The 1,153,433-nt window shown below is 37.8% G+C and overlaps 1 protein-coding gene and 4 pseudogenes across 1 annotated transcript; 1 reads left to right on the top strand and 4 right to left on the bottom strand.

Annotated features, from left to right (window-relative positions):
- Nucleotides 1-190,559: 190,559 nt before the first annotated feature.
- On the bottom strand, nt 190,560-191,650 carry LOC118550879 (cyclin-H pseudogene; annotated as a pseudogene).
- A 42,550-nt stretch (nt 191,651-234,200) lies between these two features.
- LOC118550878 (large ribosomal subunit protein uL4 pseudogene) lies at nt 234,201-236,025 on the bottom strand (annotated as a pseudogene).
- A 9-nt stretch (nt 236,026-236,034) lies between these two features.
- Nucleotides 236,035-236,328, top strand: LOC118550881 (small ubiquitin-related modifier 2 pseudogene; annotated as a pseudogene).
- A 67,879-nt stretch (nt 236,329-304,207) lies between these two features.
- On the bottom strand, nt 304,208-872,526 carry THSD7B (thrombospondin type 1 domain containing 7B). Its single transcript, XM_078070024.1, has 27 exons — nt 871,529-872,526; nt 826,104-826,349; nt 814,339-814,508; nt 759,379-759,534; nt 749,922-750,119; nt 678,617-678,808; nt 676,657-676,891; nt 669,093-669,208; nt 639,137-639,266; nt 635,825-635,928; nt 535,298-535,492; nt 529,130-529,393; nt 486,694-486,872; nt 419,363-419,368; nt 402,856-402,989; nt 394,171-394,321; nt 346,146-346,287; nt 343,856-343,971; nt 341,593-341,710; nt 326,998-327,143; nt 321,565-321,724; nt 320,341-320,514; nt 320,145-320,240; nt 317,458-317,540; nt 315,137-315,329; nt 312,036-312,123; nt 304,208-305,358 (listed from the first exon to the last, which is right to left on the bottom strand). Exons 1-27 carry the CDS (start codon nt 872,524-872,526, stop codon nt 305,277-305,279), a joined length of 4,872 nt encoding a protein of 1,623 aa, XP_077926150.1. The 3' UTR covers nt 304,208-305,276.
- Nucleotides 572,248-572,330, bottom strand: LOC118530027 (U4 spliceosomal RNA; annotated as a pseudogene).
- Nucleotides 872,527-1,153,433: the final 280,907 nt, after the last annotated feature.

Genomic DNA, 1,153,433 nt, shown 5'->3' with positions numbered 1-1,153,433 from the left:
TTTATTTGAGAGAGAGAGAGTGTGTGAGTGCACCCATGGGGGCAGGATGGGGAAAGGCAGAGGGATAGGGAGAATCTCAAGCAGACTCCCGGCTGAGCACAAAGCCCCATGCCAGCCTAAGTCCCAGGACTGGAGATCATGACCTGAACCAAAACCAAGAGTCAGCCGCTCAACAGACTGAGCCACTCAGGCACCCCCATTTAGTATTACATTTTAAGTTGTCTTTAACTTTTAGATGCAAATGTCTGAAATCTATACTTTGCTGTTGGTGATTATGGGTTAGGAATGTCTTCAAACTAACCAAGGCAATGAATTTTATTACCCATAGGAGTGGAAGGGGTGATTTAGCAAGGTTTGCAACTGATACGTATCAATGTTGCTTTAAAAATTGAGGAGATTCCCATCACATACTAAAAACAATTTGCATTTCCAGAAATTCTCTTGTGTTATATCTATATATATTGATCAGTAATGTATATCATCTTTCAGCCCATACTTCCATATCATTTCCTGGGATGCTGGGTCTGCAAATCTGCAAGTTGCTTTTTCTAAGGCAGCACACATTTCCCCAGAGCATCATGGGAAGGTCTCTTAGATCAAAGATACATCCCTAACCTGAAATGCAGTCATTAGCATTGGGTTAGTACATTCTCAAGCCCCATGAGTTTGATGTTTTCAGGTAACTTTTGAAAATGCAAAAGTCCATCAAAAAGAATAGTAGTTACCTTTTGGGTCACTGAAGCTTTATTATTAGGAGCTGTGTCAGTTTTCTTCAGTAACGGTGGGTACTTTGTCATAAAGGCAGAGTAGGAGTCCTAAGTAGATAGGAAAAGAAAAACAGATGTAAAAAAGAGAGAGAGATGGCATCAGAGCTTATTGATCATGTAATTGCGACTTCTTTTGATCCTAGAACTATTGAGGGATGACTCAGTTTCCCTTTTTTGTGCAGTTCTTTGATCCACTTGTGGTCTGACCTCTGGGAGCTGACTGTAGGAAAAGGAACATTGAGAAATAGGCAGAGGGGCGCCTGGGTGGCTCAGACGTTAAGCGCCTGCCTTCAGCTCAGGTCATGGTCCCAGGGTCCTGGGATCGAGCCCCGCATCGGGCTCCCTGCTCAGCGGGAAGCCTGCTCCTCCCTCTCCCATTCCCCCTGCTTGTGTTCCTGCTCTTCCTGTCTCTCTCTCTGTCAAATAAATAAAATCTTAAAAAAAAAAAAAAAAATAGGCAGACAACTCATTGTTAAGAATCTTTAATTAGGAAATCCAAAACAGTGTTTTTCAGTCTTAGCTACTCATTGGAATCACCTGGGAAATTTAAGAACTACCGATACATGGGTCCCACGCCCAGAGATTTAAAAATAAATTCCCCCAGATAATTCGAACATCCTTGACAAGGTGGAGAGTCATTGGTCCAAAGAGCTAACCAAATAAAGATTTACCATGTGCTCAAAGGACTTATGATTTAGGAAGGCCTAGCACAAAGAAAAAAATAGGAAGTTCAGTGCTCTCTTTGTCAATCAGCATCCAATTCCAAGTCCATGCTTGTTCTTAACTTCCAGCTCCTGTCTTGGCCGGAAGCAACTGGTGCCTTCTGCTGCTGCAGGGAGCTATCGGTTAAAGGACTGTTGCACTGGACATCTAAAAACTATGGTGGTTCTAGAAAATGTGAGATATCAGAAAGCCCCATGTTTAGTGAAGATGTGCAAATAGAAACCAGTTTTGCTAGAGAACTCTGAGTGACTCCAGATTCCCTAGAAATCGTGCCGCTTTGCAGCGCTGGCTGGCTTTCTGTGAAGACATCAGCTCTGAAATATGAATAAAGGACAGAAAGTTAAAGAAGATTTTTCTCAGGACCTGTGTGTAACCGTGCAGAAGACAACCAGGACAGTCAGAGAGGTATGTGGAATCACACAGCCAGGATGAGACAAGGTAAGAAAACAAACATGAGATAAACAGGTATGTTCTATTTCTTTTTGAAGACTCAGCTCCCTCTACGGGCCTAAAATTCCTACTTCATCCTTTGTATCTTTTTCCTATTTTCTGCTTAGAATTGCTGGGTTCCCTTAATTTTAATTACAGCTTGAAAGGAAAGGAACAGAGGCAAACTAAAAGGCAGTTAATATTGAGACGCTAGTCTGGGGCAGTTTGCCTGCTAAATGGTTGTCAGATTTGAGTTTGACAAATCTCAGAAACACCTGGAGGACCTGATGAAACAGGCTTCTGGGCCCCACTCCCACAGTTCCTGATTCAGCAGGTCTGAACTGCGGCTCGAGAATGTATATTTCTATGAAATTCCCAGGTGATGCTCCTAGTGCTATCTGGAGACCACACTATAAGAAATACTGTTTCTAGGGATGAAAAAAAATGGCTTATCAGCAATCTGTCCTTGATTCAAGATTCATAAAGAGATGTATTAGGGGTGTATTTTGTCACATGTTTGATGAAATAAGAATACTGGCAAGTCACGTATTTTTAAAGTAAAATATAGTGCAAACACTCCAGAAGTTCTGAGACGATAGCTAATGAAACAGCAGTGAGGCAGAAGAGGTCAGAGATGACAAAGAAAATACAAGACCACAGCCTACAGAGGTGAGGGTGGCTGGCGGAGCTGACTTTATTAGGAAGCACACACGGGTGAGGAAAGAAATCCCCTGAATATTTGGGCCTAAAAGGCAAAGTTCAGGGTCTTAAATGCTAGAAAGTGGAGGGCCATGGTGCTTATGCTAATTAAGCACTGAAAACTCACATTTCTCCTAGGACTGAGGATTAGTGCATGAGCTCTGGAAAGTATCCCCCCTTGTTTACTGGTCATGAACAATTTCAATTAGGTTCAGAAAGGGTCCCTTTTGTCGGGGGCGGGGAGGGGAGGAGGGGAGGAGGGGGAGGGTGTCATTCCCAGTCCCTAGTGGTTAATCAGCTTCAGCTGGTTAGGACCCAGTGTAATGAAACACATTTAATTTTGCCATCTCTTAAGCAAGTGCTGTTGCAAGTGAAAATTTTTCTTTTTTTATAGAAAATAATCCTTAGAGAGGGCATCCAGAGTCAGGTCTCAAAAGCAATACTGGACAGGGTTGACAAAGGGTTGAGGAGGGTCCTTAGGCCAGGGGTATTTGCGACATAAATAATATCCTGAAGTTGGAGATAGCAAGACCTTGGACCACGGTTGGGCAGATTGGCTTGGCTTCAGTGAATGGACCATATGGGTCTAAAAGAAGAAATAAAGACATTTATGCATCTGTGCAGCATTTAAAAGGTGTGACTGTGAGATAGCAAATATAATCCCCCCAAATGACAGCTGTATCCCTAGTGAGTGCTGACATTTAATGTAGTTACCCAGAAACAGTAAATATTTAGAATTATGTTCAAACAAATTCGAGACCTCTAAGAAACTGTTACATATGTATGTGGGAGTTTACACACAGTATTATTCAGGGAGATTGCCCATCTATATTCTATATAACTACATATATTCTTTCCAACTTTATTCTATATGACTACTCAGCTTTTACTCTGTATGATTTTGGCTATTTTCAGATTGCGCTTCTAGTTTCAAAAACTCATTGAAGAGATTCAAAGAATCTTTGACACTAAGGAAAATTCTGAGAAAAGCGCAACACACCTAGTAACAGCAATGGCAATGTCATGGAATGCTTTAGAGAGGTAGCGCTTATTTGAGTATATAAGTTCTGGTGTGTTTAATAATTAAAATGTCTTAATAAAGTAATTCTGAGCCTCTGCATTTACACCATTGTAAAATGTTTATAGGTGTTTAGGTGTGAGAAGAAATTCTAGTCAAAGCCTACCTGGGTACCCAGTATGGATGCACTGTGTAATCAAGGTCAGCATAATTTCACACAGGCTGTTCTGCTGGGTTAGCCAATATGCCTGAAGTCAATTTACCATAGAGATTTTCTAATTTAGCAGAATTAATTTTTAGACCAATTAAATGCTTAAGATACCAAATACTTTCAACTGAAAAGACAAAGAGAATGGGGCACCTGGGTGGCTCAGTCAGTTAAGCATTAACTCATGATTTGGGCTCAGGTCATGATCTCAGGGTCATGGGATGGAGTCCTGCTTTGGGCTCTGCGCTCAGTGGGGAGTCTGCTTGAGGATTCTCTTGCCCCCTCTCCCTCTGCCCCTTCCCCATTCACGCTCCCTCTCTCTCTCTCAAATGAATAAATAAATATTTTTTTAAAAAAGAAAAGTCAAAGAGAAAATCTATTTCTACAAATAAGAAAAATGAAAGGCAAAGTAACCACTTTTTTCTTCTGGTCCTCATGAAGCTAGACTTTTTTTTTTTTTTTTAATTTATTTGACATAGAGAGAGGGAACACAAGCAGGGGGAGTAGGAGAGGGAGAAGCAGGCTTCCAGCTGAGCAGGGAGCCCGATGAGGGGCTCCATCCCAGGACGCTGGGATCATGACCTGAGCTGAAGACAGATGCTTAACCATCTGAGCCACCCAGGCGCCCCTGAAGCTAGACTTTTGTGATGGATTCTAGACTCAAAGTGGTCTCCATGCCCTGATGCTTCAGGTGGCCGTGAGGATACCATGAACAATGATGCATGAAAGGTGCTGCACATGAATGAGTAGTCCAGGTTCCATTTCCCTTCCTCTGTATTCCCAAAGCCTCCAGAGGAAGGGCAGATGGGAATGGTAAGAATTTCTAAGCAACTGAATGGAACAGGATGCTGTTAGAGGTAGTTTTGTGGGCCTGAGAAGAATAAAGGAGAAGGGGAAGAATTTGCAATGATTGCCAGAGGAAAATAGAGAAAGGAAGCTATAGAGCAATCCTGGTTAAGAAGGTCCCACCCATCCCTATTTTTAACATGAAGTCTCCTTAAGAGTCTACATATGTATGTGTGTATGTATAAATGTATTAATTATTTTAGTGTACATTTAAAATGATAAAAAATTTCGAGTTGGCTAGTAAATATTAAAAGATGGAGGTCCACTTTTACTTTCTTCTAGATGTACATCCAGTGGTATCAGTACTCTTTATTAAATAATCCATCATTTTCTCATGCAACTGAATTGTCTGTGGCTTCTCATACATATTAGATGCCATTTCTGAATTCTCTATTCTGATCTATTTGTCCTGTTTTATATAATGATGAGTTAATTAGTCATAATATTTTCTAAAAACTGGTAAATCATTATAGTCTTTTTCTCGGCTGTTCTTTGGTAATGGTAATCATCTTTAATACAAACTTTAAAGTCAGTTTTTCCAATTAAAAAGAGTTGTTGAGTTGCTGATTGAAATTCCCTTAAATTTACATATTAATTCAAGAGAATGAACAATGCCATGAAATTAAGCTTTCTCACCAAAGGTTGTGGTTCCTTTCAGATTTTGTTTTATACCTTTTAATACAATTTTATAATTTTCTTCATATATACTAGTGACTCTTGAACTCAATACTGCCATTGGAATTACTTAAAAGCTTTAAAAGATGCTGATGCTTGGGCTTCACATCTAGAAATTCTGATTTGTTTTGTCTGAGGACATCAGGATATTTTAAAGTTCCTCAGGATAATTTTAATGTAAATCCAAGGTTGAAAACCATAAATATAGATCCCGTGTCATTCATGTTAAATTTATTTAGTATTTTATAGTTTTCTTGGAGCCTTTTCCAATAATATATCTTTATTCACCTTTGGAATCTCTTCTATTGGGTTTGGTCCATCCAAGTTTCCTGCTACTTAATTTGGCAATGAGTACATTGTTAGCAATTCATTCATTTATTCTAGGTTTTCAAATATATTTCTATAGAGTTCCATATTCTCTTTCCATTATTGTTTTTTGGTGTTGCACTTGACTCTCGTTATGTACATTTTAGGTTTTCTTCTTTTTCTCTGGCAATTTTATTTTACCGGGTGTGTATTATGACTGTTCTGGCTGGCCTTCCTCTCTCTTCCTGCTGGCCCTACTTTTCTTTGACATTTCACTGAGACCCATTTCTGATTATTGGAAAAATGCAGATGACACAAAAAAGGGACTTTGTTCCTGTAGGCTTGCTCTGTCAGGCCCCTATCAATGCACCTGGAGGAAGCCTCTTTGTACTCCAAATATTCTATTTACTGTAAATGCACAAAATCCACCACTTACCTATTTGTCTTCTTCACTTTTGGGGGATCAGGAAATCCAGCACCTTGTAGGACCCATGTTGCCATTTTCCAGATATGTATTTAGATCTTTGAAAACCAGGCTCTTCCCTAGATAGGTTACTTTTCCATCAGTGCTTATCCCTAGGCTCTGACACTGTTCTCTTGTCCTTTGATCCCTTGCCTACCCATGAGGGAGAAATCCCCACATTGGTGGTCTTTGTTGAAGCCTGAACAGAGGCTCAGTTGAGCCTGATCCTCTCCTACTGGAGTGAAGAGAAAGCTAGTTATATTTGATGCCACATCTCTGCAAAAGTAGGGTAAGAGATCACTTAGATCATACTCCAAGCATTTCACTGAGTCTTTCAATCTTTCAACTTGTCTATCTTTGGTAAACATTCAACTTCATCTTCCCTTGTACTATCCTGTCCAAACTCATATTGTGAAGATATTATTCCCCAATTTATAGTTATCTCTGGTTGGCTTCTCACACTTATTTCGCGAGTGTTGTGTAAGGAGAGGAAGGTAAAAAATTCAGGCATGCAAAAAAGTACATATTAGGAAAAATAGCACTTAATAGGCATGGAATGGATACATCTAAAATCTTTTGTATATTAACCATAAGTGCACTGCATAAAATTTTATTCTTTAACAAGTTCCTTTCAGAGGTGATGACAAACCAATGCCCCATGTCAGAAAGAGTGTTTTAAAGTAGTTCTAAATCGGGGCACCTGGGTGGCTCAGTCAGTTAAGCGTCTGCCTTCAGCTCAGGTCATGATCCCAGGGTCCTGGGATCGAGCCCCGCATCAGGCTCCCTGCTCAGTGGGAAGCCTGCTTCACCCTCTCCCACTCCCCCTGCTTGTATCCCCTCTCTCACTGTCTCTTTCGCTGTCAAATAAATAAATAAAATCTTAAAAAAAAAAAAAAAGTAGTTCTAAATATCAAAGGGACATCATTAAGTTAACTAGGGAGCCTCATATAAATATCCATTGTATTGCATTGAACTTATTTTGGTAGGGTATGATCTATAGTAGATGGTGAAACAGTCAGATGTAAATTATATTTTCTGTGGTTGAATGAATTTCTGATCTGGTATTGGATTTCTTGATGGAACTTCAACATCCCAGGTCAGCTACCAACAAAAACCAAGATAAAAAATGGAGGCAGAGGGTGGAAGCATATTACTACTTTTCTTCTCCTAATATTTCTGCTTTAGCTTATAGACAAGTAAATTTTTGCTTCTCTTCTAGTCCAGGGAGTATAAAGAGAATTATTCTAGTCTCATTTTATCCCTACACTGAATATTCAACTATTTTTTGAGGCTTGTGTTTGCATGCCTGAAAAACATTGGATCACATTATCAGTGGAAAAGGTAACTATCCCCTCCCCCCTTAAGGAAGAAAATAGGCTTCTCCCAGGTTTTTAAGTCTGTTTCCTTTCCCTATACTCTGTCAGAACAGACATGCACTTACACTCCTGACCCCAAACTGCAAGCTATTGTGAGGGAAACTCCAACATTCTGCAACTTTTCTGCTTGAGTTTTGATGATAAGTCGTATCAGCTCTGCCTCCCGTGATCACCTGTCTTCATCCTTACATCCCATTTTGACCTCAGATTCCAGAAGTGTTTTAATTAAGTCGTAACAGAGAATTCCTATAGGAATTTTTAGACTCTGTCAATGCATTTAATACTCCAAATCATCATGTGGGGACTCAGCTTTTTTCCTACATGTTGGAATGTAATGAAAGGATAGGTAACGCACTGCCATGCCTGCTCTCAACAATTTGTAGAATTATCTCCATTGTTAGGCTGGCAGATAACTAACTTTTTAAAAAAAAACATTTTCCCAATAAAATTGACATTGATTATTGCCTTTACATATAGATAAGATTAGACTTCATGCGCTAACCTCAGTGCTAACTACACATTTTGCTCAATTTCTAATATTTTACAGTTTCTCTGTGATGTCATCTATAAAAGATTTGAATTTTTTAAAGACTGAACTGTTTTGGATTTCAAATCAAAACTAGTTTGTGAAATGATTAAAAGCAAATTGATTTCATGAAAGCTTCTAACATGATTAAATTAAACATGCATTGCTATTAGTAATGGAATCTTCTGCTAGATCTGAGAGATATAAAGTCACATAACCCAGATCTACAGTTTAATGAGGATTTTGGCATGTATAGTTGTCTAAATCAGTTTGAACTGCTAGAACAAGATACCATAGACTGGGTGGCTGAAGAAATGGAAATTTACTTCTCACAATTCTGGAGGCTGGCAAGTCCAAGATCAGAATGCCAGCAGATTCAGTGTTGGGTGAGAGCCCACTTATTGGTTCGTTGATGGCCGATCTTCTCATATCCTCATAGGGTGGAGAGAGAGATCATCTCTTTTGTGAGTCTTCTTATAAGAGCACTAATCCCATTCATGAGGGCTCCACCATCATGACCTAATCACTTCCCAGAGGCCTCACCTCCTAATATCATCACACTGGGGATGAGGCTCAATATATGAATTTTAGAGGAGACACAAACATTCAGTTCACAGAATCAGTGAGCGCTATTTATGCTCCAGCAGACATCCTGAATCCCTTTGGCTCTTTCTGTAAACCCTTTGCCCACTGCCTTTGTGCTGCTTCTAAAGGCCTGGACCTAAGACTCTTGGAGCGCCTGGGTAGCTCAGTCGGTTAAGCGTCTGCCTTTGGCTCAGGTCATGATCCCGGGGTCCTGGGATCAAGCCCCACATCGGGCTCCCTGCCCTGCGGGGGAGTCTGCTTCTCCCTCTCCCTCTGCTGGCAGCTGCCCCTGCTTGTGTGTGCCTTCTCTCTCTCTGTCAAATAAATAAATAAAATCTTTTTAAAAAAATTTAAAAATTAAAAAAAATAAAGGCCTGCACCTAAAACTCTTTTTGGAAACCTCTGCAGCAGGGGTTGCTAGGGAAGTTAGGACCCTTCCAACAGCAATTCGTGAATGACCACATTCAGGTTTAAGAGTCTGGCAAGTCCATCCCCTTAGCCTCCCGTTGGACGAGCCTAAAGCTGGACTTTTTCGAAACCACAACCTTACTTGTCTCCCTACCTCTCTTACTTCTTCCCCATTTATCTCTGACCTCACTTTCTTAATAAATTACTTCCAGCGAAATCCTCATCCCAAGGTGTTCTTGAGGAGAACCAGCCCTAAGACAACTTACAAAGAAAGAGCTTTACAGTCAAATAAGAGGATAACTTTTGTAACCAGGATATGAGCAGAGCCCTTCGTAGTACAGACTGTGAAGCACAGATTTCATCTTCAACCAACCAGAGCCCAATAATCTTTAGGGGTCCCTCAGGAGTCCGTGGGGAAGGTAGGAGGGGGAAATGACAGGCATGGGGCTGAGCACATAAATCCGTGCGAGCAAATTTATGACAGTGATCCCATTTCTACTCACAGGTCACTGAGGTCCAAGGAAATGAGGGCTGCACATTGAGTAGGTAACAAGAGACCAGCCCAATAGGTGAAGGAAGTTGGCAGCCTGTTTTATATCTAAATTTGGAATGCAACCCCAGAAATCTGTTAGATATGTAAATTTGGAATGCAATACCAGAAAATATCTCCTTTACAGGTTTTCCACAGAACCTGAAAAATAATTATGGGCATTTGTTGAATTTAAGGTACAGTTTTGTCTGGGAGAACTGAGGTAATATAGCATGGATAGATAGATCGATAGATTGATAGATAGATTGATCAATTGATCTGGAGAGGCCCAGAGATGACCAAAGACTTCTGGAACCTGGGAAAAATTAATTAAAATGTGACAACTGATTACTGGGAAGGAAAGAAATGGAGAAAAATTTGTTTTTAATTTGCTGTAATTTTCCTTATTTTCCACAATAACGTGTATTAATTCTGTTGTCAGAAAAGGTAAATTAAATTTTGATTACTTCATAACTTTATGCTTATAAGAAATTTAAAAATAAAATTAAACTTTATTAGGGAATTGTTGGTAATTATGAACATTCATACAAGGGAACAGTGTATAATCATTAAAAACATTATAAAATATTTTGAAGGACAGTGAAAAATATAATGGAGTAATATTAAATAACAAAGACAGGATTTAAAATTTTATATACTATACGATACCTTTATGTTAAAATGTGTAGACTATATACTAAAAGGAACACTATATTATGGATTTATTTTCACTAGATAATGAGGTTATGGATTTTTTTTATTATTTACAATTTACAAATATTCTATACTGAATTTTTAGGATCAGACAAAAGTAAACTTAGGAAATTTAGCTGTGTGTACTTAGATACTCAGAGATCTGAAATGGTAACATCTGAGGCAGTACTTCTTAACAGGCCTAGGAATAATTAGTTCTAGCTGAAACATTTGAACTAATTTATGCTTTTAAATAGCTCACATTTTTCTCTGCTACACTTCTCCCATTTTTCTCTAAGCATCTATCTTCCTTTGAATGCCTGCCGCTTCTTTGTCTGGGGAGAGCTTAAATATATTTCCGGCACTTTCCTTCACATTCACATGAAAAATACACATCTGCTTGTGTGTGTGTGTGTGCGTGTGTGTGTGTGTGTGTGTTTTCTTTTTTCTCATATCTCCCTGAGAGTGTGCTAGCATTTTTCTGATGATTTATGGAAAAGTAAATATAGTTTCCCAGTGCTTTTCACCCCATGTAAATTTCTAATGATCCCCAATGTGAGGGTGTGTATGACAATGATGCCTTGGTAAAAAGCCAGCTACTCTTTTCATTTGAGCAATAGTTTGTTATTATTCAACTCACTAAGTGAGCTTGTTTGTTTCAACAGCTGTTGACTTTGTCTCCCTCTCAATGGATAAAAAGAAAAAGAAAAAAAAAAAAAGGAAAAGCTTCCCTCCATATTCCTTGCCTGGCTACCCTTCAGCAGGGCTCTTTACTAGGTGGTAGATTTCTTATCCTTGATTAGAATCAGGGACCTTCGGAGCTAGAAAGAATCTAATAGATTATAATTGTCAAGCATCCTCTCCGTGAAGTAGTTTTACATTGCATACATTATGGTAAGTGTCATTAACCACTCTTTGTCAGATAAGAAAATTGAGGCTCAAATCCATTATGTAGCTTGCCCGTGGTCACAAACCTTGTGGAGAATTTGAATTACCACCTTCTTCCTCTCGCAGATGGAACTGTAAGGTCTAATAAACTTATTTGTCTTAGGGTCTAATGAGGGGTATAAGCCATAAAATAAATCTCTTGTTAGGCTTCTGTGCATTTGTACCCTCAGTTATAATCTGCAAGCAAGGATGCTTTTGCCCTCCAGCAAGAAGAGGTGGGCCCTTCTGCAGCCCAGAGGATTCAAGGGTTCAAGTCTCTGTGGCTCAAGGTCCTGGGGTTCAAGTCTCTCAAGCGTATCTATTCTCATGTTTTGATGCCAAGTCTTCAAGTCCCTGTCCTTTCTTATAAGACCCTGAATATTGCCTGGGAGACTTGCTGAAATTGCAAGCTGGCTTTTCTTTACGTCTTTGACTATTACAGTGGGTCCTGAGCCTGATCTTCAGCATGGTCCATCTCTGGTTGTAGGAGGTCTGTTTAAAATATGTGAAGGGTGTTTTCTGACTTTCTACCATGCCTGAAATTGACCAGCTTGAGCCTGGCATCTTCACTTCCACAGGCTTTGTAAGGACCTTTTACTTGTATCTCTCAAAGCCAAGGTCAATTGCACAATCTAGTATACCCCCTTCTGCCAGTATCTCATCTGTATTCATTTCTTAGGACTGCCATTATAAAGCACCACAAACTGGATGCCTTAGAATACCAGAAATTTATTGTCTCACAGTCTGGAGGCTAAAAGTCCAAAATCAAATGGTCAATAGGGCTGTTTCTGCAGGCTATGAGAGAGAATCTGTTCCATGTTTCTCTTGGAGCTTCTGATAGCTTCAGTTCTTCCTTGACTTGTAAACAGCGTTCTTGCTGTGCCTTCACATCATCTTTCCTCTGGATGTGTCTGTCTCTAGGTCTAAATTTCCCCTTTTTATGAGGACACCAGTTATATTGGATTAGGGCCTGCCCTAATGACATCATCATAGCTTGATCTTCATAAAGATTCTATTTCCAAATAAGGTCACAGTCACCAGTACTGGGGTCAGGACTTCAACATCAATTTGGGGGTCACGATTCAACCTGTAACATCATTCTAATTCATCAAAGAGGAAAGTTGAGCACTCCCAGTCATGTCAGGGGCTCTCAAGCCTCCACATATTACCTGTATAGGATCCTTAGTGCTATTTGGCTGGCGATCCAACTCTAGCTCACCATCCACAGAGTCTGGCTTCAAAAACCACCACTGCACTCTTGGTACCAAATATCTTATGTAAACTTTCTAGAAGCAGACCCTGAGTTTCATGAGTAAGGGGCTCATTAAGGGTCAGGAGAAGCATGTGAAAGAGAAGGGAATGCAGAAGAGAGATAGGCATAACTTTAGACAACTTCTCAGCATTTGCCTGATCTCTTGGGAAGCTCTAAGCCATAAATTATGTCAGAATTCACCCCACTTTGGAGCAAGGGGGCCAGGCTTTCAGACTCTTGAAATAGTCAGTCATTGGTTCTAAGCTGCTCTGGACAGACCTAAGCTACTGAGTCCTGTCTGACTGTCTGTGTGGGGTTGAGCTGATTCACGGCCAGCCCTCTGGAGAAGGCCACAGGCACAAGACATTTGGAACAAAGCACAGAAACTAAAGGATGTGTGCATGCAGCTGGTAAAGTGGATTGGAGGGGCTGGGGGAGAGCACGGATGCGGGGCGTTCCACCATGGAACACAACTCTTCCCTCTTGCGTATGAAACTTCCTGGGGCTTCAACACCTGAATGTTTCAGATAAAACAGGGTTACTTTGGAACCCTGGGGGTTCCAGGAGGATCAGGAATACCTCATGATGGAACTCAGCACGTCCTGGGAGGAGCGCCTTATGGTGTGTGAGGGAGGTGCTTGGCGGAGGTCATTCTCAGATCAAGGGCAACAATGGCAGCTCAGCTGTGGGTTGGGAACTGGAAAGAACCAGCCTTCCCGAGTTAGCACAACAGAGTAGCAACAGTGGGTCCTGCCTGAGACCCTACTTGTGAGACGTGCCCCCCCCCCCCAAACTTCCAAAGACAATGCAAGAGAAGCTGAGGTGGCGATGCACCCAGGGCTTCCCTGTAACGGGTCCGTTGGTACAGCCAGGGGAATTCACGCTTACTGTTTTAACATCTCACACATTTTAATGCTGGACAGGTATGGCCATGCTTTGTCAAGGACAAAATTTAATATTTTTCCCCCACAATGGTACAGAAAATTCACGCGGTTCATTATAAAGATTTAGTGGAGGGAAGGTAATTTGAAGAAATAGAGTAAGTTGAAAGTAATAATGAAAAGAAATCAGAATTGGGCAGAAAGAAGTAGGAATTGACTTGAAGGCAGGTAGATTACAAACCAGGGATTTATGTGGAAAAACATTACACAAACTCTTTCTTTGAAGTGGTGAGTGTGCAGGACGGGCAAAAACAACTGTTTGAATGCTCTATGCTAAAGATTTAGGTATTCTCTTGAGAGGGAGGTCTGGGGAATGTAGATTAAATATATTTGAGGAAACCGAGGTTCTGAGGGGTTAAATGATTTTTCTCAAAATTACACAGCTGAGGACTTTGCAGCTTAAAACAAGGAAAAAAACACTAAAAGAATTATAACTGAGAAATAGGTCTTTTTGCTAACAGAATATTCTCTGGCAAATCCTAGACTTGGGTTTATATAAGCATAGCCCCAAACTGTGCTCAACATCTACCTCACGCCTACTTTCCCATTCTTACCAGTAGACCCCCTAAATTACCTTAATATAAGATATCTCTGATATAGCTAGCCAACATCAGCACTTATTAAGTTGCTTAGGCAAACTCGCATCTGGGCAAATGTCTCTCCCATACTTGACCCTTTAGTGGCCGTGTACTTGGAGCTCTTTTTGCAGCACTGCGGTCCCTTGGATCATGTTAGGAGAGCCGCGACCCCTGAAGTGAAGCTTTCTCGGAGAGGCATTCAGGTGTGGGGCAGCAAGCATCTGCTCGCGTTCAGGATTGCTCCAAGCCGCTTACATAATAAAGCTTGTAACTTCTTTTTGGACACGTGGTTTAACATCCCGAGTTAAGTCTAATGCGTTTTAAGTGTAATGCTGAAACCACAGAAAGCAGAGCAAGTTAGGCCAGGATGTGCTTCACCTTTCCAAGTCCCTTTAAAACGTGCCGCTTTTGAGTTTTTGTCTCACCGGGTGCGGGCGCCCTCTGGTGGCCGAAGATCCCACAGGTTCAAGTAGCAGCTGGATCGCAATGAAGGTCGCGGGCCAGATAGTGCTCCAGGCTCTGCGGAAACTGCTCATCAGCCCAACCAAAGTCCTAATGCTTTCCCTATCTCTTCACACTCCCACTGCCACAGCAGCTAGCCTTACATTTCAAAGTAAGCAAGATTGTGCTTTTTATACAATTATTTCTATTCTGAGGATAGATTTCATTCTATTTTGACAAAGCCCTATTGGAAAAAGACTTAGGAATGTTTGCTTTGGAATGTTTCCTGTCATACATATGACTTCCAAAGTTCACTTTTGCCTTCCTGAGACCATGGCCCTCACTTCATGACAAGGAGGACTGGAAGCTCATATTCTGTGAGAATCAAGCTTATTTTACCTTTTAGTGTGAGCTCTTCGTTCTCAGATTGGATCCCTGTGTTTTGAAGGATCAGCATTGATCAAATCATACCCACTTCTGCAAGTTTTACTTGTTGTTTCTAAACAAGAGAGGTTATTTTTTTAAAGATTTTATTTATTTATTTATTTGAGAGAGAGAGACAGAAATAGCAAGAGAGAGCACGAGTGGGGAGGAGAGGGAGAAGCAGGCTCCCTGCTGAGCAAGGAGCCCCATTCGAGACTTGATCCCAGGACCCTGAGATCATGACCGAGGCGGAAGGCAGCAGCTTAACTGACTGAGCCACCCAGGTGCTCCGAGAGGTTATTTTATAACTCGTTTAAGTTCATATTTCAAATATTGGAATATAGAGAAGATTAAACCACCACAATCCCACCACCCACCAGCACTATTATAATTTTAAAATATTTCATTTTCTTCCTCTTCTATGCAAATTTACACTATATATATGTAAATGTAAAAATGTTTTAGCCTCATTTTTTTCATGTCTCTTAAAAGTTATGATTATATTAAATCATAATATATATCATGTTATATATTGTTTTATTATTCATAGCTTTTTTGGTAATGTTGGTAATGTTGATCAATTATGACCTTGAGTGAATTATATTCGGAGAATATGCTAGAGCTATTCAAAGCTTAATAATAAAAGTTCTGGACTAAAGTGCATCAGGGGTGAGCCTACATTCAAAATATGGGAAACATCCAAAATATGTATGTATATATATATATATATATATTATTCTACCTTTCTCCTGGAAGCAATGAGGTTATTAAAATGTAACTTGTATTCCTAAGTTTGCCGTAATTTGTGTGTCCCTTTCACCAAGGATAAACTATAATGAGAAGAAGAGAATTCTATAAGATCGGAGGCTGAGTTGGTTTGCAGAGAATATTCTTACAGACTAGCACCAACTCTGCCTCTTATTGTCCCTAATGAGTTATCCAAGAATGTAGAGTTTGTGCTGCCTCTAGTTATTCAGGTCATTCTCCTGCTAAGACATGTTTGCCCAATAAACTTTATATACACAGACCCCCTGGAGAATATCTACCTGTCTTTAGTCACATTTCATTATGGTTTTGCTTTCAGTTAGCCAATCATATTTATAATTCTTACTATGGGTATTAAGGTATATTTTGGCCGACAAGGTGGCCCCCAACAGTTTGGGAACCACAGGACATTCATAGTCTCTGAAATTGCTCCATGGCCTGCAGGTAATATCTTCCCCAGGGTGGGCTGGTCTCACGGAAGCCCCTCAGAGAACAAGGCAGGATGTTTTGTATCTCTTCTCTCCTTAAATCGGAGAAGGTGAAGTTATACACCCATCCTCCCAGGAGAGCACCTAAGTGTTAGGGAATGCTGAGTTCGACCACAAAGAAAGAGAGATCTTGAATGAAATGGGCTGGGACTTCCAATCAGAAGCTGAAATTCTAGGCATTTCCCCATTACCTGACACTTTTACTGCCCACAGATATGGGGAGCATGGACTTGAGAATTGGGAAGCATGGGGAGCCCCTGCTCAGACTTCCTGCTTCCAGAGAAGGGGCTGCCTGCCATTTTCCCCCAGCCCTGCCCTCTGGCCCTCTCCAGGAGGTAAAATCTTGAACTCACCTCTACTGGGGAAGGGCAGAAGTGAGGAAAACCTGGGGAGATGATGGTGACCTATTGCTTCTCATATTCCATCCTAATTTACATTAGCACTCGGCTTCACATCACTGTCTTTAGATAGATAATTTTTAAGTAGAAAAGAAAAACTCCCCCTCTTTTCAGTTTTGTGCCTGAAGTTACTATAGACAATTTGGTTGTTATTTGTTGATCACATTAGGATTCTTTTAAAATATATTCACCTGTTGTCATGTATCTGGCAGGCATACACTAATGTATTTTGTTGTAAAATATACTTATAGGTATTTAATGCCAGACATAATGATCGCATTTCCTTTCCACTTCAGTCCACAGCATGGGACCTCTTCTGAAAGTGCATTTACAAAAGTAATTATGTCCAGTATGGCCCAAAGCTTTAACTTCCTTTCTTCTCATTCCTGGAAATTATTATATTTTTTCCTCCCTCCAGAATTTTATAAGTACTGTGGGGGGCAAAGGAAAACTAAATAATGCTACATTTGCCAAGTGCAAATATTTCAAAACTTTGCAGGTAAAGTTGCCACAAAAACATTCTTTTTTTTCAAAATGGTTCTTACCATTGCTTTAATGAAAGAATTAGCTTAAGACTTGCTGTCTGATATGAAATTATGCTCTTCTCACAACACCTTTCTCTCTGTGATTAAAATTTATAATCTTTGTGTCCTCATTTAGCTTTATTACCTACTGTCTATAAGATATATTTAAGCTGATGTGAATTTTCTTTCCCTACCTCATTTCCCTCTTAAGATCCTTAAACTGTTTTCATTTACTGAAACAAGCTTAAAAGTCTAACACACGAAGGGAAATTAAGGAACTGTAACAGAGTCATCATCGGATTGCAACCAAACATTCATTTACTGAGTGCTTCCTAAGTACTAAGCATTGTGCTAAGTGCTTTACATCCATTCCTTCATTTCTCATAACACTCTCTGAGCTAGGAATGATGAGATGCTCATTTTGCTGGAGGGGAAACCGACCTGGCCGAGGTTGTACACTTTCCTAACTTCACTGGCCTGGATATAGTGACCTATTAGAATGCAGTTCTGTCTGATTTCACGTCCTGAGAGCTTAATCGTTAGGCGCTACTGTCTCATGGGTTCCGTGGCAAAGAGAAAGACGACCCACTTGGACTCAGCCACGCCTTCTCCTTGGTACCGAATGACTGCCTGGACTCCTGTTTGTCTTCCAGATAAATCTTCATGTATCCTGAGCCACTCTCAATACTGAGTGACTGAATACTGAGAACTCTCCAAGTCTACCTTCTCTCTAGATTATTTTATCCAATGTCATAGCTTTAAATATTACCCCGGTGCTCATTATTTCCAAATTAACACCTCCAGCTGTGACTGATCCTAAAACTTCAGACTCACATCTCTCACTGCTGAACTAGCCCCTCCGCCGGGATGTCTGACAGACATCTGGAATTTATGTCCAAACAGAAGACTTGATTGCTCCCTGTCCCAAATCGGACGCTTCCCTTCACTTCCAATCTTAATAGAAATATCATCTCTGATCACCCAGTTGCTCAGTCTCCAAATTCAGGAAGCAGCCTGGATTCCCTATTTCTCACACACCCCACATCCAGTCCTTAGGCCAAGCCTGTCAGCTTCACCCTCACAATCTGTCCTAAAGCCAGTTTGTGTCTCTTCCGTAGCTACCACGCCACACTCCGCATCCATGATCTCTCTCCTAAAGCACCTCAAGACCTTCCCGCTGGTCTCCCTACTTCCATTATTGTTTCTTTACCACCCCAATTCCAGCCTGTTTTCCAAACAGGAGCCACACAGAGCTTTTCACAAACATTTATCAATTACATCATTTTCTGCTTGAGTTTTTGCAATGGCTTTTCCTCATATGCAGAACAAATCCAGGGTCGTCACTCCTGTCTACTAGTTCTGGGGACATCGGGTCCTGCTTGTCTTTCGGATTCACCCCCTACCACTTTTCCTTCACTCACTTGATCACTTTTGCGCTAGTTTTCTTGCTATTTATTGATCTCTCCTAGCTCTTGCTGTCTTAGGGCCTCCAGTTGGCTCTTCCCTCTTCCCCCAGATGCCGGAGTGGGTGTCTTGCCATTTCTTCCCTTTCTGAGCCATCTCTCTAACTCAGATACTCCCTGCCACACATTCGCTGTGTCCCTCTGTCCTCAGCAGGCCTTATTCCCTCCTAGCCCCAACACAACCTAACTCCATACCATAGGTTGCCTTCTGAACCTGGTTACTCTCTATTTTCCTCACTGAAATGGAAACTCTATTCTATTCCACTGGGGTTGAGATTTTGCCTGTTTGCTCACCCTCGTATCCCAAATGTTTTAAAGTGTGCTTGGCACCCAGTACATTTTCAAAATAAATATTAAATAAAAAACTGCTTATATTTATTTTTCTAAAATAAGTTTTTATAGATACTGTCTGTATTGTGAGATTATGATGAGCACAATAGGTTTTTCTCTAAGATTTTCAGAATTTCTTAGAAATACAGAGTACGCCTTCTATTAGAAAGTAATAGAGATGTATGATAAGAGAGCATGGAACGCTGGAGCTGACCATGGCCTTATTTATTTATTTTTTTAATAAACAACAGACATTTACTCCTCACAGTTCTGGAGGCTGCAAGTCTGAGATGTGAATACCTGCATGGATGGGTGAGGGCTCTCTCCTGAGTTGCAGACTTCTTGCCGTGTCCTCCTCCCACGGTGAAATGGACAAGTGAGCTCTCTGGAGTCTCCTCTCTCTCTCTCTCTCTCTCTCTCTCTGTTTTTCTTTTTCTTTCTTTCTTTCTTTTTTAATTGAAGTGTAGTTGACACACAGTGATACATTGTTTTCAGGTGTACAACATAGTGATTCAATAACTCTCTACCTTATGTTGTGCTGATCACAAGTGTAGCTCCCAGCTGTCACCATACAGCATTATTACAGTACCATTGACTATATTATTTATGTTGTACCCTTCATCCCAGTGACTTACTGATTCCATAACTGGATGCCTGTACCTCTCACTCCCCTATTTTCCCCATCCTTATCCCTCCATGCCCTCTGGCAGCCATCAGTTTATTCTCTGTATTTATGGGTCTGTTTTTGCTTTTGTTTGCTTGTCTTTTTGTTATTTAGATTTCACATATAAGTGAAATCAGATGGTATTTGTCTTTCCCTGTCTCACTTATTTCACTTAGCATCATACCCTATACATGTCATGAATGGCAAGATCTCATTCTATTTTTATGGCTAAGTAATTTTCTATTGTATACATATACCATATCTTCTTTATCCATTCATCTATCAGTGGATACTTAGGTTGCTTCCATATCTTGGATATTGTAAATAATGCTGCAATAAACATAGGGGTGCATGTCTCTTTTAGAATTAGTGTTTTTGTTTTCTTTGGATAAATACCCAATAGTGGAATTACAGGAGCATATAGTATTTCTATTTTAAAATTTTTGAAGAAACTCCATACTGTTTTCCACAGAGGTTGCACCAATTTGCATTCCCACCAACAGTGCATGAGGGTTCCCTTTTTCTCCACTTTCATACCAACAGTTATTATTTCATGTCTTTGAGATATCTGCCATTCTGACAGGTGTGAGGTGAAATATCTCATTGTAGTTTTGATTTGCATTTCCCTGATGATGAGTGATGTTGAGCATCTTTTCATGTGTCTGTTGGCCATCTGTATGTCTTCTTTGGAAAAATGTCTATTCAAGTCCTCTTTCCATTTTTAATTGATTATTTATGGGTTTTTTTTTTGTTTTGGTGTTGAAGTGAATGAGTTCTTTATATATTTTGGATATTAACCCCTTATCAGATAACATAGTTTGCAAATATCTTCTCTCATTCACTAGATTTCTCTCCTGTTTTGTTGATGGTTTCCTTCCCTGTGCAAAACCTTTTTATTTTTTAGTGCCAATAGTTTGTTTTTGCTTTTTTTCCCCTTGCCTGAGGAAACATATTTAGAAAAATGTTGCTAAGGTTGATGTCAAAGAGATTACTACCTATGTTTTTTTTAAGAAGTTTTAGGATTTCAAGTCACATTTAGTTAGATCTTTAATCCATTTTGAGTTTCTTCTTGTGTATGGTATAAGAAAGTGGTCCAGTTTCATTCTTTCTCATATGGATGTCCAGTTTTCCCAGCACCATTTATTGAACAGTTTATCTTTTTCCCATTTTATGTTTTTGCCTCTTTTGTTGTAGATTAATTGACCATATAAGTGTGGGCTTATTTCTGGGCTCTCTATTCTGTTCTCTTGATTTATGTGTCTGTTTTCATGCCAGTACCATACTGTTTTGATTACTACAGCTTTGTAGTGTATCTTGAAGGCTGTAATTGTGACGCCTCCAGCTTTGTTCTTCTTTTTCAAGATTGCTTTGGCTCTTTGGGGTCTTTTGTGGTTCCATACAAATTTTAGGATTATTTGTTTTAGTTTTGTGAAAAATACTACTGGAATTTTGATAGGGATTGCATTAAACCCAGATTGCTCTGGGCAGTATGGACATTTTAACAATATTACTTCTTTCAATCCATGAGCATGGGATATCTTTCTATTTGTGTTATTTTCAATTTCTTCTATCAACATTTTATAGTTCTCAGAGTATAGGTCTTTCACTTCCTTAGTTACATATATTCCTTGGTATTTTATTCTTTTTGGTGCACTTATATATGGAATTGTTTTCTTAATTGCTCTTTCTGCTACTTCATTATTAATGTTTAGAAATGTAACAGATTTCTGTATATTAATTTTGTATCCTGCAACTTTACAGAATTCATTTATTACTTCTAATAGTGTTTTGGTTGATGTTATTTGTCATTTCTTCCTTACCAATTTGGATGCCTTTTAAAACTGACCTTTAATCTTTGACACTTTAATTATTATGTGGCATGATGTGGACCTCCTTGGGTTCATCTTGTTTAGAACTTTCTGTGATTCCTGAATCTGGATGACTGTTTCCTTTCCCAGGTTAAGGAGGCTTTCAGCTATTATTTTACTTGATGGTGTCCAAAAGATCTCTCTCTCTCTCTTTTTTTTTTAAGATTTTATTTTCTCTCTCTCTTTTTTTAAGATTTTATTTTTAAGTAATCTGTATACCCAACATGGGGCTCGAGCTCACAACCCCAGATCAAGAGTTGCATGCTCTACTGACTGAGCCAGCACTCCTGTCCAAGAGATCTCTTAACCTATCATTTTTTAAAATTATTTTTCCTTTTTCCTGTTCAGCTTGAATGCATTTCATTACCCTGTCTTCCAGATCACTGATCTGTTCTTTTGCGTCCTGAAATCTATTGTTAATTGCCTCTAGTGTATTTTTCATTTGAATTATTGTATCTTCAACTCTGGTTATTTTTTATATTTTCTCTCTTTTTGAAGTTCTTGCTAAGTTCCTCCATGCTTCTCTCCGGTCCAGCAAGCATTTTAATGACCATTACTTTGAACTGTTTATCAGGTAGATTGGTTATCTCCATTTAATTTAATTTTTTTTTCTGAGGTTTTGTCCAGATCTCCAGTATGTTTGGAGCATATTCCTCTGTCTCTTCATTTTGTACAACTGTTTATTTCTATAAATTAGACAGAACAGGGGTGCTTGGGTGGCATAATCGGTTATGCGACCAACTCTTGGTTCCTGCTTGGGTAATGATCTCGGGGTCATGGGATGGAGACCCACATCAGACTCCGTGCTCAGCAGAGTCTGCTTGGGATTCTCTCCCTCTCCCTCCCCTCGGCTCCTCCCCCTGCTTGTGCACTCGCACTCTCTCTCAAATAAAATCTTTAAAAAATATATAAATAAATAAATTAGGCAGAACAGGTACTTCTCCTAAACTGAAGAAATGGTCTTGTGTTGGGTGTCCCCTGTGTTGACTGTGTCTGCCTGGTGATTTTGGCTGGTTTATTGGAACTGTGGCTGGCACGGGCTGGTGGTCCTGGGGCACTGTGTGCTGGGGTTACCCTGGTGGGATGGCTAGAGCTGAAGTGAGCACTGGCCGGTGTAGTCTGAGCTCTCTGCATGGAGGGTGCCCTGGGAAGACAGCTGAAGCTAAAGTAAGTACAAGCTGGGAGTCCGAGGGAGCTCCACATGGAAGGCACCCTGACAAGACAGCTGAAACTGAAGTAGGTGCAGGTTGTGGTGTCCTGGGATGCTCAGTGCAGGCAACCTGGCAGGGTGGTTGGAATTGAAGCCGGCATGGCTTGGGCGGGGGGATGGGGGGTCCTGGGACACTCCCCTAGGGGCACCCTGTGGGTTACTTGGAGCCAGAGCTGCATTCAGGCTGGGACGTCCTGGGGTGCTTCACACAGGAGGTGCCCCATCAGGAGCCAGAGCCAAGGTGGGCATGTGCCAGGGGGTCCCAGGCACTCCACACAGGGGCCACCCTGGTAGGGCAGCTGGAGCCAAAGTGGTGTGGGCTTGAAATGTTGCAGTGCTTTTCACCTGTGTCACCTTGGTGAGCTGGCTGGAACTGTAGGAAGCTCTGATCAGTGTGTCCCAGTGTGTGCCACCAAGCTTGGTGGGACAGCTTGGGCTGGTGTGAGCCAGGGACTCGGGGCTCACTGAGGGGATAAGCTGGCTAGGGCACCCAGACCCTACTCCTGTCGGCACTATGAAGGTGTAGGGGGAATATCACTATGGCATTTGGCAGCCCCCTCTGGCCTGGAGAGAGTTCTAGTAGCTCCCCCACATTTGGCAGGGTTCTAGGGCTAGTTCCTTTATATTCTAGTTGCTCTTTTAAACCATGGCTTTTTTTTTCCCATGCCCCAAGGCAGATGAATCTGCTCTGAGTCCCTCAGTACTATCCCTCCCAACTGCAGTTCTCAGCATTAGGAATGGGAGTTTCTTCTGCCTTTCTTGCCTTTCTTCATGTGGCTTCTCTATCTTTTGTTATGCAGAAGCTGTTCAGTCAGCCCTCAATTCTTCTTCAAGATGAATTGCTCTATAAATAGGTATAGACTTAGTGCATCTGTGGAGGAGGTGAGTTCAGGATCTTCCTATGTTGCCATCTTGACCTGGAAGCTCTTAGTCTTCATTTTGAATAACAGTGAAATGGTTCTGTAATGGAGACTTCTCTACCCTTTGTTAAGTTCTACTGATTACATTTCCTATATTTTTCTCTCATATCCCTTATATCTTATTTCATAAAATAAATTTCTTTTACAGTTTAGTTGTTTGTTGAGGCTTATTTATACCTCAAGGCTTATTTATACCTCATAAGTACTCAGAGTTGTAATATTTTCTTCCTTCTCTTCAAATATATAGCTAATTATATGCAATTTTCCTGTGAGATTTGTGATATTATTACAATTTTGTTATTGAATGAGCTGGACTTGATGGGGTAAAGTAAAAAGTAGTACTTATTTTATTCACTAACTTTCAAATTTGTTTTATCTTTTTTCCACACCTGTATGTTAAAGAGATTCCAGAATTTTTCTGGTCTTCTTAAGACATCAAATGTCTCATTTTCATTAATTAAAAGTCTTATCTAAAGCTATTTAAATATTTACTTGAAAATACCAAGGTTCTAAAATAACCAAAATATTTTTGAAGTACAAAATTTGAGGATTTGCATTATCAATATCAAACTTTACCATAAAGCTAAAATAAGTCAGACAATATGGCATTAGACAAGGATGGACATATAAAACAATGAAACAGAATAGTCCGGAAACAGACCTGATTTTTGACAAAGGTGCTACTACGACTCAATGTGGTAGAATGATCTTTTCAATAAAAGGTGCTGGATCAATTCAATATCTACAAGGGGGAAATTTATTTGGATGCCTCTTCATATACTACACAAAGATTAATTTGCTCTGGATCTAACACCTCAGTGAGAAATATAAAATAATATAGCCTCTGGAAGAAAATATAGATTAGTTTTGTGACCTTGGGATAGACAAAGACTTTCTAACCAGTACACAAAATGACTAATCATAATTGTTAAAAAAGAATTCTCTAAAATTAAGAATTTCTGTTCATCAAAAGACCACTAAGAGAATGAAAAGCCAACCCATACACTGGGGAAAATATTATGATTTTATATCTATATATCCGACTAAGGATTTATATCCTCAGTATATAAAGAACTATAAATAAATACAAAAGACAAACGGCAATAAAAATGGTCAAAATGGCCAAAGGATTAGCAGAGACTATACACAAGTGCGTGCAGACACACATTTACAAAGCAATGATCATTATGCATAAAAAAGTGTTCAACATCATCACTTATTGGGGAAATGCAATATGTTCCCACTACAAAATAGCTCAAATTTAAAAGACTATCAAATATAAAAATTTTAAAGTGAAGAAGTAGAGCAACTGGAATTCTCCAAGTCTGCTAATTTCAGTGTAAATTTTCACATCACTTAGGGAAATTATTTGACAGCATCTGCTAATGTTAAATGTGGTCTTCCATGACTCAGCAGCTCTCCTGGGCAGGCAGCTGAGAGAAACATTTGTACAAACATGTTCATAGCAGTTTTATTCATTACAACAATAAAGAAGTACCACTGATACATACAACATCCTGGATGACACTCACAGACATATTATCTAGGGAAAGAAGGCTGGATACAAAAGATTGGATACTCTGATTCCATTTGTGTAAAGTCAAGAGGAGTTAGCCATCTAAAAGTGAAAGAGATCAGTTTAATGGCTATTTACTCAGCATATCAGAGTGGTGGTTATGCACATGTAGAGATATATAAAAGTCATCTAGCTGTACACTTAGCATTGTTCACTTCATGTGAATAATTTCTTCACAGGAAGAAGAAAAGCCAGTCTGGACTAACTGGACATACTCCCTGTTTCACCTGGGGCTCGACTATGGAGGGATGGAGGTGGCTCTTACCCTTTCCTTGTCTCTGTGTTTTCCCCTCCCACCCACTCACTAGTAGCACTCTGAGTCAGGCACTGGAGAGAAGGAGGATTTGCAGAGAAGGCCAAGTCTCTCTGGCCTGGCACTTGTGTGACAGGTGTCCAGATTCTGCCCCTTTAATCTCTGGGATAGGTAGAGGATGAAAAAAAACCAGTTTCCTCTCTCCGCCTAAATTCAGAGGATAGGGCCCTGCCCTTAAACTGGCAAAAGACAGATTAACTGGAGAAAAGGAAACCGTTTTTTCACACAGCACCAATACACCCAGGAGAAACTCAGTGATAAGTAAACCAAGGGATGGTTAGAATTTGGGGTTTATATACTTAACTTAGTAGATGATGGGAAAACAAATATGATAGTGTTTGTCTATACAGGTAGGTCTAAGTGGTCTTTCCATTTCCTCAGGGCCATAAAACTCCTCTGGAGAAGGGATTTGAAGTAGGTTTGATCCATGTACTCCCCCTCTAGAGGTAGATATGGCCTGAAGAGGAATTTATGGTGGCCTTATTTCCCAGAAATTGCTGCTTTTAGTCAGGTAATGGATTTTTCAAAGAAACCTTTTATTATTATTTTTTTTGCATCTGTTGAATCTTAAATGTCTTCAGGTTAAAATAATCATTATTCCAAAATGGCATATTTTAGGGAGGCATAGTCTGATCCCCTTCAGGTGTTACTGCCTGTTCTTTGCCGGTATCCTAATCACGCAGGCAGCCACCACTGCACCGGTCGCTTGCAGGAGCAGTGCGCCCCCTGGTGGACGGCCAGAGTCACTTCACGCCATCAGGTCCCTCCTTTGGCGCTGGGGTCTTTTCAGATGACTGAGTTCTGCTCTCTCTCACAATCTCTTTTCCCACCCGAAAATCCCACTCCCTTTGTCTTTCTAAACTCTAGAATTGGAGACTGCTCCTATTATGTTGTTCTGTCTTTGCTCTGCAAGCCAAACCACTTCAGCCAGCTTCTCACAGAGATGGTTTGTTGGCAAGAATCGCTGGAGTCGCTATCCCATCAGACTCCAGGTGTCTTGTCAAGCTTTTCAAGCTGGTCTTTGAGTGCTGCTTTCACTTGTTTTGAGGTGGTGGGGGGTAGGGTTCGGGGAAAGGGGAGGAACACACTTTTCTAACAATTCTCTTCAAGGAAAACCTCGCCAATCTCCTCTCCCCAATCTCTGGCCGCCTCTTTACAAATAATCTTATTTGGAGGTGCGTAATGGGCTACTGATTGCAGAGCCAGCTTGGGGACCACCTATCAGGACAACCTGTTATTTAGATTTTCCTGTTCACCTGTCACCCATTGTCCTTCCTATTGAACCTCAGGAAAGTATGAGACCGTTAGAAAAAAATGCACTTAATATCATGTTTTAAATATATGTCTTAATTTACTTATTTGTAAGCATAACTACTTCCCTCCCCCACATTATCTATGCATTGGGAACAGAGATTGGAATGTATTTCTTTGCATCCGAAGTACCTAGCTCAAGTCTGTTGTGCCTGATACCCAACCAAGTTTGCTGGGAAAAAATGGGTGAGAGTTATATTTGTTGAGGAACAAATAGATTTATTGTAATTTTAACATTTACAAGCCTCATAGATTTATTATAATTTAAACATTAAATGTGGATCACATACTGGTTTTTCAAGATTGTACTCAGAAGATACATGTTAATTTTCCTCCCATTTCATTGACCAAGGCAAATCACAAGGTGAAGACAGATGGCAAGGAAATGGAGAAGTCTCATCATCTCCTAGAAAAGGGCAATGAATATTTGTGAACAGTACTTCAAGCTACCTTACAGTTGTATTTCACAAATCAGAAGTAACCACTATTCATACTTATTCTATTTGCCACCAGTGCTTTTTCTTCTGTTTGTAAAATGATGATTGTATACAATATTTGTGAATTGCCATATTCCAGTCACTGTTCTAAACACTTAAATATATAAATTAATTGAAACTCACAATAAGCCTATGAAGTTAGTGCTAATATCATCAGCATTTTAAAATGAGGAAATAGAAGTTCAGAGCAGTTAGTTAACTTGTCCAAAATCACACAGCTAGAGGCAGAGGGATTCAAGCTCAGCAAGTCTGGTTGCAGAGACTAAAACCTTAGTCATATCTATTTGTCTATCCATCCATCTGAAACATACTCTATAATTACTATACATAATTCTATATAGTATATATCTGAATGAACATATAGATATGACTACATGTGATGTATTCCCTTTTTAATTTAAAATACTATAAAAGGTTGCAAAACCTTTTTTAGATTTTATCTGGACCCCGCTTTGTCTGTCTGAGTATTATGAACTTGGTTCATGTACTTCTAATATTATTCTGCACCTTTTCATAGTAAAAGTATCCATTAAAAATGTAATATTGTTTTGTGATTTATATTTTAAATGACAATATAAATGACAAATGACATACATAAATAACAATATTTTTGTTACTTGCCTCTTTTTATTAGTATTTTGTATATGTATATAAATATAAATTATAAATATAAATATAAATGATAAATATATATACATATATATATGTATTTTGGTGGGCAGCAAAGCAAGGTTTATTGAGCGATAACGGTACAAAGCTCCCAAGGAGGGAGGGGACCCCAGAAGGTTACCACTGGAGTTTCTAAGTCTAGGGGTTTTTATGGGCTTGTTAGCAGGCTGCTTTAATCTGATTAACCCTCCCTGTGCCTGTCTTCCAATCACGTTATAGTCCCCTATCTATCACATGGGAAAGGATGGAGGCTCCTTCCAGGGTGGTATAAAATCCTTTAAGGGTGATTTCGTCTTATGGCGGGGGGGCCCCTTGTCCCTGCCTGCCGGCCTTCCAGCTATCCTTCGTCATTCCCCCTCTCTGAAGAGTTAACCCTAACTGCTGTTAGGGAAGAAAGAGGACAACTGATTGTAACTACTTCCTGCTGGTCAGGGGCATTGGATGGAGCGGCAGTCAGGGTTCCTCTCGCTCTGATCTATCAAGGGGTCCCCTGTAGAGGTCTGGTTTGACCTCCATGAGAGACTCCATCTGAATCACCATTTGGAGTTTGATGACCTTTATTCTGGAAGATATAAATCAGGTTACAGTATTAGGAGGCAAGGCCCAAAGCACAATGCAGACCAAGTATAACCAGGGGTCCAGCAAAGAGATAGAAGATGTTTTAGTGAACTCCCCACATACTGTGAGGAGAGGACTGGTGAAAGGAATGCAATAAGGATTATGATTTTGATGGGATATAGGGAAAGTAACATTTAAGAAGACTTATCTGTGTCTTGTTGCTTCAAGACTAGTTTGAGGTCCTCCCTGGGTTCACAGAGGGATTTTGGTTTCTTGTTTTTAGGCACCATTGGGGACAAGGGTTTGACTCTCAATGGTGGATCCAGGCACTTTGACTGCTGTTGGAGTGGCTAAAATCACTGTATGCGGGCCTTCCCAGACCAGCTCTACAGGCAGTTAGTTCCCCCGGGTGAAATGGGACAGGCTGTTTATTCTGGGGCTAGGAGTTGGGAAGCTCCTTACAAGAGGAATGAAATGATTTATCAAATCAAATTCTTCCTTGTCTATCAGCAGGTCATTTACAAAGAGTCTCCCATATAAGATCTCGAAGGGGCTCAACGCCTTTTTCTTGGGGGTGTTCCTAATTTGGAGTAAGGCAATAGGGAGTAGGGACACCCAATTTTGACTTGCTTCTTGGGCTACTTCACTTTTCCAAAGATTGAAGTCTTCAGACACAGTGTAAGTGATAGTGCCCAAAACCTTGGATACTCTGTTATCACTCTGAAGGGACTGGGAAAGTCCAAACTGAGGGATTTATTAGTGTCTTTATCACTTTTGAGGTTTTTTTTGGTTCTATAGGGGAAGGCCTCAACCCTGTGCATGAATGTATCTCCCCAAACCAGGAGAGACCTGTACCATGCATTTTAGGCATGTGTGAAGTCTTCTCCAGGCTAACTTTCTACTCACTGTATGCCTCTGGGTTTTTGCGGATGGGAGAACGGGTTATTCTTCTGGCAAACGTCACACGTTCTTCCTGTCCCAGAGTTAGTTTCATAGCTTAAGGGAGTCAAGAGGGCGGCCAGTGCCCTAAGACATGCTGGCCAGCCACAGCCACTGGATCCAGCTCTTTGCTTAAATATCCCACCAGCTGTTGAGCTGCTCCCCAGGCCTGGATTAGCAGACCCAAGGACATTCCCTTTCTTTCTGTCACATACAAGTTGTTAGCCCTCATGGTAGGAAGACTTTAAGCTGAGGCTCTGAGCAAGGCCCTCTTGAGATTTTTAAAAGCTTTTTCTGAGTCTGGATCCCATATTAATAGATGGGTACCGGCCGTCTGGGTGTCCTTGATCAAACGATAGAGGGCGCATGCTATTTCTCCATATCCTGGTATCCACGAGCGACAGTGTCCTGTTATGCCCAAAAAACCTTTCCAACAAAAGAAAGTTGTGGGATCCGTAAGGTGTATGGGAACGGGCACTGCTATAAAGGCCAACCCATTCCAGCCTGAGTTGTTCAGACCTGGGGATTAATATCAGCCTCTATCAAGGGGAGGCAATTGCTAGTCTGCCCAGGGGCTATCAGTACGAGAGTAAGTATTTCTGCCTAAGAGAGGTATGGGGCTCTCAGGCATTACGAAAGAGTGAGAGAAGATTAGATCTCCCCAAGTACATCCCAGAAGGTGAGCAAAAATTTGGCCATGGGTCACCCAGGGGCGCCCTTAATGACAGCACTACGGCGGGACGGCTGGGCCAGGGCGGAGAGTAGGACAGAAAGGGTGGCTCCAGCATCAGGAAGGAAATTGACTGGTTTTCCTTCTATTTCCAAAATCAGCTGAGGCTCCGGGTTCCCTATGGTGAACTGTTTTGGAGAAGCCACCACGTAGAACCCCAGCCCCCATCAGTCCCGATCAGGGCACTGGCCACCTGAGCCCTTGCAGATTGAGGTCCCCAAGGGCATTCAGATTTCCAGTGACCCCCTCCACAAGTGGGACAAGGGTTACAGGGCCTTGGTTTTTGCCACTGGAAGCATTCTCACTTCCGGTGTCCTGGGTGGCCAGAGAGATGGCATTTGGTGCCAGAGCCTCGGAAGGCTGAGCTGGCAACGGCGTGCAAGGCCATAACCAAAGCCTCAGCCTTCCTCTTTAGCTTCTAGTCCTCACTCTCTTCTTGGTCCCAATTGTAAAAGACCCGCTGGCAGCTCATAAGAGCTCTTCTAGGGTCCCCTCCGGGCCAACAGTCAACTTTTGCAATTTTTTCCAAGTATCTGGGGCAGATTGGGTCTTTAAGAATGATCTCAGCCTCAGGAGAACAGAGGGAGATAGCTGTGTATATAATGAGAGCCTCTCTCAATCTAAGAAAACTGTTGGGTTTTCTTCCTGAGTTTGGGTTGACAGTTAATTTACCAACAGACCTAGATATCCTTTGATGATATCCTAGATATTAACATGAGAGTTAATATCTCTACCTAAGGGAGGTATGGGTTCTCAGGCATTAAGCCTATTTGGAAAAGACCTACATGTAACCCCATTTATCATCCAAGCAAAACTTTCTTAACAATTACCCATGAAAACTTTGAGATAGACAAGATTAACTGCCATTTTAATGCAAGCTTATTTGACCTTCAGCAAACCTAGACAAAATCATTCCTGGCTCTAAACCTCGTCAGCTCTGACAGACGAACAGACACCATGTTTTTTCCACCAAAGTGGAAATATGCGGTCCATGTCAGGCCAGAGGAGACAGGGAATTTCCCCCAAACAAAGGGGAAGTTCCGGCAGATGCTTGGGAATATCCCTAAAAGTCTCCGTCCCTAGGTAGACCAACCACAGTTGGTTCCAATTATAGCCATAAACCCTTTAAATGAATGAGGGAGAAGCCCTCATACTGCTCATTCTCTCTATGATGAAGGCTTAGAAGTGATGGCAATACCAATTTCCAAGGGGATTGTTAGGGTCCCAATTGGGGTCTTGAGAGTATCCCAGTTGGGGTCTTGAGGAGGTACAGCCTGGGCTCCAGTTAGAAATTGAAGCCACCCATGGGCTCATCTGTCCCTTGATCCCCGTATCTTTTAGCAGTGGCCAGAATCCCATGTTTTACTGCTTCAGAGAGGGTTTGATTTAACAAGAGCATTACATCCAAGTTTGGAAAACTTTGAGGCCCCCTTCATCTCAGGTCTTATAGCAGCACCTCCCCTCGGTCCCCCTTCCAGCACTACCTGTTCTTGCAGAGGGTAAAGCCCTCAAGCACAGGTAGAGGTTCCAGGATAGGGCAGGACAGGTATGGGGACCTGATCTTACCCTAGGAAGGATGGAACCAGGGGTGGAGATTCCCCTGCAGACTCCACTTGCCTATCAACTTTCAACGTGGATGTGGTGTTCCTTTGCTGTCTCCTGCACTGCGGGGGCGGGGGGGGGGCAGGAGGGAAGAGAGCAGTCAGGAGACTGGGATCAATCCTACATTGCTGAGATCAGAACAAAAGAAAATGAGTCACCTTTTCCCAGCTGAAACCAGGAAGGCAAAGTCCATCAGGTGGCCATGTCTCATCCTTCAACTTGTATTGTGGCCATGACCCAGAACAAAAGAAAATGAGTTGCCTTAGTTCAGTTAAAACCAGGAAGGCATCAGAGTAAATGATATTGAGTGATTTATAGGTCTGATACTCTTCCTATAGCCTATAATGCCAGGAAGGGACTCTAAAGGAGTAAGGGTCTTGGTCAGGGAATTACCTATCTACAAGAAGAGAGGAAAAGGAGTCTTCCACCTCAGTTCCTCCTCATCTTTTCCTGATGTGTGGCCCTAGCTACTCATGCAACTGACAGCCAGAGCCCCTGTCTTCTCTTTGAGGTGCTGGGAGTAGTCGCAGCAGGTAGCCGGCCCTACCTCTGGAGAGCGACCCTGGTTTCCCCCACCCTTAAGACTCCCTTAGAAGTCAATGGATATACTAGACTTTTTTAAGTAGAGTTGTTCTGTCTGGCATAGCCACCTAATCATCTTTTAGTAGAATTGTTCTGTCTGGTGTAGCCACACGGAGGGACAAGATGGGGCACCCAGGGTGAGGAAATCCACCCCTCCCTGGGATGTCCCTTAGATCTTAGTTCTTTTGCCCTGCTTGGCCATTCCTTCACATAGGTGGTGTAGCCAGTTCAAGTGTCCTAGTAATGCCCAGGATAGGAGGAGTCAGAAACAGGAGACTGTTCCTCGCAGTAACAGGGAACTGTGAGTGAGATCCCATGAAGGCCACCTGAACCACTTGCAAGAGAATGTCTGGGGGACTGTCCAGGGCTTTCTCACTCATTCTCCTACAGGAAGAATCGGCTGAGAAGAGTAGTGGAGGGGTTTCTCTCTGGATGCCCGGATAGGCAAGTAAGGAACCAGGTCCCTCCAAGAGCCTTTGGGTGCCCCAAGGGTAGCCTTGGTCAGGCCCTTCAATTGCTGCTCAGTTTTCCCTAGGTCCCTCACATCCGGTGATCTGGCCCAAAAGGAGTTTTGAGTCCTTACCAAGCCGACATTCCCAACTTCTGCTGGGGGATCAGTCAGAAAGGAGCCCAGGGAGCCTGTCACATGAGACTTGAGAATGAGAGCTGTACTAATTGCTCTTACATGGCTGATGTGCACCCATTGTTTCAACAAACAAAATGGGGAGAGAGAGAGAGAGAGAGAGACTTGCTGCCCACTACTCACAGTTAGTTGTCCTTAACAATGGTGGAGATCCAGGACGGGCGCCCATAAATGTTACAGGATTTTATTTCTCTGTTGGTGCCCATGGTTCTTGGTCACACCACTGTGAAGAATGAAGTAGACCAGACAGAATGGTAGGCAGCTAAGCAGGGTTTGTTGAGTGATGGCAGTGATAGTACAAAGCTCCTGAGGAGGGGGGAGACCTGAGAGCGTTGTCACCCTTAACACTATATTTTTAAACTATATCCTTGTTGACACGTACAGACCTAGTTCATTCCTTTTAAGTTCAGTTGACTCATTATTTTCTAGTCACACTTCATTGTTATCAGGTTGTATACTTGTTTTCTCAAGGGTCAGGTGTGTTTTGTCTTGTTTTGCTTCGAGTTTTGTTTTTTTTCTCTAAAAAAATTAGTGAGTTTCAACAAATAGAAAAATGAATTCTGTGGCTTCCTTCAGTTTTGTCAATGATGGGGTCAGGAGGAGAAAGAATCATGTCAGTTTACAAAGTCCGCTGTGTTGTTATTCACTCTAACCCTGAGAAAAAAGATCAAAAGCTCCACATATAACCACAAGTCCAGCAATTTGGAAGAAACGTCCTATTGTGATGTCCAAGTATGTCCCACACATAACATCACAACAGCTAACACCTGTGTATTCATAGGTCAACAGATTTATCTTCTGGATAATCTGTCTGATACAAATGCCTGCTACTGTATAGGCAAAAATTTCTAGGGTTGTTGAGAAGTACAAAGCTTTTTTCCAACAAAAGTTTAAGCTTAAAATAGTTATTGATCCTTGATACAAAATATTCCTGTTAGAAAATATATGATCAAATGAAATTTCAAAGGCACAGGCAAAAATATGACCGTATAAGTCATATAATAAAGTTGGGCAGACTATAAATATTTTAAAGCATATAAAGTATATATATATTTTAAAGTATATGTAAAAGTATATCTTTTATTTATTTATTTTTTTTAAAGTATGTCTTTTAAAATCAAAGATAATTTTTTTTCTTCTTTGGACTAAAAACATTTGGTTGCTTGGAACATGTTTGTATTAGATACCTTTACCTTTCCTATTTTATGACCTGATTTTAATTTTCTTAAGTTTGGCACACACATTGAACGACGTATTTTACAGTGAAATCAAAACCTGACAGATTTATTTTCCAGTTTCCAACGGTGTTGAGAGAAGACTGTCTATGATTGGATAGGTGTATAGAATGATGTGATGCACTCGTAGAGGTAGAGAAGTCATTATTAATTTTTTCCCAATATTTATTAATGGAACAATCAGCTTAACACAAACTTACACATTCTTTGGAAATACTGATTTTTTCAGCTTACACTGTTGGTGAAAGGACTTTTCTTGATAAGAAGAGAAGGTGTGCTATGGACTCTGAAAAACAATCTGAGGGTTCTAGAGGGGAGAAGGGTAGGGGAGATGGGTTAGCCTGGTGATGGATATTAAAGAGGGCACGTTCTGCATGGAGCACTGGGTGTTATACGCACACAATGAATCATGGAACACTGCATCAAAAACTAATGATGTAACGTATGGTGATTAACATAACATAATAAAAAAAAAGAAGAAGAAGAAAAGGTGTGGAAGGAAATGTCACTTGCAGTCATTTCCACCTCCTCAAGACACTTTTATATGTGAACAAAGAAGGAAGTTCAGGGATTGTATATACACACAGCCTGATTGGAGGTACTTCTTTTGTAAATGATCATAAACTTATCTTTCAAGTGGTTAACTGAGAAAAGCATTTTAGTTATGAACAAGTTTTTAGCAAGTTATAAACATCAAATCTAAGACCTCATCAAAGATATTACTCTTTCTTCTTGTAATTTCTTTTCTCAGAGAAATAAGAGCAGGTGTATGAAAGCCTCTTTTTTCCCCGCAATATGCATAATATTCACTGGATTGGATTATACATTCTTCATTATTTTAAGAAAATATTCTGTTTATTAAAAGGTTTATTTTTATTTTATTTATTTATTATTAAAAATATTTATTTTATTTTATTTTATTTCATATAGAATGGATTTAAATTTAATCACCTCACTTTTGTTTGGCCTCAATCCATACAGTCATTTTTTTTTATTTGAAATACTGATAAGATGAAAAATATGATGACATAATATTGAATTATACTTACATTTCTAGACTTGATCCTATTTTATATTCCTTTTGGCATCATACTCGATTTAATTTGTTATGTACAATTTTTGTGTTTTATTTTTAATACAAAATAGTGTTTTATTTTTAATTCTGTTTTATTAATCTGAGCTTACCAAGAAGAATTTTTAAGGTACGCCTGGGTGGCTCAGTTGTTAATGGTCTGCCTTCGGCTCAGGTCATGATCCCCGTGTCCTGGGATCGAGCCCCGCATCAGGCTCCCTGCTCCACGGGAAGCCTGCTTCTCCCTCTCCCACTCCTCCTTCTCTCGCTTTGTCTCTCTCTGTCAAATAAATAAATAAAATCTTTTTTTAAAAACAAAAAGAAGAATTTTTAAGCTTTAAAATTTTTTTTTTTTTTATATAGCTTGGAAGAGTTCCAATAGCCGAAGATTTGTCCTTTAATGTTTAAATCCCTTATTGGTAAGGCATTCTGAGTCTTATGTATCTCAGGGAAAAAGTTTTAAGTTTTTGTTTAAATAATAGAGACATTTAAAGTTATAAACTATGATTCTCAGTTTAGTTTGGTTATTCACAAGTTTTAACAAGAATAATTTTGTTACCATTTTCATGTTTATGGTTATGACACAGTTTCTATCAGATTATTCTTGGTCTTCTATTCAAACACTTGAGTCTCAGAAAAAAAGAGAATGAAAACATTTAGATTATAGTGTAATGATGCCAGATAAGATGTCCATTTCTGTGTGTGTGTGATTAGTAAAGCCCAAGACTTGGTTGGAGGAAGCATTGTGACATCATAGTAAAGTTGTCCTATCCATGTTGATCGTCACAAACCAAATTAGCTGGAATACTGCTTTTCTTCTATAAGACCAACTACATATACACACCCCCATACACACACACAGTCCTGCATCCCACTATGAGGGCAAGCTGGGAGTGAGTATGTTTTCTGACATTCTGTGTACAGCACTGGAATGCTATTCTCAGAAGAACTAGAGAGATGAATGCTTGCTGATCATCTACTGCCTTTGCCCAGCACCCAACTTCTGAACTTGGAGGCATGAGGTTCTGCTGGTTATCTGTTGGACTTTGACCTTACCCATGATGTCTTGACTGTTGCTCAGCCCTCCCTCATTCTGGTCTCACCTGTACTATATCTTTCAAAGATTCTACAAAATTTCTGGTATGTGGCTGGCACTTGTCCTCTATTTCCAATGTGGTATAAATATTTCCCTATGGATGGAAGGAATTGGAAAGGTGGTAGGGAAAGTAGTCAAATGAGCAAGGCCAGTTTCCCCTGTTATACCGAAATATGTCATTTAGTTAATTCAGGCTGTTTAATTAACCATATTAACCTTTTAGTAAATTGCTATGTAATAGTTAAAGGTGTATTGGGTTGAGACTAAAGACAAATAGACCTGTTAAAAACCTACTACATGAACTTACCCCAGCCACTTAATTGATCACAGCTTCAGGTTTGTTACCTGAAATATGAGATAAAAAGGGTTTTGATCTCTAAAGTTCCTCTCACCTATCTTACTTAATGACTGTGGGTTTTTTTTTTTAATGACTGTAGTTTTTAATACTGCATTTAACTGAAGCATTTCATGAGGACTACATTTCATTGCAGTATGACTATTATGAGTTAACCCTGACATGTATGTAAAAGTCTAATCCTAAATAAGAATGAGTGTCATTCCCTCTGAATTTTGAGCAGACTGCAGTCATACCAAACAACCTCTGTGCACCCACTTTATGGATCTATCACGTGGTAATTATTCACTTATGTTACTTGACACTGTAGATATTTTAAGGGCCATTTCTCCTGGCGGTTCTTGATGAAAAATGCTATGCTCCATTACTTAGCATTTAGAACTAATGACTGCTTCTCTCAGCTTGTTGTCAGCCAGCTCCCTCTTTTATCTCCAGAACACTTATGATGGCAAAGGGCATCTTTTGAAAGATTTTAAAGTCAAGAGAAGTCATGTTCATGAAGTCCCCAGTCCCTGTCAATTCCTCAACAAAATATTTAGTCATGTGACAGCATGCCCATCCGGAAGCTCCAATTCACTAAATAACAAACAAGACTACTGCTTATAAAAAAGAGGTAGTACTTACGCTTTCCTAACAATCTAGTTTATTTCTTTGCTTCATGCCATAAGTCATGCAAAATTGTCAGATGTAGAAAATGCTCTTGGGATTGGTATATACAATGACAAAATCAATTATACTAACTAAACTGACCAGCTAATTTTTCAAATATCTTAATTATCTAATATCCAAAGAGGTTTTTTTTTTTTTTTCTAATTGTGGTTTGAAATACATTGACTCTTGGAAAGGATCATAGATGTTATCTTGTACCCCATCCCAACCAGCTCAGTGAGTCCTTCTAATATAGCCAAGGCAGGTGGCCATCAGCCTTTGTTAAGCATGTCTCATTGTAAAGAAATCTCCATTACCAATATAGATATTTCTCTTTTTGAACATGTTTTTAAAAAGTTAAGTTTACTAATTTCCTCTTGGTTCTACCAACTGGTCTCATTTTTCACTTACACCCTCACCCCCAATCTTATCCTCCACCTCTATATCTACATTGAGAAAGGAAAGTTTTTCCTCTTTCACTCACAGGTGTAGTCATCTGACAAGTCAATTATTGGATATATAATGTGTGTATATATTTATTAACTACTATATGTTAGGCATCATACCAGATACTAGAGTAAAATAGTGATTATGGTAAAAATTGTAGCAGCCCTCGGAGAATTTACTGGCTAGGAGTAACGTGGACTAAAATGAACTGTTCATTTCAATATATGGTCAGTGTTTCCGATCTTTGAATACAAGTTTTGGGAAGTACCTTTGCATAGAATAACCTTATATGCATTCAATCCTCCCACCCCACAAATAAATAGTTTTGATGATATATTACATTTTTACAGTACTTAAAATATAATATTGCATTGTATCTGTGTAGCACTTAAAGGAACAATAATGACAAACCCTGTTCATCATAATTGAGAGTGACACTTCAATAGTACTTTAATTTGTATTTTTACCTTGGTTCATTTTTAAGGAAAAGAAACTGATTCATCCACTCAAAGTCATAGAATTGGTGAGTGGAAGACCTAGAACCAATACTCAGTTCTCTAACTCAGGCCTCTGCTGAATATTAGCCATTGGGAAAGAATCTTCGCATTTGCATGAGGAAGAGGTACCCTCTGCTTTTGAATCAATCTTATCAAGTGATACTAAGGAGCACAAATGGCAAGCAGCTCCAACAGCAGAACAGACATGTAGAAAGGACTTCTTGTATATGCATATTTAAAATAGGAATCTTTATAACAAAAATGATTTTAATTGATGCTCAAATAATAGTGATATGGTTATTAGAAACATGCATCACAATTTTAGAGGCGAATAATTTGATATATGTTTAAAGAAACAATGACATTTCATTAGATAGCTCCGGAAATAAATATTGAGGATATATACATTTACTATTCTAGTAGACTTCAGACTTCACCCAGTCAGATAAGCCTACTGCAAGTAAATTGCTTAAAGGTAGCTATTAAGTAAGTACCAAAAAACATCACAGAACATTTGGACTTCATAACTCTCAGAAAGTATCTTGACTCATTTTGAGTGAGTGGTATCTGGTATGTATAGATTGTCCTGAAATGTTAATCAATGACAGAAGAGGCAGGGGTTAAGTCACTTAGTCCTAGGTTATTCTTCTGTATAGAACTCTTTCATTCAATTTTTCTGTTAAAGATTTATTTATTTATTTGAGAGAGAGAGACAGAGAAAGAGAGAGAGGAGGGACAGAGGGAGAGAATCTCCAAGCAGACTCCCTGCTGAGCATGGAGCCAGTCCTTGCGGGGATGGATCCCAGGACCCTGAGATCATGACCTGAGCCAAAACCAAGAGTCCAACACTCACCCGATTGAGCCACCCAGGCAGTCTGAATTTTTGCTGTTAATGAACACATGTGACCAAGAAAATTTTTAAAAAACACAGCTATATAGCTATATAGACTTTTCTCCTACCATGGAAACTTGCTTAGAACCTCAGAAATAAAGGCATTTAAGTTTCTCTGTCTTAGAAAGCCTGAAAAATAACAGAGAGAATTTAGATTTAATTGAGAAATCTTAATCGTCACCATTTCTAGTTAACTTCAATTTCACACAATTTGTAAAACACGCATACTCTCTCCCTCTCTCTCTCTCTCTCTCTCACACACACACACACTTTAAATGACTTTCTAATTCCAAAAGTGAGAAAGAAAGTCCAGAACTCCCTTAATATTTTCACGGATGCATCGATTTTTTAAAGTTTCTGTTTGCAAGTACATTTCAATTTAGAAGTGACTGTAAAATAGTCAAAAAAAAACAAGTACACTATTTACCCTCAAAGCCTTATTTCAAATATGTTCCACAATAGATAATAGTATGACACTCAAGGCAAGCCAATTTTAGAAAACTTAAGAGAAGCAATATCACTTGTTGGATAAAACAAATAATTGGAAGTTATAGAAAACAATAGATACATAATTCATTCACTTTATATAATTCAACAAAGAATATTTTAAATCCAATTCTGTCCTCGTAAGTCAAGCAAATGCATTTGATTCCCTTTACTCACCGTTTACATAATTCTGACTCTAAAACTGAGGGTAGGAGGAAGATGGAGACAGGTAAGGTTGGAGAAGGGAGTTTTTCTGAACTTGAATAAATAAATATGTAATAAGGTATGTAGTAACGTGTGGTATAATTTTCTCACTTCATACAGTGTATAGACATGTTATACTCCCTTGCATATTGTAAATGTTTTTTTCCCATTCCCCAACCCTGCTCCCTTTTGGAAATCACCAGTTTGTTCTTTGTTTTTATGAGTATATTTCTGTTTTTAGTTTGTTTGTTCATTTATTTTATTTTTTTAAATTCCACATAAAATTAAATCATCTGGTATTTGTCTTTCTCTGTCTGACTTATTGCACTTAGAATAATACCCACTAGGTGCATTGATGATGTTACAAATGGCAAGATCTCATTCCTTTTTATGGCTCAATAATATTACATTGTGTATATATACATATATATGTATAAAATTTAATTTAATATATATACACATACCACTTCTTTTTTTAAGTTTTTAATTTTAATTCCAGTTATAGTTAACACACAGCATTATATTAGTTTCAGGTGTATAATATGGTGATTCAACAATTCTATACATTACTCAGGGCACATGATGATAAGTGTGCTCTTTAATCCCCATCACCTATTTCACCCATCCCCCCACTCACCTCCACTCTTGTAACCATCAGTGTGTTCTGTATACTGAAGAATCTGTTTCTTGGTTTGTCTCTCTCTCTTCTTTCCTTTGCTTGTTTTGTTTCTTAACTTCCAATTAGGAGAGAAATCATATGGTATTTGTTTTTCTCTGAGTTATTTCGCTTAGCATTATACCCTCTAAATCCATCCATGTTGTTGCAAATGGCAAAATCACATTCTTTTTTATGGCTGAATAATAGTCCAGTGTGTGTGTGTGTGTGTGTGTGTGTGTGTGTGTGTGTGTATCACATCTTCTTATCCATTCATCTACCAATGGACATTTGGGCTATTTCCATAATTTGTCTATTGTAAATAATGTTGAAATAAACATAGGGGTGCACATATCCCTCTGAATTGACGTTTTTCTATTTTTGGGGTACATACCCAATAGTGCAATTACTAGATCCTGAGGTAGTTCTATTTTTAACTTTTTAAGGAGCCTCCATACTCTTTTCCACAGTAGCTGCACCAGTTTGCATTCCCACCAACAGTACATGGGGTTCCTTTTTCTCCACTTCCTCACCAATACTTGTTGCTTCTTGTGTTTTGATTTTAGCAATTTCTGACAGGTCGGAGGTGATATCTCATTGTAGTTTTGATTTGCATTTCCCTGATGATGAGTGATGTTGGGCATCTTTTCAGGTGTCTGTTGGCCATCTGTATGTCTTCTTTGGAGAATGTCTGTTCATGTCTTCTACCCATTTTTTTAACTGGATTATTTGGTTTTTGGATGTTGAGTTGTATAAGTTTTTTATATATTTTAGATACTAATCCTTTACTGGATATGTCACTTGGAAATATCTTCTCCCATTCTGTAGGCTCCCTTTTGGTTTTGTTAATTGTTTCATTCACTGTGCAGAAGCTTTTTATTTTGATATAGTGCCAATAGTTTCTTTTTGCTTTTATTTTCCTCGCCTCAGGAGACATATCTTGAAAAATGTTGCTATGGCCAATGTCACAGAAATTACTGCCTGTGTTCTTTTCTAGGATTTTTGTGGTTTCAGGTCTGACATTTAGGTTCTTAATCCATTTTGAATTTATTTTTATGCATGATGTAAGAATGTGATGCAGTTTCATTCTTTTGCATGTTGCTGTCCAGTTTTGTTTCCAACACCATTTGTTGAAGAGACTGTCTTTTTTCTATTGGATATTCTTTCCTGCTTTGTTGAATATTCATTGACCATACAATTGTGGCTTCATTTCTGGGCTTTCTATTCTGTTTCTTTGCTCTATGTGTCTATTTTTGTGCCAGTACCATACCATTTTGATTACCACAGCTTTGTAATATAACTTGAAGCCTAGAATTGTGATACCTTCAGTTTTGTTTTTCTTTTTTAGGATTGCTTTGGCTATTTGGGGTCTTTTGCAGTTCCATACACATTTTAGGATTGTTTGTTCTAGTTCTGTGAGAAATGCTGGTGGTATTTTGATAGGGATTGCACTAAATCTGAAGATGGTTTTGGGTAGTATAGACATTTTAACAATATTTGTTTTTCCAATCCATGAGCATGAAATGTCTTTCCATTTTATTGTGTCATCTTTAGTTTCTTTCATTAATGTTTTATAGTTTTCAGAGTACAGGTCTTTCACCTCTTTGGTTAACTTTATTCCTAGGTATTTATTATTTTTGGTGCAATAGTAAATGGGATTGTTTTCTTAATCTCTCTTTCTGCTACTTCATTATTAGTATATAGAAATGTAATAGATTTCTGTACATTGATTTATATCCTGCAAACTTACTGAATTCATTTATCAGTTCTAGTAGTTTTTTGGTGGAGTCTTTAGGGATTTCTATATATAGTATCATGTCATCTGCAAAGAGTGAAAGTATTACTTCTTCCTTGCCAATTTGGATGTCTTTTATTTCTTTTTGTTGTCTGATTGCTGTAGCAATGTTGAATAAAAGTTTTGAGAATGGGCATCCTTTACTTGTTCTTGACCTTAGGGAAAAGCTCTCACTTTTTCCCCATTGAGTATGATGTTTGCTGTGGCTTTTTCATATACAGCTTTTATTATGTTGAGATATGTTTCCTCTAAACCCACTTTGTTGAAAGTTTTTATCGTGAATGGATATTGCACTTTGTCAAATGCTTTTTCTGCATCTATTGAAATTATCATATGGTTTTTATCCTTTCTCTTATTGATGTGATGCCTCATGATGATTGATTTGTGAATATTAAATCCTACTTGCATCCTGGGAATAAATCCCACTTGATCATGGTGAATGATTTTTTTAATGTTTTGTTGGATTCAGTTTGCTAGTATTTTGTTTTATTAGGGTAATGCTAGCCTCATAGAATGAACTTGGAATTTTTCCTTCCTCTTCTTTTTTTTTTTGAATAGTTTGAGTAGAATAGGTATTAACTCTTCTTTAAACATTTGAATTCGTATTTGAATTCATCTACGAAGCTGTCTGGTCCTGGACTTTTGTTTGTTGGGAATTTTTTGATTACCACTTCTTCTTTACTCATTTATCAATTGATGGACACTCGGGTTACTTCCATATCTTGACTATTGTAAATAATGTCACAATGAACATAGAAGTACATATATTTTTTTCAAATTTGTGTTTTTGTTTTCTTTGGGTAAGTACCCAGTAGTGGAACTACTGGATTGTATGGTATTTCTATTTTTAATTTTTTCAAAAACCTCCGCACTTTTTTCCACAGTGGTTGTACCAATTTACATGCCCACCAACAGTGCACGAAGATTTCCTCTTCTCCACATCCTTGCCAAGACATTGCTTGTCTTTTTGAAACTATCATTCTGACTGGTATGGGGTGGTATCTCATTGTGGTTTTGACTTGCACTTCCCTGATGATTAGTGATGTTGAATACCTTTTCATGTTTCTGTTAGATATCTGTATATCTTCATTGAAAAAATAATGTCTATTCAGGTTCTCTGCCTATTTTTAATTGGATTATTTGGTTTTATTTGGTGTTGGGTTATATGAGTTCTTTATATATTTTGCATATTAACTGCTTATCAGATACACCATTTACAAATATCTTCTTTCATTCACTAAGTTATTGTCTTGTTTTGTTCATGGTTACCTTCACTGTGCCAAAGCATTTTATTTTGGTTTAGTTCTAATAGTTTATTTTTGCCTTTGTTTGCCTTGCCTGAAGAGCCATATCCTTAAAAATGTTGCTAAGGCCAATGTCTAAGAGATTACTGCCTGTGTTTTCTTTTAGGAGTTCTTTGGTTTCAGGTCTCACACGTAAGTCTTTAATCCATTTTCGTGTGTGTGTGTGTGTGTGTGTGTGTGTGTGTGTGTTATAAGAAAGTGGTCCAGTTTCATTCTTTTGCTTGTAGATGTCCTATTTTCCCAGCACCATTTATTGAAGAGATATCTTTTCCCCATTGTATATTCTTTGTAGTACATTAATTGGCCATTAAGTGTGGGTTTATTTCTGGGATCTCTATCCTGTTTTGTTGATCTATTTTTCTATTTTTGTGTCAGACCATGATGTTTTTTTCTTTTACTTTTTCAAATTTTTATTTAAATCCTAGTTAGTTAACATATAGTGTAATATTGGTTTCTGGAGTAGAATCACTTACATATAACACCCATTGCTCAACACAAGTGCCTTCCTTAATACCCATCATCCATGTAGCCCATCCCCTGCCCTGTTTTGATTACTATAGCTTTGTAGTATATCTTAAAATCTGGGATTGTGATACCTCCATCTTTGTTCTTCTTTCTCAAAATTGTTTTGGCTCTTTGGGGCCTTTGTGGTTCCATAGAAATTTTGAAATTATTTTCTATGAAAAATACTTTTGGTCTTTTGATAGAGATTGAATTGAATCTATATAGATTGCTTTGGGTATTACAGACAATTTAACAATATTACTTCTTCCAGTCCATGAGCATGATACATCTTTCCATTTGTTTTTGTCATCTTCAATTTCTTCCATCAATTTCTTATAGTTTTCATAGTATGGGTCTTTTATCTCCTTGGTTAAATTTATTCCTAGGTATTTTATTCTTTTTGATGCAATTTTAAATTGGATTGTTTTCTTAGTTTCTCTTTCTGCTAGTTTTTTACTAGTGCATAGAAATGCAACAGATTTTTGTATATTAATTTTGTATTTTGCTGCTTTACTGAATTCATTTATTATTTCTAATACTTCTTTGGTGGAGTTTTTAGGGTTTTCTATATATAGTATCATGTCATCAGCAAATACTTACCAATTTGGATGCCTTTTATTTCTTTCTTGTCTCATTGCTACAGCTGGGAATTCCAGTAACATGTTGCATAAAAATAGTGAGTGTAGACATCTTTGTTTTGTTCCTGATTTTAGAGCAGGAGATTTCAGCTTTTTACCATTGAGTATTATGTTATCTATGGGTTTTTCAATATGACCTTTATTATGTTTAGGTATGTTCCCTCTAAACCCACTTTATTGAGAGTTTTTATCATGATTGGATGTGGAATATTTTTAAATGCTTTTTTGCCTCTATTGAGATGATCATATAGTTTTTGTTCTTCATTTTGTCGGGGTGATGTATCACATGGATTGATTTGTGTATATCGAACCATACTTGCATCCCTGGAATAAACCCCACTTGATTTGGGTGAATGATTCTTTTAATGTATTTTTGAATACTGTTTGCTAATATTCTGTTGAGGATTTTTCCATCTATGTTCATCAGAGATACTGGCCCGTAGTTTTATTTTTCTGTAGTGTCTTTGTCTGGTATTGGTATCAGGATATACTGGCCTTGTAAAATGAATTTGGAAGCATTCCTTCGTCTTCTATTTTTGGAATAGTTTGAGAAGAATAGGGAATAACTCCTTATATGTTTGGTAAAATTCACCTGTGAACCCATTTGTTCCTGGACTTTTGTTTGTTGAGAGCTTTTAAATTGCCAATTCAATTTCGTCACTAGTAATCGGTCTGTTTAGATTTTTTTTAACTTTTTTCTGATTCAGTGTTGGAAATTATGTTTCTAGGAATTTATCTATTTTTTTGTTAGTTGTCCAATTTGTTGGCATATAGTTTTGTATGGTAGACTCTTATAATCCTTTATATTTCTGTTGTGCCCATTGCTACCTCTTCTTTTTCATTTCTAATTTTATTTATTTGGGTCCTCTTTTTTTTTCTTGATGAGTCTGGCTAAAGGTTTTCAATTTTGTTTATCTTTAAAAAAAAAGAGCTCTTGATTATATTGATCTTTTCTACTTTTTTTATTTATTAGCTTCTATTTCTTTTATTTCTGCTTTGATCTTTATTACTTCCTTCCCTCTCTTAACTTTTTCCTTTTTTTCTATTTTTTTCTAGTTCCTTTAGGTGTAAGGTTAGATTGTTTATTTGAAATTTTATTTGTTTCGGGAGGTAGGTCTATATCACTATAAACTTTTCTCCTGGAACTGCTTTTTTTGTGTCTCAAAGATATTAGAATATTGTGTTTTCATTTTCATTTGTCTCCATGAATATTTTTATTTCTTCTTTTTTTAAAAAAAATATTTATTTGAGAGAGAGACAAAGAGCATGAGCACATGTGGAGGGGAAGGACAGAGGGAGAGGGAGAAGCAGGCTCCCTGCTCAGTGGCAGGGAGCCCCATTTGGGGCTCGATCCCAGGGTCTTGGGATCATGACGCTTTACCGACTGAGCCACCCAGGCGCCCTTTATTTTCTCTTTTATTTCTTTGTTGATCCACTACGTTTAGTGGCATGTTGTTTAGCCTCCATATGTTTGTGGGTTTTTTCTTGTGATTGATTTCTAGTTTCGTATCATTTTGGTCAGAAAGATGCTTGACATGATTCCAATCTTCTTAAATTTATTGAGTTTGTATTTTGGCCTAACACATGATCTATCCTAGAGAATGTTCCATGTATATTTGAAAAGAATGTATATTCTGGTGCTTTGGGGTGGAATGTTCTGCCTATATCTGTTAAGTCTATCTGCTCCAATGTGTTGTTTAAGACCACTGTTTCCTTATTGATTTTCTGTCTGGCTGATCTACCCATTGATATAGGTGGAGTATAAAAGTTCCCTACTATTACTGTATTACTGTCAAGTTCTTCTGTTATGTCTGTTAATATTTGCTTTATGTATTTAGGTACTCCTATGTTGGGTGTATAGATATTTACAATTGCCATCCAGTTGTTGGGTTGATATCTTTATCATTATGCAATATTTTCTTTGTCTCTTGTCTTTGTTTTAAAGTCTGTTTTGTTTGCTATAAGTGTTGCTACCCCAGCCTTCTTTTTGTTTCCATTTGCATAGAATATCTTTTTCTATCCCTTCTCTGTCAGTCTGTATGTGTCTTTTGGTCTGAAGTGAGTCTCTTGTAGGCAGCATATACATTCTTTTTTTTTTTTTTAACCCATTCAGTCACTGTATGTGTTTTGATTGCAACATTTAGACCATTTACATTTAAAGTGATTATTGGTAGTTGTGCACTTTTTTTCATTTTTTTCATTGTTTTCTCATTGTTCTTAAAGAAGTTCTTCTCTTTCCATTATTCTTTGGCTCTCTGCCCTTGTGATTGATGTCTGTCTTTAGTGTTATGCTTGGATTTCTTTCTCCTTATTTTTTGTGTATCTAGGATAGATTTTTGGTTTGTGGTTACTACAGGTCTTATATATAACATCCTCAGTATATAGCAACCTATATTAATGTGATAGTTGCTTAAATGCCTTTTTAATTTTACCAAAAGAATAATCTTTTTCTTCTCAATAAGTGCCAGCAAATACTCCATATGTGGTTATACTTTTTTTCTGGAGCACTACCTACTAAATAACTTTGCACAATTGAATGATGATTGACACATCTGTAGACAGCAAAACATCAAGATCCATATAGAAATGGCTTTCTTAATCCATCATGACATATTTATTTGATGTCACTGAACATTAGTCAAGATCATATTTAAAACCTAGAGCCCTGTGTGGCTGATCACATATTTCTATTGTCAAGTTTCTTCTGGTTCTTAATATCAGAATATAATTATATGTTTTCCGAGTTTGTACTTAACTTCTTTCTTCCTTTGTGATGTTGAAGTTGTCTCTGAAATGAGGGTATTATCTAATTAAAGAATATTTTTAAATTAAAAGGGTAATGAAAGTGACATGTTTATCATTTGTGAGGTACCATGAGTTCAAGAACCATGGAAAACATGTCAGTCTTAGGGCCAGAAATACCTTTTTTTTAACATGATGGTAGGCATGAGAGCATAACACTGAAGATGCATGGGCTTAGTGTTTCTGTCTGTAAAAGTTAGATAAGCTTTTAGTCACAAGTAAATGAAAACTTGAATTATAGGAGTCCTAATGAATATGGGTGTATTTTTCTCAAAGAATAAAAAAAGAGTCTGAGTAAAGCAGCTTCTGCTACTGGTTTAACAGCTTGATAACAGTGATGTTGTCTCAGATTCCTTGGTCTTTCTTCATCCTTGACACCCTGTGGTCCAGAATATCTACCTAAGTCCAGGTATCTTATCTGTATTCAAAGACAAAACAAATAGGAAGGAGACTGAGCCATAGAGTATAGTATTTCAAGAAATCAAAAGTATTTCCATCTAAACTGCCAGTGTCATGCAGCTATTCTGCCTCCAAGGAATCATGTCAAAAGGAGCATTTAGATTTTCCAGCCTCTAAATGTAGAAGTGAGCAAAAAGGGATGGGGTTTGAGTAAGCACTGGGTTAAAAACTCACAGTGCCTGCTGTAACTATTGATTTTCAAACGTTTTTGATCAAAAAGCTACACAGAAGCTACTTGCTAAAAGACTCTACTATATATATAGACTGTCAATTCAGAGAAGTAATGCTTGAATTAACAATACTGAACAGGAGAATAAATTAATTGGTTATACTTCTAACATGTACTGTCTGAATTTATGTCATGTAGATACTTCATTATATGTATTAATATCTAATATTATTTTAAGTTATATACATGTATATTTAATTTTTCCCCTTCAGGTCTTTAATCAAATGTCATCTTCTCAGTGAGTGGCCTTCTTCTATGGCCTTCTGTCTAAAAGTATAATACCCTTCTATCAAAAAATATAATCATTTCTCTCTATTGCTTTAATTTTTTTTCCATAGCACTTATCACTATGTTTTTTATATATATTTACCCTATTTAGGTCTCCCACAATAGAAAATAAGTTTGATAAAGGCAGACCTTCTGTCTATCTTGCTCCATGTCTGTCTCCTATACTCCTGGTACAGTACCTGTTGCATGGTAAGTACTCATAAATGCATGCTATAGAAACCAGTAAATGAATGTCACCACTGAGTTCAGAGAACTTCCTCATTAACTTGATTTATGTAAGCAAGGACTTTGATTCTACTTAGATTATTGAAGAGTAAATGGAGTTATTTGTTTATTGTCATTTTAGCATAACAATGAGCAGACTAAACTCATTTCATATCTCCTTGTATATGAGACACTATTGATTGACCATCTTGAAGGCAGGTAGATTTGCTTTTCCTATTGAGGGTACTGAAAGTTTCTGCTGGACTCTTCATAGTTACAAAATGACAACTTCTTTTCTGCTCAGTGACGCTAGCCAATCTGGACAGGGAAAAAGATAATTTGAACAAAGCTATATAGACCAATATGCTGAGAAAGATGAACAATGCACAACTCATCAGAAATGTGGGATATAGTATAGAGAAAAATCTAAAATTCTCCTTCATGATTTAGCTTCATTTTAAAGCAGTTCATCCTAGTATATAACAGTAGATTTAATGTGCATGCATTTAACTTTTCAAAGCCCTTGCAAACTGTTATCTCATCTTATTTTTGTAACTTGTATAACTAAGTTCTTACAGGTTTTCTTCTGTCATACCACTAACTCCAGACCTGACTCCCATAAAGTTTCTAATGCATTGAAGATATGGATTATGTCTTCATTTATGTGCCCTTTAGTTAAAATATATTTTTAACTTCTTTATTTAAATTCAATTTAGTTAACATACACTTATGTACCTGGCAGACTGCCACCAACATCCTCTTAATTTGGGTTGGAGGAATGTATTATTAGTTACCAGGGTAGAATTTAGTGATGCATCAATTGCATATAACACCCAGTGTTCATTACATCAAGTGCCCTCCTTAATGCCCATCACCCAATTACCCCTTCCCCCCACCCACCTCCCCTCCAGCAACCCTCAGTTTGTTTCCTAGAGTTCAATGTCTCTTATGGTTTGCCTTCCTCCCTGTTTTCACTTTATTTTATCTTTCCTTCACTTTCCCTATGTTCATCTGTTTTATTTCCTAAATTCCACATATGAGTGAAATCATACAGTATTTGTCTTTTTCTGACTGACTTATTTTGCTTGACATAATACCCTCTAGTTCCATCCACATAATTGCAAATGGCAAGATTTCATTCTTTTTGATGGCTGAGTAATATTAGTTTTATGTAATATATATTATATATAATTTTTATAATTACATGTAGTTTATATTAAATGTGTATATAAATATACATATATAACACAAATATATATACATATATACACATATACACAAATATATATATATATATATATATATATATACATTTATAAACTATTTCAGTGGTAATTGTTAATTTATTGCTTCTTGGACTAGGGATTGGTAAATCAGTTCTTTCTGTATAGTTCCAGAGACAAAAAGAAACCTACTTTTTTATTTCATTCTGTTATGTTCAAATTTGACATTGACAACCAAACAAATCTATTCAACTAAAAATTATTGATACAAAGATTATGAAAGCTATGACTTATTCTAGTTTGTCAATCACAAGATCTAACTGAAAATCTAAAAGGTCTTAGCATAATATTAGATAATTGGAATTTTTTTTGATATTACATATTTTACATGACTTCAAGAAATATATAGTTACTGACCACTTATAACTTGACCAATGGACTACCCCCTAAAAGTCAGAGGCCTATCTACCAATACAGAAATTTATGCTTATTGTATAGAAATGCTTCCATTTTTTGGGGTTGATATTGCTTCATAGTGCTAAAATGCAACTCATTCTGCTAATATACCTAGTGTTAACTCTTTTGCCTGGTGGATTTTACAAAAATCATGACTTAAATTATTGCCACAAAGAAAGAAATGCAAGTACTTTATTTTTTTTTTTTAAATTCTAATTTGAGTATAGTTGACACACAACATTGAATTAGGTCAGGCATACAACATTCAATTCAACTTCTCTATTTGTTATGCTGTGCTCACTATAAGTGTAGCTACCATCTGTCACCATATAACACGATTGCAACATTATTGACTGTGTTCCCTATACTATGCCTTTTATTCCTGTGATTTATTCCTTCCATAACTAGAAGCCTGTATCTCTCACTCCCCTTCACCCACTTTGCCCATTTCCCCATCTCTTCCCCTCTGGCAACCATCAGTTTGTTCACTATGTTTGTAAGTCTGATTCTGCTTTTTGTTTGTGTGTTTATTCATTTTTTTAAAAAAAATTCCACATATGAGTGAAATTATGTGGAATGCTAAGTGAAATAAGTCAGATTGAGAAAAAATGCAAGTACTTTAACATACATTCCTCCAACCCAAATTTTATCATTTAAATTCCATGAAGCATTTTCAACAGCCTACCAGTCATCTTAAAACTAACTGCTTATTGCTGTTGGCTTTTTGGGAAGAAATCCAGTGGGGCATTGCTGAATTTTTTTCTGAGGCATGTCATTGAAAAGACTTTGAAGATATGTCCAAACAAGATACTACAAGGGCAACTCTTCCTTGTTTTCAAAATTTATTTCAGTGAGCACAGACTTCTCCCTGGGTCAGATGACTGACTAGAGTTCTTTTCCACTCTGGCTTATGTACCTGGCAGACTGCCACCAACATCCTCTTAAACACATATTGGAAAGTTCTAAAAGAAATGGTCCTGTCTTTGAGTCCTAGTTTTCAGGTTGGTAACTAGATGCTTGACTCCACAAGCTTTCACCAACATGGTCTGCTCATTCCTGCTGTACAAAGGGTGTTGAATTCTCTCACTGAAGACATTAGACCTAGCTGTATGGTGACATACAGCAATGAATGATGCTAAAGAAATTGTAACTTTTCATTGTGAGTCCTGTGTGTTCTGTTTAGTATATTAAGGGATCCTAATACAGAGTATTGGGTGGTCAGAACAACCAGTGTCCAAGCTGACATAAATTGCCAGATATTTCACAGCTTCGTACTTGTAGTTGACCTATTTTCAAAGTTGTTTTACTCAGGACTACTGTAAATGACATACAAAGAGAAAGAAATGTCTTTATAGTGAAGTTCTAGTTCAGCCAGTTAGACTAATCCCAGCCCCAAAGACAAGAGATCCCTTTGGAGACAGGTCACCTAAGAAGAAGTAGGAAACAACCCAAGGGGAGAAGCTCAACCTGGGTGATAAACCCTTCCAGTAGATGTGACACAGGGCTACACATCCACATGCATATCATGGCATATAAGAAAATGTATGCTTCTGAAAAAAAAAGAAAATGTGTGCTTCTGTAATGCATGGATTTGCATAAATCTATTAGTAAAAGAAATAGAAATATCAAAACATAAAAACTTAATTAATTATGTATATTTGGAATATATAGACATATGCACCAGATCTTACCATTGAATAACTATACAGAAAGATACAAAGAACTTCTTATAATTTGCATATCAACTTTACTTTCGGGAAACAACTCATTTACTCTGAGCTATATACAATAAAACCTAGATGTCAAAGAGGGTAAAGACCAGAGCTAATACTTCCATAGTTACGTAAAATCTCTAAGTCACAAGTCTTTAGCCTATTTGCTCTGATCATTGTCTTACTAGAGATGGACTGACCTTTAATATCATGGTTTCAATTTCACTAGAGTTCTTATAAATATTATACGTAATTTGTTAAACATGTTTATTTTCATGTAAATATTTAGCAGTCTATGTACAGTATATTCAATATTTTGTATAATGTACTTACCAAAAATTTATCTCATTACCTGTATAAAAGGCTAAGTTATAGAACATTTCCCATTTTTCCCACCTCCCACTTCCCACCTCTGACAGCCACAAATTTGTTCTCTGTATCTGTGAGTTCAGTTTTTTTTTAATATCTTATAAGTTTTAATAATGATTTTGATAGAAAAAATTGACTCTCCATCCCCAGGTTCTTGAATTTTCTATTTAACATCTGTCTCATTAGTAACAGCTGTTATCACATAGTGATGTCCTATTGACTCTGGCAGACCTTTCATACTTTTCTTGCTCTTAGGTGGCCACAAATGTGTAGACTGACAACTGATAATGGACAGAGTAAGATGGAGTAAGAATTGTTAAGAGTTATTTAAAATGGAGCTGGGAGGACATTGAGGAAATGAGGCTTATACATGTCTCCTATTTCAAATTCTCAGAATTGTTGTTGAACACAGCTAAAAGCCAAGGCCTCTGCTGCTGCATGTTAAAAAGCTCTAACCTCCTTTGTCTCTTGAGCGTGTTTTCAATTTTGGTCAACTTTGTGTCTCCTGGATTGCAATCCTTCAGATCCCAAGTAAATGCACATATTTTTATTTTGCAGCACTCAGTTTTATCTTTCATTGATCAACACAACCTCACTGAATAAATATTTGAAGAATGATTTTTTTTAATAAAACTAAAGAGGATGTATTATCTAGATACAGGTTCCCCAAACATTAATTTAGTATTTTGCTTCAACATGACTCGCTTTGCCACTGACTGAGCAACTGTTCTCATACATCCAAATTTCTCTAACCACAAAATATAGACACCAAAAAGTAATTGTTGAGACCCCTGAATGGAAAATCCTGTGGAGGGACTAGAATACACACTTATCATATATATATATATATATATATATATATATATATTCAGATGAGTCCAATTTGAGAGTTAACTGCAATGTCACAAAAGCAGTTTTTTCCTAATGGATAATGTTCATGAAACATTACTTTTCTCACATCCTGTAGCCAAGTCATTGGATATAATCACGATACTGTTCCTGCAAAGAAGTGAGATTGGTATTTTAGCCCTTCTTATTTTCTTCCCTGGAAGGAACTGTAAAAGAATGGGTATATAACAATTTACTTTCTGTTGTTTGGGATATTAAGAAGTATCAGTTGGTACCCTTTTCATATATAGTTATGTGTATATACTGACATTAAAAAATTAATTCACCAAAGGAAGATTTTTTTTTTTTTAAAGATTTTATTTACTTATTTGAGAGAGAGAATGAGATAGAGAGAGAGAGCATGAGAAGGGGGAGGGTCAGAGGGAGAAGCTGAGCAGGGAGTCCGATGCGGGACTTGATCCCGGGACTCCAGGATCATGACCTGAGCCGAAGGCAGTGGCTTAACCAACTGAGCCACCCAGGCGCCCCAAGGGAAGATTTTTAAGAAAAAAAATCAACAAGTCATATGTTACTACTTAGTGCAGATTTGCAAGAGACATGGAAAATTTGGAAAACTTGGCTTAAAGACATTGAAGCCATAGTTTCTTAGACCCATATCCTTCACATGAGAAGAAAAAAGGTTATAATAGATATCAGGTCTCATTCGAGTTTGTTCTGAGGGTACTAAAAACAATGCTGAAATTGGCAGATCTTGATTCATTTGTATGCTACCATTGAAGATATTGTTGAGAAAAAAATGAAAGCAGAAAATAAACATATCGTTATGAGAGCACACTTAGAATCTTTGATTAGCTTTGTAAAAACTTCCTTTCATTGATTACAACTATGGTAACTTGAACTTTGAAAAATTACTCGATTCTGAAAGAGAGATTTATCTTCTGAGACAATGTTGGTTAATGTTATTGTGAAAAACAACCAATCAGCTTCATGTAGACAACACTTGAAGACAACAGTTGTGTTAGCAATTGTCAACCATTAAGGCTTAAAATATTCTGCTTGAAATATTGAAGTAACAGTATGTAAGAGACAGTTATTCTCAGGATCTACGCAAAGCTAATATAATTAAAAATAAATACCTCACCAAAGTTAATCTGGGCATGGTTTCAAAGAATGAGTCATGTGCAATTAGTAAATAAACAAGAGGACTAGATATTATTTAGGCAAAAATACAAACTTCAATTCAGATAGTAGTTAGTAAAGTGCCTTTAAAAATAAATGTACAAAACAAGTAAATATGTTTATTTTCAAAATACAGAAAAAATTCAAGTTACTTAGTTCCACGACACGAAAAGAACTATTATTTATTATTTGGTGTAGATCCTTTTCAGGCATTTTTTTCTATGGAGGGAAAAGAGGTAAAAACTGGCAAGTGAGAAGCTTGCAGGTGTAGGATTTGAGAGAACGAGAGGAGAGAAAACTAGTTGTAATGTTGTAAATGATGAATTTGATAACTCTTGATTTTATAAATGTTTTAATTAACCTGACTCAAAGATATATATTTTTTAATGCAACTCCATTCAGAATTTGAACCTCATGAAACCTCTGGATTTATTTGGGTTATGGTAATGTTTTAATCAATTTTATTTTCTAACAATGGTTTTGAAAGTATTTGTGTCAATAATTAGATTTCCATAATGTCCAATAGATGAATTTTTTAAATGTGACATATTTTATTAACTAAGCCCATTTACAAAAAAAATTATATATGTGGCTTTCTTCTTTACTCTATCATATAAAGTACTACAACTAGTAATAGGTAAATATCAATACATACTTCTTTTAGAATTAGTGTCTAATAGAGGAAAAATATGGGTTAAGGATAGTAGACTAATACTACCCATCCATCACTTCTCTCTCCTAAGCACCCATTAAAAGGATTATAGATAAATGGTTAAAAGAATAAGTCCTAACAGTGAGAGTAAAAGAAAGAGAATCATTGGTGAACATATAGTTTCAATAAATTCTGGGATATGGATAGCATAGCAATGGCTAATAAAAAAAGAGAACAAGTAGGAGCCAAGAATAAGATGTAGTGGAGGAAGAAGCAAATCTGATGTCAGAGATACTTGGTTTGCTGTTAGCATATTAGAGATCCATGAGAAAGGGAGGGCAAAGCAGGAAATTAGTTAAAAGTATCCATGGTGTAAACATCCCAGTTTTTTCTCCATATCCCCCTCCCATACATTTATAATGTAGAGACTACTCCCGAGTAAAATCTGCAGGGCTTTTTCCTGAAAAAATAAAATTAACTATTTGGGAATTATGGTAATTAGGACTGGTTTTGGCACTCTCCTCTTTCTGGTATGTGCATGACACACAGGTTGGTCAGATTCCCATCCTCCTATCTTAAAGGGAAGGCTGCATTTTATACATGTAAAGCCTTTCTGGTCTTTCTGTGGTACATGAGAGAAACTGAAAGTCACAGACACAAAAGAAGAGGAAAGCACTGCAACTTCCTGGGGAAATCAACCCCAAAACAAGGATTACTCTCTATATACACTTGACTAAATCTTGAAAAAATAAGATAAGACACACTTTTAAGTTCAAAATGCATTACTAACATCCCCTCTCCATCTCTTTCATAAGTGTAGACAGTCAATAAAACAAAAAATCAATCCCTGACTCATAGTGTTTGACAATTTCTGTGATATATATGCTCCTGCTATTGAAGATTTTAAACTATCACTGTGATATTTTTTAACACAAAGTTGGGAAATACATCATTAGATAGTATTCAAAATACAGAAATAATACATGTAAATAACCTCAATGGCATCAATAATGGTAAAATGTACTAAAATACTTCAGTGATGAGTTTTTAAGATATTTCACTTAAGTTTATCTAATTTAATGTTTAATAATGATCATGTTTAACAACCAGCTCACAGAAGTTTGAATAATTTAACAATTGGATTTATGAACAATTACAAACCAGCTCCCACACGTCACTGTACCTTAAAAACTTTACCCCTGCTGGTAACTCTTCCAGGATTGTTTTTTCCCCAGCACTTTCAATATATTGTTCAACTTCCATTTCTTAATAAGATCTACTCTGATTACTGTAATATTTAATAGTGCAATCTGACAACCCCCTTGAATACTCTGTTCTACTTACTCTACTCCACTTATTCTCTCTATGTAATTTCTCACCTCGAATATATTATTTATTTATTGGTTTTATTTATACCCCATCTAAAGTTGAAGCTCAATGGGGGCAGGAATCTTTGTTCATTTTTTTCAGTATTTTAGCCAATAATCTTAAACAGAGATTCCACTTAGAGTTTCAACTTATGTTACTTCTTCAGTGAATGCTTAAAAATCCCAAACACTCCTACAGGCCACTTAAATCATACTTCCTGTCGGTCCTTGAGTCTGCTTGTCAATGTGCCTTGTCTGTTCTGTCAAAACAAATGGTTGAAAAGGTTTAAAACTCAATCAAATTATTTTTATGAACTTATATTGAGAATAAAATGTAGAGTATTCGACTACATTGAACTGAATCTTCCTGGGGAGATTGTATGTCAAACAGCCCTGGTCACGTCAACACAATCTGTGCTTTCATAGATTGCAGTTAAAATGAATACAATCATAATGTGTAATTGTAATCAGATTTATCATCCAAACACAAGACAATTGATAATTCTTATATGTACAGAATTATCCTTTTTTTTAAGATTTATCTATTTGAGAGAGAGAGACAGAGATAGCAAGAGAGAGCATGAATGGAGAGGAGAGGGAGAAGCAGACTCCCACCAAGCAGGGAGCCCACAGGAAATGATCCCAGAACCCTGAGATTATGACCCGAGCCAAAGGCAGACATTTAACCACTGAGCCACCCAGCTGTCCCCAAAATTATTCTTATCAAAGTTCCTAATTGCTTGACTAGATGTGGTCAGAGCCAACGAATGTGCATTCATAACTCAACCAGGTTGGTTCTGTATTAAAATTTGGAGCTAATATATTCTTTGCAAAAACATTATAGTGTGGGTTGTGGGGGTGTGTGAATCCTATCACCTATTCATTAGGAATGGTTTTTTAATCCATAAATGTTAATCATTACCCATTTACCATAGAGTTTAATGAGCTTTTGTTAGGAAGAATCACTTAATTGGTTTAAAAACAACTTTAAATATCTTTAGGGGACTGAAAGTCAACATGGTCAGATAATTAAGCTTACCATTTACTTGAGCAGTATACACTATACATTGATAATTTGTTTATTTTAATTGAGAAGTTTATTTTTTCTTTTAAAAATGTACAATTCAATAATTTTTAGTGTATTCACAAGATTGTACAACTAACATCACTATGGAATTCCAGACTATTTTCATTAACACCAAAACAAACCCTGTACCCAATAGTAGCCACTCCTTATTCCTCCCCTCTTCTAGTCCCTGGCAAGCACTAATGTACTTCCTGTCACTATTGATTGGCCTATTTCGGACATGTCATGTGAATTGAATCATACAATATATGGCATTTTCTGTCTGGCTTGTTTTTTTTTTTTTTTTTTTAAAGATTTTATTTAGGGCTTGTTTAATTTAGCAGAATGTCTTCAAGGTTCATCCGCATTGCAGCATGTATCGTTACTTCATTTCCCTCCTACCCCCCTTTTAGAAAGCTTTATAGAGATACAGTTTACATACCAGACATTCACAAATTTAAAGTGTAAAAGTCAATGGCTCTTAGAATATATACACAGTTGAATATCATCACCAAAATCAATTTTAGAACATTTCCAATGTTCCAAAAAGAAGCTCTACTCCCCTTAACCATAACTCCACAATCTCCCAGTCACCCCCAACCAGTCCTAAACAACTACTAATATAATTTTTGTCTCTATAGATTTGCTTATTCTGGACTTTTCAGAAAAAGGGGTCATATAATATGTGGTCCTTTGTTACTAGCTTTTATTTAACATAATGTTTTCAAGGTTCATCTATTTTATAGTAGCTTTCAATGATTCATTCCTTTTTATTGCCAAATAATATTTCATTGCCTAGATACACTGTATTCTGTTAATTATTTTATCAGTTGACGGACATTAGTTGTTTCCACTTTTTGGCTGTTATGAATAATGCTGCTGTGAACATTTATGTACAAGTAAGTTTGTATGTAAACATGTATTCATTACCCTTGGGTATATATTTAGTAATGGAGATGCTGGGTGGTATAGCGACTCTATGTTTAACCATTTAATGAACTGACAAAACTTTCCCAAGTGTCTGTACCATGAGCAATGAATAAATGTCCCAAAGTTTCCACATACTTTTCAACACTTGTTATTGTATGTCTTTTTGGTTTTAGTTAACTTAGTGGGTATGAATTGGTATCTCATTGTAGTTTTAATTTACATATCTATAATAATGAGTTACATATTTTTATATGATTATGGTCATTCATATATCTTATTTGATGAAATATCTATCTAAATCCTTTAGTCTTTTAAAAATTGGGTTATATATCGCTTTATTGTTAAGTTATAGGTGTTCTTTATGTATTCTGATGCAAGACTTACCAGATATATGATTTTAAAATATGTTGTTTCATTGGTGGGTTGTCTTTTCACTTTCTTGATAGTGTCCTTTTTTTTTTAAGATTTTTTTTATTTATTTGTCAGAGAGAGAGGTGGGGGGAGCACAAGCAGGGGGAGTGGAAGGCAGAGGGAGAAGCAGACTCCCCACTGAGCAAGGAGCCTGATGTGGGGCTCGATCCAAGGATGCTGGGATCATGACCTGAGCCAAAGGCAGATCCTTAACCAACTGAGCCACCCAGGTGTCCCCTGATAATGTCCTTTGAAGCACAAAAGTCTCTTCTTAGAGGAAAATGTTTCAGCTGTTCACAATTGAGTTTGTTAGCTGTGGCTTTGTCCTATATGGCCTTTATTAGGTTGAGGTATGTCCCTTCTGAACCCAATTTGTTCAGTGTTTATCAAGAGTGGATGTTATTTTGTTGAATGCCTTTCTGCACCTATTGAGATGATCATATTGTTTTTTCCTTCATTTTGTTAATATGGTATATTACATTGATTAATTTGCAGATGTTGAACCATCCTTGCATTCCTGAAATAAATCTCACTTGTTGATGGTAAATGATCCTTTTATTGTATTGTTGGATTTGGTTTGCTAATATTTTGTTGAGGATTTTTGTGCCTATGTTTATTGGATATTGGTCCATAATTTTCTTTCTTGTAGTGTCTGGTTTGGATATCAGGGTAATGCTGTCCTCATAGAATAAATTTGGAAGCGTTCCTCCTCTTCTATTTTTTGGAATAGTTTGAGAATAATAAGTATTAAATCTTTTTTGAATGTTTGATAGTGTCCACCTGCAAAGCCATCTGGTCCTGGGCTTCCGTTGGGTGTTTTTTGATTGTGATTCAATTCATTACTTGTAATCGGTCTGTTCAGATTCTCCATTTCTTCATGATTCAGTGTTGGAAGATTGTGTTGTTGGTTATGAATTCCCCCCTTTCCATTTCTTCTTTTATTTTTTTTTCTTCTCTCTTTTTTTCTTAATGAGTCTGGACAAAGGTTTATTGATTTTATTTATCTTTTCAAAGAACTAGCTGTTGGTTTCATTGATCTAATTGTTTTTGTTTTGTCTCTATTTCATTTATTTCTACACTGATCTTTATTATTTCCTTCCTTCTATTAACTTTGGGCTTGATTGCTCTACTTTTTCTAGCTCCTTTAGGTGTCAGTTTAGATTGTTTGAGATTTTTCTTGTTTCTTGAGATAGGTCTGAATTGCTATAAACTTCCCTTTTAAAACTGCTTTTGCTGTGTCCCAAAGATTTTGAACCACGGTGTTTCCATTTTCATTTGTCTCCAGGTATTTTTTATTTCCTCTTTGATTTCTTTGTTGACTCGTTGGTTGTTTAGTAGCTAATTGTTTAGGCTCTATGTGTTTGTGTTTTTTCCAGGTTATTTTCTTGTGATTGATCTCTAGTTTCATACTGTTGTGGTTGGAAAAGATGCTTGATACGATTTCAATTTTCTTAAATTTATTAAGATTTGTTTTGTGGCCTAACATGTGATGTACCCTGAAGAATGTTCCATGTGCCCCTGAAAAGAATGTGTATTTTACTGTTTTGGGATAGAATGCTCTGTAAATATCTGTTAATTTCATCTGGTATAATGTGTCATTTAAGGCTGATGCTTCCTTATTGATTTTTGGTCTGAATGATCTATCCACTGATGTAAAGGAGATGTTAAAGTCCCCTAGTATTACTGTGTTACTGTCAATTTTCTTTTTATATCTGTTAATATTTGCTTTATATATTTAGGTGATCCTTTGCTGGGTGAATAGATATCACAATTGTTATATCCTCTTATTGAATTGATCTCTTTATCATTATGTAATGCTTTTCTTTGTCTCTTGTTACAACCTTTGTTTTAAAGTCTACCATGTCTGATATGAGTATTGATACTCCAGTTTTTTGGGGTTTCCATTTGCATGGAATATAATTGTTCATCACTTCACTTTCATTCTGTATGTGTCTTCACATCTGAAGTGAGTCTCTTGTAGGCAGTATATAGATGGGTCTTCTCTTTTTATCCATTTAGCCACTGTATGTGTTTTGATTAGAGTATTCAGTCCATTCACATTTAAAATAATTATTGGTAGATATATGGTTATTAGCATTTTGTTTATAGTTTTTGGCTGTTTTTGTAGTTCTTTTCTGTTCCTTTCTTTTTCTCTTTTTCTTTTTCTTTGTGGTTTGATGACTTTCTTTAATGGTAGCTTGTTATTCTTTCTCATTATCTTTTGTATATTTACCATAGGTTTTTGCTTTGTGGTTACAATAAGGCTTACATATGACAACTTATAACAGTCTATTTTAAGTTGGTAAGAACTTAAATTTTTTACCCCATTCTAAAGTTCAACATTTTTACTCTTTCCTCCCCAACTTTGTGTTTTCGATGTCATATGTCACGTTTGATATATTTTAATCATGTGTATCCTTTAACTAATTCTTGTAATCATATTTTTACTACTTTTGTCTTTTAACTTCCATATTGGCTTTATAAGTGATTAACTTACTATCTTTACTATATGTTTACCTTTCCAATAATATTCTTTTCTTTGTATTCTTGTTACTAATTAGTGCCCTTTTTCTTCTCAGTTTAGAGAAGTCCCTTTAACATTTCTCGTAATGCTGGTTTAGTAGTGATGAATTCCTTTAGCTTTTGCTTGTGTGGAAAACTCTTTGTCTTTCCTTTAGTCTGAATGATAAGTTTGTCAGGTAAAGTATTCTTGGTTGAAAGTTTGTTTTTCTTTCAGCAGTTTAAATATATCATGCCACTACTTTCTGGCTTGCAAAGTTTCTGCTGAAAAATCTGCTAGTAGTCTTATGGGGTTCCCTTGTACATGACAAGCTGTTTTTCTCTTGCTCCTTTAAAATTTTCTCCTTGTCTTTAACTTTTGATATTTTACTTATAATATGTCTTGATGTGGGTCTCTTTGAGTTCATCTTATTTGGAACTCTGGACACTTCCTGGATCTGAACATGTTTCCTTCTCCAGGTTAGGGAAGTTTATAGCCATTATTTCTTCAAATAATATTTCTGCCCCTTCCTCTCTCTTTTCCTTCTGGAGCTTTATAATGTGAACGTTAAACCATTTGATGCTGTCCCTTAAGCTATCTTCACTTTTTTCATTTTTTTTTTTCCTGCTCTGGTGTGTTTCACTGATTTGTCTTTGAGTTGACTGATTCTTTCTTCTGCTTTCTCTAGTCTGCTATTGAACCTCTCTAGTGTATTTCTTAGTTCTTTTATGTATTCTTCAGCTATGTGACTTCTATTTGGTACTTTCTTATATTTTCCAACTTTTTGTTGACGTTCTCACTGAGGTCATCCATTTTTCTCTCCAATTTGGTAAGCATCTTTATGACCATTACTGTGAACTCTTTATCAGGTAAATTACTTATCTCCATTTCATTAAAGTTCTTTTGGGGTTTTGTTTGTTTGTTTGTTTTTGGTTTTGTTTCTGGAGTTTTATCCTGTCCTTTGGTTTGGAACATATTTCTCTGTTTTTTTTTTGTTTGTTTTTTGGGTTTTTTTCCTGACTCTATGTTGGTATCTATACAGTAGATGAAACAACCACCTCTCCTGGTCTTGAAGGAGTAGCCTCATGTAGGAGATGAACTTGTTGTTTAACCCTTCTCAGTTCTTTGTTGTCTGTCAAACCTTTGTGCTTTTCCAAGCAGCCTATTACATTTCCAGTAGCTCCCAGTATTTGAGGATGTGCCAAGTTCTGTCAGTGTCTTAAAGGAGAAGATCTCAGAACCTAAATTCAGGTTGGCTGGAAACCAGACCCTCAGGTAGCAGCTTTTAAAAGTATGCAGATATATACGGTCCTGTGGAACCAAAAGCATAACCTGTACTGGCCACCAGAGCCAGGATATCTGGAGATATTCCCCTGGGAAGCAGTCACAAAAGTCAGGGCTATAGAGAAGTATAGAAGTTCTTTTCTTGGAGATACCAGTGATCTGGAGTAAAGAAGAGGGAGAGCACCAGCATGCTACCCACAGCCTATGTTCCTTGATAGCAGTCAGTAGACCCCTAAATGCTTGACAAGCTTGAAGCCTACTCCTTAGACTGAAGCTCTAGGATAAGCACAGAGTCCTCCTTCACAGAAAGAATTGGGAGGGGGTGCCTCAGTCTGCTCTCTGTGCAGTACCCTGGGGTGATAGCCTGCCAAGAACCATCTCTCCAATTTCTACAGTGCTGTGGGACCCAGGGATGTAAGCCCCTTTGCTACAGGTGATAAAGGGCCATCCTCTGGGTGGCAACTGCAAAAATTAGGATACCAGATGTGTGAAAAGCTCCCTTCTAGAAAACGCTGGTGCTCTACAGCAAGGCACAGTGTGAGCAAGAAAATAGCACTTACCCTTTGAGGTCTCTGTAAAGGATTACAGTCACCCCCAGGTAAGTTTTTAATTAGAAGCCTGCCCCTCAAGCCACAGCTATGAGGATTATCTAATAGGTCTCCTTCACAGAAAGACTTCCTGGGTCTGTTGCCTCTTGGTGTGCCCTGGGGTTGGTAGCTGTTTAAGAACTCTTTCTCCATTGGTTAGAGTTCTGTAGGACCCACAAGCAAAAGCCCCACTGGCCACCAGAGGCAGATTTGGAAGTGTTCCCAGAGAGCAATCATAAAAATCAGGATTGCCAGACAGGGCTATGAGCTCCTATCTGGATGACACTAGTTTTTCCTGCCCATGGGACCAGGAACATAAGCTACCCTGGCCTCCAGAGCCAGGCAATCAAGAGGTGCCGTCTAGGCAGCAGCTACCAAAAGCAGGGCACCAGACATGTAAAAACTTCCTTCTGGGAGATACTGGTGCGCTAGAGCAGAGCAAAGGGAGAGCTGCACACGCCAGTCTCTGTCCCAGAGTATGTTCCAGCAGTCTCCTAGATGTGTGCGTTAAATATACACTTACCCCTCAGGGAAACACTTTAATATAAGCAGGGGAGCTTCCTTCACTTCAAGTCTGAGCATGATCAGCTGCCCCTGAGGTGGGTCTGGGCACTTGAGCACTTTAAGAGCCATTTCTCAGATCATGAGTCTTGTGGGTCTAGGGACATGAGCCCCATATGTTTTCAAAATTAGATTTTTTGGGGGGTTGCACTCATCTCTCAGGTGCATGTCTTAAAAGTTGGGGTGCCTGATGTGGGGTTCAAATGCTTTACTCTTCAGGGAGCAGATCCAGGTTTTAAGTTCCCCCCAAGTTGTGGGTCCCTGCCCCTGGGATGGGGTTTATGGCAAGAATGTGTCCTAGCCTCTCCTACCCACCTCAGCGTTGTTTTCTACTCATTTTCTTAATGTGTAGTCATCACTCGGCCAGTATTTACCTTTTCTTAAAGAAGAAATTATTCCATATGTAGTTGTAGACTCATTGTGTCCATGGGAGGAGATGAGTTCAGGATCTTCCTATATCATCATATTGAACTGGAACCCCTAAAAAGTTTTTTTGTTAATTGAAGTATAGTTGACACACAATGTTACATTGATTTCAGGTGTAGGACATAGTGATTCCACAAGTCTATTCATTACCCTAAAAGGTTTTAATTTTGATGAATACATTTTATCCATTCTTTTATTACTTCTGCTTTTTGGTGTCATATCTGAGAAACCATTGCCTAATCCAAGGTCACGAAGATTTATACGTATGTTTTCCTCTAAGAGTTTAAGCTTTTACATTCAAGTCTGAATGATTCTGAGGTCATTTGTGTATAAGGTTTGAAATATACATATATATGTGTGTGTGTATGTGTGTGTATGTATAGATAGATAGATAGATATATGGATATACATATACCCCAATGACTTTATTTTACTCCTCTATTATTTTTCCCTCCTCCTTCTATTTTTTAAATTTACATGTTTGCTTTATGTCTAAGAACATTACATTTCCAATGTATTCTTCCATGATTACCCACCTTTGAGTCTTAGATCTAAAATTAAATATTCAGTTCTTTCCACCAATGACTTTGCCAGTTTCCTCAATCATCTCTTAGAGGGAAACTGTTATTTACTAGTAACTTCTGCAAAAATAATGCCTGAAAAAATATTCATAGAGGGGCGCCTGGGTGGCTCAGTTGGTTAAGCGACTGCCTTCGGCTCAGGTCATGATCCTGGAGTCCCGGGATCGAGTCCCGCATCAGGCTCACTGCTCGGCAGGGAGTCTGCTTCTCCCTCTGATCCTCCTCCCTCTCATGCTCTCTGTCTCTCATTCTCTCTCTCTCTCAAATAAATAAATAAAATCTTAAAAAAAAAAAAATCATTAAAAAAAAATATTCATAGATTCCTAAGGGTTTATAACTGTTCTTTTTATTCTCATAGCCTGATATTGTAAGGAAAACCGAATTGAATATAAAATAATTAGATAATTTTTATTGAGTTTCTTGAAAATATTTCCCTTTTGTATTGCTTTCCATATTTTTTGGGAGTCTAATTTCAACCTAATTTTCTTTCATTTGTAAGTGATTTGATTTTTTTGCCTGAAGTTCCGAGGAGTATTTATTCATTTTAAAGTCCAATAATTGAATTAAGAAACATCTAGGAGTTAAAAATTCAGGGTTTTTAAGGAAACTTTTCTTGAATTACAGTTTTAAATATTGGTTCAGTTTCTATTTTTTCTTTTTCATAGATTCCAATTTTATATATATGTTAAACCTGCTTTGCCTCTCTATCACTTTCACTGGAATTTTCAAATTTTTTATGTATTTTGAGTTGGTTTTTTTTTTTTGGTCTTTTTATTTCCATTATTTATACTCCTATTGAATTTTCAGTTGTACCTATTTTCCCTTGAGCATCTTGTAACTTTTCCTTTTCTTCTGGGATGAGCTTGTTCGTTTATCTATATGTCTATTTTTGGAGTCAGCCCTTATTTCACATATCTGCTGGCTCTGAGTTTTCAAGTTTATGATTTACAGCACTTATACTTCTTCTTTTCATTGTTCAAAATAGTCATACTTCAGGGCCCTCTCTTGAGCTGCTTCTTACCTTCCTTTCATCATTTAATCAAAAGACACTCCTCTGGATTGTCTCCTCTGGTCCCTCATATATTCTAATCCTTTTTTCTTTTCTTTTCACTCTGGTAGTCAGTGCTCTGATATGCCAGATTTCAGATCTATTCATCATGTTTATCCACTCACTGGGTTTCTTTTCTTATGAGGGTCAACCATAATTGGTGTCATTTATGTTCTCCTATGAGAATCCCATGCATTTCCTGTCTTCTGTGCTATCCACACCTGACTTGCCACAAATGCAAGGACTCCATATCCAACTCTAATGGTCTGGCTTATTTATTGACCCACTAGGATATAACTGGAAGTTCTGGTATTTTCTGACTTTTACCTCTCCCTGAGTGTGCAGTCTGGGATATTTTATTTTCATAGTTAGTCTGTATGAGATTTTTAATGATATGTGTAAAATTGAAATTAGGGGGCCATCATCTTTTCAAAATCCTTCTTCATGAGGAGTTTCTAAATTAATATATTTATTTTGGTTCTTTTATGATAATTATAGTAAATTCTGAATTGGTGATTAAATTAATGAGTTAATAGAATAGTAATAATAGTAATAAGAAGAAAATATATAGAGCTTATTTTTTAATTTTCCACAGTTGTTTAAGAATTTTTTTTAATTGTTAAATAGATATTTAACAAGGCTCAAACTTGTTATTATGACTTGATAAAACTTCACATAGAGTCGGTAGAATTGTTGATATGCTCTTTGATCTAATTTCATGTAGTCCATTAGGTTGTGTTAACTAGCACATTGCAGCTTGTCAGAGTAAATAAAAAGAGAAGGAAAAATAAGCCATGCTAGTCCAGGGGAAATGTTCACTTTATAATAATTTTTTTGATAATCAAGTTGTCATTTCATTTCCAGTGTTCAACCTACTTGGTTGAATAATTTATCATGTTTTTGACCCTTCTCAGTCTATCCCTCAATACCATTTTATAAGATGTTCACATCTAGAAATATTGGCTAATGCATCTTTAGTTATTACTCCAAGGTTATCATGGTATTTAGATGGTCAAGATTTAATTCAATGTACTGCCCTTTCAACAAAAATTAAATATCCCAGATTTAACAAATATTAGTAAAGAGTGAGTGTCATCAATGAAAACATCTTGTCATTTTCTTTGGAGGTTGGTACTTTTAACAAAAGTGATCAGCTCATTTCCCTTTGTCATTACCTGTGCGTGTGCTACTAATTTTAAATGTTTGGTCTGAAAGAAGATAGTAACCTGAAACTTTGAGGCATATAATACAAATGAAAGGCAAAGATATTTAAAATCTACATTCAGATTTGCTCTAAAATCTATGCAACGTATTATATGTCAGCCATATCTCAGTTCAGTGAGGCATAATTAGTTTGCATCTACTGACATGGTTTGGATATAAAGATAATTATATTTGGATTCTCTTTCAAAAGCTAAGAAGAATTGAAGGAATCCAGTAAGAATATCTTCACTTATTACTGTTAATATTTAAAGGTAAAAATAATTTGGATATACAAAAAATTACAAGGAGAAAATATGCTCAACTGAAATCTGTTTCTGAGAAAACTAATGACGATTGACCAAGGTGGTATTTTCTTTATCCCTGGTTAGGGATGACATGATTAGAAAAGTTGTTTTTCTAACTCTGAGCTTCCTCTCTCTTTTTCCTATTTAATTCAATGGTTTTAACCAGATGACTGCATTATCATCACCTGTGAAGATTTTTAAAAATATATATGGAAAGTTGTAAGAACCTTTTGGAGAGCAATCTGTCACTATCAAAATATACATTATGCATGTCTGGAGCCCAGCATTTCTATTTCTACAAATGTGTGTGATAGGTATATGTGTAGGTGTATACTTGCAGGTTTGTAGAAAAATATTTAGAAACTAAAAAATAAATATCAATAAGAGATTGGTTAAATGCATAATGGTATAAATAGATAGAGAAATACTATGCAGCTTTTAGAAATGATGAGAAGACCAACAAAAATATGTTTTCAATTTATGTGATAAAACAAGTTGCAAATCAATATATATGGGTATAATGCCATTTATGTAAATATATATGTGTGTGTTAATATATTCATATCATATATGCATATATATAGACACACATGTAAATATAATAAAAATATACAGTATACACACAAAACAGCAGAATGGGAAGATGAATTCAGGAGACTTATTTTATATCTTGTGTGTAAATGCATTTTTTAAAATTGAAGAACATATATTTCTTCTCTAATATTGGTAGTAATATTTAATACAAGTACTTGAGTTCAACACCCAGAGATTCTATTCTGGCTCAAAAACTTAAGGTATGGCTCAAACACTTTTACAATTCTAGAATCTCCACAGCTAGGTTTTTATGCACACCACCCTGATTTTCCTGATTTTCCTATTTTTTGATAGGAACCACTCCAGCACTGCGAAGCCAAATGTTGATCAAAAACAGACATAATATGCACATATGAAGCTCAGAGTCTAGGGGAATATATTATCCAGTTTATGCTGCAGTAACAAATCAACCCCGAAATACTCAGGATTTACCATAACAAGGAATTATAACGATCAGTAGGACAGCTCTGGGACCCAGGTTGAAGGAGCAACAACTCTCTGGGGTCTACTCTTCTCATGACGGATGCCAGAAGTATAAGTTAAAACAGGCAGAAATAGGCAAGAGCATTTGAAGCATCTGCTCTTTTTCACCCAGAATAAAAACCAAAGTTTTTGCTTTGGCTAACAAGACTACATGATTTGTTCATCAGATGCATTATTATCTAGCTCCCCCTTCCTCCCTCTGTGGTAGTTAGTCTGGTCTTTGGCTATTCTTTAGACACCGCAGATGTGCTCATATTGTTGCACATCTGAAGCTGCTGTTTCTTCTACTTGAGGCAATTACTCATTATTTGCAAAGGAAATTCAAGTTGAGGGAAGAATTTTTGAATCTCTGTAATTCAATATTAATTTTTACCTGTTTATTTAAAGTCATAGAGAATGATTTGGGGCTTTACAATAGAAAGGCTGGGTTTTGGATTAATCAATAGAATGAATTCTTTTCAAAATTTCATTTACTCAAATCCAAAAGAAATTACATTCACATAGTATGTTCCTGACTGGTATTTAGGATTCCTGAAGAGTGGCTCTTGGCTTTATTGTACAGGCATTATTTCAATTTCAAATCTAGTAATGTCTTGCTACCCAAAAAAAAAAAAAACAACAAAACCTTGCAAAGTGTAACTATGGCTTACATATTATCTTCCTTATCACAGGGAATAATGGGACAGCTGAAAATTGTTTCAGCCTCATGACAAAGATGGGAGAATCTCTTTATGGTTTCTAATTATACTCTCTGGAACAGACATGTGAATTCTCCCTGAAATACTCTAGTTTTTGCAGAGCCTTTCCTTGAATCTTATAAATACATTTCCAGGATGGTTGAAGAGTTAAGTGCACCTCGTTTTGCATTTTGTTTCCTGTGATATTTACATGACAATGGTGAAGTAAGACACAACCAGAATAACAGTGATGTCCCAAATACCAGTTCATTTTAAAAGCACAAGTACCTTATAATTAAAGGAGGTAGGAGCCTTGGTTGTCAATCATCCCCCCTCAACCCGTGTTCATCCCGGTCCTGTATCACTTGCCCTTTGGATACGGTCAAAAGAGAGCATTGGCCAAAGGTCAGAGGGCAGGAGGAGAAAACATTCTGTAATCCTCAGGTTGCCTCTTGCAGTTGGGCAGTGGCCGTGTGTCTCCATCTGCAGCAGGTCCTGTTGGGTGGCCCCTCTTTTCCAGCTGCAGCCCTTATAGGTTCTGGCTACTGCTTCCCCCTTCCCTTCAGGCCCTGAGGGGGTAATGGCTTTATACTCTTGTACTCCTTTGCTTCATTCACCTTTTCTTGTTGGTTCCCTTAACTCAGCCTCCAGCTTTCCACGTAGTCTCTTCATTAAACTCTTTCAGTAGTGATCCTGCTCACTGTGCCATTTGTTTCCTGTCCAGGACCATGACTCATATAGTCATCTGTCATGCTCTGTGTCCTACAAAGGTTTTCAAATAAAAGTGGCAAGGATGAGAATAAGTTAGACTTTTCCAACTGGCAAGTCTACTTCAAATCATAAAAACAGGATTCAACTGGGGCACCTGGGTGGCTCAGTAGGTTAAGTGTCTGACTCTTGATTCGGCTCAGGTCATGATCACAGGGGCGTGAGATCAAGCCCCACACTGGCCTCAGCAAAGGGTGTGGAGTCTGCTTAATATTCTCTCTCTCCCTCTCCCCCTTCCCGCTCACATGCGCTCTCTCTTTCTTTCTCTAAAAAAAAAAAAAAGTTTAAAAAATGGGATTCAACTAATCTATTCTCTTTCTAGTAGACTCACCCCGAGTGTTCCTCTGACAACTGGGCTGACCTTAGTCTTGCTAATCCTTTTCCTCAGTCTAGTTCTCCCACCCTTCGACTCTCTATACCTCTTGGAACCTGATGTCCACTGAGGGAAAACATGTGGCTTACCTGCTCGCTTGGATATTTTTAGCATGTTGGGATAATCTATTTACTTTTTTAAAAAATCCTTTTCTCAGGCAAAGGATTTTTCCTATGGTTATTTAAAAACATTAGTCTTCCTTTTTAATGACATAGGTAATTCATGAATATATTATTATTTCATAATAATATGAAAATATTATTTCAAATAATATGAAGCATACAGAGTAGAATGTGAAAAGCCCTCTTTGTTACCTCCCAGTCTTCAGTCCCCAGAAATAACTGCTCTTTGAGAATCAGCTAAGCCTCCTTTCAGTCTTGGTCTAATTTTTGTTTTTAACATCAATAGAATCATATTGTATGTATAATTATGTGTCATGTATGTTATATATATCTTATATTTGTATGTTACATAAAGACATGTCTCTATATGTATATTGCTCTATGTCATATACATATTATCATATAAAAGGAATATCTCTATCTCAATTCATCTGTTTGTCTAGTCTAACTATAGATGCCTTGAGTCACTTTCCAAGTTTGTACATATTATCATTTGTAAGTGCTACACAATATTTCACAGAATTAATTTATTTTCTCATGGTTGCAAACAATGCAGTAATAAACAACTTTCTCATATATGTTTAATTGTACTCTTACTTTGGGATAGATCTCTGAAAATAGATGGCTGAATCAAAAAATATGTTCTTTAAAATTTTTGATAGATACTATCAAATTGCCATACCCAGTAGTAGTCACTCCCCATTCCCCCTCGGCCCTAGACAACCACTAATCTCCTTTCTGTCTTTGTATATTTGCTTATTCTGGACATTTCATATGAATGGAATCACACACTTATTATCAACATCATAATGTTTTCAAGGTTCATCCTGTTTTAGCATGTGTTAGTACTGCATCACTTTTTATTGCCAAATAATATTCCATTGTATGAATATACCACACATTTATTTATTCATCAGTTGTTGGAAACTTGTGTAGTTTCTACCTTTTGACTATTATAAATACCACTATGACCATCATGTGTGAGTTTTTGAGTAGACATATGATTACACTTTTCTTGGGTATATAGGAGTAGACTTGCTGGGTCATATGGTAACTATAATGTTTAACATTTTGAGAAACTTTGCCACAAATATTCAACAATAAATTTGGTTCTAATTGTGTTAGTAACATTTGCTATAGCATCACTGAGTCTATTAGGTAGGTAAAGTTTTATAAAGATCATCAATATTTTATCTGTAAAATTAATCAAGAGATTATAGTTGTGTTGAAAATGTAGATTTGCTATTCCAAAAATATTCATAGAAGCCATAAAGAAAAAACTGGAAAAAATGTAGTCTTTGTTTTGAACCAATTTAGATGATGGTACAGGTTGAATGATTATTAGAAATGTTTAGAATTTGAATTCCAAAGATTTCTAGATCTTAGAAATCGTCATTTATTTTATACTTGAGGAAATAAAATTATTATTGTCCAAATATGATAAACTTGGGAATAAAATTTGGGTTTCAGTTATGGAAATCTCATTTTCTATTGTGAGGACCATATGATTTTTTGTTGTGTATTTGTTTTTACTTGTTTGGGGATTGTCTGCTCAAAATTAATATCCACTTTCTTATGGAAAAGAGATGGTTTGGGGGTACACAAAGATTTTCCAATAAAACCTGGCCTGTTTGGTGTCAGATAAAATAGTATGTACACATGATGGGCAATCTTTTGATGATGATAAAATGTACATAATGATCTTTGATTTTTATGTGGAAATTTTAGTTTATATTTATCTAAAAAGAGTCTCTTCAATATAATAGAGTTTCTGTATGCTAATCACTATGATAAATGGTGATTTTAAATCTTTATTTTTTAATAAGTTATGCCACAGATATTTTGTGTTTATGTTTGAGGTAGAAGCCATATATTGAGTGGTGATTGACTTGTTTAAAGTCAGGTGGTAAGCAGCGGTAATTTGAATCCCCGTCTCCAAATTCCATACCTAGATTTTTATATCACTGCTACAAAAACTTGAAGATAGAGAGGGAATTCACTTCCTAGATTAATTGCCCAAAACAAGTGACTGTCAGTAAACTGTGAGTGCTTCATGAGAATATTATTTAAACCTTATTGTACCTCTACAGATTGGCTAGGAAGAACTGTGGTTCTTCATCCTGTCAGATGTGGTGCTTCTAAAAGAGCCCTGCTAGGATCATAGAATACATTCTAGGGCTTCTCAAGGGGTTGGTAGGACTGAATTCCCTGTAATGGCAGCCTTATTTGAAGGGTTGTGAACACTCTTAGATATGTAATTTGGGATAAAGAAAAATGCTTTAAGTCAAAACTATGTCCTCTGTTGGGTCACAGTTATAGTTGTTCAATAATATTTTCTAAAATGGTTCTGACAATTAATATTGTAATTTTCATATCAAAAGTCCCCAGGCCACCAGCATTCATCCAGATATTTTTATTTTCTTTTTTTAAATTTTAATTCCAGTATAATTAACACAGAGTGCTAGTTTCAGGTGTGCAAGACAGTGATTCAACAATTTGAAATATTTTTCTTTTTAATAAACACTATCAACAGAAGACATTAGAAGTGATGACTTGTAAGGTCTATAATGTAGGTTTTAGAAATTCAATATCTTCTGGGCTCTCTGAGGATAGTAAAAGTGTTAATTTTTTTAAATTTTTATTTTGTGTCCTATTCTTTGAAATAACTACTTTCTCTAGTCATCTGTCTGCCCTTTCATCCTTCCTTCATTTTTTGTTTACTTTTGCTTTTGTATCATATTGTCAACTTTTCTTGCATAACTATAGATTCCTGGTTTTCTGTTCATATTTAAGTACAAGGCAGTTGAAGAGTTGATGGGGGTTTTGGTTTACATGAATGGGGATTGTTAATTGGCAGGAATACCTAAGGGAGAAGTAGATAAACTATTTCATTGGTAGGGGAAATTTTAAATGATTGAAGCTGGATTTATTTGAGATAGAGCACCAATGCCCACAGTCATTGAGCTACTTTACCAAATGGTATGTTTAGTTATTACTGTGTATTCTTATCTTAGAAAGAAGGGAAAATAAGCTCTATGGTCAAGCCACTATCTAGCAACACCTTATTTAACACCTATTTACATTATTTTGGGAACTGCTGGGTTCAAAGGATGCAACCATAAAACTTGAACTTTTTTTTTTTTTTTTTTTTTTTTAAAGATTTTATTTATTTATTTGGGAGAGAGAGAATGAGAGAGAGCACACGAGAGGGGGGAGGGTCAGAGGGAGAAGCAGACTCCCCGCCGAGCAGGGAGCCCGATGCGGGACTCGATCCAGGGACTCCAGGATCATGACCTGAGCTGAAGGCAGTCGCTTAACCAACTGAGCCACCCAGGCGCCCCATAAAACTTGAACTTTGCTCCAAAATGAACCTATACTGTTTTATTGTTGTTAAAGCAAAACTTATTTAATTACTGGGAACCAGCATGCTCTCTCATTTTTACTATTTCTATTAGTGGTCCTACTGCTCTCCTTGTATCCCATAGTCAAACACTTGAAGTTGTCCTGACATCTTCATCTCTCTTCTGGAACTCAGTTTAGTAATTTATCTTATATCTGTTCCTCATTTCCATTTCCCCTGGAACCAACCTTTGCTTTGATTCTTTTAATAAATAAATATTTGTCAAGAATGAGTCCACACTTGAGGAAGATAGTGTGTATCATCGAGAGCCAGGTAGAACCAAGTTTAAATCCTGTCTGTGTCACTTATTATCTGCGTGAAATAAGGTACTTATCCTTTCTAAACTGCTATCCTCTTCTATAAAGTTGAGATAACCATAATTCCTACCATATAGGGTTTCTTGGGAGGTTAAATAATGTAAAGCACTTCAACCAGTGCCTGACACACGGTAAGTACTAAAAATGTTATGTATGGCTATTTTTTTATTTTACATGTCAATTTTTAAATATTACCTTTAATACAGCATTCTTAATACATAAAATAAGAGCTATAGTTATTTCTTTCAAATATTTCTCTTTTGTATGGCAAATCACTTCTAAATTCTCAATGACAAATCAATGGCTTCCAGCATTTTTAACCACTTACAATCCACATCCCACTTACAACCTAAAAATCACAGATTTCTATAGTGCCTTGTTGCATGTCAGTCTCATACTCAGAAATCTTGATTTTTCTTCCAGTTCCCTGGATAATAAAACCAAGATGTCTTAGTTGATACTGAAGATGCTTTCCTATCTGGTCTCTACCTACTTTTTATTCTCCATTGATGCCCTGTTATTTCTGCATATGAATGAACTGTTCATTCCAGCAAAATTTATCTGCTTATTGTCTGTAAGTATACTACTATATATTCCTGTCCTTGTCCTTTTTTCTGATGAAATGGTCTAAATTATTCCTTGAATTCTCAATTCCAGTTTCAATTCCTACCTGAAGTCTGAAATTCTATGGTTTTTAGTTTCTGCATCATTTTTTTCCCACATTTATAGCATGCCCATGCAGTACTCTTATTAATCTTTTATACAAATATGACAAATCTCTAAACTTAAAGTCAGGTACCAGGTGTAGTCCAACATTATCAATAAGTAGAGGGTAAATAAGGAGAGGCTAACGATTTGTGATAAGATGTTTAAAAAGTACACCCTAGTGATGCAGCCAATCCAACTGACAAAATCTAGAATGAAGAATAACCCACAATGCAGAAACAGTGTTATGAATACAGATATTCATGATGAGTGTGTTTATAATTGCAAAAATTTCAAAATAACCTTAATGTCTAACTATAATGAGTTCCTTAAGAAATCGTAGTTCATTCATTTTGGTGAATAAATATATATTGTTAAAAATTAGATTGTAATCTGTCTGAAAAACAGAGAGAAATGCCTCTCCTCATATTCCTCACCATTTATAAAACACTTACTCCATATCAGAGTTAAGAGGTTACACACATCCATTATATTTTTCTCTCTGTATCACCTGGTGAGGTTGGTATTCCTACTGTTTTGCTATTACTATTTACAACACTGTAGCCTCTACATTTGCAAACACTCTGAGAAAACTTGCTGACAATGTAGATAATAATCACAGGGCCAGTCTACCAAGTAAAATACAGAAAAGTAGATCTTTTTCCCTTTTGATCTTTTTTGAGGGGACTTGTCTTCATAGGTTTGGGCTGTTATAGTCACAGATAGGAGTAAGGTTGAGTTCCTATGTTATTACCAAGATAGGTGACCTGGTGTCATTATCTTGTTATGGGTTCTAGCTTTCCCTAAGGGTAGTCACCTATTAGCAGAACAAGTGATGTTTGTAATGTTTAAAAACTAATACAGCATGGGCGCCTGGGTGGCTCAGTTGGTTAAGCGACTGCCTTCGGCTCAGGTCATGATCCTGGAGTCCCGGGATTGAGTCCCGCATCGGGCTCCCTGCTCGGCAGGGAGTCTGCTTCTCCCTCTGACCCTCCCGACCCTCCCCCCTCTCATGTGCTCTCTCTCTCAGTCTCTCTCTCTCTCTCAAATAAATAAATAAAATCTTTAAAAAAAAAAAAAAACTAATACAGCATGGACACTGGCCAATCAGAATAGTGCCACAGCCGTTAAGAATGGATACCTGTGTAAGTAAGTAATGGGGCCATACCTGTGCAGTGGGTGAATACCCACCCTGGCGACTGGGAACTAGAAAGTTACTTGGGCTATCCTGTGTCCTTTAAGTCACACTTCACCAGTAAGCCCAGAACTATCAGACTCCTAGGAATCAACTTGTGTTTCCACGGATGGCTGAGCAAAGTGTTAATGAGACACTCCTTTAATACATTGAAAGCAGTTTCCTCATAAAATCCCAGTAACCAAGGTAAGTAGGGTTTCCAACAAATTATACTGGGAAATCTGTACAGAGTTCTTAATGAAGTGGCAAAGATAATTACAGACCTCTAATTAACTACTTAATTGCTATGAATTAGTAAATCTCCCAGCTTGGATGGCTTTTACTCAGTTTTGTGGTTGAAAAAATACATTCTCTTCAACTTTCTTCTTGTTCTTTCAGTGTAATTAACCATTTCCTTGTACCACTGACCTTTTCTAAGAGACATTTAATTACTGCTAATCCTTAGCTCTTGTTTTTAATCATCCAAAAAAAAATTAATGGCTTTAGCAGTAGTAAGCACCTTAGCTTAGAACCGGGTCTATGTAAATTATAGAACACTGAGTCATAGGGCCTTGAAATTAATGTAGCCTCTTTCTTAAATAAATGAGAAACCGTTCCAAACATCTTTTACCAGAAGAAGGAAAGCACTAGCTAATATTTTATGATACATTCTGGTCCTTGTTATGTGTTATGCATTTCTCCTCATCATCACCTTCTCATTATAAAAGAGAGAAGTGCATCATACTGGGACAATTGAGTTTCACATTTAATCCAGGACAACAAGTGTGAAAACATTAAGAATCTACTTCAAAACAATCTTTTTTACTTACTAGACTCATTCACAGAAGCTTGACACAAAGAGTCATTGATCCCTTTCTGTTGATTATAGGAATTAAAAAAAAATGACAGAATAGAAATGAAATTTTCATCCAACTTGTTGATAGAGGAAACTAAGAAATTTTCTCATAACTAATATATGACATATAATATGAGTTATCACACAGTTGTCTTCCTTAATCTTATGGGTGAAATAAAATATTCCACTGATTCCCACTTCCTCCCACTGGTTACTTTTAACAATTATTGCACCCACTTGCCCATCTCCTCTTTTATTATTATTTTTTTAAATTTAATTTTATTATGTTATGTTAGTCACCATAAAATACATCATTAGTTTTTGATGTAGTGATCCACGATTAATTGTTTTCATATAACACCCAGTGCTCCATGCAGTACGTGCCCTCCTTAATATCCATCACCAGGCTAACTCATCCCCCCAGCCCCCTCCCCTCTAAAACCCTCAGTTTGTTTCTCAGAGTCCATAGTCTCTCATGGTTCATCTCTCCCTCTGATTCCCCCCCCCTTCATTTTTCCCTTCCTTCTCCTAATGTCCTCCATGCTATTCCTTATATTCCACAAATAAGTGAAACCATATGATAATTGACTTTCTCTGCTTGACTTATTTCACTTAGCATAATCTCCTCCAGTCCCATCCATGTTGATGGAAAAGTTGGGTGTTCATCCTTTCTGATGGCTGAGTAATATTCCATTGTATATATGGACCACATCTTCTTTATCCATTCATCTGTTGAAGGCTATCTCGGCTCTTTCCACAGTTTGGCTATTGCGGACATTGCTGCTATGAACATTAGGGTGCATATGGCCCTTCTTTTCACTACATCTGTGTCTTTGGGGTAAATACCCAGGAGTGCAATTGCTGGGTCATAGGGTAGCTCTATTTTTAAATTTTTGAGGAACCTCCACACTGTTTTCCAAAGTGGCTGTACCAACTTGCATTCCCACCAACAGTGTAAGAGGGTTCCCCTTTCTCCACAACCTCTCCAACATTTGTTGTTTCTTTCCCTGTCCATTTTTGCCGTTCTAACTGGTGTAAGGTGGTATCTCAGTGTGGTTTTGATTTGGATTTCCCTGATGGCTAATGATGATGAACATTTTTTCATGTGTCTATTAGCCATTTGTATGTCTTCTTCAGAGAAGTGTCTGTTCATGTCTTCTGCCCATTTTTTTTACTTCATTATTTGGTTTTCGGGTGTTGAGTTTGAGAAGTTCTTTATAGATCATGGATACAAACCCTTTATCTGTAGTGTCATTTGCAAATATCTTCTCCCATTCTGTGGGTTGTCTCTTTGTTTTGTTGACTGTTCCCTTTGCTGTGCAGAAGCTTTTTATCTTGATGAACTCCCAAAAGTTCATTTTTGCTTTTGTTTCACTAGCCTTTGGAGATGTATCTTGAAAGAAATTGCTGTGGCTGATGTCGAAGAGGTTACTGCCTATGTTCTCCTCTAGGATTTTGATGGATTCCTGTCTCACATTGAGGTCTTTCATCCATTTTGAGTTTATCTTTGTGTAGGGTGTTAGAGAATGGTCGAGTTTCATTCTTCTGCATGTGGCTGTCCAATTTTCCCAGCACCATTCATTGAAGAGACTGTCTTTTTTCCATTGCATATTTTTTCCTGCTTTGTCGAAGATTATTTGACCATAGAGTTCAGGGTCCATATCTGGGTTCTCTCTTCTGTTCCATTGGTCTATATGTCTGTTTTTGTGCCAGTACCATGATGTCTTGGTGATCATTGCTTTGTAATATAGCTTGAAATCTGGCAATGCGATGCCCCTAGCTTTGTTTTTCTTTTTCAACATTTCCTTGGTGATTCAGGATCTTTTCTGATTCTGTACAAATTTTAGGATTGTTTGTTCCAGCACTTTGAAAAATGTCATTGGAATTTTGGTCGGAATGGCACTGAAGGTATAGATTGCTCTAGGTAGCATAGACATTTTAACAATGTTTATTCTTCCAGTCCATGAGCATGGAATGTTTTTCCATCATTTTGTGTCTTCTTCAATTTCTTTCATGAGTGTTCTGTAGTTCCTAGAGTATAGATCCTTTACCTCTTTGGATAGGTTTATTCCGAGGTATCTTACAGTTTTTGGTGCTATTATAAATGGAATCATTTCTCTAATTTCTTTTTCTATAGTTGCATTGTTAGTGTATAGGAAAGCAACTGATTTCTGTGCATTGATTTTGTATCCTGCCACATTACTGAATTGCTGGATGAGTTCTAGTAATTTGGGGGTGGAGTCTTTTGGGTTTTCCACATAAAGTATCATGTCGTCTGTGAAAAGAGAGAGTTTGACTTCTTCTTTGCCAATTTGAATACCTTTTATTTCTTTTTGTTGTCTGATTGCTGTTGCTAGGACTTCTAGTACTATGTTGAACAATAGTGGCGAGAGTGGGCATCCTTGACGTGTTCCTGATCTTAAGGGAAAGGCTCTCAGCTTTTCCCCATTGAGGATGATATTCGCTGTGGGTTTTTCATAGATAGATTTTATGAACTTGAGGAATGTTTCCTCTATCCCTATACTCTGAAGAGTTTTAATCAAGAACGATGCTGTATTTTGTCAAATGCTTTTTCTGCATCAATTGTGAGGACCATATGGTTCTTCTCTCTCCTCTTATTAATATATTTTATCACATTGATTGATTTGCAAATGTTGAACCACCCTTGCAACCCAGGAATAAATCCCACTTGGCCAAGAAAAAGGTGGATGATCCTTTTAATGTATTGTTGGATCCTATTAGCTAGGATTTTGTTGAGGATTTTGGAATGCATATTCATCAGGGATATTGGTCTGAAATTCTCCTTTTTGATGGGGTCTTTGCCTGGTTTGGGGATTAAGGTAATGCTGGCCTCATAGAATGAGTCTGGAAGCTTTCCTTCTGTATCTATTTTTTGAAACAGCTTCAGGAGAATATGTATTATTTCTTCTTTGAATGTTTGGTAGAATTCCCCAGGGAATCCATCAGGTCCTGGACTCTTGTTTTTTGGGAGGTTTTTGATCACTGCTTCAATCTCGTTACTGGTTATTGGCCTATTCAGGTTGTCGATTTCTTCCTGTTTCAGTCTTGGCAGCTTATAGGTTTCCAGGAAGGCATCCATTTCATCCAGGTTACTCAGCTTATTGGCATATAGTTGTTGATAATAATTTCTAATAGTTGTTTCTATCTCCTTGGTGTTAGTCATGATCTCTCCCCTTTCATTCATAATTTTATGAATTTGGGTCCTTTCTCTTTTCTTTTGGATAAGTCTGTCCAGTGGTTTATCGATCTTATTAATTCTTTCAAAGAACCAACTTCTAGTTTTGTTGATCTGATCTACTGTGTTTCTGGTTTCTAATTCATTGATCTCTGCTCTAATCTTAATTATTTCTCTTCTAATGCATGGCTTAAGCATCATTTGTTGCTTTTTCTCTAGTTCTTTAAGGTATAGAGTTAGCTGGTGAATTCGGGATTTTTCTATTTTTTTGAGTGAGGCTTAGATGGCTATGTATTTCCCCCTTAGAACCCCCTTTGCAGTATCCCATAGGTTTTGGACCAATGTGTTTTCGTTCTCATTGGTTTCCATGAATTGTTTAAGTTCTTCTTTGATTTCCTGGTTGACCCAAACATTCTTGAGCAGAGTGGTCTTTTGCTTCCAAGTTTTTGAATTTCTTCCAAATTTTTTCTTGTGATTGAGTTCCAGTTTTAGAGCATTGTGGTCTGAGAATATGCAGGGAATAATCTCAGTCTTTTGATATCGGTTGAGACCTGATTTGTGACCCAGTATGTGGTCTATTCTGGAGAAAGTTCCATGTGCACTCAAGAAGAATGAGTATTCTGTTGTTTTGGGGTGGAATGTTCTGTATCTATGAGGTCCATCTGGTCCAATGTATCATTCAAAGCTCTTGTTTCTTTGTTGATTTTCTGCTTAGATGATCTGTCCATTGCTGAGAGTGGAGTATTGAGGTCTCCTACAATTAATGTATTATTATCAATATGACTCTTTATTTTGGTTAACAGTTGGCTTATGTAGATGGCTGCTCCCATGTTGGGGGCGTAGATATTTACAATTGTTAGATCTTCTTGTTGGATAGACCCTTTAAGAATGATATAGTGTCCTTCTGTGTCTCTAACTACACTCTTTAGTTTAAACTCTAATTTGTCTGATATAAGAATTGCTACCCCAGCTTTCTTTTGAGGTCCACTGGCATGGAAGATGGATCTCCATCCCTTCACTTTCAGTCTGGATGTATATTTAGGTTCAAAATGAGTCTCTTGTAGACAACATATGGATGGGTCCTGTCTTTTTATCCAATCTGCTACCCTGTGCCATTTTATGGGAGCATTTAGGCCGTTCACGTTGAGAGTGAATATTGAAAGATATGAATTAATTGTCATCATGTTGCCTGTGAAGACCTTGTTTTTTTTTTTAAAGTTTTGTTTTTTTTATTTTTTTGGTTATGTTAATCACCATACATTAAATCATTCATTTTAGATGTAGTGTTCCATGATTCATTGTTTGTGCATAACACCCAGTGCTCCATACAGAACGTGCCCTCTTTAATACCCATCACCAGGCTAACCCATCCTCCCACCACCCTCCCCTCTAGAACCTTCAGTTTGTTTTTCAGAGTCCATCGTCTCTCAAGGTTCGTCTCCCCCTCCGATTCCCCCTCCCTTCATTCTCCCCCTCCTGCTATCTTCTTTTTTTTTTCTTAGCATATATTGCATTATTTCTATATCACTCTTGAGGTCTTTCTCCTTTTATAGAGCCCTCCCTTAATATTTCTTGCAGGGCCGGCTTAGTGGTCACATGTTCTTTCAGTTTCTGCCGGTCGTGGAAGCTCTGCATCTCTCCATCCATTCTAAATGACAGATAAAGTATTCTTGCCGGATAAAGTATTCTTGGCTGCATGTTCTTCTCGTTTAGTACCCTGAATATGTCTTGCCAGGCCTTTCTGGCTTGCCAGGTCATTGGATAGATCTGATGTTATTCTTATGTTTCTCGCTCTGTACGTAAGGAAGCTCTTCGCCTAACTGCCCCTAAGATGGTTTCCTTGGTTCTAAGACTTGCGGATTTTAGTATTACATGCTGAGGTGTTGACCTGTTTTCCTTGATCTCGGGAGGGCTCCCTCTGCTTCTAAGACATGAATGTTTGTTTCATTCCCCAAATTAGAAAAGTTCTCAGCTACGATTTGCTCAAATACATCTTCTAGTCCTCTCTCTCTCTCTCTCCACCACCCCCCCCCCCGCAGGGATTCCAATAATTCTGACATTGGAATGTTTTATGATGTCACTTATTTCTCTGATTTTATTTTCATGGATTCTGAGTTGTTTTTCCCTGGCCTCCTCTTTTCCCTTTTTGTCTGTTATTTGGTCTTCTAGATCACTAATTCATTCTTCTGCCTCACTTACCCTAGCTGTTAGATTATCTAGATTAGATTGGATCTCATTGGTAGCATTTTTAAGTTCTGCCAATTCAGCTTTCACTTCTGCCCTTAGAGACTCTATGTTGCCATTAATTGATTTCTCCATTCTAGCTATTGTCTTCACAATTGCTAGCCTGAATTCCATCTCCGACATCTTGGTTATATCTGAATCCATTTGTAAATCTGTGGCCTAAATCATGGTCTCTGAGTCTTTCCTATTTAGGGGGTTCCTTCTCCTAGTCATTCTGTTGAGGGGTGGTTGAGGGAATGTATAGACTCCAAATTACTGACCACAACCCAATCAAGATGCACCTGTTTTCTAGGGACCTTAGGGTTGCTGGCCTCTTGTTCTCCCAGCCTGTCTTCTGGGGGAGGGGCCTGCTGCACTATTACTCAGGCAACCCTGTTTGGGCAGAGTTGCCCTGCCCCCCTGTGGCGGGAGATGGGCTCAGTGGGAACCGGCTTTGGGGGGCTTTTGTTCTCTGGTGGCTTTCCCTGGCGGCTTTCCGCATCTCTTCTGCGAGTCAGAGCAGAAGAGACCGTTTCCAACCCTCTGCCTCAGAGCAGAGAGATCGCAGTCTGTTCTTCAGTGAGCTCTCCAGGCCACACTATCTCCATTTCTGTCCAAGGGTGCTGCTATAAACTGCAGCATCCTGGGTCGTGCGCCCCTTAGCAGTGTTCCCAGTCCTGCCTCCAGGTCGGGGTACATATCTGCCCTTTGTGCTTCTAAAACCGCCAGCCGCCCCCAGTTCGCACATGCAGCCCCGCCGCTCCGCGTTTCCGTCCGGGGGGCTGCCCTAAAGTCTTTTCCCTGCCACTACCAGTCTGCGAGTCTGTGCCCGGTCCCCAGTGTGTGAGGCTATCGCTCACCGGTGGTGTAGGATCCCCATGGCCAGGCACCCTCTCCCTGCCATTTATCCTCCGATATCTGCCCGCGGAATCATGGCTCCCCCCCGCTTTGTACCCCAAAACCAACCGCCTGAGATATTCTATTTGTAGAGATCCAGATCCATCTTCTTACATCTCAGGCTGATTTTGTGGGTGTTCAGAGTGGTCTGGTAGGTATTCAGCTCAATTCCAGGGACCAGTTTAAATAGGGTCCCCTACTTCTCTGCCATCTTTCCCCCCCTCCCTCTTTTATTACTTTATTTATTAAACCTGTTATCATCTGGATGCTCTCATCCAGAACAAAGGGAAAATGATAGTTCCTGACACATTTTGAGTGCTCTTGATAAAAATCCATCCCATTAACAGTCCAAATGAGACCCTTCTCAGAATCATTTCCTACAACTTAGCAGGGAGGGTATAAGGCGATATAAGGTGGAGAGAGGACAAAGATAAATTGTGTCTGAGGAGAGTGCTCAGCTGAATAAAAATTAGAATAATCAAATATGTTTAGGATTTACTTTTTTTATTTTCTTGTTTATATATATTTGACTGCTGTGTTCCTATGTAACTTAGGGAAAACCAGAGGGGTTAGAGAGGCAAGAGCAATGTCAACACTCATTTTTACTCTCTGTGGGAACTTGGGAAAGTCATTTGAGTTCTTTAGGTCTCAGATTCATCAAGGATTAATTCCACCCAACTTACAGTGTGGTTAATAAATAATGCATATGCATTTCTTAGTAGAGTGCTTGCCATTTATTAGGTACTAAATAAATATTAGCAGCCAGTCCCACCTAAGTTTAATTGAACTAGCTTCTTTTCTCTAAAAGTTAAACTCTATGTAACTTCAGTTTTCAAAATTTCCCAGTGAGGCAGAGAGGAACAAAGTATGATGGATTCTGGGGTGAATCTGTTCCAGCATGCCTCTGGCAGGGCTCACTAACTCCCAGCTCTGCTGGGATGTGGCATTAGCTACCACCAACTGGACTGAGCTGACAGTCTTGTCACACTGAATTAATGTGCTTGCCTTGGCATTTGCGTGGAGCTGAGGGTCAAAGACTTCTCAAATACAGAGCTCCATGACTGTCTCTGAGGGAGGTACTTACATGCACAACAGCACCACAGAATATTCTTTCCAAGGTACACTCTGCCATAGCCTCATTACCCAAGCTGTGACCGCCTCCCCACCAAGTCAGTCTCAACCTCAGCTGTGTCAGGATGGAGGTTGGGTTTGCCATGCTGCCTTTAATGTCCTCATGCTGAAGTCCCTGGGATATAATGAACATTAAGCTTGTGCAAACCTGAGGTGCAATATGGTTGCAGGTTCTAGGTTTTCTAGTCACAGTGTAGCCCTCCAGCTCCTGAGGTTTACAGAGATGCCTCAGGAGGAGAGCTGTAAACACATCCAAAATGCTGTGACCTTCTCAATGCGGCCTCCTAAGTGAGAGGGTTGGCAAACCCAGGAAGGACCAGTCATGGCCAAATCTTTCCCATTTGTTCCAAGAATGTCTAATAGGCCTGGAGGGAATTGTTCTGTTTTCTAATCCAGTTGGGGGAATCAGAGAATCAAAAAGATCATAGGGGTAAAAGTCAAACTTAGAGTTTTGGCATCCTTTCTATATTTTTAATGTGCAAATAGCATTTTACTCCATAGTTCCTATATTCAAGGAATTCATGCATGATAGTCAAAGAGTTATGTAAAATCCAAAAATAAAGTAGTAAAAATGTATTAGATACTACAAATTCAAAAATATTTACAGTAGTTGCAGAAATTGCTTTCTCTAATGAACATGTTCCTAAGTAAATTTATTATTAAAACAAGATTATAGGAGACATAGATTTAGCCCATCTAAAAGCATGACTTTTTTTTTAACATCTCTTAAGTACATTGTGTAGGCATGTCTTATAACCAAGGAACTTTTTCATTCATTATTTCAGAACTTCCACTTAAAAATAAATTTTAGTATCATAAGAAGGTTTTAAAAACGTTTTCTTTTCATTGCCCCAAATATACTTCTTATTAGGGTAGAAACAGATTTTAGTATAACTTGATGGCATATGTGTGGGTATGGTAGCAACACACACACACACACACACACACACACACACGACACTGCTGCCCTTAGCTTCAGGACACAAGGCAAAATGACCATCTTTCAGGGCATGTTGGGGGCTCAGTCAGTTAAGCATCTGACTCTTGGTTTCAGCTCAGGTCATGATCTCAGGGTCGTGAGATCAAGCCCCGCATCAGGCTGCATGCTCTGCATGGAGTCTGCTTGGGTTTCTCTCTCCCTTTCCCTCTGCTCCTCCTCCTACTTGTGCATGTGCGCTCTCTCTCTCTCAAATTAATAAATAAATCTTTTTTTGAAAAAAGAATGACCATCTTTCTGTGTATACTCATACAATATATAAACAGTCACTGGACTATTGACATTGGTATATATGTTCTAGACAACAAAGGATAGGAAAGAACGAAGGAAATATTGTCTTCCTCTTCTATGTTCTCTTCAGATGCTCCCCACCTAAAATTGTCTGACTGGGCGAAGTCAAGCCCTCTACATAAGGTACAACAGAAGCCTTCATTTACCTGCTTTAGAAGAGCCTCACAAGACAGCTAGGCTTGGTCTCTAATTCTACTGTACTGGACGTCGTTAACTGGGTGAAGATAAGCATTGCCCTTTCCCTGTTCCCCAAGCATCCAATGCAGTGCTTAGTTAGGTGGTTAATTTATCTCCCTTTGAAGATGGAATGGAAAATCCTCATTTTCAGAAATTGTTCCTTCAGACAATCTGAGATGCTCATATATGCCACCTGCTCTGCTAAGTGCTCTTTGGAGACTTATTTAAGCCTTACAATAATACTATGAGGCAGATATTATGCCCATTTTCGGGATGAAGAAACTGAGCATAGAAATGCTAAGTAACATACACAAGTTTTCACGTCAGGAGAAGAATCTGGGATTTAAACTTAAGTCTATATGAATCTATGCTCTTATCTACTATTAAATGTGGCTGGCCAAAAGTGCAGGTAGAATTTCAGGGTAGATGTGTCCTCATGCATGCTTACGAGGCTCCTTGCAGTTTGTGAAGGTGGGGAGAGGGTGGGAGGGGAAAGGAGGCAAAATGCCTTCCCCATTCCCAAAGATGTCCATACCTTAATTCCTGGAACCTGAGACTATATTACATTAAGGTAGCAGATATAATTGAGGTTGTTAATCATTTGCTCTTAAAACAGGGATATTGGTTATTACCCTGGATTATTGTGGTAGGTCCAGTGGTATCACAGGGTCCTGCAGAGCAAAAAAAGGAAACAAAGGACAGAGATCAGAGAGAGGGCATTGTGAGTAGGCTTGGGGCCAATGCTGCTGACTTTAAGGCAGTCTCTAGAAGCTGGAATAGGCTTATAGTCGCCTGGAGCTTCCAGAAGGAATGCAGACTTGCTGACACCTTGATTTTAGCCCATGAGACCCATTTAAGATTTCTGACCTCCAGAACTGTGAGATAATAAATTTATGTTTTTTTAAGCCACTAATTTGTGGTAATTTGTTACAGCAGGATTAAGAGACTAATAATAAGTGTTTATTTATTTATTTATTTGAGAGAGAGACCAGGAAGGGGCAGAAGGAGAGGGAGAGAGAGAATCTTAAGCAGGCTCCAAGTCCAGCGTGGAGCCCAACATGGGGCTCGATCTCACAACCCTGAGATCATGACCTGAGCCAAAATCAAGAGTCAGAGACTTAACCAACTGAGCCATCCAGGCACCCCCTAATAAGTGTTTTAGATACCTTAGAATATATATTTAATAATGGGGTGATTAAAGCCACACCTTCTTTTTTCACATTTTTTTAAGATTTTTTTTTTTATTATTATTCATTTGAGAGAGAGAGAGAGCACAAGCAGGGGGAGAGGCAGAGGGAGAGGGAGAAGCAGACTCCCCGCTGAGCTGGGAGCCCAACATGGGGCTAGATCCCAGGACCTGGAGATCATGACCTGAGCTGAAGGCAGATGCTCAACCATCTGAGCCACCCAGGGGCCCCTCTTTTTTCACATTTATACAGAGGCGTTCATCATTGTGTTACCTACGGGGTGGTCTTACTCCAACAACCAACTCCCTGGGCACCACCAGTACTGTAGTCCACTCCGCCGTGGGCTCAGTATAGAAGCTATTTGTGGTGGAAAGAAATTGTGTTTTTAGGTATGAAAAATGATTAAAGATAAATTGATTAGTCATTTCTGCCTGAACTCCTCCCTAAAATTTTAGACAAATTAGTCAATGCCAAAGGGTCACAATTTCATTAGGGGGGAGGTTGGAGAGCACATGTTTTTGCTCGGGATTTTAACTATTGCACATTTGCAGTCATGTTCCAAGTGTGGAAGTTGGGCCTAATTCTTTCACTTCCCTATTACACAACATATAAATATATGTGAGGCAGGTGTACAGAAGGAGTGTACGTGTATATATGGAGGCGGGGGCAGGAATTTGATGTTGATTTTGATAGGGTCTCAATTTAAAAAGCAGAATGTATTTTTTTATTTTTTTATTTCAATTTTTTAAATTCTAGTTAACATATATGGTAAAATTGGTTTCAGGTGTAGAATTTAGTGATTCATCACTTACATATACCATCCAATGCTCATCCCAACAAGTGCCCTCCTTAATAGCTTTTCTAAAAAGCAAAATTTAAATACAAACGAATTACCAGTACCAAAAAATTAAGATTCCAGAAATGGTGTCTTCTGCCATTAATTATATCTCCACTAGATGGCAGTATGGTGTAAGCAAAAAGAATGCTTTCCTTAGCCTTGGGCTTTTCCAGCTGCTAGTAAAGGATGCTTTATTGCTCTTTCAGAAGAGGAAAGTCGGCCAGATTAACAATCACTTTAGAAGGGTAGGGCTGATCTAGACTGATCCTAGGGCAGTGAAGTCCTAGAAAGAGCTTGGATTCTGTGGCTCTCAGCGCCTTTGATTCCTAGCTATGGGATCCTGGCAGGTTACTTAATGTCTCAGGGCCTCAGTTTTCACATTTGTGTAATGGGTGTGAATATTACTGTCTTCCTTAGAGGGCTGTTATGAAGATAAAATGAAGTAATGTAGTTAAAGATCTTAGGACATAATAGGCAGTCGGTTACTAACAGTCCTTTCTCTCCCCTGCCTAAGGGGAAAAATAAATGCACAGAATGTAAGTGGTGGACCCTAACATCATATAATCTCCAGTTATAGCTGTGATGAAATGAAGAGTCTTGAAAAGTGAGGGGAGATGATTTATTCTTTACTGTGCTTCAGTCTGACTAAGACTTTCCTAAAAGCAGTGCCATGACCTTCTCTTCGTGCTCTCAAATGTGGTTGCTGTCTGTCCCATCTCTCTGTCAAAATTGAAGTTCATCTCCTGTGAGGAGGCTTGTCAACTTTCCCTGAGGTCTGCAGCGCTGGGCTAACATCCCCGGCCTCCTGTGTCTGTGGCAGGTTGGCCTTCAGTCTGTGGGCGCACAAGAATGCTGCCCAAACAGTGTACTGAGTGGAATGGTGATTCCCAAAAGACAAGTCTCCCAGAACCTGTGACTGTCACCTAGTTTAGAGACAGGGTCTTTGCAGATGTAATTAAGCTAGGGATGGATCATCCTGGACTATCCAGGTGGACCCTAAATCCAATGATAAGTGTCCTTAAAAAGGCCAAGAGAGGGCGCCTGGGTGGCTCAGTCGTTAGGCGTCTGCCTTCGGCTCAGGTCATGATCCCAGGGTCCTGGGATCGAGCCCCGCATCGGGCTCCCTGCTCTGCAGGAAGCCTGCTTCTCCCTCTCCCACTCCCCCTGCTTGTGTTCTTGCTCTCGCTATGTCTCTCTCTGTCAAAAAAATAAATAAAATCTTTAAAAAAAAAAAAAAGGCCAAGAGAGGCTGAGGCAGAGAAGAGAAGGCCCTGGGAGATGCGGGCAGATGGGAGAGAGGCAGCGCCACAGAAGGGGAGGAACCCCTGCAGCCACCAGGGGCTGGAAGGGGCAGAAAATGGTCCTCCCCTAGAGTCCTCAGGGAGCATGGCTCTGCTGACACTTTGATTTCAGACCCCAGGTGTCCACGCTGTGGAAAAATAAATTTCTGTTGTTGTAAGCCGCCAAGTTTGTGGTTATTTGTTACAGCAACCCTAGGAAACTAATACAGATTTATATCAAGAAAATCCCTGTCCCCAGATATATTTTTGCTGTTGCTAGAAATTCCCTCATTAGGAAATTTATTTCTTTGGTTTAAATTGCAGCCTCTTTTAAAATAAAACACATAAGCTCCCTTAGGAAAGGTAACATATTTTGGAGAATGCATTTTTCACATTATGTACTCTGTGAATGGATGGCTTGGACCTGCAGAAAAGCACTGGGTACTTGGAAGGGAGTGATTCTGAAAAGGTGAAGGGCATTGGCTCTGAAAGACCAGCTTGACTTGCAAAGCAACTTGTCTGGCATTTGACCCAGTGATTCATTATGTCAATGGTTCTCAATGAGAGAAGCCAAGATTTGGAAAAATCTCAAGCAATATTGCCATCTAAGAAGATCCCTCTCCGGACTAATTTCAGTATGCCCCTTGCCATAAGATAAGGCTCCTTGAGGCCAATGGAACATGGCCTTAGAACTAGCACCTTCCCCTCCCAGACCATGATGCAGGTACCCCAGAATCCCCGAATTCCTTGCCCAAATGGCCCCCAAACCATTTTCATGGTTCACACAGCTTGCGTCTCTAAGTCTACCCTCCCTAGGATGGATCACACCACCAGCATGCACACTCCTAGGCCCAGGGTGGGGAATATGAGGAGACTTTTCAGTACACAGTTGAACTAGAAGTGGAGAGAAGAGGTTTACTGGAGCCCAGGACCTGTCTCTTCTGAAACTTGGTAATTCTAAACTCAAACATGGCTTTCTTGGTCTTTATAAAGGTATATTTGTCAAGCATTGAACATATTTTATTAACAGTTTGTTAACTTGGTCTATAAATGTGGGCCTGCATTCATACCTCTCGCAAAAGCTAAAGGTGGTCCTCGCTCTGAGATATGCAATTCTTTAAAAACACTCTGGGAAGGTGGTGTAGTGAGCCAACAGCAGTCCATAAAAGGCAGGAAGTAAAAACAGAATCACAGTGCTGGAAGTGCCATGAGGAAAAAAAAAAAAAACAAAAAACCACAACTTGGAAAGGAACTGGTAGTAAAATCTAAAAATCACACCAAGCGTGCAAATGACTCCATGGTAAAAAGCAGATACAGGCTCCATCATCTTTCAGTTATGTGATTTTTTTAAAAAAGACACTTAACGTCTTTGAACTGCTGTTTCTTCAAATGTAAAATTGGGGTGATTAAACCTATGCCAAAGAGTTACTATGAGAACTCAGGAGTAAATTAAAGTCCCTGCTTTAAGTGAGAGCACATACTGCGTGCCCGATAAATTGTAACTCTCCTTGTTATTACTGTGGGCAAGTCCTCTCGTGGTATCAGTGGGGCTTGGTAGGAAGAGGCTCACACGGGCTACAGCACTGCAGTGGGCACTTCGCCCTGAGCATCAGTGGTCTCAAGAAATGAGACAAGCCCCGCTTTCCAAACTTGATTTTTGCTTGGCCATTCACCTATATATGGTGAAAATAAGCAGCCTCAGATAACATTGTTAATCTGGTCTGCTCATGTGAAGCCCCAGAGTCAAAAATGTGAATCTTGGGCGCCTGGGTGGCTCAGTCATTAAGCGTCTGCCTTCGGTTCAGATCATGATCCCGGGGTCCTGGGATCGAGCCCCGCATCGGGCTCCCTGCTCCGCGGGAAGCCTGCTTCTCCCTCTCCCACTCCCCCTGCTTGTGTTCCTTCTCTCACTGTGTCTGTCTCTGTCAAATAAATAAATAAAAATTTTTTAAAAAAATGTGACTCTTAAATGTGATTTTTAGTTTGGGTTAGCTCAGACCAGATAGCTCTCTGACATGATACAGAGAGCTGTTATTAATTTTTAATAATTGGGTACTTGATGAGAAAATAGATGGGCTGCTTTGAAATGAAAACTATATGTAGTATATTGAAAAGTAATTTGAGAATAATTGCATGTATTAAAGTAAAAGTTATAAATGGCTCACTCTTAAATTTCATTCTGTCTCTGCTACCATCTGGTGAATCCTAGGTCAGCTGGGACAGTTTGGGAATGGCTTTTGTTTTGGTTTAGCTCTGAGTTTCTTACTTCTTTCTGCCGCAGAATTTGTTAATTTCCTTTGTGGGCTACATCCCTCTGGGTCTTTCTCTAGGGCTGGGATGATTGCTTCTTTGTATCACAATCTCTGTTGTAATTGCAGAGATTTTTTTTTTTTTTCCTTCTATAACTACAACCACTAAAAGATTTTAAGTAACAAAGTCTTTACCAGGTGTTTCCAAGAAGGGCTCTTCCTCCCCATGGTCTGCAAAAAGCCAGCCTGCTAGCTGTGGGTTATATGATGGCCAGGAATGAATGACGACTCTGCTTTCTTGGATCAGTATCCTTGGACTGTCTTGACCTCATGTATTTATCCTGTGTTCTGCCCAGTTGACTCCATGTTGTTCATAAAGCTATGGCAGTGGGTAGGCTTTTTTTTTTTTTAAGATTTTATTTATTTGAGAGAAAAAGAACACATGCGAGGACACAAAAGAGAGACAGAGACAGAGAGGGAGAAGCAGAGTCCCCACTAAGCAGGGAGCCCAACTCGGGACTCAGTCCCAGAATCCTGAGATCATAACCTGAGTCAAAGGCAGATGCCTAATGGACTGAGCCACCCAGATGCCCCAAGTCTTTTAAATGAACATTTGTTTCTTTCTTTTTTTTTTTTTTAAGATTTTATTTATTTGACAGAGAGGCACAGCGAGAGAGGGAACACAAGCAGGGGGAGCGGGAGAGGGAAAGCAGGCTTCCCGCGGAGCAGGGAGCCCGATGTGGGGCTTGATCCCAGGACCCTGGGATCATGACCTGAGCCAAAGGCAGACACTTAATGACTGAGCCACCCAGGCGCCCACATTTATTTCTTTTGATATGCCAAGAGGAACATTCCAATTAGACCATAGCTTAATATTGATTCTCTATTAAGCAGGCATGTGAATACCCTTTTATTTCCTGTGTAACAGCATTAAACATCCTCCCTCAAAATTTTATGATTTTCACTGTTTTGTACCTAGTGGTCATTTAGCTGCTAAAGCACCCAGGACACTGCAGGTGAGAAAAAGGGAAGAGGATGGCCAGTGTTCTATTATGACAGAAGAACGCTATAGCTTAGTGGTGACCGACAATTTCAATTCTAATTTTTAGGCAACATGCAGTACGATCTTCCTTGGGAGTCTATCAATCACTTGAATAAAAATACTGACGAATGTAGAAAGCTGAAAGCTAATACACAAAAAATTCAGAATCAGGAGACAAAAAGATCTTTATAGTAGAATGATGAGTGGAAACCAACAATGTCAAATGCAGGATAGATCAATGTAAATTCCTCTACTGAAGTTGGAAAACCTGTCATTTCAGGTGCAGGTGGGGAGATATCTCTTAACGGCTGGGCATTTACCAGGGGCTCAGTCTTCACATCAGCATTAGAAGCCGGTGTGGCCTTCAAAGCACTTCACACTCCGGCCTTTACCTTCTGTCCAGCCTCATATCTAATGACATTTTCTACCAACCCACTGTCTTCACGCAGGTAACGGGGAGGTAGATTGTAGCTCCATGTAAGGAAGAATTTTTTAACAGAGCTGCCCAAAAATAGAATGAACTTTCTCCAGAAGCAGCCAGTCCCCCAGCAATAACAGGGGTTCCAGCTGAGGCTTAATAACCATGTGCAAGGTAATTGGAAAGAGGACTGAAACAGTGTAACTAAGGAAATAGACTCTGGAATAAAAAAAGTTCAAAGACTTTAAATAGATGTATTATTTGGGGGCAGAGTGGTGGTTTCTGGGGCTTGTCTGCCTGGTGTTCAAGCCCATTCTGCCACTTACTAGCTATCTGACCTTGGCATGTCATTAAAGCTCTTCCGGCCTCAATGAGCTCATCTGTAAAATGTGAACTGTAGTGCTTTCTTCACAAAGTACTATTCTCAGCATCGTCTGAGGATGGAGCAAGTTAACACACCTAACACTCTTAGAACACTGTCTGGCATATAATAAGCATTTGATAAATGTTAATAATAATTATCTAACGACTTAAACCTAAGTTTTCTCCTTATTAAAAGATAGATTTTCTTTGAAAAAGAACTGAAGTATGATTGGTATAATGCTTAACATACTAAACTATGGTTATTGGCTTAATGAAATATTTTGCAATATGTAATATCTAACATTTCTTATAACCCTGAGATTTGTGATGAAATGACTCACCGATGCCCAGATGCCAGAGGAATTTTTCCAGCATATTCCGTGGAGGCAGATACCTATAACTTGTATACAGAAACAAAACAATCCATCATACCATCAACTTAATATATTAATGATGGGGTGGGGGGGGATAAGGGTAAGGGAGAAAAAAAGGAAGAAAATGAAAATTTGAATTCTCACTCCCAAATTATCTTTCCCAATAGTCCATGAAACAACCTACAGACAACTAGGTACCAAAAGAGGGATTAAAAAAAAAAAAAAAAAAAAGACTGCACAGAATAATCATTCTGATGTGCAATATGTTTGTTATTCCTCATTATCATATTATTCTTACTGGGTTTGAAAAATATGCATTTTTCAGGTTGAAGGATGGAAATTGATTTCAAAATCCCTACATAATTTTTCAACTGTATTCTAAAAGCTAAGAGATTCCTTCTCGGTCTAATCACCCACACACAGCTGTCAGGATCCTGACACATGTCAATTGCGCTTCTCTGTGAGTAATATTTTTAGGATATATTTTTTGACATTGTGGATTTAAAGAAAGTTCTAATACACATCTTTTAACTTCTGTCTTCTATTCTGGTATTAGCATAGCAGGACAGAGACACCTATGCTCACGGTTTCCAGCTCTTGTGAATGGGAATTGAGCTGTCCCTCCAACTGGTTTTATTTTGGTTTTCTAATTGGACGTTCCATGTATACTTCTGTGTAGTAAGTACAAGCGGATGTGCACACACAGGTTTGCATCAAAGGGAGCATAGGATTTCATGCCAGGTTTCTAGATTAATATACTCTGGTTGGGGTGGAAGAAGGAGGACAAAGTAAGAAGTGTGACTATAAGATAGTTACATAACAGCACAGGCAGTTGGCTGTTTACAAGGTCGATACTATCAGTACTTTGGGGTTTGGAGATATCTCTGGACAGATGTGGGGAGCAGATATCCTTTTTTTTAAAGATTTATTTTTGAGAGAGAGAGAGTGAGAGAGTGGGGCGGAGGCAGGGGCGAGGGAGAGAAAGAGAGAGTCTCAAGGAGACTCTTTGCTGAGCATGGAGCCCGACATGGAGCTCAGTCTCATCACCCTGAGATCATGACCTGAGCAGAAATCAAGAGTTGGTGGCTTAACCAACTGAGCCGCCCAGGTGCCCTGGGAACAGCTATTCTTAAGAGGTGCTGCTATGGGGCAAGAGCAAACACTCTCTGACCACGGGCGGGATCACCTCACAGAACCTCTGTTTTGTCATGTACGGGATGACCATACCCATTGATGCTTGCCTCTGGGTGGTCATAAGAACTAAAGACAAGGTATGAACAATGCCTGGCATATGAAAATAGCCAATAACTATGACCTTGTTATCTTTATCCTTGACCTGAATTGGCTGAGGTTCAGAAGGATAAGTAGAATTCAGAGACCCATACAAAGATTTGAGGGGAAGCAAGAGGAGTAGAAGGCCTATGCTGACAGTGGGGGAAGGAGGGGTTGGGAAAATGTGGAAAAAATATGAGAAGCCCAGAAGAAAGGGCACTGAGTCTCAAACGAATTGCATTTTTTTAAATATAATATAAGCAGGAGTAGATCCATTTTTTTTTTAGCTTGAAGCTTATATGATTGGGTACCCTCATAAGAATTTTTAAACAAAATGAGGTACCAAGTGAATGGTGATTTCAAATGAGGATATAACTTAACAACATGTTATAAATTTTTAAAGGCTGACAGAGTCCAAAAACACCACAAAATTTAGGAAAAGAGCATAATTATGATTGTGAACCAAAAAGGTTACATGCCGCTAAATTGGGTTGAAATATATTCTCAACTAAAATTCCTGTTATAAAATCCGGTGTATTCCTTCTGCTCCATCACCTCCTGACAAAGAGGGGTTTATCAGCAAGCAGAGAGACATGGTGGTTTATTTGGGTGAAAATATCTTACTTTTGCTATTTTTACAACAGCACATGATCACATGAACATGATACTGGATCTCCTGACAGTGAGTAGCCCTCAACATTAAGCCTCATTAAATTTGTGGCAAATCACTTCTGCATAAGGACAACAGGAAGACTGTAGGAGTGAGTCATCAGAATTTATTGCTTTAGGAAGATAAATCTAGTGTGGTCATAGCTAGAAAAGCAAGTGAATATGGAGAGAGCAACATTTAGAATTCAAAAAAGTGAGAGACATCAGAGAATCAACACTTATTAGATGACTGACAAGATAATGGACAATGACAGAGAGGAGGGGCCCAAAGTGGCAAGGATGTTGAGCTCATGTGACTGAGGGAATTTACACTAGAGACTTTGACAAGTCTCTAGTGCTGCTGTCTGTCTGGAAGTCTGTCCACTTCACGCTGGCCATGGGCTTCAGGAAGCCAGCACATCCAGTGGCTGGGGAGGAAGGAAAATGCCCCCTTTCCAGTCTGAGCAACCATATCAAACACAGAAATAGAATGAATAGTTATTTCAGTACTTATGATGGTTAGAAATCAGAAAGAGATTGAGGTTCTCCTATGGCAAAACTATCATGAGAGTCTAATGATACCCAACTTAACCTAGATCCAGTTTTCAGGAGACCCCAAAGAAAAACATACTCACAGCAAGTAGAAAGGAAATTATTCTTGTTTACTGTGGGGCCCCTCAGCAAGTCCTTGGAAGGGAACTGTAGTAATCTGGGATCCACAGTGTGCAGAATGCCTTTTGCAGAAGGTTAGAAAACTTCTCCTGAAATCTCATCCAGAATCCCAAGCCCAACCATGATAAGGGCATGGAAGCAGATAGACAGCAAGTGAGAGGTGGTTTGCCCAAAGCGCCTCTGCTGAGCTGGTCCGTACAGGAGTCTGGGCAATGGCCCCACGTGACTTCCCGGTGAGATGAAGAGCAAGCATCCAAATTAAGAGTGGGTAGCTGGCCAAACACAGGTAAAATGAGTACTCCAGCCATGGAAAGGGGAAGCAAGAAGGGGACCGCATACCTAGTCTGTCTTCAGTAAGCAACTGGACTCAATCTACCATCCTCTTTAACACGGACTAACCTAGAGAATGATTCCAACTACTTGGCAGCAAATTTACTTTCTCCTCACATCAGGCAAGCATTATTTTACTTCACAGATGAGCTGATAAGCTCCAAATTCAACCACTTTATCCAAGAGTATACAGGCAGCATCAAGCTAGTATTAACGATAGGTAACATAGTAGTTTAACTTGTTCCACTATGTTAGCTCACTTAATCATCACCACAACCCTGTAAAGTAGTGCTGTTATTACTAGCCCCATTTCACAGGTGAGACAACTGAGGTATAGTGAAGTCAGGTAGCTTGTCTGAGGTCACACAGCTTATAAGAGGCCAGGGTCTGAATGAGGGCAGTTAGATTCTGGAATGTGATATTCACATGTTCTGCCTCTCCAAGATTTCAAAGTGTGCCTGCTGATTTCACAGACATCGTTTTCACCACTCCACCACTCTGACCTACGTTCAAGGCCAGATGCCCTCACAGACAGAGAGCATAAGTCTGTCCCAAGTGCCAATAAGGAGAAGTAGGAAGAGGAAGGAGCAATTTCCCGGGAAGGTACCTTTTTTGGAAATACAAAATGGAGATTTGGAAGTGTCCCTGAAGAAAAGGAGCCCTTAGGGATTTATTTGTCCTAGAAATGTAGATTTGAGAGTTAGCAGCAGGAGGGAATAGTCAGAGTTATGAAGTAGGATCTGCTCCTATATAATTATGTAATTAAGATAATGATACGTTAGTCATTTACTACTTTATAATTTTCAAAACACTTTTACATATATTATTACATCTAATCACCTGTAATATTTTAAAATCTCAGTGATACTAAATCTGCTGCATAATACAAAAAAAAGTTTGAATGTATTTCCATTCCAGAGATAAAAGAACAAGATGACACAGGAAGGCAAGGAAATGTTGAACTCATGCGGTGTGCCAAGAAATACGCATGACGTTTATGTCATTATTTTACTCAATCCAACAACAAATATATGAGAGCAAAATCACACCCTTACTTTACAGGTAAGGAAACAAGGGCTCAGAGAGTTGATGTAACTTGCCCAAGGTCACACAACTAGTGGGTGTTCAGGCCAGGTTCTCCTAGGTCTAACTACAGAGGAGGTCATTCACTGATGCAACAAGACAGCATGCTTCCATTGCAGTCTTTTGGAGGGTGCTAGTCCCTTCTGTGTCATCCAGCACATGACACTGCCCAAATATCTATTTCTAGTTTTGGTGCTTCATGGTATTCATTTTTTAAGTTCTGTCTGGTCTAGATACATACCACTTGCACATTCATACAAAATGAGTAGACTGAAGATCTGGAAGTCTGTGTCAGCACATCCCCCATCACCACGGGACCCACTCGTGCCTTAAGCTCAGTTCATCTGGTTGTGATTACCTTCCACGTGAACAACCTTTGCTCTAGAATCAAGCTTCATCCCCATCAGTGTTGCTATTTCTCATTTACTAAGACTTGCTGAATTAACAGATTTTATCTGCCTCCTCCATCTCCCCTGTACTTTTTTTTTAAGTTTTTTTTTAAGATTTTATTTATTTATTTGACAGAGAGGGACACAAGCAGGGGGAGTGGGAGAGGGAGAAGCAGGCTTCCCACTGAGCAGAGAACCCGATGCAGGGCTCAAACCCAGGACCCTGGGATCATGACCTGAGCCGAAGGCAGACGCTTAACGACTGAGCCACCCAAATGCCCCAATCCCCTGTATTCTTTAATATTGTCTCCCAGGACTTCTGTTGACCTTTAGAACTCATCAATTTCAACCCCGACACCTGCTGTGTCTCCTCTAAACTCAGTCCCCAGCTGACTGAGCCTGATTGTGGACCACTTTTGCTAAGAGATTTAAGGGTCAGAAAGGCCATTTAAACAAGCATGACATCATATTAGATACAGACCAAAAAACCCATCATGCCAAATTGAATGAATATGGTTGTTGTTCCAAAGTTTGCTGCATGTTAGAATCACCTGGGGGAGCTTTGCAAAATTCTGTTGCCCATCCCATCCTGGTTCAATCAGAATGTCTGGGAGTGGGAAGTAATCGGCCAGTTTTCAAAGATCCCCAGGTGATTTCAATGTGCAATGAAGTTTGGAATCAGCTGACACAGAGAGAGTGGCTATCAGTTCTTCAACTTCTATTTCAAGGACCAGGGTCTCTCCACACTCACCAGCCCTGCCCCCCGGCCCCAGGGAGGGCAGTGACCCCAGCCCCCCCTTCTGGTCCACCTTCCTTCCCTTGGTACATGTTCCCCATCATTGGAAATTGTGCTGAGCCCTTCTTCAAGAAAATGGCAAAGGCTGAAGGAGGTAGGATATTAAGGAGCAGGCAGGTGGGGAGACTGTGGAGGCTACACATTCAGCAAAATAGAGGATGAGGGATGTAAGCCTTTGGGGGCTGCAAGATGATAGGAGCAGTTATTGAAATCCTGGTCAGTCTCTCTCTAGGGCCAGAGTCCTTTCAATCCTTTCAGGGTAATTTCACTCCCACGTTTGCTCCTCCTAATGGGCTAAGGTAGAATTCTTCCCAGAAAAAAAGGCTGAGTTTTCAACTAAAGCTTACAAACAAGGCCCCTTCTCAAAGGAATTAATGAATAGGGGTGATTAAAGGTGTAGAGAGGGTATTCTTGTGGAAACTGTCAAAGATGAACTGTCTCTGTGGAGACTGTGAAAGCCGGACACTAGCTAAAAGGGTAAGGACAGATTCTAATCAGTAATATCCTATTGCAATAGGGAAAAGAGTCCAATGTGAACTGAACTCACCTTTGATTTGTGCAGAGGTGAGTGGGTATTTTAAAGGGAGGGTGAGGGAGTAGGGAGGGGGCAAGCTGGGGTTCAGTAGAATCAGGGAGTGAAAAATAACAAAAAGCAGGAAGGGGTTAGCCCATGTGAACCTCATCTGGGTTTGCTAACTTGTACTTATTTAAAATTAGGCTCTGGGGGCACCTGGGTGGCTCAGTTGGTTAGGCAGCCGACTCGATGTCAACTCAGGTCATGATCTCATGGGTCCTGAGATCACCCTGACACAGGAGTCGCTTGAGATTCTCTCTCTCCCTCTGCCCCTTCCCCCACTCATGTTCTGAATGAATGAATGAATGAATGAATTCTTTTAAAAAAATTTAGGCTCCCACCCTCTCACTGAGACTGAGAAAGACGGTCCCTGTCTTCAGGCATTGGCTGGAAGAAAGAGTAAATTCTTTTACCGGCCGTGAGTTTTCTCAGACAGGAACTTTAAGAGAACCTGTGGATATCATAGGGATGCATTTTAAGCTGTTGGAAACTATGTTGGTGTTTTTTTCAAGTCTTTATAGTGTTTTGTACAAGACAGAGGCCTGGTGGAGAAGAGGACTCAGAGGAACGTGGCTAGAGTTTGGTCAAGTGGAGAGTCGTTGTCGAGGCAGAGGGTTGATGAGCGTCATTTACGATCTTTCTCTCCCTTACGTCGGCAGGTGCCTTTCTGCCATCCTGCAGGATTCAAGTTCGGCAGCTACGTGGCGTGTGCCGGGTGGTGCAGGGCAAAGCAGGCAGCACAAGCCTGACTCACAACGAAAGACGTCCTGGTACTTGATATCAGGACCTCCTCTGGTTTAGCACTGACTCGGACGCCTTGTTCTTCTCCCATCGTCTCTCTTCTCCTGTGTATCAAACCTGTGGTTCCACTTGGCCTCTCTACTGCTTTGGGGAGAATATGCCAGAAGGAAAATGTCCGCTAGTTAAAGAACCTCCCCAGAAGTGGTCGTCCTGGCCTTCAAGGCCTCAGCCCACTTACCAAGCTCCAGCAGCCCTCGGGGGTGGGAAGCTACGGTGTTCCCATGGCAACACGGCTACGCTGGCCCTCTCTGGACTCCAATTCCACAGAAGTTTCTTGGGTTTTGTTTCTTGGTTTTATTTTTTTTAGGATTCTGCAGAAGCAGAAGAACCCCGAGCCAGGTTATGCCACAAACCACTGCTTTATCGTAAGATGGGCAATACTATCATTTAGCCATTTCTTAGTAGGCTACAGCCTGGTCAGTGGAGGGCCCACTCTCCAGAAACTGTGGCAGGGTGCTGGAGGGTGTCTGTGCTTGCACTGGACTCACTCAGCTCTGCTTCTTACTAGCCGAGTGACACTGGGCATTGCTTCCCTGCGTCAGCTTCCAATCTGTACAGTGGGATCAACTTGTGATGGTTATCTGATTAGTATGTATAGAGTACTTAAAACAGTTCCTGACGTATAAAAGCACTTGCCATTATTATCCCAAAGTTTTCTATAACCTTCCACTTGTCTTTCCCTTTGGCAGCAGTTTATACTGTGGATTACAGTTTTTTCTTGAAATGTCTTATTTTCTGTGACTCAGACCCACTTCTGTCTTCTGATTTCTGCCTTTATCCTTGTTCTTATCTCTTCCAATTTTCCACTCACCAGCCAAAATAAGCTATTCCAACATTTTGTCTATGGCCCTCCTTCTCTTGATGTCTCTATGTTCCCTTTAAACACATTCAATTTTTTCCTGTAGCTCCTTCTCTCATGACAAGCTGGGTGATTCAAAGCCTCTGCCTTGCCCTTCAGTGGGGCTTGAAGCCTCACTTTTTGGTTGGACTTGTATGTTAATTCAGTGGTTGATCAGCTTTGGCATCAGAAAGACTTTGGGCGTTGCTGGAATGAATGGTATAATTAGCAAATTACTGAATTTCTCCAAGAACTTTTCTCCCAATAAAATACGGGTAATAACAAGTTTCTAGTTCATAGAATAATTGTAGGCATTAAATGGATATTTCATATCAAATGCTTGGCAGGGTGCCTGGGGCAGAGCATGTGTTCTAGCTATTGTATTCAACTTCTCAAATCCAGTGTGTCTAAAATCCAGATTACTGTCCACGTCCTGCAAAAACCAGCTCATCTTCTAAATTTCTTATTACTGGTAATGGTATTATCATGTTCTTAGTCACCTGTTTTCATGAGTTGAGTCATCCTTGACTCTTCCCTCATTCATTCCACGCCTGATGGGTCAGCAAGCTCTGTTGACTTTTGTTCGGGATCTTGCTAATATCTATTTTTCCTTGCCTCCCCCCTCCCCATCTGTAGTCACTGCTCTATATCTTGTTTGGTCTGATACAGTATTCTGCTAAATAATCTCTTTGATTTTAGAGCCTCATTACCTTTATTGGGAACATCAATTGCTACTGGCAAAATCAGGGTCACAGAAAATGTTAGAGGCCTGAACAGGATGGATGTGTGTGTGTGTTTGTGTGCTTGTGTGTGTGTGTGTATGTGTTTAAAATTTTAACATTGAATGTTCTCAGTCTTTGCAGTGTATCACAAGCCCTACCATTTACTTTGCTTTTTATTCTGTTTGGTGCCTCAAGAGTTTTGGATTTGTAACATCTATTAACCCTGTTAATGTAAGTCCTTTGATGTTCACTTTGATTGTTCAAAAGTGACCCTGGCAGTTAGCTGGGACTTGGAACATCTATCAAGACTCAATTTCCCAAGTGGTCTCCTCCTCCCACAGAGGACACCACAACAACCCATGGGTTCCAAGGTCTCCAACCTCTTACAACCTGCCTTCCCCAGACACTACCTATAAATAGTTTGCACCTGCAATTCAGACTCCATGTAACAAAGTAAACTGTGCATTCACCCATTATGATCATTAATTTTATGTGTCAACTAGACTAGGCCAAGAGATGCTTATTTCTGGGTGTGTCTGTGTGGGTGTTTGTGGATGAGGTTAGCATTTGAATCTGTGGGCTCAAATCTCATAAAGTAGATTGCCCTCCCCAATGGTCATGGGCATCACCCATTTTGCCGAGGGCCTGAATTAGCAAAAAGGCAGAGAAGTAAGGAATCCATCCTTTTTGCTTCCTGCTTGTCTGCTCAAACCAGGGTCTTCTCCTGCCCTTGCACTTGTATTTACATCTCCAGCTCCTCTGGTTCTCACTACTGGCTTCCCAGGTCTCTAACAGACAGCAGATCATGAGACTTCTCAGCCTTCACAATCACATGAGTCAATTCCTCATTATATAGATATTCCCGGAGAACCCTGACTAATACATCCACGGGTGGGTTAATTTCCCAGACTTATCCCATAACGACGGAAAGTGAACTCTCAACTGCTGCTTGGATGCTTGTCAAGTTCAGCACCACCTTGAACCCAACACACTTTTCTGTGGGATGAAAGGAGAATCAGGGCTCTCATGACCACTTTTTTCTTCCTTCGGCTTCCCTAATAAAGCCCGTTTTTAATGCATACCATGGGAAGTTGGAACTTTGTCCTAAACCCTAGAGTACTACTGGTGGGAACCCAGAAGTGATCTACCTTGCCAAAACAACCTGCTAGCCTGTCAGGTAAAGCTTTTGACCAACTTGTCTCTCTAGTTTCTTCTTCCACTAGTCCTTTCAGTTAATCTCTTATGTCCACTAAGATACTTGGCCTTTTAAGTCACTACCTTGTGGTTCACTATCTCTGTGCTCAGTAAGCCCTTACCCACTCCTCTCTCTTCCTGGGGGAATCCTGCCCACCTTCCACCATCGGTTTTAAGGCCATCTAGAAAAGCTTCCCTTCAAGACCAATTCAGTTAAGGTCTCTTCCCTAGATGTTCTTTTTCAAACCATCCTTATGGCACCTAACACACAGTGCCTTGGGCTGTGAACATTTGGATACACTTTTTTTTTTTTTTTGATCCCTTTCTCCTTGAGAAATAAGACTGCTGTTACTCATCATTGTATGTCCTATGGTCAGCACATACTGCTCTGCTTGAAGTCTTCCATAAATGTGTAGTGAAATAGGACTTCTGTGTCATAGCATATGTGAAGAAAATGCGGTCCATTGAAATGTCAGGGGCTCTCGAAACTAACACAAAGGTTTTCTTGGATTTTAAAGACAGTACAAGTCAATGATTTACTGAATACAAACTACAAATGCAGCCTTTCTCTGCCATTCTGACTCATTGGAGATTATCCTCCTGGATTGACTATCTGGCAAGTATTCTGAAATGAGTTTTTTTGTTGTTATGATTATTATTTTTCTAAGATACACACAATGAATAGCCCCGATATTTTTATTTAATTGTGTTTGGCCCTTCAATTACTCTTAAATTAAGCAGTTTGTTTAGGCAGTGGGACCTCATTTCCTAGCCAGCCTGCTTATCAACAAAGCAGCTGTTTTCTGTATGTGGGCCACCACACCTATTTTACTGTTTTACCCTTTTATAATTAAAATATATTTCAAATATGAGTGAATACTTGAAAAGAAGTCTGCATGAAAAATGTCTCTCATCTTATGTAAAATAGGGCTGTATCAACAGGGTGTAAAATATCTGGATTTAATGTCAAAACAATCTCAGTATTTGACGTAAGCCATACATCTGCCAAGTATTTGCCTTTTTCTCCGACAAGATGTTTGGTATCCTTTAGAATAAATTTTTAGATTTATGATATTTGGACTGATTTATTCTGGCCTAAAATAGGGATAAATGGAAAGCAAAGCTGTCTATATCCATATTCTGACTAACAGCTCATTTTTTTGACCATTGGACATAAAGTGACTAAAAATTCTACCTCCATTCAAGAGTAAGAGGGACTGGCTTTACCTTCTGTATGCACTGGATGTTTATATACCCCCCGCCCCCCTCCCCCCCGCCAAAGTCCTATGGCCCCACCCCTTAATATGATGCTAGTAGGAGGTAGGACCTTCGGGAGGCCATTAGGTTCAGATGAGGTTGTGAGATTTAGAGCCTCCGTGATGGGATTAGTGTACTTATAAGAAAAGGAAGAATGCCCAGCACTGTCTGTCCACCATGTGAGGACATAGCAAGAAGGCAGCAGCCATCTACAAGCCAGCAAGAATATCCTCATCAAGAACCTAATCCACTAGCACCTTGATCTTGAACTTCCCATCCAGAACTGTGAGAAATAATTATCATTTGTTTAAGCCACCCACTCTATGGTATTATTTTTATGGCAGCCTGAGTTGATTAAGATACCTTCCTGTCTTTTTTTTTTTTTTTTTTACATTATGGCATATTTTTAAGGTATTTTTTTTTTAATTTTTATTTATTTATTTATTTTTTAAATTTTATTATGTTATGTTAGTCACCATACAATACATCATTAGTTTTTGATGTGGTGATCCACGATCCATTGTTTCCGTATAACACCCAGTGCTCCATGCACTACGTACCCTCCTTAATACCCATCACCAGGCTAACCCATCCGCCCTCCCCCCTCCCCTCTAAAACCCTGTTTGTTCCTCAGAGTCCATAGTCTCTCATGGTTCATCTCTCCCTCCAATCCCCGCCCCCCATTTTTCCCTTCCTTCTCCTAGTGTCCTCCATGCTATTCCTTATGTTCCACCAATAAGTGAAACCATATGATAATTGACTTTCTCTGCTTGACTTATTTCACTTAGCATAATCTCCTCCAGTCCCATCCATGTTGATGGAAAAGTTGGGTGTTCATCCTTTCTGATGGCTGAGTAATATTCCATTGTATATGTGGACCACATCTTCTTTATCCATTCATCTGTTGAAGGGCATCTCGGCTCTTTCCACAGTTTGGCTATTGCGGACATTGCTGCTATGAACATTAGGGTGCATATGGCCCTTCTTTTCACTACATCTGTGTCTTTGGGGTAAATACCCAGGAGTGCAATTGCTGGGTCATAGGGTAGCTCTATTTTTAAATTTTTGAGGAACCTCCACACTGTTTTCCAAAGTGGCTGTACCAACTTGCATTCCTACCAACAGTGTAAGAGGGTTCCCCTTTCTCCGCAACCTCTCCAACATTTGTTGTTTCTTTCCCTGTCCATTTTTGCCATTCTAACTGGTGTAAGGTGGTATCTCAATGTGGTTTTGATTTGGATTTCCCTGATGGCTAATGATGATGAACATTTTTTCATGTGTCTGTTAGCCATTTGTATGTCTTCTTCAGAGAAGTGTCTTTTCATATCTTCTGCCCACTTTTTGACTTGATTATTTGTTTTTCGGGTGTTGAGTTTGAGAAGTTATTTATAGATCTTGGATACCAGCCGTTTATCTGTAGTGTCATTTGCAAATATCTTCTCCCATTCTGTGGGTTGCCTCTTTGTTTTGTTGACTGTTTCCTTTGCTGTGCAGAAGCTTTTTATCTTGATGAACTCCCAAAAGTTCATTTTTGCTTTTGTTTCACTAGCCTTTGGAGATGTATCTTGAAAGAAGTTGCTGTGGGCGATGTCAAAGAGGTTACTGCCTATGTTCTCCTTAGGATTTTGATGGATTCCTGTCTCACATTGAGGTCTTTCATCCACTTTGAGTTTATCTTTGTGAATGGTGTTAGAGAATGGTCGAGTTTCATTCTTCTGCATGTGGCTGTCCAATTTTCGCAGCACCATTCATTGAAGAGACTGTCTTTTTTCCATTGCATGTTTTTTCCTGCTTTGTCAAAGATTATTTGACCATAGAGTTGAGGGTCCATATCTGGATTCTCTCTTCTGTTCCATTGGTCTGTATATCTGTTTTTGTGCCAGTACCATGATGTCTTGGTGATCACAGCTTTGTAATATAGCTTGAAATCGGGCAACGTGATGCCCCCAGCTTTGTTTTTCTTTTTCAACATTTCCTTGGCGATTCGGGGTCTTTTCTGATTCCATACAAATTTTAGGACTGTTTGTTCCAGCACTTTGAAAAATGTCATTGGAATTTTGATTGGAATGGCAATGAAGGTATAGATTGCTCTGGGTAGCATAGACATTTTAACAATGTTTATTCTTCTGATCCATGAGCATGGAATATTTTTCCATCTTTTTCTGTCTTCTTCAATTTCTTTCATGAGTGTTTTGTAGTTCCTAGAGTATAGATCCTTTACCTCTTTGGTTAGGTTTATTCCGAGGTATCTTATGGTTTTTGGTGCTATTGTAAATGGAATCGTTTCTCTAATTTCTCTTTCTACAGTTGCATTGTTAGTGTATAAGAAAGCAACTGATTTCTGTGCATTGATTTTGTATCCTGCCACATTACTGAATTGCTGGATGAGTTCTAGTAATTTGGGGGTGGAGTCTTTTGGGTTTTCCACATAAAGTATCATGTTGTCTGCAAAAAGAGAGAGTTTGACTTCTTCTTTCCCAATTTGAATACGTTTATTTCTTTTTGTTGTCTGATTGCTGTTGCTAGGACTTCTAGTACTATGTTGAACAATAGTGGCGAGAGTGGGCATCCTTGACGTGTTCCTGATCTTAAGGGAAAGGCTCTCAGCTTTTCCCCATTGAGGATGATATTCGCTGTGGGTTTTTCATAGATAGATTTTATGAACTTGAGGAATGTTCCCTCTATCCCTATACTCTGAAGAGTTTTAATCAGGAAAGGATGTTGTATTTTGTCAAATGCTTTTTCTGCATCAATTGAGAGGACCATATCATTCTTCTCCCTCCTCTTATTAATGTATTCTATCACATTGATTGATTTGCGAATGTTGAACCACCCTTGCATCCCGGGGATAAATCCCACTTGGTCGTGGTGGATGATCCTTTTAATGTATTGTTGGATCCTATTAGCTAGGATTTTGTTGAGAATTTTGGAATCCATATTCATCAGGGATATCGGTCTGAAATCCTCCTTTTTGATGGGGTCTTTGCCTGGTTTGGGGATTAAGGTAATGCTGGCCTCATAGAATGAGTCTGGAAGCTTTCCTTCTGTTTCTATTTTTTGAAACAGCTTCAGTAGAATAGGTATTATTTCTTCTTTGAATGTTTGGTAGAATTCCCCAGGGAATCCATCAGGCCCTAGACTCTTGTTTTTTGGGAGGTTTTTGATCACTGCTTCTATCTCGTTACTGGTTATTGGCCTATTCAGGTTGTCGATTTCTTCCTGTTTCAGTCTTGGTAGCTTATAGGTTTCCAGGAAGGCCTCCATTTCATCCAGATTGCTCAGTTTATTGGCATATAGTTGTTGATAATAATATCTATAATTGTTTCTATTTCCTTGGTGTTAGTTGTGATCTCTCCCCTTTCATTCATAATTAATTTGGGTCCTTTCTCTTTTCTTTTGGATAAGTCTGTCCAGTGGTTTATCGATCTTATTAATTCTTTCAAAGTACCAACTTCTAGTTTCGTTGATCTGATCTACTGTGTTTCTGGTTTCTAATTCATTGATTTCTGCTCTAATTTTAATTATTTCTCTTCTAATGCATGGCTTAAGCATCGTTTGTTGCTTTTTCTCTAGTTCTTTAAGGTGTAGAGTTAGTTTGTGAATTCGGGATTTTTCTATTTTTTTGAGTGAGGCTTGGATGTCTATGTATTTCCCCCTTAGGATGGCCTTTGCAGTATCCCATAGGTTTTGGACCGATGTGTTTTCCTTCTCATTGATTTCCATGAATTGTTTAAGTTCTTCTTTGATATCCTGGTTGACCCAAACATTCTTGAGCAGAGTAGTCTTTAGCTTCCAAGTGTTTGAATTTCTTCCAAATTTTTTCTTGTGATTGAGTTCCAGTTTTAGAGCATTGTGGTCTGAGAATATGCAGGGAATAATCTCATTCTTTTGGTATCGGTTGAGACCTGATTTGTGACCCAGTAAGTGGTCTATTCTGGAGAAAGTTCCATGTGCACTCAAGAAGAATGAGTATTCTGTTGTTTTAGGGTGGAATGTTCTATAAATATCTATGAGGTCCATCTGATCCAATGTATCATTCAAAGCTCTTGTTTCCTTGTTGATTTTCTGCTTAGATGATCTGTCCATTGCTGAGAGTGGAGTATTGAGGTCTCCTACAATTAACATATTGTTATCAATATGATTCTTTATTTGGGTTAACAGTTGGCTTATGTAGATGGCTGCTCCCGTGTTGGGGGCGTAGATATTTACAATTGTTAGATCTTCTTGTTGGATAGACCCTTTAAGAATGATATAGTGTCCTTCTGTGTCTCTAATTACAGACTTTAGTTTAAACTCTAATTTGTCTGATATAAGAATTGCTACCCCAGCTTTCTTTGGAGGTCCACTGGCATGGAAGATGGATCTCCATCCCTTCACTTTCAGTCTGGATGTATCTTTAGGTTCAAAATGAGGCTCTGGTAGGCAGCATATGAACGGGTCCTGTCTTTTTATCCAATCTGCAACCCTGTGCTGTTTTATGGGAGCATTTAGGCCATTCACGTTGAGAGTGATTATTGAAAGATATGAGTTAATTGTCATCATGTTGCCTGTGAAGATGTTGTTTTTATAGATTGTCCCTGTAAATTTCTGTTGTAGATCACTCTTGGGGTGTTTCTCCTTTTATAGAACCCCCCCTTAATATTTCTTGCAGGGCCGGCTTAGTGGGCACATATTCTTTCAGTTTCTGCAGGTCTTGGAAGCTCTGCATCTCTCCATCCATTCTAAATGACAGCCTTGCCAGATAAAGTATTCTTGGCTGCATGTTCTTCTCATTTAGTACCCTGAATATGTCTTGCCAGGCTTTTCTGGCTTGCCAGGTCTCTGTGGATAGGTCTGACGTTATTCTGATGTTCCTCCCTCTGTACGTAAGGAATCTCTTCCCCCTAACTGCCCTTAAGATGGTTTCCTTGGGGGCGCCTGGGTGGCTCAGTTGGTTAAGTGACTGCCTTCGGCTCAGGTCATGATCCTGGAGTCCCGGGATCGAGTCCCGCATCGGGCTCCCTGCTCAGCAGGGAGTCTGCTTCTCCCTCTGACCCTCCCCCCTCTCATGTGCTCTCTCTCTCAAATAAATAAATAAAATCTTAAAAAAAAAAAAAAAAAGATGGTTTCCTTGGTTCTAAGATTTGCAAGTTTTACTATTACATGCCGGGGTGTTGGCCTGTTTTCCTTGATCTTGGGAGGGGTCCTCTCTGCCTCTAGGACGCGAATGTTTGTTTCATTCCCCAGATTAGTGAAGTTCTCAGCTACAATTTGCTCAAATACATCTTCTAGTCCTCTCTCTCTCTCCACTCCCTCCGGGATTCCAATTATTCTGACATTGGAACGCTTCATGGTGTCACTTATTTCTCTGATTCTATTTTCATGGATTCTGAGTTGTTTTTTGCTGGCCTCCTCTTTTCCCTTTTTATATTATATTGTCTTCCAGGTCGCTTATTCGTTCTTCTGCCTCAGTTACCCTAGCTGTTAGATTATCTAGATTGGATTGGATCTCATTGATAGCATTTTTAAGTTCTGCCAATTCACCTTTCATTTCTGCCCTTAGAGACTCTGTTGCCATTAATTGATTTCTCCATTCTAGCCATTTTCTTCACAATTGCTAGCCTGAATTCCATCTCTGACATCTTGGTTATATCCCATCCATTTGTAAATCTGCAGCATAAGTCATAGTCTCTGAGTCTTTTCTATTTTGGGGGTTCCTCCTCCTAGCCATTCTGTTGATGGATGTTTGAGGGAATGTATAGAGTCCAAATTATTGACCAGAACCCAAGCAAGGTGCACCTGTTTTTTTAGGACATCAGGGTTGCTGGCCTCTTGTTTTCCCAGCCTGTCTTCTGAGGGAGGGGCCTGCTGTGCTGTTACTCAGGCAACCCTGTTTGGGCGGAGTTGCCCTGCCTCCCTGTGGCGGGGGATGGGCTCAGCGGGAATCAGTTTTGGGGGCTTTTGTTCTCTGGTGGCTTTCCGTGGCAGCTTTCTGCATCTCTTCCATAAGTCAGAGCAGAAGAGACTATTTCCAACCCTCTGCCTCAGAGCAGAGAGATCGCAGTCTGTTCTTTAGTGAGCTCTCCAGGCCACACCGTCTCCATTTCTGTCTGTGCTGCTATAAACTGCAGCGGCCTGGGTTGTGCGCCGCTCCGCAGTGCCCCCAGTCCTGCCTCCAGGTCAGGGCACGTCTCTGCCCTTTGTGCTTCTAAAACCGCCAGCCGCTCCCAGTTCGCCCATGCGACCCCGCCGCTCCGGGCCCGGGGGGCTGCCCTAAAGTCCTTTCCCTGCCACTACCGGTCTGCAAGCCTATGCCCCGTCCCCAGCGCCGGAGGCTGTCGCTCACCGGTGGTGTAGTATCCCCATGGACAGGCTCCCTCCCGCTGCTGTTTATCCTCTGATATCTGCCTGCGGAATCAGGGCTCCCCGTTTCGTACCTCAAAACCAACTGCCTGTGATATTCTGTTTGTAGAGATCCAGATCTTCTTACATCTCAGGCTGGTTTCATGGGTGCTCAGAGTGGTCTGGTAGATATCCAGCTCAATTCCTGGGACCAGTTGAAATAGGGTCCCCTACTCCTCCGCCATCTTTCCCCCCTCCCGATACCTTCCTTTCTTAACCAATTAAAAAATAAGACAAAACACACAAAGCAAGTTTTCAGATTGAACAACAGAATGTGCATAACAATGATCCTTGAGAGAAGGTACAAACATGATGAACTCTTATGAACGTTCCAGCCTACTGACTAAAGAAAATTTTCAGCCCACGATGTAAGGGAAGGAACCATAAATGGAGTCTGATAGTCTTTCTGTGTTGAGGAAAACACATTTGGATTTCAGAGAGACCAAAGAAGCTAAAATCTGTGGGGCAGAATACCAGAGGCAAGATAGCTTCATAAAGAGTTCAAAGATCTTCAGAGATTTTTCCTTGGGCCTTTACCTGAGTATTGATCAGTGCACATTAACAAACAATGAATACCTAACCAAGAACCATCAAAAAGAAATAGGAAGAATAATATTTGGAGTTCACACAGGGTCAGGAGCTGTTCCACCTGCCAAAACGGAAATATCTCCTAATTTATGTGCATCAAGTGGAGTCTTCAAAAGGGTATTACCTTAGATGTAGGATAAATTAGGCCCCAAATAAAGGCTGTTCTATCCCCAATCAGTGGATTTTAAAAGTAAGCCTCAAAAGGATAAAACAAGTGGTTTAACTGCATCCCAGAACAAAGCTCCAAAATATTTAAGGATATACCCCCCCACACACACACACACACAGCATCCACCAACATAAAATTCACAACGTCTGGCATACACTGATAATGTCACATATACCTAATTCATTGGGGAAGGAAAAAACATACTGTTTCTTGACTGAATGAAGAGAATGACTTATAAGCTGTCATTTTCTAACCTTTTATTTGGTGGGGAGGATACAGTGAGAGAAGACTAAACTAGGTTTATCCCCCTCTACTGTCTATGTCTTATAGTCTGTGGGCTCCAATGCACAGCATCTATTGTTTTAGCCTTGATTTGACATTGAAGAACACTAATATTTACTTCTTTGTCACTATCTCTGAATACTTAATGGAGAGGAAAAATATATATCACTGGTTGGATTTCAATTAAAGGTAGGAAAACATTTGCCCCTCCATTTATGCCACCAATAAAATGTGTTTAAAAAATTTCCTATAAATAGGATTTTTCTGAATTTGTAAATAGCAAATAAATAAGATCTATCTCTTATATTCAATAAAATACAACAACTCACCATGTTACAGCATTGAGTCTAAACCATTGAAAGTCATTTAGCATGCTGTGAAGGAACTAGCAAATGATTTGGAGCCAGACACATCCAGAGTTCGTTCTACTATTTATTAGTCCTATGACTTGGGCAATTTATTTAAACTCCCTGAGTTCCAATATATACCTTTATAAAATGGAAATAGTGACACCTCAGAGGGTTATTGTACAGATTAAATGAGGTCATGAAAATAAAGAATTGCTCTCACTCAGCTCTTGGCACTCAGTAGGTGATCAACAAATGTTATTCCTCTTTTCTTCCTATATCATTCTTGCGTTAATATCTTAGTATAACTTAAAACTGTAATACAGTAATGAGCAGATTCATAGCTTTACTCAATATCTGGAAAAATAAATTTGGTTGCTTCCTGATCAAGATGACAGACTGAGACACATGCATGCCAAAATATCATTAAAATTAAAGTACAAAAGTACAAAATGGAATAACTCCTTAATAGAATGGGAAGAACGCCTCAACAAATCAGACAGTTGGGGAAAGTGAATGGGACTACATTGACAAATAAGCCAGAATACAAGAAAAAGCCCAAAGAAGGCAACTTTAGGAATATGAACTGTGTTTCCTGGTAGAGCCTTGGCTCTACTTCAGGCTAAGAATAATCAGGCAGGGAAAGCAGGAAGAGAAGAGTGGTAGGGTAATAATCTGAATAATTTATTTTGAAACTGTCTATTAAAAAGGTAAGTCAATTGACTTCTTTCAACTCAAATACACCTACATTCACCAAGAATCAGAAAGCAGTGCACTTTGCCTCCCTAGCTAAACGTGGAAATGATTTTCCAAAAATTTTGAACAATCTATCCATATAAGATTAGGTTTCCTGACACAGGTATGTGTGCCTAAGAATAAAGCACTCCTCTTCCAGTAGAGGGAAAGGGCAATTTGCCTACCTAACCCCCACCTGTGCACCCTAAAAGGACACCTGAAAGCAGCTTGCCCTGCTCAGATGCCCAGAACTTGTAGACTTGTGGTCAGCCCTTCGATTCAAGGAGGTTTTTTTGTTTGTATGTTTTTGGTTTGGTAGTCAGATTGTCAGAAGAAGCTTAGCTCAACTACCCAATCATCTATAGTCATCCACTTCATTGATTACTTCTAAGTATGATAGAAAGTCAAAGACAACTAGACATTTCAGTAAAAGAAATGGCCTGATATAGGACTACCAAAATGAATATACAGAATGATTGAACCAGAGGAAAAGTTGAAGTAACTTTTTTTTTAATTCCAATTTTTATTTTAAAGGAAATTGAGAAGACAGTTAGCATCATTATAAGAGAACCACTAGGGAAAAAAGAGCATTGAGAGAACACGAAAGTACCTGAACTAAAAAGAACTGACAAAAAGGTGAGGAATGAAGAAATCACACAGAATCTATAGCCAGTAGGCTCTTACCTTATGATTTGGAGAATTTATTTATACAACAACTTATTTAATTTCCAGTTAAGTTGAGAGTTAAAACTATGGGAGGAAAAATAAAGATATGAAGTTAGAAGATCTGTATTTAATAAGAATCCTGTACTATGATTTAAAAGCTGGACGATTTCAGCACAGACTGAAAAGTTAATTAAGGAGGAAGAAGGACAATTAATTAAGGTGTAAATTACTTAATGAAGAGAGAAGAAAATTTAATGGAACTAGAGAAAAATAGAAGAGTTTAATTGAAGTATGAATGAGACAGAGTTGAAATCTAGACACATGCTTATGAAATTTCACACCACCAAAGACAGAAGATCCTAAATGTTCCTGAGAGAATGAGATAAAACATCTCAATAGTAAATAAACTACAATTAAATTGGTATCAAAGCTTTTATCAAAAGCACTAGATGCTAGACTAGTAATTAAAAATTATGGAGAAATAAAATCCCAACCACACACATTAAGCCTGCATCAGTCAGAGTGGGCTATGTAATGCTGAAGTAACAAATGACTCCACATGCTTCATTTGCATGATCTGGGCCTCTTTCTGGTTATAACTGTTCCAGGGACAGGGGAAAAGAGTGTATCCAGAAGAATGACTGAAAGAAGATAGTGGCCTTATTCATCAAATATTATGACTTAAAAACTGGAAGATTTCAGTTACATAATAAAGAAATCATGGTTTCTTCTGCTCAAGAGAATAGAGATATGAGTAGAAGCTATCAGATAACAAAAAGCTGCACAAGAAGGTCATGCTTGAAGTATAAAGCAAAGCAAAATGGGGCATGCTTTGAACAACTAATGAAAATTTTAAAAGATAATTATTTTGACTGATGCAGGGCATATTCTCTTTTCATCAGCATATTCTATATGATATCAAATTTTATTTCTTTCTGGGGGTTCAAGTGTACTACTTGGTTCTAAAAAGAGTAGCATTTGGATATGAAAATATTGATACTACTTGTTGGCATTCAGATTTTAGAATCTCAAACTACTGAGATATCTAAATTAATTATGGTTTTATACTATAAAGTAAATTTCATAAGTTGATAAGTTTCCTAAATTGATAAATCAGGCAATGGACTCATATCTATATTATTAAAATACTGTTGACCAACAGAAATCTAAAAACATGAATAGTTAAAAGTGATTACCTGTGAAATAATTGGAACTGGCAATGGCATAATAATATTTTTCATTGCATTTAATACCATTATGTGCACACATTATGTTTATAATAAAAATTTGACCAAATTAGAGCAATTATGACCAAATTTAGACAACTTTAAAATAGAAAGTGCCAATAAGCCATCATAATATTTACTTGGCAAAGTTATTTGAAGAATAAATAAGATAAATTCAGAAATGATTAGCACTAGGAGATTCACCTCCACAGAATTCTGTTGTCTATAGTTTATTCATAATTTATTAATGTCTCATTCTACATAGAGCCCAGTTTTATTCCTTTACTACAATAAGATTTATCTCCTCCCAGGCCCTAGAAGAAACCATACTCCTTTTGACTACCATGTCTTTGTTCTATTTTTAATTTTTTTTAATTTTTAAAAAAATATTCACTTATTTATTTGAGGGAGAGAGCGAGAGCGAGAGAGAGCACAAGCAGGGGGTGAGGGGTAGAGAGAGAAGCAGACTCCCCGCAGAGCAGGGAGCCTGATGTGGGACTCAATCCCAGGACTATGGGATCATGACTTGAGCCAAAGGCAGATGCTTCACCAACTGAGCCACCCAGGCGCCCATTGTTCTATTATTTAAAACAATTAACAAGTTGATGTCCCACATAACTAGAATGTTCTTATCAAATATTCCTTTTCATCTAACCTTCTGATAATTTTTGGAGAACCCATTATGTGCCAGGCATCATTCTGGGGGTTAGTGATGGTGCCCATTCCTATAGCTATGTTGCCTTCAAGGAGCCTACAGACCATCAGGAAGAGGGCAATTTCAGGACATTGTGGTATCTTCTAGGACCAAGGTAAGTGAAAATATTTTCATAACACAAAAAAGAAGAGCTCCTTAATTCAGCCACGTGAGGTCGGAGAGATGTCCCAGAGTAAGTGATGTTTGGGTTGTTCTTGAATGGCTCAAAATTGGTCATCAAAATAGGGTGTAGAATTGGATATAGCTTTCTAGGCAGAGGGAGTAGCAAGCACAAGTCATGGAGGCATCAGACCAGATGAGGTTTGGGGTAACATTAAATGGTCTCTGAGCCTGGTCTAGAAATTTCATGTGAAAGAATGGATGAGGATTAAGCCAGAGGTGGAAATAGCTCAATCGTGGCAGGTTTATTTTGGAATATTATTCTGGAGCTGCTGCTTCTTGAAATAGTAACTGGATCATACAGATCAGAGTAATCACTCCCTCCTCAAACCTTTCTATGCCACATTTTCACAGTCTTTATCAGTTTGCCTTCCACTCATCAAATATGTCATATGTTTCACTTCTCCTTAGCAAGAGTCTACATTTCAGGAGGCAGAGACTGATTCATTTGTATCTGCAATAAATGTTGATATTGTTCTTGGCATACAGTGGTATTAAATATATAATCATTGCATTAAAATGTTTAGGGGCATATTTATTAAATACAATGTGATAGATGTGTGATAATCTACTTCTTAGGATATCAACTAAATGGATAAACATAGTGTCATTGTAGATATATTTATTTCTTTCACATGAATTTTTATACATCTGATTTTAGAGTACTTCTCTTTTGGTGGGTTGCTGAAATTGAATGAGAAATACAGGTGAAATCCTACACTACTTTCTCAATTTAGTTTTACATTCAAGACTTTCCCTAAATTTAAAATGGATATGATTTCATCAGCATATGCTTACATATTCAAGAATAACATCACCGTAAGACGAGTGTTAAAAATAGCTTTTTGTTCTCTTGTCAGTCCAAACTGCCAAAGTATTGTGGCATTTTGAGCAAAGTCTAGATCCTCATTTTCAAATGAGAGCTTGATTTGTCTTCTAAATTCTGGGCTATGTATCAGCCAGACACCTCATTAAAGCCTAGGTTTATTAAAATAGAGGAAGCAGCAACTCCTAGCATTGCTTTTATATATATATTATATATTATGATATAATATATATATAATATATATTATATATATTATATATTATATTTTATTATATTATATTTTTATATTATGATGGCTTATTGGCACTTTCTATAACAAGCCCAACAAATAGAACTTGAATGGCTGTAGAGTAAGGGAATAACTAATTAGTGAGATGCATTATAATGAAATAAAAGGAGTTAGAAACTACAACCCAAGTAATATAAGGCCAGAATATTTTATATAAGGTCACAAGGGAACGCTAGGAAAATATCATATTAGTCCCAAATAATGTAAAGCATTCAGTTCCTCATGGCTGAGCATATAACAAATGATTTTATCACTTTTACTTTTGATTTAATTATTTGTTAATGTTATAGTAAATGAAATTCTGGCTTACTTATTATGCAAAATAGTCTTCCTCTATGTCCCCATCCCACTATCCAGACCATGTGTCTGGACATAAGTGCTCAATAAACATTGGTTGGATAGAATTGGACTTCTAGATCCATCATCATTTCCTGAAACAAAAGACAGAAGAACCAAGTCAGAATAAATCCTTTCATATGTTTGTTTTGTTTTGTTTTTTTACTTTAGCTCCCTGCTGTCAACCTTACCCTTTTCAGGGCTGTTTTGCAGCCACATCTGTTACCTTGTCCAAGTGACACATCATGTTCCTGTCGTTTCCTAAGTTAAATTACAGTATGCCTCTGACTATCCCCACTACAAAACTTTTCCTTTTCAATATTCTCTGAAGGAATCACCTAACTAGTTATTTATTGTAGTTATAAATTTGTGGTCACCACCTTCACCAGACTGTCACTTCTACTGTGTTTCTCTATTCTACTCTGTCCCACTTTCTTTAATCCTGGTGTGCTGATGCCTTGTCAGAACTCACATTCTTTTGATTATCTTCTTTCTTTTTAGTACCTTTAACTTCTCCGTCCCTGCCAGCTTCACATGCTAGATTTTCATTATGCTCCACGCTTCCCTGTTTAAGACAAATAAACACACTCACCCTATTTTCACTGCTAGCTGCTACACACTGTGCTCCCCTTCATAACCAACTCTTCTTGAGTTTTATACACTGTCTTCAGTTATTTAACCTTTGCTTATGCTTCAACCCATGGCAAACTAGCTCACCATGCCCTGTGCAGAGACTGCTTTGCAGTATCACCAGTAACTTCCTTGTCATGTGATTTCATCAGACTCTGCAGTTCTCTCTAGCTTTAACCCTTGTCAAGGGCATCTTACTCCTTGACACTGCTCCTTGACACTGCAGGAAAGAGTTAACAAAGCAGGTCTGACTGCTTATCCTTCGGTCTCCTTAACAGGTTGGCCCAGTGATAAATCACTAAATTCTATACCTGAAACTAATATTGCCCTAGCTGGAATTTGAATAAAAACGTGGAAAAACAAACAAAACAAGGTTGGCCCTGAAGAGGCAGGCATCTGGGCACTTGGATTTCAGGAGGGTTTCTCCCATTCCCAGAACTGGCAAGAGTGGCTCTCAATACCTAAACTGCTTGCGCGAACAGTGGGGTTTATTCTGAACACCTGCTTTCCTTCAGCAAGTCTGGAATTTTGATGTGTGTCAGGCAGAGTGTGCCTATGTGACTAGCCTCCCAGGAAAACTCTGGCCAATGAGCCTAATGAGCTTCCCTGGCAATGTTTTACTTACGTTGTTAGAACTTGATTTCAGGGGTATTAAGTATGTCCTGTGTGAGTTCCCCCCAGGAAAGGACACTTAGAAGCTTTGGCCTGCTTTCCTCTGAACTTTGCTCATGTGCCTTTTCCCTTTGCTGACTTAACTTTGTACCCTTTCACTGCATTAAATCATTCAGGAGTGCAATTATCTGCTGTGAGACCTCCTAGAGAATTTTTGAACCTGGCGGTAGTCTTAGGGACTCCAATGCAGACACCCATTCCTTTAAAAAAAAAAAAAAACTCTCTGAAACTCAGGCAACACACTTCCCTGGTTTTCTACCTTTGTGTATCTTTCTTATTTTTTTAGATTCCTTTTATTCTCCCCATCTATTTTATGTTAACATACAGTGGGCTTTTTCTCTTGGTGATATTTCAGGCATTATAGCATTATCAGTAACAGTTTTCATGCTAATAATTCCCAAATTTGTATCTTCTCTCCAAGTCTCCCTTCTTAGTTTCAGATTCTTGTATCTAATTGTCAATATGCCCACTTTAGTGGCTCACAGATTTCTCAAATCTAATAGTTCTAGCACCATACTCTTGCTTCTTTCCTTCAAATCTTTCCTCCCCAAGATTTCTTACCTCTGTAGTGGCACCACAACCAAACCATCCACTAACTCTAATGTTCCTACCGCTGGACATGTCTTGAGTTCATCTACTTTTCTCTAACATACTAGCATTATTTGCTGTAATGCACAATCTTGATCCTAGCATACTTTGTGTCTTTCCGTTTCTGTTCTTGATCTATAATCTTGTTGTGGACTGAACTGTGTCCCCTCATATCCATATGTTGAAGTCCTAACCACTGATGTTAACTGTATTTGGGGATGGGGCAATTAAGGAGGTTAATTAAGGTTAAATGAGGTCATAAGGGTAGAGCCCTCATCCGATAAGACTAGTGTCCTTACAAGAGATACCAAAAGAGATACCAAATCTCAATCTCTGCATTTGCACAGAGAGAAGGTAGCCATGTGCAAGTCAGGAAGAAAACCCTGACCAGAACCCAACCCCGCTGACACCTTGATCTTGGACTTCCAGCCTCTAGAACTGTCAGAAAGTAGATGTGTGTTATTTAAGCCACCAGATTATATGGTATCTTGTTATGGCAACCCAAGCTGATATTAGAAATCTATTCTCCATACAGCAATTAGAATAAAATTTAAAAACCTAAAGCATAGGGCACCTGAGTGCCTCAGTCATGGCTCGGGTCATGATCCCGGGGTCCTGGGATCGAGTCCCTCACCAGGCTCCCTGCTCTGTGGGGAACCGCTTCTCCCTCTGCCTCTCTCTATCTCTCTCTCTCTCACTCTCTCTCTCTGACTCTCATGAACAAATAAATCTTAAAAAAAACCTAAAGCATAAAGATAATATAGTATGTCATTTTACCTTCTGTTTCTTTTTGCTATTCAAATGAAATACAAACTCATTATTGTTGCCTACCAAGCCATGTACGGTAAATCTTCAACTTCACCTTGAATCACTCTGCCCTTTCTTTTATATTACAGTGACAGTGGCTCTTTTTCATCTCCTCAGATGTCTCAAGATATGTTTATCCTCTGACCTTTACTTACACTGCTCCTTTGCCTAGAATCTTCATCCCATTCTTTACATGGCTGTCTTCTTAACCTTCCATTATCAGCATAAATTACACTTCCTCAGAGATATCTCTCTTATCTAGTGGGTTAACTCCTATTATCCTCTATCACTGTAAAGGGGTTATTTTCCTCGATGTAGTAATAATAAGCTGTATCATATATTTGTTTATTGTCCATTCCTCCCTCTTCTGTATAAGTTTCACAAAGACAGGAACTATGTCTTTTCTTTAATACAATGCTAATTCCTGCTACAATGCCTGCCACATAATAGACAATAAGTATTTGTTAAATAAACAGGTAGATATATGTATGGATGGAAGGGTGGATGGTTGGATAACTGAAAGAATCTTCCTTATTTATTTATTTAATTTTTTTTTTTTTTGCATTTGTGCTTCATTCTTTTTTTTTTTATTATGTTATGTTAGTCACCATATAATACAGCACTAGTTTTTGATGTAGTGTTCCATGATTCATTGTTTGCGTATAACACCCAGTGCTCCATGCAGAACATGCCCTCCTTAATACCCATCACTGGGCTAACCCATCCCCCCACCCCCTCCCCTCTAGAACCCTCAGTTTGTTTCTCAGAGTCCATAGTCTCTCATGGTTCATCTCCCTCTCCAATTTCCCCCCCTTCATTCTTTATTTAAATTTAAATTCCTTAAAATAATTTATAAGATTTTCTGTGATCTTCACTCCTGATGATTAGTTAATGGGAAGTTGATCAAGAAAAAAAAAAAAAACCTTGGTGTTGGAATTTGACTCTCCTAATTTAGAGAACACTGATCTGATCCTAGAGATGTTAACTGATCCAATGTTTTTTGGGTAACTACTTATACTAGCTACTATGTTATCTCTAGCTCAGTCTGTCCCTAGTCTCCCCTCACCCCACCACTGTGTACAAACTATAATGAGCACATTGTACTTCCACCAAGGGTCATTGTTCCCTTTCTCTTGCCTTATGCTTTACACACACTGTTCTTGCTGCCAAAAAGACTCTCTATAGCCACTTCCATTTGGATAATCCCATTCGTCACTATGGTCTTGGCTTAAACACCAATTTTGAAAGGAAGGACTTCTATGCCTCTCAATCAGGCCCTCCAGCGGCAACTTCCCCTAGGTCCCCAAATTTTTCACACCACTCTCTCCTCACAATATCATTATTACTTCTCTTGACTCTTCTTTCCCATTAGACTAACAGCTCTATGACATTGGGGACTATGACACACTTGTACACCATTGTATCTCTAGAAACAGAGTTGCTAGCAACAAACACCTATAGGATTAGATTGATATTATGTAAATTAGCAAGGTCAGATTCCAACTCCAGGGCTTTCTGGCTCAACCATCTACCAACTGGTGATTGTTAGTATGAAGATCCTATTTACCAAATTAACTTCAGAACTAAAGGTTTTTAAATTGTGCCTTTAAAAAATGTGTCACAATGTTTTGACAGGAACAGTCTTCATAGCAAGGTACTTGACTTTCTAATCTTCATGCAGTTCCTCCTTTAGTCAATGGTTCTACTTCAGAAGAAATAATTATCCAGACCCAAGAATTTTTATGAATGTTTAAATGAGTAAAAAATAGAATAATTCCTATTTTGCTGAGTGTCTTTAATTTCTTGGCTCCTTAAAGAGGACTTAATTAAGCCCCGTGCTTTCCTGAAAAAGCGGGCTTCTATATGCTCTGGATTTCTCCAAATGATTGCAGTATTAAATAAGACTAGTTGTTACCCCTGTCATAGGACTAGCATTATGCTAGTAAACCAAGGTTGCACTGAGGCTGGCTGATGGAAAACAAGAGTATACACTCAAGAGGCAGAGAGACCTTAGTTACTGGGTAGTTGTGGACTAGGACAACCTGCAAGACATTCATTGATTTACTGGGTGCCTTGTGTAAACTGACCAAGTTGTGTACATTAGACTGTTTATTGACCTGAATTATATTCTTGAGTCTGATGATGACACATATTTCTCATGCTTTATTCCAGCTTTCCTTTCCTCTACCCTTTTTATGTCCACCTGTCCTGTGTGCTTTTCAGGGTCCCTTCTTGGACATAGAACCTTGAGTACACTCTAGCAACTCTGCCTTCTTTATCTCCTAAAGTCATGCTTCTAATTCCTTTTTTTGAGCCTCATAATCTAATGTGGGATTGAGTCATTTTTATATTGTGACTGGAAGATGATTTATCAGTTCACCTTATTTATCCTTGTAATTGGTTAAATGTTGCAAGGGAGAATAACATAACTCAAAGCAGCTGAAACAAACTAACAAACGGGGAGCATTTATTGGATCAGAAAGCTAGAAAGGATACCTGGATTTGAGGAAGAGCTATACAAACCAATATGTTATCTCATGGACTTAACATCAGGATTCAAATCCCATTTCTGTTTGTTTTTTTTTTTTAATCCTTGTCTTAATAATATATTTCCTCTAAATTTATAGAAAACACTTTCCAACAGTTCCAGATTCACACCACCAGTTTATTAACCCCAATGGAAAAATGGCTTCATTCTCTCAGTATCTGCATATTAAAAAAATCAAGAGCTAAATGTCAGCAAACAACAAAAAGTAATGTCTACCTCTTGGACTAGTCACTGGTTCAATAAGAAGGGATATAGCAATTGGCCATACTTGGGGCATGTGCCCATTCCTATATTCTGAAGAAAGTAGATTAAGAAAGGATGGTGGCCTGGAGGGAGTGGGGAAGACCAACACTGGTTATCAGCCGATATGCTGTAAGAATACTGAGATAACAAAGAGTTCATGTGCTGACTTACCCCAAACCTAGCTGAATGGTTCACCCTCCCTTTTTCCCAGTGCTCTCTTTTTCCTTCATACCCACAGGACTAATTATATCAACTATAATGACATAACTAGCCAAACTATTTGAAAACTTCTAGAATGCTATACATAATTAGGGTGTTGCCCTCTTCCAAGTTTTGTTTGTTGACGTTTAGCTTTTTTTAAATTGAAATATAGGTGACACAAAATGTTACATTAATTTCAGGTGTACAAATAGTGATTCAACAACTCTATATGTTATGCTATGCTCACCACAAGTGTAGCTACCATCCGTCATTGTACAATGCTATTACTATATCATTAATTATATTCCTTATGCTGTACTTTTCATCCACATAACTTATTCACTCCATAACTGGAAGCCTGTGCCTCCCAGTCCCCTTAACCCATTTTTGTCCTGCCCTACCCCCTTCCTTCTGGCAACCACCACTTTGTTCTCTGTATTTACAGGTCTGTTTCTTTTTTCTTTTTTCTTTGTTTGTTTTGTTTTTTAGATTCCACATATAAGTAAAGTTATATGGTACTTATCTTTGTCCGACTTATTTCACTTAGCATAATACCCTCTAGGTCATTCATGTTCTCACAAATGGAAGATCTCATTCTTTTTAATGAAGGCATAATATTTCATTATATGTATATATATACTCTACCTTCTTTATCCATCATCTATCCACAGACACTTAGGTTGCTTCCATGTCTTGGCTACTGTAAATAATGTTGTAATAAACATAGGGGGGTATATATCCTTTTGAATTTGCCTTCTTGTTTTCTCTGGGTAAATATCCAGTAGTGGAATTCCTGGATTATATGGTATTTCTATTTTTAATTTTTGAAGAACCTCCATACTGTTTTCTACAGTGGCTGTACTGGCTTACATTCCCACCAACTGTGCATGAGTGTTCCTTTTGCTCCACATCTTTGTAAAGACTTGTTATCTCTTGTCTTTTTATACTACCCATTCTGATAGGTGTAAGGTAATATTTCTTTGTGGTTTAAATATCCTTTTCCCTGATGATTAGTGATGTTGAGCATCTTTTCATATGTCTGTGGGTCATCTGCATGTCTTCTTTGGAAAAAATGTCTATTTAGGTTCTCTGCCCATTTTTAATCAGAGTATTTGTCGTTTTGGTGTTGAGTTGTATAAATTTATGATATATTTTGGATATTAATCCTTTATCAGATATATCTTTGCAAATATATTCTCCCATTCAATAGGTTGCAGTTTTCAGTAGGTTGATGGTTTCCCTCATTGCGCAAAAGCTGTTTATTTTAGTGTTGTCCCAGTAGTTACTTCTGCTTTTGTTTCCCATGCCTAAGGAAACATATCCATAAAAAGGTTATTAAGACCAATATCTAAGAGATTACTGCCTATGTTTTCTTTCAGAGGTTTTATGGTTTCAGGTTCACATTTAGGTCTTCAATTCATTTTGAGTTTATTTGTGCGTATGCCATGAGAAATTGGTCCAGTTTCATTCTTTTGAATGCGGATGTCTAGTTTTCCCAGCACCATTTATTAAAGAGACTGTCTTTTCCCCATTGTACATTCTTGGCTCCTCTGTCATAGATTAATTTACTATAAAGAGTGGGTTTATCTCTGAAGTCTCTATTCTGTTCCATTGATCTATGTGTCTATTTTTGTGCCAATACCATACTGTTTTGATTACTAGAACTTTGTGGTATATCTTGAAATCTGGTATCGTGCTACCTCCAGCTTTGATTTTCTTTCTCAAAATTGCTTTGGCTGTTTGGCATTTTTTGAAATTCCATGCAAATTTTGGTATTATGGGTTCTAGTTCTGTGAAAAATACTATTGGTATTTTGGTAGAGATTATATTGAATCTGTAGATTGTTTTGGGTGGTATGGGCATTTTAACTATATTAACTCTTCAAATCCATGAGCATGTCTATTTCCACTTATTTGTGTCATCTTCAATTTTTCTATCAGTGTTTTTTTAGTTTTCAGAGTCTTTCACCCTCTTGATTAAGTTTATTCCTAGGTATTTTATTCTTTTTGGTGCAGTTGGAATTGCTGTCTTAATTTCTCTTTCTACTTCATTATGGGTGTATAGAAACACAACAGATTTCTGTATATTAATTTTGTATCCTGCAGCATTACTGAACTCATTGATTACTTCTAATAGTTTTTGGTGATGTCTTCAGGGTTTTCTCTATCCAGTATTATGTAATGTGCAGATAGTGACAGTTTTACTTCTTCCTTAACGAATTTTGATGCCTTTTATTTCTTTTTCTTGTCTGATTGCTGTGGCTAGAACTTCCAGTACTATATTGAATAAAAGTGGTGAAAGTGGACATCCTTATTTCCTGACCTTAAAGGAAAAACTTTTAGCTTTTCACCATTGAGTATGATGTTATCTGTGGGTTTTTCATATATGGTCTTCATTACATTGAAGTATATTCCCTCTAAAGCTAGTTTGTTGAGAGTTTTTATCATGAACAGATGTTGAATTTTGTCAAATGCTTTTTCTGCATCTATTGAGATGATAATATGATTATTCCTTATTTTGTTGATGTGGAGTATCATGTTGATTACACTGTGGATATTAAACCATACTTGCATCTCTGGAATAAATCCTACTTGATTGTGGTAAATAATCATTTTCATGCATTGTTGAATGTGGTTTGCTAATATTTTGTTGAGGATTTTTAGTATACGTTCATTAGGCATATTGGCCTGTATTTTTATTTTTCTCTCTTCCTTCCTTCTTTCTTTCCTTCCTTCCTTCCTCCCTTCCTTCCTTCTTTCCTTCCTTCCTCCCTTCCTTCCTTCTTTCCTTCCTTCCTCCCTTCCTTCCTTCCTTCCTTCCTCCCTTCCTTCCTTTGTTTATTTGTTGTATCTTTGGTTTTAGTATCAGTGTATGCTGGACTCATAGAATGTATTGGAAAGCTTTCCTTCCTCTTCTATTTTCTGAAATAGTTTGAGGAGAATAGGTATTAACTGTTCTTTAAATGTTTGGTAAAATTCACCTGTGAATCCATCTAGTCCTGGACTTTCATTTTTTGTTATTAGTTCAATTTTGTTTCTAGTAATTGGTCTATTCAGGTTTTTTTTATTTCTTCCTGATTCACTTTTGGAAGATTGCATATTTTTAGCAATTTCTTTCTTTCTCCTAGGTTGTCCAGCTGGTTGGCATATAATTTTTCATAGTATTCTCTTATAGCCTTTGTATATGTTTTGTGTCAATAGTTACTTCTCAACTTTCATTTTTTATTTTATTTATTTGGGTCCTTTTTTTTTCTTGATGAGTTTGGCTAAAGTTTTATCAATTTTGTTTATCTCTTCAAAAAACCAACTCTTGGTTTCATTGATTTTTTTTCTATAGTTTTTCTAGTCTCTATATTATTTATTTCTGCTGTGGTCTTTATCATTTCCTTCATTCTACTCACCTTGGGCATTGTTTGCTCTTCTTTTTCTAGTTCCTTTTCGTTTATGGCTAGATTGTTTATTTCAATTTTTTTTTTTTTTTTTTTTTTTTTTTGTGGTAGGCTTATATTGCTGTATATGTCCCTCTTAAAATTGCTTTCACTGTGTCCCAAAGATTTTGGATCTTTGTATTTGCATTTTCGTTTTCCTGCATGTGTTTTTTTTATTTCTTCTTTGACTCCATTGTTCACTCATTGGTTGTTTAGTATCATCTTGTTTAGCTTCCACATGTTTGTGTTTTTTCCAGTTTTTTTTTTTTTTCCTTGTGACTGATTCCTAGTTTCATACCATTCTGGTAGAAAAACTGCATAGTATGACTTTAATCTTTTAAAAAAAAACTATTGAGGCTATGAAATGTAGGGTGGCAAAGAACTCTAGTGTTTCATAAAGATAAATTTTTTGGGCTTCCAGTATTTCCAAGACCAGGATTGTGGTAGGTTATTATGGAAAACTAGAGAAATGTCTCAGAATTTTTCAGGAGTCACACATTAGCAGATGTATTGTCTTCTCTCTGCACCTAGGAATTCATTTCTACAAGGATGAAACTGATACTCTTTGGCCACCAGACAAAAGAGCAACCCTACGGGGTGAAATTTTGCCCAAGACATTTTAGAAGCTGCCTTTCTTTCAAACATTAATCCATGACCTAATGAGTTAAGATTAAGGGAAAATGTTTGCTATTATTCAACACACAGGCCCCAATATTTACGCAACTTCTTTCTCACAAAAGTAGCTGAGCTTATGGCAGGAACATGAGGGTTTATTGTCCAGGGAACATCATTTTCTTAATTTAGAAATCCAGTCCTAATTTACAAAGGGAATAGGCCCAAGAATTTATACGTGCAAATCACTCATTCATTCACTCATTTAATATCACTTAAACATACCAGATACTGTTACGCTCCAGGAATTGAAAGGTTAGTAAGCAAATATCCCTAGATCAGGAGGGGCTTACAATCAATTGGAACAGACGTATTTGTAAATTTTCATTATAATTTAATACAAGTGCTGTAAGGGATGTATGAATAAAATGTTGTCAAAATACAGAAGGAATGAATTAAAGTTCCTGGTGATATCTACAGTAACTAGAATATTCTAGTTATCTGTCTCCTGGAAGATTGCAGTAAGAGGAAGTGAAGGGCTATTTAGAACTATTGACTCAAAGTAAATCTTGAAATAAAGGAAGTAAGATTTTCTGTAATTTAGATGAGTCCAACAATGATATATCATGATATATGTAAATTGATAAACCTTTAAAAAGCAAAGGAAACTCTTTTCAAAATTACCTATGGGCACCAAGCATGTCTTGGTGTCTTCCTGTAGATTTAGACTTGGAGACAAGAATTTGAAAGCCATTTATTTGGGAAATTACTCCAGGAAGCTGCAGTGGGAGAGTGAGGAACTAAGAGAAGGACAGGAGGGAAACCAATAGTAGATACACATCAAGCCAGTTACCACTGTGGTCAGCTGGAGCTCAATCCTGCTGAGAAACTGAAAATCAATCTAGAACATACCTCAGAGTTATCTCCCAAGGAGACAGAAACTGGGATGTTTATTCTTCAGCTTCCAACTTGCATTGTCCGGCCCCACTCCTAGAGAAATAAATTACTACACACTTCTGGCCTTTCTTTCGAGCCAAGAGAAAGCCCTTATAGAGACAGTCCCAAGTGCTTGCACTGGTACAATTTAGGCATGGACTTGAATGTGACGCCAACGTTTTATAGGTGGAAGCAATAGCATCTGCTATAATATGTTAACTAAGACTGTCCCAGGGAAGCTGGGACATATGATCTCCCTGCTAATGGCCCCATATATTAGGAATACATATTTGTCCATCTCTCCTTGGGTTGAATATGAATCTGAAGAATTCAAAACAATTAAATTTTAGGGAGGCAAAAAAAAACCTTCCATTATTAGATTTCTACTAAGATCCTCTCCTAATATCTTGCTCAAACAATTCCACAACTATATAAAAGCTCATTGGATTGCTATGTACCCTCATTCAATTACATTTTCTCCATCTGCACTTGCTTGTGAAAACTCCCTAATTACCAAGCACACATTTAATTAAGCACCTTTTTAGTCACTTAGCATGAAGTTGTGAAAGTTGTAAGACTGAGAATCAGTCATATGAGACAAATAGCAATAAGCGTAATAGACCCACGTGTTCAAAATCTGTGGAATAAAATAAATATCTAGAGCATTAAATATTCCGAGGAGCAACTTCCACTTTAATGTTTTGCAAAATGGCTTTTGATTCATCATTAATACTCTCAGTAATTAATGAACACCAGATGGAATGTGCAATAGACAGGGCCACATCTATCAGGAGGCGTTTTATCAGAGTTAAATGAGGCAATGAGCTTGGAAAGTTTCACCTCCCTTAGTCTTGGTTCAAAGAAGACCCTTAGATCCATTTTTACATACTTTGGAGGAAACCTGGATGCATGAGTTGACCTCTCTGATACCCAAATGTGAAATATAGCACTCTTCTCCCATCCATCTATAGGCATACCTCAGAGATATTGCAGATTGTTTCCAGGCCACTGCAATAAAGTGAATATTGCAACACAGTGAGTCAAATGATTTTTTTTAGTTCTGCAGTGCATATAAAAGTTACGTTTTTGCTATACTGTAGTCTATGAAGTGTACAATTAGCATTATCTCTAAAAAAATAATGTACATGCCTTAATTAAAAATACTTTATTGCTATAAAATGCTAATCATCATCTGAGCTTTTAGCAAGTTGCAATCTTTTTGTTGGTGGAGGATCTTGTCTCAATGTTGATGGCTGCTGGCAGATCAGGATGGTGGATGCTGAAGGTTGGAGTGGCTATGGCAATTTCTTAAAATAAGACAAAATGAATTTTGCCACAACAATTGACTCCTCCTTTCACAAGTGACTTTTATGTAGCATGCAATGCTGTTTGATAGCATTTTATCCACAGTAGAACTCTTCCTATTTCCTCCACTGAAGTCTTGAACCCCTCAAAGTCATCTATGAGGGTTGGAGTCAACTTCTTCCAAACTTCTATTCATGTTGATATTTTGACCACTTCCCATGAACCAGGAGTGTTTTTTATGTATCTAGATTGGAGAATCATTTCCAGGAGTTTTTCAATTGACTTTGCTCAGATCCATCAGAACAATCACTATCTATGGTAGTATAACCTTATGAAGTGTATTTCTTAAATAATAAGACTTGAAAGTCAAAATGACTCCTTGATCCTTGGGCTGCAGAATGGATGTTGTGTAAGCAGTCATGAAAACAACATTAATCACGTTATTCATCTCCATCTGATCTCTTAGGGGAAAACGTGCATTGTCAATGAGCAGTCATATTTTGAAGGAATCTTTTTTTCTGAGCAGTAGGGCTTTAGTGGGCTTAAAATATTCAGTAAACCATATTGTGAACAGTTGTGCTGTCATCCAGGCTTTGTTCTCACATTTTCAGAACACAGACAGGATAGATTTAGCATAAGTCTTAAAGATCCTAGGATTTTCAGAATGGTAAGTGAGCATTAGCTTCAACTTCAAGTCACCAACTGCATTAGGCCCTAACAAGAGTCAGCCTGTCCTCCGAAGCTTTGAAGCCAGGCATTGACTTCTCCTCTTCAGCTATGAAAGTCCTAAATAGCATTTTTCCAATATAAGGCTATTTCATCTACATTGAAAAATTGTAGCCACCTTCATTAGTTACCTTAGGTAGATTTTCTGGATAAGTTGCTGCAGCTTCTACATCAGTACTTGCTACTTCACCTTGCACTTCTATGTTATGGAGATAGCTCCTTTCCTAGAACCTCACAAACAAACCTATGCCAGCTTCAAACTCTTATTCAGTTTCCTCACCTCTCTCAGCTTCAAAGAATTGAAGAGAGCTAGGGGCTTGCCCTGGATTAGGCTTTGGTTAAGGAAACGTTGTGTCTGGTTTGATCTTCTATCCAGACCACTAAAACTTTTTCCATATCATTCATGTGCTTCACTAGAGTAGCCCCTTTATTTTTTTTTTTAAAGATTTATTTATTTATTTGAGAGAGAGAGAGAAACAGCACACACGAGTAAGACGAGGGGCAGAGGGAGAGAGACTCTCAAGCAGACTCCCCACTGAGCATGGAGTCTGACACACAGCTTATCTCATGACCCCAAGATCATGACCTGAGCCAAACTCAAGAGTTAAAGGCTTAACCAGCTGAGCCACCTAGGTACCCCTGCACCTTTAATTTCTTTCAAGAAGTTTTCCTTTACATTCACAACTTGGCTAACTATTTGGCGAAAGGGGCCTAGCTTTTGGCCTATTTCAACCAAGAGGGAAAGAAGCAGGGGAATGGCTGATCAGTGGAGCAGTCAGAACACACACATTTGTTGATCAAGTTCATCCTCTTATATGGATACAGTTTATGGTGCCCCCAAATAATTACAATAGTAATGTCAAAGATCACTGATCACAGATCACCATAACAAATATGGTAACAATGAAAAAGTTTGAAATATATTGAGAATTACCAAAATGTGACACAGACACATGAAATGAGCAAATGCTGTTAAAAAAAATAGCACCAATAGACTTGCTCAAAGCAAGTCTTCAATTTGTTAAAAAAAAAAAAAAACACAATATCTATAAAACACAATAATGAGATGCATAATAAAATGTGGTATGCCTGTATTTCTAATACAAAATTCTACAATCTGACCCAAATGTCTTCAAGCAAGCTTCTTTCTTCCTTGTTAAGTAGAAAGAACAATTTTGAGAATCTAAAAAATGGGAGGAAAGAGGAAGAAAGTAATCCCTATCGTTCCACATGACAAAATCATGGAAATAAATGAGTCCACAGTTACTCCATGGGTCCTTGCTTGGGAGGCAAGGTATATATTCACAGCTGAAGCATATCATCAGTAATTAGTACTTCCAAACAGTAATAGAAAGAGAAATTCTAAGGTTCTCTAAGGTTCTGAAGGACAGGGAACCCAGAGCAGGGCCCAGGGAATTTCAACATGCAGAGAAATGATTAAAGATGAGGTATTGTGGGATAGGTAGTAGGTCAGAAGGCAATGAGTATGTTCTGCAATACAAAAATGGAAAGATTATTCTTTAGACCTTTCTATAACTTTCCTTGTATCTGAAACTCTAGGAAGTCTCAAAGGGAATGGAATCAACTCGTTCATTCCAGCAATGAAAATTTAATTGGTAGAATAGTTTCTGTGGAAAGGACTCGATCAGAGATGAAGCACAGGAGGATGGGCTGTAATACAGGAAAGCTCTCCGAAGAAGTAAATAACACACAAATGTATATGGATCACTGATTTTACTCTAAGTCTTAAGTTTGATTTTTAGCCAAACTGATCAGAAAATTGGAAATCCAGCTTAGGCAAGTTAGAAATCAACAAATTTCTGCCATTTGAAACTAATATATTGAGGCATTTCCTTACTTTACCTTTACCATGCTCACTCTCAAATCTGGGCTTCTGATCATGTAGCCACCACTAATTGACTTACTATTAACCATTTCTTTGCCTTCCATCCATCTACGTGATGAATCCACCTACTTTAAAGGCCCAACCCAAATCTAACCTCTCTAGAAAGTCTTACTCCCTTGAAACCACCCTCTTCTGAGATATTTTGACATTATGATCTGCTCCATCCAATTCCTGACTAGAATACGGTCTGTTCCATTAATGCTTACTATTATTTTACATGCACAGCCTTATAGCTCCAATTAAATGATAGGTTCCTCCAGTCATGACAGTGACTTCTACCTCTGTGTACCCATAGCACTGATCATAGAGTAACATGGATTCATGGACTTGTTTGAATTGAAACAGAGATTTAATTTAAAATCCCAGATTTAAGGATGAGGCAATGGAAACTCAGAAAAGGAAAATAACTTTTCTAATGACTTTTAAAGAGTTAGCTACAGTGTCAAAACTGGCATATAAAATTTCTGACCCAAATCTAATGCTTTTCTATTATACTAGCTAGCTTCCAAAATCTGATATGTAATGGGACAAATTTGTTTTGAAATCCTGGAAATTCTTACAGGCATTTTCCAAAACACAAGGATCAGAATCTACCACTTTTGGCAGAAGGAAGGGAGGCTTTTTAAAAATTGGCAAACTGAAGAGTTTCCCTCAAAAGAATGTTTAGCCTGTTTGGTTGAAGCAGGGACTTTGGGTTTTTCTCACCACTGTCCTTGCTCCTTGATTCTATCTAAGAATCAGCAAGAAGGAGGGTTAATATCATTTAAAGTAAATCACACTACCTGACTATGAGACCATCTTTCTGTCCTCTCTGGTAGTTAGGAAGTCTATAAATTTGGTGCCAGTGCCAAGTGGAAAAGGTCTAACTACAACTTGAGACTTCATCAAAAACCTGCCTGTCCCTTCCAGCTATAGATCACTCAGCATTTTTTGAGCAGCATATGAACTTTCTTCCAAAGAAAAAGTAACAAACACATAGTAAGTGAAGAAGGGGAAAGGGCAGATAAAAGGCACAAAGTGATAGGAAACCACAGAAGAGTCTCTTTTGCAAGGCTTATACTATCTGACCCCCACCTGACCCCCAAACCTCACCCACAGGTAAGTGTGTGAGAGCTGCCAGTCTGCAGACACAGGTGTGAGCCGCTGAAAATATACACCTGGATTTCTTTTATTTTTTTAAGTTTTTATTTAAATTCCAGTTAGTTAACATACAATGTAGTATTAGTTTCACGTGTACAATTTAGTGACCCCACCCCCAACCTTTCCATACAACACCCAGCTCATCACAAGTGCCCTCCTCAACCCCCATCACCTATTTCACCATCTCACCACCCACCGCCCTCTGGTAACCATCAATGTGTTCTCTGTGATTATGAGAATCCCTGGATTTCTTAAAATGTGACAGCAAAGATTAGACAGAATGAGTCTTGTAGGGACAGTGCACACTGACCGTAGGTACAGAAGCAACAATGGGGACTTAGTGAGTGCTCTGTGAAATTAGCAATCACAATACATTTTCCTTGAATCCTGAACAAATAGCAAAGCCTTAATCTTAGGGGAAAAGATTGGCCAACTAATAAGTCCAAGGCTTGGAAACTTGAAGTGCTTCTACTAAACTTCTTGATTTTTAAATCTGTCTTAAACTCATATTATTTTCTCTTAGGAAGTTACCAGAGCTGACTTACGCTTTCATGCTTCTTGCTGTTTTTGAAAGTGTTCACAAAGTTGGATTTCTGAAATGTGCTGACTTTTAAAAATTAATTCACATTTAGGAGATAAAACACTAGGTATCTTTCATGTTTTGAATAGCTCAGAAAAAAAAAAAAATTGAGACTTTACTTGACAACTAAAGGGAGTTAGAAAAACAATTATGCTTATGCTTCTTTGGAAACCACTCCTTCAACATATCCATGATTTTCTTCCTGTTGTGCTGAACCAAAGTGATTCCTGGAACCAAAGATAATAAAGGCATGTCCTACTTGGTGCTGATTAATTATAAAACAAGTTGCTACTGAAATATATTTATAAGTGTGTTTGTGTGTGGTGCATGTAAATTCTAACCTTGGCTTGAAAAACAATTCACTACAAGTTAAAGCGGATTTGCATTCCAAGCTTTGAATGCTACTATACATGTATAGTTAATGTGACATAGTGTTGCAATTCAGAGCCAGGACTAAGATGGAGTGAGTGAGTGGGTGTTTCTCCCTGGAAACAAAATTTAGGGGACCTTCACTCTCAGGACTGACGTGGCACTTGCATGGCGCTCTGAGTCAGTGCCTTCTTAAATTTGCACCCTGGGAGCTTCATGGCCTCACTTTGGTTCCAACCCTAGTTGCAAATTGTGCCCTACACTCTTCACCAATCGATGATCTGCCATACTATTTTCACCTGAGTATTGTAGTGTTGTCCACCCTGATACAGCCTCTCACCAGCTCTTTCTGTTCTAGTACATAGGTTAGACCTAAAAGTGTCTGATTAAATGTAAGGGATAGCAACAGATCAAAGACACAAAAGAGGGTATCACCTTAGAAGCTAAAATGCCAACTACATAGTGACTGAAAGAACTGGAAGAAACTGTGGTGAAATACCATGTTCTGACTTCAGGGGATTCAAAGTCAACAGGAGAAAAAATGCCAGTTTATGGATCTGTCAACCATCTCCTCAGAGACTAAGCTGTAAAAACTCAACATAGCTGTGATTCAGCTATTTCTAGAGCTCATCATTTTGTGAGCTTCTACCTCATTCTAGATAGGTTGCCAGGTACACATCACATATTATCTTCAATTCTCACAGCAACCTGTTTTACAGATGAAGTGACAGTATCAGTGATTATGGTGATTGCTTGCACCCATGAAGCTAGCAATTGTCAGAACCTGGACTTTAATCCATGTTCATCTAGATCCAAAGCCTTCAGCATAGATCCTTGCTTACATCACAAGACTGTAAGGTGTAAAAACGAAGTAATTACTGTAATTAAGGAAGCCAGGATGATGTTATAATCCATCAGAATATACTGTGATTAGCCTTATGACTTGGGCAATACTTAAACATCTCACCCTGAAACCAGATTACTAGACTATATTCTCAGTGGGTTTCCCAGTAAAAACGCTGCACTATACTACTCTACACACACCCTTTAACACAGATTGAAACAGAAACACGTTCTTCTCATATCAATATGCAGAATTAAAGATCAGCCAGTTTCCCCAGTGCTTGCTAGGCTCACATAAGCTGGCAAATAATTTTCTTTAAACTTTTAGGAAAGGCAAATATCTCAGTTCAAGTAGTGATTACAGCAATGTTGCATGGATTCAAGAAGATTAAAGTGCCTCATATTTTATTATTATAATCTTTACTTATCAATAAGAGGTTTTTCATTTGCATTTGCTTCTCTTGGATTTGGAGAGGAGCTGCTATATCTTGTGTTTACAGAAAGTTAAAAACAGTGCTCTTTTATAAAGAAAACAAACCTGAATTCATAGTTATTAAGTTTTTTTTTTTTCTAAGTTGTTTCTTTTTGGGTTGGGGGATAACTTTGAATGAATCCATCCATCCTCACGCATATATCACTGTGTTAAGACAGGGAATGTGTATGTGTGCGGTGCTTTTGGGATTTGTGTGTATGTGGGAGAGTGGGACAGATATTTGCTAAACTTCTTAAATGTGTCAGACTCTCTGTTTAGCTCTTTCCATAGTTTTTCATTTCAAACTCACAAAATTTGATGATGCTCTATATTTTTCAGAACACTTCTGGTTACAGTTGGTAGAAATCCAAGTCAAAATGGCTTAAGTCAAAAAGTGGTTTATGAAACAGGCACATATAGTCACAAATGCAGGGGTGGGCTGACTGCAGGTTCAGACAAGATCATTAGGACACAGTATTCCTCTCCAGTTCTGAGGTCTACAGTGTCATCCTGGCTCAGTTCTCCAGTAGGCTCTCAAATCATGTTAGCAAACCAGCTGTCAGCAGCTCCAGGCTTATATCTGCATCTCATCAGCCCCGAGAGAAAATAAAATTTTTCTTTCAGTTGTTTCATTGAGTCCCAGAATTGAGTCCAACTGGACCCTGTATATCACATGCCCAGCTCTGAGCAAGAAACAGTAACAAGGAGAATTTGGTGCCTGAATGGCCAAACCTGCATTCTTTTTTTTTAATTATTATTATGTTCAGTTAGCCACTGTATAGTACATCATTAGTTTTTGATGTAGTGTTTAATGATTCATTAGTTACATATAATATCCTGTGCTCATCACAGCACGTGCCCTCCTTAATACCCATCACCTTGTCACCCCCTGCATTCAATTGTCTGTTTAGTACTGAAGCGATAGTAACTCTACCTGAAACACGTGGATTTAAATTGGGAGGCGGGGTGATTCCTCAGAAGAACATCAGGAATTATCAGAGAATAGGGGAATGGAATAAGCTTAGAGTTGCTGGATAAAATATAAATAATCACTTGAATTTGTATTTCAGACAAATAATGAATAATTTTTTATTATAAGTATGTCCCAAATATTGCATAACTTTTAATAAGTTCCAGCAATATTTGGGACATACTCGCGCTAAGATGTGATCATTTGAAATTCAAAGTTAAATGGCTGTTCTTTATTTTTATTTGCTAAATCTGGTAACCCTAAATAAGCAGAAACAGCAAAGGCCCCCTACAGATGTCCTGTTATTTACATTCTTTACATGAGAACTTTATAGCCCAGAGAATTTTTCATAAGAAGCTCCAAATCATACACCTATTACATATCTTGACAGGATATAAACCCATGGCTATCTGATTATAAAGCCCCCATTATTCTACTCCTATCCTTCCCTACCCCACACCCCTTAAAGAGTCCCATGTGCTCACTGGACCTAAGGAACTAATCCTGGCTTTCAACTTGGTGGTGCTGAGCTGGGATCAACACTAACTTCAGCAGGATCAGCAAACATTTGCAGCTTCATGTTATTCTAAAAATTTAAGTTAGCCAATATTCTTTAAAGGGCACCTTTTCGGGATGCCCGGGTTGCTCAGTCAGTAAGCATCCGATTCTTGCTTTTGACTCAGGTCAGGATCTCAGGGTTGTGGGATCAGGCCTGTGTCAGGCTCCGTGCTAGGCGTGGAGCCTGCTTGGGATTCTCTCTCTCCCTCTCCTCCTGCCCTTTCCCTCCTCTCTCTCTCTCTCTCTCTCAAAGGAAGAAAGAGAGAAAAAGAGAGAAAGAAAGAAAGAGAGAAAGAGAAAGAGAGAAAGAGAGAGAGAGAGAAAAGAAAGAAGATGCACCTTTTCTCACCAGGTTCCTTCTCGATTACCTGGCACAATGGGAGTATTCCAAGGCAGAAGGAGAGACTATCTGGGAAAGGACACAGGGCAATTTACACAGAAAGTGACCTCCATCACACATAACTTACCAATAAAACATTAAAGGAGCTTCGTAGTGCCCAGAGCCAGAAGTTTCAGGGTGACAGAAAACACTGACTACTTGGGCTCTGTGGAAGAACAGGAGGAAGTTAAAAACCTAACAGGAAGAATTTAAAGAGAACAAAAATCTTGTTTCATTGGCCTTAAGTCCATAAAGTGAAGACCAATTCTAGACTTAATTTTATCGCACCAGTGTTACCTGTTCGGTCATTTCAGAAAAAAAATAATGCAAGGGTCCCATTTCATCTTCTGCTACAGTATATCAATGTTTTTAATCATCTTATAATGGTATATTAAGGTTACATAAGCCTTCTAATTATGAACCTTCTCACTGTGCTTACAAACTTCCCTCTGAAGACAAAGTACAAAGAATTGAGAATGTAGATAAGGATGGAGCCAAGAGAATACCTGCTTAAACTGATTTATCAGCTCAGTAGGATGGATTAACCCCTATTATTTATGGACACTTGGTCTAGATGAAACCAAAACAAGTGGTCAAGTCAGATAAAATAGTAAGACACAGTAATAAAATCAGTAACTGGATTCAGTTAATGGGTCATTTTATTCAGTCCATTCATGTTTCTACAATGATCCAGCACCAGCACGTTGACATAAGAATCATAACCAGGACAACAGCAACACTTAACACTTCCACTGATTTAGGTTCCGTGCTAAATTCTTGTACCGGTTTATTTAAAATTTGCAACAATTACATGAGGTAGGTTTTATTTCCACATTTTACATATTAGGAGACTGTAGTTCCAAGATTTGTAGTGGAATTTGCTCAGTGACAGACATGGGGTTTTAGCACCAATCTGTTCAGTTATAAAGATCCATTCCATTAACCACTGCACCATACTGACTCTTTAGGCTGCAAAATGGGTATAAAAGCAAGGTCAAAAAATCTTTAAAAACTTTTGAAAGCATATTCAGTTGCACATCAGCTACTCATCAAAGTAATTTAAGTAGATGACCTCTAAGACTCCTTTCAGGAAAACAACCTGGGGCCTAACCCTCTCAGGGAATCTCACGATGATGGAATGCAGAGCTCTTACCTGCACTCCGATGCCTAGGGCTTCTGTCTCAGGGCCTGACCAAGGACGTCCTTCCTGGGCTGGCACCTGAAGGTCCCAGCAGAAGTTCCCCACCTGGAATGGGCACTGCAGCTCTCCTGTGGAGAGTCTTGTGTGACTCCTTGCAGCTAACACCCCAAATATAATGAGGTGAGATGCCTTCAAACACCACATCCTGGTTTGTGGACATTCAGCCTTCCTGCTCCTCTCTCAAGTAACCCTTTTTATTTCCAGTCCATAATGATCCAGCAACAGTCAATTTAAAAAAAAAAAACAAAACAAAACTATTTTTCAGGATACAATTAAGGAACTATCTGGACATATATTTTGGAGGTAAAACCTATATATATGGGTTGTTATTAATTTTTCTTGATGTCCCACAATTCCCAACCTGACCTCCCAAACCTCCCCTTCTTCTCAATAAATACCACCACTTACTCAGCTGTTTCAGCTGATGGATTGGCCAGGTAACCAATTATCTATAGCTGTGGGGTCACAGGTGGTAGGATTGAAGTGAAAAGAAATGAACCATAGCCACCTGGCTGAGGGCTCATGCCCTGTTTAATTCTGTGACTAGTTTTGTGCATGGTGCTACCATCAGATTAGCTGTGAGCATCTTAACAAGGACAATAAGGAGCCATCCTCTTAACCCAGAGGAATGAGTGTAATATTTGGAATCCCCAGTCCCAAGTAATGAGTACAGAACATTATATAAGGAGAAATACACTTTTCCATACCTCATATCATATTTTCTTATGTTGCTGCCATTTTATTGTAAATACAAAACCATCCTTGGCCACAGGATGGAGGAGAGCACCTGTACTGGGAATTAAATCCAAGGACCTCTGTTAGAGTATTGGCTGCCATTTTAAAGACAGGATTTGGGGGAAGGGGGAAAGCCATTTAATTCCCTTAAGACTGCTTACTAAATTACAGATGCTCTCTAGAACTTTGTCCTGATTGTGATGCTTTTATGATTCTATACAATCTAGTAAAAGATGAATCTCTTTACCTAGAAGGATCTGAGCACTAGCCTTCGTTCCGGCTGCAACTGTTACAGAATGCCACGGTCCCATCTGCTGAGACCCTCTTCCTGGTTTGCAGAAGGCAGTCTTCTCCCTATGACCTCACAGAGATAGGGGGGTCTAGTGTCTCTTCTGTTTATAAAGGCATAATTCCCATCATGAGGGCCCCACTCTCAAGACCTAATATAATCCTAATCACCTCCCAAAGTCCTCATTTACAAATACCTTCACGTTGGTATTAGGGCTTCAATGTGGGAATTTGGAGGGGCACACAAACATTCAGTCCATAACAGTATTTCCTGTCCAAACATCACTGTTATTACACTCATTTAAAGTATTTAAGGATCTGCTAATGTTTCTGTGCCAAAAAGAATTTCAGACAGGGAACTTTCCTGGGTAATTCTTCCCCCACCCCCACCCCCCGGGTAATTCTTAAGCAGATAGTGCTTATTGAGCACTTACGATAGTCTAAAAAGTGTGCTAATACATATTCTATTCTCTAAAACAACTCTTCAAGTAAGCATTATTCCTTCCTTCTTTGCAAGTGAGAAAAACTGAAGCTCAGTGAAAAACTAGTTGGTAGAGGCAGCAGGATTTAATTCCAAAGAACCAGATCCTGCTTCTCTTTATAGGGATGAATGGAAAACTAGCATTCTTTCTGAATTGCTTGCTGCTGAGTGGAGTAAACTGGACAGAGAACACAAGGAATGAAGGAATACTATGGCATTCCCCTGCCCAGGGAAATAGAACCGTCCTTAAGGGATTGATTGCTCTGTAGCTAGACCTGAGATCAAATTCTGTTGGTCTTTTCAGCTTTGTGACCTCAGGTATTAACATGTGTTTCTGATATTTTGATATCTAGGGGCCCTGGAAAGACTGCCTCTCCCAGGTTGAGCCAATTCCTAGAGTTAGTAAAGGACTCAGCTGGCAAGGCTCCTTTTATCTGCAAAGCAGCCAACCTGGAGTCTGTATTCCCAACAGCCTCCTTTATGGGGCTCTTTTGCTCCAGACCACTATTCCCCCAGGCCTAATCGCCGAAGGCCAGGTACCGGACAACTAGGGGAAGCCCATCCACCTTAGAGCCAATGGAAACTGTTCCAACTAGCCAATCCTAAACCTGCTTACCTTACCTATTCCCGCCCACAGAAAACACAATAAAGGATCTTGCCCCCGTTTACCTCCCACTCTCTCTGCCTCCTAGTCAATCCTGGCGCGTCCCTGTGCGCTGTCCTTGGCCTGCCGCCTCCTTCTCTTGGGAACTGTGAGTAACAAACTGTCTTTTCAATTACGGTTGTCTTCTGAATCGTTGGCTCCCCCAGACCCGAATCATAGTAAAATCCACGTTATGAAACCCTTCGGGAAGTTCATTTAACTCTCCAGTCTCAATTTATTGTCTATAAAGTGGTTAACCGCAAGTTTCTGTATGAGAATGTGCATGAAAGGCTCAACGCAGGGCCAAGCCTGTGGTATGAATTCAACAGCTAGTAGTACTGTTGATGTTATCCTTGCTCAGATTATTATGGTTACACAGTTGGAAAGCACAGACCAAATCTGGTTCGTCTTTGTATGTCGACTGGCGGGCAGAGAATAGGCACTAAAAATGTTTGTTGAATTTTAAGTAAGTTCAAGCTTTTTTCTTCTCAGAGGCCCATTTGACTGACATTAAAGACCTAATTGGGCCAACCTGCCTTTCTGATCAGAGTGCTATCAATTATCAGTACCTTTGCAAAATGACTGAGTAAAACCACTAGTTCTCCAGTGCGTGTACGTTTTAACCTGTTTATATTCTGGGTAAGTACCTCAATCTATCAACCACACAGAAAAAATAAAATGACAGGAAAATTCTTTCATGTGCACTTTTCTCCATCTTGCTCTCTACACTATTAAGAGTTTGGAGTTTGGGATCTATCTTTTGAGGAAAATAAAACCTTACACATTCTTTTTAAAATGAGATAAATAATACATGTTCTCACCTCACAACATGGTGTCTGCCGGGTACGAATGATTGCCACATTATGTGGAAACAGTGTGCATCCTTTTTAAACAGGGCTCTTCTAGAATTGTTCGATCTGACTTTCTTATTCTAATTGTGAATTCCAGAGGCATAGCCTAGCTCAAAGGCCTGGTGAGTGAAGTGGAGCCACTCTCAGGAAGGCTTTGGACTCCAATGACAATTAGCGAGGAATGAGAGGATCTGAACTTCTGTCCCATATGCGCAGGCTCTGATCTGCCTCAGATGTGGATTTCTTTGCCTGGGATGGGGAAATGTTACCCGGGGCGCCAAACAGAAAACATTGGTATTAAGAGCAGATCCTGTCGTGTCTGCAGAATAATTTCTTGGAACCTAAAATTCTGGAATAACTTCAAAATGTGTGGTACCTATGGGAGAACAGGATGTAAAGAGAATAAATGGGGTGCTGTAGAAAACTGCTAAACACCATTACTGCCGATTCTCGGACTGAGAAAGTGATTACAAGGTAATGGCCACAAAACTGCCCCAGGATCTTCTCTGCTCCTTACTCTTGCGTCTCTCCAGGTACCATCTCTGTGGGCTGATGCAGTGTGGTTTAGGGAAAGACCTCCCTTCTCCTCTTCCAGGTCATGGAGTCTCCCTTTTTTTCTTGGTGGTTTGTCTTTCATCTGTGTTGCAAAACTTACCCCTTATTTCACCTGTAAACTGGGGCAATAGCAGAATTTGAACCAATATCAGTAACACATACCTTCTTGATAACGTAACGATTTGTTCCTGATATTTTAAACACATGGATGTTACATGGCTAAAATTGCTTCTGTTTTTCTGATCTGGCTATTAGGATTGGCCTGAAAAAATAAAGATAATATTTCATCACTTACTGTGTCCCTACTGTATGCTGGGCATTGTGCTAAGTTTATTGCACACATTGTCTCTTATCCTTACAAAAATTCTCCAGGTTGGACATCCTCACTTTATAAAGGAGGAAATGAAGACCCAGGGAGGTTAAATTGGGCAGCAAAAGTCTCCCAGATAGAAGTAGGAGCTTAGGAAACTTAAAGCCCATATAGTCTACTACTACTCATCTTGTGTTTCAAATTACTGTCATTTTTCAGTGAATTCCCAGAGGTTTAAAAAAAACATTTGGTTATTGAACATAGAAATTCACATTATTTCTGTCCTTGAATGTATTAAGGATATAGATATTAAGAATCTAGGAAACAAGGGTAGATTTTCTGGTTGATTCTGATTTGTCTAATTCCATAGCATTTCTGAGGAAAGTTGATCTTTTAGGACTTGTCCAGCCTCCAAACTGAATATGTAACTCTATGCTTTTTCCTTCCCCGTGGAAACATTTTTATTCAACTATAAAGAGTCCCAGGCACGCACCAGGCCCCATCCTGATGTCACAGTCCTCAAAGCTGAGCTGGGATGGCAGATGTTACATGATTTTGTGAAGGCCTGGGATTAGGTGGGCCTTTTGATGAGGCATTTAATTTGGAGTTTAGCACTCTTTCATGCAGTAAGCACTGCTGGGCTATTGATAATGCCTGGGACCTAGGCCTTTAATCACTGGATGTTTGTTCTGCCTTGCTAAGGTGATTTCTTCAGCTTAGCATATAAAACAATGAGAATTATCAAACAGAAAGCTGCTTGAATGTCAGCAAACAAGCACTGGGATATAAACTATGTCTAAAGTTTATTAAAAGTCACCCACAAAACCTCAACCTGGGAATAAACAGTGAAATGGCGGGGAGATCCAAGAGCCACCCCCTATCACCCACTCCCTAGAACCCAGGGAATCACAGGGCAGCCAGCCTCCTCGTATGCTCCTTTTATCAGCACCCCATAGGAACAAATGGGACATTGTGGATCTACTTTTTCCCCCTCCCTCTTTTCTCCTAGGTTTTCATTTCTCAAGTGTTTGACTTAAGGCAGAGAGTGATGGAGGGACGGGTTAACCTGGTGATGGGTATTAAAGAGGGCACATATTGAATGGAGCACTGGGTGTTATACACAAGCAATGAATCATGGAACACTACAGCAAAAACTAATGATGTAATGTATGGTGATTAACATAATATTTAAAAAACAAAACAACACAAAAAAGGCAGAGTTATTTTTGCATGTTTTTCTTTTTTTTTTTCCCACCTGCCTTATCACAAAATGTTAATGCTAAGAAATTTGAAATCTCTCAGAACTAATGCTTGTCTATAGCCTTAACTTTTTAGTGGTGACAACAGGATCTGCCATGCTGACCTTACAGACTTAACGTGAGGATTTTACTTGTTCAGGACTCTGCTCCCATTGTCCCCTAAATACTTTGGTTGTTATTGGGAAATATTTTTTTTAAAGGCAGATTGGTATGGGAAAGAAAAAATGTAAGTATAGCAGACTGAAGATCAGGAGGGGCAGTTCTTGCAATGCAGCTTTGTTGGGGTAGAATAAGAGGAAGCAAAAGACCCCGCGCCTACATCTCGTTGGGTAGGCGTGGTCAACACACTGGGTCAAAGGGTTTTCTTAGCCCTTTTAGGCTCTGACAAAATGTGGTCAGGAGTAGAGATGACGCTGAGAAATCTAGAGGAAAATGAGTAAGTGTGAGGAATATCTCTCAGCTCACACCTAGATCTCATCTGTCCCAGGTGGAGTTGGTTACATAGTTACTCAAATACTTTTATTCTTTTTTAATTTAAAAACACACTGGAAAAATAAAAAATAGGATAATTCATATTTCCTAGTCCAAACTAACCACTGTTACATCTTGGCATATTTGCTTTGAGCCAGTTGTTTCCCTCTTTAAAGGAAACCTTTATTAATTGTTTTTATAAAAGGAAAAAAGGCTCCTATAGAATTTAAACAATGAAATCAGAAAAGACATGAGGAAATGTTCCACATGTCATCAGGAAAATGCAAATTAAAATGAGATTCCACTATATATCTACTAAGTGACCAAAATCTGGAACACTGACACCACCAAATGCTGGTGAGGATGTGGAGCAGCAGGGACTCTTCATTCATTGCTGGTAGGAATGCAAAATTTTGATACAGCCAGTTTGGAAGACAGTTTGGCAGTTTCTTAGAAAAGTAAACATGCTCTTAGAAAAGTATAAAGCAATCATACTCTTTGGTATTTGTCCAAAGGAACTGAAAACTCATGTCTGCACAAAAGCCTGTACATGGATTTTTCATAAATTATGCATAATTGCCAAAACTTGGAAGCAACCGAGATGTCCTTTGGTAGGCAAATGGATAAATGGTACATTCAGACAGTAGGATGTTATTCAATACTTTTTATCATTTTTATAATTTGTTTTTAAAAGTGATGTATCAATCTATGAAAAAAAAATGAAGGAAGCTTACATGCATATTAAGTGAAATAAGCCAATCTGAAAAAGCTACATATTGTACGATTCCAACTCTATGAAATTTGGGAAAAGGCATAATACAGAGAGTAAAGTGATCAGTGGTTGCCAGAATTTGAGGGAAGGGAGGAGTGAATAGGGGGAGCACAGGATTTTTAGAGCAGTGAAGCTGTTCTATAGGATACTATAATGGTGGATACATGTCATTGTATATGTCAAAACTCATCAAGTATACAATTCCATAAACTCTAAACTATGGGCTTCAGGTGATAGTGATGACAGTGATGGGTCAATGAAGATTCACTGATCATAGCAAATGTACCACTCCGGTGTGGGATGGCGATAGTGGGGAAGGGTGTGTGTTTGTATGTGGAAGGGAGGGACGGGTATAGGAGAACTCTCTTGCCACTTAATTACCATTCAATTTTGCAATGAATCTAGAAATGCTCTAAACTTAAACACACAAAGGTGAAGTGTTTTTTTAAAAGATGTAACTCTCACTATACATACATTATTGAACTAGTTGGGTATTTTCTAGACATCCAGATAAATGACTTATAAAAAGATGAAGATGACATGAGTAAAATGGATTTATAAAGTACATTCTATTTTAATACAAGATGTTGACTATTCTGGGTCTTTTGCCTCTCCACATAAACTTTAGAATCCATTTATAGGTAGCCATAAAATAACTTGCTGTTATTTGATTGAAATTGCATTGAATCTATAGATCAAATATGGGAAGAACTGCCTTCTTATCAATATTGAGTCTTCCTATCTATGAACCTGGAATAGCTATTTAGTTCTTCTATGCATTAGAGTTTTGTAGTTTTCCTACTATAGATGTTGTACATATTTTGTTAAATTTGTACCTAAGTATTTCATTTTGTGGGGTGCTAATGTAAATGGTTTTTTTAAATTTCAAATTCTAGTTGTTCATTGTTGGTATTCAGGAAAGCAACTGACTTTTATGCATTAACTTTGTATCCAATATCTTTGGTATAATTGCTTATTAGTTCCATTGGTCAATTATTTCAGACTTCCAGCCTAAATGATCATGACATTCATAAATACAGTTTTAGTACTTCCTAATCTGTACATCTCTTATTTCCCTTTCTTTTCTTACTGCATTGGCTATGACTTCCAGTATGATGTTGGAAAGGAGTGGTGAGAGGAGACATCCTTTTCTTGTTCCTGATCTTAGGTGGGGAAACACTTAGTTTCTCACTACTAACCTATAGGTTTTTTGAATATGTTCTTTATCAAATTGAGGAAATTCCCATCTATTTCAAGTTTGCTGAAAGTTTTTATCATGAATGAGTGTTGAATTTTGTCAAATGCTTTTTCTGCATCTATAGATAAGATCCAGAGATGTTGTTATTGACTTCCATATATTGTATGTTTTGGAATTGATATTTTCACAGTTAATTTGTCTCTGACTGATTTAATTCCCCCAGACACACACACCAGAGAAGATTGACTTTTAATCCTATCATGTGGCTAGACTAGGGCGAATAACTCAATCCAATCAGGAATTGGGCTAATTTGAAGTCGGTTTTGTATCTGTGAAAGCTCGCGGTTTCCAATTTACATTTATTTCTAGTATGTGATTTTGCTAGAGCCTCCTGGTGTGTGGTCCTTTTGAGTTGATTGTAAATGGAAATCTGGAATACTTAACAGGGCTCTTTCTCCCTGATGATTATGCACTCTAATTTTTATTGTTCATTCATATGAAATAGCCCAAATCCCTGTTCAGATTCTCGGTTCTTCTACTTTCTGCTTAGATTCTCCAACTCTGTGCTGCAACTTTGAATTCACAAAGTCTAAAATGGGAAAGTAGCACAAATACAGGCGTCAATGCTGAGATTCCCTTCACTTCATGGTTTTGACCCTGAACTCACTTTTTCCTTTATTTCCAGTGGATTTAAATAGAATATTTACTTAATAATGTGTATGTTTTTCTTATTACTAAAGGAGAGTTGGTGTGGGTTGTTTGTCCACCAATGCCAGTAGGATGTTTTTTTGTCATTTTTGTTCCTGAAAGATATTTCACCAGAGTAAAATGTTTTTGACTCTTTTTTTTTTTTCTCAGAACTTTGAAGTCACTGCCATTGTTTCTGACATTTAACAATGCTGGGAGAAATCTCCATCTCCTTTTGGCAATAATTTGAATCTTCTGCCTGGATATCTTTAAAGAATGTTTATCTCTAACATTTTACAGATTAACTAGGATATATCTTTGTTAAAAAGCTTTTAGGATAAAGTTTCCTTAAACATGAAATGTTCTTTAGAAAGGCAAATTATTTTGTTCTGTATATAGAAGTAGAAATTTTCCTGTATTATATTTTGAATGTCTTTCCTATTTGTAGTGTTCTCTACCAATTAACATTATAGTGCGTGGTTGTCTGTAGATTACCATTAACTTGCTTGTACTGTCTTTGTGTCTGTCTGTATTTACTGTGTTTATATCATGTTTTTAATCTGCCAATAATTTGAATGCTAGCAATGTTTGTTGTTATTTTCTGTTCCTAATTCAACTCATAATGTTTTTGGCTTTGTAGGCAAGTTCATAGTTTTTGTGTATCACTTTACTGTTTTAATGTTTTTAAGTTCTTGTTGCACTAACATTTCATAGTATGAAACAATTGAGAAACTGTCTAATCCTTTTAATTATATTTTTATATATTTTTATCTATCATTGGCTGGTTTTCTGCTTTTTATATGAACAATGCATGTTAACATAATGCTAGTTGCAATAACAGAAAAAATCTATAATGGTTCAAATGCAATAGAAATTTATCTCTTGTATGAATGCTCCTGAGCGTGGAAAGCTCTCTGCCAAGATTTTTTTTAATAGAAGTATAATTGACATCCAATATTAGTTTCAGATAAACAACATAGTAATTGATATTTATCAACATCACCATACAAGGTTTTCACAATATTATTGACTATATTCTCTATATACATTATATCCCATGTCCTATTTATTTTATAACTGGATGATTGTATCTCTCATTCCCCTTTACCTATTTGTCCCTCCTCTCATTCTCCTCTCTGGCAACCATCAGTTTGTTCTATCAATGAGTTTGTTTCTGTTTTGGCTTGTTTTTTAGATTCAACATATAAGTGAAATCCTACAGTTTTTGTCTTTTTGTCTGACTTATTTCACTTAGCATAACACCTTCTAGGTTGATCCATGTTGTTGCAAATGGCAAGATTTCATCTTTTGTTATGGCTAATACTCGTGTGTGTGTGTGTGTGTGTGTGTGGTGTCTTTATCTGTTCTTTATCTGTTCATCTATGGATGAACATGTAGGTTGCTTCCATATCTTGGTTATTGTAAATAATGCTGCAGTAAGCAGTGTGTCTTTTTTAATTAGTGCTTTCATTTTCTTTCAGATAAATACCCAGATGTGGAATTGCTGAATCATATGGTAGTTATAGTTATTTTTAATTCTTTGAGGACCTTTCATACTGTTTTCCACAGTGGTTGCACCAATTTACATTCCCACCAAAAATGCGCAAGTGTTCCCTTTTCTACACATCCTTGCCAACATTTATTTCATGTCTTTGTGATAATAGCCTTTGTGGCAGGTGTGAGGTGATATCTCATTGTGGTTTTGATTTGCATTTCCCTGATGAGTGATGTTGAGTATGTTTATATACCTGTTGCCTACCTGTATGTCTTCTTTGGGAAAATGTCTATTTGGGTCCTCTGCTCATTTTTAATTTTTTTTAATATTGAGTTGCATGAGTTCTTTATATATTTTGGATGTTAATCCCTTATTAAACATGATTTGCAAAAATATTCTCCCATTCAATAGGCTGCCTTTTCATTTTGTTGACGGTTTCCTTTACTGTGAAAAAGCTTTTTAGTTTGGTATAGGCCTATTTGTTTTTGCTTCGGTTATCCTTGCCTGAAAAGACCGTTCAAATAAATATTGCTGAGACCAGTGTCCCAAGAGCTTGCTGCTTATGTTTTCTTCTAGGAATTTTATGGTTTCAGGTATTACATTTAAGTCTTAAATCAATTTTGAGTTTTTTGGTTTATGGTGGAGGAAAGTCCTACACTTTTACTCTTTTGCATGTAGTTTTCCCAGCACAATTTATTGAAGACATGGTCTTTTTTTCCATTTATATTGTTGCCTCACTTATCATAGGTTAATTGACCATATAAGTGTCGATTTATTTCTGGGCTCTCTATTCTGTTCCATTAATTTACATGTCTGTTTTGTGCCAGCACCATCCTGTTTTGATTACTGCCATTTTATAGCATAGTCTAAAATTCAGGAGTGTGATACACTTGGTTTGTTCTTCATTCTCAAGATTGTTTTGGCTATTCTGTGGCTTTTGTAGTTCCATACAAACTTTTTAGTATTTTTTTGTTCTGGTTTTGTGAAAAATGTCTTTGGCACTTTGATAGGAATTGCATTAAATCTGCTTTGGGTAGTATGGACATCTTAACAAAAGTTCAATAGCGGGTGTTATACACAAACAATGAATCATGGAACACTACATCAAAAACTAATCATGTAATGTATGGTGATTAACATAACATAATAAAAAAAAGAAAAAAAATTTCAGTCCAGGAATACAGAATATCTTTCTATTGTTTGTCATTGTCAATTTCTTTCATCAATGTACAGTTTTCAGAGTACCTGTCTTTCACCTCCTTGGCTAAATTTATTCTTAGTATTTTTTTTGTTAAAATTATAAATGAGAATTGTTAATTTCTCTGATAGTTTATTAGAGTATAGAAACACAAGATATTTTTTCTATAAAAGTTATATTCCACAATTTTACTGAATTTCTTCTAAGGGATGTGAGTGTGTGTGTGCGCGCGCGCGCATGCGTGCACTCTCTTTAGGATTTTCTATATAGGTATCATGTCATCTGCAAATAATGAGTTTTACTATTTTCTTTCCTATTGAATGACTTAAATCTTTTTCTTCCCTAAAGGCTGTGGCTAGTACCTCCAATACTAGTACCTCCAATACATTGAATAAAAATGATATTGGCAATCCCTGCCTTATTCCTGATCTTAGAGGAAGAGCTTTCTGTTTCTCACTGTCAAATATGTTAGCTCTGAGTTTGTCATATTTCATTATGTTGAGATATGTTCCCTCTATACCAACTTTGTTGCTACCTTTTTTAAAGTTTTTAAACTCCAGTTAACATACACTGTAGTATTAGTTTCAGCTGTAGAATTCAGTGATTCATAACTTACATAATACACCCAGTGTTATCACAGCAAGTGTCCTCCCTAATCCTCATCCCCAATTTAACCCATCCTTCCCCAACCCCCCACCCACCTCCCCTCCAGTAACCCTCAATTTCTTCTCTATAGTTAAGAGTCTATCTTATGGTTTGCCTCTTTTGCCCCCACCCCCTGTTCATCTGATTTGTTTCTTAAATTCCACATATGAATAAAATCATATGGTATTTGTCTTTCTCTGCCTGATTTATTTTGCTTAGCATAATACTCTCTAGCTCTATCCATGTCAATGAAAATGGCAAGATTTCATTCTTTCTGATGGCTGAGTAATATTCCATTATATATACATACTGTATCTTTTTTTTTTTTAAAGATTTTATTTATTTATTTGACAGAGACACCGCGAGAGAGGGAACGCAAGCAGGGGGAGTGGGAGAGGGAGAAGCAGGCTTACCCGCTGAGCAGGGAGCCCGATGTGGGGCTCGATCCCAGGACCCTAGGATCATGACCTGAGCCGAAGGCAGACGCTTAACGACTGAGCCACCCAGGCGCCCCCATACTGTATCTTTATCCATTCATCAGTTAATGAACATTTGGGCTCTTTCCATAATTAGACTGTTGTTGATAATGCTGCTGTAAACATGTGCTCCTTTGAGTCAGTATTTTTGTATCCTTTGGATAAATACCTAGTAGTGCAATTTCTGAATCCTAGGGTAGTTCTATTTTTAACTTTTTGAGGAACCTCCAAACTGTTTTCCAGAGTGGTTGTACCAGTTTTCATTCCCACCGATAGTGTAAGAGGGTTCCCCTTTCTCCGCATCCTTGCCAACATCTGTTGTTTCCTGTATTGTTAATTTTAGCCATTCTGACAGGTGCGAGGTGATAGCTCATTGTAGTTTTGATTTCATTTCCATGATGAGTGATGTTAAGCATCTTTTCATGTGTCTGTTGGCCATCCATGTGTCTTCTTTGGAAAAATGTCTATTCATGTCTTCTGCCCATTTGTTAATTGGATTATTCATTTTTTTTGAGTGTTGAGTTTGTAAGTCCTTTATATATTTTGGATACTAAGGCTTTATCAGATTGTCATTTGCAAATATCTTCTCCCATTTTGAAGGTTGCCTTTTAGTTTTGATTGTTTCCTTTGCTGTGTAGAAGCTTTTTACCTTGAAGTCCCAATATTTTGTTTGCTTTTGTTGCCCTTGCCTCAGATGTATCTAGTAAGAACTTGCTTACAGTTGATGTCAAAGAGGTTACTGCCTGTGTTCTCTCTAGGATTTTGATGTTTCCCATCTCACATAGGTCTTTCATCCATTTTGAATTTATTTTTGTGTATGGTGTAAAAAAGTGGTCCAGTTTCATTCCTTTGCATGTTGCTGTCCAGTTTTACCAACACTGTTTGTTCAAGAGACTGTCTTTTTTCCACTGGATATTCTTTCCTGCTTTGTTGAAGATTAGTTGACCATATAGTTGTGGGTTCATTTCTGGGTTTTCTATTCTGTTCCATTGATCTATGTGTCTGTTTTTGTGCCAGTACCATACTGTCTTGATCACTACAGCTTTGTAATATAATATGAAGTCCAGCATGGTTATGCCTCCAGCTTTGCTTTTCTTTTTTCAAAATTGCTTTGGCTATTCAGGGTCTTTTGTGGTTTTATAAAAATTTTAGGATTGTTTGCTACTTTTTATTATAAATAAATGCTGAATTTTGGCAAGTGGTTTTTCTGTACTACTTAAATGATCACATATTTTTATCCTGTTTTATTTTGTGGTATATCCTGTTGACTTTTGAATGTTAAGCCACTCTTGCTTCCTTGGTGTATAATCCTTTTAATGCATTGAATTCTGTTTGCTAATATTTTGTTGAATATTTTTACATCTGCATTGATCAGGAATATTGGCCTGTAATTCTCTTTTCTTTAGTGTCTTTGTCTGGTTTGGTATCAGGCTAATGCTGTCCTCATAAAATAACTTGGAAACATTTTATCCTCTTCAAGGATGGAATAATTGAAGAAGAATAGGTATTAACTTTTTTTTTTTTTTTTTTAAGATTTATTTGTCAGAGAGAGAGACAGAGAGCTCAAGCAGGGGGAACGGCAGGTGGAGGGAGAAGCAGAGTCCCTGCTGAGTAGGGACCCCGATACGGAACTCGATTCCCAGGACCCTGGGATCATGACCTGAGCCAAAGGCAGACGTTTAACCAACTGAGCCACCTAGGCTCCCCAATATTAACTCTTCTTTAAAATTCACCTATAAAGCATCCTAGACTTTTGTTTGGGAGTTGATTATTGAGTCAGTATCATTATCAGTAATTCATCTTCAAATTTTCTTGTCATTATGCAGTCTTGGCAGATTGTAGGTTTCTAGAAACGTATCCATTTCTTCTATATTGTCCAATTTGTAGGTGTGTAATTGTTTATAGCAGATACTTAAGATGTTTTGTATTTCTGTGTTATTCACCACAACTTCTCTTGCAGTTCTGATTTTATTTGAGCCCTCGTTTTTCTTACTGTGTCTGGCTAAAGGTTTCTCAATCTTTTTTCAAAGAACTAGCCATAGTTTCATGGATCATTTCTTTTTTTTTTTTTATTTTATTTATTAGTCTCTTATTTATTTCTGCTCCGATTTTTATTTCCTTCTAATTTGGGGCTTTGTTTTACTTTTCTAGTTCTTTTAAGCATAAAATTAGATGGTTTGAGATTTTGTTGTTGTTTTCTTGATGTAAGCCTCTATCACTATGAACTTGTGCTTTTCTACATCTCAAAGATTTTTGGAATGTCCTATTTCCATTTAATTTGTCTCAAGCTATTTGATTTCCTCTTTAATTTTTTGTTGAACCATTGGTTGTGCAGATTTCTGCTTGCCTATTGTTGCAGAGCAATGGCTGTGGGACTATTGTGTGTGGGTTTTCCCCCTATATCAGCTGGCTGGGGCTCCAGCAGTATTTGGGGCTCTCCCCTTGGCCTGACTGGTTGGGGTGCCCCACCTATCCACTGTGGCTATGGTAGTGGATGGGGCTGTACCCAGGCCTGGCTGGCTAAAAGCGGTGTTTGCTGCTCCCGCTGTGGTAGTGGGTGGGGCCTTCTCTCCCAGCCAAGTTTGCCGAGGTGCCTCAGTAGCTGCCTTAGCTGTGGGGGTTGGCAAGATTCTCAGCAGGGCATGCCCACAAACATTAGCAGGTTAGAGCATTCAATGATGGCACCCACTGGGGTCAGCAATTCCAAAATAGAATGCAATTGCAAAAATGATGCTCAAATGGTCTCCTTTCCTAGAGGGTATCTCAGCAGTTTTCTGCCTCTGACAGATGTCTCAAGACTGGTAAGTCTCTATCACCTATGTTCTAGGCACTTTGGCAACTGGTGTTTTATCACTGGGTCCTGGGGCAAATGAGACTGGGTGTGAGAACTTTAATATTGGGCTATCCTTTCCCTATACCTCTATGTATCTTCTGGACATAATCTCTATTAGTTTTCAAAGTCTGGCTTTGGGGCTTTGTCTCTCCTGTGTAGGATCTAAGGGTTGTAGTACCTGATGTGGAGCTCCAACCCACTGCTCCTCAGGGAAAAGGTTTGTGGTTTTTTTCTTTTTTTAATATAGTTGACACACAATGTTACATTAGTTTTGGGTGTACAACTTAGTGATTTGACAAGTTCATACACTATGCTATGTTCATCACAAGTGTAGCAACCATCTTTCTTGTTACATTACTATTACAATATTATTGACTGAATTCCTTAGGCTGTGCCTTTTATTCTGTGACTTATTCATTCCATAACTGGAAGCCTGGATCTCCTCCTTCCCTTCAACCATTTTTCCCAACCCTCTCTCCTCTGGCAACTATCATTTCTCTCTATCGGTTAGATTCTGCTTTTTGTTTATTCATTTGCTTTTGTTGTTGTTTTGTAGATTCCACTTATAAGTAGAATCCTATGGTATGTCTTTCCCAGCCTGACTTACTTCACTTAGCATAATAACCTTCTGGGTCCATCCATATTGTCTCAAATGGCATGATCCTGTCATTTTTATGGCTGCATAATATTTCATTGTGTATATATACCACATTTTCCTTATACATTTATCTATTGATAGACACTTAGGGTACTTCCATATCTTGGATATTGTAAATAATGCTTCCATAAACATAAGGGTGCACATATCCTTTTTGAATCAGTGTTTTCATTTTCTTTGTGTAGATACCCAATAGTGAAGTTTTTGTATCATATGGTATTTCTATTTTCCATACTGTTTTTCATAGTGGCTGTACCAATTTACATTCTTACCAACAGTACACAAAAGTTCCTTTTTCTTCACATCCTCACCAACACTAGCTATTTCTTGTCAATTTTAGTCATTCTATTTGGTGTAGGTGATAGTGCATTGTGATTTTGATTTGCATTTCTTGGATGATTAGTGATGTTGGGCATCTTTTCATGTCTGTTGGCCACCTGTAGGTCTTTTTTGGCAAAATGTCTGTTCAGGTCCTCTGTTTTTTAATGAGTTGGTTTGTTTTGTTTTGGAGGTTGAATTGTATGAGTTGGGATATTAATCCCTTATCAGATATATCGTTTGCAAATGTCTTTTTCCACTCAATAAATTGTCCTTTTGTTTGGTTGATGGTTTCTTTCACTGTACAGAAGCTTTTTACTCTGATCTAGTTTCAGTGGTTTATTTTGGCTTTTGTTTCCCAGGCTTTAGGAGACCTATGTAGAAAAATATTGCTACAGCTGATGTTAGAGAAATTACTGTCTATGTTCTCTTCTAGGATTTCTAGGATTTTATGGTTTCAGGTCTCACATTGAGGTCTTCAATTCATTTTTATTTTATTTTTATGTATGGTGTTAGAAAGTGGTCCAGTTTTATTCTTTTGCATGTAGATGTCCATTTTTCCCAACACCAATTATTGAAGAGATTGTCTTTTGTATATTCTTACCTCCTTTGTCATAGAGTAATTGACTATATAATGATGAGTTTAACTCTGGGGTGTCTATTCTGTTACATTGATTTCTGTGTCTATTTTTGTGTGCCAGTACTGTACTATTTTGATTACTATGGCTTTGTAGTATATCTTGGAATCTGATATTATAATAACTCCAGCTTTGTTTTTTTTTTTTCTCAAGATTGCTTTGGCTATTTGGGGGTCTTCTGTGATTCCATAAAAATTTTAGTATTCTTTTGTAAAAAATACTGTTGGTATTTTGATAGGGATTGCATTAAATATGTAGGTTTGCTTTGGGTACTATGGGCATTTTAACAATATTATTCTAGTCTTTGAGCATCTTTCCATTTGAGTCATCTTCAACTTCTTTCATCAGTGTTGTATAATTTTCAGAGTACAAGTCTTTCACCTCTTTAATTTTACTCCTAGGTATTTTATTTTTTGTCAATTGTAAATGGTTTTTAAAATTTCTTCTATTTCATCTCTAGTATATAGAAACACTACCTATTACTATGTATTAATCTTGTATCCTGCAACTTCATTGAATTTGTTTATTCTAGTAGTTTTCTAGTGGAGTCTTGAGAAGTTTCTATGTATAGTATTATGTCATCTACAAATAATTACTATTTAATTTCTTTACCAATATGGATGCCTCATTTGTTTTTCTTGTCCTATTGCTGTGGCTAGGTCTTCCAGTGCTCTGTTGAACAAAAGTGGCAAGAGTAGACCTCCCCATCTTGTTCCTGACTTTAGAAGGAAAGCTCTCAGATTGTTACCATTGAGTAAGATGTTAGCTGTGGGTTTTTTATAAATGGCCTTTAATGTGTTGAGGTATGTTTCCCCCTAACTCTACTTTGTTGAGAGTTTTTATCTTGAATAGATGTTTCATCTTGTCAAATGCTTTTTCTGTATCTATTGAGATGATCATGATTTTTATTCTTTCTTTTGTTGATGTGATCTATGACATTGATTTGAATATTAAACTCATCCTTACATCTTGGAATAAATCCCACCTGATTGTGGTGAGATGATCTTAAATGTATTGTTATGTGTGGTTAGCTAGTATTTTGTTGAGGATTTTTGCATCTTCATCAGGGATATTGGCCTACAGTTTTCTTTTTGTGGTGCTTTTGGTTTTGGTATCAGGGTAATGCTGGCCTTGTCAAATGTATTGGGAAGTTTTCCTTCCTCTTCTAGTTTTTGGAATAGTTTGAGGAGAATAGGTATTATCTCTTTAAATATCTGGTAGAATTCACCTATGAATCCATGTGGTCCTGGACTATTATTTTTTGATGCTTTTTCTCTATTACTGTTTCAATTTTGTTACTTGTAATTGGTCTGTTCAGATTTTTCTATTCTTAGTTGACTTTTGTAGGATTGTATGTTTTTAGGAATTTGTCCATTTCTTCTAGGTTGTCCAGTTTGTTGGCATATAATTTTTTATAGTATTCTCTCATAATCCTTTGTATTTCTGTGGTGTCAGTTGTTACTTCTTCTCATTTCTGATTTGATTTACTTGGGTCCTTTCTTGATGAGTCTAGCTAAGAGATGGTCAATTTTATTTTTCTTTTCAAAGAACCAGCTCTTGATTTCATTGATTTCCACCCCCCTTAAGTGTTTTGTTTTTTTTTCCCCCTGCTCTGGCCTTCTATTTCTTTTTGTCTACTCACCTTAGACTTTGTTCTTTTTCTAGTTCCTTTTTAGGTATAAGGTTTATTTCAGCTTTTTCTTGTTTCTTGAGGTAGGTCTGTATTACTATATATTTCCCTCTTAGAAGTGTGTTTGCTGTGTCCCAAAGTTTTTTGATGGACCTTTGTGTTTTTATTTTCATGTGTCTCCATGTATTTTATTTCTTCTTTGATTGCTTGGCTGACCCATGGAGTGTTTAGTGTCATGTTGTTAAATCTCCATATATTTGTGTTTTCTTTCTAGTTTATTTTTCTTGTACTTATTTCTAGTTTCATACCATGTGATAAAGATGCATGGTATGATTTCAGTCTTAAATTTATTGAGACCTGTTTTATGACCTAATATGTGACTTCTTCTGGAAAATGTTCCATATGTACTTGAAAAGAATGTGTGTTTTATATTTTGGATAGAACATTCTATGTATATCTGTTATGTCGATGGTTCAACATGTCCTTCAAAGATACTGTTTCCTTACTGATTTTTTCTTTCTGAGTGATCTTTTTATTGATATAAGTAGGGTGTTAATTTCTCCTACTATTATTGTATTACTATCAATTACTCCCTTTATGTCTGTTAATACTTGATTTATGTATTTAGGTGCTCCAGTGTTGGGTGTGTAGATATTTACAGTTGTTACATTCTCCTGTTGGATTTTATATATATATATATATATATATAAAATGCCCTTCTTTGTCTTTTTACAGTTTTTGTTTTAAAGTCTATTTTATCTGCTATAAATATTGCTATTCTGCCTTTTTTTCCACTTTGATTTGCATAGTGAATATTTTTCCACCCTTTCATTTTCAGTCTATGTGTCTTTAGGTCTGAGGTGAGTCTCTTATAGGCGGCATATAGATGGGACTTGTTTTTTGTTGTGGTAGTTGTTTTTATCCATTCTGCCACCCTATGTCTTTTGATTGGAGCATTTAGACCAGCCCTCCTCTTTTTATTTCCAAGAACCCAGGTTCGTTCTTGTTGCTCCACCATTTTTAATACATAACTTTGAACTCAACATATTTGTAGGAAGATGACAAAGGCAAAGAACCATATTGTATCTCATGTGGAATTTTTTGATGGGCCAGTTCTTTCTTCCTTTATCTTCTTCCCTCCCTTCCCTTCCTTTTTTCCTATTTTCATGCATCCTTTTTATCCCCCTTAGGTTGGCCTAGTTGCCAAGATTGCTTTATTTTCTATTTTGCTCTTTTTTTTTTTTTCTTTGAAGCCTCTATCTACATATGCTATTTACTCTGATATATTGTGGTTAACTTTTAGACTTTCTCCAGAAGTCTTTTTTCTTTTTTTCACCATGAGCTATAGTGAGAGCAGAATACTTTGTATTATTTCCATTTTTGTACAGCCTGAGGAAATGGCAAAGAAATGGATAAAACTCAGCTGAGGTGATGTGTATTCCAGTTGGAATAGCTCAAATTGGTTTCCCCTCCTGAGACATTTGTAATGGGAATCAGGAAGTAATAACATTTATTCTTCCTAGCTCTGGCTATGGTAAGTTGGTTACAACATTCCAATGGGAACAGACCAGAGAGATTGGTTTTCCAAGATTCATTGCACTTAATCAAGTTGTGTGAGGGTGGGAGACATTACTCCCTTGGCAACCCACCTTCAACTCTAGATCATATTTTGTCTTCATTATATAGCCCTCAAGCCCTTCTGTCTTTCCAAGATCAGTTCCCCACTTTATTTTTTTTTTCAATTTCCTATCATAGGGGCTGTCAGTATTTCCAGTATTTTACCATCCAGAATTTCCAAAGTGTTCTCAAGCATTAAAGTTTTTCAGTTCCTCTAGAACCACAGAAGCTGGGGTAAACATCCATTGTCATATGTCACATGAAGCAAAATAGGTCAGTGATGTTCCTAGACTATAAATAGGGCACCAATAATAGGTTCCTGGTAGATAAAAAAGCCACCTTACTTTAAGAATGGATGTCCCTCCTACTTCCCTAATACAGGAAAAGTGATTCCTAAATCACATGCCTTCTAGTTGGGATTTTTAATTACCTTGTTTGTGCAAAGCCACACAGAACACTATTACTTCTCTAATCAAAGATTACCTTAGACAAATTAGATTGAGCCCCATGTTAAATGAGTATTTCTATCTTAAAAGTCTCCCTTTAGCAAGATGAATAATATGTAAGGATAAGATATTTATAGGCAAATTAGAGTTATTAATGAAAAATGGAAACAGCTTTAATATTCCCAAATAATTATGTGGACAGTGGTAGTTCTCAATCATGGGAAATCATGAAACTTAAAAAAATATTTAAATATTTGTAAATGACAGTAAAAACTGATAAAATGTTGTAACTAAGCTGTCAGCTCTACAAGGTCAAATACAATGTCTATGCTGTTCACCATTTTATCCCCATGCCTTATAGCATCTGACAGTATAAGGGGACTAAAACAGCAAATAAAATGAAGAATGAATCTGACTACTTTCCTGCAAGAAGGGGGAGGCGGGTGATAGATGCTATAGTGTAATCAATTCTAAGATGCCACAAATAGACTCACATCTAAAGGATAAACACACCTGATACTACAGATTTTTTTTTTTCTCCCAATGGAACTTGAAGTTTTTGAGTCTTCTAAGGAATTCCGGCCATTTAAAAATCTCAAATCTACATCACATTGAAATCTTACCAAGTTCTAAGCAGCCACATTTTTCTTACCTCCTAATTAATATGAAATTTTGACAAGTATTTCACACATTCAAGATTTTGTGCTCTATTTTTCAGATCCTTTAATCATCTCACCATGTCAACATGTCAGTGCAGAACCAGGAAGCGATACCATAGTCAATAAGGGGTGGAACAGCCCAGTGCTTCCTCCTTTCAAGCCTGGAGTAACAGACAAGATACAAAATAAAACTTAGCCACAAAGCCAGGGTATCTTTTTCAAAGACCAACTGAAATTTAATGAAAGGGGAAAGTTTTAATTAAGCTGAAGAATCAGAAAACAAAGTTTGAGACCTTTTACTTTTTAGAGGAGTCAGGAAATAGAAATTGAAATCAAAGAATATTTAGGGTTTTATAATACATGGTCGTATCCTTAAAGTACCTACTCTGCAGAGATTCATGTAAGATTGCAAAGAGGGAGAACAATATGACACTTCTCATTTTTCAGCACTTCAAAGTTTATTCATCTGATCCTCGGTTTTGTGAACTATTCGACTTACTCTCAATGAGGTAATAATTCCTAAGAGATTGTCCATTCATTTATTCACTCATTCAACAAACTAGTGTGGAGTCACTTTGCTAGGCACAGGATAAAATATAGAACCTGACCATGTTGTGAACAGGCAGACAAATGAACAAATAATAAATAACAATAAAATTCTGGCTATCAGGAAAAAAATTCATAGTTCAATCCCAACCTCATTCTCTATGGTAAAATAAATCATACCAAAAATATTCATGAGGCATTGCTTGAAATACATACAAAAAGGTTCAACTTAAATGTTTTGAATGATGGGAGCAGATAAAAAATGAGTAGAAAACATGCTATTTCACATAAAGATGTCAAATTTTTTCACCTTTTCCAGTGGTAGGCCAGTGGAGGGGAGAGTAAAGAGTATGAACTCTGGGACTTGTGTTTGTATCCCAGCCCTGCTTCTTTCCAACTGTGCAAACTTGCCAAATTATTTAACTCCAGATACTTAATTTCATTGTCCTGATATGTGAATAGTAATAGCACTTTTCTTGTGTGTTTTGGGTGGATTACATCAAGTTAAGATATAAAGGACTTAGAATGTCACCTGGCTCATAAAAATGTGGTTTATAAGTGAAAGCTATTATTTAAGCTATGTCATTTCATAAATGAAATGGCAAACACAACACAATCTGAGCATAATATAAAAACTATATTTTCACATATATATGTACATGCACATATAAAACTATTTTGGAAGCCTATATATTCAACTATTAATAATAGTTAACCTTTGAGTGAAGACTAGAGGTCTGGGGTAATTTTTTTTTTTTAAATGAGGGATTTTCCAGTTGTCAAAGCATCATGTATTGAAAAGACTGTTATTTCCCCCATTCTATTAAATGATTTTGGCATGTATGTGAAAATCAATTGACCACATACACATGGGTTTGTGGACTCTCAATTCTATTCCTTTGATCTATAGATACTTCTGCCAGTACTACCCTGTCTTGATTACTCTAGCTTTGCAGTAAGTTTTGAAATTAGGAAGAGTGAGTCTTCCTACTTTTTTTTTTTCTTTTTTAAGATTGTTTTGGCTACTCTGGATCCTTCAGAATTCCATGTGAATATTAAAAGCAGCTTGACAATTCAAGAAATCAACTAGGAGTCTGATAGAGATTGCCTTGAATCTCTAAATCGATTTGAGGAATATTCCCATCTTAATATATTGTATTCTAATCCATGAACATTGTTTCCTTTTATTCAGATCTTTGATTTTTATCGAATATTTTGTAATATTCAGCATATATAGTGCACTTTTCTTAAATTTATACCTAAGTATTCTTTGTGATAATGTAAATGGAATTTTATTTTGGATTGTTCATTGCAAGTATATAGAAATGCAATTGATTTTTTTTTTTATATATTCTTGTGTCCTATAATCTTGTGGAACTTATTTGTTAGCTCTAACAGTTTTTAAGTGAATTCCTTAAGCTCATCTGTATACATGATTATGACCCCTGCAAATAGATACAGTTTTACTTCTTCCTTTCCAATCTGGATGCCATTTATTTCTTAATTGCCCTGGTTAGAACCTCCATTGCAATGTTTAATAGAAGTGGTAAGAGTGAACATTTTGTAGTTCTTGATCTTAGGGGAAAGAAGCTAATCTTTAACCATTCAGAATAATGTTAGCTATACACTTTTCAGAGATGCAGCTGATCAGATTAAGTTCACTTACATCTCTACTTTTCTGTGTGTTTTTATCATGAAAGGAGGTTAGACTTTGTCAGGTTCTTATGTATTGCGATTGTCATGTAGTTTATGCTTTATTGATAATGGTGTATAACATTATTTTTCAGATGTTAAATCAACTTTGCATTCCTGGGACAAATACCACTTAATCATGTTATATAATTCTTTATATGTTGCAATTTAGTTTGTTAATGTTTTGTTGAGGATTTTGGTGTCCATATAAATGAGAAATTGGTTTGTAATATTCTGGTGATATTTTTATCTGTTAGCAAGGTAATACTGGCCACATAGAGTTGGAGAGAGTTTTCTTTTCTTTGGTAGACCTTGTGGCAAAAATGGTTTTTTTGTTTGTTTGTTTGTTTTTTTTGGGGGGGGGGTTGTAAGGCTGGAAAAATTCAGCCATGAAGCCATCTGCTCCTGGGCTTTTCTTTGTTGGCAGTTTTTTTAGTCCTAATTAAATCTGTTTGCTTACTATAGATTTACTTAGGTTATTTCTTTTCTTGCATTAGTTTTAAGAGTGACTTTTTAGGAGATGTGTCCATTTCATTTCAGTTATTTAATATATTAGCATGCAATACTTCAGTATTCCTTTATAATCATTTGTGTTAAATCAGTCCTAATGTTCCCTTTCATTTCTAATTCTAGTAATTGGAGTCACTTTTTTTTCTTGGTCAATCCAGATAGAGGTTTGTGAATTTTGCTGATTTTCAAAGAAAACTGCTATTTGTTTCATCAATTTTCTATATTTTGCTATTTTCTACTTCACTAATATCTGTTCTAATCTTATTTTCTGCTGTTTGGTTTAGGTTGATTTCTCTTCTTGTCAGTTGCTAAAATTGGGAGGATTAAGTTTTTAACATTATTTAAAGATGAGTTCCCTCTAAGGACTGCTTTAGCTTTGTCCTGTAAGGTTGATATGTCTTGTCTTCATTATTGTCAAAGTAGTTTTCCAACATCTTTGTATTCATATGACCCACTGGTTATTTAGGAGTGTGTTTTAAATTTCCACATATTTTTGATTTCCCCAAATTGCTTTTGTTGTTTCTAAACTTGTTATGCACACTTTACCACAAAAAAAGCCAAAGGAAAAGAAAAATACTATGTTAACTGTAAGAAGACAATAGCAATCAAATAGTAACATGATAGACTTAAACCCAATCATAGCAATAATTGCATTAAATAGAAATGGGCAAAACACTTTAAAAGACAGAGATCATCACACTGTATAAAAAAAGCAAGATATGACTCCTATCTATAAAGGAGGCAGATAAATATAAAGACACTCTAATATTAGGTTACTTTAAATATATTTTTTATCCTTTATTTTTAATGTTTTTATATTATACAAATATCAAATGAGACAGTATGACTGTATTAATATCAAACTAGAGTTGAAGACAAGGAATAAATCATAGAAAAAGAGAAGGCCTTGTCATAATTACAAAAAGGAAAGAAAACCTGTCTAAAACATACATGTACTTAGTAAGGTAATTTGAAAATATATCAAGCAAAAAAAAATAAGAGGGACTAAAAGGAAAATAGGCCATTCCATAAGCCTTTTTGGATATTTTTTATAATTGATTTTTTTTGAAAGCCAATAAATGATTAAGTACACAGAAAATATGAGTAATATTTGGGTTGTTCTAAGGTTAGGTTTCCTGAGAAACACTCAGAAACTGATATTTGCACACAGAAATTTAATGAAGAATACTTTTGTAAACAACTTTAAAGTTCAAAAAAGAAGCAAAATTGAACAGAACTGAATTGCTACAGAATAAAATTAAAGAAATTAAGTGTGGTCTTGGTATAAGGATAAACATTAGAGTCCAAAAATGACCAATATATATACAGTCAATAGATGACAAGATGCCAAGATAATAAGGAAAGGACTCTTTACAACAAATGTGATTTGACAAACTGATAATTCATGCAGGGAAAAAAAAGAACACATATAAAAATAAAATAAATACATATGACATATGTTCATATGACAAAGGACTTTTGTCCAGCATATATAAACAACTAATATGAATCAATTAAAGTTGATCCATTTTAAAGTGAGAAGTCTAGAACACTTTGCAAAATAAGATACAAGAATAGCTAATAAGCATATGATAGGATTTTCAACCTCATTAGTCATCAAGAAAATGCGCACTGAAATCCTGACACACCATTTTGCACACACTATAAAGGGTAAAATTAGATTTACAATGTCAAACATTGAAGAGGGTATGAAGCAACTGGATCTCTCAAACACTGACTTGAGTGTAACATTGTCCCATTACTTGGGAAAACAGTTTAGTAATTTCTAAAATACCAACATAAAGACCCATAGATTTCACTCCTGTTTACCAAAAAGAAATGAAAATGTCCACAAAAAATTGTAAAAGAATGTTTATTTCAGCCATATTCGTTATAGCCTCAAACTGGAAAATATTCAGCTATACGTCAACTGGTAAATGGAAAAAAACCTTTTGGGAAAATTTACACAATCGTTCTCAGCAATAATAACAAGGAATGAATCACTGATACATTCAACAATACAGATGGATTTCAAAGAAATGATATTGAACAAAAGCCAAGCACAAAAGAATATATACTGTAGAATTTTTTTGAGTGAGGGAGATCGAGAGAGAGCAGCAGACTGAGCAGAGAGCCCTACAGGGGCTTCATCCCAGGACGCTGAGATCATGATCTGAGCTGAAGGCAGACACTTACCCAACTGAACCACCCAGGCACCCCTACTGTACAAATTCTAAAATGAAGGTATAGGAAAGACAAAAGTAAGCTATGGTGATAGGGTAACAAATCCTACCAGTGGCTGTTTCTGTGTCAAGAGTGGGGAGTAACAGAGGAGGTCATGGTTTGGAAAAAGCAGAAGGGAACTTTCTGGGGTAATGGAAATATTCTATATCTTGATTGCAGTGGTAGTTACATTGGTAGATTAATTTCTTCAAACTTATTGAAATATACACTTAAAATCTGTGTATTTTATTATTTATAAATGAGGTGTAAAGTACCTCATTTTAAGCCAAAATTTAATACATTTCCCCTTGAAAAACAAAACTACTTAAAAGTGAACCTCATAAATCAGAAATTAAAACTAAGACACCAGTGATTGAAGAAGTCATGGTTTAAAAAGCATTGAATCTATTTAAATGTAGGATTAAATGATTGTAGAAATTATGATATAGAATATAAATTTTAAAAATTTGATCATGAAATATTAACATACATGATGGGGTCAGGAGTAGGGAGAGGAATCTTAGGCACATTAATTTCATCAGCTTGTATCATGTAAATTGTTCTAATTATAAACTTTTACTCCAGATTTCAACTGCATGCTTGTACATGTAAAGCCTCTTTTGGTCAAAATTTTTGATGTAACGTCTATACGTATATAAAAGCACTGTAAATGTGTAAGGGGGTGAGAGGGTCCAAGGATACATTTACATTGAAATATCATGTTTAATCATGTATTAGGCTCAACCATTAAAGGTGTGCCTTAGAGTTGATAAAGATCTTTCATGGACACAAAAACTGAAGATTTAAATAGTAAAACTGGGGGAAAAAAAAGTCCCCAGAAAGCAGAGATACTAACAGGAAGGTTACAAAGAATACCATATATTTGAGGTAAGCCTGAGACTGGGAAAACTAAAGCATTTTTGCCAAACTCAACAACATGAGTGTATATGAATATTCTAAAAGGTTTGCTATCAACAGTATGATTTAATTCCAAACTACCAATCTTTGTATGCTTCTGTTAAAGTACATCTTCCCTCTAAGAAGACTCTAATGGGCCCATCTTGGATCAGGATCTAAAGTGGATTCATTTTCTATGGCCAAGAAGGGGGAGGGTAATGTTAAATGGACCTGAGCAGGTGGCACCCACTCCAGTGTAATTCCCATAGCAGAGAAAATAGTTGTGAGCTGGGAAGACACACCAAAATGTGCCTGCTGCATCAGATGTTTAGTTTTCTTTTATTCTTAATATTTTATTCCCTATTTACATTTGTTGTTTCTTTTGTTGAAATTATGTTCTTCCATGTATCTCGGAGAAAGTCTGCCTGGATTTATCTAGTTTCTTGCAAGTTCTTTTGCTCCAGTTCTAATAGTGGTAACATTTCTTTTTTAAGCATCTATTAGAAGAATCCTCTAGATCAATTAAACAAAAAAACTAAAGATGAAGTTCACATAGTCTATTAGTCTTTCATCATTAAACTAATAAACAGTTCTAGGCTTATCTTGAGCAAACCCAGTTCAGCCCCCAAATAATTATTAAATAGGCCATGTGAAATTAAACTTTTTAAAAGTTAAATTGTAAGGCAATTGATTAATTTTTATCACAGTCACCTGGGTTTTTCTAAAGAAATTCCTCAGCTTAATTATTTACCATATGCTTTCAACAAATTTATAGCATTAAACTAATGGTCAACAACTTTAAAGATACACAGATTAGGAGTAAAAGTGGTCTTTAAAATTCATTGATTTCTCATTAATATTTCATTGTACATATTTCTGGCTTCATGAGGAAATTTGATTTGATAATCTATGTAGTTTTCTCATGCTATTATGTATGATAATGGTGTAGTGGAAGAATCAGGTTTTAGGACTTAGACAAACTGAATTCAAATCTTAGTTCTGTTCTTTTAGCAGGTATATAATTGTCTTCAATTTCCTTAACCACTTTGAATCTCATTTGAGTCCTATAATAGAAACAAGAGGCATAACGATTTGTAACTATAAAATGTATTGATAATGAAAACATTAAGTCAAAACCTCACACATGGTGATTGCTTCATAAAGGGTTACACTTCTTATAAGTTTTTCCTATAACATATAAAAGGATGAAGAAAGAAATGCTAACACATGGCTGAACATAATGGATATTGAATGAATCATTGCTTAAGAAGGGAGAAAAGGAATGAGAATAGAGAGAATTTTATGACTCCTAGTAGCAGATACCAACAAAGGCATGGAATAGACCATCTTAAGAGTAAATGAAAAAGCAGGAAAGCTAATAGCTTTCTATTTCCACAAGTTGTAATCTTTGTACAGAATTTGTGGTGCTTTAGAATTAAAGTGCTCTTTGTTAATTTTATCTTTCTGTGGTCGTAACCTTTTCCATTGCCCCTATGTCAGACATCTCAGACTAAATTCTGCCTCAGTACCAACCCCCTAAATCTCAGTGACTTCAGAAATTTGGTAAGTTGAGCCAAAACCTATCTGTCACAGATTAAGCAACTCATTGTCTTCATTCTGAAACACAGGATGAAGGAACAATTCCTATTCGGGACATTTTCAATGTTAAGGCAGAGGAAAAAGAGAACAATTTAAGAAGGACATGACATTATATGTCCAGTATACCTTAAACAAGAACTCCCTCAAATGTCTGGCTGATGTATCAAGATATATAAAGGCTGGAGTATTGGCCTTCATTATGCTATGAAAATATTATCTTTAGCTGACATGAATTGTTACACTACCAAAAGTTATGGATAACTATTGAAACCTAATTCTAAAGAGAATTTCTCAAGTCTAAAGTATGAATTAGGAAAAAAATTGACTTTAGAAGGAAAGAGAAAATTAGCCTTGTCAGCTTAGTAAGATAACCATAGACATCTGCTGGATAGAAAATTAAGCAAACAATTTAGTCACCTTGTGAGAACTATTGTTCTGATTGGGCATGTGTTAAACTGAAACATTTCCAGAACCGGCTATTAATTTCCTTTTGGCCATCCAATTATACTTGGAAGTCATTCTTTTATGGCATTATTTGAATGGCTATGAAACTATTTCACAGTAATTTCTTGAAACATGTGACCAATCCCTCTGTCCATATATATTAAACATCCCCATGTGCTGGTTGTTGTGATATGCATAGGAAATAATATTCAGCAGCTTCTAATATTAAGGTTATTAATTGTACCAGAAACAATATTAGCTGCTTATGTATAATGTTACACATTATCAAGAATGCTGAAGGCTTGGAGATTTTACTCTTCTTGCACACTAACAGGTTAGCCTGCCATAGTTCCATTGGTGCAGGTAGACTACATGAGAACTCTGGTTCAGAAAATGACTTTATCACTCATATTGGTAGCTAGAGTAGTTGCCTTTATGTTTGCACTGTGTTTCCAAGTCCCAATTTCTACATGGCTATGTGCAGAGAAACAGCACTTGCCCCTGCTATGGGTTGTGTTAGAGGAGAAGAACTTTGTGATTAGGTTCCTAATATTTCAAAATATGCCTGTCCTTTGATCCAGAGGGAAATGTTATATTTGAGAATAAGCATGTTTGCTCTTAGCTTTGGGTGGAAACCCTGTCTCTGTTTTCCAAGTCTGTTCTCCATATCAACATCCTTACAAAGATAGCTCAGAATAGAGAGTAGTAACTGCCTTCTTTATGAGACCTGCCAAAACATGAAAGAGCCGGAGACTCCTCTTCCAACAATATCTGCCCCTCATTTATAGTCTCAGCTAATGAATTTCTTCAGGTGTACACCATTCTGTTGCCCACCCTTATTAATCTGAACAATATAGGCTGGAACCAAGTTCATGAATTTGTTTCATATATTAAAGACTGCCATCAACAGGACTCAGAGTAGCAGGAAGAGGCCAATCTGCAGTAACAATCATTCCCCCAGCTGGACTTAGCTAGCCGAATAAGTTCTATAAACTACCAGGGTCTACCATAGAATCCCAGGTAGTTTTCTTCTTAAATTTCTGAATTAATCTTTTTGGTCTAAAAACTTTAATCCAGGTACAATAAAGTGTAACCTTGATCACACAGACTTAATCTTAACCCACAAGGGGGAATGTTTAGTGCAATTTGGTCATGTATCAAAATCTGGCCATTGAGTTATTGGTTATCTGAATGCATCCCAGAGCTAAGATAATATTAGTGATCATGTCAGCTAAGTTAGGGATAAATTTTTTTCCTCTTTTTTTTTAATTTAAATTCAATTAGCCAACATATAGTACATTATTAGTTTCAGAGGTAGAATTTAGTGATTCATCAGTTGCATATAACACCCAGTGCTCTTCACATCACATGCCCTCCTTAATGCCCATCACACAATTACCCCATCCCCTTACCCACCTCCCCTCTGGAAACCCTCAGTTTGTTTCCTATAAAGAGTCTCTCATGGTTTTGCTCTCCGACTTCCCATTCCGTTTTCCTCCCTTCCCCTATGATCCTCTGCACTGTTCATTATATTCCACTTATGAGTGAAACCATATGATAATTGTCTTTCTCTGACTTATTTCACTCAGCATAATACCCTTCAGTTCCATCCATGTCGATGTAAATGGTAAGTACTCATCCTTTCAGATGGTTGAGTAATATTCCATTATGTGTGTGTGTGTATATAATGGAATATTACTTAACCATCAAAAAGGATGAATACTTACCGTGTGTGTATGTATATGTATATATATATGTGTGTATATATTTTCTTATACATGTGTATAAGATATATATATCTTATATATGTGTGTATGCATCTTCTTTATCCATTCATCTGTCGATGGACATCTCAGCTCTTTTCCACAGTTTGGCTATTTTGGACATTGCTGCTATGAACTTTGGGGTGCATGTGGCCCTTCGGGTCATTACATTTGTATCTTTGGGGTAAATACCCAGTAGTACAATTGCTGAGTCATAGGGTAAGCTCTATTTTTAACTTCTTGAGGAACTTCCCTACTGTTTTCCAGAGTGACTGTACCAGCTGCCCTTCCCACCCACAGTGTAAGAGGATTCCCCTTTCACCACATCCTCGCCAACATTTCCTGACTTGCTAATTTTAGCCATTTTGACTGGTGTGAGGTCATATCTCATTGTGGTTTTAATTTGTATTTCCCTGATGCTGAGTGATGTGGAGCATTTTTTTCATGTGTCTGTTGGCCATTTATATGTCTTCTATGGAGAAATGTCTGTCCATGTCTTCTGCCCATTTTTTGATTATTTGTTTTTTGGGTGTTGAGTTTGATAAGTTCTTTATAGACCTTGGATACCAGCCCTTTATTTGATATGACATTCGCAAATATCTTCTCCTATTCTGTAGGTTGCCTCTTAGTTTTGTTGATTGTTTCCTTTGCTGTGCAGAAGTCTTTTATCTTGATGAAGTCCCAATAGTTCATGTTTGCTTCTGTTTCTCTTGAATTTGGAGACATGTTTAGCAAGATTTTGCCGCCGCTGAGGTCGAAGAGGTTGCTGCCTGTGTTCTCCTCTAGGATTTTGAAGGATTCCTGTCTCACATTTAGGTCTTTCATCATTTTGAGTCTATTTTTGTTATGGTATAAGGAAAAATGATCCAGTTTCATTCTTCTACACGTGGCTGTCCATTTTCCCCAGTCACATTTGTTGAAGAGATTTTTGTCTTTCCATTGGATATTCTTTCCTGCTTTGTTGGAGATCAGTTGACCATACAGTTGAGGGTCCATTTCTGTGCTCTCTATTCTGTTCCATTGATCTATGTGTCTGTTTCTGTGCCATTTCCGTACTGTCTTGATGATTATAACTTTGTAATAGAGGTTGAAGTCCCACTTTGGTGTTCTTTTTCAATATTCCTCTGGCTATTCGGGGTCTTTTCTGGTTCCATACAAATTTTAGGATTATTTGTTCCAGTTCTGTGAAAAATGTCAATGGTATTTTGATAGGGATTGCATTGAATGTGTAGATTGCTCTGGGTAGCATTGACATTTTAACAATGTTTATTCTTCCAATCCTTGAGCATGGGATGTTTTTCCATTTCTTTGTGTCTTCCTGAATTTCTTTCATAAGTGTTCTGTAGTTTTTAGAGTACAGTTCCTTTACCTCTTTGGTAAAGTTTATTCCTAGGTATCTTATGGTTTGGGGTGCAATTGTGAATGGGATCAACTCTTTAATTTCTCCTTTTCCGGTCTCATTGTTAGTGTATAGAAATGCAACTGATTTCTGTGCATTTTTTTGTATCCTGCCATGTTACTGAATTGCTGTATGAGTTCTAGCAATTTTGGGGTGGAGTTTTTGGGTTTTCCACATAAAGTATGTCATCTGTGAAGAGTGAGAGTTTGACTTCTTCTTTGCCAATTTGAATACCTTTTATTTTTGTTGTCTGATTGCTGAGGTTAGGACTTCCAGTACTGTGTTGAACAACAGTGGTGAGAATGGGGCATCCCTGCCATGTTCCTGACCTTAGGGGTAAAGCTCTGTTTTTCCGCATTGAGAATGATAGTCACTGTGGGCTTTTCATAGATGGCTTTTATGACAATGAGGTATGTTCCTTCTGTCCCTACACTGTGAAGAGTTTTAAACAGGAAAGGATGCTGTATTTTGTCAAATGTTTCTTCTGTATCAATTGAGAGGATCAGATGGTTCTTGTCCTTTCTTTTATTAATATGATGTATCACGTTGATTTGTAGGTGTTGAACCACACTTGCAACCCAGGAATAAATCCCACTTGGTGGTGGGGAATAATCCTTTTAATGTACTGTTGGATCCTATTGGCTAGTATCTTGGTGAGAATTTTAGCATCCATATTCATCAGGGACCCTGGTCTGTAATTCTTTCTGGTGGGGTTTTTGGTTTTAGGATCAAGGTAATGCTGGACTCCTAGAATGAGTTTGGAGGTTTTCCTTCCCTTCTTATTTTTTGAAACAGCCTCAGAAGAATAGGTATAAATTCTTTAAATATTTGGTAGAACTCCCCTGGGAAGCCATCTGGCCCTAGACTCTTGTTTTTTGGGGAGATTTGTCATTACTGCTTCAATTTCCTTGCTGGTTATGGGTCTCTTCAGGTTTTCTATTTCTTTCAATTTTGGTAGTTGATAAGTTTCCAGGAATGCATCCATTTCTTCCAGATTGCCTAATTTGTTGACATATAGGTGCTCATAATTCGTTCTTAAAATTGTTTGTATTTCCTTGGTGTTGGTTGTGATCTCTCCTCTTTCATTCATGATTTTATTTATTTGGGTCCTTTCTCTTTTCCTTTGGATAAGTCTGGCTAGGGGTTTATTGATCTTATTCTTTCAAAGAACCAGCTCCTAGTTTCGTTGATCTGTTCTACTCTTCTTTTGGTTTCTATTTCATTGATTTCTACTCTAAACTTTATTATTTCTCTTCTCCGGCTTGGTTTAGGCTTTATTTTATGTTCTTTTTCCAGCTCCTTTAGGTGCAAGGTTAGCTTGTATATTTGAGACTTTTCTAATTTTTTTGAGGAAGTCTTGTATTGCTATGTAATTCCCTCTTAGGACCACCTTTACTGTATCCCAAAGGTTTTGGACAATTGTGTTTTCATTTTCACTCATTTCCATGATTATTTATACTCTTAATTTCCTTGTTGACCCATTCATTCTTTAGTAGGATGCTCTTTAACCTCCAAGTATTTGAGTTCTTTCCAAATTTTGAGTTTCAAAGCATTGTGGTCTGAAAATACGCAGGCAATAATCTCAAATGTTTTGATATTGGTTGAGACCTGATTTGTGACCCAGTATGTGATCTATTCTGGAAATGTTCCATGTGCACTTGAGATGAATGTGTATTCTGTTGCTTTATGATGGAATGTTCTGTATATATCTGTGAAGTCCATCTGGTCCAGTGTGTCATTCAAAGTCCTTGTTTCTTTGTTGATCTGCTGCTTAGATGATCTGTCCACTGCTGTGGGTAGGGTGTTGAAGTCCCCTGCTATTATTGTATTATCAGTGTGTTTCTTTAATTTTGTTATTAATTGGTTTATGTAATTGGCTGCTCGCAAGTTAGGAGCATAAGTATTAATAATTGATAGATCTTCTTGTTGGATAGACCCTTTAAGTATATTATAGTGTCCCTCTACATCCCTTACTACAGTCTTTGGTTTAGTACCTTGAATATATCATGCCAGCCCTTTCTGGCCTGCCAGGTCTGTGTGGATAAGTCTGCTGCCAGTCTAATGTTTCTACCCTTGTACAATAAAGACCTCTTGTCTCTTTCAAGATTTTTTTTGTATCTCTGAGATTTGCAAGCTTCACTATTACATGTCAGGGTATTGTTCTATTTTTATTGATTTTTGAGGGGGGTTCTCTGTTCCTCCTGGACTTGGATGCCTATTTCCTTCCCCAGATTAGGGAAGTTCTTAGCTACGATTTGCTCAAATATACCTTCTGTTTCTCTTCTTCCTCTGGAACCCCAATAATTCTAATATTGTTTCACTTTATGGTATCGCTGATTTCTCAAAGCCTCCCCTCATGATCCATTAGCTGTTTCTTTTTTCCTCAGCTTCCTTTCCATCATTTTGTCGTCTATGTCACTGACTCTTCTGCCTCATTTACCCTAGCCATTAGAGCATCCATTTTAGACTGCATCTCAGTTTAAGCATTTTTAATTTTGGCTTGATCAGATTTTAGTTCTTTTATTTCTACACTAATGGATTCTCTAGTGTCTTTTATGCTTTTTTCAAGCCCAGCTAGTGTCTTTATAATCATTTTTTCTGAGTTCTAACACCAACACTTAAATCCATATCAATTAAATCTGTGACAGAGTATTACCTCTTTCTTTCTTTTGCTATGAATTTCTCCTTCTAGTCATTTTGTCCAGAGAAGAATAGATGAATGAGAGAACAAAATTAAAAATATCAACCATGACTCCAGTGAAATACACACTAGACAAATCTGTAGAGATCCAAAACCAAAAAAGGATAAAAGAATATAATCTCACAGGTGGACAAAACAGTGTGATACACTTGGTCCTGGGTGTATTTTGGTCTGTTTGTTAGAAGACACTAAATCCCAAAATTGTAAAGAATGCAAAACTAGAATACAGTAAAAGGAAGCAAAAAATGAAGAATATTCTATAAAATGTAAAGGTAAAAATGAAAATTAAAAACTCAAAAACAAAGAGTTGATAAAATAAGAAACTAGTTGAAAAGGGAAAAAAAAATTTCAATTGAAAGACTAAAGACTCATGAGAAAAAAGCCCTTGAATTTGATATACTATTTTCCCATAGCACAAGAGTTTTTCAGGTCTGTGTGATCCATAAACTTGGTATTAGCCTGATATTCCTATTGGTCTTCTGGTGGGGAAGGGCTTGTTGCACTGATTCTCAGGTATCATTGCCTGGGCCAAGTAGCACTGGCCCTTGCCAGGGGACTAGACTCAGTGTAAGCTGTTTCTGGTTGATCTATTTGGCTTTTGTTCCTTGAAGGCTTCTTGTGCTATTTGCAAAAAGTGGTTACTTTTCTATTTGTAGAATTGTAGCAATTCTTTTCTTGGATCTTAGGTTCAATTCACAGGTGTTTTGAATGATTTGATAGCTATCTAGGTGAATTCAAGGGACCAGATGAAACTAGGGCCCCCTACTCTTCTGCCATCTTCCCAGAAATAAGGGATAAATTTCATGCCACCTTTTCAAATTAGATAACTCCCATTGTAGGAATAATTGCCCATAAGATATGCATAAATAATGAGACCTTTATCTTTTTAAGAATCTCCTCTGAGTAACGGTGACCAAATTTTGGAGAGGTTTCCACAGTGGTATGAGGGCTACGTGACCTACTGGGAGTAGTCTCTTAAATACTTGAATGTTTTCTAAGGTCAAGTCACCAAGTTTTCAGGAAGAAGTCAAATTAATGCCTGGCTTACACATAAGCAAATGTGCATGGTACCCTTAGAATAAAGTGTTGTTTGTAATTGTTGGTGCCTCCAAAGTAGCCCCTGCATTGGTCAGGGCTACAGGTTGACTGGATTTCTAACTGGTCTCCTATCTGACTGGTAGATTTTAGGGACCCCAGTTAATTTAGTCAAGTCCTTATTTTAGAGGAATTCCTAGAGGGAAGTCAGTCCAACCTGTCCTGTTTGTCTATGCTACAAGTTGGGTGGAATTAGTCTCCCTCATGGGAATGAGCAAGGGCTATAACAATGGGGGTGGGGAAAACATCCAGATGTGTTGGCAGATATTTTGCATGGAAGGTATAGGAGCTGCTTTTTTCCAATAGGTTTCTCAGTAAGGTTATGGGAGATGATGATCAAATCATGGTCACAGATTCCTGATGAGGGTTGATAAATCAAGTAGCCATTTAAATTTAAAGCTCTTATAACATTTTTGGAATGCAAAATCAGGGAACATTCCTTTGTGAAATAGGTTCCAGGGGGCGATTCTGAGAAACAAAGATTATTAATGTACCTCCCTTCTGGTGTCTGAGGTGTTCCTCCCCTTGATGCCAGCATGTTATTTTTCTACCACCACACAATCAATACGCCCCACTTGTATGCCCCATCAGTAACGTCACCTTTTTTTATAATCATGCCTTCTCACACCTAGCCTTCTCATTTAGAAAGGTTACATAGGAAAGAAAAAAAAAAGTGTATTTCTAAAACTTATAGAAACCTATTTCTTCCCATTTGTCCTGGGTGGGCCACTGCAGAGGGACTCAGTGTACAATAGAGTCAACCAGGAAATTATTATCCTATGATCTAGGACTATGTCAGTCCAACAAGAGAACGTAGGTGGCTGAACCAGAATTAAACTCATTTCCTTTATGCCCCCCTTTTAGCTGGGCTGCCATCCAAATAGTGTACCAGCCCAGTTGGCCTGGGTTTTCTATTAGGGGAAAGTGAAAAGCTTTGTGCCCAGGAATTGGAAGAATTCTGAATTTTCAAAATAGGTCTATATAACCTTCTACCCTTTGATCTTAATCATTACCCAAGAAGTAGCCACAAGGAGATGATCTCTTTTTGGGGGCAATTGCATTCGGTGACCAAACTGTCTTACTAGGATGTGTGGATCAGGAGAAAGTGAGAAAAGGTAGTGTCAATTGTTTGTCATTTCTTGAGGAGGCTGTTGCAATGTACAGTATCAGATATACGTGGGTGAAACGAAATACAGAAACTCCATCCAATACCTCAATAAGCAACTCATTAAGTGCTTTTTATCATGAGAACCAGCTATCATAATGCAAATGGTTTGGAAGGCCAAACACATGAGAAGGATTGTTTTTCAGGATCATAATTGTGGCCAAATATAGCTGAGCATACAGAAACATCATACAAGAAAAAGTGTAGAGTGATAAAAACCATTATTGCCTTCATAATGAGTCCGTTTTGCTCTAGTCAACTTACAGGTGTGGGTAAGAGCCCTGCACTGTCCAATATGGTCTCCCACACCACAAGATAAATGGATGAACTTTTGGCATGGGTCATGAATCTAGCAAGGGGTAGAAACCTCTGTATCAGAAATAGTCCTTTATATTGTTCCAACCTTTGATGGTAAATGTATTGCCCTATTTGGTAATGAATCCAGACAGCAATGGTGGCAATCTGAATAGTGCAAACTCAAGCAATCTAGCTCATCAGAGAATGGACCCTAACCATGGCCATCTGCATGAGTCAAAGATGGTTCCATTATTAGCCTTGATTTGTTTCACTCTTTGTGGCTTCAGAGAGGGATTACTTTAAACTGCTGGTCTGCAGTGTAAAAGGTGGTAGACTAAGCAGATAGGCCATTGTCAAAACCCAAAAGCCAGTAGAAAATAGAAGGTTCACTAGGGGAAGTATTATGCACTGGCCAGAATTATCACATCCAGTTTGGTTCTTCAGAGCTGGTGCTTATATGGAATAACGGCAGCAGCCCAGTGGGTACCACTGGGTTTCAGCTTAGGCGTCCCATCAGTGTAGTGAGAGTACAACTGAGCTAGCAGCTTTGTTTTAGATAGTGGAGAAGATAAAGAGTTCCCCCAAAGTAATAGTTGTCAGGTTTAATGCAAAGCCAAGATGATGCCCCAGGTCAGGCTGGCTGTGTTCTTATGTACACTACTTTCATTTGACAAGTTAGGCTTCATAGGTCTTTCATGCCTTGTTAGCCACTGAGTCTAAATTGACCCATTCCAAAATAGGAATATCAGGCTGGAGAGTCCTTAAAGCCTCCACAGTTTCCATGTTCAGTAACAAGAACCCAATAGCAAGCTGATAGTTTCTATAGCAGTGTATCTGGTAGCCATATCAAGAAGGCAGCAAGTCCAAAATCCAAAGGGGTGCCTTCAAATGGAGGCTGCCTCTCTTTGCAAGGGGATACAACCAACAAAATCATTTGTCATAGATTTGTAGCTTAAAGGGTCGTTAGAGAAATCCAAGCAAGATACAATGAATTCAGTGAAGGCACAACATAGCCAATCTGCTCAAATCCAGGGATTAAAAATAAAGTCTTTAAAGCAATAAGAGAAAAAAGATGCATTATGTAAGGGGTAATAACAGTAAGAATAATGGTCCTCTTGTCAGAAATAATAAAGGTCAGAAGGAAATGGAATGACATCTTTAAATTGCTATCATTCAAAGAAGAAACTATCTTTCAAAGCAGAGGGCAAAATAAAAACATTTTTAGATGAAGCAAAGAGTAGAGAATTCATCTCAAGCACCTTGAATTTCAAGAAATGTTAGGAAAAAAATCACGCTGAAGGAAAATGATACCAGACAACTTGAATCTCTAGAAACAAAGGTCACTGGAAATGGTAAACAGAATATTGTAATTCTATTCTCAATTTTTTATGACCTATTAAAAGCAAAGTTTTAATGATCTATGATATGTATATAATGCATATAGATTATAAATGCCTGACAAAAGCACAAAAGGCAGGGTGTTAAATGAAAATATTCTACTTTTACAGAGTTCCTATATTTTACACAAAATAATATTCTAAGATTATGATAATGATTCCTATTGTAATCTTTAGAGCAACCACTAAAGGAAATAATGCAGGAAAATACAACAAAAAACCCAAATGAGGAATTAAAATAGAACATTAAAAATAAACTTGTTTAGGGGCGCCTGGGTGGCTCAGTCGTTAAGCGCCTGCCTTTGCCTCAGGACATGATCCCAGGGTCCTGGGATCGAGCCCCGCATCAGGCTCCCTGCTCTGCGGGAAGCCTGCTTCTCCCTCTCCCACTCGCCCTGCTTGTGTTCCCTCTCTCGCTGTGTCTCTGTCAAATAAATAAAATCTTTAAAAAATAAATAAATAAATAAAAATAAATAAATAAAATAAACTTGTTTAACCCAAAAGTAGAAAGGAAACATTAACAACAAAGTAGGTGTGTCAAATAGAAAACAAATATCAAATGGCAGATTTGTTAATACTAATATAAAAGTAGACTATAGGCTTGAATTAAAAGGCAGAAATGATCAGAGTAGATAAAAACCAAGACTATTTATAGATAGTCTATAATCTATATAGATAGCAAATATTTATAGATAAAAAATATGGAGACTGAGCGAGTCAGACTAAAGTTTGTTACTGTTATCACAAGAATGCAGTCCTAAATCCTGAAGAGAGAGAAGTGAAATCTGAAAGGCGTTTAAAAAGAAAAAACTGGGATGGTGACAAATTGGATATAAAATGGGGAAAAAGGGTGAAAAATAACTTTGAACTTATTACAAAAGCATTTTGAAACTAACATTTTATTGAGCAACCCTTTTTTTGTGAATTCAATGATTTTTAGTGGTTGCCATAAAGGAAGCAAATATACTGTCGTGTATCCGATTTCCCACCCCTCCCTCCTTTGTCCTCAATTAGTGACAAATGGGTTCCAGAATGAGAAAGAGCCACCATCCAGAGCTTGAACTATGGGAAATGGCAGAACCCAAATAATTCATGAGAGAAATTGAGTTGCCCCCAATTTTGTTCAGGAAGTTTGTTCTCTATTCCTCAGCTAAATTTCCCCTTCTGATGGTATCAAAATGCTCAACTGTCATTTTCTCTTTCCTAATCTTACTAATTCTTACATGTGATCCTATATGTAATGGAAAAGTTTATCTTGCTGAGGAAGTAAAACTCCAGATACATAACTTAGTTATAATACAAAGAATTCACAATGTGTTTGCCATCACCACTCAGTATGTAGAGATGTGCACAATACCATGTTGTGAGAATCCAGAGTAAATTCCACACACAAGTCACATTCAACCTCAGTATCTCTAACTTACAAATAAATGATACCTACAATTAAATCTGCTTTGGTTTTTCCATGAAATGAAAATGTTAATCTTAAAATCACTGTAGGAATCTCGCTGGAGCACTAGATTGATTCGAGAGCACATTGTGCTCCTTTTTTTTTTTTTTTTTTTTTTTTTTGGCCAAATCTCATGGGGATGTTTTGCTGAGCAGATTTTCCTTTAATGTCAAAGGTGTCCCTATGTTTAGATTAGCTTTATAAGCTCCTATCAGAACAAGAAATAGCCTCATGGGGATAATATCCCTGTAAAGGAGACATTAATAATCCAAATAAATCCCAACCGTCCTGAGGAGATAAGATACGAAGAAATGAGTAGAAGGCTAAATGTAGATTGAAAAAGAGATGTCAAGTACACAAAAGGCTATTTTAGGAAGGAAACCACCTACTATTCTCCATTTGAATACACCATTTTAGACATTGATGTAGTGATTTACTAAAGCAAACACTGCAAGGTTGATAAGAGTTACTGTGTTTCCTAAAAGCACATATCTTCCATCTCAGAACATACATTGCATTATAAAGTCAGTTGAGCAAGCATCATGTAAAGTAATTCTTCAGTTTTCTTCCCTTCCCAATCCTGCTGAGATGTCCTCAGCTAAAGCAAAGGGATTTCACATTTAGTGGTAAATATAAAATATTTTGTGAAATAAATTTATTTCTAGAGTTAAAGTACAGTCTTGGATAAAATCTATATTTTTGATATATTTACTGATTTGTTTCTTGGGCTATATTCTTCATTTGGGTAGCATGTACAAGGACAGAATTCATCCCCATTAGGACTGTATCCTATACACATAGCTACTTACCTGGTTAGTCCACTCAGGGTTCCAGAATCTTGAGTCTAATTTTATAAGGTGGTCATAACAAAAAACAGAAGCTTCTTTAATTGGGAAATACTGTCTCTCTTTTGTCCTCTCCTATAAGAACTATATAAATTTCATCTACATACATATAATGAACTGTAAAGTAATTCAGTGGCTCTTGGTCTATTTGCAGCTCTAATTACCATGGAGCTGATGATAATCTCTAAGCATGTGGTAAGGGACTAGTTCTGCTCTTCTGAGTTCTTTTTTCACTATGCTCTGATGTCTGTTTCTTTCTTTGGGTCCTAATGACTCATTTCTCCTTTTGCTCATAGGACAGCCATTGGCAATTGATTTCTATAGAAGCTGTATTTTAGTCCCACAGGTTCTGTGCATTGCTAGCTTCCTAGTTTTCATATTATCAAAAATAGATGTGGGCTCTTGCAAGACTCTACTCTTTACCTCAGGGAGAGTGGCTGTGCTCTGTGTCACCCGTGTTCTCTGAGATCAGTATTATCTTGGGTGCTATTGAGATGCAAGGGCATTTAAAACCTCTTCAGTGGAAAAAGTCATTTTCTGCCCAGAGACTTTATAGAAGTTGTGCTGCAATCTAGTGTAAGCCAATGTAGGGTTATTCACAATTATGAGGTTCTTTCTTGGTTGATAACAGGAAGTCTCCAGTAGCTTAGAGGTGGCTGGGAGCTGTAGTCTTACTACCACAGGTAGCAGGTTACAGTGGAAAAATTCTGCCATACGGGATCAAGATTTATTAACAAGCATGAACAAAACTCATGGAATGTGTTCAGTAATACTGATGCAGTCCCAGGTCTCTGACCATTTCATTGTTCCAACATAACCATGCATAATTATTAGGATGGATGTGACATAATTTTAGAGCAGCACTGGCTTAATGTGTTGGTTGGGACAGATGTCAAAATTCTTAGGTGGTTGTGATGGTTAATTTTATGTATTAACTTGACTGGGCTTTGGGGTGCCCAGATACTTGTTCCTACATTATCCTGAGTGTTTCTGTGAGGGTGTTTTTGGATGAGTTTAACATTTTTTTTTTTTTTAAAGATTTTATTTATTTATTTGACCGCGCAAGTAGGCAGCGCAGCAGGCAGAGGGAGAGGGAGAAGCAGGCTCTCTGCTGAGCAGGGAGCCGGATGTGAAGCTCGATCCCAGGACCCCAGGATCATGACCTGAGCTGAAGGCAGCTGCTTAACTGAGACAGCCAGGCACCGTGAGTTTAACATTTAAATGGATAGACTAAAGCAGATTGCTCTTCCTAATGTGGGTGGGCCTCATGCCATCAGTTGAAGGTCTGAATAAAGCAAACAGGCTGACCTGTCTCCAGATAATAGGGAATTCCTTCTGCCTGTCTCTGCCTGTCTCTGAGGAGAGACACTGGTTTTATCTTGACTTCAGACTCAAACTGAAACATCAGCTCTTCCTGGGTTTTGGGCCAGGCAGCCTTCAGACTAGAACTTCTCATTGGCTCTCCTGAATCTCCAGCTGTCTGCTACAGATTTTGGATCTTGTCAGCCTCTGTAATTGCTTTAGCCAATTCTTCATAATTGTATATTTAATATCCTATTGGTTCTATTTCTCTGGAGAATGCTAATACAGTGGTAAAATATAAATTTAATTTCAGAATCCTAAATCTAAGATTATATCCTGTAGGACTGAGCCAATTGGGTGTGCTGATTCTTATTCTCTGTTCTTACAAAGGTGTTGGAGTAAAACATGTCACCATGAACAATAACTCCACACCCATCTTAAATGCCACTTAGTTCGCTCATGAAAACACATTTTATCATCCAATAGGTTAGCTTTTAAGGGCCCTGATGTTGACTGGGGATAAAAACACAAAGCTTCTTGACTAGAAACTCAGATGGTTACAGGCTGGTATAGTCCAGTCAAGGAATTTGAAATGTTCACCCGGTGCTCCTAAGTTATAGATTAAAAACAACACACACATATTGTCTGTGCTGAGGTATTTTAAAATCAAGTACGGATAATATAACATAACCAGCTCCTCACCACTAGTACATGGGCAGCAAAACCCTTCCTATATAACCCACTAACTTCCTTTCAGGGGCAGTAACTTGAGGCCCTCCTTTCTCATTATTCCATGTCCCATATTATGAGACTATCCAAGAACTATCACATTTCATATTTTGTATAAGACCAAATATTCAGATCACACTATCAACACTTTTAAAAGCATTTATAGACAGGTGTCTTAATGTGACACAATCTTACAGACATGTATTCACATCTCAGCTCACAAGCTTTTCTGAAGATAAACAGTTTCGTTGCTCAAGTATAATGTATCTGGCAAAATCTCATGGAAGCAAATTTCATGGTTTCTGGGTTCCTTTGAATATATGAATTTACAGACACAAAACTGACATTCACTCCATATTATTCTAGCCTCAGTTGGTTAGCTCCTTCTTTAAAATGATTCCAATTCCTTTTTTTATTTATTTTTTTTAGAGAGCATGTGAGGGGTTGCCATCTGAAATAGAAGCATCAGGCATCTGGTCCCCAAGTTTAGTCAACTAATGTGCAAAATAGTTTTCATAATTCCTTAAACAGGCAAATTAGCTAGAAGAGGCCAAGCAGTTATTTGAGTGAGTTCCTGTTATCTGATTAAATTTAGCAGCCTGTTTAATTTGCTATTTCCAGGTTATTTTAAATGGGTTCCTTTCTAGTAGGTCAGAATTTACTAATAATCTCTATGGCCTAGTTGGATAGACTGCTCTAACATTTTCTACATTTGATGACCCAAAATGTAGGAGAAGAAACAGAGATGTTATGATTAATTTCACTCTTGCATCCTCCTCTTCCTCTCCAGAAGGATTTTGGAAGCCCCTGCCAAATCCAGAGAGGCCACTGCAGGCTATGAAGGCCAGATAGTTTTGTTTTAGCAAGTTTAATATTACTTCGTAAGCCTGGATACCTGGAGGGTAAAGGAGAGTACAGGGCTGCAGGGTCACGGCCTTCAGGGTCTGGGTCAGAAAAAGCACACTGAATCAAAATTTCTAGGTAAGGAGAGAACATAGTTAAAGCCTCTGTGGTAGCAGGGAAGAAGTTAGAGGCAGAAGACAAAGAGCACAATGGTACATAGGGAAACTTGGCATCACCCCATCACCCAAAAAAGTAGGGCTGAACTGGTTGGTAGAGATTAGAGCGCCTGCATGGGCAGAAGGAGCTGATGAAGTGCCTGTTTAATAATCGGGCCAGTAGCTGCCTGTGCATTGCGATAAGGAAATGCAAATGCCATGAGGTTAAAGGGGGAAAGTAATGCTGAGCCTTCAACTGACAAATTCTAATTGTCCTGTAGGACTGGCAAAGGATCAGCCTCCTAAGGAATACCCTTAAAAAAAAACAAGTGGAAACCTCAGGGCTTTCAGGCTGCTTTGAAATCTATGTACTCTTTCAGTGTGTCTTGTTTAAAGGATCACTCAGCCCGGCAGTGTTTGCTGGTGTTAAAATGACTGAGGGGGAGATGCTGAACAAATGGGCATGTAACAGGCTGAATTTCAAGGTTCAATTTGGGAAGCCATATTTAAGGCTGGTTTGTTTCTTTCTTAAAGCAGTATTCGTAAATGTTCAGACGTGTGCTCTGGAATCATGTAGATTCACATTCTAGCTCCACTACCCACTGTGTGACCTTAACAATTTCTCTGCCTTGGTTTACTTAACCCATAAAATGAGGAAACCAATGTTGAGAGGATAAAAGGGATGAAGAGTATGGAAGGCTTGGACCAATGCCTGGAGCCAACTGATTGATAACAGATTTTCGTTGGGATTTCTCATGACTCCCACATGCTACCCAGGCTGAAAGAAAAGCCTTTAGAATTCTATGTTTTCTCTTGACAATGAGAATGAGCACGATCGGATGGCCCCTTTCTGTGTGCCTTTTTAGGTGGGGGATTTGGGTGGAGATAATAGGAAGTTGCAATGAGACCTCCTGGGAATGGTGACACCCACAGAAGTCTACTTAGAAGAGAGTGACAGGCTCCAGCACAGATGGGATTAAGAGTTTACTGCTGTTTTGTCCTCTTTTCATATTTGACTGAGGCAAAAAAGCCTCCTGATGTCCACTGTTGGCATTTTCATCACACTGCCAGTTCCAGATGTCACAACGGAATAACTTGGAGGTGTTAAGCTATTTCCAGAAATCTGATGGAAAATGGTTTTCGAATGAAAGAGGCCAAACACCTTACACAGCTAAACTATTACACGTATTGTGAAGGGTCAAAATCTTTTGCTAAGTTAATGAAGTAATAGTCTTCCACCTACAGCTTACATCACCTTTTCAGTTCAATTTACTTTCTTGTCCACTTTCTCTTCAGAATGCAAGGCTGTTGGAGCCAAACTTCATTTCTTTCTGTTGAGGCACCTATTCTATATTCATTTAGTTACTGTGTGGCATTTTTATGTTCTGAAAACCACAGTTGCTGTCATGAAATGACCCTAAGGTAATAAACCATGAATTATCTTTAAAACCTGGTAAAGGATTTTGAAGCTATAAACAAGTAAAATAATTTGCAATCACTGTTATCAGATTTACCTAAAGAGACGATTTTGTGGCAAGATCGATTTATGACACAAATCATTGTAAAGATGGTGAATGGAGGGGCGCCTGGGTGGCTCAATCGTTAAGCGTCTGCCTTCGGCTCAGGTCATGATCCCAGGGTCCTGGGATCGAGTCCCACATCGGGCTCCCTGCTCAGCGGGAAGCCTGCTTCTCCCTCTCCCACTCCCCCTGCTTGTGTTCCTGTTCTCGCTGTCTCTCTCTGTCAAATAAATAAATAAAATCTTTAAAAAAAAAAAAAAAAAAGATGGTGAATGGATATTCCAATTTTTATGTACTTTGCTTTCAAATTGGGCGAGAACTGGAGGTAGAAATTGTGGGGGAAAGCTCCAAAATCAAGTTCATTAAAGAATTAGAGAAATAATTTTAAAGTGAGCAAGCACCTTTAAAACTAACATCATGTTCAGTATAAGAAATGGGGAAGTTGCTTTAAATCTGCTATGGAATAAAATTTTTTAAGTGCGTGTAGTACATGCATTCACACTGACATTTTATACCAACAAGTCCTATGTTATGTTCTGAAAATCACTGGGATCAAGAAGTACCAAGAGAACTTTATTTTTCTTTTTTGCAGTGATGTGTTACCATTTTGTAATAAAGCTCTCTCTAAAGAACACCAACCAGTATATATAATGTGTATATATACATGTATATATGTTAATACATGAATTATGGGTGTGTGTGTATAGCCAGTCCACTGACAGTATTAGTCATTATATGTGCCTGCTAAAATGACTTTTTAATATTTCCCATAGTTTCAGTAGCTTAAACATTTGGAATGGTGGGAGAAAGAATAAAATAACTGATTTTTCAGAATTGCAATATATATTTAAAAATGCATAAAAAGGGGGGAAAAAAGGACAAAATAGAGGTAAAGACAAGCTAAGAGATAAAAGCAAAGGAGAAGAGTAGTGTTAAGAAGGAAAGTAATGGGGTATTGAAGAAAAAGAATCAGAAATTAGGGAAAGGAACTAAAAAAGAATTTGGAGACAGTCTCTCAATTATCTATGAGTGAGAGGCTCAGAAGTAGTTCCTTGAGGGAAGACCTCTTTGTTAAAGGAGAGGTGAAAGAGGCGAGAGTGCTACAAGCTTCTCTTAGGATTGAAGACCTCATGGGAAGATGAAATCTTGCCAATCAACTAAAAGTACAGAAAAGCAGACTTGAAAATAGTCCTTAAAAATGATCATTTCTTATACTCCACCTCCTAAAATACACATAATTTGCTTCCTTTTTATTTATTTTTCCTGTAGCCTTTTAACTGTTGGAGATTGAATTTGCCCACGGTGTCCTATAACTTACACTGGGGATTTGTAGTCCACTCACCCAGTAAGTCTGAAGGCAGGTATTTGCGGGCATTGCACCCACTGCTAGAAGGTATCCGAGTCCAGGTTTCTGTGACTTTTCTTGGCTTTTCATTAATGGTCTTAAGCTGGCTGCTCCAGCATCAGCTCTCGTACTCTCACCAGGCAGAAGGAAAGGAGATGGTAAAGGGTAAAACAGCAAGAATGTGCTGACTCTACTCACTTTAAAGGAGATTTTCAGGAAGATCTGTCAGCTACTTGTACTTACATTTACTTGGCCAAACTTGCATTACTTGGCCTTTGCTGTTTGAGAGAAGGGCAAGGTAATGCAGGTTTGTAAAAATTAGCCCTTTGGTTGCTGCCCACACAATTGGGATGTCAGTAACAAAAGGGAGAAGACCTCTCCTTTTGAATTAAGTAAATTAAATTTACTGAAACTAAAATAATATGACTGGCTTTACCATTTTAAAGTATTACATTTTTAGTGAATACCTATGTCTTATAAAAAAAATCATCCTAAAGCATAACTCAATGTTTGATAATGACTACATTTTCTTTTCTTATAATATATTCCCAATAATCACTGGGAAAAAATTGAAAACCTAAATACAAATGAAGGGGTGCCTGGGTGGCTCAGACAGTTAAGCATCTGCCTTTGGCTCAGGTTGTGATCTCAGGGTCCTGGGATTGAGCCCCTCATCAGGCTCCCTGCTCAGCGGGGAGTCTGCTTCTCCCTCTCCTACTGTCCCTCTCCCCTGCTCGTGTGCTCTCTCTCTCTCAAATATAGTCTTTAAAAAGAAATAAAAATAAATGCAAATAAACTACTTACATGAATAAAATCAACATGAATAAAAAAAGATGAAAATACTTCTTGCATCAGTGGTATCGATGTCCACAGTCTCTGGAAGCACTAGGAATTTTCAGCAAAACTCCTTATTAAAAATAATAGTAATGTTTGGCAGCTTATAAAGAGATATTATGACTAGTAGTTGGAATAGTTTGCATGAAAGAGAAAGTCTGAAATAATGAGATTAAAAACACATAAGAAGTAGGTAGGTCAGTCTAACTAGATGGTTTATTGAATTACTCAGCCACCTAACTTCTAGGTTTCGGCTCAAGTATCTTCATTCACTACAGGGCTCCTATCTGCAAGGTTGCTTTCTTGACAAAGATGAATTCTAGGGTTCAAGCCATCTTATGTTCAGTAAAGATCATAAGAAAAGTGGAAAGAAGGACAGCCTGGGGAGCTGAGTCAGCAGCCGCCGCCCCCCCCCCCCCATCTGCAACGTTGCAGGAATCTCCGTCCCACGTTCCTGCATATGTCTTATGGCAGGGACATAGTCACATGCCCGTACCTTGTTGAAAGCTGGAAAAGGAAGGGGAAAATTGATTACATTGTCACTCTAAATAAAAATTTAGAGTTTGGTTTTTATGGAAGAAATGGAAAATGGGTGGCAATTAGTGGCATCTGCCAGAGCAAGTTAAACTTCTACTTGCAGCAATTTGCACAGCTCTTGACCCACAATAACTAGAGCAGTGGCCACCCAGCCAAATTTATGATTAGAAAGAGCAGCTTCACCATATGATCCAGCAATTGCACTACTGGGTATTTACCCCAAAGATACAAAAGTAGGGACCCGAAAGGGTACGTGCACCCCGATGTTTATAGCAGCAATGTCCACAATAGCCAAACTGTGGAAAGAGCCAAGATGTCCATCAACAGATGAATGGATAAAGAAGAGGTGGTATATATATACAATGGAATATTATGCAGCCATCAAAAGGAATGAGATCTTGCCATTTGCAACGACGTGGATGGAACTGGAGGGTATTATGCTGAGCGAAATAAGTCAAACAGAAAGACATGTATCATATGACCTCACTGATATGAGGAATTCTTAATCTCAGGAAACAAACTGAGGGTTGCTGGAGTGAGGGGTGGGGTGGGAGGGATGGGGTGACTGGGTGATGGACACTGGGGAGGGTATGTGCTCTGGTAAGCGCTGTGAATTGTGCAAGACTTGAATCTCAGATCTGTACCTCTGAAACAAATAATGCAATATATGTTAAGAAAGAAAAGAAGAAGAATGTAGCAGGAGGGGAAGAAGGAAGGGGGGGAAATCGGAGGGGGAGAAGAACCATGAGAGACGATGGACTCTGAAAAACAAACTGAGGGTTCTAGAGGGGAGGGGGGTGGGAGGATGGGTTAGCCTGGTGATGGGTATTGAGGAGGGCACGTTCTGCATGGAGCACTGGGTGTTATGCACAAACAATGAATCATGGAACACTATATCTAAAACTAATGATGTAATGTATGGGGATTAACATAACAATAAAAAATTTTAAAAAATTAAAAAATAAAAAAATTCTAAAAAAAAAAAAGAGCAGCTTCACGGCATAAGTAACACAGGAACAACAAAGAAAAAGGTTTGGGTTGCATACTGTAGCACATGTACCTTTGCAGCTCTGCCCTTGTCTTCTCCTGTTCAGACGAGGTATAGCATTGGGTAATCTCTCCTGCAAATCCCACATACTCAACGTTGGAAGATTGGCTGAATAATAAAGATGTCCGGGAAGGTGTGTACAGGGAAAGAGATGATCCCTTTGCACATAATGTGGGAAATGTCCTTGTATGCCACATCAGACCACTTGGTCTTCCTTCATGGGTTTTCTCCCTTTGGGATCCATAACTCCACCCTCTTTTCCAACCCTTGCTTCTTCAGAAGCTCCTCCTGCCTTCTGTTTGGGCCAAATTCTTATTCAAATTCTCAGAACTTTCATATCTTATCCATGTCAACAGCAACAACAAACCCAGAATTCCACCCCCCCCCGCCCACCATATGAAGACCATGCAGTGTCTCTTAATTAATATCACATATTGAATAATTATTAAATTTTTATTATTAGATATAGCAGGGTTCTGAATTCTTAGCAAAGTACAAATGTATATAAATTGGTATCTTGTGGCTCTAGGACTTTGAGCCCCAGTGTAATGTAGAATGTAAATTCCATGAGGACTAAGGCTCTTCTACTTGGCTACCAGTGAGAGCTATGAGCATCAGTGAGGAAAATCATGGGCAAGTGTTGACTTCATTTCTCATGGGACCCAACATACCTTCTCTGTAGCTACGTGTTCTCTCTTTGGTGGCTGCTTTCAACAAATGTTGTTCCAGAGTCTTTTCTGCTTATATCTTTCCAGCTCCTTCTGTAATGAACATTAGAAAAATAAATTTGATTTTTTTCTTTCAATAGTACCAGAAAGTGTGTGCTCCCCATAGGGCTAATAGAAATAGCTACCATTGGGGCACCCAGGTGGCTCAGTGGGTTAAGCACCTGACTCTTGATTTCAGCTCAGGTCATGATTTCAGGGTTGTGAGATTGAGCCCTACACAGGGCTCTGCACTCAGTGGGAACTCTGCTTGAGATTCTTTCCCTCTGCTCACACTCACTTGTGTGTATGCACTCTCTCAAATCTTAAAAAAAAAAAAAAAAAAAAAAAAAAAAAAAAAAAGAAAAGAAATAGCTACCACTTATTATACTTTGTGTGCCAAGCATAGTGATAGGTGCCTTATAGGTATTATTTCATCCTTTATATGAGGCTTTAAGCTAGTTATCTTTTAATTTAATTTTTAAAATTTAAGTATAGTTGACATACAATATTATATTGGTTTCAGATGTACAACATAGTGATTTGACATATATATTACAAAATGATCAACATGAAAAGTTAGTCACCATCTGTCACTATACATGGTTATTCAATATTATAGACATTTTCTATGTTGTACTCTATATCCCTGTGACTTATTTTATCTGGAAGTTTGTACCTCTCAATCTCATTCACCTATTTAACCCATCTCCCCCACTTCCTCCCCTCCAGCAAACAGTATTTATGAGTCTGTTTCAGTTTTGTTTTATTGGTTTATTTGGATTTTTAAATTCCACATGTAAATGAAATCATATATAGTATTTGTCTTTCTCTGACTTATTTAACCTAACATAATACCCTCTAGGTCCATCCATGTTATAGCAAATAAGATTTTATTCTCTTTTATATCTGAGTAATACTCCATTGTATATCCCTATGTATGTATATACCATATCTTCTTTATCCATTCATCTCCCAGTGGACACTTAAGTTGTTTCCATATCTTGGCTATTGTAAATAATGCTACAATAAATGTCTTTTTGAATTAGTGTTTACATTTTCTTCAGGTAAATACCCAGAAGTGGAATTTCTGGATTTTGGTATTTCTGTATTTAATTTTTTTTAAAGATTTTATTTATTTGAGAGAGAAGGAGAACACAGAGTGAGAGGGAGAAGCAGACTCCCCGCTTGAGCAGAAAATCCAATGTGGAACTCAGTCCTAGGACTCTGGGATCATGATCTGAGCCGAAGATAAGCACTTAACCAACTAAGCCACCCAGGTGCCCTCTATATTTAATTTTTTGAGGAACCTCCATAATGTTTCCCACAGTGGCTACACCAATTCGCAGTCCACTAACAGTGTATGAGGGTTAGCTTTTCTCCACATCCTTGCTGACATTTGTTATTTCTTGTCTCTTTGAGGCTAGCCATTCTGACAGGTATGAGGTGATATCTCATTGTGGTTTTGATTTGCATTTCCCCAATGACAAGTGATGTTGAACATCTTTTTTATGTCTGTGACCACCTATATGTTTTCTTTGGGGGAAAAAAAAGGTTATTTAGGTCCTGTGCCAATTTTTTAATGGGATATTTTTTTAGTGTGTAGTTGTAGAAGTTCCTTGTATATTTTTGTTATTAACTCCTTATCAGATATCTCATTTGCAAATATATTCTCCCGTTCAGAGGGTTCCTTTATTTGATATATTAATGGTTTCCTTTGCTGCGCAAAAGTTTAGTTTGATGTAGTCCCTATTTTTTGTTTTTGATGTTGTTGTCCTTCCCTGAGTAGACAGATCCAAAAAATATTGCTAAAACCAATGACAAAGAGCTTATTTTTTTTTTGCTATTAATATGCAACATTTATTGAACACTTAGTACATGCTAGCACTATTCCCATTAATTCTAGGAAAAGTAGGCATTATTTTCCCCATTTGCACCTTGGGAAATTGGCACAGAGAGCTTTATAACTTGACCAGAGTCATAGAAGTGAAATAGACAGCCAGGATCATATCCAAGTATTTTAGTACCATAGTCTGCAGTTAAATTTTAAATCAACTCACTTCAATTTGAATTAAAATTCTTGAACATATTTAATTTGAAAAGTTCTTAGTAACTCTAACATCTATTTATATGGATTCACCTGAGTAATGTGTTAGTTTTGAAACTGAATATACAATTTGTTACTATCTACTGACCTATAACAACTTAATCTTTTTATCTAGACCAATATTCAAGACTATGTATTTATTTGATTTCTTCTTTAGAACTTATTTGGTAATGTTTTCAGGTAACTAATTGAAGACAACAAATACTGATTATGATTACCCTGGGTAACTGGCTTTCAGTTTCAGTTAAAGCACTTGACAGTTGAAGTGCATTTTGTAGTTCAGTAGTTACATACAAGAAAGCTAAGTATATCACGGTGACATTTGAGAAGGCATTTATAAAGGTTTCTAGAGGGCAAAAAAACATTCTCTAGCATGTTTAAAGCTGATTGCTCGGTTTTATTTTTTATGACCTTTCTTTGTGCTTTTTTCCCCCTAAAAAATAGGTTTGCTTCTTTTATTTTGTTTAAAACAATATAGGCATATAAATTATAGCTTTGACTACTGTAGAAAGACTGATTTGATATTAGTCATGATGGGGCAAGACGATTTAAACCAGGTGCTATTCTGGCTCCTTTCAGAGGTTTTATTTCACATAAAGCTATCCTGAAAGGAAAAAAATAAATAACAAATAGAAAAGTGTAATATATTTGATGCTTTCACATTATTTCATTTTTCAATAAAGTTAAATGCCAGATATGCTTCATCCTTCTGTTGATTGGTTAGCATTGGAAAGTCAATTTCAAATGGTTAGAGAGAATCTACCAGGTCATCATCAGTCCATTCTTCCTCTTCATGCTTGGGTTTCTTTGAGACCTAATCATCATCTTCATAGCCTCTCCTCTTCTTCTTAATTACGTTAGGGGCAAGCTTAGCAGAGTGACATCTCTCCAGCTTCTGTTTCAGAACAGCAACTTCTTCAGATCTGGGTAGCTCATATTTTTTACCAAGTTTCTCATACTTTTCATTATATCTAGTAACTGTGACAAGCAAGTTCTGTTCTCTTTCAGCATCAGACTTTCTGACAAATAACTTTCCATAGTAATTCCTGCTCTAGATGTACTAGATAAAATGGCAGTCAGGACAATCTGGGAAGGTGTGTATAAAAGGTAAGCATCCCTCAATGCAATTCTATTAAGAAAGTCATCAGCTGTTTTCCTCAACATCTCTGGATTCTCCATCATGGGATAGTGAGTCTTTAAATCAATGAGAAAGCCCTCAAACCGTCTATAAGCATTGTGGACAATAAGGTGGAAATTAAGTTGCTGTATAAGAAGTAGTTCATATGCCAAAATCTGTTCAAGTGCCTCTTCTTGCCCAAGAGGACTCTCCCGCAGATTTCCAATAAACTGTGGACTAGATACATTGAATTCATCTACTTTGCAGGCCAAAATTCGCAAGTTAGCATTATTATCCGGGGGTGATAGTCCATTACTGAATCATGAAGATAAAAACGCTTGAAATACATACAAGCTGTACCCACAACAGACCTTGGCATTGCTGGCTTAAACAGAGAACAGAATTCTAATAATCTCTTCTCATAGTATTTGCAAAGCATCATTTCTTCATGAGGCTCAAGGAAGACTGGATCATTTGGAAGAAACTTCCCATTGGCCAGCACTTTGCATTTGAATTTGCAGTTGGTGTTGGCCCACAGTCGTGCCAGCTGCCCCTCACTGGCGGAAGTCCAGTGCTGCTTCTGGCCACTGTGTCGGTACATCGCAAAATCCCAAAGCAGGCCCAGGAGTCTGGACCAAAAGACCCCAAACACCACAACCCCGTGGGGATAATAAGCACCTAAGGCATCATCGCAAGCCTGTGGAAACCAAGGGCGTCAGTTCAGTCCAGGCAGGCATGTTTATGTTAAGATCATAGAGCTTACTTTTTTTTTTTTAAGATTTTATTTGATTGAAAGAGAGAGTGCGAGCTCTAGATGGGGGAGGGTCCGAGGGAGAAGCAGACTCCCCACTGAGCAGGGAGCCCCACGCCAGACTCCATTCCAGGATTCCAGGTTCATGACCTGAGCTGAAGGCAGACACTTAGGAGCCCCCCAGGTGCCCCTTACAAAGAGTTTATTGATGCACCTTCTGGGTGTTTTATGTGTTTGGATCTCAGATTTAGGTCTTTAATCCATCTTAAATTTATTTTGTATATGGAGTACAAAAGTAGTCTAGTTTCATTCATTTGTATGTAGCTGTCCAGTTTTGCCAACACCATTTAACAAAGAGACTGTCCTTTCCCCCTTTGTATATTCTTGCCTCTATTGCCATATGTTAATTAGCCATATGCGTTTATTTCTAGGCTCTCTATTCTGTTCCATTGATCTCTGTGTTTTTGTAACCATACTCTTTTGATTCCTATAGATTTATAATATAGTTTGAAATCTGGATTGTGATAACTCCAACTTTGTTCTTAGGATTGCTTTCATGATTTAGGGCCATTTGTGGTTCCATACAAATTTTAGGGTTCTTGTTCTAGTTCTGTGAAAAATGCCATTGGTATCTGATGGGAATTGCTCGAATCTGTAGATTGTCTTGGGTAATATAGACAATTTAATAATATTCTTCCAATCCATGAACATGATATATCTTTCTGTTTGTGTCATCTTCATCAATGTTTTGTATTTTTTTCATCATTTTTGAAATATATTTGTGTTTCTTTCATCAGTGTCTTACACAACCATATTCTTATATTCAGAGCACCAGTCTTTCACCTTGTTGGCTAAATTTATCCTAGGTATTTTATTCTTCTTGATGCAATCATACTGTTTTCTAAATTTCTACTTTTCGTAGTTCATTAGTAGTGAATAGAAATGCAACAAATTTCTGTATATTCTGTATTCTGCAACTTTACTGAGTTTATTAGTACAAAGAGTTTTTTGGTGGTCTTTTGGGTTTTCTGTGTGTAGTATCCTGTCATCTGCAAATAGTGATGGTTTTGATTCTTCCTTTCCAATTTTGATGCCTTTTATTTCATTTTCTTGTCTGATTGCTATAGCCAGGACTTCCAGTACTATGTTCCATAAAAGTGGCAAGAGTGGGAATTCTTGTCTTGTCCCGGATCTCAGAAAAAAAGCTTTCAGCTTTCCACCATTTTTTATGTTAGCAGTGTGTTCGTTAAATATGGCTTATGTTATGTTGAGGTATGTTCCTTTTATAGGAGGATGTTGAATATTGTCAAATAATTTTCTGCACCTATTGAGATGATCTTATGATTTTTGTCTTACATTAATGTGGTTTATCACATTGATTGATTTGGAGATAATGAACCATCTTGTATCCCTGTACTAAATCCCACTTGAGTGTGGTGTATTTCCTTTTAATGTATTGTTGAATTTTGTTTGCTAATATTTTATTGAATATTCTTGAATTTATGTTTATCAAGGATACTGGCCTATAATTTTAATTTTTTATTTTTTATTTTTTTGGAGTGTCCTTGTCTGATTTACTCAGGTTAATGCTGGCCTGGTAGAATAAATTTGGAAGCATCCCTTCCTCTTCAATTTTTTGGAATAGTTTGAGAAGGATATGTATTACCTCTTCTTTAAATGTTTAGTAAATTCACCTGTGAAGCCATCTGCTCCTGTACTTTTATTTCCTGAGACTTTTTGATTACTAAAAATAAAGTTAAATCAGTAATCAATCTGTTCAGACTTTCTAGTTTTTCCTGATTCAGAAAAATTACATATTTCTAGGAATTTATCCATTTCTTCTGGGTTTCCCAATTGGTTCACATGTAATTGTTTATAAAAGTTTCATAATCTTTTGTATTTTTGTGGTGTCAGTTGTAACTTCTATTCCATTTTTCATTTTATTTATTTGAATTCTCTTTTACGTGATGAGTCCGGCTAAAGTTTTATCAATTTTGTTTATATTTTCAAAGAACCAGCTCTTAGTTTCATTGATCTTTTCTATTCTTTTCTCTTGTCTCTATTTTCACTCTAATCTTTATTCTTTCCTTCCTTCTGCTAACTTTGGGCTTTTTTTGTTCTCCTTTTACTAGTTCCTTTAGGTGTAAAGTTAGGTTTTTTGTTTTGTTTTTGAGATTTTTCTTATTTGTTGAGGGAGCCCTGTATTGATATCAACTTCCCTCTTAGCACTGGTTTTCCTTAGTCTCCTAGATTTGGCGATGTTGTTTTTTCATTTTCATTTGTTTCCAGGTATTTTTTTTATTTCTTTGATTTCTTTGTTGGCCCTTTGGTTGTTAAGTAGCATGTTGTTAAGCCTCTATGTGGTTTTTTTTTTTCCATTTTTTTTCTTGTAATTGATTTCTAGTTTAATACCATTAAGGTTGGAAAAGATGCTTGATATGATTTAAATCTTAAATTTATTGAGATTTGTTGTGGCCTAACTTGTGATCTATCCTGGAGAATATTCCACATGTACTTGAAAATAATATGTATTCTGTTTTTGGTTGGAAATTTCTGTATATATCTGTTAAGTATATCTGGTCTAATGTGTTATTCAAAGCCAATGTTTCCTTTCCAAAGCCAATTTTCTGTCTGGATTATCTATCCATTGATCTAAGTGGTGGTATTAAAGTCCCCTACTATTACTATATTACTGTCATTTTATCCCTTTACATCTGTTAATGCTTGCTTCATATATTTGGGTGCTTTCGTATTGGGTATATAGATATTTATAACTGTCATATCCTCTTGTTGGATTGATCTCTTTATCATTATGTAATACTCTTTGTCTCTTGTTAGTCTTTGATTTTAAGTTTATTTTGTCTGATATAACTATTGTTAACCTAGCTTTCTTGTTTCCATTTGCATAGAATTAACTTTTCTATCCTTTCAGTTTCAGTCTATATGTGTCCTTAAGTATGAAATGAGTCTCTTATAGATGGTCTTTTTTATCCATTCAGTCATACTATATCCTGGAGCATTTATTCCATTTACATTTAAAGTAATTATTGATGGGTATTTACTTATTGCCATTTGTTAATGGTTCCTGCTTATTTTTGTAATTGTTCTCAGCTCTTTTCGTCTATTTCTCTCCTGCCATGTGATTTGATGATTTTCTTTAGTGTTATGTTTGGATTCCTTTCATGTTATTTTTTTGTGTATCTGTTATAGAGTTTTGGTTTGTGATTACCATGAGGTTTATATATAACATCCAGCGTATGAAGCAGTCTATTTTAAGTTGATGGTCACTTACGTTTGAACAAATTCTTAAAGCCTTACATTTTCGCTGCCCCCTCCTTTTATGTATTTGATGTCCTATTTTACATCTTTCTGTATATCCCTTAACTAAATACTACAGGTACAGTTGATTTTACTACTTTTGTCTTTTAGCCTTCATAGTAGTTTTGTAAATAGTTAATCCACTACCTTTACTATGTGTTTGCTTTTATACATAATTTTTTTTCTTTCATAATTTTCTTATTTATAGTTATGGTCTTTTCTTTTCCACTTAAGTCCCTTTGACATTTCTTAAATCTGGCTTAGTGATGAACTCCTTTAACTTTTGTCTGGGAAACTCTTTCAAATCTGAATGATAATTTTACTGGGTAGAATATTCTTGGTTGTTGGCTTTTTTCTTTTCAGCCCTTTGAATATATAATGTCCCTGCAAAGTTTCTGCTAAAAAATCAGCTCATAGCCTTATGAGGTTTCTCTTGTATGTAACTATTGCCTTTTCTCTTGCTGCTTTCAAAATTCCTTATCTTTTCCTTTTGCCATTTTAATTATTACTGTATATTGGTGTGGCCTTCCTTGGGTTTATCTTATTTGGGGCTTTTTGTGCATCCTGGAACTGGATGTCTGTTTTCTTCCCAAGGTTAGGGACATTTTTAGATATTATTTCTTCAAATATGTTTTCTTCCCCTTTCTCTCTCTCTTTTCTCTTTCTGAGACCCCTATAATGTGAATTTTAGTATGCTTGATGTTGTCCTTTATCTTAATTTTTAAAAGAAAATATATTTTTGCTCTCTGGTTGGATGATTTCCACTACCTTGTCTTCCAGATTGTTCCATTCTTGTGCAACCTCTAATCTGTTGATTTTCTCTACTGTCTTTTTCCCTTCGGTTGTATTCTTCATCTATGATTGGTTCTTTTTTTTATTATTTCCATCTCTTTGTTGAAGCTCTCTGTTTATTCTTCTCTCAAGGTCAGGGATTACCTTTATTACCATTACTTTGAACTCTTTATCAGGTAGGTGGTTTATCTCCATTTCCTTTAGTCTTTTTTCTGAGTTTTTTTTCTGAGTCTTTCATTTGGACCTTATCTTCTGTGTCATTATTTTGTTATTTTGCCTGGTTCGCTGTGTTTGTTTCTATGTAGTAGGTAGTATCAGCTATGTCTCCTGGTCTTAAAGTAATTGCCTTATAGAAAGCATCCTGTAGGGCCTAAAAATGCAATCGTGGTCACCAGAATCAGGTGCTCTAGGAGTGTCTCATATTTGGTGTTGTATATTTTCTCTTATTGTGGGTAGGTTGCTGCAGATGCACTGGCTGGTGGGGCTGACCCCCTGCCCAGCTGGTTTTGATCCCCAGCTGTGACTCCTATAGACTCACTGCTGGATGGGGCTGTTCACCCCCTACCCGTTCCTGCATGACTGGCTGAGTGTCTCAGCTGCAGTTGCTGTAGATGCACTGCTAGGCAGGGCTGCCACCCCTCTCCAGAGGTCAGCCTCTTTGGAGGGGCACCAGTCTCAGCTGATATCACCTGCTGGGTGTGGTGGGGTGGGAACCACTTGGGGGGTGCCAGTAATGCCTAGTTTGCCTACTGTGTGGCAGGGTGCTGGCTACTTTGTAGGGCACCTGCCAAGACAGGTGGATTGGGTGGGGGTGGGTCTGCTGAGGAATATTGGGTTGAGTGAGCATTGCTAGCAAAGCAATGGAAAATATCAGAACTGGTGCCACCAGTGTCATGCCAGCTTGGCAGAAGGTGGGCAAGAAAAATGGCACTCACTAGTGCTTCTGTTCCCAGAGAAATTTCCCACAAATCCCTGCCCCTCTTGTATACACCCTAAAATTAGTCAATCTTTTTCACATATGGCTCAGGTGCTTTTCAAACTGCTACTTCTGTGCTAGTTATTGGAGCAAGTGAAATTGCATGTGGGTCCTTTAAGAGCAGTCTGTTTCCTATAGCCCTCTGGCTCTCCCAAGATTAAACCCCACAGAGATTCAAAACTCTTGCCATTAAGCCCACTGATTGTCAAAGCTAGATGTTATGGGGGCTCATCTTCCCTAGTGTGGGGCTTGAACCCCTTGCTCCTTGGTGAGGACCTCTGTACCTCTGATGTTTCATTATTTACATAGAGTTCTTTCTCTACTTGTGACAATTTTATCATAGTTTTGATAGTTAAAACATTTCCTATCCAGTAATCCCTATCTTCCCTCTAGGAGCTTAAGAGTAAGGTACTTGCCTCTGTTCTCCCCCTGGGACCTCTATACCTTATTTAAGATAATTAACAAGTCTGTGATTTATAGATGAAGAAGAAATGTAGACCTTAAGTAACGTCCCCAAGGTTATGTAACTAGTAGCAGGACAGGAATTTAAACTGAACTATCAACCGTAAATTTCATTCTCCTAATTATTATTAGATTCAGTCCTTTAGAGTCTTAGTATTAGAGGAGTCCCTCCCATAAACAAAGAATAAAACCTTGAAAGGGCCAAAGCTCAAATGACCATATTACTCATTAAAAAGAGTGTGCTGGTATGTGCTCTCTTGCTCTCTCTCTCTCACTGTCAAATAAATAAATAAAATCTTTAAAAAATAAACATGTGCTGGTAAATGTTTAATGACTGGCTATCCAAAATCCAATCATTTTTAGCATTTGCTGATTTCCGTGATATAAATACTCCCGCCATGGCTGATTTCAAGCAATCAATCTGACTGTACTGAAAGGAGTTGAGAAAAGACAAGCAGAAAAGTCTGTCATCATCCGTGTGAGCCAGCACATCAGTGACTCCATGAAAATTAAAAACAATATCTATGCTTTGCTTTAACAATTAGATCCTTAATCTGTGAACTAAAGGTATATGTGGTGTGGAAAAGAGAATTTTCAGCAAGGTCAATCAAAATTGAATCCTGGCCATACTACTAAATAGCTAATAGCTAATATACATGTGTATATATCTACACACATAGCACACACGTTTTCTTTATTCATCCATCGGCAGGAATTTAGGTTGTAGCCAACCTAAATCTTAGATTTTTTTAAGTAATGCTGCAGTGAACATGGGGATACTGATACCTTTTTGAGTTAGTGTTTATTTCCTTCCAACAAATACCTAGCAGTGGAATTACTAGATCATATGGTAATTCTATTTTTAATTTTTTGAGGAGCCTCCATACTGTTTTCCATAGTGACTTAACCAATTTACATTCCTACCAAAAGCATAAAAAGGTTGCCCTTTTTTCACATCCTGTCCAATACTTGTTATTTGCCTTTTTTGATAATAGCCATTCTAACAAGTATGAGGTAATATCTCATTGTGGTTTTGATTTGCAGTTCCCTGATTAGTGATGATGGGCACTTTTTCATATACCTATTGGCCATCTGCGTATCGTTTTCAGAGAAATATTCAGATCCCCTGCTCATATTTTAATTGAATTGGTTTTTATTTGTTTTTTTGTGTTTATTTTTTGCTCTTGAGTTGTATGAGCTTTTTAATACATTTTGGGTATTAACCCCAATCAGATTTATGATTTGCAAATGTGTTCTCCCATTTGTTAGGTTGCCTTTTCATTTTGATGGTTTCCCTTGCTGTGCAGAAGCTTTTTAGTTTAATGTAGTCCCACTTGTTCATTTTTGCTTTTGTTGCCTTTGCTTTTGGTGTCAAATCCAAAAAACTATCACCAGGACCAACATCAAGGAGCTTATGGCCTCTGGTTGTTTTGTTGTTTTTTTTTTCCCTAGGGGTTTGATGGTTTCAGAGCTTACATTCAAGTCTTTAATCCATTTTGAATTGATGTTTGTGTATTGTGTAAGATAGTGGTTTCATGCTGATTTTTTAAATATCTTCCTTTAAAAGACTGTAAAACCAGTGCGGGATTAGGCCAGGTCTGCCAGATCTGCTAAGAATTTTCAGCTTCTAAATTAGTGAATGAGGAGGGCTTGGGTAGCAAAAACGTAGAGAGAGGAGCCTGAATAAGAAGACATAAAGACAGGAATAATGAAGAGAGGGGCATTTGGGGCATTCTTCAGTCTGCTTCTGCTGAAGAGAAGCACTCTTGCAGTAGACAAGATTGGATCAGTTATCATTGGGAGAAATTGAGCATGGTCTAGAATTCCAAGAAATATGATTTTTCCTTTGTAGAAAATGAAGAATTTTTATTGAAGAAAGTGATATAATTTGGTAGTTGTAGATGAATTTGAGAATGGGAAAGCAGTACATGTATTTTGTTTTGTTTTTAAGAGCCTCATCCTTGGGGTGCTTGCGTGGTACAGTCAGTTAAGCTTTTGACTCTTGGTTTCAGCTCAGGTCGTGATCTCAGAGTCCTGGAATCAAGCCCTGTGTTGGGCTCCTCACTCCGTGCAGAGTCTGCTTAACACTCCCTCTCTTTCCCTCTGCCCCTCCCCCCCGCACACACACACTCTCTCTCTCTCTCTCTCTCAAATAAATCTTAAAAAAAAAAAAAAAAATCCTCATCTTTGGTGCCAGGCTGCCTGGGTTTGCATCTGGCTCACCACTTTATAATGCTGTTACCGTGAAAAAGACATTTTATCTTTCTGGGTCTCATGATAATACGATTATTGTGAAGATTAAATGAATTACTGATTATGAAGTATTTAGGTAGTGCCTAGCACATAGGAAGCATTCAAAACAATGTTAATTGTTATTATCAGTATTCAGATAAAGGAAATGAGCAGCAGAAACATTTGTTAAGAAGTCACTAGAAAATGCAGGTACAAATTGTTAAATGAAAGAATCAAAGGTATTTGATGGCTTTAAAAAGAAAGTGTAAAAGTAAAGACTGAGGTCTTTTCTTTTTTAACTTGATTAATAAGAAAAATGTCCCACCTTGAAAAAATAAGGAATTCTAAATGAAGAATCTTGTGATGGGGGAAGATGAGTTCAACTTCACATGTGAGTAGAATTTGAGATAAAATATAAAAATCTGTTAGATAATAGGACAAGAAGTAGATTGCAATTGAAATACGACACACTTACTGACCAGTGAATGATGTGCAGCATTTTATGTTCAGTGCTTTTGAAAAAAACAGATATGCAAATCAAAATCTGTCTTTAATCAAACAATACACAGTTTATTTAACACAGAAAATTAGACAAGGAAAATTAAACAAGGATGACCGTTCCACAAGGTAAGCACTAAAGAAATGGTGGCAACAGTGCTCTGGGTGTTCACAGAAGAGAAGGATAATGTTGGAGATGGAGGAGCATTGGAAACTTTGAAAAAGGTTACCTACAGGATGTGCGGTGATGTAGTACAGAGTTGGAGGGGAGAAAGTAAGCTTGAGAAAACACATACTGTGGAATGTATAGGGCACATTGGGGATCCAGGCTCAAGTTAGTTTGGCTGAAATGTGGAGTTTCTTTGGGTGTACACTTTGTTAATGCAGGAAAAATGGTTAGGAACATATTATAGAAGGTCTTGATGTCAGGATGATGACTTTGTTTTAATGCATTAGGTGAAGAGTTGGCACTGAGCATTTTGGCAGTGCAGTGATACAAGGAATCTCTGCTTTTGAAAGAATGCCATTTTCAAATAGGACTGACTAGATGGGGAAGGCAGATAATTACATGAGATACAATCTGCATGATTTAGCACAGACTATGTGAAGGTGGTGAGCTTGAAGGAGATGAGATGTGCATTTAAAGAAAGCAGCACAGTTGGGCAAAGCAGCTGGTGCCCAGGAAAACATCTGCAACTCAGAAAAGAGACTGAGCTTTAAATTGCAAATTTAATAATCACCTAGAAATCATTATTGAAACCATAGGTGAATGGGATTGTTATAGGAGCAAATTCAGAAGAAAAAGGGATTCAGTGTTAGAGCCTTGGGTGATGCATAGACAGAAAGAATGGGAGGGAGAAGAAAACTTAGTGAAAAGGACAGAAAAAAAGTGTTCAATGTAAAGGAGGAGCCAAGATAGATCACTGTCATGGATAACAAAGACACAAGAGTGCCAGGCAGCGGAGAGCCAAAATCATAATTGGGGATGAGTTCCTGGGCTGCCTCCAGTTTTTTCCTTCAAAGAACAGAGTGTCTCCTGGGAAACAGCACTGAGCTCCATCCAACAAGGGGGAAGGCCCTACACTGGGGGACAGAATAGGAACAACCAGAAAGAAATCAGAAGTCCAAAATATTCCCAATTACAACTAAAAATTCAATTGGATTCTTGGAAATTCATCTACATGACATATACCTATATAAATTATTTGGATTTTAAAAGTTGTTTACTTTTAATGGAAATGCCAGGTTCTATGTAGACATACCTTGATAATGTAACTCCATTACACTAAGGAACCATTCTGTAGTTCCAGATTTATCAACCTTGGCACTAATGACATTTTGGGCTGGATCTTTTGTTGTTTAGGACTGTTCTGTGATTACAGGACGTTCAGTAGTATCCCTAGCTTCTGCCCACTAGATGCCAGTAGCATCCCTCAGCAGTTGTGACAACCCAAAATTTCTTCAGTTACCAAATGTCCTTTGAAGGGCAAAACTGCCTCCTTCCCTCCTGCATTGGAAACCACTGCTATAGTTTAATAGTAGCCAGAGTAGGTTTTTTTTTTTTTTCCTTATTTTCCTTCCACAAGGGGAAAGAAAGCATACCTAGGCAACGAAGTTCTTGGAGAATAAAATCATAGTTACAAGATTTGTGACATAAAGATGTCATATACAGAAACATAAACATATACATAAACATATACATATATTGGCAGAAAGAAAAAGTTATGGTTCTAAGTATCTAACGAGTGGAAGAGGCTGAAGTTATAAAACCACAAAATAAATTAACCATTATATCTAAACAGATATGCCAGAGGGTACTATTTCCATTTAGTGGCAAATACAATTAAGCAGACATTCAGTTTGAAGCAAATAAAATCCTCCATATATCTGGTGGCATCTTTACCCTGATATAAATTGCAGTGAGAAGCAATTTGTATAAATCACTATTATTCCACAGAGAGATATATAGACCAAGCAAATCTAATGTGACAGATGTTATAAATGTCGTCATTATGGTTTTTCATTTCAATTCAAACAGTTCATAGACTTCCTCCACTGATTGTATTAAATAGGGGATTGGATCTTCTCTCGTCAAAGAAGACAACAGCCTTGTCACATAGTAAATTAGTTCACTCAGGTTGAGCCATTTACCTTCCTGCGGATAAAATGGGCTCCATCATACAGTATTCAAAACAAATAACTTGGATCAAAATAGTCTGAGAATCTATCTGAAATCACAGATCAAGACAAAACAAAGAAAAAGATCTAGTCCGTATGTAAGTAATTTTAGATAAGTCTATGCAAAATAATGATTTTATATTTTTTCATATCAATAAATTTCAAAATGTACAATACAAGGCCATATCAGTGGTTTATAAAGGTCTCAATTCCCATATGCAGACACTGTAAGAGCGGACTTGTGGCAGAAGTTGGTAATTTCTTTTCATTCCCTCAAATGCAGGGGATGATGTAGAGCAGCATTTATCTGTCTGCATATGTAGGTCTGTAAAGCTATTTCATGAGAAATATTATTTCCCCCTAAGATCTTTCTTAAAACAATAATATACTGCTATCTATTGGGGTGACTTGACTATGTAATTTTAGCCCCGAAATGCAGACTTTATTTTAAGATCCTTCTCAGAATAATAAGTTTGATACTTAAAATATTTATTTACATATTTCTGTATATAACATTTATGAATGTGATTTATTATATATGTAAAATCAAAATATAGCAACATTAAGGATTACTCTTTTGAATGAGCAGCTACCTATGAAACCAGCATATCCTAGGGTTTGTTAGATGTTAAGGGCTGAGTTGTGTCCCCCTAACAATTCATATATTGAAGCCCTTACCCCCACTGTGACTGTATTTGGAGATAGGGCCTATAAGAAGGTAATTAAGGTTAAATGAGGTCTTAAGATTGAGGGCCTAATCCAATGTGACTGTTGTCTTTAGAAGAGCGAGAGACACTAGGGAGGCACATGCTCAGAGAAGAGGCCATCTGAAAGCCAAGGAGAGAGGCCTCAGGAGAAACCTAATCTGCTGAACCCTTAATCTTGGACTCAGCCTCTAGAACTGTGAGAAAATAAATTTCTGTTGCTTAAGGCACTCAGTTTGTGATTGTCATATTCTGTTATGGCAGCCCTAGCAGATGAACACACCAGAGACGGTAATGTTGGCCTAAATGTCCCAAAACTTCTATGCTCACTGCTACCACCTCTTAGATGTATAAGAACATAAAGAATTTGAAAGATTCTGCCTCTGCAAATATCCCCCAAATGCCTTATGAATTCATATGCTTCTATGCAAAATGAGAATTGAGTAAAATTCTGTCCTTTCTCAGTGGAATAGTAAGGAATGTAGCCTTGTCAAGACAGGACTCTAAACCACTGGTTTTAAGGTTAGTTGTCCAAGAAAGTTCTGGCTACTGTCATCTCAGTACCCTACAATGATGGTAGTTGAAAATCTGACACAGCTGCTACTGTCTTAAAGGACTAGCTTGGAAAATGCATTGCATCATATTCTAGATGTCACAACTAGATGCCACATGTGTGGCCATTGTTGAATACAGATCTAAAAGCAAGGGCAAAACACCTAGCCACATGGAGCTTATAATCTAATGAGAGAAGTAGCATTCGGTAAATTATCTTGTGTTTAAATAAGAGCATTTTCATATAACTGGAGTATCTAATGTAATCTTGGAGGCTGAAAAGGTTTCTCTGAAGAAAGCTGCGGCCAGAGTAATGACTAAGTCAACCACTTGGATAGTTAACCAATGAATCACATCAGTGAAGACATAAGGAAGCACAGAGCCGGGGGAACCCAGGCAATAGAATGTCTATATGTTAGACCGCATTACATATGCACAAAGGGGCTGGACAGGCAGTGGGAGAAAAGGCTGGTGAGAATACATGCTAGAGTAGGACAGGAGCGGAGCCCATGCAACGTGATCCTTGCAAACCACTTTTTGCATCTGGCAAAAACATAAAATCTACTTTGTGATGCTTCCAGGTGATTAATTCTGCTATGCCAAATAATTTTGAAACAAATTACCTTGAAGTGATAATTTAATGTGTACATTGTCAATAATTGAGTGGTCAAATGAGATTAATTCAATTGAGTATGTGAGAGTATTTCTTTGGAGCAGTTGCAGAAATTGCCTGTGTTTGAGCTGTTGCTTGAAATGTATGCTGGTGGATATTTGGAACGGAGCTAGAGAGTATGTTCAAAATATGCAAAACTCTTTGACTCCTGATAATTGTCTTCACTTGCCCACAAGGGAATGGGTTGTTTCCTAGTTGGTTATAGCCTCAGATGTCAGCTGCCTGAAGAATTACAGCTTCTGAGACTAATTCTTTGCCAAACTAGAGTTGCCCAGAGTTTGGGAGTTGAGACTTCTAAGACCAGAACACCACCCACTTGCCATATGCTGTGCTCCCAGCAGAAAGGCAAAAGCATGTGATTCTCTCTGCTGTTTTAAACACCCTACTTAGTCTTAGATATAAGAACTGTATCGTCAATGGTATGTCAACAAAACTAGTAAGTATATCCTCAGTACATGGTATTACTAAAGATTCCTGCTTACTTCTGAAATAATTTCCAAGTCAGAGTAGCTTCTGAAAGTCTTAAGCAGCCAGTGCCTCAGCCCCAGTCGATTATAACTCAGCCTGATAATTTCAGCAAATGAGTCTTAAATGCAAATGACTCAACAATGCTTTTAGCCTATAATTTATTTCCAAGACACTTATTATTGTCTACCCTAGAGCTGTTGAAATTGTTAAAGCTAGAAAAATAGTGATGCCTTTAAAAATGAAAACTAAGTCATTAGGGATGGTCCTCAAAATACCCCCCAGGTAATCATGGGCTTCATAAAGCAAAGATAATTGGTGAAATAAGACTTTAAGTCTTTACCATTGTTGAGCTACTTGGTAGTCTCCTCAGTAAAGATTAAAACATAGGTAAAAATTACTGGTTGGCCCAAATCTTATTCTCACACATTTCCCATTCAACCCTGCACTAACAACCAAAAAAACAAACAAACAATAAATTTCTCCCAGGCTACATCCATAGCAAAACCTTCAGTAACTTATATACAGTCAATGCTCAGTAATAAGACATGTGTTATGGGCTGCCGGGCTATGATGCATAAGAGAACTAATTTCCCTCCAAGGGCAATACCATTTAATGGAAGAGAAAGATATCTTTGTGAACATAATACCAACTATGAACTTACAGGTGCTAAAAGTGAAGGATAAGAAGTGCCATTAGACCAAGGTTTGGTGCCAGTTGATCATGAAATAAGAAAAATAAAAATAAAAAGATTTTTCATAAAGTTAAATATATTTAGTTGAAAGAACTCAACTTAAGGGTGCCTGGGTGGCTCAGTCAAGCCTCTGATTCTTAATTTTTATCTCAGGTTATAATCTTAGGGTCATGAGATCCAGCCCTGCTCTAGGCTCATGCACTGGTTGTGGAGCTTTCTTGTTTCTCTCTCTTACTCTCCCTCTGCCCTTCCCCTTCCCTACATGTGCATGCATGCATGCACACCCTCTCTCTCAAAAACCAAACAAAAAAAACTCAATTTTAAGATAAAGGTCCTTCCTGATTTTTTTTTTTTTAGGAGGTGAACATAATTATTTTATTCAAAGATGGTGTTATAGATGGTAAGATGAAAAATCCAGTGATGTACTCAGAATCTCTTTACTGGACAAGTTCTTCTAAATGAAACAACGAGGAATAATTCAGTACCTGTGTTTAAGTATGTCTTCATAAAGGAGGTGGTTTTGAGATAGGTCTGCCTTGAATGGACTACTCAACATTTTGATTTTGTTCTCTGCTACCCACAATTAATAATTAAAATATTATTGATAGGAAAGTAGGTATTAAACAGACCACCCTAGTCAGATTAACATTTAACTAGTACTGGATTATTCCCTACAATCAAGGGATTTAATTCCTACATATTGTGAAGTCTCTTTTGTTGAAAGAAATAGAAATCAAGGAAAAATGTAAACACTGAATATGAGAACCCATGAGTGTCCACTAAAACTCAAAGGCAGAAAACAACTAGAGCTGGATTTCAACCAAAAAAAAAAAGAAAGAAAGCTCAAAGGTACCGTCACATCACAACTCCCAATTTCACTTGTTCCAGTTTAAGTCCTCAATAGAGACTAACTTTCTCCATGTTAATTCCATATTCCTAGGAGATATCTGCTTGACTCAGCATGAAACAGGAGATTCCTTCCCATCAAATTAATTCTACCTGAGGTGAAGAAGGGGCAATGTGTAAAATAATAGTCATATGTCAGGTACTATTTTAAAAGCAGTACTTGCATTACTATTGTATTATTTCATAGTATTATTATTGAATTAGTATTATATTTATTATTTAATCCACCAGCAATTCAAGGAGGAAGCATTATAACTATTGTCCTCAATTTGAATATGAGAAAACTAAGGTCCAATAAGGTTAAGATCCTTGCTTAAGGTTGTACAACACTTAAGTGGAAGAACTTTTATCTAAACTCATGTAACTTGACTATGGAACCCAAACTTATGTCACATGACTTCTGAGCTCTCATATCTGTGAATCAGAGAACAATTCCCTCAAAAAGGGGGATCATTGTGAGCTGGAGAGACTATAAAATAAAAGCTATTCTAACCACTGAAAGATTCAGTCATAGAAATGGTGAAAGAACTTTAGTTTTTCAAGACCACTACAAATGAAAATTGAGTTTTTAGAATGTGCAACTAGAATATGAATTCGATACAGCATATTATTAAACTTACTCTTATGTTGATGAAGTTATGCAAATATGTTCTACTTGACAGAAAAAACAATTAGTATCAAAATAGGAATAAGATAATTGTCATGCTGAATTCTTTCTCCTTGAAACTGCAATACTCTAACAAAATTAGAATAACAATTTACAGAGATTTTAGTATCTGCATTTTAATAAATACTGCTGTTTTGAACATAGGAATATATCTTGGCCATAGACTTTCATATACCAGTTATAAACATCAAGTTACTTTAAATACCAAAAGACAATTAGTGCAGACTATCATTGTGATAAAAGACAACACCCAAGATGAACTAGGGAAATACAAAAGTATTTTAAAAATATAAATTGGTATAAATAGATACTGGTAAACTCTCCTGATCTAAGAAAATAAGCTGACAAAGTTGAATTTGCTATAAAGAAACTGTGATGTCCCTCAGTGTTTTAAATATCCAAGGAAAAGTAATAAACTAAAAGTTGGAAGGAGTCAAATTTCCTTTATATGAAACTAAAAGCAGGTTAAAAAGTAGATTGAATATATATAAAATCATATCAAACAGCATTTTTTATTGTAAAATAATACATTTCCATTGAAATTAGTAGATACATGTTTCAATTATAAAAATTAAACTATTTTCATCATGAAAATAATCTTTTGATATATACATTAAGACTTGAGTAAACTTGAATAAAAAGCACACTTATTTTTAGTCAATCTAAAGTGAACACAGGTTTTCAACCCTGTTGGGGTTGGAAATAGGAGAAAAATAGCTCAAGAGGTAGGTTCCCCTTTTTCACTGTTGCAGGTCTAGAGATCTTGGCCTGGTGATTCTAAGGGAACCTCCAGTTAGATGTGTCCCCAACTCTGCTCATCCTCTTGTTCCTCAAACCAGATCCACACGTCTTCTCAGTTCATCTCCTTTTTGTTTCCATAGCCACCTTCCTTTTGCCTCTATTACCCTGCCCCCCTGTTCCATGCTACTAAAATACAAATCTGAATTGTGTTCTGCTTAAGCACATGAAATAGATCTCCATGCCTTTGGGTAATGTCCACACTGCTTATTAGGCCTTGGATAACTCTCTACAGTCCAGCTCTTCTCTCCCTCTCAAGAAGTCCGTTCCCTAGTTCCACTTATACCTATGCTTCTATCCTATGGTCTAATGATAGTTTCCAAATACATCAGGTATCTTATACCTCCATGATATTCTACCTCTGTTTCCTCTGCCCAGAATGCCATTCCCCAGTCTGTCTCAAAACTTATCTCCAAATCCTTTTCACAGACATCACCTAGTCACTCTAGGCAAGTTTAGCATTATATTTTGAACATGCTTTTATAATATTACCTAAACTTTTACTGTATCATAGCATTTATGAGTCTTCCTTCCCCATAATAGATTATAAATTCCTTGAGGGCAACATTCCTATCCCAACACCTAATGAACAACATTGCTAAGTAGATGTGGTTACATTACTACTATCCTACCAATTGTGACTGCACAAAGTCCTAGATAAACTAGAAAAGATAGAGACCCTTCAGATTGTAATGACAAATTGTAATTTTGTTATCCTCTTAAAGTCAAGACTCTATCATACAAATAAATGGAACTCTCATGGTCCTCTCAAAGGTGTATATTTTGTCATAGTTTATATCATGAATACTTGCCTCCTCCATTTTTATAATTTGTTTTATAGATTTTGGCCTTTTCCATATGTTAACAATCTCATTATTTTGAATAATGGCAATGCCTTTAGAATAATACTGAATTATAGCAATAATACTGGGTACCCTTGCCATATTCCTGACAGGTCTCCATTAGCAATGATAACTCATGCAGATGACTTACAGTAGGCTAAGGAACTTTTCAGTTAGTATTAGTTTGCTAGCAGTTATTAATCATTAATAGGTATTGAATTTAATCAGATATTTTTCATGTATTTGAGATAATTGTTTTAATTTTTAAATGTAGCAAACTACATCTATAAATTTGCTTTTGAATGTTAAGCATCATTACATTCTTGAGAAAACCTGGTATGGTCATGATACAGTTTTTAAAACAAATGTTCGGTTTGGATACTAATATTTTTTTAAAGATATTTGCATCAATGGGCAGAGTTAGCTGTAATTTTCCATTTTACTTATTTTTGTTTTTTTATTCTTCTAAGTCTTCATCTTCTACTTATCTTTACACATCTGTTTATTCAGTATAACAAAAGTGAATCTGTTAAGGTTGTTATTTTTTTAAATTTAAATTTGTCTAATCCCCTTGTTCTCATCTTTCCACGCATGTCAGTCCTCACCTCCTACCCACGAATGTAGGCATTATTCAGATTTCTCCAGATCTCACAATAACATATAAAATTTATGAACATAAAATATATATATATGTATTCAAACAGAAGTTTTGGGTGATTTTCTAATGAAAATTGAATATTCTACATCATTTTCCTACTTTTTAGCACCTCACTTTATTCACTTGATAGTTCATAGAAATATTTCCAAGTCAAATAGTAACTCTAATTCTTTCTAATGGCTGTATCATATTCCATGATGTGCAAATACCATTATTTGACAGTCTTCATTACCAGGAATTTGCCTCTTTTTTTCTTTTTCTATGAAAAATGTTGTCATTAACACCATTGTATTTATGTGGTTATACATTGATGCTTTAATTTCTATTATGGTTTCCTAAGAAATACATTTTTGGAAACTTGTAAATGTATATTTGATTCTTTTTCAGTAAATGTTTAATAATATATCATGCATACCAAGTAATGCACAAACTATAAATGTACATCACCTAATTTAACATATACAGGATTAGCAGTCCTCCATTATTGAACTTCACATAAAATCATACAGTATACATTCCATTGTGTATGACTTCTTTTGCTTAATATGTGTGTGAAATTAATTCTTGTTTCACATAAAAATATTTGCATCATTCTCATTGTATGGCACTCCATTGTATTAACTGACTACACTTTATCCAATCTTCCATTGAACATTTGGGTTGTTTCTAGTTTAGGGTTATAAGTAATGCAGTTATGTACACTGTTCTGTAGAAGAATGGTACACATAGGCCCATTTATACAAAGAAATGTAATCAATGGGTCATTGGATGTGCTTTTATTCCACTTTAGTGAAAACTGCTGCAAAGTTTAAGGTTACAGTACCAATTTACACTCCCTATGGTAGTATACAAAGGTTTCCATTATGCCACACTCTCACTGACTCTTGGTATTATCTTATTTTAAATTTATTTTTATTTTAGCCATTTTGCAAATGTGTAGCGATAGCTCATTGTGGTTTCAGCTTCAGTGTGTTGAGGACTAATGAAATTTAGCACTTTTTCACTTATTGGCCATTTGGATATTGTTTTATAAATTGGTCAGGTCTTTGATTTATTTTCCTATTCTGTTGTCTTCCTTTTATTGGTTCATGATAGTTCATATATTCTGGATTCATATATCTTCTTGTTTTACCTTTTCACTTTTTATAATGGTATCTTTTGATGAATAGATACTTTAAATTTTCATGTAGTTTGTCTATCAATCTTTTATTTCATGGTTCATGTTTTTTTATATCCAGCATAAGAAATCTTTACCAACTCAAAGCTTATTAAGATAGTCTAACATATTTGCTTCCGGAAGTTTTATTGCTTTATCTATGACCTTTAGATTTATAGTCCTTCTAGAACTGATTTTTGCATATGGTGTGAGGTACGTGTCAAGATTAAATATTTTTCTATACGGGTATCCAGTAGACTCAGCATCAATTACTGAAAAGACAATTCTTTCCATGCTATATTACAGAGTCATCTTTGATATAAATCAAAGATGTGTAGAGTCTTTTTTTAGATTATCTATTTTATTCATTTGATTTATTAGTCTGTATCAACACCACATGGCCTTAGTTAATGTTGCTTTATAATAAGTTTTGATATTTGGTAGTAACATTCCTCTAATTGTGTTCTTCTTTTACAGATTTGTCTATTCTTGGCCCATTGCATTCTCATATATATTTAAGAACCAACTTATGAATTTACACATATATTTTGGGATTTTCTTTAATTTACAGATAAATTTGGACATAACTGGCCTTTTTGCAGTTCTTAATACTGCGATTCATAAAGTTACATTTACTTGGGCAGGTCACCTTTAAATTCTCTCAAAAATGTCTTGTAATTTTTCTTTCTTACACAACTTTTAGTTTTACTCTTTGATTTTTTTTTTTTTAAGATTTTTTTTTATTTATTTGACAGAGACTTAGTGAGAGAGGGAACACAAGCAGGGGAAGTGGGAGAGGGAGAAGCAGGCTTCCCGCAGAGTGGGGAGCCTGATGCAGGGCTCGATCCCAGGACCCTGGGATCATGACCTGAGCTGAAGGCAGACGCTAAATGACTGAGCCACCCAGTCGCCTCTGATATTTGGTTCTTGATGCTAATGTAAATAGTATAATTTCAAGACATGAGTTTGTAATTGTATGTCATTGCATAGAAATATATATTTATATAAGGGACCTTGTACCTAGAGACCTTGTTAAATTCATTTTTAAATTCTATTTGTAATATATTGATTTTTATGTATACATAATTATGTGAGATGTGAATTATGACCATTCTGTTATCTTTTCCTAAACCCTATGCTTTGTTCTTCTTGCCATATTGTAGTAGAGAGGAATTTTCATAATGTACAGTGTTGGGTAGAAGTAGTAATAATGGACATCTTTATCTTGTTTTTTTATTTCACAAGGAAAATTCAAAAGTTCACTATTAAATAGAATGTTATATATATTTATATATATTTGTACATATATAATATATATTTATATATAATGTTATACGTATATATAAATTTTTGTTTGTTTCAAGTTTTTATTTAAATTCTAGTTAGTTAACATATAGGGTAAATATTGGTTTCAGGAGTAGAATTTAGTGATTCATCACTTACATATAACACCCAGTGCTTTTCACAAGTTGGAGCTTACATACACAGTGAAGTGCACAAATATTAAGTATTCAACCTAACTAATGTTTACATGTGTGTATACTTTTGAAGCCACCACTGAATCAACCATCACGAATCCTGGTACATTGCAGGTATCTCAGGATGCTGAGATGTGGCCTCCTCCCATTTCTACCAATATGTCTTGCTTGGTGACTGAACCAAATTGGTGTTAAATGGGTAAGGGAGTTCACTGGTGAAATTTAAAAATTATTTTCTGGAGCACAGAATATGAGAAATGTGAAGTTTACATTAGCAGGACAAAGGTTAGATTCAGCCTTTTTTTCCTCCTCAGAATTCACTTTTCCCTTCTGTTAAAAACATCTGGCTCCATGCAAAATCTCAACAGCTACCTTATCATCCTGAGATGATATCAATTCAATGAAACCTAAAACATTGCTCTTTGCTCTTCATATGTGACAGCAGGACATACATACATAAAATATGTATGTTAGAGTTCTGATCTCAATCAAAATAGAGTCACAGAAGAATTGAGCACACTAATATTAAGAAAAAACATAAAACTTTAAAAATTATTTACCTTTTAAAGTCATGAAAGAACTACCGGCACAAAGTCTAAATAAAATAATTTTTGAAAGATGATGGCCCTTCAGAGATGAGAAAGACAGCAACACTCTTTATTTCTTTTCTTTTTTCTAAATTTTATTTATTTGAGAGAGAGAGAGAGAGTGAGAGGGAGAAGCGGACTCCCTACTGAGCCCAGAGCCCAACATGGGGCTCTATCCCAGGTCCCTGAGATCATGACCTGAGCTGAAGTCAGACGCTTAACTGAACTGAGCCACCCAGGTGCCCCAACACACTTTATTTCTTCATGCAGTTGTTGAGTCTACAGAAAAAAGAAAATGGGTGCGTAAGACAGACCAATATAGGCAGAGGAACGTTAAGGAGAAATCAGCTGAGATTTTTCCCACTGCAATTTGGCTGACATGGCTGCTAACCAGTTCTCCACATAAGACATCTAGGTAACTGAGCAGTGGTCCTAGAAAATTGGAGGCTGTTTGGAAAATGAAGAGAAATTGTTTAATTTCTCTTTGATTAAATTTCAAAGCCCTGCCAGAGGGCAGGACCTATCTCACTGTGAAAAACTAGAATACAAGTCACGTAACCTACTGATTAAATTGAAGATAAAAGTAACTAACTGCATTACAAAGGAGCAAGGCAAGTCCTTTCTGAAAGAATTTATTATCCACTTGAGTCTCTATTGCTCTTTTATACCTAAAGTACAGGACACACAAAAATAATTTAGAGGGATGCCTGGGTGGCTCAGTCGGTTAAGTGCCTGCCTTCACCTCAGGTCATGATCCCAGGGTCTTGGGATGGAGTCCCACATTGGGCTCCCCGCTCAGTGGGAAGTCTACTTCTCCCTCTCCCTCTGCTGCTCCCCCTGCTTGTGCATCCTCACTCTCTTTCTCTCTCTGACAGATAAATAATTAAAAAAAAAAAAAAATAGAAGACTTGCAAAGTGGCAGATCAATGTGACCACAATGAAAAGTAAAAGAGTCCCAAGAAGCAGAACCATAGATGACACAAATGCAGGAATTAATAGAGTAAAAAATAAGAATTATAAATAAGTAATTTAGAGGAAAATGTGAATGAAATGGTATAAAGCTGAAGAGTTTAAGCAGAAAAAAAAAACAATTTTAGAGCTAAAAATTATATTTGAGATGAATTCATTTGATTGGCTTAAAAGTAGATTGGATATAGAAGAAAAACAATTATTAATTTCAAAGGTCATTTGAAATTAAACAAAAGCACAGAGAAAAAGAAATATAAATTTAAAAATTGGGAATTAGAGCCTTTTAAGAGACTGTCGATGTTTCCATATATGCATAGTAATAAATAATTAGAAAATAAAATTGAAAAATATAATTTACAGTAGCAGCCAAAAAAACATAAAATACTTAATTTTAACCACATGTAGGAACTATACATTGAAAATTGGTGCAAGAAATTAAAAGCATAAATAAAAGTAGATATTATTGTCATAAATTGAAAGTCTGAATATTAAGATGTCATTTCTCCTGAAATTGATCTATAGAATCACATTTAATCCTTTCCAAATTCTAGTAAGTTTTTATTTTAGAGCTTAAAGTTGAAGGGCACCTAGGTGGCTCATTTGGTTAAGCATCTGCCTTCAGCTCGGTCATGATCCCAGGCTTCTGGGATCAAGTCCCACATCGGGTACCCTGCTTGGCAGGGAGTCTGCTTCTCTCTTTCCCTCTGCCTCTCCACCCTGTTTGTGTGCTCGAGTGCTCGCTTGCTTGCACGCTCTCTCTCTCTCAAATCTTTAAAAAGAAAAAAAACTTGATTGCTTATAAAAGAATTACAAACCTTATAATAGATACATAACTACATATTAATATATTTTAATAATCCTGTATGTTACATATTCTATAATTAGAATTAGAATTCTAAAACTTACATTACATACATAATTATAAGTATATATTTTATATACAAATTGGAAGAAGAGCCAAGGTAGTCTGGAAAAAGAGCAGGCTGATGTACCATATTTCAACATTTAGAATAAAACTACATTAATTGAGCCAATGAAATATTAGCATACAAATGAGCAAATAGAGTAGTGGAACAACAACAAAAAGTCTAGAAATAAACCCCTATATATAATCACTTGATTTTGATGGAGGCATCAATGCAGTTCAGTAACGGGAGGTTTATTCAATTAAAAAAAATTTATTAGGGTTCCCCAGAGAAACAGAACCAATTGAATATATACAGATATTGGTGTAGATAAAGGAAATTTATTATAGGAATTATCTCATGGAGTTATGGTTCTAAGTTTCACAATATGCTTCCTCTGAAAGTTGGAGTACCAGGAAAGCCAGTGACATAATATAGTCTAAGGGTAGGTGTTTGTGTAAGTCCCAAAGTCTAAAGGCCCAAGAACCAGGAGCTCCACAGGTTAGAGGGCAGGAAAAGATGGATGTCTCAGCTCAAGATAAGAGAAAGAATTAACTCTTCCTTCACTTTTTTGTTCTATTCAGACCTTCAATATATTGGATGATGCCCACCCACATTGGTGAGGGTGGATGTCTTTTTTTTTTCTTTTTTTAGGGGAGGGGGAATGGTGGGGTGGGGGGAGAAAATTTTAAGTAGGCTCCACACCCATCACGGGCCTAATGTGGGGCCCCATCTCACAACACTGAAATCATGACCCAAGCTGCAATCAAGAGTCTGATGCTTAACCAACTGAGCCACCAAGGAGCTCCATGGGTGGATATCTTTAGCATTTTGATTCAGTAGACTGAATAATCTTTTATAAATACATCCTCACAGGTACACTCAGAAATAATGTTTTACCAGCTAGCTGGGCTTCCCCTTACCCAGTCAGGTTGACACATAAAATTAATCATCACAACAAATATTGCTGGAGAAATTAGATATCCAAATGGAAAAAAAAAATGTTTATAAAATTAGTTACCATTGACCCCCCACACCTTACCCCTTGTACCAAAATTAATACTAAGTGGATCATAAGCCTAAATGTCAAAGATAATATTTTAAGCTTCTAAAAGGAAACACGGATAAATATGGCATAGGCAAATATTTCTTAATTAGAACAAAAAAGGTGCTAAGGATAAAAACAATTTGACTTAAAATTAAAATCTCCTACACACCAAAAGATAAAGTTAAGGAAGTAAAAAGATAAATCACAGACTTGGAAAATATATTTACAAAATCTGTATCTGACAAAGGATTTATATCCAGAACATATTAAAGTCTACAAATCATTAAAGTGCTTTTTTTCCCCAAAAATAACCAAATTATTTGGGCAAACACTTCAAAAATGAGATATCCATATGGTCAATAAGCATATGAAAAGGTTCTCAATGCCATGACTATAATACAAATACCTTCACAATGAGACTTTAAAATTAATAACAACACCATACATGCAAACCAGCTAATGTTAAACTCCAAGGATTTGTAAGGATGTAGAGTAACTAGAACTCTTGTATCGAGAGTCTAATGTTGTAAAAACCACTTTGGAAAACTGTCTGCTAGTCTCTAATACCAAGTTTTGATGATATGAACCAGCAACTCTCTATGTCGATGCACATCTTTCACAAGAATCTTCATTAAAATTTAACTTACAGAAGTTTATAACTAGAAAGAACCTGAATTTTAAGCAGTAATATATTGGGTCAATAAATTGAGGGCTCTAAGACCTCCAAACATACTAATCCCCAGCTGCTATGAACAGGAATAAAAAATGTGTTAGGTGATTTGGTGAAATCTAAGAGTAATTAATCCTGTCCTGCAATGGACTGAACATTTATCTGCCCAAAATTCGTATGTTGAAACCTAATCCCCAAGGCAATGGTATTTGGAGATGGGGCCTTTGGGAGAGGTTAGGTCATGAGGGTAGAGCTCTCATAAATAGCATTAATGCCCCTATAAAAGAGGCCCTAGAGATCTCTCCCATCCATTCCTCTCATGTTGAGATCAAAGTGAAAATCTAGCTATCTAGGGGATGAAAGGTACAGCATAGGGAATATAGTCAATGGTATTATAATAGTGTTGTATGGTGATAGATGGGAGCTACACTTGGGGTGAGCAGAGAGTTGCATAGAGTTGTTGAATCACTGTTATACTCCTGAAACTAACGTAACATTGTCAGCTGTACTCAAAAAAAAAAAAAAGGGCAAGCTTACCAAGGAAGTGGGCTCTTACCAGACACAGAATTTGCTAGTGCCTTTATCTTGGACTTCCCAGAACTGTAAGTTCATACAGTTCCCAGAATTGTAAGAAATACCTGTTGTTTATAAGCCATGCAGTATATGTTATTGTGTTACAGTAGCCCAAACAGACTAAGACATACCCCAACACTTTATTTTACAACCCATTCATGGGGGAGACGATCGCTGGTGGACAATTTAAACGGGCTCCTTTTGACCTTGAAGAAATCTCCCAAATGTTGTCATCCATTAGTAATTCCACCTTCAACTGAGTCAGCTTCTTATGGGATATAGGATCATGTGGTGAGACTTCTGAATCTAATGAGCCTATTGTGACATTTCATGTGTGTGAAATGAGTTCTCTAGTCCCAGGTGATAATGTGTGGAATACCTTACAAATGCTAATAATTCTGTAAGTCCATTAGTAGAGGTACTGGAAAAGGTAATTGATAGTAAATCCTACCCCAGAGTATATCTCTATCTTTGTGTGATCAAATCCTTTTTCCCCTCTATAAACAATCAGCCTGGAGTCCAGGCCATCTGGGTGGATCAGTCGGTTAAGCCTTTGGCTCAGGTCATGATCCCAGGGTCATGAGCTTCTCCTTCTCCACCCCACTTCTCTCTCTTGCTATCTCTGTCCCTATCTGTCTCTCTCAAATACATAAATAAGAATAAAATCTTTAAAAATATATAAACAATCAGCCATCTGGTGGCTAGCTGGTTTCTTTGAAACTGGTGACATTTTGGTCTCAATATTGGTCTCTGTTATTAGCAGGTTTTGCACTCAACAATAATGATACGGAGCTAAGCTTTTGCAAGAGAAAGTACTGGCTGTTGAGCTATGCATAGTCTCCAGCCCTGTTATCAGGGCCTCATTATATATGAGCTCATGGAGCAAACACCAGAGTGCCTGGGGAAAGAGAGGCTGACATCAGAGAATGGACCTTATGCATTAATTATTAGGAGTGTCTACTGTTGCAGATATTCTTGATAGGCATTTATGTAGAATATGAATATCTTTATATTCTGGGCCAAGATATTCATCAACTTACTTCACTCAGACCCTGTTGTCACCAGTTTTCCAATTTTAAGTCCCTGATTTACCAGCAGCCAGCATATAGTATCACCTATGAATTAGTGTCAGTCTTTACCACGGGTCATCTCTATCTTATGTAAGTGAACAACGAGCTTACTGGGAAGATACCCATCACCACTGTCTTTCTCTTTTCTCCATTTCCACCTAGTGAGAGAACGCTGCATTGATTTATTCATAATCCAGATCTTTCCTTTTTTTCCTTTTCATTAACTCATTTCACAGCACTTTCTATGGTGCCGTAACCAGGATGAAGAAGTGACAGTGAAGCAGCAGGGGTAGACACTGAAATCTCAACCACTTTGTGCATTTTAACCCATACATTCTGGATCTGCTAGTGCTGGATTGCATGCTATTTCCACTTTATAATACAATCACTGCTGAAAATGTTCCAGTCCTATGATTTGGTAAATTATATAACACCAAGTATATAACAAGTACATAGCAAGCGATTTAGATTGCGTAAATACTTAGTGCCCCGCAGTCATGTGTTCAGTTTCTCCTAGTGCCCAGTAGCAAACCAGGGGCTGCTTTTCAAATGGAGTATAGTTGTTAGTTGAAGAGTGCAAAGAGGACACAACTGAACTCCAGAGTTCTCAGGGTCTGCACTGCGGTTTTTCTATGGGGGCTTGCTAGATGTTTCATTAAGCATCTCTCTAGCACAGTTATTTCCAAAACAGTATGTCTATAGGTCACAAGTCCCAATGACAGTGCAGCTTGCCTGTACTGCAGGGCCCCACCCAAATCAGGAGTCTTCCATTTAACCCAGTAAACACCTTGAAACAGTGTGCCTTAATAAATGATAGCCCCAAATCCAGAGTATCACCCCAATTGGATCTCTTTTTTCATTGATGAGCAGGTCAAAGTATAGCAGTTTCTTTTTTACTTTATAGGAGATAGCCCAACATGCTACAGATCAGTGGGTCCAGAAATTTCAACATGGCTGGCCTCGGAGTGTTCATAGGTATTGCCTACTCTCTGGCACACACGTATTACTTCGTACTCTTTAAGTGCAATGAAGGAAGGTTATCAGTATAATGAACTAGCTTAATGTTTTGTGGGCTACCAGGAAAATCAAGCTCTCTTTGGAATATATAATGGATTGAGAACAGAAGGGTTAATATGGTCCAGTGACAAGATCATAATAGTATACCATTGCCAATATGTGAAGATAAACAGTTTCTAACTAACTTTGCTCATACCAATAAGGGAAAAACTTGCCAAGTTAATATCTGTGTACTGTGTGCCAAGGACTGTGTTGTTTTGCTCCAGAAAAAAAAACCACATCCAGAAAGACAGCTGTAATTAATACCACTACCTAATTAAGTTTGTGCTGATGTATACTAGAAGACCTCTGGCTTTTGTACCATTCAAATAAGATAAAAGGGAATAAAGGTCTCTCATTCCATGTATCAGAAGATATCTTGAGAACCACTAAGTTAGAAAAACACCCAATTGTTTACCTGAACCATAGAACAAGGGATATTATGGTAGATAGGGTTCTCAAAGTATCCCCAGACTAGAAGCATCACTATCACTTACAAACTTAGATGTGCAGACTAGTGGGCTCCATCAGAGACCTAGAGGCAGTGACTTTGGTGGTGGCAGGGGGTGCCCTGCCATCTGTATTAGCTAATCTTCCAGGTGTATGGTAAGGTTTGAAAACCACTGTTCTCTTTTCTTATTAAACTAAGTCTTAATTCTTGACAGGGTAAATCCAACACAGGATGTGTACGGGCCTTCCCTGGACATGACATAATGGATTGGGGTCAGAAGTTTATCTATCACCTGACCTTCATGATGCCCCTCTTTGATTTGTGAAACGTAGTCATGTTTTCAGTACCTAGGGATTTGCATCAGTGAATAGCTAGTACCTAATTATGTCCCAAAGTCCAGAATTATGTAAGTGTGTTTCCACTTCTATAGTGCAAAAAGATGATGTAAAATGGCCACAGGTATCTCTGGGGAGGACTTGAGCTATGATTTCTAGTATATTGTGCTAGTTACATTATAGATCTCCTTTCCTATCAAGGGGCTCTAGGTCCCTAAATTAGCCTGTGTATTGTGTACGAGATCACAGTTCTCTAATATAGTTAACCAGATCTGTGCCAGGATCTAGAATTTGTCTTTCTATGTATGTAAAGCAGTGCCATAAAATCCTTCCAATCTATTTCTAGGGACCCTGTGGTCAATTAACAATCACCACAGATCCTTATGGATTAAAATATTCTGATTACCACTCTGTCCCTGTGAATTTTTGTGAAAATTGTTCCCAATTTCCATTGCTGATTTTTAAGTGCAGCAGCCTGAGCTTTCCTGTGTAGAATCTTATCATTCTCTTTAAAAGCAGGGAACCTAATTCCGTTGCAGTATTATTCACCATTATCTCTGGGCTACGGAAGTCAGCCACCACAGAACTTATTATGGAAACTAGAGCTCTCTCTTCAATGCATTTTTAAAAATTTTCTTTCAGTTTTATTGAGACATAATTGACATACAGAACTATATAAGTTTAAAGCATACAGCATAATGACTTACATATATTGCAAAATGGTTACCACAGTAGGTTAATATCCAGCACCTCATATAGGTATGTTTTAAAAAGAAATTTTTTCCTTTTTCTATTGCTATTTGTCTAACTTCTCATTTTGTTCATGTGTTGTTTTCCTAATTCTGTTTAGTTGTCTGTGTGTGTTCTTAAAGTTCACTAAACTTTTTTAAGAGAATTATTCTGAATTCTCCATCTGACAGTTCATAGATCACCATTTCTTTAGGGTCAGTGATCGGAGCTTTATTAGTTTCCTTTGGCATCATATTTACCTCCTTTCGAATGATCCTTGATTCCTTATATTGGTATCTGTGCATTTGAGTAAGCAGTATCCTGTTCCAAGTGTTGGTTACTATAAGCCCCTCTCCCCTTCTCCATCAGAATTCAATTCCTAGTAGTCAAGGCCTGCAGATTCCTCCATGATCTCCATGAGGAGAGACCAGAGTGGGACTCCCAACAAGCAACCCACAATGGTGGGGGAGCTAGATGTCCACCCTGGGCTCCTTTTTACCACTGGAGGAACTGTAGGCTCAGGGGAGCCCTCTTCATTTGGTGAGAGGTGATGTGGTTAGTGTGTAGCCTCTCCACTTAACCTTGTAATGCATTCTTTCTCTGTCTCCATGGTACGGGAAGGGAAGGTTGCTTCAGCCTCACCCCTGTGCTTCCAGGATTTTCATAGGGCATCCATAAATAGTTCTTGTGAGGGGGAGTGAAGTAAGGAATGACCTATGTTACCATTTCGGTGAAATTACTTTCCCAGTTTACCAGTGCATTTCTTAACGCCCTGGTAAAGGCAGTATGCTCTGAGACTTTCATAAAAGCAAAGTTAATGAGTGACTGAGCAGGTTCAAAGAAGTTCCATTCAAACTCTTCATCTCCTTGAGCTTTTGTCCTCTTCTTCTGGAGCACGTTTAATCTACCATTGACTCCAGGCTTAAATTAGCCAACCTAGATGTCTATTAATAGGATTCCTTAGATGTTCAATGTAACACATTAAACCATAAATTCTAGGTGACTGTATCCATGGTAATAAACTTGGGTTAATTAAGTCTCCTACTTTCCACTTTGGGTCAAACTATCACTAGAATCTACTCACATGAATGTTCCTGAGATTCCTACCTAAACAAATTTGGTGAATATTTTCATTTTTTTCACCAGTCTGTACTTCACACTGGTATCTAATTCTCTTATGAGTGTATAGGAAATAAGTAGTGATGGTAATGGATCCTGAGGTGAGTTGACATCTTCTGTGATAGAACTTTCAGAAGTTTTTAATGCATGGAGAAAATTCCCTTAAGGGGGAGTGGAGCTGCCTTTACTGGCAAAGGAATTCCAAGGTAATTTAAAGTTCCCAGGATTATTTGTCTATTCAAACGCCCTGTCTCATATCTAAGAATCACATTTCTTTCCAATCAATGGCCCTATTTAGTGTACTAAATAACACTCCCATTTATTTAAATTTACTCTTTTGCCTCTAACTAAATAATTATCCTACAGAAAGGTCTTACACATCCTTTGTTTACCCTGTCTTCCAGATCCCTGATCCATTCTTCAGCCTTCTCTTAGCTGCTATTTATTTTCTGTAGTGTATTTTTTTTATTTCAGTTATTGAATTCCTCATCTCTGGTGTTTGTATTTTCTCTTTGTTGAAAGTATTACTGAGATCCTCCACTCTTCAGTAAGTATGATCATTACTTTGAATTATTTATTAGGAATATTGCTTATCCCCATTTATTTGCTGTAATTTTGTCCTGTTCTTTCACTTGGCACATATTCCTCTATTTCCTCAATTTCTCTAGCCTCTGTGTTGTTTCTATGTATTAGGAAATGCAGCTATATAATAGCTGGAGTGCAATAGCTTCAGTTCACCAGAGCCAGGTGCTTCAGGGGTGTCTCCTATGTGGGTTGCATATGCTTTTCTGTTAAGGTTGAGCTGCATTTGCCTTCAGTCCAGTCAGTTGTGATTGCACACTTTGCCTGTTGTGGGCAAACTAGGTAAGGTTTTTGCCCCTGTGCTGTTATAGGGCCAGTCTAGGGACAGGACAGGCTTAGAGTTAGGTAGTGTCAGCAGTGAGACCAGATGCCTGCTCTCAGCCCATCTGCCAGGGCTGCAGTAGCACCAACCAGCAGGGCCTTCTCCCTGTGTTGTCCCTTGAGAGGCTTTCATTGGTGGCTGGAGCTTTCAGTCAGAAAATATGCCTGCTTCCAGTCCAGGACTGATTGGCAGGGGACTCTGCACTGCTAGCTATAAAGTTCAACTGCTGGGACTGCAGGTGCACTGGTGTGTGTGGTTATTTTCCCCTCTCCCCAAGGCAGAACACACTTTGGAGTGGTGCCAGTCTCTCCTGGGGTTGCTTGCAAGATGTGTTGGGCAGGAGCCACTTTGGAGTGAGGTTTGTCAAGGGGACACGTTGGATGGGACAGATCCTCAGGGGTGGGGCAACAGTGCCAAGAAGATAGGTGGAGAGTGTTTGCACTAGTTCCCTCAAGTGTTCTCCTATCTGGGATATAGGCGGTGGGGCAGAGAAGTGGTGCCCACTAGCATTTCTGTTCTTAGAGAAGTCTCCTAATAATCCCTGCCTCTCCAGAGCATGTTTTGAAATTAGTAAATCAATCTGCTTCAACCCTGGGCACTTTTCAAACAGCTGCTTTGATGCTATATCTCAGCTGGGTTATTTATTACCCTGTCTCTCTAAGGATGGGAATTTGGTTTCTTATTTTCTTCAGGCTCTCCCGGAGCTAAGCCTGCTGAGTTTATAAGTACCAGCAGTTAGGCCCCGCTGATTGTAAAAACTTCTGAAGTTAAGACCCGCTGGTTTTCAAAGCCAAATGATATGGGCACTGTCCTCTCAGTGCAGGTCCCCCGTGCCTGCAGTACCTGGTATGGGGTCTAATCCTCTCACTTCTCATGCTTGTGGTGCCCCTGCTATTTGTGGGTAGTCTCCTTGGGGGTCTGATTTCCAACCATGTCTGTGGCACTCCTACTGTTTTTGATGTGGCCTCCTCTTTATTTATTTTTTTTTTTTTTAAAGATTTTATTTATTTATTCATGAGAGACAGAGAGAGAGAGAGGCAGAGGGAGAAGCAGGCTCCCAAGGAGCAGGAAGCCCGATGCGGGACTCGATCCCATGACCCTGAGATCATGACCTGAGCCGAAGGCAGACGCTTAACCATCTGAGCCACCCAGGCGCCCTGGCCTCCTCTTTAGAATTAACTGTGGAAAGTCTGTTCTGCCAGTCTTCGGGTCCTTTTCAAGTTACTTGCACTGATGTGGCTGTTACCTCAGTGTGTCCATGGGACAAGGTGATTTCAGGATCCTCCCATTTTACCATCTTCCCAGAACTCCCCATGACTTACTTATTTTATACTGGAGGTTGGTACTTTTTGAACCCCTTCACCCATGTTCCTACCACCCAACCCTTGCTTCTGGCAACTACCAATCTTTTCTCTATATTTGTGAGGTTTTTCAAATTAATATTTTACATGTAACTGAGATACAAGGTATTTTTCTTTCTCTGTCTGACTTATTTCACTTAGCATAATGTCCTTTAGGCCCATCCATGTTGCTGCAAATGGCAAGATTCCATTATTTTTATGGCTGAATAACACTCCATTGTATACATATACCACATTTCCTTTATCCATTTATCTATTCATTGGCACTTAGGTGATTTCCATACCTGCTTAGTGTAAATAATGCTACAGTAAACATCTTTTTTTTTTCTTGTTGTGTCTACCTAAGGTTTATCAATTTTATCTTTCCAATGACCAGCTCTTAATTTTATTGGTATTTTCTACTATATTTTATTTTATTTTTGCTCTGTCTTTATTATTTTCTCTTTTCTACTACTTTTGGCTTTGTTTGTTCTTCCTTTTCTACTTCTGCAAGGTATAAAGTTAGGCTGTTTAACGTATTTCTTGTTTCTCCAGGTAGGCATATATCACCATGAACTTCCCTCTTAAAACTGCTTTTGCTGCATCCCAAGAGTTGTGCTATGTTGTTTTCCATTATCATTTGTCTCAAGATATTTTTTTATATCTCTTTTGATGTCTTCTTTGACCCATTAGTTGTTCAGCAGCATGTTGTTTAAGCTCCACATACTTAGGAGTTTTACAGTTTTCTTCTTGTAATCTGATGTCTACTTTCATATCATTATGGTTGGAAAAAATGCTTGATAGGATTTCCGTTTTCTTAAGTTTATCAAGACTTGTTTTGTGACCTAAAATATGATCTATCCTGGAGAAGGTTTCATGTGCAATTGAGAAGAATGTGTATTTTGTTACTTGTGAATGGAATGATCTACATATGTTCAGTTCAGATTTGTTATTTAAGGCCAATGTTTTCTTATTGATTTTCTGTCTGGATGATTTATTTATTGATATAAGTGGAGTATTAAAATCAACTAATATAGCATTGCTACTCTCTTTATATCTATTGATACTTACTTTATATATTTTGGTGCTACTAACATTATATTCCTGTTGGATAGCCCCTTTGTTATTATGAAATGACATTCTTTGTCTCTGATTAGTCTGTTCAAAATTTATTTTGGGGGCGCCTGGGTGGCTCAGTCGTTAAGCGTCTGCCTTCGGCTCAGGTCATGATCCTAGGGTCCTGGGACTGAGCCCCGCATCGGGCTCCCTGCTCTGCAGGAAGCCTGCTTCTCCCTCTCCCGCTCCCCCTGCTTGTGTTTCCTCTCTCGCTGTGTCTCTCTCTGTCAAATAAATAAAATCTTTAAAAAAATAAATAAAATTTATTTTGTCTGTGATCATTGCAGATACACCAGCCGTTTGTTTCCATTTACATGGAATATATGGTTCTCATCCCTTTACTTAGTTTATGTGTCCTTATATCTGAAGTGTGTCTCTTATAAGCACTATATAATTAGTCCTGTTTTTCTATCCATTCAGCCACTCTTTACCTTTTAAATTAGAGAATTTAATTCATTGAAATTTAATTATTGATAAGTATGTACTTACTGCCATTTTGTTTATTGTTTTCTTGCTGATTTGTAGTTCCTCTTTTTTCCCTTCTTTTGTCTCTTCCTTTGTGGTTTGATGACTTTCTTTAATGGTGTACTTAGAGATCTTTCTCTTTCTCTTTTACATATTGGTTTTTGCTTTGGGTTTTGAGTAGATAACTATATAAGTTTGAACATATTCTAAAGCTATATGTTTACTCTTCTCTACATTTTATGTTTTTGAGGTCACATTTTATATCTTTTTTATATTGTGCATCCCTCATATTATTACTGTAAAGTTATTTTTACTTCTGTCTTTTAACTCCTTCTTACCAGCTTTTTAAATGATTAATACTCTACTTTTACTATATATTTACTTTTACCAGGTGAGATTATACATTCATATGTTTTCCTGTTACTCATTAGCACACGTTCTTTTCAACTTAAGTTGCTTTAAAATTCCTTGTAAGGCCAGCTCAGTGTTGATGAACGCCTTCAGTTTTCACTTACCTGTAAAGTTCTTTATATCTCCTTGAATTATGAATGATAATATTGCTGTATGATGTATTCTTAGTTAGAATTTTTTTCTTTGAGCACTTTGAGTATATCTTGCTACTCTCTTCTGGTCTGCAAAATTTCTGCTGGAAAAATCTCCTAATGATATTTATGGAGCTTCCCTTGGATGTAATGAGCTGTTTTTCTATTGCCTCCTCCCCCCTTTTTTTTTTTTAAGATTCTCTTCTCTTAATCTTTTGATGTTTTAATTATAATGTGTCTTAGAATGGGTGTCTTTGGGTATCTCTTACTTGAAACCCCCTGGGATTTCTGGATCTAGATATTGGTGTTCTTCTCCAGGTTAGTGAAGTTTTCAGCCTTTATTTCTTCAAAAAAATTTTTGCCCTTTCTCTGTGTCTCTTCTTCTCAGTCGCTTATAATGTGAGTGCTAGCCCAATTGATGTCTTAGTCCTTTAAGCTGTCATTACCTTTTTTTTTTTTTTCCTGCTCTAATTGGGAGACTTCCACTGCCTTGTATTTGAGTTCACTAACACTTCTTCTGGTCTGCTGTCAGACCACTTTATTATATTTATCAGTTCCATTATTTTATTAACTCTGTAACTTCTATTTGGTACTCTATATGATTTTATTATGTCTCTTTGTTGAAGTTCTCATTGTGCTTATCTATTTTTCTTCCAAGCTCAGTGAGCATCTTTTAACCATGACTTTGAACTCTATATCAGGTAAGTTATTATTTTTATTTCATTAAAGTTTTTTTTTCCTGAGGTTTTATATTGTTTTTTCATTTGGAACATATTCTTTTTCTTCATTTTGCTTGACTCTGTGGTTTCTGTGCATTAAATGAAACAGGCAATTTTTCCAGTCTTGAAGAAGTGGTCTTGTGTCAAAAATAAAACTTGTTTTTTTAACCTTGCCCTAGTTCTTGGTTGTCATTAAAACCATTGTGTTTGTCCAAGTGGCCTGTTTATTTTTGTTTCTTCCAATAAATTATCATACAGTATTATACTAGTTTCAGTTGTAAAATGTGATTCAGATATTTTATGCATTACTCATTGCTCATCACAATAAACCTACTCTTAATCCCCTTCACCTATTTCACCCATCCTCCAACTGACCACACCTCTGATAACAACCAGTTGTCTATATTTATGAGTCTGTCTCTTTCTTTCTTCATTTTGTTTCTTAAATTCCACATATGAGTGAAATCATATGCTATTTGTCTTTTTCTGACTTACTTCACTTAGCATTATACCTTCTCGATCCATCCATGTTGTTGCAAACAGCAAGATGTCATTCTTTTTTATGGCTGAGTTATAAATCATTGTATATATATATACCCCATCTTCTTATCCATTCATCTATCCATGGACACTTGGGTTGCTTCCATAATTTGGCTATTGTAAATAATGCTGCTAGAAACATAGGGATGCATGTATCTTTTCAAATTAGTGTTTTTGTATTCTTTGGGTAAATAGTAGTGGAATTACTGGATCATATGATAATTTTATTTTTAGTTTTTGAGGAATATCCATACTGTTTTCCAGTGACTGCAACAGGTTGCATTCCCACCAACAGTGCATGAGGGTTCCTTTTTTTTCTGCATTCCTGCCAACGATTGTTATTTTCTTGTGTTTTTAATTTTAACCATTCTGACAGGTGTGAGTTGATATCTCCTTGTGGTTTTGATTTGAATTTCCCTGATGATGAGTGATATTGAGCATCTTTTCATGTTTCTGTTGACCATCTGTATGTTTGTTCATGTTCTCTGCTGATTTTTTAATTGGATTATTTGGGGGGGTGTTGGTGCTTGGTTGTATAAGTTCTTTATATATTTTCCATACTAACTCCTTATCAGATACATTATTTGCAAATATTTTCTCCCATTCAGTAGGTTATCTTTTTGTTTTGTTGACTGTTTCCTTTGCTGTACAGAAGCTTTCATTTTGATGTAGTCCCAATAGTTTAATTTTGCTTTTTTCCCCTTGATTAGTAGACCTATCTAGAAAAATATTGTTTTGGCCAATGTCAGAGGAATTACTGTCTATGCTTTCTTCTAGGATTTTTTATGGTTTGATGTCTCACATTTAGGTCCATATTCCCTTTTGAGTATTTTTAGGTATAGCATGAGAAAGTGGTCTAGTTTCATTATTTTGCATGTGGCTGTCCAGTTTTCCTAGCACCATTTGTTGAAGAGACTGTCTTTCCCAATGGATATTCTTTACTCTTTTGTCAAAGATTAATTGACCATATAATTGTGAGTTTACTTCTGAGTTTTCTATTCTGTTCCACTGATCTGTGTGTTTATTTTTGTGATAGTACCATACTATCTTAACTACTACAGCTTTGTAGTACAGCTTTGAAAACTGGGATTGTGATCCCTCCAGTTTTGGCCTTCTTTTTCAAGATTGCTTCTTTTTCAAGATTTCAAGATTGCTATTCAGGATCTTTTTTGATTCCATAAAAACTTAAGGGTTATTTATTCTAGTTTTATAAACATTGTTGTTGGTATTTTGATAGGGATTGCATTAAATTTGTGAATTGCTTTTGGTAGCATAAACGTTTTAACAGTATTTATTCTCCCAATTCATGGACATGGAATATCTTTCCATTTGTTTGTGTTATCTTCAGTTTCTTTCATCAGTATTTTATAGTTTTCAGAGTATATGTCTTTCACCTCCTTGGTTAAGTTTATTTCTACATATTTTATTCTTTTTGGTACAATTATAAATGGAATTGTTTTCTTAATTTCTCTTTCTGCTACTTCATTATTAGTGTATAGAAATGCAAAAAAATTTTGTCTATTGATTTTGTATCCTATGACCTTCCTGAATTTATCAGTTTTAGAAGATTTTTGGTTAATTTTTAGAGGTTTCTATATATAGTATCATGTCATCTGCAAATACTGAAGGTTTTACTTCCAACTAATTTGGGTCCCTTTTACTTCTTCTTGTGTGATTGCTGTGGCTAGGACTTCCAGTACTATGTTGAATAAAAGTGGTGAGAGTGGACTTCTTTGTGTTATTCCTGATCTTAGGGGAAAAACCTCTCAGTTTTTCACCATTGAGTATGATGTTACTTGAGGGTTTTTCATATATGGTCTTTAAAATGTTAAGGTATGATCCCTCTGAACCTACTTTGTTGAGAGTTTTTATCATGAATGGGTGTTGTACTTGGTCACATGCTCTTTCTGCATCTATTTAAATGATCATATGGTTTTATCCTTTCTCATTGATGAGATGTATTATTCTTATTGATTTGCAAATGTTGAACCACACTTGCATCCTAGGAATAAATTCCATTTGATCATGGTGAATGATTTTTTAAATATATTGTTGGATTCAGTTTGCTAATATTTTGTTGAGGATTTTTGCATCTGTGTTCATCAGAGATATTGGCCTATTCTCTTTTATTGTAGTGTTTTTATCTGGTTTTGGTATCAGGGTATTACTGGTCTCACAGAATGAATTTGAAAGCTTTCATTCCCTTTTAATTTTTGATAATTTGATAATGATAGGTATTCACTCTTCTTTAAATGTTTGGTAGAACTTACCTGTGAAGTTGTCTGGTCCTGAACTTTTCATTGTTGGGAGTTTCTTGATTACTGATTCAACTTCATTGCTGATAGTTGGTCTGTTCAAATTTTCTATTTCTTCCTGTTTCTGTTTTGGGAGGTTACATGTTTCTTCTAGGTGTTATTTCTTGTTTTTCGTTTCTGATACTGAGTTCTTTCTTTTCTTTCTTTCATGTTGGACTAATTTTCTTGATCTTTTCTATGAACCAATGGTTTCATTGATATGTTTTATTAGTTTTGTTTTCTTTCTATTTCATTTGTTCCTTCTCTAATCTTTATTATTTCTTTCCTTCTACTGGTTTGACATTTTGTTTGTTCTTCCTTTTCTAGCTCCTTCAGATGTAAGGTTAGGTTGTTCATTTGAGATTTTTCTTCTTGAAGTAGGCCTATTTTGCTATAAATCTCCCTCTTAGAACCACCTTTTCTGCATTCCAAAGATTTTGGACCATTGTATTTTCATTTGTCTCTATGTATTTTTTTTTAATTTCCTCTTTGATTTCTTGGTTGCCTTATTCACTGGTTAGTAGCATGGTATTTAACTTCCATGTATTTTGGGGGTTTGTTTTGTTTTGTTTAAAGATTTTGTTTATTTATTTGACAGAGAGACACAGTGAGAAAGGGAACACAAGCAAGGGCAGAGGGAGAGGGAGAAGCAGGCTTCCCATCAAGCAGGGAGCCCGATGTAGGGCTCGATCCCAGGACCCTGGGATCATGACCTGAGCCGAAGGCAGATGCTTAATGACTGAACTACCCAGGCACCCCTCCATGTATTTGTGTTTTTTCCAGATTTTTTCTTGTGGTTTATTTCTAGTTTCATAGCATTGTGGTCAAAAAAGTTGCATTGTATGACTTTGAACTTTTTGAATTTGTTGAGGCTTGTTTTGTGGGTTAATATGTGATCTATTCTGGCAAATATTCCATGTGTCCTTGAAAAGAATGTATTCTGCTGTTTCAGGATGGAATATTCTGAATATATTTGTTAGATCTATCTGGTAAAATATGGTATTCAAAGCTACTGTCTCCTTTTTTGATTTTCTGTTTGGTATATCTATTCATTGATGTAAGTGGGGTGTTAAAGTTCCCTATTTATCACTATTAATTACTTCCTTTATGTTTGTTAATAGCTGCTTTATGTATTTGGGTGCTCCCATATTGGGTGGATAAATTTTTACAATTGCTATTATCTTTACATTGGAATGTTTCCTTTATGATTATATAGTTTCCTTCTTTGTCTCTTGATACAGTCTTTGTTTCAAAGTCTGTTTTGCCCTATACAAGTATTGCTACCCTGGCTTCCTTTTCACTCCCATAGGCATGATAAATGCTTTATCATCCCTTCACTTTCAATCTTCATGTGTCTTTAGGTTTGAAATAAATCTTTTGTAGGCAGCATATAGATGGGTCTTGCTTTTTTTTTTTTTTAATTTATCCCCTCCTCCTATGTCTTTTGATTGGAGTATTTAGTTCATTTACATTCAAATTAGTGATAGGAATGTACTTACTGCCATTTTGTTACTTGTTTTATGGTTGTTGTTGTAGTTCTTTCCTATTTCTTGCTCCCTCCTCTCATGGTTTGCTGGCTTTCATTAGTGACATACTTGGATTTCTTTCTGTATATTTTTTGCATATCTATGACCAGTTTTTAATTTGTGGTTGCCGTTAGGTTTATATATAACATCTTATGCATATAGCAGTCTATATCAAGTTGATGGTCATTTAAGTTTGGACCCATTCTAAAAGCACTGAATTTTTATTTCTCTCCCTCATCCCACATTTTAAGTATATTTAGTCATACTTTGTATCTTCTATTTTGTGAATCCCTTTACTGATTTTTTTAGATATACTTAATTTTACTCCTTTTATGCTTCCTGTTTTTCTTAGTCCTGCTTATGATCTTTCACTTATACTCAAAGAATCCCTTTGACGTATTTTATAAGGCTATTTTAGTGATGAAGAATTCCTTCAACATTTTTTTCTTTTTTTTTTAAAGATTTTTTATTTATTTGACAGAGAGAGACACAGCGAGAGAGGGAACAGAAGCAGGGGAAGTGGGAGAGGGAGAAGCAGGCTTCCAGCTGAGCAGGGAGCCCGATGCGGGGCTCGATCCCAGGACCCTGGGATCATGACCTGAGCTGAAGGCATGCACTTAACGACTGAGCCACCCAGGCGCCCCCAACTTTTATATTTCTATGAAACTCTTTATCTCTCCTTCTAGTCTGGGTGATAATCTTGTTGAATAGAGTATTCTTGCCTTCAGGTTTTTCCCTTTCAGCACTTTGAATATATCCTGTCACTCTCTTCTGGCCTGCAAAGTTTCTGCTGAAAAAATCCACCGATAGTTTTATAGGGTTTCCCTTGTATGTAACTGTTTTCTCTTGCTGCTTTACAAATTCTCTTTATCACTAATATTTGCCATTTCAATTACTTTGTGTCTTAGAGGGGATATGGATATCTGTTTCTTCCTCAGATTCAGGACGTTTTCACCTATTTATTTCTTCCTCCTTTTCTCTTGTGGGATCCCTATAATGTGAATATTATTACTGAGTTTCCTTAAGTGTATTCTCATTTTTTAAATTTTTTTCTCTCCCATTCTGCTTGATTGCTTTTATTTACTCTTCTTCAGGTTGCTGATCTGTTTTTCTGTTTTCTCTAGTCTCCTTTTTATTCCATTTACAATTTTTCTATTAAAGATTTTATTTATTCATTTTAGAGAGAGAGTGCAAGCAGGGAGAGGCAGAAGGAGAAAAAGGACAAAGCAGATTCTGCACTGAGCTCAGAGCCTGACTCACAGCTCAGTCTCACAACTGCGAGATCACCGCCTGAGCCAAAACCAAGAATGGGATGCTTAATCGAATGAGCCACCCAGGTGCCCCTACAGTATTTTTAATTTCAGTTACTGAGTTCTTTATCATTAGTTCTTTTTTTTTTGTTTTGGGTTTTTGGTTTTTTTTGTTTTGGTTTGGTTTTTTTTTTGCATTTTCTCTCTTTTTTTAGGGTTACTTGGGTCCTCCACTCTTTTCTCCAGTTGAGTATCTTTTTGAACATTACTTTAAATTTTTTTCTCAGGCATATTATCACTGTTTTGTTTATCTCTCTTGCTGTGATTTTATCCTGTTCTTTCATTTGGGACACATTCCTCTGTCTTGTTTTGTCAGGGGAGGATCTCAGCACCTAGATTCAGGCTGATGTAAGCCAGACCTGAAGTAGCAGGTTATAAAGTATGAAAATATATATAATCCTTTGGGTTTGCAAGCATAAGCCCCACTGGCCACCAGAGCCAAGTGTCCTGGAGTTGTCCCTGGTGAATCAGTTATGAAAATTGGGGCTTGAAGGAATTGCTCCTCAGGCTAAACCTCCTGAGTAAGAAAACTAGCGTATTTTACAAAAAGATTACATGGGTGTTTCATCCTGCTGTCTGTGCAGTGCCTTGATAATGGCATGTCAAGAACTATCTCTCCAATTACTTAGTCTCTAGGACCCAGGAATGCAATTCCCCTTGGCTTCTAAAGCCAGACAATCATTGGGTATCCCCTGAGCTGCAGCTACAAAAACCAGAGCACTAGACATAAAAACCAGGGTTCCTCTGGGAGATAGTGGCACTATGGAGCATGGCAGAGGGAGAGTGCTCAGATGGCAACTGCTGGTGGGAGCAAGGCAGTGAGGAAGCATAAAGATGGCCCTCTGGGGTAAGGGTTAAGGGGAAAGCCTAGGGTTGGGGGGAAAAAAAGATGGTGTGCATAGATGGTGCCCACCAGCCTTCATCTCTGGAGATTTTCCCTGAACACCCGTAGATGCTCATTTAGATGCATGCCCATCAGGTGATGCTTAATGATTAGCAAATGAGCTGCTTTCACGAAGTGTGGGCATGATCAACTGCTTCTGAACTGGGCTCTGGGGTGAGAGACCCCAAGTGTGGGTGTCCTTTAACAGCCATTTCTCAGATCACTATGCCCTTCTGGGCATCATTGAAGTAAGCCCTATTTGTTTACAAAGCTAGATGCTTTGGGAGCTCTCTTAAAAATTGGGATGCCTGATGTGTAGGGTTCAGATACTTCACTCCATGGGAGAAGTTCTGGGTTTTTAATTCCCTCCTGTACTATAAGTGGGGGTTGGGGCACCTGGGTGGCTCAGTTGGTTAAGCTTCTGACTCTTGATTTTGGCTCAGGTCATGATCTCAGGGTCACAAGATTGAGCGCTGCATCAGGCTCTGCACTCAACATGGAGTCTGCTTAAGATTCTCTCCTTTTCCCTCAGCCTCCCCCCCCCCCCCTCTCTCTCTCTCTCAAAACAACAACAAAAAAGTAGGTGGGGTTTATGACGGGATTGTGTCACAGCTTCTTTGATGTGGTTTTTTTTTTCCTAGTATGCTCAATGTGTAATTGTTAGCTAGTTTTTAGGTTTGTTTGTTTGTTTTTTTCCAGAGGAAATTATTCCACATGTAGCCATAGATTCAATGTGTCAGTGGAGGAGGAGGTGAATTCAGGATCTTCCTATGTTGCGATCTTGAACTGGCAACATCAGTGTTTTGCTTTCCTATCTGATTAACTTACTAAATTCTCTTACTAGTTGTAATCATTTATAGATTTTTTTTTTAAAGATTTTTTATTTATTTATTTGACAGAGAGAGAGACAGAGAGAGAACACAAGCAGGGGGAATGGGGTAGGGAGAAGCACGCTCCCCACAGAGCAGGGAGTCTGATGTGGGGCTCGATCCCAGGACCCTGGGATCATGACCTGAGCCAAAGGCGGATGCCTAACGACTGAGCCAGCCAGGTGCCCCTATAGATTTTCTTTTTCATATCCATCAAGACAAATTTCTGTCTATAAATTTTTCTGATTTCATAATCTATAATTTTTTCTCCCATTTTTGTTTTTCACTACCTCTTTAATCAGGTCTTTATTCAAAATAAGCTGCCCAAAATTATTTGACCTTTATGGAATAAATTAAGTTTTTGCAGCATGCTTTTTTTCTGTGGTGGGTCTTTTCTGCTGGCATCTTTTCAGCGGCTGGGTTCTTGGCAGCTGCAACCTTTTTCCCCACCAAAGAATTGTGCTTCTTAACACCAATAGCCTTCTTCCCTTTTTTCCCCTACTACTGGTTACTTGGCTAGAACCCCCTTCTCATCTGAATTGGCTTCTAGTGCTACTGCAGCTTTATCCACCTGGAGCTTGTGATTCTTGGCCTGGTGAAGAATGTTGTTCTAGTTTATGGTCTTTGAATATGAGTTTAGCTTCAACATCATTCTCAGGTTTTTCAGTAGATTCTTCTTTAGGACTCTATGATGAAACTTTTTGTGTTGTTCTAAGAGGATCTTCAGATCTCTGTGATTTTTGAGATTCTGTTAAGGTTTGTATTGAAAATTGTGTGCATGGAAGATTGTATTTACTCTTGAGGGTAAGTCATCTATCTTAGAGAAAGCACTTTTATTCCAAATGTAGAAAACATTCCATGTGCCCACCAGGAGCAAGTTTCAAAATGTTGAGTTTGTTTACATGAAGCAGAGTAATTCCCAAGATGTTTCTGAAGACCTTGACAACTCTTGTCCTTTTTATTGATGATTCAGAGCCCCCCTGCTCTGTGTACAATGACCACTTCTCATTTTGCTTTTGCAGCTTTCGTTTGCTGAGAGGCATGGGACTTGATGATCTCATTCTACGCCCTAAGTTTCTTAAGAAGCAAAGTAGACTCCATAGTCATCTCTTAGCTTTCAACTTCATTTTCAACCACCAAAGGAAGTTCAGGAACTTCCTCAATATCATGACCTTTAGATATGACCAGCACAGGTAAGGCTAAAGCAGCCAGAGCAGAGCAGAAGACATAATACATCTGTGTTATGTTCATTCTGTGTTTTGCCAGTGGTGTGAGGTTATGGCTGGTGCAAACAAAGGGTTTCACAACACTTATCTCCAAAAGCACCCTGGGCAGAACTGTGAGACACACCATCTTGAATTCTGGGAATTTAAGCCACACTCTCTTCATACCCCAACACCCAGCCCTGGTTTGATGGCCTGCTAATTGGCAGCACAGTGCTGTCTTTGTTGCACAAGTTGAACAAAGTTCACAATATCTGGTTAAATGGAAGCCTTGAAAACAGCAGGCAGTTACATTTTTGCCAGATAACTCCCCTTTCTGGAGTAAACTGATATCAATGGTTGCTACACCATAGTGGGGAAAAGGGGGAAGACTACACTCCTCTCAACCCAATAATTCCCACAGGAAAAGCTGCCCCCCCATCTTAATGGGCTAGATAGAACTTTCTTTTTTTAAGATTTTATTTAGTTATTTGAGAGAGAGCGAGCACGTGTGTAGCAGAGAGAGAGGGAGAAGCAGGCTCCCTGTTGAGCAGAGAGCCTGACATGGGGCTCTATCCCAGGACCTTAGGATCATGACCTGAGCCAAAGGCAGACACTTAACCAACTGAGCCATCCAGGCGCCCCTGGCTAGAACTTCTTAAATATGTGTTAAAAACAAGTAATATCAGGATTCCTCATTTTATTTTTTATTTAAATTTAGCATTTTAGTATTTCATTATTGTATATGAAGAATACTGTAAGTTTTTATAAAAACATTTTATCAGGTATCTAATTTATCTATTGCTTCATAACAAGTTACTTTAAAAATTAGTTTCTCAATACTAGTGCCACCACCTTCTTCTGCCACTCCTGGTGCTGCTTGTGTGCTCCTTCGGTGCAGAGCTGGTACCTCTTTATGAAGCAGCAGTTGAGGACACTCTAGCACTTGCCATGGCCTATGAAAAGGCAAAGAAGGAGTCCAGACTGAGAATAGTGATCATAATTAATTTGATGGGGCAGGATGGTTCTGTGGTACAGTTTAAGATTAAGAGGCATACACTACTTAGTAAACTAATGAAAGCCTATTATGAATGACATGGTTTGTCAATGAGGCTGATCAGATTCCGATTTGATGGGCAGCCAATCAATGAAAGAGACACACCTGCACAGTTGGAAATGGAGGATGGAGATACAATTGATGTGTTCCTACAGCAGACAGGAGGTGTCTACTAAAAAGGGAACCTGCTACTTTACTCCAGAACCCCTTCCTCCAGACCAAGAAAACATTCTCAATTAGAAAACCACAATTTGGTTCCACCACATTCTGACTTACTGCAGTGTAGTTTTCTCTCTTCTTTCATTTTCCCCTTCCCCATTTCTTTATTGTACAAAAAGTAACTGTGTATGTGCACAAGCATATATTGCATTCTTTTTTTTTTTTTTTTTTTTTTTTTTTTTTTAAAGATTTTTTTTTTATTTATTTATTTGAGACAGAGAGAATGAGAGAGAGAGAGCACATGAGAGGGGGGAGGGTCAGAGGGAGAAGCAGACTCCCTGCCGAGCAGGGAGCCCGATGCGGGACTCGATCCAGGGACTCCAGGATCATGACCTGAGCCGAAGGCAGTCGCTTAAACAACTGAGCCACCCAGGCGCCCATATATTGCATTCTTTTAAAGTAAATGGCCAATGATATGTTTTGATCAACATCAGAAGGAGATGGGATGACCTAAAAATACTGGCTCTGTGAAAATACCCTCTTTCTCCATTGGTGGCATGCTCATTCAGCTCTTATCTTTATATTCCAGTAAGTTATTTTGCTCTCACTGTTTAACAACAAAAAAGAACAACATAAAAATCCTTGCCTACCTTATTCAACTGGAGAATTTTAATGTTTTTCATTTATCATTGTAAAACCAAGGACAATTTTATAACTTTTTTGTACATATCTATTACATGTAGGGCAATCTGTCTTTAAGGATAAATTATTCTAAAAGAAACGAATTCCAGATAGTTTTCACTTCAAGTCAAGCATCTTATTTAAATAAAATTCTTATTTAAAATGAAAAAGAATCAACGTCTCAAAGCAACAATAAAGTATATTATCTCCTATTACTTATGGGTTATGAATCTTGGAGTACCTTAGGAGTATGATTCTGGTGTTGGGTCATCTCATGAAGATGTATTCAAAATGTCAGCCATGGGAATGGTCAAAATGTCAGTTAGGGCTCTAGTCACCTAGATTGGAGTTGGAGTATCAGCTTCCAAAATGGCCAACTCATATGGCTGGCAAGTTGGTTCTTGTTAGATGGCTACTTTAGATCCTTTCCACATGGACATCTCTATTAAGTTGCTTGGATGCCCTCACAACATAATGGCTGGCTTCCCTTAGAGTGAGCAATCCAAGAGACAGCAAGGCAGGAGTCAAAATCACATAATGTTATCTTATTGCAGACCAATACAATGTAAGAAGTAATTACATAAGTGCATGAATACCAGAAGGTAGGGATCAGGGGTGCCTGGGTGGCTCAGTCAGTTGAGCATCTGCCTTCGGCTCAGGTCATGATCCCGGGGTCCAGAGATCAAGCTCTATATCAGGCTCCCTGCTCAGCAGGAAGCCTGCTTCTCCCTCTCATTCTGCCTGCTGCTCCCCCTGCTTGTGCTGTCTCTCTCAAATAAACAAATAAATCTTAAAAAAAAAAAAAAAAGGTAGGGATCATTGAGGACCATTTTAGGAGACTGCTATATCAAATTAGTATCTATCATCTATTAATAGTTTTGTCCTATTTTATCAAATTCTTTATCAGCATTTGAGGTGATCATGAGATTTTCTTTAATATGTAAATGCAATTAATTACTTTAGTTGATTAATAATCTATCTTATATTCTTAGATGTATCCCAAAATTGTATGATATAAAATACATATTTGAAACTACTTTTGGGTATTTGCTAGAACTAACTAGCAAAGGCATCTGGGCCAGTTATTTCTTTTATAGTTAAATATTACTATGTTTTTAATACTAAGAAATCTGTTCAGGTTTTCAATTTCTTTTTTCTTAAAATTTTAAGTTGTCCATTATATTCTCATAAAATTGATGATGTTTTTTCCCATTACTTTTCACTCTCTATACCATGCAATATATCTTTTATTTCATTCTAGATATTCTTTATGATTTTTTTCTCTTGATCAATCTTTCCAGAAGATAATCTGTTTTTCATTAGTTTCAAAAACACAACCTTTTACATGGTTGATCTTCTATTTCATTTTCCCTCCCAAATTTCCAGATCTATTTGACATTTGGTCTTCATAATTTACTTATAATTGTGGTCATATATGCTTTTCTATGCATGAAATAAGTATATATTCTTGTTGCCTGCAGTTTTCCATAATTTGTAATTCAGAGTTTCAAATTTATCGTTTATCTATTTAATTGACCATTTGCTGAAAGAGCTCTTCCACTATAATAGGGAATTATATCTCATTATATTTTATTTTTTTAAACATATTTGAAGCTATAGTAACATATTCTAATTAATGACCCTTACAGTTTTTGCAAAGTTAAAGTTTTCATTATTACATAAAAACCATTTAAGCCTAGATTCAATTCATAGGAAGGTGAAACGTGGTCTTTTCAGACATGAAAAGACAGAAAGTTTGCCTCTTAGCATCTCTTCTGAGGAAATTACTTGAGGTTGTTCTTCATCAAAATAAAATAATCGAAGAGCAGGAAGTCCTGGGATCTAAAAATGTGGATCCACCCAAATAAACAAAGGGAAGTCCTAGAATGAGATCTCTATTTAAAAAAAAAAAAAAAAAAACTTAAGAGAATGAACTCTGGAAGTTTGATACCTAGGGAAAAAGTATAGCACACAACCCACATCTATGAAGTTAAAGTTAGGCTATGATAAAGACATGTAATGCAAGAGGAGTGGAGCAACAGGGTTGCCTAAGGAGGGATGTGGGGAAACTGGATGAGAAGGAATTAGTCCAAATATGAAGTAAAAAAAAGAGCATACTTTTAAGTAACTGATAAAATAAGTCCTATTGTACTAGAAGCCTACTGAAGAAAATATAATCCAGTATTCTACTTGGTCAACTAGAGCACAATTTTTATTTAGTCATTAAAAATGATTGGCATATGGATGAGGGGAGTTAGAAAAGTATTAATATTCTTACTGTAAAAAAATAAGGAATCAAATATTACTGTTGAAGATACAGAGGTTTGTATACATTTTTACATTTAAAATAGGAGGATAGAAATCTAAAATGTAAATATGAAAAACTGAGAAGAAACTATAACTGTGAGCTCCATATTCATCTTTCATATTCTGATATCAATGACTATTTTCTACAGTTAATAAATCAATAAATAGTGATGTATTTTCTGGAATTATGGAAATATGCATTTACCTCTGGAAGGCTGATGAAATTAAGAGATTCCATGTGTTTGTAGTCAGCAGCAACATCTCACATTGAGGGTAAGAGCTCACTGTCCTGTAAATAAAAGGGTGGGTCACTTTGAAACTTTGTGGCATCTTTTATGTTGTCATTCTAAAGACAAACTTACCAAAAATGTCCCTCTTCAAAGTAAGATTTGAATGGACCAACTAGATGCTGGTTGTGGAGGAATCTGCTAGGCCATGCTCTTCTGGAGGAGAGTGAGTTTCTTGGCAATTCTAAGCCAAAGTGCTTGCCAGCTATTGGGAGGAAAGTTACCAACACTAGAACCAAAACAATAAATGAAAAATTCCTCAAAGTTGGGGAACTAGACCAATGAGCAGACAAAAGACAAGTTGTAAGCTAAAGAGCATGTTCTGCAACGACTACCTGAAGCCCAGAGGATTTTTGATGACTTGCCTGTCCCCCGATGGGACAGTTGCTGCTTGTTATTAGTATTGGGCTGGCATGAAAGTATGGCAGCAACTGGGTTACTGGCTTTTGTAATCGGTAAGCCCATAGTTTGCTAGTGAGCAGAATGGTGATGGAGTCTGATAATTTTCAGCTCATGGTAGGGGGTGGGATTAATCCTTTATGATAATACAAACCCAACCATCTTGAGCTGAGTATACCTTTGAAGAAAATTCATCAGGTGAAGCAATTACAACATCTTGGTGATGTCCGAGAAGGAATTCACTGAAAAGCTAAGGAAACAGGCATTTATTTGGGCAATTAGAATTGCAGTTTGGGAGACACAGATTCAGGTAGAAAGTTGATTCATGTTCTAAGGAAGACAGAGATTGAGCAAAGTTATAAAGGCAAAACGTTCTAAGTGCAGTTCTCATTTAGGTCTTCTGTGCAAAACAAGAATTAAAACTAGGTTAACTGGGATTACTTCAGTTAATATGCAAATGGTGGAACAAAACTTGTTAAACTACACTGGCTTCTTTCAAAGTGAAGAATATGAATGATTCAGGTGTCATGGTGAGAAGAAAGTTAAGTTCAGGCTGAAGACTTAGGTCTGGCAAAAAGTAGATAATTCCCCCTTTCTTATGGCCTCCTGACCCTATTTTAAAAGAGACTCTCTTAGCTAGGCTTGATTGCTCAGTTTTGAAACCTCCGATACATTTCCCTTTTTTGATCAAGATCTTTCTTAACAAGAAAGCATCAATAATCAGTCCTTTGGTTTTGGTCACATTGCATTGTCATAGTGTTTAGCCCCTGCTCTGGCTATCATGTCCCTCAGAATGGAGACTCTCAATATTCTTATATATCTCTAAGCCGGTTGTGTGAGATTCCTAGGATCACATTTGAGAAAGAAGAAGGAGGCCTTTTAGGGAGAGGGACTTTAGGCTACGGTCAATTAAAGTTTAATTTTTTGTTGTCAAAGTGGAGGTTTGATTAATACTTTTTAAGTTCCAACCATTCTTTTGACATTTTGAGTAGCAGAACTACTTGAGGAAATGCACATTACAAACAGCTTATGTAACAATTAAGATACAGGTTATGACCTGGGCTCTAATGGTTCTAGCAATGGATAAGACAGTTCTACTTACAGTTTGAGATTTCTCATATAACTTCTAGAGCACTGCCCCCACCTCCCCTACCCCCTGCCTATGTCTGCCCAGGAGAAAAGGATTTTGACAAGATAATTGCCTTTGACTCCAGAAAATACAGCTAGGAGGTCACAATATTAACTATGACTGTAAGAACCATCCTCATACTCTGAGGGAGCTTTGAATGTGTAATAGAATGCAGAAGGCCCTCTTTTCTGGGCTATGAGTACCTTGAGATTGTTTTGTAACCAATTGCAGGACAGGAAAAAGGGCAGCATAAAAAGCAAGTAAGACCAAGTTCCCTCTAGTTGTCAAGGTATGTGTAGGCCCCAGGCTAATGATCATAGCCACAAACAAAAATATATCCTTTAGGGGCACCAGATTGGTTTTAGAAATTGAGGGATTGGTTAGTAGGTAGAAAAGTTGTAATATTAAAAAGATGGTAAAGGTAGGATATAGTGTGTTAATCATTTAAAATGGTGATGATGGTAGAAGTATAACTACAGGCCTGGTCCTGAGTCTTGGGAAAGCAGTCTATTCAGATGTCATCTGCTTCTCTTCCTCATTAATTTGATTCAGAGGTATCCAGTGTCTGTAAAGGACCAGGTGTCAGGTGGAGCCTTCTCTAGCTGTGAGACGTGTACCCAAGGCTCAATACTTTTTTTAGTTTTACAGCGTTGTTAGTGGTCTGGAGACTGGTAAAGTCCCTTCTAACAGGGCTTGAGGACTATCTTTCTCTGATGACATCTCTAGAATACCCAGTCACCAGGTTCCAGATTGTGACCAACAGGATCCTTTGAATTGGGATCCTGGAAGGCATTTTTAACCTGTTGGTGATAGACTTAGCATAAGACATTAGAGACTTTCAGTAGCAGGTCATACTAGCATTAAGACAATAAGGGATCAGCAGAAGTTTATATTCTGATAGAATTCCAAGAAGTTTGCAAAGTTTCTGTTAAGGCTTGTATAATTTTCCCAGTGAAGTGGGTGCCTCAGTCATTGGAGGTTATGGAAGGTGTACCCCAAGGAGGAAACATCTTGATGGGGTTTTAGAATATAGGTGAGGTTCAGTGGGGTAGAGTCCAGAGCCAATGACTAAGAAAGAATTCTTGAAATGTCTTTGGTGTAAAATGGTGGTTTATTAAAGCACGGGGACAGGACCCATGGGCAGAAAGAGCTGCTGTACCGGGGTTGTGAGGCGTGGCTGATTATATACTATGCGACTGGGGGAAGTAAGGAAAAAGGGAGGTTTCCAAAGAACTTTCGTATGCTAAAGAGGACTCACAGGATACCAGAGGCCTCACCATTGTCAAGTTAAGGTTGTTTACCCCTCTAGTAAGGCATTAAGATAGTTGGGAACTTCCTGGAGGAACATTACACTCTGCCCACTTCAAGTATCTGTCCATGGGCTGCAGGTTATAAAGACATTTAATTGTATTTACATTCCCTTCTGGAAGCTATTGCTAAGGCTTTTGTAAGTAAACTGAGGGAGACTCCTGTCTCCTAGGATTGTGATCTCTATAAGTTAACTATTTGTTTTTCCTTTCCTTAGCTTTAGGGCAGCCAGGAGTGCCTGAGGAATGTCACATACATCCTATGGGGGGGAGGGGGTGTCAGCTTCTGCTTTGTCTTCAGCTTGCCTTCTGTTCCCTCATCAATTTTATAACAGTTTTTGTTCCATTGTGAGGCATCAGCCTTGCAACAGGGAGAAGTTACAACCCATCTGGAAAATATACAAATAAGAACATATTGGTAGCCCATACTAAGTGGTGGTTGAATGAAGTCCAGCTACGGGTGTTCAAAGGGTCTAAAAAGAGGTCTGAAGGCTCTGGGAGCAAAAACAGTTTTTATGGGATTATAGAGCTAAGAGATTAGACATTCCTGGTGTTACAGAACCTGGACTGGATCACCCGATGGGAGAACCAAGAGGCACTCGGATATCTTGGAGGATAGGAGGTTTATTTAACCCCGGTGGGCTCAGAGGAGAATGATCTCCAAAGGTCTGAGTCCCAAGCACAGACAGAGGGGGTAATTTATACACTTCTACTTCCCCATACTTGGCACTTTGGCGAATGCGGGAAGCCTTTTGGCATGCATGGGAAGCAGAGCAGGGAGAAGAACCCAGAAGAGCCCTAGGGCAGAGACTGGAACTTCCTTGCTGGCTCAGTCGGCCCTCTTAGAACACAGATTTTTCCCTATCACTGGTAGACTGTTTTTACAACTTTGTAGAAGTCTCTCTACCAATGTCTATATCCATAATTTGAATCCTTTTTAAATGCACTATGGTGGGTCAAGGAATGGAAAAACTGAGATGGGGTTAATTAGGAAGCCAGGAAGAACCAAGCAGCTATCTTGGGTTTCCCATAGCCCTGACTGTCATTTAATTTATTGTCATTGTTTATCCATCTTAATTTCTGATTTAGGAGTACACTATTGCCATGTTACAAGGACATCAGGATAGCAGAAGTCTGGTAACGAGGGATCATATTTCGCAGAAGCAGAAAGGACTTTATGCATATGTGCCAATCTTATAAATACAATATAAAGAAGGCTCAGTGTTACTTCTTTGACAATGCTTCCCATGTAATTTACATATCAAATAAGCCTAATAGTTTAATAAATCCTTTGGAATATTCCAGAGCAGAAAGACTTCATTTAGATTTGGAGAAATTTGTCAAAAATATCTTTAAAAGATTTTATAGCACTTGTCTAAATAGGATCACAGATCATTATGAAACTTAATATGTAAAAGTTAAAGAAACTTTCATCATCTTATCAGAAGCAGACCAAAACTCCAAGAAAACTTTGTCCTTTTAATAGAAAACCAAATTCTAATTTTGTATCAGCTTATGACATTAAAACTCACTTTTAAATAACTTCTTTTAATTCTTAGCCAGCTTGATCACTAAAATTCCTTTTTAAAGATTACTTTTATGCAATCCTTCTACAACTTTTTTTTCCCCTGCATTCTGATTTTGTCCTGTTTTTTGTTGTTTGGTTTTTTGTTTTGTGTTTTTTCTTTAAACAACCAGCCTCACTTTAGGAAAACATTACTTTCAACAAAAACACATCTCAAAAAAAAAAAAAAAAAAAAAAATACACACACGACATCTCCATTTCTCATACCTTCTCTTACTGAAAACACATCCTACTTTGCTGACATTTTGAGATTTCCTTTATTATTCCTAGTGGCTTTAATTACATATATTAGAATTCTTAACCCTTAGAAACAATCTGTAGTAGAAACTAAGGAATAAGCATTGTGAACTGGGCTAAAAACAAAGAGAATTCCACCAAATAAATTTGAAGATCTAATTGGCTTTATTAAATGATTGATTTGTACAGCACCTCATTTAGCAAGTAGAGAGGCACTCCAAGTTGTATAAAATAGAAGGTTTTATAGGAAGGAGGGTAGGGCAAGGAGGTTATTAGCAAAAGGAAAAGACTGTTCCAGGCACAGTCATTCCCCTTTAGAGGAAAGGACAGGGGTCTTATCACGCAGATTATTTCCTCTTCCTTTGGGAGGGGGGGTTGGTTGGAGAGTGCTCATGTGACTGATTACATCACTGGTGCAGACCAGAAAAATTCCTAACTGACCAGGAAAGACTAAATTTCTGGGGGAGGTTGAAACTGCGATTTGGATATTAGGCCCCAGTTTGGGAACTCTAAGTGACAGTTTTCTTTTTTAACAACTCCCCTGTTTTGATCACACTCTCAGTTTAACTGAGAGATGTAATCAAATTTTAAGGCATTAGAACTACTTACAGATACCACTCTGCAGTTAATGTTTTGTTTGCTTTTTTACATTTTATTTTACATTTTTTACATTTTATTTCCAATATAGGTAACATACTAGATAGATTCAGGTGTTCAATATAGTGATTAAACGATTCTCTACATTACTCAGTGCTCATCATGGTAAGTGTACTCTTAATCTCCTCTTTTTTCACCTGTCACTCCACCCACTTCTGGTGACAATCAGTTGTTCTCTGTAGGTAAGAGTCTGTTTTGTTTTGTTTTGTTTTGGTTTGGTTTGTCTCTTTTTTCTTTGTTTTGTTTTCTGTCTTAAATTCCACATATGAGTGAAATCATATGGTATTTGTCTTTCTCTGACTGGCTTATTTCACTTAGCATTATGCCTTCAAGATTTATCCATGCTGTTGCAAATGGAAAGATTTCATTTGTTTTATGGCTGAGTAATATTCCATTGTATGTGTATGCTGTGTGTTTAAGTACACCATATACACACATCTTTCTCTGTTGATCTGTCCAATGAAACTTGGGTTGCTTCCATAATTTGGCTATTGTAAACAATGCTGCTATAAACATAAGGGTGCATGTATCTTTCTGAATTAATGGGTTTTTGGGTTTTTTTGTTTTGTTTTTTGCATCCTTTGGGTAAATAACAGGTAATGGAATTACTGGATCATATGGTAATTCTATTTTTAATTTTTTAAGGAACATCTATATTGTTTTTCAGTACCTGCCCCAGTTTACAGTCCCATCAGCAGTATACGAGGGTCCTTTTTTTCCATATCTTCACCAACACTTGTTTTTGTTTTTGTTTTTTATTTTAGCCATTCTGATAGGTGTGAGGTGATGTTACATAGTGGTTTTGAATTGCATTTCTCTGATGATTAGTGATATTGAACACCTTTTCATGTGTGTGTGTCAATGATCTGTATGTCTTTGGAGAAATGTCTGTTCATGTTTTCAGACCATTTTTTAAATTGGATTATTTATTTTTGGAGTGTTGAGTTGTAGAAGTTCTTTGTATTTTTTGGATACTAACACTTTATTGGATAGATCATTTGCAAATATCTTCTCCCATTCAGTAGGTTGTCTTTTAGTTTTGTTGACTATTTTATTTGTTGTGCAGAAGCTTCTTTTGATATAATCCCAATAGTTTATTTTTGTTTTTATTCCCTTGTTTAAGGAGACATATCTAGAAAAATGTTGCCACAGCTGATGTCAGAGAAATTACTGCCTGTGCCCTCTTCTAGGATTTTTATGATTTCAGATCCTACTTCTAGATCTTTAATCCATTTTGAGTTTATTTTTGTGTATGGTATAAGAAAGTAGTCCAGTTTTATTCTTTTCCATGTAGCTGTCCAGTTTTCCCAATACCATTTGTTGAAGAGATGGCCTTTTTCCCATTGCATATTCTTGCCTCCTTTGTCAAAAATGGACCATATAATTGTGGTTTTATTTCTAGTCTCTCTAGTCTGCTCCATTGATTAATAGCTCTATTTTTGTGCCAGTACCATAGTGTTTTGATTAGTACAGCTTTGTAGTATATCTCAAAATCTGGGATTGTGATAATTCCAATTTCATTCTTCTTTTTCAAGATTGTTTTGATTATTCAGAGACTTTTGTGATTTCATATAAATTTTAGGATAATTTGTTCTAATTCTAGAAAAAATGCTGTTAGTATTGGGGCGGCTGGGAGGTTCAGTTGGTTAAGCACCTGCCTTCGCTTCAGGTCATGGTCCCAGGGTCCTGGGATCGAGTCCTGTGTCAGGCTCCCTCCTTCTCCCTTTGCCTCTTCCCTCTGCTTGTGCTTGCTCTCTCTCTCAAATAAATAAATAAAATCTTTAAAAAATTTTTTTAAAATGCTGTTAATATTTTGATAGGGTTTGCTTTAAATATATAGCTTGCTTTCAGTAGTATGCACATCTTAACAATATTCTCCCAATCCATGAGCATGAAATATCTTTCCATTCATTTGTGTTGCCTTCAATTTCTTTCATCAGTATTTGATAGTTTTCAGAGTATAGGTCTTTTATCTCCATGGTTAAGTTTATTCCTAGGTATTTTATTCTTTTTGGTGCAATTGTAAAAGGGATTGGTTTCTTAATTTCTTTTCTGCTGCTTCATTATTAGTGTATAGAAATGGAATGGATTTCTGTACATTTATTTTATATCCTGTGACCTTACTGAATTCATTGATCAGTTGTAGAAGTTTTTTGGTGGATTCTTTAGGGTTTTCAGTAAATAGTATCATGTCTTCTGCACATACTGAAAGTTTTACATCTTCCTTACCAATCTGAATGTCTTTTGTTTCTCTTCTCTGATTGCTGTGGCTAGGACTTCTAGTACTTGTTGATTAAAAGTGGTGAGAGTGAGCGTCCTTGTCTTGTTCCTGAACTTAGGGGAAAACTTCTTTCACCCTTGAGTATGATGTTCACTGTGGGTTTTTCATATGTGGCCTTTATTTAACGTTAATGTATATTCCCTCTAAACTAATGTTGTTGAGGATTTTTATCATGAATAGTTGTACTTTCTCACATGCTGCTTCTGCATCTACTGAAATGATCATATGGTTTTATCCTTTCTCTTACTGTTGAGATGTATGATATTGATTGATTTGCAAATGTTGAACCACCCTTGCATCCCAGGAATAAATCCCACTTGATTATGGTGAATGATTTTTAATGTATTGTTAAATTCGGTTTGCTAATATTTTGTTGAGGATTTTTGCATCTATGCTCATCAGAGATATTGGCCTGTAGTTTGTTGTTGTTGTTGTTGTTTTTGTAGTTCCTGTGGTTTTGGTATCAGGGTAATGCTTGTCTTAACAGAATGAATTTAGAAGCTTTCCCAACTATTCTGTGTTTCAGAATAGTTTGACTTTTCTTTAAATGTTTGGTTGAATTCACATGTGAATCTGTCTGGTCCTTGATCTTTGTTGGGAATGTTTTGGTTACTGATACAACTTCATTGCTGGTAATTCACGTGTGAAACTGGTCCTTGACCTTTGTTGGGAATGTTTTGATTACTGATTCAATTTCATTGCTGGTAATCAGTGTGTTCAAATTTTCTATTTATTCCTGATTAAGTTTTGGGAGGTTATGTTTCTATGAATTTATCTATTTCTTCTAGGTTGTCCAATTTGTTGGCATATGATTTTTCATAATATTCTCTTATAACCTGGGGCGCCTGGGTGGCTCAGTTGTTAAACGTCTGCCTTCAGCTCAGGTCATGATCCCAGGGTTCTGGGATCGAGGCTCACATCGGGCTCCCTGCTCTGCGGGAATCCTGCTTCTCCCTCTCCCACTCCCCCTGCTTGTGTTCCCTCTCTCCCTGTGTCTCTCTCTGTCAAATAAATAAAATCTTTAAAAAAAAAAAAACACCTTTATAAAAAAAATATTCTCTTATAACCATTTGTATTTCTGTGGTGTCGATAGTTCTTTCTCCTTTTTCATTTCTGATTTTGAGACCTTTCTCTCTCTCTTTTTCTCGTTCTCTTTCTGTTTTTGTTTTTTGATAAGTCTAGCTAAAGGTTTATCAATTTAGTTGATCTTTTCAAAAATCAGCTGTAGGTTCCATTGATTTTTTGTTTGCTTGTTTCTATTTTGTTTATTCCTGCTGTAATCTTTATTATTTCCTTCCTCCTACTGGTTTGGGGTTTTGTTTGTTCCTTTCTAGCTCCTTTAGGTGGAAGGTTGGGTTGCTTATTTGAAATTTTTATTCTTTAGGTAGGCCTGTATTGCTATACATTTCCCTCTAAGACCAGCTTTTGCTGCATCCCAAAGATTTTGGACCACTGTGTTTTCATTTTCGTTTGTCACCATGTATTTTTTTATTTCTTCTTTGATTTCTTGGTTGATCCATTTATTGTTTAGTAGCAAGTTATTTAACATCCATGTATTTTTGTTATTTCTAGATTTTTTTCTTGTTGTCAATTTCTAGTTTCATAGTGTTGTGGTTAGAAAAGATGCATGGTATGACTGCAACCTGCTGAATTTGTTTAGACTTGTTTTGTGCCCTAACATGTGGTCTGTTTTGGAGATGTTCCCAGTACACCTGAAAAAAATGTGTATTCTGTTTTAGGATGGAATGTTCTGAATTTATCTGTTAGATCCATCTGGTCCAATGTGTCATTCAAAGCCACTGTTTTCTTGTTGATTTTCTGTTTGGATGCTCTAGCCATTGATTGTACTGGGATGTTAAAGTCTCCTACTATTATTGTATTTACTGTTGATTACTTCCTTTATGTTTGTTAATAGCTGTTTTATATATTTCGGTGCTCCTATGTTGGGTGTATAATTATTTACAATTGTTAAATATTCATGTTGGATTTTTCCCTTTATGATTATATAATGTCCTTCTTTGTTTTTGATTACATTCTTTGTTTTAAAGTCCATTTTGTCTGATGCAAGTATTGCAACCCAGCTTTCTTTTCACTTCCATTTGAATGAAAAATGCTTTTCCATCCCTTCATTATTTATTTATTTATTTATTTATTTATTTATTGGATGTAGTGTTCCATGATTCATTGTTTGCGTATAACACCCAGTGCTCCATGCAATACGTGCTAACCTATCCCCCACCCCCTCCCCTCTAGAACCCTCAGTTTGTTTCTCAGAGTCCATAGTCTCTCATGGTTCGTCTCCCCCTCCAATATCCCCGCCTTCATTTTTCCCTTCATTTTTTATCTCCATGTGTCTTTAGGTCTAAAATTAGTCCCTTGTAGGCAGTATATTGATGAGTCTTGCTTTTTTATCCGTTCCGTCACACTATGTCTTTTGGAGCATTTAGTCCATTTACATTCAAAGTAATTTTTTTTTCAAAGTAATTATTGATAGGTATGTACTTATTGCCATTTTGTTACTTGTTTTATGGTTTTTGTCATTCTTCTCTGTTCCTTTCTTCCCTTTCTCTCTTCTCTCACTGTAAGTTGGCTTGGATTCCTTTCTCTTTATTTTTTGCAAATCTATTACATATTTTTGATTTTTGGTTACCCTTAGATTTGTATATAACACCTTCTGCATATAGCAATCTATGTTGACTGTCACTTAAATTTATACCCATTCTTACTCCTCACCACCCTTCTTCAGGTTTATAATTTACATCCTTTTATTTTGTTAACCCCTTGACTGATTTTAATAGATATACTTAATTTTATTGCTTTTGTGATTCCTAATTTTCTTCTACTTATGTTCTTTCCTTTCTGCTCAGAATCCCCTTTAATATTTCTTATAGTGCTGATTTAGTGTTCATAAACTTCTTTAACTTTTGTTTGTCTGGGAAGCTCCTTATCTTCTATTCTGAATGATAGTCCCTCTGTATAGAGTATTTTTGGCTGCAGGTTTTTTTCATTCAACAATTTGAGTATATCATGCTACTTTCTTCTGGCCTAAAAAGTTTCTGCTGAAAAATCAGCTGATAGCCTTACGGGGTTCTCCTTGCATGTAATTGTATTTTTTTCTCTTGCTGTTTTAAAATTCTTTATCACTACTTTTTGTCTTTTAAATTACTATGTGGCTTGGTGTGGACTTTCCTGGTTTCATTTTGTTTGAGGTTCTCTGTGTATCCTCAATCTGGCTTTCTGTTTCCTTCCCCAGATTTGGGAAGTTTTCAGCTATGATTTCTTCAAATAAATTATCGGCTTCCTTTTCTCTCTCTGCTCCTTCTAGCATCCATATAATGCAAATGCTAGTATGCTTGATGTTTTCTCTGAGTTCCCTAAGTCTATTTTCATTTATTATTATTAATTTTCTCTTTCCTGATCAGCTTGATTGCCTTGCATTACTCTGTCCTCCAAGTCACTGATCTGCTCTTCTGCTTTCTCTAATCTACCATGTATTCCATCTAGTATATTTTTAAATTTCAGTTATTGAGATTTTATCTCTGATTAGTACTTTGTTTTCTCCCTTTATTAAGGGTCTCACTGAGGTCCTCCACTCTGTTCTCAAGGCCAGCGATTATCTTTACGACCATTACTTTAAATTCTTTCTCAGGCATATTACTTCTCTGTTTTCCTTAGCTCTCTTGCTATGATTTTTTCCTGTTCTTTCATATGGGACATATTCTTTGGTCTCCTCATTTTGTCTAACACTGTGTCTGTTTCTGTGTGTTAGGAAAGTCAGCTACATCTCCTGCTCTTGAAAGTAGTGGCCTGTAGAGGAAGAGGTCTTATCATGCCCTGCAGTGTATTATCCCCTGTTCACCAGAACCTGGCCCTGCAGTGACAACTATGTGTGTTGTGCATGCCCTACTATTGTGACTGAACCACTTTTGCCTTCAGTCCAATCATTTGCAATGGCTCTTGTTGCCCGTCGTGGGTAGGATTTTGTCCCTATGTTGTTAGTAGACCCGGGTGGGGCCACTTTGGTTGAGTCAGATGAGTCATTTGCCAGAGATGTAGTGGTACCAAAGTGCAGGCACTGCTCTTTGTTGTCCCCTGAGAATCTTTCATTGGTGGGCAGGGTCTGTAGTTAAACCGGGGTATGTCCCCAGCCTGCTACTAGGGCTGCAGTCAGACCGGTGTGCATGGTTATCTTCCCCTCTCTCCAGGTCAGGAGTCACTTTGGATTGGTGCTATACCCTACTGGGGCTCCTTACACACTGCCTGGCTTGTAGCATCACTTTAGATGGACTCCAGAGTGTGTAGTGGAGGGGGCAGATCTGCAGAAAAATGTAGAGGTGAAGTGAGGTGTTAGCAAGGTTTGCACAGGTCTGCTATGGGGAGGGGACCTGAACCTGCTTTAGAAAACTCCTGCCACAGGGCTGGAGGGAATGAATCCACAGGAATGTAGGGGCAAGACACACAGTGCCAGCAGGTTCCTCAGTGTCTGCTTCAGGATGGACCTGTAGCTACCCAAAACTGCAGAGGCCAACTGGGTTGGAATGGGCAGATCTGCAGAAGCGTGTGGGGGTGAGGCATGCTGTTAGCAAGCTAGGCGGAAAGTATTCCTGCTATACTGTTTCGTACAGGTGTCCATGGGGCTATGCTTGGGGGCTGGGAAGGGAAATGGCAACCACCAACACTTCTTTTGAAGAAGTCTCCCAAAGATCCCTGCCCCCCCCACCCCAGCACATACTCTGAGATTAGTAAATAAATCTCCCTCCCTTATACCTCAGGCATTTTTCAAATTGCTGCTTCTATATTCTATTTTTGTGGGTGTGTTTGTTGTGCTGTTTCTTCAAGTGTGGAGACTCAGTTTCCTATTGCCCTGTAGGTTCTACCAGAGCTGAGCCCAGTGATTTTTACAATTCCAGGTGTTAAGTCCCACCGATCATAGGAACTCATGAAATTAGGTACCTCTGGTTTTCAAAGCCAAATATTATGGGAATTCATCTTCCCTGTGTGGGTTCCCTCTGCCTGGGGTGCCTGGTGACGTTCTGTTTATCTCTACTCTCTATGTCTATAGTATCCCTCCCTCCTAGGGACAGTCCTGAGGGTCCATTTAGCTCCTCACCAGTCTCTGACCTTCCTATGCTCTTCAATGTGGCCTTTTCTCTATATTTAGCTTTGGAGACTCTGTTCTGCCAGTCTTCAGGACATTTTCTGTGTTTTTTTACATTGATGTGGGTGTTTTCTAGGTATATCTGTGAAATCGTTTAGGATCCTCCTACTCCCTCATCTTCCCCGAAAGTACAATTCACAGTTTTTGTAGCTCCTTTGGTATCTATATGTCCTGATTTTTTTTTTTTCTTGCCTCTGTGATAGTCATAAGTCATGGCTTCTCATTCACATTGTTTGAGTTGGTTATTTACCTCATTCCTTAGAAGTCTCAGTCTTAGGAAGATCATTTGGTGGTCAGCTTGGTGGCTAATGGCAGCAAACAGGCATTTAAAACTTTTGAGAGACTGTAGTGCACCCAGGGAGACGATTATGATTACTATAAGCAGAATAATTCACAATATATTTGGAGTGTACTTTGGAATCCTGGTCTCCAAGACCTAAACCAATCAAAATCAAATAAGTCAAAGGCCTCATGGAAGGAGTTACTTTTTTTCTTTTTCTTTTTCTTTTTTTTTTTAAAAGATTTTATTTATTTATTTGACAGAGAGAGATACAGCAAGAGAGGGAACACAAGCAGGGGGAGTGGGAGAGGGAGAAGCAGGCTTCCCACCGAGCAGGGAGCCCCATGTGGGGCTCGATCCCAGGACTCTGGGATCATGACCTGAGCCGAAGGCAGACGCTTAACGACTGAGCCACCCAGGCGCCCCTTTTCTTTTTCTTTTAAGCCAAGGGACTTATTCCTATGTAATTGAGTTTTAACTTCCCCAGAAGGGTTAATCCAGGCATAGCAGGTAGAGTCAGACACAGCCCAGACACCTCCTTGCTCAGCTCAAGAATAATCAAGAGCTATTCTAGGGCGCCTGGGTGGCTCAGTCATTAAGCGTCTGCCTTCGGCTCAGGTCATGATCCTAGGGTCCAGGGATCGAGTCCCACATTGGGCTCCCTGCTCGGCGGGGAGTCTGCTTCTCCCTCTCCCACTCCCCCTGCTTGTGTTCCCTCTCCTGCTGTGTCTCTCTCTGTCAAATAAATAAAATCTAAAAAAAAAAAAAAGGGCTATTCTATTATTAAGGACAACTTAGGACAGAGAGACTAAGGATATTTTTAGGCTGCTATTGCTTTTAGATGATTTTGTAATTATTTTAAGAATTAAGGAGAAGTTTGTGATCATAACCTCATTTACGTTTATTCCTAACCAGGGAAATGGGGATCTGCCAAAAGAGGCTTCCTTTTTAACTCAACAATAAGAACTTAGGGGAGTGGCCAATGAGATGTCTTATTTTTTTCTTGTGAAAAGTTAGACACACAGATTTTTTTCTATTCTGAAATAAAAGAGGTTACTTTACCTTAGCAGTGGCCTGGGAGATACTAACGAGGTCGCCATTCTTTTATGCCAATGCCAGAGTAAAGAAAAGAAAGAGAAAAGATTTTATATGTTGTTGAAGTATGAAGTCTTGATCTGGTGTCTTGGGTGGAAGGAGTCCACATCTTGATGTTAGTTAATTCTCCTCCTTGTCAATTTGATGTAGAGGTCTCTAGCATCTTTTAGTTTTGCAGCAGTGTCACTGGTCAGAAGCACATGGTAAGGTTGCTTTTAATGGTACATGGACTCTTTCTCTGATGTTTTACAATACCAAGTTACCAGGCTGTAGACTGAGATGGACAAGCTTTTTTGAATTAGAATTTAGAAAGGCTTTTTTAACCAGTTGATGACAGGCCTGAGAATAAAACATTAGAGACTTAACAGTAGCAGGTCATACTAGCATAAGACAATAGTGGATCAGTAGAAGGTTGTACACTGATAGAATTTCAAGAATTTTGTTAGGTTTTTACTAAGGCATCTTTGATTTGTCCAGTGAAGTGCGTGCCTTGATCACCGGACATAATGGAAAGTACACCCCAATTGGGAAACTTTTTTTTTTTTTTTTAAACAATTGTGTTCTATTTTGTTTTACTGCAAGGGCATCAGCTTTATAGGAAAGAAAGGCTGTAACCCATCCAGAATTCATACATACAGTAAGAAGAACATACTGATAACTCATACTAAATAGCAGAGTAGTAAGGGCCAGTTTCAGGTTTAAAAATTTCATAGAAGTCTCTACACCAGTGTCTATTCATAATTTGAGTCATTCTAGATGTACTATTGTGGGTGAAGGAATGTAAAAACTGAAAAGTGGGGTCTGTCAGGGAGCCAGGAAGAACCAAGTGGCTGTCTTAGGCTTCTCCTAGCCCTGACTGTTTATTGAATTTACAGCCATTATTTGTATATGTTAGTTTTCAGAAGCAGACTATTGCAATGTCACAAGAACATTAGAATGGCAAAAATCTGATAAGGGGCCATTTTTGCAGAAACAGAATGGACTTTATCTACATATGCCACAATCTTACAAACATAATCTAAAGAACGCTTAGTATTATTTATTTGTCAATATTTTCTATGTATTTTGCATATTAAATATACTTAATTAACAAATCTTTTAGAATATTCCAAGAATATATATGTTTTCATTTATTTCAATCTTAGTTTTGACTACTCATAAAATTCTTTTCTAAAGATTCTTTTTTCACAGATTTTCTATAACTTTCTTTTTCATTTATATTTTATCTTAAATTTTCCTTCACTATACCCACCTAGTCTCATTTTAGGACAAAATTACTTACTTTTCCTTCTACAAAAATGTAATCCCATTTCTCATATCTTTGCACATAAAAGCACATTTCTTTTGCATACAGAGTTGTCTCCCTTGGTATTTCCAGTAGTTTTAATTATACTTATTATAACTCTTAATGCTTAGAAACCTTAATTTCTAGTAAAAATTAAGTAGTAGGCAGTTGTGAACAGTCTGTCATATAAGAATTTTTTTAAATTTGCAAATTTATGAATCTAATTTAGAAATGTATGTATGAATTTAGAAATGTGATCATAAAGCATAAAACATTGTTTACTAACAGACCCAAATTTATCTTTAGTTTCTCTGATAAGACACAAGTACATAAACCTATGTTTAATTATCAGTATTTTAGTATTTTATCTTATTTGGAAAAGACAGCTATCCAATGAATTCAACCTAATTTATCATTTAACCTAGCAAAACTGCAAAGTTTTAGGTTACCAAATATTTTGGAACTATTTAAAAGTTTACCTACAATCCTTTTAATTTATTCAATGTATTTGTTCTTAACAATTACCCATGAAAACTTCATGAGACAATTAAAATCAACCATTATTTTGTCACTTTTGCTGAAATCGCTACAGATAAAATGAATTTAATAAATTTAAGTAGAATAAAAATTGGTTATTTGTATTCTATTTGATATTGACAACTCCAAATGACATATCTATTTTAATTAAACTAATGGAGGATAGTCAGAAGAGAGGCAGGCAGAGCAAGCCTCCCCCCACCCCCCACGTCCCTAAGACAAAACTACCCTTAAAAGGAAAAAGACCCTCTACATCACCCTGGAAGAGCCCTCCACCAACATTTCTCATTTGAACAACTGCCTGATAGATAGATGAGCGCATGGACAAAAACCTGATTGGGTGACAGGTACATGGATGGTTAATCAGATTAAAACAGCCCACAAACATTCTCATAAATACCCCTAGACTTAGAAACTCGGGGAGGGGGGCACACTCTCAGGTACCCTCCCTCTTTGGGAGGCTTGTACTATCACTCAATAAACTTCCGCTTTGCTGCCCACCACTTTGTCTGATCTACCTCTTCATTCTTCAAACCTGTGTGACCAAGTGATGTGGGAAACAAAGGCAGAAGGAAATGTAGATAAAATTACATGTCCATATAACCTGAAGTCCATTGACAAATACTTGAGGCAGGCAGAGTATAATGTTCATCCAGGAAGCTCCTGTCTGAATGTTAATGCCTTGCTAGAGGGAAAACAACCTTAGTTTGACAATAGCCCGGCCATCAGTATCCTGTGAGACTTCTTCAGCTTATGAAAATCCTTTTGGAACTTCCCTTATCTTTACTTCCCCCAACCCAAAAGTATATAATCAGTATATAATCACAGTCCCTGGGGCAGCAGGGACCAGCAGCTCTTTCTGCCCGCGGGTCCTGTCCCCGTGCTTTAATTAAACGACCATTCTGCACCAAAGACGTCTAAAGAATTGATCATCAGCTCCAGACCTCACCCCAAGAAACCTCACGTATATTCCAAAACGTCATCACAAGAACAACGGGCACTAAAGGAAAAGAAATCCTGAAACAAAACCATCAATCCCAAACTAGCTTTTATATCAAATATATGTATATATTAGGTCCTGTGAACTTTAAAAGCATTTGCATTAGTTTTTATCTTTCTGTGTTTTAGAATGCCCAATCGTTATAAGTGCTTGCCTTCAAACCAACCAAATGTTATTTTACAAATTAATTTTAGCTATACCATCTGGAGGTAGAAACACATTTACAACACAAATATAAACACGTGTCAACATTACAGATAGATGCAGATCTTATAGCTTCTGTTTTAAAATTACTGCCATCAAATAGGTACAAAATTTACTACTTATAAAAGCTGGATCTGAGTTTGTTTTCCTGGTAGATGGAATAAGTTAAAGGTATTTGTCTAGCTGGTTAGAGCTTTCTTTTAATATTTGTGGGGAATACACTTAAGATTTTTATTTGTCCTTAACAGGTTATGTTTTAAATGGCTTTTCGCCCTTGTTTTTACTTGATAAGAATTACCTCCCTGAAATTTGCATTTTAAAGATGGGCTAGATAAAGAATTACTGAAAGACCAAGCAGAACACTGTATATTTACATTGTAAAGGCACAGGGGGCAAATGCAAGCACTTTCTAGAAGGACTCTTGTTCTCCTGAGGCTAGAATTTTTAGAAAAAATTTATTGGCTATCACAAAAATAGCCAAATAAGGAACTGACAACCTGCACGTCACAGGCGGGCAGAAAGCCAATCATGTTCTTAGGATGTAAAACAAGACTAGCAAGAAGGAATAGTTATTCCCAGAAGAAAAAGGATTAATAACCAATGGGTCTGGATATGGAAAGGAAGGGATATCATGTGATGTAGTTTTGGAATATAGGTGAGATTAGTGGGGTGGTACCGGAGTCGACAACTAAGGAAAATTCTTGATAACGTCTTTGGTGCAAAATGGTGATTTTATTAGAAGCATGGGGACAGGACCTGTGGACAGAAAGAGCTGCTGCACTGGGGTTGTGAGGGGTGACTGATTATATACTTGGGAGTTGGGGGAGGTAAGGAAAAGGGAGGTTTTCAAAAGAATTTTCATACGCTAAAGAGCACCTATAATATACTGGAGGTCTTGCCATTGTCTAGTTAAGGTTGTTTTTCCTTCTAGCAAGGCATTAACATTAAGATAATTGGAAGTTTCCTGGAGGAATGTCACACATATCCCACCCAGGAGTGGGGGTGGGGGTGGAGGTTGCAGGGTGTCAGCTTGTGCTTTGTCCTCCCCCATCAATGTGAATTATTTTAAAGATTTTATTTATTTGAGACACAGAGACAGCATGAGTGGGAGGGGCGGGGGGGCGGGTAAAGGGAGAAGAAGAAGTAGGCTCTCCTCTGAGCAAGGAGCCCAACTCTGGGCTTGAGCCCAGGACCCCAAGATCATGACCCAAGCCTAAGGCAGACACATAACTGACTGAACCACCCAGGTGCCCCATGATAACATGAATTTTTATTTCCCCCTTTCAACTATGCTCAGGAAGTAACCTATCCAAAAAAAAAAAAAAAAAAACCACAACTTTTTAGGATTCTCCCTTGGGTTTAAATTTTTTTTCTATAGCCCTTAGTCTTTAAGCAAGAAGTGAAAGATCTGAGGAGGATCTCCTGTAACTTCAGGTGGTTTTGTTTTAAAACGTAATTCTCTCTTTAGAGTGGAAAGGCAGTTGAGACAGAAAATTAGTAGATGGAGTACTCAGGTAAAAAAGGTAGGAAGGAGGGGTAGGAGTCACCTCAGTCTTATAGTCTTTTGTCTTAGGTATCCTGTGTGTGTGTGTGTGTGTGTGTGTGTGTGTGTGTGTGTTAACCTTTGTAATGAATCTTTTAATGAGACTATTTTGGAATCTTGAGGGCTTTTGGAATGTTCTGTATACCAGTTAAAAGAGACATCCCATTTTGTTTAATTTGGTAACACTTACTTTTAAGTGCACTTCTTAAATGAACAATCTTGTCTAACTGGAACATTCCCAATAATGGCCACTGTGATTTTAGATTTGCTTTTTTGTTGTTGTTGTGTTTTGTTTTGTTAATTTCATCTTGCTAGATAGCTGCAACTTCTGGGACTATGGACTATAATTCTTAGATAAGATAAGCAGGTGTGCAGGAAAGTAGTGTGCTTGACTCTTTAGAATTCAAATATCTCATTAGCTAAGACTTTGGGTTGCTTGGAGCCAAACTAGTCCAGAAAAGGAATGTGCTGCTGGGTTGGGGATTGTGCATGTTACATAGTGTACCTTGTTGCACAGAAGTTTTCTTGAGGTTGGCAGGTGATCTAGTGTCAATCTAACCTGTTCCATGACCAATTTGTCTTATTATGGGAGTCTTTTTTAGGTGGCAAGCACTGTAATATCCTTTAAATACTTAACCTGTGCCCATCAATTTTAGCAGATTTCTTGGGCTCCTAAATGCCCACTAGCAATAGCCTTTACTTACACAAGTCAAGACACACACTGGCCTTAATATATTAGAAGTACTGCATCCTGATCATAAGAAGGCCTTATGAACACCACCACCAGTTCCTGTGAACCTGACTGACATTATCCACCCAGGAAGTATGGACTGGAAAGCTAGAGGCTTGGGTCTAGGCAAAAATATGCCAGCTCTTCTGGGCTATGGGTATCATTGTCCACCAGCTCAAGCTGACCAGCCCTGTAAAGGAAAGCCAATTAGATCGGTAGCTCAAACATGAAATAGATCAGAGCTCAGACTGAGAGGAATTTACATACAGCCCTCTGAAATGGCAAGAAAGACCGTGAACTCAAAGGGTTCAGATACCACGCCTGTGTTTCTTGTTGTCTCCAGATGCTTCTGCAAGTTCACTTTGGATCCCACCACCCCCCACCAAATCTGTTAAAAAACAAAACTCAACTAAGTAAGTTTGGAGACCTAACTGGCTTTATTAAATGATGCATGAATCAGGCAGCATCTCACCCAGCAAGTAGAGAGGTGCTCTGAGAAGTTGTACAAAATGGAAGGTTTTTATAGGAAGGAGGGTGGGTCAAGGAAGTTATGAGCAGAAGAAAAGAAACGATTATTTCAGGCTAGGTCACTTTCCTTTAGGGGAAAGGGCAAAAAGTCTTATCAGGCAGACTACTTCATCTTCCTTTGGGGGATAGAGAGGGCACATGCAACTGATTATTTCATAGGTGCTGATCAAAAAATTCCTGACTGATCATTTAAGGCCACATTTCTGGGGGAGGTTGATAGTGCAATTAGATTGAGTACTAAGTCCCAGTTTGGGAACTTGGTGTGACACTAAGGGACAGGTTGGGCTAGGTAGGGAGAGGTAGGTAGGGGGCTATGGGATCAGGTTCACAAAAATCCCAAAAATGTGGAGGTGTAAGGAAACCAGAGATAAGGGAACAAAGCAGACCATCCTGTCCTAGGTGTCAGAGGTGGGGTCTTGTTATAATAGCTACGAGTGACCAACAAAAAATTACTGGACCCTAAAAAGGAAGTAAGCCCTTGAAGGTGTTATCACTAGTATTTACTCAATGGTGCTATCAATAGAGATGTTAAAAGGATTTAAGTTCCCTGGTTGTCTTTCTATAAAAGACAAACCCTAAAGGCCCTCAGTGGCAACCCTGTCTGGAACCCACTCACTTATGAGAGCTTTTTCTGTATCCTTGCTTGATAAACTTCTTTTAATTCAATTAGCCAACACATAGTGCATCATTTGTATTTGGTGCAATGTTCAGTGATTCATCAGTCACATATAACACCCAGTGCTCTTCACATCACATGCTCTCCTTAATACCTGTCGCCAGTTACCCCACCCCCCACCCATCTCCCCTCCAGAAACCTTCAGTTTGTTTCCCGGAATCAAGAGTCTCTCATGGTTTTTCTCCCTCTCTGATTTCTTCCCAGTTTTCCCTCCCTTCCCCTATTGTCCTCTGCACTATTCCTTATATTCCACATATGAGTGAAACCATATGATAATTGTCTTTCTCTGAATGTCTTATTTCCACTTAGCATAATCCTCTCCAGTTCCATCCATGTCAATGCAAATGGTAGGTCCTTTCTGATGGCTGAGTAATATTCCATTGTATATATGTACCACATCTTCTTTATCCATTCATCTGTTGAAGGACATCTTGGAACCTTCCACAGTTTGGCTATTGTGGACATTGCTGCTATGATGCAGGTGCCCATCCTTTTCACTACATCTGTATCTTTGGGGTAAATACCTAGTAGTGCAATTGCTGGGTCATAGGGTAGCTCTATTTTTAACATCTTGAGGAACCTCCATACTGTTTTCCAGAGTGGTTGTACCAGCCTCCATTCCCACCAACAGTTTAAGAGGGTTCCCTTTTCTCCACATCCTTGCCAACATTTGTTGTTTCCAGTCTTGTTAATTTTAGCCATTCTAACTGGTGTAAAGTGGTATCTTATTGTGGTTTTGATTTGTATTTCCCTGATGCCGAGTGATGTGAATCATTTTATCATGTGTCTGTTAGCCATTTGTATGTGTTCTTTGGAGAAGTGTCTATACATTCAATGCAATCCCTATCAAAATACCACTGACATTTTTCACAGAGCTGGAACAAACAATCCTAAAATTTGTATAAAACCAGAAAAGACACTGAATTGCCAGGGGAATGTTGAAAAAGAAAACCAGAGCTGGGGGCATCACAATGTCTGACTTCAAGCTATTTTACAAAGCTGTGATCATCAAGATAGCATGGTATTGGCACAAAAACAGAAACATAGATCAGTGGAACAGAAGAGAGAACCCAGGAATGGACCCTTAACTCTATGGCCAACTAATCTTTGACAAAGCAGGAAAGAATATCCAATGGAAAAAAGATAGTCTCTTTAATAAATGGTGCTGGGAAAATGGGACAGCCCCATACAGAAGAATGAAACTGGCCCATTCTCTTACACCATACACAAAGATAAACTCAAAATGATGAAAGATCTCAATGTGAGACAGGAATCCATTAAAATCCTAGAGGAGAAAGCAGGCAGTAACCTCTTCGACCGTGGCCACAGCAACTTCTTGCAAGACACATCTGTAAAGGCATGGGAAACAAAAGCAAAAATGAACTATTGGGACTTCATCAAGATAAAAAGCTTTTGCATGGCAAAGGAAACAGTCAACAAAACTAAAAGGCAACCTACAGAATGGGAGAAGATATTTGCAAATGAGGTAACAGATAAAGGGCTGGCACCCAAGATCTATAAAGAACTTATCAAACTCAACACTCAAAAACCAAAAAGTTCAGTGAAGAAATGGGCAGAAAACATGAACACTTAAAAACTTCTATTGTTTTACTCACTCTCCTTTGTACACAAGATTCATTCTTCAACTCCTAAGACAAGAACCTGGCTCTCCCACTTCAGCACCATTTTGGGCCGTGGTTTTCCTTTTTTTTTTTTTTTTTTAAACTGTTATGCCAGCATTCTTTAGATTTGCAAATTTATGAATATACTACATAATTTCTAGAATCATATGCCTTTTAAAATTTTCCAATGTAGGATTAATATTTCCAAACGTGTTTTGGTTTCTCTGTAATAAACCAAAAGTAGATAAGCCTATGTTTAGTAATTACTGTTGTAGTAATTTGTCCTGTTTAGAAAATGATCCAGATAATTAGTGAAGTTCCATTGTCTAATTTAACTTAGCAAACCTCTAAGGTTTTAAGTTACCAAATTTATATCTATTTAATTTACTTGTTCTTTATAACAATGTTTAGATTAGTCATGAAAATTTTATAGATTTTTTTTAAAGATTTTATTTATTTGACAGAAAAGACACAGCAAGAGAAGGAACACAAGCCGGGGGAGTGGGAGAGGGAGAAGCAGGCTTCCTGCGGAGCAGGGAGCCCGATGCGGGGCTCGATCCCAGGACCCTGGGATCATCACCTGAGCTGAAGGCAGATGCTTTACTAAGCCACCCAGGAGCCCCAGTCATGAAAATTTTAAAGGACATTAAACAGCTAGTCATCATCTTTACATATTTTTGCAGACAAATTGTGAAAGATAGAACATATAATTTAACTAGTAAATTCAGGTAGAATAAAAGTTTATTTGCATTATATTTGATGTTGATAACTCCAAACACATGCCTGTTTTAATTAAACCAACAAATTTAAACTAGCTTTTATATTGAATATTTTTCCAGATCATGTGAACTTAAAAAATATTTGGGTTAGTTTCTATCTTCCTGAGAGTTTTAGAATGCCCAATTTTTACAAGCACTTGCCTTTAACCCAACTAAATAAAGCTCTTTACTATTATTTTTAACAATGTCATCCAGAGGTATAAAAATCTCACATTTGCAATATTTGTGTGTATGTGTGTGTATATAATATGTATGTATGTATACACAGATACACAGGCCATTGTAAAGACCTTACAGTTACTAATATTTGTGGAGAAGATTTTTAAGATTTCTATTTGTCCCTGGAATTAATCTTAAGGAGGCTGTGCTAGAATTTAGGCACAAGAGACCTTTTAGCAGTGTGTGTTTTAAAAATGTCTCTTTCCCTCCTCACCCCCCTTCGTCTCAGGTGATTGTTGGCTGTGTTTATATTTTAAAGACATGGTAAGATGAATAACTTTAAGAAGGACTTTGTTTTCCTAAGGCCAATAATTTACAAACCTTTTGAGATAAACAAGGGAAGTTTGGGACTGGTAAAGAAATACGTGAACTTTGAATTGCCTCTAGAGCTACGTTTCTAGTTTTGTAAAGATTTGTAAGATAGGGACAGTTGCTTTCAATTTCTCAAAGAATTGGGTTGTAACTTAAATGACATCATAGGTTGATCCATTTATCTAACTACATAATCTTCAATTTGCTTCTTTCCTTCTGGGTACATAGTTCAAATTTTAATTTAAAGGAGGTCTTTAAAAAAAAAAAAGATTGCCATCAGGCTTTGAATATCAGCTTCCAATCTGGCTGACTTTTGACTGCAGAGCTACTTAAAAAAATTCTTTGTAGTTTTCAGGCAGGAACAGTAAATACTTCTGGCAGTATTGAAGACCCACCCCTTTGGTGTAAGATGGGTCCCCAAAGAAGGTACAGAGGATACGACCTTCCTGAGATTCAGAGTGACTCCCAAAGATAACCAAAAGAAGACAGTGTTTCCGGATTTCTTTTCTTTTAGTGCCTGCAATTCTTGGTCATGCTGCTTTGAAGAATGAAAAGATAGACCAGAAGAAGAGTGGTTGGCAGCAAAGCAGAGTTTATTTAGCAATAGTACAAAGCTCCCGAAGACGGAGGGGACCCAAGATGGTTGCCTCCAGAGTTTCTAAGTCTAGGAGTTTTTATGAGAATGTTGGTAGGGCGTTTTAATCTGATTAACCCTCCATGTGCCTGTCACCTAATCAGGTTTTTGTCCATGCTCTCATCTACCTATCAGGTAGTTGTTCATGTGGGGGAGGGTGGAGGGCTCCTTCCAGGATGGAGGGCTCCTTTCAGGGTGGTGTAAAATCCTTTTAAGGGTGGCTTCCTTTGGGGGGGGGGGGGGGCTTGTCCCTGCTTGCCTTTCTTCTGACTATCCTTCATTACCACAACCTATATGTCTCAGCCAGGAAGACAAAATGAGAAAACAGGAAGGCGATATCTATTTCTTTTGAGCCTGCAGGGCCTCCCTTGCCTTCAGCTCAAAATAGTCCATATGCCAAGGTAGCACATATTGGGGTAAACTTGCTCTGAACCCCTTCAGTCCTGCCTTAGAAACTTTAAAGAAAATTCACAATCTAGAAGCTAAAATGATTTTTTTTTTTTTAATGTGCTGTTTTGCTAAGGTTATAGAGGAAAAGGTGGATAGGAAGGGTGGAAACAGCATGGGGAGAGAGAACAGGATGAAAATGTTGAGAGACTTAGGGGAAGGAATGGTGGGTAGGGCAAAAGGAGGGGGAGGAGGTGTTTGTGAAGCTTCAGTCCACATACCTAATTTGAAAGCTTCTCAAAAGATCTCAGTTAACTTTTGAACATTTTGAGTCGACTCCTTGAAGCATCCTTTTTAGCATTTCTTTTGGAGGCCTCCAGATGCCAATTAAAATAAACTTCCCATTCACTTGCTTATTTGCTTTGATTTTTATAATCTTTCTCTTTCCAATTTTACACACATTAATTCGGAAATATCAAAAGCGTCCCATCTTAGCCAATGATGGTTTTAAATTATCCTGGGTAATGTGAGTCTAATAGGGCAAAAATTTATAACATGAAGGACCATATTCTTTAAACATAAATCCAGTGGGGGTTCCCAAAGAAGATTAGTCATTTAGGGCTGTTATAGAGGAAACCTTTCCCTATGAATAAGATAGGATTTAAGATGAAAGAAAATGTGGCCACTTGAAAATAAGTTGAACACTCACCAATAAATACCTTGCAACCTAAATCCTCCCCCATTTAAGGGGAGAAGGGCATTCTCTCCTTGAAAGAGTGAGGACAGAACTGGTTACTTTGCTCAAATAAAGTCTGGCCTGAACCTTGAGTAAAAAGGGTAGGAGGTTCAGATCCAGGAGAACTCACAGCCAGAACTCTGTGCCTCATCTGTTGGAAATGCATAGAGAACAATGATCTCCCGGAGCCACCATCCACGTGTCCACACAGGCAACCAGGATCCAGTATCCATTCCACTGGATCCTGCCAACTATGCCAAGAAATGTCAACCACGAAAGAATTCACTAAAAAATTTAAGCGAACAGGCATTTTTTAAGCAATTGGAATTAAAATTTGGGAGACATATTCAGGTAAAAAGGGGAAGAGGTATAAAGGTGAATGGTCATGTGGACAGTTCTCATTTATGTCCTCTAGGCAAAACAGGGATTGCAACTAGGTTAACTGGACTTGCTTGGGTTAATATGCAAATGAGGGATTGAAATTTAGCAAATGACATTGGCTTGTTTATAAGTGAAGAATGCAAACGATTCTGATGTCATAGTGAGGAAGAAATTAAGTTCAGGCTGAGGGCTTGTAGCTGGCAAAAAGTTCATAGTTCCTCGCATGATGACATGCATAAATTCTTCACCCCTTATGGCCTCCTGACTCTGTTTTAAAGGAAATTCTCTTGGCTAGGCTGTCTTGCTCTATTTTGAAATCTTTTACAGTGACCATCAACATGACACAGTATTTGATGGGAGCCACATTGCTGTTACATTAAAGCATCCACATTTATTTTGAAAAGCATGACTTTTTCTTGTTTTTTAATGTATTATTATAGGTCACTTTATAGCATCTAGCAATATACTGCTCTATTCATCTTCAATCTTATATGAGTGAATGTCTTCCTTAAAATATCCACAATAATACATTCTTTGCTTCCCAGCCCATAGGGAGCAGTGTGCTTTAATTAACATATACGTTACAGAAATATCTGCTCATCTTAGTTTTCTGCCTGAAAGGAATTGAAATTTGTTCCACCAAAGAAGCAAAATCAACACACTTGGAGCCTGGGTGCAGGTGTATTAGCATTTCAGAGGCTCAAGTGTCATAACTGGCTTAACTAAACAAAGCCATAATGTATATTTCAGAAAACTGCCGGGAAGGAAAATCAATTCTGTATTTCAATTGAATTCAAATAAATCTAGCACCATGTATCTGTACTCTGCATATCCCTGCTAGGATTTCTATGAATTATTTGCAATCAAAGTTTTACTTAAGCTTGTTTGAAAAGAGGCACAAATTTGCCATTTTTCTTAAACTGAAAGGTTTGTCCTCAACAGATTTATGGATATTTTGTATCCTTAAAAGTAACTAATGTTGACCTGTTTTTTCAATTTATTACTGCATTTAATTATTAAAATTTTATGTTTGGGGGACAGACTAAGTGAATTGGTAGTGGTATATAATGCCTAGAGTCAGATTAATTAATGTTAGTGAAGAAAATGCACCAAATATTAAGTCATGTGTACATTTACTGTTTCTGTAAATTGATGTAAGACTGGCCCTTTAAGGGAAATCTAGGAAGCTAATGGATTGGTGGATTACTATTTAGTACTTAAAAGTTATTTTCTATATTTTTTTTTTTTTCTGAATCTTAGGATAAGACAAGATGCCAGTAGGGTGTCATAATATTTGAAAGATACACTGCAAATGAAAAGCTGACAAACTTAAGGTCTTATACTTAAAGTCAATCTATTTAAAGAATAGATCAATAAAATATAGTTTTTCAGGTAAAAAAAAATAAATTTATAGAATTTATAGGACTTTGGACCCATTGGTCCAAATTTATAGGACTATAGGACCCATTGGGGAGGGTATGTGTTATGGTGAGCGCTGTGAATTGTGTAAGACTGTTGAATCACAGACCTGTACCTCTGAAACAAATAATACATTATATGTTAAAAAAAAAAAAAAAAAAGATAGTAGGAAGGGAAAAATGAAGGGGGGGAAATTGGAGGAGGAGACGAACCATGAGAGACTATGGACTCTAAGAAACAAACTGAGGGTTCTAGAGGGGAGGGGGTGGGGGGATGGGTTAGCCTGGTGATGGGTATTGAGGAGGGCACGTATTGCATGGAGCACTGGGTGTTATACGCAAACAATGAATCATGGAACACTACATCAAAAACTAATGATGTAATGTATGGTGATTAACATAACAATAAAATTAAAAAAAAGAAATCAAGAACTTTATGATATTGAAGTTTTCCAATCATGAACATGATAAACCAGGGCTCATTTTCACTAGTTTACAACAGCAAGTCTGTATGGATTTTTAAAATATTCAAATACTTCTCTACTGATTAGTAAATAGCTACTGCCCTGAGCCTGTATTCTTTATTACTTCCAATAAATTTTGACAATCCATAAAGGTGATCTTTTGTTAGAGTCATCCTATATACATAACATTTTTTGTTGCGATTGTAGAGTATCTATTTTTAAAATGTTTTCTAACCGTTCATTTATAAGATCATAATTTTTGTAATATTGCACTTATGTATATCAACCTTGCTGAACTATTTTTGTTTGAATAACTTCTCTGTAGATTCTTTTTCTAGATAATAACAACATCATCTATGTATTATCATGGCTTTGTTTCTTCCTTTCCTAATGCTTACACTTTTTCAGTTTTTTTCTTACATGGCTAAGACCTGCAATTCAGTGATGATTAGAGGCAGTTAAAGTCACCAAGTTTATCTTTAGGCTTTATTTTTGTAGAAAATGTTTTTTGTGTTTCGTCATAAAGTCTGATATTTGCTATAAGTTTCTGGTAGACAGAAGTTCCCTTCTGCATTGTTGTCATAATGTAACAATACTGTGATTAATATAAAGACACTAATGGGCACCTGGGTGGCTCAGTCGTCGGGCATCTGCCTTCAGCTCAGGTCATGGTCCTGAGGTCCTGGGGTTGGGCCCTGCGTCGGGCTCCCTGCTTGGCGGGGGGCCTGCTTCTTCCTCTCCCACTACTCCTGCTTGTGTTCCTGCTCTTGCTCTCTTGCTCTCTCTCTCTGTCAAATAAATAAATAAAATCTTAAAGAAATAAAGACACGAGCAGACACAGAGAATAACAAGTTTAATGGCAAAGGGAAAAGAAACCTATAAAGATGGTTTTATAAAGTAGAAGACAATGTATTATTCTCTCAGTTAGAGGAAGGACTTCCCAGATCTTCCAAAGTTTCCCATGGTGATGCAGCTATTGGACAGTACCACAAAATATTTTCTGCTTTGGAAAAAAAAAAGAATTTATAGGACTTTTTTTGCTTCAAGCTTCTGTTTATTTGGTGCTCTAGCTTCAGTGTAAAACATTCTCTTGGGGAGGGGGGAACAGAGGGAGAGGGAGAGAGAGAATTTTAAGCAGGCTCTACACTCAGCACAGAGCCCTACACAGGGCTTGATCATAGAAACCTGAGATCATGACCTGAGCCAAAATCAAGAGTCAGAAGCTTAACCAACTGAGCCATCCTGGCACCCCTAAGTTGAGTCCTTTCAACTGAATTTATTTAACTTTATGAAAAATCTCTTTATATTTTCCTTATTTTTCTTATTTCACAATCAACTGGCACCAAACATTAGTCTGATGGCACTTCTTATCCTTCACTTTTAGCACCTGTCAGTTCATAGTTGGTATTACATTTATGAAGTTATCTTTCTCTTCCATTAAGTGATATTCCCCTCAGAGAAAAAAATGGTTTTCTTATTTGTCTTTGTCTTCTGCATCACACCTAGTCAGCCCCTAGTATATGTCTTATTGCTGAGCATTGACTGTATATAAGTTACTGAAGGCTGTGCCATGCATGTATCTGGGAGAAATTTATTGGTTTTTGTTTGCTATCTTAATTATTAGAGCAGGGTTGAGTGGGAAATATGTGAGAATAGAATTTGGGCCAACCAGTACTTTTTACCTAGAATGTTTAAATCTTTCCTATAGAGACTACCAAGTAGCTCAACAATGATAAAGACTTAAAGTCTTATTTCACCAATTATTTTTGCTTTATGAATCCCATGATTACCTGGGGGTATTTTGAGGGCCATCCCTAATGACTTAGTTTTCATTTTTAAAGTCATCACTATTTTTCTAGCTTTAACAATTTTAATAGCTCTAGGATAGACAATAATAAGTGTTTTACTAAATAAATTATAGGCTAAAAGCATTGTTGAGCCATTTGCTTTTATGACTGATCTACTGAATCTGTCATGCTGGGTTATGGTTTCAGGTCTCATATTTAGGTCTTTAATCCATTTTAAGTTTATTTTTGTGTATGGTATAAGGAGTGGTACAGTTTCATTCTTTTGCATGTTGCTGTCCAGTTTTCCCAACACTGTTTGTTGAAGAGACTGTCTTTTTTTCCATTGGCTATTCTTTCCTGCTTTGTTGAAGATTACTTGACCATACAGTTGTGGGTCCATTTCTGGGTTTTCTATTCTGTTTCATTGATCTATGTATCTGTTTTTGTGCCAGTACTGTTTTGATTACTACAGCTTTGTATTATAATTTGAAATCTGGGCTTGTGATACCTCCAGGTTTGTTTTTCCTTTTCAAGATTGCTTTGACTATTTGGGATCTTGTGGTTCCATACAAATTTTCAGATTATTCTAGTTCTACAAAAAATGCTGTTGGTGTTTGATAGGGGGATTGCATTCAGTGTAAAACATTATTTAAAATATACTATAATTTATCTTACAAAATACAACAATTAGAGCCAATTACTCCAAACTATTAAACTATGAAGACCATCACGGCTGGAGCATTACACAACTGCAGATAAAACTACATAGAAAACATTCAGAATAGCAACCCTCTTTTGCAACTGTATGTGAATGGAGCTCTTTGGGGCTGGGCAATGCCCTACAACCTCCATGAAGGCTGTAAATGTTTATCTTTTGTATCAAGTATCCAAACAGGAGCACTTGAAACTCTACTTGTCTCCCTCTCTACCTCTCTCCCCACTAATGACAACCATTTAAACTGCCAGAGTATTTTCTCCATTCCCTTCCCAGTGATTGGCCTCATTGGCTTGTCCTGTTGTTCTGTCCAAGAGAAGAAATAGCATGGAGCCATTAAGAGGGACTACCCCTTATTCTGTTAAAGATAAAAGAATGGGAACAATAACTTTTAGGATTTGTCAGTGACCATGGAGCATGGCTCCATGTTCATGCTTAAAATCACAGATAAATCTGTATGAAGTTCTTAGTTTGCAATGTGGGGTTAACAGCAGTTCCAAACATTGGCTAGGCTATGGGATTGCCTGTTAGTTAGAAGATTAATCCCCTGAGTACTCACAGACTTATTCTAGTGGATTTGTTACAACTTACTGATGGAATCATCTTTCAAAGTACTAACCTCAATGTAAAATGAGAATAATAATGTATTTTTTACCTAATGTAATAACATGCAATAGATTAGCTCTTGAGTAGTTTCAGATCTCCTCTTATTTGACTTAAAATTTGTATTCCCTGAGAAAATGCATATACACACACATATACATGTATGTATACACATATAGATATATTCTCAACTTTGTAGTCATGAACAAAACTTTCATAAGTTGCTTTTTATTGCAATGGTTTTGGATTCTTTCAATTTATGATATAATAATCCATTTTTTACCTCTATTCTTTCAATTTTTTCTGCAGCTTCTTGCCTTTTCAAATCTGCTCTTTTAATTATATGTTTCCTAGATACTATTTTGTTGTATATAAATATGTTTATGTTAAGAAGGTGTTAATGGGAGGTGTTTGGGTAAGGGGTTGGGTAACAGAGAACAAGTGGGAAAGTACATAGTATTCCATTTTAAGAAATCTATACAGAATAATATCCATACAGAACATATTTACTAGGGGGCATCTGGTGGCTCAGTCATTAAGCGTCTGCCTTTGGCTCAGTTCATGATCCCTGCTCAGTGGGAAGCCTGCTTCTCCCTCTCCCACTCCCCCTGCTTGTGTTCCCTCTCTCACTGTGTCTCTCTCTCTCAAATAAATAAATCGTAAAAAAAAAAAACAAAAACTTACTTACTCGGGGTGAGTGGTTATATGCGAGTCCTTTGACTGCTTCCCTTGTGCTTTTAAATATATTGCAAATCAATAATGTTTGATACAGAGACATTTAGAGAATTGAAAAATAAATTGAAACTGTATTTTTAAGAACCAAAATAACAACAACAAATGAGGCTCAAGTGGTTATTCATCCCTGAAATGAAAAGCCCATGGAAAACAGATATGGATATCTAAAGCCCTGATATACTCAGGGCTCTTCAAAAACAAAATTCGGATTGGCTCTGTATCGACAGTTTCTTTGGAATTACATTCACCAGTTTGTAAATTTACAGTTTTTAAATTTACAAAACACAGCAAAAGTATCATCTGTCAGATAGGGTGTGACCTACTAGAGTGAGGTAGTTCATATTTCAACATTAGATTGCACTACAGTTCTTTCAATGAGGTCACATCTTTATGAAGCTGGGTTTTCACTGATGTGATAAAAATGAATAGTGAATGAAAATCAATATGGAATAGAAAAGAGGAAGGCAGCATCCAATCTAATTCCACGGTTTAAGTTCCAGGAGTACAAATCCACTTTATATGTAATTATAATTATTTAAAAATGAAAAAAAAAATTCCTTTAATTTGTGTATTTTTTTTTCCAGAAGGTTACTAAGTTGTTAAGACATAAATTATTAGGTTGTTTGGATCTTACTATTTCATAAACAGAATAATTGGGTATTACTTTTGGCCTGTTGAGCACAGTGGAATACTTACTGAGACACTAAGGGTCTTGTAAATCAAGGAAGTCTGGGAAACTCTGAACAACACGATTGCAGCGTTCGACACTGTTGAGCAGTTTGAATCTCTTGATTTTTCTTTGAATAAACAACCAAGGCCAAGTGACACTCTAGGAAGTTTTTCATTGTTGCTTTGGGGCTTTTTGGGTTTTTGGAGTGTGTATGTGTGTATGTATAGTCTCTAAACTATGGCTAAATATTCCCCAGGTTCCCTGCCTCTAACTACCAATGAATTGAGGCAGAGTTTTCTTAATTTAGGTATCTGAGTAGCATGTTCTGCTTTCCACAACTCCCATTTGTTGTGTGAGATTGATGAGGTTGCTCTATGGTAGACATGGGATATAAGCTCATTAGTAGGGAGTCTTCTAGTGATTTGGTTCTGAGAAGGAAGGTCTTAAGGAGTTGTAAGGGAAGAACCATTTCACACTGCTTTATAAAGGAACTGATATCTCAGTTTGGGCTTATTTGTTCTTGGGCCAATTAAAAAATGTGAAAATTATTCTTATCTTGGTCCTCATTCCAAGGAATGTAAAAGTTAGATCTCTGGAATAGCAATGTGGTGGCAATTAGGAGTCCTCTTTCCTCTACTCCATCAAAAAGTATAGCTCAAATTCTGATTTATTTCTTTTTTTTTTAAATTTTTATTTATTTATTTGAGAGAGAGAGACACAGCGAGAGAGGGAACACAAGCAGGGGGAGTGAAAGAGGGAGAAGCAGGCTTCCCGCTGAGCAGAGAGCCTGATGCGGGGCTCCATCCCAGGATCCTGGAACCATGACCCAAGCCAAAGGCAGACGCTTAACGACTGAGCCACCCAGGCGCCCCAACTCTGATTTATTTCTAAGCTCTTCCTTGATCTCCCAAATGAAATTAGTCAAGCTTTCCTTGTGCCCCCATTCATATCAGTGTTCCTTACTGTTTATATGTATTTCCTCTAGTTTGTAAATTCATTAAAAATAGGAATATATTCAGGAAGCCTTCATAAAATTTTTCTAATGAGCCTCACGATCTTAGCAGTAGCCAAGTAAGTTATTGATTATTCTGTTATGGAACCTGACCTGGATCACCAGATGGAAGAACCAAGCGGCACTCGGAGATCTTGGAGGATAGGAGGTTTATTTAACGCTGGAGGGCTCAGAGGAGAGTGGTCTCCAAAGGTCTGAGCCCTGAGCACAAAAAAGGGGGCAATTTATACACTTCTACTTCCACATACTTGGCACTTTTGGCACATGCACAAAGCAGGACAGGGAGAAAAACCCGGATTGGTGCGCACAGGAAGCAGAGCAGGGAGAAGAACCTGGAAGAGCCCTGGGGCAAGGACTGGGACTCTCTCGCTGGCTCAGTCAGCCATCTTAGGACACAGATTTTCCTTATCAATTCTTTTTGGAAAAACAAATATCATTAACTAATGATTGTTGTCCATTGCAGGACTTCTTAACCTTATGGCATTCATATAGAATAATAATTCTATAACATATCAGGATAAATGGATGAGGCCATGACTGAGCTCTTGAGAGGGGTTCTGGTAATCCCCAAGTTAGATAGGAATTGATCTCTCAACACACCAGTAACCCATTGGTAACATGCATGTGCACTTGGTATATTGATTGGTAATCTGGGTTTTACTGTACTTTGGTTATAATAACATCATGGCATAAATTTCTCAGAAGATAACATAAGTGTTATAACAAATATAATTCATAAAATTTATGAAATTCCAATAAAATCTGTGTCAAAATCTTTGAGGTTGCTATTTAATGTTCTTATTGAAGAACTATGCAGAGCTTGCCAGTAAACCCATCTCTCCTTGAGGCTTTTGTCCACAGCAGAATTTTTTGAGGTAGAGTCATTGAACACTGGTCTTATAAGATTCTACTACCATAACCATCTCTCATTCATGGAGTATTGCTATACTGAGATTGATAGTACAGGCCAGGTAAGTCACAGATGAAGGGGTCTGGTCGATCTGGGTAAGGAGTATAGGAAGTCATGAGACCATGGTGGTGGCCTGCATCACAGCATGTTACTCCACTGTTTAAAAACCTCCTGTGGCTGCCCATAGATTAGAATAATATCCAAATTCCTCACAATGGCTTCCATAGTTGTATGCTATATACTGCTTATTTCTCTAGCCTCATTTGATCATTCTACAAATATTTGAGTACCTACCATATTCCACATATTTGGGATACATATAGAAACAAAATTAAGATCCTTGCCCTCATGTTGTTAACATCTTAATGTAAGAGAAAAAATGCAATAAGCTATAAAATAAGTATGTATCGTAAATAGAATTTTAGACATGATAGATCTTTGGCAAAAAGAAAAAGATGGGGAATAAAGGGGATTTTAGAGTACCAGCAGGAATGGGGTCAGCATTTTCTTTTTAATATAGGGCCAGATAATATTTTAGGTTTTGCAGGCCATAGAGTCTCTGTTGCAACTACTCAACCCTGCCCTTGTAGAACAAAGGCAGTCATAGACAGACAATATGTTAGTGAACAGGCATGGCTGTGCTCCAATAAAACTTTCTAAAAACAAGAAGTTGGCCTGATTTGGCTGTTGGACTACATGTAATTTGAGGAATCCTGGATTACAGTATTAAATCATCATTAGAGAATGTTCTATCAAGAAGGTAGGATTTGAGCTAAATTACTTTCTTTCCCAATGTCCTATATAGATTTAATCATAACATTTATCATGATGTTGACATGTTTTATTTGCATATTTGTCAGTTTTGTTTCTGTCACACCTCTGAATATGTAAGTGCAATGAGGGCTGTGAGCTGGTCTCTTTATGCACAGCATCTATAGGAGTGTCTGGCACATAGTAGATGTTCACTAAATATTTATTAAGTGATGAGTGGAGAGTAAATGTTATTTCTAAAGAGTGCAGTCAATACTCAGTTCCAGCAAATTATTAACATGAAAGATTGAGGCATTTGTTACCAGATCTTCTAGGTTTTGAAGAGAAGCTAGAAATTCAAATTTTTGCATAAAATCTCTCCATTTTAAATGACTGCAACTAATAAAAAATATTTTAAAATCTCTGTATACATATTCAGATCACTCTTGTTTTAATGACTTGGATGTGGATAATATCTAGTTGAAAACATGGATGGGCTGAGCTGAGGGGTCTTCCTACTCTACCATCTTCCCGAGTTCCCTCACCAACTCTTTATCTTTTTTATTATAGCCATTCTAACAGTTATGAGGTGATATCTCATCATTCTTTTGATTTTCATTCCCCTGATAATTAGTGATGATGAGTAACTTTTCATGTACCTGTTGTCCATCTCTGTCTTCTTTGAAAAAATGTCTATTACAGATCCCCTGCTCATTTTAATCAGATTTTTTTTTTTTTGCTATTGTTGTAGTCTTTATGTATTTTGGATATTAACCCCTTATCAGATATATGATTTGCAAATATTTTCTTCCATTTGGTAATTTACCTTTTCATTTTGTTGATAGTTTTTTTTGCTGTGCCGAAACTTTTTGGTTTGATGTAGCTCTACCTGTTTTGTTTTTTTTCTTTGTTGCCTTTGCTTTTGGTGTCAGTTCTAAAACACCACTTTTATATTTTTTATTAGTCACAGTCATTTAAAATGGAGAGATTTTACGCAAAAATTTCGTCTTGCCTGGGGAAACCTATCTAAGAAAATATTGATAAGGCCAATATCCATGGGTTTACTGCCTGTTTTCCTTTAGGAGATTAAAGGTTTGGGGTCTTACATTTAGGTCTTTGATTTATTTTGAGTTTGTTTGTGTAAGGTTTAAGAAAGTTGTCCAGTTTCATTCTTTTGCATGTGGTTGTCCAGTTATGCCAACACCATTTATGGAAGAGACGGTTTTTCCCCATTGTATATTCTTACCACCTTTGTTGGAGATTAATTGACCATGTAAGTGAGGGTTTATTTCTGGGTTCTCTATTTTGTTCCATTGATCCTATGTGTCTATTTTTGTGTCAGTACCATACTGTTTTAATTACTGTAGCTTTGTAATATAGTTTTAAATCTGGAGCTGTGATACCTCCAGCTTTGTTCTTCTTTCTCAAGATTGCTTTGTTTATTTGGAGTCTTTTATGGTTTCATAAAATTTTTGGATTTTTTTACATATGTGAAAAAACTATTTTGATAAGGATTGCATTAAATTCGTAGATTGCTTTTGGTAGTATGGACATTTTAACAATGTTGATTCTTTCAACCCATGAGCATGGAATATATTCCCATTTATTTCTGTCTTCTTTGATTTTTTTCATCATTGTCTTACAGTTTTTAGAGTATGGGTCTTTCACCTTCTGGATTAAATTTATTTACTATATATTTTATTATTTTTAATGTAATTATAAATGGGTTTATTATCTTAATTTCCCTTTCTGCTATTTTGTTATTTGTGTATGGAAACACAACAGATTTTGGCAAATTGATTTTGTCCTGTAGTTTAACTGAATACGTTTATTACTCCTAATAGTTTTATTTTGTTTTTTTTGTAGAGTCTTTAGGGTTTTCTACATGTAGTATCATGTTATGTGCAAGTAGTTTTACTTCTTTCTTACCAATGCAGATACCTTTTATTTTTTTCTGCTTGTCTGAATGCTTCAACTACTACTTAAAGTACTATGTTGAATAAAAGTGAGAGTGGACATCCTTGTCTTATTCCTGATGGAAACTAAGAGAAAGGTTTTCAGCTTTTCACCATTGAGTATGTTGTTAGCTGTGGGATTTTCACATACGGCCTTATTATGTTGAGAAATATTTCTTCTGTACCCACTTGGTTGAGAGTTTTTATCATGAATGGATATTAGATTTTGTCAAATGGTTTTTCTGTCTCAGGATGAATGTAGCATTTTTATATTTCATTTTCTTAATGTGATGATCACACGGATTGATTTGCATATATTGAATCATCCTTGCATCACTGGAATATCTCCCACTTGATCATGGTGAATGATCCTTTTAATATATTTTTGAATTTGGTTTGCCAATATTTGATATAGGGTTTTTGCATGTATGTTCATCAGGGATATACTGATATGTAACTTTTTTTTTTTTTTTGGTAGTGTCTTGTCCAGTTTTGATATCAGGATAATGCTGCCCTCATAGGATAAATTTAGAAGTGCTTTTTCTTCTATTTTTTTGAAACAGCTTAAGAAGAATAGATATTAACTCATTAATATGTTTGGTTGAATTCATCTATAAATTCATCTGGTCCTGGACTTGTTTGTTGGCAGTTTTTTTCATTATTAATGATTCAATTTCATTGCTAGTAATTGGTCTGTTCAGATTTTCTATTTTTCCTTATTCATTTTTGGGAGATTTATGTTTCTAGGAATTTATACATTTCTTCTAGGTTGTACAATCATTGGCATATATATTTTTGTAGTCTCTTATAATCTTTTGTATTTCTGTGGTGTCATTTGTAACCTCTCTTCTTTTATTTCTGATTTTATTTATTTGGGTTTTCTGTCTCTCTTTTGATTAGTCTAAGGTTTATAATTTTTATCTTTTCAAAGAAACTGCTTTTAGTTTCATTGATGATTTCTATTTTTTTATTTTTTATTTTTTTCTTCAAGTTTTAATTTAAATTCTAGTTGGTTAAAATACAGTGTAGTATTAGTTTCAGGTATAGAATTTAGTGATTCATCACTTACATACAACATCCTGTGCTCACCACTACTAGTGCCCTCCTAACACATCAACTCATTTAACCCACCCACCTCCCCTCCAGTAACCTTTAGTTTGCTCTCTATAGAGTCTGTCTTAAGGTTTGCCTCTCTTTCCCCCCATGTTCATCTGTTTTCTTAAATTCCACATATGAGTGAAATCATATGGTATTTGTCTTTCTCTGACTTACTTTGCTTAGCATAATACTCTCTAGCTCCATCCACATCATTGCAAATGGCAAGATTTCATTTTTTATGGCTGAGTAATATTCCATTACACACACACATATGCACATGCACACACACACACAGACACATACACATACATACACACACCATGTCTTCTTTATCCATTCATTAGTTGATGAATATTTGGGCTCTATCCATAATTTAGCTATTGTTGTTAATGCTGCCAAAAACATCAGGTGCTTGTATCTTTTTGATTCAGTATTTTTGTATTCTTTGGGTAAATACCTAGTAGTACAATTGCTGGACCATAGGGTAGTTCTTTTTTTAACTTTTTGAGGAACCTCTATACTATTTTCCAGAGTGGCATCAGTTTGCATTCCCACCAAAAGTGCAAGAGGGTTTCCCTTTCTCCACATCCTCGCCAACACCTGTTGTTTCCTGTATTGTTAATTTTAACTATTCTGCCCAGTGTGAGGTGGTATCTCATCGTAGTTTTGATTTGTAGTTCTCTGATGATGAGTGATGCTGAACATCTTTTCATATGTCTGTTTGCCATCTGGATGTCTTCTTTGGAAAAATGTTTATTCATGTCTTTCGCCCATTTTTTAACTGCATTATTTGTTTTTTGAGTGTTGAGTTTAATAAGTTCCTTATATAATTTGGATAATTACCCTTTATCAGAGATGTCATTTGCAAATATCTTCTCCAATTCTGAAGGTTGCTTTTTAGTTTTGTTGATTGTTTCCTTCACTGTGCAGAAGCTTTTTATCTTGATGAAATCCCAGTAGTTTATTTTTGCTTTGGTTCCCTTGCCTTAGGAGACATATCTAGTAAGAGGTTGCTGTGGCCAATGTCACAGAAATTACTGCCTGTGCTTTCCTCATGTGAGATGGTTTCCTGTTTCACATTTCATCCATTTTAAATTTATTTTTGTGTATAGTGTAAGAAAGTGGTCTGCTTTCATTATTTTGCATATTGCTGGTCCAGTTTTCCCAACACCATTTATTGAAAATACTGTATTTTTTCCATTGGATAATCTTTCCTGCTTTGTCAAAGATTAGTTGACCATAGAGTTGTACATTCATTTCTGGGTTTTTTATTTTGTTCCATTAATCTGTGTCTGTTTTTGTGTCAGTTCTATATTTTTTTTAATCACTACAGCTTTGTAATATAACTTGACTTCCTTAATTGTGATGCCTCCAGCTTTATTTTTCTTTTTCAAGTTTGCTTTGGCTATTCAGGGTATATACCCTATAGTGGCTCCATACAAATTTTAGGATTGTTTGTTCTAGCTCTGTGAAAAATGGTGGTGGTATTTTGATAGGGATTGCATTAAAATTTCAGTAGGATAGACATTTTAACAATTCCTTCCAATCCATGAGCATGGAATGTTTTTCCTTTTCTTTGTGTCCTCTTCAATTTCTTTCATCATTGTTTTATAGTTTTCAATGTACAGATTTTTACCTCTTTGGTTAGTTTATTCCTAGGTATCTTATGGTTTTGGGTACAATTGTAAATGGGATCAATTCTTGGATTTCACTTTCTGCTGCTTTATTATTGGTATATAGAAATGTGACCAGTTTCTCCACATCGATTTTCTATCTTGTGACTGTACTGAATTCATGTATCAGTTATAGCAATTTTTTGTGGATTCTTTTGGGTTTTCTACATAGACTATCATGTCATCTGCAAATAATGAAAGTTTGATTATTTGCTGATTTGGATGCCTTTTATTTCTTTTAGTTGTCTGACGGTGAGGCTAGGACTTCCAGTACTATGTTAAATAACAGTGGTGAGAGTGGATATCCCTGTCCTGTTCATGACCATAAAGGAAAAGCTCTCAGTTTTTCCCCATTGAGGATGATATAAGCTGTGGGTTTTTCATTTATGGCCTTTATTATGTTGAGGTATATTCCCTCTATCCCTACTTTGTTGGGGGTTTTTATCAAGAAAGAATGTTATACTTTGTCAAATGCTTTCTGTGCATCTATTGAGAGGATCAGATGGCTCTTATCCTTTCTTTTATTAATGTGGTGTATCACAATGATTGATTTGCAAATATCGAACCACACTTGTAGCCCATGGAGAAATCCCACTTGATTGTGGTGAATAATCCTTTTAATGTACTGTTGGATTCAATCTGCTAGTATTTTGTTGAGATTTTTCATCCATGCTCTTCAAAGATACTGGCCTGTAGTTCTCTTTTTTAGTCGAATCTTTGTCTGGGTTTGGAAGCAGGGTAACTTCATAGAATGAGTTTAGAAATTTTACTTTCATTTCTATATTTTAGAATAGTTTGAGGATAGGTATTGATTCTTCTTTAAATGTTTGGTAGAATTTCCCTGTGAAGTCATCTGGCCCTGGACTTTTGTTTGTTGGGAGATTTTTTATTACTGATTCAATTTCTTTGCTGGTTATTCATCTGTTTAAGTTTTCTATTCCTGTTTAAGTTTTGGTAGTTTATGTTTCTAGGAATTTATCCATTTCTTATAGGTTGTCCAATTTGTTGGCATATAGTTTTTCATAATATTTTCTTATACTTGTTTGTATTTCTGTGGTGTTGGTTGTTATTTCTCCTCTCCCATTTTGATTTTATTTATTTGGGTTCTTTCTCTTTTTGAAAAGAGAATATCGGGCTAAGGGTTTATTTTATTTTATTTTATTTTATTTTATTTTATTTTATTTCAGAGAACCATCTCCTAGTTTCATTGATCTATTGGGTTTTTTCATTTGTTCCTCTAGCATTTATTTCTGCTCTAATCTTTATTATTTCCCTTCTTCTGCTGGCTTTAGGACCTGTTTTTTTTTTTTTCCTAGTTCTTTTAGGTGTAAGGTTAGGTTGTTGGAGATTTATCTTGCTTCTTGAGGTAGGCTGATATTGCTATATATTTCCCTTATGACCACTTTTACTGCATCCCAAAGGTTTTGGATTGTCATGTTTCATATTCATGTGTTTCCATGTATTTTTTTTTTTTTAATTTCCTTGTTGACCCATTCATTCTTTAGTAGCATGTTCTTTAACTTTGTATTATTTGTGTATTTGTATTTGTGGTCTTTCCAGTTTTTTTCTTAAGATTTTATTTATTTGAGAGAGAGCACACTAGAGAGAGAGAACCCAAGCGGGGAGCAGGGTGAGGGAAGGGAGAAGCAGGCTCCCTGCAGAGCAGGGGAGCCCGATGCAGGGCTCAGTCCCAGGACCCTGAGATCATGACCTGAGCCAAAGGCAGATGCTTAACTGACTGAGCCACCCAGGCGCCCCTCCAACTTTTTTTCTTGTGGTTGACTTCATGTTTCATAATGTTGTGGTCAGAAAATATATATGTTATGGTCCCAATCTTTTTATACTTGTTGAGGCCTGATTTGTGACCTAGTATGTGATCTGTTCTGGAGAGTGTCCCATGTGCACTTCAAAAGAATGTACATTCTTCTGCTTTAGGGTGAAATGTTCTGAATATATTTAAGTCCACCTGTACAATGGGTCATTCAAAGCCATTGTTTCCTTTTTATTTTCTGCTTAGATAATCTATCCATTGATATAAGTGGGTGTTAAAAACCTGTATTATTATTGTATTATTATCAATAAGTTTCTTTATGTTTGTCACTAATTGTTTTATAGGCTTGGGTGCTCCCAAGTTGGGGCATAAGTACTTACTTATGTTAGATCTTGTTAGATAGTCCACTTTATTATGATGTAGTGCTCTTCTTCTTCTCTTGTTATAGACTTTGGTTTAAAATCTGGTTTGTCTCATGTAAGTATTGCTACTCCAGCTTTCCTTTGATGACCATTTGCATGATAAATGTTTTTCCATTCCCTCACTTTCAAACTGCAGGAATCTTTAGGTCTAAAATGAGTCTCTTGTAGGCAGCATATAGATGGGTCTTTTTTTTTTTTAATCCATTCTGACACCCTATGTCTTAGTCCATTTACATTCATAGAAATTGTTATTAGTAGTATTGTTACTATTGTTGTTGTTGTTATCATCATCATCATCATCATCGTCGTCCTTGTCATCATCCTAGGCTCCATGCTCAGTTTGGAGCCCAACGTGGGGCTTCAATTCATGACCCTGAGATTAAGAGTTGGACACTCAACCGACTGAGCCATCTGGGTGCCCCCAGAGTAATTATAGATAGAGATGTATTTAGTGCCATTTTATTACTTGTTTTGTTGTTTCTGGGGATTTTCTCTATTCCATTCTAGTTTTTGTCACTTTTGGTCTTTCCTTCCCACTCAAAGTGTCCCCTTTAATATTTCTTGACCAGCTTAGTGGTAACGAACTCTTTTAGTTTTGTTTGTCTGGAAAACTCTTTATTTCTCCTATTCTGAATGATGGCCTTGCTGGATAGAGTATTCTTGGCTAAAAATTTTTCCCATTTAGCACACTGAATATATCATGCCACCCCTTGTGGTTTGCCAAGCTTCTGTGGAGAGATCTGCTCCTAGCCTTATGGGTCTTCCCTTGTAAGTTAGGGACTTCTTTTGTGTTGCTGCTTTAAGGATTTTTTTCTTTATCACTATATTTTGCAAACTTAACTACAATAGGTTTTAATGTTAGCCTGCTTTTTTTTTTTTTTTTTTTTGATGGGAGTTCTCTGTGCCTCCTGGATTTGGATGTCTGTTTCCTTCCCTAGATTAGGGAAGTTTTTAGCTATAATTTCCTCTAGTAAACCTTCTCCCCCCCTTTTCTCTCTCTTCTTCTGGGAATCTTATGATATAAAAGTTATTACCTTTGATAGATTCACTGAGTTCCTTAATTCTACTCTCCTGATGCAAAATTTTTCTTTCTTTTGTTCATCTTCATTATTTCCATAATTCTTTCTACATCACTTATTAATTCCCCTGCTTCTTCCATGGTTGGGGGTCATTACATACAGTCAGTTTTGAATCTCAATTATTTCATTTTTCATTTTGGCCTGATTGTTTTTTAGCTCCTTTATCTCTCTGGTAAAGATCTCCCTGATGTCTTCCATGCTGTTCTCAAGCCCAGCCAATATTCTTACGATTGTTGCTTTAAATTCTGAATCCAGCATATTATTTATATGTTTCAATAGATGCCTGGTTCTGACCTTTTCTTCTTCTCTCTTTTGGGATGAATTCCTCCATCTTGGCATTTTATCTAGGTCTCTGTCTTCTGTGTGTTAGAAAAGCCTGTTACGTTTCCTGTTCCTGAGAGTAATGGCTTTATGAAGAAGAGGTCATATAATGTCTAGGGCCTGGAGCCTCAGGAAGCATCTCTAGTGTGTGCTTTGTGCACTCCACTGCTGTGTTTTGGCTGCTCTATCCCTCATGTCAGTTGTCTGAAGAGGCTCTCCTTGCCTGTAGTTGGGAGTGTTTGGACCTTGGCCACAGTGTGGCAGGTTTCAACTAATTGTGCTCTGGCCTGCTTGTTAAAAGAGACCTGAGACTAGAACTGAAGCTTTACAGAACTCTGGTCAGTAGATGTTGTGCATGCAGGGGCTCATGCTGGTCTCCTGGAAAAGGACCCTGCTGCACTGGCCTTTAGACACACTTGCCTGAGAAGGTGCAGAGGGGTGGAACTTGGCTTATACAGGTTAGGCAGCCAGTGTTCGTGCTGTGCTGTTTACTGAAGTTGGTTTATGCTGCGTGGCATGGAGGGAAATGGCATCAGTCATCTTCTTTGTCCCCATAGAGGGGAGTCTGTGCTTGCTTCTCTCAGGGAAGCATTTTCAGAGGAGTGAATAATTTCCCCTCATGTGCTCCAGGCATTTTTCAGATCGCTGTTTTCACATTATCTGTCTCTGGGTCACTTGCCTGGTTGAAGCAGTTCAGCGCACCTTGGGCTTTATCCCAGCCTTGCCTGCTGATTTAAATTCCAAACTTCAGGGACCAGGTGTGGCAGGGACCTGTGCTGGTTCTCTGGCAAAGTGTCCTGCTGTACTGGGAGTGATGCAGATTTGGCCCAGAAGGGCAATCTCACCAGAGTGCAGGGGCATGGGGTTTAGAGCAAAGCAGGCTAAGCAGCCAGTGTCCAGGTTAGCCACGCTCAGCAGGTGTCTCTGCACCTATGCTGAGGGGCAGGGGAGGGAAATGGCACCCACTGGTTCTTTTGTCCTCAGAAAGGCAATGCTACATCTCAGAGATGCTCTCCAAAAAATACCAACAGTTTCTTCCCATGTGCCTTAGGCAATCCTCAGGTCATACAGTCTGTCCCCTGGGATTGCTTCCCTGCCTCTCTCCAGGAGTTGGGCAGCATCCTCAGGTCTCTATCTCATCCAAGCACAGGCACCTCTAAAACTTCAGTCTTTGAGCCTTGCTGGTTGCAAAATCTCATGAAAATCAGCCTCTCTTTTCCCAGCCAATGGCTTTGGGCAAATGTTCTCCCTGTATGCATCCTTGTGTACTCCACTCTCTCTTGTCTTTCTCTGTGACCAAGACTCCCTCCCCTCTGCAGTACCCATGATCTGTTTCTCCCCTGAACCATGTCTCTGCACTTCCTACCTTCCTCAATGCAGCCTCTTCTCTCCCTGTAGCTGTGCAGTTTGTTCTATCAGTCCTGAGGTCAATTTCTTGGGTGTTCAGAATGATTTGATAGTTATCTAGCTGTGTTTGAGGGATGAGGCAAGCTCAGGATCCTCCTACTACACTGCCATCTTCAGCTCCCCCCTACAAACACTTACCTATATTTTTAAATCTATATCTTTCATTTATCTCTGCTCTGATATTATTATTTTCTTCCTTTAATAACTTTGGGTGTTGTTTGTTCTTTTTCTACTTCCTTTAAGTTTAGATGACTTATTTGAGGTTTCTCTTCTTTTTGAGGTAGGCCTGTATCACTATAAATTTCCCTCTTAGAACTGCTTTTGCTCTGTGCCATTTTAAACCATTTTCATTTGTCTCCATGTATTTTTTTTTTTAATTTCCTTTTAGATTTCTTCACTGATACATTTGTCATTTAGTAGCATGTTATTTAGCCTTCACTTGTGTTTGTATTTCTTCTGGTTCTTATAATTGATTGCTTTAGTTTCATGCTGTTGTCAGAAAAGATGTTGATATGATTTCAGTTTTCTCAAATTTATTAAGACTTGTTTGGTGGCCCAACATGATTTACACTGGATAATGTTCCATGTGCAATTGAGAACAATGTGTATTCTGCAACTTTTGAAAGGAATATTCCATATATACATGTTAAGTCCAACTGGTCTAATGTGTTATTCAAAGTCACTATTTTCTTGTTGATTTTCTTTCTCAATGATGTATCCATTGATGTAAGTGAGATGTTAAAGTCCCCCACTATTTCCATATTACTGCCAATTTCATTTTTATATTTGTTAATATTTGCTTTATATATTTAGGTGCTCAAATGTTGGATGCAAAGATAATTACAATCATATCTTTTTTTTAATTGATCCCCTCATTATGGTGAATGCTCATCTTTGTCTCTTGTTACAGTCTTTGTTTTATCTTTTATTTATTCATTTTTAAAATCAAGATATAATTGACATATAACATTGTGTTAGTTTTAGGTAGTATAACAATTATTTGATATATATATTATTACAAAATGAGTACCACAGTAAGCTTAGTTAACAACCACTATCACACAGTTACATCTTTTGTTTTCTTGTGATGAGAATTCAAGATCTACTCTCAGTAACTTTCAAATATGTAAAACACTATTTTTAACTATAGTCACTATGCTATACAGTGAGAAGTTTTTTGTAAAAAAATGACTTGGGAGAGGGGCACCACTGCATTTAGTGGGTAGGGCCAGGGATGCTAAACATCCTACAAGGAGTCCCACTGCTCCATAATACAGCATGGTTCTACATTGCAAATGATTGCTGCAACCAAATGCTAGGGATACTGATGCAATTTTCACAAACACCAACCTCATTCCACTTCAGTATGTGTGTGTGTGTGTGTATTTTTTTTTTAAAGTATACTTGACAAACAATGTTACATTAGTTTCAGGCATACAACATAATGATTTGACAAGTCTATATGTTATGCTATGCTCACCACAAGTATATCTACCCTATGCTATATCTCTCATCCCTTATTCATTCCTTAACTGGAAGCCTATATCTACCACTCCCCTTCACCACTTTTTTTTTTTTTAAAGATTTTATTTATTTATTTATTTGCGAGAGAGAGAATGAGACAGAGAGCACGAGAGGGAGGAGGGTCAGAGGGAGAAGCAGACTCCCCACTGAGCAGGGAGCCCGATGCGGGACTCGATCCCGGGACTCCAGGATCATGACCTGAGCCGAAGGCAGTCGCTTAACCGATTGAGCCACCCAGGCGCCCCTCCCCTTCACCACTTTTTACTCATCCCCTCACTCCCCTTCATTCCCCTCCATCACCCACTAGTTTGTTCTGTTTTCCCTTCTGGCACTCACTAGTTTGTTCTCTGTTTTTATGAGTCTGGATTTTGTTTGTTTGTTCTTTACATTATACATATGAGTGAAATCATATAGTATTTGTCTTTCTGTGACTTATTTTACTTAAAATTATACCCTCCAGGTCTACCCAAATTGTTGGAAATGGCAAGATTTCATTCTTTTTTATGGCTGAGTAACATTCCATTTATATATGTACCATGTCTTATTTATCCATTCATCTGTAGATGGACACTTGGGTTGCTTTCATATCTTGGCTGTTGTAAATAATGCTGCAACAAACAGGGGTGCAGGTATCTTTTTGAATTAGTATTTTTGTTTTCTTTGGATAAATACCCAGTAGTGGAATTTCTGAATCATATGCTATTTCTATTTTTTTTTTTTTTTAAGGAACCTCATATTGTTTTAAAGGCTGCACCAATTTACGTATTCATCAATTCACAAAAGTTCCTTTTCCTCCACATCCTTGCCATTATTATTTCTTATTTTTTTGATTCTAGCCATTATGACAGGAGATACCTTATTATAGTTTTGATCTGCATTTCCCTGATAATTAGTGATGTTGAGTATCTTTTCATATGTCTGTTTACCATCTGTTTGTCCTCTTGGAAAAAAAAAAAAATGTCTATTCAGGTCCTCTGCCCATTTTTAATTGGATTATTATTTGTGTGTGTGTGTGTTATGTAAATTCTTTATTTTTTTTTTAGATATTAACCCCTTACCAGATATCTTACTTGCAAATATCTTCTCCCATCCAGCAGGTTGCGTTTGTTTTGTTGATGGTTTCCATTACTGTGCAAAACCTTTTTGTGGTTACAGGTCTCAATGTAGGTCTTTAATCTCTTTTGAATTTATTTTTGTGTATGGTGTAAGAAAGTGTTCCACTTCATTCTTTTGCGTGTATCCATCCACTTTTCCCAGTGTCATTTGTGGAGATTCTTTTTCCCATTGTTTATCCTTGCTGCCTTTCTTGTCCATTAATTAACCATATAGGCATGGATTTATTTCTGGGTTCTCTATTCTGTTCCACTGGCCTATGTGCCTATTTTTGGGCCAGTACCCTAATGTTTTGGTTACTACAGCTTTTTGTAGTATATCTCAAAACCTGGGGTTGTGATACTCTAGCTTTGTTCTTTCTCAAGGTTGCTTGGCTATTAGGCATGTTTTGTGGTTCCATACAAATTTTAGGATTTCTTATTCTAGTTCTGTGAAAAATGCCATTGATATTTTGATAAGGGTTTCATTGACTCTGTAGATTGCTTTGGGTAGTTTGGACATTTTAATAATATTAATTTTTCCAATCTATGAGCATGGAATATTTCTCAGTCTTTTTGTATGTCATTTTCAATTATTTTCTTCAATATTTTATAGTTTTTAAATTATAGGCCATTGACCTTCTTGGTTAGGTTTATTTCTAGGTATTATTTTTGGTGCAATTGTAAATGGGATTGTTTTCTTAATTTTTCCTTCTTCATTATTAATATATAGAAGTGCAACAAATTTTGGTGTATTAATTTTATATCCTTCAACTTTACTGAATTTATTTCTTCTAAGTTTTTTGTAGAGTTTTTTGTATTTTCTGTGAATAATATCATTTATTCTGAAGGTAGTGACAGTTAAACAACTTCCTTACCAGTACGGATCCCTTTTATTTCCTTGCCTGATTGTTGTGGCTAGGACTTTAGTACTATGTTGAATAATAATGGCAAGAGGGGACATTCTTGTCTTGTTTCTGATCTTAAAGGAAGAGCTCTCAGATTTTTATCATTGAGTATGGTGTTAGCTGTGAAAGGTTATTATATATGGCCTTATTTTGTTTAGGTGTGTTCCTTCTAAACCCACTTTGTTGAGAATTTTTATTGTAAATTGATGCTGAATTTTGTCAGATGCTTCTTCTGTGTTTATTGAGATGATCATATGATTTATATCATTCCTTTTGTTGATGTGGTGTATTACTTGACTGATTTGGGAATATTGAACCATTCTTGCATCCCCAAAATAAATCCCACTTGATCATGGTGAATGATCTTTTTAATGTATTGTTGAATGCAGTTCTCTTGTATTTTGTTGAGGATTTTTGCATCTATGTTCATTAGGGATATTAGGCTATAGTTTTCTTTTGCAGTGTCTTTGTCTGGTTTTGGTATCAGGGTAATGCTGGCCTCACAGAGTGTATTTGGAAGTTTTCTTTCCTCTTCTATTTTGTGGAATACTTGGAGAATAGGTAGTAGATCTTTTTAAATGTTTGGTTGAATTCACCGGTGAGTCCATCTGGTCCTAAACTGTTGTTTGTTGGGATTTTTTTGATTACTGATTCCATTTTGATACTAGTAATTGGTTTATTCAAATTTTCTCCTCCTTTCTGATTCAGTTTTTAGAATATTGTGTGTTTCTAGGAATTGATCCATTTCTTTTTTTTAAAGATTTTATTTACTTATTTGTCAGAGAAACAGAGAGCACAATCAGGTGGAGCGACAGGCAGAGGGAGAAGCAGTCTCCCCACTGAGCAAGGAGCCTGATGCAGAACTCGATCCCAAGACCCTGGGATCATGACCTGAGCTGAAGGCAGATGCTTAACCACTGAGCCACCCAGGCATCCTGGAAATGATCCATTTCCTGTGGGGTGTCCAATTTGTTGGCATGTAATTTTTATAGTATTCTTTTATAATCTTTGTATTTCTGTGGTGGTGTCCTATTTCATCTCTTTTTTGTGTCCTCTGTCTTTTTTGGCCTGGTCAGGTTTATTAACTTATCTTTTCAAAGAACCAGCTTCTAGTTTTATGATTTTTCTTTTTTTATTTCATTTATTTCTGATAAATTATTATCAGATTATTCTGATCTTTATTATTTTCTTCCTTCTAGTGATTCTGAGTGAAGTTTGTTCTTTTTCTACTCCCTTCATTATAAGGTTAGCTGGTTTATTTGAGCTTGTTTTTATTTCTTTCTTTTTTTTTTTTTTTTAAAGATTTTATTTATTTATTTGAGAGAGAGTGAGAGAGAGAGAGCCCAAGAGGGGGTAGGGCCAGAGGGAGAAGCAGACTCCCTGCTGAGCAGGGAGCCCGATGTGGGACTCGATCCCAGGACTCTGGGATCATGACCTGAGCTGAAGGCAGTTGCTTAACCAACTGAGCCACCCAGGTACCCTTGTTTTTATTTCTTGAGGTAAGCATGTATCACTAAATATTTTCCTTAGTATTGCTTTCAGTGTGTCCAAAAGATTTAGAACCATTGTCTTCTCATTTTCATTTGTCTCCATGTATATTTTCATTCCCTCTCTGATTTTTCCTATTGACCCATTGGTTGTTTAGTAGTATGTTGTTTGGTTACATGGGTTTGTGTGTTTTTGAGGGGTTTTTTTTTTTATTGTAATTGATTTCTAGTTTTATATTATTATGGTTAGAAAAGATGTATGACATTATTTCAATCTTAAATTTATTGAGACTTGTTTTATGGTTGAACATGTGATCTATCTTGGAGAATGTTCCAAGTACACTTGAAAACAATGTGTATTCTGTGGTTTTGGGTGGAATGTTCTATATACACCTTTTAAGTTCATCTGGTTGACTGTATCATTCAAAGCCAGTATTTCCTTATTGATTTTCTGTCTAGATGATCTATTCATTTATGTAAATGGGATGCATTGTATTATTCTTAATTTCTCCTTTTGTCTGTTAATGTTTTATGTATTTAAGTGTTCAAATGTTTGGTGCATGGATATTCACAATTGTTATCTCCTCTTGTTGGATTGATCCCTTTATCATGATATAAGGCCGATTTTTATCTCTTATTGAAGTCTTTGTTATAAAGTCCATTTTCTGATATAAGTATTGCTATTCTAAGTTGTTTTGGTTTCTTTGCTTCCATTTGCATGGGATATCTTTTTTCCTCCTTTTACTTCAATCCACATGTGTTAGGTCTTAAGTGAGTCTCTTTGAAGTAGCATATAAATGGATCTTGTTTTCATTGTTTAATCCTTTTTACACCCTATGTCTTCTTAATGGAGCATTTAGACTATTTACCTTTAAAGTAATTATTGATAAATATATTCTTATTGTCATTTAATTGTTTTCTGGTTGTTTTTGTAGTTCCTTTCTGTTGTTTTCTTCTTCTAATCTCTTTCCTTGTGGTTGATGACTTTCTGTAGTGTTATGCTTGGCTTCCCTTTATTTTTTGGTGCATCTGTAATAGGTTTTGGATTTGTGGTTACCATATATATTAGTCTATTAACAACCCAAGTACATATTAGTTTATTTAAGTTGGTGGTCACTTAAATTCAAACACATTCTAAAATGACTTTTTTTTTATTCCCCCTCTACATTTTATGTAAATCTTGTCATATTTTACATCTTTTGGTTTATGATTTTATTCTAAATATTCCTTCTCTTTTTCTACTTAAAGCAATCCTGTTAGCAGTTATTGTAAGGCTCAATTAGTGATTGACTCCTTTATCTATTGTTTATCTGGGAAACTATTTTTCTCTCTTTAAAGCACAGTTAGGCAAGAGTTGTAGATTTTTTCCTTTCAGTACTGTGAATATATCATGCTACCCCCTTCTGTTCTGCAAAGGAAAAACCAGCTGATGGTGTCATGGGGATTTTCTTGTATATAACTTTTGCTTCACCCTTGCTGCCTTTAAAATTCTGTTTATCTTTAATCTTTGACATTTTAATTGTGTGTCTTGGTGTGGACCTCCTTGGGTTCATCTTGTTTGGAACTCTTTGTGAATCTTGAAACTAGATGTCTGTTTCCTTCCCCAGCTTACAGAAAACTTCAGATTTTGTTTCTTTAAATTAATTTTCTTCCCCCTTCTTTCTCTTTTCTCCTTCTGGGACCCTATAATGTGAATGATTTTTGTTTGATGTTGTCAGAAATATTCCTTAACCTACCCTAATTTTTTAAAGTCTTTTTCCTTCTTGTTACTCAGCTTTGTTACTTTTCATTACCCTGTTATTCAGATTGCCCATCCATCCTTCTGCATTCTCTAATCTTCTGTTGTTTCCTTGTAGTGTATTTTAATTTCAGTTACTGTATTCTTCAACTCTGATTGGTGTTTATATATATATATTTTTTCTCTCTCTCTGTTGAAGTTGTAACTGAGTTCTGCCACTCTTCTCTCCAGTGTGGTAAGCATCTTTATGATCATTACCTTAAATTTTTTATCAGACATGTTGCTTATGTCTGTTTCATTTTTTTTTCCCTGAGGTTTTTCATTTGGAGCATATTCCTCTGTCTCCTCATTTTGCTTGACTTTTTTTCTTTGTTTCTATGATAGGCAGAATAATTATTTCCTCTAAACTTGAAGGAATGGTCCTGCATGTGGTCATCTCCTGTATAAATTGTGTGTGTTGTGTCTTTGGTAATTGTTATGGGTTAAGGTTTCTGGACTGCCCTTGATGGATGAACAGAACTGAGGTGGATGTGGATCAGCATGGTCCTAGGGTTCTCTGTGCAAAGGGCACCTTGGCAGAGATGTAGTCAACGTAGGGCATGGGCTGGGGTGTTAGCAGTGCTCCATGCAGGGAGAGCCCTGGCAGGATAGCTGTAGATGAAGTGGGTAAATGCCAGGGTGTCCTGCTACTATCTTCACTGAGGGTACTCTGGGAGGATAGCTAAAGCTGAGAGAGTGCAAGCTGCTGTGTTTTTGCACAGATCACCTTGGAGAGGCATCTGTGAAGTATGAGTTGGGAGTTACCAGAGAGCTCTGCACCAGGGGTGCTCTAGCAAGCTGTCTGGAGCCTAAGTGGTGAGGGCCTGGAGCGTTCTGGGTGCTTTGTGTCTGTGTCACCTTGGCACTACAGCTGGAGTTGTAGTTAGTGCTGACTCTGGTGTCTCAGTGTGCATTGCACTGGGGCCACCTGGGTGGGATAGCTGGGGCTGATGTTGGCTGGAGGCCCAGGGCTTGCTGAGATGGTAAGCCAGCTAGGGTCCCTGGATCCCATTTCTGTCCATGCTACCAAGTTGAAGGGAAACATAAACTATGATGGCAGACAGCTTCTCAGTCCTGGAGAGAATTCCAGTAGCTCCCTTGCCATTTTGCTGGTTTCTTTTTTCTTTCCTTCCCTGCCCTTTCCATTCCCTTTCCATTCCCTTTCCATTCCTCTTTCCTCTTTCCTTTCCTCTCCTCTCCCCCCCCTTTTTTTTCTCTTTTCTTTTTCTTTTTTTGGCCAGTTTCCTTTTCCTTTCCTTTCCCTTTCCCTTTCCCTTCCCCTCCCTTTCCTCTTTCCTCCTCTTTCCTTTCCTCTTTCCCTTTCTTTTCTCTTTTTTACTCTTTTCTTTTTCTTTTTTGGCCAGTTTCTTTATATTCCTGTAGAGCACTCTCTTGCTCTCACTTGTTCTCTCTTAAATGCACTCTCTCTCTCTCTCTCTGTCTTTTGAACATAGTTGACACACAGTGTTATATTAGTTTTAGGTACACAACTTTGTGATTTGATAAGTTTATACATTATGCTATATTCACCACAAGTGTAGCTATCTGTCCTATTACATTGCTATTACAATATCATTGACTGTATTCCTTATGCTCTGTCTTTTATTCCTGTGACTTACTCATTCCATAACTAGAAGCCTATATCTCCCACTCCTCCCAACCCATTTTGCCCAACCCAATCAGTTTGTTTTCTGTATTTATAAGTTTGTTCTGCTTTCTGTTTTTTTTTTTTTTTTTTGAATCCTCTTATGAGTGGAATCATATGGTACTTGTTTTTCTCAGTCTTATTTATTTCACTTAGCATAATACCCTCTGGGTCCATCCATGTTATCTCATATGGGGCAATCTCCTTTTTGTAAATAGATGCTTAATATTCTATTGTATGTATATGAGTGTATATGTATATCCATACATGTACACATCATATTTTTCCTTATCCATTCACCTATAGATGGACACTTAGGTTACTTCCGTATCTTGGCTATTGTAAATAATGCTGAAATAAACATAGAGGTGTGTATATCTTTTAGAAATGATGTTTTCATTTTCCTTGGGTAATACCCAATACTGGAATTATTATCATATATCTATTTATAATTGTTTGAGGTACCTCCATACTGTTTCCCACAGTGGCTATACAAGTTTACATTCCCACTGACAGCACACAAGGGTTCCTTTTCCTCCACATCCTCATCAACGCTTGTTATTTTTGTCATTTTAATTATAGCTATTCTATCTGGTATAAAACATTTAGAGGGCTACCTAAATAGCCCCCCCCCCCCGCTTTGGTGGAGTATTTAGGGTTTTCTATATATAGTATCATGTCACTTATGAATAGTGACAGTTTAACTTCTTTATGAATATTATTTATTTTCTTGTCTGATTGCTGTGACTAGGACTTCTAGTGTGATGTTAAATAAAAGTGGTGAGAATGGACATTCTTGTCTTGTTCCTGACCTTAGAGGGGTAGCTTTCAGTTTTTTACCATTGGGTATGATGTTAACTGTGAGTTTTTAATATATGTCCTTCATTATGTTGAGATATGTTCCCTCTAACCCCAGTTTGTTGAGAGTTTTTATCGTAAATGAATGTTAGATCTTGTCAAAAACTTTGTGTCTATTGAGATGATTATGTGATTTTTATCCTGTATTTTGTTGATGTGGTGTATCATGTTGATTCGCAATTATTGAACCATCCTTGCACCCTGGAATAAATCCCACATAATTGTGGTGAATAATCTTTAATGTATTGCTGTATTCAGTTTGCTAATATTTTATTGAGGATTTTTGCATCTATGTTCATCAAGGTTATTAGCCTGTGGTTTTCTTTTTTGTGGTGTCTTTATCTGGTTTAGGTATTAGGTAATACTGGCCTCATAGAATGTATTTCAAACCTTTCATTCCTTTTCTGTTTTTTTTTTTTTTTTTTTTTTTAATAATTTGAGGAGAATAGGTATTAATCCTTCTTTAAATGTTTGGTAGAATTCCCTTGTGAATCTATCTGGTCCTGGACTTTTATTTTTTGGTAGTTTTTTGATTATAGATTCAATTTTGTTACTTGGAATCAGTCTGTTGAGATTTTCCATTTCTTTCTGGTTTAGTTTGGAAAGATTGTGTATTTCCAGGAATTTATCCATTCCTTCTAGGTTGTCCAGTTTGTTGGCATGTAATTTTTTGTAGTATTCTCTCATAATCCTGTGTGCTTCTTTGGTGTCAGTTGTAACTTAAATCTTTCTCATTTCTGATTTTAATTATCTGGGTCCTTTCTCTTTTTTTTTCTGGATGAGTTTGGTTTGTCAATTTTATTCATCGTATCAAAAAACTAGCTCTTGGTTTCATTGATTTTCTCTATCATTTTATTAGTCTCTATGCCATGTACTTCTGATGTTTATTCTCTTTTTTCTGCTCATCTTGGGTTTTTTTGTTTTTCCTTTTCTAGTTTCTGTAGGTGAAGTTGAGATTGGTTTTGAGCTTTTTCTTATTTGATGAGGTCAGCTTGTATCGCTAGATTCTTTTCTGTTAGAACTGCTTCTTCTGTGTCCCAAAGACTTTGGACTGTTTTTCAATTTCATCTATCTTCCTGTATTTTTTTTTTTCTTTAAATTTCCTCTTTGATTGCTTGGTTGACCCATTGGTTGTTTAATGTCATGTTGTTTAGTCTCCACATGTTTGTGTTTTGCCCAGTTTTGTGTTTTTTTCTTGTGATTTATTTCCAATTTCATACTGTTGTGATAGGAAAATATGTATTTACTGGGGCTTGTTTTATGGCCTAATATGTGATCTCTTCTGGAGAATGTTACATGGGCCCTTGAAAAGAATGTGTATTCTGTTGTTTCTGGATGGAATGTTCTGTATATATCCGTTACGTCCATCTGGTCCAATGTGTCATTCAAAAACATTGTTTCCTTATTTATTTTTCTGTCTGGATGATCTATCCATTGATGTGAGTGGGGTGTCAAATTCCCTTAGTATTAATGTATGACTGCCAATTTTTCTCTTTATGTCCATTAATATTTGCTTTATTTATACATAAAGCATACATATTTATACATAAACATATTTATTTATACATATCTCAAGTGCTCCAGTGTGGGTGCTTAGATATTTACAATTGTTATATCCTCTTGTTGGATTGATTCATTTATCATTTTGTAATGCCTTTTTTCATCTCTTGTTATAGTCTTTGTTTTAAAATCTGTTTTGTCTGATATAAGTATTGCTACCCTGGCTTTTTATTTTCTGCTTCCATTTCCATTACAAATGTTTTTCCATCCCTTCACTTTCAGTCAGTGTGTGTCCTTAGGTCTGAGGTGAGCCTCATGTAGGTAGCATATCAGTCAGTCTTTATCCATTCTGCCTCGCTCTGTCTTTTGATTGGAACACTTAGGCCATTTACATTTAAAGTGGTTTTTGATAGGTTTATACTTGTTGCCATTTAAAAAATTTGTTTTCTGTGGGTTTTTTTTTTTTTTTGTAGTTCTCCTTTGTTCCTTCTTTGTGATTAATGAGTTTGTATAGTGTTATATTTGTCTTTGTGTGTGTATGTAATCTATCATAGGTTTTGAATTTCTGGTTACCATGAAGTTCATATATAACATCCTAAGTAAATAACAGTCTGTATTAATTTAATAGTCATGTAAGTTTGAACACATTCTTTAAAAAATTCACTTTCTTTTTCCCCTTCTCTTCCCTTACTACCTACTCCACATGTTATGTATATGTTGTTATATTTTACATCTTTTTATTCATAATTTCCTTATGTCTAATTATGGTCATTTCTTCCACTTAAAGATGTCCTTTTATCATTTCTTGTGAGGCTTGTTTACTTGTGATAAACTCCTGGTTTTTTGTTTTACTTTGTTTTGGTCTCAGAAACTATCTTATGGTCAGATCTGAATGATAAACCTGCTGTGTAGAATATTCTTGGTTGTAGGTTTTTTCCTTTCAACACTTTGAATATATCATGCCACTTTGTTGTGGCCTGCAAAGTTTCTGCTGAAAAATCAGTTCATAGTCTTACAGGGTTTCCCTTACAGGTAACTTTTTGTCTCTCTCTTATTGCCTTACAGATGGTTTCTCTTTAATATTTGACATTTTATTTAGTTATCTGGGAGAGAGTGCAGGGTGGGAGGGGCAGACTGAGAGAGAGAATCTCAAGCAGACTCCCTGCTGAGCATGGAGCCTGACATAAGACTTGAACCCATGTCCTTGAGATCATGACCTGAGCTGAAATCAAGAGTCAGACATTTAACTGACTGAGCCACCCAGGAGCCCCATAATCTTTGACATTTTAATTATGTACTGTGGTATGGACCTCCCTGGGTTCATGTTGTTTACAACTCTCCATGTTTCCTTGACTTGGAGTCTATTTCCTTCCCAAGGTTAAGGAAGATTCATCATTATTTCTTCAAATATGTTTTATACACCTTTCTCTTTTTTTCTTCTGGGAGCCCCATAATGTCAATGTTTATTTAATTGATGTTGTCCAAGAGATCTCTTAATCTATCTTTTTTTCCTTTTGCTGTTCAGCTTGTCTGCTTTCTATACACTGTCTTCCAGATTGCTGATCCATTTCTCTGCATCCTGTAATCTACTGTTGATTCCTTGTATTTTGTTTTTATAATTTTAGTTATTCTTCAGCTCTGGTTCATTTTAATATTTCCTATCTCTTTATTGAAGATTTCACTGAGAATTTCTACTCTTTTCTCTAGCACAGTTAGTATCTCTATGTTCATTTCTTTAAAATCTTTATGAGAATATGGCTTGCCTCTGTTTTATTTAGCTCTTTTTCTGAGGTTTATTTTTATTCTTTCTTTTCGAGCATATTCCTCTGTTTCCCCATTTTGCCTTTTTGTTTGTTCCCGTGGATTAGGCAGAATGGCTACTTTTCCTAAATGTGAAGGAGTGCTTTTTGTGTATGGTGTCCCCTATGTAGACTGTGTGCTTTGTGGCTTTCACTGTCTGGCTGGAGCTGTGGCTGTATATTCTAGCCACACTTTGAAGTCATTAGTTTTTATAGAAAAGAAAGTAATAAGGGGGAAAAAGAAAGTAATAAGAAAAAAGAGAAAAAGGAAAAACAAAACCATAAAGCAGACAAATTAAAATAAGACAAAGTGGAAAAAAGTGAAATTAATAATTTAAAAGCAAATTTAAAAATTTAATAAAATAAAAAACCACAAGAACAAAAATAGAGAAAACCTGTGGTTTATTTTCTGTGCCCCAGCACCACAGTGGCTGGTGTGGGCTTGAAGACCCTGGGCTCACTGATGTCACAAGCTCACTGTGATCTGGACCCTGTTCTGGTCTGGTCTTTTAAGGTAGAGATGGAGACTCTCCACAGCTCCTTGGCCCTTTTAAATCATCACTTTTTTTTCTGTGTCCCAGCACAAATACAGCAGGTGTGGGCTTGTGGACCCTTGGCTTACTGAGTTTGCAGCTCCTTGTGACAACCAGACCTGTGAGTTATAGCATTGGGAACCAGTCTATTATGGTGTCCAGACCCTGCTCTGGGCTTTTAATGTGGAGGGGGAATGTTCCCACACCTCCTTGGCCCTTTTATTTTTTTAAAGATTTTTTATTCGTTTGACAGAAAGAGACTCAGTGAGAGAGGGAACACAAGTAGGGGGAGTGGGAGAGGGAGAAACAGGCTTCCCGCTGAGCAGGGAGCCCGATGCGGGGCTCAGTCCCAGGACCCTGGGATCATGACCTGAGCCGAAGGCAGATGCTTAATGACTGAGCCACCCAGGTGCCTCTCCTTGGCCCTTTTAAACCTGGACTTTTTTGTCTGTGTCCCAGCGTGATTGGAGCTGGTCTGGGCTTGCAGATCCTGGGATTTCTGAGGTCACAAGATCACTCTGATGATTGGACCCACCAGCTATGGCATAAGGACCTGCCCAAGTGGTGTCCAGACTCTGTTCTGGTCTAGGCTTTTAAGATGGAGTGGGAATGTACACTGTGTTGTTCTCCAGTTCCTCTTACCTGGAGAGCATTCCTATAGCTCTTCTGCTGCTTGGCAGAGTAGTTCTAGTGTTGTTTCATTTATATGCTAGCTGCTCTTTTAAGCCATGGCTTTTTTTTTTTTTTCTCCCCTGTGTCCAAGGACAGATGAATCTGTTTCCAGTCCCTCAATACTATGTTTCCCCATGCCATTCTCTCTTTGGTTGTTTAGTAGCTGTTAATTCAGTCCTTCATTCTTCTTCAGGAGGAATTGTTCCATTAATAGGTGTAATTTGGGGTGTGGGGGAGGTGAGTTCAATGTCTTCCTTCATTGCCATCTTGGACCAGAACTATCCAGTTGCTCTTTTAAAGTGTATTTTTTTGTTTTTGTTTTTGTTTTTAGTGTTTTGTTTTATTTTGCTTTGCTTTGTTTTGTCTAAGGCACAGATAAAAAACCAAATCAGCTCATGGCCCCTCAATACTATTCCTCCCCACCGCAGTTTTCAGCATCAGGTATGAGGGTTTCCTTAGTTACTGTGTCTCAGTCTCTTGCTATTCTCTATGTGGTCTCTCTATATCTTTTCTTATAGAGAAACTATTTAGGTAGCCCTCTAAATGTTTATTTGGTTTCTATGAGTTCATCACATAGTTCATAGGGTCTTCCATCTTGGACTGGAACTGGGACCCATAGCCTTTGTTTTAAAGTCTATTTTGTCTCATGAAAGTATTACTACACTAGCTTTTTGTTTCCATTTGCATGGAATATCTTTCCCTGTCCATTCACTTTCATTCTGCATCTTTGGGTCTGAAATATGTCTCCTGTAGGCAGTAGGGTCTTATTTTTTTTTTTATCCATTCAGTCACCCTATCTCTTTTGATTGGAGCATTTAGTCCATTTATGTTTAAAGTAAATGTAGATATGTATGTTCTCATTGCCATTTTGTTGTGTTTTGGTTATTTTTTTAGTTCTTTCTTTCTTTTCTTGCCCTCTTCCCTCATAGTTTGATGACTTTCTTTAGTGTTATACTTAGATACCTTTCTCTTTATTATTATTATTATTTGTATGTGTGTGTGTGTGTTTATTATATGTTTTTGGTTACAATGAGGTTGATATATAACATCCTATGTGTATAGCATTTTTTATTAGGTTGATGGTCATTTATGTTCCAACACATTATAAAAGCACTAAACTTTTACTCTCTCCTCCATGTTTTATTTATATGATGCCATATTTTACATTTTTTTTTGGCATCCCTTGACTGATTTTTGTAGATATAATTTATTTTATTACTTTTGTGTTTTAACTTTCATAGTAGCTTTATGAGTGATTAATCTACAGCCTGTACTGCATTTTTGCTTTAACCAGTAAGTTTTTTTTTTCATGATTTTTTTCTAGTTATGGCCCTTTTCACTTATAGAAGTCTCCTCAAAATAAACGTTAATGCTGGTTTAGTGGTGATAGAGTCCTTTAACATTTGTCTGCTGGGAAACTATCTCTCCTATTTTGAATGATAACTTTGCTGGGTAGAATATTCTTGGTTATAGGTTTTTTTGTTTTGTTTTGTTTCCTTTCCTTTCAGTACTTTGAATATATCATGCCACTTTCTTCCAGTCTGCAAAGTTGCTTCTGAAAAATCAACTGATACTCTTACGGGGTTTTCATTGTATGTAACTATTTTCTTTTCTCTTGCTGCTTCTAAGTTTCCTTATCTTTTATTTTTGTCATTTTAATTGTGTTATTTTGGTGTCGACCTGCTTGGGTTTATCTTGTTTGGGGCTCCCTTGAATTCCTGAACCTGGATGTAGGGAAATTTTCAGCTGCTATTTCTTCAGTTAACTTTTTTGTCCCCTTCTCTCTCTTCTCTTTCTGGGACTCCAATAATGTGAATGTCACTATGCTTGTTGTCTCAGAGGTAACTTACCCTATCCTTTTTAAAACTTTTTTTTCATCTGGGTTGCTTTCCATTACCCTGTCTTCCAGATTGTTGATCCATTCTTTTGCATCCTCAAATCTACTATTGCTTCCCTTAGAGTATTTTTCATTTCAGTTATTATATTCTTCAGTCCTGTCTGGTTCTTTTTTCTATTTTCTATCTCTCTTTTGAAGTTATCACTGAGTTCATCCACTCTTCTTTCAAGTTTGATTATCTTTATGACCATTATTTTAAACTTTTATCAGGTGGATTACTTGTCTCTGTTTCATTTAGCTCCTTTTCTGTGGTTTTTCTGGTTCTTTCATTTGGAACATATATATTCCTTTGTCTTCTCATTTTATCTAACTCATTGTTTGCTTCTATGTATTAGGTAGCTCAACTACGTCTCCTGGTCTTGAAAGTAGTGGCATTATATAGAAAGCATCTTGGGTGCCCTACCAGGACCAGTTGATCCAGTGATGTATCCTGTGTGGGTTGTATGTGCTCTCCTTTTGTGGTTGAGCAGCAGCTTCTGGTGGTGTGCTGATGGGCAGGGCTTGTCCTCATAATGGCTGGCCGAGAAGCCCTGCTGCAAATGCTTTATGTGGGCTGGTGGGGGCAGGGGAGGCTGGCCCTCAGCTAGGCTGTCTGCAATGGTAGGCTGCAACTGCTCTGTGCACCCTGGTTGGTAGGAACTGCCCTCTGCACAGCCAGCTGAAGGGCCCAGTTGCAGCTTCTGTAGGTGTGCTGGTGGGTAGGGGGTTTGCACACAGCACTGTTAGCTGAGAGGCCTGGCTAGAGCCACTGCAGACTTGGTGTTAGGTGGAACTAGCTCTCAGCCCCACTGTCTGAAATATTTGGTTGCTACTGCTGTGGGTGCACTGGTGGGCAGGGCCTGCTCCTATTTTGGTTAGCTGAGAGTCCCAGCTGCAGATTGTGCAGGGGTACTGCTGGTTGGGATCAGCTCCCCTCTTCTTTGGAGAAGACATAGCTTTGGTGCATCAGTCCCAGCTAGGACTGCCTTCTGGGTGTGGTGGGCCACTTTGGGGAGATGCTGGCCTGAGCTGAGTCTGCCTGCTGGGTGTAGTGGGGCAGGAGCCATTTTGAAAGGGCACCTGCTGGGGTGGGTGGGTTGGGTGGGGCAGGTCTACATGGGAATGATGGGGTGGGCAAGCAGTGTTGGCAAGATAAATGGATGGTGTCAGAACAGGCTCCCAAAAGCATCTGGCTATCCAAGCTGATGGAGGACAAGAAAAATGATGCCCACCAACACTTCTATTTCCAGAGAAAGCTTCTGTAGATCCCTGACCCTCTGGCACATGTCCTAAAATTAGTCAATAAATCTTCATGTATAAAGGAAGTGCTTTTCAAACTGTTGTTTCTGTGCTGGGTCTCAGACTAAGTGATAATGTGTGGCACATGTCCTAAAATTAGTCAATAAATCTTCATGTATAAAGAAAGTGCTTTTCAAACCGTTGTTTCTGTGCTGGGTCTCAGACTAAGTGATGATGTGTGCTGGTTCTTTAAGTGCAGAGACTTGGTTTTCTAGAGCTCTCTGGATCTCCCAGAGTTAAATCCCACTGATTTTCAAAGCCGGATGTTATGGGGACTCATTTTCCAGGTGCGGATTCCCATGGCTAGGGATGCCCAGTGTGGGGCTTGATCCCCTCACTCTTCCATGCTTATGATATCCCTTTCACTTGTGGGTAGCCATGCTGGGGGTTCCTGACCGCATCTCTGCCCTTCCTACCCTTTTCAATGTGTCTTTGTTCTTATGATGTTAGCTGTGGATGATCTGTTTTGCCCGTCTTCAGGTGGTTTTTAGAGTGAGGTGCAATACATGCAGTTAATTTGGTGTGTCCATGGGAGGCAGCGAGCTCAGGATCCTCCCACTTTGCCTCCTTCCTGAGATCTTTCTTGTTTCTTGATGTAGGCATTATCATTATAATATATATGTTATCATTATCACTATAGGTTTTACAATGCACGTTGTTTAATCTTTACATATATGGGGATTCTCTAGTTTCCTTGTAGTTGATTTCTAGTTTCATATCACTGTGTTTAGAAAAGATGCTTGATATTTTAGTCTTCTCGAATTTATTATACTTACTTTGTGTGAGAATGTTGCGTGTGTGCTTGAGAAGAATGTGCATTCTGCTGCTTTGGGATAAAGTGTCTTGTATATGTCAAGTCCATCTGGTCTAACATGTTATTTAAGGCTGTTTCCCTTATTGATTTTGATCTATGAAAGTGGGGAAATAATGCTCCCTATTATTGTATTACTATTTCTCCCTTTAGGTCTATTAATGTTTGCTTTCTAGATTTTAGGTGCTCCTATATTGGGTACATAAATATTTACAAACTTTATATACTTTTTGTATTGACCCATTTATCATTATGTAATGATGTTCTTTGTCTCTGATTACAGTCTGTTTTAAAGTCTATTTTCTGTGATGTAAGTATAGCTATCCTAGCTTTTGGTTTCTACTTGCATGAAATATGTTTCTCCATCTCCCTATTTTCAGTCTGTATGTGTCCTTAGATCTGAAGCAAGTCTCTTGTAGGCAGCATATAGATGGGCCAGTGACTTTTGAACACTTTGTCATATAAATCACGTATCTTTGTTTCATTAAGTCTTTCCCTAAAGTTTTATCTTGTTCTTTCATTTGAACATATTTCTCTGTTTCATTTTCCTTGACTTTGTGTTGGGTTTCTATCCATTGGATGAAACAGCCACCTCTACCAGTTTTGAAGGAGTAGGCTTTGCATAGATGAGCCTGTTTGATAACCCTGCTGGTCTATCAAAAATGACAGGTTTGATAGACCTGTCACTGTCCAAGCAGCCTACTTAGTTCTTTGTGGCTCTCAGGAGGTGAGGGTCTGCCAACACTTGTTACTGTCCCAAAGGGGAGGATCTGAACCGACACTTAAGATTCAGGCTGATTGGAAGCTGGATCCTCAGGCAACAGCTTTTAAGCTATGCAAATGGACCTCTTATAGGAGAGGACTAGGAGATGGGCTTTTCTGTCTGCTTCTTCTTCACTGAGCCCTGGGGTAATGGCCAGTTAAGTACTGTTTGTTGTTTGATATCTTTTCATTGAACCTATGAACACAATGCCCAGTGGCCACCAGTCAGGGGATCAGGAGTCCTCCCCTGGTTTGCAGACACAAAAACCAGGGCCCCAGATGCATGTACAGTCTCCTTTCTAGGAGACAGTGGCCACCTGAACAAGGTCATGGGAGAGCGTAAAGATGGGGTCCACCAGCCTCCATGGTCTTTGTATCTTAGTGGGGCCCTAAATGTGTGTTTAGATACCTGACCCTCAGGTCAAAGCTTTTAAGATATGCAGATAGCCTCTTTCATAGAAAGACTACTTACTGCCTGTATGCTGTGCCCTGGAGGTTAGCCATAGTGAGTCTGTGTGAATCTTTCAAGAACTATTTCTCAGTTTTCTAGTCTTGAGGTTTTGTGATGCAAGCCCCACTGGCTTTCAAAGGTAGATGGTTTGGGGGGGCATCTCACAGGTACAGGTCTTAAAAGTTGGGGTGCCAAAAGTGGGGTTCAAACCTTTGCTCGTGTGGGAGAAGCTTGGGGTTGTGAGTTCCCTTCCAATCGTGGGTCACTGCACCATGGGTGGGGCTTATGGTGAGATTGTGTCTCAGCTTCTCCTGTCCTGATGTTTGTATTTTCTCATTTGCTTGATGTGTAGGAGTTGCTCAGTTATTTTGGGGGTTTATTTCATTGGGAATTGTTCCATAGGAAGCTGTAGATTTTGGTGTGTCTGGGGGGGTGTAAGTTGGCGATCCTCTTACATTGCCATTTTGAACCACAAACCCATCTGACATTTTTTAATGTCTAACCTAAGAGGAAAATGATTTCATTATCTTCATTGTGTGGGTCAAACAAGAGATAATTTGCAGTCCTTATGGTGGATCATACATGGGTAAAGGGCACAGCCAGGATTTGATTTCTGAAGCCGGATCTCTTGAATTACTATGAAGACCGTTGATGCTTTCATTTAAGTGAACTAATAAGAGGCCAACTCTAGGCGGTGTTTGCTCAGTGACACTATAAATATAAGCCATCCTATTTTCATTTTTTTTCTTTTTAAACCATAGTGTCATTGGATAAAACCAGTTAATCAGTGTTAAATGCTTAACAGAAGTCATAGGACAAATGAAAACATCCTCTTACTGTTTCACATTTCTAACATTCCCATTTTCTTAGGACATTGGCATACCAGTGTTTGCCCTATTTCAGTGGTTTGTTCTAATATTAACTGAGCTTTAAATATTCCTTCAGAGCTACTCTGTGTAATTGTAGTTGGCTCTATTTCATTGTGTACTCACTAGTGTTGAGAATGTGGAATAAGAATCCTTTCCTGTGGCAGTGATTTCATCTGTCAACCCCTACAGTAGTGCCATAGGGAAACTGTCAGTAAAACTGTTTTTGTCAAAGCAAGGGCATTTCATAAGTGAATAAATCTAGAATAGGCAACATCTTCTTGAGCACTTTATTTGTTATAAATACAAGTCAATACCACAAGATGGCACCTTCTTACTCTCAACATCTACAATTACAAACAACTATCTTCATAAAATGGTTTCAGCTTTTTAGTGTGTTTAGGTATTATTGAAACCTTATAAAAGCAAGACTCGCTACAAACAGGATTGGTGGTTGATGTATATTAAATGAGGTCAGAGAATTAAATTCAAAAAAAATTTATAAATATTCAGATAAGAAAATTGAAATTACAAAAGCAGAGTTTGTCATCGTTAAACTGAATTACAAGTGTGTATGGTATAGTACTATATCTACATGGCTAAGTTTCTGTTAAAATACAGTTTTAGTAATCAAATAATCTACCTCATTCTCCAATATAACCACCTAACACTCAATACATATTTCATTCAGAAACCACCTAGCTTTCATCTAGACCAGCAGTTATGCCCACTCCATTTTTTTTTTTCCAATAAATGCAACCCATTAAGTGCCATCATCCCCTGGCTACAAAACAAAATACAATATTTAAAGGTAAAAACTCAGAGAATTTCTGAAATGGTAAACCATTCTCTCTGTGTTCATGAAAATAGGCAATCCAATTTGAAAGTCTTTGAACCAATGTAAACTCTAGAAAACTCAGTGTTGAAGTATGGGAAGAATAAAGACTTGCACTAATATAGTGCATAACAAAGCAGTGTCAGGCTCGTCATTTACAGTAAATGCCTTGATTGGACTTTCCTCCAGATTGTCATCATGCTGCTGAAGATAAAGTTTACTGAAGTCTGTGGGAATTCCATCATGTTTTCTTCCTCCCATTTCCAAACAGGAAGAGAAGGGTTTTCAGGACCCTTGGGAAAATCAAAAAATTAAAAACACACCCACAAACAACTTGAAAGCAAAATGGCAGACCTAATAATCCTTGACTCCATGTCCAAATGAAGTTAGGCAATATTACTTTTGCAATTTTTGTATTCTGCCCAATGTATCACATCAAGAGATTCCTCAAAAAACTGAGAAGTCTGAGAGCTACAAAAGAGAAAGCAGTTAAGGCAGTTGATGTCTACATTTGGATTTCTTTTCAGGTTACATGTCTAAGTCTCCATCGTAGGCTAAGGTCAGAGGCTTCTGTTGGGGAGGTGTGCTTTGATGTGGTTTTGGTTTCTTGCTGCAAAGGGAAAAGAATTCCTCAGATAAAGGTTCACAGAGTTCTGTTTCATCTGCCAAAGACAATTATGAGGTATAGAAATTCATGTAGTTAAATGACAAAAGATAGAGTGCTCTGAACCTGTGGGTTTCTTTTTTGAATACTTTGTATATTTTATCCCTATTTGAAGGATAAGCTATCATTTTTTCAAAATCTTAAAAATGGTTTCATAGAAACAATGGTAGAGGGCTACTTTTCCTGTTCTTGTTTCTACTCAATAATGCAAACATCTGCTGTTCACTAATTCCCAAGCTACAGTGACCCTCATATCAGAGATGTTTCATAGGAGCAGCTGGAGCAGCCAGACTCCTCTGCCTTACCCTGGTGTGGTTCTTAAGTAAACCACTTCTGCTCTGGCCTGGAACCTGACATTTAGATGCCATGTCACCCGAGTCTGTCAGGAAACTTTCTCTGATCTTGCACCATGCAGAGCCACTCTCACCTGGTCTCTGTTTTACCTGAGGTTGACAACTTTGCCAGGTCAAGGAGGGCGGCTCTTCCTTCTCATAGAGAAGTTGAGTAACCTTGGCCAATCACACAGTCATGGCCCAGATCTGGGGCAAAACAACCTGCAGTACACTTTTTCTTCTTTAGTATGGGCAAAACTCAATTTGTCTTTATGAATGTTTATAGTTTGAATTTTGCCACATCGTGCCCCAGCCCTACCATACTGTTTCTCCTCCTTCCTCAGTGCCTTTGCTTTGCCATGCCTTCAGAGCCCAGCTCTTTGGGGTGGTCCTTACCAGCAGGGAGCCAACTCTTTCCTTGTCTCCAAATTTGTTTATTTTATATAGCATCTATTATTATTTGGAAGTATACTAAGTGCCAACCTTGTGCACAGCATTCTACATAAAATATCTCAATAAACCCAGAACAACCCTGGGGTGGGGGGGAAGCATTAGGTTCAATACTTTACAGAGAAGGACTAAAGAGGTTACTTACCTTCCCCCAAGTCACTGAGTGGCTGAGGCTGAAATTTAAGCACGTCTAACACAGAGGCCCAGGCCCTTAACCTCTTCAGTGCACTCTCTCTGTATCCATGCCATTAACTTGGCATGCGGTAAAAACATTTTGTCTGTACATGGGAATTTTCATACTTTGAACTTAAAAACACATTTCCATGTGTACAATTCAGTGGCATTTAGTATATTCACAATGCTGTGTAACCATCATCTTATCTAATTCCAGAACATTTTCATCACCCCAAAGAAAAACTCTGTACCCACTGAAGTACTCTTCCTATTTCCCCTACCCTCAGCCCCTGGCAATCACTTAGCTTTCCACCTCTTAGGGATTTGCCTATTTTGGATATTTCATACAGATGGAGTCATACTATATGTGGCCTTTCTGTCTGGCTTCTTTCCCTTAATGGTTAAAATGGAGACTTTTGTATTATGTGAATTTTACCACATACACAAAAAGAGATGCTTGGTAGAATTAAAATGGGTCTAGGGAGAATCACCTAGTTTAAATGCTCAAGTTCTAAAACTAATTTTTTTTTTTTTTGGTTTGCTAATGAACATTGCAAAAATAAGAAATTAAAAATGATTTTAAAAATCGCTAAAGGAAAAACCACAGATCCTATCAGTGTTCCTGCTTGGCATCTGGGGTGCAGTGTTGCTCAATGGGTGATGAGCTGAGGATAGGCCGAAACCTGCTCTAGCATCCTCTGCCAGGGGATCCTTAGTCTCTGATTTTGTGCTTCTCAAAAGGGTATTCACTGTATAGTTATTAGAATATTCAACTTAACTTTATAAGTATATTCCAGTGGCTCTAGTTCTATTGCTTGGTGCTGTCTCTAGCATAGAGAATGGGCCCAGCTTGAAATGAGGTCCAGAGCATCCTAATCTGCAGCATTTCAATGTACTACGAAATCACACCACAGTTTAGGACAACTTGGAAGTGACAGCTTGTGCATCTACTGTGGTGATTCTGGTGATAGTGAAGGTTGTTCTAATAACGAGATAGTTCATCTGAAATGACAGTTGGGATCTTCTCCATCCTATATCTATCTCCTGCCTTTTGGAGGAGAAAGGAAGAGAGATGAAGAAATGGAGGTGCTTCCAGAAAGTTTTTGACAATCCATTCTTAATTAGCATTTGTCAAGGGCTAATGGGCAGAGAGAAATGAAAGAAGAGCTGAGTCCGCAGGAGTGAGGAAGGATCTTTATATTGATATTGCTGGGAGACATCTAAACTTGGCCAGCCTGTTTGTTGGGCCTATAAAATTCTCAAAATATTAGAGATATTTTTATGAATGAGTTTCCATGTATGGGATTATGGGGAAAAAAAGAGGGGTCTCCTATTACGTAGGCCTTAAATCCTTGTGGGCCATGGGGTGTGTTGGGGATCATTTGGATGAAGACCTCATTTTTTATGAATCTCTTCAAATTGTTTAACCTCTTAGCTGATACTATCATAACTATGAATATATGAAAGTTGAGAAATTTTAGAGTTTAAAGGAAGTTCTTAAATGCTGGTAAACTAAGTGCTACATGCTGGGTGGCTGTGAGTTTACGGTTTCCTGACTAGTTAAGAAGATCTCTGAGGGGAGGGGCTGTCCTTAGCAAAGCCAGCAACTAGGAGACCTGTCTTGAGAGGCCCTGCTCTCTTTCCTTTCTCCCTTAAGAAATACTTTTTAAAAAATATCTTTTCTCGTCAACTCTGATATCAGGAAAGGTGTGACCACTTCACACTAAATCAGGACCTGCAAATGCCTGCCACATAGGCCACCACCACTCATCCTGTACCCACAGTGGATCTCTAATCCCTCACACTATTCTTCCCTGTCGGACTGAGGTGTTGCCTCATAACTCTTCCTAATGGAGCACTCTTGACAGCCACCACCACTTTCAGGGTTGGCCGAGGGATAAAGCTATTACACAACATTGGCTGTAAGAGACCATTGCATGACACACATTTAAAGTGACCTCTTCCGTGATCATTTGCATTTTAGCAAAGGATAAACCCATGAAGCCAGAAAAGCAAACTGCTGGGACTTAACGGCACCATTGAATTTAAGCCCCAAGGACCCATCCCCAGGGCAGTAGAGATTAAATAGCTTGATGAAAGCCTGAAATGGTCTTTGGTTTAGGCAGGCACTCCTGAGGGCAGAGCCTCTGGTAATGGGGGCACTACTCTCAAAGTGGGCAGAACGAGGCCCCATTTACTGAGTTGCACTGGGCAGGGCAGAATGGATATGCTATAGTTAGTTATCTGGAGCAATCTTCTGGCACTATGTTTAGATTAACTACAAGCTCACCCAGTGCTCGTCTTCACTAAATTGCCTCATGGATCTTTACTGCCAGGGGAGCAGGGGCATCAGTAATATTTCAAAAACTTCCAACACTAATGGTAGATGTACAAAGGGTTGTATTTGAATAAAGTGGTCCTTAAGAAGACTATTTTTCTATATTTTCTCAAAAGCATTTCTAAGTTTTATTATAAATTGCTTTCATCCAAAGTATACACCTAAGGCCTGGCATATTATAGCAGTTCTCTAGTCCTAAGCCTTTTATATTTTGGGGAGAAAATATAAAATCTCCAACACTGTCATCTAACTCCTCTGCACGCTATTTAATAGAAGTAAATGCTGTGAAAGTATCTATTTGGACTCTAGGCAGCTCATATGTAACAGTAAATGGTATCTGTTTTGATATCAATAGGTCTGTTCCGAGGTCTATAGCTTATTTGGGAAACAAGGAGCCTCTAAAAAAATATGAAAACTGTAGCCACTACATTGAATCTAAAGAGTTTTTAGGATCACAAGAGAAAGAAATTGCAGACTAGAAGACCAGTGGAAAGAGCGTAATCTCTGGGCCTAGGCAAACCTAGAGGTGAGTTTACCAGGATGATGACCTCAGGTAAGTGATCCTCAGAAAAGTTCAATAACTTAGCTCTCTTTAAAATGGGTATGATAGAGCAACAACTTGGTAGATAATTGTGAGGACTGAAAAGGCAACCCGTGTAAAATATTTATTCATCCACTATTCTACTTTGGGTGGTAGAGGAGGAAGATATTAAAGAAACAACTATAATCACAGCCTAGAATAAATGCCAGCGACGAGGAAGAATGGACAAGTGATTCCAGACTATTTGGGAAAATGCTGGCATTTGCATTTGCATTTTACTGGGAAAAACCAATAAATTCATTCTAGATGGGAATGGGATAGAAGAAGGAAGCAGAAGAAGCCTCCTTGTAAAATTAGAAGGTACCACTCTAAGTACCCTTACATTCAGTACTTATAATGAAGGGTTTAGTCATCAAAAATATATATGCACAGTACCAATAAAATGGTGAACTTCCCTAATACATGTGAATGGGTACGGGGGGGGGGGGGTCTTGGGATAAAAGAGACTGAAAGTGCTGTATCTCAACAACTTAGATAGAAATGAAGATGGTAAACTTGAAAAACTGAACGTGACTGTGGAAAGGGAATTAAAGCAATGACGAAGATGGACACAGACTCTTACGAAACATGAAAAGTAGAGAGAATGTGTATATTAGAATGTAGAACTAAACACATTTACCATTTTATCAAAATAATTTATAAAGGAGGTAGTTTTTAAAAAAAGGTCTTCAATGAGAAAAATAGATTTGGGCTTATACAACACAGCACACTATCCAAGGCATAGGGAAATAGAAGTGAAATTGCAAGGATTGTTCAAGCTTATTGTGGAAGATCTTAGTTGGCTGGTTAGGCAACTGTCAAAGAAAGCCACTGCTGGTGTCTGAGTAGGAGAGGGGCTGATGATCTGGCTAAATTTTAGGAAGACTAATTTATGTAATTTGGTCACTGAAAGGTAAGGAAAAATTGAATTTATCTTTAGAAAACTGTTTACAGAATTCAGTGATGGACCTAATTAATCCCCAGAGTTGAGAGTCATTCAGAAAGGGCCTCAATAAACACACATTAATTATTGAAGGAATAGGGCGCCTGGGTGGCTCAGTTGGTTAAGCGACTGCCTTCGGCTCAGGTCATGATCCTGGAGTCCCTGGATCGAGTCCTGCATCGGGCTCCCTGCTCGGCAGGGAGCCTGCTTCTCCCTATGACCCTCACCCCTCTCATGTGCTCTCTCTCTCTCATTCTCTCTGTCTCAAATAAATAAATAAAATTAAAAAAAAAAAAAAAAAACCTTAATTATTGAAGGAATAGAGAAATGTAAAAAGGCAAATTTAATGACTGTTACTATAAATTACTACAACCCCAATTCCAAATCCTATGGTTCTGTCCTCCCTGGAATACCTAAGAGATTAAAAATTAACAATGATGATACATCTAAGCTTTTACAAAAGAACAAACTATCTTATTCCCTTACACTGCGTTGGGCCATTACTTTTGGAGAAGCTTCTCATCTGTCAAACCTTCATGTCTTTTGTTGCAACAAAAGACCTTTTCCTCCTTTTTTAATCTTTTCTAGTGATGAATGCATCCTACTACTCTGAACCTCATATAAGGCTTTCAACTTCACATTTGTTCATTAAGACAGGATCTAGGAATACACACAAAATTTATCAATTGAGACATAAAAATCGGTCAAATCATTTGATTGTAGGGTGAAGAACTAACCAAAGGTGTTACTTTTTACTACAGCACTATAGAAACATTAAAGTCATCTTTTCTTCACTAATCCAAAGATTTATAAACCTGTGTAACCTTGGAAACAGATTTTGAGGCTAAATGCACAAAGGCTGGATTTGAATTGAGACTAAAACTTGGGTAAACAGTTTAATAGATGATGGGTATAAATATCTCAATATGGAGAAAAAAACACTTTGATCTCATGAAATTTTGCTTTGGAAGCTAATAAAATATTCTCAACACTTGAAAACATTCAAATGTATTTCCTCCTGTCTGGTTTCAAGAGCAGCTCATCAACTAAAGTATATTCTGTACAGTAAACCAATCATTTTCTGAGAAGAATAAATTTTCAGGAACAAGTCACTTACAAAATGGGGTTCCTGGAATTGACAGAAAATTTTCTCATATCTGGTCAAGGTGGATAAACATGTGGCTCTACTATATAAAATGTACTAAACAGGTTGTTTGAACCGACTGGTCAAGATAGGTCAATTTAAGAATTAGAATTCTCAGAGTATTAGCTCTTAGCTGCATTTCAGCATTACCTGAGATGCTTTTAAACATCTGGATGACCTGGACAGAGGCAAGACTAATTAACTCAATCACTGGGGCTGGGAGCCAAGTTTCAGTCCCCAGGAGTACTAAGAGAAGCTAAGATGCAGTCAAAGCTGAAAACTAATCAAAAATGATTTTTCTCTTACACCTTCTGATATTACTTGAAAGCCACCTAAAAGAAGGTTATGTCAGGGGCACCTGGGTGGCTCAGTCATTAAGCATCTGCCTTCGGCTCAGGTCATGATCCCAGGGTCCTGGGATCGAGCCCCACATCGGGCTCCCTGCTCAGCGGGAGGCCTGCTTGTGTTCCCTCTCTGCCAAATAAATAAATAAAAGCTTTAAAAAAAAAAAAAAAGGTTATGTCAAATGAGGACAGGAAAGACAAATGATTTCAAGTATTCTACTGTTGATAATTACTTGTGGGTTAATGGCCACGGATCTTTTAGTATAATACCTCACCTATCAGAATATGGAATATAATGTTTTACTAGTTAGTACTTACCAAAGAAGGTAGGAAGTAAATACTAGGAAAATCATGATAAGAAAACCTCCACCTGAAACTCCATAAACCCATATTTTTACACGGCCATCTGTTTAAGATAGAGATTAAATAACAAGCTTAGCATACAAAAGTCTTCTCATCTGAATTATTTATCATCTGAATTCTGAGACTGGCATAAGTCACAATCATAGTGGAACTACCCATATGTGACAGCTAGAAAACATCCAACGAAGGTGAAAATGTAAGACAGTCTATCAAATTTTTCACAATGGCAAACACACACCAGTAATCATTACTGCATAAGATCTAACAATTGTCAGGCTATTTTAAATGTATCTGTGTATAGTCTTATAGTACAAAAAGTATTGCAATACATTTTGACAACACAGAACCAAAAAATTAAGAGGCCATCCTGTATGCAAAGAAAACTATCACCCCTTTCGGTGACAGATGATGTCGAGTGAACAAAAACTATATGCCCAAATAATGTCAAATTATAACCACACATGTAAAAGTATAGACATTATTTTGATATCCTATCTGCCAGAGTTAAGAAAAATAAAACCAAGTAAGTCTGTTCTGTTTTGTGATTTTTACTATGTTATATATAACTTCAGTGTACAAATGGTTTTATGTGAGCACAGTTGACTGAGAAAGACAATGACCTTAGCATTCCCAAGGAACTGCCTTCCTTTCTGAAAGGCAGACACACACACAAGATTCATTACACTACATGAATGTAATTAACTGCAGGTCCAAAAAGCATCTCAGCATCTTATTTGAAAGGCTTCTGTGGGATGAACAACTATCAAAATCTATTGTAAACACTTGTTTAGAATAAAATCACAATTACATTCAATTATATTGTCACTACCCATTACAGTTTTTGCTTACAAGACACTTTAAAGCCTCAGTTAGGTCTTAGAATGAGGTTTCAATGCAGTAATGATATTTTTCTATGGTCATGAAACTTTTAACAAAGCTTTGATTCTGATCTCTTTGAAACACTAATGATGAAATCCCCTCTTCTGAGTTTTCTACATCGGGGGAAAAAAAAAAGTCTTCACTGAGTGAGAAAGCACCTTTCATCTTTTTACTCCTAAACCTCACAGAGCTGAAGTATTTGGAGGATCGAGAACTTTTAAATCCCCAGTGTAGAGGTATGTGGTCCATGTTACTTAAAAACGAATATAACTTTTTATAATAACATAATGGATAGGATCAAACTTCACACTATTAAAAAAAGATATGTAGTGAAAAATAAGTCACCCTGCTACTTTCTCTCAATTCCCAAGCCAGGAGCTACCACTGTTACCATTTTCCTTCCCTTTAGCATTTTAGTTTCCTTTGTATATGCAAACGTATATAAGTACATGCATACAAAATATACATCTATTTTTAAAGAGATACAAATGGCACATATTTTGAATTGTATTTTTTAAAATAATTTCCCATGATAGATAAGACAGGTCTCATTCTTTTTAATATGAGGCATATTGGGTACTTGTATCCTATTTTATTTTTCCATATTCTCTTTATACCTTTAGGTTATTTCCACTAATCTTCTTTATAAGAAGCATTTGTAACAAACATCATTTAGTATACATATATACATATATTTGTAGGATGGGTTCTTAGGAAATAAATTTTAGGTCAAACTGTATGATACATATTGCCTAAATGTCTTTTTAGAGGTTGTTCCAATTTACACTCCCATCATGAGAAAAACATAGATACACATATGTATATTTACATACATGGCACTATTGATGTTTTAATTAGCCCCCAAAGGCTAAGGACCTCACTTGTGGATTTGAGCATTCATTTCTCTAGAACCTCACCCTAATTCTCCTCCTGAACTGGGGTCTACAGGCAATGGGTGGGCCTGGTTACATTTCCTACCACCCTTCCTTCAGATTTAAAGCTACTGCTAATCTAATCACAAAATGAATGAGATGTTTTAAAAATCTATGGCATGCCCAGACATTGAGTGGAATCAGAAATAAGAAACTGTGGTCATCCTGAAGAGTTGGCTGAGGAACGTACATCTGGTTTCTCCTGCTAGATCTAGTGTCATTTGGGCCCAGGCTCTGGTTTTTGCTTCATTTAAGCATATCATTAAGACACTTTTGATACATAGAGGCCTGGGGTCTGGGAGGAAATTCCCAGGGTATGTTTTGCCTGAGCTCTGTGTACACCTTCCCTCTCCATGCCCTATCAGGCCACTTTGCTTAATTATTAGTAGCATTTTGTTTCCTAGCAAAGGTATGTAGGATTAGCACCGAGAATCTTGCTTTCATTTTCTGCATACTTCATAAGGGGGTAGTGGAGACAAATGCTATGACCTTTCAAATCTTCCTATTACTTATGGGTGATAGGACCTGGGTCAAATTCATTTTTCCTGTTTCAGACTCCTAATCTCAAAATCATTAGGTTTTTGCAACCTAATGAGATCACTCAATACAACCAGCACAGAATGACAAGGTACACAGAAAGCTTCTCCTTAATAACCACCAATTCCTGACCCCTGCAGGCCCAGCACTGTGATAAAATTCACAACAGTCCTGCAAGATAGGTGTCTTTGGACCTCTTTCGTCATTTATGAAATCAGTGGAGAGAGGCGAAAACATTACACTCAATCACAAAACAGGTACATTCCGCGTCTTGATGCCAAGGTCTGTCTCTGAATTTAAGGCTCTTTACAGTTCCATGAGTGTTTCTCAAACCATATAGGGTCCCTAGGCATTTCCTGAGGTATCTGCAGATTCTTGATCTATTCCAACTTTTGCTTTTAATTTCAATTATATACACAAATTCAGTTACTTTTGCAGAGGTAATTTACAATGAAAAGATAATTTTAAAGGCTAATATTTTGGGGACTTAATTCCCTATCTCTTAGACTGGGCTTGAAAGAGATTTCTCTTCAACCCTCCATGAGAACATTTTACATTTAAAGGAACTACCCCTTTTTGGCATTCAAATTTGAGAAACCTTGAATTGGACCACATCACCTCTCCTGTCTCCTCTTTCTCTCCTTCCCTCCATTATGAACCCCAATGCCCCACGAGTAAATGTGTATTTCTTACTCTTAATAAATGTACCTGGATCAAGGGGTTGAAGTGACCATCCTTTAAAAATGTCATGTATCTTTGAATTCACAGGTCTGTTTTTCCCCGCAAGGTTCTTCACATCAGCTTTTTTATCTTCAGAGCCGGGTACTTTCATGCAGTAATCCAGGAAACCATTGGATCTCATGATCTCTGTATAACCCTTCTCACAGCCACAGACTCCACCCTACAGCATCCAAAATAGTTTTATGGTTACACGGTGATGACAAAGAACAAGGTAAAAGTTGGAATCACTTAATACCTGTGTGATGTGTGTTATGGCAATTGGGGGATTTTCAGCAATAGAGTTGCCCAAGAGATGAAAAACTGAGCAGTTCCTTTTTGTGAATTCCAAAGTCAACCCTTAAATACATCATCAGACTTTTCTACAGGTTGACAATTCTCATGCCTTCCAGGTATTCTTTGTCTTTTCTCTCTTACAGAGATTTTAAGTCATTTAATCAAATTATCCTACACTCTCCCCCCAGTCTTGATGCCAAGGTCTGTCTCTGAAATTAAGGCTCTTTACAGTTCCACGAGTGTTTCTCAAACCATATAGGGTCCCTAGGCATTTCAAATTCCTGCCCGCTCACTCGAACCTGCTGCCCTTGATGCTGAGAAGTAAAGCAACAGGGATTATGTACTAGCGCCTTTGGGCTTTGTGCTCTTTGATGTTGGTTTCCGAGCCAGCTGCTGAATGTGGCTTACCACCTTCGACCATTGATCACTAACTAGTCTGAACTACCTCTCTGCTTGCAGGCTTGGTTCTGCCCTCAAGGAGGGCAGCCTAAGTGCAGAAAAAAAAAAAAAAGACTTCACCAAAGGCACATGTCCCACATTCTTCCTTGGAGTACCCTGAGTGTCACACTACAACACATTCCTAGTTGGCATTGTGACAATGTGTTCTTCATGTTTCTCTGTGAATTCCTGGTCATTTTCATGTACAAGAAACCTCTCCAAGGTGCTGGCTAGGGTGAGATATAACAAACAAGGATTTCCTTCTGTCTCTAGCAGTGAAACTGAAAATAATTGTTCTTCCATCCTCCAGGAAACATAAAGACAACAGAGAAGAATAGAACAAGTTAAGCATAAAATTATGAATCTGTAGGACTTTGCTGTAGGGGCGCCTTACCTGAAAATATATGGAATTTTTGGAACAGACCCCAGTCTCACACAGCCACTCAAGTCTGTATGATTCATCAGGATCAATATATTTGGGTCATCAATTGTTAACACATCAATTTTAAGGAGCAATAGATACTAAAACTAAGGGGGGCACCTCAATCTTCTACAAAAGGAAAAGGCCAGAAAAGTAGGGTAAAATTAATAATTGCCCATTGTTTAGTAAAAGGCAGCATTCCTATAATGACATCACAGTATTTCATTTCAAGATATTACAGGGTGTTCAATAGAGAGCTAATTAAGACAATTAAGATCACCTCCAGTCTAAGTGAAAAAGCTGTAACTGATCACATGTGCCAAAAGTTCAAGGCAAAAGGTATTTGTTTTATTAAAGAGGGTATCCAGACAGTTGGTGGAAAGCTACACCTTCTACTTTGCAAACCTGATTAGCCTATGAAGTTGTTGCTGACCTCTTTTCTCCTCTGTAAGCTTAGGTACTAGCTTTTCTGTGGTATAGAATTAGCCCACCTTGAAGTGAAAGAACCATAAAATAGGATTGAGTGCTTGAATTATTTTTAACCAGATCATTTTTGGAAAGAGCGCATAATAAGAAACGTGTTTCTTTAAGGAACATGACATAACTTTATATATGCACTGCTCATTATGAGTGCCATTGATTAGAATACATTGCACATTCTGCATTAATTCCAGAGCAGTGGTAAATGGGAGTCAAGGGAGAAGAACGGAAGAAAGAGTTCTGCTTTAAAAAAATGCGTGCACATACGTAATTTTTCCTCATAGGCAAATATTTAACTTATTTTAAATGAACTGAAAATTTACTCATACTAGTGTAATCAATTTACTAAATAATTAGCAAATATGAACATTGATAAGATCTTTCCAAATAGTTTGGGTAGATGAAAGGCTAATAAAGAATAAATCAACTGAGGACATTTATTGATAAGCAGAGCTAATATGAATTAGCTATCTGAAAGGCAGATTTGGCTATAGCCTTAAGACGTGGCCCTATTAAAAAAAAAAAAAAATCCTTAATAGCTGTGATTATTCCTGCAAATTCCTCTAGATGGTACCGTGAGCACAGGAAACTGCTGCTGTGGTCTACTGGAAAACACCCAACAGCATATGCAGAAGACAGCAGGTAAAGGTCTAGAAGTCTCCAGCACAGGACTCACCTGTGTACAGTAGGAGAAAGGTTTTCTGCAGGCTGGATTACACTGCCGGATAGCGGCAGGACGTGCCTGAGGGGAGCAGCCTCCTACAAAAAAACAAAACAAACAAAATAACACAAAAACCCACCATCGTTTGTGGACTTTTCTGTGCTAAACATTAAAAAAAAGAACTGTTTTCCTCTCTTGCCACTGTGTAACAGTATTCTTTTTTATACGCATTTGCTGACACAGAGGCCAGCTGTATTTTATCGATTAGGAAGAATTGTTCAAGATGGTGGCAGTAGTTTTTATACCTACTCATTGGCAATGTCATTCTAGCATATGGCTCTGCTTGAGGGCCACATCTGTGTGCCGGGCCAGGAAAAGAATGGATGAAATTTCAACTGAAGTTCAGGAGCAGAAAATATATCTGCTCAAAGACTCATTCTATGTATATTTTTCTCCAGTGCCTGAATACCTCAACTAGGCAATAAGCCAGTTGGCAACAACCAATGCTAAAAGGATGCCATGGATAGATTTATGGACCACGGTAGCAAACTCCTTGGTAAAACTTTAAAATGTGTCTTAACCAGAATGCATATACACACACACACACGGTCACATATGGAGCTTGATACATTTTTAAAAGCAAATGTATAAGCTCCAGGAGAGGCGGTCATACATCTGATACCAAACTTGTTGCTATTAAATATTTTTGAGTAAATGGATGGAATAATGTCTATACTCTGCAGTAATTTACATAGTAGCCATGCCTTTCAGGATTTGGGAACTAGTCTAAGAACTTGATGTATTTGAGGGCAGTAATTAATTAAATTGTATTTATGTAATACTGGTTTCACTTATAGATTCCAGCTTTTGCCTTACTATATAATTGTGACCCAATTATAGTTTATGATTTGGTAGCTAGCAAAAAGCTTTGAGCCTAAGATGGTGTAGGAAACAGATTTTTGTTTTCCCTGTGAATGAAGCAGCTAAATTCCTAGTGTTACCAGAAGTATAAAAATCCCTACAGGGGAAAAAAAAACAACAACAAAACCCCCTAAAATCCAGAATTACACCTACGTGTGAAATGGATAATTTGGACATGGTGTCATTGCTACCCATACTGCTGGGGGGGCTGTTTCCACTCTTTTAACCAGTGATCTCCCAAGAGCAGTGTCTGCGCCCCTGGGGACAGAATCTCTAGGGGATCGGCTAGAAAATACTAGAATTTGTGTAGTTCATATAATATTTTGTTTAAATTTAAGAAAGAAGCTGTAATACTTAGCAGCTGGTCGTGCTAACCTGAGCTCATCAGTGGACGGCCCAGTATTGTAGACTGGTGCAACAAGTACACTGAGGAGACTTTGATAGTGTAACCCTCACTTGCCAACTCTCCCCATGCTGCAGAGGCTGCTGCTTGTGGTGTTCCTGGTCAAACAGATTTGCAACGTATTTAGTTTCAATAATAACTTACAGAACGGGCAAGCAGCTTAAAATAAATTACCTTACAGATAAACTACAGATTAAAGGGAATACTATAATGCAAATATAGGCAAATAATACCAAGAAGGAGCTGACAATTCTTCAATTCCTACAGAAGAATAGAAATTCTCTCACTGATATGATAAGCTCTGTCAGCTGCAGTAGCAGTAAAAACAATGACAATTTTCTCTGAGAAGGCATTAAAAAACGTTAAAATTGAGATCACTTGTACAATCAGATTGTATCCACTGTCAAGTAATAATGACTAGCAAAATATCCAAAACCAAGCTTCCAGTGCATGATACAAATCTTTATAACTTACAGCAAAAGTTTTTTTTTGTGCCATTAAGAAATATAGTTTATTATATCTTTACCCACCCTTTTATTTTCAACTTTTGTATGTGTTTTATAATATGATATGGTAGCATCATAGAATTAGAATGTTGAGGTGTCATCAAAAACTTTTTACTGAGAAGGTACATGATTTAAAACGTTAGAGACTATTGTTTTAAACTCCCATGTGTCTTTTCCAGCCTTTGTCTCAGAACATGATATTTAAGGAAATTTTATTGTGTAAGTCATTGGATGTATTATGGGTCTTCGGATAGAATGGTTTGCTTTCTAAGAAGCAAAGGTCTATTGCTCAGCCATAAGAATGAAGTCTTGCCATTTGCAACAACATGCATGGGCCTGGAGGGTATTATGCTAAGTGAAATAAGCAAGACAGAAAAAGACAAATACCATATGATTTCACTCATACATAGAATCCAAAAAAAAAAAAACCAGAACAAATGAACAAACAACAAAAAAAAAGAGCGAACCAGACTTATAAATACAGAAAATAAACCGGTGGTTGCCAAAGGTGGGGGAGCAGGTGTGTTGGGTGAAATGAGGAGGATTAAAAGGTACAAATTTCTAGTTATAAAATAAGTCACAGGGAAGAAAAATGCAGCATTGGGAATATAGTCAATAATGCTGTAATACAGTTCTCTTGGTGGGCATCTTGTATATAATTATTGGATCACTCTGTTGTACACCTAAATCTAATTTATTGTTCGATTAAAAATTTAAAACAAAATAAGGTCTAATGACAATTTGCTATGAAGATCATCTAAGGCCACCTGCCCAGTCTTCTCGTGCTTATAATTTGTAAGCTAATTCTTCTCACAAACAGCAACACTCAGAGATCTTTTTGAAGTGCCCACACAAATCTTAGGCAGGAATACCTGTGACATTAATGCCATCTGAACGTTGGCACCATACAGTTCGTTCATTATTGTTCCAAAGACTTGCTTTCCATGTGTAGTGATAACATTTGCCTCCTGCAAGTAAATATGATAACAGCGGTTCTATTACACCTCACGTAAAAATAGAATAAGCATTGATCAATCAAGGCTGAGAACTGAAAAGTGCTCTTGGTACCTGCACAAGGGCGTGTTTCTAGAACCTGCTGAGGGCAGCTGTCTTGGTTCTCAAAAGACTGGACTATAAATGTCCTTGACCTAGATTGGCGGCCCATTGTCTCGAAGCTTCTTCCGTTGACGCAGGTTAATTCACATGTGCTCCATTCTGACCATTCCGTTGAGTGGCAGTCTCCTGGATGATTGTGCAGGACAGAGCAAGGAAAATAACATGAAAACTGGCACTTGAAACGTTTACACGGACAGGGTTGGTTCACAGTGAGATTTGTGATGGTACAGTGATATGGGTGGGTTGTACACACTATGCATTCGACCTTGACCAATTTTCCACTTAGAATACTAAGAATGATAATTTATGGTTTAATCTAGTCTAGCAAGAAAGTATCAAAAACCAGATTGCCATTACTTCACTTCAAATCATGGTGGTTTTATCTAGCGGACACCATCTGTCTTCTAGTAATAATAAACTTTTCAAAACAGTAGCTCAGTTTTCAAAGAGCCACATAATGTCACAAAATAGACATTCATAGAAACCATATAAAGGGGAAGTCTCCTCTGAAGTGAAATATCTTTGAGTATAAAGAATGTTTATTAATCTAAACATACATAATTGTGTGTATACATATACATATACACATATATATATATACACATACACACGCATACGTATGTATGTGTTTATACACATGTGGATTTATTCAGCCACCTTAAACTTAGGCCATGCAAGCTAGGTTGGTTATTAGGATTAAAATCAACTCATACATTTTATGTAACTAATGACCTTCACAATTACAGAATGCTTTCATGAACCTACAGCCTTACTTGCTTCTACCACACCATCTTTCCGGGGTTCCTCAACTCAAGGATCCAGTCAGCATTTTTTGAGTGCTGGTCGGTGTGCTAGATACTGTCAGGTTAGGCATTATTAACACATTTTCTAGATAGAGCAGCCATCGGTCCAAGGCACTAAATTCTACGTCCCTGATAAAACACCAGTGATGTGACAAAATTCTAACTTCATTCTTAAATTTCCAAGTCCAGTGCTTTTTTGCCTCTTACCTACTTTGCCTCAATTGAAGCTGTAGGGATCTTCCAAAGTCATAACTTTATTAATTGTGGTTAATTCAAAATTTCAATTTCGATGAGAGCTTCTCCAGGAAAAAAAATAGAAAATGAATTTGAAAAGCACCAGGGAAGTCCCTCCCAATCATTTAAAACTGCATACCTGGGCAAGGCACAGAACATGGCTGTTTCAGGATGCTGTCTTGAAAAGGCATTTCTCCACACAGGGCATCATCTACACTTACAGCCGAGTGAGAGACTGAACCATTGTGGACCACGCAGGACAGGCTGCGGATCTGGACTCCTTCCCCACAGTCTCCACCCTGTTAAAGGAAAGGATACTGTCAGAATTACCCAGACAATTAGCATATCCCAGTTTTTTGGCTCTTGCCACCTCCTGGCCAAGAAAATCAGCAGCTTCCTCCTCTTGGGAGTGTTGACAATAAAGCATACTGAGCAATTCTCCTAGACCTGATAGAGAAGTTGAAGTAGAAATGCAAATTTGTTCTGTGGAACTTATGTACTCAGAATATGACGATTCGTTTTGGAACTCAGCCAGGATTGACTGAAAAAGAACAAACAAGATGAAATTTGTCTAGGTGTATGTATTAAAATGGCCTAATCCATAATCACTCCCCAAGAGAGCATGTATAGCTACAGGGCATACATTTCTCTTTTACTTTGCTCGTTTTTCTTTGGTAGGGAATTCAGTCCTTTCTCATGTGGATTAGGTTGGGGTTTCCAATAAAACACCAATTTTCTCTCTTGTCACAAGAAGTTGTTTTCCCAGCATGCCTTCTGTGTTGAATAATGTTTTCTTGAAGATACTTAATACAAATCCCACTCAGATTTTTCTGGGCAATTAGAAAAAAAATTGTGCAGTGTCTCACAGAAACAGAAACTTAGAACTGGAAAGCTCTTAGTGGTTATCTGACCTAACCTGCTGCCTGATGAAAGGTTTCCTACTATAACATTTTTGGCGGATACTCATGAGTGTTTTCTCCTCAGTTTTTGTCAGGGGTTCATACTTCAAAAAGAAGTCCACGGATATTTGGATAGCTTTAGATAGTAGCTCTGTTTTTCCATAAGTACCTTAGAAAACAGAGCCGAAGCTAAGGAGGTAAAATCCCAAGAGTGAGGGTAAAGAACTACAGCAGGAATGGAGGGGAAAGCAAATACAAGGTCGTGTGTTACCAAGCTGGCCTCAACTTCGCAAGGAAGCCCAGCTGGTTTCTCGGACACCCCTATCTTCCAGACAGGCCATGTGGTAACAGCATGCCTCAGGAGCATCCAAGACGGGGGAGGGAGGCAATCCCAGGCACTATTAACTCCCCTAAACTTGTGAGGTGTGTTACTCAGTTCCCACTAATGCCAGGAGTCGGCGGGAAGAGCTAGAGTTTTCATGACGACTGCTCATGTGGTGGCCGAGGGTGGGGGAGAGAGCTAGAGCGAGCTCCCACCTCTGTACCTCTGCGGCGGCAGTCAGCGATGCCACGTGCTCTAATCCAGTAACTCATTATTTGGTGGCAGTCTGGTAACTGTGTCCCACACTGGGAAACGAGGTTTCATGTTCTTTTTATGCCCTCCCCAGTTTTATGCTGCAGGAGCCAGAAACTGGCTCTCCAAGGCTTTGGAGCTGCTGTGGCCTTTGGAGAGGCAAGAGCAAAGGAGGAGGAGGTGATTGACTAGTGCAGTCAGGATAGTGGGCCAGGGCGTGGAGCAGGTCTGGGGGCTGCTGGGCCTGCCGAGCCCCGACCAGGGCCAGGCACTGTGGCAGCAACTGCCAAGTGCCAAAGGCAGGTTGTGAACAGACTGCTGGACGCACAGGCTGCTACGGAGCGGCTGCTGAGAAAAATTCTTTACATAACAAGGAAGTTAGGTTCAAAGACCTACTGGCAAGGAAGAAAAGGTGCGACTTAGAGGAGGTCCAAGTTGTAGCAACTTAAAGCTTGAAAATCTGAATAGGCACATAAATTGAGGCTATCACTTTTGCTTCTAGAGAGGTTTTAATAAGAATTATCATTTGTTTATCTAAGATGGCAATTCCCACACCTGACTTATCAATCCTTCATACCTGCTCTAAAATCATTTCTCTGGCGATTGTGAAACTGCCAAAGGAAATGCACCCTAATTTTGAACATAAGTGTAGTTTTGGGGAGATGAATAGAGGTTCTGAGTTAATTCACAGTAGATTCATTTAGCTCTAGTAAATGTTTACTCTCTAAAGTCGAAAATAGTTGTAAGTTGAATTTCTTTTTTAGGGAAGGGGGTCTCTCTTAGAAGTCATTATTCTGGATGATGGGTCCATTGCAGAATTGCCTGAGGTGTATGTTTTGCTATGGAGTGCTTGGAGAGAAGAGTCTGAAGCCATGGCAGCATGCATGAAATTTGCTGTCTGGAACCTCGGGTAACAGAAGATGCAGCTGATTAGAGTTTTCTTTGAAAATGACCAGAAACAAGTCTCCATCAGGGATGCCTTTCAAAACCAAGACAAACAATAGTATGCTCCTAGTAGGTATCCAGAGTCAACTTTAAGCTCTTCTGTCCTTGACAACAGCAGCCAAAGATGAAGAGAAATCAGCATCCGAATGATAATCTCATTCATAAAGCAAGCATTCACTCTCATTCATGAAGCTTTACACACTAGAGACTGAAAACAGACCCAGGCTTCTTTGAGCAAGACTGTCAATAAGTGAGGATTCTTTCACCGACTCTCTGCTATCCGCATCATTAATGGATGTTTCGTATGCTCTTAACGGGCATCTCCACCAGATGTGGAGAGGCAGATGGTGATAATAATCATCATAGTTTTAATCAAAATTATAATAGCAAGTACAATTTATTGAGCTCTTAATTTATGACAGGTACCATGGTAAGTACTGTATTAAAACCGTGTAATCCCTACCAAAAGTTCCCAGAAAAACAGGTACTATTGCTACTCTCCTGATAGAGATTAAACAAACAAACAAAAAAACAGACTTGGAGAACTTACAGCCTTGGCAAAATTTGCAGAGCTAGGAACTGACAGAACCTTGACCAAAATGAAGCCTGTTAGACTTAGGAGTCTGAGCTCCTAAAACAGATTCATCAATGTATGTGTGGATACATATGTTATCAACTGAGGACTCTGGAAAGAAAAAGAAAACACTACAACAAGTGAAGCCTGACAATGAACGCTTCCTTGTGCTAATCTCTTTCCATGTAAGATTGTGGCCAAACTGGCACGTCTGCTGAGCCCTGTGTTAGCGCCTCTGGTGGTCTGATCCACTGGATGGCAGCGGGCCACTTGGACATCCCCACCACCCTCAGGGGATGAGTGCCCAACATGTATTTGGCAGGCAAGGACAGCCAGGACAAGGAGAAGCAGGAGTGCAGCTGTGAGACAGGGGTTCTTCCCTTGTGTGCAGAGGCCTACACGCATTTTGGTCAGTAATTCCAAACTCTGTTGACATACACATTGAAGAAAAAGCCACCCGCTAAAAAGATACTGGGTTATCTGTCTCACAAAGAGTTCACAGATAGGCTTAAAGAAAAGCAGAAATGCAGCTTGAACTCAGGCATTCATCATGCTTCCCTTTCTGTTTTGCCTCTTCTTTTTTCTGTGTCACCCTCTTTGTTTCTTCTTCTGAGCTACCTATCTACAAGGCAGGAAAATGTGGCAGGTAAGAGTCCTGAATACACTGTCTTCGAACAGCTTCAGTTCCATTCCAAATTCTTAGGGAAGAAGGCTGACTGGCCCTGTTTGGGTAAGGTGCCCACCCTGGAACAATTAACTGCAGATGTGTTTTTCAAGAGCTTTGCCTGGATTAAATGAACTGCAGAGTTTCCTCCTGGCTGGAGGTGCCAGTGAACGAGAAGAAGCTCATCTAGAAATCGGAAGCAGCTCTGAAATTTCTGGATGCACTTGCTGCTAGGGTCTCCAAGCCTGGGTATCTCCAATGGCTGCCACGACCCCCAGCCCCACTGGCAATTCTAAAGAAAATGTTCACAACCCACCACTCTTGCTCACGTGGTTCTGGCAAAAGCGCAGTATGTGACAGCAACATGAAACACTATATTTGGCATTTCCCTATAATGTTCCCATGGGACAAGTGGGCAGATTTGTGTGTTAAAAAAAAAAAAAAGGCTCCTGACACCCGAGAAGATTAAAAAGGGAAGATACGAAAGAATAAGTAAGGTAGAGTAGTGGTTGTATGCCTGGCGAGACTTGGAGCAGGGGGTTTATCAGGCCTCCACCCTTCCCTCCCTCCCCGCTAACTAACTTTTTTCTCCCTTCCCCTGCAATGGGTCCCTGAATTCTTTGAGTTTATTTTCTCTACTCTGTCAACAGTTATCACCGTGCTACGGAAGAACATTCCTTCCATTTCCTTACTGGGATTCCAAGCAGGATTTACAAATTGCTCAAGATTTAGGAAAGAAGATTTTCGACTAGTGGACAAAGTATTCATACTTAAAGCCATTAGGTTACTATTGAATTAATGAGCATGGTTATCTTATTTTCTGTAAAAAGGAGACTGAACAAATGTACCACACATTTTTGTTCCTCTGGAACAAAACTTATTAAAATACATGGGCATTTAACTCTGCAAGATAGTAATGCTGCATGACAATGTCATCCTGACAAGAACACTAAACATCTCTATGAGAATACTCTGCAGATTTCTTAATGCATAATCACAATTATTGTTACCTAATTAAAATGTGCTTTGGAATATGAACTGAAGGATAAACTAGTAAAATAAGAAAATAAAAAAAGTCAATGTGCTTTTTCTTACACAAGAAACCACAGAGAAAATGCAGTAGAGGATCTTTGCTGATCCAGCAAAAGCTCTGGGTATATGATATATGATGATGTTGCTAGGCATTTATATTTCAGGTCAATAAAAAAGTAATCATTGAGGAAAATGTAGTAACCTTGGTTCGTGTAATAATGTTAAAATATAACTTTCCTACACTTTTGGTTTTCTGCCCATGTGCAAGATTTTGGCTAAGCCTAAAAGTGCCTCTTTAAGAAATAGAGTCCACGGCAAGCTGTGCATTTCCATCGCATCAGGGTTTTGCCTAATTAAATAATACTTTGATATTTTCACCAAGCCAAGAACGTAACCTTGTATTCCGGAGAATGCCTAAGAGAATGAAAGTCCCATGACCCTGTTAGAATCAGTGCCTAATGAATTGCCATTTTCCTAGCAACACCACTTGGCATGAGGTTAAGTCATTTGGTTGTAGTGGTTTTTTTTTTTTTTTTTTTTTTTTAAGATTTTATTTATTTATTTGACAGGGAGAGACACAGTGAGATCAGGAATACAAGCAGGGGGAGTGGGAGAGGGAGAAGCAGGCTTCCCGCCGAGCAGGAAGCCCAATGCGGGGCTCGATCCCAGGACTCTGGGATCATGACCTGAGCTGAAGGCAGATGCTTAACAACTGAGCCACCCAGGCACCCCTGGTTGTAGTTTTGCGTGTGTTCTATTGCATAAAAATACATTGTGCCAGACCCCTGGTGCTGTGAAATTTATTCCATCAGCACATAGGTTGACCAGACAAATGCTTTAGACATACTAAGAAGCATTTCCTTAAGTATTATCACGTGACCTACCTCCAATTTACATGCAGACCAGTTGCCGAGGACCCAGCTGTAACAGGGTGTCACTGGGCAGGTTTTCTGCTGGGTCAGCTCTGTGGGGCATGGTCGTCCTTCTCCTTGGGTTGGCATAATGATAAATCGAGTTCGGCTCATTCGACCTAAAATGATAAGGAAGGTGTTGGCTTTTTGTTTACAGGCTGGCTTAGTAAGGGAATTAAAAACCAGAATGTTGCTTTACATACATAAGTCTTCATTAAAATATGCTGAACTTTGTCACGTCTTGCTCTCAGCTTTTCTGCCATTTTAAGTTAGGTTTCTATGGACATGCAGGTTATATAAGGTCTGCATAATGCTTAAAGTTTTGGAATTCTGTCTGCCTTCTACTTCTTTAGTCTTCCTAACTCCAAATTCTGTATTGTTGCCCAAATAGACTGATACTGTAAACATTGGGGGAATGCTAATTAATTCAACAAATATTAAGCTCCAAGATGATCCAGGCATCTTGCCATGTGCTAGGGATACAGGGATGAAATTTCCAGATGCAGCTTCTGCCCTCACAGACCTTGTATTTTAGGCCAAAATTAAAAATATTCAAAATAGAGTTGCATCTTTCTTGTGAGGTTCTAAATTAGCAAGTAGGGTAAAAATTGTACACAACCCAAATTACCCTAGAAAATTCCTTAGGAAGGTGCCACCACAAGGTCTCCAGACTCTCTTTCAATTAATTCAATATGGACAATGGTCCTACAGTTTAGGGCCAAATTCCTTTTTCACTGAACACAAGATGAAGTTGTTGGCTTGTGTGAAGGAACCCGGATGTTTGAAAAAAACATGTTCAAATACTGGTATTCCAATTCATAAAAAAAAAAAAAAAAGGCAGTTGGTTAATAGGAATAGCAAAGGAAAGAGCAGGGTTCCCATGTCATTTTATGCCCACTCATAGGCAGCAGGTCATAAACCTATTAAAGGGGAATAGTGGACAGAATTTTAATGTCTGTGTTTCTCTCTTGCTCTTTCCCCCACTCACTCCTGTCTTAATCTTTCTTTGTGGATGAGATTCTATGTGCAAGTAGTTTCATTACTATTGTCTGTGAATATGATGTCCTTCCATTGTTGTTATAAAGTTAACTATGTAATTGTATTTGTGATAAAAAAGAAAAAGAGGGTTCCATGAAAGCATGTTATGGGGACATAGGCCAGTCTGGGAGGCCATCAGAACATTTCTGTGAGCAGCTGACCTTTGAGCAGAAATCTGAAAAAGTCAGCCAGACAGGATATACAGAAAGTGAAGAAAGGGCATGCGAAGAAGTCCTGAGATGCAAAGGAGCAAGCCACATGTGAGGAACTGACAGGAGGGCAACGTGGCCCAAACAGAGCTACAGGAAGATTAGGTTGAGGCAGTGCTATGAAAGCTATTTAAAGTATGGTCCTTTAGTTGATGTCAAAATTCTAGATTTATATGTTAAGAAAAATGGAAAGCTAGGGAGGACCTCGACACAGAATTCACTTGGAAGCCCTGGGTCGGAATAATTCTCAGATGCCCTCAAGTTCAGGGACAAGTAAGAGTGACTCACCTTTCAGCAGACTAGACCTCTTACTGGCTACCAGAAGATTATAGATTTTGTGGTAAACTAATTCCCTCTGAGAAAACCTTTGAGGAAAAAGTTTTTTGTTTTTTGTTTTTTAATTAGGCTCCAGGCCCAGTGTGGAACCCAACATGGGGCTTGAACTTACCACCCTGTGATTGAGACCTGAGCCAATATCAAGAGTCGAAAACTTAACCGACTAAGCCACCCAGGCGCCCCTAGGAGGTTCCAATCACTGCATTCTTCATCCTTGAGGTTTAGGCTTCTGTCCCTAACATGGTGCTTCACATATATTAAACACTAACTGAATATCTGTTTAATTCATATTTTCATACATTGTCTACATGATATCTGGTATCTGAAAATGTGTGATGATATAGCAATACAATTACTGAGCAGGTACCAAATACTAAGGTAATATTCTAAATACTTAAATGCCGAAGAACAACCCTAAAGGAAAATTCTTCACATACTATGGATAAGGAAAATGAGGGAGACTTTAACTCACTTGTCTATGGTCAAAAAAATTAGTAAGTCGCAAAACAGGATTCAAACTCAGTTCTTCTCCAGAGGCTGCTGTGTTAGCCCTGAGTTGAGAGAGCAAGGATAGCTACTTACCACGTTCTTTTATGGGAAGGTAAAATTTGAGTCAAAAATGACACATGCTTGGTTAACAACAGAATTGACCCATTCTTCTTGGGTGAGAGTTCCTATGAAGACCATGTGTTTTTGATGTTCTACCCAGCATCACTCAAATCATATCAGTTGGACATCATTCATATGAAATGTTGTCCCTGTTTGGTGAATACATTTGGTTTAAGATTTTACATTAATTCTTGCTTAAATACTCGTCAGTTTTATAATAATCTTTATGTTTATTCTCTTAACCTAAATAGCTATTACCCTAAATGTCATTATAATTGCATTCTATTCTATCCATCGCTGTAAGAATAATAATAATGCAGTGTTGCTTTTATCACAGCTAAAGAGGCTATATTTCATTATAACCAAATAATTTCAAGTTTGTTCTTGAATTGATGGCATGCAGATGGCCATTACTTTAGAACTATTCTAGTTATTTCTATTAAAGTGACAGATATCTTTGGCTGGACATAGAGGTGGGGGGAACCTAATGTATTCAACAGGAAAAAAATGATGCTATTACTTTCTGAAATAATGAAAGTCTTCAAATCATTCATTGAAAGCACAGCCATGTGATTTCTCTGCCTTTTGCTATCCTAACACAAAAATAAGGTTTTCAAACAATGCCGATTACTACTGCCTTTTGCTATCCTAACACAAAAAATAAGGTTTTCAAACAATGCTGAGCACTACCAAGAACACATATTTAAAACCAAGGAGCTTATAATAATCCTACATTTTGAAGCGTATTGCCATGTTTAAGTGGCTAATATTAAAGTTCAATGACAAAAATTTTGCTAATGAAGGCATGAGTATGTAAAAGGTTTCTGTGGGGGTACTTGATATTTTTTGAGTTTCTTTTTTAATTTTATTTATTTGTCAGAGAGAGAGAGCACAGGCAGGGGGAGTGGCAGGCAGAGGGAGACGCAGGCTCCCTGCTGAGCAGGGAGGCAGACCTCTATTTCAGGACCCCAAGATCATGACCTGAGCTGGTCAGCCACTTAACCGAGCCACCTAGGCACCCCTCTTTTTTCTCTTAAGTCAGGGATATTTGGGTTGTATTAAATAATCAGAGAAAGCACCCCCCAAATTAAGCACTCTTTCACAAATCCTGCAGTTGTAAATATTACATCTAGCTACATGGACTACAGATGGTATCAATGAGGAGGCCCACCATCTCCAATGGTAGTAGTCTAAAATTGCCTGGGATTCCAAACATAAGACGGGATGGAATATCCAACCAAGCAATCTCTCTCAACACTGATTATTCTAAAAGGAACCCTTAAAATCGGGAGCCTAAAGAAATTGTTTTGGTGATAGTGAATTTTCATGTGGGGGGAAAGCAGTGGAAAATGTGGCCAAATTAAAGATATTTAAAGTTACAATGTGATATAGAACATAAGAGAAAGAGAATTTTAAAAAAAAATAGCTGATGTATGGTGAAAAGAAACCTGGACTTGGCATCAAAATTCTCTAGTTGGAAACAGTTCTCTCAATTTGACAGCTCGTAAATGATGTGACTACATGGAAGTATTTTAACTCCTCTGAACATGAATTTCCTCTTCTGTAAAATAAAGTAGAAAGTTCTTACTATCTGAGAATAATTTATGCTGGGGAAAATGCCACTTAACAATCCATCTGTTGCAATGGGAATTAAATTATTTTTAATAAAAACGTCTAAATGGGACTTTTTCTGGAACTAAAAAGTATGCAAGTGAGTTTACTTGATCTAATATCAACTACCATGTAGATGATAGTTGCAACAATGTAATCATTATTAGGACAAATAATAAATTAGCTATTAATATTTCTTATGTAATTTTATGATTACCCTATAAATGATCCATTGTTTCATGACTGGCTTTTGCAGTTTGATCATCAGAGTCTTTGGCCTTCGACTCACTTTTCATCAAGTTTCCCAAGAGCTCCCTTTAATCTTTGGTGTACAAATCGTTCCCTTTTGTATCCCTTTGTTTTGGGTACATACTCTATTTGAAGCTAGAGACTGACCAGCAAATACTCTGATGAAATGACAGAACATGTGTCAGTGGAGAAAGCTTGTTGGTTGGGGGATCGTTTCATAAATGGTCAGTTCATTAGTGAATATTTTGATATTATAAAGGCTTTGGCTTCCTTCAGAACTCACAATTATGCTGACTCAGGTGAAAAGTACTGAAATGATGAGGATTCCTTAGAGTCATCTCACATTGGTTATATAAATAAAAAAAATACCATATATAAACCACCTTACCAGTATATCTAAAATATAACAGGTGGTTGTTAAAACTTCTATTTTTCGCCATTTAACAACTGCTATTTCATATCTATTTCTAGAACTGGCGTTGACTGCTTCTACCGGTATTTTACTAGGCTTATGATATGAAACGCATACAACTATGAAATCCCTAATGATTCTGCCTTGTCCCAAACCCACCAAACCTCTTACACCGCGGCTTGGATTCCTTCTGCCCTCAGAGTAAGAGTGAAGATTGCTACCATGCATATCCCGATGCTTCCAATCTGAAAATAGGGGCATTTTCTTGGACACTCTGTCTGGATTCCTCGTTTGGGTTTATGTTTTTCAGTAAAAGACAGAGGACTAGGACTCTATTTGGAAACTGAATTCAATAGTAGCTATAGATAAGATGTTTAACAAGCAATACCAAAGAGATGTAAAAACAGCAATCGACTGTGTTCATCTACTCTTCAGGCTATAAAAGATAGAAAAGCACTCCCTTACAAAATATGTTTCTGATTAATAAAGACCCAAATTACAGTAGGGTAGCTTTGCTAGCAATTCTCGGAGCCTTTTCCTCTCCTCCCTTGAGGAATATTGGGAACTCATTATGAGCAACAGTGATATTGGGTCTACTGTTAAATTAGCAATAATTACTTGCAATGAAGAAAAAAGAACTGCATGGTAAGAATGCCAAAAAAAAAAAAAAAAAAAAGACAGTGAGGTACATGAATGGTAACACAAACACACACCCCACACACGCCCAAAGTGAGGCCTATATGGTACCTGCGTATAGGTTTAAAGCACTTTGGGCCAGATCACACTCCCACTGAAGTATTCAGACTTCACTCTGGGGCCCCACTGACAAAGAGGATGTGGAAAATGTAAGCAGTAAAAAAACCTCACAAAGCTGTTTAAATATTTGTCAATTTATAAATTTATAAAAGGAAATGGAGTCAGTGCAGTGGTTCTCTGACCAGACTTTCAGATCCAAGGAGCCAGCCATCATATACCTTTATAGTGGCACGTTTTAAACAATAGTTCTTCTGCGGCCCTGACATATGGTCATTGGCTTAAAAATTATGGTTTTGATAGCTCTGGACAGTTTGAATATGACCAAACAGTGCAAAGTATATATATAGGGGAAAGTGGAAAAGGAAATACAAGAATAATGAGCAATAAAGAACATACCTATTTAACCTTAAATAGTTCATTAACTAAAATATCTGAGCAATTTAGATGAACATACCCATAAACCTCAATGCACTGCAGACATGTAACTATAACAACAGTAGTATAAAGAAGTCACTTTGAGCTTATAGCATGTCATTTGAATATTATGACTGGTTTGCTTTCTACCTAGGCATTATTTCTTTTGAATAGGAATTGAATTTTCAAGGCATATGCATAATGGTCTTCCAGAGCTGACATCTACAAGGGATTGGCCAACTTACACCAGAAAGGGTGGGGCTCAATGTCACTAACCTCAAGTTGATGGTAGTCCTTTCTGATGTGCACCCAACGACTAGGTTACTTAATACAGTGTTTCCACTTTTAAGTTTTTCCTCCTATGGATTTGTTCTTAAGCTTTTGGTGCCTGCTACTTAATATTAGTAACAAATACTAGCAGATGGCAAAATAAATGAAAAAGAAGCCAGCGGATACCAACAAAAACCTCATTAATAGCTGGTCATGTCAATCTATTAATAAATTTTTATCACATGTGTCTCTGGTTAAGACAACTTATTGTATAATACCTTTTGTCATTATAAAAGTATTCCTTGTTATGGAGGGGAGGGACTAAGTTACTTAAGTGAATACAATGTGCTATGATACAGAGGTGATATAGCAATATTCTTGCTTAGTTCTTTTCCCTTCCTTATCCTGCCTGCTTGGCTCTCCCTTCCCCCGAGAGCACCTGTTCTCCCTACTACCCTCAAATAAATCACTTCCACAAGAATCCCAATCTCAGACTCTGCTTAACACACATTTATTAATATTCTCACTTCATAAACTGAAGCTCAGAGAAGTTAAAATATTTCTTTTGCAAAATCACACAACTAGCAAGATTGGAATAAAGATCTATCTTACTCTAAAAGCATGTGCTTCTCAAAGGTTTTCATCTGGTCCAAGTCAGGTATCAGATGCTATGCTGTAATTGTTAGGCCACTTGGATAAGTCAGAAATGTGTACTTAGGTCTACCCTGTGCAACAAATGTGTTGCCTGTTTTCATATATTTCAAATTTTCCTTTGGTAAAATATAATTAAAATTATAGTACTAACATCATCTTCCACTCTGAAAGCTCTTTATTTGTTTTGGGGTACTTGTCAGTAAATTTCTGAAAGCAGTGGAAAGTTACATTGTCTAAAATGTTCAGTTAATTTCATGGGCTCTTTATACTGGAATCTACTGTTTAATTCTCTTAACAAATATCACTTATAGGCACCAGGCTGGCTCAGTTGGTAGAACATGTGACCTTTGATTTCAGGGTTGTGAGTTTGAGCCCCACGTGTGTGTGGAGTTTACTTAAAAAAAAAAAAAAAAAAAAAAAAAAAACTTAAAAAAATACTGCCTAGATGTTTTATCCAAGTTTAAGTGTAAACATTGTTTTAAATATACGCTCTGGTGGTCATGGATTTGGGATCAATGTTATTTTCTTTTTCTTTTTTTCTTTTATTATGTTATGTTATCAATGTTATTTCCTAATGTAACAGAGCGGGGAAAACTTTTGGCCCTGATCGGCAACCTAAAGACTGATCTTTGGCCTGTGGTTGGCATTGTTAGAGATGGAAGATATGGTAACAGTTCTGCATTCAGAGCTACGGTCCAAGGGTTTCCCCTACAGAGGGATTCCTTGGCCGATCTGAAAATTGCTGCAGGCATCCAGATACCTGTCATCCGAGAGAACACTCAAGTTAGGCAAGATAAAGATTCCATAAGCCTTTCACAGTAAAGTAGACTAGTCCAAGACCTGACCATCTATCTGGGAATGAGGTCAGCTAAGCAAGAAATGACAAGACCACAGTTTTAGAGATCACGGATCCTGATAGGTGTTTCAAGGATAGAAGATTAGGCACCTTTGGCTTTGCTTGGAAATAAAGAGCTCCAGACTTCTCTGTAGTGTGTTCTAGCCACTCATCTCCACTTCTACTCTCAACAAACACATTTCAGTCCCATTAAAAGCTAACAAAACGTGATGGACCACTGTAAAAACCTTTATACGGCAGAAATACTCCAATAAGGAGCTCCCCCATGTGGCGCAAAAGGAGAAGGGCAGAGAGAGAGATTTTGGTCATCCTCCAGCTACTGTGTCCATCAGAGTCACACCTTTCCTAGGTAATATTGGCTCCCTGCAGCTACGTTCCAATTGATAGGCTAATTAATACGTGACATGACTGATTAGGAAACAAGTATACATTTAGGAGGCTTAAAATTCCGGGGGACTTCTTAAAACCCTTACTGCTCTTTGTGTTCCAATCTGAGATCCATTTCCTCTGCTTATTTTTAAATATACCTATAAATTATGAGAATTTTTATAAAGTGATACACAGGACCATGGACATAACATGAACATTTACAAGTACAGTGTCAGATGCAAAGGGGCAAAATAGAACAAATAGAGCTTTGGAGACACCTGAACATGGCTTTGAATCTTTCCTCTATAACTGACAAGCTACATGACCTTGAGCAGCTTACTTATCACCTCACTTGTAAAGTTATGCCTATGCCTATATTTTGTGGTATTGTAAAAAGTTACTAAAACACTTCGGGCTCCAATTATTGTGCCTTTGACTAAGAGATGTTAAAAAGTAATTATTCTAACATTTCATCAGCTTACAGATAAAAAGTAGTGCGAGTTCTGCAAAGACTAGTTCAAAGACCTACAACTTGCCATTGGAAAAGCCAGCTCGAAAACTCAGATCTCCTGGTTTCTTGTTCAGTCTTTTGTTTTCCCCATTCTACCATTCTATAATTTAGCTTCTTATTCTCTTGTCATAGGAACTAATTGCTTGATATAACAAATAAGTTTGAATTGTTTAACTATTGGACTGTGCCTAATCAAGGATACCACAGTGATCACATTTTATACAGACACTAAAACTGAAGGTTACCAGCTTACCTTTGCTTAAAAAGAAAAAAAAAAAAAAGCCAGAAAAATAAAAAAGTTGGGGTACTTTGGAGTTAATACAAAATTATTTTTGCATTATAGGCCAGAGTTGACAAAAATTATATGTCATCTGGGAAACACAGAATCAGGCTGGATTACATAATGTAGGAAACATAAACTCATATACAGTGAATTAAAAAATACAAAATAGGAAAAAAAATCACAGTTTGGGATTAATAACATTCTTAGAGTGTTATCAGTTAAATAATAATTATGAATAATTCATGATATGCTAAATTTAGGGAGTTCTACATTCCACCGAACTGATGAAAATTCAGCAAAGAACATGACTAATCCAAATATTAAGCTCTTCTATTACAAGCTTTGATCTTTGAAATCTATCTAAAAAGATCCCTTAGTGGAAGCTTAGAATCAGTCTCTCTCTGACGTGAAATAAATTGGATTCAAACTGTTCTGACCTTGAAATCTTTAACACAATTAGAAAGTATATGCCAAGCATCAGGTGTACATTAAAGAGGCAATCCAGACGCTTGGAAAATAAAGAAAGAGCTCATTTCAGAATCTCTCCCCAGATCAATGTAGTTCTGTGGATTTGATGGTGAAGTGTGGCTCGTGGGGGGAGCATCTGGGACATCTAGCACACCAGCATTTGCCTGACAGCCAGCGAATTCATAAACTGAGACAACTGTGTGGACTTTTTTCCCTTTGATAAAGAAGTCAGCGGAGAGCCGCAGGTGCTGGAGTCAGACTCCCAGGCAACTTGCTTGCCCACTTTAATGTGACTAAATAAACTATCTCCTCTCATGGTTTCTGCCCCATTGCCATCAACAGTTGGAAAAATGAACGCGGCTCATACAAAAGACAGCTGCTGGCACACTGTCTCAGAAGGGACAAGGTACAGATGCTTTTCGACGATAGCTTCCAACCCTTTCAACTCCAGAGTTTGGTCTCTTTTAAGAAACACATTCATCTGTGCCATACATTTTTGCTTTTGATGATCGCTGTTTGCTTATTGCTTTTAGGTTGTGCTGCATGAGGATTAAGGCATGATCTAAATACATAATTCTCTCATTTTGGAAACATTACTATCTGCCTGTGTGGGGGTGGTTGATAATCAAGGAAGAGTGGTGCTCTAAGACTGGGGCTGGAACTGGAGGAGTTTGGGGGCTGTGGGGTATAATGTAATGTAACCACAAAGGCTCTCTCTGCAATATCCTGAGGGTGGGTGCTTAGAAATTCTAAGGCCATGTGTCCTGTTCTTCTTTGTACTGTTCAGTGTATTTGTTAAAATTGAAACTGGGGACAAATGTAATTAGAAAAATACTTATTTTTACGTTTTTGTCTGTAGGACCTGACAGAGGCTTCAATGTAACAGGTAGTCAAAAAATGCCTGTGAGGTTGAGTAAGAGCAGCCTTCTAAAGAAAACACCAGTTATAGGAGCGGTGGCACCTTGTCATTCAATGTTGACCTAAATATCACCTCGTCAGGGGCCTTTCTTCCCCCATCCCTCACTCCCTTGCAAAATACTTGTTCTCCTTATTCTCCATCACATGATCTGTTTTGGTTTCATCATGGACATCGGTTATTTTTTGTTTATATCCTCATTTATTTGCTATCTGTCTTGTCATCACCATCCACCAGAACATTCATTGTAGGATGTCGGGGGGCTCTGTTTGCCTGGGAGCCTTTCTGTCCCCTATAGTGTGGCCTCAGCTGTTAGGAGAACGCCTGACACTCAGAAAGCATCCAATGAATATTTGTAAAATATATGAATAATACTTCTACAGTCCTGCCTTCAAGAACAGATGTCTAAATAGCATGGTCACCATATAATTTACTTTTCACATTGCCACTTTTGATAATGAAAGAAGACACTGTTAGGTGCCAGGATAATAGTTAATAAACTTTATAAATCTTTGTTTAATGAATAAAGGAACACGGAATACACACACATTTAGATCACTGGAGGGTCTGACAGATATCAGGATTGTGGAATATATTTTTAAAGGTATAATTACATATGACAATTCAGGAGATCAAGACATCTAAAGATCAAGAAGAGTCCCAAGAAGATATCCTAATAGACCCTTAGAAACTAGCTAGAGATGATTTGTAACTAGTGCTATATTGAATGCCCATGAATACTATTTAGATGACTTTCAAGTCCTTTATGCAACTTGATTTCTCCAAGTAGTTAACATTCCTTCCCCAGTACCACTGGTACCTTAGTTCACACAATGATTTCCGTAGGAAATCTTTGATTGTTTCTCTTTGTTTATTATTCTAAGGCTTAGAAAAGGTGAATTTAAGTTCACACTCTAATTACCTAGAATTCTCCAATAGTGGGATTCAGATTTGGAAAGGTTTTTCTTTTGTTTTTGTCTTTCTAATAAACACACAGGGGTTGCTGAATCTACAGCACTAACAGAACTGCTTGAAAACTTAAATACTCGAATACTAAACTTAAAATTAAGGGTCTTATTTTTAAAGGTAGTGTATTAGCATAACATGGAGATCTGTCATGTTTCACTGACTTGGTACAGTGGCAGAATTAGGGCTGCCAGGCAAAAATAATAATAAACAGATCTGTCTCCTTTGCATTGAACACATTCTTGGGTAAGGGGACCTAAGACATATGCATTTAGTTAGAGGGTGAGGAAAACATCCACTGGCAGGGTTTGGCTGCCTTTGGGCTTGTGATCCAGTACGCAGGCTCTTCCCCTATGATGCAGAACAACATGGGCAATGACAGATACTAACTGAAATTCCTCCAATGTGTCAGGTACTGTGCTCATGGGAACTGGGGGGATTTACCCATGAAGAACCCAAACAGGGTCTTTGGCCCCTCAGACATATAGACATTACAACTGATTCAATTCTTGCATAAGAAGAATAGTAGGAGGCAGTAGTGGGGTGGTGGTAAGATGCTCCACATAAGGAAACGTAGCATACACTGAAGGATGTGACTGAAATACACTGTATTAGAGCAAAGAGAGCCAAGGGATCAGTGGAGGGTGATGGGCATAGAGAGGCAGGCATGGGTGAGATCCCACAGGTCTTTGTGGACCATGCTTACAGTTTGGGACTTCATCCTTTCTCTACTTTTCCATGCTACCCTTTACCACTGTAAAAGAGACACCTCCCAGAAACCCATGAGGACAAGACTGCAGTGTTTATAGCTGTGGAATAACCAGGGTGAGTCACTGCTGGAGAGGAGCAACCAGCTGTTCTGACAAAAGACATCACTAATGTGAAAAACACCTTTCATTTGTATGAGTCTGTAGTGAACTCACCAACATACAATATTACCTCTTTGCTTGTCTGTTGTCCCTCAACTACATAGCAACTCCACGAGAAGAGGGCAAGTGTCTACCTCCCACCCACTGCTGCCCCCCAACACATTGAACTAGAACTGACACATGGGTAGTTGTTTAATGGATAAATGGCTCTTAAGTCAATAAGAAGACAGTTGTTCAAATTTGCATTTTAAAAATAACCTTAGGCTGTGATTATGATGTATGGATTTTAAGTGGGGTAAAAGGATGAGAAATGAGATTGGGAGACAGAGTGCCTAAGTCTATAGAATAATCCTTGAAAGATCCTAGGGAGTCTCCAATGACCCTCTCTACTACTGGGAGCTAAGAAGATGGAGATGAAAATTAACATACAATAAACACCTAGGATGTGTCAGTTACTGCACTAGATGTTCATATACTTCATATTATTTAATTCTCAAACCAAAACACCTCCAGTGTGCCTGCATTCTATTTTATAGATAAAGCAGCTGAGAATCAGATTAAGTAATTTGCCTAAACAGCTGCAATTTGAACCTAGATTTACCCAACTTTAAAGTGGATGCTCAACTGGAAACTATACCATGCTGCCGATCAGAATATTTGAGGAACAGTCAGTCAATCATGGAAAACTTGAGACTTTTCATTTGGTTTCCTGAGGTTTTTTGAGAGCACAGGCTCTCAACTGTGCAGGAAATGGCATGTCATTATTGAACATTGTAACTCCCATATTTTCATTGTGAGTGATGCTCTTTGCAGAAGTAGTTTTCAATTTCCTTAGCCACATTTTCCTAATACAGATCCTGATTACTGTTCTCAGCTCTGTTACCAAAATCTGATAGCTGAGTTCACACATGAGCCCCTTTTCCATGATGCATCCTACCTCAGTTCCTTAGATAATGCCAACTGAGGCAGAGAATTATCTGCAACTCCAGCACACTCATTTGGGAGTAGCTTAGAAATGAGCCTATGTCCTAGTGCCCGTGGTCCAGTCACTTCTAGAAACCTGTCCCAAATATTTTTGTTTGGCAATCAGATCCAGGTCTTGGTGTATCCTCCTCCCATTTTGATTCCATGACTCCTGCAACTTGCAATTCTTCCCTTCTCTTCTGCTTAGTGCCTAACCATACAACAAGATTTTTCCCTAGGGCCCTAATCCAAATATCTGACATCTACCTTGTGCTAAAGTAGAACTCTTTATCAGAAACGCAGCCCTATCCTAGACCACAGGTCTGTGCTTTCCAATTATTTTCTTGTGCTCTTTTCCATGGACAATGTCTTGGTCCCCACTTTAGTCTGGTGCTGAAGTGCTATCTATATATCCATTTGCCTAGCTTCTGAGTATCAGTTGCCTTTCATTCCTTGCCACTGTATATCATTTGCCCACTGAAATCCTGGGAACTTGTGGTAATGGTTGCTATCTGTTCACCACAGATTTATACTCCTTTTCCTCCATAGTGAACACTATTGCTGAGAAGTGACTGGCCATCTAGAAACTACATTTGCTGCCTGACCATCTTGCATTGAGCTGGGAACATGGGATGAAATTTTGTATAATATAGATGGGAAGGATGTATGTTACCTGCATAGAGCCAACGGGAAGGCACCCTCCAGAGAAAACTGGTTCTGTTAAAGTGGTAGATCCTCCATCAACCTGTGTTCTTGATTGACTTTTTAAAGTGCAAACAACCCCTCCTTTTATGTGAGTGAAAAATTAGTCTCTAGTCTGGGATATTAAGCCATTGTGATTTGGGGGTTTGTCTGACACAAGATTACTTACATAATACATACTTCTTCCAAAAACCATGGAGGCCAATATTTTGTTGAGCTTATGATTTTTTTTTTTTTTTTTTTTTAGAAGGGGGGTTGGCTGGAGGGAGAGGGAAAGAGAGAATCTTAAGCAGGATCCACACCTCCAGCACAGAGCATTGAGATCATGACCTGAGCCGAACTCAAGATTTGGACACTTAACTGACTGAGCCACCCAGGTACCCTGAGTTTATGACCTTTTGAAAAAATACTGTCTCACTGGGCTAGCAGTTCTTTTGGTGTCTGCCACTGTGGACAGGTCAGGTTTGCAACCTCTACCTCGACAGAAAGGACTGATACAAGGCAAGTTCTATCTCTCTTCCCCTCTGGGTCGGCCTCACATTGCCTCCACCAACTGGCCAACATGCCTTATGCCCATTTGTCAAGTTATGGCATACAGAAAGGTATTTAAAAACCAAACTTGGGCGCCTGGGTGGCTCAGTTGGTTAAGCGACTGCCTTCGGCTCAGGTCATGATCCTGGAGTCCCTGGATCGAGTCCCACATCGGGCTCCCTGCTCAGCGGGGAGTCTGCTTCTCCCTCTGACCCTCCCCACTCTCATGTGATCTCTCTCATTCTCTCTCTCTCAAATAAATAAATAAAATCTTAAAAAAAAAAATTGAAAGAAATCCTATGTTCTTAGCATCCTATGATATTTAAAACAAACAAACAAACAAACAAAAACAAAAATAAAAACCAAACTGTTGGGGCACCTAGGTGGCTCAGTCAGTGAACCAACCGACTCTTGATCTCAGCTCGGGTCTTGATCTCAGGGTTGTGAGGTTCAAGATGCACATTGGGCTCTGCACTGGGCATGGTGCCTACTTTAAAAAATTAAAATTAAAAAAAATTAATAAAAAAAATAAAAACCAAACTGTTTAGTGGGGACAAACATAGGGAACCCAAATACCTCCATGGCCACAAGTCTTTGAACATTCTGTCCAAGCTGTCCACCCTGAGAGCTGACAGTTGACCACACATTCCACCAGGCAGTGAATGCTCATTCTCTGGGGCTTGTCCAAGTTACGCTGCAGATGAAAATAAAATACGATTTTATTGCAGAAATCCTATCACTGTCAAATCAAATCACTATCCTTTCATGGGAAAGACTTTATTCTATGATGATAATCTTTCTACATCTTTGTATGGAAAAATATCTTTTCTTATAAAAATTGGTGGCAGTCCTAGAAAATGGTTGGCCTAACTTCACAGAATAGAAAGTTGTTGGCCCAAATTTCTTTTTTTAAAGTCCTCAACTATAGAATAGACCTGCAGTTAGGGTACTGGGAAAGCAGACAGTTATGTGAAACAGAAATCTGTCCTCGCTTAGTCTTAAATACAGGTACCTTGCACTTCTGGATGGGCCAATAGTACAAAGAGAGTTCCAAATTAACAGCTAGCCAGGCTAAAAAAATAAGAATAAAAACAGAATCAACAACCCAACTATGCTCATTAAAAAACACCTATTAGGTTGAAAACATAACCATACTCTAAATCATGAGAAAAATTGGTGATATGGTTTATTTTCCTCTTGTCCTCTCTTAAACCAGCATGGAGGCAAAAATCTATAGATTTTTCTAATGGCCAAACTAGAAGAGTTCTTTGTGAAAGAAATCATCTAAGAAACACAGAAAGAATAATGAAAAATCTTGCTACAGAAATCAGACTATTTGCTTATTTAGGAAAACTCTGACATTCAACACATGTTAAATGTTAGCAATGTCCACACCAAGCTAAAATGAATGATTATAGCATGATTATATGCTGCATAGGCAATAGAGAAATTACCACATAGGATCTTCAATCCATTTGAGATATATGGATACTCTAGATAGGTTAATAATTTGGGACTTCCTTAAACTAATATTCTTTAAATATTTGTTGAACATATGGTATTTGAAAAGCAGAGAAACTGATTTTTCTATTACTGAATAGTTTCGATCTTACTTTGTATCAAAAGAAAAGATTTATTACATACACCAAATGTACGATTTTTAGTTTATTTGGAGTTCCTGTAGATTGGTGATTTATTTTTCCTAAAGCAGACAACTTTTGGAGAGACAGATTAAATGAAATGTTAAGATAAAGCACTGACACTTGGTGGACAGAACTCTGCCCTGTCTTAGCCAGTGTTAGAATTTCACCAAAGGGGATGTCCAATTTCAGATGGCTTTTTCTCAGGGTTATTGTCTCTGGCTGTTCTGTTGGTTTATAATTATTTTTATAATTCTTAATAGGAGAATACTTAGGATAGGTGAGAAAAATTTGGTTTTGATTTTAATTCCACTTGTGGACTCCATCGATGTCAGGAGAAATGGGACCAATTTTCATTTTGCCAATTTGTTTAGGAAGCTTCTATGGAAGCCTGAGTTAACTGACCCTGTATTTTCAATTTATTCCAAAGACTGTGTTGGTGATTCTTCCAGTGCGACAGTATGTGGTCATCCTTATTTCTATTAAACTGTCCCCACAGAGATTTTCACTCAGATGTTGGAAAGGAAATGCAACTTCTTTGGAACAGGTTTGACTACCGCTTTTGTCCAAGCTCTACATAGTTTATCACAGGAAAGAAAGGAACAATAACATTACAAAAATTCAGAACTCACTAATTGGAACTTGGCAGGGAGGCATTTTAACTTAGGTTGAGAAGAAAAATACAACTGTGCTATTTATCTAGCAATCATTTGCTAAGCAAATGAGCAGCATATTCTAATAGCAAGTGTCAGTGTTCATCTTATATGCAAGGCACAGTGTTCATATATGCAAATGAATTACCGGCCTAATACAGAGTCCTATCCAGATATTAAAGTCACCTGATGTGAATAGTTTGTAGCAAGCAAGTACATCTACATAAGTTCTTGAAAGTAATACAAATAATTTTTTAATGAATCCATTTCCTCAGTGCAAAATGACCTTTCCCAGTCATTTTGACTAAGTTCAAAGGAATGAGGTATAACTGTCCCGTACCAGTTACCTCTTACTCTAACTAAAGCTAAGCTTCAAGAAGCTTCAAGAAGGAATCAGTTTGACCTTTATATCAAGCATCAAGGTTGTAGCCTAATATTAAGATTACAAATATTACTAATTTACTAATTACTAATATTAGTAATTAATATTACTAATATTAAGAAACACAAAGCCTCGAGTGTGAGATACAAATATAGACAAATTACCTGCTCACACTGGTCCACACCAACCGGCTTGCCGTCACTGCGCACACAGCTCAGAAGGCGGGTCTTGACGCCTCGTCCGCAGGTGACATTTTCACTTAGCTGGCACGTGCTCCAATCTACAGGTACAGGATCACCACACCGAGTTTCAGAATTATGGTCATGTGAGCAAAATACAACAGACCTTTGATGATTTGCACTGGTGAGGAAGGACAGTATATATACATAACCCTACAGTCATTTCCAGGTGGCTTCAAAAAGCACCCTGCAATTCTTTTATTGCAAAACAAATAAGCAACCACATAAAAGTGTGTCACCTTCCTACGTTTGCTTTCTAAAAGTAAAAATCCAAACGGTTTGTTAGAGACCATGTCAGTGTTGACTGAAGAGGAAGGGAAAGACACTCACCAGGATGGTAAAGGAAAACTAGTTTGGAATCCTGCTTGTGGGGGATAAGGAGACAAAAGGGACCCAGAAACAATGCTACTCTTTGATGTAACTTGAAAATATTTTCAAGGAATAAATCCAATTATCTAAACCATTTCATACATTCAGTACAGTGGAGCTAAGACAGGTGCCTCAGAAAGGAAAGAGAGGTACCTCAGAACTATATGATTATTACAGAAAATCTATTTTTTTTTCCAAATTATTCTCTCATGAGGGAAGGTTTTATAGATTTAGATAGCTGCATTACAAACTAGATAACTGGGAGTTTGAACGAATTATCCCATAATTAACCTGATTCTTTTTTTTTTTTTTTAAAGATTTATTTATTTGTCAGAGAAAGAGAGAGAGCACACAAGCAGGGTGAGTGGCAGGCAGAGGGAGAAGCAGGCTCCCTGCTGAGCAAGGAGCCCAATGCAGGGCTTGATCCCAGGACCCTGGGATCAGGACCTGTGCCGAAGGCAGACGCTTAACCAACTGAGCCACCCAGGCATCTCAATTAATCTGATTCTTAAAAAAAACAAAAACAAAAAAAACCTTACTTTTGGTGTAATTAGAAAGAACGCTCTTTGATGATAAACATTGAGAACCTCTTTAAAGACATTTTCAATGTTTGATAAGTGATCTATGAGTTTAACAGGAATAGTAAGCCCATATATAATAAAATCAGTATTTTATTTTTTATTTTATTTTATTTTAGAGAGAGAGAGGGAGAGAGAATGCACACTGGCACAAGTGCTTGTGTGCAAACGGGGGAGGAGCAAAGGTAGAGGGAGAGAAGCAGTCTCCCTGCTGAGCCCAGAGCCCCACGCAGGGCTCCATCTCATGACCCCGAGATCACGACCTGAGTCGAAATCAAGAGCTGGTCGTTTAACCAAGTGAGCCACCCAGGCACCCCATAAAATCAGTATTTTAAAGACATGATCTTCCAGTATAACAAACTGTACTGCATTTCTGAAAAATTACTATAAAAATCAAGGATCTGAAGCACCTTTAACCAAATAAAAAGGGCAAATACACTAGGTCATCTTTCACCAATAAAGACTATCAAATTGTCCCCCTAGAATTCACTATAAGGTTTTCTATGTGAGAAATCTCAGTCATGCCTATGTGACCTCAGTGGGGAACTGGTTTCAGAAGAGGCTACTGCTTTGCCTCTGCAGGCATGTTGATTGCTTGGTTGTCAGTACTGAATTCAATGCTGAGACTAACATGGTTCCACATTTGGTGGCATTTTGTATATGTGCTCCTGCAGGTAATTACGGGTAGCAAATCAATGTAACTACACAGTCTGTGGTATTAGACACTGTGGTGCCCAGAAAAATCCTGAGCAGTGGCTGAATAATGAGGTGGGTGGGATTCCCAGTGCCTCTAAAATATCCCTGTCCACTCAGGTCTACCATTTATCCTCATTAAGACCCATACAGCAAAGTACATCACAAGCTTGAATTTCTTGAAATAGTAAAGGCCATGAAAGAGCTAAATTCTATGACAGCATGACTACATTCCTCCCTAAATGGTAAATTATCCCCTGCTGCTTTTTTTTCTTCTTATTTTGGTTTATCATGGCTTAATTCAGCTCTATTCTGAAACTTTGCCAAGTCTTTTTAAGCATCTTGGAATTCAGAGATTCCAGGTGGCCTTGCTGAATCTACATGCCAAGAGTGGGCATTTCTTTTGTGAAGGGACTCTGGTATTGTCAAATCCTCAGCTTTTCATGCAATACACTCTCACATTCTACTGTCAGACCTTAATCCCAAGAATGAATGGACACACACACACACACACACACACACACTCTCCCATTAGTGTTCCGGACAAATGGCATGGCTGTGGATTTCAACTGTACCTGTTAGATTGTACTGGAACTGGAAGCAGTTTTCATTGAGGAGGCAAGGCCGCACCTGTGAGTCTTCAGCACATGTCCTTGAATTCAGTGAGGGTCTCAGCAGATGGCGGGTTCTTCTCTGCATTGAGTGGGGATCACATGACTGTGAAAATCAAAGAGCAGGCAGAGTTAGAATGGACCCAGAGTTAGTTGGCAAATTATATATGATTATCTGTGTAGGTGTAGGCACATGCATAACAGCTACAGGGAAGAGACAACTGAGGTGTTAAACATAGTATTTAGAAACTAAAACCATTTTGTGATTCACTATAAATTGTTTTTTTGTTTTTCCCACCTAATAGCTCTTTCTTTTCCTATGTTATGGTGAAGGCTACATTTCTATCTTCCATGTAGAATTAGGCACATAGAAACTATTTTCATCAATTAAACACATTCTCTGCTCTCAAATATCCTGCCACATAGCAAGAGATAAATGCATTTTGAATGTTTAAAATGAATGAAAAAAGGAAGACAATGTCCCTGTGCCCTCAGATAGTCTAGCACAATAGAAATAACCACACAGAACATTTTTATTTTTATTTTTTTTAAAGATTTTATTTATTTATTTGACAGAGAGAGACACAGTGAGAGGGGGAACGCAAGCAGGGGGAGTGGGAGAGGGAGAAGCAAGCTTCCCGCTGAGCAGGGAGCCCGATGCGGGACTCGATCCCAGGACCCTGGGATCACGACCTGAGCCGAAGGCAGACGCTTAACGACTGAGCCACCCAGGCGCCCCCACACAGAACATTTTAATGAGAAAATCATTTTTAAAACCCCGGAACAGGTATATAAAGAGAATTAATAAAATCAATATTGCCAATATACCAGAACTTTCCTCTTATTTGGGAGGCCCTCTGATCCACAGGGGATGAGCCACTGCACGTCATACTGCCCTTTCAACAAAACAAATGTATAAATGTGAACTTCAAAGACCTCCTGCAAATATCACTTTGCCCAGGGGTCCTCTTATAGCCTCAATTCACATAATGCCCTTGAGCCAGGTAAACCTGTCTGCCACATTTCATCCAGATGCTCTACCCATGGTGAACCTTCAAGCTCCCCCTACTGGAATAATCTTTCAACTGTCCTAAATCCTACTCTTCCCCCCGCCTTCAGAACTCTAATCAAGGCTTCATTGACCCTCTTTTTTTTTTTTAAAGCATTTTTTAAAAGATTTTATTTATTCATTTGAGACACAGAGACACAGAGAGAGAGAGCATGAGGAGGGGGAGAGGCAGAGGGAGAGGGAGAAGCACGTTCCCTGCTGTCAGGGAGCCCAACGTGGGGCTCGATCCCAGGACCCTGGGATCATGACCTGAGCCTAAGGCAGCCGCTTAACCATCTGGGCCACCCAGGCGCCCCAACCCTTCTTTCTTTTAATAAAGATAAATTTTTCTCTTCCTTCCTGTGCAACTCTCTACTCATGCTTTGGAATTATTCTATAGGATTTGTTTCTGAACAGATATACATACCCATATACTTATACACTACACCTGTCCTTATAATATTGCCTTTCTTTATTACCCTGGCTCCTTCCTTTCTTTATAAAGTCTTTGAGGGCATGATAGCATGCTTTCTACTTTCCACGTCAGTCTCTAAAAATCTTGGTACGTATTTTACATAGTAATTATTCAATAAATACCATTAAGAATGGTCACAACAACAAAATTCCAGACCCCAAATCTAAAGAGGCACATAGATACTTAAACCACAGGAGAAATAAAAGTCTCTAAATTAAGGTCACCAAAATCATCATTTCTATATTGGGATGTTTTATTTATTTTTATGCCTTTTAGTTTTTCAGATATTGTAGCAAGAACACAACCTGTAAACTGAATCTTGGCTGTTAATCAAAATGATAATGTTGGATTGCACTGAAATATGCAGAAAAATGCCACAAAATTTTCTTCTAATTTTAAATGTTTGGAGTCACTGAAACACATTTTTTATCCATGTGACTTTATAGTTGGATAATCTGTCAATACTCATAAACTAATTTTATATTTTAATTGTATCAAATTGTCTCTAGATGATAAAGGGTCAATGAAACCAGGTAATTATACTTAATTATCTGCAAATGAATCCCATGCTAAATGCTTACCAATAATTTATTACTAATTCACCAATTAATTTGTTTGTTCTCATAAGAAGGAATAAGGACTTAAATGATTTGCCAATGAAAGAAAAATGAAGGTATCTAGGTAGATATCCCTGATTAGTGTTCTACTGATTTTCTACCTTATAAAAAAATCAATTGATGTTGGAACCAAGTGAATTAATGTTAGAATTTATATACCTGCTTAGTCTAAGCCATCAAATAAAGCAAAAAAGAAAATAACACATGCACACATCAAATTATTATGTCACCTTGAACAATTAACTTATATAGTAAATATATAGTACATACATAGAATATATATATATGTGTGTGTGTATATATATATATATATATATATATATATATATATATATATATAACAATTTACTTATATATTAGTCTATATCTTAGCTCCTCATCTAAACCTGAGTGAGAAGAGGTCATGGGTGTAATTTGATGAGATTTGGGAATTTCCTCCCTTAGACCTCAGTCTATCAGTTTCTAATTCTGCTGGATGTGGTTTTAAAATATTCAGTTGAGGGCGCCTGGGTAGTTGTCAGTTAAGCATCTGCCTTTGGCTCGGGTCATGATCCCAGGGTCCTGGGATCAAGTCCTGCGTCAGGCTCCCTGCTCAGCGAGGAGTCTGCTTTTCCCTCTCCCCTCCACCCTGCTTGTGCTTGTGCTCTCTCTCTCTCAAATAAAATATTTAAGAAATATTCAGTTGAGCATAATCCATCATTCATAATCATGTAGACCTTGGTAATTATTTTCTAGAAATTAATATATTGAAAACCAACACTGCAGCTAACTCTCCTAATTCTCTATCCCATAGAAATAGACAGGGGAAAGTGTGGGTGACTGGAGTCAACAAACACAATCCAACCTAATCTTAGGCAATATTTTTATGCTCCACTTAAAAAAAAAAAATGCCCTAGCAACAGCTAACAAGTGATAGGTAGAGGTTAGTGTTTTCTCCTTATTTCTTTCTATTGGCTGTTTATAGAAGTTCATAAAATAATGAATTGATCACAAGGAAGAAGGGAGTGGAGCTAAATAAAAAAGAATGGTAAAGGAGGCTTATGTCTGGATGATTTCTTTATTGGATCAAGACTCCTCAAATACAAATCTGGATCTCCTCTCCTCTAGAGTATTTATATAATGACATAGTGTCAATTTCCTAAATGAAGTGAGAAAGTTATGTGTGGATAATTAACCCAAAGTTAACTTGGGACCAGTTTTATTGTAAAGATCAAGGTTATATAGCTAAAGTTTATTTGCTAGTGAAAGAGATGACCAATAAGAACCAGTTAGTCTTTGGTAAATAAGCCTCCTTTATGAGACTGGATTTTCTAACTTATTACCTTTGAGAACCAGCACTTATCTTAAAGTTCAGTCCTTCCTTATGACATTGTGCTTTCATACCTTTTGTTCTCTCTAGCAATAGGGCCTTTACCCTTGGACCTAACCTGAATATTTGTATTCAACTGTCAAAATTAAATCAGATACCCCATCTGAGAACCTCCAATGACTCCCTTGCACCCATAAAAATGGAATATCATTTATTGCACATTTCCCATTGCACTTGTACATGTATCAATGTGTGTGCATTCTTTCCCGTGGGCTATTTGAAGAGAGTCCATGTCTTAATTTTCTTGGACACTGAGAAGCTTGTTCCATGTCTGGCATAAAGAATGTAAATAATAAATACTTGTTGTGTAGGATAATTTGGTTCTTCCTAGGCAATAAGACAATATTTGTAAGCTACCATTAGTAGACAAATGGTCAACTCTGGACTATGATCATATTGTCTAAAAGTAAGGATTCCCTATATGTCTGTATATCTGATCAAAAGAGAATGCAATCTTTTCTCTAATTCTCTTTCATTTTCTATAAATTCTAGATGACAATTCCCAAAATAATGGCATCTATCATTAACTTAATAAAACATACCAATAAATGAGTTTTGGTTTACCCAGATAAAGGATGAGAGTTAATTTAGATATTTTAAAGAAACCCAAATAAGAATGTATAATTTGATATTTTTCTAACACTTAACTATTAACAAACACAACAAAATCTCACATAAACCCAGGTACTTGTGAACTTCAGTCACTCAGCATACTTTTTGTCTGGAAATGAGCATGATTCCAAGGCCTGGCCTTGTCAATTCCCACCAGATACAGAAACGAACACTTTTGTTCTGTTACAGAATTTATCTGATCATTCTGAGATGGTCTCTCCTTCATTTCATTGATTAGTCCTACTGAAAGAAGCTCTGCTATTTTTCTCCATATCTCTCATGAGGCAAATATGGATATATAATGCTATTGACTTTTCTTATTTGGAAAAATGGCATAAAAAGATTTGCAAAATACCATTGCAATGCTTTGTAAGGAAATTTTTAATAAAATTAAATCCTGATTCTCTTATCCCACATCCTTGCCAACACTTGTGTTTTTGACTTTAGCCATTCTGACAGGTGTGAAGTAATACTGCGTTGTGGTTTAGATTTGCATTTCCCTGATGACTAGTGATGCTGAGCATCTTTTTATGTGTCTGTTGGCCATTTGTATGTCTTCTTTGGAAAAATGTCTATCTATGTCCTGTGTCCATTTTTTAATTGTATTATTTGTTGTTTTTGTGTGTGTGTGTGTGTGTGTGTGTTGAGTTGTCCTTTGTATATTTTGAATATTAACCCCTCTCAGGTATATCATTTGCAAATATCTCCTCCCATTCAGTAGGTTCTCTTTTTATTTTACTGATGGTTTTAGTAAATGTGTAAAAGCTTTTTATTTTGGTGTAGTCCCAATAGTTCACTTTTGCTTTGTTTCTATGATGAGCACAGAGTAATGTGTAGAGTTGTTGAATCAGTATCTTGTACACTTGAAACTGATATAACACTCTATGTTTATACTGGAATTAAAATAAATATTAAAAAAAATGAAACCCTGATCCTCAAAGGTTGATAAGGGATGAACAGATCTCTATAGGAGAAAAATCTGGACCTGAAGAATTGTTACTCATGCCTCTTATGCTTAAAAATATTCTCAAGAATTCTAAGAAGATGGTTACAGAAGTGGAAAAAAAAGTTCTTTGGATATCACGATGCAATAGGAAGAGCAAAGATGGAAACATATGGATAATATGCTTAGTAAAATTAAGTGATGAGTTATCTCCATAAACGAACTATGAACGGGGGACCGATGACTGAAGCTGCAGCACCTGCTTGACGTCTGTATCCAACAGGAGAAAGCAGAAAGGAAAAAAGAGGCATCTGACATACCCAAGAACACCAAAAATGGAAAATTAAACCTGAGCATAGGAGGTTTTGTATACTCTAAAAGCAGGTGACCATAAGGGCGTCCATGGAGAGGTTTTTGGTGTTGATGAAGTACGAGTTCAATGAATTCTTAACATTAACAAGACAAAAGTCCTTTCCAGGACAGTTTCCTGCACTGAAGAGAAATGTGTGGGAAGAATTTCCAAACTGAGCTAAACAGGGAAACTAACAATGAAGGAAAAGGAAGGACCAGTAAATGAAGGAGGAAGGAAACAGGATCCAGTAAATCTCACAAAGTAAGCTGCTGTAGTTCTCAACACTAAAAACAAAACAAAAGAGGGAAAGAATGAACAAGCCCTGGACCATGAAAATGAAATTATAGGAAAAAACAATCTTCAACCACACCCCTTCCTAAAAGTTCACCAAATTTGATTTCACACACAAAAAAACAGGGCACCTGGGTGGCTCAGTTGGTCAGGCAACCCACTCTTGAGTTCAGCTTAGGTCGTGACCTCAGGGTCAAGAGATTGAGCCCCACCTCCGGGGCTCTGCATTGGGTGTGGAGTCTGCTTAAGATTCTCCCTCTCCCTCTGCTCCTCCTCCTGTCTCCCCCTACCTCTCTCAAAAAAAAAAAAAAAAAGGCAAAGAAAATATCAAATTCAAATTCCAAAACAACAGTATTATGAAAAAAGATATAAAGGTCAAAATAGGATCCCCATAGATTAAAAAAAAAGTATAATAGAAAGACATGCATGAAAAACAGATGAAAACCACTATTTCAAAGTGAACAAATCAGGATTTAGAAAATAGCATAAGATATGAAAGAACATCATAAATAATAATTAGAAAAACACAGACTTTTAGTGATAGAACTCAGTAAATAGAAATAAAAGAAACATTTTCAGAAGTGAAGATAAAACTAGGAGAAATGCAAGAGTAAAAAATACAAATTGTTTTTGCTCAAGAAAAACAAAAAATGGAAAAAATGAAATAAAAAAACATTTAACGAGAGATAAAAGTGTTTGAGGAAAAACAAATAGAAAAGTAAGTCAAAACAGATGCCACATGCATATAAGATTTTATGAAAAAGAAAACCTAAACAACAGAACTGAAAAAAGATTTTTTTTTTTTAAAGATTTTATTTATTTATCTAAGAGAGAGAATGGGAGACAGCATGAGAGGGGAAGGGTCAGAGGGAGAAGCAGACCCCCCGCTGAGCAGGGAGCCCGATGTGGGACTCGATCCTGGGACTCCAGAATCATGACCTGAGCCGAAGGCAGTTGCTTAACCAACTGAGCCACCCAGGCGCCCGAACTGAAAAAAGATTTTAAAAAACTTTCAAAAAAAAGTAAAGACTCAAAACTACTTATTGAAAGGGTACCTCAGAATCACTAATACTGAGATATATCCTAGTAAAAGAATGAAGCTTTAAAGAAAAAGAAGAAAAGATTCTGTGAGTATCTGGGAAAGAATACCAGATGATTTACCAAGGAAACAAAATCAGACTGGTCATTAGACTTTTGGACAGGAAACTTCATACCATAAAAAACTGCAGAGCTATTATAAAGATATACAAAGAAAACAAAGAAACAAATAAACATGATCCAAGGATTTTATGTCCAACAAAGCTGACTTTCAATTAAAAAACCATGCATAAACTGTTGACAGTATGCAAGAACTCAAGGAATGATGTTTCCAAGAGTCCTTTCTTAGGAATTTATTGGACACAGAGTTTTAAACATCCAAAAGGACTGGGGAGACATTAATGCAAAGACTTGTGGTGAGCTAAATTTACATGTAGAATTTATATGAAGAAATAGATAAAATTCAAATATAAAAAAAAAAGTCTATGAAAATATACTGGCATTTTAAAGTACTCATGTTGGTGGTAGAAGTATTGTTATTCTGAGAATGTTTTCTGTGTTACATGGAACAAAGCAAATGTATAATTATGTTATATTCTTTTTTTTTTTTTTAATCTCCAGTGTCCTTGAAGAAGTGGATTCTTAGTATAGAAAAAAGGAGATATAGATTTAATGTAGAATTTAAATGAACTCCTATAGGGTCATCAGTATGAACCCCTCATGTTTTTCATTTTCAAAATAAATGAAGTGATAGCATATATTTCAAACCTCTGTCTACTAAAGTGGCTTTGGGATACTTAGTGAGTTTAATGAGATTAATGAATGTAAGCATTTTGAATTCTTAGAGTTGTGGATTTTGCAAGTGCAGTGAACTCTTAATATATTTTGCACAGGTAAAGAATTGCATACAAAAAGGAGTATTTACTATGGCATCATAGCAAACCTGATGAGAAATTAAATACCATAAATTAAAGTTACTGGTCAGTCAGAAGGGGCAGAGGTTGGATTCCTGGGCCCTACAGCGATGGGTTCTGTTTCTTCCTATACTTTACCCCAGATCTGAGGGGTCCAACAAGACATATAACCCTATGTATGGCAGAATAGTCTTATAGCTTCTGTTCGTCTTTTGAGGCATTAAAAGGATAACAATAGTGGAGACCGAAAACATATTCTGGATGCTGTCTTAAACCCTAAATAGCAATAGGTAACATTTTAGAGTATGAACACATGCCTAGTACTGTGGTGGACATTATGTGGGGATTATTACATAAAGTCCTTCAACCTCCTGTTGATCTAGATATACTTTTAATAGCCTTGTTTTTACAGATGATGAAACTGAAGTTTGAAGAATGTAACAATTTGAATTTGAATTCAAATTGAATTGGGGACGATCTGAATTGGGGAGGGCTAGTTTGTTCTTCAGTATCTTCAATTGTTCTACTTGAAAAGTAGCGGTACTTGAGGAGTATGTTGAGGTGGGGACAGTGGGAAAAACAATGCATCAGAGAGCTGTATTGTGACTGTGGTTATTGTGACTGCTATTTATTTTAACCTGGGAAGCATTTAGTCTGGACAATGGTAATTAGAGATGGAAAAGGAGAGAGAGAGAAAAGACACAAGGAACTATGGGTTATAAACTAACCAAAAAGCAAGAAAAGCTGCAGGTTGAAGAATGGGAGAGTCAAGTTAGGGATAGGACATTGAATAAGCCTTGCTGCCTGCCTTCGAGGAGACCACAGTTCACAAAAGATGCTCAAAGTCTAGGAGCTGGTGCATTGTATTTAGAGAGTTAAGTGGAAAGAGGAGTGCCACATGTCTCAGTGTAATGAAACTGACAAGAGCAAGGGCAAAAGCTATCATATCATCAATATGAAAAAATGTTCCTGGTAAAGCTTTGCTGGCCTATTGCTAGGAGGAAGTTAGGATCACACATAAATATTTGGAGATTTTTGCTTAGCTAAGATGTTTGAGTGAAGATTTTATAATAGTCAGGGACATCCCCACATAATCCTTCTGGTTGGTATGTTATGACACTAAGGAGTAGTGTAGGTACAAATTTATAATCCAATCAGATACCCTGGAACAAATGAATGATGTATGGCCTATCCAATCACCATTTATGTATTACAAATGGTGTCACCTGTTTATATTTTTATGGAAGCTTGGGAATGAAGAAAGAAGAATAACCAAACACAGTTCAAAATAATGGCCTACATTCTTCAAAAAAGTCAAAGTCATGAAAGAAAAAGACTGAAGAGACCAAAGGTATACAATCATTAAATGCAATATGGTCTGGATCCTGTAATCAAAGGACTGTAAATGTTAGAAAGGACATTACTGGGACCATTGAGAACTTGGGAATATGGTCTACAGATTAGCTGCAAGTATTGTTGATGATATATTTCCTGAATTTGTTAACTATGCTGTGATTATGTTAAAGAATATCCTGTACTTAGGAAATGCATACTGAATGGCCTATATATATATGTAAAAAATATATATGTGTGTATACACATACACATTCTCTAATATATCTATATCTATATCTATATATATATTATCTATATATATTAGAGAGGGAGAGAGAGAGAGAGAGAGAGAGAGATTGAGAGGCTCTGTCTCACAACCCTGAGATCATGACCTCAGCCGAAATCAAGAATCAGATGTTTAACTGACTAAGCCACCCAGGCAGCCCCTGAATGGTCAATATTAAGGGATTAAAGGGCATGAGGCCTTCAACATCTGCAGGTGGCTCAGAAAAAAGAGTGTGTATACATACTCACACATATACCATTATTTTTTCATATATATATGTGTGTGTGTGTGTGTGTATGAGAGTGTGTGTGTCCATGTGGAGAGAGAAAGGGGTACATGTGTGTATGGGGCAGGGAGAGAAAGATAAAGTATATATGGCAAGCTCAAAAACTGATGGTGTGAATTTTCTATAAATTTGAAATTATTTTGAATTTTTTTTGTCAACAAGAGAATTGTAAATGGCACTGGCACACCAATATTTAGAAGATGCTAATGAAAAAACAAATGAAGCATATAGTCATAACTAACCATATGCCACCTGGAGGATCCCTAGGTGACAGCTGCTATTTGAATTGAGAGCACACAAACTCAATCTCAATGTCAATCTCTCTACCTGTCCTTTTTTTTTTCTCTCTCCTTTTTTTCTCTTATTTCCATGTGATGCTTACTTCTCTTTTTTCATTCTAAGCCCCATCCATCCAAGAACCAAATAAAAAATCAAACCAACATAAGCAGTGAACTGCAATGTGGTTCCTGCTGTGTGATGGGCCCCAGGATGCTGTCAGCAATGAGAACCTCAGGTTAGAGTGTCGTGTCTGCCAAGAGAATCAATTCTGTGATCTATGTTTTAATGTTTGTGTCCTCCCTCCATTCCCAGTCCCCACCATAAACCAAAGAAAAGGGGCTAAACACTGCACCTAGCATGTGTCTAGGATCTCACTCTCCATTTGTGCCTTTCCTCTCCCACCAAAGATCCTTGGGCCCCTCTCCTCTCAGGAGAATCTGATAATTCGTTAGCCAAAACCACTTGATCGGCCAGAGGAAGAAGAGTGCTATTCAGTTCTATACATGGGGCTAACAACATAGAGGGTGCTGGATGGGAAGCTGATCTGGGCTCATTCTTTCCAGTCACCATTGCTCTAGGCTCTTGCTCACACCGAATCTTTTCTTTCCTCTTTTTTCCCTTCCTCCATCATCTACTCTACTTTGCCTACCTAACCCTTATTCATCTCAGAGGTTTCCATATGTATATTTCCATATGCCTGGAAAACTTCAGGGATCCTCCCAGCTGTTAGAAAATGTGCCAATATACACTGACATGACACCCTTTGCTTTTTCTCTTTTAATACTTGCTACTCTGTTGAAATTGATTAGAAATTTTCTGCATTCCTCGTTAGACTGTAGGTTCCTTGAGGACAAGGGCTCTTCATCATTATATCCCAAGGTCTAATGTAGCATTCATCACATAGGAGGTACTTAATATTGGGTCTAATACATAATATTTGCAATTTATTTTTGTACTTATGTGCTAAACACCGTGCTAAATGATTTACGTATATTAACCCTTACTCTAACTTCCAAGTTGTGCATGATTATTTTAATTTTCCTGATTTATTCAGGTTAAATAACTTTCTCAAAGTGCCAATGCTAAGAAGAGAGACAGGAAGGAAAGAGAATACAAAGGTATCTAGGCTGTTTCTAAATCTCAAACTTATTTTCTGCAAATGTTTACTCAACACAGCTGTGTACCTAACATTTGACTTTCAACATGGAATTTACCACCTAGAAAATAATACATGCAACCAAATTGAGAAGGTCCATTTTATCTGAGAGTCTTCTGAACCAGGGTAAAAACAAACAAACAAAACAAAACACCTGGGGGGTAGGAATTTGGTCTCTATAAAATCTGCAATTAAAACTAATTAGAAGGTAAAAACACCCATACTATTTATATCTGCCATTTCAGAATTACCATTTTTTTCTCTTATTACCATAATAAGTATACTATTTTAAAACTTCAAAAACCCTACAGATAAATATGAAGAACTAAGGAATACTAGTGAAATAGGATAAATCTAATCTAGCCAAACACATTATATCCTTTAAGAAAACTAGTTCACTTATTATTCACAGATACTTTTCTTTTTTTAAGATTTTTATTTATTTGAGAGAGCAAGAGAGAGAGAGAGTGAGAGAAAGAGAGAGAGAGAGAGCGCACAGAGGGAGAGGGAAAAGCAGACTCCCCGCTGAGCAGGGAGCCTGACAGGACTCAATCCCAAGACCCTGAGATCATGACCTGAGCTGAAGGCAGCTGCTTAACTGACTGAGAACACCCAGGTGTCCCCACAGATACTTTTCAAGGAGATATGAATATTGTCACCAAAATGCAAAGGACATTAAGATTTGGAGAACATCACATAAATTTTAAAAATCTGAGGTGTGTACAAAAATCACCAAGAGACTATCCGTTATAGCTGATCAGACATGCCATTTTATGGAGAGTTTCCCTGGCAATCACTGCTGTACTGCACCATAGGTGTAAATATATTTTCACATTCTTTTTCCATTTTACCAACCTGGGGGATTGAAATGATACAAAGAAGGATTTGTAGGGTAATCTTCACATACTGTAAACATACATTTAAAATTCAAAGTGAAAACCTGGTCTATTCTACTTGGATATGAAACCTACATTTGGGATGAAATCGAAATCATAAGTGAAATGGAATATAGATCACAAACCTGAGTTCAAAACCATTAATACACAGTAGTTTGATACTAATGTTTTAATAGCCATCATAATAATGAAATATCATTGACAGTAAAGAAAGTTCTCACAGAGATCAAAGAGAGCAATTGAGTCATTTCAAAAAATTAAATTTTGTATTTCACTATTTTAAAAAGTTGAAATAGCTACTCTTCTCATAATTCTTAGAGAAAACTGCACTTATGTGCAGAAAGCTGTGAGCAATTGGAAATATTACAAGTAAATCTGGGCTCCAACTCTGTTTTAAAATTTTCAATATTACTAATTTTTGATGTACTTGTAATCCCAATAAAAATCATATTTGATATTCTAAAGAGTAATTATTATCCTCACTTGATAGATTAGTAAATTGTGCTTCAAATAGTGTCAACAACCTGTCATAGTCACATTGTATAATACAAAGAACAGAAACCAGAATCTTGATATCCCCTTTTGTTATTTTCTTGGATATCAATAGGTGCTTCAAGTGGTATCTTTATATACCTACTTTATAAATGTTTTACCAGTATTAATTCAATAGCAACAAGAATTATATAGTAGCTAATTAGTCTTCATGCCCCATTCTACATTATATGGGTGGTTGAAATCTTCCAAGTGCACTATTTAATAAGCTGGATATTGCTATGTCAAAACTATCCTATATAGAAAGTTAGAGATTTTGAGAACCTATTTTAGCACATTGTGGTTACAAAAGGGGCATCGATAGAAGCCTGCTTCCTTAACAAAGTAAAGCCATTGCTTCTGGAAATAGAAGTCATTTCTCCATGTCTGTTTCTTCACTCATAGATTTACCCTATATAATTCACAATGAAGACAATAAAATAAGTTTGAGAGTACTCTGAAGAACAAAAAGCATTTTACAAACATACAGGGCACTCAGTGAGGGGAGGGGTTCATGCTGGACTGTGCCACAAGGCAGCAGTTGATTCAGCAAAGCATCATCTAAATGAAAACTAAGAGCCATCAAGCTCCAGCTCATCACCAATTACCCAAAGGTTGGAGCCACTCAATCAAGTGTCACCAGAAACAAATTGAAAATTGGCAGAGCACAAAATAGATGACAGACTCTGAAATGTGAGTCAGTGAGCATGAGGAGGGCTAATGACTGCTGAAGCAGAGTCTTTGGGGCTGGTAGGTGCACAGGAGTGGCATAAACAGAACTCCCCATTGTGAGGTTTCTCAGCTCCCTATTGACATAAACTCAGATGTACAAAGGATAATTTGGAGGGTATTCCAAGAAGTATGGTGTTCTCTTAGGTTAGAAGTCCAATGCAACAAGAAAGAGGCAAAAGAAAGCAACTTAGGTAAATGTCGGGGTGGGGGAGGGACAGGCTACTGTAAGTTTGGAAACTCAAACACAGTTCACAGAGGGAAAATTTCAGAGCATTATATTCAATAGACATGACCAGTTTTCATATGATAAGACTCACTTGCCAGAGTTATGGAGAAAGGTCAAGCTGAAAAAATACAGATGCTGGCGTTTTATTTTTTTTTTAATTTTTTTTTTAAATTTTTTTAAAATTTTTTTATTGTTATGTTAATCCCCATACATTACATCATTAGTTTTAGATGTAGTGTTCCATGATTCATTGTTTGTGCATAACACCCAGTGCTCCAGGCAGAACATGCCCTCTTTGATACCCATCACCAGGCTAACCCATCCTCCCACCGCCCTCCCCTCTAGAACCCTCAGTTTGTTTTTCAGAGTCCATCGTCTCTCATGGTTCGTCTACCCCTCCGATTTCCCCCCCTTCATTCTCCCCTCCTGCTATCTTCTTTTTTTTTTTTTTCTTAACATATATTACATTATTTGTTTCAGAGGTACAGATCTGAGATTCAACAGTCTTGCACAATTCACCACGCTGATGCTGGTTTTTGAATTAGGCTCAATTTCAAATCTGGACCCTGCAACCTCAGATATTATAAGTCTTCTAAACCTTTCACTTTCCTCACTAATAAAAAGGGGCTAATCATGTTACTCTATAAGCATAAAATGATGTAATACATACAAAATGCCTAGCACAGAGAAACACTGGGTTGGTTTGTTTTTGTTTTTTTTGTTGTTTTGTTTTGAATTTGCTTTTACTTAGAAGAGTGATTCCAAGGATACACTGAAACCAATGGTCTATATCGTTTCCAAAGCTGAATGCCCATTTTGCTTCTGATGTATCCTAAGTTATAAAATTGATGGAGACAGGAGTAGACAAAAATGTGTCTGCTTGGTTCCTACACGATTGTTGGTATGTGTGTAAAAGTGGGGAGAAGCGGGTGGGGGGGAGGAGAGTGGAGAAGGAAGCTGGGAGAAAGCAGAGCACAAAGAAAGCCTAAAGGCATTGGAAAATGGTCACTCCCTGTGGCCTCAAGCCTGCAGAGAATTCCCGAGTCTTCCAGGAAGGAAGGCTTGGTAGGGAAAGGGCAAAAGAATACATGAGTAAAGACCCACCTATGAGGAACAAGAGTCACTCCCTAGGTTTCTGGTTGGTTCTTCTTGTTATACATTAAATTCTCTAGCTTCTATTAAAAGTAAAGCTTTATAAAAGCATTCAAAATGAGTACCTTTGAGGTAGATGTTTGTTGCTATCATATGAGAGGAGAGAGAAAAAAAAAAAGAGAAAAATTTCTAAGGTTTTCTTTAGTGGGTTGCAAATCATTGAATTATGAGTTACACAGATATTTACAAGCTTGGCCTAGATAGAGTAATCTATAAATGCTGCTCAAGTGATTTATGGCACAACTGTTCTAACACATTACCAATAGCAGGAAATGTATTTAATTTATTCTAAGGGATGCACATTTACATTATTCACAACAAGCCATTTATAGGGAAACGTGCAACCCCTAAAGTGAATGCATCTCTAGTGGGTTTTGAGCAGTTATAACTGTCTAATAAATGCTCATATCCTAACTTACTGTACAAGCCAATGTAAATGTTCACTAGCTATCCTGTAAACACTTTATTCTGTGAATTAGTGAATAGTTCTGGAACACATGGCAAAACATGTAGACTAACAAAGTAGTTTGGGTCCTGAATGATAAAGAACCTACTGTCCTTGCTGAAATTTTGCTAACGCATGAAAGAGAAACTCATCTTTTATTCCTGAACCCATATTCTAGATTTGTCAGATGTATCAGAGTGATGTATTTCAAAGTTCTGAGGATCTCTTAGCGTTATCTGGCTACTGACCAGAGAATGTACCATCTGGCAGACTACTAGGTCATTGGTCTAATTTGCAATCTACCTGTATCAAGACAAAAATAATATTCTCAGCCTTTCTGGCTTCTGGCATCTATAAAAATATACATACCTACAGGTTGGAGACTGAGGTAAAGAAGAAAAGGAAAAGAAGACAGACGGGGGAGAGAGAAGATAGGAATAGAGATAAGAGGGACTGAGGGATGTAGGAAGAGGGAGCCCCATGCTAAATCACCAGGGGTTTTCATATGTTTTATCATTTATTTTCTTTATCATTTATTTCCCATTTATCATTTATTTCTTATTTATTTCATCATTTTATCATTTATTTCATATGTTTTATCATTTATTTCCCAAGGTATAGTTATCTAAATAACAATGTTTTATATACATATATATATACATATATATACCTCTAGATACATGGTGTTTATAATTCCAATAATTCAATCTCTTACCAGTCAACAGTGTAGCCCCAATTTAAAGTAATTAAGCTGGAACTGCCACAACCATGCAGGTCTAATTCAGAAAACTCCATGAACAGAATATTGCTCTTTTATAAATTTTCACAACTATAAAATAGAATTATGTATTTGAAACATTTCGTTGACTTTGTGTCTTTTGTTCTTGATGATGCCTCAGTTTCTCTAATTGTATCCTTCTCTTGGCCATTGGTTGAGTCATTCCTTGTCATTAAGCAAATACTTAACTAGAAACCAACTCTTCCAAGGTCTAGATTCCTAGATAAGTTCTGTTTAGTGATAAGGTATGTACAGAAAACCACCACCACCGCATTTTTAAAAACAGTTTTCCCCCTCTTTTGCACTGGACTTTCTTGAATTAGTAAATGACTTTGACAGCTAGCTTCTTTAGCTGATGCAAAAATGAAGGGGGGGAAATCAGAGGGGGAGACGAACCATGAGAGACTATGGACTCTGAGAAACAAACTGAGGGTTCTGGGGGGGGGGGATGGGTTAGCCTGGTGATGGGTATTAAAGAGGGCACGTACTGAATGGAGCACTGGGTGTTATACGCAAACAATCATGGAACACTACATCAAAAACTAATAAACAAACAAACAAACACAAAGAAACTTGTTTCCAAACACTGAAAGACCATGCCCTGAGGCCTGATGGACTTTGGAGAGTTCCAAGGTCTAAGACTGTTTTAAAGGCAGGGAATCATAACTCAATTTTATAGATGTTTGATAATACAGGCAGAATTCCATTATTCCAAATGCCATTATGACAAAGATTGTATACAACAATCTATTTCCATGTATCATGCAATTGTCCATGGCAACAGTAATTTGTTGTATTAATTACAAGGATGCACTATTGCAAAAAGTTGCCCAACAAAAATTTCAGCTTATTTCTTTCAAACTAAGGGTCATTATCAGTGAGAATAAAGAATGGATTATATTAACAGTCATTCCCATTGCAATTTCTCTGGAAAAGTAAAAGTAGAGGTAGGGAAGAGCAGAGAAAAGAGGGCAAAGAGCTTTCTTTATTAATGAAAATGAAAGAGCTAAATTGTACTTTAAAAATCTACCTCAAAGTTTTTCACAAACCCTTAATAGAAGAAAGAACCGAAAAAGTTTTTGTAACTGACTAGGATAATTACTAGCTATTGTGCTCTGGAAATAACTACTTAGCCTTGTGTCCTCATCTACAATAGAGACATGATCCTATCTATCCCAAAACTCTCATACTATGCTTGTAAGATCAGATATGTGCAGGTGTGGAATTACAATAATATTTCTTTTACTTTGGATTTCTTCAGCAGTCATCAACACATTCTGAAGAACCTAGTTTTATTGTCTTAAATATTTTCTCTGGTGACTGTGTGTGTGCACACGCCTGTAGAATCATCAGAGGGAAAGTACATATAAATCATTGTGTCATAAATTTTACCTTGTTTTTACAGCTCCCACTATATCTAACTTTTCCAAAGTTGTGCTGAGATTTCCTCTTAAATTACCCCCTAATATTGGCTACTTCCAACATACTAATATTACAAAATTTCAAAACCACATAACACATTCCCTCATACCCATGGACTTTGAACCCTAGGCTACCAGAAATACTAGTTTCAAAATATTCTTTTTTTGTGAAATACCACAGAGTAGCTTACTATTTATGAAACTAGTGAATATTAAATATTATACCCTTCTATTCTTTTGTTTCTATGGCAATGCACATTCTCTAGCATCTCTGAAATTTATACTAATCATCTTGTTTTATTAACTTAGTTCAAACCTTTAAAAATAATGTAAAATATATAGTAACAGAGAAGTAAATGTACTGACCTATCTACTGTTACTGGACCATAGAAAATGCTACACATTACTACCAATTTTGAAAAGAAAGAAAGAAGGAGGAAGAGGAATAACAGAAGAAGAGGAGGACAGGGAAGAGAAGGGGAAGGAGAAAGGGAGGGAGAGGAGAAGAGCCAGGAGAGAGAGAAGGAAGAAGGAAATAAACTATACATCTTAGGAACTCATAGGACAACTCTCACATGAACTCAGTTTGTATGCACTTTGATGAATCTGATTGAAGTCAGTTCATTTTATTTCAATGTAAGATAAATAAAAATTGAGATACAGCTAGCAGTGTCTGATACTTGATCAGAGTATGTTTAACTAGTATATAAGATTTTGGTTTCAGAAGCTCTATTTGCTTGTATGAGCAACCAGATGATGTTTGAACACACAGCTAAATGAAGTATAATTAAAGGAATATCTATAATGGAAGTTTTTAGGAAGTATGCAGTTATCAAAATGCATACTAATTCTATATGCTGCGAATTCAAAAGTAATTCATTAATTCACCATTTAAACTTTTGTTCTCGGTTCCCATTTAACTGAATCCCCTGAGTTTGTTAACAGCTACACTGTACTCTAGGTAAGACAGCTTCAGCCCTGTCTTTAGAGGATGCTATATCAACCAGTATGTACTCATGCTTTTTGCCTGTGTTTAGGGACTTTGTATGTGTTCATCAGGCCTGCAAGATATATGACTTCTACTAGGAGTCTTTCTCACCCTCTTGGATTACAGTAGTCTCATCCTCTTAAGATTCCACATTAAGATTTAAAGGCTGACATATATCTGACTATTTTGTATTATTCTCTCCTTTTGCCATTCATATAACCTTTTTTCTCTTCACTGAGATTCTGAGTTTTTTAAAGATTAGAACAGTGTAATATAGATCTGCAAAAGCACCATAGCTCCCTAGAGCTTACACTCAATACTTAAAAATATTAAGTAGGCATCTAATATAAACTTCACTTAAAGGAGTTTGTAATAAATAGCATTGTTGTAAAAAGCTGTATGTGACTGATAAGTCATTCATGATGGATCTATATGTATATCTGTATCTATCTTCATTGACACACATAGAAATGTGTGTATGTGTATACATATATAAACACACACAGACACACACACAAATATATTTTTTAAAGTCAGAATCCTCCTAAAGGATGATCAGCAAAAAGGGATATTAACCCATATATAAAAGACAATTCATTCTGTTTTAAAGTGAAAGTTGAGTACTTCCAAACCAAACCAACACAGTAACTCATTAAATTGCTCTGGATTAATATCTGAATACATTTTAAGTTAAACAAATTGATTTGAAATTATACAAATAAGACAACAAAAGTATTAGGAATCAAGAAACATTTTTTCTATATTATACCATTCTCACCCCTTTGAGAAAGTGTTTATCTCCTGGTTGTTAGGATGTGTCTGCTTTAGGGACGCTAAGTTGGCCAGATTGCTATAAATATGATGGAAAGCATGCCAAGACTTATGAAACCCACCATACCAATCTTCTTATACTACTTCTTATGAAAAATAGATACAGAAAGGAGAAACTGGATAGACTGACAAAAGGGGCAGGTGTGGCATTTTTGTATCTTCTTATAATTATATAATTTTGGAATAAAGAAGTATAGAAAATGGAACAAAGAGGAGTACTGGGATTTTGGAGGCCATGATACAGTGATGAAATATCATAAGGAAAGGGGAGTCATGAAGTCTGGAAAAAGTTCTTTTTTTTTTCCCCTAAAGAGTTTTTTTTTTTTTTTTTTTAAGATTTATTTATTTGAGAGAGAGAGAGAGTGGGAGCATGAGTGGGGGGGAGGGGCAGAAGGAGAGAATCTTCAAGTGGACTCTGCGCTGAGCACAGAGCCCAATATGGGGCTCAATCCCAGGACCCATGAGATCACAACCTGAGCTGAAATCAAGAGTCAGAGGCTCAACCGAGCCACCCAGGTGCCCCTCTACAGAAAGAGTTTTTAGCAGTACTGAATTTAGCATAGTAATTTCATATAAATTTAATATTTTAAAATTAATGAATATCTGTACATTAGCAGTCCTGCCTGAGCAGGGAGGCTGACAGTGGGGAAAAGAGAGCCCAAGTTTACAGAATGCTTTCCCATTGTTACAGAATGCTTCTCAGAAGGCCAATTTAGGTTTTGCCTCATGAGAATCACAGTGGGGAATCAGCAGACTACACCACTGTGGATTATCTAGAGATGGAGAAGAGGGCAGGGCTCAGAACAATAAGCATATGGATCTTGGCAACTTATGTTTCTGCTGGCAATGGTGTCAAGGCAGAAATGCCAGCCAGTGGCTCTGCCTATACATATTGCTGAGTTGGTGGTCCCCTCTAGCCAGGGAGCTTTGTGAGTAGTTCTTTCTGGTTTGTGTCCCCAGCCAATGGCTTATTCTGGACATGGAGCCCATTTTATGGTCCTGCCTGGATAACAAAGCAAGTCAGCAGTCCTGCAAACTGATGAGCATAGCCTCTAGCCCCACCTATTCAGGAAGCCTTGCTAGAGACCTTGATTAGCCATGAGGCTCATCCAATGGCTAGCCTGGTAAGAGACCAAGCTATCAGCCATGCACAATGGTTGAGAAGGGCCTCCAGTCCTGCCTGAGCAGGGGTGCTGACAGTGACCATGGACAGCCTCAGAGCCCAGCCTACAGTGGCGCCTCACTGTGGAGCTCAGCATACAGCCTCATCTGGCAAAAAGAATACATACTACAGTCCAGTCTGATTGCTGAGCACAGCTATGCTCTCATTTAAGGAAGGAGCCCAGCTAGCAATGCTGCCCAGTTGTGGAGTCCAACAAATAGCACTGCCTTGTCATGGAACATAGTCTATGACCCTATACAACCAGAGGAGATTGCAGAACTCAGGTAATGGCTCCACCTAATGGAGCTCAACCATCAGGTGTGCTTCATCAGTGAGCCCAGTGAGTGGTTCCAGTTGAATGTGGAGCCCAGCAGCACTCCTCCAACCTCAGAGCATGGGCAACAGCCCCACACAACTGAAGACCACAACAGCCAGTATCACCTTCCACAGACATTACCAGCTAACCCATTCAGAACAATAAACTGAGCAGAAAGGAAAAGGTCTGTTGCTGCTGAAGGGAAACTATAAAGGCTGGATAAGTCTGCTTCTCCCTGTCTCTGACCCTCCTCCCCACTTGTTCTCTCCCTCTCTCTCTCTCTCTCTCCCTCAAAAAAAAAAAAAAAAAAAAGAGTTCAATGAATGCACAAACAACTAAACAAATTTTGGCAAACAATGAACAAAATGAGAAGTTTAATAAAGGAATAGAAACCACCACACACACACACCACACCACACAAAAATCCTAAAACTGAAGAATACAGTGACTGAACTGAAAAATTCAATAGTTTCAACAGGAGACTTGACAAAACAGAAGAATCAGTGAACTTGAAGACAAATCACTTGAAATTAACCAATCAGAAGAACAAAAAGAAATAAGAAGAGTGAAGAAAGCCTATGGTCCTTATCGGGCAATATCAAAAGATTCAATATATGCATTACGGGAATCCCAGAAAAAGAGGGAGAGAAAGGGACAGAAAGTCTATTTTTAAAATAATGGGTGAAAACATCCCAAATTTGAGGGAAAAAAACCCAAGAACACACTGAGATAATAGCTACATCTGAATAAGTAACTCTGAAAGTGACCCAAAGACTGGCAGAACAGACCTTCCACAATTAATAATAGAGAGAAGGACACATTAGAAAGGGTAGGAGGGGCAGAGATGTGCTTGAGAACCAAACTCCTTTGAGACTAACCACAAATAGGAGGGACACCACAAGCCCAGAGAAGGGAGCGGATCACCCCCACACTAGGAAGGGACTTCTGCCACAACAGAGTGCCTCCTGCTCTTGGGAGAAGGAGAGATAACCCCACACACCAGTGCATCTGCAGTTCCAGCAACCAAGACTTTTAGTTGACTGTGCAGATAGAAAGCCCTGGCATTGGATGCACGTGCAACTGAGGCAGAGAGACTGACTGCAGACACCTAGTCTGACTGCTGGCCCTGCTCACCAATAAAAGCCTCAGTGGGCCTTGCAGAGAGGCTAACTGCAGATAGTTAACCTGATTGCTGCCTCTGTCCACCTATGAGACCACCTGAGCCTCAGACAAGCTCCTCAATAGCTCAGGAACAAAACAGCCTAGCATGCTCACAGCAGGCATCATGTCATTGCAGCTAACTGGGCTGAAAACAGAAGTAGGGCACACACCACCCACATAAGATACACCCTTTAAGTACCTGATCCTAGTGGCTAAGGGGCATTGCACTACAGGGCACCACAGTATCTCTTCTAGACAAGGACACTACTTTTAAGACAAGGAGACATAGCTGACCTCCCTAATACATAAAAACAAACACAGAGAGACAAAATGAGGAGAAAGAAGATTTACCAAATGAAGAAATAGGACAAAATCACAGCAAAAAAAGCTAAGTGAAACAGATAAACAATATGTCTGATGAATAATTTGAAGTAATGGTCATAAAGATAGTCAGTGAACTTGAGAACAAAGTGGATGAATTGAGTGAGAGCTTCAAAAACAACAACAAAAATAGAAAATATAAACCAAAAGCAGTAAGAGATGAATTCAGTAACTGAACAAAAATCAGACTAGAGGGAATAAACAGCGGATTATGGGAGGCAGAAGGATAAATCAACAATCTGGAAGACAGGGTAATGGAAAGCAACCAAGGACAACAGCAAAAGGAAAAGAGAATAATAAAAACTGAGACTAACTCAAGGGAACACAGTGACATTATCAAGTGTAATAACATCCACATTATAGGGATCCGGGGGGGGGGGGCAGAATTATTTGAAGAAATAATAGCTAAAAAACCCTAATCTGGAGCAGGAAACAGACATCCAGTCCAGGAAATACAGAGACCTCCTAACAACATGAACGCAAGAAAATCTACACCAAGACAGATAATAATGTGGCAAAAATTAATGATAAAGAGAATTTTAAAGGTATCAAGAGAAAAGAAAATAGTTACACACACAGGAAAATTCCTAAGTCTATATGTTGACTTTTCAGCTGAAACTTTGTAGGCCAGAAGGGAGTGGTAGGATATTTAAAGTGCTGAAAGGAAACAACAACAACAACTGAAATTAAGAATACTCTCTCTAGCAAGGTAACATTCAGAATAGAAGGAGAGATAAAGACTTTCCCAAACAAACAAAAAATTAAAGGTGTTCATCACTACTAAGCCAGTCTTACAAGAAATGCTAAAGGGAATTCTTTGAGTGAAAAGGCCATAACTAAAAGTAAGAAAATTATGAAAAAAAATTCACAGGTAAAAGCAAACATATAAGAAAGGTAGTATCACTTATAAAGATAGTATGGAGGTTAAAACACAAAAGTAATAAAATCGATTTTATCTATAAAAATCAGGCAAGAGATACACAAAATAGAAAGATACAAAATACGACATCATATACATAAGATGTGAAGAAGAGAGTAAATTTAATGCTTTCAAATGTTTTTGAACTTAAGCAACCAGAAGTTAATATAGACTGCTACACACATAAAATGCTGTATATGAAACTAATGGTAACCACAAATCAAAAACCTGTAACAAAAAAAAAAAAAAAAAACCTGTAACAGATACACAAAAAATAAATACAAAGGAATCTAAGCATAACACTAAAGAAAACCATCAAACCACAAGGGAATAGAGCAAGAGAAGAAAGAAACAGAGAAGAACTACAGAAACAACTGGAAATAAATTAACAAAATGGTATAAGTATACACCTAGTATTCATTATTTTACATGTAAATGGACTAAATGTTCTAATCAAAGCACAGGATGACTGAATGGATGAAAAACTGGAGACTCTTCTATAGTGTCCTACAACAGATTCACTTCAGATGTAAAGACATGTGCAGACTGAAAGTGAAGGGCTAGAAAAAATATACCACGCAAATGTAAGCAAAAAAAAAAAAAAAAAAAAAGCTGGGGTAGCAGTTCTTATATCAGACAAAATAAACTTTAAAACAAAGACTGAAGCAAGAAAATATAATAATTGTAAATATCTATGTGCCCAACATAGGATCATGAAAATACATAAAGCAAATATTAACAGACATAAAGTAGGGGACTAATAATAGTAGGGGACCTTAACACCTTACTTAAATCAATAAATAGCGCATCCAGACAGAAAATCAACAAGGATACAGTGGCTTTGAATTACACTGGATAGCCTAACAGATATATACAGAATATTACATCCCAAAACAGCAGAAAACACATTCTTTTTTTTTTTTTTTTAAGATTGATTTATTTAGTTTAGAGAGAGAGAGTGCATATGAGCTAGAGGAGGGACAGAGGGAGAGAGAATCCTCAAGCAGACTTCCCATTGAGCACAGAGCTTAATGCAGAGCTTGATCCCAGAGCCCTGAGATCATGACCTGAGCCAAAATCAAGTGTCGGCTGCTTAACCAGCTGAGCCACTTAGACAACTCAAAATACACATTGTTTTCAAGTGCCCTGGGAACATTCTCCAAGAAAGATCACATGTTAGGCTACAAAACAAGTCTCAGTAAACTTAAGAAGATTGAAATCATATTAAGCATTTTTTCTGATCACAGTGGTATGAAAATAGAAATCAATTCCAAAAAAAAAAAAAATCTGGAAAGGACACAAATACATGGAGGCTAAACAATATGCTACAAAGCAATGAATGGGTCAACCAAGAAATCAAAGAGGAAATCAAAAAATGTATGGAGACAAATGAAAATGAAAACACAATGGCCCAAAATCTTTGGTATGCAATAAAAGCTGTTCTTAGAGGAAATTTATAGCAATACAGACCTACCTCAAGAAAGAAGAGAAATCTCAAATAACCTAACACACACCTGAAAAAGCTATAAAAGAACAAAAGCCAAACCTAGCAGAAGGAAGGAAAAATTAAAGTGGGAATTAAATAAAGCCTAAAAAAAGGGAAAGATCAGTGAAACCAAAAGCTGATTCTTTAAGAAGATCAATAGAATTGATAAAACTTTATCCAGACTCATCAAGAAAAGGGAGGACCCAAATAAATAAAATCAGAAATGAAGGAGAAATAACAGCTGACACCACAGAAATGCAAAGGATTACAAGAGAATATTAATTATATGCTAACAAATTGGAAAACCTAGGGAAAATGGGTCAATTCCTAAAAACATATAATCTTCCAAAATTGAATCAGGAAGAAATAGAATATTTGAACAAACTAATTACTAGTAATGAAACTGAATCAATTAAAAAAACAAAACAAAACAAAACTCCTAACAAACAAAAGCCCAGGACCTGATGGCTTTCCAGGTGAATTCTACCAAACATTTAAGAAGAGTTAATACCTATTCTTAAACTATTCTAAAAATAGAAAGGAAGGAAAACTTTCAAATTCATCTATCAGGCCAGCATCACCCTAATGCTAAAATCAAATACATTACAAAAAAAGAAAACCACAGGCCAATATCTCTGATAAACATAGATGCAAAAATCCTCAACAAAATCCTCAACACACTGAGTTCAATAATATGCTGAAGACATCATTTATCAAAATCAAGTAAGATTCATTCCACAGATGCAAGGGTTGTTCAATATTCACATGTCAATCAATATGATACATCATATTAACAAGGGAAAAAATGAAAACCATAGGATCATCTCAATAGAGAAAAAAACATTGACAAAATATAACATCCATTCATGATAAAACTCTTAACAAAGTGGGTTTAGAGGGAACATATCTCAACATAATAAAGACCAAATAGGAAATTCCACAGCTTAACATCATACTCAATAGTGAAATAGTGAGAGCTTTTTCTCTAAGAGTAGGAATAAGACAAGGGTGTCCATTCTCACCACTTTTATTCAACACAGTACTGGAAGTCCTAGTTGCAGTAAACAAACAAGGAAAAGAAATAAAAGGCATCCAAATTGGTAAGGAAGAAATTAAACTATCATTATTTGCAGAATAAATAATGCTATACATAGGAAACCCTTAAGACTCCAAACAACTATTAGAAGTAATAAATCAATTCACTAAAGTTGCAGGATACAAAATTAATAAACTAAACTCAGTTGTGTTTATATATACTAAGAACAAAATAGCAGAAAAAGAAATTTCAAAAAATCCCATTTACAATTACATCAAAAAGAATAAAATATGTATAAATTTAACCAAGGAGGTGAAAGACCCATACTCTGAAAACTATAAAACACTTTTGAAAGAGAATTAAAATAACACACAAACCAATGGAAAGATATTCCATGCTCACAGATTGAAAGAATATTGCTAATATGTCCCTACTACCAAAAGCAATTCACAGATTCAATGTAATCCCTATCAAAACACCAATAGCATTTTTTCAAGGAACTAAAATTTGTAGGGAACCACAAAAGTCCCTAAATAGCCAAAGCAATCTTGAGAAAGAAGTACAAAGCTATATGGAAGAAATTCAAGTGTCCATTGAAAGATGAATAGATTAAAAAAATGTGGTATATATGTATAATGGAGTATTAGCCATAAAAAATGTGATCTTGTCTTTTGTGACAACATGAATGGACATAGAGTGTGTTATTCTAAATGAAGTAAGTCAGACAGAATAAAACAAATACCACATGATTTCACTTATATGTGGAATCTAAAATAACAAAACAAATGAAAAAATACAAACAAGCCAAAAAACAGATTTTTAAATAAAGGGAACAAACTGGTGGTTTCCAGAAGGGAGGTAGGGGAAGGAATGGGTAAAATAGATGAAGGAGATTAAGAGGTACAAACTCCCAGTTACAAAATAAAGAAGTCAGAGATGAGAAGTTCAACATTGAGAGTATAGTCAATAATACTGTAATATTGTTGTATGGGACAGATGGTTACTATATTTATTATTGTGAGCACAGATAATGTGTAGAATTTAATTAATTTGTTGTTTACCTGAAATTAATAGAATGTAATATAATTATACTTCAATAAAAAGAAAAAGAAAAGAAATAAAAGTGGGTACACAACATATGAAAATCTATGGGATTCAACAGAAGCATATCTGAGACTTAAATTTTTAGCTATAAAAGCCTTCATTAAGAAAAATAAAGATCTCAAATAAATGATCCAACATTACACCTCAAGGAACTACATAAAGAATAGACTAAGCAAAAATTAGCAGAAAGAAGAAACAGTATATTATAGCAGAAATAAATGGAGTTTATGAAAATAGAAAATATCAACAAAATAAGGCTCTATTATTTGAAAAGATAAAAAAAATGTATAAACCTTTAGCTACATTCTCCAAGGAAAAAAGAGAACTAAAAGAAATGAAATAATAATTAAGAGAATACACTTGATCTTTGAACAATGTGGGGATTAGAGGCACTGACCCCTCATGCTGTCAAAAATCCATCTACAACTTTTAACTCCCCCCAAACTTAACTATTAATGGCCTACTGTTTACCGGAAGCATTACTGGTGACATAAACAGTTAACACATTTTTCTTATATGTATTATTTACTGTATCCTTATAATAAAGTAGAGAAAGAAAATATTAAGAAAATCATAAGGAAAATACATTTACAGTATTCTATTTATTTTTTAAAAATCACATATAAGTGTACCCACACAGTCCAAACCTGTGTTTTTCAAGGGTAAACTGTACATTACAACTGATATGACAAATACAAAGGATCATAAATGACTACTATGAACAAGTACAGACCAACAAATTGGACAACTTGAAGAAATGAATAAATTCCCAGAAACATATTATCTACCAAGACTGAATCGTTAATAGAAAATCTGAACAAAACAATGAGTAAGGAGATGTGATCAATAATCAGAAACTTGTCAACCCAGAAAACACCAAAACCAGATTGTTTCAGTGGCAATTCCTACCAAACATTTAATGAAGAATAACTCCAATCCTTCTCAAACTCTTTCAAAAAAAAGAAGAGGATGGAATACTCCCAAACTCATTGTACAAGCCATCATTACCCTGATACCAAAACACAGCACAACCAAAGAAACAGTCAATAAAATAAAAGGCAACCTATGGAGTGGAAGAAAATGTTTTTATGCATACATCAGATAAGGAGTTTCCACCCAGAATATATAATGAACTCACAACCAATAGCAAAAACAAAATAATCCAATTTAAAAATTGGCAAAAGACCTAAAGACATTTTTTTCAAAGAAGAAACATAAATGACCAACAGATACATAAAAAGATGCTCAACATCTCAAATCATCAGGGGAATTTAAATCAAAACCACAATGAGATATTTCACACCTGTTAGAATGGCTATCATTAAAAGGACAAGAGATAACAAGTATTAGCGAGGATGAGGAGAAAACCATGTGTAGTGCTGGTGGGATAATAAATTGGTACAGACATAATACAAAATGGTAGAAGTACATCAAAAAATTAAAAATAGTACTACCATAACATTCCAAAACATGGAAACAGCTTATGTGCCAGTTCGCAGAAAAATGGATAAAGAAAATGTGGTACATATACAATGGAATATTATTCAGCCAAAAAAAAAGAGAATCCTGCTGTCTGTGACATGGATGAACCTCAAGGACATTAAGCTAAGTGAAGTAAGTTAGACAGAGAAAGACAAATACTGTATGATCTCACCTATATGTAGAGTCTAAAAATGTCAAATTCATTAAAACAGAGTAGAATAGTGGTGCCGTGGGCTGGGGGTGGGGAAAATGGAGAAAATCTGGTCAAAGGTACAAACATTCAATTATAAGATAAATACATTTTCAGCGTCTAATGTATAGCATGACAGCTATAGTTAACGATACTGTACTGTATTCTTGAAACTTGCTAAGAGAGAAGAAGAGTTAATAGCTATTCTTCTCAAGCTATTCCAAAAAAAAAAAAAAAAAAAAGGAAAACTTCCAAGTTCATTCTATGAGGCCAGTGTTATCCTGATACCAAAACCAGATGAAGACTCCACTAAAAAAAAACTATAGGCCAATATCCCTGATGAACATAGATGCAAACATTCTCAATAAAATACTAGCAAACTGAATTCAACAATACGTTAAAAAAAGCATTCACCACAATCAAGTGGAATTTATTCCAGGGTAGTTCAGTATTTGCAAATAAATCAACATGATACACCACATCAATAAGAGAGGATAACAACGATGTGATCATTTCAATAGATGCAAAAAAAAAAAAAAAAAAAAAAGGATCTGACAAAGTAGAACATCCATTCATGATAGGGACCCACTACAAAGTACGTTTAGAGAGTACATACCTCAAAATATTAAAGGTCATCTATGAAAAACCCACAACTAATATTTTCCTCAATGAAAAAAAAATGAGAACTTTTCCTCTACATACAGTCAGGAACAAGACAGGGATGTCCATTCTTACCACTGTTATTTAACATAGTACTGGAAGTCCTAGTCACAGCAATCAGATAACAAAAAGAAATAAAAGGCATCCAAATGAGCAAGGGAGAAGTAAAACTTTCACTATTTGCAGATGACATGATACTATGTATAGAAAACCCTAAAGACTCCACCAAAAACTGCTAGGACTGATAAATGAATTCAGTAAAGTTGCAGGATACAAAATCAATGTACAGAAATCTGTTGCATTTCTACATACCCAAAATAAAACTGAAATTAAGAAATTAAGGAATCAATCCCATTTACAAGTACACCAAAAATAATAAGATATCTAGGAATAAACCTAACCAAAGAGGTGAAAGACCTGTATTCTGAAAACTATAAAACACTGATGAAAGTGAAGATGACACAAAGATTTGGGAAAACATTCCATGCTCATGGATTGAAAGAACAAATATTGTTAAAATGTCTATACTACCCAAAGCAATCTACACATTTAATGCAATCCCTATCAAAATACCAACAGCATTTTTCACAGAGCTAGAACAAAGAATCCTAAAATGTGTATGGACCCAAAGAAGACCCCAAATAGCCAAAGCAACCATTAAAAAGAAAAGCTGGAGGCACCACAATTCCAGACTTCAAGTTATATTACAAAGCTGTGGTGATCAAATTAGTATGGTACTGGCACAAAAATAGACACATAGATCAACAGAACAGAAAACCCAGAAATGACCCTACAACTATATGGTCAATTAATCTTCAAAAAAGCAGGAATAACCAATGAAAAAAAAAAAGACAAATGGTATTGGGAAAACTGGACAGTAAGATACAAAAGAATGAAACAAGACCACTTTCTTATACCATACACAAAAATAAATTCAAAGTGGATTAAAGAACTAAATACGAGACTTGAAACCATTTAAATCCTAGAGAACACAGGCAGTAACCTCTTTGACACCAGATGTAGAAACTTCTTTCTAGATATATCTCCTGAGGCAAGGGAAATAAAAACAAAAATAAATGACTGGGACTACATCAAAATAAAAAGCTTCTGCACAGCAAAGGAAATAAAACTAAAAGGCAACCTTCAAAATGGGAGAAGATATTTGCAAATGACAATCTGATAAAGGGTTAGTATCCAAATATGTAAAGAACTTATGAAACTCAACACTCAAAAAATGAGTAATCTAATTAAAAAATGGGCTGAAGACATGAATAGACATTTTTCCAAAGATGACATATGGATGGTCAACAGACACATGAAAAGATGCTCAACATCACTCATCATCAGGGAAATGCCAATCAAACCATAATGAGATATCACCTCATACATGTCAGAATGGCTAAAATCAACAACACAGGAAACAACAGGTGATGATGAGAGTGTAGAGAAAGGGGAACCCTCTTGTACTGCTGGTGGGAATGCAAACTGGTGCAGCCACTCTGGAAAACAGTATGGAGATTCCTCAAAAAGTTAAAAATAGAACTACCCTATGATCCAGCAGTTACACTACTAGGTATTTACCCAAAGAATACATAAATACTAATGCAAAGGGGTACATGTATCTTGATGTTTACAGCAGCATTATTTACTGTTGTAGCCAAAATAAGGAAAAAGACCATGTGTCCCTTAATTGACAAAAGGATAAAAAGATGTATACACACACACACACACACACACACACACACACACACAGGAATAATAAATCTTCCAGAGAAAGACAAATACCATATGATTTCACTTATATGTGGAATTTAGGAAACAAAACAAACAAGCACAGGGAAAAAAAGGAGAGAGGGAGGCAAACCAAGAAACAGACTCTTAACTATAGAGGAAAAAACTGATGGTTACCAGAGGGGAGATGGGTGGGGGGGATGGGTGAAATAGTTGATGGGGATTGAGGAGTGCACTTGTGATGAGCACAGGGCGCTGTATGAAAGTGTTGAATCACTATATTGTAACCAGAAGCTAATATTACACTGTATGTTAACTAATGGAATTTAAATAAAAACTTAAAAAATATAAATGTTCTCACCACAAAATCAGAAACAAAAAAAGATAACTATGTGAGGTGATGGATGTGTTAACTCCCCTATTGTGGGAATCATTTCACAACATGTATATATATCAAACTATCACACTGTACATCTTTAAACTTAAACAATGATATTTGTCTGTCTTTTCCCGATAAATCTTGGAGGAGAAAAGAAAAAAGAAAAACAAGAAAACTATGCCCCCAAGATAAAAGTAAATCAGTGCATTTAAAAAACAAATAGGTAATTGACGTGAACAGGCATTTTACAAATAAAATCTTTAAGTGGCCCACTAGCCCATGAAAAGTTACTCAACAGTATTAGTCATCAGAGAGATGCAAGTTGAAATCACAATGAGATATTACTACAAACCCAATGGAAAGGCTAAAATTAAAAAAAAAAATAAAATAAAATAAAGAGTATTTGTGTTTTCCTTATTCTCAGATTATGAGAATTTTGTGTATTGTATTGATGTTTTCATAAGCTCTTGGGTTTAGTTAGCAAGTATATCATTTTTGTGCTTTTTTACTTCACAGTAATTTTGTGACTTGTTTTCAATTATAATATCGGGAATATTATAAAAAATAAAAAATAAAATAAAAAGGAAAAAAAACTTGAAAACTTTTAATGTGGATGAAGATGTGTTAGACTTGGTATACTTGTGCATTGCTGGAAGTAGTGTAAAATGGTTCTCTAACTTTGAAAATTATCTGAATATTCTTTTTAAAAGATTTATTTGAGTGAGAAAAAGACTGCAGGTGTGAGTGGGAGAAGGGGCAAAGGGAGAGAATATGCAAGCAGACTGCCGATGAGTGTGGAGCCTGATGTAGGGCTAGATCCCACAAGCTATGAGATCAGGACCTGAGCTGGAACCAAGATTCTGATGCTTAACTGACAGCCCCCCAGGCACCACTGAATATTTCTAATCTAAATATACACCTATCTTATGACCTGGTTATTCCACTCCTAAATATGTGCTCAAGAGAAATAAGTTCAGGGGTGCATGGGTGGCTCAGTCAGTTAAGAGTCTGCCTTCCACTCAGGTCATGATCTCAGGGTCCTGAGATCAAGCCCTGTGCATCGGGCTTCCTGCTCAGCGGGGAGCCTGCTTCTCCCTCTCCCTCGGTCTGCAGCTCCCCCTGCTTTTGCTCTATCAAATAAATAAATAAAATCTTAAAAAAAAAAGAGAAATAAGTTCATATATCCAACAAATGACTCACAGAATGTTCACAGTAGCTATACTTACAATAGCCCTAAACTAGAAATGACCCAAATGTCCATTAACAAGAGAATGCATAAATAAATGATGCTATATTCCTACAATAAAATACTATTTAGTACTAAAAAAGAGCAAGGTATTGACCTGTTCAACACTCATAAATCTCAAACATATTGTATTAAGCAAAACAAGCTAGACAAAAGAATATATACTGTGTGATTCCATTTATATAATGTATAAGACATAAAGTTAATAAGATCAGACACAAAAGGGCACATATTGTAATATTCCAATTCCATGAAGTTAAGGCAAGCAAAACCAATAAATGTGATAAAAATAATAGTGGTAATTTGATGTATGGAATTGTGCATACAAAGTGAAAAGTGGCACCAAGGTAGGTGCCTATATGGTGCTAGGACTGGCCTACATTTTGATCTGTTTGGTGGTTAATCAGATGTATAAAAAGTAAAACTGTATTAAGTTGTACTCTTAAGATCTGTTCATTTTAACGTGTGAAATTTATACCTCATCAGAAGACTATTAAAAATTCCTAAAATTATAAAGGGAAAATGCACATATAATACCCTAAATCATACTACACTTGATAATAGAGAAATGCAGCATGGATAAAGATACATCCAGTAATAGATGGAAATGAGAGGGACTGTAGGAATAACAGTTATGGTCTTAGAATATATTAAAGCATTTGAGCTTGAAGTTTTGTCATAATTAATAAACTCGAGGTATCATTCCAACTTGCTTGAGGTGATATTTATGATAAAGTATAGCAATTAAAGAAAGCAAAAAGAGTAATAGAAGGAAAAATTAGCATTTTCTATATGGAAATCTACAAATCATAAATGATTATATAAGATATAGAAGCTGATAAAAATGATCATTTAACTCCATAATTGCAGATTTTATTGACAAAGATAGGAAGTTTTCTTTAAAGATTTTATTTATTTATTTGAGAGAGCGAGAGAGAGCGCAAGAGAGAGAGAGAGAGCATGAGCAGGCGGGGGAGAGGGGGAGAGAGAATCTCAAACAGACTCTTTGCTGAGTGCAGAGCCTGACATGAGGCTTGATCCCAGGATCCTGAGATGACGATCTGAGCTGAAACCAAGAGTTGGATGCTCAAACCAACTGTACCACCCAGGCGCCCCCAAAGATAGGAATTTAAGGGAAGAAATAAAACAAGCTAGATATCTTTGACACACAGTGTTCTTAATTAGTATTTTGTTCATAAGTTTATAACAGATAAAAATATATTTAAGGTTTTTTATAGAAATGAAAGAAAGTAGTAATATTAAAATACTGAAATGCATAAAAAATGCAAGGCACAGTCCATAAAGCCAAAGAAAACAACAGAAATCTCAAGGATACATTTTTTTTAAAAGCATAAAACACAACAGATGCTAGTTATAAAAATTAAAATTTAAACACTTCTATGAAAAGCCAAAAAAATTAATGTATACTTGTAATAAAAATCTTCTTTAAAAGAAAATATAGAAAAAATACTGAGTGAAGATAACACATATAAGAAGAAAGTAAAGCAGAAAAATCTATGTCAGATGAAATAAACAAGGCAAAATTCTGATGAAACAAAGATCAATTTAAAATTATTGAAGCAAACATTTATGAAACTTATTGTGCTACATGACATGGTATTGAACTATAAAAATAAAACCCAATTATAAAGGAGAATTTGACAGAAATACACGTACTCTAGCAGACCACTGTCAGTCTATAACTTTCCAAGTTGGCTAATGACAAGCATGCATACAAGAATATTAAAAAATATAGAGCTGAATTTTCCCGTATATACATATGCATCCTAAGAAAGGCAGTAACTCATTTTTTTCAACCATAGTGCAACAGTAACAAATATTGATCCTATACCCGTCTCCTAAGCAACCCTCAATACATTTTTAAAGCAAATTGGAAATAAATATTAAATAATTAGGAAAGCCACTGAAACTTAAAAACTTAAATATACTTTGAAAAAACAACTATTTAGGACACAAGGACATTTTTATTTTGATGGCCTTTTTAGTCAACAGTGAAAACGAGAATACTTCATACCAAATTTAAGGTCAGAGCCAAGTCCTTACTTAGTATTCTAGCTACTCTTGTGCTGTCCACATTCTATTACAGATAAGTCCTATAATATCCTTTAAATTAATATTATTGAATGTTTCATTATTGCAAAAGACAGTAAATACATCAAAAAGTGATTTATTCTAGTTGGGAAAATACATACCTTAAAACTCAGAGGTAACAGATTGATAAATACAACAACCAAAAATAACAAATTAGAGAATAAAATAAAAAGACCAACATTAATCATGAAATGAAACCTTGAAATTGATATCACTAAAATAAATAAACTTCTGGCAAATCTAACCAAAATAAATGAAGAGAAAAAATATTAAACAGAAAAATTGAGAGACAAAAACAGATGCAGGAAATCTCCTCCCGAGGGGAATTTTTAAATGTAGGGGGAAAAGAAAAGTGTGCTCCCACACTTAACTCAAGTGACAATAGAAATCCAGAATAAACTGATAAGCCTGGGAAATCGAGGACATAACTAAGGGTGTACTATCAAAAGGCTATGTCCAAACAGTTTTATAGACAAATTCTATCAGTCATTAAGCATCACATACTTTCTCAGATTTGTAAACGGTTTCAAAGCAGAGAAAAGTTTTAAGGCATGCAAAGTTTATTTAATAGCACTGAGATAACTCTGGCATCAAAAGCTTACCACAGTGGAGCACCTGAGTGCCTCAGTCGGTTAAGCATCTGCCTTTGGCTCAGGTCATGTTCTCCTCCCCAAGGGGAATTTTAAAAGTAGGGGAAAAAGAAAAGTATGTTCCCACACTTAACTCAAGGGATAATAGAAATCCATAGTCTCTGGGTCCTGGGATCAGGCCCCACATCGGGCTTGGAGCCCTGCTGAGCAGAGAGTCTGCTTCTTCCTCTCCCTCTGCCCCTTCACCCGACTTGTGCTCTGTCTCTGTATCAAATAAATAAATAAAATCTTAAAAAAAAAAACTTACAATAGTAATACATAAAAAGGAAATTTTAAGTCAATCTGAATTGTACAAATATGATGGAAAAGAACTAGAGTGTTCAATTATATAATATAGATACTAATATATGCTTATAAAAAGAAACTCAGTGCTATAATAAAAAATGTAATAGACTGTGAAAGATAGGATTATTTTTTCTGGGACAGCAAAGAGAGTTCACATAAAGAACTTACAAAATATCACGAATTCAGCAACTTATACACATGCACAGAGTAACTGTAATGTACGTCAAGTATTTAATCAAGAAAATCTAAAATCCACAACTGATAAAATTTCATACATGTAGAGAAATAAATATGTTACTATCATAGACGGGTATACTAGGCAGTTGGTCATGGTGCCTGTCATGCCCAAATTACCATTACAGTTGACCTCATCCTGCCCACAGTTCTAGTTCAGAAAACAGTCACCTAACTGGCTCATGTCAGGATCAGGCTCTGTGTGCACCACATTGCTGTGTCTTGACAAAAACTGCCTTTCTTTTCTTTTTTAAGATTGAGCCACCCGGTTACCCTGACCAAAACTGTTCCTCCCCGTATTAGCTATAGTAAGCAGCTCAGCCACCCAGTTACCCTGACCAAAACTGTTTCATCAAGAATCACTGTAATTTGTCTTTTTTTTTTTTTTTTTTAAAGATTTTATTTATTTATTTGATAGAGAGAGACACAGTGAGAGAGGGAACACAAGCAGGGGGAGTGGGAGAGGGAGAAGCAGGCTTCCCACGGAGCAGGGAGCCCGATGCGGGGGCTCGATCCCAGGACCCTGGGATCATGACCTGAGCCGAAGGCAGACGCTTAACAACTGAGCCACCCAGGCGCCCCAATTTGTCTTTTTTTTAAAAAATGTAAGTGGCAGTTTGATGGTCTTGGCCTTAGTTTTTGGTCCTGGTCTTTTGTTCCTTGAATCCAAAAGAAAAATATTATAAATTATTTATCTCTATATACTAGTTATAATAACTGTAAAATAATGTTGCTGTGAGCTCAGGAATATGACAAGGATACCCAATAACCAGTAGTGTCATTGATAATGGTTGTTGTGAGCTCTGCCCAACTAAATATGGCCTGATAAGAACAATTATATACACTCAGAATAAGGACACAGTCATTATTTGAGATAATATAGTTATATCTCTTAAAATATCAAGAAAACAGACCAAAAATATAAAAGAGCAAGTACAGAAGTCTAGTGAAATGAATAGAAACATGAAAAAAATAAAAGAAAACCCAATGCTTTGGGCTCCATGCCAGCAATAACATTTAAAGTGGTGCTATTTAAAATGGTAATGCCTAAGTATAAACTTAACATAAAATGCCTACATAAAGAAGGCCACAAAATTTCAGAGATACATAAAAGAAGGGCTGAATTAAAAAAAGAAGTACACAAATTGTTAAGATTTTACAAAGCTAAAAGTTAGACACCAACATTTTATTTATATAATTCTCTATAGTTTTCTATATACCTAAAATATTTCATGATTAAAAAAGAGAGAGAGCCCAATCAAGATGGTGGAGTAGGAGGAGGCTCACCTCCCCACATGGACACACCAAAGCTGCAACTATATAGGGAGCAACTCTGAGTGTGACCTCAACACTAGCAGAAAAGCTCTTACATAGCTAAAGGTGCAAAGGAAAAGTCACATCCAGAAAGCAGGAGGGGAGATGAGGTCTGGTTGGGACCCATAACCCTAGCACTGTGACCCACAAGCACAAGTGGTATCGCAGGCACAGATGTCCTCCCTGAGGACGGTCTCAAGCCCCACATCAGGCCCCCCTCATCCCCCCACCCCCACTCTGGGGACCTGCATAAGGAAAACTAGCCACCATAACGTCTGGCTTTGAAAATCAGGAGGGCTTCACTCTAGGAGTGCCAGACGGCTATAGATACTCTGCCGTAAAGGGTCCATGCACACCCCCTCCGAGACTCAGCACAAAGGCAGCATTTGAAAAGTGCCTGGGCCACTTATGGAAGCAAGCTAAATGTTCATCAATAGATAAATAGAAAAAAAAGATATAGTATATAATGGAATATTACTCAGTCATTTAAAAAATTAGATACTGCCATTGGTGACAACATGGATAGATGTAGTGGGTATTAGGCTAAGTCAGAGAAGACAAATACCATATGCTTTCACTTATATGTGGAATCTAAAAACTAAAACCAATGAACAAACAAAACCGAAACAAACTCATAAATACAGAAAACAAATGTGGTTGCCAGAGGGGAGAGGGGTGGGCAATGAGTCAAACAGGTGAAGAGGATTAAGAGGTACAGTATGTAAGATGTAAAGAACAGCATAGGGAATTGTAGTCAATAATATTGTCATAATTATATGTTATATGTCACCAATGTATGGTTATAGGTGGTAACTGTACCTATCACGGTGAGCTTTTCATAATGCATATAAATGTAATACAACTATGTTGTACATCTAAAACTAATATTGTTTGTCAACTATATTTCAATAAAAAACAGAAGATATACCATATTTTTATTTTTAACTGGATAGACGGAGTTAAAATCTTCTCAAATTATTTTGGATTTAATAGAAGTTTAATAAATATCCAAGCTTCTTTTCCTTCAAAGTTTAACAAAAATGCCAGAAGTTTTATTAGGAATAATAAGGTATATAAACAGCTAAAAAGAAAAATAAGTGACAGGAATGTACCTGCTCCAACACTGAAAATACATATTAATATATATATATGTAAATATATATATATTTAAGCTATATGAACTAAAACAGACAACACAAGACTCAAATACCAATATATGGATGAGAATAGAAATGTCAAAATGCCAGAAATACACACACACACACATTTCTATACAGTAAGTGATAAATATGTAGTATGTGATAAAAAGAAAAGGAGATAATCATAGATATTAAATGAATTCAAAGAGAAAGTTGTGTGTACTTTAAACTGATTTTCAAAAAATCTAGCAAAATATGCCATACACATGCATAATGTGAAAGACTAAAATTGGCTCAAGAAGTATATGTTAACTAACTAGAATTTAAATAAAAATTTGAAAAAAAAAAAAGAGGATTTCAAAGGTACATAACTGTATAAGAAATTGGAAGGATTTTCAAAAACATACTATTGGACAATATTCTGGTTCAAAATGTGTTTAAAATTTTAAAGAACTAATTTCTGTATTTTAAAAAATTGGTTCAGAGAAAAGAAAAATGTGGAAACCTTTCATATGTATTTTTCCAAGTAAGCATATTAAATACAATATGTTAAGCTGGGAAGAATGAGAGAGATAACTAACCTGAATCAATTAAAATGATGATAAACTACAGCCAAATAGAGTTTAAGAATAAATGTTCATTTGAAAGTTAGAAGCTTTTTTAAAATTAATATTTATAAAGGACAAACTCTAAAAATTCTATCAGTAATACTAAAATGCATTTGATAAAACCAGTCATTTCTGAAAACGTATTTATGTATAAACAGATATAGTTACACATAGGTTAAAAGAAATTGAGAGAAAATTCTTAAATGTGAGAAAAAATGGCTCAAACATGTTACAATTAAAACCATAACACTAAAATGACTTTTTGATTTTTAGCATTACTTAGAAAGTTCTTGCTAACAAAATGTCTAGAAAAATAATATAAATATCAAAAAAAGATAAAAATAATTATTGGCAGATTTTATGACTGTATATAGGTTATATGATTATATGATGAGGAAAATCTAAGAATGTAAACTAATGAAAAAAGCCATCAGTAGAATAAGAAAAATTAGAAAACATGGTAGATACAAGATGCTCCTCACACCCAAGTTTAATTAGACCCTAGAACTCACCAGCAGAAATGCATAACCAGCAGAAATGCACATGGGGAAATAAAACATTAATAGCAATGAAAATTTTGGTTGGATATGACCCAAAAACTGAAAAAAAAAACCAAAAACAAAACACAAAACCTCATGAACAAATAAAAACATACCTAGAATATAAAATACAGTCAGTGGAGGAATATTCTTTTGGAATTTAAGAGAAAAGCCTTTCTCATACCATATACAAAACTAAATGCCGGATGAATTAGATATCCTTATGTATTTGTTAAGCAATAAAAATATTAGAAATATTTTAAAAATAATAAATCTGTTAAGTTTTTAAGCAAGAAATAACTTCGTTTCATGGAAACTAAATACTTTTTTATGTCAAGAGATACCATAAATTGTATTAAGATTCAATTGATAGAGATTTGGGTTAAAGATCAAAGACTATACACAACTCCTTCTGGAAATGCTATTGATATGATATTCAAGGGATTAAAATGAAAGTAAAGAAATTTGTTTTTAAAGGTGCGCAAATGATTACGGTGATGATGTTAATGTGAGGGTGCAAAGGCAAAAAATTAAGAAACTGGAAAGCTGATGTGGTAACTGCCTTAGCTGACCTGAGAGTACTGAATCCCAAACCAACAACAGGTAAAAGGGAAATGAATTTGTTCTGGAGAGCCTCAACAGACTAGGAATTTGACCAGCAAGTAATCTGGAAAAGGAGGTGAAATTAGGGCTCAAAACTAGAGTACTCTTTGAAAGTCTGACCTTGTAGCCTCTGCCCACTTAGCATAGCCAGATGCTTGCCTTTCTTAACTCTAAAGACTAGACCTTTATTATTTAAAAAGAGGTAAAACACACCATATGTTAACTAACTAGAATTTAAATAAAAATTTGAAAAAAAAAAAAAAAGCTTGGAGACAGACAAAATTAACCATTTTAAGTCATCTTCTTGCTAACAAATTGCAACAGAGATAACATGAGCTTATTTAACCTTCAGTAATCCTTGGTAGAATAAAAGTTTCATATTTAATGCTGATTAAAAATTAAATAAAAATAAAACTTAAAAAAAAGGTAAAACAATTCTCTGCACCAGGGACACAAGACACAATTGAGCATAAAGCTAACATTTCGAAAATAAAGGGATGAGGTGAAAGGCTGCCTTTATAATAAACAATTAGACCTCTAGCCTTTTCTCCTACTTTGTTCTCACAGTATTGTCAACAGGATTATATGATCCAGATAACATTATCTGAGGACTACAGCCATCCCTAGCTTTAAAATAATTTCAGCTATTGCTTCCTTAAATATTTTTCTATTCACTCCCTACTCTCCTTCAAGGGCTCCAATTACAGTTACATTAAATCACTTGTTCATGTTCTGCAGATCACTTCATCTCTACTCTTTTTCCTTCAGTCTTTTTTTTTCTTTGTTTAGTGTAATTTTTATTACTATGTCTTAAAGTTCACTTATCATTTCTTCTGCAAAGTCTAATATGTTATTACTCCCATTTGGTACATTTTTAATTTCAGACATTATATTTTAGATCTCTAAAAGTTACATGTGGTTCTTTTCAGTATCTTCTATTTCATTCATGTTTATTTTTTCCTTTAAATTCTAGCACATACTTAAAATATTTACTGTTGCTGTTTTAAGTTCCTTATCTTCAAATTCTATAATCTCTGCTATTTCTTGTTCTGCTTATATTGACTAGTTTTCCTCTAGCTTATGGATCACAGTTTGTTGCCTTCTCATATGTATTGTAACTGGGTATAAGATACATGCAGAGAAATGCAAGTATCATAGGAACTCAGCTCAATGACTTTTCAAAATGTGAAAACATTTGTATAAGCAGACCAGAGCTCAAGAAACAAATATTACCAGTTCTACCACTTAAGCCCCTATTATGCCAATCTAATCCATATAAACCCAATGATATTCCATCATTGCTAGAAGTAAAAGTTTTCTGCCCTAATTCTCTTTGAACCAGTCTTATAGTCATGCTGGTTTAATTATTAAGAAGTTAATTAATTTGACACTTTGTATGAGTCATGTTTTTAATTTTCTATAATCAGAGTCCTACAAGGTATAAACAAATCACATGGTTATATTTTGCTGTCATTGTGATTAGTCATTATCTCCTAGAAAGATATACAGAAGTATTTATGGATGAAATGATATGACATGTAGGATATACTTTAAAGTCATCTATTGGAGAAGGGTTAAGTGGAGGAGAAAAATTATTGTATGTAGATAATTATTGAAGCTGTGTGATCACTGCTGATGCTGGATAATTAACTTATGGGATTCATTATACTATTTTTTGAGAATTTCTTTTAAAAAAATCTCTATTTTTAAGTAGAGATAAAGGTAAGTAGAGTAGAGGCAGACAGGAAGAGAGACAGAGACAGAGATACGAAGAGCAATGGAACACTTATTTTGTATTCCAGATTGGTGATAGTGAGATTCAAATAAATCACACTGTATAAGAAAGAATAACAATCAAATTAAATTTAAAAAGCTGGAGCAGCCCAAAGACTCCTTTATAGGATTATGCATGAAATGAGGCCCCTTTCTGCAGGGCCTAATGTAATTCTGGAAGTAAGACTGGTTCTAGGTTATATTAAATCTCATTGTACACTGGGGTAAAATACTCCACAAATCTCTGAGTAATCAATTATTGGCTTCTGATAAAGAGCCAACATCAGTTTAACAAAAACAACCAGAGTTTGCAGTCCAGAATATAGAAAATTATCATCATTCTCCTCCTCTGGCTTTCAGTTGTGAGTCAAAGAAAAGCACTAGGTAGCTTGAGGGTCGTGACCATTAGACATGGCCCCAGAGACCAATACAGGTTGTCACCTGCATGTTATGGACTGAGGAGAGATTGATAAAGTGCTTGGAGGTGAATAATACTAGTAGTATACATCCGGGTACATTGTTTCCCTGGAACCATAACTCTTAGAGTGCTGTTTCAGTGCTAAAGTCCTAAAAATGCTGAGTCACCAGTAATAAAATGTCATTGTTGACAGCCTTTACCAAAAATAACATTGGAGCACCATGATAAAAATAAGGTTTTTCTTTTTTTCCTCTTTTTTAAGAGGAATTTTAAGAGGATTTTATTTATTTTTTTTTGAGAGAGAGAGCATGAGCAGGGGGAGGGGCAGAAGGAGAGGGACAAGCGAACTCCCCACTGAGCAGGGAGCCTGACGTGGGGCTCGATCCTAGGACCCTGAGATCATGACCTGAGCTGAAGTCAGACGCTTAACCGAATGAACCAGCCAGGAGCCCCTAAAATAAGGTTTTTCTTAACCCTCAAATGCTTAGTTCTGGAGGACTTAGAAAATTCGTCTATAGGGGCGCCTGGGTGGCTCAGTCGTTGAGCATCTGCCTTCGGCTCGGGTCCTGATCCCAGAGTCCTGGGATCGAGCCCCGCGTTGGGCTCCCTGCTCGGCGGGAAGCCTGCTTCTCCCTCTCCCACTCGCCCTGTTTGTGTTCCCTCTCTCGCTATCTCTCTGTCAAATAAATAAATAAAAATCTTTAAAAAAAAAAAAGAAAGAAAATTTGTCTACATTTCTCTTTCTCTTTTCAAGAAGTTTCTTCACCTGGAAGAGTAACGGTAGTGTAGATCTGTCAGTGTATACTTGTATTGGCTTTCACTGATGTATCCCACACACAAAGAGTCAGAGAAAAAAGTATAGAAATAAGGTCTTTTGGAAGCACAATATTAAGACTATGAAAGAATACAGTTTCAATTGCACTTAAGCCCTATATAGTTTCTTTGCAAAGTCTTCCTTTGTGATGCTTCTTCAGAGGTTGTCCTGGTAATACGGCAAAGATTTAGAATCACTGTTTGATCATGAGGTTGCATGCAGACTACAGTTAAATGAGTCTCCAGTTCCTACAGTGTAAGAGGATGCCTGGCTATAGCTCTAACCAGCTTTTGATGTTCAGCTGGAAGTGAATCAATTAAAGTTCAAGTAGGTTTGCTAAACTTAAGTCATCTTTCTGGAGAGGGTTTGCAAAAGCTTTGCATACTTTCTGTAAAGTATACATCAGTTTGGAAATTCACCTCCAGGACCCTCTTTGCTTTCTCCTATCAACATTATTGTTTAAGAAATTCCTTTGTTGAGCTTCCAAGGAGAGTCAGAAATAGAAAATCTGTATTACTCAATGGCAAATTTCTGTAAGAATTGGCAGCATACATGAAGAGAACTAATATATTCTTTTAGATATGTCAAGGGCTGAGCAGTTTCTGAATTTAGAAATTTATAAACCTCTCTTGAAGAATAGATGATTCTATGAATAATACTCATCAGCATAATATGAAGAATAAGGATTAAAATGGGAAATAAGATTAGATAGACAAAAGATAAATACTTGGTAATAAACAATGAACTATTATATAAATGTACTTGTCATGTGTATGTACACATACATGTATATTTATATATACCTTTAAAGAGTGAACACTATTGCAAAGGTTTTTAAATGTATAATTCCATAAACTTCCTTTCCCATTAAAGCATTCCACAGAAGTGAGCATATTGGAGTAAAAAAATAATGAGGTGTGTGTGTGTGTGTGTGTGTGTGTGTGTGTGTGTGTGTATGCACACGTGCGCGTTGTGGGAACATGAAAAAACAAGAACATAAAAATAAGTGAAACACATAGTTTTCCATTTTCTTCAAATTCTGCCTTTAATTGTGTTTGTTTTGCTTCATCCATTTATAGTCTCCAGTTCTTGCCAATACAGTTAAAATGATCCCAACACAATTTTTAATGGCTTTGTCTTGTTTGCTCTTTGGTATGGTTTGCAATTGGCAGTTACTTTAAGGTCAGGGACCCATTCATTTGAAGTTATCTTTCTGATGCCTTATTTTTTGGGACTGCTATCAAATTAGGCATAAGTCATTTTTCAGCAAAGGAGGTGACATTTTATTTCTGTAATATCCTATAATAACCCATTTTGTGCGAAAGAAGGGATATTTCCTGCATGACTTAGAAAATATATAGCAACCTGTCTTAGGTTTCCCAACCACACTGTAAACAAGGCAAGGGGGAGCTTTGATCTGCTTCTTCTTTTTCCTTTTTTTTAAACAAACCTGTATTAGGTAATACTCTGTGCTGTTCACTTTATACGCATTATCTCTAATTTCTAAATAATCTGGAAAAACAATGATCATTGTTCTTATTTTCCTGATGAGGAACCTGTAACTCAGAGGTTTAAGTAACTTGTCCACAGTCCCACAGCAGTAAGTGTTCCTGGGCATTAGATCACATGCTTTTTTGTGGCTCCTTTTCTTTTCCCCCCTTGGCAAACTATTCAAATGAAGTAGATTATGGAATTTAGAAGTATCTTCCTTCACAAATAAAATAGCCAAAGTAAACCAGAAAAGGAGACAAGAGATTTTACCAGTTAGCATATTCTCTAGGACAGGTAGCACGGATTCCGTTTCTTCTGTAGTGGTTAGGGGTTATGTACGGATTACATGGGCTTAAGCAGTCACTGTGCTTTTTACTAGCTCTTTAAAAGCAGCACATTACTAACCTGAGACTCAGTTTACTCATCTATACATTGGGGGATAATCTATCTATTTTGTAGTGGCATTTTGCAGATTAAGTAGGAAAATAAATATAAAGTACTAAGCACATTGTCTGGCACATGGAAAGCATCTGCAAATATAAGCTAAGTAACCAGTTAATACTAATGTTTACTCAATATTCAACAAAAAGCTGTGATTCGAGTGAGGCTGAGAAAAAACATGGCTTGAATGTAATGGCCGACAGCCTTATGACTCAAAGTGTGTTCCCAGAATAGCAGAATCAGCATTACCTGGCAATTTTCTAAATGCCAACTCATGGACCCCACCCAGATGTACTGAATCAGAATCTCTGAGACGGGGCAGAGCTGCTGTGTGTTAACACACTTTCTAGATGCTTCTTATGTCTGCTACTGTGAGAGTCACTGACCTGGAGGTTAGGAAGTATACTTAATCATTTTACATATTGTCTACCACTTTATTAGTAAACATTGTATGAAGTGATAAACACTGCTACTCAGTTATTGAATTCTTTGCTATCCATACACAGTATGCACTTCTAAAGATGCTGAGGGCTACGATTCCTTGGTAGCAGTGATGGTCTGTCATATATGTTTGGCCTCAAAGTCTAGGATACATACTGGGAATTCAAGACAATAGTTTTACTTGATTAATTGGTTTTGCTAAGTTTCTTGTAATTAACTGGCAAATCTACCTACTTTACTATGTTTAAAATACATTAAGTTTATTTCACATTAAATATAGATTTTATAGCTAAATCAAAATATAAATTTCAGAGTACTTTATAGATATATAAGAGAAACATATTTTAGTCTCAGAAATATCCTGAGTTTGTTTTTTGGTGGGGGAGTAGGGTGGACTTTGTTTGTTTGGTTATGTGTTTGACTCTGAAGAAGTGCTGTGGGAAGAAAAAGATGAAAGAGAAACATAGTGAATTGGTCCTATTGACACATGTCACACTGCAGACTATCAAAGGAGAATTTGGTAAAATAATGGCCAATATTTAGATCCATGAATCAGAACATGCTACAGAGAACAATTACACAATAATTGTTTTATTCTTCTCAGAAAATGTACATTGACGTGCTAATTAAACTTCAGGCACAAAGATCCAGATTGCTAACTTCGCTATAATCATGATCATGATCATTGTCAAGTACTGCTTAAGCACCTATGATGTTGGGGCATTATGCTAAGATGTTGCAATTTATTAAAATTATGTAACATATTTAAGAGATGGGGAAAATAATCAGGTATGAGCCCTGATTACTATTTTTTTTTTCCATTTTAAAGTCTTTATTTACACTTGAGAGCATCGTGGCATATGAGAAAGAGCTAGGCCATTGTGGTCAAACAGACCTGAGACTGGATAAATGTATATCATCATAGCACAGTGTTAGAAAATTCCAGCACAGTGCTTATTACATAAGATGTGCTCAATGAAAGTTATTACTGTCGTCATAGCTATGATGATGATGATGATAATGTAACTTAGCAGGTGCATAAGCAGTTGACAGAAAAACCCTCTCACTTCACGCTGACAAGTAACTGCCTATGTCATCTTCCAGACATATGAAAGGAGGCTGAAATGTTTTTTCTATCTCCAGTTTCTAAATGCTCCAAAAACAGTTTAATTATGTTTGGAAAAGTAAACCTTGAAGGAAATTGCCTCTTAGAAACCCAAAGAAATAAACACAGAATACCAGGCCATTACAACATTGTATAAAATGCTCCTGTAACAGACATTTTAGCTCAGTGGCCAGAATCCTTGACTTAAAAGGGCAACATTTTCATTGTAAAGTTCTTATAGCTTAATGGAGTTTATTATGAGCAAATTACAAAAAAAAAGCAAACTGAGTAAGATCATGACCTCTACATTTAACTTACTCAGAATGCTAATTCTGCAAGTTGATTAATAAAGAATGTATGCTGCCACATTTTCTAAAGTGTAGTCATAGAATAATCATACAGACCAGTAACTTGCTTTATTCTTAAAATAAATGCTGCATCTTAAAGAAGGGAAAGTATGGGTCTAAATCCACTTTAATTCATCCAAGGTAAGGAAGCTAAGGACGTAAGAGCAAAGGCTTTGGCTTCATCAGATAGTATAAAGTTTAGCCCAGCTGCATCACTTATTCAGTGCAAGCTACTTAGCTTTCCTGAGAATCAGTTTCTCCATCTGTACAATGGGACTGATAATAGTATGTACTTAATAGGATTGTTATGGGTACTAAAGAGAAAAATTTTACATGTGCCTTGCACACAGTAAGTGCTCAATAAATGTTAACTTTTCTTATATTTAAGTTACACACAAAATAAGCAGAACCAACATTCCATGCCCACAAATTACCCTTAATTAATACCTCTTCATCTTAATATTGTGTTGTCCTAGCCCCCAAAAAAACAAGAAAGAAAAAATAACAACAAGGGAAATCTCTTTCAGGAATAGAATTATGGAAATGTCAAAGATAAGGTTGCGAAAATTAATGATGAATCAATAATTCAAAACTGCAAATACAGAGTATTAACTGATCTCAAAAATATCTTCCATTTCTATACAAAGATTTTACACAATCTTCCCACAAATTGTATCACCACTGAATTCAGAGTAAACCTAAGTCTCCCTTCCTAATGTTTGAAGCCATATAACATAATCCTTATCCTCATTTTCTTTTTTAGCTCTTTAAGCCAAAATACAAGTCTAAACTATCAGAGTTTAGCTTCTGAGAATATTAAGTGGAACCATTCTATTTGAGGAATATTTATTTTCCCATAGTCACGTTATGTTTCCTTTTTTTTTTTAAAGAAAAAAAATAAAGGCAAATGCTTTAGATTTTTAAAAAGGGTTTTTTGGGGGTTTTTTTTGTCAGCTTTGGAAGAAGAACATGACAAAGGAACACCTCATCTTTGGGGAAAACAGCAAAAGGCAAAAACAGATCATCACGAACAGAAGCTAAATTACACAGTAGAGTTGAGCTACTAAGATATAATTGATTCTGCCAGGATAAAAATGGAACAGAACCAAGAGATTATAATGAGAATCATTTTGGTACTAAAGAAGACCCCTTTAACAATGGGTGTGCATTCGAATCCTAGTATGATCATTATAGGCTCATTTTCCTTGTCCGTGTTCCCATGATAAAGGCCTTAAGAGAAGCACTGGCATTTTAAATTGCTCAGTGTCGCTTGCTAAATTTTTTTTCCTTCCTTCTTAGGTAAAATTATGTTCTTGTGTTACTAGAAGAATGTTTTGGAGAGCAAGTACTGTGAATATATAGTAGCCAACGGTGAAGGCAGCGCTGGAGGATTAGGGTATTGACAAGGGAAGAGAAATTACCTGTGGGCATTTGCTCCAAGGCCCCCACTCGGACATGACACATTCACTGGGACACAGAAGAGAGCACGACTGGGTTTCTGGGGGAATTTCATCCTGGCTGCACAGGCTGTTATCCACGGCTCCCCCTTCACTATCAGCGGCATTCACACATCTGCAAGGCAAGAACAAGGATAAAACAGTGGAGACTTAAAAAGAGTGGAGAGTAAATGATAAAGTAGTTATGCTATACCATAGTTACTTACCCCTCAAAGATAATTAAACATAAAATAGACCAGCAGAGAAATCAAGGGGAAAAAAGTTCCTTCTTCAGCCTGTTGACCTTTACTGAGTGATAACCCTTCAGGTAGCAGAGCAAGAGAGAAAAATGGGAAGACTGAGGTCCACTGCCATTCTGAAAGAACTCTCCATCTCGAGAGACCTACTCTGTTTTTACTCGGGTCCAGCACAGAGTGAATTTTCTTTTTACTGTAACAAATCTTGAAGGCTCTTCTTCTCTGAATGAGTTCATCACTTTGTAATAGCGAGAGCCTTCCTAGTTCCTGTGACTCTCTCAGACCTTCCCTACACTTCTATCTCACATCAACCAAACTTTCCTAATCTCTGTCCAACACATTTAAGGTCATAGCCAAGGAATGTGAAACATAAGTAAACATGTTTTTCTCTCAGGTATTTTCTGCATTTCAGTAAGGAATGTTGGTATCATAAGCCAAAGGGTAACATGTGAGCATTGTCACGTGGCCTGTGAACACACAGTATACAGATGCTTGGCCTTATCTGAATCGGGCTTTGAGAGAAGCGCTGGCCGAGGCAGGATAAATAATCATGCTATTGATTCAATCAAATCAAAACCAAAGTGTTATACCATTATATACCCACCAGAATGGCTTCAATAAAAAATATGGAAAATATCAAGGGTTGGCAAGAACAGGCAACAACTGTAACTCTTCTTACTCTGCTGGCTGGGGCATAATACTCTTTGGAAAACTAGTTGGCAGTATCTACTAAAGGGCAACATATACATATCATATGACCCAACGATTCTATGCCTATATACATACACAAAAGAAATGTGCACCAAAAAAGAAAAAAAACTGACAGAAAATATTCATATTAGCACTATTCATCATCATCCAAACTAGAAATAGTCCAACTGTTCAACAACAAGGTCAATAGATAAATATATTGTGGTAAATGGTGGGAATGCATGAACTACTATTACATGATAGAACGTGGGTGAAGCTCAAAAATTGAATGCTGCACAAAAGAAGCTAGACACCAAAGAATATGCTGTATGATTTCATTCACAGAAATAAATAGGCAATATTCATCTATGCTGTCAGAAGTCAGAGTAGTGGTTACCTTTGGGGGAATGGTTACTTACTACTAGGGGCTTAAGGTAGTCCTGGTAATATTTTGTTTCTTGGCCCCTGAGCTGGTTACACAGTCGTGCCCCTGTTGTGAAAATTCATTCAACTATACCCTGAGTGGGCATTTCTCTGTATTTATATTAAATCTCAATTAGAATTTTATGTTTGAATTATTTTTTAAAAAATATTTAAGAAAGACTAGCTACATGCAAACCTCTTTTGCTAGGCATGGGAAACACACTTAGTATTTGTTAATAATAATTCATTTAGTAAATATTTTTGAGGACTGTGTACCAGGCCCTTGCCTGGTTGCTGGGGTACAGACTAAAAAAAAAAAAAAAAAGAGAGAGAGAGAGAGATAAGATCCCTATTGTTATAACACTTTTCTTCAAGTGATAATAATCAAAGTGAAGGTGAAAATGATAATGACAATGAGATAAGTGGTGCCATTTGCTGATCTGATCACTTGAGACACAATACCACAGCCAAGGAGTAAGCATTTTAAGACAGATATGATGGAGAGCTTTTGGTGCCCCCCAAATCATGCTAGGCTAGAATGAGTTATCCTATACATTAGGAGTTTCTTTTATACATATAATTTTTTTAATTCAGGAAAATTGCAAAGTAGTCTATTACCTTGTACAATAGAAAGTAAGCTTTATGAGGTGCCAAGTAATGAAAAACTGTACATTGTATAAACAAGGTTAACACAGAAAGGTAGAAGAGGTAAGTAATGTCTTCTAATATAGGGAGGCATGGTAGAGAGTCATCTATGGACTTTAATTTCTTTTGTGGTAATAGTCAATAGTGGAAGGAGGGACCACAAAAAAGCTTATGTGTCTTGTTACAGACAAACTTAAAAGCTGGAAATTGCTTTCCTTCTTGCCTGCATACTCTCTGCTGATGTTCTTTTATTATTTCACTGAGAAAGAAGAGATAAGACTTCTGGTCAGTGGTGTCCAGTTGAATGTACACATTAGTCTTTGTTCACTCCTAATATGCCACAAAAACGATCGTAAAGGAATTTGTTACCAAAAAAACCCACAAACAAAGAAAACTCAAAAACCCAAGATGGGAGGAAAGGCATTACCCTACAAGGACAAAGAACATGGGAAAGGACAAAGAAAACAAATGGAAAATAGATGAACTAGAGGTAACTCACTTACCATACCAAGAAAGCTGAAATACTAAGACTTCAAGGAAAAACAAAGAAAGTAACTCCATTCACACCACAGAAAACATAAAAAATTCAGGAGCTTGGGGCACCAAGTACCTCTGGAAATGTGGATGAAGGTGAGGCTGAAAAACTGGAAGATTTACTGAAAGTATGTTTAAGAAGTACCTGGGCCCTCAGATCTCCCACAGTCCACAGGGCTAGGTGATGGCCCCTCCCCACCCCCCTGCAGGTAACTGAAGGTTTATTATCTGGAGAGGGTCACAAAAAGAGACAGTCTCTGGGCTAGAGAACACATGGCTCACTTAAGGATGAGAATATCATATTGAAAACAAGGGTTTAAGTACAAGTTAATACACTGGAAGAATTATCACAAACCTAGTGGTTTAAAAAATGAAAATTATTATCTTACAATTCTGTAGTATAGAAATCCAACATGGATCTCACTAAGCTAACATCAATGCTTTGGTAGAGCTGGATTCCTTTCTGGAGGCTAGAGGAGAGGAGAGACCACTTCCTTAGCTCTTTCCAGATTCCAAGGGCTACCCGCATTACCTGGGTATGGCCCCTTTCTCCTCCATCTTCAAAACCAACAGCCTTGCATCTCTCTGTGCCTTGCATCTGTGGTCACATTTTCCTCTTTCTCTCCCATTTCCCCTTCACATTTAAGAACTCTTGTGAATAAATTGTCCCTGCAGAGACCATCCATGATGGCTCAAAATCCTGGCTCAAAATCCTAACCTAATCACATCTGCAAAGTCCTTTTTGCTATAGAAGGTAACAGATTCACAGATTTCAGGGATTAGAATGTGGACATCTCTGGGGGGCCACAATTCTGTTTACCACATCAGCCAAAACACTGGCCGCTAGGATTATCTATTTCACGCGTGATTTATGAAAAGACTTTTCTGGGGGTTCTGACAAGCCCAAGAGTAAAGACTTAAAAAGACTGCATTGAAGATGTTCCCAAATGAAAATGCCCCTGGAATTACATATCCTGCATTATCAATTTCCATCTCATATCTTCAGTTGTCACCTCATTCCTACTCAAAACTCAGGGCAAAACTGTTTTGAAGCATATTTGCTATTCCTGCAGCCTTCCCGCCCCCTCTCCCCACTTCCTTCATGACTATCTCTTGAATTTCATTTAATCACACTTTTATTACCATTTCAGAGAAACCTCTTATCTGGATCATTAACAGACTTCCTATTGCCAAACTCAATGGTCAATTGTCATCTTAGTAAATTTCTGAGAACCATTTGAAACAACTGATTGCTCTCTTTTTCTTGAAAAACCCTCTTGCTTTCTCATTTTCTTGGTTTTCCTCATTCTCCAACAGCTCTTTCTCAGTCTCATTTGTAGAGCTTTCTCTTTGCTATCATCTATGAATATTGGAGTTCCCCAGGGCTCAATTTCTTATCTTTTCTTATCAATATATATCAAATGTATAAGCTGTTGATGCCCAAATTTATACCACTGTCTCTTTCTGAACTCTAGTCTGTATTGTCACCGTTGGAAGGCAAATTTAATGTGTTCACAAACTAGCTTTTGATTTTTCTCTCTCAAACTTGCTTCTAATATTCCTCATCTCAACAAATGGCACCATCATTCCTATGATTGTTAGGCACTAAAACCTAGCAGTCATCTTTGATGCTTTCTTTCTTCCACGTTCTACAATCACTTTATAAATAAATCCTGCGGTCTGTACCTTCCAAATATAGTCTAAATGTGACCTTCTCACCACCTTCATTATTACCAAGCCCAGCCCAACCATCAGTGTCTCCCACCAGGAATTCTGGAATGTCTTTGAAACCTTCACCCCTGCTTCTATTTATATACCCCCCAAAACACCTTCTCTACATCCAACAAGTCCTTTCAAATGTAAATAAGACTATGTCATTTCCTCTGTCTCAAACATTTCATGGCTTCAAGTTGCAGTTAGAAAAAAATCCTTTTACTTTGTTTTAGAAGATTGTATGATTTGAGTACTGGCACCAGCCATACAGGACACCTTGTATTCATCTTGTTATAACAAGCCAAGAAGATTACTACTTTGGAAACTCTTTCTCCCCGGGATTTCTTTCTTTAGATCTTTATATTCATCCACGTCTCTCATTTTATTCAGATGTCTGCTTGGATATTTTGCTGGCCAACCTCTCCAAAACAGTATCCCCCATCACTCCAACTGAATTTTATTTTCTTCTTGGCATTTCACAGCAAAGACATTCCATTATATTTATGTGTTTATCTTTTTCTCTGCCACTGTAAGTTATTTGAGGATAGAAATTTTGTTCACTTTTCTTTTATCCCCACTGCCTAGACTGCCTGATACATAGAATATTTTTTGAATTAATAAATTATTGCAATCCAAGATGAACCATGAAGATGTCCCCCAGTTTGGAAGTTTCAAGAAAGAGAAGGATAAGTTATTTTATTCATTATAACAGTGTCTTATTAAGGTCAATAATGGTTTGGAATGCAAGATACCCAGAAAATCTGCTTCACATATTTAAATGTGATCATACACATAAAGCATACAACAAAATCTGCCACAACAAAATATCACAGACTAGTTTCCTTAAACAATAGGAAATTATTTTCTCATAGTTCTTGAGGCTCCAAGTCTGACATCAAGGTACTGGAAGGGTTGGTTTCTGCTGAGACCTCTCTCCTTGGCTTGTAGATGGCTGATGAACTGTGTCTTTATTTTATTTTTTATTTTTCATTTAAATTCAATTAGCCAACATATAGTACATCATTAGTTTCAGATGTAATGTTCAATAATTCATCATTTGTGTATAACACCCAGTGCTCATCACATCACATGCCCTCCTTAAAGCCCATCACCCAATTACCCCATCCCCCCATCCACCTTCCCTCCAGCAACCCTCAGTTTGTTTCCTCTAGTTAAGAGTCTCATGGTTTTTCTCCTTCTCTAATGACTTCCCATTCAGTTTTCCCTCCCTTCCCCTATGGTCCTCCACACTGTTTCTTATATTCCACATGAGTGAAACCATATGGTAATTGTCTTTCTCTGATTGGCTTATTTTGCTCAGCATAATACACTCCAGTTTTATCCATGTCGATGTAAATAGTAAGTATTCATCCTTTCTGACAGCTGAGTAATATTCCATAATATATATATATATATGTTATATATATACATATATCACATCTTCTTTAGCCATTCATCTGTCGATGGACATCTCAGCTCTTTCCACAGTTTGGCTATTGTGGTCATGGCTGCTATAAACATTGGGGTGCATGTGCCCCTTTGGATCACTACATTTGTATCTTTGGGGTAAATACCTAGTAGTAAAATTGCTGGGTCATAGGGTAGCTCTATTTTTAACTTCTTGAGGAACTTCCATACTGTTTTCCAGAGTGGCTGTACCAGCTTGCATTCCCACCCACAGTTTAAGAGGGTTCCCCTTTCTCTGCATCCTTACCAACATTTGTTGTTTCCTGACTTGTTAATTTTAGCTATTCTGACTAGAGTGGGGTGGTATTTCATTGTGGTTTTGATTTGTATTTCCCTGATGCCGAATGACGTGGGACATTTCTTCATGTGTCTGTTGGCCATTTGTATGTCTTCTTTGGAGAAATGTCTCTTCATGTCTTCTGCCCATTTCTTGACTAGATTATTTGTTTTTTGGCTGTTGAGTTCAGTAAGTTCTTTATGAATCTCAGATACCAGCCCTCTATCTGATATGTCATTTGCAAATATCTTCTCCCATTCTGTAGGTTGCCTTTTGGTTTTGCTGACTGTTTCCTTTGCTGTGCAGAAGCTTTTTATCTTGATGAAGTTCCAAAAGTTCTTGTTTCCTCTTGTTCCCTTGTCTTTAGAGACATGTCTAGCAAGAAGTTGCTGCCGCCAAGGTCGAAGAGGTTGCTGCCTGTGTTCTCCTCTAGGATTTTGATGGATTCCTGTCTCACATTTAGGTCTTTCATCTGTTTTGAGTTTATCTTTGTGTATGGTGTAAGAAAATTGTCCAGTTTCATCCTTCTGCATGTGGCTGTCCAGTTTTCCCAGCACCGTTTATTGAAGAGACTGTCCTTTTTCCATTGGACATTCTTTCCTGCTTTGTTGAAGATTATTTGACCATAGAGTTGAGGGCCCATTTCTGGGTTCTCTATTCTGTTCCATTGATCTATGTGTCTCTTTTTGTGCCAGTACCATACTGTCTTGATGATTACACTCCCTGTGTCTTTACAAGCTCTTCCCTGTGTGTGTGTGTGTGTGTGTGTGTGTGTGTGTCCTAATCTCCTCTTTTTATAAGGACATGAATCAGATTGGATTAGGGCCCACCCCAAAGACCTCATTAACATTAATTACCTCTTTAAAGAGCCTATCTTCAAATATAGCCTTGTTTTGAGGTACTGAAGGTTAGGACTATAATACATAGATTTTTGGGGAATGCAATTCACCTCATAACATAGTGGTATTCAGTAGCTGTGTTATTTGTATTATATCAAGCTCTGTAAGTTTGAGCTGAGAAGTATTGCTTAAAGACCTTCTTGTTTAAGTATGTTTTTCCTCCGTCAGCCTGCCATAATTCTGTCGGTAGCAATTTATTCTCTTAAAGCCTTCCTTTCTCTCCTGAGATTTTGCTTTAGTACTGCTAAGAGGCCTGGCTGGGATGAGAGTGGGAGGTATCACAGCTCGTCTGCTTGTTACTTAATAAGCTAGGTTGATCAGTCATTTCTCAAAACCATGAGAACAAGACAGTGGAGACATAGATTTTGAAGAGAAAAAAGTCTGTGACAGCATGAACACACTAGTCCCCAGAGGAAAGGGGAACTAACAAAGTGAAAGAAAGACAATTCGTCTATTAGCCATTTGCTTGGCTTGATGACCGTTTCACCAATAGCTACTTCTTCCAACATGGCTACCAGTGATTTTGCAACACTGGGATTAAGTCTCAGAAATGGTGGGTATATACTGAATTACTGAATAAAGTAAGTTCACTGATATTGAATAACAATCAAAATATATAAGTAGGGTCTGCCTTAGCAACTGACTTCAATCTCACAGTTAACTCAACAAGGAGTTATAGGATTTGAGAACTGTCTGTCCATTTGAAATGGAGCTTCCTAAATCTCACAAAATGATACTCTCTGCTCATGCAATCGAATAGTTGACTAAACTATATTTTCTTCTTGATTTTACATACTAACCATTGTTTATCATTAATATTTTAGTTTTCGCTTGTTCAGTCTAACATTTATTACCATTATCCTCAGTTGGTAAAGAAATTCATTCTTTCCAAATCATTCTTAAATAGGCCATTTTGACAAACTCAGACCAAGTGTTTCCTTTGCTTATACTGCTGTATTTACAAAACAAAAACTTTAAACAAGATCCCTCCATAAATAACCCAGAATTCACTAAATTCTTTCAGAGGTGTGCTCTTTTTATATTAAAATTCATCACTATAGTTCATAAGTATTCTCAGACTGTAGTTTCCAAGACCAATAGTGAGGGTTTAAATTGACCTTTTCAATGTACTGACATTCAAAATTAAATGAAGGGGGGGAAATCGGAGGGGTAGACGAACCATGAGAGACTATGGACTCTGAGAAACAGGCTGAGGGTTCTAGAGGGGAGGGGGGTGGGGGGATGGGTTAGCCTGGTGATGGGTATTAAAGAGGGCACATTCTGCATGGAGCACTGGGTGTTATGCACAAACAATGAATCATGGAACACTACATCAAAAACTAATGATGTAATGTATGGTGATTAACATAATAAAATAAAAAATAAATAAATAAAAAAAAGATAATGTCCATCAACTACACTACCCATAGACAAAAAAAGAGACATGGTATCACAGCCAAAATCTCCCGATTTGTTAACAGTTATGGCTGTGGATCAGTGAAGGGATGCTAGCCTGCTCCATGCAGTTAGCTTTCCCACTGAAGTCATTTGCGGGGAACCGTAGGGATTGTGACTACACTGCAGAGGAAATCCCACTGTACACATGGCAGTTAAGGCACATATACTTCTATACAAACTTCATGATGAGCAAAAGCCAGAGTATGCAGTATGAAAATTAGAGTGCACTTGGATAAACACTCTGTTTTTTTATAAAAAGGTATACGTTCCTCTGCCCCATTTCCCAAATGTCTCCATTTCCACACACCTGATTTTCCTAGACTGCATTCCTCCTCCGCAGCGCAGAGACCTCAGCTCATTGTGGATTTTGCATGGAGACCAGTGTTCTACAATCCAGGAATACTGATTGCATTCACTGTAGCATGGGACTGCCTCATGCACCTGTCAAGAACAGGAAAGGAAAAAGAAAATTATGTGGAACTCTACAAGTTATATAAAAAGAGCCTATCTTTTAGTAATGCCTGTTGAACATAACCCAAGAACTATACTCTGGCTAAAACAGCCAAATTACACTCCCAAAAAGCAAGATGTATTTGGCTTCTCTGAAATTACTGACTTGCCTAAAGAAACATAGAGGGGAAATCAACTAAGACATAAACAAAGGACAGTCATTTCCTACCACTGAGAATAGGAATTCCATTACCATTTCATTTCCCAAAAGACCTCACACAGCATCTATTAGATGGTCCAGCTCTCAATTATATGGCATACTGTATTTTCAGATGTACTTTAAGATGTCAATTGAAACAAATATATATAAGAAAAATTTACTCTTGAATATAAGAGGTCCTTAGAATGCATAAGAAAAGTGGTATTTGCACAGGAAATTTCTTTTTATGCCCCCAAATGATCAATGCTAACAGGCAATCATTTAGCCTCCTGGGTATTGTGGCTTTATATGAATTCAGCTATTTGTAGGATGTTTTCAGAGCATAGCTATAACACAGACACACAGACACACACACACACGACAAACACTACTAGACTGTTAGAGGCTGGGCATGACTGATTACTGACTGAATATTTACAATTTTATGGTAAAAACAATGATTACAGTAAATGAATTCTTAGGTTACTTCCTATGCACTTGTTTGTGATGATTTTTTTCCCTGAAACTGTATCCCATTGGGTAGTCAATTGAGTTTTCCTGCCTTTTTAAGACAGAATTTAAAATGCATTACTCAATATAGAGCACAGCACTCTCAGTAAGAAGATGTTTCATTGCATGATAGGTTACTCTAGATCACAAAGATGGCTCTAGTATAGCATGCTGATGAAGACGGATTCAACCTATTACCAAAATAGTTAATTAATGCTTTTCCTTTTAAGTAAGAAATTAAGCTTGAGTTCTTTTCTCCCACTGCCTTTCTAATTCCACAAAATTGTAAATGATGACTAGGCAGCGCTATCCAAACAGAACCATTACTTGCAAGTTTCCACTAAATGAGAGGGAAAGCACTATGTAATGGGATAATCAGAAAACAAGATTGGAGCACTGTCAGCATGTTAGATGGAAATCAAATGAGAAAAGGTTATTTGTGAGACTACATCTTAGGAATCACAAATAATGTCAGAAACTATTTTTAACCGTGGGGTTCTGGCTCTCTCATGTAGAGCACACAAGGAAAAGGAAAACCACAAAGTGAAAAATATGTGAGGGCAAAATGAAAGGAGATGGGAAAATAGAAGTGGAAGTAGGTGTAGGAAAGTAAGGAATTAAGTAATAAAAGCAGCACATTTCATGCTGTGAATGCTGCCAAGAATGGAACGAAAGGTTTGGAAGCAGAACATACATTAGAATAAGGAGGTAATAACTTGTAAGGGAGAAAAGTCTGCCCAACTCCTGGCATGGTAGAGGTAAGAGAAAAATCTATCAAAATGAAAGACAGGACCCCGATGGAACAGACACCTGGAAAGTGAGCTGATGACAGCTGAGGGTTTAGCCAACTCCACTCTACCACAAAAATGAAGACTGCACTGAATTTGTGGGCTTGTTCTGTAAACTTTTCAATATGTAACAGACAATTTAAATAAAGCTCTTTGGCTTTCATATGAGATACATGAAAGTCTGCCAAAGCACTTTGTACAAACCAGGGGTAGATGGAAATATTAATTAACAAAGTATTTTCCCATACCTCATGCATGAATTTGAGAGCAAATGGATGGAATATCCTGAGAGGGACCTATTTTTCTAACGCTATCAATACTAAGCAGAGTTTACATTTCTACCCTACCTCCTACATAAAGCCCAAAGACAGATAGAAAAATGAAAACCTGTGTAGTTGCACGTTGCTCTGATATAAACATTTGAATGTCTGGTTGTATATTTGATTTACTATTTTTACTCTTTATGCTTTGCAATCTACAGCTAAGCAGAGTAGCTAACCTCAATGAAAAGCTGTTGGAAGATAGGGAGCGTATCTTTGCAGGAAGATGTTGACCCACCCTTTTAACTAATGAGTAAAAAAAATAGTACCTCTTAAAAAAGATTCACATGGATTTACTTGATTTTTCCCACATATGTGTATGCTATTTTAATATTGCTCATACTGTCACTTCTAGCTGATAAATCCCTATCCTTCCTTCAAAGCCCAAGTAAACCCCATCACTTCCACAAGGCTTTTCCCATGACCCCTAATTGACATGTTTTTGGTACTCAGTGACAGTCTCAGTTTTAAGCAGACTTGTTGCCAGATTATAACATCAGAATGCACATGTACAGGGGCTGGGACAGTGCTGGGGGTTAGAACCTCATTGTGTTTTGCTGGAGGAGCAGACAAATTTAATAAAGTCATCACCTGACTCTTTTTCTAAGTGTTTCCTATTTTTCACACTACTTTAGCTCTTTTTCTCCCTTGGTCTTAATGTCTCCTTTTCACTTTATATAATAAGTCTACTTTTCACTTTAAATAAAAGTGAGAAAGTAAGCTCAGAGAAACACAATTTGTACTTTTCACACCTAAGGATGCTTCTAGTCCTAACCAAAGTCAGACCTGGACAAGAAGCATTTGTGTAGGTGACTACTTAAAAAAACTCTTGAGTCTTAGGCAGGCAGAAACAAAGTTTCCATAATGTCTGTATTTCACAAGACATGGGGGACTGAGTGGGTTCAATAAGTACTGGGTGAATTGAAAGGGGCCCAGGTTGCTAAATGACTCTCACACAATTCTCTAGAGAACATAGGCCCACTAAATAGAACAAGTAAGGGGTATTTTACAAAGCCCAAAGGACAGTAGGAGGGAGCAAAAAATAAAAACCTTTTCTTTCCATTATGGGGCTGGGGTGAAGAATAGCCATCACTATGTCATCAAAAGGTGCTGCTTGATGATTTTGTTATGGGAAAGAAAGGCTGTTCCTTAAGAATTGTGAGAACTGTCTCCTTAGAGTCCTTGTCCATTAGGCATGGAATCTTATCGAGAGGACTGAAAACAACCACAAGAGGCAAAAAGTGCAGCAGGCATTCAAGAATAAAAACTAACTACCCAGCTGGCCAATTTCTTCTCCTGTCAGTCCTTTATGTTCTGGCTATATCATATTGCTATTTAGTTGGTGCTTATTACAGTTTTTTAATGGAAGTTGTTAAAGCATGGACTTTATCAAGGAATCGTATGGAAATTCTGAAGGAGAGAAATGAGCCATGGGAAAGTTAAATGAAAATCATTCCTAAATGGCACAAATTAGGAAGAAAATAACAGGGTTTAATAGGGCCATAGATGCTAAAAATGCCACTGAAAAATCTAAATCCTCAGAGAGGCAACATTTCATTCTCCTAGTAATGAGTTCTATTTATTACTTCTTCAGTGGGGAATTGTGTTTTTATAATTTTGCTAGTTCCAGAGTCATAGCATAAACTCATTCATTGAGTCGGTCTTTTAATATTTATTAAATAAGTCTCTGCTCATTGTAATTGATCATTTTAATTAAGTACTATTTTCTGATACTCATCTCCAACTATAGATGAACTTCCCTGGCATAAACTTGGAAGCAGGGTCTCTCTGGAGCTCAGCAGATGTCATTACTGCATATCAGAGTCCTAGGGTTCAAGGGCTCAAATAAAGCAAACGAACAGTAACCACAATAAACACAAAAATGAAGAAAGGAAAACTCATGAATTCCAATTTTCTATAGTAAAAACCCTTTGCTCCAGTGAAGCTGCCAGTCAACACCCAGACAGAAATCTTCAGGCTGGAGACTTCCATACTGGGCACTGTGGTTACTTAGTAGAACTTGACAATTAGTTCAAAAGCCCATCTAGGGCCAGAAATTCCTGCAAATCTGAGCCAGGGTCTGTACCATTGGAATGTGAGAGGAAATAGTCTTCTTGGAGTGGTGAGATCAGTAAAGCACTATGGGTTCCATTCTCCCCCAAATGTTGTGAGCTTTTAACATAAGATGTACAAATTTGCCTCAGGTCTAGGACCCTCATCTCTTAATTCAAAGAACTTTCCCCCCAGCCCTTCACTAGTCGTCTGTCTCCTCTTTTTCCTCCTCTAGGGTTCACGCTTTCCCTTCAGAAGGGTCCTCTATACTATATCCTCCCTCAACCAAATTTTGCCCTTTTTCTCATTCAGTCAGCAACTAAGTTATGCACTCCTCCATTATGAATGTCTGAATGACTGGAAAGTATCACATTTAGGCAAGTAAACTTTTGCTTCCATTTGTGTTAATCATGCATTTATACCTGTCTGTACTTAATATAATACATGCGGTGCTAAAGTTCAGTCCTCATGCAACTGCACCTACATGCTTTACAATGTGCCCATCACTGGCCCCCGGTTATCAATGACACCATATAATGCTGTGTAGAACTTTATAGCTTGTATGAGACACTTTATGTCTCTGGTCTTAATCATCAGGATCATTTGAGTTACACAAGGTTAGCAGAATCCCTATTTCTAGGTAAAAATAAATAAAATTTGAAGATGCCCAGTTAGTCATTCACAGCAGATAAATGACTAGGCTCATGCTCAAACTGAGATGAATTTAGAATCCCACTCTGCTGATGCAAACAGTGCGTGGGTTTCATCTCTTCAGCTTGTTTGGGCACATTCCATGCTCTGAGAATATCTTTTCAATGAGTAAGATAATGCTAATATTTATAAATTCCTAAAAAGGGAAAACCAAAAACAGAATTTTCAAATATGTCCATACAGTAGATGATGCCTACTGCTATATATTTTTATATATATATAAAACTGCACAAGCAATTCATCCCAAGGCTTCAGGTATGGAGTCTCTTTTCATAATTTCAAAAAACCAAGAACTATCTCAGAAAACCAACTTCCATTTTAAACATGGAAGAGCAGGCCTGAGTCTTTTAGATGGTTGCAATTCTTTGTGTGAATGGGTGGTTAAAAAAAATCCACAACTGTTTTTAAATTGGTATCGGTGGGAAAACTATCCTGCCTATCATTTGTACAGTGTGTTGCTCAAGAGGGCAGCATTTGGAGTCAGGCTTTCTGAGAATCTGGAAAAAAGCGATCCATACTTGCGAGGTAGGCAACTGTCATTTCCAGCTTCAATGTTCAAGTCTAAGGCCCTGGCTGTCTTCCCCTTCCAAGACATTTTCTCACACTAGCTTCTCTAGCTACACAGCAATTGAAAAGGTTTCCTGAGCATGCCCTGAGCTTATCACCATGCCTGGTTTGTGAGATTCACCAGTGGTTTTATATATGCATTGTATGTTTTCTTTTCAGTTTTCACCCTAAAAAAATCTCAAAACAAACCGCATAATGCTGAATGAATCTTATTTGCAAAATTTGTAGACAAATTATTGAGCTTTCAAGCCAATGGGAAGTTTATTAGCAAAGTAATGGAGGTGGCTACATTCCTCATCTTCCAAGAGCAGCACTTTGTGTGTCAGGTGTACATACTATGTTAACTGTAGCGTTGTACCGAGGGGCCCGTAAATGCATTCCCCATACCAAACCCTGTCTGTAGTCTCAATGAATAATACAATCTCAGACATATTGTCACCACTGCTCGTCAAATGAATGTAGTAGGCAATGCTGTGATTAATGAAGTTTTAACTTGAAAGTGCTTCTGAATTTGAAATCGCTCATTAGAAAGTTTCTCAATCCGGGCTGGCTAAGAGTGCAAGATCCTTGTAACAAAAACACAGCGAATACTGCCCTTACATACAAAAAAAAAAAAAAAGAAAAAGAAAAAAGAAAAAATGGACTAACAACGAGGCTATCTATGCCTTAAAGTCACATTATTGTTTCTATTTTGACAGAAGATATGTTGTACAGAGTAGCCTTTTTTCTAAATGGAATATAGAATAATATTTCTTATAGAGAAGGTCTAAACTCTGGATTTTTTTTCCCTTTCCTTTTTTAATGGTCTAAAGCACTCAACCCCTTACCTCCAGTCTGAATACCACTGATGATCTTTTAAGCACAGTGTCATCAGAATCAAGATGAATATCCACTCACAGCTAAGCTACCTCTGTCATTCACGCAGTCCTCTGTTCCAACAGTGGGGGTGGAGGTGGAGATTAGTATGGGTACAGAGACTAAGTAGGGCCCCAAGTCATGCATATACTTCCTCCCCTTCCCCATGTTTCCTGCCGCCTTCAAGGATATTACACATAGCCTGAACTTTACAGAGGGTATTTAATATTGGGGAGCCACCAAGGCCTCATGTAAAAAGACCATGGTTAAAGTTCAGTTATCTGTGCTAATGGAGTTTAGATTATTTGTAATGGCAAACAAATAACAATGCATTATTTCTTTTTTTAATCCTTCATACTCTATTTCCCTGGTAGCAGATTTACATTTCTTATTGTGCATGATTTAAGTGACTATGAAACCACAGTCTTAAAGTGAACTGCATGGTAATGGACAATCAACAAAAGTGATGATTGTGGAGATCCTAAACAGTGCATGATATTCTACAGTAGAGCACTAACACACACATACACAGACGGGCACTGATTGGACTCCCTGTGTGCCTGATATGTGGTACAGAATTGAGGGAACATATTGACATAGACAAGTTGGGGCAAGTTGAACTATAAGGCCCACACACTGTACTTCAGCACTACGTAAACAACCATAAAAGGTAGAATGAGAGGGGGAAACTCACTCCAGAGTTGGATTGACTTTTCCAACACCCTGGGAGTTTCCACCCACGGCCATGCTGTTATGATAAGAAATCAGATGGCATTTTGTAGATTGCTCATAGCATGCCAGGGACTACTGTCATGGTGGTCCTTTGGATTTTCATAGCACGGATTGCAGTTATCAGTCACACTGAAGTGGGGGGAAAAAAACCAACAACCCCATGCCAATATCATGGATACTTCCAGAAAACTCTCCAAGTGTTGAACTAATAGCCCTTCAGAAAAGAGGTTATGAATGAACCTTGGGGACATTATGTGAAATAAGCTAATTACAGAAGGATGAATACTACATGAGTCCACTTATATGAGGTATCTCAAATAGTCAAACTCATTGAAGCAAAGAACAGAATGGTGGTTGTCAGGGTCTATGGGAGAGGGAAATGGGGAGATGTTAAATAATGGATATAAAATTTCAGTTATGCAAGATGAATAAATTTTAGAGTTCTGTGTACAACACTGTGCTTATGGATAACAAATACTGTATTATACACAAACATTTGTTAAGAGGGTGGATCTCATATTAAGTATTTTTACCACAATAAAAATTTATTAAAAATTTTAAGAAGAGGTATGTGTCTCAAAGGGTTAGACTGCGCCATGGAAACCTGACTAGAGAAAAAAAACATATCTGTCCTTATTATATATGAGATATTGTCTAGGAGTCTGGTGCAAAGATAAGATGGATAGATAGATAGATGGATGGATGGAGAGAAAGAGAAAGTGAGTGAGTTTGTCACTTATTTGGGTCACAGAATACGACCACGAGAAATCAGGGAAGAAAAGAAAGCTTTCATTCTCTGTAGACAAGAGTCTGAAATGGAAACTCCTGCCTTCTGGCAGGTCACAAAAGTTTTACAAGTTAGAGGCATAAAGCAGAGATGAACAGATCTCAGTTCTTAGAAACAGACGTCCTAAGGGTATCTAGATCAGAAAGGTATATGGTACTGTTTAGGGTTTTCAAGAAAGGGAGGAGAAGGAGTTTGGCCTGAGGCTTGCAACTCATTAAGTGTCAAACAGAAGTGAAAACTTGGGGGAAAGTCTTTAGTTTCCTTGTGGGCCTTTGCTGGGACAGAATCTTGTACAGTTAGCTCCCACTTATTCTCAGTAGTTGAGACCATCATGCTATCCCTATACTCTAGAATTCATGCAACTGTTTCTTCACTCACTAAATGCAAGAACCCTATGAAAACATGCCTAGGAAATCAATATAATTTGGATGATAAAAATGTAATTGTGTAAAGAAGCAGTTTAATCTAAGTTACACACCAATTAGGCAGAGAAATCCTATGTTTGTGTGGCCAGACTCTCATATACAAATGCACAAAGAAGAATAGCCCTAGTTAGGATAATCTAATAGGAACTACTTTGGATGAGAGATTTGCTAATCAGGCAAACGAACCAAAATGTAAATATAATTCTCATAAACTGTACACAAGGGCCCCAGTACATATGAGATGAAGCCAGGAGACTGTGGCTAGCTGGGGTAAGTAAATGGGAATATGTGATTAGACAGAATTTTATTTGTAGACAATGGGAGCCAGTAAAATTTCTGAGATTTGTATCAAGAGATATATTCCAAATAAAGTTTGGGGAACATTAGTCACCTCAAACGGGAGGGAGATGAAAGTGCAGGAGAACTCTGAGCAAGGCAGAAATGGCAGCAGTCCCAGTAGGAGGCTACAGTTTGGGAATAATGATCTTCGTAACTGCTATTTCCACAAAGCTTCCAACAGGATGAGGAAGAAGAGACACTGGGATTTGGAAGTGAAAATGAAAGAGACAACCCAAACATCAGTGCTACTTTTTGAAATCATTTAATATTAGTGTATTCTAGAACATAGGGACACATGAAAGCTTCCCCTTTTTCACCAAGACAACTGTGAAGAAAAAGACAAGACATCAGTTTCCCAAGAGCCCTGAATTCCAGGGAGTATTGCTAATGAGCAGAACAGCAGAAACTCTTGGGTATTTGCCCAGAAAACTTTTCATGACATATTTACCAACTTATTTTGTCTTAAGTTGGCTTAGTCAGAATAAATTTGATGCCGTGTATGACCTGAAAAGCAATCTGGTCTTTGGAAGGTTTGCTCAGAACTTACCAATACTCAGAGTAGGCAAGCACAAACTGGCTTCCAGCATCACAGCCAAAAGGAAAGCCTCATAACTGTTGCACATGCAATGAGAGCTCTAGGTCCATCAGGCTATAGTCTTTTAATCATTATCACAAATAAACCTTACCTTCATTAACTCTGAAATGCAGAGTTCTCATATAGCACTATTTCAAAGTCAATCAGGAAGTCAAAGAGAAAAAGAGCTATCAGAATTTTAAATAAAAAGAAATAAAACGATGGTCATTTTCCTCTTTAGTAAAACCAATTTAAAAAGAAGGAACAACATAAGAATTGCTGACTGCAAACTCCATTCCTAATTTGGCTAATTTCTAAATGATCCTATCATAACAGGCAGGAGGAGAGGAGAGGAGGAGATCACTAACTTTTCATCCAACAAAAAACAAATACAATTATTAATTCCTTATAGGTTGGAGCCAGAGAGGAAAATAATTACAAAATGTCCCTAAAGAGACTTTTTGCACAAAGAGGTTACGTGTTATACACACATACAGAATGATCTTTTTCTTCTGTACATAAATGTATAAAGCAGCAGTTCTCAGACTGCAGTGTGCTCTAACAGTTTTCCCTGTTAAAATACAAGGCCAGGCACAGCACAAATTGCTTTTTAAAATATGAACTCTTAGTGTGAGTCCTCCCATAACAAACCCGATGTGTCGGGGACAAAGTTAAAGTGAAACACAGAGCCACACGTGATGCTTTATAACCCAGGATAGCACAGCCTGACCTTTGCAGAACTGAGAGGCAAGATTGATTGGATAATGGAATCCCTGCCATTCACTTACATGGTGATAAATTGGGATCCTGGCTCCGATTTCCACCCCAGTTTCATCAGTCGGAAACTCTTATTAGGGACTAATAGGAAACTGCTGCTTTATGGAATAGAGTATCTTATTGCAAATATTCTTCTTTTGAGGCAGACAGTGAGAAAGAGACAGGGACGGAGGCAGACCTTTCTGGTTCTTCACGAAATAAAAACAGAAGAGGACTGCTGCAGGAAAATGATCATTTAAGGCAGACCTTACCTGGCCTCTGTTTTAGTAAACTTTCTTTTGACCAAAGGGAAGATAGCTGATGGTAAGTCAGGAGTCATGTGTAACAAGAACAAGTATTACTATATACAACAAAAATAATGGACCTATTCCTAGGTACTTGCCAAACACAGGTTATTCGGAAAACCTGACAGTGAAGGTCTTAAAATGTGCTACAGAATGATCCGTTAACCCATTTACATAAAGCAGACGTGTTTCTACAAAGTTGGCCCAGATAAACGGTTATAATATAAATATACCTGTGCATGTACAACCAACAGCACCCTTTCTGGGATCTGTACTTAAGGATTCCAGAAATCATATTTTGTGCAAATACCCTCCCTGCCCCACCAAAATAAATAATAGGGTATAAAGTTATTTTGTATCCCTGGTTTATACTTTGTGCTTAATAGATGTATATTGGTGTAAGTATGAATGAGTGCAGAAATATTTCTCTGAGCATGTTTCCTGGAGAGCAGACACCTAGATCAAACCATGAAGCTAAAAGTTTTGCCCTCTTTATATTTAATTTTACAGGAATTTTAATATTATGCACTAATAATTGAAATCTAATTGCTTATAATTGTACTCAGGTCCCAAGATTTGGAAGTAGATATCCAAATGAATTCAGAGCCTTATATGTTTTTAGATTTATATGATTTCAAAATTCTCTCGTTTCTAAATTTCTGATCTCTGAATGTAGATGCTAGTAAGTGGACAGTATTACCCCATTTTCCCATTCCAATTACGGATGTCTTGAATTAAGAAACATACAAGCGTCTAAAAGGATTGACTTTGTCTTCCTTTAAAAGCAGGTAATATTCACCATCCTTGGCTAAAGGCAGACTCTGCTGGCGTGAGGGAGCCAGGCTCATAGTGACTACAGGATCTCTCAGAAGATGGAGGTGATACCTCGCACATCTCTTGCATTGCACATAGCACCTGGCATGTGCAGGGCCCTTGACATAAATTCCTGTTGAACTAAACTATAGGAAACCTAGGATTTATGGTTCTAGATCTGAGCTGGCATCTCACTTGTGGAATGGGGTCTTCTTAAAATATTCTTTCTTTGCAGGAATCACCCAGCTTTGGATTGATAAAATGGCATTAGTAGAGCAATTTAGGAGACGGGCAGCATCAAGTACTTTACTTGTATTGGATTCTGGTTCTCCATTATTGGATTCTTTGGTGGGATCCTATTAAGTTAATAATGGGGTCCTCTTTGGGGGTGGCTCCATTTCACTCACGAAGTGATCCTTTATACTGTGTGAAAAATTATCTGTGTTCTAGTGGAGCAGAGAAGGAAGCTGTGAGAAAGGGGCTTTGTATCAGGTTCTGCCATTGATTTCCTGGCAGCTCACTTAAGGGACTCTCAGGGTCTAGCCTTTTCTTTTCATCTTCTGACTATAATACTTACTTTCAAGAGAAGAACAATAATGATATATGAGCTTTAGAGAGTTTGATAGTTCACTGTAATAAGTAATATCTGTTTCGACGAAGATGAGCATTGAAACATGGAACTGAAGGAATTTTGAAGCTGAAAGTAAGCTATATGATCATCTCGTCCAACTGCACCACTTCCTTCATCAAAAACACACCTGTATTTCCAAGTAGATTAACCTAATAAACTGTGAATCGTTTCTAACACTGCAAGCTCAAAACCTGGGAGAGAAAGAGACAAATGTCTTCAAGTTTATGCTTTCTCATCCTCTACAGCACCTAGTACATTGCTGAGGAAAAGAGATGTACGATCAGTGACAGCTAAGCCAGCAAAACAACTTCAGTCATTCCAAAAATAGCACTACTATTTCTGATAAAGATACAAGGGGTATTTACAATTCTATAGTCACATCAATTTTTGACATTTGAGCATGAAATGATTCCTCCTAAGAAGGTAAAATCTTTTTATAGCTGAGACATATAAAATGCCCTACGTTGCAAGACTTAATTAAAAACTATTGACAATTTAGTGATCACTTACAAGGTAGAGTATAAGACATTGATGAGGAACAGAAGGAAGACAATGAATATAACGTGAACTGTTCTTCTTTAAAGATACGTGTTATCAGATAACAGCAGTTATAGATTATTTAACAGCTGGAACTAGATGTGTTGAACTTACTCATTCACTCCTGCATTAATTCATCGATATTACTGATGTTCTACTATGTATGCCTGGCCCAGAACCTCCTTCGACATTGGATAAACAAAGATGACACAAATCCTTTCTTTTGTGTGTTGGTAAACTATGGCCCATGGGTCAAATATGGCTTGCCCCACCCCCCCTTTTCTTTAAATGAAATATAATCTACATATACTAAAATTCTCTCTTTTAAAGTATACAATTCAGTGTTTTAAAATGCATATGTAAAGTTGTGCAATCATCACTACTACTTCTGGCTCCATAATATTTTCATCACCCTGACAAGATACCTTATACCCACGTTAGCAGCCACTATCCATTCTCTCCTTCCCCGTGGCCCTGGCAACCGACCATTAATCTACTTTTTGCCTCTTTTTTTTTTGTCTATTCTGGACACTTCATATAAATGAAATCATATAATATGTGGCCTTTTGTGTCTGATTACTTTCACTTAGCATAATATTTTCAAGGTCCATCCATGTTGTAGCATGAATAAGTACTTTATTATTGTTTATGGCTGAGGAACATTCAACTGTATCGATAAACCAAATTTGTTTATCCATTTTTGGATAGTTGATGGACATGTGGGTTGTTTTCATCTTTTGGGTATGAATAATCATGCTATGAACATTTGTGTACAAGTGTTTGCATTGGAGGTTTTCAATTCTCTTGGCCATCCGCCTCGGAGAAGAGTGGCTGGGTCATGTGGAAACTGTTTATGCTTACCTGTTAACTGCCAAAGGGTTTTCCAAAGTGCTGCAACATTTACATTTCCACTAGGAATGTACAAGGGTTATGCTTACTCTACATTCAACACTTACTGTTTTGTCTTTTTTATTTTGATTATAGACATCTTAGTGGCTGTGAAGTGATACCTCATTGTGGTTTTGATTTATATTTCCTTAATGACTAATGATGCTTAGCATCTGAGCATCTTTTCATGTGCTTATTGGCCATTTGCATATCTTATTTGGAGAAATGTCTACTAAGGATCTGTACCCATTGATTAATTAGTCTTCTTAGTGTTGAGTTGTAAGATTTCTTTATATTTCTTGGATACTAAATCCTCATCAGATAGATGATTTGCAAATATATTGTCTCATTCTGTGGGTTGTCTTTGCAGTTTTTTGATGATGTACCTAGAATTACAAAAGCTGTTGGCTTTGATGAAATCCAGTTTACCACTACTTCCCTGTCATAGCTTGAGCTTCAGGTATCCATTGTCTAATCCAAGATTACAAAGGTCACAAAGATTTACACTGATGTTTTCTTTTAAGAGTGTAATAGTTTTAGCCCTTACATTTTGGTCTTTGGCCCATTTTTAATTAATTTTTCTGTGTATGAAATATACTTTATTTGCACAGCTCATAATTTTTTTGTTGAAAAATTAGACATTTAAAATGATATAATGTGGCAACTCTGGAGACCAGCTTCTTCCCTCTCTCTCCAGTATTTGTTGTTGTTGTTGCTATTTGTTGTTGTTTATCGACTTTTTTGAACTAATTCTGTGAAGTCTGTATTTGTTATGCCTAATGATGTCTCTGTCTAATGATCTGACACAGATTCCCTCTAATGCCTGGCACCAAAAAATCTCCAGTCTTTGCCGAGTGCCTGTGTGTGTGTTGGGGCACACATTTAACAATTCAGCCAGGCAATTTACAATTCTTTGTGTTCATTTTCTGCTTGCACAGAGCCTGAAGGTTAGCCCAAGGTGAGAGAGTCTTGTTTAGGGCTTTCCTAAGTATGTGCACAGCTATCTGCAGGTCCATGGTCTTTTAACTCCCAGCAATATGTTAGAGTTTTTCCAAACTCCTATGGACATCTTATTCCCTAGCTTTTCCTTTTAAGCTTTTGTTATTCTATTGTTTGCCCCAACTGTTAGCTACTGTCTTAGGTAGCTACAAGTTAAACAATTACCTCTGATTGTTTTGGAGTAATGTCCCCAAGTTCTTCACACTGGGTCAGTTCTGAGTCAGGTCAAACAAAGCCAGCCTTGTGAGTGGGTTCTTCCAGGGAGCCACCAGACGGTTAAATAATGACAATTCTTCAAAAATAGGACTCTGAAGGAGCTTCAACCCTGTTCAACCCTCTGCAGTGGCTGCCAGACTACTTATTATTATTTTTTGTACTATGATTGTGGGTAGCTTCTTTCAAGAACACTATGGAGCTGGAGTTGTGAGCATTGATGTAAGACAATTTAAAATGTAGTAAGTCTTTCTGTTCTGAGATTCAGCCATTTTTCTTGAATAAATGTTTCCCAGATTGCTACAGCTTTTGATTAATTTACAGAGCCCTGACAAACGTTACTTGGACAATTTTTGCCAGTTTTCTTTTTGCTTTTATGCAGGAAAGGATTTTGGGAGAACCTTTCTCTACTCACTGACATTGCCTATTTCTTTAAATTTTACTAAGTCACAAACATGTTCATTCATGTATATCTTATCTATGAATGCTTTTGTGCTACTATGGTAGGGCTGAGGCATTGGGACCGAGATCCTAATGCCTGCAAAGTTGTATTTGCTTACCCTTTCTCTACATCTCAGTCCATTCTACAACATATTCTCTACGTTATAATCTATCTTAAACTTCTAATCTTTTAGTTTTTATATAATAATTTTATGAACAAGTTTTGGGGGAAATTTTCAAATGAGTGTCTTTTTTGGTGTAAAGTTAAATAAAAATAAAATACACTAATCAATAAGGTAAAGGGTTGGTTATTCAGAAAGAAGTATGTCATGAACTAGGAGAAGGATGTACACTATCTTCAAACTACAAAAAGGAAATGACTTTGCATCAACAAAATGAAACATCTGGGGTCAGTGAGCTTTAAAACAATACCCCAAGTTGCATGTACCATGTAGCATGGTATATAGCCATGTTAGCAAAAAGTCATCATTTTTACTCAGAGAAAAAGGTTTCTATAGGATTCTAAGAACTCATCTTGACAGATCATTTTAACAATCTTAGAGTTAAATATGAGAATGTAAAATGAATCCTTAATTTTAGCAAATGCATCCTCTTCATAAACTGTATATGCCCAGAGCATAAAATGGGAGACAACTCTAAGAATATCATGCCATAGTTTTATATACCATATGACCAGAAAAAAACCAACGTGACCATGTAGATGATGCTTAGACGTAACAGCAGGTAGCACATTGTAAAATTCTTTGAATTTGAAATTCTGCTTTCTAACCCCAATTAACAGAAGGTTGAGTAGGTCTGGAGTTGTACATTCTGTACCCTCCCCAGTGTACGGGATCCAAGTTACCTAGCCATTTTATTTTTCATTGACAGTCCCTGTAAAACTTTGCACAGGAAAAGAAATCTGGATTCTCCTGTGACTGACAAGCTCACTTTAGGTGTACTTAGCTCCTGGCCCCTAATGCATCATGAATATCACTCTAGTCTACTATACAGGTAGCCTCTGAAAACTTTACTGATGTTTTTATTATATGACCAACAATATTTCAAACAAAACTGGGGTGGACAGAAATAGCATGTGGATTTATTAAAACTATAAAGGACCTTGAGATTTATATGAGATATTTATGTAAACTTGAAAAAAAGATTAATTCCTTTATTTTTTTTTTTTTTTAAAGATTTTATTTATTTATTTGACAGAGAGAGACAGTGAGAGCAGGAACACAAGCAGGGGGAGTGGGAGAGGGAGAAGCGGGCTTCCTGCCAAGCAGGGAGCCCGATGTGGGACTCGATCCCAGGACCCTGGGATCATGACCTGAGCCGAAGGCAGACGCTTAACGACTGAGCCACCCAGGCGCCCAAGATTAATTCCTTTAAAAAACAAAAAGAGAGATTGAAAGAGAGAAAACTATTGATATGCTGAATGCTATTTGCTAAAAATCTGGTGACGCTAAAATCAGCATCTCAGTAGGAAGCTATGTATGGAATTCTCAATGTTAAGTTTGGAGATAGATCATGCACAATGCCATCCAGTTCACTCTGAAAGTACAGAGCAGATTTAATATCAGAAACCTTTCCAGAGCCTGATATATTCTGCTGATTCTAAAATGTTAGAGCATCATTTTCTTCATTTCATAAAATAAGCCAGGCATAACAAATTTAAGCAGATATAAATCAATTTTCTGGGTTTCTGAACTAGTCATTTTGCTGATGTAAAGGATTACATTTAAGAGCAACATACAGGCAACTGACTCTCCTCTGGGAAGATTTTTTGTTTTCCATGTGTGAATAATGTTTTGATCGGGATTTACAAAGAGAAAAAAAGCTGATTTGTGAAGGAAAACATCAAAGCTTCTTTTCACTAAATGAAAACAGTAAAGATCAAAACAGATTGCAACACCAACCTGAGCCTTTGTAGAAGTCCATGTTGGCAGTGCATGACAAGCAAAAGGGAAAGAAAATTATATATGTATTAGTTGAGCTGCTATTATAATGCAAAATTGAAAAAAAAAAGTAGAAATCCTTTTCCCGGATTATTTAAAATTAATGGCTTACATTTCAGCTAGAATTTGAATGTTTCCCTCCCAATTTTCAAGCAAAATGCCTCTACTTAGTAAATATGAAACATGATTGTGTAGGATAAAGAACACATGGATCTGAGAAAGTTGAACAGATTTTTCCCCAGCTGTCCTCTGGCTATGAGACCGGAGTCCTAAGACCAAGGCTTAAGGAAATACACTAAACCTCTGAAGCTTAACTCAAACTCCCTTAGTATCCCAGTTACAGCTCATCAATCATGGCAGAAAAAAAAAATATTTTTGAAAGATACAGCACATATAGACCAGAGTCTTAGAATGTGGTTTCCATGACACTCGTTCCTACTGCTCACTCTTTCCCCACTGTGTATCTTTACTCCTTAATCTTACCATAATTTTAATTTTGAACTTAAGTAGCTATTTAATTACTGTCATTTCTACAACTAGACTGTAAAACTGTATGGTCCCTAAGAGCAGGGCCACTATCTTTTTTTGGTTGTTGTTTATCATTGTATTCTCAGTGCTTATCCAGTGCCTGGCATTGAGTAGATATTTCAAAAATATTTGTAGAAAGATGAATGAATGTAGTCCCAAGGCAATGTAAATTACAAACCTTATGATATATCTGAAAAATTATAACCTAACTCTAAAATCAATTTTCAATTTGAATTCAAGTTTTACTCTTATGTAATAGATCAGAAATCGTAACTTACACAATAACAGTTGCAAAGAAACGAAGCTGGGTAGGTCAATTAATCATCCATATACCTGGTATCTTGCAAATTCTAGTCACATTTGAAACAGTCCATCATCATTACAATCTATAAATAATGGTTGTTTACAACCAAAAGTCACTTTACAAACTTAGCAGGTGGCTAGACTTATTATCACTATTCCAAAAGCACTATTAAGATGGATTTGCTGGTTATAAATTATATAGGTTAGTCAAAAGAAGAATATCTTTGGCTTTAGATAGAAGTATAAAAACATTACACGTGGTTAATGATAAGAAACTTAGGAAAATTCCCGATATTAGAGAAATGTCTGTTTTGTGATAATGACTAGACGTAATTAACTCAGAGTTAAGTGAACAATGAACAATGTTCACACAATTATTTTATTGCACATTACTATCACATCTATGGAAGTGGTTCATTTGCTTCAATAGTTAATAGTAAGTATTTTAATATTTAAATTAATATCACTACCAAATCTTGATGATTGCTGCTCTTGGATTGGAATTTAGATTGATGAACAGAGAGACTTGGGTGTATTGCTTGTTTTACTCCTGTGGTTGTGTCAACACCTTGAGTTTTTTGACCTGTCCAGAACTTAGAGTAGTAGGGTTCTATGAATACAGCTCCATAGTTCAAGGGTTGCTAAAACTACTCAACTGCAGTTAATTGCACTTTCATAGAAAATATGTATAAATAGGTGGAAATAACAAATGCATTATTAACATTAAGGGCCAAAAATTCTCAATGAATAATAATGGGTAATTTCTTTAATACAGTTGGTTAAATTTCTAAAGGGCAACAAATAACAGTAATCAAAATAACCTCTTTGTTATTCCTCAGGATATCTATTGAAGTTTTCCAAAGCATTAATAACTGTATCAGATCTGGGAATGTGACTGTACTTGATAATCAACTCAGTTATCTTCTAGAAATTACATATATTACCTTTTCTTTTTCTGTCTTTTAAAAAATTCTTGGTACCATAATGATTTAATCTGTGGTTAAAATATATAATTTTTAGATAAGATTAAGCCTCTCAGTGCTCAAAATTCTTTGAGATATTTCAACCACTCTTCCTCTATGTGCAGTCTTATGTTTTTTGTTTTTTCCTTAGCTTTAGACAAACTGCTTTTGGCTCTTTCTACTTTAAAATACTACTATTGGGTAAACTGTAATGTGTCTAAACAGAAACTGCCTACCTTTCCCTCTGGACCAAATCTATTTTCACACATCTAAAAACTACTCTGTTTTTAAAGCTCTCCCTCTAAATTTCCCAAAGTCTGTGCGTCCACATTCCCCTGAATTCCCCTGAATTCCTGAGGCTCAAACAGAAATTCCCACAGATTGGGCCAGAATGAATATATATATATATATATTCTGTGTTCCTAGATAGAGTCTGAGTCTCATAGCACACACATCAGACAAGTTCAAACCAATTCACCTGACTCCTCAAAACACTGCAGGAGCTCCCATTGCACTGAGAACCGTACCTGTGGTTCTCTTACGCATGACCCACTGAGCTGTAAGTGACTCCAACTTGCCTATTTCTCTAAAATTCTCTCCAAGTCTCTCCCCGTAGCTCATTCCACTCCAGCCACACAGCCCATCGTGCTGTTCCTCAGACAAGAAAGTGAAAGCCTGCTTCTGAGTCTGCGTCCCTCCCAGCCTCCTCTCCTCCCAGGCTCATCCTTTCTTTAGGCTGCCACAGCTTCCCTTTGCACATCATTCTTGACTATGCTCTCATGTCGCTATCTCAAAGAAATCTTCCCTGATTGTTCTATCCCTCTGCCCTTGTTTATTTTCTTCACACTACCCATCATTACCTGCAAGTATTTATTTATATGCTTACTTATTTACAATCTATTTCCTTCACTAGAATATAAGTTTCATTAGAGCAGAGCTTTTGGCTGTTTTGTCCTTAGCTGTATTCTAAAGCCTATGGCAATAGGATGTACTACATAATTATTTATTTCACAAATAATTACCTCTTTATACATTAGGCACCTGGTATAATGTCTTAAGCATGGACTGAGAGGGTGGGTAACTAAACAATAAGAAAATTTTGTAAAAAGATACTTTGTAGATATGTGTGTCAATGTGGTCAGTAAACTTAAATAGGGATAGGTGTTTGAATTCTACTTTCATGCAATCTGATTTATTCATTACCTTAAATTACGTATCAATGACAGTTAATATACACGGTAATTAAGAGAGCTTTCTAGGAGACAGGGACATCTTTCCTTTTTATTTGCATGTGTGTTCCAGCACACACCCCATCTGCATTTCCACAAATAATGAATTTTCAGCCAGATGTATTAATATGAATGGAGAAAAATTGTAGAGACATGTAAATAATGAATACTGATGGAAATGTGAATTTGAAATATGAACCATAAGTAAAAATGAACTGATCCGTTATCAAATTTTACATATTAAGTATTTTCCATAGTGTTACCTGTATTTACTTTTTATAGACCCAAGCACCATAAAATTAAGTAAAATGCTAAATAATATCTGAAATCTACCTTAGAAAAAAACTAGAGAAGAACAGGGATTTTAATGAATAGATAGTTAAGGAGGATTTCAATAGATAAAACCAAATTTCAATTCTAGGAGGATATATGAATTGAATGGTTTTTTTTCTTCTGAAATATTATAATTAAACTAAGGTATGCCATAATAGTCATTCTCACTATTTTAATATGGAATCACATGAAAGGATATGCTATTATATGGCTTTTACATTAAAGTTATCTGTTGTGATCATAAGCAACGTGTTTTTTCACTTAATGGAGAACCTCACATAGAGATGCTAGGGACATATTTATTACAGATCTACGTGTATGTTTCTGCATACCTGAAAAATGTGGGGGAAAAGAAAACTCCTATTTGTTATGTATATTTTTAATATGAGGTGCACAAAATTTCCCCATAAGTCATGTATTTTGTATTTAGTGCACGGGGGTACAAATGAATTAGGTATTATATACACATTTTACAATTAAAGAAAGAAAAACGTTGCGACACAGACGTAACTCAAACATGCTTCCTCTTCCCTTTTTTTTTTTTTTTTGCTTCCTCTTTCTTAGGGCACCTGTATTTTGATGTCTCCTCAAAGACCAAATTAAAAAAAAATGCATTCTCTAGGAATCTCATCAATGATATTTTTCAAAGAGTACAACTTCCAGGTGGTCATAAAATGCTATTCTATGATCACAATGACATAAAAAGGATTGCTATGCACAATTTAATAGCCACCACTGACTTCTAATAGATGAATGCTGTTAGAACCTTGGTTATCATTGATCCTCTGAAATCCTCCAAAAATCGGTAAGAAGGCAGAAAAATAAATGACTTTTATTGGATGGTACAGAAACCAGAAACTAAAAATGGAAGAATAAACTTGGATCAAAGGAAAAGGGGAAATTGAAGGATTCGGAGAATAATCAGTGTTTCCAACTCCATGGAAAGTCAGAGCCGGAACAAAACAAAGTCCTCTGCTGACACTATTAACTGTGCACACATGCCTGGACGTGTGCACGTGTGTGCACGCAGGTGCCCGTGTGGGCAGGCGTGCAGGAGTGGTGTTACTTAGAAATTTTAAAGATATTTGAATAAACAAGAAGGATATTAGAAAGAGAATGCTCTTAAGATTGGAGTTGCCAAATCAAGTGTTCAGTCCAAGTTTTCATTGTGCTTCCGTCTAATAAGAGAATCAATCAGGCAGTCAAACAGACAACATTATCAGAGGCAAACTGCTGGTTGTGAGAGTCCTTTAATCAGATGCAACTCGTGGAAATCTCAGTAACCTCAAAGCCCAGGGGCAGCCCAGGCTAAGAGAGTGCATGCTACGACTACATTAAGACAAATATAATCATCTATCTGGGGAATCGTTACTTTCTTCTTTTGCAGAGAGTTATTTACATAACATTTACAATACACTGCTTTTTTTAAAGATTTTATTCATTTATTTGTCAGAGAGAGAGAGTGAGAGAGAGAGCACAAGCAGGGAAGCAGCAGGCAGAGGGAAAGGGAGAAGCAGGCTCTGCGCTGAGCAAGGAGCCCAGTGTGGGGCTCGATCCCAGGACCCCGGGATCATGACCTGAGCCGAAGGCAGACGCTTAACCGACTGAGCCACCCAGGCATCCCTACAATACACTGCTTTGCACAGCACTGGACTAGGTCACTAAACAAAGCCATTTGGAATGGAAGATCCAAAATAAAGAAGCCAAAACCATGAAGCAATAATAACAACTAACTAGTGCTCCAACTGCTTTGCTTAACTTTTTGCTGCATAACAGAACTGCAAGAACCTTTTTTTTCTTAAGTAGGTGTGCTGAGATGGAGTGATAAAATTAAGTCAGATTAAGGTAAATCTGAAAGTCATAAAATAACATGAGAAAAAGTTGTTTTTTCATGTGAAGATACAGAGGAGAGATAGACTTAACTAGTGTAGGAATAACAGGTTTTACTCTGCATTCTACTTATTTCTATGGGACAAATTTATGGACAGTCATGTTATGAAGAATTGCAACCTTCCTAATACTAGAGGAATGAGTTAGGAATAATGAATTCTGATGAAATTAACAATAAGGAGTCATTTACACTCAAAATAAATATATTTTGTCTTCTCCATCTAATATTTCTAGGCTATACTGTTAAGAAATATACTTCTTATGTAGGCCTGTATCATTATATATTTATATACAAATAATATTACATATCATTTGTAATACATAAGACATAGATATGTATATGTGTGCACAGAGACACAAATATACAGATATATAAGTATATGTATTTATATAGATATATATATAAATATATACCTATGGTACATTTCTATATCATACATCTATATATCTATTTTATCTGAGCAAACAATATATGGTCAAATACCTGCCCCATTTTCCTGAACCACATATTTTAAGATGTTTTAACTCAATTTTTAAAAAAGATTTTATTATTTGTCAGAGAGAGAGAGAGCACAAGCAGGGTGAGCAGCAGGCAGAGGGAGAAGTAGGCTCCCTGTTGAGTAAGGAGCCCGATGCGCTACTCAATCCAAAGACCCTGGGATCATGACCTGAGCTGAAGGCAGACGCCTAACTGACTGAGCCACCCAGGCGTCCTGTTTCAACTCAATTTTTAATATCAAAACCATGGCTTATCCACTACTTTGATTCATTGGCATCAGACCTGTTTGTCCTAATGAAAGACATTTGATGCATATAGTCACTAACCAGCTAGTTTATAGACTCGTTTTCATAAATAAGTTACAAAATTTCTAAATTACCCATTATTAAGAAACTATAAAAATGAAAAACCCTACAGCTAAAAGCAGAGTCAGAATAAGAAAGAGAAAGGAGAAAGCCAATCATACTCTGTATCTTGAGACAAACTGTGGGAGATACAAACAACATATTTTGTCTCTATTCCATAACCATGTAGTTTAATCGTTATGGGAAATAATTTAATTTCTTGCACTCCCTAATAAGGAAATCTTACCTTAGAGATGTTCACTCTTCCCCAAGGGCTGTGATCTCATCAAATTAAATCTAAATTAAATGTGTTTTATAGGAATTTATTAAGTTATAAAACACATAGAAATAGAATAATCTAGAATAATCTTTTCCCCTCAATCTAAAAGTTTTGCCTTTTCTATAACTACATTACCTCTAGTTTCTTCAATGATTAGTAATACCAAAAGTCTAAGAATTTCCCTTTTAGAAGCTAAGTCAGTAATGACTTCATTTTTTTTAGAAAAACATCCTTTGCTGGCATTTGAAATGCAGAGAAACTGGCATAATACATTTGACCAAGATGGTTCTAATGATGCCCCAAGATGCAGATTCAAAATGGTCCTGAAGTAATTGCAAGTCTTGCTCATTCATTCACCAAACATTTCCTGAATGCTTACAGTGTTCTCAATATTATGCTAAGCAATTGACTTGGTAAATCAGAGCTACTATCCTCACTTCCTTAAGATTCAACTCCAAAAATACAATTAAAGTGAGCTCTTCCTTTCAAGTACACTTCGCTCTGTCAAATACACTCTTTCTGTTTATTTTAGAAGAGTTTAATCATCTCTATTTGGCTATGAGCCCTGGACTTGGGCTCATTTACCTGCCCAGAAAGCACTACTTGATATTCTGTGAGAACACCACAATTCACCCAAAGTCTCCATGTCACTCCAGAAGACACTTTACCTACTAAGTATTTAAGATAAGGCTGAATTACGCATAAGTCACTCAGTAGTGGTATAAAGCAAACGAGCATTAAGGGGAAATAGTCACATAGGCTCCATTGTCTTAAGTCCACCTTTAGCCCTTGCAATTAACTGCAGGTGTACGAAATTAATGCAGATATAATTGCACCTGAAATTAGCTGACTGCAGGTGTAACTGGTCAGTTGTACCCTCCCAAGGGAGTCCTTGGTTAATTACCTCAATTATTAGGTAATTATAGGTACAATTATATGAATTTCCATGTAATTTTATTGCTTAAAAAAACCCTAGTGCAGAAAGTAAGATATTAACATAAGTTGTCTTAAAATTTTCATTAAGTGAGAGTGTTTTTGGGTTTCAATGCTGAAGAACTGAATTTCACACCAACAGTTCTTAGCCTGGGTACCTGCCCCTGTACTCAGTCATTGTTTACCTGAATCATACCCGTACATTTTCCGACACAGTGGTGCAGCAAGGGCATCTGAGTCAGTATATTTTCTTGGGTTCAGTATCAAGTCTAAATACCATCATTAAGTGTAGAAAACATCACGCTCTGTAAGACTGCTTTCCTGACCATCAGAGCCCAAGCAATGCAAATACTATATGATCAAGTGCTGTTTTCAGAGGAAATTAGGGTATGTAACTCACCCTGCTGCTGCAGGACAGAATGCCTATATTCCCCCAGTAAAAAGAACTTGCTCACTGCGATTTTGTTCTATTTTCTGGATATGCAAATAATGCATTTAACAAGAAGATTCGGGCTATAAAAATGCTTTGTACTACTAGAAAATCTATCCTAAATACTGCATGTGTTTGGCTATTTGAGAACTGATGAATCTGGCTGGTTATATATCAGAGTTCATGGATCTGTGGTGCCCGTGTGCTAATTCCAGCCACTAAGCTCTTGCCATATTCCTTGTGGGACCAAGCCCTGTTACTTATCGTGATTATGGTCATAGGTCCTACCCTTATTCTCATATGCTTGAGGCTATTTTGTGCCCTACAGAACCCTGTTTACTCTTCCCAGGCCTCCGGGAGTCCCGTTCTGCACCCTGACCCCTAAGATTAGGGCTGTAATAACAATTACCAGGACTCCCCTTAATGCTGCCTCTTTGCACCTCCCAATTGGGTCTGCAGCAGTATGGCTCATCTTCCTACCTTGGTAATTAAAAGAACCTTGTGCTAAAACAGCACAATTACTCAAGTGAGGCCAATGATCAGTCTGACGTGAAGCTTTGTCTTGTCATTGTATCACCTGGCAAATCCAGGAAGCATCAATCATGTTGCAGTTTAGTCTTGTTTCTCTTGTGCTCGGGCAACACCATTTGCAGGGGCTACAGTCTGAAGAGTGCACCTTGTCACAGAGAAACATGATGAGGCCTGGTAGGTCATTTAGCCATGTCCAGCAGTATCCCCATGGAAATCTCACAAATGGTTTAACAGATCAGATTGCAGCAACTTTGTGGCCAAAGAAAAAGCTGTAAATCCGTGAAATGTTCAATTTTTTAAAAGGTTCAGTAGTCAAAGTTATTTGTGAGACATTGCATTCACTATATATAATATACATATAAATAAAAATGTACATATAATATACATATCAAAAAGGTTTACATTTGTTAAAAAACATGTTTTTCAAACCTATTTCAACATGAAACTCTTTGGGGAAGAGAATATCCAATAGTCGTCTTTGTAACATCCCTGGAACATGCTCTGGAAAACACTGCTCAGAAGTTGCATTTGTAAACATGGCTTCCTCGTTTTGGATCCCCAGAGCTTCTTTACCTATTATTTAGTCAATAATTGACTACTGCAAAGGGTGGAAGAGATAGGCACATCTCTATAGCTTATTGCAAGAGCAACAGGACGAGGGTTTTTCTTACAGCTCTGCACAGCGTTTAACGTCTAATTCTCTCAGGTGTACTACAGAACATGTACCACTAACAGTAACTTTTTCAATTAACAGTATTTAGAGCAGTGAAAAAATTTTAAAGGCTCCTTTCCACTTAATTGTTCCCATACACTACTTAAAAGGCACTTTCTTTCCCTTTTAAGGTTAATGAATCATCATCTACTTGTCACTCAAATTTCAAATGCAGGGCAGGACAGTCCTCCAAGCGCTGCCCTGTAGGTTAGATGGCCACACTCCAAACCTGCGTGTGTGGCAATTCTTGTCTCTCCTCTCAACCACAGCCAGAAAACTAAGTGCGATAGCTCCAGGAGAGTTTAATTCTTCTGATTTAAAACTCATGTCCTCGAAAAGTTTATGCTTTCTATCTGAATTTCTGAAGTTTGCTATGGTTTCTCCAAGCACAGGTGAACTGTGATATCCTTTACTTGTATTTTTTAGAGGATTCTAAATTCCTTAAAATATCCAGATTTTGGGGACATTCTATACAACACTTGCTGGTCTTTAGTGCTTGCTTATTCTTCTCCTTCAAGGCTCAACTCTTAGTCATCCTCGTGAGGCCTCCCTAAGCACAGTGGAATGATTCAGGTTTTATCCTTCAGACAATCATTATCCCCTGAGCACACTCAAGCCTTATGTTGTTAAATAAATTTTAGGTAAAAGAGCTAACTTCTTGTTTGCATCAAAAACCCCCACTTTGCCTGTAGGTCATTGTATTTCTAATGCATGTCGCAATGAATCATTCATTCTTCCTTTCACTCATTCATTAATTAAACATCTACAGAGGACCTCATTAAATAATATCTAGATTGCTGATATTCGAGCGGAAGAAGTGAGGGAGGGGAAGCAGGCGACCATCACATAAAAATGAATACTTCCTAAAAGTGAAAAGTGTCTTCTTAAAAAGGAAAGGGACTATTTCTGTGGAAGTGGGAGAATCCCAGATGATTTTTTTAACCTCTATCATTAGCGATAAGTAGGAATTCGCTAAAAAAAATGAAAAGAAAGATTTTTCATGGGAAAATAATTAGAGCGTACAGCCTGTATAAAAATTTAATGACTACAGGTAATTATATGCTCAGGGAATGCCAAGAACTTTGGGAGTGGCTGGAATGTAGAGGGTGGAGGAAGAACTAAATGGTAGAAAGGTTAAGTCTGGAAAGTGCTAGTCCGTCAAGTGCTTCCTGTGTCATCCCAATTAATGTGGTCTTACCCTATGGACCAGTTGATCTCGAACTCTAATGTGTACTTCAGAAGCTCCTAAGGATTCTGTGGAAGGAGGTCTACAGTGAAGTGCAGGAATATGCATTTGTAGCAACTCTAGTGATTCTGATACACGTTATCCTCAAAGTTTTGAGAAACGCCATGTGTAGGTAATGGGAAACCTAAGGGGGTTATTAAGTAGGCTGTGTCGGGGCTGGATTCAACTGGGGAATTTAATTCTCTGCTGCTAGGAAGCTTTGCACTAGATCAGGCAAGGGGGGGGGTCAATTTTAATAATGACAGTTATAAACAGCTTTATTTATTTATTTATTTGCTCCTATTCTTGCCTAAGATTATACCTGAATCATTTGTAAGTAAAGGCACTTAAGTATCTTTTGTTTGATTTATAACATTCTAGCATGTATCACTCTTATTACACAGAATATTATCCCACTTAAGCCTCATAAAAACCCAATGGGGTATTTATTACTATCTCTGACAGTTGAGGAAACAAGGAAGGGCTCAGAGAGTTGAAATGAGACAGTGTTACACAATTCATCCGTGATTGGAACTGGAGGGTGTTATGCTAAGTGAAATAAGTCAGACTGAGAAAGACAAATACCTTACGACTTCACTTATATGTGCAATCTAAAAACAAAATGCATGAAAGAACAAACAAAAAGCAGAATCAGACCTATAAATACAGAGAACAAACTGGCAGTTGCCAGAGGGAAGGGGGTGAGGGGAGTGGGCAAAATGGGTGAAGGGTAGTGAGAGATGCAGGCTTCAGGTTATGGAATAAGTCATAGGGATGAAAGGTATAGCACAGGGAATACAGTCAACGATATTGTTCTGGCATTGTATGGTGACAGATGGCAGCTACATTTGTGGTGAACACTGGGTAACATGTAAACTTGCTGAATCACTGTGTTGTACACTTGAAACTAATGTAACATTGTATGCAAACTATACTCAAAAAAATTTTTAAAAAGATAAAATCTAGGTCTATGATTCCTTTTCCTACACTATGCTGCCTTGCCAAATGACTGCAAAGTCATGTCCAGAGTATGCAATGAAATACAATAGTCATTCAATTTTGTGCTTAACAAAGTTGGACATAAATTTACATTACTGGAGGTTAAAAATATAGATACCAAATTTTCTTGTATTGGGATTATTCCTATTGCATATGGCAACAAACCAAGGACAAATGGTTTAAAGAGAATGAGAATTTATTAATTCTTATGGCTCAAAAGTCCATGGTAAACTCCAGGTATCACTTGATTTAGGGAACCAGAAATGACTCTAGAAACCAGTTTCTCCTTCCCCATCTCCTGATGGCTTTCTCTTTGTTACCTCCATGTGCAGTTCCACTGGTCCTGGCAAGATGCCTTCCTCCAGAACACTAGCCTCATATTCTCCAAAGTTCAAGTATAATGGAAAAGAGCACATTTCTGCCCCCAGCAATCTGTCAAAGAATGCTGAAATTCTTATTGGGTCACATGTTCATCCTTGAGTCAACTGCTATATTCCAGGGCTACTCAACCATCTGACTCTCCAGGTGGGAGCCTATTATTTACTTTTGGACTCAACTTAGACTCAACACCACAGACTATGAGTTGGGGGGGGGGAGAAGTTCCTCAAAATAAAATCAGATTAATGGTATCAAAAAAGGGGTCTTCAACTTGGGGCAGTAACATTAGTAAATATCCACCACCTTCAGCTAAAGAAAGGAGCAAGATAACTGACTGACTGTGGCTTTATATTATTATCACAGATCAATTAAACTCACTGAAGAATTAGAGAATATTTTTCTAAACTTCCTAATTATTTTAGGATAACACACTGTCAAAATAAATGGAATTTTACTTTAACAAGAAATGTTTTGAGATGGTTTCTACACACACACACACACACACACTGATTTCTGCAAGATTATTTGGCTAAGAATTGAATCCATTCAAATAAGATTATTCTGTAAACAAGTGAATCCTGTCATTTTGTTTTCAAAATAGCGCTGCTCCATTCAAGTCAAGCACTTAAAAAAAAAGCCTTGAAATTAGTTTGTGTGCACATGTAGTCACACTCATTCTTCAAAGTACAAGGATTCTTTTAATCCTTTAATCAATACTTCATTCCAGCAATTCATATCTTTTTACTCCCTTTTGAAAATCATTCATTTCTCTAAAGAAAGTGGAAGAATTTACTGATCCGTCTCTTTGGTGGTTTGTTTCAGATTGGAGAAGCGGTATAAAATTCTTGAGAGTTTTCCTCTTTGGTGGTATTTTTCTTTTCTTTTTTTTGAGTATGTGTTAGTTTTCAACCTGCTAATCCTTCAAACCATAGTTGAAGTCTCTAAGACACCTCTTCTCTATGCTCTGATAGCCCCTTATTCAAAGCATTTATCACAGTGTGACACAATTATTAAGTATTAATAAAATTAATTACACAAATTAAAAAGTTAATTAAACTAAAAAAAAAAAATCAGTTCCTTCCTACATAAACCAAAAGCTCAGTAAGGTCATAGCCCTGGATTTTCAGCCTCCAGCATACTGTCTTGCAAATAATAATTGTTGTTTGAATGAACATATTATGAACAGTCATGTGGTAACTAAATATTTTATTTTTTCAAAAAGTTCATTCTGTTCTATCCTCCTAGATGAAAGTTTAGGAAGGGAACGTACTCAGTAGCCAGGTATTTTATTCCCACAAGGTGGAGGCTGGTAGGGGACATGGTTCTATCCCCCTCTCTCCAGGCAGTACATGTACTGGAACTGGGGAGAAGAGGGAAAAATGAGGCAGAGAACACAGACCAAATGACTGCTGGGTTGGAAGGAGCTGGCTAGGCACAAATATCTGGACCTGAAGAGCCAGAGCTGGGAAACAAGATCCAGACACCCGAGAAGACGTGCTTATAGACTAAGGAAGAACAAAGCTGGCTGGCGCACCAACTGTGACAGAGGCTGGATGAAGCTGGCTTTGCTGTGACTCCAAAATAGGGATGTATGACTACATTAAGAGCTAGGAACAGAGGGAGTAATTTGGGCACACAGACACTTACCCAGCCCCCTCTGACTCATTCAATACTTATAAATGTGTGAACTCACGGGGCAGCTCTTTGCTCTCCAGCTTTTCTTCTCATTAGTTGCTACATTTTCTGGCTGCAACATTTCCATTTGTAAGCATGGCACATTATGAAATACTGGTATTAATGATATTTAAACAAATTAAATTGCACTAGTATGGTTGCCCAATGTGGTCCACATGGGTCAACACAACAAATTACAAATGCGAAACACTACTTAAGCTGCATAATGACAGCATATTTTAAAATTTATCCTTGAGTGGCAGTTACGAGTTTCAAGAGGAGAGAGAAGAATTGTACTTGGTGGGAAATAAGTAACTACTTCTGGGAAAAGGTTTGCCTAATGAAATACACACCCCCAAGACATGCTGATAGGCTGCCTGCCTACATGAGGACGCATTAGTTGCGTCCAAGGAGGTGGAAGCTTCAGTCTCAGCTATCACCTGGGGCAGTGGTTCTCTTTTATGATGTTAAAAGTTAGAATAAACTGGGATGTCTGGAGTCAGGGAGAGAGAGTGCTAGAAATTATACATGATGTGGGTCTTCTAGTTTCTCCTTAGCAGTTCATGTTAAGTATATTGCTCATGCGAACATAACATTCTTGAGGTGTCCCACTACTCTGGGTACTTTGAACTTCCTAACCAAACAACAAATATGTATTTCATACTAAGTACCAAGGATGTGCAAAGCATATGGGGAAAATAAAACTCAAACAACAAAAAAGACAAACCAACAGCAATCCCACAGAGCACGCAGCATGAAGTCTGCAACCCCAGTTGTTGGCACACATGAAAAAGACAGTGAGCAGCAAAACACCAAACAATGCCGTCCATAACTCAAATGCATACATGTCCTAGAGCAGTGATAACAAAGTATTTAACAATCTGTATGGCTGTGTGACATAATATAAAATATATATTTGGTCTCTGCCCCCCGGTTCCTGACACAGAGCTACTAAATCCCGTAAGTTTCCTAGATAAGAGGAGCATCTTTTGTTCTAATGAGGTAACTACTGATTGGCTACTAGAGAGCCATGATTAGAAGCTAGTACCTTTCGGCCCCAACCTCTGACCTCCAGGAAAGGGAAAGGGGCTGAAGATTAAGTCAATCACCAATGACCAATGATTTAATCAACCGTGCCTATGTGATGGAACCTCCACAAACCCTGAACAATAGGGTTTGGAGAGCTTCTGGGTTGGTGAACACATCCACGTGCTGGAGGGTGGCACATGCTAACTCCACGGGAACAAAACTCCTGTGTATAGGACCCGTCAGGCCCTTACCTTATCTCACTCTTTATCTGTATCCTTTATAGTAATATCCTCTGTAGTAAATCAGTAAATGCTAATAAACGTTTTCCTGAATTTCGTGAGCTGTTTTAGCAAATTATCAGATCTGAGGGGGGCTCGACTTTATAGCCAAGTCAGACAGAAGTGCGGGTACCCTGGGGACTCAATACTTATGACTGGCACCCGAAGTAAGAATCTTATAGGGTTGAGCCCTTAAATCTATGGGATTTGACACTAATTCTCAGTAGTGTCAGAATGGAATTAAATTCTACAACATCCAGTTGGTGTCCAGAGAGTGGGAAAATCGGTTGGTGTGGGGGAAGCACCCACACACATTTGGTGCCAGAAGTGCTGTGGATAAACTAACAGTTTTCCTTTAGGCTACTATACACCAATCAGAAAAGTCACCAAACAGTCAGAGGGAGGACAGGTTGGTGAGCTGGACAGGTACATATCCATGGAATGTCAGTCTGAAGAGGATGGGCTCCCCTCAAGCAGGAATGACCTAAGATTGGGAGCTGACCTCAGATCCCTGCACATCAATTTCCTGACTTGATAAACATTTGTTTTCTGCATACTCAAAACTTACAAAAAAGAATCTACACTCTTTGAGATTTGGGACTGTTTCTTACCTAATATTTAGTACAGGGCAGCTGATTTTAGAACACGGGCTTGACAAACGTGAACAAGAATGCAGCAGGCTCCTATTAACATCGTAGAGGTTTCTGTTCTGGGCTGTGTAGGAAAGCGATGAGGCACCTTGTACTCCAAAATAGCTTGGACCCCAAAAATAGCAGTGAGCAGGAAAGAAAGAAAAATGAACAGTGAGCTCCAACAAGCATGGTTCCCATGCTCTGCCAGCCAAGCAGTGATTTCTAGTGGCCCATGGCAGGGATGGCAAGGAGGGACTACATGAGGGACTTCTTTATGAGTTGGAAAATGTCTCTTAGGCTAACTGCAAAGCCTCCCCAAGCTGGGTTGGGATTTTCCAGTGGCTTACTGAATATCCTATTAGTATCTTAAGGCATTCCTTTAAAATGAGCTTTGGATGCCAAATGTTTTGACATTTTGACAGGCTACAAAAACTCAAAGCAGTAGGACTTTGTGTTGTTGCTGTTGTTTGGGTTTCAATGCAGTAAACACACATGTGGTTTCACTCAGTAGACTGTAAATAGAATTGGATGAAATCCAGAAACTGATTAGTTGACTATTTTAAAGGGAAAAAAAAAATCCATAAGCAACTACCTTGACACAAAATTAAACCCCTCCAATGTATTTTTTAAATAAGAAGCATGTGTTGAGACTTACTTGTCCAGAATATGGTACAGCAGTGTTTTTCAATCATGGCTTCACATTTACGATCCTATAATAATCCTTTAAAAAAATGGTGTTGCCTGAGTGCCACCACTGAGCTTACAGAGAGTGTGCCCTAGAGATCTGTAAGTAGAAGTTGCAAGAACTAGGTCAGAGGCTGACTAAAACAGCATAATGGATTAACCATGACTGGCTTGGACTCATCTTTATGAACTCAGTGTGCTTGGACACATAACTGACTGCACACATTTGGGTTCTATGAGCATGAAAAAAGGACTGGAAGGGAGAATAGCTATGGGGCAGGCAACCAACTGTGTCTTCCATGTACTCCAAGTATCTCAAATTGTTCTTAGGAATTTTCAGAGTGAGATGGGAAACTTACCAGAGCATAGTTAGAAAATGAAAGTATTTATCTTATCAATTTGGCTAGTACCCTTCCTATTTTGTGTGAGTACAATCCACAAAAGTAACTGGCAATGGCTCAGAAAAATGTGGGATTGGATTCAATAATTCTTAAGCTTCTTTCTACCTTTAAAAGCTCATGATTCAAGACACTTCAGGAAACTCTAAATGTGAGAAGAAACAGAGCTTTCTGGCCCAGAAAATGATAATATTATGGAGACATATCGGTACACACAGAAAGCACTTGAGGATAGTATCAGCTAAAATTGATGTGACAATAAGTGAACTTTGAATTAGTGATAGAATGGGCTATTAATAAAATAACAACTGCAACCTGTAATCACATGAGTGAATATATGTATAGTACATTTCTATGTGTGTGAATCCAAAATAATATATATACCACCACATTGGTCTAAGGAAAGTTTATCACTCCTTGCAGCATTTTTAGGTTGTGGCATTTATGATGTCAAACATTAATCCTCCAGAATATTCATTCAAAGTACACATTTCTGTTTAGTAGCCACTACGTGGAACACCCTCCACCATGTGTTAGGGATATTTAAAGATGAATTAGATGCAATCCTTGCCATCAGCCAGATAAACAACTAGTTTGTATGCAATCACCCAGCACAAATGGTAGTAATTAGCAGACTCTTAAATGCAGAAATGATCTATCTGGAGCAAGTATATACTGTGTTATAACATATAATTCTGAGTGCTCTGTTCTGCTCTGCTGAGAGACTTCTAATCACATTCTCCTTTGTTCTCATTCATGTAGCAGGTAGGTTTGCTACAAAACTTTGCTCTTATGAAGCTGGGTTTATAACAATGTCAATGAAGTAATACAACGCAGTGGAAAGCTTGCAGGAAAGGAGTTGCAACTAAGGTTTTCTAGCGCTACTGGAATGTTAAATTGCCCCATCCTTATTCTTCCCCCTACATTAAAAAAAAAAAAAAAAAAAGCCGCTCAGAATCACTTTCTTTTTTTTTTTTTTTTTTTTAAAGATTTTATTTATTTGACAGAGACACAGCGAGAGAGGGAACACAAGCAGGGGGAGTGGGAGAGGGAGAAGCAGGCCTCCCGCGGAGCAGGGAGCCTGATGCGGGGCTCGATCCCAGGACCCTGGGATTGTGACCTGAGCCAAAGGCAGACGCTTAACGACTGAGCCACCCAGGCGCCCCTCAGAATCACTTTCTTTCCCTCACCAGCAATTCATTCAACAAACATCTATCAGGCACTTCCTATGCAGCAAGAAATATGCTAAACACAGAGAAGAAAAGGAAGCTTGCAAGGCAGCCCCAATTCTGAGGAATTTCGGGGTTGTTATCATTCTATTTTTGAGATGAACCGATTGCGACACATTGCCTGACTTACTCATGTTACAAAAGAAACAAGTATAAAACTAGGAATTAAGATTGGGTGTCTTATACCTGCATGCTGCTTATGCAGGGTATCCCTGGGGCTTACTGTACCAAGAAGGGTCAAAGTGCAGGGCCACCCAGGATGTGTGGGACTGTGCTTCATGACAACCAGGGAGGGAGTGGCGCACTGAGTGTCCTGTGCTTGAACATAGCACAGAACACGGAGTGACATAAGTCCACAGCTCGGGGACACATGCTAGCAGAGCCCGGCCCCGCTATGTGGACATCTACAACTGACAGGCCCTCTGATGCTCCACTGTGTGACACAGTGACCATCTGCTAGGAGCACTCCTGCTCTGTGGGGAGCCAGCAGATGCCAGCAGCCCCCGCACTCTCCCTGATCTTCCAGCAACAGCCCTGCCAGCTGGCTTCCCCACCTCCTCCAACCATGCTCTGATCACAGAAAACAAACAGGGACACTAGCAGCTCTGTTCCTGTATCAGCGCAGCTCTGCCAGTGAGAGATGAATTAATGGCCAAAGGAACAGGTCCAAAAAGGAGGCAAAGAGGCTTGGGATGAGTATGGTTGTGCCTTCGTCTGGGCTGCTTTTCCTTACACAAGCCTATGATGCGCTTTGCATGGCCTGCTATAAATGATTTATTGTGTAATCTCCCTACTCATTAGAGTACAAGCTTCTCGGTGACAGTGATGGTCTCACTGACCTCAGTCGTCACAACTCTTTCTTGGTACGGTGGCTGGTACACAGTGAGCACTCAACAAATATGTTTTGCTATTTTTGTTAAGAATGATGCTGGGGTCATGAATGGGGATGGAATATGCATTAAATAAGGACTGTGAAAGTTACATAAGGTGGGGTCCTGAGATCCCAGGAACATGTCCTTCTCATCTAGAAATTCCTACAAATTACACATCATCCCATAGGCGATGCCCAAATGGCTGAGTCGGCCTCTACAGCATGTTTGCCCCATGACAGTTATGCTGAAACAGCAACCCAACCCCAGCCCCACTCCTGCTCAAATGATTAGAAATGGGGGCGGGGGGCTGCTAATATTTTACTTCTCTCTGACCACAGACTTCACCACACATTACTTTCAAACAATTTGGAGATGTGTTAAAAGTCTTTAAGTGCTAATGATTTTTAAGCACTAATCATGATTCATCCAGCATATTAAATTATCAAATGTAATTCTGTAGAAATTTCATAACCCTCTAGCATTATGAAAGCAATAATATATAACTGCAATTTAATATGAAGCATTGCCATGCTTATTGGTTTTCTAGTACATATACTATGCCACAAAGATGCTAAGGATGAAAGTCTCTTGTACCAAAAGAGTAGCATATGAATGCCCTGGTTAAAAGGAAATCAAGCAATAGATGACCTTACTATTCTTACAGGTACTCCTACTGCCACAGTACCTACTTAGGAGTCTTCAGACTTAAAATACACCTAGGATTTATAGGCATCTTTGTTTTACACATTAATGCATTTAATGGAGAGTTGAGAATTAGTTTTAATTCTGGATTCAGCTTCCCTTACACAAACCGTACAACTAGTTCACTTACACCTCATTTGTTCCTCTGTTAAATAGGGGTACTTCAACACACTAATGATGATGATGATTATATAGATAGAGCACTTCTCCTAGTGTCTGGCATATGCTTTGCATTCAATAACAATTAGATTCTATTAGTTATAGAAGATGCCGTCATCATCATCATCATCATCTTTGATGAAACAGAGCAATAATGTTGGATGAGACTTTAAGAGAATTAACTAATCCACACTCTCCTTTTTTCTTTAGAGAAGAGAAGCCACACTCTACTAACTAATGTGTTATCAAAGTCACCCAACAAATCAGGGAGAAAAATGAAAATAAGAATGCATCCTAATTCCAAGCCTAGAGCTTTTTCACCAACTATTAAACAATATACACCATTTTTAGGTTATTAAGGGTATCAGACAATATCAGAAACAGGGAATCTTTACCTCCTAGCATCTCCCCTGCAAAGTCCTACAACAAGGCTCCCATTCCCATAGATGAGCTCTCTGTCTATATCTGTTCAGCTGCCTTTTAATGTCAGACAGGAAAGGACAATAGGTAGGGAAAAGTTGTGATACTCTTGCTGACATTCATTCGTTCTGAGATATGTCCTCTTTTAAAAGTTCCAGTGACCAAGTAAAGTTGCCGTTCTTATGTTTTAAGTATTCACGAACTTTTAAGAAGAATTTGAAGGAAACTCTAAGGTCTACATGTATAAAAATAGGACCACCAACACCCCTACCTTATGCCAGATGCTTTATTTTTGTTTCTTTTTGATGTGTTAGACATTTACCTATTAAGGTTCAGCCCTATACTTTTCCTTCTCTATTCACCTTCAAACTGCTAGGGCTAGTAGCCTGCAATCTACAATTTGTAGGCTTCCTTGCCAGCAAGTTTCTGTTATATTCTGTCACTCATGCCAAAATGGAAATCACTAAAAAGTTAGACATTCAGCTTCTGGCTGATCCTCCTGCCGTGGTGGTGGCTCCAGTCACCCAAGTTCTACTAATTAAGCATTTTAAAAGCAGCAGCTAGGAGTTCCATCAAATGGAGTAAAAACAGCTCCTGCTCATGGTCACCCTCATGATTACAGTAGCATTGAAGATAACTGTTCTAACAATCTTAGTGGCAAGAATGCGCTTATGGACATCAGCCCAAAGACAGTGACATCTCCCTGACATCTGGGCAGTCTTCTTTTTCTTCTCCTAAACTTCTAATACTTTTTAAAAATATGTTTTTATTTAAAAAAATATATTTATTTATTTTACAGAGAAAGAGAGAGAGAGAGAATGCAAGCACACAAGCAGAGGGACAGGCAGAGGGAGAGGGAAAGGGAGAAAATCTCAAGCAGACTCCCTGCTGAGTGCAGAGCCCCATGCAGGGCTCAATCTCATGACCCTGAGATCATGACCTGAGCTGAAATCAAGAGTCAGACACTTAATGGACTGAGCCACCCAAGTGCCCCTCTTTAATACTTTCGTAAGCTTTCCTATTTAAAAAAAAAAAAAAAAAAATCATTCTCTGGCTTAACTACCTAGTTTGGTGTTGATTTCCTGAGTGGAAAATGACTGATAAATACACTAAATTTTTACAATAACTCTTCAAGCCAGTATTGTTACCTCCACTTAGCAGACGAAAAAAATAATTCATAGAAAATTAAGTGATGTGCCCAGGGTGATTTGGCCAACAAAATAATTAGAATGGGGAGTATAGTTCTATTGAGCTCGAATACCCTATTTTCAATGTTAAGAACTACCTATTTAGGGGCGCCTGGGTGGCTCAGTCGTTAAGCGTCTGCCTTCGGCTCAGGTCATGATCCCAGGGTCCTGGGATCAAGCCCCGCATCGGGCTCCCTGCTTGGCAGGAAGCCTGCTTCTCCCTCTCCCACTCCCCCTGCTTGTGTTCCCTCTCTCGCTGTGTCTCTCTGTCAAATAAATAAACAAAATCTTTAAAAAAAAAAAATTATTAAAAAAAAAAGAACTACCTATTTAAGCAATGTATGAAATTTTTAAGTGTATTTTATTCTAATTTTGATATAATACATAATAAATTTGTAAAACTTGGAAAAATACAGGGACTAAGCATTGTTTTCTGAGCTTCCAGGTAAACTGAGCAGAGCTCTGATAATTCCTTATGGCCTTTAACTGATGCGACATACAATACAGCATGTATCACATATGCGGTCATATATACCAGCAGTAAGGGAGGGTGCCAGGTCAATTTTGAATCATTCATCAATTCTCAGTTGATGTTCAGTGGGAAAATACTATCAGTAATGAAGAGACAGTCACAGAAAGGGTAGGAAAAAGAAAAAAATATACTGAGGCACAGAGAGAGAGAGTAACCAAATTACTACATTGAGACATATAAAAATTGTATTTTACAAAGGTAAATGGAATGTTATAGTCATTCTCTGTGTCTGACACAATTTAGGTCTCCTGTCCGAGCCTCTGGATATCACCTGTCTCCCACTACTCCAGCTTTGGTCAGAGAGACCGCCCCCCTTCTATTGCTGCCACAGCCACAAACTCTGTTCCTTGCCCGGATGACCTAGATTAAGTACGTGTCCGGTTTTAGAATAGCCCTAACCCTGCTTCCTCTAGTTTTGCCTCAGAATCTGTTTTCCATGGTACCCTGAGTAAAACAGAAGGCAAGAAAAATCACTCTTAAGGACAAATTTACCTATTTGAGTTAAATTAGGTTAGTTAAATTTATACAAGATTTTTGTTAAATTTAATCCGTGACTCTATGCTTTAGAAGCTATTGAAGGCTTGAAATTTATCAAAGACAATGCATTTATGCCTATTTGCAATATTTGGATCATAGTTTTTTCTAATATAAATTATTAGATTTTATCTTTTCTGCTCTATTGACCAAGCCTAATTTTTTATGTGAAGCTGAATCCTACACTCTCCATTTCCTCTACCTCCAATTAAAACATCAATGCTAAGGAGAGGTCATCAATTTTTCAACAGTTACTTTATTATGCCCTTTCAGATATGTGTTGCAGCAAAACTTCATATCTCCCCAAAATTCTCGACTTCAAGTAATTCATGCAGAATCCCAACATAACCTGCTGCTTATTATTATTTGACCAGCTGACTGTCATTTCAAATGACTTAAGAAAGCATTTAAAATAAAATGAATTTTACTTCTAATAATGCCTTAATTGAGGAACATGGCTGGTTGTACTCTGCAGAAAATAAGTATTAAATTGGGTTATGAATTAGAGAAACAAACAGCATTGTTAAAAATATGATAAACAAGCCCTGATCGCTTAAAGAACCTTGAGCTCTTCAATGTGGGAAAGTTTGAGGAAGACATTGGGAAATATCAGAGAGCTATACAATATACCCTTCTGAGGTTTTCAGCGATACCTCCTCCTTAAACACTCCATGTTTTTTTTTTTTTTTTTTTTTAATATAATTCAGCCAGTGTCAGAAGGTGAGTAAGAGACCTTGAGAAGCTTTGATATTATTCTAGGTTTGTTTCTCAAATGCTATGAGAGAAGAGACTCTATATGCTAGTGATTATTCCAGAATGCCTGAATTTATTAATTTTAAGATTTTATTTATTTGACTGAAAGAGAGTGAGCACAAGCAGGAGGAATGACAGGCAGAGGGAGAGGGAGAAGCAGGCTCCCTGCTGAGCAGGGAGCCTGATGTGGGCTGGATCCCGGGACCCTGGGATCATGACCTGAGTGGAAGGTAGACACTTAACCTGAGCCACCCAGGCGCCCCCAGGATGCCTGAATTTAAATCCTGGCACTGACATTTAGTAGCTAGAAGATCTTAGGCAAGACATTTATTCTGTTCGTGCTTAGTTTACTCATCTAAAATGAAGTCAATAATACTGCCTCGCAGGAGTGTTGTGAAGATAAAATATATAATTACACAGAAAGAATTAAGAATTTTGCCTGCATTAAGTTAATCTTTACATACATGAAATCTTTTATCGTAGACTTTTCAAGATTCTTTAAAAGTCTGTTTAAAAGACTTTTAAATGAAAAACATTCATTTAAAGGAAAAAAAAAAAAAGCCTTACATACATACAGATTCCATGACTGATTTCAAATGACTTAAGAAAGCATTTAAAATAAAATGAATTTTACTTCTAATAATGCCTTAATTGAGGAACATGGCTGGTTGTACTCTGCAGAAAATAAGTATTAAATTGGTCAAAATTATTAAAAATAATCATTTCAGGACATTGAAAAATAAAGGTAGACAATGAATTGCAATGGTTTATTTGTGCAACACTGCTAATTTATCCATAAGAGCAGAGATTTTGTGGCCATATTGCTGGACACATTCCCATGACCTCTGTTCAGTGGCACAATACTGTAGCTCTACCAACTGGTGTTTACAGACTCCGTTCAGGGCAGGTGGCAAAGCAACCAGAAATTTAAGTGAGGAGCTTTGCAAGTGGGAAAGATGTAGACAGGCTGAAAAAATACTGGTTTACTCTTAGATTACACACCAGGATCCAGGTGAAAAATGAAAGTCTGGGGAGTAGTGTGGATTTGCCATGCTTTTAAGTCCATCTGTCAACCAACAAGCAGCTCAGGGAGGGTAGAAGATGGAAACTTTACTGGAAACTTTACTGTATGAACATAACCTCTGCAAGTCTCACTGACTGACCATGAAACTCTGCAAGAGAATGAGGCTTTTCACACTGAGCAGACACATCAGAGACTGTACTCTACAGGGCAATCAGATTTTGCAGTTAAAGTCCAGAGAATTTAACTGACTGTTAAAACAGCACAACAGCCCTCAGAATAAAAGGATGCCTGCATCGAAGTAACTACAACATATCATGTACATTGTCCACTTTCTCACAGAAGAAATTACTTGACATGCAAAGAAAGAAGTTATCAATGCACAGGGAAAAAACAGTCCATAGAAATTGACCTGGAGTGGATTTGAGGAAGACTTCAAAGTAGCTATCCTACATCTGCTTAAACTTAAGGAAAATATATACAAAGAATTAGAGGAAGATATGCTCAAAGAATTAAAAACATATGGAAATATGGAAATAATGAGCAAATAAATAAATGTGAGAACAGATCAATATCCAAATCAAAGAAGAGACAAATGTTTAAGGGAAATGAACAGAGCCTCAGAAATCTGCAATACAATATCCAGCACTCCAACACTCTTTTAATCAAAGCTCCAGAAGAAGATGAGAGAGGGAAAGGCTAAGAAAAAATATTTTAACAAATAGAAATCTTGAAAGTAGCAAAAGAAAAATGACAAATCACATACAAAGGGAAAACTATATGATTAATGGTAGAATTCTCTTCAGAAACAGTGGAACCCAGAGCATTGGAATGCCATTCAAAATGCTAACAGAAAAAAAAAAAAAAAAAAAGGTTAAATAATTTCGACATCCAGCAAAATCATTCTTCAAAAATGAAGGTGAAATAATGACTTTTCCAAAATAAAGAAAACCAGAAAAAATTTGTTGCTAGGAGAACTGTGCTATAAAACGTACTAAAAGAAGTCCTTTAGGCTGAAGAAAAAATAACAAAATGATAACTTAGTTGCAGTGGAAGAAATGAAGAGCACCAGAAATGGTAAATATGGGGCAAATCACACACACACACACACACACACACACACTTCTTTTTTTCTTAACATAATAAATTCTGCTTTACACAATTTTGAGTCTTAAAGAGGTTACTTCTTAGGGTTTATGAGGCATAAGATATCATATACTTCACAACAGTTGAAAACAGATGGGCGAGATGAAGCTACACTTGGGCAAAGTTTCTCTATTTTATCCGAAGCCAGTGTTAGATTATAATAAAGATGATGTTATAATCCCTAGAGCAATAACTTTATAAAGAGAAAAGGAATACATCTAAAAAGCCAATAGAGAGGGTAAAATGGCTATTATAATTCAGAAAAGAAAGAAAAGAGTAATAAAAAAAGAACTAGAAAACAAGTAGCTAAATACTGTATCTAAATCCAACCATATCAATTATATTAAATGTTAACTTACTAAACACAACAGTAGATATTTTCAGACTGGATAAAAAAGAAATCCCAACTATATAATGTGTACAGGAAACACATTTTAAAATTAAAAAATGTAAATAGGTTGAACATAAAAGGATGGAAAAAGTTAAACCAACAAAATATATAGGAGTTGGAATTGCTTTACTAATTCCGGACAAAACAGACTTCAAGAAAAGAAATATTACTAGAGAAAGGAACTTCATAGTTAATGATAAAAAGAATAATAAATAGTAAGCCTATAACAGTCACAAAAGTAAAAGCAGCTAACCACAGGACTAATGGCAAAGGAACATGAGGGACATCTGGGGGATAAGAGAAGTGTTCTAAAACTTGATTTTGGAAGTAGCTAAAACTCATCTCACTGTAAATTTAGAATGGCTGAATTTTATTGTTAATAAAGCTATACATACATACATACATAAAAAAGAAAAAAAAAAAAAAAAACCCAGAGAAAGACAGGAAGACGACCTTAGACTCCATAGGGCTGTCCCAGGGTTTGCAGGCCTCTGGGCAACTATTTTTAGTAATGTTCCTGTCTATAGAAGCAATTTGAGTACTTCAAAATCAATGTGAGTACTTTTCTGGAAGCCTGATCTCATATGATTTTGGGAAGAAACAGTGCTGTGGTTACTGAGAATGATTCACTTGGCAGGTTGCCTCTCAGGAATGAGGACCTGCCACAGTGCCCAAGACAGTGGTGGCCCATGGGACTTTCTTAGTTAACCTTAAAATAGATCTTCCTGCAGTAGAAAACAAGATGCACCCTGTATAGGTCTAGGTCTGGCTCAGGACCCGTCCTAGATGGCACTGCTGATCTTTGATGATTTTAGTAGACACAGGATATTTTCTATCAGGGAGGGAATTCCAAAGCTCAAAATCCTTTGAGAGGGGAAAGGAGCACCATGCCCAGGACCAGTGGTAGTACTGAGACTACACGTATACATATAAATTCAATTTAATGAATTCAGTTTAAAAATGATTTATTCGAACAAGTGAAATCTAAACTCAGTTCAACTCGTCCATTTTCAAACAACACTTTAGGGTATCTTACTACTATTCAACAAATATAGTGATTATTGTATGCTAGTTACTATTTTAATTGTTTAGTAAATACTAACCTATTTCGTGATTAAAACAACCTTGTGAGGTAGCTGCTATGATCTTTCTCCCATTTTTATTTTTTTAAAGATTTATTTTTAGAGAGAGCATGAGTGAGCAAGCAAGTGTGAAGAGGGGCAGAGGAAGAAAGAGAATCCTGAAGCAGACTCCCTGCTGAGCGCAGAGCCAGATGCAGGGCTCCATCCCAGGACCCTGAGATCATGAGCTGGGCTGAAATCAAGAGTCGGCCACTTAACCAGGTAAGCCACCCAGGCACAGCCCCCCCCCCCCATTTTCCCATTTTAAAAATGAGAAAACTGATATGCAAGAAAGTTAAGTCACCTGCCCAAGTTTACGCAATCATTCAGTAGTAACAGAATTTAATCCAGGGAGCCTGGCTCCACAATACCTATTCTTACTCACTATGCTATGTTAATTAAAGCCTATGTCTATAGAAAATTTATTGATGGGGGTAATGCTTTTAGCCTAAACCATCTTTCCAGAAAATTTATTTTACCTAACATAAATTAAACAAAAAGGAGGGGGTGCAGGAAAAAAAAAAAAAGGAAGGAAGGAAAGCAGAGAGGGAGGGAAGAAAATGATTTGAATGTAGCAAGAACTCAAGATTTGCAATTAAGTTCCTATTTGAAGAGAAATGATAACTTTTCAATGAGCTTTATTCTCATTTATTACCTATTTCAGGCTCTCACTAAAGTCACAGGGCAGAAGTGGGGATCTAGGATTTCATGGGGTTGAAAGCCATCTGCCTCAGTGGCAGAGCTAGGTAGTCACAGAACAGTTGAGCCCCGCTGACTCCAACAAGCCCCATTCAGAATTTTCAAATCACCAAACTCCAAAGTCACAGGAATTTGTCACTGATGGGGAAAAACAGTAGACTTTCTGGTATGATTTATAATCTGGAAATCCCAAACCCATAATGCATGATTGCCGTTTGACCTCCCCCAGGGTTGGCAATTCTTAGACTTTGTGTTGAGGTGGCTCTATTTTCAGTGGTTTAAAAAGAAGCCTAAAGGTAGGATTGTTACTCTCTGGCATGGAAGTGAAACCCATGTGTAATTTCCCTCCCGTTGCTAGCTGACATTGTAAGATGGTTGACGAACAGGCCAGATTTTGGATGAATAAGAATACTCTATTCCTGGAGGGATTATCTATTTTCCTTTCAAGGATATAATTATGTACCATGCTGACCTCCCAAATATCTTCAAGTACCTCAAGTCTTCCAGCTGAGCTTGTATTGTTATACTGAAGTAAACACTACTCTCTTCAGAAAACACCAATTATGTGATTATTTCTTGCAAGCCTCTGGAGATGAGTGTGTCTGCTGAGTTTAAGGCTGTCAATTCACTTTTCTTTCCCTTTGCCGCACAGGACTCCTTTCTGACTCGGAGATTTTTACTGTTAGCTGCCTCCTGGGCCCAGGAGACAGGCAGTCTTGCAGTAGCTTCCAGGACATTCCCACACAACAAAGGCTTCAAGTCTATTACCACAGAATCAAATTTTGATCATGAGGTCATCAGAAAACTTGAAAGAACACTGTACAAGAGAAATGAGAGATGCCCATTCTCTGAAGCGTTTTGTGTGGTAAACGCTAATGGATAAGCTGTTTGTGGGCTTTTCCTGGACCTCCCTTCTGAGTATTTAAGACTTTCCACATCCCCTTTGCTCTCTACAAAGCAATGTTTGAGAGTCAGAAGTATGGAAAGTCAAAGGCAGGTAGATTCATTCTCCTTAGAGAAATAAAAGGCTGGTTGATATTAGTGTAAGAATAAGGATTTGAATAAGTTTTGGGGGTGCCTGGGTGGCTCAGTCATTAAGCGTCTGCCTTCAGCTCAGGTCATGATCCCAGGGTCCTGGGATCAAGCCCCGCATCGGGCTTCCTGCTCTGCGGGAAGCCTGCTTCTCCCTCTCCCACTCCCCCTGCTTGTGTTCCCTCTCTTGCTGTGTCTCTGTCAAATAAATAAATAAAATCTTAAAAAAAAGGATTTGAATAAGTTTTTATCCAGCAAAATTGGAGAAATTAAGAGGAAATAAGAAAATGCCTATTCTTACTAGAAAATGGTTTTCTCGCAGGCATAACCAACCTCTAGAGCAAACCACCCTCAGATGTAACCAGTAATGCTTATGATAAAGAGACATCTAAGTGCTTTTTGTGCTTATAAGTCACTTCTGAAACAAAGCCACTGACTGTATTAACCATGGTTCTAATTGCCGTTAAGTTTGATACTTTAACATCTACTATATATCTCCTGATAATACGTCTGAGTCACTTTGCCATGGTCTCTTGCCTCCCTCAACTAACCCAACCACTCCGCAGGGGGATCTTCTTCCCAGAGCTGTGCTTTTCAAATACAAACCAGGCAATCCAGAGCCCACACCCCAAAGGACTCCTTTATGAGGCTCTCACACTCCCAGCCGCTATATATCTGCCCTGATCGCCCCTGGACCTGGTACCAAACTAGAGACAGTCCCTATGCCCCAGAGCCCACTGAAATGATTCAAACTAGCCAATCCTAGACCTGCTTAGCCAGACTCCTTCCTGTGAAAAGCACAATAAAGGCTCTTGCCGCAGTAGTTAGTCCCCCGCTCCCCCACAGCCTCACACCAACCCTGGTGCTCTCCAGTGTGGCCCTGTGTGGTGTGCTCCCTCCTCTGAGGATTGATGAGTAACAAGCTACCTTTTCAATGACAGTTATCTCCTGATCTATTTGCCTTACTATACTTCCAATTTTCTATTAATACACAATATTTGAAAATCTAGTATTTATCATCATGCAAGGTTACAACTCTGTGTACCTTATCCCAGATTGCTGGTCACAGATGACTGGTCCAGGGATGATCATGTGACACAGAGCAATCATCTAAAGAGTGGACAATGGCCTATGAGTTGGTCTGGGACACAAGTCCTTTAGAACTGGGCTTCTTTGATTACAAGTGGAGGAGCAATGGAATCACAAATACAGATTGATCAATAATTGGGTGCACTCTCCACACCTGCAATCCAATGTGTGGTGCTTGGACCAGGGGCAAAAGCAGCTCCTGGGAGCACATCAGAGCTGCAGAATCTCAGGTCCTCTGGAAGACATACTGAATCATAATCTGCATTTTAACAAAAATCCCTAAATGGCCTGTAGGCTCATTGAAAAGGACCACTTCTGGTGGTCATGAGCATAATCTCTCAGTACCACAAACTGCTGAACTCTGAAATCCTTCAGTGTGTTTGTGCTGAGGCCAGGATTCCCAGCAGCTGCTCCTAGCCTGTAACTGATTACAGCAAGAATATTATGCAGGCACATTCTCAGGAAACTGAGGACTCCCCCCACAGGTAAACTTGACTCAAGGACTCTGATGACGTTGCTCAATGTCCCTTAAATTCTAAGATGTTTACACCAACCTTCCCTCCCTCTCTCCTTCACTCAGAGTCAGACCTGCACTGGGTCCAAGGACTCTACCAATACTATTGTGTTTTCTCCCATAGGCATGACCCCAATAAACCTATACCATTTCAAGTGGCAGATTTACAGACCTACAAAACTGACACAAAGAAACTGCCTGAGTTGCAATTGCATGGATATAGATATTTATCTTTCCTCGCCTGAGGCAGTCTCAGATATCCCTTCCTGAAGTTACGATCCAAGACTGATTATCAGACAAATGTTGGACCCCAGGTGAGTACATAGAAAAGACAAAAAAAAAAAAAAAAAAAAAAGGTAGTTTTCCAAATCTGTGGTGGGGATCCAAATTTTGTTTGACTCAACCATATTTGTATTGTATCAACAATTATTTTAAGTAAAGATCGTACTAAGTCTCCTTATTGAAAGGACAGGTGTTGGAATTATTGCTGTTATTTTGATCAAGTTCATAAAGAAAAATAGTCAGCCTACATGGATTAGATGGGAGGGAAATAATCCAACACCAACCCTGGAAGCTGATATCTCAGCAGAACAGTAGGAGTTGAGGAAGAAGAGGTAGGCCTTAAATTAGATGTAATGATGACTATTATCATCTAAAAAAATACACACAAAACATTTTTTCAATTACAGTGTATCCCATGTATTAATATATATATTTTGCATGTATTTCTGCAGTACTCTAAGAATGTTATAAATTTATCACCCTGAAAAGAAACATTACAAGCCATGACCCAGGGAGTTAGAGATCCTGCACAGGACTGAGACCGACCAGAAATGGTCTTCAAAGTAAACACAGTTTGAAGATAAGGTATGTTCAATATCATAAAGGGGACAATCACTGGGTGAATCCTCTACAGGATCTGATTTCTCTTTTCTACACTCTAAGTGGGTATTATCCCCATAAATAGGGGAGGGAACCAGGGTTCACAGAGGTTATGTAACTTGAATGAAAACTATGCATTAGGAAAGTAGTAATCTGGAAGTTGAAAGCTTGTCTGTTTTGTATCAAGCCCAGTGCTATTTTTAGTGCTCTCCAGCTGCATTCCTTAATATTCTTCTCCTGAGAAAGGCATAAACATGAGATTATATAACTACAGTATCTTCATATACAGAAATGTAGAATTTTCAAAACACTGTCACATGTCTCTGTCCCCCAACACATAGCATGCTTATTAGTACTGCATATGGTGACAAGCTTAAGATGGGGAATACTGCTTCAACTACAGTGGTAGTTTAGACAAGTGTATACATTTGCCATAATTCACTGAACTGTACAGTACACTTAGGAATGCATTTTATTATATATGAATTAAACCCCAATGAAGTTGATTTGATGAGTTAAAAAAAGTGTCCCAGGGTTGTAACAATGGTAGGCTTGCAAATTATATGTTCCCTTCGGATGCATGATACTCTGCAAATAGCAATGATAGAATGAAAGTTTTGCTTAAAAATATCCATTTTTCCCTCCTGCTTCTTTGGAAATTTTCTTACTGTGTATAAGCTATTATATATGTAATATACAATAATGACTATCATTCTCTAAAAATTACACAGGACAAGGATTTTTTCCAATTACATTATAGTCTATGAACATACACACTTTGCATGATTTTCTGCAGCACCCTAAGAATATAAATTCATCAGCATGAAAATAAACATCACAAACCATGACCCATAGAGTCAGAGATATCATAGAAGGTTGAGATTGACTAGAAGTGGTCTTCTAAGTAGTGCAATTTGAGGACAAGTTGTATCAGCACTGGATTAATCAAAGTGGGGACTATTCCAAGGTGTAAAAATCCCGATTCATTTAAATTTACCCAGCTAATATTTATTGCAGCTATGATGAAAATTTTAGTTCTCCAGAGTCAGCTAGTTTTACACATTTTAGTCTTTTTTTAAAAAAAATGTATTGTATTTATTCATTTGTCAGAGAGAGGGAGAGAGAGCACAAGCAGGGGGAGTGGCAGGCAGAGGGGGAAGCAGGCCCCCTGCTGAGCAAGGAGCCCGATGCAGGACTCGATCCCAGGACCCTGGGATCATGACCTGAGCTGAAGGCAGACACTTAACCGACTGAGCCACCCAGGCACCTCTACTACATTTTAGTCTTTTTTTTTTTTTTTTTTTAGATCTTTTGTATTTGTTAGAGAGAGCACAAGCAGGGGAAGAGGCAGGCAGAGGGAGAAGCAGGCTCCCCACTGAGCAGAGAGCCCGATGCGGGACTTGATCCCAGGACCCCAGGATCATGACCGGAGCCGAAGGCAGATGCTCAACCAACTGAGCCACCCAGGCATCCCCCACATTTTAGTCTTAATCCACAAGTAAGGTAGTTGATTTGGAAGCATTTATTTAGGGCCAAGAGTTGAGTTTAGCAAGGAGCTAGATTGTATTCATTTTGCCCTCATGGTTTCATCAACAGAATCAACGCATTCCCTTTCAAATGTCCGAGTTGTTTCTTCTCTTCCTCCGTCTCTCATAATATATGCGGACATGGTACACACACATATACACATGTATGTACATATGTATCTGCCTACCTATATTTAAGGATTTATGTTGTATAGTGATCTCCTGATCTGACTAAGAGACCTGCTGAAGTGCAAAATCATTATGATGAAAGAATGTTACTGTTGAAAGAATAATAAACACAAGGATCCTAGCCTTAATGCATATAACCTGATTTCATCATCATGGGTTTTATTATCTAATATATTTTCAGATTATGCTAAAACGTTTCACCATGCATCATTTATTGGTTTATGAGTTTCTTGCATTTAGGCTTAGGATAAGCACTGAGAGCCGACAAATCAACACTTTTAGCTTGTGCATTGATCATCAGTTCCCATTTAATCCTTTCCTGTTTAAATTACTCAATTCATTAGCCAGACCACAGTCGCAAAAGCACTTCCCAGCTGTATTCAGGAAAAGTTCAACATTCTTCCTTGAGGGAAAGCCCCGCTTAGATTTCTGTAACTACCCTCACATTTAGGCCCTGAATTTAACTTACTTCTGCTCTTCTGTGGCTTTAGAGATGTTAATTTCCTTGTTAACCCACAATTAGAGGAGTAAATCATGGGCAATTTTCTTAAAGAAATACTGAATTAAATGCAAATTACTTGAGTGATTCCTATAAGTACAGTCATATTAGTAATGCATCCATGACTCTTTTGTCTTGTGGGGAAGGGGGTGTGCTAAATTTTATTCTACTTTAAGGCAAGTTTCTCATCTCTGAAGCCATCTAAGGAGGTATCAATTAATATAAGTAAAATGAAAGGATGGAGGAATGGATTCATTTTCATAATATGTCAGGATAAAATCCAATCGAAAACTTTTTAGGAATGATCTATTTTCACCTCTTTAATAAAATACCTTTACCAAATTTATTGTTTTCTTTTAGAAGATGGATGTAGAACACCTTGAGGTAATACTGAAATAATTCTGATATTAAGAGTGAATTCATTCCGCATTCTATACTGACTGGGCTTGCACGTTATTGTAGACACTTTGTGAGAAGAGGCACACCATATTCCCTTAAGAGATCATTCCCCCTCTTCTCTGTTATATTCTGGCTCCTCTTTTCAGTCTATGAATACCCTTCAATGTTTATTAAAGAGACATGTTTCCATAGTGTGCACATTTCATTTTGTTTAATCCTCAATGGAAGCCCCCATGAATACACATTAGTATGCCTATTTTACAGATTTAAGAAGTAGCTTCAGGGAGTCTAAGTGATACTCAGGGTTGCACTGGTAGTAGGTGATAGACCTGGAAAGGAAACATAAGTGAGCCTGACTTTAAACAGGCTTTTCTAATTTGCCTCATTCGCTTTGTTGTTGTGTTAACTCTCTAGGCCCTGGAAACTCTAAAGAACAAACCGACACCTATCAAACCAAAAGGAGTACTGGGCCATCAGCCTGCATACGCACATCTATATACATTTGGTATTAAGCCAACAAGACATATCTCTGAATTACTCACATAATCACTTTAATTTGTATTTTTGATAGCAGATCTAAACATAGAGTCCAAACTTATTCTTAGCTTATGTTAGGTTGTCATATTATCCTTCTTATACACCCAGATAGGTTTTGTTACTCAATATTCAAATTCTTTTTTCTGAGATTTCATAATGGGTACTTTAATTAGGTCACAATTTCACTAATGAGTGATGGTTTTCAAGGCAAGAGGAGTCTTCACTTGGAACTGAGGATTTTTGTCTGAACTCCATGCTTACATAGTGGATATCTTGAAATCCATCTGCTTTTGTTATTTCCCCCCTACATTATCAGGGATTGACACCACTATACTCTTTTACTATCTTATTTCTCTCCATAAGCTGTATTCCTTTTGATTTAGAATATTTTAACCTCATCTCCCCCCCCACCCCAGGATTTACAATATCCTTCTCATTGATTGCTGTTCATATTGTATTGCCTGATCTCTCGCAATGTGTTCCTTCTCCAAGAATTTGGTAGTCTTCAAGTGGGAGGGGGAGGAGAGGAGTGGGGAATGGTTATACCTACATGGTATTTCTCAATCAGTCCCCTCCTGCTCCACTTCATATCCCCCATTGTTGATATACTCTGTTCATGAAGCCACTTGAAGGATTTTCGATATTGTGGATAGCTCATGGAGCCCTTGGAGAACATTATTACCTATTGATGAGCAATGGTGAGAATGTAAGCTATTCAATACTTATCAGATGTAAATAACATGGGAATCATATGAAAACCCTTCCTAGTTCATAGATCAGTATTCTTTGACATAAAACGTTGAAAGAGCATAAGCAGAAAATGAGAGGGCTCCTCCACTGCAAATTTGGGAGTGACTATAAATTTGGAGGAATGAGTTACGAGAAGATAATGAAATGTTGGAATGAGGAAATTACTTTGTTGTTACTTATGCAAACATCAATTAGAATGTGTTTGTGTTTCAACCAAGCTGAAAATATCAGTATCCTTTTTTTCTGCAAGTGCTGAGATATATTTAAGATTTCTCAAAATAATGCAGGTTGGACAAGTCCCTTCAATCTCTATATTAGCTTATGTTTACAATGAACAACTGAGACTAAAAGAAGAATTGGTCTTAGATTAGATTGGAATAGAACTGGGGCGCCTGGGTGGCTCAGTCATTAAGCATCTGCCTTCGGCTCAGGTCATGATCCCAGGGTCCTGGGATCGAGCCCTGCATTGGGCTCCTTGCTCCACAGGAAGCCTGCTTCTCCCTCTCCCACTCCCCCTGCTTGTGTTCCCTCTTTCACTGTGTCTCTCTATCAAATAAATCAAATCTTAAAAAAAAAAAAAAAAGACTGGAATAGATAGAAAGAAGCAGCAAATGTTCTGTGGACCTCATTATATTCCATGCATATAATAAATCCTATTACACTGATCATTGAGATTCTTTTAGTCTTATCACCAGACCTCTCATTTGTGTGTCTCCTAAAAGAGGTTCCCAGACTACTCCAAGTTTTCTATTAGTCTGGAACAAGTGTCCACAGATGTTTGTGAGCCAGGGGTTTTTTTTTTTTTTTTATGTTCAGTTAGCCAGCGTATAGTACATCATTAGTTTTTGATGTAGTCTTCACCAATTCATCAGTTGCGTATAACACCCAGTGCTCATCACTACACGTGCCCTCAATACCCATCACCTGGCTATCCTGTCCCCCACCCCCCTCCCCTCTGAAATCCTCAGTTTGTTTCCTGGAGTCCAGAGTCTCTCATGGATTGTCTCCCTCTCTGATTCCCCACCCCCACCTTCAGTTTTCCCTCCCTTCCCCTATGGTCTTCCATGCTATTCCTTATGTTCCACATATAAGTGAAACCATATGCTAATTATCTTTCTCTGCTTGACTTATTTGACTTAGCATAATTCCCTCCAGTTCCATCCATGTCGATGAGAAAGGTGGGTATTCATCCTTTCTGATGGCTGAGTAATATTCCATTGTAGATATGTACCATATCTTCTTTATCATCTGTTGAAGGGCATCTCGGTGAGCCAGGGTCTTAATCACAATCTTACATAAGGAGCTCCAGAACTCCCTTGTCCATATTCTATACCCGTGAAACCACCTGCACAAGCTCAGTACTGTCCCTGCTAGAGGTCATGGTGACAATGCCTATATCCATATCAAGTGTGAAATTTGTCCTGAGTCTCTAGATGTCAGAACATCATAGGATTCTTGGGAGAAATTGGGAGTATATCCCTTACCCCATCAGGGTGCAGCGTACTCTAACTTAGATCCTGAGATTCTTTTGCTTTCTCTTAGAGTTTCACAAAGGTTGCCATAATAATCATTTCTTCAGGATATTATGCTCACCCCTCTCTCCACAACTAGTCCAAGTGGCCAATTCCTACCCTTTCCTCTTTCTCCTCTTTAACTCTGACTAAATGATCTTTATAGAAGACTACAAAATAGCCAACAAATAAAAGCCTACCCCCCCCACCTTTCACTTCTCTCTTCAGCAATAAAATATCCCCATCAAATAGATCCAAAAAAGAAGCACTGGCAAGTAAACTTGTAAACCCTGAACCTTAGTTTGGGATTGGTGGGGCATCTTTTTTTAGATTATTCAACCTGAGAAGATATATAGGACCACCTGGTGTGAGGTTTTCATTTAAGGATGGGAGACTGAGGCCTAATCAGCATGCTCAAAGTCTCTAGGCCACTTAGCCATGAAATCAATTCAAATTGTCTAAATCATGATAATAAACTCTGCATGTGAAAAAAGACTTCATTGTCCCTTTACAAAGACATGACATACTGAACTCAGTAATATTAATTCACCTTTTTATTCCCTGAGCCTAACATAATACCTTGATACATATGGAATGGGGGGGGCTCGAAAAATATATCCTCAATGAAGTCAAAGAGAAGACAGTAAAATCTCCAGATTAATTCCATTTCATATTTATCTGAAAATACTTAATCAATCACAAGAACTATTAGTTATTATACTACCATTTTATATATGGCTAAGTTCTTTATGCCTTAGAAAATTCAAATTGCAATGGTAGTGAAGCTGGCATTCTATGGTATGATGAGTCCTATTATGGTGCCTAGCATTCAGGACTGCAAGGGAAGTAAATTACCATTGAATCTAAGTTCTCCACATGAAGGCTACATTTTGTTTCACCTTGGTGAAAAATATTCAATTTGAGATTTTTGAGGCTTAGAAGGAAACCAGCTCTCCATGAAAACCAGTATTAGTTTACTCTCTAAACGTTGCACTTGTGTGACTTTAAAAATGAGAGCCAATGATGGAGTCACGAAACCTTCCTGGTATTTAACAATGCTTTTGTTTCATGAGGGTAACTTCGGTTAGCTGTAATTGGCAGTAGGAATTAAGTTACACTGCTATTAGGGATTTTTTAAAAGGAGTTGATTTTTCTCCATATGCCAGAGGAAATTCTTCAAGAATTTTTTTTTTTTCTATATTCAATCAAAGAAAGGTTGTATGCAACTGCTACATTTGGAAAGGAATCTAACCTCAAAACAGGGCTAAAAAAAAACCATGTTTAACAATACTGAGTTCAGGGGAGATATATACTATTTACTACCAATGTGAAAAAATTAGGTCCACATTAAATGTTTTTAGGATCTAAGATTTATTTGCCAGGAAGTAGTTGAAAGAAAAAGTAATTCTATTAAAAGTTGCTGTACCATCAGGGTTAGTAAACAGAACTTCATCTTCTCTAACAAGCTGAAAGAGGCTTAAAGTAAGAGCTAGTGTGTGTGTATGTAGAGTTGTGCCTGTAAGAAGCCTAACAAAGGAAACTATATTTCTTGAAGTTTGGATTTACTTCATTAGAGTTTGGGCAAGGGTTAGCTTGAATGAGTGTTTCTTAACCATTTTTTTGGATTATAAATCCTTGAAAAACCTAATGAATTCTATGACTGCTCTCTGCAGAAAAAAAAAAAAAACACAAACAATCATAGAATTTTTCCTACATTTTCACGTGGTTCACTGACCCCAGAAGAATACATGGACTAGGTGATTGGAACCTTCCAGGGGTAACCTCTGAATGTATTAATTTCTAAATCCCTAAGTCCGGGTGCATTGTAGGCACTCAAAAATTGTGGCTGAATTAAAAATTATCTTTATGAAAAATATTAAAGTCACAACTCAATGGATAGAAAATAAATCCATTTTTTAAACTGTCCCTATTTACAGAGTATCCACAACATCATGATCACTTTAGAACTCTTCCGATTATAAGAGTTTATCGTATAATTAAGTGGATCAGAGATCTATACTACCCAAAGAGCTCAAATATTGTCCACGGTTTTTTAGAAGTGAAATTGAAGGAGAAAAGAATGTAATGGTAATTATAACAGGTAATAACTTAAGAGAGCTGGCCACATAAGAGAAATCAGCATGTAATAAAAGCTGGCCATACATTTAGGAGTGTAAGGAAAACTACGAAACAAAGAGGACTCTAAGCAGTATGAAATGGGCCTGTATGTGAGGAGAAACAAAATTTTGACAGGGATTATGGATTAATATATCCGGATTTAAGTTTAACTTATTTATTTTAAAGATCTTATTTATTTATTTAAGAGAGAGAGAGAGAGTGGGTGAGAGAGAGCACAAGGGGAGGGCAGAAGGAAAAGGAGAAGCAGACTCCCCTGCTGAGCAGGGAGCCCTATGAGGGGCTTGATCCCAGGACCAGGGGATCATGACCTGAGCCAAAGGCAGAGGCTCAACGGACTGAGTCACCTAGGTGCCCCTATGTTTAACTTTAAAATGTCAGAGGACACAGACCTGCATTAGCTGGAGTGGAAAGTGCATTGATTTGGTTGTCGGGAAACCTGGTGCTGGTCCGAATCACTTTCTCTTTGGCTATAGAAGGAGACTTTAGGAAAGTCATCTGTGAGTGTTGGTCTGGAATATATCACTTGCAAGATGAGAAGGCTCATTAATTGAGCGTAAAAGTCTTGGTAGCTTTAACATTTTAGTTTTCTTTGATACATCTCTACTTCCAGAATTTCAAAGGATGGTTCAAACCACAACTCACCAATTTCAAATTTTTCTTGCTTAAATTTTTGTGACTCATAATGTTTTAAAAAATAAGAATAAAAAAAGTAAAATGTAAATAACTAAGTCTACATTAAAATGTGATTCCCCGGGCGCCTAAGTGGCTCAGTCGTTAAGCAGCTGCCTTTGGCTCAGGTCATGCCCAGGGTCCTAGGATCAGCCCCACATCCGGCTCCCTGCTCCGCGGGAGGCCTGCTTCTCCCCCTGCTTATGTTCCCTCTCTTGCTATCTCTCTGTCAAATAAATAAATAAAATCTTAAAAAAATAAAATAAAATAAAATAATAAAATGTGATTCCCTAGAAAGATAGCTATTGTTTTTGATTTTTTAAGTGTAGAAAATAAAGTGAAAACAAAATTTGCAAATGAATGTGGTAGGCTTGCAAGGAGACAGAACTTTAATTTTGTTTGGACAGAATGCATCATTTAAAAGTTGAGAGGCATATATCTTGTCTAAGTATAAATATCAAAGATATCTTAAAAAACTTTGTTAAGAACCATGTGTATAGTCTCTTTCAGTTACATAACTACTCACTGCTCAGAAAGGCATGCAGTAAAAGGGCACTGGAAAGGTTGGTAGGCAGTTGGACTCTTGGGACCCCTTGGTAGGTCCCTGAACTCATCATTGGGATGCTAATGAGAGCTGAGGCTTGGACCTTCTAAATGACTAACTTACTTATTCTAAGGTTACTCCCAAGATAGCACTGGGGGTGATGAGGGAGTTAATCCCAGCATAAACCTCCCTGGATTTTGGAATTATTATGGGTGAAGGAAGGTAAGACCTGACTTCCCGACAACACCATCAAGGAAGAAGGGTTCAACTGGGTAGAGTAGCTATAAAAGCCAGGGATCAGAAGGCAGAAACTTTGAAAGAAAAAAAAGAAGTCAAGGCTAACGAGTTTACTGTCTTATTGCCTGGCTATCGTTAAGTATTATACCTGCCATTTCTTCTTGGGTATTATTTAATCTGAAATGAGATATTCTTTTAAGTTTTTATGCATTTTCTCCACATGCTACTAAATAGAAAAGATTACAAATTGGCCGAATAAACATTTTAAATATACAGTACTTAGTGCTGTGCTAAGGAGTCTATCTACCCTATATGGAGAAACAACCAATAATTACAATATGGCAAGTGATGGGTGATAGAAGGCACCCCAGTAGTCCTTCAAAATGCGAAGCAGCACTCATTGTGGTCTGGGATGGTGATGGTGATCAGGCCAGCATTCTTGGAAGAGAGGACATAAAGCATGGATGTTAAAATATGCATGGGGGTTACAAAGGCAGAGAACAGAGAAGTGGGTTGGGTAGGCAGGGTAGGGATTAAACAAAGGGTACATTGTTTGTTGTCAAGAAGGGAGGTTCGAATAAAATCCTAGATGACTAGGGTGTCTGTAGAGGTATTGTAAAAACCATGGTTACAAAGCTAAGGAGGATAAACCTTTCTTGATACAATAAATAGTAGCTACAAAAATTTTATAGAAGCAAAATATACTTTAAGAAGTTAAAAGTAGGTACGTAATGGGGGAGTGGGTAGAGATGGACGAGTGACATTGAATAAATGCTTCCTAAGGAAAAGGAGATTACCATTTTGTATTACCTGCTAAACTAAATGCTTAAAAAAGGCAGGAAAAGAAGACAGATTATATTCCCTGTTCATATATCACATGATCACCGGTTCATTTCTGAATAGGGTATAGAAGGAAACCATAATGTACAGGATCTCATCTAAATACTATTCTCATGTTTTTCTGTACTTCACACCCAGAAAGAGAGAGAGGTGAGGAAAACTGGCAAAAAGTACGAATTTATTTTTCAAAAGTGTAAATTCTAAGGAATATTTATAGTTCATCTGATCTACTTGCCTCTATTTTATGAATCTTTATTGTATTCTCAGGTACAAAATAATACTTAGAAAATATAAGGGATCTAATCATCAGAGAATATTCCATTCCTTACATTCATCATACTGTGCTCTATTTAATAAGGCTATGAAATAGACTAATAATTTGTTTCAACAGCAAAGATTAAATTAGTAACTTTCTGTTAACCACAGCTTTAAATTTTAATAATGAATGCCTTCTCTCCATGCAGTTTAGTTAATCAAGAGTCAGGAAGATTGATTTCTCATGGGGAAATGATAACGCTATTGTTCAATTTATTTACTAGTAAAATTTTTTATTCAAAAACTCCATGCATCAAATTTAATTACTAAGCAGATGATTACATATAAAAAAGGGTAAGGTACTAAGAAATGTGAAAATTTAAGCTGTAAATTTTAACATCATCATTTTCCAAATGATGTAAAGGGTATAATGCTCAATGGTAGGTAGATTTCCCTGAGTGTTGGTATTACTCTTCTTAAACTACATGCTGATCGATAAAAAGAAAAAAAAAAAGAGAGAGAGAGAGAAATAGGAGCAGGGGATAACACATTTCCAGTATGTTACTATTCTCTGCCTTTTTAAAAAATTTCAGACTTTAAAGGTTGTCAGCACCTTGCCTCCCATCTGTGTGGCTTTGTTTCTCTCCGATCCACAAACCAAAAGTAAAATTGGGACACATGAGCTGACCTTTACCATCAGCCATTCTTTTATTTGAAGATGATAATGGATTTTCCTCATGGAGGAAGTTGTGAACCACAAGAGCCCTCATTTATCATACTGTTCAAGTGTGTGAAGTGGTGACAGTGGGGGGGCGGGGATAGGAGGCAGCAGTTCCTAGGACAACAGTGGACAGGCATACCTGCATCATGGTTTATTACTTCAAAATGTCCTTTGATTACATGTAATAAAGTTAATCTCTTGCTGACATTTAACCTGCATCTTTGTGGTCAAAATAATAAGACCCATTCTGCAAGCTGTTAGAGCAGTTGTTAAAACTATAAAGGAAAGGCCTCCGAAAATTTGACTCCTAACTTCCTATAAATCTCTTTCCAGAAAAACAAGGCAGATTTGAGGAATACTATAGATAAAATAGGAAAACAACGAAGAACTGCTGTCCAAAAAATATTTTCTTTAGTGTATTGCCGGAGTGCTTAAAATGATACCATTTCTAAATGCTGATTTCTTGTGCTATTTATTAGCTGCTAATTTATGTCGGACACTATGTTTGGTGCTTTAAATACATCATCTAATTGCATCACTGCAAGGTTTCTGAAAGCTAGCCACTATTAAACCTTTTTACAGAGCAGGAAACTGAGGAATAAATGGGGCCAGAATGACCATTCAAGTGTTCTTGATACCAAATCTCAAGCTTTTTCCATTAAGCCCATCTACCTCCTCTCTACTTATCTTGAATTAAGAATTTTTCTTTTGCAAGGCAAATTACCCCGGGCAGATGACAATACTATGCCTATCAGCCACTTACTTAAACCTTAGTGTAACTCGTTTCAATTCAGGTGATTTCTTCCCTAGAGTTAGTGTATTTGATGCCAAAATGGGAGTCAATGGTACTTAAATAAGAGAGACATGGTCAAAGGGTCCTAGTAAGCACATGGATACAATGAATATTTGGCGGGTGGGAACACCGAACCCTGGAAAATAGGTATAAGATGGAAAGAAAAGGAAGTTTCAAAAATTAAATTCATCATTTTGCTGTTAGCTGGCCCTACTTAACTGAGGTTGGAATCTGTTCTGAACGTTGGCATATAGAGTCTCATTTTCCTACCATTAAAGTACCAGGTATGTACTTGTATCCTCAAGTAGCAGAAAAAGAATTCAGGGTTAAATATAAAATTGTAAAGGATAGATATAGTTGAAGATAGAGCTAATCAAGAAATTGCTCTTATCTTCCTAATTGAAGTGCAAAGAGATTAGCTAAAACCAAGACCAGATTAGAAGCAGTACTCTCAAAGGAAAAAAAAAGAGAGAAGGAAAGAAAACACTTTAGATTTTGCAAAGATGAAACACCACACAGATTGCTTAATAAAATCAGGTAATAATCATGGCATGTAGGATACTGGAAACAATCTGGAAATTAATGGAGCGGTACACTAATTTTCTAGAAACAGCTCAATTCATTTCCTTCAAAGAATTTTTCTTCCACATGTAACTCTTAAATGGTTTACCTTTCTTTCAACGGACACTGAAAGTAAGGAAGGCAAAATCTCTAAAAAATGAACTGGAATATTATTTCTAACAGTAAAGCATGAAACAGGTCTTGGCTCAAAGTTGTGGCCAACAACGCTTCCAGCAGCCTGAGAGTGAAGAGGCTTGTCAACCGCTAAGTCTTTTGGCCAAGCCTGCATCCAAACTTGTATCCACATGATAGTAAAATAGTCTATCTAGTAAAAATATATTGAGAATAGGGGAGTAAAAGGCAGTCGTTAAACACATTCCTTAGCAACATGTAAATAGAACTGAGCAGCTGTCGACTTTATATTATTTCCTCCAGGTTCCTAGCTGTTACATACATCTGGACTAATGGATACAGTCAATAGTAATAGTCCTATCAAAAAAGTTGGTCACCCCTATAATTCCTGATAGTCTTTTCCAGTAGTTAATTCAGAAGAAAAGATCGATGTGTTTTCTCCTTTTTCACCCTTCCTTCTCTTTTCACTTTAAATCCAGTTGAGAGGGGGGAAAAAAAAATCACTATTTTGTGTGTGTGTTTCCTTCCTTCAAGGATCCAGTAAAAAGCCATCTCTTTGTTTTAAAAGGTCCTAGCTTTACTAGTAATTACAGTATTACTATGCACATACTAAGTACTCAACTAGACAATGGCCTACCTGCTGGAGACTACATCCTTGTAATTATCTGCGACAATCTATCTTTAGCTTAAAAATACAGGGACACACAAAAACTCCATTCCTATGGTCACTGCAGGATTGTTCACAATAACCAAGATGTGGAAACAACCTAAGTGTCCCCCGACAGAAGAATGGATCAAGAAAATGTGGTACATACATAAACTGGGATATTATTCAGCCTTAAAAAAGGATGAACCTTGAGGACACTATCTTAAGTGAGATAGTCCAGTCATTGAAAATAATGCTGCACGATTCCAATTGTATGAGGTATCAAGAAGAGTAAAATTCATGAGAGCAGAAAGTAGGATGGTGGTTGCCAGAGGGTGCGAAGAGAGGGAAGTAAGCCGTTGCTATTGAATAGGCATAAAATTTCAGTTATTCAAGATGAGTACATTCTAGAGATCCTCTGTACAACATTGTGCTTTTAGTTGACAGCATTATATCGTACAAATAAAATTTTCCTAAGAAGGTAGGTCTCATGTTAAGTGTTCTTACCACAATAAAAATAAACAAAAACTAGGATCAACTGAATAATTAACGGTCACTGGTCTGTGGATCTCAAATTTAGATTTAAAATAAACCTTTGAGGTAATTACTTGTTATCAGTGTGACCAGAAAGACAAATGTAAATAAAGGTTCAATTACATCCTATATTAGTATATCAACCATTTGTCTGGAATCCAGAATATACTTAAATTCATTTTTTTTATAAGAATTATCTCTGTAATAAAACAATCATAAATACATGCATGGACAGTTCTTTTAAACAACTTCTGGGGTGTCTAGACTATGTCCGTTATCCCCTGGAGATCTCAGACCCCCAGATGGATAATCTTTCATGCAAAAGATTAGCATATTTATCACTTTCTCAAAACAATGCTTCTCTAAGGATCTTCTGAGGGATAAAAAACAAAACAACACAACTCCGGCACCTATTAAAATCTTTATCTTACTTTCTAACTGCATTTGGAATGGATTTACAAAAATATAGTTTTGTGTCTTTAAACGGAATTGTTATCAATAAAAACAACATAATTAAAATTTACACTCTGAATTCTGTAACATCTAGCAGAAAGTTCTAAAAAGTCTCTGTCCTGACTGCCAGTGATCCACAGGAGGTCGAACTTGGCTGGTACTCAATGGATACCTTTTGAATGTTAGTAGGCAAATGCTAATGGCCAGAAATACACGTTTTAGTTGTATTCACTTTACCAGTGTTTATAACATCATCATCCATGCTAGCTTGGTGAGTACTCTGATCTTATGTTCTGTCCAATCTATTTGCATTTTCTCCTTGGGGAAACTCAAATTACCATTGATTTCTCTGATGGATTTTTCTAATGACTATCTGTTGTTCTTGAGTTGCTCAAGTGTTTTCTGCACGTGATTCCATGCAGAACAAAAATGTTCTGTGCGCTTTGCAGTCACGTGGTATACATCAAGTAGTGTGCGTGTAGCGATGCAGGAAGGAGACGAGAGAGGAAGAAGAGGTTTTCTCTTGAAATGGAGGGATGGTTGAGATATGGTTGGTGATTTCAGCCAGCAAAACATAAAAACATTCCATACTGAGGATGTATATAGGGTGTGTGTGTGTGTGTACGTGTACACATCAGGAATAATGCTGAGTTCCAATTTGGGATTTCCTTGCCCCCACCCTCCAATCTTATTTAGATATAATTGATATAGCAGCACATTTGATATATACAATTTGGTAAGTTTGACATATACATGTTATGAGCTTGACATGTACATATCAACCCCTGATAATATCACCACAATCAAGGTAACAAATATTATCCTCAAAATTTTCTTTCTGTCCCTTTTTTGTTGTCATAAGAACCCTTGAGATCTATACACTGAAAATTTCTTTAAGTTTACAACACCATATTTTTAACTACAGGCACTATGTCAGGATTTCCTATTTTTAACCATTCATATCATCTAAAGAGTAACTCGACAGTGATTTTAAAAGCCATGTTTAGAATTTTAAAATATACATTTGATTTTAATTCAACAAATGCAATTCTTAAAACAAAAACAGAACAACTTATGGTCCCTAAGAATAAAATTTTTAAACACCAACGAAACAAAACCTAATTTTTTTTTTTTTATTGGTTATGGGACTGGGTGGATTAATATTTTCTCAGTAAGAGGAGAAATATGAGACCAGATCAGTCTTCTCCATTTGTTAGCATTATAAGCCACCAAAAAAAAAAAAAAATGTAAAGTGCCTCCCTTAATCAAGTATTAGTAAGTATAGGAAACTAGGTTAACATGAATAGAATTTCAGTTTTATCCTCAGTATCAGAGAGCTGAGGGCAGTCAGGAATGCTGCTTTGGGAATGCTGGAAACTCCATTCTAGTCCTGGATTTACCCATCATGCTTGGAAAATCATGTTACGTATCCGTGGCTCAGCTGCAGGAAAGGTGGAACTTTGTGATGGGCAAAGTTCTTTCCTGGTTAGCATCTAGCAATTTCAAATTCAATCTCTGTCCATTCAGTCCTGATGATTTGCAACTCTCCTCTTAAGCAAGGCACAAGTGAATGCCCCCTTCTCCAAAAACTGATGGGACAGGTCTTACTTTTTTCACCTCAGATGATTTGTGATTCTGAAGAATATACTCTGTGTATATGTACATATGTGAAATGGAGAAAAAGAGAATGAAAGGACAAACTGTGAAGTCTCAGTCCCATAGAGAAAGAGACACTTCGTTAACAGCTTTTAGAGACTTTATCACAGATACCTAGTGTGGCTATCATTTCTCCCCATAAATGAGTAACATCTGGCACCTCTTTTTCCAATTTCATCATCAGTGAAAATGTGTATCTTATGTTGTAAGCAGTAGATAAAATTAAGAAGGTCCAATCTTAAAGTCATACCCCTAAATCTCCTATACCAATGTTTTGAAACTCAAAGTACCTTTTCTCATAGAAGAGATATATATATATATTTACACACACATATATATGTATATAGAAGATACATATAGAGAAGATAGAAGATATATGTATATATGCATACATATATCAAACATATGCATCTTTTATTATGTATAAATAACATATATCATATGTATATTGGCACATATACATATATATTATGTATGCATATACATGATATGTGAGAATAACTTATCTAGTTGGTGCTTATTTCATAGTTTTAGTAAGTTACTTCTGATTTTATTATAAAGTTAGTAACAGCTGAAATATTTTTTTCTTCATTCTATCCCATTTTGTCCTATACTGAGTGTTTTGCTATGCTTCAGATATAAATATCAAACAATTAATCGGAAAGCTACATCTAACTACTTTAAGGAACCTCAAACTAAGCATGTCTGGCACTAATCACATCATGTCCAGCCCTCAAGGTTTTCTCTGTCCATTAATGGTGTGAGCATCTTACTAGCCATCCAGCTTGAAAGAGGATTCTTCCTGAACCCTCTCTGCCTCGAGTTCCAACCCATCAACTTGTCTTGTAAATTCTGTGAAATGATCCCTGAGGCTATAACCGGTTGTACCTGACAACTTACTGTTCCTGGCCCTCACCAATGGCTGAGGACCTTTGTGTTTTCCTGTGCTCAGGAGGATTTTTTTCCATTTCCTATTTGTTATCATCATCTTACAGGCTCCGGTCAGTTGTAACTTCCTTTACAAAACCCTAACTTCATTACCTAGAATTAATTGTTCCCTACTCAGTGTTCCTGGAAATCCAACTATAAAACACATAAATACACAATAACTAGAATTCAAAGAAGCAGGTACTGTAAGTGGCTTCAGGGGAAGGGTTAGATCATATTTACTTCTGAGTGTATTGCTCCTGGAACAGTGCCCAGCATATTCAATGGTCATTAAAGCTTTCAGCTGGAATTAGGGGCTTCTGCTCCCTCACACACCAAGTCAGTAGAGACAGGCATTAATTCGGACTCTGGAGACAGGCTTCCTTGGGTTTTAGTCCTAGATCTATGAGTTGCTAGCTGTGCAACTAGGGCAATGACTTAAAACTCCCTGAAGATCACTTTCTTCAGCTTTAAAAAAAGGCAAAGGAGTAGCACTTTCCTCACAGGATCAATCCAAGAACTGAAGAGATAACACAGGTAAAGCATTCTGCTCAGCAGTCTGAACTCCTTATTATCTCCTTGAGCTGGAGAGCCACCAGAACATCAGAATCAATAATGGTTCGGTGCAGCAGAGGGCCAACACGAGTGAGGAGCTATAGATCCCGAGGCATCCTGTTGAGGACACTTCTCACGCCTAGGTGGGACAAAACATACTCCCATAGCTTTTACCCATGGCTTCTGTCACTTAATGACTTGTCACTCTTTCTGCCTCCTCAAGCTGCTTGCTACAACCAGAGTACTGTGCAATGTTCTTATGTTCTTATGTCTGAATGACAACTGATCTATACTTCAGAGAACCTAGGCTGTAGTGGGCATAAGGATCCACCACCTTTCCCCGATTCTTGTCAGTTCTCCCTGTTCTGGAACAAGGTGAGAAGTCAGGACGCAATCAAGGTGGAAAGGGTGGTGCTGAGAAGAGAAAGCCCTCCATGGAGGCTGAGGAAAGGAATAATTATCCTTAGGAGCCTATTGAGCCCTTCAGCCAGGAAAGCTATTTCCAGATGGCAAGTTATAATTAAGAAGGCTGGTAGGCGGCTTGAAGCCCAGGACTAGCATTTCTCAAACTCGGCTGCATATATCTCCTGTGATTTTTGAGTGGGGCTTCCATGATTAAGTAAGTTTGGGAAATATCTCCACCGTGTCATCTGGAGATTTACATTATATATTAGTATATAGTAAAAATTTTGTAAATAAAAAAACATAGTTTAATTCTGTATTTCTGAGAATTATTTAAACATGAGAATTTATACAATTACTTCTACCTTAGAATGCTAAGTGACTTCTTGGTGAACATGTAAGATATGGTTGAAAAGCTGGCCTATACTAATAAGTAAAGCAGTCAACAGTTTTGTATGCAAAAATGAACCTTATGGCTAAGCTTTCACAGAATGCTATTTCCACGAGCCCGAAAGAAATGCACTCTTCACTTTTATGGGCACTGTTCCTGAGAGCCCTTGGATGTGTAAAAGGCTAATGGGATCTGCTATTTTATTTGTGTGATCTGATTTTTACTATCTTCTCTAACTCCAGATATTCTGTGAAGCTTTTTATAGGGTTGAGGGTTAGTGAAGGACAACCCATAAGCCAAATCCAGTCTACTGCCTGTTTGTGTATAGAAAGTTTTTTGTGAAACCCAGACATGTTCTTTATTTATTGTTTATGGCTAACTTTGCCATACAACAGAGCCAAGTAGTCCTGACAGATCATGTGGCCTGCAAAGCCTAAAATACTTACTATCTGGTCCTTTACAGAAGAAGCTTGCTGACTCGAATTTCTAGGATTATTATTATTTTTTTTTAAAAGATTTTTATTTATTTATTTGACACAGAGAGACACAGCGAGAGAGGGAACACAAGCAGGGGGAATGGGAGGGGGAGAAGCAGGCCTCCCGCGGAGCAGGGAGCCCAATGTGGGGCTCCATCCCAAGACCCTGGGATCATGATCTGAGCCGAAGGCAGACGCTTAACGACTGAGCCACCCAGGCGCCCCTCTAGGATTATTATTTAATTAAAAATTAGATGACATCTTTCTAAAAGTAAGATTATAGACTTTATTATCCATATTAATTCAATCTGGAAAATATCTACTTAATAACTGTATCTAATGCAGGAAAAAAAAAAAAACCCTTAAAACTGTCATAGCTACAAAACTAAAACATCAAAACCAGACTGTTCCATATGAGTGCAAAAGTCATGGCATTCAGACAGTCTCAGTGTTTTGAGAGCGAACTAAGAGTTGCATACTTAGAGAAATTCTTGTTTTCAGAATGCTGACTTAATTTTCAAAGCTTTACTAAGCTGTCTTCTTAAAACTCTAGACACTTCCCATAGTCCTTCACATGGTTAAAATTTTAGTCTTGTTAATTTATTAATGCACTTAAATTTAGCCTCTTCTGAACACTAAGGAAATCTCTATTTGAATTATAATTAATTGGAAAGTTCTTGAAATGTGCAATTTAGTTTAGTCACAAGTGGAAATTCTCATCTTTCCTCAATAAAGATAGAACTTCAGAGTTATTGCTCAGTATGTAGAACACTCTACATGTAAATTGAATAATCTAATACTCATAGCTGGATTTTTATTGAATTGCAGAATTTGATGAGACCTACATGGGTACTACGATAAACATCTTGTGTTGGTATTTTAAATTAGCATAATATCCTGTAAATCGAAATGAGTTTCCAGAGACTCTAAAATAACATGGTCACAGACTTTTTGTAAATATTGAGATAACAGTTATGATTTTAAATCGCTATGGAAGAGTATCCTGAGCAAATTCTTTGTAGAATCACTAATGGTAATCTATTACCGCATTCTTACCCCAAACATTAAAGAGCATTCCAAAAGTACTTTGAAAGTAGTAAGTTTGAAGACCTTAACATTGATCGTATATCTAAATACATATGAACTCCCAACTGACTGTTAGAAATATACATGGAGAGTAAATGACATCACTCAAGCCCACTGAGGGCACTTGCCCTTCTGAAAAGTTTATTTCCCTTTTAGAGTCTCTGAAAAAGAACACCCAGTCCTAGAGCAACTTACACTTGGACAAAGAACTGAGAAAAGTGAGTAGAAATGGTATATAGCCCTTGGAATGATCTGTTAACATTAGCAATGACAGCTATCATTTTTTGAGGATTAATATAGTCATAAACTGTGGTAGATGATTTCTGTGTATTACTTTTCCATATGGTAATTCAGTAATGTAGGTATTATCATTACCATTTATGATCAGGATATTGGGATTCTGAGAGTTTAATCTTGCCAAAGGTCAAATAATAAGTGACTACAATTTTAAGACATGCTTACTAGACTGCAATGCCTAGGCCCTTATAACTATGCCTTAAGATACTAATAAACAGGTTCATTAAATAGAGCAGATGAAAAGATGGAGCAAGAAAGCACAATCAGCAATTTTTAAATCTTGACTGACACCTGAGGTGTCTGTGTTATGATCCAGAGTTTGAACTAACACAAAGCTTACAGGAGTAAATAAAGGAATATGTCTTCTGAAATATCTGGCATTCCCATGCATCCTGGTCAAGTTCAGTTGACTGTGTGGTCTGTATCTTGGGAGCCTGGGGAAAGTGTGTGCCATTGGTAATGCTAGAGGGAGGGAGGGAGGGAGGGAGGAAGGAAGGAAGGAGAGAAGGAAGGAGAGAAGGAAGGAGAGAAGGAAGGAGAGAAGGAAGGAGAGAAGGAAGGAAGGAATGAAGGAAGGAAGGTAGGAAGGAAGGTAGGAAGGAAGGTAGGAAGGAAGGAAGGAAGGAAGGAAGGAGGAAAGAAGGAAAGAAGGAAAGAAGGAAAGAAGGAAAGAAAGACCAACTGACCCAGGAGAGCATACTTCGACAATCAGAATCTGAAACCATCCAATGGCTTTTCTTTAGGTCTGATGACTTAAATGAGACTGGGATAAGCAGAATCCAATGAAAAAGACTGACGGACTAATGGCACACAAAGTAAATTTTTGGAAAAGCCTAACATTACCAAAAAAAACCCAGAAGACTGAGGAGCAACTTAAGAGCAGTATTTACAGAGAAGAATTATAAAAAGGCAGGGTAAGAGTATGTACTCACACAGTGATTCTAATCTTCAGTAGGAAAGATTTTGGTCATGAATGAAAGTAGCTCTCTGAAAGTGAGGATCGTTAGAATTGTAATGTCTTGGCAAAAGGGGTTAGGTAGCATTCTTTAAAAATTTTTTTTTAAAAACCCTCTAAAGTCCTCCTATAATGGATTTATTATGACTAAATGGGAAATATAAAAGGGAAATACTGATTCATTTCAGGAGGTTCTACACTCATCCTTCTACTTTTAAGGTAGTAATTTTTGTTTTTTTTAAGATTTTATTTCTTTGAGTGACAGAGAGTGCACAAGAGAGAGAATGAGCAGGGGGAGAGGCAGAAGGAGAGGGAGAAGCAGACCCCCCCACTGATCAGGGAGCCCTACGCAGGGATCTATCCCAGGACCCCAAGATCATGACCTGAGCCGAAGGCAGACGCTTAACCAAATGAGCCACCCAGGAGCCCCAGGTAGTAGTTTTCAAAGTGTGATTTGTGGACACCTAACATGTCCTTGAGATACTTTCAGAGGGTCTATAGGTCAAAACTATTTTCATAATAATAATACAGATGTCATTGACCTTTCAATTTAACTCTTATGACATTTGTAATGATGATGCAAAAGCAATGTGGGTAAAACTGCTGGTACCTAAGATGAATCAAAGAATGGCAGAAAACTGTACTATTGTCAGTGTAGTCTTTTCCACTACACACTTGGCTATACATCCTTATAATATGCTGTATGACTAATTTTGAAGTGTGTATGAAGCACTTCTACTGCTTATTGAAGTTAGATGATTCTCTCAAGAAAAGGCACTTATACACAATTGAGTTGCAAGCTAAACTAGTTCCTTCGATCCTGGGATAGGATTAAAAGAACATTTTAATGTTCTTAAATGTTCTTAAAAGAACATTTTCCAGACAAACTATGGTTATACAGACTTAAATAGCAAGCAGATAAATTCTAAGAAAAAGCAGATAAATTCTAAAAAAAAAAAAAAAGAAGTGAAGAAAAATAATAGTATCTGTTCACAGCGATAAAATCAACCTTCCAAGGAAAAAGTAAAATTGTGGAAAATTTGAATCTGCCACCACAAGCTTAGGAAGCTTCTCAAGACTTAATTTTTTTTCTGATAAGATCAGTGGTGCTATTAATATGAATTTTTGATATTAAGTAGTGAAATACGTCAACATTTCAGCATAGCTCAATCAATAAATATATTCTAAATGACCAATGCAGATGTTAGAAAATCATGGATTAAAGATTTATACAAAGCGTCAGATAGTTCACTGGTTAATGGTAACAGAATATGAAAAGTGGATTGTTATGATTTCAGGTTTTACATTGCAATTGAACTTTGAAAAACTATTAGTCAAATTTTTGGTATATATCAAAGACTATCCAAAGTCATCTAAAAAGGTCTACTAAAATACTTTTTCTATCTACGTATCTGTATAAGGCTAGAATTTCTTATGCTTCACTAAAATAACCTATTACAAACAAATGAATACAGAAAGATATGAGAACTCAGCTGTCTTCTATGATGCTAGAGATGAAAAAAATTGCAAAATGTCAAACAATGTCACTTTTTAAAACTTTTTGTTTTGGAATATATAGTTATTTTTCACAAGAGTGAAACATGTTAACATGTAATGGATTTAATTTTAATTTTAAAGAAATTAAATCTTTTTTAATTTCTCACTTTATATTTTGAAAACAGTAAACATAGATACAATCGATATAAACAAAAGTTCTTTTGTATCCTCAATTTTTAAGAGTATAAGGGAACTTAAAAGTAGACAATTTGAGAATCATGGTTTTAAGGGCAATTTCCTAAAAGCCTTTTATTTTTTTCTAAAGATTTTGTTTGAGAGAGGGTGGGGGGTGAGGAAGAGGGACAAGCAAACTCCCTCCTGAGTGAGGAGCCCATCACTGGGCTTGATCCCAAGACCAGAGATCACAACCTGAGCCAAAGTCAGAGGCTCAACCAACTGAGCCACCCAGGTACCCCAACCAAAAGCCTTTTAGATGAAACTCTGATTTCTTTCCTATTTCAACTGAAATAATTTAATAAGTGTTCTACAAATTTCACTCTCTCTGGCATTAAGACAAGCAATTAATATTCATGAACAACAACTATGTACCATAAACAAAGCACTACAAAATGGGCAGCAGAATGACTAAATTAAGACCTTTAACTCAAACACCTGCAGATTCTGGGCATGTGACATAAATACATAAAATAATCTCCATCTAAAAACATTCTTGAAACTCTCCACATTATTTTTCCATCAGTCATGTTGTTTTTTATAGAAACTCAATTCCAAGAATATTGTTTTCATTGTAAAACTACCATAAGAAAGCAGTATCATAAGTGTCATAATAAATAGTCATGGACCCTGTTATCTCGTTTCTCCCCTGAGTGCAGAGAAACCCTCTCTGGCCCTGTTCCAGCTGTACCTCTTCCTTATGGCGAAGAATCTGCAGAGGCAAGGAAGGGAACGTGCCTCTAGGCGGTCTGCTCCGTGCCTCCTTCTAGTATCTGTTAGACCACATTCCAAAGGCCTGAACGCCAGAAGTCTCTGTGAAATGTTCCTCAAAAAACTAAAAAGAGACCTACCCTATGATCCAGTAATCACACTACTGGGTATTGTCCCAAAGAAGAATATGAAAACACTAATTCAAAAGTATATATGCACCCCTATGTTTACTGCATCATTACTTATAATAGCCAAATTATGGAAGCAGCCCAATGTCCACTGATAGATGAATAAGAAGAGGTGGCATATATATATATACAAGGGAATATTATTCAGCCACAAAAAGGAAAATCTTGCCATTTACAATAACATGGATAGATGTATAGGGTATAATGCTAAGCAAAATAAGTCAGAGAAAGACAAATACCACGTGATTTCATTCATATGTAAAATTTAAGAAACAAAGCAAATGAAAAAAGGGAAAAAAAGACAAATCAAAAAAGCAGACTCTTAACTATAGAAAACAAATGGTTACCCAAGGGGAAGTGGGGGGGGGATGGGTGACATAGTTGAAGGGGGTTAAAGAGTGAACTTGTGATGAGCAATGAGTAATGTATGGGACTGTTGGATCACTATACTGTACACCTGAAACTAATATAGCATTGTATGTTAACTACACTGGAATTGAAATTAAAAAAATATATACAGCAGTAAAAAAATAATTCTCTGCCAAATGAGTTTGAGTTGCTTTCATGAGTTGGGTCTCTTCCCTAGGTTTATTCTCCTGATGGATGGGACTGCCCCTCTCCCTGCATGTAAGTACCACTAGGCCTGAAGAGTGGCCATGGGGTGTCGGGCTGCAGTGGACAGAGCCTGTACAAATAGTGGGACAGAGTAGGGGCTGGAAGAGCACAAGGACAAAGCACGGGCTGAAGACTGAGTTTCCTTATAGTACCACATCCATCCCAAACTTTTGAGAATCCCAAATGTAAACTTAGCCTTCTGCGTTGTTATGAAGGTCTATTTGTTAAGGGAGAAGAATACAACATATTTTTTGTACCCTTTTCTCCCCCTCCCTCAGATACAACATATTTTATATAACAGTTTGTTGCCCTGATTTATAACCTAATTATCAAAACATGAAATGTGGGTAACTGTTTGCTCCTGCCAGGCTACAACTGTTAAGGGATGGGCCTGGCTATTGATGCCTGGCCTAGGTGCAGGGCAGGACTAGGGGACAGGAAAAGAAACCATCAAACTGATAGAGTCTGTCTAAAGAGGACAGGCATTTTCAGATTCACTTGAAATTTGCCAGATATTCTGATTTTTACAGAGATATTAGGAATCCAAATTTTAATGCAGAAATTCCTATTTCTAACATAATAAAAAAATAATTAAATATGCAAGCCAGTGTTGGCCAAAAAAAAAAAAAAAAATCTTGACAACTAATCAAAAAAATACCTGGTAGCAAACATTGATCAGTCCAAATAATGAACTCAGCAGTCGATAACTTTCCAATGGACCACCAGATTATAGTATCTGGACTTGAAGAAAGTTTGTAATATGGTGAGGTTTCCAAAAACCTTCTCCTGAAATCCTCCCCAATATCACAATTAATAACAATGCTAATAATAACAGCTGCTACTTACAGAATACCAAATACAAAGCCAGGCATGTATTGTTGACTGTGTTATTGCAATAGCATTTATACTTTCAAAGATTTTCTCATCTATGGGAAAGCTTTGGAACTCAACTGTCAGTTTCCATTTAGCCAGTCCTGTTTATAATAATTCTATCAAGAAATCTGCTTACACTTCTGCACGGTGACTTGATTGTGGAAGTATAAAGTATGTGCATGTAGATTAGAACAATTTACCTGATCTGTGGAGGGATTAAATCTTGGCACAAATTGTAATTAAGTGAGTTAATTTGCTTCCCACATTGATTCCAAGCCTGTAATTCAATAACAGGTTTTGGGCAAGTGCAAGTTGAACCCTTTTGAGCAATATGGGCATCAGGAATGAAACTCTTCTTCTTCTATGCCAATAAAGTGTCATCTCTTGATTATAACTTCTTTTATAGCTTTTCCATAACTCCTTCAAATGGTATTCTAGATGGGCTATAAAGTAGTTAATCAGAATAAATTAAAATTTGTTCTTAGCACTAAAATGTAAATTAATTGTAGGTTTTCTCCCAAATCTAACCATTTCAAACATCTGGTATATATATTTTAGTGCTTCATTCACTCTACTGGTGATAATTTTAGCAAGTTGTTAAAACTACTTTTCACTTCCTCATCATAGCCGTTCAAGGGGTGCAGCTAATGTGTCAGCATCGAAGCATCTCTCCCAAACTCATTAGAGAAACAACCAGTCCTCTTTGGTTCATCATAAAGTAAAATAGAGCAGAACGTTATCATCTGCCCACTGCCAACCCGACAATGAAATCACTGGCCTTACCGTGAAGAAAGTCTAAAATTTTTAAGAATTAAGGGCATTCAGTACAGAAAATCTTTTCACTGCCATGTTTTATACTTCTGAATATCAATTTTCACCAGCTGTGATAGTTTCTTTTGTAACATCTGCTAGAGAGTGAAAAAGATGCATAGCAATTGTATTTAAGCATAGCAATACTTTTTTTTTTTTTTGATGATTAAGGCCAACAGAATTATGCGAAATTCATGACTTGCAAATGATATAAATTATATAAAGATTGAAAATGCTCATAACTTACTTTTAATTAAGTAATAAGCCAGAACAGATTTTTCAGTTTTGAGTAATGTGCATTGCAAATGACAGGCAATAATTCATGCAAAGAGGATCATATACTGAGTTCAAGATGTTCATATTTCATTTTTACATTCCAAAGCTGTTTCAATTCAGTTTTTCTCTTAGATCTTTGCTATCCCTATTTTGTGTTAAATAGCCAACTTGACCAATTGTTTCCCCAGAATTATTCGCTATTTTACTCAATTGTTTTTCTGGTTTGGTTTCCTAGATATAGAGGACTTCAATTCTAATGCTTACAACTCTGGGGTGAGAGCAAAGAGAATCCAGATAGGCCTCACATCACATCATCAAATGTTCCATTTTCATAAATGATTTTCCCCGGTCTTTACTGAACTTGTCATTTGTTCAGCTTCATATAGACATAGCTTTAGTCACTATATGTAGAAAAATCACCATTTTTTAAAAGTGGACAAATATAAAATTAGCAATTCAGTTTTCAAAAAAATGGTATATGGGTATACTGCTTATCTGATTTGAAGTCTGCTTATTTTTCAGATGGGCTGAGGCACTGGAAGGTTGGTGATGCCAAATAACTTGCAAAATGGAATGATGCTCTTGCCAAAAAAGAAAGAAAAAGTGTCATGGAAGAGTCAAGGCAAATCAGGCAATTCATATCCTCATAGGGAAAATATTAGGTCATCCTTCTTCACACAAGAGACTTTCAGATCCTTGATTAAAAAAAATTTTTCCATCTTAATATAAGGCTCAAAATGTTACTTAAAACTATTTATGCCTTATCAAATTAAATGTCAAAAAGAGTAAAATTAAGAGCATACAGTAGGCATTTTAGTGCACTCCTCAAAATACATTTCACCACAGGTGATTCTCCAGTCTAGAAAAGAGCTCCTCAAAGGCTATACATTAGCATCTCAAGGTGTAATCTGCAGACCCAGAGCTTTGCCACAATCTGGCAGCTTGTTAAAATCACAGTCTCTATCCCCTTACCCTAAGATCTACTCAGAGTCTGCATTTTAGCAAGTTATGTCACATGATTCACATGCACATTTAAGCCCCGCCCTGCCACACCACACACATGTCTTGTAAGTGGCTTTCAGATGTGCCTGTGACATTGAGTCTAGGATCTCAGACCATTCACTCCTGCTATAGACAGCTTTAAACACATATTCCAGTTTGCCAGATGAATATTACTGATTCCTTTATGTGCCATGAAATTTAAAAAAATAAAAGGTTGGAAAGTCCTTGACTGAGCTAATCAAGTTCATCCCATGACTCCTTCCAGAGATGGCTTAGGAATGGACACAAAATCCAACTTCAGCCAATGAAGCATGAGGTAGTCTTTTAGGGGAGTGAGGGAGACTCTGGGAAAATTCTGTTGTTCCTAAGATCCTCAAAGAGAGACATTCTCTTATTCTTCTGGTTATTGCTGCATGAAGAGAATATGCCTAAAACTGCTGATGTCAGTACTCCTAAAATCCTGAGGATGAAATCAACATCAAAGATGACAAAGCCAAGAGACTGAGAGCAACTATGTTCTTGATAACAATACTGAGCCACAGAACCAACCAGTCCTAGAGCCTGCATCACCACTAGATTTATTACATGAGGTAATGTATTTCCTTATTTTTTCAGCCAATTTGGGTTGAGGTTTATGTTAGCTGCAAATCATCTTAATACAGAGAAGGAATGGATAATTTTGCTGATTGAGTCCAAATTCCTTCATGCATTTTTAAAGGTAGAGCAGTTCTGATACCATAAGCATCTAGAGCATTATCTATAATTCCAACCATTCACTCGAGCTTCCAGGAATACAGGTTCCCAGTGAAAATTGAGCAGTAGAGTTGAAATGAGTGTAAATAAGGTCTCCTCCTGGCACAGCATTTATTCTCAGTGTTTGCTGAATGAATGAATGAATGAATGAATGATGGCACAGGTGCGCAGAATTAAAGTTGCCTTTCAAAACATTTACAATTACCTTAAATTCCATTTTATTTTTACCTCTTTTCTTTCTAAAATCTACCAGGGCTCATTAAAAAATTACTGTTGCTAAGAAGTCCCTGTCAACATCACAAACTTATGTAATTTTACTTGTTATATTTCTCTAGGTCTCCTCCTGATGTACCTAGTTATATGGTATGGAGATATACCCATAATATATGAATACTGCAAAGTAAAACATATTAACTACCATATCGTACCACTCCAAACCATGGGTCCATGCAGTATCTTATATTTTTCTACATATTTAGGGGTATTTGCACAGCCAGGAGATAAGTCCCCTCATGCCTAAGGAAAAGGCAGTTGCTGGAAGCCATATGTTCATTTAAATCATCTCCCAGAAGAGGTCACTTCCTGGTGGTAAAGGTGATTTCCCCTTTTAGTAGTCCAGGGAGATTGTAAGAAGAGAGTGTTGCAGAATGAGGTCAGAGTACCCCTTACTTGTTTTCCTAGAGAATAATGAATATGTAGTATACACCCATGTCACTGATATTTCTTGCTGCACTTTCCCCATGAACATCCCAACTTCCTGGCCCTTCAAGTGTGAGGAAAAAAAAAAAAAAAAAAAAAACTTGGGCATGGGTTTTGCAAGTCTCCTAAAGTTCCCAACATGCTTCAGCTTTGGTAGCTGCCATGGTTTCTGGCTTAATAACATACCTCTTACTGGTTTCTTCCCTTCCCTGAAACACTTTTCTTTTCTAATGGTGCTCCCTGCACTTGAGAAATAATTCTTGTTTTTGAATCCTATCTGAGGTCTGTTTCTGGGAGAACCTAATCAAAAACACTTTTCAAGGTGCTCATCCAGAACCAGGCAGTATATCTGTTTTAGGGGTAGCATGAAGAGGCAGCCAAAAATTAAAATCAACGATAAGTGAGGAAATCATATAGTAGGAAAAGGAGAACCAAGGAAGGGTAAATGGGAGAAGTGTGGGTAAATAGGTATTCAGGTAAGACATCTTTAGAAAGTGAATTTGAGCAAAGATTAAAAAATATAAAACCCCAATGCACATATCAAATGTTTTTTTTAAATGAATGTAAAATGTAAAATTTGAATCTGCAGTGACTTAAATACAGTTGTGTTTCCTTGCTCCAAAACAGACCAAAGCAATAGCAATTTTCAGTCTGTGTTATTACCATTCTGGTTTATGACACACGGAACCTGCTGGCCTCCGTTTGACATACTGTGCACTGGAGAGTCGACTCAACTCAAACTTCTTCCCTAATATTGCTACTCAAATCAATTTACCTTCAGTTCCAAGGGTGACAAGATTGTTGTCTATTAGGGTGGAAGATGGCTTTGGACAACCCTTCTGCTATTAGAGAATATTCTTCAGAGGCAGACTTTGCAATTGGATCTGTACTTTCATGTTTTGGCACAGGTAATAAGCACAGTGTCCCTTACCTTGCCATCTAAGAGAAAGATTTCTCTTCAGGGAAGATAGCTACAACTCCAAATGGACTTGGGCAGTCTATATTTAAATAGCAGTGGAGCAGGACTTTAATCCAATGTGGAGGGAATTTGATGAGTAGCTTCCAGAGAAAAAGGCAATAGAGTAAATCCAAATATCTAACGTCATTATAGAGTGTTTGGTGACTCATAAGTTGAAAGTCAATTTTGTTAAAAGACAGCATGTTAGACAATCACTTGATTTAAAATGTGAGATTCTCACTCTCTATGAGAAAGCCTGTTGAAAGAAAGAGAAAGAGAAAGAGAGAGAGAGAAAGAGAAAGAGAGAGAGAAAGAGAAAAAGAGAAAGAAAGAGAGAGAAAGAAAGAGAAAGAGAAAGACAGAGAAAGAGAAAGAAAGAAAAAGAAAGAAAGAAAAAGAAAGAAAGAAGCCTGTATAAGGGCTGTTGAGGAGACAGAAACATTTAAGTGGCTTCTTCTTCGTGACTCATACTTCCCTGGCCTGAGGGCCTTGCTGATTTGAAAAGGACTCTGAGCTCAGAGACGTGTATTTCAGGCAAGATCATTAAATGTCTTATAAACTATATTACATAGTTTGCACTTTATCCCGAAGGTAACAAGAGACCTATGAAAGGTTTTATGTATAACCAGATCTGTGATCTAGAAAGTTCACAGAGCCTGCTGTGTGAGGAATGGAGCAGAGGGGAGGAGAGATTAGAGACAGCATTAATTTACTAATCTCCTGTGTCACATACTTATTTCCTTTTTGTGGTGAGAACAATTAAGATCTAGTCTCTTAGTGACTTTGAAGCTTATAGTAGAGTATTGTTGATTAAAATCACTATGCTGTGCATTAGATCTTCAGGATTTACCTACGAGTTACAGTTTATACCCTTTAGATCTTTCAAGCTTTATCCCAATATTATTACCAGAAAGCAAGTTACCTAGATCCTGACTGGATCCTATGATAGATCCCTACAGAAAAGCATTTGTTGAATCATGATTTATTTTTTCTACATGACTTAAGAGTCAGGATAAAAATTACTTTCAAGTATATATTCATCAAGTTTTTTTTTTTTCTTTATTTTTTTTAAAGATTTTTATTTATTTGTCAGAGAGAGAGCGAGCACAAGCAGGGGGAGCAGCAGAGGGACAGGGAGAAGCAGGCTCCTCACTGAGCAAGGAGCCCGATGTGGGACTCGATCCCAGGACCCTGGGATCATGACCTGAGCCGAAGGCAGATGCTTAACGACTGAGCCACCCAGGCGTCCCTTTTTTTTTTCTTTCTAAGAAGGTGCTATACTCCCATCATTTCAATTTCATTTTCTAAAAGGTATGTTTAATATAACCAAATCTTGTGGTTAAAGTCAAAACCATATTCTTTCAACACCTGGAAAAAGAGGGAAGTTTCTACTCTGTATTTAAAGCTTAAGTGACAGAAAAAAAATATGAAAAGAAGGTTCTGCCACTATTTTTCTACAAAAATACTTGAGAACTTCTACTTTAAGTTCTTGGTTAAGAAGACCATTTTAGAAAATTGGAAACACAGATGATGTGATTTCCTGCTGAAGCTAATGTCATCCAATGTAATACTTTAGGAGTTAAGGGGCCAGGGATAATATGAGGTATGGAAACTCAGGGAAAGAGTTACAAAGACAAAATTTGCCTGCTTCATAACTTTATAGCTGTTCCCATCCAATCCTGGAATTCCTGCCTAGGGACAGTATAGGGGCTAAGGGCAGGCTGCCCCACGATGGGCCACTTTGGCATGAAAATTACTATAAGCTGAATGCAATCGAGACCCTATGAGCTCAAGAGAAACTTCTGCACCTCCCTTAACCACACAGAAGAATCTAAATTGGAGGTCTTTCCCAGAATAAGGATTACTCTCAGAGATAAATTTTATCCAAGTGACCCATCTAATTACCAAATGGACAGGACAAACATCTAATTACCAAACATCTGCTCTTATCACCCTGTGAATTGCATTCCTTTCTCTTGAAGTCCCAGACTCCTACCCTCTTTCTCCTTAGTTCAGAATGACATGTATACCTCATATTGTCTGTCCTTGGAATTTCCATGTCTGTGTGGATTCCCCATACATGTACTACTAAATTTGATTTTCTCCTGTTAATCTGCCTCAAGTCAATTCCATTCTTAGTCCAGCTAGAAGGACCCTTGAAGAGGACATGAATTCTTGCTCCCTGACAATAGCATTAGGAACATTTACCAAGCCAGTCTAATAAAGAACATTCTAGAGGTACATAAGAACATCTTGAATAACAAAAGTAATTTTGACTATTTGCAGAGTCGCCATACCCACTATCAAAACACAGTAAAATTCAATACAGAGTGGACAACAGGTATAAGAAAATTGCTTTCATGAGTGATTCTGGCAGCTCTCAAGAAAAATGAGCAGTTTCAAAAGATATTAACAAGCCTGAGGGGTATTACTTTGGAATGATCAAGAATAGTTTATGTGTAGACACAAATGTGGGGGGAGAGAAATCTCTTAAGAAAAACAATTTTTCTTGGAGATGGTGACAGGGCAAGAACAGAAAAGAAAAACTGCATCTCCTTTGAGCCCTACTCAGCTCAATTAGTGAGATGTCCAACTTGAGAGCAGTTTGGGTTGGCAGACAGGCATAAAGAAAAAAAAAATGGAAGAACACTAGCCCTTAGGAGCCATTTCAAGCTGCCTGAGATGGGGTACAGTGTGCCTGGGTTTTGGAATAACTACTACTATGTTAGGGAGAGGTGAAATGTTCTAGGAGTATCTGCCCTATTAAATCTTCCCAAATAACCCTGAGGAATGAATCCCGGTGCTTCCCTTAATTCTATGGCACATGATATCTCATACTTAAAGTTTTTCAAAGATGCAACACCAACACCCCTCCCCACACAAGAATGGTACACCTCAATGTACTTAATCATGGATAAACTTGGGCTGCCTTCCATTTTAATGCTCAAGAACAGGACTTCTTACTCCATTACAGTCTGGGTCTCCTGCCAAAGTACTAAGTCCAAAGTGAGCAGGACACTGTCAGGAATGATTTGGACTAGCCTAGAATGAGTGGGAGTTGGGCTGGTCAAAAAGAAGCAAGAAGCCAAAACTGGTTAAGTCAAATTAAAGCTTAAGTGTAGCCATATTTTTCTAGGTAAACAGACATTCAGATAGACTGACAGTTTCCACATCATAACATTCTATTAATTAATGAAGTAGTATTAAAATGAGCATAAGCTCTTTCTCTATAGAAACATGTTTTCATCCACAAGCCTCTTCTAAGAAAGAAATATTCATGCTAAAATATTTCTATGTATCTTTGGAAAGAAAGTATTCTTTAAAACCTTATTACCTTACTATGAAAAATAAAATGCATTATACTCATTTCCAAATTTAGACCACTTCTCTTTGGGGAGAAGACACACCTTTAAAATAGCAATTGTTTCTAAAAAACACACATTTTTAATTTATATCCTCTCATTCAGTGACAAACATAATCAAAACTCAAAAATATATTTAAGTAGGCAGCATACATTTTTAAAAAGTATAGGTAATGAATCTCAATGTATCATTTTTTTTCCCCATACACACTGTGAACACACAGATTTGCAACCTATAAACAAAATATAATTTCCTGGAACTCTTGCCTTTAATCATGTGAAGAACTCATAAGGGGAACTATAAGTCCAACAGAACTTTCATGTCCCTATATTTAAGCCTTTATTAAGGAGAATTTCAAAAGAAAAAAATAGCAAAAATATGAAGTATAATCTACTCAACATATTATAGACTGTAAAAAAATTAAAATATATTATGTATTTTGTTATGCACAGGAGAGTCAAGGGCATCAGCCAACTGACCTGATAATCCAAACAACTATTTAGAAGTTTTCTGCCTTGATAAGAGTTTTGGGGAAACTGCATGCTGGAACTATTTACCATCACAAATAGACTTAGCAGAAAGCTATTCAAGTATTGCTGTCACTCTGGCACTTCTAGAGAAAAAGCTATCACATTGATAGGTTTGGGTTTAAAAGGGAGGCGTTTTATGAGAGATTATAAAAATTGATTCCACTAACAGGTTCAGAACAGTTTATGAGCTTGTGTACATAATGCCAACCTTTCTATTTTTTTTTTTTTTTAATCACTGAGATTTCGATGGGGATCCAACATTCAGGAGTTTTCAGACGAATCTTGAAAGACTCTTTGGGCAATAATAGTTTGGAGGTTCCTATTTCTTTCTTCTAGAAGGGCTAGTGTTTTTGAGAATTTAAATGACACATCATAGCACAGGAGACCAGGGTTCTAACATTTTTTCTACAGAACTAGCCACCCACTCGTTCAGAGAGAAGGCTTCTTTTAAAATAAAGCATCTAGTAAGTATAATTTGACAATACACAAGGTAGTGCACGAGGGGCTGAATGAGTTACAAAAGTAAAAAGACCTTGCCTTCACAAGACCTCCCGTTCTACAGAGAAATGAAGGAGAAGAATGAGTAAGCATATGTAGGTATGCTGACATTTACATAGGCATATGTATTATATATACATATATACAAGTTGTATATATGTTTACATATATATTTATGAACAGTACGTTTGGCTCAATCTGACATATACAGAATTTTCCTCTTGCACAGATACTAAAGATATGTGCCTCTCTTACTGCTAAAATTTGGTTATATATTTTTCTAAGCTCTTACTTATGTGAATAGAACAGAGAGTATTAACCTGGTCCTAAAAATAGGAAAATAAATCTAAACCTGAGAACTAATTGGAAAGGAGACAAATAACCTAAGGCCAGTAGTAAAACTGAACTTTACAAAAAAGCCTCAGTGGGTGTACCTCTAACTAGATCATATTTCCAGCTTAGAGAAACAAAAAACCATCTTTTCTAAAGACTTGCCATAAATAATGGAAGCCGGGGAATATTTCCTCAGTAATGAAAATTCCTGTCAACCCAATCTATTTTCAGATGAGTTAAGAAAATATGGATAACTTTAAATAGATTTCTATATATTATGTAATGTGCACACATACATACACACACACACACACACACAGGGGATGCTCTTATATTTAAGAGCAAATATATAATGAAGTCAGCAAAGATTGCTTTCCACAAATCTACTTCCAGGTAAAAGTGTGCTTGCTTCAGAAAAGTAATTTCTCTAAGGAGAATTTCTTCTAAATTTAGTGGGTTTTTTTTGTTTGTTTGTTTGTTTTTTTTTTTTTACAATGGTATTCTCCCTTGCCATTCACAGACTTAGAAGTGAGAGGGAAGCCTTATTACTTAATGCACCTATGAATTAACTTATGTTAAAATACAAAGTATGGATTAGGGTGAAGTTTTTCAATTCAAGTTGAATTAAGCCACACACATGCTAGACATCTGAAACCTCTTTATAGAAGAATATACACCACACCAAATTTGATTTCTCATCATTAATTCCCAGGATTCGTTTCGGAGCTTAACAAACAAATGTCTCTGGAATACTAAAAGTCTCTTCGTGAACTCAAGCGTAAGAAGTATCTCTTGTAGACAGCCCCATCCTCACATAATTTTCACTTATGGAATTTATCTAAGTTATTCTTAAAGTTGGGCTCAATTTTTTTCAGCTTGTACTACTTCTTAAGGTTACCAGTTTTGTATCTCAATCAGGCATTTTGAAAAAGTTTCTTTTAAGTCACAACAGGTTGACAAGTATCTTTATCTTATTCATACTCTCAAAATTGATGGACACACTTCTACACATTTGCCTTTGCATACTGAAAACAGAATCTTCAAGTCTGCACTCCAATGAAGTCCCTTTAATCCCTTGGTAATTTCCTAGTTCATAAAATTAGCATATTAAAAATTGGTGTTTAACATAAGTGTTATTAAGGTTTAGCTTTCACTGAAGGTTTTGAGAAAGAATAAGAATTACCATGCATTGTTTATAAATGCTTAGTAGTTATTTTTCATTTTAAATGCCTGGAAAATCCCCTAGGGAGGGTCACATAGTCCTCATACATAGAATTCACTTGAAAATTTTCCTTGTAATGATAAACCTGTCTTATACCTTTCATTGTACTAAGGTAAGGTTTATTTCCTTAGACCATCTCTGCTCTGATTGTTTCCCTCCTGTTTTTATTAATCATATCCTAATCTTCCCTTCACCAAACTATCGCACTTGTGGAATTTGGGGGGTTTCTTTGTTTTTGCAACCTCTATGTTGATTTTATGACCTTCTGCCTTGTCTTTCCCTACAGGTTTGCATTAGCTTTGAGAGAAGAAACTATGGTCACTATTTTACCACATAACCTTAAAAAACAAAAGTAAAATACTCTGCCATACTTAGAACATAACTATTTTTTGGTAGAATGGTAATTTTTCACTTTTCAGTGAGTTATGGGTCCTTTAGAAAATTTAGGAAAAAAAAATAGCTAGAGATATTGGCCTTAATTGACACATGATTTCTACTTGTATGTCTGTATGCTATTCAAATTAATTAACAATAGACATATGGATTTTCCTTCCATTAAACAATCTGTATGGAAAGTCTAATCAAAAGGGGGATCATAAAGCGGAAATTAATAGAATCAGTAATAGAAGCCTGTGTAGCTATTCTGTTAAAATAGCTGCAGGATCACAAAGGAACTATATACACATATAAGACACCCTTCACAACTTTAAGAATAAGGAATTTTCAACTATCACGTGTGCTCTACCTATTCAATTGAATAAAAAAATACATATCAGTCCTAATCTGATAACCACTATGCAATCATGGGAGAAATCTGAGGTCTTTATTAAAATTCTTAACTAAGTCTTAGACTGTTATATGGGTAAAGCCAACTAACATACTCTAATCAATTTTGCCTAGGATGGTTTTATTAGACATCTATATGGAAGGATATCCTTCAGGGTTCCATTTATGCAAATAGCTTTGACTTTGGGAAAACAGAGAAATAGCTCAGAAAAGACATGAAAAAACTGGAAACTTTGGTGATGTTGAGAAGAAAAAAAATAGATGAAGAGTTTGGTGAAGGAAAAGAGTACCCCATTTCTGGAGTACATGGATGAAACCACTAACTATACTTATTGCCATAAAGTACTTGACATTCTCCCAACATTAGTATTCATGTATTTTTTAGTACTTATATTTAAATATATATACAAACAAATCACTTTTATAATATGAATAATCAAGTTACACTTCAAGACCATATAAAATCAGTTGGATTATTTCTCATAAACATTATTACTGCTAGCAACACCAAGTTGGTCTCTGCATTACCTAGGAGTGGGCAAGGCTTCTATTTCTGTTATATTACTTTATGTCCTCTTAACCCTCTTTTGAATTTGTGATAAGTTTTTATGAGCTACTTGTGAAAAGACAATGACTTCAATTTCCGCAAGAAATAATCAAGTGAGTAATTTTTTAGCTTTTTGTTGTTGTTGTTGCTTCATGTACTTTACCTGATTCTTGAGATCCAGTCTGGGACATGGGCGACCTCCATTGTAAGGTTTTTCTTTTAGCCATTTGGACCGAATTCGCACTCCAATTCCACAAGACGAACTGCAAGACCCCCAACTAGACCAATCACTTAACTTGCAATCAAATGGGCATGGGATGACACATTCTTCTTGAATATAACCTGAAAGAAAAATATTTAAGGGAGGAAAATCTAGTCAAAATGAACTGATCAAATTTACTTGTTTACAGAAAGTAAACAGTCACAGCTCAGATTGTTCAGTAATATCACTGTAATGGCTTCAGTGATTTTCTATTCAAATAAACAGACAAAGGTTTTAAGAGGTAGGTAATATAGTCACATCTGCATTCCAAATTTGTGCCATCTAACACTTTATAGCCAATTCTGGGAGGGAAGAGCAAAGAAAAGTGCAGTTAGTCTTGTTTTCTGTTAGGAAGAAATAAAGTGTTTCAGGGCTAATGATGGCACCATCTTCCTTCACTGAGCCTTGTGTTCTATAATTCCCACAACTCACCATCTGGGATCAGGGTGCATAAGAGAGTACATCTTTTTTAGTATCTGTGATCTGCAAGGCTTTCACTAAGAGAGCTCCTGATTTTCACTTCCAGGTAGTGTGGCTTAGAAGTGGGAGGAGGACAGAGAGTGGACCACAAATTAGGAAAAGCAGGATATTATTTACCAACTACAGGAATAGTGAAAAGTTGCATGATGAGATTAGACTGGAATCAAGAGACATGAGTGGAAATACACAGGTAGATGTTCTAGTTACCTGGACTTACTCCTGTCCCAGCCCACTTCTTGCTACAGTCTTTCTCTGGATGATCTCATTATTTAACTATTACCTCCACTGATCATTACTAAATACGTATTTCCAATTCTAATCTTACTACTGACTTCTCTAAGACCTACTGATCCACTCTAATTAATTGAATGCCCAATTATCTCCAAATTCAACATATCTAAAACTGAAGCCATCAATTTCCTTAAAAAAAAAAAATGCTAATTCTCTTGTATCATTCATTTTAACTAAATGCAACATATTAGATCCCTGTACCCTGGTGTCCATGCCTGTATAATTTCAACCCTTTGAGTTTGGGCAGGACCTTTGAATATAATAGGATTCCACTCCCATGATTAGGTTATGGGGTATACAGCAAAAAGGAAGGGAATTTGCCAATATAATAATACGTCAAGTTAGTTGATTTTGAGATGATCAAAAAGGAGATTGAGAGTTTGGCCCAATATGGTGGCATAAAAAGACCCTGAACTCACCTCTGTGGACACACCAAATCTACACCTAGTTATATAGCAATTCCTCCCAAAGAACTGTGAGCTGATTGAACAACTTCTGCACAAGAGAGAGACCATGTAGAGAATGCCAAGACAGATGTGACACAGTAACTGAAGAAACGCCCACGCCCAATGCTGTGACCTACAGTGGGAAAAGATAGTACTGAGGGACCATGGGCAGGTTTGTCTATCTAGGGCACAGAAACAAACAAACGAACAAACATGGTTTAAAAAAGCAACTAGAATTAAAAGAAAACAGCCTTAGAACCCCGCCAAATAGAGAGCTGCTAGAACTCTCTCCAGGTTGGAGAGGCTTGCTAGCATCCTCCATCCTGTAGACAGGAGCAGGGTCCAGGCATCCTAGCCAGCCTGCCACCTCAGCAACTCCTGGGCTCCTAGTCTACACCAGCCCCAGATGCCCTGGGGGCACAGAAAAAAGCCACAGTTTAAAAGAGCAACTAGAATATAAAGGATCCAGCCCTAGATCTCTGCCAAACAGTGGGAGGGCTGCTGGAACTCTTTCCAAGTTGGACGGCCTGGCGAGTGCCACAGTTTATGTTCTCCTTCCATCTTGATTGTGTGGACAATAATAGGATCCAGGCATCATAGCTGGCCTACTGCCTCAGTGAGCCTCTTGCCCCTAACCAACACTAGCTGTCTCATCAAGGAGGCCCCAGGGCAGCCCATACTGGGACACGCCTGGTCATCACTCACTGTAGCTCCAGTCATCTTACCAAGGTGGCATAGGTACAAAGCACCCCAAAACACTCCAGGCCTGCACCACTTAGGCTCCACACAACTTGGCAGGGCGACCCCTACATGGAGTGCTTTGGGAACACCTGGCCCACTTCCACCTCAGCTCCAGCCACTGTGCCAGGATGCCTTGGTATGGAATACCCTGGGACACACAGCCCATGCCCACATAGGCTCCAGTCATCCCACCAGGGTGCCCCCTGTGCAGAGTGCCCTGGGACACCCAAGCTTGCATCCACTTCAGTTCAGCTGTCCTGCTAGGATGGTCCCAGCCTGGAGACTCCCTGGACCTCCAGCCCACAACAGCCACAGCTCCAGCCAGCCAAAGTCATCAAACATACCTCTAGTTTAGGTAAAGTAGCTGTTCTGCTGAATTCATACAAACAAAAACAAAGTCAAGCAAAATGGGGAGACAGAAAGTATGTTCCAAATAGAAAAACAAGGCAAAACCTCAGGAAATGAACTAAGTGATATGGAAATATGCAATATGCTTGATAAAGAATTGAAAGTAATGGTCATTAAGATGCTCACCAGACGAGAGAGAAGTGGAAGAACTCAAGCAGAACTTCAAAGAAATAAAAAACATAAAAAATAATAATCAGAGTTGAAGAATACAATAACTGATATGAAACATATTCTAAAGGGAATCAATAGAAAATTAGAGGATGCAAAAGAATGAATCAGTGATCTGGAAGACTGGGCAACGGAAAGTGACCAAACTGAATAGCAAAAAGACAGAAGGAAAAAAAACTGAGAATAGATTAAGGGATCTTTTGGACAACATCATGTAAACAAACATATGTATTATATGGGATCCCAGAAGGAGAAAAAAGAATAAAAGGGCAGAAAACTTATTTGAAGAAGTAGTAGGTAAAAATTTTCCTAACCTAGGGAAGAAGAGATGTCCAGGTTCAGGAAGCACAAAAGATGAACCCAAGGAGGTCCACACCATGACACACAATAATGAAAGTGGCAAAGATTAAAGATAAAGAGAATTTTAAAAGCAGCAAGAGAGAAGCAACTGTTATGCACAAGGGAATCCCCATAAAAAAAAAAAAAAAATCAGCTGATAGCTTTAACAGAAACTTGGCAGGCCAAAAATGAGTGGCATGATATAGTCAAAGCACTAAAAGGAAAAGAAACAGACAAACAAAACAAAACCTGTAACTAAGAATATTCTATCCAACCAGATCATCATTCAGAATTAGAGAGATAAAGTGTTTTCCAAACACAAGTCAAAATGGCACATCCTGCATGGAGCACTGGGTGTTATGCACAAACAATGAATCATGGAACACTACATCAAAAACTAATGATGTAATGTATGGTGATTAACATAATAAAAAATTAAAAAATAAAAACAAACATACAGAGATGCTGAATCACTATGTTGTACACCTAAAACTAATTTAATATTGTGTGTTATTTAAACCCAAATAAGAATTAAAAAAAAAAAAAAAAAAGAGTTCATCACCACTAAACTTACCTGAAAAGAAATGCTAAAGGAACTTCTTTAAGTAGAAAACAAAAGGCCATAAAGAGAAAAAAAAAAAAAAAAAGAAAAGGGGACTCAAAATAAAAAGATGTAAAATATGACAACATATACATGAACTGTGGAGGGGAGAGTAAAAATGTTCTTTTAGAATGTCTTGAAGCTTAAGTGACCACCCACTTAATATGTTATAGTTGCTATACATTTAGGATGTTATATATGAATGTCATGATAACCACAAACCAAAAACCTATAATGGATACATAAAAAAAACAGAGGAAAAAAGCCAAGCATAAGACTATAAAGTCATCAAAGAAGAACAGAGAAGTACATAAACAACCAGAAAACAATAAGATACATAACTATCAATAATAATACATAATACATAACTATCAATAATTACTTTCAAAGTAAATGAGCTAAATGATGTAATTAAAAAATGTAAGTTAACTGAATGGATGAAAACCAAGCCCCAACTATATGCTACCCATAAGAGACTCACTATAGACCTAAAGACACATACAAACTAAAAGAGAAAGGATAGAAAAAGATATTCCATGCAAACTGAAGTGGGAAAAAAAAAGCTGACATAGCAGTACTTATATTAGACAAAATAGACTTTTTAAAAATTTTTATTTATTTGACAGAGAGATAGAGAGCACAAGTAGACACAGTGGCAGGCAGAGGGAGAGGGAGAAGCAGGTTCTCCACTGAGCAGGGAGCCGGACGTGGGGCTCGGTCCCAGGACCCCAGAATCGTGACCTGAGCCAAAGGCAGCTGGTTAACCGACTGAGCCACCCAGGTGCCCCAAGACAAAGTAGACTTTAAAACAAAACTGTATCAAAGGACAACAAGGGCACGAAATAATGATAAAGGGATCAATCCAGTAATAATGATTGTACCTATCTATGCATCCAACATTTGAGCACCCAAATACATAAAGCAAATATTTGAAGACATAAAAGGAGATACTGACAATAATACAATAATAGTAAGGGACTTTAACACCCCACTTATATCAATGGATAGATAATCCAAGTAGAAAAATCAATAAAGAAGCAATGGCTTTGAATGACACATTAGACCAGATGGACTTAAGATATACACAGAAAAGGGGCACCTGGGTGGCTCAGTCGTTAAGCGTCTGCCTTCAGCTCAGGTCATGATCCCAGGGTCCTGGGATCGAGCCCTGCATCGGGCTCCCTGCTCTGCGGGAAGCCTGCTTCTCCCTCTCCCACTCCCCCTGCTTGTGTTCCCTCTCTCACTGTCTCTCTCATAAATAAATAAAATCTTAAAAAAAAAAAAAAGATATACACAGAAAATTCCACCCCAAAACAACACAATACACATTCTTTTCAAGGGTCCATGGAACATTCTCCAGGATAGATGTGTGAGGTCACAAAGCAGGTCCCAATAAATTTAGGAACATTGAAATCTTATCAAGCATCTCTATTTTCCAACCCCAATGGTATGAAACTAGAAATCAATTATAAGAAAAGGACTGGAAAAAAATACAAACACATGGAAGCTAAATAAAATGCTACTAAACAACCAGTGAGTCAATGGAGAAATCAAACTGAAGGAGAAGTTTAAAACCTGAGACAAATGAAAATAAAAATGTAATGGTCCCAAAGCTTTGGACATAATGAAAGGTACTCTAACAGGGAATGTGCTAAGAAAAGATGAAACCTTCACTATTTGCAGATGACATGATACAAGACATATAAAACCCTAAACAAACTCTTAGAATAAATGAATTCAGTAAAGTTGTAGGGTATGAAATATACAGGAATTTGTTGTGTTTCTATACATTAACAGTAGAAAGAGAAATTAATAATCCCATTTATAATTGCACCAAAAAGCATAAAAGAGCTAGGAATAAACTGAACCAAGGAGGTGAAATACTTATATTCTGAAAACTATAAAACACGGATGAAAGAAACTGAAGATGACACAGACTGGAAGATATCCCATGCTCATGGACTAGAAGAACCAATATTGTTAAGATGTCTATACTACCTCAAGCAATGGACAGATTTAATGTAATGCCTATCAAAACAGCAATAGCATTATTCACAAAATAGAATACTAAAATTTGTATGGGACCACAAAGGACTACCCAAATAGCCAAAAACACTCTTAAGAAGAACAAAACTGGAGGTATCACAATCCCAAATATCAAGATTTACTACAAACCTGTAATAATCAAAACAGTATGGTACCAGCAGAAAGAGAGACACACAGATCCCTAGAACAGAATAGAGGGCAGAAAAATAAAGCAATACTTATATGGTCAATTAATCTATGACAAAGAAGGCAAAAATATACAATGGAGAAAAGACAGTCACTTCAACAAACGGTTCTGGGAAAACTGGACAGCTATATGCAAAAGAATGAAGCTGGACCACTTTCTTACACCATACACAAAAATAAATTCAAAACAGATTGAAGACCTAAATGTGAGACCAGAAACCATAAAACCCCTAGAAGAAAACATAGGCAGTAATCTCTCAGACACTGACCTTGGCTACATTTTTCTAGATAGGTCTCCTCAAGCAAGGGGAAAACAAAACAAAAATAAACTACTAGGACTCCAACAAAATACAAATCTTTTGCAAAGCAAAGGAAACTATCAACAAAACAAAAAGGCAACCTACTGAACAGAAGATATATGCAAATGATATGTCTGATAAAGGGTGCTATCCAAAATATATAAAGAACTCCTACAACTCAACACCAGAAAAGAAAAAACAAAAGAAAACAAAACAAAAAAAACAATCCAATCAAAACATGGGCAGAAAACTTGAATAGGCATCTTTCCAAAGAAGACATACAGATGGCCAACAGACACATGAAAAAATGCTTAATATCACTAATCATCAGAGAAATGAAAATGAAAACTACAATGAGATATCACCTTACACCTGTAAGAATAGCTAGTATCAAAAAGACAAGAAATAACAAGTGTTGGTGAGGATGTGGAGAAAATGAAACCCTCTCACACTGTTGGTGGGAATGCAAACTGGTGCAACCACTGTGGAAAACAGTATGGTGTTTCCTCAAAAAAATTAAAAATAGAAATACCATATGATCCAGTAATCCCAATACTGGGTAGTTGCCCAAAGAACACAAAAACACTAATTTGAAAAGACATATGCACCCTAATGTTTAGAGAATTATTTACAATAGTTAAAATATGAAAGCCATCAACTGATGAGTAGATAAATGAGATATATATATATGTATATATATTTGTATATATACATATATATATAAAATGGAATATTAGTCATAAAAAAAGAATGAAATATTGACATTTGTGACAACATGGATAGACCTAGAGGGTATTATTCTAAATGAAATAAGTCAGACAGGTAAAGATAAATACCACATGACTTCACTTGCATGTGGAATATAAAAATCAAACAAAAAAACACCAAAAATAAGGTAGAATCAGACCCATAAATACAGAGAACAAACCAAAGCTGCCAGAGGGGAGAGTGGTGAAAGGATAGGCAAAATGGGTGAAGGGGTGTGGGAGGTATAGGCTTCTAGTTATGGGATGTGTAAGTCAGGGGGGAGGAACATTACAGGGAACAAATAGGGAATTCAGGCAATAGTATTTTAATAGTGTTGTATGGTGATAGATGGTAGTTACACTTGCGGGCATAACATGAGATACACAGTTGTTGAACCAATGTTGTAAACATGAAAATAATGTAACATTGTTTGTTAACTATATTCCAATAATAATTAGAAAGGACACAGTGTGCATGACAGAATATTAGGTGCAAAACAGCTACCACAACAACAAAAAACGGAGGGAGGAGTTTACCTGGGGGTGGGCATGACTTAATCATGTGAAAACCCTTAAGTGTCTGGGACATTTCTGTGGAGAAAGAAATCTCCTGTTGGCCTTAAAGATGCAAATAGCCATGGGTAAAATGCCTGTGGAGTGGCCACATTGCAGGGGACTGCAAGCACCCTCCAGGAACTGAGGACAGTCCACATCTGTCAAACAGTAAGAAAGCAAGGACCTCAGCCCCACAGTGCATGTAGATGAATTCTGCCAAGAATTCCAAGGGAGCTTGGAAGAAGAGCTTTCCCAAGTCAAGCCTCTGCTGAGACCTTAGCCTTGGCTGGCATGTTAACTGTAGCCTGTTGAGACTCCTAAGCAAAGAATCTAGGAAAGCCATTCCTGTACTCCCGACCCATGGAAATGGAGGTAGTAAATGTTTTGAGCTGCTGAGTCTATACTAATTTATGCAGCAATTGAAAATTACCATATTATTCCCAATAAAAATCTGTTATCTTAAACCTTCCTCCATCATTTTATACATATATAATTAGGTATAATATTTCCAATTGTTGAAACATCACAAATAATGTCCTTTGCTCTATAATTCCTTTGTCAGTCCCTGGTTCAAGATCTTATAGTTTCTGGCCCAGAATACTGCAATATTCTTTCCACCTCTCCACCCTTTTTCCTCAGTCATTCCCTCTTATTATTGGCCAGTCACTCTGAAGAAAAAGGTACTTTTCTAAAATACGTAATAACTTACGCTACTCCTACTTTTAAAACCTTTGCTGATTCTTCATTTCCTTGAAAATGAGTTGCCAACTCCTTTGCAAAAACTAAGATTCCTTACCAGAAGCTCTAAGTAAAGGTTGTAAAATATATTTTCACTGCCCAATGACCAGAATGACATAGAATGGGACCTAGAGGAATACCCAGGGGAGTCTAATGTGCAGTCAAGGCTGAGGGTCACCTCTGTAACTTGTTCTCCCCTCCTGACCTCCACTCTCCTGAATCTTGAAATCTGTCCACATAGACTAATCCATGTTCTCCAGTAATCTCCATGCCTTTCCTCATGCAAAAACTTTCTCCAACCAGTTTAGCTTTCCTCGTTCATTACATGACCCATTCTCTCACTAACAGAGTCAACCACCTGGGGCCTTCGTTCTTCTGCCATGCCAGTCTGACAAAACTTCAGACCTAGGTCAGTCCAACTGTTTTCCTACTCTGCTTAACCCTGGACTACCAGCAGAGATGAAGAAAATGCTAATTCCAAGCTTGAGACATGGCAATGTATGGTCTCCATCTTCGACAACCACATGCTCACCCTGACTAGGGATTCTTCTGACTTTCCTCCCACTCCCATTCCATATTATAGCTTGTTCAAACCTTTTCCACCTGGTCTCAAATTTTTCAGACCTCATCCCTTCTTTCCCAGAGAAAAATAGAAATAAGAACTCCTTCAATCTCCTGTGAATATGTCTCTATGCATTCCTATGTTTTTCTTCTCTTTTCATATCATAATGGAAAAGGCATCCATTCTTCTATGTAGGGCACATTTTTACCACTTAAGTTCTCTACAAGCTCTTTCAGGACCTCGTTTCCTTGATTGTATTTCCCCTTGATTGTATTTCCCCTCTCCTTCCCCGTATGTGTGTGTCTGTGTGTTTACGTATATAATGTTATATACCTTATATACATATTTTAAGTTATATATGTTATATTAATATATACACATATATATAAAATATATATTTAAGTTCTATTTCTCTTTAATATTGAATGACTTTACATTCCTGAATAATAATCACTGACCAGGGAGATTACACCAAACATCTAAGGGTCATCAGGACGGATCCTTGTGGGGTTGAGAAAAATCACTCCATTTGAGGTCATTAGAAGACTAATTCTCTACTATTTTACATAATTATAATTCTACAGTCCTAAGGAGCCTTGAGTACAACTTTAGTATTAGGTACATAACAAATGCTAATGTAAGATTTAAATACACACCACAAGCATTGCTTAATTTTATAGAGAAACTGAGTTACAAAATGATTCCACTTGCTACTAAATGAAAAGAGTGGACTAGTAATTAAGTGTAATTAATTCTTATGGCATGCAAGCTTCAAATATAAAATTCCAGGAGACTATATAAATAACTTTTAAATATTTGAGTCCCCATATAGATCCTATTTTAAAGCAGATTTTGAATTAGATGCCCTTTTAATTTGAGATTTTTAAATCATTTTCATCTATGCTTGCACATTGAAGGATTTTAGAGAGCCTCTAGCAACACATTTTTTTTTTTTCCTTTCACCACAAGACATAAACCCAGAGGATCTCTATGAAACTCAAGGTCATAAATTCAATAAGTATAAAATAATTTTGAAATTCAACAGGATTAAGCAACAGTGACATTTATTTTTCAGGAAAGTTATTTTCAAGCTAGAGTATACCCCAAAGGAAAACCCATAGTGAGAACCATTAATAATTGCATATTCTTATACCTATCTCATAATTGAAAGGATTAGCTTTACTCACATACTTAATACTTACAATTTTCAGCAATGGAATATGATCAAATGTGACTACATACAAGGTTAACCTGCCATATGAGAATTCTAATTCTTGACTACGTAAACTTCACTAATGTTTTAAAAACTCATTTACATAAAATATACCACAGAATAGCTTCACTGGCAACATTCATAAATCTAGATCCAATTGCTATGAAAGAAGCAGTTTTTCTGCCAAAAATATTTTACACTACAATTTATATGCAGAATACATTGCTTGGACCATCATATTACTTGGCCCGGGGATGCTTCATGCTCCATTTTAGTTATCCATATGCATATGAAGATAGGTATGAAGTAGTCATTACAGAATTATCAATAGAGCATGTACCCACACTGTGATTTTAAAGTATAAGACATTACACATAGTAGGTGCTCAAAAAGTATCTGTTGATATTATAAAGATGAACTGAATAGGACCCATTAATGGTATCTCTTATCTACATTATAACTAAAGGAATTTATTCAATGACTTATACCCAATGGGACTGAAGCCCAGAAACCTGGAATGACTTTTCAATTTATATTACTAACCCCAAATTTTGCTCTTTAAGTAAATACAATGGACATAGGTGAAAACACAGCTCTCTGAATCAGGTGGTCTCATTGATAAAACTACTTCCCAGGATATCACCTGTGCATTTTTTCCCTTCATCGTTCAAGTACTAACGCATGCCCACCCCCCATAAGATCTTGTTTTGGAGAATATGAAATATTGATGATATTAAGCCTGAGGAAATAACCTAGATCAATTTACTTATATTTTCCTACTGCGTATAATAACAGCAAACATCCGAACTAGACAGTGCATGTCCTATTTACTGACACTGCTAAAATAATGAGAACACAGTCCCAACAATAAGACAGGGAAAATATAAAACACTGATTGTCTCTCCTTCAATTCCAAGTGAGGATCTGGGAGCACCTTGTGAATTAAAATGAGATCAAGTCTTAGTTTCTTAATCTTTAAAGATTTACGGTTTTAATCTATATATTTTAGTGATACTATTTATCTAGTAATACATCATACTGAAATGTATCTATTGATTGAAATCAAAGTAGTTTAAAGTATGTTAAGGGAGGTGGACAAAAACACGATGGCAAATGTTTTGACAGTGTTTCAAGAACAACAACTTGAGAAAGTAGATCAATACTTTGCCATTGTTCTCAAGTGACAAAAATCTCAATCCAGGGGTGCCTGGGTGGCACAGTTGGTTAAGCTTCTGACTCTTGGTTTTGGCTCAAGTCCTGATCTCAGGGTGGTGAGATCTAACCCCATGTCAGGCTCCATACCGAGTCTACTTAAGACTCTCCCTCTCTCTCTGTTCCTCTGTCCCTCCCCCATGGGAGCTCTCTCTCACATGTGCGCTCCCTCTCTAAATATAAATAAATCTTTAAAAAAATAAATGAAATCTCAATCCATTAGTGTGTGGAAATATAGATCAAACTCAGTAAGACTGCCAGGTTGCTTTGGTGAATTTCTATTTTGACCTAGTACTGCTCCTGAATAGCAGCTACATTTCTTTCAAAGATGGTGCCGACTTTGTTTAGGCTTCTGTGGGGTCTGAGATGGGAACGTTGGGAAGCCCCAGAAATATCATTATCTTTTAAACAAGAGTTTTTTTTATTTATTTTTTATTTATTTTTTTAAAGATTTTATTTATTTATTTGACAGAGAGAGACACAGCGAGAGAGGGAACACAAGCAGGAGGAGTGGGAGAGGGAGAAGCAGGCTTCCCGCCGAGCAGGGAGCCCGACGTGGGGCTCGATCCCAGGACCCTGGGATCATGACCTGAGCCGAAGGCAGACGCTTAACAACTGAGCCACCCAGGCGCCCCAACAAAAGAGATTTTTTAAAAAGTACTCTCTAGTATCTTTCCTGCATACGACCTTTTAGGCCATCAGAAAGCCTCTCTAACGTTAAACCTTATAGAATGATGGTTATGGTATTATAAATAACAAAGTATCTTATTTGGACTGAGGGCCTAATCAGATACCCAAAACACAGCTGATTTAGAAGTTATACAAAGTTCAAATAATCATCTTGACTAAAGAGTTTTCCTGGACTCTTTAAAACTCAAATATTTCATTGCATAATTATTTATTATGTTTTATTACATCTCTTAGGAAAAAAATCATCTAAATATCAACTACTTTCTTTAATTACAAATATAACTTACTGGTGTCCTTTTAGTTATAGATGGGCTATTCATTTTATAAACTGGTCAGAAATAGAAAGGGAACTCTAACCTAGACTTGACTGAGTTACTCAGCTCCCTGGCAAGGAAAAAAATCACTATACGGCCCCAGAATATTCTCTTTAGTGCTAGAGTGATAAAGTAGAAAATCAACCCTGCCCTTAAAGAAATTCCTATTTTGGAAGACATCAGTCTTATAAATGAGACAAAAAAAATGGTATACAATTAACTACTTAAATTATGTGATACAAATAATATACACAATTTTTAACACAATAGGAGGTAGAACAAATTCACATCCTAGCTTTACTTTTTAAATAATTCCCATGAAAATATTGGCATAATTTGTGGTAGACAGATTTTTGACTAATTACTTGAGATGGTTCACCTGCTAAAACTAAATATATCAGTGTTAATCAATCAACCAAATCAAATAAAGAACTGATCTTTTAAATTGAATTGTCCAGGCAATTTAATCAAGATGGTATTTCCAGTTGTTCATATAGACCCAGTTTCACATTAACGACCTCGTGCCAAGTTCCTCCAGGCAGACGAAAGAGATGTTTCTCTCTTAGAAGACATTGAGGATATTAGGGACAAATGGAACATTAGACACAAAACAATCCAAACTGTTCCATTAGGACAGTGTGTACTAAAGCAGTTCTATCAATACTGCAAATAAATGCTGTTAAAATTAGTGACTGAATGCTTTAACCACATAATAAACTTGACATTTGAAACATTACAAAGGTATACAGACTGTTGACAAACCAGTATTACTAATTCTTAGAACGGTGGCTGCAAGAGACTGCTTGAAGTCCTGTCATTACATGTCCTTGCCCTGAAAAATCTTGACTTGCATGACACCAAACATTCTCTACCTTACATTTCCTTAAAAAAAAATCCTGAAAGCTGATCTGAGAGGGTGTCTTGTATTCATCAGTGCTATTGCCCAAATATTTTAGGTTCTGCTCCCTGATCCTTGGAGTTAGGTGTGATCTTTAATTTGCTTTAGCCAATGAAATGTGAGAAGTGAAACACGCCATTTCTAGGTTGAAGCCCAAGTGTACTTTGCACACTCTTTCTTTCCTTTATGCCACAGGGACCAAAAATGTTACATAATGGCAGCTCCATAGCTAGGGTTCTGGAGTACAGCTGTGCCTCTAGCCAACCCAAGACGGACGTGGATAGTAAGTGATCTTTGTGGCTTTCAACCACCGTGATCTTGAAATATCGGTTGCATTTGTTATTGTACCAGAATCTATCTCATCTTGATGGATCTGCCTTGGAATAGTAAAGTGTATCTTTTAGAAGATAAAGAGACAAGTCCCCTGGAACAAGTATTTAGAGCATTTTGAAAACCTATATATAATGTCCTGAGAAAATAAAATTAAGCCATATCAACATCTAGCCCACTTTGAAAGGCAACAGCATCAAATGAAAACATGACCTTGAAAAAGTTGAGCCTATGGATATGTAATTCAGGAAAATTTATAATGTATTATTTAAAAAAAGGACTAGAGATATGGATATAAATCAAAGTCTAACCTTATGTGATCTGGAATCAAATATTAAATCCTAACAGTTCAGTCTCCTAATGTGAAAATAAAAATGCAACAATACTTGTCCTTTTTAACTCCCTTTAACACTCTAAGGTCAAAAAACATAAGCAGGCTGTTGTGGAAAAAATTAACATACAGCATAAATGACATGGTAATATTTTACCACCACTAAAAGCTGTATAGCAAGGTAAAAATGTTCCTGCCTTATCCTGTTTTTGGTGCTAGTGATTGATGGAGAATATAATTCTGTAAAGATGCTTTAGCAAAAAAAAATTACAGCATAATAATTTTCAAATTTGGGTTCCACTTTTCATTCCAAATCATTTTCATATAAATTAAAAGCTAGGCTAACACTGACAAAATGAGAGATTCTGTATTGCATCAGTAAATCAGTTGTTTGAGTCCATCTCTGTCTTTCCAAGTCTGCCACCAGCCAAGGCCAGACGCTCATTATCTTTCACCTGGACTATTATAATGTGCCCTTAACTGACTCCATGTCTCTAATATCTTCTCATCCATTCGTGTCTGCTCAGCCCCCATATTAATGTCCCAAAGTATGTTTAATGTCCTAAATATGTCATGCCCTAACTAAGTAACCTCTAAAGCATGGAAAAACTTTGATGAAAAGGCAATTCAGGCAGAAGAGATACCACAAATTAAATTGAGAGGATGCAAATGGACCTAAAACGTTCACAAGTCAATGGAGAAATCTTTTGTATGAGAATCTGAGGTTGGGGAGAAGTATAATATTGGCTACATCAGGTGAGGCTACACTGGACAGTCATGATGAAGGACTTAAAAGTTAAGAATTGTGGTATTAATTTAGGTGTGCTATTGAAGAAAAGACATCATGAGAACAGGGTACCTTCTTAAAAGGTCATTTGAAAATTCAGAACTTAAGTGACAAATGGCTAGGACTTAGGCTAAGAGACCATTAAGTATAATAGATATATATTACATTTACTTATATATGTTGTTAGAAAATAATATAAGGAAATATGACTTACTTATAATTAAGTAGCTCTGACATGTACACATAGCTAACATACTGTCTAAATGGAAATGACATTATATGTTAAAAAAAAAAGTAGGAAGGGAAAACTGAAGGGGGGGGAATCGGAGGGGGAGATGAACCATGAGAGACTATGGACTCTGAGAAACAAACTGAGGGTTCTAGAGGGGAGGGGAGTGGGAGGATGGGTTGGCCTGGTGATGGGTATTGAAAAGGGCACGTACTGTATGGAGCACTGGGTGTTATACGCAAACAATGAATCATGGAACACTACATCAAAAACTAATGATGTAATGTATGGTGATTAACATAATAAAATTTAAAAAATAAATGGAAATGATTATCTTCAAAATGACCAATGAACCAGTTCTTGAAATAGCAGCTTCATTTCCCAACTGTTAAGACAGGTTTAATGTAACAAATTCCAACCATCAGCAATGGCTAGTTTATGAGATAGATGCTCCTAAGTATCCCATGGGATTCAGAAATAGATGAGCTTAGAAGTGCCTTTTTGCTTCATCTTATAGGTCCCTAAAGGAAGCTCTAAAATCCAGCCATATTATTAGACCAGCATATTGCATTTGTCTATTTTCTTATTTATGTATCTAGTTTGAGACCGAGAGGTCAATATTGGGGGATTTCATATGAAAAGTAAAGATTTCCAGCTTCTCTTGAAAATATGGAGGATCCAGGAATACCTGGGTCCTCATTTCAGCATGGGATTAATTAGCTGAAACCGAGTAGCAGGGCCTCCTCAGATGAAATATGCCTTACCATTTCTCTACAGTCCCTTGGGGTGATAGTCTAAATTTCTAAACTAAGGCTTTCCCCTCAACTAAGGCAAAACTTAACTCACAATTCCAATATGAAAACAAGTGAAGGGGGGCTGCTTGCATTGTAGGGAAAAGTAGAAAATGAAGAAGCCCATGAATCAGGGCTCACCCTACTCATTACATGAAGGCATCTATGAGGAATCTAGCTAGAAACCCCTACCTTGGAAGAGACCCATGCAAGAAAGAGTTCCTAGAGTGTAAGCTTCATTAGGGGATTTGAGTTCCACTACCATCAGTACCTCGTGTATTACTCACACCAGCACTTAAACGTTATACTTAAAGGTGTCAGCAAGAGACATCAAAAATACCTAGAACAGCATGAATACCTAAAATGAGATGGAGAAAGGTGTTCTCCATTCAGAGCCAACCTTCTCTAGTCTCTGTGGCACAGAACAAAGCTCGTAATAAGGTGTGCATGGAACAAACTTAAGAGATGAAACTGTTTTTTATTTGTTGGAATTTTGGGTCATCCAATGATTTGTATTCATGAACAACAAAACATGTTGTTATTATAAATTCTAAATTATGGAGTACATGATGAAGAAAATTTACCTTCAAAAGTTTGCTTTTGCCAAAGAACTGCATGTTTCACTGAGCTAATGCAGAAATCAATGTACTGGAATGAATTCACAGTACATTAAGTTCTTGCAAGTTACTGTAAAAAAAAAACTTTGAAATATCGCCAAGGTGTAAAATTAAATATGACTCTCTGCCTTGATTTATACTGTAAGCTGGTAATGGTGAATTTGTTTCACTTACCAATAAATTTGTTTCCTAATGCATTGTGTATCACCTAATCTAGAGATTTAGGCTTTTCTTATCTCCTAAAGACAAACAGCCATCTTATGATTTTTTTTAATAATATACCAGCTAAAGGAAAAAAGTTGTGGAGGGAAGTGACATTTTTGTTTTCCTCTAATAAAGTTAAAATAGTCAACAATCTTCTAGTTATACTAATAATGTCAAGGAACTGTGGATAATTGAGAGAACTGAAGTAATACCAACCAAGGTATTTTAAGGTGTGAATTCTTGTTTTATATTTGTTGGAAATGATTAGGTGAAACCAATCCATACTGGGATTTATGCAAAAATCAGGGACACAATATACAGACCATAGAGGTAAAAATTACTTTCTGGCTTTGATTCTGCATATGAGACTCAAAAGCTGAGGGTTGTCAATAGTATCATTCTAAATGTAGAGATATGGAAAATGGAAAGCAAAAGAGGAAAGAGTTTGAGGAAGAAAATATTCTCACCATTCAAAGGCTACCAACTACTGATTTTTGGTATATTTTTCATTTCTTGGTCAATATTCTTTATTTTTTTGGGGGGGGGGTAAATTGTACTTATACTATCTTACTAGCTACCTAATACTCATTTTGCAGCACAAAGTACCGTGACAGGACTATTTAAAACATCCTTAGTTATTTGGCCCAAACTGGAAATGAAGCCTGGATAATTACTATTATTGGAAAAGAAATATAAAATGCTATATATGAGTAAAATATGGAATATTATGCAGTGTCCCCAAAGGAATAAACAAATTATAAAAGAATGGAGGCAGTTTATATATTAAGAGATACACTCTGGAATCAAGGGGCATGGATAAAAAAACAAGCTCTCACATTACTAGCTGGGCAATCTTTTTTTTTTTTTTTTTTAAGATTTTATTTATTTGATAGAGAGAGAGTACATGTACACAAGCAGGGGGAGGGGTAGAGGGAGAAGCAGGCTCCCCACTGAGCAGGGAGCCTGATGTGGGGCTTGATCCCAGGACTCTGGGATCATGACCTGAGCCGAAGGCAGACACTTAACCGACTGAGCCACCCAGGCACCCCACTAGTTGGGCAATCTTATACAACCTCTCTATTTCTTAATTCCCTTATCTAACATAGTAATAAGTAATGACAATGTTGATGTAAAAATAAAATGAGCTAACAGAGCATTTAAAGACAGATATATCCTACTGTAAATGTTAAGTATTAGCCATCATTATTTATCAGGAAAAAAAAATTGGAATACAACTACCCTATGATCCAGCAATCCCACTACTGAGTATATATGCAAAGGAAATTAAATCAATATCTTGGAGAGATATCTACTCTCCCATGTTCATTGCAGCACTATTCACCGTAGCTCAGATGTGGAAACAACCTCTATGTTGATTCATAAAGAAAATATGCCATTTATATATAATGGAATAGGACTCAGTCTTAAGAAGGAAGGAAATCCTGCCATTTGCAACAACATAAATGAACTTGGAGGCTGTTATGCTAAGTGAAATAAGCCAGGCACAGAAAGACAATACTATATGATTTCACTTATATATAGGATCTCAAATAGTTGAACTCAGAAGCACAGTAGAGTGGCAGTTACCAGAAGTTGGGGGATGAAGTGGAAAGACGCAGGTCAAAGGGTACAAAGTCCCAGTTGTACAAGATGAATAAGTTATTGAAATCTAATGTACATTTTGGTGACCACAGTGAGTAATACTGTTTTATATACTTGAATTTTGCTAAGAGGGTAGATTCTAATTGTTCTCACCACACATAAAAAAATAGTAACTATGTGACGTGATAAATGTGTTAACCAGCTTGATTGTGGTGATCATTTACCATTGTATACATATACCAAAACACCAAATTATATAACTTAAATACACACAACTTATATTTATCAATTATATTCCAATAAAGGTGAAAATGAGATGGATGTATATTATAAATATAAATGAAAACACAAGCTAAATAATTATATGTATTTATACTTCAGAAATACATATACTTTAGAATAAACACATGCAGAGTGGATTAGAATGTTACAAATTAAATATGAAGGAAGCTAATAGGATTGGGGATAGTGAAAGGGGAAATTATGAAAATGAATTAAGAATCAAAGAAATATGCGCGTGGACTGAGGATGAGAGCATGCAGCAACTCCATCAGATCCTCTCTCCAAGTATTTTAAATATTACACACAGAGACCGTAGAAAAGATAGGGGAGCAAGTCTAGGCTGTTAAACAAGACTCAAGAGACCAAAAGACACAGACACACATGGCAGGAAGCAGTAAGCAGAGGCTAGAGTCATGTGTGTTTCCTCCTGAGGCAGAGGAGGTTCTCTTTGCCTCCTTCACTCCCCATGTATCTAACAATTGGCCCCAATGCCTGGGGTTACCTAAGTCTGTCCTCATTCTTTGAAATTAAAAATAGTCTGATAATATATCAGTTTGAGTGGGTACTTGAAAGAGAAAATTTCCTTAAGATACACACGATAAAGCACTTTAGTTCAACTTGAGACATAAAATACAAGGACACAAAAAATTATAATGACCTTCAAGATACCTGTTATTTTTCTCCTGCCCAAAGCCCTGCAGTGGACACTGGATGGGGCAGCAATGGGAAAAACAGTATATTTAAAATTTCTGTGCATGATGATCCATGGTTCCACTTCTTTGTATCACATGGAGAATCTGAAAAGATTTAAAATACTTGAATTTCCTCCAGTGTGATACAGTTATCAAGACTGGGCTGTGTGGGCCCTGAGATTATACTCCATGTAAACGGAGGTTATGAAATAACGTAGGCAATGCCCCCAGGCAGAATGCCTAACATATAGCACATATACTTGAAAAGCTAATATCTTACTCTTCACCTTTCCTAGGCATGGCTCCAATATTCAGGAGAAACTGTTAAAACTTATTGATTGCTACTTTCACTGATGATATCAGTGGGAAGGAATATAGCTGATGATAAATCTGGAATGTAGCTCCTAGGACTTAACAGTCTTAGATGTGAGGATAAGGGATGTGGGAAGAAATAGGAATACTTTTGAAAACTGGGTCAGGGATAGATGGGGACACTGGTAAGAGTATGATACAAACTTGAGAGTGGAAAGTGGGGAACTCAGTTTCAGATAGTTTGTGGGCTGAGCAGAACAATTAAAGATGTTAAAATAATTGAAGATATTTGAAGTCAGGAGAAAGATCACTAATTATACATCTGAGATATAAATATTGGGCAGAGCATTGAGGTGGCAAGGTAGGTGATAAGGGCGATGTTGAGAATAGGAAGAGATTATCTTGGCCAGAACACTAAGCCATCTTTCTTACATGGGTTGATGAGAGAAGAGTCATCCACCTTCTGCTTAAACCTCCTCACTGACTAGAAACTATTCTACAACAGTCAGCTGAACAGCTGTAAAATTGGAAAGATCTTTTTAAAATCTAAATGGAGCTCCCTCTACTCAATGGTTCCAAATTAACTTTATTCAATTAAAAAATCTAAAATATTGTCTACGTAAGAGTATTCCAACAAATCTGGAAATATATATATATATTCAGTATAGTATATATAATTCAATATAATGTCTCCCACATTTACAAATTTATAAACATTTTATTTTCCAGGCTGAATGCTAAGGGGGCTGAATGGTCCTTTTTGCACAACATTTTGATTAACAACTTCGATAAAGACACAGATGGCATGCTTATCAAATCTGGGGATGATATAAAGCTGAGAGTTATAGCTAATATGTTGGATGTCAGTATCAAGATTCAGAGTGCTTAACAAGCTGGAATAATGAGCTACAACTAAGAATAGGAGAAAGAAGATAGGAAAAAGCACAGTTCTGCATTATGGTACCCAAAAGGCAACTGAACATACGTACTCAGAATGGGGGGATACAAAACTTTATAGTGGTTCCTAAAAAACAAGACTTTCTGATTTGGCTACAAACTGAAAATTCATCAGTAGTCACTACACAAATTATGCATTTCATTTATTTTAATGTAAACTTCATATATTGGGAAGTATTTAAGATGATTAACAAAACATGCACAAAATAGTATTTAAATGACCCAGAGAAAATGGGTAAATACAACATAATAATGAGGGTATTGTACTCCTGTTTATTCAAGAAATGCTGAGCATCTGTTTTGGCTGAAAGCCTGTTCTTTGCCTATTAAACATCTACTCATCCTTCACTTTTTAGATCATATTTTCTTTCTTAGAGTGGCCTTGTCTGATTACCCATTTTAAATGATGTCCCCCCTTACTCTGTTCCCTGATCAATTTTGTCCTAGCGCTTAGGATGATTTGAAATTATATTTCCTGGGCATATATTTTAATATATGTCAATAACTAGACTACAAGGCCCTTGAGAGCAAGGATCACGTAAGTTTTATCTAACACTACATAACCAAGGTGTAGTGTAGTGCTTGATGCATACTAGGTGTTCGATAAATAGGTCCTGCATTAATGAATTAATGACCTAAGAATTGGACACTAATAAGTTGGAAAGGGAGAAAAACATGTAAAGAGATAAAATCTAATACAAGTCATGTTTTACATGGAAGTATGACTATATTTCTGTGAGAATACAGAACTGGTCTGTCAAATTGGGGAAAATGCTCTTTGAAGAAATGGACTTGAGTGAGGGTTCAAAAGATGAATGGAAGTTCACCATAAAGAGAAACACCTTAAAAAGAAGACTGAGGAAGGAACATAATAGGCAAAGGAAGGAGTCATTCAAGGGCAGACGGTATGTGGGGAGCAGTGGGAGGAAGTCCAGTATGGTTGCAGCAGATGGTACATGAAATGTGTGGTTGAAAGTGACATTGGCACACCATGTTCCTTTAACCATCATTTAAGAACTTACTGCCAAATGGAAACACATTGGAGAAAAATGAGCACAATAATCAAGAGCCAGATATTGCATATGAGCTAGAGTATAAAACACTCTATGTTTAGCCTGGAAAATAAAATGCTTATAAACTTAAAAATGTAGGGGGCACACACACACTATATAGTGTGTGTGTGTGTGTGTGTGTGTGTGTGTGTGTGTATACACATATTTTTGAAATACCTTTATATTCTTATGTAGACAATATTTTAGATTTTTTAATTGAATAAAGTTAATTTGGAACCATTGAGTAGAGGGAGCTCCATTTAGATTTTAAAAAGATCTTTCCAATTTTACAGCTGTTCAGCTGACTGTTGTAGAATAGTTTCTAGTCAGTGAGGAGGTTTAAGCAGAAGGTGGATGACTCTTCTCTCATCAACCCATGTAAGAAAGATGGCTTAGTGTTCTGGCCAAGATAATCTCTTCCTATTCTCAACATCGCCCTTATCACCTACCTTGCCACCTCAATGCTCTGCCAATATTTATATCTCAGATGTATAATTAGTGATCTTTCTCCTGACTTCAAATATCTTCAATTATTTTAACATGTTTAATTATTCTGACCAGCCCACAAACTGTCTGAAACTGAGTGCTCTACTTTCCACTCTCAAGTTTGTATTGTACTCATATTCTTGCCAGTGTCCGCATCCATCCCTGACCCAGGTTTTCAAAAGTATAGCTGATTCTGCCATTTCTCCTCCTCTCACTACTACTGTTCCCTCTGACTCTCAGACACCTTCTTCCCTGTGCTCCCCCATGGCCTCTGCCTTTTTTCATTCTCACAGGGGCTACTACAACTCTCTTCCAACTAGTTTCTCTACCTTTAATTTTTCTTTTATCTAATCCACAACCTCAAACCTGAAGCCAAAATGATCTTTCAAAATAAAATTGGAATCCTATCAGAGCCTTGGTTAACAACCCTATTTCTAAAGCAACAATGCTTAACAGTTTGAGATTTGCAGAATCAGTGGGAGAGTTAAAGGTAGAGTCAGAACGAGGTCTCCTGGTTTCATTTATCCTCAAGCAATTTCACATAGAGGGCAACTGTTGGGAACATCTACTACTGATGAGTGTGTCCTAGCAAACATTATGAGGTATATAAGCCGCTGGAGTGAAATGGTTAAGAACTACTGTCCTAAAGCTGTTATACAGGTGTGACTAAGACCCTTAAACTCTGTGGGTATTTCTTAGAGAACAGATTTCAAGTTTTAACATTTAATATTTTACATCTCTTTCAGCTTTATATAGCTTCTGTCCCATGAACATAAGGAGGTTCTGTTTTATGTTGATAATATTTAAGTTTTATCATAAAAATAATTTTAGTTAACAATGGAACTTTATTGGATATGTATCCCTGAAAAAAAGTTCCAACAGTGTAGCCCTTAAAAAAAATTCAAACATTACAAATAGTACCCTGAATAACAGTCTTTCTACTATTTGAGTTCCTACACAAGTTAATTCTAACTTGTATTTCCAACCTCATTTTCTAACACCTACCTATACCGAACTAGTCACCTTTACCAAACCACAACGCCCACTTTCCTCCTTTAAGACCCAGTTCCAATCTCTCTTCTCTGAGACACTGTTACAAAAATCATCCCAGAATTAGTTTATCATGGACTTCCTCAAGCACTCCTCATATTTCTCTTCTGGCACATTCTGTATTTAATTAGGTTTACTTATTTACAAGTATACTTTTTTTTTTAAAGATTTATTTATTGGGGGGGGAGGCAGAAGGAAGAGAGAGAGAGAGAGAGAATCTAAAGCAGACTCCCTGCTGAGCATGAAGCCTGACTCTGGGCTTGATTTCACAACCCAGAGTTCATGACCTGAGTAGAAATCAAGAGTTGGATGCTTAACCCACTGAGCCACCCAGGAGCCCCTCCAAGTCTATTCTCATCGAAAGAGATTCTCAGGAAAATCCTCAAGATGAGTCAGAATCCTAATGCCAATATTTTAGATATGTGTGTGAATATATGTAGGTATACATTTATATATACATGTGTGTATGAACATAAACATGTATATATTTTACATTAAACCATTCTTTTCAATTATAAATTCCTCATTAACTTTTAAAGTTTATTTTTAACTTTTTAAGTTTGAGATATAATTCAAATAAAGTGCACAATTTTTTAGGATATTCAGACTTGTACAACTACTACACCACAATCAATTTTAGAATACTATTGTCACCCCCCCCAAGAAAACTGCAAATCCATTAGCAGTCTATCATAAGAATTCTGTTCCCCTAAAATTCAGATATTGAAGCCCTAAGCCCCAAGATGATGGTATGTGTGAGGTAATTAGGCTTAGAGGAGGTCATGAGGGTGGGATCCTCACAATGAGATTAGTGCCCTTTTAAGAAGAGACACCAGAGAGGTCTCTTCCCCACTCCCGATAGACTGGTTGATGTCCTGAAATTTTTGTTTCCTTGTAATTGAAAAACCAAGTACGTTGACTCAGAGAAGGGGGATAACACCAAATTTGGAAGTCCTCCTAACAGTCCTGCATTAGAGTATCTCTGAGTATTACTCACTCATCTTTATATACTGTTATATAGAAAAAAGCCTGATATAACCTAAATGTTTCATTGACGTTTGTTAAAAGAATAAATGAATAAACAAATGAAGGGCTGCATTGGGAACAGTGGTTCATTAGTTGAATTCCTGGACTAGGAGTTCCTCAAACATTTTTAGTAGTAGACTCTTCTCTCCAAATGAGAAGTTATCACTAAGACTTGGTCTCTATTAATTGATAAATAGGTCAAAATTAGAAAATAAGAAATAAACAATATGGTACCTGGATAGAAGTGGATCCCTTATACTCTGAAACCAAAAAAAACCCAAAACAAAAAAGTAAATGGAAATACAAGTTCTATACATTGTTCAAGAAAATAACCAAAAGCAAAGAAAAAAAGAAGAAGAAGAATGTAGCAGGAGGGGAGGAATGAAGGGGGGGGGGAAATTGGAGGGGGAGAAGAACCATGAGAGACGATGGACTCTGAAAAACAAACTGAGGGTTCTAGAGGGGAGGGGGTTGGGAGGATGGGTTAGCCTGGTGATGGGTATTGAGGAGGGCACGTTCTGCATGGAGCACTGGGTGTTATGCACAAACAATGAATCATGGAACACTATATCTAAAACTAATGATGTAATGTATGGGGATTAACATAACAATTAAAAAAATTTAAAAAAAAATAACCAAAAGCCCCATTTTTTTTCTTACAACACTTCAGCATTGTTTTGCCAAGTAATTTTCCAGATTGTGGTATCATTCATATAAATCCCCTGTGTGGACACTAGACCCTATACACAGGAAGAAAGAAAGAACATAACCCTAGGTGAATGTTTCTAACCCTTGAGACGTTTCCAATTATTTTTAATTTGCACATCTTTTAAAAAGCTTAGTTTCAAAAATTTAACAGCCTTAACATACAGTGGTAGGCTGAATAATGGCCCCCGAGGATATCCTAGTTTTAATCTCTAGAACCTGTGAATGTTACCTTATATGTCAAAAGAGACTTTGCAGTTGTGACTAAGTTACCAATATTGCGATGGGAAGATTCTCCTGGATTATCAGCACAGGCTAGATAATCCTAAGTGTCCTTTAAGAGGGATATAGAAGGAGATTGGACACAGAATAAGGAAGCAAGGAGACAGTGAAGCAAAGGGCTATGCCACTGGCTTTGGAGACCCAGGAAGAGGCTATTAGCCAAGGAATGCAGCTTCAGAAACTGGAAACAGCAAGGAAACACATTCTCTCCTAGAGCCTTTGAAGGGAGCATGGCCCTGATGAGACCTTAATTTTGACCCAGTGAAACGGATTTTGGACTTCTGATTTCTAGAACTGTGAGAGAATAAAGGTTTTATTTTAAGTCACCAAGTTTGCAGTTTTGTTGTGGCACTCATAAGGAACATACGTACATTAAAATTCTTTCCACATAAGCATGGATTTACATCATGTTTTGTTAATTATCGAGTATACAGGATGTGCTGACTCTTTGCCAGATGTTGGTGAGGAAAGAGTGATGAGTAGACAGTCCCTCCCTCAAGAAGCACAGGTCACCCTCTGGCAGGATCAGCTAGCAACAAAGTAGCTGAAATGTGAGAAGTCTCCAAGAGATAACAGATATTCTGAACTCTTAATGGGCTCTAGGGGTTGAGGGAGGGTAGACTGGTGAGTCAGCTTGTGGGTCTTCTAGAGGAGGTGATGTTTCTGATGCACGTCTGGAAAGGTTATTAGCAGTTAACCAGAGAAGTAGGTTGTAAAGTGGAAAAATTAAAGTCATAGCAGAAATAAAATGTAGAGGTGCAAAAGGCAAAGGCCCTCGGGCAGTGCGTCCTAGGTGCTGAGATGTGCAAGAACCTGAGAAGTCTGGAATTGAAACATGGGAAGGATGAGAGGTAAGGCTTCAGAGACTAAAAAAGGTAAAACCATGAAAGGCCTTGTTGGTCATGCTAAGGCATCCGGGCCACAGGTTTTAAAGTCATGTCAACCTAGGAAAGTGGTAATTCCATTTGTCTTTTGGACAGATGCCTCTGAAATGGGAAGAAAAAAAGGTGGTGGGAGGAAGGATTCAGCGAGGACAGTGGATGGGCAACCACTACAGTCAACCTAGGTGAAAGAAGTTTGAACAACAAAAAGGGAGAGCAACTGGGATGGAAACTCATGGGTAGAAGTGAGAAATGTCTTTAAAGCAGCAATATTGTATTCATTTGTTTTTAAAGCAACACTATTAAAACAAAAAAAAGTACAATTTCAACATGAAAACCACAGAAACATTCATCTTGTCAAATTTTTCTTTTCCGAAAACAGGCGCTATTAATTCTTCCCTGAGTGGTGATTTGAAGAGCTTTTCAATGTCACAAGAAACAAAGATGTAGAGGACAAAGGCAACAGGTCATTTGGCAAAATAGGAGGATGGCTAAAATGGGTCTTTCTGTAACTGAGGGTGGGGCTTAACTATTTCATCCATCCTGTGTGGTAGACTTGAGGATAGCTCACAATAGTTTAACAAGTTTGTCTCATCTTTGCTATAAACAAACCTTTACCAAGATACTTTTGTAAAATGCTGGATAAACCACCTCAGTTAATAAAAATCTTAACTTTCAGTCCCTGAACATGCTATATCAGCTCAGGCAACATAAACTTGTCTATATGTAGTTGTAACAATTTTTTAGTATTTTAAATTCAGTACTTACACATAAAATATAAACTTTCTAAATGTATTAAGATTGAATTAATATTTTTTCCAGTAACTGCAAATATGTGAAACATTGTTCTTTAAATCAGTGTTTTTTTTATTTTGCTTTGTCTGCTATCCATATCTCTTTATATATAGGAGCAAGTTAATAAAATTGCTGTAATAGTTAAGCTGAAAATGCTGTTATCTCTGGATGAAATATTAATAAAGATAATTAATGGCCTATTAAAAATAATCCATCTGGAATCAGCTATAAAACAGATTACATTTTCATTTTTCACTTTGATGAATTAAAATTGTACATAGCTATCACTGAATCACTTGGAAATCTTTTTCTACATTCTTCCATTCTTTGAAAAACATAGCTTGTCCATCTATAGCAATAGAACTTCATTTCCTCTAATCCCCAACTGTAGATCAAGGGCAAAGTAGAGCAGTAGAACCTGGTATTCTTGTAGTCTTTGACCATGTATAGCCCAGCTGACTGCTCTATGGATCTATGTTCATTATACATAGCTCTTTTACCTAAAGATTAAAACACAAATGCACATACACACTTTAGAACTTCTATAAAGGCTCATTGTGTTAACTCATGTCATGTCTACACTAGTCTTTCCATTCATTCAGTGAACCTATACTGATAGCCTTGATGAGCCAGACACTTACACATTAGGGATGAAGAAATGAACATGATTCAGTCCTGAATCCCAATGAGCTCTAATTTTATTGTGTGAAAAAAATAAATCTACATGGAGGAAAAAAAAAAAAAAAAAGGTAAATACAGTCATAAAAAGAATTACAAGGAATCATGGGAATCCTCAGAATGATCCCCTCACCTCCCCTGGGAGTGGAAATAGGGGAAATACTTCCTGGAGTAGGCAGCACTTGGTCTTAATCCAAAGAGCAAAGAATCTCCTGAAATGAGGAGAAAAAGCATGCCAGGTATACTAATCATGGATGTTCTGTCATGTCCTCTTTAGGAGCTGTCATTCCTTTTTAGGAGCTGTGAAGAGGAGACCAGGAAAGAGTGCAGGCAGAGAACTTGCATGGTCACACTTGCTTTTTAGTATGATGGCTGATGGCTCCTGGTGTGATAGATGTCAGGTGGATAGGTCAAGGCAAAATACTTGAACATGTACTACCAGGATTATTAGATTTTAGGATAAAAGGAAAAGATTGAGAAATACTTAAGAGAAAATTACTAAGCATTATGAAGGCTTGAGGATTCAGTCCTATACTCAAAAATGTGGAAAACCTACTAAATTTTGGGCACTATTCTTGGTGCTGTGTATTTACTTAAAAAAAAAAAAAAAGCAGCTATTTCTCTGGGAACTCTATTATCTACTGGTAGGAAAGAGATAATAAGCAATTTTTAAGTGAATAGACAATATTGTGGTTGGTGATTAAGTGGACTATAAAGAAAAACAAAGACTAGTAAGGGATATACGAAGTAATGAAGTAGACTGATTGTTCATATCCAGTTTTTCTCTAACTCCTCTCAGAGAACCAACTGAAGGGAAGGGTGAAGGTAGAGCAACAGAGAAAAGAAAGCTCTGTACGCTTTTACATCCTGTTCTTAGACTAAGAAACAGAGTTGGAAATAACTCACCTCAACTATATTAATTTTGGCACATGCTATTTTGTTGCAAGAACTAGGTAATTCCAGTCAACCTCTGGCCTGTTGTCCCACACTTGGGAAATACATACTTTGGCATTAAACCATAGTGGGACTCAACAGGAACCAACAATTGCGGACAGGACATAAACAGGAATGCCTTAATTTTAAAAAATAAAATGCAATTTTAATATTAGTCCCCCATAGTGCTGTTCCCGAAGTCAACAGACTTGTCTGAGATTATCTGTGGTCTGAATCATCCATGGGATCTATGAGAATAGAAAATTGAGAACTTACTAGATTGCATTGCCCATAGCTGTTTCTACCACCAGGGTCCACAAAGGACACCTTAGCATGAGGAATAATTACCCTCATGAAGAAATTTATGACATAATCCTGGGGAATTCTGCTCGTCTTAGAGATGCAGATGGAAGAGAAATCCATGTAAGAGCTTAAAAGGCCAAAGTCTTCACTGTTCTTATTAAGACAGCCAGATTCAGGTCACTGCTCTGTGCCTGTTTATACATAAAGTAAGAATTTTTCATAATGAGTGAACTCATATTACAACAAAACAAAACCAAACCTATGTTTTTATTGGTGCTGTTAAGTTCACCCTCACCACTCTGCCTTGATAGATGGGGGTGTGTCTCATTCCTAGGGGTGACAAAATCAAGTATTGCCACTTACTCTTTTTAAAAATCTCTTGAAAGACGTACTATAGAATTATCTTAACACAAATATAAAGGCTATTGTTAAGTCTTGATCAAAGCGCTATTTTCATTTGGTAAAAATCTTAGATTCTCTAATAGGTTTTGCTGTTGCTCTGCAAATTCAGTTACATCTCTTTCTCAAGGATACACTCTTAACTTGAAATAACTTTCTAAATTAAAAAGATGTAAAAAATTACAGATCAATAGATAAAAAAAGATGACTGGCATTTACAATAAATTTGCCAATTTTACCAAAAATTTTTAGTTTAGAACTACTTTTTCTGTTTCTTTATTGTTATCATCCTGGTTTAACCTAAAATCATACCTTATACCATGACTACTGCAATCATCTCCAATGCATCCTTGCCCCTTTGAAGTCAAGCTATACACAGTATGGATTTTTTAAATGATTTTTTAAGAGAAGGTGATTTTAAGGGAAAAGAAGTTCATATAATGATAAAAGGGTCAATACAGCACGAGGATATAACATGTACAACGAAGTAGCATATAGATGTATCAAGAAAAACTTAGAAATAATGGGTGAATATACTAATTAAAAATTTTAATGTTACACTTACATCAATGGATAGGGAATCCAGACAGAAAATTAGTAAGGAAATATTGGCGTTAGACTTGTTAGACAAGATGGACTTTACAGACATATACAGAACATTCTATCCAAAAATCAACAGAATACACATTTTTCTCAAGTGCACATTAGAATATTCTCCAGGATAAATCATGTGTTAGTAAAACTTGTTTTGTGGCCTAAAATTAAAAACATTGAAATCACATCAAGCATTTTTCTAAACACAACAGTATAAAACTACAAGTTAAAAGAAGAAAACTGGAAAATTGACAAATACATGAAAATTAGATGACATGCTACTGAAAAACTAGTAGGTCAAAGAAGGAATAAAGAGAAATCAGAAAATACTCTGGTTCAATGAAAATGGAAATACCCACACCAAAACTTAAGAGATGCAGCTCAAGCAGTTCTGAGAGGAAAGTTCATAGTGGTCAATACCTGCTTCAAGGAACAAGAAAAACCTAATAACCTAATTTTACACCCCCAAAATTAGAAAAGAACAAGTGAAGTCCAAAGTTAAAGGGAAGAATATAACAAAGGCCAGAGCAGAAATAGATGAAATAGACTCAAAAGAAAACAGAAGAGATCAATGAAACCCAGAGCCAGTTCTTTGGAAAGATAAACAAAATTAACATACCTTTAGCTAGACTCACCAAGAAAAAGGACTCAAAGTAAGAAATGGAAGGGAAACGTAACTGGTATCACAGAAATACAAAGGATCTTAAAAGACTACTATGAACAATTATATGCCAATAAATTGGACAATATACAAGAAATGAATAAATTTCTAGAAACACACAAACTACCAACACTGCATCATAAAGAAATAGAAAGTCTGAACAGATCAATTACTGGTAAGGAAATTGAATCAGTTATCAAAAACCTCCCAGCAAACAAAAGTTCAGGACCAGATGCTTTCACTGGTTAATTATAACAAACATACAAAAAAGAATACGAAGCTTCTTTAAGTCTTTCAAAAAGACAGAAAAGGAGGGAAAACTTCCAAACTCATTTTACAAGGCCAGCATTACCCTGATACCCAAACCAGATAAGGGCAACCCTTTAAGAAAACAAACAAATTAAATATATATATGTACCTTAAGATCATAGATGCAAAAAATCCTAAAAATATTAGCAAGCTGAATTCAACAATGCAGTAAAAGGATCATACACCATGATTAAGTCAGACATATTCCAGGAATGACAGGATGGTTTAACATCCACACAATCAACGTGATGTACCACATTAACAAAACCAAAGATAAAAAGGATATGATCATCTCAATAAATGCAGAAAAAGCATTTGACAGAATACAACATCCATTTATGATAAAAACTCTCAACAAAGTATGTATAGAGAGAATATACCTTAACATAATATAGGCCATATATGACAAGCCTACTGCTACCATCATACCTAATGATAAAAAGCTGGAAATTGTTCAAAGTTCGGTAACAAGACAGGATGCCCACTCATTACTTTTATTCAACATAGTTTTAGAAGTCCTAGCCAGAGATAATAAGCAAGAAATAAAAGGCATCCAAATTGGAAAGGAAAAAAAAAAACTGTCACTATTTGCAGATGCATGATTTTATGCATAGAAAACTCTAAAGACTCCACACAAAAAAATTGTAAGAACTAATATATTAGGTTAACTTGCAGGATACAGAAATGCAATATACAGATCTATGATCAGTTGCATTCCTATATATATATACACACACAATAATAATGAACTACAAGAGAAATTAAGAAAACAATCCCATCTATAATTACATCAAAAGAATAAAAACCTAGGAATAAATTTAACCAAGGAGGTGAAAGACCTATAAACTTAAAATTATAAAACACTGATAAAAGAATAAATGGAAAGAAATTCTGGCTGACAGACCAGAATGGATATTACCATGTCTATACTAATCAAAATAATCTACATATTCATTGTAATCCTTACCAAAATTTCAGTGGCATTTTTCAAAGCAATAGAACAAAATTCTAAAATTTCCATGGAACCACAAACACCCACAAATAGCCAAAGCAATCCTGAGAAAAAGCAAAGCCAGAGATATTATGCTTGATGTCAAACTATACTACAAAGCTAATCACAACTGTATGATCTTGGTATTAGAAACAGACTCATCTATCAATGTAACAGAATAGGTGGCGCAGAAATAAACCCACACCTATGTGGTCAATTATGTCAATTTATGACAAATGAGCCAAGAATATAAAATGGGGAAAGAACAGTCTCTAATAAGTACTGTTGAGAAAACTGGACAGCAACATGGAAAGAATGAAACTGGACCACTATCTTACACCTACACAAAAATTAACTCAAAATGGAATAAAGACTTAAATGTGTAAGACCTGGAACCATAAAACTCCTAAAAGAAAACATAGGTGATAAGCTTCTATACATAAGTCTTGGCAATGATTTTTTGGATTTGACACAAGAAGCAAAAGCAATAGAAGCAAAAATAAACTACTGGGACTACATCAAACTGAAAAGACTTCTGCAAAGCAAAGGAGATGATCAGCAAAATGGAAAGAACCTATAGAATGGGAGAAAATATTTGCAAATCATATATAGGATAGGAGGTTAATAACCAAAATAGAGAATTCATACAACTCAGTAGCAAAACAACCAATCTCTAACACACACACACACACACACACACACACACACACACACACACACGAAAAGAAAACATCAAAACCCCATGATTAGAAAGTGGGCAGAGGATCTGAATAGATTTTTTTTCCCCCAGACAGATGGCCAACAGATACATGAAAAGATGCTCAACATCACTCATCATCTAGAAGATGCAAATCACAGCCATAAGAAGATACCACCTCATGTCTCTGAGAATGGCTATTATCAAAAAGACAAGAAATAACAAATATTGGCAAGGATGTGGAGAAAGAACACTTGTGCACTATTGAGAATGTAAATTGGTTCAGCCATTATTGAAAACAGTATAATTGGTCCTCAGGAAATTAAAAATAGAACTATCATATGATCCAGCAATTCAATTCCACTTCTGGTATTTACCCGGGGGAAAAAAAAAAACCACAACACTAACTTCAAAAGATATGTGCACCCCCATGTTCCCTTCAGCATTATTTCCAATAGCAAAGCAACCTAAGTGTCCACTGATGGATGAGTAAACAGGATAGAAATGAACAACAGAACATCATCATCTAGCACAAAAACAAAAAAACCAAAAAACTTGCCATTTGTGACAACACAGATGGACCTTAAGGGCATTACTAAGTGAAGTAAGTCAGAGAGAAGGACAAATACTTTATGAGCTCACTTATATGTGTGTGGGGGAAACTACCACTCACACACACACACACACCCCAAAAGCAAAACTTAATTCATACATATAAGAAACAGACCGATGGTTTTCATAGGTAGGGGATAGGGAATAGGCAAAATGGGTAAAAAGGTACAAACGTCCAGGTATAAATAAGTCATGGGGATGTAATATACAAAACAGTTAATAATCTATTGTATATTTGAAAGTTCTAAGTCTTAAAACTTATCACAAGAATTATAACTATATATGCTAATATATGTTAATTAGACTTACTGCTCCAATTTTACCATATATACAAATACTGAATCATTACGCTGTATGCCTGAAACTGACCTACTGTATGTCAAAATAGTTTAAACCTAAATTGGATATTACCTCCCTTTATTTTCACATATGATTATACTTAAATTAGATCCATACTCCTTGCTTTGTCCCACAAGATTCTGCCTACTTGTTCAAACTCATTTCACAGAATCCTCTCACTCCCTATATTCAAACCACAGAGCTTCTTTTGTTTTGCTGCCAGAACTTCTTTCCTACTTTACTCTTTAGAACATGCTTCTTCCACTACCTGAAATGATCTCGTATATACTTTTCATGTGGTTGCTTCTTTCTCGTACTTCACATCTCAAATTTTTGTCACTTCAGCAAGGACTTTCCTAAAGTTTATTTAAAGATTTTATATTCAGCATCCTAATAGCTAATAAAGACCAGAAATTGCTTTTATTTTTATCCCCCACTAGACAATAAACTTCACAAGTACTCTACTTCCCCTTAAATGTGCACCCAAATCATAGAAGACCAGGTACAAAGCTCGTGTTCATTATACAGGTTTTGATCAAATGAATGACTAAATCAATATGTAGGTGACCTCAGCATCATGACAGTATGAGTCTTTTCTCTCTTTTTAATAACTAGACATCTGTAACAGAACAAAAGTGCCTTGGCATACTGCACCACAGGATCCAGATTGCTAGTTAACACGTGCACCCAAAAGTAAACAAATGGTTCAAAAGATGTACTTTGTCAGATGCTTTTTCTACAATATCCATTCATGACAAAAACCCTCAAACAATGTAGGTTTAGAGGGAACATACCTCAAGATAATAAAGGCAATGTATGAAAAATCCACAGCTACATTATCCTTAACAAGCTAAAACAGGTTTTCTTCTACAGCCAATAACAAAACAGGGATGTGCATTCTCACCACGTTTATTTAACATAGTACTGGAACTCCTAGCTACAGCCATCAAACAATAAAAAGAAATAAAAGGCATCCAAATCGGCAAGGAAGAAGTCAAACTTTCACTGTTTGCTGATACATGATACTCTATATAGAAAAACCTGAAAGACTCCACCAAAACACTGCTAGAACTGATAGATTCAGTGAAGTTGCAGGATACAAAAATCAATGTACAGAAATTGGTTTCATTTCTACACTGATAATGAAGAGAAACTAAGCAATCAATCCCATGTGCAGTTACACCAGAACAATGACATACATAGGAATAAACCTAGCCAAATAGATGAAAGACCTGTACTCTGAAAACTACAGAACACTTATTAAAGAAATTGAAGATGACACCAAGAAACAGAATGACATTCCATGCTCATGCATTGGTAAAACAGATATTGTTAAATTGTCTATACTACCCAGAGAAATCTACTCATTTAATACAATCCCTATCAAAATGCCACCAGCATTTTTCACCGAGCTAGGATAAACAATCCTAAAATTTGTATGGAACCACATAAGACCCTGAATAGCCAAAGCAATCCTGAAAAAGAAAAACAAAGCTGGAGGCATCACAATTCCAGGCTTCAAGTTTTATTACAAAGCTGCAGTCATCAAGACAGAATGGTACTGACAAAAAACAGACACATGGATCAGTGGAACAGAATAGAAAACTCAGAAATGAACCACAACTATATGGTCAATTATTCTTTAATAAAGCAGGAAAAATATCCAATGGAAAAAATGACAGTCTCCTCCACAAATGGTGTTGGGAAAACTAAAGAGCAACATGCAAAAGAATGAATGAAACTGGGCCACGATCTTACACCATACACAAAAATAAATTCAAAATGGATTAAAGACCTAAATGTGAGACCTGAAACAATAAAAATCCTAGAAGAGAACACAGACAGTAACTTCTTTGACATTGGCCTTAGAAACTTCTTTCTAGCTAGGTCTCCTGAGGCAAGGGAAACAAAAGCAAAAATGAACTATGGGGACTTCATTAAAAAAGCTTCTGCACAGTTAAGGAAACAAAACTGAAAGTCAACCTTCAGAATGGGAGAAGATATTTGCAAATGACGTATCTGATAAAGAGTTAGTAACCAAAATATATAAAGAACTCCTAAAATGCAACATCCAAAAAATGAGTAATCCAATTAAAAAAATGGGCCAAAGACCCGAAAAGATGCCTAACAGACGCATGAAAAGATGCTCAACATCACTCACAGAGAAATACAAATCAAAACTATGAGTTATCATCTCATACCTGTCAGAATAGCTAAAATGAACAACAGAAGAGACAGGTATTGGCGAGGATGAGGAGAGAGGGGAACCCTCTTGCTGTGGTGGGAATGCAAACTGATACAACCACTCTGGAAAACCGTATGGAGATTCCTCAAAAAGTTAAAAATAGAACTACCCTACAATCCAGCAATCATACTACTAGGTATTTACCCAAAGAACACAAAAGTACTAACTCAAAGGAATACGTACCCCCTGATGTTTATAGCAGCATTATCAACAATAGCCAAATTATGGAAGCAGCCCAACGGTCCATGAATTCATGAATGTATAAGGAAGATGTGGTATGTATGTATGTATGTGTATGTAGATATATGCATAATGGAATGTTACTATTCCATTTTCAATGACATAGATGGAGCTAGAGAGTATTATGCTAAGCAAAATAAGTCAGTCAGAGAAAGACAAATACCATATGACTTCACTTATATGTGGAATTTAAGAAACAAAACAAGTGAGCAAAGGGGAAAAAAGAGAATAGAGAGAGGAAGGCAAACCAAGGAACAGACTCTTAACTATAGAGAACTGATGGTTACAAGAGGGGAGGTAGGTGGGGGGATGGGTTAAATAGGTGATGGGGATTAAGGATTGCACTTGTAATGAGCACCAGGTACTGTATGGAAGTGTTAAAAAACAAAAACAAAAACAAAAAAACACTATGTTATATACCTGAGAATATTTCTCTGTATGTTAACTGGAATTTAAGTAAAAACTTAAGGGGTGCCTAGGTGGCGCAGTTGGTTAAGCATCTGACTCGATTTCGGCTCAGATCCTCATCTTGGGTTGTGAAACAGAGTCCCACACTGGGCTCCGCACTGGGTGTGGAGCCTGCTTAGAATTTTCTCTCTCCCTCTGCCCGTCCACACCTCCATGTGAGTGCCTGCTAACTTTGTCTCTACGAAAAAGAAAAAGAAAAAGAACTACAAACTTAAGGTAATAAAGAACATATAAAATTGGTGTATAGAAAAAAAATGGCAAAAGTAGGCTGAGTTTAAAGAAACAAAAGCTGAGAACTTCCCAAACCTAAGGACTTAAATATACATATCCAGCAAGCTGACAGAAGACTTCATTACCTCAATGCAAAAATACCTTTTCCAAGACATATTATATTGGAACTGTCAAAAAAAAAAAAAAAAAAAATCAATGGTAAAGAATCTTAAAGACAACCATGGGAAAGAAGTCACTTACAAAAGATCCCCCATTAGGCCATCAACAGATTTCTCAGCAGAAACTCTATAGGCCGGGAGAGAGTATATGACACATAGATGGCATACTCAAAGTGTTAAAAGATAAAAACTGCTAGCCAAGAATACCTGATCCATAAGTTATCTTTCAGGTAGGAGGAAGAAATAAAGCCTTTCTCAAACTAAGAAAAGTTGAGGGAGTTCACCACTAACAGACTTGCAAAAAATGCTGAAAAGAATTCAAGGTGGGCTGAAAAGATGATAATCAGAGACAGGGAAACATATCAAAGTGCAGAACAGTCTGATGAAGTTGAAAAATAGAATTAGAAAACTAACTCTGCTAGAATGTGTGTTAACCACAGAACTATAGTATAAAAGTTAAAGAGTATTAAAAATGATCATAGTGACTATAATTTATTGAAGAGCATAAAAGCGTAAAGCATAAAAGTGGTAAACTGTGACATCAGATATACAAAAAGGAGGGGTGAAAGGGTAGAGACTCCATAGGCAAATGGAGATTAGTTACCATCACAAAATGGACAGTTTTATCTGTGAGAAGTTTTAAGTAAGCTTCATCATAACTGCAAAGCAAAAGTCTGGAGTAGATTAATCAGCATAAAAAAGGGGGAGACAGAGCATATCACTGTGGAGAAGTACCAATTTATAAGGGTAGGCAGAAAAAGGAAAAATACCTGAGAGATACACAACCAGAGGCAAATAATAAAATTGGCAGTGGTAAGTCCTTACATATCAATATTCATTCTTAGTATAAATGGGTTGAATTCATCAATCAAAAGGTATAGAATGGCCGGATAGAGAAACAAGACAATCATATGATGCCTACAGGAGACTCATTTCACCTTTAAAGACACACATACACTCAAATTTTGAAGGGACAGAAGAATATATCTCATGCAAGTAGAAACCAAAAGAAAATAAGGATAGCAATACTTAGACAAAAGAGACTCCAAGCCAAAAAAATAAAAAAAAGAAACCAAGATTATTTAATAAAGGAGTCAATATATCAAGAATATACCAACGGATGTATACACATCCATTATCAGAGCCCCTGAATGTATTAATACTAACAAACCTGAAGAGAGAAATAGACAATTATATAAAAACAGTAGGGGAGTTCAACACCACACCGTCAGTAATGGATCACCCAAACAGGAAAAAAAAAACAAGGAAATGCTAGAATTGAACCATACTTTAGACCAAACAGACTTGACCTATATAGAACATTCCATCTAATAGAAGAATATATAGTTTCCTCAAGTGCACATGGAACATTCTCCAGGATAGAACATAGAGTAGGACACAAAATAATACTTACCAATATTTAAGAATGAAATCATAATTTTTTTTCTGACCACAATGGTATGAAACTAGAAATTAGTAAGAAAAAGCTAGAAAGTCTACAAATATGTTGAAACTAAACAACAAATTTCTGAACAACCAATGGGCCAAAGAAATCAAAAGGGAAATCAGAAAGTTAACTCAACTGAACATAATAATAAAGGGAAAAAAAGAAAGTTGACTCAAAACAAATGAAAATGGAAAAACTGATCAAATCCTATGGGATCCTGCAAAAATAGTTGAGGAAAATTTATAGCAATAAATGGATACATTAAGAAATCAGATCTCAAACTAAGTCAACACCTCAAACAACTAGAAAAAGAACAAATTAAGTCCAAAGTTGTCAGAAGGAACTAATTAAGGTCAGAGGGGAAATAAATGAAATAGGGATCAGAAAAACCGGAAAGATCAATGAAAGTGACTTTTTAAAAACAAAATTGACAAACCTTTAGCTAAACTAAGAAAAAAGGACTCAAAATTAGAAAAGGAAGAGGAGACGTCATAACTGATACCACAAATATATAGAATCATAAGAGACTATTGTGAATGATTACATGCCAAAAGATTATATAATCTAGAAGAGCCAAATTTCCAGAAACACACAACTTATCAAGACTGAATTAGAAAAATCTGAACAAGTCAATAATGAATAAAGGGTTTAAATCACTTATCAAAAACCTCCCAATACAGAAAATCCCAGGACCAGATGGCTTCACTGGTGAATTCTACCAAACATTTAAGAAAAACATTAATGCCAATTCTTCTCAAACTCTTCCAAAGGGGGGGAAAAATGAACTGGAGGAAATGTTTCCAATCTCCTTCTACAGGGCCAGCATTAGCCTGATGCCAAAGCCAGATAAGGACACTACAAGAAAAGACTACTATACAACAATATTACTTATGAAAATAGATGAAAAAATTAACAAAATATTAGGGGACTGAAATAAAGAACACATTAAGAAGATTATACACCATGATCAAGTAGGATTTATCCCCTCAACTCAAGGATGATTCAACATACACAGATCAATAAATGTAATACATCACACTAATAGAATAAGAGATAAACATATTATATTGGAACTGTCAAAAAAAAACCTCACAGCTAACATTATATTCAATGTTGAAAAACTGACAGCTGTGAGACAAACTCACAGCTAACATTATATTCAATGTTGAAAAACTGAAAGCTTTCCTTTTAAGAACAGGAAAAAGACAAGATTGCCCTCTCACTCTCACCTCTCTTAATACAGTACTGGAAGTCCTAGCTGGAGAAATTAAACAAAACCAAAAAAATGGCATCCAAATCAGAAAGGAAGAAGTAAAATTTCACTATTTGCAGTTGATATTTTGTACATAGAAAATGTCAAAGACTCAACCAAAAAACTATTCAAACTAAGCAACTTCAGTAAAATTCCAAGATATTAAAAAAAAAAAAATCACACAGAAATCATTTACGTTACTATGAACTAATTATGAGGCATCTGAAAAATAAAACTATCCCATTCACCATAGCATCAAAACAATAAAATACCCAGTAATACATTTAACCAAGTGTAAGATCTGTACAATGAAAACCACAAAACTTACTTGAAAAAAATTGAAGTAGATACAACACATGGAAAAAACAACCTGTGTTCATGGATCAGAAGCATTTTGTTAAAATGTCCATGCCACCTAAAGCCTTCTACAGAATCAATGTAATCGCTTCAAAATTCAAATGTCATTCTTCACATAGAGAAATGGAACCACCAAGGACCCCAAATAGCCAAAGCTAGAACAAAGATGGAGGGATCACATTTCCTGATTTCAAATTATACTACAAAGCTATTGGAATAAACACAGTATTATTGGCATAAAAATGAAACAGACCAATGAAAGAGTCGAGAGCTCAGAATAAAACCCATGCATTTTCAGTCAACTAATACTTGACAAGAGAAGAAATAACACCTAACCGGGAAATAGTATCTTTAAATGGTGTTGGGAGAACAATGCAGTAGAACAATGAAATTGGACCCCTATTTTACAGCACTCAAAAAATTAACTCAAAATAGATCAAAGCCTTAAATATAAAACCTGATACCAGGAAACTCCTAGGAAAAATGTAGTGAAGAAGCTCTTTAGCACTGGTTTTGGTAATGATGTTTTGTATAGGTCACCAGAACAACAAAAAACCAAATAGGACTACATCAAACTTAAGCTTCTTCGTAGCAAAGGAAACAATCAACAAAATGTAATGGCAACACAGTGAATGGGAGAAATTTTTTGCCAACCATGTATCCAATAGCAGGTTAATATCTAAAATATACAAAGAACACATTCAATCTAATTATGAAATAGGCAGAGAAACAGACATTTTCCCACAGACATCCAAATGGCCAACAGGTACACGAAAAGATGCTCAACATAACTAACCATTAGGGAAATGCAACTCAAAACCACAGTGAAATAACACCATATACCTGTTAGAATGGTTATAATTAAGAAGACAAGAAATAAGGAGTGTTGAGGAAGATATGGAGAAAAGGGGACCCTTGTACACTGTTGGTGGGAATGTAAATTGGTTCAACCACTATGGAAAACAATATTAAAGTTACTCAAAAATTAACTGATCTTTGATGTACTGTATGGTGACTAACATAACATAATAAAATAAAATTTAAAATTAATCGATCTACTATAGGATACAGCAATCCCACATCTGGGTATATACCCAAAGGAAATGAAAATAGAGTATCCAAGAAATATATATACTCCCATGTTCATTGCAGCATTATTCACAATAGCCTAATATGGAAACAACCTAAGTGCCCATCAACAGATGAATGGATAAAGATGTGATCTATATATGATAAATATACATCTCATATCTAAAAAATGAAATACTTGGCCATAAGAAAGGACATCCTACCATTTGTTACAATATGGATAGACCCTGAGGACATTACACTAAGTAAAGTAAGTCAGACGGAGAAAGGCCCATACTGTAGGATATCACTTATATGTGGGATTTAAAGAAGTCAAACTTGTAAAAACAGTAGAATGGTGGTTACCAGGAATTGAGAGGTGGGGAGGGGTGGATAGGACAGATGCCATCAAACTGTTTAAATTTACAATGAGTACTACATAAGTCCTAGAGATTTAATGCACAGTATAGTGAATATACACACCAATATTGCTTTATAATCAAACTTGCTAAGAGACTGGAACTTAATTATTCCAACCACTAAGAAATAACTCTGTAATGTGATATCAGTGCTAATTATCACTACAATGGCAATCACTACCATATAGAAATCAAATTGACATGTTGGAACCTTAAACTTACACAACACTGTAAGTCAAACATATTTCAATGGGAAAAAGGAAAATCAGTTTTTAGAAAAATAAGCCAATACATATATAAAAACCAAAAAAAATTAAAGTCAACCAGCTTTGGCTTCCATAAAATGGGTCCACAACTTGTTTCTGAGGTGTTTAATGTTTCTCTGAGTCAAATCACTGAAGAAAATTTTATAGAGTAACCCAGGAAGCAGAGCAATGATATCAACAATTAAAAAGTTATTAAGCCTCAAGTTGCATTCATATGATGATACAGGCATATCTTAAAGAACAGCTAATCCATTGGCAATGAAGACAAAACTGTCATTTACCTGAGTTCTATAACAGAACTGAATTCAACTTACCATTGTTATTGAGAAAGCTTATTAGAACATAAGACTTTGATGATAGAGACCAAAATCTTTTTTCCTCCAGAGTTTGCCAAACATGAATTCTTTCACACATTCTGTAAAATTCCTAACCATTTTAGTCTTAAAAAAATAAGCCACAAACTAGAGTATGAAATTCATTAAGTTCCATTATAATCATTAGTCTCAGCAACCCCATCAACATTTATCCCAACTATATTTAGTCTCATTCTTTTCCTCATTTACCCGTATCTTTCAAATTCTCTCAAGGTTCAAAAAACGCAGTCTTCTTCCTGATTAACAGCTCACAAAATTCTCCCAGATGACTTTTTTTCCTACAGTTTTATTCTATTAGTTTGGGTATACTTATATATTGCATTGTAAAACATTTTAAATCAATGTTTTCGGGGTGCCTGGGTGGCTCAGTCGTTAAGCGACTGCGTTCGGCTCAGGTCATGGTCCCGGGGTCCTGGGATCAAGCCCCCCATAGGGCTCCCTGCTCAGTGGGAAGTCTGCCTCTCCCTCCTACTCCCCCTGCATGTGTTCCCTCTCTTGCTCTGTCTCCCTCAAATAAAAATCTTTTAAAAAAATTAAAACAAAAAAATCATTTTCATTGGTAATTTGTCAACTACCTTAGAAGAAATTCAAGGCCTGATGCTTTCTGTATGTATGATCAGAGAACCAAAAAGCACCATAAAATATATTTTGTATTAAATATGGCTTTTCCAATGAAGTAAAGCAACTGCACTCATCCACAGTTAACCAAGTAGCCAAAGGTGAAGTACAGAGTGAGGGGAGTCAAAGATCCAAAATAATCATATGCCAAATAGTCACTGAAATATGGATATGTGCATCCCAAATGCCTATATTTTATGAAAGGCAGTGTGTTATTAACAAAGGAGAACTGAAAGAATTACTAAAGAACAAAGCCAGTAATTCCAGACCTTGGATACACCTCCTGGACTGTATGTGTATATTCCCATCTGTTACTCCTCACCCATCTTCTTACCAGAACTGCTGCAGTGGGAGGGGTCAACAGGTCTTCCATTTTTATCAGAGCAGGCTATTGCTCGAAAGCGCATGCCTTTTCCACATTCCTTGCTGTCTCCTTGTATCCGATATCCTCGTTGAGACTCCCTTCTGCCTTCTGGAAGAATGCAATCTGACCAGTTGCCATAAGGCTGAGATATAAATACATCACAAGGGCATAGTTCTGTTTCTATGAGAGGGTACAGGTCAGAGTCCTGGCATTTCTCTTTCTTCCTGCTTTTCCCTGTTCCAAAAAGAGACATTGATATATTAATTTCACATCTGCTTTATTAAAAGTCACATTATTGTCTTTACTAGTGTTTGTTTACTAAACATCAAATATAGGCTATATTTATAGCCTTCCCCCGCCCTTCTCCCTTTTTTTTTTTTTTTTTTTTTTGGCCACGAAAGCAAATCCTAGGACAATGGAAGCAACTCCCAAAGCAACTGTGAAATTAATTTGAGGGGTGCCTGGGTAACTCAGTTGGTTAAGCGTCTGCCTTTGGCCCACATCAGGATCCTTGCTCATCGGGGAACCTGCTTCTCCCTCTCCCTCTGCCTGCCGCTCCCTAGCTTGTATTCTCTCTCAAATAAATAAAATCTTAAAAAAAATAGTTAATTTGAAAAAAAAATTAAAAAATGGTTTTACATTGATAGTGGTAAAAAAAAAAAGAAACTAAAAGATGTTTGCTATAGTGACTCAACAGCTAGAAAGTTTTTGTTAATTTATTATGATTTTCCCTATAACTTGGTAAGAACAAACATTACCTTGTCTCAGTTTTCCTGGAAATTAATGGTTTCCAGGGAAACCAACAAAACCCCAGAAATATTAACATCCTCTCTTTTTGATGTACATTTTTGGAACCAGTTTATTTATTCAAAGAACAAAATGATATCATCCTATACAATGGACCTGGAGTGAGGCTAGATGTCACTTGGGGTGTGGCAGACAAAGTAGAACTTATTTTGGTAAGCTCACAAATGCTGACACAATAAAAGGAAATAAATGCTCAAATAATGTTGGGTAATTTAATCTGAGAAAAAGCTATGGCTTCCACTCTGAGATACCTTTTTCATTTAAGTATTCTAGAATATGACTTTACCTTTACCAATTGACTTTGATGGACCTTTTAGTGATGGACCTTGAGTAATGAGAATGCAGAATCATTTCCCACTGCTCTGAGTACTTGATACTCATGTTTAATGGCATTTCAAGTCAGCATGTAACTTGATTCAACTTTCCTGCCAACACACTTCCACTAGATTCCTAAAAATTTTCTAATAGATCTAACTGATTATATTTTGTTTCCTCAGTAATAAGTCATCAGCTTGAGTCTTGGCTGGTTATTAAAAAAAAAAATGAAGTAGGCTGCTTTATTAGTCTTATTCCCAGTGTTTATAGGTGTTTTAGAAATGCTGGATTCAAGCTGATGCATGGGATATTATCTCATTGTCAAATAGTTTATACACAATTTTATAGTTGCTGCCTGGATGACTGGCTCTATGGTCTGACATGTTACTTATGGCCACAATAAATAAGGATTCCTGCAAGGTCTTAAATGATCTTGCAAGAGCTTCACCCATGCCACTATCTCTCTGGGAGGATGTATACACTTGCCTCTACCATTAGGAGCACTTAATGAGAAAAAGTTTGAGAAACACAGCCTCATTCTGGCTGTGAGAATTTACTGGTTGAAAGATAGGTCAATGCATGGTGACTGGTTTCTTCCTACCAGCACTTAACATACCCAAGTCTCTGGTGCTTCTTAAATGTCCATAAAAAACTGTTCTCTCCATCTCTTCAATTTCTAATCTCTTCTCACTCATTTAAGCCTGGATTCGGAGTCCACCTATTCCTTGAAACTACTTACTATTGACAAAGTAATAAAACAAATGAAGCCCTGGAATATCTTTATACCTTATCCTTCAGACTTAATCATTTAATGATTATTCAGAATGTTGACCACACCATCATTGTTGAAATGGCCTTCCCAAATTCCATTGTACCTTACCTTTTTGTCCCTTACCCCTCCATTCCTCTGGTAAGATCTCATTTGTTTGTTGCATTATTTCCCCTCTCTACATCTCTTAACTGATGGGCTTTCTCAGGGCACTGCCCTAGGTTCTCTTCTCTTCTGATAATCCATTACCTTCAGCTATCGAGTTTAAAGGACCCTCTATAACTCTTAAATTCTTAATTATTATCTCCATTCTAGATTTCTTGCTCAAGCTTCTGAGCTACAGACTGGAACCTAAAGGGCCAATCAAACTCAACCTGGCAAAATCCATACTCAACCTCTTCACACCTGGGGCTTTCTTTCTCCATCTTCATTTCCCAATTATATCAACATGACCAAGTCAAAATCTAAAATGTCACACTTGAATTCTATTGTATTACCTGCATCTGTTTAATGACAAAGATCTATCATTTCAAATGACTAAATATCTCTTGAATCACTCCTTATTTCCATTCTGACCAATACCACCCGTATATAGCCCATCTCCAAATTTCCAGATTAAATCCCCACAACAGCTTCTTCTAGTATTTTATTGCCATTTTACTTCATATTCCCTTCATCTTCTCCCCACACCGCAGCTAGAAGTAGCTCACAAAGACGGAAGTCCGATCACATCATTCATCTACTGAAAACTCTTCAGTGACTTATCATAGTTCATGGAATGAAGTCTAGATCCCTTGCTATGGTCATCAAGGCTCTGCAGTACCGAAACCATTAGGACCTGCCTCCTGCCCATGTTGTGCCGTTCTGCCTCTGGCATTTTACAAGCTAGACATACTGAGCATCTTTCAGTTCCTGGAAATTACTCATTGGTTTCTGGCCTCTGAATTTCTTATGCCAGAAATTTTCTTAAGTTCCAACCTCCCTCCATTGTTTAGTTAATGCCTACTCGTCCTTCAGGTCCAAACTAATACATTACCCCTGCCAGAAAGCCATCCTTGAAACTCTTCATTTCAGGTATGGAAAAGGTACCCTTCTGTACTTTCATTATCCTGCCTATCACAAACTATGCCTTTCCAAGGATGTTCACTCCTCCGTTCTTGGAACCTGTAATCATGCTACCTTTGATGGCAAAATGGACTTTGTAAATATGACTAGGATTATGGGCCTTGAGAGGAGATTATTCTGGACTATCTGGGTGGGTCCAACCTAATCACATGGTCTTAAAATTAGAAAGCCTTTCCTAAGAGAGAATAGTCAGATACAACCTTACTGAACTTCAAGAAGGAAGAAGAGAGTCATGAGCCAAGGAATGTGGATAGCCTCTAGAAGCTAGGGGGAAAAATACATTTTCCCCTAGAGCCTCCAGAAAGGTATACAAAGTCACCAACATCTTGTTTTGAGCCTTGTGAAACTGAAGTTTGCTTTAGACCTACATGACTATGAGATCATAAATTTGTGTTTTAAAGCCACTGTGGTAATTTGTTACAGCAGCAATAAGAAGCTAATGTAACACTAATATGACCACTATTGTCACAAGTTCTATATTGTTTTAATTGTAATAGAATCTCGAGCTTCCATTACACTGTAAACTCTTAAATTAGGATCATGTCTATCTATTCCCTAGTAGTATTCCTAAGGCCTAGCAGGCATAAGTGGTCAAGAAAAATGTTCATTAAGAAAAGGAGGCTTAAAAAAGTGGGGTGGGGGAGAAAGGGAAGACAAAAGGAGTGAGAGACAGCAAGAGACAGGAGAAAGAAAAATATTCATCTACAAGGTAACCAAAAGTTCCTGGCAGAACAAGTATTCTGTACTAATATATGCAGTCTTTATATATGGGATAACCTTCTTAATTACATGACATCAGTGTTTGAAGAAGGATTTAAGTTAATACAGAAATGGTTCTCAAAATAAGAAATTACTAGTGGTCCTTTACTTTGATTACATTATAGTGAAAAAAAAAATCAGCATTAGCCTTTGGATTCAGAACTTGTTTACTACTAAAAAAACAAGCTAACAAGAAAACCAATCCCTAATACAACTGTAAAGACATTTCCCCCCCTTAAGTCAGAGGGAAATTTTTAACTGTTCCCACAATAACAAAAAACAAGTATATATTAAATGTTTTATTTATCCAGCTATTTTGTATATTAATAACCTGAACAAATCTATTAATAGATTATTTTCAGCAATGTATAAACAGCTGCTATAATTACCATTCAATCTAAAACCTGTGATGATCTAGTTTAGGTATAACACCCAAGATATCCAGATATTGAATTAAAGTCCCCTGTTAAAAATGGAAAAAAGAAAAACACACTAGATGGTCCCTCATTCCATGGAGTGGCTTGTATTTTTGTCTATGTGCTTCTTTATGTGTGTCTGTGTTAAAGAGAATCACACTGTTTTACGGTCTAAGTCCATGCCTTTTACTACCATTCATGTTAGAGATTACTTAAGTTTACCACCAAATTACATGTGAGACCAAAATACAAGCACAGTACCACAACAATAAAAATAAGTCTTAAGTGAAAAATTACAATTCACTACTGCTCACTGCACACACAATAATACAGAATTTTTTTTTTTTCCTACAACTCATACGTTTCATAAAATTGACCAGTTTTGTTTCCAAGACATGAAGATCATTTTGATCATTTGATCAATTAATCACACAAAGATCAATTACCCAGAAAAAAACCATAACCAATAATAATTTAGAAAAATTCTAAATAGTTTTTTATAGGAATAATCTTGGGATAGAGTGTGCAGAAAATGTACAATGGTTCTTCGAATATTTACATAAAAAGTGTATTTTAAATAAACCAAATGCATTAGTTTTGACAATTCATAACAAACTGCACTAGTTCAATAAATATCCTAGGTTTTTCAATATTCCCATTCTCAATTTGCAGGTATACAATACCATTAATAAACTCTCAAGGAAAGAAAACTGGCCACTAATTAAAACCTTCCTTTCCCTCTAAAGGAAATTCTCATCTCAAAGATAAAGAGAATTGCCAGGATGATGGTTTCTGAAGCCTTATGTATGAACGTGCACATGAAGTTTTACTGTTACCCCTGAACTTGATATTACTCCAGTCAAACACATTCTACCCCATTATATTCCCTATAAGAACTTTTTTCATCTTAGAAACACAAGCAATGTTGCGCAAAGTTATATATGCACAGATTTTTGTAGAAGAGAGCACAAAGTACAGCATATTTAGTTGTTTCTATTTGATTATATATTTTACCTACACTCATGAATGGGCTTCTGATTTGTGTGCAGAAACCCTGTTAAAGGAGCTCATCGATTAAGTAAATCCATTAGAGTGAGTTAAATTTAAAACATAATCTTGTAAGCCATACATTCAAACAAAGGGAATTTGAAACCAAGAGAATTAGCACTTGAACTGCTTGTAAGAACAAATGGTCTTCTGTGCTTAATTCTTCAATGTCAACAACAATTATATTATCCCAATGATTACTTTGGCATTTTTCCTTTGGGTCTTTATTACCTAAATTAAGTTTTCTGCATATTCAAATACAACAACAAAAAACTGTGGGATATTTATCTAGACAAGTAGTGCAATACACTACACTGCATCAATTATTTGTTTATTACAGGCAAAAATTGCTCTAGCACCTTAACTATTAATTGCTTTAATTTCCATTAAATTGCATGGATGTAAACAGAACCAAAATAATATACCACAAAAGCAGAACCTATATATGTAATTTGACTTTTATCTTCCACTAAAATTTTAAAATGTCAAATTGTTTGTAAAGTAATGGCAAAATATTAGATCTGCCTTTGATGTGTTTTACAAATCAGTCACTGCTTTCCACCCTGCTGAGATCCTGGCATGACCAAAATACCAGAAACTTTGCCATTAACTACTCCAAGGTAGTGGGTGGCTATGTTGCCATTTACCACTGTGAAGATTATAAAGCCACAGAGAGAGGAACTTCATAGCTATAGAACGGTTCACATCATTCACTTCACAAGTATTAATTCAGTACATATTATGTCCCAGGCATAGATGCAGAAGATACATAATGTCAGGGAGGGGCTGGGAAAAGGAGAGACCCGATATAATTTCTAGGTTTCTGGAGCGTCCATTCTCTTTGGCAGGTTCGGGAGTGCATCCCTTGTCTGAAGCTAAGAAATGGAAGGCATACCCTACCTGTGAGCTGTCGCCGTCGACTTCGGGTTGTTTCACAGTTGGTGGAGCAGGGCGTAAACTTGGACCAAACTGTGAAGGTGCAGTCATCTCGACACGGGACTGTGCATTCTTGTACAAGGGGAGGCATGCCATTTGTCTGCTTGAGGCATTCCATCATTGCTGCTAACTGGTTATCATCAGAGATACAGGAGACCGCTTTAAAAAAAAAAAATGGATTCTTTTATCATTTTGATTAAATCAGTCTGCTGCTTATTCTTCAACAAAATAGCAGAATCCCCCAATGTTTGAAAATTTGGTTATCACCGATTATAAAAGGTGTTCAACACAGCTAACCTTATTTCTCTCTGGAAATTAAACATTTATCGTTGCCAGTGGAGGTTTCTGAAGATTTAATTGGTTTCATTATTAATCCAATTTGGTTGCATCGACAGCAACCAAAAGAACTTTCAGTAATTTATTGTACATGAGCTTGTGACTATCTGATCTCTAGGGATGATGTAAAACTAGGAAAGAATGTGTAAGAGTGTTAAGATAGGAGGACAAAAAAGGGACAAAAAATGAGTATCATGTGAATTCTTCCTAGATTTTAATTTACTTTGCTTGTTTGGCACTTCTGGAAATGGTCCTATTTTCACTTCACAACCAGTATTTTTAAAAATTTCTGTTGTCTATTAGTAAACTTTTTTTTACTTATTAACATTTCAGGATTAAAATTTTAAGTATTTTTTTTTTCAAATATAGGCAAAATTTATCCAGGTAACTCCCATTACAGATATCCTATCAATTGCAGAATTCTTCAAACTTTCACAGAAATTTTTTCAACTAGAAGATCTCTACTCAGACCATAAAATAACTAATAATCTTGAGGTAAAGAATTTATGAAATTTAATTCTATATTTGATTCTTTGGGCTAATGACTTTTTATTCAATTATAAATGCTATCTTTTATTCATCCTAATTATGGACTTGGTAGGAATGGGTCTTTATATTCTTTAGACCACTATTTCTCAACCTTGGCAGTACTGATATTTTAGGTTGGATACTTTGTGTAGGTATTTGTTTCCTGTGCTCTGGAAGACATTTAGCAGCATCCCTGGCCTCTACCTACTAGAGACCAGCAGCACACACCCCCTCCAGACATGGCCAAATGTTGCCCTGGAGTGAAAACTACTCTTCTAAACGGATTCCTAACCATGGAGATCTGGGAGAACACACAGATTCTACGGCATGACTTCAGACCTACTGCATCAACATCTCTGGGGGAGAATTCTAGGCATATTTTTGTCTTTAAGTGCCCCAGGTGGTTCTGATGCAGCCTGTCCACCGACAACCCACATTTGGCACGGTGCCTGTGGGGATGGTATATGTTAATGGATATTTGCTGAATTCTTCATCCTTAAGAAATCATAGTTTAGGATCGTTTTTATGACAACTCAAATCTACCAAGTTACAGGTAATAAACATATCACAGCTTAGGACCAACGTCGTGAAGAACACTTTATATGAAAACTTCTAAAATGCAGGGTAACTACACATAGGGACTCCATTTAATTGCCCATTCCTCTTATATTCTGAGCTCCTTTTGTTATTCTGAGTGCAGAGAACAATTCAATCTTTTTTTTTTTTTTTTTTTTTTTTTTTTAAATAACTGAAAGCCAAATCCATCGAATGTTTTAGGACCAAGAAATTAGCTAAGATGACAATGGATGCATACACAATACTTCCCAATTTGTACACCTGCTCTGTGGCAGGTGGGGTTATTCACTGGTTTTGAATAATTTTTGCTTTTGTTTTTATCTACATCCTAGGAATGAAATCCATTGCACATAAAGCCACATCACCTGTGTTTGTTTTGTTGGGAATTCTACAGCTATTAATGATGAATATACTAACATACTTTATCTTAAGTAGGCTACAAGCAAATGTTATTTGAATTACATGTTTAGATAACCAACCTGACTTTGGGGGGGACTTTTATCTTGCCAAGGTATTTTCCCCCCCAAGAGGACAATGCACTGATTAACATGAAGAGGAACGTTAAATACTTTTAAAAAGAATTGCTATTTGAAACCCAAACCCCTATGTATACACAAGTAAGGTATTTTTTCCAACTAAGTTTTTTTTTTTTCCACGAGTTTATGATTTGACAACTACGATAAACATTCAGTGATATCTTGAATTTCTATAAACTAAATTAGCAAACACTGATTTATGAATGCCTATATTGAGCTATTTTGCATTAATGAAAGAAAGCATCAAAAATAAAGAATAGCGATAGTATATGGTGTAATTCAGAGACATTCTTATCAAATGGTATGAATACAAATTCTAACTCCAAACATCTGGGAGTTACATGGAGTTTTTTAATCTTTGTGCTTAGACTCATCTTTAAAATGATTATAATAAGAGAACCTATAACAGAGTTGTGAGAAGGCTTAAGACAGTCTCTCTCATACACTAAAGGTTCAATAAATGCTACTATTATCCTTTTGTATTTAATTTTTAATTTCTATTCTAAATCAAACAGGCTGATAGTTCTCCTCTCAGGTACACATGCACACATTTCACTCTCCATGGCTCATTTCTTCCTTGGCCATCCTCAGAATCTGAGGGATGAAGGAAAGGAGAAAAGCATGGTTGAATCTCACAGGATTCTGGCACCACACTTAAAAACCACCATTAGTCAAACAATATGTCAAATATGCCCTAAACACATTCATTACATTGACAGGGCTATGTAGGACAGATCAGATCCATTGCTCCTATACAAACTGATGTATTAGAGTAGTCTAATAGAGACATTAGAGATCTCTAAGGGCCAAAGAAAACATTGACATTGTAGCATGAAGTTTCACGACACCCCCATTAATCTCAAGAACACTCCTCTGTGTTGTTACTGATGGTCTATTAACTCAAGGGTGAGTGGCAACTGATACACTACAGATCATACAATCGTCTGCTTACGTCAGGCATTATGGTTCTCAGATTTCTCCAAGTTCAAGATTCTAATTTCTTTTCAAGTGTGGAAAAAAAAATCACTAGACACAGAAACATAAATGAGGGGTGCCTAGGTGGCTCAGTTGGTTGAGCAAACGACTCTTGGTTTTGGCTCAGGTCATGATCTCGGGGTCATGAAATCAAGTCCCCTGCTAGGCTCCCACTGGATGGGAAGTCTACCTGGGATGCTCTCTCCTCTTCTCCCTCTGCCCCTCCCCACCTCTGCCTTGCAAGTGTGAACACACGCACACTCTCCCTCTCAAATAAATAACATTTAAAAAAATATGAATACTTCTTGGGAATGTTCTAGTATAAAATCAATCATTTAATAAACATTTACTGGAAGACTGGATATTGAACTATACCAGTGGGTAGGAAATTAATGAAGAAAAACAGCAAGCACAAAGTCTGCAGGACTGGAAAACCAGGATAGGAGAAGGTATTTGGAGTAAATGGGGATAACTAGTAGCTAGTGGCACAATCCAATTCAGAGCCTCCTTCCATTAGGCAACTGGGGAAAGGCTATTTTTTAAATGTATTTATTTTAAATCTACAATATAGTTCTTAACCACTAAAGGTGACTCTGACTCCTTACGTCAGAAAACTTATTTTGAGAAAACAGAGGTGGAAAATTATACTGATAAAATTATAAGCCCTGGTGTCAAATAGAACTAAGAGTGACTCTCCATTTTTTTTTTTTTTTTTTTTTTTTTTTTTACTGTTACCTTGGACAAGTTATGTAAAGACTCCATTAACTCATCCATACAATGAGAATACCTACACCATATAATAAATTGATGCAGATGAAGTACTTAGCACAGTACTAAGCACTCAGTACATGTGCCCAGAGACTGATTTTTTTTTTTTTTTTTGAGGGAGTGTGCAAGCAAGCAAGCAAGCAAGTGCACAAATGCGGGGAGGGCAGAGGGAGAAGGAGAGGGAGAGAATCTCAACCAGACTCTGTGCTGAGCGGGGAGCCCAAAGTGGGGCTCCATCTCACCACCCTGAGATCATGACATGAGCTAAAACCAAGAAGTGGACTCTTAACCAACTGAGCCACCCAGGTGCGCTATGGAGAATGACCTATTTTTATGATAAAGTCTAGGAAAAATGAAAACATAACAAGCACCAGGAAAGAAGAATCCAATGTCACTTGACTTGGTTCAGGAAGAATTTTCTAAATCCCACTATCAATAGTCTTGGCCCCTAAGAAGTATAACTGGAGCCTCCCTTCAATTACATATTAAAGTCAGTAGCCTATTCCAAAGACTGCACTGCTCTCCCAAAGATACTATCTGTTCTATTTCCCAGATACGCTCTGTGCATTCTGCTAATTGTGTATAAAAGTGAGGCTTATAAGCTACCATAAGAGATCAGAACTCCAGAGAAAGTCAGAAACTGAAATCCAAAGCCTATTGGGAATTCTTTCCAGAAGCACCCAGATCAAAATCCTTAACAACTCTTAAGAGTTTCATGAGAGGACAGTGAACATTTATACAGAGGAGCACTGGCCATATTTGCAGCTTCACACCTCACTCACTGAGAGGGTTATATCCAGCACAAACGGGTACCATGGCTCTCTATGCTAAGGCTGAATTCAAAAGCATTTTAACATCTAAGGTTTAGGGGGATTTATCAAACTTTTCTGACCATTAGAACCATTTGCGCTTCATTACTGATCAGGAGAGGAATGAAATAAGGCAAAGAAATATAGATTATGCCTTAAAATCAGAGATACATCTTGGAGTCGTTTTCTCTACTTCTGTTGGTGGTCTAAACATTAGACTTTGATTATACACCTGGATCTTTATTACCTACAGCTTGTTCCCTATTGATCTTATTGAACTTGATCCATTCATCCATCCATCCAGTCACAACACATAAGCAACTATGAACAATTACAAAAGCATTGTGTGTGTGTGTGTATACGTATATACACACACACATATGAATGTACATATAAATAATCTGGCTTCTGGGAGGCTACAGTAGTAGTGACAGAAGGTAGACCATACAATATTGTAGTCTCCCTAATGGAAACAACAAATGAGGGAACTTGGAATAGAAAGGAAAAGTAGGTACTTCAATCTTACACGGAAAGGACGTGCAACGGGCAGGCAGAAAAAAGCCATTACAGAGAATTTACCTGTCAAACATTTGCTATTTAGTTTCACTCTGAGTCCTGGGTCCTTTGGATCATAGCAAATCATCTGTAGGCCACAATCTAGAGAAAAAATTTTTTTGTGCTTTTAAGTAAAGTACTGTCCTATACACTAGGGAGCAAAGTCTTTTGAGGAAAGGGAGAGGCATTTACTACTGACCATTCCAGTCATATATTTCTACTTGGACTAGATTGGCAATTCAATGCTCAATTATCATCATTTATTAAACTTAGAATATTATTGTCTTTGTGAGAGGAAAATCGCACTGCCAGGTAAAATTAGTTCCAATAGCTGCAGAACAATCTCATTATTGGGCGTTGTTTGAAATTTAGCTACCTTAAGCTTTGGACAGAAAGTTCTCAGACTAGCTGCCTGGGACAGCTGAGTATTCTTAAGGAACAATGGAGAAGCATGTGTTTGAGCCAAACCACTCAGATGAGAGCTCTCAGACAACAGTCTCCTAGTAAATGGGTATGGCAGGGTGACCTGGAACCCCCCAGAAGCCTTGTGAAGCTTGAGGTCATATTTTCCCATTCACAGTGTCTAACAATGTATACAACACATAGAATCGAGTTCAGCTTCTTCACCTTTCTCATAATTATGACATAAGCTTTTCCTCAGAAGAGGAAAAAAAAAAAAAGTCACCAAAAGCTGAGCCTCAGAAGAAAAAAAAAAAAGCACAAAAAGCAGAAGAATTACTAATTGCTTTCCCGTTACCTGACTCTTTTCAATTTTAGCAGCATGAAAAGGAATGCCCTGACACAAAATGTAAAATTATCTGATAATCTAGCAAAAGAAACAAAGCAAGGACCTATCTGAATTCTCACTGTGTCTGAGTTAATTTTTAAAAAATAACTACCTGCTTTAATGTGGGAGGCTTAGGCCGCTTTCTCAAGCTTCCATGGTGACTAAAAATCAGATTTTTAACTGTTACTGAACAGCCAGTCTTTTTGCCCCCCGTCACCTCTAGACTTGGATAGTCAGACACGCTGTGATAAGTTGGTCTTTTTTTATTTTCCCACTTACGGTATGAAGAGGGCAGGGGTCACTGTCCTGATAAGAAAGGATGATGTTCGGCCTGGGAGGAGTACATAAGTGATGGAAGCAGCTACTTCCCATCTGTCTACACTCCTCACCTTCACCAAGGACAATCACATTACTTTCCCCAAGTTGCTGTGGACTAGAGTTCCATTGTCATAGTTGACAAGAAAGGTTAAGAAGAATTTCTTTCAAGAGGTCATGATTTCCAGGAAATGACATGCTAAAAAACCAGAAGGGCTCTATGAGCTTGCTGTCCTGCAGGGTGAGCTGCTTCAAGCACACAGCTCCATTTACAGGTGTGTCAAAAACAGAAAGGATGGGCAATAGCTGCCCAACTCCACCAACAGTCAGACAACATATTCTGTCAGGCCCTGCACTGGTAGCCGGGGACACACAGATGGAAGAAAAGGTCACTGTACTCAGGGTCCTGCAAGAGCACAGTATGGAGCCTCCGGCACTGGGCAGTCATAGCAGCTTTCTGGAAGGACAGATAACATGCAAGTGGAGTGGGATGTATCCCGTAAAAACAACTTGAGCCAGGCCAGGGGTCTGACATACCACAGGCCTGTGCAGAGAACCAGCAATATAGTGGGCTGGCTTCCTGTCCTTGCTATGCACACTCTACTTGCCCTTTGATAAGATCCATAACACATAGACATACATGGTCTGTATCTGGGAAGTTACTGACTTAATGATGTTATGCCAGGCTGCCCCAGACATGTATGGGGTCCAGTGTGAGAATGTAAAAAGGTCATAAACCGTAAGTCTTAAGAGTTAAAAGTTAAAAATTGAAATTAACAGATGCGTAATAGATCTGTTCTACTCTCCTACATTAACATATTTGCTTTCCTAACGTCTTAGAAAGCTAGGTTTTAATAAAAATTCTGGGATGAAGTTTTAGTCTGGAATGTGCCTGCACCCCAGCCCAATACCCTGGCCCCCTTCCTTCCCTTTTCACTCCCAGCTGAATTCTACCCCAGGCGGGATCTGCTTGCACTTGCGAATGGGTACTGCTGTCAATCCTGCGAAGCTCAATTCACAAGTCAGCTGCTTGTCATGCACCCTCAAGCCTAGAGTATACACATAGAGTGAGCTTTCCTCAGGTCAGACTCAGAAGAGGCCTCTTTCATCCTTGAGGCTGGCTCAGGGCCATATAGGCCGGGAGTTCTAGGGCCCGAAGGACTAAGCAGAGTTTGGATAGCGGGTGGGTAAGGAATCTGGACTCTGGTGGGACTCCTTATCTGTGAGAAGGAAGGAAGCTGCAAAGGCCAGAGAAGGGCCCTTGAAGGCACAGGAGCTAGGGGAAATCACCTCTTGCTGAATCTAAGGGCAGAACTGCATTCTCTTCCAATTAATTCATTACAGACACATGTGATCTTCTGTAAGAGCTCCCTTCTCGGTAATCAGGAAAAGTACAAATGCCAATTAAAGCTCTCTCAGCTTGGGCTATTTTAATTTGTTCCCTTTCTATTTAAAATACTTTTTGGGGTAAATTCTCTTCAGTCTTCCTCTTTCAGCTACTAGGCACCTAGGTGTGGCAGCCAGCAGGGGTCCTGGATCTGCAAGAAGGCCCTTCAGAAGCAGTGTCTGGACCTCTTCCAATGCCTGAAGTAAGAGGCCCATGTCCACTTGGTGACTGCTGACCTTGGTGACATTCACTGCTACAGTCTCCTCTCAGGCTGATTCCCCCTCAGCCTGGTCAGGGACTATACTCCTCTAGCAGATGAGGCCCAACCTGCCATGGTGCCTCCTAGGGCCACAGGATCAGTGCCCCGGGAGATCCAGGGTACGTTCTCCTGGTATGCCTGCGGACAGCACCAGCAACCACCTCACCCGCCTCGAGGCATGCAGGAACTTCCGGAGACTCTGTGCAGAATAACTCCGGGGAGCCAGTAAGGCCCTCCTTCTGGAGTGGGGCCCCTGTAGACCATCTCTTCCCAGAGTTCCAAACACAGCATGGAACACAAACCCTTCAGCTTTCTCCCTTTTTCTTAGCTAAGAGTCAGAGACCATCAGCCCTGAGTCAGAGAAACCATGACGCACATTCCTTTGACTCCATTTCCCTCCCTCAGGCTCTTTGCACTTCCTTCCCAGCACCCATTCTGGCTCCAAGAGGAGAGCTTTCCATTCTTCTTGTGGGACAGACACTTCTCCTGCATTGCATCCATCTCCTACTGAGGTGGCCTTTACCCTGTCCTTTTTTCTAAAGCCACAATGGCAGACAGGCTGCAGAGAGAAATCTAAGTAGACTAAAGTGTATAAATTAAGAGACCTCTAAAAAACGTGAAGCCTGCCATACATATACTTCACCACTAGGTACTGAAGCCCAGGATTGCTGAACCTGGGTCTGGGGCTTGTGTACGGATAGATCTCCCCACGAGGGACTGACACACACTCAGGTGCCACTAAATACAGGGGTGGATTCTTTGAAGCCCACCACGGAGGAAGAGGCAGAGGCACAGAAGTGCTCTGTTGGAAAGCCCAACACTTTCCTTTAGTTTCAGAAAAAGCCCCATGATTTTTTTTCCCCTATGCTAATTTATTTCCAAGGGGTTATTGTTTTCCTGTTGACACTGTAACAGACCACCACAAATTAAGGCACTGAAAAAACAAAAATTTGTTTTCTTACAGAATTCTGGGAGTCAGAAGTCCAACATCAGTTTCACAAGGCAAAAAATCAAGATGTCGGCAGGGCTGGTTCTTCCCGGAGATAAGGGAGAATCAAGTATCTCATTTACCCTTTCCAGCTTCTAGAGGCCTCCTACATCCTTCACTGGTAGGCCCTGGCTCCAGCTTCAAAGCCCACCCTGTTGAAGAAACAGACCTCCTCCCCCAACCCTCATTCTCCTTCGGCACAGTCTCGCCTGCCTCCCTTATAAAGGCTGCTGTAATTACATTGAACCCACCTGGATAATCTCCCCACCTCAGGATCAGTAACTTAATTGCATTAGCAAAGTCCCTTTTGCCTCATAAGGTAAGACATTCACAGATTCCAGAGATTAGAATTTACCACTTTGAGGGGCCGTTATTTAGCCTCCAGCACAGGGGAGAGATATTTCTTCCTCGTTCTGAGGTATTGCCTCATTCACTGGAATAAGAACTAGGACTACTTCATCTGCTCCCAATAAAGGAAGGAACGCAGATTTGACACAATCAGATTTACCATGACTTCCCCATTCCCTGCTCTCACACTGGTTTGTTTTGTTTTGTTTAATTCTTTGGTTTTTCAATCACCGTGCCTGGCTTTCCTCAGTCATCCAGACTACTTTTAGAACTCCTCTCCCCATACTCTGTTGGGGTATTCTTAGGGGAAACAGACAAGTGGACTTCTTTCTTATTCAAGATCAAGCATAATTAAGAATGTACATCTAGGGGCACCTGGCTGGCTCAGACAGTAAAGCATGTGACCCTTGATCTCAGGGTTGTGAGTTCAAGCCCCACATTGGGGGTGGAACCTACTTTAAAAAAAAAAGAATATACATCTACATTAAATAAAAGTGCATTATTCTATTTAGGTCAGTCTGAGCCAGGTAAAATGCAAAGCCACATCCCCCACCCCCCCAAACCAACTTCCATGCTTCGGTTGTTGGCTTCATGAATGAATAAACGGAGAATCTCTTCAGAGAAATACTGGAATTGAGAAGGGAGTGAGAACAGCTAGAAGTAATTGAAAGTTCTATATCCCAAAAAAGAAGGCCAACTCCATGCTCTCTTTCGTAGCAAGCATGTCTTGTTGCTTCTGCTATGGGGACATGCTCTGAACTATCCACCATGAGTGATAGCAGTCCTGAGCCACTCCCACATCCCACTCCATGCTCAAGAGCCAAGTGCTGGCCAGGGTGAGGATGCACATCAATATGGTCACTTGCATGCTGTGTGGAATAGAGTCTTCCCATCTTGTCTGTGCTGTTACTCTGGCTGTAGACAAGAGAGAAAGACTTCTCCAATCCAGTGGCCAGCCCTGGTGTGAGGTAGGCCCAGGAGCCCTGGTAGTATAAGGAAGAACGGGAAAGGTGGCCACCTAGCACTTGCATTTCCTAGGTACAGGCATTGGGGTCACCCCGGCATGGCCAAGCAGACTTCTCCACACAAGGATCAAACCCAGGCCCTTCCCCTTTGGACTTAAATCACATGAGTCGAATCAACCAATCACTCCACATACTCTAAATTTACTCGGTGGATGTGTTAGCGATTGCATTTCTGTGACTACTGTAAGTTAGGAGAGAAGATGTTTTCATTTGCTATTCTCCAAATGAGTCGATTTGGAAATAGAAGCCAGTTCTTGCCATACCCCACATGCATTCATTTTTCCCTTGTATTTTCTCTCTCCCTGTGCAGAGCACAGCATGTGCAGAGCACAGTATTTGGAGGTCCTGTTCTTTAAAACTAGAGTTTGAATAAAGTGTGTGCTTATGATTACATGCTGACTGACATATATGCAACTTTTGAGTGGAACAGCATGAGTTGTGGAAATTGAATTAAACAATAAACCCGTAATTGCTTGTTAGGGTGCTTTAATTGACTCATAAGTACCATATGCGAAGCTGCGTGGCTGCAGGAGCCCAATTATAAGCTTGCTTATGGAAAGATACAAGTCATTTTGCATGTTGGAAACATACTCCCCAATTATTGTTGCCTCTCAGAAAAAAAACATTTTTAAATAAATAAGAAATACTTGGTAAGCTAATAATGTATACTTAGTCCCAAGGTAACCATGAAACACTTTATTTAGGTTCTAATACAAGATCAGAAAATGCACAGTGAAAAAATGTCCATTTGCTTTATTCCAAGGCATCCGTTAAGCCCAGAGCTCTTTGTGTTCACAGCTAACCAAAGAAGTGGACATAGATAGGGCTCTTGGCTTAAGGGATTTTTTCCAACTGACAAAAAACTGACAAAAATAAACACTATGGAAAAAAGAGAACAAAGTAAAATTACAAACAATTCATAAATTAGATTTAAACATCGCTAATCCATGTTAGGGTCATAGAGGAGAAAGAAGGGAGATCTTAAACTCTGGCTGTCAATCTAGTAGGGCAAATTCCAGAAGGGAATCGGAGTCAGGTTACCTAGCTGGAAGCGCACTGATCAGGATCAGCTGTGGGCCTTCGGCAGTGCGTGGTGGAAGTAGGAAACATAGGAGGTACATGCTGACTACTTAGTAAGAACAGGAAATCAGGAGGTTCCAGATAAGTAGAGTGAGCACCTTCATAAACTAGAGTGGAGAAGAAGTAATCAGCGGGAATCCTAAATCCAAGGAGGAAAAGCATAAAATTGTCCTTTTCTAGGGTGTCATAGAGCCTGACCATGGTGTTTGCATGAACACAAGTGGTCTTGGAGTACCTTTAGATCCTCAGTGATTTTCAATTAGCCATAATGAAATCAACCCAAATAAATAGGTAAGTACAAAGAGTAGCTTGTTTGTTAACAAAGCTGCGAGACAAGTCTTTTAATCTCCAGCTACTCCCTCCCTTAAACTAGACCTTTCTGTTTCTCTCTGAACAGAAAGACAGAGCATGCTATGCAAACCCAGCTTCAAAAGTTCTCATCCACGCCTGACATTTAGATTGCCTCTCTGAGTCCTTCCTCCTACAGAGATAGTAAAACCTGTACTGAAAAAAAACCATTATAAATGCATATAAATCATCACACTCAGCAAGACATTGGCAACAATCACTCTAAGTTAAGTCATGACAGTGAATAGGAAGGGGCCATCAGTGCATCCAAGCTCGTTATACATCAGCGATTCTCTCCCTGATTTTACAACTCCTTAGAGTAGCTCCATTTATCTCAGTTGACTTTCTTCCATTAAAAACAATTCAATGGGGAATGACCGCTAATGGGATAGTGTTTCTTTTGGGGGTGATGAAAGTGTTCTGGACTTAGATTATGGTGATGGTCACACAACTCTGTGAATATACTAAAAATGACCAACTTGTACACGTTGAAGAGCAAATTGTATCCCAACAAAGCTGCTATAAACAATTCATTATATATCCTGAATCTCGAACAAATAAAAATTATAAATATAAGAAAAAAAGGCTCAAAAGTCATATCACAAAATCATGTCAAGCAGATGCTGCATTTCTAGAAATCCTGGGAATCATAAGCATTTAGCTGCTACTGAAGAAATTATTCTCCCAAAAGTTATGCTGAAAATCATTTACATTAACTTTTTAAAAAAATTTTATTTATTTATTTGACAGAGGGAGAGAGAGAGATCACAAGTAGGCAGACAGGCAAGCAGAAGGAGAGGGAGAAGCAGGCTCCCCGCTGAGCATGGAGCCTGATGTGGGGCTCCATCCCAGGACCCCGGGATCATGACCTGAGCCGAAGGCAGACACTTAAACCGACTGAGCCACCCAAGTGCCCCGAAAACCATTTACATTAACTTTTATAAACAAGGATGTTCCCATAAATAATGAATTAGGATTTTGTCATTAATGCTGTTTTTTTCACATGTTTCTGACCTGCAAAGTTTCATTTTTGCCTAGACTTTCTGTGGTGCCATACTTGCCAAATTAGAATTCTGTAGAATGCTATTTGGAGGTACAGTTGGTTGAACTATGAGACATAACAGTAATATAAGATAGAATTTCTGCCCTATGAGGGGTTATAATCTACACAGAAAACTTCTACTGTGTGTGGGGAACCCAGTAAATATATAAATATCTGAGAACCACCTGTATGTAAACGAATTTTGAATACAAAAGCATTGTGTGGTGGTTAGAGTTAATTTCTTACCATGTTTTAAAAGCTGTCAGGTAAGAAATCATCTAACTCCCCTTATAAATTCTTTTTCTTTCCTTCTTTCTCTATCATGACCTCATTAGAGGTGCAAACTAATGATGAGATGCTTTCTAGTATTTCCAAGTCATTTTTCTCACTGCCACTAAAAAGTCTTCAGATTCCTTCAGAAATATCTGCCACATCTAAATTCTGTGTCTCATGCCAAATGAAGTCCTCAATTCAAATCATATGAAAGTTGACATTTCTTTTATATATTTGGAAAAAAATTCAAACACACTTCATTCTACAGACTATTGCCTATAACTATGCAATCTGCTAGAAGCTTTATACTCCTCCGGCCTCTATTTTATGTACATGTACAAGGGAAATGTATATTTGGAAGCTGTGAAAGAATAAATATGCTAATTCATACACTGCATGGAGAAGGTGATTTATTCCATTTTTAAAGGAATATGGCAGTATTTACATAAGTTTCACCTGTATCTCTGCAAACAGCTGTTGTGCAAACAACTTCCAAATCAGGAGAAAAAAAATGGGCTGGGTATTTTTTTTAACAGTTGCTCTGGGCTTGACAGATGGATGGTGCTTTAGTTACCTGCTGCACTTCACATAAAAGCATAGGGAAGACTTGGGCCAAATCACTGCACCAAGTAATTACAGAATTAAAAAAAAAATACTTACTCTTGGAGTATGAAAGCTAAGATTCTTAGACACTGGTATAAAACAGAAACATACATATGTGCCATGAAATAAGCTATCTTGATAATGAGTGCTGTATCATTTATCAGGATGCTAAACTTTGCATCATATAATCCTTCTAGTAACAGTAACTAAGTAACAAATGAGATGTGAAACTCCAAATTAAGAAGTAATTTGGTGTTCTCTATTGAAAAACAAGTGCAAAGACCCGGGATATTAATTATCTCACTGCTACAGAGAAACAATAAATCAGCACAATATCCACACGTACTCCCCCACCCCTGGCTGAAGTATACTACATTATCTTGTGGATCTATCCATTTAAAACATGTTCGGAGGAACTCTTCTTCTTCTACAAATGATTTCCCCTTTGTAGATCACTATGAGTACTCATGCTTTACATGGAATCATAATCAACCGCCATTATAATCATTTGTCTGTTAGGTACAAAGCTGGCGCCATGTCAAGAAGGCATTTGTTTTCATTTTGTTAGGTCTCCTCCTCCATAGGCTCTGCCAAAATGCTGCTGAAACTGTGTTTATTCATCCCCATTTCATCTTTGGTCCCTTTGGAGTCCATGCATTTGCTGCATCCTTCATGAAAAACAAATTTGTTACGCTTTAATTCTGTTCTAGAATCTCAAACTTAATAAAACCCTATAGTACAAGTCTGAGTAATGGGGGATTCAGAGGACCATATGGTAGTTTTTATGCACTATATATATTTGCTAGTCACACAACTTAGCTGCTCTCACAAGATGTTTTAATGAACAACAACTCACTTCATACAATATGCAGATGGATTCCTGAAAAGTTGTATGCAATAAATATGAAGGAAATGAATCTATTTTAATGCAACAGGGAAGCCTGCTATCGAAAGGTTTTCTATCCAGAATGATGGTATTTAACTCAAAGATTCATTTTTCAATGTAAACAGCCCATGTTCTTATGTGAAACTGAATTTGTTTGATTTATCACTCAAAATCAAGTGACCTCCGATTTCTTATGTATAATTTTTTTACCTGCTAAAGTTAGCTCAGTTAAGAGTAAAACTGCCTTCCAATGTCTTACCAGCTATAAGTTAAGACAGGAACTTGATCTATTTTTACCTTTAAGCACTGAGAAATAACTAACCTTAATGTGACTAACAATATTCAATTCATACATTTAACTACTTTGAGCTAGTACTGGCCACCTGCGTAATTCAAATTACCAAGGCTAATTGGGGCCTGTAATCAAATCTTCTTCTGATAATACATTGTCTTCCACATTTGCTTCAAGTCTTTATAGCATCCAAGTGGAACCTGACTTTTAGCCAAAGTTCCACGCAAATGACCAGGGCCAAAACACAACCTGAAGAGGCAACAGCATTAGTCAGGACATAGAGTCTGGTCCTGGCTTTTCCTGTGAGAGCTGTATGACCCACTGTGGGTAAGACTCATTAAGAATCAAGTGTATTTATGTGCATAATGAAGGAGTTGGACCAGGTTGATCTGCGACCCTTCCAGCTGTAATTCTCCATGACGACATTGTGGGTACAGATAGGACAGAGCATTCTCAAATTGTTGTAATCCATGGTTTTATTGAGAATTTGCAAGATTAGCATAGCCAGCTGGTCCTAAAGTAAGCATTTATGCATAATTGTTTTTATTTCCTTTAATGACGTGTTGTTAAATACATACAGCATGCTAACACATGAATGCTAAAACATTCTATGATCTTGGTAAAAATAAATCCATACTTAGGAAGGCATTTTATGTAACACATATAAATTAGTTGGACTTCCAGGTAAAGATGGCAGAATGGAAATGTGATCATACTTCCACGTCCTCCTAAAATTTCATTAAACTTTGTGAGTCCTTAACACATTAAGAGAACGGGAAAGAACAGAATGGTGTCATGATTTTGGATGCTGTAAATCTATGGACAAGAGGCAAAGGACTGTACAGACCAAGGAATATATTAAATTTAAGGGATAAAGAACAAAAGCCAAAAGTTAATCTGACTTGCAACACAGACTCTCTAGAAATGGGGCTGGATGAATGAAATTGAGATTGAATAGATCAGAAAGACCCATGAGAGATTTTCTGAAATATGATACTGAAGGATCTGATTATCTTGGCAAAATATTTACTCAATCTGTGGAGAGTTTGGGAGTTCTTTAGGGCTGAAAAGATGAAAAACAATGCAAAGGGAAAAAAAAAAAAAAAAACCTAGGGGTGCCTGGGTGGCTCAGTCCGTTAAACTTCTGTCTTAGGCTCAGGCCATGGTCTCAGGGTCCTAGGATCAAGCCCCAAGTCAGGCTTCCTGCTCATCAGGGAGTCTGCTTCTCCCTCTCCCTCTGCCCCTCCTGCCCAGCCCCTGCTCCTGCTCTCTCTCTTTCAAATCAATAAAATTCTAAAAAAAAAAAAACCTAGGAAATTAATAACTCTAGGGCTAATAAAATATTTCAAGGAAAGAATGATTATCATAGCTCACTTAGAGTAAGACTTTCAAAAATACTTGTATAATCATACCAATATAAACACTGAATATATTGACCTAATAAAATCACATGATAATCACATGGGGAAAATGGGAAGTGTACCAGCATACTGGGGGCAGGATAATACAAGAGAACTAAATCCTTATTATTCATACAGGGAAGGCAATAGTTAATGCTTAAATCTGAAAATATAACAAGTCACAAACTAAACATAATTTCTGGAGATATGGTTAAAAACACCATAATCAGCTAAAATAGTTGAAAGTAGTTGAAGCAAATGGAAGCAAGGAGAGAAACCTTGTAGAATTATTTAATTTTTTTTACTCCTATTGAAGAACTATTTGATCCTTCAAATTATGAAGATGTATACATTTGATAAAACATTAAAATGAATGAATGAATAAAATAGACTAATTCTAACATATTTAAAATACTCCCAGGTAGGGATGCCTGGGTGGCTCAGTTGGTTGGGCATCTGCCTTTGGCTCAGGTCATGATCTCAGGGTCCTGGGATCTAGTCCCACATAAGGCTCTTTACTCAGCCAGGAGCCTGCTTCTCTCTCTGCCTGTCACTCCCCCTGCTGTGTGCTCTCTCTCTCTCTGACAAACAAATAAATAAAAGCTTTTAAAAAAATACTCCCAGGTATATAAAATAGTATCTTAAATCAAATGCATAATATGCTAGATTATGTCTCATAAATACATTCTTTATAGGTAAAGCCTTTCCAATTTGTCTCTACCTATGTATTTATCTTTCTCCAAAAAAAAAATGAAAACCAACATAACAAAAGGTGGCATGTTTTTTTTCTTCTGACTTTGTGAAAATAACAGAAACAGCTATTCATTCATTTATTAATGGCTGACTATGTGTTCTATTAAACATTATAAAGTAAAAACACACACAAAAGAAACCCAATCCTTGGCTTTTGACCGTTGAAGCGGCTGGTTGGCCCAGGTGGCTGATGTAATTTACTTTTAACCTCTAGAAGGAAAAACTAGGACCAAACACAGAGAAAACTGTTGATAACAGAGGTCAAAATGATGAAGACGAAGCGGGATGGTTATTGGCTCATAATCAGAGATGAACTAGCAGTGACATCGGGGAGTACAAAAGAGAGTAATTTGTTCCTGAGCTGTGTGGAAAGGTGAAGGTAGCTGGTTACTTAGACATTTTCAGTTCACTTTCCTTATTTAGAATAATTCTGCCCCTTTTAGGACATTCAACCCCCAAAGACCACTGATTTAGAAATCACATAATCTCAGGTTTTATTTCCATATTTTTATTTCTCCATTTCTAGAAGAGTAGCTCTGATTTATGTATCCCTTGATCTCATGAGTCACAAAGAAACAGTCCGGTGCAAATTCAAAGCAGTAGACAACAGATTTTGGTATTGAAGGCATCTCCACTCTTCCAAGCTGCTACTTGCTAAAGCAAATAATGCCAGAAATCAATTTGAGAGACTGCTGATGACAATTAACAAACCCAAGCCAAAATAATCTAATTTTATTCTCAGCCAAGACAAACTCATTATTGACTATGAGAGACCTGCTTCCTCCTAAACTGTGGTACCTTGTGGGGAAAAGGAAGGGAAATGTCTGAGGTTGTTTCAAAACAACAACGATGACCCGGAAGGGATAGTCAATGAGTTCAAATCAAATCCAAGGAAAGCTGGTGGACTGGGTGGGAAAATGGTAAAATATTCTTTAAAAACTTGGCTTTAACACACTTAAGTACTGCTTACATTCCAATCTGCCAGTAGTCTTTTTACTTGGAAAAAACGAACCCTTATAAAAGAAACTAAGAAGACTCAGCAAATAAATATCAAATCGGACTGAGTTCGAGAAATTCCAAGCAGAGTTCTAAGAATACTTTACTTATATATGACTGAGAATTCTGAAAATTATGGGATGGCAGTCTTTTTGTGGTCAGGGTTCCCAATGCAAGTAACATAATGAACACATTTATAATTAGGTAAGAATTGGGAATTAATGAATTTGGATAAAACTAAAACTCAACACACAATTTTCTTCCTAAGGAGTTGATAAAAAATTTTTTTGTTGTTGATAATACTTTCCAGGGGCGCCTGGGTGGTGCAGTCGGTTAAGCGTCTGACTCTTGGTTTCAGCTCAGGTCATGATCTCAGGGTCTTGAGATCGAGCCCCGCATTAGGCTCTCTGCTCAGCATGGAGTCTGCATGAGACGCTCTCTTCCTCTCCCTCTGCCCCTCCCCTCTGCTCTCTCTCTCTCAAATAAATAAATAAATCTTGTAAAAAAAAAATACTTTCCAAGTGGTGGAAACTTAAGACACTTGTTTTTTTTAATAGTTAAGTGCTCTTGGTGCTATAATCTTCAATTCTGATCATCTAAATGTTCACAGTAAAAAATATGTCTGAAAAGGAACTCAGGCATTTGAATATGACATCATTGACAAAATGGGTTTGTACTGAAACCAACTGAGTTGGTATATTACCCTTTAACAAACAATTCAATGTAAGCTAGCTGAAGAATCCAGAATTAATTTAGCTAAATACTTCCTTCACTGATGACATAATTTTCATATGGCTAGGAGAAAAATCAAAGGGTTACATAAATGTCAAAATACTGATCCACACTTTTTTTAAGAGGAAAAAAAAAGAGGAAGAGAAAAAAACAACTTATATTTTTGATAAGAAATTTCAGTATAAAATTCTGTAACTTTTTTTTAATCTAGAGATTTATAGATTTTTTTTTAACATATCCTAAATCCACACAGAAAATAGTGAGCTCACACTCTCTCCCTAATCTTCGAGTATAGGGAAGGTTTTATTCCCTCTCTATCATCCCTCCTCAAAGGAAAATGATTCTCAGTCCTTTAGGGCCTTGAACTACATAGCCCACCTTCTCCAATATGTTCAGGGAGATAACACTGAATGGGCTATGTTATGGACTGAATATTTGTGTCCCCCAAAATTCATATGTTGAAGCCCCAACACCTAATAGTATGGTGTTTGGAGATGAAGCCTTTGGGGGGCAACTAGGATTAGATTAGGTCATAAGGGTGGGATGGGACTAAGTAGCCTTATAAGAAAAGCGAGAGTGAGAGATATTTCTCTCTCTCCACTGGCACATACCAAGGAAAGACCACTCCAGGACATAGCAATTAGGAGGCCATCTGCAAGCCGCAAAGAGTCCTCACCAGAATCTGACTCTACTGGAACCCTAACCTTGAATTTCCAGCCTCCAAAACTGTGAGAAAATAAATTTCTGTTGTTTCAGCCAACCAGTCTATGGTGTTTGGTTATGGTAGCCCAAACTAATGTAGGTTATAAATATTAGAGCATTTTAAAGCTAGAAAGGTACACAGAGATGACTCAATCCAAGGGTTAAAAACTGGTGGCCTTTTGAATTAGCCTGCAGACTTGTTTTATAGGTGTGCATAGAATTAAAAAATACTTTAGGGATGATAACTATAATTTTACAGAAGCCCCATTACTGTCAATTGCTTCACTCCTGCCCTAATAACACATTTGTGTAGCTTGCTTCATACCTGTGTCTCTGATTTCTGTTGACTCTCTCCTTTTATACAAGAGGAAACTAAATTTCAGAGATGTAAGGTGACTTGCCCAAGTTGAAGCAAGTAATTAAAATGAAAAATGGGTCTAGAATCCAGATCTCTTGATACCCTATCTGGCCTTCTGCTATGTAAGCTAAGGCTTAGCTAACTACACATTAGTTATGCTAGTTAACGACAGCACCAGGACATGAGACTAACAAATAATTTGATTACTGAAGCATGAATGCCAGAGGAAAATATCAAGCAAAAAAAGGAGAAAGAGTCATTTATATTCCATTTTATCTATTCTTCTGCCCAGATGGATTAATTCTGAAGAAGTACATAGTAACTTTGAAGGTGAAATACCATCATTCTGGAAGTAAAGAGGCAAAGCAAAAATTTCATACTATCCTCCTTGAGCTAATTCTGTTAATATTCATTTCAAATTGAATTTAAAGCCGTTTTTGGTAGACAAATACGATAACAGAGATGACAGCAAAGGAAATAACAGAAAAAGGAAAAATAGTTATGGAAATTCTATCGTTTAATATTGTATTAGAAGAGTGAATGCATCTATTAAAATGTCTATATTTTAATTTAATTACATTATGTAATTAAATTTATAGGAAATATTAAAAATTATTTATTTAAGATTTTATTTATTTATTTGAGAGAGTTGAGAGAGAGAGAGAGAGCACAAGCAGGGGGAAGAGCAGAGGGAAAGGGACAAGCAGACTCTTTGCTGAGCACGGAGCCTGATGTGGAGCTCAATCGCATGACCCTGAGATCATGACCTGACTTGAAATCAAGAGTCAGATTCTCAACTGTCTGAGCCACTCAGGGACCCCTAAAAGTTATTTAAATATTAATGAAGTATTGTAGTTAAAATCCCCCAAAGTTTGCCTTTCAGAAACATCTTATAATATGCCACCCATCTCCTTCTGATATTTCTTCTCCTCACAATATCTTATTGATACGTAATCAGTAAAAGAAAAATTGGAGAAAAACTAGGCGTTGTTATATCTTTTTTGCAAATCTTGCAAAGATCTGAAAAAGGCAAGTAGTGATAGCTAAGGCAGGGAATTATACCATTTCAGAGAAGAGGAAACTAAGGTTCAAAAAAGCTCAACCTCAAGTCCAGCAGAGTCAACCACAAATCCATGTTTTCTGCATTCTGGTCCATATTACATATGTTGAGATGTCTCTGAGGACATTGTTTCATTAAAAATGGTCATAGACTTCAGTGTGTTTTTATAATTTTTAGTATTGATTACCTAAGCTTAAAAAATGTAATGGTTACTTAGTTATATTTTAAGCCCATATTTTCTCCATATTACTGGATTTCATATTAAGATTTCTATATTACAAGTGAGTTACTTATTCATTGCCTTATTCATTATTTCAATAAAAATATCTCAGATGCCACCTGCCTTGGGAGCTTGTATGCATTTGTGAATATGGAGTTGGAGGGTTGTGGAAAGAATAGAAACCTTAGTGTGGAACAAATCTCACCATCTAGACAGGACCTCACAGTAGAGTAGGAGAGGTGTTGTCATATGCACATGTGAAAAGAGTACATGGTGCATGACCTGTTTTCCTAGAAATTCATGGTGCCCTGGAGGGGACTGAAGGTTTTAGCAAGTGTTGAAGGTTACTACAATAGCCTATAGGTGAACATCCTCCTCTAAAATGTAGGTCTGGAGTAAATAAAAGGGCAGATTAAGGCCAGAGGCCTGTCTGTAGCATCCTGCTATCTCTGTCTGACTGCCCTCCTTCAGTGAGAGCCTATTTTGAATCCATCTACCCCCCACCATGGCTGTCTTCCTTGGAAGTATGGTGGCTTAAAGTTCCCTGTAATCTCTCTAAAATTTCACCTCCTTTTCCTCTGCTTTGATACCTTATCACTGACTCCCCTTTTCTTTAATTTAACTCTCAGGACATTTTTAGATAAGCTGGTTTTTCTAAGTCCCAACACTAAGCCTTACGAGGCCTTTCTTTTCAAATGCAACCTATCAGAGTCCTGGTCCCCTCCCTGTCAGTGGCTCACTCTACCTCTGGACTGAGTGGTGGCTGAGATCTCCTGGAGGTAGCTCCTTCCCAGGACCATGAATGATGCATACAATTTTGCCGATAATATGGGGAAGGATGTCATCCTATAGAGAGGGAATGGCATGGCTAATCAGCCCTCCTTAGGCTAAAACCTAAGGTTTATGTGGGAAATAAGGCTATAAAAACAAGCGCACACAAAATCATAGAAGACCCTAGATGCCCTATTAAGGGCTTTGGTCTCTACAGGTAATGAGGTGTGGAATTTGTTTTGTTGTTTTCAGCAGAGGAATATGTATTTTAGGATATCTGATGAATGTCCATAAGTAAAAGCCTTCTTTGTAAACAGCTGCAGGCACTCAGAGAACCCACAAATCCATACATTTATAACCAAGGACACCAATATAAATGATTCACAAAAGTTGACAACCAAATTGTGGTACTTGGAAAAGTAAAGTTACTAGAGCCACGTTGAAATCGTCACTCAATGAGCAAGTATTCATAAAGCTCCTTCCAAATGTGAGATGCTGTGTTTGGCACTGAAGGGATCCTGAGTACAAGATGGCTTAATGGGTCTACAACAACTTCTGATCACTCCTGCTTCCCTTGAACCTCCAGGTGGTGACAAGTAATACCAGAAGTAGATTAGAGGAGGTCACTGATGGTGCCAGTAGGGCTGCTTACCTGAGAGTCATTTTCCTGAATACACTCCCCTTGCTTCCTGTGAGGGTATCTTTCATAAACCATTAACAGCCTCACTATTGTTTAAGATATTGTTTCCTCAAATTAATTTGCCATATTCATCTCCAGTCTTCAAGATACATATTTTTTGTATGTGTAGTAAGTTTATATCTAAATCATCTACTGTCTACAAATTAAATCAGCCCTTAATCATCACCAAGAATGCTTTTGCAGATGCTATTATATGAGATTGAAAGGTCTGTTCTATTTTGAATAATTTTATAAAACAAGAGAAAAAGAAATAAGGTTCTTAATAGAGCCTTGGATACAATATATATATATTTATCCTCCCCCCCCCCCCCCCCCCCCGCCCCAGGGAACATGTCCGTGAGGAAATTTCAGTGGGAATCTCAGAATTTCTTTTAGGAAAAAAATGACTAAAGAGTCTTCTATCCCACAAAAGAAGTTTGCTTTACTTGTTCTCAAATATTGGAAAGAAGCACATCTCAGGACTGGTGCCTGAGGGCATCACCATGAATAAGGGAATATGTCAGGGCAAAGGCACGAGAGAATAAATGGAGAAATATTTTGCTCTAAAATGTGAATAAGTGGTAGGATTAAAATGCACACTTACAAGGGGACGTTAGAAACACAGGGTAAAGCCTTACTCTCTATTTGAAATGTTCTAACAGGTGTGAATAAGAGTGAGCTGCAGAGTAAATTATCATCACAGCTCTTCCCACAGTTATTATTACATGAGCTATTGCAATTTCATCCCTATGATGTGTCTCATCACACAACTCTTAACATTTGGGGATGGAAGATTAGAGAGGGGGGTATTGGTATTGGTCATGCATTATCCTCAAAAGAGAGACTTAGAAGGCCCTCAAAGTTAGACTGTCCATTTTCTCCAAATATCTTTTTCAAACAGAACACTCTCCAGTGGTTTTATTTAAAGTCTGTCCAGATGGTCTCAAAACTGGCAACCAGTAATGGGAAAGAGAGCCCTGAACATACTCAACAACTAAGACATTGAGGGCCCAATATTTTACTACGTGCTTGATGAAATCATTATCTAATACTTATAACAGTCCTGTACATGAGATAATATAGTCGTTGTTTGTAAATAAAACTAAAGCTCAGAAAAGCCTATCCTTTTCCCCCAAATCACAAAACTAGTAAATGGAGATGCTGGAATGTATACCGATGGCCACCAAACTTCACAGGATACGGTCACTGCAGTTATACTTAGATGCTTCCAAATGGGGAAATAGGTATTTTTGAAGCATAACAACATCTGAAGATGTTTAATTGTAAAATATCAATTTTATTATTTTTCCTTCTTTTCATGTATTTTCTTTAAGGTTGAATTTTCTTAATACCTATTAAAATCTTTTCCTGGGCATTTACCAAATTTTTCATTTAATGAATCGTATACATACAATGTCATTAATCTGTTTTGACAAATATAATTATAAGCTACGTTTCCTATGAGCACCTAGTACATTTTCAAGCCAAGCATAGCAACGTCTGCTACCAAAGAGTAAAATTATGTGTGTGGTGTGTGCACATGTGTGTGTGTATTTCTCTTAACTAGGAAGAAAGGTGTTTGATAGTACTTTAGTTTGAATAGTAGGCATTGACACTGTATCAGTTTATCTATTGATGCCTACAAACCACACAAAACAAAGGCTTACAACTACGGGTTATCTGGGCAATTCTCCTGGTGTTGCCTGGGCTCACTCATGGGACAGCATTAAGCTGGAAGATTAGCTGGAGGCTGGGCTGAGCTGTACAGAGGGAATAGCTGGGCTTCTTTTCCATGTGGTGTTACACCTGAAAGAGTGCAAGACTTCCTCAAAGGATGACAGCAGCTATCCAATAGGGCAATCTCTAATGGGCAAGCACTTGCAAAATCTATGCTTGTGTCATCTTAACTAACATCCTATTGGTCAAAACAAGTCACACAGGCAAGCACAGAGTCAATGTTGGAGGGGCTACACCAAGGACATGGATAGTAGGCTATGAGACAGATTCATCAGGAGCTATTAAAATAACACTCCACCATAGATACTTTTTTGGACTTGAAGATAGTTATCCTTTGGAAGGGAGAGTGAGCAGCCTTGTTGTTCAAGCTCCTAAAGGGATGTTATCAGATACTTGGTGTTTAAGGATTTAAGGGGAAAAGACGTCTAATTTTTAAGGTTGATTCTTAAAGAGAGAAGTGGGGGCAGGAGTTCTAGCCCATTTATTGGTGGATCATAGAATCAGTCCTGAAAGAACACATGAGGGCACGTATAGACCCAAGGGGATATGTCTGAGAAATAAAAGTACTGAGCAAAATTGGTAACCTGTGACAGGGTATCCTTGGCCAGAGTTCACACTATGGGTATAGAACTGTCTTCAGATGAAGAACCCGGGTGGCCCAGTGATACCCAGTGAAAATTAACACTACAGGACCACTACAACAGACTAGCCTTCAGCAGCAACTCCCTGTATCACTGAGTAGCCATGCCTGTAGGCTACTTTATGGATGCCCATTCTTACCCTCTTAGATGTGCATGGCAGACAACTACACCTATGATTTTCAGGAAAGAATAAGATAAGGCAAAGGGGCAAAAAAGCATAGTATGAGCTAAACATTACAGAGCATTTACTTTGTGCCAGGTACTGGTCTATACACTCCACAGCTGCATTCTATTATCATTCCTACTGTATAGAGAAAGAAATAGAAGCAAAAACAAAAAAACAAAAAGTTAATTAACTTTTCAAATCCAAGGAGCTGTATGTAGCAGAGGTAGGACTCAGAGCCAGGAAGTCTCACTCCAGAGTGTGGGCTCTGAACAATTGGTTATTCTGCCTTCATAGAGGATCAATTAATTAGAAAAATTAATGGTGTGACTATATTTACAACTCTTTGGAAAGTTCATGTTGATTTTAAAAAGCATTCATGCATTAGGAATTATCTATTAGTATGCTTTAATCTTAACCATACTTCTGGTCCCTCCCAGATCCCTGTGTCTATACAAAGATATCTGTTTTTTTTTTTTCTCAATAGTAAATGGGAATTTCTTATACTTTTCATCCTGTCTTAAGATACTTTTAGGAGAATATATAGATGTTATATCTTTACAAAAGAAATCCCTTATTCTTACTAAAGTATTCCTACTGTGATTACATAATTTTCTTCCTTGTAAAGTAAATATCAATCATACGATGTTGGTTATTTTGTAATACAACTTTGATGAGCCATTCTGATCCTCAGCCCAGCAGCATCTAAATGTCCATCCACATTTCAATGTAAGAGTTGATGGCAACTGGCTTATTTTTTATTGCTCTGGCGCCAGCAAAATAAAACCCTCCATAAGAACATGAAGCTTCTAAAAAGCATTAAGGTTTGTGGTTTTTCTTAAAAAGCATAAATATTTGAGGTCTGAAACTCATTCATGATTACTCCTTTCACAAACCATTAAAAACTCAATCACTCCAAATAAATCTATTAAAGATACTTACAGTGGGTGCTTACTAAATTTTTTTTTATTTGGTTGTTTACTTTGCCATTTCCTTGCTAGGCTGCAGTAGTCCCTTGCTCTTCTTTTTATTTAACAGTTATTTCCAATCTCTCATAACATCTGCTTGAAGCCTCACTGTTAATTTTAGACAAAATGAAAATGCATTCAGAATATTCCCTTTTGATTAGATGATCAAGTTGCAGAAATAAATGGCTGTTCAGATACCAAGAGGGACCTGAAATTCAAATTTCAATAAAAAAATAGGACTGAGTTTATGAGCTATTTTTTGAAAAATGTGGTTCCACCTTGATTCTATATTTCATAACTACAAAAAAATGCATGATTACTATAGATTTCATAATATGTTATATAACCACAAAGGCAACTGCTAAACAACCCAGTCACAGGTGATGATGGAACCTGTATGCACAACTCTTAACTTGAGGCTATTTCCTATCTGCCAGATGTATCTGTCTTATTTTATTTATATATATTATACACAAATATATTTATTTATAATTTTAGATATATACCTATAAGCATACATATTCTATATAGAGAGAGAATATAAAATACATAAATATTTATATAAATATAAAAATTGCTTGGAGATCTATAACAGAAAGAATCGAAATGTACCAATATGTTGTCTTTATACTGCTTAGCAAAGGATTTGAGTAAATGAGTATTAAAGAAAAATCTATCCAATTGGTGAAACCATGAATATAAGTTATTGGCTCTTTTCAACAGTGGGCCTACAGGTAATTTAACCAGTTTCCTTTCCTTCTTAAAAAAGGGACTTTTAAAATGGAAAGCGTCATGCATTGCACATTTACCAGAATTAACATAGCAAGAATAAAGAATTCTTTCCTGACAGCATTATTATATTCATGCATTCAACATCCAAGATCGATGAGGTTGTGGGGATGCAAAGGCAAATCAGACGCTACTCTAGCCCTTAAGAAACTCATAATATCATGGGAAACACAAATATATAAACAAATAACTATAATGTTATGTAATAAAATCTTTCAGTGGAGGTATGCACATAGCTGTCTGGAAGCAGAGGGGAGAGAGATGTTGGCTCTGCCTCCAAGGCCAGCCTTGTAGTTACAAGCAGGATCACTGTGAGAGCGAGGAGCATCAGATACCAGACCCAGGTGGAAGACTGTGAAAGCAGGCCATATAGCTGTAAGATTACCTTTTTCTAATAGTATGTGACACAGAGATTGATTTAAATGTGCTGTATTCTTTTCTGTTATAGCCACAGCCTACTAGTTCTCCTAAAATATACCTCTTTTTCAACCATGTGTAGAGTTTCCTGAGATATGTAAATAAGGATTATGAAAGATTTGAAGGGAAGCTTCTATATGGTTGAAGCATCTATTATATTCAGCAGAGTAGGTATAAGATTCTTTTATTCATATGTATTTATTTACAAGTCTTTATCTAGAAAAATGAAAAGGATAAATCCAGGTCAAATTCTTACTAGTAAAGGATTCAAAGAGTGCCGGGCATGAAAACAAACAAAAAACCCAATTTATACAGGATGTGAGGCGATCTGGAAGAATAACTCTTCACCCGTATGATTCTGTTAGGGAAATCCACGCCATCATCCGGGATAGGACAGAGTCAACAGAGACATTCCAACTTTAAGGAACAGGAGTATGGTTGGTTAGGTCAGTTAAGGATACGCAGGGAGGCTGGGATGCATGGACCACCGTCTGTACCTGTACACTTGGCCTCGCAGAGAACTGGAACAAAGGTTCATTATTGATCAGAAGCCAACAGTAACAGGAATGGTCTCACAGTACATCTGGTAACTGATGCATCTTGCTAAACTCTCAGATGAGGCCACCTATTTTTCCTGAAGTTAACGTATCATCATACTCATTGCTCAGTTTCTTTCTGACTGCTTTGCTTACTATCCACATCTCTACTTACTCCTGACTTCTTTCCAACACTGCATATCTGTCTTTAAAAAAATTGAAAATCTGAGTCAAATAGTCACTGACTAATACAGGACATCTCAACTGAGCAGATTTCCATAACTAGGCCAACTTAAAGGGTACCCAGTCTCTTTTATGGCTAACTCAACATTTCTACTCTATTGGAATAATCCCTGGAGGGGACACCAATTCTAGCAGATGTTAAACAGAGTTTATTCTGCCATCAAAAAAGCTAGTGAAGATGCATACCAAATCTACCTGTTAGGAAGTCATAATGTATATTTACATATTGAAGCCTCTATGACGTTCAAAAAGAAAACCAGTTTAACAATGATTAAAAGTAATTTACTTTAAAGATAAGACTTTATTTTTTTTTTTTCTGAACACTTTTTAGCCCTCTGCATATTTAAAAACATTCCCACAACAAGCTTAAACTTAACTCTAGTTTGGGAAGCGCTGGTCTGGTCAGCCTCAAGTGGAACTCTGCTATCCAATCCATGAGTTGTGGGTTGAATGTCAGGGACACATGATACATACTCAGCAGTCTGTGTCAGGAACCATGGTGAACATTTGCCTCAGGAGAGGGCTGCAGTCAAGAGAGGCATTTTGAATTTCGTAGATCCCAATCTAGGTAAACCCCATAAACCCTGAGACAATAATTTCAAAAACAAGACTGCTTAGATTCCCTAAGTCTGAGAAGACTGTTTCTCAACCCATGAGCTGGGTCAGGTTCTAGAAGGACCAACAAAACTAAACTGATTCTGAATGGGAAGGGAAACAAATTCCCTCCATAAAAAGCGAGACATTAAACGTGAAAACCTGTGGACTTTCACAATCAATCATGGTTCATCTCAGGCAAACTACTGGCCTATTAACTTCCATTTGGATTATGCAGGCAGATGAAAAAAGTAAGGGAGAGCAGAATGTTTATTCTGTCCTGACTGGAGCGCAGAATCCATCTTTCCTTTAGAATTATATAATTTTTTTCTCTTCTTTCCTTTCCCTTTTTAAGGTAAAGTGTTCCTTTTGAAAAAGAATAAATAATACAACCATTTAGTGTCTTGTGGCTTTAGGGAGGCTCAAAATAAAACTATCAATATTATTAAAAGTCTATCCTTAAATCTTTTAATTGGCAAATTTATCTCTAGGCTTTCCCACCTCCTAATTGTCTTCGCTACCTGTAGGTCTTCTCTTTACCTCCCATGTGCTCAGTGTCCTCATGCTCAAGTTTGACCCAGAGCCCCAGGCTACATTTTATCTATTTCCTAAACTCTATCAAGACTTATCCAGTGTCTCCTTCTATGAGAACTCTATTTTCTCTTTAGTTGGAAATTATCCCTCATATAAATGTTTGCTAAAGTTGTAACTCACTCTGCTTATGCACAGACAGTTGGGTAGTCTTTAATTTTACCAACAAATAATCTGAAGCTTTAGTGGCCAGCACTTGCCTGAGTTCTCAGAATATTGTGTGTATCTTGGTGAAAATACAGTACTTCATTTGAGGGTGATAAAAAACATTCTATCAAATGTATGACTTTAATGTTCCGTGTTAAACATAACTTGCTAATTACAAAAGTTATTAAATGACACCCCAAACTCATACCATGTTTTATCAATTGACCCTCCAATGTTAGAGTTCCTCAGGGCTTGCTCTTAAGTCTTCATCTCTTCTCACTTGACATTCTCCCATCTCTCAGATCAGCGGATCTCATCCAATCCCAAAGATTCAATTACCAATATTGAGACTAATGGTTACCAGGCTTGAATCTGCAACTCAGACCTTTCCATTCAGCTCTCATTCTCCACTAGACATCTCTGCTATTTTTTCAGAATCTTCAAACTTGACATTTCCGAAGTCCTATTAATGATCTTTTCTCCGTTCTGCTCCACTCTAGGGACTAACTCAGGGGCATCAATGCTGCCATTGCTCAAGCTGGAAACCTGAGTGTTTTCCTGGGTACTTCTCTCCATTTTACAACCCCCAGCCACTAAATCTTGGGTATTCTTGGGTATTAAAATACCTCTTCAGCACCTCCTTTTCTCTCCATCTCCACTGGTATGTCAATAATCAAATCTTCATTGGATTATGAAAACAGTCTCTTAGATGGTTTCTCTTAAACCAGTCTCTCCCCACAAAAATTTCCTTCCCCACATTGCTGCCAGAGTGATCTTTTTAGGACCTAAATCTAATCATGCCACTCTCCAACCTAACACTCTAATATGTTTCTATTGCTTTCATCATAAAATCCAGGTACACTGGCTTACAGACTTCCATATGATCCTTCTTCCCTCCCCACTGATGTAGCTTTACTTTAGGCCACTCTCTAACTCTATTACTGGCCATAATTTAGCTACTAGTTCTATTTCAATTATTCCAATGCCCTGAACAATTTCCTTACAGATAGATTTACATATACCATTTCTTTTGTTGGAAATAAACAACTCTTCTTGACCAATCAAGTTCCTTTCATCTGGCATCAATTTTACTAAACTCATTCATTTTATTCTGAACTTTTCCTTTATAGCACTTAATCAGAATAGTAATTATTTTTATTTATAAGCATTTGTCTAGTACATAACTTCACCATTAAGTTAAGAGATACACAGGGGTACTATTCCATATACCCTGTTCTCCATTCTATCCTTAGTACCTTGGAGCATAGCAAGTTATCAAAATACTTCTTTTTAAAAATAATTATGAGAAACACCTACTACTTAAAAGATCTTTTCAGTGGCACATGATAGCAATAGCACTCTTTCCAACCCCTAGTTATGGGCTTCATAGTAGAAGTATGAAAAACTTAGTCTAGCAAATTAAGATTAACAATTACCATACCTTATGATTTATCTGGGAGTTAGTGGAAAAGATAGATATTTTTAAAAAGACATTTCTCCCTCCTAATCTCTGGTAGTTCTTTTGATGTTATGACTTTAGCATATAATAGTTCTCATTGGCTTGTTATTGAGCAGGATTCTGATAAAGTATGGACTCATTTAAAAAAATGAGAGAGATGGGACGCCTGGGTGGTTCAGTTGGTTAAGCGACAGCCTTCGGCTCAGGTCATGATCCTGGAGTCCTGGGATCGAGTCCCGCATCGGGCTCCCTGCTCAGCAGGGAGTCTGCTACTCCCTCTGACCCTCCCCCTCTCGTGCTCTCTCTATCTCATTCTCTCTCTCAAATAAATAAATAAAATCTTTAAAAAAAAAATGAGAGAGAACAGAAATTTGAAATAACTATCACAAGTAACTACCTGGGTATTCAAGAGTCAAAGAAAAATGGTCTCAATAAAATGTTAAACACAGCAGGCAAGAGAAATAACCTACTTTGAAACAGTAACTGGAAGCAGAGTTTGCAATAACTATAAGTGGGTCAGACAGCTTTGCCCTCCTGGCCTAAGTTTTTAAGGAAATTGAAAAGTTCATGAATTAAAGATAGACCTTTCTAAAATATTACAAATCTATAGCTATCACCTGGCACATTATTTAACAAATTGCTAAGGATTTTCATGAACTTTGCACATGCCAGGCATGATTCTTATAAACAGCATTGGGGTACTATGTCCCAGCTGGCTTTAATCAGCTGAAATGGAATGTAATCAGCATCACAAATTAGTAATATTCCTTTTCATGATCATCTTGTTCCATAAAGAAATGACAAATGGGTAAAAATGCTGTTTAAAAAAAACCACAAAATAATGTCTCCATAGGGAACATAAGTTCGTTTGATTTGAAGATTCCCATGATTGCTTATACATGATTTCCCAAAGCAATAGACTTGAACGGACGCTTCTGAAGCCATTTTTCATTTTGATCATAGAGTCAAATAAAGGGTTTTGCCAGAGGACAAAATGTATCAGCAACCTTATCTAAATTTATCCCAGTCTGTGGAAATAGTTCACACACACACACACACACACACACGCACATTCAGGAAATTACCATCTTAGATGGCCAGAAAAATATTATTTCATAATTATTTTATGTTATTGATTTTTCAAAACTTTCAGATTTATTATCACTTTTTAAAACCTCAAGAAAAGTAAAGAACAATATCCTGTAGCCAGGGATAAACTATCCATATGCACAAATTACTAAACTTTCAAGACAATAGGAATAAAAAATGCAGCGTGTAGGTTTCAGTGCCTCGACCTTGACCGTGATTAAGTTAAACTTTTGTGCTCCACCACACCCCAAGCAAAACTGGAAAGAAGAAAAAAAAAAAAAGAAAGAAAAAAAAGCTGCATTCTTAGAGATAGGACAAGAAACTGTTCTACACAGCTCATGAAATACTACTACTGTTTCAGATAGACACTTTGATTTAATGTGCATTGCAGACAATTCAAAAATTATGACTGAGCCCTTATGTGACACACATACTCGCCACAAAGCTTGAATTACTCATTTGTTTATCTCATAAAGCATAGGCTGGTGCAACATTAGGACATTCCTAGCACACTCCATGGAGACATAATCTGTAACTGTTTAAAATGATAAAAGGCTCACAAAATGGATTGAACACTGCATATCGAAGGCATATGATTAACCGCACTCAGAAAATCAAAAACTAAAGAAAACGCACCAAAAAAACATGAGTCTGAACATCTGGCCTTGCAGTTATGGATATTGTCATTAGGCATTCAGTGGCAAACAATTGCTTCTTAGTTACTAAATCATGTTTGGCTCTTGACAACACCTTGTGTAACCTGAATCTAGATAGTCTACTGGTGACATTTTAATCATATCTTTTGTTGAGCGTCTACATCAATTGGATATCCATGAAATTTTGCACGTAGTTTTTTTTCACAATATTTTTCCTCACATGAGAGCCTTTACGATGGGTCAAATGCCTCCATATGGACTTTTCCACATTGGAGAATTAACACAAACAAAATGATTAATGGTCCAATTCAAGTGCAGCTACTGTGAAACTCTGGTCTAGAGTCCCCCTAGTAATGCTACATTTTTTGAAAATGAATCCCCTACAATTTAACAACAAAAAGAACAAATAACTCAATTAAAAAATGGGCAAAGGACTTGAATAGACATTCCTCCAAAGACACACAAATGGCCAACAAGCATATGAAAAGCTGTTCAACATCGCTAGTGATCAGGGAAATACAAATCAAAACCAGAATGAGATATCACCTGACATTCATTAGGATGGTCACTGTCTAAACCTCCCAACCCCCTCCCCCCCAAAAAAATAAAGCCAAGGGTTGGCAAGGGTATGGAGAAATAGGAAACCCTCACACACTGTTGGTGGGGTATAAAATGGTGCAGCCACTATGGAAAAACGCATGGTGATTCCTCAGAAAATTAAATATACAATTACTATATGATTCAGCAATCCTGCTTCTGGACATATATTCAAAAGAATTGAAAACAGAATCTCAAAGAGATACTTGCACACCCATACTCATTGCAGAATCATTCCCAACAGCCTGAATGTGGAAACAAACTCAATGGCCCTTGATAGATGAATAAAGAAAATGTGGCATATGCATACACTGGAATATTATTCAGCTTTATAAAAGAAGAAAATCCTGTTATATGTTACAGCTGGATAAACTTTAAGGACGCTATGCTAAGTGAAATACGTCAGTCACAAAAAGACATAGCATGATTTCACTTATATGAGGTATTTAAAGTAGTCAAATTTAGGAACAGAAGGAATGTTAGGGACTGAGCGAAGGGGGGAAAGGGGAATTGTTTATGGGCCTGATGTTTCAGATTGGCAAGACAAAAAGGTTCTAGAGATCTGTTGTACAGCAATGGACAAATAATTAACAACTCTCTACTGTACACTTAAAAATAGTTGAAATGGTAAATTCTATGTTATATGTTTTTTGCCACAATGAAAAAAGGCACTGGAAATAAAGGTAAAGAAGATAAAGGAAGGTGCACGAGCCCGAGAAGCAGCTGACAGCACCCCAGCCTTACACAGACATAAAGGGGCAGGTTCTCCTTCCTGCTCCCCATACCACACCAAGCAACTCAGAACACTTCATCAAGGCAGAGCACAGGGGTTAACTAAATTAAAAGAAAAAAAAAAGAATATGTCTTGTCAAGATGTCTTTTCTTAAACTGTTTCTTACTCTTTTCCTTTCTATTACGTATTTATTTTGCATCAGCTGAATTGCTCACATCCTAAATTTCTCTCCTAATCTCACAAACTATCTAGTACATGGGATCTCCATGTCCCCTCCTTCCCCCTGCTCTAGCCTAGATTGGCTGTTCTCTAGGTCTAATGCACTGGCATTTTTCTTTGTCTTTATTTAATTGCTCTTCTTGGTCACAGTCACTATTTTTGTGATTCCATATTCATTCTCTCTCTTTTTCTCTTTTTAAATTTTTATCTCTTACTTTGATTGAGCAATCCCTAAGTAGCATTGATTCTTTTTTTTTTTTAAGAGTTCCTTTTTTTTTTTTTTTTAAGATTTTATTTATTTGCGAGAGAGAGAATGAGAGACAGAGAGCATGAGAGGGAGGAGGGTCAGAGGGAGAAGCAGACTCCCTGCTGAGCAGGGAGCCCGATGCGGGACTCGATCCCGGGACTCCAGGATCATGACCTGAGCCGAAGGCAGTCGCTTAACCAACTGAGCCACCCAGGCGCCCGAGTAGCATTGATTCTTACATCCAGTTATTTTCCTAAATTAATTTTCATCTTTCTGAGGCACATCTTCTAATTCTTTCAGAGAGGTCTATGTCTAGAAAGCATTATATGTTTTTGTATGTCTGGTATTTTTTTAAGTTTTATTTTCTCCCACATATGAGCAGGATAGTGTGGGTTTGGCATAAAATTCTACATAACAAGTTGTTTTCCCTTAGCTCCCTGAGGATACAGCTTCATTAAATTCATGTAGCTAGAATGCTTAATCAAAAAACCAATATCAAAATCTGATTTGTTCTCAGTGTGCTTCCTCAATTAACTCCTGCTGGTAGTAGATTCTTCCATTCACTGAGTTTTCTTCCTTGCTTTGGTAATGGTGGCTTTCCTTAAATATCTGCTGACTAATAATTATTTGCATTTGTTTGTAGTTGAGATTTTCTATTGCACTATTTGATGTGTCAAAATACACCACGTGTCTGAGGGTGGGGGGTAGGGAGGGCAAGAAATAACCACTGTGGCTTGTTTTCATGTCCATTTTCAGGAGGGAGTAGGGGGCTGAATATGTAGTCAAAAAAGACCCTGGGGTTCGTCTCTGAATGGGGTACTCCCTCTTCCACTTGGGAATCACCAATTTTTCTTTTCCATCTAAGCTACTAAATATCAGGCTCCATCTGATAACATGTATCTCCATCACTGCTGCTTGACCCAAGCTGAAGTAGGGGGATACACGAGGGTCAACTTGCTTCTGTTTTGTTGGTAACTACCCATTCTTTCATTTGCCCTTAGACCATCTTCATGCTCCTTCTGCTCTTTATGGCCACCTCTTTGAGACTTGCCACATCCTTGCCTTTGTAGTGGTTAACTCCAATGTAATAATTAAAGAAATATGATTTTTTCCAACTTGTGATGTTTCTTTCCTCCACATGAATTAAGTTTTCCACCAGCTATAACACTCCTGGTCTGTCTCTTCTCATTCATTGTCCCTCCCATGGAGGGCAGGAAATTGATTGGAGTATTTGGAATAATATGGGTATACAAAATACAGCACCTTCCTTTTTATCTCATTGAAAATTGAGCCTGCATGCAGAAATCATGAGGTCTCCTCTGCTCATTCATACTATGGATGTTATAGTGGCAGTAACCACATCTCTAGAAGTGGGAAGGCCTGTCCCAGTCTGGTGTTGCCACGACTAGCTGGTAAGTCTGTTTCATTCTCATATTTGGAAGCTCATTTGTCCCTAGATATAAACCACATTCTCCAATATCAGCTTGACAAGCAAAACATTTAACTACCTGTGCCTTAACCCATTGTCTGTCTTCTCAATTCATTCAGAACTCAAGGAGGAAATGAAACACCATTTATTAGGCCATCTCAAAACCCAACGTGTATATTTGAGACCACTGCTGCCATCACCTATTAAATCCTTTATGTTAGCAATTTCTGGTCCATCAAGGACTCAATATATTTCAAAAGAATGAAGTTATGCATTAAATTATCTTTTCTATAATTTCTAAGGATATACTATAGGATATATTTGTACACTATACAAGCTATAGTATAGTATAGGATTTGTGCACTATAGTATGTGTTCAGCCTAACATCTGGAAACATACCCCTTATTGTAAAACAAATAAATAGATATATATATAGTCTAGTCCAGAGGTTCTCAATTAAGAGTGGTTGTTCTCCTCTCAGTAGAATTTAAAAATGAGAAGCATTGTGGTTGTTGCGATGACTAGGTGGTATTTGGTACCTAGGGGCAGAAAAGCTAAACATCCTGCATTGCCCAGGGCAATCCTTTACAACAGAGTCATCCTGCCCAAAATACCAATAGTGCCAATGTTGGGAACCAAAAGTTCTAACAGCCTAACACTTTGGTTATTTAGATAACTCTCCTCTGAATTCCTTCTAAAACCTTTACGCCCCTTACACATGAGTTTCAAAATATATTTCATCTAAAACCCGGAATTTTAAAGTGAAATCTGAATTTCCCTTAAACTATGCAATATGGAGAACAGATTTCAGATTTGTACCTATTTGATGGAAAGAAAACTCTGGACGTAAGAGCACAATTCAAGATAAAATATCTATAATAAAGGAAGTGATTTCATATTGACCATAAACCATAATAATACCATATAGATAGATAGATAGATATAGATATGATGCATATCTCCAATGTACCAGACACTGAACTAGTAAGTTTCTATATCAAAACAATTCTATGATGTACTTATTAGATCTTTACCATAGAGAAAAGAAAAGTAGGGTATCAGAATATCAGGCAACCTGCCAAATATCACCTAGTTAGTAAGTGGAGAAACTGGGATAAAATCCCAGACCTGTCTGATATTTTAAAAGAAGAAAAAAACCTTATTCTCTTCTCTCTAGTCAATTGCAGTCAATGCCTGGTGACATGGTTAAATTGAGGAGCAAAAAGAGAACTAAAGAGGGAGGTATGGGCAGAAAAGGAGACATGCATGTATGTAAGTGAGAAAAGTTTTCAATTAGCAATAATCGTGCCTCGGATAAACCTCATTGGCTAGGATACTGCCACTGCACAAAAGAGCATCCCTTTCTGCCTCTCCCAAAGCCACCAAAGTGAATAAAATCCTATGGCTGCTTCCTCCCATTGGTTGGTCCCTCTCCCAGAGTCACATCATGATAATCACTTGGCTCAAAATACTTTCCTTTATGACTCTCAATAAGAGACCAATTTATTAACAATAGCTGCCAGATAAATTTCCCCCAAGCCCCAAACCATAAGTGAAGAGCCTTTCTTTCTTTTTTTTTATTATATATTCGATTTAGAAATTAGGACATCCACTTTAACTCTGGGTCCCAATCCACCCCTTCACAGTCCTGTGCTTTTTTTCTCTGTTTCATCCACTCCCGTATGGCAAGAAATACTTTCTCTTGATATTCTTAGTTTTTCCTTTTCTCATAGAGTTCTGTAGAACATTAAAGAGCTTGTGCTTGTTTGCTCTTCTCTAGTTATTTTTGCATCTACCATAAACACACCTGCTTCAGTGATTTCTGGATGCACTGGCTGCTTGCCATCTGACAGGAACAGTTGTGCTTGTTTGTCTGAGCAGAAGGACTGCATTTCTAATGGCACAAGACTCCTACTGATGACACAGGTCTTAGAAAAAAAGTACCTGAAGTCAGGCTTTAATTTGTCTTCAAAAGATATTTATTCAGAAAAAAAGCTTATCCTTTGTCATTTTTTAAAAGAAAATTCAGGCTGGCACTTCCTTATGTTTCAGAGACATAGACTATAACTCCCTTGAGAGTGGAGACCTGTATCTACTATACATATTATCTTGTTGACTAAATAAAAGTAGTCAGTCGGGGATAGAATCATGAAAAAGGTAATTTCCTGATGCTAAGGGACCTTAATAAACTCCCTAAAAAACATTTCATCTCCCCAGACATGAGCTTTACTACCTTTTCTGTCCTCTTCCCTTCCCTCCATCAGCAAATGATCTCAGGATGTGCACTATACCTACAGACTCTGTAATTAAGGGAAGGATGAAGTCTTAGCATGCCAGACTGAAAAACCTCCCTCACAGCATTTTGCACCACATCCGGAGCAGATTCTTGGCTTTAATGAAGCAACATCAAATGTCATGTAAATTAATATTGTTAATTAAAAATATATGGGATTTTTAGTTTGCATTTAACTTTTCTTACTTTATAATTCACAGGCACTATAAACATAAATATTTTCTTAGTTTTGAGGATTTAGATGTATTAAGTGGCATTAAAATTAAACTAATTTAAATCAATACTAGGTATGTACAGTGGCTTGTCTCCAAGATGTCATCATCAATTTCCTCTCTCCTTTTTCTGCAGCCATTTCCCCATTGAGAGTGGTTGGTCAGGCTTCCCATTCCCCAACCTTGAATCCACTGGTCTATAACTGTTTTGATCAACAGAATACAGTAGAAGTAACAATATGTGATTTCTGAGGCCAGGTCATCAAGAACCTTGTAGTTTCCACATGGGTCCCTTGGAACACTTGGTCTGGGAGAAATTACCTGCCATGTAAAATGTCCAACTATTTTGAGACTGCTATAGTATGAGGAAGCCTAACTAGCCATTTGGATTGAATATTTGGAGAAAAAAATACCTGACTAGCCTCTTCTGTTCCAACCACTCTTGGCCAAGCTTTAAACATGTAACTAAAGAAGACTTCAGCAGTCCTATCAGCTGCCTGACTGCAACTGTCTGATGGATCCCAAGTGAAAAACACCAAGCTAAGAGAGCCAATCCCTAGAAGTATGAGAACTAATAACACTGCAGTGTTATTTTAATCCACTAAGTTTTGGGTTTGTTACATAGCATTATATAACCATAACAGTGGCCATAAGAATATATTTTTTCCTCTTTAAAATATGTTATAATAAGCCAACATGAAGGCTCTCCCAATGGCCAAATCGGGAACAATATGAGCAACAAAATAGTGATAGTAATGGATTATAATTCATTTAACAAAATAATTATCCATGATATAATATATACATATTATATATTAACATAATATTTATTGTATATATGATCCATAATATAAATAGTTGAATAAACTGGTTGGTGGAGAAGAGACAATTCTTCCTATCAGTAGTATTCAAATGAATAAATATAGTAAGAATGATGGAAATAGAAAATTACCACTTGACAAATGTTACCTTTATGAATTTTGCTAATTAGAATCATTGATGGTTGCTAAAATTAATGGGCAAAAGAATGAGAAATGGGATATTTGTATAGTCTCAAAGTAAATTCCCACAAAACACTAGTTACAAGAGAAAAATAGCCACTTCACAGTGGAGAAGCCTGACAGATAGCACATTAACAAAGTGATCAAAATTAAGCTGTAAGACATGTTGATATCAGGCAACTCCTGATTTGACACCATTTTTGCCAAAAAGATATGAAGTCAACCTAAAGAAAAGCGTCAGACAAACACAACCTGAGAAACATACTACAAAATAAATGATGAGTGATCTTCACAATTGTCTGGGTCATGAGAGGGAAAAACTGAAGACTCAGTCCCTGATTGAGGGCAATGAAGGCAACATGACAACTAAATGCTAATCTCTGGAAAAACTAATCCTGGATTGACTCTTAGATGAGAAAAACAAAGCAAAACAAAAATCAAAATTCATGGGACAATTGGTGAAACCTGAATAAAGTCTGAAGATTACTAGTAGTACTATATCACTATACTTTCCTGGTTCAGATAATCACATTATTATTTATATGTAAGATGTTAACAACAGTGAAAGCTGGCTTACAAATAATCAGTGTAGTATTTTGCAACTTTTTTTCAGGTCAAAAATTATCTTAAAAAGAAAATAAATATAAAGCTGATACATAAAAAAGACTGGAGCGGAGGAGGATTTGGTGTGACCTCAAAGATCTTCATTTTATTCTCAAAGAACAGACATTTAAATGGTTATTTATTTATGTAGAGAGCTTATGCGTGAGCAGGAGGGGAGGGATAGAGGAGAGCGAGAATACCAAGCAGGCTCCACTCTCAGCACAAAGCCTCACATGAGGCTCAATCTCAAGACGCTGAGAACACGACCTGGGTCGAAATCAAGAGTCTGGCGCTTAACCAACTCAGTAAATGATTATTTTAAAAGACATTTTAAAAATAATGGGGGACTTTTATGTAACGCAATGCTTCACTAAACAGATCAAAAAGAAGTTGACCCACGCAGTTGTGTGGTCTTCTGTCTGAGAACCTGACTTCATAATTGAATTGCCTGTCCTGTGGTCAGCTGGGTGCGGTTCTTCATGTTCCCAGCACAAGGAGTGAGGCCATGAAAAGAGCCGCTGTTACTGCAACTGATCTGCTGACAGTTTTCCACAAGTCTTGATTTTAGTTTGATACGCAGCCCATTTTGAAGGTAGAGCTAGAAGGGAAGGAAGTCTACATAGCACTACCTCTGGATTTTCAGATGCACAGGGTAGATTCTTGGCTGTCACGTGGATATGTAAAATCCTGCCACACTGGCCATAGCAGATTAGACCAAGAATTGAAAGGATGAAAATTAAACTTACTTGAGTTGAAGTGGAGTCAGGCAGATGCCATCAGATGGTGCCAGTGTAGCTTCCAAAGATAATAGAGTTTGGGGAGGAGGCAAGTCACTTTGTAGCTTTTCCTGCTTCAGCTCTTTATATTGCATCCTTGGCAGGCAGTTAAATTTCTTAACATCAGACATAACTATTAACTATAAATGGCCCCCAAATATTTAGAGTCACCTTGAGTATTTTGGATGACTTAATCTTCATGATTAACTGCTGCCCCGACACTTCAGTATTGGTAATTGAGAATTTTCTTTTACTGACTCAAAAAAGCAACATGCAACTTTCGAAAACCAACAACCTTTTAAATTTTGATAGAGACGGTTCCTAACTCACAATGATTTGACTTAACGATTTTTTTTTTGCAACTTAACGAAGGTGGGAAAGCCATATGCATTCTGTAGAAACTGTACTTGGATTTTTGAAACTGGATCTTTTCCTGGGCTAGATATGCATACGATGCTCTATGGTGATGCTGGGCAGTAAGCCGCAGCCCCCAGTCATCCACACAATCATGAGGGCAAAGGACTGATCACTTATAACCATTCTCTACCATATAGCCATTGTGTTTTTTTATTCTCAGTACAGTATTCAATAAATTACATGAGGTATTCAGCACTTTATTATAAAATAGGCTTTGTGTTGGATGATTCTGCCCAACTGTAGGCAAATGTAAGTGTTCTGAGCACAGTTAAGGTAGGCAAGGCTAAAATGTGATGGTAGTAGGTTAAGTGTATTAAATGCACTTTCGACAGAATATTTTCAGTTTACAATGGGCTTATCAGGATGTAGCCCAACACAGTATTTTATGCTTCTCTAAGTAGTAAGCATCTCTGTTCTTTGAAAATTAAGTGTACTAAATAATATTTATTAATGGCTCACTAGTGGAATATCTCACCACTAGAACAAAGCCACAAGAAAATTAAGAAAATATAAAAATAAAGCAGTAGATCGAAAAAAAACCTACTAAAAATCAAAAAAAGAAAAGAAAAACAAACATTTCAAACTTGGGAGGTCAATATTCTTCACTTCAAACCCAAGAAAGTTTCCTCTTGAATATGCTATGTCTGAATCCTAATCACCATTCTCTGTAAAAGTAAAATCACCTAAAATCAATATTCTGGCCTTTCCTAGGCTTTTGCTATCTTCAAAACCAGCATTTGATCTATTTACTCTAAGTGTACTGAAGGGCAATAACTATAATTCAAAATCACCTTACTACCCCTTCTGTCCTTAATCTGGTTCCAATCTGTCTAACTAATGTAATGCATGCCAAACATTTTTTCTCTTCCCAAACCAATATTATCACCAACTGTTGCTGATTTATTTAGAGGCTGTGAGTCTGGGCTATTAACTCTGGCAGGAAAATTCAATGCGGATGAGAAAAAACCCTTTCCTGGGAGTGGGGAGAATAAAAGAAAGGTTAAAATAAAAGAAGTAAGACCCGATGCACCTAATCTGTTGCATATGATGCATTGCTAATCTGTTCTCTGTTGTTTTATGGACCCTTCATGGAAACAGCAAAAGGACAAAGATCAGATACTGTTTATAGAGCCCATGGAGAATACTCGCTTCCTTGGCAATCTATTACTAATAGTCAGTGCTTTTGTTACCTTATCTGTGAGCCCTCAGAACCTCCCAATACTAGGCAATTTCTGGCTTATACAGGACAAAGAGACAGTGTCTAACTTATGAGTGGTTGTATACTTAAAGTTTATATGTTATGATTAACTCAATTTGAATTTCCAAATAACTACCATATGTTTCCACAGAAATAAAATGTTCCTGGGGTACATTATAGAAATCCACCTAACCCAATTCTCAGCTTATTTAACAGTCTCTATTAGCAGGATCTATTTGGGAAAACAGAACAGGTCTCAGCAAACCATAGCCTGTGAGTCCAATTTAGACTGTTGCCTGTTTGTAAATAGTTTTACTGGACTTCAGCCATGCCCCTGTGTTTACATATCACCTACAGTTGTTTTCCAGTTGAACGGCAAAACTGAGTAGTGATGACAGAAACCCTATGGTCTGCGAAACCATAAATATCTACTATTGGGGGCTTTACGGGAAAAGTTTGCTGACTCTTAGTTTAGAACCATCCTGGAGAATGGGTTTAGCTGAATTAAGAAAAGTCGTATCAAGGGAGAGAGCTTTTCCATCCAGCCTTCTGCTGCTACTTCACCCCATCATCAGCATGCATGTTCTGCTATAGGTTACTGGGCACTGGGAGGATGCAGTAGAAGGAGATTAGTAACAACAGAGAAGGGAGGGTTCCTAAGCAGTAGTACAAAGTGTAGAACTAAGGAGAGGGAGTGAAGAGAGAACACCTGGGTATCAGAAGGGAACAGAGTACCTTTAGCTATCCAAGAAAGCTGCTTTTCTTACAAAAGGTCAAATAAAGGCCCTCTTGCTAGCTCTCTTTTCTCTAGTTATCTGTGCTAGAAAATTTTGGATTTTGTCTGCTAACTGGCTGTCTTTTTAATCCATAAAGGAATCTTATTTTTTCAACTAGGCAACAATCTCTTTCTGTGCAGATACGAGGCCTTTTATACCTTCCAGGATGTCTGGCACAGTCTAGGCACATGCTGAGTAAAATAATCAAAGGTGACTGCTGGATTAGGTACAGAGGCTGTATGCATGCAGGGGTACTCAGAGATAAGAAAACACAAGACTTAATTTGGTCAGGTGAGTGTTTGTGAAAATTCTGAAAATTTACTGACTGAAGAACCATTATTTTTACCAATAGTCTTGACATTTTCCTGAATTTTGAGAAGTTGCAACTGGAAACAACGCATGTTTATTAAATATTTTTGTTTTTTATTTATTTTTGGAAATTACATTGCCAAAAGGCTGAAGTTTTATCTTTTTTTTTTTTTTTTTAGCTTTCAATATTGGTTCTCCCTTGCATAATTGCTATGCCATCACTCATGATGTTCCCAGGAATTACCTGCTAAAGAAAAGATACTCTGGCAACCATCTGGTGGGTATGAAAGAAAGCCAGTAAAAGAGCCAGGCAGTAGACAAAGTCCAAAATTATATAGCATAGACAATTAGAAAAAGTAGACAAAATTCAAAATCCAAAACTTCATAGCTAGATAACTACAGAAGAGAGAGCCAGAAATCATGTTCACTTCCCGATTCCTAATGGCTCTTAAGAATGTCAAAGAAATACCAATAAGAGATTGCAATTTTAGCATCATACTAATTGTGCATTCAGCTAACATGCCATAAATTGCCCTTAAAAGGAAATTAGAATGCTGATTAATGCAACTTTAACATAGAGCTAAGTATAATAATGGCATAATATTACCGACAGTAACTTTATTAAGACATTATCTAATTTAATTTTTATAATCACTATGTGTCAAGTTATTAGCCCTGTTGGAAACTAAGTTTATGGATGATTATGTAACTTGACCAAGGTTACACAGCTAGATAGCAAGGAAGCCCAGACTGGAATTCCAGTCTGCCTGACATCAGATCTCACATCTACTATCTTGCACTTTCCTTCCATGGATAGTTATGTATTCACATATGCATAAACTAGAGTTCCTAGTCATTATACTAGATTCTGGGAAATTAGGAGTAGGTACAACAACTATGAATTTATAATTTGGTTTTCATGGAGTTCATTATCTGGTCTTGTCACATCATTAATTAAAGAGTAGTTATTAAGTAACTAATCACACAAATTCATAAATGAAATCTGTGGAAAGTGCTACAATATCCAGGGGTGTCACAGGGAGATCTTAGCAGTGTGGGGACAGAGAAGTTTCCTTTCCTGAGGAGGGTATCCCAGGAAGAAGGGAGAGATCTGCAGAGGGCCTGAGGTTGAAGAGAGCAACGTCTGTTCTAGGAACTGAACAAAGACCAGTGTGGCTTGGAGCATGGAGTCTGAGGGAGGAATGGGCTTTCCAGGCCTGAAAAGGAATACAGATATACTGGTCTTTCTCAACCATGTTAAGGATCGTGCCTTTGTCCTAAGAGTAGAGGAAAATGACTGAAGTATTTTAGGCAAGGAAATGACATAGTTCTGTTCTTGTATTTAAAAGGGTGGGGAATGAATTGAAATGCTAATGTGAATTAGGGTGGTGGTGGTGGAGGTGAAGACAATGTGAGAATCCTCAAAAAGTAAATGTGTGAGAACCTGGAGCTGGGCCAGAGATGGAGGGGGAGAGATGTCCAGGATGATGCCTAAACTCTTAGCATGCCCTCATCTGCTCTCTACTTAACAACTATTTCCTCTACCCCACAGACCCTCCCAGTATTTCTCTGGGAAGCTTAGGGTGAATTGATGCATATGGTTTCTTGGATACACATGACCACCTAACTCCTTCTGTTGCTCACTAAACGTTTCTGGTGTAAGAGGATTTGGGAAGGTATGTTGGAGAAGGAAAACCAGTTGGGGCCCACTAGACAGTAGCCTCCTAATACCCTTTCTCCAAGAAAGAGATACACTCGCTGCTAACATATATTCCATTACTATGTTTTCTTGATTCATGTTTTAGAGTGAGACTAAAAGAAAGATTTTGTTTTTGTTTGTTTATCTCAGCAAAATAACAGGAAAATTAGCAGTGTCCTGATTAACATTTAAATGTTTTATGTGAAATTTCAGGAGTATTCTCCATGAAATTCAATATAATTAAGCATTAGCGTAAGAGGACAACCAAAGCCTGTTGCTACTGGAAACTAGTTACTGTATTTGTTCTTCAGCTTTTCTCTTTCTAATTTTTAGTAGAGAAGCCCTTAAGGGTAAAATAAATTCAATTAAAAAATTAGCAATTTTTTCAAATTAATTTTGGAAAATAACATGTTATCTTTATCTAATTGATTGGACCCATGCACGTTTAAGACTATGATGTCAAGTCTTGTAGACCCATGTTCCACTCATAAAGAAGAAGTAGTGAAAAATGCCAATAACTTGTAAATGCCTAATTGTAAAGCAAACCCCCCAATATCAATAAGGGAAAGACATTGCAAGAGCACTGTGAACCTTTGCCTCCATGGTATCTTGAAAATTCATCTGATAAAAAAATGTCACCGTGGATTATCTACTTTTCAAAATGCCAGGATACTTTTCACAAAAAGGCCCCTGAAATAATCTGGAAACATAAAAGGCCACATCTGTAAAACTTGACAGCTTTTACTTAAAATGATTAATGCTGTTTAGTTATTATGCTATAAAGAAATGCATGTGTAAGACTAGAAATCAAAATTAATTTCATTCTCTAACAATTCTGACACTGTTGCTTGAAAACATCTTTTACCACTTCTAGCTTTACACATTTCAAAGTCAGACCTTACTTAAAACGATGCACTATAATTGTCTCATATTTATTGATCTATGATAAGTCCGCAGTAAATATTTAATGATGGAGAAAGGTAGAGGAGAAGGGAAGAGAGATGGCGGGAGGAAGTACAAAGGGAGTAAAGAAGAGAAGTAGGTAGAAGGGAAGGAGACGTGGAGGAGGGAGAGGGTAGCGAAGAGAAAGTAAAGAGGGAGGAGAGTAGAATCCGTGGAAGGAAGAGGAGAAAGACATCACTGGAAAAGTATCAGTCAGAGGTTAGATTAACTAATCACAGTAAGACTATACTGAGGTTCCACTCCTTGGTATCAAAAGTAGGAAACCACAATAATGAGGTACTTCTAATATTAACAGTAATAAATCAAAACAAATCAATCAAATCCTGAATGCATTGGGTGGTTGATACGGGCCAATGCTCTGGGGCAAGATCAATAAGGAAGTCCACAATGCTCAGCAGATGTCACGGAGAGTCTTGAGCATGGCCATCAGCTGGGCTTGCCAGACCTTCCCTGGCCAGGTTGTTCTAGCTGTCTCGTGCCTGCTCTTTAAATCAGGGACTTTAGCAGGAGAACATGCAAATCCTCAAAAAGTACACCCAGCTTTCACTTAGAAATGACAAATAACTTACTAACCATTAAAGGAAGGAAAGATGACTTAATCAAATAGAAATAAAACCATTAAATGTGTGGATAACTGTATTTTCCAGGAAAGAATCAACAAGCGTAAGTGTTCTAGCATTGACCTACAGACAGATTTTATGCACTTATTATTTTCACACTTAAATATTTATCATAAAACACGTCTAACCATGACATCTGTGTGTATGGAAGTGCTCCCTATTTTATATTAGAAAGTCTTGTGTTTACAGAGAAGAAGGACACATATAGACATACAAGTTAACAGAATGACAAACAGCCTTTTAAACTATTTTTTTAAGCTATTATTTTCTAACTGCATGTATCAAAGGGGTGTGCATTCTTCTGACATTCTCATATTGATTTGTGTTGGTTTAGTTGCTATTTTGTTTTGTTTTTTTTTTTAAGATTTTATTTATTTATTTGACAGAGAGAGACACAGTGAGAGAGGGAACACAAGCAGGGAGAGTGGGAGAGGGAGAAGCAGGCTTCCCGCAGGGCAGGGAGCCCGATGCAGGGCTCGATCCCAGGACCCTGGGATCATGACCTGAGCTGAAGGCCGACGCTTAACAACTGAGCCACCCAGGCGCCCCTAGTTGCTATTTTGTGAGGACTCAGTCATTTTTACTTGTGTATATCCAGTTTTGTCCACTATTTCGTTTTCAAAGAAAATTCATTCCAATGTCTCCTATTTGTTTTTATATCTCTGAGCAGCTCTGCATTTGGTGGACCTGAAATCAATGCCTTGGACTAACTGACAATTTTTCTTACTCAGGAGGGCAATATGAGAGAATTAGCAGGCATGATTTTGAGTGGATTTCATGGTTTTAGAAAAAAATAGAGGCACTGTCCCCTTTGTCAATGATTCAGTCCCACTTTCGGAAATCTAAGTGGCTTTGTAAAATCTGCCCTGAAGCTTCTTTAGTGCAGTTTACACTGAGCATCAATTACATGCCAGGCAAAGATAAAGGCATGCTTATACATTGTTACAATGTTGTTTGCTTTTTATGCATTCTTTATTTATGCACACTTTTCCTTCCTGAGGGAGCCCTAATTTTCCTTTGGGTATCTATTCCTCTCCACTATGAATATGTGTCTCTAGAGAAGTTAAATCCCTCAGTACTGCCAGAGGTAGGCTTGAAGAGTATAAAGGTTATACTTGGATTGGATTGGATTGATTGGATCAAGAATGCAAATTTATTCATATCAGTTCTTGATATTTCCCCTATTAACAAGATTGGCTCCAGAATGGGCTTGTGACCCAATCTAAGTCAATGGTGCATGAGGGAAGATTTCCAAAGGCTTCTAGGAAAAAATGTTCCCTCACACTTAAGAGAATCACCGGGAAGATATATCTCCTCTCCTTTGAATATCATGGCAACATATGGATGTTAAGTCTGGCATTGTGTAGCCACAGAGAAACCAGAAAATGAAGGAAGTACAGAAGAGTCCAAACAGAAAAAAAAAATGAAGCAGATGCTAAGTATTGACTTCTGGGTAGTAGGATAATTTGAGTAGAGTTTTAAATTGCTTGCATCAAAATCATCCCTCCAAATCTGTTTATGCCATCTCATTTCTTCCTATCAAATAGAAGAAATAGATATTATTCCCATATTACAGATATTAAACTTAGCTAACATGTATTGAGTACCAGACAATGCGCTAAATGGTTTCTTTTTTTCAGATTATATCATTTAGTTCTCAATTGTCTGCTGTTGTGTCTTGTAATTTTAAAGATCATGAAACTGATGTAGGATACATAGTTCCTCACAGTCAGGCAACTAATACATGAAGAAGTGCAGGTCTGGCAAACCCCATCAACCAGGTTTCCTTCTGCAATATCATTTTGTTGAGTACAAGTATTTTTAACCTGCTTTCACTGCTGTCCTTGCTCTTTTCTATGGGAAGCAAAATAGGGAAATGAAAAAAAAAGTTGTAGATGAAAAGTAAACTAAAGTAGAAGTCAACTGTTTGCTTTCACTTCAGTTTGAAGCTTCCTCCTCCCTGCCCCAGACAGGGACCTTCTGTCTGGGACCAGCTGTTTTAAAAAAAGAAGAGGTGGGGAATGGTGCCGAATTCAGAGATGATTTCTTATTTAGCTGTAGCTGCCTTTGCATAGACTACTTACTATAGCAACAATATCTTGAATAGACACACTACATAATGCCAACACCTATGGCAAAGCCACAGGCTGGATAAGAAATAAAACCACTGAATTTGAGTAAATCTGTCATATCTTATCACGGAAACTGAACAACCAGTTGAATGCAGTTAACTATGAAATGGAGTTTGCTGACCTCTATTCACAAGGAAGAGGCACGTATTGATCAAGCTGATTCGTGTCTGATGCTTTCTTCCTCCCGAGAGAAAGCTCCTTGGAAACCAGTCATTAAAATGGAGCTTTGATTTTGCTCTGACTCCCATTTTAATTTGTCTTCTTGGTCCTTTCTTTTAACTAGTCCCCTCCTGTTTTTAGACTCTTGTTTTGATTAGTAATTCCCTTGGTTTATACAAACCAGATATTTCTTTAACTTTTATTTTTCTATAGGAATATGCATCCCCCCCCAAAAAACTGTCCATTGTTAACAACGGGAGAAGTACTATGTAAGAATCACTATGAGAAAGTAGCAATCCCTCCACAAAGTATGTTGGTTGGTAAACACGTCATTTATATCCCTTTCCACTATAACCATTTTGAGGATAGGAACAATAGAGGCTTTCTGTTGTTGTTGTTATTTCACAAAGTGTATAATAAAATTCAAAGCAATGAATGAATGGGTTTCAAAATATTTAGTAATTTCTCATTGAATGAAATAAACAGGATGAATTTCATTAATTATTGGCTGACTACATTTTTCTCCTTAAGAATATTAATTCAAGGATTGTAGATACAACAATGGATAGGTAACTCATTAGGGAAAAGATATATCACTAGTTTATTTTTTTATCCACTGATTGAACAAACATTTATTGAGTGCCCACTCTGTGTCCAACTACACAAAGCTCCAGGGCTGTACATGTTAAAGGGGTTGATCTCTGCCTTAGGGTATTTAGGATACAGAGAAGTAATTAAAAATTGCAATATAGCATGATAAGTGAAAGGAAAATAGCACTATGTATCAACTTCAAAGGTAACCACTCACTTTTACCTCTGAAACCTATTATATCCCCAAGAGTTTTGACAACAGGGGAAGAGATAACCTAAGTCTCAAATGATGGTATCTCTTGTGGCCACTTATTGCTGTGAGCCTCAGAAAGTGCTGTATTTCCCTAATTAAAATTCACTTTCAAAATGATTGTGACCTAGGGAAAATATGAAAATAAATGAAAGGTATTACTGCTGACAATAATGTGGCATTTTGCTTCGCAAGAACCAGAACATTTATTCTTGTCAAATAAAATCTCATTCATCTTCCTAAATTTTCTCCTATAAAATGATGAATATGTGCCTGTTAAGCTGATGGAATTAATATCTTTCCAAATTACCAATTCGCTAAAGTTTGTCTCCTGTTTGGCTTGGCGACAAATTTGTCATCAAGTTTCCCATCAAATTCACTCACATAAGCAAGAGGCTACACACTCACCTACTTGCTACTACTTAATCAAAATAGTTTCCTTTCCTCCCTCCATAGATAATAAGTATCAAAGAAGAGATGAAAGTCCAGAGCTATGTGCAGCCAAAATTCTCAGCTTAATGCCACACACTACCTTCCAGGATAGTCAGTGAAGAGTAGATGCTTTAATTCATTCTTTTGGTTGAAAGTAAAAGAAGTTACTTATGATACCTCAGTGGGAAGTGGGAGAGCACTAAAAGGTTATTTTGTCAAGAAAAAAAGAGAAGGGAGGATTTCATAAGGATAAAAGAAGACACTTTGAACACCAAGCTTCTGGTGGGAGAAAGACACTAGGGTCCATGGAAGCCAGGTGAGTCTACTTGTTCCCTTGTTCATGGGCTAAATGGTGTTTCTCTCATGCCACCTCTGCCCCCATCCTCATACTTGTTTCAGTCTACTCTCTCTGTTAACTATGCTGATTTTATTTATTTATGTATTTATTTGTTATTCCATTTAATAGATCCTTTCTAATCCCATGGTTTCTGCCCACACATAGTTTTTCTCATACAAAATTTTTGATTGAACATGATCCATCACAGCCTTTTGACTTCTCTATCAACATATTTCTTGAGTTTCTACTAAATTATGTGTGTAAATATGTGTTGAGTGACTTGGGCCAGTGAGCCTGCCCAGGAGTCAGGAATGTGGAGCCAAACGGTAACAGATGTGATTGCGTGGGGGCTGCCCTTTCAACAGGAGCTTTGGAATGACTTTCCAGTACAAAAGCTGTGCAAGTGTCAGATGATATTTTTGATGTATTTATGATAGAGATAATAAAACATCCTTTCCCCCATGTCTTCCCATACCAATTAAAACTAGGCTTCTATACCTCAAAGACAACAGGAGAGGCTCTGTGTCAAGAAGAGATGTTCCAAGTCTAGATGACAGGATATCATTCTTGGGCATTTCTTATATCTTACCTAACTATATTATAACCATTTCTAAGGCTATGATTTAAAACTGTCTGATCAAAACTCAACTCAAGGTCAAAATATGCTTTTGTCTCAGCTTTAGTCAAACATTGGTCAGCTAACATTTATGAAATGAAGAACAGCAAAGTTAAGGGATGTCATCTCTAAAGTGACACAACATGGGCTTGAATCCCAATTCCACACTTTATTGGTGAATGAGTTTGGCAAAATTAATTGTTCTAAGATTTAGTTTCCTCATACATAAAATGGGTACAATAATAGTATCTACCTCATAGGAGTTTTTGAGTACTAAGTACAATAATCCATACAGTTAGAACAGAGCTAAAAAATAACTTCATTGGCTATGGTTATCATTACAGCCAGGGTCCCTGCTATGTGCTCTACTTCTATAATTGCACTTTAATCATCATAAGTTCTCTATTGGGAAAGTGTTATTGCTTGTTTTTGACAGAAAAGGTGGTAGATCTGGGACTGGAATTAAATTTTTCACAGGAATTTCCAGTCCAGTGATTTGCAACTTTATAAAAGCTTCTACTCAAAATCCAGATTAGGGTTTAAATTATGATCCCACACCAGAGAGGAAAGGGGAACTGAGTTTTGGAATGAGCAAATGACTTTTTAAAGTTTCAAAATTATACTCCTACAGTGGTATTAACACTTGACAACCATAATGTTCTACAACCTTAAAGCCCTGCTTAATTCAACATATGAGGAGTAATGGCAGTGCATAGGCAGGCACAATACAGAGTCTTTGAGTGCATAAAAAGCATCTGCTTCCCCATAATGTCTCAATGAATCATTATGACAAACAGAAATAAAGCCAATGCATCTCACTGTATAGCTGATGCTGCTTTTCTGCTCACAAGGCACAGAAGTTAATTATTATGAACAGATGTGCTTAGATTGGACAAGAATTTATACTCCATGAAATTCAGCATGGACTAAAACAACACAATATGGTTGGGGTATTTGTATTTCTTGGTAGTTGTTGAAAGAGATGCACAGCTCACCATCCCACAGGATTCATTTGAATGCCTTTGAGGGCTTAATTTTCCTATTGCCAACATCTTCACATACATTTCACTCCAAAAGAACCCACTTTGCACATTGCCACATTGCCTCACTCCTATGGTGCCCCATGATAGGTTGACTCAGCTACTGACATGACAGACTGATAAAGCCAGGATCATAGGAATCTTCATCTGGGGAAGTTAATTTTATTCTGTATCATGGTAAGGCTCTCTTACCCCTTCTGGAGTAGGTGATCAGATAAGAATATGTAGATTCATTAGCACAAACACAACACTTTTTTTTTTTTTTTAAGTAGGCTCCATGCCCTGTGTGGAGCCCAACATGGGGCTCGAACTCACGACCCTGGGATCAAAACCTGAGTTGAGATCAAGAGTTGGATGCTCAACTGACTGAGCTGTCCAGGGCCCCCCTTTTTTTTTTCACAACACTTCTATAATAGCTTGGAATGTATATGTATGATCTTTACATACAAAGCACAAGGCAGGTAAAAATCAATCATTATTTAATCAATGAATTAATTAATTCATCCAAAAGATACTTAGTATACTTAATATATAAAGAACCCATTCCACTCAATAGCAAAAAATTCAAACAATCTGATTTAAAAATGTGCAGAAGATCTGAATAGATATTTTTTTAAGAAGATATTCACATGGCCAACAGGTACCTGAAAAAGATGTTCAACATCACTTATCATCAGGGAAATGCAAATCAAAATGTCAACAAGGTACCACCTCACACCTATTAGACTGGCTAAAATCAACAACACAAGAACAACAGGTGATGGTGAGGTCATTGAGAAAAGGGAACTCTTATGCATGTGGTGGGAATGTAAATTGGTTCGGTCACTATGGAAAACAGTATGGAGGTCCTCAAAAAAACTACAAATAAGACCACATGATCCACCAATTCTACCTCTGGGTACTTATCTGAAGAAAATGAAAAAAAACTAACTCCAAAAGAGATATGCACCTCCAGGTTTATTACAGTATTATTTACAATAGCCAAGACATGGAAGCAACCTAAGTGTCTGTTGACGAATGAATATGTGATAAACACACACACACACGAATATTATTCACCCATAAAAAAAAATGAAATCTTGCCATTTACAACAACATGGATGAACCTTGAAGGCATTATGCTACGAAATAAGTGAAATAAATGAAATGCCAGAAAAAGACAAATACCATATGATCTCACTCATATGTGGACTTTAAAAACAAAACAAAGCAAAAACTAAACTCATAGATACACAGAATAGATTAGTGGTTGCCAGAGGCAGGGAGTCAGGGTGGGTAAAGGGAGTCAGAAGGTACAAACTTCCAGTTATAAAGTAAGTAAGTCATAACGATGTAGTATACAGCATTGCTACTATACTTAATAATATTATATCATAGATTTGAAAGTTGCTAAGAGAGTAAATCTTAAAAGTTCTCACCATACACAAAAATTAATTCTGTAATTTTGTATGATGATGGCTGTGAACTAGACTTATTATGGTGATCACAACATATATAAATATGGAATCATTATGTTGTACACCTGAAACTAGTATAATGTTGTATGTCAATTAAACCTCAATAAACAAAATAAAATAAACAAAAGATACTTATTTAAGATTTACCCTGATCAATGAATGAGTTAATCACCATTTAGTTCAAGGCTACTCAAAGATGGATAAGAAATTTTCCTGTTCTACACTGTGCACAATTTAGCCTTCAAGAGATACAATGCTAAGCTACAGTATATGTTAAGTGCTAACATGGAAAGAATAATTCTCATAAAATTAATAAAGAAGATAAGAATGAAAAATTCTATAATTTGAGGGTTAAATATAGACTGACTTCTTTGTGAAAACTTTATATAACTGACTTCATTTAATCTCATCGCTATTTTACGGCATAAGTATTATTGTCATTTTAAAGATGAGAAAATTAAGTCTTAAAGAAATTAAGTAATTTGTCTAAGTCACATGTAAGTTTATTTACTTTTTTATTATGTTCAGTTAGCCAACATATATTACATCATTAGTTTTTGATGTAGTGTTCAATGATTCATTAGTTGAATCATAACACCCAGCGCTCATCACAAGTCACATGTAAGTTTAAAGTCAGAGAGCCTTAAAAAAATAAAGTCAGAGAGCCTAGATTAGTGCATAAGTGCATTTTGCTGTACTGCTCTGGGAAGCTAGAGAAGGGGAGGAATAATTCTGTTTTGGAAGTTGGGAGGGCTTCATGGAAAAAATGCCATCTGATCTGGGCTTTCAGGATAAGTAGTATTTTATCAAACAAAGAAGGGAAAGAACATTCAAGGTAAAGGAATAGTTGTCACAAAGACAGGAGCAGAAAGGAATTAATGAATTTGCCTCAGTCTGGACACACTTCTTCTAGTTCAGCTATGTGAGCATTTTTTACATACATATAATAAAACTCATTCTTCTTTCATAGTCACTTTTGGTCTTTCTGCTCTTTAATACTTGGTATGTGCCCTCTGTCCTCAAATTAATAAGGCTTTATGAAGGACAAATTCTGCATATAATGTTATTTCCTTTTAAGAAAAAAAGATTTTATTTATTTAAGGTAGAGAGAGAGCACTAGTGAGGCGGGGCAGAAGGAGAGGGAGAAGCAGGCTCTCCACTAAGCGGGGAACCTGACATGGGGCTCATGCGGCTCGATCCCAGGATGCTGGGATAATGACCTGAGCTGAAGGCAGACACTTAACCAACTGAGCCACCCAGGTGCCCCATGTTATTTCCTTAATCAAAGACTGATAAATCTTACTGAAGTTGTATGGTTTCAAAATAGTTATACTTTCTAATGAACCTGAAAGATTCTCTTTAGAGAAAAAGGAAACATTTTTTTCTTGGTGTAAGTATGGTACAGTAGCCTAAAAATGTTTGACAGTGTTGTGTTATGTAACAGAATATATCGATATATATATAGAAAAAATATAATATTGGACTCTATGAACTGGGCCACAGTGTGTTATAATAATAATATATTCACACTTGTGTAAGACCTTATGCTAAATATGGGTACTATGACAAGAAATGAAACAAACAAAAAAAAGTCTATATGGGAGTATCTATCACTTAGGAATAGTATTCAGCTGCTAATAACAAATCCAACTCTAGTACTTTTTTTTTTTTTTTTTAAAGATTTTTTATTTATTTGTTTGACAGAGAGAAACACAGAGAGAGAGGGAACACAAGCAGGGGGAGTGGGAGAGGGAGAAGCAGGCTTCCTGCAGAGCAGGGAGCCCGATGCGGGGCTCGATCCCAGGACCCTGAGGTCATGACCTGAGCCAAAGGCAGACGCTTAACGACTGAGCCACCCAGGCGCCCCAACTCTAGTACTTTAAATACGTTAAATTCTGTTCCAATTTTATTCTCTTGTAAAACAAACCCAGTGATGAGTGGTCCAAGGCTGACAGAACAGCTCCCCGAGGATCTTCCGGTCTTTCTGCTCTTTACTCCTTGGTATGTGCCCTCTGTCCTCTGGGCCACAAGATGGCAGCTAGAGTGCCAAAGGTCTCATCCACCAGCCAGGTAAGAGCAAGCCAAGGGGACAGCCAAGTCAGCCCCACTTAAAGATATTTCCTAGAAGCCCTAGGCAATAATTTCAAATTGTAACTCACTTGCTACCTCTAGCTTCAAGGAAGCCTGAGAAACAATTATTATTATTATTATCATTATTATTATTATTAGTTTTAAGCCTGAGTACTTCTAAAAAGCCAAGTTTCTGTTATTAAGAAAAAAGATGAAAATGACAATGGTTCAGGCAACTAGAAGTCTCCACCATAGTATCTGATATGAGAAATCCAAACTGTTAAACAAGTTGAGAAAAGAGCAACAACAGCAATGCTGGATCTTTGCAGTGCTTCACACTCTGTCAGGTGCTTCTGCAGGCCACACAGTATTGAACATGAAGTGATTAAACAGCAACAACCCAGATTAAAGGGGCTTGGGTGTGCAGAGCTTGAGACACAGAAATCCCTGTGGGATTCCCAATAAGAAGTAACTCTTTCTGCCAAAAGCATTCTAAACCGCTCCTTTGTGGCCATGGCAGGCAAAGTGACAGGCGAACACAGACACATCATCTTCAGGTAAGAGTTATAGCTGTAGGTAGCGTCACGCAACCACGCTCACTAAGGTGCAGAGAAGGGAGTCAGCAGCCTACAGAGCACACTAAAGGCAAGAAAAACTGTCCACAGAAACAAATAGATAAACATCCATTCTCTAAGCTTTGAACAAGTGCACTGTGAACAAGTGCTCTGGATAAGAGAAAAGTAAGACTAGCACCTCTTTGTAGATAGTGGTAAGAACCTTGAAGCCCAGGTGGACATCGTGGTAAAGATAACATGCAATAAGCCTGGGAGACATGAGTACTCCCAAGAGAAGAAGAGTATAGAACAGAAGAAACATGCGGCACAGTTTTACCAGAACCTTCGTGAGGAGGAGCTGGTTTTCAGGACCCATTATATGTCCTTCATGGAAATATACACATGAAGTTTAGTCAATTTAACAAAGATCAATCGATTGATTGATTTGGTCTTCAAAAAGCCCCAACTTCAATAACACTCTATGATTTTTCACAGAATTATAGAGTATAAAAAGATACTTGTAGGAAGTATTGGGCTAGAATAGAGTAAGATTATAAGGTGAGAAACAATAAGACAGGCAACTTGCATTATAAAATTCTGCTTAATGGGTCTTATTTCCAGAGGCTACGCATTACACCTTTCCATATTTGATGCAATTCAGTCTTCATAATATGCTTGGAGAGAAACTATTCCCATTTTATAGGTGGGAAAACTGCAGAAGAAGGAGGTTAGAAGTTAAAATCAAGGTTACACAGCTATTAGATATACAGACAAAATTCCAACTCAGATCATTCGATTTCAAACTTTATGCTGTTTCTGTCGGAAAGGAGTAGAGAAATAATGTAGTATCATGACTTTCCAACATTATTGTTGCTCAATGTACACTGCCTCCATCCTCTGCTGTCAATACCCAGCTCTTTCTTTGGACAGGGGGAGACTTTGCCTTCATGCTCAGTAGATGTACAGGCCTGGGTTCAGTTCTAGACTACAGCAATAAAGTGAATATTGCCAGACAGTGAGTCAATTTTTTGGTTTCACAGTGCACATAAAAGTTATGTTTACACTATGTTGTAGTCTATTAAGTGTGCACTAGCATTACATCTTACAGAAACAATGTACACATCTTAGTTAAAAATAATTTATTGCTAAAAAAATGCTAGCCATCATCTTAACTTTTATCAAGTAGTAATCTTTTTGCTGGTGTAAGGTCTTGCCTGAGTGTTGACTGATCAGGGTGGCAGGTTGCTGAGGGTTGAGGTGGCTGTGGCAATTTCTTAAAATGAGACAATAATGAAATTTAACACATCAATTGACTCTTCCTTTCACAAACAATTACTGTGTAGCACATGATGCTTTTTGACAGCATTTACTCACAGCAGAACTTCTTTCAAAATTGGAGTAGGGATGCCTGGGTGGCTCATTCGGTTAAGCATCTGCCTTCAGCTCAGGTCATGATCTCAGGGTCCTGGGACCGAGCCCCACCCTGGGCTCCCTGCTCAGCAGAGAGTCAGCTTCTCCCTCTCTCTCTGACCCTCCTCCCCACTTGTTCTCTCTCTCTCTCTCTCTCAAATAAATAAATAAATAAAGACAAAAAACCAAAAATAAACAAATTGGAATAAATTCTCTCAAACCCTGTCACTGCTTTATCAAATAAGTTTATGGAATTCAAAATCCTTTGTTGTCATTTCAACAACCTTTACAGCATCTTCACCAGGTATAAATTCCATCTCAAGAAAAAACTTTCTTGCTATTCCATAAGGAGAAAGTCCTTATCCATTCAAGTTTTATCATGAGATTGTAGGTACTCATCACATTTTCGGGCTCTGCTTCTAATTCTAGTTCTTTCCATACCATCTGCAGTTATCTTCTCCACTGAAGTCTTGAACCCCTCAAACTCATCCATGAGTGCTGAAATCAACTTCTTTCAAAATCTTGTTAACTGTTTAAATGTTGATATTTTGGCTTTTCCTCATGAATCAAGAATGTTCTTAACAGCATTGGGAATGGTGAATTCTTTCCAGAAGGTTTTTAATCGACTTTGTCCAAATCCATCAGAGGAATCACTAAAACTTTCTCCACATCAGCAGTGAGCCTGTTTTCCTTTTTTATCATTCATGTGTACACTGGAGTAGCACTTTTAATTTCCTTCAATAACTTTTCCTTTACATTCACAATTTGGCTAATTGTTTGGCACAAGAGGCCTAGCTTTGGGCCTATCTCAGCTTTGACATGCGTTCCTCACTAAGCTTAATCAATTTCTAGTTCTTGATTTAGTGAGAGATGTGTGGGAGACTGGAGGAAGACAGCATAGTAGGAGGATCCTGAGCTCACCTTGTCCCATGGACACACCGAGATAACGGGTATATCTGTGCAACTAACTCAAAATGACCCAAAGACTGGCAGAACAGACCTTCCACAGCTAATCACAGACAGGAGGCCACATCAGAAAGGGTAGAAAGGGTGGAGACATGGTTGGGAAACAAAACTCCAGTGAGACTACCGCAAACAGGAGGGACACCACAAGACAAGAGAAGGGAGAAGAAAATGCCACACTTGGAATCCTAGGCACCAGGGACCTGCATTGGGAAGACAAATTCCCATAACAATTGACTTTGCAAACCAATGAGTCTTAAATTAGGGAGCTTTAAAAATCGGCAAGCTTATCTCCGGGAGAGCCAGAGGACAATAGAAAACTGAGTACCCACCTGTAAACAGCCAGCAGAATAAATAACTCAGCTGACACAGCAAAGAAGCAGTAGTTTGAAAAATGCCTTGGGTATGTATGAAGATCTATTTACTAATCTCAGAATGTGTGCTGGAGGGGCAGGGATTTTCAGGAGACATCTCCAAGAACAAAGGAGCTTGAGGGTGCCATTTCTCTTCCCCTACCCTGGTCTAGATAGCTGGACACTTGCAGGAACCAGCACTAACAGGCTCTACATATCTTGCTAGCTCTACATATCCTGTCCTTGTGTTCACCTGAGGACAAACCCCATGCAATCCTCCTGTCTTGGCAGGTGCACCTCCAGTGCTCCACTACACAATGTGAACAGCCATGGCAGGAACCTGCACCACTCCAAAGTGACTCCTAAACTGGAGAGGGGGAGATAACCCCACACACCAGCATGCCTGCAGTTCTAGCAGCTAAGCCTTTTAGCTGGCCACATAGGGAGAGAGCCCTGCCATTCAGTGCATTTACACCTGTGGCAGAAGTTGATTTCTGACAAGTAGTCTGACTGTTGGCGCCGCTCACCAATAAAAGCCTCTGTGGGACCCTGAGGGAGAAAGCCCTGCTGATGGATGCATCGGTGCAGAGAGGCTATTTGCAGACAGCTAGCCAGACTGCAGACCCTGCCCACCTACATGCCCATGGAAGTCTCAGACGAACCCCTCAATAGTGTAGGTACCAAACCCTACACAGTGCACCCACAGCAGGCAAAGCAGGTCATTGCCGCTGACTGAGCTAAAGGCAATCATGGCTCAGTCACAACAACCGAGTGCACACAGTCCACACAGGAGACAACCCGGAGGTGCCTGTTTCTGCACCAGAAAGCCTTGTGCTACAGGGCTAAATTGGACCTCTTCTATACAAGGCCAATAATTTCAAGACCAGGACACACACATGACCTCTGTGATTCATAGTAACAAATGCAGAGAGTTAGACAAAATGAGGAGACAAAGGAATATACCCCTCAAACGAAAGAACAGGACAAAATCACAGCGAAAGAGCTACATAAAACTGAGATAAGCATTATGCCTGATAAATTCAAAGTAATGGTCATAAAGACACTCACTGGACTTGAAGAAAGATTGGATGAACTCAGATCCTCAACAAAGAGACAGAAAATATGAAAAAGGAACCAGTCAGAGATGAGGAATTCAATAACTGAAAACAAACCAACAAACAAAACAATGGAGGGAATCAAGAGCCAATTAGAGGAAGCAGAAGAATGGATCAGTGATCTGGAACACAGGGTAATGGAAAGCAACCAAGCTGAACAAAAAAATTAAAAAAAAAACAAAGAAGAAGAAGAAGAAAACTGAGAAAAGGTTAAGGGAATTCAGTGACATCATCAATTGCATTACAGGGATCCCAGAAGAAGAGAGAAGAAGGCAGAAAACTTATTTGAAGAAATAATAGCTGAAAAATTCCCTAACCTGGGGAGGGAAACAGATATCCAGATCCAGGAGGCACAGAGAGCCCCCAGCAAAATTAACCCAACGAGGTCCACATGAAGACATATAATAATTAAAATAGCTAAAAGTAGTGACAGAGAATTGTAAAAGTGGCAGAAGAAAGAAAATAGTTACATACAAGGGAAATCCCATAGGCTCTCAGCTGATTTTTAAGCAGAAACTTCTCAGGCCAAAAGAGAGTGACATGATATATTCAAAGTGCTGAAAGGAAAAACAAAAAAACAAAAGACAAAAACCTGCAACCAAGAATACTCTATCAAACAAGGCTATCATTCAGAATACAAAGAGAGATGGAGTGTTTTGCTGACAAACAAAAGTTAAAGAATTCATCACCACTAAACCAGTCCACAGGAAATGTTAAAAGGACTTCTCTGAGTGGAAAGAAAAGGCTATAACTAGAACAAAGAAAATTATGAAAGGAGAGAAATTCATAGGTAAAAGCAAACATGTAAGAAAGGTAGTAGATTAATCATTTACAAAGCCAGTATGGAATTTAAAATACAAAAGCAGTAAAATCAATTATATCTAAAAAAATTAGTCAAGGGATACAAAAATTAAAAGATGTAAAATATGACATCATATACATAAAATGTGGAGGGGGGAGTAAAAGTTTAGTGTTTTTAGGATGGGTTCAAACTTCAGCAACAATTAACTTAATATAGACTGTTATACATAGAAAATATTATATTTGAACTTAATGGAAACCACAGATCAAAAACCTAAGTGATACACAAAAAGTAAAGAAAAAGGAATCAAAGCACTTCACTAAAGAAATCCATCAAACCATAAGTGAAAAAGAAGCAGAGAACTACAAAAATAACTGGAAACAATTAACAAAATGTCAATAAGTACATACCTATCAATAGTTACTTTAAATGTAGATGGACTAAATGCTCCAAATGAAAGACACAGGATGACTGAATGAATAAAAAAAAACAAAACCAAAACCAAAACCAAACAAAACAAAAAGACCTGTCTATAGGCTGCCTGTAAGAAACTCACTTCAGACCTAAAGACATGTACAGCCAGTGAAAAAATAGAAGAAAAAAAAAAGCCAGGGTAGCAATTTTTATATCAGATAAAATAGACTTTAAAACAAAGACACTAACAAGAGACAAAGAAAGGCACTACATAGTGATAAAGGGAATAATACAGATATAACAATTACAAATATCTATGCACCCAATATAGGAGCACTCAAATACATAAAGCTATTGTTTATAGACATAAAGGAAGAAATTTGACAGTAATACAATGATACTAGGGGACATGACACCCCACTTACATCAATGGATAGATCATCCAGACAGAAAGCCAACAAGGAAACAGTAGCTTTGGATGACATGTTAGACCAGATGGACCTAACAGATACATTCAGAACTTTCCATCCAAAAGCCACAGAATCCACATTTTCTTTAAGTGCACATGGGACAGTCTCTAAAATAGATCCCATGTTAGGCCACAAAACAGGTCTCAATAAATTTAAGAAGACTGAAATCATATTAAGCATCTTTTCTGACTACAATAGTATAAAATCAGAAATCAGTTACAAGAAAAGATTTGGAAAGAACACAAATATATGGAGGCCAAACCACATGCTACTAAACAATGAATGGGCCAACCAAGAAATCAAAGAGGAAATTAAAAAAAAAAAATACATAGAGACAAATGGAAATGAAAACACAATGGTCCAAAATCTTTGGGACACAGCAAAAGCAGTCCTGGGAGGGAAGTGTATAGCAATACAGGCTTACCTCAAGAGGCAAGAAAAGTCTCAAATACACAACCTAACCTTACACTTAATGGAGCTAGAAAAAAATGAAAGAAACAAAATGCAAACCTAGAAAAAAGAAGGAAATGAAGATTAGAGTAGAAATAAATGAAATAGAGGCTAAAAAAGCAATAGAACAGATCAATGACCAGGAGCTATTTCTTTGAAAAGATAAACAAAACTAATAAACTTTTATCAAGACTCAATTTTAAAAAAAAGGAGGACTCAAATAAATAAAATCAGAAATGAAGGAGGAGAAATAACATCTGACACCAGAGAAATACAAAGGATTATAAGAGAATATTATGAAAAACTATATGCCAACAAATTGGACAACCTAGAAGAAACGGATTAATTCCTAGAAATGTATAATCTTCCAAAACTGAATGAGAAAAAAATAGAAAATTCGAACAGACTGATTACTAGTAATGAAATTGAATCAATAATCAAAAAACTCCCAACAAATAAAAGTCCAGGACCAAATGGATTCACAGGTAAATTCTACCAAACATTAGAGTTAACACCTATTCTCAAGCTATTCCAAAAAATAGAAAAGGAGGGAAAACTTCAAAAATCATCCTATGAGGCCAGAATTACCCTGATACTGAAACCAGATACTACAAAACAGAAAAAAAGGAAACTATAATACAGAAAAAAAGACAACAAAAACAGAAAACTACAGGCCAATATCTCTGACAAACATAAATGCAAAAATCCTTAACAAAATATTAGCAAACCAAATTCAACAATACATTAAGAAATCATTCTCCATGATCAAGAAGAATTTATTTTAGAGATGCAAGGGTGGTTCGATATTTCCAAATCAATCACTATGATACATCACATTAAGAGAAAAGACTGAAGAAAAACACGATCATCTTAATAGATGTAGAAAAAGGGCATTTGACAAAATGCAACATCCATTCATGACAAAAGCCCTCAATAAAGTGTGTTTAAAGCCCTCAACAAAGTGTGTTTAGAGGGAACATATCTCAACATTATAAAGGCCAAATATGATAAAGCCACAGCTAACATCATACTCAATGGTGAAAAACTGAGAGCCTACCCCCTACGATCAGGAAAAAGACAAGGATATCCACTTTCATCACTTCAATTCAGCATAATACTGGAAGTACCAAATGTAGCAATCAGACAAGAAGAAACAAAAGGCCTCCAAATTGGTAAGGAAGAAGTTAAACTGTCACTATTTACAGATGGCATGATACTATATATAGAAAACCCTAAGGAGTCCACAAAACTATGAAAATTGATAAATGAATTCAATAAAGTTGCAGAATACAAAATTAATATACAGAAATCAGTTGCTTTCCTTTACACTAATGACAAAGTAGCAGAAGAAGAAATTAATAAAACAATTCCATTTATAATTGCACCAAAAAATAAAATAAAATACCTAGGAATAAACTGCACCAAGGAGGTGAAAGACCTGTGACCTGAGACATTGATAAAAAATTGAAGATGACACACACAAATATAAAGACACTCCACACTCATGGACTAGAAGAACCAACATTCTTAAAAAGTCCATACCATCTAAAGCAATTTACAGATTTAATGTAATCCCTATCAAAATACCAATAACATTTTTCTTCACAGAACTAGAACGAGTAATCCTAAAGTTTGCATGGAACTACGGAAGACCCCAAATAACCAAAGCAATCTTGAGAAAGAAGCACAAAGCTGGGGCACCTGGGTGGCTCAGTTGATTAAGCGTCTGCCTTCAGCTCAGGTCATGATCCCAGAGTCCTGGGATGGAGCCCCGCATCAGGCTCCCTGCTCTGTGGGGAAGTCTGCCTCTCCCTCTCCATCTGTCTCTCTCCCCCACTCATGCTCTCTCTCGCTTTCTCTATCTCAAATAAATAAATAAAATCTTAAAAAAAAAAAAAAAAGAAACACAAAGCTGAAGGTATCACAAGTCCAGATTTCAAGATATATTACAAAACTGTAGTAATCAAAACAGTATAGTGCTGGCACAAAGATAGACATGTAGATCAATGGAAAAAACTAGTCCAGAAATAAACTCATGATTATATGGTCAATTACTCAACAACAAATAGGGCAAGAATATATAGTAGGGAAGAGACAGTCTCTTCAATAAAGGGTGCTGGAAACACTGGACATCCATATGCAAAAGAATGAAACTGGACCACTTTCTTAAACCATACACAAACATAAACTCAAAACAGATTAAAGACCTAAATGTGAGACATGAAACCATAAAATTCCCAGAAGAAAATACAAGCAGTAATCTCTCTGACATGGGCTTATGCAACATTTTTCTAGATATGTCTCCTCAGGCAAGGGAAACAAAAGTAAAAATAAATTATTGGGACTACACCAAAATAAAAAGTTTCTGCACAGCAAAGAAAACCACCAACAAAAGGGCAACCTGCAGAATGGGAGAAGATATTTGCAAATGATATATCCAATAAGGGGTTAGTATCCAAAATATACATAAAGAATTTATCCAAGTCAACACCAAAATAAATAATCTGATTAAAATGGGCAAGAGGGGGCGCCTGGGTGGCTCAGTTGGTTAAGCGACTGCCTTCGGCTCAGGTCATGATCCTGGAGTCCCGGGATCGAGTCCCACATCAGGCTCCCTGCTGAGCAGGGAGTCTGCTTCTCCCTCTGACCCTCCTCCCTCTCATGCTCTCTCTATCTCATTCTCTCTCTCGCAAATAAATAAAATCTTAAAAAAAAAAAAAAAAATGGGCAAGAGGACCTGAATAGACATTTTTCCAAAGAAGACATACAGAAGGCCAATAGACATATGAGAAGGTATTCAACATCATTCATTATCAAGGAAATGCAAATAAAAACAATGGGATATCACCCCTCAGAATGGCTAGGATAAAAATATAAGAAAGAACAACTGTTGGCGAGGATATGGAGAAAAAGGAACCCTCATGCATTGTTAGTGGGAATGTAAACTGGTGCAGCCACTGTGGAAACCAATATGGAGGTTCCTCAAAAAATTAAAAATAGAAAAACCATATGATCTACTAATTGCACTACTCATTATTTACCCAAAGAAAACAAAAACACTAATTCAAAAATATATATGTATACCTATACTTATAATAGTATTATTTACAATAGTCAAATATGGAAGAAACTCAAGTATCCATCAATAGATGAATGGATAAAGAAGATGGGTATATATATGCGATTGAATATTATTAAGCCATAAGAAAGAATGAGATCTTCCCATTTGCAACAACATGGATAGACCTAGAGGGAATTATGCTAAGTGAAATAAATCAGAATAAGACAAATACCATATGTTTTCACTTATATGTGGAATCTAAGAAACAAAACTAATGAACGAAGAAATAAACAAACCAAAAAGTAAAAGTAAAAGAAAAACAGACACTTAAATGCAGAGAAAAAATTAGTGGTTGCCCAGAGGGAAGGGGGTGAGGGGACGGGTGAAATAGATAAAGGGCACTGAGAGGTACAAACTTCCAGTTATAAAAGAAATATGGCAGAGAGATGTAAAGTGCAGCATAAGGAATATAGGCAATAACATTGTGATGGCATTGTATGGTGACAGATGGTGACTACACTTACAGTGGTAAGCAACAAGTAATGTATGGAATTGTTGAATCAACTAATATAACATTGTATGTTACTTATACATCATTAAGGGAAAGAATTTTCAAAAAAAAATTCAAGTGAGAGAGTTGTGACTCTTCCTTTCACTTGAACATGCAGAGGCTACTGTAGGGTTATTAATTGGCCTCATTTCAGTATTGTTGTTCCTCAGGGAATAGGAAGGCCCAAGGAGAGAGGGAGAGACAGAATGGCTGGTGGGTGAAGCAGACAGAACACACACAACATCTAAGTTTGCTGTCTGTAGGGGTGCCATTCATGGGGGCCCCAAACAATGATAACAGCAATAGCAAAAATGACTGATCACAGATCACCATGACAAAAAAAGTAATGCTTAAGTTTGAAATATCATGAGAATTACCAAAATGTGACACAGAGACAGAAAGGGAGCAAATGCTTTACACAGGACTGCCACAAATCTTCAATTCGTAAAAAACATAATCTCTGCAAAGCAAAATAAATCAAAACACAATAGAAGAGGTAGGCCTGTATTTGAGGTAGGCTTGACTCCATTTCACATCTCCTTTGGTGGGTGCAGGACTTGGAGCTAACCTATGAGAGTCATATTGACTGTTTCAGGGACATAACTCTAAATCTGGACATTGAACCTCAATTTGCCACACCATTTGCAAAGCAGAAGTCCTCACTGTCCTGTGGTCGTTAGGCCTGAAGTGGAGAGGTACTTCCCTCATGCCTGGGGACAGCCAGAGAATGGAGCCAATACATAGGGACGTAGAGCCAAGAAGGAAACTCAAGCTCTGATGACATTATTTGAATTCTCAAATTCAGTCAGTTTGATGCACGATCCATACCCTAGAGTTTTGAACTACGTAAAATAATAAGTTCCATATTTTTTCGATCAGCCTAGTTTGTTATATTTTCTGTTATAGTAATGAAAACAATCTTGACTATTAAAGTTGGTTTACAGAAGACAAAAATATGATATACCTACAGGATGCAATTAATATTAATTACTTAGAACTCCATCAAGGCATAGCTACATGTAACCCAGGATCCATGCTTTTTAGAGCTGAAGTGCTGTGAGTTAGTAAAAGCATTTTACCTTCTGGAGACACTTGTGATAAACTATAAAAATATTTGATTAGAATGCTCTAGAGTCCTTTTTTTTTGACTTGACATCATTTGATCCTCTAGAATAAGTAGTCCTGTTACCATATTTCATAAAGTACCTCTATAAGCAGGTAATTGCAGAAAATATAGTCACACCATATCACGAAAAAGGCTCATTACACAATAATCAATAAATATTATTTGAACACCTTCCATTCATAAAGAATATTCTAGTGTATGGGGCCCCTGGGTGGCTCAGTCATTAAGCGTCTGCCTTCAGCTCGGGTCATGATCCCAGGGTCCCGGGATCGAGACCCACATCCAGTGCCTTGCTCAGCAGGGAGCCTGCTTCTCCCTCTCCCGCTCCCCCATTTGTGTTCCCTCTCTAGCTGTCTCTCTCTCTCTGTCAGATAAATAAATAATTTTTTTTTGAAGAATATTCTATTGTATGAAAGGACTTCAAATGACTGCTCACAGATGTTTGGGAAAAATAAAAACAGATCAGAAAATTGCTAGGTAGGCCAATGTCATTTTACAGATAAAAATAATGCTTGATCAATATTCTGCAAAGATAAAGGGAAAAAAATTAAGATATACAAAAAATTTACATATAAACATCACCTAGGACAAACTGTCAACTGCATTCAAGGATCAATGTAATATTATGAATAAGAATTACATTTATAAATTATTTCAATTTATACTCTAAATTCCAGAAACTTTTCCCCCTTTACTTTTACTCTTGAAATGCTGATTATGTCAGAACCTGCCAAGTCAGAGAATTAAAAAGCCTTAATTATCCACTGAGAGTAATAAATTGATATAAGGTTAACAACACTCAATGATTATAAATTCTACTTCTTTCACTGGTTCATCTCTCTACCTATCCTTTTCTTCAATCAAGTTAAGAAACATACAAACCTGATCACTGTTTCTTCATACCAATTAGTTCTTGCTTAGATGACTGACTTCTGTGAACTTAGATTTTTTTTTTCAATACATTAGAAATATTATATGAAAAATTGGGAAGAGAGGAATATACCCATCAGGAATGCTGCTGGAGTAAATTCTTAATAACTTTTTGTTTGTTTGGTTGGTTATTTTGGTTAAGTGTCAGAGGTTATTTTTAGCACAGAAATGAAGACTGTAGCATTCTGTTAAGATAATGATTTAATCTTTACCATATCCTATAGCTTCTTAGTTTTAAGGATTCCCTTGAAGCTACCATTTGTGGTAATCTTTTCTCCTTCCATGTAGCCTATGAGAACACTATAACTTCTAACACATCCATGAAAATAAATACCTCTTTGCTATAATTGCTAATATATTTCCACCAGATTTATCCTTCTGAGGTAATATGTTTTACTCAAGCAATAATTCCGAGATGATATCAAAGGTTATGCATACAATACCAAGTTTTTAAAGTCAAAATAAAAAATAAAGGATTCAAAAGTTCACATGGAAGAATATAGAAAGTCCTTAAAATGAAAGGTAGAATGGGAACAAATTGCTAGGAGATGTTAAAACATACTACAAAACGAGGAATGTCACAACAGTGGAATTGGTAATATGTGAGTAGATGGATCAAAAGAAAATAGAGCTCAGAAACAGATCCTTACATGGGAAATTTTGATAGGTTTCTTTTCAAATCATGAAGTAGCTGGGATAACTGGCTGGCTACTTAGAAAACAAAACATTCAATCTCTCAATCTTTACCCCAAATATATTACAACTCAATACAATAATTAAATTTTAAAAAATTTTAATATAACAGCAGAAGTATAGGTAGATATTTTTATAAGCTTGGGATAGAGGGACTTTTCTAATATAACACCAAATCTAGAAACCAGGGTAAAATTTGACAGACATGCCACCAGAAAATGTTTAAAAATTATGAGTATCAATCCCTGAGCCCTGTCCAATAATTTTTAAAAACACATAAAAAGTCCTAAACAAGGTCAAAAGACAACAGATTGGGAACATACTTGAAAAATATATGACAAAAATTTACTATTCATAATATATCAAAGAACTCTTTCAAACTATAAGAAAAGATAATAAGACAAACAGCCATAAAAAACAAAGAACTTTGAGAGGCAATATTCACAAGGGAATATAATTGGCTAAGAAATAATAGTAATCAAAGAAATACTGGTACAAAAACATGTTATCTCTTATCCATTTTGATCAACCAATACTAACAGTCTTGAGTAGACCTAGCATTAGCCAAAGCAGTGAGGACACAGGCACTGTGCTATACTATTATTGAGAGAATAAAATAATATTATATTTCAGAAGCTAATTTGGAAGTATTTACTAAAATTTCTAAAGATACATGATATCTGACCCAACAAATCTACATGTAGAAGTAAATCCTAAAATTAAAAGTGGATAAGTTATTCATTGCTGTTTCTGATAGAGAAACACCTTCACATCAGTCAGTAATAAATTAATTACCACAAAATGAAGCACGCATATAATCAGTAGCTTTGGACCAATTAAAAAGGACTTCAGAAATGTCTATTAGGAACTATTAGGAAATTTAAAAAAAACAGGCATGTTTCTGTATATGCATTTATAAAAAGATGTGTGAAAGGTTGCTTGCTAAAATTTAATTAGTAGTTTTCCTAGGCCAGTGAGATTGCAGGTACTATTTGTTATATTACTTTCTCACAGAATTCTGTGTAACAATGGGATTTAAATATAAATATATACAATATTTTTAAAGTTACAAATAAAGAATATCATACTTTAGAAACTAAGAAAATTACATAAATATATAAAACAAGCAAGAAAAAAAAGAAGTTGCTTGTCTTGACACTTGTACCTTGACAACTCTGTGTTAATGTGTGCTACTGGACAATTTAGGGCTCGGATACATCAACTATTCATAATGATTCTGAATGAAATCCAAAATAAGCCTCTTTAAATGTGGCTGTTAAATATAATAGTACTCCATCACTTGTAAAGCTCCTCTAGGACTTCAAAGAAGAGAATCATTTCTGCTAGATCTTTATTCATAGATGAAAGAAGCCTAAGAAGAAAACAAACTGATCTAGAACCTGACCAGAAAGCTCAGGGCCAGTAAAGTGAATCATTATACACTGTTAAAAAATGCCTGCTCCCTTGTTTCTGCTGATTTTTTCTGCTTGGAGCTCGGATAGAACAGAGTCCTCTCCACCATGGCTGGGGTTGTGTCTTGAGTTTGTGAGTGTGAGTGCACATATGTGCAACATTGTAGGGGCAGGTGGGAGGAAGAATAAAAAGTTAATTTAACACCTAGAGGAAAGGATAATGGGAAGCTTCCATTCTTTCCTCTATAGTAGGTACATCACATGTGTTTATCAGATGAGACAGCAGGGATAGAATGACAAAGTGCTTGCATGATAGGAAATAGGTGCCCTACTTGGCAACCATTCCCAAAAGAGTTTTCCTCCTGCTAGCAGGTGGTAGCAGCTCCTGTGAGTGAGCTCTAAGACTTCCATCAGAGTTCCCAGAAAGGAACATTCCTGCTGGTCAGGTTCTGGAATCCTCTGATAAAGACACTGAAGTCAAGAATGATTAGCCGTACAATACATGTTAATCCTACAATTTACTCGGAGAAAAGTATAATTTGTGTTTGTGCAACATAAATCAAATTTATGCCTAGCAATATCCTAATCCGCACAGAATAATAAAAGATCTTCAGTGGTACATGACCATTGATTTTTTTTACCTTTCATGAAAATATGCAAATGATTTCCTACAAGTGGATACCTGATAGCCTTTTTTAGGGACACATTTCACATTTGGTACTTGGCATTCCCATTTCCACACTCCAATAAATAAAGCTGAAATTTATCCAGAGCCTTTTCATGGCTTTTCTTTTCTTTTTTTTTTAAATTTTATATTGTTATGTTAATCACCATACATTACATCATTAGTTTTTGATGTAGTGTTCCATGATTCATTGTGCATAACACCCAGTGCTCCATGTAGAACGCGCCCTCTTTAATACCCATCACCAAGCTAACCCATCCTCCCACCCCCCTCCTCTCTAGAACCCTCAGTTTGTTTTTCAGAGTCCATCATCTCTCATGGTTCATCTCCCCCTCCGATTTCCCCCCCTTCATTCTTCCCCTCCTGCTATCTTCTTCTTCTTTTTTTTTTTTCTTAACATATATTGCATTATTTGTTTCAGAGGTACAGATCTGTGATTCAACAGTCTTGCACAATTCACAGTGATCACCATAGCACATACCCTCCCCAATGTCTACTGCCCAGCCACCCCATCCCTCCCACCCCACCCCCACTCCAGCATCCCTCAGTTTGTTTCCTGAGATTAAGAATTCCTCATATTTTCTAATACATGTGTGCCTTTAGAAGGTAAATGAACACCACCTTAGGATTCGGGATGAAATAAAAATCAATACTGAGGGATGCCTGGGTGGCTCAGTTGGTTGGGCGTCTGCCTTCGGCTCAGGTCATGATCCCAGAGTCCTGGGATCGAGTCCCTCATCGGGCTCCTTGCTCAGCGAGGAGTCTGCTTCTCCCTCTGCCTGCCACTCCCGCTGCTTGTGCTTTCTCTCTCTCTCTCTCTAATAAATAAATAAAATCTTAAAAAAAAAAAATCGATACTGATTCAGAGCAGCTTCCTCTTCTTATTCATGGGTTGTAAAGACATGTTCCTAGAAAGTTTATTGTCTTTTTTTTTTTCCTGCTTGAGATCACTTAATGCCCCCTGTTGTTATGGGGGATCTGGGAATTACCTTGATTGAAGGTGGTCTGTGGTAGGAGGGCTAAAAAAGGAGCTTCTCACAGGACTGCTGGGAGCACCAACAACAAAGGCAAAAAGGCAATTCGAACTCTTCTCTTAAGGGTCTGCCTGTGTTGTTAAACCTGAAAGAACTGCTAATCCTAAACTAATCCTTCCCTTCTAGGGGATATGCCCATTTTGTAAAACTGCTGCAGAAGCCCATGTTCCATATTTCAAACTAGTCCTTCAACTGTAAACATAAATGAACAACCAAGAATCCCAAGACATACAAATGAGGAAAACTGATAGCTTAATAGAGGAAAAAAAAAAAAAAAAACAAAAACAAGTTGAACAGAGATAATGAAGATTGCAGCGGAAAATTTAAAGTATTCCTGTTTTCGAAGACTTAAGAGGACATTGCATCATTTTTTAAAAAGGTTGTTACTTGAAAATATTATGTTCTTCTATCTATCCATCTACCTATGTCTTCCTTTAATGCCTTTTGAAAAAGGGACAATCAGAAAATAAGGATTATCAGAATTAAAAAATAACATCATTGGTATTTACAAACATTCAGTAAACATGTTACAAAATAGAATATACATGGCTAAAAACTATATCCTAGATCTGGACAATAAAAATTTTAAAAAATCAAAGGGAAAAGAAAGAGACAATAAGAGAAAAAAGTAAGCTACAGAAGATAAATACAGAATATATATGTAAGTCTAAAAATATCACAGAAAAATGGATAGAAAGCATAGAAATAATAAAATATAAATTCTTCACTGAAGATACATGTAAATATGTACATTTTGCCCACTAACTATAGAGAAAAACCTAAAATAACAAAACAATATTAAAACAATTAACTATATAGATGAGGATGAGAATGACGATGTTGGTGATGATAAACACATTGGCAAATTCTTGTAAAATTTTAGAAGTCCAATTTAAAAAGAAATCTTATAAGTTTGGAGAAATTGAAATAAAACTTCACAAAAATAGGCTACCTAAAAGAGTATGTGTTTTATAACACGTTAACTTGGTTAATTTCCCAGAAACTTGGATGTTTCCCAGAATTCCCTTACTTGTATATTTCAGGTTAGAGTGGGCCTCAAGGAAGATTTCTAGGGATTTGAAAGAAGGATGAGAAGCAACAGCCATTTTGTAGCTCAACAATTGTTGCTGATCTGCTGACTTGCTTCCTTGGCATGAAGTAGCAGCTAAGTCTACAACTGTTCTACCTCCCCCCCGGATCCACCTATAGCTTGGTGTTTCCTGGACCGGGTTATGTGTTTAACTCTGATAAAGAACCCAGCTTCTGCTGGATACCCTTGTAATATAGCTTTTAGTCTGGAATTGTGATGCCTCCAGCTTTGTTTTCCTTTTTCAAGATTGCTTTGGCTATTTGGGGTATTTGTGGTTCCATACAAGTTTTAGGATTGTTTGTTCTAGCTCTGTGAAAAATGCTGGTGATATTTTGATAGGGATTGCATTAAATGTGTAGACTGCTTTGGGTAGTATAGACATTTTAACAATATTTGTTCTTCCAATCCATGAGCACAGAATGTTTTTCCATTTCTTTGTGTCCTCTTCAATTTCTTTCATATTAAGTGTTCTAGAGTTTTCAGAGTTCAGATCTTTTACCTCTTTGGTTAGGTTTATTCCTAGGTATCTTATGGCTTTTGATGCAATTATAAATGGGATTGATGCCTTGATTTCTCTTTCTGCTTCTTCATTAGTAGTGTATACAAATGCAACAGATTTCTACATTGATTTTATATCCTGCCACTTTGCTGAATTCTTGTATCATTTCTAGCAGTTTTTTTTGTAGAGTTGGGTTTTCTGAATAGAGTATCATGTTGTATGCTAATAGTGTAAGTTTGATCTTTTCCTTGCCACTCTGGATGCCTTTTATTTTTTTTTTGTTGTCTGATTGCTGAGACTAGGACTTCTAGTACTATGTTAAAAAATGATGGTGAGAGTGGACATCCCTGTCTTGTTCTTGACTGTAGAGGAAAAGCTCTCAGTTTTTCCTCACTGAGGATGATATTATCTATGGGTCTTTCATAAATGGCCTTTATGATGTTGAGGTATGTTCCTTTTATCCCTACTTTGTTGAAGGTTTGGATGCTATGCTTTGTCAAATGCTTTTTCTGCATCTATTAAAGGATCATATGGTTCTTAACCTTTCTTTTATTACTATGGTATAACATGCTGATTGATTTGAAAATATTAAATTACCCTAGCTGCCCGGGAATAAATCCCACTTGATCATGGTAAATAATTCTTTTAATTGTAATGTTCAATTTGATTTGCTAGTATTTTGGGGGGAAATTTTGCATCCATGTTCACTGGGGACATTGACCTATAATTCTCCTTTTTAGTGGGGTCTTTGTCTGTTTTTTTTTTTTTTTTTTTTTAAGATTTTATTTATTTATTTGAGAGAGAGAGAGAGTGAGAGAGAGAGCGCAAGAGGGGGTAGGGTTAGAGGGAGAAGCAGACTCCCCGCCGAGCAGGGAGCCCGATGTGGGACTCGATCCCAGGACTCTGGGATCATGACCTGAGCTGAAGGCAGTCGCTTAACCAACTGTGCCACCCAGGCGCCCGGGGTCTTTGTCTGGTTTTGAATCAAGGTAATGCTGGCCTTACAGAAGGAGTTTGGAATTTTTCCTTCCATTTATATTTTTTGGAATAATTTGAGAATAGTTATTAACTCTTCTTTAAATGTCTGGTAGAATTCCCAGGGGATGCTAACCGGCCCTGGACTTTTGTTGTTGGGAGATTTTTGATTACTGATTCAATTTTTTTTGTTGGTTATGGGTCTGTTCAAATTTTCTATTTCTTCTTGATTCAGTTTTGGTAGTTTGTAAGTTTCTAGGAATTTATCCATTTCTTCCCAATTGCCCAATTTGTTGGCATATAATTTTTCATAATATTATCTTATAATTGTATTTCTATGGTGTTGGTTGCAACCTCTCTTTCATTCATGATTTCATTTATTTGGGTCCTTTCTCTTTTCTTTTTGATAAACCTGGCTAGGGGTTTATCAATTTTATTAATTCTTTCAGAGAACCAGCTCCTAGTTTTGTTGATGTGTTCTGCTGTTTTGTTTTGTTTGTTTCTATATCATTTATTTCTGCCCTAATCTTTATTATTTTCCTTCTTCTGCTGGCTTTAGGCTTTATTTGCTGTTCCTTTTCTAGCTCCATTAGGTGTAAGGTTAGGTTGTGTATTTGAGACTTTTTTTCCTTCTTGAGGAAGGCCTGTATTGCTATATACTTCCCTCTTAGGACTGCCTTTGCTCATCCTAATGGTTTTGGACTATTGTGTTTTCATTTTCATTTGCTTCCATGTATTTTTTTTTTTTATTTCTTCTTTAATTTCCTGGTTAACCAATTCATTCTTCAACAGGATTTCCTTTAATCTCCATGTATTTGGGGGCTTTCCAAATTTTTTTTTTTTTTGTGGTTGACTTCAAGTTTCACAGTGTTGTGGTCTAAAAATATGCATGGTATGCTCTCAATCGTTTTGTACTTGTTGAGGCCAGATATGTGACTGAATATGTGACCTATTCTGGAGAATGCTGCATATGCACTCAAAAAAATGTATATTCTGTTGTTTTGGATGAAATGTTCTGAATATATCTGTTAAGTCCATCTGGTCCAGTGTGTCATTCAAAGCCATTGTTTCCTTGTTGATTTTCTGCTTAGATGATCTGTCCATTGCTGTAAGTGGGGTGTTAAGGTACCCTACTATTATTGTATTGTTACCAATGAGTTTCTTTATGTTTGTTATTAACTGATTTATATATGTGGGTTTCCCCAAGTTGGGGGCATAAATATTTACAATTATTAGATCTTCCTGTTGTATAGACTCCTTAATTATGACATAGTGTCTTTCTTCATCTCTTTTTACAGTCTTTAGCTTAAAGTCTAGTTTGTCTGATAAGTATGACTACTCCAGCTTTCTTTTGACATCCATTAACATCATAAATGTTTCTCCATCCCTTCATTTTTAATCTGCAGGTGTGTTTGGTCTAAAATGAGTCTCTTGTAGGCACCATATAGATGGGTCTTGTTTTGTTTGTTTGTTTGTTTTTATCCATTCTGATACCTTATGTGTTTTGATTGGAGCCTTTAGTCCATTTACATTTAGAGTGATTATTGACAGATATGAATTTAGTACCATTGTATTACCTGTAAAGTCATTGTTTCTGGAGATGTTCTCTATTCCTTTCTAGTCTTTGTTGCTTTGGTCTTTCTTTCCCACTCAAGAATGCTACCTAGAACAATCTACACATTCAATGCAATCCCTATCAAAATGCCATCAACTTTTTTCAAAGAAATGGAACAAATCATCCTAAAATTTGTATGGAACCAGAAAAGACCCCGAATACCCAGAGGAATGTTGAAAAAGAAAAGCAAAGCTGGTGGCATCACAATTCCGGACTTCAAGCTCTATTACAAAGCTGTCATCATCAAGACAGTATGGTACTGGCACAAAACAGATACATAGATCTATGGAACAGAATAGAGAGCCCAGAAATGGACCCTCAACTCTATGGTCAACTAATCTTTGACAGAGCAGGAAAGAACATCTAATGGAAAAAAGACAATCACTTCAACAAATGGTGTTGGGAAAATTGGACAGCCACATGCAGAAGAATGAAACTGGACCATTTCCTTATACCACACACAAAAATAGACTCCAAATGGTTGAAAGACCTCAATGTGAGACAGGAGTCCATCAAAATCCTAAAGGAGAACACAGGCATCAACCTCTTCGACCTCAGCCGCAGCAACTTCTTCCTAGAAACATCGCCAACAGCAAGGGAAGCAAGGGCAAAAATGAACTATTGGGACTTCATCAAGATAAAAAGCTTTTGCACAGCAAAAGAAACAGTCAACAAAACCAAAAGACAACTGACAGAATGGGAGAAGATATTTACAAATGACATATCAGATAAAGGGTTGGTATCCAAAATCTATAAAGAACTTCTTAAACTCAACACCCAAAGAACAAATGATCCAATCAAGAAATGGGCAGAAGACACGAACAGACATTTTTCCAAAGAAGACATCCAAATGGCCAACAGACACATGAAAAAGTGCTCAACATCGCTCGGCATCAGGGAAATCTAAATCAAAACCTCAATGAGATACCGCCTCACACCAGTCAGAATGGCTAAAATGAACAAGTCAGGAAACAACAGATGTTGGTGGGTATGCGGAGAAAGGGGAACCCTCCTACACTGTTGGTGGGAAAGCAAGCTGGTGCAGCCACTCTGGAAAACAGTATGGAGATTCCTCAAAAAGTTGATAATAGAGCTACCATATGATCCAGGAATTGCACTACTGGGTACTTACCCCAAAGATACAAATGTCGGGATCCTAAGGGGTACGTGCACCCCGATGTTTATAGCAACAATGTCCACAATAGCCAAACTATGGAAAGAGCCAAGATGTCCATTGACAGATGAATGGATAAAGAAGATATGGTATATATACACAATGGAATATTATGTAGCCATCAAAAATCTTGCCATTTGCAACAATGTGGATAGAACTGGAGGGTATTATGCTGAGCGAAATAAGTCAATCAGAGAAAGACATGTATCATATGACCTCACTGATATGAGGAATTCAAAATCTCAGGAAACAAACTGAGGGTTGCTGGAGTGGTGGGGGTGGGAGGGATGGGGTGGCTGAGCGATAGACATTGGGGAGGGTATGTGCTATGGTGAGCACAGTGAATTGTGTAAGATTGTTGAATCACAGACCTGTACCTCTGAAACAAATAATACATTATATGTTAAAAAAAAAAAAGAAGAAGAAGAAGGTAGTAGGAAGGGAAGAATGAAGGGAGGAAAATCGGAGGGGGAGACGAACCATGAGAGACTATGGACTCTGAGAAACAAACTGAGGGTTCTAGAGGGGAGGGGCGTAGGGGGATGGGTTAGCCTGGTGATGGGTATTAAAGAGGGCGCGTACTGCATGGAGCACTGGGTGTTATATGCAAACAATGAATCATGGAACACTACATCAAAAACTAATGATGTTATGTATGGTGATTAACATAATAAAAAAAATAAAATCTACATATCTGAAAAACAAAAAAGAAGTCCCCTTTAATATTTCTTGCAGGGCTGGTTTAGTGATCACAAACTCCTTTTGTTTTTGTTTGTCTGGGAAACTCTTTACCTCTCATTCTATTCTGAATGACAGTGTTGCTCTATAAAATATTCTTGGCTACATATTTTTCCCATTCAGCACGTTGAATATAGCATGTCACATTCTTCTGGCCCACCAGATTTCTGTGGAGATATCTGCTGGTAACCTGATTTGTCTTCCCTTGTAGGTTAGGGACTTACTTTCCCTTGCTACTTTCAGGATTCTTTATCTCTGTATTTTACAAATTTAACTATGATATGTCTTGGTGTTGGCCAGCTTCTATTGATTTTTTTTAAAGATTTTATTTATTTATTCATAAGAGACAGAGAGAGAGATGCAGAGGGGAAGCAGGCTTCCCGCTGAGCAGGGAGCCCGATGCGGGACTCGATCCCAGGACCCTGGGATCATGCACTGAGCCGAAGGCAGATACTTAACCATCTGAGCCACCCAGGCGCCCCAAGCTTCTGTTGATTTTGATGGGAGTTCTCTGTGCCTCCTGGATTTGGATGTCTGTTCCTTTCCCCAGATTAGGGAAGTTTTCAACTATAATTTGCTCAAATAAAACTTCTGCCCCCTTTTCCCTCTTTTCTTCTTCTGGCACTCCTATGACACGAATGTTATTACACTTTATGGAGTTGCTGAGTTCCCTAAGTCTACATTCATGATCCAATATTTTTCTTTCCCTCTTCTTTTCAGCTTCATTATTTTCCATAATTTTATCTTCTATATCATGGATTCATTCCTCTGTTTCTTCCATCCTTGTGGTCATTACATCCAGTCAGTTCTGTATCTTGGTTATAGTATTTTTTATTTCAGCCTGACTAGTTTTTAGGTCTTTTATCTCTGCATTAAGGATCTCTCTGGTTTCTTCTATGCTTTTCTCAAGCCCAGCTAGTATCCTTGTGATTGTTGCTTTAAATTCTAGTTCAGGCATATTACTTATATCTATTTTGATTAGCTCCCTGGCCAGCTTAGTTGCCCTCAGCAGTGTCTCTGCTCATATGCTAAAGAACAGGGCAGCTCAATGGCTCCGGAAGGCTCTTTTGTCCCCTGTGAAGTAGTGCCACCTCTCTTAATGCGCTCCAAGAAGAGGAACTGTCTCTCGCAGTGCAACCCAGGAGATTCTCAGAGCAAGCTGTCCACTCCTGGGCCCCTGCTCTCCTTCTCCGCAGGAGCTCCTCTAGGCCTGCCAAACTCCACCTGATGAAGGTGCAGACTTTCAAAACTTGTCTTTGAGCTCTGCTGCTTGTAAAAACTTGCAGTAATCGGCCCCTCTCATTTTCCCCATCAATGGTTTTGGGGAAGTCTTTTTCCCATGAAATCCCTATGTGTTGTTTTATCTCTCATTCTCCCTCTCCATGATCAGGGCTCCCTCTCCTCCACCTCACCCGCAATTCTTTTTTCCTCCCAAATCATATCACTGCACCTCCTACCTTCCACCATGTGGCCTCTTCTCTCCCTCTAGTTGTGCAGTTTGTTCTCTCAGAATTCAGATCAATTTTCTGGGTGTTCAGAATGATTGGATAATTATCTAGCTGTGTTCCAGGGATAAGGCAAGCAGAAGGTCCTCCTTTACTCCCTGTATTCTTGTTTTTAAAATGAAGGCAAGGCCTCTATTTGCGTTGAAATTATTCCATCTTTATTTCCTAAAATAATGCCTAGCACACAGTCATTGCTTGATAGATATTTTTTGAATTAGTTAATTAATTTTAAAAATATAGGAAGATTGAGTTTGCTATTTAGACAACAGTGGTACATTCTGATTTTTAGTTCACCAATTATTATTAATGGAAATAAATTTATGGCCATTAAGAAACACAATTAAAATTACAATAATAACTTCAACTTCTTAATGTTTCCCTGAATTTTTTTGAACTTTAATTTTTGAGAACCAAATAATTTTATTTTTGAAACTAAAATAAAGCATTTATTTGTATTAAAGCAGAGCTCTCATATTCATTCCTGTTCTTTTCCTTCTGTTACATTTACATAAAATAAAACAACGTTTTTGAATAAAATTATTAATAGGTGTCTTTTCTCTTGGAAGTGAGTTTAGGTAAAAAAGTATTTGCTTCATATGACATAGAATTTTTTCTTATTTTCTAACATTTTTACTAATAATGTATATCAATTTTCATAATCAGAGAAACAAATTAAACGTAAGTTAAAAAATGAATGAAAAGCTTCCATATATAATTATACAGAAATGCATTTGTATTATTAATATTAAATAAAATTGAAAAGGTTGTAGCATAATATGAATCTGAATTTTAAAAATGCCTTATATATGCACATGCATTTCTGGAGATACACACTAAGCTACTTTTGAGTTCATTTGAGAAGTGAGATTGTGGTTGAACTCATGAAGGAAAAAGGCTGAATTTATTAATAGTGTACTTTTATTTTCCTTTTCAATGGCCATAACTTCATTTTCTAATACATAAGATATTAAAAAAGTAAAACTCATCTCTTCTTGTCTTTAAGAACATCCTTCCAACAATTTCTTCCTCTTTCTCCATCATAAGTTTCTCTTTCTACTGAAACATTTACCTCAGCTATTAATTTTCCAATATTAGAAACTAAAAAATAAATGAGTAAACTCCACTGCCCCACTACTTTATTCCCTTCACATCAAAAATTGTGACAAGGTTTTTCATTTTTATTGTTTTCCCCAATCACCATCTCTAGTCTTCTCTCGAACTAACAGCAATCATACTCTCATAATCCCCCCCCCTCCACATACCTCTTCTTGCCAAGATCAACAGTGACCTCCAAGTTGTTACATCTCATAGGCCATTCTCCAACCCATTTTACTTCTTCCAGCAATAGTTGGCACAGTCAATCCCTCCTCCTCCTTGAAATATTCCATCTCTTGGTCTGCAAGGCTCCATACTCACCTGGTTTTCCTCCTATACAACTGATTTTTTTTCCTCTATCTCTTTTGCTAGCTCCTCCTCATTTCCCCAATCTTTCAGTTTTGGGTCAGTCCTTGGACTCTTTCCTAGCTACATGGATTCCCTTGGTGATCTCATCCAGTCTCAGTTTAAATATCAACTCTGTGCTAAGGACTTTCAAAACTGTATCTCCAGCCATCCTAGGATAACTCTTCTCTCATGACATTTTTCCAATCCTTTTACACATCCACACAACCCAATTCCCAAAACATATTCAAAATCTGACCATTTTAGTCCTCTAATCATAGCATCTTGGTCAAAATCACCAGCATCATTCCCCTGGATGGTTTTAGTAGTTTCCTAGTTGGATCCTTGCTTGGATCCTTCCACCTAAAGTCTACTATCCACTCAACAAACATGTAAGTCAGATCATATCAGTCTTCTGCATGAAATCTTCAATGGCTGCCCATTCCACTCAGAATAAAAATCAAAAGTCCTTACCAGAGTCTCTTCCACCTATCTGACCTCTTCTCTCCCTTTTCTCCTCCTGGCTTTTATGCTCAAGATTCATTGTCTTTTGCTGTTCCTTGAATACAACTGGTTCTTTACTATCTCAGGACTTTTATATTTCCCAGATACAAGCATCATTCACTCCCCCCCCCCAATATTTGCTCAAATGCCACTTTCTTAACAAGAGCTTCCCTGATCAACATATTGGAAATTAAACCATTCTCCTCACCAAACTCGTACACTTCTGATTTTTCTTTCCTGATGCATATTTCTCCAACATTTATTACCATCTGACATAACATACCATTCCTTTCTTCTGCTGATAATCTATTTCCTTTCATTATAATTTAATTTCCAGGAGGTAAGGAATTTTTATTTTATTAATGTATTTAGTATCTAGAACTGATGCTTATGATATAAATATATATATATGTCATATATATATCATATGTATATATATGACTGGTGCCCATTAAGTATCTGCTTAATTAATTAATAAATAACTGAATGCATTGACAAACAATCACGCCTGAGAGAGCCAGAAGAACATTTTGAAAGCTGGGGTCCAGAGCCAGTCACCTAGGAGCCAGTAAGAAAAAAGCAGGATCAGCAGTTCAAAAGGAAGCTGGGGGCAGTTGGGTTAATGTCCATAACAAACATTAATGGGCTGGTTGTGATGCAGTGCCAGGTGCAATAATTTTTTTAAAGAGGCAGTGGGAGGGAGATTTTCATATTGCCTTATGAATTATAAGAAAGGTTATAAATTCCAATTATAAAAAGACTTTAATTCCTTTTGTCAGTCATGAGAATTACAACAAATAAGTTCATCCCTAGCATAGCCACATATACTTTATTCTCCACACCTCCACACCAAGGTGGTTTTTACAGCTTTGATGCTTTTTTCTACATGTCCTCTGCTTTCTTTGTCTTCTCTGGCCTGTCTTTTCCTCTACTCTCCTCAGTCATTGCAAGAGCTCTTCCAGTGTTTCTTCCCATACACATTTGATCCATCATCTTTACTTTTTCCATATTCTAATATCAAATAAACTACCCATCATCACAAGCATGAATGTTTTTCCTTGGCTGATTTCACTTTTCTTTTTTCCAGCATGTGCCTTCTATTTGAGCAGGGCTATCCCCTCATGAATTCTTATAAATTTCCCATCTCCCAATTTTCAGGCAGTATAAATTACATGTCAGGGACAACATATTCCTGCTTTTTCACACAAAATTGGTAATAAATTTTGAAAATCTGATTTTCTATATGGAAATGTCCTAATGAACAACAGTTGGATAGAACACACACACACACACACACTCATCCTATAATCTATAATCACCATACCAAACTGTGTCACTAAATAGATAGATGGAATGGAGATAGCACACCATAAAATTTTCAAGGAAAGGAAGCAAGGAAGAAAGGAAGGCAGGAAGGCAAGCTTGTAAATGTTCATAACCTTTTGTAAATTACAAAATAACATGCCCAAGTTAAATTCTCCATTATTGTTGATTAAATGATATTGCTATAATAAGTATGGATATTTCAGTTGGAATAAATTAATGTTTTTTTCTTATGGTTTAGAAACTTGCAGAGGGCAGGGGCAAGTAGGAATAAGAAGCAATTAAAATAGCATTAAGTTTATAAATGCTAACTATAATGAAATTCCTATTTGATTTCCCTTAGCACATAAAATGTAGAGGAAAATTCTATCCATGAAACAGATTTTTGAAAAATCATAATCAACCTCTATCTACTTCTTTTCATTTCATGAAGTAGATAAAATATTTTTTCATCAAGCACATAACAGTGACACACAGCAATGCTCCTGTAAGGAATACTGTTCAATGCTTTATTGCCCAATTGAGAAAACAGACATAAAAGATTGCATATAATATCATGTTTTATGGTTTAAAAGCAATTTCTCAAAAATATAACAAATCTATATAGAGAGAAAGTTTAAAAACTATATCTATCATTCACTTGTGCCAAATCAATTTCCTATAGTGAATAGGAAAATAAAATATAATAGCAACTATTCAAAGTTAAAAATATGTATGTTTAAGTTTAATAGCCAGTTAAGCCACAAGTTTAGAATCTTTTTTAAAAAATGTGATAAGAATATGTTGTTGTTTTTCAATAAAAAATGTTTCCCCAAATCTTTCTATATCTTAATAAAGTAGCTGACAGTTGCACTAAAATTTGTTATTTTGTAGTTTTGTCCTCAGATTTCTTCATCTGAAAAACCTAAATGCAACCTTTCAATGGCACAAAATAAAATCAATAGCTCTTATAGTTCATCATATATTTATACATGTTTAAATAAAGACTACACCAAATTAGTTTAGTAAATTTGCTCTAGAATATTGTCTGTACTATAGAAGTTAGGCACTTTGGGTTCAATCCAAGAATGTGAGAGGAGAAAATGATATACAATACCTTCAAGGTCAGGTAATGAGTCATGATGGAACTTGGCTTTAAATATTTAAATTGCCATATTTATGGATTCATCTTTTGGAGATCAATTTTTTCCCCTTAAGATATCTGCATATTTCCTACCTGGAATTTGTGGCTTTAGAAAAAATTCTCAAATCTCGCCAAGCTAAACTTACCTATAAAATATGTTGTAAAGGCAGAGGAAAGGATGCTAGGACAGTAGGGTCATCCTACTATTTATTTGCTGAGATCTCCTCCAACCTTCCTATCTATAATTCTTTGGAAAAGACAACAGATCTTAACAAGAATGCCCAATCCAAGTATTATGGGAATAATAATAAAACAGTTCACTGGAGATAAAGACAGAAAAGGCAAAGCAGTAAACATGAGTCAAATATTTGAATCTGATAGGCCAGTTCCAGGGAACCTAGTTTGAAGAAGGTCAGAGTTTTATGGTTAAGGAATAGCTGAGTGCATTAGAATGGTCCAAGCAATGAGCAAGGAAGCCATACCATCCAAGAATTTCTAGTCACTGGAGTTTTCCCCTTGGGACTAGATATTTGTGATGGTTAATTTTGTGTCAATTTGACTGGATCTCAGGGTGCCCAGATATTTGGTCAAACCTTATTCTGGGTGTATACATAAGGATGTTTCTGGATGAGATTAACATTTATATTGGCAGACTGAGTAAAGCAGATTGACCTCTCCAATGTGGGTGGGCCTTGTCCAATTGTTGAAAGCCTGAATAAAACAAAAAGACTGAGTAAGTGAGAACCTTTCCTGCCTGTTTGAGCGCGAACATTGTTTCTTTCTGGCTCTTCCTGGGTCTAAGTCATCTACCCTTCAGATTTAAACTATACCACTGGCTCTCTTGAGTCGTCTCTATCTTGTCCACTATAAATCTTGGCATTTGTTAGCCTCCATAATCATGTGAGTCAATTCCTTGTAATTTAATAATAATGGTATATAATTACAATGCATATTATATACAATTATTATATTATTATATATTATATATAATATTATGTATATATTTTTTCTTTGTTTCCCTGGCATGATTTTCTTCATAGTCTAGGAGCTTAGAAATCAATGCAGAATATTTACATAAAAATTTGTGATATGAAATATGTAAAGAAAAAAAATCATGCCAAATGGATTTATCCTCTCAAAGAACCTTAAACCACTTACAGAAGGAGGATAATGGTATTTAACTTTTGATGTTCTGGGTTAACATGTTATTACCATGATACTGATAGCCATAAAGCATATAGCTTAAAACAAAATTCAAAGGAAGAACTCAATCATCAGTGAATGAAAAAGGTCAAGTCATGCAGGACACAGATTTATAAAGCCTAACTCAGCTTGGCCAATAGAAGATAAAATATTTTGGATGTCAGGTATTAATGGAAACAAATTAGTCACATGAACATCAGCACTTAAAGAAATTAAGACTGGAAATTCCACTAACTAAAAAGACTTTTTCATTTCAGTAGGGCAAGATGTTCTATTTAAAACTAATATATTTTTCACTGCCCATGGTATTTGTATACTGTTTGAGGGATGGGAGCATGATATAAAGCAAAGTTCAAAATTCCCAAGGGAATCTTATAAAGGCAACACAGGCAAACAAAAAAAAATAGGCATTTGTGTATGTTAAATACATTTTAGAGAAAAGACTAAAAATCTATCATTCAAATATAGTACTATAAACTAGGTAAAATAGAAAAATAAATATTCAATTGATAAGTTGTGTTACTTATTTAACCCATTTCCTTAGCATTTGTGGTTACGATATTGCTGGTTGTGCTAGTGTTTTAATTGCAATAGAGAGTTTTTTATCTTTCTCTTTTAAAAAATATTTTATTTATTTATTTGAGAGAGAAAGAGAGGGGAGGGGAGGAGCAGAGGGAGAGGGACAAGCAGACTCTGTGCTGAGCATGAAGCCTGATGCGGGACTCAGTCTCACTACCCTGAGATCATGACCTGAGCTGAAATCAAGAGTCAGACCTTAACTGACTGAGTCACCCAGGTGCCCCCAGACTGTTGTTATTCTAACACGACTCCACTGAGGAAATGTAAAGAAAATGGAGACAATAAAAAGCTCACCTAAGAAATTACATGTGAGATGTGATAGTGTGGATCAGCAGTGACACTGCAGAGAAAGATGGGGAATAAAGGAAACATGAAAGTAGTATGTTAATAATCATTTAATATGGGTGTGTGTGTGTATATACATATATACACATGTGCATATATGTACATATATACATATATTTGAAACTCTTTCCATAATAAAAAGTAAAAAAGCTAGCATTAGTTAGAATTCTATGACCACAACAAAAAAGATGAGCAATGTCATCTATTTTCCAGATACTTACTGGGTGCCTAGAATGTGTCAGATGCTATGTATCAGGGTTACAAAGATGAATAAAACATAATTACAGCCTACCAATAAGGGCGAGATAAGTAAACCAGCAATTCAGCTAGCACCAAAAGAAAATGAAAGAATGTTAGGACAAAGTGGGAAAATAATCTTCATTCAGAAAAAAGTAGAGTTTGAGCAAAAAAAAAAAGGGAAAACTCCCTGGAGAAAATTAAGTGCATAGCTGAATTACATAAAGGAGGGGCAGGGCCAGGTAAGGTGAGAAATGAAAGTAGGGGCTAGATCATGATAGCTCTATATGTAGATATAGCTACAATAGCTCTATATGTCATACTTCAGAAATAAACAGGGATGCACTAAAAATGTTAAACAAGTGGTAATATAATGAGATATTAACTCCAGAATAATCATTCAGAAATATGAGGCAGATATTTGGAAAATATTATTATATAGTCCAGAGATGGTGATGAGGACTTGAACTAAACTGGCAGTAGTAAGGAGAGAGAGAAGAGAAGAGATATGGGGTAGAATCTGTAGAATCTCCTGCTCAATAAGATATGATTAGTTAAGAATTGGGAAAACTCTAGAATAATAAAAGAGCTGCCACTCTTTTGAATATGAAATCCAGGAATAACAAGTTTGTTGTATTGATGTGTATTGAAGATTATGAAATTGCAACTGGGAGGGGCTCCTGGGTGGCTCAGTCAGTTAGGCATCTGACTCTTGGTTTAGGCTCAGGTCATGATCTCATGGGTCTGGGGATCAAGCCCCAAGTTGGACTCCACACTCAGTGGGGAGTCTCTTTGAAGATTCTCTCCCTCTGCCCCTCCTCTCACTCACACACTCTGTCTCTCAAATAAATAAATAAATCTTAAAAAAATAAAAAAAATAATAAAATTGCAACTGAGAGAACCAATTCTGGTTAACTTAAGCCAAAGAGACAGAGAGATAAAGGTAGGGAGAAAGAAGGATATGAGGTATTTCACCAAACAGGAGAAAAACCACCACATCTCAAAAACAAACAAAAAACTAGGGCAGCTCTTCAGTTTGAATAGCAAGAAAATTCTATTGGAAGCACCACAACTGGTTTGCTCAACTTAATATTCAAAACCCAGGAGACTAGTCTTAATGACTGGCTCGGAAATTATGTCCCCTATACCTTGGCAAGAAGAGAGCAATCTGATTCATAGTTCCACTAAGAAATAAGAAAACTCTGTAGTGGAGATAGGAGTGCTAACATACGTATTTAACCTATAAGATGAAATGACTGAAGAGCTAATCATGCTATACATAGAAAGGCCAATGCAAAGTGACATCATGATCAAGTCATGGTCCAGAGCAATTAGAATTAACTGGGATGATGAAACTGTTGCCGGACACTAGGGAAAGGTGAGGGTCTTCATGTCCAACAGATATCAGTGGTTAGCCTGAGGGGAAGAAATAGCCTCATATAGAAAAAATATTCATAGATAAAAAGTTGCAGTGACAAAGTTATTCCTCTAATAATACAAGGAAGAAAGTGTACTTAACAAATGCCAACTGTGTTAACAGTTGATTAGATTATTACAATGATGCCATTTATACAAGTTAAACTTAGCAGTTTCCAAAATATAAACATAGAATAGTTCTTTACATGCGGTATAATTATACCATTCACGTCACTCCAAAACCCGGACTTTCAAGGGAAGCTGCTGATAAGATGGCAGAGTTCTCAAATCTGCAGTCTGCCTGAGTGCTTTAGTATTTAATTATAAGTTCGCAGTTTTGCAACTGTCATTATTACCATTTGCCAACCAATTGCAAATTCTCAGCTGCTCTGGATCTACACATCAAAACAAATTCTTTAAAAATGCCTTTAGCATGACTCTGGCTTAAATTGCATTTGTAATTATTTTACAGCTATACACACAGTTAACCAATTAGCTTATTAACCTGAGCACAGATTGTAAGAAATATTTATATGGGAGGCATTCTGATTAGTCCTTTAAATGTAAAGGTATTTTAAAATTACATCTGTTTAATCATGAGAAAGTGAAGCTAACACTACACTTCTGGCTCTAGAAGTAGGATTTCTCAACTTTGGCACTATTGCTATGCCAGAACCAAGCCAGTTGTACCTCCCGCCTTCCAGTCTTTACCATCAAAAATGTCTCCAGATGTTGCCAAATGTCCTCGGGGGGGGGGGGGGCAAATTCACCACAGGTAGAAAATCACTGCTCTGGAGAAAGTGAAGCAACACCTTCCCGTGCTCTGCTATAGGTAAGGGACAAAATCCTCCCACTTTTCATGTTAGTTCCTAAAGGGGAACCTGATAACTACACAAGTTTAATTCATGATCTCGCCATCAGAGAATCAGGTTGTATGGTATTTTATCACCATCTCATTATCTTACACAAGAAATATCCTTTTGAAACAATTTGTAAAATACACTATAGAGTAAAGGTGACACAGACTCTACTCTCTAGAAGATTAAATTCCTATAAGCACATGGTTCGTTTTCCTATTTCTTGATTGAAGCATAAATAAAGTTTTTTGTAACAGTAATTTTAATAATGTTATACTTTCTGATTTTGCTTTACAGAATAAAATTACACATGAATTATATGTACTTTTATTCATCATATTTTGGCCAATGTTCTGAACTTCCTATTCTGGTATACAAAGTAGTAACTGTTGAGCAAACATTTACTGAACAACTATTAGTATATAGTACAAGGTGATTTGGAAGCATTGGTGATAGAAAGATGAATAAGTTACATTTTGGGAGCTGAAATATATAATAAGGGGGGCAGTAGAGGCATAATGGAATAAAACACATGAAGTATGAGTAAGTAAGGAGTGTACACTTGGAAGTGTTTAACTACAACTGGAAGAATGGACTATGTGGGGAAGGAAGTAATATCTGGGATGGGACTAGGAGGTGCAGGACTGAACAAGTGGAGGAAGATAAGATTTCCAGGCTAAAGAAGAAGCTTGGCATTAATGAATGCTTTGTGGATGATGGGTGTCACTTGGGCAATGGCTAGCTGGTGGGGCTCTAAGAGACAACAGTGGAGAAGTAAAACAGAATATTAGGTTAGGAGAATATTTAGGGCCCATGTAATGACTTTGGATGGGAAAAGGTCAGCCAGTGAAAATTCTTTGGTAGGTGAAAGATAAAAATCAGATGAATTACTCTATGCAGATAGCCGTGGCTTCAAAACAAGGACAGATTAATAAAAAATGTACCTAGATATAAGGAGAACCATTGGAGAGTTACTACAAAACTCAGAAACACATTAACAGTGATCTAGAAAAGAGAGAAGAGATTGTGGGGACCTTATGAAGACGGAACTGCCAGGATTTGATGGCTAACCTTCTTTATTAATGGATGGTGGACATTCAAATACTTGAGACTGAAGAATCAGGAAGAAAAATCCAGGGTTTTGGAGGTAGTGAGTTCATTTTCAGAAACAATGAATTTAAACCATCAGGATATTGTCTGCAGGGTGAGTAATGATCAGCAGGTGAAAGTTCTAATCTGGAGTTAAGAGAGAGATTTGCCTTGAAAAAAAGACCTGGTGATCATCTTAAAGCTTAAAGCTTTAACAGCTTAAAGCTTAAAGCTCCAGAGAAAGTTAGGGTTCTCCAGACAGACATAAAAATGGGGACAATGAAAGCAAAGAGGAAAACTATGAAGATTGGGGCCATGTCAGCTTTGGATAGAAGAAGAAAAGTCAGGCTCAGAGATTAGGATCTAATATTCAAGAGAGGTAGAGAGGCACCAGGTGAAAACTGGGACATGGGAGTGGAAGTGGGGAGTCTCAAAAAGAAAGGGAGACCCTTCAGAGATAAATATACATATATATGCCTCAAATATATACAGGATTTAAAATTAGAAGATCATGGGTGACTACCGGGAAAGCCATTTTATAAAAACTCTTTCATCTTTCTTCCTCAAGGCTCCTGCATCTGTGTCCTGATATTTTTCCCTAGAGTTTAGAGTTAAGGGAAAAAGGACTTTCTTCTTTCTAACTCCTGAATTTATCTCTTCATTCAGTTGCATCCCCTCCTGTCTCCAGAATCATACTCACATTAGTATTTTCTCCCTAACACCTTCAGTATATTTCTTTAACCATTTATTTCTATTTTTTCTTCATATTTGTGTAAGGTGGTCCTTCTGTGCTCTTTGAACCCTGAGCTATAATGCTAACTTCTTTCCTTCTTTTCTTTGACAAATATTCTGTAAAGTTATCTATGAAATACCTGTTTCCTCTCAGACCTTGGTCTCAAAACTATGATTTTTTTTTTCATATACAATTACTTCACTGAGACTAGACTCTGAATATTCAGTCCGGTCAGCTGCCAAATCCTTTTTCTCATCTCTAGTTACACAATTATTTCTAAAACATTTGGCAATACCACATACATATTTCTTAAAAATTTCCCCTCTGTGATTTTTTTGATACAGTACCCACATTTCTCAATAACAGAAAAAAATGTTGGTTGATATTTTGTGAAAAATACCGTCTGTAGGCAAATAGATTTGGGCAAATTCTCTGCTAAAAAGAAAAAAGGAATAGATTTCTTCACTGCAGCATTTCTAAAAGACTTCAATATGCTAATTCTACATTGGGAATTTTTAAGAGGAAGATCATTTGGTCACAGAACAGCCTTTTTGTTTCATGTAATCAATGAATCTTTCCACTAATTTCCCCTTAGTTTCATAACATTCACATTCTCTCTGGACCTGAAATATTCCTACCATCCAAGCTTTGAAAAGGGGAAAGGAATTAACAAATTGTGAACAGCCATAAACATTGGTAAAAGCGGCAAGAAACTGGAATCATTATTCCCATTGTGAAAACTGAGGCACAGATAGGTTAAATCGTTGATCAAGTTCACACAAGTAGTGAGTGGCAAAACCGTAATTTGAGCTAAGGTATTTCACATTCCAGTGAGAAGTAAAGTTCTTTTCATCACACGGGATTGCCTCTAGGTCTTATGCCTCTACTTTTTCTCTGTCCTTTCTCTGAACTGGCATCAACTACAACCTGTAAACAGATGATTTCAAAATATATGTTATTTTTCTAAAAATGATGTCAAATTTCTTATCAATATTAATCATTCTCATTGGTCTAAAACTACTGAATCTTTTCAATTCATCACTGTCTTTTGCTCTGTATATACATTTGGCAACTAAATGCCACTGATTTTTTTTTTCTTAAATGCCTTTTATATACCGTCCTTCTAATGCATTCCCAAAGTAAGCATTCCTACCAGTAGAGGCTTTCAGAACCCTTTGCAGCGAAATCACAAAGCCTTAGGGAACCTCAAACTTCTTAGTTTCAGTTCCTACTTTCAATATATTGCTATGAGGTTGATCCTTCTATGAACCGGCTGAGTGTAATTAATAGATTTTTAAATCTCATTCCTTATGCATCTGGGTTAAAAGACTGGTTTTTGTCCCACCACGTGAATCCTTCAAACCGTGGTTGGCGTAGAAAGGCACTTGTTTTGCAACTTTTGTATCTATTTGAATTCAGAGCATGGCTAGTCTGAGTTTTGATGCTCCTCTGTTAGTTTTCAGAGCCTCTAGAGCAAGTAGGAGTTCCTCCTCCTTTTGCTGCTACTAGAAGGAGTGCTGGAGTTTCTGTTTTCTTTAGAAATGCAAATAAAAACGTAAAAACATTACTTCTTTCTGATACAAGCCTAAGATGGCTCCTGGGATAACCAGAAATGAATACCTTGACCTTAGTAACCTGAGCGCTAAGGGAAGCCTGGAGATTCACATCTATTTGAAGAGACTGAATTCTGGTCCTGGACAAGAGAAGTATAATCCTATTACATTTACGCTGTTTGCAGTAGTCTTTGAAATTCATATTAACATTCCTGAGGGGAAGCTAGTACTGTAAATGAGAGCCATGCAGTCAGAAGAGAAAATTATTGCTCCTAGTTTAGCAAATGATTGCATTACTCAAATGAAAAAAAAAAAAAAAAATTACCCCCTCCCCATCCCTACCCCTGAGACCCATTTCATCAGGGAAATACCTACTAGGGAAGTGAGCAGGTGGACTTCAGAGTTACTTTGTACTTTGTATTATAGCTTACAGTAAAAAATGGAGAGGCTAGTGAAAGACAACATCTCCAAACCCACACTTAGTTAACATTGTGTTACTAAAGTGTTGTGCCTTGGGTCACTCACCTCCTTTAATATTTATTTTTAATTTATTGCCAATTTTAAAAAATGTGCATATTCTACCTGCAGCAACCATGAAAGCTCCAAAGCTAATCTTATCCTTACACATGAAAAGGAAATGAAAAATAACTCCAAGAATCATTATTCACTTACGTAAAAAATGCAATCTTTGCTAGAAGTTTCACACTTTACTCTCTAAACCAATGCCTACGGTATTATAAAACCCATTCTTTTGTTAAAATCTGAGGATATTTTAAATTAGAGAGTTGCCCTACACTGTCAATTTAACTTCTACATTCTACCTGATCCTCCTTGTATTTTCACACTAAAAAAATTTTATTTAGAGGAGATGTTTTTAAAGTTCCTTAAAAATATTTATAACCAGGCATTTTTGAATCAGGTGCTAATTAATAAGATATATTAATAATATTTAAAAAAACCATGATGTCCTCCAACTGGTTATTCTGGTGTTGAAGTCAGAACTGAAGTTAGAAATCACCCCAAGAATGATCTTTAGTATCAAGAATACTGGGGTCTGATTATTTTTAACTGTAAGATGAGCAGTTATTAAAAATGATATCACAAGTTATTGAAAAGAGTGTTCATTGCCTAGATTGAAAATCTTAGTACATAGATTTGGGCTCTCCAATGGTATCATGCCCTCCCTTCTTGAAATTGCTCAGAAAGATATCACTACATGTCCTTCCCATTTAAGAAACATTTACATCTGTGGAAGGAGTTCCAGGAGGCAGCTACCCTCCCCCCTGAAAATGCCCATTTTGTTCATCTTGAATTAAACAGAAGCAGTAATTCCACTTTCCTTCCCAGCAAACTTTCTGCTTCCTCCTCTCACACCAAAAATAAAACAAAAATAGAAAAGACTATCTCTGTCTTTGATTATTGCTTGGTCACAGTTAAAACCTATATACTTGTCTTCTCTGGATCTACTGAAATGACTTTTTTTTTTTCTTCTTATGATCTATGTAGATAAATAGGACAGAGACTAAATGTGAGCAACTTATAAGGTTAAATGCCTATGACTTTCTCTGTCTGGAGATAAAGGTCAATCATCCAGAGATACTCTATTTCTCTCTTAAAATGCAAGGATACTTGGCATCAGAAAGAAGAGAATGACTAGCTGATTGGCTGTTTCAACATTTTATCAACAGGCTATAATCACTTCTTTACTTCAAAGTGTACGTTTTTTATTGTGTTTCTGTATGTTCTTCCAGATATGTTTTCCCCATCAAGATGACATAACTAGAGAAAAACATTTTTTGGTCATAAATTTAGAGTACTTGGACCTATAATATGAATAGTTTCCTGTTAATTCAGCTTATGTAATATCTTTGTTTTCCTGTTTTATATGGATATATAGTTTATATTTATATAGTCCTGCAAAAATTATATAAATCAATTTTTAAAAATTTAATCCCATGTTAAAAGCCTTTGAAAAGTAAGGAGTTTCCTCAAAAAGTTAAAAATAGAACTATCCTATGATCCAGCAATTGCACTACTAGGTATTTACCCAAAGAATACAAAAATACTAATTCAAAGGGATACATACACCCTGATGTTTATAGCAGCATTATCTACAATAACCAAGTTATGGAAACAGCCCAAATGTCCATTGACTGATGAATGGATAAAGAAGATGTGGTGTATATATATATATATATATAATATATAATATATATAATGGAATATTATTCAGCCATCAAAAAGATTGAAATCTTGCCATTTGCAACGACATGGATGGAGCTAGAGAATACAGTGCTAAGTGAAATAAGTCAGTCAGAGAAAGAAAAATACCATATGATTTCACTTATATGTGTAATTTAAGAAACAAAATAAATGAGCAAAAGGAAAAGAGAGAGAGAGGAGAGAGGGAGGCAAACCAAGAAACAGACTCTTAACTCTAAGGAACACATTGATGGTTACCAAAGGGGAGTTGGGTAGGGGGATGGGTGAAATAGGTGATGGGGATTAAGAAGGGCACTTGTGATGAGCACCGGGTGATGTATGGACCATTATATTGTACACCTGAAACTAATATTACACTGTATGTTAACTAACTGCAATTTAAATAAAAACTTAATAAAAAGAAAGAAATAATATGTAAAATAAAGCATAGTTTGCTAAAATGACAGACCCATACAAATATATATTTCATATGAATTTACATTTTTGAATACCAGGTATTTTTGCTTTACTATTAAGAGCTTTAGACTATTTTTTTTCCTTAGCTTTTTCCTATTTCTAACCTTCTCCCTTTTTAAGAATAAAGGTAAATCAAAACTCATCTTGATAGTGGATTATTTTGCCAATTGTTTTTTCTGGAAAAGACCTTTATTTAAAGAGATCCCTTGGATGCAAAGAAAACACAGATTCCATCAAAACTACTGTGTAAGAAGACTTGGCCTCTCACAGGGACAAAAACCAATTAAGGAAGAACAAAAAGATCTGACCAAGATAGAGTTCTGCCTCCATTGGTCCACATAAACATTGCTCAGTGAAAACAAACCAAAGAAGAATATAGGTACATCACGGAAGTCAACGATATCCTAGACAGGACAACTGCAGTCTTCAATACCTATTCTGCATCTGGTACACTGCTGTCTATGTCCAGTCCCTGTCTATATAGAGTATACTCACAAGCTTATGAATAAGAAGAAGGTAACATCTAAAAGAAACACACTGGCAAGGCCATTAGCCAGTTTTAAAATAGTCACCATGAATAGCATAAGAATTAGACCATATGAGTCCACAGACAAATTCAGTCCCCTTCTAGGAATGGCAGCACCTTTAACTTTTTCTTTTTTAATACTAACTTTGTACCCTTTTAAGGGCAGTTTCATCAAGGTATGTTAGAATACATAAGTTTATTCCTCTTATGTTTTCATTTGCCATAAAAGCTGAGCTACCATGCCTTCTTTATTCAGATTAAGTACAGGAAGCTGGGCAGAGAGAATCCATTGGCTCTCCCTAAAGTATGGGACAGCTAGGACATTGCAATCCCAAATATGCATTTCCTTGGGGATGGTGTAGACATTTAGCTCCAGTTGTAATTCTACTTGCCCTTCTATTTTCCTTCCTTTCTTTTTTTTTATTACAAGGATATTATATTCATGTAGTCTTACTGCAAATCAATTAACCAGGTCACCAATACAAACAGTGAGATAAAACAAGGAGTACTTCTGTTTTGAGCAGCATAATGGCTTAAAAATTATAAAAGCCCTTTCAAATGAAAAAAAAAAAAAAACACTAGACAAAACATGTATCTTCTAAATGTATTTTTGGGCTGGTCCCAAATAAAATAATCCATAAAGCACAAAACAAAGTAAAAGCTTATGATGCAAGGTAATCAAGAAAGACAACTTTTATCCTGAGGGCTTCTACCAAATCTTGGAGACCCCAGTTCCCATTGTCATGTCTTCAAGTTCTACTATGGAGAATCTCATAAATGGCCCCACACCAGAAATGATAACGACAAAGGCTAGCCCTCAATATAAGGGTGAAGTAGAGATAAACATGCAAAGCAAAATACCTTGGCAAGGCCACTTGCATATCAAAGACTGAACACTGGATGGTGAGGGGAGGGAAAAATCTCTTGTGAGAATTTATAAGCCCAAGCTGGCCTTTCCATGATTTTATGGTCTAAATTCATGCTCCCTCTGTGATTCAAAAACTCCTCAAAGAGAAATTTAAATTTATGGTGTTTTTAAATTGATAGGGCATCCATGGAACTGAAAAGTATAAAAGCCACCTGGCTAGCATGCTAAAGCAGGTGAAAGAAGGGAACTGATGGTCTCTTAATTCTTTATTTGCACTTTTTTTTGATCCTCCTGATTTGAGGCTAGGCCTTCATCTCCATTCTCTACCAGTTGTCCAAAGTACATAATGCCTCTGGTTTTATATCCCCAGAGAATAAACCTCTAAGCTCCCAAAAGAATAGAAAAAGGGATGACACTGGTCACCATTTTTAATCAGACTTCCAAAAGCCCCTGTTTTGCTCCCACCCCTAACACACACACACACACACACACACACACACACACACACACACTTGCATACTTCCTTCTGCAGAATGTGGTAACTTTCTGGAGTTCTCCAGGACAAATCACTTTGTTTCTCTTCAGCCCCCACACCTTCACCCCTGCCAACACTTTGGCATAATCTTGTTCTGCAAAGTCCTTTACTGTATCTCCACTCACTTTCTAAAACATATTGTGACTGAGGTTACAGATGACTCCTCATTTTCTTGAAGGTGAGGTTAATGTGCTTCTTGTTCTCTGGAGCAATTTTATAAAAGAGATCTCATTGGACATTATTTTTTTCTTATTGTTTCACATCTTCCTCACTGGTTTTGAAGTAATTTTAGAGAAAAGATGGAGTAGAAATGTCTTTACTTCACTATCTTAAAATTGGAGACCCAGGCCACTACTTTAAAAGTACAAATTTCCCAACAGAAAAACACTAGGAATTCTCTAATATTGGTGTCTAATGTAGAGAAAACTCAAGGGGATCACTTGCCTAGTCTAAGGGACTATGAGGTCTCCAGCTAGAATCTGTTTAAATTGAAATCCAAAGTAAAATTATTCTAAGATAAAATAATTTGCCATTTATGTGATAAGATTCCACATAATTTAGGAGCAACATCTCAGAAATTACTAAATGGTTTTGCAATGAAAACCAACCATTATGATACGCTAGTATCAAAGTGTCAAAGTCTAGGCCACCATATGGAATTAAGTCGTGCACCACACAAAAGTGCCATTTTTAAAGAACTTCATTCCTAGAGATATTGTTGATCTAGATATAACAATTTTCCAGTAGAAAGTAGTCAAGGTCTTATAATTACAAGATCATATTATTATAACAATATTCTGACATATGGAAGTAAAATGTTTTAAGGAGGTGGTCTCTTCCCTTAATTTACACAGTCACTATCTAGCCTCATAGAAGTCCTGAATGAAACTAACTTGCCAATCAAATTCACATGTATAAATGTTCTGAGAGGGACATCATTTCCAAAGTGTAATTGTTATAAACTGAAGTGACCCAAAATTCCTATGTCAAAGCCTTAACCCCACATATTACTATGTTTGAAGATAATAAAGACCACCAAAATCAGCTTGCTCTTTGGTGGCAAGGCCAGCAATACACTTTACTCTCCTACCTCAGGGGTATATTGACTCTCCAGCCCTATTTCATAATTTAGTTCTGTGGGGATCTTGATTGTCTTTTCCTTCAATCAGATAGCATACTAGTCCATTATATTAATGACATTATTCTGAATGGATCCAGTGAGCAAGAAGTAGCAACTACTGTAGGCATTTTGGTAAGAGAGTAAGAAATAAATCTGAAAAAACTCAGGCGCCTTCTACCCCAGGGAAATTTTTAGAGGTTCAGTGGTGTGGGGCATGTGAAGATATCCCTTTAAGCAATGAATAAGTTTTTGCATCCGGCCCCTCCTGCAACCAAAACTAGGCACAACACCTAGTGGGCCTGTTTGGATTTTGGAGGAAACGTATTCCTTATTCAAGTGTGTTAGTCCAGCCTATTTACCAAGAGACTCAACAAGCTGCTAGTTTTAAGCAGGTCCCAGAATGAGAAAAATCTCTATAACAATCCAGGCTACTGTGCATACTGTTCTGCCACTTGGGCCATATGATCCAGCAGATCCAATGCTACTCAAGTATCAGTAGCAGACAGCAACACTGTTTGCAGCCTTTAGAGGCTTCTGTAAGTGAATTTCAGGACAGGTCCCTAGGATCTGGGAGCAAGCCCTGACACCCTCTGCAGGTAACTATTCTCCTTTGCAAAACAGCTTCTGTCCTGATACTGTGTCTTGCTAAGGAATGAAGGCTTAATCATGGGCCACCAAATTATCATGCAACCCAGGCTGCCTTCATGAACTGGGTGTTACCTAATCCACCAAGCCACAATGTAAGGCATCATCAAATGGAAGTGGTGTATAGATGATTCGGCCCATGCAGGCCCTGAAGGCACAAGTAAGTTACATGAGTAAGTGGGCAAATGTCCATGGTCCCTACTTCTGCTACAGTACCTGCTCTCTTCCAGCCTGTACCTGTGGCCTCATGGAGAGTTCCCTAAAATCAGTTGATGGAAGAAGAGAAGGATCCAGCCTAGCTCACAGATGGTTCTGTACAATATCTAGGCACAACTCCCAAATGGACAGCTATAGCACTATAGCCCCTTTCTGAGATATACCCCTGAAAGAGACAGGTAAAGAGAAATCTTCTCAGTGGATAGAATGTAAAGCAGTATACCTCGTTGTTCACTTTGCTTGGAAGGAGATATGGCCAGATATGCGATTACATACAGATTCATGGACTGTGGCCAATGGTTTTGCTATATGGCCAAGGTCTTGGAAGAAACATGATTGGAAAGTTGGCAAGAAGGAAATCTGGGTAAGAGTTATATAGATAGACCTCTCTGTGTGGGGAAAAATGTGAACATATTTGAGTCCCATGTGAATGTTCACCAAAGGGTGACTTCAGCAGAGGAATATATTAATAATCAAATGAACAGGATGACCTGTTCTATGGATACTATTCACCTCAGTCATCCTTCTTTCTCCAGTGGCTCCTATCATCATCAAATGGGTTCATGAACAAAGTAGCCATGGTGGCAGGAATGGAGGTTATTCATAGCCTCAGCAATATGGACGTCCACTCACCAATGTGAACCTGACTGTGGCCATCACGGAGTGCCCAATATGCCAGCAACAGGGAGGAACACCAAGTCCCTAATATGGCACCACTCTCAAGAGTGGCAAGCTAGCTACATGGTAGCTACACAGGTTGATTACACTGGACCACTTCCATCATAGATCTAGGACAGTACTTTATTCTTACTGGAATACTGATCCTAGGTATGTATTTCCCTTCCCTGCAAACAATACTTCTGCCAAAACTACCATCCATGGACTTACAAAATGCCTTGTACCATAGTCATGGTATTCCACATAGCATTGCTTCTGATCAAGGAACTCACTTCACAGCAAACAAAGTGTTGCAATGGGCCCATTCTCATGGAATTCACTGATCTTACCATGTCCCCCACAACCCTGAAGCAGCTGGCTTGACAGAGTGGTGGAAAGGTCTTTTGCAGACTCAATTAAAATACCAGTTAGGTGGCAATACCTTGCAGGGCTGACACAAGGTTTTACAGAAGGCTGTATATGCTCTGAATTAGCACCTGATTTTTGGTACCGTTTCCCCCCTAGGCAGGATTCATAGGTCCAGAGATCAAGTGGAGGGAATGAATAGAAGTGGCATAACTCTCTCTAACCCCTGGTGACGCACTAGTAAAATGTTTGCTTCCTGTCTCTTGTGATCTTATATTTTGCTGCCCTATAGGTCTTTGTTCCAAAGGAAGCAATGCTTCCATTAGGAGACACAATAAGATTACATTGACCTGGATGTTAAGACTGCCACCTGGCCATGGGGGCTCCTCTCAGCTCTGAATCAACACACAAAGCAGGGAGTTATTGTGCTGGCTTGCTTGACTGATCCTGACCAATACGTTAACTTACACAACAGGAAGACACACTTAATTCTAAATATGCCTTTTAGAAAAAATTATAAAGCCAGTATAATGCAGTTGGTTCCACAGGGTCTGATTTTGCTACGTACCTCCCTTTACCAACAAAGTGGTTAGATTTTAAGAATAAAGCACTTCTTATCAAGCCTCATTTGATTGGTACCTGGATTATGAATGAAACAGAAAAGTGAGCAGTCTGATGAGGCTGAGTGTTTTCAGAGATTTCAATATGTCACACCTAGGCATTGATGATTAAAAGCACTTCTACTTTGATCCAGAAGACTACTTGCAATGTCTTCCAGGAATTTAAATAGTTCCTTTCTATGCATATTATATAGAACACATAGTAAGTATAAATATAACAATTACATTTAAGTCATGGTTATTAAGATTAGTCCATTCGTTCAATTACCCTTAATTCATTTCACAAATATTAAATGAGCACCTAAAAGTGCAATGTATACTGTTGGTCTAATCACAGACATATTCTTCATTCCTTGGATCATGTCCAGTATGTGTTTGGAACAGAAGCATTGAGATATGCAAACGACTGAGAACAGATATCTGCTTCCATTGCATTAACTCTCAGATACACTAGCTGGTTTTGGTTAAAAGATGGTATAATATCAACATTACCTAATGCCAAACTTAAACTCAAATACTGGTAAGTATAAATAATTCAATCCAATAATATCATAATTATTTAAATATAAAATAAGCAATAGTGTATAAGAATAACATAATCTAAAATTACATCTTAACAGGAAAACTGTTTTAAAATTCCCTTACCTCTTGTTTGTAGTCCTTTTCCACAGCCTTCACTGCTGCCCATTATCCCCTGCCTGACAGACTCTGGCACCAAGATACAAGGGCTCCATTTCTGTGGTTTCCATCTGTGATTACAAAGAACAGCAGACTAAGAATTTCACCATGACAAACATGCGGAAGAAATACATCACATAAACAGTAATTCAATAAAAATGGATTTAAAACCAATGTCATAAAATGGAGCCCTGGCATGCACTAGGGAGGACAATAGTCCACTCTACCCTAGATTCATGGTTAATGTAGTATTTCCATTTTTAAAAATGTGGACATTTTCCATATAAGCTGTAGTCCATAGAGCAAGGTGGCAGTAAAAATCCTTAAAAGCACAGATCAAACCTAGAAGGTTTACCCTCATTATCTAAAATTACCTTAAAAAAAAAAAAAGAAAGAAAAGTAGAAGGAGGAGGAGAAGGAGAAGGAGGAGGAAAAGGGAAAAAAGAGAGAGAGAAAAAAAACCCTATGTCCCACTGGAGTTTTAGAGTATCAAGGCTTGAAAATCTGAAAGTTTGGGGTGTAAACCTTCACACTTGATCTTCTGTTTCAAAAGTTTTTATAAGGTGGTGTCTAAGACTTTAAAATGACTCAGACATCTCAATAAGTCATAAAGTAAAAGGGAGGTGGGGAGTCACAGGGACCTATCTTATGCGATAGTTCATCTCATGGAAGAGGAATGGATCCACCTCTGATGAATCATCAATATTTCTAGTCCTCAAAGAAAATATTCTCTAAGGAAGCCTTGTGGTTTCTCACTGTTTTCCTTTCTCAGGTAAACAAAATTTTCTATTTTTATGACCCACAGGACAGACTGACTTATATCCTTAAACCTGTCTCTTCAGAATGTACCAGAAAACCCAAACCTTAAGTGTAACCACAGATTCTGCTCTTTCCTTAGTATATTTTCACACTTTTTCATATGAGCTAATACCTCTGATAAGAGATGCTACTTCCAAAGATGAAACAGAAACATGAAGCAAAAATATTATTGACCAGCTTTGCGAGATGAAATAATTGGTATATACAGATCTCTAGAATTTTTTCATCTTGCAAAACTGGTCAGTAATATTGCATATAATATAATCATTGACCTCACTCAAGTGGCCTCCATACTGGGAATAGTTGAGCAATTGTAGAAAAATCAAGAAACAGCTAAACAAAAACTTATCATTTAAAGAAATCACCCCTTAATTTTAAATAATTGTAAATTTACTTTGCACATTACATCTTAACAGGAAAACTGTTTTTAGTATAATTCCAAAACACAGAAACTGAAATGGCAAAGGGTTTTTGTCCAATTTTTCAACAGTTATGTAGCATTCCTTCAGATTCCTTAAGTTTACTGAGGCTTTCTAGATCAAAATGAGACTATGGAGTTCAGTCTAGTTTAGTGTGCTGCATAAAGTGAAATAGAAATAATTTCAGAACTCTTGTTAAACTCAGTTTTGGAATGATAAACTTGGGCTCAGAGAGGTTAAGTGAAATGTCTGAGATTGCACAGCTCAGCAGGCCAGTTGTACCTCCTAAAACCCTGAATGTTCAGCTACAGACCCTTGACTCCACGGTCAATTCTATGTAAGGATACATCACCATGCTGTCTTCCCTTTTGCTTATTAACTTAATGTGTTGGGAGAGGCTCAGATTCACAGAAAAATTTCTACAGACATTTTGGTTCTGTTTTAACTTGGTAAGCATGTGAATATATCACCTTAATGGAGTCAAAAAGAAGATTCAGAAGATAATGATAAAGGTCCTATATTAGCTTGCCTCTCTAACATACCAATGAGGAGGGATGCAAAAATTGGAATCATGTTGCTCAAAATTCAAGGGTGTTTTACTGAGGAGCAGGGAATGATGCTGATAACTTGTATACATGTTAAACTAGGCATCGAGAGAAACGATAACAATGATCCAATGACACACCAAAACTGGCTTCTGGGGAAAATGGCAGGAGGTCAATGATGGAAACGAGTTCAAACATGAGTGGCTAAAATGAAGTGCAACCAGAGAGTAAAGAAAGGGGGCAAGAGAAAGGAAAAATCTCACTAATAACATCTAGGATTTTCTCTGATTATAAAAGCCCTGGGTTCATAAAAATGTCTAATGACATTTGATTTGGCTAATTTTTTCAATTGGCCCCAAGAGCTCTTTTGCTCAGCTCAGAAGTTTCAATATTTATATATGGTACAAAGGGATGAATATTGACAGTGTTTCCACAGCAGCCTTGTGGTTAATGAAGGAACACTGGTAGTCTGGGCATGTTCCCAGTATTTATTCCCATCCTCCTTAAACTGGCCATTAGATAGAAACAATGAGAATAAAGGATTATAAAATTGATAGTAATGCAGACTCTTCAATGACACTCTAATTTTATCTAATGTGAGGAGTCTTCTTTAAAAAAAAAGAGAGAGAGAAAGAAGGAAAAAGAAAAATAACCTGTATTTTCCTGAACAAATTAGCCCTTGAATTTCATAGCTTTAAGATATAGTTTTTCAAATAATCAGGAGAAACACTAGACATTTTTGCTAAAGGCATTTTTAAGTGTGCTAACTATATGAACTTTAAGACAATTTTTTTTTCACAAATCAGTAAAACTCAACAGTGAATGGATTTAATCCAGATGTACTCTAAAGCAAAGCTTCAATCCAACATTAAAAGAATGGACACTAATGACTAAACACACAAATCTCAGGCATTGCTTTTATAAATAAAAATCACCAATTTGTCAAGAGGGAACATGTAAGTACCATAAATACTTTAAAAGTCATTTTCCTTTTTTTTTAATGTATATTTTATCCGTAGGTTAAACTTCCTTTTCTAAGAGGATGGTTTCTTAAAATGTGTACAAAACTTAAGAACCAATTTTTTTTAATGAAAGTAAATAATTATTTTAAAAGTACATATTTGTTCTTAGTTCTTGATTAAAGGCTTTAGGATGAAAATGATAGAATAAGGTAACTTATGTGTGTGTTTGTTTTCCAGGTAAAGACTTTATCCTGAATATCTTTGGAACTTAATCCTTAAAATTGATTGCCTGGGTGGCAGAACTCCAGCATCTCACTTAAAATCAAAACATGTTTGTTTCTTTTGTTCTGTTAACTAGAGTTTCATATTTTTTACTCCCTCAAAATATATTCAAAATAAGAGAGGAAAATATTGAGGTATTGAAGATAAACATTATCTCTTCTTACTTCTCACTAAAACTTATAAACTATATAAAGAAAATAGGTCATGATTTATACTAAAATCTAATGATTATTTCAAAAGGTAACTAATTACCGATATATGGGGCACAATGAAATATCTTCACACTCTCGCTCTTCAAATAAGGTATCTGGGCATTCTTGGCCTCCGTTGGCTGCTTCCTGGATGATAATCCTGTATCGAGACTGTTTTACTGTGGCATTTCCTGAAGTAAAGGAAAAATAAAATTGTAGTGCCCTTCTATGTGGATGCAGGGAAAAATCCAGGGTTAGTCAAAGGAAGGAAGGAAGGAAGGAAGGAAGGAAGGAAGGGAGGGAAGGAGGGAGGGAGGAAGGAAGGAAAGGAGGAAGGGCGGAAGGAAGGAAAGGAGGAACAGACGGAGGGAGGGAAGGAAGGAAGGGAGAGAGGGAGGGAAGGAAGGAAGAAGGGAGGGAGGGAGAGAGGGAGAGAAGGAAGGAAGAAGGGAGGGAGGGAGAGAGGGAGAGAAGGAAGGAAGAAGGGAGGGAGGGAGAGAGGGAGAGAAGGAAGGAAGAAGGGAGGGAGGGAGAGAGGGAGAGAAGGAAGGAAGAAGGGAGGGAGGGAGAGAGGGAGAGAAGGAAGGAAAAAGGGAGGGAGGGAGGAAGGAAGGGAGGGAGGGAGAGAGGGAAGAAGGGAGGGAGGGAAGTAAGAACATGTGGTAAGACTACTTAGGGAATGAGAATAACAAGCAAAGACCAGGGGTTAATACTTCATGTTATACTGTCTTACTCCTATGAGATAGATAGTTAACAGTCAATAATAGTGATTTCAAGTCTATTTGTTCTTATATGCAAAGTTCGTTTTCCAACTGTTTTACTACTCTCTAAATTAATCAGAATGTATATTACCTATGGCATAAGAGTTACATGGCATAATCTGAGGAACCCCAGAAACTCTCTTTGATCTCAAAACAATAGCTCAAGGGCCCAGAGTTTTACATGAGCAATTCATTCCCTCCAGCAAGGCACTTCCCTCTGTGGGTAACTTTCAAAAATGCGAACACTCATTAAAATTAATACATTAGTAATTTATTTATTTATGGATATTGGTTTCTTACATTTCTTAGTCCTCATAACCTGAGACAATATGTATATAATTGGAATTTAGGGAAAAGGCACTAAAATTGTGACAGAACAAAATATTGTCTACTTTCTGGTTTGGCTGAAAAGGAGAAGTATTAATAGGCATCTCAATAAAGACAACCGATGTTCACTTTAATGTGCTGGGGCACTCATCCCATAATCTTTAGATTCCTCTTAAATCAATAACAATAATAAAAATCAATTACATTACGGTGGCTAGTAACTATTTCAATTACCATGTGCAAAACTTGCACTAGATATAAAGATACAAATTATTGAACTTCAATTAAACAGAAAGAAAAGGAGGCAGATAGAGATACACCAAGTTTAAGACATCAGTAGAGCGAGAAGTATCAACAGTGTGCAGTGTTAGGAGAGTAGAGAAGAAAGAGTAATCATTTTTGTCTCTGGAAATCAGACAGCTCCGGGAGGAGGCAGATTTTATTCTGGGACTTGAAATCTTACTAGAAAAAGAAAAAAGGCTGAAGCCATTTTGGGCCAAGGAAAGTTTGAGAAGAGGCACTGCTGAGACATAAATGGGTGCATGGAATTCATAGAGTAAGACAGGTAGCTGCATTCAGATGGAAAATGTGTGCATTTGGCTTGTGAGTGTGCACATGTTGAGGGCAGGTTGCAAAGAACGAAGAGAAGGGGTGGTATAGGAGAACATGGAATTAATTGGTAGGTTCAGGACAGATAATGGATCTAACTATATTAAGAAGAAAATTTCTAGAAAGCCAGCAAACTAAGTGGAGTGTGACAAAAGGGGAAAAAAAGAGCTCTCATTAAAATTATATATTCACATGTTTTTTTAAAAAAATCTTTAGTACAAAGACTTACAGTGAGAAACAACTGACCCACAACCAATTCCCTGTCTTCCTTCCAGAACACTTTGAACTCTATTTAGTTCTTCTGTGGTTATCTCCAAATTTATAAATAATAAGCTTATGTCATTGCTTCTTGATTCATTAATTTTAGACATCATTTATTGACTTTCTGCTATAACTGACGGGAGTTTACTTTGCACCACCTTTCAATTTTTTATAATTGTATCACTATTTTTATGCCTCTAATGGTTATTTAAAGGCTTTAAATAACCCATTTTTTTCCAGTCCCACTTCTCACTCCTGCCCTCTATCAGACCAGCCACCACCGTTCTAAAGAATCTCTGTGGGTAGATGAGCTTCCTCTTCTCTTGCAGTCCACATTCCTGATAAGTTAGGTCATAGCTTCCTGTGCTGCATCATCACTTTCTCTACTCCTCAGTCTTGTCTGTTAAGTTTTTCATAAATGAGTTTAGAGCTCTAATCCACTGATGGTCCTCCCTATTTTTTTAACAAGGAATTAGGGCTTTTATAATTCATTTCTATTATTTTAATGAGATTACGGGAAGAAGAGGAAACCAATATACTTATACATTTCATGATCTTGACTAAGTTAAGCAGATGTATAGGATCTTTTCCATCTACTTACAGATCTATTCCCCTGCTTTGCTTTTTTTTTTTTTTTCCCCATATTTAATCTACTGTCTGCTTGGGGAACTAATCATAGGAGTGTATCAGTGACTCTCTTGTCCATTGGCTTCTGGTTGGGTTTGGCCAACAGAAGGATGGGGCACACAATACAAGGAGAAAAGATGATAAGAGAAGAGAAAGATCAGGGAATTTATTCCACCAGATTTCATCTTCTGGATCACCTCAGTTTGTTCTTTACCTCAACCAAAAGCCATGGTTTCTATGGAATGGCCCTTTCCTACAGTTATAGTCCTACTAATTGTTCCTACCTCTATCAAATTTCAGTATCCTAAATGTCACTAGTCCATGTACTGAACCATCTCCTGTGACCTTAAGTAACCCTTCCCAGTCTTTTGTAAATAACCCCTTCATTAAATTTTCCCCAGTTGCCCCATTTAAATGGGCCACCTGTTTCCTACCAGGACATGCTAATAAAATCAAAGGAGACACGCTACTATATGACAGGGAAGAATGTTATAATTGGCCCTTTTCTAAAAGTACTTAAGGTCCTATGAGGAGTATAAAATAGAAGGTTAAAGAGAGAAATAAAAGTGTAATTAAAACAGTTCTAGTGAAAAACTGAGCGTTTTCCCTTTAAGTTCAGGAACAAGACAAGAATGCTCACTCTTGCCACTTTAATTCAACATAGTATTGGAAGTCTTAGTCACAGAAATTAGACAAGATAAAGAAATAAAAGCATCCAAATTGGAAAGGAAGAAGTAAAACTGTCACTATTTGCAGATGACATGATACTACATATAGAAAACTCTAAAGACTCCACCAAAAAAGCTATTAGAACTAATAAATGAATTCGGTAAAGTTGCAGGATACAAAATTAACATGCAAGAATTGGTTGTATTTCTATACACTAACAACCAGCTATCAGAAAGAAAAAAATTAAGAAAACAATCCCATTTACAATTGCATCAAAAATAATAAAATACCTAGGAATAAATATAGCCAGGGAGGTAGAAGACCTGTACTCTCAAAACTTCAAGACACTGATGAAAGAAACTGAAGAAGAAAAAAATAAATGGAAAGGTATACCATGCTCATGGATTGGAAGAATTAATATTATTAAAATGTCCATACTACCCAAAGCAATCTACAGATTCAGTGCAATCCCCATCAAAATACCAATGGTATTTTTCACAAAACTAGAATAAGAAATCCTAAAATTTGTAAAGAACCACAAAAGATTCCAAAAAGTCAAAGCAATCCTGAGAAAAAACAATAAAGTGGAGGAATCAATCATACTCTCTGATTTCAAAATATACTACAAAGTATACAACAATAATCAAAACAGCATGGTACTGGCACAAAAACAGACATATAGATCAATGAATTAGAATAGAAGTAAAATAGAAACAGAAATAAATCCACACTTATATGGTCAATTAATCTATGGCAAAAGAGATAATATACAATGAGGAAAAGACAGTCTCTTCCATCAATGGTGTCAGGAAAACTGGACAGCTACATGCAAAAGAATGAACCTGGACCACTATCTTATACCATACACAAAAATAAATTAAAAATGGATTAACGACCTGAATATAACATCTGAAACCATAAAACTCCTAGAAGAAAAGATAGGCAGTAAGCTCTGTGACATTGGTCTTAGCAATACTTTGTGGACCAGTCTGTCAGGCAAGAGCAACAACAGCTAAAATAAACAATTATATTTATTTTATCAAACTAAAAAAACTTGCACAGCAAAGAAAACCATCAACAAAACAGAAAGACAACCTACTGAATGAGAAGATATTTGCAAATTATATATCTGAGAAGAGGTTAATATCCAAGGGGTGCCTGGGTGGCTCCGTCGTTAAGCATCTGCCTTTGGCTCAGGTCATGATGCCAGGGTCATGGGATCGAGCCGCGCATTGGACTCCCTGCTCAGCGGGAAGCCTACTTCTCCCTCTCCCACTCCCCCTGCTTGTGTTCCCTCTCTCGCTGTGTCTCTCTCTGTCAAATAAATAAATAAAATCTTTAAAAAAAAAAAAGAGGTTAATATCCAAAATATATAATGAACTCATGCAGCTTCATATAAAAAAAAAAAATTGAAACATGAGCAGTGGACTTAAATAGATGTTTTTCCAAAGAAGACATACATATGGCCAACAGACATATGGAACGATGTTTAACATCACTAATGATCAGAGAAGTGCAAATCAAAACCACAATGAGTATTACCTCACCCTGTCAAATTGGCTATTATCAAAAACACAAAAAATAACAAGTGCTGGTGAGAATGTGGAGAAAAGGGAACCCTTGCACACTGTTGGGAATGAAAACAGTATGGAGGCTCCTTAAAAAATTAAATATAGAACTACCATATAATCCAGCAATTCCACTTCAGGTTATTTATCTGAAAAAAAAATGAAAACATCAATTCAAAGAGATCTATGCATCCCTCTGTTCACTGAAGCATTATTTACAATAGCCAAGATACAGAAACAATCTAAGTGTCCATCAATAGCTGAATGGATAAAGAAAATGTGCTATATATACACAATAGAATATTATTCAGCCATAAGAAATTAATATCTTTCCATTTGCAACAACTTGGAAGGAACTAGAGGGCATTATGCTAAATGAAAGTCAGACAGAGAAACAAGTATCATATCATTTCACTTATATGTGGAATCTAAAAAGCAAGACAAACAAAACAAAATAGAAACAGACTTGTAGATACAAGAAACAAACTGTTGGTTACCAAAGGGGGCAGGGGTGGGGGGGTGGGTAAAATAGGAAAGGGGATTACAAGGTACAAACTTCCAGTTATAAAATAAATAAGTCATGGGGATGTACTTTTTAGCATCAGGAATATAGTTAATAATATTCTAATAACTTTATATGGTGACAAATGCTAACTAGACATCATGGGAATCATTTCATAATGCACAAAAATATTGAATCACTATAATGTACACCTGAAACTAACAGGATATTGTATGTCAATTATACTTCAATAAACAAACAAAAAAAAAACAGTTCTGCATAATAATATAAAGCTATCTTCATTTGGGTGGGGCCAGCTTTGTAAATAATTATGCCTTTAGGAATAAGTCTCTTCTCCCATTGTCAGGTAATTCCAGTTACACTGTACTTACTCTGAAAATTATTGCTTACCCTTAAGATTTGTATATGTGTGGGTTTCTGTGTGTGTATGTTGTCCAAGGGTTATCTTAGAAGACCCAGAAATAAAAATTGAAAAGAATAGGAAAAATGAAACAGATGCCTTTACCTCACATTAAGAGAGAACATGGATCAGTGTCTCTCCCCTCCCACTGCATGCATGTGTGCACACACACACATACACACACACACAATGAACACTCCCACCCAGAGGTTTTCTGCTTTATGGTGTAATTCCAGGTCAAGTCATTCAAAGTTTAGGGAACACAGTTGCATTGATTATCCTGCCCTACAGAGGTTCAGGTTGGGGCTGAGAAAGATGGATTCCATGGGCAAAACAAACTTTTAGAATAGAGGCTAGATTTTTTCAGAAAGAAAGCTGATTGACACTGTACAGAAATGAAGAAAAATGTGCATGTTTTCAAAGAGAGAAACAGAGATAAGGGATGATCTTGACGTAGGGAAACAACACCAGGATCTGCGAGATAGCTGTTAAAAATTTTTCTGTGTAATGTGTCTCTTGGTCCTTAAACTTTGGAATGGTCATATTTAGCATTCAGCTTTAAAGGATTTTTCCACCCTCTGTGACGTAAGTGCCTCAACTTATAACCAGACCTACGGCAGAGTCACTTGTGCACAAGCGACACGATTTAGCTGGTGTCACGGAAACTTAAGGGCAGGCAGCGTCTGGGAACAGACAGTAGCGTTCTCACTCCACCTCTACTTCGGAGCCAGCCTGCAGGGAGCTGTACCAAGGAAGGACAATAATTCCAGAAATCCAAGAAGTAATTAGCAAGAGAAGAGGATGCATCTGGTAGCACCCAACATCAAGGTCTGAAGTCAGAGAGCAGAGGATGAGCAAAAGGCTAAGTGGAAGCTCTCAGGAACTGATGTCAAACAGAGCCTCCCTTTCTGTTGAATACACCGACAATGATTTCAGCGAAGTAGACAGAGAATGGAAGATAGTGACTTTGAAGGTGGTAAAGATTTGGATTACCTATGTGTGTAAAATGCATTATAAGTTTCCAGGAATTGTCTCTTTAGTCTGTATCAGATCCGCTTCTGGGCATTTTGCATATGCTATCTTATTTTATTTCATTTTATTTTTTATTTTTTTTAAAGAGAAGAGCAGTTTCTTCTCTCTCTCTTTTTTTAAGATTTTATTTATTTATTTGTCAAAGAGAGAGCACAAGCAGGGGGAGCAGCAAGCAGAAGGAAAAGCAGACTCCCCGCTGAGCAGGAAGCCCAATGCGAGGCTCGATCCCAGGACCCCAGGATCATGACCTGAGCCAAAGGCAGATGCCCAACCGACCGAGCCACCCAAGCATCTTATTTTAAAATTATCATTATTGTTCCCACTTTACAGATAAGAAAATGGAGGGTGGGGGAGTTAAATCATTTGCCCAAAGTCACCTAGCTAGTTCTAAAACTTTAAAACTATGCCATTAAAACTGTGGCTAAACAGACATCAAAGTCCATGATCTCTCCATAAGAGACTTCATGGTGAAACAAAGAGTGAGGGGCATTCCAGGGAGGAGTTCACATCATAATTCCTCTGTTATTCCCAAGGAATACCTCTTCCTTTTTAATCAATTCTTCAGTTGGCAGAAGGTTTCAAGTGCCAATAAACACAGTGCTTGTGGGGCTTGGTGAGTGATGCTTCCAATCTCATTAGGCCTATGAAAAATAACAATAAATTAAAGTTCCTGTTTGCAAACATAAATAACTGTTCAGCCATGATTATGGCTAATAAACAACTAGTCTAAATTCAATTTTGATTTATGCATATTTTATCACCACTTAGTCATCAGGCATAATTACACTTAAGTTATTAATTATAGTCAAAAGAAGTAACATTTAGAGAAGATGGCAGCTTAAACATCAAGAGCCATATTTAACATCAGAAATATACAAGTGAGTTATTTATCAGTATAGAAAGAATAAGAGAGATTTATAGATTCTCTGTGAAGGTCTATACCAGTCTTTTCCCAGAAAGATGGTAGCAAAGGTGGATGAAATCGTCTGTAAAGAGTAGCTCTGGGTGATTCACGGCCAGGCAAGCTAGGGCACATCATACTGAACTGAAGATCATGAGTGCTAGTCCCTGGTGTCAGGGCTAGTCAACCAAAGATTGGGGCTAAAGAATTGACCCCCTAAGTTTCCAATCGATTTGAAGTCTGAGAGTAGGCAAAGAGCAAGTGGAGCATGGTAGAGCACAGTGAATATGAGCACTGGTTGACAGGAGAGGCAGGCTGGAGAGGACCACAGGAGGGGAGTTTTCTAAAAGCAAGCAGGTGTGCAAAGTAGATGTGGGATGATTGTGTATCAGCAATATCTCTTAATGCCTATTGAATATCAGCAGATATTCTGCTGCCAATCTGCAGAAATCTGAAAGTCGATTAAAAAAAATCACTGCTCTGAATTTCCTTTGTTTCTCAATTATCTCCATTATTAATAGGTCTAACAGATCTTAGCGACCCATTCTGCTTCATGGCACCAATATTCTTCCAGGCTCATTGCCTTAAAACTCTTGATTCTCATCTGGTGCTCTTTGTCCTCCCCATTTACATATCAAGTTTACCATTAAACAAACAGAACCAAAAATCTGCTGGTGATTCCCCTCTAATTGATCTTTACGCAAAAGGATGGCACCAATATTTGAAGAGTCCTATCATATAAAGAACCACACGTAAATACGTCCTGAGGTTGAGTTACAACTCAGGTGCCTACTACATTCCAGGTAAGTCCTTTAATCTTGCTAAACCTCAGCTTCCTTGGCTGTAAAACAGATCAAATAAAAGTTTCTATTCTGTATGATTGCCGGGAGTATTCAATGAAATACTGCCTGTAAAGCACGTGCATATTGCCTGATACCAGGAGTCTTCTCCAACATGAGTTCATGAGAGAAGGTGAGAAGAAAGATTTAAAATATACATATAGGAGAGGAAACCCTTCAAGAGTTGAGGCTTCTTCACATTAAAAGAAAAATGTGACAAACAAACTGGTCTTCTATTCAGTGCTATGTCTTGGGCCATGTTCCAAGCATCCAGGAGTAGACCACGAGTGGCTGAAAATCATCCCACATTCCTGGTAAATTAAATTACAATTGCAAGGCAATTTGTATCAACCACTTTCTCGTATCATTGGAGAGGAACAGATAAGGTGATCAAATACCTTGTTTGCTCAAACAAGTCCTAGTTAATGCCTGTTATCCCGGCTTACATAAGAAGAGCTCATCCACTGGCTTTCAGCAGTGCCTCTGTTTGTATGAAAATTATATGATCACTCTGAAAAAAAACCATCCCCCCATGCAAATGTAAGAAACAAGCACATTTTGTTTCTCACTGCAGCGTAGGGTTGCATTTCAAATGTATGGAAAAGGTAGACTGCACTGCTGCTCTTAAAATTATCTACTCAATCTGATCACTGGGCCTTTTTATTTCTTGCCATAGAGTTCTGCTTCAGATAGCAGTTCATGCATCCGAAGAAGATGGTCTTGTGCCCCAAGCACATTTGTTCATGAATCATTAAATTAAATATGAAAGGGAAAGGAAAGTATAGGGCTTACCTGAAGATAATTGACTGGAGCTACGTGGTATGTGTTGTTATGATAGAAACATCACGAATGAAAGCTATATAACTAAAGAGAAGTGGCGTTTAATCAAAGTGAAGCATTATTATAAGAGAAAACAACTTTCATTTGGCAAAAATTCCAAATGGTCATTAAGAAGTCTGTTTCTATGTCAGTTCAATGGACAGACAGAGATCACAGTGTGATGTTAGACAGCACAAGTTTCTTCAGCATTAAATCCCCTAAAAAGAACATTCTCTCTACTGACTAATTATACACAAGAGAATGCCCCTCTCTAGTCTATTCACAATCATTGCTGAGATTTCCTTTTAGGAAAGTTACAAACCAGGATTCACCACCAGCCCAACCATCTTCCACTTAAATCTGGAGAAACAGATACTGTGATTCTGAGTTCTTGGACACAAGCACTTAACACATACAGTGTTGTCATTGTTGATAAATATTTATCAGGTTTCTGCTATATATGTAGGAGACACACATAGGTGCTGTGCGTGATACTGAAGCGTACATACATGCATTATTAAATCTCCCCAGTGAAGCAGAAGTGAAACTTGATGTATGGATAATAATGTAGAAGTTTTCCACAGTTTTATAAGTATTCAAAGATGATAATATAAACTTTGTATTTACTATCCAAAGCCCATCGATCCAGTATGCTCTGTCTTTGTTCAAGGAGCAATAGAAGGCTTAAATAGTGCACACCACAATGCCCTAGAAAAACTCTGAGTAGAGTTTTCATGTACTTCTTTCCTATTCATCTTGGTGTTCCAGATAGAAAGCAGATACATCAAAAGTAGTCTCCCCCAACCCCCTAAGTTCCCTCCCAGCCTAGACCTCCAAGTACTTCAAAATGAACACTGAGCCTATCTATATACCAATGAAATTAAACAAAATTGCAAAGCTTTTCTGCTAAACTTTCCAGGACTATTGAAAATAAGCTCCAGGATATCTATATACTTCTTTCATTTTAAAATGTTGCCTGAAAAAAAATGTACTCTATATTCTTAAATGTTCATAATCATCATTCACTTTGCAACAGAGGCCACATTCAACGGCTCTGGCAACAGACAGGACCTCCAGGGCTCTGATTTCTAATCCCAGCTCATTACTGAATTGCTATATGACCTTGGGCAATGCACTTAACCTTTCAGAGCTTCAATTTTCTTGCTTATCCTATGTGGGTAATACTGTTGAGCCAACTCATAGGACGCTGTTAGGAATGCCTAATTAAATTGGATTTAAAGCATCTTGCAAATGTAATGTGTGTGGTTTGTGTGTGTGTGTGTGTGTGTGTGTGTCTACTTAAAATTCCTTATTCCTTAAAAATGCAAACCCTTAATTTCAGACGAAGCAATTCATGTTTATACCTGCATAAACTATCCAGGACAACCGCCGAGCAAATAAACATGTTCTCTCTATGGCACATACCATAAACTCACTGAAGCCTATGCAATAGTTCTAATTTCTAGGGACTATCTCCAGATTCCTCTACTTGCTATCCTCACCACTGCAGCTCTTAAAACATCTGCAGTTTGTAAAGCTGACCTTATGTGTGGCCTTTGAGTGTGGCCCTTTGAGTGTGGCCCTTCCTTTCTCTATATATGATAACTGAAGTCACCCACAACTGATCTTGCTTTCTACTCAACCCACGTGGTCCTTAATGCTGGCTAAATATTAGAATCTCAAGGGATGCTTTTACAGATTCCTAATGCCCCCCCCAACCCAAACTATTTAAATCAGAATCTCTGGTGGGTGGTGCCCAAATATTGGTATATTTAAAAAATCTCCAGGGCAGAGAATCACTGATTTAGCACATTTAAAGCTCGCATGTCTTATTCTTCCAATATGTAAAACAGGAAAAAGACAATGTAGCATGCTTAACCAAGCAATAGAAAACAAATGAGCACTAGCTAAATCATTAATGCTCTCAATACATTTAAAAAATGCAACCTGCCCTCTAGCTAAGTACATCATAATGGGTATAATTGGAAATGTGTACTATAAATGAGGAGGGTTAACAACACTATTTATAATGACAATTTGCACTTCTCTTTTCTACTCGCCAACCCGTGCTGAAATGACAGGGATTTATTTTCCCTCCATGCAGACCCCTTTTCATTTTAGCAGATGAAATGTCTAGTGGCTGCTTGCTACAGGGATCCCTAACACATTGTACTCCATCAGCCTTAATAGTGACATACTCTGCAACACCACACTGCCCTGTATATAGACAGGTCTGAGGGACACAGATGTCATCAAGATATAAACTCAAGACATAATCATTATTAGGCATGAGTACTGAATCATCTATTCAAAACAATTCTTTTAAATAATCCATATTACCCTAACTTCTTAATGCTTTATGCCTTCATAGGCATAAAGGTTGCTATTACTACCCAGCATTGTCTTGACAGCTAGAGGACAGAAGGACTTCCAGGTCAAGCTTATGTGTAACAGCACAAGGAGAACACAACTCAGGGATATACAACTAGCAACTTCAGACCCTCAGATCCTCTGTTCTTCTTACAGATAAGTCAAGTGTTATCATTTAGCTATCTGCCTGCCATGCTCAAAATGCACCACCACTCACTATGGCTCAACCACATGAATCCTCGTTTCTGCAACTTTGTGCAATGTCCCTTCTAGGATGTGTCTACATGTAAAAAATGGTTTACCTGAATGTAAGGTGTGGGGGGATCCTTTAGACATTAATATCAGTTGTGACATTAAAGTTTTTGTTTTGGGGATAGTAGTAAGACGAGTTAAAATAACTGTAAAGATAAACCAATCAAAATAAAGTTTTCCACTTCTAACTATAAATTTTAGCACAATGTAGACAAAGACTCTTAATTATCCCTTGTATGCATGAGCTGCATGTTATTTCCTGTCTTCTTGTTTTCATTATTTTGCAGCATCAACATAAAGCCTCTAGGTTTTGAAATTCCTTTTTTTGGCTTAGTGTTGATGTAATAACTTAGAATTGGTGAGTCTGGAATGTCAATCAGGTATGGGAACTTAGGAAAATATTTATCTTCTGGTACCTCGAAAGGAAATAATTAGAATAATTTATCTGGGGCTTTAAAGAAGAATAATCAGGTAATGGAATGTAATTACTTCAGGGTTTGGAATCTGGTAATATGTAACAAGGTTTGTTGGGGGACAGGTTAGTGTTGGGGTAAGTTAAGTGTATTCCTTCTCCCTCCTCATCTAGGTAACCCTTTATGCTTCCTTTGAGACTGAACAGATGGTCACCTCTTTCAAGAAATCTTCCCCACCCCACCCTCAGCCAAGTAGCCCTCTTCCCATGCTTCCATGCCTCTAGAAAGATTCACGTTGCATCCTTTTGTCTTCTTGTCTGTCTCTGCTCTCCAGGTCTTGTAGTGCTTAAAACCTAGGAGGCATCTAATAAATGACTGTTGAATAAATAAGGGGATGGATGAGTGAAAATCATAACTGGATGAAAATATAGCCATCTACATTTTTTTTTTCTTGAATGGAAAGTCAGAGACATTAGTTTCTACCAATAAGGCAGACTATATATCTGGAGAAACTCTGCTGGCACACAGAAAATTGAATGTGGAAGAAGTTTGTTTTTAATTCAATTTAAAACATTTATCTTTTTAATTTTGGAAATTTTCAAACATATCAAATGAAACCAATATATCCATCCATCAGCTTCAATAATCACATGGACATGCTTTTTTTTTAAAAAGCCCTTTCACGCACACCTGAATTATTTCTAAGAATATTCAGATATCATAACACTTCATCTGCAAATATTTCAGAATAAATTTATAAAAGATAAGGGCCCTTTTGATTTTTTAAATTTTTTTTTATTAACATATAGTGTATTATTTGTTTCAGGGGTACAGGTCTGTGATTCATCAGTCTTACACAATTCACAGCACTCACCATAGTGTATACCCTCCCCAATGTCCATCACCCAGCCACCCCGTCCCTCCCACTCCCCTCCACTCCAGCAACCCTCAGTCTGTTTCCTGAGATTAAGAGTCTCTTATGGTTTGTCTCCCCCTCTGGTTTTGTCTTCATTTTTCCCTCCCTTCCCCATGATCCTCTGTCTTGTTTCTCAAATTCCTCATATCAGTAAGATCATATGATACTTGTCTTTCTCTGATTGACTGATTTCGCTTAGCATAATACCCTCTAGTTCCATCCACCTCCTTGCAAATGGCAAGATTTCATTTTTTGATGTTTGTGTAATATTCCATTGTATATATACCTCATCTTCTTTATCCATTCATCTGTTGATGGACATCTAGGCTCTTTCCATAGTTTCGCTTTTGTGGACATTGCTGCTATAAACATTGGGGTGCATGTGCCCCTTCGGATCACTACATTTATATCTTTGGGGTAAATACCCAGGAGTGCAATTGCTGGGTCATAGGGTAGCTCTATTTTCAACTTTTTGAGGAACCTCCATACTGTTTTCCAGAGTGGCTGCACCAGCTTGCATACCCACCAACAGTGTAGGAGGGTTCCCCTTTCTCTGCATCCTTGCCAACATCTGTCAAAAATATAACCATTGTGGGTGCCTGGGAGGTTCAGTCAGCTAAGCATCAGACTCTTGGTTTCAGCTCAGGCCATGATCTGATAGGTGGTGAGACAGAGCCCTGCAATGGGCTCCAAGCTTAGTGGGGAGTCTGCTTGAAGGTACTTGCCCTCTGCTCCTTGCCCTACACATGCATGTGCTCTCTCTCTCTCAAATAAATAAATAAATCTTTAAAAAAAAATAAAATATAACCATAATAACACTTTCATACATAGAAATATAAATACCAATTCTAAAATACTAATAAATACTCAACTGCCATTGGGTTATAATTTGGGTCCCAAATGTCAACTGAGCTATAATTGGTTGACATGTCCCATAGGTTCCTCCCCCTTTTCTTCTAGTTTTCTTTGAAATTCTTTTTGAAATGCTTTCAAAAATAGATTATAAATGTATGTTTAAAAAGGCAGGCAAGTAAAGTTTTGGAGCACTGGCCCTTGATGAAATTTCTCCATTGTTGGCAGTGAGGACATGGCTTTTAATAGATACATTAAATCAAGAAAGAGGAGACAAAGACTGCATGGCCAGAGCATAGAGTGATGTTTGGGCGGAGACTCTCCCACCTAGAAACACATAAAGTTGGAATTCGCTTCGTGTGTGGATAGTGAAAAAACCTACTGTGACAGACAGAAAGAGTGGGGCTGCTTTCTTGTCTTGACCTTGACTCTAGAAAGAACAGGGGAAAAAAAGAAGTCACCCAGAATTTTCCTAACCAGATGCCTCTTTATTAATACATGTGTGGAGCTGGAGTTAGCACTACTCTATCTGAAGAAGAAAATCGAAGATGATAATGTTTATCATGTGCTCTGGATTATTCTGGAAAAAGAATATTGAAATTCTCTAAGAAGGAGATACTGCTCTAGAAATTGAAAATACAACAAAACAAAAGAAAAAAATATTATTCCCAACCTCATGGACCTTACATTCTAGTGGAGAGAGAAAGACAACTAAAAAAAATAAGTTAAATATTTAGTGTTTCATACGGCAATTAAATGCTGTGCAAAACACACACACACACACACACACACACACACACACACACACAAATAAAGCAGAGAGTGGTAGGGAATGTGCTTCTGTGTGTGTGTGTGTGCGGTGAAGAGAGGGAATGTTGTAATTTTAAACTTCAAAAGCCTCAATGAGAAGGGGATATTTGAGCAAGAATATGAAGGACTGTGGTGGTCATCTATATAATATCTGGAGGAAGATAAATTTAGGCAGAGTGAATACTATGTACAAAGACCCAGCAGAGTCAAATTCCAGAGACAGCAAGGGTGGCCAGGGTGATTGCATCACTGGGTACACTGGAGTGTGGAGTCGGAGTGGGAGTGGAGGGAGGGATGATAGAAAAGGTCAGTGTCTCCACAAAGAAAAAGAAATCAGATGCCTATCTAATATCATACATAAAAATGAATTATTAAAGTTCTACATGTAAAAGTTTCTGTAGAAAAACATAGATACCTTTATGTTTTGGGGATAGGAAAAAACATCTTAAAACACAAAAATGAAAATCACACAGTAAGTGATTGATAAATTCAATTAACATTAATATTAACCATTTCTGTTCATTGAATGACAAAACTCACTCTGAATGGTTTATCTGCACAATGGGGAACAAAGCAAGGTTTATTTTCCAGAATACAATCTTCAAAATAATAAGAAAAACAACCCAAGCACTTGCCATGCTTCATTCCCTTGCAAAGTGTTCTACATGAATCAACTCAATCCTCATAACAATCCTAAAACACAGTTACTCTTATTATTCCCATTTTGGAGGTCAGAGAACAGGGGAACAGAGAAGTTTTGTTATCTTGTCCTAGATGCCATTAAGTAATAAAAAGGACGTGAAACCCAAGAAGTCTGTATCCAAAGTATGTGTTCTTACTGCTCTGCTTTGCTATCCTATGCCTCCAACCCTTGAATGTTCTCAGCCAAGTGCAGGAAGAATTGCAGTCCAATAAAATTACAATCCAATAATGGCAACTGCTCCCAGGAATTAAAACTCAAAGCCAGTTAGGAGCCCGGCCCCTAGAGAAAGCCAATAAGGACCAAGACCAGCCAGCTTACAGGGTCCCAGGCTCAGTAGGGCTCTTAGTTTAATGCTCTGCTACAGCTGTCTTGAAATTTTTAATAATTTTTAAACAAAGCACCCCACATTTTCATTTTGCACTGGGCCTTACAAATTATGGGGCTGGTCCTGATAAAAACAATGGTAATGTGGGGAATTAACGAGATCCTCTCCATCTTTGGGATCATTTTACACCTTGGAAGTATACACACAGAGAGGTGACTAGGAAGGGTTCACTCCATCCTAGAGTTCTGACAGTTGCTTACTGTTTTTGTTTCTCTCTTAGCATTTAAATTCCTTGAGCAGGAGAGAGGTTTTGCATAATCATGCAGTTACGTGAACTCCACAGGATGGACAAAGAACTCAGTACACGTTGGGTCATGAGACAGGCTATTATATAATGCTGAGTTATGGTAATTTATATGCTTACCTACAATTCACATTTTTTTATTCAAGAAAACAGATTCTCCTCATTTCTTGCCCAGATAATTGAACGGCTTCATAATTTTTGCACTGGTTTTGAATGCTGTCTAACCTCATTATTTTCTGTACTATTTTTTTTTCTAAAACACAAATCTGATTTTATCACACCCACGCTTAAAATTTAAAGTGTCTATTAGAATTCCAGATAATGTCCAAACTTTTTAGAATGGCATGAATCTTCTCATAAACTGGCTCCTGCATGTATCTCTAACCCTATTTCTTATCATCCCTCCATATACATTATGCATCCCAAGCCTCACTAGCTGCCTGTTATTCATTTAATTAAAATGTTCTCTGCTGCTGCCAAGCCTCCACACACACACACATCTTCTCTTCTATATTTAAGATACTTGTATTCCATGTTTACTTGGAAACTCCTGATCTACCAAATCTTACATCCTCTGACCACTTAGCTAGAGTAAGACACCCTCCTCTTTGGCTACCTAATACTCTGTGCTCATTCCTGTTATTAAAAAGATAGGTTTATGTACTTGAATCCTCTATCAAAAAGCCCCTTGAATAAAGTAACACCATCTTATTAACCTTAATGTTACTAGCAATTGGCAGAAAGCGTGGTATACAGTAAACCCTACAAAAAGTTTACTGAATTACTGATACATTCATCTGTTATCATTCATTTGATTATTACTTACACACTTACACTGTGGCAGCCACTATTCAATGTGTTTAAGCACTGAACAAGACACGGAGCTTACTTTTTATTGGGAGAATGGTTAAGTGCTATGAGGAAAACAACATGTGGTAATGAGCAAGAAAGAGAATGGGAAAGGAGATTTCTAATAAGATTGTCCAAGAAAGGCTCACCAAGACATGCTTTTTGAACTGAAACCAAAATGTTGGGCAAAAGGCACTCATGCCAAGGGCTGGGAGAAGAGCATTTGAGGAAGAAGGTGCAGCCAGTGAAAGTCTGGACAAGATATGGAGGCCAACGTAGCTAAAAGGAAAAGTAAAGAAAGCAGTGGAAGGTGGAACAGGGGTTTACAAAGTTGCCTAGCACCAGTCTGTGAGGGTGGAGCCCTCCAGATGATTCTTTTCATGTGAAGGGTTATATCCACCTCTACCGCCCTGTTTTCCCAGGATTTTCTCCCCCTTCCACACCTGTATCTTCTTTGGGAAGGAGAGGGGCATCTAAACCATGGTTCTGGGAGAAGGAAGTGGACATATGTGGCTCTTCCTTCTCTCTCTTTCTTGTTCTTTGGGATGTATCTGTTTGTAGAAGGCACATATTCTGATCTGTTCTGGGCTACGGTCATCAAATTTTTAACTGTCCAACATGGGCTGTGACCAGGTGGTTAATCTTGTCTAATTATACAATTGAGGATCGGCTGATATTTTGATCCCCATCTACTTCGACTAATTCTCAATTGTTTCTAAATTTGGGTGGGGGAAAAAGTGGGTGGGGAAAAGACAGACTTCCTCAAAGTCCAAGACCAAATATGTGCTTGCTGGTCATGTATAATGATATCTCATGTTCCGTGCAATATAACAATATGTGTTTATTAAACTCCTATTATTTTTCTGCTAGAAGAAAGTCTTTCTTTTGCTCTCTCTCATTCTTTCTCCATACATACATACAATACACTTCTAAATATCTTTTGTTTATAAAATTAATAACTTTATTGCTTGAGCTTGAATACCCATGGATCCTACAACTTACTCAGGGAAGATGAAATACAAAATGGAGGACAAGGAGGGAATTAGTGCATACTAAGCAACTACTGCTAAGCTAGCCTCTTCACGTAGGATAAGAAAACCCTAGGAAGTAAATTGTCTTACAGACGCTACATGTTATATCTATGTTACAGGTAAGCATATAGAGTCTCAGAGAGGTTAACTAAATTTTAGAACACACAGCTAAAGGGCCACACCAGGAGTCTACCATAACTATGTTAGATTATTTCTACTACACATGAACAAATTAGAGAAAACTCAAGAAAGAATATAATTAAGTGTTAAACTGAATATAATCAAATATCAGTTCAAAAAGCATCTGGTCATCCAGCAGAAGAGAATATTGTTGGCTCAAGTTAGAAATGAGCATATTTCCCACAGAACCTGTCATTGTACATGTGGTCTATATTCTTACTTTGGTTATCATTCATAAGGCCTCTAAATAAAGTTATGATAAGCATATTTTAGGCATCAGAGCAAACTAAATTTAACTTGAAAGGACCTCAAATGGCAGAGAATCCACAATTCCTCACATACTTATTTTCAGATATTTTATTCCTTATCACTGAAAACATGCCATTCAGTAGATATTCTATCTGCACTATTTTCATGTAGCAACTTAATTTTGAAGGAATTTCAAGAGATTAGCAGAGTATCTAGTGAAGAGTTTTCTATTAGTGAACACTTAAAAGTTGTTTGTCTAAACTATGAGCAATCTACCTCATTTTAAACATGAATTTAAAATCTTCTTGATTTTGGGGCACCTGGGTGGCTCAGTCGGTTAAGCGTCTGCCTTCAGCTCAGGTCATGATCCCAGGGTCCTGGGATTGAGCCCCACATTGGGCTCCCTGCTCAGCGGAGAGCCTGCTTCTCCCTCTCCCTCTGCAGCTCCCCCTGCTTATGCTCTCTCTCTCTCTTTCTCTCTCTCTCTGTTAAATAAATAAATAAATCTTTAAAAAAATGTTTAAAAAAATAAAATCTTCTTGATTTGTTACCTTACATAAATTATTTGACATTCTTATAAAACCTGAAGCTCCAAATTGACATATTAAGATCCCAACATTTAGCTCCACCTTTAACTCTAAGTTTTGTTGTAGTAAGACAAATTAGTTTATAAATCTATCATCATATTAGCTAATCCAGTGAGTCAAAAACCTTCTTAAACCATACACTAATTTAGAATCATATTAACATAGGATCAAAGCCAAGGAAGGGAAAATAATTTATTATTTTACTTGTAGAAAATTATTTAATAAACTTAAAGTAACACCCCATCTAAATCCAAACTAATTTATTCTATTCCTTCATAAGAAGTATATTGAAAGTCTAAAAATAAACTCCTAATTAGAATGGGTACCTTGGTTTCTGAAAGGCAGCTTATTTACCTCTACAGGCAAATAGAAATTATATTGTGATGCAATGTATTATCTGCAGAGCATTCTAGAGATATGAGAAAGAAACCAGCCAGAACTTAAAAGAGTTTGAAAAGAAAGAGCATTCATATCCAAAGAAACAGATTTTGCCACCAAGGCTAACAATAAATCATTATGAATATCCATGTGAGCCACAGGATTTATTTATGGTAATGTAGCTTCACTGTTGAATGAAGGAGATAAATAGTGCTTTATAGCAAGTATTAGTTGCAAATGTAGAAGGAAGATGGTGGATTTCAGATGTAAAGAACGGAACTTCAAGCACCAAATCTACATTTTAAAAATTTTGTCTGCTTTTGTTTATTTTATTTTGTTTGGTATGTTAGTTTATTTTATACGACGACCAAGACAACACTGTTTATGACAGACTATTGCTAGAAATCACAGCCTAGACATTTTGGTAAGAACTCAAGTACACATAGACTGCACATTTGTTTGTTTGAAGTAAAATACCTGGCTCCGATCATACTCAGGGTGAGTGCTGTCTCTCTCCTTCCAGTTTCTACTCTTCATGAGTGTATAATTCTACTGCATTTCTGTTGCCTGGGGCTTCGTTTTCCTTTTCTGTATTTCTACCTAATGTAAACCACTCTCTTCCCAAACCAACTCTGAAGTGAAAGAGGATGGTTTTTGCATTGGAAGCAAGCAGGTGGGTTTCACCATGCCTCGCCCTGCAGTTGAGCACCTACAGAGTCTGGCTGAAACAGAAGTGAGCGAATGAGGCATGTTCTGGATTCTCTCCCAAAGAGCTGAGCTTGGGTGTTCTGGAGAGGTCAATCTCAGTGGAGAACAACCCCTGCCCCATCTGAGGGGGAATGTTCCCACACTCAGCTCCCGCTGCCTTTCTGCACATTGTCCCCTTCCCCTTTCAGACGGGTGCTGACCTGAGGGGGCTGGTCCACAGGTTGCTGAAGTGGCTGAGGGCCTGACACAAACTGGGCCAGCAGGCTCTCTTTCTTGGTAAGCTCCATAGAGCCAGAAGGGAAGTTTCTGTCCATGTGGGGTGCTTGACTGCAGAAAGTGTGGTAGAGTGGAGCCTGGGACAGCCATTCCGGGGCTCTGTATCTGCTAGCTATGAGTATACAGATTCAGAGAAGGTCCATTACAAGGGGCAGGACAGTAGGCGTACACAGAGAAGCAGAGACAGGAGGAAGCACGCTGGCCTGGAAGCTGAAGAGAGAAGCCTCACTTCCTCTTTGCATTTCTAGTTCCCCTGACGTCCATGGGGAATTTTTTCCCTTATTTTTGGATATCTGTAAGATTTCCTTTTTTAACTTCCCATCAAGCCATTTTAACCTACTATAGCTTATAAACCTTGGATCCTTGAAAGCCAAAGTAAGTGATTAGAACCATATAGTAGATGCAAGTTACACATTTCTTAAATAATCCATTGGCTAATGGTTAAATTCAATGTCTCCATAGTTCAGGTGTTCTCAAACTTTAATGTGTCTTAGAATTACTAAGGCAGTTTGTTTAAGAAATGGCAGATTTTGAGGCCCAAGGCCTGACCTCAAAATCAGAATCTCTTAGGATCTTAACAGGCATCCCCGGTAGTTCTGAGCTAGAAATACATGGGCCACACGTTTGGAAACCTGTTCAAACTACTGTTTTACCCTTGGACCAGTCTGGGTCACTGCAAGACTACACATGACCATAATTTTGCATTTCAACATTGTATCTTTGGGTTTTATTAAAAAAAAAACACAAACAAACATAAAACCATGAAACCCTTCATTTCCTTTCCTATGGACACAACTGCCTCAGTCGGTGACCAGGGCTGGAATGTGAAGTTGCAGTAGGGAATGCCTTCTGGGAATTAGCAACTGAATAGGCTTTGGTTCCCATGAGATACTCCTATGATTCCATTAAAAATAATAATAAGCACACAGACTGATGGACATAGGAATGAGTGAATGAATGAATGAATATGTAAACAAATTAACAAAAAGGATGAACCATGTTTTTAACCATGTTTGCCAGGAAACCAGAGATAAATCTGATTCTCTAAGTCCCCCATCTTCTATCACCAACAGCACTGTGCATGTTCTTGCAGTTAGCTATGGAATCATTTACGAAAGAAATTTAGTTGTAAAGGCATCTCAACTTTCCTCTTAGCAGTTTGCCAGCTTTGCTTAAGCAGGTTGCTTCTAACTGGCATCCATTTATTTGACACGGATTTACTGAGTTCTGTTCTGTCTTAAGTTTATTACCAGGCACTTTTGGGAATGAAAGCAGAAAAGGTTCCAGCCTTCAGAGATTTCACATCCCTTCAGAGAGACACAAAACACCTTTACCGATAGTTAGAATGCAAGCAAGTCAGACAGGGTTATGGGACTCAAGAGAGCGGGGTGGTTGTTTCCAGCAGAAGGATCAGGACAAATTCTGTGAAGGAGGCAAGGATTTACACCTTGGTTAGATCTGGGCAAGCAGCAGAGATAAGGAGAAAGAGATTCTAGACAGAGCGGAATTCTAGTTTTCCTTACTACTTTCACAGCACTCTGATCTTCTGCCTAGCACATATTATGATTTGTACCTGCATGTTCATTGGGTAATTTTGGGTTCAATGCCTCCATTTTCCTCTAATAGACTCTACCTTCCATAATGGAGGGATCTGTGTCTTCACTCACCACTCTGCATATATGCACACGGTGCCAAGCACAATGGCCGGAACGCACTGATTGTTCAGCCAGTATTTATTGCTGACCGAGTGGATAAGAGCCTAGGCTTCCGTGTGGTTTTGCCCTCTATGAGTGTTGCAATCTTGGGTCCTATCCTTAAGCCTCTATTTCCTCATATGTAAATTGGAGTAATAATAGTTCCTTCAGTATAGGATTGAGGTAAGAGTAGGATAATGGATATCGATAAATTATAGCTTTTATTAATTTGATAGGAAGAGACGGTGAGATGAAGCAAAGGCATGCTGATATTATTGCCTCTTAGTGATAAGTCTGACCTGGGCTAGCTGTTTTTCCCTGTAACTGTACAGGCTCACCAGGCAAGGCAGGTTTAATGTCAGCCGGATATCTTTACCTGCTCTTGGCCCCTTTTGGACCAGGTGACCAGGAGTGCTTCCCTGGACCAATCCCGTCACCTCATCTCTGGGGCAGCCCTAATGGAACTGCTGTTCCTGTTTCCCCAAACTGTCCCGACGGTCAATGAAACAGCACGTGTGACTGCAATGTGTGATAGGTCTGTGATGTGCCATGCCGGTGTCACAGGTTTGAGAGTCCCAGGCTCCAAATTCTTGAATTGCTAATAAACAGGCAAAATGAGCTGTGCCTATCAACAGGAGAAATAACTTGTGTTGGGATAAAACAGGCAGGCCCTGGAGTCACAGAATCTGGATTCCACGCTGGCTCTGCCTCATGCACGGCAGCTAACCTGGAACCCGTTACTTCATGCTTCTGAGCTGGGGGCTCCTCACCTCTTTGGTCATGTGGGATTACGCCCAACTCCTGGGGCCACTGTAGGAAGTGAAGAAAAATCCCAGCAGGTGATGCCGTGAACTCCAGGTCCCTGCAGCTGTACATCAATCTCTGGTGCCAAAGATGAGGGGGTCAGGGAGAGGAGGAAGAGTGTGGACTGAGAACACTTCCTGTCAGCTATTACATAGACTAACGTTTCCTCTGAAGCTGAGGTGTAGGTCGCACCAGCCAAGTTCCAGCAACTCTCCTATCATACAGTGCTGTTCCTCCATGCTGCCAAATGGTCAAGGGGCTCTGATGAAGTAGTCTTAGTTTGTGTTGCTGTTGCCAAACCGGATTTTATTTTATTTTTCCCCAAATCAAATCCCCTTCATATGGATTTTAATAGAGGCTGGCAGAAGGTGCCAATTTTTAACTAAAAGCAAAACAAAGCCAAACAAAAACAAACACAGGAGAGCAAAAAATTACAAGAAATTAAGATAATTTTATCCATTAGTTTGTTTCCCCCTGAATTGGGAGAAAGTGTCTTTAATGGCTTTTATCAGCACAACACCTCAGTTTGGCAGGAATATGATTGAGAACTGTAATCTCCACAAGCTCAAGTGTTTGTCACTCCTCCTACTAAATTTTCAGGAACATTTATTGAGTACAAGGACAATGTAGTGATATATGGGCTTTAAATTATAGACTAAAGGGGGCAAGTCATGCTCAGTGGAGCCCGTATAAAACAAAGGCACCTATGCTCTGCATTTTGAGGCTGAGCTTGGGACATGTATGTGAGATACACACCTTATTTTATGTATTCCAAAAATCCTTGGGAAATTTTAGATGTAAAATTTCTAAATTTACAGAGGTGGTAACTGAAATTTAGATTACTTTCTCAAAGAAAGTCATTAGATCATCATAATGCCTTCGACACTATTTGGGGGGTCAGTGTCCCAGGCCCAAAATCTCGATTACTCAAACACAGCAGATTCCTCATTATTCGGGAGTAAATTAGTACTCCATCCACTACTTCCCATGTAGACAAAAGTACAGATGGGCCTGTGGGGAGAAAGTGGGAATCCTGTGTGCTGGAAAGGGGTCAATGAAGAGAGAGGGTGGTGCTAGTATGGATTTGAATGGGAGAAATTCTGGATTCTAAGATAGGTGACTTTTGACTTATCCAACATTCTGAATGACCAATATCTTTTCCCCTAATTGGCCTGGGTCCACCAAGCAATGTGTTAATGCTATGACTTCATCTTTATGGAAGCAAAATCTTTAGGAATTAGAACTGGTTGTGGGAAAGATGCGGAGTTCATGTATTCAGTCATTCAACAACAATTATTGAATGCCCTTCATGCCCTAGACGTTGTGCTAAGCCCTGCAAGTTCATTAATGAAATCAGAAGACAAATGCCCTCTAGATGTTATCATCTTGTCCAAGAAAAACACAGACATGGAAACAAGTGCCATCATACTGGCAGGAGGTCTAGATGTTGCAGGACACCAATGTAATACAAGACAAGTTCCCTGTTCCTAAGGAATTTACATACCGCTACTACTCATCAATTTCCACGTATGTTACATTCTTCAATGTGCCCTAGTCTCAGTTAACCCTTATAACCACTCTAGGAAGTAGATGCCGATATTATCTCATTTTAGACAGGACAAAACTGAAACACAGCAAGTTGAAAGGGAGTTTAAAGTGACTTATATGGCAAAGATGGGACTTGAGAGTCCATGCTCTTAACTGCTGCACCACACCACCTAGGCAGTTAAAAAAAATTACTCTCTTTGATACCTAAAACCTCAAGACCTATCTCTAGGAGGCTTGACACAGAAACAAAGATTACCACCAAATGAAGTTTCCTACCAATTCCCAGCAGCAGTTTGCCTCTGGCCTTCCTGTTTCCATGACACTGCTCTCCAGCTTGTCCCTTAGAGAGGAAAGTTCAAGGAGCTCCCTCAGCCTTTAATTATTGATACTGACAAATAATTAATCATTAGCTCTGTGGTTTGTAGGAATTTATAAGAAGAGCTATTTTGAATATGGCACATTTTATCTTCTAGCATATTTCTACATATTTTCCCTTCGATAGAAGTGGTATACAAATCTACATATTTTCCCTTTGATAGAAGTGGTATACAAATCTGGGAATTATTTCAAAATAATCCACGGGTGGGGTGATCGAAAGGGGGATGATGGTAGTAGCACAGGGAAAACAAATAAGTTGATGATCGTTTTCACTTAGCGACAGTTACACAAGAGCACGTTCTATTAATACTTAATATTCTGCATTAACATTGTATTAATTTATGTACATGTCTGAAACTTCGTATAATACAATTCTGGAAATATAAAGTAAGCCCCTTTAAAGATAACCTGAGAGAAATCCTGGAAAATCAGTACTGATTTGTGACTTTTAAGTAAAAACATGAAGTGTGATGGTTACAAGAGCAGTGGCCAAGATAATTCCCCACAAAACCAAGACAAACAATTATCAGTGATCTCCTACAATAGCTTAAAATGTATGTGAAAGCATGTCGCACAGTATAAAGCACTAAATGAGTGTTTCTCATCCTTACCCACTTAAGGAGTCACTTGAGGAGAGTTTTAATATTGCAAATGTCCCTTCAGCATGAAGAGATTCTGACTAACAGGGGCTAGGGTGAGTCTTGGAATCTGTGCATTGGAAAAAAAAAAAAAAAAAAAAACTACACAGGGCTGAGAACCTCTACAATAAGAAAACTGTTGTCATTATTAAGCAAATTACATTGAATACTTCAGGCAGGCGCTTGCTCTATGGGCTGAAGGAAGGATAAAAGAAAACAGCAAGTAAAGTATCAAAGGCTGGTTCTTGATCATTTGGCACATTTATTACTGGGACTTAAAAATCAGAGAGGCCACAACAGGGCCACAGCTTGACAAATATCTAATTTGCTTAGAAGAATGTGGGACTATCATTAAGCATTTAAAGAAAGACACAGATGAGGAGGAGTATGAAGGCAGGAGCGTGGCTGGCTACTAGCTAGAGATCGTTCATGGCTTGAGGATACTTTCAAGTCATAGGATTTAGTTCACAAACCCAGCCAGGACCAAATAACATCCTGACACAACTCATCCATTGCTAAGGCACAAATCACTCCTGGTGCACTCAGGCCCCTGAAGCCCCCTTGGCTCTCTGAGAGGTTTCAAATGGGTTTGGCTTGAGGTTGATAAAACCCAGTGATTCCCTGATCATATGAAAAGCCTATCAAATCATGATGTCTTGGAGTAGAATCCAAACATAAAAGTATATTCTAGAGATCTCTAGGTGATTCCACTGTGCAACCAAATTTGGGGACATGAAAATAAAGTATTCTTTGATGAACCAATCTGAAACCACAGCTGCAAAAAAGAGCTCCTCCTTCCTCTTTAGCTGAGATTGTCACCTGCTCTGGCCCATGTTTCTCCTGATTTCTCAGTGTAGGTTAAACCACTTCTCTTCACCCCACACCATACCTCACCTGTGTCCTCACCTGCTGATTTGTTCCTGGCTGTGCTTCTCACTTTACAACTTCGACCACATCATTACCTTCCTCAAAAATTTCTAATGAACCCCATTCTGATCTGGAGCTTCGTAACCAAAATATAGTTACCTGGGAGCTTACAGAAAGGTACAATTCCAGAACCCATCTGGGTCTACTGAATTAGAATCTGTATTTACTAAGATCCCCAGGGGATTTGTATGAACATTTAAATTTGAGAAGTATTATTCAAGAGCACTATTCTCCAAAGTATATTTTGAAGGACACTCTCAAGGACAGAGAGTATCCTGCCTGGATTCAAAGTCACACCATTCCCTCTCTTTACAGGGCATCTGTCCATTCAAAAAGTAGTTACTGAGTGACAACTATGTCTCATACTGTGCTGGGTTTAGAGGATCCAGCAGTCAAGATGACAGAAGTGGTGTCTGAATTCATGGACTTATAGTAAGGACAATATTGACATGGAAAGATAACTACCGGGGTATTATAAAGGGGGATGCGCAGGATGCCCTGGGATTATCTAGTTAATGAGGTAAACTGGGGATGGCCTAACACATCTGGGAGATCTGGAACATGAGAATAGCATTCCTGGGGAAATGCCGCTAATGCAGGTCCCTGTGGATGCACGAGGTCAAAACAGGTGGGGCATCTGAATACAATGACAGCTTCAAACACAACAGGTGCAAAGACTCAAAGCAACTATGGAAATGCTTGCCCAGTGCTTACTCCATGCAAGGCAGGGCTCTAGGTGCTTTCCATATATGTAGGTGTGACTATTAACCCTGTTTTATGAACAAGGAAACTAAGGCACAGAGAGATGAAATAATGTGTCCCCATCACAGAACAAACTCTGAAACTCAACCTTGTCCATCTGGCTCCAGCATCTATGTTCTTAGCTATCACAATTTACAGCTGTTGAGCTGGGAAGAACATGATGCATACAAGAAGCTGAAAAACAGGCCATATGTCCAGAGTTCAAGCAGTGTTTGTTCACGGATCTTTTTTTTTTTTTTTTTTTTTTAAATATCAGAAGGAGAATGCATTACCCTTCAGGAGCAGCTACTTACAACTCATATTTTTGGGGATCATCCCATAGTTACTGAATCAGAATATCTAGCTATGGAGCTGAATATCTGCATTTTAGTAATGCTTCCAGATGATTCAGAAACACTAAAGTCTGAGGACCATAGGTTTAGACATACAATTTCTTTCAATATTCTCCTCCCTCTCATGGTCCCCCTAATTAACCCAGAGTTATTTAATAATATATTGGTCCCAAGGTATAAACTAAACATGAGGATAAATAGGATTGAAGTGGAAAGTTGGAATAAATCTGAAAATTGAATCTTTGCTCCTCCAGGTCCCCTGGCTGCCAGGCTGTGAAAAGAATTACCTAGGCTTGAAAAATTGGAGGCAAAAAAAGACCACAGAGGCTTAGAACTATTTTCATTACAATGCCAACCATTTAAATAACTAATTGAATCTCTGGAAATTGAAGTAAAATTTAAAATTGCCGGAAGAGCAATTATTTCACATGCTCTCTGATTCCTCCATCCTTAGCCAGTGCTAGAAGACTCTCAGGCAGCAGAGAATTTTCTTGAATGTAGAATACATGCTAGAGCAGTAGCTGAAGTAATCTCCGGCCACTAGGGTGCACTGGCTCAACAAAACTAATATGCCTCCCTCAGTGTCAGGGGACCCTGACAGCTCCAACACCAGTATCTGGCTGCCAGTGGGGTATTCTTTTAATTCAGTCTTTCCTCTCTTATAATCACTTAACAAAGGAATTATGCTAATTTCTCGTGAGGAAGAAACTAAAAGAAATAGCTGAATCTCAATAAAACTCCTTCATCATAGCTTATTTTATTTTGCTGCAATTTCCCAATATTTATCTTTATTTATCTTTGAATGTCTTTCAAGTACATTACCACTAAAATTCCAAAAGTCATCCTCCTAGATGCTGCCTTTCAAATGGTTCAGAGAGATCATAGCTCTTCTGTCCCGATCTGTCTGGAAGTGACATTATCCTGTTCATTCAGTTAGTTCGCTTACTTGATATCCCCATTCAAGAAAATAAGTTTGGAAAAGTTTCTGGAAGAGACTGTTATTTTTATCCCTCAAAAGATCAGAAAAATATTCCACTGTAGTTTTCAAGGTTCTTTCATTTTCAAAATATTTATTTTAATGCTATCCATAACAAAGCTCACTGGATACAACCATGTTAATTTTGTGACAAAAGAACATTAAGAAGATGAAATGGCATGGTTATGAAAACCTTCTGCAGGTTCCCCACCACTGCAATATAAGACACAGATGGTGACAATCTTCCATAGCTGTCACTACCCCTTTGCCAATCACTGATGGGGGGTTTGATGTGTCAAGCAGATCGATGTCAATGTTGGTCCCCTTTTCATATGACACAACTTGTGAATCAAAGAACGTGGGGGATCCTAGATGCACAGGGATGGACTTTCCCAAGAAAAGGTGTGAATGCTCTCAATCTCTGGGATAGGTTCTCTCCTCCCAGGACTGCATACAGTACTACCTTGCCCCTTCTTCCAGGAGGCTAATACAGCCTTGCCCTGCCTGAGAAGACATGACTAGCCAGAGAAGGCTAGGATGTGTGGATGAAACCCAATTTACTCTGGGCACTAGGGTTATGATTCTATGCATCCTTCCTTTCCTTGGAGTTGCCTTTTCTTACTGTGGCAATGGTAAGATCCACTGGACCAAGGCTAGGGTATGAGACTATGGGAGAAGAACCAAATTATTAACTCTAGGTCTTAGGTGGAAATGGAGGTTTTGGACTAGGAGTACTTGTATCTCCACACGGACTAGCTCATCACGGGGAGTGCAATAAGCATGGGGGGAAAGACCTGTTCTAAGAAAGAGGGTCATTTTACCAAAGTGCTCCTGTATGTTTTTTAGGACTTAGGTATTAAGTATCCTGGATCATTGTCCTCTAAATACATCCAGGTGTATAAAGTAACACCATTTATAGTAAAGAAATACAAATCTTATATTGTGAATTCCCATACCTGTTCAACGCTTTTTACATATCTGTCCTTGTTCTTCCACAGGCTTATATTTATCAGTGATGTAAGCACAATGCTTAAGGCCCTATAGTCTAATAAAGATGCCTCCAGTCAGACTCCCAGCACACAGGAGCCACAAAGAAACAGTGTTGGTGATGAGGCTTTATAAGGAACCACATGTGAATGGCTTTTCAAAACACCACAACAGGGATCCCGGAGGATGAGCACTCCTGCAATGCACTCCAGTGACATTACAGCATCTAGCAACTGAATATGTTTTCCCTGCCAAGTCCTGATGGATCTGGAAATTCAAGACTTCATTTACAAATTTTACCAACCTTGCTTCCCAGGGGGACATGCAAATAGAAAAGAAAGATGCTCCCGTTCTACAGTCTCTCATTTATTTAGCAGTGAGGAAGGCAATTCAGGTGGGTTAGGAAGAACACTAAAAACAGAATGCACCGACCTGGTTGGCAGGACCTCGGGCAGGGTGTCCACTCACTGAAAGCTGTCACAATGCAGTCTTTTTTGCACGGGAGAAGGCAAGGACGCACTGTTTCGGGCCGAGTCGAATCTGGACACCTGTCAATGTGAAGAGACAATATCAATGCCTCCTGGAAAAAGTAAGTGGCTTAGCGGAGAACTGTAGGATTTCAGGACAGAAAACACTGAGGCCCTGTTGTTCCTTCTATAGACAAGGAAGAGAGAGCCAGGGAGGTGAGGCTGCTTGCCCAAGGGCTCCCAGCCAGTGGCAGAGTCAAAGGCAACTTCAGTTCTCTTGACCTTGAGACCAAAATACTTTTCACTCGTCCAGGAAAAGAGCAATCCCTGAAACTAATGAAAGGGAATGCCTTCACAAGAAAGTGTCACCATCAGCATCAATTCAAATGACATTTGATTTTTTTTTTTTTTTTCAGAATGAACACATCTGATATATTTCTTGAAAAGCATTTTATTCGGGGTAATATATCAAATCAATGATATTCTACAAAAGGAATAGGAAAATACAAGGCAATATATGAACATATTGGGAAACAAAAATCATTGAAAACCACTTAAATATACTCTACATCTTTGATAATGAACAGAACTTTAGAATATTTAAACGATTGGCAGGTATCTCTTTAGAACATGTGGACTGATGAGCAAAATATGACAGATAGCAAATGTCAAATACACTAACTAGCATTAACAAGAGAAACACTGCAGTTCTGTTATTTTGCTGATAATGAATGTTCACATTTGGGAGGAAAATACTACAGTCAATTGATTCATAATCACTTGGAAGAACTAAAGTCTCAGAAAATGGCAATCAAGCCTTTGTTTGTTTTCTTGCCTGCTTACTTGTTTTATGAACATAGAGGGCTAAAAACTACATTGATTATCTTCTAAAATGGTGATATGCCAAAAAGAAAAACAGGAAAGCCCTCAGCAACATATATTTGCATTTTAAATTCTGTTTCCTGTAAGTTCCTCATAAAGCATATAAATGCAGTGTAGGTAAAGCTTAACAACATGAGCTCTGGTATTAAGTAGGCAGTGCTGAGTTAAGGGCTTTGGCTAGCTTCTTTCATTTATTCCTAATGACAACAGTGAGAGGCATTATAACCTTCATTTTCACATGATAAACTGAGGCATTGGAATAATCAGTAATGGACCCAAAGCCACATGGGGAGAGACCATTTGAGACAAATTATGATAGAAAAAAAAAACACCAGTGTAGCAAGTTCAGACAATCAATAGACCTTCTTGAAGGAGAGGAGAGAAAATAGAGGAGATAAAGCTAATGAGGAAATGATGAATTAAAAAAAAAACAGAGTTCAGATGAAAAGTCCAAGAATTGTATACAAAATGACCAACATGCCAATGCAAAGGTTGTCCAGTTTTCAAACACCAAGACAAAGTAAGGGGACAGACAATAATGGATGTGGGAGAAGAGGAAGAAAAATTGGTCATCCAAGAGTCTGGCTGACATCAGACCTCATCAATTTAGATAATGATCAAAATGAAAACATTTTCTTAGTTCTAAAACTTTTAAAACAATATATAAGCCAAATGTGGAAGACAGAACTTGACCTTGGAACAGAATGTACATGATATCATTCATGCCACCATCAGGTAAAGACACAGTGGACAAAGCAGGGGAGATGGAAGGGGAGAGAGACAGAGTGGAGGCTTGGTTGTCCTTATCTGACAAAGCACGTGGGCAGAGTGACGATCTAAATATAAATGAAAACAGAAATAAAGTTCTAAAAAGATCAATCAAGAGTACTAACGCAACCTACCCACAGAACACCAACAATCTGGGATTTGAGACAGGAGTTAGGGTAAACGGGCTAAGGTTCATTGCTTTCACGAGAGGGAATCAAGGAATAGGCATTATAAATTGATAAGTGAGGAGATGTATGAATGATGTGTGGAAAATGTATCATTTAGAGTTAAGAGGTAAACACGAGAAAGGGAAGAGGACGAAGAATATACACTTGTACTGACATAAAGATACAATGGACGGAGATAAGACACTAACACAGTGGCTTAGTGGCAGGACAGGGGGCAGGGAGAGGGGGGTGGGAGAAGGGCTGTGAGCATCAGGCTTCTCTTTGCTATATATTATATTTCTCCTTTCATGTCATTATGATTTGTGAACCATGTGAAGGCTTACCCAGTCAAAACGGGGGGTGGGGGGTGGGGAGTGGTGGTGCAGAGACAGAGACAGAGACAGACAGAAAACACAGAACAACTGTTAAAATGTGGCTGTGGTTGTGTTTGAGATGTGGGATACTAAACGGAGCAGGAGATGGGTGGGACCTATTGCTTGCCATCATTAGTCTCTCTGTATTATTTTACTTCTTCTATGGACTATATAAAACTTGGATAAAAATGGAAAATGGACATACAGAAAAAGAATTGCTCAATAAATTATTAGTGGCATTATTATTAATCATCCTTAGTATACACAGAAATGCTGTCTATCAAAGAGATCAATTCAATAAGCAAAACAATCGAAAGAAAGAAGAGTGTCTTTGTGGGAATATAGTATTACTTAAACAACCTACTTGGGTAAGGAAAATTTATGTCATACTTTATTAGAGATAGCAAAAAAAACACTAAAATCATTCCCAAGTCCTTTATGCACATTCTGAGGTCTACTAAAATTAAATTGAGCTGCTCTTTATTCTAACTCCTCTCCAACAGCGCCTGCTGTATGGTTGGAAATGGAAGTGTGACTTGAGCAACGCCAGCTTCCTACGTGCCCAGTGGGGCAGCAGGGGCCCCACGCCCAACCAGCCATTTCACACTCACTCGTCCATTGGCAAAACAGCTTACAAATATTTGTGGCACTGGCTTCAGGCTTCAGAGGGAGGCTGATCTTGAAGGGATTTTGCTCACTTCAGTTAGGAGTAGGTGTTAGTCTCTTCTAGGAAACTGATCTTGCCTACTTGATTTACCCTTGATTAGCAACACTCACAATAAATACTCATTGGGCATAGTGTCAGCTTTTCAGAATATAGCCCCTTTCTCTCTGCACGTTCTTCCCTTAAGTCCGAAAGAGAGAAACAGTATCATCTCCTCAGTGGCAAAGATCAAGCTCAGGTTATATTGCTTTTATAGAGGCCATGAACTGGAATGTGATTTTCGGTCTGATAGAGCCAAATATTCTCTTGTCAGTGAAAACGGTTTTTTTGTTCATTTATTTTGCCAGTAAGGTTGACCTTTTCTGCAGGGGTTCAACTTCCTCTTCCTTTCTATTCACATAATGTCTACCCCTTCAAGAATCATCACATTTCTAATTTTCGTAAGTTTCTTCTTAGCCTTCAAAAATACTGTCTTTGACCATTAGCAACATGTGTGTCCTCCATTTCTAAGAAAAACCGTAAGGTTTATTTTCTGTATTGTTGTATTGACATTGATCAAAAAAAAGGTTTTGACTGCTTTCATGCTGTTTTCATGTGTGTGTGTGTGTGTGTGCGTGTGCATGTCTCTGTGTGTCTGTGTGCCTGTGTATGCGTGCACAATACATAAACTAATTTTTAATGCCTTGATGGTGGAATTCCATCTTATATCATATCTTAAAAGTGCCATATTTTAGCTCAGTGTAAATATTTAATAACAGTAAGTGAATGATTGAATAGTATTCAATGTTACTGGAGCCTGAAGACAAATAAATCCCTGGAGATATTAGGCTAATTTATCCAGCCATTTCCAAAACAAAATTAAAGCCTTAAAACCCCGGGAAACATATGGATTCACTTTTTAGTTAGTAAACAAAGTATGGCCCCTTGGCTTTTGTCATAATTTATACTTCCTAACTTCATGTAACACTCAGACTCTAGATTGGCAGTGCTTTCAATAAAAGGATGAATGTATTTCACTTCGGCACATATATTTCCCTGGACCAGCACTGGAATGCTCTATAACTACTATCTCGTTGTCACCCTGTAGCCTTCAGCTCCTTATAAGCACTGTGCTGAAATGCATCAAACTGAGCTACAAAGACCTGCCATTTTTCAGTTAGGCCTCCATAATCAAGATGCAGAGACGATGCTCCATTTCTTTGATCAGTCCTCTGACCCAGGAACCAATGCACGTCTCACTCAGCTAGGTGGGGCAAACCTGTCAACTCTGTCAATGTTAAATGTTTAAATGGAGCTCTGTATTATTATATCTCACACAATGCCAGGTGTTTTCACATTAAAGGCAGAAAGTGCCTTATCAGGACTTTAGGAAGGCTCCGAATTGTATGTTTTTAATCTTTTTTATTATTATTAATTTTTTTGTATACTGCAACTGAAAAAAAAAAAAAACAATGAATAGTGAAACAAAACTAAACAAAACCCCGGAACTATCCCAATAAGCTCTCACTTCCGTTCTACTTCTGCCCTGGCTAGTTCTCATTTTCTGATATGATCAGTTCTATTACTCATACAATGGTAACAATTTCACCTATACAACTGCATAGAAACCAAAACACCAACCCAGGGAAGCAAGAACTTGCAAGGAACTCTGCCTTCCAGTGCAGTGGGCTTGGAGACAAAACACATTATATTAGCCCATCCATTCCATGGAGACATGCTTCTTTCTCTGTACCCTGAAGGCCCCTCCTTCTTCAGGATGTTTCCTTCTCCTTTTCTGTTTCTATTCCCCTACCCCACCCCAAGGATTTCACAAATGGCAGGGAATCTTTTTCTACTGTAATAGCTTTCACATAAAAAGAACAAAAAATATATATTTTTCAGAAGGGCAGAACAAAAGATATTTTCTACTGCTGATAGTTTCACTATCTCACTATGCACTTCACTGGACATTAGGTATTAATTTCTTAGCTCAATTAATCTCCTTAACCTAAAATTTTTAAATTAATTTTACTCACGTCAATTCAGGCTCCTCATATTTAGCAGGGTTGTTTGGAGACATACAGTAAGAATTCAACCTAAGTTGTTAAGTCTCCAGCTTCATTAGCAGGGTAAAAAGTAATCAGCAACGTCTGTGTGTGTGTGTGTATGTGTGTGTGTTAGAGAAAACATCTGTACGATTCACTTTTCTGTGATGGTAAGCCGAGCAAAACTAGGGGTTATTCACAATAATAACATTTATGTGCTCAGGCTTTTACAAACAAAAACAAAAACAAAAACAACACCAGTCATTTGAAGTTATATAATCCAACTTTTCATGTCCAAATGTTCCTTTAAATGTGGCAATTTATTTGGTGTCACTCTTAATTCTAATGTCCCTTTGCTAAGAAATAAACAAACTGTACTCATATCAAGTGGATTTTTCCTGTTCTGGTTCAGAGCTGAAAAGTTTTGTGTCGGGGAGAAGATCAGACATCAGGCATGCTAAATTTTCTCATCACAATAAGGAATAATAGTTTGCTGCATTTTATGTAGATATACCTAAGCCATATTTAATTTTATTTGTATATTCAAGCTGATATTTCATGTGTCTTTTTTAAGCAGCTGAAAATTTACATCATAAAAATGAACATTATCAAGGCTACAATCCTTCCCAAGATAAAAGCAGTTCTCATGTCTGAATAATATCTTTATAAGCCTTTAAGGATTTTACCATAACCCTGTGAATTAGATTTTCACCTGAGGCAGGTGATATGTAAAACATTATCATCCATGTTTGGCTATAACTCCCATTGATTCAATCAGTCCATGTAGTGCTACACATACGAGGCAAGTGGCAAAACACAACAGACATCATTTGATACTCCAAAAACAGCACAAGCAATGTAGAGTCAGGTCTAAAGCAGAAATAACATTTATGAATTAGTAAGAGTAGGAGGTCATACATCTGATCTAGTCATTACTCTTTACGGCAGTCCCCTCTGCCAAAATGTATGATGGTGGATCAAGTAATTTTTCTTGAACAAAGGAGAGATATCAGCTTTTCTCAATCTTCTGCAATTCACATCCAATCCTTGTTGAACCCTGTAACTTTCCTGCACACCAATCTAGTTCAGTTATGAATTCCAAAGTCATTTATGGTACACTAACTATATGCTAGACATTGTGCCAAAGTCTGGGGTTGCGGCAATTAAGAACATCCAACTCCAGCCCTGTGGAAAAGAAAGAGAGAGAGGAGGTCTTGCGGACTGTGCTTCACTGCAAGTCGTATCATCTCCGCTTGCATCTGCACAGCCATCTGCACGTCGGATGTTCCAACCCAGCAGCACCTGGCCAGTCTGCACTACTTCCGCCAGCAGCGGTTCGCTTCCCTTAACTGGGCTCCTATGACTTTCCTTACACAACTCTTGTGGTTTCCATGCCAGTGTGGATAAGTCCAGCGCCTAGCATCAAGGTGGCCCAAGGTGAAATTAATCAGGCGTTTCCGTTGCCCCGGACAGCAACGCAAATTGGATCGAATTAGGTGGAAGAGCAAATGTGTCTGCCCACGTTGCCAGGAAGGGTAGGGGCATGTTTAGTGAGATGGGACCAGAGCTTGATGCTGCCAGGATATGTTCTGCTTCAGTTTCTGCTTCTTTCTGAGCATCACTTCCACTCCCTTTGCCTTTTTCTTTTAGGACCATGCCTATGGCAACTGTCAATGCATATACTTAGAGCCTCATGAACAGAATGAAGAGAGGGTTTCATTTTCCCAACTCAGAAATTCCCGGAGAAGAGCTCTAAGTTGCCTCATTTGTGACACTAGACAAAAGCTTGAGCATGCCCATCCTGGGGATATATCACCCCTGTCAACAGGGGTAGAGTCTTCTACCACAAGGAAGAGACTAGTTGAAACACATCCACTAGGAAATCTCCATGGACAGGACAGTTACCTGGTCACTATATACTTCATAGGTGCCTTACATTTTCTTTTCCAGAGGCTTCCCACATGGACTGAGGAAAAGTCACATCTCCTCATTTGGTCTAGTGATAAAAGTCCCACAGCTGTGTTCTCTGCCCTAATTACTCTTTTTCCTCTATCACTTGCAATTGTCCCTGACCCTTTTTGATATCTATATCCTAGTTCCCATGTCCAAGTTATCCTATTTTTTTTGTTTTGTTTTTCAGATTTATATCTTCAGGTACAGAGTCTAACATGTATGAGATTGCAACCTACTTACAGGCATGAATTAGTCTATTCAAATGGCTTTATGGATTTATTGCCCATTGCATAAAAGATCAATGGAACCTAACAAAGAGTGTAACACAACCCTATCCTTTCAAAGTGGAGAACTTACCTTCACATTGACCTAGTCTTCACATGATTGAAAAAAATGCCAAAAATACTGAGATGAGGTCAAGAAAATGTTTGATTACTCAAACAGATTCAATATTTGTGGGCCACATTTACTTTCCATTAGCTAATGCATGTGATTACAATCTTACTAATGATCCATATTATAACTGTTTCTACCTTCCTTTTTGAGAGATAAATTCTAGTCGTTAAGAGTCAAATGAAACAAAATCCTTTTCCCCCAGCACAGACTGAAGCATATTCATTGCTTGATAAATGTTTTTGACTAAAAATACTCAACTATGCAATAATCATATGCACTTCCAATAAATTATTGGTGATACCTTTTGGTCATCACTTGTCCCACGTGACTCTTGACACAGAAGACCCTCCGTGTCTGAATGCCCACACCACAGGTAGCTTCTCCAGTCCAGCCAATGGTTGCATTAAGGGCAGTTACCAATGTGTCTTCAGAACAGGGGCCCCAGGGCAATGTGTCCCAGTAGAGCTGCATACAGGAATGGTCATTGCATGAACGATATTCTTGGAGGGCCTGACTAGGGGGACACAGTTTTCCACCTGTGAAAATCAAAATACAAAAGAATACATAGTTGTTGCTGTTGTTATTACCAGGTTGCTGTTATGTCGTTCTTATTTTTGTTGTTTTTGCTATTTTAATGGTCCAGAAAGATGGTGTTTTTGATACAGGATTCCAAAGGCCCGGGCCTCTGAACCCTTCTGCCCTTTCTAGGGCCATGATCCTTTTGTCCTGAGTAACAATCTGAGGGTAATATATTGTACTTTTCCCTCCTAAATAATAGGCAGCAGTACACATTGATTTGACCAAAAACAAAACAACAACAACAACAACAAAAACCAGATTCTATTTCCCACTTTTGGATCATGTATCTCTGAGATAAACTCCAAAGAAATCTGCTTTTATTTTAGTAACACGATGACTACATAAATTAGTCCGTTAGATACACTAGCCCATGACCTTAAAGTGGTATTAGGTCAAACATATACACTTACACACACATTATCTATATCTGACCTCTTTTTCCTAAGAGAGCATTATTTTTCTCAGAGAATCATTTTAAGACACCTATCCTCCATCAAGCAATGCATTTTACTGCAATTTAATTTAATTTAATCCAGAAGTGTCTCTTAAAGTTTGGCAGAAGAGAGCCCATCCTTAAACTCTGAAATGATATCTGACAATGTGTTATCCACTGGCAGGGAGACCAGACAGATGTGCATTCTTACACTCTTGGGTGAGTCAGACAATCAAACTTCATTACTGTCTTTTCTTTCACATTTTTATATCCATGTAAAAACTGGCATTTACCTAACATATTGATTTTTTTCCTACTCTTCCACCTTATGATGTTTTATTCAGTGGGCCAAATGCTCAAAAAGATCTGTGACCTTGGTTTTGTTATTCTTGTTATTTTTTCCCCATTAAATACTACTGACTTTTTTCTCCTTCCAGAAATATAAAAGACAAGAGCGCGAAGTAACTGCACTTTAAGAATATGAAAATCTCCATTCATCTTGACCCTGGCCCCATTTTTCAGGATCAGAGAACAGAATCTTGTTTCAAAAGGAGCTCCTCACAGCCAGCGGCCGCACCACCCTGCTGTTCTAACTGAGCCGTAGGCAGACGAAGCCAAGGGAGAGCCTGAAAGAAAGGACATGTGCGTCTGGGGACACACACCATCGCTATAAATGATAGAAACAGCTGCTCCTCCAATTTGTTCTGATGTCACCCGTCTACATTTCCATAGCACATTTTAGCTTCTTCAAAGCCATTTTCAGAGCCTTCATCTTCTTCCCTCTCACAACATGCCAGCATGACAGAACAGGAAATCAGGCCGACGTTAGTGGCAGTTCCTGGTCAAGAAGCCATGCCTCTTGATTCCTCATTTGGAGCTCTTTTTACCAGACATATTCCAATTATATTCCCAATGTATGAGCTACCTGAAGCTGGATGTGTGTCAATCAAACTTTGTTTTTTTTTTTATCCCCAAGAAAGTATAATGAAAAATAACATCCATCTGATTGCCATGGCCTATATATAGGTTTGAGCTAAGACAATTCATGTAAATATAGGACCCAATCTAGATCAACTAGAGGATTAAAGAGAAAAGGCATGCATGGAAATGAAACTTAATTTTGATTCAGGCAACAGAGCTATCACCTATCCGTGGCTACTTCTACTATATGACTTTCTCAATTGCTTACTAGAAAAAAAATAGTAAGTCGGCAATTGACTCCACTGTTGAAGCCTTTCCTATTACTCACCTTCTCCAGCCAATGCCAGGATAGTCCTTGACCTGGTCTGTTTCCCATCTGAATTTTTATTTGAACAAGACTGGGAACAGGATGACCACTCTGTCCACTCACTCAGCACACAATCCATTCGGCAGGGAATTTCACAAGGCATCCTTTCAGGAGGCGGGGGTGCTGGGCAGAGGCTCCCTGACACATCTTCTCCTGTAATCAACCAGATCGAGACAAATGCTGATTACTGCACAATTGAGGACAGTCCAAGGAACATTTAGGCATGTTGCTTCCTCTGTTGCTTCAGTTTAGCCAAGAAGACTTCACCAGGTGTCTAAACCAATAAAGTGTGAAAAATGATGGCTTCTTCAGCAATTCATAATATTTATGTCAAGAAAAACTGCCAGGAGATCATTTGGCATTTAGAAAGTTAGACACCACAGCAAGACTCTCATTTGTCACCCTTCGCAGGGACAAAATGGGCTTCTTCCAGGAACAACCGAGCCATGGATGGCTACGGATAGACATGATTGACCTGCTATTGACAACCATGTGTAATAAGTATATGTTTTTCTGCAAAACAGGGGCCAGAATAGTCTGTTGGCCTGCAAACCTCAATTTATGTTGAACATTCTATCCTATGCTATAAAGAATTACATCATTCTAATTACCTGTTGGGTGCTTTTACCTCCAAAAATGTAACTTTAGGCAAGGTTATCACATGACGATTCTTTTGTTCTGTTTGGACCTAGTGGTAAATAATCCCAAACCACAATGGAAAGGGACTTGTAGTTAAAATTGTGTAATGTTGACACAAAGTTGAAAGCCCACATGAAATTTTCCACATTACATTTATCATTCCCCCTCTGAATGATCTGATGAATTACTCAAATCATATATATATATATATATATATATATATATATATATATATATATATGTATATATAGGGGGTAGTTTTTGGGTTTTTTGTTTTTGTTTTTACAATGAACAGATATTAAGACTAAGGGGATCATTTCTAAGTTACCTTTCTATATCTCAAATAACTATAATAATTTAAAAAATTCTCTTTTAGGTTATGTAAGAATAGGTCACTATTATAATTCTAGTGTTACTCTTTATAGATAATAGTTCAACTCTTACTACTTGCCCTGTTCACTGTCACCTCATAAAAACAAAAGACATGAAGAATAACGATATAATTTATAGTTTGAAGTAACAACACAGAATGTGGAATGGCATCTATAGGAAGGAGGCAGTTTTGTCTCTGCGACTTTACACCTGTGGAATTCTCCTGTCATAATCTGCTTGGTGCAAAAAATAAGTACAAAGGGGACTACTACTTATGGGGCATCTCCTTTGTGCCAGGCATTGTCCTCGTAAGAAGCTCTTGGAGGCAGGTGTAACCCATTTTGTTTTATAGATGAGGAGTCAGCAGTTCCGGAAGGAAAACTTGCTCAGGGTCACACAGGCCTGAGTTGGGTATCAAATTAAAACTTTCTGACTCCAAAGCTTCTGCTTTTCCCATTAACCACATTGTGTCTAATTCTACAGAGATGGATATTCCTTTGCTGAGGAAGTAAATAAAACCAGCCGACAGTGAGAAAGACTGCTTGGAGGAGAAGACAGTCCACTGTTAACATCTGCATTCATATTTGTAAATGAGGCCAGGCTCATTGCCCCTGAGGTACAAATAAAACTTTTCAAGCATATTATGAGAAGTAATAGAGATTCTAGCAGATAATCAAGCTGAAAGACCAGTTCCAATCATTCTCTTTTCAGTCTTAATCTATCTTCAGGTTGAGTCCACACTGTATGTTACACACATATATACATGCACACAGATACTTTCTCTCTGCCACACACACACACACACACACACACACACCAGTACAGCTGAGAGGTAGTACTTCCCCAAGTACAGAAGCAAGGAGACCGAACAAATGCCCAACCTGCATCTAATCAAGCTTTAATTTCCACATTTGTGAATATTATTAACATAATTTTAATACAAGGCACTTTATTTTTTTTAAAGATTTTTTATTTATTTATTTGAGAGAGAGAATGAGATAGAGAGAGAGCATGAGAGGGGGGAGGGTCAGAGGGCGAAAGAGGCTCCCCGCTGAGCAGGGAGCCCGATGCGGGACTAATACAAGGCACTTTAAAGCAGTGTCTGGCAAAGGACATTTTTGAGGAATAATAGGTATTAGTAGGGCTCTTACAAAAAAGTGGGAGAAACCTATGAATTCTGAGTTAAAACAGTAAACTTGGTCTCACTACTGAAGAACTACTCAGAGTGTTGAAAATGCCAATGTACAGTGTAAATTTCCTAGGGTGAAAATGGTGGGTAGTGTTTTTCAGCCTTATCTGACTAATGACCGTCCTTTTTTGAGAAGAATATCTCCTAGTAGTGGTATTTTTATGAATATGTTTTTAGAAAACTCTGCCTTCAAGAGTTATACAATTATCAAGTACTATTTGATGAGCATGTACTATGTCCAAGGTATATGACGAGGTAAAAATTAGTGAAGATACTATTATTTACCCCCCTCGAGTTCATGCTTCATATCAGAGATGAGCTATAAACATATACAAAGAAAACTTAGTCCAAACGTAAATGCCAAGTTCCAAAGGTGTGTTTCAAACAGAAAATACTGTTGTAGCTCAGGGGAGAGAAGGTCCTCTGGGGTCTAGCATGATATCAGAAGGCTTTCAACAAGGAAAAATAGAAAGATAGAAACTTGGTGGCAATGAAAGAGGGTACTTCAGGCAATGAAAGTTATCAACGAAAGTATGGTGGTAGGAAAATACCATGTACTTAGAAGACAATAGGGAAGCTGCATGAAGAGAAGAGAAAATCCACATTGGAAGAGTGATTTGACATCAAATTCTGAATGACTTAGACAGACACACAACTTCTGTCATCTTTCTGCCTTCCTTAAATTCCCAGTTGCTCAGGTTTGCCAAGACCCAAATTTAACATCCTCTCCAGTCATCACTCGGCACCCTCATTATTCATGTCAGGAGCTCAAATGCTTTGTAAAACCTAAGCTTTCATATAAACTGATATACCTATTTCCTCAGTGCAGTTAAATGTCAGTAATCCCACCAACATTTTGATAGCTTGTCTATACAGGCTAATTCAGACATGTGAGCAAACATATGAGATTTTCTTCAGGGAAACCAAACCACTAGTCATAAGCAGGGTCTGTAATTTGTGAGTGAGCTGCAGGATGGGATCCTAGTTACAAAGTGTCCTAGCTGGATACAGTTAAGTGTCCACAGGCGAATCCTAAAAAACAAAATAAAATAATAAAAATAAATAAATAAAGGGGAATCCTAGCACCACTTATCCTCTTGAGTGTCACTTAACTTCTTTGAACCTCAGTTATTTCATCTGTAATAAAGAAATAACAACACCTTTCAGGGATATTCTAAGGATTATAAATCATTTATGCAACATACCTAGCAAGGCATCTAGCATATGGATGGCTCTCAATATATACAAAGCTTTAAAAAAAAAAAAAAAACAAAACTGTTGTTTGCAAAGATGTGCTCCACAAAAACGTAATGGCCTTCTTTATCTGAAAAATCTAGAGAATGATGTTACAGCCATGGAAAGCACTTGCTTTGCCACTCATATATGTGTACAAATAACAACCAACAGCTTCACAGCCTGTTCACATAAACTATAAAAACTATTTATAATTATCCAGATCATTTTATTTATATGGTTGGTGAATCTAAACCATTTAAGAGCCAAAAATAAAGCACTTGAGCCTGAATAACCTCATCTGCCCATTCACATCAGTATAATTATCTTCCCATTGTACAGAGAGAATCCATCTCAAAAGAAGAGCATTTTTATACTTTCCTGTTTTCATTTTCTCGGATGGATCAATGAGACCAACTGAAATCTCAGGCAAGCATGGAAAATAAAGTGGCACATGGGACAGAGACTTAGCCATTAATAGTGATTTTCACAAGCTCTGATAATCTAATGTCATAATAAAATAGAATATATTTAAGAGGGAAATTGAATTCATCTTTCAAGAAGACTGTGAAATTGCTTCCAGCCCTCATCAGCCTCCCTAGGATCAATAATGACAAACTCCACATTCTCTCCTCACAGAGTATACTTATTTAAACCAATTGTGACTCTGAGAATATGGGATATGATGCTGCTTCAACTTTGCCTCTCCATTTTTTTTGAATAATTTAACATGGTGAAGTTTACATTGTATAAAATTAACCATTTTAGAGTAAACACTTCAGTAACATTTAGTAAACCACAATGTTGTGCAACCACCACCTCTATCTAGTTTCAAAACATTTTCATCACTCCAAAATAAAACCCTTTACCCATTAAACATTTTCTCCCCATTACCCCCTCTCCTCAGACTCTGGCAGGCATCAAGTTATGTTCTATCTCTACAGATTTATCTATTTTGAGTATTCCATATCAATGGCATTATACAATTTCTGATCCTTTGTGTCTGGCTTTTTTCGCTTACCATAATACTTTGCAGTCTCATCCATGTTGTACCATATACACTACTTTATTCCATTTTATGATGGAATAATATTCCATTGTATGTATATACCACAATTCATTGATCCATTCATCTGCTGATGGACATCTTTTGGCTATTGTGAATAGTGCTGCTATGAACATGCTTATATATGTACTTGTTTGCTCACCTGTTTTCAATTATTCTCAGTATATGCCCAGGAGTAAAATTTCAGGGTCATATTAATCACTGTTTTGTTTGTGATTCTGGGGACTGTGGCATAGATGGCCAGATGACTAGGTCTTGGCCATAGTTCACACTACTGTCCTTCTCTCTTCCCATTTCCAGCTAAAAGCAAAAGTACTTAGATGAAGTGAAGATTCCTGAGCATCTGAATACACTTACAATTCCCTAAAAATGTTTCTTTTTCCAATTCAAATACTACTTAAAGTATAAAGAGCTCATGCAAACTCTATGGCTACTGGTCAAGCAACCATCTAAATTTAATGCTAATAAGCTATTAGAGTTTGGGCTTTCCATAGCAAACTAGTATTTAAACTATACCTATGCTATATACTACATCCTATAACATTCTTTGTTTTGTGACCTCCAAGGAATTAGAATTTAATATTATGAAGTACCATCTATCTTTTAAATTTTTTAAGATTTATCTATTTCTTTTAGAGAGAGGTAGAGAGAGGGAGAAAGAGAGGGAAAGAGCATGAGTGGGGGGAGGGCCAGAAGGAGAGGGAGAGAGAGAATCTCAAGTAGACTCCTCACTGAGTGCAGAGCCCAACAAGGGGCCTGATCTCATGACTCTAAGATCATGACCTGAGCCGAAATCAAGTCAGACGCTCAACTGACTGAGCCATCCAGGCGACCCTATCTATCTTTTATAATAAAAGAACAAACAACTATAATTCTTAGTTTTCTGACCTATATTATGTGTACAAGAAGAGAAAGGATTATAAACAAAATGGAGGAAAAAAAGAGAAACCCAGCTATTCACAATATAATCTACAGTATAATTTGGAAAGTAGACCAACATTTGTCATTATACAAACTTCAAACTACCTTGCTCTCCCCCAAATAATGCACTCTTGGTACTTTATTGATATGTTCTCTTGTATATTATTATACTATCTGTGGAAAATAATGAAACAGTTATTGAAAATACTCTACATGTCATAAAATTTTATGTCCTATTTAAATCTCAGAAAAGAATGCCAATAAATGTTGATTAAATGCTTGCCGACAGCTGAGTAAGATATCAACAGATAATACATGGTAAATTTACTGGAATTGATATGCACTTAATTTCATTTTTAAATTTAAATGTTACTTTCTTAAAGGTAAGCAGCCCCTGGCCACTTCTGGACTGAGACCCTAATTAGCTAAGGAAATGTTTCTATTTCAAATCAATAAAAGATAAAATAAAAGCTAAGGACTAAGCACAATCTATGTGCACCAATGCAATGCCAGCAATACAATGACTGTTTCTGCTTCTTCTGTCACAATTTGAAATGTATTTGTCTACCTAGTTGACACACATTGGAAGACGAAGAAACCCGCTGTTAGGTATTATCAGGGTCCTAATAATAAAAACAAAAGCAACTGCCATAAAATAACATCAGCATCTGGTATTTGAGAAAGCATACAGTGTCTTATACTCTGTGCCAACCACATTAATGTAGGGGTGTACTGAATATTCAGAGTAACATCATTAGTTAGGTACCATTGTTACACCTGAGACACAGGAAAGTTAACAACAACAAAAAAAATGCTCAGAGTCATATAGCTAGTAAGTGTCTGAAATGGAACTGGAAATCATATCTGTTAGACATTTAAACTATATTCTTATCTATGATGCTGACTGCTTCCTGGCTCCTACCTCACATGTGCACTCCTCATCACATTACTTCTGGCTGATGCCAAAACATAAAGAAGGGAGATTACACAATCTATTGTCAGCTAACAAATAAATTTAGTATTAGAAAGAATAAGCCCAAAGGGGTGGGCACCTTGATCATCTGGGAATTGCATCATGGGTGGGGCAGAATATGGCAATCCTTTGCAAAAATGGAAATGATAAGTGGATGAAAAAAAGCTCAGAATGGAAGGATGGTAGAATAAGACAGAATGCAAGACCGGATAGGAAGAGGAAAGTAGGGACACTCAGCAAAAACAGTATAATGTATGGTTAGATAAATAACACAGACACAAGCTAAAACAAAATATATAATAATGATGTAAGGATACTCATAAAGTTAAAAAGAAACAATAAAACTCTAATAGCTAATAAAAGAGAAAGAAAGAGAACATAAGAACAAAGGCTAAGATGAATGGGGGGGACTCAAAAGAACTGGTAAAAAATAATAACAGCTAAAAATAAGAAGACAATATTTCCAAGGTAAATATGTTTACAGAAGCCAGAAGTTAGCTGAAATTTCATCTACATGGCAGGTGAGCTGCTTGTTCAGAAGCCTAACTGAGCAGCTATATGAAGTTCCCCAGCATATAATAACATCATCAGAGAGGCTAACACTTTGATCGCTTAGAATGTGCCCAGCACAATCTCACATTTTACATGTAGTTATTAACTCATGTAATCCTCAAAGCATTAGTAACAGTAAACTCATGCACCATATGTAGCAGATGTCAGTTATTACTCTAAGTGAATTACACGTATCAGCTCATTTAAACGTCACAACAATACTATGAGGTAAGAACTATCATTATGCTCATCCTAGACACAACCATATTGAGTCTTAGAGAAGTAAAACAACCTGACCAAGGACAAACACAAGTAAAATAGTAGAGCTTGAATTTGGACCTGGGCAATGAAGTTCTAGAGCCTATTTCTTAAACATGATGCTTCATTGACACTCCTTTATCTTTTACCCACTGTCAGGACAATTTATGTACGTGGCTACACAGGCCTGATCCAGTAGAGTCAGTCAAGTGTAGAGGATTACAATACCTTTAGGTCATGAGTACTGTACTAAGTGTTACTCAGGGTGAGAGAAAATGCAAAAGAGTAGAAACACTAGAAACAAACTAAAATTGCTCAAAGAAAAAACAAAAAACAAACTAAAATCTAACAACATGTCTTGGCAACGAAATGTCACATTTCCTTGGGCTTACTCACATGTTCCAGGAGAAAGTAACCACTATTTCATGTGTGTGTGTAAAAGGTTTGAAAATTACTCATTACATCTTAGGTATGGGGAAAAATTACTATATAGTACTGTTTTTGACATGGACCTTGGAAACTGGACCTTGGAAAATAACTTTTTTTTTTTTTTCTAAAAATGACATCAATTTGCTCACAAGCCCCAATTTCTGGTTGGTAGTCGAAGACAGACAGGAATTGGGAAGGGATGGGGAAACATAGATATAGCCATTTAAAGTTCCTACTGAAATATTCCCATTGACTTGGTCTTGGTATATCAGTACCTAGTTTTTAAAGATGAACCTGCTCTACTGTTAATTTCCAGGGTCTCCGATATAGCTTCTGATTTTCTAGTCCACATACTTCATACTCATCTAGACCTGACTCCAAGCTGTGTCCACTTTCCCGGGGCAGTCAACACTTCCACATCCCACACTGGGGCATACAGGGATTTTGGGATGCCCCCATGTCCTAAATAGGCCCAGGGAGACCAGATTGGGAGGGTGGTAAGTGGTGAGCTCTGGTGTCCATTCTGTGCCTAAACACAGTACACCATCATCTCACTGTTGCAGCCCCATTCCTATATGTGTGGTGCAGGGAACCGTGTGTGCATAGTTGCTTCCCAAAGTGTCAAACAAGGGAACAGTCCCTCTGCTTTTTCTTTCCCTTTAACCTACCTGAAACATCCATAGTTTTCATTTTCACAGCCCAATATTTCATTTGCAAAAGAAGGGGGGGCAGGGAAACTCATCTGTGTACCTTCTCTTGATATCCTCTCTAGGCTCCTCCTTTCTGGCCCAGGAAACTGGCCAATGTAGAACTCTGGCTGATGCTAAAGCTCTATAGAGTCCTTTGGCTTCCCATCTTGATATCTACAGGGAGCTATTTGGAATTTACAAAACACTTCTCTCCCACATGCCTGGCTCTTGCATATGAATCCTGGCTTTCAGGATTATTGTTCTCATGAAAAGAGCTTCAAATGCCATTTTGGGGCACTGACTTACACTATTTGTTTGCATTCAAGGTCTAATAAACTTGATCTTTTGGACACAGTGGATAGCTCAGAAATCAGGTGATGTGGGGGAATGGGTCTTGTCCACAATGAAAAAAAAAGCACACTGTTACATCTCAAAACACAATCTGATGACATCCATTTAGTAGAGAAACTGTTTGTCATGAGAATTTATAGAGATTCTCTATATTTTGTACAAGATGAATCCAGAATGATAATAATGGAATATATAATGTAGGACATGCTTCTTCAAAAGGGAAAATCTTGAAGTAAATAAACAGTGACTTATAAAGAATAGAATATTTAATGAGAAGTTGTGACGTCTGGATTTGAGTTCTGCCTTAAACGCCTAACCAAAATGTGGCCCTAGAGAACTGTTAGACTTTTTTTAGGCTTCGGATGCCTTGGATAAGTGGTAGGAGGGGCACTGCTATCATCCCTGATTATATTATTCGGTCTGGTGATAGATCAAAGAGGCTAATGTAAAATAATACTTTGGAAATTGCAAAGCACCATTTATATATAATGTGCCTTTTTATTATTGGTGAAAATGAGGATAAAGGATATCCCAAATAGAAAAATGATTCAGATCAAAGATACTATCTCTATTCTCTATCCTAATTTTGTCTTAGCTAGAAAAATAAAAGAGGAACTGAAATGAGTATAAAGGCAGAAACAATATTATTCATTTTGTCTGTCTGTCTATCTACCTGTCTATTTATATATCTAGCTATTCAGAAAAGGATCTGGACCAGCTTGAATATGTGGTAGACCTTTAGAAAGTACTTCAAGTTGTCTAGAGGTTTGCAAATATTTGAGAACCAATATTTTTAAGTTAAACTGGGTAAGTCAATAGAGTAAACTGATAGTACAGCAGTGAAGGATGATCATTTCTTTCTATATAATTAACCTTCAGAAACATAATTTGAATGCCTGTAAACAAGAAATATAATTTATTCAGCTATCTCATTATCATTGCACAATTAAGATGTTTTCAATTTCTCTGTGACAAATATCACTGCAAAGAATATTCTTGACCATAACATTGATTGATTTCCTAAGAATAAATTTTGAGAAATGGAAAAACAAAGTCAAGGGAAATGAACTTCATTAAGGTACTCACACGAGAAAACTTGCCAATGTGTGGGTTTTTTCATTATTTATCATTATCCACAAACTTTTTAATTTACAAACAATAAAATTCCCTCTGTATTGTACAGTTCAATGGGTTTTCGCAAATGCATAGAGCCTTGTACTGACTACCATTATCATGATACAGAACAGTTCTATCAACACAAACATATCCTTGTGCTGCCCTTCTGGGGTCAATCTGTCCCCAGCAATCCTAATCCCTGGAAATCATTGATTTGTTCTTTGTCTCTATAGTTTTGCTTTTCTCCCCCCAGAATGTCATAAAAAAAATGGAGTTATACAGCATGTAGTCTTTGTAACAAAGTGCATTTGAGGGCCAACCATGTTATTGCTTGTATCAATAATTTATTTATTTATTTTTTATTTATTTATTTATTTATTTTTGATCTGAGTAGCATTCCATTGTATGGATGTAGCACATTTTGTTTATCCCTTCCCCCTGCTGAAGGACATTTGGGTTGTTTCCACATTTTGGTGATTATGAACAGATTCACATAGATTTTTATATGAATATAAGTTCATTGGGGGGCATAAATAATTAGGTGTTCATTGTAACACTGGGTGATATGTAAGTGTAGATTTTATAAGAAACTGCCAAGCTATTTTCCAAAATGGCCATACCATTTTGCCTTCCCATCAACAATGTATGGAGATTCTAGTTGCTCTGCATTCTTACCAATGCTTGATAGGACCATATTTTTTGGTGTTTAATTTTCATCATTCTTATAGGGGTACAGTGAGATTACACTGAAATGTTGATTTACATTTTCTTAATGGCTAATGATGTTGAACATCTTTTCGTGTGCTTTTTTGTCTTCTCTATATTTTCATTGGTAAAGTGTGCATTCAAATCCTTGACTCATTTTGTAATTGGGTTTTGCTGTAAACTGAATGTTTGTGTTCCTTCAAAATTCATATACTGAACCCACAATGTGATGGTATTGGAAGTGGGGCCTCTAGAAGAAAATTAAGCTTAGATTTTCATGACAAGGGGAACCCTCATGATAAGATCAGTGTCCTTATAAGAAGAAAAAGAAGAGCACATGGTAAGAAGGTGTCTGTCTCCAAGCCAAGGAGCAGGTCCTCCCCAGATACCAGATATGCAGGCATCTTGATCTTGGACTTCCAGAACTGTGAGAAATAAATGTCCCTTGTCTAAGCCACCTTATCTAGTTTTGCCAAAGCAACCAAAGTTGACTAAAACAGGTTGTTTGTTTTCATATTGTTAGGTTTTGAGAGTTCTTTATAAAGTCTGGAATTGAGAGGATGTGACCACTGGTAGACCAGTGAGCTGGACCCATACGATCAGAGGCTCCTCACTCCCTCCCTTGTCCTTGGAATATGCATTCCACTTGCCTTTCCCTTTCCCAGAGGCTGACCCAAAAACATGGCTTTGCGATACTGATGCAGTATTGAGACCATCTGGACTGAATACATGACTGAACCAACCCATTTAAGGCCTCTATATAAACTTTAAAGATTTGGCAGGCAGGTGTATAAATCTACTCATCTTGTAGCTGCCCAAAACAAACCTTGTATGTAAGGTCCCTCACTCATTAAACCTACCGCCTACCAATCCGAAGTGGTCTTCCTCCTTCTTCCATCTCTTCCTGCCCTCCACATATGGGGGCCAATTTCAGATCACACCTGAGAAGCCCCAAGGAGCTTGTGAACTAATAGTTGGTGAGCCAGCCAGGAAGCAGGCATCTGCATGAGTTGGCCATCAACCTCTATGTGAGGAGGAGGGGCCCATATATCAGATGCTTGTGGACTATTATGAGACAACAGGGGTGATTTTTTAACACCCCTGTGTGAGATCTGTGCACAGCGCACTGCAGCTCAGAAGAGAACAAAGGGTGCTACGGTGGGCTGGCCTCTACTGTGTGCAGTTCGGCTTGCCACTGAGGCCCCACTAGAGGCTGCAGCTCGGGTTCTGGAGTTGGAGGAAGAGCTGAGGATACAGAAGGATGGATGGTCATCTGATACTCTACCGGCTTCGGGGATGGCCGACAAGGTGGGGGAGCAGGATCATCAGCTGGAGACCTTAGCGTGCCCTTCTGCAAAGCTAGGAGGGCAAAACCTGCTGCAGTTAAAGTCCAAGCACTTGTGACAAAGCCTGATTGGGATGCTAAGTGGTGGAATCCCTGGGAAAAGAGGAGAATGAAGAGGGGGATGTTGTGATTGACAGTGAACGGGGGAATGTCCCATGCCCTCTGACCACTGATACAAAGGAAAGCAAAAGCATAGCAACGGCCACCCCAGGCAGTGGGGCAGCCCCCAATTCAGGAAACATTCCTGATGAGAGAATATATGCCTACTAACCTTACTGATACAGCTGCCAAGTTCCAATGAAAAGCCAGGGAAAGTGTCCAGACGTGGTTAGTGCAGTTATGGGATACAGGGCACCACAGCATTTCTCCACAGGGCAGAAAAAAGAGAGAGATAATGTAAAACATCCCATACATCCTGCCTTCTGGCAGCACCTGCATGGAAGTAGGAGGATTCAAGGTACTCACTCCCTCATACATTGGATGATTCTACCCTGCACCGAGGCTTGGCCCAATGAGGAAAATCTATAAGGGAGGTACAACAAATTCTTGGGGGGTTGGGAATGAGACATGCCATCTCCACCCTGTCCTGATCAGGCCACATTCACTACAGGAATGAAAGCTAAGATACTCCAGTCTGCCCCCAGTACCTGGTATGAGACACTGATATACATGCTGAGCCCAGTTGTAAGACAAGACATTTATGGTGTTGAGCAATCCACTGCTGATCTGGTGGGAAGTGACAAATTCCAGGAATGCACATGAGCTCTGGAGAAGACCCAAGACAGAGGGAGTTCAGAATGCCAACAGGCTATCCCACTTGGCTGTAAAGGGTCAGGCAAAGATAACCCTAAAGCAATGACCTCATTGCTGCAGGGCCCTCATGTAAACAGATAGACTGACAACCTAATGCTGTGTTGGTTGGCCTATGGAAAGCCTTAAAACCTGGACAATAGTTCAGACCTGCCCCATCTACCCCTACCACCCATGATGCCTGACCTGCTCCAGCAGAGGCCTCAGAGATATAGTCCTGTTTGGTGTGAGTGCCTCCCATGTCCTGGGGATAGGATGCAGACCAAGACTGCCTCCAGGTGAGAGCCACTGGAGGAGACTGGAGACCTCATGTTGAGTTCAGTATTCACTAGTCCTCCAGAAATACACAAAAGGTGACAGGTATGGAGGATATAGGAGCCGCATATACTCTAATACACGATAACCCTCAGAAGTTTTCTGGTCCTTCAGTGCCATCAAAAGGGAGGACAAAAAGTTATAGTCAGGAAGGTCCTTTTGACACTGCAGATTGGACATTCTCTCAACTCACCCCCCCCCCCCATATGAGGCTTTTATCTCTCCAATACCAGAGAATATATTGGGCACTGATATCTTACAAGGTCAAACTCTGCAGACCTCTATCAGTGAATTCCACCCCAGGGTTAGAGTCATCAAACCAGTGTTAAGAGGAAATGCCAACTGGCAGCCAGTAAGCCTGCCATCCCCACAAACAGTGGTAATTGTCACACAATATAAATTGCCTGGGGGCATAAGGAGGTCGGAGAAACTATCTAAGAACTGCACTGAATGATTGTTGTACATCCTGTCCATAGTTCTTTCAATAGCCTGGTACAGCTGGTAAAAAACTACCAAGTTTTTTTTTTTTCTCAGACTACCAAGAATTGAACAAGATAATGTCACCTATGCATGCAGCTGTGCCCACCACTGCCACTATTTGAGATGCCTTTGCCAGGGTCATAGGAGTGCACCATGCTGTCCTGGCAAATGCCTTTCCCAATACACCCCCGGCCATCACAAAATCAATTTACCTCCATGTGAAAGGGGCAAGAGTGGCAAGAATGGACTTTTCAAGTGCTTCCCCAAGGTTACCTGCACAGCCCCACCATATATCATGGGACCTGTTCCCGTTTTCCTTCCCCATATTAGTAAAATAGACCCAGGACATTGATGATACAATGTTAACAAGTGAAGACTGCCTCTGTGGCAGGACACCCTGCAGGCTTTGCTGGAGTATCTGTGAGGGAGAGGATGGGTGTGGGAACCCACAGAAATTCAAGACCCAGGAACCACCCGAAGGTTTTTGGAAGTCATCTGGTCAGGGGAGGTGCATGTTGTCCCAGAAGCTGTGACTGATAAAATGTAAGCTCATCAAAACTCTAAAAATGTGAGTCAGAGCAAGACTTTACAGAGATTTGGGAGTTTTGGAGACAATTATTCCCCACTTGACACAGTGCCTCTATCTCTTATACCACCTGGTAAAGAAAGGACATATAAGGGACTAGGAATCAGAACAGTAAGTTGCCTTTGAGAAGACAAAACTCTAATGAAGCAGAGTAGAGCTCTGGTCATCTCTCAAGCAGAGCCACCATTTGAGTTACATGTGTCCGTGACTCTGGAAGGTATGGGTTGGGCACCTTGGCAGAGAGAATGGAAGGAGAGAGTACCCCTAGGATTTTGGTCCTAGCTCTGGAAGGGATCAAAAACCTGTTATGCCCCATAGAGGTAAAGCTCCTAGCAGTGTATAACAGAGCTCCTGCAGGTTGAGCCTCCCTCAAAGGAACAGCAGCATATCAAGGTAAGAACTTCCCTTCCTATCAAGGGTGGGTTGAGAATATGTCCCATCAACCCACCTCTGCCATGGTTCAAACCCTTCTTGGCTAAGTGGCAAACTGATTTGCAGGAGAGGAGCACCCTGTCCACCAGCCCACTGTCTCTAGAAATGTGTAGATCCTCCAAATGCCCCTGTCCTTCTTACTGTGGCGGCCCCTGTGGCCTGTATAGAGGGAGTGGAGGAAATTCCCACCGATGCGGCTACACAGATGGGTCTAGGGGAGGCAGTCTGTCCACAGGGATCGTGATCCCTATTCAGCCCAGCACTGACACCATCTGGATGGAAACAAGAACAAACCTCAGCAGCCAGTGAGCTGAACTTAGAGCGGTTTGGCCAGTGAATACTCATGAGCTGGGGCTGTGAACCCTTTACACTGTCAGTTAGGCTGTTCTAAAGGGATTTACCCTACAGATCAGACAATGGGAAGCCAAGGGGTAGATGATTTTATGAATAAACCCTTGTGGGGTCAGGATATGTGGGAAGACATTTTAATTCTCCTGCGGGAGCCTCGGGCAGTCCTCACCGTCTTCCTTATCTCGGCTCATATGAGACTGACACCCCCAACAATCAGAAAGCTGCTGTTCTGCTCAGGTCCAAGCCTTAGCAATGGACCCTGCAGTAGACACAGAAGATTAGGTGCACAGAAAGAGTGGCCACCACAGTGCCCAGGTGGATGGCATATTGCCAAGGATGCCAGATTGCTTTTGAAATACAGTGACTTGATTAACGAAGTAACAGCAGGCCCTGTGTATTCTCAACAAGGTCCAAGGCAAGTGCCAAGGAAGTCCGGGGGCATCCACCAGAGTTCCAAACTGATGAGGGATTGGTAAATTGATTGTATTGGCCCTGGCCCCCACTGGATGAAGTTTCTAAATATGTCCTGGTTTGTGTGGACACTGCATCAGACCTAACCCAAGCTTTCCCTTGTCACCATGCAAAGTAGGTTGCCATCGTTAGGGGGTTAGAGAAGAGTACCATGTATGGATGTGCTTGTTGAACAGACAGTGACCAGTGGTCACATTTTGAAGGTCATGATATGCAAGACTTGGCAAAAGAATATGCCATTAAATAGAGGTTCTTTCTCCCCTACAACCTGCAAGTAGCAGGGTTGGTAGAGAGAAAAAGTAGAATATTAAAACAGCACATTAAATTAATAACAGGTAAAATCGCCTTGACTGGGTGGACTGTCCCAAGTACTGTCCCAAGCTTTAATACTTTTGAATGACCAACCAGTAGAGCCTGTTGTTCCATATGCCTGACTGGGGACCTCTGCTGAGGCACCAAATACCATGAAGGTGTATGGAAGTCTCGGGAAACAGTCATTGCTCCAACTCTCACTGTGGATCAGCATGCTGTGCTGCTGAGAACACCAAGCCCCTTCATGCCAGAGAAAGGAGTTATCTACAGGGATCTGCAATGGGATGGGTGTGTTACTTTGTACCCCTCAGTAAGGGGTACTCAATCTCCATTGGGACCCCACTGTCCTGCTGTAAGGTGACCTGTTGAAATGCGCTAGAGCTGGAATGGAACATGACCCATGAAAGAGGGGAGAAGGGAAGGGTCCTGGTCTGGCCTATCACCCCCAGTCCATCTCTTCATACTTGACAATGCGGCCTCCTCCAGCCAACATGTGTGGTGTGCACAACCAGGTCACGTTCCTCAAGTTGCTGCCACATTAACATCTAAGGATTAGGCCACAGGTGTAATTTTTATAGAAGAAGGGCTTCCTATACAAGTTCCTATGAAATATTTGTCTTTTTGACCTTAGACTTCTGCTGCTCCTATGGCGTCTGGTCACAAGATGGGCACCTGATAGAAATACTTTTCTACAGTGGGCCCACTCGTATGGCCAACAAAGGAATCAACACAACTGTTGAGTATGTGGGCAGCTGTCCCTCTCTAGCTTGCCAACTTGCCATGGTGGTATTGCCACTCCAGGGAGGGGGCTGGAAAGCCCTACAGCAATACATTAAGGAAGAACAAGTTAGGACCAGTACTCTTAATTCATCTGCTATCACCAATACTGATCCAGAAATCCGTGCCACACACTACCAGTAACAGTGGGCCCAGGTCTTCCTCTACTGTCAATCAAACCACACAGGCAGCCCATCAAACTGCTGACCAGAAGCGTCCTAAAAACATCATCATCAAAGCCATGGGTGGTTATGCTCAGATTTGGGACAGGTCTATGTGGCTTACCCCAGGTTATGGACACTAAACACCTGGGTAGCCCTATGTTAGGAACAGAAAAATCACCCTAGACAGAACCAATTCAACTGTACAAGAAATATGGGATGGATATCACCAAAACTATATAGTCATTCTGTCATATTAGAGGATAGTGGCTGGTTTGGCACTGACTGGGACGGCTGCCAGGTACTTATTAAGTAGCCCTGAACGGGAGCCAGTGGTTATGTGGCACAAACTGTTGGCCGTGGCTTCCACCTGCGTGGTTGGGCTGCTGCACCCTGGGTTTTCCCTGGACACAGGAGAGAATCCACCCCACGTTAACAATTGCCAATCGCCCTCTCCCCAAGGCCAGAGGGGCACATTCTGTTTTCCACTGATCTGATCACTGGATGCCTTCTTTGCTTTCCCACCCGTGGCCTGGGGGATGTTACAGCACATATAGAAGCCTTTACTAAATCCACCGGAGAGCCTTACATCATAGCCAACCAAGTCTGTCCTTCCTGAACACTGAAATGCCTCTAATGAGAAAAGCAGTCCTCCCAAACAGGATGGCCTTGGACATTATTCTACCTCACAAGGAGGCACCTGTGCTGTTCTCCAAACAAAATGTTGTGTGTTCAACCTGAGGAGTATGCTAATATATCATCTTCATTAAATCACATGAGGACACCCTGAATGATCTGAGCTCCAGGCTAGAGGACTTAATAAATCAATGGAACAAGGGGCTCTTGGTGGAAACAGTTGTCACTGATTTTGAAAATCAGTGTCTTAATCTATGTTTTCTATTGCATGTGCCTGTATCATCACTGTGGCATCTGGCATCTGCCTCCAGTGTGGCCCCATTGTTGCCAAAGAAGCCACCTCCATGCTAGTGACTCCTCAGAGCACACTGTGGGAGGAGGCACTGTGGGACATCGTAAGAGCTGGTCACAAGGGATGGAGTGTTGCAGGAGGTCATGAAGAAGTCTTAACTGCTAGGTGACCTGTGAGTTGGACCCAGGCAATTAGACGCTCCTCACCCCCTCCCCTGACCTTGGAATGTGCATTCTGCTTGCCCTCTTCACTCCCAGAAGCCCAAGGACACAGCCTTGAGACAGCGATGTGGTAGTGAGACCACAAAGACAGTATATGTGACTGAACCCACTTAAGAACTCCATATAAATTTTAAGATTTGGCAGGCAGGATCAGAAATCTCATGTTGCAGCCACCCAAGACAAGCCCCGTATCTAAGTTCTCTTTGCTTATTAAAAGTGGTACCTACCAATCAGGAACGGCGCACCTCTGTCTTAGGTCTCTCCCTGCCCTATGCTTACAGGCGCCAGCTTCAGATTATATCCAGTAAGCTCCTGGGGTTGCAAACCAACATCTGGATACAAGTTCTTTATCAGACTTGTGATATGCAAATATATTCTCATAGTCTATGTTTTCTCCCCCATTTTCTTAAGAGTATATTTTGCAAAGCAATTTTTTTAATTTTTAATTAAAACTTTAATTTTAGATCTAATTATGGATTGTACTTTGGTGTCATATCCAATTTCCTTTTAAGAAGACAAATGTTGGGCGCCTGGGTGGCTCAGTTGGTTAAGCGACTGCCTTCGGCTCAGGTCATGATCCTGGAGTCCCGGGATCGAGTCCCGCATCGGGCTCCCTGCTTGGCAGGGAGTCTGCTTCTCCCTCTGACCCTCCTCCTTCTCATGCTCTGTGTCTCTCATTCTCTCTCTCTCTCAAATAAATAAATAAAATCTTTAAAAAAAAAAAAAAGACAAATGTTCAAGAAGGAACAGAAAATACATTTCCTGCTACAATCAAAAAATGTGTTGAAATTTACATATTAGGACCTAAAATTTCATAATTGTGGATATTGTGACCTCTCCAACCAGCATGCCCTGGTGCATAAGTTTTTCACATTTGGTGCTAAAGCACAGCTTTTCCATGGCAAATATTTACTGCTATAACTAAGAGTTCAGCATTATAATATACTGTGATGCAATGGACATTAGCTTCTGGCTAAATCAACATTTATATAGTACCCAAACAGTATAATACACAGTCTATGAAGATGGCACTTTGTATTTTATAAGATTGTCCCAAACATCTAACACAATGTCAAGCACAAGTAGGTCTCAATAAATTCTGGATGAAGGAATGAATGAGAAGTAGAGGGAAAGATGTTTAGTCTATTTAAGGTATAAACTATATCTTATGCTTTTGTAGAAAGCACCCCAACCTGTACTCCTGACAGATTCCTGTGATAAGTCCATATGGAGACATCAGGCACTAACTGGGAAACAATTCCCAAAAGTCAGGTTCTCAACCCCAACATTAACTGAGAAGCAGTATATCATAATGGACTCTGGAGTCAGACTGCTTGGGTTCAGATCCTACCTCTCCCACTTATTTGCCATGGACACTAAACACCTGGGTGTTAACTTCTCTGTGCCTCAGTGTCCTCACCTGTACAATAAGAACTTCTAGTTCATGCGTGACTGTGAGGATAACAGTAGCTTTTTCATAGCACTCCTATTTTCTTTGGTTAATGTAAAAAAAAAAAAATTCATCTGATATATGCAAAGCCCTGAGCTGAGAACCTACAACATAATAGCTAATATAATAGTTATGATATAATTGTGATAGTAACATATTGAAAGCTACAGACCATGGTGAACTATATTCATTCCAACAAATTTTTAAGCTTAGGCTTCTGGGAAGCTTGCCTTTGAATAAAGTATAAGAAAGGCAAGATAAGTTTGCCTATTTCTCGAGTTGGTATATCCCTCTTCTTTTCTGTTTGAATTACATTCCTGCTACCATAGGAACTTTAATACCAGTTCTTCTCTTCAGACCTTGCATAATTTGGGATCTATGAAGAATATGTCGAGTTCACCAACATCTTTTAAGGATTTTTGTACTAGAGAAGAATTCTACAAAATCGCAACATTTTAAAGCAGTCAAATATCCCTGATTTTATTATTCTCAGAGGACAACCATAACGTTTTCCTTTAAAAAGCGTTGTTGATGCCATTTATGGTACTTGATCTCCTGGCTATTAAACTGTTCCTATTCGATTTTGCAGAACATGGCAGGTGTCTAATGACTACTTTTGTACCTTATTGAGGAAGAATCATAAAACATCAAACCACAAAACTACACTGAAGGTTTGCAGTGTTGAACTTGTAGAGAATCATGCAATATCATTTTCTCACCAAAATGTTGCAAATTAATTAAGATCCTAAAATAATGACTGGATACGCTTTTCCAATTCGCTTTACAAACTCAGTTCAGATATAGGATTACAGTACCATAGACCAGAGGGCACACACATTGATGCTCAGAATATGTTCCATTATCCATCAGAATTGGAGATCCAACAGAAAACAGAAAGCTTTTAAAAGCTTAGTTCAGTCTCTCATAAAGCCAGACAAATGAAAAAAAAAAAAACAAAACTCTGAATGAATATTAGGTAGATAATAATTAGAAAAAATGGAATGTTAAAAGGTGAGCATTAAAGGTTTATTAAAGTTCTTAACCAAGTCAAGCTGATGTCAGGTGAAAATATGCAGGTATGACAAATAAAAATGTTTTCACCTAGATTAATTACACGGATGGTATGAGGTTGATAAATATATGGATTTCCACTATTACAATTTTTACGTACTCTACCTCAGTAATATCACCTTAAGATTGATATTGAATCTCTCAGCAATTGAATGGATTCTAAAGTAGAATAAACCCTATCTCTATTTGTCTATCTTCCCCAAACTGATCTACTAGTTATAATGACAATTCAATTTAGCACTGTCATTTTTCCAACCAATCTCAAATAGTTCAAAAAAAGCCAATAAATGAAAACTTAAGTAAAGCTTAAAATATAAATAAAATGTAGCTGAGATATTTCAAAACAGAAGGGTGAATTTAAGCAAACATCCAAACATCACTTTATATCATTGCCGAATTCTCCTCTTATGCCAAATATTGCATAAGAGTAACTGTGACATTTGATTCAACCTGTGTACTCAAAATAATAAAAGCTGAATACAGACACCTGAAATCTGTGTACTCCTTTTTCTTCTGCAGTGAGACCAAAAAGAAACATGTTCTTATTTCATGAAATAAATATTATTTTATTGGATGTCTGCTTTACTTAAGAGGTCAAATGCTTAATTAGATCATTAATAATTAAGTTGACATTTACTGCCTGCAAGGCATGGTTTCTTTGGAAGCAATTTAAGAACGTGAGATATTTCTGATCATTTATCTTATTCTAACTGGCCCACTGGTTAGAAGAATAATTTTCCAATCCTTCTAGGCAGTTAAACTAGCACTTATTAGGTTATTTGTACATAGGCACTTTTTTCCTGAGACGACATAAATGAAGGGAAACATCTGCTCAATAAATTTAAAGTTGTGGAATGTCTTAAGTCTTTAACCCATTATATTGCTTGCTTGACCAAAGAAAATGATATATCTCGTGCATTTCTGAATCCCCGTTGCCTAGAAGAGTATCTCTCTCATAGTAAGTATTCAATGCTACTCGAGCTAATTGAACTAAAGTAAGTATAACTGAGCTAAAGAGATGTTTAGAGTCTGAGACATTTCTGACACCCATAGAGCTGGCACAAACTGAGGAAATTTTAAAATGGTTAGGAATGTACTAACATTCCTATAACTGAATGAAGTTCTACTACTATGAGTAAATACATTAGTTTAGAAGCAGAAAATCTTGGGTTTGAATTCTGGCCAGTCCTTAATAGTTGTGTGTTACTGGATAAGTTCGTTCAATTCTTTACATGTTGGCTTCCTCATCTAAATATGTGTATAAGGATTCTTACCAATATATCACAGGAGTTATGTGATGATTCAGTGTGCTAAGACTGAAGTAACAGGCATATAGTAAGTGTTCAATATGTTTTGGTGATGATGATGACGATGTCAATGGCAATGACAATGTATGTCTACCAACCTCTATTAATGCCTTGATATCTTGCATAAGTTCATTGTAGATACCTACAATCAAGTCTGATAAAGTCTGAGAAACAAACAGGGTTCTAGAGAGGAGGGGGGTGGGGGGATGGGTTAGCCTGGTGATGGGTATTAAAGAGGACACGTTCTGCATGGAACACTGGGTGTTATACACAAACAATGAATCATGGAACACTACATCAAAACTAATGATGTAATGTATGGTGATTAACATAATAAATTTTTTTTAAAAAAGACTTTTAGCATAGGAGAAGATTAAGAAGGAATGTGGAAAACAATGGGCATACCATAAGGCATTTATGGAAAGCCTTGTGAGGCATCATCTGATTTGTCAGTTTGTTTGCTTTGGCAGTGGACTTACTTGTCCAGGATTTTTATTTTGCTTGGGGTAACATTCCACTAGCATACATGCCCTCAGGGGTAGACTCTGAGAAACAATGCTGAATAGCAAGAGAAACATGTCAAATAGAAACTTTTGCAACAGGGGCTCTCATTTAGGTAATCAAAAATGACAGAAAGCAAAAAAACAAACAAACAAACAAAAAAAAACAAACAAAACAAAACAAAACAAAAATGACAGAAAGAGACAAGAGAGGATAACAGAAGATTCAAAAAAGAATAGTTAAATTTTCATTACACATACCTTGGAAGACATAGGAGCAAATTTGCCCTGAAGCAGTTGGGGGAGGTAACTTAGATAGTGCTATCAGAGCATCTGTAAAAATATGAACACTGCCATGGGCAGTGAGCATCTGCTTACAGACCTGTCCTCATGTGACTTTCCAATCTAGTTTGTGGAGATGAGCCAAAGCTCAGGAAACCACATTTGCTTTCCCTGGGAAATTTCAAAAACTGTGAGAGCCTAATCATCAACCTGTTCTATACATCAAGCCAAAGCCAAGCTGACTAGCAAGAGCTTGCTGGGTATGCTAAACCCATCCTTGGACATTTGGGTAGCATGGCGCACTTTGGTCCAACTCAGAAGTAATTGTACATCACTTACTGCCAGACTGTGCCAGAGGTTCCTATAATTACATATGTATGAAATGTCAGCAATGTGGAAAAGGAAATCTGTTCAGTTTCCCTCATTCATTGCTTTACCTAAAATCTCAGGCCTGTGAAAATGTCAATCCATTCTTCCAAACTAATATGTATAAATGTAATAATTTGCCTCAAAATACAAAAAGGCCCAGAGTTATAGAAAGTAATACTGTTTCTCTTAGAAAATATTCTTCAATTCTCTTCACTATTCAGTTATAATGGAAGAGAATATCCTGACTACTGCTTTTTGGCAGAAATTTTTATACTGACGTGTGCAGAGGAGTAAGTATGTAAACAGAGAAAAATATTAAAACTTTCAATGTTAATCTATATTTTAATACCCAAGCACATCTTGACAAACTTTCAAATACAGAATGCATGAAATTCATAAAATATATATAAGTGGGATTGCATTACTGTTTCTAATTTATTTTCCCCCTCAACAAAATTCTGCCTTTGAGTTCTTATTTATTATGCTGTTTATTCAATTGAGTACCTAGGCAGAAAATACAATAAAGCTTTGCTAATTTCATAGAATATTGAAACACTGACACTGCAAATAGAATTTCACTATCTTTATGTACTTCTGGGCCTATCTCACAATTTAATCTAAAAACCTAATTAAGGAATGCATAATTTCCTAGACCCTTATTCTGATAAATTACATTCAGCATCTCAGAAAAATATTCATATTCAGAAATAGCATTTCTACTTGTTCAAAAGTAGTCAAAGAGCTAATTCACAAAGATTAAGAGATTAAAGAAGACAACAAATGTGGTCAATGTCTTGACATATTTCTTCTTAAGTGTGTCTCCTATCCTCTTGCAAGGTTTAAAATTGAGTTGAAATCTTTTTTTTTTTTTTTTTTTAAAGAATTTTTTATTTATTCATTTGAGACAGAGAGATACAGAGAGAGAGAGAGAGTAGGAGCAGTGGGGAGAGGTGGAGGGAGAGGGAGAAGCAGACTCCCCACTGAGCAGGGAGCCTGATGCGGGGCTCGATCCCAGGACCTGGAGATCATGACCTGAGCCGAAGGCAGACGCTTAACGACTGAGCCACCCAGGCGCCCCTAAAATTGAGTTGAAATCTTGCCAAAGACTACTTCTAGGTGGTCATGTTTATTAGGGAAGCATTTGAAACCTTATTGTACTGTCCTAACTTCCTAATCATCAGATCTCCTTTTGCACCTGAGGCGTATGGAGCTCTCCAGGTCACACTCCTCCTACATTCCAGAAGGCAAACTCCTTATTCCAAATAACTCCTCTCTCTAGAGGGACTTCACTATTAGTTTTCAGAACTCATATAACCTTTTTGGAATCCTTAGCTTTTGTAGAAAAGGATGAAAATAATTTCAGTTAAAATGCTTGTATCTCTCTTTACTTTTTATCAAAGCCAGAACTTTAAAGACTTGCATATATGTTATATACCATGCTAGAGATGCTTATTAGAGTTCATATTCTTAGCTGGATTTGTTCCATGTTCCCTGATTCAGCAATCTTATCATCCAAATGTAGAGAAGATGGTAAACGGAAGGAAAATCCAGGTAAAAGTACATAAATAGGTATAATAACAATATCAAGAGCTTCTTATTTCTTTTTTTTCCTCTGAGGGACCAGTCTTTATTTTGCCTTGTAATGCCTACATGTAATAATTTTTTTCTAATATTATTTTTAATGATTATATTGTTAGATTTATTTTGATTTTATCTTATTAATTCAAATAATTAACATATATTATTTGTTTCAGGGGTCCAGGTCTGTGATTCATCAGTTTTATATAATACCCAGTGCTCTCCCTCTCTGGTTTCATCTTGTTTCATTTTTAATTCTCTTTCATCTTTAATTCTCTCATCTTTAATTCTCTTCCCCTAAAAGCTTCTTATTTCTTAAAAAGAAAAAACACCTACATGGGAAAAGCATATATACTACCATTTACACATAGAATCTATGAGATAAGGTTATTAGCTAGAATCAGAGCCTTCAACTTAGTATTTTATTTCTTTTCCTCCCACCTGAACCATACTGACATGCAAATTCTAACTCCAAATAAAATATATTTTTATTATTATTATCATCACATGAGACTGAATTTACTATAAAAGAAACATTAAAAATATCCTTTTTGATATTAAATCTATGTCAATAGTCTTCCTTGTTTCTCTTTCTATTATGTTAACTTGATTTTCCAAACATTCTAGGAAGCAAAATATAGTTATCCTGTTAAAAACAAAAGCATACATATTCTCTAAAGGGTATATGCAACACATACATATATATATATATATGTCTGTTTTCTTAGGTGTATATCTGATATATCCACATTTATATCAATCATAGTAATTATACACAACAAAAAACTTTAAAAAATGCTTTTCTATAGCATTTGTTTCAGACATTTCAGACATTATGCTTTGATGACACATGTGAGCAAATAAAACTGGCTGAGGTCTTTGATTTAACTTTGGTTTTTAGTCTAACTTTTTTTGTTTATATACATGAAAAAGAGAAGATGAGACTTTTGACTATACTTTTAAAAATTAAAAATAATCTAGGGGCTCCTGAGTGGCTCAGGCAGTTAAGCATCTGCTTTCAGCTCAGGTCATGATCCCAGGGTCCTGGGATGGAGTCCAAGTCCGGGCTCCTTGCTCAGTGGGGAGTCTGCTTCTCCCTCTCCCTCTGCACCTCCCCCCCAGCTCATGCTCTCTCTCTCTCTCTCTCTCTCTAATAAATAAATAAAATATTTTTAAAAAGTTAAAAATAATCTAATTTTGAACAGCACTGATGTTAATTATAGAGCCTATTAAATAAATGGTGATCCTAGATATTAAAACCATAAACAGAACCTGAATCCACGGCTTCTGCATATTAAAACTCCATCCTAATGCAATAAGTGAATTCTAAAAATTTCGCTCACATATAATACAGATTTGCATTACTGTGTGGTTAATGGAATGACTGAGGTGTGCCTGGGCAGTTAGGTAGCTGGGTGTTCCCAAATCTGGCTCTGTGGTCCAACTCTGCCTGCCATTTACCATCACCTGATGGCTGGTGTCTATTTTGGTTTATATGAGGATGAGAACAACTCCAGGTCTTAAGCCTGGCTGAGATTTCCAGGAGGAAGATTGAGATTTCAAAATGGGGCGTTAGTGTTGGTTTTGTCAACCCAATCTGACTGGAAGAATACTGGGGATGAAGGATCCATTCTCTGTTTCTCTACGTGAATTTTTGTTTTAGATTTAGTAGATAATTACATATACTATGTATAATACATGTGATCATCTGCTATTTTATATGCTGTATCATACTATGTATGATGTATCAATTATGTATGTATCAACTATATTAGAGCATAATGTAAGCTGTATTATAGTACATACTATATAAACCTAATATTAACTTAATGTTATAATCTAAAAATACATCTTATATATAACCTTATATTATACAGGTTAGTCTAATTTTAAATAATATCAAATATATAATATATAATATACTATGTATTATGCTATTATATATTATAATTATCTGCTAATTTAGTAAGAAATTCAAGTGGAGGGAGAGAGTTGGTGATGTACAGCACCAGATATAATGAAGATTTGTCAGCTATATATCAGATATTGAGTATCTACCTATCTATCTCTCTATCTACCTACCTACCTATCTACCTACCTATGTCACTGGAAAATAAATTTTAAAAGTACTCAGAAAATTTTGAGCGCTTATGTGCTCTGTCAAAGAGAAACCAGAGATGGACAGTAGTTAAAACAGTAAACACTGATTGAATAAAGTAGTCTTGCAATAGTGGGGGAAAGAAACTTGCATACAGAACCGGGCTGAGGTCTGAATACAACAAGGAAAAATGGAGATTTATAGCCAAGGAGCAGAGTGGGAGCTGGTGGATAGAAAAATTACTAAAAAGGTAGTATAATTCTTGTTAAACTGACCTAACAGAATCTTCCTGAAGACAGGCCAGGATGATCACATATCACCTGGGGGAGGATGGAAGATGAGGAATCTGGTCAGATATCAATCAGGTATCAAGTGTGGGGATTCTCTGTAAACTGACTGAGCAGGATTCCTGCTAACACTGGACTCTACGAAGATGGAGACTGAAGTCCAAGGTGGGGCCTAGCTGAGAAGAGGGCTCAGAGAAGCCTCACTAAACTTGGCCGAAGAAAGAAAAAGAAAATCTTCATCGGCTCCTAATATGCTAACAGTCCTCAGTGTATTTGGAATTACCTCACAGCCTACTTCAAATTCAGGCTTTCAAAGCTACTACATACTTGACAAGGTTTCCCTACAACCGTTTGTTTGGCATACAGATATTAACTTAAGGAATTTGGAACAATTTCTGCTAAGGCAGATGTCACAAATCTGGGTCTGAGTTGAACTACATTCTTATCCTTGACCCTTTACTCAGGTATCAACTATCAAGGAGAATATTCTAGTTCTTATTTTGATTCCTAAGCCATAATTCTATATCACTTGCTATTCTCTCCCAGGCCTTCTCTTCATAGCATCTCAGTCTCATCCCTAGGGCTGTCCTCAATACTCAGTGCATCTTTTTACATATTCACAGACTTAGGTCTCACCTTGAAAATACTTTATATTCATGATTGACTATGGATTGCCCTGAGCAATATAATTTCTGAACTAAAAGTCACAGGACAAATGTGATATTCTTTGGGTAGCAAAGAAAACACCAACAGAGATGAGGCCTACCTTAAAGAATTTGTTATTTCCCTATAGCTCTCAGTACATTCCACTCTGAAAGTCACTGGTCTCTATTCAGACAAATTTGCTTTAAAATTTGCTTTAAAATTATGCTACATGCTGTTTCTCTTGGATACATTTTCAATCACCCAGTTTGACAAAAATATTGACAAATCAAATTAGACCCTAAATAATTTTCAAGCATTTTCAAATTTTGCCAAATATTGGTAAAGAGTTTCCATATGAAGGCTTTTCATAATTCTGATAAGAATAGCTAATGTAACATTGTGTGTCAACTATACTCAAATAAAAACAAAATAAGTTGAAAATAAGAATAACATTCATTTAAGTGTCTCTGAAATGCTAGTAAAGACATGTCTTTGAGAATAAAATTAATAAAAAGTCCACTAATCACAGACTGAGTTCAGGAAAACCCACCTATAAAACTATGATATCTGCTAAAAACAGATGCTTAAAACTGAACAGGATCAAAACTTAAAGAATCCAAGAGTGACATTGTTTTACATAGAATGTAGGTTTTAATTATTTGATAAGATAAATATTTAACAAAATTGCTGACTTTTCAGGCACATGTTAGAATATATCACTACAAATACTGTTGTGATTTTATATTCATGTGGGGTTTTATTTTTGTTTTTGAATTGATGTTAGATTTCCTTTTTTTTTTTTTTTTTTTTTAAAGATTTTATTTATTTATTTGAGAGAGAGAGAACGAGAGACAGATAGCATGAGAGGGAGGAGGGTCAGAGGGAGAAGCAGACTCCCCGCCGAGCAGGGAGCCTGATGTGGGACTCGATCCCGGGACTCCAGGACCATGACCTGAGCTGAAGGCAGTCGCTTAACCAACTGAGCCACCCAGGCGCCCTAGATTTCCTTTTTTATTTAGCTCCAAGACAACAAAATCTGCTCCTATTTTTCTCAGCATGGTACACTCATTGCCACACTGAACCCAGCACAGAGTATGCACTCAATAATTACCTGTTGAATGAACAGAGGCAAGCTTAACAAGGAAGGCTGATTTTATCCCAGCTTTGTTGAGGTATAATTGAAATATGATATTGTGTGAGTTTAAGATATACAATGTGATGATTTGATAAACATATATATTGTAAAATGACAACCACAATAAAGTTAGTTAACACATACTTCACCTCATATAATTCCCATTTTTGTGTTGTTGTGGTGGTGGTGGTGAGAACATTTATGGTCTGTTTTCTTAGCAATTTTCAAGTATACCGTACAGTATTGTCAACTATAGTCAACATGCTGTACATTAGGTCCCCAGAACTTACTCATCTTTTTTTTTTTTAAAGGTTTTATTTATTTGACAGAGAGAAAGACAGCCAGAGAGGGAACACAAGCAGGGGGAGTGGGAGAGGGAGAAGCAGGCTTCCCACTGAGCAGGGAGCCCGATGAGGGGCTCGATCCCAGGACCCTGGGACCATGACCTGAGCCGAAGGCAGACGCTTAACGACTGAGCCACCCAGGCGCCCCAGAACTTATTCATCTTATAACTAAAAATTTGTATTTGACTGAGAGTTCCTTATTTCCTCCACTCCCCAGTCGGGGCAACCAGCATTCTACTCTCTGTTATTATGAGTTTGGCTTTTCAGAATCCACATATAAGTGAAATCAATCGTGTAGTATTTGTCTTTCTCTGTCTGACTTAATTCACTTAGCATAACGCCCTTAAACTCCATCTGTGTTGTTGCAAATGTATCAAAAAGTGGGGTTGCTGGACACATGGTAGTTTTATTTTAATTCTTTGAGGAGTTTCCATACTGTTTTCCACAGTGGCTGCACCAATTTACATTCCCACAAACAATGCAGACATTTCTCTTTTCTCCACATCCCTTCCAACACTTGTCTCTCGTCTTCTTGATGATGGTCACTCTGATAGGTGTGAGGTGATATCTCATTGTGGTTTCAATTTATATTTCCTTGATGATTAGTGATGTCAGCATCTTTTCATGTATTTGTTGGCCATTTGTATGTCTTCTTTCGAGAAATGTCTGTTCAGGTAAGTCCTTTGTCTATTTTTTTAATTGGATTATTTTTTTTTAAAGATTTATCTATTTATTTGAGAGAGAGAAAGAGCAAGGGGTGGGGAGCAGCAGAGGGAGAGAGAGAGTCTCAAGCAGGCTCTGCCCTGAGCAGGGCTCGATTTCACAACCCTGAGATCATGACCTGAGCCAAAACCAAGAGTCAGACGCTTAACCAACTACACCAGCCAGGTGCCCCTTAATTGGATTATTTTTATTGTTGTTATTGCCATTGAGTTGTATGAGTTCCTTACATATGTTGGATATTAACCCCATATCAGATATATGGTTTGCAAGTATTTTTTTCCTACTCACTAGCTTGCTATTTTCAATTGGTTGATTCTTTAGCTGTGCAGAAGCTTTTTAATCTGATACAGCCTCACTAACTGACTTTTGCTTTTGTTGCTGATACTTTTGGTGTAAAACGCAAAAGACTGTCAAGACCAATGTCAAAATCTTTTTCCCTATATTTTCTTCTCGGGGTTTTACAATTTCAGATCTTACATTTAATTCTTTTTAATCCACTTTGAGTTAATTTTTTTTTAATTTTATTTATTTATTTGACAGAGACAGAGATAGCGAGAGCAGGAACACAAGCAGTGGGAGTGGGAGAGGGAGAAGCAGGCTTCCCCCCGAGGAGGGAGCCCGATGTGGGACTCGATCCCAGGACCCTAAGATCATGACCTGAGCCGAAGGCAGATGCTTAACAACTGAGCCACCCAGGCGCCCAACTTTGAGTTAATTCTTATGAGTGGTATAAGATAGGGGTCCAATTTCATTCTTTTGCATGGGAATATTCAGTTTTATCAACACCATTTATTGAGAGACTGTCTTTTTCCAATTGAGTTTCTTCGTTCCATGTCAATATTAGTTGACCTTATATGTCTTGGTTTATTTCTGGGCTCTCGATTCTGTTCCATCATTCTATATGTCTGTTTTTATACCAGCATCATACTGTTTTTTTTAAAGATTAATTTATTTATTTATTTGAGAGAGACAAAGAGAGAGAGCATGAATGGGGGAAGGGGCAGAGGGAGAAGGAGAGAAGACTCCCACTGAATGCAGATCCTGTCACGGGGCTCCACCTCACGACCCTGAGATCATGACCTGAGCCAAAATTGAGTCAAAGGCTTAACCAACTGAACCACCCAGTCCCCCCAGCATCATACTGTTTTAACTGCTACAGCTTTATAATATAGTTTGGAATCAGGAAGTGGGATGCTTCCAGCTTTGTTCTTTGTCAAGATTGTTTTGGTTATCTAAGGTCTTTTGTGGTTCCACATAAATTTTAAGACTGTTTTTTTTTTCTGTTTCTGTGAAAAATGCCATTGGAATTTTGATAGGGATTGCACTGAATCTATAGATTGCCTTGGGGAGCATGGGCATTTTAACAATATTAACTCTTTTGACCCATGAACACAGGATAGCTTTCCATTTATTTGTCTTCTTCAATTTTTTTTCATCAATGTCTTATAGTTTCAGTGTATAAATGTTTCACTTTGGTTAAATTCATTCTTGAATATTTTATATTTTTAATGCTATGGTAAATTGAATCATTTTATTTTGTTTTCAGATAGTTCACTGTTGTTTACAGGAATGCAACTGATTTTGTATATTGATTTTGTATCCTGAAATGTCACTGGTTTTATTTAGCAATTCTTTTTTTTTTTTTTAAACTAGGTTCCACACCCAGTGTGGAGCCCAGTGTGGGGCTTGCACTCATGACCGTGAGATCAAGACCTGAGCTGAGATCAAGAGTTGGATACTCAACCAAGTCACCCAGGCGCCCCTCATTTATCAATTCTAACAGTTTTTTTGATGAAGGCTTTAAGATTTTCTACATATAAGATCAAGTCATCTGCAAAGAGAGGTGATTTTACTTTTTGCTTTCCAATTTGGATGCCTGAAGACTGATTTTCAATCCTTGATTTTCTTTTCATAATCTAATAATATGCAAGTGCTCATGTAAATTCCATGAAAGACACTTTAAAATAATAGCCATAATTACAATGACAAAAATAACAAAAAAAAACTTGTGGAGCACTTAACTGTTTATCAAGCAATTTCCTACACTGTGAATCATACATTCCTCACCACAGGTATTAGTAGAGATATTAATAGTCTTATTTTGACAAGGAATCTGAGGCACAAGATTAATTGGGTTGTCCCCAGTCAGCCAACACATGATAGAGCCACATCTCAAACACAGGTCTTTCTACTAAGATCATGTATAAATTCTGTACTAAAAGTTCATCTAAGTAATTAAGGTACATCATTGTAATATTAAAATAAAATAATGTTAACAATAAAAATTACATAATGCACATACACTTGCTAAATAAGTTGATTTTTTACATTTTTTTCATACAAAATTCTAGCTTTATTGAGAAAATGTTGAGTTTGAGACATCCAAAGCACAGCTATGACCTATTCCTGTGTGTATGTGTGGGGATGGTGTGTGTGTGTGTGTGTGTGTGTGTGTGTGTGTGTATTGTGAGTGTAGGGTGGGCAGAGTCTGGGTGAAGAAAGAGACAGGCAACCTGGGCTAATAGTTTTAAGTGGGCTATGTGCTATTTCTCAATGTCAAATTTTATGAGCAAAAATATCAAACAGTTGGACCATAATATACTCTGTCTTATGGGTAGTATCTATATCTGTTTATGCAAATCTCACCTCCTGAGCTGAAGTGAAAGATGTCTGAGGTCATTTGGTACCTGTGAAACATTGAATGCCTGGGAAGTACCTTGCTATAATAGGTTCTCAATGAATGTTCACCTTCACAAGCTGCTGATCTCCAAAAAGGAAAAGTAAAAAAAAAAAAAAAAAAAAAGCTAAGAAAGAATTAACCCATGTTCCTGCAATCAATGGTATCAAAGTTTCAAAGAAACAGCTATAGTTTCAATAAATTCTCCTTTTCTCCCGAGATATAATATTCTAAAAACCCCTAAGAATAAATGAAAAATAGATAAGGAGTTCAAAACCCATATGACATCCAAAATCTTGATATACCTAGAGGGCTAAATTCTATCTTCTGAAATAACTTTTTTTTCAAGCTTCAACTAGAACATAATCTCATTAAATAACATAATGCAAAAGTGAACATAAAAGTTGTACAAGAGAAATATTAAACACTTTCAGAAGAAATTAATGTTTATTGCTATAGTCTTTGATACTCCTCTCATCTCTACTTAAATGCTGTTTAAATGTATTACTATACATCAAGCCAAGTCAGCGTAGTAATTTCTTATAAAATTCTCCCACTCAAAGTTCATAAAGATTTGACAATGACTTACAGGTATTTTACAGAGATTTATTCTTGAACGTTTTCAATGTTTAACTTGAAAAGAAAAAAATAGAGGCTCCTATGTGACTATAAGAGCAAGTGCTTCAAATCAGCATCAATAGGGGATTTTAAATAAATGCATATATTTTAACATCATTTTACAGAATACCTCTTTTCCCCATGTATCTCTGCACCAATTATGCAAATTTTTTTTCCAACTACATGGGGCAGAACTCTTTAATATTTTATGCCTATGTGCTTAGACATGATGTACTTATGCTTATCAATTACTTAGTGGGAACAGCTACTTAAATGTCAAAAAGTGAAGGGTTGATAGACTATGAAGAACTTAGATGAGCAGCATCATTGAAGAGAAAAATGAAGAGCATGCTGTGTTAGTTTGTTCAGGCTGTCATAAAAAATTATTACAGACGTCGTAGCTTTAAACAACAGAAATTTATTTTCTCACAGTTCCGCAGGCTGGAAGTCCAAGATCAAGGTGTCAGCAGGCTTGGTTTCTTCCGAGGCCTCTCTCCTTGGCTTGAAGATGACTTTCTTCTCAATTGGGTCCTCACCCAGTCTTTCCTCTGTGCATGTACCTCCCTGGTGCCTCTGTGTGTCCAGATTCCCTCTCCTTACAGCGACACCGGTCAAAATGGATTAGGACCCACTCTAATGGCATTATCTCAACTAATCACTTCTTTAAAAGTTCTACCTCCAAGTACAGTCACATTCTGAGGTGCTGAGGATTAAGACTTCAACATATGATTTTTGGGGGGAATACAATTCAGCTCACAACACATGCCAAGTTACTGTAACTGTAGCATTTCTACGAATTCAGATAATACCTGGTAACTTACTCTATCTTCCATGTTAAAATTGCAAGGAAATCAAGTAACTGTTTGGGCATTATCATAGTGATGTGATCATTTGCAGAATCCAGCAGTACCTAGTTCAAGTTCTTAAATTTGAATATCAAACAAATGAGTTTACATATACAACTGGATTTTTTTTAGTTGTTATTTAAATTCTAGCTAGTTAACATACAGTGTAATATTAATTTCAGGTGTATGACCAGATTCTTAAAAGAGTTACTAGGTATAATAGTAATTACATTATTTCCAGATAAGCAATGTAATTGTAACATGTTTGGCCACAAATCCGGCACACTGTGGGACCTGGTACTTGTCACTGGTGAAAAAACTGAGCCCATTCATCCATTCATTTATTTTGTTATCCATTTATGTTTAATAGGAGAAAACATCTTGTGTTAGGAGTTATGGATTCAAGAAGAACTAAAGCATGTTTCCTGCCTTCAAGAGGGTCAGACTCTAGTGGAGTCAGCTATGTAAGCAAAAACTTATTCAATCAGTGTTATAGTATTTGAGAATAGCAATGATGGCACAGAGGGCATGATCAATAACATGTGCAGAGATAGGAAGAGGCTTCACAGCACAGGTGTCAAGGGACTGAGGTTTGAATGGATAGGAACTCACTGAATTCCAGGAGAAAATTACACAGTCCAGACTTCTGTCCTTGAGTTCATATCCCCTCACCCACTTCTTAAGTGACCCACCTCCCCAACTGTCTACACATTCAATGCCATCTCTTAACATCACTACTAAAGCCATGCTCTTTTCACTTGTTTTTATGATACATGATTTATTTATATACATTTCTTCCTGAAAGCCATTTAACTCCTGCTCTGGTGGACAAAATATGAAGAGCAAAGGGGTTTGTAGAAATTTGTTACCACCTGTTGCCTCACCTGTATTAATTCAATAGTTCTTGATGAACTGAAGGCTCTTTACAATATGTGTCTTTCCAAGTCAGTGGGGCTTGGTAGAGAAGTGAAATGAAAAGTGAAATGAACCAAGCTTTCATCCAGAAAGTTCTAGACCTGAGCAATAACATCACCCATTTCTAATCTTCTGACCTTGAGCAAATAAGTTAAACTTGCTCAGCCTCCACTTCCTCCTTTGTAATATATAGATGTTGACAATAAACTCTACCTGATTTAGCTGTTAATATATGAAAGCACAGAACACAGGAGGTGCGCCTGACTAGTAGATGCACTATCCTCCTCCTCCTTTTCATTTTCACCTCCCACCTCTTCTCTTCATTCCTTCTGATACTGTCCCAAATTACCTATTTAAATATCCATTCCTTTCAGAAAAAAAATAAATACCGATTCCTTCCTAACATCAACATCCTCTCCCCTTCTGAACTCTCCTTTCTAAAAAAATAGTGACAACCTTCCTGAAGCATCACCTGATCAATTCGCATCCCTTCTGTGAACAGTGCACATTCTTGTTCTAATTAGATCAAATCCTCCCCATACCTAATTGCTTCTATTTCTCCCAATATGGGAATTTGTATTCATAGCTCCAACCATGAAAATGCATCGATTATTCTTCTTGCATTCAACTTCAAGTACTGGCTCTCAGCAAACAATGTGCTCATGAAAGTGTCTAGTAAGTTAAACAATATGTATCCTTGCCCTCACTCAGATACATTGCCACAAAACACCTCTTCTCCCTACCCATAATGTCTTTCAGAGTAAAACTTGCTGCAATTCAAACATGGGACCTGTTCAGTTCTTGCATGGGGAGTAGTTATTCTCAGCCCTGTTTGTATATTAAAATCATCTACGGATCTTAAAAAACATATATTGATGCTAGGGTTCAATCCACATTCCATTAAATCACTGCTGTTTGGGGATAGGTCCATTAATGTTTTTTAAAAGCTCACCAGGTAATTCTAATGTGCAGTCAGGGCTGCGAACCTGTGAGTGGCAACTGGTTACATATGATTGGGTGTTTGCGGCTTTAAACACTTTCATTTATGTTTATTGTTTCTCCTTCATTAATTATATTGTGGAACATAAGGACCATTTCCCTGTTTAGTTTGTCCAGGTAGAAGATGCATGCCCTTAGGCCAGTCATTTAACCTCTTATCGCCATACTGTCCTGATCTTCAGAACTTAATGAGGTCTCCTACCTCCCAGTGTAGCAGCAGGAATTAAATGAGAGTGTAGGTGGAAGACGGAGATACAGAGAAGTCTACAGCTGCTTAAGAATCAGCCACTGAAAATAAAGTGCTCTTCCTCCAAAATCACCTTCCACAATCCTCTCCCTTAAAGAAAAGAAGGAATATGAAAGACATGCAGTCCGCCCCCCAACCCCCGGCAAAAAAACAAAACAAAACAAAACAAAACAAAAAACAAAAAAGCAAAAAGAATCTTTGTTGAAAATCTAAACTACTTTCTTGGTCAGAAGAGGTGCAGATTTCTATTGCCAATTTACTTCAGTAATAGAAGGAAATAAGTTAGTAGATAATATCAATATGGAGAAATATGCTGACAACAATTTACTGCTGACATTATTCTTAACACAAGGATAAACAATGTATTAGAAGAGCAAGTAGGGTCTGAATTAATGCAAACTATTGTAAAATAAATGTACAGCTCTTGTAGAATCACTTCCCTGGGATTTAAGATGTACATAATATTAAAAGTGAAATATTTAAATTCAAAGGTAGAGCTCTCCAGGACTCTAGAACTTTTCAATCTGGAGCTATTTCTATACACCTGCATATTTATAGAAAAAGATGAACTTGGAGGAAAAGAGCTTCCAAACTGGAGAGTGATGTCCAAAGGCATCTAAAACCATAACACTGTAAAGGCCTCATACCTACTGAACTCTCAGATAGCAATGAGAAAACAGTTTTTGCCTGTACCAAACCCCCAAAATATATAAAAGAACCAAAAATTACATAACTTAAAAATAAGTGCTAAAGGATTGGGTTTAACCATCTATTTCCTTAATTTCCTGAATACATCCCCAGCAAATATTCCCTCATTTCTGGATTTTTTCCAGTGGCAATAAACTTAGATCTTCATTATAGTGCCAGAAAAGATTTCTTATAAATTCCATTCGTTGGTGGCAGAAGAATCTTTGGGATTCTCTAGAGTCCCTCTGGGACCATACAGAACAAGTTTAAGACATGTTCTACATGGCAGACTTTAAATGCATAATGACAACTTTTTCAAACCCCAAGAAATCTCTAAAAAAAAATCTCAGTTTTTCACTGTTACTGACACTTTATTCAGTAAAAACTGAATAGAAAAACTGGCATTAGAAAAATGGTATCTAGTGGCATTCTGCTATCTTCCTTCCACTGAGATTTGGACTATGGTGGGACCTGGACCCAATTTATCCAGAGTCAACAGAGATTAATTAGGGTGGTAGGGCAAAGAAACGCCTTTAGATTATCCACTTGTGATTCATCAGATCTTGTAGCCTCTCACACAATAACTGGATGCTATGTTCAGATCCAGTATCCCACGATGATGAAGGTTTTTGTCCTGTGTCATTGATGGTCCTTGATTCTAGTTTTTGTTAACCATTTTCATAGTCTTACAATCACTAATATGTTTTAGTAATTTTTTGCCTTTTCATAAATCTGCTAAAATTCTATATGAAATCACTACCTCATGAGCTATGAAAAATGCCACATATCACAATTCACAATTTTCAAGTATAATTTAAGATATTCAGTTGACTTTTGATTTCCTGATGAATTTTATGTAGGTAATACACCAAAATAAAGCCACATATACAGTAAATAAATGTATGTGTACATAAATATAATTATATATATATTTTAAAAGAAAATGTATCATATTTGAAATGGTTTGCTTTTTAAAAAATTAATAGAATGCCATTATAATTTTTCAAAAAGTCTAATTCTTTAACCTCAGATCTCAATCTCACACAGACAACTGAACAGCAGATAAACTGACATGCAAAGGTTGCTAATAATAATTCACAGCTTATATTGTAGCACATAAAATATGGAAATCTGAAGACCACAACACCAGGGGAAAATAATACACACCATGGTTCTCCTGACCATTACCAGGCATTTTCTACTGGAATACAAGTGAATAATGGGGAAAATAAATTTTTTCTTTTATCTCTTCTTTAGAAGTTTGATGTATTCATACTTAAGTTTATTTAGAGGAACAATGAAGCAACCTTTTTTTTTTAATTGATTTTCCTTTTAAAATTTTGCAACTTTAACAGATTGGAATGTTAGTTTCATGGTGCCCACCCCAAGGGCCATGCAACAGACTGTCTTCTATATAGAACCCCCAGAGGACTCAACAACACACCTCTTGTCTGTCATTCTGTTCCAATTATCATCAAATTACCAATCTGAGAAACATTTGATGTTTCTTTAGCTCTAAGCTGTTCCTTTTCCCTTGAGATTGTCTATGGTTATCTTTCTCTCACACACTCATATTTGTCGCTGAATGGCCTGCATACTCCCACCTGGCAAGAGAAAAGTTGCCTCTGAGGAGAGTGTGTGATGTAATATTATATCTCCGATTTCTCAGAATATCAAAGTTCATGCAAAGGTGTGTGTGATGCTAGATTTCCAAAGTTCCTGTTCAAACTTTTTATTTTAATGAATAACAATACAAAGTGAGAAATACAGTGCATAAGATTCTATTTTCTGAAGTTCAAAGATCCTTTCTAATATGCACACACATACACATACACACCCCTTATTCTTTGTTATGTTTTAAGGTTCCCAGTGTTATTTCAACCATCTTAGTCCTTTAGTGCATTAAGCAATCCTAAAAGCTACTAATAACAAATTACTATTTTAACTGTTAACAAATTACTAAAATAATTTTTAATTTTTCCTTTATCTCATATTTCAGTGAGAAAGAGTACTAGACTAGAACCAGAAGCATGACCAAAGTCTAGTCCATATGTTAATTAACAGATAAATAAAATTAGATATTATTTATTTTCCTTCCCACCATTGAGAACTAGAGAAATATACCTATTTTTTTTATTTTTTTTTTTATTTATTCATGAGAGACAGAGAGAGAGAGAGAGAGAGGCAGAGGGAGAAGCAGGCTTCCCGCGGAGCAGGGAGCCTGATGCGGGGCTCGATCCCAGGACCCTAGGATCATGACCTGAGCCGAAGGCAGACGCTTAACCATCGAGCCACCCAGGCGCCCCAGAAATATACCTATTTAAAATGTGAATTATTCGGGGTACCTGGGTGGCTCAGTGCGTTAAGTGTCCAACTCTTGATTTCGGCTCAGGTCATGATTTCAGGGTTGTGAGACTGAGCCCCGCATTGGGCTCTAGTGCTCAGCGAGGAGTCTGCTTGAGATTCTCTTCCTCTCCCTCTGCCCCTCCCCCCGCTCCCATGTGCACACTCTCCCTCTAAAATAAATAAATAAAAATCTTTAAAAAATAAAATGTAAATTATGTCTTTAATACTCATCCTAGTGCCAGAAAAATCAAACATTATTATTTTCCTATCCATGAAAGGATAAATTTAAAAAATAAACAGCTTTATTTTGTGCATTTTAATACCTACAAGAAGTTAGGAGTTCTTGTTCTATTCACTGCTTGATACCTTAAACCAGGGAATATCTTATTTAAGAATTAAAAGTAAAGATCATTTATCTTTTGGAAGAACAAAGTAAATTTGGGGAAAAAATGGAGAGAATTCCAATTTAAAAAAATGTTTACATGAGACTTCTACTTTTGGTTATAATGAAATAGCTTGACACATACCAACAATCCTACTGAGAACAACAAAAAGCCAATTAAACACTATCTATCAATTGATTAATCAATCAATCAATCATCTATCATCATAGAACTGCTGAGTCAAATAGGAATCTGGAGGGTAAGATTCCAGAAAGATGGAATCACAGAGACTTGACTACAGTCTATAATCTCTCTGTCTCTAGAGCATTTTCCAATTCTTGGTATGAATCCAGTCCAAATTCATGGAGCCATAAACAAGAAACCCTCTGAAACCCATATTTCCTAGGCTGCTGTAACAAATTACTATAAACTTGGTGCTTACCACAACAGAAATTTTTCTCTCACAGTTCTGAAGACCAGAAATCTGAAGTGAAGGTGTCAGCAGGCCTATGTTCTCTACAAAAGCTCTAGGGGAGAATGGGTTCCTTGCTTATTCTAGTTACTGGTAGCATTTATTAACAAGCCAAGCCTTGTTGATTATTGAGACTGGAGGGAGGGGCTGAATGAGGAAGGGACTTTGAGAAGGGGAGCTTTTATTTTTGATGTTATACGTATCTTTATCTTTTTAAGTATTTAAGTGCTTTAACTTGTATAGTACATAGTCTTAAAGTTATAAAAAGACCTGAAATATATTCTCTTTTAATATATTTCCTACGAAAGAAAGAAAAATGAAAGTAAAAACCTGAAAAAAAAAAGCATTGTTGTAAAAACATTTTCACCATTGCCAGTGAAGAGCTACACATAGAAAGTTGTATAATACAACTCACTTGTAGAATGGGAAGGCATAGTCATTATTTATCCAATTATACTGTAGACCACACAGGACTGCTCTGATGAAGCTGTGTAACTCAGCTCTGCCCCCTACTGGAATAGTGAGTGGCCCTAATGCTATCCATTCTTCTGATTTTTATTTTCAAATAGATAATGCAAACCCAGTAAATTCCTCTACTCAAAGATCTTAGGTGGGGCACCTGGGTGGCTCAGTCGTTAAGCACCTGCCTTCGGCTCAGGTCATGATCCCAGAGTCCTGGGATCAAGCCCCGCATCGGGCTCCCTGCTCAACAGGAAGCCTGCCTCTCCCTCTCCCACTCCCCCTGCTTGTGTTCCCTCTCTCGCTGTGTCTCTCTCTCTGACAAATAAATAAAATCTTAAAAAAAAAAAAAAGATCTTAGGTGAAACCATGACAAGAGTCTCCCAAAGGTATCCTAAAATTCAAATAATAAGAGTAAAAAATTAATAGTAAGGTAATTTAAATTTTTAGTCTAGGAAATAAAACAAAAATGCCTTCCAAAAGATTTTTCATGTATAACTGCTCACCTACCAATATATTGCAGAGGAAAGATTTAGTGTTGAGGATACAACCATTTAATGAGAATCTGCAGAAATCAGGAGTTAATCAAGGAAACAAGTTCCATTTTATACATACAGAACCTCTACCCCCAGCCTTTTTCTAAACACATTTTTACCACACGAAGAGCATATATGCAGTGGAGGGGAAGGGGGCATTATCTGGTCATCACTCAGATGGTTAAAAGTAGCAGCTGAAACTCTGAGCTCCTTTTTCCAGAAGGTTAAGTGGTTGAAAGTAGCAGCAGAATTGTTTTGAAAGTGGAGATTCTAAAAGCTTGGGGGAATGTGGAGGAAATGTGAACTCTAGTTAAGTGTTTTTCCATTTACTCTCAGTAAGCAGATTTTAGTTAAACATAAGTCATTCCTCTCTAAATGTCCTGATCTACCCTTTAGAGGTTTAGGCATGATGTTACAGGTTACACCACTGAGAAGATTTTAAGGAGAAAACGTCACTTCTCAAATTCTCCTTTTGCAACTGGGAGAGAGGGGCAGACAGCGGAGACAGGAATCCCAGAAGGAAGAAAACAAATGAGGACAGGAGAAATTCATTCATCCCATTGATTTCTGAACCTATCACACCTCTAAAGAATTTCTGATAAATGACTATATAGATTCATTAGTATTTCCACTTTTCTTTTTTCCCTTTGGTAAAGAAATAATGAAAAGTAAGAACTAAATAATTGAAGAGCTGGCAAGCAGAAAGATGGAGTAGAAACAGAGGCATAAAGGATGTACTTGCTATTCCTTGAAAATAAAAACTGAACTCTCTCTCTCTCTTACACACACACACACTACTCATGTGGATACATGTGTGTATGAGTATGTGCTGGATAGGAAACGACCCAAGTCATGTGGTTGATAGAGAATTCAAGTGGCTATCAACAACTGTGTAGACATGGTCTTACTCTCATTCATATAATGGGCATTTCTTACACTGATAGGAATCACACATTTTCAGCTTTCACAATGTGTACTAAATGCTCTGAACAAAGGCTGATGCCCTAAGATTACAGGAAGAGAATGCTGAGACTGTGTCAGTGATGTTCCCAAGCATCCCAAACTTCCTCCTGCCCCTTCTGACTAGAGCATTTCTGAACTGCCAACTGTACTCCATATGTCCCCAGTTCATCTTCCCAAAACGTATGACTTACTTTGACATCTCCTACTCAAATCTTCAATAGCTTCCCATTTCATAATGTCCAAACTTCTCTCTCTACAATCCAGGCTCTATTTCTTCTGCTGAATGCTTTCTAATGGGCATATATTTTGGTAATTTAATCTTTATTTCAATGTATTTTTCAGTTTTTACATGATTCCATACTGCTATAGATTATCCCCCCAAATTCATGTGTCAAAACCTAATCCCTAATGTGATGATTTCTGAAGGTGGGGCCTTGGGAAGTGACTAGGTCATAAGGGTGAAACCCTCATGAATGGGATTAGCACCCTCATAAAGAGACCCCAGAACTCTCTTGCCCCTCTGCCATCTGAGAACAGAGAGAGAAGTCAGCTACCTGAGAACCAAGCAGCTGGCCCCCACCAGACCCTGAATCTTCTGGAGACTTGATCTTGGACTTTCCATCCTGCCTATAATGTTCTATTACAGCTGCCTGAATGGACTAAGACATACACTTCCATAAAAGTTACAAGAATAAAACAAAGTATTCCTGTATGCATTTTTCAGTTTTTAAATAAACATTTTATTTGGCAGAGTTTTAGATTTACAGAAAGGTTGTAAATATAGTACAGAGAGTTCTCATATATTCTAAATCCCACTTCTTTTATTGACATCTTACACTGGTATGGTATGTTCATTCACAATTTAATGAGCCAAACTGATACCTTATTATTAAATAATTTCCAACACTTTTTACAGATTTCCTTATTTTTTACTGAATGACTTTTTCTGATCCAGAATCCCATTCAAGGTACTACATTACATTCAGTTATTATGTCTCCTTAACTTCCTGTTGGCTATGACAGTTTCTGAGATTTTCCATATTTTTGATGACCTGGATAGTTTTGAGGAGTGCTAGTCAGGTATGTTATAGAATATTTTTCAATTTGAGTTTGGCACTTTTCTCATGGTTTAGACAAGAGGTTAGGGGCTCAGGGGAAGGAGACAAAGATAAAACATCTTTCTAATTACCTCATATCAAGAGTATATACTATGAAAAATCATATTTTTTTGCTCCAATTGTTACAGCTTTGGCCATCAGGAGCCCCTTTGGGTACCTCTGTATTCCTTTGACATACACACAGATTTGTGTGTGTGTGTGTATAAAAGAGGCTGTTTCACACTTTCTCATCTTCTGGCACTATAAGACACTCTAGGCTCATTATCCCCCAGTCTTATGTATTATTATTCATCATTTCTCCAAGGAGCACTGGTGCCTTTAATTAGAGAATGATATTAGAAATTAAGGTCTGGGCGCTACGTGTGTTCATTGTTACTGTGACGACATTGCTCCTAGGTCCTCTCAGCTGACAAAACTAAGAAATATATGGGTATCTAGTAACACATATGGGTATCTAGACACACATATCTGTAGATATTTCCATACATATCCATCCATTAAACAAAACATGAGTTCATACTGATGTCTCCAAGTCTAACCTATTATTACATGGATCATTCTAGCTTCCTCCCTTTCCTTATCTGTAAACTTCTACTCCAACAATGAGACATCTGGTTCCCACCATCCACAACCTATTTATGTAATAGTTCAATGCATGTAGAGTAGTTTAAGAATTGTTAACCTGTACCCCTCCATGTAGAAAACAATCTCATCACTTGGGAGTTGCTTATGCATAGTTCTTTTTGCCTGTCATCTTATACTTTCCAGTCATTTCCAAAGTTACTTAAGTCAGTACCTTTTCTGCCCACACCCTTCAGTAAAGTCATTTCAGACATTTTAATACAGTTAGATTATTTTGTCACTGTCTGCATTCCATCCTAGGATCCTCAGTAATTAAAAATAATTTTCCCGGGACACCTGAGTGGCTCAGTCGGTTAAGCGGCTGCCTTCGGCCCGGGTCATGATCCCAGGGTCCTGGGATCGAGTCCCACATCGGGCTCCTTGCTCAGCAGGGAGCCTGCTTCTCCCTCTCTCTCCCTTTGCTTGTGCTCTGTCAAATAAATAAAATCTTTAAAAAAAAATAATTTTCCCTATGGCTTTTAGTAAAATTTTCTCTTTATCTGTGGTTTTTCTGTAGTTTCAATATGATATACCTAGGTGTTTTTGCTGTTGTCTTTTTGGGGTATTTATTCTTGAGTATCCTAAACTGCTCCATTTTTTCTTTCTTCTCCTTCTGCCAATTACATGCATGTTATACTTTTTGAAATTGTCCCACAGTTCTTGAATGTTCTGTTTCATCTTTTTCATTCTTTTTTTCCTCCTCTCATTTCATTTTGGGTATTTTGTATTGATCTATCTTCAAGCTAACTGATTTCTTTCTTCCCTGTGTCCAGTTTATTAACTGACCCATCAAAGGCAATATTATTCTTCATTTCTGTTACAGTGATTTTTATTTCCAACACTTCCTTTTGATTCCTTCTTATATTACCCATCTGTTCTTACATGTTGTTATTTTTTCTACTACAGCTCTAAACATTTTAATCATTATTGTTTTAATTTCCCTGTCTGCTAATTCCAACATCTGTGTCACATCTGACTCTGGTTCTAATTGCTTTGCCTCTTCAGAGTGTGTTTTCTCTTGCTTTTGGTATTCCTTGTAGGTTTTGCTGAAAGTTGGACATATCATACCAGGTAATAAGAACTGAGGTAAACAGAACTTTATTACGTGGATTGATGTTAATCTGAAAAAAAGTTAAGCTGTGTTTAATTTTGGTGATAAGTATAAATGTGAAAGGCTTCAAATTCTTCCACTGCCTTTGTTTTTGTCTTCAGTCTTGACTCTGGGCTGACCCATATATTCCTCTTTGGAGAGAGTCTGCATTTTGCAGCCCTCTGAGTTGTAATCTACTGTTATTATAATGGAACCCTGTTGATGTGATGGTAAGGTCCACTCTATAATCTTATAATTAAATCTCAGTGTTTTAGTGGTCTTGTGTCTTAGGGCTGTGACTTCCACAGTGTTTCTATAATGCTATCTACCTTTTTTTCCCTGCCCTCTCTCCTCTTTCCTGGCTGTAGCATTCCTAATCTATTTCCTCTTCTGACTTAACTCCATCCCTATTAGCTGAGGGGGGCTGAAGTAGGGAGGACTTCCCTTCCCCAGGCTGGGATAAAGTTTTACACTTGAGTTTTCTCAGGGAGAGCAGAACTTTGTGATAGAGGAGACTTAGCATATTTCACAATTACTACCCTTCTACCCCCCTGCTACTGCCAAAGGGGATCTTTCTACAATTTTCACCAGGAGAACCTGATGGGGTTCCTGAAGGGAAAGCCCAGAAAAGCGAGGGCCCATTTCCTAAGACTGTAGCCTCTCGAATTGCTCACTGTCAAGCTAGCCCACATTCTACCTCAGGCAATTTGACAAAATTACTATTTATGTGTTCTTTTTTATTTATGGTTCCAGAAGCTTCTGCTCAATGTGCAGAGATCTCAGTAGCTGTATTTCCGTAGATGCACCTGTCTCTCCAGATGTTAGGATGTCACTTTGCTCTGAGGCCTTGATTCTCAGACAGGTCCAAGAAAATTAGTTTTTAGTTTTTCCAGCTTTTCCTCAGTTGTAAATATGTAAGTGAAGTCTTTCAAGCTTTTTACATGTTGGCATTATTTGTCTATCTATCTATCTATCTATCTATCTATCTATCTATCTATCTAATCATCTATCGCATACTGAAGGTCATGATTTTATACTGATATCACCAATTGTAAACCAAAACCACAGTGCTCATTCCATGGTTTCTCCTTTCCAAATCTGAAACTTAACTTCATCAACGGTGCAAAACCTGGCTCATAGGATAATGAATATCAAGTTGTTTCAGAACTGTTAACCCATGCTTCTGCAAAGAAAACTTTTTATGAGAGAATTAGAATTCAATATTGCTTTAGAATATTTTGGTTTTTCTGTCTTTTGATGAAAAGTGTATGATCCAAATACTCTGTTTAAAAGTTACTTGAGGGGCGCCTGGGTGACTCAGTTGGTTAAGTGTCTACCTTCGGCTCAGGTCATGATCCCGGGGTCCTGGAATGGAGCCCCGCATCGGGCTTCCTGCTCAGCGGGGAGCCTGCTTCTCCCTCTCCCTATGCTCCTCCCCCCCACTTGTGCACTCTCTCTCTCTCTCTCTCACTCTCAAATAAATAAAAATCTTTAAAGTAAAAGTTACTGGAGTTGGTTCTCCTCCCCCACCTCACCTTATGGTGACTATGCTTATTCATTTTAAATACAGCTCAATTAATTTCTTTCTGTTTGATTTTGCTTTAATTCCACCTCCCTCTTATTATTATGGGCTTTATTTATTTTCTGTTGCTTTTTTAATTTATTTTTGAATATATGAAACATTACCATAGCTCTAAAAATCAGTTCTGTAAAAATGGTATATGCACAAAAGGGCCATTTTCTCCCACCACTATTCCCAATTCCTTCTATCCTTTCCACTCAATTCCTACTCACACAGTACAGGTAATTAATTTTAATCTCTGGATTTTCTTTTGTGTTTCTTAATTTTTCTTACACAAAAGGTAGCCTGGTATAGTAACATTTATGTGCTTTGCATCTTTAATTTAACAATACATCCTGGAAATCAGCCTATATCGCTTCAATGTGCAGACGTATCATAGTTTATTCAACACTTTCCACCCAAACCTCTCCTGTGGATGGGCATTTAGATTGTTACCAGTGATGTGTAATCACAAACAATGCCACAATAAATAACCTTGCTCATGTATCTTTTTACACTATGGGAGGTGCATTTTCTTGGTAAATATATGTAAGGCGGGGGAAGGCCAAATCAAAGTATAAAAGTGTACCTAATTTATAATTTCAGTAGATATTTCCAAATTCCACTTCATAAAGGTCAATACCAATTTTTAGTCCAATGACCAATATGAAGGGATGCCTGTTTCTCTCGTTTCACCAACAGAGTATGTTGTTACAATGTTTTAACATATGCTAATCTCACAGGTGAGAAAGCATATTTCAGTATAGTTTTCTTTCACACTACCATGCATAAAGGTGAATGAATTTTTATATGCCTAAAGGCCATTTATATATATTTTTTGTGAATTATCTATTCATGCTTCTTCAAAAATTTATAGAGTTTTTTACCTTTTCCCCATTTTTAAGAAAAATTCTTTATACAGTAGGTGTGTTAACCTTTAAGCTATGAGATGCAAGAAGAAAGAAAGAACTCTTTAATTAGAAGGGATTTTAGAGGGGGTGAACTTGTGATGAGCACCGGGTGTTGTTTGGAAGTGTTGAATCACTACATTGTACATCTGAAACTACTATTACACTGCATGTTAACTAACTGGAATTTAAATAAAAACTTCTAAAAAACCACAAGAAACTACTTGGTAAATCTCTATGCAAATAAATTTGAAAATCCAAATGAAATGGATAATTTCCTAGGGAAAGACAGTTTACCAGTATTGATGTCATTAAAAATAGAAAGTGTAAACAGATCAATTTTCCTAGAATAAACAGAGAAAGTAATCATGGAACCATACCATGCCAGGCCCGTATGATTTCACAGGGGAATTATTTCAGCCTTGAAGGATCAAATTGCTCTACAAATGGTTACAGAATACAGCACTGAAAACTAAACCTAATAAAGACTAGTTAAATTGGTACAGAATATAAAAATATGTTTCAATGTTAATGCAGATATTCTAAATAAAATAGTACTGAACAAAATCCAATGCCGTATCAAGAAAATAATACACCATGGCCAAGTGGGACTTATCCAAGGAAAGCAAGGTTGGTTCAATATTAGGAAATCGACTGATGCAATGCACTATTCGGGAAAATTCTACATGCATTCCTGATTTAAAAAAAAACATATAAGAAAATAGGAGTTGATGAACACAGTCTTAAAATATATTTACCTTAGTCTTAAAGCTAGCATCTTTCTCAGTGGGGTGATGCTAAAGATGTCTCCACTAAGATCAGGTAAAGGCAAAATTTCTCACTGCCCGAAACACTATTCAACAATAATGTAATACCCAATATATTTAGAGAAGAGAAATTGATTTTTTGGGTAAAAAATGAATAAGGAGAAGTAAAGCAATATTTTTTGGTGGGGATTATATTATTGTGTACTTGGAAAACCCTAAAGAATCAATGGTAAAATTAACTCTAAGGATAAAAGGATTCAATGAAGTAGCAAGCTATAAAATTAGCATAAATCAATAGTCTTCAATTATACATAAAATATTTAATTAGAAGATACAAAGAGAAAAAAACACCATTTACAACAGCAACAAAAGGATGAAATATTTAAGAATAATTTTAACAAGAAATGTACAAAACTTATATAAGGAAAATATTAAAACACTCTGGAGAGACATAAAGGATTACTTGAACATACGCTCTTTGCTGGAAGAATCAACATTATAAAGACAGAAGTTCTCCCTCAGTTAATTCACAAAATTAATGTAATCCAAATAAAAATACTCATACACTTCTTTCTCCCCAGGCAGCATTATCTTTCTAGGGCCTCCTGCTCAGATCGCGCATGCCTTTTTAAGTCTCTTCCCAGAAGTGAAAGCTCTGAACTGCAGTGCTTTTTTCAATATGTTCATACACAGGGTGAATTTTTTTCTTTCTTTCTTGTGGTGGCATTAGGAAAGTTTTAGGTCTACTGCTAGCTCTCCTGTCCCCCTCTTTCCTACCAGATACCCTTCTCTCCTCACCCCTCAGGTACCCCTGCACTTCCTGAAGGCCTGAAATGCTAAAGATAGCTTACTGGATTTGGTGTTGACTTTTCTACTTCATGTAATTTTGAGTTTGGGTCTTCTCTGTCTTCTACTTAGGCTGAGGTTGTGGGTTTTGTGTAGTTGTATTTGGTACTCTCATTTTCTTTTACGGAGAAGTTGGAAATATCCATTTTATATGGACCTGCCTTGCATTGGCTGTTACCTCATTTAATCTTTATAGAAGATCTGTGACATGAGACTATTAACCCATTTCCTGGTGAGAAAGCAAAGGCTGAAAATTCACACTCATCTAATGCATACCTAAAGAGATCAGGAGCAAAAAAAAAGTGCACACTTGGGAGTAATATTGAGGATGCAAAAGTTTATTTCTGTGATCTGCCATCTAGGTCTGAGAAATGACTGATGCTTCAAGGCCTGCAGGTCATAAGTCTGGTATGTATCTCCTCTTCTATGGCTTCTGACTTTCATATCCTAGTTTTTATAATTAGCATTCCTAAACAACAAATTCTTTTTTTTTAAAGATTTTATTTATTTATTTGAGAGAGAGAGAATGAGAGAGAGCACATGAGAGGCGGGAGGGTCAGAGGGAGAAGCAGACTCCCTGCTGAGCAGGGAGCTCGATGCGGGACTCAATCCCGGGACTCCAGGATCATGACCTGAGCCGAAGGCAGCCGCTTAACCAACTGAGCCACCCAGGCACCCCCCCTTTTTTTAAAGGTTTTTATTTAACAAATTCTTGAATTTATAGGAATCTGCTCTGTTTACAGAAAGTCCAATAGCATGGTTATCATTAGGGATATCAATAAGGTGGGACACAGTACTGCCAAGAATACCGGGCAGCCATTCCTTCCCTTCAAAATCTGGGTCTGCTCCCTCAAGATGCTTTCTTTTCAATGAGATTTGTCATGTCACTTCTTGTTTCCATTTCACAGTCCTCTCAAAAATAAGTAACATACACTCACATACAATCCAGCTTACACACATACCCAAATGTCCAGGGGTATGTATGTACACATACACACACATACATGATGACTGGTATAGCATGGGTACTCATCAGACTGTTGGACTGTGGAGAGGTCTGGTAAGTTGTGGGAGAGGGGGTGGGCTGTGGAGGGGCACTGGCATTGGACGGATGAGTGACCATTTACCAAACAGTAAACTATTTTAATACTTCCACAACCAGCACATGCCCTCTTAAAATCACCCATGTAAACATGCACACACACACACACACAGAGTCACACACATGTATAAACACAAGAAGCTTTCTTTTCTAAGCTATGGAAAATACATCAAGATCAGACTTCAAGGCAAGATGCCCAATAACTTAGCTTAATATAAAGACCTCACTCAGCATTTTCTATGGTTCCTCATCCTTTGTCCCAGGTTTTCCAAAGCTGAAGGTGAACAAGGAAATATTTATTTTCCCTTCAAGGTAAAATCGATTTTAACATGCATTTATTTAGTTAACAAGACTTATTAGATTCAAAATATATGTTACATGACTAGAAGCATGCAGTTAAAGCAAGAAGCATAAAGGTGGCGTGCAAATGTCAGGCGTTAAAAAACAAGCACGGATGTTTCTTAGTCATGTGGCAATTGGAAACTCACTATTTTGGAAAAATGCCCATTGCTCTTCTGCTTCTAAGCATTTCCTTTACAATTCTTTGCACTTCAAATTTTCCTTCCAGCTCTTATTTCTCTTTTCCATTATACAAATCACACCAATGCTTTGAGTCTCTTTTCAAGTACTACCTTATCTAGAAAGCTCCCAAACCCAAATCATGCTGGCCAGAAAGACATTCGAGATTGCTCACCAACAGCACTGGAACTATTTAGAGTATATTTTATGCCTCTTCCTATATCTCAGAACACATTTGCTTGCCCTCACCATGTTTTGTTAAATAAACACATGCTATATACTGATACCATATTATTTATGATATAGCCGTGGTCAAACTGGAATAAATGCAGAGAGTTGCAGAGGCTTTCCCCACCCCATCTCTCCCCCCACTCCGTGGTGAATCCCAAGAATTCTGTGGGAGGTAAGAACCCACAAATCACAAATAGTGACAGCAGCAATTACTCTTCTCAGAATTCATCCTAAGGAAAGTGTAAAGATTCAGTTGTACAATATTCATCTCAGCATTATTTATAATGGCCAAAAGAATGGAACATCCTAAATATCCAACAATAGGTGATTCTTTAAATAACTCATGGTGCATTTGTCCTATGATATGCAAGGAAGCCATTAAAAACTGACATAGCAAAACACGTAAATGATAAAGTGCTCATACACAGTGGAGATCATTCTGCAGTATGTCCGCTATCATCCATGTCTGCACAACGAGGGCTCTGTAAGACCATGCACGCACCATAATGGGGGCATGTCTGGGAGATAGTTAACCAAATGGGGGGACAAGAGAGAGCTTCCTGGAGGAGATGACACCTAAGCTGAGAGGAGGAGCTGAGTGAAGGTGGGAGGGAAAATGCAGGTATGATACAGAACATGCTCCAAGTGCATGGAACTATGTACATAAAGGCCCAGAGGCAATAAGAAAAATAAGTTGGGGGAACCCCACAGAGTTTGCTAAACACTAGACTCAGAAACCTAGGAAGGAAAGCAGCCAAACTGGGACAAGCCCCAGGCTCCCTACTGTTGTGCCAGGCTGGCTCAAAGCAGAGAAACAACTCCCTGTCCCAACCTAAGCCCCATCTTAGTTCCCACCTAAGCCCCGGGACAGTGAAAATACAAGTGGATGATTACAGAATTCTCATAAACTCTGGAAAATAAATTATACTTGGATTGTAAAAGAGACAATGAGATCTTGTAATAACTAATGTGGAGAGGATGAAATTGAGGAGGAAAACGTAAGTCCCGCATTGATGGACAAGAAGTGTTCTATCGAATAAATACCTGTCAGGCCAGTAGGTAAAGAGACCAAGGATGGCGATATTTGAGCTTTTAAAATGGCTTGCCATTCTCAGGAAGAGTGACTTCCCCTGCTGAGATTATCACTGGCACCTCTGCAGGCTGAGCAAACCCTCATTAGGAGAAAAGTCCCTCCTGGTCCCTAAGACCTTCGTAAGGGCAACGGCACACTGCGGTGGGCAGCATGGCTTGCAAGATCCCCCGTCAGCAGCAGCGCGGTTGTGAAACTGCAGCATCTCCCGACCCTGGCTGAGCCCCATGATAAGTGCTGTGCCCTGAGGAGACAGATAGCAACCCAGAGCCCCCTAACAGCCTCTTGGTTGTCAGTGGGCAGCCGTCCCCCAGAGCAGCAGTGACAGCTGACCGGACAAGTGCCCCATCAACTCTCCACGAAGCAAAAGGTGTAATCCCCTGAAAGCCTTGGAAGAAACCTACATATGTCAGAAATGTGATTTCCTGACATCGTGAACTGCAAATCATTTCCTCTATGAATTAAAGTGGTGGATATGCACACATTCTTTAGCCAGCCCCTGAGGAGCCTCTCCCGGCAGTCAGTACTGAAGTCGTCACTCTGACCCCTGAAAGCCCAGGAAACGAGGACCAGAAGAGCCATGCGGTACAAAAACCAAGGCTGTAAATACCCGAGGATAATTTTGCCACATGTCATCAAAGTCAGTGGGTTCAGGAAAAGAGCAAGCTCCCTTGCTGCCAGCGGGGCTGGCAGAATCCTTATCACCATGGCAATCCCACACTGCCAGCCCTCCTCCGAGATGGCTCAGAGCAGATGTCATGATGTTGAGGCTCCATAACATGCTGCCCAAACTCAGGCAACTGGCTCCAGTCCTTCAAGCAATCTGGACACAGAAGAATTCAGAACTGGCAATAAAACAATCGATAGGAACTGTCCTGTACTAAGTGCCTGATATGTCCCAGATTCTGAATAACACATGACATATACGCAGCCTCACATAAGCCTCACTGCAAGCTTGCACAGTTCGTAACAATCATCTCCACACTATCCACTATGAGAGAAACTGAGGAGACAGTAACAGGCAGACAGTTGCTAGTCAGTCAAACCCAGAACAAGCTTCAGTCATTTGGACCTCCACAGCCTTAATTGTGGGGCTACTCCCCTCTTATTAATCAACAATCTTTTCTGGCAGCCTGGGTTGGCCTTCCACGTGGAGGTGACCTTATACAAGTTGATGGACGATGTTCAGCACAGGCTGAACTAGATGAAGTCTAAAATACTGTCCACGGTTGAAACTCCCTGATTCATGTGAGCCTTATGATCTGCTAGGCATGGCGGGCAATTTAGAATCATTAAGCCAGTTTCTATTTTCAAGGAGCATATATTATATGAAAGAAACCCAAATTAAAATATATAGCTGAGCAATTAAGTGTAAAGCTGTGTAGTAATAACTACACGTGAAATAGGAGAGGATGGAAGGGAACAGACAATGAGGGCAGCATAGTCACAGAAGGCGCCATCTGCATCTGCCATGGCAAGTAGAGGAAGGGAATCGAGTGACCAGAGGACCCAACTGCCAAGTCCCGAGGCTCCTATGGATGGAACAGACCTGGGCTGAGCTCCAGGAAGTGCAGACCATTGATGACTCGGTCCTACATGGTGAAGCTCCAGGCGCACTGAGAAAAAGCAGGGCCTGTAGTAGACGTGATGGGTGCGGACAGCACAGGACCTCTGCTGGGGACTATGTTACGAGCCTAATTTATACATAGTTGTTTTGTTCTAATTTTCTGATTATTTCCCTCATGGGTTCTTAGCAACCAACATAAACGTTTTTCAGGACAAACCAGTTTCCATGGCAAGAATTTTTGAAAACCTTACTTCTGGTGGGAAGAGCTGGCCCCCAGGTCTCATATATCTAGTGGGTGACTCTGCCTAGTGCGGGAGCAATGGGAGAAGTCAGAACGGAATGTGGTATGCGGGAAGGTCAAGGAAGAAAGTGAGATGTGAACTAGATGCCAAAAGTGAGCATGAGTTGAAGAGACATGGTGGCCCATGCAGTGGGGCTGGGCGTGGGAGAATTACACTTGTCCAAACGAGGATACTTCTGAGACTGAAAAAGGGTAGCGTTTGTGATTACAGAAGGACAATGGGGAAAAACTGGGTTTTACTGAGCGAACCGGGGTGAATAGTCATTCTATGCAAAGCTCTCTTTCTAGTCTTCCTATGAAAACTTCAGCATCACATACATTTTTCACAGACGCCTCAGTTTAACTAATATCTTCAGCGGGAAAGAAAAAGTTTGAGACTTCCTGCAGACTATCTCACCATAGAAAAACCAGCATAAAAAACAGAGGCTGCTCCCAAGGACTGCAGAGAATTGGGTAACATTTGGTCAACCTTAGAAGGTAGATGACAGCAATCCCAAAAATGTCATCCCTGGGAATACTGTTCTAGAAAGTGTCAGTATGCACAGTGCAAATAAAGTGCTCAATGCTCAATTTTAGGGAACTCCTGAGGACACACAATTAAGTAGGGTTCTCAAAGGCATTCTTCTTGGGGCCCTTTCTACAACAGTGATGCACTTTGAGTTTCCATAAGAGAAATAACATGTGCAGCATTTTCCACTTATTTTTCCCCACTTCTATTTAACCAGAGAATGTATTTTTCCAGGTTACTTATTAGGAAGCCCTGGAACTAATATCCCATAGTACATGATTTGGAAAATGTTCTGTTCAAGGGATGAGGTAGATTTCCAGATACAATTTCTACCCACAATGTTCCAACCCATAAAATCAGGAATATCAAAGTAACCCTGTTTTGAGAAACAGAATATCCATTTGCTGATAAATGGGGTGGTAGAAAGAGGACTTGGCAGGCTGCAAGGTGACTGGATTCTAATCTTAGCTCTACCTCTCTTTGAAAAATGAAACGCTTTTGAATCTCAATATAATGACAGGGTTGAATTCAATGCCTAAGAGCCCTTCGGCTCATAAATCTTATGATTCCTATGGTGCCATTAGGGAGATCTAGCATTCCTTTAACTCATCAAACAAATACTGAGTGCCTACCATGTGTTAGGTACTGTGCTAAAATTGAAGACTACAGAATGAGCAATGAGACCTTTCCTGCAGTGCCTAGAGCTGGTTTCTTTAATCTCCTGGGGGTTTCCATGGAAAGCAAAGGATTTTTTTTCAAATTTAGCATAAAATTCTTAGATTTTGAATATATACATTGTTCGAAAAGAGTGTGGATGGGGGGTATATTTTAAAGAAGATGAAATAAAATAAAATCGATCACCCACACCAGGGAATATTGAACTATATTTGGAACCAACAACAAAGAAAATACTGGTTGAACATTCTGGCCTAATGACCACAAGATATTATCTCATGCAAAATAAATAACAACGTACTTCCTTCAACACCCTCTCTCGGGATTCTCATGCTTTGCCTGGGGTGGTACTTGTGGTGGTTGTTACTCTGGCATTCCTTTCAGGCCTCCCAAATCACCTTACCAAATCTTGGACTTCTAGCCTCTTAAAAGCAAAGGGATCAGAAATACATCTGCCTAAACCATGCACTGGCCACTCAGGTGCCCCTTGTACTATCTTCTTATTCCTGAACATGTATACTTCCAAAGTCTTAGTTACTGAATCCTGGGATTCTATACAGGGACATGAAGTGGAGATAGATATTATTAAATATGATATAAACATATATATGTGATATGAGAAATATATATGTATTATATAGAGATGAAAAACTGACCAATATTTCTGTCCTTATGTAATCTAGGGGAACAATTAAAAAATCCACATCTATATGACCATATATCCATCTATTTCTCTCTCTTTATCTCTGTTTCTGCATCTCTCTCTCTATCTATCTCTAGCGATGTCTAAAACTCTGGTTTCCTAAACCAGTATCTTGGGGAAGAGAAGGAAAGGGAGTTAGGGAGTCAGAGGTAAGGCCAAATAGTAGAATGCTCATGTACTAGAAATCTGTTCATAAGACATAGATGGGCCAAAACTATTTTGAAGTATGTTTAGAGGTATTGACAGGCATTTAGGATTATGAGGCTTCATTCCACTCCCCAAAATTGAATTATTGGGAATAATTTTTTACTCTCTTTTGAATTATATGTATTTATTTATAACTTCATAACTTCATAACCTTTATAACCTCAGCCTTTTGTTTTGTTCTTTCATTGCCACATTGACTTTTGTATTACAACAAACTACGTAGAGTTATGAGAAACAAAATGGAGACTTTGCTCAAAGTATATTTGCATATATAAAATATTATGTATCAAGGCAATAAGAACATGTATTTTATTTTAAAATATAATTTTTAAAAAGACTTTTAAGGGCACCTGAGTGGTCAGTTGGTTGGGTGTCTGCCTTTGGCTCGGATCATGATCTCAGGGTCCTGGGCTCGAGCCCTGCATCAGGCTCCCTGCTCAGTGGTGAGTCTGCTTCTCCCTCTCCCTCTGCTCCTCCCCACTGCTTGTGCTCTCTCCCTCTCTCAAATAAATAAAATCTTAAAAAAAAAAAGAGGATAGCACAAGTGTTTGCCTTATGATCTCGGGCAAGTCATATAACCTCTTTTGTCTTCAGTCTCCTCTGTCGTAAAATGAGGGTAAGCCACAAATTCCTGACCACCACGCAGGGCTGTTGTGAGGAGTAAAATGAAATAATGTAAGTGAAAGTAAGTGTTTTGAAAAGTGTAAAGTAGTATATAAGTGGAAGGTGCCATTATCTTTAATCAAAACCACCAGAGAACACCTGCATTTTTCATCTTTATTGCACTCCATAAACAAATTTGAACTCTAAAAATGAAATCAGCCCAAAGTAAAATGTTAGAAATGACAATAAGTCATTTTCCAGAACAAAGAAATTGATTTTCCATAGATGTTCTTTCCTGCTGCATGTAAAGACCTATATCCATCAATGTCTAGGTCCCCTGTCTTGACACTGGTTATAATTATGGCCGATCACACAGTCACTTGGCTCATGTTACTATCAGAGCCTGGGGCCACTATGTTTCCTCTGTATTACCACAGGGATATGCCAGGATTTATAGCAAATTGTGTTGTTACTGAGACTTTTTTTTAATTAATTAAAAAAATAAAAGCCATTATTTTCAAGAGCATGATCTAAGCCTGAAGCTTGGACTATGTGTGCACTTTCCAGTTCAAAAGTTCTAAATCTTTTACAATCATCATTTTTAAGCAATGCTTTCAAACATCAAACTAGACTGACTAAACATTACCAGACACTCTACTTTTGCAGACAAGATCAATTCCCAAGAAAAATCAAGATAGCTGCCAGACCCTCCATTAAGCCTTTATATTATTTTATTTAACCCTCAAAACCAGCTATATCATACCAATGTTAATTTCCGGTTTTTGATAACTGAATTGTCGTTATGTGAGATGTTAACAATGGGGGAAGTGTGTGAAGGGTACAAGGGGACTCTTTCTACTGTTTTTGCAAAACTTCATTTTTTTCTGTAAGTCTAAAATTAGTTCAAAATAAAAAGCAAAAACTAAAATACAAATCTTACAAAAGAGCACCCTATTCCCATGAGTCTAGACACCAAGTCTCTGAGAGATTAATCATTTGCCTGAAGTCAATTTTTGTGTCTATTAATTTATACCTTCAGTTTAGTCTATAAAGTATTTAAGGCAGCTCATTTACACAACATAAAAGATAATAATTATAATAATAAATAGCTAGCAATTTTACAGTAACAGAGTAACCACATACTAAGAACTGTCTTTAGAACTTGACAAAGAACAAATCAATACCTACATCAACCCATGACATAGGTCCTATTCTAATTTTCATTCATAAGAGAAAACTATGATGCCAAGGAGATCAGTAACCTGCTCAAGGTCACACTTCTAGCAAGTGGGGGAATGAGGATGACATCCAGCACTATAGACATTCAAATGACAGAGAAGAAAGGCAGAAAAACTAAGGGGGGACATGAAGTGAATCCAGAAGAGAGGCAATATAGGAGTCTGTCAACAGTGCATTTCAAGGTGCATTCAACAGAAGCTGACTATATGATCAGGAGATATCTGGGCAAGCACCTTTGATTTAGGACCAGCCAGTGTTTCTCCTAAAGATCCTCACACAGCATGTTGATAAATACAGTATAAAGAACCTAACTTTCACATCTTCTAAGGAAGTGGCAATGAGTTTTATGGGGAAGAGTATTAGAACCTGACACACTACAGGCAGCTGATATCACAGCAATAAATGATTCTTTGTAAAAACAATTCTGTAGGCTGTCAATAGTATGTGCTCCAGGGACACAAGCCTACTCTTCCCTGACTTAATCCAGCAAACTGGATTAAAATCTGGACTAAGATTGTTTCTCTCAACTGCACTTGTGATAAATATTGGATGGAGATGATTTTGAGATTGCATCCCTGCCAATTTCCTTAAAGAACAGGGTTCTACTTATCTCAACAAACACACCTCCGTATGCCACACTATTCCTCCAAAGAGGAAGTCAAGCTTCTCCCTCACATCATTCTCCCACAACCACTGAAACATCTTATAAAGTAAAAAACCTCATTTATTCATCAGGGAACTGACTGGCCCTTCTGAATAAATACATTTCCTCTTTTCCTAAAATCTAAAATTTTAACTTGCAGCCTGATCTTTTGTGTGTGTGTTTGCTTTTAGTTGTAATGCATTCAAAATATACTTCAAATTTCCTCACCTTAATTTTTATTATTAAATTAATTAATTAATTAAAATTCATTATTTAATTAAACATAACCTTTTCTTGATAACTTTGGGAAGACTGGGCATCTCCTTGCCTGTTTTGCCATCTGGAGAAATCCTCCTGGTGGTGACTGAAAATACATGGGGCCATTCTGGGCTGACACAATGACCAGAGGACACAACTGGCATTTTTTTTAAGATTTTATTTATTTATTTGAGAGAGAGAGAGAGAGAGCAAGCACGAGCGGGGGGGGGGGGGTGGGGAGGGGGCAGAGGGAGAAGAAAACTCCCCGCCGGACAAGCAGCCCGACGCTGGACTCGATCCCAGGACCCTAGGATCATGACCTGAGCCAAAGGCAGCTGCTTAACCACTAAGCCTCCCAGGTGCCCCACAACTTGCATTTTATGGGGGAGAGTCAGGGATGCTAAATATCCTTAAGTACAGGAAAATCAAGAACAATATAGAACTGTCCTGTCCAAAATGGCAGCAGAGGACCCACAGAGCTCCCGTCTCTTGCAGAACAGTGTGGAGATGCTTACCATAGTAACCCTGAGAGCAGGTTCCCAGCCTCTGTGTAAATGCCTTCAGTGGCAGTGAGCTCATTACTCTAGTCACCATGGCTAAGGCAACTAAAATGGAACATGTACTCACATGTTAAGCCAAAATGTGTCATCTTATAATTTCAACCTGTTTGCCTTCCAGAGCAATATGTCCCAGGAAAATCATGTCCTTCTCTCAATGAATCACTATTTCAGTTTATTTTGATAAACTCTGATGCAATATTAAGGACCACTTTGGTATATGGAATGTTGCTTGCTTTTTACTCCTTCAACTTCAAAAATTCCTTCAACTTCACAATATGGTGTTATTATCAGTTCCTTTACTGCCTCCCTGTAGAAATACCTCTACTCTGAAGGAATAAAAAGCTAGCTGTCCCTCAGGAGCTATTTTCCACCTATTCCTTTGTGATTACGCATATCTTCTTTTTCAGAGAATCTGCTTCTCTCTCTACTCCCAATCCAGTCTGATGAATAAATTCTATGCTGCTTAGCTGTCTGAATACGATCAAGATTAGAACTCAAGTTGCCAGGGAAAACCAGATAAGTACTATATATCTGGCTCAAATACATTTTGTTGTGCCAGAAGGAAACATGTGTGGGCTATATGTTTTCATTGTACCTGATGATCTCTCTCTTACTGTTGGCTCAGCTCAAAGAAAAGAGAGGTGAGATGCTTAATGTGCAGTTAGAAATGGGTTTCATCTTGTGGACATACATCTGTAAGTTGGCAGTGGTTGCCTTTAGTGCAGCACTGAGAGTGAATCTCAGACTAAGTCTCACTTTAACAAAAAGAAAAAAAAAACAATGAATGAAAGCTATTGCAAGAGACTGAGACGTGGCAATGCCAACGTCACTGGTACATATGCGTTTGCTGACACTGATAAAGTAGAACAAGCACTGGTTTGGAGTCCTAGGTCTGAAATTCAAAATTCTAGTGTTAGAACTTACTGGTTGAGTGACTTTGGGCTATTAACATCTCTAGGCTACAACGTCCTCATCCGTAAAATTAGAATAATAATAAGAATACATCTCAATTGGGCTGTTGTGTAAATCAACTGAAATGACTCTTTTAACTTCTATAAATATTTATTGAGTATATCTTCATATCCCAGACACTCTGGCATCATGCCAAGAATAAAACCATGAATGAGTCAAGGTCACTGCCTTGAAAAACTAAGAGTCAAATGGGGGGGGGAAAAAGACAGGTGAGCAGATAATCTCAATATAAAGTGGTAAAGACATTAATAACTGAACCACAAAGTGTTATGAGAACGTAGAAGACAGCCGCCCCATCAATTAAATGACTTCTGTAGCAGCTGATATAAAATCTGATAGAAGCTGGCTTTTACAATGAGGAAATCTATGGTCTTATGTAACAGCCAGTGCTCAGACTGTTGACTCATGGGCTCAACAATATCTTCCAGGACCCAGCACGTCTTTATATCTCTGCCCTACTGCGCACAGCAATGCTTACATCCAGGAGTCACAGAACCTGTAGATCTTAGGATGGATCACCATAGCAACTGAAACAACACCCTTCCTTTTTCATGTCCCTTTTCTCACATCTCATTGGTTCAGATGGATTCAACCTGGCACATTTCTGAACCGATCACGTAAGAAGGAAATAGAATTATCATGACTGACTATGACAAATAATCTGAGATGGGTGGTAACTGTAATGTTTACTTGAGAGTCTAGTACAGCTTAACAGAGGTGGAGGGGTAGTGAAGGGATGGTTTTTTAAAGGACATTAATCCAGGTTTTCAAAGGATGAGTGAGATTAGCCAAAGGAAGAAGAGGATAAGCATCTGAGGCAGGGCAACAACATTACTGGAGGTAAATTACCACAGAAGTAATAGAAGTAAAAGTAGCACTTGGCGTGAGCTATGGATTTCCTAGATGTTTGTGGACTGAAATCTACCTCTGGGGTAAGAGAAGTATCATGGTCTTAAGATATCCCGAAATTAACATTCAACACGTTTTTCCTTTAGTTTGTGTTTCTTTGAAATAAAACATATTATTTCTCTAAAATTTTTTTTTATTTCTACTTGTTAGATATGTCTCCATGGAAAACGGTCAAGTTCTTTGGGCACAGCAGACGCCCAACACGCTAAGTATGGAATGAACAGTAGAACGAAAGGGTTACACACTATGAATTGTTAACTTTGATTCATTAATCACTTAGAGTATATGTACAAATAATTTTAACTTATTCAAAAAAATTCTTAACTATAAAGTCTGAGTAAAATGTTCTTCTAGCCTAAATAAAACTTTCTTCTAATCGATTTGGGGTGGGATGGATAGGCCTTTCCGGGAGAGATTTATTTCATTATATTTTCCTGAAAATAGTCAAATGGGTACAGCACAGGTAAGCCTCTGATCGCATTCCTAGTCTAGTCAGATTGGCTATCCTATCAGTGAAAATAACTCCATCAGATGAGAAAAGTGTTTTAATCCATATTCCTTACTTTTCCTATGTCTACATAGGAGTGAAAAGTGGGGAGATGCTATGTCAGGAGTTACCAGCCAAAGGCCACATGAAACAGCCAAATGCCACTTTAAAATACATTTCAAAATGAGAAAACAAACTTATTATATCCCTGTGACTAATGCTAACTAATCCCTGTTAGTAACACTAGTGGAACGCACAATGGAATAGGGAAACTCAGAGTATGCCCAGAAAGTTGGAAGTAATGGCCAGGGTGACAATATCCCATTAATTCCCACTAGAAGGTCAGGTTGACCAGGGGTACCTGGGTGGCCCAGTCGTTAAGCGTCTGCCTTCGGCTCAGGTCATGATCCCAGGGTCCTGGGATCGAGCCCTGCATCGGGCTCCCTGCTCAGCGGGAAGTCTGCTTCTCCCTCTCCCACTCCCCTGCTTGTGTTACCTCTCTTGCTGTGTCTCTCTCTGTCAAATAAATAAATAAAATCTTTAAAAAAAATTCCCACTGGAAGGTCAGGTTGACCATTTAATCATATGAACTATATTTTGAAGTTCCCATACAATCTATGGTTTGTTTTGCTTTTCAAATCATGTGGACTGGGAACAGAAAGTAGACAGTCCAGTGAGAATTTCAGAAGAGATAGAAAAAGAAGATGGCCTTTCTATGAGACACACAGGCACACTCAGGAACCAATTTCCTTTAAGGTATTTTCAAATCATAAAATCTGGAAAAATCAGACTATAGTTAATGGGGTAGTAATGTTAATACAGTCATTTCCTTAGGAATCTTGGTAACGGAGAAAAAAAACAAAAGCTATCTTGCAATGTCTAGGTATGTAACAGGGTGGAAAGAGGAAGTAATTCAAAATATAATACCTGTTTATTGACAGACAATGTACAGTAAATATATTTAAACTGCATTGCAGTTCCTCTCTCTTTAGCATTTAAGTTGATTCACCATTTACATCTACTCCTCACCTTCCCATCAAACACGGATGGGGAAACGCTGATTAGAAAGAGTCTCTTTTTTTCTTTTTTGGATTCCCTCATTGCCAAGCATTATTAAAATTTCACCTTTAATTTCACTGCAAGACATCTAAATGAAAGGGAATGCAGAACTTGGCTATGGGAACTCTCAAATTTAATCTCCTTTGCAGTCTGATTCCTGTAGCGTGAATAGCAGCCTGATCTTACTGGCACTTTCAACTGCAAAGTCAGGTTCATTTCAAAATTTAATACAACGTATTTGTCATCACCACACTTCCCTCGGTAAGGACATTGACACCAAACTGCTACCAGTTGGTGGTCTGAAAAAGATAGGTTGCTGAAAATGAAAATTCTCTCCTCTAAACCTAAATAACTCATCTCACATATTATGTGTCTTCTGTTTCTGCAAGAGTACACTATTGCTTTCCACTATTTGATCTTTTAGTAATCCATCTAGGTAACAATAAGGAAATAAAAGAATATTTACTCACTGCTTGCTTCTGGAAAGACAGTAATATATTTCATAGATTTCAAGAATAGCTTCCCCAGCAGGAAACAAGAAACAACATGTTAGAATCAATACTATTGTTGATTCTAAGTATAAGACGTGTCTGTCACTGCTGTAGCCTACTTCTATTATACACTAACATTGTGAGGCTGCCCACAGGCCCCCTTCTGCCTAGAATAGTGTCTCTCCAAGTGTGGTCCCTGCACCAGCACCATCAGCATCACCTGGGAACTTGTTAGAAATACAAATCCTTGAGCCTCATTCTAGACCTACTAAATCAGAAACTCTGGAGCGGAGGCCATTCCATTTGTGTGTGTGTGTGTGTGTGTGTGTGTGTGTGTGTTTAATTGAAGTATAGGTGACACACAATGGTACATTAGTTTCAGGTGGACAACATAGTGATTTGGTAAGTCTATTAGTTATGCTATGCTCATCACAAGTGTAGCTCCCATTGGTCATCATACACCATTAAAATACCATTGACTATATTCCCTAGGCTGTACCTTTCCTCCCCATGACTTATTCATCCCATAACTGAAAGCCTGTACTTCCCACTCCCCTTCACCCATTTTGCCACACTCCCACCCCTTCCCCTCTGGCAACCATCAGTTTGTTCTCAGTATTTATAGGTCTGTTTTTGTTTGTTTTGTTAATTCCACATAGGAGTAAAATCATATGGTATTTGTCTTTCTCTGTCTGACTTATTTTGCTTAACATAATAGGTTCATCCATGCTGATGCAAATGGCAAGATCTCATTCTTCTTTATGGTTGAGTAATAATCTATTGCATATATATATATATATACATATATATATATATATATATATATATATATATATATATATACACCATATATACCACATCTTCTTTATCCATTCATCTATTGACGGACACTTGGGTTGCTTCTATATCTAGGCTATTGTAAATAATGCAGCCATAAACATGGGGATGCATATGTCTTTTCAAAATAATGTTTTTGTTTTCTTTGGAAAAATACCCAGTAGTAGAAATAGAAATAGAATCCTATCTTAGTTCTATTTTTTAATTTTTTGAGGAAGCTTCACACTGTTTTCCACAGTGGCTGCACCAATTTACATTCTCACCAGCAGTGCACAAGGGTTTTCCTTTCTCCAAATCCTCACCAGCACTTGTTATTTCTTGTCTTTTTGTGACTAGCCAGGCTGACAGGTGTAAGGTGATGATGCATTGTGGTTTTGATTTGCATTTCTCTGATGACTAGTGTTTTTTATAATCCCACAGGTGATTTTAACACTGTAGTTTTTGAATGATTGATCTACAACAAAGGATATGGAGCAACATGTTCCCCAAACACTTCAGACCCATTTTCCTACACAAATAATTCCTTTAACATTCAAAAGAAGTCTGTTTTTTCTTGTTCTTACTCAGAAATATTCCAATACATCCTGGAATTCACTACAAAATAAAAACTAGCTAGCCTTCCCCCGAGAGTCATAAAATAACTCAATTGTTGGAAAACAAGACTCAGGAGGATGGTATAAGTTACCCACAATGCCTAACTGGGAAAGAAATGGGATTCAATGTTTTTTATGCTTTCACATGGGAGGACAAAAGCATTATATTGAAGCCCATCAGATATTACCAAATAACTGTAAATAGTGAGGGTTGTTCAGGGGTGCCTGGGTGGTTCAGTTGGTAAAGCATCCAACTCTTGGTTTCAGCTCAGGTCATGATCTCAGGCTGGTGGGATGGGATCGACCCCAAGTTGGGTTCCTCACTCAGCATGGAGTCTACTTGTCCCTCTCCCTCTGCTCCTCCTCCTCCTCTCTCTCTCTTTCTCTAAAATAAAATTAAAAAAAAAATAGTGACGGTTGTTCAAAGTATTGAATGAGCTCTCATGAGAGGCAGCACCATTTCTTCCTTGGAAGCTGTTTCTTTAAATATTATCATCAATAAGGTATGACTAGAATTGGATCCTCTTTCTTCTATAGGGATGGGTCCACGAAATACCTTTGCAGGCATCCTTGTCTCAGTTTGAGTCATACCACAACCAAACCCTGTGACAAAGATTCTTGGGCAAGTATTTATTGGGGAGTAAGGCCAGAGAACCAGTGCCAGAATCAGGGATGAGACAGAAAGGGAAGGAGGCTGAGAGCGGGCGTGTGATCAAATCAGTCACCAGGATGAGTAGGTAGAGCTTCCTCTCACTGGGAGCTCTAGGAAACAGCACAGAAGATGCATCTCAAGGTTACCCCATCTGAGGGGCAAGGGAGCTGGTATTTATACAGCAACTCTCAATCATTGGTTGAAGGTTGCTCCCTGGGATTGTTAATTCCCTGGCACTTCTGAGTGCATATATGGGCAGAGAAATTCCTCAGGCAAAGACAGCCAGGTGGTGTCAGCTGGAATTTGGGGGCTGATATGCACAGAAATGGTAAATGGCCCAGCAGATCTGAGCAGGAAACAACAGTACATGCTCTGTCTATTCCAAAAAGCCTGTCTCTGGATTTGCACTGCTAATATAAAATGCATATCTATATTTATTCCCCTCTCCTTAGATCCCTCTGAACTCCCAGAAATACAGTTTTAAAATTCCAAAACCTTATGCAAAAGTGTGTGTGTGTGTGTTTCTTCTTGAAATATAAACAAAAAATTAATAGTATAAGAAGAAATAAAGTGATAGTTACCTTCTTGTAACATAAAAAAAAAAATCCAAATTTCTACTATACCTTCCAAAATGCACATCTTAAAAACCACATAGTTATGTCCACCAAGGTGTTATTGCTCAAAACTTTTAGAAAACTTTTATTTGAAGTTTATTTTGAGGCTCTGTATTCTCTGTGGTGACTCTAATTTGTAGAGTCTTTTTCACAGGTTGATTGACCAAGACTATACTTGTGTGGCAAGAAATGCCTCACCAATAATTTATTTCTTGTTCTCCCTAAAATATCAGAAAATAAATGTTGGGCTAAAATAGCAGTTAGAAAGCCTTGTCAAACAGAGAAAGACATGTATCATATGACCTCACTGATATGAGGAATTCTTAATCTCAGGAAACAAACTGAGGGTTGCTGGAGTGGGGGGTGGGGTGGGAGGGATGGGGTGACTGGGTGATGGACACTGGGGAGGGTATGTGTTCTGGTAAGCGCTGTGAACTGTGCAAGACTGTTGAATCTCAGATCTGTACCTCTGAAACAAATAATGCAATATATGTTAAGAAAGAAAAAAAAGAAGAAGAAGAATGTAGCAGGAGGGGAAGAATGAAGGGGGGGAAAAAAAAAAAAAAAAAAGAAAGCCTTGTAAGAAAAAGAAGAAATATAGAAGAGAAGTAAAGCAGCACTTGGTGACCAAAATGAGATAGAGCATGATCAAAGCGTTTAGAAAATACAACTTGAAAACACAAAATATTCTGATAAATAACTTATCTGAATGGAGTTTGACCTTCTCAAAGTGATCTAAGGGACATTTCTTGAAATGTAAAGATAAAAAAAAATAGATAAAACAAAACTTCCACTCCAATCACAGATTTAAAAACATTAGAAAAATATTACTCTACCTCAGTTAAATGATGATTCCAGCATGCTTTCTACAATTAAAGTCCTCCTATGAATACTTACAAGCACATACCATTTTATCCAAGATTAAATATCACATTTTTGGATTGTTCAAGGTTAATGATGGAAGGCAAGAACTCCCAGAAAAATGCCTCTGAAATGAAAAGCACAGTAACACTAATGATGGGAAATCTTTCTTCAAGCTTTCTGTGCAAATATATACACCACTTAAGGAAAATATTTGCATGGAGAAAATCCAATGCAACTGGAAAAATAAGTATCCCTGTGTGCAAGAGGGCATTCCAGTAACACTGGAGAACCCTAGCTCCATGTATCTGTCAACATATGCACTTTGTTCTTCTTGATGTATTCTACTCTGCATTACACCTACATGGGTATTTGCTTTTTCCAAGTACAGAATGTACACTGCATTACCTCTGAATAAAGATGTTTGCTGAAATATACAGACCCTTTTTTTTCTCAAGATAACCCAGTCAGCAAATTATGGAGCAAAGCAGGTGGTGAGTACTCACGGTCTGACTGCCCCAATAAACAACCTGGTGTTTATCCAATGGCCAGCTGGTGTCATCTGTCCACTTTGCATTATGGAGACATGAAAAATGATGAATAGGGGTCACTTCCCAACCACTAGAAATGCTGTTCACTGCCCTGGCATTATGGGAATTTTCCCAACCTGCTCTGGGAAGATGTTACATGGTAAACTTTCATCAACTGCCAATGAAACCTGGCAACAATGAACTAGTTTCATGTTTGAGAAACAAAGTTTAAAACACAGTGAATTCACTTGATAATCTAAAGGAGAAGTAGGTTGGGTATGCAGTTGGCATCACACTCCATTTACTTTCAAATGCCCTCTTTGACATGGAGGAAACCTGCTTGTCAATGAGACAAGAAAAACCTATGTATATTCTATACTCAGTAGACTTCTACTGACCCAGACTAATGAGAAGATGTTGTGCAGAGGAAAGAAATCAAAGCTCACTGACCACTCAAAGTGTTAGAAATCAGATTCCAAATCAGAATACTCATTCATATAATCTGTCATACAATTTTCTTCCTAAAAATGAGTTTTACTAACCCATTGTTTGCTACAATCACAGGCCAGGTGAGAAACAGGAACTTTCAAAAGACTGGACAGAATCACTAATAAATCAAAGTAGAGAATGGGTCAAAAGAGACTTCCCACAGAGACAGCTGTAGAAATTCATAAATGACTATTTGGATGTTTGACTACATTCTTAAACCAACCCACAAGTTTTGTGTATCTCAAATTGGTATTTCCAGTCACTTACTGGCTTCAACGTGACAGAGATGTGTATTTTCAAATTTTAAGTCATTTTAAGTTAATGACTTAAACTTCTGGGAAAGAGAAATATGTCTTCCTGGCAGCACAAATGCCCAACAAGACACTGTCAAGAGTCCTACAGAACCCTGATCATGGCTATGTGGAAATCTCTTGGCTCCACAATCTGAATGGGATGTTGACATTTTGCACGATGCTGAATGTTACATATATATATGTAAGTTACCCTTGCAAATTAGCAGGCTTCTAGCCTGATGAGACTTCATACCAGTTTTTGTTTTTGTTTTTTTCAACCAAAACGAAGATATTTCTTTTGGTCTTATCCACTTAACTCTAAATAAAGTCTGAAATAAAGGGCATATACAACAATTAATAAATTCAGATGATGAAAAGAAAACTGTCAAATGTTACAAGAAAAATATTCACAGCCGATTTATTAAATATATCTCAACCTTCTTCTTTCTCTCTAAGCATTTAAATGAGTGTCAATTCCTGTAGGTATGGAAAGACTACGATAACATGTGGAGAGTCAAAGAGGAGCACTTCTCTGCTAAACTTCTATCATAAATCATCCAGAATTTCACAGAAACTGAATTGCAAAATGTGCAACCAGACTACATTTTCAATTTCTCACTAGACAAAGACTGCTTCAGCTACCAGGAGGCCAGCATGTTCTCATAAGCATGACCCTTGCTGATATCCCACAAATGATTAGGGAGCCATTCAGGTATGTAAAAACCACAAAGACTTCATGGAACTGATATGAACCAGTAGTAATTTCTATTTCTCCCCACAGAAATTGAGAGTGTAGGTCAATGTTGAAAATTAGTCCTTTCATAGGAATAAGACAAACAAACAAACCAACTCTAGAAGTGCTCTACAATGGTAAAATTGATACCTCTGAAAAAAAGGATTCTATATCCATTTTCAGTGGCTGAGGAAGTGTGGGGGGAGGAGGGGCAGTTTCCCCACACCACACCACGGAACTCTCCAACACCAGCTGGGTGTCCTAATATTCAACTCAATTCTGACACTACCTAGAAGTAGTATCTGATTCCACAGGTAAAAGGCTCAGTCCTATAAGACTGCCCTCCACTTCCGAGGCCAACTGTAAGCCCAGGTGAGCTATGCTTCTAACCAACCAGCTACAAATCGGAGGTTCCAACACCCCTCTCTAACTGAGGATGCCAATTGCAAGTCCACATTAAAACATTAAAAATGGTTACCTGTACTTCAGACCAATGGGCTATAAATCAGAGGTTCCCACAACCCCCTCCTTGGCTTTGATTAATTTGCCAGAGTGGCTCACAGAATTCAGGAAACGTGTTTTACTTAGTAGATGACCAGTTTATTGTGAAAGGATGTAACTCAGGAACAGCCAGATAGAAGAGATGCATAGGTATAGGGAAAGGGCACAGGGTTTCTACCCACCATGTTCTCCAAATCTCCAAGTGTTCACCAACCTGGAAGCTCTCTGGGCCCCCAATCCTTTTGGGTTTTTATGGAGGCTTCTTTCCATATGTATGATTGATTAAATCATTGGTCATTGGTGTTGGATTCAACCTCTAGCCCTTCTCCCCTACCTGGAAATCATTTGGAAACCATTTGGTTGGGTTCCTCTGGCAACCAGCTCCCATCCTTAGGTGCTTCCCACAAATCACCTCATTAACATAAACCCAGTTGTGGAGGAAGGCAGCTTGTTAGGCCTGTTATGAACAACAACACACCTATTCCTTTTCTTTTCTTTTTTTTTTGTTTTTTTGTTTTTTTGAGTCACAACACACCCATTTCACCTATCTGGAAGCAATTTCAGCAACTGAGGGCAAGAGAACAAATGTAACCAAAGATGCTGCCATTGCTCTTATTGCTCAGAAAGTTCCAAGAGTTTTAGCAGCTCTGTGCCAGAAATGGGAAGAATATTTATTTCTAATTATAGATCACAAGGTAACCCTCTGCAATACTATAGAAGGCACAGAACAAACTGTGAAAAAGTCCTCAGCCCTATAGACATAATATATCATGACAAGCCTCTAATATCTGCTATGAGATGACAAAGCCTGACAGTCATTTTTCATTAGGACTCAACCATACAAATGATTTTCTTGTTTCCACAGCGGGAGGTTGGGAGGAAGAAGTAGTATGGTTATTCTAATACTCATTATTCTTTTCATATTTTGTAAGAATGCTCTTTGCACAGTTCCCCCAGGGCAGAGAACAGTAATAAATGTGCATTATAAGTAAAATAAGCTTATACCTTATTTTGAATGGTTATGTGCCAGACACTTCACTAATCACTTTTATATAACCAATTTAACTCTCACAATCTGAGAGTGAAAAGTAGGTTTTATTACCCCCATTTTAAAGCCGAGGGAAAGGATGCTTCCACAAGTTAATTAATTTTTCTGAGATTGTCTAGCAGGTGAGTAGCAGACTTGAAATTCCAGCCTGGCTGACTTTAGACTCCAGGTTCAAACCTTTATACTATTCTTCCTGAATTCAAAGAAAAGCAACACAAAAGTGACCTTATTTGCCTCTGTTAATAAATTATACATATATTACCACAATTCAAAAATTATTTGGTAATATTAGAAGCCACTATTAGTTGTAACTACTCAGTCAAAAAGGATGTAGCTAATACAATATGTTGTTGACCTCTATTTAATTAAACAAATACCTTTCATGAGATAACTGATTACATTGCTTGATAATGTATATATCTGTCCAATTATGGCAGTGGTTAAAAAGAAAGAAGAACTGATAAAAAGAAGGAAGAAATAAAGAAGAGGGAGGAAGAAAGAAAGGAAGAAAGTGAGAGAGAAAAGGGCATGGAGGGAGTGAAAGAGGGAAAGTGAGAAAGGGGGGTCATGGGGGAGACAAGAAGGAGGGAAAAAAGGAAACCATTGCTGAATGTCAATCCCATGTGGAAGCCACTCTGAATAGCCACTCTGAATCCACTTTGTAATTTCCTTGGGTTCTACGGATTACACTTCACTTCATAAGTCAAAACATTTCACTCCACACACCAAGAGCATTATAAATGGGATAGACACACTTGATATTCTTCCAAGAGACTGATTTTTTTTCTAAACTATAAGATAAAGGTTTAAAATGTCACTTTTCTCATTCCCATGTAACTTACATATTTTCTAAATCACCCTTCATTTCAAACAACCCATTGTACTAGAAGCTTGGCAATGAAGGAAAGACACCACCTTTAACAGTTTTGTAAATCTTGACAATTTATATGTAAAAATGGTTCCTTAGGAATGTCAGTATTATGTCTAGAACTGATTCTGGTCAAATGTTATATAAATGAAAAGATCTGGTATTTTTTTTTTCTTTAACTTGGAGAGAATTGCAGCCTTGAAATCTTTACAAGGTATAGTATTTGTTAATAATATATAAAAGCATGTTACATATCGACCTCAAAAAAGGTAAATAAAACTTATTTGGTATTGATAAGTTGAAGACTACCCAGAGGAATTCTGTATGCTCTGTCTTGATAAATTGAAAACTGCGGAGAAAGCTCTAGGTTCACTGTATTGCATTTAGGAATAATCATATAGTTTTCTTTCGGAGTATGTGGCCTTATAATAAGTCAAGGCAAAAGCTTACCTTGCAGCAATGTGGCATCTGACTTAAATGTAAGTATTCAAAGGTAGGAAAGCTGTGTTTCTCTCCCTTGGGAGAATGACCTGTTAGAGAGCAGTCACGTCATAGGGCAGATATCACTTAGCAACACATTTCTTTGCCACATACCTCGGTCATTCTGGCAGATGGCCTTCAGGATGCGATGCCCCAGGCCACATTTTCCATGATCAGGGATACAGATCCCTTCAGACGCCAGCCATCGGTAACACATTGGATCCTCACAAGGAACAGACTCCACCAAATGAGGGCAGTGGCCTGCCGGCCCTGTGGATTCCATGAGAACACGGCGCCGTCTCAGTCTAAACCCTGAAAGGAAAGAAAAACAAAAGTTTCACAGGATTCCATCTTTAACCAACAGAAGAAAAACAGCAGCAACTAGAAAAGAGATGAAACTTTTATTTCATTCTCTATAGTTCTAAAAGGTGTATTATTTTAAGGTGTTTTCTACTATGGAAAATGGCAGGGGGATACGAAAAGAAAGGGAAAGAAAATGGACAAGAACTAGAGCAGAAAATCTGTCCTCCAAGACTTAACAACCTTAGAGAGGCCACACATAATCAAACGGAGTAGTAAGTAGCTTATGCCCAATGGCCTCCATAAACCATTAGAAGTAAATGAAGACTCTCAGAAAGAGCCTCAACATAGATAAATCCACATTTTATTTTTTTCTGTTGTTTTTGACATTCTGATTACTCCGCATTAGCTGAAATGCATCTCCATTTTGGCATATCCTTGGTAACTAAGAAATTCACAGCGTTATGCCCTGGGATTTCCCTGCCTCCCTTCCCTGAGATTTCCAGGTCAGCCTGCTCTATGAGGACAGTACCTCTTTGGACCACATTCCCCACCTTGGCTCGACATGCGTCCCTGGACTATTATTCAGTTAAAATAAATGTAATGTGGGACTAGGGCCCAGTGCCTGACTATAATAAGGATATAAATGGGCCTTACACACTACGAGCTTACAGAGCCACAAAGTCAGTGTTGCAAGAGTCAAGCAGGTACAAATTGAGGGAAACGAGTCAACCATACAACTGCGGAGGGTGCTGAGGTGTGCGGTGAAGTGGAGGGTTGCTCTAAAACAGCTTTTGTGGACTGTTGCCATGAGGGAATGTGGACTCTCTGTTAACTAATCTTCTAATTTTTGTCCAAGAAGACGAAATTCCAAGTTGTGTTTTGTTTTTATATGATATCTCTCCATGTTTAACTAACTTATCTTTTTAAAAAACAAAGTGGCCTAAAAGAAAAAAAAAAGCGACTGAGAACTAGATACGACCCTTTAGTCTGTGAGTTTTCTATCTCTGGCCCTTACGACACATCACTTTCGAAGGCTATGCCTGCCTTCCATGGATCTCATATTTTACTTCCATTCTCTAATGCACCAAATTCTGTTTACCAGTTTAATTCCTTTAATTCCTTTTATTTTTAACAAAACTGATCTTATTGGGTGATAACATTTTAAGGAATTATTCACTTATTCCTCTGGGTAGTTCAAGGAGAGACAGACAGACATACTGACAGATAGACTGTGATAGGAAAATAGAGAGTATGAGAACACCGAATTCCCAGCATGAGAGTTAGATACCCCCACTACCCTTCCCACAAGAGGCGGGGAGAAGGACAAATTAGGGAGCATGAGAGGTAACAAAGCCAGGTATAACTCTCTCCCAGATTTCCCGAAGCCATGCCTATCTTCCCACCAATAGTAATGAAATGAAAAGGTTCTAAAGCTCAAGGCGTAGTTGGCAAAAGACGGGCTCCTGGAAAACCGCACAGCCCAGGAGGTTTGAACTAATGGACACATGGTTTTAGGCCACAAGAGGGAGCCGAGCTTCCTTAGAATATTACAGGACTGGACAAGGATTTTTAGATTAAGTCTCAAGTGTTTTATTTGGGTTTTTTTGGTCCGGGTTAACCTATGAACTCCTTTTTTTTTTTTTTCCTTTTATTTATTTATTTATTTATTTATTTATTTATTTATTTAATTTAGAAAGGGGGAGAGAGAGGGAGAAAAGGGGGGGGCGGCCAGAGGGGGAGGGAGAGAGAGAATCTTAAGCAGGCTCCACACCCAGCACAGAGCCTGACGGGGGCTCGATCTCACAACCCTGAGATCATGACCTCAGCCAAAATCCAGAGTGGGACACTTAACCTACTGACCCAGTCAGGAGCCCCTGAGCTCCTTTTAAGAGGGATTCTTCGATTCTTACGTTGACGATCAGCCACGTGGGGGAAGGCATTCAGCCAATCAGAGACCACATTCATGATCATGGCATTGAAAATATTAAGGTCAGGGACAATTAAAATAATAGATGGCTTCTTCCATACTTCATACCTATAAATCTGTATCATTAATTAGTTAAAACAAAATCTTCAGAAGGTTCAGCTCCCTTCCTGAGCCACCTTCAGAAGAGACACAGGAAACATACAAGGTTTCCAACTACACTTGATAGTCATCCAATTACAATGAGCTCCAAGAGCTCACCGCCACACAACTTGGATGACTTCTATTCTTACATGTAATGTCCATATGCTGCTTATTTACAATCTTATGTTTGTCCTTGTTTAGTTTATCTGTTTGAGCAGGACATAGCATGGGTCTCCATGATTTATAAGTTTTAACAACTGTCTCAGAAACTTGGTCATCTTTGCTGAGGATTCTGGGTGTCCTAGTACCTAGAGCTTAATGCCATTGAGAGGTATGTGCAGTTTCCCTCTATAAATCAAATTGCATCCATCTCATTGTAAATCTATAGAGTACATCTCCTTAGTCAATAAATTCTTCCAGTCTTTCATTTGTGCTGCCCTTGTCCTGACTGTAACTAGGATCAAATCACAGCACAAGCTCAGCATAAAACAAAAACCTTGGAGTCTCTTGTTAGTGCTTAACTTTAATCACACACATGTTCATGCCGGCAATAGACATCAGGCTTCCCCCAGGTGCTTCTGTTCTGAAAGATACACGACTACCAAGTCCACAGTGGCTGGGGCCAGCCAACCACTTACCTTCATTTACCGAATTCCATATTAATCAGATCGTATCATTCAGTAAACATTAACTGCCATATGTAGATCATTGTAATGTACTGTGGGAAGCCACAAGAGGAACAGAAAACAAATCTATTCTTCACAGAACATATAGTCCAACAAGGGGAAAAGGCACATGCATTAATTAAACATCTACCCTATCCCAAGATGGTGCCAGCCACTTTACTTATATTACCCCAAATTAAAAAATCTTCAAAATTATTTTGCAAGTTGTTATTCTCATTTTATGCATGTGAAAACTAAGATCAGACGAGATGTTACTACTGCTCCCAAGGCACATTATTGATTAAATGGATATGTATGAAATTCAGCCAAAGACTTTTTGAGTCATCACCTCTTCATGAGAAAGCATTCAAGTCAGCTCTTGTGTGTGATGTGTTCTAGCCCCACTCCATACAGTGAATCTGCAGGGACTATGCATCATTTCCTCCAAATGAAGGTGGGTGTATGATTGGATAGTGGAATTTTAGGCACGAGGCATCAAGAAGGAGTTTTAATAATCACTTAACGACTATAGATTCAATCCACTTTTAATGAAACTGGTATTTGCAGGATTTTTTTTCTTTTATGAACCCAAAGTTTAGTATATATTCTACTGGCTTACTATATATTCTACTGAATCTTAGAAAAGAGTGAATTGTGGGTTGGGGAGAGAAAAGGGACAAAGCACAAATGGCAGAAGATGGGCCAAAGTTTTTTTTAAATGAAGCCATGGGAAAATTAAAGGAGACATGGGAGGTAAATCTAGGTCTGAGGATTGTACATCCTCAGGTGCTAGTGTCCCCGAAGTGTCCCCATAAGCTTCTACGGAGCTATGTATGGCCAATACTGTGTCTCCATACTAACACCACTGGAACAGGCTTGAAGCAGCAGCTTGCAGGTTGACTGAGGATGACAGAAGCTTATTCCATCTTAGGCATCCATTTGCTCCTCATCTCTGGCAGCCTTGGGCATGGGGTAACAACTTTGAACAAAAGACCCTGAGCACATTGATTCCAACTCTTTAGAAATCAACCACCATTCCTGCAAGTGCAGCATTTTACAGTATCATTATTAGTTTGCACCCTGCTGTGAATACAGAAAATAAGAAAAAGCAATGATAGGGCAATTGTGATTATGAGAACTCTCAACACTTAGAATGAGAAGTAGGCACGCACCCCCACCCCCACTCCTAACACACACAGACATAGAACAAAAAGGAAAAGAAAAAACTATAGCATACATATTTTCTGTAACAAAGCAAAATGATTTTATAGACTTCTCATTAAAAGTGGATCTATGTAGCAGGCAAGGATGGAAAATGGAAATTTTCCCCCACTGTTGTTATATAAGATCTAAAACATGCAGTATTTTCCTGCTTTGGCGTGTTATCTAAATTGATTTGTTTCAGAGCGTAAAAGACTGTCTTTGTAAAGATAGTCATGGCTTCTCAGTTTCAAGATGTCTTTTCCTATGGGGCTTTTAGAACTTTAAATGTGTGACTGGGGGTAAGACCATATTGGGGGTGTTAAGGAACCCGTGATGTCCTACCACATAAGCAGTTACCTATTGTGACACTGTATCGGGAAGCCTCCACCAAATTTTTCTTTAAAACAACTTCTGTAGGCAAGGATGTCTTTCTAGAATATGTCTGAAAGGGACAAGGATGTCATATAAATGTATGTCTCTGTATCAAAAAGAATTTTTAAAAATGTATTATACTTTGTATAGAGTTCACCCATCAGCAATTTTTTCAGGTTATTTCTCTTTCATATATCTCTAATTATAACTCCCTGGGAGTGTATCAAAGATAAAGCAATGAATGATAAAACCTGATCCAATTTAAATTCCTCTGAGATACGTCCTAGCTTCACTTGACAAGTACCAACCTGCTGAGTACTGTTCCCCTTGTCTGCCTATTAGAGACCTGGTGGAAAGTGAGAAGGCTGGGGACAACAGCTGATTTTCTAACGTACTCCAAACGGCTGACAGCCACAAAGCTTACAGGGTTCCTGATTGAAGGGTGCCTGCCTTAAAATAATAGCCATAGTAAGATCATCTCTAGGGTAACTAATTTCTTCTGTTAGGTAATACAACATTAACTGCTTTTCCATCCTCTTCTACTATTTTTTTTTTAAATGTGAACAAAAGGAACATGCCAAAGCAATAACACAGTGACTGGGAAAAAGACTAGTGAAGAGAAAAAAGTAATTATCTCCAACTTTACACATTCATTTTCTTGCTATTGTTTGCCAGTATTTCCCTCAAATCCTCTATCATATATAATAGAGTATAAAATAACTAAGGATATATATATATATATATATATATATATCTCCTAGATTTTTGCTACTAGGTTCACTGCATTTCTTTAGGGTAGGGAATTCAAATGTGAAGCTAAACAGTCCAGTTTACATCCCAGAGTTTTGTGATGTTTAATGCATTAGCTTGTGTATTCTGGCCTCTGTGGAATTCTGAATTACATTTCGTTTGTGTCGGTCAGTGACTCTGGCAGACCCCATGGTAGGACCGTGGGACAGTCTGAGATTGAGAAGATCCCAGACCTCATGCCCGCAAGTCAGTAGAAATAAAAAAGATTACTTACCATCATCGTAACATGCTTGGACTCCTTGTAGGCACAGAATCATTTCCCTAGAGGGAAAACTCCATTCCTTATTTTTTCCAGGAGGGATTAGAGGCAGGTGGTCCTGGCAGATTTTAGCAAGACCTTAAAAATCAAAATCGTCTCTGCTCTGGGAAGCATTTATAAAATGCCGAACTCCCAGACCTGAATAACAATCATTGCTGTGTATAGGCTCTTCGGTCTGGGATTACTTAGTGCCTAGGGCAGGTCATTTAGCCTAAGTACGGGCCCTATAGAACAGAGACTGTTTCTCATCAATCCCAACATGACCCTACACATTTCAGGTGGTTGTGGTAACACTAAGACCTTCAGGTGAGAAGCTTTATTGTCTCCCCCCTTTCCTTCAGCTCCAAAGGCTGAGCCTTTCTTGGAAAAACTTATTGTTTGAGGCAAAAAAACACACATTCCAGTTACCTGCTGCTCGCAAGCTAATCTTAGAACACCCTTCTTTTCTCACACAACTGCAGTCTACTTTCCCTCTCCCTCCAAAGGTGACACACTGGAGCTAAGACAAATCCCATGCCCCATGCCTTATCTCTTACATCCAGGGCAATGACTGGCTCTCAAGACTAATGCGTCCCACTGGCCAATGGGGTGAATGTGGGCAGAGCGCTTCTCTGCTAAGCTTGGCACTGGACTTGCGCCTTGATCCAAATTTCCTTAGGCTACAGAGGGAATCACTAAAGAAGCCCAGTGTTTGAAGGAATACTAGACTAGGGAGACAGGAAACCAGGTTCTTAGTGCTGGCTTGGCCATTATTAAATCCCGGTGGGATTTAGGACAAATGGGCTCACTTCTCTACACTTTAGTTTTGAAGTATTATGAAGTATCATATCCTTGCTGAGCCTAAATACTGATGCAAAGTTTGGCAGTATATTAGTATCTTAGGGCTACCAAAAGAAAATACAGCACTGGGTGATGTAAAACAACAGGATTTTTTTGTCTCACAGTTCTGGATTCTAGAAGCCCAAAATCAAAGCGTCAGTAGAGCCATGCTCCCTCTGAATGTTCCAGGGAAAGACTGCTCCCATGCCTCTCCCTAGCTTCTGGTGGTTGTCGACAATCCTTGGCATTCCTTGGTTTATACACGCATTACTCTAACGTCTGCCTTTGCATAGCATTCTCCTCTGTGTATCTCTGTGTCCAAATTTCCCTCTTTCTATAAGGACATCAGTCACTAGAATAGAGCCTATCTTAATCCATTATGGCCTCATCTTAACTTGAGTCCATCTGCAATAACCCTATTTCCAAATAAGGTCATATTCACATATACAAGGTGTTAGGAATGAAGATTTTTTTTTTTAAGGACACAATTCAACCCACAACAGGTGATGTCTAATGAATGATGGACCAGGGTGAATTTGCAAGAGTTGACCCATACAATAGACGAACAGGGGCGAAGAAAAGGTTTGGCATTGAAGCATCTTGGGCCCAGGGGTCAAGCAGAGGGGTCTGAATGTTGTGAGTTTCCCAGCTGAGTTCCATGGACCAGTTCAGAATTATGTGGAAAAGGAAGATTGAAAGAAAAGTTGAAAGAGCACTTTTCACAAAAGTTTTTGTGAAAATTTGCTCAAGTAACAAAAATTACAACACAGAATGAGGAAGAAAGCATTCTCTGAATTGCTGTAGAAATTCTATGGCCCAGAACAAAGGGGAGAAAGCATTTAATAAATATCTATTAAGTTTAACCTCAGCATTACTTCTACCATCTTGTAGTATCAGCATCTCATATTTCCTTGAGGGAGCCATCCCTTCCTGACTCTCAGTGGTGAGACTTGGCCAGCCTCGTCCCTCTAGTAGTGGACACATGCCTAGGAGTTGGCCAATCAGAGTGACTGGGTCAGGGTTATCACATGAAAGCAGCCAATGAGATTCAATTCCAGGACTCTTCCTGGAAGTATTAAGGAAGACATTTCTTTCTACTTCATCTAGGATCTAAAATCAAAATTACCTCTTTTTTCTTTTTGTGGTGAGAATTTTAAAGATTTACTCTCTTAGCAACTTACAAGTATATAATACAGTATTGTTGATTATACTTCTCATGCTACACATTGGATCCTCAGAACTTAAACTAACCTTATTAACTGGACCATTTGTATCCTTTGATAAACATCTCCCCATTTTCCCCACCACCCAGCCCCTGGTAACCATCACTCTACTCTGTGTTACTATAATTTCAGGTTTTTTAGAATCTACATATAAGTAAGATCATACAATATTTGCCTTTCTCTGACTTATTTCACTTTGTATAATGTCCTCAAGTTTCATCCATGTTGTCACAATGGCAGGGTTTCCATCTTTTTTATGGTTAAATAATATCACTATAAATATGTGAGCGTATGTGTGGGTGCAAGCACATGCACAACGTGTGTATATATCATATTTCCTTTATTCACTTATGCATCAATAGTCACTTAGGTCATTTCCATATCTTTACTATGTGGACAACACTGCAATAAACATGGGGATTCAAACAGTAGATCTTGAATTGGGTTTCTGTCACTTACAACAAAAATTATAAAATAATATGAGGCCCACTTGGCCTGGTTGGGTTCTACAGCTTTGAAAGCAAAGGCAGCACTCAGTATAGCAAAGTTGCATGAGTATCTGTAGCCATGGCCACAGTGGCTGGCAGAGCCTGAGTCCAATCTCCCATGATTTTCTAGACAACAATCTAAATGGATTGGCACAGGTTGAACATAGGAGGGCTGGTTCCAATAACATGTAAGTCACCCTGGGGAGTCTCATATGCAGCTACAGGAGACTTACAAGGTCCAGTTTAATGGGAAATTATTTTTAATAAAAATAATACAAACTATTTCCTAAACTGAAGAGGTTTAGGGGACATTCTGGCTACAAGTCTAATTAAAAAGCAGCACGGGCCTCTTCACTGCACCCCTCCAGGTTCCACTGAGATCCAGTTTTCAATTATTTGATAAAAGAGTTAAAATTAGCTTCTTCCTCCTCAACCTAGACTCCACACACATCTTCTTCTGTCTTAGAATGAAAAGTCAGAATAAAGAGAAAAGCCCAGGGCATGGGTGTGTGAACTTGGACGTGCCCATGTGTGCATGTGAGCAATCTGGGAATTGCTAAACTGTGGGCTTTCAAATGGACACAGAATTAAGTTGAGAGCACCAGCTTTGTAGCATCAAGCACTTGGCCAGGTATTCTTTCTTTGCATGTGATATCTAGGGTTAGTGCTTGGCAAACACAACCTAATTTCTGGAATGTCCTTGAAGCTCATTTCTCTTAGAAAAAGGAATATTTCTTTTTAGCATTGCTACTTAAGGGAACATAGTATCAATACAAACTGAAGGGTCAATGAAAGAGAGGTCAAGGTGTCACCAAAAATGAACTTTTGAATACAAAGATGTGTGTGTAACAGCAAATGAAAGGAAATAAGACTACAGAGGACTACAAAATTAAACAAGCATATAAAGTCTGAAGACTCCACTTTTAGCCCAAAGACATCAAAAAGTAAACAACACACATAAATGCCCCTCGTGAAACTCTGAAATAGAACATCAAATTCAGCATGAGGAAATCTGAAAATAGATAGATAGGCAAAATAGTTGTTTCCTGATGTGATTACAGAAATCACGTCTAATTTCCTCAGTATAACCATTACACATATAAAACATTGTTATACCGTATTTGAGTAATAGTCACGTCACCAGCTATGAACCTAACTGGAAGGTCAATCAAGGTCAGATTCTTGTTTCATGGACATGTCCCCAGCGGCCTCCCAAATAACTGAATGCTCTCAGGCTTGAGCTGGTTATCTACATTTTATAAACAAATATTGTCTTAAGCAGGCTTAATTGGCTACTTAGCTACCAGAATAATTGTGTGTACACTGGAAGTAAATGAAGCAGACACAAACAAGACACTCACCTTTTCTCCCCTGAGGATCACGGCAGTTTTCATGGATGCACAGGCCCCAGGCTGACCAGGAAGATACTATACAGTCTGTAGAGCAAGGGATATTGCAGAGCTGAGAGGCTGAAGGGGCAGGTCCCAAACATAATGTCTTTTTCACAGGTCTAGAGACTAAAGGATAAAAAAAATAAAATAAAATAATGGTCTATGTCACATTCAATGGATACCCCTAGAATTATTAATGTCTTTATTTATGTGCCTACCTTACCCACATCGCCTTTCTGGTTAAAGAGTATATACAGGGGAGGAGCAAAATGGGGGAGGAGTGGGAGACCTGGATTTCGTCTGGTCTCAGGAATTCAGCTGGATAGGGATCAAACCATTCTGAACACCTACAAACTCAACAGGAGATCGAAGAAAAGAAGAGCAACAACTCTCTGAACAGAAAAGTGACCACTTTCTAAGGTAAGCCCTGCGGAGAAGTGAATCCGAGGCGATATTCGGGAGGATAGACGGCGGGGGAGGGGGCCCCATCCGCCGTTTCTGGCAAGTGATAGAGACGTGGAGCACAAAATCAGAACTTTTAGAAGTCTGCTCTGCTGAGGGACGTTGCTCCAGTGGCTAAGCAGGCGGTGGAACCCTTGCTGGGACAGTGTGGTCTCAGGACCCTCGGGGTCACAGAAAGACGGGGGGTGCCTGAGTGCGGCAGAGCTCCCAGGTATCGGAGCCGGGAAGCTGGCTGTAGAGATGGAGCGAGGAGTGGGCTCTCAGCTCGGGGGCTGCCATAAACTGAGATCTGCGGCACAGTCGGCCCACTGCTCCTCCAGCAGGGACCCAACAAGCAGCAGATCCGGGGAGACACCCCTTCCTCCCCCAGGAGGAGTGGCGCAGGAGCGCACCGTTGGGTTTGGAGACTCCACACGGGGTCGGGTGCCAGAGATAGAAACACTCGGTCACAGGCCGGGTGAGCACGGAGTGCGGCTGGAGACTGGGGAGACGGGAGTGATTGACTGCTTTTCTCTGGGGGCGCACTGAGGAGTGGGGCCCCGAGTTCTCGGCTCCTCCGGGGTGGAGATTGGGAGGCCGACATTTTCACTCTCGTCCTCCAAAGCTGGACAGAAAGCTTGCAGGGAACGTAAGCTCCCGAGAGCAAACCCGAGCAGATTACTTAGCCCGGACCGGCAAGGGCGGGGCAATTCCGCCTCCAGCAAAGACATTTGGGAAACACGGCAACAGCCCCTTCACCAGAAGATCAGCAAGAACAGCCAGCCAAGACCAAGTTTACCCATCAATGAGAAAGGCAGAACGCCAGCACTAAGGGAATACTGCACAGAGAATTCATGGCTTTCTTTCCCATGATTCTTTAGTCTTTCAAAGTTAATTTTTTTTTTTTGAATTTTTCTTTTTCCCTTTTTCAACCTACATCTTATCAATCCCTTTTTTAAAAATCTTTTTTATTTTTCATTATTAGAGTCATATTCTATCCCTTCATACTAGTTAACCTTATTTTTGGTATATATCTAAGTTGTTCTCTCTTTAAAATTTTGGGACACAATTTCTTCTAACACACCAAAATACATCCTAAATCTCTAGAATATGGCTTTGTACTAGTCTCCTACCTTATCACATTCTCTCCCCTTTTTTTTTTAATTTCTCTTCTTGCTTTTTTTCAACCAACTTCCTATCTTATAATTCCTTTTATAAAATCTTTTATAATTTTCATCTATACCATAGATGGTCATATTCCATCCCTTCATCCTATTTATCCTTATTTTTGTACATATATAAACTTTTCTTTCTTTAAAATTTTGGGAGGAAGTTGCTTCTAACAGACCAAAATATGCCCAAAATCTAATGCGTGGAACTGATCTATTCACCAGCCTGATCATATCTGACCATATTCTTTTTTTTATCTTTTCCTTTTCCTTTTTTTTTCTTTTTTCTTTCTTTCTCTTTCTTTTCCCCCGGTTTCAGGTCTTTCTGATTTGTTTAGTGTATATTTTTCTGGGGTCGTTGCTACCCTGTTAGCATTTTGTTCTCTCATTCATCTATTCTCTTCTGGACAAAATGACAAGATGTAAAAAATCACCTCAACAAAAAGAACAAGAGGCAGTACCGACTGCCAGGGACCTAATCAATACAGACATTAGTAAGATGTTGGAACTAGAGTTAAGAATGACGATTATAAAGATACTAGCTGGGTTTCAAAAAAGCATGGAAGATATTAGAGAAACCCTTTCTGGAAAAATAAAAGAACTAAAGTCTAACCAAGTCAAAATCAAAATGGCTATTAATGAGGTGCAATCAAAAATGGAGGCTAGGATAAACGAGTCAGAAGAGAGAATTAGTGATATAGAACACCAAATGATGGAAAATAAAGAAGCTGAGAAAAAGAGAGATAAACAACTACTGGATCACGGGGGCAGAATTCGAGAGATAAGTGATACCATAAGACAAAACAATATTAGAATAATTGGGATCCCAGAAGAAGAAGAAAGAGAGAGAGGGGCAGAAGGTATATTGGAGCAAATTATACCAGAGAACTTCCCTAATTTGGGGAAGGAAACAGACATCAAAATCCAGGAGGCACACAGAACCCCCCTCAAAATCAATAAAAATAGGTCAACCCCCCGACATCTAATAGTAAAACTAATGAGTCTCAGAGACAAAGAGAAAATCCTGAAAGCAGCTCAGAAGAAGAGATCTGTAACCTACAATGGTAGAAACATTAGATTGGCAACAGACCTAACCACAGAGACCTGGCAGGCCAGAAAGGACTGGCATGATATATTCAGAGCACTAAATGAGAAAAATATGAAGCCAAGAATATTATATCCAGCTAGGCTGTCATTGAAAATAGAAGGAGAGATAAAAAGCTTCCAGGACAAACAAAAACTAAAGGAATTTGCAAACGCGAAACCAGCCCTACAAGAAATATTGAAAGGGGTCCTCTAAGCAAACAGAGAGCCTAAAAGTAACATAGACCAGAAAGGAACACAGACAATATACAGTAACAGTCACCTTACAGGCAATACAATCGCACTAAATTCATATCTTTCAATAGTTACCCTGAATGTAAATGAGCTAAATGCCCCAATCAAAAGACACAGGCTATCAGATTGGATAAAAAAACGAGACCCATCGATATGCTGTCTGAAAGAGACTCATTTTAGACCCAAAGACACTTCCAGATTGAAAGTGAGGGGGTGGAAAACCATTTACCATGCTAATGGACACCAAAAGAAAGCTGAAGTGGCAATTCTTATATCAGACAAATTAGATTTTAAACCAGAGACTATAATAGGAGATGCGGAAGGACACTATATCATACTTAAAGGGTCTATCCAACAAGAAGATCTAACAATTGTAAATATCTATGACCCAAACATGGGAGCACCACTTATATAAGCCAATTAATAACAAAAGCAAAGAAAACACATCGACAACAATACAATAATAGTGGGGGACTTTAACACCCCCCTCACTGAAATGGACAGATCATCTAAGCAAAAGATCAACAAGGAAATAAAGACTTTAAATGACACACTGGACCAAATGGACTTCACAGATTTATTCAGAACATTCCATCCCAAAGCAACAGAATACACATTCTTCTCTAGTGCCCATGGAATATTCTCCAGAATAGATCACACATCCTAGGTCACAAATCAGGTCTCCACTGGTACCAAAAGATTGGGATCATTCCCTGCCTATTTTCAGACCACAATGCTTTGAAACTAGAACTCAATCGCAAGAGGAAAGTCGGAAAGAACTCAAATACATGGAGGCTAAAGAGCATCCTACTAAAGAATAAATGGGTCAAACAGGAAATTAAAGAAGAATTAAAAAAATTCATGGAAACCAATGAAAATGAAAACACAACTGTTCAAAATCTTTGGGATGCAGCAAAGGCAGTCCTAAGAGGAAAGTATATAGCAATACAAGCCTTTCTCAAGAAACAAGCAAGGTCTCAAATACACAACCTAACCCTATACCTAAAGAAGCTGGAGAAAGAACAGCAAATAAAGTGTAAACCCAACAGGAGAAGAGAAATAATAAATAACAGAGCAGAAATCAATGAAATAGAAATAAAAGAACAGTAGAGCAGATCACGAAACTAAGAGCTGATTCTTGGAAAGAATTAATAAGATTGATAAACCCCTGGCCAGACTTATCAAAAAGAGAAGAGAAAGGGCCCAAATAAATAAAATCATGAATGAAAGAGAAGAGGTCACAACCAACACCAAAGAAATACAAACAACTCTAAGAACATATTATGAGCAACTATATGCCAGCAAATTAGATAATCTGGAAGAAATGGATGCATCCTAGAGAGGTATCAACTACCAAAACTGAACCAGGAAGAAATAGAAAACCTGAACAGACCTATAACCACTAAGGAAATTGAAGCAGTAATCAAGAATCTCCCAACAAACAAGAGCCCAGGGCCAGACAGCTTCCCAGGGGAATTCTACCAAACATTTAAAGAAGAATTAATACCTATTCTTCTGAAACTGTTCCAAAAAATAGAAATGGAAGGAAAACTTCCAAACTCGTTTTATGAGGCCACCATTACCTTGATCCCAAAATCAAAGACCCCATCAAAAAGGAGAATTACAGACCAATATCTCTGATGAACAGGGATGCAAAATTCTAACCAAAATACTAGCCAATAGGATCCAACAGTACATTAAAAGGATTATTCACCATGACCAAGTGGGATTTATTCCTGGGCTGCAAGGTTGGTTCAATATCTGCAAATCAATCAATGTGATACAATATATTAATAAAAGAAAGAACAAGAACCATATGATCCTCTCAATAGATGCAGAAAAAGCATTTGACAAAGTACAGCATCCTTTCTTGATCAAAACTCTTCAGAATATAGGGATAGAGGGTACATACCTCAATATCATAAAAGCCATCTATGAAAAACCCACAGTCAAAATCATTCTCAATGCTGAAAAACTGAGAGCTTTTCCCCTAAGGTCAGGAACATGGCAGGGATGTCCACTATCACCACTGCTTTTCAACATAGGTTTAGAAGTCCTAGCCACAGCAATCAGACAACAAAAAGAAAAGGTATCTGAATCGGCAAAGAAGAAGTCAAACTCTCACTCTTTGCAGATGATATGATACTTTATGTGGAAAACCCAAAAGACCCCACCCCAAAGTGCTAGAACCCATACAGGAATTCAGTAAAGTGGCAGGATATAAAATCAATGCACAGAAATCAGTGGCATTCCTCTACACCAACAAGACAGAAGAAATAGAAATTAAGGAGTTGATCCCATTTACAATTGCACCCAAAACCATAAGATACCTAGGAATAAATCTAACCAAAGGGGCAAAGAATCTATACTCAGAAAACTATAAAATACTCATGAAATAAATGGAGGAAGACACAAAGAAATGGAAAAACGTTCCATGCTCATGGATTGGAAGGACAAATACCGTGAAGATGTCAATGCTACCTAGAGCAATCTACACATTCAGTGCAATCCCTATCAAAATACCATCCACTTTTTTCAAAGAAATGGAACAAATAATCCTAAAATTTGTATGGAACCAGAGAAGACCCCGAATAGCCAGAGGAATGTTGAAAAAGAAAAGCAAAGCTGGTGGCATCACAATCCTGGACTTCCAGCTCTATTACAAAGCTGTCACCATCAAGACAGTATGGTACTGGCACAAAAACAGACACAGAGATCAATGGGACAGAATAGAGAGCCCAGAAATGGACCCTCAACTCTATGGTCAATTAATCTTCGACAAAGCAGGAAAGAATGTCCAATGGAAAAAAGACAGTCTCTTCAACAAATGGTGTTGGGAAAATTGGACAGCCACATGCAGAAGAATGAAACTGGACCATTTCCTTACACCACACACAAAAATAGACTCCAAATGGTTGAAAGACCTAAATGTGAGACAGGAATCCATCAAAATCCTAAAGGAGAACACAAGCAGCAACCTCTTCAACCTCAGCCACAGCAACTTCTTCCTAGAAACATTGCCAAAGGCAAGGGAAGCAAGGGCAAAAATGAACTACTGGGACTTCATCCAGATAAAAAGCTTTTGCACAGCAAAAGAAACAGTCAACAAAACCAAAAGACAGATGACAGAATGGGAGAAGATATTTGCAAATGACCTATCAGATAAAGGGCTAGTATCCAAAATCTATAAAGAGCTTATCAAACTCAACACCCAAAGAACAAAGAATCCAATCAAGAAATGGGCAGAAGACACGAACAGACATTTTTCCAAAAAAGACATCCAGATGGCCAACAGACACATGAAAAAGTGCTCAATATCGCTTGGCATCAGGGAAATCCAAATCAAAACCTCAAAGAGATACCACCTCACACCAGTCAGAATGGCTAAAATTAAAAACGACAGATGTTGGTGGGGATGCAGAGAAAGGGGAACCCTCCTACACTGTTGGTGGGAATGCAAGCTGGTACAGCCACTCTGGAAAACAGTATGGAGGCTCCTCAAAAAGTTGAAAATAGAGCTACCCTACGATCCAGCAATTGCACTACTAGGTATTTACCCCAAAGATACAAATGTAGGGATCTAAAGGGGTACGTGCACCCCGATGTTTACAGCAGCAAAGTCCACAATAGCCAAACTATGGAAAGAGCCAAGATGTCCATCAACAGATGAATGGATAAAGAAGAGGTGGTATATATATACAATGGAATATTATGCAGCCATCAAAAGGAATGAAATCTTGCCATTTGCAATGACATGGATGGAACTGGAGGGTATTATGCTGAGCAAAATAAGTCAATCAGAGAAAGACATGTATCATATGATCTCACTGATATGAGGAATTCTTAATCTCAGGAAACAAACTGAGGGTTGCTGGAGTGGTGGGGGGTGGGAGGGTTCGGGTGGCTAGGTGATAGACATTGGGGAGGGTATGTGCTATGGTGAGCGCTGTGAATTTTGTAAGACTGATGAGTCACAGACCTGTACCTCTGAAACAAATAATACATTATATGTTAAAAAAAAAAGAAGATAGTAGGAAGGGAAAAATGAAGGGGGGGAAATTGGAGGGGGAGACAAACCATGAGAGACTATGGACTCTGAGAAACAAAATGAGGGTTCAAGAGGGGAGGGGGGTCGGGGGATGGGTTAGCCTGGTGATGGGTATTAAAGAGGGCATGTACTGAATGGCACTGGGTGTTATACACAAACAATGAATCATGGAACACTACATCAAAAACTAATGTTGTAATGTATGGTGATTAACATAACATAATAAAGAAATGAATAAATATTTTGAGTAAGAAAAAAATAAAAAAATAAAAAATATGTAAAAAAATAAAGAGTATATACCAAAAAAAACATAAACACTCTCTAATACTTGCTTATCTCTATACTATTAACATTTTGGGTGAGAAAAGGTAAAAAAAAAAAAAAAGACAGCAACAAAGGGCATGCACTTGAGTTTCCTGCTTCACAGAGTATTCCCTGGGAATTCAAGAGAGGACTAGAAAAAATATAGATACAAATTATCTAGAGTTATGATTTTAAAAAAAAAATGGCTTTGTGAAGTTTCAAGATGAGTCAATCTTGACTATATAAATGACTAGGTTGCTGCGAAAAAATCAAAATCGAACCCCTGAGGTGGGTGTTTAGCATAACCAATCTACTGCTGTTACTCCCCTGAGCGGTGGAGCTCTCAAAGACACAGAAGAAAAAATGTTCTTAGAAAAGAAGAAAAATCAGGATCTGTGACTGCAGAATTAGCCCTTTGAAGTCACTTTCATTAGTGAGGCTTTCCAGAAGCACAAGGAATGTCCGAGAAGCCATGGGTGACACCGAATTAGGAGCCTTCCAGCCCTTCTTGGTGCACCTGCACCCAGATTGCGCCCAGAACTGGGTCACTTCAGGATGCAGTGACCATCTGGCCATGAGTGGCACTCACCAAGTGCCTTCTCCATGCAGATCTACTCTGGGCACCATGAAAATACACAGATGAAGGAGATGAGATCCTGATTCTCATGGAGATTATAACAGGATAGGAGTTAAGACAGAAATGACACAATAAAAGAAGAGCCAAGGGGCTCCTGGGTGGCTCAGTCGTTAAGCGGTTGCCTTTGGCTCAGGTCATGATCTCAGGGTCCTGGGATCGAGCCCCGCATTGGGCTCCCTGCTCAGCGGGAAGCCTGCTTCTCCCTCTCCCATTCCCCCTGCTTATGTTCCTTCTCTCACTGTCTCTCTCTCAAATAAATAAATAAATAAATAAATCTTTAAAAAAATAAAAAATAAAAAAAATAAAAGAAGAGCCAAATGCAAAACCATGTTTGCGCCGAGTGAGCCCACACTACAGTGGTATTGGAGCAGTTCAGAGCTTGTGAACAAATGGTTTAAATTCAGACGGTTTTATCTTATGAACTGGCTTGTACTATTGTCTAAATATTTCCCATATGTCATGTCCACCCCACTAAGCAGATTAGAAGTGCTTCAAAGACAAAGACGAGTGTGACAGGGCTGGTGGTAAATCACACCATCTACTTTGCTTCTTCACTCTTTACATGGATGTCAGTTAAATCTGGTAAAGACGGCAATAAATTGCAGCTCTGACCAGCAGGGAAACAAAAGCAAAAAAATATATATATATATACTGTTTTCAAGAAGTTGTAGCCCACAGGGGAAGAAGTGTTCCTAATGAACAGTAGGGCAGCTTGAGGTGCTTATGAGGGCGAACGGGAAAAACAAAAGGTCATGAAGAATAATGTTTTGTTTGCAACTAATTCTTGTATATTTTGCCAAAAGGATTTGACCTGACTTAAAATAAAAGACAGGGGTAAAGCAAGATGGTCAGTGTAAATGTCAAAGTTCACAAGCCATGTGGAGGAGGCAGGGACATGAAGACAGAATAGATACTGAGGCTGATTGAGGGGTTACCTGGGGAGGCTGAGGAGAGGTGGTGATCAGAGATTGTGTTGGCCAGAACGACAGTGAGATGTGGGTTTGGAGTGACTGGGACTGGGAGGTACATATGACACTGGTGGATTGTGGATAAAGAATACCCTGTGATATACTTCAATAAGATGAAAACAAAGGAAGAAGAAGGAAAAGGCCACCCACCCCCACCACCACCATGACCACCACCTGTGATTTGGGGAAGGGGCCTGTGGTTCCTTCCCCAGGAGTGAGCAAGAGAAGACACACAAGACTGCTATTCACTGAATACATTATGCATTCATTCCAAAACCATTAGCACCCACTTTAAATCAGACCTTCTTGGATGGTGTCTGCTTTCAAGGAGCTCTCAATCAAGAAGGGTAAGTCAAGTAGCACATTAACAAAATTGATGGAAAGTGATGCTTCAGAGCTTCGCTGGAATGGAAAGCTGTACAGCCAGAGGTCTTAAGACAGAAGTGCCTTTGGGTCGGGGCCCATGCTTGTTAGCATGTGTTCTCACGAACTCTAATGTTAGTTTCCCCCAAAAAAACTAAGTAGTGATGGAAAAGGAAGTAGGACTTGTAAACTAATCAATCTACTTATTTAATAAACATTTTTAGTGCATGCCGGGCACTGGTTATAAATGAATTCTTTCAACCTGCACAACTTTGAGATATATGTTCTTACTATCTCAAATTAAAAATGGGGGTCCTGCAATGTTTACTCACTTGCTCACATTCTTAATTAGTCAGGAGCAGAGTTGAGATTGGGATCCAGCCAGCCTGGCTCCAGAGTCTGTGCTCTTAACCACTGTATAATATGTGGTCTTATTATAGGTCATTCAACCTATACTGATAAGTACCTACCATCAGTCAACACTGTGCTAGGTGCTGAACCAGAGCAGAGAATAAAAAAGACAAGGTCCCAGTCCCCATGGAACCCATATTTCTGTGTGACTTGATACTAACCATACATGAATTCATGAGCCCCAACAACAAGACTGGAAAGCTGTTACTGCTGCTTCTGTTTCCTTTGTCATGCCTGTCTTATTGCAACACCAGACAGATTTCAGGTGTCTGATGATCAATGCTGAGAAGATACCCCAAACCCCTCAGGTCCAAGACCCAGCAGACACTTGCTGCTACAACTTTTGTACTTAACATGGAACCCTGCCATTGAAACTAATCAATCTACCAGTGCAGCACCTGGGCCCACAAGAGGCCTTCACTAATCTCATTAGAAGCTCCTGAATGTCTGTCTTCAGATAGGCAGTGCAGTTGGAAAGAGACTGGGAATATCTCTTGTGTCAAGGACAATGTTTTTACAGACCATTATTTTTATCTGGCTTATTTTTAGAGAGCTATTGGGAATGTTTGGGATTAGGGGGTTAAGTCCCTCAAGGTCCGCATTGATAAGTACTTAACCGTCAATCAGTTCACTGTTGGATATTAGGGATAACTGTACTCCTAAGATACGGAAGTCAGGAGAGACATGGTGTGCTAGAGAGGAGCTGTGGGGGGGGGGGTGTTCCCTGGAGACTATTAAGTGACATAATTAGGAGGCCCAGGGGTGGGAGTGAGGCCATTTGTCAGAGCACTCATGCCTCTTTAGCACCTACTGCTTTGACAAACAGTAGATCTTAATCCATATAGATAAATTCTTCCAGTCCCAGGCGACATGTCTAAGATGCTTCATTTAGGCACTGAATCAATGTACTTGGGCCAACCTATCTCTATCTCAGACCCTCTGGGCTACATTTGTTCTAGAAATAAATCATAAATAAGTCACAAAGCACTTACCAGCTTCAGACCACTTAGGTAGTTTTCTCCCCAAGAACAGCAAACACAGAATATCTCTATGCTTATTGGCTATTTAGAGCTAGAAGGGCTAATTTAGCTTAATTCGTCAATTTTACTGAAACCCTGAGTTTCAAAGACATTAGATAGTTTCTCCAAATTCACTCAGCAAGTCCAGGGCAAAGCAAGACCTAAGCCTTGTGCCAGGCGGCTGACTGAACTCTACCTGTCCCTGTTGTTTTTCCTTCCATGGAATGAAGCCATCAGACAGGACACACGAGGTTGTGTGTACCGAGGATATTTTGTTGATGAATCGCAGTGACCACAGTGGAGGCAGTCAGTGACACAACAGACCCAAGACGTCCACGAAGGCTGCAAACTCACAATAACCTTTTATATAAAACCCAAATCCTTCCCCTACTTCATCGCTACTTTTAAACTCCTCCAAATACTCATCCAGACCTCCCCCACCAAGGAGGAGGTAGTGAGACTGAACTTTGCTCCACTCAAATGACTATTTACTTCTTTTATTTGTGGCAATTCACGTTGTAATATAATTATCTTGGCAGGTGGATAGGATGTGCGGACGACACGGACCACCTGGATTTGGACGGTTTGTGTATTTACTTGGCCAAACTCCAGCCATGATGTTTATAGAAAGAATTGCTGTTTTTCTACTCATCTGAAACCTTTTCTCTGGATATACTGACTGAAATAACTTTATTTCTATTTACCAACTCTGTCATCTCTGATGCAATTAATCCTTGCTCTAATCAGTGCAGGTCTGTGTTTGTCTCTTTTATACCAGATGTTTTGTTTTGTTTTTTAAAGATTTATTTATTGATTGATTTAACAGAGAGAGAGCAGGGGGAGGGGCAGAGGGAGAGGGAGAGCAGCAGACTCCCCGCAGAGCATGGAGCCCCACGTGGAGCTCGATCTCATGATCCCAAGATCATGACCTGAGCTGAAACCAAGAGTCAGATGCCTAACCAACCAGGCCACCTAGGCACCCCCCAGATGCCTTTTAGACCATGTCACCTTGATGCCTTCTGTCATTCATGTGCTGATCAACTGCCTGACTAGATAAGCAGCTACCCAAGGTCTTTTTTTTTTTTTTTAATTTTATTATGTTATGTTAGTCACCATACAATACATCATTAGTTTTTGATGTGGTGATCCACGATCCATTGTTTTCGTATAACACCCAGTGCTCCATGCAGTACGTGCCCTCCTTAATACCCATCACCGCGCTAACCCATCCCCCCATCCCCCTCCTCTTTAAAACCCTGTTTGTTTCTCTGAGTCCATAGTCCCTCATGGTTCATCTCTCCCTCCAATTTCCCCCTCTTCATTTTTCCCTTCCTTCTCCTAATGTCCTCCATGCTATTCCTTATGTTCCACAAATAAGTGAAACCATATGATAATTGACTTTCTCTGCTTGACTTATTTCACTTAGCATAATCTCCTCCAGTCCCATCCATGTTGATGTAAAAGTTGGGTATTCATCCTTTCTGATGGCTGAGTAATATTCCATTGTATATATGGACCACATCTTCTTTATCCATTCATCTGTTGAAGGGCATCTCGGCTCTTCCCACAGTTTGGCTATTGTGGACATTGCTGCTATGAACATTGGGGTGCATATGGCCCTTCTTTTCACTACATCTGTGTCTTTGGGGTAAATACCCAGGAGCGAGTGCAATTGCTGGGTCATAGGGTAGCTCTATTTTTAAATTTGCAGGCAGCAAAGTCAGTCCCTAAAGAGACTTCTCATGGCCACAAAGTGTTAAAGAGCCAAAATAACTTTCAACTCAGAAACTGAGATTGCTACATAGCGGTAGCTTTCCAAGTACTAGGGAATATATTATAATATTATAAGTGATTGTACATGTGCAATAGTCATTAATACTTTGAATATTCTGGTCCTAACCTGGCATTTTTCATTTGCAATAAGAAATTATTACATTGACCTGCCTTATAAGAAATGTGAAAGTCTGCTACTAATGATTGCAAAGTTGTCTTAAATAATGAACTGCTCCATGAACAGAATGCTAATTAACAAAAGGGAAAATATGCTGGGTAGATGATATGTTTAATGTTAAAAAAATAAACACACACAAAACTGTTCTTATTCTAGAAATGTACAATATTCATGATTTTCCTTAATGACAAAGTGATTTCAGATGAGCATACAAATTCAATCAAAATGACTGGTAATTAAGAAGAAAAATGCCTGTTGTGACATTAGCATGTGACTGCCATTGTAAAGAAAAATGAGGACCTTCATATTTTATTTTTTGAGACTAAATCAAGCTCTAATTTGAATTAACACAGAAATAAGTTGGCAAAGGTTCAATATAAGTATATCATCCCCCACCCCTACTGATGACCATTTTGTAAGACCTTAATTTCAATGCCTCTTAATACCTCAAGAAGAAATTAAACTGAAATTGCATCATAATAATATTTAATAATAATTAATAACCTGTTACTCTCTCTGTAATTAAAAAAGTGAGTTATATTTGCTTAAAGTAAAAAGAGCTATCACAGGAGCCAATGATGTTTTCTTGTCTTTTAACATATCTATTATTGGATGAAAAATCAAGTCAGTCTTTGAAAATTCAGAAAGTGTTTGAGGTAATTCTGCCATGGCATAATGGAGCTCACCTTTCCCTCTGTACAGAAAGAAGTGTCTTGAAGATGGTCAAGGAATTAGTCACAAGATATTCATTTTTTTCCTACTATTTTCAAGGAGGTGGAGATGAAAAAAAAAAAATAAAGGTGATGCTACTTCCTTGGGACTCAAAATCTGGACTATTTTGCTGCTTTTTATCTTCGTGATACCAAAATCCTCCTGCAAATAATACATTCCATCTTCAGTTAATTTTACATAAGATATTTGATTTCTAGAATGACATCAACCTTCACAAAGAAGCTAGACAAAAAAAGTTATATTTATTTCAACTTTCCAAATCAAATGCAGGCACTGTAAACCCCAAAGGGAATTCTCATTCAAAGCTTAGAACCCCCTCATTCCATGGGCTCTCCAAGAACAACCATAATAGAAATAGCAACTGCTAAGATTTAATTCAAAACTAATGAAAGAGCCTACTTATGTAAAAATGCTGCTTTCTAAATGATTTTTGAGAAACAATATTGCCTCTGACATATTCATTTAGGGAGTATACTGACTTGGCAGAAATTCAATCCACCTTACTGCTAAAATAAATAGGCCTCTTCTACAGACTGAAGGAGTCAAATGGTTGAAGGGGAAAGATAAATAATATCACAATTTTAACCAGAAAGCTATTTTCCTTCAAGAAGCTTCATGTATTATTTCAATTGCCTTTTGCCACTGGGATTTGCAAAATAATGGATCATTCTTTTAACTTAGCGGATAGAATAAAAGCAATCTGTCTTCTAGCACTTATAGGCAGCTTAAAGAATTAAATCACATCTCATCCTATTATACCTAATAAAGCTTAATTTTAGCCATATTGTGACTCTCTTGGCAAAGTTCCATGCAATACAACTTGGCAGGAAGATGCATGTGTATGTACCGCAAATTTAATACCTAAAAATAATTCCTGCAATTAGAAATAATTATGGGAAATGTGACCACATATCAAAGAGTTTTCCAAATTTCATTCATTTCATAAAGCCAATCAGAAAATGCCTAGTGATTTTCTTAATGCTACAGAGTAACAACACTCTAGGTAAAGATGGAAAACAATATTCTGAATACAAATGAAGGCAAAATAAATGAGGTACCTGTACAATTCTGGAAAGAAATCAGAATCAATATCCAACAATTACACAATATAGCAGCCTTTGGGCCAATATTCATATATTTCTATTATCATATAGTCTCACCTCTGTTCCTTTTTTTAAGAATTTCTTTCTGATTGTTTCTCAGCCTTTTAGCTCAGAGCTAAAAGTAGGGTACAGAGAGGGTAGAAGGAACAAAAGCTGACCTAAATGGCATCTTTCAGAGTGTAGTTAAAAATACCATTATTGATGAGAAAGAATAGAAAGGAGATCAATGCAAGATGGGGAAGTGGTCAGGCAAGGAGAAAAAGTGAAAAGGCAGAGAGGCAGGTAAGAGGAAGAGTTACCTCCCAAGCTGTCAGGGGCATAACTAAGCAACATCAAGGAAGTACAGCTTTTGCAAGGGTTTTAGCGCGCCGTACTCTTTCTACTCACAGCACTTTGCAACCTACAGTTCATTTCCCCATAGAAACAATGACAAGAGCTGAATGAGAACAAGTTTTCCAAGGAATGACCACAAATGCCTCTTTTATTGATTAATGTTAGTAATAATCACTAATATATACTAGCAACCCACTTGGTTCTAGGCACTGTGCTAAGGACTTACATGCAATTTCTCATTCATCACAATCACTTGGAAGTAAGTATCATTATCATGTCCACTCAGTAGATGAAATAACTGAGGATAAATTATTTGTCCTAAATGACAAAGCTAATATGTGACAAACACAGGTCCAGGGTTCTTCAAAGCCCCTAATCTAATACTAGGCTCTACTATGAGTTTATATTTGCAGTAAAAATTACGATAGAAAAAAACCCTGCTGGGAGCACCTGGGTGGCTCAGTTGGTTAAGCATCTGCCTTAGGCTAAGGTCATGATCTGTGGGTCGTGGGATCGAGCCCCATGTCAGGCTCCCTGCTCAGTGGGGAGTCTGCTCCTCCCTCTCCCTCTGCCCCTCCACCCACTCATGATCTCTCTTGCTCTCTCTCTCAAATGAATAAAATCTTAAAAAAAGAAAAAACCCTGCTGTAATCATAATAATTGATCAGGAAAATAAATAGGTGACCCTGCTGCCTACTTCCAAAAATGTTTGAAGTGAGATAAAAATAGAAAAAAAGTAGTTTAAAAAATATCAATGGTAAAGGCCAAACCCCAAGAAAGGTAACTGTTGTTAAAGGAAAATGAGGAGGTAGGAATGGTATTTTTGATGTGATTCTGAAAGGTAAAGGTTTGAGGGAGGGGGCAGATGAAATTAGATTATAATGACCATTTTCATCCTAAAACTTAGCTTAAGGCCATTCCTAAGGAATTACAGTGAGTTCACAATCAGCAAACCCCTGCCCCCTTAAGATTTCTTAAGGAGCAAAAGATGACCAAAGAAACCCTTAAGGCAGCTTTGAAAACAGGGAAAGCTGACAAGTCCAAGTGCGTGCCCAGCTCACCTTCCACTGGGTACCCCTAGTATCCCTAGCACAATCCTCTCTCTTATCAACCATATCCAATCCAGCAAAGGAGCAAGGGCAGAAGTGACAGCAAGACATCTCTAAGTCCCCTGAGCAAAACTGAAAGGAAGAGGATGTTTTAAAAAAGAGAAGAAAAATAAAAACATGGTTGAGATAAGGATGTCTCAGAGGAGGGAGAAAGGAGCAGGAAGATCTGGTAAGAAGAGCATGAGGGAGACATATTTCTCACCTTTGTTATATTCTATCCTGCCTAAGGAGCCTTTGTAAACATCTTTTTCCTCATGGCCCCTCCCTCCCCCAAGGTATTTTCACACCATAAATATACTGTATATATGTGTATGCTTTATATATAAAAAGTGTAAGAAAGCAGAGCTGGGTCTCCCAGACTTTGGTCCTGGTCACAAGATGCCCTATTATTCCACCAAAAGCCAGCAAGGCAGACCTTCATTTGTGTTGATTTAGAAGGTGGCATTTCAACCTGGGAATAGCTGAATGGAAACTTTTAATAATGGTAACAAGAAGAGGAAATCCATATTTCCTAAGGCAACACGAATCTCTAAAAACAACATGACAAACTCCAAAACTTAAAGCTCTAAGAGTCAAGGGCGCCTGGGTGGCTCAGTTGGTTAAGCAACTGCCTTCGGCTCAGGTCATGATCCTGGAGTCCCTGGATCGAGTCCCGCATCGGGCTCCCTGCTCCACAGGGAGTCTGCTTCTCCCTCTGACCCTCCCCCCTCTCATGTGCTCTCTCTCATTCTCTCTCTCTCTCATATAAATAAATAAAATCTTTTAAAAAAAAAAAAGCTCTAAGAGTCAAAAAAAATAAAAAACCTTAAAAAAAAACAAAAGAAAAAAAGGGGGGGGGGGGATATGTGGTATTTATTTTAAAGAGCCAGGAAAGAACTATTTGTCTCTAAAATAAATATGCACACCATCCTGTTTTTAAAGGAAGGGATATTGAAGGCCTCGTTGTACGTGATATCCTTGTTAGCATATGCTACTTTAAATGTGCAAATCATTTTAGACTGAACAAGTTAATTCAACTTCAAAGGAAGGCTCGTGGGATTCACCAGGTCCCTAAGTAGTGATAGGAACGACACTGCATAATAATTTTTAAAATGCAGAATAGCTCATTCTTTTGTATGAGAATCTGCTTTATCCATTTTTGAAGTAAAACAAAAATTACAAACCAAAACCTTTGCATTGCAAAGCTAGATGAAAGCTCCTTCCTCCCAGGCCTATGCAGACATTGCAAGTCCTACACCGCATAGCTAGCTCTTCACTATGTCAAGGCCAACATTATAAATTAGTAGCTTTCAACCTGCTTAAACCAACAGGGTCCAACACAGTCCCAATTCAGAAGCACTGGGTCAGAATTGGGAAGGGGGTAGGTAGCAGAGAGTACAGTAAAGATTTACATCTTTAAAAATCTTTATAATTAGCAGGTTGGGGAGTCCTTGCTCCAAGTAATTTATGATCATTTTGAAAACCAATTGACAAAATACAGTTATTTTTAAAAAACCATTAAGCTGGTAATCTATTACTTACATGAATTGGGTAAATTTCTTGGCGATTGAGCTTCTGTAAAATAAAAGGACTATCCAATATTTCTCACCTTTGTTATATTCTATCCTGCCTAAGGAGCATCTGTAAACATATTTTTCCTAATGGCCCCTCCCTCCCCAAGGTATTTTCATACCACAAATATACTGTATATATGTGTATGCCTTATATATAAAAAGTGTAAGACTTTTTTCATCCCATGAACCAATTTTTGTTCCCTTGAGGGCAATATCATCCTCCACTGGGAATGAATGGAGTAGAACACATACTGAACTTAAATTGTGTGCTGAGCAACTTACAAGTATATTCTGATTTAATTAGCAAAAGTTTCTGTGAAGTACTACTAATATCTGCAGTTACCAGTGAGACAACTGAAGTTTTAAAAGTCTGCCCAAGCTTCAGTAATAAGTAAATGCAGAGGCAGGACTTGAACCTAGCCGGTATGATTCTGGTTTACCCTCTTTATCACCATGTTAGACTCTTCCAGCTGAAGGCTCTAAAATTAATGGATTCATCACATATTTCCATGGCTCCTAGCTAGAATCTTTTTTTTATTTGACTACAGTGCTTCTAAATACCTGTTTCTTTTTCTTGAAGTTGGAATCTATATGCTGATATTTTCATTGCAATAGCAAGAGACAATTCCATTAACCAATAAGATATGCTATTTTCTGATGCATTCACAGAATAGACAATTTAATACAGCTGACACACTGTATAATTTTATGAATATTTTACCTAAATACTAATCACATTATTAAAAAGTTGTTTTAAGAGGCGCCTGGATGGCTCAGTCGTTAAGCATTTGCCTTCGGCTCAGGTCATGATCCCAGGGTCCTGGGATCGAGCCCCGCTTCGGGTTCCCTGCTCAGCGGGGAGCCCGCTTCTCCCTCTCCCACTCCCCCTGCTTGTGTTCCCTCTCTCACTGTGTCTCTCTCTGTCAAATAAATAAATAAAATTAAAAAAGAAAAGTTGTCTTAAGAAGTTGCATACTATATTTTTTTACATTTGTATACATCATCAGAATAAAATAGGCTATAAGATCAAAAGGACAGTGGTTTATATTTTAAAGTATTATAATTGTCTTCTATGAAGTCTTAATTTGCAAGAGAAAGCATTGAAAAATAATGAGGATAATTATTTGATTTAAAAACGCTGTTAGTTGATTCTATATTAAAAGCAGCATGGATGCATTTCTAGCTTACTAGACGCAATAATTCTGAAAGTGTTATTACCTATTTTCTGATTCTGAAAGTGTTATTACCTATTTTTAAAAGGCTAGGTGAGTTGAATTGTTCAAAATAAAATAGATTTTTACAACATAAAAAGAGATATAGTTGCATGCAATAATCATTTTGTTTTTTTAACATTTATATTTTCTTAATTCAGGTGCTCTAACAAATACTGTTTTGTTCAACCCAATGAAGCTCGAAGGTAAGACACATTTATTATGACTAATATTATTTTGGAGGTGGGGAACCCTGAAAGAATAGTAGTGGTTGTTCAGAAAATTTTTAGACCTTTGGTAGCTCGAAATCCTTAATGTAGTGAACTCAGCACAAAAGTTAGGGAGCCTTCAGGGGCTCTCTACGGGAGATTACACAGAATCATGAAGCATCTCACCTGAGGACCAGCACCCCTATCCAGAACCATCTTGCTTCAAATCTGACTCAACAGAATCCAAACAGGACATACGCTCCTAATACCATCATTTCTGCTCTCTGACAGATTACCTGTCCTGAGAACAAAGACAAGACCACATCTTGTAGGTCACCAGCAAAAACCAATTTTGTTCTCTCTACTTAACACTGATGGCCAACTATTCATATAAGACATGTCTCATCTAGAGTTATTTTCTTCTCTTACATTTGTAATGATCAAAAACATTATAAGAGAGAGTGCTACATTTTTAAAGAAGAGAAACCTCTCTTTTTTTTTTTTTTTCCTGAATTGGTACTCATGGTCTGAGGAAGTTTTATGTCAAAGGGTAACCAGCCAGATCCTAAAGAAAATGGTAGCCTACTTGGAATATCCCTTCCTTTTAGAGATATGCTCCCTCATGGAATCTCGGAATGGAAAAGATTCTTAATGGTATCTTATACAATATCCTATTTATACAAATGAGAAAATCAAGGCCTAAAGCAGTTACATGACTTGTTCAAGACCAACACGTAGTGTGAGTATCAACTTAGAATCCCCGTCCTGATATTTAGTGGATTCATTTATGCTGCCTCTAGTTAAAAATTAAAAAATAAAAATAAAAAATCCTTAATTAACCTTATCATATCCCATTCACATTTACACTTTATATACATTTAAGCCATGTTTTTTTCTTTTTTTAAAAGCTTTTATTTATTTTTATTAGAGAGAGAGCACGCATGAGCCAGGGGAGGGGCACAGAAGCAGACTCCCCACTGAGCAGGGAGCCTGACATGGGACTCGATCCCAGGACCCTGAGATCATGACCTGAGCCAAAGGCAGATGCTTAACCAACTGAGCCACCCAGGTGCCCCAGGCATATTTTATTCTGCAGATGACATTCTTCTCTATGAAATGGGTATTTCTTCTCCTTCTCAATTAGATGGCAAAAACCCAGTTATTAGAGCTGGATCACTTACTTCTTACCTGGGAATCATTATTAGCAAGTTTTCAGCTAGTCAAGTTCCTATCACCAAGAAAAACATATACAGCACTTCTTTTTTTTTTTCCAATAAGCAGTTTGAAGAAACATTCCACCTATGATGAAAGGCTGTGTAGACATTAAATAATAATACATGAACTGAGTTAAATCCCCACAGTAATACAGATTCTACAAGAACATCTGCTGTTCTGCTCACCGCTGCAACTCCAACCCATCACTCACAGCCAGGTAGCGGGCATCCAAGAAATACTAAATAAATACATCAACAAATTAATGTGGTTATGTGAGTTTTGATTCTAACCCAGATGTTAAATAAAAAAAGAAGTATGGTAGCAAATATTTGGTGAACATTTGATAGGGTATGAGGATACTCGGAGAACCCTGATATATACAGGGTTCTACACAGGGTTGGACAGGTTGAACCTGCAAAAGATCACTTTGCCAGAGGGCAGGTAGGGGCTGAACAGTCTGTGCTCCTCTTGCAAATTACACCCTCTGGTTCATGCCCAGAAGCGTATCTTTTTCCAATACTTCCACCCAGAGGGGGAGACTTTTTGTAATTCACAGAACAATGCAGTTTATGCTGACTACAATTCATATACAATCTTCCTTTTTTTTTTTAGAGAGAGAGAGAGAGAGACAGGGGGTGGAAGGGGCAGAGGGAGAGGGAGAGAGAATCTTAAGCCCAGAGATGTATTTTTTTTTTTTTTTAAACCTGAGAGATACATATTTTAAAAAGAAAAAAAATTCAGGTGACTGATCAAGAAATATCCCACACCAATGAAAACACAGTAGATAGAAAAACTAATCAGTAATAGATTCTTAGGGTCTGAGACTAGCCGCTACAGTTTACTAGAAATAAGACACTGAGACACAGAGTGACAAGTGGCCAGTGGAGCTTCGAGTGAGGTTAATAGAGGTATGCACTGAAGGTCAGAATGTTAAATTTATTTGTTAATGATTCCAAAGTCCAAAAATTTAAATAGAAGCAGTGTGAAAGTGTCCACAATAAGCGACTTTCCCTTTGTAACCTCTTAGCAATATGCAGTGTAATTTTAAAAGGAAAGACTATATTCTTCACAAAAGGAAATATTCTGGAAGCAGAAAAGACCTACTTAACACAAATCACTGTCAAATAAGACATGCCAACTGAGCTGAAATTGCAATAAAGTGGCAAACTTCTAACCGCCCCCTTCCCACCCCACTGCCTGTTTCTTCAAGGCAAAGCAGCTATTATTAACACCCAACCCTTTTTCTAAGCACTGCTACAAAGCCCCAGAGAAGAGAGCATAATCCTGTATCTTGGTGAGTCTACCATTTGATTAGCTGAATTAGATTTACACTAATGAAAACTAGGGATTATTATCAAATAGGTATGAATTATGGCATTCATGTGCCTAGAGTCAATTGTACATGACACAGGTATTCCCAGGAGAAAAAAGATCAGGAGAGAAATTCTGAAAAAACATGGGATAACCTGAGCATAATCACAAAGTTGTTCCGGCCCTTCTTTTTTCCTTTTTTTCCCCTTTTTTTTCCTTCCTTCCTTCCTTCCTTCCTTCCTTCCTTCCTTCCTTCCTTCCTTCCTTCCTTCCTCCCTCCCTCCCTTCTTCCCTCTGTCTCTTTCTTTCTTTTTTGTGTATGGTTCACACACAACGTTATATTAGTTTCAGGCATACAGCATAGTGATTCAACAACTCTATATGCTATGCTATGTTCACAAGTATAGCTACGATCTGTTGGTGTCTCATTTTTTAAGATCCCAGGCACACACAGCATCCTCTTGCTGCCTTTTGGCCAACATATACACATTGGGGTGGGGGGGAACACAGGCCTGGGTTTCTCAATGCCCTGAAGTTACTATTCTTTCTACTCCATATTTAATTTCTCTTCTTACCATGTAACTGATCCCATTTTGTATTTTATAACCTGACATTCGAGGACATCAAAGGGAAAAAATTCTTATATAATGAAATTGTTTCAATATATTGTACACCTGAAACTAAGATAATGCTGTATGTTAACTAACTGGAATTAAAATGAAAACTTAAAAAAATGAAATTGCTCTTTTAAATAAATATGCAAAAATCCAAATGATAATCATTGAAAAATATTCCTTCTTGTACTATATCCATGGGACCACAAATTGAATCTAGCAGCACATTAAAACATTGAAAGAATTAAGAAATTAAAAGAGCAAGATTTTTTCTTCCCTAAAAATGCAGGGATGGCTCAATATTGGGGTATTTGTAAATAAAACTTAATGCATGGATAGATGGAGAAAGAAACTCAAAAGCTCATCTCAGGGTTGCCTGGGTGGCTCAATTGGTTGAGTGTCTGACTCTTGGTTTTGGCTCAGGTCCTGATCTCATAGGTTGTGGGATGAATCCCCAAGTCACGCTCAGTGGGGAGTCGACTTGGAGATTCTCTCCCTCTGCCCCTCCCCCCCAATAAATAAATAAATCTTTAAATAAAAATGCTCATCTCATTGTGTGTGTGTGTGTGTGCATGTGTGTGTATAACAATATACGGTAAATATGGTGTAACATGTGATATAATATATAAATATCTATTTGTATGTAAATTCCACAACCATTAATAATCAAATACCCAAATCCCTAAAACAAAGAAACAAAGTTAATAAATGCCATCTAACATAAATCACAACTCGATCACATTTAGAATGAAAAACTCTACATATTTAAGTCATAAACAAGGCAAGGATACCAGCTAACATTTTATGACCTACTATTGTACTAGATTTCCTAGCCAGTGCATTATTTTAAAAAGACATAAAAGTTATAACTATTAAATGAGAAAAGATAAATGTTACATTTTTAAAACTTTTTTTTTAATTTTGAGTATAGTTGATACACAGTGTTACATTAGTTTCAGGTGTACAACACACTGATTCAACAAGTTTATACAATATGCTATGCTCACCACAAGTGTAGCCACCAAATGTCACCATACATTATACAGTACTGTTATAATATCATTGACTATATTCCCTATGTTGTGCCTTTTATTCTTTTTTTTTTTTTTTTAAAGATTTATTTATTTATTTATTTATTTGACAGAGAGAGACTGTGAGAGAGGGAACACAAGCAGGGGGAGTGGGAGAGGGAGAAGCAGGCTTCCTGCGGAGCAAGGAGCCCGATGCGGGGCTTGATCCCAGGACCCTGGGACCATGACCTGAGCTGAAGGCAGACGCTTAACCGACTGAGCCACCTAGGCGCCCCGAGTTGTGCCTTTTATTCTTGTGACTTATTCATCCCATAACTGGAAGCCTGTATGCTCCACTCCCCTTTATCAAATTTGCCCATGCCCCTATTACCCTCCCCTCTGGCAACCACCAGTTTGTTCTCTATACTTATAGGTCTCATTCTACTTTTTGTTTATTCATTTGTTTTTTTTTTTTTTTAGAGTCCACATGGGGGTGAAATCATATGGTATTTGTCTTTTTCTGTCTGACTTATTTCAATTAGCGTTATACCTTCTGGTTCCACCGATGTTTTCTCAAATTGCAAGATCTCGTTCTTTTTTATGGCTGAGTAATACTCCATTGTGTTATCTTTTTTATCCATTCATCTACTAATGGACACTTAGGTTGCTTCTGTATCTTGGCTATTGGAAATAATGTTGTCATAAACACAGGAGTACATAGATATTCTCAAATTAGCATTTTTATTCTCTTTGGGTAAATATCCAATAGTGGAATTATTAGATCTCCCATATGGTATTTCTATCTTTAATTTTCTGAGGAACCTCCATACTGTTTTCCACAGTGGCTACACCAATTTACATTTCCCACCAACAGTGTATGAGTGTTCCTTTTTCTACATATTCGATCCAGTATTTGTTATTTCATGTCTTTTTGACTTTAGACATTCTGACAGGTGTAAAGTAATATCTCTTTGTGGTTTGATTTGCATTTTCCTGATGATTAGTGATGTTGAGCATCTTTTCATGTGTCTGTGGGCCATTTGCATGTCTTTTTTGGAAATATGTCTATTCAGGTTCTCTGCCCATTTTTTAAAATCAGATTGCTTGTTTTGTTTGTTTGTATGTTTTGTTTTGTTTTGGTGTTGAATTGTGTAAGTTCTTTATATGTTTTAAATATTAATCCCTTCTGAAATATATTGTTGTCAAATATCTTTTGCCATTCAGTAGGTTGCCTTATTGTTTTGTGGATGGTTTCTGTCTTCATGTAAAAACTTTTAAATTTTCATGTGATCCTAATAGTTTATTTTTTCTTTTACTTACCTTGCCTTAGGATACACAACTAAAAAATATTTCTACAGCCAATGTCAGAGAAATTACTGCTTGGGTTCTCTGCTAGAATTTTTATGGTTTTAGGTCTCACATTTAGGACTTTTATACAGTTTGAGCAGTTTGAGTTCATTTTTGTGTGTGGTGTTAAAAAGTGGTCCAGTTTCATTTTCTTTACATGTAGCTATCCAGTTTTCCTAGCACCATTTATTGAAGAGACTGTCTTTTCTCCATTGCATATTCTTGCCTCCTTTGTCATAGATTAATTGACCATATAATTGTGGGTTTATTTCTGGCCGTCTTTTCTATTCCATTGATCTATGTGTCTATTTTTGTGCCAATACCATACTTTCATTACCACAGTTTTGTAGTATATCTTGATATCTCCAGCTTTGTTTTTCTTTTCTCAAGAATGCATTGGCTATTCAGCAACTTTGTGGTCCCATACAAATTTTAGTATTATTTGTTCTAGTTCTAGTTCTAATGAAAAATGTTGTTGGTATTTTGATAGGGATTGCATTGAATTTGTAGATCGTGCTGGGTAGTATGGACTTTTTAACAATATTAATTCCAATCCAGGAGCATGGGATATCTTTACATTTGTTTGTGTCATCTTCAGTTTCTTTCATCAGGGTTTTATAGTTTTCAAAGTATGGATTTTTCACCTCCTTAGTTAAGTTTATTCTAAGGTATTTTATTCTTTTTTGTGCAATCATAAGTGGGATTTTCTTAATTTCTCCTTCCGCTACTTCGCTATTAGTGCATAGAGATGCAACTAATTTCTATGTATTAATTTTGTATTCTGCAACTTTACTGAATTCTTTTACTTCTATTTTTTTTTTCTTTTCGTAGAGTTGTTAGGATTTTCTATGTAAGTATCATGTCATCTGCAAGTACTGACAGTTTAACTTCTTCTTTACCAATATGGATGCCTCCTATTTCTCTTTCTTATCTGATTGCTGTGGCAAGGTCTTCCAGGACTATGTTAAATAAACGGTGAGAGTAGACATCTTTGTCATGTCCCTGATCTTAGAGGAAATGCTCTCAGTTTTCCACCATTGAGTATGATGTTAGCTGTGGGTTTTTTGTACATGGCCTTTGCTATGTTAAGGTATGCTCCCTCTAAACCCATTCTTTTGAGAATTTTTATTATGAATGGAGGTTGAATTTTGTCAAATGTTTGTCTGCATCTATTGAGATGATCATGTAGTTTTTATCATTCTTCTTGTTAATATGGGGTATCACATTGATTCATTTGCAAATATTGAACCATCTTTGCATCCCAGGAATAAATCCCCACCTGACTGGTGAGTAATACTTTTAATGTACTGTTGAATTCAGTTTGGTGATATTTTGTTGAGGATTTTTGCATTTATGTCTATTGGGATATTGGCCTGTAGTTTCTTTTCTGTAGTGTTTTTGTCTGTCTTGGAATCAGAGTAATACAGGCTTCATGGAATATATTTGCAAGTTTCCCTTCCTTTCCTATTTTTTGAATAGTTTGAGGAGAGTAAGTTAACTTTTCTTTAAATGTTTGGTAGAATTCACCTGTGAATCCATCTGGTCCTGGGCATTTGTTTTTAGAAGTTTTTGATTACCAGTTCAGTTTTGTTTCTAGTAATTGGTCTGTTTAGATTTTCTATTACTTCCTGATTTAATGTTGGAAGATTATATGTTTCTAGGAATTTATTCATTTCTTCTAAAGTGTCCAAATTGTTGGCATATAATTTTTGTAGCATTCTTTTATAACCCCTTGTATTTCTGTGGTGTCAGTTGTTACTTCTTCGCTTTCATTTCTAATTTTATTTATTAGAGTCCTTTCTTTCTTTTTTTTTTTTCTTGATGAGTCTGGTGAAAGATTTAACAATTATCTTTTTCTTTTCAAAGAACCAGCTCCTGGTTTCACTGACTATTTCAATTGGTTTTTTTGGGGGGGAGAGGGTTGGGTTTTTTTTTTTTTTTTTTTTTTTTTTTTTTTTTTTTAGTCTTTATGTCATTTATTTCTGCTCTGATCTTTATTATTCCCTTCCTTTTACTCACCTTCAGCTTTGTTTGTTCTTATTGTTCTAGGTCCTTTAGGCATATGGTTAGATTGTCTATTTGAGCTTTTTCTTATTTCTTGAAATAGGCCTGTATCACTAAATACTTCCCCTTTAGAACTGCCTTTGCTGCATCCCAAATAATTTGGACAATTTTGTTTTCATTTTCATTTCTCTCAGGTATTTTTTTAATTTCTTCATTGATTGTTTTTTGATTGATTTCTAGTTTCATACTGCTTTGGCCAGAAAAAATGCATGTTATGATTTTAATCTTCTTTTGAGAATTGTTTTATGGCCCAACATGTGATCTATTCTGGAGAATGTTTCATGTGCACTTGAATAAAAGTGTATTCTGTTGTCTTCGGATGGAATATTTTGTATATATCTGTTATGTTTATCTGATCTAATGTGTCATTCAAAGACACTGTTTCCTTATTGATTTTCTGCCCGGATGATATATCCATTGATGTAAGTGGGCTGTTAAAGTCCCCTACTATTGTGCATTACCATAATTTTTTTTCTTTATGTCTGTTGATATTTGTTTAATGTATTTAGCTGCTCCAATCTTGGATGCATAGATATTTACAATTGACATATCTTCTTGTTGGATTGATCCCTTTATCACTATGTAATGCTCTTCTTTGTCTCCTGTTACAGTCTTGTTTAAAATGCTATTTTGTGGTTTGTCTCCCTCTCTGATTTTGTCTTATTTTATTTTTTCCCCTCCCATAAGAGACTCTTAACTATAGGAAACAAACTGAGGGTTGCTAGAGGGGAGGTGAGTGGAGCAATGGGGTAACTGGGTGATGGAAATTAAGGTGATGGACATGATGTAATGAGCACTGGGTGTTATATACAACTGACGAATCATTGAACCCTACCTCTGAAACTAATAATACACTATATGTTAATTAATTGAATTTAAATTAAATTTAATTTAAAAAATAAAATAAAAGCATTTTGTCTGAGTATTGCTACCCCAACTTTTTTGTTTGTTTTTATTTGTTTGTTTTTTTTATATATATTGCAAATGTTTCTCCATCCCTTCTCTTTCAGTCTGCATGTCTCTTTAGGTCCAAGGTGAACTCTCTTGTAGGCAGCATATATAAGGATCTTGTTTTTTTTATCCATTCTGCCACCCTATGTCTTTTTATTGGAGCATTTAATCCATTTACATTTAAAGTAATTATTGATAGGTATGCATTTATTGCCATGTTGTTGATGTTTTCTGGCTGTTTTTGTAGTTTTCTGTGCCCTTCTCCTCTTGCTCTTTTTCTTTGTAATTAACGAGTTTTTGTAGTGTTATGTTTGTATTTTTTCTCTTTATTTTTTGTTATCTATTATAGGTGTTTGGTTTGTGGTTGCTATTAAGTTTATATATAACATCCTAAGTGTATAGCAGTCTATATTAAGTTAATGGTGATTTAAGGTTCAAATACACTCTTAAAAAAAAAGAAAGACTTCTCTCTCCCTCTCTCTCTCACTCATTACTCCATGTTTTATGCATATGCTGTCATATTTTACAACTTTTTAGTCATAATTTACTTACATCTAATGATGGCCATTTCTTTTCCACTTAAAGAAGGCTCTTTAACATTTCGTGTAAGACCAATTTAGTGGTGATAAACTCTTTAACTTTTGTTTGTCTGGGAAACTTTTTATGTCTCCTTAAAATATGAATGATAGTGTTGCTGGGTAGCATACTCTGTGTAGGTTTGTTCCTTTCATTACTGAGTCTCTTCTGGCCTGCAAAGTTGATAGATTTATTGAGTTTCCCTTGTAGGCAGCTCTTTGCTTCTTTCTTGCTGCTTTAAAATTGTCTTTATCTTGGGGTGCCTGGGTGGCTCAGTTGGTTATGTGTCTACCTCCACCTCAGGGGATGATCTCAGGGTCCTGGGATCCAGCCCCACATTGGGCTCCCTGCTCAGCCAGGAGCCTGCTTCTCCCTCTGCTCCTACCCCCACTCGTGCCCTCTCTCTATCAAATAATTAAATAAAATCTTTTTTAAAAAAAGTCTATCTTTAACCTTTGACATTTAACTATTGTGTGTCATGGCATGGACCTTCTTCAGTTCTTGTTTGGTATTCTCTGTGCTTATTGAACCTCAATATCTATATCCTTCCCCAGGTTAGGGAAGTTTTCAGCTAGTATTTCTTCAAGTAAGTTTTCTGCCCCGTTCTTTCTCTCCCTTCTGAGACCCCTATAATATGAACGTTTTTTTGCTTGATGTTGTCCAAGAGATCTCTTAACTTATCCCCATTTTTTAAATTCTTTTGTCTTTTTGTCATTCAGCTTGAGTGCTTCCCATTACCCTGTTTTTCAGGTCACTGATCTATTCTTCTGTATCATCCAATCCACTGTTATTTCCCTCTAGTTTTTGTTTGTTTTTTAATTTCAGTTATTCTTTTCTTCAACTCTGATTGTTTTCTGTTTTTTGTTTTTTGTTTTTTTCCATCTCTTTATTAATGGTCTTACTGAGTTCTTCCCCTGTTGTCTGTAGCCTGGTGAGCATCTTTATGACCATTACTTCAAATTCTTTATCAGGCATATTTCTTATCTCCATTTCATTTAGTTCTTTTTCGGGAAGTTTTATGATTTTCTTTCTTTTGGAGTACATTTTTCTGTCTTTCCATTTTTCTTGGCTTTCTTTGTTTCTATGAATTAGGTGAAACAGCTACTTCTCCTAAACTTGAAGGAATGGTTTTATGTATGGTCATTTCCTATGTAAACTGTGTGTGCTTGCTGACTTTTGCTATCTGGCGGAGCTATGGCTGGCAAGGACTGGAAGTCCTGGGGCTCTCCATGCAGTAGGCACCCTAGCAAGATAGCTAAAGCTGAAGTGGGCACAGATGGGTGTGGTCCTTGGACACTCCATGGAGTGAGTGCCATGGCAAGACAGTTAAGGCTAAAGTGGGAGCAAGTTGACATGTCCTGAGGCTCTACACACAGAGGGCACCTTGACAGGATAGCTAAAGCTAAAATGTGTATTATCTGGGGTGTCTGAGGCTTTCTGTGCAGAGAGTGTCCTGGCAGGGTGGCTCAAGCTGAGTCAGGGTGCAGGCTGGGAGGTCCTAGGGCTTTCCACACAGTGATGGCCTCACAAGACAGATAAAACTCAAGTGTGTGCAAGATGGGGTATTCTACTTGAGTGAACACATGAAGGTTCTACATGCTGTGAGCACACTAGCAGGACACCCGAAGCTGAAATGGGTGCTCATTGTGGTGTCCTGGGATGCTTGGTGCAGGGGATGCCCTGTAGGGTGGCTGCAGCTGAGGCGGTGTGTGGGCTGGGAGGTGACTGGGCTCTCTGCGCAGAGTATTTTTTGGGAGGATAACTGAAACTAAAGTGGGTGCAAGCCAACACACGTAGGGCTCAATGCAGAGGACACCTTAGCAAGATAGCTAAAGCTAAAGTGGGTATAAAATAGGCTGTTCCAGGACTCTCTGCACAGAGGGTGCCTGGTGTCAAGATAAGGTATAGGTCAGGGAGTCCTGGGGTGCTCTGCACAGTGCAAGCCCTGGCAGGACAACTAAAGCTACAGAGGGTGTGGGCTGATGTGGTCCCTGGGCTCTGTGCAAAATGTGCCCTGAAGCCGAAGTAGTTGCAGGCCAGGTTGTCCTAGGTCTTTCCACACTGAGGGTGACTTATAGGGATGGCTGAAGCTCACTTGGGTATAAGCCATGGTGTTCCAAGGTGCTTGGTGCAGGGGATGACTTGGTGGGATGGCTGGAACCAATGCAAGCAAGGACCAGGTGTTCCTGAAGCTCTCTGCCCAGGGAGCACTCAGGCAGGGCAAACGGATCTAAGGTAGACATCAGCTGGGAGATTCTGGAGCACTGTGCACCAGGAGGGCCTATCAGGCCATCTGAAGCCAAAGTGATGTGGGTCTGAAGTGTTTTGGGGTGTTTGGCGCCTGTGTCACCTTGGCACCAAGGCTGGAGCTGTAGTGGGTGCTAACCAGGGGTGTCCCACTGTGCACTGCCCTGTAGCTACCCTGGTGGATGCCTGGACATGGTATGGGCTAAGGTCCTGGGACTCAATGAGGTGGCAGGTGAGTTAGGGTGTCCAGACTGAGCACTGGTCTGCACTTTCAAGGTAGAGGAAGAGTGTAGATTATGTCTGTCAGCCTCTCCCATCCAAAGAGAGTTCCAGCAGCTCCCTCACTTTGGAAGAGTACTAGGGCTGGCTCTTTTATATTCCAGTTGGTCTTTTAAACCTTGGCTTTTTTCCTGTGTCCAAAGACAGACAAATCTGCTCATGGTCCTTCGGTACTATCCCTTCCCTCTGCAATTCACAGCGTTGGGGTTGGGGGTTCCCCTTCGTTACCCCATCTCTGTCTCTCTTGCTATTCCTATTTGCCATTCTCATTATCTTTTATTGTACAGAAGCTGTTCAGCTGGTCCTCTGTTCTTCTTCAGGAGGAATTGCTCTATAAATAGATGCCATTCTATGTGTTCTGTGGAAGAGGTGAGTTCAGGGTTTTCCTATGTCACCATTTTGGACTGGAACCTCAACTACTACTATTTATGTATGTCTATTGCCAGATTATTTAAGAACATCAAATAAAAACTAAGAATTTATAAGACAGTACAATAAATAAGGTTTTAGGTATTGTCTTTAATTTCTCAGTCTTCCCTTATGTTTATTTTTTTAAGTTATCTACTACATTTTGTAACAATTTTTTTCTCTGTTTAAAAATATTGTTGGTGTATTATCTATCCAAGTATGGAGTGACATATGTAAAAACAAAAGATAAAAACAAAAAAATCTATGGAGAAAGTTTCTGGTAATCATTTAAACAAACCTATAGCTCTATCTATGTCATCTTCTCTATTAAAATTTGTGTTCACTATATCCACTATCCAAATGCCTAGCAGCTGAGGGTGATGATAAAGAACATGAAACATAAGTGGGAGGCTGTAACAGTGAGTATCACGGCTAGAACAGGGAGACTAGACTGTCCAAGGGGAAAAGTATTTTACCACTGATATTGTTAAGAACTGTAGGCACATGGTGATAATTTTTTTTACTCTTTTTATTTTGAAGTAATTATAGATTCATAGAAAATTATAAAAAATGTGCTTGAAGGTCCTGTGTACTTTTGTCACGCTTCCCCCATGGTACCTTATTGTACATTAGAGTACAATATCAAAACCAGGAAATGGATATTGGTACACTATACAATGCTTATTCAAAGTTCATCACCTTCACATACATTCGTGTTTGTGTTTGTTTGTGTGAGTGATTCCATGCAATTTTTCTCCTATGTAGATTTGTGTGACCAGAAACACAATCATGACGTAGAACTGTTCCATATCACCATGAGGCTCTCTTGTGCTATCCCCAATATAGCCACACCCACCCCTCGCAATACCAATTAACCTGGCAGCAACTAATCTGTTCTTTATTTTTTCTAATTGGTCTTATTATTGCTTATAAATTCTCTATAGACAATGTACCCCTTATTGTCCGAAGCAGCCTTACCCTTGCATTGCCCTGCCCTTCATTCACCACTGGCCTGCGATAACACCCATTGAAATCTGACATCTCATCTCACTTGACTAAATCCCAAATGTTTGCCTTGGGCAGCAACTCTCTGCATCCTCTGCCCTGGTCCCCAGGTAGGCCTCTGACTCACCTCCTGCTGTCTCTCCTGCCTCACACTCCTCTATATAAAAACCTCTTTGCTGCATCAGGGAACATTCTAAGCACACGGCTGCCCTTGGTCTTTGCACCTTTTCTTCTGCCTGGAATATTCTTTTTCCAGAGAATTAGTCTCACTCTCCTCTTTTACTAAGCCTCTGCTCAAATACCACCTCTGGCAAAAGAATTTTTCTGACTTTCCTATTTAAAGTAATACACACTCTCAGCTGTCTCTTCATTATTATCTTGGTTTGTAGCCCGCTTTCCTTTTCTTCATTGCACCTATCACCCCCCAATATGTGTTTTTTTTGTCAAGTTATACATTATCTCTCTTCCCATCAGAATATAAATACCACAGGAAGGACTATGGAGGCTTTCTTTAAGGCTGTATTCCAAGTGTCTAAAACAGTTCTTAGCATATAATAGATATATAGTAAATATATAGTACATATACCATATATTACTACCATACAGTAAATATTTGGTGAATAAATTCTCACTGGTGATCATGGAAATAAAATTTAAACAAGGAGACTATGATTCTCTCTTGCCCAGTCAGCAGGAATATGAAGTGCTGGCAAAATATGAAGAAACTGGCAAGCTTGGACATTGTTAATGAAATTTGAAATGGCACAGCATTTTGGGGAAGGAATTTTGGCAGTTTCTATCAAATGTGAAATGCCCAAATCCAACAATTCTACTTCTAGTAATCTTATTAAAATATTGACAGTTGACATTTGAACAAAGCTAGATGTATAGCTGAATATTCTCAGCATTACTTGAGGACAGATGGATGTTCTCAACACTATTTGTTATAAAAAACAAAGTTCTAAATGCCCTTCTAATGGAAAATGATTAAATTAACTAAGATCACCCAACCATGGACATTATGCAATGCTATAATGGGGGACCTCTCTATATATACTATCATGGAAAAATCAAGTGACCAAAGGCAAGTTATAGAAAATTATGTCAGGTATGATTTCTTTTTTGTAATAAGAAAAAAAAAAAATATATATATATATGAATGCACATTTAGATGTGTGTGTGTGTGTGTGTGTGTGTGCTGTGTACACACAAAGCTAGACCAGGAAATACTCATACCAGTTAATTTATGCCATCCCTGAGATTACTGGGGTAGGCTTGGAGGAAATATTTTAACTTTTTGTACCATATATTCTCTACCTAATTTTTCACAATAATAAATTTATTTTATAAATAAAATGTTATAAGAAAAAGTAAAAATTAAATGCAATCTAGTCTCATTAAACTAGTTCAGTATCCTTGATATATAATGTCATAAGGTATTTGGCATAATGTATTATCCTTTCACTGAGGATGCTTTTATTTAAAAAAAGTTCTTAAGCCAAAGGAATAAATTGCTAATGGTAGAATTTCAGCAAGGATATTTCTGCTATGGAGGGCTTCCCAGAGCATCTCACAGTGGATAATGAACGCAAATGCAATGTCTGCATCAATCAGACAGACTGGAGGAATCTCTAACTTTCCTTTTATTCACCGCTCCAAATCATGGCCCACTGGCTGACAAACTACTTCAGGGCTTGGAGTGGAACCTTCAGGATTCCACAACTGGAATTCAAATGATTACAAACAGATAGAGAGGAAATCCCCCTCTCTGTCCTGCTCTTTAACCTCATCATAATACCAGGTGCCACTTTTACTGGGCCACTCCTGGTTTACTGGATGTTCCAGCAGCACTGGCCATGAGTGGGTTTGCCTCTGTATTACATTGTCTCTATACTGCACCCAAATTGCCTCAAAAATGTGTTCCTTTAGATCCAGAATAGCAGATTCTCTCATTACTCACTCGGTCTTTTTAACATGAAAATCATAGTTACAAGACTTTCTCAGGTATTCTGCTAGGAGAATGGGGATGACTAAGTACAATTTAGTTAACATTACATAAAAACAATTCTACGCACATACCCTACTGACCCTCAATCAACAGCAACATGTCCATACAGTAGGGGATGCATATTAACACAGCAGTTAACACTCCGTGAATAATTATAGGGTGTACTTCAAGCTGCAAATGAAAGGAAAGAAAGAAAAGGACCAAATAGAGCTGCAAAATGTAATACATGGAGGACAGAATGTTGAATGACAGGACAGAAAAAAAGAACAGTAGAAGGTATGCTTAGTAACATACAGGAGTAAATAATTAAATAATTAAGAATATTTATTTAATATTAATATTAATAATATTAAATGCAATGACACCACCATATAGGATGAATGAGAAATATAGCAAAAGGAGGTTCATAGGATATTGTATGTAACATCATGACCTTCTGGGCAAGGGCCCTCAGCTAAAGTGTGGCACACAACTACCATCAAAAGAACCCAATAACTCTATATTAAAAAGGAGGTAGGAAAATAATTCAAGTTTGTGGAACTTTCAGAATACAGTGGTTTCACATACATTTTCACATTAAATTCACAGCTCTGCTCATCTGCTTAGAAATCAATGAATCTAAACATATGGCGGGTAGCTCAGGGGAGGCACAAGAAGAGATGGAGGAAGAGAAGCAACCTTTGGAGAGAATGATAAGCCCAGACAATCTGGAGGACACGGCCTGTGCTTTATTATCCTAGACTGAAAATCTATCACAACTCTTTCCCCAATGGGGAAAAGATTCCAATTTTACAAAAGATACACAATGAGCACATGAAGAAGTGTTCCACTCTGTTAGTTACCAGGAAGATACAAATTAAAACCACAATGAGCTACCACCACATATCCAACAGGATAGTCAAAAGTAAAAAGTCTGAAAAGGCTGAATGTTGTTAAGGATATAAGACAACCAGAACCTCATATTTACACACAGCTGGCAGATATATAGAATGGTACCATCTATTTGGAAAAAAAAAGGATTTGAAATATTCTGAAAGAACTATACCTGCCACATTATCTGGCAATTGCATTCCTATGTAATTACCCAAGAGAAATGAAAGCATTTGTTCATAAAAAGCCCTGTACAAGAATGTTCATGATGACTTTGTAAATAATAATGAAAAACAATTCTGATGTCAACCAAGAGAAGAATGTATAAATAAGCTGTGCTATATTCATACAAGGGAATGTTACTCTGTAACATAAGGACAACATGACTGAAATTCAGAAATTCTATGCCGAGTGTAAGACAATACAAAAAAGTACATATTATATGAATAGTATAAACTAACTGTAGGTCATAGAAATCAGAGGAATAGTTGCTTTGGATGGGGATTGGGACCGGAAGTAGAATGGGATCAAATGGGAAGGGGCAGAAGGAAATTTCTGGGGTAATGGAAATACTTGTCTTGACATGCATTCATTAAAACATGCATTTACCATCTCAACATGTTACTATTATGTAAATTGTACCCCAATTAAAAAATCACAGAGGTAGGTTAAGGTAAAATGAGAATTTTGGCTATGTAAATACTTTATAAAAATCTCATTCCACTAAAAGCACAGCATCTGGAAAATTCTACCAACATTACATTTATAGTTGAAATTGTAAAGAAATCAGGAAAAGAAGCTGCTATCCCGGGACAAAGTCTGACAAAGAAGTTATCTGTTTGTAGTGTAGACATTGGAAGGAAGCAATATGAATGGGATTCACTGAGATTCTGTCCCCTACAGCCTATTTGGTCACAGTATATGGACATTCTGTTTCTAACCCCCAAACTTTTGATTTGCTAAGTGTAGGATGGTTAACAAGAAAATAACTGAATTTTCTTTAAAAAAGAAGGAGGAGAGGGAAGAAGAAGGCAGAAGAAGGGGGAGGAAGAGGAACAGGAAAAGGAGAAGGAGGAAGAGGAAAGGTAAGAGTTTAAAGTAAAAACGGAGATAAAGAGGCCACTAGAGTATACAAATTGGGAAGATGATCCTGAGGAAGAATAGTGCACCCTAATGAGGAACACTATTAAGTGAAACTGAAGTAGGATGTGTCTCTTCACTTTTCTCTTCCTTCAAATCTTCAGAAAAACATCCATTACTCAGTAAATCATTATTTCACTGCAACTCTGTTTGAAGATTGCATTGCAAACCTCAGTCCTGTTCCAAGATGGAGATGGGTCAAGAGTGGGGACCACCTGTGATGGTTTGGGCCCTTCCGGGTTCCCTTCAAGTTCTTGTAGAATTTGTGATAGATAGCAGGCTGAGCTAGACTTGCAAATCAGATTTTAGAAATCCAAAAGGATAAAAAATCATGAGCTATATCTCTTAAGACATAATACACTTTGAGGTGTAGCCTCCTCCAAAAAGGAATCCTGAACCCCAAAACTGCAAGAACCCCAAAGAGGATTAAATAAAATAAAGCTCCAAGGGGGCCTTGTGGGCTACATAGGGAGCTCTCTGATGAGCACCCATCTTAAAGACTTGCACAAATTTAGAAAAAAAAAAGGAAACACAGCCAAGAACACTTATTAGTGACTTCAGCATGGCATTATAATAATGTTATAAGGGCTAAGGCTTGTAATAAACTGGGCCTATAAAAATGCTAAAGAAAGCCAAAAGAAGGGAAGGGGCACTTTAAAAGTTTTATGGTAAGAAAAATAAGGAAAGCGACAGGATGATTTTTCAGCTCAGGCAAATAGAATAATGAGCTATAGGGGAAGAATGGCAATAATCGTTTAAGAGTTAACACTCACTGAATATTTCCTAAGTACCAGGCATGAAGCTAAGCATTTTATGTTTACTGTTCTATATGATGCTTAGAACAGCCCCAGGAAACCAGTGCAATCGTTAGCCTTATTTAGGCTCACAGGACCCTGAGGTTCACAGAGGGCAAGTGACTTTGTCTTGGTGACACAGCTAGCAGAGGATACGGGCAAAAGTCTGAATGCAGCAATCTGAGTCCAGAGCCTGCTCACTTGGGCACCATGCGGTAATTTACCTTTCAAACTCTCATTGTTGCTGTTATTACTGAAATCCTTATCTACATCTGAAGGGGTAGAAACAACTCGGTTAAGAAGGGATCAAAAATCTAAAATAGGCAAAGAGATCATGTCGCTTTTCAAAATAAAATTAGCCTCCTGCTCCAGGTAAATTACAGCCCAGAATAGACAGGAAATGTAGATAACCAATGACTCCACCACTGTTGAGATGAGAGAGAAGGGCCCACAGGTTGGCTGTTTCCCTCTGACATTCAAACCACATCATTCAAGCCCTCACCCCATGTGGCTGTTAGAAGGCCTGGCCCCCAGGAATGGGTTGGAGGATTCCCCCCCCAGTGCCCATGCACGTGCGAGGTTGGTCCCATCATCCTGTGGACCAGTGATCCAGCTGATCCAGATGTCTTTGTCACATTCTCTGCACATGAATTCACAAGATCCCCCAAGCTTCCCCACCAAACTTAATTCCCACAGGTCCCGTCAATACTGTCAAGAGGAGGCCTCTCTTACTAAGTTACAGAGGTCAGTCAACAATACTGGAGACTTAAAATACCCTTGGAAACAGAGCTACCATAAGACCCAGCAATTGCACTATTGGGTATTTACCCCAAAGGTACAAATGTAGGGATCCGAAGGGGTACGTGCACCCCGATGTTTATAGCAGCAATGTCCACTATAGCCAAACTATGGAAAGAGCCAAGATGCCCATCGACAGATGAATGGGTAAAGAAGATGTGGTATATATATATACAATGGAATATTATGCAGTCATCAAAAGGAATGAAATCTTGCCATTTGCAAGGACGTGGATGGAACTGGAGGGTATTATGCTGAGCGAAATAAGTCAATCAGAGAAAGACATGTATCATATGACCTCACTGATATGAGGAATTCTTAATCTCAGGAAACAAACTGAGGGTTGCTGGAGTGGTGGGGGTGGGAGGGATGGGGTGGCTGGGTGATAGACCTTGGGGAGGGGATGTGCTATGGTGAGCACTGTGAATTGTGTAAGACTGATGAATCACAGACCTGTACCTCTGAAACAAATAATACATTATATGTTAAAAAAAAAAAAGAAGAAGAAGAAGATAGCAGGAGGGGAAAAATGAAGGGGGGGGGAATCGGAGGGGGAGATGAACCATGAGACTATGGACTCTAAGAAACAAACTGGGGGTTCTAGAGGGGAGGGGGTGAGGAGATGGGTTAGCCTGGTGATGGGTATTAAAGAGGGCACGTTCTGCATGGAGCACTGGGTGTTATACGCAGACAATGAATCATGGAACACTACATCAAAAACTAATGATGTAATGTATGGTGACTAACATAACATAATAAAAAAATACCCTTGGGCAAATACATCACATAAAAATAAACTTGAAACTCAGCACTGGAGTTTGGCGGTCATGCCTCCGCACAGAATTATCTTGCCTGGCCTTTCCAGCCCGAGGCCAAGCCTGCTGCTCCCCTTCCCTGAGGACTAGCCTCCCTCACAGGGCCCTCTGTCCTGGAGCGGCAGTTAACAGCTTGGGCTCCAGAGTCGCACTCTTTGGATAAGAATCCTAGCCCTGCCATTGCAGTTTCAGGCCAGCTACTGCTAACCTCACTTTCTTCATATCTATGATGGGGATAATAATATTGCTTATGGCATAGGGATGTTATAAGGATTTTATGAGATAATTCATTTAAAGCATTTATACAGCATGCACATCTAATAACAGTGTCATGAGCAAAGTAAGCATCAGCAAATATTAATTATTTGTGTTATTTCTGGTTCTGAGAGATCCAAATCTCCACATCTACAGCTAAGCTAGCCAGTTTGTTCGTCAGGGGCCACATAGGCACATATAGCTATGGAATGTGAAATGTGGCTAGTCCAGTAGGAGATAAAGTATAAAACAAATATAAATTTTCAATACATAGTTAAAAAAAGAATTTAAAATATCTTTTTTAATGCTGATTGCATATTGAAATGTATTTTAGATATGCTGAGTTAAATAAGGTATATTATCACAGTTAATTTCACTTGACCCATTTCTTTTTGCATTTTTAAAATGTGTACTAGGAAACTAAAAATTACATATGTGACTCACTTTTGTGTCTCGCATTAGATTTCTATTGGACAGTACTGGTCTAAGTATGGTCCTTGGAGCAACAGCATAGGATTCTCCCGGGAGCTTACTAGAAATGCAGGATTCCCTACTCCACCCCAGACATACTAAATCACAATATGCATCTTAAAAGATCCCCAGGTAATTTGCATGCTCATTAAAATCTGAGAAGCACTACCCTACAGGAAAAAATAAGTTAGCCTCCTACATGGTCTGTATGGTAGGGGGTAGGGGGGTGGGGGGTGGGGGGGGTGGGGGGGAATCCCTTTTTATTTTATTAAATAGAGAAGGTGAGGTCCCATGTGCTCAGTCTTTTTCAGACTTTGCATACTGGAAGACCCATTAAGATCCTCAATCCCCCCCACCTTCACCCACAGAACTCCGTGTCTTCAGATTGCTTTAATATACATTAAATGAGTAAATTTGGACATAGAAGTGGAAGGAGAAAACAAACCAATTTTGAATAACTGTTCACAAAGGGAAAGAAAGTGGATTCCACCGTGTATTCAGTATGATAATAATTCCAGGCAAAATTCAAAAGCTTATTTTTAAATAGACAGTAACCAAAAGAAAGGAAATCACACTTCATTATGAAATTATTAGAGTTCATTAAGCATCCTTTATGATGAAAGAGTATGAAAATACGGCCCATGAGGAAAAAGTTGAAGACTGGGGTGTTTGGTGTAGAGAGAAAATGTCAAGAGTATAGTGTAGCTATCTTTAAATTTTTGAAGGGTTTTTATATGAAAAATAGATTAATTTTATGCAGCTCCTAAGTGCAGAACTGGGGGAAATGGATGGAAATTAACAAGAAGCAACTGAATATAAGAGAAGTCTATGTAATAATCGGAACTTTACAGAGTAATGAATTAGTTATCACTAGGATGCAATCTGAAACCACACTCAAGGATGCCTCAAGAAGAAACCACTGTGTCATAAAGGTTTGCACCAGACAACCAATCCAGCCCCTTTGTTGGTTTGTAAGCTCCTGCCTGCCAAATCTTACAAGTTTATATAGAGGCATTAACTGGGTTCAGTCATGCATATTGTCCAGATAGTCTCAACATCACATCACAATCTCGAGACTGGGTCCTTGGGGCAGGTTCTCGGAGTGGGGAAAGCAAGCAGAACCCACATTCCAAGGACAGGGAACGGGGTGAGGAGCCTCCAATTGCATGTGTCCAACTCACAGGTCAACCGGTGGTCACATGTTCTCTATGACCTTCCCCAACATCCTTTCAGATTATATTTACAGTATGATTCTAATTTCTCAGTTAGTAAAGATAACAAAAATGGTCACAACAACACTGCTCAGATTATACTTTGACTTCCAGCCTTAACCTGCTTAAAGAAGTGAACAAAAGGTTAGCCTGGGGCTGAGAGACAGGCACTTAATTTTGGGCACTTAATAAATGTCTTGATACTATGTTATATGAACACAAGTACGACAGTTTCCTTATCTTACCAATAGAAAAAGGTCTATTTCATTATATTCCAATTAAAAAGAAACACTCCCAAAGACAAATGTGTATGGCTTCTTTAAAAAAGGAGGTGGGTTTGGGGAAGGAGTGAGTTGAAAAATAAAGTTCCTTTAAGAAGCTTTCTATCTGATATAAAAAAAAAAAGAGCAAAACAGTTTGAACTGTGACAATAGGGTCTAAATTATACTGTATAGAATGCTCTCCTCTGCTAAGGAGAAAATAAAAATCAGGAGAAAGTTTAGTAAATTGAGCTTCAGAGTTTTAAGAGGAGAGTAAGCAGACTGATGCGGCCATATAGCCACCCTGTCTTTTAAGCCTTAAGTCCACCTCATATCATTTGGAAATGGAATTAAAAACAAAAATCATCTTCATTTCTATAAGAGGTTACAGATTTTCAAGGATCTTTGACATAATATTATCACAATAGAAGTTTTCTGCAGGGTCATGAAGAAAAGCCGTGTGGCTTATATAAGAAATAAGAATAACCAGAAAACAGAAAGCCATAAAATCTGAGCTAAAAAGATTCTGAGTTAGCAAGTCATTAAAAGCTCTGATGTGAAAGCTGCAAACTCCACACTGAGCCCTGACATCTGAAGTTATTATCATTGGCAACAAGTTCTCGTAGGAGCTCTCTGATTCCTGGGGCTTCTTTCCAGCCCCTGGAACTTAAGTAGTTGTCAGATTTAGCAGGAAAGAAAATGTTAGATTAGTGAGTAAACAGATATGGGGGGGTGGGAAATCAGTGCCAGTTAGAGAAGGTACATGTTTTGTAAGCACATTAACTTTTAGGGCCAGGGTGATAGATGGAGAACTGACCAAGGTGTTAGAAGTCTAAAACCTACACTAACCAACTGTGAAAGCTCAGCAACTTTCAACTACTGCAGGCCTCAATTTGCATATTTGAGGATAAAAATATTAAATTGTGTCAATCTTTCCTAACCTTCCTCATTGATAAGAATCATCTATTTTAATACACACACACACACACACACACACACGCACTATATATATATATAAGTCTTACAAATTTCAGGCCTACACTAGACCCACTGGATGGAATTGCTAGGGGAGGAGCCCAGGAAGGAATATGTTTAACAAGTACCATAGATAATTCATATCACCAGATTTGTTGGTAATTACTTCTTACATGAAACTGAAATTCCCTCTCAGTTCCAAAATTCCACTTCTTTTTTTTTATTTGTTTCAAACAGTAGTTTCTCATAACCTGAAGAGATAAATGTAGAAAGTCTCTATTTCATCAACAAGAAATTACATAAGTTAGTTTAATGAAGTTGTCAATATTAAAAATGATAGATGTGGTTGCAAGCTTTCTCCAGTCTAAAGAATACTAAATGAGTCTGGCCAACCTGACTAGCCAGAAGAAAATTGCAGGCATAGAATGTAGGGGAAATAATGTGTTTGTCGTGTGTTCTATTTCGGTGAAAAGGAGACATCACAGAAACAAAAAAAAGACTATTATGTACAAATAAGTTGGCTTCTGAATGTAATTAATTTTTACATTTATATTTCCCACTAGTATTTAATGTACCTATGAGATAAGAATAAATACATTCTATTATCCGTACTTTTATATATAAAGGGATAAATTGAAGCCCAAATTGGGTAACTCATCTGTCCCAAGGTTAAGTAACATCATCAACAGTACAGGTGGAATTAGAATTCTGCTCACTTAATTCCCAGTTCAATATTTCTTTCCACATTATTTCATTTTACCAAAAAGTAATAACTATTATCTCCACTTTACATACATTTGAAAATTCCCACGATGAAATCTCTCCCCCCCAAAAGGTTGTTACTTTGAGATTAATAGGAGGCAACTTATAGATACAAATCTTCCTTTCTCTGGAGTAGAATTCCTAGAATATTAGCTCTACAGGCCAACAGTTTGGGCAGAATCATTTAAATTTTATATCTCAAAAAAAACTGCTGCAGGAGAAGCTAAACTGTTCCATATTTATTTTTCTATCCTTAACAAATTCTCCTCATAGCTTGTTGGATAAAGCAACACATCAACAGCCCAATACTTCTATAATATCTGTTTGCTTCAGGAAAGTAGAACATATATCCCAAGAGTGTGTGTGCTGTAATTTTCATAACAGAGAGGTCATTTTCTAAAGAAAAGTAACTGCTGCTTTTATTTTTTGGCTATAAAACTTTCCTTTTTTGAATTAACAACACAAAGTAGGATATCAAAATGTAAGGTTGCTTTTGGACAATCAAAGATTTTGGGGGACATGGGGTATTTTTATTGTTTCACATAGTGGAGACACGGCTCCTGGTTATAATTGGAAAAGTGACATATCACTCACTATATGCAACCATTTTAGTTATATTTTATTTTATTTTATTTTATTTTTTTATTTTTTATTTTTTTTTATTTTTTTTTCATTTTAGTTATATTTTAATGGAAAGGGATATATTACTATTATTTTTTCAAGATTTTATTTATTTATTTATTTATTTATTTATTTATTTATTTACTTATTTACTTATTTGACAAAGAGAGAGAGAAAGCACAAGCAGGAGGAACAGTAGAGGGAGAGGGAGAAGCAGACTCCCCGCTGAGCAGGGAGCACGATGCAGGGCTCGATCCCAGGACCCTGAGATCATGACCTGAGCCAAAGGCAGACACTTAACTGACTGAGTCACCCAGGTGCCCTGGAAAGTGTGTATGTGTGGGTGCGCGCGCGTGCATGTGTGTGTTGTTGCTGGAAGACAATTTCTCCGTGGATTTGTCGTATTTCTGCATATCTTGTCATTAGAGATACTGACAGCTTTTGTTCCAAACTACCTTTCCAAGGATGTTTATATAGCAAATAGCCTTGGAAGAGAAGGATAATGTCATCCTCTGGGGCAAAGGTTGTGCAGGTTTTTTTCAGTCCCCTTATCAAAGATTGGGATTTCTGAAGCTCAGTATGTCTCTCCTGTCACAGAAGGCACTTGGTGTGTGTGGCGTGTGTGTCCCTGCTGACGTGTTGCACTGTGTGAGCTGGGGCTCCAGAAACAAACACAGACTCAGTGACTGACGCTACTGCAGGTAACAAACTACCCTTCGTCTCTGACCAGGGGGCTCGCGTCTTCTGTCGGTATCTATAGAACGGTTGCCAGCTAACATGTTAGCTTGCAAGTAGACTGATATCTGAGATCCTTCCCAGTTCTTGATATGTGTGTATGTCAGTTATTCATATTCAAGCTTACAAATAGCTCTTCCTACAATGGGCTCTGTGTGATTCTCAGAACTGTTTGTCTTTCAACGCTCTGTGTGCTAAGAAATCCTGGAGAGTCACTTTATGACTGATCATTTCAATTAAGTAACAGAACAGCCCTGGGAAATTTTTTGAAAAATCTAAACTTCCGTCACGTGTTCTATTATACATTCCAAAATTCTCACATCTACCACTTTTTCTGTGTTGAACTATTGCAATGGAATGCTTAACACATGGTCTGTGGGCTTCTTCCATTAAAATCAACTGGGATGCTTTGAGAGGGATGCTGATGTACCCAACTCCCAAATTTCTAGTACAGTACCAAATGTATGAGGGGTCAGTTCTGAAAGCTCATAGAGAACTCAGGGTAGTGCTATGTTCTCAATGACTGACTAAGCTCAAGTAGGTATTAACTGCTAGGGAGCTTAAGGAGTGATCCCTCACCCACATGTTGTACTAGATGCAGGCCAGTAAAGTGTCCAGGCCGGTGCCTGGGTCATGCCCTTTTGGCTGTTCAACTTAACCCCTTCCAAGAGAGAATAGATTACATAATCTTATTACTAAAACAGATTTTGCCACTGGATCATATTCGAACATCTCATTTCACAGATGAGAAAGCTGAAGTGTTGGCATTTCAACAGAAACTTTCAACAGCGTAATCTTTCGTCTTCTAGGTTGTTTGCTTTTTAATCCTTTATCTTAAAAATGCTCTTTACAACACCCGTAACATAACACTCATTGTATTAAACCTACATGATTTGTTTTTATGTTTCTCTCTCCAAATTGGCTTTGACTTCCTAATATTTAAGGTTGATTTGTTCATCCCTCGATCTCTAATATTTCATATAATGTCTAGCCTATGGCAGGGCTTCAGTAAATGTGTGAAAGCACAAAAAAGCAAAGCCTTCAGCATCTGAAAAGGAGAAAACCAGCTTACTGAATGCTTACTATGCATCAGGCGCTGTACTATAATTGTTTCTCCTTTAAACACAGATCATCTCATTTAATCTTGACAAATCTCTTGGCATCTCCATGTTACACATGAGAAAACTGGACACTGAAAGAGGCTGTATGACTTGCCCAACATCACATGGCCAGGAAATGGGGGAGCTGGTGCTCAAACATGGGAATCCCCACTTCAGAACTAAGTTTGTTCTTACTAAGCTAACTGGACCTCTGTACCCCGTTACATCACACCAGATAATCCATATATTCATAAGGATGACCCTCTTGTTTCATTTTAATAAACCCAAGTATTATTTATATCTCAGAAGAAGTGGGAGGGGTTTGGGTAGGCAGAATAATGGCCATCCAAACATGTCTAAATCTTACTGTCTACTACCTGTGAATATTAGGTTATGTGACAAAGGGAAGTTAAGGTCGTATGGAACGGACATTCCTGATCAGCTGACCTTGAGATGGGAAGATTATCCTGGATTATCAGGGTGTGCCCAATGTAATTACAAGGGTCTTTATACATGGACGAAGGAGGCATAAGAGTCATAGTCAGAAAGACATTTGAAGATGGTATGTTGCTAGCTTTGAAGATAGAGGAAGGAGTCATGAGCCAAGAAATAAGGGGAGCCCCCTTGAAGCTGGGAAAAGCAAGGAAAGGATTCTCCCTCACAGCCCCCAAAAGGAACACACCCCTGCTGGCATCTTGATTTTAGCCCCGTGAGACCCATTTGGGACTTCTGACCTCCAGCACTATAAGATAATCCATTTGTGTTGTTTTAAGTCATTAAATTTGTGGTAATTCGTTACCACAACCTTAGGAATAATACGGGGAGATGATTGACAGGAAATAAGGCCTGTGTCAGAGACAGTGAGCTGCCCCTCAAAGATTGGCATTTCCCTTCCAAAGCATACAGCTGTTGCTAGAAAGTGGCCGCTCAGCCAGACATCCCACTTTCCACGGGCCTTTCATCCTCCTATCCTCCTCTGCACTGAGACAGGGACAATGACTAGTCTCCTCAGTGGACTGTGGAAGTGACTTAGCTCTGAGTCAGGATGCTTAAGTCCCAGGTCTGTGATGCTCATGTTTGCTATCTAGATGATGCAATGCTAGCTTTTAACCACAAGATGGAAACTCATGCACAGAATGGTCAGCTAAACTTCCCCGAGGCCACCAAGTGTGGCTGAAATAGAATGAGTGGAAGGGGCAGTGGAGCAAGGGAAGGCTGCAGAGGTAGGCAAGGGCCAGATCATACATGGCTCTGTGAGTGATGTTAAAGAAGTTTTAATTTAGAAAAAGTCACTGAAGTCATTTTGCATGGGAATCATACACTCAGATAAGCTTTCCTATAAGGTTGCTTTGGCAGAAGTATGGAGAAGAAAAATAATCATAGCTAATAGTTATTAAGTGCTTATCATATAAGGCTCTGTTCTAAGTGGTGTGTAAGTGTGTGCGTGTGTATGTTCATTTGATGAGCCAGGAATTATCGTTATTTCTATCTAATAGATGAGGAAGCTGAAGGTGAAAGTATTAACTCATCCAAGATTACACAGCTTATAAGTGACAGGGTAAGACAGAGGTAGTGGGTCTGCAAGCCCATGCTCCCCCTCTATTTAGAAGGAGAAGAGTAGGAGGAAAATCCACTAGGAAACTATTATAGCAGTTCATGTGAGAAATAATGCTAGAAGAGGAAATAGATAAAATAAATGGAATAAACCAAGTATATATTTGGAAGTAGAATTAACAGGATGTGGTGCTAGATTGAATGTGGGCAAAGGGATGAATGACAGTAAAATATCAAGGATGTTGCTCAGGTTTCTAGCATAAGCACTTGGCAGGAAGAAAGACAATTTCCTAATTCTGGAACACTGGAAAAGGATCTGATATGGGATTGTGCAGGATAATGAAGAATCTGGGGAACACCGAATTTAAAATGCTATATATTATTTACATAGAACTATCAGGGTCCAGTACTGAGCTCTGTGTCTAGAAAGAACTGGGACACCTTGGATACATTTCACCAAGAGTCGGAAACAGAATTAAAGTCCTAGAAAAACAATTCTTAAAAGAATAAAATGAACTGTAATTATATTTTCCATATGGAGACCCACAGAATGTTTGAATGAGAAGTGGCACCGCAATTCAGCTGGTTTCCAGCTTTTCCATTGATGTGGGGATTGATTCTCCACCCCCTCCCAGTATGCCTAAAAAAAATGGCTAGATGACACAAGGAGTCATTTAACCCATCTTAAGCACACAGAGGTCTTACTAAGCAACTCCTCTCTTGAGGACAGAACCTGATGACAAATTCAAAGTAGAGCATGGAAAATGCTAAGTACTAGAATAAGTTGAGGAGGAAACTGTGAAACTTTCCTGCAGAAGAGTTGGACAATAAGGGGAAAGATTCTTCTATATCCTCCTTGCCGGGGAATTCACATATTCAACAAGGCTGGAGAAATAGATTTGGAAGGAATAACTTTGTTTCAGAAATTGCACTGCCAAGGGGAACCTCATTACCTCTTGGCTAGGTGTTCATGAAAAATCTAATCCAGCTGACAAAATGAAGTTCAGTAAGACACCCAAGTAAAGATTGTAAATGCACTAGTCTCAGCATGTTTTTCTAAATGCAATCTTCTACCCTGAAAAGGAGAATCTAACTGTTCATTAATGAAGTGCAGGTGTATGTGAACAATTGAAATAAAGGGAAAAGTTGTTCCGAAGTGAAAAGAAATGCCTAAAACGGAAGGGTAAGACTATATGCAGAGGGTTTATTCATTTGTTCAAGAAATATCCATTGAGCTCTTATCTGCCTTTGGCCTGACGCAGTGCTAACTGCTGTGTCGTCTACCACAGTTACTAAAACCGTTGCTGCTCTCAAGATTTATGCAAGATGAAAAAAAGAGGAAAAGATGAGGAAGGGGAAGAAATGAAAAAAACTGGATGATGAGGAAGAGAAAAATATATAAAAGAAGAGGAAGAAAAATGAGGTTGGGGAGAAGAGAGAAGGAGAATAAAAGACGAAAAGAAGAGTTGTTTACAGCCCCCGTCATACTACAGGCTGGTACCAGGTCTCATCTAGACTAGTAGAGTAAATCCTTAAAAACAGTGTCTCTCATTCTTTCATTTGACACATATTCATTGTTTTGCTGTGACTGAGCCCTCTAGAAAGCAGAGCCTGCAATGAGAATTCAGGTGTTAATACTTTATCTGGGAGGTACAAGGTCAGGAGGCAGTGATGGAGAGAAAGAGGGAGGAGCGAAGCAAGCAAAGGAAATATGAAGAAATGCTATGTGATGTGTTACTGTGCTGACTACCATTTTGCATTAAACCACACAGATATATAGCAGGTTCATGTATTTGGAAAACAGAATTTCTCTGGAAGGACTGCGACAATATATTGGAATAATATACAGGTGCACTGGAAATAGCCTGGCTCCCTCCTCAATCCTGTTTCCTCCTGGTGAAGTTTCACGCCTTAAGGAGCTAAGTCTCCTCCACTTCCAGGTTGCAACACCTTAGCCCCTCAGCTGCTCCTCAGGAAGCCAGAGCCCACACATCACAATGTGGTATCTTACCCAAGTCTGAAAGTAGATCTACATGCTTGTAGAGCATCAACCAAGAGAAAGAAAGAAGGTGGAAAGGAATATGAGAAGGGGCAGAGCTTGAATTCAATTCAAGTATCTTTTCTGTGCCAGAGACGGTGCTGAGTGTTGGGGAAACAACAATGAACAACAGATACAGCCCCTGACCTTGCAGAGTACCCTGCTTAATGGTGCACACAAGCAAGCAATTGCAATGGGGTGAGACAAAGTGCTTTGACCATTGAGGACCAGAGACCCCAGGTGGTCTCTAAAGGTTCCCAGAAGGAGCAATTGTTGAGAAGTAGGTGTGATCCAGGTGACAGGCCAGAGCCAGAGAAGAGGTTTGTGTTGGAGGTTGGGGGCTAGAGAGGGAGACAGAGGATAGTGGTCAGTGGTCAGACAGACACTGGCTCTCAAGGCCTAGAAAGCTAAAGAAAGTGTTCCATATTGTTGGAGCTCAGGGCGTTGGACAGGGATAAAGAAGGTAATAGTGTAATTCCTACCATCTCATGGTCTGATCATTATAAAGCCTAATACCATAGCCTAGAATTCCACCTGACTACCTTAAATCCACAGCACTTACCTTCAGCTGCCCCATATTCATGTCCAACTTCATTCCTGGTTTTGCTCTAAGTATGTTCTATGACATTCTACTTCTGTGCCTTTACTCCAATGGTTTGTTTTACCTGGGATTCTGTCCCCTTCACATGAACACCTGTCTAAACATCTGCCCTTCTTTTGTGTCCACGTAAAAGTTTTCTTCTTCATGAACCTATCCTATACTCCCCACATCCCACTGGTTTAATCTCTTCTTCCCTAAAATCTTCATTTTCTCCTAAGGTATTTATTCTTTGACTGAACAGATCTCCCTTCCTAGACTGTTGAAGATCAAAACTAAAACAGATGGACATAGATAATTTGAAAGCATTTATGGCTTCTATAATCTTTTTTTCTCTAGAGAACAAGAGGAATATATTTAACTCTGGAAATTATTCAGAAATCAACTACTTAGTGTAACAGGCCAAGATCACTCGGCAAAGCCACTGTTTGAGTCCAAGCAGACCTCCCTGGCCCAGTGACCCTCCTTGTTTTCTCCTTTGCATTCCTTCTCAATCTTTCCCCATGGACCATTTCCATCACTTCATGATCCTCAGATATTCCATTTTACCTGATTCCGTTCCAGGCCCTGTGGACCACCTGGGCTTGGCAAGGAATGCTGATATCCAAACAGCAGATCATTTTGGCTTTTTTTTTTTTTTTAACAGTAAAACAATCTCTTTCTCTGTGCTGTCCATAAAGCAAAAAGAATCCAACAAAACTTAATATATCAGTCTCTCACTTGATGGGCTTTTCATTTTGAATTCCACATGCATTTGCAATTTTCTATTTACATGCTGGGCTCTGGCACTTGGAAATACAAAGTAGGACCTCAAGAATGGCCTTCAAGGGCTTTATAGCCTAATGTGTGACAAGGACAATGATATCAATGACTGGATATCAGGCAAAAAGTGATGTGTTTTACAGGGGTATGAGCCTAGTGCAGGAGGAATAGCAAAGCTAAAATACCACTGGTAAAAGAATTAGAAAATTCAAACTCGCATTTAGTTCTAGGTCCTTGACAATCTTGCTCCTGCATGATGCCACAAGCTTTGGTTTCAGTAGCACATGGCACTGAATTATCAATTTTGTTGTGCTGATTTTGAAAAAATATATAACAATATATTGCATGAAGAAGCACATGCGTTCTTCCTCTTCAGGAAATCAAATTAAGCAGGACTCACTCACGTGTTGTCTAAAAGGCCCATTTTTCCACAAGTCATTTATTTTTCCCAGGAGTAGCCTCTACTAATGCTAGACTTTCTCTTCAAATATCCCACCTCTATCATTTGTCCAGGCCAGCTCCCTCCTATTCCCATTTCAATCATCTGAATTATATCTTGAGCTAAATAAGACATTTTTAATGTCAAGAACAGCCTGATAATTTAATGACTGGTAAAGTAAGAACTCTTCAATATTTCTGCTAAGCACTGTAATTCAACAAACATTTGCCGTATCACACTAAAATTAGTTTGTTATACTTGATTTAAAAAAAAAAAAAAAACACTAAACTTAGATACATAAGCAATGAAATGGAACCAGTAGAAACCAATCTCAGTTTAGGCTCCTGGTGACCTAATTGTCTTTAAATATCTAATATTCTCTTCCTAAACTTTTCTCAGCTTTCACACTTTGGGGAGAATGTCTGGAGAGAATATTTGAAATATAAATATGTATTATTTGAACTATACATATACTGACTTTCTCCTACAGCTATAACCCCAACATCCAATAATTGAGGATGTTTCCAAAGTAGAATGATTACAATTGTCTTCTATCTTTTGGTCTCATGTGAACTGCCATCAAATAGCCTGCTGTTAATTATTCATTCAGTTATTTCTGTGTCTCTGTTAGCATAAAGTGAGAGAAAAATGCTGTTAACCCATTTCTCCTCTAAGAGTCAACACTAAAGGAAGTTCTAAGAGCACTTTTTCCTTAAACTTTATTCTCACACCCAAATGAGTTTATTGACTTTAAAACCAATTTCTAAAGATAGGCCCTCAAATGATGGTGGAATAGATATCTCTTTCAATTGCCCCTTAAAAAATCTGTTCATCTGTTCATAATGTAAATTACTTTATTTCATATCTCAAAAACTTCTTGGATAACCAGATAAGTTTGCAAGTAGGACATGAGCGCTCCCGAGAATTCTCTTGGTATACTGACATTTATGCATTCTTATAGACAGCTAAGAATATGAGATTTCTTGTCTGCTTAAAAACCTGCAGTGGGGAAAGAAAGGCTGTACCCATATCTCAAAAACAAAGTCTCACCTCCAGGATAGCACAAAAGGCCTAGATTTCCAGTGTCACTGTCACTTCCTTATTCCCTGGGCTCCCCTCACAGCAATTCACATGCCACCACTGAACACAAATGTCTCCATTCCTTTCCATATGTCCCCTCTGCCCCCACTGAGAACATTCTTTCCTAATGATCCTACAAACTCTTTTTAAGCATTACCTCCTTTATGAAGATAACCCTCAGACATCATTAAATGGTTTTAGCCATATTATATATATAATGATCACATTACTTATGACACTATAGCATAACTGTTAGTTCGATTGCTGTTCCAACTTAAAAAAAAACTATAAAGTAAAGAGAGGCACCTTCATCATATCAGTGTCTAGTACACAGCCTAAAACATAGCTGGCACTTAATGAATTACTAAAAAAAAAAAAAAAAAGACTGATTTTTCATCCACTTTTTACTCACCAAATCAATATATTTAAAAACAATATAATGACCCAAAAGACAGGAACAACATTCACGTGGCTTATCAAAGTTCTATACAGGTCAAAATTAAAGCCTGCAACTCAAACATATGAAGTCTCCATACACTACTTACACCCAAAATACATTAAGTCTCCATATACTACTTAACATTCCAGGACACATTCCCTTATCTGACCATGTACTTCCTTAATGTCAACTCTGGGCCCAACATGATAAAGATGTAGGACTTTTAAGAACTACTTAATCTTACTGGAGTGGAGGAAGCAACTAATGCATTTAACAACTCAAAGCTAAACTGTGTCCCATCCTTAAAAGAGCTGTGTCCATTTAATGTCAAATAATGAATCTGAAATAAGAAAAAAATTCAGGAAGTGTTCTTCTTAATTGCAAGCACACCAATATCTTTCCCCAATTTTTTATTTAGGTTTTTTTTTTTTCGGAGGGGGGGGTTCTTCACCATATAAATACATTCTATCTCTATGTCATTTCACTCCATATTTGTTGATATTTCAGTCTCCGGGCCATGTTTTCATGAATGGAAAATATCTATGTCCCAGTCTTTATTAGATTTTGAAGGTGTGTTCTTTATTTCAATGCTTTATCTCCTGATAAATGATGCTTGAATGCAGGCTGAGTAGTTTTAATTTCATTTGAGAAAAGAGCAACAAGAAAATGGTCTCACCAAACCAAACTTTTAGACTTACAGGTAAGCATCACTCTTGCTGGTATTTCTGAATTATACATGAGAAACACAATTCTCTCCACAATAACTGGTAAACAAGATCATAAATACTCTTCTACATTTTCATTCCCAATTCTATTGGCTTGGCTACTATTGCAGGTAATGCTTCTCATATTGATTGTTACAGCACTATTTTGGCTGCATTTAAAACATCACATGAACACTGAACAAAAGAACTAGGTAAATATGCCATAGGTATTATGCCATTTCTCTAAGCACCATGAATTGAGGTTAAATGGGGACTGGGATGTCTAAGTTGCTAACAGAGAATTCTACCTCAGTATCCAGCCTATGTAAGAGACTTGGAGGCACTTGGGATACAATTAGCATTCCTTTAGGGTTTTTTTTTTTTCCTCCGCATTCTGGAATTTAGATTCTATTTTATTCTATTGCATGAGAGACCTATGGAAATGGGTCTTGGTTTGGTGCTTTATTTTGGTTTTGGCTTTGGTTTTGATTCATGGGTGGTGATGGTAGTGTTTTCCCCAAGAGTTGTGTTCCTCTAAGATCAGGTTCTTGAAATGCAGAGCAGCGAACTCATAGTGGATGGTGGGATTTTATAGGGAAGAAAAGTCAAGCAATTTGACTCTAGAGATTGAAGAGAGTATCCTAGAGTCTAAGGAAAAATTAACCTGTGGGAAAGTCAATTGTCATTGAGAAAAGAGTTTCCAAAATCAATGCTATTAAAATTCCTTCTCTCTCTACAATCTAACATAAAAAAAGGCAATGTTCACAAAAGCTGAAATGCAACACCTGTCACCAATTTTGGCCTTTTTTTTTTTAAAGATTTTATTTATTTGACTGAGAGAGACACAGCGAGAGAGGGAACACAAGCAGGGGGAGTGGGAGAGGGAGAAACAGGCTTCCCACGGAGCAGGGAGCCCGATGCGGGGCTTGATGTGGGGCTCGATCCCACGACCCTGGGATCATGACCTGAGCCGAAGGCAGACACTTAACGACTGAGCCACCCAGGCGCCCCTAATTTTGGCCTTTATTACTGCATTAGCAGAAAAGGTTAGAAACATTTAAATCTGGCCTCTTTAATTGGGCAAACACATTCACTGGTCACTTAAAATAGCAATTCAATTGTTCTCTTATGTTTAACTTGAACCAAGAAGAAATTCTCATGTTGTCAGATGTGTCAAGGTATATCTATAAATGTTAACAGTAGGAAATTAGGTGTTTATAAGAATGGAAAGTAATAGCTGAACAATCTTTCCTGTTCAGTTCCACACAAGAGCAAAATAAAGCCTTTGTTAATGACTACCAAGTTCGTAGTAGGCTATACTATGTCTTTAATGCAGTTGCTGACCCCTGGAAACCCTAGTACTATAGCCAATAGTAAAAAGGAAGAAAGAGAGTTAGACTAAAACAATTACCAAGGTCTGAAAGAATAATCTAGAGTTCTTTATCTAAATTCTGTTATTCCAAAGTCAGAGAAGTAAGCATAGTCATGTTCTACCCTGGAATAGAAAGTGTGTAAACTGTCACTTTTCAAAAGTGACATTAGATAAGGAAGAAAATTGAATGAAACACTGTAACTTTAATTGTTCAAGCAAACACTAAGGATTCTGTAAAGATCCGTAAAGACTCTATGAGTGAGAGGGCGAATTATCCAAGGTTATGGCTGTAGACGCCTCTGGAATGTTGAGAGGCCATGTCACATAAACTCAAAAAAAAGTACCTGGTATGAAAAGCTTTATAGGGTAAAATGCATGCACTTCCATGCCAAGAAAGCTTGCATCATGCCTTTATAACCAAATTCTACAGTAGAGGATTTATGTACATACTCAAGAAAACTTTCCCACCTTGACTACTTCTGCAGAGGGCACTGCTATGTCCTCTGATGTGGCTGGGACAGGCCACGCATTCTTCCAGAGTAGAAGCATTATTGCTCACTTTTGGCTTTCAATCAATAGACATAAATAAATCTGGCCCAGTTTTTCAGTCCCTATCTGTTATCACTGTCTCAAACTCTGGAACAAGTGGACTCCTGCTGAGGTTGTACCTGCCTATCAGAGAGCCTAATGTGGAGAAAAGTTGTTTCTCCCCTCCTCTGCCTCCTTTCTCTTTTCCTTTTCACATTACTTGAAACTTGCCAGTAAAACTAGATCCTCAACATTTGAAGGTGACATGTCTTAAATTCCTACATTCACAAATTCATACAAACAACCTTCTTGGGAGAAAATGAAACAAAACAAAAAAAGAATGCTACTAATTCGTGACCAATTGACTCACTGCAGCCTACCAGCCCCTCTCAGCTGGTAGCATTTATTTTTGCTACAGCGCTTAGGTATATTTTCTCATTTAATTTTCACAATGATCCTTTGAGGCTGACGTTATTACTATTGCTCTTATTTTTAACTATTCCCAATTATTGCAAGTAGCAAAACTTAGGACTGATCTGCAAATTCTCGACAAAACAAATATTAAATCTATGAGGGCTGAGGGTCCATAATATCAAGGAGAATATGAGGATATGGTGTTAGAGTTGATTTCCCTTCCAATCAGCAGCACCATCTGTCCCTGGAACTGGCTGCCTACCTTCCTTGGCCTTCTGCGCGGTGGATGCTGGGGTGCTCTGGGCACAGTATACGTCCCGGGTCTGGATCCCACCTCCACAAACGGGTCCCGTCACATGCCAGTGGGGGTCCTGCTGCTCGAGGAGAAGAGAGACTTGGCATTCTTTCCATTCAGAGGTCCTCCAGGAATACCTGGATTTATTTAAAAGAAATTTGATTTATTCAAAAGAAGAAGTAAGGAAAATATAAGATTCTAAAGAAAATGTAAGTCACGACATCAAATGTATGTAATAATCTCTTTTTCTAGGGCCAAATCTTCACCTATGGATAAAAAAGTCAATTGGCTTTGGGTACTAAATCCCTTTTATCTCCTAGGGAAAAAAAAATCCCAGTAGCCTCTCATGGTAGCAGTATGGGATGAGAGGAGTGAAGAAAGGAAATACGGATAAACAGGGGTTGTGTCTCAGCCCTGAAGCCATAAGAGAGTGAAGAATCAGAGGAAGAAGATGGAAACCAGATGAGCCTATTCCATAGCAGCTGACCTTGTCATGGGGTATCACTTCACAGACTTCTGGATGACTATGTGAAAGTCAGCCTTTTGAAATTAGTGGAGTAGTAGTGTGTGAATGTGCGAAGTTGGGGATACATGGTTTTAAATGGATAGAGATGACCAACTTTTCAACCTCCTTGATATAGGAAAGTATTTCTATTTATTTGACCCCAATGGGATGAAGGCATACACATTAAAAATGAGTTAACAACGTGGCACTACATTTAACTGATGAGTTACTTTTTTATATATGCAGAAATATTGTTATTTAAACTGATTTAGGAATATATCTTCCTGGTTAAGATACATAGTAATAGACACACACACACACACACACACACACAAGGACAGAAAACACAACAGAGTTTGTACACAGCTTGCTGAAAACAAAATAACCATAACAACACTGCACTCAGACCTGGAGAATATTTCAGACAGAATTTCCTTTTGGGGATTATTACAACATTCTTCAAGCCCACAGCATTAATAGAACCCTACAGCATTCACATAAATACCCATAGTCTCATTAACTTCTAGAAAAATAAACAAAACCTAAGAACATTCTCATAACTGCTGTCCCATTTCAGATTTGAGGAAAAATTCCTCACCTTTGCGATTGCTTAAAAGGAAAAAAAAAAAAAAAAAGCAATAAAAATAAGTGTGTGTCACAAAAACCCTGGCCTTTCAGAAACTAGCGTAAAATTGAAATCAAGTCACAGACATCAAAATAAGAAAGCAAATCTCTAAGAAACCTAATAGTGATCAAACTCCTTCACAATGCATGGCATCACTCTAAAAAGCTTGAGAGCTGACAATCATAAGTCTTATGAAAATCCCATGGTAGGAAAAGGATTTGGACAATCCTGTGGGGTTTGTTGTGATACAACTGATCGCCCTCAGCTTCCCTACTTCATTTTCACGTGGTTCTCCAAGGCTGGAAGCTTAGTCAGTAGGCAGGACAAAACTTCGGAGTGTAGGTCCTGCTTAGGCAGGCAATACAGACAATAATCTGTTTCCAATTCCCGGGCGTGAGAGACCGAGAAAAGTTTGGTTCTTCCCAGAGGCAGGCCTTCTCCAGAGGTCAAGTTCTGAAGCCTTTTCTCCTCACTCAAAGTTCTCACCCTGTTCTCCGTGGTCACTCAAGGAAAAGGCTTATCCCTCATGTATCGGAGTCTCAGGGCAGGTGGCTCTGTATTCCAGGGCAAGGTGCAATGGGGTAAGGGTTTGTTGGGGGGGATGGTTACCAAGGGCTCACTTCAGACCCTCTTCCTCCACCGGTTGCCTAGCAGAAGAGCTCCCTGGCCATTAAGGAGGGGGTCAGATACAGCAACTGAGCAGGAAACTCCTATGATATGATTAGCAAATAAGGTAGGCAAAAAGGGGAACAGTGTGGTATAGACAACAGCCATGATTTTCAGCTCAATGGACCTATGCTCTGCCACTTACTAGGCACATGTGACCTTGGCCCAGTTCTGTTTTCTCATCTGTAAAATGGGTATAATAAAGCCACATGCTGAACACAGCACATAACAAATGTTCAATAAATGCTAATTCCCTTTCTGCTTATATCCTTCTACATGTACATTTGCTCCTTGCTCCCACAGAAAACACCACACACACACACACACACACACACAGAGTAACGTTTTATGTATGAGGATTTCATTGATTTCATCAAGTCCTAATGTTAGAGATCCAGGAATACCATGGCCTAACTTCCAACAACCAAAATTCAGCAAAGAGCATAAAAGAAACACAGAGTTCAGAATTACAGCAAGTCACAGCAATTTGTTTGCTTGTTTGAAAGGACTGGGCCAAGCTGTATAAATAGCTTTTTCAATTAATTTATTGTGACCCTAGAAGAATTAGTAATGGAAGAATTTTGGAAGTCATTAGGGAGAAAAATGAAAAGTTTAATGACTATGGTTTTATATAAAGTAACAAAAACCCTGTCGGTAGCTCATTAACCAACAACACCTGAATTCTATTCACTGGCAAACGACAAATTCTCTGAAAAAATATAAGGCATTTATCACTACCTCAATTGTTTACCACCTCAGAGAAAACACCAGCCCAGCAAGCAGCAGAGGGAAAATGCTCACCAGGAAAGGACTTCTATATTCCTTTTTTAACTGCCCATCTTTCACAGTCTTTCCTCAACCTCTATTTGTTTCAAAAGCATTACCTACGTTTAGTCAACAAATCACCCCACAACCATGAAACCTGAACATCCCGATCTCCCTCAACCTGGCAAAGTGTCTCCAGGGACTGACAGAATGAGGAATCAAAGGAGTCTTCTTGGCTAATGGTACTCACTTTCTCCTTTAGAAGCTGTGACAGCAATGGTCCTCCAGCCCCAGACACGTTGGCTGCCTGACTGCCTGGGACATTCTCTTCAACAGTGAAGTCCCTGTCAAAGACATTTTCCACCCTCTCTCTCCCAACTCTGCTGCCTTTTAACACACCCTCATTTTGTCCTTTGGTTAAGAAGGAAATACGGGAATTTCAAAGGCCAGAGTCCTACCTCCTGTGGGTACATGGCACTTTGAAATCCATTATGGAAATGCCTCAAGTGGGTTAAGAGAGCCATGGAATGAAAGACATTACTCAGTGCTCATCCTACAAATGTGTAGGATCCATTTGCTTTTTTCAAGTGTTCTGGCTGAACACAATAGCCAAGGGTTAATTTATTTGAGCTCCTAGAGTATCATGACACATCCTTCAAGTAATAATAACAATAACCAATAGCTTTTGCACGCCTACTCTGTGCTAGGTACTGCACTGACAAATTCAGGCATGTAACCTCATTAAATCTTCCCAACAACCCTATGAGGAAAGTATGCTTTCCCCTTTACAGATGGGATAAGTGGAATAAAAAAGAAATAATTCTTCCAAGATCATATAAGTAATTGGAGGAGCAAGGTTCAAAGTCAGATTTATCTGACTCTGAAGCACATCTTGTTAATGAAATGACAGATAGATTAAAATAGTGAATGGCAAACCAAAGAAACTTGATCAAAGGATATAGAAAATAAGTTCAGTTGGCAATAGGTAGCTACCTACCCAGCCATTACGAGGACAAGTAAATCTTGGACTTGGTCTGAGGAAATGAATTCTTAAATGAGACAGCCCAGGAATGGGGACAAGAACCCAAATATCAGGGCAATCATGTATTGTAACTGTGAAATTCAGTTTTTCTTCATTTACTTTCTAGAATCTGCCTTCCAAATCCTTCTCTCACACCTGAAACACAGTGCCCAATCTCTTCATATGTTCCCCATAATGTAAGTCTCCTCTTAGGAAATGGTCAATAAATGTATCCACATGATACATATTAAAAGTTAGGCATGCACTGGTCATGATGAGCACCGGGTGATGTATGGAATTGCTGAATCACTATATTGTGCACCTGAAACTAATATAATACTCTGTTACCTATACTGGAATAAAATAAACTATAAAAAAAGTTAATATTAAAATGTTATCATTCTAAGAAGGTGCATGCAGCTTAAAGAAGAAACCAAGATTAAATCAAAGAAAAATTTCTAACGGTAGAAATACATATTCCCATTAAGAAATACAAGAGACAAATTCTGGACTAGGAAAAGCAATTCAAGGCCTCCAAATTCAATTGCCGAGATAACCAGCTTGTCTTCCAGACAGTGACATCTCATTCAAGGAATCCTGTACTCAAACTATTCTTCAAATGGAAGGGGGGAGGGCAGAAGGAGTAAGAAATGGATTCATTGTTGTGAAGCAATGAGTAGAGACATCCTAAATTAGCAAAGCCAAAATTAGAAAAGTGGGCACATTTAGTGACTATTTTTAAAATACCTCCATCCTACTAATGTGACATAAAGTGATTCTAATAGCAACAGGATGGCAGGCCCATCAGAGTTTTATAGCAACCTCTGCCCTTTAGAATGTATGCTTTATCACTTTCACAAGGCTTGGAATTGCTTACAAAGTGTGGATTTCTTTTCTCCTTCTAAAACTTGGATTTAAAGCAAAGCAACATGGAATAGAATCTTAAGTGATTTAATGATGACAGATTGAAAGAATGATCGCATTCGTTAATGGTCATGTTTGACTAAGCACATATAGATTTGCAAACACTCTTGGAATTGAAACCCTAGTGTAAGGTATTCAAATTAAATGTCTGTATATTAAAAATCAGTGTATTGCAGCATGACTAATTTATGATAATGTCTGTTGTCCTTTTAAAGTTGTAAATGCATTAGGACAGAATTAACTTGTCATTTTTTGCTGAACAGATGACCAAAATAAAGGGAACAGATCACACTTTAGATATTTTATGCTCTAGTAATTTTTTATTGAATAGAGAGGGACTATTGATTATGGAAAGCTACTCTGAAGTGCAAAGCTCTTTGCCCTTCAGCAGATGGCTTCGCTAGCCAAACTCCACATATGTATTATTAATAGACTTCTATCACTATGCACAGCACTTAGCAGTACGTTAACTTTCTTACACTAACAGGGGAACGAATCTTCCATCCAAGAGGATTTAAAGTGGCACAATGGGGACTCATGAAACAATATGCACCAGTAAAAGACAGACTCAATAAAAAGGCATCAGTCTTCTTCTCTTGAAACAATTTATAGATTCTTTGAAACTATTGTTTCTTATCTAAAGCAGAGTCTCCTGAGGGCTCCAGGTCATGACTCCTTTACTCCTCAAGTCATTCAGGAAAGCTGCCTAATTAAAAGTTTAAAACCTTAAAAAAAAAGATGCAACCTTAATGAATCCATTAATTCATTTCAAAAATCTACTGAGTTCCCATCATGTACAGGGTATTAGTGCTGTGGTAGATGATCAATGGGGGAAGATAAAGAAGACGTGGTAGGTGATAGGCATGCCGTTCTGTTCTGGAAGGCAAACTTTTACAAATTCAGACTGTGATCTCATCCCTCACCTTTTCTCAGGCTACTCTTATAACCTAATGAAAACAGAAACTTCTTATCTGGAAAACCAGACACACTGTTAGCAGAAGCAAGGCGGCCATTGGGGACCATGTCATATCATGCTTCATGTGTCCATCCCTGCCTTGGGTAGATGTTCTTATTTAATCTCCTTGATGATGCCAATTTCAGCTGCTCTTTATAAGAAATGACTTTGAATCCTTCACACATGTTATATAATAAGTATAATCATGGAAGAAAGTATCCTGAGCATAGTATTGCTCTGGAACTGCCCTGCATATGAGTGGTCATTCATTCATTCATTGTTTTCTGAACATTTACAATGAACCAGTCATGTTTATAAGTGCTACTCATTCTAGGAAAAAAGTAAATAAACAAAAAAGCCACATTCCTAGATATGGGATGATTTGTAAGAACATTATCAACTGTTAAACACTCTTAAAGAATATGGTGAGCTGTGAATTGTGTAAGGCTGTGGAATCACAGACCTGTACCTCTGAAACAAATAATACATTATATGTTAAAAAAAAAAAAAAAGAAGAAGAAGATAGCAGGAAGGGAAAAATGAAGGGGGGGATATCGGAGGGGGAGACAAACCATGAGAGACTATGGACTCTTGAGAAACAAACTCAGGGTTCTAGAGGGGAGGGGGGTGGGGGGGATGGGTTAGCCCGGTGATGGGTATTAAAGAGGGCATGTACCTCATGGAGCACTGGGTGTTATACGCAAACAATGACGCATGGAACACTACATCAAAAACTAATGATGTAATGTATGGTGATTAACATAACATAATTTTAAAAAATTTAAAAAAAATAAAGAAAGAATATGGTGATTGTGTTCTGGATGCTCTAGTTTTTAAAGAGTAATGTTACAGAGAGTCCCTGACTTATGGTAGCTCAACTTACAAATTTTTGACTTGTGATAGTGTGAAAGTGATACACATTCAGTAGAAACCATACTTTGAATTTTGAATTCTGATCTTTTTTCACCTAGCAATACATGGTCCAATAGTCTCGTGATGCTGGGCAGTGGCAGTAAGCCGCAGCTCCCAGTCAGCCATGAGATCACAAGGGTAAATTATAGATACACCTGCAACCATTCTGTATCCATACAACCATTCTGGTTTTCACTTTGAGTATAGTAGTCAACAAATTACAGGAGATATTCAATATTATTATAAAAGAGACTTTGTGTTAGATGATTTTGCCCAACTATAAGCTGATATGAGCATTCTAAGCACATTTAAGGTAGGCTAGGTGAAGCTACGATGCTTGGTAGATTAGGTAGAGTAAACGCGTTTCGACTTAAAATCTTTTCAATTTCTCAAGAGGGAACTCCATCATAATTCAAAGAAGATCTTTTTACAAGATTCTTAAGATGCATGAACTAAGTGAACACAGACTGAAAGTTATCTGTTTCCTGAATTCTCCAGCAATTAGCACAGTGACAGGCTGAAGCAGGTGTTGGACCAACAACTCTTCACAACACACCAACTCTGTTCCAGCACTTACACAGTTCCAACGGCCAAAGGAGGCCAATAACCAAGCCAAGTGTTGCCTGCCATCCTTTTCCTTAGCTCTATCTCTGGCTTCAGTATCATCTATAAAGATCCATCAACAAATCCCCAGAGTTTTCTCAAGGAAAAAGAATTTTATCGAAAAAATCTAAAATTGGGTTTAATGCCTTAAAGAGATGTTAGGGACAAACAGGCTGGCCACAGGGGGTTGTTATAGAAACAAATCAAAGTAGGCTGCAGGAGACCCAGATACAATTCTCTGTATGAGTCTGCCCAGATAGATCATAATAAGGATAAATTCATACATACAAGAGACAAGGGGGGATGGATTATTAGAGCCCAGCTATTCAGTGCCAGACCCAAGAATTGAAACCATGGGCTTTTCTGTGCAGTTATATCACACAGGATATGTAATTATATCAACCACACAGCTTCTGCCTCCAGATCTTCTTAGGAGTTTTAATCTACATTGGTCACTGTCACCTTTTAATAGTGCTGTCTTATATTCGATTTCAAATTCTAAATGATCATTTAAGAGGCAAAACAGCCATTTTTGCATGAAAATTCTTGTTTCCTGGTGAAATGGTGGAAGTTGCTGGTGGGTCATCTGAGGTGTCACTTCCAAGAAAGATGTTGACATTTTCCAATATTCTTGTGTGTTACAGTGTCTTCATTCAGCCAGAATGGACTCTCTAAGTCAACACAAGGGATCTGGAGGCACAGCTGTTCCAGCATCAGGTCATCCCTCAGTTATCTGACATTAAGCATTTAAAATGCTTTCCTTATACTATCTAGTAAACAGGGCCACCTTACTATTTATTGTCTGAGAATGCTTTTCACCATCCTCTGAGTTGAGATGTAGGATCTAATACTTCAGATGCTAATCAGGACATAAGAAAAGATACAAGTACCAAGGTAGTTTATAAAACACGTATCTTGCAATGTTTTGAGGTAGAGAATAACGTAGTGCCTAAGATCATGATGCCTAATGACAGGAGATAAACACACAAAGAGAAAAGGTGGCAAGTGACAAGCAGATGCATCCTGTCTCTCTCATTTCTATGCCCACCTCATAATATACAATGTGAGTGCTTAGTGTTATGTTGGAAGGGGACATAAATTTACAAGTACACTGTAATGCAGAATGAAGGGGTTTCTTGGAGTCTATACATGTCTTGGTTAAAAACATACTCTTGAAACAAACATAAGGCTGTACTATGCTAACTTCTTTATAGTTCTCTAATTTCCCATGGTAGCATAACATAGACTAGCTTCTGTCTCCTTTCAAGTTTACTTAAGCCATTTGCCCCAAGGAACTTCCGAAGAGTTCTGGTCTCAGGGAGCACTTCCAGAATGGGCTCCTCTTGGTGACCATTCCTTTCATGGGAACACACCTTAGGGACTGGCCCTCATAGTATTTAGAGCTAAAATGCTGACCAGTGGAGTCCAGCTGGTAAGAAGAGTAGCCCCAAAGCTATGCAACTAAAGAACTTTTTGAGGAATATTAATATGTAGGACCTAGGGTAATTTTCTAGCTCTTCCCTTTTCCTGGAATATTCTTCCCCTAGTTATCTGAAAGGCTACTTTCCTCACTTCTTTCAAGTTCCCCCACCACATCCTGCTTGTTCAAATGAGGCTTCTGTAATGACCCTGTTGAGGTCTGTAACTTGAGCTCACCCCACATCACAGCATCCCAGCAACCCTACTGTAATGTTTTGTTGTTGTTGTTGTTGTTTTTCCCCACAGCTCATGTATACAGTATATAGCTTATTTATTATATTTATTTGGTATACCTTCACTAAAATTTAAGCCCCATGAGGGGGAGAGGATTTTGACTATTTTGTTCTCTGAGGTATCACAAACATTAAACATAGTGCTTGGCACGGTCAATGTACATTTATTGAATGGATGAACACTTCTCTTATAGCACAGATGGTAGAAGGGTAAAAGCCAAACTGCATTCTGAGAGTTTAAAAAAACACTATGAAAAGTCACAGAAATGTACATTTTCCTGCTGGAGAGAAATACGGTGAATTAGATTGCTTAATGTATAGGAATTGCTCTTGAATTCTGGGAAAAGAGAAATGGGCATTTTTGTTGCCTAATAGATTTTTGCTTCCATTTTCCTTGTTCACAATGAATTTTAATCACCAATGTCACACTAGAAATAAAAGTTAGTACACAGTCTTTATGCTTTCCTATGGTAGAGGCCACAGCTCAGATTTCAGACAAATAAGAATGTCAGCCAATGTTAATCCTGTTGTTATTTATGCATTCTCTTGGAATCAGTCGCTAACACATCATTCTCCCTAGGAAACCCTGGTTGGTATTCAGTGAGTTTTCAAGGACTCCTATTTCCTACAAATTCACTATTTGAGACTGTTTTTTAAAAATGTCAAATTCAGTAACATTTCCAAACAGCAGAACTAGAGGGCCAGGTTCATTGCCAACAAAATTTGTCAGACCTATTTTCAGATGTTAAGGTTCAATCAAATGAAGATCAATAAAGAAATTCATCTTGGGCACATCTTGAATTATTAACCTTCCATATTATTTTGTTAGAAAACATGATACATATAAACAGACAACTATGCATATATATACCCTTTTCTGGGTATGTGTCTTTACTACGACTATCATGAAAGTAATGGAAAGAATATTGACTTTGAAGCCAAACAGACTTCAATTCAAATCTGAACACTACCAATTTGCATTACTTTTACCACAAAAGTGCCCCATTTTGATGATAAACTTATTGTTCTTCTAAATAATCTTTGTTAAATCTCTGACATAGTTATTGGCTAACAGTAGGTACTCAATAAAAGTAATAATCCATTATTTAACATATGTAGATGCAATTCAACCTTCTTCTGATCATCAGAGAGGAACTTCTCTGACTCCCAGGAGAATTGTAATAATTTTTAACAAAGAAAAGAGAAGAAAAAAATGGAGCAATGTCTATAAATCAACACCTGGAAGAGGTCACTAGCCATTCCATGAAAGGAATGAAGAAAAACGGGATCAATGTCAAGTTCATCATTAAACCCAGATTCTATTTCTGGAAGCCTAATATTGAGAACCCTTCTAAAGTATGCCTCCATAGAGAAAAAGATTTCACATTACCCAGAAGAAATAATTCCCTACCCCCATTAAATTACTACAGTATGCCTTCCAAGGAAAGGAGGGATTCTCCTTCTGGAGGAAATGAACACACCTGCAGACAGCAACAACAAGGGCTGCCATCTTTGTAGTGCCTCCTATGTGCTGAGCACTGAGACTGACATTTTACATACCTAGTCTGTATGTAGTCAATCCTCAACACAGGCAGCATAATTAGACACATTTTATTGAAGAGGGAAATGCTTTAGAGAGGTTGTATAGCTCGCCCCAAAACACACAATTAATAAATGATGGTGATGCAATTTGAATCCATGTCTCTCCAAACTCAAAAGGAACAAAAATCTCAGGCTTTATGTCATTTCCAATCTCATTCTTTCCCTCAATATCAGTGCTTTTAAAGAATGGACACATCCTCAACACCACTAGCGAGAATTCTGTGAGATAAAGCTAATCTGTAAAGGATCATAAACTACACCTACCTCCTCTGCTTTTGAGGTATGAAGTGATATGAATCTAAGGGGTCATCTTGATAAAAAATGAACAATCAGTAGTTGAATCTGCAATGATTTCAATGGTGAAGTTGAAGAAGTGAGTGGCTAAGACTCTGACAACAGGAAATTACCTCTTTATTCTCCCACCCCTGCCCCACCCCATATACACATTATTTCAGGTGTAAGGAATAGCTAAGCCAATCAACAATGCCTGTTGAACGTGATTAATCGTTTGATTCATTTCTACAAGAAGCTATTTTTTTGCCTTATTTTACTTTTCACTGGGGAAGTAATTCTCAAATCTTACAAATTATAAGAAACTATAGAAAAGGTCTATCTAAAATAGCTACATATTTAACGGATAGAGTTCAGGGCAGCTGTCCAGCAGAAATTACCACAAATTTATTCCCAAAATACTTCTGAATAGCTAGCTAGCCCCAAATGACTTCTGTCATTATCAGACCAGGACTACCATAAGCCAACAATCCAGAGAAAAATACACTGGAGGCCTTCACTATACATACATACATACTACGCTATACATACAGCCAGGCAAAATATAACCAATATAAAAATATTAAAATATAGCTACTAATCTAGGTCAAGCCTTTTCCCAACATCCTCTGGCTCTTTAGGGACTCTATTAGAAGCAATGCCATTGGGTGGCAGGAACATTTAGAGACAGAACTGCATTCGAATCAAGGTGTTGCCACCCACTATCTATGTAACTTCAAAAACTATTTAATCTAAGCATCAATGGCCTCATTTGCAAAATGAAGATGCTATGAATAGCTTCTTAGGTTGTCATAAAATTTAGGTGTGACATGTCAGGTAACAATAACTAATGGTTATTGAGCATTTATCATGTGCCAAGAGCTGGATGAAGTGAGTACTGCTAGTAGATGAGTAAACTAGGAAACTAGACTTAAGTTACTTGCAGAAATTCGCAAATTCAGAAAGTCACAGAAATAGGATTAGAGCCCAGGTAATCAACAGAGCCCATGCTTTTAACCCACTGTGCTATACTGCTTAGTGTAGATCTCGATACTGAGGAAAGACTCAACAGTTATGAGTCACAGCTACTGTTATTATTGTTAAAATCCCTACCCCACATAAAACGAGATTATATAGAACACTGAATACTCATGCCAAAGAATATGCCATACCTGGGGCATGGCTGCAAGAGCTCTTCAACAATGCAGGCCTCTTTCTCGAGAAGTTCAGGGCATTCCTTTCCACCCCCAATAGCAACGTGCTTCACATTCCGGCTCCGGCTCCTAAATCCAGGTGAGAGACTTCCTGAACGACACGTCTTGGAGCAGGGGCTCCAGGAGGACCACTCAGTGGTTTCACAGTCTTTCGGCATGATGCAGGACTGGATAGTCAAAGGGAAGGAGTCTTGCATGCAAAGGCTGAAGGAACAGAAGTAAAAAAAAGTAGGGCATAGATTAAACGGATGCAACCAACATTATGAAGTGCCTGTTATGGAAAAGAAAACAAAACTGAAATTTGATATGAGCTTTCAAATAGGATTTTAAAAAAATGTTAGAAGCATCATGATAAAATAATGAAGAATATCCATTTTAAGATTGTATGTTCTATTTTATCTGAAACTGTAAAGTTATTTCACTCTAGCAAGACGCATAGGTAAAATGAGCCAACCATGAACTTTGTCTGAAGCATTATCAAAAATAACTGAGGCTGGGGGAGGAGGAGCAAGATGGCGGAAGAGTAGGAGACCTAAATTTCATCTGGTCCCAGGAATTCAGCTAGATAGGGATCAAACCATTCTGAACACCTACGAACTCAGCAGGAGATCGAAGAAAAGAATAGCAGCAACTCTCTGAACAGAAAAGCGACCACTTTCTGGAAGGTAGGACATGCGGAGAAGTGAATCCAAGGTGATATTTGGGAAGATAGATGGCGGGGGAGGGGGCCTCTGTCAGCTGCTACTGGCAAGTGACAGAGCAGCAGAGCACAAAATCGGAACTTTTGGGAGTTGGCTCCGCCACGCTGAGGGACGTCACTCCAGTGGCTAAGCGGGGGGTGGAAACTTCGCTGGGAGAGTGTGGTCTCAGGACCCTTGGGGTCACAGAAAGACCGGGGGCCTGAGTGCGGCAGAGCTCCCAGGTATGGGGCGAGGAAGCCCGCTGCAGAGACGGAGCCGAGGAGTGGGCTCTCAGCTCGGGGTTGCCATAAACCATGATCCACGGCACAGTCGGGCCACTACTCTTCCAGCAGGGACCCAACAAGTGGCAGATCCGGGGAGACTCCCCTTCCTCTCCCGGGAGGAGCGGCGTGGGAGCGCACCGCAGGGATCTGCTAGGTTTGGAGACTCCACATGGGGCCGGGTGCCAGAGATAGAAATGCTCGGTCACAGGCCAGGTAAGCATGGAGTGCGGCTGGAGACCAGGGAGATGGGAGTGATTGACTGCTTTTCTCTAGGGGTGCACTGAGGAGTGGGGCCCTGAGTTCTCGGCTCCTCAGGGGCAGGGATTGGGAGGCCGCCATTTTCACTCTTGTCCTCCAAAGCTGGACTGAAAGCTTGCAGGGAACAAAAGCTCCCGAGAGCAAACCCGAGCAGATAACTTAGCCCAGACCGGCAAGGGCAGGGCAATTCCGCCTCCGGCAAAGACATTTCAGAACCAGGGCAACAGGCACCCCCCCCAGAAGATCAGCAAGAACAGCCAGCCAAGATCAAGTTTACCGATCAATGAGAAGGGCAGAACTCCAACACTAGGGGAATACTGCACATAGAATTCATGGCTTTTTCCCCCCTGATTCTTTAGTCTTTCAAAGTTTTTTTTTTAATTTTTTTTCTTTTTCTTTTTTTGAAGTTTTTTTCCCTTTTTCAACCAACATCTTATCAATCCCTTTTTTAAAAAACATTTTTATTTTTCAGTTTTAGAGTCATATTTTATCACTTCATTGTACTTAACATTATTTTTTGTGTATATATCTAAGTTGTTCTCTCTTTAAAATTTTGGGATACATTTTCTTCTAAAAGACCAATATATACCCTAAATCTCTAGTGTATGGCTTTGTTCTACTCTCCTGCCTGATCACACTCTCTCCCTTTCTTTTTTTTTTTTAATTTCTCTTCTTGCTTTTTTAAACCAACTTCGTATCTTATCAATTCCTTTTATAAAATCTTTTATAATTTTCATCTTTACATTTAGATTCTGTCCCTTCATCATATTTACCCTTATTTTTGTACATATATAAGTTTTTCTTTCTTTAAAATTTTGGGAGGCAGTTTCTTTTAACAGACCAAAATATGCCCAAAATCTAGTGTGTGGCACTAATCTATTCACCGCCTGATCATATTTCACCATATCCTTTTTTTTTTCTTTCTTTCTTTCCCTTTCTTTTCCCCCCGGTTGTGGGTCTCTTCTGATTTGTTTAGTATATACTTTTCTGGGGTTGTTGTTACCCTGTTAGCATTTTGTTCTCTCATTCATTTATTCTCCTCTGGACAAAATGACAAGATGGAAAAAATCACCTCAATAAAAGATCAAGAGGCAGTACCGACTGCCAGGGACCTAATCAATACGGACATTAGTAAGATGTTGGAACTAGAGTTAAGAATGACAATTATAAAGATACTAGCTGGGCTTTAAAAAAGAATGGAAGATATCAGAGAAACCCTTTCTGGAGAAATAAAAGAACTAAAGTCGAACCAAGTCAAAATCAAAATGGCTATTAATGAGGTGTAATCAAAAATGGAGGCTCTAACTGCTAGAATAAATGAGGCAGAAGAGAAAATTAGTGATATAGAAGAACAAATGATGGAGAATAAAGAAGCTGAGAAAAAGAGAGATAAACAACTACTGGATCACGAGGGCAGAATTCGAGAGGTAAGTGATACCATAAGATGAAACAATATTAGAATAATTGGGATCCCAGAAGAAGAAGAAAGAGAGAGAGGGGCAGAAGGTATACTGGAGCAAATTATAGCAGAGAACTTCCCAAATTTGGGGAAGGAAACAGGCATCAAAATCCAGGAGGCACAGAGAACCCCCTTCAAAATCAATAAAAATAGGTCAACACCCCAACATCTAATAGTAAAACTAACAAGTCTCAGAGACAAAGAGAAAATCCTGAAAGCAGCTTGGGACAAGAGGTCTGAAACCTACTATGGTAGAAATATTAGATTGGCAGCAGACCTATCCACAGAGACCTGGCAAGCCAGAAGGACTGGCATGATATATTCAGAGCACTAAATGAGAAAAATATGGAGCCAAGAATACTATATCCAGCCAGGCTGTCATAGAAAATAGAAGGAGAGATAAAAAGCTTCCAGGACAAACAAAAACTTAAAGAATTTGAAAACACCAAACCAGCCCTACAAGAAATATTGAAAAGGATCCTCTAAGCAAAGAGAGAGCCTAAAAGTAACATAGACCAGAAAGGAACACAGACAATATACAGTAACAGTCACCTTACAGGCAATACAATGGCACTAAATTCATATCTTTCAATAGTTACCCTGAATGTAAATGGGCTAAATGCCCCAATCAAAAGACACAGGGTATCAGATTGGATAAAAAAACAAGACCCATCGATATGCTGTCTGCAAGAGACTCATTTTAGACCCAAAGACGCCACCAGATTGAAAGTGAGGGGGTGGAAAACCATTTACCATGCTAACGGACATCAAAAGAAAGCTGGGGTGGCAATCCTTATATCAGGCAAATTAGATTTTAAACCAAAGACTATGATAAGAGATGAGGAAGGACACTATAGCTTAATTAAAGGGTCTAATCAAACAAGAAGATCTAACAATTGTAAATATCTATGCCCCTAACATGGGAGCACCCATTATATAAGCCAATTAATAACAAAACCAAAGAAACACATCAAAACAATACAATAATAGTAGGGGACTTTAACACTCCCCTCACTGAAATGGATAGATCATCTAAGCAAAAGATCAACAAGGAAATAAAGACTTTAAATGACACACTGGACCAAATGGATTTCACAGATATATTCAGAACATTCCATCCCAAAGCAATGGAATACACATTCTTCTCTAGTGCCCATGGAACATTCTCCAGAATAGATCACACATTCTAGGTCACAAATCAGGTCTCAACTGGTACCAAAAGATTGGGATCACTCCCTGCATATTTTCAGACCACAATGCTTTGAAACTAGAACCCAATCACAAGAGGAAAGTTGGAAAGAATTCAAATACATGGAGGCTAAAGAGCATCCTACTAAAGAATGAAAGGGTCAAACAGGAAATTAAAGAAGAATTTAAAAAATTCATGGAAACCAATGAAAATGAAAACACAACTGTTCAAAATCTTTGGGATGCAGCAAAGGCAGTCCTAAGAGGAAAGTATATAGCAATACAAGCCTTTCTCAAGAAACAAGAAAGGTCTCAAATACACAACCTAACCCTACACCTAAAGGAGCTGGAGAAAGAACAGCAAATAAAGCCTAAACCCAGCAGGAGAAGAGAAATAATAAAGATCAGAGCAGAAATCAATAAAACAGAAACGAAAAGAACAGTAGAACAGATCAACGAAACTAGGAGCTGGTTCTTTGAAACAATTAAGAAGATTGATAAACCCCTGGCCAGACTTATCAAAAAGAAAAGAGAAAGGACCCAAAAATAAAATTATGAATGAAAGAGGAGAGATCACAACCAACACCAAAGAAATACAAACAATTATAAGAACATATTATGAGCAACTATATGCCAGCAAATTAGATAATCTGGAAGAAATGGATGCATTCCTAGAGATGTATCAACTACCAAAACTGAACCAGGAAGAAATAGAAAACCTGAAGAGACCCATAACTACTAAGGAAATTGAAGCAGTCATCAAAAGTCTCCCAACAAATAAGAGCCCAGGGCCTGACGGCTTCCCAGGGGAATTCTACCAAACATTTCAAGAAGAATTAATACCTATCCTTCTGAAACTGTTCCAAAAAATAGAAATGGAAGGAAAACTTCCAAACTCGTTTTATGAGGCCAGCATTACCTTGATCCCAAAACCAGACAAAGACCCCATCAAAAAGGAGAATTACAGACCAATATCCCTGATGAACATGGATGTAAAAATTCTCACCAAAATCCTAGCCTATAGGATCCAACAGTACATTAAAAGGATTATTCACCACGACCAAGTGGGATTTATCCCTGGGCTGCAAGGTTGGTTCAACATCCGCAAATCAATCAATGTGATACAATACATAATCAAAGAAAGAACAAGAACCATATGATCCTCTCAATAAATGCAGAAAAAGCATTTGACAAAGTACAGCATCCTCTCTTGATGAAAACTCTTCAGAATGTAGGGATAGAGAGAACAGACTTCAATATCATAAAAGCCATCTATGAAAAACCCACAGCGAATATCATTCTCAATGGGGAAAAACTGAGAACTTTTCCCCTAAGGTCAGGAACACGGCAGGGATGTCCACTATCAGCACTGCTATTCAACATAGTTCTAGAAGTCCTAGCCACAGCAGTCAGACAACAAAAAGAAATAAAAGGCATCCGAATCAGCAAAGAAGAAGTCAAACTCTCACTCTTTGCAGATGATATGATACTTTATGTGGAAAACCCAAAAGACTCCACCCCAAAACTGCTAGAACTCATACAGGAATTCAGTAAAGTGGCAGGATATAGAATCAATGCACAGAAATCAGTGGCATTCCTCTACACCAACAACAAGACAGAAGAAAGAGAAATTAAAGAGTCGATCCCATTTACAATTGCACCCAAAACCATAAGATACCTAGGAATAAATCTAACCAAAGAGGCAAAGAATCTGCAGAAAACTATAAAATACTCATGAAAGAAATTGAAGAAGACAAAGAAATGAAAAATATTCCATGCTCATGGATTGGAAGAACAAATATTGTGAAGATGTCAATGCTACCTAGAGCAATCTACACATTTCATGAAATCCTTATCAAAATACCATCCACTTTTTTTAAAGAAATTGAACAAATAATCCTAAAATTTGTATGGAACCAGAAAAGACCCCAAATAGCCAGAGGAATGTTGAAAAAGAAAAACAAAGCTGGTGGCATCACAATCCCGGACTTCCAGCTCTATTACAAAGCTGTCATCATCAAGACAGTATGGTATTGGCACAAAAACAGACACAGAGATCAATGGAACAGAATAGAGAGCCCAGAAATGGACCCTCAACTCTATGGTCAACTAATCTTTGACAAAGCAGGAAAGAATGTCTACTGGATAAAAGACAGGCTCTTCAACAAATGGTAATGGGAAAATTGGACAGCCACATGCAGAAGAATGAAACTGGACCATTTCCTTACACCACACACAAAAATAGACTCAAAATGGATGAAAGACCTAAATGTGAGACAGGAATCCAACAAAATCCTAGAGGAGAACACAGGAAGCAACCTCTCTGACCTCAGCCACAGCAGCTTCTCCCTGGAAACATTGCAAAAGGCAAGGGAAGCAAGGGCAAAAATGAACTAGTGGGACTTCATCAAGATAAAAAGCTTTTGCAGAACAAAGGAAACAGTCAAAAAAAAAAAAGACAACCAACAGAATGGGAGAAGATATTTGCAAATGACATACCAGATAAAGAGCTAGTATCCAAAATCTATAAAGAGCTTATCAAACTCAACACCCAAAGAACAAAGAATCCAATCAAGAAATGGGCAGAAGATAAGAACAGACATTTTTCCATAGAAGATATCCAGATGGCCACCAGACACATGAAAAACTGCTCAACATCACTCGGCATCAGGGAAATACAAATCAAAACCTCAATGAGATACCACCTCACACCCATCAGAATGGATAAAATTAACAAGTCAGGAAATGGCAAATGTTGGTGAGGATGCAGAGAAAGGGGAACCCTCCTACACTGTTGGTGGGAATGCAAGCTGGTGCAGCCACTCTGGAAAACAGTATGGAGGTTCCTCAAAAAGTTGAAAATAGAGCTACCCTATGACCCAGCAATTGCACTTCTAGGTATTTACTCCAAAGATACAAATGTAGAGATCCGAACAGCTATGACCACCCCAATGTTTATAGCAGCAATGTCCACCATAGCCAAACTATGGAAAGAGCCAAGATGTCCATCAACAGATGAATGGGTAAAGAAGATGTAGTATATATATATACAATGGAATATTATGCAGCCATCAAAAAAAAAAAAAAATGAAATCTTGCCATTTGCAAGGAGGTGGATGGAACTAGAGGGTAATTTGCTCAGCGAAATAAGTCAATCAGAGAAAGACAAGTATCATATGACCTCACTGATATGAGGAATTCTTAATCTCAGGAAACAAACTGAGGGTTGCTGGAGTGGTGGGGGGTGGGAGGGATGGGGTGGCTGGGTGATAGACATTGGGGAGGGTATGTGCTATGGTGAGCGCTATGAATTGTGTAAGACTGATGAATCACAGACCTGTACCTCTGAAACAAATAATACATTATATGTTAAAAAAAAAAAAAGGAAATAGTAGGAAGGGGAAAATGAAGGGGGGAAAATCAGAGGGAGAGATTACCATGAGAGACTATGGACTCTGAGAAACAAACTGAGGGTTCTAGAGGGAGAGGGGTGAGGGGATGGGTTAGCCCGGTGATGGGTATTAAAGAGGGCACGTACTGCATGGAGCACTTGGTGTTATACGCAAACAATGAATCACGGAATGCTACATCAAAAACTAATGATGTAATGTATGGTGATTAACATAACATAATAGTATAAAATTAAAAAAAAAACAAAAAAAAAACGAGGCTCTTCTACTGTGCTTTCACCTCTGATATAACCTGGAGTTGCCATTTGTTGACTGGTTCCCAGGTGTCACACACTGTGCTGCAACTCACAGGTACTTTCTCACAACAATTTCATGAGTTTATGTATTATTATCTCCATCTGTAGAAAATAGACTCAGGAAGGCTAAATCAGTTGTCTAAGGTCAAACAAAGGTACAGGTAAGCTGGAGAGTATTAATCTATCCATTCTTTTACATATGGGCTATGAAAAAATAAACAAATGTGGTATTGTGTTTCCCCCACACTGCTAGGCTCTGAGCATCAATTTCCTCATTTGCAAAATTCAAGTGCTATCAAATACTAACCATCTAATTGGGAAACAGATAAATAAATAAAAAGACAGGATAATGGGATAATGTGATGAATTCAACATAAAAGCATTTATAATGATGAGGAGAAAAGTTGATGAGGCAGTGATGGACCACCTAGGAAGGCTTGGGGGATGGGCGGGGCTGGCTGGGAGGTTCTAAGAATGCAGGACATTAGAGCTGCATTTCTTTTAAAGATTAATGGGAACTTCTCAGGTATAGAAAGAAGACTACTTTAGGTCAATGAAATAGCACATTTAAAGCCTTGATATAAAACTTTGTGAGGATGGAAACCAGTGGTTTGCCAGCGCTGGATGTACTGTTTCACAAGAACTAACTATTAAATTTTCAGGAATTTTGCAAGCTAGCTGACTTCATGCAGGTAACTTAAAATTGGCCATGGTAGAAGTATTTACACAACAGAAATAAACAAATCCTACAAATCAAGCCCCACCCCCACCCGCACCCTACCCTGATGCCCAACCTCAAGAACTAGGGGTTAAACATTTATAAGCACACCAAAGCGGGTAAGTAAAAGCCAACTTGTCAACTGTCAAAAATCTGTCCATTTATAAAGCAAAAAGTTCAAAAAGGAAAGTGGATAAATATTAGGTATGTGGGTTCTTCAAAAGTATTTCTGGAAAGGCTTCATATCATGGTCTAAGAAATTCAGGTTTGATTGAGCATTAAATAACTTTAAGTGGAGGAAAATTAGTTAGACTCCTATAGAAGATAGTATTTCACATATTAATTGGCATTCTTTTTTTCCCCACTTTTTTTTGTTATCCATTTTCTTATTCTATCAAAGGCATCCATTACCTTGGAAAGAAAAGGATGATTTTGACAAGAATATAAGTCAACATATGTTTAAATACTGACTTCCAAAAGTGGCCTGTGCAAACTGGTAAAGTAATGAGCTATAGTCAGGCTTTGGTAATAGTTCCTCTGCATGTGTTTAAAAAGACAGAAGTATTAAAATGATTCCATGTTTCTGATATACAAAAATATGTTGATAAGGGAGTCACCAACAGAGAAATGGATTATAGAAGGTGATGTGCAGGGCAGAATAAAACATGCTCAAATTTATGTAAATTATAGTGAGATTTCCATATTGATATCCTTCATGAAGCCACATAGAGTTCGTGTGTCTTTCAGAAGTCACAATAACATAAGATGAACCTTTGGTTGTATATATATGTATATATATGTATGTATATGTGTGTGTGTATATATATGTGGATATTTATATATATGTGGATATTTATATATATGTGGATATTTTTATATATATACATAGCTATTCAGATCATATTACTCCCTTCAGAGTAAAAAAGGCAATGTATACCTCATTACCATTACTCACTCCAATATAACATTTTGGGAGCTTCAGGTTAAGACACAGTAGGAAGAACCTCTCTTGAAAATGACCCACCTATGTCAGAATGTACTATCTCTGGGCATGGTGGAGGTAGGGCGAGAGGACCATCTCTTTTGGTGTATAAAACAACAGAAACCTGTTGATCAAGAAGTTTCTATGTTTTCTGTGTTTTCACTCTCCAGGAATTGTATTGGCTTCCAAATTCATACACTGAAGTACTGTCAGGACGTCAGAATATGTGCATATTTGAAGAGTCTTTAGAGAAGTAATTAAGTTAAAATGAGCTCACCAGGATGGGCCCTAATCCAGTATGAATGGTCTCCTTCTAAGAAGAGCTTAGGCCACAGGACACACAGAAAGACTGTGTGAAGACAGACAGAGAAGACAGCTGTCTACAAGCCAAGCAGAGAGGCCTCAGAAGAAACCAACCTAACACCTGATCTCGGATTTTCCAGACTCCAGAACAATGAGAAAATTAACTTTGCCTTAACTGTTAAGGCAGTCGTAGCACCATGATACGAAATTTAATGGAGTTTTTCAATTTGTGTGTTTTTAGGGAAAAAAAGGCTCAATTTCCAAGACAGATTTTCCTCTCCCTTTAAAAAGAAGGTCCCACATTATGCAGTTCTCTGTCTACAGCTGAAGTGGTGGTTTGCTTCTTCCCATTTACCAGCTTTCACTCTCTGTTGCTCATCTTCCCCAAAATGACTTTTCCTACTGGCTCAGTAGAATGGATAACGAGACTTGCCAAGAATTGCAGGGATTAATCAGGGACTTTTACATTTCTGAAAAGGGCTCCTAATTTTTGGAATTAGGAAGAGCATATGTTCCATTAATCATATAGTCACTTATTTTTAATGTTATTTTCACTAACGTACCTTCTTGGTTAAAAAAAAAACTAAATAAACTAAAGCCCATAACAAATATTATTGTCTACACACAGAAATGGGAATCAGTCCTTTCATAGAAGGTGGTGTGTCTTTTTAATAAAACAGACATATACTGTGGATTTGTCTTTTTTAAAAAAAGATGCTATGGTAATTATACCTCCTTGACATTTACAGAACATGTTGTCATTAGTAAATTACTTCACAAGTATTCACTGTAAAGGAAATCACTGAAACAGAAAATTACTCTAGTAATTCTTACTTCCTCTGGAAATGTAGGGAAATCTCTTTATTTAGAAAACAATCGGAGGGGGAGACAAACCATGAGAGACTATGGACTCTGAAAAACAAACTGAGGGTTCTAGAGGGGTGTGGGGTGGGGGGATGGTTAAGCCTGGTGATGGGTATTAAAGAGGGCACGTGCTGAATGGAGCACTGGGTGTTATACGCAAACAATGAATCATGGAACACTACATCAAAAACTAATGATGTAATGTATGGTGACTAACATAATAAAAAAAAAGAGAAAAAAAGAAAACAAGGAAAGAAACTCCTATGAGGTAAAACTCAACAGAAAAGTATCTTCCCTTCATCAACACTTCAGTTACTACTTTAAAATAATATTAAATATCTTAAACATTCAGAAAAGTAGAGTAATATAATGCATACTCCTAGACTTTACTAGCAAAGGTTAACATTTATGTCAGATTCTGTAAAATAAATAAAAAATTACAAATTCAGGTAAAGTCCCATCTCCACTGTAATCCCATCTCTAGCTCCCTTCTCCAGACATAGCCACTATACTGAAATTGATTTTTATTATTCCCTACAATGTTTTTATAGTTTAACTAAATATGTATATGTTCATAAATATCTACAGCATTCATTGTCTTGCATGTTTTTAAAAGTTTTACTTAAATGTTTTATTAAACATATTACTTCTGGAAATTACTTTCCTCACTTAATATTATGACTTCTAGATCTATCCATGTTGATAAATACAGATAGTGTGCATTGATTTTTATTAGTAATATTCCAATATGAGTACTTAGCAATTCATTTATTCATTTTCCCATTAGTGCACCTTTTGGTTGTGTTTAATTTCTTGCAAATCCACAGGATTATGTATTGAACCTCTTTTTATAGGTCTCTGTACTACACATGTGTAAAATATTTTCTTTAGTATATTTGCCCTGAGTTGGGCTATAAATAGTCATATAATCAAATGTACTAGGTATTGTGAGATTTTTCCTTTCTTACATGTTCAAAAAGGTATTATCAGACTTTGTTTTTTGTTTTTTTTTTTTCTCATATTAGGAAAGTACATTTGTTTTTTGAGCTGACCATTGAGTTTTATTTTCATCTCACATTCAAAATGACTATTCAGACATCCCATCCTGTGAACTGGCCATTCACACTGCTTGTCCATTATGGTAGACTGACTAATGCTCACCTTTTTCCCAGGATGGGAATTCCCCTATCTCTTGCTTCCTTGTAGAGACCTGGCTGTTAATTCTATGAAAGCTGACTGGAAGAAGAGAGTTGTTGGGGCACTTTCACAAACTATGTATGGATTTTCACTCAATCTGCATGTTCACAGAATGATTTTCACACTTAAACTACATTTTGCAGGTAAAGGAGTAACTTTTAGGCCTATTGAACACATTTATCCTCAAAATTACTTAGTGCCTATAACTGTTAAGCCTTCCAAGTATCTTATATTAGAATCCAGTAGCCTATAGTGTGGTAACAAATCCTGAAATATGAATGATTTAACAAAATCACTGTTCATTTTCCTTCCGCATACAGTTCAGTGTAGACTGTCCTAAAAGGTACTCTACCTGAAGACTTAAAAATCCAGTGTGTGTCCATCTTAGATATTCACCATCTAAAATACATGGCTTCCAAGTTCACCTTTAGAAAGGAAAGACAGAGTAGGAGGATGGTCCAAAGTGATTTATAACTTAAGCCTAGAAGTGGCTTACGTTACTTCTGTCTACATTTTATTGGCCAAATCAGTCAAATGGTCCCAATATAACTGCAAAGAAGATGGTGAAATGTCTTTCCATGTGCTATGGAAGAGGCAAAAATGTGATAGACACATAGCTTTGTGTCTCATACATCTGTGCCATGTAAACTGATTTGCTTCTTGCAGATCTTCCAACTGAAAGGGAGCTTTCAGCTTTTTCCACTCTGCTAGGTAAATTACCGCTCATCCTTCTGCTTTCCAGCTCCCAAAATTTGTTGACATTTCTATTTAGCTGTCATATCCATTCCTATTATATTTGTCCTTGAGAGTTTATGTCTTTTTTATTCCTTTACTGTTAAGTGGGGTTCTAGAACATAGCAGTGATAAATGATTATGTTCATTTTGCCATATTTAACAAGAAGCCTGAAAAGTTATTTGATACAGAGCTTTGTTAAAGCCACAAAATGATCCAATCTATAAATTAATTCCTGAAGAGCCAAATCTACCCTACACATGGAAAAACTACCGGCTAGAAGTAATTAAACACGCATGAGTAAAGTATCAAATTGTGGAACTATTTTCATTTCCATTAATCTTGTTCTACATTATATAATATTTGTTTATAGAATTTAATACTTCCAAAATATGACATATAGTTAAAAAGTTATTTTTATAGAAGTGAAACTGCAACTAACTTGGGCCATTTGGAAGCACAGTTATTCTAATTATTTAGCAAGAACACTGCTATCCATATGGTAGCAGCTTATCCAAATCATAGCAGACTAACAAGGGAACAGTTGCTTCCAGAGCTTACAGATTCTAACTTCGAGAATGATTGCAAGATCACATCATGAAAATGACACCAGGGAATAAAAGGTGAATGGTGAAATGAAGAGAAATAAACTAAAACTGAGAAAGGCTTAAAAAAAGAATACATTTGGGAAATCAGATAGAATATATGCCATCTATTTTAGTGATTTTGACTCCAAACTGGTGGCATTTTTCTGCTACCAGTCAAACTGACTGGGATATCTGAAAAGAAAATAAGAAATTATAGCCTGAAGAAGAAAAAACAGGCACGTAACAAGTCTTACATATAAAATCCCTGGATGCTTTAGAAAGCAGACTAATATGTGGGCTGCCTATGACAATATAAAATTCAGCAAGAAAAGACATTCAAATAAGCAGAGTTTCTAAAATATCTGGAAGACAAATTTGAAAATGTAAGAATTTAAAATTCCTATGAAAAAATACTAAGCATTACTGAGAAATTTTAGCTGGAAGATTACGAGTTTACTTTTTTTCTATAACCTCCTTACTTGGCCAAATTAACCTGAGGTAAATGATGTCTTGTTTAATAAAAATTATGTTTATGTTAGGTTAGAATATATAACTAAGAGGGCCATACTTAAGTTATTTTTTTTCTTTCTGATTCTCAATAAAAATAAAACTAAGATATTGATATGCCTTTCAGTTTTTTTCCAGTTTTATTGAAAAATAATTGATATACATCACTGTAGAAGCTTAAAACATACAGCATAATGGTTTGATTTACATTATTGTGAAATGATAACCATATTAGGTTTAGTTAATGCCCATCTTCTCAGAGAGATAAAATAAGAAAATAAAGAAGAAAAGAAAAAGGTAAAAAAAAATTCCTCTTTGTGATGAGAACTCAGGATTTACTCTCTTAACTTCTCTATGTATCATACAGCAGTGTTAGCTATAGTCATCATGCTATACATTCCACCCTTAGTACTTATTTATCTTAAAACTGGGAGTTGTATCTTATGACCAGCTTCCTCCATTTCTACCTCACCCTCACCCTCCACCTCTGGTAACCGTAAGTCTGATCTTTTTCTTTGAGATTTTGTTTGTTTGTTTAAGATTACACATATAAGTGAGACCATGTCGTATTTATCCTTTCTACCTGACTTATTTCACTTAGCATAATGCCTTCAAGGTCCATCGATGTCTTCACAAATGGTAGGGTTTCCTCATTTTTTTATGCCTGAATAATATTCAATTATACATATTTTATACATTATATATATTGTGTATATAATACACATACACATACCCCACAATCCACAATTTCTTTATCCATGCTTCCGCTGATGGACACTTAGGTTGTGTCCATGAATGGTTATCGTAAATATGTTATGAACATAGGGGTGAAAATAACTTTTTAACTTAGTGTTTTCATTTCCTTTGGATATATTCTCAGAAGTGGAATTGATACATCATATTGTAGTTCTATTTTTAATTTTTTGAGGATCCTCCATATTGCTTTCCATAGTTGCTCTACCAAGTTACAGTCCCATCAACAGTGCACAGGGTTCCCTTTTCTCCACATCCTCACCAGAATTTGTTACCTCTTGTCTTTTTGATGATGGCCATTCTAACACACATGAGGTGATACTCATTGTGGTTTTAATTTGCATTTCCATAATGACTAATCATATTGAGCATCTTTTCATGTACCTGTGGTCCTTTGGGTATCTTCTTTGAAGAAATGTTTATACAGGTCCTTTACCCATTTTTTAATTGGGGTATGTATGCATGTATGTAAGTATGCATGTATGTATATATTGAGTTGTATGAATTCTTCATATATTTTGGATTATAACCCCTTATCAGACACACAGTTTGCAAATATCTTTTTCCCATTCTGTAGTTTGCCTTTTTACTTTGTTGATAGTCTCTTTTACTGTGCAGAGCTTTTTAGTTTGATATAGGCCTACTTATCCATTTTATAATTTTGTTTTTGTGCTTATGGTGTTATACCTAAAAAATCATTAATAAGACCCATGCTAAGGAGCTTAATTCTTTAGTTTTCTTCTAGGATTTTCATGGTTTCAAGTCTTATATTTAAGTATTTAATCAATTTCAAGATAATTTTTGTGAGTGGTATAAAATATAGGTCCAGTTTCATTCTGTTACATATGAAAACCCAATTATCCCAGCACCACTTATTGAAGAAACTGTCTTTTCTCCATTGAGTATTCTTGGCTCCATTCTCAAATATTACTTGGCCGTGTATATTTGGGCCCTTAACTCTGTTCCATTGTCTATTTACCTGTTTTTATGCCAGTGCCATACTGTTTCGATGACTATAGCTTTATAATATAGCTGGAAATAAAAAAGCGTGATGCCTCCTGCTTTTCTTTTCTTTGTCATGATTTCTTTGGCTCTTTGGGGTCTTTTATGATCTATATAAACTTTAGGAAATTCTTTTCTATTTCTTTAAAAAATGCCATTGGAATCCTGATAGGGATTGCGTAATCTATAAATGGCTTTTGGTAGTATTGATATTTTAACAATATTAATTCTTCTAACCCATGAAAATGAAATACCTTTCCATTTATTTGTGTCTTCTTTGATTTGTCATCAGTGTCTTACAGTTTTCAGCACAGAGATCTTTCAACTCCTTATTAAAATTTATTCCTAAGCATTTTATTATTTTTGGTGTTATTGTAAATGTGATCAATTTATTTCTTTTTCAAAAATTGTGCTGTTAGTGTACAGAAATGCTACTGATTTTTGAATGTTCATTTTATATACTACAACTTTACTGAATTCATTGATTAGACCTAACAGGTTTTTTTGGTTGAATCTTTAGGATTTTCTACATATAAAACAGGCCATCTGCAAATAGAGACAATTTTATTTCTTCCTTTTTAATTCTGATACCTTTTTTTTTTTCTTACCTGATTGCTCTAGCTAGGACTTCTAGTACTATGTTGAACAGAAGTGATGAGAGTGGACACCCTTGTTTTCTTCCTGATGTTAGAGGAAAAGCTTTCAACTTCCCACCATTGAGCAAGATGTTAGCTGTGGGCCTTTCACATAATGCCTTTACTATATTGAGATCTGTTTCTTATATACCTAATTTGTTAAGAATTTTTATCATGAGTGGATGTTGAATTTTGTCAAATGCTTTCTCTGCATCTATTGAGATGATCATATGATTCTTTTCTTTCATTCTATTAATGTCATGTATCACATTGATTGGTGCATTAAAACATGCTTACATCCCAGAAATAAACCCCACTTGATCAGAGCACACCATCATTTAAAAGTGTTGCTAATTTCAGTTTGCTAGCATTTCATGAGAATGTTTGCATCTATATTCACCAAGGATATTGACCTATAGTTTTCTTTTCAAGTAATGTCCTTTGCTGGTTTTGGTATCAGGATAGTGCTAGCCTTGTAAAATGAGTTTGGGATGGTTCCCTCCTCTTTAATTTTTTGGAAGAGCTTGAGAAGGAATGGTGTTGATTCTTCTTCAAATGTGTGGTAAAGTTCATCAGTGAAGCCATCAGGTCCTAGGCTTTTCTATTTATTAAAAAATCACTAAATCTCCTCCCTAGTAATTGGTTTGTTTCCTGATTTAGTCTTAGTAAATTGTAAATTTCTAATAATTTTTCCATTTCTCCTAGGTTGTCCAGTTTGTTGGGTAACAGCTGTTCATAGTGGCCCCTCATGATCTTTTCAATGTCTCTGGTATAAGTTGTAACATCTCTTTTTTCATTTATAATTTCTAAATTTGAGGCTTTTCTCTTTTTTCCTTGGTTAACCTAGCTGGTGGGGAGGGTTGTCAATTTTTTTTATCTTTTCAAATAACCAACCATGTTCACTAATTTTTTCGAGTGTTTTTCTGTTATTTCCTTTATTTCTGCTCTAATATTTATTATTTCCCTTATTCCACTAACTTTGGGCTCAGTTTGTTCTCCTTTCCCATGTTACTTAAGGTGTAGAGTTAGGTTGTTTATTAAAATATTTTTTGCTTCTTAATACAGGCATACACTGCTATATACTTCCCTCTTAGAACTGCTTTTGCTGCATCCCATAGGTTATGGATGTTGTTTTTCCTCTTTTGTCTGTCTTGAAAAACGTTTTTTATTTCCCCTTCCACTTCTTCAATCCACTGGTTGTTCGGGAGAGTGCTGTCTAATTTCTATGTGTTTGTGAATTTTCTAATTTTCTTCTTGTTACCGATTTCAAGTTTCATGCCATTGTGGTCAGAAAAGATACTTAGTATGATTTCAGTTCTCTTGAATTTTCTAAGACTTGTTTTGTGGCCTAACACATGCTCTATAAAACCCTATAAAATGTTCCATGTTTATTTAAAAAGAATATGTATTCTGCTGTTGTTAGATAGAATGCTCTGTGCGTGCCTGTTAGGTCTATAGTGCTGCTCAAATCTGCTGTTTCTTTATTGATTCTCTGTCTGGATGATTTATACATTGTTGACAGTGGGGTATTAAAGTTCCTACCTATTACTGTTTATTTATCCTTTTAGCTCTGTTAGTGTGTGCTTTATATACTTAGGTGCTCCAATACTGGACACATCAATATTTATAATTGTTGTATCTTCTTGATGTATTAACCCAATTATCATTACATAACGACCTTCTTTGTCTCTTTTTACCATTTTTAGTTTAAAGTCTATTTTGTCTGATATAAGGAAGGTACCCCTGCTTTTTTTGTTGTTTTTTTTGTTTCCATTTGCTTAAAATATCTTTTTCCATCCCTTCACTCTCAGTTGATGTGTGTCATTAGGGCTAAAGTGAGTCTCTTCTAGGTAGCTTTTTGTTGATCTTGTTTTTTTATCCATTCTGCCACTCTATAAGTCTTACATTTAAAGTAACTATTGTTAAGTGAGGACTTACTGTTATTTTGTTAATTGTTTTCTGTTGTTTTGTAGGTTCAATGTTCTTTATTTCTTTTTTGTGTGTGTGTTTTGATGTCTTTTGGTCAGTACGCTTTGTCTTCATCAAGTTCTTTTGTGTAATTACTATAGGATTTTCCTTTGTGGCTGCCAGGACTTACATAAAATATCTTAAATTTATAGTATCCTCTTTTTAAAACTGATAATTTCAATATAATTCATAAATTTTACCCTTACTTCTCCACCTCCTTCCATTTTAGGTTATTGTTATTATAATTTACATTTTTTTAATATTGAATAACTAACAAGAGATTACTGTAGTCATTATTTTTGTTATGCTCCTTTTTTAACTTTTAAACCAGAATTGTAAAATGAGTTATGCACCACTGTTCTCATATTGCAAAAATCTAACTATGACTATATTTATCATTTCCAGTGAGTTTTATGTGGGTTTTTTTTTCCTTCTTTTTTCTTAAATGTTTTCATGATGTTAATTAGTGCTATTTACTTCCATTCAAAAAATTCCCTTTAGCAATTCTTGTAAGGCAGATTTGGTGGCAATAAACTCCGTCAGCTCTTGTTTGTGTGAGAAAGTTGTTATCCCTCCTTCATTTCTGAAGAACAGCTTCACCAGGTATTGAATTCTTAGTTGCATCTTTTTTCCTTTCAATATTTTGAATTTGTCATCCCATTCCCTCCTGACCTAAAAAGTTTCCTCTTAATTTCTTATTTTTATTTATATGATTTTAAACTTTTCAGTAAGTAATAAGACTAACATCATGCACTAATGCTAAAATAACAATGTGGAATTGTATTTTAAATATGCTGTTCAGTTGCTTTGCTGAGATGAAGAAATTATGCTCTAAACATAAAGATAAGCACACAGATATACTGAGATATGAAATTTGTAGAAGGAATATCCTTGAGAGTGATATTATATTAAAGTGGAATGTTTTTAGTACTGTGGTCATTTCCTGTCACTAGAAAACATTATTCAACGCAGATTTAAAATGTGGTGCAAGTTCTAGAATAAAATGGATTTTATTTTCTCCAAATTTCTTAGAATACTAAGAATGATATGTTAGTACGTATTTATGGATGTATGTGTAAACAGAGATAAAAGCAATATCAGCAATCACCTGAAAATCTTAGCCACTGTCCTCATTTTATAGAGAAGGAAACTGATGCCTATTTTTTTTTTTTCTAATGGGCACAAAAGAAAAAGTATAGAATGGTCAAAATTAAAATTAAATCCCTGTCTTTTAGGGCAAAATTATGTTGACAGGTAATCCATGTGAGAATTCTTCTGGTTACCAACTCAAATTTATAAGATCTGGCAATGCATTGAAAAAAAAAAATGCCTATCATGGCTTCCAGGTTTGGAGAACACTGACAGTTGCCTAATGCTGAACTTCTCCCACCGCTATTGCATCAAAAAATTATCAATTAACAAGAACAAATCAAACCACACATGACCCTTGTGTTCACCATTGCTAGAGACAGAGAAGATGAACACACACACACATGCACACACACCCTTCAAGTTATGCATAAGTAGAAAAGTTCTAACAGATTACTTCACTAACCACCTAACAAATGCAACCTACTGGTCATGGAACATGGGGAGGAGCATCCCCAGAGATTCCATGAAAAAGACTAAGAGGAGTAAAACTCTTAGATGAAGCACTGACAAATCATTTCCAGAAGAAAGTTTACCAGTAAGTTCAAAATACAGAACATAGGTCAGATCTTGGTAGCTCAGATGTAGATGCGGAGAAGAGCCCTGAAAGTGTGTGGGCCTGGAAGTGGCAGTCTTGGAGAAGCATTCCTGGGGGAGAATCACAGAGAGAGAAAATAGCTGGTAGGACTTAGAAATGAGGCCATAAAGGGAAGAAAGGAAATAGAGGAGGGAAAAAAAGGATCCTGTAGAAACAAAGGTGAAACAAAACATACCAATCTTCCCCCCCACACTACTACTGGCAACAAAATGGTAAATGAAATTTCACAGAAGAGGGCAAAACTGATAGAAGAGGATGTTTTTGAAATAGACACTGTGTTCAAGAAATGAATAAGAAGAGGGATGCCTCCGTGGCTCAGTCGGTTAAGTGGCTGCCTTTGGCCCAGGTCATGATCCCAGGGCCCTGGGATCGAGTCCCACATCGGGCTCCTTGCTCAGCAGGGAGCCTGCTTCTCCCTCTCTCTCCCTCTGCTTGTGCTCTCTCTGTCAAATAAATAAAATCTTAAAAAAAAAAAAAAGAAATGAATAAGAACAGAAATAAAGCAGACTACATCCATTCAAAACTATAAAGAAAAATCAGAAAATCTAAAAGACTCTGCTGGTGAGAAGTCTCCACTACACAAACAATGAAGCTGAGAAAATACCATAACATAACACATGAAATTGCAGTAAATATCCTCAAATAAACATGTGGACAATTTTAAAAGCCTACCTTGAATGAGAAATACAAATGCTAAGACCACAATGCACAAAGAAAAAAAAAAAAAAAACAAGAAGGAATAAAATAAAATGAGAACTGATTGAACTTAGGAAAAAAATAGAAGAAAAGATCATTTCAAAAAATGAATACTGAATCACAGATGCCCAAGAAAGAACAGATTCAAATGAACACAAAATATAGGATGCTGGAAAAAACAAAGAGAAATAAGATTAGATAAAGAAAGAAGTAAAGTAGGTCCAAGAAAGTGGAATGAAATGGGGAAGTGGAAAATAGGCAGGACGGTCCAACACATTAGATGTTCCTGGGGAAAAAAATACGATAGAACAAATCACTGTTTAAAAATACAATTTTAAAAACATGTTCCAAAAACGAAAGAAGACCAGAATCTATACAAGAAAGGACCCACCAGATACAAAGGAAATCTGACCCAGAACAAACAACCCTGAGACACATACTAATGAAACTATTAGATTTTGAAGATAAAGGAAAGTAATCCAACAAAAAGATGAAATAACTAACAAATGCCAAAAAAATAAACTGGCAACAGACTTCTTGGAAAGAACATACAGATCAAGGCTGCAGTGAATTTTCAAGAAAGGTAAAGAGAAAATGTGTGACAAGAATATTATATCTTGCTAAATTGTCCTTCAAATAGTTTTTAACATGCCAAATTCAAGAAATACTTTTTAGTGTGACTTTCCATAGTAATCTACTGCATGTTGAGCTGCATTCCACCAAAGACAATTTGACTAAAGGACTGAGAGTAAGCATTTTGTATATGTAACTGTAAAACTAAGACTACAATGCGGGTGGAGACATGGGTAGAAGAATAATATATAAACGTTATTTGTTCTGACAAATAGAAAGAATTCACCTAAAATATGGAAGGATAAGAAACAGAAAAATGGGAAAGCAGAATAAGATCACAGGTAATAGGTAAAAGTCATTGAAAACTAACATATATTACATATAGTAATAGATTAGTTTAGATAAAGGAGAGGAAAAGGCACTATAAGAAGAGTTAATATAAAGATAGTCCCTAAAATAAAAATACAAGCATTCTTAAATACCAAAACTAGATTTAAAGGCAAAAAGTACACTCCAAATAAAGACACATAGTAAATATGAATGACATACACTTAATGCAACATAAGATGATGGAATTGAGACCAGTTATATCAACAAATGTGAAAGTTAATTCATCTGTTAAAAAAAAATTACTGTTTACATTGACTCACAAAGTGAAACCCAACTCCATGCTGATGGTGAATATGAGACATACTTAAAATGTGGTGATTCAAAAAGGCTAAAAATAAAGAGATAGATGAAGATTTAGTAAGCAAATGAAAACAGTAAGAATGCATGTGTTGCAATCCTCATATCAGATAAAGTAAAATCAGCCAAAAATGATGAGAAGAGTTAAATAAGGACACTTCATAATGTTAAAAGCTACATTCCACAATGAAGATATAACAGTTTTTAATATCTATGTGTCAAATAATACAAGCAACTGTGCATAGAAAAAAATAGAAGATGCAAGAGAAACAGATAGAAATGCTAATAATAGGGAATTTAACAATTGTTCAGTCTAAGTGAGGACAAGTGGACAAAAAATGAGATATTGAAAAACCTAAATTGTATAATAAGTAAGGTCCATATATAGTCACACCAATAATAGAGGATAAACCTTCTTAAGTGCACAGAGACCATTTATAAAGATTACTTACAGATTATAACACAAAGAAAATATCAGTGGGTTCTATAAAATAGAAATATCACAGTTATTAACATAAATTAATTAAATACCCTATCCAAAAACCTTTCTTAGAAAAACAATGAAAATAAATGCAAAGGAAGTATGGGAAGTCAATAATGAAGAAAAATGTCAAAATTAATGTAGTAGGGAACATAACAGTAGACCAAATTCATAATCCAAAATCTTGTTTTGTTTAAAAAATAACCAAAAAACAAAACACTATTTTAAATAATAACTGAAGAGAGAAAGGAGAGATATGTAAAAATAGAAAATGACACAGGGTAAATAATTCTATACGGGTAATACATCTATGCAAGTAAATTTGAAAATCTAGAGGAAATGAGTCATTTATCTTAAGAATATAGTCTATCAAAACTATTCCCACTTTGAACAGACCACTGTCCACAGAAAAAAATAGAGACAATTTTCAAAGAAATAACATGATAAAGTATCAGGTCTAGCTGTTTTCACAAAGAAATTCTACCACACCTTTAGTGACCAGAGAGTCTCAAAGCTATATAAATTGTTTAGAACATAGAAAATGAAAGGAAACTTTCATATTATTGTTATTAAATAAGCATTATAATATCTCAACTTGGTATACAGAGCAAAAAGGAGAAAACCACAAAGTGAAGTATGTGTTACAAATGCAAAAATGGCTCAATATTGGAAAATACATTGATATAATTCACCCTATTAATAGATTCAAAGAAAAAAATCGTATGTTTATATGTTTATCTTTAAAGATACTAAAAAAGGCCTTCAATATAATTTAATATCCATTCTAATACAAACTCTTGACAAAAAACAGGAATGGATGGCTACTTCCTTAATATGTTTGAATACACACACACACACACACACACACACACACACACACACACCCCTTGTGACTGGCAGAATATGCCTTTCCCCTCAAAGAAGTTCATGCCTTAGTCCCCAGAACCTGTGCATATGTTCCCTTAAATGACAGAAGATACTTTGCTGATATGATTAAATTAAGAATTTCAAGATGGGGAGATTATGGTGGGTTAGCCTGGTGGGCCCAATGTATAAACAAGTTTCCTCATAAGTAAAAGAGAGATGCAGGGGAGTGAGGATCAGAGAAATCTCAGAAAAAGATCTAAAGAAACTACACCTCCAGCCAAAGCACTCAAGCAGTCTTGGTAAGCTAGAAAAGGCAAGGAAACTCCTTGCTAGAGCCTCCAGAATAAATGCAGTTTGCTGACAACCTGACTTCATTCCAGTGAGATTCATTTCACACTTCTGACTTCCAGGACTGCAAAATAATAAATGTGTTGTTTTAAGCCACTAAGTTTGTGGTAATTTGTTACAGTGGTGATAGAAAACTGATAAATACCTCTATCATAAAAACAAATTCTTACTTAATGGGGAAATCTGGAGGTCTTGTCAATGAGATTTTTTTTTTTTTTTTTTTTTTTAAAGATTTTATTTATTTATTTGACAGAGAGAGACACAGCGAGAGAGGGAGAAGCAGGCTTCCCGCTGAGCAGGGAGCCTGATGTGGGGCTTGATCCCAGGACCCTGGGATCATGACCTGAGCCGAAGGCAGATGCTTAACAACTGAGCCACCCAGGTGCCCCAATGAGATTTAAGAAAAGTAAGAATAGGCACTATCTTCGTGACTATTTAAGATATTTCTGCATTCAGTACATTAAACTAGAGAAAACAAAGGCATGAGAATGAGAAAACAATATACAAAACTATCTCTATTTGCTGATAACATGACATTATATTTGAAAAGCACCAGAAGATAAATGATAAAAAATGACTCATTTAATCAAAGAATTCAGCAAGCTCCAAGTTATAAAATTAACATACATATATCAAAAGCATTTTTTGTTACGACTTAGAGAATGTAATGGATGACAAAAACACCATCTATAACACCAACAAAAATATAAAACTTAACTTAGGGAAACAACTTAAGAAATGTTCAAGATTCCTATAAATAAAACTATAAAACGTTTCTAATAGACACATAAATGTCTCCACATCAAGGTATTATTTCTTTCTAAGTTAATTTATAAATTTTATTTAATCACAAAAAATCCAATGAGCTTATTTTATTGAGTTGGACAAGCTGATCATAAATTTTGTAAGCAATAATTTACATAATACAAAAAAAGAACAGTTATGAGGAGGGACTAGCCCTATCAGATATTGAATTATATTGGCAAAGCCTCTCTAATTAAAATAGTTGGGGACTGGCTCATAAATAGACAACTAAGGGGCGCCTGGGTGGCTCTGCTGATTTAGCATCTGCCTTTGGCTCAGGTCATGATCCTAGGGTTCTGGGATCGAGCCCAGCAAAGAGGTCCCTGCTCTATGGGAGTCTGCTTCTCCCTCTCCTTCTTCTCCTGCTCCTGTGCTCTCTCTCTCGCTCACCCTCTCTCTCTCTCAAATAAATAAATAAAATCTTTAAAATAAATACATACATACATACATACATACATAGACAACTACAATAGAATGTGATCCCAGTAAAAATCCAACTACACATAGAAAGTTAATATATGACAAAGATGTCCTCTCAATTACAGAATAAAAGAGAGAGTTCTTTTATAAATGGAACAGGTACTGGAAAGACTTTTGGAAAAAGATAAAATTGCATCAATTCCCCACATCATACACAAGAACAGTTTAAATTGATCCAAAATTCAAATGTAAAAAATAAAATTATGCTTGCAGTAAGAGAAATCATGGGTGCATTTAAACTGGGCATGGAAAAGTTTTTCTAATTGTGACTAAAATTCCAAATGCAATTTATCTATCAATTTGACTATGTAAAAAATATTTAAACTTTTGCATAACAAAAATCACCATAAACAAAGTCAAAACACAGACTGCCAACTGAGAGACAATATAAGAACATATATTACAGATACAGGCCTAATATCTCTAACTACAAACATATGAAAATGAAAGCAAAGACAAAACTGCCTATAGAAATATAGGCAAGCAACATGAACAAAGTCACAAAATGATCTATAAACATGGCCCCTAAATATATGGGTAAATACTCAAATTCACAAATAGTAAGAGAAATACAAATTAAAATCCTATTACAAAACCATTTCTCACATTTCAGATTAGGAAAAAGTTCAAAAACTTGACAATATACTCTCTTTGTAAGTCTGTTGATGGTAATGCAAGATGTCATCACTCCCATAAAGAATGTGGCAATATCTAAACAAACATATATATTTATCTTTTTCTCAGCAATCATACTTCTAAGAATTTATCCTGAAGAAGTACCTCCAACAATATCAAAATACATGAGCAAAAGTTTATTCACCGAGGAATTATTGGTAATTGCAAAATATTAGAACCCCCGGTGTCTAAGCATAGGAATGTGTTCAAATAAGCTATAGTGTACACACTCAACGAAGTAGTACACAACTGTAAAAAAAATGAGGGAGATCTTGAATAACAGATACGGAGCAATTTATAGAAAATAGTATTAGGTGAAAATGCAAAAGAGATTATACAGTATGCTACTCTGTAAGAAAGAAATGAAAATGAGAAAACAAAGAAATATAGAAGGATAAATTAGAAAACAAGAACACTGATTATCTACAAAACATAGGAGACACGGGATAAAGATACAAAAGAGGGAGTAATGCTCCTCCCAGTAACTTGATGTATACCTTTGATTTCAGAAATATGTTTATGTTCAATATATTTTAAAAATAAGATTGAATCAATACATATGAGAAGAGGAAAACAAGATCTAAAACTGAAAGTAAACTGAATAAAAAAAAAAAAACAGGAAAGAAAGTTCTCTACTCTCATCCCCACCAACACAACAAAGCAACAAAATATTCCCTACCACTTTCAAAAGCCAAATTATGAAAATAATTTTATATTCAGGGTCAGCATTTGTTTATGTTTTGAAAGGGCTAGGAATAGAAAATTTCTTTCTAAATCTACTCTGGTAGTAGAGATTTAAAAAAGCAAGGTAACAATAAGATTTGCGCTTTAGTGATAGGGTTCTTTTTATAGTCAAAATTTATTACCTTTTGGGAACTCTTTTCAAGGGAAATCACAGAGTATTTATTTAAGCATAGCAGCCTGAGAATTTAAAGTATGTTTAACATGTACCAAATGATCACAGCTCTTAAAAGATTGCCCATGCCAAATGTTTCTCTGTATTAAGATAAAAATAAAACCCATTTATCTGAATTTTATTCACCAAAATAATAAATATAAATCACTTTTTTTTTACTCATATAAACAGACTGCCTACTCTAAACTCCGATTTCTTAACTCAGATGTACTTCTACTTCAGTAACAAAAAAAGAAACAAAGTAAAATAAAACCAAAAGCTGAATAAAGAAGACACATTATTTTACTAAGTTAGGTATTGTAAAGTTTCAGTAAGAGTATCAGTGATATCTGAAAAAAAAAAAAAATGAACAGGCTGTAGGACAGCTATTTAAAAATGTAATAATGGAACCACAGAGAAGCTCCCATCAAAATAAAAGAGAAAAAAAATAGGATATGCAATGAGACAATTAAAAACAAAATATCTTTGGGGCACCTGGGTGGCTCAGTCGCTAAGCGTCTGCCTTCGGCTCAGGTCATGGTCCCAGGGTCCTGGGATCGAGCCCCACGTCGGGTTCCCTGCTCAGTGGGAAGCCTGCTTCTCCCTCTCCCACTCCCCCTGCTTGTGTTCCTGCTCTCGCTATCTCTGTCAAATAAATAAATAAAAATCTTTAAAAAAAAAAAAAAAAAAAACAAAATATCTTTAAACCCAATGGGCGAATCAATGATGAGGGAGCAGAGTGGCACCAAGAGTAATATGATTGCCTACCACACTGCAAATACAAGTGTGAAGGGAAAATTGCTTGAGGTGATTATCAAAAGTTAACAGTAATCAATGAGAGAACTAGTAAAGGACATTAATTAAACCTCTGTGGTGTCCTAGATTGTGAAAGTGACTTTCCAGCAAGGCACAAACAGGAGCTTCCATTATGGAAGTATCCTATTCTAAATGATAACGACAGCCAGCCATTGCCAAAATCAAAACAAGGGGAACAAAACGCCACCTGTCCCTACAGTCTCACAGAGACCACCAAGAGGAAAGCAATGTAAAGGTAGATATAAGTTTAGCATAAAAAGAATCCATTATTTAGGACAATTTTTACTGATTAAGGGAAACTTAAAGTTCATCCTAGGAGTGAACAGACACAGAAATAACAGTGTTTTCTTCAATGTATCAGATCCACCAAAAAGGGAAAAAAAAAAAAGTGTACTTTGCAGAGACGGATTTGAAACACTTTAGTAAAAATTATGGTGTACTATGCCCACATAATTCATCAGGGTAGATAAAAATTAGGCAACATTGTCAACAATGTGACCTCAAAGATGTCAAGGGTAATGTTTCTGCTCATTGTGGTAGAAGGTAGAGAAAAAGAAATGTTGCCACTTAACACCATATTTTCTAATAACTAAACATTTTATGATAGTATGTGAGTCATTTCATCATTCTTTGATGACCCAATGAAATAAATAGTATAAATTTCATGACATAATGTTTAAAAAAGTTGTTTTAGTTCAATATACTGCCTAGAACTCAAAAGACAACATGGCGACTTCTGGTTTCCATTCCAGCATCTAAACAGCTTGAAAGGTGTCCGTGCTTTCACCAAAATGAAAAAAAAAAAAAAAAGGGGGGCGCCTGGATGGCTCAGTCGTTAAGTGTCTGTCTTCAGCTCAGGTCATGATCCCAGGGTCCTGGGATCGAGCCCCACGTTGGGCTCCCTGCTCAGCAGGAAGCCTGCTTCTCCCTCTCCCACTCCTCCTGCTTGTGTTCCTGCTCTCGCTCTCTCTCTCTCTCTGTCAAATAAATAAATAAATAAATAATAAAATCTTTTAAAAAATGAAAAAAGAAAGCTAAAGAAACTGAAAATCCACAACTTTTCTTCAATTCATGAGAGAATTTAGTCATGGGACAAATGACTGTCCCAAAAAGTAGAGAGACAAACAGGTGGATATGGAGAAACAGAACTTACTGGGAACATCCCTGGAGCAGAAACTGCCACTGGAGCCACTACAGGATTGGAAAACTTAAGTTGTGATTAACAAATTGCTGGTGGTGTCAGTGTAGATGAGCTTTACAGTTAAAAACTTCAGGAGAGCCCAGTCCTACTAGAAATCTGTATTTTCATGAGTTGCACCCCCAGAAGTCTGACCAGGTTCTCACAATAAAGAAAAATCTTCTCATGCTCCCAGCAAGGGGAGGGAAGAGTAGCCATTCTGAAGTATACTAAGAGAATTCATCTTTAAAAGGTCTACCCTCAAAGGAAACTATTTTACCAAAGCCTAACCAACTGCAATTTTCCCAGAGCCTAACCAATCTGGGGAAAGAAAATACCTAATTCCAGCCCCCTCTAGGCTTCCTGTATTACCTAAGTGGGAAGGAAAAATGTGTGAAGTGGGAGAAGGATTTTTAAAGTCCACATCCTAGATGCGGAGAAAGGGGAACCCTCTTACACTGTGGGTGGGAATACAAGCTGGTGCAGCCACTCTGGAAAACAGTATGGAGGTTCCCCAAGACGGTAAAAATAGAACTACCCTCTGACCCAGGAATTGCACTACTGGGTATTTACCCCAAAGACACAGATGTAGTGAAATGAAAGGGCACCTGCATCCCAATGTTCATAGCAGCAATGTCCACAATAGCCAAACTGTGGAAGGAGCCAAGATGTCTTTCAACAGATAAATGGATAAAGAAGATGTGGTTCATATATACAATGGAATATTACTCGCCATCAGAAAGGATGAATACTGGGCACCTGGGTGGCTCAGTTGGTTAAGCGACTGCCTTCGGCTCAGGTCATGATCCTGGAGTCCCTGGATCGAGTCCCGCATCAGGCTCCCTGCTTGGCGGGGAGTCTGCTTTGCCCTCTGACCCTCCCCCCTCTCATGTGCTTGCTCTCTCTCATTCTCTCTCTCTCAAATAAATAAATAAAAAATCTTTAAAAAAAAAAAAAAGAAAGGTTGAATACTTACCATTTACATCCACGTGGATGGAACTGGAGGGTATTATGCTGAGCAAAATAAGTCAATTAGAGAAAGGCAATTATCATATGGTTTCATTCATTTGTGGAACATAAGGAATAGCACAGAAGAGCACAGGGAAGGGAGGGAAAACAAACCATGAGAGACTCTGGACTCCGGGAACCAAACTGAGGGTTACAGAAAGGAGGGGGGTTGGGGGGATGGGGAAACCAGGTCATGGGTATTAATAAGGGCACATGTTGTGATGGACACTGGGTGTTATATGCAACTAATGAATCACTGAGCACTACATCAAAAACTAATGACGTACTATATGTTGGCTAATTGAACATAATAATAAAAAATAAATAAAATAATATAAAATAAAGTCCACATCCTAGGAGAACAGTTTCAATAAAAGATTGAGACCAAATCAAAGGCCTATAAAACATTTCCCTTCTCCCCAAAATTCAGCATAACATTAATGAGGCTCCAGCTCAATAACAGAGAATTACAATAAAATGGACATCATGTACCAGGCCCTAATTAGGAAGAATTCTCTAAGGAAACCCAAAAACAAAAGGGAAAAAGGGGAAAAAATATAACAAGGACAGCAGAAGAAAATTTTAGCCTTTCACTCCTATAACTACAGCAAACACAGCCTAGCCAAATAAATACAAAATCTCATACTAAAAGCCTGTTTATCTCAGTTCCTTTTACACAATATACCGTCCAGCTTTCAACAAAATAATACAAGACATACTAAGAGACAAAGCACACAGTTTGAAAAAGACAGAGCAAGCATCAGATTCAAACTCAGATACAGCAAAAATTTTGGCATTATCATACTGGAATTTAAAACAACTATGATTAATATGCTAAGAGCTCTAGCATAAGAAATTTACAATATGCATTCCTATATATTATGAACACAGAGATGGAAATTCTATGAAAGAATCAAAAGGAAATGACAGAAGTTAAAAACCCTAAAACAGACATGAAGAATGCCCTTTGATGGACTCATCAATAAACTGGACATAGTTAAGGAAAGAATCACTAAGCTTGAAACAGTGTCACTAAAAACTTCCAAAAGTGAAATGTAAAGGAGAAAAAAAAAATGAAAAAACATAACAGAATATCGAGAATTACAGGAAAATTACAAATAATGTAATGCCTATGTAATAGGAATACCAGAAATAAAAGAAAGAAAAGAAAAAAAAAGAGGAAAAAAGGAATGTTTGAAGTAATAATGATTGAGAAATTTTCAAAATTAATGATAGACAACCAACCAAAGATTCAGGAAGCTCAGGGAACACAAAGCACAGGATAAATCTTTTTTAAAAAGGAAAAAAAAAAACAAACCTATATGGGGACATGCAATATTCAAAACAGAAAATCAAAGACAAAGAATATCTTGAAAAAAGCTGGGGATAGGGAGTTGGAGTGGGAAGGAGAAACAACTTAGCTATAGGGGAGCAAGGATAAGAATTACATCAAATTTCTTTTTTTTTTTTTAAAGATTTTATTTGTTTATTTGACAGAGAGCTAGTAAAAGTATGGGAAGCAGCAGACAGAGGGAGAGGGAGAAGCAGGCTCCCTGCTCGACACGGGGCTCGATCCCAGGACCCTGGGATCATGACCTGAGGGGAAGGCAGAGGCCTAATGACTGAGCCACCCAGGTGCCCCTACACCAAATTTCTTTTTAAAAATTATTCATGCAAAAACAGAATAGAGTGTTGGAAGAAAACACCCACCAACCTAAATTCTATATCCAGTGAAATTATATTTTCAAAAGTAGAGAAATAAAGACTTTCTCAAACAAAAATTTAGGAAATCTGTCATCAGTAGACCCACCTTGAAAGAAATGTTAAAAAGAAGTTCTTCAGAGGGAAGAAAATGATTGAAGTCAGAAACTTAGAACTACATAAATAAAGAAGGACTGTTGAATAAGGAATAATTGAAGGTAAAATATTTTATTTTTCTCATTCATAACCCATCTAAGAGATAATAATTTGTTCAAAATTATAATAACAAGGTATTGAGTAATTATGGGTTATGAGTAAGTGAACTTAATGACAGCAGTGTTATAAGGGATGGAAAAAGGGGACTGGGAATATTCTATTACAAGATACTTGCACTATGTGTGAAGTGGTACAGTTTTATTTGAAAGTGGACTTGGATTAGTTGTAAATTTACACTGCAAACTCTAGGGTGACCATTGAAAAAGGTAAGGAAACAAGGCTATAATTGATATGCTAAGAGAGGAGACAAAATGGCATAATATAAAATGTTCAATTAAAATCAGAGATGAAAAAAACAAAGTAAGTCAAAAAGAGGAACAAAGAACAGGGCAATAAAGAGTAAACAATAAATGTAATAGCTATTAAACCAATTCTATAAATAATCATTTTAAATGTCAATGATATAAGTATACCAATTAAAAGACTGAGACTGTCAGAGTGGATAAATCAATAAGACCCAACTGTGTATCATCTACAAGAAACATACTTTAAAGAAACAGGTAGATTAAAACGTAAAGAGATAGAGAAAGAAATACCATGCTAAAAGTAATCAAAAGAAAGCTGGAGTAGTTATATTAATTCCAGACAAATCAGAATTCAGAACAAGGAAAATTGTTACGGATATAGGGAGACATTACATAACAACAAAGGGGTCAATTCTCCAAGAAGATATACCAATCCTTAATGTGTATGAACCTAACAACAGAGCATCAAAATATGTGAAGCAAAAACTGATAGAACTGCAAAGAAAAATAGATGAATCCCCTATTACAGTTGGAGACTTCAACACCCCTCAATCAGTAATGGACAGATCCAGCAGGCAGAAAATCAGTAAGGACATAGTTGAACTGAACAGCACCATCAATCAATTGGATATACTTGACACTTACAGAATACTTCATCCAACAATAGCAGAATATACATTGTTCTCAATATTACACAGAACATTCACCAAGACAGACCACATTTCCAGGTCATAAAACACACCTTAACAAATTTAAAAGAACAGAAATCATACAAAGTATACTCTCAGGACACAACAGAATTAAACTAAAGATCAATAACAGAAAGATGGCTGGAGAATCCCCAAATACTTGGAGATTAAACACCACCCTTTGAAATAATGCATGGGTCAAAGAAGAAGTCATAGAAGAATTTAAACAATATTTGGAATTAAATGAAAATAAAAATACAACTTATTAAAATTTGAGGAACGTAGTGAAAGAAATGATTAGAAAGAAATTTATGGCACTGAATTCACATAGTAGATAAAAAATAAAATACCTAAAAGAAATAACCTAAGCTACCTTAGAAAACTAGAAAAAGAAGAGCAAATTAAATCCAAAGTAAGCAAAAGGGAAATAATAAAAATGAAAACTGAGGTCAATAAAACTGAAAACATAAAATCAGTAGAGAAATATCTGAAACCAGAAGCTGGTTCTCATAAACAATCAGTAAAACTGATATACCTCTAACCAGGTTAACTAAATTAAAAAAAAAAAAAAAAGAAACAAAGAAAGAAAGTAGACACAAAGTACTAATATCAGTAATGAAAGGTCATCAAAAATGATCTCATGGACATTAAAATGATAATAAAGGAATACTATGAACAAATCTATGCCCAAATTTGATAAATTAGGTGAATGAATCAATTCCTTGAAATACACAACCTGCTAAAACTCACACAAGGAAAGATCTATAATATGAATAGGTGTATACCTATTAAAGTAATTGAATCAATAATAACCTGACAAACCAGAAAGCACCAGGTCCAATGGGTCAACTATGAATTCTACCAAACAGTCAAGACAAAAACTATAATTTTCTATAATTTATTTCAAAGAATCAAAGCAGAGTACACATTTCCCAATTCATTCATGAGGCCAACATTACCCTATTACCAAAAACCATACCAAGACATAAGAAACGAAAACTAAGACCAATATCTCCCATAAACATATATGCAAAAATTCTCAACAAAATATTAGCAAATAATACCCAAACAATACATAAAAAAATACTACATCATGGGTAAGAGCAGCAAGATGGCGGAGGAGTAGGAGACCTGGATTTCATCTGGTCCCAGGAATTCAGCTGGATAGGGATCAAACCATTCTGAACACCTATGAACTCAACAGGAGATCGAAGAAAAGAATAGCAACAACTCTCTGAACAGAAAAGCAAACCACTTTCTGGAAGGTAGGACGTGCGGAGAAGTGAATCCGAGGTGATATTCGGGAGGATAGATGGCAGGGGAGGGGGCCTCCATTAGCCACTACCGGCAAGTGATAGACCAGCAGAGCACAAAATCGGAACTTTTAGAAGTCGGCTGTGCTGAGGGACGTTGCTCCAGTGGCTAAGTGGGGGGTGGAACCCCCATGGGACAGTGTGGTCTCAGGACCCTCGGGGTCACAGAAAGACCGGGGGTGCCTGAGTGCGGCAGAGCTCCCAGGTATTGGAGCGGGGAAGCCGGCTGCAGAGACGGAGCCGAGGAGCAGGCTCTCAGCTCGGGGTTGCCATAAACCGTAATCTGCGGCACAGTTGGGCCACTGCTCCTCCAGCAGGGACCCAACAAGCGGCGGATCCGGGGAGACTCCCCTTCCTCCCCCGGGAGGAGCGGTGCGGGAGCGCACCGCAGGGATCTGCTGGGTTTGGAGACTCCACATGGGGTTGTGTGCCAGAGACAGAGACACTCCATCGCAGGCCAGGTGAGCGTGGAGTGTGGCGGAAGACCAGGGAGACAGGAATGATTGATTGCTTTTCTCTGGGGCACACTGAGGAGTGGGGCCCCGAGTTCTCGGCTCCTGGGGGGCAGAGATTGAGAGGCCACCATTTTCACTCTCCTCCTCCAAAGCTGTACAGAAAGCTTGCAGGGAACAAAAGCTCCCAAGAGCAAACCCGAGCAGATTACTTAGCCCAGACCGGCAAGGGCAGGGCAATTCCGCCTCCGGCAAAGACATTTGGGAACCAGGACAACAGGCAACCCCCCCAAAAAAGATCAGCAAGAACAGCCAGCCAAGACCAAGTTTACCGATCAATGAGAATGGCAAAACTCCAGCACTAGGGGAATACTGCACATAGAATTCATGGCTTTTTTTCCCATGATTCTTTAGTCTTTTAAAGTTAATTTTTTTTTAACTTTCTTTTTCCCTCTTTTTTTTGAATTTTTCTTTTTCCCTTTTTCAACCAACATCTTATCAATCCCTTTTTTAAAAGAATCTTTATATTTTTCATTTTTAGAGTCATATTCTATCCCTTCATAGTAGTTACCCTTATTTTTGGTATATATAGATATATATATAAGTTATTCTCTCTTTAAAATTTTGGGATACAGTTTCTTCTAACAGATCAAAACATACCCTAAATCTCTAGTGTATGGCTTTCTTCTAGTCTCCTGCCTGATCACATTCTCTACCTGTTTTTTTTTTTTTTTTAAATCCTCTTCTTTCTTTTTTTAACAAACTTCTTATCTTATCAATTCCTTTTATAGAATCTTTTATAATTTTCATCTTTACAGTCATATTCCATCCCTTCATCATATTAATCCTTATTTTTGTACATATATAAGTTTTTCTTTCTTTAAAATTTTGGGAGGCACTTTCTTCTAACAGACCAAGATATGCCCAAAATCTAGTGTGTGGCACTGATCTATGCACCAACCTGATCATATTTGACAATATTCTGTTTTCTTTGTTTTGTTTTGTTTTTGTTTGTTTGTTTTTATCTTTTTCTTTTTCTTTTTTCTTTCTTTCCCTTTCTTTTCCCCCGGTTTCAGGTCTCTTCCAATTTGTTTAGTGTATATTTTCTGGGGACATTGGTATCCTGTTAGCATTTTGTTCTCTCATTCATCTATTCTCCTCTGGACAAACTGACAAGACGGAAAAAATCACCTCAACAAAAAGAACAAGAGGCAGCACTGATTGCCTGGGGGGTAATCAATACGGACATTAGTAAGATGTTGGAACTAGACTTCAGAATGATGATTTTAAAGATACTAGCTGGGGGGCGCCTGGGTGGCTCAGTCGTTAAGCGTCTGCCTTCGGCTCAGGTCATGATCCCAGGGTCCTGGGATCGAGCCCCGCATCGGGCTCCCTGCTCGGCGGGAGGCCTGCTTCTCTCTCTCCCACTTACCCTGCTTGTGTTCTCTCTCTGGCTGTCTCTCCCTGTCAAATAAATAAATAAAAAAATAAATAAATAAAATAAAAAATAAAAATAAAGATACTAGCTGGGCTTGAAAAAAGCATGGAAGTTATTAGAGAAACCCTTCCTGGAGAAATAAAAGAACTAAAATCAACCAAGTCGAAATCAAAAAGGCTATTAATGAGGTACAATCAAAAATGGGGGCTCTAACTGCTAGGATAAATGAGGCAGAAGAGAGAATTAGCGATATAGAACACGAAATGATGGAAAATAAAGAACTGAGAAAAAGAGAGCTTAACAACTACTGGATCATGAGGGCAGAATTCGAGAGGTAAGCGATACCATAAGACAAAACAACATTAGAATAATTGGGATCCCAGAAGAAGAAAGAGAGAGAGGGGCAGAAGGTATATTGGAGCAAATTACAGCAGAGAACTTCCCAAATTTGGGGAAGGAAACAGGCATCAAAATCCAGGAGGCACAGAGAACCCCTCTCAAAATCAATAGAAATAGGTCAACACCCCAACATCTAATAGTAAAACTAATGAGTCTCAGAGACAAAGAGAAAATCCTGAAAGCAGCTCGGGAGAAGAGATATGTAACCTACAGTGGTAGAAACATTAAATTGGCAACAGACCTATCCACAGTGACCTGGCAGGCCAGAAAGGACTGGCATGATATATTCAGAGCACTAAATGAGAAAAATATGCAGCCAAGAATACTATATCCACCTACGCTTTCCTTGAAAATAAAAGAAGAGATAAAAACTCTCCAGGACAAACAAAAACTAAAGGAATTTGCAAAGAGAAAACCAGCCCTACAAGAAATATTGAAAGGGGTTCTCTAAGCAAAGAGAGAGCCTAAAAGTAACACAGACCAGAAAGGAACACAGACAATATACAGTAACAGTCACCTTACAGGCAATACAATGACACTAAATTCATATCTTTCAATAGTTACCCTAGGTGTAAATGAGCTAACTGCCCCAATCAAAAGACACAGGCTATCAGATTGGATAAAAAAACAAGACCCATCGATATGCTGTCTGCAAGAGACTCATTTTAGACCCAGAGACACCCGCAGATTGAAAGTGAGCAGGTGGAAAACCATCTACCATGCTACTGGACATCAAAAGAAAGCTGGGGTGGCAATCCTTATATCAGACAAATTTGATTTTAAGCCAAAGACTGTTAATAAGAGATGAGGAAGGACAGTATATCCTACTTAAAGGGTCTATCCAACAAGAAGATCTAACAATTATAAATATCTATGCCCCTACCATGGGAGCAGCCACTTATATAAGCCAATTAATAACAAAAGCAAAGAAACACATCGACAAAGATACAGTAATAATGGGGGACTTTAACACCCCCCTCACTGAAATGGACAGATCATCTAAGCAAAAGATCAACAAGAAAATAAAGACCTTAAATGACACACTGGACCAAATGGACTTCACAGATATATTCAGAACTTTCCATCCCAAAGCAATGGAATACACATTCTTCTCTAGTGCCCATGGAACATTCTCCAGAATAGATCACATCCTAGGTCACAAATCAGGTCTCGACCAGTACCAAAAGACTGGGATCACTCCCTGCATATTTTCAGACCACAATGCTTTGAAACCAGAACTCAATCACAAGAGGAAAGTCAGAAAGAACTCAAATACATGGAGGCTAAAAAGCATCCTAATAAAGAATGAATGGGTCAAACAGGAAATTAAAGAATTTAAAAAATTCATGGAAACCAATGAAAATGAAAACACAACTGTTCAAAATCTTTGGGATGCAGCAAAGGCAGTCCTAAGAGGAAAGTATATAGCAATACAAGACTTTCTCAAGAAACAAGAAAGGTCTCAAGTACACAACCTAACCCTACACCTAAAGGAGCTGGAGAAAGAACAGCAAATAAAGCCTAAACCCAGCAGGAGAAGAGAAATAATAAAGATCAGAGCAGAAATCAATGAAATAGAAAAAAAAGAACAGTAGAACAGATCAACAAAACTAGGAGCTGGTTCTTTGAAACAATTAAGAAGATTGATAAACCCCTGGCCGGACTTATCAAAAAGAAAAGAGAAAGGACCCAAAAATAAAATCATGAATGAAAGAGGAGAGATCACAACCAACACCAAAGAAATACAAACAATTATAAGAACATATTATGAGCAACTATATGCCAGCAAATTAGATAATGTGGAAGAAATGGATGCATTTCTAGAGATGTATCAACTACTGAAACTGAACCAGGAAGAAACAGAAAACCTGAACAGACGTATAACCACTAAGGAAATTGAAGCAGTCATCAAAAGTCTCCCAACAAACAAAAGCCCAGGGCCAGATGCCTTCCCAGGGGAATTCTACCAAACATTTAAAGAAGAATTAATACCTATTTTTCTGAAACTGTTCCAAAAAATAGAAATGGAAGGAAAACTTCCAAACTCGTTTTATAAGGCCACCATTACCTTGATCCCCATACCAGACAAAGACCCCATCAAAAAGGAGAATTACAGACCAATATCCTTGATGAAGACAGATGCAAAAATTCTCACCAAAATCCTAGCCAATAGGATCCAACAGTACATTAAAAGGATTATTCACCACGACCAATTGGGATATATTCCTGGGCTGCAAGGTTGGTTCAACATCCACAAATCAATCAGTGTGATAAAATACATTAATCAAAGAAAGAACAAGAACCATATGATCCTCGCAATAGATGCAGAAAAAGCATTTGACAAAGTACAGCACCCTTTCTTGATCAAAACTCTTCAGAGTATAGGGATAGAGGGTACATACCTCAATATCATAAAAGCCATCTATGAAAAGCCCACAGCGAATATCATTCTCAATGGGGAAAAACTGAGAACTTTCCCCCTAAGGTCAGGAACACGGCAGGGATGTCCTCTACCACCACTGCTATTCAACATAGTATTAGAAGTCCCAGCCACAGTAATCAGACAACAAAAAGAAATCAAAGGCATCCAAATTGGCAAAGAAGAAGTCAAACTCTCACTCTTTGCAGATGATATGATACTTTATGTGGAAAACCCAAAAGACTCCACCCCAAAACTGCTAGAACTCATACAGGAATTCAGTAAAGTGGCAGCATATAAAATCAATGCACAGAAATCAGTGGCATTCCTATACACCAACAACAAGACAGAAAAAACAGAAAATAAGGAGTCGATCCCATTTACAATTGCACCCAAAACCACAAGATACTTAGGAATAAGTCTAACCAGAGAGGCAAAGAATCTGTACTCAGAAAACTATAAAATACTCACGAAAGAAACTGAAGAAGACAAAGAAATGAAAAACATTCCATGCTCATGATTTGGAAGAACAAATATTGTGAAGATGTCAATGCTACCTAGAGCAATCTACACATTCAATGCAATCCCTACCAAAATACCATCCACTTTTTTCAAAGAAATGGAACAAATAATCCTAAAATTTGTATGGAACCAGAAAAGACCCCGAATAGCCAGAGGAATGTTGAAAAAGAAAAGCAAACTTGGCGGCATCACAATTCCAGACTTCAAGCTATTACAAAGCTGTCATCTCAAGACAGTATGGTACTGGCACAAAAACTGACACAGAGATCAACAGAACAGAATAGAGAGCCCAGAAATGGACCCTCAACTCTATGGTCAACTAACCTTTGACAAAGCAGGAAAGAATGTCTAATGGCAAAAAGACAGTCTCTTCAACAAACAGTGTTGCGAAAATTGGACAGCCACATGCAGAAGAATGAAACTGGACCATTTCCTTACACCACACACAAAAATAGACTCCAAATGGTTGAAAGACCTAAATGTGAGACAGGAGTCCATCAAAATCCTAAAGGAGAACACAGGCAACAACCTCTTCGACCTCAGCCGCAGCAACTTCTTCCTAGAAACATCTCCAAAGGCAAGGGAAGCAAGGGCAAAAATGAACTAGTGGGACTTCATCCAGATAAAAAGCTTTTGCACAGCAAAAGAAACAGTCAACAAAACCAAAAGACAACCGACAGAATGGGAGAAGATATTTGCAAATGACATACCAGATAAAGGGCTAGTATCCAAAATCTATAAAGAACTTATCAAACTCAACACCCAAAGAACAAATGATCCAATCAAGAAATGGGCAGAGGACATAAACAGACATTTTTCCAAAGAAGACATCCAAATGGCCAACAGACACATGAAAAAGTGCTCAACATCGCTTGGCATCAGGGAAATCCAAATCAAAACCTCAATGAGATATCACCTCACACCAGTCAGAATGGCTAAAATTAACAAGTGAGGAAACGACAGATGTTGGCGGGGATGCGGAGAAAGGGGAACCCTCCTACACTGTTGGTGGGAATGCAAGCTGGTGCAGCCACTCTGGAAAACAGTATGGCGGTTCCTCAAAAAGTTGAAAATAGAGCTACCTACAACCCAGAAATTGCACTACTGGATATTTACCCCAAAGATACAAATGTAGTGATCTGAAGGGGCACATGCACCCCAATGTTTATAGCAGCAATGTCCACCATAGCCAAACTATGGAAAGAGCCAAGATGTCCAGCCACAGATGAATGGATAAAGAAGATGTGGTGTATATATACAATGGAATATTATGCAGCCATCAAAAAGATGAAATCTTGCCATTTGCAATGACGTGGATGGAACTAGAGGGTATTATGCTAAGCAAAATAAGTCAACCAGAGAAAGACACGTATCATATGATCTCACTGATATGAGGAATTCTTTTTTTTTTTTTTTTAAGATTTTATTTATTTGCGAGAGAGAGAATGAGAGACAGAGAGCATGAGAAGGAGGAGGGTCAGAGGGAGAAGCAGACTCCCTGCTGAGCAGGGAGCCTGATGTGGGACTTGATCCCGGGACTCCAGGATCATGACCTGAGCCGAAGGCAGTCGCTTAACCAACTGAGCCACCCAGGCGCCCCCATTTTTTTTTTTTTTTTTTTTTTGGTATGAGGAATTCTTAATCTCAGGAAACAAACTGAGGGTTGCTGGAGTGGTGGGGGGTGGGAGGGATGGGGTGGCTGGGTGATAGACATTGGGGAGGGTATGTGCTATGGTGAGCGCTGTGAATTGTGTAAGACTGTTGAATTACAGACCTGTACCTCTGAAACAAATAACACATTATATGTTGAAAAAAAATAAAAAAGAAGAAGAAGAAGAGGGGAAGAATGAAGGGGGGGAAATCGGTGGGGTAGATGAACCATGAGAGACTATGGACTCTGAGAAACAAACTGAGGGTTCTAGAGGGGAGGGGGTGGGGGATGGGTTAGCCTGGTGATGGGTATTAAAGAGGGCACGTACTGCATGGAGCACTGGGTGTTATACGCAAACAATGAATCATGGAACACTACATCAAAAACTAATGTAATGTATGGTGATTAACATAACATAATAATAAAAAAAAAGAATTCTGGTAAAAGGACAGAAAAAAAAAAATACTACATCATAACCAAATGTGATTTATCCCAGGTAGGCAAAGCTGGTTCAACATTCAAAAATCAATTAATACAATCTAACATATCTACAGACTAAAGTAAAATTATACAATCATATCTATACACACAGAAAAAGCACTTGACAAAAACCAACACCAGTGAATGACCAAAATTCTCAGCAAACTAGGAATATAGGGGGAGTTCTTCAACATGATAAAGAATATCCATGGGGGGGGGCGACTGGGTGGCTCAGTCTTTAAGCATCTGCCTTCCGCCCAGGTCATGATCCTGGGGTCTTAGGATTGAGTCCCCCATCGGGCTCCCTGCTCAGCGGGAGGCCTGCTTCTCCCTCTCCCACTCCCTCTGCTTGTGTTCCCTCTCTCACTGTGTCTCTCTCTGTCAAATAAATAAATAAAATCTTCAAAAATTAAAAAAAGAGTATCTATGGGGAGCCTGGGTGGCTCAGTTGATTGAGTATGCAACTCCTGATTTCAGCTCAGGTCATGATCTCAATGAGACTCAGCCCCCCAACAGGTTCTGCTTGAGTTTCTCTCCCTCTGCCCCTCCCCCTGCTTGCACTCATGCATGTGCTCTTGCTCTCTCTCTCAAATAAATAAATATTTTTTTAAAAAGAGAATATCCACAAAAAATGTACATTTAGCATTTTTCTTAATTGTGAGAAACCAGATGCTCTCTTGCTAAGATCGGGAACAAGGCAAGGATATCCATCCTTATCACTCCTATTTGACATCATACTGAATTTCCTAGATAATACAATAAGACAAGAAAAGAAAATGAAAGGGGAAGAGATTGGAAAGGAAGAAATAAACTTCCTTTGCCTGCAAATGATATGCTTGTCTACATAGAGAATCCCAAAGAATCTTCATCAACAATAACAACACAAAGTCCTGGAACTAGTAAGAGATTATAACAAGGGTTCAGAATACAAGGTTAATATATAAAAGTCAATTGTTTTCTTGTATACTAACAATGAAAAATTAGAATTTGAAATTAAAAACACAATACATTTATATTAGCACCAAAAAATGTGAAATACTTAAGTATCAATCTAATAAAATATGTATAAGATTTACATGATAAGAAGTATAAAACTCTGATGAAGAAATCAAAGATGTACATAAATGGAGAAATATTCCAGGTACATGGAGAAGAAGAATCAATATTATCAAGATGTTATTTCTTTGCAAATTGCTCCATACACTACAAACAATCCCAATCAAAATCTCAGCAAATTATTTTGTAGCAATTGAAAAAACTGATTCTGAAGTGTATATGGAAAAACAGAAGACTCAGAACAGTCAATACAATATTAAAAAAGAACAATTCAGAGGACTGACACTACCCAACTTCAAGACTTACTATAAAGCTTCAGTATTTAAGACATTGTTTTACTGGCAAATAGATAAATAGATCAATGGAATAAAGACAGAGCCCAGAAATAGATCCACATAAATACAGTCAAATAATCTTCAACAAAGGAGGAAAGGCAATTCAATAGAGAAAGGAGAGTCTTTTTAACAAATGATACTAGAACAACTGAATATCCACATGCAAAAAAAAAAAAAAAAAAATGAATTCAGACATCGACCTTATACTTTCACAAAAGTTAGACTGGATCATAGACCTAAATGTAAAATGTAAAACCCCTAGAAAACAATATAGGAAGAAATCTAGTTGATCTTAGATTTAGAGAACTTATTGTTGTTGTTTTAGATGGAACACCAAAGAACAGTCCATGAAAGAAATATTGATAAATTGGACTTCATTAAGATTAAAAAAAACAACAACAACAAATTCTTCTCTGTGAAAGACACTTTTGAGAGAATGAAAAGACAGGCCATCAATTGGAAGGAAATATTTTCAAAACACATATCTGATAAAGGACTGGTATACAAAATATACAAAGAATTTGTAAAACTCAACTATAAGAAAACAACTCAAAAAATAGGCAAAAGATCTGGACACCTCACCAAGGAATATAAACAGATGGTAAGTAAGCATATGAAAAGATGCTGAACTAATATTATATGTGATTAAGGAATTGCAAATTATGGGGCGCCTGGGTGGCTCAGTCTTAAGCATCTGTCTTCAGTTCAGGTCATGATCCCAGGATCAAGCCCTGCATTGGCTCCTTGCTCAGCAGGAAACCTGCTTCTCCCTCTCCCACTCCCCCTGTTTGTGTTCCCTCTCTTGCTGTCTCTCTCTCTGTCAAATAAATAAATAAAATCTTTAAAAAAAGGAATTGCAAATTAAAACAAGATACCACTACACAACTATCAAAACATGGCTAAAATCCAAAACACTGACAATAGCAAATGCTGGCCAGAATGTGAAGCAATAGGAACTCTTATTTATTGCTGGTGGGAATACAAAATGACACAGCCACTTTGGAAGACAGTTTGGCAGTTTCTTACAAAACTAAACAAACTCTTACATTAAATTTTTCCAAATGAGTTGAAAACGTGTGTTCACATAAAAATCTGCAGATGAATATTTGTAGAAACTTTATTTATAACTGCCAAAACTTGGAAGCAATCAAGATGTCCTTCAATAGGTGAATGGATAACAAATTGTGATATAGCCATACAATGGAATACTGTTGGAGGAGGTAATCAAGAGGTTGTGACTTCCAGTCGACCTTGGGCTGGACTTGGGCAACTGGAGGCTCCTCACTCCCTCCCCTGTCCTTGGAATATATGCTCTGCACACAGTGGGAGCTTCTTTAAGGACACAGCCTTAAGGGAGTAACGTGTTTTGAGACCATCTAGATGGTATACGGGACTGGACCCAATTAAGGCCTCTATATAAACTTTTAAGATTTGGCAGATAGGTACAGAGTTCAACTCATTTTGCAGCCACCTAAAACAAGCCTCATAATTAAGTTCTCATGCTTATTAAAATGCCATCTACCAATCTGGAATGGTCTGCCTCTTTCTTTGATCTCTCCTTGCCCTGTGTATATGGGGTAAGAGGGGTAGTTTGTAAACCAACAAACACTATTCAGTGATAAAAAGAACTGAGCTATCAAGCCATGGATACACATGGAGGAACTTTAATGCATATTGCTAAGCAAAAGAAGCCAATAAGAAAAGGCTAACCACTGTATCATCCCAACTATATAACACTCTGGAAAAGATAAAACTATGCAACCAATAAAAAGATCATTGACTATCAGGGAACAGAACTGGGGAGAAGAAAGGTGAGATCAATAGATAGAGCACAGATTTTAGGGCAGTGAAATTATTCTATATGATACAGCAATGGTGGATACATATCATTACACATTTGTCCAAACCCATAGAATGTGCAACACAGTGAGTTCTAATGTAACCTATGGACTATAGTATTATATTGACATAGCCCATGAATTTTAACAAATACACTACACTGATGCAAGATGTATGTATGAAACTGTATATGTGGAGGGGAGTGATGAGAAGGTATACGGAAATGGTACTTTCCACTCAGTTTTTCTGTAAATCAAAAACCAGTCTAAAAAATAGTCTTAATAAAAAAAATGGCAAAAACAAGCAAGCTAAAAATGAAAACATTCTCTGGAATATTAAGAAAACAATGTCTTTACAGAATCCCACATACACATTCAAACAATAATCACCCAAATCATCTGCTTAATCTTTTGGGCTTCACAGAGGCAGGCAATAAAAGGCATAAAATCATTCTTCAATGGACTTGCCAATTGTATATGGCATAAATCAGAATGAATCATCAAAGATAAAATATGCTCATTTGTGAAGTCAAATTAAAAAAAAAAAAAAACCAATCATCACATTACTTTGTTCTTGAATAGCAGAGGTAGTCTTTTGAGCCTCTCCCAGCCAGCTGTGGGTTCCAAGAAAACAGTAACTGATGATAATGACTAATTCCAGGGATGAGCGTTTCACTGTTTTGTAATTTAAGTACTGGTGAAAGGCGTTTAAATTTGGAAAAAACTTGGTAATATACCAGTGCTTCCATTTAAGACCTTCTGGGGAAAATTAAACAAATACAACTTTGAACATATTTCTATATACTTACGTCATGGAATTTTTTTTTTTGTACTAGAATTTAAAGTAAAACAGTTACAAATAATTTTTAAGCCTAAACTATCCTTTTAAAAAGTTGTAATTCATTCCCTCTATAGGTTTGTAATTCTATTTATTGCTGAGCAAGGTAATATTTTTTTCAAATCAATGTCATAGAAAGCATTCTTGGATTAACTTACTGCTATTATTACTACTATGAAAAATCTACAACTAAAATGTTAGAGAACCTTCTTAATCATGAAAACAAAAGTAAACAAAAAATTTTAAAAACACGATTATGAAAAATGATAAATATTTGCATAATTTATATCCCAAGTTTGAGAGTCAATTGGAATTTTCACCATTATAAAGAAAGGCTTAGTCTTTTATTATTGTAGTAACAGTACAGACCTATTTTTTTTTAAACTGGTTGATATTTTGGTAAACCGTGGTAATATATGCCTTATCCTATATAGTTACACTACTAATTATGCAAGAATTCAGAGCTCTGCCTTGTCAATACTCTGAAATATTCATAATTGAAATTGGAAACTTCTCCGATGAAACTTCTAAAAATCCAAATCCCAACCTGGTTATAATTTTCCCCTTCGTAGGGAATCATAAAGAAACCTTATAAAATTGCATTGTAAAATAGCTAGGTGAAGCCAAGATAAAAACACTGAAGGCCTTCTTACCTTAACATAGCATTTTTTCCGTCACTTCTGGTGCACCAGACCTGCCGGGTTTGATAACCTATCTCTAAGTCCCAGGGCTTGGAGAGGTGATGTGGCTTGTAACTTTGATGTCGAAAGGTGACTCGCTCCTTTGAATCGGAGCTGAAATCCAGAACAGTTCTTCCACTTAGGTTAATTTCTTTAAGATGAGGCAGTCTACATTTACTCCATGGTCCTGCTTTAAGGCTAAAAATATATTCCTCTTCGCCAAGAGGACAGGAAATGGGAGTGTCACAGGCTCTCGACTCCGTCAGATTGGGACACTGAGACCCGCCATAGAGAGGGGGAGCGATGGCCGCCCGGGTCCTGTGCTGCAATTGCTTCTCACAGCCCTTGCTGCACTCGGACCACTGTGAGAACTCAGATACGACACAATCCCGGGGGCAGGGAATGAGGCAAGCTTGTTCTGCGGGGGGCTGAGGGGCAAAGTGTTCACAGATTTCATTTACAACCCTGGTTCTGTTCAACTTCTGAACACAGCGCACGGTCCGGTGCTGCAGCCCATGCTGCGCCGTCACACACTCTGCGGTCCGAGGCGGTGCTGGGCCCGGGCTGGCGGGAATGAGCACGCACTGGTGCCAGTCGGAGACCTCCCACTGGAAGAGGTCGCTGTGCCAGTCACACACCCGGAAGCAGCTTCTTTCCTTTGGAGGCCTGGTGTTCTCGTCGCAGTTAGATAGGTGACTCGTCCACCCTTCCAAGTGGAAACACCACAGGGCACGACTCTGCACTCCTCCGGGTCCACAGTCGCCCGTACACCTTCCCCAGGGGCCTACGGGCAAAAGACAAGGGCGTCCGTTACTCAGAGATTCCACATTGCCATCCACACAAAAATGGGTCAATCTGCACACTTCCCAACACAACCAGTATGAAATTATGGACTTGAGTGGACAATAAAATCTGTTTGTTAAGAGCGTGGGCGCTGCGTCCGTTGGCCTTTGTTGAAATCCCCACTCCATCCTTTACCAGCAATGTCAACTTGGACGAGTTACTTCTGCTTTCTAAGCCTTCGTTTCCTTAACTACATAAGAGACAGCATAAAAGCACTGATTTGCAGAGCTGTTCTGAGGCTCGGTGGTACAATGTGGTGCCAATGCACACTTAAAAAATGACTGGTATCATTAGAATCATTATGTTTCAAAGCCTATATATCTAACTCAATATTAATACTTTCTAGTTAGACAATGTTTCAATCTAAAAGAAAAGCCCTAAACCCAGGATTTTAATAAAGTGGGATTTTTCATGTTTCCAAGCCTTCAGCTCAATACTGCAGGTGGCTCAGAAGAGAACTATGTCTTTAAAAAATAACAATGAATCATGGAACACTACATCCAAAACTAATGATGTAATGTATGGTGATTAACATAATATAATAAAATTAAATTTAAAAAAAATAACCTGCCAAAGTATCTTAAATATACTTCCATTTGCTAAGTAGGTGCCCCGCTTTTGGATTTTGCTTGCAGAGTGAATTGCATGAAACAAAATATCTGATGGGAGAGGATATACTAGAAGCAACAACAGTATCATTCAACCGGCTGCGGAAATTCTGCCCCTAGGACCCCTGAAATATACCCACTTTGATTTCTCATGGGTACTGACTCTGGGTCAAGCTGCCAACATTAGTTTGTAATACACCACATCTTTTAATTAATGAATATGTTTTCATGGGAAAGAGTCCTACAGAAAAACGGACAGATAAAAGAGCATCCATTGATGTTTCTCACATTGTTTTGCATCTAATCCGTAGACATACCAGCCAGGCTTATCCAGAAGGCTGACGATATAAAGTTTCACAAGGATGGCAAGTAATCACATTTTGTGTCAAGGGGAAAAGAATACTTTCCTCTCTTTCATTTTACTTAATTGTAACATGAACCTGAGACAACTTTACCAACTTAACCATGTAACCTTTGCCCCTGCACTAGGTTGTGATACTAAAGGCAATTCACACTCTGAGAAACATTTTAATTTACCTAGGTAAGAGAAAGAAGTTGCAGTCTTTCTCTCTTTCCCCAAATCTGATCAAACACCCAAAACTTCATGGAATATGTTTTCGTACATATCCGTAATATCTCTAGAAACAGGAAATGTGTACAGAGTCACATGCACTTAGGAAGAGACATATACATCTCCAGAGAAACAGGTATTTGCATTGGTGGACAACATGCTGCCATGAGGATCTCTCACTTAAAGGGCAGGACATCAATTTTGGGGTTCTAATGTACAGTCTTCCCAGTTCTTCCTCACAGCCTTGTCTGGCTATGTAGACCTACTGTGCCATTTGCTTCTGTCATTTTATAAGTGAGATTAACATAGAAAATACCCTCATGTCCTTTCAGTGTCCCCATCCTGGAGTCTCCTCTTGCTGAAATGGACAGAGGAGTTTCATTGGAGTAAATCAGCTTTTACTCATAGAAATGCCCTCGAGTTTGCCCACACATTGCCCAGGCGTGGTGTCTCAGCACTGACTGCTCATGGCACAGTAAATGCACATAAAAAATGGTACTGTCAGCACAGGCTGATTTCATCAACTGCCCGCAATTCTGGTGGTTTTCTCCTAGATCACCCACAATTTGTGCTTTGTAAATTGAGATGTGCATTGCTACATGAAAGTCATTTACAGGTTTCATGTGTCCAGATGTTCTGGAGCAATCCCAGTTCAAGTATGCCATCCCTTGTCCATCATGTCAGACTACGCATGCAAATTTTCATTATTGCCAAAAAAAAAAGAAAAATCGCCATGGTTACTCAGTAAAGAAATACTTCCAAAAATATATCCTTGTAGCAAACTTTAAAATCTAAAGTCAATTTTGAATAATAGAAATTGGCTACTGGATGAAATCGAAAGAACTCTTTTGAAAGTACTAGGTTTTTAAATAATGGCTGTCTGCTTATCTTTATTTGTTAAGGTATCAAATACACACACTTTTCCCCTTAGGACTTTTTTGTGTAAAGAAAGTAAGACTGGAAAAAATCAAACCATTTCTAACCAATCTGAAAAAGCTAATATTAAATTTAATTCATCTAGAACATCTTACAGGTAATCTCTATTCTTACTTTTAAAGATTTTACTAACACATTTTCTTATTAAAATGTTTCCTTCTTGTTGTAAGTTTTTCACCTACTTTCAAAATTGTTAAGGTAGCTCTTTTTTGTTATTTGAAATCATTAATATTTTAAACCTTATACATTACTATTCTTCCTTTAGCTTTCACATTCTCCATCTGTCTAGAAATGCACCAAACAGCAAAAATTTTCTTAGATCAATGGAAGACAAAATATAACTATTAAGTAATTATCACCATTTGTTAAGGGCTAGCAGTGCTGTGCTGGGCTTGGATGGTACCAGAGGTCTGTTACATATTCAAGAATTTTACCAGGTGGTTGTTAAATCATTCATAGTTTGAAATCAACCATGATGAAAGTATTTACACCACACTACAAATCAAGGCAAATCAAGACATTAAAAAAAACAAACAAACTGAGAGCTGGTTTGTCATATACCACTAGTGATTTGCCCAGTTCCTTCCTATTCCTTACAACAGTCCTCTGACATGGGGCTAGAATGCTTATTTTATCAGTTGGGGAAATGTAGTTCAGAGAATTATAAAGCACATCGAAGGTTACACAGCTAGTACATGGTAGACTAGAATGGGACTCCAGATCTGCGAGACTCCAAGCATGGGCTCTTGCCCTGCATTTGAAAAGTCTTTTCCAGGGTGAGCACTGGTATATGTGATCCTAACATCACAAGGCAGATAGATCTGTTTCTTAGCTTAGCTATGATCTCTCCGATCTGTTAGTTAATATTCCTTTAAAAATGAGTACAAGTAATCAAGGTGGTATGTGAGCAATGAATTCCCCCTCCTAGCCCTGGAAATGTTGATAAGCATTAGTTAGTACATTAGGAAGGCACAGTCAACAGAGAATAGTTTCTCCTCAGGTTAAAAACAAACTTTGCAGACAACTGAACAACATGTAAGTAACAAGCAAATATAAAGTGAATTGTGTATGCTTGGAATAAATGAAAAACAAATTGCAAACAAGATATACAAGATAGAGACAAGACCTCTCAGCAATTGACCTATAACAATTTGCATTTCTCAGGCATACAGAGAAAATGTGTTCCATCACTTATTCAGTTGTGTTTGCCTATGAACTTTAAACACACACACTAGTGAAAAATCACATAGCCCTGAGGGATTTTGCCATTTCAGAAAACATGCATATTGAAGCAAAATGTGAACTACAGTTTGAGAAATCTTGTATCCCTTGTCCAACTTCAGAAATAGAACATATTAAAGTTTTGAGCAGTTGCATGGAGAAAATGAATATCACCTTTAGATTTTCCACATACACAAAATGCGATTATAGTCACAATATATGAGATAAATAATCTAAAGAAACATATAGGAAATCCATGCTTTTAAACATCAATCATTTGGTATTTCTTTATTTTTAAGATTTTATTTATTTATTTGACAGAGAGAGATAGAGCACGAGTGGGAGGAGGGACAGAGGGAGAGAGAGAAGCAGACTCCCCACTGAGCAGGGAGCCTGATTTGGGGCTCGATCCCAGGACCCTGTGATCATGACCTGAGCCGAAGGCAGACACTTAACTGACTGAGCCACCCAGGCGCCCCACATTTGGTATTTCTTAATTGAAAATAGGTCCCAAGTAATACAAATAAAATAAAATTTAGAACCAGTAAAGGATTAAAAGTTTAATTAGACATAATACGCATTTAAACTAAAACTCATGCTGTGTTACAGTCTCAGAAAATACTTCAATGGTATAATAGGAATAATAATTCAGTACTTGTTTACCTGGACCAACATTATATAAAAACATCATCCACCTGCAAGTTACTACCTTTTCTGTGTGATAAATACAGTTACTTTGGAATAAACTGCTAAATCTTTTAAATCACATCAGTTTTAATTAACACATTAACATTTTGGTTTAGAAATAAAATCTTTGGGCGTGTAAGGGTGGCATGGATGAATTCTTGGGTCATATTCACATTTAAGACTCTGTGATTCCTCTTTTTTTTTCTTTTTTTCTTTCTTGCCTGTGTTTCTGCAGAAAGTGCAAATATGTGAATGTTCTAATGCAATATTCCCCTAGAAGCAGAAAAGTGCTGGCACATGTTATTCTCTTAATTAAGTTACCCTTAAGTGGATTAGTTGAGATGAATGTATCTCCCAATCTAAATCATCATATTGAAGACGACCTGCTGGATGCCTGAATTTTGGGTGTGGCATTCACAAAGATGCCTACAACAAAGGAAAAAGGGAACTCAAGTGGTCAGAAAGAATAAACACATTCTGGCTTTTGCACAGCATTTGCCACTGTTTGAGGCAGCAACCCTGACTTAATACCATTCATGCAATAGGAAAAGATGTTTATTTTACTGTACATTTTTTTCAACAGCTTCCACAGCTTTTATTATCCTGACATCGCTTTATTTTTAACTTGGGCAATGGGGTGGAGGAGTGACAAGAATGTCAATGCAAAGCTTTAATATCTTAACCAAATTATTTGTGGATAATTACTATACCAAAGCACTCATAAACCTCAACATTACCAAATGTGATATAAAACAACATTGACTCACTGATAGGATGCCTCACCTCCAAGAAATAGCTTGGAATTTATGTAGTAGCTTTCACTCCTTAAAAAGCCTTCATGTCAACTGTGGAGTAATTAAAGTAAGGCTTCCCTTGCACAGTCGACAAATATCTAAGAAATCACACTTTCTAAAATATATCAAAGAACCCAAAGAATGAGAAGAGAGTAGCATCTGAGCATTCATTCACTAAAATAACAATTTCTCTTTAGCTGCTACTTGACAAATAGTGTATTCGACTCTGGAAATATAAAAATAAATGAGACACCAAGTATCTCTTACAAAATCTGTGTGCTAGATGTAATGCCAGTTTGCTCCTGAAGAGGACATTTGGTCTCTCCTTCAGGTCTTACTTGGGACACAGCTGAAGAATTTTAATGTTTTGGTTCCCAGAGCTCATTAGACCTAACGCAGCAAACCAGAAATTGAGAGGGACCACTGGAGGCAGGGACACTGATAGAAGCCTGAAGAGACGGCCATTTTTAAGTCTGCATTTCTGAATCTATCATGTTAATTAGTAACTCCTACTAGCAGAGGATGCTCAAAGCCATACACTACTTCCTAAACTCACAGAGAAAACCTGTTCATTTTATATATATATATAATACAAAATTATATTACTATATATATATATTACTGAGTTATGCATTGGATATCAATAGAAACACAACATGGAAAATGTAAACACATGGAAAAAATTTTAAATGAGAAAAAATTTAAACCATAATGTATTTTATTTAAAAATTCCATTGCATTTTTTACAGGAACTAAAAATTCCTTTATTAATACTAAAACTATTTTCAAAACATATTTGTGGTCTGAAGGATAGGTGTGCTAAAGTATTCCAATAATTTTCATTAGAAAATTTTAAGAGCAACAGTTCAGAGCTACCAAATGTAACTTCATTTTCATAGGTACAAAGATTTTTTCTAAGACAGTTTATGGTTCCATGCAAGGATACCACAGAGCATTCGGACTGAATATTTATACTTCCAGAAAGCATAAGCATTGTTACTAACATTCCAGGCTCTTTCTGTATGATTGTGTTTTTGTTTGGCACCTAACAGTACGTTCTAAGTCCATTTCATCTTCGTGGACAGATGCCTGTGACTGAAAAGCAAAGTGCCTCTGTTACTTATCATTTATGATTACAAATTATTAGTTGCCAGTGGCTAGAACATCCATTAAAAGTAGCTTGACAGCAAAGCAGATTAAAAATATATCTGAACGATTCATCAGCTAATGCAAACACCACAGAGACAGAAAACCACCTTTTAAAAATTGTTTATCAATATTTCTGGTTTGAATTCTACTTTCTAAAAATTCTGAAGCCTAAAAGGAAATCTCAAACCTCATATCCTTCACTGCATTCTGACATAAAGTGGGTCCCTTCAGATCACTAAAACCTACAGCCTGTCTACTGCCTCAAACGTGGGAAGGGAAAGGTAATGTGACAGTCCACGGTTTTTGGAGGAGGAAACGAAGCCCAGACAAGTCCAATGAATTGCACAAGGTCATACAGTCATTTGGAGCAGAAATGGGATGGACAATTCCATTCCAGATGCCCAGTCCAGTGATCTTTACACTACATCATGTTGGCTTCTATTGTAAAGTCCTAAGACTGCAAGGGAAGAATAAGGACTCTCTAAATGGTTGTGACCCAAGATGTGGGGGAGGGAAAGGAAGAAAAACATAAAAATAAATAGAAATTGCATAAAGACAAATATAACACAAGCAACGAACTGCCTGTGAATGCTGAGAGTTTTCAGTCTCCTGCACCTGGAGTTCTTCCCAGGGCCCTTCACAATTTATTATGTGAAACGGGATCCTTCCTGCCTTCGCATGCTTGAGAACATGGACTAAGCCACTGGTCAAGAACATAAAGAACCAATAGGGGTCAGGGGATTAGAGCACAAAATGAAGCCTCAGCACCAGTAAGGAATTCTCTGTCCCTAGAATAATTATAGCAAATAATAGTAATAACATTGTTTTGAACACCTACCATCTTTCCAATCCCACATGTACATCATTGATACTGTTCTGCTTTGCTAGATGAGACCATCAAAGCCTGAGGTCAAAGAATGTGCTCCAGGTCAACAGCTCTTGGGGCACCTGGGTGGCTCAGTTGGTTAAGCGTCCGACTCTTGATTTTGGCTCAGGTCATGATCTCAAGGTCATGAGATCAGCCCTGCGTCAGGCTCCACACTGGGTCCTTAAGATTCTCTCCCTCTCCCCCTTCCCTCCACTCTGTCTATAAATAAATAAATAAACAAACAATCCAGGTAAACAGCCCTAGAGCCCTGACATTGGACTCTCCCTTTCTATCTATCCATGCCTGTTCCACAACAACTGCCGTTTAACTTTTTAGAAGCCATATCTCTTGAGCAAATGAAGCCTTGCAATGCCCGTTAGATATACTATATTTAGAAGAGGGTCTTTTCTGAGCACAGCTGGTGTGAGGGGCTCAGGGCACAGCCACTCCTCTCCTGCCTAAAGCCCTTCATCCCTACCTTGGTCTCAGCTCAATGGCATGGCTCGGGTATGGCCCCGGAACTCCTGGGGCTCCGATACCTGTCAATGGATATTTATGGGACGTTCTCATCCCATAAATATGGCTCCACTCAACTTTGACTTTACTTACAATAAATGCTTCAGCGAAGCCCTCTAGATTCCCTGGAGAAGCAGAAGAAAATCATTTACTCAGCTGTTTGGTATCAGTTAAGTGGAAAAGGCAATGAAGAGGATGCCAGAAACAGAGTGAAGCTGAATCCCACACAATGTTCTTCTGAAGGACTTTCTCCCATAGCTTATTGGCCACTCAGGCAGTGACTAAACTTCAGGAGGGCCAGAAATTTGTTTGCTTTATACTTCACAGAAAGCAAACTGGAACAGGTGCTTGGGAGGCTGAAATTCTTAAGCTGTGCTCCTCCTCCTCCAAAATAAGAATAAAGTGCTATTTCCACAGTGAATAATCAATACATGTTGGGCTTGATAAAGGAGGCCTTCCTACTGTTGCCTTAGAGGTTCACTGGAAAAGCAACAATGTTGAGACTACGTACATAGGCTTTAAAAATACATGAAGCAAAAGGGCAGGGTGGCATCCATTTTATTTATCATTAAGCAACTCAAGGATTAATTTTGCCTAGGATAAAAATTGCACTAGAGCGTACTTGAGATGATATTTTTTTCTTGGTAATTTCAATTCTCTAACAGTTACATGGAGTATATCTGCTTCTCAATACATCTTCTCTCTAATAGCAGATATTCATGGTGAACAAGTGAGAGAGAACAAAACATAAGCTACATTTGGGTGGACAAAACATCTAGTTCATCCAATTTTTTCTTCCCAAAGGAATAATTATTTCAGTTTTGAAACAGCAATTTTAAGACTACTTGAGACTCTTGTCATCTGAAAAATAACTTCCAAGTTACTGATTTGAAAAAAATATCTGTGAAACAGCAGTACCATGGCATAATCACAATATTATTTTCTATCTAGAAACACTAGAAATACCTATTTTTCCTATATAGTCTAAGGAGCATCCTAAGGATTCTATTTACAAAAAGCAAATGCAATCAATCACCCATCAGTTTTACTTCCTAAACATCAAGTCAATCTGTCCATGTTTCTTCATCCCCACTGTCACCACCCTGACCCAAACCACCACACTTTCTTGTATGAATGAGAGGAGTAGCCTCTTGATTGGCCTTCTAGCATGTAATGCCCCACCCCACCACACCCCTGGCATCAATTCTTTCTCCATATTACAGACATAGATATTTTAAAAATTCAAATTTGTACCACTTTGGGTGCAGCTTATCATCTATATGGCATTTCTACGCTTACAGCTCATCAGTAGCTTCCCATTCTTCTCAAAATAAAGAAAAAAAGTTTAACATGACATACAAGTGCCTACCTGATCTGGCCCCTTCCCATCCCCTTCGCATCTGATCACCAGAGCCACCCACATTCACTCGCTGCTCTGCCATCATGTTGGCCATCTTTCAGTTCCTCCAATGCTCCAAGTTCCCTGCCATACCTGAGCAGCCACATGTACTATTCCTCGAGCCATTCCCTACAGCCAAATTAATTCCTTCTCACTCTTCCTATCTTAAGTCGCTTTCTTAGGAACTCTTCCCTATGCTCCGGCACTACCTTACTCCTCTACAAAACACTCATCACACTTGCAATTACAAATCTGACTGTGTAATTTAAACTTTGTCTCTCCCACTTGATTCTAAACTCTGTGATGGCAGAAACATATTGGTCCTACTCACCACTCTATTCTCAGCACTAACCTAGTGTTTGGCATATGGTTAGCCTCCCACCAATTATCGAAGCTGGAGCAAACAGCATTGTAGGAAGCAGAATCGTGTCTAAATAGAACTAGGAGTAATGTCACCACCGGAAACTCATCACACAAATGAGTTGATGGTTTTGCCAAATGAGAGGAAAAAAACAAAAAACAAAAAACGTCTGTTCTGTGTTTCCTTAGCATATGTTTAAAGGATGAAATCCTCAGTGTGATGCCCAACAGAATTCTTAAATACCTGTTTTCCACAACCCTGTTTGCAATGCCCATTATGCTTTGTTGCAACTCTCTGGGCCCCTTCTTTCCAGATCCACAAAGGATCCGGATTGAGGAATTGGGTACCCAGTCTTCTCATGATTAGCATGCTAATTTTACCATTAATAAATACACAAGTCTACAGAAATACCTTTGACCTTGGACATAGGTCTCTTCCAAATATTCTAATTGACCCAGGACGTTCACTCAACAAGTAAGATTGCTATTAATCACTGTTTCTCAGAGGATTCAAATCTTTTTTTCTCAGAGAATTACATATCAGATCCTATCATCCCAGCCTACCACTCGCAAAACTAAGAAGTGGCCAGGGATAAAATTATCACAGTGGTTACAATTTCAGTATAATAACAGCAACAGCAGTCCCACAGACACTGTGGACAGACACTGTGCTCAACACTTTAGAACAATCATGTCACTCAGTCCTCAAAGCAGCCTTGCAAAGTGGACCAGTTTTCAGAACTCCCAGATGACTTAAATTTCCAATTTCAGGAAAATTGGCAGAAGAAATGAAAAGAGTGTGAATGTGATCACTGTAGAGTTTGTTGATAGGATTATATTCTCTAACACCCAGGAAGAGACCTAAGAAGGGAAGGGTCTGGAAAGTGCACTTAAAGACTGTTCCTTTGGAACACTCCTCTGCCTGAGGAGGGGAAGCACCTGAAGCAGAAGGAAACCCAAGAAATCTGCCAGGATGCAGGTTCCTAGCTGGACTCTGAAGGAGTCTATGTAAAATGTCTTTGTGCTCAAACCCTAGTACAGCTTTGAGTGGGATTGTTATTCTGAAGGGTGGAGTTGGGTCAGAGACCGAATCCCCACCTTTGTGTGGGATTGGGGGAGGGGAGAAACATATTTAAGAAGTACATTTTGTTTACAGAAACATAGACTTTAGTTAGAAGGTGATGGGAAGACACTTTTTTTTTTTTAGAGGAAGCATGCTGTGTGCAGAGTGGGGGCGTGGGGGCGGGGAGGGACGGGGGGTAGGGAGGGGCAGAGGGAGAGGGAGAGAGTATCTTAAGCAGACACCCCGCTGAACACAGAGTCCCACCCAGGGCTGGATCTCAGGACCCTGAGGTCATGACCCGAACTGAAATCAAGAGTCGGACACTTGACCAACTGAGCTACCAAGGTGCCCCTTGAGCACACTTTTGACAGCGAACACAGACAGCCTAACAAGAATCTGCCTTTTGGGGTGCCAGAAGCCTTGTCCATAAGGTTATGTCAGATGTTTCTGAGGGAAGGATGCCCTTTCCTTGGCACATACCTCCTAGCTCAAAAATAAAAACTTCCTCCCTGCCCCTTTCTCCTGTCTGCAGTGAGGCTGGTAAGAAGAGAGATACTGGTATTAGTAACAGAGACAGAGAGACCATGTATCTTGCTTCCCCAGAGAGGAAATGGCAGCCTTGGGTGTCCAGGCACAAGAGGCCAAGGCCACCGAGCACCTCCTGCAGATCCAAGGGCTCAGCACAGTGGGAACGCAGCACAAAGGACAAAACACTGCATAGAATTCTAAAGAGGCCAGTCAGCCTTCCAGGAATAAGGACCTTCTAAGTGGTGACCAGTATGAACCGATGGCTAAGAAATTGGTGGACCTCCCATAGAAAAAGTGGGGGCCCTGGTGGTAAGAAGAGCTCCAAATAAATAACCAAACTAAGTTAAACAAAATTATATTCCTTGCACACCTAAAGTTTTAGCTGAGATGAGTACCCACTACAATAATCACCACCACATATAATAATTAAAGGGAATCAGAGAAGCAATAATAAACACGTCCCTCACCAGCCCAAGGGCTGACAGCCCCATAGGACATTCAAGCCCTTGGCTCAAGAGCACACTGAGAAAATCCATCCTCATTACCCTTTTCTAGCCCAGTGAGCACAAGGCAGTGGCCTGAAGCCTGTGTCAACTCTTTTTAACCTCCTCCTCCCCTGCATGGCTGGAATTTCCCAGGGTGCTTTGTGCGAATCCAATTTACAATGCGAGTGAATTGGGGAAATGTCATCTCAGTTATGGGGGTAGTTTCCATTTACATAATGAAAATAATTATTGTAAAGTAGCATTTATCATTTGATAGACTTAACGTTAGTACACAGATGATTGGAAAAAAAATGCTGAATTTTAAAAGCTTCTGGGGACAAGGAAGGACCGGGCTGCCTCCTGGCCTTTCCTGTAGTAATCACTTCATCTGATTCCAGCTGAAGAGAACATATCATCATTCAGGAAATCCCCAAATGTGTTCAGTGGCACAGTTGCATACTCTGAGATCAGTACGCAGAGAGGAGCACTGTTATTAAATAAATTTGGGGTCAATGCAGAGTTAAATAAAATTTAAAGTTTTCTATTTCCAGAAGTCCTCGATGCTTTCTAAATATACATTGTGAATCCCAAAGAATTTATCCCTAGAGTGCTAGTGCAATGGTTCACAAACTTCTTTCCCTACATCATTCTTTTCCTGGAGAAAAAAAAAAAAAAAATATATATATATATATATATTGCATGTGTGAGGCTTTTCCCTTGTTAGATGAGGTAGCTGACCATATTTTTTTAACCTTAATGATTTTAAATAACCTGAAATAAAATTATAATTTTAACTTTAGGGTCCAATGCAACTTTCAATCCAAAGCCTAACACTTATATCTTCTCAAGATACAAACACACAAAACCACAAAGTAGAAATCACAGTAAGTCTAACTTAGAAGTTGACTTATAATAAGTCACCCACTCATCAGAATAAGTCTATGATCTGTCAGCTGTTCACAAAGAATGAAACAGATATAAAACACAGAGCAGAGATCCATCTGTCCATTAGGTTTTGGCTGAGCAATTTAGAAGACCTAGGACATGAGATCAAAGTGCATGGAACTGTGACAAGGCTTAAGGTTGTAAAGGCATGAAACAATTCAGAGCAAGCACTGAACATGTCACTAATTTGCAGCTTAATAAAAAAGTCCTGCATATGGTACACCTCTCTAATTTCAGATTTTCTATGTCATTTCAAACATAGCTTGTGCTGTGCTAGATTTTACTTCAGGATTTGACAAGATGTACTTTATTGGCCACATTAGTGGATTATAGTATAATTATGGTAATGTCATCATTGATTCTAAGTTTAGAACACAGATTTGTTGACTCTATATTCCATGCAGGAACCTTCCATAAATGTGATATTCTGTAATACACAACAAACAGAATTGATTTAAATATATTTATATATCTATATAATTACATTCATATTGTATTATAAGTTATATTAAATACATAATATATACAACACTAATTTTATATTAATGTGTGACATATATTTAAGCCAACTATTTCCAGTGCATGATATGCATGATATATTTATATATATGTATTATGTAGTATATTTAAATGCATATGCCATATAACAGATTGTTATATTATGTAATCATATTAGATATAATGTGTATGTATGAGTGTGTGTGTAAGGATATACACACACACACATACACATACATATATATGCATGTTGCCTGTTCATTCTGTTAACCTCTTATTATATTTCCTTAGTACAAATCAATACCCACCACTAGAATGCATTGCCTCAATGACAGAAAGTATTGCTTATCTGCATCCCCCACCCCCATCCCACCACCAGTAACCTCAAGGAGCCTTTTTCTGCTGTTCTTCCTTCTACCCAAAGACAAATGGATAACACTCCCCTTAGTTAAAATGCTGTGCTTCTGAATATACACATCAGAGGACTGATATCCAACACTTAAGGAACGTCAGTTCTTTCTCCACATAGAGATCACACAGAAACTGATGATGCACAGAAAAATATTTCTGAATCATCCAAACAATTATTAATTTACATTCACTGTCAACCTATACTCTATTATATTTCTGTTCTCCAAAAATCAATACGTAATTCATGGTCTAGGTATGGAAATTTAATGTGGACCATAACATTCTACTCCCTGGGCACTAACTTACTGTAACATGTTATTAGAACTCTTTATCCCCCTTGTGATTTCAGAAAATTAGTCTGAGCACCTCATAATTCCTATCCTGATGAAACACATTATCAAAAGCCTGTGCCACTTTGAAGTAATTGAAGTCCACACTTCCTAATCTACATTAAGATTTACTTGAGGTTTTATTTTACTCCGTTCAAGACAGATGTAGTCTCAGCATGAATCTCTCTCCCCTGCTTTGTTTCCAGCTGACCACATGAGCCATGGGGTATGCTGGACGACTGAGGTACTGGGTCCCAGAAAGAGATAATGTTACCTCTTTGTTCAACAAGAAGAAAGGAAGAATCAAAATGAGCTTTCATACTCAGACTGGGAGGCTGGGGACCCTACAGCTCTCCTGTCTGCTTTTCCCATTAGAATACATTTGTAAGCATTGTCTAGCCTTTGTGATTGTCACTGAAGAGTCCCTTTGGGGGTAAAATACCACCATTCCTCTTTGACCTGCCTCTTTCTTTTGATAACTATAATAAGCATTGGGGGCAGAGCATCGCTCACAGTGCTGCCGAACTTTTTGTTCTGCTATGGGGTGACTGCAGATGTGAACAATTTGTCAGTGGTTTGGAAGCCTTGCATGAGCAGACTAGGATGGAGCAGGGGACAAGAAGAGCCACCCCCAACCTGCAAATCAACACCTTCTCTAGCCAGAAGCAGAGAGAGTGGGCAAGGCTCTGCTCAAGGCAAGGCTCGACCAACTACCCTTAAATGCTTATGTTCATTTATTCTTCCAAACACCTAAAGCAAAGACTAAACAGTGGTAACTACATCAAAACAGGAGAGAGCAGGCTCGTAGAAAGTGTTTTGGGGCTATACAGACTTGCCAAATCTTGATTTTGCCATTCAGCCCTCTGTGATGTTCAATAGCATGATTTGCCTTGATTTCCAATCATTTCAACCTGTAGGCTGGCAACAGAGATGATGCACGAGAAGCTCCTGACACAGTGCCTGGCGCACAGTGAGCACTGAATGAATAACAGGTCCCTGTGGGAGGCACTGCCTGTTACAAGACTCTAGATCTCACAAGGCGTTGATCTCAGATTTGGCATCTGACATTTGGGACCAGATAGGTCCCTGTTGCGGAGGGCTGTCCTGTGCACTGTAGGATATTTAGAGGCATCCCTGACATCCACCCTCTAAACGCCAGTAGCACCCCAGTCTCCAGGCATCGTAAAATGTATCCTGGGGAGTAAAATTGCCACAAGTGAGAACCCCTGATCTACACTGCATCATTTAATCCTAACACAAAGCCTGGGAGGTGGGTGACTTGTCAGTTCTACAAAGAAGCCACATTAACTATCCAGGATCCCAGCAGTAATAAGGGGAAATCCAGGGCAGTGAGCCAAGAGAACAAACTCTGCCTGCGTTCCCCATCTTTAAAATGTGCATTTTAAAGAAGAACAGCAGAAGTCCACTGACACCTATTCAGCATTCTATGTTCAACCTCTGGTTGCCCAAAGCAATATTTATTTGACTGCATGATTCACCTTTCTCCCATTTTTACTAACCCTTGATAAACAAATTTTCAGAGCCACCCTTCACTGTAGGTTTCACTGCTACTTTATTAAGGTTCACTTTACCTTCCTCATCCTCTGCTCTGGAAATAACCTGGACTTTGGAATCACAGTTGGGATTCGAACTGTGGCTCCTCCACTTGCTAGCTGCAGGACCATGGGCATGTAACTTAATTTCGCCTTTATGTCCTACCAAAACAGCGAACCGGATTTTGTCAACGTCACGGCTGTCTCAACAGCCAGCTCTTCAATACAGCCCACTATGCAGAGCACAGCTCAAAGGTCCAAAATTGCAGTTGTAAAGTGAAATACTGCCCTCCACCCTTCTGTGTAGGCCCTTCCTAGAGGTGGTATGATTCCTTCCCCTGCATTAAATGTACTCTGCCTGTTCACTCAAAAAGATGAACCTTATCTCCCGCTCAGAAATACAAATTTATGCCCTTGCTTCCCTTGCCTTTGGCGATGTTTCTAGGAAGAAGTTGCTGCGGCTGAGGTCGAAGAAGTTGCTGCCTGTGTTCTCCCTTAGGATTTTGATGGATTCCTGTCTCACATTTAGGTCTTTCAACCATTTTGAGTCTATGTTTGTGTGTGGTGTAAGGAAATGGTCCAGTTTCATTCTTCTGCATGTGGCTGTCCAATTTTCCCAACACCATTTGTTGAAGAGACTGTCTTTTTGCCATTGGACATTCTTTCCTGCTTTGTCGAAGATGAGTTGGCCACAGAGTTGAGGGTCCATTTCTGGGCTCTCTATTCTGTTCCATTGATCTCTGTGTCTGTTTTTGTGCCAGTACTATACTGTCTTGAGGATGACAGCTTTGTAATAGAGCTTGAAGTCCAGAATTGTGACTTCATCAAGATAAAAAGCTTTTGCACAGCAAAAGAAACAGTCAACAAAACCAAAAGACAACCGACAGAATGGGAGAAGATATTTGCAAATGACATATCAGATAAAGGGCTAGTATCCAAAATCTATAAAGAACTTATCAAACTCAACACCCAAAGAACAAATGATCCAATCAAGAAATGGGCAGAAGACATGAACAGACATTTTTCCAAAGAAGACATCCAAATGGCCAACAGACACATGAAAAAGTGCTCAACATCGCTTGGCATCAGGGAAACCCAAATCAAAACCTCAATGAGATACCGCCTCACACCAGTCAGAATGACTAAAATTAACAAGTCAGGAAACAACAGATGTTGGCGGGGATGCGGAGAAAGGGGAACCCTCCTACACTGTTGGTGGGAATGCAAGCTGGTGCAGCCACTCTGGAAAACAGTATGGCGGTTCCTCAAAAAGTTGAAAATAGAGCTACCATACGATCCAGCAATTGCACTCCTGGGTATTTACCCCAAAGATACAAAAGTAGGGACCCGAAAGGCTACGTGCACCCCAATGTTTATAGCAGCAATGTCCACAATAGCCAAACTGTGGAAAGAGCCAAGATGTCCATCAACAGATGAATGGATAAAGAAGATGTGGTATATATATACAATGGAATATTATGCAGCCATCAAAAGGAATAAGATCTTGCCATTTGCAACGACGTGGATGGAACTGGAGGGTATTATGCTGAGCGAAATAAGTCAAACAGAGAAAGACATGTATCATATGACCTCACTGATATGAGGAATTCTTTATCTCAGGAAACAAACTGAGGGTTGCTGGAGTGGGGGGTGGGGTGGGAGGGATGGGGTGACTGGGTGATGGACACTGGGGAGGGTATGTGTTCTGGTAAGCTCTGTGAATTGTGCAAGACTGTTGAATCTCAGATCTGTACCTCTGAAACAAATAATGCAATAGATGTTAAGAAAGAAAAAAAGAAGAAGAAGAATGTAGCAGGAGGGGAAGAATGAAGGGGGGGAAATCGGAGGGGGAGAAGAACCATGAGAGACGATGGACTCTGAAAAACAAACTGAGGGTTCTAGAGGGGAGGGGGTTGGGAGGATGGGTTAGCCTGGTGATGGGTATTGAGGAGGGCACGTTCTGCATGGAGCACTGGGTGTTATGCACAAACAATGAATCATGGAACACTATATCTAAAACTAATGATGTAATGTATGGGGATTAACATAACAATAAAAAAATTAAAAAAAAAAAAAAAAAAAGAACACACAGCCCCTTGGGGCGCCTGCCTGGGTGGCTCAGTTGGTTAAGCGTCCAACTCTTGGTGTCGGCTTAGGTCATGATCTCAGGTCTTGATCTCAGGGTCTGGAGATCGAGCCCTGTATGGGGCTCAATGCTCATCAGGGAGCCTGCTTGAGATTCTCTCTTTCCTTCTCCCTCGCCCCTGCACCCTGCTCATGCATGTACAAGCTCTCTCTCTCTAATAAATAAATAAATCTTAAAAAAAAAAAAAAAGAACACACAGCCCCTTAAATTCCAAACTGAGAAGTAACTACATAACCATTTTGAGCCTAAACTCTGCAGAGTGAAATGAAACACTATGGATCAGGGTTCCGTCTTGTGCTAGAAGTTTTACAGGGTAAAAATAAATAAATAAATAAATAAATAAATAAATAAATAATCCCATTGATTCACCAAAGGAAGAGACCAAGAAAACATTTTTTATTTTTATTAAGCATTAAATAAGATGAAAATCTTAACATATAAATAAGAATATTTGGGATTATCCTTCTCACATGACCAACACCAGTTCTCCTTTATATATCATCCCTGATTTAAAACATCCTCTTTAACATCCCTAAAGTTATTCTTAATGTCCTCTGAATAACTTTTTCCATATTATCAGTAAGACATGCATCTAATATAAGCTACACTGTTTATACTACCTTGTCACACAATTGGAAACATGTGAGAAAAAGCAATCTTAAGATACAACTTGTTAGTGCAGAAAGTGCTTTAGTCAGATAAATCCATATTTATCTTCTTGAGAGATGTAGAGAGGAGGGCATAAAGCAAAACTGTGATCCACCCTCCCTCCAGGTTAAGACTAATGGGAAAATAAAAATAAGACCTTCTCTCAGACAAATAAGTATGAAGAATGAAAACAGCAGATTATATTCACATAGAAAAATACACTGGACTCCTAAAGGCCTGTCCTTTTAGAACAAAAGAACAATATTCACAACATGCCATATACACATATGTTCAGTTCAGAAACATGAGCTCTACTTTCATACGGATCTTCATTAGTCTGAGTAAAAGAATCTAGTATTCATTGATATTTAGATCACTTTAATATATAAGCACAAAGTATTCAAGTTGAAATTGTATCCACCTATATAAAATATGAATTCAGTATTAACTATAAATTGCATTACAGTACTATTTATAGTACTTAAATATATAAACAATTCAATTCTGCATTAACTGACTGCTATGTAGAAAACAAAGATATCAGAATTATATCAGAAATATCAAAAATTGATATCTAAGATGCCATTTCTGCTCTCAGATTGCTTAGAATCTCCTAGGAAAAGAAGACCTAGCTAAAATCTTGTCAATATAAGGAATAATTAGTAGTTACTCCAACCAATGTACAAAGGCTTTAGAAACACTGGGTTAGAAAATTTTTTCACACTGAAAACTGGATGTTTCATGGACAGCCAAGTATTATAACAACACTTTTTTTTTTTTTTCCTCAGAGAAGGAGGAGAAATGGGAATGATGTGAGCAATTTTTGAGGATTTCACACCAAATGGTCTTGATTTTGTCAATCAAATGGGAGGGAAGCAATAAACTTTCAGTTACAAAACAAATAAGTCATAGAGATGAAAAATACAGCATAGAGAATGTAGTCAGTAAGATTGTAATAATTTTGCATGGTGACAGATGGTAATTACACTTAACCTGGTGAGCATTTTGTAATGTATAAAATTGTTGAATCACTATGCTGTACACCTAAAACTAATATAATATGTCAACTATACTTCAATTAAAAAGAAAAAAGAGGCAAGGTGGAGTCTGGGTATGAGAAGCGACCTGACATTTATTGATCGCATGCTCTCCGGCAGCCACTGTGCTGACTGCTGGAAGCACTCAGAGACCATAGTGTGTGCCATCTTCCTTGCTCTTGTGAACAAAGAGAAACATTGGCTCATGCTGACTATCATTAGAAGCAGTCACTTTTCTATAAAAATCTAACCTAAGGGTTCAACACAACATTCTATAGCTACTGATGCCAAAATATGTGATGATCCCATAAGAGTTGTTGATGGAGCTGGTATTTCAATTAAATATGGTTTAATGCAAAGGAAAAAAAAAAAGTCCTAAAAAAATGGGAGGGAAACAGAGAGAGAAAGTTCCAACCCAGCCACTTTGAGCCAGTGAGACAGACAAAGAATCCAGTAGGGATGAGTAATTGTCCCTCTAAATCTGCTGTCTGGTATTACACTATGCAAATATTTAAAGCTTACCTTGCATCTGCGATAGAGATGCCCTTTGAATGATATTCCCCTACTTCACTAAGTCCCTCTGGGAAAGGAATGCACACACCGTTCTGATTAAATACTTGCATAATGATGTTCTACAGACACACACAGTGGTTAGAGGCATTTCAAAATAGCCCCACTTAAGCACAACTCTATTGTGCCAGGTGTGTCTTTTTGAAAATCGTATTGAGAAAGTGGCAACAGTTCCTGCAAGTATACTGAAAGTGAATAATCACTCTTTGGAAATATTGGTGGTGATAATATATCTTCATCCTTCACAGTCACTCATAAGTTTGATAGTGTAACTGAGAGGGAAAAATAAGTATTGCTCTGAAAATAATTGTGAATATTACATTTGCCACATTGGAGACATAAAAAAAAAAAAAGATGTAACAGGAGGACTATGTGTGCTGACATTTCATTAAAAGCTCTGTGGACACTTGTTTATGGCTATTAAGCAGGAACACCAGGAAATGAAGATTACCTTTCAAAAAAGAAAATCATAGGTAATTCTACTGAACATTTTGAATTGAATAGTATTTCATGTGAATTTGTGAAAATAACTAAAAGTTATGGCATTTGTAATAATGTCTTAAAAATACTTATAGTTCCATATGAAAAGCTCTGAATCATTTCATCTTTTTTTTTAAGCACCTAGTGATTTGTTTTAAGCGTTTGCACATTTTGAATATGTGGAAGCACATTTTATGTACTCCGGAGCACTGCTCATATAGTAGGTAGTATATCATCCAACTACCACGGCAGCAATTCTAAGGTCAAAGCTATTGCTTTGGGGTTTGATACATTTTATACATGATTTATGGATTAATTTTATGGAAAATATGTAAGCTATATGCCCCAAAAAGCATTTTATGGCATTATAACAATAAAACATTATAGTTATGGGATGCCCTTCATCTAGTCCTATCAAAGCCCTTTCCTGACATTAGTTAATCCTTGTAATACCTCCTCCGAGGCAAGGACGTGTTACTTGCACTACCGTTTTTTAGAACACAGAACACACTGGGGATTTTCAAAAGTCTACCTGGAGTTAGAAATACTACAAATCATTGATGCATTTATTCATTCAGTCAGTCTATGCTGAACCCTAGAAAACGTGCTAGGGCCTGGGGATAGAACGGTCTGGAAAAACAAGAGCACCATTCCATGGCCTCTTTCTTGGGACTTCTTGTGAAATGTATGAAATACTTTAATTCATGGGGAGTAACACAAAGCAAAAAAGGAACACTTCTCTTACCTAAAAGCTCACACTAATAATCTGGGAACATACCTCTCTACAATATTTTCTAGCAGCAAAAAGCTCAGCTTCCAAGTAGCAAACATGTGTCACTGAGAGGTGAGCTCCTCATGCCATGGAACATTCTGAGAATTACTTTACACACTTCCCTGACAGAGATTGGTTAACTGGTTTCCAAGCCAGTGAGTCAAAGCAAAATGAGAAAAGAGAGGCGTACACTTAAATGGTGGTAAGAAGCAGGTACTTCAACAACAAATATAACACAGATAGCTTCCTGATAAAAAAGAGACACACCACACCTCCACAAAAGGCAAATTGTAGGGCTCAAACTTCACTCCAGTCAGACTGATTACTGTCGGGGCTGAGAGTCCTGGAACCCATTCTATCTTTTTTTTTTTTTTTTTTTTTGGAATTACAAATTTATTTATTTTATTTTAAATTTTTTTATTGTTATGTTAATCCCCATACATTACATCATTAGTTTTAGATATAGTGTTCCATGATTCATTGTTTGTGCATAACACCCAGTGCTCCATGCAGAACGTGCCCTCCTCAATACCCATCACCAGGCTAACCCATCCTCCCAACCCCCTCCCCTCTAGAACTCTCAGTTTGTTTTTCAGAGTCCATCGTCTCTCATGGTTCTTCTCCCCCTCCGATTTCCCCCCCTTCATTCTTCCCCTCCTGCTACATTCTTCTTCTTCTTTTTTTTCTTTCTTAACATATATTGCATTATTTGTTTCAGAGGTACAGATCTGAGATTCAACAGTCCTGCACAATTCACAGCGCTTACCAGAACACATACCCTCCCCAGTGTCCATCACCCAGTCACCCCATCCCTCCCACCCCACCCCCCACTCCAGCAACCCTCAGTTTGTTTCCTGAGATTAAGAATTCCTCATATCAGTGAGGTCATATGATACATGTCTTTCTCTGTTTGACTTATTTCGCTCAGCATAATACCCTCCAGTTCCTTCCACGTCGTTGCAAATGGCAAGATCTTATTCCTTTTGATGGCTGCATAATATTCCATTGTATATATATACCACTTCTTCTTTATCCATTCATCTGTTGATGGACATCTTGGCTCTTTCCACAGTTTGGCTATTGTGGACATTGCTGCTATAAACATCGGGGTGCACGTAGCCTTTCGGGTCCCTACTTTTGTATCTTTTGGAACCCATTCTATCTTGATGACGGTACTGATAATGCCACACTTTCAATGCTCCCTCTATCCAAACTCTTTGCAATATGACTTTGCAGCAATTCCATCAAGATGTGGAGTCCACTTCCTCATCCCCTGACGTTGGGTTAACCTCATGACTTACTTTGTTCAAAACAATGTGCCGGGAGAGGTCTCAGGAAGCCTTGTGTACTCCCACTTCCTGTGGACTCCTACCGCTGCCACGTGAGCTAAGGCTGGGCTAGCCTGCGGGAGGAAGTGACATCACAGGCAACAGAAATGAATCACAACAGCTACAACCATCTCACATCATCCAGCTTCCAGAAGACTCTCTAACTGCCTAGGGATATAAGGGCAAGTCCAGCCCAGAGCAACAGAACTGCCTAGCTCACCTGTAGACACATATACAATAATAAAATTACCTTGTATTCTGGATAAGCCTAATCTAAGACTTGAGATCACTACGATGAAAAGTTCCAAAAGAATCACCCCAACACCCGCATGTATATAAAGATATGCTTTCCTAAGCCCTTCAGCAATCTTCGAGATCTCCTTTCTCTGACAATCCTGCATGTTCCTCTACTTACTATGGTCTGTATACAATATGGACATTTTTGTGTTTGTGTTTATACCACCAATCTTTCTCTACATCTGTATACTTATGTACTCATGCATGTGCACACTTTAGGAATTACAACATGGTGATACTTCTCCTCTCTTGTAAAGATTAGCAGTGCACATTAGCGTATTAAGGCCTCTGAGAAATCCCACAACAAACTGTCCCAAGACTGACCAACATTTTGAAAGACCTTTTGGTTCATATAACAGAAGTACACTCAATAGGGCACCGACTCTAGGAAGAGCATTCTAGAGAGACTGTAAATTTCAGAAGTCATAGTAGCCAAAGAAAATTAATTCTTCCTCGATTTGACTTTTTGCAATATCCTTAAGAGATACGGATTTTGCCTTATGGTGAAAAATATGTTTGCATATCTTAAAAATAGAGTATTAGTTGCCAGTGCTTTTTAAAAAATGCAGGTAATGGAAATAATCTAAATGTACAACAATGAGGAAAGAGATTTACCCACAAGATGGAATATCTTTTAGCCATTAAAACAACACTAATAAAAAAACCTGGAAAATACTTATAATATTATTCTAAGTGACAAAACAAAATATTTTATATCGTGCTATTTCAGTTATTTACACAGGGATGAAATAAACTGAAATGTTAACAATGGTTTTCTTTGGTTGATGGGATATGGAAAATATATACATATCAGTATATTTTATATAATTTCTAATATAACTTAATATAAAACAAACAAAAAGTCAATTCTATTCAGAAAAAGAAAAGTCAATTCTAGGTCCTTGGAAATTGCCAAAGCATCATTTACCTGACTAGCTTCAACCTATTTTTCAGATCTGAGCTTAGATGTGATTTCTTCTGGGAGACTATTCAAAACCCCATAACTGTAGTAGATTCCCTTCTTGAGAATGTCCACATCATGCTCTGCTCTTTACTTTCTTTCTTTTTTTTTTTTTAAAGATTTTATTTATTTATTTGACAGAGTGAGACATGGCGAGAGAGGGAACACAAGCAAGGGGAGTGGGAGAGGGAGAAGCAGGCTTCCCGCTGAGCAGGGAGCCCAATGTGGGGCTCGATCCCAGGACCCTGAGTTCATGACCTGAACCGAAGGCAGACGCTTAATGACTGAGCCACCCAGGCGCCCCTGCTCTTTACTTTCATGGCACTTAAAACTTGGCATTCCATTTTCTCATTTACTTGTTTATACACCTCCCAGACTATAATCTCTCTGCCTAGCTTATCACTATAATCCCAGTGCCTAGCACAGTGACTGGAACATGGTACCTGTTAAATAAACATTACTGAACAATTGATAGTTTGAATGCTTTCTCATTTCCTAAATGTATTGCATAAAATATGGCACAGATAATGTAATATCTGCATTCTAGAACAATGAAATTTCCCCCATAAATAATATCTTTCATTAAGGCAGCTGATTTTTTTGATAACTTGTATTTAAACTTCCCATGAAATTTTACCTACAAGCCCTTTCCTCCCTACCCAGTTTAAAGGATAAAAGAGATCCCTGTCATTTGTTACATAATTTTATCAGCAGAACTATCTAAGCACTACAAGGTTACATATGCTCCTACTCGAGGCTCCCAATTTGCCTTAGGTTGGAATACACTCTTCTAAGTCTATGAATCAAAACCAGTAAACTGTTTTAACATCAAACTCTTATTTAGGTCCAGAACAACCACCTTAATAATGGAAACAGTTTGAATTCCAGAAGTGAAATTCTATTCAATTATCCTCAAAATTTCACGATATGGTGCATTTGGGGAGATTTATACATATATAATAACAGAAATAATAACATGATTAGCTTTCATTTACTGTGTGCTGGGCACAATGCTAAGCAATACACATACATTATGTCATCTGACCCTCACTTTATGAGGCAGATAATATAATTTTACTCTTTAATGATGGGCAAAATTGAAGCAACTATCTTGAGTTTACAATAAGTACCAGAGTCAGGATTATGAACCACAGAGTTCAATTTATTAATCATATTGTCATTCCTTCTACAAATATTTACTGAGTGCTTATTCTAATAAAGACATTGCTCTGTGTCCTGGGAATATACCAACGGACAAACAGAAAGTCCCTGGGCTCCTAGAGCCTAACTTTTAATCAAGGTAGATAGAAACTTAAACATATGTGTGCATGCATGCTGTGGCAAGAATGGCTGAATGTCCACCAAAACATATATTTCCTCTGTTGTGGAATATATTTGTCACTGAGAAGCAGTTGTTCAGCCAGGTTTAAATTTCTCAGCTCCCTTGCATAAAAATGTGGTCATGTGACTACTTCTTGCCAAGAGAATGCGAGTTAAAGAGATCTGCATTCTGCCTGGGTAAAGGCTTCAAGAAATCTGGTGCGGGGTGCAATCCCCACTTCTCTGTTATCTAAAGTCCTAAGAAACAGAGGAGCTTCCACATGGATGCTGCCTGAGTCTCCAAATCACTACATTGAGGAAAGATACCTGTCAACCAGGAAGACATGCCTTGGACTATTCTGTGAGTGATAAACAGCCATCTCTGGGCTAAGGCATTAAACTGGGCTCTATTTTTTTTTAAGATTTATTTATTTGAGAGAGAGAGAGAGAGAGAACAGGAGGGAGGGGCAGAGGAAGAGGGAGAGAGAAATCCAAGCAGACTCCACACTGAGTGTGGAGCCTGATGCAGGGCTCGACCCCACGACACCGAGACCATGACCTGAGCTGAAATCAAGAGTTGAACCCCACTAACTGAGCTACCCAGATGCCCCTGGGCTCTATTTCTTATAGCAGCTAGCACTACCCTAAACAATACAGAATATGGTACCTTGATTTGAGTGCTGCCATGGAAATAACCTGAATATGTGACATTAAACTAATGGCCAAGCAGTGAGTGACATGGAACAGATATCACATGCTAGAAATATGAAGACCTACAGTTACAAAATATTTGAGAACACTGTTATCTACAATAACTGAGAAGACAGACGAAGCACTTACTTAGCCTATAGCTCCAGGAAGTTTGACTTCTGAGTATTAGTTGTTGTCAGGCTATACTTGCTGCTTTTTCCAGTGCATTATAAGAAACTAATAAGCTCAGGGTGAAGTTGACTGCTTAGTAAACAGAAACTAAGGAACTTGCTGGGATAGAGAGACAAATGATAAATGGCCATAAATATCCTGAGATAGGAATGAAAAATGAGGACCAATGCTTATTAAAAAATTATAATTTAAACAAATATACTCAGATGGAAACAAAAATAAGATTGTGGGTGTGGCTTCCCAACTCATACATATTGTTTCAGGTGGCCACCATAGGATGACAGGCATGGGTCTGAGGAATCAAAGAACCAGAGCAGTCTCAAAAAAGATATAGTGGAAACTGTGCTGGTGGGGGTTAGGGTATAGACACACAACATGGACTGAAAGCAAATAGAGCAAAAGGCTAATAAGTTTTGAGGAAATTTTATTGCCGAAGAAACCATGAGCCTGGACTTTAAAAAGCCTTGGACTCTCAAACCCTGAAAGCAATCCTTGGTCTCCCAAAGTTTCATGAGCAGGAAGCAAGTTGCAAAAATTGCAGTCTCTAAAAAAGGTATTTTCCCAGAGCTCACTTCAGATGCACCCATGGAGAAAACTGAACAAGGAAGAGCTTCTTAGAAGGCAAGCAAAGAACCACAGAAAATAATGGAGGAGGAAGTTCCTCCCAAATGCAATCTAGGTTCTAATCAAGAGAATTCCTCCACTGGAAAAGCAGAGTCTTTATAATCCCTCTCCTAAGGATTCCGTTATTGCTCTGGACTGCTGACGGCCATGTGATTGTCCATCTTCCCTATTCTGAATGGGAACTGTGTTATACATATGCTGTCCCTGTTCTACCACTTTATTTAAAGGTAAGAGAGTGATATTTTTCATCGCCTCCACCTCCTTGCAAGGAGGTGAGAGAATGTGACTAGTTATGACCAAAAGATTTTGAATAGGGTATATGTGCCCATTCTGGACAAAGATTTTAAGAAGTGAGCATGCTTCCTACACACTCATTTTCCCCTTCTGCTGCCTTCAGACTCTAGAGAATAATATCTAGATGAAAGACATCTGGGACTATGAAACCTCACATGGAGGACAGTTGTCTGCCAAACAGGAACATTTATCTTGAGCTATTGCACAAGCAATAAATAAACTTCCATAGTGCTAGCACTATCATGCTATGTGGTGATCTATTTGTTACCCCCCTTAGTCCTACCCTAAGTAATCTGCATCCACAATACAATTCTAAATAGGTAAAGTTTTAGGAAGAAAATAAAACAGGGTGATGGATAGAGCTACATCCCAATTAGTTGGGATGACTGAGATAGGAAGATCAGAGAAGGTCTCTCTGAAGAGATTACATTTTAGTTGAGAAAGGAGGAGTATGGCAGGTTTTGGGACAAGCAATTGGGGCAAAAATTATATCACATGTAAAACTTTTAATCTACAAACCAATTTTATGCTTCTAAGAAAGAGCAAAAAGGTCAGGGTGGATGACGTATAGATAGAAAAGGGAGAGAGGATGGACTTGGTGAGTGCTGAGTCTTACTGGCTTAGTGAGAAGATCGGACAAATCTGAAGTCTAATGGGAAACTCTTGGAAGGTTTTAGGCAGAATGATATAAATGATCTAGTTTATCCTCCAGCTACATGGAGAATGACTTTAGGTAGGCAAGACTGAAGAATGAGGCTGCCACAGGACTCCAGGCATGGGATAATGGTGGCGTGCCTGGAAGAGAAGGATGTTGATGGTGAAATATGGTCAGGTCAGGCTACATCTTGGAGCTAGGCTAAAAGGGCTTGTGAATGGATTGGACATTCTGGATGAAGAAAAAATGAGAAACCAATGATACTTCTATGTTTGTCCCCAAAAGCCAAGTGGATGGTGGTGTTCTTTGCTGAGATGTGAAAACTGAGGAAATATTAAGTTGACTATATGTGGGAGAAGGAAGAATTGTGTGTATGTATGTGTGTGCACTTTCAGCAGAGCACCTGACACAGGTTATGAATTAACTGTGAGTTTTTAATATAGGTATACTAATCTATGTTTGTTATCAGGTTGCCCCAATTATAACGGGAAAGGGGTGCTAAACTTTGGAGGTTTTAGAGGGACTCAATAAATATATCACATCTCCCTTCTTCTGAAGCCTAAATTTGAACTTGACTGAGAAACAAATCCAGAAACCAATTATGTAAAGATCTAAATATCACTTTCATAAATGATGATGCTGATTGGAGAATATAACTTTAGACTCCAGGCTAAGCAGCCATACTGATAGTAAACCCCACTTCCTTTCCTGTCACAGGCAACTCTGAAAAAAAGCATGCCCACATTGCAGTGAGGTTCCTAAACACATAATGGAGAACATACGCCAATATGTACTTTCTGAGAAAGAAGGCCAGAAATGCCTGAGCCACACATGTGTAGGTAACTCACCACTAAACTCACCACCAGCCAGGTAAGTGTGTCCCATTCTTCTGAGGGAAGAGTGAGGGAACAGACCATGAGTCCACTAATACTACCTACTCAAGAATATAAAGGAAAGGAAAAGAAGTTTCTACCTTAAAACAAATACAAATAAGTGAATTTTATAGATGTCTGGAAAACATCTATATAGGATATAACAAGGACAAAAGGAGGGAATTTTCAATGAATGGATATCTTTTGAAAGAGGGGCAGACACGTAAGAAATGGCCTTTTCCTTGATACTTTCAAACCCAGCTCTTGAAACGAAGGGACAGATTGAAACAAAATTGAGATTTTACTTTATTTCAGATACTAAAAGAAGAAGATGAAGAAGAAAAAACTAGAAGGGAGAAAAAAAATGTCTTGTCCATTAGTTGGATTTGAGGTGAAATTCTGTTTTCCTATTTTCCAATCTCATATGATATGGGTGGCTCCAACCCAGGGGAAGAAACTGTCACACTTCGTCCAGCTACAAGCTGCCAGCTCCCATCCCATCACGGCCACCACTTCTCGCAAGTTCCTGATGATTTCCTGACAGAACTGATAACTCCATCTGAGGACTCTGGTCCTTGGGCCTTTCACCTGTATTCTTTCTTGACTAACCATTCTTCCCTGAGGGATTAAATAGTAAAACTACTAAAAAGAGTCGACACAAAGGAAAGAAATAGGATGCACAAAATGCTCTTCTTGGCCACCAGGCTAGCTCAGATCTCCTTACTTTCCTTTCATTTTACGTTTAATCCGTGGACTAAGAAGGCTTGCTCACAGATCCTTTCTGTCCATGTGCTTCCAGGGTTCTGCTCGGCAGAACTACATTTCCCAGATTTCCTTCCTGACAGAGGTTCACCCACCTCAAGGCACTGATAGAAGACCGGAGGGGCGGAAGGCAGGGGGAGCCCCAGCAGCTATGAGACTTCTCCTAGGTCTAGTCCCACTGACAATCACTGCGCATGCAATCCTAGCTCATGACTGGCAGTCCCCAACATGGCACTAGCCCCTGCCACAGAAACGCTAGGAACGCTCCTCCTCCCTTCCATTGTCTCTCCAAATCCCGGAGTGATAACAGCTTCCAGGGATTTCTAAACTCTAGAATAGTTCACCACCCTCTGTTTAGCTTTTCAGCTCTTGCATCCAATTCCCTGTTAAATGCCTTCTGTGAAAATATCTAGGATGGTTTCTTGCATATAGACTGGAACGTAGCGGATACAGGCAATTGTGTGTGGGTTTTGTTGTAAGTTTGTTTATATTCATTATGCCAGGAAGAGGCAAACTATGGCCTTCGGGCCCACTGCTTGTTTCTGTAAGTAAAGTTTTATTGGAACACAGCCATGCTCATTCAAGTATTATCTATAGTTGGTTTTGTGCTACAACAGCAGAGTTGAGTGCCTGTGACAGAAACTTTATGGCACTCAAAATCTAAAATATTTACTACCTGGCCTTTCACAGAATATGTTTGCTGACTCTTGCACTAAACAAAAGAAGACCTTCCATCTAGAGGCCCAGGTGGGCTCTGTGATCATTACAGTCTAGGCCAGCATTATCCAATAGAAATATAGTGTGAACTGCCATGTAATTTTAAATTTTCCAGCAGCCATGTTAAAAAAGTAAAAAAGAAACAGCTGAAATCAATTTCAACGATACAATTTTATTTAAGCCAATGTATCCTATAGGACTTTCAACATGTTGCCAATATAAAAAACTGTTGAGACATTTCAGTTTTAGTACTATGCCTTCAAAATATACTGTGTATTTTACATTTATAGTACCGCATTTGGGATACTATATTTTCATTGCAAAAAACTTGATTTCTATGTAGATTTCCAAAATTTATAGTTGAAAAATGTAGACGTACAGTATATAACCTCTGATAATTAATAAAACAAAAGTAGTGCCAACACTAAATGCTGGCCAAGATGCAGATAAACTGGCTCATTCATGCATTGCTACTGGGGATGTAAAACGATACAGCCACTCTGAAAGCAATTTGGCAGTTTCTTATATAAAACTAAAATGCGACTCGCAGATGATCCAGCAGTTGCACTCTTGGGTACATATCGCAGTTAAATCAAAACTTATGTTCACACATAAACCTGTACACAAATGTTTTATTGTAGCTTTATTCATAATAGCCCAAAACTGGAAAAAATACAAAAGTCCTTCAACAGGTAAATGGTTAAACAATCTGTGGGATATCCATACACTAGAACATTACTCAGCAATAAAAAGGAGCAAACTATTGAAACATGGAACAATGTGGGTAAATCTCAAAATTAAGTGAAAAAACCCAGACTCAAAAAGCAGCTTACCCAACAATTCTACTTACATAGTATTCTTGGAATGACAAAATTATAGAAATGGAGAATAGATTAGAGGTTGCCAGGGTCTGGATGGGAGATGTAGGGAGGAATGTAGGTGTGACTATAAAAAAATAAAAGGGCGCATGAGGGATTCTTGCGGTGATGGAAATGCTTTGAATCTAACTATATAATGTCAATACAGCACAAGATTACAAATGGTTGTAATCTTGTGCTATAGTTTGCAAGATGTTATCATTGGAGAAACTGATTCAAGGATACATGGGATCTCTCTGCATTATTTCTTACAACTGCATGTAAATCTACAAAGTAAAAAGTTTAATTTTCATAAAAATAGATTCACACAACCAAGTTTCTCTAACAACTAAAAGTTTTCCAACAACTGAATCAAATTATCAGTTTAAACATTTCAAAAATTGATTAAATTGTTAAAAATTAGAAATTCAATCCTTAGTCACCCTTGTCACGTTTCAAGAGCTCAACAGCCACATGTAGGGAGTGGCCAAAGCATTATGCAGAGAGACTCTACATCCTCTTTTTTGGCTACAACAGCTAAAATATAGCCAAATTTGAGCTATTCAACAAGAAAATGGCCACACCAAACTACTCCCGGAAAGCCCATTCCCTACAAAGAAACACACATTTCTACTTTAAAAACTCTGCAATTCCAAAAGAGGTAATGAAACCTCCACAGTATTAAAAACTAACCAGTTGTGACAAACTGCTTATAGAGATGCACTGTTCTTTAGACAGCCAGCTCAGAGGATGTTGTCTCCTAGATAAGATGTACATTTCCTCCTTCTACTCCCTTATTTTAAAAGGAGGAATACAATAAATAAAAGTGAATTATTTTAGATTACAGCTTTTCCCACCAACCCTTATTTCTGCATGAACAATGGGTTTAGCATGATGAGTGGTGATGGGCACGGCACACATTCACAAAGGGGAAGCTGATGCTGTGTTCCGAAGGTCCCTTTCTTTGACAAGATGACAAATGAAACCGGGAGATGAAATGAAATTGCGGCTCCTGCACACTCTGGCCGTCAGCCATGCAGAAGGGCTGTGGGAGACAGGTGGGGGTGGTCTCTGGGAAGGGAGCAACTGAAGGGAGGTGGGCAGGGTTCAGGGCTTCTGCGTCCTTGGTGACCATGGTGATTGGCTGCTCACTGAAACAATGACAGGGGGTGGGGGTGCTATAGCTTCACGTGCTGTGCTCTTCACGTGTGTCGTGTGTGTTCTCGCTGGTGGGGACTTCGGTGGGGTATGCTCCTTTTAAATAGACAGCCATTGGATCGTGTTGTGAGAAAATGAGCAGAGACAATTTTCTAAAGGGACTGCAGCAGTTTAGCAGTTCTGGAAAGGAGTCAACAGCCCCTGGGTCTAGCACTCAAGGCCCTCCATCACCTGGTCCTTTCTGCCTGCCCACATTTCATGCCTCCACTCGCACTCACATTGGCTCCCTCAGAACACCGCCCAGATTGCCCCTGCACCTTTGCTTCAGCTACTACCTCTGCCTACCTGTTCCATCTCCTTTTATTCATCCTCTAAAGTCCAGGTAAAAGCACACCTCCTGGAACTCCACCCCAGCTCTAAGTGAGCTTGCCTTCTGCAGGACTTCCATAGCAAATACCAACAACAGCTACCACAGGATTGTACTCATATACGCAATCTAAAAGACAAATAAACAAACAAAGAGAAACAAGCCCACAAATACAGAGAACAAACCGCTGGTTGCCAGAGGGGAGGTGGGTGGGGAGATGGGCCAAATAGGTGAAGTCGAGTGGGAGGTCCGGGCCTCCAGTTATGGAATGAGTAAGTCATGGGGATGAAAGGTACAGCATAGGGAATGTAGTCAATGGTTTGTAATAGTGTTGTACGGTGACAGATGGGAGCTACCCTTCTGAGCACAGAATAATGTATAGACTTGTCAAATTGCTATGTTGTACACCTGAAACTAAGGTAACATCAGGTATCAACTATACTCAAATTTAAAATCTATTAAAAATAATCTTAAAAAATAGTAACAGCTGCCATTCACTGGGCAACTCCATGTTCCCAGTTGTGAGGCTGCAATTATCATGCTCCCTAACTTAATCCACACAAACCTATTGGGAATGAATCATTATCCCCATTTTGCAGACAAGAAAACTGAGCATCAGGCCTATTAAGTAGCTAGTCTAAGGTCACACAACAGGTAACTATCAAAACCAGTATTCAAATGAAATCTTTTTTTCTGTCTCCAAAACCTGTGCTTTTATCCCTGTACTATTCTATTAACTCAGGACACAGGCATTTAAGCAAACGACATTTATGGAGCATCTGATGGATGCCAGGCACTGAGCTGGGCACTAAGGACACAGTAAATAATCAATTAAAGTCACTCACAATATAATTACTTAAGCACACTTTGTAAAAATATATACAAAGAGTTAGAAGGTTTCACAGAGATATGACATTTATGGCGGATTTTCAAGATGTATGAAAGCTTAACAGGTGGAAAGGACCTGGTCAAAAGCCTGGAAAGGGATGGGAGGATGCAGGATGATATATTCTAGATGGAGAAAATGCAGGTTCAAAGGTAAAGAATTCTAAAAGTCTGGAGACTTTTAGAACATAGTTCAGCAGCATGCTAGAAATATGATCAAGGACAGGTTGTAAGGAATTGCACTGTCACGCATAGGAGTCAGAAGTTATTCTGTGGGTAAATAGAGCCACAAAAGGATTCTTAAGCAGAGGACGATCAGATCACATGGGTATCTCATTTATTCATCAAGTATATAGTGAGTACCAAGCGTTGTGCTGAAATTGGATACATAAATAAGAGTTTCCAGTTGAACGGTGAAGCGAAGCAGATCAGAGCAGCAACTACAGAAAAATAGGGTAACTCCTAGACAGAGATGTGTCTGTCACAGGGTGATATGAACACAGAGCATGGGGCACTGCTTAGAATGGCAGGGGCCGGTTCCCTGGAGGAGATGCCACATTGGGGGTGGCTGGAGGATGGGCTAGAAGGTATTAGACAGGGAATACACGAGGGGCGGAGCAAGATGGCAGAGGAGTAGGAGACCTGGATTTCGTCTGGTCTCAGGAATTCAGCTGGATAGGGATCAAACCATTCTGAACACCTACGAACTCAACAGGAGATCGAAGAAAAGAATAGCAACAACTCTCTGATAGAAAAACGACCACTTACTGGAAGGTAGGATGTGTGGAGAAGTGAATCCGAGGTGATATTCCGGAGGATAGATGGCAGGGGAGGGGGCCTCCGTCGGCCGCTTCTGGCAAGTGATAGAGCAGCGGAGCACAAAATCAGAACTTTTAGAGGTCGGCTCCGCTGAGGGGTGTCACTCCGGTGGCTAAGCGGGGGGTGGAACCCTCAGTGGGACAGTGTGGTCTCAGGACCCTCGGGCTCACAGAAAGACCGGGGGTGCCTGAGTGCGGCAGAGCTCCCAGGTATCAGAGCAGGGAAGCTGGCTGCAGATATGGAGCTGAGGAGTGGGCTCTCAGCTCGGGGTTGCCATAAACCGTGATCCGCGGCACAGTCGGGCCACTGCTCCTCCAGCAGGGACCCAACAAGTGGCGGATCCGGGGAGACTCCCCTTCCTTCCCCAGGAGGAGCAGCATGGGAGCGCACCACAGGAATCTGCTGGGTTTAGAGACCCCACACGGGGTCGGGTGCCAGAGATAGAAATGCTCGGTCACAGGCTGGGTGAGCACGGAGTGTGGCCAGAGACCGGGGAGATGGGAGTTACTGACTGCTTTTCTCTGGGGGCACACTGAGGAGTGGGGCTCCGAGTTCTTGGCTCCTCCGGGGCGGAGATTGTGAGGCCACCATTTTCACTCTCGTCCTCTAAAGCTGTACCGAAAGCTTGCAGGGAACAAAAGCTCCCGAGAGCAAATCCGAGCAGATTACTTAGCCCGGACCAGTCAAGGGCAGGGCAATTCTGCCTCCCAGAAAAACATTTGGGAACCACTGGCAACAGGCCCCTACCCCAGAAGATCAGCAAGAACAGCCAGCCAAGACCAAGTTTACCGATCAATGACAACGGGAGAACTCCAGTGCTAGGGGAATACTGCACATAGAATTCATGGCCTTTTTACAATGATCCCTTAGTCTTTCAAAGTTAATTTTTTTTTAACTTTTTTTTTTTTTGAATTTTTCTTTTTCCCTTTTTCAACCAACATCTTATCAATCCCTTTTTTAAAAAACATTTTTATTTTTCATTTTTAGAGTCATATTCTATCCCTTCATACTAGTTACCCTTATTTTTGCATATATATATAAGTTGTTCTCTCTTTAAAATTTTGAGATACAGTTTCTTCTAACAGATCAAAATATACCCTAAATCTCTAGTGTATGGCTTTGTTCTAGTCTCCTGCCTGATCAATTCTCTCCCTTTTTTTTTTCTTTTTCCTTTTTTTTTTAAATCCTCTTCTTTCTTTTTTCAAACAACTTCTTATCAATTCCTTTTATAAATTTTTTTATAATTTTCATCTTCACAGTCATATTCCATCCCTTCATCATATCAACCCTTATTTTTGTACATATATAAGTTTTTCTTTCTTTAAAATTTTGGGAGGCACTTTCTTCTAACAGATGAAAATACACCCAAAATCTAGTGTGTGGCCTGATCTATGCACCAGCCTGATCATATTTGATCATATTCTGTTTTCTTTGTTTTGTTCTGTTTTTGTTTGTTTTAATCTTTTTCTTTTTCTTTTTTTTTCTTTTTCTTTTTTCTTTCTTTCCCTTTCTTTTCCCCTGACTTTAGGTCTTTTATAATTTGTTTAGAATACATTTTCTGGGGATGTTGTTACCCTGTTAGCATTTTGTTCTCTCATTCAACTATTCTCCTCTGGACAAAATGACAAGATGGAAAAAATCACCTCAACAAAAAGAACAAGACTTAGTACAAACTGTCAGAGACCTACTCAATACGGACATTACTACGATGTCAGACCTAGAGTTCAGAATGATGATTTTAAAGATACCAGCTGGGCTTGAAAAAAGCATGGAAGATATTAGAGAAACCCTTTCTGGAGAAATAAAAGAACTAAAATCTAACCAAGTCGAAATCAAAAAGGCTATTAATGAGGTGCAGTCAAAAATGGGGGCTCTAACTGCTAGGATAAATGAGGCAGAAGAGAGAATCAGTGATATAGAAGGCCAAATGATGGAAAATAAAGAAGCTGAGAAAAAGAGAGATAAACAACTACTGGATCACGAGGGCAGAATTCGAGAGATAAGAGATACCAAAAGACGAAACAACATTAGAATAATTGGGATCCCAGAAGAAGAAGAAAGAGAGAGAGGGGCAGAAGGTATATTGGAGCAAATTATACCAGAGAACTTCCCTAATTTGGGGAAGGAAACAGGCATCAAAATCCAGGAAGCACAGAGAGCCCCTCTCAAAATCAATAAAAATAGGTCAACACCCTGACATCTAATAGTAAAACTTATGAGTCTCAGAGACAAAGAGAAAATCCTGAAAGCAGCTCGGGAGAAGAGATCTGTAACCTACAATGGTAGAAACATTAGATTGGCAACAGACCTAACCACAGAGACCTGGCAGGCCAGAAAGGACTGGCAGGATATATTCAGAGCACTAAATGAGAAAAATATGCAGCCAAGAATACTATATCCAGCTAGGCTGTCATTGAAAATAAAAGGAGATATAAAGAGCTTCCAGGACAAACAAAAACTAAAGGAACTTGCAAACACGAAACCAGCCCTACAACAAATATTGAAAGGGATCCTCTAAGCAAAGAGAGAGCCTAAAAGCAACAGAGACCAGAAAGGAACACAGACAATATACAGTAACAGTCACCTTACAGGCAATACAATGGCACTAAATTCATATCTTTCAATAGTTACCCTAAAAGTAAATGGGCTAAATGCCCCAATCAAAAGACACAGGCTATCAGATTGGATTAAAAAACAAGACCCATCGATATGCTGTCTGCAAGAGACTCATTTTAGACCCAAAGACACCTCCAGATTGAAAGTGAGGGGGTGGAAAACCATTTACCATGCTAATGGACACCAAAAGAAAGCTGGGGTGGAAAGCCTTATATCAGACAAATTAGATTTTAAACCAAACTATAATAAGAGATGAGGAAGGACACTATATCCTACTTAAAGGGTTTATTCAACAAGAAGATCTAACAATTGTAAAAATCTATGCCCCTAACATGGGAGCAGCCAATTATATAAGGCAATTAATAACAAAAGAAAGAAACACATCGACAACGATACAATAAAACAGCAAATAAAGCCTAAACCCAGCAGGAGAAGAGAAATAATAAAGATCAGAACAGAAATCAATGAAATAGAAACCAAAAGAACAGTAGAACAGATCAACCAAACTAGGAGCTGGTTCTTTGAAACAATTAACAAGATTGATAAACCCCTGGCCAGACTTATCCAAAAGAAAAGAGAAAGGACCCAAATAAATAAAATCATGAATTAAAGAGGAGAGATCACAACCAACACCAAAGAAATACAAACAATTATAAGAACATATGATGAGCAACTCTATGCCGCAAATTAGATAACCTGGAAGAAATGGATGCATTCCTAGAGAGGTATCAACTACCAAAACTGAACCAGGAAGAAATAGAAAATCTGAACAGACGTATCACCACTAAGGAAATTGAAGCAGTCATCAAAAGTCTCCCAACAAACAAAAGCCCAGGGCCAGATGGCTTCCCAGGGGAATTCTACCAAACATTTAAAGAAGAATTAATACCTATTTTTCTGAAACTGTTCCAAAAAATAGAAATGGAAGGAAAACTTCCAAACTCTTTTTATGAGACCACCATTACCTTAATCCCCATACCAGACAAAGACCCCATCAAAAAGGAGAATTACAGACCAATATCCCTGATGAACATGGATGCAAAAATTCTCACCAAAATCCTAGCCAATAGGATCCAACAGTACATTAAAAGGATTATTCACCACGACCAAGTGGGATATATTCCTGGGCTGCAAGGTTGGTTCAACATCCGCAAATCAATCAATGTGATACAATACATTAATCAAAGAAAGAACAAGAACCATATAATCCTCTCAATAGATGCAGAAAAAGCATTTGACAGAGTACAGCATCCTTTCTTGATCAAAACTCTTCAGAGTATAGGGATAGAGGGTACATACCTCAATATCATAAAAGCCATCTATGAAAAACCCACAGCCAATATCATTCTCAATGGGGAAAAACTGAGAGCTTTCCCCCCTAAGGTCAGGAACGCAGCAGGGATGTCCACTATCACCACTGCTATTCAACGTAGTATTAGAAGTCCTAGCCACAACAATCAGACAACAAAAAGAAATCAAAGGCATCCGAATCAGCAAAGAAGAAGTCAAACTCTCACTCTTTGCAGATGATATGATACTTTATGTGGAAAACCCAAAAGACTCCACCCCAAAACTGCTAGAACTCATACAGGAATTCAGTAAAGTGGCAGGATAGGAAATCAATGCACAGAAATCAGTGGCATTCCTATACACCAACAACAGACAGAAGAGAGAGAAATTAAGGAGTCGATCCCATTTACAATTGCACCCAAAACCATAAGATACCTAGGAATAAATCTAACCAAAGAGGCAAAGGATCTGTACTCAGAAAACTAGAAAATACTCATGAAAGAAATGGAGGAAGACACAAAGAAATGGAAAAATGTTCCATGCTCATGGATTGGAAGAACAAATATTGTGAAGATGCCAATGCTACCTAGATCAATCTACACATTCAATGCAATCCCTATCAAAATACCATCCACTTTTTTCAAAGAAATGGAGCAAATAATCCTAAAATTTGTATGGAACCAGAAAAGACCCCGAATAGCCAAAGGAATGTTGAAAAAGAAAAGCAAAGCCGGCGGCATCACAATCCCGGACTTCCAGCTCTATTACAAAGCTGTCATCATCAAGACAGTATGGTACTGGCACAAAAACAGACACAGAGATCAATGGAACAGAATAGAGAGCCCAGAAATGGACCCTCAACTCTATGGTCAACTAATCTTTGACAAAGCAGGAAAGAACGTCCAATGGCAAAAAGACAGTCTCTTCAACAAATGGTGTTGGGAAAATTGGACAGCCACATGCAGAAGGATGAAACTGGACCATTTCCTTACACCACACACAAAAATAGACCCGAAATGGTTGAAAGACCTAAATGTGAGACAGGAGTCCATCAAAATCCTAAAGGAGAACACAGGCAACAACCTCTTCGACCTCAGCCGCAGCAACTTCTTCCTAGAAACATAGCCAACAGCAAGGGAAGCAAGGGCAAAAATGAACTATTGGGACTTCATCCAGATAAAAAGCTTTTGCACAGCAAAAGAAACAGTCAACAAAACCAAAAGACAACCGACAGAATGGGAGAAGATATTTGCAAATGACATACCAGATAAAGGGCTAGTATCCAAAATCTATAAAGAACTTATCAAACTCAACACCCAAAGAACAAATAATCCAATCAAGAAATGGGCAGAAGACATGAAAGGACATTTTTCCAAAGAAGACATCCAAATGACCAACAGACACGTGAAAAAGTGCTCAACATCACTCGGCATCAGGGAAATCCAAATCAAAACCTCAATGAGATACCACCTCACACCAGTCAGAATGGCTAAAATTAACAAGTCAGGAACGAAAGATGTTGGCGGGGATGCAGAGAAAGTGGAACCCTCCTACACTGTTGGTGGGAATGCAAGCTGCTGCAACCATTCTGGAAAACAGTATGGAGGTTCCTCAAAAAGTTGAAAATAGAGCTACCATACGATCCAGCAATTTCACTAGTGGGTATTTACCCCAAAGATACAAATGTAGGGATCCGAAGGGGTACGTGCACCCCAATGTTTATAGCAGCAATGTCCACAATAGCCAAACTGTGGATAGAGCCAAGATGTCCATCGACAGATGAATGGATAAAGAAGAGGTGGTATATATATACAATGGAATATTATGCAGCCATCAAAAGGAATGGAATCTTGTCATTTGCAACGATGTGGATAGAACTGGAGAGTGTTATGTTGAGCGAAATAAGTCAATCAGAGAAAGACATGTATCATATGATCTCACTGATATGAGGAATTCTTAATCTCAGGAAACAAATTGAGGGTTGCTGGAGTGGTGGGGGGTCGGAGGGGTGGGTGGCTGGGTGATAGACATTGGGTAGGGTATGTGCTATGGTGAGCACTGTGAATTGTGCAAGACTGTTGAATCACAGATCTGTACCTCTGAAACAACTAATGCAATATATGTTAAGAAAAAAAAAAAGAAGAAGAAGATAGCAGGAGGGGAAGAATGAAGGGGGAGAATCGGAGGGGGAGACGAACCATGAGAGACGATGGACTCTGAAAAACAAACTGAGGGTTCTAGAGGGGAGGGGGGTGGGAGGATGGGTTAGCCTGGTGATGGGTATTAAAGAGGGCACGTTCTGCATGGAGCACTGGGTGTTATGCACAAACAATGAATCATGGAACACTACATCAAAAACTAATGATGTAATGTATGGGGATTAACATAACAATAAAAAATTAAAAAAAAAAAACTAATGATGTAATGTATGGTGATTAACATAACAATAAATATTTAAAAAAACGGAATACAATGAGAGAATTAAAACGACAATAAAAATATATGAGAATTATTTCATAGAAATGGTTAAAATATTTGCAGATGTACTAGAATAGGTATGGGGGCAAGAAAGAAATAGAGGGAAGAACTGGGTTGTGATTAAAACCTTTAGTCCACTGTCACTATGGGATGGCAGAGTATTTGTACACAATAAGAGGAACTGCCAAAAATTCACAAGCAGAAAGAGAATTGTATAGAAAGAAAATAATGGAAATGGAAGAACAGAATGCCAGATAGCAATATCATACTTTTGTTATTTTTTTAATATTAATCATTACATTACTTAGCTAATAATGGTAAATATTGAGCCATTTCACTCAGCAAAATAGTACATGTTTGAGCTTAATAAAATAATAAATCCTATTTTATTTGCTTCCTTGCTCCATAGGTATCTTGCACGGTGCAAACTGAATTCCCTGGAAATGTGAAGCCTGCACATACAAATATACAATAGAGTTTTCCAGAAGCCACATTTTGTTTGTTGCATCACTCTGAGAGCACAAATGTGTGCTTCTGAATCCTTATAGTTTTCTAAAATCTTCCGAGATTTAGAATATAGCTTTGTACATTTCCAGAGGTTATCTCAGTACTTCTGTTGTGCCCTTATGAGGTTTCCTTGGTTTTACTTCCTATGAGCTTCATAACCTCATTGCCAACCAATCAATCATTATTTTGAAGTCTTAAAATTGTCCCTATGCATATGTGGAAACACAGTAAGAAACATCTTTGCTGTCCTATATTATAATATTCTTAATTTTTTAAAAAAATTCTAAAGTTTAAAATGTGATCTATGTGTTATTTTTTAAACCTAATATTTTATTCTAAAATAAAATAAAATTTATAATGTATTTTTCTTATATTTAAGGACAGATTGTTAGTTTTAAAAAAGAGAGAATTCAAGACTTATTTTCTCAGCACACAGCGACATCAATCTACATGTAAAAATGTTGAAAAAGATCAGAGTTCTTGACTGACGAAAGGAAGGAATCCACTCCAAAGAAAGTTAAAATAAAAATAAGTCAAAAAGTGTCTTTCCCTCAGCCTCATAGATGTTAAAAGTTGTCTTATTGCCTCTTATACAAGAGAACTTTTGGAAATATTATAATGGTGCAAGCTAAGGCACAGCATTAATTTGGAATCCAATTGCTCAGCATTTAAAGAAAAAGGAATTGGATATTTCTTTTCAATGAGATCTTTAAAAGTTAGATTGTGCACAACTCTTCAAACTAGAAATGAAAAGCCAGGGTAGCATCTTAAAGCATAAGACGTTGTGTTGCGCTGAGCAGAGAAGGGCCCACAGAACCTGAGGGACTACTCGAGTCTGTACAAAGGACACAGAGAGCACAAGGGGGGTCCTGACATCAAGGTGTGGGAGCCAGGAATCCCTGCTTCAGTCATAGGGTCAGTTATGCTTGATGATCTGTTTAACGCACTGGCATTTGCCCTTGCAAACCCAAATATTGTCCCTACAGCATTAAGAATACACTAGCCCCCCATGATGACTTGAAAACCAGCTCATCAGACTTACGCTCACACGTGCTCTCTGCTTCCCACTCACAGAGCCAGCCACTCCCCACACTCGCCACCCCTGCCCCATCCTCCTGGTAAGCAGTTGGCATCCTGTCCCTTCTATTGTCTCCAAGGTGCAAATCTCTCCTCCAACCTCTTCCCCAAATTGGTTCCATCCCCACCAATGATTAAGTTTTTCTTATAAAAAGAAAGAGACAGAGAAAGAGAACACAGAGCCCCTTCTTTCAATTCCAGTTTGTTTGCTTTAAAAAAAAAAAAAGATTTTATTTATCTATTTGTCAGAGAGAGAGAGAGAAAGTGAGCACAAGCAGGGGGAGCGGCAGGCCAAGGGGGAAGCAGGCTCCCTGCTGAGCAGGCAGCCCATTGCAGGACTTGATCCCAGGACCCTGGGATCATGACCTGAGCCAAAGGCAGATGCTTAACCGACTGAGCCACCCGGGCACCCCTCAACTCCAGTTTTGCATATATATATGTATATACACATATTTTGCAATTTATTTGAGAGCAAAACCTTATCTTCTAATCTGATAGTAAAATCTGCGTGTAACTGACATTTGAACTGAATGTTCTTATATTCTGCTGTGGAAATATCACCATGACTGATTACATTTTGCTGGAGTGCTAGGTGACACAAAGTACATATACACTACATTATATTTTTAAAATACCCACAGTTTGAAAGGCATCTGGCCCCCAGGACTTGGGGTAAAGGACTGTAAACCTGCAATATTTTTCATATCAGTCTCAACAGTTAGGAGCAATTGCAAAAGTATTTACACTATATCCGTGATTAATACAGAGGCTGATAATGAAACACCAGTGTTTTCTGACTTAAGAAGTCAGACTACAGAATTGCGGTCTAATTTACACGACAGTACTACATTAAAGGGCATTAACATGTCTAGACACTCTTCATATACCATTTAATATTCTCAGAGAATGCATCCTGGTCCAACTATGGAGAGTTTTCTTAATGAAATAAACCCTGATGATCCCCGTGAGAATCAAACAACAGATACAAAGAAAAAATTACTACAGCTTCTCTCCCTGCCATGAGCCTGTTGGAGCAAGTTTTCACAGAAAGGTGTGGGCAGTGGGGAGTGGGGCTCACACCCAGGCGTCAATGTTTGTTCAGTTTACCAAGGAGGTAAGATTATATTTACCATCAATCCAAACTGAGATCAAAATTGATCTGTCTAAAAGATGTAGTTTGAGAGAGATGGTGACAGATGACATTTGTCAAAAATATTTCCCAAAGTCTGCTGCATACTCTATTATATACCCTGCAACTCTCCTATTTATTGTTATTCTTTTACTCTAGGAAATAAAGAGAGGGCCACCAGTCTGCACAAAGCTGCTAATAGAATTCTTATTATTAGTTGGTGGGGAAAGTTCTCAAGGTCTCCTTTATCGAATTATTCATCCAACAAACCCCCATCAGTCTTTAGAGGGGAAAGAGCAGCAGAGGTAAGATTGCAGGCTCTGAGGTCAGGCTGACTGGGCTGGAATCCCTTCCTGTGACTTTGTGACATGATTTCCCCTCTCTGAGCCACTCTGTTCCTCATATACGAGATGAGGAGTCACCTACCTCCAGGGGTTCTTGTGAGGATTACAGGTGATTTTCCCTGTAAAGCACTTAGCACAGTGTCTGACACATAGTAAGCATTCAACAAACATTACTCTAACAAGATATGAACATTCAGACTCTTTTATTATGCAAATGTAATTATTTTGTTTTACCATTCACTGCTGCACTGGAAAAAGAGAACACAAATATTGCCAATTCTCTTCATCTCCTCAGAGGTTTTGATGATTAAGTCCTCCCTGCTCACAAGGAAAGGGGATATGTTATTCGTGTGCCACTAGTTCGGGTTCTGAAATTCACAGGACATCAAAGTCTACTTTGGAAAGAAAAAGAGAATCACTGGTATTTAGGGAAGGAATAAAGAGTCTCAGAGAAGCGGGAAGCAGAGAGGGGTTTCCTGAGATTAGAAAGAGATTCTTTAAAGTGGGAGTAATGGTACAGGAGAGGGTTTTGGTTCTAGGATAATAAAGACTCAGCTCTTACAACACTAACTGCACCCAGGGAGGCAGAAATTACCTTTGCGGAATGAAATAAGGTTACGTCAAGAGAGGTGGGCTCAGAAGGCCTTGATATCCACCCCCCACCCCCATGACTTCCAAGCCCACCCACGGCACCAGACAGCTGCAGAGGCAACGGCTGTCTCAGGAGTAACCTCGGTGAACACATGAGTGATAACTGGAAAACTCCAATAGTAGGGCACAAGCACAGTGAGGGAGGAGACCCTGAGTCCAACCAAGTTAAATCTCCTAACAGTCCATCAGAGTAATTCAGAGACAACAATTACATGTACCCATAGCCATAAATAAGGGCATTTTTAGAAAATACCCGGTGCTTAGAATGAGACTCATACCCTCTACTTCAGGTATCATCATCCTGACTGTGGACTGCTATTTGCGAGAGGCTTGGGTGCATAAAAGTGAGCAAGACATATGGTCATTGCCCCCGACAGTTTATAGTTTGAGAGACAGACACTTCAAAAGCAATTTTAATAAGCTGTGGTGTTGTGTGTTGTAATACAGGAAATCTGAGATAAAAGTGGATCCAAGGCACAGGACCAAGTCTAGGGGTCAGAAAGGCCTCTCTGAGGATGTGAGGATAAAGCTGAGCCCTGGGATGTGAGCAGTTAGGCAGGTGAAGCCTTCCAGGCTGGGAGAACAGCACGGTCAAAGCTTTGGAGACCAAAAGAGCACGATGGACTTCAGGGCACAGAAGATGTCTACGTAGACCGGGGCACAGATAGCAAGGGAGGAAGAGGCTGAGAGGTTGAGGTGAGGTCTGAGGGAGGCAGAGGTCTGATCTCAGAGAGCCAATCTCACTGAATGACTCCAGTGAATTTGGAGTCGGGGCAGCCCTCACTGTCCTGACCATGAAGACCAGGTAGAGGAAGGGGATGAGGGAGAGGCCGATGCTGAGTGGACTGGATGGGGAATTCCAAGGGGGGCCAGAGAAGCTCAGAGCAGGGATGAAAGAACTACATGTGGTGGCAATGTGTGTGCACCAGGGCAGTGTGGGCACACTCCTGGCAAATTCGTGAGGACGTCAATGCAAATTAATTAAGGAATACAATATACCTCTTCCACACTGGAAATAGAATAGACCACTGCTATGGACTGAATGTTTGTATCCCCCTAAAATTCATTGAGGCCCCCCTAAAATTCAATGTGATGACATTAGGAAATGTGGCCTCTGGGAGATAGTTCGGTTTAGATGAGTCATGAGGATGGGGTCTTCATGATGGGATTAGTGCCCTCAGAAGAGACCACAGAGCACTCTTTCTCAGTCTCTCTCACTCTTTCTCTCTCCCCCCCTCCAGATGAAGCTATAGCCAGAAGGCTGCCCTCTGCCAGCCACTAAAAGGGTCCTCACCAGAACCTGAACATGCTGGCACCCTGGTACCAGATCTCACAGCCTCCAGAATGATGAGAAAAAAAATATCTGCTGTTTAAGGCACCCAGACTATGGGCATTTTGTTACAACACCCAAAGATGACTCAGGCAGACATTTAAACTTTTATAGACCAAATAAAAGTACTCCAGGACTGACAACACTTGAAAACTCCAAGCTGAGGGAATAGCTTTAAGTAAGCAGGCATGGCTCTGAGCTTTGTGGAAAAGCAGCAAAGAGAACTGTCAATCTTGGCCTGCAGGTGAGGAAACATGTCTTAAGCAATGAACCCAGCTGTATGCACGCACAGCAGCACCAAGGAAAGGGCCACATTCACACAGGTGCCCAATCACAAGACAATTCACAACTCATCTACTCTACAAAACTATTTGCATCCACACTAAACTATGCTGATGGAAAACATGACCACACAAGTAGTTGCACAAACAGTCTACACTGAGTGCGAAGCTGAAATCCCAACTCAAACACATGTTAGCTCCACTGTTCTGGATGAGTTACTAACTTCTCTGGACTTCACCTTTCTCATTAGGAAAACACAGGAAATAATTGCTTTCGAGGCTCTGTTGCTAGCAGAAACCCAGTCAACCAGCATAAGCAAAAGAAGATGACTTTGTTGTAAGGATTTGGATGATGACATGGATCCTACCGGAAGGACATACAGTCAAGTATTCTCAGGGAAGGGAAGCAAAAACTAGAAAGTTTGTGGAGAGCAATTACACTCTCAATGGCTCTTCCTCTGCTTTACGTCCTCGTCCACAACCTCTGGTTCCCAAATTGAACGTGATGAAGTGTGGCTCTCCATGACCACACTGTTAACTTCTAGTTACTAACAGAGACTAACTAGTTTCTGCAAATCTTAATTCCTAATTCCCAGGAGAGCACCTGGGTGGCCCAGCTCTGCCCCTGAGGTAGCAAGCCACTTACACCAGCCTCTCCCTACTGGGGGGTGGGGGTGGAGAGTAGGGGTTGGGCATGGATCTTAAAGAAAGGCCTGTGGAATGACAGGGAATTCCCCACAGGGAAAGCTCACAATGGGCTGTGTTTAGGATTCTTTAATTGCTACATGTAGAGTGGCTAGCAAATAGAATAATGGGTATGTTATAACCTAGCAATGAAATCAAGTAAACAGTCATTATGCACCGTTATCCTGACTGGCTGAAATGAAACCACCTGAGTGGGTATGGCATTTGACCCAGGAATTCCTCACCACGTGAGCATTTCTCAGGTAAGTCTACACCCCCAGGCATTTTTTATCCAGTTGTTCTATTTGGAAATAATACAATTCTCTTTACTATTTAAAAGAGTTTATTTATGAGAAAGCATGAGATAGGCCCATGTTTCCGAAATCCCTACGCAGTCTGTTAAATGTGCAAATGAAAACAGAAGGAGGACTATCAATCATAGCCTAAGTGGAGTAAACACACACTAGGAGACCTGAGATGCCGGCACACAATGTTAGAAAGCTGTGGTTGTCCTACACTTCTCAGATGTTATTAAAAGGACCTTGAGTTTGGTTCTCCAGTGTTCAATAATTACCTGAATGCCACATGAGTACTCAATTTACTTAACAAATAGATACACTCTGAATAACAAGTTTCACTTGGACACAAAAGAATGGAATGTGCAGGCTTTTCTTCCAATGAGACCTATTAACCAACCCTTCAAGAGTTAAATCAAACCATCAACATCTAGAAAGACACACGTTTGCCTTGCCTGAATAGATGCCCCTTTCTATATATTCCTCTCCAAGGACCTTGTTACCTTATTACCAAAGATAATCAAGTTCAAGCTCTTAAATGGTTATGCAACCATCTTTTGCATAAAGAGCTAACAATGAGGTGGAGCCTCGTTGCTGATGTGGAAATCCATTATTTAAAGTGTTCTGACCGTCCAACTCTGGATCACCCTAGATGGGTATCTTCTTCCAGAGAAAGTAGCTCTGTAAACTCAGTTCCCCCAGTATCAGCTACAGAACCCCCACAGTATTTGTTACACTTGAATTGTACATTGAGTTCATAAAAAATTAATTTTCCCAAGTGACTGATTGTTACAAAGACCATGCCAACTGTGTTATTTATCACTTCTCCTGGCTAAGGATGGGGTTATTGGTGAATAGGAGTGCTTCTGCTAAATTCAACCCATTATTTAATGAATGTCCTTATTCCAAGTATTTTTCTAGATGCCCCATGGAGATGCGAAGGTGACTAAGGTGTGGTCTCTTCTTTCGAAGAATTTATCATCTAGGTGGCATAAAAGGATGTAAGCCTTTCAATAAACAACAGTGGGCTCAGCTAATGGATGAAGACAGCAATGATGAAACAGAAATGACTGAGAATAGGAATTTAGAAGTAGAAGAGGTGAAACAGGCTGTATGGCTTAGGAAGAGGCTTCATGCAATAGGTATAATTTCAGTTGGGTCTGAAGGGATGGATGGGATACACATCACAGGGGAAGAGAGAGGAGCTTGTGGTGCTGCATAAGCAAGCACAGTGGGTCAGCAAAAGCACTTGCAGGAGACACTATATACAACAGCCAGACGGACAGAGAAGGTTCCTAAAAGGCAGCAGTTTTCAGTTGAGGCCAATTTTGGCCCCCAGGGGACATTTGGCAATGCCCAGAGACATTTTCAATTGTCACAACTGGAGAGGGGATGCTACTGGCATCTAGTAGGTACAGACTGGAGATGATGCTGAACATTCTAGAATGTACAGAACAGCCCTCCAAGAATTACCTGACTCCAAACATCAAAAGTGCCAAAGTTGAGAAACCTTACTATAAAAAGAGCTTAAGAAGGATTTGAAGTAGCTCGCTAAAGTAACCTTCTTTACACCAAATGAAAGAAAAAATGCGGGGGCCCTGTTTAGGAGACAAATAGTATGTGAAGTGTTAGAGGTAAAGCTTCCTTATCAAGGGTCTCCTATGCAGACGGGGTGGACTAAGGTCACAGGAATGATTCATTACATGGTCAAAACCTCCATTTCAAACCAATAAGATCTACCCCTGGCCCCATTTCTTACTGGTGGTTTCAAGCAGAATCAGGTCAGAGAATATAAACAGTTCAGCATCCCTATTAGGAAGATGAATCAAGGTACAAATTCTACTAATGAAATACTAATAGCACCTTGATGATAATGTTAATCAAGATAATGATAAAAATATTATGTTAATTACTTCCCGAGAAGCCTTTCCTTGCCACTCTCTATAAAATAGGTTTCACAATCACTCATCTTGCTATATTTTCTTCATAGCACTTATCCATTCACAAATATCAGAAATTATGTAGGTAGGTAGGTAGATGATAGAGAGAGAGAGGGAGAGATTTCAATTCTTATTGACAGCTTGGCCCACTGGAATGCAAGGTCCATGAAGTCAGGAATTTAAATCCATTTCCTGATGTAGTTCTAAATTGAGAGAGTACCCCAACTGGGCTTTGAAAAAGTTGGTGCTCATTAAATATTTATTGAATGAATAAATGACCATCACTAACATTTGCATAGTATATGTTCTTATGAAGCACTTTCATTTCTTTAACTGAGGAATACTACATATGGGCACTTTGATGGAGACTCTAGTGAGTGAGAGATCTGAGCCTGCCCCTTCCCATAACTTACAGGCCAGCAAGAGGGGCAAGCAATGAAAAAAGAACAACCAAGTGTGATGAGTATTCCAATACAGTGTCAGGAAGGTAGATACTACTGCTCTTTTAATTTTATCGGTGAGAAAACAGCAGGTCGGAGAACTTAGTGGAATTGTTCTAAGTCATGTAGGTGAAAAGTGGAGATGAAATTCTTGTAAATATATACTGACCCCTTAGCTATGGAGATTAATATAGTGCACACTTAACGGCAGTCAGAGCCTGGCTCCACTCTGCCAATATCGAGTTTCCTCCACCCCTGCTGGCCGTGAGGGGGTCTATGCAAGGTTCTGTATCTGATTGCAATGGATTACACGACTCCTCAGATGAAAATGAGCAAAGACGTCTACACAGTGAGATGACCTGCTGCCAACCGTTTGCCAGTGAGGTGGGGGGTGTGAGTGGAGAGGCAAAGTTACCCGAATTTATTCAGAGTTAGACACCAGAATTAGGGATAGGAAGTCAGAGTTGCCTTCCCACTATGACATGACTAAATGGCACATCCAGATGCATTTAAACCCAGGAAAATTTCTGGCTTCCCTGGGAAATACGTTGTTTTATGCAGCAGCATCACTGCACCTATTTCTTCAGGAAATATTTACTAAATGTCACCTATGTGCCAGACATCGAGCTGGTCCTTGTCTGGAGACATTCTTGATTATCACAGCAGTGTATGTGTGTGGGGGGGGCGGTTCTTCTGGCATCTAGTGGGTAGAGCCCAGATACGCTGTACACATCCTACATTGCACAAAACAGCACCTAACAACAAAGAATCCTCTCATTCCAAGTGTCAATATCATCAAGGTTGAAAAATCCTGGTGTAGACCTAAAGATCAAAAGAAAGAATGCCTGCCCTCAAGGACTTAAGGCATGCAAATAATGATAATCCAACATAATAAGCCCCATAAGGGACAATATCTAAGATACCATAGGTGCACAAGGGAAGCAGGACTGATCTCCACACTCCTGACAAAGCCACCAAAGGAAATCATGGTTCTCCACCCTTGTTCTCTGATATTTAACATCATTGTCACGTCATAATTCACCTGAGTTTAAGTGAAGGTACTAGATATCATATCAAAGAATTAGGAAATTTACTCCCAATGATTTTTTTTCACTATTTTATTTTTTAATTCTTTACTTAAATTCAATTTAGTTAACGTATACTATATTATTGGTTTCAGGACTAGAAGTTAGTGATTCATCAGTTGTATATAACACCCAGTGCTCATTACGTCAAGTGCCCTCCTTAATGCCTATCACCCAGTTACCCCTTCCATCCACCCACCTCCCCTCCAGCAACTCTGTTTGTCTCTTATGGTTTGCCTCCCTCTCCGTTTTCATCTTATTTTATTTTTCCTTCCCTTCCCCTATGTTCATCTGTTTTGGTTTTTTTTTAAGATTTTATTTATTTGACAGAGATAGTGAGAGCAGGAACACAAGCAGGGAGAGTAGGAGAGGGAGAAGCAGACTTCCAGCGGAGCAGGGAGCCCGATACAGGGCTCGATTCCAGGACCCTGGGATCATGGCCTGAGCCAAAGGCAGACACTTAATGACTAAGCCACCCAGGCGCCCCTTCATCTGTTTTGTTTGTTGAATTCCACATATGAGTGAAATCATATGATAATTGTCTTTCTCTGACTTACTTATTTCGCTTAGCATAATACCCTCTAGTTCCATCCATGTCTTTGTAAATGGCACGATTTCATTCTTTTTGATGGCTGAATAATATTCCATTATATATATACCACATCTTCTTTATCCATTCATCTGTCAATGGACATTTGGACTCTTTCCATATTTTGGCTATTGTGGACATTGCTGCTATAAACATTGAGGTGCATGTGCCCTTTCTAATCACTATGTTTGTATCCTTTGGATAAATATCTAGTAGTGTAATTGCTGGGTCTTAGGGTAGCTCTATTTTTAACTTTCTGAGGAACCTCTATACTGTTTTCAGAGTGATTTTTAACTTACTCTGTACCTTTCTGTCTGCAGGACAAAAAAGCCCCATGTGACATTTTAGGTCTAGAGACTGTCAGAAGCATTTTTATGTCAACCCTTAAAGAACAGAGCAAGCTGTAACAAAAATTACACTGCAGTTTATACAAAAATGTGGAACAAAGGACTCAGTTCAGAAATGAAAGAACAAAAGGAGACTACTTTAAGGTCATTTGTATCCCCAGTGATTAATAATAGGTACAATTTATGAACTATCACTATCTCTTTCATAAACAATGATATTTTTATTATTCTCCTCATTTACATAAAACAAAATATTTTACACATTGTGATGTCCATGAAAATAGAAGGGTTTCTGTAAGATAGGCTCTTGTATAAAAAAAAGTGGGGGAAGAGTTCTATCTCTTACATTAGGAATAGAAACACACACACTGGGGCGCCTGGGTGGCTCAGTCAGTTAAACATCTCTCTTCAGCTCAGGTCATGATTCCAGGGTCCTGGGATCGAGCTCCACATCAGGCTTCTTGCTCAGCAGGGAGCCTGCTTTTCCCTCTCCCTCTGCCTGCCGCTCCCCCGGCTTGTGCTCTCTCTCTCTCTCTCTCTCTCTGACAAATAAATAAATAAAATCTTTAAAACACACACACATACACACACCAGAAAAATCAACCACATTAAACAAAAGAGCATAGTCAAATTTAATCTTATTCTGGGGGAACTTACTTCCATCTGGTCAGCTAAAGAAATACACCAAGCACTTCGGGTTGTCCATTAGGTCATAAGTTCAGTTTTATTAACAGCTAACAAAGACATTTTGTAAGTTGACATCTGAAGAGGTAATGTACCCTTTGGCCTGAGTGTTTGCTTTATAGTTTCCCCTTAATTAAAGTTGATTTACCTCTTATTATTTTTTTTTCAAAAAGCAGCTTCTTAAAATAATTTGTTTCCACATGTTCAATTCACTCTCTGCCACAGGACATCCTTATTAAGATGCATTTCCACCCACTCCTCTATCATTACACTGTAGAAAGCAGAAAGGGCTTTCCACTCTGGGTTGCAAATAGAAATTTTGGCCACAGGGTATTTTCCTGATCCAGTCCAAACTAGGATACAGTCTTTTACTGATAATAGACTGCTTTCCAGGCCTCGCTAGTAGAGTGGATTAGATATGAAACCATTAAGTCTTATAGCTTTGGCATCATATAAAATTTATCTGGATAGCTGGATCCTTCAAGTAATTATTGCTGAAACCAAGCCAACAAATATCAATCATGCTCAGAAAAGTATTTCACATATCATTCCAAATTTTATGATGGATATTTGTTTCATAGATATTAAAAGAACTAATGATAACATCAATTGACCTGGAATTAAATTGGTATTCAGGTGATTCATAGTTAAATAAAAAGACTTCTGGCCTACTGAATTCATTGTAAAGAATTCTTCGTCCAAGTTTTTCATTGGCAATATGATCTCTATAGAAACATTACTGTTGGCGTTTGCCTTAATTTCTGCTTTTTTTATGTTACCATGAAAATTGGCCAGAGTGTCTCTGCAATTCTTATCCCACTACATCGTACCTTTACAATGAATGGTCCAAGTGCAGAATTCTAGGTCTGACCAGGCCACAGGCATCATTTGTCTCTCACGGATACAAACTTTACAAGTCATCCTCCATTAACTTGTATATTCTTCATGAGTTGTTTAATCTCTGATATGGAAATATATTAAACTAGCCACCCCAGTCCTTTCCAGAGAGCTCCTGCCTTCATTTCTGTTAGGTGGTCATCTGTCTTTACTGGATGTTAATGTGATTCAAATCTACAGGAAACTTTTAATTGCTAAAATGCTTCATACTGTAATTTAAACATTCCTGTGAGAATTAGTACACATTTTAGTCATCTAAATTTTCTCAGGCATAATTTAAGCTGCCCACAACGTCTTTCCCTTAAAGTGACAAATATCTAATTTAACTACCTTTTCATTCACTACTGCCCATTTTTACATGAATATTTACATCTTAGAGCAGAGACAGCCTACATATTTACACTCAGGAATGTCTGTCTGCATGCAAATTTTCACTATTAGTCATTGGCAATGATGTGACATAAAAACTTTTTAAAGTTACCCTAATAGAATTAAATGTAATACCTTCAAAACTAAGAGAACACTAAGATTAATTTGCTTGTCATCTACACACCTAGGAAGAAAATGTTTTGTACAGTATTGATTTGAGGAAAATTTGCATTTTTTCCACAGAAAATTCTTTCAATTGTTTATATTCTAGTCCTTGATAACACAGTTTCATAGAGTCATGAGATGAGAAATAGTTTATAACTATATAGCTATAGAAAAATTGATACATGATACAGAATTTGCAAAATATAAAATGGTCAACAAATATGAAATAAGATACATGATATTCAATTAATTCATATTTGTTACAGTATTAGTCTGGGTGGAGATAAATATTTAATTATTTTGTTATGCCCCGCTAATATCTAAAAGAAGCTGGGAGAATTGACTAAGCTTTCTTTTTCATTATTGATGTGGATGGGGATATAACAGGGAATCAGCCAACATACCAGTAGGATGAGGATCACAGGAGGCATTCTTTAACCTCCCTGACACAAACTTCAGGCCATGTCACAGACAAATGTGCATGCTGCTCACAAACAGCCCATATTTATTACTTAACATGGCTCAGATGGGACTTCAGGTTGCATAATTTTTACGTAGTTCTTACTGCTTCAGTATTGAAAGGTGTGAAAATGGTTCCCTGTTCAATATTGATATTAGCTCAGATTTTCTTTTTAATAATCTGCAAAAGATGTAAAGTTTAGGATTCGTTGTAAATGTACACACACACGTGCATGCGCATGCACACACACACACAAACACACACACACATACACATAAAAAGTCAAAGCAGTTCTCTCTCCGCTCTGGTACCAACACAACTACGTAATCAACACCTTATTAGACTGACTTTAATTCCAAGGCAAAATGAAATCTTTAGAAGGTAGGGGCACCTGGGTGGCTCAGTCGTTAAGAGTCTGCCTTCGGCTCAGGCCATGATCCCAGGGTCCTGGGATCGAGCCCTGCATCGGGCTCCCTGCTCTGCGGGAAGCCTGCTTCTCCCTCTCCCACCCCCCTGCTTGTGTTCCCTCTCTCGCTGTGTCTCTCTCTGTCAAATAAATAGATAAAATCTTTAAAAAAAAAAAAATCTTTAGAAGGTAAAACTTCAGTGAATAATATGACAAGATGGTGCCATTTGAAATATATATAACAGAATCTAGAAAAATAAAAATTTTCCCTCTTCCTTGTATAATAAAAAGCCTAAATGTAGGTTCAGCTCTCTCTACAAGGGAAGCCAAATTAATGTGCTGACATTAAATCTGTGGAACATGGCAAGTGCAGAAGTAATTATGACCTAGAGTAGCCAACAAGAGAGGTACATGGTTACTTCTGTTAAGATATCTCCATGTCTTCGTACAGTCATGCCAATACATGCAATCTGGGCTCTAAGCATCAAAACGTCTTACAGTGCAATGGATGTAAAAGAGTCACAAGGTGCTAGTGCAACACAGTAGAGGATGGGCAGTTTCACTACCTGCAAAGCTGAGCCACTGCCCTGGGGAAAGAAAACAGCAGGTGATGTTCATTTCTTTCCTTAGGGAATCCAAATATAAAAGAACCGCCATGCTTGGGCAGGCTTCAGTACCTTCTAACTCCACCAACTGACTTGTTCATAAACATTTGTTGGCTAGAGAGGAAAATTATTGGTAATAGGACTTGGCTGAGAACTGAAATCACATCTTCATTTAAAAATTAACTTCAGGGGCACCTGGGTGGCTCAATGGATTAAGCATCTGCCTTTAACTCAGGTCATGATCCCAGGGTCCTAGGATAGAGTCCTGTGTCAGGCTCCTTGCTCAGCAGGGAGTTTGCTTCTCCCTCTCCCTCTGCCGCTCCCCCTGCTTGTGCTCTCTCTCTCTCTCTCTCTAATAAATAAATAAATAAAATCTTGGAAAAAATAAAAATTAAAAAAAAATTAACTTCAATGTAGACTATAAATAAATAAATAAATAAATAAATAAATAAATAAATAAATAAATATAAAAAGCCTGAAAACATTCTAGCTCTCCTGTTTTACATCAAATAATTCTTTAAAGGACTGGTAGAAGTCTTTTTTGATATATATAATACATGCACATATACTAGGATTTTCCGAGCAGTTAGATTTTTTTTTTAAAGATTTTATTTAATTTATTTGACAGAGAGACACAGAGAGAGAGGGAACACAAGCAGGGGGAGTGGGAGAGGGAGAAGCAGGCTTCCCGTGGAGTAGGGAGCCCGATGCAGGGCTCGATCCCAGGACCCTGGGATCATGGCCTGAGCCAAAGGCAGATGCTTAATGACTGAGCCACCCAGGCACCCCTGAGCAGTTAGATTTATTTACTTAATAAGACTATGCTTATTTTATTTACAAAAGAGAAGAAAAGTTATAAAATGCACTCATGCATCAGTAAATAGTAACTTTATATGATATCCAACTTCCAAAAGAAAACAGAAGAAGAATACAATGATGTAACTATTCACAGCTATTTGGAATAGAAGGGATCTAAGGAAGTTGAAATAAATAATAAAAACTCAGTGTATTCATGAACAGATTTCAAATCATTAGAAAAATCTAACAAAATGAAGACTGCACATTCTTGAATGTAAATATTCACATGGAAATGGGAAATTTTACTCAAATATTTGGGTTCAATAAAATGTCCACATAGCTGGCTGATTATTTTGAACAGAATTCAAGATGGTATCAACATCATCACAATATTTCTCTAAACACACAGAGATTGCTATTGGGATTTTTAAAAGGAAGTTTCTTCAAAGTTTGGTGTAGGACCATAATTTTCCAGAAAGACAAATGATCTGAATCAGATATGCAATTTTCCCCATGAAGTCGCCTGTTCATTTGTATTTCACTGCCTTTTTTCCCCAGTTCAGCATAGGCGGCACCTCCAAAGGCTTTAGTAACCTCCATGAGCTCATAAGCAACCTACTGTTTTCTTAAGAACAAATAATGTGATTTATAGAATGAAGAACTATCATCACATGACCTTATAATGGTTCTTCCTGAATGATGAGTATTTGAGTGTGTGAGGGTGTATGTGTGTGTGCATGTGTGTGTGGATCAGGGGAAGGAGGATGAAGGTGGCTGAAGGTCAGCAGTCCAATCTATGAATGTGTAAATGTGCATATCTCCAATTTTACACAAAGCCATCTTTGAATCTTCATCACATTTTTTTCAACTGAAGAAAGAAATAATTTTCTACATAATTATTAATTAATGTTGATTTTCCTGAATTGTTCTATATATTCACAATTGAGATACTAAGGCAGAGTTGTAACCTGAATGCACAATTGTGAAACTGAATACACAATTACTTTCAGGAAGCAGGGGTGGGGGGTGGGGAGGTGAAGGGCATTTCTTAGGCATCAATGGAAAAAGACAAACACATCAGGGTTTTGTGACTAGAGTTCATAAAATCTGTATGACATTTTTAACATTAAGGGGTAATGTAGCCTAGAAAAAAAATTAAAATGATGTAAAGTCAGATAAATGTCAGATTCGAATCTTAGTTCTACCACATGCATTGTTTGTGTTTTGTATGGGCATGCTATTTCACTGCTTTGTGACTCTTTTCCCTTGTCTGTTAGATTAAACTGATAATGTTCACCCCAGAATTAGTTGTGATGACCAATGAGCTGATAAATGCAAAGACAGACCTAACACAGAGTAGGAACAGAGTAAGCAGGTGCTTCTAAAGAGTCTTTTTATCAGAAGAAGTCATCCAAAAAAGGTACTTAAAAGAAATTCTTATGGAAGTCAGAGCCTTTCCAGTCCTACAAAGGAAGGGACCCTTCCATTTAATGATTTTGAATCTCAATAGTTGCCATGCTACACCTTATATTTCCTTTTTATATTAAATATGAGATTTTTGGTCATTGACTTAAAGAATTTGAGCAACTCTTCTATTCTTATACCCTATTACCTTCTAACCCACTCTAGTTTATATTAAAGGCAGGAGAACACAGTATCCTGCTCCCTGTTTCCCCTGTAAGCAGTTAATCATGCCTTTTCTTATCCCTAGAATGCCCTTCCAACTTCCCTTAGTAAAACTGTGAACCTCCATCTTTCAAGATTGTTCTATAGGAGCAGGACTCCAAGACAATCACATTCTGTCTCCGAATTCCATATGTTACCCATTTGTAAAAAGCAACGTGTAGATATTCCCATCCCACCAACACAGAAAAACAGCATCTAGTTCAACTCTTCCCATTGGGCAAGATTACCATACTGCTGCTAACTGACTTACAAACCAATAAATGAAGAGACTTCCCAGTGAAACATGTCAAACATTTGAAAAGTTCATGGGTAACAGCAGCCAACTAGATAAAAGACTGGAGTTAGTACACAGAGGGTTAATTTCCTCAGATACTACACAAATAAAGTACAAAGTCTTCGACAATAATTGACACCCATGCTATTGGGTTTTGCTGCCAACTCACTAAGAAAAGAGCCGTTAACTACCTACCTTTTATCTTCTAACTAAAATCTAGTTATAATATAAGAAGTATTGGAACAAAGATCTGAGCACAAAATAGAAAGCTATTATGATGCAGACAAATATAATTTTTAAAATAATGGGAACTTGGGGGGAAAGAGTTAAGGCAAAAGAGGGAAAACAAGTAAAAGAAATGAGAACAATGATACGGAATCAAATATAGAGAAATCGAGGCAGGAAACAGAAAATAAAAATGCTATTGTGATACAGACAATGATGTTTGCATTTAGTGAACATTTGTTGAGAATTCAATCTGTGTCAGATTTATGGATTATGATGGAAGACAAAGGGTAAAAGCAAGGAGGTATGGGTCCCTGAGTTCTAAGAATCTACAAAGTAACTGAGGGGGGAAAGACACATGCATAAAGAAAGTTTAAAAAAATCATAAGATACCAAAAAAGACATATATTTGTGTGTGCTGAGATATAGCAGGTGCAAGGATGAGCATGGGATTTGGAGTCACCAGGTCCTATTCTGACACCTAACGGCCTTGTAATCTTGAGCAGTCAGGTGACCCACTCTGGACCTCCGTTTCCTCATCTGTAACATAAGAAGATTTGACTACATGATCTCAAAGATACTTGGGGTATTCTATAATCCCAGTCCTGTGAGGAGGCATTTCCCATAATCTGGATGTAAAAAATTCTTGAAAGAAAGGAATTCTGGGGGAACTTAAGGGAGGGGAAGTGAATGGAGTCTTGATGAAGTGTCAAAGAGGAAACTCCACACACAGCAAAAGTCATGTATCAAACCCCAGAGCTAGAAATGAGAGAGTCATATGTGAAAGGCAAAATGCATACTTGATTGGCTGGAATGTGGACTCAATCATAGAGAAATAACAGTAATGAGATTTAAAAAAAAAAAGGGTCGGGTCTTGGAGACCAGCAGCTCAAGTGAAGACAGGGCCACAGCAGAAAATAACAGGAATAAAATAATGAGGAGTATCTGAAGAGTGAGAAAAAAAAATTTTAAGGCAGAAAGAAAAATGTTTGAAAACAGAAAACGAAATCATGGCACATTTAAATGTCAGAAAAGTAGAAAAATAGCTCATGGGTTGATAAATAGGTGAGAAAAATAAGTGGGCATGAGGAAATGAATGAGGAAGAGGTGGTTTAGAAAAAAGGAGATTAAGGTTAGAGCACAGATAAATGGTCAAAGATTTGAGTATTATTTCTGAACTGGAGCCTGGAGGACTGCATCAAAATGGGCATTTGAGGGTCATCGAAGCAGCCAAGAGAGTGCAGCTTCTGTAAGTGTTTTAGCTGCCAAACTCCAAGCATCTCCAAGCAGGAGTGGTCCAGAAGAGGAAGTGAAATTGTTGGGAGAATTCTGATGAAATACTTTCTTCCTTCTGAGCTCAAAACCAATTAACTGACCTCAAATTGGACTTCCAGCAGGACCGAGTGCAATGCAATGCTAACAGTAATTATTATCTTGCTAACATTTATGGAACCCTTCCAAGCACCAGGAACCATGCTGTGTTTTAAAGGCACTATCTCATTTACTGCTTCCTATGAAAGGACAGAAACAGATGTAGGTGGCCAAAAATTATGATTCTCTCCTGTTTATCTTTTCCCCGTAAGCAAGAGTATTAAAAAGTCAGTGCTGAGGGCGAAAGGATTCTCTCCATCAGTTGTCAGCAGCACACCAGGGAAGTTCAGGTAGAAGTATCATTACCACCTCACACAGGAGAGTGCAAATGAACCCACAGCATTAAAAAGAAATCAGGGAAATGTCAAACGTGAAAAGGACTACAGTGCATAAAAGTTAAATGAGGCAATATGATAGAACACACGCTCTTCAAACCCTCAGTCTCTCGTTTTTATTCTGTAATGTAAACATGATATTACTACCTGGAGGGCAGATGAGGAACAGCGGGGACAGTTTAGTTCTCATGAGGAGTAAAATGAGGAGACATCAAATTCATAATTAACAAGATTGCTTCTGTCACCACGATGGGAGAAACCCCTTCCAAACGCACTGGCTTGTTGTTGAAGTTTCCTTCTCGCAACTAACAATACAAAATAAAATAAAAACATCTTCAAAGGTCTGCCTGGTAGTTTTCTAATTAATGATCAGAAATGTGTTTACTTCAGCATAATTTCACATTTTTATGTCAAGTCTTATTTGATTGTAATTAGCACAGACTACAGAACTTAATTAGGACTAATCATTCCTTAATGCAATCAGAATCCCAGAAGAACAATATAAACAGATTTTTATTGGCATTAATGATGCAAACTTGTAAAATATAGAGCCAATTAACCTATAACAATGCTTCCAAAATATAAAATAAAAATAAATTATGGGTGCATTACCAAACAGTTTCATGAGTACACTAGCAACATAATAACAGAGTTAATAATCAAACCCCTCAGGATCAGTCTTCCTTCTTAAATGCTAAAGATAGCAGTCACAATTGTGATGCATGTTAAAATATACTACCTCTTAACGAGATTAAGCATTAAAAGAGTTTCCAAGACACCGCAGGTTCTATGATATCAACACAGCTTCCCAGTTAAATTCAGAGAGCTAGGAATTCCACAATTTCTAGATGACATAACAGACCTTAGTTATAGTCACCTTAAGTTTTGAAAAGTTAAGCTTAGGAGGAAAAAGTTGAGAGGGCTTAGTAAACATTTCTGCTCTGCAAGCTTCAGAGCATAATGGCAAATGTATTTCTGTTGTTCACTGCACCTTAACTTTGTAAGTTTGCTCCTCCAGCCTCATAAAATGATTTAACCTCCCTGGCAAAAACCGGTAGCCAATAACTGCAGTTAGACAGTCCTGTTGCAATTTATGAAAAGACAGTAAATATAATTTGTCTTGACATAGAACTCTCTAATGAAATTTCTCTATTGGAATTGGAATCCACCCCAAAATGTCAGGAATATTTCACACAATTAGATTTGGAACTCCAACTGTTCTCCATCCATTTCCAAAAAGTCCCAAACTGAACACGTTAGCACAGGATGGATTCTCTTCCCTGAGCCTTGAAGCAAAACTTGAAAAATACAAATTGGCGTACAACTTCTACTGAACCAAAATTACTTCCCAGCTGGGCTTTAGTCAGACATTAAGGAGGAGGTACAATATTTGAAATATGTAATCTAAACAGTATGCTCATATTTCTTAAATATTGTGAGTTTCTCTTCACAATGTTGTAGATTTGTAGCAGCTTGCTGGTGAGACAGATGCCAAAATCATATGCTAGGAGGGTAGGGGAACAGACTTGTAGATTTGGGGAATTAACTAATCCCTTACCTGCTGTCATAATTTCTCAGTATTTCTAGGGTGAGTTCAGGCAAGTTCACAATGATGCACAAAAAGGATAATTCAAAACCTCTACCATGCTTAAACAAGTAAACCAAAGCTCTGACTTTAAGCTATCATCCTCCACCACTTTACCCAGAACCTTCCTAGTCTTTCATTTTTTCAGTCAACACACAAGTTCATCACACTGAGCTTTTTAGTAAACATGACTTAGCAGAGCTGATGAAAAGGATTCACCTGAAATTTCTAAAAGACTATGTTGCTTATTTGGGATAGTTGTGTGGTTTTAATGTTAGTTACCAAGTATTAGTTATCTCCTTTGTGCCCAGAAGAGCAGGGTGAGATCACAAGATATCCCTGCTGTCCTTATGGAGCTTATAATCTTTCCTGAGGAAACATCAAGCTCTCAAGAACTGTTGGTAAATCTTGAGGCAAAATACAATTAGTCCCTAAATAAGGAAGACAGAAAATAAATATTCAAAAGAAGGAAGAGATGGGAGTGTTTGCATAAGCCCTCAACAAGGAGGAGAATCTTGAATAGGATCTTCATCCATGCTTAAAACTTGAATAAAAGGAAAGCAGGTAGGCGTGTGTAGTGTGTGTGTTGTGCGCACGTGTCCACATGTGCAAGCACGTGCACTCATACACACATGTTAGGGATTATTTCAAAAAGCATGAAATAGTAGATGATGAACATGAATGCCACTGATTACTTACTTTACCTATCAATAAGTGTGTTTTTAAGCTTCTCAAGGCTGTCACTTATCTTTCTGCTTCTTGAAACAGCTTTCGACTCAGAACTTGAAAATCTTTGACCTGAACTTCCCATCCTCCTGAAAGAAAGCACCACCAGCAGTATTCTTGAGTGAAAAGTACTAAATGAAAGCAGGTTTGTTCTTTGATGCTAGAAAGCCATTCTGTATTCTACAAGCAGCAAACACTCACTCTCAAAAGAGTGTTCGTGAAATCCAATCCTTCATATAACTTGATATTGCAAAGCTTTATGTTTAAAGCCTAAATCCTCGGGAAAACTTTATAAAGATCTTCCAGTTTCTGCCATTATAAGTGCCCTCCCCAGAGGAAAAAAGAAAAGGAGAGAGAGAAACAAACCATATGGGACTCTTAAAGATAGAGAACAAACTGAGGGTTGATGGAGGGAGGGAGGTGGGAGATAGGCTGGATGAATGATGTGTATTAAAGAGGGCACTTGTAGTGATGAGCACTGGGTGTTGTTTGTAAGTGACAAATCACAGAATTCTACTCCAGAAACCAACACTACACTGTAGGTTAACTACGCAAAAAAATAAAAAAAAAAAGAAGAAGAAGAAGTGGTCTCTCCAGTCCTCCTACAGATGGTATATGGAGAAAAGAACCAGCTGCTCTCAGACATTTTACTGTGAATCATGGGTTGAAATTGACATGTTACACTCAAATGTACAGCAAACATATTCCTACCCCATAAAAATATGAAGTTTAAAAAGTTACATTACAGGTCTTTTAGGTTCTTTCTGTTTATAAGATTATTTTAGGAAGTAAACCCTGTCTTTTAAGGATAATTATGGGCTTTCCTCTTCCCAAAATGGCATCTTAAGAGTAGCAAAAGTGGGGCTCCTGGGTGGCACAGTCAGTTGAGTGTCTGACTCTTGATTTCAGCACAGGTTGTGATCTCAGGGTCATGAGATCAAGTGCCACATCAGGCTCCGTGCTGAGCGGGGAGCCTGCTTGAGATTCTCTCTTTCCCTCTCCCTGCTCCTTCCACTTGTGTGCTCGCTCACTCTCTCTCTCTCAAATAAATAAATCTTTAAAGAAGAAAAAGCGTAGAAAAGCTTAGGTGATACTACATAATTTGGTAGGGTCCTTGATTTTTGCATGGGTCTTTGGTTGGTGTCTTCTGCTGATCTAGTGTGTCCTGAGCACCTTGTGAAGTTGTGTGTTAAGGTGTGTCTGGTGAATTCTTGGCTTTTTTTTTTCCTTAGCTTAGTCCAGGCCAGTTCTCTGCCTCACCATTTGGTAGTGCTGGGGAACCCCTTTTGGGTCTTAGCCATGTCCTGCAGTTTGACCACAGCCTAACCTGAAACCCATGTGGTACCAGGTTTTGAGCTCAGCTTCCTCCTGCATCCCCAAAAGGTCACCAGGAAGCATCCAAATAACTTCCAGGACAGAAAGCTACCAGGTTGGGCAAGGAGTCATTAACTCAGCCCTTCACTGTGACCAACTATTCTTATTTTGTGGTGACTGGACGAGGCAATGAGAACATACATAGGTGTCAGATCACTTGTTTCCACTGTTTCCATTTCTTCTCCTCTATTCTTTCACTCACAGAGACTTGAGGGTTTTATGATCTCCTCTTCCACCTTCTGGTAGTGCCTATGTACCTGCTCTTCACTTTCCAAAGCAGAGAGAGTAAAAAAAATCAATGAATAAAGGTTATAAACCAACATTGGTTTAATATTTTCCAAAATATTATCCCCATGGAGTCTAGATATGACAATAGCCATATAAAATCAGAGAACTTGTATAAGATATTTTATACTTTAATCCCTAATTAAACAAATCTCTCAAAAATGTGGATTTAGTGTTATATTTGTACTCTAAGAAGCATAAAGTAATTGTCAATAAAACAATTCATAAGTAGGATTTTGACTAAAGAAGAGAAGAAAGAGTAGGATAAGGAGGAGATAAAAGAGAAGAAAAAGGAGGAACACAAGAGGAGCATCTTCCCACACCAGGAATATTCTCAGCTGGATACAGGTTCAGCCATCTATTTAATTCCTCAAAGTTATAATAACCCCTGATGCTTACTATGACTAACTGGTGGTACTTGGAAAACATCCTGAATCCAAAGAGCTGTCAATTACATTACTGGGGCTGTGTTTCCAAGGATGAAGAGCAGGCAAAATAGTATTATAGACTTTCAACAATAAGTATGTGAGAAAAAATAATTTCCATCACTACTTAGAAAATGTATCCAGTATACATAATCTACTCCCCATCACTCTGTTCCACGAACACCATGAATGTTTCCAATTCAGTCCCATCAGAGAAAGTACAGTATTTCACTAATACCATTAAAAGACAGCTCTCTCGATCATTTATTTACACTTCTGTGCATTTGTTAGATATATTTGTTTTGGCATCCATCACGCTCTTTCCAAGAGTGTCCAATGAATACTGATTGATTAATCATGAAATTACCTTATCAAAAGCACCAATCGTGTTCTTAGTATGTTTCTAAATCACATGTTAAAAAACAGAATTTGACCCATCTGTTAGTAATTTAAAATAGGTTCAATGTCTTTTCTAACTACCTACTGAATGGTGAAGTAGCCTCTTCCAGTCTGCTAGCCTGTGCACAGACAGTTCAGGGAAAATAGAAATTAATGCTACAGCAACATCTGTGCAGAGGTGTCAACACAGAATTAATCCATTAAAAAATAAGCATAACTTCATGCTATTACATCTTTAAATTATATGTTGCTATTCAGGGATACAAAATGCTATGTGAGCTAAAGCAAAAAGTAAAGACGATTCCTCAAAACCTTTGGGATAAAAATCAGTTGGTGGATCAAGGGATGAGGGATGAAAAACTAATGCGGGACACACCACTATTGACTCTGATCTCAATAATGACATGTATTCTGTCCTCATTCCGACTGTCTATAAGTAAGACCTAGCATTAAAAATGAATAGCCCAGAGAAAATTGCCTCAACAATTCTACCTTCGACAAGTTTTTCTCAATTTCCTCTCTAAAATGAAACAGACAAAAGCAGGTAACAACCATCTTTCTTATTTCTTAGTGAGGTATGGATGAACTTGTCTCCTTAAGATGATGAAGTCATGAGAAGTAATTACTTGCCAATCACATTCTTCTTTTCCCAAGTAAAGAAGAAATGATGGCTTCAATCTTGATTCACATCACACTTCCCCAGGAAAGGTCCCCTTAGATGGGGTCATTCCATTTCATGGAATAGAAACATATTCAGACTAGTTCAAATTAAAAATAGGTACTTATTGGAAGAATTCAGAGAACAGAATAGAAATAGGCAGGAAGAAGAGCTTGTTCTTGGAGAAGGAAGAGGTGAAGAAGTGTTGCCCTCTCCTTTTTCAGGGATACAGATTTGCTGGTCCCTGCCTCACCCTGTGAGTTTCTGCTTTACTACTCTTGATCTGCTCATCTGCCCTACACTAACCTCCAACTCTCTCTCTGCTCTTGCTGCTTTGATGACACATTACATAACCCGCTACTGACAAACATCCATTTCCCCCCTTCTCACAGTCCCTATCAGAGTTTGTTCTGAGACAGCCATTCTCAGCCACGGAGTTCTAAGTTGGTTAGGATTGACCCTCTCCCTCTACTCCAGGCACAAGCTTTGAATTGCTTGAAATGACTGTTGATAGGTTAAACCACTGCTCTGAAAAAATTTAGCTAACCTGTTAAAAGAGTCCAGTAGATACACGGGTCATGGAGTAATGTAGTCAGGTGAGCTCAGGCTCATGAGAGGTACATGCTCTATCTCAAAGTCCCCAAATGAAGCAACACTTATCAACCTGTATTCCAACCTGAATACCACCACAAATACAAATTAATGCATACTTTTCCTTCTTTCTGGAAAATGTGGACAATACTTGCTGCGTAGAATACCTTATGCACGGTATGATCTGCATATGAGCCTTGGTGCTGACGTGTATTGCTTCTATCATCTGTAGCAAACCATTAAAACTCTAGGTATCTATGTACATGTATGTAGAGAGGGATATATCCTCCCTTCTCTAAAATGGTTTCTTAACACCATACAAGATTGTTGTTGGGACTACAAGAGGTGACAAAGACAATATATCTTAAGACAGAGCACTCAGCATATGTCATTCCTATTCTCAAGCCACAGCTCAAAGTCCTTACAAACTTCTCCATGCTCTCTCCTCTTACAAAACAAGCCGTTTAAATCTCTCACCTTATGCCAGACCTATTCAATTATGGATTTCCCTGCAAATCCCCCTACATACCAAGAAACTCTTGGCAAAAATCTTTTCTGATAAAGGTAAAGAGTCAGTGATGTGGCAACGGCTGGGTTGGCCTTGAAGTGAGAACATGACTGAAATGGCAGAAGGATATGGAAAACACTTACCTTTGCTATCCTTCCCATTCATCATCTCAGAAAATATACTTGTCTCATTTTCAATAAAATGCATTTATGCATATATACACATATATAAATGCGTATGTATATACAGTCATCATAAGCACATAAGGTGATTCTGTCTCTCTCTGTCTCTGTTTCACACACACACATACACACATACACACGCACACACCCCTCTCCCACCTTCAGCAATGAAGATCATCTAGTATTCATACATCTCTCTGTGTCAGAGGTCTCCAACTAAATTTGACCTATATACTGAATCTGGTCACCAAATGTGTTTTATCTGGCCTGAATATGTTTGGGCCACACAGTGTTTTAAATGTATGTGAATTACCTATTCATTTAAAACTTTAGATAATGTCGCATGAACATCCATATACCTACTATGGAAAGTTTGGTCGATCCATAACCATTGAGACAGCATCTCCATGTGGCAACCTGTCCCCCTTGGATGGAGCTCAGGTTCTCCATTTTACTAAAGACTGTACTACTCACTATTCTATTCCTGACCATGAGGTTGTGTTACTTACTACTTACCATATTACACCTGGCTTGCTTTCTCATTCACTTTGCTTTCATGGCCCTTATTTCATTTTGTGCACTCTGGACTATGCTTTTATATCCATTTCAGTGTTTTTTTCAGATTTTAGATTCCAAGGGGAAAGGAGCACATCAGTTTGATTGCTTTTTATACTGTTTAAAAGTGTCATATTCAAATGGAGATGTCTACTAAATGCGTGACATTAATGACGGCAATGATACAAGCATGAGATGATTTGTTCTTGTGTACAGCTGAAATAGCTAAAGCATCCTCTTAGCTGAAAAGGCCCGTTCTGACAACCCTTGATTATTCATGATCTACTTCTCCAGTTTATGAATCATTCAGGTAGCTTTGTTTCTCTTCATTTTTCCCACTGTCAGATTGCCTCTGAGTATCTCCTCCAGTGCAAAAGCATGAGTAGAAAGATGAAGGAATCCCTTGATTAAACTATCAATGAGGGATAGAGACAGAAGTAATGATTTAAAAAGAGAACAAAGATTTAAGACTTAACTTTGTTCTCTCTATTCCTCTGTTTGTCAGATAGTCTAAAATTGTATAAACAACATTGTCAATGGCTCATGGTTGTCCTGGGACCTTTCTGTATGCTGGTATCAGGCTGACTTCTAATTACCAGTAGCTGACCTTTGGAAGGATGGAAAGATGAGTGCTACTCCATGGCAGGCCAGAAGTGCCAAGAAGTTAATACCGCCAGGAGCAGGGCAGTCTTCAACCAATGTCTTGAGACTTGGTAATGGCAATTACCTCCTCACCCTTCAGTTGTGTGTTTTGTGTTATTTCCCAGAGTCTGCCCTCTGGGTCATGCTCCAGGCACCCACTGTAATGCTGGTTGAATAGTTCACCTTTCCTGGCTGCCTTCCCTTCCCTGCATCACTCCCCCACTCCCTCCAGGTTTTTCCTACACTTTCCACGTAAATGTCTTCCTCTCAACCCTGTTCAATTCCAGATGTGATGCTGAAAGAACCCTCAATAATGCATATGTGCATTAGCAATAGCTAAATGACCCAGAAACAAACAATTAAATTGGGTCCCGTGATTGTCCCAGAACCAAAATGACACTTTGAGAAGCTCCTTCAGATCAGTTACAGCCTTCTGTCAACAAAAGTTTTGCCAGAGAACAACTTTTATATGTCATTCAGTGATTTAAGTAAGGTATTGGTAACTTGAGATAAAAGATTATTGTGAAACAAAGATAGTTTAGTCAAGTTGTTTTTTTTTTAATCTTGGTTGATCTAACATGCCTTTTTATTGCTATATCAATCAACTAAATGATTTTTTCCAAGTCAGAAATAAAATTATATATTGGTGTGTTGGGCAAGAGAGACAATGAGGATAAAATTTTAATTTGTTTTCATGAATGTGACTTTATAGCTTATGTGACTGCTGAAGAGGACTCTGTAATTTCCATTATGATAAAGTGACTAATGGAGAAGGCAGAGGCCAAGTCAGAAATCTTGTTTTAGGGCCAGACAAGCTTCTCAAAACTGTGAAAACCCAACAGTTGCAGTTTGGCATTCAAAGTTTATGGACATGAGTTCCAAACTACTCTTGACAAATTTAATTTGGCCTTGGGGCAGTGGCGAAGAAATAAGAGATTTTTAAGGAAAGAAGTGAGGCAGAAGAAAAATTAATGGGATGAAAGAATTGGCTATGAGAAGAGAATGCAAACAATAAGGCTAAGTAGAATTCACGATAGTCACTGCCTTATAAATGAACAGCAAATCAAAGGGCTTACAAACAGAGGCGCTGCACTCGATCTGCCACCTCTTCCAGCTCCTCAGATGTTGGGGATCACCTAGCTACCACTTAGCATTTTGCTACTCTGGAGCCAGAGACATAAGAACAGAAGTCAGGAGGGAAGAGGCCCATCTCTCCACTGCACACGCAGCATGTGGAGTAACCTCCAACAACACAAAGGTAACCGAAGATAGACTTTTTTGCAAATATATCATTTAACCAACCCATTTTCTCAAGATCGTGGATGACCTTCAGATTTTAATTTCTTACTCTCATCATCATAGAAGCTTATTAGCCGTGTGACCAAAGCATTTTTTTTTTTAACTTACCACCTTAGTAACAGTTATGTTAGAATCATTTTTGTGTGTATCCTCTCTGACTAAATGGTAAGCAATCTGAGATATGGGATCCTATCTAGCTCAATTTTGCATCACCAGAACACCGCGTTTGGCCCATAATAACTGCTCCAAACAAATCTCTTGAGTTAAAATGCTAAATTATGTTCCAAGTACTTTCTGATAGCATTAAAAGGATAGCCTCTCTATTCAATCTCATATTTGTTCAGGCTTTTTAACATATAACCATCTTTATTTTTTATTCTTTCCTTTTTTTTTTTTTTTTTTTGGTATGAAACTGTGCCAACAGAGAAGATGTGACAGTTTTGATGTGTTTCTCACATCTGATTCTCGTGATTTACTTGCTGATTTCTGTTACGAAAAATCACCTCATCTGTCATGTTATGCATTGTTTCACTTCTGAATATTTTACTTTTAAGGGAATTTTAATTTGTGAAAATGCTCAATGCTCAGAAAAAAAGCCATTGCCTGGGCACTGTGGCATGTCCTAATCAGTATCTCCATCTCAAACACGGTATTAGAGGGGGGAAAGCAAACTGCAAATATTTCCCTCGTTCCTCAATTTAGTACATTTAACGTGGAAGGCTGTTGTGAACTTGTCCACTGTTATAGAAAATGTTCTATGAAATAAGGCCATTTTCCCCCCATGTTTTGCAAAGCACCTCCATCACAAGTAATTAGTGTCAACAACAGTGTTGCTCACCCCACGCTCCAGCACAGCCCATCTGCTGACTGTCCTGTAATGCCCTCAGACAGTCTCAGGTTCATCTGCTCCCTGCCTGGCGTTACCCCCCTACAGCTCTGTCCATCTGCCATCTTCATCACTCTGACCTTTTAAAGTCCTGTCAATTTTTTGGCTCTCTCCCACCCTTGCTCAGGCATCTTGATCACCTTGAGTTGACACAATGATCTACTCTGCCAACTTGTCTTACTAACTCAGGCCTCTCAGCCCACTGACCAATACATCTGACTCTCACATCACAGAATACTAAAATGAGCACATTTTATGAGAACACCACCCAGGCTGGACATTAGTAGACGGAACAATTGGTGAGGAACCTGGAGCTTGGGTTCCATTCTTGGCTCTGTCATTAACAAGATGAATAAAACTCAGACAAGTCATTGATTTCCCTCTTGACTTCAGTCACCTCAATGCTAAAATGAGGGGATTGTACTATGTTATCTCTAAAGAATATTTTTATTCAGTGTTTTAAAGTCATCCTCACTTTAGGTTAGTCAATACAATGAGGACTATTAAAAAAAAAAAAAAAAGGAAGGAAGCAGGAGATGTCTCTAACAGGACACATGCACAAAAAATGAAGAGAGAAAGCATCACGTTAAGAATCAACACGTGAGAAACTACCAGAAGTCACTTTGACCCTAGTACCTGCCACAACCAGATCCCTCCCATAACGCCTGAATTCCATTCTACACCCAGCACTTAGAGTAATCTGGATTAAATGTAAATCAGACCATATCACTGCCCCTTCTCCCTCTTACTGCCTCTCCCCTCCCCCGCCCGTAGCTTCCTATTGCATTTAGAATAAATACCAACTGCCTTACCATGGGTCCCAGCCTCTCTGACCTCATCTTGGATCACTCTGTCTTTTCCAACGTTATGGACACACTGGCCTTGTTTTGGTCTTTCAAACACACCATGATCATGCCCACTACTTCTGGCAATTGCCGCATGCTCTGCTTGGAATGCCTGCCTAACAAATAAACCTTCACGTGACTGGCTCCCTGTGTGACTCCAGTCTCAGCTGAAATGAACTTCTCCTTGTGGAGGCTTTCTCTCTGATCACCCTATCTATATTAACCATGTCGTCCTGCATCAGCAATCATTCCTACTGCAATACCCTGCCTTTTTTTTTTTTAAAGATTTTATTTATTTGACAGAGAGAGAGACAGCGAGAGAGAGAACACAAGCAGGGGGAGTGGGAGAGGGAGAAGCAGGCTTCCCGCGGAGCAGGGAGCCCGATGCGGGGCTCGATCCCAGGACCCCAGGATCATGACCTGAGCCAAAGGCAGATGCTTAATGACTGAGTCACCCAGGCGCCACTGCAATACCCTGCTTTGATTTCTATCACTGCCTTCTGTCTAAATTTACCTTATTTATTATTTCTCTTCCCCACTCAAATGTAAACTTCAGGGGAACAATGGCATTGCTTTTCCTCTTCACACCTGTGTCCCCATCAACTAGAACAATGCTCAAAATGACAAATTCTTGTTCAATGGGTAAATGAGGGAAGGGAGAGTTATCAGGGTGGTGAAACCTTCTTGGAGATTTTAAATGACAGGCCTGATTTTGCATTGAGCAACAGTGAAACAGATTTTGAATGGAAAACAGACAGTGTGGTATCCTTGCTGCCAAATCAACCAGAGAGAGAGAGTTGAAAAACTACAAAAAGCAGTCTGAGATGGCTTACTCCTTTCTCTGGCCAAAGTGTGACCTCTCTTACTTGGGAAGACTGGCTTCCACCAACATGTGAGAAAAAAATTCACATGCCCAGAGTTGGAAATCCATGAAAGGCTTCTCAAGGTTATAGACAAGTTTCTTTGGGAAGGGGAAATATTTTCTGAGGATAAGGACAAAGTTCTCCCCCCTGCAGTCACCCCAAGGACAGTCTTCAGTGGAAGCTCCTCACATACTGAACCAGTATACTTACACATCAGTGGAGGCCAGTCTTCCCAAGTAAGATCATCTGAGGTCACACTCTGGCCAGAGAAAGGATTAAACAATCTCAAGCTACTTTTTTTGTCATTGTTAAGATCTATTTATTTATTTACTTATTTGAGAAATAGAAAGAGAGAGAGAGCAGGAGCGGGAGGGGCAGAGGGAGAGAGAAACTTAAACAGACTCCATGCTCAGCATGGAGCCCAACGTAAGGCTCGATCTCATGACCCTGAGATCATGACCAAGAGTCAGACGCTTAACCAACTGAGTCACCCAAGCGTCCCTCAAACTACTTTTTATTTTTTTATACATTTTTAAAATTTTTATTTATTTATTTTTTTATTATGTTATGTTAATCACCATACATTACATCATTAGTTTTTGATGTAGTGTTCCATGACTCATTGTTTGCATATAACACCCAGTGCTCCATTCAATACGTGCCCTCTTTAATACCCATCACCAGGCTAACCCATCCCCCCACCCCCCTCCCCTCTAGAACCCTCAGTTTGTTTCTCAGAGTCCATAGTCTCTCAAGGTTCGTCTCCCCCTCCAAATTCCCCCCCTTCATTTTTCCCTTCCTACTATCTTCTTCTTTTTTTTTTAACATATAATGTATTATTTGTTTCAGAGGTACAGGTCTGTGATTCAACAGTCTTACACAATTCACAGCGCTCACCATAGCACATCCCCTCCCCAATGTCCATCACCCAGCCACCCATCCCTCCCACGCCCCCACTCCAGCAACCCTCAGTTTGTTTCCTGAGATTAAGAATTCCTCATATAAGTGAGATCATATGATACATGTTTTTCTCTGATTGACTTATTTCGCTCAGCATAATATCCTCCAGTTCCATCCATGTCGTTGCAAATGGCAAGATTTCATTCCTTTTGATGGATTCATAATATGCCATTGTATATATATACCACATCTTCTTTACCCATTCATCTGTCGATGGACATCTTGGCTCTTTCCATAATTTGGCTATTGTGGACATCGGTGTTATAAACTACTTTTTAAAGAAGCTTCTCACCTTACTCTGGCAGCTTTGGAAGCAAATACAGATTAGGTATTGTTTCTTCCACTGCCCACGGCCATTTTCTCACATAATAGAAGACTTGCAAATCAGATTGCAGACAAATCAGAAGACTTGCACAATTCGGACTGTAATACCTGAGCTCATATTTAGCATTCCTACCCCACCTCAGAGGCCAGGGATACCCAAATCCTACCAAAACATCCTAGCCCAACTTGCTTTCCTTAAAATAAAGCCTTTGGCAATTCTGTAGAGATCTCAAGTACATTAGTGGTTGCCTGGAACTGGAGGCAAAGGGAATTAACTACAAAAGGGCACCAAGGATCTCACTGGGGTGGTGGATACGTTCCAAAACTACATTTGCATGGTGATTGAACAACTCAGTGAATTTACACAAATTATTAAATTGTATACTTAAAAAGGGTCAATTAGATGGAATGTAAAGTACATCTCAAGAGAGTTTGTTGTGTTTTGTTTTAAAGGAAGTTTTTCAAATTAAGCAGCTGGGTTCCATTTCATTTCAAGAAGAACATTTCTATGCCATGTAAAAATGAAGTTCTCTCTAGAGGGGAGGGGGGCGGGGGGGATAGGTTAGCCTGGTGATGGGTATTAAAGAGGGCATGTATTGAATGGAGCACTGGGTGTTATACACAAACAGTGAATCATGGATCACTACATCAAAAACTAATGATGTAATGTATGGTGAATAACATAACATAATAAAAAAAAAAAATGAACTTCTCTGTTCTTCTCTCAACTCAATGTAAGGACCTGTGGAAGTCTTCACTTGATAGTACTGCCAGAGGTTCCCAGAAGAGGTAGTTCCCACGCCAAAAATCATGTGTCATTTCTTCTTCAATCCTTCTTGGCAAATATAAAGCAACCAGATGTAAAAACTTTAGCACATATCCTCACTTGATCAAATACAAAAGGACACAATGAGTAGATTATAGCCAATGTTGAGAGAATGATTCAAATCAAGTTAAAATGGCACCAGTCTGGAGTTAAAGTCAGAAGCCTATGTTGTGAGGTGAAAAGGCTGGTGGGAATGACGGGCTTCCAGGCCTTTCTCAGCCTCTCAACTTGATGTTTCCAGTCTCCACAGCGGCCTCATCCCTATCTTCAGGTAGTGAAAAGGCAGACATTATTTCTCACCTTTACTTCAGCCTCACATGTCTGATGTCCATCTTGTCTGTGTTGCTCCAATTCCATTTATGACTAACTTTTGGTTCTGTTTTTACATTTTTAAAATGACCCATTCACTAAATCAATGAATAGCCCCAGTGGTTCTCCACCATGGAACGTCCATAGGTGTAGCATACTTTCCCTAAAAAGGACATGCCAGTCTTTGATTCCAGAGCAGTCAGTCATCTGCCCTGGCTAAATGACTTCACAAAATCAAAAGAAGGACTCTCTTTTGTTTGCTCTCTGGCATATATTCTGAACGTCAGATGGGACAGATCTATATATGGAACATACTGAAATGTTTCTTGAACTACTGTGAATCTAACTGTTTCCATCTGAGACATGGAGGGATGGATGACTATCTTTCTGGATTGCTGGCAAGTAGTGACATAACACCATGGAGCTGTAACAAAGTAGGTGCTGAATTTAGAGGGCTAAATAACTTAAGAATCAACACTTTTACTGCCACCAGCATCTCTGAATCCTGGACTGGCACCAAGTTACTCCCAATAACCACTAGACAAATATTCAGTGTGTTGAAACAGCATTGGTCCTGTTTCCAAAATTGTAAGCTGTCCTTACAGTCATAGTTTCTTAGCAGTGGGAGCTGACAAGATGACAGAAATAAACTTTCTGGGATGATGTTTACAAAGGTACACTTGCTTCTATTGGCAGGAATGGTTACCTACCCTTTGATTCATATTCTTAAATAATGTACGCTTATTTGACTGAAAAAATCATGGCAACACCAGTGTTGTTTGACATTTCCCTAAGAAACCCAAGAGAAGCCTTCCAACTATCTCTACATTTTGAAACCTATGTTATTTGCTTCTACATACCTGCTCATTTTACATCCTTTAGAGCTAAACCATTCTACACAATGAGATGAGCAGAGAGGATCTATGAAAATGGAAGAACACGAAGCTCACAGAACTTACTGTCCACTTGGTAATTCATCACAGACTTTCTGATTGGTGTTTCTAGAATGATTTCTCTTTTAAAAAAAATCTTACCTTCTAGGCTTCCATGTCATATTTTCCTATCTAAGGGGTACTACCTTAAAGGAAGAAACTATGCTTACACTTTGCATCTTAAAAAAAACTTTAGAACTTGCATTATCAGTGCCCAATTAACCCTCATTGACTTAAAGTGTTTGGATCATCCAGAAACTTCTCACTCAACATGGCTGTGTTATATACTAAGCACATTCATTAAGCCCAGGTCAGCAGATTGCAAGTTCCTGAAAGAAGGGACTTAACACATTCTACTCAGCTCATCATATATATCATGGGATTTCTTCACGCTAACACAGCATACTTCTCATTTCTCTGCCAGAGTTTTTAAACAAACAGGTCACACTGTGTTACAGTTAGTTGTTTGTGTGTCTATCTCACACTGTGTTACAGTTAGTTGTTTGTGTGTCTATCTCCCTAACTAGATTGTGAGTTCCTTGCGAACAAAATAGGGTCACATACATCCTGGTATCCCCAAAGCTCACCCAGGGCCTCCTCCATAGTGGCTGTCAAGAGCTCTGTCAGAGCTAGGCATTGTGCTAGGCACTGAACAACACATAAAAAAGACTAAGTCCTTGCTGCCGTGGAGCTCACTGGCCAGTAGGAAAGAGAGTTAGATAAACCAATGATTACAAGGTGTCACCGTAAGTGCTATAACATAGGTGGCCTGGAACTTGTGTGGGCAAAGAAGGCCTCTACTCAGATTGGAGAAGTGAGGCCAGGTTTCCCAGATAAGTGATAATGAAGAAGACACATGTTGAGTGAACAAATAGAAGGCACTCACTCTAGACTTACGAACTGGATCAGCATGAAGACATGGCATTGGTGATAATAATAGAGAACCCAAGGCTCTGCAAACAATAGCGCAGGGGGAGTAAGAACATGCAATGCCTAAGAGTTCCCCAGAGAAAAGGACACAGAGCTACCCTCAAAAGAGAAATGGCTAGACTCAAATTAAGTTAAAAAGCAGAGTCAATAATGAAGCAAGAAGAAAAAACACTCCCGCAAATTATTTAAATTATCAGATACCCAAGACAGAAGATCAGATATCTAAGGTGGAAGGTTGATTCTCACAGCTACGTACGTACACACCACAGAGCCCAGATCAACATGCAGCCTGCCTTCTTCTTGCCCAACACTTGACTCTTTTTCATCTTCTCAGCATTCTGTACTGGGTGGATAAAACCAGAATCCTCATCCCACACTTGACATCATTTCCAAGGTTAAGGTCACCGAGAGAATCTTCTTCTCCTGTGTAGCTATAGCACTGATCACTACATATTCTCTATTGTTTGCAGACCGGCACATTGCTCTGGTTTTTGTTTAGAACTGAGGTGCACCGCTGTTTTTAAACTACATTACAACTGCTTGGCAATTCTCCCACAGGAAAAAATTTTGCCAACTCCCTAGGTCAAGTGTCTAGAAATCATTCGACAAGGTATGCTACACAGAAAAGTCTTTAAACATCAATAATTTGTATTTATATAGACTTTTTTACTGTAACAGAGATAGAAAATAAAATCTTCTAAGTTTATTTTTCAGTTTAGCATTAACTTATTTCATATACAAATTCTCATTTGGGTGTTACCAGAAAAAACTGACACTTTAAATTTTAACATAATTATTTTGGAGGAAGATTCTATGAATTTCATAGAAAAGGAGGTCAAATATATGCAACAGCTCTTTTTTTTTCCTAATTAAAGAAGACATTTTACCATCTAAACTAAGTATGTATTCTCAATAGGAAGATAATATTTTTAAAAGTAACAATATTTAATTGCATTCCCTCATGTCTAATAAGAACAGAATTCATTTATTCATTTTCCCCTTGTTTTGAGTATACCAAGTTCAAAAGTGTACAACTATCTTTCATGGAGCCAACTACGATGACAGAGGAGTATATATTATTTGACATAATTGCTCATCTTAGAAAAGTTTAAGAAATATTTTAAGGGCGGCTGGGTGGCTCAGTCGGTTAAGCGACTGCCTTCGGCTAAGGTCATGATCCTGGAGTCCCAGGATGGAGTTACCTCTCCGCCCAAGCCGACCTCTTCTGCACTCTTCTTTATGATCCTGGGCCTGGAAGTTTGCAAACTATATACATTTCTCAGATTCCCTTGACAGCTGCCTTCTGGTTAGCTTCTGCTGCTGGGAGGCACTGATGTAAGATGAGAGAGATGGGAAGAAGAGAAGAGGGAGGATAAGACCCTCTCTCTTTCCAACTCCTATCACTATTCTTCCAGTGGCAGCCAAGAGCTCTAATCCCCTCCCCATGGCATCTGAGCTGCAGCCCCAAGGCAAATCCGCAGGATGAGGACCGGCCTTGAAAGACCCTCCCAAAGGCCCTAGTCTTCCAGCGGAGCCTCTCAGAGTAACCACTCCTGGCCCCATGGTGGCCAGGCCTCAAGCTCCTAGGTTCTGATAGCACCATCTCCTCCTTCGGTTACCCAGCCCGAGGAGTGACAGCCACTTTCTACAACTACCAATTTCTGGGTTATCTCTTTTACTACTTGATACTCTCTCAGTTTCTGGATACCTATATTAAATCCATTCTGTTTTATTTTTTTTTAAGATTTTATTTGAGAGTGCGAGCAAGTGAGCATGAGCAGGAGGGAGGGGCAGAGAGAGGGAGAAACAGACTCCTTGCTGAGCAGGGAGCCCCAAGTGGGGCTCGATACAGGACCCTGAGATCATGACCTGAGCTGAAGGCAGACGCTTAACTGACTTAGCCACCCAGGTGCCCCAAATCCATTCTGTTGTAAAAGCCTGCAGTATTCTCTACTTCTTGAATGAAGCCTGATTAACATACTATATATATTTTTTATTGAAGTATAATTAACATATAGTACAGTATAATGATTCAACAATTCTTTACATTTTCAGTGCTCATCAAGATAAGGTACTCTTGATGCCATTTATTTATTTCACTCATCCTCTCACCCACCTCCCCTCTGGTAACCACGAGTTTGTTCTCTGTATTTAAGAGTCTGGGGTTTTTTTTGTCTTTTTTTGTTAATTTGTTTTGTTTCTTAAATTCCACGTATGAGTGAAATTATATATTTGTCTTTCTCTGACTGACTTACTTCACTTAGCATTATACCCTCTAGGTCCATTCATGTTGTTACAAACAGCAAAATCTCATTCTTTTTATGCCTGAGTAACATTACACTGTGTATATACATCTTCCTTATCTATTCATCTTCCTTATCTATTCATCTATAGGGGGAGCACTTGGGTTCCTTCCATATCTTGGCTATTATAAACAATACTGCTATAAACATAAGGGTGCATGTATCTTTTTGAATTAGGTCTTTATTCGCTTAGGATAAATACCCAGTAGTGAAATTACTGGATCATATGGTAATTCTATTTTTAATTTTTTGAGGAACTTCCACCTGTTTTCCAATGTGGGAGCACCAGTTTGCCTTCCCATCAACCATGCACGAGAGCTCCTTTTCCTCCACATCCTTGCCAACACTTGGTATTTCCTATGTTATTTTTTATTATTATTTTAGCCATTCTGATCAGTATAAAATGATAGCTCATTGTGGTTTTAATTTGCATTTCCCTGTTGAGTGATGTTGAGCATCTTTTAATGCGTCTGTTGGCCATCTGGATGTCTTCTTTGGAAAAATGTCTATTTAGGTCCTTTGCCCATTTCTAATCATATTCTTTGTCTGTTTGGTGTTGAATTGTAGGAATTCTTTATATATTTTGGATATTAAGCCCTTATCAGATATATCATTTGCAAATATCTTCTCCCATTCAGTAGGTTGCCTTTGTGTTTTGTTCATGGTTTTCTTCGCTGTAGGAAAGCTTTTTATTTTGGTGTAGTCCCAATAGTTTAATTTTGCTTTTGTTTCCCTTGCCTGAGGAGACATTTCTAGAAAAATGTTTATAGATGTTATATGTTTATGAAATGTTTATAGATGTTATATGTTTATAAAATGTTTAAGAAATTACTGCCTATGTTTTCTTCTAGAGTTTTATGGTTTTGGGTCTCACATGTAGGTCTTTAATCCATTTTAATTTATTTTTGTGTATGGTGTAAGAAAGTGGTCCAGTTTCTGGTTCAAAATCATATTAGCCATTAGACCTGGGCGAATTTGAAAAAAATATATATAACCTCTAAGCCTCTGTTCACTCATATATAAATTAAATATAATAGTAATATCTATTTAAACATTATTTTGTATTTTGGTGAGGCTAAAGGAAATGAAGCAGGCTAATCCTTGAACATAGTTTCTGGTATGTGATAAGTACTCAATAGATGTTTACATTATTATTATAATTATTAGTATTAACCAAATGCAACATTCTACCCATGTTGCTAGGTGACTATGCATACTTCCAAAACATACCTATAAAAACCACATAACCGGGGCGCCTGGGTGGCTCAGGCGTTAAGCGTCTGCCTTCGGCTCAGGTCATAATCCCAGGGTCCTGGGATCGAGCCCCACATCCGGCTCCATGCTCTGCGGGAAGCCTGCTTCTCCCTCTCCCACTTCCCCTGCTTGTGTTCCCTCTCTCGCTGTGTCTCTGTCAAGTAAATAAATAAAACCTTCAAAAAAAAAAAAAAACCATATAATCAAATAAACCATAACTCTACAACTCTGATATTCTACATAACTTCTGTACAAAGGCATCACGGAAAGAGAACATTAATTCTCTTATATCTTAAAGATATCAACTACAAAATCTCCATTTAAAATGAATTTCAAAAATAAAATAAAATAAAATAAAATAAACCTCAGTATTTCAAGTTCCTTAATCAGTAACTTTTACCTAAAAGAATTATGTTCTCCTTTTTACATATATCTTAATATAAATGGTAACATATGAAACTTTTTATAAAGTAAAATAATACATTTTGGCACAAACCATGTTAAGCATTTTGATCATATGAATACCAAAATATTATGGGTATAACAATAACAATGCAAGGAGTAAGTAAATGTCAATAGCAGGATGAAAATAAATGTCAGAAGTTCAGGTGAACATTCATTAAATTCATATAAAACATAGAAAAACCATAATCTGAATCATCATTACTTAATCACTGCCATTTAGTCTAACTTTCATTAAAGTATAAAGTCCTTTTGAAATATGTGGTTATACAAAGCATTATCTCATGATATTTTAAAATACCGCTTCCCTAAGCAATACAAATCTCTGAGGAATAAAATACTTGCTTTCATCAAAACTCTACATGTTAACATATACTCTCTAGGATGCCAGAGTTCAAAAATATTACCCTAAATATTAAAACTCAAGGGTATTACTTTAATGAGCTTAATTATGCAGAACACTGAATGCAAAAATGTACTAACAAAGGAGCAATTTGAACCAGATGCGTAATTACAATAGCTTGCTAAAGATGGCATAGCTGTACAATGTATTTGTCAAGTTTGGCTTTGATCAGAAAAGTAGATTGAAAACACTTTTCTACTGGTACACAAATAGAATGAATATGTTGAAGACTTAGAAATCCATTTTCACAAATAATTTTTGAAAATAATGCATTTTACTTATTCTGTAGCCACAAATACTGATTTTAAAAAACACTCCATTATAAGAGGGAAAGTGCAGAATAAATAAAAACAAAGATATTTAGTCTTTAAATTCAATTTATTTGCCAAAATAGAATGGAAAAGTAGAAACAAAGTCTTCACATTGAAAAGGAAGAGCCATTCAAGAATATGAAAGAACCCAAATGTGAGGGGTATAAAAATAGACAGGAGAGTAATGTCAGTTAAGGAAGCACATAATTCAGAATGGCCAACACAGACAAGACAACCTCTGCTCCTTTGGGAGAATGACAAGACTGGTTACAATATAAAGGAAGGAAAGAAGAAAGAAAATGATATCCCCAATTATAACCTTTGCACTTCTAATCCTAAAATTTCTTGCCCTGAGGCATGGGGATGGGAGTGTGAGTGACAGGGAAGGCAAGACTACAGATGAGAGAAGATATGAAGGGGAAAGTAAAGGGTGTAAGAGAGTATATAATTATAGTATCAATTCAATATGCACCATAAACATAATAAATGCTTTTTTTAAGATTTTATTTATTTATTTTTCAGAGGGAGAGAGGGAGAGAGGGAGAGAGAGAGAGCACAAGCAGGGGGAGTGGCAGGGAGAGGGAGAAGCAGGCTCCCCACTGAGCAAGGAGCCGGATGCAGGACTTGATCCCAGGACCCTGGGATCATGACCTGAGCCAAAGGCAGACGCTTAACAGACTGAGCCACCCAGGTGCCCCGACATAGTAAATGTTTTTAAATCATTTTTTTTCTTCAGGGGGAAACAATTTCCCTGAATCCAGTCATTCTCAAACTTGTATAGTCACTATATCACTGGAAGTTTTCAAAGTAAACTCATGTCTTTGTAGCTGTTCCCCGCTTCAAAAAAGTTGTGATTCAGTTGGTCTGGGGTGCAGCCCAAGTATTGGAATATTCTAAAATCCCTCCAAGTGGTTCCTATGTGCTGTAACATTTGAGAACCACCATTTTAATCCTTTAGTTCTTTCTTCCTAATAATAACCTGCCCCAAACCAAGTTTACTTAATATTTATAAATATGTCCAAAGTATTTTAAATGAAACAAGACTCACCCTTCGTGTTTGTATCAGCAAAGATTTTCAAAAGCCTAAATACATTTCAATAGGGGATTGATTAAATGTTATGGAAAACTGCAGTAGAATGTTACATTGTTACTTAAAATTGTGGTATTAAGTTTAAATACTTACTATTCTATTTTTAAGTAGCATTTTATCAAATACATATACATTGTTTAAAATATCAACACTGAAAGGCATAATGAAGTATTAAAAAAAAACTGTTTTCCCCTTCCTGCTTGTTCACCAGAGTACTGCTTTGAAATTGTTTTTCTTTCTGCTGATACTGAGCACCAGATTTCTAAATAATATACTTATACTTCTGTATCTTAATTCATCAATGTTGGATACTCTGTACTAACTTCTAAGGAAGTTAAGGACATAGGTCTCACTACTCCTGAACACTTTTTTTTTCTAGTCATTTTTTTTTATTATGTTATGTTAATCACCATACATTACATCATTAGTTTTTGATGTAGTGTTCCATGATTCATTATTTGCATATAATACCCAGTGCTCCATGCAGTACATGCCCTCCTTAATACCCATCACCAGGCTAACCCATCTCCCCACCCCCCTCCCCTCTAGAACCCTCAATTTGTTTCTCAGAGTCCATAGTCTCTCATGGTTTGTCTCCCCCTCCGATATCCCCCCCTTCATTTTTCCCTTCCTGCTATCTTCTTCTTCTTCTTCTTTTTTTTTTTTTAACATATAATGTATTATTTGTTTCAGAGGTACAGGTCTGTGATTCAACAGTCTTACACAATTCACAGTGCTCACCATAGCACATCCCCTCCCCAATATCCATCACCCAGCCACCCCTTCCCTCCCACCCCCCACCACTCCAGCAACCCTGTTTGTTTGCTGAGGTTTTTTTCCCAAACACTTCTTATTGCAAATTCAGAAGAAAACTGCTGGGTTCCTATTCAACATTTACCCTTGATCTAATACTTTAAGCCCATCACGGTGGCCCATTCTCCTTGACAGTGATTTGGTTTTAGGTGTGAGCATGTAACTAATCATGCTCATAGACAGTTGGTGGGAAGTCTTCTGCAGAGTTACTGGGGAAGGTTTCCGAGAGCCTAAGAAGAAGACTTCAGCAGAATTTATCCTTTTTGGGCTTTCTCATAACCGAATGTAACACTTGGAACTTCTGCAGCCATCTTTGTTATCTGAGGATAAAGCCAAAACAGGAAGGGAGAACTAAACATTCAATGAGAAGTGGAGCCCAAGCCCGGCCAGCACTGTGGAGTTTCCTATCTCAGACTCCCTTTTATATGAGATATTGAATTTGAATTTTGGTGAAGCCAAAATGAGTTGGCATTCCCTATATATCTTTAATATCCCTCAGTTCAGTTGTTCCCTTCATCATGCAATATAATTTTGGTTAAACCAATAATTCAGCATCTGTGTTTTATATCTATATAAGTTCTGTTCAGTGATAAACAATAATTACATTTGCTTTTCTATGCAACATTTAATGTTCTTGGAATTTAAAATACACCTCATTTTTCATTTGCTTAGTTTGCTTTGTGCCTATTGTTTTTTATTCCTACACCATACATGAGACTTTTGAGGCAATTTTTCACATGGTAGAATATATCTAGGGTGACCATGTAATTTAATATCCTTCAACACTTCTGAAAGTGAAAGTATGTGTTATCAATGATACCAGAACCACAGGTATAAATTAAGATTGTACTGAGAAAACCAAGACACACAGTTTTCATAAATATACCTAATAACCTATCAGTGCATTTTTTAATTAAAGGCCTTTTTAACTAAGGTCTCTATGGGTCTTCCTTTCAGCTATAAACTAGACCAGCTGTTTTTTAGGTGAGTTAGCCTAGTTCTATAACTTTCCATTACAGACTTCCTGGACAGTCTCTTTATCTTACTCTTCCTTGTTTTATATACCCTGGGTCTAACTCTCATGTTTTCTCTTTATTTACACAGAAAATGTTTTCCAGTAGTTTCTGCTTTCTTGGTTTACTCCACTGTACTATTGAAACACACACTGTACTGTTGAAATAGAGAGGTATGAAAATCTCTTTATTCTACATTTAAGCTTAATAGTTTAAGCTATTAAAGCTATTAAACTATTAAAAGCTTTGATATACTAACTTATAGATCCCAAAATGCCTCTCCAGGAACCCAATGCAATTTTATTCCATTTTGGTGTATAAGTTGGGTTTTTCTCTCTCTCTTTTTCTCTTTGCAAAATTTTAGGATGTTCTCTTTACTTCTGATATTCTGTATTTCACCATTTGTACTTTGGCATAGATTTGTTTCTTTTAACTTACTGAGCTGGACATTGATAAGATCTTTCAATCTAGTTACTGATACATTTCAATTCTGGGAAATTCCTTGTTATTTCTTCCATTACTTCATCACCTTTTTCTAGCTTTGCCTTTCTGAAATTATTATTTCTCAAATGTTAGAACTCTGAAGTTGATTTTTTAAATGCTTTTATATCTTCCTTTTGTTTTTATTCTTCATATTTTTCCTCTTTTTTTTATTTTGTTTTATTTATTTGGTTCTGAGCATCTTCAGCTTTTTCTTTTAAACCTTTACTTGACTTTTTTTTAAATTTTTCATTATGTTCAGTTAGCAAACATAGAGTACATCGTAAGTTTTCGTTGTAGTGTTCAATGATTCATTAGTTGCGCATAACACCCAACACATGTGCTCCTTAATGCCCATCACCCGGGCACCCCATTCCCCCAGCCCCCTCCCTTCTGTAATCCTTAGTTTGTTTCCTGGAGTCCAGAGTCTCTCATGGTTTGTCTCCCTCTCTGATTTCCTCTCACTCAGTTTTCCCTCCCTTCCCCTATGGTCCTCTGCTCTATTCCTTATGTTCCACATATGAGTGAAACTGTATGATAATTGTCTTTCTCTGCTTGACTTATTTCACTTAGCATACTCCCCTCCAGTTCCATCCATACCAGTGCAAATGGTGGGTATTCATCCTTTCTGATGGCTGAGTAATATTCCATTGACTTTTTTTTCTATTTAATTTTTAATTTTATAGAGCACTTTGATATTTTTTTAACTATCCTGATGCTGTGTCATGGATTCAATATTTTCTCCTATTTCTCTCAAGATATGATTTTTTTTTAGATATTTATTTATTTATTTGACAGAGACAGACACAGACACAGCAAAAGAAGGAACACAAGCAGGGGGAGTGGGAGAGGGAGAAGCAGGCCTCCCTCTGAGCAGGGAGCCCGATGCGGGGCTCAATCCCAGGACCCTGGGATCATGACCTGAACTGAAGGCAGAGCCTAACAACTGAATCACCCAGGTGCCCCTCAAGATATTGATTTTTAACAATATTTTATGTTTTCCTGCATTGCTGCTACATCCTACAAATTCCTTTTGTAGGTATGAGATTGTTTTGTTGCTTTGTTACAACTTAGTTGTTCAACTTTTGTGTTGGAGTTTCCCCTCAAATGCATGGTGCTCTTGGCTGTTCAATTATATCAAACACAAAAAACTGAAAAGCTAATTAGAAGCTTGCCGACTAGTGAGCTTCACTTATGGAGATCAGGTTGTGGTGTGTGTGTGTGTGTGTGTGTGTGTGTGTGTGTGTGTTTAAGAGGATCCTCTGTTCCCCAAATACAGGTATTTTCTATGTCTTTCCTCTGAGGTTATTCTGTCTCTGCAAAGAAAAATCCTCTATGTCCTATCTGATGTATTCTGGGAACAGACAGCACATGAGGGCTGGAGATCTCCATCTATTCCTTCCTTTATACTTTCACTTGTTTTCACAAAATATTTTTACAAAAAAAATACTCTTATAACTAAATAATAGCTATAAACTCATAAGAAAGGAAAATAGGATGAACTGATGAACAAATTACTTCAAAAATATATATTTGGGTTGGGGGAGAGCACCTAGGTGGTGCAGTTGGTTAAGTGACCAACTCTCAGTTTCAGCTCAGGTCATGATCTCAGGGTCGTGAGATTTACAAGATGAAAAGGATTTTAGAAGGTTGAAATCAGAGAAGAAGGTAAAGGAGAGCCGAGAGGGCAAAGTCCAAGACACAGAGGCAAGGAGATCAAGGCAAGAACTGTTACTAAAACAGCAAGCAGGTCAATAGCTGGTATAGTTATATGAGCTCAAAATGTGAGTGGAAACTTGCAAATGGAGATTGGGGTCACCGAAGTAGCGTCTTAAAGTTTAAGGTAAAAAGTTGGGTTATTTTTCTGGGCAATTGAACAGTATTAGTATTTTTTTATTTAATTAATATTTGCTGTGGGTTGGGTAACATGCCACGTAGTTTCACATTACAAACTACTCAAGCTGTTGTTTTAGAGATGTGAGTCTGGTTGCCAAGTGTGAGATAGATGGGAGGTGAGAGAAACCAGAGGTTAAACCAGAAAAAGTTAAAAGGCTATCGCTGTCTCCTTAACAGCTGAAACAAAAATCAAAGATGAAAGAAGACTTAAATTTTAAAAGCTTCCAGATAATAATATATGTAAATTACAGCATAAGCTCAAGGTAGGAAAGAATTTCTTAAACAAGATTCTAACTGTAAATATTGATGTTTGTCTCCATTAAAATTAAGAACTTCTGTTTTTTAAAAACACCACAAAGAAAATGAAAACACAGACATAGCGGGAAAATACATTTGCATCATATATAACAGAGGTCTCTTCCCAGAAACATTTAAGGAATTCCTAAAAATCAGTAAGAAATAAAGAGAAAACAAAATAGACAAATGGGCAAAAATACTTGAATAGGTATTTAACAAAAAAGGAAATCCAAACATACAATAAATAAGATCCTCAACTTTGTCTATAATTACAAAAATGTAAATTAAAATTACAAAAAGATTCCTTCAAACACATATTCATTCATACACACACATACACACCCACAAATAAAACCAAAAAACTTTTAAAAACCTGATAATACCATATATCATTAGAATGTGGAATAATATGGATGTCCACATAATGCTAAAACAAGTGTAAATTGGTTTCATCATTTTGGAAAAGAGCTTGTCATTCACAGATTAAAGATACACATGGCCAGCAAATCCACTTCAAGATGTAAATCCTGCCGAAACTCATGCATATCCGTATCATGATATATTCATAAAATGTTCAGAGCAGCACTATTTTTAATAGTAAAAATGAAACTCACCCAAATGTCCATTAATAACAAAATGGATAAATAAACCGTGCCGTATTCATTCAACTGAATGCTATAAAGCAATAAGAACACACAGCAACATGACACAATATGGATGAATCTCAGGAACACAAGTGGAGTGTAAGAAGCAAATCAAAGAAGATCCATGGTAACTCTAAAGAAAAGAAATGAGGGGCACCTGGGTGGCTCAGTCGTTAAGCGTCTGCCTTGGGCTCAGGTCATGATCTCAGGGTCCTGGGATCGAGCCCCACATCAGGCTCCTTGCTCAGCGGGAAGCCTGCTTCTCCCTCTCCCACTCCCCCTGCTGGTGTTCCTGCTCTCACTGTGTCTCTCTCTGTCAAATAAATAAATAAAATCTTTAAAAAAAAAAAAGAAATGAAAACATTATCACAAATGTCAGAAAAAAGTGCTTCCCTCTGGCTGAGATGGAGTAGATTATGATAAAGACAAGGCACACGTGGGTAAAGGCAATATTCTATTTCTTGGCCTGGGCTGATGCATCATGGCTCACGTTTCAATTATTCTTTAAACTTGCATTTATATGTATTTTTCTCTAAGAATCTCTAACAACAAAGATAAAATAAATACATACATATTTTGAAATTCATGAATAAGGCAGAAAAGACTGGCAGAAAGCAGCAGAGGAGTGGGCTATTTCAACAACAGAACAGAAAGGACGTGGGGTCTTGAACTATGGCCGTGGAGGGGAAGGGAATGGCACTGAGAATTCCCACAGCAGAGGTAGAATTAATAGAATTTGGTGAATGGTTGTATAGAATAACAAAGGGAAATAGAAGAAATGAGGATGGCTTGGGGCGCCTAAGTGGCTCAGTCGGTTAAGCGTCTGACTCTTGATCTCAGGGTCATGGGATCGAGCCCTGCTTGGGCTCCTCATTCAGCATGGAGTCTGCTTGTCCCTCTCCCTCTTCTCCTCTCTCTGCTCCTCCCCCTGCTCTCTCTCTCAAATAAATAAATAAATAAATAAATAAATAAATAAATAAATAAAATCTTAAAAAAAAAAGAAATGAGGGTGTCTTCTAGATTGTATTCAGGTAACTGGTAGAGAGAGGCAAGAAAGGAAGGCGAGCAAGTTAGCGGGGGAAAGGTGGGGCAGGTGACAAGAACAGCTTGGGCATATTCACAACTCTGTTTAACACCTCTGCAGAGATGTCCACTAGTTTTGACATACTTGTTTAGAACATAATCCCATTGCAATCATTTATTTCAAAGAGCCAACCAAGAAAGGCTTTTTTGAATATCTCCCACCTGCAAGGTCCCATACTGAGCACTGCAGATGATACAATAAAGCATACGCAGCAATCTGTTCCCCAGGAAGCTTACAATTTAGCCAAGAGCAGGACATGTATAAAGGAAATGACAGCTAAATAAAAGACAAGGCTGAAGGAGTTGCAGAGACAATGAGTGATAGAGAGTTTAAGCGGGGGAGGAAGAAGAAAGGAAGAGAGGGAGAGAGAGAGAAAGGAAGGATGAATAGGTGGGTAGAAGAGAGACAGAGGGAATCATTTACAAGAAGTATTTCTTTGATCTCTGTCTTGGAACATGAAGAGGACTTAGGAAAAAGGAAAGTCTTTCCAGACAGGGAAGGTGTTTACTAGCATATTCAGAGGACACTATGCAGGTAGAATTAGAGGAACAGCAAAGACAACATGGGAATGGCAGAATGGAGCCAGATTTTTTTCAGCAGCCAAACAGGAGAGAAGAAATATAAAAAATCAGTCAGGTCAGGGACCATGCCACTGAAGCAGTCAGGACAAAAAGAGACAGACCTAGGCTCACATGTGGCAGCAGGAATGGAAGTGAAGGAACAGACTCAAGAAATGTTGTTCAGAAGGAATGAATATAGAATTGATTTGGAGGAGAGAGAACAGGTAAAGCCAGCTCTGAGGCATGAAATCTAGGCAGCAAGATCCCTGAGACCACTGGGAGAAAGAAGTCAGCCAGGAGGGGAAGATTCTGGAGAGGGACAGGAGTTCAATTTTAAGCACAGGGAGGATAATGAAACAAAACTCACGAATTAAGCAAAAATGCCCAATATTGTCATGGAAAATGAGAGCATTTACTCAGGAAAAAAATTAGGTCCGCAGAAGAATGATGTATGCAGAGAAAAGTGAAAGCTGAATCTAGAGAAGTACAAAAGATCTCTAATGAATGTATTGAAAAGGCATGTATTGAGCACCAACCACATGTGGTCCTACCATAGGAACTTCGAGTTAAGAAGAGAGGAAAAAGAATTATAGAGAGAAGTGAAAGAAATTCATGAGTGTAACAGGTAGGAAGAAAAGAAACCCTTAAAAAAATTATAGTGATTAGCACCTCCCCACTTCCCCCGGCAACTGCGGGTATCGATTTCAATTATGCAAGATGAATAATTCCGAGAGATCTGCTGTACAATCATGAGCCTAGAGCTAACAATATTGTATTACACTTAAAAGTCTTTTAAGAGAGTAAATCCCGTGGTAAGTGTTATCACCATAAATGTTTTTAAAAGATATATTCCAATAAAACAAAAGACAAAAATCAGAAGAATTATCTCAACAGGATGAAAGAAAGAAAGAAAGAAAGAAAGAAAGAAAGAAAGAAAGAAAGAGGAAAGAAAGAAAGAAAGAAAGAAAGAAAGAAAGAAAGAAAGAAAGAAAGAAAGAAAGAAAAAGAAAAAATGGTTGAGGAAAGACTAACAGAGATGTCAAGAACAAATGAACAGAGAAAGAACTGTTGAAAGGCCACTGACAGTTAATATGTCATGGGTGAACTTCGGGAAAGTAGCCTCATTAATGTGAACTAGACGGAAACCAATTGGGAAGGAGGATTCGACCTGCATCCCCTCTCCTCTGTGGCACTTTCCTCTTGGGTCCTCCTTCATCTCCTTCAGATCTTCAAATGCCATCTTCTTAGTGAGACCTTCCTTAATCCTCTTATTTAAAACAAGCTTCCCAGCATTCCCCATACTGTCTGCATTGCAGCATTTAACACCATATATGTTACTTACTTATATCTGTCTGTTATCTGTCTCACCCCATATAGACTCCATGATAGCAGGGATTTCCATCTCATGTTCGTAGCTCTAGTGTTGAGATCAGGGCCTACACAGAGAATGTCCTCAAAATCAAGTCAAGAGGAAGGCATGTTAACTGTGTTACACAAAAGGTCAGATAATAAGAGGCCAGAGAACTGACAATAGGATTTTGGAGTATGACGTTAGCAAGGGCAGTTTCAAAAGAGCAGTGTGAAAACTATGTGACTGGGGTGGGTAAAAGTGTTAATGAAGAAGTAAAGCTAGCATGCATAAACAGTCCTCCTAAGGAGGTTTGCTATATAGAGAACAAGAGAGATGGATGGATTTGTTTTTGTTTTGTTGTGAGATGGGAGATGTTATACAATATCAATATAAGGATCAGAATGTTCAAGTAGAAAGGGAAAAAGTTACTAATGCAAAATAAGAGGAATAGTTAGTAAAGTCAAACCCCTGAGAAGTCAGGAAGGGGTGGATTCTGGTGCATGCTCTGGGGATGACCCTAAACAGAAGTAGAGACAATGACCCCATTGGGAAAGGCAGCAAGGCCTAGCACAGGCACAAGTTGACTCAAGATGAGACAATTCTCTTCGAATTCCTTTCTTAGTGAAAGGAGAACTGAGTCTGCTGAAGATTTAAGAAAAGAAGACATGAAACAGTTGTCTTGAGCATAAGAGAGTAAATGTACCAAGGGCATGTGGCAGAATCTCTAGGTACTACGAAGTCCCTGTGGGAATTTTGTCGTATGGAATTTTAAGTGAGAACTTCAGCAATACAATTGTGGGTTCTCTCCCAGCTATGTTCAGTTGCAAGGATATAACTGTAGAGCAGATAAAGAGTTGAGTTTAACCACTATGACTGGTGATATTTTCTACCAAACAATAACATAGCGATATCTACAGTTGTAACCCAAATAAACAGCAGATCTTCATGTGGCCTGGTCTCACCATTTAGCATTTCAACATGCACATACATAAAATCTAATAATTAAAAGGAATTATTTACTCATACTTCTCAAAGAACTTGAGATCTAATTCAAAACACACAAATACCATTTCCTTATCCTGTTCCCTGACTCTGTCTCTCAGGGATACCCTTGAAACTTTTTACCACATCTTCTGACTTTCCCGATCAAAGCCTCCGTGACACAGGGTTGGCACAGGCTCTGTGCTTTCCTCCTAATTTCCCTCCTCTGTTACCTTCATTCTCTTCAACTTCTCTGAGGCAAATCATAAACCTTTCCAATACAAACTGTCTGTCTTTTCTTCCCCTTTCCTTCCGTACTAATTACTCTAATCTGCAAAATAAATGGAGGAGTAGGATGGGAGGGATGTTAGGGAGTGTGCAATGCCAAAGTCTTCCATAGCAAGTAGGAACACGAAGCAATGGTGAATATTGATGCATTCATCCCTGTTACATAGCTTTAGTTATGTCATTCTTATCCCAAAAAGCAATATTTTTGACCTACTGCCTCCATCTCCGGAATACATATAATATTCAGAAGCAGTAATGTAATCTCATCCATCATTCTATTACAACCTCTACTCTGACCCTCTGCTGAAAGGAACAAAAGAATAACACAACAAAAACCTGGATTTCAGAATGAGTATTTTATGATCAAAATTGAAGTATTAGCTTTTATGTTCCTTCGTGCAAACTAGGTATGTTTTGTAAGTGGCAAAAAATATCCCCCCAAAAGTGTTATTTCCATAACAAAAGTAATAGATCCACTTATCTTTATTAAGTTACATTTCTCAGCAAAAATATATCGTATTTTCTATACTACTTTCATATCGTTTCACTCAGGACATCTCCTCAGGTGTCTTGGGAGTATTTCTCCACTAAGGTCCTGAAGAAGCTTCTTAAGCCCAGGAACTCCTTTGCCCTTCCTCTATTCTGTTCACCTGTCCCCAGAGACTGTTTCTTTGTCTTCAGAGGCTGACAGGACATACACTTCTATGCAGGCCCTGCCCTCCTTCTTCTTGCTCAAGACTGACTGTGGAGGAAGGTACAGCCAGCCCAACTCTCCATAACTCTGCTGTTTCCAAAATCAAGGTCTTCAACTTTTAAGACCTTTGCCATATACCTTGAAGAAACTGATAACAGACTTTAATAAATACAGATAGCAAATTTGTTTCCTATTGCTGCTGCAACAAATGACCACAAACTTGGTGGCTTAAAACAACACAAACTTAGTATCTTATAGTTCTGAAGGTCAGGTGTGTGAAATGGGTCTCACTAGGCTAAAATCAAGGTGTCAGCAGGGCTCTGCTCCTTCTGGAGGACCTAGAGGAGAATCCATGTCCGTGCCTTTTACAAGAGGCTGCCTGGGGTCCCATCTCATGGTCCCCCTTCCATCTTTAAAGCCAGCAATTGATGGCCTAGTCTTAGACCATGTGCATGTGCATGTGCATCACTCTGCCTCTCTCTTTCACACATAAGGACTTTGGTGATTACCATAGGCCCATCCAGAAAATCCAGGATAATCTTTCCATCTCAAGTTCAGCTGATGAGAAACATTAGCTCCATCTGCAACCTGAACTGCACTTTGCTATGTAACATAACATATGCCAGGTTCCGGAGATGAGGTCAAGGGTATCTTGGAGGTGGAGGGATGGTACATTACTCTGCCTACCACAGATACAAACATTATAAAATGAAGGAATGTTTTTAGTTCTCAAATTCCTTTTCTTGAGTTCTTGATTCCCTTGATGATATAGTAAGTAACTGGAAGGGGTAGGAGACTTCTATTCTCTTCCATTACCATTATTATAGATGATGGAGCTTATCACGATGCACCATTCATGAACAGCCCAGATGGACTCCCCTTCTCCATGATCATTTACCTTCCTTAAATATTAAGGTAAAGGCGGAATAAATCCATAATAATAAGAGCCTCCTTGTTTCAAGTTGCACGTGCATATATTTGAAGATCTCCATAGTAAAGGACACCAAGTTCTGCCAAGAATTCTGGGCATTTCCTCTAAGTGTTATTATTTCCAATGAAAAACATTGACCTAAATACCAATAATACCTGTAAGTCAATATAATAGATTTCAATCAGAAGCAGAAATCTTACATTTTACCCAAGAATTTCTAAGTTTTCTGGTCTTACATTTTCAAATCTGCCATTGGTTTTTATTCCCCCTGTGAGTCTACATTTCATCCTCTATTCTTCTGTTTGTGGAACCATAAGTGACAATTACAGCTAAAACTTGTCTCTCCATAAAAGATTCAAGATAGGAAACTTGTTGGTAGGAAAGGCCCAACATGAGGGGCTATATGCGTTAAAGCTGTCTTTTGAAAAGCACTCCTTAGAAATGGCATTGAAATTATCCACTTCAAAGAATGGAATGAAGCCAAAGGCGCTCATGGAAAGGCTAAAGGCATTCCTGTCCCAAAGCTATCCCATTGTTACTAGCGATGATGAATAAAGACCATGGAAACCCTATATTTGGAAAATATATTCCACTGAATGCCCTCAGATGAGTATCTACAGGTCACAATCTGCTGCAATTTCACTTCGAATGCAAACAAACAACCCAGAACTCACTAACTCAAAATGGTTAGATTTTGGCTCTTAGTTCTGAATCTGAGTGATATTAACTCTGAATCAAGTATGCCTTCCTCTAGTACAGTGTGCTGGTTCTTTCCCTAAACTTAATATCCGATTCCTGCCTCTGAAGCCCCCCTCCAGAGTTTCTCTCTTGCCAGCCCTCAATTCTAGTTGTGGATAAATGTCAAAATTATTTTAACTGAATTAGCACAAAAACACACCTTGCTATCTCTGCAATATATTTATGGAGGTAATTGGTAGGGCTGTGAATACCTCCCTCCCCTTTGATAGGTGTTCTATTTCTGATCACCCAGATTTCAGGCTGAAAAACCCTTGGCGAAGGAGGAATAATGGCTTTAAGTAACTTGAAGTTCACATGCTGCCAAAAAATCCACAAGGAAACTCAAGATGATTTCTCTGACCAAATAGAAAGTGTTATTCGAAAAAGTTCACAAAATGACTGTTTTGACAACCAGGTAATTTTAAGAGAAGTGGAAAGTAGTAGGTTTTTACAAAACCCATGTTTAGGGGCAAAGTGAATTCAGGGAAAGAGAAGTTCTATGACAGGAAAAGGGAGGACATCAGAATGTAGTTTCAGTAATTCACTGGGACAAATGCTATTAAAATTGGACTGAAGGAAACTAAGCTGCTGGTCAAGAGAGAGCAGCAGCTTACCTGTTTCAATGTCTACTTCCCTAAGCAATCACAGGTAGAAGTCGGAGAAGAAGGCAGTACTATCAAAGAAGCAAGAAATTATTTAAAATGTCATAATGACTGAAGCAATTGAGTTGAAAATGTATGATATCAAAGTAGCTCATGGCTCTAGAATGTGCTAAGGATCTCCTCCAATGTCTGATTTCTGAGGTTTCCTTGTGACCCGACCACTGATACCACTTGAAACCAGTTCCACTTCTGAAAGAATATGCCAGAATCCTGGATTGGAGGGAGTGTGAAAGTCAGGTGCACTGTCCCTCCCACCACCACTACCACATCTACCAGCATTACCATACTCTCAGAGGCTTGTCTGTCAGAAACCATTCTAGAAGTCCAGTCCACTTCAGGGCAGTTCTATTAGACCATTCCATCTTAGAGCAACCTGAAACCAGCCTCCAAACAGTAGGACCAGTTCTGTTCTCCAACGCCACTCAGAATACATTACTCACTCTCCCACATAAATACCATTCAAATATTTAAAGATGGTTAGGTTTGCTATGACTCTTCATTCCTCTAAGGCAAACATCCCAATCCCTCAGAATAGTGACAAGTACTCTCCCCATGTTCTGCATTTACACTGAACCCCACCCTTTTGTCAATACCCCCTCCCCCAAGCACAATGCCAAAACAACGGATTCTTCAGAGGTGGCTTCATTACCCCAGGATGAAAGGTGACTATTACCTCCTGAGTTTGGGGTTTTGTGTCTAGATGAAACCAGTCTACTACTGAATCAATGCATCCAAATTAACCATTTTGGCCACTATGCCAGGTTGTTAAATCATATTGTGCTTGCAATCAACTAAAACCACTAAATCACTTTCACAGTGCTGCTGATAAACCACACATCTCCTTCATCCTGTGCTCTTGTAGTCTGCAGTTTATTTGAAGGACACGACTATAGATCTTTACTTATAGAAATCTTTAGAGCTACTTTTGCTTTTTGATAAAAAAAATTGAGTATCCAGTCTTAGCATTTTAATAAATTCCAAAATACCTTTATTTTATCTCCTCATTCATTACATTTGAAATTATTTCTGCAAAGTAAATTAAGATAAAAATATTAATTTGTTTTGGTAAATGTATTTAAAATGCTGTAATTAATAAGAAAAATAGGCTTGGTAAATCTTACCAGTGTACACAATTATAAGAAATCATAACTCTGTTAAATTTCATCTTGTTACTTACAAATAATTATTTTAATTATTGAAGACCGTTGTGTATCCTGATTTAGATATGCAAAATATCACTCCTCACTTTCAGTTGTGTATCCAACTGATAAATATCTCCATTAATGGCTAATTTCAAGACGCTAAGAAAATTAATGACCAGATTGAAGCGACCAACAGCCCTAAGGCACACTGTTTGCCCCAAGTCAGTAGCACAACTTCAATCATCACAATTTCAGTACGGTCTTTCCATGAGTCAGGGGTCCCTCTAGCTTTGGACTATCATTTGGCTCAAATGTACATGACCACATTAATTCAGATGTAGAGTGCTTTAATCCAGACACAAAACACAAAACTCAGGAGACTCTTTACAACATAATAACAAAGAAAATGAAATGCTTTAGACCAATTAAACTGTATTTATCAGGACTCTGCTGCAAGTTCCAGGAAGAAAATATTATTAATAATAATGACTACTAATAATGAACTGGTCAAGGCAAAAAATAAATTGTGTTGGCCCATGTCACTGAACAGTCTAAGGTGGTGGCAGCAGGACGCTGGGCTCACAGCGTGCTGTCAGGACCTAGCTGTCCATCTCTCAGCTTTGCGCTCCTCCATGTTGGCTGTGCAAGTAGCCAGATGGCTGCCAGGAGCTACCACTCTGTGTCCTCTCAGGGTCAGTCCTTAAATGGTAACACCTTCCCAAGACCCAGGAATAAATAAATGAACCAACATTGGGACTAAATGACACACATTGGCCAGGCCAAGTCACATCTAGACCCTGCAGGGAAGCCCTTTTTGAACACTGTGAGGAATGCAGCGGAAATTTGAACTACCGTCACCAGAGTTGCTGGATGGGCTCAAACTTCAAATGGCCAGCGCATAAGCCTAACAAATTTCTCACAGTACACTATCCATAGGAGAATACTCGGCCACAGAAAAGAAGGAGGAGGGGCTGCTATGGGTCAGACCAGTAGGCAAACTTCTGTTTCCAGGTGCAAACAGCCAAGCCATCTCTCCCAGATTTGCAAAACATGCAAGCACATTTTCCATTTCCAGTGTGAGATTCATTCTCACTTGGGGCCAAACTGGCATTGTATGCTGCTAAATAATTTATTTTGCTGACATGAAGTTAAAAACCAGTCATGTCTGCCTTGCAAAGTACCTCTGAGATCAAAGATTAGTTCGGGATTCATGCAGCTGACTTCCTTACATATTTAAAAAATTTAGGGTAAATTTAATCTTACTCCATGCCTGATTTATTTATTAAATTTCTACTGCCTAAGAGTTAGAACTTTAATGTTTTTTATGTGCAAGAGAGCATGTAGTTCCTACATTCCTCTCTTCTGCTATCTCCTATGAAGGAAATGCCCTCACTTTTACCCTGCTTTTGCATTCACATCTTTCATATACAACAATCTAAAAATGCTCTATACCAATTTAAAATTGGAAAAAATCTAATAAAAAAAAAAAAACCCTCACATCCTAAACCTAAACCTAATTGATACCAAAAAAATTTTTAAGGAAACTGCAACTTTAAAGGAACACTCTGACAGCTGATTCTGTGACTGGATTTCTTGAAGTGGCATGCCTGTTTCTCTGAGAGCTTCGTTTTTAAGGAGCATGGGAAGCTATTATTAACACATAGACAGAATCTACAGAGAGGAGATTATGTTGGGCATATCAAATCCAGTTCCCTTCGGGAGTGAGGCTAATTCAGCTAGGTGATTTTCTAAATTAAGTTAAAAACAATTTGATGTTATAGGCTGAAACTTGCTCAGTTAAAGATATAGGTAAACAATAGTTCTCTAAATTTCCATTTGTACATCGGCTCTATCAAGGTGACCCAATATATTCCAGCTATCTGAAAATCAGCTTAAATTGCACACAATTCTATTGCTAAGGCTTCAAGCTCAAACAAGGGCAGAATTCCCCCAAGCTGTAACTCAGGTTCACTGGTGGGTGGTCCTCATTTCTACATTAGTATGACTGGTCTTCCCTTCACTCTCCATGATAGTCCTAGTGTCCCTCCAATAGAAGTCAATCCAAAAATGTGGATTTGAAGGATAATAATAACTAGGAAGAGCAAGATTACAATCTATTGATAAAAAGCAAAATGGGTTAACTCTAGAGCCTACTGAAATACACAAAGAAACTACTATAGACAATCATATGCGAATGCTCAATGAAATACAAAAAGTCTGGATACTGCAGGCTCAAGCCTGAGAACCCAGTATTGCATTTCTTTATAGTCCAGTAGAAGAAGCAAGAAAAACAATATAAGTCAAAGAATAGGAAAGCTCTTATATAATGTTTTAAGAATAAGACATTCACTAACTGGTCAACATGTCAAATGAAGAGGAAAATCACTATGAGATAAGTTGACCAAGGAAGGTCTGCAGAACATTGCCTTTTTTCAACTTGGCCACACTTTGGTGGGTTTCTTCCAATCTCAGTTTAAACATTACCTCCTCAGAGAGCCTTCCTGACTCCAGATTAAATCAGATTAGCCCCCCTCCCATTAAACTCCTACAGCAGCCCATTTTTCTCTTTTGGAGACATTTCACAATTGAGGCTCCATAATGAATAATGTAATAATTTTTTTGTATCTGATTACTATATTACAAATTCAATGACTATGGAGATCATGCCCAATGTTCCCAGCACCCAACAGTGTTAATAAATAATCCAATAAGTACTTTTTGAGTACATAACTGAATGAACCATCTAACTCTCTCATTCCCTAGAATTTGACTCTAAAATGAAATCCTAAAGTACATCACTATTGAGATGACTGGGTAAGGCTGTATTTCTGACACATTGGTCATTAAGCAAATCTCTTCTCTCTTCAACTTGAACTCTAGAAATGTCAGCAATTTTGACAACCCCTAGTACCTAAGAGAAAAGTGAACAGAGTGAAAACATGATAATGTCCATATGACTCTGAGGAGAAGAAAAAAAGCTATTTAAGGATTGGGAATTATTAGGAGCTTTAAGAATAGATGCTTATTTGCAGGCTTTATTGTGCACATGTTTGGGATTGATGAGATTAATTTATGAGGAAAATGACATTTGGTTAATGTACAAAGATGGTGAAGTGGCTCTGAGGGTCATTTCTCTTTCCACTACGGTGCTCCATTTAATCGTGACCCATGTGAACACTTACTAATGACATTCATACATTTGTACATAACTGGCCTCATAGTGAAATAATTCTAGAAATAATCTCTACATGTACAAGAAAACCTTAAGCATGAGGATATACAATTCTTTCTTACCATTTCTCTGCTTGAGTCTCTTATTACTTGGGTAGTAAACACTGTAGCCTAATATGAAAAGAAGTTCCCCAGGCTGAAAATAGTAGTTCTTTAAAATAGCTTAATGTGTTCTTCAAAACCAGTAATCGGATTAAGCTGCAGTGTCTTCGAAGGAGTTAGCCAGCCTTGAAGCTCAATAAAGAAGTTTGTCTTTCCTGCAAAATTAATCTAAGAGTAAATTTTCATTTCTATAGAGGGGCCTGCAGCTATCTATTCCTTTGCTCTCAGAGTACAAGTTAAAAACTATAAATGAAAAATCTGAACCACGTACATTTTACTATTTCCCCCTTCTACATACTTTTCCTTTATTTTATTTTTTTATTTTATTATGTTATGTTAATCACCATACATTACATCATTAGTTTTTGATGTAGTGTTCCATGATTCATTGTTTGTATATAACACCCAGTGCTCCATTCAGTACATGCCCTCTTTAATATCCATCACCAGGCTAACCCATCCCCCCACCCCCTCCCTCTAAACCCTCAGTTTGTTTCTCAGAGTCCATAGTCTCTCATGGTTCATCTCCCCCTCAGATTTCCCCCCCTTCATTTTTCCTTTCCTGCTATCTTCTTCTTCTTTTTTTTTTTTTAACATATAATGTATTATTTGTTTCAGAGGTACAGGTCTGTGATTCAACATATTCTGCCAGTTTTTACTGGATCAGTAACAATGCCTCTCACCATGTTACCAACACAATATTACATTTTTATTTATTTATTTATTTTGCTTACTTATTTATTTACCTTGACCTTTATTTTTTTTTCCCGGAGGATGTATAACTTTAGCCAAATGATATGTGACTTATCTGAAGTTATTTGGCTAAAGTTACAAATTACCATAAATATTTGCTTTGGAAGAATCCATATGAAACTATAATTCTAAGTGGCTTATGAATTTTTTATTCCCACTAATAGCAAATCTCAGATATACACAAGGGAGAAGGTAACCCACTATCTTAATGTTCTACAAGAGTATCTCTAGAGATGCAAACGTCATAGGCTGTCTAAGGTCAAAAGTGAAATGGACTCAAGGTCTTCACATTTGATTCTAGAGAACTTGGTCAAGACAACAAAAGAATAGTATCTCTTTATTACCATACTCAACATAAAATATACGAAGAATTTTAGGTTCTTTGAGAACCTCTTTAGAGGTGCTGGTAAATCATACATTTGACATAGTAATTCACAAAGAGTAAAAATATTAAAATGGATTTGGGTCTCTTAGATGATTTACTGTCTTACTCAGATGAAAAAACCCTCCAAAGATTAGTCCTCTGCCACTGAACAAGCCTGTACTTAAATCATCTCAGATATTTCTAGGAAAGGAGATTCAATAACTTACACTAACAAGAAAACAATCCTCACACACAAGATAGTCTTCTTCCCAGACTAAGTCTCTCCATGCATTTATATTTTTTATTGAAACTGAGAAAAGGAAGCTACAGTGCATTACTCAAACTCAAGCACAGGAAAAATCTCATTAAAACAATTAACTTGACAAAGAACAGTCTATACCCCAAAGTTATTTCCACATCATGACCCAGTGAAATATGTTTAGTTGATGAGATTTCAATGAGTTCATTGTAAGTGCTATTCTTTTTTCCTGGTCCCTTTTTATTTACCATGTATTATATATTCAAAAAAATCTTGATGATGAGTTACCTGCATTGTAATAGCAGAGAAGAGCTGATTTATGATTTAGGTTGAAATTTTCACAGTTCTTCTTTTCTGACCACCAAGGAGCAATGATTATGGAGGTGACTAGCCTATCTGAATTATGTTAATTCAAAAACCATCAAAACTATGAAACCATCCTCCCTAATAAAATAAATAACATTCTAAAGCTCTGGTACAAACAGCAAAGGATGAAGAACAGTAATCATAGAGGAAGTTAGAATAACTTCTGTCTCCCTTTGGATTCATGCCACATTTTTTTTCTCTGGTTTATTCACTACAGAACTAGCTAGATTTTAGCTTTGTTTTCTTCCCAGACCTACTGACCAGGAATGAAGTTTATATCTACAGTAACTTCTAACAGTATTTCTTGACAAAAAAAAAAAAAAAAAATAGATGTTACTATATAGAATTCACTATATTAGAATTATCCACTTACATTTTATTAAAAAAAAAAAAAAACTTAGTACATTAATCAGCAAACTATTTAAATTGAGCCTGTAGGGGATTGGGGCCAGGAGAGACAATAATAATAAGATGAGGCAGCATGGCAGGAGAGAAACAGAAAATGTTTTGTGGCGTCTCTCTGCCTTAAGTTATTCAATAAACGTATCTCCTAAAAGTTAACCCTCAAGTACATGCTTCATCCCAGGGAAGACTGATTCTCAGTAGGGTCCATGATGCCTGCTACAATTAGGGATGTCATGAGGCCTCTCTCCTGCACTGCATCCTCTCCTCACCCTGGAGATGCCAGCACTGAGAAATCAGTCAATGGTGGGAGCCTCTCCATTATCCAAACAGGTGGTTTTTCTGAAGTATTTTCAGTCTCCAGCCACTGAATATGGGAGTCTTTACCACAAGTACCACCTATATGCATCTCTCCCCAACATGCCCCAAACACAGCATAATCTGAAGAGAAACAGAGGAGGAAGTTATTTCTTTGTTCCTTTCTTCAACACCAAGAGAATGCCATGCATAACCATCAGCCTTTCTTCAACGTCCCTCACAAGAATTATGAAAAAATTTGATGGGCCATTGTAAAACAATAGTGAATGCCACCATTTGTGTTTGAAGATTTTCTCTCTCCACTCACTGAATCCTGGGAACCCAATCACCTCTGCTTTTTTCACAATGGTGATTTTTGGGGGTGAGGCTAAGAGCTTCCATGAACAATTTTACTGATTAATCAAATAATTCAGGCATCATCAAGGGTAAATCCACCTCACCTGAGCTTAACATTAATATGAAGAATCACGCTTAAAGCCACTTCAATCACAAGGACAGATAGTAAAGAAGAAAGTCTGAGCTAACATCTGACTTCTGGACAAGTGGATCTCAACTCTGGCAGAATGTTAAAATCATCTAGGGAGCTTTTTAAAATGTAGGTGTTCAAGGCTCATCACAGGCTAATTATAATCAGAAACTCCGAGACGGTTGTCCCTTGCATGGTATCAGTCTGGGTCATGATTCTAATACAAGCCAGGGTTGAGAACCCCTAGTCTACAGTTATTACCAGCACACCCTTGGATTTTGCTACAATGTTGAGTTTTTTGTTTTTTGGTTTTTTTTTTTCCACACTACCACAGCTGCAACACTGGAATGGCCACTGCAGAACACAGTTTCATCAATTACGCTGCAGCAACCAACAATCCTCCAGATCCCAGTGGCTTCAAATAGCAAGCTATGTGGTTTCGAATGCATGTCTTTTGGATACAGACTTAGAAATGGGGGTTTCCCTAACATCATTCTTACTGAGGGAATCAGGCTGAAGGGGACCCCCATATCCACTCATACACAAAGCTGAGGCAGGAAAATAATGAATGTAGAGAATCCCACAGTTGCTCTTACAGCTTTCCTCTGGTTGAGACTTGCATTTGTGGAGAAGATAAGTCTCAGGACCATTTAGTTCCAGAAAGGACAAGGAAGCATGACTATACCACATGATAGAAGGGGAGGAGGATAGATCTAGAAATTTTTGGTGATCATTGCTGGCAATAACCACAGTAGCCCACCAGCTTACTTCAGTCTTCCATAAGGCCATTCCAACTAAGAAGACATAAGGTTTAGGAAGCCCCTCAGAAATGCATACAGGCCAAATCTCACAGGCAGACATGGAGCCACACACTCTGCACCTTACAAAGGAATTAGGTTCAAAAACAGTGTATAAGGTAGAAATCATGTCTAGCAAAAAGCAACTTGGAAAATGAATTTCAAAGCTCTCATGTTGACACATTATTGACACAGTAGCTCTCAGTAAGTCCAATATAGCTAGCTTTTCCTCCGTGTTCAGAACAAATCTCAGTTTCTTTAGTTGAGCAACAAATGAAATAGTTGATTCTCATTCTGGGGCCATGTTAAACAGAAATGCATTATCTTTTAACACAAAAATATCACCCAGAGAGGCAAAATGCTGGAGGCCTACGAGCGGAGAGCAGAATCAAATTTCCTATCTCAGGTTTAGTCCCGGATATATGATTGCTGAAGAGAAGAGTGGGCAGAATATTATATACTGCTTAGGTTGCTATTCTCTCTATAAAAATTGTTGTCACTAAGATGGTATGGTTGAACTGGCATTAACTAAATTCACACATGATGCAACTTCCCTGTGTTTCTACAACATGTTAGAAGATGTGCTCCTTACTCTTTTCTGCGCAAACTGTATTCAATTAATACCACAGTTCTGTAATATCAAGGATTTGTGCAAAGCTACATTATATAAATAAGAGTATTATAAAGTTTTAAAATATTTGAAATATCAGCAATAATGTGAATCATCCACGCTTTTTTTTAAATTATCAAAACAATAATTTCTAAGCCAGAGACTCAGTGAATTGTAAGTTATATCTATATTATTACTACATAGTAACAACACCCAAGATTTTTCAGGAGCAGTTTTGAAGTCTGCAGGTTTTCTACTATGCTGGGTCAAGAATTTCTCTCACATAAAAAATGAACCGTATGTTGCCTATATGCTAGAGTCCTTGTGAGAATTAAGTAAGAAAAATGCCCATACAGCTCTTAGCCCTATGCCCAACCAGAAGCTTAATTGTCACATGCAAAGACTGCTGTCCCTTAATAAATTTCCTGATTTTCACTCAAATAGAAATAATGGTTATTTTTTAGCCTGGATTTCCATGGTATTTGCTCTCAACTTTCAAAAGATTTATATATTTATATACACACATATATATGAATATATAGTATTATTTATATATGTCTTATATATAATAATATAGGAATGTCTTAAAACATATACATATTCTCATATATAATTATATATATTACATGTATGCCTTAACATACATACATACATATATATATATATATACACACATATATATATGTGTGTGTGTGTGTGTGTGTGTATTTGTTTTTAAAAATTGTGAGAAAATACCATAGAAATCCAGGCAAAATCCGGCAAGAAAAACATTATTTCCAGCTGGGTGAAAGTAGGGAAGTGTCCTACAGGACAAAAGTATTTGTATCAGGAAATAAAGGTGGGCAATATCCTGGCATTCTGAAGGGTGGCCTTGGTAAGAGCATTCTAGGGGAGACAGCTGTGTGAGCAAAGAGAAGGAATTATAGGGGCTGGGGTGCTATTTGGTCAAGCATGAGAAGTCGGGATTGTCTACTGGGAAAGTAATAAGATATAAGAACACTACATTAGACTGTATCTAGATAGTAAGAGGCTTGCCTGCCAGGCTAAGGAATCTAGGTTTTTCTAGAGACAATGGGAATTCCAGAAGATTTGTGAGCAGGGCACAGTATGCACAACTTACATTTCTAAGAAAGTCAATCTGCGACACACAAGGAAGGAATGATGAGTTTGTTCATGTATTTAGTCAACAAATGTTCACTCTGTTTCTATTTTATGACACACACCATGCTAGGTTGAGTCATTAAAAACAAACAAACCAAAAAAAAAACTGTTATGGAGTTAGAAGGAGCAGGACTCAAAACAAATAGACTTCATTTACAAGAAAGAAGAAGATATTCATGTCAACTCAGAGAGCTCATGGTGTTGCCATTCACAGAGAAAGGCAGGCTTATAAGGCATGGGGCAGAGGTGATGGAACCTATTTTGGACACGTCAGTGTGATGTGCCTGCAGGACATTCTCAGCAGGTGCCTGCTGAGTAACTTAGAACGTGGCAGGGAGAGACAAACTTGTGGATGGCTTAAATTGGGGTGTCACATTTCCAAGGCAGAAAAAAAAAAATAATAGAGAAAAATGTTTCAATTATTAAATGCAGAGCCAAAATCATGTAAAAAGTGATCTAGAGAAATTCCACATGATCTATGGATATTAATAGTTCAGTATGATAGTTCAGTCTAATGTATACTTACATATATCTTAGAACTAATAACCAAAAAATGATTTCACCTCTTTTGTTCCCTCACATGCCATTTAATGGAAGACCTTCTTCTTAGGGAAATGACCAAGGACAAGACAGAAGGAAGAGAGAGATAAATCAAAAAAATCTCCAAATTGGATAATCTCTAATCAGGGTGGGCTGTTAACACAAATCCTTAGATTTAAACTATCTCCCCTTGAGGGAATCATATCTATAATAGAGTACCTTAAGTGAAAATTCAAGACCAACTGGTATTTGATGTATTTTTCCCTTTTAGAAAAGGTAGCATTGCATATGAAAGCATTGCAACAAATTTGGAAAATCATTTGAAACGTGATTCCCTTATCTGTGTGCTTAAGGAATCAAAAAAAAAAAAAAAAAGGTGAAAGGAATACCTAATATATCACAGATTGCATACTATAACATTGCAAATATCTCAATTAGTCTAATATTTCTATCTGTCCATGTCTGTGTCATTTCTCACCTCTCCCTTTTCACCTTTCAATGCAGAAATAACTGAAAACATAATACATTGAAAATGACAAAGCTTCGAATACTTTCCCTGGTATAAGAAGGGCCTTCTCTTAGCCTCATGCAATTACACACATTAAGATTGTAATCCGAAGAACCTATGTGAGGATTAGTTATGCAGACCCCAGGTATTATATAGAAGGAAGGATTTTCCTGGCTAGGATGGTAGTGAGACACGTTAGTATAGGCTGCCCTTTTTACACAAAGACAAAAGCTCTGTGTTACCATTGGGTGCTTTAGGATGAGATGGTGGCAGTGGCCCTGGGGAGTAGGGGAGTGGGAGGGATACTAAATAATCTATAAACTCTCTTGCCTAGGGATCCAGTGTAATAAATGCTGCACTTTCACAAGATAGCTCAACAGAGGCAGGGATAGAATTTGTGTCTGTGAAACAAAGTGGTCAAAAGTGAGATGGTGACATGTATTTACAAGATACTCATAACTGTTACAATAGAGAGACAATATGCACACAATGGCTCTGAGGAGAGAAAGGTCATTGCCGTTGGTCAGAGAGACAAGAAGGCTTTGTGGAAGAAACAGATGAACCAGGGCTCAGGGAACAGCTGGTGATTGGGGATGTGTATACCCTGATATTCACAGAGAAGGGAAAGACCCAACTTGGCAGGAATTATATCAGAATATCATAGGGCATTAGGGGATAAAACTATAAGGGCCAGTATGCCAGATGAAAGTAATTGGAGCTATTAACTACAGGTAAAGGGTAAAAAAAAGTTAAAAATCCCAGTAGCATGGTAACATATTAGCATCTGTGTTTGGAGAAAATTAATCCAATATCTTCCACTCCAGAATCAATTAAGAAAGGGTATATCAAGAGAGTGGAGAACAATCTGGCAGCTGCTGGAGGCAAGAGAAATGCAAAGGCGATTTGAGGAAATTCTCAACATAACTTGATTAACTGGACTTGGGAGGTGAATAAGGGAATGGAGTCAAGGCCAGCTACAGAAATGCAAGCCCAGGTAACCAGACAAATGATGCAGCCAGTGAAAGGGATGGGAAATGTGTTTTTATTGAAACTTGCTTGAAAGGGAGATACTTAGGAAAGATGCCATGGAATCTTGTTTTGCATGGCCAACTGGGCGAGTGGCCAACAGGGACTCAACAAATAGCAAAGGAGTTAAATAAGATCCCTTCTATTACTACTGTCAAGTCACATATACGTATCTTGATTTCTAAGGCAGCATGGCTTGTATTATTTCTTTTTTTTTTTTTTTTTGCCTATTAATTCTCTAGTGATGAGAATCTGCAAAAGAACAAATATTCTATTTTGGCAGTCACCTCTGTTATGCCACACAAAGTCAGATCAGTGTATTCATCAAATTACTCTATTACAGACATGGACACGATGTGGCCTTCATCAATTTGGGTCCTCATCTTATTTTTCTTTTCAAAAGCTTTGTCCACACATTGCAGCATCAAATAACAACCCTCCCACTGCTGCACTATGCTACAAAAAAGGAAAAATGTGTCTCAATACAAAGTCTAATCTTTGCTACAACAAAAGCAGAGAATATTATATTATCTAAAGGAAAAGAACATTTATTTCAGATCCTATGTACCAAAGTGCATGAATAAAAACCAAACACATGAAAAAATGTGTGTGTGTGTGTCTGCACATGTGTATGTGTGTATATATACACACATAAATATATATGGAATAAGTAAAAAAAAATTGTTTTTGAGGAGAAATGGGTTGAGGTCAATATTAAAGTTTTAGTGTTTTAAATGAAGGAAAAGAAAAAAAATTCTGATTGCCTTTCCCTACTACAGGATAGCTCAAATTGAATTATGCTCTTTTTCCTCCTTTAGTTTCTCAGTCTCTGGGTTCTGCATCTTTCTCTTCTTTCTCTCTTCCTGTCTAGCATTTTCTGTTGTTTAGTAATCCAAGCTTATTTTCCTTCCTTTTAAGCCCAGCTCCTCAAAATCTCACATTCCACTCTTTAGAGGGATGGGCACTTCATTCTCTCCAAGCCCTGTTTCTTCAGGTGTGATCCACAGACCACCCACATCAGCGGCCCCTTCAGTGTAGGTAAAAAAATGCAGAGTCCAAAGCACAGCCCAAGTCAAACTGAGTTGGACTTCTCACCCCTTCCTGCACTTGTTACTCTTTTGTGGGCTTCCTCCACCTCTCAAAGTACTCTTTTATTTTTCCTTTATCCTAATTCGGCTTGTATAAAAATTGGATAAAAGCAAAGTATATTTTGATACAAACCCTGACACGTGGGATGTACCAACCTGAGGCCATATGCTCAACTATGGCAAATATTTTATTTACTCAATTACAAAATTAAGCAACTACTCTACTCAGCTCTGTCTTTAATAGTTAAACTCAAGATTTTTTTCAACTGCAAGTGAGGTCAGAGTTTTTCTGAACAAGAAGCATCCACCAGAGGTCCAAGAAGCAGACCTCTTTAAGTATAAGAAAGTGAAGATGACTTACAGTCCAATCTGGGCAACCGTGTCAAGCAGATAAGTGAGTAGAGATGATAGTTAATACTGATTGAATACCAACTCTATCCAAAGAACCTTAAATAGTCTGTAGGACACATGTAGGTCAAGCATCCTGTACTTAATTTGGGAAAATAATGCTAACATATGAGCAATTAAAAGAAGATTTCAGTTTAAAACAGAAGATTTGACCCAAGACTGTATAAAATATGCCTGCCAGTTCGAGGAATGCAGGTTCAGAGATGTTGAGATACCGGCAAAGGTTTACAGAGGAGATGAGATTTGAACTAGGATTAATAATGCCTGCACAGGTGGAGCAGGAGAGGGACAGGTTTAGCTAGGTGAGGAGAGCAGAAGATGGGACAAACAGGCAGAGATGGCAAAGCAAAAACTTGAATAAACTGGATAGAAATTCTGATCAGAGGAAATGTAGGAGAAAGGCTCAAAAATGAGGGAAGAGAGAGAAAGTATGTTGCTGGTTGCCTATGGCCGGGGGTGGGGAAGGTAGCAGATGACTACTAATAGATACGGAATTTCTTTGGGGGGATGACCAAAATTTAGAATATGGTTGGACAATTTCGTCAATATACTAAAAACCACTGAACTGAATATTTTAAATGTGTAAGTGTAATGGTATATGAATTCTATCTCCATAAAGCTAAAAAAAAAAAAAAAGAGAGAGAGAGAATGAGAGAAGATGGCTTGACAATCACTGTCACTAAAGGGTCTTCACAATTATGTCTTAAGTAATTATTCCAAAATCTAACAAGTATATCTGCATATATCAAAAAAATACAGGACTGCCACTGTCCCTTCCATACTTTCCCCTGGCAATCTCCACAGAGTATAGCCCTCCTTCTCTTCTCCTATGTTCTCATTTACTCCAAGGTAGGGTAGATTTAGCATTCATCACAGCTTTGGGAAGAGTAAATGATATTAGTTACATCCGATTTCCTCATATTAAAGAAAGACACTGAGTTCACAATGCATCGGAATCTCAAGAGACTGCTGTCTTTTGTCCACAGAAATTTTCCATCATGTTAAAACACTTGTCCCTAATCCCTTCCAATCAGCTGATATGCAAATGGCTTAAAGTAGCTAGTTATCGATGGATTTTAGGATATATTCAATATATTCCATCTATTCTATCCCTTACATTATAAAGAATAAAAATGACACAATAAAAGTAGCTTAACTACACTGTTATTATTACTGGCACGTGCTGAACACTTTCTACAGACATTCATTAAATCCTCACCACAAAGCTGTGATGCAGGTTTAATGATCCCCATCACGTAGATGAAAAAGCTGAGGCTCAGAAAAGTGTAGTAATTTTCCCCATCACTAGGAGGTGGTGAAATCAATGTTCAAGCAGGTCTGTCTGACCCAAAACCTATCAAGAAATGTTCCAAAGGAACAATGAGCAGAGTTATGTGTAAGTACAAACAGCAAGTGAAGTTAGGAAAGAATGCAGTTTTATATCTGAATCATTCCTTAAAAGTCTTTGGATGCCTTTAAGTCAGAATGTGAATCTCTAATTGCCTTCTGATTCATGAGCCTATTCTCATGATCATATTCTGCATCAATACTGTAGTTTTATCTTGGAAGAATGCAAACATCTTTTACATTCATCTTAATTTTTAAAGTTTCTTGAATGCTCTAGAAATAACAAATTGTAAGTTAGTATTACCTTGTCTATTCACTAAAATTGTGATGTGACTTAGGAATAAAAATCTAAATATGAATGATTTAGCATTTTTATAGAATGAAATGCTAGAAATTTTGAGATAGGCTAAAATGATTATAACTTAACATGCACCCAGAAGAAAAGGGAAATTATATGCTAAGATACTAAAATGACTTAGTTATGTTAAATTTCATTTTGCTATACTACATTTGTATTCTCAAGTTAATGCTGACCAATAATCTATTTTTATTAAAAATAAATTATCCCTAGTACATATACAACTGTTGTCTATCTCCATCTACAGAAGGTGTGGAGATTCCTACAATCTTGCCAGACAAATACAAATTCTGTGGCTCCACAAATTCATTTGGCAATAATTTGTTTATGCAATGATAAAGCAGTGAAGTTACCCATGTTTAAGTGTAAAACAATGGAAGATATAAATTTAGTTTTACTCGCAATGAGAGAGTGTTCCACTGTTCTGAACAATCCATTAACTACTATACCTAAACAAAGTCTTTATAATGTTATGTTTCTCATTTCATGAATTTTTATAGCTAATGTGTTTTCAGCCAAGGATAATGTGGCGATTAGAAGAGAATTCAATAAGAATATGTGGCAATGCAGGAAGTATAGAAGTTAATGAATTCTTAGGTGACTAGAAAACAATTATTGATCACCAATGTTTGGAAAGCTTTAAATCAATGACGACGACAAAAAGTTTCTGAAAAAAATCAAGAAGAGTGAGATCAAAGGTTTTGAAATCAATAAAATACAGCAGTGTCCCTTAACTATGGTTTCACTTTCCACAATTTCAGTTCCCCAAAGTCAACCTCAATCCAGAAGCAGGTGATCCTCCTCCTGACATATCATCAGAAGGTCAACAGCAGCCTGATGCTACGTCACAGTGCTGCCCGCGTCACTCACCTCACTTCGTTTCATCCCATAAGCATTTTACCATCTCACATCATCACAAGAAGAGGAGGAAAAAAGCACATAAGATCTTTTGAGAGAGAGAGGCCACATTCACATAATTTTTATTACGGTATATTATTATAATAGTCCTATTTTATTATTTATTAATTATTGTTCCTACTCTCTTACTGTGCTCATTTATATATTATTAGAGTTTATCATAGGCATGATAGGAAAAAACATAGTATATATGTAGGGTTCAGTAGTATGTGTGGCTTCAGGCATTCACCAGGGTCTTGGAATATATCTCCTGAGGATAAGGGGGGGACTACTGTATTGATTTTTCTAACATTGTATGCTAATTTGTGGATTTTAGACTAATGCCTTTTGCATGAACATGGCTTGTAGGGAAAAGCTACCTGACAAACTGTCTGAATTTATGAAATTGATGTAACTCCAAAGAGGGGGAAATTAATACACTTCTAGCTTGGGAAACTCAGTTAATAGCACAACCTAAATAGCTATGGATTTGGAAGATCTATATAGTTTCACACTTGTTTCTTATTTACTTGCCACTTTACATCAGTAGAAGAGATTAGAAATTGATTAAAATTTTCAATTAGGTTCACTATCAATTAGGTCAATAGAATTCAGCATTAGAATATGAAAAGAGAGTAGGCACTACATTTATGTGATAATGCTGAAGGATGGGAGGGACAGAGTGTAGGAGAAAAAGAAAGAAAGAGAAACTGAGAGAAAGAGATTGATTATAGAAATGAGAGTAATGTAATTAAAATCCATCAATAATAAAAAATCCAGTTGGAGTCTCTTAACTCATCAATAATTTGCTATGATGCCCGGGGCGCCTAGGTGGCTCAGTTGGTTAAGCGACTGCCTTCGGCTCAGGTCATGATCCTGGAGTCCCTGGATCAAGTCCTGCATCGGGCTCCCTGCTTGGCGGGGAGTCTGCTTTGCCCTCTGACCCTATCCCCTCTCATGTGTTCTTTCTCTCTCATTCTCTCTCTCTCAAATAAATAAAATCTTAAAAAAAATAATAATAATTTGCTATGACGCCAGTAGGCAGTAATTACCTACTGGTGATTACATAGATCTGAGCTTACCTTTTATTTTCTGAGTCAACCTACTTGAGAATGTATTTAAAAAACAACAAAATAGTCAAATGTTTAACCAAAAAAAACCAAAAAACAAAAAAAAATGGATCATCTATAAATGGAGTAATTATCCCCTGAATAAAATCTGATACTAAGATATTGCCTGAGTAACAGAAACTAGAATGACATATATCAATCACATTTCCCTTTTAACCATTCTCAATGTGACTAATGCTTAATCTACAGGGGCAGCCCTACTGTCTATGGTGCCCTACAAATGTCTCTGGGACATTACCACCCCCTGGAGGTTAGAATGAGAAACTCCTGTCCTCCCTTGTTTCCTTACCACCTTATTTCTCCCCCAGTTCTATCAACTCACATTGTATTTTCCCTGTTTCAATATCTTTCTGCCTGACTCAAGGAATCACCTTTCAGATTTATTCACATATACAACTCTCCATGTCTCAACTTCTGTATCTCTTCCAGCTTTTAGTAACTTCCTTTAGGAAAACAATTTTTTCTCTCCTTATCCGTCTTTCTATCTTGATCTCTACAATGAGTTAAAAATGGATTAATGAGTTTAGGATTCAAGTAAATCATCACTAATAAGTGTATTATTTCTAATTACAGGACTTTAGAAAATTATACTAGAGGCATAAATGAGATGTAACTATATCAACAAAAAGGAAAGTTACAAATGTAATTGAAATAGATAGCAGGACCAGTACTATCTACATTAAATGTAATTATAAAAAATGTTAGATCCAGTAAATCTACATTAAATATAATTGAAAAAATATCAGGACTATTAGGGTCTACATTAACCAATTTTATAGGTGTCCAAAATATCATTTGAAATCTCCACAACTATTTCCCCCACCTATTAAAACCTTTTAACTAAATATTCCTTTACAAGAGTTATATGTTAATAGCTAATCCTACTTTAATTTTCCTGACTTTTGTTTTTGACAAAAAACATTCTACTTTTTTCATTATTAACATGGACTGGATGTTTTATTATAGTATATATATAGTCCCCATATTTCATATAACTGAGGATCACATAGAAGGGGAGAACATGTTACCCTCTTACAGCACAGCGCAGAGCTACAAGAGCTGTGTTTGCTGAGAACATATACTTGAGGCATAAAAGAAAGACCAGGAAAGTACAATTAATATATTTAGCATTTAATCCGAACATGACCCTCCACCACCATGATAACACGCAGCCTCATAAAGAGAAAAGAAGCACTGGTTTGGAACCGGACAAACTTCGGCTTTGATTTTCAATCTACCATGTAAGTACCTATTTAACCTTAACCAAATTGCTAGGTTTTCTGAGCAATGCTTTCCTCATCGGCGAAATGCAGCTAGTAAGGCTTCCACGCTAGGGCTGTACTAAGGTACACGCACATGCACGCACACAGACATATACAACGCCCCAGTCACTGATCTCCCTACATCTTACGGTATGCTGGCTGCCCTCTCTCAGGCTTGCTGTCCCATGAAGCTGTAACAATACTGGAGGGAGCTCTGGTCTTTATCTTTATTGCTTCATGACAGAAGGGAAAATAGGACTTTCTCTAACTAGGAAAATCAGGAAAAAAGTATGGAAAACACTCATACTGGCCTACGTTGAGTTAAATGGCCATCATAAGACAAATCACTCTCCCCTTAGGGGTGTAGTACTATACTGAACCAACTTGAGCAGGACTTCAGGGGCACAAGGCCCCAGCCAAAGAGGCTGGGCAGGCATCCTAAGCAGATACAAGTGCTGGATTACACTAAGACTGTGTCCACATCTTGAATGCTTCACTCTCTACAGTTACTTTTTTTAAGTCACTAATCATTATTCATTCCTCAAATAAATCAACCATCTCGGATGACTGTAGTAGTCTTCTGGCCGGGTACCACTGCCAGATTCTTCTGCCCACCACTGTCCTCTTTTGCATTACTTCATGGCTCAAGAACCAACAATGGTTTTGTGTGTCCTGGCATAAAAGATCTAACCTCTGCCACTTTCCCTTAAAGCATCTCAATGCCTGGGCCTTTCTTGCCCAGCTACCTTATCTGCATCTATTCCTTAAGATGAACCATTCTTCTTGGATACTCAATATTCCCTGTCCCATCACAATCATTTTCCCCCCAGGCCTCTGACTGTGCTCATCTCATTAGTTAAAATGGTCTACTCTCCATTTCCAAATTCCAATCATCCATTACAACCTAATGTTCTAATTTTGTTCCATTTTTATAGGCCACTCATGCTGATTCCACCCAGGTAGAATCAATTATATAATAATTTATTATTTCCTATTTGTTTTGCTATCTCTACACTTAGGTTATAAGTGCCTGAGAGCACAGGCACATCTTAGAGATACCTTCCTCTCAGACATCTTCCTTAAAGACATCGTCCTCACAATGTCAGGCGTAATGGGCACTCAACAACAAACATTTGATTTTTGTGCCCTTTACAAACAGAAAACTTGGATACCCTACATTTAACCTAACATTAACCCTAAGATAAAAACACACAGAATTGCTCTTTGATTAAATGTTATTCAACATTTAAGTCCAGTTCTGCTCCTGGATAAAGGTCATCTTCAGATAGTCATGTGACACAGGGGGAGTCAGAAACTGGAAATTTGCACATTTACAACCACCACTCTCCCACAGGGGAGACCTGGTGCTTTTGTTTCCAAGTAAGTTAGCGGTCTGCCCTTGTGGATTCCAGCAACCATTTTCTGAAAACATCTGAAAACCTTAACTCCCGAATCCTAAGTAGCCAATTCATCCTTACATCAAGCTGATAAGACAAACACCACTGCTTCATGTCTTAACTGAACGACTGTCAGTGGTTGTTATTTTCAGGAGTGATGAAAACTTTCCAACGGAATGGCTTCTTAAGGTGCCCCCCCCCCTTTTTTTTTTCTTAACTCCTGAATTCACAGAACCTAAAACCTACTAAAACTTAGATTTACAAATCTGGCAATCTAAAGCAAATTCATCAGACCAATGACTTTGTAGAAAAACAACATATACATACTTCAGTTCTTTTGGTCTATTTATGTAGAAAATCACAGAAATGGAAGTCATAGCAGGAAGGAATCGGGAAAGCAAACAATTGCTGATTTGGAGTGGTAAGTGTTTTAAAACTAAATTGAAAAAAACTAAAGCAACCATATGTTTTATAAACTTAAATGATTAATGTTTAGTAAATCTTCTGATGGGGCACTATTCTTGGCAGAGAATTAATTTATAAGAAACAGAACAAACGGGCAATCCAGCACATTTCATAAAGGATAACTACATTTCCCAGTTATCCATCTGGGTCCTTTTCATTTCAGTGGTTTAATTAAAACTCAATGGTATTATCAATCTGTTACATTCTTCATGTTGATGGTTATTACATTTACAGTACAGCAGAAGTACAAATTAAAGTGAGAAGATGATAAATCTCATTTCCAAATTTCATTTCTGTTTCTCTAGTAACTAATACTCTGGTAATATTTTTTAGCTCACTCATGTTTATAGAACAATTTTCATAATTTTTTCTGATTAAAATAAGGGGAAAAAAAGAGAAGCCTGATTTTTTTCAATAGCTTATTTTTCTTTTTGCATGCATTATATTTTATGATTCTTCTATCAACCCACTCTGTAGAGACATTTGAGTTGGACTCCTCAAAATCTGTAACAAACTTCTTTTATTTCTTTCTTTTTAAGAATAGTTGTCTTTTAACTAAATGATCTTTTAATATTAGACTTCCTCAAATTAAAGTAAGAAGCATATCATTCAATTATGAATTCCTGGGTTTTAAATTTATATGAAAAGCATCATTATTTTCTGTACAAATCATTAACAAAAGAAATAAGTACCTTTTTCATATCAAGAATGCTTCTTCAAACCTAGAGTATTAAATAAATATTCTTTGGAGTATGCCAAGGATACAGACACATAATCTTATTAACATATGATTATAAATTGGTTTATAATAATGCCAAAAATAGGATACAGTGGGTTATACTGAAAAAAATGCTATTCAAATGCTTTCAAAATATTCAAAACTATACAGCTATAAGCAAAGTCATGAAAAATCAAATTGAGGCTGACTTTCAGAAGAAAAACATGTACAAAACTCCTCTCTCCCTCTCCCTCCCGACCTCCTGATCTGGTAAGGATGCACATGATAAGAATGGATATAACCCAATGTGTCTTGACAGACAATTAGAAGGGCTTTAACTTAGTGACCACCCATTAAGAAAAAGAAACAATTATATTGAAATAACTGTTGTTAAAAAGTGATCTGGAAAATCTCCACTCTTGTCAACATTCTTGCATTTCTGAGCACTGGTTATTCCCTATCAATGTCTGCGATCAGTCAGCCCTGACTATGTACAGTCTACCTGTTTGGACCAAGGTGGACTTCCATCCCTAGAGGCAAAATTCACTGTGGTCAATTAAAACTTTCTCAAAAAGAAACACCTGTTCCTCAGAAATGCTAATGAAATGCCTTACAGTTTGAGGAACTTAAGTCCTTTGCTACTTACACAGCTGACTTTATCTGTTCAACACTTTGAACAAGGGCTCCATCCCTGCAGCCAATTATTTAATAAGGATCCCACAACATTATCTAAATGTCAAAAGATGTATGTTCTAGTTGAGCAGCAGTAGAAGAAAATCCTGTTGTTAGTATTCCAGAAGTCAATTTGCCTGAAACTCAAACCAAGTCTTACGCAGCATAACAATGAAAAGACAACTCCCTGGAAGTCAACATACCTGGGTGCCCAGCTGAGCTAGGCCTATTCTAACCAAGTGTCTATGTGTGTGACATGAGTGATTAATTAGGACAGAGTTCACAGAGCCGGGGGTGTTCTGCTGTTCTGAAAAGATCAAAAGAAGTTAATTATGTAGAGATAAGAGAGAAAGTCAGAAAAAAGTCACAAAGTCAGAAAGAGGAAGGAAGAGAAAGTAGAGGGGGAGAGAGGAGAGGTGAGAGGGAGAGGTGAAAAAACTAGCAAGTAAGAGAAATGCTCTTTCGTGGAAGGACAAATAGTTTCATATTGCTCAAAATTGTATGTAATGGATTGTTTCCATATCTTAGCTATTGTAAATAATGCCACAGCCCAAGTGTCCATCAGTAGATGAATGGATAAAGATACAATAGAATAACACTGAGCCATAAAAAAAGAATGAAATCTTGCCATTTGCAACAATATGGGTGAACCTAGAGGGCATAACACTAAGTAAAATAAGTCAAAGAAAGACAAACACCATATGATTTCACTCATAAGTGGAATTTAAGAAACAAAATAAGTAAACAAAGAAAAAAGAGACAAACAAACAAAAACAGACTCTTAAATCCAGATAATAAACGGGCAGTTGCCAGAGGGGAGATGGGTAAGGAAATGGGTGAAATAGATAAAGGAGATTGAGTACACTTATCTTAATGAGCACTGAGAAAGGTATAGCATTGTTGAATTATATTGTACACCTGAAATTAATACAGCACAGTATATTAATTATACTTCAATTTTAAAAATTACAAAAAAATTGTATGTGACAGAAGACAAAATATAAAGTTGAGGCAACAGACAAAACACAAAGAGTCTTTCTGGTATACAAAGGAATTCAGATTTTATCCTAAAACTGATAGAAGATTATCCCATGACCAAGTGGGATTTATACATCGAATGCAGGGATGGTTCAACATATAAAAATCAATCAATGCAATAAACTGTTTAAGCAAGATAAAGCAAAAAACCACATGATCATATCAAATGATACAGAAAATACATTTGATAAAATTTAATATCCTTTAATGATAAAAATACTGATCAAACTTGGAGTATAAGGAAACTATCTCAACATAATAAAATCCATATACAAAAAGTCCACGGTTAACATCGTACTCAATGGTAAAAAACTGAAAACTCTACGTCTAAGATCAGGAACAAGGCAAGGATGCCCACTTTCACCACTATTATTCAGCATACTACTGGAAGTCCTAGTGAGAGAAATTAGATAAGAAAAAAATAAATAAATGCCTTCCAAATTGGAAAAGAATAAGTGAGATTATCACTGATCACGTATGACATGATCTCATCTGTAGAAAACTCAAAAGATTCCATGGATGGGAACAAATGGTTACAACTAATAAACAATTTCAGCAAAGTTGCAGGATACAAAATCAACACACAAAATTCACTTGTGTTTCTATACACTAACAATGACCAATTCCAAAAGGAAATTAAGAAAGCAATTTATTATAGGGAATCAAAAAGGATAAAATACTTAGGAATACATTAAACAAGGAGGTAAAAGACTTGTACACTGAAAACTACAAAATGGTACTCAAAGAAATGGAAAATAAATAGAAAGCTATCCATGCCCATGAGATGGAAGACTTAATATTATTAAAATGTCCATGCTACCCAAAGCAATCTACAAATTCAAAGTAATATACCTATCAAAATCCTAATGACATTTTTAATATATTAAATTATAAAAATAATATAAAAAAACATCTAAAATTCACATGGAATCTCAAAGTACAAATAGACAATGCCAAGACTACACAATGGGGAAAGACTAAACATTCAACAAATGGTGTTGGGAAAATTGGATGTCCACTGCACAAAATGAAGTAGGGCCCTTATCTTATACCATATACAAAAATTAAGTCAAAATAGATAAGCACTAAAACTATAAAACTCCTAGAAGAAAACAGGGGGAAATCTTCAGGACTTTGGATTTTACAATGTTTTATTAGACATGACATCAAAAGAACAGGCCACAAAAGAAAAAATAGATGGGACTACATCAAACTAAAAACTTTTGTGCATCAAAGGAAACAACAGTGGAAAGGCAACCAACCTACAGAATCAGAAAATATTTGCAACTCAAATAAATAATAAGTTAATATCCAGAATATTTAAGGAATTTCAACAACAAAACAAATAATTTTAAAAAATGAGCAAAGGACTTGATTAAATAATTCCCCCCAAAATTATATATGAATGGCCAAAAAGCATATGAAAAGACTGTTCCACATTATTAATCATAAGATAAATGCAGATCAAAACTACTATAGGATATTAGTTCATACCCATTAGGATGGCCACTATCAGAAGAACAGAAAATAACAACTGTTAGAATGTGGATAAATTGGAGCCCTTGTACACTGTTCATGGGAATGTAAAATGGAGTAGCTATTATGGAAAAGAGTACAGGCATTTCTTAAAAAACTTAAAATAGAACTACCCTATAATCCAGTGAGCCCACTCCTGGGTATAGATCTAAAAGAATTCAAGGCAGGATCTCAAAGAGATGTCTGCATATCTATGTTCATCACAGCATTATTCCCAATAACTAGGAGTTGAAAGCAACCCAAACATCCACCAATATATGAATGGATAAAGAAAATGTGCTATAATCATATAAAGGAATATTATACAGCTTTATAAAAGAAGGAAATCCTGTCACATGCTACAACATGGACATTTTACTAAGTGAAATGAGCCAGTCACAAAAGGATAAATACTGTGTAATTCCTCTCATATGAAATATCCAAAGTAGTCAAAAACATAGAAACAGTAATCAGAAAGGTGATTAGTTCCCAGAGGTAAAGGGAGGACATTGGGGAATTAATGTTTAGTAGGTATATTTTTTCAGGGCAGAAAGATGAAGATGTCTGGAGATCTGTTGGAAAACAATGTGACTATCCTTACCACTGAGCCGTAGACTTAAAACTGGTTAAGATGGTAAATTTTACTGCACGTGTTTTTTACCACAATAAAAAAAGGTTTTGGAAAAAATAAAAAAGCAGAATAGTTGTGGATCCAGATGCACAGAAACTGTATGAACACACAGAGGAATGGCATTTGGGCTGAAAGAACGCATTATAGGACATCAGTGGTCTCTGACATGCAAATAAGAGGGCTAACCGTTCACTTTGTAGTTTTAATGGCAAGGTGGGCAATACCTACCTTGATGAAAATAGAGACCAGTCATGGAAAAGAGCATATCATGGAGTTTTAATTTTAGAAAAAATGTAGAATTCTGTCAAGGTTATCTACTTTAAAAGTTAAATGTAGCAAACAAGGGTTCATCAATCAAGTATAACAAACAGAATGTATGCCTCATATCTATATCTCCAGCTCACTGGAGAAGCTGAAAATTGAAACTATAGAGATAAGGAAGCTTATTACATTTTTTAGGTATAATTTCTGGTTGATAGGCTGGAAAGATTATCAACTGGAAATTATATCATGGCCAACTAAGTGAATGCTCCCCTCCAAATAATGTAGCTTTATTAGACATGCCTCCCTTCTCCCTTCCACCACCTTCAGAAAGCTGGAAATGGCACAATTTCTAAGCCAAGTGACATTGATTATGGAGAAGAGGAGGTAGGTGTGATTTCAGTAGAATCGGGCGGGGAAAAAAAAAGACAGAAATTATGATACATAATTATATAATGGTATCATAGTACTGTGTGGCAACAATCCCTTCTGGTCAGAGCAGGGCTGCAAGAGTTGCCATGGTGAATTCCCACAGTAAACTGGACAGCCAAGTGTAAATAAAGGTAAAGCTGATGCCAGACACAGTCTCCTTGGGCTTGGTTGCTCATGACCACCAGAGGTGGGGGCAAGTACCCGAGAACCAAGAATCCAGACAGGGAAGGAACAATAAAAGGATACTGCAAAGAGCATTAGGGCTTTTTATTCCTTTGATAATACGTATAAAATCATCCCTGAGATTTTATCTTAGTAAAAACGAAGGAGAAAAGAAAACTGAAAAAGCACAAAGCAACCCCAGGCTCCAAATTCTCCAACCTATCTTTATACCTTGGGAAGTTTCTAAGGAAAATAGCCATCTCTGTGCAAAACAATAACCAGTCAAAAAGATAAGAGACATGTGAGTTCTCACAACCTAGAAACAGGGTGCAATTTGGCCCAACTGCTCTCCTGACTGTAATGAAAACCAGTGCTCTGTTGTGCAAATAATGGTTTGTAAAAACAGAGGCTTTATGAATTCCGCCATCTAATGATTTTTCCATTAACATGCTAATTAATTCTATAATTAAGAAAATGTTAAGAATCTCGGGGCGCCTGGGTGGCTCAGTCGTTAAGCGTCTGCCTTCGGCTCAGGTCATGATCCCGGGGTCCTGGGATCGAGCCCCACATCGGGCTCCCTGCTCCGCGGGAAGCCTGCTTCTCCCTCTCCCACTCCCCCTGCTTGTGTTCCCTCTCTCGCTGTCTCTCTCTCTGTCAAATAAATAAATAAAATCTTTAAAAAAAAAAAAAGAAAACGTTAAGAATCTTAAAAACTTAGAAAATCAAGGAAATGCTGAATTGAAATTGCCAGCTAGTTTTTAAGACGGTACTGTTAATAGTCGGTAACATCTCGAACAAATTCCATTCTTCCTTCTTCATAATTAAACTTTGCTTTCCACCTTCCTTAGCCTAAGGCATCTTACCTGCACCAGGGCCTGACCTGATAAGGAAAATAAAACCCAGGATATGCAAAATAAAAAAGTGGCCCCGCACATAAGCAGAGTAAGACGCTGGCCTATGTGGTGTTCTTTGTGGGTCTCCAGCATGTAAAGTCCTCTGAATTTCAATTGAGAGGAGCCTGCCTGCCACAGTGGGGGATTTAGTCCTTTGGGTTAAGACATTTTGCACATTAAAATCAACCTATGGGGAGGTGAGCATTTCTATGAGAAGCAACTGATATTATAGATATTAACATAATCTGATCTGGATCATCAGAATGAAGGGAGCCAGTCTTCTAAAAAGCAGAGGGCTATGAGGTTCCAAGTGTGCGAGAGGGAGGGAGGGAGAGGCAGCCCTGCAGGGGAAACTGCCTCCTTCGGTTCTGCTGGAGGCTCGTTCTAATTACCAGGAAATAATCAAAGAATATATTTTGGCAGAAGAAAACATGTCCTCCGAGGCATTATTGTTTTAAGCAACTATGTCCTTTGTGGTTGTTTTATGTGAGTGCCATCTTTAGTCAAGAGCTTCCAGAGAGTAAAAAGGACTTAAAGCTATTGAATTGCCAATTATTTACCACTGCTGTCCTAAACCGCATGCATTTTTAAGGAATTCATCATTTGGGAAATTGTTTCGCTTGGGGGCTTAGGAAGAACTACTTTAAAGAACTAGAATTAAAGGGACTTTTTAAAGGACTTCTAAATTGAGTGCCTAACAAAGAAGACTTGAAGTATAAATGCCTCCATGAAGAGAATGCCAAGTCACCAGCCGCACCAGCACTCTCAGGAGTCTTGCCCTGGGGCTTTGCAGTATTCAAGGGTGTTGCCTACTTCGTTCTCCCAGTTCTGGAGACCAGCACAGGCTAGGATGAGAAAGGAAAGATACCAAAGGGAAGAAACTAACATCCTTTTAAACTCCGTTGGTTGAATCTAGTTAATTTTCTTAAACAGGGAAGCCAAATTAAAGTTGCACTTCCCCAAAGTCACTCAGGAGGCCAGGTTCCCCGGTCCTGACAGGCAGCTCCAGTTCAGAATCCCTGTCACAGAAGACAGGAACAAAGCTCTGGACACTTTGTGTTGTTATCCTTTCCCTCTAAGGAGCATGAGTTATAAACGCTTCCACAGCGGGCCTGTAACCACTGGCAGCTTTAACTTCAGGGATGCTGTCACTTGCCATGGTCTACCCCAAAGTTTTCACTGCATGCATTCAGAAAAGAGAAAAAGAAAAAGAAAAAAAAAAGAACAGGCTCAAGGAGCAGGTCTTATCCAAACAGGATAAGAATAGATAGAATGTAGCAACTATATTTGGCAAGGTGATTCAACAAGAAGAAAGGGGAGATAGATTTAGTTCCCCTTTACCCTTCTATTTCCAACTCACTGAAACCAGAGTGGGAAAATGAACATGACAGAGACCCAGGCTGCGATTCTTTACTGAAATAAGAGGATGTGGATGGGAGATGATGTAACAGGAAGGCTCCTTCAGAAGTCAGGTCACTTGGGTTCCTGTTCTAACCCCATGTGACCTTGAGCAGGTCGATTTTGTTTGTAGACCCAGGAGTTCTTCACAGACAAACTAAACAGATTGTACAAGAATAATCTCTGTAGTCTACTTCACCATCCAAAAAATCCATGACTAAATGTATTTCTAATCAAACTAAATTCACAAATAAAAAAAACTTGAACTTTTCAGAATCAGTGAAAATGAATGGTGTGTACAGATTCAAATTTGTTCAGATTCTAACTAGTAACACTGTTTTGGAACTGCAATTAGTGTTCTAGAAATTTCTTCCATCTAACCCTAAGCCAACAGTTAGAGAATGCTAAGCTTTTGGATATTGTACTTGAGACTTTATGCCAAAGTAAAAAAATCGCTCAAGGCACATTTGAATTTTTATGACTCTAATGATGTCAGTTCACAAGATGGACTATTTCCTTTGGAAAACAAAGAGTCCTCCAGGGTGACAGAACAGACGGTGGGCCAACTTTTACTTATGGCTCAGATTACATAGACACTGCACCTTAAATAATTTATATGATGTGATCATACTCGGGCCTCATCTGTGGGAACAGACTGAACTGAAACCAAATATGTCCCAATCTGTATACTAATCACTGTTCAATAGCAGAGACGCGGTGGCGAGTCCATTAGGCTAGCCAGAGTCTGGAGGCTCAGGCTACTTAAGCACTGAGCAGATGTTCAATTCTGGTGAAAATGCCTGGTTCCACCCCACCCCCAGCTGAGAGCTCCATAAATGTAAGCTGACTCACTGACTCAATTAGACAAGAACTGGCTTTGGGAGTCTATAGGCAAAACCATGCACAATCAGCCTTGTCCATCCCTACTGAAAGAACCCAAAAAAGCATGTGATGTCAATAAGCTAAATAATACCTACAAACACTGTGGCAGTGCAAATATACTTTCTTTTACTAACAGGAAATAGGAAAATAGGAACAAGTGAGGAATGGTAAAAGCACTTTTCCAAGCTAAAGATCTCATACAAATTCAAAGTTGTTGCCCCAAGTTTTGAAATCATACCGTAGTCAAAAAGTCATGAAACTTAATGATTATTTATCCTAACTGCCTCCTATATAAGACTGATAAAACCAGCATTGATTTGAATGCTACTCTTGTAGGTATTTCTACAAACTTTTGTAGACTCACAACAGTGCCCTCTGTAACCACAGGCTAAATAACTCCAATTATCCATTTTATAGATAGGGGCCCTAAAGTCTATTCAAAGAAATGCAGTGCCAGGACCGAGGAATGAAATCACTGATTCACGACAACCGTTATCTGGATTCAGGTCCTTTTACTCTGTAAAGTGCCAAGGGCTGTTTGCCTCCTCCACCCCTATCTATGAGCAGAGAGCAAAGCCAGATGCAGTGGCAAAGTGGTCTCCACATGGCTGAACAATCTGGATCAAAAAGGAGGCAAAGGAATGTGAGAGACTCCGGAAAAATCATACCAGCTGGAAGCTACACTTCATGCCCAGTGAGAAGCAATGGGGAAAAGCATTCTCTAGATCACATGCTTGAACTATAATAAAAGGCTCCATGGGAAGGTGGAAAGTGGGCAGTAATCCCAGAGAACTAATTCTGTTGCTCATGAGCTGTGTGACTTTGAGCAAATTTCGGAATTTCTATATACCTAGCTCTTCTTACCTGCAATACAGGGATCACTGGTCCTTCTTTACATTGTTGTTGTAAGGAAATGAGTCAGTGCATGTATATGAGCCCATGTTGCATGGGAGGCCCTCCATCAGTAACACATTTCTTACCACAATTGCCACCTGCAGCCACCAAGCCCTTTCAAGGCCAGTAGACAAAGTTCAATCTGAACCAGGAGACACACATATTGGGCATCATGGGCAGAGGTTAGTACATGCTCTTCCCTACAGGCCACCAATCAAAACAATCTCACAACTAACAGGCACAATAATATTTGTTCTTCTGGCATTTTTCTTTTGGTAGCTAGAAGTGGATTAAGAAAAAAAAAAGCCTTTTGTCTCCTTCCTTCTAGCAAAATTTACACCAAAAAGAAAGCAATTAAACAATTATTAGGCAAAGTAAGAAGGGCTCTTTATCTCCTTTTATACTAGAAGGAAAAAGAGATAGTTATTTCTGCAATTTTAAAAATGTCCTTCAAGTACACATGCTTGACACAAACCTACAAAGCTGGAAGGGAACTCTCATGTTGAGCAGAAATCTTTGTCTTGCTATATTTAACACTAGATATTATAACCATTCAAAAATATTAAGCACTGATTATATAAAGCATTAGTTTAGGACCCAGGATCTGGAATCACAAGGAGTTTGAATCTAGGCTCTGGTACTGATGGGCTGTGTGCCCTTGGGCTGGGTACTTAACCTCTCTGTGCTACAGTCTCCAGATCTACAAAATCAAAATAGCAACAATATCAACCTCCTAACAATCCAGGTGAGGCAAAAGAATATAAAATCCATGCAAAGCAATTGGAACAGTGCCTGACTGTTAAGAAAAAGTAGTAAATGTTAGCAATCATGCTTAGTTATTACTGAGTGAATCTCACAGGTCTTGAAAGAAATGTGTTAAGTGAAGACTGATTGGGCTAGTTAAACTTGAGAGTTTGAAACAGCATTTTATAATAAAGTTGCTGAAAAACTCTTTGTTTCTTATGTTGCCTGCTGCTACCACAAGAGAAACAACATCCTATCACTACATTTACACCTGATATAGGACATGCAACGATTTATGATAAAAGTTCTCTATCTTTGGAATGAGTGTCCTGATTAATCCTACACTATGAAAAACTAACCATTTCACCATGCTTTGGAAAAGATTTTTTTTTAAGTCCCTTAACTCAGTTCAGAGCACAGTGTGGTCCCCATATGAAAGTTTCCTCAATACTGAAATGTCTTGAAAAAGAATGATACCCTATTGCATGGATGTGGTTCCACCTCACCTAATATCCCACCCTCTAGGTAAATACATCTTCATTTTGGGACATTTCATGGCCCAAACTGTCCAACTCCCGTCTGAAATAACCCAGAAGCCATTTTCTGTTCCTTCTAGCTAAAATGCAATTTATTTTAATTTGCATTGTTGTAGTATAAAATGGCATCTTAAAATTTTCATTGTATTTGCCTTACCTATCTCTTTATCTTTTTTCAACAATGTTACTAATAATACAGCTCAAAATTATATAGCTATATAGTGCCTATCATGCAACAGACACTGATTGTAACACTTCACAAAACTCATTTTCGTCCTCACAGTCCTGAGGTACTATGATTATGATCTTTTCGCAGGTGATAAAACTCAGGCAGAAAGAACGAGCATAAATTGCCCAGTGTCATACAGCTGGAAAGCACAGTTAGAAGCACACATACCACTATGCTACACTCTAGTTCCCTCCTTCCTTTCTGTTTTTCTCCTTCCTTCCTGCCTGCCGCATCCATCTGTTCATCCACCACTCATCCATATGTCCTTTTATCTATCTGCCCATCTCTCCATCCAGCTGTCAACCAAGAAATAGATGGCGAGGAAGAAGGAATTAGAGCATAAACTTAGAAATTTGAAATTTAACTAATTCAAATATATTGTAGGATTTCTTGGCTGTAAAGATTTCTCTTGTAGTAGGCTCAGCATGACATGCATTATTAAAGAAACAGTGCTTTAAATGAGTGTCAGTTTCTCAAAATGTAAAGACTAGCTCTATTCAAGAAACCCAGCAGATTTGAAGGGACACGTATAGTCTTACCATACAGCATTCACGTTACTCAGATATGAATACTATATCTAAAAGGAAAGACATAATCAGCAATTGTTCCTTTTCTTTCAGTAAGAAGGAAGTTAGGTAGAAGTATGTCTAAACTATCTTTCCTTCCTTAATGAAACTGCTATTGATTTTTCATCCTAGTGAATCATTGCCTGGAAGCAATTTCTTTTAGCTGCAGGTTCTCACATTTAATTTGGATGTATGCTTAAGGGAGAGTTTATCAATAAAATGTCCAGAGGAACGCCAAAAGGTTTTTATTAGAAAGAAACAGTGAAAGCAATTTTATCAATTTTGTTAAACACAAAGATGATCAAAGAATTATGAATGAATGGCATTTAAAGAGCAATTTCAGTGTGAATATGGGTCATATCAACATAATCATCACTCTAAATGTTCTCAGTGGGCATAAACATTCAAGATTTCTATGAACAAAACATAAATTTGCCTGCCCTTACAGGAAAGAGCCAAAAGCTGGCCTTAAAGGTGACTTTGCTGACCAAAAATAATATCTCCCCAAATTCTTTCAGCATCATCCCTTATTATGTACTTATTACTGAACAAAGCATGAACATGTATTATCTCATTTGCTCTTATAACCCAGGTACCCAATTTTATACATAAGTAAGGCAGAGAGAATTTAAGAAATTTGCCTCAAATTATATAATTACCAAATGGCAGAGCCAGCATTCAAACTCATTTGTGTACTTCCAGAACTCACATTCATAATCCATGAACAGTTTGCAGATGCAAAGCACTTTGATTCTCTTCCATATATAAAAAAGCCTTCAAATAAGTGAATATTTTCATAACAATCATTAATGCTTCAGGATCATAAATGTTTAGATTAAACTAAGTCTGTACAACATCAATAACCACAATATTGGAATGTTGGAAAACAAGACATTTTTAAAATAAAAAAACATTCTTGAGGTTCAATTTATTTACTTTGGATCCTCAAATCCATATAGGTACCATAAAATCCCAAATAGATATGATTAAGTCCCTCTCAGAACACAGTCCCTTATTCCTAAAAGTGCACCGCATTCAAGAATGGTGCCACCCTGGACAGAACTAGCTCCAGAACCATTTGCACATTGACCTTTCTCAGACCTTGGTCTTTGATCTCTCTCCTGCTCTGCACCTCTTGCTTAGCACTATGTATAGCCCCTACTCAGTACTAGATGTTTGTGGTTCAAGTTGTTTTCTCTTTCCTGACAGAGCTTTTCCATAGACTGATGATACACTACTCAACTCTTCATTGCCCAGGAAACTGTTCCAGGACTCCTGGAACCTCTTGAAAGTATCTCAAACCAAGAATGATACCACCACACAGACGGGTGGTAGAAGTCAATATATATATCTAAGAACAGAATTGTTGCTTCTGCCTGCCAACAACACTCCTTCCTATGCTATTCTACTCTCAGGGTTCCCAGAAAGTCATCCCATTATGCCAGTAATTTGTATTCACTTCCAAGGAAATCATGCAGAAAAATGAATCGTAACAATAACCCCCCAAAATGACTAATCCAATTAAAAATGGGCAGAAGACACGAATAGACATTTTTCCAAAGAAGACATCCAGATGGCCAACAGACACATAAAAAGATGGTCAACATCACTCATCACCAGGGAAATACAAATCAAAACCACAATGAGATACCACCTAACACATGTCAGAAGGGCTAAAATCAACAACAGAGAAACAACAGGTGTTGGCGAGAATATGGAGAAAGGGAAACCCACTTGCACTGTTAGTGGGAATGTAAACTGGTACAACCACTGTAGAAAACTGTATGGAGTTTCCTCCAAAAATTAAAAATAGAACTACCCTATGATCCAACAATTGCACTACTAGATATTTACCCAAGGAATAAAAAATACTAGTTCAAAGGGATACATGCATCCCAATGTTTATAGCATCATTACCTACAATAGCTAAATTATGGAAACAGCCCAAGTGTCCATCAACTGATAAATGAATAAAGATGTGGTACACACATACAATGGAATATTGCTCAGCCACAAAATGAATGAAATCTTGCCATTTGCAACAACAGGGATAGAGCTAGACAGTATTATTCTAAGGAAAATAAGTCAGTCAGAGAAAAACAAATACCATATGACTTCACTCATATGTGGAATTTAAGAAACAAAACAAATGAGCAATGGGGAAAAAGAGAGAGGGAGGAAAACCAATAAACAGACTCTTAACTATAAAGAACACACTGGTGGTTACCAGAGGGAAGATGGGTGGAGGGAATGGGTGAAATAGGTGATGGGGACTAAGGAGTGCATGAATTATGATGAGCACAGGGTGACGTATGGAACTGTTGAATCGCTATACTGTACACCTGAAACTGATATTACACTGTATGTTAACTAACTGGAATTTAAATAAAAACTTAAAAATAAATAAAATAATTCAGTTCTTAAAACAAACAAAAACCAGAACAAGAGAAACTGTTAACAACAGAAAAGGACTTAAGTAGTTCAGCCATATTACAAACACTAAAGCACCATGATTCCACCAATATATTCATTTTGAACACTGTTAGGGCATGTTCACAAGCCCTCAGTTAACAATGCCGTCTACTCTTTTCTCTTTATTTCCAATACAATTTTGGATTATGTGTCACACACAATCTGATTAGTATTAGTTTCTCAGATAAAAAGAAGTTCAAACTGGATTTTCCAAAGTCATGAGTGTATTTGTCATGCATTCATTCTCCTGTGCACTACACATTTATTGAGCTCAAAACTGAGCACGACTCTGGAATCAAGATTATGAGGGATTCAAAGATGAGTAAGAAAAGATATTGCCCTCAAAGGGTTTCTATTCTAGGAGTGTGCTGGTGTACTAGCCATCACGAGTGATGGACAAAACGAGGAAAGTTCTCTTGCTGTCCTTCCCTTGTCTTTCCCTTGGCTTCATTTCTCACACTCTACTCTTGCTCCCCAACCCTCCCACATCCTGCCATCTTTCAGGTACCTAGAACCTCAGGGCTCATTCCTGTCCTTCCCTATGGTGCCATAAACTGAAAGGGATTATTCGAATGCACTTTCTATGACAGTCCCACTTTTAATTACATTTGTCCCGTATGTTTAAGTGATGTTCTATTTGTATGTATTCAAAAAACATAATCTTTGATATCCAAGCCTCAAGGAGTCCTTGATGTAGTTAACACAAATAACTAAGATGTGATGCCATTCACTTAAAACTATTTTCTCCTTTATTTGTCCCTTCAGTAAGTATGCATTACAAGCTAGTGTGTGGAGATTCTCTCCTAGGTTGATGACTATAGACTTAGGGCTCTCATGGAGGGCTGTCTCTTCCAAATGAGAATCCAAGGTTCCTGATAGACTCCCACCTGGAGTCTCAGTGTTACATTTTTTAAAGCAATTGTTTGGAAACACAAGTTTATTATCAAGAACAGTCTCATTCAAATTCCAACTCTGCTACTCATCTCACGGTTGTGAGTCAGTTTCATCAGATGCAATATAGGAATAATAATGTCATAGGAGTTTTGTGAAGATTCAATGAAATAAAGCATGTGAAAGCAATCAGGCATCTAATAACTGGTCAGTCAACATAAATATTATCATTGCCTCTATTATTTCTAGCACATTTTGTGGGAGTTTTTATAAGATTTTTCTTACGTATTATTTATTCTGTACATCTTATCTTATGCATCTCATGTAGCTCTGGAGATTTTTAAATGAGCCTAGGAAGCAAATTTTCGCAGCCATACTCAATATTTCTCTGGAAAAAAATTAAAACTATTAAAAAACATAAAGTATTTTAAATCAAAGATGTCAAATAAATTCCCTGAAAAGATTAAATGAAAACTGATTCACTCAATTTTGAGAAGTTTAAGATACTAAATTTTCAGGCAAATACAAAAACTTGAGATGAATGTTTTTCATCTGCTATAGCCGCCGATGTCAAATTCCTCTACTATTAGTGTCATCCCTATCACCGAAAATACTGCACCAGAGGAGACGTCCTGCTGCTTAATGTTGGTGACATTTATTTTTCAGCTTGAGAAGGAAAAACACAAACCTCTAAACTGAAATCTGTGTGGGCCAGTGAAATACGGCAGTTGTCTTATCAGAAAAGAAGAAAAAGACAATTTTTCAGTTTTTGAGACCATAATTGTTACTTCAGTTTCTCTTAAAGAAAACAAAATAAAAATTCTCAAATTTTAAGAAGTAGATTTCCACTACTATAGTAAATTGTGAAAACAGTTCATCAGACTAAACTGTCACTTGCTTCTAGGTTTAAAAATGATTAAGACAATAACAGTTTTAATTGTTCAGACATTAAATGAATTAAAGTTATCCCATGGTCCCTATTTATCATTTTATTATTTTCTGGATTTATTTTTTTATTTTCTTTCTTGGTTATCAAACATTGCTTTGACCCAATGTAAGTGAATAAACAAATGGATTGAAATATACCCTTGTATACATGTTTGAAAATTTTTAAAATCTCACAATTTTAAAAACAATCAGTATTTTCTACCTTTGTAGCTGATTCAATGAAAGAAATCTGAAGACCACTTAATTCTCTGCCATACTTCCTTTTGTGTTCATTTAAATGACGAATATACTGAAATCTTTTTCACATTTCTCATCTAGAAAAAATATTTTTTATATTCTACATATACATGAGATCATACAGTATTTGTCTTTCTCTTTCTGACTTATTTCATTTAGAACAAGGCCCTCAAGGATCCATCCATGTTGTCACAAATGGCAGAATTTCCTTCTTTTTATGGCTGAATAATATTCCAATTTACATATACATGAATAATATATAAAACATAAATATAGTATATATATAATAATATATGCATATGGATATATATATCCATATATATATATACCCATATATATATATATATCCATTCATCTGTCAATAGACACTTTGGTTGTTTCCATGTCTTGGCCATTGTAAATAACGCTGCTATAAACATGGAGGTGCAGATAACTCTTCGAGACAGTTCTTTCAATGCCCTTGGATATACAGAAGTGAAACTGCTGGAGCAGATGGTAGTGTCATTTTTAATTTTTTGAGACTATCTATTTTCCATAATAGATATACTGATTACTTATACAATGTTGCATGTCAATTATATCTTATTAAAACTGAAAAAAATTTTGTAAAAACACCTTGAAATGTAAGGGAACTATAAACATTTGAGTGACTTTTAATGGCAAACAACATTTTGCTCAACTTGTTCTCCACAAACTCTAATAATAATTTTCACATTATTTTCATGTTAAAACTAGTATTTCCACAGATTACTTTTGCAGAGATTTTACAGAAAAACTAAAAAGACCACTTAAAAAAAAAAAGGGAACTATTATGTCATACTTCTTCCTCTATTCTATTCTATATATAAAGTCACCTAAACAAGAAATAGAGGGAGACTCTGCAAAAGCTAATCAGAACTTCCAAGGCAAATATACTTCTAAATTGCTATCTGGAAATATCTATACTCTTGCTTTTCTGTTACCATAGTCAACAAATTCAAAAATATAAAAATGACCACAAAAATTTCAGGTTTCCCTTGTTACTTCCCCTGCCCCCAATACATCCTCCTTTTTTTACTAGGGAACACCCTGTAAGTACCAGAAAATCAGTGTGTACACTTTCCCCACCCAGACACCTCTCCCCTACACACATTCACCTTGGCTTCATTTATTCTCTCCCTGTCTCTCTATGCTTTTATATATACATATATTATTTATATCTTTTATATATATTTATTTATATATAAATATTTCATATGTATATATACACACACATGCACACATGCTTTTTTTTCTAACCAATACAAAGAATATTTTGAAAGATGAGATATTTTGAAGTTAGGAGATTCTCAAAGGGTGTCTGCCTGCAGCTGAATACTGAGTTTGTTCCAAACCTTAGATCCCCCTGGAAATTCACTCCAAACAAGGGAAATAGGATAAAGGAGGGAATAATGAGTATTTTTAAAGACCTCTATGAAGAAATGGAGAGAAAATTTAAAAAGGGATCACAAAAGGCAGAGCAGAAATAAAGGGTGGGAGGATACCAGATAAATGTGTTCGAATGTTGAGACATTCCACCCACAACTGAGTGAGAATCTCAGTCTACCCTTGCAGAGTTGCCCAGACAAGCAAATGCCACAGCCTGATTCTGTTGGTAGCTGTGAGTATCTCCCACTGGTATTCAACATCCAGAGCCACCGCATACCTCCTTCTGGTCCCCAGTATCAGAGTCTCCAACACCAGCCCCAACTGTCCTCTTCCATTTGACTTTCACTGATTTTCTGTCTTTGCATGAGACTACATGCTCCCTCAATTTTAGATTATCCATAATGATAATGTTTCTCAACATTTAATGATGAATGACTCAAATTATTGGTTATCATTGGTTTATCTGCCAAAACCAAGTGATACATTATTTCTGATATACAATACTGTATTAGATTGCATTGTCTTAAGTACTATATGAGATATCAGAACATTCTACTGAAGCTTGGTGAAGAGAATAAGCACTATTATGACTAGGGAGGATGACTATATACCTAGCTATTAATTGAAGACCATGAAACAGTCTTTCTAATACATAAACAATGTAATTCACACAAAGCACTTAGCCCAGTGCCTGGTATCCAGACTGTTAATAGGTCCTTTCCACTGTTCAAAGCAATATTTCTTATATAATCTTTATATTCTCATATTGCTTTTGATGTATCTCTGTTAGATTTTCTTTCTGTAATTGTCTGTTTATGTGCTAAATCACCAACTGGATGATAAACTCCCTGAGAGTGGAGGAAAGGAAATCATAATTGTATCTTCAGGCCCTAGAATGTGGTAAGTACCATGGCAAATGCCCCATAAATATCTGACAGCCAACTGAAGGAATGAAGGTAGAATTAAGTTTTGTAAAATTCCACTACTACACAAAGTAGGATGATGATTAAGAGCACTCAACCAGTTCTTGGAAAGCTGGATTTTAATTTCAACTCTACCAATGATTCCCTGCCTTGTCTTAGGCAACCCGCGGGCAAACAGAGAATAAGCTACAAAGTTTCTAGGGTTGCTATGAAGATTACATTCCATAGTAAATGTGAGGATGAAGGCCAAGGATGTAGTGAATCAAAGAGTCCCTTCCCTCCCCACAGATTCAGTATCCTTAGTTGGACAGTGGAATGTGTTACCAGCTTCAACACTGTGTGAGTCTGAGGAATCAATCCCTAAACAGACTACCATGAAGAAGTTCTCAGATGATTAAGAATTTAAAAATCACATCAAATGGAACATGCATTTGCTGAAAATAATTTTTTTCTTTTTTTACTCTCAGCTTTCTCTGATTTCTTTCTCTAAATTAATTCACTTGTTCCAAAATTACCTCCCACTGAGATCCCAGAGCCAATCAGTAAAGGTTCCTGGGGGTCTCCAGACCACTTATTACTTCTGTCCACTGAAGATACACCATCATCACCTCAGCACCAGCTATCCCACCAGACTGCCCCAGAGCAGAAAACCTCAGCTAGGCACCAAGCACCTCCTTTCCAATCCTAGTGAGCATGGGGTTCTCTACTTAGCCCGCCACATATCCATAGCCAGTCAGAGGAGCGGAAGGGGGAGTCCTTCAGTGGCCACACAGAGCATGCCCCAAATTCCCCAGGAGCCAGCCCTGGAGAGACTCTAAATGGGGACTCTTCCAGGAGCCAGAGTGAGAAGGAAGCCCCATCACTGCACACTACCCTTGACACTATGAATTTGGCCAGTACCTCTACTTCTCTGTGCCTGCCACCAATTCAAGGGGCAGGATCGCTCATTCACTCAGACATCTTTCCACCACTGCCCAGGAGGCCCAGAGAATATCCCATCAGTCAGTGACACCACTTCCAACCCCTCCTCACCTTTGCTGGGGTTGCCTGATACTCTTACCCCTCACCAAATAGTATTGAATTGGGAGGAGGGTAAACCATGCTTTTTCTACCATAAATAAATGCTTACCCTCTCCTTCCCTTGGGAGCATTTGGCGACATGACTAGGGTTACATTTTGATCTTTGTTTTAAGGTTTCCAAAAATCATGCCTCTGGCTCAGCTAAGAGAAACCCCCAAGGGGACACAACTGGGTCCTGAGAACTCCTTTGAAAGGTCTGATTTTTCTGCTGCCCATTCCCTGAGACTCAAGGAGGGAACACAGAGCTTCATTTAAGGTGGACACTGTACTGGAACATAGGACTGATGAATCCTATGCTCCATCTCTGTGATAAGAGCTGGGGGCTGAGTTCCCATTTATGCAACTCAGAACCATTGGTCCTCTGGGTGTGGGAAGGTGCTGATCCTGTGTGTGTCTCTGTCACCCAGGATGGAGGGATGGGGTGGAGTCGGCTAAAAGACCTCCATCCTGTTCATGCTCCAGCTTTGTAGTAGCCAATCAGCAACACCTCTGAGGTATGCATAAGAAAAAAACATATTTTCAATGCTGTATTTTCTTCTGTAACTAAAAAAGAAAAAGCATTTGAAAGCAATCAAGCAAACATGAACAAAAACAAAACATGACAGATCCAAGCTACTTCCTAGTATCAGGAAAAGACTAGCTTCGAAACCATGCCATCTGCCCATAACCATCTTTTTGACCACCCTAAATTCTTTATCCCGTAAGTTTTCCCAGGCAGAGACCTGGTTTTCCTATGCCAACAGATCAGCACTAGCAAAAATTGTTATCTCCTATGAAGCATTTACTCTATGCCGGACTCAATGCTACATTATTCATTCATATTTAAAAAAGAAAACTTTCTGGGATGGATATCATTAACCTTATTTTGCAAAATATGATAGGGTCCATAATAAATGCTACAGAAGTGTTTACCAAGTGAATGTGGGAAGAAATAAATTGCTGAAGAGAATACTGAGGCATGGATAGGATGCACAACTGGTCCAAACTCACACTCAGGCAAGAACAAAGCTTAGACACAAACCGGATTCATCCAACTTCAAAATGCCTCCATGCTGGACTAAACTGTGATGCCATTTTTGGCACTGTGTTTAAAATAATGCTTCCCCTTCGTGTAATTATTTGAAGTAGCTGCCTCTTTTCACCAGATTCCAGAGCTGCCAACTCTAGTCCCATCTCTCAGGAGAATAAAAATTCTTCCTTGCCTAATTAAGACAGGGGAATAATGACCTTTTGTCAAGTCATTCTGGGCACCTCCATTATATTGTTTCATCTGCCCTTTCTCCTGAAAACTACCATCTGAATTTATTGATTTCATCTCCCATTTTTCATGACCACCTAGTATTTTGCCTCTAAAAAGTGGAATGTGTACCACTAAGGTCCACCATCCACTCCCTCACAGTGAGGCTCTGGTCCCTTCCACCAACAGCCCATGTGGCAGAAGAAAGTGAAGTGTACTTGAAAGGGAGGGGGGAGGATGGACTCAGAGCACCCCTGTCCCCATTCTGTCTCTGTTGCTCCAAGCTGTCTTCCTGGCTCTCAGCTTGCTCCCTGTTAATAAGGCGGCCAGGCTTGATAGCCTCAAGATCCTTTCCAGCTCTAAAATTCCATGAAAACAGTGACTTATGCTTCATAATGATCCAAACAACCACAGTAACCTTTGAAACTACTAAACAATAAATTGAACTTCAGCTTATCTCTGGTGTCAGTACTGACATCAGTGTTCAGCCTGCTAATTGAATCACCCTAAAATGTGGTCCCTGACCAGTCAACAAATTCAGTAGCTCCTACTTTTGTCCTCTCCTCCATTTTCCAAACTCTAGATTCTTTAATGGACCCAGAATTTCCATTATGTGACTTAAGTGAATTTATCTCACATTAAGAGGGACCCTCTGACATTTAGGATGGAAGACCTGAAGGGAAATGCGCTCCCCTTCGGTTAGCATAGGGGTATCAAATATCAGCGACATATACGCTACATCTGTTCATTAATTCATTCTGAACACTGTTTCAACATACCTTCAAATCTGATTTTGGGCCTTGAGTTCTGTAATAATTAAATCATTCTCCTGCACTGAAAGCTGGCTCATCTATTTCAAAATCAATCAAGGGCAAACAAATCAGACAGTCTAACAAAGATGGAATTTAAGAGATGGCAAAGCCTAACTTATAATGCATCACAGGCTTTAATACTGAATGCAGAATGCTTTACAAAAAAAAAACTTTTAAAAAACTACCTTTGCTTTGTAGAAATCCTGGTGGTCACACAATTTCTTTCTTGAGTATATAAATACAACTCTCTGGGGAATCTCTCCTCATCAAAGTTCACCCTAATGGAAATGTTTTTAAACTATCAAGAGGACTGAAAGAGCTAAAGTCACTTCCCCAGTAATTTTTAAAAATTTAACCTAAGCATGGGGCACCTGGGTGGCTCAGTCATTAAGCATCTGCCTTCGGCTCAGGTCACGATCCCAGGGTCCTGGGATGGAGCCCCGCATCAGGCTCCCTGCTCCACGGGAAGCCTTCTTCTCTCTCTCCCACTCCCCCTGCTTGTGTTCCCTCTCTCGCTGTGTCTCTGTCAAATAAATAAATAAAATCTTTAAAAAAATTTTAACCTAAGCACTGAGGAGTGTTTAAATATCAATGAAATTCTTCCCAAGCATCCCCTTTCCAGTTACCTTGTTACCATCCTTCACTGACCTCATTGTCTACTTCAGAATTTAATGATTAGGAAACACTTGGGGCTTTCTCAGATAATATTCTAGGGCTTTCAAAAAAAATGAGAAGCACTGAGGAAAGGGTATATTCTTAAAATCCAAAGTTGTACATCAACATAACTTAGAGAGAAATCCTTGGCATTCTTTCAGAATGAGACTTCAAGGGCCACGGTCTACTTGCTCCGCATTGAGATCCCTAAGTGGCAGCCCTCCTAACTTGAAAACAAGAACTGTGTCTTGCTCCATTTTGTAAGTCTCACAACACAGCACCTAGCATGTAGGAGAGCCCAAGAACTATTTGCTACATGAATAGAATCTTAACATTCAAGCAAAAAGGCAGGGAAAAGAACCTAAGTCATGGCAGATCAAAACTTCTCTATCAAAACAATCATAAAATCCAAGGAACGAGAACATTTTCCTGATTTACAGAAGCACGGAGTAAAAGTTCTTATGATAGTTTTTTAAGTGTCATGAATTTATATAATCCTTTCACCTCACCCATTATGATAGAGACTTGAAGATCAGACACTTTCCAAAAAGAAGATGCATGCATTTTGTTCATTCAGGAACACACACGCACTCCTTTACAGGCTCAGAAACAAAACTCATTAAGTTCAAGCTCCATGCTGAAATCACAGCTGTGAATCCTTATCTTTCTTCCGTCGAAATTTGAGCCCACCATCTTTGATGGATGTTAATATTTTTCTCTTAAAAAGTAAGTTTTGAATCACTGTTAAGTTGTCATAAGATATTTAAATGTTACAGAATGCATGAAAATAAAAGACAGTGGTATATAAATGATATATTTAAAATAAAAAGTGTTCTTTGGAAATAGGAGGTACCAAATAAATGTAAGCTGATAAAGCTTTAGATAAAGAGATGCTTTTTTGTTTTTTTATATAAAATGTAATAAAAGGCTTTTCTGTATGATCACACTGCTATAATACTGAAAATGTTCTCTGCACTAAAATACAGAGGGCTTTGTTATACTGTGTGTGTAGTGTGTTCTAAATTAAGCCATGGTTCAGAAGCAACCTCGGTTCTCCTGATCAATAACAACACACAACTCAAAGGAATCTCTAGGGTAAAGAAGCCAAAGAACCTTTTTAACTGTCACAAATAGCTTATTACAAAGACAGAGAAAGGCAGCAAGAACAGACACACTCACACACATGTACACGAGGTCATGAGCAAGACCTAACATTTTATGGACCAAGTGGCTAAGTAACATTGGTTTAGAGATCCCATTCTCAACATCAGTGGGACACCAAGTAAGGGTACAACTCTCAGCTGCAAAGATGTCAGATCTTCATTCATGGCGTTCTGACTGGATTCTCTTTGAACATATGCCCTTTCAAGTGAAATTAATCAATCTCTTTATCACTCTCATTGCATCTGGAGCCATAATCATTACCCAACTGCTGAGAAAGAAATGAAACCACTAATCACACAGGGAGTGGAGCTTAGTGTTCTGACCAGGAAAGTTTTTATTAAGTTTTCATTTGAAAAGTGATTTTTCATGACTAGCCATACAAGACATACTTATGTCCAGGAGGCTGCTCTACCAGAGCTGCCAGCTAAGTATCCACCAGCATATCATCAACACGTTAACAACTACAGAACTTATGCTTGCTTTAAACTACTCAGCGACTGGGGCACCTGGGTGGCTCAGTCGGTTAAATGTCCAACTCTTGATTTCAGCTCAGGTCATGGTATCAGGATCATGAGATCAAGCCCCACATCAGGATCCACACTCAGGAGGGAGTCCGCTCCAGATTCTCTCTCTTGCCCTTCCTCTGCCCCATCCCCCTGCCCGCCTTCTTTCTCCCTCAAAGGAAATAAATAAATCTTAAAAAAATAATAAAAAATAAATAAATTATTCAATGATTGAATCTTAGGATGAACTTACAATACTCGAGATGTAATATTACAGGTAGGAATATCATAATCCATCTGGCTCTCTGAATTTAACATAAATGCTATTAAGTATCAAACACATTAATGTCTAGTTACTCATAAGCCTGGAATTTCCCCACCAGCAATTCTAGGAACCCCACTTACAACTGTAATATAAACCCACCCAAATGCAATCAACAAGATTCTCACCTAGTTGTTAGTTTTTAAACTTTTAAACACCTCCCACTCTCAGAACACTAAATAGAGCTGTGCTTCACTGGAAACTATAGGCATGATCTTGTATAAAATTGATTTATATTAACTGAAATAGATTGTCCAATTGACTTACCTTATAAAATTGGACAGACGTTCCCAGAAGAAAAGTTACAATGTCAAAATAGAGTTTTAAAATCCCATTTAAGAATTCAATAAACATCTTTGCATCATATAGTTCAATGATAAATTGTAGTTACTTGAAGCATATAATAATACACAGTATAGATATACATTAAAACAAAAGCAAGACATTTAACTCCCAAGAAGCTAGAATTATAGAGCATCAGACACAGACTGCAGGATTGATCTTTAAACAGTTTTAAGAAACAGAAAAATAATACCTCTTTCCCTTTCAAACTGGGTACTCTCAATCACATAAGCTAAATACACTGGCCAAGTTTTCTACGTCTTAATAGTCTATTTATTTCACTGTGGGCATTTTTCTTAACATGGTTCATTGGTGCTTTAAAGGATATTTGCTCTTATGGATGTGTTTGCCAGAACAAAGGCTCTTGCCATGATAACAGTACTAGGAGTGGCCTTCTGGACCAGAGAGGTAGCAGTAATCACATTAAAAGGCTCAGTCTCCTATTATATCCTAAGTGAGTTTTAATACTTCTGTTAGGCAAGAAGTGCTGCAAGTAAATTTTACTCATATCTATATTTAATATCCAGAAAGTCTAGAAAATTCTACACAGATGCCTGGTATCATCCATTTTAAATCAGTGAATACCTTAATCACTGAATAATAGGTTTAATAACCAGTCATGGCAAAATACAAGATCTATATAAAGAATCAACCTTATTTCTTTGTACTACCAGTAAACAATCTTAAAATGAAATTAAGAGAACAACCCCATTCAAAATGAATAAAATGCTTATGAATAAGTTTAAAGGAAGTAAAAGGCTTGTAACCTGAAGATTATAAAATGTTACTAGGGGAAATAAAGCAAATGGAGAAACACTTCATGTTCATGGATTGGAAAACTCAATATTGTTAAAACATCAATTCTTTCTAAATTGATCTATAGATTAGGCATAATCCCTATCAAAATTCCATCAGGCTTTCATGCAAGAAGGTTACCAAATGATCCTAAAATGGAAATGGAAATGCAAGAAACTCAGAATAGCAAAAGCAATTTTTAAAAGAACAAAGCTTGGCGTGCTTGGGTGGCTCAATTGGTTAAGCGTATGACTCTTGATTTCAGCTCAAGTCATGATCCCAGGATTGTGAGATGGAGCCTCACGTCAGGCTCCACACTGGGTGTGGAGCCTGCTTAAGATTCTCTCTCCCCCTCTCCATCTGCCCCTCCCCCACTGTACTCACTCTCTCCCTCTCTAAATAAATAAATAAGTGGAATAAAGTTGGAGGATTTTCACTTTCCAATTTCTGAACTTCTTATAAAGTTATCAAGATAAAATGATTAATGATATTGTCTTTATATGTCATTAATCATTAATAAAATTCAAATCAAACCCATAATGAGATTCTGTTTCACACTGACTATAATGAATTTAATAAAAAATACAGACAATAATAAATGTTAGCTAGAATATGGAAAAAACATTCGTGGTGGGAACGTAAAATGCATAGCCACTTTGGAAAATCATACGCCATTTCTTAGAGTTAAGAATCTATTTGCCATTCAGCCCAACAATTCCATTCCCAAGAAAAATGAAAATATATGTCCACACCAAGACTTGCACAGGTACATTCACAGCACTATATAGAGTAGCAGAAAAGTGGAAACAGCCCAAATGTCCATCAACATGTGAATGAATAAAAGAATTCTATTAATACAATAAAATATTATACTATTCACCAATACCAAAGAATAAAATATTAATGCATGCTATAATATGAATGAAGTTCAAAAACATCATGCTATGTGAAAGAAGCCAGTCACAAGAGACCGCATCCTGTATGATTCCATTTATATGAAATATCCAGAAAAGGCAAATCTACAGAGACCAAAAGTAGATCAGCGGTTGGGAGTTGGAATGGGGATTAAAGGTAAATAGATTGTGGTGATGGTTGCATAACTTGGTAAATACAGTAAAAATAATTGAAATAACATTTTAAATGAGTAAATTTTTGCATATAAAGTATACTTTAATAAAGTTGTTAAAAATAATCTTTCATACTAATAATTACTAGTAACAGCATAGAATGCTATAAAGAGAAGCCTCTACTTGGCATAAAATATTTGTTTATTTGGGTCATCAACCACCAAAATTACAAGCAATTAACACAAAATCTGGGGAAATAGAGAAGGTGGACATTTTGGGGGTTCATGAGTTTCTCTACTGAGAAAGGCAAACACCATAAGTAGTTCTAAGTTAAAAGTTTCAGGAGAGGAAAACCAAAGACCTTTGCATAATGAAAATTCAAGTAGTGAAAGGTCACTGGGCTAGCCGTGGTCCCATCACTTAATACCCATACTATTCAAACTGAGTTTCCTCCTTGACCTGCCTACAACATCTCAGGCTTTTGTGGGGACAGTATAAGACACACAAAAGAGAAGGCATTATAGTATAATTATATTTTCCCCTATTGCCAAATATCAGGGTGTTCTTGCACTCTTGCTTTCTTTCTCATTTGAGTCTGAAGACAGAAGTCTATCAGACAAACCCATCTAAGTTCAAACCCAGGTTTGGTCAAAAACAGGTCACATATTCTTGGCCCTTAAGAAAGCTTTGAGACTGTATTCTTCCTGGTAATTGTTTTGGATAGCATCCCATAGCTCTTGCCTTGAAAACAATAAAATAGAATTTTATGAATGGAAATGTCAGGGGACAATATTTATTGGAGGTTTAGTATTTGAAACAGCTAAGGTGCATGGGGAATGCCACTAAAATTAAACAATAAAATGACAATTTAAAAAATACTTATTTTAGAAAATAAACTTTAAAGTAGAGAAAAAGAATATCCCATCACCTCTCAAGAGAAATGATATTCATTATACCTTCACGTCTATCTGTCCAAATTAAATTGTGTTTCACCTTTCAGAAGTTGGGAGGAACAGGGCATAATCTCTCACTGTAGCATTCATTTAATAGCGATAAAAGAGTAGCACTGAATACTTAACATGACTTTGATCAAGCAATATTTGCTTTTTTGTTTCCAGTTGATTCCTTTTTATTATCCAATTTGGTTTTTAAGACATCTCATGATTCTGGTGGCAAGAGTGAACACTTTTTGTGAAGTGAACCTAATTTTCACAATAAGTGCTGACAGATCCTGGGGGGCCTAGGCCCAGGGGAGACCCCTTTGGCTGTCATCAACAGCCCACACCTCATCGACAAGTCATTTATTGGTCTAGTTCACAGGATGTCCTCAGGTCTCTGGCTCTGCATCTTTACTTTGAGTATAGAAAATGTACTTTGAGTATGTACTATAGAATGCAAACTATATTTTACAAACATTTTCTCATTTATACTCCATTTACTGAGGAGAAAGCAAAGGCATAAAGTTGAGGTCACACACAGCTTGGTTTAGCACCCAGACACTCTGACTATGGGGTCCATGTTCTGGACCACTGCATCAGCCTGCTTAATATGTAGTGTCTGCATCTTTATCACTTATAGGTTCTTTACAAATAAAGCTAAGTAATTAAGCCTCAAAATGGTTTTCTAAAGAAGATTTAAAATGCAGTCACTCCTTTTCAACACAGTGCATATACTTAGCAACAAAAATCTTTGAACAGCTGCATTCAATTAAAAAATTATTAATCCTGAGGAAAAATCCACACACACACACAAAAACATATCCATATGCTATTCTTATCATTTCTTATGTTCCATTTGTAGTAACGTGTAGTGATGAATGAAATCCACCATTGGGTGATAAAACTACTTATTTCCACATTAGCTTATTATTTTCCTCTTTTGGGGGGATCAATGTAAGGGGATAACAATATCACAGACTCCCTACATGAACCACAGTTTGGTTACTATAGTAACTCCAAGGAAGCAAAGGAACAAAAGAATGAGATGGTTAATTCATATTCATACTTTTGCTATGAAAATAAGCTTCAAAAGTACATAGCATTAAAGAGAGTAGTAAATATGAATGGTGTTAAATGTATACTTTTTAAAGATTTTATTTTATTTTGTTTATTTTATTTGAGAGAAAGAGAGCACAAGAGCGGGAGGGAGGGAGGGGTGCAGAGGGAGAAGCAGACTCTAGGCTGAGCAGGGAGCCCTACGTGTGAGGCTCCATCCCAGGACCCCGGGATCATGACCTGAGCCAAAGGCAGACACTTAACTTACTGAGCTACCCAGGTGCCTTAAATGTATACCTTTGAGTTATTTTTCTCTGACTCTCAGATATTATCTAATGTCTGCAGCACAGATGTCATCTCTTCTCTGGAGAACTTTGTGGATATATCAAAACAAGTGTATGAATTGAGTAAATCTATAATCAACCTACAAGAAGGCAGGCTTTTGTTTTTCTTATTTGTTTTTGATCAAGATTGACTATGCTTTATGGTACCTAAGGTGATGAGCATGAAGATGTTTATAAAATAAGCTTTTAAGTTTGCTTTTATGAATTCATAATACTGTCTTGTAGCCTCTAATTCATGTTTCAATCCCACTTTGATAGATCTCACTTGTTTTCATTTTTGACTTTTGTATTTCTTTCCACGGAAGTCTCTATTTTCCTAGTTAAGAATAATTCAAACGTATGTTAAGTATCAAAATTCTACCATGGAAGAAAAAGTTGAAGGGAGATATTTCCAGGTGGCCATAAAGGAATTTTCCATTGATAATCTGACCTCCAGAGATTAATCACCAATCCAAAAGCTCAGTCCAACCCAAAGCATACAGAGCCAATAAACATCCAAATTAAATTTTAAAAATTTTAGCCCAGGCACAGTTTGGTTGGCCAGTTAACTTTATCAGAGACAGATTTTGTAATGCATGCTCAAAGAGAGTAACTGAGTCAATCACCATAAAAAATTAACATTTTGACACCCTTTCCATTCCAGAATAAATAGCCTTTAGTAGAATTGGCAGAAAAGTAAGTGAGAAGAGTTCCCATTAACTCAGGGAACATGACACATGTATAGATTTTCACTCCTAATACCCCCCTGTAACGACAATAAAGGCATTAAATGATATAACTCAATAAGGGTCAAAAACATATAGAGTAAGAGGTGCAGAACAGTTGGCAATAAATTCTGGAGCACAGAGAGTGGATGGAGGAGCAGGAAGTGACCTGACAATGTAAAGAGTGTTGAAGATTAGGTGCTTACAGAAGAGTATGGGAGCAACAAGAGAAAAAGCCAATCTATACTTGCAGAATGTTGGGAAGACTTGGGACCTAGGGGCACCAGAAAGGAGTAAGTCTTGTGGCTTGACGGGGGCAATAATTAAAAGTCTATAAAGAAAATTAATTAGCCCCACAGAGGCCTCTCTCTGTTCCTTCCTCAATCTTGGCAGGAAAACAGACAGCAAAATTCATCTCATTAAGAGAACGTTTTTGAGGACAGCATACACCGTGGAAGACAAGGATGAGGTACGGTATTCAAAAGAGAGGAGTTAAGTGAAATGTTGAGGACTCAACGTTGAGCCACGTCTGCCAAGACTTTAGCCCTGGGCTTTTCAGTAGTGCAGTGTAGGCAGTCAAGGAAATGTTCATTTCAGGAGACGAGGGGACAATGGTTAATTTTATGTGTCAACTTGATTAGACAACAGGATGCCCAGATATTTGGTTAAACATTATTTACTGGCATATCTGTGAGGGTGTTTCTGAGATTAACATTTGAATCAGTAAACTGAGTAAAGCAGACTTCCCTCACCACTTTGGACAGGCATCCTCCAATCCATTCAGGGCCTGAACAGAACAAAAGGACAGAGGAAGGAAAAATTCACTCTCTGCCTGACTTCTTGAGCTGAGACACTGTTCTGCATTTGAACTGGGATTTGCACCATTGGCTCCCCTGCTTCTCAGCTTTTAGGCTCAAACTGAAACTACAGCATGGATTTCTGGGGCCTCCAGATGGCAGATCGTGGGATTTCTTAGCCTCCATAAACACATGAGTCAATTCCTTATCATAGATAGATAATATATAATCTCTCTCCCTCCGCCCTCTTCTCTCCCCATCCCCACAATACACACACACACACACACACACACACACATACATACATATAATGTATATATGCTATATGCTCTGTTTCTCTGGAAACAGGGTAATCCAGACACTAAATAGCCCCTGTAATCAAGACTGTTAATCATGACAAAATCTATTTTCCCTTCTTACATGGCTGCCAAACCACAGGCTACATTTTCCACCTTCCCTTGTGGCTATAAGTGACCACAAGACTACATTCTCACCAATGGAATATGAACAGAAGTGATGGATCATGGCAAATTTAAAACATAGTTGCAAATTATTTGCCTCTCCCCCATCAAAAGATGGAACCTAAGTTCCTTCCTTAGAGACTCTCTTGTAACCAACAGAATGCGGCAGAACTGACCATGCATGGCTCCTAGTTTAGGTTAGAAAAAGCCACACCACTCCTGCCTAGGTCTCTTTGGAAGTTTGCTCTGAGAGTCCTCAGCTACCATGTGAGAATTCTGGCTACCCTGAAGCCTCAATATGGAGAGACCATGCACACAGACCACATAGAGAGAAAGAGATACCTAGAGGCCCAGCTATTCCAACCCCAGCTGTTTGAGACTTTCCAAGCTGGGTATCTCATATGTGAATGAGGAAGCCTTCCACGTGACTCAGTCCCTGCCACCATCCGAATGCAACAGCATAAGAGACCCCAAGTGAGAACACTGGACCATCCCCCTCCCCCGCAGATGTGTGAGTAAACTTGATGACTGTTTTGTGTGAAACCATTATTTTGGAGTAGGCTGTTGCACAGAAACAGAGAAATGAAACATGTATGGAACTTCCATGTTACTTGTTGGAGTTAACTTTTTCTTCTTTTTTTATGATTATACTTTTTATTCCTAAGAACGATGTTTAAAATATGAAATAATTTCAAATTAATAATAGAAGTTAATTTTCGATTAACTAGAACATGGAAATGACTGTGATGTAGCCCGGATAGGCAGAGGAGGATAATATCCTTCCACAAGACAGAAAAAAAACCACACATGGCTGAAGGACTATATGTTGCAGAATCACTAATCAATCTGGACCACTAACATTATGAGACCTTCCCCAGAGAGCAACAAGAGGTGCTATTGTTTTTAAGCCACTGAACTTGGGAGTATCTTTGTTACAGCAGCTTAGCCTTCACCTTAAATAATACCCATATTAAGACCCAGAGTAAAGCTCTTTAGGCTGAGGGATATAGAATTTTGAGGAACCTATTCTCCAATAAAAAAGCCAGCTCATCACTCAGAGAAGCCTGATGATGAAGCCCAAGCTGAGTCAGATATGCAGAATGCCCCAACAGCTTTTAGTGCTTCACTCTTGGAAAACAGTAAGGAGATAGACAATAATCAATTGACATTAAAAGAAAGCTCCCCACATCAGAGACCATGATCAAATAAACACATGAATAAAAGAGAAGAAGAAATTTAGAGGAAGCATAAATGGTACAGAGAATGAAAGGGAAAAAATTAAATTAATATTAACATAGGTGCACTAAAAAAATATAATCAGAGAAGACGAGGTCTTAGAAATCAAAAAATGTGATATTGAAATATGTTCAAAGGAAAGGCTAAAAGATTAAGTAGAATCAATATTTTAGAAATTAAAATAAAAATACAAACAAAAGAAAGCAAAAGAAAAAACAGGAGAAATATCTAAAAATTGAAGATCAGCTAGAGAGTTGAAATATCTGTCTGAGAAGTTTCAGGAGGGAGAAAATCACATACATAATAAATCTCAGAACTGTAGAGCCTGAGCATGTTAATTAAAATATCCTCTTAATGTTCAGCACAGTAAGGAGAAAAGACTTACCCCAAAGTATATTATCATGAAATTTCAGAACTTCCTGCAAAAAAAGAAGGTTCCAGAAAGAGGAAAACAAGCAAGTAATGTACGAAGAGATGAGATCAGAATAACATCAAACTTCTTAGTAACAACACCAGAAGCTAAAATACAGGGAAGCAAAACCTTCAAAATTCTGAATTGTACTATGTACACTTGATACATCCCCACATCAGAGACCATGATCAAAACAAACACATGAATAAAAGAGAAGAAGAAATTTAAAGGAAGCATAAATGGTACAGTACACTGCTCTTTAACCTTGAACTCCATACCCAAGCTATCAGTCAAGTGTATGACAACTACAGAAACACTTTCAGACACGAAAAATTACTTCCAATGTACCCTGTGTTAGCAGTTTTACCAGATAAGTTTGGCAGTTCTAGAAAATAAAGCAATAAAGGCAAAGAAGAGAAACAGAACAGGGACCACAAGGTTCCAGGTGAAAAAAATGAAGGAATATTCTAAAGAAAACAAGAGTGGAAAGATCTCCCAAAGCAAAAATATGGTAGAGTGCTTGCAACCATGCTTAAGTGCTTCAAAAAATTAACAATAGGCATGTGACCCATCAAATGCAGCACTGGGGAAAAGACATCAATAGGCTCAAAGAAGGTGAAACCAAAGAAAATAATGAGGCAGTGTTTTACTTCTGTGTCAAACAAAAAACTGAAAAGAAGGGACACAGAAGCAAAGTACACTGCTTGGCTCAACAGAGAACAATATCTATGTAAAAATAATCACATAAACACTGCTCACTGATTTAAAGATTTTGATCTCACCCGTTTGAAGGGGGGTAGTAAGGAGGGAAAGTGGCAGGGAGATAAGGGAATACATCCTCAACTAACATAACAGAAAATCAATAGGAAATATCGACTATGTATAAACCAAGAACTCTCAATAATAAGCAGATGGCTTAGAAATATGGAGGGGAACATCAGAATAAACAGCAAAAAGAGCTGGAAGTGGCTGCCTCTGTGAAAATGAACCGGGAGGCAACATGTGACTGTAATGCATCATCATAAGAATTAGAGTAACAGTAAATTTCTAACTATGCACCTCTTCCTCTTTATAAAAACATGTCTTCAAGATCTTTTTCCAGAGATGATCAGAAAGGGTCCTGGAACCAAGCAACAAGGAAATATGGATCATTTATTTTTATATTTACTGATTCAGAAGTCTGACTTTGGCTTTTATTAATTTTATATTCTCTCCTCAGTATTTCTTTCAAGTTCTAGAATAACAGGAATCATACCTTCTATCTCTTCAGTCTCATCACTTTCCAACCCTCTTAAATATACATATATACACAAACAAACCCACAGAAGACAGTTCCCCTCATTCTGCAGGTACTTAATGTGCTGGGAATATTTCATGCAACAGTTACCTATGCTCTAGGTACCTGGAACAAACCTATGAATAAAATCAGCAAAATCCCTGTCCTCAGAGAGTGTGCATTATGGTATTACTTAGGGAAAAAAAGCAAAATAATTTATTTTTATATTATTTAAATAATATAGACTTTTTCTGACTTAATAGGAGCATTATAAAATTAGTACCTGTGGTCTCTAAGGAAAAATAATTAGAATTTTTAGAAGTGAATCCCATGCCATATAGGTCTATGCTTTTTGATATCACAGAAATCACACCATTGAGACTATATTATGTTACGTACATGTCTCTAAGACAAATTAATATCCATAGAAATAATTAAAATGATTTCAATTTAATCAAATTCTCAAAAGAAATATTTCATGGACATAGTCAAAAAATTAGCTCTCTCCTAAGAACATTTTATTTTCCTAGGATTCCTAAACTTTAAATATTTATTTTTTTTCTTAGAGTGCTTTCAACACTGAAAATATTATTATTTAAGCTATAATTAAATATTATCCTATGTAAGATCCTTTTTCCTTATACAATGTCATTTTCATAATCCCCCTTTTTTTTCCCCAAAACAATTAATTCCAACTTACCTACTTAGTTCTTAGAACATGAGTCATTATTCTCACCTTTTTTATTCACTGGGAAGGAGCTACTGAAATTAAAGCTTTCTTAGAGTCTGTCATATAGAAAGTTTTAGACCTAAAAAGTTAGTGGAATTACTTATGACCATTTATTAATAAAATATGTTTAACTGTCAAACCTATCTCCCCTTTTCTGTGTGTTTAAGGAACAAAAGTATGCAAAAATTAGATAACATAAAAGCAAGGATATTGTAAGCATTGAATTATTATTAGTAACGATAAAAATAATAGCTAACATTTATTGAGTAGGTATACTATACACAGGTATTTCAATATACTGTTTTACTTAACATTCAGAAGAGTCCCATGAATTATTTATTACCCTCATTTTTGGATGGATAAATAGGGCTGAGAAAAGTTAAAGAACTCTCTCCTCTTTAGATACTTGGGATTCGAAAACGGGTCTGCCTGTGTACAAAGCTCTAGCTCTTTCTCATCTACTCAATGGATCTCTTAGGATGACTTAAGGCTATTAAAAGAACTTCTCACAAAGAGACAAATGCAATTTTTTTTTTCGTTTCATACCTTATTATTCATTGCAAAACTTGTTTTCCAGTCTTTTTATAAACTCAACTTGCAAAATGTAATTTGTAGTGATGAAAACGTTCTGGAACTAGGGAGTGGTGACGTCTCCACCAACTGTGAACATACTAAATGTTGCTGAATTGTATACTTCAAAATGGTTACAATGGTAAAGTTTATGTTATGTGTATTTTACTACTCTAATTTTTAATGTCCTTTGGCTCCATGACAGCTCCTTCACACTGAGCCCGTATTAAGTGGCAGAAGACCCACTCATCCAGCTGCACAGGGCAAAGTCTCAGTGCCACCCCTGACTCTCTTTGCTTCCCTGCCCCTGCATATTAGTAAGTCATGATGCTTTACCTTCCATCAGGGTTTCTCCGTCTGGGTACTATTGACACTTGGGGGCCTGGTAATTGTTGTGGGGGCTGTCCTACGGCTTCTACACATGGTTGTCAGTAGCTCGCCCCAGTTGTGACAACCAGAAAAGTCCCCTGCTGGGCAAAATCACCCCTGGTTGAAAACCAGGGCCTTAAATATATCCAGAATTCAATCTCTTCACCACCTTCACTGCCATGACCTCGGATCAAGCTATTACCATCATTCCTCGTTATTTTTACGGAAGCCTCCTAACTGGCCTCCCCACTTCCACCATTTTTAACTGACCACCCGCAATGATTCTACTAAAATCTTATTAGTAGATCATGTCACCCCAGTGTCTTTCTGCCTCACCCGGAGCAAAAGCCAAATTGTAATGTTGGCCTCTGAGGACATACCTGATTTGGGCCCCATTCCATCTCGGACCTGAGCTGTAACTGTCCCCCAGGCTCACTCTGTCCCAGCAGGCTGGCCTCTTCTCTGGTCCCCAAACTTGTCTCACACACTCCTGCCTCAGGGCCTTGTGCCTTTGCTGTTCCCTTCATCTGGAAAATTCTTTACCTGTCTCCCATGGCTGGCTCCCTTCTCCCTTCAAGTCTTTATTCAAACTCACCTCCTCGGGGAGGCACCCCACAGCCCACCTGCTGGTGTTTCGGCCGCACACCTCTCGTTGCATATCCCTCTTCCTTTCCTTCTCTTTCCTTACAAACATTTACCACCATCTAGCATACTGTTTATTCACCTTCTTAATCGTGTTCGTTACCCCATTCCTTTGTCTGTTTTATTCTCAGTTTATCTCACGTGCTTGTAAAAGTGCATGACACACAATAAGGATTCGACAGGTATTAGTGGACTGAATGAACCCCTTAGAACCAATACTGAGAAATGTTTTGAGACCACTAATTACTTTGGCTTCAGAAACCATGCTCTGTTCATCTCTACAAAGCATGCAGACATGAACAGTTATATATTTACTTAAAGCAACAAGCAACATCACTCCTTAGCTGGTACTCTTGCTGACACAATCCTTCTTCCTTGGCATGGATGGCAGATTGCTTGACACTAAATATAGATCAGAGGATCTCATCACAATGATGACAGGCATTCAACAGCCTTGCCAGATCAATGACCCCACAGCCTACAGCTCACCAGACTTTCTCTCAGTACAGAAATCCTTAGCAACATAATGCGCCACTCACTTATTATTCATCAATCCATTGTTTGTCCAAAGCCAGGAGTCACTTAGAAATGCCTCCAATTAGGATGAGGTTGACTAACAGCTCATCTATGGACTCAAGGGAAAACAAAAGACACTAACAAAAAGCTTAAGTTGTTAATACTACAATCTAAACCCAGAGAATGGTTTCTAGGTTTCTAAAATATACTTACCTGGGTCTCCTGGCAAAGCTGTTCAAATTTCAGAATACACTGGACCTGAGTTGTCAGATTTGATAACATACTCCAAAAATGTAACTGATGTCACCTGCAATACAGGTTCTTTTTTTTTCAAATCCACATAAAATATAATAGACTCACGTATAAGCACATTAACAGATTCTAATATGTTGAAATTGCCTTTGAAGGTAATGACCCAGAATTGCTCTAATGCATATGACTCCTCAAAAGGATGTATTGTTTACCTTTACAATAGTGTTGCATTCATGTCACTCTAATTTATAGTAGCAAAACACTAAAAATTGCTAAAATGCCAAGCAATAGGAGAAGAAAAGATGAAAGCCACAAGGCACTGGTTAAATAAATTATTGAATAAAAATACAAAACAATACTATGTAACTATTAAAAGATGAAATTGACCCATGCGCACTAATAGGTAATGTTCATCAAGACATCATTATGTGATCAAAGCAAGCTGCAAACAGAAGTGCATAGTATGATTCTGATTGTATGAAGCAAAGTGTGTGTACATATGTACATACATGCATGTATGAATTAGATATTTTCAGGACCACCTTCTCCACCATTCTCTACTCTGCTCCCTGCCCAGGAGGCTGGTCAGTATAGATAAATCAATGGGGCCCCTTGCCTTGTGGTTTCTGGTTGGATTCAGCCAATGAGAGCCCTGGCAGGAGATGTGAGGGCAAGGGCTGTTCATTCCCCTGGCCCCTTTCCTACTTCTCACTGCAGGTTGGTTATATCTCTCTAAAGGTCATGACATCTGTTGGGCATCCTCTCCATAAAGTTTTCTCTCCAGATTCCAGAAACCGCTTCCTTTCTTTGCCCCTGCAGATCCAGAAGTCATAAAGATTAACACTAGCTCATGGGCACTCCACAATTCGTAGTCCTTTTATTAAACTGCTCCCAATGAGTTTCTTTGCGTATACTCTTTCTTTTTTGTCAGAACCTTACATAATAATAATACTAATACTTTGTGTGTGTCTGTGTGTATCTTATGTGGTTTATATCCACACATATGCATGGAGATGTACTTACATGTGCAGAGAAAATCTCTAAAGGATACATAAGAGATTGGAGAATGGAATATATAGTCTGGACTTTGGCTTTTCATTTTGTATCTTTTAAATTTTTTCTACTTTTAAAATATCTGGTCATATACAAGTAATAAATTTGTAATTTCGAAGCAAACCCAAATGGGAAGTATATATTTACTACCTTTTTGATGGCACATTAAGGAGGGAAAAAAGTAATGAATACCAGGGAAAATGACAGTGATGACAGAGATGCTCATTTGGAACAATGCAATATGTCTGATGGGAAGGACTGTATCTCTGAAACTGAAGTTTGACAGTTATCAAAGAATTCATCCACTGCAGCATGGGTCTGTACCATCTTGTTCCAATGACCTGCTTTTAGAAAAGCAGACTTATTTTGAAAATTGGTTTCCAAAGAAGCCCCTTTTCTCCACACCTCTCATTTGTGGTTCAGATTTGCTATTTTCCATCTTAATTGCACTTTTTGGGAGAACTTTAGACAAGAGTGAAGTCATATAAACGTGCTCATTTAGATTTGATAAAATGTTTAGCCTTTTGTGATTAAAACAAAATAGCCCCTTCGCAGAATTGCAAGATTGACTTTTAGAACTATTTCCAAAGCTCACTAAAACTACTATGTGGTAAAAAATACAAATCACTAATGTGGTATTAGAGCCCACAATTAAATTAATTTATAAGGGCTTTAGTGCAATTAAATTTCCTCCAGACCATATCTCTAATGGTGCTGGGTTTTTTACTTAATATACTTTAAAGCATAATTTACTTTCATTTTTGCAAAGTCATTTAAATATTACAAATATCACTTTTGTACATATTTCCATGGTGACACAATACATTTGCAGTCTATTTAATTTACAACTAATGAGAATAAAATGAAAACTCTTTGAGGACCATACATCTTCTACAACATCCCATTCTCCTATTCCAAGATATTAAGTGTATAAGTTATCTGTATTTGCAAGAATGGACTCTTGAAAGAGTAATAAATATTTTAAATGATCTGATTATGAAACTTTAAGAAAATTAAAATCTAGAGCAAAGAAACACATCAGTGATACAAAGAGCCAAGATGTTTAGGGTTCATCATTTAAGATAATAAAGTATTAGCCTTTAAAATTAAAATTAAAATTAACAGATCTTTTCCACACTCAAATTAAGGAAATACTTAGAGAAGAACATGAGTTATGTACAAGCCTCCAAATTGCAATTAAACTTATTCATATACTTATGTACAAGGTAGCTAAAGATCTCAAAACACATTAAGGAGACTTTATAGTCACAGCTAATGAGCAAAGCTGTTAGGACAATTTTTCATGTTCCAAAACCTAAATATGTAGGATCTATGCTAGAAAATATTCAATAATAAATAGCTAACTAGTTTGTCAGCTAAAAGAAAGAAACATACAGAATTGGTCCAAAGCATTTTTAGCTGAGGATATCAACTAAATTCAGATGTCATTTTTGCTACAAATGTGCTGCCCAGTGGTGATATATTTGACAAAGGAGAAGCAGATGTAACTATGGAAATCATAACTTTAATTGACAACAACATGAAAATTCAGAAGTATAACAAGCATCACAGATAGAGGTGACAATTATGCCAAAATAAAAATTAAATGTAAGTTTTATTATAAAGAAAAAGAGTCTATCCTTCTTCTTTGGCTATTTCCTACTACTCCAGAAATAAGAACAAGGATGGAAAGATTATTCTTCTCATTAATGAAAACAGGACAAAGGAACAGCCAGGACATTCCTACCTGGTTTCCAGATGAACTGATTATCCTTTTTGCCTTCCAAATGAGCTGCATGGGACAGCAAGAGAGAAAGTAATAGAAATAGCTTCCTCATGCTCCTCCATAACCAGCAAGTGACAGCCAGATTACCTTTTGAAAACATTCTTCAGATTTTCAGCCTCTTGGCTTGCCTATTCCTAAAAAAACAGAAACAGAAGCAAAAAAAGGAAAAGAAAGAAAGAAAACCAGGTAAGTTTCTTCTATGCAGAAATTATAAAAACTCACATTGACTGCTAGAACCTTTATCATGATACATTACAAATTTCCCATTACCATACAGAGAGTACAGATACTATTAACATTTTAAGATCAAAGGTTAATTAGCCGTGCTTTCAATCCTTACCCATTGGAGAAACTACCAGTCCTAAGGACTCCACAGTCCCCCAGTCAGTCTATTTTTGTTTGTAAGAGCAGGGTTGGCAGATACCTGGTCTATTCCCTCCTTCAACTTAGCCAAGCTCCTTGAGAAGCTCACAATTTGGGAAGAAACATGCACACACAGCTAAGTCCAAAATAGGGCAAAGAATGCTCTAACAGTAGTATTAAGAAAGCGAAATGGAAAGACTGAGGGGGACACAATTAGATCTTCTGTGGTGAGAAGAAAAGAGAGGGAAATCTCACACAAGGTAATATCTGAGAGGAGCCTCAGGGAAACAAGGGCTTGAAGGAGCCAAGAAGGGCACTTGAGGCCACGAGAACTAGGTGCTGACATGCATTTTGTGTTTGGGGGCCTGTGAGTGGGCCGGTGACTTCTGTGAAGGATGCAAAGGGGCAGGAGGAGCGGACAGACTGGGGAGCACATTATGAAGAGCCTTGAATGTCATGTGAGTGAGTTGGGCTTCATTCGGTAAATAATAGCAATAAGAATTCTAGGAGAGCAAATAACTTTTAAATAGCTGACATCAGTGTGTATCATGGATTCATGGTAGATGAGGCTAGTTAGGAAACTAGGCAAAGAGTCCAGGCAAGAATTGATGAATGAAAGGATCTGGGGGGATTTGAAATGTGGTGCAGCGGCCAGATTCAGTTAACAATTGGTTGGGATATGAGAGAGAGAAGACAAAAAAGGCAGCAAGATTCCCAACTTACATGATCAAACAGATGGGACCCCTTTACCAAAGGAAAAAAGGGGAAGAGGGGCAGGTTTGAAAAGGAAGACAGAAAGAGCTTCCTCTAGAGAATATGAAGTCTGATGTGCCTACAGGATATCCAGGTAGTTTCCCAAATGATAATAAGAAAATCTGCCCAGAGCTAAGGAGACTGGAGAGGACATGCCAGGGAGCACGTACTGGGAAAATGGATTAAGAGACATAGGTGGAGGGGGACGAAAGAATTGAACAGTAAAAGGTTATCAAGGGTAGAAGTTATCGTCCCTACATATTTACCCACAAGATTGCTAAAAGCAGGGAGTGAGCTTCCTAGTGACCAAAGAAAGAAGTAGCTACTAAAGCCCTCATGTATGTAGGAGCAAATTTTATCTTCTTTGTTTCATTATTGTTTTAGGAGGAGCCACTGCTCTGCTCTCAAGCACTGATGGACTTTACCCCATGAGTCCTCATAGACACAGATGACGTGCCGAGCAATGTGCTGAACACAGCCCTTCATCGAATCAAAGAAACAGTGGCAAGCCATATGCAGCAGACTGGCTCTCCTGGAATACTCCGAGGGCACAGTGGAAAAGTACAGATGAGTAAAAAAGATTCTACAAAGGAGTCAAGCAGTGAAGTTCAAGTGTACAGCTCTCTGACAGTCAACCTGGATCAAGGGATGAAGACAGTACTTGGATAAGCAACCAAAACCTTTTCTTCAAGTTCTGTATTGCATACCAAGCCTGAGAAGCATCACAGTGGAGGGAGCCGACTGAAATAAGATTGCACTCTCTTGCCTGACTGCCCCCAAGACTGGCCTGTGAGACTATTTCACGCAACCTTTGCAGCATTACTGGACAGGATTCAAAAACCTCAGGCCTAGAGAACTGAACTGGCTACATTTCTTTGTAGCAAACATCCAAGAGTATGATTTGCTACAACTGTGTTTTGCAACATGGATATTAATTTTAGTTTATTCTAAGGATAGAACTTCTGGTAAAAATGATTTGCATCTTAGGGTAGTTGATCCTAAGCTAGTATCATTACTATTAATAAAGTAACTGGCTAGCAGGACTGGCTTTCTGCTAAGAAAACTTCTTTTATGCCATGAAATCACCAGGGTATAGGAGGGGACCTTGTCCATCCCCATCAGTGACAGACATGGATCCAGCATTATCTAAAAACATATTCAGATCATTAATATGTAAACTAAAGAGAAGGAGGACCAAAAGTGTATTTGCTACACTCTAAGTAGTTATAGGTGGGAAGCCAAAAAAGATTTAAAAGAATTAAGAGTTCCAGTGAGACTGCATGTGAGCTGGAATGATTAGTCAAAAATTCATATTTAAATATCTTGAATTTTGCATCAATCTTTGGATTTTACTTTCAAAATAAAAACATCAACAACAAAACCATCACAATTACCTGAGTAGAGGGTGCTGTGAGCCCTGATCTCCTTTTAGGCTTCCTTACCGTTCCAGAACCCTGTGCTAACTCTGCCAAGGGATCCAATGTCTTGGAGGTTCCTTTTGTGTTCGCCTAAGCCAGTGGCAGATCCCTGAGCAGAGTGGCTTGAGAGCCTACTGGATGCCTACAGTCACCATATCTTCTGTCTACCACTGACTAATAAGGATAGTACCAGTAGAAATCTTAGGCTGATCTTAACAACAACGACAACAACAAAATCTGAAATACAGATCTTAGAGAATGAACAAAAGTATTTCAATTTAGGATGCCACAGCAATCTTACTCTTAGAAACACCTACACATTTTTAGTATCTGTATTATCAACAATTCTATACCTCACTACCTCCCTTTCCCCAGGAAGCTTAGGGACAGAGGATGGGGAACTAGATTCAGTGAAGCTTCTACCAGTTGCCATGCTACATGTGTTAGACATATAAGTAAAATGAGAATCTCTGCCAAGTGGATGGACAGCACAGGATGGAATTTGAACACAGGTTTGTCTTACCCCACTAAACTGTGTTCCCTGTCTTTCCTCCAAATGCCTGAAACTTTAATCAATTATCCCTTCAAAGACAGTGGGAGTCATCCTTGTATCCAGCACTTGAAAAGCCACACAAGAATTCACAATAAAAAAAAGAGGGGAAACAAGAAACAATGAGAAATTCCACTTCTCTATTTGTAGAGCATAAGTGGAAAAAAACTGTAACTACAATAAAAAAAAAACCAATATATTATGCAGGAAGCATGTGCTACCCACGATAGCATGAATAATTTACATCACGACCAGTGTTTAGTTTCCAAATCAACTTATTTACTATATATCTTAGCATCCAAAATGTATTTGCAAGGTTAGCTCTAAACTGATGAACACTAAGAAGAATAAAAAAACACCATTTCTCCTTTTAGCCTTAGTTTTCTAATCATTCAAAGGCCATTCGAACTATGAAAAATGTGTCTTACACTTTATACGCATTTCATTTCCCTTTAAATGTATTCTTATCATTGAAGTCCTTGAATATTTAAAAGGCACAAAACATAAAAGAAAAGAAAAGAAAAGGAAAAGGAAAGAAAAGCTGTTCCAATAGCATACCAAAGAATATACAAGCAAACTTGACCACACATATCTCCATAGCGCCATCTCATGGCGACTTGTGGACAAGATGGCTCGATAGAGACGGCTGAGTAACAGGGCCTGGAGGGGAGGATGCGGGAGGTGGAGACCCACCCGACTGACATGCTCAGCTGACTCAACTGATGGCCACTCTAGCTAGATGCCCACTACAAGTGATTGTGAACTAAACAGTACTGGAGAAAGCATAGAAATATCTGCTTTTTCTCAACTCTCTGCCTGATTTTTTGACTGCAATACTGTGCATTCCATTCCATCCTTCCTAATCTGTCAATATACAAAATACTGGCCTAAGTACCTAAGTTATTCTTATCTTCCCTCATTTCAGAGATGAGGGAGGTGAGGCATGGAGAGTTAAGTGACAAGCCCAAGGTCACAGAGGTAGTAAGTCGTTTGCAAGTGATCTCTATGGCCTTCCTCCGCAACAAGAGAGAGGAGCAACGTAATCCCGTATCAACACAAGCAATTTCTCATAACCCTGAAAATGGAGATTCTTTATAGCCCTATGTAGGGTCTCTCAGCAGCTTATGCAAGGCAATTTACATATCATTTCACTCCATCCTCACATAACACTATGAGCAATTATTCCTATTTTTCAGATATAAAAGAGACTGATCATTAAGGATGTTAAATAATTATTCCAAGGTTACCTCAGCCAGAAAATGTCAAAGCTGGATTACAAAATGGGCCTGACACCACAGCCCCAATCTGCTTATTGCATCACATGTGGTGACCCGGGCAGGTCACCTGGCCTCAGAGCCTCAGGGTCCTTAACTACAAAATGAGGAGGACAGTCATCTCCTAACCTTTAGGGGGCAAGGATGGAATCAAATAATGGGTAGAAAGTACTTAGATGGGGGCCAGCCAGAGAATGAGTGCTTGCTAAATAAAGGTTACCATTGTTACTACTGTCATTATTCTTTCAAAATCCAGAAAAACTCTTACTCTAGCAATATTTAAAGAACAGTTTGAATGCAATCCTGCCCTATAGCAAAGGAATGAGAGATGATTTTTTTTCAACCGCCCAATCTTGTGACTTGTGCTGTATTTCTGAAGAGGTAAAAGCACTCTGTACCAAGAGCCCCATTAAAGATTCACACTGACCCTGTGAAGGAGAAAATAGATATTATCATCTCTATTTTATGAGAAAGTAACCTCTGGCCTCATGATGACATGATGTTTAGAAACTTCCTCAAGCCTTTTAAACACCAGCCTCTTCCTCCATGCGCCTTACTCTGCAGAATCCTAAATTACGTCAATATAAGCATGAGGCATCTGCAAGCATACCAAAGAATATACAATCACGTGATCTTTGGTTTTCTATATTAATAATTGCAGTAGGTTTGCATCATGTAATGAGGCCACAGAAAGTTCTGCACAAAGTCCACACAAATATTTTACGTATCTCTGAACAAACTTTCACCACAGGACATGATAGAAGACTTGAAACAGATTTGCCAAAACCTTCAAAACTACATCTTGGTAGCTGTGGTAGACACTATTTTATAGATATATAAATATATACACAAATATATATACATATATACATAAATATATACATAAATACACACACACACACACATATATATATATCACATTTCCAGATTTTCTTTCAGTTAGAGTGACCACATGACAGTTCTGACCAATGGTTTGGGTGTCAAATATAGTTTTAGTCTCCAATGAAAATATAAAATCCCAAAGCAGAAGATGTGAAAGTGTGGTTCTTTGCCATCGGCAGCTTTTCCATTATCCCTTCCTGGAACACAGATATGATGCCTGGAGGGACCAGAGCCATGTTAAGCCCATGACGATGAACACCGCCCACTACAAATGATAGAGTTGAGGATGTAGAAGAAGCCTGAGATTGTCAACCTCTGAACTTTCCATTTTGTTAGGGAAATAAGTCCACTTTTTTCTGTATTTTCTTTTACATGAGCTGAAAGCAACTCTAACATCTACAGTACCCATGTCCCTACATGCAGTGGGTCTATTGATAGATAGACCTATTTGAATGAGTGTGCCTCTGTCTATGACTTCTACAGATTGAAACATGTCTTCCATGATTCAAGCAATACATTGAAACTCCCTGTAAACCTGAACGCAGATATCCCTGTTTCTAAACAGGTGAGGTTGGTTTATTTCCCATACTGATTACTCCCAGTAAGTAATACACACATTATTCAAAGAAAAGTCACTGCATCTGTTGTCATTTTTCATAAGAGTCATTACAGTAAAGAAAGGGTGCTTCACATGTGATAAACTACAAATAAAGGAGAAGGGTAGTGATTACTCTGGTAAGCTGCCTCAGGTTCCCCAGTGAGAACAAATCCACTAATACATAGTCTCATTTAAGAACATATTTATGCACCTATCCCCCATGCTGCTGCCAAGCCCTCCCTGATTCTGGAGGTATTATGGACACATTTTATAATTTCATCACCTCATGGAAAACCATCTATTACCTCACAGAATCATGTCCTTGTTACTCCTTGTGTTCCTGGTTATTGCTCAAATCTTCCAATTCCTCTTACTTCATCACTTTTTTTTTCACTTGGGGCAGGGACACCGAACATTTTTACTTCTCAACCTCATTTTCTAGCATTTCTTCTCTTTTTGACCTCTACATTGACATATCTCTGACTCTGTCCTCAGACTCCTTTTCTTTCTTCACTTCCCAAGTCATTTTATTTAATCCCTCAGCATTAAATGTCACTCTCCACGTTTCCATTTCCCCATATTCATTCCCATATCTCCAGTCCTGATTTGTTCCCTAAACTCATGAATGCAATTTACTGCTGAACATCTCCACAGAGGTGTCTGATAGGCGACTCACGTGTAGCGTAACAAAGCTTGGGATGTCCCTATGTAGCCTGCAGCCCAGTTCTCCCCTTGGCGTCCCTGTCTCAATAATGGCATCACACTTCACCAGACTAGAAGCCCAGGAGTCATCCTGAAATCCTTCCTTTTTCTCACATCTGAAAACCAATCCATCAGCAAACCTAATTGGTAACACCTTCACATATCTCTCCAGTATCAGGCCACCTCCCATCTCCTTTGCCAATACCTTCTTAGTGCCAGGCACCATCATTTCTCACCTGGGCTACTGTATCAGCCTCCTAACTGGTTTTCCTGCTTTCACTCTTGATTGCCTTCAATGCACTCTCCATAGAAAATCCAGGATAATACTTAGGAAAGAAAAATACACTGCCCTCCTTAAAATCCTCTCATGGCTTCCCATCATGGAATAAAATCTAAAGATTCTGCTGGTTGGATTTTTGCATCCTCCCCTTCTTACTAATCTCCATTCACTCTTCTGGCCCAGACATGCTGGCCTCTTATTTGTTCCTGAAGGATGCACTTTCTCAAGGTCCTTACAGTACTGTTCTTTAGGTATCCACATGGCTTGCTTCCTTACTTCATTATTCTCAAAGGCCTTCCCAGACCACCATCTGTTCAACACAGTTGCAATCAATCTATCCTCTTGACATTTGTTTGTTCTGTGTTTGTAACACTTAAAAAGGATCAATACTTGACAATCTAATACATATTGTTGTTTTTTTTTTATTTTCGTCTCCTCTAGTACCATCTGCATATTTCATCTTGTTCACTGTTATATGCCTAGTGCTTTGTATATTGCCTGGGAAACAGTAGATGGTCAATAAATATTCAATAGTAGATGTTCAGTTGAGCTAATGAAAGAAAGAATTATTAAGTCTACATTTGTAAATTTTTTTCTAGTTAAGTTTTCTTGGTGGTGGGCCATAATTTTGATAAAGGGGCTTTGGCATATAAGGGCAAATAGACAGCTAGAAAAGCCCATCTACCTGAAAAATTAGATTACTCTGAAATACAGTAAAATTTGTCTAAAATCCCAACATTTGGAATATATGCAGGATGTCTAAATACACAGGTAATGGGGTCTTATCTAGCACACAGAACTATCTGCTACAAATTTAAGAGAGGACTAAAAGTGCTGACTCTCAGGGCACCTAGCTGGCTCCATCAGAGAAGCATGTGATTCTTGATCTCGGGGTCCTGAGTTCAACCCTCACATTGGGTGTAGAGATTACTTAAATAAATATTTAAAAATAAGTAAATAAAGGTGCTGACTCTCATTTTAAAAGAATCATATTTCCATGTCTTTAGATGAAAACTTATCACTTACTTTTTTTAAAGCGCAAAATAGCTCCCAAACATAAAGTTTTATGCCTCCTATGGGAAGGGAATAAAATTATGAAACCAACAGAAACAAAATTTATCTAAAAGGAATGGTTTCTAAAAATGTATAGTTTCCTGGGGCATCTGGGTGGCTCAGTGGGTTAAGCGTCCAACTCTTGATTTCGGCTCAGGTCATGATCTCAGGGTCCTGGGATTGAGCTCCACAAGGGCTCTGTGCTCAGCTAAGAGTCTGCTTCTCTCTCTTCCTATCTTTCTGCCCCTCCCCCGACTCCTATGCTCTCTCACTCTCTCTCTCTCAAATAAATAAGTAAATCTTTTATTTTTTTTTAAGATTTTACTTATTTGAGAGAGAGAGAGAGAGCATGACAGGGGGGAGGGTCAGAGGGAGAAGCAGACTCCCTGTCAAGCAGGGAGCCAGATGTGGGACTCAATCCCAGGACTCCAGGATCACGACCTGAGTCGAAGGCAGTCACTTAACCAACTGAGCCACCCAAGCGCCCATAAGTAAATCTTTAAAAAAAAAAAATGTATAGTTTCCTACTTGTCATCATAGGACCTTCCCTGCATTATTATTCAACAACTACCATCATTACTTAATGCTGCTCTGTTTCCATAAATGATGTTGTCAGGATCCTAACCCTTGCATTTAAAGCAAAAAAGGAAATTTTGATTAAAATGTATACTTGTTATTTTAATTTTAATGGCTACTATAACTTACTTAGTTTATAGACAAATGGAAATTATTTAAATTTAGAACAACAGGCTGTCTCTGAAATAACATTCATCAGATTTTCAACAGGCCAATGGGAAACTGTATAACGTTATGAATTTCTCTTGGTTCAAGTTTTTGAATTCTTTCCTCTGTGTCCAGTAAAGTTAATTTAGTAATTGTGAAACCCTGAAAATCATATGGGTTATGGCAAACGGCTGAAAAATTCCTCTCACTTTATAAATAAATTACAAGCATCCTATTCCACACCCCCAAAAGATCAGGAGAATAGAAAAAGCTCTATATTGTCTATGTTTAAGTCTTCAGGTGAAGACTCTTTTTTTCATATAAAGTAGGAAAAAATGAAAGTTAAGTGGTTTAATGGAAACAATATGAAAAAACATAAGGTAGTCATTAAAGAAAAAATAAAATCTATATAACTTTTTTGGAGGAACTTAGGTTAATTACAAAAAGAAAATGCATTCAATTTGAAAGCATTACATTCTGGAAAGAGTAATAAAGTTAGTACAATCAGTTTTGTAGATATTTTAAGAAATAAAACAGGCACCTAATGGTGTTAGTCTACAGTCCGTTAGGGTTAAAGGTGCAGGAAAGAATCTGATCATCTCTTTGTACCAAATTTTATAAATAAGTAAATATATATTTTATTATGTTTTATATATACAAATGGGGAGAAAGAGTGATTTTTGTGTAAGGTTATATTTAACAATCACTCTGAAGAGCTTTATAAGAATTCAGTATAACTAGAATGTGTGAACAAGATAACATCCTCTTCTCAAATACTGTTGACCTTTGAAATTAAAAAATACTTAATTAGTCATTAATATTTTCTTCAATGTAAGATTCTAAATATTTAATGTCAGAATTATCCAGTTAAACTGTAAATATAGTTTTGTTTTCTCTTTATTAATTATGCATCTACTGTTGCAAAGGAACTTATTGAAAAACGTGTCCACAGTTGACATAAAAATAGTAACATGTTTATAAGCCTGTAAAGTTTTCTAGCAATCTCTCCCATTATCTTTTATAAGCTTTCATTTATTATGGTTAGGCATTGACCATTAATGAGTTGCACATTAGATTCAGAAGATTTGATAGAATTTACTCTCATCCTTTCTCATCTCATACTTCCCAAAAGAATGGAGTAACACCTGAAAGAGAACATTCCAAATTAAGTTGAAATGCAAAAGGTGTTTTTAGATTCTTCTTTTATTGTATAAGCCACAAAGAAAGTTGTAAGAACATGCTTAACCAATGGAAAACAGATTATGTTCTTTCTGCTAGTAGTTCCAAGGGTTTTTCTTTTTAATTTTATTTTCTCTAGATGTTTTAAATATATCAACAAAGCCTGAAGGCAGCTGCCTTGAAATACATTTCATGTTACCATTTTTCTACCTTAAAAAATGCAATACATTTATTTATCAATGCTATCTACCCTCAATTTCATAGAAACAGGCAGAAATTGATGATACTAAATAGAAAGGCATTCTTCATCGTCATGTACTATATTACACTATTAATGTGTATGTACTTATGTATACACACATACACACACACACACACACACACACACTCAAATACTTTTAAAATGACAAAATGATCAAAACACAAAAGCAAGACTTTCAAAGAGTGATTTCTCTCAGAGAAAGAAAACAAGTTCATTGGATACCCTGGCAATTTGCCACTGGAAATTTTACATTTAGAAGTTTAATTACAAACTTAGATAAGTGGATTATAATGAAAGATATCTCTAGTAAGGGAGCCCAGACAGATGCATCATGAATGCATTAAAGAAAACACTAGAGAGAGAACTTTCCATCAGCAGAAAGATTTTCATTAAACAGCAATAGGATAGATCTCTTCTGTGAAATGATACTACTGTTACCCATAGTTCATTAAAACTATGTGCTATATAATATATTCTTTGAAACCATTTCACTCTGGAAAGTATGTTTAAACCTTCCAGTCTCAGTTATGAGGGCAGAAAACTGTGGGCACGGAGGAGGGGAAAGGTCCAGCGGTGCAATGTGGGAATGAGAAACCATTTCTCTGTTTGCATGGTGTCCTTGGTGAACCACGCCTGAAGTAGCTCCACACTGCACGGAGACCATGGGCTTCAGAAGAAGGCAAAAGAGCCAACAGTGACCACCAAAGTGTCCAGTGAATGTTACCAGTGGTCCATGTGGGACAACCAAGTGGATGGCTGAGATGAGTGTTCAATGTCACATGTCTGTACTTTATTCTTGGCAAGCATTCAATGATCTACTTAGGATACTAGGTTGTTAAAGACATGCATAGCACTGGGGCTTCTGCAGTGTCTGACCAAAAAATTTCTCCTTGAAACCAGAAGCCATATTTTGTTCATTTTGTATTCCTAGCTTGTAGCTTGTAGCCTAACAACTAGACACAGTATGTTCATAGTAAATGTTGAATAAGTGAAGGACGAATGAGGTGAACAGGTACAGCAGGGTGTATTCTAATCTAATAAAATTACAATGAACAAAAAGAATCAGACTAGGAAAGCCAGTAACCTCAAACATAAAAAATTGATTCTAGGGGCACTTGGGTGGTTCAGTTGGTTAAGCATCAGACTCTTGGTTTCAGCTCAGGTCATCATCTCAGGTTCGTGAGATCGAGCCCTGCATCGAGCTCTGCACTGGGCTTGGAGCCTGCTTGGTATTCTTTCTCTCCCTCTCCCTCTGCCCCCTGCCTGCCCTGCTGACTCACTTTCTCTCTCGAAAAAAAAAAATTGATTTCCAACATGCCCCCCAAAAAACACTGAAAAATTCCATTCCAAAGACTTCATTAGATACCTAACATTTGCTATTCACCCTATTAATGTTACCCCTTTTCTAACATACACTTTACAGACTGTTGCCAATTCCAAGTTGGAATGAGGACCAACAGTTACAGTGTTGGAGGGGCTCTAAGGCCCCCAGGAGGAAAATTTTTCTGGGTATAACAGTGCATAGAAAATGAAATGCCAAATGGATGTTTTAATAAAACAAGTAAAAATTAACGATTAGATAAAATTCTTCAAGAAAATTAAATGACTCATGTCCTCTGGGCTAATAGTTTTGAACTGTCAGATGCCTTATAATTTCTAGAAATCATCACTCATTTTAACAGAGTTAATAGTGAATCTCAGCCTTCAAAGAACCTTGGTCTTTAAAAGTAATGTTTTAGTATAGTAATTTTTTATTAAAATTTAAAATATAACTCTCTACACATCTGATATTTGCTGTATCAGAGCACTAGATATTAACAGCAACATAGACATGACCTCTGTCAGCTAGGGGGAGAGGAATGATGCTCAGAAATCTTAAGATCAGGAACAGATGTCTGTGAGAACAAAAGCTTGAAAAAAATTGGTATCAATTCTTAAATGACAATGTTATATTTCCCTAACAATTTCTAACACATGCCATTGTTATTCTAAACTTGATCCTCCTCTTGCTCTAGAGCAACTCTTCTTTTTTTTTTTAATTTTTTTATTGTTCTGTTATTCCCCATACATTACATCATTAGTTTTAGATATAGTGTTCCATGATTCATTGTTTGTGCATAACACCCAGTGCTCCATGCAGAACGTGCCCTCTTTAATACCCATCACCAGGCTAACCCATCCTCCCACCCCCCTTCACTCTAGAACCCTCAGTTTGTTTTTCAGAGTCCATCGTCTCTCATGGTTCGTCTACCCCTCCGATTTCCCCCCCTTCATTCTTCCCCTCCTGCTACATTCTTCTTTTTTTTTTTTTTTCTTTCTTAACATATATTGCATTATTTGTTTCAGAGGTACAGATCTGAGATTCAACAGTCTTGCACAATTCACAGCGCTTACCAGAGCACATACCCTCCCCAGTGTCCATCACCCAGTCACCCCATCCCTCCCACCCCACCCCCCACTCCAGCAACCCTCAGTTTGTTTCCTGAGATTAAGAATTCCTCATATCAGGGCGCCTGGGTGGCTCAGATGGTTAAACGTCTGCCTTCGGCTCAGGTCATGATCTCAGGGTCCTGGGATCGAGTCCCACATCGGGCTCCCTGCTCCGCGGGAAGCCTGCTTCTCCCTCTGCCTTTCTCTCTCGCTCTGTCTCTCATGAATAAATAAATAAAATCTTCAAAAAAAAAAAAAAAAAGAATTCCTCATATCAGTGAGGTCATATGATACATGTCTTTCTCTGTTTGACTTATTTCTAGAGCAACTCTTCTTGCAACTTCTTAGCTTACAAGCACAAGAAGAAATAAATGGTGAAGTAAATATTGAAACATATAAGAGGTTATTGATAGCACTAACACAAACACTTAAAGGATCAAGGAATTAAAATGTTAGAATAGATCTCTATAACTCAGTTCACCTAATACTGTTTTGTTTTGTCAGTTTCCCTAACACTCTTAGTAATAACAAAATATTTATAATGACAGAGAACTAACTCAGTGCCACACAAAGCAGCCTATCCCATTTTGGGATAACTTCAATTATTAGGACATGCACCTCAATCTAGAATAATTGTTCTTTCTTATCTAAAGCCTTTAACCTTAACTCTTCCCTTTGCAGTTATAGCAAAAGTGTATCTCATCTGTTTGCCACACAACAAAACTCCAAATTTCCTCCTTTCTAGGCTCAATGTGTTTATCGCATTCCCCATTACTCACGTTTCATGATTTCCACATCCTTGACTAAAATGACCCTTTCCTCCAGACATACCTCCACAAAGTGAAAGACAACTCTGTGGAGAAGGCAAGCCTGTGAGCTATTAGTAGCCAGATTCACAGTAGCTGGTCAGGTGAAGGAGCTTTGGATGGAACAAGAAGTACCCCAGCAACAATTCTAAGTACAAGAAAAAAATAACCTGTGCAGAGAAGCATTCATATCAGGGTTTATTATTAATGTTAATTAGAAACATGGTAATGTTAATTAGAAAGACAGTAACCTAAATGTCTACTACAGGGAAATGATTAATTAACTTCATTATATCTTCTCAATGGAGTACCGTGTAGCCATATTATGCAGTTTAAAAAGTATAAAAATGTGGAATATGTGTATATGATAAATTGAAAAAAACCTCAATATTATATTATATTTGACTCAAATTACGTAAGAAAAATCTATGCATTAAGTTTTTTGGAAAAAAACATACTAAGAATGTTAGTCGCATTTACATGGTATAAACACGAGAGATTTTTCTATTCTTGTCCTCTCATTTATCCAAGCTTTAAAAACATTAAATTAGGATGTATAATTCAAAATACCTTTATTGTACAGATTTCTTCCAGTTTTATTAATAAATTAATAATATACCTCACTGTATAAGTTTAAAGCATACAGCATGATGGTTTGATTCACATATATTGTTAAATGATTACCACAAGAGATTCAGCTAACATCCATCTTCTCATATAGATATATTAAAAAGAAAAGAAGAAGGGGCGGAAGTCTCTCTGTGATGAGAACTCACAGGATTTACTCTCTTTTTTTTTTTTTTTTAAAGATTTTATTTATTTATTTGACAGAGAGATAGACAGAAGAGCACAAGCAGAGGGAGTGGCAGAGGGAGAGGGAGAAGCAGGCTCTGCACTGAGCAGGGAACCCGATGCGGGACTCGATCCCAGGACCCTGAGATCATGACCTGAGCCGAAGGCAGACGCTTAACCATCTGAGCCACCCAGGTGCCCAGGATTTACTCTCTTAACAACTTCCGTATGTACCACACAGCAGTCAGCTATAGTCACTGCACATTACATCCCTAGGACTTATTTATCTCATTACTAGACATTTGTACCTTTTGATTACATTCCTCCAATTATTCCTCCCTCTACTCTCTGCCTCTGGTAACCACAAGTCTGATTGCTTTTTTTTTTTTTTGAGTTTGGTTTTGGGTTTTTGTTCTTTTTTTTTTTAAGATTCCACCTGTAAGTGAGATCATATATTAATTGTCTTTGTGTACCTGACTTATTTCATAATGCCGTCAATGTCCATCCATGTTGTCACAAATTGCAGGATTTCCTTGTTTTTTTATGGTTAAATAATAGTCCACTGTATAAATATATACCACAACTTCATTGTCCATTCATCCATCTCTGGACCCTTGTTTCCACATCTTGGCTATTGTAAATAATGCTGTTAGGAATATGGGAGGTTCAGATATCCTTTCAAGTTAGTGTTTTCATTTTCTTTGGATATAGTCTCAGAAATGGAATTGCTGGATCATATGGTAGTTCTATTTTCAATTTTTTGAGAATCTTCCATACCATTTTCCATAGTGGCTGCACCAGTTTACATTCCCACCAACAGTGCACAAATGTTCCCTTTTCTCCAGATCCTCGCCAACACTTATCTGTCTCTGTGATGTCAGCCATTCTAACAGGAATGAAGTGACATCCCATTGTGGTTTAATTTGCATTTCCCTAATGACTAGTGATGTTGAACATCTTCATATACCTGTTGACCTTTCATACATCTTCTTAGGAGAAATGTCTATTCAAGTCTTTTGCCCATTTTTAAATGGGCTGTTTTTTTCACTACTGAGTTGTATAAATCTTTTATGTATTTTGGATATTAACCCCTTATCAGATATACGGATTAACAAATATGTGTTCCCATTCCATAGGTTGTCCATTCACTTTATTGATGATTTCTTTTGCTGTACTGATGGCTTTTAGTTTGATGTAGTCCCACTAGTTTATTTTTTATTGTGTTGTTTATACTTCAAGTATCAAACTAAAAAATCATTGCCAAGACCCATGTCAAGGAGGTTTATTTCTATGTTTTCATCTAGGAGTTTCATGATTTGGGGTCTCACATTTAAGTCTTTAATTCATTTTATTTTTTTGTGAGTGGTGTAAGATATGGGTCAATTTTCATCTTTTATACATGAATATACAATTCTCTGAGCATCATTTATTGAAGAGAATGTTTTTTCTCCATTCAATATTCTTAGTTCCCTTGTCACATATTAGTTGACCATATATTCTTGGGCTTATTTCTGGGCTCTTAATTCTGTTCCATTGGTCTATTTGTCTGTTTCTGTACCAGTACCATGTGTTTTGATAACTATAGCTTTACAGTATAGCTTAAAACCAAGAAGTGTGATGCCTCTTACTTTGTTCTTCTTTCTTGGAATTTCCTTGGCTATCTGGGGTCTTTTGTGGTTTCACACACATTTTAGGAATGTTTCTTTTTACTTCTATAAAAAATGCCACTGGAATCTTGATAAGGATTATCATGAATCTTTGGATGGCTTTTGGCATTTTAACAATATTAATCCTTCCAATCCACAAACACAGGATACCTTTCCATTTATTTGTGTCTTCTTCAATTTCTTCCATCAGTGTCTTGTAGTTTTCAGAGTACAGATATTTCACCTTCTTGGTTAAATATATTCCTAAGTATTATATTGTTTTCATGCGATTATAGATGAGATTTTTCTTACTTCTTTTTCACAAAATTTGCTGCTAGTGTATAGACATGCTACCAATTTTTGTATGTTCAATTTGTATCTTGCAACTTTACTGAATTCATTGACAGATCTAACAGGTTTTTTTTGTTGAGTCTTTAGGATTTTCTATACATAAAATTATGTTATCTGTAAGTAGAAACAATTTTACTTCTTCCTTTACAATTCTTTTTTTTTTTTTTTAAGATTTTATTTATTTATTCAACAGAGAGAGAGAGACAGAGAGAGAGGGAACACAAGCAGGGGGAGTGGGAGAGGGAGAGCAGAGAGCCTGATGTGGGGCTCGATCCCAGGACCCTGGAATCATGACCTGAGCCGAAGGCAGCTGATTAACGACTGAGCCACCCAGGCGCCCCCTTCCTTTACAATTCTGATACATTTTTTGTCTTGGCTGATTGCTATAGCTAGGACTTCTAGTACTATATTGAACAGAAGTGGTAAAAGTGAGCATACCCATCATTCCTGATCTTAGAGAAAGAGCTTTCAACCTCTCATCAATGAATATAATATTAGCTGTGGGCTTGGTATATATGGCCTTTATTATTTTGAGATATGTTTTTTCTGTGCCTAATTTGTTAAGAGTTTTTATCATGAATGGATGTTGAATTTTGTCAAACGTTTTTCTGTGTCTATTGAGATGATCATATGATTCTTTTCTTTCATTCTACTAATGTGTTGTATCACATTGATTGATTTGTGATATTGAACCATCCTTGTATCCCTGGGATAAATCCCATTTGATCATGGTGAATGATTCTTTTAGTGTGCTGCTGAATTTGATTTGCTAGTATTTTACTGAGAATTTTTGCATCTCTCTCTATTCATCAGGGGTATCAGTCTATAGTTTTCTCTTCTAATATTGTCTTTTCCCAGTTTTAGGATAATGCTGCAAATTTTTTAAAAGAAAATCCAGAGAACACACTGTATATACCCAACACCAAATATGGTACAACTTGCAGCACATATTGAGTGCTTAATGAACATCTGCTGCCTGCTAGAAGAAGCCAACTCAGCAAGGCCATTTCAGTGCACTGTGTGGATTCAATCTGTCAGTGAACTAAGGTTTTTCCCAGGAAGCAAAATAATCTGCTGCAAAAGAAACTTTAATGTTTCCTCAAAATTTCAATGTTTTAGACTACTTTAAAAATAGTGTTGTTTCCCCATGTAGCCATTCTTCTCCAAGTAGCAAAATGGGACATGCTTTCCCACTTCTTTGTGCTCTGCAAAACTCATCTAAACACAGAATTACCATCAACTTTTAATGGAAATGCCTGGAGCAAGAGAGGAAGCAGACCCTTGGGTTTCATGATGCTGCATAAATAATTAAAGCTGGTTGCAGGATAACTTTTATATCTTTTATCATGAAAAGTAAAATAAATGTAAACAATTTGCCTCTTTGAAGAAGGTAATCTCAGTTTGATTTATTTCTGTTGAAGCTGGCCTTGTGTTCAGTAATGAGAGCTTAAAATCAAACAGAGATCAAGATGTCTACTCCTTCTGCTTTCCCTTCCTACTCCTTACAGTTGTACCAGCCATGAGATCCTCTTCCTAGAGTCTGAGGCCAACCGAAATCCATTATAAAATCTTTTCCCAACATTCTCTGCTCTACTTGGCTGTCCACTCAGAAACTAAGGCCAAACTCTATCATAGTGATAGTCACTGCCCCAGCCAACTGCCAGCTGATTTCATTTAACATTAAATGAATTTCTAGTACAAAAGGACCTGGGTGGTCCCTTGAATGCTGTTAAATCCAACATGCACCTAACTCCATGATATTATGTCACAGCAACACGGGGAACAGAATCGTGTAATTTTGCTCCTACTCTAACACGATATTTCCAACAAATACTGCCATCACCAAATATTTAATGAATACCAGAATGTAGAGACAAAGTACAGTGCTAGGCTTGGGTAAAATTAAGAAAGACTGTGCCTGGCCCCTCTTTTTCAGAGCTTGCCAACTAACTATAATTACTGGACATATAATAAGTAATAGATTCAATTCATGAAACAAAGCAGCTTATGTAAGTGACAATTTCCCATTGCAGACAATGAGCATTCTAGGAGTTCCTAGAACGACTTCAAGGAGAAGACTTTGAAAGATAAATAGATTTTAGACAAGATTGGAACACAGGGCAACAAATGGAATTTCAAGGAAGAAATGAGTGCTGAAATGTGGGATAAAGCTTTAGGAATAGATTGGAACCACAGAGCAAATGTGAAATATGAAAATCTGACAGCAGATATAACTGACTATATAATGGACAGCAGCACACATGGCAGATTAAGGAAGATAGGGTCGAAGTAGAAAACTAGAGCAGTAATTTATGTGTAAATACATGCTATAGGTAGAAATGGAAAAATGAAAGAGCAGCAAGAGATATAACAAAGGAAGTGCAAAGTAGAGGAAAAAAGGAGACAGTCATAGCTAACAGTGAGGTCTCAAGCTGACAAAGAATTGGAAGAAGGAGCCGGTTAAGGGAAGTGATGATGATTGTTTTTCTTTGTCACAAGTTTGATGTAATAATGTAATATTCAAATAACGATGTCTTTTAGAGAGTTGGAGAAATGGAACTGAGAGGGGTCAAAGCTAGAGATACAATTTGGAAAATCAGGTCCACTAAGTTGGTAGTGAAGTCCACAAAAGTAGAAAATTGGGCAAGTTCTCCAATTGAGAGAATGCAGTACTGAAAGAACAGGAGGCAAGGGCTGAGCCCTTCAGTCTGCTCGTACTCAGAAGGAAGAAGCAGTTTTTGCTCATGCTATCTCTTCTAGGCAAAATGCTCTTTTTTTCTTGTCAGCTTTATGAACTTGTCTGCAACACTCAAGGTCTAGCAAAAATGGCACCTTATCTGCAGAATCTTCTCCATCTCATCTGGGCAGAGTTACTCACTACCCAAATTTATAATCCTAAAGTATGTTGTACAATAATCATTTAGACATTTCTTTCATCCATTAGATTGTGAACTCCACAGTGATAAATATTTTGCCTTATTAGTTTTTACATTCCTAGCACAGTGCCTGGCACAGAGAGACATTTAATCAATGCTTATTAAATGTTCCATGTTCAGCACAGCTGAGATAAAAATGACCTGACCACTAACCGGCAAAATTTGGGGAATAACAATAATGATACCTAGACCTGATGTAGATGATTGGATTCTGGACACTGAGCTGATGCTAGGAGACTTTGGGGGGCCAGAGAGGGGGCAAATTCAGTTTGCATGTGAGAAAGATGAGAATCATGGGGAGAAATGGGATAACAGTGGAAGCCAGCCTCCAAGTTGGCCTCTGATGATTCTCACCTCCTGGTATTCACACTTGTATAGTCCCTTTCCACACTGAATAGGAAATTATGAAAGAGATAGAGGGTTACTTCCTAGGCTAAGTCATAAAAGACATACCAACTTTTGTCTTAATGCTCTCTTGATCACTTATCTGGGTAATACCAGATACCATGTCATCAGACACTCCAGCAATCCTATTGCAAGTCCACATGGCAAGAAACTAAGGCCCCCTGCCAAAAAGCTGCACTAATGTGGCAGGCATGTGTGTGAGTCCCTATGGAAGCAGATCCTCTAGCCCCAGTCATGCCTTCAGGTGACTGCAGCCCCAGCTGATGTCATAACTTCAACCTCATAAAAGAACCAGCACCAGATTCCTGAGCTACTGTATGAGATAATAAATGTTTATTGTTGTTTTAAGCTATTAAGTTTTGGAGTAATATGTTACACAGCAATAAATGACTAATACACTTAGGTTCTTTCTATTTCTCTAGATCTCTAGAAAAGGAAGAAGGTAATAAGGAATAGTAAATGATAATGACTCTTACAGAGTAGACACTTGATGATTCTGCTGATAGATTAGAGACTGCAGAGTGGCGTGCACCTGACTCAAAACTAGGAAGAACCAAATTAAAGATCTCATTCTGTCACTGGCTTACTTTGTGACTCTGATCAAGTCCCTTCATCCTTTAATCTCTATTTCCACCTGCCCCTGAAAAATGAGAATAATGATACCCAAACCACAGGGTTATTGTGGGATTGTCTTGGATAAAATTTCATGAGCACCCATTATTAAAGGATCTAGCACATAGCAGATGCTCAACAAATACGAATTAAATAAATATCTAAAGGCAATTGAAAGAGAAACCAGCTTAAGAGGCTAAAAAATAAGTAGAAGAAGCTACTATAGAATGTGAACCACAAAATAATAAGGTCCTAAAATTAGACTTCTGCCTGACATAAAGCATTTCTATGCCAAGTCTTATCTCCTACATGTGCCAAAATAGGTCCATCTCACTTCTTTGGCAAGTCCCTCCCATGATACCCAAATCACCAGCCTTTGAGCACATACCTTAATTCAAAATAAATTTTATCAATACATATTTAAGGAGTACCTACTGTGTGCCACATATTGTTTTTGATGCTACGAGTATAACAGTAAACAAAATAAACTTCAAGCAGATAAGGGTAAGCTATACAGATATCTGGGCAACACTGTTACAGGCATAAAGAACAGTAACTGCACGGGGAGGAGCAAGATGTTGGAGGAGAAGGAGACCTAAATTTCGTTTGGTCCCAGGAATTCAGCTGGATAGGGATCAAACCATTCTGAACACCTACGAACTCAACAGGAGATTGAAGAAAAGAATAGCAGCAACTCTCTGAACAGAAAAGCGACCACTTTCTGGAAGGTAGGACGTGAGAAGAAGTGAATTCGAGGTGATATTCAGGAAGATAGATGGCAGAAGAGGGGGCCTCCGTCAGCTGCTACTGGCAAGTGATAGAGCCAGGGAGCACAAAATCAGAATTTTTAGAAGACTGCTCCGTTGAGGGACGTCACTCCAGTGGCTAAGCGGGGGGTGGAACCCTCATGGGACAGTGTGGTTTTGGGACCCTCGGGGTCACAGAAAGACCGGGGGTGCCTGAGTGCGGCAGAGTTCCCAGGTATCGGTATCCCAGGGCGGGGAAGCCGGCTGCAGAGACGGAGCCGAGGAGTGGCCTCTCAGCTGGGGGCTGCCATAAACCATGATCCGCGGCACAGTCGGGCCACTGCTCTTCCAGCAGGGACCCAACAAGTGGCAGATCCGGGGAGACTCCCCTTCCTCCCCCAGGCAGAGTGGTGCGGGAGCGCACCGCAGGGATCTGCTGGGTTTGGAGACCCACACAGGGTCGGGTGCCAGAGATAGAAACACTCGGTCACAGGCCGGGTGAGCACGGAGTGCGGCCAGAGACCAGGGAGATGGGAGCGACTGACTGCTTTTCTCTGGGGGCTCACTGAGGAGCGGGGCCCTGAGTTCTCAGCTCCTCCGGGGTGGAGACTGGGAGGCTGCCATTTTCACTCTCCTCCTCCAAAGCTGGACGGAAAGCTCGCAGGGAACAAAAGCTCCCGAGAGCAAACCTGAGCAGATTACTTAGCCGGGACGGGCAAGGGCGGGACAATTCCGCCTCCGGCAAAGACATCTGGGAAGCACGGCAACAGGCCCCTCCCCCAGAAGATCAGCAAGAACAGCCAGCCAAGACCAAGTTTACCGATCAATGAGAACGGCAGAACTGCAGCACTAGGGGAATACAGCACATAGATTTCATGGCTTTTTCCCCATGATTCTTTAGTCTTTCAAAGTTAATTTTTTTAATTTTCTTTTTCTATTTTTTTTTGCTGATGGACACCAAAAGAAACCTGGGGTGGCAAGCCTTATATCAAACAAATTAGATTTTAAACCAAAGACTATAGTAATAGATGAGGAAGGACAGTATATCCTACTTAAAGGATCTATCCAACAAGAAGATCTAACAATTATAAATATCTATGCCCCTACCATGGGAGCAGCCAATTATATAAGCCAGTTAATAACAAAAGCAAAGAAACACATCGACAACAATACAATAATAGTAGGAGACTTTAACACCCTCCTCACTGAAATGGACAGATCATCTAAGCAAAAGATCAACAAGGAAATAAAGACTTTAAATGACACACTGGACCAAATGGACTTCACAGATTTATTCAGAACATTCCATCCCAAAGCAACAGAATACACATTCTTCTCTAGTGCCCATGGAACAATCTCCAGAATAGATCACATCCTAGGTCACAAATCAGGTCTCAACTGGTACCAAAAGACTGGGATCATTCCCTGCATATTTTCAGACCACAATGCTTTGAAACTAGAACTCAATCACAAGAGGAAAGTCAGAAAGAACTCAAATACATGGAGGCTAAAGAGCATCCTACTAAAGAATGAATGAGTCAACCAGGAAATTAAAGAGGAATTTAAAAAATTCATGGAAAAAATGAAAATGAAAACACAACTGTGCACAATCTTTGGGATACAGCAAAGGCAGTCCTAAGAGGAAAGTATATAGCAATACAAGCCTTTCTCAAGAAACAAGAAAGGTCTCAAATACACAACCTAACCCTACACCTAAAGGAGCTGGAGAAAGAACAGCAAATAAAGCCTAAACCCAGCAGGAGAAGAGAAATAATAAAGATCAGAGCACAAATCAATGAAATAGAAACCAAAAGAACAGTAGAACAGATCAATGAAACTAGGAGCTGGTTCTTTGAAAGAATTAATAAGATTGATAACCCCCTGGCCAGACATATCAAAAAGAAAAGAGAAATGACCCAAATAAATAAAATCATGAATGAAAGAGGAGAGATCACAACCAACACCAAAGAAATACAAACAATTATAAGAACATATTATGAGCAACTCTACGCCAGCAAATTAGATAACCTGGAAGAAATGGATGCATTCCTAGAGATGTATCAACTACCAAAACTGAACCAGGAAGAAATAGAAAACCTGAACAGACCTATAACCACTAAGGAAATTGAAGCAGTCATCAAAAATCTCCCAACAAACAAAAGCCCAGGGCCAGATGCCTTCCCAGGGGAATTCTACCAAACATTTCAAGAAGAATTAATACCTATTCTTCTGAAACTGTTCCAAAAAATAGAAATGGAAGGAAAACTTCCAAACTCGTTTTATGAGGCCACCATTACCTTGATCCCAAAACCAGGCAAAGACCCCATCAAAAAGGAGAATTACAGACCAATATCCCTGATGAACATGGATGCAAAAATTCTCATCAAAATTGTAGCCAATAGGATCCAACAGTACATTAAAAGGATTATTCACCATGACCAAGTGGGATTTATCCCTGGGCTGCAAGGTTGGTTCAACATCCACAAATCAATGTGATACAATACATTAATAAAAGAAAGAACAAGAACCACATGATCCTCTCAATAGATGCAGAAAAAGCATTTGACAAAGTACAGCACTCTTTCTTGATCAAAACTCTTCAGAGTATAGGGATAGAGCGTACATACCTCAATATCATAAAAGCCATCTATGAAAAACCCACAGCGAATATCATTCTCAATGGGGAAAAACTGAGAGCTTTCCCCCTAAGGTCAGGAACGCGGCAGGGATGTCCACTATCACCACTGCTATTCAACATAGTATTAGAAGTCCTAGCCACAGCAATCAGACAACAAAAAGAAATAAAAGGCATCCGAATCGGCAAAGAAGAAGTCAAACTCTCACTCTTTGCAGATGATATGATACTTTATGTGGAAAACCCAAAAGACTCCACCTCAAAACTGCTAGAACTCATACAGGAATTCAGTCAAGTGGCAGCATATAAAATCAATGCACAGAAATCAGTGGCATTCCTATACACCAACAACAAGACAGAAGAAAGAGAAATTAAGGACTCGATCCCATTTACAATTGCACCCAAAACCATAAGATCCCTAGAAATAAATCTAACCAAAGAGGCAAAGAATCTATACTCAGAAAACTATAAAATACTCATGAAAGAAATTGAGGAAGACACAAAAAAATGGAAAAACGTTTCATGCTCATGGATTGGAAGAACAAATATTGTGAAGATGTCAATGCTACCTAGAGCAATCTACACATTCAATGCAATCCCTATCAAAATACCATCCACTTTTTTCAAAGAAATGGAACAAATAATCCTAAAATTTGTATGGAACCAGAAAAGACCCGAATAGCCAAAGGAATGTTGAAAAAGAAAAGCAAAGCTGGCGGCATCACAATTCCGGACTTCAAGCTCTATTACAAAGCTGTCATCATCAAGACAGTATGGTACTGGCACAAAAACAGACACATAGATCAATGGAACAGAATAGAGAGCCCAGAAATGGACCCTCAACTCTATGGTCAACTCATCTTCACCAAAGCAGGAAAGAATGTCCAATGGCAAAAAGACAGTCTCTTCAACAAACGGTGTTGGGAAAATTGGACAGCCACATGCAGAAGAATGAAACTGGATCATTTTCTTACACCACACACAAAAATAGACTCAAAATGGTTGAAAGACCTAAATGTGAGACAGGAGTCCATCAAAATCCTAAAGGAGAACACAGGCAGCAACCTCTTCGACCTCAGCCGCAGCAACTTCTTCCTAGAAACATCGCCAAAGGCAAGGGAAGCAAGGGCAAAAATGAACTATTGGGATTTCATCCAGATAAAAAGCTTTTGCACAGCAAAAGAAACAGTCAACAAAACCAAAAGACAACCGACAGAATGGAAGAAGATACTTGCAAATGACATATCAGATAAAGGGCTAGTATCCAAAATCTATAAAGAACTTAATCAAACTCAACACCCAGAGAACAAATAATCCAATCAAGAAATGGGCAGAAGGCACGAACAGATATTTTTCCAAAGAAGACATCCAAATGGCCAACAGACACATGAAAAAGTGCTCAACATCGCTCGGCATCAGGGAAATCTAAATCAAAACTTCAGTGAGATACCACCTTACACCAGTCAGAATGGCTAAAATTAACAAGTCAGGAAACGACAGATGTTGGCGGGGATGCGGAGAAAGGGGAACCCTCCTACACCGTTGGTGGGAATGCAAGCTGGTGCAGCCACTCTGGAATACAGTATGGAGGTTCCTCAAAAAGTTGAAAATAGAACTACTATACGAACCAGCAATTGCACTACTGGGTATTTACCCCAAAGATACAAATGTAGGGATCTGAATGGGTACATGCACCCCGATGTTTATAGCAGCAATGTCCACAATAGCCAAACTGTGGAAAGAGCCAAGATGTCCACCAACAGATGAATGGATAAAGAAGATGTGGTATATATATACAATGGAATATTATGCAGCCATCAAAAGAAATGAAATCTTGCCATTTGCAATGACGTGGATGGAACTGGAGGGTATTATGCTGAGCGAAATAAGTTAATCAGAGAAAGACATGTATCATATGATCTCACTGATATGAGGAATTCTTATTCTCAGTAAACAAATAGGGTTGCTGGAGTGTTGGGGGGTGGGAGGAATAGGGTGGTTGGGTGATAGACATTGGGGAGGGTATGTGCTATGGTGAGCGCTGTGAATTGTGTAAGACTGTTGAATCACAGACCTGTACCTCTGAAACAAATAATACATTATATGTTAAAAAAAAAAGAAGATAGTAGCAAGGGTAAATGAAGGGGGGGGGGAATCGGAGGAGGAGACAAACCATGAGAGACTATGGGCTCTGAGAAACAAATTGAGGGTTCTAGAGAGAGGGGGGTGGGGATATGGTTAGCCTGGTGATGGGTATTAAAGAGGGCATGTATTGAATGTTATATGCAAACAATGAATCATGGAACACTACTTCAAAAACTAATGATGTAATGTATGGTGATTAACATAACATAATAAAATTTATAAAATATATATTTAAAGAAAAAAAATGAGAATTTGGATAAAACAAAACAAAACAAAAAAAGGAACAGTAAATTCTCAGCTCCTAAGGCACGGAAGCCTCTGAAGTTGGAATAAAGTTAGCAAGAGGAGAAGTAGAGTATAGGGCCTTATAATTTGATATTTATTATGAATGAGATGGGGAGCCACTGGAGTGCTTTGAACAGAAGAGTGACATGATGTGACTTACCTTTTAGCAGGATCTCTCTAGCTGCTGTGTTGAGAACAGGCTGCGGGAGGGGAAAATACAGAAACAGGGAGACTAGATGTGAGGCAGTTATGAGTGACAATGGTAAGGAGTGGTCAAATTCTAGAAATATTTTGAAGGAAGTGCCAACCATATTTGCTAGTAGATTAGATGTGAGTAAAAGAGAAGAATCAAGATTTTATTTTATTTTTATTTTTATTTTTTTTAATTTTTATTTATTTTTTGTCAGAGAGAGACAGCGAGAGAGGGAACACAAGCAGGGGGAGTGGGAGAGGGAGAAGCAGGCTTCCCTGCTGAGCAAGGAGCCCGATGCGGGGCTCGATCCCAGGACCCTGGGATCATGACCTGAGCCGAAGGCAGACGCTGAACGGCTGAGCCACCCAGGTGCCCCAAGAATCAAGATTTTAGACATAAGCAACTGACAAAATGAATTGCAACTCACAGGATGTAAGGCAAGAGGAGCAGATGTAAAGTAGGAGGGCTATCAGGAGCTCGGTTTCAGATGTTAAGATTGAAATGCTTATGATATATCCAAGTAGAGATGACACAAAGGAAATTAAATCCATGAATCCATAGTTCAGGAGAGAGTCTTGAGCTGGTGATATTCAGAAGAAATCAGCTACAAGTGGTGTGAGGTTGCATGTCGCCACCAAGGTGATGTGACTGAGAATAAAGACCAAGGATTACACCAAGTCCACCATCAACAATAATGTGCTCCTTCTATTCACATCTCCATGTCTTCTGAGTTCTCCCTTCTTTCACTTTCCTGGCTCCCAAGATACTGCCCTGTACTCCTCAAATAAACCAGGAATCATCTTTCCCAATCTACTCTCTTATTAAACTGGCCTCCACACTTAACTCTTTCAATTCCTTGAATGATTTGGTTTCTCTAGCTGTTCTCTTTATCCACTGACAATTAATAGGAGAAGTGATTATCAATCCCCACTTACATTCCCACTACAGTTCAACTAATGTGTCTGAATTTTTCCTTTCCTTCTCACACTTTGAGTTCTGCGCTTCTCTTTTGGGGCCATACCACTCCTCATAACAAAAACATCAAAGAGCTTGCAGGAAGGCTCTTTCTAATGGACATTAAAAACATCCTATGACAGCAGATGCTGACCATTCAGTCTTCTCTCGTGGATGCCACCCACAAACGGCATTCACAGCCATACCAACTCTCAAACCAATCTTTTTATCTCTCATCTTATTGGTGATTGCCACTCACCCTTCCTCTGAACTCACCTCTTTGAACTCTGTAAATTTCATTCTCAATGTAGTGTCTTCTCCAACTGTTAGTTGCTAGAGTCATCATCTATTAGCACATCAACATGGTGTTTCTTAAGCTTAACCAACTCTGCCACATCTTCTGCACCAAATCCAATTGAGTGGAGAACTTTTAATTCTAGTTAAAATGACTTTTAAAACAGGTACATGCATAATGCTTCTCTCCTTAAAAAAATTATTCATGAGCTTGTGAAGGCCTCATTTCAGACACTTTAAAACAGGCGATATTTTGTTTTCCTTTTGAAAATGATAATGAAGAAATGATGAAAGTATAGTTGAACAAGATTAAGTGACTTCTCTAAAACCATGATTCATAGTTAGGACTCCTGGTTTAGTAACCTGTTAACAGGGACTGCCAGCCCAAACCAAAATTCCAGGAAGGTCATAAGAATGCAGAGTTCAAATTGTAGCTCTACTCCTGTAATTTGTCCTTCCCTGCTGTCACTCTCATTATGGTTCAATTAACAGTGGAAGCCGGGAGCGACTTGATGAACATCTGTCGCGTCCACCTGGAAATAATTCAATGAGGGTGCACCATGGGAAAATATGATGGGATGTCAGCCTGTTTTTTTCCCCCTCCCATTTTGACACTGGGTGGCAAGAGCAATTCAGATAATGAAAGAAAGAAGGGTACTTCATCACCCAGAAATATTAGGTCAATTTCCAAGTGTAGCATTCCAACACATATTTGAAAGGAATATAAAAGTAATAACAAAAATAGACTGGACTCATGAAGCTGCATGATCACAATGGCACCACTGTTTTAGATCATATAAATAAAATACAGTGTTGGCAGAAGCTGCTATCAAGCAAAGTATCACTATCTAGATTGTGTGTTTGGTATAAAAGAATATATTTTTGATATACTACTTAAGCATTTCATGGGATGCCCAAGGATGATCTGAAAAGGGACAAAAACATGAAGGACCATTAGCCTCATATAGTGTAGAACAAATGGAGAATGGCAATTGCAATTTAAGATAAGAGTGGCATGAGCCACATTTCCATATGTCTAAAATTCCCAAATTAGACCCAGTTATCATTGGATAGACCTATAGATTCATTTTAAATGATCATTATTTGTTGATTTCTTCAAACTAGATATTTTCAATCCCCAAAAGAAAAGAAGCCAAAAACAGCTGAAAATTTGCTACCCAAGCCTACGTAACAATTTGCTTAATAATCAACACTTTAAAATTGCTTTAATTAGCATATCTAAATATTCATCTAAATCGTTAATTATTTTCTCAAATGCTGTGCTCAATTATGTTTTTAAGACATCTGTTTGTAATGCTACTCCCATCTAGAATAAAAAGTTGAGATATTAGGCTTAAGAAAAAAGGCTATAGGAACCAAAAACATTTCAGAATAAAAAAGAAGACAGCCCGTGAATAAACACAATTGCCTTCAAGCAATACAAAGGGTAGTAGACAGACAAGGGAGGCAAACTGCTATTCTCCACAGATGCTAGCACAGGCTTAAACTGCACGTGAGGAGACAGGACTCAGTTTGGATGGAGGAAAGATGATCTATCAATGTTCAACAATGGAGAACCATTATTATAAAGGACATGACTCCATTCTTTTCCTCAAATTGTGTAAAACTATTTGATTTTTGTGTGAAATTTTGTTGGAGTCGTCTTGTGTGAATTTAGCAACCCGTATCTGGTGGACCCTCAGATCACACCTCCAGATATATGATTCTGTCTCTATGTGACAATTATGCCAGCAAATTTCACACAGCCCTAGAAACATTTCCTAGACACTGAATAGGATAGATCCGAGTGAAAAATTAAACAAGGTGGGGGAAGCCATAGGATGCCTAGAAAAACTTGAAAAAGCAACATCTGCTTTAATACTTTCAGGTGTAAGGGAGAGAGCAGCACAAGTTGCTGCTGCTTTCAGCTGCCTATTGCTACATCTAATGGAAATGTAGCACATGGCCTGCCATGGGAGAATGGACCCGGTGGGATTAGAGCACTCCCACCTCATAGCCTGAGCCCACGGTGGACATATCTTATCACATGGAGAGCCTGACTCCAGCAACTTAAGAACTTGTCATTTTGTTTGTTGCTAAACATTTGAGCTTGGTCACATAATTTCATGAACTCACATTTTCAAATTGGTGACAATTTAAAATCAATATAGTCAATTTAATGCTTATACATCAAATGATTTTTCATAGAGGACAAGCCACATTTCTGGTGACTGTTGAAATGAATCAGCTCAAAACAGAGTAACATCCCATCAGAAAACCAATCTAGGTCTCTATTCTAAAAGAATGACAATTAAGGCTAACAGAAAAGTAGTATCTGAAATCTTGGGCTCTCCACCCCTCCCTCCCTCCTTCCTTTCTTCCTTCTCTCTCTCTCTCTCCCCTCCCCCCTTCCCTCCCTCCCTTCCTCCTTCCCTCTCTGTCTGTCTCTTTCATCCTCTCTCTCTGTCTCTGACTAGGAGAAAATATTAAAATGAAGATTGAAGGAAAACAATTAACAGGAATTCTGAGCACACTCAAATATGGAACTCATTATAATTGAGTGACTTATCTCTTCAAGAGCCACATAAATTGACCTAAGTTCAAGAGAGGATTTAGCACTGACATTAAAAATCATTTTCAAGAAAATCTGGAAAAGAATCATCACACTGAATGGAATAATAAGAGCTTTTAAGTGAAAGGTAACAAGTTAGAGCTGGCATCAACCTGTAAAAAAGGTAATTGGGGTGTGCTTTAGAAGATCCCTCAATCGCTCCCTATATTTAAACTCTACCAATTCCCTAAATGCCCAGATGCACCTGGTTTCCTCTTAGCAATGTAGGCACAGTTCATTTTTTCATTCAAAAAGCAGTTACTAAGAGTCTACAATATGCCAGTGACTGTGGCAAGAATAGTAGTGCCCTGCCCTCCCCTGACACTGAGGAAATTAAGAAGTAAACAAAGACTTGTGCAAAATTCTTTCTGACAGTGATAAGTGCTATGAAGAAAATAAAACAGGGTGGCATGATAGAAAGTGCTGATGGGAGTAATGACTGGGTGGTACACAGAAAAAGCTTCCTTGAGAAAGTGACATTTGAGTTGACACTTGAATGGTGAGAAGAAACCAGTCATGGTTCTGGGAAAGGGGAAAGTAGCAATGTAGGCAGAGGGAGAGTTATTACACAACCACAGGGAGGGGATGAGGTTGATATATTTGAGGGCCAAAAGGTATTCACTGAGGTTGGGTCATAATGAATGAAGGGAGACAGTGATGAGAGAAGAGCTGGGGAAAGAGGCGGGTGCCAGATCATACGGGGCTTGTTAAGTCCTGATAAGTAGTTTGGATTTATTCTAAGATAATAGCGAGCCAGTGTAAGGGTTTAAAGCACTGGGTGGGTGGGTGATAGATCTGATGTATATTGGAAAAAAGATGCTCAAATTTTACTCAAGATGTACCCACTCTTCACTATATACATAGAAATAAAACCAAACAGGTTAAGAAATACATACATAAACATACAAAAAATCAAAGAGATATATCTCTACAGGTAAGCAGTAAGTAAAGCTAAAACTATAAAGTGCTGACCTCCATGTTTAGAAGTAGCAGAAGTGGCCAAACTTTCATCTCCTGATGCAGAAAGGAAACTAAAAATGCTTTATTCAATATAACAGAGCAATGTGAAGCTAATTACTTAAAGCCAGTCCCTGGGATAGCATTTTCCATATTTAGAAGAGACTAAAACAATAAAAACCCTTGCTGACCATCACCTGGGCTATGGCTTCTAGAAAATCTTGGTTAGAGGGATGAAACAGATACTAGCAATCAGGAATTGAACCAAGGTGCCCACCACTTCCATGGTTGGATCTCCCACATTCCCAATATCAGTCCGAGTCAGGAGCACAAGATGCCACCACAAAACTCTCAGCAGAGATGGATAAGTAAAGAGAGAGAAAGAAATTATTGAACTACGTCTCATTAAAAATGACCCAGCTGCCTTGCTTTTCGTATCTTCACTTCCAAATTTCCCTTTTCATCTTTCCTTCCTTTCCCCTCCCAGGCTTGACAAAAAGAGCATCATGGAAGCTTGTGGAAGCTGGGCAATGAGGAAAAATGAATGCTGCACTGAGATCGTGGTGATGTGAAGACAGAAAATGGGACAAAGCAGAGGAGGACATCAACAGAGTTAGGCAGGTGGTGAAAGAAGCAGTGTGAGACCAGGAAGTGGATTATTGAGCAAATATGTTAACTGAGTGAGCAAAGAAGCAAGTATATCAAAGATAATGGGAGCCACTTCTTACTAAGAAGAGACTTACAAACATGGAAAGAGAGAAGACAAAGAAGAACCAACAGTGTTCAACTGGAATGGACAGTGTTGGTATGAACTCATGTGATTTAAATAAATAAACACTTAAGTAAATATACATGAATACAGATATGTGATTCTACACACACACACACACACACACACACACACACACATACATACATATATATTTATTATGTATTTGGGTTTTTTCCCTAGCTCTGTCAACAAATAGGAAATGACATGCTTCTTAAGAGCAATGATATCCAGTCATCCTAAGAGCAATGACTTTCCAGTGGCAGTGAGCACAGTGAGTATCCTGATCTGGCCTAGAAATATCATCCTCCAGGAAAAATAGCTGATTACCAGCTGGGTCAGGAAAAGTACAAGATGACAAGATGAGCCTAGAACATCCTGATATGCCAGAAAATAAGGAAGTACTCAAAGAATGAGAGGGATCTGTCAAAAGGATACAAACGAGCTTAAAAAGCTACATAAGCCAAATCTAGGACAATCTGAGAAAATAAATAAATAGTGCGAGTATAGAATTACACTCCATTGAATAAAATAGGAATTCATGAGTTCTTGCTGATATAATTAAAACAAGTGAATAAACACATAAATGGAAGAGAAGGAAAAATTCTTTCTCACAGCAAAAGCTGATCTACAAATATGAAAAGGATGATGGAACTAGATAGATAGTCATCACTTGGCAATCATGACAGTGGTAGTTAATATAAGCAGGAGTATCAACAAAAGCTAAGCCTGATCAGGGGAGATTTGGCATCATATAAGACTGTCTCCCCACAAAATGCTAATCAAACACAAAGGGAAAATGGTTTTAAAAGTAAGAAACCAAGCAGACACCATCTTAATCAGATCATCAAAACTACTATCATCAGTGATTTGGTGGGTCAACATTATTTATTCTTTATTGTATGCACTGAAAAGAACATAGGATCATTTCTATGGCATCCTGCCAAGAATGCATGGCCTGGTTTGGTCATGGGACAACACTGGATGGATCCATGGTAAGGATCAACCTACAAAATGAATGTCTGTACTCTTTAAGCCTCTCAAGGATATGAGAGACAGAAAAAAGACGGCAAACAAGTTCCAGATTGAAGGAGAATATTAATACCTGACAACTAAATGCACTACACAGTCCTAGACTGCATCCAGGCCACAGAGGAAAAAGAGATCTTGATGGGACAAATGGTGAAATTTGAGTGAAGACAGTAAGATGAATAACAATATTGTATCAGGGCTGATTTCCTGAGTAGGAGGGATGCACAGTGGTAATAAAGAAAATGTGCTTGTGGGGCGCCTGGGTGGCTCAGTCGTTAAGCGTCTGCCTTCGGCTCAGGTCATGATCCCAGGGTCCTGGGATCGAGCCCTGCATTGGGCTCCCTGCTCTGAGGGAAGCCTGCTTCTCCCCCTCCCGCTCCCCCTGCTTGTGTTCCCTCTCTCGCTGTGTCTCTGTCAAATAAATATATAAAATCTTTTAAAAAAGAAAGAAAATGTGCTTGTTTGGGGGGAGGCACACACTTGAATATTTAGGGATGATGAGTATCATGTGAGAAAAAGACTATATACATACATATACAGATGGGGGGGCAGGAAAAATACAGCAAAATGTTAACAATTAAGAAAACTGAGTTAAGGGGCGCCTGGGTGGCTCAGTCAGTTAAGCGTCCAACTCTTGGTTTCAGCTCAGGTCATGATCTCAGGACTGATGTAGAGACCAAGCCTCTGTGCTCAGTGGGGAGTCGGCTTGAGATTCTCTTCCTCTGGCCCTCCCCTACTAGAGCTCACATTCTCTCTCTAAAATAAAAAAAAATTAATCTTAAAAAAAAGAAAGAAAAGATAACTGAGTTAAGGAGATGCAGGAGTTGTTTCATTATTCTTTTAATTTTTCTGTAGATTTGAAACAATGTCAATTTTTTAATTACATATTAAAATTTTCTAACCAAAATACCAGTAAACAGGAAGAAATTTCATGGTAAGAAAGACAAGCAAATATCTCAGCAAATAAAAGAATTCACTTTAAATAAAATTAGCTTTGTATAGAACTATAAAAATACCTAGGATGCTCTTTTATTATAAAATAAAAATAAATTTTAGTAAAAGGAACAAATAAATCATGAAACAAAGACAGGCATAAATTACATTAAAAGATATTATGGGAAAGGACAAAATCAAAACTGTTGAGATTGCTGCCGTAACAAGTTACCAGAAACCTAGCAGCTTAAAACACCCTCCATAATCATCTACCAGTTTCTTTGGGTCAGAAATCTGGGCATAGTATAGCTCAACTGGGTCCTTGGCTCCAAATCTCATACGACCAAAATCCAGGAGTCAACATGGCTGAGTTCCTTTCTGGAGGCTCTGGGAAAGTATCTACTCTAAGCTCATTGAGACTGTTCACAGAATTCAGTACCTTGCATTAAGACTGAAGTCCCTGTTTCCTTGTCGGCTATCATCTCAGGGCCACACTTAGCTCTGACAGGCTCCCTCTCTATTCTGAGTCTATGTGCCCATGCACCTCAGAACCCTTCTAAAACTTGGACTCTGACTGTCCCATCTCTTACATCTCTTGTGTCTTCCACTTCTGTCACATCACTGTGTTTAATAAGGGCTCATGTGATTCTATTGGGTCCCTTGGATAATGCAGCGTCATCTCCCTATTTTAAGGACTGGACTCTATTAAATCTACAAAATCCCCTTTTGCCATAAAACATATCCCTAGGGATTAGGATGTGAGACTCTTTTAGGGGCTATTATTCTGTTATAACAGAAATAAAAAATATATATATAGTCATCATGGATTGCATTATTGGACTCAATTATTCATCTTTCCCTGGGGTTATATCCTTTGCCATTTTCTTTGGAATTCCTCCCATAAAACCAGAATATATCTCCACATCCCTTGACTTTAGGCTCAGCCAGTATGAATCACTTTGTCCAACAGAAAGAAGTAGAAATGATGCAAGACTGAGCCTTAAAACATTTTGACTGTTTCCATTTGCCCTCTGATATCTCTACAATCACCAGGAGAAGAACATCTCTCTCTAGGCCTCTGGTTCAAGGAAGATGAGAGACACATGCTAAACAGCCACCCCAGCTGAGTCCAGCCAAGATCAGCTGATTTCCTGCTGACCCACAGACAGGTAAACAATAATAAGAGAATTGTTTTAAGTCACTGAATTAGAAGATGATTTGGAGGAACAATAGCTAACAATATGATGAGATAAGTGGAGGCCTACACATAATCAAAGAAAAAAATTAAATAATCAGAAAGTATTATAAGAAATCCATCAAAGACAAAGGAGACAATGAATCATGGAACACTACATCAAAAGCTAATGATGTAATGTATGGTGATTAACATAACATAATAAAATTAAATTAAAAAAAAAGACAGGAGAAAATAGCAGTAAGGTGCAGTTCAGAGACATGGAGGGTAGACTGAAGGGCTATATAACATGCAATATAGAGTAGTTACAGAAAAAAGAATATAGGGAATAATGGACAAGAATACTCACAAAATAACAGATGAGAATTTGACATAATTTAGGAAAGGCATGAACCCTAGAATTAAAAGGATATGTTGATATGGTTTCACTTATTTGTGGAACATAAGGAATAACATGGAGGACATTAGGAGAAGGAAGGAAAAAATGGGGGGGGGGAATTGGAGGGAGAGATGAACCATGAGAGACTATGGACTCTGAGAAACAAACAGGGTTTTAGAGGGGAGGAGGGAGGGGGGATTGGTTAGCCCGGTGATGGGTATTAAGGAGGGCACGTACTGCATGGAGCACTGGGTGTTATACGAAAACAATGGATCGTGGATCACTACATCAAAAACTAATGATGTATTGTATGGTGACTAACATAACATAATAAAATTAAAAAAAAAAAAGGATATGTTGAGTATCAAGCAAGAAATTTAAAGATAAATTTATATCTAGTTATATCATAGAAAAGCTATAGAACATAACAAACAGAGAAAAAAGACTATGTATTTTCAGAACGAAAAGATAGATGATCTCTAACCAAACAATTATTCTGACAACAGAGTTCTCAACAGCAACAACATCAACAACAAAAAGTAGCAGTATTTTTAAATAGCTGAGAAAAAATAAATTTATATCTCCAATTTACAACCAGATAAATTATCACTCTTGACTGAGTTCAATATATTTAGACATACAAATACAGGGAAATTTAACAAAACTACTAAAGAATACACTTTAGAAAGAAAAAAATTGAAAATAAAGGAATAGGATATAAGAAGTGATGGCACAAAATATTGATGAAAATGAATCAGTAAATTAAAATATAATAAAACACTAGCTATAACATTTATTTTTATGCCTAAAAAGAGATAAAACCACCCTTTATTCATTGCCAAACAACATATGAAAAAATGTTCAACATCAATAATTAGGGAAATGAAAATTAAACCCACAATAACACATCAATTTTATACTTCTCAGACTGAAAGAGTTTTAATTATCTGATATTATAGTCTTACAATAAAGAATTCTTATAAACTACTAGTGGTAGTGTCCACTGGCACAACCCTTTTAGAAAACAGGCATCATCCAGGAAAATCGAAAATGCACAATACCCTTTATCCTTGCAATTTCACTTCTCAATATCTTATATTATTTGCTTTACCTTTCTTTTAGGCATATATTAGAGAAATCTTTCAAATGTACTCATGGTGAAAGATACACAAAAATGATCACTATATCACTGTTTTTAATAGCAAAATATGGAAGCAACCTAAATGGCCATTCACAAGAAAATGGATAAATCATCTTTAGTGTAGTCATACAACACAGCATTATATGGCTGTGAAAATCAATGAACTAAAATTACATTTATCAACATAGATAAATCTCAAAAAATATGAGGTTGAGTGAAAAAGCAAATTGTAGAATGATGCACAAAGTATGAAACCATTTATGTAAATTTTAAAAACATCAAACAGTATAACATATTTCTCTAAATATGCAGCAGTAGTATAAAAATACTTATTGGAATTACAAACACCAAATAAAGGCTAGTGTTTAACTCGGCAAGGGGTAAAGAAAAATGGGTTTGAAACAAAGAATGTAAGAGGTTTCCGATGTAAAAAAAAAAAAAAAGTGTTACAGTATTAAAAAAAAGAACTGAAATAAATACATTTGCTAAAGCTTGGTGGTATATACACAATGTTATATTATTTCTTTTACCTTTCTGTATTTCTCTAATATTCTGTAACAAAAATATCTGAACATTTTTTCTAAAGAAAGGCCATTTGGCTTATTTCAGTAGAGAATGAAATACAATCTCAGAGGGCATTTTAGTGCATTAGTCCTCCCAAGGATGGAGACATTTGCAGAAGACAACTGCAGAGAGCAAAGATGCAGTTATAGTTCTAGAACACTAATGGATAACTAACAAGCTCTCTAGTCCCTGCACAATTTACTAGGAAGGCAGGGTGGGGACAGGACTTACCCATATACCACAAATCTCTCTAGCAGAACGATTTCCTGTTCCACCCATGGTTAAGTCTGACCATGGCTAGGTGAACTAACCACAATAGTTATCAACTTTAATACCAATTATAAGACCATTTCGAGGCTAGTGAAGCACTGTGATTGATGTCTTAAGAAAAGTACCTGTTTAGGAGCTAGAAAGACTCAGGTTCAAATGCTGCTCCCCATATTATTTATGTAGCTCCCTTACTCTTTCTCAAAGCTCGAGAATTCTCATCCTCAAAATGAGGTTGACACATTACTCTACTTACAGGATACAGTGAGGAGTAAATAAAATCACATATACAAAATGGATGGCGTCTAGAAGGCACTCAGTACATCTTAAACTTTCTTCAACTAACATTGATGTAAACAAACCCAAAATGCTTCAGAAACCAGATATAGCCATTTGTGGGGGGAAATATGTTTTTTAATGAAGAAGATGCAACACGACCTAAGGCATCAAACTGCATATGTCATATGATGATTTTGAGTATCAATGTCCTCATATGGGCAGCATTATAAAAAGAAAATTTAACTTACAGAGTTATTGGGAGACTCAGAGACCCCCAAACATTAAAGTGTTGGGCATAGAAATGCATTCACTCAATAAATAGTAGCTGCTATTGCTGTTGTTGTTGTTAATATTATTCTCTAAAAACTGAGAGAGAAGAGAAGAGAGGAAGAAATTGGGAATTTGTGATCAGAGTGAGAAATTAATTATGAATTTTGAAACCACTAAAAGTCTTGTTCAATCTAATGTGTCTCTGCACAAACTTTCAAGAGAATAAGAATATTTTATCCTCAACAAAACTTTTGCATAACTAAAACCCCTACAGCTTTCTCAAAATGATTGGCAGACTTACTTCTTGGCAAAAAGTGAATAGAAAGATATAATAAATGCTTAGGTCTTAAGTCTTCATTGCTCTCAACAAATACATTCAAAGGAGTATAATAAAATCCAAATAAGGTTTAAAAATGAGAAGCATTCTTGAAAAAGTTATTAGAATTTACAGTGTATACCTAATTTAACATCTGTTTTTTAAATTACATGTTCTTTTGTTAATTTTCAAATCTCAAGAACCACCAAAAACTATAGGTTATGTTTTTGTTCTCAAAATATGGTGTCTGGACATACAGCACCTGGAAATAAGTTACAAATGCAAGTTCTAGGGCCCCGTCCTCAACACACTGAACCAAAAACTTCAAGGATGGGCCCAGCAATCTGTTTTTCACAAGCCTTCTAGATGATTCTAATGTGGGCTCAAGTTGAGAAGCACTGGGTTGAATAATAGGAGATCCCTAGTGTCCAAATCTCAAGGACAGCTGGTGTTACTTGCACTGCCCTAACTACACGGGCCAGAGGTATACTATGCAAAGAGTTTCACTCTGGCCTCAGCCTGGATTAGAAGACCTCTGAGGGCCCTTACGTCTTTGATGTTCTCAATAATGGAGTCTGTACTCAAAGAAAGTTCTTCAAAGCACAGAGAAGGAGGTTCTACATGATGATCTTTCCACCCCAAAAGTTTCATGACAAACAACCCAGATGGCATGAAAATATTCAGATGCACACTGTAGTCTTGGCAAATGTTTTCCTATAAGAATTGATGGATAAGGCCAAGTTGGGCTGCATGGTTTTAGAATTCCACATCATGTTCACTTCTAACATATTCATTCAAACTAAATAAAAGCCTGAAGCAGAGAAGACCCTCCCAGTGTCTAAGGTAAAAATCAAGACACATATGAGAACCTCAAAAGCTAATGATCTGCTTATATGCTCTTTGATATGGTTTTGACAGGTGGGACTTGGGTAGACAGCCTCACATGGACACTGACGAAGAGACCCAATCAAGCTCAGGGATTCCATGCTCCTCCTGAGAATCAATGGACAATCATATCCATGCATCTCTTATTCAGGTTTACTACAGAGAAACCTCATAAAGGAATATTAATATACTGTATATGAAAACCTGCATATTTTACCATTTCAAAGTTAACACTAACTCCAGACATATATTCACTTGTTTCTAAACTGGCCACTAAAGACTTTCTCTGAAAGGCATGGTGCCCCTCCCAGGAATACGCATCCCCTTTGCTCCAGGAGACAGAGATATCTCAAAAGCCCCCCAGATATCCTTTCCCCTTTCAGACTATAGTCCGTACCTAACAGAAAGAGGTTTCCTAACTCCAAAGATTGCCTTCCAGAGAGTTCTAGATGGAACTAAAGTAAAGCAACCCTCAATGCATACTCATTTCCGTCATGGAAAGCCCACCCTCAGATTCTTTGGCCAAATGTGATTTTCATTCTTGCTTCTCTGTGACTTTATTAGCATAGTGGCACCTTGGCCAGCAGCAGTCTTTTTCTCAATAGGGCAGCAGGCTTCCTTGCCAGAAGGTTGATTCTATATCAAAGTGATTCCATTTATTTCCATCCAAACTAACATGTGTTCACAAAACATCTTCATTCCCACCTTTAATTCAGGGGAAAAAGAAAAAAAAAGTCTTCCTTGTGTGTGCACGGAGGGGAGGACAATTATAGGAAAATTGTCAGACGAAAGCTTTTCACATGTAACTCCTCTGACCACAGCTAAGCTTTACATAAATTCTAAATAAGCTATATGGTTACATATAGATCCAGCAGGATGTATAAAAATTGAAATCTCAACTTTCCACCATTATTTTTGATATTTATTGCACATCAATAGAGTCCTAAGGAAAGAGAGTTGCTGGTAAATTCTAATGTTGTCCTGAAGTTAATATGGGAAGCTGTGTATCATAAAACCCATGCAGAGCTTCAGCATGTGATTTTCTTCTCCACATACCAAGCTCTGATCATATTCTTGCTGAATTCTACATCATATGAATAAAAAAGTTATATCCCAGTAGGGCAATTTTCAATGTATAATTATGATGATGTCTTTGTCGCTTGCACTCTGTATGAATTACTAAGTAAGGTTAAAATGGAATCATGGAGTGCTTTTTAATAAAACAAGGGCATCTATAAATGATTCTCATGTTGATTATTTAGCATCAGCTTCATAACTAAAGAAAATCAGGCAGGTACTGGGATGTTGCTCCTGCTTTGTGTAATATATCAATTTCATTATCAAATTACTGCAGCAGAAAGTGTATTCATTTCTTTAATGAACAAAATGATTGCATTTCCTGGTTATGGCTCCTCTCCTACATGATATTAAGCATAAAAGAATCCTCAGAGTAGCTTTCAGATATTTGTCTCAGTACTTGGTATCTCCTTTGTCACCACGCTTAGATTCCTATCAGAAGAGGCAACAGCTTGGGGAGCTCACTGTCTCAATCCCAAATCACTGTAAATGTGCGTACTTATGGCAACGAAGGCCTCATTTTATTGGGATGGCTCTATACTCTTGATTTGACCCCTGGTGATAAGCATCCATCATTAATAAAATCTCTAACTGGTCTCAGGAATCCAATGAGTCTTCCCAGGGCCAGATAAGGGACAGGATAGGAAGACATCTGACTACTTGCTGCACTCACCACAGCTCCGTCCTCAGGCTATCACACCATGGCCAGTATCAGGGATAGTCCAAATACTCTTTTTGTGTGTGTGTGTGTATATATATAATTTTAAGTTCCCAAATGTTCAGGAATGATATATAATTTTTGATGACACCTTTCTCTTCCTTAACATAGCCGTAAGATAATATTTGCATTTTTAGCATAGTTACCTTCTTTAGAAGCATGATAAATTCATGCTCACAGACTACCCAAATCTACTCTGGAAGAAACAAAAAAGCACATCTTGCCTTTGTGTACTACTGTGCGACTCCTTTCCTGAATCAAAGTTTATAATTGGTTAGCACACCATTCCATTATGTAATTGCTTATAATAGTGCCATTCTGATTTTCTTCCTTTCTAATATGAAATCCCAGGAAATAAAAAGAATTTTTATCTAAACAAAGACTTTTCTATCTGGCTCAATTATGCTTTTGTGATTAAAGGTTTCATGGGGCAAAAACCAAAAATGAACAAGTATACAAAATCTTGTTAAAAAGCTTATTTAAAATCTGCACACCTCTTCCTGCCACGCTATGAAATGTTTCCCCCAGATGCTGCAAAGTTTAAAAGAAAAACCTTTCTCTTATCATGGTTTTTTAGTCCTTCCCTAGGGCAGAATTTAGGACCTGGCATTGGTCCTAAATTCTTGTTCTACCTCTTGCACTGAGCATAATAATTCCCACTGTTACACCTTCGACTGAGCTCTTCAGTTATTCCAGAATCTCCTCTTCACTGCTACCCTCCCATTCAAATCTCCTAATCCTTTCACTTCCTCCATGATGGCGTGCCCAAGTTTTCTAATGCTCAAGGGACTCTCCCTTTTCTGGTGCTTCTCTAATCTGTATGATGTTGTTTCCCCCCTCAGATCCAAAACGTCTTCTTTCCTCCCCCTGCCCTAGACCCCATCTGAGGTTTGAGTTGATAAGTACATCCACATTCAAGTTCAAGTGATCTAAAAGCAGATACTGAAATGGAGTTGAGGCACAAGGGATATACTAGGTATCCCACCTGTGAAAGGAAGAAGGAAAAAGCAGAAGTGGTCAGAGGGAGAAGTCAAACTGCAATTCATGCTTGACAATGCCTTGGCCACCCATCTTGGAGCTTTAGAGAGAATACCACTGGTAGAGTTGTAGCACCTGGAGACCTGATGACCCGGCCATCATATGTTCATTCTCCTAGCTCAGGCACCAGATGACCTCAGGCAGGCAGGATCCCTGTAGATGAGACAAACTGAAGGACCTGGCAGTCAGAGGCTATCTGCCAACCACAATTCCTGCAGCAGGTGCCTAATGGAGGTGTCACATCCATGTCTGCCTCCGAGGCCATCACCGGTTTGATCTCAGATGCGATCTTGACCCTTCTCCTATGAACTACCTTCTCTAAGTTCCCAGTTCTCTTACTAGGTTACAATAGGAAGCAACTGGAGAGCAGCAGAAAAGGAGAAGCCAAGATATTCCTTCCCCTGTCTCTCTGATGGGTGGGCTCTCTGATGGCTCCCTGGTTCCAGCCCCTGCTGGAAAATCCTGCCCTCTGTAGCAACCAATAGGCAGGCCAGCCACAACTGCAGCCTCCACCAAGTGCCCCCAGCTCCTGGGCTTTGGCTACACCTCTCCTTCCCCTTGTTTCTCCAGACTGAGGAAAGGCAATAGCTTCCAGATGTCACCTCATGGCTACCACACTGTCCATTGTTTGGCTTCTCCAGCTCTTCCATCACCTATGTTACCAAATCCCTATGTTAAATTTTCTGTGCTTAAAATATCTAGAATCATTTTTGTTCCCATGACTGGACCCTAACACAATTTTCTCAGAAATAAAACTAAATGTAGAAGCTCCACATCTAAAAAAGATCGAAGTCATGGAACTCTGGCCAAAGGGGGTTGGAAACACTGTGCTTGCTCTCTGTCCCATAAAGGCCTCTGGGCTCTCAGAACACTGTGTGCAATTCACAATGGATCTTCCTCAATTACTACTTTACACATTGCCCCCACAGCTGGGTTGTTGGATCACAGAATCATGCCAACTGGAGTAAAGCCCCAGAGCTCAAAGAGCACCCAGTGCTCCTAGGGGAACAAAAGGAGTACTTCAGAACCCAACCATATGACAATTCAGCACATAGGCAGCCACCTCAAAACTGTCGGGGTGCCCTTGTTTGCATACCTCCTAACACGCCCACTACAGAGAAACAGCCTTACTGACACGTGCAGCTTTTATCTGTGATCCAGGTGGTGAGTTACTGCACGTGGACCATCTTTAGGTATCTATAATAATAAGTGCAACGCCTCCATTACAGCACTGTCTTTGCTATTGGTTCTTCCTGTATCTGTCTCTTCCATTGGAGTATGGCAAGAATTCTGTCTTACTTATCAAATTCCACCCATAAGAAAGTGTATGGCATACAGTCAATTCTCATTAATTTTCCACTGAACATTAAAAAAATTATTTAACTTTTTTTCCATTTTTATGGTTTACCTATGCATGTGGGATGGTTATGAGGCAGGAGAAAAGAACAATGGGACATTCATGAGTATGATTCCATTATGAGGGATAAGCATATAAATATAAGTATCATCAAAGAGAACTTTAGATGAAGCTAGGATTCCTCTTGGGAAATGTAAGAAATGTAATCTTCAAACAGACTTGCTAAAATTCTAACATCCCCCCAACAGGCATCAATAACTGTAACAATGGGACATTGCCTTACTCCAAATGAATGATTACCCTTGGCAATAGAAGTATAAACAGTGCTTTTAAATATGTTAAGTTAAATGAAAGAAAAGAAAGCACTGTCTTAGTAGGAAGCAAAAGAAAAAGCAGAAAGAAAGAAACCACTTGGAATGAGTGAACAGTTATTTTGCTCAGCTTCAAAATCATAATAACAGTGGGGTTTTTTTGTTTTGTTTTGGTTTGGTTTTTTGAAAAGGGAGACCATGTCAGTATGTACCTGATTAGAGTCCATTATTAAAGAGGGGAAAATAAAAGTTATTGAACAATTACAGTACATGAAGGACTGTGCCTGATACTTTCACATATATTTTCTTGTTCAATCCTTAAAATAAGTCTGTGAAATACATTATTGCTCCACTTCATGGAGAAAGAATCAGACACTTGTGAAGATTAAATTACTTGCCCAAAGTCAAATAGTGAAGTGATAGGGTGGGGATTCAAAGACAAAGCAATCTGATGTAAATCCCCATATTTCTTCTTCCCCAATGTTCTATGATTTGGGTGAAATTATTGCTCCCTTAGTGAAAACATTTTGTTTATTATTTTTGGAAACATTTTCCCATAGAGAAGAGAAATTTACTTTGCTCTCTACTCTTAAATGTTATTTTTAGGAACACAGCTCAGTTTTTATTCTCCTGATAATCCTGAGGTAGATATTGGGGGTTTCACTTACGGCATTTCCCCCTGAATCACCTCACTAAATAATTTTTCTAATTATTGCTTTCTTGATAAGATAATATCTGTTAAATGCATGCCTATTTGTGAACTGATATTCATCCACTTATTATAATTAACCTATCTTTGACCCTCATAATGGGGCCAGATTGATATAGTTGAGATTAATGAGTCAATTATTTTTGGACAAGGTATGAGGAACACAAACTGTTTCACATGGTTAGTACCTCGTGGTGTTCTTCAGTTCCTGTGTAGCTTTTGACACCCATAAAATAACCCTGTGCAGTTTTTTTTCCCCAACTTAACAATGATGAATACTGATATTTTCCCAAGAACACAGAAATCATTTGGATGAAAAAGTAAGTGATAATGCAAGAGTGCAAGCTATTCTTTAAAAACAATTGTCTTTAAATCCTTTTATTTGACAAATTCATGCTTCCACAGACTTAGCTGCCTCAGAGTGTCATTTTTATAGTTCAGTTAACATGCTAGGAGGACTTAGGTCCCATTATTGGTGAAACAGGAAATACTGACAAATTTGCGACAGACTAACATGGGAAAAATCTAGAAATTTCCAGAATCGTTGAGAAAAGCTTGATCATGATAGAAAGTATGAGATTCCATAAAAATCTGCTTACATGAACTGATCTTTTCATTTCTTCAAACAAAATTTAAATGTATTTATTTGTTTGCTTATTTTTTGTGGAGGGTCAGGGTCCATACAGTTGCAAGAGTTAAGAAAGGGCTGATGTTTAACATATTTTCTCCATTTTTATGGTTTACCTACTTCCTGTCCACTGATGATTTCCAAATCTCCTTCTCTAGCTGATTGCTAGTCTAATATCCATATTCATACACTCAACCACCTACACGATATCTTGGAGGTATAACCTGTAGACATCTCAAATTTCCCTCCTCACGTGAAAATTCACCCAGAAAAATAGAGCCAAGATTTCGCTTTTTGTGTGGCAAGACCCTGAATATTTTTCCTGTTCTTACTTTTAGGTATTTTCTCATTTATATAATGAATGCTCATTATCTTTAAAGGAGAATGATATTAAACATTAAATATATAAATTTAAAATATTTTTAAAGCAAATTATGGAGTCATTTAGATTGGATGCAAATCCTAGCTCTGACACTTCTGTGTGACTTTGCCAACGCATCTAACCCCTTGGAGCTCAAAAAGTTAGGAACAGTAATGATCCTTCTCTCTTAGTGCTGTTGGAAGAATTAACTAAGAGTAAAAAATGCAAAAGGCATGACACATAGCACATGCTCAGTAAATGCCTGCTGCCCTAATGATAATATAGGAAGTTCTTTTTGCTACTTCCCTCTTCTTCAGTAACACCACCTACCATCCAATCAGACAAACCCAAAACTCTGAAGTCATTCCATAGTTTCCATCTCATTTCCCACAGCCCTAATCTCCTATATGGTCACTTTACTTACTGCACACCTCTTGACTCTCTACTTTTCCCCTATCATCTTTTTGCCTTGTCCTATCTGGTTTCCTAGCAGGCTCATTCCCTTACAGCTGATTTTCCACACAATACCCAGAGCAAGTTTCCTGGAATGCAAGTCAGACCATACACTTTCTGTGTTAAAATCCTGCAATGCCCCCCATTTTCAGGATAAAGTCCAAACTCTTTTGCAAGACAACCTAGCATGTTAATTTGAACTGTGTCCACTGACAACCTCATTTCTTGCCAATCCCTCAAAATTCCTATATTCCAACCACTAAAAATTTACTTAGAGTCCCCAAAACTCTAAACTCACCATGTTTGCCTCAATGCCTTTGTTTGCACAACTCCCCTTCTGCCTGCTTGCCAAGCTGTTCTTCAACCTCCAACTCAGTGTTAACCACCACAAAGAGCCTTCCCTCACCTGACCTGCAACTACCTAATAGAACTGGCAATTCCTTATTCCATACTCTGTATGTCTTCTTACTCACACTTCTGCAGTTGTATGCTATCAATCTGCCTTGTACTTATTCTTTTATCTGTCTGTTTCCTTTACTAAACTGGGTTTTCCTTATAGCTAAAACCTATGTCTTTTCAATTTATAGCCCCAGATTGTAAAACAATATCAGGCACATAGCATTCCATAAATGCTTAAAATAGTCTTGAAATAAGACATGTGTATAAGACATATATATAAGAGAAGTCATTTTAAAGCTCATTGACTCCAGTCAAGTAGATGCATTTGTCCAGATCTGCTTGATTGATTTGATGGATATCATGAGATTAGCAGGGCATCATAAACAGGTGACACCTAGATGCTCATCAGGCCCCACAGAACCAGGAGAAAATGGGGATTACAAAACACTGTAATGCCATAATATTATCAACACATTAAAGAGAAGTACTGATCATTCCTTTGAAAGTCTTTTCCCTCTACACCGTCCACTTTGAAGGTCAAGTATCTCCTGAAAAGAGGAGGGAGGGTTCTGTCTAGAGGAAGAAGGTCAATGGTATACACTAAGTCTCAAGCTTAAATTAATGAGTCCTTGGTGAGATAATAATTCTGAAAGTCAAGGTCTATAGCAAAATTAAAAGTTTGGGTTTTCTTTAGTATTATTATAAATTCCCCCACTTATGTATCAAAAGTAAACATGCTGAACTCAAATCACAGAGCTTTACTATAAGCCATAGGGTATTGGGGATGGAGGATACGATACTGGGGAAGCTCCCACCTGACAGGAAGCAGGAAGAATAATTCTTCCTCTGATTCTGAAGAGTAGGAACTAGTGAGACAAAGAGAGAAGCAAGAGGTGGAAAGGGTATCTTCTCAGCCAGAAATAAACCTTAGGCAGTGGAGAGGAGGGAAGTGTGGTAGAAATCCTCAAGTTTATGAGGAAGCTCCAGTGTAAGATCTGCTTGGCCTCTGCTCTTCAGAGCATAGTCTAGGAAAATCTGCAAACTCCTCTGTCAATGCGTTTTGTTCAATATGGCATGGGAGCAACATGACAATACCCCAAAAGTAGTTCAGAAATGGATGGCAAAGGTTTCTGGGTTTCCAGGGCCAAAGTGTTCTCTTACTGGGCTCTGGAAGTCCAGCATGGTGAGTGAAGCCAAGCAGCTGAGAGATCCTGATATCTTTCCCATGGTCCAGGGCTTTCCAGGTGTTGAGAGAATGAAGGAACCTGAAGAAACATGTCCTTATAGAACAAGGCTGGTGGAGACCTCAGGCAGGAAACTGAGATTTTATAATAAAAAAAATTTCAGCAATGAGTGCTAGTAGAGTACCTAAAAAATGCAGGTAGGGCCTGTCTCACCTCTGCAGGCACAACACCAGATGCCCAGGGCCTGAGCAAAACAGGCCACAGCCCAGCAGACTCCAACAAAGTCACAGAAGTCAGTGTGCCAACCTCACAAGCCTCTCTTGCCACATGAGCTGAATCTTGGGAAGGAAAACAGGGAAAGGAGAGAAACTCAGGAAAACTGGATATTTACCCACAAAAAAATTAAATGACCAAAATATGAGCCCCCTTTTTTTTAAATGAGAAGAGACTAGTATACCTTTAATTAGCAAGTTTATGTTACCCCAATCTCTGATACCTGATGGAGGGAGGCTAACAAGCAAGATGAGATCAATTATAGAAAATGCATAAGTTACATTTATTGCAAGCTTCATCTGTATTACTTTAAATATCAACTCTACTGCATATGTAAATTATAAAAGGGGAACTGCCCACACTTCTATCTGAGCCCAAACTTCCCATTTACAAGTGGTCAAGTAACCTGCCCACCCTCCTTCCCTCTTCCAAAAATGCAGATCCTAAAAAAACCCAGAATCACATCCAGATTATCAAATAAACAGAAAAAAAAAAACACTGACAAATGTCATTATTTGGATCAATGATTTGATCAGCAAAAAAATTGTTTACACATTCTTTAGCACCAAAGGTAATAAGAGCAGGTTGAGCATTAACTCTACACTAGGAGTTCTACATACATGATTTTATTCTTTACAACAAACAAATGAATGTGGTGTCATTACCCTGAGTTTACAAATGAGGAATGAGGTCAAGGGAAGTGAATCAAACTGTCCAAAAATCATAAAGTCAGTAATTAGACATTAAACTCACAGCTGTTTCTTTCCAAGTCCTGAGTCTGGACCCACTATGCTCTTTCAACTGCCTCTTAAATCAGACGCTCCTCTATTCTAAAGAGACCAGAACATTGCTGAGTATTCAAGCAACATAGGAGGGATATAAAGAGACAGTTTAAATTATCACAAGATAAAAGCTAGAGAATGGGTAAGGATATCAGGAAGAAAAATGAACTTAAATGTATCATGTATTCATTCCCTCATCACATGCCAGATACTATCGCTGGAGACACAGCAGCCAGATACCATTGTGGAGACACAAACAAAGCCCCATCCAAATGGAGCTTCCACACTTTCTGGGGAGACAGACAATGAGCAAATAAGTGAAATAACCAATATCTTTTCAGGTAATGAGAAATGCTATAAAATATTAAGCAACAGTAGAGAGTGACAAGATTGTTATTTTAACTAGAGTAGTCAAAGAACAACATTCTGAATGAGATGAGAAAGGAAAGCCTGCAGGTAACTAGGGGGAAGAGAAAGGAATTCTAAATAAGAGGAGGGAATAAGCCATGCATATATCTGGGGGAAGCACACTGCCAGCAGAGGGAACAAAAGCCCTAGGTGGAGAGCCGGTGGGCCAGAAGGGTGGCCAGTATAGCTAAAACAGAATGAATGAGGTGGGGACAGAAGAAAAATGGTGTAAAATGAATAAAGAGTGATAGGCAATGGCCAAACCATGGCAGACCTTGCAGGCCATGGAAAGAACTTGAGATTTCATTCCCAGTAGGACAAAAAGTCTCCCTTTAGAAGACAAGGAGTGATAGGATTAATTTTATATTTTTGATGACTCCCTCTGAATACAGAATGTGGAATAGTGACCACCATCAAGTTAAGAGTGAACACAGATCTTTGGGAAAATGAAGCCAGTCCAATGTAAGAAGATAACAGTTGAACAGCTGTGATTTATTTTGGAACATATGTGTTACGTATCTTAAAAGCATAGCTACAGGACCTGCTAATGGACTGAATGTAAAATGGATGAGAAGAGAAAGTTCAAAGCTAATCCCTAGGTATTTGCACCTGGGCAACTGGGTAAATGGTAATGCCATTCACTGAGGTGAGGAAGACAGGAGAGGAGCAAGCTGGGGAGGGGTGGGGGGGCAGGAATCAGTATTTAGCATTTCAGGCACACCAAGTTTGAGATGACTTCAGACACCCAAGGAGAGAGATACAGCAGACAAGGAACACAAAAGTCTGAAACTCAGGAGCTACTGGGGCTAGAAATAAAAATATGGACACCTTCAGCATATAGATGGCATTTAAAGCCAGGGACTTGGATGAAATCATCTAAAGAATGACTGTAGTTAGAATAAAGAGTGGTCCAGGGGTGCCTGGGTGGCTCAGTCGTTAAGCGTCTGCCTTCGGCTCAGGTCAAGATCCCTGGTCCTGGGATCCAGCCCCGCATCAGGCTCCCTGCTCAGCGGGAAGCCTGCTTCTCCCTCTCCCACTCCCCCTGCTTGTGTTCCCTCTCTCACTGTGTCTCTCTCTGTCAAATAAATAAATAAAATCTTAAAAAAAAAATAAATAAAGAGTGGTCCAGTAACTGAGCCTTGGAGTTCTCCAATACTCAGAGGCCAACAAAGGATGGGTATCTAGGAAAAGTGATGGGAAAGGACAGAAAGCAAAGTGCTAAACTCTCTCATAGGATGCCAGGTTGCAAGATGGTTTCACCCACCAATTTTTACAATATATATAAAACAGGAATGCACATAAACTAATGAGTCTCCTCCCTACTAACCACATTAGTAGACAATATGAGGTTAAAATATTGTATGCACACACACACATACACACACACGTACACACACGCACACACACACCTCCTGACAATAAAGACAGAGAAGGGTTTCTCAATTCTCTCAACTCTGACAGAATTTGAGTTATGTACCAACTCAAAAAAGGAGATCAAATCAATACCTTTGCCCAACTTGTAGCCGGAGCTCAGCATCAGTGAAGTTTTCATTTGTGATTACACCCATAGCATATTTGTACAGCAGCACACATATGCATTTTTGAATAGATATGTTTTAAATAATGTAATAACATTTCCCAAATGGCCTACACTGTTTTGACTAGCGGTTTCTTCAGCTCTGAAATTAACTTCAAATTCTTTAATTTCATATTTGAAAACATACACCAGCTGAATGTTCTTCCCACATGCAATGATCTTTTTAATAATGCAGTCTACTGTTTTCTGAAACAAAGATTAAAGAGTACAGTCAGAAACTTCCTAAATATCTTTGATGAGATTAGTTTAATTTCTTCCCTGAAAGCAAAGATAAACAGACATTAATTCTCATTTTCTCTGTCCTTATGCATCTCAAGCTTCTGTGTTCTTTTATCAATATCAGGGATAGATCTAGTCCTTTATCTAACATCCCAAACGTGTGCCAGTCTCTCTTCTCAGAGTGTAGAACATTCAAGTATAGCATGTTTTTCAGAATGGAAAAATGTATGAAAGTCTTTTATTTCTCCATTGTCTGTAGGGAAACTAAAAGTCTAAGAGATACTATTTTAGATATTCTTCATGCCTAAGCATAAAAATGCTAAAAGAAATTATTGATAATAGGGTTAATTCCCCAAGAACACCAGATATAATTCAAAAGGTGATCCACAGAGTGAAGAGGGAGAAGGGTACACAGTCAACTTGCCAAAGGGCCTAAAGCACCACTGACATCAATGAAGGGACAGAGGTTACAGCCACAGTTTTCTCTCAGCTGCAAAACTTAACGAATTTATGTTCCACATCATGATAATTCACATCATCAATATTCCTAATTTAAAAGTTACTCTACACTCAATAATATCTCCTATGAGAGAAGATAGCATTAATAATCCTATCTCAATAACTTAAAAAAAGATATGGCTTAGCAATCTCCAGAGAATTATGCCTGGACTCAATCAAAAAGTTCAAAATATTAACCTACTCCCCTCTCATTCCGTGAGTGATGCAGATTCAACAATAAATATGGCATTCATTTTTCACATTTAGTGCTTTTCTTTCATTGTGTTTTGTTTCATGACCTGGAAATTTCCCCTAACTTTCCAGGTATCTTATTTGAAATATCATATGGTTATAGGACCCTGATAATTCGGGGAAGTCCTAGTATCTGAGTGGCAGGAGCAGTTTCAAGTGGGCTCTGGAGTTAGATCCGAAGTCTTTACTTTAGCTCCACCATTCAAAAGCATCTGGCTTCCATCAAGTCATGTAATCTCTATAAAAAAAAACAGGCAGCAGCAGCTTCTTGCTAATTTCATAAGAATAGAATGAGACAGTGGGTACATTTGAATATTTATTTAGATCTAGCCTTGTTTCATTAATGATTTAAGACATTTTACTGCTGTACAAAATACAGAAAGTAACGTATTTTTGTCAGATGCCACCAATTTGGTCTTCTTTTAATAAATCCTGGAGTCAAAGCATTTCAGCAACCTGTACAATGTATTTGTGCTTACACTCACAGCTAACAAACCTATAATCCCTAATCCTAAACACCTCTAGCATAAAACTCTGAGAACTCCACAAATATTTCACATAGTCAACCTACATACATTCCTTTGGGAAATAATGCTAGCAACAAGACAAAAAAATAAAAACAAGCATTATTCCATTCACTTTTGCTGAGATATATTCAGCTTTTTAGCATGATACCACTTAGAAGACTCCATTATTGATTTTAAATTGGAACAATGTGAAAGAACATTCAAAAGCCACCTCTCAGTTTGGCAAGAGTAGGGAAGAGCTTTGCACTGAGCTACACATCTTTGCATGTTATGGCAGAAAGACTGCAAAAGAACAACCAAATGTGATATTCAAAACACAGTCGCCAATAGGATGGATGCTGGCCATAAGCAGGGTCCTCGGTGGCCTCTAATGTACTAGGTATTAACCCTTAGCTCTTGGATTATGAAAAGTTTCATCAAGTAGGGGCAGTGACTTTTACCAACCAACAGGAAAATATTTCAATATTTTGATAAGCAATGTGGTCATATTGCTGTGTACTGTCTACATCTTAGTCATGGAAACAACTCCTCAGCAAGAAAAAGTTCTGATATGAGTTCTGCCCACACTTTTGAGCTCCAAACTTTCAGGAATAAATCTCAGGAAGATCTATGTGGATTTGGAGGCTATGCCACACATTTTAGACAAGGAATCAAAATTACAATGAATATTTTATTGTTTTTATTTTAGTGAATTTTATAACTTCTTATGAATTAAAACTTGTCCCAACAAACTTTCCTTTTATCTCATCTCCAACCCCTTTCATTTCCGTGACCTCATCAAAGGTTGAACAAGTGCACCTAGAACACATGAAAAGAAAAAAGCTCTTAACGATGTCCTAAATTATTCTACTTTACTTCTTACACTTTGCCTGAGTGAAAAACACTCCCTTTTATGAACCAGGCTCTAAATCAGCAATTTTTAGAAATGTGACTTTGAATAAACAAAAGTAACATGACAGAGGCGCCTGGGTGGCTCAGTCGTTAAGCATCTGCCTTCAGCTCAGGTCATGATCCCCAGGTCCTGGGATCGAGCCCTGCGTCGGGCTCCCTGCTCAGTGGGAAGCCTGCTTCTCCCTCTCGCACTCCCCCTGCTTGTGTTCCCTCTCCCACTGTGTCTCCCTCTGTCAAATAAATAATAAAATCTTAAAAAAAAAAAAGTAACATCACAAAGTGGGATATTTCTAACAATATTCATTATAAAGTCCTTTAAATTATGAGACCCAAATTTGACCCTTCATAGTTATCCAGCCAAGATTAGCTCTAATTATTGTCTTAAATCTAAAAAGGAAAAAGATGAGTCATTAAAAGATTAAAAGTACCAAACAGCTAACTGTAAAATAATAATAAGGAAGTTCCTAAAAACTAATCAAGATCTATACACCAATTGCCCTATGTTTTCGAACTTAGAGGAATATTTCTACCAGTATGATAATCAGTCATCACAGAATCCATTCAGAGATTATTAAAATGATGATGGTTTTATGTGGAAAATTGACAGATTCTTATCTAGCTACTAATATTCCCAGACAGAAGGCAAAGACAAAAGCCAAATTAAAGTTATATCTAGAGAATGGACACTGAGCAGGCTTCAAAAGACAGTCTGTTGGAAGCAAGAGTACATCCCAAGTCTGCTACTTACTGGGTAACCCTGGGCAAGTTTCTCGACTTTCTGAGCTGCAGCGTCTCAACTAAAAAATGGGAAATCAACACCATAAGGATCTAGCATCGTACGTGCTATTTACTAGATGCAACACAAATGACTGCTTGTATTTGTAAAAGGTTATATGAATGACTGGAGACGAGCATGACCAGTGACAGAGTGGTTGGATCACTGGGGACAGTAGTACCCCATCCACTGTTGTCCAAGTGTTAACAGAAAGAAGTTTAAGCATAGTTCCATCCTCAAGAAACCTCAAATCCAGTTGAAGAAGCAAAGCATTTACAAGGAAATTAAGCTAACATTTACTAAGTGCTAAGTGAGTAGTGCGGACAATTATTGTACGAGTGTCCCAAAAGAAAGACATCCTACTGTCCCAGGAAACACGGAGAAGGCCCACAAAGAAGAGTTATGCTGGACTTTAAGGAAGAAAAAGGTTTTATTTAAGTAGGCTAGGGCAGAAAAGGGAAATGGAATATCAAGGATCATGTACCAAGACTAGGGAGTATACTCCCACAGGGTAATGCTGGGTATAGCCTCAAATTCTCCTAAAGCCTACCAAACCATTTGATTCTAACTACTGACCTCTTCTCTCTGGTACATGAACCTTTGGCAAATCTACCAACAGCTGATGTCCATGGATTAATGATCAAGTCTGCGCTACTAGGCAAAATATTATAACCATAGAGAAACACCTTTATCATGTTCTTTGGAGAACAGTTCTTTATACAGAACTTAAAGCATGCCAGTTACAGGCCACTTACAGGCCAACTCTTCTACCAAAGGCATAGTGGAAATGCACAGAGGAAAGCCCAAAGCTCCTGCAGACAAATGACTGGGTTGGAGCTCAAGCTCTGCTATCCAACAGGCTGTATAGCTGTTGTCTGATCATTTAACACTTCAGTCTCTTCATTCATAAACAGAATATAAATATCTGCCTACCTACAGGATTAGGTTGTTTGTTGCAAGGGTCAAATAAAAAGATAAATGAAAATTTTATAAAAATATTAGTTACTAAATAGGCATATCATTTTTAATCTTTAGTTATGATCCTTATTTCTTCTTAATGTAAAGATACTGTTAGGAAATAGCATTTCAAGTAGCCTCTGATGAAAAGAATTTTAAAAATTCATTGGCATAAAGAACATAACTAAACAAGATTCTTCTGCAGGCCTAGAAGTCCAGAGCAACACCCAAATAAGGCAAACGAGGCAACAGGGGCACAGTTCCAAAAGACTGTAAGAAGAAAGGCCAAATAGTTTTATTGATAGCAATTACCAGTGATGATTGTTTTATGTATTTATAATTGGTCCACATATGTCATTTTCTGCTAAGCAATGTGACTCCTTCCTTTTTTAAAAACAATCTAAACAGAATCAATGGGTATTTATACATCACATACCACAAGATCTAACTCCTAATTTCAAGAGATCTACAATAAAGATGGAGTAAAAAATTATTAAACATTAAACAAGGAGCAATTCTGGACCGGGTGTAAGTCAGTGACAAATTGTGTATTGAACTAAAGTCAATGACCATGATATAGCCAATGAAACGTATTTTTAAAATAAGCCACGGTCTATTTAAAACATCTAGGTACAAGTGGTGAGAGGGGAAAACAGGTTTTAGAAACTGGAAGAAAATGAGTAACTGAAAAATCTGAAAGGGCAAAGAGAAGGAAAAAAAATGCATTTATGGTATAATTTGACATGGGAGAAAGAAAACATTATAGTATCTTATCGAAACTCTTTTCCAAATACTTTAAGGCTAGAGAAACTCAAAGCACCTTAACACACTATCTGTGTAAGTTGAATAATAAAGGCAGAAGGAAAGAACCCCCAAGAGGAAATAAAAATGAAATCTGAGTACTTGGAAAAACATATTCAGAAGATCACTGAGGGCCTAACTTATTTGTTTGGTTAAGTTTCCCATTTAAGTTCTTTCAATGGAAAGAAATGTTCATTACAGTATGCAGCTAATTTTCCATCTTTTAGCTTAATGTACTAAAAGAGTTTTACATAAAAAATTTCATTTGTCAAATGCCAAACATCTGCACCCTGATTACAGCCCTGCTATTGAGACTCTGGTTTTTCAGGTACCATATGTCACAGCATTTCACTTCGGTTCAATCTTTGTTTATGCACATTCAGGTGTGTGTATGTGGGGCAGGGGGCGGGGGGGGGGGTGGCGAGATGGATGTGTGCATGTGAACGGGCGCATCAACACACGGGTGCACAAAAAAGAAAATGACATCTGGTACCCAGGAAAAGAAAGAAGTAAAAGGATTGTGAGGAAATGCAACAAGATTTGTGTGTGAACATAAACTAAGCTACACACACAAACATTCGCAGATTACAGACTATGAGACCCTGTGGGGTCACAAGTTACTGCTTTTATATATAAATATATAAAAAAGTTATAAAAGGAGGCAGGAGAGAAAAGGAGATTTTTTTAAAGGATGTTTTAATGGATAACTTATTCTATAAGTAAAAATCAAAGTAGGAAGCATAAGGGAAGTAGATACAATGTATATAAATCAAACAAGTAAATTCTAAAAAATTGTTTTTGCAGAATATATAACCCATCCCTCCTTCACCTGGCTTCACCTACACACCCATATTTTCTCCCAGGATCTTTCTGGCTTTCCCTTTCCCTATTAGTTGCAATTCCCAGCATGTGTGCCTCATACTATTAATGAAAGCTTAATCTTTCTTCTCTAAATTTAAATGAGACAACCTAGCAAAGAACAATGAGCCTGGAGTCAGGGGACCCAAGTTATGGCCACAACTTTTCTTCTAATTAGTTATGCAACCTGGTCCAATTTACTGCACACCTGTCTTGTGTAAGACAAGAGCTTCTCCTCTCCACATCTCAGGTACCTGATCTGAAAGGTGAAGAGCTGAAGCCTGCTCTCTAGGTTCCATTAAGCATCCACAGAGAAAAGGGTGCCAGTCATTTGTTCTACCCCCTCTCTCTTCCATCCCCATGAGCCCCATATCTAAGGGAGGTACAGGACGTAGCCAAGAAAAGAGGCACCATGTGAAGATAATGGCTGAATCTCCACAAACACATGAACAAAGGTAAATTAATCCCCAGGTCTCAGTTCAAATCTGCGTTGTACTCAGAACTCTTTGAAACACTCTGAAGAATTTTTTTTTTTTTTAAGATTTTATTTATTTATTTGAGAGAGAGAGAACACACACGCCGCCATGCACGCACAAGCAGGGGGAGGGGCAGAGGGAGAAGCAGACTCTCCACTGAGTGCTGAGCCCAGCTGGGGGCTGGATCCCAGGACTCTGAAATCCTGACCTGAGCTGAAATCAGAGGCTTAACTGACTGAGCCACCCAGGCGCCCCCTGACGAATTCTTTTAAGCAAATGTTCCCTGTCCTCAGAGAATTTACAAGTCCTTTTAGAACTTACTATCTAATTAGAAGAAAATTCAAATGTACATTAAAGGAGAGAACAGGGAAACTGACACTTAAGTGATGAACACCAGAGTAACCTTGAAAAGGGAGAACTTCATGGCATGAATAGCTAATGAAGACTTCATAGAAGAAGTAAGATTCCACTCATTTAACAAATATTTACTGAGTGCACACTCTGTGTCAGGTGCTAAAACAGGCATGGTTTCTACTCTCATGGAGTTTACAGTCTAGTAGGACACCATCAATAATAGAGGAGTCTCATGCTGCCATGTGACAGACAAAAGGGAGAAGGGACCTAGTAAGGAAACTCAGAAGCCTCTCCCCATCTCCCCTTCTCCCCCTCTCCCCCTCCCCTTTCCTCCTCCCCATCTCCCCCTCTCTACCTCTCACTCTTTTCAGTGTAACTATTTCTAGCTATATCTTCCTATTGACAACAAATGCCTACACTTAAGTATCAACTCAAGAAATCTGCCTGTATCTTCCGCTAAAGAAAGTGGTCTATGACACATTCTGAGCACTGGGAGAGCTTCTGCTTGGATTTCAATCCAGTGTATGGGGCTAAGAGGTCCTTTCTGGCACTCATCACCCTACCGTCAACCTCTGCTAAACTGTCGCAACACACTAGCAACAGAGTCTGGCCACGTAAAGGACATTCTTTCCTCAAACAAGACTTCACTTTTGGGGCACCTGGGTGGCTCAGATGGCTAAGCGTCTGCCTTCAGCTCAGGTCAGGATCCCAGGGTTCTGCGATCTAGTCCTGCTTCAGGCTCCCACTCAGCAGGGAGCCTGCTTCTCCCTCTGTCCCCCCTCAATGCTCATGCGTTTTCTCACTCTCTGTCTCTCAAATAAATAAAATCTTAAAAGAATTATTTTAAAAAAAGACTTCACTTTCACTCTCTAGTGTAGACACGAATTAGTGCCATTTGCCTTACCTGAATAACCACACTTAAGTTTCTCTCTCCTCGCTGCTTAAGGCCACACATGAGTCTTGTTCTGTTTGTCCCCAACATTTTAGAAATATACATTCATCTTTCTTTTCAGGATGTTGACCCACATAGGCCCGGACACCAGAGTACCATTAATAACGGGTTTTCTAGATATCTTGGATACTGTAGCACTCTTTATTGTGTTGTATTGGAACATGTTGTATGTTCCAAGTCATGACAGACCCCACCAAAAAACGAGTCAGAAATCCTGGGGAAGTCTGGAGCTGACCTAGCATTGCCAGAGGGATTGGTGACTTCTCATGGTTCTCTCTGCTGTGGTTACTATAAGGTCCAATCGGCTTGTTAATCACAGAAACTATATTAACTACATGTTTGCATGTTTTCTTTTCCTGCACTTGTTCTTGTTTTCTAATTCTAGGTTTCTATTTATCAGTATACCCTGTGTTAAGAAAAGCCAGAAACTCTACCCTCAAAGTGACAGGGTTATAAATATATAAGTTAACCAACAAATCGGTATCTACCCAGAGTTAGATACTACGCTCAAGGCTATTACTAAAATATATCATCCCTTTTCCATCACTGAACATGTAGCAATGGAGACATCCTCCAGTGCAGAGAAAATAGGGAGCATAGTGTGATTGGGGACCACCAGGAAAGCCTTATCGCGAAGAAATTCCTCTTCCATTTCTTGGATGCATCTGAGGTTCCATGACCTCTCCTGGGTAGTTTTCATGAGTATTATGATGCAAACACATTCTACCAGGCATTGTGAGTAAAGAATTTAACAGCAGGTTTTGCTAGAACAAAAGGCTCCCATATCTTCCAGAGGAGGTGAAATGGGACAATGTGACATGGAACAGAAGAGAGGGAAAAAGAGGCCAAAATCAGAAAACACAATCTGAGCCTTGTGCAATGTTCCTTTGGCCAGCCTGATCGGAGTTACTTAGTAATTGAACAGCTTATTAACAGCAATCAACAAATGAACAAGAAACCGTGGGCTCAGCACTGAGCATGACCTGTTGGGGAAGAACAGATGAGTCAGATTTACCTCCTTCAGTTTATTTGGGAGCTACCACAAATGCACAAAATGATTTCAAACCACAGAAAACAACAACAAACTCTCTCTAATCCTAGAGAACTGGCCTCTTAACCTGAGGAAATATAGTAAATAAGAGCCTCACTATTTCATATCTGCCATTTCCTGAAATCTGTTTCATCAGAGTACATTTAAATAATTATGAACTACTTTATATTTCAGAAAGTCTACTTCAGAGACTACAATTCCATAACTAATAGGATGAGACTAGAGCATATAAAGAGCTATTTTTCCAATCCATGTCATGACATCTAGGAACCTGTGGTAGGCAGAATAATGACCCTGCTAAAGGAGTTCACATCCTTATCTCCAGAATCTTCAAATACGTTACCTTACATCACAAAAAGGGCACTGCAGAGGTCATTAAGGGTCAGGGTCTTGAGATGGGGAGATTATCCTGGGTTATCAAGCTGGGCCCAACTAATCAGATGAGTCCTAAAAACCAGAGGGATGGGTGCTGGATGCATTAAAGAGACAAGACGGAAGAAGAAGAAGGAGAGACTGGAAGAATTTGAGGGGCTGGACTGTTGTTGCTGGATCCAAGGGAGGGGGAATGAGCCAAGGAATGCAGGCAGCCTCCTGCATTCCTGGAGCCTCCAGAAAGTAGCAGAGCCCTGCCAACACCTTGATTTTAGCCTAATGAGACCCAAGTCAGAGTATGATCTCAAGTTCAGTAAGATAATAAATTTGGCCATTTAAGACATTAAGTTTGTGATAATTTGTTGTAGCAGCAATAGAAAACTAACTTGTTTTCCTTTTATACGTTATTATCTGCAAAAATGGGGCAACTGTCTTTTCATTTCTCTTTTAAATTGTTGCAAAAATTAAAAGGCAAATACTTTTAAAAAGCTGAGCAGGAAGAAATAGCTTTTTAACATTTTCTTCAATGCACCTCCTTTTCCTAAATTTTACAGAATTCAGTCAATCAGAAAATAAACCAGAAACCTAATATATGTTAACAGTTTCATGGTGTCCCCAGGTAATCAGAGGCAATCTTTCATATTGATCATAATATAAAACTAGTTGAGTTATAGAGACACATATCTTGTCAGTTCTTTGGCAAATGTAAAGCCTCCCTTAGAAAAATACAGTAATGAGATATTCTCAAAGTCAGTATGCAGATCTCCAACTGCTAGGCAAGTTAATGAGATGCATAGCTAGGGACTTAGCATGCATCTCAAGCACTGGTTCTGCATAAGAAACACAGTTGATTCTGATCTCATCACCTTATCCATTTTTTACAGAAACATCTATCAGCAAGAGAAGACACTCCATGTATTAAAAGTTTCCACACCCACCCTTAACTATCCGAAACATAACAGCAAACCATGTATTAGAGTTTGCAAACCTAATAAAATATTTTGTAAGTAACATATTTAATCAGTCAAACACTGATTATATTTGGTACACTCAAAATACTGAAGCCCAGCCACACAAAATGATTTGTCAACACTCCAGGAATAGCCCTCTAAAAGAAATAACTTTGGGGTTTATATTTTAGATGGGTCCAAAGAAATGAACTTCCAAGCTCACATAACAAAAAATCATTATCTAGATATGAACAAAAAAGAGATCTAGCCTTATATAATATTAAGTAGAGATACTTATATATAACAAAAGAGTGCAAATTCCAAAATTAATATGTTTATAGTCTTTAAAAAAAAAAAAAGGCAGAGAAGAATAGAACATGTCCAGAGCAACTATTTACATTCAAATCTCGGCTGTACCACCTACTGCTTTGTATCTCTGGGAAAGTTTCTTAATTCCTTTTCACATAACTTTCCTCATAGGTAGTAGCATTTAAAACTTTTGCATTTAAAATAGCATTTAAGGGGTGCCTGGGTGGCTCAGTTAAGCTTCTGCCTTCAGCTCAGGTCATGATCCCAGGGTCCTAGGATCAAGCCCCCTGGCTTTGGGCTCCCTGCTCAGCAGGGAGTCTGCTTCTCCCTCTGCCCCTCCCCCCTGCTCACGCTCTTGCACTCTCTCTGGCTCTCTCTCTCCTTCTCAAATAAATACAATCTTTAAAAATAAAAAAGTAAAATAGCATTTAAAATTTGGGGCCGGCTCCCCGCTCTTCTCCTCCCTCTATTTCTCCTCCTCCCACCAGAGGCCTGGCCCTTTTGTCCTCAACAGCCCAGCTGCAGTGTCTCTGTGTGAGGCCTCCTTTACACTGGGGCATCAACATCCAGGAAGGATGGACTGATTGCACTCTGATTAACAGCACAGCACAATGACTAAAATCTATGTTCCTATCTTCCCTAACACGCTGGTGCAGGGGCAGGGTGGATGGGTGTCTCAATGGGTAGGGTAACCCCATGAAACAATCCCTCTGACATTCTCAGGCCCTGAGAAACCACCGATTCTGGGCTGTTCCCTCGGAGGAGGTTCCACTTTCAAATCACCCCAACCCCACCAGTGTCCTCATTCCCAGTAAAACAGCATCATTTCCTTCTCTAAACAGAAGGGGTTAGAAAGGGACTGAACTCAGCACACTGTTACGAAGATTAAAGGAGATAATAGTGGCAAAATGTTCAGTACAATGTCTGAGCCACAGTAGGTACTGAGTACATATTAAGAATTTCTTTCATCAATGACGATCATCATCATGGCAGGAACAACTTACCACAAAATCTGCTAAAGAACCCTTTCAATGAATCAGCGTTCATGAGATCCATTTTTTCCATGTCTTGGCCAAGCTTCTAATACCAGTAAGGAACAATTCAAAGGAAGAGACTTACCTGGATGTTCTTTGTCAATTAAGTATAAATTTCTTAAGAGTATAAATTTCTTAAGGGTATAAATGTTAAAGCGACTACACAAACCCTGAGAAAAGGAGGAGGAAAGTCAGGAAGACAATAAAAATGAACTTTAGAAAAGAAAATTTTGGCTAAAATGAGATCTTTTTGGAGAATAAAGAGCAAATGGGAATGTCATAAAAAGCAAAAGTTAAGCCAGGTTTTATGTATAAAAAAGTAAAATGTGTGAAGATACAAGTTTAAAAAATGTAAAAAAAAAAAAAAGTTACTGGCAAAAGACAGAGAGGACTTTATGAAGCAAAAGAGAGAGAAAGGAGGAAAGGTTAACTGATAATTGTAAGGATAACTTAAGAAGAAGTATCATCTGCTTTCTCCTAACCAAAGCGAGTACCGTCTGTCACAAGAAAAAGAAAATGAAACCAAAATTGAGAGAGAACATACTATAATGTCTGCTAGCAGCTGGATATCTTCAAATCAGCGAGTCTTAATGGCCCATGCTGGAGGAGAGTTGAGGAATTTCCAAATGTTATTACTGACAGCCCCATTCTCCTTGGTTATGCATTATCTCTGCCTTTGTCTTTGAAAAACCATCTCGTAGTAGGCTATGCTACATGGTAATGCACCTCTTCCAGATGATACACATCTCTTCCACATTAACGAACCAACCAATTAACAGAAAGCATGTACTGAGCCAATCAATGTGCTAAGTATTACCCAAGTCCTAAAAGAAGGTGCTTAATTGACAAAACTGCCTTGCAATTAGAGCCCAAACTTCTTCAAGGAAAGGTCCCCAACAGTATACCATGAAATAAATTAGAAGCCACATGTTTACTTAGAATAAACAGTTTAATTAATATACACAGTTAAATCTAGCAAATTTAGGACAGTTAGAACATCAAAATCACCTGGGGTACTCCTACAACTATCGGACACCCCACTCCATCCACTGAGTCATGATGTCTGGAGATAGGCATCTCCCTTTTAAACCTGCTCCATGGTGATATTCAGCACACTAAAGCATGTGCCCTGGGCCTTCAACACTAGCTCCTTCCATGGGATGCTTCCTCTCTTCTTTTATTGGACATTATTATGCATATTTTAAGACAAGCTTCAAGAGCAACAGGCTTCAAATCAATCAGAACTAGAGTCAAAACCTTGCTGTACAATGTAATCGCCACGTGACTTCCCTTAGACTCAGTTTCTTCATCTGTAAAATGGCAACAATAAGGCCTATCTCATAAATTTGCTCTTTGATCTGAGGACTAAGTGACTCCAAGTATTTAAGGTGCTTAAAGGAGTGCTTGATATCATTTATCCCTCAGTAACGGACCATTAGCGGTGCCCAACGTGGCAGCAGCCCCTGGAGCACCAATAGGAGTCCATCTCAGGGGAGGCCTGTGATGACGCCTAAGATGATAGATGCCCCTTGGCTTTTGTATTTCAGTACACATACCTACAACGGAAGGGAGTCCTGGCTGGAATTAAATCATCCTAAAGTGGGTTTGGTGGAAGCATGTCTGGATGGATGGTCTCAGCACGACAGTCCTCATAACTCTGAACAATCAACTCCCCAAGAATGGCAGTGCGCTGGTCTCTACATCATTTACAGAAATCCAAGAGGGAAGAGGATCGAACTTCCTCTTTACAACTGCCAACTCGCCTTCCAGTTATACCCTAGTGGCTCTGTCCTATCTGGTGTGAATGTGGCTCACTCTCCCTCTTCAGAGAAGCTTGAATTAAATGAGCCAGGATCCAAGGCCAAGCCATCTCTTATGTCGCTGGTCATCCACATCCTAATATAGTTCGTTGTGTTCTCTCTAGACAGCACACGTTTGCAGAACTCTTACCAAGTCCTGTAACACTGCAAAGCTGTACCCTGCTAAGGTTTTCAGGAGAGCATGGAGATTCATAGGCAAAGGCGGGTTGAGGCAAGTATCCCGGTAAAAGGTTATAAAAAAAAAAGATGTGAAGGCACCGCTTGAGCTCAGTGAGTTTGGAATCAAGACAGGGCACACAAATTCCGTGTGTGCTGAGAACACCAAGGCAAGAGAAACTCACAGGAGACCACGGCCAAAGACAGCAAGGGGACCTTACAGAAGTTTCGGCCATGCACCTCCAGCAACAGCCAGGGAGGCAAGAGAGAACAGAAAATGAAGCTCTTTCACCCCTCCAGCCACTGTGCTTGTCAGTCACCCAAGAAGACTCTCCCCTCCCCACTGCCGCTACTCCTACTGTCACCTGGCCACCACTGCATAGTAGCACGCCTGAGGGGTGGGGGGAGAATGAACCCCCTCTGAACCGGTCTCAGGAGATACATTCTTGAGGAGCCAGGACCAAGGAGCTCTGAATGACCGACCACACAGGATGAAGTTTAGAGTTTTAAACTGATTATAAATAAACATCAAGTACGACAAAATTATCATCAGTAGAGGCTGAGAAATCATGAATTGGCAACTTTACATTTTCTTTCTTTCCCTCAGCAAATACACAGAATATGAGACCTTAAAAAGTTGAGCTGATATAAATTATTGGGGGAAAAAATGATCCATGTTATCCAGTAAAGATTGCCCAGTCATACCTACCACATTTGCTTCCTTTCTAAAAATTTTTCTTTAAAAAAACCAAACTCACAGAGAAGTTGCAAGAGTATTAGGTAAACTACGTGAAGTTGGCATTTTTATGTCAAAAATGGCCGATTATTGGTAATTTCACAAGGCTCCACCTAATGTTATTCTTGTAATTTAGAGGTAAGTCAGTTTTTTTAATACAATGACTTTTCATTTACACTTGAATTCGATAATGATACTGTGGTTATATAAGGGATTGTCCTTGTTCTTATGTAATACACACAGAAGTATTTAAGGTGAAGCAAACACCATGATGCTTCACCTTAAATACTTCTGTGTGTATTACATAAGAACAAGGACAATCCCTTATATAACCACAGTATCATTATCGAATTCAAGAATCTGACATCGGTACACTACTGTTCTCTAATGTACAGTCCATGTTCACATCCTTCCAATTTTCCAATAACCACCTTCATGTTACTTTTTCTGATCCAGGATCACACATTGAATTTGGTCACCATGTCTCTTTAGTTTCCTTTAATATAGAAAGTTTCCCAGCTTTTTTTTTTTCATTTATAATATTGGTATTTTTGAAGAATAGAAACAAGCTATTTTGTAGAATGCTTCTCATGTTGGATTTATCCGATATTTTTATGTTTCCTTTCATCCGTGGCAAGTTGTCACAGACCTCAGTGTATCAGTTTAGGAGGCATGTAACACTGACTTGTCCCATTACTGGTGATGTTGACTTTAACATGGTGTCCACCAGGTTATTCTACTGTGTAACCACTTCCCCTTTGTAATTAATAAGTAATCTCTGGAGGAATTAGCTACCATTTTTATACAGTTCAACAAACATTTCCTGAGCAGCCACCCTATCTAGCACTTCAAATGCTAGGGATACTACAGAAAATAAAGCAAACACAAATCTCCTCCTTCAAGGATCTCATATTACAGTAGATGTGGGACAATTCTGATGATTTATAAATAATCAGGGATTTAGGGCGCCTGGATGGCTCAGTCGTTAAGCGTCTGCCTCCAGCTCAGGTCATGATCCCAGGGTCCTGGGATCGAGCCCCGCATCGGGCTCCCTGTTCCACGGGAAGCCTGCTTCTCCCTCTCCCACTCTCCCTGCTTGTGTTCCCTCTCTCACTGTCTCTCTCCCTGTTAAAAAATAAATGAAATCTTTGAAAAAAATAATAATAATTAGGGATTTAGCATACTAGGAAGCAGTTAGAAGGGGGTTATGGAGGGATGTACATGCTTCCATTTTAAATAAGAATTCAGGAAGGGCCTCCCTAAAGAGGTGACCCCTGAGCACAGAGGTGAACGGTAAGGACCACAGCCATGGGGAAGGGAAGAGTTTTCCAGACAGAAGGACCAGAAAATGCAAATGGCCTGAGGTGCCCAACATGTTTTGGGGGCAGCAAAGCACCAGTGTGGCTGAAGCAGAATAAGCTGAGTGAGGAGAACAATAGATTTCTCAGGATTCTTTCCTTTACAGATGACCAAAATATCCCCAACACTCCTACAATGAATTAAAAGGAAGGAAAATGTATTGGTGGATATAATTTTTAACATGCATGGTAGAGCTCATTTTAGCCACAGCTGGGGGACAGGGGAGGGGAGTGGCTCTAAAGCAATTACCTCAGGAGCCTGTATCTCTCTAGGTCTTGTCTCTGATTTCTTCTCCCCAAGTAGTGGCTCAGATAGCCAACCCACGTCCAGCCTTTCTTCAGCTCATTTAGTCCTCCCAGGGGGAAGTGAGTACCTCCCTCCAGGCGACTGAGGACACTGCCTGAGAATAATGTGAGCTGGCCTTGCTTGGCTCCGGTCCCACTCCTGAGTAAACCCCTAAGATTTGGGGGTCGAGAAACAGAGCAGGGGAGGAGGTTTGGATTGACAAAGTCAGGATCCCAAACCCAACACAGAGAGCCCAAGGGTGAGGTCAATTCCACCCTAGGACACAGTGAGAGAATGAATGAGTGGTGATTCTCTCCAAAGGTAGATTAAGGTCCTAATTCTGAAGAAAGGAAGAAGGTGTACTGAGCAGGAAAAACAGCAGATGTGCTCTATTAGTGCATTTACATAATTACACCTTGTATCCTTAAAAAAATAATAATGATCTTGACTTTCAAAGCCCCTGATAAATGACAATTTGAGATATTCTACCCATTATATTTTTTTTCAAGGACACTAGGTTGGATCCTTTTGTTCCCAGTGTTGACATTGGAGGATTGAGGAGAAATAAGCAAAACAAGGTATGAAGCACACAGCTTCTCAGTGATTTTCATGTTCATTAAATCTGCTTTCACCCATGCATCAATACCTAATTCTCCACTGAGATGCCAAGGTATCAAGAGTATAAAAGTCTGATAGCTCCTAAAATGACAATTCTCCTTTATAACAGCATCATTTTATTAGAGCTATAAGCAGCCAAATCTAGTGCCCTAAAAACTGACTTATTTGAAAGCCAATGGACATTGCTAAATGAAAAAAATTAGAAATGAAGAATCAGTGACATTTTATTATACCATTGGCCTTAACACTCATGTTAAACAATTTCACATAAAGGCTGAAAAACTAAATTAAAACATAAATTCTGTTTTAAGTTAAAAGAAGCAAGGGACTGTAGTCATTTTGTAACCCATTCCAGGTTCTTTATAATGCTGAACACAATTCAACCCTTTTCTTAGAAAAATCATATTCTCTCTTTTTTAAAAAAAAAAAACAAATATGACAAGCAATACCAAACAAGACCTTAGTATTTCTAAAAGTTCTACTCTTAAAGGACAGCATTGAAAATTGCAGATTAATCCAGTTGTATTCACCCAAATTAGATCCTAGCAGCATTTTACTTACTAGCATTGTTGTTTGACTTAGATAAGAACGTACCAACAATGGAGGCTTTTATGTATATTTGCACATACAGTGAGGAAAACAGAAGATTTTTATCCCTAGGATCTATTCTCACCTCTCTGTTGTCCAAATGCAAACTGACTGAATCCACTCAAATACTTTTAGAATGAACAGAATTCAGTAATATGACCACATACAAAATATCCAAAAATAATTGTTTCCTTAACACACCAGCAAAAAGTCAATAGAAAATAATGGGATAAAGAGTCTTACTCATCATACTAACAGATAAATAAATATTCAGGTATAGTATTCATGAGAAATGTGCCAGTCCATAAAAAGTCATGAAACTTTTCTCATATATACAAATATAGATATAAAAATAAACAAACAGGGCATTTCATGTACATTCCCAATGGAAACGTAATCTTTACAACCTTTCTGGTGGGCAACTTGCCATTATCTGTGTAGAAATCTATCCTCAGGAAATTATCAGAAGTGTAACCAAAGATGACAGTTGTTTATCTCACAGTTATTTATAACAGCAAAACAAAACATCCAAAATTTTAGGAAGAGAGAACTAAACTATGTTTCATTCATGCAAGAGAACCCTATGCAGCTAATAAAATCCTTTTTTTCAAGACTATAAAAGAGCCTCAAACAATAGACTTATTAAAGCAGGATACCAAGTTGAAGAGGCAGAATATTCTCCATTTCAGAATTTGTATGCATGTAATAATAGACACTTCACATTCTCAAGGTACTTTTCAAGCTTCTTAAATCCCTAAATCTGAAAGCATCAATAAAACAAATAATCTCTCCCCTAAGATGTAATCAGATATAATGAAATAATGTCAAGGGCCTCTAAACTCAAAACTTAAAGAAACTCTAAAAATCATGGGGCACAGAAATGCTTTCTTCATGTTCCAAATAATCACAGGCTGAATTCTGATATCCCTCCCCTCATCCTTGCTCCCCATTCAAAGAACCTCGCTTTCAGCTGGGCATTCCCTCATCCCATCCATCCAGTCAAAATTTACCTCTCTATGTGTCCTGACGTGCCCTGGATCTTACAACTAAACTCATAAGCTAATCATTTTCATCTTTTCTAAAGTAGTGTTTTACAAACTTGGGCCATTTGTTTACAAAGTTCACAACATTTACCAAACTTGCTTATTATCAATTACTCTCTACTTCTTCTTTATATCAGCTCATGCTTTTATGTAAATATTTTAGTCTCATATCACCCAAGAAATCAAAAGTTTGATGTTATAATTATTTTCTCTAATATATTTTAAGTCAAATATCTTCATCAAAGGAAAAAAAAAGCATCTCATAAACTCACCTCATACACTAAGATCACTGCTATCAATTCCAACAGGAAACACACGGGAAACACGAACTTAGTGGATGCTGACAGGTAATCTGGGTATCGTTTAACAGGGTTTATCAGAAGAAACAGTGTCTTACTCCAAATCAATGCCTCTAGTACCAAGTCAGGAGTGATGGAAGGCTGGCAGGGGATATCTTATCGAACAGGCCAAAAGTTTAATATCCTTCTGCCTGGCTGGCCTACTCAAGTCATTCTTGCCCTAGCTCAATGAATCCAAAATCAAAGAGGCAATACCATCTATTTAGGAAATAAAAGATATATTTAAATACTGATATACTTTTCTATAATTTTCCTTAGGTCAAGAGTTGGCAGACTTTTGCGGACAGAACTAGATAATCAATATTTCTGAGTTTGCAGACCAAACAGACTGTCACAACTACTCACCTCTGTTACTATAATGCAAAAGTAGAAAGAGATGGTACATAAATGAATGAGCTGACCACGGCTGTGCTCCTCTAAAACTTTATTCATAGATACTAAAAGTAGAATATGATATAATTTCGCATGTCATGAAGTATTTTTCTTCTTTTGATTTATTTTCAACCATCGAGAAGTATAAAAAAAATTTTCATAGCTTGAGAGCCATTCAAAAACAGGTAACAGGCCATAGTTCACCAACCCCTGCTTTAGACCAAAGGGGCTGGAAATCTTATTACTCATATAAACTGATGAAAGAAAAATCCAAGTGTTTATAACAATTTTTCCTTAAGATTTATTTGCATATACAAAATATTATGTATCAAGGCAATAAGAACATGTATTTTGGGGCGCCTGGGTGGCTTAGTCAGTTAAGTGTCTGCCTTCGGCTCAGGTCAGGATCTCAGGGTCCTGAGATCGAGCCCCGCATTGGGCTCCCTGCTCAGTGAGGAGCCTGCTTCTCCCTCTCCCTCTGCCTACTTGTGCTCTCTCTCTCTGTCTCTATCAAATAAATAAATAAAATCTTTAAGAAAAAAAAGAACGTGTATTTTATTTTAAAATACATCTTTTAAAAAGACTTTTCAGAAGAACTGTAATTGGTACCATTTAATTATGCATTAATAATTACCAGTAAGTCCATTCTGAGACTAATCTAAGTGAATGCACATTAAGAATACAGCTTTAGGGGCGCCTGGGTGGCTCAGTCGTTAAGCGTCTGCCTTCGGCTCAGGTCATGATCCCAGGGTCCTGGGATCGAGCCCCGCATCGGGCTCCCTGCTCCGCGGGAAGCCTGCTTCTCCCTCTCCCACTCCCCCTGCTTGTGTTCCCTCTCTCGCTGTGTCTCTCTCTGTCAAATAAATAAATAAAATCTTTAAAAAAAAAAAAAAAAAGAATACAGCTTTAACTTTTCTACTTCCTTTTTAAGGCCTGTTTTCATTTTAGATGGGAAATTTAGACATCCTCATCCAGGAACAAAGCAATATATGCAGTTCATGTAATTCTTACTCCATAATTACTCTAAGGAAATTCTGACCCAATTCAAAGATCAAAGAAAAACAGAAGTGCAGGTTCCTGACTGGCAGGTCTGGAGAGCGTGGGAGATACTGAGATATCTCAGTATCCCAATAACAGAACACTGGGAGATACTGAGAACTGTGAGAGCTTGCAATAGCCCAAGTCAGAAAACCCGAGGTCACCAGTCCTTCTGTTGCCACATACCAAGCTCAGAGAACAAGTCACAGTGTCACTCTGCTGAGTCACAGATCTTCATTTGTAAAATGAGGATCACTTAATTCACAAAACTCTTCCAAGAATCGCAGGAGAAAATCCTTCAGTGAACGGAGGAAGATAATGCAAAAATTAATGAAATCTAAAAGAAAATTTGGTAGAGTCATGAGAACAGAAATAAGCTGATCGTGCTCAGTAAGTAACATAACAACCTCACTTGGAAGAACATGGCTATCATTTCACCCTACGTTTCTGAAAACAACAAAAAAACCACTCTGCAGAGCTCACTATAAATAAATAAATACATACATACACACATACATACATACATACATACATACATACATAAATAGAATAGAATAGAACTTGAATTGAATCACGGCATTTTCATAAATATTATTCTCAATTTTGTAGTTGACATTCAAAGTTGTGTGAATTCAAATCTGGAATCAGGAATTAGACACCTTCAGCTGCCTCCAAACTAAAACCAATGTTAATTCAGTCAAGCCGTTTGTCAATTCTCTAAGTCACCTCAAAGAGAGGAGTTCCATTTTTCCTTCACTTGGGAAATAAGAAGTATCCATCATTAACTTTCCAGCCAACATGAGCTTTGTAGTCATACTGTGGGGCTAATCTAAAGGGTCTGAATGCACAATGAATTCCAGTTAACTCACAGCAGGTCTGAGGGCAGGTTAAATGGCTTTAATTAAGAGTAATAATAAAAAAGAAAGATCATTTGACACATAGGTCAATAGTTTTGCTTCAAACCCTGTGTAGGCATACTGGGGAAAAATCATTGCATATTCATGAAAATGAAGCAAGTGTGAGGTCTCAGAAAGGATATTAATTAGAGAGAGGAAAAGTAATTAAACAGAAGAAAAATGTGGTACATAAGACACACTTTTACCCAATTATATTATTATTTTATCTTGTAAATCCACTGATTTAATAATAGCTGGGGAATTTAACTTACTGCTGGCTGAACACCAACGGATACTGCTCGTTTGCACCATCAGAAATTTGTGAACAGATTCCTATTCACCCAACAAAAAATGGCTCATGTGAACTATCAAAAATAATTTTCTCTTAAAACAAAACTTATTGTAGTCTAAAAAGCAATGGTTTCCTGAATTAGACACTGTCATTTATTAATAGAATAACCTAGAAAGTTCATGGTGGTGACATTTGAGGGAACAGGCCTGAGGCTGAATTCCACTGTGCTGCCTATTTGTGTGTGACCTACAACAAACTGCTTCAAGTTTCCAAACCGTGGTCTCTTCATCTCAGAAATGAAGATATTGGTGCTTACTTTTTTAAGTTGAGCTGATGAGTATATAGGATAATGTCTGTAAAGTATTTAGCACTGTGCCTGGCACATAGAAACTTCTTAATAAATAGTAGCTATCATTGCTATTATATTTACCATCATCATCATCATCATGATTATTTTGCTCAGCTTCTGTTTTAGCTCACAGCTACTTTCCCAACACCTTATCAGAATCATATAAGTTACAGCATGAAAACATGGTTTTTGTATTACAAAGAACCAAACAAATACAAATATTAGTGTCAACCACCGAGCTTTGGGTCAACTTCATGCTATAAATTTTTATATTCTTTCCAGATAATTAACTGCAAATGCCATTAAAATTTTCCATGACAATCATTAGGCAAATAACATAGGAAAGTATTGGCCAATTAAACAAGAAAAAGAAATCCCCATATCTAGGCTGCAATAACCATGTGTGCAAAGTACAGCATCCTTTCTTGATCAAAACTCTTCAGAGTATAGGGATAGAGGGTACATACCTCAATATCATAAAAGCCATCTATGAAAAACCCACAGCGAATATCATTCTCAATGGGGAAAAATTGAGAGTTTTCCCCCTAAGGTCAGGAACACGGCAGGGATGTCCACTATCACCACTGCTTTTCAACATAGGTCTAGAAGTCCTAGCCACAGCAATCAGACAACAAAAAGAAATCAAAGCCATCCAAATCGGCAAAGAATCGGCAAAGAAGAAGTCAGACAACAAAAAGAAATCAAAGCCATCCAAATCGGCAAAGAAATTCACCTCAACTCTATGGTCAATTAATCTTCGACAAAGCAGGAAAGAATGTCCAATGGAAAAATGTCCAGTACATGGCAGGCAAAAAAAAAAAAAAAAAAACTCTCACTCTTTGCAGATGATATGATACTTTATGTGGAAAACCCAAAAGACTCCACCCCAAAACTGCTAGAACTCATACAGGAATTCAGTCAAGTGGCAGCATATAAAATCAATGCACAGAAGTCAGTGGCATTCCTCTACACCAACAACAAGACAGAAGAAAGAGAAATTAAGGACTCGATCCCATTTACAATTGCACCCAAAACCATAAGATACCTAGGAATAAATCTAACCAAAGAGGCAAAGAATCTGTACTCAGAAAACTATAAAGTACTCATGAAAGAAATGGAGGAAGACACAAAGAAATAGAAAAACGTTCCATGTTCATGGATTGGAAGAACAAATATTGTGATGATGTCGATGCTACCTAGAGCAATCTACACATTCAATGCAATCCCTATCAAAATACTATCCACTTTTTTCAAAGAAATTGAACAAATAATCCTAAAATTTGTATGGAACCAGAAAAGACCCCGAATAGCCAGAGGAATGTTGAAAAAGAAAAGCGAAGCTGGCGGCATCACAGTTCCAGACTTCAAGCTCTATTACAAAGCTGTCATCATCAAGACAGTATGGTACTGGCATAAAAACAGACACAGAGATCAATGGGACAGAATAGAGAGCCCAGAAATGGACCCTCAACTCTATGGTCAATTAATCTTTGACAAAGCAGGAAAGAATGTCCAATGGAAAAAAGACAGTCTCTTCAACAAATGGTGTTGGGAAAATTGGACAGCCACATGCAGAAGAATGAAACTGGATCATTTTCTTACACCACACACAAAAATAGACTCCAAATGGTTGAAAGACCTCAATGTGAGACAGGAGTCCATCAAAATCCTAAAGGAGAACACAGGCAGCAACCTCTTCGACCTCAGCCACAGCAACTTCTTCCTAGAAACATAGCCAACAGCAAGGGAAGCAAGGGCAAAAATGAACTATTGGGACTTCATCAAGATAAAAAGCTTCTGCACAGCAAAAGAAACAGTCAATAAAACCAAAAGACAACTGACAGAATAGGAGAAGATATTTGCAAATGACATATCAGATAAAGGGCTAGTATCCAAAATCTATAAAGAACTTATCAAACTCAACACCCAAAGAACAAATGATCCAATCAAGAAATGGGCAGAAGACATGAACAGACATTTTTCCAAAGAAGACATCCAAATGGCCAACAGACACATGAAAAAGTGCTCAACATCACTCGGCATCAGGGAAATCCAAATCAAAACCTCAATGAGATACCACCTCACACCAGTCAGAATGGCTAAAATTAACAAGTCAGGAAACGACAGATGTTGGCGGGGATGCGGAGAAAGGGGAACCCTCCTACACTGTTGGTGGGAATGCAAGCTGGTGCAGCCACTCTGGAAAACAGTATGGAGGTTCCTCAAAAAGTTGAAAATAGAGCTACCATATGATCCAGCAATTGCACTACTGGGTATTTACACCAAAGATACAAATGTAGGGATCCGAAGGGGTACGTGCACCCCGATGTTTATAGCAGCAATGTCCACAATAGCCAAACTATGGAAAGAGCCAAGATGTCCATCAACAGATGAGTGGATAAAGAAGATGTGGTATATATATACAATGGAATATTATGCAGCCATCAAAAGGAATGAAATCTTGCCATTTGCAATGACATGGATGGAACTGGAGGGTATTATGCTGAGCGAAATAAGTCAATCAGAGAAAGACATGTATCATATGACCTCACTGATATGAGGAATTCTTAATCTCAGGAAATAAACTGAGGGTTGCTGGAGTGGTGGGGGGGTGAGAGGGATGGGGTGGTTGGGTGATAGACACTGGGGAGGGTATGTGCTATGGTGAGTGCTGTGAATTGTGTAAGACTGTTGAATCACAGACCTGTACCTCTGAAACAAATAATACATTATATGTTAAAAAGAGAAAAAAAAAAAAAGAACAAGATAGCAGGAGGGGAAGAATGAGGAGGGGGGAAATCGGAGGGGGAGATGAACCATGAGAGACTATGGACTCTCAGAAACAAACTGAGGGTTCTAGAGGGGAGGGGGGTGGGAGGATGGGTTAGCCTGGTGATGGGTATTAAAGAGGGCACGTTCTGCATGGAGCACTGGGTGTTATACACAAACAATGAATCATGGAACACTACATCAAAAACTAATGATGTAATGTATGGTGATTAACAGAACATAATAAAAACAAAACAAAAAAACAAACAAAAAAAACTATGTGTGCTCAGAGTGCTCTGACAATTTCAAAAGGACTCCAGAATGAGTTTTCAAATTTTTGATATTTAAACAGCCAAGCTATACTTTATTTAGCATTAATCACTTATATGTGATTCATAAGATCATAAAATGTTTGAAACCCAATGCTCTAATCAAGTAATTTGCTTTATATTGCACTTAATAATTCATTTTATGTTAGTTTAGGTAGGAGTTGAAACTAAATTCTCAAATGCAAAGCACAGTCTTGGTTCTGCACAGAAGGGGAATCATCTCACCACGTTTCCCACTACCAGACACCCCGGATATGGCCTGAACTCTGTCCAGCCCCCATTGGACTAGACATCCATCTTCTTTTGGCTGAGAGTTCGGATTTTATTTTAGAAACTCATGAAGTAGAAGTAGAAAGTAGTTCTTTTGCTATGTTAGACCCTCAGGCCTTCTAATAAATGTCCAGTACATGGCAGGCAAAAAAAAAAAAAAAAAAAAAAATGCCAAGTGAAATAGTCAAGGGATAAAGATGAGGATTCGCGCCTGTCTTACTTGGAAGCTTTGCCCTCTGCCTTCTTGGGATAGTTTATTATCTAGATCACAGAATGCTCAGCAATTATCACTGGGTTAGTTTTTTTAGATTCTATATATTAATTTCAGGGTTCACAGGACATATTTTTTGTGAAAATTTCTTTTCCTCAGCTCTTTTTTGGCTCATTAGCTCACCACTGTTAACACATTTTATTTTGAAAAAGGCAGGCTATTCATACACTAGGGTGGAGCTTAATTAAGAATAAGCATTTCAGTGGCTGAATCTAGCCTTTAGACATAGTTTGTCTGGTCTGAACTAGACTTAGAATCTTTTTGAATTACTTTCCACCATTTAAAAATCAGGAGATTTTACATAAGACTTGTGACTTCTGGGCTTCTGTTGAAATGTCTCCAGATGGCAGCTACACTTACAAATAGTGACCATAACAGCTGCTCAGCAGTGGCTCTCCTCTTTCGAAGGCTGTGTGCCCATAGTCCTCTCTACTCCTTGACATCACATGCCTGATCTCAGTAGGTTCTGTATTTGGGGTCCGCTGCTCTGGAGGATAAATTCCTCCAAGACTGTGTTTTATACTTGAGAGTTTAGTTCCAACCCCTACCTAAATGAACATAAAATGAATTATGGAGAGACCCTGCTGACAGGCCAGCATAACACATTAACCTGCCCTCAAGACATCGTTTTAGAAAGAAGTCAATGGATAGAAACCACCTCAACAGAAGGGAACTGAGGAGTAAAGGAGTCTCCCCAGGACCCTCTGCACCTCCAACTTCTGTCAAGGTGGCTCCTAACACCTCATATTTAGCATAGGAGCATAAATCAAGCATGATACCCCCATAGAGAAACTCAAACAATTCCTGCTGGGAGCAGTGCCAGCCCAAGGGTTACAACACTATCATCACTTGTTATTTCTTTACCTTTCACACAGGTTTGGCACAGTGCTGATGCATCATCCACAAAGAACATGCCTCATGGATCAGACCATGTTTATCTAAGTAAAAATGGCACGCAAACTAACTAAAGTGTATAGTCTAAAGGACGCAACAGCTAAACATCCACGGGCAGTGCCCAGCGCACCGCCAGAAAACGCTTAAGGATGAAGTGACCTTTCATAAAGGAACCCAATGTAAGCACTATTCAACAAGCAGCTTGATTAAGACATTCCCAGAGAAACCACACTGTTTTCAGCAGCTACAGAAAACATGATGGATCTCTTATGGTTTCATTTTTGGACAAGACATAACTTCAGACCGCTTTTGCAGTGAGGAGTGGGAGATGAACTACCAGATGCAGCCTGGAAAGTGGCAGAGGTATCTATGGCTCTCTCCTTTTATACTTAGCGACCGCTTTTATAGTCGCATAGAGACATTTTTAAAGAGGTATCACTTCTGTCTGCTCACGGAGAGAAGCCTGAAACAAATGACTTGGGTCTGTTTTGCTTCTCCTCTGGCAGGAGCAATTTCTTTGAAAGACTACTCTCTGGAAAATTCAAAGTTCAGCTTAGCTCCTCTGTGGCTACTCTGCTTTCCAGGAAAAGCTTTCATGGGCCATGAACTCAGGCAGCAACACATGACAGCAGAAGTGAAAAGTAAAAGACCAAGGCTCTTATTACACTCCTCTCCTCCACATGTTAACTACCCAGAGTCTCCTAAACTAAATCCAGCCACTTCTTACACCGAGCACAGGTAACACACACCTTCCCTTTGCATGAATTATAAGAAGGCACCCATGTCCTTCTGAGGAGGAGGAATTGTAAAAGATTTCTCCCTCTCAGCTGATGAATCACAAAATAAAAAGCTTGGCAAACGGAATGTAGCTGGATTGCCAGCTCAATATCCCCACTCTGTTAGTATCTCAGGCAGTGCACAAACTACACAACTGTGCTGGCTGGCCTTTTCCCCATTACTGCCATCACCACCACCCCAAGACCAAGCATCAGAATCTTTCACCCTGACTAGAGCCGCAGCCTCCTGGCTGGTCTCTGGGTTTTCTCCTTGACTTCCTCATAGGATTCTCCACAAAATGGGATGAGGAGACTTCAAAATTATCAATCAAGTTACATCATTCCTGTGCTGAGAATCCTCCTCAGACTTTTAGTTTTACTCATAATAAAACCATGACAAGAGTTTCCCACTTTGCTGTTCATATTACAGTCCATTGAACCAGCAGCAGTGCATTCACCAAGAAGCTTATGAGAAATGAATAATCCTAGGTCCCACCCCAGACCTATGGAATCAGAATCTGCATTTCAACAAGATTCCCAGGTGATGCCTGGGCACATGGAATTTTAAGAAGCAATGGTCTCTGATTGACTTATTTCGCTTAGCATACAGAGAAAGACAATTGTCATATGATCTCACTCATATGTGGAATTTAAGAAACAAAACAGAGGATCATAGGGGAAGAGAGGAAAAAAGTAAAACAAGACAAAACCAGAGAAGGAGACAAACCGTAAAAGCCTCTTAACTATAGGAAACAAACTGAGGGCTGCTGGAGGGGAGGAGGTGGGGGAGATGGGGTGACAGGGTGATGGACATTAAGGAGGGCACATGATGTGATGAGCACTGGGTGTTATATAAGACTGATGAATCACTGAATCTATCTCTGAAACTAATAATACATTATATGTTAATTAACTGAATTTAAATTTAAAAAAAAAAACTTAAAAATTAGAAATAAAAAAAAAAGAAGCAATGGTCTCCCAAATCCAACAAGACCCAGTCTCTACGCTCTCTCCAACTTCATATCCTACCACTCTTGCTTACTCAGCACTGCACACCTCACTGCTACTCAAAAATGGCAAGCACACTACCACTTCAGGGCATCTGCTGGAATGTTCATTCCTCTGGACACCCACCTGGTTCATTTCCTCACTACTTTCAGAGACCTGCTCACTAACCTCTTCTCAGGGAGCCTTTTCCTGACCACCCCCACTTTCCCCTGAAAACTCCTGTGTTCTCTAAAATCCTAGACCCTACTTTAGTTTGGTCATGACATTTATCACTACCTTATATTGTATTCTCCCACAGAGTCTATCATATGTATTATAGATGAAAAGTTGCTCTTCCCCACACATGCAAGCTCTGTAACTACAAGAACCTTGTCACTTTTTTCTCACTGCTCTATCCCCAAGGTTCAACATATAGTGGGCATTCAATAAATACTTGATAAACAAGTGAATATATAAAACTAGTGTTTCTAATGAACAGTGGCTTAGGCAAGTATCCAACAATGGAAAGATACTTTAGGCACTTCAGACTTCTGAAAGAAAATTAACCCTAGTTGACAACATGGTCAAAGCTCCAGCACAAGGACACAGATCTAAAAGAAGACCAAATGACCCTTAGTAGCTTTAACTGTGGCCAGATGCTATAGAATAGTTCCAAAATAGGAAATACATGTGTTTAAATGTGGGTATTTCTAGGGATGGGAAGAACTGGTATACCAGCACTAATGAGGATGTGGAAGAACAGGAACACTTATTCACTGCTGGAGGGAATGCAAAATGGTACAGTCACTCTAAAAGTCCCACACCTAGGTATTTACCCAACTGATCTGAAAACATGTATCCATACAAAAACCTGCACACAAAACTTTATAGTGGCTTTCTTTGTGATTATCAAAACCTAGAAGAAATCACATTGTCTTTCAATAGGTGAATGGATATACAAATTGCTGTATAATCATACTACGCATGATACTACACAGTGATGAAAAGGAACAGGCTATTAATCCACATAACAACATGGATAAATCTTACATGCATACTGCTAAATGAAAAAAGCTAGGCTGGGGAAACTCTCTATTGTAGGATTTCATTTATATGATATTCTAGAGAAAGCAAAACTATAGACAGAATAATAGATCTGTGATTGCCAGGTATTTGTGGGGAAGAGACAAAGACTCAAATAAGGGAAACACAGGGGATATTTTTTTAGGGCAGTGAAGCTATTCTATGGAATACTGTCATGGTGGATATGTGACACCACGTATTTTCCAAAACCCATAGGACTTCATACAGCACAAGGAAGGAAGCTCAGTGCATATAAAATAAGAAAAAAAAAATCGATCAGGAAAAGGGGTTATCCCAGGACAGAATGCAGACTGTAACGAGAGACTCAAGCTTGATTCCAAATGTATGACAGAACCTCACTGAAGGAAGTGGGAAAAAAGTGGTGCTGACCTACATAACTTTAGAAATGACTGGAAACTTTTAAGACTATAGACAGAAGGAACTGTCCATAATACTCTAATTAATAACGTTGTTTCTCAAGAGGAGACAAGCTGACAATTCTGAAAGCACTGTAAATGGATACCTGGAATGTGTGACTGATGCTGGGAGCCAGATTTCTCACTATTAAAGTAGATTACAGAAAAGCAAGCGGAGAAGAGTAGAATAAACATGTGGTAACAGATTAGAATTGGCGATATGAGTAGGAAGTCATGTTTAGCTTAATGTAGACATTCTATACATACCGATACATCTCGCTTTATTGTGCTTCACTTTATTGCACTTGGCAGATAACTGAATTTTCTTTTTTTTTTCTTTTTTTTTTCTTTTTTTTTTTTACAAATTGAAGGTATGTGGCAACACTGGGTCAAACAAGTCTATTGGTGCCATTTTTTCCAACAGCATTTGCTCACTTTGTGTCTCTGTGTCACATTTTGGTAATTCTTGAAATATTGCAAAGTATTTTATTATTATTAGATTTGTTGTGGTGATCTGTGATCAGTGATCTTTGATGTTACTATTACAATCATGCCACAAACCATGCCTACATAAGACAGCGAACTTAATTCACAAATGTGTGTGTTCTGACTACTCCACTGGACCTGCCAGCCATCCCCACCCCCCAACCCGCCAGAATCTGTCCCTCTCCTCAGGCTTCCCTATTCCCTGAGACACAACAATATGGAAATTGGGTCAATTCATAACCCTACAATGGCCTCTAAGTGTTCAAGTAAGAGTAAGTGTCACTCACTTCTCACTTCTCAAATCAAAAGCTAGAAATTATTAAGCTTAGTGAGGAAGGCATGTTGAAAAAGCTGAAACAGGCCAAAAGCTAGGCCTCTTGCACCAAACAGCTTGCCAAGTTGTGAATGCAAAGGAAACATTCTTGAAGGAATTAAAAGTGCTATTCCAATGAACACACATGATAAAGTGAAATGGGGCGCTGGGTGGCTCAGTCGGTTAAGTGTCTGCCTTTGGCTCAGGTCATGATCTCTTGGGTCCTGGGATCAAGCCCCACATCAGGCTCTCTGCTCAGCAGGGATTCTACTTCTTCCTCTCACTCTCCCTCTGTGCTCTCTCTCTCAAATAAATAAATAAAATATTTTTTTTAAAAAAGTGAAACAGCCTTATTGCTAATGTGGAGACACTTTTGGTGGTTTGGATAGAAGATCAAACCAGCCACACCATTCCTTTAAGCCCAAGCCTAATCCAGAGCAAGGCCTCTTCAATTCTAATGAAAGTTGAGAGAGGTGAGCCAGCTAAAGAGGCAAAGTTTGAAGCCAGAAGAGGTTGGTTCATGAGGTTTAAGGAAAGAAGCCATCTCCATAAATCAAAGTGTGAGCTGAAACCACAAGTGCTGATGGAGAAGCTGCAGCAAGTTCTCCAGAAGATCTAGCTAAGACAATTAATGAAGGGGACTACTCTCAACAACAGACCTTCAATGTAGATGAAACAGCCTTCTATTGGAAGCAGGTGGCATCTAGGACTTCATAGCTAGAGAGGAAAAGTCAATGCCTGGCTTCAAAGTTTCCAAGCACAGGCTGACTCTCTTGTTAGGGGCAAATGCAGCTGATGACTTGAAGTTGAAGCCAATGTTTATTTACCATTCTGAAAATCCTAGGGCACTTAAGAACTCTGCTAAATCTATTCTGCCTGTGCTCTATAAATGGAACAACAAAGTCTGGATGACAGCACATCTGTTTGCCACGTGGTTTACTGATTATTTTATGCCCAGGGTTGAGACATCCTGCTCAGGAAAAAAAAAAAAGATCCAATTCAAGAAAAAAGGAAAAACAGATTCCATTTAAAATATTACTGCTCATTGATTGACAATGCACCTGGTTACCCAAGAGCTCTGATGGAGATGTACAACAAGATTAATATTGCTTTAATTAATAATGCCTGCTAACACAATATCCATGCTGCAGCCCATGGATCAAGGAGCAACTTTGTATTTCAGGTCTTATTATGTAAGAAATACATTTTGTAAGGCTACAGCTGCCACAGACAGTGTCTCTGATAGACAAAGTACATTAAAAACCTTCTGGAAAGGATTCCCTACTCTAGATTCCATGAAGAATATTCATGATTCAAGGAAAGAGGTCAAAACATCAACATTCACAGGAGTTTGGAAGAAGTTGATTCCAACCCTTCTGGATGACTCCGAGGGGTTCAAGACTTCAGTGGAGGAAGTAACTAACTGCACATGTGGTGGAAACAGCAAGAGAACTAGAATTAGAAGTAGAGCCTGAAGATGTGACAGAATTGCTACCATCTCATGAGAAAACTTGAATGGATGAGGAGTTGCCTCTTACGAATGAACAAAGAAAATGGTTTCTTGAGATGGAATCTACTCTTGAATATGCTGTAAAGAGTGTTGAAATGACAACAAAGGACTCAGAATGTTACATAAACTTAGCTGATAAAGAAGTGGCAGGATTTGAGAAGCCTGATACCAACTTTGTAAGAAGTTCTATTGTGAAGTAAAATGCTATCAAACAGTGTCACATGCTATAGAGAACTCATTCATGAAAGCAAAAGTCAAAAGATGCAGCAAGGGGGGGCGGAGCAAGATGGCGGAGGAGTAGGAGACCTGGATTTCGTCTCCTCTCAGGAATTCAGCTGGATAGGGATCAAACCATTCTGAACACCTACAAACTCAACAGGAGATCAAAGAAAAGAAGAGCAACAACTCTCTGAACAGAAAAGCGACCACTTTCTGGAAGGTAGGACGTGCGGAGAAGTGAATCCGAGGCGTTATTCGGGAGGATAGACGGCGGGGGAGGGGCCTCCGTTGGCCGCTTCTGGCAAGTGATAGAGCCGCGGAGCACAAAGTCGGAACTTTTAGAAGTCTGCTCCGCTGAGGGACGGCACCCTGGTGGCGAAGTGGGGGGTGGAACCCTCGCGGGACAGTGTGATCTCAGGACCCTCGGGGTCACAGAAAGACCGGGGGTGCCTGAGTGCAGCAGAGCTCCCAGGTATTGGAGCAGGGAAGCCGGCTGCAGAGACGGAGCCCAGGCGCGGGCTCTCAGCTCGGGGTTGCTATAAACCGTGATCCACGGCACAGTCGGGCCACTGCTCCTCCAGCAGGGACCCAACAAGCGGCAGATCCAGGGAGACTCACCTTCTTCCCCCAGGAGGAGAGGTGCAGGAGCGCACCGCGGGGATCTGCTGGGTTTGGAGACTCCACCCGGGGTCGGGTGCCAGATAGAAAGGCGCAGTCACAGGCCGGGTGAGCGCGGAGTGCGGCGGGAGACCGGGGAGACGGGAGTGACTGACGGCTTTTCTCTGGGGGCTCGCTGAGGAGCGGGACCCCGAGTTCTCGGCTCCACCGGGGCAGAGACTGGGAGGCCACCATTTTCACTCTCCGCCTCCAAAGCTGTACGGAGAGCTTGCAGGGAACAAAAGCTCCGGAGAGCAAACCCGAGCAGATTACTTAGCCCGGACCGGCAAGGGCGGGGCAATTTTGCCTCCGGCAAAGACATTTGGGAACCACGGCAACAGGCCCCTCCCCCAGAAGATCAGCGAGAACAGCCAGCCAAGACCAAGTTTACCGATCAATGAGAACGGCAGAACTCCAGCGCTAGGGGAACACTGCACATAGAATTCATGGCTTTTTTACCATGATTCTTTAGTCTTTCAAAGTTAATTATTTTTTTTAACTGTCTTTTTTTCTTTTTTCCTTTTTTCTTTTTTTTTTGAATTTTTCTTTTTCCCTTTTTCAACCAACATCTTATCAATCCCTTTTTAAAAAAAAAACATTTTTATTTTTCATTTTTAAAGTCATATTCTATCCCTTCATAGTAGTTACCCGTATTTTTGGCATATATATATAAGTTGTTCTCTCTTTAAAATCTTGAGATAGTTTCTTCTAACAGATCAAAATATACTCTAAATCTCTAGTGTATGGTTTTTTTCTACTCCCCTGCCTGATCACATTCTCTCCCTTTTTTCTTTCTTTTTTTTTTTTAATCCTCTTCTTTCTTTTTTCAAACAACTTATCAAATCCTTTTTAAAAATTTTTTATAATTTCCATCTTTACAGTCATATTCCATCCCTTCATCATATTAACCCTTATTTTTGTACATATATAAGTTTTTCTTTCTTTAAAATTTTGGGAAGGACTTTCTTTTAACAGACCAAAATACACCCAAAATCTAGTGTGTGGCACTGATCTATAATCCAGCCTGATCATATTTGATCACATTCTGTTTTTGTTTTGTTTTGTTTTGTTCTGCTTTTGTTTGTTTTTATCTTTATCTTTTTCTTTTTTTCTTTTTTTCTTTCCTTTTCTTTTTTCTCTCTTTCCCTTTCTTTTCCCACTGCTTCAGGTCTTTTCTGATTTGTTTAGAGTATATTTTCTGGGGACGTTGTTACCCTGCTAGCATTTTGTTCTCTCATTAATCTATTCTCCTCTGCACAAAATGACAAGACGGAAAAAATCACCTCAACAAAAAGAACAAGAGGTAGTACCGACTGCCAGGGACCTACTCAATACGGACATTAGTACGATGTCAGATCTAGAGTTCAGAATCATCACTTTAAAGATACTAGCTGGGCTTGAAAAAAACATGGAAGTTATTAGAGAAACCCTTTCTGGAGAAGTAAAAGAACTAAAATCGAACCAAGTAGAAATCAAAAAGGCTATTAATGAGGTGCAATCAAATATGGGGGCGCTAACTGCTAGGATAAATGAGGCAGAAGAAAGAATCAGTGAGATAGAAGACCAAATGATGGAAAATAAAGAAGCTGAGAAAAAGAGAGATAAACAACTACTGGATCACGAGGGCAGAATTCGAGAGATAAACGATACCATAAGACGAAACAACATTAGAATAATTGGGATCCCAGAAGAAGAAGAAAGAGAGAGAGGTGCAGAAGGTATAATGGAGCAAATTATAGCAGAGAACTTCCCTAATTTGGGGAAGGAAACAGGCATCAAAATCCAGGAAGCACAGAGAACCCCTCTCAAAATCAATAAAAATAGGTCAACACCCCGACATCTAATAGTAAAACTTACGAGTCTCAGAGACAAAGAGAAAATCCTGAAAGCAGCTCGGGAGAAGAGATATGTAACCTACAATGGTAGAAACATTAGATTGGCAACAGACTTATCCACAGAGACCTGGCAGGCCAGAAAGGACTGGCAGGACATATTCAGAGCACTAAATGAGAAAAATATGCAGCCAAGAATACTATATCCAGCTAGGCTGTCATTGAAAATTGAAGGAGAGATAAAAAGCTTCCAGGACAAACAAAAACTAAAGGAATTTGCAAACACGAAACCAGCCCTACAACAAATATTGAAAGGGGTCCTCTAAGCAAAGAGAGAGCCTAAAAGCAACATAGACCAGAAAGGAACACAAACAATATACAGTAACAGTCACTTTACAGGCAATACAATGGCACTGAACTCCTATCTTTCAATAGTTACCCTGAATGTAAATGGGCTAAATGCCCCAATCAAAAGACACAGGCTATCAGATTGGATTAAAAAACAAGACCCATCGATATGCTGTCTGCAAGAGACTCATTTTAGACCCAAAGACACCCCCAGATTGAAAGTGAGGGGGTGGAAAACTATTTACCATGCTAATGGACACCAAAAGAAAGCTGGGGTGGCAATCCTTATATCAGACAAATTAGATTTTAAACCAAAGACTGTAATAAGAGATGAGGAAGGACACTATATCATACTTAAAGGGTGTATCCAACAAGAAGATCTAACAATTGTAAATATCTATGCCCCTAACATGGGAGCAGCCAATTATATAAGGCAATTAATAACAAAAGCAAAGAAACACATCGACAACAATACAATAATAGTGGGGGACTTTAACACCCCCCTCACTGAAATGGACAGATCGTCTAAGCAAAAGATCAACAAGGAAATAAAGACTTTAAATGACACACTGGACCAAATGGACTTCACAGACATATTCAGAACATTCCATCCCAAAGCAACGGAATACACATTCTTCTCTAGTGCCCATGGAACATTCTCCAGAATAGATCACATCCTAGGTCATAAATCAGGTCTCAACCGGTACCAGAAGATTGGGATCATCCCCTGCCTATTTTCAGACCACAATGCTTTGAAACTAGAACTCAATCACAAGAGGAAAGTCAGAAAGAACTCAAATACATGGAGGCTAAAGAGCATCCTACTGAAGAATGAATGGGTCAACCAGGAAATTAAAGAAGAATTAAAAAAATTCATGGAAACCAATGAAAATGAAAACACAACTATTCAAAATCTTTGGGATACAGCAAAGGCAGTCCTAAGAGGAAAGTATATAGCAATACAAGCCTTTCTCAAGAAACAAGAAAGGTCTCAAGTACACAACCTAACCCTACACCTAAAGGAGCTGGAGAAAGAACAGCAAATAAAGCCTAAACCCAGCAGGAGAAGAGAAATAATAAAGATCAGAGCAGAAATCAATGAAATAGAAACCAAAAGAACAGTAGAACAGATCAACGAAACTAGGAGCTGGTTCTTTGAAAGAATTAACAAGATTGATAAGCCCCTGGCCAGACTTATCAAAAAGAAAAGAGAAATGACCCAAATCAACAAAATCATGAATGAAAGAGGAGAAATCACAACCAACACCAAAGAAATACAAACAATTATAAGAACATATTATGAGCAACTCTATGCCAACAAATTAGATAACCTGGAAGTAATGGATGCATTCCTAGAGATGTATCAACTACCAAAACTGAACCAGGAAGAAATAGAACACCTGAACAGACCTATAACCACTAAGGAAATAGAAGCAGTCATCAAAAATCTCCCAAAACACAAAAGCCCAGGGCCAGATGGCTTCCCAGGGGAATTCTACCAAACATTTCAAGAAGAATTAATACCTATCCTTCTGAAACTGTTCCAAAAAATAGAAATGGAAGGAAAACTTCCAAACTCATTTTATGAGGCCAGCATTACCTTGATCCCAAAACCAGACAAAGACCCCATCAAAAAGGAGAATTGCAGACCAATATCCCTGATGAACATGGATGCAAAAATTCTCACCAAAATACTAGCCAATAGGATCCAACAGTACATTAAAAGGATTATTCACCACGACCAAGTGGGATTTATCCCTGGGCTGCAAGGTTGGTTCAACATCCGCAAATCAATCAACGTGATACAATACATTAACAAAAGAAAAAACAAGAATCACATGATCCTCTCAATAGATGCAGAAAAAGCATTTGACAAAGTACAGCATCCTTTCTTGATCAAAACTCTTCAGAGTGTAGGGATAGAGGGTACATACCTCAATATCATAAAAGCCATCTATGAAAAACCTACAGCGAATATCATTCTCAATGGGGAAAAACTGAGAGCTTTCCCCCTAAGGTCAGGAACGCGGCAGGGATGTCCACTATCACCACTGCTATTCAACATAGTATTGGAAGTCCTAGCCACAGCAATCAGACAACAAAAAGAAATCAAAGGCATCCAAATTGGCAAAGAAGAAGTCAAACTCTCACTCTTTGCAGATGATATGATACTTTATATGGAAAATCCCAAAGACTCCACCCCAAAACTGCTAGAACTCATACAGGAATTCAGTCAAGTGGCAGGATATAAAATCAATGCACAGAAGTCAGTGGCATTCCTATACACCAACAAGTCAGAAGAAAGAGAAATTAAGGAGTCGATCCCATTTACAATTGCACCCAAAACCATAAGATACCTAGGAATAAATCTAACCAAAGAGGCAAAGGATCTGTACTTAGAAAACTATAAAATACTCATGAAAGAAATTGAGGAAGACACAAAGAAATGGAAAAACGTTCCATGCTCATGGATTGGAAGAACAAATATTGTGAAGATGTCAATCCTACCTAGAGCAATCTACACATTCAATGCAATCCCCATCAAAATACCATCCACTTTCTTCAAAGAAATGGAACAAATAATCCTAAAATTTGTATGGAACCAGAAAAGACCCCGCATAGCCAGAGGAATGTTGAAAAAGAAAAGCAAAGCTGGCGGCATCACAATTCCAGACTTCCAGCTCTACTACAAAGCTGTCATCATCAAGACAGTATGGTACTGGCACAAAAACAGACACATAGATCAATGGAACAGAATAGAGAGCCCAGAAATGGACCCTCAACTCTATGGTCAACTAATCTTTGACAAAGCAGGAAAGAATGTCCAATGGAAAAAAGACAGTCTCTTCAACAAATGGTGTTGGGAAAATTGGACAGCCACATGCAGAAGAATGAAACTGGACCATTTCCTTACACCACACACAAAAATAGACTCCAAATGGTTGAAAGACCTCAATGTGAGACAGGAGTCCATCAAAATCCTAAAGGAGAACACAGGCAGCAACCTCTTCGACCTCAGCCGCAGCAACTTCTTCCTAGAAACATCGCCAAAGGCAAGGGAAGCAAGGGCAAAAATGAACTATTGGGACTTCATCAAGATAAAAAGCTTTTGCAAAGCAAAGGAAACAGTCAACAAAACCAAAAGACAACTGACAGAATGGGAGAAGATATTTGCAAATGACATATCAGATAAAGGGCTAGTATCCAAAATCTATAAAGAACTCATCAAACTCAACACCAAAAGAACAAAGAATCCAATCAAGAAATGGGCAGAAGACATGAACAGACATTTTTCCGAAGAAGACATCCAAATGGCCAACAGACACACGAAAAAGTGTTCAATATCGCTCGGCATCAGGGAAATCCAAATCAAAACCTCAATGAGATACCACCTCACACCAGTCAGAATGGCTAAAATTAACAAGTCAGGAAATGACAGATGTTGGCGGGGATGCGGAGAAAGGGGAACCCTCCTCCACTGTTGGTGGGAATGCAAGCTGGTGCAGCCACTCTGGAAAACAGTATGGCGGTTCCTCAAAAAGTTGAAAATAGAGCTACCATATGATCCAGCAATTGCACTCCTGGGTATTTACCCCAAAGATACAAAAGTAGGGACCCGAAAGGCTACGTGCACCCCGATGTTTATAGCAGCAATGTCCACAATAGCCAAACTGTGGAAAGAGCCAAGATGTCCATCAACAGATGAATGGATAAAGAAGATGTGGTATATATATACAATGGAATATTATGCAGCCATCAAAAGGAATAAGATCTTGCCATTTGCAACGACGTGGATGGAACTGGAGGGTATTATGCTGAGCGAAATAAGTCAAACAGAGAAAGACATGTATCATATGACCTCACTGATATGAGGAATTCTTAATCTCAGGAAACAAACTGAGGGTTGCTGGAGTGGGGGGTGGGGTGGGAGGGATGGGGTGACTGGGTGATGGACACTGGGGAGGGTATGTGTTCTGGTAAGCGCTGTGAACTGTGCAAGACTGTTGAATCTCAGATCTGTACCTCTGAAACAAATAATGCAATATATGTTAAGAAAGAAAAAAAGAAGAAGAAGAATGTAGCAGGAGGGGAAGAATGAAGGGGGGGAAATCGGAGGGGGAGAAGAACCATGAGAGACGATGGACTCTGAAAACAAACTGAGGGTTCTAGAGGGGAGGGGGTTGGGGGGATGGGTTAGCCTGGTGATGGGTATTGAGGAGGGCACGTTCTGCATGGAGCACTGGGTGTTATGCACAAACAATGAATCATGGAACACTATATCTAAAACTAATGATGTAATGTATGGGGATTAACATAACAATAAAAAAAAATTTAAAAAATAAAAAAAAATAAAAAATAAAAAAAAATAATTTCTAGGCATTTCACCATCCTGATTATTTTATTCAATATGCTCTAGTTGGTCAATGATCCATTTAAAAGAAACATTTCTTAAAAAAATATTTTAGGCATTTTCTGACCAATGCTGGATACAGAAATGCAACTATTACCTCCTTTTATCTGCATATGACATACCTATCTTGACTGTCTATCACCCTATTAAATTGCTTTTCAGAACTGTATTTTTTATAATTAAATAGATTATTTATAAAGGAAAAAAAAAAAAAAAAAGATGCAGCAAACTGCAATGTTTTCTTACTGTACGAAATGGCCAGCTTTCAACGGCCATCACCCTGACCAGTCAGCAGCCATCAACATCAAGGCAAGACCCTCCACCAGCAAAAAGATTAGGATGATTAGGATTCTCTGAAAGCTCAGATGATGGTCAGCATTTTTTAGCAATAAAGTATTTTTAAATTAAGGTATGTACGTTGCTTTTTAGGTATAATGCGACTACACACTTAATAGTCTATGCTAAAGTATAAACATAAACTTTATATGCAGTGGGAAGCAAAAACTCTTTTGGCATGCTTTTTTGCAATATTCAGTTTGTTGCAATGATCTGGAACCAAACCTGCAATATCTCTGAACGATGTACATATATTTCCTAGCTCTATGTGCTGAGAGGGTCTAGAAGCAATGACACCACAATAGCAAAGAACACACCCAGTGCCCAGATCTTAATTTCTAATATCATTCTTTAATAAAAAGAACAAAGGTTTCTTGGAAAAATGGCTAGTTCTAAGATGAAGTAAGAAATATACAAGATGAGCCAGAAACATCTCATAGTGCCAGAAAGTAAAGATGTGCTCAAAAACAAAATGATGGAGTATATCAAAGGGACATAAGAGCCAACTGAAACAATACTTGATAGCCAAAATCAGAATGTGAGCAACAAAATAAATAGTGTAGTATTGCATTACAAGCCAAAGTATAAGATAATCATGAATTCATGCTGATATAAACTGGATAAGTAAATAAAGGGAGAGGAGGAGAATAAATGTCCTGTACAAAAACATTCCAAGTAATTTATGTAAATATTCCCCCCTTCCAAGAGGTAGAGCACAACTTCCCCATCCTTTAGGTTTGGGTTATTCTTAGTGACTTGCTTCCAAAGAGCAAAGCATGGAAAAAAAGTAACCTGATAAACACAGCTGATCAAGGTTAAAGGTTAACCCAACAGTGATGAGTCATATTAATAGTGTGTACCCTTGACATGTACCTTTGACATGGGGAGAACACTTCACCTATGTGTCCTGCCTCCCAAAAATCCATAGTCCCAATCTAATTATGAGAAAACTATTAGGCAATCCAAAATAAAAGAACATTCTAAAAATTTCCTGACCATTACTCCTCAAAACTGTCAAGTTCATTAAAACCCAGGAAAATGTGAGGAACTATCATAGTTCAAAGGAGCCTGAGGAGACATGATGACTAGACATGATGTAGTATCCTGAATGGGATCCTGGAAGAGAAAAAAGAAATCAGAGAACCAATAAAATTAGAATAAAGTATGGAATTTAGTTAATCATAATAGATCAGTAGGTGTTCATCAGTTGTGAGAAATGTACCATGATGACATAAAATGTTACAATAGGGGAAATTGGATGCTAGGGATACGGGAACCCTCTGTACTACCTTTATATCTTTTCTTTAAATCTAAAACTATTCCAAACGTTAAAGGCATTCAAGAAAAGGCATTCAAGACTGGATATAACATATTTCTGTGTTCTCTTGCTAAGCTATGTCATCCTTCATTATTAAGTCTCCCATGTATACACACACCATACTTAATAGTTGACATACATCATCTTACTTAATAGTCTCATAACAACCATAGGAGCCAAGTATTATTCTCACATTTCATAGATGGAGAAACTAAAATTATATAAAGCACCTAGGGGCCATGCAGCTAGGAAGTGGGAGAGGTGAAATTCACACCCATGTTATCCCGATTCCAGAGCCCATACACTATTCTGACTCCACAATACAATTTCAAAAAATTCTAAAATATCATGGGCAGAAAAAGGCAAAAAAAAATAATTTTTTGATGCTACAATCCTCAAGAAGTAGCATCAATATTATGACCTGCAAGAGAAAAAGACATGACTTTGGCAATGCATTAGCCAAGTTATATTTGGCTATATTTACCAGAAGCTGGAATCAGCCCTGGCCTGAATCTCCCTGCAGCTCCCACCCTCTATGTGGACACCAACATTAAAGGACAACAGCAATCCCAGACCCTGGAAGACACAGATGGCACTCTCGGATTGGGTAATATGGGGAGAGTTCAATAAAGGAATTATTTACATAAGTGTTGGCTGGATGTGGAGAAGCCATGAGGAACAATGGGATACCCCAGAGCCAGCAACAGCAGAGCTGCTACCAGCCCCCAGCCTGAAGCGACTAGAGGATACATCAGTTACCAGAGCCTGAGACAAACAGCCAGGTGAAGAAGGCCACCTGACAGGAGCTATAGACCTCACAGGGAGGGAGCCAGGGGAATAAGGACTCTAACATTATTTCTCTCCCACCCTAGGTTCTCGGCATCGGCCAAACCCAGTCAGAAGCCAATAGCAAATGAGACTGAAGATGGAGCCAATATGGTTCTGCCTGCTGGAGCTCACTGAAGGACAAACAAAGGGGAAGAATGGATCTGGAGGGGCAAACAACAGCTCTTCAACACACCAGGGAAACTGGTTAGCTTTTCTACCTCCACACGGCTCCAAAGACTCTGACCATGCTCAACTTACCAAGGTCCACTCTCACTGCTTCCATTTTAGAGTTCAAGGCTATCTCTATTCAGACTCACAAAACAGATCACCTCTCTCATCCCCGTGGTGGGGACACAAAAATGCTGTTTTAAGTGTACAATATTTTCTCCCCTCTGTTTTGAATTCAAGCAAACTTAAAAAGACTGACGTTTGATCACTCAATGGTTTAACATACACAGGAGTCTCTTCCAGCAGAAGGCTTAGCATGGAAGGGAGCCGGTAAGAGACAGTGCTGCTTATCTGATTAATTCCCAAGAGCAACAACAATAATAATTGTATGGAATCATTTGTACTTTCAGTATTTTTGTAGGGAGAAGGAAGAGCAGTCATGCCCCAAGTCCTTGAAGGTTTTGCTCAGTTTACCAGTCTGCTGTGCAGACTTCATGCAATTCTAACTTAAGTTTGTTTAGCCACCAGCCTGGAAACATCCCTGCTTGCCTAACCCCTTCACTGTCATTCCCATAATGACTGCAGAGGGCACCACTTCCCTAGAACAAAAAGTGAACTAAAGTGAACCTGGAGTGGTCCAGAGTGGTGGCCCCGACCCCAAGGAAGTCATACTTACCAGTCTCTGGAAGCAGCATTACCCCTCAGTCTTAATAATTAAGCAAGTGTTCTTTTAAAGTTACTTAAAAGAAAGTGCCCAAACAGAAGTTACTTTAAAGGCATTCCATTTAAATAAGTACCCAAACAGAAAAAGGGACTTCAAGAAAAGAATGCAAATAACTAAGTAGCTCCAGGTTGTCTGTAAAAAGGATGATCCATAGCCTCTTCTTCAATACAATCGAAAGCTTTCAAAGAATAATGCCCAAGACCTTAATACTCTGGCAGACAACCTTACAATACACCGTAACATTTTTGAAACACCCCAAGCTAAACTTTGATATTCCTATTGATCATCATGGCTTTAAATTTAATAAAGAATCAGATCTATTTTCCCCAGCATGAATATATTTAAGGATGAATCTCAAATGAAAAAGATGTGTGTGCTGTGGTACAACCATTTATAACACTGGGCTAAGAGACAAAGGAAGGAACTGACATTGAGCTTCAGTCTCTATATTAAGACGTTAATCCATTATATCTTTTCAATAACTCTATAAGGAAGATCTTTGCAGATGAGGAAACTGAGCATTGAAAGCCTAACTAAATTGCTGAAGATCACACAGATATAAATGGACAAACTAGTATTCACACGGCAAGCTTTTCCCAACACACCACATTGCCTTCAGAGGCCATATCGTACCAAGGTTTGTATGGGAGCATATGATCTCATTTTTTATTCTATATTAAATAAGCAGGTAAAAAAATTACATTTGCATTTTCTATCAAACAGCCACTGTTTACCTTTAACTTTCATAATACCCAAAGCCTTCTACACATGGTCCTATATAAAATATTTCTTTCAGATTTTTGTGTTGACAGATGTTTATCTGTAAAAATTGACACGTCCTCCCCTTTCTGATAACAAGAATTTTGCAACCCATCATAGTGCACCTCCCAGCCTTGACTGCCAGCCTCAAAATTAAGACTCTGTCACAATAGCTCGATTAGGTTTTTGGTAGAGAATTTGCTTTTTCCTTCTTTTTAGAGTCTTGAGTGTCCATTATATGAATGTATTGTGTGCTTAATGAAAATTCAGGCAGAACAAATCAACACATCTTTTTTATATATGCATTATAATCCAGGAAATATGATCTCATCCATGATATATCTAAATCCATGAAAGACGAATCCATAATATCGAGGACGTTCCTAGATAGTGGATCAAGTGTTGTTTTTTTTTTTTTTAATAAGCATCTTTTTCTTAAGCTGAGCTATGACTCATAATTTTTATGAGCTTAGATTTACTCTCTGAAAAACAATAGCACTGAATCTATTGTTAGATATTAGCTCTATTTGTTGCAGGAGAAATATTTCCTAGCATGCCCATCATTAGGTGATAATAAAGATCTAAATAATAATAATAATGGCATTAATAATTTATTTGGTTATACAGCAAGTGTCCCTCTAAGTGAAGAGAAAGGTCTCAAGTTTCTAAACCACTCCGTTGCAGTTCAGCAGGTGAATTAAATATTTAGCGGGCTGGTTAATATTTCATTGTAGACAAATCATAGTGGGTTTTACCCAATCAGGTAAAAAGCGGTGATCAAATACCACAGGTATATATAAATTTAATTCATAAATCATTTCTAAAGGCATTATAGTCAGTAGTACACATGTAGGGATGCTTGAAGGGCCGTAACACTGGGTCCTCATAGAGCAATTACAGCATTTTGTTTGTGGACTCTTTTGTAATCCTCTCAGGAGAAGCGACCTGAGGATGGGGAGACTTCGCTCCTGCTCTGTACATTTCTGAAATCAAGAGAAACTATGTTCACTGCTCCTGTTAGAAAGGAAGTCAGTACTTCAGCCAAAATATTCTGGCTCCCTCGCTACTGAATAGCTTTCCCCTTTGCCTTCACTGAACATATATTGCTAAAATCTGTTTGGAAATGAAAGAAAGATAATTCTCCAAGGATCCATGGGATTGTATTGCCTCTGGCTCTTCTCACTTCCTTTCCCACATTGTACATTTCTGTCAGCTCTGAATCTCTCTCGTGATAGTAATTGGCAGTTTACCCCATTAATGTTTCCCTTATATTCAAAGTGTTTCCCTCATTACCAGCTATTTCTTATTCTGTCCCTAATAATGGGGAAGAATAATCCATCTCTACTGGAGTTAACAGTGACTCAGGGAGGTTTACAAGGAATTGCTTATTAAACAATTATTAACTGTTCGGAAACCACACATGCATTTGTGTTATTGTAACAGCCACTCATTTCGATACAAGCAGCTCACTAAATATGCATAAGCCATTTCGCTACAATAAGTTTAACCACCGAGTCTACATTATGCAACCAAAATGAAATAATGCTCTGGTTTAAGATACTATCATTTCCTTCTCTGAAGTCTCTTCTTAGTGCTAGCCCTCCAGATCACAGCATGTGCTGAAAATTACTGCCTTCGTTTAGCCATTCAAAGCTGCACAATCACATCCCAGCCCTCAGACACAACTCCACTCACTGCCTTGCCAATTGCATTACAATACGATTCAAACCAACCTCCCGCTTTCAAAATGCTCTCTTACACTTGTTAGAGCCCTTTAACTGGCCCTTCTTCTGCTTTGCTGCCATTTCTCTCCTACTAAAGTAGATGTTAACCAGAGAATATTGCAACAGGGAACAGAAGGAGGAAGAACAAACTGTGTGAGCCTTTCTGAACAGGTGATCTTCACTACCTCCAGCAGAGATCAAAATAAATCTTTCTATGGAGCTCGGACAAAACAAACTAGCCCTACCATCACTCTTTCTTAAAATGGGTTATATCCCGGAAGTGTCCTTCCAACACTATCTCAAATGATTCTGGAGACAATCAGGTCCACAGAATGGAAATTACACTTGGGGGAGTCCTCAGTTTTTCTCATCTCTAAAATGAGAAATCTGAACAGAAAAACATCTTCAAGGTTTAATTCTAAAGTTATTTGTCTGTTTCTCAGTGATCATGGCAGATTGAGCTACAAGTTACATCATTTGGCAGAATAAATATCTCTGCCTTCCAAGTCATAAACTATATTGGGGGCAGAGATATATAAACCACCAAGATTTAGGACTATTCCTAAAATGGACATAGAGAGAAAGGATAAGGGAAAACCAGAAGAAAACACTGCAGGTCTACCTGGGAAAGTCAGGAAAAGCTTCATGAATGAGGTGGCTCTGGATGTGTTTGAGAGGATGAGCAGGAGATCATCTAGTAGACAAACAGAGTGAGCTCATGATAAGGCCAGGGAACTGCATAGGCCATAATCTGAAAGTCTTCAAGATCCTAGGGTATTCTGGGCACTACAAAAGTTTTGTACTATCTGAGAAGCAAGAAAATTCAGAAGAAAATGTGAAAAGTTGTGCATGCTCTCTCTCTCTCTCTCTCTCTCAATATCCCCCTCTCAGTATCTTCCTTTCCCTCTCTCCCTCTCTCTGTCTTCTTTCTCTCACATAGCTCCTAAAGAGTCTTAGTGCACTATCCAAACTTTAAGACAGAAAACATGAGAAAACTATGGAAACCTATACAAATCTACCTCTACTTGAAAACAGCTCATCTCACAAACATTTTACTTCCAAAATACAATTTCAGCAGGTTCAATACAAATTGCACAGTCTACTACTCTAAAGAGATTCACTTAGCTGTGTGATTAACAGATGAAAACACCCATTTCCCCCTTGATTACACTTTTGCAGTGTTCTATTCTGATGTGGCAGTAACAAGCCCTACAATATTACATCCCACTTTGTGGAGAAGATCCCACAAAAAAAATCACCTACTGATAGATATTGAATATAAGCCACAGAGAAGTGAAATAAGCCATGAAGTGGTGGAAATAGATTTCAAAGCCAAGCAGTCTCAACCAAGACCTTATGTTTCTTAATATGTTTACCTCGCAAAAGAAGGAGGTAGTCACACACACACACACACACACACATTTATTTTATATTTGAACAGATGCAAATATGATGGCTGGGTAAATTTTGGTGGCCCAAGAGTTGAAAACATTTCTAAGTATATACTACATAAAAGATTATAGCACATAATCTATTACGAGAAATAATGTGGGAGCTTAGATACAAACAGGTCAGGGTTTCCTTAAATCGTGAAATATAAAATTGTTTTTTCTTTTTTTTATTCTTATGTTCAATTAGCCAGCACCATATGGTACATCATTAGTTTTTGATGTAGTGTTCAACGATTCCTTAGTTGCATATAACACCCAGACCCCATCACCACATGTGCCCTCCTTAATGCTCATCACCCAGTTACCCCATCCCCCAACCCCCTTCCTTCTGTAACCCTCAGTTTGGTTGCTGGAGTCCAGAGTCTCATGGTTTGTCTCCCTCTCTGATTTCTTCCCATTCAGTTTTCCCTCCCTTCTCCTGTGGTCCTCTGCACTATTCCTTATGTTCCACATATGAGTGAAACAATATGATAATTGTCTTTCTCAGCTTGATTTATTTCACTTAGCATAATCCCCTCCAGTTCCATCCATGTTGATGCAAATGGTGGGTATTCATTCTTTCTGATGGCTGAGTAATATTCCATTGTAAATATGAACCACATCTTTTTTATCCATTCATCTTTTGAAGGGCATCTTGGCTTCTTCCACAGTTTAGCTATTGTGGACTTTGCAGCCATGAACATTGGGGTACATGTGCCCCTTCTTTTCACTACATCTGTATCTTTGGGGTAAATACCTAGTAGTGCAATTGCTGGGTCATAGGGTAGCTCTTGTCTTTTCAAATAAAATCAAATTTCCATAAACCACCACTCACCAGAATGTTTTTCATTCCACCTAGAGTGAACACATATCTAAAAGGAAATGCCATATGTTTTAAAAGGCTTTCTTCTTTCAAACACTATTTTAAAGTAATATTTACATAGTTATTTTATTTGCACAATGATTCAAACATGTCCATGTTATTGAGAGCAAAAGTAAAACGAAAATGACCCACCTTGGCCTCTAAAACCGTGGAGACACCCTTGTATGTATAGAGATACACTAAACAGCAATGAGCCTTTAAGAACAACTTACCTGGGGAGGGTAATAAAAACTTATGTTGATCCCATTGAAAAGGCAATATTCCAATCTCTGGAAGTTCTATATTTCTTTCAAAGTAACACTAATCCAGGAGAGGTACTCCACAGTAACAAAGAGAGTATGTGTAATACATAAATAAAGATGTGCCTGGATATCTCTATCTATGTGGGGTGTGTGTGTGTGCATGCACGCTCATGTATAGTCACACTCTTAGCAATTAAAAAGTGACTTTGAACTCTGAAAAATCAAATGCTGATTGGCTGCAAAGGAGGTAATGACTTACAATATATCTGAACTGACCTGAATTAAATTATAGACTTGCTTGAAACACAGGTCAGTGAATTTGAAGGTGAAATCGGGTTGCAAAAAAAGCAATCTATGGAAACTATTGATTAACAAGTAAGGGATTCTTTTTTTTTGCCACTGAAATAGAATAAACAGGCTCTAGTTAATGGTTCCAACTGTTCAAAAGAAACATTTCTAACATTTTTGAAACTTAAATATTAAAATTGTTTTTTCAATCTTCTAAAACGCTTCCAAAAGGTATTCTGTACTATAAAATTGGACCATTACAGTGTAGGTCAGTAATGAGATTATAGTAAAATCCCAGAGCCAGCCAATGTCTCTTGCTATATGAAAATAAACCATTCTTCTTATTCAGCTAAGAAATGTATAAGAATGTATAAGAAAATGTCTCACCCTCACCCAGATAACTATTGAGCACTATACTACATAGTAAGTTTAGGTGGAACATATAGTTTTTGTTTATTTAAAGAAAAGTAGGAAAAGGAGTTCCTTCATCAAAAAAGATAGCATTAAGCTTTCAAAGATGGAATCTTTATACAAACCCAAAAACCTACAGATTCATACTGAAAACAGCTACATGAAAGTCTAATAGGATAGATGCTCCAAACTGACAAGTGAATCCCTAAATAAGGCCTACAGGAAGTTAGGAAATGAGTAGAGACCACAAAACCAAGAAGAAAACATTACTAACTACTTCTGTTGTCTAGTTGGCCAATGTTTATGGGAATTTGAGTTTTCAAAGGAAATTGGCTAGGTAAACTGCAAACAAATGATTACTGCTTTTACATAAATCCACAGAGGTGGTCAAAGTCAGTGTGTCCTTGTCAGTGTTGATTTCACCAGAGTAAAACTGTGCCCAGACCAGTTTGGTTTTGGTTTTGGTACAGTGTCGATATCATGTCAGTGGCTCTCTACCTGGTACAGTGCCACCTTCCCAGGGGCTCTTTTGGAAATGTGTGTAGACATTTTCGGTTGCCTGAAGGTAGCATGTAGAAGACAAGGAAGGGGGGAGGGATGCTAACTATCCTACCTCAACTGCTGTTAACAACCACAGTAAAGAATACTGGGGTATTTCCCTACCCACCAAATCTCCTTCCTTTGAAGGCCCATCTATGGGAGTCTAAACCAACCACTGTAATTTTGCAGCCTTGGAAAGAAACCCAAGAACTGAACACAAAGCTTTCAAGGAACTGTTCCCAACTGGTTATTACCAGTCAAGGCTAGTCTACAATCAAGAGCAACTCAGGCATATCTTAATGTGTAAACAGGGGTTACTAATAGGCAAGATTTGAGGAACCAGCCTCCGAATCCGGTTCTAATAAGGAGGGAAGAGAGTCAAACTGAAGGAAGTGATACAGAGTCAACATTATTGTAGAGCTCAGTGCACTCTCACACAATAGGCATTCTTGAGTCTCAGGTAGGGGCCCAAGAAATGACATTCCAAATAGGAAATAGTCATAGAGGAGAGCACCAGAGAGAGAGAAAACAAATGTAACAGAACACATAATTCTGCCAGATTCTCCTCTTATAATTTTAGTAATGACAGCCCTTAAGTTCACTGAAAATCATCCTACATACTAGTTTTTGCAAGGATGTGGCTCATCTTGTGTATAATCACCTCCACACAAAAGTCAGATATATTAAATGGCCAAACAGAAAATTCAGCAGTCCATTTGGTATAGGTATGCAAAATACCCGACATAAAATCTAGTTATAAATAACTGTAAGTGTTTGCCTATGGTAGAGAACACTTGGAAATGTCATTTGCTTTGTAAGAAGGTGCTACGCCTTAGCATCACTTGATATCAGGCTAAATGCCTTGTTTGAATGAAAAGACTGAAAGGAAGGATGACTGAAAAGCAAATATAAAATATCCCCCTAAAGGTTCAGAAAAATGGAAGTGCCAACACTCAATAAAAATGATTAAAATGTGTGCAGAACTGTATTGCTTTCCATCTGACCAGTCTCAAAAAGATCGTGAACAGTCATTATGTGTAATCAATGGCCTATCCATCTGCAACACATGAACAAGTCCATTTTAAATAAGCCCTACTCTATGGTCTTTACCCTGACGTTTCATCTGCGCTGTTGAGACATCACTGGGCAGATGTCTGCTGTGAGTTTGTTCATTCTGATGAAGTTGCCTACGGAAAGACTTATGTCCTCTCCAATTGTTTTTAAGTCCATTAATTCAAAATGCAGAGAGGCTATATAATTAATTTGTGTGTTTTAGTGACTCATGGCCTTGAGAGAGCTAGAGAAGTGGTCCTTTAAATCTTTCCCTTGACTTGGGGGTGAAAAGGAGTGATGAGTATCTAAACCACCTAGTGGAGCCTGGAATAATTTCACAGAAAGAAGATGTCTCACCCTCACCCAATAACCTGTCCCAGGATCTGAAGGTTAGTGATACATAGGAGTACTACTCTCTTGTTCTTCAAGGCTCTTGAGTGAACAAAATTTGGCTTCTACAAAAGATGTCCTAGACACTTCACTTATTACTAATTATTCTTTCTTTCCTTTTTGACAAAAACAAATCTTCACTTCCCTTTTTTCGCAGGTCAACAAATATGGTATTTTAATATTCTGGCTAGTAAAATTGACAATGTTATATTCTGCCAAACAGTTCCAAAATTTAACTAGGGCTTCTTCATAAATGTCCCAAATATAGAAACAGAGCAAATTCTGTTTATAATTATAAAAAGCCTAACATTAAAAATGGAAGCTCTTCAAAGAGAAAGACAAGGTCCTGACCTCAGTCTTGATAAAATTTATATTGTGACATGTCTATAACTTCATAAAGAGTCTCTTTCCAAACCTAAACAAATATTGATTTCAGAAGAACTCAAAAATCCCAGCACTGATTGGAAGCACAAAGGTTAAAATACTGGGGAATATTTCAATTTTATCATTTAGTAATTAATCACTGAAAATCTTGAAATAGAGTTTATAACTTAATGTCTTTCTCCTGCCACCTACAGGTAATACCCAACTCTTATAATCCATTCTTTTTTTGTTTGTTTGTTTTTGTTTTTGTTTTTGGTATAAGCGTAACTTTATTTTTTTTCAGTGTTATATTAGCTTCAGGTGCACAATATAGTGATTCAGCACTTCTGTACATCGCCTAGTTACAATCCATTCTTAAAATATTTCAGTGGGCACTTGATAAGCTCAACTAGTTTCCAAGTAGTACCTCTGAGAGCTGTGTGAATTGGATAACCATCTAGTTTCCTGTTGAAATTTCACAGTTCCGAGCAGGAATTCGTGTCATGTCAAAATTTACAAACCTCCCTGGGAAGACACTACTAAGTCATGGGAAAACAAAAAAGTAAAAGTATCCTCAAACACCAGCTCATGCCACTTTTCAGGTCAAGCCAACATCTGTACCAGGTTCCCTAACAATCAGCCTGCCATGTTCCACACAGCTCCTTTAACTTTGCTCCCTCACAGGGGCGCCTGGGTGGTTCAGTCAGTTGAGTGTCTGACTCTTGATTTCGGCTTAGGTTATGGTCTCAGGATCATGGGATCCAGGCCCTCGTTAGGCTCCAGCCTCAGCAGGGAGTCTGCTTGGGATTCTCTCTCTCCTTCTGGCCCTCTACCCCCTCCCCCACTCTCTCTCTCTCTCAAATAAATAAATCTTTAAAAAAAAACTTTTCTCTTTCATAAATGATACTTCCTGACTTATGCTTTTAGTATGGTTGGAGAGGTCATAGCCACCTATTAAGGTCCTGCTGCAACTACCAAAAAAAAAGAGGATGTATTTCAAAAATCGTATTTTAAAGGACATCAAAAAGATGTGGGAACAATGAAAGCTAAATGAACTAAAATCACACAGAAGGAAGAACACTTTCCATATGTGAAAAGGGTAAATGAGGGTAAGATATTATGTGCGTGTGTACTCAATATGCAAATGAGACTGATAATTAATAGGAAAATAAAAATAAAAGCAGATTTACATATAGTCCAGCTATTACAGATAGCATACAAGAGCTTTAAAAATGTATGTTATAAAAAAAAATTTCAAGATGGACTCTAATGTCTTGGATGCATATTGAAATCTCTAAGATAACCACTAAAAGTCATACAACTATACATAACTAAAAAGACTGGATGAGAAAAAAAACAGAATAAAATACTTGTTTAATCCATAAGAAGGCAGGAAAAAGAGGGCAACAAGTAGAAAATAAGAAGCAAAACGTTACGCATAAACTCACTTCAGCCATCAATTGTATTACATGTAAATGGATGAATAATCAAAAGACAAAAACTGTCAATATTTATAAAAATAACAATTAACTGTATTTATAACCAGTATTATGCTGGTTGTTAAACAGGGTAACAGTTCCCATAGAGACGTCCCTGTCCTACTCCCAGAACCTGTTAATACATTACCATACATGGCAAAGGGACTTTGCAGATATGATTAAATTAAGGATCTTAAAACAGGAAGATTATCTTGGATTGTCCAGGTAGCCCAATGTCATCATAAGTATCTTCATAAATGAAAGAAGGATTCAGAAGAGTCAGCATCGTGAGTCAGTAGCATGAGAAAGAATGGACTGGCAACTACTTGTCATGAATATGGAAAGGGATCATGAGCTAAGAAATGTGGACAGTCTCTAAATGCTGGAAGAGGCAGGGAAATGGATTCTCCCATAAAGACTCCAGTTGGAATGTAGGCCTGCCAACACTTTGATTTTATTTATTTATTTTTTAAAGATTTTATTTATTTGACAGAGAGAGACACAGCGAGAGAGGGAACACAAGCAGGGGGAGTGGGAGAGGAAGAAGCAGGCTTCCTGTGGAGCAGGGAGCCCGATGCAGGGCTCGATTCCAGGACCCTGGGATCATGACCTGAGCCGAAGGCAGACGCTTAATGACTGAGCCACCCAGGTGCCCCAACACTTTGATTTTAGACCAGTGAGACCCATTTTGGTTATCTAACCTCACAGATATTTTACTGTTTTAAATCAACAAGTTAGGGTAACTTGTTACAGCAGCAACAGGAAACTAATACAATTAGTTATAAGAGAAAAGATATATCAATAAAATAAAAACCAAAGAAAGTGTGGCAATATTAATACTATATATATATATATAATATATATATATATAAATACACGTGTATACATAGATACATGTGTATATATGTGTTTATATGTTTAATATATATTTATGTTTAATATATATGTTTAATACATATTTATGTTTAATATATATTTGTTTTATATATACATATTCATGTTTAATATAGAAAGAAATGAGAAAGAAAGAAAGGGAAAGAGCCACAAATCCACCATCACCATTAGAGATTTTAACAACCTTCCCTTAAGAATTGAAAAAACGGCAGACAAAAAATTGGTAAGGGTATTATAAAGATATGAACAACAAAGTGAACTAAACTGATTCAATGAAAAGTACATTGAACAATTCCCAATAACCGGCAGAACAGACATTCTTTTGAGGTACAGACAGAACATTTGCAAAGTAGATCATATATTGGGTCATAAAGCAAAGCCCAACAAATCCCAAGGGACTAAATCATATAGACATATCTATATATAAAGGACTTCTACCCAGAATATATAGAGCCTCTGTAAATCAATAATAATAGAACAACTCATGTTTTTAAATGGGCCAAAGATTTGATCAAATGATTCACAAAGAAGATACACAAATGGAAAATAAGCACATGGAAAATGTTCAACATCATTAGTCATCAGGGAGATGTAAATAAAAACCAAATGAGATATCATCAAAACTCAAAAGAATGGCTAAAGTCAAAACGATGGACATTATCAAGCGCTGACAAGGATGTGGAGAAACTGGAAAACTCACACATTAGTGATGAGTCTAAAATGGTACTGCTATATTGGTAAAGTGTTAAGCAGTTTCTTATTATGCAGCCATCAAAAGGAATGAAATCTTGCCATCTGCAATGACATGGATGGAACTGGAGAGTGTTATGCTGAGCGAAATAAGTCAATCAGAGAAAGACATGTATCATATGACCTCACTGATATGAGGAATTCTTAATCTCAGGAAACAAACTGAGGGTTGCTGGAGTGGTGGGGGGTGGGAGGGATGGGGTGGCTGGGCAGTAGACATTGGGGAGGGTATGTGCTATGGTGAGCGCTGTGAAATGTGCAATACTGTTGAATCACAGATCTGTACCTCTGAAGCAAATAATACATTATATGTTAAAAAAAAAAAAAAAGAAGAAGAAGATAGCAGGAGGGGAAGAATGAAGAGGGGGAAATCGGAGGGGGAGATGAACCATGAGAGACGATGGACTCTGGGAAACAAACTGAGGGTTTTAGAGGGGAGAGGGAGTGGGGGGATGGGTTAGCCCAGTGGTGGGTATTAAGGAGGGCACGTTCTGCATGGAGCACTGGGTGTTATGCACAAACAATGAATCATGGAACACTATATCTAAAACTAATGATGTAATGTATGGGGATTAACATAACAATAAAAAAATTTAAAAAAAAAAAACAAAAAAAAACATACAGGTATCCTATGGTCCAGCAATACCACTCCTAGGTATGTCCAAGAGAAATTAAAACAGTCCCAAAGACTTGTACAGGAATGTTCACAGCAATAGTACTCATAATAGCTAAAAAGTAGAAACACCTAAATGGACATTAACTGAGGAGTAAAATGTTGTATGTTCATCCAATGAGATATTACTAGATAATAAAAGCAAAGGAATACTGGTAGATATGGATGAACATGGGTGAACCTTGAAAACATGATGCTAAGTGAACGACACTAGTCACAACAGACCATATACTGTATGTTTCTATCTATGTGAAACTTCCAGAATAGGAAAACCAATAGAGAATAACATAAATTAGGGTTGTCAAGGGTCTGGAAGGAGAGGACTTGGAAGAAACTGGGATGCTGACTGTTAATGGGAATGGGGCTTCTCTTTGGGGTAATGACAGTGTTCTAAAATGTATTGTGGTAATGGTTACACAGCTCTGTGAACATACTAAAAACCACCGAATTGTACATTTTAAATGGGTGAATTGTGTGGTATATGAATTGCACCTCAAGAAAGTTGTTACATTAAAAAAAAGGAAAAAGAATAAACCTGCTGTTTTGATGCAGTTAAAACAACTAGCTTGTGGAGATGGTTGCATAACTGTGACCTTACCAGGTTTCTTTGTCCAAGAGCACTGTCTATCGGCATGAAGAGGTGCACTTTTCTGGGGGGATGGTGGCTAGGAGTAATCAGATCTTCTGATTTTGTGATTTTGTTTCTCTAGGGCCCTTAAATTTTTCCCTTTCTTCTTTCTTTCACATTACTACCAAGTCTCCAATGACTAGTCCCCATGTCAAGTCACCCCCTTATCCACTAGATGTAAAGCCTCCCTGAGAAAGCCATCTCTCTTCCCATATATATTAAAATTATTTCCTTTTAAGTCCCCACCAGTCATCACTCTGACCTGCCAAGTCTTAGGCCTCCCCCTAAAGTCCCCAGTGTAGGTGGTACTTGCCCTCCAGCTAGTGAATATTTTCCATGTTTCCATCAACCCTCCCGTTTCCCTTCTCCTCTCTTCTGATTTTCCTCTGCTAGACTTGGGTGTTTCTTTAACTTGAGGTAAGTTGAAGTCTGCAGTATCCTAGGTCTTGTAGTTATGCTGTGGTTGTATTTGCTCTTTGTTGATCTGTATTCTTTCTTTGGAAGATGTATGGGTAGATCTGGATGTAGATGGATGCCAATATGCAATGGGAACCGAGAAGCCCTATGTTGCATGTTTACAACTATCTCGGTGGAGATAATGTAAATTACAGTCCTTGGACTCTCCAAGGACTTTCATCTTTTTAGGGAGAAAATGTTTTAACATAGACAATAGGAGATGAGATACAAGGCAATTCAGAATTGACAGCTCCATTACATACAGAAATTGTAAATGTTACAGAAATTTCAAATAAAAGTGGAGATAGCTGTGACAAATTATTGGCAAAAGCTTCATAAAGAAGGCAGAATTTTATTTTAACTTTCATGAACAAATATAATTTGTTATAGAACTGAAACCTGGATATTGTAACAATATCTAGTTCAATAAAAGTAACCAGATATTATTTTAATATTTTGAGATATTAAATAGGTTTTATTTTCCTTCACATTTTTTTAATATTATCTATGCTTTCCTCCATCTAATCAATGGGGTTTATTACCTGTGGGGAAACCTAATTTATCCAAAGTGAGGTGGGGGAGGCATTTTAACACACACACACACACACACACACACACACACACACACACACACACACACACAGCTTCTTGGGCACTAGAGAGCAACAGAGAGCTAGATAAGAAACACCCCTGAGCTAAGAATTTGGTAGGTCCTGAGAACAAAGCCCCTTCCCTTCCCTAGACCATGAAAGATCTCTAGATAGGTTTAGGAAATAAAAGAGCATAGGATACCTCTGCACAGGGCTCCATTCTTTCTGTCTCTTGAAACTAAAGAATCTTTTGCTTATACAATGTCACAAGCTGTAAAAACTAGGAATAGTTATATATTCATTATTCTCTAAACTATCCCCCAGACACTTTTTATATATTGTCCATCTTAACTCCACTGCTGTCTAGAGTGAGAAGTCAACTTTGAAAATAACATATTTTCAAAATGTTTTGTTCATCTTTCCCTATTTCCCCATAATGGAATTTCTCTCTCTTCTACAATATTCCCATCATGCCATGTATCAAGCTACACATTGCTTCTTTTTTACGTGTCTGTTTTCTTTCCTAGGTTGTAAGCCTTATGAGGGTAGGGAGCAAATCTCTTCATCTCTGTATCACCAATTTAGCATAGTGACCAACACTCAGGAGGTGTTTAGTGAACTAAACTTAGTCATTCAAATTAACAGTAAGTAGCGATTATCAATTCTTTAAGATTGGGAAATGTGTATTCACCTTTTTCATGTCAAAAGGATCACTTTTTGCTGAGGACTGAAGTGTAGAAGGAAATGGCCTCAAAGCAACTTTAAAAACTATAAAAACTTTAAAAACCAAATTGCTATACTTTTAATTATTAAATCTTGGCAACAATATCCCTTTAAATAGTGATTTTCAATATCCTTACACCTCCAAGAACCTAATTTTGTCCTGAAAATGCAAATCTAGAGGTCATTTCATTTAATAAATACGTACTTCCTAATCAGCTGCATACTAATGAAGTTAATCTGAAGTATAAATTTCAGTTATGAATTGCAGACCCTCATCTCTGTTTCCTGATTCCCTGAATTACCTATATCTGAAAATTTCCAATACATAGCAAAATTATCTGCTGAGAAGAACATCCTTTTGAACACCAACTTCATTCAGTCAGGTGAGGTGAAGTGATGTGTCTCTAATTCTTAATTTGTATGTGATTCTCCTTGTGCAAAATCATGATTTATAACCACCTAGTAGGTAGCTTGGCTAACTTAAGGCATGCTGCACAGGTTTGGATGCTTAAACTGAGCCATAAAACTTAAGATCCCTGAGGTTTGTAATTAAGGCACACACTTCAGCAGGAGTATTTATCCTGCTTCAGTTCTGAGAAATTAATTTCCATTGAGGAGAGAATGGTTTTTCCTCTCAATGCATAGCCCTCACACTTTATTCTGAGCATGTTTTCTCCTTAAAAAAAAAATCAAATATAAAGGAATTTTTTTTCCCTAAGCTGAGTAGAACATACATCAGCTGACATTTATACCTCAGTTGAAAATTAATTTGTGTGACTATAAAAGCAACAGATTGTGTTATTTCACAATGTGACACCGCAATTCAAATAACTATCTCAAATAGCATATCTGAAGGAAAAATAATTAAAAAGTTCCAGCTCACTTTCAGTTAATTGTTCCAACAAATCACTAGTGCTAACCTCAAAGAAGACTAATGCTCCAATTGGAGAAAGTTCTTTATCATTCTTGCAAGCAGTTGTGATTTGTGGTGTTATGCACGACTTTAGTAGCTTAACGTATCTCCCCATGGGCACTTTAACCCCATTCTAGTTTGGCAGCTTACTTTATTGAATCACAGAGCTGAAAGGAAAATCCAGATGCCTTCAAGACAGGCATGCAGAGGATCACGGACTAAAATTCTCATCCATACCCTCTAGCTGGTATCAGTACAGTCCTCTTTTATATTCACACATCTCATGTCTCCTCTGTGGCAGTCAGTTTAGGCTAAGTGATGCTGCAATAAGAAACAAACCAAAATGGCATCCAACCACAAACAAGGTTCGTTTCTCGAATATGCTATACATTCATCACAGATCTAAGAGCCAGGTTAAAAGAACAGCTACTGGGGCGCCTGGGTGGCTCAGTCAGTGAAACGTCTGCCTTCGGCTCAGGTCATGATCCCAGGGTCCTGGGATCGAGCCCCATGTCAGGTTCCCTGCTCAGCGGGGAGCCTGCTTCTCCCTCTGCCTCTCTCTCCCCCTGGCTTGTTCTCTCTCTTGCTCACTCTCTCTCTCTCAAAATAAATAAAATCTTAAAAAAAAAAAAAAAAGGAAGAGCAGCTACTACCTGGGGCATGCCAGTCTCAGGGCAGAGGAAGAAAAGAGCATTGGTAGAACCACACCATGATTCCTAAAACTTTTGTTTGGAAATAGCGCTTATAATTTACTCTCACATTTCATTGACCGAAGCATGTCACATGGCCAAGCATCTAGTTGGCACCTGAGCAAGGGACAGCAATATGTTTCTAATAATACAATTAATAAGAAGGTAATAGTACAATATAATCTACCATACCTCTTAAAACCACCAATCTCTATATTTCCTAAAGAAAACTTCAAATTCTGTTCCAAGTCTTCAAAGGACTTTGAACCTTGTCACCCAAGGGGACAAATAGACTAGCAAAGTTGGTCCCTCTTCCAAACTTACACTCTGGGAACATTTTCCAAAGCAGCCTGTTTCTAAAAACTAGATCTTGAAGGCCTTGAAGAATCCAATACTATCTAATCCTCCTAGCAGCCTTAGAAGTAGTCAGTGTACCAGAGCACAGGGTAATTTACTCCTGGCAAACAGAAAGGAATAATTTACATCTGGAGAGCAGAAAAGAGAGGGCTTATGAAGAAATTGTCAGCGCTCATAAAATCTTGGTTCTTCATCAAAATATACTATACTGATAAAAAGGAAAAAGTATTCCAACTCGAGACTTCGCTTGAAAAAAAGAGTCATTCAACTTCAATTTTTGAAGTGTCTTAGATATCATTTTTAAAGTGCCTTAAATTTTTTGAATAACATTGGATTACAAATTCCAACATTTTTTAAACTTTCACCCTCCCTTTATACTCATACCAAACATAAATTCAAAATCATTCTTGGTTAAAGTCACCCTACGCTTTCTTCTGAATTTTAGTTTCATTGCTTGATATTTCTGGTAATCCTGTGTGTCTTGGCCAAAAAGATATGTCTTTGCCAATGACTACTAAGATCTGGCCTCCTTCCTAACTTGAACAGGGAGAAGCTGATATAGCTACTTTTTTAAAAATCCTCCATGCCAATCTCCATCTCTGTAATATACTGAGTCATTTCTTTTGAATTAAAATACCTTTATTCATTATAAGTGGTGCTAAAACCGTAAGGTGAATGGTAGATGAGGAATTAGACATTCATATAATGCCAAAATAACCCCATACACACTGCTTACTAGACAGAACAGGAAATATTTAACTGAACAATGGAAGTATCAGAGAGCTATCACCCTTAACACAACCATTAATTTCAGCACCACTAAGATTTTGTATTCTGATATGACACAATCTATAGCATCAATGATGAAGCAAAATTAAATTACAGTGAAAACGTTTTAGACGAAATGTCTGGTTAACAAACAACAGAGTTGTTCGAACAAGCTAAACACCTTGAAGAAGAAGTACGACAAACCCAGAAGATAAGACATTTCACAGGACAACTGGACAGGTCTCAACAAGTCAGTGACAGTAAAAATTACACCACTCTTACTTAAATAAGACGTAAGAGACAGAACAAACACAGGCGATCTGCACCCCTCTTTTGGATGTTTATTGGGATAACCAGCAGTGAATGACATTTCAGGGACAAGGAAAAAGAGAACATTCTTTGGCTCTAAATGAGATGAAAATTATGTTATAAATTTATATATGCATATATATGTATACAGAGAGAACCAGAGAGATCAAAGTGAATATACACTAAACTGTTAAAAGTAGTAATCTCTGCATGCAGGAATATGGTGACTTTTTTCTTGGCTTTGCTCTCCAGTGGTGCCTAATTTCCTACAGCACACATGTGCTGCTTCTGTAATAACACAAGACTTTTTCTAGGCTTCCCCTCACCAGAGTTACAGGAGTAACACTTGGAATTACAGCCTTGAGCCCACTTTCTGATTTTATTTGATATTGTATATCTACCTCAGTTAAACCTCTGTCTCTAAACTACGGGGGGAAGAGGAGAAGCGGAAGAGAAAGAACTAACATTTTTGACTAGTCAGTGACTATGGCAGCCGACCTAATCTATCACATTCATCTTTATGACAGCCACCTACACTGGGCAGTAGAATCCCTCTTTTACAGGTGAGGAAACAGGCCCCCAAGAGTTACATAACAGGCTTTAAGAAAGCTTATTGGGTGTTGTCTGAGGCTACCTCACCCCAGCTTGACTGAACTTCTTCACTGGGACCTTAGGCCTTTCCCCACAAGGACCTCTACTGAATTATTCATTGCCTAAAGGGCATGTGTGTAAGAGAATCAGGAAACAAAAAGCTCAAATTCTTAACTTTTCGGCTTAAAAATTGGCCTCGTAAAAACGTTTTTAAAAGAGCAGAAACATTCAAAGGGAAACAAAAGAGTTAAATATAGTTTGGGTTTCTAAGAAGGGGGGGCGGTGGGGAACAATCAAACCCCCCAGAGTCATGTCCTCCTTCCCTCCTGGAGCCTTGGGCAATGGTATGCGGCCCTCTACCACCCACGTCTTACTGTCCCCGCACTCCTGTGGCCCAAAATACTAGGTAAACCACCTCACCAAGCTCACTGCATGATGTGAGGAGCTGGCAAACATTACCCTCATCACCAAGAGGGACAAGCTTGCAACATGCAGGGCAAGAGAGCAGACCAGAAGGGCCTCCCCCAGTGATAGAGGACACTGTGGAGAGGGCAGGATGGACAGGCTGAAGGGAGCACAGGTGGGAACTGGGATATTCTGTAGAAGCCAGTATGAGGAAGGCCGGACAATGCCCAATGTCAAGGGTTTACATCTCAGAGAATGTCAGCTTGGACCATGGCAGACCCCCAGGAGCTAGATACCCCTCCCACAACAGGTTCCAGCCAGGGAAGAAAGGTGAGAGGAATATCTTGAATTGAATGAGGAAAAAAAAATAGATATGGTGAAGGCAGCCCATAACTAAGAAATTTACTTATTTGCACTCTTAAGTATGGGGCTTAAAATACTGTAGCTAGTATGATAACTTATCCCCGTTTACAGAGCCAGTGGATGCCAGTGTAACTTGCCTTGTAAATTACACTTTGCAGTGCTACTAACAGAGGAAAGGATAACAAATATTTCACCATGACCACAATTTTATAGACTCAAAATAAAAAAGTATCTTGCGTATAATGCCTTTGAAATTCAAAGCTAAATGTTAGTTCTGAAATAGCTACAGAATGCATAGAAATACAATTTTTTTAATTTAAGATACATTTATTAAAATTAAACTGCATTTTTTATTTTACTAATGCTTCCTCCTTGTAAGGGGGAATTACTCAATGGTTTTAAAAGTTTTTCATTCGTGCACTTGAAGTTTCTCTCATATATTTTATAAAAGAAAAAAAAAATGGAGTCTACAGAGAAGTACTGTATAGTCTTTTCACTGACCTGAGCCCTTTAATATCTTTCCAAAAAAATAATAACAATCTGTGCCTCGCCATTTCTGCAGTATATAGCATTGTCGTGCTAAATGATACAAGGAAGGAACCAAATAAAAAGGCAACCCAAATAGAAAGAATGTTCTCAGTCTCCAGGATAGTCTGCTCACAATCATTATCTGTAAAAGCTCCATTTTGATTACTTTTGTTTTGCTCTGGAGAATAATATTCAGGTGGGAATATAATTTCTAGGGGACAATATTGCTTATAACTACAAGGAAAATAAGACAGGGTAAAGGTGAGAAGCACCGCACTGCTCCTATTACCTGAAGCTAGAGAGAGACTTCCCTTTTTTAAAATATTTTGCATCACGACTCATTAGGAAAAAAGTTTCATCATGACGCATATTGCATCCCTCTGGTTAGCTAGATCTATGTGAAACACACTTGTAATGATAAATATTCCATTAACCAGTACGTTTTTTCATAAGGAAACTCTGAAGTCCTAACTGTTGTGTATTTTTCTTACAAATTGATGAAGAAGAATGTCACAAAATGACTCATAAGGCAGCACTGATACCATTGGTCCCTTCATTTGTTGAAAAGGATGCAATGAAACGGTGGAGCTGCACCAATATTTTGCCCCATTGCACTCTCCTTCCCCCTGCTCTGCCCTGTTGGATAGGGAGCTCATTCCTGCAACCCACACTCCCAAACTCCCTCACCAACTGGCTTCTAGTGAAGTTCTTAAATTGGGAAGCACTGGTCGGAGATTTGGGATGCAAGGACAGGAGAAACTGGGTGTTTTTTAGCCTCTCTCCCTCTCTCTCTCTCTCTCTTTCTCTCTCTCTCTCTCTCTCTTTGCTTAGACAGCATGAATGAATTCATCAATGGCGGTGACTCCCATTTTGTGGTGCTAGGTCCCTCTGGGTAGCGCTGGCCTTCAGCTCTGGTATGACTGCCTCCTTCATTGGTCTCACCAGTCCAGGGTGGGCAGCAGCTTCCTGCTATAGTCAACCCCTAACTGCCTTACCATGCCCTTTGGTTTTTCTTTTTAAATAAAAATTATACATATTTAAGGTATACAACATGATGATTTGATATACATCTACACAGTGAAATGATTACTGTAATCAAGCTAATTGGTGTATCTTGTCCTCAGTTACTGTGTGTGTGATGAGAGCACCTGAAATCTACTCCCTTAGCAAATTTCCAGTATTCAGTACAGCATTATTAACTATAGTCATCATGCTGTACATTAGATGTCTGGAGTTATTCACTGTATATAACAGCAATTTTGTATCTTTGGCCAGCTTCTCCCCATCTCCCCCACCCCTGGTAACCACCATTCTACTCTCTGCTTCTCTATATTTGACTTTTTTAGATTCCACATATAAGTGAGATCACCCAATCTTTTTTCTTTCTGTGTCTGGCTTATTTCCACTTAACATAATATCTTCCAGGTTCATCCATGTTGTTGCAAATGACAGAATCTCCTTTGTGTTAAGACTAAATAATATTCCATTGTGTATGCATGTATATATACAATTTCTTTACCCAATCATCCATCAACAGACACTTAGGTTATTTTTTTACCTCTGAAAAATACCTTTTGAATAAATACCCATTTTAAGTTCCCTCCATCAAACAAGTTGACATAAGTTCTGTTTTCCCACCTCAGTTCTGCCTGATACAGGGACCATGTGGATAATTAATGAAGAAACCATCATAAATGGTTAGCTCTCTAGATAAACACACACACACACATCAAACCCATAATCAGCCATAAACCTTTCACTCATAGGGTATCTAGCAGAAATAAGAGTCCTGAGAAAAATAGAACATGAAGGGAAACAGGACAGAGTCATTTATTTGTCAAGTGCCTACCACTAAGCAGACAATATGCCAGATGGTGAAGCCACAAAGATGACCAAAAACAAATACAGCCCTGCCTTTATGGTGTCTGGTCGAATGGGAGAATATGCGCAATTATGGAAAATCACACAAATACATGTAAGTTTACAACAGCATACACTCAGCTCTGCTAAAACCTGTTTTGAAACTGTGAAGTTGATATATTAGAGAACAGTTTGAACATAACGTGATTTTGTGTTTGCTTATGCAGCGATTTCATCTGTGAGGAACTCCAGATGGACGCGCACACATCTGCACCCAGCTGAACAGAGCCAGGTAGGAATACACAAACCGAACAGAAGCACAAACCTCTTCTAGGGACCTCAGTTCACCTTGGGCCACGCCCATCTGGTGGTACAACTTTCTAAAGGATTTCAGACGGCCTCCCTTCCACCTCTCCACAGCTCACAAGCAGCACCCTTTCCAAAGCCCACATCCACAAGTAAACACCAGATCTTTCTCAAGGGAAAACACTGTATTTATTGATGTCTTTACGCATTTCTCAACGATTTCACATGTGCAAAAGTGTACTACCATTTTGTATTAGTTTCTGGTCTTTTTTATGTGTCACTGAGGAAGTTTTTAAATTTTGTGCTTCAACTGCATTTTCCCATAAGCCCTGTGGTTTTCACTGTGCCATTCTGCACAGCTTGGTGATCTTTCTAAATGTATATGTTGCATTTCAACAGAACTGACTACATTTTGAATGAAAGGCCAATGGCGCTATGAATGCATATACTAGAAGAAAAGGGAGAGAGGAAACGGAGCATAGGTACAAGGACCCGGCAAGGCTAGGGCAGGGTAACCGAAAACAAAGAGACAGGAATGTGGTCTGGCAGAAGGCCAGTGAACTGGAGTGGTAGGCCGGGACTGCCTGTGGTTCCCACCAGGCGTGGGAAGTGGTGATGGACCACAGTAGACTAGCCAGAGGGAGCTGGGCACCTAAAGGTTCCATTTTCTCAACCATAAAATGCGAAATAATTTGGGACCAAACTGAATGGTTACATACAAACACACACACACTTTTGGGTATATATATTAATTTGAAAATATCTACTTGTAAAAGTTCAAGTTATTAACAAATGCACATTTAAGACCACATAACATGAAATCATGCAGTCATTTTATTTTTTTAAAGATTTATTTATTTATTTTTGAGAGAGAGAGAGAGCACTTGCACACACACAGGAGCAGGGGGATAAGGGCAGAGGGAGAGGGAGAGAGAGAATCCCAAGCAGACTCCCCGCTGAGCAGGGAGCCAGAAGCAGGGCTGGTTCCCACAACCCTGAGATCATGACCTGAGTTGAAATCAAGAGTCGGAAGAGTTGGACACTTAACTGACTGAGCCACCCAGGTGCCCCTCACACAGTGATTTTAAAAGACTGCTTTTTACACTCACACATTTCATGAAGCATTTTACTCATGACTTTCACATCCTTTACATGCACTGCTAGCATCCGTGGTTTATCTTCACTATGGGTATCCCCCCCCTTCTAATTATTTCTACTTTAATTATGGGTGGAAAAAAATGGACCTCTTTGGCCCTGGTCCAAAGAGATCAGATTTGGATAAGGAATTTAAAACATATGTTTAAATACTTATTCAAAAATTAAGTATTTGAAAGAGAATCTTACAGGAAACCTTGGTAAGTGATTCTTACTATTCTAAGGAATAAACTGGAGAAGAGTCCTTGACATATAATGAAAATGAAAAGCAAGTCAAAGTCAGACATGAAAGAGTGGTGAGCCTTGGGGCAAACGAGAATCTTCCCACCCTGCAAAGAGAAGGTCAGGTTTAGCTGGGGTGTGGTGGGGGCAGAAAGAGAAACAGAAAGACACACACACACAATCCCTATCTGTGGTGAGCAGAGTCTGCAGCCCTTGCCAATCCACTCCTTCACCTCTGGCCTTTATATTTCACCCAGATCCAGAGCAGACTCCTTTGCTTTCCCACAATTTCTGTGCATGTACTCTGAGTACACACCTTTTGCAGAAGGTCTGGCATCCGTCCCTCCATAGGATTAGCACTATTTGCATCAAGAGCCAGTCTGTTTGCATTCTTCCACAGAATTGCTGAGGCTGAATGGGTCCGTGTGCATGCATATCTATTCCTATTTATAGCAAAATCCCATTTATTATAAGTCTAAAACCCAAGAAAACTTAAATAAACAGAATTTATAGTGTCATTCAATGGTAATTGATTTTCTTAGTGTTTCTGGGAATACTCCAAGTTCCTAAAGGAACTCTAAATCATCAAAGCAAGATTAACCTATGTTCAATGAAGTTTCCAAGTATTTTTTCCTGACTCTAACATGATTCACTTAAGAAATGCTTAAATTAGCTCCTACTATATACATAGTAATGTGCTCAGCAAAAAAGAGAGAATCCAAATATAATAGAAGGTTTGGGACCTTAAAGTAATTATAATACTCATATAAAAGAAAAGCCAGAAAATAAATTAAGCTACAATATAACAATATTTATATTAATGCCACACGCCAATAAAGACACTTTTCTTTCTGCTCTAATGTGTCCTGAGAAACTAGGTCATAAATTTGATTATAAATCCCAAAGGAAAAATGTTATAAATTATGACTAGAGGTTCCTTTCTTGATCAAGGACTTGGCATTTAAAAGAAAATACACACACACACACACACACACACACACCACACACTCAGCAACATGTCACAAAACAAAAATTGCAACGAACCCTAGTAGCTATTTAACATAAGTGTCCCCAAAATGGGATAATTATGTAGAAATTATACAATGAGATCCAGTGTACTCAAGTATACACATAGCACAAAAATAACACTTTAATGTAAACTCTAATGTATCATAAATTTTACTTAATGCCATAATGCCAGCTCTGATAAACACAAGCATATCATTAACCATAGTTTTGCTTGACTTGTTGGATTTAAAAGGGTACTTTTGGGATGCCTTGATGGCATGAGTCTTTTTTAAAAATGAGCTGATGCATTCTTTTTCTCTAGATAAATTTCCCTGCAGAGCATCTGAGCACTCAGAATTTCTCACTGACCTTACAGCTGACTTAGAGGACCAGGGCAGGTGTTTAATAAATGTCTGCTCCTGATGATGATGGCGACATTAGTGTATCTCTCCCCTTTTAGAAGGACTAACCTAACATTTATTCCCTCCAATCTCTCCGCTCTCTCGAGCATTCTTAAAGTGACAGTTTCTGAACAAATAAAAAAAAAGATGAGGAAAAGGTAAATATCAAATAAACATAGAGTCTATAAATAGGTATCTAAGAATTTAATGGGGAAACCCTACCCCTCACCAGCAATTATTAGACAGGGGATTGAGGTGTTCTTTGAAAGATGATTCCAAAGATAATGCTGTCAACCAGAATATTCTACAAGCACAACCTTCATTCTCTCTACACTCTGAATCAGTAAGTTTGGTGCTCATAAGGGCATCTGTGTCTGAATGCATGTTCATCTTTATGCATTCCTTAAAATTTTGCCCCTTTTAACTCCTTTTTTTAGGCTTCAAAAGCTTCTAGAAATAGGGACATGTCTGTATATCAAGCAACGTTTCCCCTCATCCCCTGTCGAGTTAACAGGGTTATCTTCCGTGAAGGATTGTTATATTTTCTGCTAATAAATCCTAATTAAATTGCCTTTTACTTAGCCATATCTTGCTCAATTTCCAAAGGCTCATATTCCAATTTCAACTTTATTTTGGAGTCATTCTTTTTGGCAAAATGTTACACATTTCAATCTTTTCCAGTTTATGTGTAGTCCAAAATTACCCATTTTGCTCGTCTAAATCTTCAGTAGTCATTTTGGCAGCTTTAAAACAGAGAATCAAAATGGTAGGATCATGGGAACTTTGCCAATCCATTCTTGGCTTCTCTAATATACTAAGATTCTTCTTTTAATCATCACAATAAAAAGGGACTGGAAAATGTCCATTGGATTTGACAACTAGGAAGCAATTCATAACTTTGGCAAGAACCTATTCAATTGGAGCAGTGAAGGCAGAATCCAGGCTGGGTGTTTTGAAGAGTAAATGCACAGTGAAGACAGTGAGCAAATTCTACCAGTTTCAGGAGGTAGAATGAGGAAGGCAAGAGATAAGGAGAGAACTGGGAAAGGAATCAAGAGTACATTCATAACCTCAGAAAGACTGAATTGGAAAGACTTGGGTTTGCACATACTACAGATGAACTTCCGATGGTACGTTATACATAGCACTAAATGTCACTACATCTCACTGCTTCCCTTCTCTCCCATTTGTTTTTGCTCTTCTTCATGCATCTCTGGATCCAAGAGCGTGCATAATCTGACTGGGTTGTACGGATTTCTCCTACCTTTGCCACGGGCCCAGCCTCTGCAGCAGTATGTTTGCTTTCTGAAGGCTTTTTCTCTCTCCCTTCAAACCAACTTATTTGCTGGCTTCAGCTAAATGAGATCTCTGAACACATGTCCAGTTCCAACAAGTGAAAATGGTTTTCCCCTTCCAGTGCAATTGTTTGCCTCCTCTTTCCCCTGTCGTTTCTCATGTTGGATTTGCTATCACTCTCCTATCATGTATGTGTATGTTTTCTTTGGGATGCATGTGTAATACGCGTGTGTGTGCATGCTCACACGCGTGCCCTACCAAATTTCCATCATACTACGCTCACTTCCTAAGCCTTCACAGCATAAGTGATTTCATACTATTTTGAGCATCCCTTAGGTTTCGGTTCTTGGGGCTGATTGACTACTTTGCTATTTTAAATGCTTTTATCTTGTAGGCATTTACCAAACATCTACACTTGCCAAACTTGTTGCCAAATCAATGGATAATTCTATCCCAGTGTACATTTTCCTGCCACACACCGCCACACACCAGGACAAAACTGTTTACCTTAGATTATAAGGATTTGAGTCTCACTTTATTTAAACTGTGAGCATCACAAGTTTTCAAAACACAGAGTTGGAGAATGCGATCAAGTACTATGCAGACCAGTAAACCAGGGATAAGCCATTCTGCCCACACTGCCAGGCTGCGGGACAGTGTATTATTGTTTTTGTTGTTTTTAATGAATCTTGAAGAGGTTTCTTAAGCCACTGACTTCAAAAGCCTATATAAAATAAGATTTTATATTAAAGAAAAGATAAATAATCAGTCTTAGAGACTAGCATATACGACCCAGAATAAGAAATAATGTTGAGAAAACTATATGAAAAAACAAATAGGTTGACAGAGATTCCAATTTTTCCTTCCCATGCTGAATCTACTAATCTATAAAACTGCACAGAAGCATTTTTTTTAATCTTTGAAGCATCCTTCCTTTTTTTTCCTCCTACCTCCACATGACCTCCACATGAACTCCATGAAAATTCCTTAAGGATGGCCAATTCTTGAGTACAGGAAGAACTCTTTTAATCTATCAAAGTATATTAAAGCCCTGGCATGTAAAATGCTAAAGAAATGTTTTCCGGTGATCTGATGCCCAGTTTATATCAATTTTTCTGTAAGCAGTTCAAAGAGCCAAACTAACAGTGCAGCATGTTCTATGCCCTTTATGGGATATTCAAAGGGGGATCCACCTGTGTAGGTTATATATAGGCTTGCTAATTTTTAGCTGATTCCTTTTTGTTCACAAATACTAAATAATCATCCTGGTATTATTTAGCACTATATTCCTTTTTTTTTAACATATTTTATTTCCCCAGTATATCCAAACTATTACCATTGCAACATGTAATCAATATAAAAAAAATTGCAGTATTTAACTTTCGTTTTTCATACTGTTTGAAATCCAGTATGCATTTTACACTTAAAGCACATTTCAACTTGGACTAGCCACATGTTAAGTGATCACTAGCCACACGTGTCTAGCAACTATCATATTTATTGATCCGTACAGGTCTAAACCAGAAATCCTATGAGGGCAGGGACCTTGTCTATTTTGTTCACTGTTTTGCAAGAGCCTGGCACATGGTATATACTCAAGAAAAAATTGTTGAATAAATTAATAATGTGATGAAACAAAATGAAAAGTAAATTATATATATTCATTCCATATATAGTATTTCCAAATGATTCTGATGATTTTCTAGATTTTTCAAAAAAAAAAAAAAGACTGAGCTATTATATACAATGCCGAAACTCTTCATAAAATAAAAAAAAGCCTCTTTGGAGCTTTGTTACTTGTTGGTCTGGTATTCAATCTGAAGAAATCTAAATCACTTTATCCTCTGTGTATGTGTTCTGATCACTAAAACTTGCATACACTTCTAAAGTTCAAAAGAGCCTAGACCCATCCCTGTCCCCAACCCCTGTGCACTGCCACCATCATCCAACCCCAACCCTACCCTACAGCTCCTGGTCACTCTAGGACCATCATATTCTGTACTTGAGGGCTCCATAGCAGAAGAGCACCTTGGAGCTCCTAATCAGCCAGATGGCCAGAAGACAAATCCTCTGTTCATCTCTTTGAGCATCTATCTCCTTCAAGAATAGTTCCAACACACTGAAAGAAGCTCCTGAATTATTCTTTGGGGTTTTTTATTCTTCAGAGTGAAAGAGTTTCTTAGAAATATAGTCTGAAAATATTGATGACCTTAAAGAAAAAGATGGTAGAATTCAACTTGAGCAAACCACAGATTTAAAAATAATATCCAGAAGCTGAAGAACTAATGGTTCTAACTGATGAATTTGAAGGCCTGGGTTTTTTTCCAGTTTTATTTGGAAATAATTAATGTACCTCCCTGTATAAGTCTAAGATACACAGCATGATGGTTTTATTTACATCTGTTGTGAAATGATTACACAATAGGTTCAGCTGGCAAATGTCTTCTCATACAGATACAAAAAAAGAAGAGAAAGAAAAAAAGGAAAAAGATGTTTTCCTCATGATGCGAACTTTTCAGATCTCCTCTCTTAACAACTTTCCTATATATCCTCCGGCAGTCTCAACTATCATCATCATATGGCACATTACATCTCTAGGACTTGTTTGTCTTCTAGCTTGAATTGTGTACCTTCTGACCATCTTCCATCAGTTTCTCTTCACCCCACCCTCCACCTCTGGTAACCATAAGTCTGATCGCTTCTTCTAAGAGCTTTGTTTTCTTTTGTTTTTAGACTCCACACGTAAGCAAGATCATACAGTATTTGTCTTTCTCTGTCTGACTTATTTCACTTAGCATAACACCTTTTAGGTCCATCCATGTTGTCTCAAACAGTAGGATTTCCTTGTTTTTCTATGGCTGAATAAAATTCCACTGTGTGTGTATATACCACAATTCCTTTATCCATTCATCCATCAATGGACACTTAGATTGTTTCTATGTCTTAGCTATTAGAAATAATGGGGAGGGGGATACAGGTATCTTTTTGAGTTAGTGTTTTCATTTTCTTTGGATATATTCCCAGAAGTGGAATTGCGGGATCCTACAGTTCCATTTTTTATTTTCTGAGAATCCTCCGTACTGTTTTCCATAGCAGCTGTACCAATTTTCAATCTCACCAGCAGTGCACAAGGATTCCCTTTACCCCACAGCCATGTCAACAACTTGTCTTTTTGGTAATGGCCATTCTAACAGGAGTGAGGTAGTATCTCAATGTGTTTTTTTTTTTAACTTTTATTACAGTTATTATAATCTTTCTACTTTATTATTAGTTATTGTTGTTAATCTCTTACTATGACTAAATTGTAAATAAAATTTACCATAAGATGTGGTCCATATATACAATGGAATGTTACTCAGCCATCAGAAAAGATGAATACCTACCATTTGTATCAACATGGATGAACTGGAGGGCATTATGCTAAGTGAAATAAGTCAAGCAGAGAGAGACAATTATCATATGGTTTCATTCATATGTGGAACATAAGGAATAGCACAGAGGACCATAGGAGAAGGGTGGGAAAACTGAATGGGAAGAAATCAAAGAGGAAGACAAACCACGAAAGACTCTGGACTCTGGGAAACAAACTGAGGATTATAGAGGGGAGGGGGATGAAGGGATGGAGTAACCAGGTGATGGGTATTAAGGAGGGCACATGTTGGGATGAGTTCTGGGTGTTATAGGCAACTAAGGAATCATTGAACACTACATCAAAAATTAATGATGTACTATATGTTGGCTAACTGAACATAATTTTAAAAAAATAAAAATTTTTTTAAAAGGAACAAAAAATCCAAAAAAAAAATTATCATAGGTATGTATGTATAGGAAAAATAGGGTTTGTTACTATCCACAGTTTCAGGCATCCACTGGGGTCTTAGAACATATCCCCCATAAGGCGGGGGGGACTACCGTACTTTGTTTTCTTTAAAAAAGTAGTGATTATTTTTCTGATTATATGGTAAACACACTCATTATAGAATTTAGAAAAGCATCCATAATTTCACCTCGTCACCCAGAGACAATCGCTATTAAAATTGTGTGGTTCTTTCAAATATATTTATAAGTATATAGAGATTTTTACAAAGTTGTATGATGGCACATAATGCTAAACATTATGCCTTTAACACTTATAATACATTTACCTCCACGATCCTATATAATTAAATAGTATTTTAAAACATGGCTTTAACAGCCACATTTATGCCATCCTAACTTATTTTGTTTGTTTGTTTTAATTTATTTATTTTTATTTAAATTCAATTAACATATAATGTATTACTGGTTTCAGAGGTAGGGGTCAGTGATTCATCAGTCTTATATAACACCCAGTGCTCATTACATCACGCGCCCTCCTTAATGTCCATCACCCAATTACCCTATCCCCCCATAGCAACCCTCTGTTTGTTTCCAATGCTTAAGAGTCTCTTATGGTTTGTCTCCCTCTCTGATTTTGTCTTGTTTTATTTTTCCCTCTCTTCCCCTATGATCCTCTGTTTTGTTTCTTAAATTCCACATATCAGTGAGATCATATAATTGTCTTTCTCCGATTGAATTACTTCACTTAGCATAACACGCTCTAGTTCTATCCACGTCATTGCAAATGGTAAGATTTCTTTTTTTTTTTTTTTTTTTTTTTGATGGCTGAGTAGTTTGGAATACTTCTCATTGCGGTCTTAATATGCATTTTTCTAATGACTAGTGATGTTGAGCATCCTTCATGTACCTGTTGGCCTTTTGTATATCTTCTTAGGAGAGATGCCTATTCAGGTCGTTTGCCCATTTTTGGGGTTTTTTTTTTGTTTTCTTACTACTGGGTTATATGAGTTCTTTATATATTTTAGATATCAACCCTTATCAGATGTATGGTTTGCAAATATTTCTTCCCATTCCATAGGTTGTCTTTTTACTCTGTTGATGGTTTCTTTTGATGTGCAGAAGTTTTTAACTTAATGTAGTCCCACTTGTTCATTTTTTATTTTGTTGCTTGTGCTTTAGATGTCATATCCAAAAAATCATTACCAAGACTCATGTCAAGCAGCCTTATTTTCTAGGAGTTTCATGATTTGGGGTCTTACATATACGTCCTTAATCCAATTTGATTTTTTTTTTTTGAGTGGTGGTTATGAATCCAGCTTTGCCTTTTACACATGAAAATCCCATTGTCCCAGCACCATTTATTGAAGAGACTATCTTTTCTGCATTGAGTATTCTTGGCTCCTTTGTCAAGTATTAGTTGATTGTACATGCTTAGGTTTATTTCTGGATTTGTGATTCTGTTTCATTGCTCTATTTGTCTGTTTTTATGCCACTACCATATTGTTTTGATGACTATAGCTTTATAGTACAGCTTGAAATCAGGAAGTGTGATACCTCCTGCTTTGTTCTTCTTACTCATGATTTTTTTGTTGATTTGGGGTCTTTTATAGCCCTACATTCTTCAGTAGTCATTGAAAACCTTATACAGGCATACGTAAACATAATTTTTTATCCCACCCCACCCCCCACCTCTCACATCCACATTTCCAAGATTTAATGTGATTAAATTGTCAAGTTTCTTCATCCTCAGAACAAAATAGAATTATTATTATATTTTCTACACTGAAGGAGTCTATGATTGAGGTTAAATCCTACCATGATGCTGGTGTTCTAAGAAAAGAGGTCCACATTTCCTTCAGGTTAACACCATCTTTTTCAACTGCAGCTGATCTGTCAGAAGTCACCAACTGGAGTCAGCAGAGGATTGAACGCAGTAGCAAAGAAATTGGGACTAGACGTTATTCATCTTCATTATTTAAAATGAGATTTTTATGTAGGTAGTTCCATTATAAATATGGTGTTATGGCTATTTTTAAATTTATGTGTATAAACAAAATTAATGTACCACTTCCACTTACTCCAACACATACCTATTGCATAGTTATCCTCTGCAAGGTGCAAAAGATCCAAATATGAGTAAGATGCATTCTCTGCTTTTATGGAACTCATTCTTAGTAAGACAGCTAAACATATATAAGTAAGGTAATTTGGCGTTGCTAAGGGCAGAGAATGTACATGTCACATCTCCCCAGTTAGACTGCAAATTCCTGGAAATTAGGGCTGGTGTCCTATACTTACTTTTATACTCTGTGCCATGGACACAGAAGGTACTCAATAAATAATCTTTGAATTTATTCATAGAGCTCACAAACAAATGCATCTTGCACTTTCCATTGGTTTGTCTTGCTTTGTGAAAACTATTTAGTTATTAAAAAAAAATCTGAAAGATGTGCCACACTGGGGATATATTATGTCCACAAGCATTATGTTTTAATTCCATCAACTCTATAATCCAAATGAAATATCTAATATTCATGCACATATTAGATGACACATCCTTAGAGTCTGTCTCCACAAGGAAATTCTTCCCTATGAAGTTTAGAATTTTTCTTTCTTTCCAACTGAAGCCTTGTTCTTAATATTTTTCTTTTAATAAGCAACTGAAGTCAGATTTAAACTACCCATGTAATATGCCCCCCCAAAGAGACTTGGAATTATTAAAATGTTTCATGTTATCATGTATAGCTGAATAAAGGTTGCACTTACAAAGGAGACACAGGACTTTTTTTGTGCGTTCCATGCACTGAAAGGCATGTCACATTCTGCTTTTTCAATTGAAGCATGCCGCAGCCCAGAGAGTCCGTTACTATCAGAAATTCGACTTGAGAAAGGCCCTTCAGATCACTGAGAAGAAAGCTACCTGCCAGGAAATGAATCAAACCTACCAAAAAATTACTACAATTTGGTCAGAAATATCACTTTGGTGGGCCGCATGTCATTTCTGACTACAGTAATCATAATAAGGGTAGAATAAAAGAGAACAGAGAAATATGGACAAAGTGTAAGTGAGGAAAAAAAACGGTTAAGTTCACTCTTAGGTAAAGGTTATTTTTTACTTCTCATTCTTACTAGAGATAAGCAGATTCTCAGCTGTGCCCATTTCCTATGCATCAGCCTACACAGCTACCCCAGCAAACCAATAAAAAACAAGCAAATATAATAAACCACAAAAGAACTGCGTTCTTTAGCCTGGAAATGAGAAGGGCGAGGCGATTTCATAATGTGTATGAATAGTTGTAAAGTGGAAGCAATCCAGATACGCTCCATCTTCACAAATGAAAGACATATGGGATTCATTTTGTAACAGATGAGATACAGAGAAATCTTCCTATTTTACAGGTTTTTAAAGTAAATACATTCCTGAGAGAAGTCATGGAAGTGTTTTAAGGGTTTTTTTGAGAGATTATTCACACTGGTATTTAAGGGCAAAATTAATACATAGATGAATGGCCTCACACACACAAAGACTGATGGGTGATGCCTCGGAAGGAAACTTGGCAGTCAACAGACAGAGGCAGAGTAGAAAGGTTCCAAGTATGGGTTCTAGGCATGTCCCATATGGTGGCCACCCGCGCCACAGGCAGCCATTGAGCACTTGAAACATGGCTAATCTGAACAGAGATGTGCTTATAAGTGAAAAAAAAAATAACTTTTTCATAATCGATACATATTGAGATGATAATATTCTGGATATGTTAGGTAAATAAAATATACTATTAAACTTAACTTCAATGTGTTTTTTTTTCCTTTTATAATGTAGCTACTAGAAAATTTAAGATTGCACATGCAAATTATATTTGTGGCTTGCATTCAATTTATATTGAGGAGTTCTGCTCCTAAGCTCAGACTGCCTGAGTGCAGATCCTGACCTGAAGCAAGTCATTCACCATTTCTGCATCTATAAAATGGGAAAAAAATACAATCAACTCCAAGCTTTTTTAGATTTCATAAATTAATATATGTTGAATAATATATGGCATATAGTAAATGCTTAATAAATCTGCTATTAATATCCAATGCACACATCCTCTCTGCAGAATACCCCAGTGTGTTGTTGTTTATCCTCAGTTTGAATACCCTCAAAGATGGGGAACTCACATTTCCTTGAGACAGCCTATGGCATTTCTCAACATCTTTGAATGTGAAAAAGTTCAATCCTGGAATAACTAAAAATCTCTCTTTACAACTTTGAATCTTCTGAGCTTCTTTATATGATTGTGCCAGAGGCAAAGAGAGAAACTGGTCCTATTCTGACACTATATTTCTATAAAAATTAAGAGATTTTGGTATTGGAAACGGGGATATTATATATTCCCATGGAAGTTCATGTCAAGAAACCTCATGCTGGGCGCCTGGGTGGCTCAGTCGTTAAGCGTCTGCCTTCGGCTCAGGTCATGATCCCAGGGTCCTGGGATCGAGTCCCACATCGGGCTCCCTGCTCGGCGGGAAGCCTGCTTCTCCCTCTCCCACTCCCCCTGCTTGCGTTCCTGCTCTCGCTATCTCTCTCTCTGTCAAATAAATAAATAAAATCTTTAAAAAAAAAAAAAAAGAAAAGAAAAGAAAAGAAACCTCATGCTGACCCAGCAAAATGCTTTTAAGGAACAGATCTTCAGAAATATGATTTGTCCATACATGCTTAACCAAAGAACCATCCTCCTCTTCTTAGCAAGGTTGCCCCCCTGCAACCAAGAACACTTTCCTGTTGGGATGCACATGAAGCGAAGAGAACAGACAAGGGCACTCGCCTGAACAGACTGCTCAGGCTGATCACGGGAGTGAACAAGGCTAATGGCAGTCTACCCATACTCATATGGGAAAACTGGTTTTCCTGCTCTTTATGCTAATTTTAAGAACCAATATTTTGTATATTTGGCAGAACAACTCTGTCATAACGATAAGCCATTAATGAGAAGGAATATGATGTGGATTTCTTAAGTATGCCTGGATTTTCTGAGTCTTCCAATGGCTCCTTGGGAAGCTCAGGCTTTTATATATGAATGTCTTGAGCTCTTTACAATTCTAAGACATTACCATCTTTACACATAAGGTCTGTGTCAGATCAAAACGCAGCCTTTCCCAATATTTCCAAGTGACACTTCCACCTCCAGGTAGAAGTGATTCAGCAATACTCTTCCTGTCAGTCACCTCTGTTGTGTATGGCGACTCTTGCAGTAACTGAGTATGTGTGTGCTCTTGCATTTGGGAGAAATACCAGCCAAGGTTAAGACTACATTTGTTGACCGGAACTTCAGACTCTAGGGCAGTCTAGTGTATGAGGAGCAGAATAGGCTGTGCAGTCCAACAGGTTGGGATGGAAATCTTAGCTTGGGCGTCTACCAGCTGCACTAGCCTTACACCAGGTGCCAGAGGTCCCTCAGCCTCCATTTCCTAGTATGAAAAAATGATACTAAATAATAGAACCCACGTTGCAATATTATCATGAAGATTAGACATACTGATTCTAATGCACCTTATGCAGTGTGCAGTAAATAATCAATAATTAGGAATCCCTCTTGTTGCCTACCAGTATATTATTAAGCCTTGCCTTAGGGATGCTCAAAGGTCTGTTACTACCCAGGCCCCTACCTTCGATCACATCCTGCTTTCCAACAGTTTCCAGAATTCTCAAAAGAGCCATGCCCTTTCTCATTCAAATCCTTTACTATCAGACCACCACAAGTAGATGCTAATAAGAAAATTGATTCAATCAAACATTAAAATTAGAATTTACCACCTGAGTTGCTTGGACAGAGAGAGGGCTTTGTGAATTGGCATAATCAGAGAAAGCTCAGTGGAAGTATAATTAAACCTGGGTCTTGACTAATAGGTAGAATCTGGGTAACTGGAGGTTGGGGGTGGAGAAGGCAGCATTTGGGGTCTTTTTAAGCAGGTGTGGGTCTTGTGGGTGACTTAAAGGGGGCAGACCTTATAGAGGAAGGTGGGTGGTAAGAAGTTAATGGCTGGCCTGAGTATATTTGATGTACGACCTGGAGCACTATCACTATATTTTTTGTTCAAGAAGGAAGCATAATTTGAGTTGTGTTTTTCTGGGCCCACCTAGCAGTGTCTGTTTTTATTTTTAGCTAGAAGAGATCCAGACGAAAATCCAAAAAAAAATTTCCTTAAGGAGTCTGCGAAGTCAACAACATCCCATCCCTCTCCATGATTGGCCAGAAGACGTTCCAGTTCATAGAATGGGTCAATTCAGGTGAAATCAAGCTTATTAACAATTCTGAATCACAAAAAATGAACAGAAGTCAATATGAAATAAATTGAGTTAATTCTGAGGACTAGACATGGAGATGGAAAAAAATAATTACTTTTTCCCCAAAAGAAAAAAAGCCTGTTGAACTACTCCCACATA

The sequence above is a fragment of the Halichoerus grypus genome, chromosome 4 (genome assembly GCF_964656455.1).
Source record: "Halichoerus grypus chromosome 4, mHalGry1.hap1.1, whole genome shotgun sequence".
Taxonomy (NCBI): domain Eukaryota; kingdom Metazoa; phylum Chordata; class Mammalia; order Carnivora; family Phocidae; genus Halichoerus; species Halichoerus grypus.
Note: the sequence above shows the minus strand (reverse complement) of the source record. Positions and strands in the feature narration are given on the sequence as shown.

What these genes read in the sequence shown, in the direction of transcription:
- THSD7B (XM_078070024.1), bottom strand. Translation starts at nt 872,526, where the DNA reads ATGGAGTGGGGATTTCAACAAAGGCCAACGGACGCAGCGCCCACGCTC. An exon ending in GTTCCAGTACAATCTAACAG is followed by an intron (nt 343,972 to 346,145) that starts GTACAGTTGAAA and finishes CTGTACCTGTAG; the next exon opens with ATTGGAGCACGTGCCAGCTA. An exon ending in AGATGGCATTAATGTCACAG is followed by an intron (nt 317,541 to 320,144) that starts GTATTCCTGCCT and finishes GTTTTTTTGTAG; the next exon opens with GAGGCTGCTCCCCTCAGGCA.